At 44.2% G+C, this 1,153,433-nt stretch overlaps 3 protein-coding genes, 1 non-coding gene and 1 pseudogene across 13 annotated transcripts; 2 read left to right on the top strand and 3 right to left on the bottom strand.

Moving 5' to 3' along the window:
• Positions 1 to 178,809: 178,809 nt before the first annotated feature.
• Positions 178,810 to 917,317, top strand: DSCAM (DS cell adhesion molecule). Of its 4 annotated transcripts, none has more exons than XM_059063980.2 (33): positions 178,810 to 178,915; positions 304,445 to 304,762; positions 315,661 to 315,807; positions 598,186 to 598,332; positions 611,384 to 611,662; positions 615,870 to 616,145; positions 622,869 to 623,165; positions 623,913 to 624,188; positions 647,110 to 647,388; positions 661,596 to 661,715; positions 687,737 to 687,910; positions 763,262 to 763,458; positions 764,704 to 764,800; positions 765,411 to 765,539; positions 774,375 to 774,542; positions 785,369 to 785,439; positions 809,175 to 809,415; positions 811,411 to 811,557; positions 817,313 to 817,468; positions 827,711 to 827,844; positions 847,004 to 847,157; positions 853,960 to 854,077; positions 855,381 to 855,544; positions 857,147 to 857,245; positions 860,100 to 860,288; positions 861,876 to 862,166; positions 865,571 to 865,747; positions 877,293 to 877,323; positions 882,835 to 882,950; positions 886,238 to 886,387; positions 894,888 to 895,085; positions 896,276 to 896,578; positions 916,335 to 917,317. In XM_059063980.2, exons 1-33 carry the CDS (start codon positions 178,873 to 178,875, stop codon positions 916,685 to 916,687), a joined length of 6,039 nt encoding a protein of 2,012 aa, XP_058919963.2. In that variant the 5' UTR covers positions 178,810 to 178,872; the 3' UTR covers positions 916,688 to 917,317. The 4 variants fall into 4 exon arrangements, with proteins under 4 accessions (XP_058919963.2, XP_066891244.1, XP_066891245.1 ...); XM_067035143.1 differs by having other exon boundaries at positions 178,810 to 178,927; XM_067035144.1 differs by lacking the exons at positions 857,147 to 857,245; positions 860,100 to 860,288; positions 861,876 to 862,166; ... (5 more) ...; positions 896,276 to 896,578; positions 916,335 to 917,317 and having other exon boundaries at positions 178,810 to 178,927; positions 855,377 to 855,436.
• Positions 270,026 to 270,643, bottom strand: LOC131757342 (THAP domain-containing protein 6 pseudogene; annotated as a pseudogene).
• On the top strand, positions 424,165 to 424,267 carry LOC131757910 (U6 spliceosomal RNA). The gene has a single exon (XR_009336058.1). It is a non-coding gene; the product is annotated as a U6 spliceosomal RNA (small nuclear RNA).
• Positions 917,318 to 997,507: 80,190 nt separating the features above from the next.
• Positions 997,508 to 1,052,510, bottom strand: PCP4 (Purkinje cell protein 4). Its single transcript, XM_067035383.1, has 3 exons — positions 1,052,425 to 1,052,510; positions 1,025,862 to 1,025,913; positions 997,508 to 997,918 (listed from the first exon to the last, which is right to left on the bottom strand). Exons 1-3 carry the CDS (start codon positions 1,052,431 to 1,052,433, stop codon positions 997,791 to 997,793), a joined length of 189 nt encoding a protein of 62 aa, XP_066891484.1. The 5' UTR covers positions 1,052,434 to 1,052,510; the 3' UTR covers positions 997,508 to 997,790.
• Positions 1,052,511 to 1,107,729: 55,219 nt separating this feature from the next.
• On the bottom strand, positions 1,107,730 to 1,152,903 carry IGSF5 (immunoglobulin superfamily member 5). 7 transcript variants are annotated; one of them, XM_067035137.1, is made up of 9 exons: positions 1,152,680 to 1,152,881; positions 1,148,926 to 1,149,001; positions 1,141,704 to 1,142,021; positions 1,136,371 to 1,136,670; positions 1,124,799 to 1,124,936; positions 1,121,968 to 1,121,992; positions 1,118,735 to 1,118,835; positions 1,117,467 to 1,117,540; positions 1,108,871 to 1,109,893 (listed from the first exon to the last, which is right to left on the bottom strand). In XM_067035137.1, the coding sequence occupies exons 2-9, from the start codon at positions 1,148,987 to 1,148,989 to the stop codon at positions 1,109,798 to 1,109,800; spliced, it is 1,116 nt and encodes a 371-aa protein (XP_066891238.1). In that variant the 5' UTR covers positions 1,148,990 to 1,149,001; positions 1,152,680 to 1,152,881; the 3' UTR covers positions 1,108,871 to 1,109,797. The 7 variants fall into 7 exon arrangements, with proteins under 7 accessions (XP_066891241.1, XP_066891238.1, XP_058919960.1 ...); XM_059063977.2 differs by having other exon boundaries at positions 1,108,900 to 1,109,893; positions 1,152,818 to 1,152,903; XM_067035140.1 differs by lacking the exon at positions 1,136,371 to 1,136,670 and having other exon boundaries at positions 1,107,730 to 1,109,893; positions 1,152,818 to 1,152,863.
• Positions 1,152,904 to 1,153,433: the final 530 nt, after the last annotated feature.

The raw sequence follows: 1,153,433 nt of genomic DNA, 5'->3' as shown, positions 1-1,153,433 counted from the left end.
GTCAGGTGCCTTCCTTGAGGGGTTCTCCTCCAAATGCTAATTGAAGAATCCAGGTTTCCTGTGTCTGGTGGCTCTGCCATCTTAGATGCCTTTATATTTGGCGTCATGGCTGGGAGAGATGGAGGACAGGAGTTCCCATGGGGTGCTTTATGGGCCAGGGGGAAGTGGTGTTGCACCTACATTCATTGACCAGAGAGCAGTCAGATGGTCTTGACAAATCTGCACAGGAGGTCGGAAGATGGAGGTTGCCCATGTGCCCAGGAACGCACATAGGGATTTGGTATGTAGCCAGCTGGTCTCTGACACCAGTAATTAAGGAAACTTACGTTGTTGGTGACCATCAATCATGTATGTAATTCCCACAGGATGACATGTGTGTTCTTTTGCTCCTCTATGGCGGATTTGGGGTCATGATACATAAGCTCATGGCACAATCTCAACACTGATGCATGAGGCTCATCTTTATTTATCCCCCAATACCATCTTCCCCTTCTTCCTCCCCTCTCACAGCCACTCCAAAGTGTTCATTACATGTCCTTGGATATTCATGCATCTTGTAGAACAAGCAATGTAGGACAGGAAGTTTCCAACTCCCCATGTCTTTTCCAACTCTTGATATTATTCACTACGTATGTAAAGTGGTCTCTCATTGTGGTTTTATTTGTGCTGTTTGGATACGCATTTGCACATATACTTCTGCGATTGCTTATTCATGTTTTTTTTTTTTCCTATAGGGTTTCAATTTTCTATAGGATTTTCCTTTTCATTGATTTACAAGAGTCCTTGTATGTTCTAGGTTATTAATATGTTGTTGATTTTTGATGTGGCAAATATCTTCTAGTTTGTCATATCCCTGTAGCTTTGTCATATTTATCACTAAACAAAAAGCTTTAATTTTGATGTAGTCAAATTGATCCATTAACAAATTAATACATGGTTTATTTTCTGGTTCTTGTTTAAAAAGTCTCGTGTTAATTTTGAGTCATGAAGATATATTCCTACATCTTTGCAATTATCTTTAACTTGTAGATTTTAAAACTGTCTAGAGTTTACATTTTTATATGGTATTAGCTTTATTTCCTCCATAGTAATTCAATTTCTTCCATGTCATCTACTAAACATTTCCTTCTTCCCCCATTGCTTTGTTTTGCTGCCTTTATCACACAAAAAGTTGGTGTGCAACTATCTCTAAGCTCCTTCAGGTGGTTCACTGATCTATTGTCTAAATCTGTACCAGAACCATATCGCTTTTATTACTATAGGTTTTTTAAAGTCAAGTCGTCCTGATCCTTACCTTTGTTTTTCAGTTTCAAGTTCAATTTAACTATTCATGGATCTTTATTCCTTCATATAAATTTTAGAATTAGTATATTGAAACCATAAAAAAATCCAGCTGGAATGTTGATTAGGATCTCATCAAATATGCAGATTAATTTAGGAATAATTGTGTGTCTATTATATTAAGCTGGTTAATTGGTATAGTTACTATATTAGGTTTACTAGGTTATACAAATTTATACCAGGAATATGGCATAAAACTCCATTTATTCAGATTATTAATGTATTTTTTTTTATTTTTAAAGTTATTTTTGACTGCGCCGGGTCTTAGTTGAGGCATGCAGGATCTTTCGCTGCAGTGCGCGGGCTTCTCTCTAGTTGTAGCGTGTGGGTTTTCTCTCTCTAGTTGTGGCACGCAGGGTCCAGGTTGCGTGGGCTCTGTAGCACGTGGGCTCTGGTTGAGGCGCACGAGCTCAGTAGTTGTGGCTTGTGGCCTTAGTTGCCCCGCAGCATGTGGGATCTTAGTTCCCTGACCAGGGATTGAACCTGCATCTCCTGCATTGTAAGGTGGATTCTTTACTGCTGGACCACCAGGGAAGTCCCCGGATTATTAATATCTATTAATAACTTAAAAAGTTTCAGGTGTTGTGTACTCACACAACCTATTTTTTTTTTTTTTTTTTTTTTTTTTTTTTTTTTTTTGTGGTACGCGGGCCTCTCACTGCTGTGGCCTCTCCCGTTGCGGAGCACAGGCTCCCGACGCGCAGGCCCAGAGGCCATGGCTCACGGGCCCAGCCGCTCCGCGGCACGTGAGATCTTCCTCGACCGGGGCACGAACCCGCGTCCCCTGCATCGGCAGGCGGACCCTCAACCACTGCGCCACCAGTGAAGCCCAACCTATTTTTTTTTAAAGCATGGGATTCGTTGAAACAAAATTTAACTAAGGAATCATTCTGAGGAGCTTCTGTCATATTCCATCGCAAATGTCTGTAGAAGTGTATCCCTTTCAGCCAGAGTTGGCGAGCTCCACTTCCATCTCCAATCTCCCTCTTAGATGGAGCTCTTCAGAAAATTTTAAAAGCCCCAATCAATTAAAATGAATTAACTGCACCCCGGGGATATGATTTAAGACATGCGCTTTGCCTGAGTAGAAAAATTTCAGCATGTTTCTAGTCCAACAAGCCTTCAACAGCATTCACACCCCAGGGAGCTCTGAAACCTTTGTTTTGCTTATCAAAATAACGTGTGTTAAGAAATGAGGAAGCTGGTAATGAGTGCTCTTTTGGAGAAAGACACAGGGCTCCTCAAACTTCTCCACTTGCATAATTTTGCAACAGGAAAGGAAAATGTATACCACTAGTGGGTCTAAGAATCCAGTGTAGCGTGGTCTGAGGCCAGTACAGACTTTGTTTTGAAGTCCTGTGTTTTAACAGTAAAACATTAGTCAGAATTTTAATTCTTCTACAAAATACTTTGATTACAATTTTTTCCTAGGCATAACATAGTGTGAAGTAAAATGGATCCTGGGAAGTTGTGCTACACTGAACTCATGACTTTGCATGCTCCCAATCTCACTGCCAAGGGGGGCCGGTTTAAAAAGAATGGAACTATACATTTTTATTATAGTTTGCTTAGGGATTATTAGGGACTGAATTGTGTGCCCCCGCAAAATTCATATGTTTAAGCTGTGACCCTTGATACCTCAGAATGTGATCTTATTTGGAGACAGAGCCTTTAAAGGGGGTAATTAAATTAAAACAAGGTCGTTAGAAGGGGCCCTAATTCAATCTGACTGGTGTCCTTATAAGAAGTGATTAGGACACAGACACTGACAGAGGGAGGACGATGTGGAGACACAGGGAAAAGACGGCCATCTACAAGGAGAGAGGGCTCCGGAGAAACTAACCCTGCCGACACTTTGATTTTGGACTTCCAGCCGCTAGGACCGTGAGACGGTAAGTTTCTGTGGTTGAAGCCTCGCCCTTCCCCACCTGCGGTATTTTGTTATGAGAGCCTGAGCAGACTTGTAGTTTAGATTTTTGAGGAGATATCTATGCCATCTTGCGGTTTTCCGTCCTTCTTTGGCCCTTCTATAAACTCCTGGGTTCTTGGTGGGAAATAAAGACCAGAAAGCAGTGGACATGGGCCAGAGCTTGGGGAAAACTGGATGGTTTAGGGCGCATTGGCAGTTATGGTGAGAAAGGAGCTCTGTCTAGAGGTGAAGTGGTGCCTTGCTAGAGAATTCTGAGGCAAGAGGGTGTGCTGATCTCCAGGCAGGGCCTAGAATCATGCATGAGAATGGGTGTTCTGTCTGGGCCAGGGCTTGGGTGTTGAAGAGGACTCAGAGGCAACACCACAGTCCCGGGGAAGGGGGCTGGGCCGAACAAGTTTGCGTCATGGATGAGCTTTAAACTGAGAGCCCCTGGTGGTCCAAGAGTCCTGTCGGCATAGGGAGGTCAGTGAAAGATGGATTTCCTGGCCTGAACGAAGCACGAACTGGAGAAGAATTTGGGCGCAGTTGCTGAGAGCTTGCCCAGTGCAAGACCTGTGGGCTGCGGGCGGGAGACCCTCCCGAGTGTGTCTGGGCTCCAAGGCTGAGGAAACTGGGCTCAAGGTGGGGTCTGGTCATAAGAACCTGATAAGGGCGCAGAGCAGAGCAGGGCATTTACTTTCATACTCATGCTGATTCAGTAAAGTGTAGGAGGGCTTATCTTGACTCAGGTACTGGGGAATGTGCCAGAAGATGAACTGACTTGTTTCCAGTCACATCAGCTACTGAACTGGAACGTTTTTCGTTTTCCTTTCCCTGGACACAGAGCTGTCCTGGGAACTGGGGTGGGACATAGCCCGTAGGGGCAGGAAGAAGCTTCAGCTTCTGGAAGTTGGAGGGTGAGGGAAAGAATAACAGGCAGGTCATTCCAAGGGGGAACGTAGCAGTGGTTTTCGGGGTGAATTGCATTTGAGAACATGGATCATGAAGATGTTCTCTGAACGTGGATCCCGGGACTTGACATGTCGAATCTGTCCATAAGGTTGGGCGGTGGGGAAGAGGGCTTGGCTGATGGCGATGTTGTAAAACCCAAAGCTGTAGGATTTGAAAACAAACAATTATTCTAGCAGAAAATGAGAGACCAGCTTCAAGTTTTCTTGTTAAAGACTTGTTTCTAAACAGCTGAATAATTACTGTCGTCTATTTAAGATTTCCAGATGGTTTCTAAATTTTTCTGCTTTCTTCAAAATTTCTCAGTCGTTTTACACTTGTCTCAAAGATTGCTGTAACATTTCTAATTGGATCATTGCATTTACAACAAACATTTCTTGAAGGCCCACTCTGCTAAATGCTGGTGAGTGAGACGCATAAAAGCTTCCACTGGTATGAAGAGATGGAGGGGGTGTTATGTGAGTTGATGTTCTTAGGACATGTTTTTCATTATACTCACCATTAAATCAATATTGACAAGTCAAATACTGATCCTATAAGTTGTCGAATTCTGGATAAAATAGCAAATTTCAGATTTTTTTCATAAAAATGATATTGGAAGTGGACCGTAAAATGCAGAATAGTAACAATTTGTGCTTTATTATTCTACATAAGTACCATGGCTTCCTCTCTTCTTTTGCAAGGAAATTAAGGCTTTTGGAGGTTTCTCTAGTTTGATTTTTTCACTCAGAAAGTTAAGTTCTGAGTGAAAAACACATTTCAAGTTCTCAGAGTAGCCATTGCTGTTATAGTGTTGTCTTTTATAAGTATTTGTCGTTAATGTTGCATTTGGGGTCCAGTGCAGGAGAGAGGGACCCCAGGCCTGCATCCTCAGCCCACCTGCCCAGCCTTACTTCATTCCATTCTTGCGTCTAACTCTGGGGGACCATGCTTGAGGCCAGCGGAGCTTCTTGCTTTTTCCAAGAAGTCTTACATTTCCTGTGTTGTTTGATCCCCTGTCTATTGATTCCATTTTATTAAGGGTCCTCAGCAAGTATATATTTTCATCCTTGGGGTGCTCTTTGCATTTTTACTTCTCTTTTGGGGATCCGTATTTCTGTCTTAAATTATAGATATGTACTTATATAGATGTGTCCCTATCCCTCCAGATAAACTATACTCCTTGCAGACTATGGCTGTTCAGTTAGATAAATAGATGGATAGATAGATTAGTAGTTGGGTAGAGATACAAATATAGAAAAAGTTACAGAAATAGATGTGAGTACGGAGACAGATAGAGCTGTTCCCTGCTTAGTAGAATCCTGAGGACAGGGATTTTTGTCTGCTTTGATCACTGTAGCATTCCCAGCATCTTGAACCAACCTGTTGTGGGTTAGACGCCCACCTATGCTCACCTGGCGCCTGGAGATTACCCTCACTTGGCTGTACACCCCCGTTGAGTTGCCATCTCCTGTTTTCTGTCTCTCTTCCCCATTGCACCTCAAGATCCTTGAGAATCCTAAGGCAGGTCCATACGCCTCTTATTTTACAGTTTTTCCGTATCTTTCCATATGTGATTGACACATTAAACACATCTACAAGATATAGATGTGGACGAAGTATCCCTGAAGAAACTGAAAGATGCAAGAAAAAGGTGATCAGATGTAACTCTCATGGCTCACTCGCTCACTCTGTCATGTCTTTGCACAAATGTCACCTTAGAAGTGAAGTTTCTCTGGACGTGCTAATCTAAACTTCAAGTGAGTATGCTTCCCCACGCAGCACTCTTTCCTCCTTTATTTTGTCCAAAATATTTATGACCGTATCATATAATTACTTGCTTATTTTTTTCTTTCCTGTCCCCCTGAGTCAGGAACTCTGTACATCTTATTTGTAACCACTCTTCATGGCACCTGCCAGATAACAAGTGCTCAAAAATGTTTGTTGCATGAATGGAAGGCTGCAATATGGTACCAAAATACATCTGAAGAGTCATTAAAAACTTTCATAACTTTTAAAGTAAATATTTAAAAATATATAAATAAATAAAAGTATTTAAAAGTAATTTTTAAAGACAATTTAAAAAATTGAAGTTTAATGATAGCTTGACATCAATGCTCTATATGTACCTCTCTATAGATTGGATTGAGCCAGTGAAGTTTGTTAAGTTCTGTGATGGGTCCCCTGCGATGGCCCTTCCCATTACTTGGGTGACAATGTTCACCCCACCCTGAGGACTGTCTGGAATGAGGACTGACAAGGAAAAGCTGGATCACGAAGATGGCTCTTTCTTTCCCAGGACTGATTTGCAATAACAGTGCCAGCAACCTGAGACAGGTGACTAACCCAGTGTGTGGGCCTGGCACATTCTCAATAGATGTTTCTGGAATGAAGAAAACTCAATAAGAATATATGTCTTCAATGCTCCCCAGAAGCATGGATTTCATGAATTACATTTGGGGTTTATTTATAGTGTATACATTCTTCTAAATTAAATGCAGAAACTATGATTGTGAACATGCTTTTACAGGAGCTGTTTCTCTCTGTTACTACAAAGTTTGCAAAGGGTTTGTAGCTTGTGGGAGTGGAGTTTAAGTGGAATACGAAGTATCCAACACAGATCCGAGGTGGCGTCTCTCTTAATAAACAGGTTTGGTTGGATCTGCCAATGTCCACAAGTGCAAAGGGATACCACACTGAGGTATCCACAAGGTGCTAGGATTCCAGTTTCCAGGCAGCCCACTTGTAGACGAGCCTGCAATGCAGCCGCTGTGCCTCCTGAAGCACTTTCTGAGCCCACAGCTCATCAACGTTCTACATGATCTACAGCTTCCAGTTAATACATGTTTTTAGCCCAATTTTTAAGGATGCTGCAGGCTGGGGAGTTGAAAGATGACAAGTATTAGTTTCCAAAGATGTGAATTACCAAGACCTTGCCAAATTTCTCATGATCCTCTGTTTTTTCCCGGATTAAAATAAGATAACCTCTTTATCTTTTTTAAAAAATAAATAATACCATATTGGGGGCTACATGTTAAATTTAAAGTTTACAATAAGGGCTGCAGTGAGTGAAGAAATAAACTGAGAGATGGTTTCATAGTTTGTTTTTTTCCTTTGATACGTAATAACTACTAAAAAATACAACTGCCGTGTAATGCACACTCACACACGTACATAAACACATACACACGTGTACCTATTCAACAGTATAAGACTGGCCTCCCTACTGATTCCCAGCTTCTGCATAAACAAGGACAAACGTGGACTGTGGGCCTCCCCCTTACCTGGAGATGAGCAGGGCAGCTGGGTTTCCTGCAGGGCTCCAGGTAGACCAGAAGTCTCTCCTGCCTGTTCCCCTTTCTACTTCATATCCTTCATTCTCTTTTTCTCCTTCGCACCTGCTCCCTCCCTCCCTTCTTCTCCTCTCATTGAACTTCCTTCTCCTCTGGAGAGAAGACGATGGAGGGAGGGAGAGGTTGGCCTTTTCTCTGTTCATAACCCAGAGCCCATTTTTTCCCATTTGGAAAGTGTCTTCTTGGGTTCTGAGATTTTCACTGTTTGAATTATCTTCTTTGGGTGACTATGTGTATGGGGTCATCAGCACCCTCCATGCCTCTCCTGTTCAGAGCATTTCAGTCCTTTTTTCCAACCTCCTTTCCACCCTCTAAACCGTTAAAATAATGGGGTTGGATATATAGGGCACTTCAAAGTCTTTTGCGCTTCCATTTTTGGGGTCACTGTGAGTCTTTCTTTCACACCCTGGAGAGAGTGAGAAGACAGATTTAGAGGAGAGGGAGGGAAGTGAGGGAGGATGGGCAGAGGTATGCTTCCTGCTGTGGCCTCGACCACCAAGGTCTGCCCCAGCCTCGCCGAGACCTGGCCCTCCTTTCCTCTGCCACGTCACCCTCCCCACCCACGGACCATCTCTGGGTGCCGACCGTGATCCCTCGGTGGTCCAGGGCACGTGGACCTCCAGCCAACTGTGACACACGAAGCATTCAAGTAGATCAGGGACTACACACACACTAGATTCAGATACATAATTCACTCTTCAGTTCATTTGTTCTCCCTGGTCTCATTTTTCTCTATGTGTGTCATTTATTTATTGTGGTAAAACACATATAACGTACCATTTTGACCATTCTTAAGTGTACCCTTCAGGGGCACTGAATACATTCGCATTGCACCACCATCACAGCATCCTGTGTGTGTCATTCTCACATGTACATCACAATGACGTAGTTTTTGCTGTCCGGGGATATTTATGGGCAGTGATGAGCTTTCAAAATAAAGGAGAAGTTTACGTGTAATTGTTCTACAGGAAAGAGCCGAAACTCAGTGAGGTTTTAAGTGGGTGATTCAACTGGACCATTTACTCCTCACGGACAGCAGAGGGGGACAGTGGGCTAAGCCTTGCGGAGCTGCTGTTCCTTCCCCTCCTGCGCTGAACCCAGGGAGGACCAGCCAGGCAGATGCAAGAGATAAATCAGCATCACCAAACAAGCACCCCGCTATACAAGGAAAGCTGGCGCCAAACAATGGTTTAGTCGTTCATGGTAATTTTCTCCACCACTTTTCAATGGTGAGAGAAATCACTGGGGAAGAATGATAATTCTCTCCTCTCTTCCAGGGTCCTTCTTTCTTTGATTCTCGGCCTTCTTGCCCCAGAAGGCAGTTAGTAGCATTATTTGGGTATTTTAAACTAGATGGACTGTTCTTGGGGCCACTCAAGTCAGGGAGAGAGACCCTGCAGTGTGTTGCCCACGTTGATGAGAAATTTAATTTGATTTAAAGAAAATAAAGAAATGGGCAGGGGTGGGGAAACTCCTTGTACCTGGAATGGTGTGGAGTCTATCTGTGAACACTGGAATCATCACAGGTAATGTTTCTGCATGGCACACACAGTTGCTCATCATGTTACTTAGAGAAGATGCGAAAATCAGAGCTTCCAGCCTCCCAGTTCCCAACGTGGGTGCAGCTATGAATAACAGAAGCCCAGTCCGTTTGCAGGGAGAGTTTATATGGAAGAGCCATGTTCCCTTGTCTACAGGCAGCTGGAACATTTTTAGCAAATTACCCAGAGTACACGGAAGAATTCTTTAGAAAATAAAACCCTGGCAATGAGAGCCACAGATAGTCAGATCAAAATGGATGGGTATTGTCAAGAAAGAAAGTAAAAAGGACAACTCATTTATTTTTAAACCTGATAACCTAGAATTAGCTGAGAAGGAAACTCAAACACAAAGAGACAAAAAAGCAAAATACAAGCCAAAAAAACCCCCATGATCCTTCACAAACCCTTACTAGAAAACAATTCGTTATCTACCCGATGAAATCCTTCTTTTCCCTTGACCATTCACTGCTCCTCATCGACAATTTCAGAAGCCAGAGACAAAAAGAAATCACAAAAACAAAACAGACAAACAAAGCCACCCAGCAAACACCAGAAACCTACTCTGCGTTGCTTTTTATCATCCGGTTGTTGAAGTGCATTTAATGTGCCAGATCATCTTGTTTCCATAATTGCCAAAATGCACTGAACTTTGGAATTCTCTTTCTTTCCTATCTCTCGATGGAAAATGAAGTTCTTTATGCAAATCACTGCCTTACGCCTGACCGTCTTGGGTCTATGTAATGGGGTTGCTGACATTTCTTTGACCTCCTAGTGGAATAATTAGGTGCTCTAGTTACCAAGCAACAGAAAGGCGGACGACCCAGGAGCAGAGAGTCCTGGGAAGACTCCATGGAAGGAAGGAGTCGACTTCTGAAGAGCTTCCACCTGAGTGGGCGCAGGGAGCTCCTGCCCCAGGGACTGATACGCCCAGGTGGCCCGCTCACCCCCCCGTCCCTGGACAGTGCATCGACAGGACGCCAGCCTGCCCAACCCGGGTTCAATGGCACCTTATGTGCAGAATTCAGCAAACTTTTTTCGTATGTTCAGTTATTTATTCTATTGTGATTAAAAAAGCACACGTAACACGAGCTCAACCTCTTAAAAACAGTTACAGTGTCATTACTATAAGCACGATGTTGTACAGCGGATCTCTGGAACTTTGTCATCTTGCACAACTGAAACTTTATACCCACCAACCAGTGGTTCCCCATTCTCTCCTCCTCCAGCCCCTGGAAACCACCACCCTACTCTCTGCTTCTATGAGTCTGACCACTCAGAGGCCTCGCAGAAGGGGGTCGTGCCGGCTGTGTCCTTCTGTGACGGGCGGGCTGATTTCATTTAGCATCAGAGCTGCTCGGAGTGCGGGGTCCTGGGCAGAGACACCGCAGGTTCACTTCCCTGGTACTCCCTGGTTCACGATGAAGTGAGGCTGAGCCCCTGCCCTGGGGATGGGGGTGTTTCTGATTGATGGGTTTTGTGATCCAGACTGTGAAACCCCCAAGAAGAAAAATACAGCATCAAGAGATTGCCTCTTCCTTCCAAATTCTGTCTCATAAACCTAACAACTTCCTTTTTAAAAAAAATTTATGTTTGGCTGCGTTGGGTCTTCGTTGCTGCGCGGGGGCTTTCTCTAGTTGCAGCGAGCGGGCTTCTCATTGCGGTGGCTTCTCTTGTTGTGGAGCATGGGCTCTAGGCACGTGGGCTTCAGTAGTTGTGGCTCGTGGGCTCTAGAGCACAGGCTCGGTAGTTGTGGCTCATGGGCTTAGTTGCTCTGGGGCATGTGGGATATTCCTGGACCAGAGATCGAACCTGTGTCCCCTGCATTGGCAGGCGTATTCTTGACCTCTGTGCCATCAGGGGAGTCCCCCTAATAACTTCTTAATATGGCGTGTCAAGGATACCCTAGAGCTGGAGAGGCGTGTGATGCGAGGTTAGATAAACCCCCAAATGGATATGTGTTTAGACCCCAAACTCCCAGACCATAAAGGCCCCTTCCCAGAATGTACACTGAGACGATGCCTGGTGTAGAGATTATGTGATTATGAAGAACTTCCGATTACTTTTATACTTTTCTATATTTTTCAAATGTTCTACATATAACATAACCTCTCTATTAGCAAATACAAACATGTAAGCATGTATGCATGTATGTATCCTTGTGTATATGTTGTACATGAGGATATATGTGTATGTGTGTATAATGTCCAGGGGTTTGAAAAAAGGAGTTATTACCACTCATAAGTATAAGTAGAATAAACCTACTTATTCTTCCAAGGAGACAAGTGAAAAAACTTACTTCTGAGCAGTGACCTGGCTTGATCTCCTTGATGGGGATTATCTAGAGGATTTAGATTCAGAAGATAGGAATTCTGTGCTTGGCCCTACCGTGGACCATCTGCATATTTCAGCTACTCCCTGAAGACTTAGATTCTTCAGCTGTAATTTGTGAAAATGAAAGCAAAGATTCACCGAGCAGGTACCATGTTTCAGGCCTGCTAAACATTTTCACCTGTTAAGGGTACACCAAGCCTGAGAGGGAGGTTCTGGTATGGCCCCCATTTCCCCTGAGTATCAGGTGACTTGGCGAAGCTGCCCAGGGTCCCTTGGCTCCCACCCACCAGGCTGTCCTGCCCCTCAGGATGGGGTGATGAGATACACCCCACAGGGATGTGTGAGACTTGCAAAGTAGATGGCACTGGAGAGCCTCTGGGGAACTAAACAGTGTATCAGAACTGGTTATTTAAAATTCATTTAACATTTGGATTCTTGTAGTAGAGTCTATGTTCTTGGTACTTGCTAGGCCTGAAGTGAGAAGTCTGCCTTCTTATGGGTTCTTGCTGTGTTTATAGGACTGGCAGATTCTACTTAGACATAGTGATTACCTAGACTGGATCTCTTTCAATGGACCCCCTCCTTTTCCTCTGGCATGCATCTGGCCTGTGAGGATGTGAGTGACCAGGGCCTACTCCCAGGCCATGGGGAAAAGTCTGAAAGAGGCCCAAAGTCAGGGGTGTGATACTGGGAAACACTTCAAATTTTTTCCTTCCTCGTTTCTCAGGGGCAAAATGTCGATGCTATGTTACAGCTAAGGTTTAGCACAGATGACCCCAGAGAAGGTAATGTATTGACTGATTTACATCCATATTCAAGAGGGTGGCTATTTCACTCAGCTTGGGCTGCTCAAACAAAATACCATAAACTGGATGGCTTATTAATAACAGAAGTTTATTTCTCACAGTTCTGGAGGCTGGGTGTTTGAAGCCTGGGACCAGCACAGTCAGAGGTGAGGGAGCCTCCTACTGGTTTACAGATGGCTTGCTTCTTCCTGTGTCCTTACATGGTGGAGGGAGGGCTCGTTCTCCTAGCTTTCTGGCTTCTTCTTATAAGGGTACTAACCCCATTCACGAGGGCGCCACCCTCATCATCTCATTACCTCCCAAAGGTCCCATCTCCACATACCATCACACTAGGATCAGGGTTTCAACATATGCATTTTGGGGGAACGAAAAGGTTCAGGCCATAGCAGTGGCTGATATAAAATCCTCTCGGGCAGTAGGTTTGTCAAAAAAGCCTTGTTAATCATTTTAACTAGCAACTACTCTAGAACAAGAGTAGGAAAGTCAAGTTTGTTTCTGCCTGACGTAGGCATACTCAGAACCTAGTCTTAGGGTCTTCAAAAATGATGGCTAATCAACTTTTGACTCATTGCACTTAAAGCAGCAGCTTGATATAAATATTGGTCAAGACTAAGCAGCATAGGGACTTCCCCAGTGGCACAGTGGATAAGACTCCACCTGCCAATGCAAGGGACACAGGTTCGAATCCTGGTCCAGGAAGATCCCACATGCCACAGAGTAACTAAGCCCGTGTGCCACAACTACTGAGCCTGTGCTCTAGAGCCCACGAGCCACAACTACTGAGCCCACGCGCCACAGCTACTGAAGTCCACACGCCCTAGTGCCGCGTGCACCACAATTACTGAGCCCGCGTGCTGCAACTAATGAAGCCCACGCACCTAGAGCCTGTGTTCCACAACAAGAAGAGCCACCTCAATGAGAAGCCCGCGCACCGCAACGATGAGTAACCCTCGCTCGCCACAACTAGAGAAAGCCTGCGCACAGCAATGAAGACCCAACGCAGCCAAAAATAGATAAAATTAAATCTTTTAAAAAAAAAGGACTAAGCAACATAGCAGAGTGAAAAGAATTTTGAAAGAGGCTCCTGTGATCCTAAATTCTAGTCACTGCATGACTGAATGATCACAACAACTCTACAATGTTTCTTATCTCTAAATTCAAACTAATTCTAACAACTTTGTTCTCCTGATGATCATACATATAAAAACAAGACCACTCTGTAGTTTCATTGATTGTGGAAAGCCTTCTTGGCTATAGGCAAAGACATTCCATGGTGATTGGGTGGATCTCTGTTCGAATGTCAGCACACATGTATTCAGTCAACACACTTATTGAAATAGAAAGAGGAAGCAGAAGTTACTCCTCTGCCCTCAAGGATCTCACAACCCAGTGGAGATGCCCACAGCCCTGGAAACAGTTTGTGTGTGTGTGTGTGTGTGTGTGTGTGTGTGCGTGCGCGCGCATGCGCATGCGCGCGTGTGTGTAAGGTAAGAGGCAGCTTGGGTCAGGGTGTAACGGAACCATTTTTGGACTAAATGTATTTCTCTGTGGCTTTGGAGATGTCCTGGCTGTGCCAGAGCCACACACAAATAAGGTTTAAATTATGTGCAATTAGAAATTTCCCTTCCCCCCCTTCGTCTGGTTTAGCTCATCTCTAATTGCATTTCTTGCTCTCATGCCCACCATCTAGCCTGGCAGCAGCTTAGCAGAACAATGTCTATAAAATTAAATTCACAAAGGCCTGGGCAGCTCATTCCAAGAGTCCAGCCCCAATGTAGGCACGACCCTGGGCTGCAGCCATCTGGTAGACCTAGTAATGTGAGCTGTGAGCAGTCATCCTCTCTCAGTAGGCGGCCTTTTGAACCGAGTCTGGGAGGGGGAGGGTGTGGCAGGAGGGCTAGCTGATGTACTAAGAAACTCGGAGGATGGTTGGAAACCCTCAGTTTCCTGTTTCTGGAACCATAATCCCAAGTCTTAAGCAAAGAAACCTTGGCGAGAGAGCCTGACTTTTTAATAAATTCAAGTCCAAGCCTTAGTAAGTTGCTTCAAAACACCCAGCACTAAGAATCCAGGATTCCAGGAACCTTATTTCCATGATCTTTGCACTCTGCCAGTTTTCTTAGGGCTTGAAGATCTCTAATCATTCATCTACCCCCCACCCCCCCTTTTTTTTCTCCAGCTGAATAATTTGGGCTGTGTAAAACAGAGTTACAAAAGAGGATTGTTTTGAGCCTTTTGGTGGAATGGCTATATAACAGGCCTTTTAATTCCCAAGAAAACTGCTTGTTCTGAGCAAAATATACTGTACCATTCACTTCTCAACATAGCCATTTTTATTCTGACACAGTTTCCTTTCAAATTCAACATACAGTATGTAAATGTGAGCCAACAGCCAAAAACTCCTTTTTAAAATGGAGACTGTTAATATTTTTCTTCGAAGAGCATCACCTCTTTTAGACAGGAAATTACTGTCAACTTTCTTGCTGCCTGGCAGTAGTTAACTGAGATTTTCCTCCCATGTTTTGAAAGGAAATATTGTGCCAGGGACCATTTGTAGAAATACATCTATACTTAAAAATCATTATCTTCAAAAACTGGCATCAAAAGTCATTGATGGTGCTATATTCACAGCAAGGAGCTGGAGTCCAGGTTAAACATCTTTCTATTGTATGTGAACTTGGTAACTCTTGGTCTATTTTAGACTGCTTTAGTTCAGTGTAATTATTATGGTTTCTAAAGGAGTTTCTGTGTAATTACCACATAGTTTATTTCATGGTAACTATGCAATTAACTTGTCCCTCTTCTCTAAATGGAAAATACTATAATTCTAATACAAATGGTTTGGATGCTAGTTTTCTCAACCGTACTTAAAAAATATCTGTATTTTAAGTGCTTTATTCATTTTGTCCCTTCTCCTTCTTCAAATAATATATTTGGTTTAGTTAATTATTTTTTGCTTTTTTAGACCAAAGAAAGGCTAAAGGTTTATTGGGTAGCCCCAAATTATCAAGAAATCTTTTGGGACATAAAAAATAACAATGGGAATTAAATTATCACCACAAATGAATGCTGGGTGAGGGTCCTTAAAGAAACGGTTGCGATCTGACAGAAGTCAGGTCGTGAGCCCAAATGAAAACGGATACACTTGTCTTTGCTTCTCCTTATGTTAGCATTAGCTGTGGGAGGGAATTTGCTTGATTTGCGCCCTTTGTATTTTCTGCTTCGAAGGTGAGGGTGGCATTTGGAGAACTTCCCGGGGGACATTCCCTCCTATTGTTTAAGGTGCAGAGTGGGAGACAGAACTGTGCACTAATATGAGGCTTTGAAAAGGGAAAGTAACCCCGGTGCTAATTACAACCTGGAGGAAGATGGGAAGTGTTGAGCATAGATTTTTTTTTTGCAAAATCACTTTGACTGCACCCATCTGTATGACCAGCTTGGGTGGCATTTATAAGGCCCATTGAGATGACTGATTAATTAATTTCTAAAAGCAAGTCAACTTATGTGTCAAGCTGTGGACCCCATGGAAAGCCCTAGGCATAAGTCTTACTCATTTAATTTCATAAATCCGTCTGTCAATCCATCTTTCTCAGCATCCAATATCTACGGACTGCCCAGGAATTGGTGTAAAGAGGTTATGCTCCCTGCCCCTGAGGACCTAATAGCCCATGTAGGAGGTAGAGGGGGTAACATTGATTAGGAGAGAGCACCCCAATGGCAGAAGCAGATATGCTGTGAGGACCACTCACTCATCCTATGACTATTCTACTAATGTCCTGAGCATCTCCTATGGGCACCAGTCTTGGTCCTGGAGATACAACAGAAAATGGGACCCATAAGCTCTCAATCCTTATGGTGCTTCCATTCTAGTAGGGAGACACAAAGTAGACAGGTCGGTGCCTAAAAATCTGCATCATTTGCAGGCGATGCCATGTTCTGCAAGGGTGGGGGAAGGGATGAGGACAGGAAGCGCTGTGCTGGGTAAGGTGGGGAGGGGAGGAGTCTCTAAGAAAGTAACATGTGAACAGAGACACGAAAGTCAGGGCGTGAAACTTGGGAAGGTCCAAAGGAACCACAGACTCTGAGGTGGTATCAGCAAGTGCTAAAATGCAGAAGAAGACTTTTTCAAGGAATATGGAGGCTGGAGAGAAGTGAGCCAGGGTGAGAGCCAGTGGGAATGAAGCTGGAGAGAGGTTGAGTGGGAACAGGTGGTGAGGTCACATGAACATAGCAGGGAGCTTCGGTTTTACCATTTCTTTTTAAATTTTTTTCTGGGGCATGGGGAGTCGTGGGAAAATTTTGTACAGGACAAAGACAAGGTCTGATTTTTTTTTCTAAATACTACACTTTGGTTCCCACATCGAAATGAGATCACAGGTGGAGAAAGAGAGGAAGCCGATGACATTCTGCAAAGTATTCCGGGTGAAGGATGATGGAGGCTGAGGTGGGGTGTTTGTGATGGAGGCTGTACAAAGTACAAAGAAGCTTCTGGGTATGTTTTGAATATATAGCCAATAGGTCTTGCTGCTGAGTTGGATGCACAGGGCAGACAATGAGAGGAGGCACAGATGGATTGAGCTTTGGCTTGAACAACCAGAAGAACAGATTTGCTGAAGTGGGGAGACTTTGGGCGTAGCAGGGTTGGAGCGGCTGAACCAAGGTTTATCCTTGGGCATGCTGTGTTTCACATGTCTCTTTGACATCTAAGTGGAGATATTGAGTAGGCAGTTGGATACATGAGTCTAGAGTTGGGGATGGAGATTGAACTGGGAATATAAATTAGGGACCTGTTAGCATGCAGGAGGCATTTAGAGCAAAGAGACCGGATACGCTCATCAAAAGAATAAGTGTAGGAATAGAAGAGGTCTGGAGACTAAGGTTGGGGCACCCAACGTTGACATGTTGGCAAGAGGAGAAAGAGCAACGATGAGCTGATGAGGCTGAGAAGATGCACGTGGGGAGATAGAAGGAAAACCAGAGGGACTGAAGTCAGGGAAGGCAAGTGAAGGAAGTGTTTACAGGGGAGTGATGATCACTCAAGTCAAATGCACTTGGAGGTCAAGGAGGATGAGGGAACGGAAGTCACTATCATTCCTGACAATTTCGAGGCTAAATAGAGTGGGTTCAGTGGAGTGAGAGGTGATGAGGTCGAGATAGCAGCATAGACTACTCTTCTGTGGAGTTTTGCTATGAAGAGAAGGAGAGATATGAGATGGTAGATGAAGGTGAGCGTGAGGCCTAGGGAGATATTTTGGAGACGAGAGATATTACAGCACATGTATGGGTTAAGGAAGTGATTCCATAGAGGAGAAAGGATTTGACAATGTACAAGAGTGAGATGACTTCTAAAGCATAGGTGGGGGGAGGGGCGGTGCAGAGACCAAAGGAGGGGTGAGAAGAAGAGCTCTGCCCGGAGGGAAGGCAGTGTGTGTGGGCATAGCGGTAGAGAGGGAGGGACTGAGGTTGGAGAAGAGAGTAGAAGAATGCTCTGAAGGGCAAGTGACTTGAGACTAACCCGGAGTCTCCGGCTGAGCTGTCCTATGACCTGGTCCCTGACTCCAGGCTGACACTCCTAGCTCAGGTGCTCTCTACCTCCAAATTTCGTAGCTTCTACCTTTCTCCTTATCCCAGCCAGTGAGGCTTTTATTTAGCCTCCACTTCCAAGGGCATACTTTGTCTTTGACATACTTCATTTCATTCGGGATTTGCCCTTGCTTTTCTGGTGGCAGGCAGCACAACGGCTCCTCCCAGTCTGCCTCCTAGTTTCTAAAACCTGTAGATATGCTCCTTTATGTGACCAAAGGGACTTTTCCAGGTTCAGTTAAGGATTTTAAGATGGGGGGATTATTCTGGATTTTCTGGGTGGGCAGACACAGGGTCTTTACGAGAGGGAGGCAGGAGGGTCAGAGTCAGAAAAGGAGACAAGACAGTACAATGGAAACAGAGGTTGGAGTGTTGCACTCTCAAGACGGTGGCTGTAAACCAAGGGATGTGGGCAGGTTCTAGAAGCTGGAAAAGGCAAGGAAACGGATTGTCCCCTAGAAGATCCAGAAGGAATGCAGCTCTGCTGAAACCTTAATTTTAGTCTTGTAAGACTGATTGCAGATATCTGACCTCCAGGACAATAAGATAATCAATGTTGCTTTAAGCCCCTAAGTTTGTGCTCATTTGTTACAACAGCAACGTAACTAATACATCTTTTATGGGAATTTGCCAGGTCTGAGATCCATTTTTTGAAGACTGGTTCCCATTCACATGGTGCACTGTATGAAGTCATTGTAAAATCTCTGTGAGAGCACCGGCCTACAAATTGTTACTACTCTTTTGGAGATAAGGACAGGCTGGTGAGAGCAATGGCGAGCAGACAGTGCCTTTGGCATCCATCGTATTGGAGGCCAGTCATCCCACGGGCGTTTTGACGCACTAGCCCTGACTTCGACTTCTGCTTTGACAACGTTCACAGTCAAATGAGCCATTTCAACAGCATCGTGGCCAAGACAAGGAGAAGGGATTGTCTTAGCTCTGTGTTCTAGCTTGTGCCCCAGTGGCCAAGGCACTGACCCACATCTTCCTGCCCCTTCTCTTAAACGGAAGTTCTGTAGGATCGGTGGGGCTGACTTCAGAGTGGGACAGGTCAAAGGCCTTCCACTTCACCTCATTGGGATTTACAGTATTTTTCTCCATTTATAAAGTTGGGACTTCTCCAAGGGAATTCCAAGAAGGCTGCCATTTTGTGTGGCTTTGGTCATTGCTGCTGCTCTTAAACTAGTTTAAGTTGTTAATTGCCATCCTTCCCTAATATTTTTGTTACTAAAATTAGTATGTTAATTTTCTCCATGTGGACCCTTGGACGATTTTGTGATGGGTGAAATTTCAGAAATCAGAAATAGATGTATATCTATCTATCTATCTATCTATATATTTTTGCGTTATGTGGGCCTTTCACTGCCGTGGCCTCTCCCGTTGCGGAGCACAGGCTCCAGACGTGCAGGCTCAGCGGCCATGTCTCACGGGCCCAGGCGCTCTGCGGTACGTGGGATCTTCCCGGACCGGGGCACGAACCCGCGTCCCCCGCATGGGCAGGCGGACTCTCAACCACCGTGCCACCAGGGAAGCCCGATAGATGTATATTGTAATAATTAAAGAGCATTAACTATCGAGGCCGTGGAGTCAATGGAATATTTCCCATAGTACTCCATACTTTCTCATAGTATTTTCTTTTCCATGAACTCTCGACTTCCAATGCTACTACACTTTGTGGTTAGAAACAGAGGAAAGCAATAGCATTCTGTTTCTCTCACTTATAAGTCAGACTCGAAGCTACAGTCCTCAAGTGAGAATTAAAATCTCGTTCACTCATAGCTCTGCAGTCAGAAGATCAGCCAGTCACCAGGCTTTGGTAAATTGTATGAAACGAGATATATTTGCCATCTGCACTGACAATAAAGTGAGCCCATAAGTTAGAAAAACAAAGAAAAAACCTGAATGCAATATGGCAGAACCTGCACGAAACCTCTGTGGTAAGTTCCAAGTTAGTCTCTTTAGCCATAAAGGAAGGAGGCAAAGGACTCTGGTCAGCAAAGTCCCGGTTCTTATCTTTGGTCGGGTAAGGGGGTCAAAGCATCCAGTTCAAGTCATTGAGGAAGGGGCATTTCAGAACTGCAGCCTCTTCTGTCTGTGAGCACAGGAGCCCCAGAAGATGGATGGGGAACCTCTGAGCATGGCCATGGTGGAACTCTCCAGCTGGCAGGAGACGGACGGGCTACTTCCAGCACGTGGGTGAGGCATAGCGGGACCTCTGCAGCCAACACCGTCTCTATCAGTGCACCAGCAGCTCCGGGCACCTCTTCGATGAAGCCGTCATTAGACAGCCTCCACTCCCAGCACAGTGGGGAACTGATCACCGTTTCTGGGTTTCCACTGTGTGTCTCTCACCCTTTCCTGGGCCTGCGGCTTGCATGTCGCTGTCCTCATTGGGTTGCGAGCTCCTTAGGAGCTGGGTTGGTGAGTAATTCATCCTGCCTGCCAGCGTGCCTCCCAGCCAGTGCCCGGCTCATCGCTGACGCCCAGTAAACGCTGGGCGCATGAAGGAGGGGGACCCTCTAAGTCGGGGGTTGGCCAAATATGGCCTTTGGACCAAATCTAGCCCTTCGCCTCTTTGTAGATCATTTATTTTGTAAATGAATGCACGAATTTTGTCTATGGCACTCTACAAAGGTGGAGTTGAGTAGTCGCTGCTCTATAACCACAAAGCCTAAAATATTTACACTCTGACCCTTTCCATTAAATGTTTGGGTCGCATGCCCTAAGGCGACTGCATCTGCTCATCGTGATGATATCGTAAAGCAAATTATCATGATGTATTGAGACTCTTTTGGAAGTTTCCTCATGTATCCTTTGAAGAGACCGCCTAAGCCAAATAAATTCAGGGTTGAGAATGAATAGAAATTGTCCCCTTTGTTTAGGACCGGACTGTCCTTGTAATCTGAAGGGTTTCCTGCCCCACAAAGTCTGGGGAGGGCTCAGCGGGGTTAGATTTCGGTGGGAAATACTGAAAACTGCTTTCTGATCCCGAATAATTTCTTTGTCCACTAGTGCAGACCACCTAAAATGTCATCAAACACCCCCGTGTGGAAGAAGAATATCATTGTTTTATTTTTTATTTTTCTATCAAAATGCTTTCCTCTTCTCTCTGGTTTAGGTCAGTGGCGGTGATGAAACAGGCTTTGAGGAGGCGGATCTGTGTGGCAGCAGAAGCATTTTGGAGTTGGGACCATTGGGAGGCAGGAAAGCCTGGGTGGCTTCTTAGAGCTGGGACTTTAAGCGACGGAAGGGCAGCGGGCGCTGGGAGATGTCGGAAGAGGCACATAGGGAGGTTCACAGGAGTATGTACATGGGTGACAAGACACATTTCTCCACTTCTGGTGTGTGCCCTGGGTCACCTGCTGTCATCAGGACCTTCACACCAACTGGACAAATACATCTAATCCAGTGGCTCCCAGTGGAGGGCAATTTTTCCCCCCTAGGGCACATTTAGTAATGTCTGGAGATATTTTTGGTTGTCAAGTCTGGTGGGGATGGTGCTGTGGTCTAGGGAGAAGAGGCCAGGGAGGCTGTTAAATATCCTACAATACAAGCCCTCCACCCCCCCCCCCCCCACACACACAGCAAAGCATCATCTGGCTCCAGACGTCAGCGGTGCTGAGGTTGAGAAACCCTGATCAAATCGTTGGCATCCCCACATACTTCCTTTGACATTATGAAAGATGTTTGGAGAGAAGCTGTGTGTGGAGAGGTACATGCTTGGCTGGGGCCTCGTGCAAATTTTTGCCTGGGAGATTGCAAAGTAATACGATGGGGCATCTACATTCTGTTTTGGAAGAATAGGAAGAATTATCTTGTCATCACAGGCCAATTATCCTGTGAATATTTTGGCTGCACAGGAAGTGTTGCTATGTAATTGCGATTAACATGTAATTGATCTAGGATTTCTGGTGTGTGTCATTCCAACGCTGAAAAATATATGACTAACGTTACGGTGACAGCTGCACGTGTGACTCACGACTGAGGAAGAGGTGGCACTGGAATCAGCCACCTTGTTGGCTTCTTACCTGGCCTCCGAGCTCTCCTATAATCATGATTTTAGATGAATTTTAGGCAAGAATGTACAAAGGGGCTTGAAAAGCAGTGGTAGGTTATCCACGTTGAGAGCGGTCGTGTGAATGTGTGATTTTTCTTAGACACGCTTTCAGGTCCAACAGTGATTCTTTTGAAAGGTCAGCACATTCTTGGTGGCAGGGAAGAGACTATCTCTTGTATCAACAGAACATACCTTCTCTTCTCGTACCTTAAAATGTTCCCATCTGGATTTTTTTTAAAAAAAAAACAACTTTTTTAAACAAATGTAGACATCATTTTTCTATTAGTTCTTAGGGGTGTACATTTTTCTGTAATGCTTAACTCTGATAGAGTTCCCTTCACCGTGTGCATTTCAGTATGTACCAAAACAATAACCTCTACCTTGAACTTTTAATAATGAGGTGCTAATTTTCTTCAATGAGTAAATTTTCTGAAAATGTGTTATCTTGAATTGAATTCCTTTTCTTCTCTGTAGTCATTTGTAACAGTGAAACAGGGAAGTGAGAGGGGGTGTTTGATTGTCGAGTGGGCTTTGGCCAGACCCTGGGCTGCTGCTTAATCTAGGTGGAGGTGCCCTGGGGTGGCGGGTGCACTCGGCTCCCTGAGGGCAGCTGGTTTGTGGGAACCCTGGTCGCCCTGTCTTGCACGTAGTTGAGGTTCAGGCTGGTGGGGACACCCCAGCTCTCATGCCCATCCTTCTGGATCTCGGAACTCAATTTCATCAGAGCCCGTGGGGATCCTCCGGCCCTTAATTTTACTTACACTTGATAAACCCGCACAAACTCAAAGTGTAAAACCCTCAGGTGAGGGTGCTGGTTTCAGTAATTCCAGTACCCTGGCTTTTCCAAGGATGAATCAGTTGTGGTCCCCTGTCCCACCATCCATATACCCCAGCCTGGCTTCCCCCAACCCCACCCAGCAGCATCTTCTAGTTACCCAGGCTCACTCAGGCTGGTTTCTGGCGCCAGAGGTCTTTATCTGCTCTATATAATCAGCCACCGGGTTGTATGACTGTTTTCACTATTTCTTTACCATGGCTCCTGCATCTCTGCATTTTCTTTTGGTTCCCATAGCCTCACATCCTACGTCAGGTCTGGGCTGCTGCAGTAAACTCGTTTCCAGGCCACCACATCCTGGCTGCTAGCAGCCAGCTTCATCTTTTAAAGCATGAGCACACAAAACAAAACTCAAGGGAAAAAGTATCTTCTGACATGAGAATTCTGCATTTACAAAAGAGATACTCATTACTTATTTTACTCTCATTATGCTTTTCCATATCGAGTTTTAAAAATCAAATCAAAACTGGTCTCAGATCAGCTGTGCAGACCCTGCTATTACTAATCACTGATCTTTTTGTACTTTAAAACATTTCAAAACATTTATATATGCATTGTCTCGCCTGGCGCACTTAAAGAATAATTTGGCCAAAAAGCGTTATTTATGCACAGTTTTCCAGCAATGTACAGAAAATGCCTATAGAATTGTATAAAGTGACATTTGTGCATTGTTTGTGATTTTGACGATATGGTCTTTATTACACACTTTTATGGTCAACACAGGACCAAAAATGAAGGCTCACTCTGAATCCAAACCCCTTCCCCAGATCCACTTGCTGGCTTCTCCACCCATCAGGTTTCCCGTATCCTGTCTAATTCAGCTCCAGTCCTGCTATGTCCCTTCTGTAAGATCATTTCATAATGGTTGCATCGAAGTTGCTAGTGTAATAATCTAGATAAGAACACACTTTGTGAGGATCACTGATAATAGCTGCATACTTATAATCCACGCTGCGAGTGCTTTCATCTTTACAAACACAATAACGTATTTTTCACACCAATTTTGAACCCAGCACGTGATCTTATTTTCTTCCCAGGAGCTGTTTTTTTTTTGTTGTTGTTGTTCTTCTTACTACTTTTGCTGCCAACATCCGTCAAAACGCTACTGGGGAAACCTCTCTGGTTTATCGCCCGCGTATTTATGGTATTTTGCCTGTGCCCCTTGACTCCGTCTCCTCAGGTTTCATTAACATTCACTCACCTCATCCAGCATTTATTTCATCAGGAGACAGAGCCAGATGCCTCTGGGTTTATCTCACACACTCCAGTTCTCAGAATCAGAAACATTCACCGTCCACTTTCTGCTTAAGAGTCCGCGCCTGCTAAAGTTCTGGCGGGACGCCTCGTGCTTGCATTCAGCTCTGAGGAGGTTGACATACCTGCTCAGGGTGAGGCCACCCTGGTTGTCCTGCTGATTGGGGCTGATGTAGCCACACTCGGATCCCGTTGGCCCGTCCAGGGAGGCAGTGGGGATGTGGGCGGCTGGCTGGCTGTCTCACGGGGGATAAGGGGTGGAAGAACTGGCCCCTCCCTCTCTTGCCCTGATCTCACCAATCACATCTTGAGACACTTATTAAAAAATTAAAAATACTTGGAACTGGTTAACGATATTGTTCCACTCAAAGTTGGTGTAAAAGGTTTATGAGGATGAAATGTTGGTGCCCTTGAGAAAAGCACAACAGCCTTGACCAGGCTGCTGTGAGCAGGTGAGAGAGATCAAAGGTCTCCGTTGAGCTAAACATCCTCTCCGAAGCTGATTAGCCATTAATCAGTAAATCAAGAACTTATAGGAGAAGTAAGGGGCGAACAGGTGCTTTGCAAATACATTGAAAAAGGAGAGTCACGCCCAGGAGCTAAATGGAAATTGATGGGGACAAACCAGGCCAAGCGGCTAGAGTCCTGCCCAGAGAGGTTAATTAAGCCAGTGCAGCACCGGGCAGGAACGTCAGGCTCTGCTTCCTCCTTTCTCTGACCGCAGGTCCAATTTGGTTCAGCGTTGTTTTATACATATATATATTAAATATTCATATTTGTTTGATATCTATTTTTGTCAAATGCTACTGTTATTTGAAGTTGTGAAATTTTAATGGAAATACGTCATTCAAACCAAGTACAAATTAAAGATCAAATCCTGCCTTGTGCTTTAGGGCATCTGAACTTAGAACATTTACCAGCGGCGTTGGGTCTAGTTGGGCTGTGAAGAGAACGGGTGATAAAATTGAAATATTTGCTGTACACATGTGTACCTTTTTGTTTTCATAGAAATGCATACTTATTGTAGAATATTGCAAAAGTAGCAAAAGTGTAAAGAAGCAGAATAAGTCACCACAAACCCACTGCCTGGGAAAGACTTTTGTTGCCATTTTGCATACTCCTGTCCAGACGTTTTTCATACACTTTTTCCTTTTTTAACATAGTTAAGAACGAACACATGTAATAACACTGTCAGGCAAAATTAGTGGGTAGAAAATAAATTCGAATAGAGATGAACGGAAATTCTGATACTTTGTTCAATAAGTATTTTCATAGATACGTGTTTGGAGAGGCCTGGCTTAACATACGTTTAAATGAAGAATATCTTGTTTTTTATTTGATTGCAACTGAATGTGGGGCAATATTGCAAACACAATCTTAAAATTAATTGAAGCAAATACAGTGTCCAGATGAGGGAGATAATCTAAAGCATTTTGGATTATACACTACCATTTGGAAAAAAATTTGGAGCATGTGTTCCAATACACACTTATTTATGTATATATTTATCTATTAATAATATACATGTAACTATTGTAATATATTTTACTTTTATGTAGTATCATTTTTACCCATTGTGTATATATATACACACACACATAAAAATCTAATTACATACATGTAATTATAGTAATACATTTTATGTGTATGTATATAAATATATATAATAGCATATATAAAATATATTACTATAGCTACAGGTACATAATAGATATATCTGTATGATATATATGTATGTATATATATACATATATTGGGTAAAAATGATACTGCGTAAAAGTTGTCATATTTATTTTTCACATTCCGATTAATCATTTTCTCATCCCTGGGGTGTCTGTGTTGGAAACCATTGAAATAGTGTGCTTTTCTCTGGCCGCCCCAATATGAAACTCTTACCAGAGACTGTTGCCTGGATGGTGAGAGGTCTGGGAAACAGTCACCTGGGGGTCGTTGCGAGACTGAATCCGCTTAGCAGCTCTGCCAGAGACTCGAGACCCCATGGTCACTAAAAGTCCCTGTGTTCTGGAACCACAGGAGGCGTCAGATTTATCTCCTCCCCTTTGGCTTTTCACCTTTTCTGTGACCATTCCCCATGCGTGTGTAATGTGAAACTCACGACCGTGTCCTAGCAACGCCAGAGCGCGAGGAGGCCTGGTTAGACATTCTTGATACTAAAAAGGCCAAGTGGAAACATTATATGATTGTGAAAATGGCCCCGATTAGCCTCCTATCCACGTTCTGTGTTAACACGCTAGTCACATCACATCCACAGGTGATATTTCGAAAAATCACATTCTCATTTCTGGCAATTTTATTTTAGGCACAGTAAAGATGGGGGAATTGATGGGAAAGACCTTTGATATTCTTAAGAGATGCACCTTGAGAACTTAACACATACCCCAATGCTCAAATGCAATGATAACACAGCATGAATTTCAGCCCAGCATACGGTGGGCTCGCCAGAGACCCGGGCACTGCTGAATTGTGATCGCCGTCTTCAGGATGTGCTGTGCCTGTTCGCTGGGAAAGAGCTACTGCTTCCTGAGGCAGCCTCGCTTACCCTTCAGCTCCATCGCCAGCACTGGCCAGCGGCTGGCTTGGGTGGCCATTTATTTCTCCAGGAAGACCACGAGCTCAATCAGTTCATATATGCTGCTCTCTGCGACAGGGAGCCGAGCACCACCGGGGTTCTTGCAAATGCAGATGCCGGGGAGTCGGCAGGCTCATGACCCAGCCAAATGACTTGCCCCGACGTGCCAGCTTCTTCACTGGCATCCAAAGACAGGCCGCAGCAAAGTCACAAACGAGCCCATGTCACGGGCACGGAGGTTTGGGAAGAACAGGAAACTGCATTCTTGGATGTTGAACAGCACGCGTGACCCCTGCTATTTCTCCTTAGTTACCTGGCATCCTGGGGCTGTCCCCAGCCACCCTGAGAATTAGTCACGCTGTAGCAGAGACCTAAGTAGCGGGCACATCTTAAGTATGAGCTTATCACCCGTCTCATTTGGCAGACGAGGAGTTCGGGGCTGGAGGTTGTCATGGTGATTTGGCGGGAGAACCCAAGCCCGCAATTCACCAATCCTGTTTCCTCATCTGCACGATGGCACAATGGGAAGAAAATTAGAAGTAATTTGCATGAAATGCCCAGAATTCATAAAAGAGTCTCTGGAGAGTTGACCCCTCCTAAATCAGGACTAGAATCCAGAATTCCTCAGTCCTGGTCCTGGCGCTTCCTGGAAGCCACAGCTATGGATGGCATTGCCTGGCCGTCCAAGGCTATAAGCTTGACCCGGGGTCTGGGAAATGCTGCTCACAATTTGTAATGACACATGGCACTAACTTTCTAAAAAATCACATTTTTCCATTTGGTTTCCTTCCGCACAGTCACTTATAAGAGCCCTGAATTCAGAGGCAATAATGCCTTTGTGTGAGTTATGTAAGTCAGTACAAAATTTCCCATCAGTGATATAGGAATGAAAAGTCTCTCTGTAATAAACAAAAAGTATTGTGTATAATTTCCCACTGGTCTTTTTTGTTAATTGAGCTCTTACCGTTGAAGCCTTTAATGTGGAGAATAAATGAAAAACTGACTTTTCTGCACAGCGTCCTTTCATTATATTCAAGGGCTCAAAATTGAAAGTGAACTATTTTTAGATCTTACATGATGACATAAAAGATTGTTTATTACTGGTAATGCAGGAAGCAAATTGCATTTCTACTTGCCTGGTTTTTCTGTGAAGGCTTGAATGAGCTCCCATTCTTGCTGATTCATTAATTATGGGCCAAAACGACTTGAGTAAAGTCTGATGAGTTTTAAACACGGAATGTGGCTCTCAAACATTTCTAGTACAATTCAAGTTCAAATCCTGCTTTGGCCGATCCGGATGGCGGTCCTTAGAGAGATCAAATTAACGTTTCATACGTGAACCCTGTTGGGGAAGAAGGGCATGGGATACTATGTAAAAAGGAAGGAGCAAAATCCTCATATGCTGTTTTTTGCCCCAAAGGCTGGTTCTCTGTACCCTCTTTCCCTCCTCCTCCTCCTCCTTCAAATCTCGTCTTCCTCGCCAGCTTTTCTTCTCTCTTTCTCTGTCTCCTTATTCTGATTCATGATCCAGTATTACGACTCCTTTTTTAATGTGGCCAAATGTCGTGGAAACTCACCCGCTGGTTCTTGTACTTGCAGTGTCTGAGGTGGAAGAAACAGAATCAGCATCAAGAAAATAACTATGAACTCAACAACCTCTCACAGTAAATTTTATTTAATTCATCACAACGGCTTCTACATACATTTATAAAACATCACACAGAAACCTGCGAAGAAATATTTTTTCCATTTATGGGCCAGTACGGACCCAAGGACGTCTCACAATGAAGTTGCAACTGCCCATTGGTTGGGAACCAGAGAATTCATGACACGTACATTTCCATTTATTTATCCATTAACTGTTTACTGGCTACCAGTGAGGTACCGGGCGCTGTGGGTAAGTAGATGGATGACAGATCATTCTTGCCTTCACGTGGATGCATGTGGACCAGTGGGAGGCTGGGCGGGGCTTGGAGTCCTGCTTCCAGCACTTAGTAACTTTGTGACACCGGGCAAATTGGTTCACCTCTTTGTATGTCAGTTTTCTCACCCATAAAGTGGAGGTAAAATTAGTAGCCTCCTTCATTGGATTGTGGCAAGGATTAAACGAGTGACGGCGCGTGAAGAGTTGGGAGGTGGCTGGTGCGTAAGTACTGAGCGATGCCATTATATTTATACATAGGGTGAAGGGTGTGGCCATGGGCCCCAGCCCCTCAGCCTGGGCGTGGGTACCAGGATCTCGCTGTTGGATGTATGCTGGCTCTCAGCCCTCTTCTGCCTAGCAGGATGTGTCCCTCCACGGCTCCTGGGAAGCAGCCACCAAGGTGCAATAGGAAGTGCAGAGATGTACTGGGAAGTCCAGGAGGAGCAGAGGAGGGGGAGAGCTTCAGAGCGTGATGCTGAGCGGCTCCTGTGAAGGCAGGGCGGGGGCAAGGGGGGTAGGCAAGAAGAGCCTCAGATTCCCATGCCCCTCTGAGAGAGTCTCCATAGGGCTGCAGGGACCCCAGAGCAGAGATGACCTCTGGAGGGGTCCTGCATCATCGGGCAGTATGGCGAGCTGCGTCTGACCAGCAGAATAACAGTCGCCACACGCTAGATTCTTCTCGTATCACACTTTATTGGAGTACAGCTTGGTTAGAGAAAGATGGAAGGAAGACGCCGCAGCCGTAACGGCAGCTGCCTATATAAGATTCGGGATACTGTGCAAGTCTCTGATTGGTTCATATCGAAGGCATAATTACACGTCGCCTTCGGACTGGTTACTGCTCTAAAACCTTGTTAGCATATCTCAACGCATGCGCACTGGCTACAGGATGGATGACTCAGCTTTTTCTACCCTGCTTTGCGGCAACGCTTTGCCGCGCCCCACATCTCCCCCTTATTTATTTACTATAGCACAGTGAAGTTTTGCCGGTACACATGCTCACACCATGGTGTGCTCACGGTTCAACGGCAGTTTTCCACTGGCACATCCATGACACCCTCCTGCGTGCAATGCCATCATAGGGCGGCAGGGTGCAAGGGCTGTCGATGGCACATCTACGACACCCTCCTGCGTGCAATGCCAACATCGGGCGGCAGGGTGCAAGGGCTGTCGAGACCTAAAACAGAGCTCCCTATGGAGGTGCAATGGCAGCAAGGCCTCTCCGTGCAAGGGCAGTCATCTGGGATTATTCAGGGCAGAGAGCCAGGCTGCAGGGGAATCACCTTCACCGATAGCCAAAAGCGCTTGAGTGAGCAGAACCTTATCTCGACGCGCTCGGACACGAATTCGACAGACCAACCAGAGACATAGCACAATCCCAAACAGGCAGCAGGCTGCAAACATAGCTACTCCCACCCACTCTTTGAAAAAGGAGAAAGCAGAGGAGAGCCAAGAGGTAAAGTCCCCGAAAGTAACTGGCTCCAGTTTGGTAGCATTAAGCCGCAATATTTGAATCTTCCGTTTCAGTATCATCCGTTCCGCCTCTCGGGACCAATTTCCCGCTAGGAATCTTCCGATCACTCTGCTTTTATTGAGTGCATGATCATCCATTGTTGCATCATCCGTGCGACACTCGGCATCCCTTTCGAGTTTCTCTTCCACGCTCCGTGTCAATCTTGACGGCACCCAAATCGGGTCCTGATCCGATGGTTCACTCCGACGGTTCACTCCGTGTGTCGAGTTCTGAATCGGTCCTCCATGCGAGGTGCAACGATTCCCGGGCTTTGGCACCACTTATGGCGAGCTGCGTCTGACCAGCAGAATAACAGTCGCCACACGCTAGATTCTTCTCGTATCACACTTTATTGGAGTACAGCTTGGTTAGAGAAAGATGGAAGGAAGACGCCGCAGCCGTAACGGCAGCTGCCTATATAAGATTCGGGATACTGTGCAAGTCTCTGATTGGTTCATATCGAAGGCATAATTACACGTCGCCTTCGGACTGGTTACTGCTCTAAAACCTTGTTAGCATATCTCAACGCATGCGCACTGGCTACAGGATGGATGACTCAGCTTTTTCTACCCTGCTTTGCGGCAACGCTTTGCCGCGCCCCACATCGCAGCAAGGCCCAGCCCTGATACTCCTGCAAAGCTCAGTATTGCCGGAGCAGCCCGGGAGAGCTCAGCGGCAGGTGACGGCTGCAGTGGTCCTGAAGATGCAGCAGCTGGAGGCCAGCCGCTCCCCGGCTCCTTGTGGCAGTTTCTCCCAGCAGGGAGGTCTGAGAAGCACATCTCCAAGGTGGCTCCTGGAACCCTCAGCCTTCCCTCGAACCTCCGGGAACTTTCCTAGGAAGCCCCAGGGGTACGTTGGGGGAAGGAAAGTCTGCCTAGGGCTCCTGTCCCAGCCCCCTTCCGCACTCCATTGCCTGGGGGCGTGGGGTTGCCTCTGGCTGGACCTCTCACCGGCTCAGCCACGTGGGCGCTTGCTCTGGTCCTGGCCCTCGAGGGTGGCTCCTGCACCCGGTGTCCCGGAACAGCTCTCTCATAGGCACAGCTGCTTAAGCTCCGGTCCAGCCCGCTCAGGTACCGTGCTACCCTATCCATGCCTCCTCTCCATCTCGTCTCCTCTCCTCCCCAGGAGACTGTGGGAAGCAAGTGAGCGGCCCCAGCTGCTCTCTCCTTTTCTCCCGGACCCCTGTGCCCTGCACACCAGCTCGGCAGGGCTGATGGGGCACCAGCCCTCAGACAGCCACCCGGTGGGATTCAGTGAAGGGGCCCCAACCATCGAGGGGCTCCGGGCTCCCAGGGAAGGCTTCCCCCCAGAGGGAACCCCTTTCCCAAGGACGGGTGGGAGACAGCAGATAGGGAAGCAGGAGCCCTCCAGGAGCTGGCCTGCAGGGGCCACGAACAGAACTCCTTCCTGCTCCTTGGCCTCTCCTGTCAAGCACGTGGCCATCCCAGCCTTGGTTTCTAGGGAACAAGGAAGACATTTCTACAGCGGGCACGAAGCAGCTAGTTAGAGATTCTCCTGGACAAAGACTCGCACCTCAAAGAGCAAAAAGGCCATTTTTGCCGCACCTTTTCCCTGGCCTCTCTGAGGCAGGTGTTGGCGCTGTCCAGTGGGAGCGGGGAACACACCCCAGTAGCTGTTTTCCTCCAAATGAGCGGCTGCCGGGAGCTCAGCGGCCCTCAGACTTGAGGGAGGCCTCCAAGTCCCCTGGAGGGCTTGTTAGAGACACAGGTGGCCGGGCCCCGTCCGGAACTTCTCCTTCGGTGGGTCTGGGGTGGGGGCCAACCACGGCCTTCGTAGGCTCCCAAGTGAGGCTGCTGCGGGTCCGGGGACCACACTTCGAGAAGCGCTGCGTACACCGTGCCAGGGACCCGCATGTGGACGCTAGGTCTTTCCACATTCTGCCTCTCTGAGGACACTGCTTCCCTGACGACACCAAAATGTTACAGCCTCTTTGACGAGGGCTGGCAGTTACTGATTTAGGATGAGCCCCTTTGACTATTTCATGAAGATGCCCCCCCTTTTAACCAGCTATCCCTTTCCTGGCCAGTGCAGGCAATTTAATTTTCTTCTTGTGTTAGAATGTAACAGTGAAGGTCTCTATTCTCATTCGATTTCCTTTTGTCAAATTTTATTTGCCTCTTTGAATAAGGTGTTGGATTTAAGGTGTTGACTGATCGATTAAAACCAATCAGTCCTTCCCAATCCTGCCTGTGTGGAGCCCCGAGCTGCACCCCCTTTCTTCAAAACAGCTATAACTCTATCAACTTACTGGTCAGGACAGAGGAAATGAGCTCGGTCTAGTTCATGCTGGGCGGGAAGATACTTAAAACCTCATTTATCTGGTCTGGGAGTCCACTGACGCGTCTGCGAAGGTGCAGGCGAGGTTCCCTTCCCTCCTTTTCATACCCGCTGTCCTGCCGCTAGTTTCTAGAAGGCACAGCAGCTACAACCTGAAGGGTCAGAGTTGTGGTCAGAGGGCTATTCTTTGGCTAAAATCCTTCAAGTGAAAAGAACACCCTCTCGGTGTCTGACAACAATGACCTTTTCGGATATCAAACCCCCCCGCCCCCCCCCAAAAAAAACAGCGGTAGGACTCTTTCTGTTGTTTCTAATGAGAAAGTGAACTCATCTCTGGAACTGCATGGCAGGCTTCGTTCAAAATTCCTGCTGAGCTGACGTCATGAAATAGTGACCACGCACTCCATAACCTTCCGTTCTTGCACACAGCCCAGAATGTCCCATAGACACGTACACACAGTTCAGAGGGGACGTTTGTGGTGGGACTTGCTTAGCCTGGCTTGGAGCCTTTTCTGTGCCACGTTTTGCTTTCCAAATGAGGGGAAGTCCACTGGAATCTGGGCATCCAGGAAGCCCTGCTGATGGCCAGGTGTGCCCTGCATTTCAGGAAGCTGCCAGCAGGTGGGAGAGGAGCTGTGTGGCTCCCGGGTGGAGCCGGAGGACGGCAGACAGCACGGAGCTGAGAGCGGGGCCGCCCCTGCCAGAGCAAAGCCGCTCTGGGCCGCGGCGAGTTGCTGCAACGCGTAAGAACAGCGAGCTGACATCATGCCAGGTGCTCCCCCGCTGCAGGCTCGCACCCTGCCTGCCGGGCGCTTGAAGCCGTCTCGTTGCTCTGACCATTTGGCATCACAGCCGGCATCCATGCCTCCGCAGGCGGGTCCAGCCCTGCCCTCTCGCTGGCTCCCTGAGCCATTCAGCCACTCTGCCTGCTTATTCCGGGACGAGTTCTCTTTCTGTTCACCCCTCTTCTGTCCGTCTTCCGTCCTAGTTCTACCTTCATTAAACTTTAAACATCAACTCTCTATAAAATACTACAACTGCCTTTGGGAGAAAGGATGCAGTGGCTAAGTTTTCCTTTGTACCTGATCGGTGATCAGATAGAAGGGTTATAAAAGGACGCTGAACCAGACCAAAGACGTCAAATAAATGCCACAGCCTAAGCAATTAAAATGCGCCACGTTGCAGAGGCACCCAGGGGCTCTGCCCTAGTTAGGGGTCTGGCCGGGGCTCAATCATAAGGGCCCTTTTCAAGAGGCCAGTTCTGTCAGCTGGTCTTTGTCACTTACTCTGGGCTGCAGCATAATTGGCCAGTCTTGCATCCTTGGAATTGCTCCAATTCTGTAAATTCTGGTGTTTGTCTTTTAGACACGTGTGGTTAAAAGCAGTCGTTTGTTTTGTTCCAGGGGCAAAGAACGATTAACAAATTTGTGCTGAGGGATGTGTCTCATTCCTCTTGTTCCTGAGACTTGCCTCTCCCTGCATCCGTGGCCCTCCTTCTCCCGCCAGCTGCCCCTCCGCCCGTAAGTCTCTGAAAGCAAAACAGGAGCTAGAGTTTGCACAATTACGACTGCACAACTGCCTGACTATATAGGCAGAAATTGCTTTTATAAAAAGACATTTTATTTTTCGGTGTGAGTTAGACTTCATTACCATATTCCTTTTTGTGGAGGACTCAAGTTAGGAATTTATAGCATTTCTTTCTTTATTATTTATTATTATTTTTACTTTTTGGCCACACTGCACGGCGTGGGGAATCTTAGTTGCCCGACCAGAGATCCAACCCACAGCCTGGCACTGAAGAGTGGGGTCTTCACCGTTGGACCGCCAGGGAAGCCCCTATAGCGTTTTTGACCCTGTTAAACAGAGGACCAGTAAGGAGCTGTGAACGAATTTGCAACCTGTGACAAAGCCAAATATTTTGAGGATACGATTGCTTTCTTTCCCCGACACAATTTCTGGAGAAACACAGATGGAAAATCAGGGTCTATGTCACGGCAGCTGTTACATGCGAGGGTGCTTTGCGGGAACCAGATTTCTATCTGCGTTGTTTCTCCATCTGCTGGGGCTGTCTTGCACCTTCTCCATTTGACTTCCTGAGCCTCACACACCTGGCTGTGAAATTCCAGACGCTGTGCTCACCCGCAGGCAGCCCTCTCTCCGGGCATTATTTTCACCTTTGTTTTCTGATTTTCACGTTACTGCCCGTACATCTCCCCATTCTCCAGGTATTTTCTCGAACTCCTTCCATTTCCACCTTATTTTCTCCAGTTGACAAACTCCTACTTTAAGGTGTGTAACAAAAGTCACCACCTCCATGAAGTTTTCTCCTGTTCCCGCAGGCTGGAGCTAACGGCTAATTCTCGGCTGGGGCATTTACCTATTATAACACCACCCATGTCTTCTTCTCTTGAGAAACTGTAGCTCCTTGGGCCAATGAGCTATCTGTCTCATGGAAATTCCATAGAGCAGAGGCCGAATGATTTTATTTAAAAATAAAAATTAAAAAAAGGAAGAGGAAGAAAAAAGAATCTTCCAGCGCTACATGAGAGACAAGAAGAGTGGCCCCAAAGAAAACAGACGCAGGTAATTACAGGTAATTAACAAGGACCTAGGCTCACAGAGCATGAAAGTGCCTTCCACGTGGGGTGGTGAGGTACTGCCTTCCCTTTCGCCGGCGAAGGGTCAGCGGCACTTCCCACGGGCACCATGCTCTTTGGCTTACGTCTCATCCAGACCCTGCAGTAGTGGATTCTCAGCCATTTCTCTGTCCACTGAGTCTCTCTGGAATGATCACCGTCCATCTGGGACCATGGGGTAATATGGTCTATATCCTCAAGGATGCTACTACTGAACTGTGGCGACAGCACTGGCATGCCTGGGGAAATACGCTAACCCAGCATGAGAAAGGAGCATCACGGGCGGCTGGTGCGCTGCCGTCCTGGAGAGCCATCAGAAGGTGTAAATCTCCAGGCTGTCTCTCAGACACGCAGATCCAGGTACATGGTAGGGGCAGCCAGGCATTGGTACTTTTGGAAAGCAGCGTGGGGTGTTCTTCTGTGCAGCCATGGTTGAAAATCCCTGGATTAGGTTAATGAATGAAACGGACTGAAGCTCAGGACAGAGGTTGAGGTTGATGATTTGGTTAAAAGCCAGTGAGAGCAGGCAGAGAGAGGAAAGCGGTGGCTGCTGACAAATGAGGGGGAAGAACCAGCCCTTGAGGGTCGCAGGAGGAGGAGGGGACATTTTGGGGAAGAGCAAGAGGGAACAAACCGTTAGAGAAGTTGAGAACCAGGTGCAGGTGACAGAATCCTTCGCCAGGGCAGGGGACCTAGAGCGTCCATGGTAGCTGGTGCCATGACCACGTGTGCAAAAACTTATCGTGTGAACCGTGGACCACTTGGTCCAAGTAGACACACCGACCTTTCCCAGCTTGTGACACTGCTGTTCCAGTGACAGGAGACACACAGCCCTGAGCCATTTGCAAGGAATCACCATCTACCTTATTGATCATGTGCCATTAATGAACTCAAGAACCTTCTGCAAAGAGATGAATTGCATTCAGTGAATAAAGGAACGGCAGAGTACCAAATGAAGTGAAAAGCCGAATATTTAAATTCTGGGTAATACATTGAAGGAAGGAATGTGGCAGAAGACAAAGTTGATTAGAGGAAAATACTTCATTTGTAGTTAGATAAATGGGACACTTATTATTTTTAAGACTACAAGAGTGTTAGGTGGAATAGATTTATTTCTCCATTCCCTTTATTCATTGTAATTCTAGAATCGTGGTTACTTGGCTTTTACTCGGTGCCTGCTTGGGTTTGGGAACCCAGAGTCTCTATCTTCCCCGACCTGCCCGCATGTGTAAACTTCATAAGCGACCTTATTCTTTGCTTCCCCTGTCTGACGTGGTCTCATTCCCCCAGCCCTGCTCTTGGATGAAATCTTGAGCGGCTCAGTAACTCCTTTAAACTCTGTTGGGTGGTAAAAAGGAGTTCTAGACAACTTTAGACCCCCAAATGGTCTTGCTTCTCTATTTAAAAAGTCCAATGTATTTTGGTGGCCCAAACTCCAAATGGCATTCAAGGTTGAAGGTTCTCCCGCCCCAAACTGCCTTAAGATGGGAAGCCCTGGCGGGGATGAGGGGTTCAGACAATCTTTCCCTTTTCCACCCCGGTCTTCTGTCGCCTTCCCCGTTTCATGCCAGTGGGCGCTCCAGGGTTCGGGCTGCGAGAGCAGTAGGGGTGAGGGGAGGGCGGGGGGGTGGTCATTGACGCTGTGGTTGAGGTCTGGTTTGAGTGCTCCGTGGGTTTCACGTATGGTCACTGTCGACACCTCCCCTTGAAGGATTCCTCGGACTTGCCCCTGGGAACATCTACGTATGGCTCCTACGATGTGGGCGCTGCTTGTCACACAGGAACCTCCCCTCAGCTTCTTCATCCCATGGCGCCCCTCTACCCTCTTTCTGCTGGGTTTGTCTCACCCTGGGCCAGAGGACCTTTTGGGTGGGTCACTTTAAAAGATGCTGCAACTGATACTCAGTGCCCTGACTCTACGCCTGGACCCTCATCACCTTGGTAATACGTGGGACTGTCCCATGGGAGCTGGGTGATCACTGTCCCAGCTTCCTCTTTCCTCAGGTGGGCAGTGTCTCTGAGGGTCCCCAGCAGGTGTGAGCCCCAGGTGCTTACAATAGCAAGCTGTTCAGTGCGCCCGGCTCACTGGCTGCCTTCCCGTCCCTGGCTAACTCCCTGCAATCACCTCCCGCATAGACACCTGCTTTGGCATCCATTAATCTGGGGGGGGGGTCACCCAAAAGGAGACCTGAGAGGAGGCACACCTGCATCCCCTTTGATGGGGATGTAATTGACCCCTACTTCGGCCACTGTTGTTTGTTTAGCCACCAAGTCTTTCGCCCCACACTTCCTAGTTCCCAGACGCTGGCCCTCCTGGATCCCTCAGTTCCAAGGGACACCTGATAAGATCTCTGAGAGGTCCCCTGGGGACCCTCCACTGGACTCTGAATGGTAGGATGGCACCGTCCCCCACCCCTTCCTCATGGGGGGGTGAGGTAGAAAAAACACCACAGTACCACAAAACCTCTCCCCGAAGAAGCTCTTTGGAGCAGGCCTTTGGGCCAAGAGTGCAAACTGCGTCTCGCAGCCTCCTTTCCAATGTTCCATAGGTTAGGTACTAGCCCCTCACTTTAGAATAGTGGGGTGATGGCACCTACACTTTTGAGTTTCATCCAGTTTTAACATGCTATTATCACCGTCAGCGCTCAATGCCTTAGAGGGACTCCAGACATAGAAGGAGGTAAGAGCATCGTGAAGGTGGGGCCTTGGCTTGTTCACGCTTGTGTTCTGGGTGCCTGGGACATAGTAGGTGCTCCATAAGTGACATTAGAGGAAAGTACAAATGTGCGCTGATTTCAGGGTTTAGTCCCATGGTCAATACTGCACCAGTCAGGGTTCTCTAGAGAAGCAGACCAACAGGAGATATATATCTCTATCTCTCTATGTATGCATGTGTCTAACTAGCTATGTATGTATGTATGTGTCTATCTATCTGTCTACCTATCTATCTGTCTACCTATGTATCTCTCTATCTACCTATGTATCTGTCTATCTATCTATGTATCTCTCTCTCTCTTTCCATCTATCATAGAGAGATTTATTATAAGGAATTGACTCATGTAACTGTGGAGGCTGGCAAGTCCAAAATCTGCAGAGCCAATGTCCCAGTTTGAGTCTGAAGTCTGGAAGCTGTTCTAGAACCAGGAAGAGTCCGGAAACTGTGAGACAGGAGAATTCTCTTACTCAGGAGAATGTCAGCCTTTGGTCTATTCAGGCTTCCAACAGATTGGATGAGGCCCGCCCACATTGGGAAGGGCCATCTGCTGATTCAAATGCTCACCTCACCCCAAAACACTCGCAGACACACTGAGAATAATGTCTGAGCAAACATCTGGACACCCAACAATCCAGTCAAACTGACATAAAATTAACCATCACAGCTACCGAATTAAAAAAAAAAAAAAACAACACAGCATATTTTAGGATCATTGGCAAAGGTTTAAAATACCAAACCAAACTTTTATAAAAGATTCCAGTGATTAGGAGGAGAGACATTCTACTATATTTAGAACTTCCTTATCTTTTCTCACTGAATGTTGCCAGTAGATTTGTGGGGTGAGGAATATCATTTCCAATATACCGAGGAGGAAACCAAGGCTCAGAGAGGTGAAGGAATTCGCCCAAGCCCATGTGAGGAGTCATCTGGGGAGAGGACAGGACGAGGCTGGAGGCGTCTGGAAATTTACCATTAGAAATTAAGAACATTGGCTGCTGAGCTTGCACGTCTGGAGCCTGCGCTCCGCAATGAGAGAGGCCGCGATAGCGAGAGGCCCGCGCACCGTGATGAAGAGTGGCCCCCCGCTCGCCGCAACTAGAGAAAAGCCCTCGCACAGAAACGAAGACCCAGCGCAGCCAAAAGAAATAAATAAAAATAAACAAACCAATGAACTGAGAAAAAAAAATTAGGAATATTGGAATAAGGACTGATCATCTTCACAGAGCAAATGCCACTTGCAGCTAGCTATATGATGCTCCATATTCAGTTTCCCAGGGCGGCATAACAAGTTACTACGAACTGGATTCTTGAAGACAGCAGACATTTATTCTCTTACAGGTCAGGCCGGAAGTCCGAAATCACGGTGTCAGCAGGATCATGCTCTCTCCGAAGGCTCTAGGGGAACGTCCTTCCTTGCCTCTCCCTACCTTGTGGCTGCTGGCAAACTGGCATTCCTTGGCTCGTAGGCACATCACCTCAACCCCATGGCATTCTCTCCGTGTGTCTTCACATCACCCTCCCTCTGCATCGGTGTCCAAATTTGCCTCTTCTTAGAAGGACACCAGTCATTGGATGTAGGCCTCACCCTAAACCAGAATGACCTTGTCTTGACTTGATCACAGCTGCAAAGACCCTATTCCCAAGGAAGGTCACATTGACAGGTATCAAGGGGTTAGGGCTTCAACTCTTGGGGGGCGATGCAATTCTACCCACTACATGCATGAATGGGTGTTCTCTCTGAGTTTAGGATTTCCTGTTGGAGGAGACGGGACAGAAGGAAGCAGTAGGGGAAGGTGCGGATGGCAGCATAGTTTGAAGCCACAGCGCCGGGGGTGACGGAGCCAGATATTTTGGAAAAGGCTTGGAGCTGCAGGTTCGTTTTTGGTTTCCTGGGACACTCCTGGGATTGATGCTGCAATAACGCACACACTGTACGTAAGAGATGGCCTAACAAAGCCTCGCCTGTCATTTTATCTCTGTCTGCTTCACAGTTTTCCCCAGATACAGCCCTGAATGAAATAGCCCCCTGTGTGTGATACCGAAATTCTTGCCTGTGTACTCGCTATTTTAAAAACTGTTTAATTTGGGATTGACATGGACAAACTACTATATTTAAAATAGATAACTAATTAGGACCCACTGTTATAGCACAGGGAACTCTGCTCAGTATTCTGTAATAACCTAAATGGGAAAAGAATTTGAAAAAGAATAGATACACGTATACGTGTAACCGAATCACCTTGCTGTACACCTCAAACTAACACAACATCGTTAACAGCTATGCTCCAATATAAAATGAAAATTTTTTTAAATTGTCTTTAAAAATTAATGACCCAATTTAGGAAGCATTAAACAACAACAACAACAACAAAACGTCCACCATCAGATCTGGGGCTGTTCAAAGAGGAAAATTTAGTGAGTTGAGTAAGGATTCTCCAAAATAGGAGGTCGTAATTTTCCTAATAGCCTGTGCACCAAGGAACAGAGCTTGTGTTCAGTGCACAACCCACCAGATCTGTCTTAACACGGACTGCATCCTTGTCTGTCAACCCATCCTGACAAGATGTGCTGTGTCTCACAAGCCCTGTTCACTGTCCTCGAGACGTTTTCTGTCCCTTAATAGCCGGAGGGAACAAGCACGTGCTGGAGAAATAATGAAAACCTATGAGCAATGAATACAGAGTTCATCTCCTTGGTACAAACATTCTCAGAGCTGTCATGATCTGGGGTGATTAAGTCAAAAATAAGACGTGGTGAGATCGCCTTCATCAAGTTTTTTTCTTGTTTAAGTTTACTCTGGAAACATTTCCTTTGGAATAAGTACCAGATTTTACAAATTTATTCTCTAAAGGTAAGTGTGTTGACAAGTTTTCAATAATTCAAAATACAGGCTTATGATGGAGTCAGATTTGAAAACTGCACAACCTCCAATTTCACAGCGTCTGCGGAGTTCTGCCTTGCCGATTGCAAGAGCTGGGGATAAAAATACATGGGGTGATCAAGTTTCTTGGTGCTTCCGATGGGATATAAGTATGAAGGGGTTCATCTGTGAAGCATCTGAAGGGGTACAAAAGCAGGGTGACCCTGTAGGGTATTTTTTTGAATAAAGGGTAGTTCCTAGGACTATGATCTTGCTCTTCTTCATTTTTACCAAAATATGAAAACTGCTCTCCTTTATTAAATGAGTTTCCACAGCATCACAAATAGGATATTTTCTCCTTTGCAGCCTGTGCCCGCTATTTAACTTGTCAATACCACTCCACATTTTTGTCAAGTCATTTTGAAACCTTCAATAAAGTAGGCAGTTGGACCTCTGTATCCATGGGTGCGGCATCTCCAGATTCAAGCAACCTCAGATTGAAAACAATGGGAAAAAAATTTCCAGAAAGCAAAAACTTGAATTTGCTGCTCCCTGGTGACTATTTACATGGCACGTACATTGTATTTACAACTATTTACTCAGCATTTACATTGTATTAGGTATTATAAGTAATCTAGAGTTCATTTAAAGTATATGGGAGATGAATGGAGAAAGAAGATGTGGCACATATATACAATGGAATATTACTCAGCCATAAAAAGAAACGAAATGGAGTTAGTTGTAGTGAGGTGGATGGACCTGGAGTCTGTCATACAGAGTGAAGTAAGTCAGAAAGAGAAAGACAAATACCGTATGCTAACACATATATATGGAATCTAAAAAAAAAAGAATGGTCCTGATGAACCTAGGGGCAGGACAGGAATAAAGATGCAGACGTAGAGCATGGACTTGAGGACACAGGGAGGGGGAAGGGTAAGCTGGGACAAAGTGAGACAGTAGCATTGACATACATACACTACCAAACGTAAAATAGATGGCTAGTGGGAGGCAGCCGCATAGCACAGGAAGGGAGATGAGCTCGGTGATCTGTGACCTCCTGGAGGGGTGGGATAGGGAGGGTGGGTGGGAGGGAAATGCACAAGGGAAGAGATATGGGAACATATGTATATGTATAACTGATTCACTTTGTTGTAAAGCAGAAACTAGCACACCATTGTAAAGCAATTATACTCCAATAGAGATGTTAAAAATAAATAAATAAAAAATAAAAGAAAGTATATGGGAGGATGTGCATAGGTTGTGTGCAAGTATAACACCATTTTATGTAAGGAACTTGAGCATCCGTGGATTATGGCATCCCAAGTTGGTCCTGGATCCAGTTCCCTGCGGATACGGAGAGGTGACTGTATAAATAGATAGCTATCAAATGTTTAGAACCATTGCTTGCTACAGTTTGTGGAATTTCACCCCATGTGGAGGATTTGGTTGGTTGTTAGCAGCTCTGAGAACAGAATGAGGACATTGCCAGTGTCTAGTTACAGAGAGTTCCACCGGGCATCTAAGTGGGCAGCCCTTTCTTAGCACAAGGATGACCTCGGAAGCCATGGAGCTCTGTGCTTGGGAAGGTTCACTGCTACCTGGGACTGGAGGTGGTGTGGAAAGAGAAACACTGGAGCTCATGGCTCTCACCTTCGACCCAAGTCCCGAGACTTTTCAGAGGTGTGGGGTCCAAGGCACGCACACTGACCCACATCTGCTCGTACAGTGCCTTGTCCAAGCTGAAGTGTGGACATGTCCCCTGCTGGTTTTTTTTTTTTTTTTTTTCTTTTTTCCCCTAGGTTTTATCCCCAGGTGTGAAAATTAGCTGTGACCAGTCAGAAGCATAAATGAAGTGACGTGATAATGCGGAGTGGTCGGCCCCAGGTGGGCAGGCTTTTCACGGGGGAGGAGAAGGCGTGGGAAGGGCTGCCCCCCTTAGATGCCCGGTGGAACCTCAGGGGTGGGGGCAGTGGTCGCGGGGGCATAATGAACACCCAGCTCAGCGGTTCTCTCCCTACCCTGAGACATAGCAGCAGTGTGACATTGCACGAATCGCATCTGCTTTCTGAGCCTCAGCTCCCTATCTGCAAAAGAAGGAATGGGAGAAGAACGCCCTTGCAACAGGTTGTGACGAGGATCAAGGGGAGAATCGTAACCCAAGGAATTTGAAAGAGTGTATAAACCCACGCGAAACTGCAGTCACGTACATCGAGCCAAGTTCCTGGTATGTACTGGGTGCTTTGAAAAAGACTGTGGGGCTTCCCCGGTGGCGCAGTGGTTGAGAGTCCGCCTGCCGATGCGGGGAACGCGGGTTCGTGCCCCGGTCCGGGAAGATCCCACGTGCCTCGGAGCGGCTGGGCCCGTGAGCCGTGGCCGCTACGCCTGCGCGTCCAGAGCCTGTGCTCCGCAACGGGAGAGGCCACAGCAGCGAGAGGCCCGCGTACCGCAAAAAAAAAAAAAAAAAAAAAAAGACTGTGGAATTAATTTAGGAGGAATAAATGAAAAGAGTTAAGTAGCCCGTTCTGCACAGGATCTGTTTTCAGGAACCACACATAGAGGAGGGTACTTCTAGGCTCAAGATTCACTGTTGAAGCTGAAGAGAAAACGGGGTATGCAGTTTAGCCAGTACTTATAAGGTGCCTACTAGGTTTAGGGCCCTGTGCGGGGAGAGAGGTGAGTTTTGTTAAGACATGGAAGCTGCACTTCAGCTAGGCAGTCCTCTGCTGCCTCTGAGAAAAGGCAGTGAAAACAACACAAGTCACAGCTTTAGGTGTATATGTGTGGGACTGTTCTACTTCTGGTGTATTTGTCTCTCTTTAAGCCAATACCGAAATGTCCCGATTAATGAACTTTTGTAATTAAGTCTTGAAATCTGGTGGTGTAAGTCCTCCCAGTTTGTTTTTCCATATTGTCCTGACACTTCCAGGTCCTTCACACTTCCACGTGCATTTGAGAATCACCTTCTCAATTTCAAAAAAACCAAAACAACCTGTTGGGATTTTGATCGGTATTATGTTGACTCCATAGATCAGCTTGGGGAGAACAGCTGTCATAACAATAGCGGGCCTCCCCACTTGTGATCACGGTCTGTTTCTCCATTAATTTGTCTTCTTTAATTTCTTAGCAACGTATTTAGCATTCACGCTAGCGATCGTGCACAGATTTTGCTAAATTTATTCCCAGCTATTTAATTTTTTGTATGTTATCATAAATAGTATTTTTAAAAATTTATTTTAAAATTATGTGTTGCTTTAGAAGCCTAGGCTTGAGTTCAGATTCTCCCATGTACTAGCTTTGCGTCTTTGGACACTTTCCTTTACATGCGTCAGTTTCCTTGCTTCATCAAATCAGCCAGATGTCAGAGACGGACTGAGAGATTCTCAAACACTGCCCAGCTGATGTAATACCTTGGGTAAGTTGGTTGTAGGCCTTTTTGAGGTTCAAAGTCAGGTAAAACTTAATAAATATTAGTTTCTTTCCACATATTCCCTTGTAAGGCCATTTTTTTTTTTTTTTCTGCAAGAGGAAAAAAATTGTCAGATCTTTAAAGTGGGAGAGACCCTGCAAGATGCCTGAGTGAGTCTATGTTATTGGTTGAAGTGTTCACAGTTTGGAAGGAGGGAGTGCTTTTCTTGACTTTGTATTTCTGAAATTCCCAGCGAGGACACCAACACGAGAGCCCAACAGAGGGCTTTTGCAGAAGCATCTGCCTCGTGACCACCACTGAGGACATACTTAGTGTCCGAATGGACCGAGCGAGTGCTCTGCATGAGTTATTTTCCTATGTAGATGGTTGCCTTTTGATCAGAGTAATTGAAACTCCAACCTCCCGCTTAAGGAGACTGGCAAGAGTGCGTCTGGTGGACAGTTGCTCACAGAGCGGGCGAAATCGTCTGAGAGGCTGTGCTTCCTGGTGGATTTTTGATGATGGGAAATGAGCTTCCTGCCAACACATCCACCATCTCAGCTGACCACTTTGATCTCCCACTGCTGGATTTTTGTCAGGGTCTGATGGGGCCCCTGCTTCCCCCTCCACCTTCTCTGCTCAGTCCATTAAGGGGATGATGTACTAAAACACACCTTTCCTTCTTCCAGAAGCGTCCGTTCCCTGTCCACACTCAGACCTGCCTTGCAACCGGGGAACCCGCGTCCCACAAACGTTCTGGCCTTCACAGCCCTCCTGGCGGAAGGCAGCCTGGGCGCAGGAGGGTCTGCACTGCCAGTGCGGACAGCGGCCCCTGGCTACTCCTGTTCCTTCTCTCACCTTCTCGTCTCTCCTCTTGGCCGTATGGACTCTCGATATTACTTACTGCCTCTTCAGCCAGCATGTGAAGAATCCAACCTTACACATGCACCTTTTTATTAAAACCATTCTAGATCTAGACTTTATCACACTGAGTGAAGCAAGTCAGAGGAAGACAAATACCCTATGATATCGCTTATATGTGGAATCTAAAATATGACACCAGTGAACTTATCCATGAAACAGGAACAGACTCACAGGCATAGAGAACAGACTTGTGGTTGCTATGGGGGAGGGGAGTGGGGGAGGGAGGGATTGGGAGTTTGGGATCAGCAGATGCCAACTATTATATAGAGGATGGATAAACAACAAGGTCCTACTGTAGAACACAGGGAATTATGTTCAGTATCCTGTGATAAGCCATAATGGAAAAGAATATGAGAAAGAATGTATATATATGTATGGCTGAGTCGCTTTGCTGTACAACAGACATTAATGCAACACTGTAAATCAACCATACTTCAATAAGGGAAATTAAAAAAAAACTTTCTAGATCTAAATACCAGTGTTTTAGGTCTAAATAGAGAAAAATGAAATTACTCAAATTTGAAGTTCAACAGCTTAGAATACAATTGTCAATTACACTAAAGTGTGCCTTGCAGGGAAAAAAGAAAATTAGAAAATGCTCCTGTTTGTCTAAAAAACCTCGAATTGCCCAAGTTCCAGGGCTGCTCTTCACACAGGATGCCCGGAGATGCCAGGACTGCTTGGGAGTCAGGAGGCTTGCCCTGGCATTTCCAGGAAACTAAAGGCAGTTCTGACAGTGTTTTATGAGTCCTTCCTGATACAGGCAATTGTGACAGGCAGGCTGTAAATCACATGCAGAGACTCAATGGATGGGACCAGAGAGCAAGGGCAGGGGCTTGTATGTGCCCAGTGGCTCACAAACCCCAATCAGATTTCACTTGTCTCCATTGCTTTGGATCCCATGGCTTATCTGGGCCTTCACTGAGAAATGGCGCCTATTTTTTACCCCGAATGGGAATGCAGTACTTGGTGAGAAGCGAAGGAAGGTACCTCTGGCCATAGAATGTTCTACTGGGTAACAGGAGACCAAGAAATCTGCCTTCTTTCAGGGCACCCCTGAGAAGGGGCCCTGGACCTGAATCTTTGGTCACAGGGCTGTCACTGCACACAGAAACTTAGACTTCTCCGGGTACAGGAAGACCTTATTTATCTTTAATTCCCATCATGTAGTTGATTCTCAGTAAATGATTGTAAAATAAATTCACATATTGTGGAGCTGATAGGGGCCTTTGAAGAGACCTATCTCACTCCCCTTAGTTTCTGAAGAACATGAGCCCCAGATTGGTTACCTGGCTGCATAGCAACTAGATGATGGCCTCGAGGCCCTGGGCTTCTGCGCGGTTCCTCCTCTCCCAGGTGGGCCACACAGCCTCTTAGAGTTCTGGACACAGGGAAGCCACTTGATGGAGTGGCTCAGGGCGAGCCTAATATCTTGGGTGACTTTTGTGCCCATGCGCTTTGTGTGAAGAGCAGGAAGAGGGTCTGCTGGCATGAGCCCTGTGGTGGGGGAACTCCGCGGTCTGTAGAAAGTTAGGCCAAAGTGTTTGTGGCAATGCCCGCAGGATGCTGTGTGCCCTTGGCCTTCTTTGGGTAACGTGGGCACCGCAGCTCCCTGAAGAACGTTCCTTCATCTTACTTGTAAAACCGAGCACAGTGGGGCTTCTGAGCACAAAAGCCTTTCTGTGTCCCCCATTTCATGATAACAGAAAATGGGCTCCATTCAGTCTCCATGACCTTCCCTGAGTTCCAACTGGGCAGGTTCAAAGAGATGCTAATCAGGGAAGGGAGGGGATGCAGAGACAAGGGAGGAACAGTCAAGAGAAACAATAGTGCAGCCTTGGGGCAGGGTCCTGGTTCCCATCAAGGGGTACACACAACAATATCTTCCAGCTGTTTTGCAGGTACTGAGACCCCCCACCAGGTGGGAGAAGTTAACTGTGTGCTGCCCACAAGCATGGAGACCCCACACCAGTTGGAACCAGAAGGTTGGTGATGTTGACTCCCACTTACCTCACCACCAACCAGTCAGAAGAATGTCCACCAGCTGATCACGCCCACTTTGAACCATTGCTATAAAACTTCTCACTCTACCCCCTCCAGGTTGGGACACACGGTTTTGAGGGCATCAGCCCACTGTGGCCCCCTTTGCCTGGCAAAGCAATAACCCTATCCTTTCCTACTTTGCCCAAAACCCTGTCTCTGAGATTTAATTCGATGTCAGGGCACAGAGTCCGGATTCAGCTTCATTTGTGCCTCCATCTCTTTATCTGTGATGGGGGTGACAATAATACCTGGTTGTTTGCACTGTCATCCGTGGCTGGCACAGAGCACACGCTCGGCAGGTATTAGCTGTATTTATTACAATTCGTTATGGAACAACTTGGTCGGCATATACCAGGATGGTAGAAACAGGTGGTCCTCAGATGATCATAGAGTTGGGAGAAGTTCTCTTCGTCCAGGTCGCTTGGAGGACTTTCCATATCTCAGTGCTTGCAAATGGACTGGATGACCCCTCTGGGTACCTTTGTCCTCTCCCTTTCAAATAATCTGTAAAACATTTTAAAGAAAGAGAGCTTCTGTTTCCAGGGCTCTTCCCCCTATATTTTAATAAGATACTATTTGGCAAATAAATGAGATGTTCTGTTCTCTCATATTGGGGATATTTTGAAAGCTAAAATCATTTCAACTTCTGATTTCCTTAAAAAAAAAAAAAAAACGCCAAAACTAAGAAAGACTTCATCTAAGTTTATGCCCTCCTCCTTTGCCAAAGTTAAATTTTAAATCATAGGGTCAGATTATCAATGTTCACCCAGAGGATTGGAGCAGAGTCATTAAATCTTATTACAAAGCGAAGTGCTGAAAGTAATTGCACATGTTTGTAAGTAGCTTAGAATTGATTAAAAATGCATAAAGAAAAGCTGCAAAATTCTCCGCTGGCCCAAGGATGCTACCCCCTTAGGGCAACCATTACAGCTGCTTATTCTCTGAGTAACCTTCCCGGTTGCCCTGTGAACAGGCAGGAGGTCTTGCTCCTGGCTCTTGGGGGCAGAGCCTGTGGCAGCCTGGAGAGGTTGCTAGGGTTTGGAAAGCCCAGGAGGAGTGGAATTCATACTCCTTTTGGAAAGCACTGTGGAAAGCTCATCATTATATTGAACTGATCAAGGCTTTCCCAGCTCATCGTCCCTACTCAGCCTGCACTTCTGCAAGGTAGCCTGTGCTTCCGGGTGGCTTGGAAGAAGGAAAAAGGAGACCAAGTATTGGGAGGAGTTTCTGGGAGCATTTACCCAGATGCAGACGGCAAGCACAGCACATGAGCTGTTTTCAGTGGGATTTCAGTTAATTTCCAAGAAAATTCCCTGATATTTGTCTCCCCTGTTTACAATCTCTTTTTTTGTTTGTTTTAAAGATTTTTTTTTGATGTGGACCATTTTTAACATCTTTATTGAATTTGTTACACTGTTGATCCTGTTTTATGTTTTGGTTTTTTTGGCCAGGAGGCATGTGGGATCTTAGCTCCCCGACCAGGGATCGAACCCTACGTTGGAGGGTGAAGTCTTAACTACTGGACCCCAGGGAAGTCCCTGTTTACGATCTCTTGGAAATCATTTCCTGCAGCTGTCAGTCGACAATTATGCTGGTTTAGAGCCAACCACACAAAGCACTGTGATCGGTGCATGTGGGTGAGAAATGACTTCATTCAACATATTTCTCATAAACACCTGTTATGGGCCAAGAACAGTTCAAAATGTGGAGAAACCGCCCCTACCTCAAGAAGCGCACGTTATGGGAGAGGAAAGGATGTATTCTGTTAATGAACGTGGACACATGGCCCTGCAAAACTCATGGGACGTGTATTAGTAAGGTTAATGCTATGGTAACAAAAAGCAAAACAAAGCAAAACTCTGGATCTCAGTGGCTGAGCACACCAAGGTTTCTCTCCTCCCTCCCCACCACACCCCTCTCTCATTCTCTCTCTTCCTTTCTTCCTCTCTCACTCTCTCTTTCTCTATCTCTCTTTTCTTTTTCTACAAACACATATGAAGCACCTACCATGGGGCAGGTATCATGCCAGGTGCTGGGAATACAACGTTAGCCCCTGTTTCCAAGGAATTCATGACCTGTGCTCTAAATTTCCCCCTTGGAATAAATCCTAAAGAGAGGGCTGTTTGAACATTTTGCCCGCTCTTTTATTTTTATTTCTTCTTCTTTTGAAAAGAGATGTATATTGAAATGCATATTAGAAAGTCTGTGAATACAGCTGGATGAAATTTCTGGAACTAAACACACCCCTGTAAACAGTACCCAGATCAAGAAGTGAAGCATGTTATCCACATCAAAGCCCTTGTTTTTTCCCCCCTCCCAATCATTACTGCCCCTAAGTAATACTATAGATTATTGTTTTCTCATTTTGGCCTTTATAAATACAATTATACTGTTCACAAAAGAGGATTACAAGGTACATTTGACTGTGCACTTATTTTTTAAAAGTGACTACATAGATCCAAATGCACCTAGATATCATTTTTGATACAATCTTCTAATTTGGCTGCAAACATCACAACTAATGATAGACATACCACCTCCATTGGATTTCCCTCGACTAAAGTGAAAGCCAGATTTACTCAGGGTTCAACGTCTCTACCTATGGAATGTCACCTTCTCTCCCTTTTCTATTCTGTTTTCTTTTTTTTTTTCTGGCAACTCACACTTATTTTTGCAGCCAATTTAGAATATTGCACTAGAAACCATACCTAGGTGCATTCAGATATATTTAGTCATTTCTTAAAAGCAGTGTACGGTCAAATGTACAGTTAGAGCATGTTGATAAATCTCTGTCACTGGTAGAAGAATGTAAATTCCTTTGGAACAAGGACCAAATCTCCAATTTTGCTGTTTTGTAAATCACCCCCTGTCCCCGTTAGTCCAGCACCGTAACTTGAACCAAGTGGGAACCCAAGAAAATGTCGCTGAGTGGAATCTTCCTATTGTAATTGAGTTTTTGAATAATTAACTAAATCTCATTCCTTTTTTGGGAGTTGATTACTTCAAAAAGTGGCTTCTACTCCAGAATGAGTGGCTGAACACATACGTTTCTTTTCTCTTCCGCTCAAAATCCTATTAAAAAGAGAGTTAGGGAATGACAAATAGCTTATAGCCATAAAGAGGATTGGAGGGAAACCCTCACTGATGGACAGCTTTCGATACGTTTCCTAAAGACAAAAGCAGATGAAGTTATAGTGACCAAGAAATCAGGGGAGGAAGGTCCAGAGGGGACTGTGACTAGGAGAGACCCCAGCTGCACATATGTTCAGGTACCCGGTAGACTTCCACGGAGGCTTTGAACTCAGAGACACTTTTGAGGGTGGGAGTGAGATGTGGGAGGATCAACCAAGAAGTGAGCCTGGGCAAACCCCTTCCTACTCTTTGAGGACAGGACTGCCAACAGGCAGATGTTTACCCCTCAGGCAAAGAAAGCAAAGGATTCTTCACTAAAGCAATTGAACAAATTGCCTGAGGAAAAGCAGGGTAGCCAGTGAGGGCTGGAGCTCCAAAGCAATGCATCCTGGGCCCCAGCGGTATGGCTTGTTTCCATCCTGCTCACGCTGGAGTGAAACTTTCCAGGTGAGGGGCTTCGTTTACAGACCCAGAGCTCATGACTCTGCCATTTCAGTATCTTATTTTATTTTGAGGGTTTTTAAAAACAAACTTTATTTTCTATATCACTTTTAGGTATGAATGGACGACAGGGGCTCACAGGTATTTGAGGAGAGTCTGTGACATAATGAAGAAAAGCAAAGATAAGCAAGCAGAAGAAAATGACTCAAAACAAAACAAATAATTCCAGGAATAAAAGTGTACTTTGAAAAATCCTAATTGGTGCCCTCAGGGAGATTTGAGAATGTATAAAATCCATAATACATAAACAGGATTAAAAAAAGACTACTAGAGAACAAGAATGGTTTCTCACTGAGCAAAAAAAAATCTTCAAACTACAAAACTGAACAGAAGGTTTAACAATGAAATCAAGGAAATCTCTTATAGAATGGAACAAAAACAGAACAAAACAAAGGGATAGAAATGTGTGCAAGCACCTAAGTGACAAAAGACCAACAAAGACAAATTAAAAGGCCAACAGACAAGAGAAACCAAAGAAAGCACAAGGGAATCAGTTTTTGAAGGAATATTAGAAAATCATTTTGGAGAGGTGAAGAAGGTATGTCCTTGGACTGAAATGGTTCTCTGATTCTAGCATAATGCATGAGGAAGATGATACTGAGGCACATTTTTATGAAGGTTCAAAATATGCTAATTAGTAGAAGATTCTGAAAACCTCCAGAGAGTAAAAACTGTTTGCCTATGAAGGATTAGAGTCAGTCTGCCTGTGAAATTCTTACAAACTTAATGTCCCAATACAAGGAGGACTGTCTTCTAAGTTCTGAGATAAGTGATTTACAGCCTAGAATTCTACATGCAATAAAATTATCAACTAAGTGTGAGGACATTACACAAGAACCTAGAAATTTGATTTCCTATGCAACCTTTGTGACGAAGCTATTCGAGGATGTGTTCCAGCAAAACAATGGAGTAAACTCTTAAGGAAGACTTAAGGTCCAGGAAGAATAGATTTTCTCCAGGATGATAGCTCTGCAACAGAACTAGAGAGAGATTAGTCTAGAGCAAAAAGGCTCAATAATGACATGTGAATGGAAGTAAAAGGATTCAATATATTTGAAAATGTTCTTGAAACATTAAATGATGATAAGGATCTAATAAAAGCAGACATTACAAGTTTGATTGATAGATAAATGGATAGATAGATAATTAAGTACCACAGGAAAAATAAAATGCATAAAAAGGAGAAATTAATTGTAGTATTATTTTTTTATTTTATTGAGTTTTACCTTTTAGAACTAATCTAGCAACTAATCACAATAATGGTTACAGAGCAAAATGTATATACTATTAACCTTGGCAATGAAAAAGCAAACGTTTAACAATCTGGAAAGGGTTTAAACCTAGATTTAAAATCAATCTCCTGTATCCTGGCTTTCCTCCTTAATATTCCAGAGTAAGGAGCTGCATTTTGTTGGAAGTTCCCATTGTATACCAATAAATGTTACACAATGAGGGTATAGGTGCCTGTAGATATAAAGCTGTCCAGAATGTCCCCATTTCTCCCTAACAGCTGCAGTTCTGGTTGAGAATTAATGAGCAGGCTTCTGCTTGGCATATGTCCTTCCTTATCACTCTAAGATCATGTCCAAGGTGACTATCTTTAGGCATCAATCTGGCTTTGTCTGTCTCTTTCCTTTTCATTTTAACGGTTTTCCACCCATGCAGCCCTTTTGCTTGCGGCTGTACCTGCCCTGAAGGCTGCATTCCCTGCACACCTGTATGGTGATGGCTGCATATTCCACAGTGCAGAGCGGTTCCTGCACACAGAGGAGAGGCATGGGCCAAAGGAAGCACCCAACACCTACATTTGTCTTTAGCCTTAGAGTATCACTGATTCCATGCTGTATTTATTCATGCTGGTCTGGCTTTCTCTTTGGAAAATGTCACTTTCAAAATGGAAACCAAAGGAGGTGATTATCCAGTTGTATTTTCTGATAAATGCAATCGTGTGCCTGCAGTGGGGAACCGGGTGGAGGTTCCCGAATTTTACTGCCTCCACATTTTATTCATCTGTATTTTTGAATGTTCTTTCTTGGTATCTGAGACTGGTTTTTGCTAGGCTGAACAGTTACAAATGCCTGTAGCATAAAGTATCCTGCCTGTAGTTTCTCTTTTCTAAAGGCAGTAAAAACGGGCATCCCTAATTTCCTCCATCCATCCACTAGATTCCCTAGTGGGGACTGGGCTCAGCTTATTCAACCTCCCATGACTGGACATGATAATGGTCAGAGTGTGGGGAGGACAAGGGGTCAAAAACCTGATGAGAATCCAGGGACACTTGGCCCTTTGAAGGTGGTCTCCTCCTGAGCGAGGCAGGAGCCTCCCCTCCCTGCAACAGGGAAGAGGCTGCGTTAGCCTGGTTAGTGCTCCTCAAAGAAGGGGGGGTGCCTTGGAACCTGAAGCAGTGTCCCCACCCTCATTTCTCTCCCTGGCATCCGGGCACAAGCACCGGTGTGGAGGTGGGCAAGGGATGCGGGTGCTGAGAAGAGGAGATAAAGACCTGGGGTGGGGGGAGAGGGTGACCTGCGCCCCTATGACAAGCGTGCATTACATTCTGTGCTGTTGCTGTTACTCTTTCAAGAAATATTTATTGATCGGGGCTATGAGAGGCACAAAGATGACTCGGACACAGGTCCTGCCCCAAAGGCGCTGACTGTCTGGCGAGGGAGATAGGATACATGCAGAGGGTGCACCGTCCGAGCTGGGCTCCCCTCAGATGAGTCTGACGTGGTGTATCAAGCGGGCTGAGTTAGGAAGAGGTGAAGGAAGCTGAGAGGCCGTTAACATCGTCTGGGTGAGGAGGCAAGAGAGGCGGGGGGCTGTTGAGACAGCACCAGCGTGACTTGGCTGGGGACAGGATGTGGGGAGTAGGGGAAAAAGGGAAGCAGATGACATAGATGCGTAACGGGGGCCGTGACACTAACAGAAGGAACGACAGAGTAGGTTTGAGAAGAGAAATGAAAACGGGCACATGCAATTCTTCTGCATGGTTTTTTATAATTAATTATCAGAGTGTGCATGTAGAAAGAACAAACACTTCAGAAGTACAGCCGGATGCCCTGCAGGAAACGCAGATCTCCTCCCGAGGCGGGTGTGTATCCCCTGGGCGTCTGTCTCCTCTTGTTCTGAAACTTCCCTTTTTTCGCAGCAGCCCTCCCGCCATCGGCAGCGCGTCTGACTCTGAAGGGGGCCGCTGCCCGCATCTTTCGTCGCGCTTGCTTATGACGCCTCTCCTGCCTACTCAGCCACCTCCGCCAGCAGCCCTCTTGGCATTTCAGCGCTTGTTCCTGAAGCTCTTGGGCTCTGGCCGGCATCCCGACAGTTCCCAAGGTCAGCAGTGTGCAGGGCTGTGCCCAGAGGGGACATCTGGTTACCCCGCTGCGGGCACGTCACGGTTCTGCTGCCCAGGAGTCAGAGCACACAGAGGAATTTCCTTGCATCAGCTTGCTTGCTTGCTTGCTTGCTTGCTTTTTTTGCGGCACGCGGGGCTCTCGCTGTTGTGGCCCCTCCCGTCGCGGAGCACAGGCTCCGGACGCGCAGGCGCAGCGGCCACGGCTCACGGGCCCAGCCGCTCCGCGGCACGTGGGATCTTCCCGGACCGGGGCACGAACCCGCGTCCCCCGCATCGGCAGGCGGACTCTCAACCGCTGCGCCACCAGGGAAGCCCCTGCATCAGCTTTCTTAAAGGAAGCTGGCTACACTGTGTATGTGTGCATGTGTGTGTGCAAGCGTGTGTGTGTGTCTGTGTGTATATATGATGAATTTGGAAACATTTAAAATAGAATCTCACTTACACTCACTCACATCACACACACACACACACACACACACACGCACGCACTCACTTGTGGACAAGCATCACACAAGCTCCCAAGAAAAGGCTTCATCTCCCTAAACGCCCAGATCTCAGACAAGGCTTTGGGGGTGCAAATATTGTACATTATACTCAAGCCAAATCTTCAGTTCATTTCTAAACTATGGAGAACCCCCGAGAATCCCTCACATTTCATCCCGATTCCCTATGGTGCCCGTACCTATTTTCTAGTCAGAGAGCTCAGGATGTCTGTCTGTACCTTGAATTCAGAGCATCATGATTTGTGTGTTCTTATTTTTATATCTTCTCCCTTTTGTACCAACGATAAAATGTGGGAGAAACAGGAAAAAATAGAACTGTTGCTCATCTCCTTGGGGATAGAGCAGGGTTGGGCAAAGCAACAGGATCTTTACCAGCTTCTGGTAAAAGCTTGTTTTCTCCAACTGGTGGGATTTAATACACGAGGTGTTCACCAGAGAGCGGATGCTCGGTGAGTGCTGTTATTAAGAGAATTAATCATGGTAGCTGGAGGTCACATGGTGGTGTCAGTGATGAGGATGATGACCCAGCCGGCATCTAAGAACCGAGTGAAGGACACAGCCTTTCCGAGTTTGTCAGGAACATGTTTCATCACTTTTCTCTTGCCGACTATTATAGTTTAACAGGCTTGTTATCGTAAACAGTTTTATTAATGTCATTAAATTTTTTTGAACATTAAAGAACTTAAATTTTTCCTTTTTACAAAAGCAATGCTTTTTTAACAGGAAAAAAAATCAGAAAATACAAAGTAAAACAGCACTCATTATCTTCCCCATTGTTATAGCCCCTCTTGTTTACGTAATTCTCAGCTTTATACACACACATAAATCACTAAAAATTGCATCATATCGTATAGTTTTGTCAACTGCTTTTTCGCTTAAAATTGGAACACAGATGTCCCTGAATTGTCAGTATCTGCACTCACCTTAGGGATATTCCTTCATTTGTTTTCATTAGGTCTCTAGTTTGATATTCAGTTTGTCAGTGTGAGAAATGAATTGGATAAGTATTACTGCAAAGTGCAATAAAACTATGAATGAGCCAGCCCCAAATCCTGCTTTGACTTTAAATATACAGATAATGAGGGAGAGAAAAATAAGATACTTGGGTGCAGTATGCATGCATGTGCCGGGGTGCAGTCTGCTTTTTCAGGTGAGTCGTTTAGTTTCGCCCTTTGCCAGGTCTAATTGCCAGTTACCTGGCTGCGTTGTGTTCTCTGGGGCCTGGAGGGGCTGCCACAGGGAGGTGCCTTTTAGACTGTATTGTGATGTTCATATTCTAGAAACCTGTAATCAGGTTTTCCCCTACATGTGATGCTGTTAAACCCACTCTCTGCCCTTCGGCTGAAATCCCAGCGCTTTTTCCACACTACAATGTAGCCAACACGCCTTCATGAAAAATCATGACCTCGGTGCAGTCTCTGAGCACTGGGTCCCCTAACCTTTGCAACCAATGGACCACAGTTGTACGCTGGAGCTCACTAAAACCCTAATGATATCGCTAGATGAGGCCAGAGGTTTCCATGGCAACTGAAGTGATACGCAAGCCTTCAGAACAGGGCATCACACAGAGGCCCGTGGACCAGAGAGGAAGATGAATGTGGTCAGAAGGTGGGCAGGAGACCCTCCCACCCCTCACCCCCCGCTTCCCCTGCACTAGAGGGGTGGCCTGAGTCCTCCCTTCTCTTTATCTCTCGGCCCCACCCTGTTGGGGCTTCTCAGGAATTCCTCCTGGCATCCCGAGCTAGGAAGCATCCCATGGACCAAGCCTACCCGTTCCTCCTTCCCTGTTGCAGGTGGTTTCTTTCTTGCCTCTTTAAGGGTTGATGCTGATCTGGAATTACTATCATATTGAGGGCTGTGGAGGGCAAATATCCACTGATGAAATATTCTTGACAATTTTTTGCATTAGTAGGTGACTTCCATAGATAGGCTGTTTCATCCAGGATTGGTAAATAACTGCACTTCCTCCAGAGTTCCCATCTAGCCTCGATTGTTAGAGACTAGGTCAAGAATGAGCAGCCTACAGCTAGGCTGCGCCGTGGTCGACTAGTGATGTCTGCCAGGTGAGTGGCAGGGAAGCTAGCTGGTGATGGGCAAGCCCAGCACATGCTCACCTTCCTTTAATCCAGTTGTGAAATATCAGATTGTGGGAAGGCTGGGGAGAGAAACAAAAGGAAAACAACAGTTGAGGGGCTCTGTTATCTTTCTGCATGTAAGTATTCTTGTTTGCACATCACTTTAAATACCCTTCCCTTATTACACATTCTTTTTTTTTTTTGGCGGTACGCGGACCTCTCACCGCTGTGGCCTCTCCCGTTGCGGAGCACAGGCTCCGGATGCGCAGGCTCAGCGGCCACGGCTCACGGGCCCGGCCGCTCCACGGCATGTGGGATCTTCCCGGACCGGGGCTCGAACCCGCGTCTCCTGCATCGGCAGGCGGACTCTCAACCACTGCGCCACCAGGGAAGCCCTACACATTCTTATGTCATCAAAATCCTGGGGAAGAAAAAAGAACAAACTGCTTGTCTCTATAACTCATGTCTACATAGGTACTTGGGTCTGAAAAGATGGCTTTTTCTTCTTTCTAATCATCTTGATTATCCCCTGAAATCCTAAAAGAGTCCACTCTGGAACTTGAAAAAAAAGAAGTCTCCTCCCGCTTTGGAGGAATGAATGGCTTTGTGATGATGGTTCACATCCTCTTCAAAGTTTGCTTCTCATTTGCAGACATTTGGACGATCAGGTCAGATATCTTCCCCCATCAGACTTACATGTGATTTCTGGAATACGGTCTGTTAGAAGCTTAAACTATCCTCAGATTTAGTTTCTATCTAGATACACTTCTGCCCCAAATGGAGCACGGGCCTGACGAACACTCATCGCTTTTCAAAAATGTATTGTTTGGGATGAAAAACTGAAAGTGTGGGGAGCTCTAATCGACCCTGAAGGGGGATGGAGGAAAGGACAGTTCTGGTGTATCTCAATGGGGGTGACGGTGACCCCACGTGAAGGGGGCAGCTGATGCCGCCGTGGATGCCGTGAGCATGGGAAGGGCCTTTGTACACCTTTGCTCTGGCCTCCCCGGGGTGCTAGCTTCCTATTACTGTCGTGACAGACAGCTACAATCCTAGTGGCTAAAATAGCACACACTCTCTTACAGTTCGGGAGGTTAGACGTCCTGAGATTAAGGTGTCAGTAGGGCTGGTTCCGTCTGAAGTCTCTAAGGCAGACTCAGTTTCTTTGCCTTTTCCAGCTTCGAGGAGTCGCCTGCATTTCTTACTTCACGGCCTTTCCTTCTTGTGTAAGGACAGCAGCGTAGCATCACCCAGGCTCTCTCCTGTCTCTGACTCGGACCTCTGCTTCCGCCATCTCATCTCTCTGTATCTCTGACACTTCTGCCTCTCTCTCATAACCATCATTGTGATTAGATTGAGCCCAGCTCAGATATTCCAGGAAAGGGTCCTCCTCTCAAGATCCTTAACCCATCTGCAGATTCCCTTTTGCCCTGGAAGGAAAGATATTCACAAGCCCCAGGGATTAAGACGTGAGCATCTTTAGGGGGCCATTCTTCTGCCACCACTCTAAGAATCAGGAGCTGTCCCCTGCGGCCTGCTCCCAGCAGGGTTGGGCATTCTGGCTGAGATGCTCTGTTCTGTGTCATTAGGGGCTGAGCTACTGGCTGAATCCTGCCCTGATGACCTACTTTCACCTGGAAGATAAAATAGCAAAACACTTCAATATTTTAAAGAGAGCAAAGAGCATCAATTCTGCAATTAAGATGTAAATAATTTCTAACCTAGGTACTAATGTTACCAGGAGGGGGGGTCTGGCTACTTGCTTCTTGAAAGCCAATACTCGAGAGGCAAGGTTGGTGAAAAGGAAAATTTGCTTTATTCCAGAGGCTGGCAACCGGGGGGAGGGTGGACTCATGTCTAAAGGCTGACTCCCCTCTGCTGCTCAGTGAGCAAGAGCTTTTAAAAGGGAGTTTCAGGGGTGCATCAACAGAGGGAGGGGGCTCCATGCAGACACAGCACAGTCAGCTCGGACCGTCATCTTGAAACTGGTCATGCGGTGGTCTGATCAGCGTCACCTTGATTGTTTTAAGTACAGTTAATCTTCAGTTCCAGCGTCCGTCTGTTCGCATTTCTTTGAGGCCAGTTCTTGGAATTGTGGCCGCTTACATCATGGCTACAGTCTGGTCATCATGTAGTTAACTTCTCCCACTTGGTGGGGTTTTCAGTATCGACAAAACAGCTCAAAGGGTATGACTCAGAATATCATCTACAGCCCTTGAGAAGGAACTAAAGGTCCTTGACTTTGCTTAGTGACTAAACTATCATTATTTTGTCCTGTGTGACTGCTTTCCTTTTCTTCTGCATTTCCTCACTTCTCTGATTAAACTTGTTCTCTGGCTAGAGTTTTTCTACAGACAAAAGGCAGGCGGAGGACGTGGGAGGGAAGGGTTAGGGTTCTGATCCATTTCAATAACTCTGACTCTTCATGAGTTGAGGCAACGAGATCTTTAGAAACAAAGTCAGCACTCTTAAGACAGCTAGTTCGCACAGGCAAGTTTTTCAAAATTACAGTCCTTGGTAATATTTGCATGACCCGGAGGCTGCCCTTCTTCAAAAGGAGCTGGTGATGCTTATTTATTTATTTATTTATTATTTCTTCAGAATTCCTCCTCTGACATGGGGAGGTCTAATCTGAAAGTTCCAAGAACTGATCACAGCAGAGGGCACGGCTGTTGATTTTGTGCTCTGGTCTGCTGTTTCCTTTTTCAGACCTTAAGTCATTTTCAACAAAACAGTGAGAGATAAAAAACTAAAAATAGAACTACCATACAACCCAACAATCCCACTACTGGGCATATACCCTGAGAAAACCATGATTCAAAAAGAGTCACGTACCAAAATGTTCACTGCAACTCTATTTACGATAGCCAGGACATGGAAGCAACCTAAGTGTCCATCAACAGATGAATGGATAAAGAAGATGTGGCACATATATACAATGGAATATTACTCAGCCATAAAAAGAAATGAAACTGAGTTATTAGTAGTGAGGTGGATGGACCTAAAGTCTGTCATACAGAGTGAAGTAAGTCAGAAGGAGAAAAACAAATACCGTATGCTAACACATATATATGGACTCTAAGAAAAAAAAAATGTCATGAAGAGATTAGTGGTAGGACGGGAATAAAACACAGACCTACTAGAGCATGGACTTGAGGATATGGGGAGGGGGAAGGGTAAGCTGTGACGATGTGAGAGAGTGGCAGGGACATATACACACTACCAAATGTAAATTAGATAGCTAGTGGGAAGCAGCCACATAGCACAGGGAGTTCACCTCTGTGCTTTGTGACCACCTAGAGGGGTGGGATAGGGAGGGTGGGAGGGAGGGAGACGCAAGAGGGAAGAGATATGGGAACATATGTATATGTATAACTGATTCACTCTGTTGTAAAGCAGAAACGAACACACCATTGTAAAGCAGTTATACTCCAATAAAGATGTTAAAAAAAAAACAAACAGTGAGAGAGGTTTGATTATCTGTGGAAGCAGAGAGCTCAGGTATGTAATCAGGGCTGAACTGGAAACTCTGAGGGCTGAGTCTGGCCCTCAGATGACCAGATTCCCTCGGAGGAAGGGTAAGTGCAGACCTCTTTGTGGGGCCTCTTGCATTCCCTCCATGCTTAATAATAGGATCCGAAGCTTCCCTGAATGAGATTGTCCAGGTAATCAATACAGTTGTTTTAGCTGCATTACACAATTTCAACCCATCTCAGTAAATACAAGCAATCCTCTTTAAAAGATATTGAGTGAGAGAAAGAGATTTCGTTTGAGCTGTCAGAACCAGCACACAGCAGGGCGGATGCGAGCTGGAGATGGTCCAACCCACGTGGGCGTGGACCAGCCACCATCATATTCCACAGCCAGCCAGCCATGCACGAGGCTGTGCATCCAGACGCAGCCTCAGCTGGCACGGCTTCGGTCCCGGGGTCCCACCTCCGGGGCTGGGCGGAGGCCTGCGGAGGCTCTCTGGTTTCTGTTTAGGGACCTCTTTTTCCTTCTCCGTGATCTGACCCCTCAGGTCTGGTGTCTCTGCTCCCTTTGCCTCGCTTGCGGAGAGGAACAGGAATCTCTGCCGGTGCTCCCAGGGCAGCTTTGCTAGTTGCCCCGCCAGCCATGCCCTCTGAGACTGCCCTCTTCTTGGTGCTGCTATTATGTTTTATGAAGGTCTTTGCTCTTCCTAAATCTGTCCGAAACCACATCCTCCAAACTCTCAGTGCAGGGGAAGTTCCCACTCTCTCCCCTGGTGCCCACAAAGATACCCCCTGCACAGACTCTTAAATGAACTTCGGTTCTTACTAAAGACTGTTTTCTGACTGAGACAGAGAGATACTAAGGGACCAGTCACCCTCCTGAAATAGAAGAAGGGGGGAAAATCCACATTCACATTGCAAGTGGTTCTGCTATGAGATGGATCAGACAGGCTGGTGGGTGTGTCGGAGGTGCCCTGTGCCATGCGGAGCTCCAGGAAGGTACCTTCAGCCCCGATGGATGGGGAGGACGGGATGGGGTGGAGTGAGGAGTTTGAGTAGGGCCAGGACCACCTGTAGGACCAGGCGCTCGGTGGCCACGCGGTTCAGGACTTGAGTTCCTGAGGGGATTGATTAGAAGGAGGTGGGACTTGGGTCCCAGGTTGTAGAATCCAGCAGGGACTGCGATCTCTAAGACCCAGAACCTGGACCTGGGGCATACAAGGGGGACTGGCTCCAAATGCCCTGGCCAGTAAACTGGGGTGCAGGGTCCAAGCAGAACAACAGAAGGTCAGCGGCGGTGCTGAGTTTCCACCTGCGAGCCCTTGACATCCCAATGAAAAAAGCGCCTTGACTCCAGAGCCAGGGGTGGGGCTCTCCGGCCATCTGCCAAAGGCTCCCCGTGGCTGAGCCCTGCCTGCTCAAGTGCAGAACATCCCATTTTTTCATCTTCACTCCTCATGGGCAACAGCTTGCTGGAGTGGCTGATGAACAGCCTCACCTTGCTTGGACGCTGAATCGGCAGCCCTCAGCCCAGCCCTTCTACACACTTGCCTGGCCCAGCTGGGCAGTGAGCACTTCTGCCGGCCCCGGTCCAGTTCCCCCTGCTGGTTCTGAACACAAACAGCTGCGTCCTGATGGATCCCAGGCTCAACCCTCAATGCTTTGCTCAAATGCCACCCAGACAGCATCAATCATTTCACAGTTCTCTCCGTAACTGTTACTTGTGGTTTTTTCCAAATTCCTAACAGATGTTAATCTTTGGGATTTGAGGACGAGGAGCCTCAATTTCTGGGAATTCTCACGATCCCCACGAGCATAAGTTATTCTTGGAACACTTCCAATGTTCTTGATACTCTTTACTCACTGTTATCAAGACCTTCAAAAGTTTTACCAATAAGAAACATTAAATTCAGCAGCATTTTCAAAGAACTGCAACTCATAGCAGATATTCAAACACTGGGAAATGCTGGTCAAGATTGGTGAACATTAAAATTTGGATCTCCTATCTGGGTTGGTAGCACTGTGCAAAGTTACCAACTTAAGGACTTACTTTGCTTTCAAAGTTTATTGTTTCTTGGAACATCACTCAGAAGAGTTATGTAAAGTAAGTATGTGATAAGCTTATTCATAATGATTTCATTTTCAAGAGTGCCCCCCCGTTAACCGCCAGGAACACACACTGCCACAAAAATGGCAAGAGGCGCAGGCCAGGGGGACTGATCAGACCTTGATCATTTCTCTCCTAAGTGCTCCAGCCCCCGTAACTGGAAATTTCCACCTTAGCCTGTCTTTCCACTGCCAGAGTTTCCTGTTCCTGCCTTCAACTTGAGGCCAAGAGATTCCTCAAAATAGTCTCATCTTTCTGTTGATTGTTGAGCTATTTTCCAAGGAGAATTCCAAGAGCGTTCTCTGTTTTCCTGATTCCTTGACCACTTTTTTCTTAAACTGGAAGATCTATGAAAACTTAAATTTCCAAGGAAACCTCAGGAAAGAATCCCTGCTTTGCAGCATAGTTATGTGTATCTGCGTTATATTAGACATGTCTTTCCCTGGATTGTTTATGAACTCTGAGAGCAAACCAAAGTCGGAACAGTAATAACAATTTGATATTGTCATTAAGTTGTTATTAAATAAGTTTTTTCTTAAATAAATATTTAAATTTAACGACAATAATAACTTCATCTTCTTTATCTCCTCCTTCTTTCCTCCTCATCCCCCTCCCCCCATATGCCCCTCCAGGTTCCTAACGTTTCTCAAGCCTTTACTACCGAAGCACTGAGCAGGGTTAGTGCTTTATGTGTATTTTAAAAGTTAACTTTATTGGGCTTCCCTGGTGGCGCAGCGGTTGAGAGTCCGCCTGCCGGTGCAGGAGACACGGGTTCGTGCCCGGGTCCGGGAGGATCCCACATGCCGCGGAGCGACTGGACCGGTGGGCCGTGGCCGCTGGGCCTGCGCGTCCGGAGCCTGTGCTCCGCAACGGGAGAGGCCGCAACAGTGAGAGGCCCGCGTACCGAAAAAAAAAAAAAAAAAAAAAAAGTTAACTTTATTGAACTATAATTTATATGCAAAAAAATGCACCCTTTGAAGCACACATTTCAAGAGTTTTGATGAATTTATAGTCACATAACCACCACAATCATGACACAGAACATTTTCATCACCCTAAAAATTTCCCTTTTGCCTGTTTGCAACACAAGCAGCCAATGATCTGCTTTCTGTCACCGTAACTTAGTTTTGCTTTTCTAGAACTTCAAGGGTCTGGAATCACTTATATGCATATTCTCTGGGCTTTGACTCCTTCTGCTTCGTATGTTGTTGAGATTCATCCATGCTGTTGCATGTATTGATGGTTCATTCCTTTCCTCTCTCCTTCTTTTCTTTTTTCACTGAGTTGTATCCGTTTTGTGGATATATTATAATTGGTTTATCTGTTCACCTATTTTGAACAGTTGGGTGGTTTCCAGTTTTGGGCTATTTTTTCATAATAAAGCTGCTATGAACATCCATGTACAAGTTTTTATGTGGATGTCCATTTTCATTGGGATAAACACTTAAGATTGGAAGTGTGGGCTGCATCATAAGTATATGTCTAACTTTGTAAGAAATAGGCAAACTGTTTCTAAAAGTGGCAGAACCATTTAATTTGCCATCAGCAATATATGAGAGTTTCAAAGGCTCCACATCCTTGCCAGTATTTGGTATTGTCTGATTTTTAATTTTAGACATTCTGCTGGATTTGTAATGATATCTCATTGTGGCTTTAATTTGAATTTCCCTAATGACTAACGATGTTGAACATCTTTTAAAGTGTGTGTTGAACATTCATATATCTATTTTGGTAATATATTTGCTCAACCCCTATGCTCATGTTTTAATTGGGTTGTTTGTCTTATTATTGGTTTGTCCAGAGTTCTTTATATATTCTGGACACAAATTCTTTGTCAGATACATGTGTTATGAATATTTACTCCCAAACTATGAGGTACCTTTCCATTTTATGAACAATCACTTTATAAGAACAGAAGTTTTATATTTTGATTAAGTTCAATTTATAATTGGTTTCTTTTGTTTGTGCTTTTCCTGCTTGGCTAAAAAATCATTGGAAATAGAGTCACAGATGTAGAAAACCTTATGGTTACCAGGGGAAAGGAGAGGAGGGATAAATTGGGAGATTGGAGTTGACATATACACAAGACTATATATAAAACAGATAACTGACAAGGACCTACTGTATAGCCCAGGGAACTCTACTCATTACTCTGTAATGATCTGTTATAGGAAAGAATCTGAAAAAGAGTGGATACATGTATATGTAAAACTAATTCACTTTGCTATACAGCAATATTGTCATCAACTCCAATAAAAATTTAAAAAAAATCATTGCCTATCCCAAGGACACAGATATTTTCTCCTATATATTCTTCAATAAGATTTAAAATTTTAGTTTATAGATCAATTTCAAATAAATTCTTGGAATGTTTTAGATAAGGGTAAAAGTTCCTTTTTTACCCCCAGTATGGATATCCAGTTGTTCTAAAGCCAGTTTTTGTAAGGCTCTTCTTTTCTTCAGTGAATTGCCTTGGTACCTTTTGGAAAGTCAGTTGATCATATATTCTTGGGTTTATTTCTTAACTCTTCTCTATTCACATAGATTTCTATTGTTATGTCATTACCACACTGTCTTTTGATATTTCAGCTTTACCCGAAGTCTTAAAATCAGCTTAGAACTTTTGAAATCACTTTGTCAAAGTCTACAAAATAGCCTGCTGCAATTTTGACTTGGATTGTGTTAGATCTATAGAGTTATTTGGGGAGCATTGATATCCTAATAAAATCATCTTCTAGTTCACAGACATAACTACATTTATTTAGGCTTTCTTTAATTTCTCTCATCAATGTTTTGTAGCTATAATTGTATAGAACTTGCAAGTAATTATTAAATTATCCCTAATTATTATATGCTTTTGGATGCTATTGAAAACAGTGCTGTGGCTTTAATTTTCCCCCCAATTCTTCTTTGTTAGTACAAAGTCAAATGGATTTTTCAATATTGATATTGTATTCTACAATCTGAGTAAACTTATTCATTAGTTCTAACAGTATTTTTGTAATTCTTTATGCTTTTATATGTATAAGATTATGTCAACCTGCAAATAAGACATTTTTATTTCCTCTATCTCTAAATCTCCCTCCCTCCCTTCCTTCCTTCCTTCCTTCCTTCCTTCCTTCCTTCCTTCCTTCCTTCCTTCCTTCCTTCCTTCCTTCCTTCCTTCCTTCCTTCCTTCCTCCCTTCCTTATTGCTCTGGCTGGGACTTCCAGTTCAAAATTAAATGAAAATAATGGGAGTAAACTTTCTTTGGGTTTACTTTGCTCTTCTTGTAGTTTCTTAAGGAGGAAATTTACATCGTTGATTTCTGGCCTTTCTTTTCTCTAATATAAGTATTTAAAGCTATATATTTCTAAGTATGTCTTTAATTGGATCCCACAAATTTTGATTCCATTAAAAATTTTTCACTTAATTCAGTATATTTTTTCTAATTTTTCTTGTGATTCTTCTTTGATGCATGGGTTATTTAGGAGTATAATTTTAATTTCCAAAAATTTTGAGTTTTTCTAGATATATTTCTTTTGCTGTACTTTAATTCCGTTGTGATCAGAGAATATACTTTGCATGACTTAAATTCTTATAAATTTCTTGAGGCTTTTTATGACCCAGCATATGCTCTATCTTGGTAAATGTTCTGTGTGAAAAGAATGTGTTTCCTGCTGTTGTTTGGTGGAATGTGTGCCATTATTGTCAATTATACAAGATGGGTGATTGTGTTTTTCAAGTTTATGTCTTTACCACTTATCTGTTACTTGTTCTATTACTGAGAGAAAGGTGTTGAAATGTCCAACTGTATTTGTGGATTATTTAGAAGCCCTGTTATTGGGCAAATACACATTTACAATTATTTCTTAACAACTTGATCCTTTTATTACTACAAAATGTCCCTTTTTGTCCCTAGTTTCTTCTGAAATCTGCCTTGAGTGATATTAATATTTTGACTTTCATTTTCTTAGGCTTAATGTTGGTATGATCCCTTTTTTCCTATCCTTTTAATTTTTTTTTTTTTTTTTTTTTTTTTTTTTTGCAGTATGCGGGCCTCTCACTGTTGTGGCCTCTCCCGTTGCGGAGCACAGGCTCCGGACGTGCAGGCTCAGCGGCCCAGACACTGCGGCATGTGGTATCTTCCCAGACCGGGACACGAAGCCACGTCCCCTGCATCGGCAGGCGGACTCTCAACCACTGCGCCACCAGGGAAGCCCTATCCTTTTAATTTTAACCTATCTGTGTCTTTATGTTTAAAGTGGGTTTCTTGTAGAGAGCGTAAATTGCATCTCCGTGTTTTGTTTTTTTTTTTTTTTTTTTGCCTAGCCTGTCAACCTATGTCTTTTAATTGTCTAGGGAACTTTGCAGTTAATTAGATCTCTACTCTACTTATATTTAAGGTAATACCTTATATAGTTCGACTGAAATCTACCATATTATTATTTGCTTTCTATTGATTTCATCTGTTATTTTTTATTACATTTTTTTCTGCATTTGAATTGTCTGTTTTAGAGTTTAATTTATTTACATTATTAGTTATATTGCTTGACATTTTTTTCTCTTGGTTGCTCTAGGGCTTAGAATACTTATCTTCAACTTATTCCAGTATACTTTTAAATAATCTTATACCATAATTTAAGAAACTCACTATAGTATATTTCTTTTTTCTCTCATAATTTGTACTATTGTTTATTATTTCTAAATAATCACTTATTTCTAAATGTTATAAACTCCATAATACATTACTATTATTTTTGCTTTGAAGAGTTATCTTTTATATAAATTAAAACATAACACAAATTTATTACATATTTACTCACAAATTTATCATCTCTGGTGTTACTCATTCCTTTTTGTAGAGATTTTGATCTGGAATCATTTTCATTCTGCCTAAAGAACTTCCTTTAACATGTCTCATTTTGTGAGTTAAGTTCTCTCAGATTTTGTTCATCTGAAACATCTTTATTTCATCTTAGTATTGAAAGATATTTTTCCAGAGTACAACATTATAAGGTGAAACTTGAAAAAAAAATCACTCCGGGCCTTCCCTGGGGGCGCAGTGGTTAAGAATCCGCCTGCCAATGCAGGAGACACGGGTTCGAGCCCTGGTCCGGAAAGACCCCACATGCCGCGGAGCAACTGAGCCCGTGCGCCACAACTACTGAGCCTGCACTCTAGAGCCGGTGCTCCACAGCAAGAGAAGTCATTGCAATGAGAAGCCCGCGCACCGCAACAAAGAGTAGCTCTGGCTCGCCGCAACTAAAGAAAGCCTGCGCACAGCAACGAAGACCCAACGTAAACAAAAATTAAATAAATAAATTTATTTTTAAAAAACCAAATTACTTCAGAAGTGTTAATCGATTCTTCTGGCTTACACAGTCTCTGACAAGACAAATGACAATTCTTACATTTGTTCCTCAATACATACTCTGTCTTTTTTCTCTGGACGCTTTTAGGATTTTCTCATTGTCATTGGTTTTCAGCAATTTGTTCATGACATAATTTGATGTAATTTTTTTCATGTTTATCCTAATTTGGGTTTTCTTTCAGCTTCTTAGATATTTGAGTTTTTTGTTTTTTCAAATTTTGAAAAAAAAAATATAGCCATTATTTCTTCAATGTTTTTCTGTCTCTCTTATTATATTATTATATTCTGGTCTCTTCTTTTTCTACGACTCCAGTTATCATTGTGTTAGACTGCTTGATATTGTTTCACAGCTTACTGAGGCTTTAGTCATTGTTTTCAATATTTTTTCCTCTGTAGTTTATTTTGCATAGACTGTATTGCTATGCCTTCATGTTTACTGACCATGTCTTCTCCATTATCCAATCTCCTATGACTTCCATCTACATTATCCAATCTCCTATTACTTCCATCTCTTCAGTAAAATTTTAATTTCAGATACTGTATTTTTAAAATCTCTAAAAGTTCCACTTGGTCTTTTATTTACATCTTCTGTTCCAATCATAATATTCATGTTTTCCTTTAAATCCTTGAACATATTTATAACATTTGTAGTAACTTTCTAATGTCTTTTTCTGCTCATTATGTTATTTTGGATCTGTTTCTATTGATAGATTTTTACCTTAGTTCTTGGTCCCATTTTTCAGTTTGTCCATACATCTAGTAATTTTTAAATTGTATTTTATGCTATTGAGTGCTTTATTTTTCTTTAAAGAATATTGAACTTTGTTGTAGTAAGCAACTAAGTTACTTGTACATGTTTGATCTTTTCAAGTTCTTTAAAAAAAATTATGGCATGGGTCTAAAAGAGCCAATTTTTTGTGTGTGTGTGTGTGGTGCGCGGGCCTCTCACTGTCGTGACCTCTCCCGTTGCGGAGCACAGGCTCCGGACGCACAGGCTCAGTGGCCACGGCTCACGGGCCCAGCCGCTCCGCCGTATATGGGATTTTCCCAGACCGGGGCACGAACCCGCGTCCCCTGCATTAGCAGGCGGACTCTCAACCACTGCACCACCAGGGAAGCCCAAAGAGCCTAGTTTTTAAGGCTGGTTTATCCCCTCTACTAAGATGCAGCCCTTCTGGTGAGCGTAAGGAATACCACATGTACTCAATGAACAATTGCTGCCTGCTGGGTACCTGAACAATGCCCAGTCACAGGTGAGCTCTGGGAATTTTTTAGCCTATGGTTACCAAAAATAATTTTTCTTTCCTTAGTGACTGTTCTTTGCCCAGCCTGGATTTTCACCTTAAATATATGCAGATTCATATTCAAGGGACTCCTGATTAGGCTTTTGGAGCTCTTTCTCTGTGTAGCTTCCTTCTCCCTGGTTTCCTGGTCCACAAGTTCTAGCTGCTACATTCTTCTTGAGCTATAATCTTCTCCCTCCACTCAGCAGATTACTGGGATCTGCTTTTGGATTTCCCTTCTCTGTCTCGTGGTCTGAAAATTGCTTTCGGGCCAGAGAGCTTACCTCATTCCTTTCCCTTTAGTTAAGAATCACAGTTCTGGTACTATTGCTTTTCCTGAGCCAGCTTGGAAAAATCTTTTAGCCCATGTAGAAACAGTATGTAACTGTCTAGGAGGCTGCAGTAGATGCTCTGTTGTGTAGACATAGAATAAACCCGGGAATAGAATATGAATTCCACTTACGGGGAAAAATAAAACTCTTAGCTTTTTGTCTCAACAATTTGCTAGAGGCCAAATATGTTCGATATTATCTTTATCTCCACAAGGTTTACAAAAGCTAGTTGGTCAGACTTGGTAATTATTGTCAAGTTGATCTTCAAACTACAAATCGTGTCCTAGGGTCTAGGGTTCCGTTCCCAAGTTCATTGCTGCTCACCAGTTGATTAAATACATACAGTCTCATGCTTAAATATGAATTCAAAAGGTATATTCTCCTTGTGAGCCAATGAAATCTAACTTGGAGTTTAGATAATACTGCATTTAGTGTAAGATTGTGTTGAAAATATATGTTAACTATCACCGGAGTCTTATCACCAAGATGAATTCAGAATTATAAATACATGGCCATATCCTCTGGATAGGTCAAGGACGTTCCTCTAGTTATTGGGCTACAATGATTACTCTGATAAACAGTTGTAAAAAGAGAAATTCTCTGATTTCTGTGTGTAGAACAGTCATGCTCCTTCCTGAAAATACTTGTACTAATTTTGATCCAATCACAGGAATAAAGTAAAAAGAGAAAAAAGGAGAGAGAAAAAAAGAATCGCAGCTCTGTACAGTTTACTGTCAATGTCTGAAAATATTTATTTTATATGTTTTGTCTAGTTTTTTAAAAGGCAAGAACGCACATATTATATCAGTTACTTTTCCATGGGCAAAAAAATTTTGTATTTTTAAATTTAATTCTTATAACCCTAAGAGGTTAGTATTACTACTAATCCCATTTTTTTTTTTTTTTTTTTTTTTTTTTTTTTTTTTTTTTTTTTGCGGGCCTCTCACTGTTGTGGCCTCTCCCGTTGCGGAGCACAGGCTCCGGACGCGCAGGCCTAGCGGCCATGGCTCACAGGCTTAGTTGCTCCGCGGCATGTGGGACCTTCCCGGACCAGGGCACGAACCCGTGTCTCCTGCATCAGCAGGCGGATTCTCAACCACTGCGCCACCAGGGAAGCCCCTAATCCCATTTTATATTTAGGAATACTTGGGCATAGAGGATTTAAAAATTGATTATATCACTTAGCCTACAATTATTTGGCTTTGTACCAGTGATTCTTTCATTCGTTCAACAAATACTGAACATTTACTTTGTTCCAAGCAATAACGCATATGTGGTCTTTGTGCTTATTAACGTGCAATTTCATGGTAATGCCCAACACGGTGCCTGGCATATTGTAAAAGATCAATACAGATTTGTTGAATTGATAGCAATATATGCAATTGATGTCATAAAGGCCTTCACTTATGTGTGGGTGGAGGGCCTCAGCCCCTGTTCCCCGCGCAGTGTACTTCTATAGTGCTCCTGGCTCATTGTTATGCAGCTTTGGCTTGGTTGCTTCCCATGACAGGGAGCTTGTTATCACACAAAGTACTACATCCCATTTTGGATATCTAGTTAGCAAAGTCCCCAGCCAGGAAATTAAATGGGCACTAGGCTGATAAAGAAGTATAGAGATTTTCTGCTGAGGAGAAAGAGCATCAAGTAGGAACTTAGGAGCCATGAAGATAGACTTCATTTATCATCTTTCCCAGTGCTCAAAGGTTGTTTATCTTCAAGTCTTCAAGGTCCCTCCCTCTGTGTCCTTACTCAGCAGCTAGATGAGAGCTTGTCAGAGATGCTGTACAAAAAATTCTCGTATGCTGAGTGAGTAGTTAGCTGGGGTTGGGCTGGGTGACCTCTAAGATTCTTCTCACCTCTGAGAGTCTTCAACTGGAGTTTTTTTTTTTTCCAATTCTCTTCAGAATCTTTATGTACAGCCAGACCTAAAAAAGTATAAAAGCCTAATCCCTGCAAACACACTATCGTGCACATTTTTTTTTGCTAGAATTTATGAAGGGTTTATTTAAAGTCTCTGCAATATATGATCCAATTTCATCTGGCCTGTTTCCATATTTTTTTTCTCATATTTCTGAATCTTTGCTTCCACCTCTGAATTCTATTGTATGCAGTTGATCTGGAATCTCAGAGGCAACAAGACGATTCTCAGTAGCAGAGTCCCTAGAAATCCATGTCTCCTTGTCTCCATTTGGGCCTTGGACATATAGCCAGGACATACAGGTCGACTGCTATGTGTACTGTGTTTGTAAACTGAGAAGTTTCTTATGAAAGTTTTATTTATTTTAATAAAGCACTTCACTTTACTTTGGAGAACACACAAAAAATCTAATTGAAAATAAGGAATAAAATTACCCTATGAATAACATTCCTCTATCATAGTGATTTTAGGCTTTGAATAACTTTGTTAATTCAATTGAACGATGTGCCTGGACTAGCCGGGCTGATGCTTAATCCAAGGAGACAATGGGGTAAATTGGATTGCTAGGAGCTAAAGCACACTTCCTGTCCTGCTGGCCTGCTTCTCTCAAAGCACAGCAAACGATGCAAGCCCTTTGGCTTTAGCCATGAATAGACCACCAGCACAGCTAATAGAGAAATATATTTAACTGTGGGTATAAACCTTTGGAATAAAACACTATTGTAGATTCCTTTCCATGCAAATATTTCAAATGAGATGTACGAGACAGAAATATTGATTGGCAAGACTGATAGTACCGAAAATCACATGTGTCTCTGCCACACCTGATGGACAATTGTAATTTAATCGTCCCGTCAGACTAATCACTGGGCCCAGATTGCAAGTCTCCAGTCAAGGATTTGCAAGTCTGTCAGCAATTCTGGTAGAAAGTCCAAATTTCTGACTTTTAAAATGTGCTGTGATCTGATACTTGAAATGCATGACCTCCATATGGTTAGAGAACTCACACTGTCTCCCCACTATTAGCCTTTCTGCTTAATTTGACTACTTCGGCTGTTTGCACCTCTCATTAGCCGTACATGCATCCTAGCCCTCAAAATCAAGAAATTGATTCTGCAAGAAATTCTCTTGACACAGCCTTGCATGAATAGTACTAATTATTTTTGCTTTACATTCTTTCCCTCAAGCCACATCCTGACCTTTTATCTTTTCTTTTTTTTTTTTTCCCTAGAGACTTAGCCATGTACATGAAAACACATTGACTTTTTGGGGGTAAAGACAACTTTGAAGATCCCTAGATGATTGTTTGTTGTTTTTTGCGGTACGCGGGCCTCTCACCGCTGTGGCCTCTCCCATTGCGGAGCACAGGCTCCGGACGCGCAGGCGCAGCGGCCACGGCTCACGGGCCCAGCAGCTCCGCGGCACGTGGGATCTTCCCGAACCGGGGCACGAACCCGCGTCCCCTGCATCGGCAGGCGGACTCTCAACCACTGCGCCACCAGGGAAGCCCTAGATGATTGTTTTTTAAATTCTTTTTTTCATTTAAAAATCTTATTGTAAAACATGGGAAATCCAGAAAACCACACAAAACACATGCATGGCTTAATTAGTCACCAGGATGGGAACCCGCTTGTGACCAATACCCAGGTCCAGAGTAGTACTATGCTAGTCACCCAGAAGCTTCTCCTCATGCTCTGTTCCCATCACAACAAATGCTCTTTTTGAAACACTCCCATAGACACAGGGGTTTTAATCATCTCAAACCAGCTGCTCAGCCTGGTGGCCCCGTTTGCCTCTCTACCTAAGAGTCTCGTAGCAACATCGCACCAAATGGCAGGTTTCCCGAGAAAAGCTGGAGCTGATTGATCCACCGCTGCAGGTGGCAAGAAAGGCCTTTGAAAAACCACGGCAGCATGGATAGGTGGGGAAGTGGAGCCCGTGGCTGCTGAGAACTGGGCGGATCTGCCCGGCCCAGGCAGAGACGGTCACTGGTACTTTCTTTGTTTCTCTAGTTTCTTCCGCAAGTGTGCAGTTTGAGCCTTGCCTGTGTTCCTTCCCGCTCTTCTGCCAGAAAGCGGCCGTGATGGCCGTATCGAAGGTACGGCCCAGGTTCTCCCCTTGAGCTGAAAGAGCTACCGCTTTTCACTCTGGTAGCTGTGCGCCTCTTTACACACGTGACAGGTGAGCGCACAGGGTCTCTGAGAATGCCGGTACCCGGCTGTGGCAGGGCCAGCTTTGCTCCCGGCGCTGCCTACCTCCCAGCCTGTAGCAGAGAGCATCCCCGGTGGCCTCGGGTGAAACCTGGTCTGTCCACTACTGGCTGGGTGACTGCTGCCCTCTCAGCACCTATAGATTCCTTTACTATAGAATGTGGGTAGAGAAGTGCCTCTTCATAGGATGGTGGAAGCAGTAATGAATTAAAACATCACAGCTCTTGGAAGGGCCTCCGACAAGCCAGTGCCTCATAAGGACTAGATGCGGTCCTTGCTGTCCTGACACCTCAGACAAGAAGAGAAAAGTTCTCAAGGAGAAACTGAGCTGATACGTTTTTAAGGGTTTTTAAAAGAGTGTTCTATTTTTCATTATATATATATATATTCGTTTGTTTTGTTTTTACCGAACTCTAATTCTCAGTTGTACACAGTACCTATTTTTCACCCCCCCCATGTCCAGACGATAAGCATGTACATTATAATTTCCTGCGTGTCACATCTGCATGAACGGAGACCAGCATTTTGTAGTTACACTGCATTTTGGAGAGATGGCGCTGTAGAGAAACAACCCTCATGCTTTTCAGGGGACGCAGGTGACCCCCAGTGACACAGCACACATCAGGAGCAGGCAGGCAGCCATGCGCTCGGGCATTTTCAGCTCAGACCTCAATACCCCCCGTGTGTTTGAGCCTCTGCTGTGGCCTCAGAATCTGCGAGACCACCTCCGCAGACCACCACTCGTGTTTTCCTCACCCTCTCCTCACCCCCCAATCTATGCTGGACGTACACCCTTGGGGCGGAGGCAGGAGCCCACGTTGCTGATGAGAAGCTGTATGTTGTATCTCTTCTGTGCTTTCTTTGCCCAGGCTCGCGGGGAGACTGGTCCTCCCAGGCCCTACCTCCGGAGGACATGTCAACACGCCTCCACTTTTACTGGGCGTTGTCATGGGCTGAATCGTGTCCCCCACAAAATTCGTACACTGAGGCCCCGACCTCTAATGTGACTGTTTTGGAGGTGGAGTCTGAAGAGAGGTTATTAAGGTAAATGAGGTCACTTAGGGTGAGCCTGGATCCAATAGGATTAATAATATCCTTATAAGAAGAGATTAGGACACAGACATGCACTGAGGGACCACCTCGTGAAAACACAGGGAAGAGACAGCCACCTACAAGCCAAGGAGGCGGCCTCGGAAGAAACCTGGAGCTCAGACTTTGGCCTCCAGGCATCTGAGACAATGCGTTTCTGTTGTTTAAGCTGCCGCATCTGTAGAACTTTGTTCTGGCAGCCCTAGCAAACCAATACAACATTAAGTGCAAGGTACCAAAGGTCAGGTTTGATTCTTTGTCACTCTGGGTGACCAGATAGAAGCAGCACAGTCAGCAACCATTTTCTCTGCCTTTGTGTTGAATCATGTACTTTTAGGGGGCGCTTGGGAAGGACAAAGGATATAGTACATTGTCCCAGAATATTTTAATGTTGAGTGCCTCCCCTTCATTCTCTCCAAATTAAATAACTGCAATCACATTTAAATGGAGGATGTGTACATTTTAATAAGAAAAAACAGTACTTTGTTCACAATTGAGCATTTTTACTCTTTCATATTTTGAGAAAAATGAGGGTGATAGAGTTCTGACAGTAAATTGTAAGAATCCTCATCGAATTCAAATGGAGGAGCTCTTTAGTTGGGACTTTTTGCCTTATGTCCTGTCTTTTGAGAATGAATTAAGCAGAGGAAAGATGTGTACAGAAAATAATCAAGGTAAGAAGAAAAGTTTAACGTTCACAGTTGTTGTATTTTTTAAGAAGCTGCATGCAGCATTACGTTAATTTATTTTATCTGAGAAAGAAAATGCCTTTCTATAAAATACCGCACTGGGTCCTCTTGAAACATTAGATTCTGTATTTACATGCTACATATATGTTCAAACATCCCTCCATGGCGTTGCTTCCTGAATATTCTATGTCTTTGGACGAGTATGGGAAGCAGGTGACATCCAGCTCTTGGACCTCTTGTAGTGACAGCCGCGGTCCTGCACGCACAGGATGGGATCTTAACACGTGTACTCATTTCTGGTTGGTGCATAAACAAGTTTAGGGTGACGTTCATTTGCTTACTACCCTGGAAATGCTGAGCAGTGAAACTGCAGCATGAAGAACCTAGTGGTTTAAGCCTTGTCATACATACAGTGAAGCATCATTGAATCTAGTTGCCCTTAGAAACCCAACCCCATGGCAGATGCCTGCCCTCCACTTATCCTTCTGTTAAAATATACACCACACACTATTCACAATAGCCAAGATATGGAAGCAACCTAAATGGCCATCGACAGATGAATGGATAAAGCATATGTGGTACATATATGCAATGGAATATTACTCAGCCATAAAAAAGGAACGAAACAGTGCCATTTGCAGCAACATGGATGGACTCAGAAGTTATCATACTAGCTGAAGTAAGTCAGAAGGAGAAAGACAAGTATCATATGATATCACTTATATGTGGAAAATGATACAAATGAACTAATTTATAAAACAGAAATAGACACACAGACTTAGAAAACAAACTGATGGTTACCAGAGGGGAAAGGGGGGAAGGGCTCAATTAGGAGTTTGGGATGAACATACACACGCTACTATATATAAAATAGATCACCAACAAGGACCTACTGTAGAGCACAGGGAACTCTGTTCAATATCTTGTAATGACCTATAATGGATGAGAATGTAAAAAAAGAATATACATATATATATTTATATGTATGTATAACTGAATCACTGCGCTGTACACCTGAAACTAACACCACACGGTAAATCGACTCTACTTCAGTTTAAAAAGTAATAAAAACTCAAACTCATTAAAAAAACTATACATCACAGAGTGATGGTCCCCTGCTTTAAACCCCTCAGAGACTTCTTTGCACAAAGAATAAAATCCAGACTCCTCACCAGGGCCAAGAAAGTCCTGCTGGATCCACCCTGTTGATCTTACTTAACCTTATTTATCCTCAATGCATGTGGTCCCAAAGACAATGGAGGGTTTTTAAAAGATTGTAAGCCCTTTCCAGCTTCAGACTTGCCCTGTCAGCAGAGAGAGCAGAGAGGTGACCCCAAATCCCAGCCTGAATCATGAGTCCTGTTCAACTGCATCAGGTTGCCCTGCTCCTTCCCTGTAGGGCTCCTGTCTGGTTCTGAAAATACTTAACGTGTGATCAGGCAGCATCTGTCTCCCCCTCTAAACTGTACGTTTCACAAGGAAGGGGTCCTATCTATTTTCTTCACTGTTTTCTTCTGAACTAATATCCATCCTTACAGACTCACTAGGTTTTGAACAAATGAATTAAAGAAGCACAGAACTATTACCTGACACCTATGGTTTTAATGAAAGTGTATACAGACTTCCTGAGCTTTTCTTCTTTAGGAAAAGAATGCTATCTTGGGATATTCCATATTTTGCTAACTGATATTCATTAGCAGCCGGAAATGAATTTTCAAGCTGTTTGAACTTGAGGACATGTCCATCACCAAAGGAGAGGAAATTACTCCCTCGTAGTCATAAATGAGTTCTCCTAATAATTGGGACTTGGGCAGCTCCCTTGACTTCGGGCAACTGTGAATTTTCTTTACGTACAAATGAGCTAACTTAGATACCCTTTTCCTGGCCCCGACACTGACATTTGATAAGACTATAAACAACTATAATAGAAGGTAGAATGCACTATGTATGGGATCATTTAATAGTTCACAAAGTGGCAGTTCCTTTTTTAAATTAATTAATTAATTAATTTTTATTTGGGGCTGAAGTGGGTCTTCGTTGCTGTGCACGGGCTTTCTCTAGTTGCGGCGAGCAGGGGCTACTCTTCGTTGCTGTGCACGGGCTTCTTATTGCGGTGGCTTCTCTTGTTGCAGAGCCCAGGCTCTAGGCGTGTGGGCTTCAGCAGTTGTGGTTCGCGGGCTTAGTTGCTCCATGGCATGTAGGATCTTCCTGGACCAGGGCTCGAACCCGTGTCCCCTACGTTGGCAGACGGATTCTTAACCACGGCACCACCAGGGAAGCCCCCAAAGTGGCGGTTTTGATTGGTGCATAATTCCAGGGAGAAAAGCGTGCTCCTGGAAGCCTCGTAATTATTCATCCTCATCTTAGAACCTTTCAGCCAGGCTGCCCACTGCTGGCCGTGAGCTCCTTCTTGGTTGACTCCAAGGTCTATAAACTAGAGGCTGAGGGCCCGATCTAGTCTGCTCTCTGTTTTTGTGTAACCTGTGAGCAAAGAATGTTTTTTACATTTTTAACTGGTTAAAAAAAATGAGCATCACAAATGAACTTATTTCCAAAACAGAAATAAACTCACAGACATAAAAAACAAACTTATGGTTACCAAAGGGGAGAGAGGGGAGGATAAATTAAGAATTTGAGACGAATAGATACACACGACTACATGTAAAATAGATAAACAACAAGGACCTACTGTATGGCACAGGGAACTCTATTCAATATTCAGTATCTTGTCATCACCTATAATGGAAAATAATCTGAAAAAGAATATATACATATTCTTCATATACATATATATATATAAAACGGAATCACTTTGCTGTATACTTGAAACATTGTAAATCAACTATATTTCAATAAAAAAAGCATCAGAGGAAGAATATGTTGTGACACACGAAACTTATGCGAAATTTAAATGTCAGTGTCCATAAATAAAGCCCCATTGGAGGATGGCCACCCCTGTTTACTACTTTTTGTCTCTGGCTTGTTCTATGATGGCAGAGCTGAGTAGTGGTGACCGAATGGGTCTGCAAAGCTGAAAAGATTTTCTAGGTGGTCCTTTGCAGAAAAAGTTTGCCAACACCTTGCTTACATTATGGCACCTTCAAGGTTTACGTCTTGCCTGCCTGTCAGCTGGGCTTCTCTCCCACCCTTTAGCATCTCAGGGTCAAAGTAACTTCTTCTGGGCAGCCTCTCTTACCCCCAGCTTGGTCTAGGTCCTCATTCCCCAAGTTCCTGTAATTCCCTCCCCTCACTCCGGCCCACGGCTCACACTGTGCTTTTCCTTCCTAGCAGTTGCTACAGTTAATACTGGTGGGATTAGGAGGTAAAAATCCATCCTCCTCTCTAGACCCTAAACTTTGTGAGAGCAGGTCCATGTCTGTTTTATGCATCCATCATATCACTAGTATTCAACAATGCACTGAAATATTTATAGAGGGCATGACTGAGGTTTTGAATGACATCTCATACAGAGAGGAACAACTTCAGATACAAGACAAAGGGTCTCAGAACCTCAGCCCATCAGAACGTACCCTTTGTACCGGCAAGCCTCTGTGGTTACGGACCACAAGACAAGCATGACTAATTAGATCCATGGGCAAAAAAAAGTCCTGCTTTAACTCTGGAGATCTCCCAGACATCCTCATCAGAAACAGAATATCCGGGGACTTCCCTGGTGGTCCAGTGGTTAAAACTCCGCACTCCCGATGCAGAGAGTACGGGTTCCATCCCTGGTCAGGGAACTAAGATCCCACATACGGCACGTCACGGCACGGCCAAAAAACAAAAAAAGCAGAATATCCAGTATTTAATCTACTTTGGTAAAAAACAAAACCACGGAGCACACAACAGCAAGCAACCCAAACGATGATTTCCTATTGACCGGGCACTTACACTAAATGCATGGAACTAAATTCTACGGGCATAAGAGGCAGTTACTGCCAGGCCCATTTTACAGATGAAAATGCAGGCTAAGGAGTCATATCTTTGCCCAGAGTCTGGATTAAAATCCACATCCGTTGGTCCCATTGCTCCATAAATCGGTAGATAGCCCCTGAATAGGTTTGGGTGTAAGTCACCCTCACTAAATACTGATTCCAAAAGTTTGCCAACACCTTGGCCTTCCTGGGGGCTTTCAGATGATATCAGTGACGTGTGAAAAGGGAGCTCCCAAGCGCAGCTGGGGGGACATTCCAAACCCAGTAGCTGCTGAAGGCTGCAGGGCGCCTTCCTTGGAACTAAGGATGTGTTTACAACACAGCACTGTTAAAACTACCCATTCAGAAGGTCTTTTTCTCAAGATTTCCCTTGGGTGACCCTCAAGGGCAGAGTAGTTTTGAGGCCCACATTGTTTACTGTGCTACCTTGTAATGAAAATAACATCAGGTTAACTGCTTGGGGCCTTGGAATTCAAAATCAAGAGAAGGCATGTGTGTAGCAGACTTTTTCAAACACTGGATAATGCTTATAAACCAGAAACATTGTGTACAGGTAAACAATTCCCAATCAATATAATTTTCCTCATCTTTATGTCCAACCTGGCAGGAAGCCTGGGCATTTTTTGCCTTAAAAAAAAAAAAAAATCCAGGCCTCCCGGTTTCTGCTTCAAAATGCAAAGAGCTTGAAAGTCTTTACCCCCATCTTTACAAGAAGTAAAAACTGAAAAAGCTGAAAATCAACAATTGTTTTTGGACCCATCATAGAACTGAAGGAAAACGGACACTCCAGACAGATGTATGTAGAGTGATGCAGCCATTAAGGTCTACTTACTTGGAACGGGTTCCCTGGAGCCATTCACCGGTAGGAACGCGTCAATGGTAATTTTGATGAATTGTGGAGACTGAGTTAGAACTGGTTGGAAGGTAAGGAACTCCTGGGCGTAGTGGTCTTTGGGGATACCCACACTTTTGTGGGTTTACTGCCAGGGGTGCCACCAAGTTCTCATGCTGAAGAGCAGAGAAAGATCCTCTTGTGTCCCTGGGCAAAGGATGGTCCAAGTAACTATTTTGAAACATGCCCGGGGGCATTCTCCTTAACAAACTTTTACCCTGCGAGGGAAAAAGCTTGATCAGAACCTTTTCCCAACATGGAGGAAAAGAAATGTCCCTCCTTGGTTCTCTTTAGCCTTCTTGTCTCATGGAAGTGATGAAAAAAGCTAAGAAACGCTTGTGAAGGTCACAGCCCACTGGCAAAGACTCACTAAAACACTAAGATTTAGTCATTATATTTTATAATGCTTCCTTTCCCCACCTTTTACCATCACGTCAACAGGATGGCAGTTATTAACCGTGGTTTAGAGCTAAAAGAAACTTGCAAGACGCAGACAAAAGTCTCTAGGGAAGCGCCAAAATGTAGTAGAGATATTAGATGTTCTGCACTCGGAACTGAACGCGTTCCTTGTAGGTTCCTCTCCACTGTGGCAGATGTGTCTGTCTGTCCTGTCCGGCCCCCAGCTGGCAGGACTTGACGTGTGTGCTTGAGGCAGAAAGGTTTTACTTGCCCTGACCTTTGGTGGCTTTATCCTCAAAATATTCTGGCCTCCTAAGGACCATGCAGTGTTTAAAACGATGTTAGCTCTTCAAATGACTCACTTGTTCAAAGTATGAAAAGGTAGCTCCTCAACAATCACACTCGGTCTCCCTCCCTGAGGTTCCCCAGGGGTTCTTTGCCTTCATTTCTGTTTGCTATGTTAGAAAACCCTTTCTGCGGATGTGTTATTCGTGGTGTTTTCATTAAAAAAAAAAATTGGTAGACCCTTAGTACCCATCTCCTTTACAGCCCACTTTTCACACTCTATCTCATTTTGCCCTCAAAATGCCATTTTACGGGTGAGGAGGTGGAAACTTCCAGAGGTTTAGTTGCTAGAAAGTGGCTGTCGGGGATTCACACTCACATCCTGTGATTCCAGAACCAGTGAGCCTTGGTTATTTGACAGCCTCTCAGCTTTCCTGCAGAGCTGCAGCAAGTAGCTTATGTCCTTCACCCTGTCCAGCCCTCCTGGGGTGGGAACCTTTGCAACCTCGTTTCTGCCACTGTGTTGGTAAATTAGGCAAAACCTCTCTATTCTAGAGATGCTGCTTCTGGCCTAATGAGCGTTTCCAGCCTTATGCACCACACTTGCTAGCCTGTGCTATGATCACGTGACAATTCTAAAGGTCAAAGGGAAATGAAGTCCTTTAAGGGGAAATTGTCAAGGTCGTGGTCATAGCTTTTTCTTTTCATTCCAGTGAATGACTGTACGGTGTGCGTATGTATGTGGTGCATGTGCAGGATGTGTGTGCACCTTGTCTCGTGTGTGTGTGTGTGTGTGTGTGTGTGCGTGTGGTAGTTCTTCCCTTACCCCAGGTGAGGGCAGGAGGCCCCAAGGAGACAACTCACACACGTGGGGAAGCTGAGCAGAGCTCAGGGAGAGAGTCCCGGAGAATTTATTCTGCACCCCCTTCTCCAAATGAATAATGTACAGGGTGTTTTTTCATCTTGCTTCAGAACTAAGGATGATAGCTCAGATTATCTTTTTTTTTTTTCGGTACGCGGGCCTCTCACCGCTGTGGCCTCTCCCGTTGCGGGGCACAGGCTCCAGACGCGCAGGCTCAGCGGCCACGGCTCACGGGCCCAGCCGCTCCGCGGCACGTGGGATCCTCCCGGACCGGGGCACGAACCCGCGTCCCCTGCATCGGCAGGCGGACTCCCAACCGCTGCGCCACCAGGGAAGCCCTCAGATTATCTTTTAATCACAGATGGAAAATTTTTGCTACAAAGGAACAAGGGTGCATACAAATTCAATCAAGGATCATATAAGTGAAAACACAATTTTGTTTCTATTAGTGAAATAAGTCAAATGTTCCACTAATCCTTTACACATTTCAAGTAGAATATACAAACTCAATAAAAGCTACAAATTAAGGAAGTTAATTTCTGTACTATTAAGTTTAGAAGAGCATGAGATTCTGAAATGGAGACCTGAAGAAAGAGGAAAAGGAAGATGAATTCAACTCTGAAGTTTGCGTAAGCTCCAAGAGACCAGCATCTAACTAACGTAGCAGTAATAAACCCAATTTCAGAAAAAATACAGTAAGAAAGACTGGGGGGAAAAAGTCTCAGGAAGACCAGCCAAATATTATCAAGAGTACTTTAGGGCTAAGATCTGAGTTCTGGAAACCCATTCTTACGCCATGCGAACCCTACAAGAAAACCCAAAGTTGTTGCTTTAAACGGTAGGAGATGTCACTCCTATATCGCCTTAGGGAAATGAAATTTTGAGTTCAAGGAAATTTCTAATATTCATATTTTTCTATTTATGCAATGAAAACCCCGAATATCAAAATTCACATTGCAACTGTAGAAATTAACTGAACTGCCCTCTTCTTTCCCTGGCCATCACACACACACGTACACATCTTACTTAGGGTTTGCTGGGATGCTACAAAAAATTGAGCTAAGGGCTGAAATGCATTTTAAAAATTCTACAAAATTTATTCAGTTCTGGTGGGTGTATAGTGGTGTCTCATTAATTTATATTTCCTTGATAAATAATGATATTAGGCACCTTTCAGTATGTTTAATATCCTTTTGTATATACTCTTTTCAGAAGTTCCATTCTTTTGCCCTCGAAGAAATGGGTAATCTTTCTTTCTTGTCTTATAGAGTTTTAGAATTGCTCTAAGTATTCTGAATATGAGACATTTGTCAGATATAAGTATTGAAAATATTTTCTTCTATCCTGAGTTTGCCCTTTCACTCTTTTTATTGTGTCTTTTGATTGACACAATTTAATTTCATTAATCCAATAGATCAAAATTTCTTTATGGTTAGTACTTTTTGAGTCACGTTCAATTATTTGTTGCTTACCCCCAAGGTCAAGAAGATATTTTCTTGTCCTATTTTATAGAAGTTTGATTTCCTTTTTCCATTTAGTTGTATTATCCATTTCAGTTTAATTTAAGTGGTTACAGGAGGTTAGGGTTAAGGTCTCTTTTTTGTGTTTCTGTCTGTTTGTTTGAATTAATTTTTATTGGAGTAGAGTTGATTTACAATGTTGTGTTAGTTTCTGCTGTACAGTGAAGTGAATCAGTTATACATATGCATATATCCACTCTTTTTAAGATTTTTTTCTCATATAGGCCATTGCAGAGTATTGAGTAGAATTCCCTGTGCAATCGAGTAGGTTCTCATTAGTTACCTATTTTATATATAATAGTGTGTATATGTCAGTCCCAATCTCCCAGTTTGTCCCTCCCCCCTTCCCCCTTGGTAACCATAAGTTTGTTCTCTACATCTGTGACTATCCAATATCACATGTCATGGATGTATCTTAAGCCAGTACTTCAATACTGTTCTTTCATCTCTTGTATCATTGCTGCCATTCATTTTACTTATCTATATGCTACACTCAATAAATTGTAAATTATAAATTACAATTTATAAATTATAATTTATAAATTATAAAGCAATATTATACAAATAGTAACTTTTTAGAATAATTAAGGAAAATAAAAATGCATGATTTAATTTTTTCACAATATTCTTTCTTCGTATATGTAGACTCTAGTTTCTGACTTGCATCATTTTTTTCCTTCCTGAATCACTTATTTTAACATTTCTTGTGGGGCAGGTCTACCAGCCACGTATTCATTCCGTCTTTATAGGCCTGAGAAAGTCTTCACTTTTCCTTCACTTAAAAAGAGGCATTGAACTTTATGATTATTAAGTGAATATATTCGTTGTACAAACTATTAATCATATATTAGGCAACAAACAAAACATCTTTAGTTATCAAAAGGAATAATTCTATAGGCTACATTTTTTTAACAAGAATCCTGTGAGACTGAAAAGGGATATCAATATTATAAAAAAAAATACTCAAGCATAAACATTTAAAGATACATACACACATATGATACACACACGCAATCCTAAATAATAAAAATAACTTTTAATAATGAGACTAATAAACATCAAAATGTGATATAAGCAAAGCTGCATTTAGAGGAAAGCTTTCAGTATTAAATATAGGAGCATTAAAGCAAATTTATTATGTATGCAACTTGAGAGTTAGAGAACACAAAAATAAACCTAAGAACAACTGGCGAAATTAATTTAAATCATGAAAATGGAAAAATGTTTAGAAAAAATTAGAAAAGCATATTAGTGAGGAAGCCTTTAGACACAAGTAAACGCTGACTCAGTTGACTCCATCAAAGAAAAAATATATTATTTTATAGAGCGTGAAGTCCAAATTTAGGGCTATTCCATGCATAGTGGAGTCAAGGCTGCAGTGATAGCCTTGGCTCTACCCTTCTTTGTACATTGGATTTCATCAAGGTCATCTCTTCTTACTGTACAAAATGACTATAGCTTTCCTAGGTGCCTCTTCCAGGCAAGACAACATCTTAATATGTGTTATCTGTAATACATATAACACATATAAAATATCCTATCTTATCCTTCACTTTTAAAGGATAATTTGCTTGCATAAAATTCTAAGTTGATTCTTTTATCTTTCAAAAAATTTAATATCTCACTTCAGACTCTTTTGCTTACTTTGTTTCTGATGAGAAATCAGGGTAGTTCCTGTAATTCTGTAATTCTTGACCTTTGCTGTAATTTTATCCTTTGGATAAAAAATCTTATTCTTTGCTGTAATAAAAAAAGTTGCTGTAATTCTTATCCTGGTTTCTATAAGGATAAGTGATTTTTTTTATCCCTCTGGTAATTTCCACCCCCCTGGCTTTTTTGGAGATTATTTTCTTTGTCTCTGGTTTCCTGTGGTTTGAACCTTGTATACCTTGGTATGCTTTTTTTTGGGGAGCGGTGAGTACTTATCCCACTTGGTGTTCTCTGATCTTCCCGGATCTGTGGTTTAGTGTTTGTTATACATTTTCAAAATTTCTTGCCATTGTTATTCAAATGTTTCTTCTGCACAGTTCTCTGTTTCTTTTCCTGGTATATCAATTGAACATATGTTACACCTTTGAGATTGTCCCACTGTTTTGGGCTATTCTGCTTCTGTATCTTTTCTTTCTTTCTTCTTCTTTCCCCCCGCCCCCCAATTCTTTTTCTCTCTGTATTTCAGTTTGGGAAGCTTTTATTGACCTATCTTCAAGTTCCTAGTGTCTTGGCTATATTGCAGTAACAGATGAGCCCATCAAAATAGCCTTAATTTCTCTTACAGTGTTCTTAATTTCTAAAATTTTTCTTTTATTCTTTCTTAGGGTTTCCAACTCTCAGATTACTCATCTTTTCTTGCATGTTGTCTACTTTTTCTCTTAGAGACATTAACATAGAAATCATAGTTATTTTAAATTCCTGGTGTGACGATTCCAACATCTATGTCATATATAATTGTCCCTTGGTATCCATTGGGGGTTGATTCCAGGAGACCCCACAGATATCAAAATCTGTGGGTGCTCAGTCCCTTATATAAAATGGTGTTACACAGTTGGTCCTTCATCTCTGCGAGTTTGACATCCACAGATATGCCTCTGATCCTGATGCTTGCTTTGTCTTTTCAGATTTTGCTTTTTCTTGCCTGTTGTATGCCTTGTAATTTTTTGTTGAAGGCTGGATATTTCTTATCAGGTAACAGGAACTATAGTAAATAGGGCTATGATGCTAGGTTTTATGTTCATCTGGACAGGAGTTAGGCTGTGTCTGATATTTGCTCTTGCTGTAGGTACCAGGGGTTTCCTATTCCTTCCATGTCATTGCTTTCTTCTCCCCTGTTGACTCTGGGCTTCAACACACACCCATAAAGGCTGGGTACACCCACCCCCGACACACACACATAAAGGCTGCATTCTGCAGCTCTTTTAGCTATAAATACATTGTTTTATTCATACTGGAGCCCTGTTGGTATGGTGTTAATGTGTGGGGAAGGGGAGGCATTTTATAATCTTGTGATTAAATCTCAGTGTTTTAGTGGGTCATGTCTCTGGGATGTGACCTTCCCAAATGTTTTTCCATTAGCTTAGCTTTTTCTTTTTGTTCTTGCTTCCTACCCTCTTCCTTGGATGCAGCATTTCCAACCTATTTCCTTGAAGATTTGACCCCTGATACCTCTATTGTTTTTCCCCCAGTAGGTGAGACAGGAAGTATACATGGAGCTTGGCTGGATGGAATGCCCTTCCTGCTTCTGGGATAAGGTTTTGGCAAATTCTTTTCCGCTGGAGAGTAATCCTCTGTTGTGGAGAAGACACTTATTGTATTTCGCAATGATTGCCTTTCCCCCGTCAGAGCCGGGGCACACCTTCCTCAAATCTTCATGAAAACAAACTGCTGTGGTTCCTGGAAGCATAGCCCACAAATGCGTGGGGAGCCTTCTAAGACCATGGCCCCCAGGAGTTTCCCACCCTTACCCTAGCTTATACTTCACCCTCTAGTAATTTATCAAAATTACCATTTAACCATTCTTACCAGTTTAGGGCTCTGGTGGCTTCTGCTCCAGATAAGCAGATCTTGGCAATAATTCTCTGTATTTGCCTATCTCTTCAAATTTTGTGGTGTTGATCTAACCTGTGACCTCAGTTTTCTGATGAGTTCAAGGAAAGCCATTAATTTTCTGTTTGTCTAAATTTTTTTTGTTCGTTTTAAGTAAAGGGTCATGACTTCCAAGCTCTTCATATGTCAGAGCTGAAATCAAACACCTCTAATTTTTAAATAACCTTTTCTAGGTTATTGGTCCCATTAGCTGTCTAATGATATTTTTATTATATGTCAGGTATTGTATATAAATAAATCAAAGTGCTCGAGATAAAATCTTCCATCAGTAAGGGTTCCCTCCCTCTTGTGAACATATAGGAAGAGGGGCTGATCACTTCAATCCAACAGAGATGATCTTGGTCTCTGGATCTCAATTTTAGTAAGATCTGTTTTGTATCTGGTAAGTCCCTGTTTCTTGGTGTGGTTCTCCTAGGTTTTTGCTTTGTCTTCTTATACCAGAATGTGTTCTATTCTTCAGAGACTGAACTTAACTCTTTAGTCTTTCACTTTATACAAGGTCAAAAAATCTGACTAGTGCCTTGACCAGTCATTTGTTTCTTGCAGTCCCCCTCCTGCTCATGGGATGTATCCTAAGGGAGCCTCGGGGAGATTTCACTCTGCTTTTATGCCAAGCCCCCTCATCAGGTATGCCTTTCCCAGACTTGTAATTGAAAAATCTCTGTTTTCTCAGCTCTGAGTGCTTTGCCCTTCAGAGTTTTGGAGCGTAACTCTCTCCTCACACAAGTTCAAATACGTTGATGTCTTGAGAGAGATACTAGCTTTGTGTTGGTTGCAAAACTTCTCCTTCTAATGGGACTTGGTCTCTTAAGCACTAGATTACTACATGAAGTTGAAATCTGTATTTGTGTCTAGGTTCTCCAGTTTCCAGCAGAGTTCAGCAAATGTCTCGGGGGAAGACGTGCTTGTTCGGGGTTTCTGCTGGGTTCCAATCTATTATTCCATCCCCAAGTGACTGGCTAAATTCTACCCGTAACATCCCTCAATTTGGGCCAAGGCTGATCTCCAACTCATGTCCAGAACTGGCAAATACATTAAGAGATGAGTCAGCAATGACCATCTCACCTAGGAGGAACTCTGCCCCCCTGCACCCTTACTTTTTCTAGCCTTCATCACTTTCTTAGTTCTCCAATCCTTTACAAATATGAGTTGGATATTTTACCTAGCTCTCAAAAAACATTGCATTGGTAGTATAGGTCTGTCATGTCTTACTCTATTACCTGAAATCAGAAGTCATAGATCATTATTTTTTAATAAGAACAATTAGAATTCTTTTATTTTGCTTTTGCTTGTATGTACCATCTCTAGCAGTAGATGTCAGCAAAGCTGATGAATCCTTAACTATTAGCTCATCAAATTAGCTGGAAATATTCAATCATCCCCACATGTTTAGTGTTGGATTATCAAAAAAAAGGGGGAATCCCATATTTGTGTTTCAGACTTTGAAAAGTGTAATAAACATACGTACGTCTATGGTTCTTATGGGCATTTAAGACAATGCAGTAGAGGAGAATTCAACATCCATAAAGAGGAGCAGGAAGCACAGTAGAAAAGCTGACATAATATTACACGGGGCAGAAGAAAACTGGGGTATCCTGTGGGGCACTCTAATTAGAGCCCAGAAGATTGCAATTACTTTACACACAACACAGAGAACAGGAAACATCCAGGGTAGATTCACAAAGGACCACTTAGAGGTATACCAAAAATATTATACTGGAAATGGTAAACAGGAGAGATAAACTCACAAAACAAAAGGAAAAAAGAAAAGTTAACTTCAAAAAAAAATCTCAAAATATTTCAACATTCTATAGTGCCAATTAGGTCAGGGTGCTACAGAAAAACCAGAAAACCATCATATTAATTTCTCAGCATCCTTGGTGAGGATGTGAATTGTCAGGTACTTGAGAAAACAGAAACAGATAGTCTGTGTGACTTCAGCTTGGTTGGATGACAAAATAGACAGTGAGGAAAGGAATGGGGCGGGATGGTAGGAGCCTTTGACTGTAAACAGATCTTTGTTCATTTTGGGTTGAAATTGCTGCCTCTTCAAAATATGGAGGTGTGTTATGCTCATGCCATCGTGGTGTGTGTGCACTAAAGCAAAGGCTGAAGAACTGTGTGTCGCTTGAGAGTTATTTGTAGATACAGAAATTCTCTTTCCAAACACAAATGAGAATAGATCATCTGACATATGTGTATGTGAATTAAGGGGTCCCAAGGGACGGGGTATCTGAAATCAACAGTGTTCTGGAAAATTCAAGGCATATTGGGGTGCCATGCTTGGACAGTAGAGAGAACGTGGATTCTGGGATCAGATGTGGGTTCAAATCCTGGCACCACACTTAACTAATGGATAAACATGAGAAAGTGGTTAACCTTTCTGAGCTGCAGTCTCCTTTTGTGTAGAGTGAAGATAGCATCCACTTCACAGGGCATTTGTGGCGATTAAATGACGCGATCCGTGATTAACATCATGCATAATGCTGGGTACCTGATGGATATTCCATAAATGATAGCTCTTCTAACTACAGGTGCGAGGGAAACCAGAGTTGTTAGGTTGTGGTTGGCCTGTGCGTGACAAGAAAGGAGAGATGTCCAGTTGAGTGGGTGAGGAGATGTGGTGGCGTGTGGCCTAAATGAAGTCACCAGGAGGTTAGAGTTTAGGCCAGCAGAGCTAGAGGGTGAAGGAGTCTGGGGTAGGTATTACAAGAAAACATGGGTCCTAGGAAGATAAGATAAAATAAGAAAAAGATGATGAAACTTGCAGGATGCAGGTGAGACGACTGTGCCCCTAGATACAATTCCCTGAGTGTGGCCTCTTCTGGGTTCTTCCAAGCTGTGCTTTAGTTGTGACTCGGCCTTCTCATCAATCAGAATGCAGTCACAATAAATCCAGCAATCGGCATCTCCACTCTTGCCTCCCATGGAGCTAGTATAGGATTCATGTGTGATCTCATTCTGCTCACAGTAAAGTCACCCGTGTGGCCCTCAGCAGGACACTTGACTGCATCATTCCCACTATCCTCATTTGTAAGATGAGGGGGATGAGATCTGTGAAGACTTTCACAAAGTGAAGAATCCATCTAAGTTAAAGAAACACCTGATAATTTTTTTAAAAAGGATAAAAGTAAGAAACGAAGTAATATGCAATGAGGAGGCAAAACAAATTACAAATGACTACTGTGGGAATAAGGAGAAAATAATGCAAGGGTCACAGTGGGCCACAAGCCGGACACACATCTTCATTTATGGCCCCCTTGAGGAATAGAGGGTAATCAGGGCTGGGGGGAATGGAGAGAAGGAGCAATTCAAACTTCTGCACTAAGGTCGGGGTGGGGTGGAGAGGTACTGGAAGTCTAGGAGGAAAAGGTGCTATCTCAGAACCCAGTGCTTCTACGGAGTGAGAAATGTGGCTATTTCCTCCTTGACAAAGGGTCCCTGTGCTGAAGAGTTTAGAATGTGATTCACGTTTGCTTCTGTGGCTGGCAGGACTTTTTCTCCTTCTGTTTTTAGCCTTTGGCTCAGGCATGATTGGGCTTGCTGAGTGACCTAGCTTCTTAATTAAATTTACCTGATGAAGGAAACATTTTGTGCTTAGTCAAACAGTGGATGAGGACAGAGTCTGAAAGCACATGGGCAAAACAGAACAAAGCTACTTCTCATGAGGTCAGAAAAGAATTTCAAGGAGAACCCAGAAGAAATTAACGTGGATGAGGGCAGCACTGCCAAGACTTCCTGGGGCAGAGGGTTCTGTGTGTGACACACACAAGTGTCAAGTTAAGGGCTTTGGGTCCCACCCAGGGATGGGAGACAGAGCAGACAGTGTGATCCTGGGTTTCCTGCCAGGAAACAGCTACCAGAAGGTTGCGAGTTTGCAGTGCAGCGTTTTAATTCATGGTTTCTGAAGTGGTTGGACTTTTTTCCCCTCCCCGCCCCCCCCATTCTGTCTAAGTGGTAGGTCAAAGTGATGAATGATGGGGTCCTATGCTCTCCTGCCGTGCAGCCTGCTGCGGGGAAAAGCGGAGAGCTATTCTGCGGTTCACTTTTTTCTCCTTAGCTTTCCCTTCAGTGGTGAATAGTCAGAATTGCTGCAAAGTGATGGTAACAGCCTCCCCAGTGAACAGTTGCAGGGAAGCTGGCAGGGGAAAAATGCTACAGGTCTTTTCCATTTTCTTCTCTTCTGTGGTGGACAAATCCTAAGGTGATCCCCCGTGATCCCTGCGTCCTGGGGTTCATGCCTTTGTGAAATGCCCTCCAGTTGAATTTGCTCAGGATCTATGACTTGCTGTTCCTCAGAAGAATGTGGCAAAGGTGTTGGGATGACTCTTCTGCGATTGCGTTATGTGATACCGGACTTTGTTTTACTAGTGGCTTGGCTCTTGCTCTCCTGCAGGCCTCGGAGAAGCAATATGCCGTGTGGTGGACAGGTTAGGAGAAGGGTCATGTGGTGGGACTCTGTGGGCGCCTATAGGAGCTGTGGACACCCTCCAGTCCACAGCTCTCAGGAATTCTGTGCATGCTTCAAGGTGAATTCCTCCTCAGTCTAGCTTCCGTATGAGAACACAGCCCAGCTGACATCTTGATGGCAGCCTTGTGAGACCCATGAGCAGAGAAGTCAGGTAAGTTGTGCTTGGAAATCCTAAACCACAGAACCTGAGACAATAAATGGGTATTGTTTTAAGCCACTAAGTTGTTAACTTGTTATGCAACACAGAAAACTAACACACCTCCCCAGACCATATTCTACTTGGAGATTCTGATGCCTTCGTGGTGAGAATCCTTGAGATCTTGGGTGATGGTGCCCAGCTCTGCATCTCGTAGGTTGTCTACAGCAGCAGGGAAAAGCCACTATCCATGATGGGATAACCTTCTTCTGAAACGCGTCTTTAATCTTGAAGCGCAGCTACAAACAGTGGAGATACACTAGACAAAGCTCAATTAACACAGTGCTTCCTTTTGGCATGGATTCACCTATTTTCTGATCCTTCTCTTGTGTGAGATCGTGGGCTAGGCACCCCAGCAGAAACATTAATGGTGAAGGCGAGAAATTGCCCACGAAACTCTGGAATCCAGTGGAGGAGAGAGGAGTATTTAGGTAAATAACCTCAGTCTAAGGCACATCTGTCGTCTACCAATGAAGCAAACCTAGGAAAATAGGAACCAGGAAAAGTGCTTTTGTATTCATTCCTCTCTAAGCATCTTCTTGACAGTTTTGACCCCGCTCTCTAGGGGGCTAAGCTTCCTGCCCTGCCATACTCTCATGCCCTCTCTTGAGTTGACTTCTCTTCGCATTCCCTGATGTTCTAAAAGAGGGGTGACAAATGGACCTAATTTCCCATGCCAGAGCTGGCTGGCTTTCATGGCATTCTCAAATGCTGTGCATTCCGTTTTCTAAATGTTTCAGTGCTCCGTGGTGCTTGTTCTTTGCAACATTTTGTATTAAGTGAATCTAGGTCTTGGCACTACTGGTCTTTGACTTCTGCATCCTTTGCCTATCACATTAGTCTCCTTTTTCCCTTCAGGAATCTGATGCCTTCCCCTCTACCTAATGCTGAGCTCAGGAAGAGAGTCTGCATGCCAGCCATTTGGTTCATGTGCTCTTTCAAGTGGACCTATATGGCTGTGATACCTTTCCCAGCGGTATTTGTAGATGGAGATCTGTCACTGTGGACTAAAAGGTTTGGTTACCATTTACCTGGGTTAACATACGGGAGTGTCTGGGAAGGCCTCTTCAGACTAGAAGGAAATAATCCACCTTGCCGACTGCTTAAGACCAGCTCCTCCGGTCTACCCATGACTACCATGTGAAATGCATAGACATACCGCATACATGTGCATTTAAAATGGTGGTTCTCAACCGGAGCGATTCTGCCCCCTACTGGGCATTTGGCGAAGTCTTGGGTTGTCACAGCGTAGGAGTGGTGTTTTTTCCATTGGCATCTTCTGTCCTACAATGCACAAGACGCTCCCCACAACAAAGGATTATCCAGCCCCAACTGTTAGCAGTGCTGAGGTTGAGAATCCCTGACTTAACAGACTCGAATTCAACCCCATATATTTGGCAAAGAAAACAGCAACGACCACAAAAATTGATGAGGTGAGAATTCCCCCCACTTACCCCATTCTTTCTCTTCAAGCCAGTCTTTCCCTCCCCTTGACTGGTCCGAAGAGAAGCTTAAAGACAAATAAACTAGACTACTTTTTCCCTTTGAATTGCTGTTAGGTTTTAATATTCATCTTTTTTTTTTTTTTTTTTTTGCGGTACGCGGGCCTCTCACCGCTGTGGCCTCTCCCGTTGCGGAGCACAGGCTCCGGACGCGCAGGCTCAGCGGCCATGGCTCACGGGCTTAGTTGCTCCGCGGCATGTGGGATCCTCCCGGACCGGGGCACGAACCCGTGTCTCCTGCATCGGCAGGCGGATTCTCAACCACTGCGCCACCAGGGAAGCCCTTTAATATTCATCTTTATTAACTTTATACTGAATGTGCACACGAGGTGCTCTAGATTAGTGACAGATGATCATTATTCACTGAGAAAGCAAAAAATGACCTCACCTCAATTCTTACCTCTGGGATGTTGTGATGAGAACCACGCCACATGGCCTACACATTTCCAAGTCTGCGTCTGAGTGAAGAGTGAATTTTCTCTCTTCATATACAGGAGAAAGAGGCAGCTTTCTTCCCTCCCAAAAGGAGGGAGGAAACAACCTTTGCTCCTTGGAGATGGAAGAGAAAGGATCTTGGGCTCTCATCCTAACCTTTTAGAATGTAAATGCATCCCTTCAAGGGCCAGGCGAGCCCCCTGAAATGCAAACATACTTTCAGAGTTAATAAAGCTCTCTGGAGTTCTCTCACTCTCTCTCCAGTTGTGAATTAACTTCCCAGGGCTTGCCTTGAATCCAGGACCGCCAGTTTGCAGACGGATTTATACGGGAAGCCCCAACACTGCTGAAACACACAAACGGTTTCTCTACAGCCAACCATTTCCAGGGACTCTTGGGACTTAGGGATGATTTAAGGATCTTGACAACCTGCTCTTTTCTTCCTATGTCTTCCTTGTGTAAGTTGGGTTCTCCTGTCCCACAGAAGACCAGCATGGCCACTTGTCCAGAAAGCATTTCTGAGTCATGTCCTATTAGGATTCTTCCCACAAATCTGACCAGAAAATGCTACTTAGTTAGGTAGAGCTATGGATTCCCGTGTTCCTCCTACCGGTGTACAGCCGGTATATTTACAATTAAGAAGGAGCCTGGTGGAGTCAATATCCACACCCAAAGGATTATGTCAGGGTGGGAATTTGGTCCTATGGGTGACAGGTGATGGGTACACTTCTAAGTTCCCCTGGAATCAGTCTCAAGAGTGTGTCACTTGCCGCTGAGTGACTGGCAGCTGTGTGTCCCTGTCATGGCAGCCTCGACCATGGAGGACATCTTTTCCTGGATTCTCTGTGTGTTTGCTATACACACAGCCCACGCAGTCAGCGGCTCTATTCTCCCTGTCGGTCAAGGACAGTTGTAGCATGCGCTTTGCGTTTGGAGATTACTAAAAACACTGCTAAAATTAAGGGAAAGACTTTCTATGATTCCCTCAGATTGCACTCTTTGGGAGGTCAATGTGCTCTAAATTATTTTCAAGGGGAAAAAAGCAGTGCTATAAGTCACCACTAAATGCCTAGAATAGAGGAGACTGAATAGCAGATACTAGGAAGCAGGTGTTTATAATTTAGGAAATAAAATTTGAAGATGAAACACATTAAATGCATGACACACTCTGTTTCAGAGGTGTGAGGTGTGTCTCACTGGGGAGAACTGATGGTAAGAAACCAGAAGGCGAGCTTGGATTCTGTCTTTCACACTGAGCAGCCCCAGTGAGAGGGCCATTTAGACCAAGCCCATTTTTCAGGAGGTTTTGGTGACAAAGCAGGCTGTCAGATTCTAACCTCAATGCCAAGTCCCCTAGTGGCAGTAAATTGTAAAGATTAGCTACCAAACACTATCCTGTGACTTTGTCATATGACAAGAAACTCATTCTGGATGCTTTAAAGTAATAAGTAGATATTTTCCAAGTGGGTTCAATTTGCCCTGAAGCTCAGTTGTCACAAAGGTGTCCACTGACCTTGTAATTTTCCTCTGACCACACAAGTTAAGGCAACCCAAGTCCTGCCACCTGGAAGCTTCCAATCTGCAACAGGCAGAAAAACCACTGAAAGGGAAACGGATGCATCTGCCCCTGGGATTTATTTTCAACCAGAGGACTTCCATTGTTTCGAGGTGGAAGGTAAGATGTACTTTCTGGAAATATTTAACAGGCTAATGGCTCTGTTTCTCTAGGGCAGCATAGACATGGCCCTGCCTGACTTCACTGTTAGGTGAGATGCCCTCAAGATTCTTCCATTCCCCCCAAGTTAAACTTATGGTACTTGGGACGCACGCTGAGAAGTTGCCGAGGCAGCTGAGGAAGCTCCCCTGTGGATTCGTCACTGGTCTTCCCTTGAGATCCCAGGATCCAACCAAGCCGTGCTTGCTGTAGCTGAGTATATGGCTGACCTGGGAAGAGCCTAGGAAAGGGTACCCCGTCCTCTTCAGTCTCAGGAGAACACAGACCCTGTCACCTGCACATAAATGAACTTAAACGTCTTCCGGGAGATCCCCTGAGCTCATCGATTGAGTAATTGTCATGGAGGATTGACCAGATGGCTCTGGGAATGAGACCATGAATGAACAGATAAAATCTCTCCTCCCACAGAGTATATAATTTACTGGAGAAGAAAGAACCTGAAGGAAGGTGTGTAACCACAATACGTAAGGAACGTGTAAGGAAAAGACCCAGCCTGCTTCAGGGGTCACAGACGGTCTCCCCAAGGAAGCACCGTCAGGACGGAAACGGGAAGGTGGGACAAACTGGTCAAGCAGACGGCTTGCGGGGCAGCTGCTGCCTGGGGACCTGCTCAGCACAGTGAGGGACATGGAGCCATAGGGGGATTTTCAGGTGAAATAGCTGAGGGTTTATTCTTTTGTCTCCTGTAGTCAGGAAAACCATGACACCTCTCCCACTACAACCTTGGAAACGGTTTTACAGGAGGCAGTGTTCGCTGTTTTCTATTAATTTCCCCTTCCTCTCTCCCTCCCTCCCTCCTTTCTTTCCTCCCTTCCTTCCTTCCTTTCTTCCTTCCTTTCTTTCTTCCTTCCTTCCTTCCTTCCTTCCTTCCTTCCTTCCTTCCTTCCTTCCTTCCTTCCTTCCTTCCTTCCTTCTTTCTTTCTTTCTTTCTTTCTTTCTTTCTTTCTTTCTTTCTTTCTTCCTTTCTTCCTTTCTTCCTTTCTTCCTTTCTTCCTTTCTTCCTTTCTTCCTTTCTTCCTTTCTTCCTTTCTTTCTTTCAGCTTTTTTGGTGGAAAACATCAGCCTAACTCATTCCCACCTGTCAGGACTCATCCCTCTGGCCTTTCAGCACCTGCTCAGAACTGCTCAGCAACTGGACATCCTGCAGGAGAACCAGAGTTGGGGAAGTAAAGAGACTGAACATTTGTCACCTAAGGATGAAGCCAGCACTCTGGTGAGAGGGACTGATAGCCCCCACCAGAAACAAACTCTAGTTGTATGTGTATTTTATGATATTTTTCAGCTCTTGGCAAATCATTTCTAGGATGATCCTAGGCGTCTGTTTGGCTCTTTGCTAATGCTTGTGCTCTGTCTTTATAAAGGCTGATGACCCAGTCCTTCACGACTTATGAAGGATGAAATCTGGAACTGCTTAGCTGATATGGGAGCCATTGGTCTGGTGTCCAGGGAAGCAAAGCAGCCCATTTTTACAAAATGGTACATAGACGGGACACCACGAGTCCATTTATCTTTCCATTACGTGTCCCCAACACAGGTTTCCCTGGGAGAAGAGACAGGGCAAGACGGCTTCTCTCCTTCTCTTGCTCTGAGACCTCCTGGTTTGTGAGAATGCAGCCTTGCCAGCCTCACTGCTCACCTGGAGATAAAGGAAGAAGTTTCTGCAGCCCTGGCAGAGATAGCAGGGCATCTCTGGAGGTGCTCACAGCACACAGAAGGTCAGGTGAAACTAGCCATGGATCTATTTCACGATGACTCATTATTTAAGGAGTGAAAAATAAGTCAGCTTGCTATTTCAAAATATAGTGGCTTGTAGAAATTCAGCAAGATGCAAATCAGAATTCTGTGCTACAAAACAATATCTTTCCATGTAAGTTTGGTGTGCTTACCTGGACGGTTGTGGTAACATAAATGCTACTAGTGAGCTCAGTCTTTGAGCTCTGGGGTGTGACATAATGGTCCCAGGTACACAATTTCAGTCAGTAATTTTGTGAGTCTTATTTTTCTTTTTGAGAAAGGTAAATGTGGGCCATTATTCCTATGACCCTTCATTAATGCTGGCATGCTCTGCAAGAAATCTCATTACATTGTTTATTTCAGAGTCAAAGTGCTTACTTTATAAAGAAGGTAAAACTTCACCTGTAGGAAAATTGGCACAATTTCTTATTTTACCATCCTCAGTGCCAAGCATAAAAAAAGGCACTTTCTGTTTGGGTAACTTTCACAGCAGGAACTTTAAATTATTTACAGCTTTCCGTATCTGGAACCAGAGGAAACACACCATTTTCCATGCCACAGTTTATACTGTGAAATGTTCTTAGAAGAAGAAAAAAGGGAGTAAATTACGGATGTGTGCAAGAAACAGAGACAGAACAAAGGAGTGTCAAAGAACCATGGTGTCTTTCTCTTGCTATAGTCAAGGTAGGTCTAAGGGACCCTGCCAGGGCAGCAAACATCAAGACGACTAGAAATTGCATTGTTCTTGGAGGCTTCTGCTAAATGGTTCCCAAACAAGCGGCCGTGAGTGACCAAAAGCTAAAATGAAATGAAAAAAACCTGGGTGGGAAATTGGCAGCAGTGCTAGACAGAGGCCACAGCTGGTGGCTAAAGTTGCGGCAATAGGGTTGGGCCATGTCTTGCAGGAAATGCCAGCCAAGGACATGGGGCAGAGCATCTGTGATCCTGGAGAGGGCAAAGGTGTTTGCCCTTCCTCACTTCTCAGCCCTCAAGCCTTCCCCAGCCTTTTGAGCTCTCTCCCTTCCTACTAAATAGCACTCTTTTGGAGGCATCCTCCAAACAGCGTTGCCAGATGTTAACCAGCCTTATTCCCCACTGCTGATTAAGAATTTCACATCTTGGGGGACTTCCCTGGTGGCGCAATGGTTAAGAATCCGCCTGCCAATGCAGGGGACACGGGTTCGATCCCTAGTCCGGGAAGATCCCACATGCCGTGGAGCAACTAAGCCCGTGCGCCACAACTACTGAGCCCGCGCTCTAGACCCCGCGAGCCACAACTACTGAGCCCGTGTGTCACAACTACTGAGCCCACGTGCTGCAACTACTGAAGCCCACGTGCCTAGAGCCTGTGCTCCGCAACATATGTCACCTCAATGAGAAGCCCGTGCACCGCAACAAAGAGTATCCCCCGCTCGCTGCAACTAGAGAAAGCCCGCACACAGCAACGAAGACCCAATGCAGCCAAAAATAAATAAATAAATTTATTTATTAAAAAAAAAAAAAGAATTTCACATCTTGGTTTTGAACAGATCTCCTGTCAATTTAATCAGTGAGAATGAGTCCAGTGAGCTTGAGTTTCTGGACCTGCGTGGTTAGGACCTCACTTACGGTGAGGGGAGGGGTCCCTGTACCTCTCTTCTGGGCCCTCCTTCTAATTCTATTGATTGACTCAGTTCAGCTAAACACAACAACAATAACAGTAATGGTTTACACTGACTGAGCTGCATTATGGTGAGTGTCATAGAAGGATTTTCTCCCTTGATTCTTACCTCAATGAAATACATAGCCTACCACGCATTTTACAGGTAGAGACACTGACGCTCACACAGGTAGGAAGAGGTGTTAGCAGGATTCACACTAGACACCTGCCTTCAGAAACCACCTTCCCCATCACCCTGCGATGCTGAGGAACAGCATCATCTATTTGATGTAGCTCTATAGGCTTTCTCTCACCGTCCATTTATCCCATGAATATCAACTGTGATACTATTGTTAGTAACAGAACATTTATTATGTTATAATTTTCAGAATGTTTTCTCATCATGCTCTCTTTTGAACCTCACAACAGGTAGGCAGGACAAACGTTTCTGCCCTGTTTTATGGGCGAATAACTTAACTCAGGAGGGCACACCTAAGTTTACTGCCAAATGAGCAAGAGAGCCAAACAGAGCCCTCTGACCACGGAGCCTGAGCATTTTGCTCTCCATCACGAGCCCAGCATACCTCTCCTGTTCCAGGACTTCTGCTCCCAGTAAGGAAAGTCATTCATTAAATTTTGGCCACAATGGGTGTCAGGGTGTCAGGCATCCAGGTGGGTAGAGCACAGTGATGAAAAGCCAGGCAGCAGAAGGTGTCAGATCATCTGTTCATTCCTACATGGGTCTACACCCCAACCAGGAGCCATGCTGGGGCTCAGGGCAAGGAAGGTTTGAGTGTCGAAAAATTAGTGTCCCTGGCGAGGCTGGGCATAGTCTTCTAGCAACCGTGCAGGGGGAGTGCAGAGCAATGCTTTCATCAGAGGGGGCCTGATACAGAAGACCCATCCCACTAAGTCAAAGGCATTATAGCAACTGGCAAATGGGGAGGAGAGGCAAAAAGCGAAGTGGAGATAAGTGACACCTGTCGGAGCAACAGGAGCATCTTTGTGATTGTTGTCACTGTGATGAGAGAGTCTTTATCTAAATAACAGCTGTTTAGACATAAGAAGCAAGGAAGAAACTCAGCTTGGGAGGCCTTGGGCAATCCTGCCAAGAATGACCATTGGAGCCATCAGAATCCCATGTACTGGATCTTTAATCCGGGCCAAGGAACTTATTCCTCTTTGCTCCAAGTTGTCCTTCTGAAAAACAGGAATAATACTTAACTCATGAAATTGTTCTGAGAATTAAATGTGATGATATACACAAACAGCCTAGCAAAGTGTCTGGCACACATGGGAGAATCAATCCATGTTATTTTCTGTCTTTCTTCTTCTGCACACAAATGCTGTGAGTGAGAACCGTGACTCCATCTGAGGATGGGATAAATGGCTTATTCCAAACCCAAGAGTTGGTGCATTCAGAAATCTGTCTAGTAGGGATATGGTGCAGAGGCAAGAAGAAAAATATCTTTCCTTTGAGCACCTTCTGGTCTTCATCAGCTGGGAGAAGCAAAGGCTAAAGGAATTCATCCATATTCATTAGAAAGAAAATTTCTCCTAACTTGGAAGGTGGTCTGGATCCCTCCTCCACCAACAAGTCCTTCTAGTAGGTGGTTTACGAAGAACTCACCTGGATGGACCTAGAGATTATCATACTAAGTGAACTAAGTCAGACAGAGAAAGACAAATATCATGATATCACTTATATGTGGACTCTAAAAAAAAATGCTGCAAGTGAATTTATTTACAAAACAGAGATAGACTCGTAGCCGTAGAAAACAAACTTATGGTTACCAAAGGGGAAAAGGGGGAGGGATTAATTGGGAATTTGGGATTAACAGATATACCCTACTATATACAATATAGATAAACAACAAGGTCCTACTGTATAGCACAGGGAACTATATTCTGTATCTTGTAGTAATCTATAATGGAAAAGAATTTGAAAAAGAATATGTATATATATATATATATACATACATATATATACATATTATATATAATATACAAAAAGAATACATATAACTGAATCACTTTGCTGTACACCTGAAACTAACACATTATAAATTAACTACACTTTAATAAACAAATGGTTAAAAAGAGAAGAACTCACCTTATTTGCGATAACTAATCAATAATAAACTGCCATAGAATCTATCTAAAGGCACTTCAAGAAAAAGTGACAAAAGATGGCAGGTCAAGAACACTCAGTGAAAGAAAGTTGTCATGGAACAGATGGAAATTGAGGCTAAACATATCTTCAGAGAATCTATGAAATATTAATCTTAATTCAGTTATCATTGTCAAGCAACGTAAAGTAAAATAAACAAAAAAATCAGACATTCAAGAGCTCAGGGAAGAGACAGCAAGAGAGAAGAAGGTGAAACATGAAAGTGACACAGAGTGGAGAGTAAAATTTACACTGTTCCCAGTGTTTACAGGTGTTTGCAGGGGTAAGGCATCACCGTAATGGGAGCAGAGCCATCTCCAATGCTATTTGAATTATATCAGAGCATAGATGAACAAGAAAATCTTACTTTTTACAAAATTGAAACAAACATAACTCTGTCCTCAAAGGTTAAAAAAAAAATAGCATGAAAAACAAAAACCATAGGCAAATCTCACTTAGTGACATTAAGCAGCACACTGAAAAAAATAATTCCAAGAGAGTTCTGTTTGCATAATAAAAAGTTCCTTCAATATTAGGAAATCTTTGAGTAATAATTCACCACATTAAAAGAGCAAAAATGAAAAAGTTTATAATGCTGAAAAGACAGTTGATAAATTCAACATCTAAATTATTAATAAGAAAAAAACAACTATACAATTTCTCATCAATATGAAATATATACAACTTAAGATATAGCAACCAAATACAATCTGTGATCCCTGATTGTTTCTTGCCATAAAAACCATTTGGGATCAACTGGACATATTTGAAAATGAGCTGGGTATTATAATAATTAATTTTGTTATGTTAGCTAATGATTTGTGTCTATGTAGAGGAATATCTTTATTTTTTGGTGATCCGTGATTTCTGTAATTTACTTTAAATCATCTGGATGTAGATATAGATAGTGTGTATGTGTGTATGTGTGAAGCAAATAAGATAGGGTGTTAACAATTGTTGACTCTAGGTTATTAGGTTTATGATGTTTATTGTACTATACTTTCTAATTTTCTGCATGTTTTAAAATATTCACAATAAAATATTTTAAAAATATTCATCTCAGTCCAAAAGCCACTCTAATGCTTCATAGGGAAACATTGGAAACCTCCCCCTATAGTCAGGAGTACAAATGTTAAATATTACCACTTTTATTTTTTTTAATCTGGAGCTAATGGTCAATTTAATTAGAAGGAAGAAAGAAATAAGGGGTGGATGAAGGAACTTTTTATTATGGAAAAAAGTGGAAAACCAAGAGGAAACATTTGAAAAGCAACTACATGCAATAAGAGGAACTAGAAAGTGTCAGGATAAAAATGCTAATATACAGGTATCAATTACTGTCTTATATACAGCAGCGGGAGGTTACAGTGGAAGAAAAAAGGCCATTTATGACATCAAAAAAAAATGACATAACTGGGGATCAATTTCCCAAGAAACAGTGAAGATCATGATCAAGAAAATGTTAAAACACTATGAAAGAATGTGACAGACTTGATAAATGGAAAAGCATACTCTATGCTGAGACAGAACTCAGTTTTATAGAGTTGTCAATTCTCCCTTAGTTAATGTATACATTTAATATCATCTAAATGAAAACCTAATAGCAATTTTTTAAAGAGAGAAATAAACAAGCTTTCTGAAAAAGAATTTTTAAATAAAATTGCAACAATTCAATCAGTGTGATGTTGGCATCAGAAAAGGCAGGCAATGGGAAAAGTGCCTCATATGGAGACACAATTAGATATAAGAATTTAAAGATGATATTTTAAATTAGAGAGGAAAACACTAATTATTAAGTAAGGATTGTGGAGATAACTACATAGTATTTGGAAAAAATAAATTGTAGAAAACAAATTTTCAATAGCTCAAGCTATAAATATACAAAAAGGAAACAATGAAAACACCAACAGAAAATACAAATTGAGGAATTTCTCTGTAAGTATCACACGAGACATGGCTTGATAAATTCAACTACATAAACCTCTGAATTGGGAAAAACTTCACAAAGGAATTCGAAACACAAATGGCCATCTTGCAAAAATATTTGCGATTTTTATCAGGATAAAAGAGTTAATTTTTCTAACAAACCAGTACAAAATGCTTACAATAAAATAGAGATTGAGTAAGGGATATTTACAGAGACAGTTTCCACCATTCCTCCCAACACAAATAACTTCTAAGCATATGGAAATGTGTTCTTTCTCACTCAGTTCATTCTTTAAACACCATACAGAAAATGGATTAAAGACGTAAATGTAAGACTAGATATTATAAAACTCTTAGAGGAAAACATAGGCAGAACACTCTTTGACACAGATTGCTACAGTATCTTTTTCGAGCCACATCTCCTAGATAATGGAAATAAAAACAAAAGTAAACAAATGGGACCTAATTAAACTCAAAAGCTTTTGCACAGCAAAGGAAACCATAAACGAAAGGAAAAGACAACCCACAGAATGGAAGAAAATATTTGCAAGTGATGCAACTGACAGGGGATTAGTCTCCAAAATTTACAAACAGCTCATGTGGCTCAATATCAAAAAAACAAACAACCCAATCAAAAAATGGGCAGAAGACTTAAATAGACATTTCCCCAAAGAAGACATACAGATGGCCAAGAGGCACATGAAAAGATGTGCTCAACATCTCTAATTATTAGAGAAATGAAAATCAAAACTACAAAGAGTGGGACTTCCTTGGTGGTCCAGTGGTAAAGAATCCACCTTCCAGGGCAGGGGACATGGGTTCGATCCCTGGTCAGGGAACTAAGATCCCACATGCAGTTGGGCAACTAAGCCTGTGCACCACAACTACTGAGCTCACTTGCCTCAACTAGAGAGCTCACATACTGCAAACTACAGAGCCCATGCGCTCTGGAGCCTGTGGGCCACAACTAGAGAGAAGCCCACGCACCACAACAGAGAGCCCACGTGCTGCAACTAAGACCCAACTCAGCCAAAAATAAAAAATAAATAAATAAAAAATAAATAAAATTAATAAATACTAGGAAAAAAACTACCAAGAGATATCACCTCACAGAATGGCCAGTCAGAATGGGCATCATAAAAAAATCTACAAACAAGAAATGCTGGAGAGGGTGTGGAGAAAAGGGAACCCTCCTACACTGTTGGTTGGAATGTAAATTGGTGCAGCCGCTATGGAGAACAGTACGACGGAGATTCCTTAAAAAAGCTAAAAATAGAGCTACCATATGATCCAGCAATCCCACTCCTGGGCATATATTGGAGAAGAACATGGTTCTGAATGATACATGCACCCCAGTGTTCATTGCAGTAGTGTTTATAGTAACCAAGATGTGGAAGTAACCTGAATGTCCATCAACAAATGAATGGACAAAGAAGATGTGGTACATATATGCAATGGAGTATTACTCTGCCATTAAAAAGACTGAAATAATGCCATTTACAGCAATATGGACGGACCTGGTGATTATCATACTAAGTGAAGTTAGTCAGACAGAGAAAGACAAATATCATATGATATCACTTATATGTAGAATCTAAAAAAAATGATACAAATGAACTTATTTACAAAACGGAAACAGACTCAGAGACTTAGAGAAAGAACTTATGGCTACCAGGAGGGAAGGTTGGGGGCAGGGATAGATTGGGAGTTTGGGACTGACATATACACACTACTATATTTAAAACAGATAACCAACAAGGACCTATTGTCTAGCACAGGGAACTCTGCTCAGTATTCTGTAATAACCTAAATGGGAAAATAATTTGACAAAGAATAGATACATGTATATGGATAACTGAGTCACTTTGCTGTACACCTGAAACTAACACAACATTGTTAATCAACTATGCTCCATTATAAAATAAAGAGTGTTTAAAAAGATAATAGGAAAAAAAAGAATCATGCGAATTGAAACTATAATCCAGTTCTGTTGTTCACCAACCAAACTGACATGGATCAAAGATGACAAAACTTTTTGGGGAAAATAGGAGGAAAGAGACAGGCTCTTGTTTTGTGGCTGGGAATTATCACTTGGCACGTCTGAAGGCAAATTCGGTAATATTTATGATAAATTTTAATTATGTTAAATTAAATTATATTTACTTACAATTATGTATTTATCATATTTCATATATCAATCATATTACTTACTAATGTGTGAATATCATATATTTATAATATTTAATTATCAAATGAAAGTACAGCCCTCCTTTGACCTGGAAATTCCTCTTCTAGTCATTTATCTACGGATTTTCTCACACATATATAAGCTCATACCTGAGCAAGGCTTTGCAAGATGATTTTTTTTTCATCGTAGAAAGCCGGTAGAAAAAAAGGAAACAAACAAACCCTAGATAGCTTATTGAAGAAACTGGTAAATCCATTATGACACATTCGTGTAGTGGCAGCAGTTGAAAAGGATGAGGTAAACCTTTGGTACCGACATTGAAACATCTCCAAAATAAATATGAAGTGAAAAAAAAAAAAATCAAGAGCACGAATATGGAGCTCAGGAGGCTCTCGTGTGTATAATTTCAGTCTCACGATGTTCTTGCATGAAGCACAGAATATCCATTTCTGTGAGGATATGCCAGCAGTTGGTAATGGTGCTTGCCTCTGGGGTAAGGCTGGGGAAAGGTGGCTGGAGAGCAACTTGCATCCTCCTGTACAATGTTTTTATCTTGCGTTTTGTATCATTTGCACGTATTATTTATTCAAGCTGTGAACACAGCGCTGACAGTATCATAGTAACGACGATAGCAAACCCCAGCGCTTCCTATGTGCCAGGCACTCTGCTCTGACTGCGTCAGAGCCACCAACTCGCACCATCGTGGCCACAGCCTCAGGGGGAAGGGACGCTGCAGATGACGAAACGAAGTGCAAGGCACACAGCTTGCTAAGTGAGCTGCAGCACGGGAATTCTTCCAGCCGCTAGCCTCCGAATCTTTGCCTTATCCAATGTCTGTGGAGGAAACACCCGCAGAACGGGAGTTTTTCTATGGTCGATGATAAAGATAAGAAAAGGGATGGAAAGGAAGTGTCCAAGAGGTGTGAGGGAATGGGGTGCAGGACTCACGGCAGGGATGGACCTGGTTCAGAAAGAAGGACCCCTCCTTCGAGAAGGGAAGGATCTGGTAGACTGGTGCTGTCAGCACATGTTTTGCACGCTGACATCAGATGTTTCAAGGTCAATACCAAAGACTTAACTTCATCCTTTTAAACTGCTGCCACTAAATAAATGCGTCATAATGGATTTACAAATTTTTTAATGTAGGTATTTAGGGTTTGCTTGTTTTTCTACTAACTTTCTATTATATTTTAATTGTGTTTTATGTATTATACGTTCCTATTACATTTTTATTTATATTTTACCTAAAATATAATCCTATTTTGTAGTAGTGAGAGAGGTGGTTCAAGAACTTGAAGACTAGCCCTGCAAATCAAAACCACATGAGGTAAAGCTTCAGACAATAACAGGTGTTGGTCAGCATATGGAGAAATTGCAACCCTCATCCACGGCAGGTGGGATTGAAAATGAAGCAGCCACTTTGAAAACAATCTGGCCATTCTTTTTCTTCTTCTTCTTCTTCTTTTTTTTTGGCTTCATCAGGTCTTGAGTTGCTGCACGCGGGATCTTTGTTGCGGCACTCCGGTCTCTCCCTAGTTTCGGTGCTCGGGCTTCCCTCTAGTTGTGGCGTGAGGGTTTTCTCTCTGTAGTTGTGGCGCACAGGCTTCAGGGTGTGTGGGCTCTGTAGTTTGTGACTCGCGGGCTCTAGTTGAGGCACATGAGCTCAGTAGTTGTGGTGCATGGGCTTAGTTGCCCCGCAGCATGTGGGATCTCAATTCCCTGACCAGGGATCAAACCCGTGTCTCCTGCATTGCAGGACGGATTCTTTGCCACTGGACCACCGGGGGAGTCCCAATCTGGCAATTCTTCAAGTGCCTAACTGTACAGTAACCATATGAGTCAGCAATTCCACTCCTAGGTGTATACCCAAGACAAATAAAAACATGTCCACAGGAAAATCTGTACAAGAATGTTTATAGCAGCTTCCCCCCCCCCATAATAGCAAAAAGGAAAAACAAGCAAATGTCCATCAATGATAAATAGATAAATTAAATGTAGTCCATTCATACAGTGGAATATTATCCTGCCATAGAAAGGAAAGAAGCACTGACACATGGTACAAAATAGACAAATCTTGAAAACATTCTGCTGAGTGAAAAAAACCAGTCACAAAGGCCACATATTGTATGACCCCACTTTTATGAAGTGTCCAGAATAGGCAAATAGACACATACATAAAGTAGATTAGTGGTTGCCTCGGCTGGGGATGGGGTCACAGGTAAATGGGGAGTGAGTACTTCTGGGTCCAGGGTTTCTTTTCAGGGTGATGAAAATGTTCTATGATTGATGGAGGAGATGGTTACACAACTCAATTGTACATTTCAGATGGGCAAAGCTGTACGGTACGTGACTCGTGTACGTCCATAAGCAACTTCTGAGTTCTCTGTGAAATAGACGGTAAGGTCGTCTCCTAAGAACCCAGCAGGCAGTGGGGAACGGCCTTAAGGCGGGAGGCAAAGGGTTGCTGTGGGGATGAGTGGGGACTCTGACCTGAGAGTCCCCTGAGAGGGACCCCAGGAGTGCCGGTTCAGGGCTCAGACGAAAGTAGCATCCTCAAGCTTGCAGCCACAGCGATCCTTGCAGCTGCGTCGTTCTCCCGCAGCTCTCAGCAGACAAGGTGGAGGTGCGTCCTCCTAGTTTCAGACAGAAGCTCCAGCAATGCAGGTTTTCACTTCACTTGCTGAGCGTTGCGTGTCTCCTTCGGGGGTGGCTGCTGGAGCCCTGGCTGGGGGCACCACATCCTGAGCACACAATCATGGCCTCCCCACGGTCTCCCAGGTGGGCGCACACCCGACTCTGCCCATCAGCCCAGATTCCTTCGCAGTGAGGATCGTCACAGTTAAAAACATACACTGCGCCCTGACTTTGTTCCTGGATCTGTGCGGCCACCTGTGCATAGATCTTTTTCAAGTTTCCACAGAAAGAGGAGTGTTGTCACAGCCACTTTATGGGTGATGGGCCAAGACTCAGGTATTGGGTAACCAGCTCAGAGCCCTCCACCTGCAGTCTGCGGGGGTGAGCTGGGTCTCTCTCCTGGTTGCAGGAGTTCCGCCGTCCCACGCCCCCCTCTTCATGCTGACCACCCGCATATGTCAGGTGCCAGCTTGGCTGTGAGAATGTAAAGATGGCCTCAAGGAACCTGCAGAGCAGGGCGGGAGATCTGGTCGTCCTGAGTGTGACACCCCTCATGGCAGACCATCTGGACAGGAAACGGGACCGTTTCACACAGTGTTTGACTTGGAGAACGTTTGATGCTGTGGTGTGACATTAGTCGGGTCACCGCGCCCCTGTCAACGTGGAAAATCACTGTTCCTTAAATTCTAAAAACGGCCTGCAACAGGCATTCCTGGACTGGACCACATCCCTGGCTCCCACCCTTGCCAGAAGGCATTTCCATTTTCTACAGCAGCAATTTCTACAGCCTTTCTTTCTTTTGTTTCCTCGGAGGATGTCCCTTTTATGATCAGAAAAGTAATGAGCAGTTTTTAAAAGTTTATTAGAACTAGACTCAATTTTAAGGAATGTCAGCCTAGTCGCCCCAAATCGTACTTTTTAGAAGGGATTTTATGATATTAAATACATTACCGAGAGTATAGAAAGGACATTCAGTTATTGAATTGAAGACTTCCTGCTATGTCTAGACTCAGAATAAAGAATAATTTTGTGGTACAAATTTTCTTTCCTTCTTATTCTCCAGGCCCAGTGGCTAATGTAGATCTAGTCAGTTAAAAAAAAAAAAGGTGAGAGCTTCCCTGGTGGCGCAGTGGTTGAGAGTCCGCCTGCCGATGCAGGGGACGCGGGTTCGTGCCCCGGTCCGGGAAGATCCCACGTGCCGCGGAGCGGCTGGGCCTGTGAGCCGTGGCCGCTGAGCCTGCGCGTCCGGAGCCTGTGCTCCGCAGCGGGAGAGACCACGACAGCGAGAGGCCCGCGTACCGAAAAAAAAAAAAGGTGAGCGTAATTGTGAAGCCAAGGCAAAACAATGTTTACAGCGTGGATGATTGACTTTTTAATAACATGTGTTTTTAGATGATACATTTTTACAATTTTTAGATTATTCATTTGCACAACGTTTATAAAATACAAAAGAAAATGAAGGGCTTCCCTGGTGGCACAGTGGTTAAGAATCCGCTTGCCAATGCAGGGGACACGGGTTCGAGCCGTGGTCCGGGAAGCTCCCACATGCCGCGGAGCAACTAAGCCCGTGCGCCACAACTACTGAGACCACATGCCACAACTACCGAAGCCTACGCACCTAGAGCCTGTGCTCCACAACAAGAGAAGCCACCGCAATGAGAAGCCCGCGCACCACAGCGAAGAGTAAGTAGGCCCTGCTCACACCAACTAGAGAAAGCCCGCGCACAGCAACGAAGCCCCAACGCAGCCAAAAATAAAAATAAATAAATTTATTTAAAAAAAAGAAAAGAAAATGAAGTTTTCCTCCAGATCTGTCCTCCAGCCACCCAGCTCCCTTCACCTAGAGGCAGCCAAGGTTACCAGAATCCTGCCAGAGCTATTACACCCATATACAAGCTATTGCCCACATATACAAGCAAATGGTTAGGTGTTGACTGTATATAGATATCTATCTCTATATATATAGACTCTATATAGATATATATATATCACTGTTTCCTACTTTGCTTTCTTTGTTTTTCCTCAATCCTGCTATAAGAATGATCTTCTACAAACGGACATCAGCCAATCTAAGATGTTTTGATAATGACTCCTATTATATGTGCCATTAACAAAGAAAAATTGCTGCAGCACTGATGATAAAACTCATTCCAATTTCCAAGATGCATCTGAACAATCGACAAACTATCGCATTTTGTCACTCAAGGTCGTAGGGTAAACTCACAGTAGTGGAACTGCAAGTTCAAAATGGAGGTTTATTTGTAATTTTAAAAAACCCAGCTGTGCCCACCAAGCCTCTGCTGCCCATTTACACTGAACAACCCGGTAAATGAAATGCCCCATTTCCTGGCTTCCCCTCAAATTCAGTGTGTAAACAAAGGCAAACATTTTTTCACTTTAATATTTTAGATCAAAGAATGGTATGACAATACAGTTTCATTTTGCACTTTTTTCTTTAAGCAGTGACATTGAACTTCACTTAAGAGCTGACATTTGAGGTTTTGTTTTGTTTTGTTTTCTGAGAACTGTTATAATCTTTGCTCATTTTTCCATTGACTTGTTGCATTTTATATGGCTTTATAGGTGCTTTTTCTTTTTTCAGGAAGTTAGCTCTTTGTGATATGAGTTGAAAAATTTCAGATTTATTTGCCTTGTACTTTGATTATGTTGTTTTGTTGGGCAGATTAAAAAAAAACACCTTTCATGTAGTTGAATTTATCCATCTTCTCTTTTATGGCTTCTAGGTTTATTGTCATACTTAAAGAGGCCTTTTGAACGTTAAGATAATTCAATTCAATTCATTCACACTCATTTATGATACTTTTATAATTTCTTTTTTTAAATTCTGGAATTTATTTTGATTTATGGTCTTCAGTATAAGTTCATAATTTTTTTTTTCTGAACGGCTATCGGGTTTCCCCTATGATATGCAATGTTCACCATAAATATATAATAAAGTCTCACATGCCTTCGGATCTATTTTTGGAGTCCTTCCGGGTTCTTATTTGCATTCTCTCTGGAACCTTATATCTTTCTACTGGATACTATCCATTGGCTTTTGGACTCCGACAGGTTTTTTTATTTTCCATAAAATAATACCCTGCCTCAACTCTGCACTCCCCACATCTGAGTCTATCCCTTTTCACCTGTTTATTGTCAAGCTTCTAGAAAGAAAACAATTATACTTTCTGTCTCCTTTTCCCGACTTTCCGTTTGCTCCTCAGTCCTCTGCAACCTGGATCCCACCCAACACGGCACTGAAGTAGTTCTCATTACAGTCATCGATAGCCTCAAGTTCTCATCTCACTTAAACCTCTTGGGAGCTTTCAACACTGTCGACTTCCTGCAGCAGCCTCTGTTCTCGGCCTCTGTAGTACCACATCTGGGTTTCCGCTCATCCCTTGAGGGGACCATCCTCCATTTAATTTGCAGCCTTGTCCTTATCTGGCCATTGACTGTAGTATTACAAGGCTTGGACCTAACACCTCTTCTTTCACTGTATACTCTCTCCCCGAGGAAGCTCCCTCCTGCCCACAGCTGCTTTTCATCTTCAAACCAATGACTCACGACTTTATTTCTCCCTCCCTTGTCTTCCTCTGAGCTCCAGATGTATGTATCCGACTGTTAACTGGGCATCTCCACTTGGAAGTTTTGTTGACATGTCTGATTCTAATTTCATGATCCCAAAGGCTTACTACCTCCCCTGTCCATGCTGGAGTGATTCTCCACTGTGCTTCTTCTCTAAGTGAGTGACAAACCATCTATCTAGTTACGCAAGCCAAGCTTCTAGCATCGCTCCTGGAACCTCTCTTTCTGTGCTACTTGTGTGCCAGAGTTGGCTTGTATAGACTCAGGACAGCTGATTGTTAAATCTTCCAGAATTTTGTGAGCTGGGTGTTAAATATCAAATTATAAAAATTTAATGATTAAAAATTCAATGATATTAATGTACGAGTAACTAAATGATACTAAAGCCAAGGTAATAAATATTCAAAACCATCACTTCCGAACTCTTTTACTACACTTTACTATTACCTGTACCCTTGAGATTATTTTCATCTGTGGTACCTGCGTGGTGGAAATCCTATCTGGCTTGTATGCTTTTCCCACTCTGCCTTCAGTGATGTCACATTGGCAGCTTGAAGTCTGCCATGGTGAGGATAGTTTCACCCTGGAAACTGGCAAATGTTACCAAGTGGAGCTTGATCTATTGCTCTGTTAGTTGTCTACAATTAAGAAAGAGTTGTAGGAAATGTATTAACATTTAAACTTGTGTGTTATGCCTTGAGCCATTATGGTGAGAATAACTTAAAATTCCGAGAAAATAGTCTTCCATTGTTCAAAACTTATTAGCCCATTTAGCAGAGAAATAGGTCAGGCCATTGACCAATGAGTGAGGTTCTCACGCACGTCTTCATTATCTCACGTTTGTCTCTCTTACAAACAAAAATATCAACCAGTACTCATGCCAGAAATTTCATGAGTTGAAATTTCATTAGTTTCTCTACACATATAAGAGTTCTGCCAAAATAAATAAAAACCTATTGTGAGAATCAACTTGCTATGTGGAATTTAGAATCCATTTGCTATGTGGAGTTAACCATAAAGAATATCACATATGTTATTATCATTTGTAGCTTGTGTGCTCTGGTCCTTAATGAGAGTAACGTTCACTACTTTAGTCCAGTCATTACCAGCTCTCCAATGAGTTACTGCGTGTTAGGCCAGTCTCCACTCTTACCCACCCACCCCTGCAAACTTTTTAAAGTCCAAATGTGATCACTCACTTTTTTTTCCAGTTAATACTTTATGGAGGGCCTACTGTGTGTGCTACTCTAGAAGCGGAATATACACAGCAGTGGATACAGCAGACATAATTCCCTGTCCTCATGGAATTTACACTCTGGAGAATTAGAAATTGACAAGGGCTATGAAGAAAAACAGGGCAGGGGTGGGGACCAGAGAGGATAGTTAGGTTTGCAGTAAAAATAACACAAATTGCACATGACAATACAGCTGTGTACCGTTGCCCCAGGGATCTGCTCTAGCTCTACCTTGGTGTCACCTCTGAAGCCGGCTGTTCCATCTTACTTGACCTTGGTTGTAGGTCTCCCCCAACCCCACACTCCGGCAGCTTTCCCTTTTCCCAGTTCCACCCAGTCACTGAGAACCCAGCCGGGGTGAAAGCCTCAGGCTTATAGTTTGCTTGGGAATAGAATTTGAATAAAACTCTGGAGCCTTATTCTTTTTTTTAAACATCTTTATTGGAGTAGAAATGCATTACAATGGTGTGTTAGTTTCTGCTGTATACCAAAGTGAATCAGCTATACATATACATATATCACCATATCCCCTCCCTCTTGCGTCTCCCTCCCTCCCACCCTCCCTATCCCACCCCTCTAGGTGGTCACAGAGCACCGAGCTGATCTCCCTGTGCTATGAGGCTGCTTCCCACTAGCTATCTATTTTATATATAATGGAGCCTTATTCTTATTTCAAGTAAAATGTATTACCCAACAGTGATTGCTAGAGGGGAAGCGTCTAGGGTGAACTAAAATGTCATTGAAGTTGCACATATTTTAAACGAAGGAGGTGGAATTATATTGTGCTGCATGATGGCCGCGTCACAGAAGTTGTGTCTTATGCAAGTTAGCCTCTCTTTCTGGCTGTTCCCCTGCTGTCAGAGGAGGAACCAAGGCTAGTGAATCTGGGATTGTCTTGCCTAGTGAGAAGAGAGGACTTCGCTTCCATAGTGGCTGAGAAGGTATATTCTTTTTCTGTTGCTGCTGTAACAAATTACCATTGACTTAGTGGCTTACAACACAAATCTATTACAGTCAGTCCCCTACGTACGAACGAGTTCCGTTCCGAGAGCGCGTTCGTAAGTCCAATTTGCTCGTAAGTCCAACAAAGTTCGCCTAAGGACCCAACTAACACAGTCGGCTACATAGTGCTGCACTGTAATAGGTTTATAATACTTTTCACAGAAATAATACATAAAAATCAAATACAAAAAATAAAGAAAACATTTTTAACCTTACAGTACAGTAAGTACCTTGAAAAGTACAGTCGTACGGTACAGCCGCTGGCATCCAGGGGCTGGCATCGAGTGCACAGGCGAGAAGCGTTACTGGCTGGAGGAGGGGGAGGAGGGGGGAGATGGTAGAGCTGAAGGGTCGTCAGCAGTAAGAGACGGAGGGCAAGCTGCGATGTCACTCACGCCTGACGTTGATGGTATGCACGTTCACATCTTTGAAAGTTCGCAATTTGAAAGTTCATATGTAAGGGACTTATACTTACTGTATATCACAGTTCTTCAGATCAGAAACCTAGCATGGTATGGCTGGATTTTCTTCTTGAGGCTCCACAAAACCAAAATCAAGGTGGCTCTGTGGAAGAATCCTCTTCCAGGCTTACTCTGGTGTTGGGAGAATTCAGTTCCATGCATTTGTAGGACAGAAGCCCCGTCTTCTTGCTGGTTGGTGGCCAGAAGTCATTCTTAATTTCTAGAGGCATCCACATTCTTTAACTCTTGGCCCCCTCCCTCTCCAAAGCCAGGAATGGCCTATCGAATACTTTTATGTTTCAAATCTCTCTGCCTTCCCCTTCTGTCTTTTTTAAGGGCTCATGTGATTACACTGGCCCCATCAGGATAACCCAGCATAATCTTTCTATCTTAAAAAAATTTTTTTTATTTATTTAATTTATTTCTGGCTGTGTTGGGTCTTCGTTGCTGCGTGAGGTTTTTCTCTAGTTGCAGAGAGCAGGGGCTACTCTTCGTTGCGCTGCGTGGGCTTCTCGTTGCGGTGGCTTCTCTTGTTGCAGAGCACGGGCTCTAAGCACGCGGGCTTCAGTAACTGTGGCTCGCGGGCTCTAGAGCGCAGGCTCAGTAGCTGTGGCTCACGGGCTTAGTTGCTCCGCAGCATGTGGGATCTTCCCGGACCAGGGCTTGAACCCGTGTCCCCTGCATTGGCAGGCGGATTGTTAACCACTGCGCCACCAGGGAAGCACTAATTTTTCTATCTTAAGGTCACTTTATTAGTAGCCTTAACTCCATCTGAAAAGTCCCTTTTGCTACCTTATGTCACATATTCATGGTCATTAACACCAAGGGTCAAAGTCATGGGGACCAAAATTCCACCTATCACAGCCTGCCCTCTGGTTTCCAAGATCCAAGCTCATCCCTCACACCTCCTACAGCCCTCAAAGGTCTCATCCCATCACAGCATCAATTCAAAATCCAGAGTCTCATCTAACTCTTCTCTGTTTGAAAGTGTCAGAGCTCATCACCTAAATCAGGTACAGATGAGCAACATATTAAGTACAATTCCTCCCAATCTAGAGACCTATGTTTCCTGCCCGCCCCCCCCGCCCCCCGCCAAGATACAGTAGTGGGACAGGCATAGGTTAACAGCTACAGACATTCCTGTACAAAATGGTGGAAAATGGGGGCGGTTAGAAGAAGTCACTAATCCAAAGCAATTTTGAAATCCAGCCAGGCCAACGGCACTAGATTTTGAGGTCTGGGAATACTTTCCCATAGCTCTCAGCTCTGCCCCTGGGCTCTCAGGTTTGTCTAGAGTCATCTTTCCTTTCTCATGAAAGGGCCACTTTCAGCTGAACAGTTCTGCTAACCCGCTTGCTGCCAGTAGGATTGGGGATGGGGGTTGGAGGCGGGGCTGCCCAACCGCCTCTTTTTGTTTCATTCTCTGTCCCTTTTGGTCCAAACCGGCAGTGCTTCCACCATAGGAAATTATTCAGAACCTTGTGGGTCTCCTGGGGATGTCACAGGGGTTCACTCCCACTGGACAAAGGGCCAGTTCACGGTCCCTCATCCTCAAATGCTAGTGTCATCATACAATTATTATCATTGAATTTCCTACTTAGAATGCTTTCCTTTCTTTGGAAAAATTTTAGCCCATGAATCAAGGAGTGAAATGAGAGCACAGCTGTTCATTTGTCATAAGTAAACTTGATCTCTGGAAATCTGACTTCAGGAAAATAATAGGAAGGGAAGTAATTTGATTCTCTTTACTCTGGTGGTTACAGAATTTGGATACTACTGCAGCTCCAAGTCCCCGCAGTGGATTTGCTATTTGTTTTCTACAACTGTGGATCATTGCAACTTATGAATAAGAATATTACAAAATATCATTCAGCATTTCACTTTGAGAACCACTGGTTGGAGAGAAATGATAAAATATCACATATGTAAATTAGATAGGCAGGAAATAGATGTATTCATGGTTGGCCCCTGAATGGATATTCTGAAACGTGAACTGAGTAACCAATGAACCATTCATTCAAACACAAGATCATAAGTGACAAACAGAAAATTGAGAGCCACCTAATAGCAGGGAAACACATTGCCATCATCAAGAATAAAACAATAAAAATTTAACACAGGAATTAACAGGAAAGCAAGAAATTTAACAGGAAAAAATTATAGAAGCATTCTGCTTGGGGGTGAGTACATAGGCATCATTGCAGTAAAAAATACTTTAAAGAGAGTCAAACTTCCTCACTTTAATCGTTTATCAGAATTCTTTGAGGGTGAAGAAGATTAGAGAATAAAATAATTGGGAGATTAATAAAATATAAGCCAAATATAGGAAAACTGCAAGAATAAGTGTTAGTATTTCAATGAACTAGTAAACTGTATGTGTGTATGTTTACATGTGCGCATATGTATATACACACACATGCACACACATATGTATACACACATACGTGCAACCTCCATATGATTGATTGTGCTATTTTTCTAGTGCCCTTGAACTAAAATCTGAATGTGGCCATAATATAATAGGAAAAGTCCATCATTTATCAAGTTGGATGTTTACCATTACATTTCAAGAATCAAGGAAAGCTTTCATATTAAAGTCCAAAAACCATCCCAAAGGGGATAATTCTTGAGATCCTGATATTCACATTTAGAGGTTCCCAGCCTTGGTGACAGATGACCTCGGAAAATACCGTGTCAATTGGGCTGGAGCATGAATATTTCTTGTCATCAGCATAAGAAAAGATACTCTTCTGAATTCCTTATTTATCGGTTTATGTGGGGAAAAAAATGCTGTTGACAGAGTGAAGTGGGTTTCTACCAACTTTCCTTTCCCCAGCCCACTCAGGAGATTTTGTTTTTTCAGTCTGCCGGGGAGGAGGGGAGATAGGCGTCCAGATGCTCTGCATCAATTCACATAGGACAGAGAAAAGAATGAGTTGAGGAAGAGGACCAGGAGAAGGAGAAGAGAGACAAGTGGGCAGTGTTAGGAAGATTTGGGGGAGTTGGTGGAGACAACTGCTAAACATTTGAGAGATACCAGCTGTGCGGGGCGCATGGTGACCCCCAAAACATACGTCAAACGGGAACCTGTGGATGTGAACTTATTTGGAAAAAGTGTTTCTGAAGATGTAATTAAGGATCTCAGGTGAGATCATGCTGATTTAGGGTGGCCCTAGATGAATGACAAGTGTCCTCATCAGAGAAGAGAAGGGGAAAAAAGAGATGGGGAGAAGATGAAGGTGAAGATGATATGAAGAAGGGGCAGAAATTGGGGTGATTCAGCTACAAATGAAAGAACACCGAGGATTAGCAGCAACCACCGGGAACTAGGAGATGGGTAAGGAATGATTTCTCCCTCAGAACCTCCAGAAGGAACCAACTCTGAAGACACCTTGGTTTCAGAATCCTGGCCTCTAGAGTTGTGAGAGAATACACTTCTCCTGCTGTCAGCCACCAAGTTTGTGCTAAGTTGTTATGGTCACAGGAAACTAATACATCATGAAGTACGGGGTTGGGGGGAGGGGAGAGTAAGAGAGAAGGAAAGAGGAGGGAGGGAGAAAAAACAGAGAACTATAAAAGATATTTTCCCCTTTAAAGGATTTTAGTAAATACATTTCCCTTCAATATTTAGAATTCATTTAATACAAATTTCTTAAGTTCCTACTCTGTGCCTGGGGCCATTCCGGGTGGTTGGAATTCATGTGTTGATAGAACAGCTACCAAAACCCTTGGTCTCATTGAACTTATAGTGTATTTGAACTTCACATCTTCCTAAAGTGAGGACCAAAACATGCAGCTTCGTATGAGCTACATTTTGGAGGCTCACCTGTGATTTTCACTTTAGACACATTCCTGTCCTGCTGTCCTCATCATCAGCCTCAAGCCAACTATGCCCCTGCTTCTGGGCAGTGTTCAAAGACTTCTTTAAAGGTGTAAAAACTGCATATGGTAACTCAATTTTTAGTTCCTTAGGTCCAGCCTGTTCTCCTTAAAAAGCTAAAAATAGAGTCATCATATGATCCAGCAATCCCATTCCTGGGCATACATTCAGAAAGAAAACTCTAAGTCAAAAAGATACATGCACCCCAATGTTCATTGTAGCACTATTTACAATAGCCAGGATGTGGAAGTCACCTGAGTGTCCATCGACAGATGACTGGATGAAGAAGATGTGGTACGTATATATACAATGGAATATTACTCAGCCATAAAAAAGAACGAAATAATGCCATCTGCAGCAACATGGATGAATCTACGGTCATACTAAGTGAAGTAAGTCAGACAAAGACCAACATCATATGATATCACTTATATGTGGAATCTAAAATATGATACAAATACACTTATTTACAAAGCAGAAATAGACTCACAGCCATAGAAAACAAACTGATGGTTACCAAAGGGGAAAGGGAGGAGAGGGACAAATTGGTAGCTTGGGATGAACATACACACGCTACTATATATAAAATAGATAAACAACAAGGACCTACTGTAGAGCACAGGGAACTGTATTCAATATCTTGTAATAACCTTGTATACAACTTGTATACATATATGTGCGTGTGTGCGTGCGTGTGTGTGTGTGTATGTAACTGAATCACTTTTGCTGTACACCTGAAACATTGTAAGTCAACTATACTTAACTTAAAAATTATCTTAAAAGAAGTAACTTGCATTTTAATAATGATCTGGTAGCCAGCCTGTGGATTCTTGGACGTTGTCACCTCATAGAGATATAGTCCTATCTGAAACCTCACCTGAAATGTCTCTGCAGGAAAGAGAGAGGGCTCCGCTACCTGTCGACACAGGGGAGGGGGGTCCTTACCAATGTGATGCTCTTTCGAGAAGAGGTAAGAACTTCTAAAATGTGAAAATATAACCTCAAAGCGCTCTTTCCATTTTGTCCTTTGACCTGAGCTAGAAAATGGGTAAGAGTGCCTTTCTCATTTGGAGGGCAGAGGTGAAGTGGGGGGAAGGGAGTTGGGCAAAAAGCCTAGTTACCACTTCCAACTTTGAGAGATGAGACATGTTCTTGTTAACAGGTTAGAAGGACAGAATCTGTTTAAATCCAGAGCTCAGACCACGCATTGGAGAGAAGTTGCATTTTCATAGGCCTTGTCCTCTGAAGCATATGTTCATCTTTTTATATGTGGAGCATTGGGATTTTCAATAATTAAAAGCTCAGAGCCACACATTTCCTTGAGGAGCCCGGAGAGATTTCGGCTCCAGGTTCTGTCTAAGGCGTGTGGCCCTCAGTAACACCTCCAAAACACTGGTTTAAACTGGGCATTTGGGATTTGTTTGGTGGTCCACTGGCAACTTCAGTGCACTAGGAATAAATAAACAAAGACAGATGGGAGGGGAGAGAGGTGGGCCGGTCTCAGGTACTCCCACCCGGGGGGAACGTGTTTCTCCAGGTTATTTACATGATCAGCCAGTGGTCTTGGCAGGTCAGGCGTCCAGCTGCATCTGGGCTCTGGTCTTGGTCAGCCCCTGCACTGCGGCCTCATTTCTCCATTCCCGTCCGTGCCTTTCTCAGTGAGAGGCAGATGGCTTTCCCTGGCCTCACACGGGATGACAGCCTCCCTCCCTGCCTTTGTCACTAAACAGGCTCTGTATCTGGCCTCCTTCCTTGTTTTCTCCTCTTGGGTTTGTTTTTTCCGAACACTTCTAATAAATGAAATTTGTGAGGTCACAATTTCCCCAGGCAGGCTGGAGTTTCCTCTCCCACTTCACAACACCACATTTGAAAGGGAGACTTTTCCCCCAGCTGCAATACATAGCATGTTTGCCTTTGGCCTTGACTTTCCTGGCTCATCTGACTGCCGCCTTTCAAAGCCTCCTGGTGTGAAAAGGCACAGACGGTAGCCACCCAGACACTCTCTGAGCTAAAGGACAGCGTGTGAACAGAGATGCACCGATGCATCACTGCAAAATGGCACCTCTAGTGGGCAGGCCTATCCCGAGGTGGTTGTACCCATGGTAATGAGCAGGCCTCCCAACTAGCAGCTGCACCCTGAGTCCACAATCACCCCTGGAGTGATCCTCGGGTTCATGTCGGGCTGAGCACTTATGCAGAAAGGATCAGGTCGGGGGCAAGCGTGCTCCCTCCAAAGCTACAGCTGTGAAAGTTAATGACACCTCTTCTCCCAGGAAATCCACAAGGCAGGCGGTCACAGGCCCCTGGGAGTGTCAGGCAAGGATGGCCACAGACCACCTCCTTGGGTCCTCCTGGCAGTTTAAACCTATTTTTCCCAGTGGACATAAGTGAGTCCCCTTCTTCACAGCCAAACCAGGCAGTTGGTCTTGTTTACCTGACATCAAAGGTAAGTTAAGGCAAAGAGGGACAAGAATGAGGGTGCGAAACCCTCTTTAGAGCCGCAGCGCAGGAAACTTACTCTTTGCGTTTTCTAGAGACATTCAAAAACATTCCTGGGGCTTCCCTGGTGGCGCAGTGGTTGAGGGTCCGCCTGCCGATGCGGGGGACGCGGGTTCGTGCCCCGGTCCGGGAGGATCCCACGTGCCGCGGAGCGGCTGAGCCTGTGAGCCGTGGCCGCTGAGCCTGCGCGTCCGGAGCCTGTGCTCCGCAACGGGAGAGGCCACCACGGTGAGAGGCCCGCGTACCGCAAAAAGCAAAAACAAAAACAGAAAACATTCCTGAACCTTCAAAATCGTGCACCCTTTTGGAATAATTGAAGCTGAAATGTGACAGTCATTACGTTGCACTAATCCAGTTACACTGGCATGAATTGCTTCTCAGAGGAGCTGGCAGTTGAGCTGCTGTATTTAATGACTTGAATACTATAGTTTCCCCGGGTGAGGAGACAGTTTTGCCACCAACTGTGGAATTTTTTTTTCTGCTGTCTCCTTTTTCCTGAGGTGGCCTGGCGGTGGTCCAGGCCCTCCTGAGATCTCAGCGGACAGGAGGAGCCCCTGCTCTGTCTCTTCCAAGAAGAGTCAGCGCACACGCCGAGTCTGGAGGTGACACAAGGGGCACAAGGGGCTAGTCCTGTGTTGTTCCTAAGCGGTGACGGCTCAATTTCTCACAATCTATAGGAATAAAATATGTATGCTGTTACACCTGGAGAGTAGGATCAAGCATCTTTAGGACCTGGTCCACAAATAGAACCGTATCATCAGGAAAAGCTCTGAACCTAGGGCACCCGGGGGACATGGTGCAGGAAGACAGCAGGTGTGGCAGGGCCTTGCAAGGCTCCGGGAGTTGGGTCTCCCAGGAATTAAAGCACGCAGGGCCCAGCACTGTGGCTGTGCTGTCTTCTTCTTGCAGACTCTAAGCTCTTCCTGTGAACCAAATTTAATACGTATCCGTCTATTTGCCGGGTCATGAAGGTTTGAAGTTGTAGAGCTGTCAGGAGGAAAAGGGTGGGTTAGGACAGCTGTTTTCCAGGTATGGGCAGTGGACCTCTGGGAATCTTGAGATCCAAAGTGCTGTGCCAAAATCATATCAAAATGATTGTCTTCATATACTGTGAAGATGCTATTTGCCTTTTTCACTGAGCTGACTTTCGTACTGATGATGTAGAAGCAATGGAGGTTGTATTAGTCGACTTCTCTAGAGAAACAGAACCAACAGGGTATGTGTGTGTGTGTGTGTGTGTGTGTGTGTGTGTGTGTGTGTACAAAGAGAGGGAGAAAGAGACAGAGAGAAACTGTGCTCTTAGGTGGGATAATACATACATATATAAGGTAAATATAGATTAGGTATATGGATAGATAGATAGAGAGGTAGATAGATAGAGATAATACACACACAAGAGAGAGACTAGATTTTAAGGCTCAGCGGCCATGGCTCACAGGCCCAGCTGCTCCGCGGCACATGGGATCCTCCTGGACCGGGGCACGAACCCACGTCCCCCGCATCGGCAGGCGGACTCTCAACCGCTGCGCCACCAGGGAAGCCCCTATGGTTACATTTTAAAAAAAATTTTATTGAAGTACAGTTGACTTACAATGCTGTGTTAATTTCTGCTGCACAGCAAAGTGACTCAGTTATACATATACATATGCTTTTCATACTCTTTTCATTATGGTTTCTCACAGGATATTGAACTTTAAGGTTTCCTATGATGTACGAGGCGTGCTTTGGCCCCCTGATGACAAACCTCTGCCTGCAGAGCTATCATAAGGGGATGGCAAAGCCACAGGTGCCACAAGGTTTGTCTGAGGACCGCGTGTTTGACACCATCTTTTTTTTTTTTTTTTTTTTTTTTTTTGCGGTATGCGGGCCTCTCACTGCCGTGGCCTCTCCCGTTGCGGAGCACAGGCTCCGGACGCACAGGCCCAGCGGCCATGGCCCACGGGCGTAGCCGCTCCGCGGCACGTGGGATCCTCCCGGACCAGGGCACGAACCCGTGACTCCTGCATCGGCAGGCGGATTCTCAACCACTGCGCCACCAGGGAAGCCCGTGACACCATCTTCATTGCTATTTTTCAGGTATACACAGATGCTTGCTGCAGCTCCTAAACTAACGGTAACTTGAATGTAGGTATTAGCACTTCCAAAGAGAGTGTTTCTCAAAACGGGAGCGGGAGTGGGGACTGCACCCCAAAAGGAAGAGGGTTTCACAGATGTCCAAACATTGCCTGGCAGGGGGGTGGCTTCTGGAAGCCTGATGCAGCAGCAGAGAGAAGGGGGCTTCCCCATTTCAGGGGCGTAGGGGGTGGGGTCCCACCTGCTGGAGACTCGGACCAGCTTGGTCCCTCAGAGCTTCCGGCCCTCCTTGGTCTGTGTACGGCTTGGGGTCCTCAAGGAAGTGGTGCTAAGCAGCATTAGGCCTGGAGAGATTTCTAGAGGCTGCCTGTGGGCGATAAACGGGAGAGGGCCTTCCGGACACGATGCAGGTCTGACACCCGGGTAAGGAAAGGAGGAGGAGGGAGGGCGAGGTGAGAGAGTCTCGGATTGAGATGCAGCTCCGGGAAAGCCTTGGCCAGGATGACAGGGAGCCCCAAACAGAGATGGCCTTAGGGGAGCCTAGTGCTGGGCAGAAATGGCCTGGCTCTTGTACCCACAGCCCCTGCCCCAGAGCTGCCTGGGGAGAGTGGGGCCTCAGGGTCAAGGCTACAGCGGATCTTGAAGATGTGGCAGCCGGGCACTGCCCGCCAAGGATACGCCTCACTGCAGGCCTCCTGTCCACTCACATAGGGATGGACACCCCCGGGAAGGTGGAAGTGCTGCTCTTCTTCGCCCTAAACCGTTATCGTCTGCCCGGCCCTGGCTGTGCACAGACCTCCGCCCAGCTTCTCCCAGGAACTCTGGACCAGATGAGAGCAGGGGCCATGGGCAGAAAGAGGAGGAAATGGCAGATGGAGAAGCAGAGACATGGGACAGGTCGCCAGGCGGGCAAAGGCAGCATCGTGACAAGATTTTCAAACACTCACCGTTACCTGGAAAGGACCCACAGACCATAACTGAAACACCGAGTGACCAAGGGAGAACGCATCCTTGGACAGGAATCGGTAGCCCACGACACATGCGGGAAGGGACAGTAAGCCCCAGCCGGGCAGAATTTGAGTGATCAAAAATCCCTGCCAGAGGGGCTTCCCTGGTGGCGCAGTGGTTGAGAGTCCGCCTGCCGATGCAGGGGACACGGGTTCGTGCCCCGGTCCGGGAGGATCCCACATGCCGCGGAGCAGCTGGGCCCGTGAGCCGTGGTCGCTGAGCTTGCGCGTCCGGAGCCTGTGCTCTGCAACGGGAGAGGCCACAACAGTGAGAGACCCGCGGACTGTCAAAAAAAAAAAAAAAAAAAAAAAAATCCCTGCCAGATGATTCACTACATGTGGCCAGTGGCCTTTCTCAGTGGGCACTGGATAAATTCATACTGTTTGCATGGAGAAGCAATTGTTCTGAAGCTGGCTGCGGCCAGCGGGCCTGTCGGGTCGATGCCATGTTTCCTCCTGCAGTTGTGCAGTACACAACCTGGAACACTGTGCCCTGCTGCTGCGGGCCATGGGCAGCTTGGGCCTGAGCTGAAAGTCACGGCCATAGCCATGGAGGCAGCTCTTAGGCCAGAGGGTGAGGATTCATGCCCAGAGTCACGGGAGCAGCTTCATCTTTCCAGAAAAGAGGAGGTAGCTCTAGACAGGTGGCCCCACCACACTTATGCATCTGGGGCCTTTCGTCTGCTCTCGGCTCTTAGCTCCTGGGCACTCACACCTGCTTTCAGGTCCTGGCTGTTACCTTTGTTAGGCTGGACGCCGCCTACACTTTCCCTCCTAAAATCTGACCTTCTTCTATCTGGCTCTACCCTGGTTCATGGGCCACCTGAAACCCCCTCACCTGTGGGCATCTTTGTTTAATACTTCTCAGAGGTTTATCTCTCATTTGCTACAGAAGATGCATCCTGGGAGATATATATTTATTTATTTATATATTATAAATAATTATATAACATATATTATAATTATGCATATAATTATATTACATATAATTAATATATAAAATCACATTATATTATAATATATATAATTATTAGATTATATATAATTACCATATAATTGTATACAATTTTTAATTAATTTAATTTAATATATAATTATTCATAATTATATATCTTGGCATGGATATATTATATATAATTATTTATATATTTATATTCTATATTATAAATAGTTATATATTATATATACTATATTTACATATTATAAGTAAAAATATATAATTTACGTAAAGATGTGTATTTATTTACCTCAAACAATTTTATTTATTCTTTTATTCTGTGTTTAAATTTATTTAGCTCAAATGTTTACTTTTTTTCATTCAAAATATAGTTTCACTTTAAAACATGTTTACCGTTTTCTGGGAATGTTTTATTTATTTATTTATTTATTTATTTATTTCATAGTGGATGAAATGCCTTTATTTTATTTTATTTTTAACATCTTTATTTGAGTATAACTGTTTTACAATAGTGTGTTAGTTTCTCCTTTACAACAAAGTGAATCAGTTATACATATACATATGTTCCCATATCTCTTCCCTCTTGCGTCACCCTCCCTCCCACCCTCCCTATCCCACCCCTCTAGGTGGTCACAAAGCACGAGCAGATAGATCTCCCTGTGCTATGCGGCTGCTTCCCACTAGCTATCTAATTTACATTTGGTAGTGTGTATATGTCCCTGCCACCCTCTCACTTCGTCACAGCTTACCCTTCCCCCTCCCCATATCCTCAAGTCGATGCTCTAGTAGGTCTGTGTTGGGAATGTTTGAAACACATCCGTTTTCCTGATGCTCCATCGCATTTCCTGTGGTGGCTGTACGGTTTGATTCTGGAATGGTTCTACGATGGAAATGTTCATGGTGAAGCTTAATTGCCTAATTATGATGCACGATCTGCACCGCGTGGTAGGAGTGAGCTGTTTATTAGGACGACTTTTGATATCCTAAGCGTTTCTCATGGTCCCATCACCAGGGCTCTATCCTGGGAGGGGTACTGGTTGGATGCCTCTCCACTGAGGCTCTGTTAACAGCCAATAAATGGGACCTGGAAACATTTAGGAACGATTTTCATCCTCAAGCTCCTGACAGCCTGGTTGGAGAGAGACGACACAAGGAATTCTTACCAAGAATAGACACTAAGGTGCCAAATCAGAGGCATGAGGTTAACTTCCTCGTAGGAGAGCGTGAGAGCCAGAGGTCCGCGGCGACATCCCACTTACCTGTGGCTGCCTTTTCGCAGTAGAAACCGCGCTAATAATATTTAATTACCGTGATGATGTCTGACGGAGTACTGGGGGGCGAGCGCTCCCCAGAGAAGGAGGGCGTGAGAAAGTGACAAGGAGCCACGTGGGACCTCGGGTGGGAACGATGTGGAAAAGTTCCAGCTGGGACGCACATGGTTAAAATGAAAGGGTCATTGAAGTGGGGGAGGGGTGAGGATGAGTCTGGAAATTAGGGCAGACCCCTCAAAACTGCTTATTCCAAGAAGAGAAAACAGGTCTCCTCCTCTGTAGCGTGCTGGGCTTAGCAAGGAGGCGGGCCAGCCCACCCAAAGCCCATGACCCTTTAGCGCCTCTGCCACAATTTTATTTAAGGAGTTTCAATCCAACGCGCCCGTTGCTCCATTAATTAGAAGTGACAGTGACCCAGGGCTTCAGCCACATGTGAGGGGTGGTGCCTAATGGGAAAAGTACAGGGGCTGCAATGCTGAGCCCACAGCCGGGCATGAGCTTCCGTTTCATAAGAATCTTCTAAAGTGTGTCTTAGTCCATCTGGGTGGCTGTAATGAAATACCGCAGACTGGGTGGCTTATACGCAACAGACATTGATCGCTAACCGTTCCGGAGGTGCAAAGACTGGGGACACGGTGCCAGCAGGGTTGGGAGGATGCTCTTCTGGGTCCTAGACTTCTCACTGTGTCCTCACATAGTGGAGAGGACAAGGGAGCTCTCGGGGCCCCTTTTACAAGAGCACTGCTCCCATCCGTGAGGGCTCCACCCTCAGGACCTCGTCACCTCCCAAAGGCCCCACTCCTAAGACCGACACATTGGGTGCTAGGATTTCAACAGGCGGATTGTGTTGGGACACAGGCATTCAGGCTATCGCAGTCTGAGTTTACTATTATTGCCAAAAGCTCATGTTCTTTTCCTACCGCATGTTAAAACCGTTTCCTTTCCTTAATGCTTACATCCACTTCCTCTTCCTTTCATCTCTGGACACATCAGAGTGAAAACTGGTGGCTGGAAAAGCCATTTCATTTGATAAGACAGTTGAACGGGTATTACCTCCTGCTGTACCTTGCTTCCTGACAATTCAATGAAGAAATAAAAATAACTTGTAACAATAACAAGAATAGCTTGTTAGAAACTCAGGTATGGGCCTTGCTACTCTGATCTAGCCCTGTTGGGGGGAACAAGAAGTTCCCAAACGCTTTCTGAGCTGGTTACTCTCGGCTGATCTATCCCGGGGGTGTTCCCTGCCGGGCCCGGAGTCTGACCTCAGTGGGTGCATCCCTCCAGGGTCCTTACCCTCTGGCTTCTGATGAGGTCACCAGTGGGAGGAAGGGGTAGAAGATCTGCAGGTGGGAGGGAGAGAGAGGTTTGGATATGGCTTCTCACGTTGGTCCCGGGGCACGTGGCATCCTTCTTGTCTGCCTGCGTCTCAGCAAATGGTCCTCTCACTGAGCTCTCTCCCCAAGAAGAAGTAGCCGAAGACATTTCCCCATCGAATCTTTTTTTAAGTTAATTTTTACTGGAGTCGAGTTGATTTACAATGTCGTGTTAGTTTCTGCTGTACAGCAAAGTGAATCCGTTATACATATACACATATCCACTCTTTGTTAGATTCTATTCCCATCTAGGTCATTACAGAGTATTGAGTAGAGTTTCCTGTGCTCTACAGCAGGTCCTTATTAGAGACCTATTTTGTATCTAGTCGTGTGAGTATGTCTTGATGGGGGAGGGACTTCCAATACAAAGAGCTAATCCCTTCTGCATACCCTGGATTAGGTGCCAAGCAGTAGGTGCCTTGGTGTTGCCATGCCTCACCTCCTTTCCTTCTCACAAGGAATCCCTTTCGGATTCGGGACATTTACCGGAGGGACGAGTGGAGGCATAAACCCAAGGTCTCCGAATCCACAGCCCACCTCCAGCTCTATCTATGCTTCTCCCTCTAGAGTTCTTTCATTCCCTGATTTTTCTTTGATTTTCTCAGTAAAATTTTCCTGTCCTTTTCCTTTCTTGGTATCCATTAATAACTAAGTGGGCATCATCTGAAATCCTGAGCATGGTAAAGTACTCATCCCAATTCGGATAACTGAAACCAAAATACAGTTTGTAGTCATTTACCTAATTTCACAATTTTATTAATATTTATTTGAATTACATTGTCCAAATGAGTCCGCTTCATTCTTCACAGCACAACTAGTAAACATGGGATATTGTAAACAAATACTGTGGTCCTATTTCTACATTTCACGGAGCCAGGTGGTTAAAAAGTAGTTACACAAAGTTAAAATGAAACAGATTCAAAATATTAAATGAAATATCTTCATGACACAGCATATATATGGTCAAACTTGTAAGCAGACTTTCCCCATGAGTTTTGTTAGTGTAAGTTACCTGTTACAGTAAATTTTTATGAATAAATTGGTCAATCATAATTGTTTGTAATTCTGGATTCTTATTTGAATTCATTAGTTATATTGAAATGATGGCTTAAATGTCCCTTTACACAAGTTGTTTTCACCGAACCTCAAACAGCGTGTATCCAAAACCAACACACACGCTCAATGGAAACCCTCTAACCCCTTCTCTAAATGTGTTCTTGCTTTCAAACCCGTCTGAACTGAAAACTTAGCGCCAGAAATATGTCACGGCACAGCAAGAAGTGAGACACGCTGTACTTTGGCTTTTAGCCCTTCCACTCAATAGAATTTATATAATAAACCCATTTCTCTCTGCTGTAACAACCTTTTTAAAAATATTTTTTGTTGTAGTAAAACAGACATAACAAAAAATAACACTTTAACCGGTTTTAGGTGAAGAGTTCAGTGACATTAAGGACGTTCACCATCCGACCCCAGAGCTTTTTCACTTCCCCCACTGAAAGTACGTACCCCGTGCAACAATGTTTGTGAGGTTGATTCTCCACTCCGTTGGTGTCTCCTCTAACAGCCAGTGGTGTCATGAGAGCAGGTGATGAGCACACACAACCAGCTTGTTGATAAAATATCAACACCAGCTCTTTAAAGTGCCAGTAGAGAATCCATTGATCTGTGTAACGACCTGTCAATCAGCCCTCTGGACGGGGCTGTCCAACCAGCTCCAAGCTTACAGTTTGGGCTCCGAGAAAGCATGGATGAAAACTCAAAGCTTCTGATAACCACAGACCTTTCTTAATAATAAGGCATTTCCTGTATTTGTAGCATCGACCACTTAAAGCATTTTATTAATCACGTTTGTGCACCCAGAAGTCACAGCTAGAATGACTGTAGATCCTTCTGATTCATTTTCTTCTGACGTTGGTGATACGTGGATGCTTCCTGAAGGAGGTTACCTGCCTTAGTTGTCCCGCATCATAGAATTTCTGGAACAGAATAGACTGTTGCTGAATGGAGCTTTACGAATTATGAAATTTGCCAACTACATGGTCTCACTGAATCCCCACAGAAGTCCTGAGAGGTAGTGTTATTTGGCCATTTCAAAGACTCAAAAACTGAGGTTGTACATTCTCACTCACCTGCAGGGATCATAGCAAAGTAGACATTTTTAGGAGGCTGGGGGCTTAGAGAAGTGACGAGGACTGGGGTACGCTTCAGGTCAATCACGTTGTCTCCATCAGACTTGGTTTCTTTATGCTACTAATCGTTTTAATTAAGGATCTGTAAATTCACTTCTTGGATTAACGGTCTATGATTTTAACCTGCCAGAATGAAAAAAATCCATGTGTATCACATGGATCAATCTCTTTGCCATTTCTGAGTTAAGTGTGTTTAATTTGGTTTGTCTCGAAAATTTAGGTTAGGTTTGAGACTTTTCAGAAGGAAAGTCTCACAGTTCTTTAGTGGTTTGATTCATCCTCAGAGAGGGTTAGGCTCCACCCACCCAGAGCCCCTTCAACACCCCCACTTTTAGAGTAAATTTTAGGTTCACAGCAAAACTGAATGAAATGTACAGGGTTCCCTAACACCCCCTTTACTTATATAGACACAGCCTCCCTCACCATCAGCATCCCCCAGCATCGGGGTAGATTTGTTGCAATCGATGAACCTACACGGACTCATCACAATCACCCATAGTCCATAGTTTACATTGCTGTTCACTCTCGGTGTTGTCTATTCCATGGGTTTTGACAGATGTACAATGACAGGTATCCGCCATTATGGTATCACACAGAGTAGTTTCACTGCCCTAAAAATCCTCTGTGCTCCACCGGTCCCTCTCTCCTTTCCCCCTAACCCCTGGCAACCACTGATATTTGTATTATAGCTTTTTCCTTTTCTAGAATGTCACGTGGTTGGAATCACATAGTACACAGCCTCTTCAGAAGGGCTTCTTTCACCTAATAACACGCATTTAAATTTCCTCCGGGTCTTTTCATGGTTTAATAGCTCATTTCCTTTGGTGCTGAATAATATTCCATGGTCTGGATGGACCACAATTTATTTAGTCATTCACCTACTTAAGAACATCTTGGTTACTTCCAAGTCCTGGGGATTATGAATTAAGCTGCTGTAAACATTTGTGTGCAGGTTTTTGTGTAGACATAGCTTTCAGCTCTCTGAGTAAATACCAAGGAGCAGGTGATGCTTTTTTTTTTTCCTTTAACACCTAGCGACAAATGATCAATGGGCCATTGGTTTCTTCATTGGGCAGAGAGTTCCTTGAGAAGCAGAGCTTGTCAACATCATTACCTTATCCCCAAGGCCACGCTACATGGCAGGTGGTTACAAAATGAGTCCCTGCCATGCAGTCATGGTTGTATTCAGTGAGAGAGACAAAAGATGTTGCATGTGGAGTTGTGTTTAAGGACCTTGAAGTATGGATAGGGAAACGAGGCATGGATTCCTGAGGGCACGAGGGCTGTCACCATGAGTGGTCAGACCAGAAGGGCTCTGACACTGTGATGGGAGCTCTGGTCTGGGCTGGAGTGAGCTGGAAAGGTGCTAGGAAGGGCTGGCATGCACCTGGGCCCTGGAGGATGGGAGAGACGGACCTTCATCGTGGGTGACGGAGCTCACAGTGGAGGTGTGCGTGGGCCCTGACCCCAGGATGGCATTAACTTGATGAGGGGCTGTCAGCTCTTCTCCAGTAAAAAGCAAACGCTGTTTTCCTCTTTGGTGTAAGAGAGAAGGAAACCATGGAGGCCAGGGTTGGATACCAAACATTGCCAGGGTGGCATTTTGCCAACCTGCTGCAAAGGGAGGTGTGAGGAGAGATGCCAGAGAGAGAGAACAGTGACCGACATGGGGAAAGTACCGGGGAGAGGAAGCAAAATGGTAAGAAGTGGGGCGAAGCTGAGGGGGTAGGATAGCTCTCGAAATCCTGTGCACACTCTGACACCAACCATTCAGCCATAAACAGGGAATGACCACAAGCATCCTTCCTCATCCCTCCCTTGCCATTTGGCCTTTTTTTCCGGCAGTAAACACGTCCTGTCTTGTTCAATACATGCATCAAAAGTTAGAGCACTATCCTGTATGGCCCTGGTACAATGAACTCATTTTTGCCATATCCTTTACAACGGCTAGAAGATCATGATTCCCCGTTGCACACGGCAGGAGGTAGGGCAGTGATTACTTCGCCTTCTCGTTTCTCAGATTTAGTGGATAATGAATGGTCTGTTGCTACAGATCTTGGCCATGCCCGTGTGGCTTGGCAAGGTATACCCCTGGCCCCGTGGGCAGTAGGAGATAAACAAGAGGTGTCCCAGGAGGGCCACGCACAGGGCGGATGCCAGCCAGGCCCCCCTCCTTGCTGCCTTCATAAGCATCCCTGGAAACGCCTTCTCCAACCTCTGTGATAAATGCACCATGAAAAAACTCATATCTGCATAAAACCCAAAAGCTTCCTTGTCATCATTCAAGAGGAAACTACTGCTCAGGTAATTGATGTGAGGGGCTGAACTCAGTGGGACAGCTCCGAGATCACAGGGGTCCCGAAATGCGGTGTGGACAGATCAGTAACTTAACTGCAGAGGCCCGTATTTGGCAGGCAAATCTGTTAGCACTCTGGGAGTTTGGGACCAGCACAGCGTTTACGTGTTTTGAACCATAGTTTTGTCAGGTACTGGCTTTACTGGTTTACCTTTGTCCCCGCCGCTCTGTTCTGTCTTACAGCCCACGCTTCTGCCCGCTGCCCACCGGGTCTGAACTACCCAGGCCCCCAATTACACACTCTCCTCGCAGCCGAGAGTCTTCCTCGGGGACCGTATCACAAAGTCACCTTGAATCACATTGGTCTCTATATTTCTGTCTTCTCTCCACTAGCAAGTAATAGCCATAAAGGCAGAAAGCTGTCTCTGGTTTTCTGTTGCGCGGGATCCGGGATCCGGGCAGCCTCCGCACACGCTGGCTACGAGGTGATGAGATCGCAGGTAGGCCCTCGATGCCCCCGAGAGAATGCAGGATGGGCTGTCTTCCCATCAAGACTGACATGAAAATTAACAAACAGACCATTATAGCGTCTTCATTCCCGGGTGCAGGCCCTGTCTTTGGTGCAACCTTCAGGTTTGAGAGGCTGGAGTCTGAATCTTTTATCTCTACTTAGAGCTTGGCCTTCTTCTCCTTGGTTTCCTGCACTTTGAATGCAGTTTGGTTACGCAGTGGAATAGAAATCCCTAGACCAAGATATGTCCCCTGAAAGAAAATCCCCTCTCTCTATATAAATTATATACACATATATACATAAATGTGTGTATATAGATTTATATCTGATATCAACAGAAATCATCCAATTATTTTTTCCTTCCAAAACTTTGCATGTTTATCTTACCTTTTTTTTTTTAACATCTTTATTGGACTCTAATTGCTTTACAGTGGTGTGTTAGTTTCTGCTTTACAACAGAGTGAATCAGTTACACATATACCTATGTCCCCATATCTCTTCCCTCTTGCGTCTCCCTCCCTCCCACCCTCCCTATCCCACCCCTCTAGGTGGTCACAAGCCACCGAGCTGATCTCCCTGCGCTGTGCGGCTGCGTCTCAAACAGTGAGTCCATTTCCTTTATATCATGTTATAAAAAGCTAGAGAAATGGAGGGAGAGGAGAAATAGACCTGCTATCAAAGATGCTGTGACTGGGACTTCCCTGGTGGTCCAGTGGTTAAGACTCTGCTTCCACTGCAGAGGGCACAGGTTCGATTCCCGGTCGGGGAACTAAGATCCTGCATTGCAGCACAACCAAAGAATTTTTAAAAAGAGAAAAACGCAGTGACCGTTAACCTGGATGTATCATGCGGGCTAAGCATGAGGCACCGCGCATGCCTGGCTAATAAAGCATCAGTTTACTGCGGGTGACGGTCCCAGGGAAGGAGCAGCCTCTGCTGCCATAAGCCCTTGTCATCCTCAGGGATGGTAAACACAGAGAGTTGATTCGAGGGATAATAAGGTTGTATCAAAATAAGGACATTTATTTTTATTCTGGTTTTAGACGTGGGGAGGGGAAGCTACCTTAACAATATATAGGCATTATTAGAGAGATTAGACATAAATGACACACACTTTAGGGTTCAAATATAAAGCTATAATATGTCATTGGGATAAAGAGTTTTGAGGGAGTATCTTAGATGAGCTTTTACTGAACAAAACCAGCTTCTTTCTCAGCGAGCAAAACGTCAAGGTGTTGCTAATCACCTATTTATGTTCCATTCTTTGTTCTCCCACATATAGTCTAGGGCTTTATGTGGGTGTGTCCTCTTAGAGGCGCAGACAAGTCTGTAATCACCGCAATACTCAAATACGCACCCTTCAGGAACTCCCCCTGCAGGGCAGAAATAAATGCAGCCGCGCCCCTCCGCGCCCTGGCGGCAGGTCCTGGCTGCAAAGCTGGCTGCAGCTGCACCATTCAGCCCAAAGTTGGTAATTATAGCAGCTCTCGAGCTTGGTTCTGCTTTGCCTGGTGATAACTCCCTGATCTACCTTCGAGTTGCCGGGTTTGTTCTTGCTATAATAGAAGGTGACTTCAGGTTAAATCTAACGAGAGGTTGACCAGCACGGTGCACGTGTGGGCTTGTGCCCCACGCACCTGCCCCATTTGGGTACCAAATCGTGAGGGGGTCTGCATTTGGACCTTGAACCTCTCTCCAGAGCAGGTGAAGTGAGAGCTGAACAGGTCAAATCTCGGCTGCCGTTTCTGTGTCATCCGCCCGTAGCACGTGTATATTCCCGACACGTTTCTGAACATGTCCCACGCGGGCGAGCGCACACAGCATCCGTGACCCTGAGCAAGTGGTGTGAGCACAGCAGCCTCTGCTCGCTCGCCTTCTCTAGTCCCTCGGCCCAGGCCCTGGGGGCACCGCCGAGCGGCCCCCCGCGTTTCCCTCCTCCTGTGAGCGCGCAGCTGTGGGGAAGGGCTGTGCGTGGATTGATCAGTATTACTGAGAATCGTAACGAACTGCATCAGAGCCGCTGACGCTCCCCAGGCCCTGACCGCGCCCTGAGCTGCTCGCAGCGCTTTCGGGGAGCAGACACGCTCCATCCTCTCAGCAACCCTGTGAGGCCAGGCATCAGTCAGGCTTGGTCAGGACCACCGGAGGGTGTGAGGGTGGGCTCTCGCGCGTCTGCCCGCAGCAGCCGAGTTCTTGATTCTCCCGAAGGAGCCTGGATCCCCGGGCAGATGTCCAGCCCCGTCCTGCGCTGACGCCCACACAGCTGCCTTTGCTGATCCGCAGGCTGACTCCGAACGGCGCAGGAGCCCCTCGTTGGCAGAATCTAAGCGGACCCCACGGGCACAGAGGGTGGGCAGTGCGTCTCTGGGCTCTGCCCCTACGGAACAGGGGAGAATTTGGGGGGCAGCGTGCTAGAGAAAGCTGGCACACCATGTCCAGGATTCCGAGCTACTTCTGCCATCTCCATTTGTAGAGAGGGGAGGCTGAGTCACAGAGAGGCCAGCTCCCTCGTGATTTGTGCAAAGCTGTCCAGCTAGTGAGTGGTGGGCGTGCAATCCAAAGCCAGGGAGTGGGCTTCGTAGTTCCAGGTGCCCCCGGCCACCTTGGCCGTGCTACCTGCCTGCTGAGTGCCCCGCGAGCCAGCTGCTGGGGCAAGGGCTGCGGTGGGGCCACCTCAGACCATCCCCAGGGCAGCCGATGAGGGGGACAGCAGAGGACAGAGGTCGTGATCGTCCCCCTCGTAGGGGCCAGCGTCGGCGCTCAGAGTGACACGGAGGGAGGAGCTGGACCACAGCCTTCTTGCCGCTGGGCCACGGTCATCGAGAAAGGGCTTCCGCTGGCAGAAAGATGCCTGCTGTGAGCTCCAGCGGCTGCTGAGCGGGGTCACGGCGTGTGTCCATCACGGAGATGTCTTGGCTGGTGGGGGTGGCAGACGGTGTGGGGTAGGTTCCTGAGAGAACCATGAAAGTGGCCGAGAGAGAGCTGGCACTTGAGCATCTGCCATGATGAAGGACCACAGACAGCACCGGCCGACGCGAGAGAGACAGCCCTGTGTCTCCAGCTCACCCTCTTCCTCCTTCCTCTGTCCTGGAGGGCTCACCGAGGGGGCGGCAGGAAGATGATCAGAGAACAAAGAGACACCCTGCGTCTTCCCTGTGGATTTTCAAACCTAAGTCAGGGCTGAACTGTGGAAAAATCAGCGAGATACTGAAATTCGGGAATTAGGCTAGACTGACTTTTTAATATCCAAAACGGAAGCCTTACAAGTACCTGAAAAGCTGTGGGTTTCTTTCAGACATCATCCAGCTTTGGGATAGAGACTTGAAAGCAGGAGATCATGGTGGGTTAAAAATAAAACTATGTCCTGACTGCATCTTCCCCAAGTTCAGCCCCTTCCAGAAACTGGCATCATCACCCAGACATCATCAACCTTGATCCTCTCGAAACACTCTGAGGTGAGGTCATTATGTCCATTTTACAGACAGGAAAACGGAGTCTTAGAGCACTAGCCCATTTACTTGTAGGATGGCAAAACTCAAAAGAGAACAAAACCAAAAAAACTAGGCAAACAAACGCATGCCGTCAGGTTAATACAGTTACGTTGGATGAAGAAAGGCTGCCTGAAATGACATGTACTGTTGATTTCTCCTGAGAGAGTTTGTTCCTGTCTAGATGTTGGACACTTGGCTGCGATATTATAATAAAATCTTATGGAAGCAATTATATCAGCATTTAATGAGGAACTGGTGTGTAGTTGATGAATCATTAATATTCTAGGGAAGCAGCTGCTAAGAGGGATATTTGGTAAAGAATCCAAGTCTAAGGTACTATTAATGCTTGAATCTGACACTGATTTGTTCAGAAGGGCATTAAAAGTATTTTATTACTTGGCATGAGAATGGACTCAGCTAAAGGGACTGAACCGGGAGATCAATAATCCCTCGTGGATCAATGATTAGTCGGGAAAAAAGGCAGACTGTGAAAATGCCAAGAGTGGAAAGACAGTTACTGCAGACTGTGTTCCACCCAGGAAGGTGGCACAAGTCAGAAGCCACTGCACCTGGCATTCGATGCCTGGAATCCGCGAAAGGAGGCTGTGGGCAGAAAAGTTCTTGCAATGGATGAGAATGAAAACCGACCCTTAGATTTATAACATCTGAAGGGTGACTAACACTAGTGCCATCTTACAGCCAGAACCCAGCAGCTGCAACAATTTGGTTCTGATGCAATTAAAATGTTTGCCCCCAGCTCCTGGGTGTTTACGCCTCTAGGGCCCCTGTTTGCTTTCACTGTCTTCAGCATTCAACCTATTTGCTTATCTACTTGCCCTTAAAGTTTACACCACTTATTATTATTATTATCATTTTATCATTATTGTTATTATCTTCATCACAGCCACCACTGCCACCGTGGCCACCATCATCATAACTACACTGTAACTTCCCCCTCCTCCTGGAACATTTACACTTCTTCCATTATCAAATTAAATTAATTCTGGAAGTCATATAATTTGGGTCCATGGAACATACCTGCAACCCGTAAGCATGGCTACCATGACAAAGTTTTTAAAATCCTACAAATTAAATTTATAAGAAAATACGATATGATATAATAAAATTGCATGGCTTGGGACTTTTTTCAAAATGAAATATGGGGAAGACAGTATGGAATAGCGGAGTGGAAAACTGAATATTAGCTTCAAGATGCCTTACTATGTTCCTTTTTTAAAATCTAGCCTTGTATATTTGAATCCATCTGCCCGCTAAAAAGATAAAAGGCTCACCTTGGGGCTTGCCCTGGTGGCGCAGCGGTTGAGAGTCCGCCTGCCGATGCAGGGGACGCGGGTTCGTGCCCCGGTCCGGGAGGATCCCACGTGCCGCGGAGCGGCTGGGCCCGTGAGCCGTGGCCGCTGAGCCTGCACGTCCGGAGCCTGTGCTCCGCAACGGGAGAGGCCACAGCCGTGAGAGGCCTGCGTACCGCAAAAGGGAAAAAAAAAAAAAAAAAAAAAAGCTCATGTTTTGGGGCAAAATTTCCTAAGTTGGAGTAAAATTGAACAAATTACTACTAAATTAAATAAATGTGTACCAATGATCCATAATTCTGCACCTCGGGCCATTAACAAAGTTTTAAGGCAACGTCAAAACGGTATCTTCCATGCCTCTAACCTACAGCATCAGGGTGTGGTTATAAAACACTAGTCACATGTCAGCCCGGGATGTGTCGTCCCTCCCGGCCTGAGACGCTGGAGCTCTCTGGTGAGTTATGCTAGTGAAAGATGGAGGCTGATTCAATTTTCTTTACCCTTTGACATAAAATTCCAAGCAGAAATGGCAGCTTAGAAGTTATTTTCCAAGGTAACCCATAAAGATTTGTTAGAAAATCCGGAGTGCACATGACGTCTTTCAGGACAACGATGACATTGCTAAAAAAGTACAAGGGACGGAACAGAACAGAACTGGGTGAACTTGGCACTCAACGTTTGCGTTTGATATAACAGTTATTTTATGGCTTATGGGTTTTAGTGCATTTTGCTTCCAAATCAAATAGAAGCTGCTTTCAATTCTTCAGACAACCCTTTTCTCCTTCTTTACAGAGACAGACATCCTGAAGATCGAGCTGGCTGCTGACCTGAAATGAATGAGGTCACGAGGAAGGTGTTACAGTGATGATTCTGGAGTCATAATCTGGACAATAAAATGCTACAGCAGACTATTTTCAGGACATATTTAAGAATGTAATTACTTGGCAATGGTGAATTTTAAGATAATTTTCATCACCTTAGATAGGAACAAAAATCTTTGGTGTTAATATTATATCATCCAGAAGCCCGAAATCTCTTGCTAAATCATTTAAAATAAAACTAAATAACCTTAATTACATGTCCACCTATTAACACCTTGAACTAAATACTTTTAAATGTGAAAATCATTAATAATGGATCCATCCCTTCAAATAATTTAGGTAGAATTTTAAATTTCTGTTATGATACACCAAAATCTTCAAACTTGGCTTAATAAAGCACTGCTACTTTAAACAAATCAGCTTACTACCCAACTTCCTTTAAACGAGAACTCTCTGTTGGCCATTCTTTTGGTCTCTTCACTAGGAAAATTGAGAGTAATGACCAGTAATGACCATGAAGCAGAATAAACAGGGGAAGCTGGTTCAGTTTGACTTTGAGGGCTCTGACCTGACGTTCTGGATTCTTCTCCCAGGATAGTGTGTGTGTGTGTGTGTGTGTGTGTGTGTGTGTGTGTGTGTGTGTGTGTGTGTTTCCTTCACTCAGAACTTAAGCCCCTTTTCCTTTCAGGTAAAGTTCTGCTCTTATATCAGTAAGTGCATATGCTTAAGGAGGTGTAATGTACAACTCTTTGCAGGTATAGCTGAGATCTACCTGCAGGCAGAAGTTCAAGTCCCAGAAATGAAATACCAATAAAGAAATTCTAGGCACCACTGAATTTGGGGGAAAAATATTTGATCTTGCACCCCTGAAGCCGTGTTACAGAAACTGCTCTCCCACTCTGAAGGTGTCCTTGGAATCCTAGGCACTGAATTGTATTCAGGTGGGTGGGCTGCAGGGTATTTTAGTGCAGTCTCTTGCATGTGCTTCGCTCATACAGGGTAGTAATTTCTTAAACTTCTGCATCAGCGAAGTGCCTGGCATTCTGTTAAATCTTGTTGCATCTGTTGTCTCATTTAAGCAGACTCGTGAACATGCCCAGACACTGCTGCTTCCTCCTGTCCCTCCCACACCGCCACCTACTCTTTCTGGATCCATTCAAGTCCTTAACCTCCAATAACCCTTTTCAGAACCTCTCCTGCCCCAGTGCTCCTTGACTCCTTTAATAGCATTAATTTTGTGGTTAATATATTAGTCCAGGGGTCAGCAAACCACAGCCCGGTCACAAAATGGTTTAAATTTTCTTAAGTGGTTGAGAAAAACAGAAGAGGAGTATTTGTGACACAAGGAAATTATGTAAAGTTTAGATTTGTGTCCAATAAATAAAGGTTTTTTTGGAACACAGTTATGCCTGTTCATTTCCGTGCCGTCTGTGGTTACTTTTGTGTTACTTAGGCAGAGTTGAGTACTTGAGACTGTGAGCATAAAACCTAAAATATTTACCATCTGGTTCCTCCCCAGGCGAAGTTTGCCCACGCTGCCCCAAGCCACCACTCTCCCATGGCTTCATCAGCTCACTTCATGCCTTGGATTGTAATTGACCTTCTCAGTTACTGAGAAGCATCAAGAGGGTATGTGCTTTGGTCTGGGTTGATATGACACATAAGAAGTGATTCCCCAGAAAGAGGATGGATGATTCATGAGTGGATAATTGGGATTCGAATAAATATTAGAAAATTTAGTCAAAGCAGTAAATAATATCAGACTGCATTTCTTTAGTGCTCCTTATGATATAAACTCTTTACAAACATCTCATTTAATTTTCACTTCAGTCCCATCGGGAGGTACTTTTTTACGCCCATTTCAGAGATGAGAAAACTCAGGTACAAATTGGTTAAGGGATTTCTAAGGGTCGTCTGGTCAGTTGAGGAAAGAGCCTCTGAAAGAGATCAATCAGATTCTTCAGGCCACGGTCTTAGCCACTTTGCTCTGTTGTCGCAAGACTTTTGGTGGAAAGCCAAAGACCGAGTTCAAGTCCTAGATCCCTTAGTAATTAGCTGTGTGACCCTGAGAAAGTCCTTAACCTCTCTCGGGGCATGATAAGCGTTTCTACACAGGCTTGTTGTGAGGCTAGAAAGAGACATAGAAAACAAACATATGGTTACCAAAGGGGGAGGGGGGGGAAAATTAGGAGTTTGGGATTCACACATATACACCACAGTATAAGTATATAAAAGACAAACAACAAGGACCTACTGTATAGCACAGGGAACTATATTCAATATCTTGTAATAACATATAATGGAAAAGATTCTGAAAAAGAATATATAATGGAATTACTTTGCTGTACACCTGAAACGAACACAGAGCAAATCATTTATACTTCAATAAAAAATAAAATTGAAAGTACATAAGTAAATAAAAAGATGTGCCTGGTAGGCTTCATGCAAAATGTGGTGGTCAAATGTCAGTGAGTTATAGGCTTTATAAAATGTCCAAGTGTCCAGCAACATTTATTCTTGATTTTAAGTGAACTATTTCCATGAATCGCAGTATTTTGTTTATTTCACGCTTTCAAAGCCATGCGTGCAGCTGCTTTGATGGTGCTCTACGTTGATGGGAGAGGAGCCCACTCAGAACCCCAAGCGTGCTGAGCCTTGAGTCTTCCACCGGCCTCCACGAAACTCTTATACGCTGACCTGTTAGCTTGTAAGCGGGGTCAAGTCTCGGCCCCTTCACAGCTCTTGTTATATACGTGGTGTTGATTGATCAGGGTACGGGCAGCAGTAAATACAAGTATGTGGACCTTTCATTAGTTGGCTGTACTCAGGAAATAGTTATCTGGGGCACGATGTCAATATTGGGTGAATGACAATGATGATGACGAAAGCCGATGTTTACTGAGAAAAACACTGTTCGATGCGTGTCACCCGTATCTCACGTTTTACTAGAAGCCCCCCTAGGAGGTAGGGGCATCCTTCGGTAGATGAGGAAACCGAGGCACCAAGACGCTAAGTCACGCGCCAAGGTCTCACGGCTGTTGTGCGGGAGAAGTGGGATTCGAATCCTGCTCCCCCGACCTGGGGCCCCCGGGTGACTGCTACCCAGGCAGCACTGGTGTGCAGTGCTGTCACGTCAGCTGACAAGAGCTTTGGGTGCGAGAAACCCGGGCAGGAGACTCTAGGAGGGGTGGCCTCCGGCCTGGCTTTGAGCCACATGTGCCAGATCCTCAGCAAGCCCTGGACACCCCCGTCTCCAATGACTGTGCTGTGCCTGACGGTCCCCAAAGACTGACTCCGAATTGTATGACTTTCAAAAAACTGTTCCATATCACGTGCTTTACATAGTGAATAAGAGCTTAAAAAGAAACGGAAGAAGTGGTATAGATCTGTTTGAAAAAAAATTTAAACATGCAGAAAAAAGCCTGAGTTGTACCAACCATAAAACAAAACACGATACTGTTACTGTGTCCACCCATACAAGATGATTTGACTGGACTAAGAAAACAGTTCAATTTGGTAACACTGCCTGACACCCGGTTTGGTTATTTCCTCCACTGATGATATTGGTATCGTAGATGCAACATGAGAAAAGACCGAGCATGAGAGAAGGGGTCCAGGAAGGCGCCTGAGCCTGCAAAGGGACCAGTTTCTGCTCGTAGGGTGGGGAGGAGGGTGGCGCTCCAGTTGGGTGAGTCCACAGTACCGACACGCCATCCTTTTCAATGGTGGGAAAGTATGTGGGGGGACACAGGAAAATCTGCTCTTGTACCCATGAAGCCATTACAGAAACCGTTGTCCCACGCTGACAACGTCCTTGGACTCATAACGACTCAAATGGTTTGGACGTAGGGTGTTTTAGTGCAGTCCCTTGCATTTACAAAAGTGATCTGCTCACATAGGATAATAACGTTTTACTGACAGATAAACATTTACTGGCCAACGTTCCCCAGGCCACGCTGAGATCTGCAGCCCAAAGAGGCAAGGGAAGGCTTGCAGAGAAGTCAGTCAAAATACCTAAAATCTGAGAGGAAAGGCAGGTGACATGTGCCACTCAGGATGTGACTTTAAAGCTGTCCCCAATGTTATCAAGGGCATCTTACGGACAGTGATGCCTATTCTAGAATTTTACTGAATACACGAGTGCAAATCGTAAGCACAATGAGCTAGAGGAAGAAAAAAAGGCCCAAACATTTTTTTTTCTATAAGGAAAGGTTTGTTAAGGACTGAACAGATCACACACAAAAAAGTCATGCAACCTTGAGCTGCTAAAGAAATATATTGTCAACTTTTTTAAACTGAGAAAATGTAGCCTGAAATCTGCTAGAAGGTGTGAAAGGGAACCAACAAAGGATTCATGGAAGGTAACACTTCTGAGGTCTTGTGTTTATTCTACCCTTGCTCATGAGCTTGAGGGTTGGGATGGGTTAGTTAGATTGGTGATTCTTTTTTCTCAGATATTTGGTCATTGTTCGGGGCTTATGACACTCTTGTCCTTTAAATGCTTTATCGTTCTTATTATTTAAAAAAAGTAATACAGGTGCTGTGAGTAAGTTAAAGTTAAAAACTGTAATCTCCTATTACGTGTTGGCAATAAAAAGTGATGTTAAAAATTCAGATATAACATGAGTGGTGGTCAGCCCTGATTCTCTCCTGAGGGAGGGAGGACTCAGAGAGAAGGTTAAAACCAAGACGGGAAATGGCAGGAGACCACAATGCGAAGTTCCATAAGTGGGAAGATAAAGAATGAGTTTCCTTGTTCCCAGTACCTCCCAGTTCACCTTCCTCAGATCACAAACACCATCAAACTGGTGCCCAGTCACCAGGAGAATTCAGGAACTGCTGCCACTTTTCTGCGAGTCCCAGGCCACCATACAACCCAAAGCATCCCTGTCGATAGATCATGTCTGTGCAGACATAGGCCACCAGGTGGTGCCCAATCGCACAGGGGACCAACGTGGGTTGGGCCATGTGCCCTGACCCCCAGGACAGGCAAGCAAGTCCTGGCCTTTCATTCGCTTCCGAAGAATGCCACCTTCCCCTGACACTATTTATTTTAAGTATCACTTTTTTTTCAGTGCCATTTTACTCTAGCATTTCTGAGTTCAAAAGAAAGAAAGAAAGAAAAAAAGATACATTTCTTTACCCCCTGTCCACCACGAACTTGCACTCCCCAGAAGCTATTTTCAATTTTTAAAGGCTGTTTTCCTTTTCTGGTATTTACCTTTGTATTTTGAACTCAACCTGATTTTATTGTGATTTCTTCATTTCATTCTGTCGAAGGCGTTATCTACTGGCTTCCTACTATGGACGATGGAGTTTCAGTTCTGCTATACTTCTTCCTTCTACCTCGTAAGAAGGCACTTCTCCTCCCTACCCTCCCAGCATACTAGTGTACTGACTTTTGGTTAACTCACTTTCAGTATTTACACGATCACTGTGTAAATAGTAATCACAGTTGGCCAGTGGGGTCCTGCCATGACATTTCCTTTCTCGTACAAATTTTGTTATTCCTGAAGGTAACAGGCGCTTCCATTTCTCCACTTGTTTTGTTTTCTACATAACTGTCATTTTCAGTTCTACACATGCAAACAGAACTATCGATCTCTCCATTCGTTCAGAAACATCAGGTAATCTGTTAGTGTTAATTTATTTTTTTTTCTTGGAAGCCTCATTCTTGACACTCTCTGTGCTCAGCTCCAGGGTTAACTGCCTGCACTTGGGAATGATTGGCAGCTCTCGTCCTGGGACCCTGCTTCTCAGTCCTTCCGCCTTTCTCTCCTAGGGATCCCTGCTTCCTGAGGGCTGGCGCAGGGAATGTCTTTCTCTTCCATGCTTTACTCCCTAAGTTTTGGTGAAGTTAAGTCTTCCAGTAGCTTTGTTGGAAAGGATTCATAGAAGGTAACATCTTAGAGATGTTTATCTTTATTCTACCCTATACTGTGAGGTTGATGGATAGGCCAGGGTAGACTAGCCATTCTTCTCCCTTAGGATTTTAGACATCGCTCCTCTGTGACCTCATAGCCCTATCGAGAAATACGATGCCCTTCTGGACCATGATGATTTAATGTGAAAAATTTTAGGAAACTTTTAGGCTATTCTCCTTATTTCAATGGGGTCAGAAATTTCATAATGAAGTGCTTTGGCTTTATCTATTTATTTTTGTTTAAAGATATACACCAGGTTTATTTTTTTGTTTGTTTTTTATCCGTATACATGTACCTATTCTTTTTCAAATTCTTTTCCCGTTTGGGTTATTGCAGAGTATTGAGCAGCGTTCCCTGTGCTATATAGTAGGTCCTTGTTGGTTATCTATTTTAAAGAGTTGTTTTTTTTTTTTTTTTTTTTTAAAGAAGATGTTGGGGGTAGGAGTTTATTAATTAATTAATTTTAAAATTTTTGCTGTGTTAGGTCTTCGTTTCTGCGCGAGGGCTTTCTCTATTTGCGGCGATCAGGGGCCATCCTGCATCGCGGTGCGCGGGCCTCTCGCTATCGCGGCCTCTCTTGTTGCGGAGCACAGGCTCCGGATGCGCAGGCTCAGTAATTGTGGCTCATGGGCCTAGTTGCTCCGCGGCACGTGGGATCCTCCCGGACCGGGGCTCGAACCCGCGTCCCCCGCATCGGCAGGCAGACTCTCAACCACCGCGCCCCCAGGGAAGCCCTGTCTATTTTAAATATAGCCGTGTGTACATTTTTGTTCTGGGTACTCAATGTCCCTTTTCCTTCCAAGTTCCTTCAGTTCTGGGAAACTTTCTTGAATAAGTTTTTTGGTAATATTTTTCTCTCCACAATCTTTATTCACTTTTTCAGTAGCTCTTATGATTCAGATATTGGCTCCCTTAATTCATTTTCTAGATATTTTTTCTCCTCCTACATTCTACCCTTTTGCTTTTTGGGAAACTTCCTGACAACTTTATCTTCCAATCATCCTATTGACTTTTAAAATTTCCGCTCTCATATTTTCACTTTTCAGGAGCTCATTTTTAGGTAAGTAATCCTTTTCATATCATGACATACCTGTTTCATGTTTAGAAACGTTTTGGTTATCTCTCAGGGGTCATTAATTACAAGACTTTCCTTGTGCTTAGCTTGGGCTTTTCTTAAAATGTCTGTCAATCCTTCCATGTACATTTATATTTCAGAAAGAAAACAAAGTTGCTAGTAGGAAACCTACATATGTGCATGAGATGGGAGGGAGGGGCTTGTTAATTAGTGGGCTTCTCGCTAGGCTTTTCCCCTGGGGACCCCCCACCCCTCAAATGCCAGTATCTGGGGGGGGTCTCTTCTCCTGTGGGTCACTTTCCCAAAGAACAGTCTCATGGTGGGAATGGAAGGTGCAGGCAGGGGTGATGTAAGTTTGGCTGCCTGCATTGTGGGGTCTGAGCAAAGCGGAGGGAGGTGCTCAGCTTAGGGGTGTGGATTTCAACTGAATTCTTCTTTTCTTTTTTCTCACGACCTACGCCCATCCACAGGGTTCCCAGGGCTCCTGGTCCTGAGTCCAGATGCTCTCTGGAGGTTTGTCCAAGTCTCCTGCCAGGATCTTCTGGGAGATGCCTATGGAGGGGGTCCTCTGGGATACCAGCTTTCCTTGAAGACTCTCCTTCAGAGAGTGCCTTCAGGTGCCTCAGTCATTCCAGGTTCCTGAAGCCCAGGCTCCTTGCCCCTTGTTGACCCCATGCAACAGAAAAAGCTTCCAGCTTCTTTCCTGTCCGTTCAGCACACAAACTCACTCCCCCCTCCACGGCCTTTCAGGTCACATTGGCCTCCTCTGCCCATGTCCGGCGCCCCCCCATTCGTTCTGCCTTTAGGACTGGACTCTTTTCCTGTCATTGGAGTCAGCTTCCCGAGGGGAGCTTGTGTCCTGCTCTCCACGGTTAACTGGAAACCTTCTAGCTTCTAGGATGCATTGTCTGTTTTCAGGCCTTTAGGGAATGATCCACAGAGAATTTAGAAAGTGTTTCCTACAAAAGTTAGGGAACGGGAGGACGATTCGGGCAGCCACAGAGGGTCACAGGGGCCTCAGAATACCGACCTGCAGCTGGAAAGACTGCAGCCACTTGCTTATCAGTGGACAGATCACAGTTCTCCAAATCCGTTTCCTGCTCGGGAAAATCAGCCCAATCTACCAATACCCGGGTCACACAGCTATCGCGGGGAATATGCTAAGGCCCTCTGAAAAGCAGGAAGTGTCACAGTCAAGGCAGCCTATGTGGATCACCTCTCTTAAAGTTGGCATGTTTATGAGTGCAAGGTAATATTTCTTTAGCTTTTTAAAAAACGGAGGCTATCAACAGGGATGTGAGGCTAGATTTCGATAAAAGACCAGGAGCACAGGGCGGCAGACCAGTCCACTGTTTATTTTCCGGACTGAATGTACTCCATCCCTGAGGGTCCTACCTCGCCCCCCCCCCCCCCCCACCACGGACGCGCGGATGCTCGGCTGCTGCTTTAAGACTGCAGAGCGCCCCAGCGGCCAGAGGCAGGGGAGGGGGTCCCCGCTCGCCTCCGCTCCGCTCGCTCCTCGCCCGCCCGCCCGCCCGCCTCCCAGCCAGGGAAGGTTAGCGAGGGATCCATGTGATTCGGGCCGCAGGAGAGGAAAGATGAGCCTGCCCGCCCGCCTGCTGCCTGGATGCGGAGGCTGAGGGCCGACGCACGGGAGGCCGCTTGCTGCGCAGTCGGGGCGCCGGGCGCCCGGGATGAGCTCACGCCCGCGTCTGCGGCTCCGTCCACCTGCCGACCTGCCGGCGGCCCCCTGAGCTGACGGCGCACCTGGGCTGCAGCCCCGCCGGCCCGCTCTGGCCGCAGCGTTGGGCGCGGCGCCCGGGAGCAGGTGTGCAGGAGCGCGGCGCGCGGCGAGCGCAGCCCTCGCCCCGGAGGAGCCGGGGGGGGGGGGGCGACCGGGGGGCGGCGGGGCTTCGCCCAGGTGAGCGGCCGGCGCCCTGCGGCTGGGGCTCCTTTTCAATCTCCGCTAATTAAAAAGAGTATCCAAAACTGGACATCGAGCTTCCACGCAGGATTTCAGCGATGGACCCTCTTTTGTGTTGCCAGTGGATAAACTGCAAACAACGGTGCCATCTTTCAAGCTGGATTCACCAGTCAAGCCACAGCGTAATCTAACTTCCACGAAGTGGGCCTTTTCTGTTCTCAGCGCTCCCGCCCCACCCGCCGCCGCAATGTTCTCTTTTGGAACATTTCAGAGGAGTGTCGGTTTCCCGCCAGGTTCCTCCTCAGATTCCGCGGCTGCTCTAAGTAGAGGTGCTCCATTGCATTTTGTTGAAAAGGCTTAGGGTTGAGTCCGTAAGGGGCCATATACTGAGGTCTGCGCCCCAGTTTGGGCTTAAATTAGGGCTGACACCCACCCATCAGGGTGTTTTAACCCCCTTTCTGGTTTTACCTTTGCAGTTGGTTTGAGAAATCCGGGGATCAGTTTTTCCCCGACAGAACAGGTCGTGCCATGGACTATTTCTGGTCATTCTCGTCTAAGGTCTTTCATGGAACACAGGATGCCGGAGGCTTGAGCTCTTCTGCATCTTCATATTGGGGAAAGGCGTCCTGATGAGCCCGTTATTTCTGGGTCGAGCAGGACACTACCGCTTTGCTCTGCCCGGCCGGCTTGGGTCCCCTCTGTGGACAGTCTTCTCCATGCTCTTTCCCTGCTAATATCTGGGAACAATCCTGCTGTTCCCGAGTGACTGACACTGTTCCCTGCTTGTGCCTGGGGCAGAGCAGAGAGGCAGGGGTTCATCCTCGTCCAAAACCTGGTTCCTGTCCGCTTGAGCTCCTGTCTGGCCGAACTTGCTGGTACTCCTCCAGTGGACCTGCCTTGTTTTGGATGATGACGATTGTTTTGTAATTCGTGTGTTTTTGTCACTTTTGTTGTTCTCCTCCTGACGACCAGCCATGGCGGGCCTCCAGCCCTGCATGAGCATCTGCCTTGGGCTGCTACCCTGCAGCTCATCTGATCCATTCACAGACCTTCAGAGGCAGATGATATTCTCCCCAAGGTACAGGTCCACTGCTGATACTGGTACCCAACCCGCTTGAGGCCACACAGCGGCGGATCTGACACACGTCATCTAAGAGAGAGGCTTACAGATCATGCTTCAAAACTCATTCCTGACCCTCATGCATTGCTCGTGGGAATGTAAAAGTGTGCGACCCCCTTGGAAAACAGTCTTGGAGTTCCTCAAAAATTTAAAAATAGAGTTACCGTATGACCCAGCAATTCCCTTCCTAGGTATACGCCCAAGAGAAATGCAATGAATTGCCACACAAAAATGTGTACATTAATATTCATAGCAGCATTATTCATAATGTAAAATAACGCTAAAAGGAGAAATAAATCGAATGTCCATCAACTGGTGATTGGATAAATCCAATGTGGAATATCAATACAGTGGAATATTATTCAGCTATAGAAAGGAATAACATATAACACACGCCACAACACGGATGGACCTTTAAGATCCTGTGCTAAGTGAAAGAAGCCTGTCAATTACAAATGGTCACATGCTGTATGATGCCATTTATATGAAATGTCCAGAGTAGGCAGACCCGTAGAGAAAGTGGGTAGAATTGTGGCTGGGGGGCAGGGGGCAGCGGTGGAGGGAAATAAGCAGGAGGTTGCTTACTGGGGTGACGAACCTCATGTAAAATTAGCTCTGGTGATAGTTTCCCAGCTCTGTGAGGATCGCCAGACCATTGAAGTGTGCGGTTTGAATGCGTCAAATGTAGGATATGTGAATTATCGCTCAATAACACTGTTATTAAAAAAGTGGCTCTGTAGGTCACGGTGACTTAAATGTAAGTGATTTAGATCTGGGGAAAAATACTTGTCCTTAAAAGGGAGGAGTAGAAGGAACTTGCCCTTTTGGAATCTCAGAGCTATTATTATTTTTGTGGATTTATTATGCATAGGAATATAGATTTGAAAAATTATAACCATTCTTTCCTGAGTAGAGTGTTAATCTGTATTTGCGCAGACAGACGGGCAAAAACCAATCCACACTATTTGTTCACGGAGTTGGTTCAATGAAGAAACAAATAAATAATTGCTTTCTGGAGCACCGTGGAATTAAAAAAAAACCTCTTTATTGTTTGGAAAAACTTTGATCCTCAGAATTTAAACATTAATATACAAAGCATATTTTTTTCTTTCTATTTCTTAATACATCGTAATAAAAATAAAGAATGACAATAATCTGACACTCCTATAGACTTTTATATTCTTAATAACTTTTAAATATTTTTCCTTTTTATATATGAGTAACAATATGTTTGTGAGAATAGCCCAAGCAGTATTATTCCCATTTTATAGGTACTTAATATCATGGATTAGAGAGGGTAAGTGATTTATGCGTGATCCTATAATTTACCGCGGTAAGACTAAAATCCAGGGCCCTGCACCCCCATTCATCGTGCTGGGATGCTCCATTTTAACACAAAGAAGTGACTTTGTTCCCCCATCCTCATGTCTAATGGAGACATATTCAGAGGTTATTTTCTATTTGAAATCTTCTCTCTAATCTCAGCCCTCAATTTCTAGATGCATTCACGCACTCCAAACCCTAGTGGAAGATTCTGAAGGGAAACGTAGTCACCTGCTCCTGGACAAAAGTGTTCCCTCTGGTATCGCCTCACCCTCTGCCCCAGTTCTGAGCCTGCAGAGTGTACAGGAGTGGAAGCACATGTCATCTCCTCCAGAAGGCAAAGGCTCTCCGACGACAGAGCATGGACCTTTTCTTGGAGGCCCACCTATGGCCTTTACATTTTTTTTTACCTGGTTTTGGGACTGAGAGGTGGAGCTAACAAGGGGAAACAAGCCAAATCAGACCATTTCTCCTGTTAATTATCCATATCAGGCGATGGAAAACACAGCCAGAGGGGGGCGCTGTGTGCAGAGATGGAGATCTGCACTGGCATCAGGAGCCCCAGGTTTGACCTTCAGCTCCGACCCCACCTGGCAGTCGTCTCGAAGGACTCAACCGAGCTCTGAGTTCTGATTATCACCTACAGACAAGAGCTGGGCTGCCGGCGATTTTATTTGAGGCAGTGCCCGTGAAGGCAGTTTGTTAGCCCCAAACCGTATTTGATTTTGCACAGTGGACACTTTGGTGGGTGAGGTGGGGCTAGGCAATTGCCCTGATTTCAGTACTGTGCACAGCCCAGTTCTAATGGAGATAGACGGGTGACGGGGGTTGGCTGTGACAGCCTCTCCGTCCTGCATCGGTGTCCACCGGGCACACTCTGACCCTCCCACACCTCGCCATGTCCAACCTCTGTCTAGCTTTGGGGGGAAAGAAGGCATTTGCTGAGTCTACCGAGTGTCAGGCACTGTATCAGGACTGTTTCCATCCGGTCACCCTGCTCAGGTGTTGATAATAGAAGCGATACCTGGAGATTCCATAAGGGATTCAGGCAAGTGAAAAGGAATCGACTCTTTCCTTTATTTGTTCAGCAGTCATTTATTAAATATCCATCACAAGGCTGTCCTGCCAGCTCCCGGGGGAAGGTGAACGTAAGAGGCACTCACTGGGGCTTCCCTGGTGGCGCAGTGGTTGAGAATCCGCCTGCCGATGCAGGGGTCACGGGTTCATGCCCTGGTCCGGGAAGATCCCACATGCCGCGGAGCACCTAAGCCCGTGAGCCATGGCCGCTGGGCCTGCGCGTCCGGAGCCTGTGCTCCGCAACGGGAGAGGCCACAGCAGTGAGAGGCCCGCATACAGCAAAAAAAAAAAAAAAAAAAAAAAAAAAGAGGCACTCACTGGCATCCTTGCAGGGAACCGACGGTTCAATGTCAGGCTCCCAGGTTGAGCGTGGGTGTCCAAAGCTGGCTAGCAGGATTGGCATCTTGGCTACCCCAGTGGCCATAGCCATGTAACTTTGGGCAAGTTCTGCCACTTTTCCAAATTTGGGGTCCCTGGTTGGTAGAATGGGGAAAGACTCCTCTCTACCTCCTAGGCTGTTGGAAGGACTCTAGTAAAAGAGCTTCACGGGGGCAAGGGCAAGAGATGCTATTCTTGAGTGTGATTCAGGTACCTGAGCCCTCCACGGCCCCCAGAAAGTGAGGGAGGTCAACATCCAGCGGGTGGGACACGTGGGAACCCAGAGAGGGCGCTAGACCTCAGTCTGGACGACGGGAGGTGACACCTGAACTGGTTCCCGTGGGTTAAGGGAGAGCTCTCCCCAGTCAGAGGGAAAGGAGGGAGTTTCTGGCAGAGGGGCCAGCACGATATAGTTGGGGTGTCTGGGAGCTGTGGATATCTGGTGGTGCTGGCATCCAGCATCCCTGCACACAAGCTTCCTGGGAAGAGAGGCATATCCACGTTGGGATGTGGTTTTCCAGGACCCTCTAAACTGTGGGAAGGAGGTTGGACTTTATCAGTGGGAACCTGGCTGAAAACAAGAATTCCCAAAATGTGTTCTCAGAACACTAGCTCTACGGAGCTACTTTTAACCGAATAAATGCTTAGCATTAAATTTCTTAAACTACCCAAGTGATACATATTGTGTTGTTTTTGTTTTTTTTAAAAAATAAATTTATTTATTATTTGTGGCTGTGTTGTGTCTTCGTTGCTGCGTGCGGGCTTTCTCTAGCTGTGGCGAGCGGGGGCCACTCTTCATTGCCGTGCACGGGCTCCTCACTACCGTGGCTTCTCTCGTTGCAGAGCACGGGCCCCAGGTGCACGGGCCTCAGCAGTTGTGGCACACGGGCTCAGTAGTTGTGGCCCGAGGGATCCAGAGCACAGGCTCAGTAGTTGTGGCACACAGGCCTAGTCGCTCCGCGGCACGTGGGATCCTCCTGGACCAAGGCTGGAACCCGTGTCCCCTGCATTGGCAGGCAGACTCCTAACCACTGCGCCACCAGGGAAGCCCAGATACATATTGTTGTAACAAGCGAAATGATGCAATAAAATGTTAATAATCTGCCCCTTCCAGCCCCATCCTCTGGGGTAACAAATGTTACTAGGCTGACCAGTGTCCGTCTCCACTCTACAAATGTAGACACCCACTTAGAGAAACCCTGACGAAAAGGGTGACGCCATCACAGCAGAGTGACCAGTGGAGGGGCTGATCTCCCCAGACAAGGACTCTTCCCAGAGGTCCCTCAACTCACATCCCAGAGACCGACTTCCCTTAAAGTCAGTTTTTGTGTTCGTCACCAAGAGATGGGCTTGTGATGCACGAGAGGCCATAAACGTCCCCTTATTGGGCCTCTGCGTTGCTGTAGAAGAGAAAACCTCTCCAGCCAGCATGTTAATGAAGAGATCTGATATTATACAACCTGAAGGAGAGCGGTGAACACCGATGGCTAAAGCAGCCTTGAAAAGGGTGCAATCAACTTCTTAGCCCACAGGAAAGCCACCCAAATATTTTTTGTAATTTTAAAAATCATTCCTTCAGAAACCTGGCGTAGTAACCAAACTAGGTCTCATCGGGGCTTTGCTAGTTCTGGATGAATTCTCATCCATCCCGAGGGAAGACTGAGGCTGTTAGTGTCACTGTGTTAGGACACAGGAGACAGCAGTCGGCTCAGCCTCGGTGGGTGTGAGGACAGCTTCACGCAGAAAGGCGGATGTGGGGGGGGGGGGCCCCCACACACTCACACGGGTGGGAGCTGGGGGTTTGGTTTTCTACGCCAAACGTGTGCGTCCAGTGAGCTTTAAATATTATCGGGGTGTCAAATTTGTACAATGCAACTAACTTTTAAAAATTATTTTGATTCTTACTATTTTATTTGAGAGATTATGCATGAGGTACCCAGACCATGTTTACAGTTCATTCATCTGGGAGGAAAATGTTGACTTTTACAGTAAAACTCTGTTGCTTGCTGGAGCATCTCTAGTCTCATAGAAAACTAGAAGCAAAAGGCCACCCGGTAGAACCCCGTTGTTACATGTCCTGTCCTGATGATGTGGATCTGAAAGGCCAGGGTTCGTGTTGTGTAAGGAAGTGATGTGAAATGCTGTGTCTCCACTGAGGCCCCCCCTGCCCCCGCCGGAAAAAGACAACACGTGCAATGAAGGACCATATACCGAGGCGTGGGCCCTGATGAGAAGTGATGACGTAACTAAAGAATGGTCCCAGCAGAAAAGCTTTTCTACTCCTAAGAATGAAGGGGAAAGAGGAGAGAAGGGTGTTACGGGACCCTGTTAACAGTTGGAAGAATGTGGAAGATAGGATTGCAGACAGGGGTGCCGGCCCCAGGGAAGACGCCGCTACTGATGAAATCATGGCGCGGGAGGGAGGGAGGAGGGTATTTAACCAGCGCTCTCTCTTCCGGCCTCCTGGTCCCCTACCCATGTCTCCATTGGTCAAACCCACTGCAAGCCGGAATCCCAGGGGGCATGGATGACGAAGTCCCTGGAGTCGAGCCGCTGAAGGAGAAGAGGAAAGAGAAAGGCAGAGCAGTGGCTGGAGACCAGCCAGTAGGCACAGAGGCTGGCATATACTCGTCCACTCTGCATCTTTATTCTATTTTTTAAGTTATAAATAAGAATTAGCTCACCCTGCATTTTTATTATATTTATAAACTTATATTTTGTTTTGTTTGTTGCGGTACGCGGGCCTCTCACTGTTGTGGCCTCTCCCGCTGCGGAGCACAGGCCCCGGACGCGCAGGCTCAGCGGCCACGGCTCACGGGCCCAGCCGCTCCGAGGCACGTGGGATCCTCCCGGACCGGGACACGAACCCGCGTCCCCTGCACCGGCCGGTGGACTCTCAACCACTGCGCCACCAGGGAAGCACTAAACTCATATTTTGAATAGAGTATGAGCTATTGTCATGAAACATTTGCTCTCACATGAAAAGTATCATGGCTTCAAGGCGAACAAAATCCCATTATTTCATAAGCAAAGAGCCTCTATAATCACTGAGAAATTTTAGTAAATATAGTCTCTACCATTCTTTCTGGCTCTTGCTTATGTAGGAGTTTTTAAATAGCTGTCTTGAGATGTCATTCATATATCATGGAATTCACCCCTCTAAAGTGTACAATTCCGTGTTTTTTAGGATGTTCACAGACATGTACAGACACCACTACATCTAATTTTAGGACACTTTTGTCACCCCCAAAAGAAACCCTTTACCCATTAGAAGTCAATTCCCTTTATTGCACCTCCTCCAGCCCTAGGCAACCACTAATCTATTCTCTTTCTCTATGGATTTGCCTATTCTGGACATTCATATAAATGGAATCAGGCAATATGTGTTCTCTGTGAACGGCTTCTTTCACTTAGCGCAGTGTTTTTAAGATTCATCTCTATTGATCATCAGTACTTCATTCCTTTATTTATGAATAATATTTCATTATGTGAATAGACCCCATTTTATTTATCTATTCATCAGATGATGTATGTTAGAGTTGTTTCCACTCTTTTGGCAACTATGAATAACACTTCTAAAAATATTTATGTACACATTTTTGTGTGGACATAAGTTTTCATTTCTCTTGAGTAGTTACCTAGGAGTGAAATTGCTGGGTCATATGGTAACTCTGTGTTTAATGTTTTAAAGAAACTGACAAGCTGTTTTACAAAGTAATGGTACCGTTTTACTTTTCCAGCAACAGTGAGTGAATGAGGGTTTCCGTTTCTTCAAATCTTTTGGGACATTTGTTTTTACCTCTTCCTGCTGCTTAGTGAAGCAGCTTCTCATTGAGGTTTTGATTTCTATTTCCCTGATGACTAATGATGTTGACTGTTTTTTCATGTGTTATTGTCCAATTGCATATCGTCTTTGGAGGAATGTATAATTAGATCCCATTATTTTAATTGGAGTATTTATTTCTTTAATCATTGTGCTATAAGAGTTCTTTATATGTCCTGGATATAAGTGCCTTATCAGATATATGATTTGGAAATATTCTCATTCTATGGGTTGTGTTTTCACTTTCTTGATGGTGTCATTTGTAGCACAAAAGCTTTTAATTTTGATACAGCCTGATGTATGCATTTTTCTTTTGTCACTTGTGCTTTTGATGGTATATATAATAATATTTTGCCTAATGCAAGTTTCCAAAGATTTACTGCTATCTTTTCTTCTAGGAGTTTTATAGGTGTAGAACAAATGGGAGTACATTGAACATTTAGGTGTATGGTTCATTTTGAGTTAATTTTTGTGTGTGATGTGAAGAAAGAGTCCAATTTCAGTCTTTTGCATGTGGATGTCCAGTTGTCTTAACACCAGTTGTTGAAAAGATTATGCTTTCCGTCTTGAATTTTCTTAGCACTCTTGTTGAAAACTAAGTCACCCAAAATTAAGGGTTTATTTCTGGACTCTCAATTCTGCCGCATTGATTTACAGACCACACTATCTTGATAACTGTAGCTTTGTAATAAGTTTCCCCCTCTCAGTTTTATTGAGATATAATTGGCATATAACATTGAATAAGTTTAAAGTGTACAACATAATGATTTGATATATGTATGTCTTGCAAAATGATTACCACAATAAGTTTAGTTAACATCTATCAATATCATATAGTTATATATATTTTTCCTTTTGATGAGAACTTTTAAAATCTATTCTCATTGTAGTCAGTTATGGAATTAGAAAGTGTGAGTCCTCCAACTTTATTCTTCCTTTTCTTTTTTTTTTTTTTTTTTTTTTTTTTTTTTTTTTGGTGCTAGGCGGGCCTCTCACTGTTGTGGCCTCTCCCATTGCGGAGCACAGGCTCCGGACGCGCAGGCCCAGCGGCCATGGCTCACGGGCCCAGCCGCTCCACGGCATGTGGGATCTTCCCGGACCGAGGCACGAACCCGCGTCCCCTGCATCGGCAGGCGGATTCTCAACCACTGCGCCACCAGGGAAGCCCTATTCTTCCTTTTCAATATTGTTTTGACTATTCTTTTCCTTTTCAGTTACTTATGAATTTTAGGGTTAATTTCTCAATTTCTACAAGAAAACCATCCGGTATTTTGGCAGGGATTGCACTGCATCTGTAGATCAATTTGGGAAATACTGTCATCTTAATAATATACTTTGGGGAAAAGACAGCCTCTTCAATAAATGGCGTTGGGAAAACTGGATAGCTACATGAAAAGAATCAAACTGGACTACTTTCTCACACCATATACAAAAGTAAACTCAAAATGGATTATAGACTTAAATGTAAGGCTTGAAACAATAAAACTTCTAGAAGAAAACATAGGCAATATGCTCTTTGACATTGGTCTCAGCAGTATTTTGGGGGATATATCTCCTCAGGCAAGGGAAACAAAAACAAAAATAAACAAATGGGAGTACATTGAACTAAAAATTTTTGCATAGCAAAGGAAACTATCAACAAGACGAAAAGGTTGTCTACTGCATGGGAGAACATGTTTGCAAATGACATATCCAATAAGGGGTTAGTATCCAAAACATACAAAGAACTTATACAGCTCAACATCAAAAAAAACAGACAACGGGCTTCCCTGGTGGCGCAGTGGTTGAGAATCCGCCTGCCGATGCAGGGGACACGGGTTCGTGCCCCGGTCCGGGAAGATCCCACATGCTGCAGAGCGGCTGGGCCCGTGAGCCATGGCCGCTGAGCCTGTGCGTCCGGAGCCTGCGCTCCGCAATGGGAGAAGCCACAACAGTGAGAGGCCCGCATACCACAAAGAAAAAAAAAAAAAAACCAAAAAAAAAACCAGACAACACAACTGAAAAACGGGCAGAGGATCTGAATAGACAATTTTCTAAAGATATACATGGGGCCAACAGGCACATGAAAAGATGCTCAACATCACTAATCATCAGAGAAATGCAAATCAAAACCACAATGAGATACCACCTCACACCTGTCCGAATTGCGGTTATCAAAAAGGCAACAAATAACAAATGTTGGGGAGGATGTGGCAAAAGGGAACCCTTGTACAGTGTGGGTGGGAATGTAAATTGATGCAGCCACTATGGAGAACAGTATGGAGGTGCTTCAAAATATTAAAAATAGAACTACCATACAATTCAGCAATCCCACTTCTGGATATTTATCAGAAGTAAACAAAAACACTAATTGGAAAAAAAAAAATATATATATATATATGTTCACTGCAGCATTATTTACCATTGCCGTGATATGGAAGCAACCTAAGTGCCCAACAATAGCTGAATGGATAAAGGGAATGTGGTATATATATATATATATATATATATATATATATATATAATGGCATATCAACCATAAAAAAGAATGCAATTTTGACATTTGCAGCAACATGGATGGACCTAGAGGATATTATGCTCAGTGAAATAAGTCAGAGAAAGACAAATACTGTATGATTTCACTTATATGTGGAATCTAAAAACTACAACAAATAAACAAACATAACAAAACAGAGACCAAAGGGGGTTGCTAGAAGGAAGGGAAGGCAGGTGAGAGAAATAGTTGAAGGAGATTAAGAAGTTCAAGCTTAACTGATACAAAATAAATGAGTCACCGGTATGAAATGTACAGCATGGGGAATATAGTCCATAGTAACGTCTTTATATGATGACAGATGGTAACTAGACTTACCATGTTGATCATTTAAAAATGTACAGAAATATAGAAACACTGTTACTGTGCACCAGGAACTAACATGTAGTTGTAGCTCAATTATGCTTCAAAACAAACAAACTCATAGAGAAAGAAGTCAGATTTGTGGTCACCAGAGACAGGAGTTACGGGGAGGGGGAACTAGATGAAGGTGGTCAAAAGGTACAAGCTTCCGATTATAAGGTAAATAAGTACTAAGGTTGTAATGCACAACATGAAAAATATAAGTAGCACTGCTGTATGTTATATATGAAAATTGTTGAGAGTAAATCCTTAGAGCTCTCATCACAGGACAATTATTTCCCTTTTATTTTGTCTAATATGTGACATGATGGATGTTCACTAAACTTACTGTGGTCATCAAGTCATTATGTACACAAGTCAGATCATGCCGTACACCTTCAACTTGTACAGAGCTGTGTGTCAATTATATCTCAGTAAAACTGAAAGGAAAACAATAAAACTATTGAGTGAAATTTTAAAAAATTTCTTTATCTCATGTGTTATGCATAAAAATATGTCATTAAGGAAATATTCCATAGTTTTTCTACAAAAACAAAAAATATCAATATTGCCTTCTAATCTATAAACTTGAGATATTTTTCATTTAATTTTCTTCTTTACTTTTTTGGAACGTTTCATAGTTTCCAGAACGCACATTTTTCATTTCTTTTGTTAAATATGTTTCCAAGTATTTTATTATTTTTTATGCTGTTATAAATGGAATTGTTTTCTTAATTTCATATTCAGGTTGTTTATTGAAATTGTATAGAGCTACAATTGATATGTATATATTGACCTTGTACCCTGCATCCTTGCTCAAATTGTTCTAATAGTTTTTTGGTGAATTCCTCAGGACTTTACATATACAAGATTGTGTCATTTGCAAACAGAGGTAGTTTTGTTTCTTCCTTTCCTGTCTGGATGACTTTTATTTCTTTTCTTGCCTAACTGACTGGATAGAACTTCCAGTACAACATTGAATAGAAATGGTGAGAGCAAAGTTCCTTGCCACATTCTTGATCTTGGGGGGAAAGTATTCAGTCTTTCACCATTAATTATGATGTTAGCTGTGGGTTTTTTGTGGATGCCCTTTATCAGACTGAGAAAGTTTCCTTCTGTTCCTAGTTTGCTGAGTGCTTTTATGACAAAAGAGTGCTGAATACTGTCAAATGTTTTCTCTGCATTTTTTGAGATGATCCTGGTTTTTTGTCCTTTATTCTATTGACATGTGTTACATTAATTGATTTTCAAATATTAAACCAATCTTGCATCCTGGCATAAATGCAATTTGTTCATGATGTACAATCCTTTTTTAGGTTGCTAGATTCATTTTTCTAGCATGTAGATGGAGATTTTTGTATCTATATTAATAAGTGATACTGGTCTATAGTTTTCTCATGGTGTCTTTGTCTGGTTTTAGTATCAGGTGAATATTGGCCTAATGTAATGAACTGGGAGTTGTTCTCTCCACTTGTAATTTTTGGAAGTTTAGAAAACATGGTATTAATTATTATTGTTATTTTTTACAAATTTATTTATTGATTGATTTTTGGCTGTGTTGATCTTCGTTGCTGCACTCAGACTTTCTCTAGTTGCAGCGAGCAGGGGCTACTCTTTGTTGCGGTGCTCGGGCTCTAGGCACGGGGGCTTCAGTAGTTGTGGCTCACAGGTTCCAGAGCGCAGGCTCAGTAGCTGTGGCTCACGGGCCTAGTTGCTCTGCGGCATGTGGGATCTTCCTGGACCAGGGCTCGAACCCATGTCCCCTGCATTGGCAGGCAGATTCTTAACCACTGTGCCACCAGCGAAGCCCGGTATTAATTATTTTTAAATGTTTGAAAGAATTCACCAGTGAAGCCATCTGGGCCTGAACATTTTTTCGGTGGGTGGGTTTTGATTGCTAATTCAATCTCTTTACTTATTTCAGGTCTATTCAGATTTTCTGTTTCTTTTTGAGTCAGTTTCAGGAGTTTGTGTTTTTCTAGGAATTTGTCCATTTCAGCTAAGTTATATAATTTACCGGCATACATTTTTTCATAGTATGTCTGTATAATACTTTTTAGTAGATCAATAGTAATCGCTCATGTTTATTTTCTAATTTTAGTAATTTGAATCTCCTCTCTTTTTTCTAAGTCAGTCTAAATAAAGGATTGTTAATTTTGTTAATCTTTTCAAAGAAGTTTTTGTTGATTTTAGCTATTGTTTTGCTATTTTCTATTTCATTAATTTCTGCTCTACTCTTTAATGACTCTTTCCATCTGCTTTGCTTAGGTTTAGTCTGATGTTTTACTTCCCCAGTGTCTTAATGTAGAAGACTAGGTCATTGATTTGAGATCTGTCTTATTTTTCAATACAGGCATTTGCAGCTATAAAATTTCCTCTAAGTGTCACTTAATCTGCATGCCATAAATTTTATATTTCATTTTCAAGCATCTCAAAATACTTTGATTGCCCTTTTTATTTCTTCTTTAACCTATTGATAATTTAGGGTCATGTTGTTTAATTTCCAAATATTTGCGAGTTTCCTAAATTTCTCTCAGTTATTGGTTATTAATTTTTTCCATTGTGGTCAAAGAATAATTTGTATGATTTCAATTTGTTTAGGCTTGTTTTATGGCCCAACATACGGTCTATGTGGAGAATGTTCCATGTGCACTTGAGAAGAACATATAACCTGCTCTTGTTGGGTGAAGTGCTTTGGAGATGTCAGTTAGGTCTAATTGATTTATGGTGTTGTTCAAGCCCTCTTCAATGGCCTTCTGCCTGGTTCTTGTATCCATTATTAAAAATGAGATATTCAATAATTATTTCTGTATTGTCTGTTCCTTTCTTCCATTCTGTCAGTTTTTGTTTCGCCTATTTTGGGGCTCGGATGTTAGAGCATATAGGTTTATAACTGTTATATCCTATGAAGAATTGATGTTTTATCATTACAAACTTTCCTTCTTTTTGTCTAGAAACATTTTTTCTTTAAAGTCTATTTCATCTGATAGTTACACAACTGCTCCAGTTTCTTTTATAATTGCTGTAGATTGTTTTCCACCCTTTTACTTTCAATCTGTTTATACCTTTGAATTTAAAGTGTGTCTTCTGTAGTTACCATGTAGTTGGATCTTGGTTTTGTTTTGTCTAGTCCAACAATCTCTGCTTTTGGTTAGATTGTTTAATTTATTCACATTTAATGTTATTATTGATATGGATGGATTTGTCTGCCCTTTTACTTTTTGTTTTCTATATGTGTCATGTCTTTTTTGCTTTCTTTTGAATAAGTAAATATTTTCTAAGGTGACATTTTAATTTATTTAATGATTTTTCACTACATTGTTTTAGGTTTTTTTTTTCCTAGTGATTGCTCTAGAGTTTACAATATACATCTTCTTATCAGAATGTCCTCTAGATTTATATTAAAGTAATTCAAATGAGATTATAGAAATGTTACTCCTGTGTAATTCTATTCCTTCCTCCTATTTCTGTATAATTGTAAGCTTGTTAAATTAACCTTCTTATTTATCATTTCTGATTCTCTTTCCTTCTGTTGATTTGAATTACCATCTTGTGTCATTTTCTTCCTCTAGTATAATTTTGTTCCCATCTGCCCCCTTTTTCTGTCAAATATATTCTAATTCTGTAGGTTATAGAACCAATAATACAATTACATATGTATTATTTTAAGCAAATGAGTTTTAAAACAGTTAAGAGGAGAAAGGAGAGTAAATATGTATGCAATTAAACTTTATTTTATAATTAACTATAAGATTTTGTTTATTGGCACTCATTTCTTTGTGTAAATTGGAATTACTGTCTGGTGTAAATTGTATTCATGCTGAATACATTCCTCTAGTATTTCTTATAAGGTAGGTCTGCTAGCAATGAATTTGCTTAGTTTTTTTCTTTCTTGGAATAGCATTAATATCACTTGCTCTTTGGAAAAATAACCTTCCTAAATATAAGATTCTTGCCTTGGTTTACAGGGTTTTTTTTTTGTTTGTATGTTTGTTTTTAGCATTTTGAATATGTCATCACACTGCTTTGGCTTCCATCATTTCTGATGAAAAGTCAGCTGTTCATATTGTTAGGGTTCCCTTGTATGTGTTAACTTGTTTTTCTCTTGCTGCTTTCAAAATTTCTCTTTGTCTTTGGCACTCAACATTTTGTCTAAAGTGGGTCTGGGTTTGAATCTCTCGGATTTATCTGACTTGGAGTTCATTGAGCTTCTTTTTTTTTTTTTTGTGGTACGTGGGCCTCTCACTGTTGTGGCCTCTCCCGTTGCGGAGCACAGGCTCCGGACGTGCAGGCTCAGCGGCCATGGCTCACGGGCCCAGCCGCTCCGCGGCATGTGGGATCTTCCCAGACCGGGGCACGAACCCGTGTCCCCTGCATCGGCAGGCGGATTCTCAACCACTGCGCCACCAGGGAAGCCCAATTGAGCTTCTTAAATACATAAATTGCAGACTTTTATCAAATTTGTGCAGTTTTCAGCTATTTTTAAGAAACATTCTTTGTGCTTTCTCTGCTCTTCTGATACACCCATTACCCTTATGTTGGTGTGCTTTATGATCTCCCATATTTACTGAGGTTCTGTTCATTTTTGTCTTTCTTTTTTCTCTCTGTTCCTCAAATTGCATAGTCTCTACTGACCTGTGTTCAAGTTCATGGATGCTTTGTTCTGCCAACTCATACCTACTGTTGAGCCCCTTAGTGAATTTTTCATTTTGGTTGTTGTACTTTTCAACTCCAGAATTCCCGCTTGATTAGTTTTTATAATTTCTATCTCTTTGTTAATATTCTCTATTTGGTGAGACATTGTTATAGCATTCTTTAATTCTTTAAGCATGGCATCCTGATGAACATATTTTATAAAAGCTGTTTTCAAGTCTTTATCTGCTAAACTCTAAATATGTGTCTCTCAGAGGCAGTTTCTGCTGCCTGGGCTTTATTTTGTTTTGTTTCATTTTTCTGTGTATGCATCACTCTTTCTTGTTTCTTTGCAAGATTATTAATTTTGTTTGTTGGACATTTCACCAACTCTGGATACTAACTCCCCTCCCCCACTCCCCTAAAGCTTGCTGGTGTTTGACGTTTTATCTGTTCAGTGACTCCGCTGAGCCAGGTCAGTGAAGTTCATGTTCTCTGCAGTGTGCCTCCTTTGATGTTGTCCCCTTGGGCACGCACAAAGTCACCCGGGGCATGACAATGGTTTTGGCCAGGCTGTCACTGTCCATCTCTTTCTTTGCTTTCCCTGCTGAGCTCTGGATGCTCTGTCTCTGTTGGTATCACACCCAGCTATTAACCTCCACTAACTGCAAGCTGATTTTGCTCCATTATTTTTAACAACATTCTGGGGCATAAAGTACTCCACAGTCTGATCCAGTTAAAGTCAGACCCCTTTGCAGGGGGGTTATATCTGAAGCCAGGCTTTGGGGCTTGCTCTGACTCTTCTTGACACTCTTTCTGTGGTTTTTCTCTGTTAAACTTCTAGCTTGTCTCCTATTTCACTCATTGCTGTCATGAAGCTATTAGTTCCATGCTCCTCTTAATTGTGCACCAATGGAATCTCCATTGTTTTTGACGGCACCCTGTGGCTTGAACTTTCCTATACTCTGTTCCAAATGAAGTAAGTCACCGAGGGATATTTACAGAGCTTTCTGTTTTTACAAACTGTCTCTACCCCTGGGAAGAGCTTCTGTGATACTGCTCTGGAATAGTGGCCTGCTTCTCTTGGAGTGAAACCCTTTAATTATGAGTGGTGTGTGGTGCAAGAGTGGTAGCCTCAGGTATTCTCAGCTTGCTTCTCCTGGTGTGGAATCTCCACTCAAAAAGTGAGCTGGGGTTAGGGCAGGCAGTCAGGACCCAGTATTCTCAGCCTGCTGTGCCAGGGAGGGGTAGAACTTTCATCCTACGAGTGGGGGCTGGGTGGAGGAGGGAGGCCCAGAAATCTTGGCCATGGTTGCCTGGAATAGAACTTCTGATACATAGAGCTGGGGGAAAGGGAATGAGAAGTGTTGGTGGCTTCCTTGCCCTGGGGAGAAACTGTAGCTTTTGGGTGGGGACCGAGGGGAGTGGGATCGTCGTGTTTTTGGTTGTACCCGCCTGGAGTAGAGCTTCTATCACGCTGAGGTGGGAGTGGGGTGGAGAGGGAGCATGTTATGGCTCAGATGTTACAGACACTCACTGTTCTTACTGAGATTTAGTATATTCTCTGGAATAAATATTTCTCCATTTGCTGTATGCTTTTAGAACAATTTCCAGAGACTCGATTTTAAAAAAATAATAATTTTTGCCAATTTTATGGTTGTTTCGCTTGAGAGAGGGTCCAGGTAGCTCAACATGCCAACATTCCAGAAGTGTTTCTTTATATGTTATTATTAGTTCATTTTTGTTTAGATTTTAGATATTTCTGTTTTAATTTTTTTTTTGCAGACCTACACGTGTACTTAATTTGAAGAGTCATATAGTTTACAAGGTTTGCTACAGAAACAGCATCCCATTCTCTCTTTCCTTTGCCCTAGAGAAAATCACTTTCAACGCTTTTTTTTTTTTTTTTTTTTTTTTTTTTTGCGGTATGCGGGCCTCTCACCGTTGTGGCCTCTCCCGTTGCGGAGCACAGGCTCCGGACACGCAGGCCTAGCAGCCATGGCTCACGGGCCCAGCCGCTCCGCGGCACGTGGGATCTTCCCGGACCGGGGCACAAACCCGTGTCTCCTGCATCGGCAGGCGGACTCTCAACCACTGCGCCACCATGGAAGCCCTCAACGCTTCTTAATTGTCTTAAAAAATGATCATTTTGTTTGTAAATAACATGCTTGTATACAACATTTTTAAAAAAAATTCCAGTTTTAGGCATGATTTATTAACTTCCCATGATAGTAGATGAAGCTTGGTCTCCATTTAACTCTAACATACATGTGTGCTTCTATTATATGCCCTTTTCAAGACAGTTGTCGTGTTGATTAGACCAATATCACATGGGGTTTTTTTGCTGCACATTGGCCTCCTTCTCACCTGTCTGTGCAGGCAGGGGATTGGGACCATGTCTGTCTTACTGACTAACATACCTCATGTGTCTAGCACCAGGCCCGGAATACAGTGACCTCATTTAGCACTGGTTGAAGGAATGAGTTTGCCTGGGTGCCTCTTTGCCTTCCCTTGGGGGCTGGGGTAGACTTTGTTTTGTAAAGCATTCTGTGACCTTGGCTCTTCAACTGGACAGGACATCCTGAACCTCCCCTTCCACTACACTTTCAGCAGCTTGGTTACTACTCTGCTTCCTGGACCACTAACAGAGGATGAGGGAACAGCCCCTGACAGCAGTGGTCACCACCCACCTGCCTGTTGGAATCATCTGGAGAATTTATGAAATGCCAAAGCCTTGACTCCACTTAAGTTCAATCTCCCTGGGGGATTCCAACATGACAATCACTGCTGTTAACCCATTTACACTTGTCTTAAGCAGAATAGTAACTTGTTGGTCACCTGGATTCCTGGCTCATAGCAGACTGGCATAAATGAATATAGGGGGGTGGGGAAGGATGTGCCAGAAAGTGGTCCCATACACCAAACAACAGGAACACTAGGTATAGGGACAAGCAGGTCTCTGCCCTACACCATGATGTTCATAATGATGGGCTTCGGTCATTATGAAAAATTCTGTTATGCTTCCACATATATTCCTTAAGAAGACAGGACATAATAAATCATCGGCATTGAGCATTGCTGATGTACCAGGCACAGTTCTGAGCAGAGATGATGCTTTGTTTAAACTTCACAAGAACCTTACAGGTTATAATCTGTTGATATTCCAATTTTGCAGATGAGGAAACTGAGACCTTGAGAGACAGAGTGAGTTGCTCAAGGTCCCATTACTAGTAAGGAGAGGAATGAACCCTAACCCTCATCTTTCTGACTCTAACGTGAAAATGTTAATCTTTATTTGAGTAAGTTCCTTTTGTTCACGAAAATACAACTATGTTGGAAAAATTTCATTGACGAAGAGAACGCATCATTATCTATCAGGGTTATCATGTCAGTGAACCCACTGCTATGTTTACTTAAAAGTTACCCATAAGGGGCTTCCCTGGTGGCGCAGTGGTTGAGAGTCTGCCTGTCGATGCGGGAGACGCGGGTTCGTGCCCCGGTCCGGGAAGATCCCACGTGCCGCGGAGCGCCTGGGTCCCTGAGCCGTGGCCGCTGAGCCTGCGCGTCCGGAGCCTGTGCTCCGCAACAGGAGAGGCCGCAGCAGTGAGAGGCCCGCGTACCGCAAAAAAAAAAAAAAAAAAAAAAAAAAGCACAGAATCAGGGGCTTTCCCGGTGGCGCAGTGGTTGGGAGTCCGCCTGCCGATGCAGGGGACACGGGTTCGTGCCCCGGTCCGGGAGGATCCCACGTGCCGCGGAGCGGCTGGGCCCGTGAGCCGTGGCCGCTGAGCCTGCGAGTCCAGAGCCTGTGCTCCGCAACGGGAGAGGCCACAAAAGTGAGGGGCCCGCGTACCGCAAAAAAAAAAAAAAAAATTACCCATAGGAATGGACTGGATAATGGTTGACTGATGTAAATTTTTCAATACTTATTTATATAATTGGTACTCAAAGTGCTTTGGTGGATAAAGAGAAAAATAAAACTGATTCTATCATGTTTTACTATTTTGTACCTCCTAAATTGATGCAGATCCACACAGGATTGTATTTGCTGGGTTTTTGCAGTCTGAGTAACAGTGGATAGCAGAACTGTGCTGCTGTAGCCGTCTTCCCTCCACTGGCCTGTCTTCAGGTTATCCCAGTAAGTGCCTGGCCTGAGACAGGATATTCTTTGTAAGCTGGACCAGGCCCCATTTTTACGTCCCTGTATGGTGAGTTCAGATCAGGTTTCTATTATAAGCCTACTCACACAATTCTGTGAATAAGAAAAGGGAAAGCCTGTAGTGTTGGGAGATTTATATTCCTCTCGTGGTAGCAAGAAGGTCATTCTGACTATCTGCTTGCAGATAAAGACAAAGCTTTGCACTTTCTCTGCAGGTTCTGTTTTCTCCTCTAAGACAGGTCACTGCAGTTTCTTCAGGGAAGTCCAAAGATAGAAAAAAGAAATTGAGTGAAAGAGCATTTTATATTCATCTACACTTCTTCTTCTAGTGGTTGATTATGGAAACCCCCATCTAAGGGATGGCTGGGTGCAGGGCTCTGTGTGGAAGATACTATAATCAACAAAGCGTCCTCCACAGAGAGCTCTCAGGAGGGCAAGTCTTCAGCCAGAGGACGCTCTGAGGTCCTATTAGCTGGGAGTAAGGTGGCTCCATCCACAGAGGAGAGAATTTTAGAATCAGCTATTTTCACTCTAAAAGGCAAGGATAAGAAATAATTTTGCATTTTATCTTACTAAAAAAAAAGAAAGAAGCCTTACTAAGTCTTAAAGTTGACTTCCTTGGCATTTGATTGACCAAGACCCCAGTTTGCGTGCTGGATAAGATTTAAATTGATACTGGACTGATTGAGAAACACAAATGAAAGTTTCAGAGGACAAATGGATGGGGAATCCTTAACTGATTCATTGGCTCTTTGTAGTTTATTGAACCAAATATGCTGCTCACAACCCTTAGGGATCTGTAGTTACTCAAGCTTCACTCTCAGCTGGGATTAGCACTGTGGCTTCCTGGAGTGGAGAGAGACCTCAGAAACCTGAGCAAGTGAAAGAAGAAGGGATTCTCGGTCTTTCAAAAAAGTGAGGAGGCACCAGTATTTATACAGTAATAAAAAGGTCAGATGATTTTTGGCTTGTTAGGGCTTTTTAAAATTACTTTATGCTTTCAAATAGCATCAATAAACATTAATTTAGGTTTCCATGGGGCAAAAGTACACAGGCATCGTAATAATATATAAAATATATGCAAAATAACTTAAAGCCTGAAGTCATGACACTGTAGACTTTTGAAGGGATGAGTTTCTCACTTTCCTTCTGGTTAATGAGGCGGGGAGAGAGGGAGAGACATACGTTAAATTCAAGGAAATGCCTATCTTGTTAGGTATGCAAAATCTGTTCCATACTGGTTTGTTTGTTTGTTTGTTTTGCATCAACTCTACGATGAAGAGTGAAGGCTTAGATATTTCCAGAAAAGTTCTCTGGCTCTAGGTTCATGAAGAGCATCCAGCACTGTCCAATGTAACTTCTGCAATAATGGAAACACTTCTTTTAATTCACCTTTAAATATAAATAGCCACATGTGGCCAGTGGCAGATACGGGTTCTGACATATTGGACAGGACTACAGATAAGAATTTCTTAAAGCTCATTAATATCTTTTCTACGCGAATGACTTTTAAGTGAAAAAGTACACGTATGCACAGTCAAATGTAATAAAAGTAGTAACAAAACATCTATTTGATAGGAAAGACTATTTCATGAAATTTTGTGCCCTTCCCATATCCTACTCCAAGTCCCCCTTCTGAGATGTGACCTTGCGTAATAGCTTCTTACCTTTCTCCATGAGTTGTCTATGCATGTATAAACATGTAAATGTACACACATTTCATTATATAAGTGGGCACACCCAGTACCCACCATCTCCCCAACCCTACTTCTTTCATTTCAAAACATCCTGGGGTTCTTGTCCTAGGAGCGCTAAAGCTGCCTCATCTTTTTAATGGCTGCCTAGTGGTCCATTATCTCGGAGCACCACTATTTATTTAACTGGCTCCAATAATGGATATTTTGGTTTATTACTTCCAGTTTGCTGTTGCAAACTTCATTTTAATGATCATCCATCCACTTGCATCTTTGTATACATGTTTGTGGCTGGTATTTCCCGTGATAGTAAATTGCGTGAGAAGAGAACTCTCAAAGACAACACCAGGATACAAATCAGTTAGGATTGAATGCATTCTCTTGCTTGAGTCGCTCTCAGAAACAAACTAGAGTGAGTAGTTTCCCTCTGATGGACGTAATGCTGACTGCTCCATGAGAGAAGTGGTTCTATGTTGTTCACTAACGTACCCCATATGCCCACATTCCTAGCCCGTAGCAGGAGCTCAATAAATATTTGTTAAGTGAATGAGTAAATGTCCTAGTTTTAGATCATATTCGGAGGATTTTCACCTACTTTGGAAAGCATCTGCTGAAGACTGAATGGGTTACCTTTGTCGTAGGAAACGAAGGCTATTGATGACTCTGCTCATCAAATACTATTTATTTTTAATTACTTCATACTCGTTCCTGGAATAATATCCATTACTGTACTTAGAGGAGCGGCAATGTCAAAGTTAAAATGGTGGGACTTGTTCTCCAAAACTTTTCTTAAAATTTGATAAGATCATATACAAATTGGTATGGATAAAGATGTCACTGCCTGTTTCATGGACTGAGTTTTGCTAGGTTGCTCCCTTGGGCTTTCCTTGGTTAAGAGGACCAGTCCTCTGCCACCCTAGTGCATGGGATGTTTCTGCAACGCAAAGAACTGAGCTGTGGCACAGAAGGGAAAGCCAAGGTTTCACGGTTGATCTCAAGCAAGATTTCCAAGTGGACTTGAATCTGGCCTTCTCTTTCCTCTCATTCCATCTTCTTCCCCCACCGTAGGAGTCCATGAACACGCTGTGCCCTTTCTTCTGTAACCACCCAGTCTCCCTCCCATTCCCCTGACCCTTCACCTCTGAGACAGCTTTGCACCTTGAAGCCCTGGACACAGCCCCTTTTCTTGGTCACCTCCTCGGGGTTTGGCTTCTGACCCCTCTCCTACCCCACGGCTCAGCTCTCTTCAGGAGAGTGGGGCAGTGAACGCGATGAAGGATTTTACTTCTTTAGGGATTTTTATGATGAGAAGAGGTCAAAATGGGCTCTCATCCAATACATCTTCAGTGCAATGGGAGTAGCAGATGAAGCATAAGTCTCATGTCCAGTGGGGCTCTCTGAAGAAGTGGATGAGAAGGAGAAGTAACCAACAATATGGAAGAATAGGCCCTCGAGTCCACAGTTGTGGAGGAAAGTGGGTTGCAGCGAGGAAGGACCAGAAGGGTCAGGAGAGAAGGAGATGAGAGAACACTGCCCTCTAGGGTGAGCATATCCACCGCTATGCTCTCCGCGGGATTGTGGTACTCAGACCTTGTCAGGCTTCCTAAGATCCTTTATGTTATTTTATTATCGCCTTTTAATTTCATTTTAGATAGTCATCAAGAAAATGAAAAGGATCAAACAACCCAGTAAAGGATAATAAACAAGTAAAAAGCAGATATTCCACTACATAGATAATTACCACTTTCATTTTGACATTGATATTCTACATACATGAGCTCACATTATACATGCTGTTTTTTCTAAGTCAACCCTTTCTTATTTTCTTTGAGTTATTTTCTCCTTTCTTTCTCCCACTATCCCCACCTCAGCCCAATCCGTAACAAACGTTTGTATTGGTGTCAACATTTTTTCCACCCTTGCAAAGATTGCTTACAACACACACATGCACACACAGATAGAGGGTTTCTCTTACTATTTGTTTCACAAAAATGAGACACTTTATATAGTCCTCTGCATCTTGCTTTTCTCAGTTAGAGATGCTGGCAATGTCCTCACATCACTGATTCTTTTGACTAATGTTGCAATACTTTCACGTTTTAAAATTTATTCAATATCCCTCATTGATGGGCACACAGATGATTTTCTTCTTTATTTTTCTTTTCCTATCTGTTGTTTCAGCAAACAATGCTACCGTGGATAGCATTGTACAAATAGCTTTAAGTACTGCTTATTTTTTACCTCAGTGGGAGAGATTCCCAGGAGTGAAATTGCTAAGTGGAAGGGTAAGTGCATTTTTTCATTTTGTTTCTTTTTTTAAATACATACTGTCAGAATCTTTTCAAAATAAAGCTACAAAAGCATCCCATTGCCACCAGCAATGTCTGAAAGTGCCCTTTCTCCCCGCATCCTTCCAACGTTAGAATCTCCACTTCTTTTAATGCCTTTCAATTTGGTGGTGAGAAGCAATATCCAGTTGTTACTTAAACGTACATTTTACTGCCTATTAAAATGTGATTGAGCAACGGCTCAGGTTAACTGGCTGCAGTTCTCTTCTTCTGTGAGCTGTCAAATTCAAATCCTGGGCTTCCCTGGTGGCGCAGTGGTTGAGAATCCGCCTGCCGATGCAGGGGACGTGGGTTCGTGCCCCGGTCCGGGAAGATCCCACGTGCCGCGGAGCAACTAAGCCCGTGAGCCATGGCCGCTGAGCCTGCGCGTCCGGAGCCTGTGCTCCGCAACGGGAGAGGCCACAACAGTGAGAGGCCCGCGTACCACAAAAAAAAAAAAAAAAAAAAAAAATTCAAATCCTGAGCCCAGTTTTCTACTGGCTTGATTGCCTTTTTGTTACCAATTGTAAGTGTTCGGGCTCTCATTGACATTAGGCCTTTACCTGTCCTGCCTGTGTCCTCCACCCAGCCCTCACTTGTCCTCCACCTTTTCTGGTGACATTTTGCTGTTCAAAGTGTGCACTTTTCTATGCACTTTACAAGGTCTGCCTCATCTCATCGTCACTGTGGCCCTGTGACATAGGCGGGGTTAATAGAGCAGTCTTTTGAGGCCAGAGGCTGAGCCCCTCCCAGGGTCACACAGGTCCGAGGATGTGCCGGGGCCTGACTCCACAGTTCCCCCGTCTGGACCACAGTGCGCTCCAGACCTACATCCACCTGGGCACACAGCCTTGTCTCCCCGGCCTTTCCCACTGAGGGTTTGGTCCATTTCTCCCTGTCCGCTATCCCCTCAGTAATGATGGGGCCCCTCAGCCGTTCCACCCCCTTCCAGAAGCGTCTGGTGTGCAGCCCATGAGGCCACAGGGCTGAGCTGTGTCTGGGGACTCGGGGGCCATCACCCAATGACGCCGGGGCTGCTTTTTCTATGTCTGCCCTCGGGGCCACACGGGGTCATGTCCCATGACACCGAAGCCCTGTGCTAGACCCAGAAGAATTTCTTCCCCACGTTCAGAGCGGAGGCGCCCTCTGTGCAAAGCACAGTTGCCTGAACTTCTCACACTTCCAGGAATTCGGTGTGAACACGAGGCTTTCACGAGGGGGCTGGTTTTGCCACTCCGGGTGTTAGGCCCCCTGGGCTGCCCTGCAGGGGCCGAGCCTGGGTCCCCGCAGGATCCGCGGTCCTGCTCTCCCATCCCCCCTCTCCTGCCAGCCCCCCCAGGCCGCCAATCCCAACGGGCTGCCTTGAGCATAGCTCTCCACACAGGCCTATGTTTCCCTTTGAAACGTTGTCTGCTTCTAAAACGTATCTGATGCGAACCCCGCCTCTTACAATCCACATCGCCAGACTCGGTAACTGTCTTCATTTGGAAAAATAACCGGTTCGCATGCCTATTAGCAAGCCGTGTGCACGGTGGTGAGTAAGGAGGTATTTATTTGGATGAGATGTTTATGCACGTCGGGGCCGACAGGTACGAAGGTTGTTTTTCCCGCTCCATCTGGCTGTCCTTTTGGCTATTCCTGTTCTGTAGTCTCCCAGGAAGTGAAACGGAGAAGACGCGCTGAGGGTCCGTGAGACTTTGCCTCCTATGACATTTGCCCTGGAAGCTCAGTCTTCCTTTTTCATTCAGCAGATATTCACCGAGCGCTCACAGTGGGCTAAGCATTGTTGTGAGTGAGGTGAGTGCCACAGTCCCAGCTTCCACGGAGCTGGGCGAGCCAGTTAGTAAGTACTTGGGTGTGTTTGGAGAATGAAGCTCAGAGGCCGAATAGCGGTGGAGTAGAAATGCTCTGGCTGTGCAGGGCTGTCAGGAAATGTCTCTCTGAGGAGAAGGCTTTGGGTGGGGGGCAAAGGCAGCAGGAGCGAGCCATGGGGGCGTCGGAGGGAAACATGTTCTAGGTGGAGGGTGGGAGTGAGCTGGCTGTGTTTGGGGGAAATCAAGGAAGCCAATGTTGAGTGTGTGACTAGGAACATAGCAGGAGACCCGCCCGACAGGGTGGTGGTGGTGGCAGCGCCCACCTGTGACCACGGTGGGGACTTTGGATTTTATGCTGTGAAAGATCAGAGGGCAGTGGAGAGTTTTGAACAGGGCTTCCTGTGATCTATGTGTATGTGTGTGTGTGTGTGTGTGTGTGTCTGTGTGTGTGTGTCTCTGTGTGTGTGTGTGTATTAAAAGATCGTGCTGGCTGCTTTATAGACTGTGGGTGTGGGGGGTAGAAGTGGGTGGAATGTGGAAAGCTTCTGAGAGATGATGGTGTCTTTGTTTTTGGTCAGTCACTCCTCTGTCCACACAGACATCCCAGGTGCCCCTGGGAGTCATCTTGCTGTCCTCCCTACCTCTCACCACCTCCTTCCTCTCTCTCACCACATCCTGCCCGTCTGTCACCACCTGCTGCTTATCTCTCACCACTTCCTGCCCGTCTCTCACCACCTGCTGCTTATCTCTCATCACATCCTGCTTATCTCTCACCACTTCCTGCTTATCTCTCACCACATCCTGCTTATCTCTCATCGCTTCCTGCTTATCTCTCATCACTTCCTGCTTAGCTCTCACCACATCCTGCTTATCTCTCATCACTTCCTGCTTATCTCATCACTTCCTGCTTATCTCTCACCACCTCCTGCTTATCTCTCATCACTTCCTGCTTATCTCTCATCACTTCCTGCTTATCTCTCACCACCTCCTGCTTATCTCTCACCACATTCTGCCTGTCTCTCACCACCCTCTCCCTATCTCACCCATGTTTAGAGGAGACCTATCCTTACCAGACCTACAAGTGTTGAGCTTTGATTCAGGCCAAGTTCTGTCTCTGATGGGCTGGGCTACAGTGCAAGCTTCTGGGTCTCTCTGAGCCGAGGTGTCCCCATCTGAAGAATGGAAAGGACAGAAACAGCCCTCGTCTCACAGACAAGAATTGAATTCCATACGCATGTACAGTACCTGGCATAGAGCTGGACTCACCAGTGCTGAGGAGCTAAAGAACCACCACACTGATAGTGACAGCAACTGTCATCTCTATTAGTAGGATTTCTAAATCTGATCATCTCACCTTCTAAATATCTCCTGATATTCCAAGACACAAGTGTCTTCATCCCAGGACTATGGCTTTCCCCAGGTCTTGATCATTTCCCCTCTGGACTCAGGCTAATTTTCTAACGGTCTCCCTGTGTCCTTCCTGAAAGCCTCAGGTTATTCTCCACTGTGTCCCTAGCAGGGAATGTTTCCAAAACAGATGGGATCATGTCACCTCCTGCTTACCCATATCACTTCCTCTCGCCTTCAGGACAAAGTCCAAACACCTCGTTGTACTGGTCCTTTCATTTCTGTCCCATTTCCTGCTACACCTGCCCTCACCACACACGCACACGCACACACACACACACCAGTTGGCTGAGTTAGATGTACTGATTATACAGTCCCAATTACAGAGTTTATCTGATCAAACTATTTTAACTATTATCTGAATCCCCCACTAAACTGTGAGATTAGTAGGGACTGTATTATAGTCATTTTTTTTTTTACATATGGTCAATTGTGTAAAATGCTCTAAACTAAAGTGTACAGCTTGATGAATTTTTATATGTGCATGTATTCTTGTAACTTCCACCCAGAGTCAGACAGAGGACACTTCAAGCAGCCGAGAGGTTCCCTAACAGTACTCAGAGACCTTCCTGGCCCACGCTTATTCATCTTTAAGCTCCCAGGAAATATGAGAGCAACCTGGAAGTAGCAGGCACGCTCCAAGTATTTGCTGAAGGTCTCCATTAGGTCTCTGGAAGAAGCAATGGATGGGCCACTGCTGTCACTGCCGAGCGTCTCTGCCCATTGCAGCTCTGAGACCAGAGGTGTAATAGTGCCTGATTTCAATGTAATCAAAGCACCAGCGGCCAGAAGGAGGCTTTATCAAGTAATAAATTTACTCAAAATGTTTCTGCAGGTCCAGTTGTAGACAGTAATGATTCCATGAAGTTGTTCTCTGTGCAATCTTTATCTAAGCCAACTCCCATACCTCATTTCATCATCTCAACAGGCCTTCAAGATAAGAAGAGCAGGCATGATTATTTCAGTTTTCAAGGGGAGAAACTGAGACTCCACGACGAAGTCTGAACTTCTTCTCTGGCACATGCACCACAAATGGGCCTTGGGTGAAAGCGAGAGGTGGGGCAGGACCCTGGGGTCCCCGTCCAAGTCCACGTTCCTTCTCTTAGGAAACGCACCTCACACCCCTTGTCTTTTGATTTTGGGTCCTGTTACAGGTTGAATTGTGTCTCTTCCAAATGATATTGAAATCTTGACCCCCAGTATCTCAGATGTGACCTTATTTGAAGGCAGGCTTATTGCAAGCTGCAGATGTAATCAGTTAAGATGAGGTCACGCTGGATTAGGGTGAATCCCTCACTGAGTATGACTGGTGTCCTTATAAGAAGATGGGACGAGACACAGAGACACAAGAGGGAGAAGTCCACGTGAAGACAGAGACTGCAGAGTTACATCTACAAGCCAGGGGACTCTAAGGATTGCTGGCCAGCATCAGACGCTAGAAGGATTCTCCCCTACAAGGTTCCGAAGTGTAGCCCTGCCCACACCTTGACTCTGGACTTCTGTCCCCCAGAACCGAGGCAGCACCTTTTCGTTGTAAGTCATCCCGTCTGTGGCACTCGTTTCAGCCACCTGAGGACACTAACATAGCTCCCATGTGGGCAACTACCTATCTTCTTGGTCAGAATCAACTCCATGTATATCAGAAAGGAGTGAGCCTTCCTTATTTGGCCACTGATGATCTCTCCACCAGAATGCCCTCCTTACTCACCCCCAACCCTCCTCTAGAACACGGCTCAAATGCTACCACTTCAGAAATTCTTTTCTTAATCGAACAGGAAATGGAGGAGTAACAGACCATGTAATTTGGGTGATGATGCTCTCCAAATGAGGGTTGCCTCTTACTTGGCGTCATTCAGGTGGGCACAAAAGTAGCCTCTTCGACTTTCTCTCTCTTCTGCTGAGAAGGCTGACCCAGAGTAGGAGGAGGAGGGAGGGGGTGAGGGAGGCTAATTCCATATGGTGTGGTTTTAGGTCAAATGTTGATCTTCAGGAGGCCAGGGATCACATTCCTTAGGAATACTGTACCAAAAAGAATTACATTGTTGGAGGAGGTCCACAAGAGGACCCCACTGTCGGTTGACCCTTAAGGTGGAACCAGGCAGTCAGAGGCTCCTTCCCTCCAGCCTCCCATCCCATGGCCTTCTTGTACTAGGAGACGCTTCCAGGATGCAACCTTGAGAAAGCAAGGTGTTGAGACCATCTTGACTGGATACGTGATTTAACCCCATTAAGTCCTCTCTTGTTATAAACTCTTTAGATTCTGGGGGTGAGTGCAAAGATGTACCTTTGTACCAAGACAAGCCTCCTATGTAAGTTTCCTTGCTTATTACACCTGTCACCTACCTTCTGGGGTGGCTGCCTCTGGGTTCTGTCTCTAGCCCTCCGCGTGCTGGAGTCAGTCTCAAGTTTCACCCGGGGAAGTTCCAAAGAGGTTTTCAACCAAGACACATTAAACCTCAGTGTATTTGATAAAGTTGCTTTCTCCTGATGGCTGTTTGGGTAGAATGCCCCCTTTCCTCGACTCTGCTTTGCATGTGGACATCTTAACTGCACTTGAAGGCTCAGCTAAATTGTCGCGGGTGTGTATGAGGCATTTATGTGCATGTATCACAGAGCAGTTTCCGCCGTCTACCTGCACCAGAGCTCTGCATTCCATTCCACGGGTACTCACTGAGCGTGTGCACGTGCCAGCCTTGGGGACGGCTTTCTGGAGAAATGCAGTATCTGAGCTCATGCAGCTCACAATTTCGTGAGATGTGAGTGTGTTCTTATACTGAAGTATGTTCTAAAAATATTTGCAAAAAGAGAGCTTGGTGCTTGGTTAGGCCCATTCTGGATCATTAACCAACTCAGTCTGCAGGAGATGCATTAGATGGAAGACCACAGAGGGGTGGCTTCATGGAATTGAGACCAATGTGTCACAGACCCTTTCGAGTTGGGTCCTTCTGCCTGGTGTCACTCGCAACGATAGAAGGAGACCAAGTTGCGTTCAGAAGCAGAGGAAAGTTTTATTCTTTGATCAGAGAATGGAGAGGTGCCAGCTCGCTCTAGAGAACACGCTTTCCCGACAGGCGGACAGCGGGCTGCTTCGCAGGTTTCTGGTCTGCGGGGGGAGGGTCCGCGTCATTGCCGCGAGGCGCATGCGTGTTGCTCACAGCCAACTGCCGGGGCGCAGCATCTCTGCACACGGCCCACTGCTGCCATTTTAAAATGAGGTGCCCTGCGCAGGTATTCTGCGCAGCGCTTCTGCGCAGGCGCTCTGCCGCAGGCCCTCTGCGCAGGCCCTCTGCGCAGGCCCTCGCCGCAGGGCTTCTCCACAGGGCGCAGTTGCCAAGCCGGGGTGTTGGCGGCGGTCCTACGGCGGGAAGTCTAATCTGACGCCTCTGCACTCGGCACCGTAATGGCCAGTGAAACTAGACTAAGCACAAAAGAGGAGGTGAGACCTTGTCTCCTAAATTCCCTCTTATTTTTCCCTGGGGGCCCCAGTGGGCTTTGCTGGTGACAAATACTCTTGCCCTGGGATCTTCCTTCCCAGAAAGGCCTGCCCTTGGGGTTAAATGCTCTGTAGTTGCCATCATAAAATTTTTATTAGTTATTAAAATTAATTCTATCCCTGTACTTACGGCTCCCACACCATCCAGCCTCCAGTCACCTCCTGTGATGCCCTGGGCCTTGACTGGCCTCCACCTCTCCAACCTGCAGTCGCTCCAGCTTTCTGATGGGATGGGGGGGCGACGGGGTCATGTTGGAAGAGCAGGCTTGGGTTCTGCTGGTGCCCTCAGTCTGCAGGTGGGGCCGTGAGACCACACAGGGAGTGCTGAGGTGCGAATCAGCATGGTTTTGAGGGTGCCCCTCCCCCAGCCTGCCGAGCTATGGCATATTGCACAAGTGATTTGACCAGGGCCACCTGTGATCCAGGTACAAGCGCCACCCAGCAGGGAGATCGCAGTCCCTTGGCGATCTCCTGTCCACCACACGCTGGGACAGTGCCCTGCAGGAAAGGGAGATGGATGGACTTCCCCCTCCCAACTCTGGGGGGGCACGGCCTTTGGTCCAGTGGAGGGTGGTGGACGTGGGCCACTGGTGCTTCCCTGAGTCACACACACTCACCCTGGACTCCTGTGACCAAGGGTGCATGACATTAAATAGCAAATTTAAAAAACACCACGACGGGATGGGAGAGACTGAGAGAGAAAAGGAAAAGCCTTCTATTGTAGAACCTTAAATGGTGCCTTTTTCCTTTTTGTAAAAGAAGCCCCCTGCCACCATTTTCATTCTGCGCTGGACCCTGCAAATTATGCAACAGGCCCTGCTCCCAAACTCCGTAGTAACCGTAGCCATCCTTTATCACAGTGACCAACATGCTTAGGAAAATGTCATCGGATCTTCACAACCCTGTGTGTCAGGAGCCTCGATAATTTCCATTCTATATGAGGATGAGGCGCCAGTGACATGCACCAGCCCTGCCGTGGGTAAGTGGGCCAGCTGGACTCTGACCCTGAGTGTGTCTGACCCCAGTGCTGGAGTGCCTGACAAGTAAGGCTGCGTGGAGCCTCACAGGTGGCTGGCATGCGGTGAAGAATTTGTGAATTGAATGAATGGGTGGAGGAGATGGATGCAGGAACAGAAATCACCCCATTACCTGCCTTCCTGGGCTGCTGCGTTTAGGAAAGCGCAGAGCCTGAGCGCAGCCGGGGCGTGCAAAGCCAGAGGACACTGGGGAGTGTGTAGGGCAGGGGTGGGCCGGCAGTCCTGAGTGGGCTGCAGCACGTGACCACCTGCAGCTGCAGAGCAGTGGTGAGCGTGCAGCATCATTGGCTCAGCTGGCCCTTCCTCACACATAGGGCCTGGCCATCTTGTGCCCAACTCTGGTAAAACACCATTTTGTTTCTGCCTCACCATTTGCTTTCCCTGTTATTTTGTGAGCTGTTCTAGGTGTGCTTAATTCCTGTTTGTATTTGGAGGGGCATTGCGGAGCTTAGGCACAAGGTACCCAGTGCCCGGAAACCCAACTTATTCCCCATGAGACCTCCCTCCCCCCCTAAAATGCTTCTCCTCAGTCTTTCATGCCTTGCCTCTGAAATTCTACCTTGGATCCTAAATTGGGTGCATTCCAGCCCTGTTGGTAGTTATTTTGCAAAGTGATGGAATATGGATGCATGCACTTTTTCAAGGTGTTACTTAGATATTATTATGGCTTCAACGACCATACAGAACATTCAGGAAATGTTGTCATATTGGCTTTTCACAGTAATGTGGATGGGTTATATGTTTGGAATTACTCAAATTATCAGCAATTTTAATCAGGTTTTTTTTTTTTTTTTTTTTTTGCACCATTCAGAGAGCAAAATTAGAATTGCCTATGTTTTCAGTCTACCATGTATTTGAGATAATTAAAAATTAGACCGTGAAACCACAGAGATCTTTATAGTAGCAGCAGGATTTGGAAGTTGTATTTCTCTCTAGGCAAATGAACTGGACTTTTATGACAGTAAATACGAAAGCTAAATCCAGCTGAACATTTTATTAAAACTGCTGCCCTTTCCTGGTCACCTCTGCTTATCTGGCAACCTTCTGGAAGAGTCACCCCTGGCCATAATCTTATTAGCAACCGGCAAGAAAATAGCTAAAAATAATGGGCTGTTGAAATGATTATTTAAACCTCGAAGAAATGCATCCCGATGACTGTGCGTGGCTGTGAGGTGCCTGCGCTCTCTCCGGTCCTGCCTCCAGTTCGGTTCCACTTCTCGGCTGCTGCTTTAAGACTGCAGAGCGCCCCAGCGGCCAGAGGCAGGGGAGGGGGTCCCCGCTCGCCTCCGCTCCGCTCGCTCCTCGCCCGCCCGCCCGCCTCCCAGCCAGGGAAGGTTAGCGAGGGATCAATGTGATTCGGGCCGCAGGAGAGGAAAGATGAGCCTGCCCGCCCGCCTGCTGCCTGGATGCGGAGGCTGAGGGCCGACGCACGGGAGGCCGCTTGCTGCGCAGTCGGGGCGCCGGGCGCCCGGGATGAGCTCACGCCCGCGTCTGCGGCTCCGTCCACCTGCCGACCTGCCGGCGGCCCCCTGAGCTGACGGCGCACCTGGGCTGCAGCCCCGCCGGCCCGCTCTGGCCGCAGCGTTGGGCGCGGCGCCCGGGAGCAGGTGTGCAGGAGCGCGGCGCGCGGCGAGCGCAGCCCTCGCCCCGGAGCCCGGCCGCGCCGCGTGCCCGGGCGGCTCGGCAGCAGCGGCGGCGGCGGCGGCGGCGGGCGGGCGGCGGCCCCCGGGCGGGTGGCGAGCGAGCGGAGCCGGGCGGAGCGCGGGGGGCGAGGCCGGCGCGGCGCTCGCGGGAGGCCGGGGAGCAGCAGGGGCATGTGGATACTGGCTCTCTCCTTGTTCCAGAGCTTCGCGAATGGTGAGCCTTTCGGTTTGTGATGAATTTCATTTCTTGTATTGACCGGAGTGTGGGGGGATTGGATGCATGGGTGAAGTCTTTCCCTTTTCCTCCTCCATCTGGGTTGAAATTTGCAGGCTTTTATGTTTTAACAATCTTATTTATATTTCCTCGGGGAGGAGAGGAGGCAGTGAAGAGAGGACGGGTGAAAAATTGCTCTGTGATCATTTAAAGGCGCTTACCTAGCAAAGTGACAGCTCCGAGCTAACTCCTGTACTAGATAGCTACCTCATTCAGAATAAACCAGGTCTGCTGAGAGGAAGAGACGGAAAGATCGCCAGTTTGACACACCACAGACTGCAAGGGACATGACATTCCAAGTGCAGGCAGGTGGAGGGGTCAGTTAAGAGCGTCTGCCTTCAAAGCTTTTTGAGCTTTTAAAACATGTGCTTTAATTCTGCTGCAGTTCATCTCCAGCAGCAAGAAAAGCCGTTAAGAAAGATCTGTCCTTCTACCACCGCCCCCCCCCTTCTTGGTACTACAGAACCCCCACGGTCATTTATGTAAAAATATGCACTGTAGGCGCTGATAAGCATTACATCATCTGAAATGTTGACAGAGTCTTTGAAACACCTGTATACTTGTAAAAATGAAATCAGTGACTATTGCAAATAGCATTCCTTTCCTCATGTCCATCCAATATTATATCTTGAAATGCTTTCTTCCTGGGTATTGGAAAAGCTATTGCTCTTGACTGAGTCAGATCCAATTAGTAAGTGTGACTGCATCCACCTTCGGTTGCCTGTCACCGCGTAAATATGAACTCGCACGTATGAATGGCTTCCTCTCATCTGGGAACGAGAGGAAATTGTCATCGTTTGGCATTGCCTGGGAGTAGCTACAGCTTAAATTCCCATTTCAAATTTCGGAACACAAATCTGCATAAAATGTATGACTTGTTGACAGTTAAAATTAAACCATTAAGCAGAATCCCCTACCCAAGAGGGAGGGAGGGGGGGAGAGAGAGAGAAAGGAAGGAAATCTAGCCCTTATGAGAAAATACCAGAAGCCAAGGGGAGGCTGTAAGATTTTCCTGGAAGATGCACAGGGCAGCTCTTGAGTGTTAGCTGCATAGAGGTGCATTTTCTTTGCCTACCAAGATAGTACTCAAAGAATCAACACTCCGACAGGCCAGAGGAAATGCATAAACTTTGTAAAATTTAAAAAAAAAAAAAAAAGATGACTAAGGAAAGGTAACACTGCAAGAAGGAAATCCTGAAATTCACATTAAAAGGATACTTTGCTCTCTAATATAACCTAAAGCAAAGTGCTCAGAACTTTCATTTTGAGATTTCCTAGCAGGAAAGAATTGCAACAAGTTCTGACATGACACCCATCTTTCCCAGAGGGCACTATACCTCTTCTGCAGCCTCGCGGGAATTTACCTTGGGGGATAGATCTGCTTTAGCTAATGTGTGGTGATGCATCAGATGCTGCTCTGCTGATGTGAACCCAGAGAAAATGTAAAAATGCTCACATACGTGTTCGAGCGCCACAAAGCATTGACGGCCTGTCTCACCTGTCAGGGTGTACACCTCTGGGCTTCTCAGAAGGGCCTGGGTTATGGGATGAAACATAATTTCCACCCTATTGGGAAGTGTGTATTTGAGGATGAGGAAAGAGGTTGTGCTTCGGATTGTCAGTCAACTGGTATCTGTTGAACAGTTTCATAGTTATATATGACAGAAATAGGTCTGGTACACTCTCTGAAACAGAGATGCTAAAATGTATGACTATTTTTTTTTTTTGAATCAGTTTTACTAAAATAATCATGATAGAGTCATATATAGTGAGAAAATTGTATAAAACCTCAAATAATCTACTCTGTGGAAAATACGTGCAAAGGCTATGTATGTGCATTTATATTGAGTCCTAGAGCATTATCTTCTTATACCTTTTTCAGGACCCTTAAAATTGATTGCTAACCACCACTACTGATACTATAATGAATACAGGTAGATTTCACAGTATGAGATATAGACTGTACATGCAGATGAATATTTTACTTTGCTGTATTACATGTTCTGATCCTATCTACCAGAAGGATATGGAATCTCCTGTAAAAATGGCCCTCTCTTTATATGATGAAGCATTAAAAAAAAAAAAAAAACAGCCTGACTGTAGAGCTTTGGATTCTTTTCATTTGTGGGGGGAACTGGCTTTAAAGAGTTTTCAAGGAATGATGTTCAGTGCATACTGTGGAAAGGATCATAAAATAGATAGTCATGTCAAAATAAAATGAGTCCAGTTTGGAATGGTGCCTGTTCATAGGACCATATTTCAAAAATGTGAAATTAAATGGTTCTTACCTATCCGAATGAGACTTGAAGAAAATTGAGAGATTTTTTTTTTTTCAATAATGTCCTATTTTGGTCTACCTTAATTTTGCAAAATTCCTGAATGTGTGTGATAAAAAAATCTATGAATTCTAATAGCTAAACTGACTACTGCTAGGCCTGAAACGTCAAAACGTCTGACATGATAAAAAATATATAATTGTAAAAGGCTATGCAGTTTGATACTTTGGGGTACTCATAAAATAAGAAGCCCACAATGTATCTGCATTTTAACAGTAGACAACAGCGTTCTTCCTACTGATGTAATAGGATGTACATTTATTTCTTAATGAAAGCATGGTTGCTGGACAGGCTGCAGGGTATTCGTATTCAGGGTGAAACATAGAAGTCAGAGAACAGTCCCTTCATGGGCTAAATCCTTGAATGAATTACCTCACCTGATCACGTGCAGTCATAATGCTTTAAAGCAGTCAACTTGTCTTGCAATGTTCTGGAAATACTCTCAGGGAGCTTCAGTTACTGTGCAAGGGAATGGGGGTCCCTCTATGTGCAGATATATCTCACAGCCTTTCCTTGGGATGGGATCACACTGCATTGTGTTTTATCACAATTTCTTTTGGCTTTAACTCTGATGAGAATACTCTAGTTTCCAATTCTTGTTAAAAGCATAGGTGGGCCTAATAAGCAGATTTATTCTATACAATACATTTTTGCTAGTATTCTTGCTTTCTGTTGTTATGTACACATAGGTCCCTGACATCATCCTTTCCTGAGCCATGCAGTTCTGGGCTTTGCCGCTTTGCCATTTTCAGGGAGCCTGTGGAGCTTAGAGAGGGTGGGTGTTGGGAGAGAGAAGGGTGCTCGTCAAAAAGAAAGTGGGCTGTGCAGCACCTTTCTGCATCCCCTGTCATCTCCACAGGGAATTACGTACCGCAAACTTATATTTTATTTAAATCTAGGAGCAGACGTTTATGAGTGCAAATGCAGCTTCAGGGTTTTAAGGTGATTGTTATTTAATTCATGTAAATATGTGGAAGTAAAAAAAAAAAATGTTATCAGGTCAATAATTCCAGGGCTTGCTCCCCACTTCTCCCTCTCCTATTTTTATTAAGGAGATTTAAATTCCACCCCAGAATTACAGGGTTCATAAAAATTTTCTAGGTCTCTTAAGCTTGGGTGCCCCTACAAGATGCCCTGTGTAGGAAAACAAAATGCCATGCAGACCTTTATTAAATGCCAGCCGATCCTTCTCCACTTCTTACTCTCTCCTGAACGCCACTTTGGTGTGACCGCAGTTCGTTGCTGTGAATCACTGACTCACTGGGCAGAACTGGTCCAATACAGCACGCTGATAGGGGAAAATAATTGTGACCAAGAAAAAAAAAAAGCCAATCTAAATCCCTAATTCCAGGACCTCCATGTAGCTGTCAAAGTGTTTTATCACTGATGTGTCTGGGATGAGATGCAATGAGTATTTCATAAAGAGACTCAATGCAATGGGCATTGAAACTCCATGTAAAGGAGAGAGAGAGAGAAAGAAAGATCATTTTATAAAGACCTAAGAACACTGCAGGAGACTGGAAATTTATGTTTGAAAAATAAAACGATGGATTTCTCAGTGGATGCATTTACAAGACCATGGCATCCAAATTTCACAAAATTAGCCGGATCCTACGGCTGAGATTATGAATGCGCCTCATAAATAATTAACAGGCGGTGGAAATAATACAGTTAGCATTAGGTAGGGCAGAGCGGTCGGCAGCGCTTCCAGAGGCGAGCACTCCCGCGTTCTGGGTCCCCTGGGCGTTCGGCGGGGCGGCCGGAGGCCCCGGGCGTTCGCAGGAGGGCGCTGTGTCTGGGCGTTTTCTTGGCGCCGCGCTGCCGCGCACGCTGGCTCCCGGGACCAGCTCCATCGGCGGCCTGGGAGATGGTGAGGCGGTGCTACCTTCATGTCAGTTGTGTCCCTGCCACAGGACACTAGTGGGCGGCAAACCTCACAAGACTGGTGCAGCCAGCCTTCACGGGCCGACGAAGTCGCCGCCTCCGAGCAGCGGTGCTCTGCGCGGCGCGGCGGCCCGAGGCTCTCCTCCGCGCGGCTTCTCAAGTTCGCCGGGCCCAGCCTCCCGGGTCCCGGAGTTCAGCCCAACAGGAGCCACGAATGCAAAGGCTACGGCCCGCGAGGCAGGGTCCGCCGTCTTTGTTTCCAGTTTTCCCCGGGAGGCCGGTGCTCCCAGCAATCTGTTGCAATCTCGAAGGTGCAGAGAAAGGGAAAGGCGGTGTCCGGGGCTGGTGGGCCCGCGGACCGTGCGTTTGCATCCCGCCTTCCCTTCCCACTGGCTGGGGAGCCCGGCCCCGCGGGCGCCTCCTCTCGGCGGAGGTGGCCGCTCGGAAGCAGCCCCGCGCCTGATTGGCTGACCTTCCAGTGTCATTGCGGGAGGCCCAGCCCGCTTCGCCGCCGCTGCTGGGGACGGGGGTGAGGCTCCGCGCCGCTCCTCTGCGCTCCCCCGGCCATCCCCGCGGCCCAGGACCTCCTCCTGCGCCCCCAGACAAACCGAGCAGCACCTGTTCGCCTGGACCAGGTGTTAATCCTTCACATGCCACAGAGCCGGGCACAGAGATTCTCATTTTAAATTCTCATCTTCTCCTGCCCCTCCCCCCATATGTATTACTTTTTTTTCTTTCATGTTTTGAAAATATGAGAACACTCAAAGTTGCATTTTCCTTGTTGGATTTATGGGTTAAGATGAGGCAGGGGGAATGGAAGGTTCCAGCAGCCCGGCTTGTACACACTGTGCAGTTCTGAATTCCTCGGCCGGTGGCACACCGTCCACCCAGGCGGCAGGAGGGCAGGTGCGGATAACCAGTTTTGGGTTAGACAGCTTCTGATCGGGATGTTCGGAAGGACGGGATTCAGAGACCTGCTCACCCCAAATTAGATTCCTGCATTATCTGGTTTCCTAAAACCTTGGCCATTTCCTTGACAGTGTCTGGAGTAATCTGTAACTCTGTTTATTTGGTGCCTGTTTGGCTAGTGACTGCCTCCCTTACCGGATGGCAAGGTCCAGAGGTGAGGCTCCTGCCATGCCGGGGTGTGTCCTTCGCACAGAGCAAAGTGCGCGCAGGGCAGGTGGAAACAGATGTTTGCTGAGTGACAGAAAGAAGGGACAGGATGATAGGCAGAGCCTTCCTCCCCTCCTTCGCCCCCTCCTCTCTCCCATCTGCCCCCTGTCTCCTGCCTCTGGCTTATCCTTCCTTGCCGGGTTAGCTTCTTGCCTGCCCCATCTCTGATTCTGCTGTATAAACCATCGCGAGAAATGCACGTAAGCAGCAGTGTGCATTGCTTGGCCGCTGCCATCTTGTCTGATGCACTGACTCCATGGCTGTAGAAATGCTCATTTTCTAGAAATGCTTCTGGGGGCATTTGCTTCTCTTTTCCAAAATGGATTCACATTTGGAATATGTGATGGGACTTCATCACAGTCACATAACAATGCTGTAATTGCTTTAGGTGTTCTTTGTGACTTGCATTGGGTCAAATGTCACAGGAAAGAAGTTAATAAATGCATTGGACCCCTTGTTCTCAAGTGTACGCTGCTAACTGGTACAGTTTGAAAATCGTATACGAGGTGTAACACCCTGTCGCGTTCTGAAAGCCAGTCAGAAGCATCACACCAACACATAAGCTTCCCTAGGGGTTCCTGGGAATTCATTTCTTCATCGAAGAGCCTCCAAGGATATCAAAACAGAGCTCAGTTCCTTAGGCCTTAATTGTCTTTGAAAACAATCACATTACTATTTTCTTAAGCATTCTCTTGATTTATGGGTGTCTGTCTCATCATTATCTTTTTTGCTTATTTTCCAGCAGAACCAATTGTAAAAGTTGGTTCCTTCATCAAAGTAACATGAAAGGAATATGTTTTACCATTAAAGTTGTGATTTGTATCAAATATGAGAATCAAATGAGGTGTCTTGGAGCTTACAGTATTTATCATCGTTTGATTTTTGGAGATCTGTCTTCATTCTATATTGTCAATACTTATTATTTTTAAAAAAATCATTCACTTGGGTTAATTTTTGGTCTTCAAGCCCTCTGGGTTATGGAAATACATATCACGGTGGAACAAAGAGGGATGAATGGAGCTGACCAGATAGATGATCAGATAAGAAGAAGGAAAGAGGCTACTACACAGAGAGACAGAATGACAGGTATTAATGAATCTCGCCTGCATCCTTATTTAAGTTATTTTTACGCAGAAGATAGTGAGTAAGATTTAAGAGTGAGGAAGCAGTCCTATTTATAGAAAGCCATTTTTAAATGTAGCGGCTGGGAAAGCGAAAAAATTGAAAACGTGAGATCACCTCCGTACGAAGTGCTGGCTTCCCCTACCTCCCTAGGACCATGGAGATTTTTTTTTTTTTTTGGAGGAGAATAAAAGCATAACAGCCCCTGAGGAAATATTGAGAAATTGCTTCGAACTCTGCAGAGTATTCTTGAAATGCTCTCAGGGCTTAAGTCCATGTCAGACTTGGGGAGGTGAGGGTGCAGAGCCAATATCTGTATTATTTGGAAACTGGGCTTCGGTAGGTCTGAACAGAGGAATGAAGTGAAGGGAGCATGTTGAACTTGCAGGGCTGCCACAGATATTTACTTGTCAATAAGCATTGTCTTTCCTGAAGAGTTCAGCAGCACAGAGTGGAGGGTGAATCTGCATGCATGTTTAAAGTAGAGCAATTACTAAGGGTTCACACTTAGGATCTTGTGATTATTATAGGTTCCTCTATATTAATGAGTTATTAAATTTTGGAGATTTAAAAAATTGTGGCATATGCTCTTCTAATTGGCCAGTCCAGATGGGATAGGCAGTGTCACCACAGGCTGCTTGATTGACATAAATGTTCCCGGACAAAGAAAAATGAACACACTTGCTCTTAGGAATGAAATACTCTTCTTTCCTAGGACTGCATTTATTCAGTGTCACATTTTGGTTTTACTGGCCTCAAGTGCACCTTATTTTCTGTTAAGGGTAGAATCCTTGAGTTTGTATGGAAATGCTGCTGGTGTATGGGTTGCACATCTGAACAAAAGCCAGGCCAACCCCGAAGTATGATGCTGTGAAAAGCATTTTCCTTTTACCTTGTGAAGAACCGTCTATGCAATGGGTTGTTTCGTAGCCAGTCTCCTTAGACTGTGGAACAGGCAGGTTTGATGAGGTGGTGGAAGGAGGTTTGAACTAATTTATTGCAGATTTTGTTTCATATGAGCCTTGCCTCTTTTAATAGGAACATGATGAACCAGGAAGCAGTTTTAAGCTTTTGGCTTCACACAAAACTTAAGCCATTCTTTTTGTTGTCCACTGTGCATAAATACGAAATACAGTGAAGTCAGTTTATAGTTCTTCCTGCAATACCTGAATCTCAAATTACTGTATGCTTCTTCCAAACAACAGTGGTAATAACACTCCCAGTGAAAACTCTGATGACCTCAGGGTCCCCAGGTGCCTTCTGTATCCTCATGGGACTGAGTGATGGCTGTGTAAAGCTGGGGTTAGAACCAGCACGAATGGGCCCATTGGATGCTGACCGAGGTGGCCTGTGTCACACCCTGCAGGACCATGTCATTTGAAATGGCTAATGGCAGTGGACACTCTTACCATTGACTCCTTTTCCTAATATTGAATAAAGCATTGATTTTTCTCACGAGACCTGCTTTTTCACCCATCGCATGGACTGCAGGACAATGGGAGAATTTTTACAATTATATTGTTACAGAAAGGCAAAGTATGAAGATAACTGGAACCACTGCAGTTTGCTGTGTTTTTATATTTTACTCTTTTTTTTTTTTTTTCCCTTTATGTAAAGACCTGAGCTCTACTGTGGAAGCTTTAGAGTAAACATACTTTCTCATCAGAGAAACTTGAGATTCATTTCTTCCCTCCACAGTAGCCCCACTGTGGCGTAATTTGATCTTGAGCTCCCATAAGACACCAAAAAACCCAAGTCCAAGTCAGCTTAATTACAGTGTTTATTTCTTAATATTGGCTTAGAGCATTCTTAATAACTGATTTGTAGCTGCCAGGGTAGAAATAACAGTGCGTTGTAATATCACGTGTGAGACTTCAGGGATGAGCTGAAGACCTCAACAACCACGACGTACTTTACTAGTCAAACGAGCAACTCCACACTGTAGAAAGGGGTGCAGTGGTGATTTTTATCACCCCCCCTGGAACTTGTCATGGCCAGTTCCTGCAAAGGGTAGCCATTTGTCTGTTCCATTGGCCAGTGAAAGGAAATGTGTGAAACGTATGAAAGGTCCTCTAAGGTGCAGAATTCTTCTTTCATAAATTATTCAGGCTGGTAAAGCCAAGGTTAGCAGGGGTCTGTCTGGTGCCTTGACATGATAGCAGAAAGTGAATAGGATGGTTAATTACCAGACGTGTACATGCATATGACGACTCACCAAAATCAATAGCTATTAAATCTTCGGTGGCTACTGTTTTACTATAGGCTGGATGGATATTTATATGTAGAAACGTGGGTAGAAGATTTCTGACCTAGATGTGATCTTGGTATTTGTTTTGGGTAATTACTTTGATCAGTGGTCAGTTCATCTGTGTCTTAGGAGATCTCATGTCACCAGCCACAACCGCCCCCAGATTTGTAGTCGCAAGAGACCCCTCGGTCTTCCCCCACCCACATAGCCCCGGAGCCCCATAGCCCCATAGCCCCATGACGCCATCGCCGGGGACGGGAAGGTGAGAATACACTGTAGGCCTTTGTGGTATCAGATGCTTGGAAGCCATGGAAGTTAAGGTTTACGGGAAGACCGGGCACAGGGAGGAAGGAGCCACCCCGTGTCAGGACAGCAGGAGTGGGTGAGGGGGAGTTCTGAGGATGCACGCTGACTGGAGGCCAGTCTGTTGACGCCTTGAGCCGTGTTCCATTTTACCATGCCTCTGTGGGGACCTTCCAGTTAAGGATCAGGGCCACTGGTTCTTAAAGCCCAGGTGGGCTGGGTCAGGGAGGAAGAAGTCGGTCATTTCCTGGAAGGCTTTTCCCCTCATGAGCCTCTCACCGGAGATTCGGTGCTGGCATTGTATTGGGAATGGGCTGTAGTTTGCAAAGCTCCTGAGGTCTAATTCGGATATGTACCTTTGCCATCTTTTCCCTCCCCCGTGGGTCCTTCAGCTCGACTGTGCCTAAGGCTCATGGGATCTCTTATGTTGTTTGTTTTATAGTTTCCCAGCTCTGACCACCAGAGGGTCTGGTTCTGCAGCTCTGGGGTATGCATGGCTGAAGTATGTGTATTCTTATTCTGATCCAGGTGGCCTAATCCAGCTCTGGATAGAACAGACTTGGAAAGAGGCTGCCCAGCCCCTGGCCGAGGTAGAGGGTCAGACAGTAGCTAGAACGTCGACTCCGTAAAGCTGCATGGAGACCCCAGTGCGCTGTTGGGTAGCTCTATGTTGAGTAGTGATTTATTGAGAGGGTTGGGGGCAGAGGCTGGTAACAGGGAAGACCTGAGTAGAGGGGGCTGTGATCGCAACCAGGGACTTCTGATTTGGATGCTAGTACGTTGAGAATCATCTGTATATATATCTGTACAAATATCTATGCTTATTTGTATCCAGATGTATATAGGTGTGTGTATATGCACATACATAATTTTTTCTTATTGTTTTAGCATATTTGATATCCAGGTTTATTGCTAGCACGTGCTTTGCTGCTGGACTTGGTCCTATTGTGTTTTCTCAAATCGACCCCTTCTTTGCCAGCAGCTGGAGTCCTGGCAGAGAAGCCCTCTGAACCTTAATGTAACCACATTCCTCCCAGGAAGACATCAATAGCGGGAAACTGTTTGGGTTATTATATTGGAAAAGCGTAAGAGAGGCACTGGGGCAGAATAGACAGGACAGGAATGCGGGTCTGTTTGCAGCTTGAGGTTTCGCCTGATGCCAGCCTGGGAACGTTACACGTCTTCTTTCCAATATCAGTGCACAAGTTCCTTCCAAAGCCAGGTATAAGGGGCTTGGGGATTGTTTGCTCTTTTGGGTTTTCTTGGCCTCTGCTCCTTTCTTTCAGGTAAATGACCCCAGGTGGACTGTATTTATCAGACAAAGTATTGTCGTTAATGCTAGGTTGCCATAAAAAGAGAAAATGGCATATAAGGGCATATATGCATTTTAGGGTGTCATAAGTATGATAAAATCGAGGACAGTTATTAGTGGCGGAATAATCCTTTCAAAACACCACGTCCTTGATTTTTTGAACTAAAATAGATGCGAACGTGTGCTGTAGAGAGGCCTAAATTCAGAACCTTAAAAATAACTTTTTGTGTCCTGAGATCCTATTTTAGATAGTATTAAAAATAACTTTCCCTCCTAGGCATTTGAAACAAGTTGGATGTTATAATCCTTGGGCGATTTTATTGTGATTCACTATAGAAATTATTCTTTCAGAGCGGCTGTTTTGATTTTTAGCTTTAGAAGAAAAATGGTATGAAATACATTGTGGCCTGAAAAAATGTAATTTCTGCTTGCTCATAGGTCCTTGAATTAGGGTAGACGCTGTTTCTGTGCAACAAAGGGCTCCTGCACCTCTGTTCCTTTAAAAAGCGGGGAGGGCTTTGTGTTCAGAAGTCATAAGCTCTGCCAAAGGGGGTTTGTAGAAGAAGATAGTCTTTTAAAATAGCTCACAATTCCTCTCTGATTTGGAGTTTTCACGGCCTCTGCCACTTGGACAGACTGCTCTCTCTTAAATTTTGTAGCAGAGGAGGGCAGCCTTTTTCCATATGTCCTCCATCGAAAGGTCATAAGTATTTCCACCAGCAAGTTTAATAACCTTTGAAAGATCTGTGAGTAATTGTAAATGGTTAAATACTTTCCTTGGAAAAATAGAAATGAGAGATTGTGTGACTCAGAGTTATTATTAGAACAAATCACCTTAACCCATAGAAAATATTTATCGCATACTTTAGTAAAGTGTTGAGTGCTTTTCCCTTAGGTTTCCAACACCTCTCCATAAGAATGAACGTTACTGGGCTTCCCTGGTGGCGCAGTGGTTGAGAATCCGCCTGCCGATGCAGGAGACACGGGTTCGTGCCCCGGTCCGGGAAGATCCCACATGCCGCGGAGCAACTAAGCCTGTGAGCCGTGGCCGCTGAGCCTGCGCGTCCGGAGCCTGTGCTCCGCAACGGGAGAGGCCACAACAGTGAGAGGCCCGCATACCGCAAAAAAAAAAAAAAAAAAAAAAAAAAAAGAATGAAAGTTATTAGGTACCGTCCGACTAATGGCCAAGGCAGTTTAAGGCAATGCTATGAATCTATTGGTCGTGGAGATGCATTTGCGAGAAACGGAGGGGATTTCTGTATTTATTCACTTGTCATCATTTACACCTTCCTCTCTCCCTCCTCGGGAACTAGGAGCAAATATCAGGGCTTCCACGCATACAGTGCGCGTGTAGGAAGAAAGTGATATTTCCCTGGGGTCTGGAGGCCTTCTATGCCTCTATTAATTTCCGAAGTCACAGGTGGTTTGCCCTGATGCGGGCGGGTCGAGGGGCCCTGCTGTGATTCCCCAGCTGCTCGGGACACACTGAAGCCCGGAAGCAACGGATGGTGTTCTTTCCGCCTGTGGGTGTCCCCCTCAGGGGTTGCCTGTTGGAAGTCAGCTGTGTGTTTCTAGAAATCTCTGAATGGGGAGAGGCTGGTATGTATCATTATTTTTTCCAGATTGCACAAGCATAGGTGTTACGGGTTATTATAAAGCTCTAAACAAAGACATCGGGTATAAAGTAAACTCCGTGGAATTCCATGGAACTATTATTACAGGCTCGTTATTTTTGGCAGATGGGAATAAAAGACCCCTTCCCTCCTCTTGTGATTTGATCATTGTTTAGTGCTCCTGACAAATTGTGTTCTTCAGTTAAAACAGGGTTCTAAGCAGGGCGGCTCCACTCCCTCGGGGATACTGGGCAAACTATCTGGAAACATTTTGCTCTCACGGTTCTGGGGACAAGGGGGTGCCCCTGGCACCTCTGGTGGGTGGGGCCCCAGTTGGCTGCTCCGCATCCTGCAGTGCACGGCACAGCCCCCGACGACAAACAATTATCTGGTCCAAAATGTCCACGGCGCTGAGGTTGAGAAACACTAAGTTAAATAGTTTAGAGCCACGCTGCTGCAACGTAAGATCGGTTTTGTGCTTTTCTGTGGATGCTGGAGAGAGTGCAAGATGTTTCTTCCGAATCTCAGTTGTAACTCCTTTGGCTGCAGAAACCATAGCTGGTGATGCTTGTTACTGTTCAAGCCTTATTTACCATTTTGTTCCATGAACACAAAGAAAAACCCCCCCAAATCTGTGCGTCTTCTTTTTCATCAGAGTCACTAAGAACACAGATACCAAGGTGTTCCTGGGCTCCTCCAGCCATTTTCCCCTCAAATGATTAGGCTAATTAGTGCTTGATCAGATGGTTAAATTATACTTCGGTTAATCCTGTGTGCTAACCGCTCGGGGAGTGCATTTCCTTTCGCCTGGTTACTTTGTGCCCCAGTGCCCTGTGCTGCAGGCCGACAGGGGCCTGCTCATCCTGAAGACGCTGATTTCTGTTTTCAAGGCAGTGCAAATCCTCTTCGTTGCCTGGTAAAGGGAGAGGGCATGTTGTGTCACTTGCTTTCCCAGGCAAAGGCTGGACGGCAGAGGCCTCTGGGAAATGGAAACCCTGGTTAGAAAGCACCCGTTCTTTGAAGATATTAGATGCAGAGAAACTCGGAGGAGGAAGCTGTGTGGCTGCAAAGGGCGCCGGCCTTTTTCTCGGGGAGACTTCCCTGTTTGCATTTCTCTCTCCTTTCCTTGTGTCCTGTGAACACAAGCCTCTTGTGTCTGTGCTAGTCCTGGAGGGGTGTCTCTGCATTTATTTCAAGTGTGTATGTCCTTAGAAAAGGAGTCCACCATTTTGTTTTTGTTTGCCTTGTGTTTTAACAACATGGCTTAGGCTGGGTGTTCATCCCTGAGTTCACGTGGTGAGATTGTTTTTCCAAGAGGAGTACTTCAGTTGGGGTGACGCTGAGGTTTGTTGAGTTAAATGCTTATGAAATGCTTTTCTGATATAAGGAAATTTCAAATGCGTGGGAAACAACGTGAGCGAAAAATACTCTACGGTAAAAGGTTACCATGGCTCATTTTTGTGGTTCAGTGAGCTTAGCAATGATTGGATTTTTCTTTATACCCTTCCCTCTTTTTGCCCTTTGCATTCATATAATGGGAAAGTCTGGTTACCAGAAATGTGAGTATTTAGGCTATGTATAGTTGTTTTTTTCCCTATCAAAATGTGCATGTGTTTTGATCTCGCTGGAACTTATGGCATCTTTCACTTAAGAACGGGCCAGAAGATGATACTATATATCACTGGTCCCCCATACCTCCCCCTAAGAACTGCTGGACCGTAAGAATTAATTAACATAGGGAGTAAATACCTGCTTAAATTTTCACATCCCGCTACTCCAGAAATTGTGCGGTGTCATTTGAGAGAGTAGAATCTCTTGGTCTTCTTTGAAGAAAGAAATTCTGCTTGTAGTTCTTCCCATAAAAAAAGGATCGGAGTAGAAGGAAATTTACACATATTGAGCAGCTAAAGTGTGCAGGTACTTGGCTTATCATGTTATATGCAGCAGTTATGTTTATTAGTAATTATAGTGACAATATGTCAATAATAGTAGCTGACACTGTTTACTGCTAGATACGAGGCGCTCCTTTGAGTGTCCGCGGTATTTCCTTTAACGCCTGAAGCTTTGTAGGAAGGTTGGTATCGTCACCGTCGTAAATAAGGTGGGATTCAGTGAGTGCTACGGGTCCGACAGCTGTTAAAAGGTAGAATGAGGCCTAAGTCCGCGTCTGTTTACGAACCCACACCGATATATGGCCTGTGTCCATCCTCACACAGGTGAATGAATAAGTAGTTTTTTGCTTTTTGTGTGTGTGCTAGGCGGGCCTCTCACCGTTGTGGCCTCTCTCGTCGCGGAGCACAGGCTCCGGACGCGCAGGCTCAGCGGCCACGGCTCACGGGCCCAGCCGCTCCGCGGCACGTGGGATCCTCCCGGACCGGGGCACGAACCCGCGTCCCCTGCATCGGCAGGCGGACTCTCCACCACTGCGCCACCGGGGAAGCCCGAATAAGTAGTTTTAATCTCAGTTTTACAGAATTTGAGACCAGGGTTTGGAGATACTGATCATCAGCCTGAGGTCAATGGGAGCCGTGACTCGATCGCAGCATTTTGAGCCCGGGTGGTCTGAAGTCACAGGTTGGTTTCCTCCACATCATCAGCATCCCCAAGTCTTCCGAACAAAGGCACATTTATTCACCTGACTTTTTTAAACTTTGAAAATAATGACATTAAATTTGCTTTAAAGTTGAGCAATAAAGAAAGAGTTGTTCTGAGAAAGCGGAATGTCAGCTTTTAGGAATCAGTGTGTAAATGGGGAAAACTCATTTACTTTTCCTTGTCGACCCCCATTCACTTATTTGAGTTAAGTAAGTAAGAGACAGGTTAATTAACTTTTATCCACTTCAGTGGTGGAACTATTTCCTGGTATTATGTTCTATTGGTGGTGTGTTTAAGAGTGAAATTGGAGGAGGATAACATTTATATTACATTCATATTACATGGTGGGGTCTTCCCCAACCCCCAAGTTTAAATCGTGTGACTGTCTTTTTTTTTTTTCTTTTTAAATTATTTATTTATTTATTTATGGCTATGTTGGGTCCTTGTTTCTGTGCGAGGGCTTTCTCTAGTTGCGGCGAGCGGGGGCCACTCTTCATCGCAGTGCACGGGCCTCTCACTGTCGTGGCCTCTCTTGTTGCGGAGCACAGGCTCCGGACGTGCAGGCTCAGCAGCCATGGCTCATGGGCCCAGCCGCTCCGTGGCATGTGGGATCCTCCCGGACCGGGGCACGAACCCGTGTCCCCTGCATTGGCAGGCGGACACTCAACCTCTGCACCACCAGGGAAGCCCGTGTGTCTGTCTTTAAGTACATTACATTTCTTTTTTATTTTTTTTTTGAATTTTATTTTATTTTTATACAGCAGGTTCTTTTTACTTATCTATTTTATACATATTAGTGTATATATGTCAATCCCAATCTCCCAATTCATCCCACCCCACTCCCCACCCCCACTTTTCCCCCTTGGTGTCCATACATTTGTTCTCTACATCTGTGTCTCTATTTTCTGCCTTGCAAACCCATTCATCTGTACCATTTTTCTAGATTCCACACATATGCATCAATATACGATATTTGTTTTTCTCTTTCTGACTTACTTCACTCTGTATGACAGACTCCAGGTCCATCCACATCCCTACAAATGACCCAATTTCGTTCCTTTTTATGGCCGAGTAATATTCCATTGTATATATGTACCACATCTTCTTTATCCATTCATCTGTCGATGGACACATAGGTTGCTTCCACGTCCTGGCTATTGTAAATAGAGCTGCAATGAACATTGTGGTACATGACTCTTTTTGAATTATGGTTTTCTCAGGGTATATGCCCAGTAGTGGGATTGCTGGGTCGTATGGTAGTTCTATTTTTAGTTTTTTAAGGAACCTCCATACTGTTCTCCATAGTGGCTGTATCAATTTACATTCCCACCAACAGTGCAAGAGGGTTCCCTGCATTATATTTCATTTGTCCTCAACTGAACACGATTTTCTCAATGCCAAAATATAGAATAAAAAATGTTTTTGCAATTGGGAATTGGAGACTGAAATTAGATGTGAGTTTCCTATCAGCTGAGGCTCTTATGAAAAAGACACAAATCAGTTTTGTGCGTACACATCTGAATCTTGTCATTGCAGCTGAATTATTTCACTGAAGTACCCACAGGACACATGTCTTGAAGAGTTTAGAAGATACTACTTAGACAGTCTTACATCTTGATCCTGAATGGAAGTTCTTGCGATAAGAGTAATACCTGTGTGTTGCATGCATGTGTGTGAGTGCGCGCATATGTACCATGTGGTGGTAACATTCTTATTGTTCTCTGACATGTAGGTAACATGCAGACCACTTATGCACACATGACATATTTGTCTTCTGTGGAGTGTAGGAAATCCCATTGTCCAGGTGTGATGAACTAGCTCTGTGAGCACTCAGAGGTGGGATGGCCTAGGCTTCCCTTAGCTGGTGGTTGCAAGGTCATGGAGCTCTGTTTATTGTCTGGGTGACCTCTTGCACTAAACGCACTGCCTGGGGTTCATTAGTATGAGGTTCTAGCCGAGTCATGGCCTGGATCCCGCATTAGACCCCTGTTTTGGAATTTTCCCGCAATCCTGTCCAGTTAGCCATATCTTAAACCTTAGATTGTGATCCCAAGGAGGGCCCGACTGAAGAGAGATGAAAAGATGTTTGGCATCTTCTCTACTGGCCAAGTAAGTAACCTGAAGTTTACGGCTACGAAGACGCGTACAGTCACTTTCTTATGGAGAGCTGAATGCATGTGACTATAATAACTGCTGATACTGATTGAGCTCTTAATATGCGCCAGGAACTGGGCTAAGTGCTTTATTGTATCATCTCATTTAATCTTCAAACGAATCTTTGAGATACTTGTTCATATTATCCTCATTTTACACTTGGGGGAAATCAAGTCTTACAGTGGTAAGGTAACTCTTCTAAAGTCATGGATCCAGCTAGTGGTGAAGGCAGGCTTTGACCCTGGGCCATCTAGTTCCAGAACTTGGCTACCATGGGGTCCTCATCCACTGACAAGCTCCTGATACCTGGGCTGTCTCCTGAGCACACACACTCTTTTTTAGCTAATTTATTAACTTTTATTTATTTATTTATTTGCGGTACGCGGGCCTCTCACTGTTGTGGCCTCTCCCGTTGCGGAGTGCAGGCTCCGGACGCGCAGGCTCAGCGGCCATGGCTCACGGGCCCAGCCGCTCTGCGGCATGTGGGATCTTCCCGGACCGGGGCACGAACCCGAGTCCCCTGCATCGGCAGGCGGACTCTCAACCACTGCGCCACCAGGGAAGCCCTAACTTATTTACTTATGGCTGAGTTGGGTCTTTGTTGCTGTGCGCGGGCTTTCTCTAGCTGCGGCGAGCAGGGGCTACTCTTCGTTGCGGTGCGTGGGCTTCTCATTGCGCTGGCTTCTCTTGTTGTGGAGCACGGGCTCTAGAGCGCAGGCTTGAGTAGTTGTGGCTTGTGGGCTCAGCAGTTGTGGCTTGCAGACTCTAGAGCGCAGGCTCAGTAGTTGTGGTGCCCGGGCTTAGTTGCTCCACGGCATGTGGGATCTTCCCGGACCAGGGCTTGAACCTGTGTCCCCTCGTTGGCAGGCGAATTCTTAAGCACTGTGCCAGCAGGGAAGCCTGCTCTTTTAAGTGGCAGTGGTTGTCTGGGGAGCTGGAAACATGAGTTATGCCAGAAAGTGGGAATGGGCCAGAGAGCAAACGTTGCTTTCATCAGGTTTTTTGAAGGAAGATGCTGGAAGAATGTGGCAGTGCAAGCACAGTTTTGGAAGTGTCAGGGTCGGTTTGTTTTAATCACCACATTTCTAGAATCTCATTCCTGAGACCGGATGCTCAGCCACCAAAATGTCCCCAAGCACCTGCCGCCCGCCCCATGTTGCGAAGCACTGATTACCTTCTCTTCCCAAGGCGCAGCGTGTGTCCTGTGTCCTGTATCTACTTCCATGCTGTCTGGTCTAAAACTTAAACCTTCCAGATCCCAGTGGGCCATGCAAGGTGGCTACACTCTGTAGTGACCTCAGAGCCTGTCTGTGCCTCAGCGGACGGCTGGCATTGCTGTGTGTCCTCACTCCCACAAGCTTCTGCCCTGACCCATTTCACGCCGGTGCGCACGTCTGCTCCAGACTCCCCTTGTGTCAGAGGCTTTAGGCTTCAGGAGACCCCCTGATGAAACCCGAGCCAGCCTATATACTGCCTCATCCGAGCAGGGGAGCTGGGCTACAGAACCTACACGCTGCCCTGCTGAGTGGCCTCATTTTCAGTTGTGACCACAGACCCCGAGCGGGCCCTTAGCTCTGCCCTCAATCCCACTTGGCTGCCCTGTTGCTTCCTGTTCCTGTGGGAAGAGGATTTCACACCGTCTCCTTCCTCCCCAAGCCTCAAACTCCCATTCCCTTTCCAGAGTCTCAGTCAGTGACCTCATTTCTCTTAGCAAGATATCAGAAGACTCAGGTGAACTACTGGAATATCTCTTTCCCTCCCCACACACTCAGTTAATCAGCCTGCCTATGTCTATACCTGTTTTGATGGCTCCCTTTCTTCCCCCACTTGTGAGGGAGGGATGCAGCTATGGGGGTGAGTGAACGCCAGCTCCTGGACGGGTGAGAATGACAGTAGTATTTTAGTCATGTACACTCACAGCCCAGGTGAGGGGGACACCCATTCAGGGCCACACGGGGGTTGCATTTGGGAACAGAGTGAAAAACCAGGGGCTGGGGGAGGAGCTCTGTATTATCACTAGGGTGAGGTGCCCCCTGGTTCCTGCAGGAGGATGAGATTGGCTTGTTTGAATGGTTCCACAGGCGAGCAGGAAACTAATGCCTGATACTTAGGACAAAGCAGACACTGTGCCTGGTCCCCTGATAAGGAGGGTCGTTTAGAGGGGACTTTTGTGGAAGCTGAGGGCGAGAGGGGAGCTAGCGGGTAAGCCGGGTGAGGCCCTTCCCATTCAGCCAGGTGTCGAGACGACACTTAACATTGAACCTTAATTTCGGGTGCTACACCGCGGTCCCTGTCTGCGCTGCCTTCCCTCCCCTCACTGTGGAAGCCCTGGCCTGTCTGCAGAGAAGGCTGAGGCCTCCACCCATGTCCAGAATCCCATCACGTCCCAGCCACGTGAGGGCTTTGCCTTCACATTTACGATCTCATCCTCAAGTATCTCCCCGTTTTCCTCTCTTCTGGATAACACAGCAGCAGCAGCAGACGATCTCTCCCGTAAACGCACTGACATACAAAAAACCCCACTCTTGTCACCATTTCCTTCGCCTCCCTCACTCTCTTACACTCTTTGTAGCAAAATCACTGGAAGGAGCTGCGTATACACTAGTGTTTCTCAGGTGAGCTGAGGTGCGGGATTCGGTTCTCAGTTTCCGGTCGGTTGCAGATGGGTGTGAAGCCCTGCGGGACACGCTGCGCCCCGGGAGCTCAACTGCTAGCCAAGTTGTCTGTACCGCACTCACCGAGAACAGAGGGTGCAGATCACACGCTTGAGAGTTGCAGCAACGTGTCAATTTCTGTACTTGTCTGATTGCAGACAGGAAACGAGCAGCTGGTCTGGGCACAGTTGGGCTGGGGCCGTCCGCGTCCACGTGAAGCCCGCGCCTCTCTGTCTCTCTCAGATACTCTCAGATCAGCGTCCTCTTCACGACTCCATTGAATCTGCTTTTGACAGTGTCACCTGTGACCTCCGTATTTCTCGTCTTCATCTTGTTTGACTTTTCAGCAGCTTTTGACATTGCAGATCCCTCTTTCCTTGAAATACCTGTGCTTGGATCCTGGATATCGCGCTCCTTAGCTTTCCCTTCCGCCGCGCTGGTTTCCGCTTCTTGTTGTCTTTGCTAACTTCTCCTCTCTAGTCAAATGATAAATGATGCAGTACCCCAGGCTGTGTCCTTAGCCCTCTTCTCTCCCCTTCTCTCCCCATCTCTCCCCTCCCCTTGCTTTCCCAACTACACCTCCTCTCTATATGACTTCCTTTAGGCTGAGGCGTTAAACGTCTTGTATGTGCTGATGACATCTGCATTCACATCTTTATCCAGGACTTCCCCCCTGAGCTCACACTCAGGCCCTCAAATCCAGCTGCATATTCAGCATCTCCCGTTAGAGATCTTTCACGCCTCTCAGACCCTAACCTGTCTGAAACAGAATTCCTGGGTCCTTCTCCCCACACCTGTGCCTGTCTCAGAATTTTGTCCTCCAAGTTGAGCATCGCTAGAGATCTTCTGCTCAAGATGAAAACTTTGGGGTCATCTTTTTTTTTTTTTCTCTTGCGGTACGCAGGCCTCTCACTGCTGTGGCCTCTCCCGTTGCGGAGCACAGGCTCCGGACGCGCAGGCTCAGCGGCCACGGCTCACGGGCCCAGCCGCTCCGCGGCACGTGGGATCCTCCGCTCCGCGGCACATGGGATCCTCCCGGACCGGGGCACGAACCCGCGTCCCCTGCATCGTCAGGCGGACCCTCAACCACTGCGCCACCGGGGAAGCCCTGGGATCATCTTTGATTACTCTCTTTCCTTCTCGTCTCATATCCGACCCTCCAGCATGTCCTATGGACTCTGCCCTCAGAATATGACTGTTTCATCCACCTCCACTTCAGTTCAAGCCAGTCTCCTCACTTGCCCCGAGGGGTCTCGGCGGCAGCCTGCCAGCTGGCCTGTCTGCTTCACCCCTGCTCTCAGCAGTTGGAGGTCCGCCCAGTAGCCGGGGAGGCCTCTTTAAATTGTAAATCAGGTCATATGCCACTCCTCTGCTCAAAGCCTGTGTGGGTGTCCCGTCTTCCCTAAAATGAACCCAGCGTTCCTCACTATACCTGAAAGGCCCTCTGAGTTCTGAGTCTGGCCGGCCACGTCATACTCCCCCCACTTCAGCCACGCTGGCCTTCTGCATGTTTCTCCAGCATTCTGAGCTTGTCCTCTATCAACAACTTTCACTCACTTCTTTTTCTTCCTGCAATGCTCTACCCTAGACCTTCTTATGCTCTGTTTTCTCCATTCAGTCCTCTGCCCAGATATCACTTCCTAAGAGAGGCCTCCCACTTGATCTAAAATAAAGTGGCCTCCTGGGTAATTCTGCTTCTCCTTGCTGTGCTCTGTGTTTCTTCATAGTATCAATGAATATTGGAATAATATAGTTATTGGTTTATCATCTTGACTGTCGTACTCACCTCTGCATCGTGGGCACCTAGAAGAGTTACTAAAGACTTCAGATGCCCAATAAGTATTTACTGAATAAATGATTAAATAATGAATGTGTGGAGGGGTGTGACTCTTATGGGTCTGAAGTCATTGCTCTTTTTCTTTAATTCAATTTTTTTTTTTCCCTCCTGATAGAGTGACAGTCCCTCCCTGTATGCCAGGTTTACTTCATGTGGAAGATCTGGACGCTCATATTTATTGAAAGGTCAGCAAGCCTATGCCCTAGAATTTTCAAGTCTGATCCATTCCTAGAGGCATAACAATGAAAATATCTTGATTTAAAAAAATCTTCATCAAATAGCTATGTAATTATAGAAATAACACAAGTATTTCGGGAAATACAAAAATATTTGGTCCAGCAATTTTCTAACAGATGTTTACTGAGCACCTATTATGTGCACTAAACTATAAACTCCCAGAAATCAGAGATTTTGTATCGTCCACCACAGTGTCTCCAGATCCTAGAACAGGGCTTGGCATGTAGGTTGCTCCATAAACATTTGTTCAATGAATAAATGATGGAAAATCACTATACTGAGGACTATACAAAAAATAAGGCCATTCCCTGTTTTACAGGTCATGGCAAAGTCCCAAGGAAGATAGGACAAGGTAACAACTATAAAAAGGCCGGACATGGTAAGGATTTCCATGCTGGACCTACAGAGAAAGTTCTGTAGCGTTTATGGAAGCAGACACAACATCTGATTGTTTACGGAGGCCTTCAAGGAGAAGGAGGTTTCAAAGCTGGACTTTTAATGAGGGGTGTGTGTTTGAATGGACAAGGTGGGCAGCAGAGAGGTCACCCAGAGCCGAGGTCAGGAGCAGAGAGGTTCCTGGATGGGGCCGGGGTACATGTAGTAGCTCCGTTAAGTTTCTTTGCACGTCATAGTAGAAGATACCTCTGAAAACGGGTCGCGGGCAGAATATGGATGCATCTGAATTCACATTCAAATTCAAATACACTTAACATAAGAGTTGTGTGTTAAAACTATGATCTCAAGGTCGTGTGAGCAGCCGATGCATTATTTTGGCTCTGGTGCACAGGAAAGTTTGCAGAGTAGAGAGACTCAGTGGACGTGTAACCAAAGGCTATTCCAGTGGTGCAGGAAGGAAGCATTCGGCCACCAGGATGGTGGTGGATGATCAGGTACCAGTGGGGGGTTGGGGTGAGAGGGCGATGGATGGGGACAGTCCAAGCTTGACTGTGAGTAAAGTCAGGTCTAGGTTATCCCCATGGGAGCATCTCACTACGTGAACTTGCTGGTAAACTGAAGGCATAAATAGGTTTATAGCCATGTCTGCTTAATTACTGCCCCTACTACTTCACTTCAACCCTTTTTTCTTGAGACTATGAAATTTGCCTGTCAGCAAACTGTATGCCAGAATGGAATCATTGACAGGGGATTTTATAGCATGTGAAAAGAGCCATATTCTGAAGCTTAGTTATCACAACATAACCCAAGAGATGCTGAAAACTGGACCGCAGTCAGCGGGCACACCCCGAAAGATTAACTAATCAGCTTAAATCAACAAATAAGAAACTAAATAACAAAATTTAAAAATTTACTCTCTTATAGCTTTTGTATCCCTTTGGAAAGTAAAATACACAAAAATTAAAAATGGACAGTGAATTTGGGTTAAGGTTCCACTGTAGCTATCACCATGCATTGCTTTACAGGTAATTGAGCTAAACTTTGGTTCCCTTTAGTGAGAACCTGTTTGGGTTCTAAAGGCACCAGAAAAGGAAGGGGTAATCACCACAATGGAGATTTATAATTTCTGTCAGGCAATGCAACTAAATTAACCTCAGCATGCAACAAGTTTAAAATGTCATCACCTGAGCAGTTTCTCTGATGTATATACTGTGCGCCAGAGAAATCTGTGATGGGGTTAAAAATGTAAGTTAAGGACTGTGTTCCAGGTTGTGAGTTTCCAAAGTCTCTTAAACTCATCAAATTTAGATTCAGCAGAATCCAAGTTAGTATATCTTCAACCTCAAAATAATCTACAACTCAGTTCATATTATGCATTCTCGCTCTCATTTTTGTGTGTGCACCTTATAGGGTTTCTTCTATGATTTCTTTCTTTTTTTTTTCATTTCCTTTTATTTCTTCCTTTCTCTCCTCACTATCTGCACTGGTTCATGCCAGGACTCAATCTCTGTGTCCTTACATTAAACGTTATTTCTTATAAATTTATTAAAACCTCCTTTGCTTTTGTGTTCACTGATAAAGAGTCGTGTATTCAAAACTGAAAATTGAGATGAGGAGTAAGGAGTAAAAGCTGTGATCATGGTTGCCTGGCATTACCTGCAGTGACTGATCCTTAGCGACAGAATGTTACCAGTGTTACTAAGAACGGAACATAAAACCAGCATAAACATAAAACATGTGTTGAAGCATAAATGGGCTTTCTGAGAAGGAGTGTGTTCCTTAATTAACCTGAAAATATTTACTACACTTACTTTATGCCCTTTGGGGATACGGAATAAGCTAAGAAAAGTATAAAGATTTCTGTCCTTAAGGAGTTGACCATTTAAGTGGGAAATCATGAACATATACAAGGTGTTTTTAAATTGGAGGTATTATAAACTAATAAAATAAGGAGATAAACTGGGTAATCTAATTTAGTTAAATTAAAAAGTGGGTTGCTGATGGTTCAGAAAAGACATTTAATTTAAAAATAGAAGAAGGAGCAAGCTCTGTTAGCTGAAACCAAGGAAGGCTTCCTGGAAGGGGAGCGGCTTCAGCAGACCCCTGTAGGACATAGGTCAGTGCTGGACAGCAGTTTGAGGAATGTGCAGGGTGTTGGCAGGAATGGTGTGTGTGTGTGCGTGTACGTGTGTGTGCAGCTTGCAGGCTTGGAAATAGGGGTGAGTATTGTAAATTTGGAGACTGATCCACGGGTCTGTAGGTGGCTGAGGAACAAAATTCAGCCTGCAACAAGAAGCCTTCGAAGACTCTCAGAGCAAGGCTGAGTGGGGAAAATTCAGTTTCACATTATAGTGAGGCATGTGGACATGGCCAGAAGCACTTCTGCAGGATCCATGCTTGTGGCAAACAGCTGTGGTCTGGAGGCTGCAGAATTGGCGCTAAGTTTTTACAACGTGTTAATAAAGGGTTTTAGTTTGAGGCAGGAAAAGATGACGGTGAGTTAGTTCCTTGTCGGTTACGAATGAATGAAATGAAGAGATTTATACGAGGTAACATTTATGACCTCTCGGTATTCTAACACCAGCCATGTTTTATGATTTCCATAATTTTCTCAGGTACGTTTCACAGACCTTGATACCTGTGCATGCGTAGAGGTTCACGCTGCAGATAGAATGAGTAAAGGCAAAATCTGTGCTAAGATGATTGGACCAGAAGAGGGTCCTTATCCACCTACATGAGGAGTGTCAAGGAAAACAAAATGATCAAATGTATAACCTAGTCAAATTTAGTGTTACCTGAGACCTTCACAGTAACCCTTTAAGTGAGCAAATAGGATTTATATTTTAGTCGTCTGACTTCTAAATACACAAATGTCTTTTAGCTTTCCCAGCGACACATCTGAATGTCCAAGTGATTTGCCGCCGTTTTCCTTTAATTCAAGTAGACCTCTCCTAAGGAAAGACCTCCATCTCTTACTCCATATTTTCTCTTCTTAAAAAGAATGATTCTGTTTTTTACACTCTGCTGTGGTGACTTGTTGAATGGTGTTTCTGGAAAGATATGCTGAAAGTGGCAGCAAGGAGTGATGGGAAAGCGGGAAGGTAAACATTTAGCTGGACTGTTGCTGTAGTGTCCAATGGCACGAGAAGATCAGCCCTTGGAGTGAGTAAGGTTGTGCCGGAGAGACAAAAGGATAAAACTGCAAGTGTCCTGAGCGCGGTAGGACGTACAAGTCAAAAATGACAACTTGAGGGCTTCCCTGGTGGCGCAGTGGTTGGGAGTCCGCCTGCCGATGCAGGGGACGCGGGTTCGTGCCCCGGTCCGGGAAGATCCCACGTGCCGCGGAGCGGCTGGGCCCGTGAGCCGTGGCCGCTGAGCCTGCGCGTCCGGAGCCTGTGCTCCGCAACGGGAGAGGCCACAGCAGTGAGAGGCCCGCGTACCGCAAAAAAAAAAAAAATGACAACTTGACAGTGTATCCAAACAGTGAAGCTGATTCAAGAAATTAGAGTAAACACCTTTGCTACGTTGGGCTAAAGATATTTGCTGTACTAGATTATCGATAGATTTGGAAGCAATTTACTAAGTTAAAGGCATAAGAAAATGTGACCTGTTATTATGTTCTGGAGAACTTATTGCTTAGTCGGATTAGTGCTACTTCCTATGCTCAGACCTCTGAGGTCACTGATTTTTTTTTTTTTTTTTAACTCTTTTGGCCGTGCCGCGCAGCGTGTGGGATCTTAGTTCTCCGACCAGTGGCCGAACCCGAGCCCCTTGCATTGGAAGTGCCGGATCTTAACCGGGGGGACCGCCAGGGACGTGCCCTGAAGTCACTGATGTTTATGTTGGCATAAACCCTGGAAGGACGTGGGCTCCGGCCACGCTGTGCCCCTTACCCAAACACCCTACTCTTGTTTGTCCTTTCTTTATCTTTGCTCATGGTCTGTTTAACTGTAAGGTGATGTTTTGTTTTTTCTCAATGTGTATGATGACTGTAATCTGTTATCCAAGCTCCTTTTGCGTTTCCGGTCACGTGTAGGGAACTTCACTTATCTGTCCCAACACACATTATCTTCCTCCACAAATTTTCACCTTCCCACCTCAGCACATTCCCGGCAATGACACCCTACATTTGGAGGATTCAGGCCTCAGGGCCTTGGAACCTTGGACTGTTGGCAACGGAAAGGATTTTGACAGCCACCTGTCAAACTGTTGTGTGAGAGACGAGAGGGAAGAGAGATGTAAACAGACCTCTTTCAACGAGACAGAGTAGGGCTTGGCCAGAGCTAGGCTTCAAACCGAGCTGACCTGCCTCTTGGCTGTAGACAGTTTCCATCATGCCAGATGCATGAATGGGGAGGAGAGTAGAAGACATTAGAAAGAAGCATGTAGGTCAAAGCAGATCAGTGTACGTAGGCGACCTTGTGTGGTCTACCCAGACGGTATGGCCCGCGGCCCTCTCCTTGCTTGACTGCAGTGGGTCCATTGTAATACAGGTTTGTGAGAATTATATCAGTTATGTGGCATCAGCTCCGTGTTTTTAAATTCTTGGCATAATGAATGCTAAATAAGGCTGCGGCTGGAAACGTGTACACACGTATTACCTTGTTTGGTCCTTGCATTTTTCTCCCAGGCCTTTGTGCAGGTCCAGGAAGATGTTCTAGTGACCAGGACTTACTTCCCCGTCTCCTGGGAGGGATTAACACAGAGCCAGAAAGTGCCTGTCGCTGGGTGCAGCCCGGCCCACAGCCCTGCCTCCGGACGACTGTGTTCAATTATGGTAAAATGTTAAATTAGCTGAAAGAGAATTTTTCTGGTTACTTGAGTCTGCCTTTTGGACTCCATTAATTGTTCACTCATGAAATCATTTACATTAACCCTTTCCAGCTCGTCGTAATGATCGCTTTAGGCACCTCTCTGCTCTGTGCTGCTCCTCATGTAGCTTTTCTCGGACAGGTAGCCCTGGTCCCAGGAGGTGGTCCGAGCACAGGAGGTGCTCAGTGTTGAATGAAGGGGGGATGGAAGGGGAAGGATACTGTGCCTGGCTTATTGAATTGCAAATCCTGATTTCCTTTCCCGCTTCAATGGGGGTAGTGTCGTATTTGTACTTCAGATCTAAATTTTATGCTACATCCAGAAAAAGCCGTTTCTTTCAAAATAATCGGTCATTTTAAAGTAACAATGTCTCATTCCAAAGAACGTTTATTTTCTTTTTCGGTTTTCAGCCCTGTTTTAGTCGTTCCATAAATTTAGCGTCATCTTAGATTTTATCGCATCTTCTAAAAGTGATGCTTTAAAATGCAGAATGTCTTGAACGCCTTGCCACCCTCAACCCCAGTCTTGGTGAACTGGAGAAGCACATATGTTGGGAATGTATTTCCAGATCCTCCGTTAACATGGCCTATTCCAGGAGTAAATCATATTCTGTTTGTGTCTCAGCGCGGAGTGAACGTCTTCCGTGGCTTCCTTGTTTTCTTTCGGAAGGCGGAGCGCTGCACGCCATGGGGAGGGTCTGCGCGCAGGCAATCCCGCCCGCAGGGACAGGCTGCTGCTTTCCTGCAGCCGAGGCCTGGGAGCTTCCGTCGCCAGGAGGTTCCTGGAGTGATGAACTGGGCGGCATTCTATTCCTTTTACCTTCTTCTCTCTCATATAAATGATGACAAATTGCGTGGCTGTAAATTTCAAAGTCCCTAAGTGGCATCTTTGTCAAAGCCTTTGGAACAAAACGCTTACTCGGAGAGCTTTTTAAGTCTTGGGAGATGGGGTGGCGTGGAGCAGGCCTAATTATTATGCATCATGACACAATGCATTATGCATCGCGCTTGCTTTTCTGCTCTTTAAACACTTGTTATGGATGATGAAACTAATTTAAATGGACAAACAGGGCGCTCTCCTGCACATTTTCCCTGTGATGTCATCTTCTTCTTCCAGGGGGTTTCATCGCCGACTCTCATAGAAACCCCCCAAACATGCACATTTAAGTAAGACACTTTAATAATTAGCTTAGAGATCATGGTCAGTCAAGGGAAAATAACCTTTTATCAAAGGTGCCTTGAAAGCCGCGCGTTCACAGAAGAAACAAGTGATCTGATTTGCATTTACGCTTGCTTTTCCCTTTCCTCCTGGCATTTACACAGAATAAGATACCGCAAGCGGGGAAGAGCGTAAAAGAGGAAAAGTGTGGGTGTGGAAGGGGAAGCCGGAGCTGTCAAATTGTTAAGACAAACGGGGCTTAGAGAATCCTAATTAAACCTGAAATTGCTTAGAAACAGGAAGTGTGTGTATTCCTAATCGTTGGCACCAGGAAAAAAAAAAAATCAAATTTACTGAATATCTTTAAATAAAGGTAACCCAATATTTGGCCTGAGAGATTTCAATCCTTACCTATTGCAGAAGTGAGTGTAGTGATTTTAAAGGCTGTGAGATTCACCTCCAACGTTCAGCATAAGATATGCTAGAGGTGATCAGAAAGAAGTAGTGCTGGAAAGTATGTATAGATTTGTGGTTTTTATTTTCTTCTCCTGGATGTGTTCTAGTTATATCCTGGGAAAATTTTAGTGTGTATGAGCACTCAGAAATATTGAGTATCTGAACAATAAAATGCATACAAGTGTATATTTTCAAGACTCAAGGCATATATTCTCCAGAAATAAGTTTGTTCTGCAGGCAGCCCTGTTGGTGTTGCTTTCAAAATAACAAAGTGCTGTCTGCTGGGATAGGACTTTGGTACCTAGGATGATGTAAGTGATGACCAAGGTTCTCTCCTGTCATTGCACCTCTTGATCTAGGTGATCAACCGCCCCTCCCCAATTTTTAAATTATTATTATTTTTTTTTGCGGTACGCGGGCCTCTCACTGTCGCGGCCTCTCCCGTTGCGGAGCACAGGCTCCGGACGCGCAGGCGCAGCGGCCACGGCTCACGGGCCCAGCTGCCCCGCGGCACGTGGGATCCTCCCGGACCGGGGCTCGAACCCGCGTCCCCTGCATCGGCAGGCGGACTCCCAACCACTGCGCCACCAGGGAGGCCCCCCTCCCCAATTTTTAAATTATTATTATTTTTTTGTTTCAGAGGCACAAAAAGCTTCCAGCATCTTGACATCTTGAATTCCACATCACACAATTAGGGGCAGAGCTAAGGACAAACCACTCTCACTTTCTTCGCCTTTGCCCAAGCTTCAGACCACACTAGCACTCTCTCTGTAGGACTCTGGCCTCCATTTATTGAGAATGCACATTTAACACAAGAGCCCCACCCTTTAATAAAAGTTCTTTTTGCTATTTTTTTAAGTTGTTTGCGTGGTAGATTGGAGGAACGATAGGCTGCGGGTCAGGAGCTGCACCCTCGATTGCCGGTCGGGTCTTAGGGGATCCGGCCGGGTTGCCGCATCTGCGGTGTTAAGGATGAGGATAGGTATGAGGGATATAGTTGCAGTCTGTTGAGGGCTTTTGTTGTACCGGGCCCTGTAGTACCATCGCTGATGACCACGGTTAACTCTCGGAGAAATCCTTTGTTTCCTAGCTCTCCGCCCCTTTTACAGATGAGCAAACCGGGTCACAGGCAGGTTGAGGAAATGGCCCCAAGGTCACTTGGGGTGGGTGTTCAGTCTGAACCCAGATCTTCCGACTCAGGACCAGTAGTTTTGACCCAAATCCCTAAAATCTGGCCCCTAGTGCTTCCCATGACTACCCCATGAAGTTACTGTAAACATCAAATCAGACTGTCTTCATGCACGTGAAAATGCCTTGAAAACAGAGACGTAGCTCGGTATCTGCCACGCTGCCCTGCTGCCGGTTTCTGAGGATTTCGTTTGCAAAACAGACATCGTCGCAGCTGCCCTAGAAGACGCCGGTGCTTGTTCAGTGGAGGAGATTTGATCAGCGTTGGAAAATTTTGTCTTTTAATTTTTCCCAGCATAGGTTGGTGCCAGCTTTATCCCGGAGATAAAGGGACCTCCATTTGTTCGGATGCACTGAATGGGGTCTTGTGTCCCGGTGAGGGAGCAGCCTGCCCTTTGCAGCATTCTCTGTGTCAGCCCAGGTTGGGGCCTCCAGGAGTGGAGCCTGCTGGTTGAAACAAATGAGCTTTGTTCAGGGGCAAGAGAGCCTTATCTTGTGACAGTCTGTCCATTCCTATTTGTCCTGAGGAAATTACCAGGCCATGGGCCCCTCCTGGTACACAAACACAGCTTAGATTGAAGTTGCTTTCCGATGGCTTTGTTTCTTGGCAACTGGAAAGTAACAAAATGGGAGCACCTGGCAGGGTGTGGCTGGTGACACTAGGTCTCTTTACTCCACTCGGCCCCTCAACGGTCAGTTTTAACTGCCTGCCTCCATCATGGGCTGTAGCATGTGACATTTTCCTTCCGAAGCAGATCAAGTCATGTTTAGAAGATTTAATACGTATCCTCTTAAGTACTTGTCTTTGTTTTGTGTTTATTTTGAACCTGTAGATTTTCATCACATTTTTAAACATTGCAATTGCCTCACACATTGCTGTTTTCCGTTAATAAGTATATGAGACCAATAGGCCTTCACAGTATTTTCCATTACCATTAAATAGTCGAAGGTCATTATGTGAAGCCTGGACGTTCATTTACCTGGTCTACCTCCTGTTAACTGGATTGCCTCGATGCCTCTTGTGGACGGTCCTAGTGCTTTTCTTCTGTTTTCTTTTTCAAATTTTGGCCTGCCTTGGGTCTTCATTGCCGCACACGGGCTTTCTCTAGTTGCGGCGAGCCGGGGCTTCTCTTGTTGCGGAGCACAGGCTCTAGGTGCGTGGGCTTCAGTAGTTGTGTCACGCTGGCTCAGTAGTTGTGGCTTGCGAGCTCTAGAGCACAGGCTCAGTAGTTGTGGCGCACGGGCTTAGTTGCTCTACCGCATGTGGGATCTTCCCGGACCAGGGCTTGAACCCGTGTCCCCTGCATTGGCAGGTGGATTCTTAACCACCGTGCAACCAGGGAAGTTCCAGTCCTAGTGCTTTTATTTCTATCTGTACAGCTGCAAGGATGTGGTTCCAAGGCAATCACATCTATAGGTCAACGTCGTCTTCTATTATATCCTCTTCCCCCAAGATTAACTAAAATCTCAACATCAGTGAACTATTTATTCTTCAGCGTTACTTCTAAGCCTTTGGTACCAACACAATAGAGATAAACAGCTCCATTCTCATCTATGCACATCTTTATGTAAGCATTTAAAATAGCGATTAGACTACAAACAATAAATGCTGGAGAGGGTGCGGAGAAAAGGGAACTCTCCTGCACTGTTGGTGGGAATGTAAATTGGTACAGCCACTATGGAGAACAGTATGGAGGTTCCTTAAAAAACTAAACATAGAGCCACCATATGGTCCAGCAATTCCACTCCTGGGCATATATCTGGAGAAAACCATAATTTGAAAAGATACTTGCACCCCAGTGTTCATTGAACCACTATTTACCATAGCCAGGACATGGTAGCAACCTAAATGTCCATTGACAGAGGAATGGATAAAGAAGATGTGGTACATATATAAAATGGAATATTAATCAGCCATAGAAAGAATGAAATAATGCCATTTGCAGCAACATGGATGGACCTAGAGATTGTCATACTGAGTGAAGTAAGTCAGAGAGAGAAAGATAAATACCATATGCTATCACTTATATGTGGAATCTGAAAAAGTGGTACAAATGAACCTATTTACAACACAGAAATAGAGTTACAGATGTAGGAAAAAAACTTATGATTACCAGGATGGATGTGGGAGAGGGATAAATTGGGAGATTGGGATCGACATATACACACTACTATATATAAAATAGATAACTAATAAGGGCCTGCTGTAGAGCACAGGGAACTCTACTCAATATTCTGCAGTGGCCTATATGAGAAAAGAATCTAAAAAAGACCGGATATATGTATATGTATAACGGATTCACTTTGCTTTACACCTGAAACTAACACAACATTGTAAATCAACTAAAAAAAAAAAGTAAATGTAAAATACACACCATTTTCAAAGACTGTAAAATAAAAGAATGTTAAAGAAAAAAACCAGCGATTAGATGTAGCTGAGAAAAGGCACTCTTTCTTGTTTCATAGCATGTCTTTTCAGGAGAGATCTCAGCACTTCTAACTTTGGTCCTTTCTCTACTATACTAAGAGGTGTAACTGGAACAGTTACATGAACCTGCATGGCTCTGCGGTTCGCCATGTGTAGGAGAGCTGCACAGTTGCCACACCCAGCCCCTAGTTTGGGGGCACACATGGAGCTGTTTTTCAGCACGCTCCGGTTGCATTCCGGTCACATATGCTTTTTAGGGCCTTTGCTGTTGGCTTCCTCTTGGGTATTACGGCTGCTTGGCTGCAGTGGTGAATTTCAGCCGTGTCTGTGTGACCACTGGAAAGTTGCAAGTGTTCAAAAGATTCGAGGCATCAGGCCTGCCCCACACCTCTCTCTTCATGTGCCACAGTTATTTGGATTAATGACCGTATGTTCGGTCTCATGGACTTCTGTTCCCTTGACCAACCGTGATCTTTAGGTCAAGGAGATGTGCATTCAGATACCATCAACTCATCCTCTAGCCCTTTGTGGAGTGAAAGGGTATTTCATTTCTGCTGCACTGACCATCATCTCTGTTATACTTTTAGTGTATATTTGGCTGCATTTTCATGCAAATTTGCTCTTGGTTACCTCACTTTCTACTATCCTCTTTTCTCTTTTTTTACACTCCAGAGTCAAATTTCTGTAGAGACATGTCAGCAGTCACTGGACCCATGTTCTTACCTGGCAGTCACCCAGCACCCAGTCTGCCTGCACCCCTCAGCTCTTTCCCTCCGCTCGAACAGTTGACCCTAAGGTCACCAGTGACTTCCTTCCCCTCGCCAAATTCAGCGGATGTTCCCCACGCTCAGCAGTCGTGTTCAGCACCAGTGACTGCTCATTCTTCATGGCACCAGTCTCTTCCTTTGGCTTCCTGCTTCCGTCACGCTTCTGGTTTCTCGTTTTTCTAGCCTCTGTCTCAGTCTGCTTTGCCGGCTCATGCATGGCCTTCCAGCGTTAGAACTCCTTGATGCCCAAGCCTAGTCTCTCTTCTGTCTTTATTCTCTACTCTTTTCCTGGACGGTAAAATGCATGCCATAGCTTAATGTACCCAGCTCTAACCTGAGTTTCAATTTTCTAGATGCATCCACTTGGAATTCTCAAATTCACTCTTCAAGCTAATACTCCAAACCAGATTCCATCTTCTCCCTCTGTCCCCCACAAATAGCCATGGCAGAAGCATGTGGGTAAGAATCATTCAGACATAAAGAGAGCACGGGAGGTGGGAGGGAACGCAGGTGTTACCGGAGCCCTGGGTGTGATTGCTTGTTGAGGGCTGTGATGGTGAGGATGGTTGTCTGGGTGTGGCGGGCATGCAGATTATAGCACGTGGTGTCCTGCTCTGAAGATACGCGCACGGGACGGTTACCTTGGGAACACTGAGTGGGCCATCACCATCTTTCATGTACTCTGGGATGATGGTTTTGGACCTGAGAACCTGCAGTGAAATGGAAAAGGTTTGTTTCTTACTAAGAGTAGCTCTTTGGGGTGAGGCAGTTTGTGAGGTCAAATGCTAAGGATTTCTGGCTGTTATAACACTCTGGTATTGCTTCTTGCCCCTTGGTAATTTGTTCCCATCTAAAGGAGACTTCAGATCCAGCAATTCCACCCCTGGGCATCTATCCAGAGAAAACTCTAATTCGAAAAAATACATGCACCCCAATGTTCACTGCAGCAGCACTGTTTACAGTAGCCAAGACATGGAAGCAGCCTAAATGTCCATCGACAGATGAATGAATAAAGAAGACGTGGCACATACATACAATGGAATATTACTCAGCCATAAAAAAGAATGAAATAATGCCATTTGCAGCAACATGGATGGACCTAGAGGTTATCATACTAAGTGAAGGCAGTCAGACAAAGACAAATATGACACATCACTTATATGTGGAATCTATAAAAATAATACAAATCAACTTATGTAAAAAACAGAAACATACTCACAGACATAGAAAACAAATTTACTGTTACCAATGGGGAAAGGGGAGGAGGGTGGGATAAATTAGGGGTATGGGATTAACAGGGACACGCTACTGTATATAAAATAGGTAAATGGCAAGGATTTACTGTATAGCACAGGGAAGTACATTCAGTATTTTGTAATAACCTATAATGTAATAGAATCTGAAGCTGTATACCTGAAACTCACACAATATTGTAAATCAACTATAGTTAAATTAAAAAATTTGAAAAAATAAAGAAAACCTCACTTCCCATTTAGTCAATGGCCTTTTCCCCATAAACCATAAAACCTTTTCTTGATCTTTGGTCCTTCTCCTTATAAGCCGTCTCTTCTACTCCCCAGTACCAGGAAGTTGGGTTGGGACGCTCTCTTTCCACTGGAGCCCGGAGGCTTAAAATGGAGAGCTGGACTTACAGTGGTCCCAGGTGCCTGTCCTGTGTGAGACACCATATGAGTCGTCAAGAAGCCTACTCTGTGTGGCTCGGCGTGGAGGGAGACTGGGTGGGAGCCAGAGATTTCTCACATGAGAAAGGAAGGCCAGACCTGAGGAGTGACCCCTTGTTGAGTGGGCTGCTCTCTGGTCTGCAGGCTCCCGCAGGGTCTCTCGAGCGGACTGGCTTCATTCTCTCTTGGCTTCTCTGGCTTGGGCCATCAGCTCTGCAGTTCCAGGGCCCCCTTCCCAGTTCCTAGAGGAACTGCTTAGGGCCATTTTGGGGTGAAATTTAAGCCTTGTTATAATACAGTTTTTCTTCATGATTCATGTTGGTGACCTTGTGGGAACAATTAAGTGAATTAAAATTCAGCAAGCATTATTAAGTACTTTGTAAGTATCAGATACTTGACTGCGTGAAGTCAGGATTTATTTCTGAAGGGTGAAAGTTTAAGAAAGAAACGCTCACTTGAAGTGATGGCTCTCTAAAATGCAGAGCTGCAGATACTGATTTTGGGGATCTGGCTAATACATAGTGTTATGGAACCACACTTGGGTTCACTTGTGCAAAATATAGTAAAGCCAATCTACTGACACCAGGTACAAGTGTTTTTTGTTTTTTTAAAAATAAATTTATTTATTTATTTGGCTGCGTTGGGTCTTCGTTGCTGAGCACAGCCTTTTTCTATGCAGTGAGCGGGGCCTACTCTTGGTTGCGGTGCGCGGGCTTCTCATTGTGGCGGCTTCTCTTGTTGCAGAGCACAGGCTCCACGTGCGCAGGCTCAGTAGCTGTGGCTCGCAGACTCTAGAGCACAGGCTCAGTAGTTGTGGCGCACGAGCTGAGTTGCTCAGCGGCATGTGCGAACTTCCCGGACCAGGGCACGAACCCGTGTCCCCTGCATCGGCAGGCGGACTCTCAACCACTGCGCCACCAGGGAAGCCCCCTACAGTGTTTATTGAAAGACCAAGCAAGGACAATGGGCAGTTCATGCTCAAAAGACCTGAACTCCCTGGTGGCTTTCAGGGAAGGGTTTTTAAAGGCAGCACTAGGGGGTGAGGGTTGTAGGGTGCCTGATCAGCTCATGGACATTCTTCTGATTCGCTGGTGGTGAGGTAATGGGGTGGTATTTAGGGAGGGAACGTCCCCAACCTTCTGGTGTCTTACGTGCACGTGGTCAGGGTTAACTTCTTCCACCTGGTGTGGGTTTCAGTCTCTGCAAAACAACTCAGGGGTGGATGGCTCAGGATGTTCTCTGTAGCCCTTGAGGAGGAACTCAGGTCCTTGACTTTGTTTTACGGATAAACTGTCGTTATTTGGGTTTTATTTGACTGTTTTCCTTTGTTCTTGTATTTTTCACTTCTCTGATTAATTTGCTCTTTGGAACTCAGGGAAAGCCTAGGAGGGTAAAGCTTTTCTACAAACAAGAGGCAGCGAGAGGCAGGAGGAGGTTGGGGTCGGTCCCCGGAAGGCACCACAGGGCCCTACGGTCTCAGTGATACCTTCAAAAAGCCAGTCTTCAAACATCACGTGGGAGTCTGTTTCTTCCCCTCTGAGTCTGCATGTTACAGCAGGAAAGTGATGCAATCAGAGCGTCTCCTCTTTAATGTTTCCTGGGAAGGACTTCTGAAATCCTAACCAAGGGCACACGGAGCTTTCCAGTTTTGTTTGATGACCGGCTGTACCCGGGCTCTTCCCTGGGGGCTCCATGGCACCTAGCTGAGTGTTTCCTACACAGTAACACGGGTCAGGGTACATCGTCTCATTTCAAATCTGTGAGAACTTCGAGTAGAAGATTTTCTTATTACTCCAGTTGCGCAAGTGAGAAAAGTGAGGTCCAGGGAGATTAGAGCTGGGCAGCTAATGCCTCATGGGACCAGGATGCAAACCCAGGTCTCTTGGACTCTAAAGCCTAAACCCTCCACCCGTCCACCTACATTCTTGGTTCAAAAAACACTACCCTTCAGGAGTAGCCTGGACCTGGGAGAGGCCAGGGAGAGTTTCCAACGAATCCTTCTCTTCTGATACACCTTCCGGGCCCCTTTCCAGTGAACCTCCAGTGGGAAAACAGCTTACCCTCCTCCAAGAGAAGTCCTTCCCCCTGAATGCTGCTGTCCTGTCCCTCCTGGGTGCAGTCCGGGGGCGCAGAATTCTACTCGGGAACTTCTGTGGGGTTCGGTGACAGGCTTCATCAGGATGGAGGCTACGTTCATCAACGTCCCACAAAGAGACGTGCAGGAACATTTAGACTAAACTGGAAAGCAGCTTCAGCTGTCTTCTTTGTCCACGAGCTCAGCCACGTGGGCTGTCAACTGCAGAGGAGCCAGCAGCCTCTGGCATTGTGGAGTGGCGGGTGGATGGTGGCCCCTTCTGGAGCGCCACTGTCATCTGGCCTGAAATCCGGAGGCGACACACATGCACTGCTGCTGTATTTTTTTCCCCCAAAGACAGACTTGCTGGGCCTTTAGCTACATGTCATCTGCTTCTCACACCCACATCATCACACTCTCCCGAGACGCGGTGCTCCTGAGTCACTCACACGGGGGGAAACCGGGGGAATGGGTTTTGTGAAACCTTTTCTTTTAAAGCCTTATTTTGATGTCAGAAAAATGTCTTTTTTACCCTCCACTAGAGCTCCATTCAGCAAATAATTATTGAATGATCACCATAGTCAAGATGTTCTGCTGTGACTGTAACAAGCATGAAGATGCCAGAGGACAAGCAGCGTTCGTCTCAGTGGGGCCGCAGCCACATACCAGCTATACCTCGAGTCAGAGGCAGGGCAGGACCTGTGCTGGGTCATCACAGGGCTCAGTTTATTAGCCATTTCTCTGCCTTTTAATTGTATTTTCATTTTCTAACATCTTTCTTGAGGCATAATTTGCATGGCATAGGATTCACGCGTTTTAAGTACAGTTCACTGATTTTTTAGTAAGTTTACAGAGTTGTACAAATACCACCTCAATCCAGGTTTGGAACCACCCAGAAATATCCCTCCCTCACACTGCAGTCACTCCGCATTCCCACCCCGACCCCCGGGCTTGGCAACAACCTGTACTCGCCTTTCTTTGTTTTTAATTAAAATTTTTTTTAAAAAAATCGAAGTATAGTTGATTTACAATGTATTAGTTTAGTTTCTGGTGTACAACAAAGTGATTCATATATATATACATACATATATATATGTATGTAGATATATTCTTTTTCAGATTTTTTCCATTATAGATTATTACAAGATATTGAATATATTTCCCTGTGCTAGACAGTAGGTCCTCTTTTTTATATATAGTAATCTGCTGATCCCAAACTCCTAATTTATCCCTCTCCCCCCCTTCCCTTTGGTAACCATAGGTTGTTTTTTATGTCTGTGAGTTCTACTTTCCTTTCTTTATAGACCGACCTTTTGTTATATTTTGTATAAGTGGATTCATATGAGATTTGGTCTACTGACCGGCTTCTTTCACTTCACTGTAACGTGTTTGAGGTTCATCCATGTTGTAGCATGTGCTTCAATCCTTTTTATTGCCAAATGATATCCTATCACATGTGGACGGACCACATTTTGTTTACCCATTCCCCAGTTGATGGACATTTCGATTGTTTCTGCTTTTGGCTATGAATAATGCTGCTACGAAAATTTGTATACAAGTTGTTTTGGACCGGGGCACGAGCCCGCGTCCCCCGCCTCGGCAGGCGGACTCTCAACCACTGCGCCACCGGGGAAGCCCCCTCTGTTGCTATTTTTATCTCAGCCAGGGAAGCCCAGTATACAAGTTTTGATGTGGAGATATATTCTCATTTCTTTTGGGTCTATACCTAGGAGTAGAAATGCTATGTCATATGGTTATGTTTAACTTTTTAAGAAGCCATCAAACTCTTTCCAAAATGGATGAACCATTTTACGTTCCCACCAGCTGCGTGTGAGGATTCCGGTTTCTCCACATCCTTGTCAACGCTGGTGTTTTTATTTTTTTTATTTTAAATTTAAAAAAATTGTAGTTTATATTGGAGTAGAGTTGATTTACAACGTTGTGCTTGTTCCAGATGTACAATAAAGTGACTCATTTATACATACACGTATATCTATTCTTTTTCAGATTCTTTTCCCGTATAGGTTATTTCAGAATACTGAGTAGAGTTCCTTGCGCTATACAGTAGGTCCTTGTTGATTATCCATTCTCTATATAGTAGTGTGTATTTAACACTGGTATTTTAAATCTTTTTTATTGTACCCATTCTACTGGGTGTGAAGTGGTATCTCAGTGTGGTGGTTTTAATTCTTATTTCTCTAAAGAAATACTGTTGAACATCTTTTCATGTGCTTACTAGCTATTGTTATGTATATTCTAGGTGAAATGTCCCTTTAAATGTGTTGCTTATTTTTTCCTATTGTTTCTTAAAGAAAAGCTATAGAGAAGGTGGAGCAACATGGAAGTGTCCAGGTATAGGTGATCATTGTTAGAAGGCGGCACCAGTACAACTTGCCTGCATTCTGGCTTGTTCTGAGCCTGGTTGCTGAAACCCACCATAGTAACTACACACCTCAACAACCACAGTAGGGTATGAGACTTAATCAGCGTAAACCACAGCAGGAGAGTGGATGCAGGGCATGTTGGACACCTATGTGCTACCCGCCCCCAGGCGCCCAGACCTGACTGTGTCAGTGAGATCTGAAGATTCCCAGATGCCAGCATCTGCCTCTCAGTGCCTGTGGACTTTTCCCACAAGGCCGGTCTGTCCATATAGGGCAGGCTGGAAATGCCAGAGAATTAACAGCCCCCATAGCAGCCCTCAACCAAAACAGATGTTTGATGGTGGTAGGTGTCTTAGTTCGACTTCCTATGACAGATGATTATGGACATGGTGGCTTATCAACAACACATTTATTTCTTGCTTTCTAGAGTCTGGAAGTCTGCGATCAGGGTGCCAACATGGTTGGGTTCTAATGAGGGCCCTCTTCTGGGTTGCAGAGTGCTGTCTTCTTTTTGCAACCTCACATGGCAGAAAAAAGATAGTGGGAGAGCTCTCTGGGGTCCCCTTATAAGGGCACTAATCCCACTTTTGAGGACTCCACCTTTACGACCTAATCACCTCCCAAAGGCCCCACCTCCTAATACCATCACATTGGGGGTTAGGATCTCAACATATGAATTGTAGGGGACACAAACCTGCAGTCCACTGCGGTGGGTGCATAGATAACATGGCTCCCTCAAATCACAGGGAGGACTTCTGAGGTGTGTATTTGGCACTGTTTCTCAGAGCGTCCCAACAGGATGAAGCGTCAAGGCCACTTTGATAGCAGATTTGATAACATGCCCTCCCTAGGTGGCAGGGACATAGATATCTTGCGCTTGAATTTCTGAATTAGGATCTGCCTCTGAAGAGCCCCTACCGAGACACTGCCTCTTGGGTAGTGGGATACTGGTCCTGCTCTGGGACATCGTGACAACCTTTTTCTCTGGCTTCCACTGTGGTAGTGGTTTGCGGCCCTGGGGTACCGTGGACATTTTGACATGGATCCCAGCGGACCAGAGCCGGGTGTATGCAGGCTGACTTTCAGGGTGGGGCAAGGGTCCAGTGAGGAGGGGTCATCAAAATTGTTCAAGAATGGTCAGGTTGACACTGGGAATGGTCAACGGAGGGGGTGCAGGACAGTCTCTGGGTGGAAGTTAGAGGTAGACACAGGTCGAGGAGTCTGGACTCGGTGGCCTGGGGGGCGGGTCACAGCCTACACAAGGCAGAGAAGGATGCTGTCTGCAGATGATGTGTGCTCTCGGGATGGTTCTGACCCACGGTGAACAGTAGGTGAATGTGTGACCCTCAAGGTCTTTTTCAGCTTTTAGATTATAACAGTACTTATATAAAGGCCAGGCTTGTCTAGAATCTCAATGTCAAAGGTCATCTTTAGTGGGCATATTTGGACCTACTGACCTCCCCGAGGCCCAGTGAGAAGAGATGTTGCTGATTGAAGGACAATGAAGATGGAGCCTCCATTGTTCAATATTTCAGCAGGGAGGGTTGATGTCTCAGGTCGGTTCCTGGGAAGATTTAAGTGCAGGAAATTGTCGGGGGGATGTTCTCAGGGACAACGCCTGTGAGGAAGTGAAGCCGCAAGGATTGGGTCAAGGAGAAGCTACGGTGAGCTGCAGCCTGAGCCTCAGCTGATCCCAAGACACACTCTGGCGCTGAGATGGCACTCAGAGCTGTCCCTGGTTGAGTTGGGCCCCTGTAAGCCCCTTGACCCATCATTGGATAAGAGGAGGCTTTACTGGTTGAGGTTGGTTCCTTGGTGGGGCTCAGCCATGAACTCTCAGCAGGCAGTGCACCTGGGAAATGCGTGGGTGGGTACCTGAGTCCTCTAGTGGGCATCTGGGCAGCAGATTACAGCATCCACTACAAAGACAGCAGGAGCTGAACAAAATCACCCAGTGAACATGTGGCCAACGGGCACTGGTGGTTTGTGAGTTACAGCATCTGTCGCAATCCTATGGTGTAATATGTGAAAATGTCCCTCGGGTGGCTAGGAATTGAGGCTTCTGTACCCTCCTCAGCACTACCCTCCCCTCCCCCTCTCCCCAACCTGCTTTTTCTCTTCTCTCATCTGCTGCCAGAGTTTGGCTACTGTGTGGTTCTGGCTTTGCTGTTATTACTTGTCTGTCCACTTGCAGGATGTCCCCCTTACATTTTGTTACTTTTGGGTCTTTAGGCTGTCAAGCACTCTGAACAAGTCAGGGTTTCCCCCTTTTTGGTGAGCTGGCAAAGAGCTAGGAGAGTTGTGGTCACTTCTCAGGAGTGAACAGGTCCAGGGAGTGGACTGAAGCTTTCCAAGGGGAGTGGACAGGAGAACTGTCCCCCAGAAGGTGTGAGGGCAGGAGGACCAAGAGCCTGCAGTTTGGTTGATAGCAGCGAAGGGTAATCAAAAGACCAAGGAGAAGAACCGGTTCCTAAGTGGCCGTCCGTCCAAAACTCAGGAGGCCGACCTGGAAGGAGGCAGGTATAAGAACCGGTGTTTGGACCACAGGCATATAGGATGTAGACTTTTTTTAATCTATAAAGGAATTTGGACAACACATGGTTAGGTGGTCAACCAGCCACAGAGTTCAATAATAATAAACCACTAATCAAATATTTATAATGCTCTTCATTATATGTTATCTTGGGTCTGCTATGCAAGACTAATTTCTTATGAAGATGAAACTAGTGGGAATCCAGTCCTTGAATATATTTGTACATACTGTAGCATTCATACACTGTTTTGGACTTCATGATTGTCGGAATGAAGGATGAGTTTTGAATACCTCTAGGAATTGGAAACAAATGATGTCACTTTTTACCCAAGGTCATCCAAAGCCCTTGGTGTAGCAATTCTGCGTGTGTAATACACAAGCTAGAATGAAACTTTAAATATCATCAGGGATCCACTAAGTACACTTGGAGAAATGCGTTGGTTGGTCAGCACATATTTATTGAGCACTGTTGGTGCCAGAGGCACTGGAGGAACCGGGCGCCACCCACATGGTCCCTGCCCTTGTGGAGCTAATTAAAGAGATACGTCACAAATGGGTCGTTAATGGCAGCGTTTCAGCGTGTCAGTCGCAGAGGAGGCCGCACCCGGGGAGTGCATAGTGGGGCACTTGGCCTGGCCTGTGAGCCAGGCCAAGCAGAAGTGCCAACCCCAGCTGTGGCGCGGCCCCCACGGCATGCTGAGGGGTCTGAGAAAAGGTCAGCGGGGCTGGGGCGCGGAGGACAAGCACATGCCGGGCAGGATGCCAGCGGGAAATGGATGGCGCTCTCATGGGAAAACGCCAGGAGCGTTTTGTTTGTTTTTAAATTTATTTATTTATTTTTTATCTTTGGCTGTGTTGGGTCTTCTTTGCCGCGCGTGGGCTTTTCTCTAATTGCGGCCAGCGGGGGCTACTCTGTGTTGCGGTGCACGGGCTTCTCATTGCGGTGGCTTCTCTTGTTGCGGAGCACGGGCTCTAGGCGCGCGGGCTTCAGGAGTTGTGGCTCACGGGCTTAGTTGCTCCGCGGCATGTGGGATCTTCCTGGCCCGGTGATCGAACCCGTGTCCCTTGCATTGGCAGACGGACTCTTAACCACTGCGCCACCAGGGAAGTCCCGCCAGGAGTGTTTAATATAAAGGCACCGTGGGCTTCCCTGGTGGCGCAGTGGTTGAGAATCCGACTGCCGATGCAGGGGACGCGGGTTCGAGCCCTGGTTTGGGAGGATCCCACGTGCCGCGGAGCAACTGGGCCCGAGAGCCACAACTACTGAGCCTGCGCGTCTGCAGCCTGTGCTCCGCAACAAGAGAGGCCGCGATAGTGAGAGGCCCGCGCGCCGCAATGAAAAGGGTAGCCCCCGCTCGCCGCAACTAGAGAAAGCCCTCGCACAGAAACGAAGACCCAACACAGCCAAAATAAATTAATTAATTAATAAACTCCTACCCCCAACATCTTTAAAAAACAAACAAACAAAAAATAAAGGCACCGTTTTAGAAAGTGTGGGCTGGGTGTCAAGAGAGCACAAAGGATGATGCAGTGCCCTGGGTCCTGTGATGGCTGACTTGTCACTGTCCGTAAGCCTGGTAGGGTCAGGGGATGAGGGAGTGGTTCCCAGAACCTGGAAGGAGAGGACTCCTTTACAGGAGGAGTGACCTTTGGTTGACAAATGCAGCAAGCTAAGGAGACCCATGAGGAGGTGAGCCAAGGGGATAGCGACTGACTCCACTTTCCTGCCCACCTCTGATCTTCTGTGGCGGGTCCGCTGCCCTGAGCCCACAGGAAGTCTGAGGGCATGGGCAGCTCAGTGGTGTGGTCAGAACTGGTCAGCCTCACGGGCCAGGGAGCAGGGTAGAGTGGGGTGTGGGTGAGCAAACAAAGCGGTCTTCCCAGAGGAAGAAGAATGATACAGAGACAGGACTGGAGAAGTGGCCAGTGGCCAGGTTGCAAAGAGATGCTTGGCTCAAATGAAGGATCAGTTTTATTCAAAAGCCATTGGGCAGCTATCAAAGTATTTAAGCAAAAGAGTCACGCGACCATGTCATAGGAAGGGAATGAGGTAGCCGAGTAGAAGATGCATTCGAGAGGGTCAGTAGTGGTTTCCAGAAGGCCCTTAGGAGGCCCTTACCGCTCGCCAGGAGAGAGGATGGCAGCTTGGACTAGGGCTGAGCAGTGCACCTGGGGAAAATGGGCCAGCTGGAGCTGTGTGGAGGAGTCTAGTTTGGAAAGCTGGGAGGATGTGCCTTTTCCTGATGCAGGGGACATTGGAGTTGGAGAAGTTTAGGGGTGAGGAAGGAGAAAGCGTAAGCTCGGGTGTGGCCCCGCTCAGCTTGAGGTGTACCAAAAACGAACCCGAGGGGAGCGTCAGGTAGTGATTGGAAGTGTAAGCGTGGAGCTCAGGGGACAGACTTGGGTTGAGCGAGCGCAGAGGTGGCTGATGAGCCGTCATCCAGGCAAGGGTGTGGCTGCTGTGGCTCTAAAGAGCAGGTGTGGGCTTCCCCGGTGGCGCAGTGGTTGAGAGCCCGCCTGCCGATGCAGGGGACGCGGGTTCGTGCCCCGGTCCGGGAGGATCCCACGTGCCGCGGAGCTGCCGGGCCCGTGAGCCATGGCCGCTGAGCCTGCACGTCCAGAGCCTGTGCTCCGCAAGGGGAGAGGCTACAACAGTGAGAGGCCCGCGTACCGCAAAAAATAAATAAATAAATAAAGAGCAGGTGTGCAGTGAGACGAGAAAAGAGCCTAGGTGAGAATCCCTAAAAACGTCGACACTTTGGGATCCTGCAGAGACAGACGGCTCAGTAAAGGAGAGTGAGAGGAGGTGGAGATAAATGCAGACAATCAAGAGGGAGGGGGCGGGGAGCGGGGAGCGGGTCAGGGTGGGAGGTGGAGCGACTGAGGAAGGAGAGACCGGCCTGGGTTCGCATCTCCTCGGTGCCGGTTCACCTGGAGTAGGGAGAAATCGGTCAGTAGTGGGAGGCAGTGGGGGAACGGGGAGAGCCCTGCTCAGTGAGAGGGCTGGAGCGTATGGAAATGGAGAGCTGAGTCGGTGGAGAATCAGTGACAGTTGAGAGGATATTAAGAGAAAGGCTGGAAGAAGAAAGGTGCCCCTGTAGAGCCTTCGTCCCCAGGCCTAACCTCTTGCTCTCCGCAAGAGCAGCCTCTGTGCTTCCGTTTAAAGGAGGTTTGCGGACTTCGGGCTCTTCTGATTCTGAAGCAGACGCAGCGTGGGCAAGTCCACCTCCACACTCAGAACTCCAGGAGGCCCGCCCGTCTCCCTGCGGACACAACTGGAGGAGTGTCTTATATTATATAACAGGTCACTGTCTCCATTCCGACCCAAGCGAGAAAGGAAAGGATCAGATCCTGGAGTGTTTGTGGATTTGGTGGTGGCGGCATTTTTCACTCCTTCCCCCTCTTCTCTTTTTAAAGGGGGCCGACAGACTGGTTCCTGGGAGTGAGGGATCGGGAGGTTAGAGAAGCTGAAAGGGCCATGTGAAGAGCAGGGCGGGGGGCCTTCCCCGGGAGACGCGGAGGCACCCGGGTGGGTTAGTGACCGTGAGTTTGCCGCGACGCAGATCCCCCCGTTGTGTGATTTTCTCCAGTGACACTGAAGGGTCCAGATACGGGCTTGAAGGTGGCTTCTCCCCATTCTCCCCTTTCTTTGTCCCTCTCTCCCTTCCTTCCTAATCTCTCCAAGTCAGAGTTCGGTATTTGTGTCTTAGTTTTAGTTAGTACTTAGCCTAGTAATAACGAACTCACCAAACAACTCAGTGGTGTAGTGATCATAGACACACAAACATGTCACCTTTATAGATGGTGAACTCGAGAGGAGAAAGAGAAGGGGAAGGCTGGAGGCCAGCCGTGGCTCACTCACGGGTGTGGCAGTGGTAGAGACATCTCGCGGGTGATCTGCCCGGGTCTCGTGGCCCCGGCTCATGAAGGGGCCTAAAGCCTCTATACTTGTCTTTAGCAGATTTTCATTCACCTTCACTGGCTGCTATAGTCACCCTCCGTTGTTTTCTCAGGCCTGGGGTGGGCGATCAGGGTGGTGCATGGGGCACAGAGGTGGTCTCATCATTTCACTGCCTTCTTGGCAAAGACAGGCCACACAGAGGCAAAGGTGTCATTTGCATTTGTCAAAAGCAAGAGCTGCCGATCACATGTGTATCTAACAGATGGCAGATGTGCCGTAATTGTTTTTAGAAACATACGTGTGTTCAGCTGTGCAGCCCTCATCGGAGACTTGGGGAAAGAACAGGAAATTTAAGAATGAGTATTCCTTTTCCTCTCAGAAACCCACTTATCTGACTTACTTTCAATTTAGTACTTCTGAAGAGAATCGTAGTGTGTCAGGGCTTTAAAACATCAATAAAAATGTACCGAATTGCTGCTCTAAGAAGGAGAATTCTGTGGGCTGGGCCTTTCGTGGCTGCTTGGCGGGCGTGAATAATGCTGTCACATCCCCAGGATGTCCACGTCCTAAGCCTCAGGGCCTGTGGATATTTCTTATGTGGCCAAAGAGATTTTGCAAATGTATTTAAAGTAAGGCTCTGGATGTGGGGAGATTCTCCCAGATTGTCTATTAAGTTGTTTTGTTGTTGTTGTTCTTTTCCCTGTTTGTTTGTTTTTGACTGTATATATTTTATTTCTATTTTTTCTTTTCCATTACCGTTTATCACAGGATATGGAATATAGCTCCCTGTGCTATATAGTAGGGCCTTGTTGTTTATCCGTTCTAAACATACACAATAGTTTGCATTGCTAACCCCAAACTCCCCATTCATCCCTCCCCCACCCCTGACCTTGGCAACCCCAAGGCTGTTCTGTGTGTCTGTGAGTTTGTTCCTGTTTCATAGGTAAGTTCATTTGTGTTATATTTTACATTCCACATATAAGTGACATCATATGATATTTGTCTTTGTCTGTCTGACTTCACTCAGTATGACAGTCTCTAGGTCCATCCATGTTGTTGCAAATGGCATTATTTCATCCTTTTTCATGGCTGAGTAGTATTCCATTGCATATATGTACCACATCTGCTTTATCCATTCGTCTGTCGATGGACTTTTAGGCTGTTTCCATGTCCTGGCTTTTGTAAATAGTACTGCTATGAATGTAGGGGTGCATGTATCTTTTTGAATTGTAGTTTTGTCTGGATATATGCCCAGGAGTGGAATTGCTGGGTCATAAGGCAGCTCTATTTTTAGCTTTTTGAGGAACCCCCATACCATTTTCCATAGTGGCTGCACCAATTTCAAACGTACTTAGTCTTAATCTGTTTTCATACAAGCCTGTTCGTGTGTGTGTGTGTGTGTGTGTGTGTGTGTGTGTGTGTGTTCATAAAAACCATCTATTAGGTTTGATGTGACCACAGGGATCCTTCTGAGACGGAGGGGGGAGAAGAGAGGGACAGCAGGAGATGTGATGACAGAATGAGAGATCAGAGTGACGTAAGGAAGGGTCCCAAGCCAAGGAATGCAGGCAGCCTCAAGAAGCTGGAAAGAGCAAGGCGACAGAGTCTCCCCTGGAGCTTCCAGAGGGAGCGCAGGTCTGTTGACACCTTGACGTGAGTCCCAGGAAAGGGATCTTGGGCTTCTGGCCTCCAGAACTGTAAAACAACACATCTGAGTTGTTTTAAGCCACTGAATTTGTGGTAGGTCACAACAATAACAACAAGACACTAACATTGTAGGGTAGTTTATTTAGAGGTTTTTTTCCCCCTTGTGTTTCACCGATCAGTTACCCTGATGAATTTATGTGGTTGGTTTTCATGCGAGGGGCTGGGGGGCGTGATGCAAGCAATAAACGTGAGCTGGTGTGTTAGCACCCGTCTCGACCTATCGGCAGCGTAGAATCAAAGGCGGAGAGGAGGGACCGCGCAATCTACATTCCCAGCAGCCTGGTCCTGTCCGCCCAGCTCACCCTGGAATACAGCAGGTGTTCTGGCCAGAGTTGCTGGTGCAGCACAGCCACGCTCTGAATTAAGCGCAGGGAATCTTCCTCTCGGCGCAAAGCTTTCTCCTGCCATAGGTGACTCAGCCTTGTCCTTTGCCTACAAACATAGCTGCTGATACCCAAAAACGCCAGCCTGGGCTGATGACATTTGTCTAAAGTACTAACTCAGTTTACTATTGAAAGTAAGATATTTCAGTGGCTTCGTCTATAATCTTATAAGATTGGGAAGAATGTCTCTCCTACTTACGCTAAAGTCTGTGATCTAAATTATTCCAGTTTTAAACCCTTTTTAATTTTTTACAATGTTTATTTTTTCAAATTGAAAAACAGTGGATACTGAATGTGTAAAATTCATAAAATGCTTGTGCACAAGTCAAAGAGACAAGAGAACACTTGTAGTTCTACAGTGTAGGGATAGGTATATTAACATTTTGGGGTACATTCATAATTAGGTGCTTGTCAGATTTTTTTTTTTTTTTACCGTTTTCTGAACATTTCCCCACATCAGTATATGTTCTTCTATAATATAATTATATCACGGCAGCATTCTGTTTTTTAATATGTATCTTCCACAGTTTATTAGCCAATCCCTCTATTTTTGTGCATTCAGATTGTTCCTGCAATTTTATTGTTGCCTGTTTGTGTGCTTTGCCCATTTCTTTTTTGGTATGTTATTTGAAAAATAGGTTTGTGAGCTTTTTGTTGTTGTTGTAGTATGTTAGGGTTATTAAGTTTTTAAACAGTTATGTACAACTTTGAAGTTCATGGTTTACATTTTAATTTTGTTTGTGGTAAGCTTCTTTGACCTATAAATATTACTCAATTTTTTTGTACTCTAAATTATTTAGTTTTTTGGATGTGTCTTTGGTGATTTCTATTCTCTATTATTTACAGACTGATTTTCTTCACTTCCGATAGCATACCAGATTTTAACCAGCCTCTCCTTTAGATCCAATACAACTTTTCTTCTTTGTGGTGCAGTGGTGGTATTTCTAATGCTTAATGAACCACTTAGTTCATTCTATGTTAAGAACAGTTTTTTTTTTTTCCGTTAGCATATTTTTGACCTGAATCTCCTCTCTTGGCTAATTTGATTGTTTGACTATGTAATCTCATCTTTTAGCAGCTCCAGGCTGAATTCAAAATATATAAGGATCAATATGATGTGAGTTTGTGAATGTGCACATACTTATATCGTGAATTAAATATATTGTGAAAAGTCATTTGCATCTAATAAAGGGTCTTTTTTTTTGCCCTGCATGATGAAAGAGAAAATCTCTAGTACATGGCTTCCATTTCCCACATTAAAATGATGTCTCTACTTTTTTTTTTAACATCTTTATTGGAGCATAATTGCTTTAGATGTCTGTACTCTTAACGACATAAACTGATAAATTAGAAAAAGATCAGATTCTTCCAATTGCATTAAAATTTGAAGAAAAAGAAATGATTTCTTTCTAACAAAGCAGAAAAAAAAAAAACCCTAACAAGCTGAATAAGCTCTGAATAAGCTGAATTTCCCATTCAGCTCTTTCTCTGCTTATGTTCCAAACAGTTGCATAAAAGCAATCCTAAACAAATGTTTATAGAGGCTGCACTCTGAGATACTGATAATGAATTCTACATAACAAGCACACTCTTTGCCCCGGCCTTTTGAATTTAAAGTACACATTTTGCAGTAATTTTGATGACTTCATTTTGAAACGGTTCTTAACAGACATTTTGGAAATGTCTTCATGTCATGACTTTATTCATAAACCAGCCTGTCAAAGACCTTCGCTCTCACTGGGGAGAGAGTGTCTCACATGCATAGGTAGTTGTTCTACCTATATGACCCGCCATCTTGAAAGGTCATTGCTCTTTTCTATGACTGCTTGGATGCCCTGGCTCACTGCCACTGGGTTTCAGGACTGTGTGGAGAGGAGACCATGACATTGACTTCTCAGCTATGCAGCACTGGGTAAGGGCTATATTCCTCTTCTAATTATGATGATAACTTGTGCTGGGGAAGCTGTAGTGTTTACTGTTATGGTTAATGGTCAATGTCACTCATCAAAAGGGTGATAAACCAATAGTGGGATCTTGGAACAGGAGAGGAAAGATAAGTACAATGTGTCATTTTATTCACACGCTAACAGCTCATAATGAGGACTAATAGGACCTAATGTTTATTTGTTCAGTAAACAAGCCATTGGATGGTGAACAAGAGGTCAGCATGGCCAGCAGTGAGGTGTGAAATGCTCCATCAAAAGACATTATTCGGTGGCTAGAGCAAAAGCCCTAGAAAGTCTCACAGTAATAGCACGGTAGTACAGCACATGGGTCCTCCCCCTCTGATGTCTGGGAAAGTGAGTGGACGCTTGTGCCTTGCCATTTCCAGTTCATGGCCCTTTGATCTTGCCCTTTCATGAAGCGAGATATTCATGCAGATGGTTTAAACCAGCACTTCTCATATTTAGTGATTTTGTTAAAATGCGGATTCCGGAGTGGGAGGCTGAGATTCTGCATATCTAACCAACTTCCAGGTGAGGCACATACTGTTTCGGGTCCTTTGCACCTGCTCTGAGTAGCATGCTGATTCCATCTTCCAGGAAGGAAGGAACACAGCTCAACAAAAGTAGACTTAAGAGTCTCTTCTAATAATATGGCATGTGCTTAAGGAGGTAGAAGAATGTGATGGATAAACATGTAGGCCCTGGGCCTGAATCCTGGCTCTGCCATCGGGAAGTTGTGGGTAGTAACGATGAACCTCTAAGTCTCTATGGCCAGCGACAATGAAGATTTAGTTTTTGCCTGCATGTGTCGGGCTGAGTGTTGGCTACAACTCTGCTCGTTTAGCACCCACCTGAAGGCAGCCTTATCTGGGGCAGGACATTTTCCCCAGATCCGTTGGAAACCTCCTAAAACTTCTGCTTGGATTTGCGTACTTCATGTCTGATCACTTGTCATTGGCCAGAGCAAATCACATGTCCAAGTCTGATGTCGGTAGGGAGGGAAGCCGACTCCTCCCACGAAGTGGCCGGGCGGGATGTATCGCCCCCTGCAGGAAAGGGAGTGAAGCGTTGGGACAAGAACAATCTCTCAGCAGCCACTCAGCAGCTGTGCCCTCCTGCTGCTCTCACAGGGCTGTTGTCAGGATCGAATGAGCGGAAGTGGATAGCTCGCGGTACCTGACGCATAAGAGAAGCTCAGTCGATGTTTGTACTCGTACTTGTCACTGTGTTTGTTCTTATACGTCTCCCTGACCCTCACCCCGAGCTGCTGCGTCGTCGAGGCTGAGGAAGGTCCCTATCCCTGCCTGCCAGGACACATAGAACATGTGGAGACCCACTGTGGACTGAGCGATCAGGTCACGCGAGGCATTTGGTCAAGTTAGGTGCTTGCTTGCAGTTCTAGGTGGCTGGGTGATCACGCAAACAGCTATTCTTGAATAATTTTAGGCGGTGGCTAATCTTCCTTCCCCTGACATTTTCTGAGTTTTGGGCTTGAGTTTTAGATCACTTGATTTCTCTATTCTAGTCTCTGTATTTCGTCTTTGACCCACTCTTTGATCACTTATTCTACAGATATTTGTTGAGCGTCCAGTTACACCAGATGTTGTGTGAGCAGCAAAGATACGTACAAAATATGGTTACTGTCGAATGAGGGCTTAGCATAGGCTACGTGTAAGCCCTGGTTCGTTACGATCCAAATGCCAAGTGGTGGTGGAAAAGGCTGCAAAGATGGGATCCAGCCTTAATAAGTGGGAATCTGGGAAGCTTGAGCGTATCTGTTGATCCAAGGGGTACCTTCATAGGTTTGTAAGCAGAGCAGGTGCATTACCTGGACTTTAGGGGAAAAAATCGTGGTAGTATGTGCGTGTATAGGCTGTAGGAGTGTCCAGTGTTTGGGAAATTGGTGGAAGGAGAGATTATAGGGGTGTGATATAGAGCAGCGGTGGAGTGAACTGGGTTGGGATGTATGTGTATGTGAGAGAAGAGAGTAACCAATGACCTTAGAATTCTGAAGGCGATCATGATGCCAGAATCAGAAAGACGAATCGTGAGCAGGCAAATGGTTTAGATGAGGGAGGAAATGATGCATTCAGTTCGGTCATGGGCTTGCGTTGCAAGAGGGATACCCAGGTAGAAACGTTTGAAAGAGAGTTTCAGGTAATCTTTAGACCAGTTAACCAGAGCAAGTAGTTGAGAATCCATTATATAATATATGTTAAAGATACGTCAGTCTTAATCTCATCCACCTTAACTCAGGGAAGAGTACAGACTGAAGCATATACAGTCCTTAAATGTTGAAGAAGGAGATCATTGTTAATGCAATAGCTCATCTTACCAGGTGGCTAATATTTGTTTCAATTTGACTAAGCAGAGCCATAATCTATTTATGCATCTCTGTTTTTGGAGCAGTGTGTTGTAAAACAAAGTTAATGTGTTAAATTTAACTGTGATTCAAATTGATGTTGCCTGAGTCCCCAGGGACAGATGAAACACAAGAAGGGTGGAAGAAACAGCCTCTTCTATTGTTGCCTAATGACATAGGGAAGATTTGAAAATCAAACGCATCGAGGTAGCCTCACTGTGCAGCAAGGAACAGAACCGAATTAATTATAAATAAGATGGATAAATAATTTAAGCATATCACTTATTGCCTCTTTATTGCTCAACACTTGAAAAATTATTTCAATTAGAAACTTAAACTCAGTTTGATCGACGATGAAGAGTGAGCAGCCCAAGATAAATGTAAATCCCTTTGTGACATAAAAATTTGATTTTGCTTTGTGAGGTCTATTAAAAAGAAATTAATAATCTCCAGAAAAAAAGAGGTAGTGCCAAGAAAGGTTGGCCTTTTCCCACAGAATATTGCTTATTTTAAGAGGAAAAAAATCAATAAACTTCTTACTGAGATTTTCTTTTTCAACCACAAAATACTAACTACCAGCCTCCCAAACAAACAAACAAAAAAACTGATAAATATTTGTTTCTTTGGATTTCATATTAAAATCATAGCATGTGTACGCTACTTATATTTCACATGCTCTTAATTTTCTTGTACACCCAAAGAAATAATTTGTTCCCTTTTCGTGCTTATTGGCCCCCTAAAGCATAGCAGAATGCTCTCCCCTTTGTTGCACCTGCAAAGTGAGGGGTTTGTCTGGCTAAAGCCACACTGGATCTTATCCAAGACAAGAGTGTCCTAGAAAGCTGGTTTGATTCCTGTGCGTTCATTTTCTGGTACCTTAGAGCCCTCCATCTTGCCATCCCTGACAGATACGGCTGATTGATGAGAGCAGTGTATTTGTAGGTTCGATCTGAACCTCAGAGTCCTTCTCATCACAGGACTCCAGGCGGTCACTGCTAGTTGACCAGAATAAGCATGTGAAAAAAAAAAGAAAACAGAACAGGCGTGTGGCGTGAAGCCTACTTGCCATCTGACTGAGGATCTGAGGGACTAAGAATCTGGTAACGTCTTTCTGTCGTCTTAACAATTTGTCTGATTTCTTAACTACATGCAAACATCTCTCAACTGAAGCTTTAGTTCAGGCTGTAGAAATGAGCTCTTTCTACTCTATATATGGAAAGTAAAGGCCAGAGGTAAATGTTTAAGGACATTAAGTTACACACATATCTTACCTTTTGTACATACGCCCACATCTGAGAGATGTAGATATCACAGATACCTGCAGGCTCCTCCACTGCCCTGTCTTGACCCTGGCAGTGTCTGTAGACACCTGAATGTGTGACTCCAGCAGCAGACTTCTGGGCTTCCTTATTCTCACCTACTTATTCCTTCACCCCTCCCGACTTGGACTGACGTGTGTCTTCCACAGATTCGTAAGTTGGAGCTCTAACACCACAATGTGGTCATATTCAAGCTGAGGCCTTTAAGGAGGGAATTAAGGTTAAAGGAGGTTCTAAGGGTGGGGCCCTAATCCCATAGAACTGGTGTCCTTATAAGAAGAGGAAGAGACACCAAGGATACTCAGGCAAAGAGAAAAGGCCACGTGAGGGCACAGTGAGAAGGTGTCCGTCCACAAACCAAGGGGAGAGGCCTCAGGAGAAACCCGACCTGCTGGCACTTCGAACTTGAACTTCTAGCCCCAGAGCTGTGAGAAGTAAATGTCTGTGTTTAAGCCACCCAGTGTGTGGTATTTGTTCAGGCTGCTGAGCGGACTAAGACACCTCCCCTACTCCTAAAACCACGGGCGGAACGGGAGAAATCTGTGCCCGGCGCTGGGCGCGGGACCCACCCCGGGGCGCCGCAACCCTGAGCAGCTCCTTAGACCTCTCCCCGTTTCTCTTCTTTTCTGAGGGTCCGTCGAACCAGCTTGATCCCTGAGCAGAGGCAGGGTCGCACCTGAAAGTCTAAAAAACCTGGAGCTTCTTGCAAGACATCTGATTTTTTCTTTCTTTTTTTTTTTTTTTTTTTGCAAGGGTGGCAACAGTTTTTACTTTGTGTGTTTGGTAAGGGAAAAGGAAAAGATGGAGCGCAAAAAGCAACTGCTTCCTTTTCGCATATGCCATCCACCTCCTCTCCTCCTCCCCTGCTGAGGAGTCTCTTGTGTAGGACAGGAAGATACTGACTTGAGACTTTCTGGGGAGGCATGGGCAAAACGAAACCAAAGCTAGAGAACCCAGAGAACAAAGGGGTTTTATGTTCGAAGGGCAGAGACCTGCTGGTAAAGGAGACAGACCCTTCTAGAAAAGGAGAGGGGAGAGCCTGGGTGGCCAGCTGGAGACAGAGTGTGTCTGGTGAACTTGGAATACGATGGGACAGTAATTTGTCTGGTCAGCAGCCCGGTGTGTGTGTGTGTGTGTGTGTGTGTGTGTGTGTGTGTGTGTGTGTGTGTGTGTGTGTGTGTGTGTGTTGGAGAAGAGGACTCTACATTTTTTGGACTCTGTATAATAAGCCTAACTGCCCTTTGCCGTCCTCCCAGAGACTTCCGTAAAGCCTTAATCTTACTTAAATTGTTTTTGCCTTTCATGCTGCTTTTTCAGATGTGCTCTGCTCTGCCTAATGTCATGGGTGAGGGCATCCTAGAAGCTTTGCACAAACACACACACACATGTATGTCTGTATTTGTATTAATGTGTGTACATGTACACACGTATAAACATATACAGACATATGTACGTTTGTGTGTATGTGTCTGTATATAAAGTTAAAATGCTTTTGGTTTAGAGTGGGCTTCATAATAAATAGGATTTGACCAATATTATATGAGGCAAGAACCAAATAAATGGTTTCCAAATTTATAATTTTAGACAAGTTCTTACTTTAATCACAGTTTTCCTCATCAAGTAATTTTGACTCCATGCAAACTTTGGGTTTCTGTTAGTAGGTCCTCGTCTCTTTTCAGGAGGAAATACTTGTCTTTGCAAGATGAACGTGTTACACTAATTTTATTGATGTGGAGAACCTATTTTTATACTCTTCAAATACCTATTCGTAACTCTTAAACTCATAAGGAAGGAGAGGACAAGGCCACAAGGGGTCAGCCTGTTGAAGATGATTATTATATTACGATCAAATCAACCAGCAGCGTACATGCTCTGTAAGTGTCTCAGGGCTGCCGCAGCAAAGCACCACAGACTGGGAGCTTAAACCACAGAGATTTGCTCTCTCACAGTCTGGAGGCCAGAAGTCCAAGATCAAGGTAAGGGCAGGGCTGGTTCCTTCTGAGGCTGAGAGGGAGAGTCCGTCCCAGGCACACCCCCCGCAACCCCGAGCTTCTGGTGGTTTGTTGATGACTTTAGTGACCCCTGGCTTATCGAGCTCCGCCTTCATCTTTACATGGCGTACTTCCTGTTTGCATGTTTCTGTGTCCAAATGTCCACCTTTTATAAGGACACCAGTCACATTGGATTAGGGGCCACCCTACTGCAGTCTGACCGTGTCTTAACTAATTACATCTGCAACAGTTCTGTTTCCAAGCAAGGTCACACGCTGAGGTGCTGGGGGTGAGGACTTCAGCAGGGGCACAGTTCAGCCCACAACACAGGCTGATCTGCATACCTAACAACTACTAAGTAAGAATCCTCTGGAAAGCTACAGAAAACCAAATAGGCCTCGAATGAAATGAACGCCTGTTTTCCCTTTCTGACTCGTGTTCTTGAAGGGGACGCTGTTTAGTCCCCTGCGCTGAGCAATGTGAGGGGCGAGGGACAGGACGGACTTGAAAAGCACGGTCAAGGGTCAAGTCAGTCCACGTCCAGTGAGCTGGGGACACCCCTGCTGGTCCGTGCTTCACGACCCTGGTGCCTAGGGTTGGGAGTAAGACAGTGTGAAGAGAAGCACATTTACTTTCAGCTCAGATGATTACATAGCCTCTGAGAAACAGGACGAGAAACCATCTCACCACCTCCCAACTCTGAGAACAAAAATGACAGGTTCGGACGTTTCTTTATTCTATTTGGTATACACATAACTCTTGATACTGTGATTATTTAAGAGGATCTGGTCGGAGGATTGCAGGTTACCTGCTTCCCTCTTCTCGTTACCAGAGCCTCCTGGAAGATAGATGTAAACTGGCCCGCCCTCCATCCATCCGTGGAAAGGCCTTTGCTTCAGCCAGGCAGTCACCGTAGAGCAATTTCTATAACGATGTTTTCTCCATCCCATGAAGCATAAAATGTGCATTCTGAGCCAGTAACAAATATTAATAGAATACTTATTTATTTGGTCCCTAGAAATTTTTATAGATTTTTACGAATTCTTATTTAAGTTATTTGTTATGTTCTATCCTAGAGCATCCCAGACGTCTTCAATACTTTATTGCATAAAAGACAGCATACTCACATGTGCACATGTAAACACACACACACACACACACACACACACACACACACGATTATTCTCCCCAAGAGTTAACCAACACCGATTTCCTATTCCAGTGACTAGGATAACAGGATGATGGGTGTATGAGCCGTAGAGAGCGTCAGTGGAAATAATTTTTAACCACATTTATTCCATATAGTGTTCTTTAAATGTAAAACACATAGAAGGGTGATGAATCCTGAAGGTAATTCCCCTGCAGAGAGCAAATAAGTCGTCAGGGCCATTGTGGGTTCCATTATGTGTAAGATAAACTGGACTTTAATTAGGGTCTGTGAGAAAAGTCACCTACGGTAAGCTCGGTAAAGGTAAACATTTACATACTGGGGGCTTTTAACTACAAGGTTTGAGGCCCTGTGAGTCCTGGATAGTGGCTTGTGAATCTTTTAAAGTAGGAGTTTGGGATTAACATATACACACGACTCTATATAAAATAGATAACCAACAAGGACCTACTGTATAGCACAGGGGACTATATTCAATATATATTGACTACATATATATATATATATGTAGTCAATATATATTGAATATATATGTATATATTGAATATATATATATATATATATTCAGTATTCAATCTTGTAATACCCTATAATGGAAAAGAATCTGGAAAAGAATATATGTGTAACCGAATCAGTGTGTATAACTGAATCACTTTGCTGTATACCTGAAACTAACACCACATTGTAAATCAGTTATACTTCAATAATAACACATTTTTTAAAAGATATTAGGAAGGACTAAGCATTACCCATTCCTGTACTGAGCTTTAAAAGCAACTTCTTTAGTCGGGAAGTCGGCCTAAGCTCCCCCTACGCTGAATTGGCTGAGGCACCAGCCAGAGGCACGTGGACGGTGTGCGCTGGGTCAGGCTCCCAGCACCGAGGCTGCGCAGGAACAGGCGACCCTAAGAAATGGAGCAGAAACATCGGGCTACTCTTCTGCATCACGTGAGACATTTTAATCGCATAGGCAGCTTATCAGCACATAATGAAGCAGCTGCTATGACTATGGAATTTTGCCCCACTTACGTACGAAGCTGCACAGCTGCCTGAATACCGTCCTTGTCACATCTAGCGTGCTCAGGTTCTAGAGCAGAGGGGTAAAGCCTGACTTATTGTGTAACTCAGACAGTCACTCCGTTGCTGTCGCTTTGTCTTTGGAGCCAAAGGCTTAACATTTGAGTTTTCCTCTAAAGTGTGGTTCATTTTAATCTCAGTTTTCTTCTTCAGCTGTCAGTTATCTTTCCTCGTCTTCTTAATCATCTCAGTGCTTCTCGCGTCATTTTATCTTCTTAAGGTAGCATCAGACCCATCTGTTCTACCAACAGCCCTCCAACAGATGAGTGTGTAATATTCTCTAATTATTCCAAAGGATAAGATGAAGTATTTAAGTAAAATACTTTTCCCAGGTCTTTAGTAATATTCTACCACTATTTTATCTTTCATGAGTGCTAACTATCTATGAAGCAATGACGTTAAAATATCAATATTTTTCCAGTAGAAATTCTAGACTTAGATTTTGATTGCTAAGTAGAAAACAATTCTTGAAGGGTTAAATATAAAACTGTGGCCCTATTAAATTGTCACATTACACTATAAAATAGCATAAAAAAAGATATATTGCTAAATTAATCTTTTGATTGATTACTACATGTCCTAATCATCTGGTTTAATGTGGGATTATGGCTTTAGATTTAAATCATCATAGAATAACTTCTATATGTCTTTACATTAAAGGCATTCTGATATTAAAGCAAAATCCATATATGATATTCTCTAAGGAGTTACAGATATTGTGGGCCTAAATCGCTCAATTTATAGGACACTGGAGTTTGGAGAAAGTGATTAACAATAGCTATTGCCAGCAGTTACTTACTGTTACTAGCTCTAGGGCAAGTTGGAGACAGTAACCAGTGATTCCAACTCAAAATGAAATAGAAGAAACGGACCAACCTGGTAAACAATGTCCTAGGTTCTAGGAGGCGGTGGTCATGCTTCCATCTTGCCTGGGATGGTCAAGATAGAGTACCTCCTCCAGTGAAGCTATAAGATGCAAGTTCTTTGTGTCAGAAATCAAAGTTACGCTTTAATCCAGAGGGCACCCAAATTTATTCACAAACAAAATTAAATAGGATAAACAGGGTCATGTCCGCATTGAATTTCTCTAATGTTGTTCTTGTAGATGAAAAGAAATATGTGTTGGTTAGACATTTATTTTTACTCAGGACACAGAAATACAGATTTGGAAAAAAAAATTGAGATCCTTTTGTGTAACAGTATTTTCTTAGCGAATAGCATGTACTTATTTCAGAACTAAACACATTTAGTTGATTGTGAATATTTAAGGAATTCTTGGAAGAGAACTGAGGGAAGTGAAAGGCATTTTTGATTCTGGTGTTACTTTGCTTGGGTGTTACACACAGAGATAGTCAGAGCTTCCTGTAGAGCAAAACGAATCCTTAACTCCGGTTCACCTTTGCCAGCCAGCTGCGGGGTTTTCACACCTGCTTACATAGCAGACCATACCCATAATGTCCGTTTTCCTGTAGTTTCTTTTCCTACTTCAAGTTTGCTGTTAATGATTACTTTAAACGCATCTCCTCGGCATAAACTTGCGCAGGGAGTGGAGAAAATGAATATTGTAGTGTAATTTTTTCCACGTATATTTTGGGCCTGACCTTGAATTCTGATCTTTCCATTCCCCTGAGTCTCTCCATGGATATAATATTGTATCAGAAGATGCTTGAATAGCTGCCATTATTGAGTGTATAGCAATTTTGGGTTGAGTAGATCATAATTGTAAATGTGAAGGGTCTCATGTTACATTGAACTGCTTCTCGGCTCATAGTAGGAACTAAAATAAACAGGTTTGGATGAATGAATAAAGACTGAATGCATGTGAATTAACCTTGACTGGATGGATCCTAAGATGGGCCTCCATGCAATTTTTTTTTTTTTTTTTTTTTTTTTTTTTTGCGGTATGCGGGCCTCTCACTGTTGTGGCCTCTCCCGTTGCGGAGCACAGGCTCCGGACGCGCAGGCCCAGCGGCCATGGCTCACGGGCTTAGTTGCTCCGCGGCATGTGGGATCTTCCCGGACCAGGGCACGAACCCGTGTCTCCTGCATCGGCAGGCGGATTCTCAACCACTGCGCCACCAGGGAAGCCCTCCATGCAATTTTAAACAGTATAAGATAACTCAAGTGTTTTGACATTATAAGGAGCTTGAATAATTTGCTTGAGAAAAGGTATAAAGTACAAGTCCCAAGCCTGATATGAGCAAAATTAGATCCAGTTTTAGCAGCTATTTAGCAACCATGGGAGGAGAGTCCATAAGTCTACTGTGTGTCTGGACTAGGCCACATGTGATTATTATGTTATATATGACAGTGGCATGTCAATATAGACAAGGTTAATTTGAAAGTGTGTAACCGATGTCCCAGGTCTGAAGGTAACCCTTAAATTATTTAAGTTTCATTACCTGCTGGGTGACTGGAATGCAAGCCTTCCATTTAAAATTGACATCACATTTGATGGTACCCTGACCTCACCCCACTGGGGGCTTCTTTGCCTGGGGTATGGGTCTGACACACTATGGCCAATGTTGTGTTTTTATGAAAGACTTTCCCAGCCATTTCATGGACTAGTCCTCTGTGATCTTTACAAAGTTGAACAATGCTCTGTCTATGTTGGGGGAAGGTCAGTGTTCAAGTATGTTTAGAAAACTGCTGTAAGTTTCCAAGTGAGCCCTTGGGCTCTGCAATCAGTCAGGGCTGGGTTCTAACCCCAGTTGGTTAATTGTGAGCTGTGCCATGTTGGAAAAATCACTTAGCTCCTCTGAGCTGTAGATTCCCAATATGAAAAATGAGAACAATAAAACCTAATTTTTAGGTTTGTCTGAGGATCCAATATGCAGTGTTGCCTGGAATACACTTTGGGAAAAGCATCTTAGAGCAGCAGTTCTCAAAATTTAATGTGCCTACAGATCTCCTGGGCTCTTATTAAAGTACAGGTTCTGATTCATTTGGTCCAGGGGAGCCTCAGGACTCCGTGTTTCTCAGAAGCTCCCAGATGACGCTGGGGGTGCTGGCTTATGGGCCTCCGTACAGGGAGCGAGGGCTCGGGGCATGTGGGTATTGTACCTTTCCTTCTGAAGTGTGTATCTAAGTGATTTTCTTAGATGGAATACTCCTATATTAGCAGTAGGGGCAGAATATCATCTCCATGGAAGACACAGACAGGAATGTGCGGAGGGAGAGACACACCGAGTGCACTGTTTTCTGTGAGGTTTTGATTAAATGACTGTCTCTACCCCTCTAGCAGTTGCTCTTCCCCTGGGTGTCTCAGATGCCACACCCCAGAGGCTGGGGGAAAGACGAAGTATATGGTATTAGAAAGACACATACAAAATTAAGACTTAGGTAACAGGGCTTCCCCGGTGGCGCAGTGGTTGAGAGTCCGCCTGCCGATGCAGGGGACGCGGGTTCGTGCCCCGGTCCGGGAAGATCCCACGTGCCGCGGAGCAACTAAGCCCGTGAGCCATGGCCGCTGCGCCTGCACGTCCGGAGCCTGTGCTCCGCAACAGGAGAGGCCACAACGGTGAGAGGCCCGCGTACCGAAAAAAAAAAAAAAAAAAAAAAAAAAAAAGAAAGACTTAGGTAACATACAAAAACATTACTTTACTTCTACATATCATTTAGTGACAATATTTTCTATTTTCTGCCAGTTAAAAGTCTTTACTAATATTCTTCTAATAAGAGCTCTGGCCTGCAGAGGCCATGCCTGCATTTTATTTTAGGCACCTTCAGAAGCCCCAGGAACAGGTAGGACAACAGAGATAAGTTTTCCGTGAGAGTGATTCCATGGTGAGCTCAGGGAAGGGTGCATGGATGGGTCCAGTTATTTCTTCAGTACAACCCCTCAAGATCCCTGCATGAGACCATTTTCTTATTAGTATGTTATCACAGCTTCTGGGGGACAATACACAGTCAGCTGGGAAGGTCCTCGAATGGAGATTTCCTGCAGACTTCTCCATGGCGTGGGTCCGGTTCCTGTTTACAGCTTGGAAATTCACCCAAAATAGTTGACAAACTTGTGGCTCAAAACAAATTGCTTTGCCCTAATGTAAGTTTATTTCCACTGTAACTGTATCGCTCTCTACTCCCCCCCAAAATTTTAGTGCAGAATCCTTCCGTTTGGTTGGAAACTACATTTCTGTGTATTGAGACTTCATGAACGAGAGGACTAAATGGTATATTTTAAGTAAGTAACCAAATCATTGAATTAATAACATATGCCATAACATGGCCTTGTCTAGAAGGAATATGTTTATGGGAAGGTGATTCTAATAAAGGGTGATTTATTTCTAGAAATTAATCCAAAGCATGTTTTGTGTATCCTCTAATAGAAGAAGGCACATTAATCGTTTAAAAAAACTTGGCTTTAAATAAAAATTGTCCTTAACTCCCCCAGTATTGCTTGCCCATTGGATTAAGTACAGAATCAAGTTTTACCTTCCCAGGATTTTAAAGGTGTGCATGAGAAGGAAGAAGGGAAGGCAGTTTCACCAGGGACTTGGGGGGCATGACCACCAAGTAGATGCTTTTGGAAAGCAATAGATTCTTCAAATTGGGCATCTTCAAAGCATCACAATCATTTGCTTTCAAAAATGCAGTGCCGATGGACGTATGGAAGACACTTTTATGAAGTTTTATGTGTGCTGAACTCAAGATACCATCCACGAGTTTCATCATACCGTTTCCATCCAGTTCGTTGCGCCAGCTTCATGTGCAGGGATTTAAGAGGTTTTTGGCGCCTTCATGTTTATGTTCCGTGTGGCTCCAGGAATGTCTTTCCTTTGTCCCCCACTGGAGAATTACTTTTTCATTTGAAGTTCTTTCAAAGAATGAGCTTTCTCCAAGGGCTTTCTCCAAGGGCAGAACTGAGGCCTTTCAGTGGTTTATTTCCCCCTCCCTCCCTCCCTCCCTCTCTCTCTCTCTCTCTCTCTCTCTCTCTCTCTCTCTCTCTGTCTCTCACACACATGCACACACACACACACACACAGTAGGAGGTTTAAAGCTACATATGCAACATCCAATCTCACCCCATCTATTGCTTTACAAGTGCATGGGTGCAGCTTTGTGATGACAGAGAGATATATTGCTGCCTGTATTACGACAATTACACGTGCTGCCCCTGGTCAGAATTGGCAAAGCCAGTGACCACCCCTCTTATGTGGTAAATCTCCCCTGGACTTTGGGTAGATTTGCCTCCCTGGCCTGAGAAGGGGGGCTGGCGTAAGGGTCTCAGCAATCTCTGACTCCTTCACTATTGTATTGACTTGGGCTTTCTCCGAGGCCTGTTTTCATTCCTTCTCTTCTCTCTTTTCTTACAATAATTTGGTTGCAGTGTTCTTCTGTAGGATGGGGAACGATCCCAATAAAACCACCAGCTGGCTGCCTCCCTGAGGGGCTCAGATCATGAGCTCCGTGGTCAGAACTCTTTCTGTGTGTGCCACGAAGGGAAGTGACTTCATGGCTGCCGTGGTCAAGCGTGGGGTGGTAACGTTAATCCCACCTGGATTCCCAACCAGAGTGTACCAGGCAGAAATACCTGGAAAGTGCCACAGCTGAGTTATTTTTGAGACACTGATACTAACTCAAAACATAAGTGTTTAACCACCTATTTTGTTTTTACAGAATTTAACTAAGTGCGTCACCTTAAATGTGGCCTCAGGAATATTCCAATATTGTATAGCACATTTAGCATATATAAATGTTCCTTGGATTCGTTTGCTAGGGCTGCCATAACAAACTACCACAGACCAGGTGGCTTAAACAACAGAAGTTCATTTGCTCACAATTCTGGAGGCTGGAAGACTGAGATCAGAGTGTTGGCCAGGGTTGGTTTCTCCTGAGGCCTCCTCTGTCCTTGGCTTACAGGTGGCCGTTTTCTCTCTGTGTCCTCGCCTGGTCTTTCCTCTGTGTGTGCTCGTGTCCTAATCTCTTCCTATAAGGACAGCAGTCACATTAGGTTGAGGCCCAGCCTGTGACCTCATTTTACCTTCATTACCTCTTTCAAGGCTGTGTCTTCCAATGCAGTTACATTCTAAGGCACTGGGTGGCAGGGAGGTCAGGACTTCAACATATACATTTTTTGGGGGGGTGACACAAATCAGTCCGTCACGTTCCACATATTTGGCTTTGTAGTGCCTGAAATGTTAAGGTGGAAAAATGAATTGTTGCTACAAAGAAGCAATTAGACGAGTGGACCTTAAATGATGTTCCTTTGGACTGTGACTGTTTGTCAAATTCAACACAGTCGTTTTGGGGAAAGTCTTCTCTGTGAAGGTCATAGGTGGAATATGGGCATCTGGAGCTCACTACTTAAGGTCACACATTTGCTCCTTCTCTGGGATCGTGAAACACTTTCTTTACCGGTGGATCGTTACTTCCTCCTCTGCGTGGGACTCCTGAAGGACCACACGGTGCTGGGAGCAGGTTACCCGGCTGGCTTCTCCAATCAGAGCTCCCAGCCACTGGTCTTCCATCTCCAGACTGCTTTGGACATAACAGCTGGGTAACGATTGACTACTCTCAACTCTCTCCTCCTGGTTACCTCTGGGAAGATGTCTCCACATTGAAGAGCTTTTCGTGAACACACAGGGGAACCAGAGTGTTATCAGCTCAAGTTATGCGTTTGGATTTTTCTTTGTTCTCCTCTTCTTCGCTCGCCTCGGTTCTTTAATCTCCCTTCAGAGAGAGAAAGAGATCTGCTGTGCGTGTCTTGTTTCAGCCTGTGACGTGAACATTTGAAGATGGAAGCCAGTGTTTCATTTTTGCGCACCTGAAGAACATTTTCTAAGCTCAGTCTTTCCAAGTAGGGGAAGCTATCCATCCAAAAGACTGTAGAACAGAATCCTCTGTTCTTTGGTGCATGTTTCCTCCAAGCAAGCCCAAATGGGTGGCAGAGGAAAGATACGTCTCCTGCCCAGCCTCGCACAGGTAGTTGGTAGCAAATCTGGTAGTCTGATCTACTCCCGTTTGGCTGTTTCTGCACGTCTGTTGGGTTAATGTGGACGTTTGGTGTAAGTAGCGCGTGATGCGAATTTAAGCTGAGGCCCCTGACTTCTTACATACGAAATGCAGATGGATGACGGAAGACACTTGGAAGTCTTCCTAGGCGGATTCTGTGGTGAATTAGACAGTATTCCATAATTATCCAATGCATAGGCCCAAGGCAGACTTGAGGTGGATGCCAGCTGGCAGCTATGATCAGGGAGATGCTTAGGTCATTTGGGTACAAAGGTAAGATCACCCCAAATTACTCAGGAGACATCACAGCGTAGTTAGAGAGTAGGGACCCTGGAGTCAGTGTGCCTGGCTTCAAATCTTGGTACATCACTGAGGAGCAACTTGGGAAAGTTACTGAATCTTTGTGTTTCAGGCCCCACCATCTGTAAAAGAAGGTTAATAATAACGTTATCTTATAGCACTGCTATGATGATTAAGTGAGTAAATGTATAAAACACTTAGAATAGTACCTGGCACATAGTAAGGGCTACATAAATGTTGGCCTCTGCTACAGTTACCTGTTGGCATAATGCCTCACCTTGATGCTCCAGACTTTCTAGAACATTCCGGTGCTCGTATAAGTAGTATGTGGCAAGTCCTGAGAGAAAGGATGCTTCTTATCAATGTTTCTTGACGTGTGCGGATCACCTGTTGGGAGTGCACACCCTACAACTGAGGAATCTTGGTCACCAGCCTACTCACCTGAGTCTGTGCGCGTAGGGGATTGGCATCCCCATCCTTTGCCTGGTTAAGCCTGACTGGGACATATTTTTTTAAAACAGACATTAAAGTAGCGCAACCAGAGCTCAGCTCTAACTTCGTACGAGTACACATATGCTTCTTAAATTTTACTGACACTACAGAGAAATTAAATTGGAGATGAGATCTAGGGTTGATGGCTAAGTGAGGCTGGGTCCAAAACCTCCTGCCCCCGAGCATTCATGCCCTAAGTAAAGCACAACGAAATTACATGGGCAGAAACAACAGTGGGGCAGGAGGGAATGGATGCATCCTAAAAACTGGGTCCTCTTCAGGTAAGGAGAGGCATGCAGTCTCAGGAAATACCCCGAAACAACCGACCTGCACCCCTGCCCAAGGCAGAAGGGCCAGTGTCGTTGAATGGGCAAAGTTTTGAAAAACCTCCAGGACATTCCCATTCCCGCCACATTCGGGGAGAAGGAGACTGATTCAGGGTAGGGAGGGCAGATAAAGCTGATAAAAATGCAGGATGCACAGTTAAATCTGAATTCCAGATGAACATGAATACTCTTTTAACGTAAGTATTTCCCCAGTATTGTATGGGACGTTGTGTTGGTCTCCTAGGGCTGCCCTAACAAAGTACCCTAGACTGTGTGGCTTAAACAACAGAGATTTATACGCTCACAGTTCTGAAGTTCCGGAAGTCAGAGGTCAGAGTGTCATCAGCGTTGGTTCCTTCTGAGGGCTGGGAGGGAAAGATCTGTTTCTGCTTCTTTCCTGGCTTTGGGAGCCCCAGACGTTTCTTGTCTTGTCCCTGCAACACCCCAGTCTTCCATGCTGTTCTCCCTGTGGGTGTGGCTGTATCCACATTCCCCCTTTTAAAAGAACACCAGCCATATTCGGTTAAGGGCAACTTATTCCAGTCTGACCTCAACTAATGATGTCGGCGATGCCACTGTTTCCATATAAGGTCACGTTCCAAGGTGCTGAGGGTCAGGACTCAACACATGGATTTACGGTGACACAATTCAATCCATAACAGGCGTTCTTACATTTTCAACATATTTATTATTGTTTACCTGAAATTCAAATGTATCTGGGTCATGTATTTTTATTGGCTAAATCTGGCAACCCTCGTGGGAGATTTGATTATTATGTGACACGTGGGGAATCTGAAACCTTCTCACCACCTCAGAAGTGCTGAGGGAAGGGCTACTGCAGATAACCACTTTTTACAGGCTTGTGGGGCAGAGAAGAAGGGAAGCAGATAGACGAATTGACCATAATTAATTGCATCTAGTGATAAATAAGCACTCAGCAGATGGCGTTGGCAGGAGGCCTATGGCTCAGGGGCAGAGGGCCACAGAAAAATCCTTCTGGAACACTCTTTTCTCCACTGCAGGCTAACTGGGCTCAAACCTGTGGCTTTCTCCTCTGTTTTTCCACTCAGAGAAGTAAAGATGAGGTGGCTTTGGGGGCAATAAAGGGCTTATCATTTCTGGCACAAAGTTTCCCGGCCCATGTTGGGGAGGATGATCTGAATCTTGTACTCACCCCTCTCCAACACAAATGGGCTACACCTCTGAGTAGGTGGAATGAACCTGGGCCAGGGTACAAGTCAAAAGCAGAGCCTGGGACTTCCAGTCCCAGATTGTTAGAGCCACATCTGGAGTTCAGCACCCAGAACAACCTCCCTCCAACAGGTACAAAATGACCTCAGCTACTGAGAAATAGGTGGAATGCAAACCACTTAGGATACGAATCAGATTTTCTGAAAGGAAGATGGACATGTTTCGGTTAGAGTGGGAAGAGAATCAGGAAAAATTTACCTACACCGCACGCAGGGTGAATAGAAGAACTGGCTTGAGCTGCCCAAGTTCAATGTGGTGAGTATACAAAGAAATTGCATAAGAGCCATGCAAAAATAGTGCGTAGAAAGAAAAGCAAAGAAAGAAACATAACATGCATGTGAGAAACAAGATATATGAGAAATTTCATTTGGGAAGAAAACACTCTGAAAAAGAAGAAGAAACAATGTTTTGTTTATAAGAGAACTTTAAGTAATATGAAATAAACTGAAAGAAAAATTATGTTGATAAAAAGAATACATTAATTTTTTTTTAAAAAAGGTAATTTTGGTTACTAAGAAATAGGATGAAGGACTTCCCTGGTGGCACAGTGGTTAAGAATCTGGCTGCCAGTGCAGGCGACACATTGGAGCCCTGGTCTGGGAAGATCCCACATGCCGCGGAGCAACTAAGCCCGTGCGCCACAACTACTGAGCCTGTACTCTAGAGCCCGCGAGCTGCAACTACTGAGCCCACGTGCCACAACTACTGAAGCCCACGCACCTAAAGCCCATGCTCCACGACGAGAAGCCACCGCAATAAGAAGCCCGCGCACCACAACAAAGAGTAGCCCCAACTAGAGAAAGCCCGTGTGCAGCAACGAAGACCCAACACAGCCAAAAAAAAAAAAAAAGAAATAGGATGAGAACTAAACCAACATCTTTCCCAACTAATAAATAAAAAAGACTTAGGAAGAAAAGGAAAAAGATACTTATGAAAACTAAGTTATTTGGATGGCACATAATAGGTACAGTATTCGTTGTATGAATAGAACAAATACCTCAGATAATCACAAAAATAAACCAATTAGAGATAAGTATAAAGACATAGAGGACATACAACAAGAGTATGAGGTTAATTGGGAAAATAGCAAATGGCCAAACAAAGAGAAAGTTAAGGCATGAATGAAAAAAATCCTAAAATGAAGGAAGATCTGAATGTATCCTAGAACAGTGCTCACCCATAGTAGCTACTCAATAAACATATGATGAATTAAGTAGTAAAGATGTGGATCAGAAAGTTACTCTGTACTCAGGGGAAAATTGATACAAAAAAAGCAAACTGAGTCATTATAGTGAGTGAACTCACCAGAATTCAAGGATTAAGAAAAAACACTTCAAATATTTGAACAGAAGAGTAGCAAGCAAAGGCGAAGTATCACGTTCTTCTAAGACATCTCCCTGGAAACACTTAATGCCAGAAGACAGGTGAAGCAGCATTTAAAGAAAATTTAGCTCAGGAATTTTATACCTAGTTCAATTGTCACTCAAATATAAAAGCAGCAGACATTTCAATCACACAAGAAGTCAGAAAATATAGAACCCTTAGCTACTTGTTGGAAAAACAAAGCAAAACGAACAGAACCCAGTCTGATGGTGTATCAGATTGATCAGGACGCCGTAACGAAGTACTGCAGGCTGGGCGGTTTAAACAACAGAAATTTATTTCCTCACAGTCTGGAGGCTGGAAGTCCAAGATCAAGGTGTCAGCAGAGTTGGTTTCTCTCTCTTTGGCTTGTAGATGGCCACCTTCTCACCTGCACTCACATGGTCGCCCCTCAGTCTCTGGGTCAGTGTCCTAATCTCATCTTCTTATAAGGACACCGGTCTTCTCAGATTAAGGCCCACCCACATGACCTCATTTTGCCTTAATTACTTCTTTAGAGACCTCTCTCCAAGTACAGTCACATAATGAAGTCCTGGGGGTTAGGAGTTCAACATATGAGTTTGAGGGGACAAAATTCTGCTCATAACAGAGAGTAAAATCCAGTCAAGCAAGATGTAGTCCAAAAGAACTCAGCAGTGGAGGAGTACTCATGAGCTTTTAACTGCAGAGTTATGGTTATAAAATTTAAATGTGATTAAATGTTATTGGATATATGTTATTTATCTGTGGAGTATTTATATTAAATATATACGTGTAAACACTATGTGGAATAATGTAGATTAAACCAAGGGTGAGGGAGAATTCAGAACAGCAGATAACTGAGAACTAATAGATACTGCTTGAAATCACTAGACAGAGTAGTAAATGTTTAATATTAAATACAATTATAAATGTAACCAATAGAAGGGCTAAAACGAAATATAAAGCTTTGAAATTATTTTTTTTAATGCACACAACGAAACAACAATCTATAGACAAAAGAATAATAACGATGGGCTTCCCTGGTGGCTCAGTGGTTGAGAATCCGCCTGCCGATGCAGGAGACACGGGTTCGTGCCCCGGTCCGGGAAGATCCCACATGCCGCGGAGCAGCTGGGCCTGTGAGCCATGGCCGCTGAGCCTGTGCGTCCGGAGCCTGTGCTCTGCAACGGGAGAGGCCACAATAGTGAGAGGCCCGCTTATCACAAAAAAAAAAAAAAAAAAAAAAAAGAATAATAACGATAATGGTGGACACTAATCAGGTGATTATTATACCTGCTGTGTTCTAATTGCTTTAAATTATTCACTCCTCAAAAGCATGTTACACAGTGTGTTCTATTCATATCAGTATTTTATACACGAGAACACTGAGGTAGCGAGAGGCATGTGACTTAGGCTTACGTGGAAATACACCCAGTAAACAGAAGTGGTGGCATTTGACCAGAGTCCAGTCCTTTAGGGAAAAGACAGGAAAGTTTTGTAAAAGAAGAATTATGAAGTGAGGATTAGATGATTTTTACCTATTGTTCATCTTGTTATAGATGCAGGATCAGTTAAATAGAATAGAAGTAAGTTCAGAAATTGGTCCAAATATGTGTGGAGATTTATTACACAATAAAGGCAGCTCAGATCAGCAAGGGAAAGATGAATCTTTGGTGAATGAGGTTGGTTCAACTACATAATTCTTATTTAGGAAAAAAAACAAAACTGAATCTATACCTTACTTCTCACACCAAATTAATTATAAATGAAGTAAATATTTATATTGAAATGTGAACAGAAAAGTGCTTGAAAAATATGTTTGTGTCAGAAACTAATATTGTAGTGGGGAAAAACTCGCTAGTCATAGCAAAACACTCCAAGACTACCTACAACTTATTAAATATTATGAAACCAATATACACATGGACTTCTGGGAAAATATCTGTAATAATAACCTGGAAGACATCTAACAAAGAACTAATTTTCTTCTTTTGTAAGGAATGCTTAAAATAAATAAGACCGAGATAAATAAGCCAATAGAAGAATGAGCAAAGCACATGGACAGGTCGATACCCAAAACACAATCTGAATGTCCAATAAAGACTTGAAAATGGGCTCAGCTCCTCGTAAAGAATTGCAAGTCAAAACAGCAATGCCGGGCTTCCCTGGTGGCGAAGTGGTTGGGAGTCCGCCTGCCGATGCAGGGGACACGGGTTCGTGCCCCGGTCCGGGAGGATCCCACGTGCCGTGGAGAGGCTGGGCCCGTGAGCCATGGCCGCTGAGCCTGCGCGTCCGGAGCCTGTGCTCCGCAGCAGGAGAGGCCACAACGGTGAGAGGCCCGCGTACCGGCAAGAAAAAACAACAAAAAACAGCAATGCCTGGGGAATTCACTATAAATTCACTATAAAGCAGAAACTAACACACCACTGTAAAGCAATTATACTCCAATAAAGATGTTTAAAAAAAAGACACCAAGAAAACAAAAAACAATGCCATGCCCTGTTTTATGTACCAAATGGGCAAAAATGGAAATTTACCACTGCAGTAGCCTGGGTGTGGGGAACAGGGTCCCTCCCTGCCCACTTCTGTGGGCGTGCCAATGGGAGCAACCTTGCAGGAGGGAGTATCTCCCAACACTCAAAATGGAAACCCCCATTTTGAGTTTATTTTTGCCTATGGTATTAGAGAATGTTCTAATTTCATTCTTCTACAAGTAGCTGTCCAGGTTTCCCAGGACCATTTGTCGAAGAGACTGTCTTTTATCCATTGTATATTCTTGCCTCCTTTTTCATAGATTAATTGACCATAAGTGCATGGGTTTGTTTCTGGGCTCTCTGTTCATAAACTTGAAATGGATTAAAGACCTAAATGTAAGACCAGATACTATGAAACTCCTAGAGGAAAACATAGGCAGAACACTCTTTGACCTAAATTGCAGCAACATTTTTTTGGATCTATCTTCTAAAGTAAAGGAAATAAAAGCAAAAATAAACAAATGAGACCTAATTAAACTTACATGCTTTTGCACACCAAAGGAAACCATCGTTGACAAAACAAAAGACAACCTACTGAATGGGAGAAAATATTTACAAACGATATGACTGACAAGGAATTAATATCCAATATATATAAACGGCTCATACAATTCAACATCAAAAGAACAAACAACCTGATTAAAAAATGGGCAGAAGAACTGAACAGGCATTTTTCCAGAGAGGAAATGCAGATGGCCAACAGGCATGTGAAAAGATGCTCAACATTGCTAATCATCAGGGAAATGCAAATCAAAACCACAATGAGATATCACTTCACACCTGTCAGAATGGCTATCATCAAAAAGAACACAAATAACAAATGCTGGTGAGTATCTGGAAAAAGGGGAACCCCTCATGCACTGTTGGTGGGAACGTAAATTGGTGCAGCCACTGTGGAAAACAGGATGGAAGTTGCTCAAAAAACTAAAAATAGAGCTACCATATGACCCAGCAATTCCACTTCTGGTATATATACGTATATATGTGAAAAAAACGAAAACACTAAGTCTAAAAGATACATGCACCTCAATGTTTATAGCCCCACATATACAATTGCCAAGACATGGAAGCAAACCAAGTGTTCATCAACAGGTGAATGGATAAAGAAGATGTGTTTTATACACACACACACACACACACACACACACACACACACACAATGGAATACTACTCAGCCATTAAAAAGAATGAAATTTTGCCATTTGTAGCAACATGGATGGACTTGGAGGGCATTATTCTAAATGTAATAAGTCAGACAGAGAAAGACAAATACTGTATGATACCACGTATGCGTGGAATCTAAAAAATACAACAAACTAGTGAATGTAACAAGAAGCAGACTCACAGATATAGAGAACAAACTAGTGGTTACCAGTGGGGAGGCGGGGGAGGGGCAAGATAGGGGTGGGGGAGTGGGAGGGACGAAATATTGGGTGCAAGACAGGCTACAAGGATGTATTGTACAACATGGGCAATATAGCCAATATTTTGTAATGACCGTAAATGGAGTGTAAACTTTAAAAATTTTATAAAAAATAAAAATTAAAAATAAATAACTTTTTTTTTTTTAATGAAAATACCCAACAAGTTCTGTGCTTGGAACTTACTCTGTGATATTCTCACACAAGAGACATAAATAACAATATTCATGCAGTGATATTGGTAGTCAAAAATAGGAAGTAACCATATGATAAAATATCATGATGCCACTAAAATGAATGAGGTAGATCTATGTGCACTGACATACAGCAATAGGTCATCAAATGGCAAAAATGTGATTCATGATATCCTAATATTTTAATCTTATTTGCATATTTCAAAAGTACATACATATTATATAGTTTATATACTATGTACTTTTATATACTATGCACTTTTTATATACTATGTCCTTTTATATACTGTGTACTTTTTATATACTTTTTGATCCAGAAGAGTTCATATAAAACTATAACCCACGGTTTCCTCCTTTTGTAACTGAGGTTGGGAGTGTAGAGTTACATTTTTGCTCTTATTTTTTACCTTTCTGTACTTAAAACATGTTTTACTATGAGCATTAAAAAAGTAAATCATCAGTTAAAAAAAATGAATGAATGAGTTGTACTCTGGCTACTGCCAAGAGGGTTTGGGTTCATCGTGCGTGTGGAGGGCAATGATACCGCCCGTGGAGCAGCTTAGGGGGAACACACGCTAGTGATGACCAAGAAAGGCAGCTTGTGTCCCATTAAGGCCCTGCCTCTCTGTTCAGTCCAGAGTTCTCTCCAGCAGTGATTCTGTGATCATCTTACAGAGTCTAAAAAATCAAATCGGTCTCCTATAGCCACAGACAAGGGCTCCAAGAGATTTCTTTTCAAAAGGATTGGCTAAGTCTTCTCCTGAGTAATGGGCCCAAGTCTTTGTTGAACTCTTTCCTCTTTTTCATTTTCCAGCATCCTTCCTTTATTATGATCTCATGATGCAGTCAGCCCTGTGTTCAAGATGGAAAGCCCCGGAGTTCCCTGATACCGCATACCCATCAGTTTGGTGGAGTTTCCTTTCAAATGTTTTCTCGCGTTTTCCTTTCAAGTACTTGTGGTTCCTGTCTTGGGTGAGGACCCTTCAGATTCCTGGGCACCAGTGGTCCCTGCTGGCCGCCCTCCTCCAGCTTCTCACCGGAAAACGTTTGAAAGCCATTGCAGTCACCCACTTGTGGCTTGCATCTCCCAGACCCCAGAGGGCTCATATAATTACAATTTACTCTTTAAATCTTAATATGAGATAGTCGCTACCAGTATTGTAATTCTTAGTGTACAGATGAGCTGGTTATTATTAGAATCAGTACTTTTCATTTCATGAGGGAGCGAGGCTATCCGACACAAACAGTTTTTAGAGTGTGAGCCTAAATATAGCAAAATGATTAGCTGGAGAGAAAGCTGATTCCTACTTGTAATGCCAGGTCACCCTATAGGATGCTGCTGTACTTATTTTTCTCTGCTCTCTAGTTCCTCATAATAATTACCTTTATGTAGGATATATATGAAATAATATATACAATGATTAGTGTATATAATTTGGAAATAGGTGGTTCATAAAATTATAAATGGTAAGTAAAGCCATGAGAACCATCTCACCTCTGCAAGTTTACATGCTCCAGATGTTGCCCGTCAGTTTCTAAAGCTCATCACAGTGTCATTGTCCATCTGGGTGGTCCCTTTGCTCAGGGTGGAAACAACAGGAACTTTGGAGTCAGTACAACTTGAGGGTAAAGCCGGACTCCACCACCTAACAAGCTGTGATTTCTCTCCTTCTGACTCTGTTTCCTCAACATGAAAATGGAGGTGATGATGTCTGTGGTTGTGTTATAACTGAAGAGATGGCGTATATAAAGTCCCAGGCACGTAAGAATGGTCACTATAAGGGTGAGAGCCCTGTGTTGTGTGAATGAAGACACACTTATGGGTTAGATCTGCTCATCAGTGACCTTGCCCTGCTTCCCTTCCTCCTGGGACATGGGTGTCTTTGTAAATCTTAGTCATCTCTTTGCAAGAAAAGCCCACCAGCCCTTCCCTCATTGTACACTGGCCACACGGGCATTTTTCTATCCCCTGGCCGTGTCCAGCGAGTTCCACTGGACAGCCTGCTCTGCCATCTCTCTGCAGGGGCGCTCCTCCTGCAGGGCTCTCAGCTCCTGGCTCAAAGAGACCTTCACTGCCTACACGCTGTGAAGTCACTGCTCGTCAACTCACCCATTTTATTCTCCTCATGACACTTTATTCTCTGAAATTATTATTTATTGGTTTACTTTTTATGCTATTTGTCTTCCTCTCCTCTGCACATGGAACGGTAGATGCATGATGAGAGGGGTTTTGTCGATCTCATTCCCTACTATGAACTAGAATAGCGCCTGCTCTTGGTAAAATGCAACAAGAACTATAACAAGAATATCGGTACATATTGTAGCAGCATTCAAGGGTGCAAAACTTCCTGCAGGGAAACTTGACAGTACATATTAAAATTTACAGATACTGGCATCTGTTCGACCTCAACGTTTTTCTTCCTTAGAATTTATTCCATGGATGTAATTGAGGTTGTCCTCAAAAAGTGTAAGTATGTTTATTGTCACTCGATCAGGCTACTGTGATAACATCCTGATAGCCAGCCTTTCATCTCTCCATTCTCTTTTTTCATACTTCAACCAAGAATACCTTTTCTTCCCCTTTTGAAAAAAAAAAATCTTATGAAAAAAATCATGCTCAAAAATTAGTCTTCTATACTGGAAAACAATAGTTTGCTACCCCAAACTAGGATAGACTTATCCAAACTCAAGTTTAGTAAGCATGCATTCATTCTAATGATTGATACATTGGACTTCTCTCTCCTGTCTTACTTTTTGACTTTATTATATTTATACTTTCACCTTTCTTTCTTTGTCTAATGAGTTTTTCTTTTTTGTTCTACTTATTTAGGACACATTTTCTCTTTCTGTATGTTTAAATTTACCTTGGAATTTTCCCATGTGCATCTAAACTAGCAAAGGTCTACAGATAAATGATAACCTAGCCACCTTCTTGCACAGAAAACAAACAAACAAACCCAGAACAAACCACGTTGAATGTAGGTTGAATTTTTATATCCACCTAAACTTCATATGTTGAAACCTAACGCCCAATGCGATGGTATTAGGAGACGGTATTAGCCTTTGGGAGGTGGTTAGGTCATGAAGGTGAAGCCCTGGTGAATGGGATCAGTACCCCTATAAAAGAGGCCTCAGAGTCCTCCCTCACCTCTTCCACCATGTGAAGACACACCCAGAAGGTACCTTCTATGAACCAGGAAGAGAGCCCTCACCAGACACCAAATCTGCCAGTGCCTTGATCTTGGATTCCCAGCCTCCAGAACAGTGAGAAGTAAAAAGTATGTTGTTTATAAGCCACCCAGTCTGTGGTCTCCTCTTGGAGACAGGGTTGGACCACATTGATTTTGATTACCCATCTCAAGGCTTACATGTGCTTGCTGTTACGTTTTTTAATCTAGAAATTAGGCATTTATTTTATTATGACCTTACCCAGATGATATTGGTTTGGATTTACCTACAGTTTTATCATGTCATTTGTTCATTCCTACTTGGATCTCAGACCATCCTTGTGGGATCATGTTCTTTCTTCTTGAAGTGTATTCTTTAGATTTTCCTTTATTTCTTGTCTCTTTGTAGTATACTCTCTTAGTTTCTGTTATCCCTAACTATCCTTATTTCATCCTTTTCATGAAAGAGTATTTTGCTGGGTACACACTTCTACACGGACTGTTATTTCCCCTCTACGCTTTGAAGGTAATATATCACTGTCTCTGGAGTTCTTTGGCATAGTTGGGATGTCAGCTATTATTTAAATTCTTACCCTTTTGTAGATCATTTGCTCTTTTTCTCTGGCTGCATTTAATATCTTCTGTTTGTATTTTGATATTCTGTAATTTTTATACAAGTGTGCTCAGACATGAATTTTTTATTTAACTTTTAACTTTTATTTAACTTAGTAAATCATGCTTTGGGGTTTTTTTGGTCCATGTTTTCTGTCAGTCCAAAAAATTTTACCGTTTTCTTTCTTTTAAGTATTTCTTCGCATTCATTTTTATGTTCCTGAGATTCCAGTTAGCTGTGCATCTGTCCTTTTCATTCAGTTCTTCATTTCTTTTACTGTTCCTCATAGTGTCCATTATTCTATTCTCGTCTCACAAATACATTATCTTCTAGAATTCCTTGCTGGATATTTCTTAGAGATGATTATGATGATGATGATAATTTTAGTTTTCTTTCATTTTCTGGATTATGTCTCATCTGAGGTTTGCGTTTTCATATTTATTTATCTTGGTCTTACTCTTTTATGATGTGAGCGTTCCTCAAATATCTGATGGCCATTGGTCGTGTATTTCTACTCAAGACTGAGCGCATACAAAGGGAAACTGGGAGCATTATGTAGGTGGTCAGAGCGCGTGGAATAGGCATCTTTGCTCTGCGGTGAGCGGGATCCGCTTCAGAATCTGTTGAAATCTCTTGACTGCTGATCACTCCATTTTGTTTGCCATTTTCCTTTTTCTTAGCCTATTGCTCTTATTTGAAGGAAGTTTTGGGGCAGAAGAGGGAACGTGAATAGACTTATTCTGACATCTTGAATTAAAAGCCCAGTGTGATTTTTTTGAAGAATAGTCTCATCATCCTAATCTCTTGCTTAAACTGTGCTAACTGCCCGAAGAACAAAGACCGGGATCCTTACCTTGATTCCCCAAGGCTCTAAATAGCTTTCTCCCCAGATGCATTTTCAGCCTAGTCTTAAATCATATGCTCCATCTTGATTTCAGTACTCTTTTTGCTTCCTTTAGTGTTTCAGGGATTTGCACACACCTTGTTCTTTCTGTCCAAAAGACCTTTTTCTCCTTCTGGACCTCTCAGTCCCTGACCCCAGAACAGATAAAATTACTTTGTAAATAGCCTCACAACGTCACATATCCTTTGTAGCACTTATCAGACATGGAATTTTACTTTTGTTTCTGTGATCATGTGATCAAATCTGTCTCACCGATACATATAAGCACCATAATAATTCTATCTGACTTTGCTTACCATTTTATTTCCTAGTCTCCACCGAGTGAGCAAATGCATAAATGAATACAGGTGAATAGCAGTAACAAAGTACCTTGGGAAGTCTGCCTCAGCTTTGCTCTTTTGAGGCCCTTTAGAAGATCTGAGTTGAGCTCCCTGAGTGATCATGGCAAGACGTTCCACTAAACTGAATCTCAGACTCGTCTGAGACACAAGGAAGGCAGAGTAATGCCTGTTGTGGCTTTCAGTGTAAAGGTGCTCCATGGGTAAGGTTTTTAACGTAGTGTCACATACTGGACCAGCTTTATCCGCCTAACTTTATGGGCTATTCCGTTGGCGCGCTGTAATGCACTGAAATAAGGCTGACTCATGCCACTGCAAGTAATGAGAGTTTATTGTAAAATATCCACTTGTAATGAGAATGCTAGGATCCTCTGCTACATGGCCAGATATATCAAGGAAGAAAGGGGCCTGTTACGCAGGTGGACCTTCTGGAAACTAGAACTGGAAGGTGCCTGAGGCTCCCTGGCGGCTCTGGAGCCCATGTCGGCTCACTGAGCCCCTCCTGTGCCGTTCGTGGGCCTCACTCTGGTCCCCGCCGTTCACTTCCCTCACGGACTCTGGGCACAGCCGCTTGAACCTACGCGCCTCCGGCTTCACCGCCCACCGTGAAGTATGCCTGTTCTTTCTCTTTAGCGCTCTGGTCCCCTTTGACCCTGCGTTTTATATGAGAGTCTGAGAGACGAAGAATCGTCTCGTGGCAGAGCTCTCACAGTCAGTCACCAAGTGCCAGGCTGACGTCCTCGTAGGGTACACGGCGTACAAAGCACAACTGTCTGCAGGCGCTCTGGGAACTCTCTCCTGCCTGTTGGACAGAGTCTCAGCTGGCACTTCCCCCAATGTGTGTCGGGGGAGGGAGGAGCTGACCCCGATTTCAGCCTCCGGTGGGACCAGTGGCGTCCTTCCCTCTGGGGTTGCACCTGAATCCAGCTTCCAGGGGTTCCCCAGGCCCCAAACAGCTGGGAAGCAGCTGGCACCCAGCAGGCCCAGCCTGGGGCCCCAGCGGCCTCATTCTCCCCCTGTGTGCAGCATTGCTCTCACGCTTGCCTTATTAGAAGGGAGAGCGGCCGGGTGGAGGGGCCCTCCCTGGAATTCACAGCCACACTGCGTGTTCATTGTAGAACCCGAGCCCAGCGTGACTTTCCAGGGGGTCAGAGTGAAGGTGGGGGGACCCGTGGCTTCTCTTGCTAACCTTGGCTTGTACGTACTGTGCTCAATTACCTTAAGTTTTGGTGTAGTGGGTGGAAGTGTCCCCCAAATCCATGTTCGCCTGGAACCTCAGGATATGGGCCCTTATTTGAAAATAGGGTCTCCACATCCAGGAAATCTGGATACCTGGTGTCCTTATGAGAGAAAGTAGAGGGAGAATTGAACCTTAGAGACACACAGAGAGGAAGTCGTGTGAAGATGGAGGCAGATATCGGAAGGACGCCTCCACAAACCAAAAGGGATCCCAAGGGTTGCCGGCAGATACCAGGAGTCGGCAAAGGCATGGGATGGTTGCTTCCCCAGAGCCTCCAGGAAAACCAACGCTGCCTGCACCCTAATTCCAGACTTCTGGCCTCCAGACTGTGAGGGAGTGAATTCCCGTCGCCTTCAGCCTCCTCCAGTTTGCGGTCATTTGTCAGGGCAGCCCCAGGAGCCTACTACAGTTGGTTCTAGAAGCCAGGCGAGTCAGGGAGGCTTTCAGCGGGAGGCTGCGCCCCGCCTGACCTCACAGGAGAGCTCTGGGGCACGGGGCCCTGCAGGACTCTTGGCACCTGTGGTGGGCATCGCCCGTCTGAACCCTGGCTCAGCCAGTTACCGACGGGGCCGTCAGGGAGGAGTGGGGTCAGCTGGTTCTCGTTTGGCAGATAGGTCTCCGGGGCGGGGTGGTGGTGGTGAGGTAGCTGAGAGGCATGAGCTGCTGAGCCTCATAGCAGCGAGGAGGTGGGTGCCCCAGCTTGGAAAAGGGGCCCAGTGCTGGGGCATCACAGCTTCTGCTATGCCAGTAATCGTTTCTCAGCCCACATCCGGTGAGGCTGTGGAATTTGTTATAGGTCCTGATACGTGCTGCGTGGCAACCGCTTTGCTTGACCAGAGACACCCACAGATGGCACCGTGCTGCCCAGCACATCAGATGCTCGCCATTCTTCCAGCGCTCTGCGGTTGGGGAGGGGAGTCACATGATCCAGAGAGACGCAGGGAATTCGGCTGGAGAGGCCGTCGGAGAGGGGCGGGGCTCCCGCTGAGGGAGGACTGAGGCACTTCCTGTAACTGACTGAGCTGCAGACAGAACCGGGACCAGCTGACGGTACAGGATGCAGGTCTGAGATACCTTTAACTGAGAGGAAGGAGATAGGTGACGACCACTGAATTGCTTTTGGCATCCATTACTCACAAAACGTTTAATAACAAAAATGAGGGGTGGAATTTGTGTTGACACAACAGGACAGAGTAGCAATCCTTATTAACGAAAATTCTGCATCAGTTCCTGTACATCTTATTTTGTGGTTACCAGCACGTGTAGCAAAAATGAACATTTTTCATGGCCTCTTTCCCATTAACGTGGTTACATTTTATGAAATAATAAAGAATGTTCACATGAAGATGACGTCATAAACTCCAGTCTCCAATTTTTTTTTCTCTCCATTGTATATGCAACATATTCATTTTCCCTGGAAATAAAACATGCATGCAAAATTAAATCACCTGACTATTTTAGGTTGCATTCTCCGGTGTCCCTACTTGGAATGCCTTTCCAAATCAAAAACAGTTTTTGAGGCAGAAACAATAGCATCAGAAATCAAACAAATTGTTTGCAGAGTTTTACCCAAGGTAATTGAGAATAAAAATGTGGCGCTCGGGGTTCTCCGTTACACCTTCATTCTTTCTTTGCTCGTGCTTGATTTACTCAGAGGCGCAGTTTCGATGGGAATGAACCAGGCCCCGGGGGCCAGCGATGGCAGACCGAGCAAGTGCCGGTGTAGCTTCCGTCAGCCGTGGGTAGAGGGTGCGCCTGGCAGGTGGGTCAGGGAGGCCCCCCTCTCACCTGGTGTCGATGCCGAGAGGTAACTTGTTCACGGTCCTAGGGAGCAGCAGGGTGCACATCTTCAAGGGGTTCTGCTTTCAGAACTCCAGCTTTCAGAAAAATTGCAAAAGGCACTCTGTTCTTTGAGATGACCTCACTTCTTTCCACTCCCGGTACTACCCCCCCTGCCCCATCTCGGCTCATAACGGCGTGCTGACAGCAGCTGAGCGAGCGGTGAGGTCCTTGAAGGACACGCGGTCCAGCACCTGCTCAAAGGGCGCCTGGGAAAAAGAGGCGCGCGGTTCTCGTGCTGATGAAGGCTCCTTTCCTGATGCAGCCCCTCTGTCGCCTCTGTGCTCCACGCACCGCGCCGGCCGTTTCCTACTACATCAGTCCTAAGTGTCTCTATCCGCCGACCCACCCGCCCTGTTTACCCGGGAGACTCTGCCGCCCCGAGCCCGGGAGTGACACCCACGCCCAGCCCCAATGCAGCCTTATGTTTATTCCATTCCCTTCCCTTCAAAGGCTGCTTTTTAAATATTTTTTTCCCAAATCTTTCTAGGGGTTTCCAAAAGAAAAGACTGCCCAGGTCCTCGTAAGCTCCTCAACTTGGCAACTTTTTACCTCTTCTTTCATTTATTTTATTTATTTTTATTTATTTATTTATTTTTGCGGTACGCGGGCCTCTCACTGCTGTGGCCTCTCCCGCTGTGGAGCACAGGCTCCGGACGCGCAGGCGCAGCGGCCACGGCTCACGGGCCCAGCCGCTCCGCGGCACGTGGGATCCTCCCGGACCGGGGCACGAACCCGCGTCCCCCGCATCGGCGGGCGGACTCTCAACCGCTGCGCCACCGGGGAAGCCCTCTTCTTTTATTTTTTACACTGAAATTATGCCCCCAACATGTTTATCATGCTTTACCTGCTTCTTAGTAACTGTGAAAAAGGTTTCCTGATTAGGTTGTCCAGATTTCAGGGTTTGAAGCTCTGTTCCTCTTCCTATCAGCTGTATGGCTTGGGCAACTTACCTAACCGTTCTGTGCCTCAGTTTTCTCATCTGGAAAGTGGGGTTGATAATAACATCTCCCTCCTGTAGGGCTGCTGTGAGAATTAAGTGTTTGTGCTCACAGAAGGTTTAGAGCAGCATGTGGCCAGCTGCAGGTGCTGAGTGTTAGCTATTATTTCTTCTCCTGCAGCCCCAACTGTGCTGAGAAGATGCAGAGGGCTTCCAGCCCTGAACTGGCCACACCAGTGACTGAGACTATCTCGCTAAGATTTCATGGAGAAAACTCACATAACGAGTTCTTGTGGGCAAATTTTGAAGTTGGTGCAAGACCATCCCTGTATCCCAGGGTCCCAGTCTTGGAGGAGGTACTTATGCATGAATTTTCGATCTCCTAGGGTTGGAGCTGTGAGTCCCAACATGCTGCCTTGACACTGTGACCCTAACCTGCCAATGGAGGAAAGAGATGGTGAAAAGGGATGGGAAACTAATGCTAACTGTGGTTTTCATATTTCAGTAAATATGAGGAGAAACTGAAAAACGGGAGGGAAGTTGTTTGTTTTGTGATAACAAAGACCAGTTATGTAACAATTCACTATTATTTCAAGGAAGGTAACGGGTATAATTTAGAGGGTGTTTCTTGGTTTGACTTGGGGAAGAGCTCAGGGGGTTCTGTGCGGCTCAACACAAGATGCCCGGACAAAGCTGCAAGACCACCTCTCCAGGGGTGAAGGAAGGGGGCCGGCCTCGGACTCGGGGCCTCTTTCTTCTCCCCCACGGAGGCAGCACACTGGGCCAGTTTTCATCGCTGAGGTCACCTGTGAGGCTCTGGGCAGGGTGCTCACATTTCCCCAAAGAAAAATGGAGTTTGAGCATTTAAGATGCCACAGCATCTTTTCTAGAAGGTTCCGCTCCAAAAGTTCAAACCATTCAAATATTTATGGGCGAGCAAGTAGTTTATCAGAGGGATGTAAATGTCACTCTTTGTTCTGGAATGTTGCAGGTCAGGGGCGGGCATCTATCTCCGCTCATGGCCACTCAGAGCCTTAGAGGAGATTGAAGAGGGCAGGGGCAGGACCCCCGAGCTTCTAAGGTGGAGACTTCAGGGAGTTAATGTGAGCAGATATCCCCCAATCACCCTCTAGAGATGGGTCTACTTTTGCAGCCCCCAAACGCTTCACCTTGACATTGAAGGAGATCTTTAACTGCCACGTTTAATGTCAGCCCCCCCGATAATGTCCCCCTTCCGATAATTGCAGCTGTATCCCCCATAGGCCTCCACCTCCCTTTCCAAAGAAAAAGCAGTTGCTCTCATTCTCCGTAAGCTCCTCCATACCTCCGGGTCGTGCCCACGGTTCAGCGCTCAACTTCAGTTCCTGGTAACTGCTGGCTTCTCTCTGCTTACAATCAACACGTGCCTCGGGAAGCCTGTTTTTACCTTGAAGCGCTTCCAGATCTGGTGAGCACAGTGCATCAGTGCTTCCAGCAGCAGATGGTTTCTAAATTTACCAGGAAAAGACCTTCATGTGATGTTGGATGGACCTTGTAACCACCTGGAGATGGAAATGGTGTTTGATGAGAATGAACTCAGGTCGGGTTCATTCATGAAGCCCAGGATGCTGGCTGGCCACTAGTCTTGTCCTTACTGCTTATGCCCTGTAGGAATTGCTGGGGGAGACAGAGAATAATCATTTCTGTTGGTGGAAGACAAGGTGGATATAACTGTGGCAAAAGCAGTAGATCAGACGATGCCTGTAAAATCACGTGGGCGTTTGGATAAAAATACAGGGAAAATGCATGTTATGATGCTGTGCTCAGAATGATCACATGGCAGTCCACACAGGGAGTGTCACTGTGAAGTAATGGGGTAGATGCGTGGGTCCCCTTCAGTGGCCCCGAGCTGTAATCTGGGTGCAGGGTGGCCCGGGGTGACCTTGTTTTCTTTAGTGAAGTCGCAGCCCATGCGTTAAAAGCCTGGATGAATTCCTAGAATCACTTTTACATTGCTTGGCACTATTAGTCAACACTGGAGTGTTTTATGAGTACTTTTCCACTTAATCACACTCTTTATTATTCTCAATTTTTTTTTTCTTTTTGTCCCTGTCACCAAACCTCTGCATATGTAGAAACACACACACACACACACACACACACACACACACACACACACACACACACGCACGCATGCGCGGAGAGAGAGAAGGAGAGGGGGAGGGGGGAAGGGGAGGGGAAGGGAGAGAGTGGCGAGCGAGATACCAAGGTTCGTAATTGGCAAAGCAGCACACTATCAAGTGACTGTGGGTTCTACCGCTCAGAAGATCCCAAGTGTCACACGGGGCCGCCGTCAGCGGAACTGGCACGTCATCCTGCCAATTAGCTGTGATGCCCGGGACCAAATATTAGCAAGGCTGAAATTAATACCAAGTGATCATTTGCATCTGACATTCAGTCGCGAGCCCTTGTGAGATTTCCAATCCTGAGGTCGCCGCTCTGAATATCAGCTGGGCCGATACTTGAAAGGACTGTTTATTTTCCCAAACGTAAATAGGGCGCGTGTTCTTCCTTGCATTTTCCTCCCGTCCTATAGCTGCGGAAGTTTGTTTATATACGTCGCCCTAAAGGTCAGCCTTCCCAGGCTGAACAGGAAAGCAGGCATCAGGTGAAACAGATCAGGGCTGTGCAGGGGGCGTCAGACACGCCGCCGCCAGGGGCAGGCAGGACTGATGCCCCGGGTCCAGCAGTACCTGCTTTGTGCTTGGCTGCGCGCTTGGCTCAGAGGGGTTTGGGCCCCGAGTTACCGACAGGATTGTCAGCGCCCTAGTTTTTGCCCTATTCTGTTCACATGTCCAATACTGTCCCCTGCATAGCAGCCTGTATAGCTGCTGTGTGAGATACACCTACAGGCTTCTGAAGACAGCTGCAGTTACTTAACTTGTGCTCATAGAAACAGGAGGGTACGTTGCTTTCCTCAGGGTAAAATTCTTTAAAATTGTATCTTTTATTTTTCTGAACTCCCCCCTCCCCCCAAGCTGCTTACATGTGTTTTAGTTGACAGTGAAATCGGTTGTGAGTTATTTTCCTTTCTGTCTCCCTCTCCAGTCGCCCTGCCTCTCAGTCTTGCATATCTCCAGTTGACTCTTTCCTTTTAAAACAGAGAGTGAAAGAATGAAGAGAGCTTTATTGCTGCTGTTATTTTTAAAAACTAGTGGTGGTGATCAAAACTTGGAAATTGTCATTTCAGGAAGGTTTTCGAGGCTGTGTTTCTCTCCATTTGCTGCATCCCCGGCAATAATTTTTCTTGCCATAACCATCATGTGGCAGAAGAATTTGAAATGACCTGCTTTGTACACGATATCAAGCCTCAGAGTTCATATCACGTATTGTTACCTAGTCTCTCAATGTTTTACTTTATCATGTGTCACCTTCCATTAGGTTTAAGAATGTCACATATCATACTCTCTTCTGATACATATCCATATATACCCAGTACCCATACAAGCAGAAGGATGTGTTTTTATATATATGGGGAAATGGGGAGAATTTCACCTACTTTGCAAATGGGTTCTAACAGTTCATTATTTTTAATAAGTAGCAATCTTACCAGTAGCACTTTCCCACTGTAGATTTAATTAGTCTTTTTTTCCCCTCCCTTTCACTAGTTGACAGAGCTGAGAGGAGGGAAACGGCGGCAATTTGAAACCTTGTTAGAAATTTATGAAGTGCTAAAATGTTTCATTCCCAGAGGCTGGCTTACCAGCTGTCACCGGAATGCACTTGCTGTCTTGCCCCCGGGCGGGTCTGGGAAGGCAGGGTGGAGGTGGGCTGCACGGCGGCGTTGCCTACATGGTTCTCTCCGTAATTAGCCCGGCGTGGAGGGAAGCTAATTATTTTCCCCACAACTGATCAGTAAGTAATTCCCCACAACTGGTGTGTAAGATGCACAGTGAGGAGGCATCCAGAGATCAAGACCCTTCAACTGGCTTTAACAAACACACTGGCGGCGCAGTGAGAGGGGCCATCTCTGGTCGTGGACACCAAAGCACCACCCATCTTATTGGTGGCCTCCAGCAAACACTTAACCTATTTCTCATAAGATGACCCTGAGCGAATCTCTTCCGGAGAAAACCGCTTCCTGAACCTTTTACAAGACGTCAAAATGGTCTTGTGAGGGGGCCGTACCCTGCCTGCAATGACTTGATTACCCTCGCCCAAAGTCTTCACCCCACCGCCGTCCAAAGCCTCAAAATTCTTTCTCAGGGGACACTCTTTCGGTTGTTGTTCTTAGCTGGAGATGTCACTGGAGGCCACAGACACCCTGGAGAGTCAACAATTCGTCATCAAGGTGTGGATGACTCGCCCAGAGCTCTGGGCTTTGCGGGGGAGAGTTACACCTGACGGCGGACACGAGATGCGGTGGGGACCACACCGGAGGACCGGGAGGGCTGACCAGGGACCAGAGGGGCCTGGCAACTCTCTAGAAGTTTTGCTTCCAGTCTGGCCTTGCTCTGTGCAGGGTGGAGCCCGGGAGTCCGAGGGGCAGCATCCTCTGCTGGTGCCAGAACGCCTCACTGGGGGAGGGGCAGGTGGCCGGCCATCTTTGCTTTAATCTCCATATGCACCCAGAGACGGCAACAACCCCGGTTAGGAAATGATGCTCTGAGCCCCCTCCCCCCGCCCCCAAACTAACAGTTAGTGTGAAACATTTTTTTCCGGTGGCACTGAACCCTGTGACAAGTTCTTTTTGTTTTTTTTTTTTTGTTTTTTTAAAATCTTACTTTCAATGTACCAGAGCGCTCTCTAATTAGGAGCTTTATTATCTGCACTCATTTGCGAGGGCTGTTGTAACAGGTGCCACAAGCTGGGGGGACTTAGCAGTAGACTTTCAAGGTGCTGGATTCCTTAGAGGCCTGTGGGAGAAGACTGAGTTCCATGCCTCGTGCCCTGCAGACGGCCGTCTTCCTGCTCACATGGCCCCCCCTGTGTGCCTGTGCCCAGGTCTTCCCTTTTCATAAGGACAGAGTCAGATCGGGTTAGAGGCCACTCACGATGACCTCGTTTTACCTTGATGACTTCTGTAAAACCCTATCTTTAAATGAGGTCACGTTCTGAGCTAATGGGGGTTATGATTTCAATACTTGTGTTTTGAAGGGACACAATTCAGTCCACATACTCTCCATTCATTTATCCAAAAACTATACGTCACATGGCCATCGAGGGGCTTCCCTGGGGGCGCGGTGGTTAAGAGTCCGCCTGCCAATGCAGGGGATATGGGTTCGAGCCCTGGTCTGGGAAGATCCCACATGCCGTGGAGCAGCTAAGCCCGTGCGCCACAGCTACTGAGCCTGCGCTCCAGAGCCCATGTGCCACAACTACTGAGCCTGCGAGCCACAACTACTGAAGCCTGTGAGCCCGTGCTCCACAAGAGGAGCCACCACAATGAGAAGCCCGCGCACAGTAACAAAGAGTAGTCCCCTCTCGCCGCAACTAGAGAAAGCCCGCGCGCAGCAACAAAGACCCAACGCAGCCAAAATTAAAAAATAATTAATTAATTAATTTTAAAAACATCACTTAAAAAAAAAAAAAAAAAAAAAAAACGGCCGTCAAGGACAAGGCCCTGTGAGGTTCAAAACTTTTGAAGATACAGCTCCTGGCCTTTGAGTCCACAGGGCCCTGTGTGGGTCATGGCACATGTGGGTGCACAGGTAGGCCCCCAGGATGCCCGTGTCCTAATCCTGGAACCTGTGAGGATGCTACCTTACGTGACAGTCATGACTTGGCAGATGGGATTGAGTTAAGGAGCTTGAGTGGGGAGGTTATCTAGGTAAGCCCAATATAGTCACGGGGGTCCTTACAAGAGGCGAGCAGGAGGGCAGGGGACGGAAGGAGAGAGAGACAGAGCGAGGAGACGGAAGAGGGGGCCACAAGCCAAGGACTGCAGGCAAAGACAAGGCAGCGGTCCTCCTTCGCAGCCTTAGGAAGGACCGTCTCTGCCCACCCACGTGGTCTTCTAACCTCTAGGACGGTGAGATAATACATCTGTGTTATTTAAAGCCACGAAGTACGTGGGGATTGGTTACAATGGCAGATAGGAAAATAATGCGGGTACCAAGCTGGTGGGCTCGGAGCATCCCGGAGCTGTGCTTGGGTTTGGCAACGTCGCCTAGAGTAGTGGATGATAAAGCCCACTAGCTGGAAAGAGCCTGGACAAAGCCTAAGACTTGATTTGGAGTCACTCACTAACAATTTTCAAGCCCCCGTCCAGGTTCCGCTCAATCCAGATACCAGACCAGCTTGTTCCGTAGGAGTTGGCAGGTTACGGATGAGATGGAGGCATTGAAGCTAGGGAGGGAGAAATTCAGCAGTGATTCCTGCCTCATAGCAGGGAAGGGAGAAGAGCTGAGTACCAAGCTGCGGTCCAGGAATCTCAAGATTGTCAATAAGTCCCTCCATCCATTTTGAAGCCCAGCCCAGAGCTCCACAGTCTATCTGCCTGTCTGTCTTTCTGTCTCTCTCTCGCTCTCTCTCTGCACACACACTCGCTGGGGTTGTGTGATGCAGTTGCCCCCCAGCGAGGTGTCCTGGGGAAACCCCGTTCTAGTTAAGCCGGGGCACCAGCCGGGAGGATGAAGGGGTGGATAGGAAGGTCAGTGTGGGCGTCAGGCACAGCAGCAGGTGGAGATGCAGGAGGGCTGGGTGCCGTCACAGGTACAGTTGGTGCGCTGTTCCCCAGAGACCCTGTGTGGGAGTCTCACGCAGCTCCAGGAACAGAGGACAGCCAGGCAAGGCATTGGCCAGTGGGGACGGAGGGGGTCACAGAGAATCTCTGCAGCAGAGTTGCCATAGCTGCAGTGATTTTTCTGGCTCTTGCCTGCCTGACTGTGGCAAAACAGTGACGCCGCTGAGTGGCTTTGGGTGTCTGTAAGTGGCAGCTTTTCACTCTGTGAACGGCCTGCAGCTGAGGCCTCTGTGGTCCGGCCGAAAGAGCATCGTCTCTGGGGCGAGCCTGGCTGGGGAGCAAATCCGAATCCTGCTCTGTGTGACCCATGGATCTTCGAGCAGGTTACAGTGCCTCTCTCAGCCTCAGTTTCCTTATCTCGGAAAATGGGAATAATCTTGTGATGCTTGGAGCAGCGTTGAGGCAAGGACCAGCGGAATCAGTGGGTGTGAAAGGATCGGATGCGGTGCCTGATTCTCAGTGGGGACCGGGGAGGTGAACTCTGCCCCGCACCACCTCCCTCCTTTGGGGTGTGGAGGGTGATGGCTGGACCCCGGTCTGGGACAGCGATGCTGAGACGGAGGGGGGAGAGGGGGAAGGTGGTGCTGAAAGCATAGGCACCACCCCGTGCTGTGCACTGACCGCCGCCAGGGAGCATCTCGGAGATGGGGAAGTGGTCGTAGGCAAACTTTGACCGCTCGTATTGGTGTCGGACTTAGCTGGTTCTCCCGTTCGTATAGCAAAGGGCTGTGGGGTCCACCAGGCCCACGGCCAGGCCAGCAGTCTGGGAACTGGACCACATCTGTGCTGAAGGCAGCACTGGAGGGTCTTAGCAGCACAGCTGCCTGTTGACATGAGTATTAATCCTTAAGAACACTCCTTTGAGTCCCCCAACTAGAAGAGGAAGAGGATGAGACTGGAGAGCCAGCAGGCTTTTCTCAATATCATGGGTATTTATCCGTGCTTGGAAGGGCATAGGGGAGACACACACACACACACACACACACACCTTAGATGTTGTTCAGCTGGTTATTTTCTTCAGGCTTCAAAAAGATGTAAACCAACACAGAGAGACTCCAAAGTACCGTGAGGCACCCAGAGTAGAGTTGGCTCCAAGGCTGCCATGACGTTGGAAGAATTAGGGGATAGTGAGGCGTCTTGATTGTTGGGGTTTTGGGGAGTGGTGGGAGGTGAGATGGGACGCTCAGGATGGAATTAGAATAAGAAACAGTTTGAAAGGCTGAGGAGTGTGGAATTGAACCTGGGGTCCACCTGGGCGATTAGTTCTCGTTACAGAAGGACTCAACACCCTGGAGGTGGGATGGGGCAGAGACAAAGATCTGGGCTAGGAAGGAGCTGTTGTGCTTTCTCCTGACCACGTCTTTCTCTGTCCCTTCTCCCTCCCACATGTTCTATCCCCCCACTCCACACCCCAGTACTCCCTTCAGGCAGCCCTGTGTAGTCTAGACCCCTCTGCCCTGAGGATCGTCACAAGTGCATTGGGGTTCTTTGGCAGTAATTTATTAACTAGGATACGTGTCTGGGTGCAGGCCAGGCGAAGAGCTACAGATCAGATGTCTGCCTGAACGTCACCGGCCAGAGTCGGAGAGTGTCTTGACCAGGCCTTCTGAAGAAGCCTGTTTCTCCTGAATTTCTGCCAGGCACGTCTTGGCTGGAAGAAAGACAAGCCCACTTGGGATGTAAAGGCTCCCTTAGGAGCTGGGTTAGCACCTCGCTCTCCCAAGGTGACCAGGGTGGCTCTCCTAGTCCTCAGCCAAGCAAGCAGCTGACTGCAGAGCCCTAGCTGGCCCCAGAGAAGAATAGGTGTAAGCAAAGGGATTCATTCAGGTTTATGCCAGAAGTTACTGCACCTCCTACAATCTGTAGCTCAGTTTCAGTTTCTCATTTTGTGATCTTTCTTTCTTCCCCGGGTTCTTTTTCTGTGTTTCCCAGAATAGATATATGCATTAATTTCCTAGGCTGCTATGACAAAGTACCACAAACTGAGTGCCTTAAAACAAAAGATATTGATAGTTCCAGAGTTCTGGTGGCCAGAAGTCTGAAATTGAGGCGTTGGCAGGGTTACTTCCTTCTGGACGCTCTGAGGGGGGTCTGTTCCAGCCCTCAACCCTCAATCCCAGCTCCTGGTGGCTGCCAACAGCCCTCGGTGTATGGCTGCATCACTGCATTCTCTGCCTCTGTCATCACATGATATTCTCCTGGTGTGTCTGTCTCTGCATCTCTGGAACGTTGGTTATATCTGCTTCCAAGGAAGTTCACATTCATAGGTACTGGGGATTAGACCCTGAACATACCTTTTTGGGAGACACATTTCAGCTCATTACACTATACGTACAGAGTCCTGCACACAAAACAATGTCAGGCACAGAGGGAGGGTTCCACCATACGCCTTGGTGAACAAATCAACGAAAAGACCAGGCATTAGAAGGCAAAGGAAGAGAACATTGCAGATCATTCTCAAACCACCCAGTTAAAGGGCTTCTGTTGGGATGGCTGGCTTGGCTGGGCCTCTGTGTGTGTTTCTTAGCTCCCAGGGGGCTAGCCTAGGTTGTCCACTGGCGGTCATCTCATGTCTCCAGCACGTTCCAGCGCACAAGCACTTTTCAGGCCCTTCCTTGCATCATGTTTGTAAACATCCCGTTGGTTAAAGCAAGTCACCTGGCCAAGCCCAGATTCAAGGAGTTGAGAAGAAGACACTCCTTCACGTGAGGAGCTGCTGCCACATCGCAAAGGCCAAGTGCAGAGGGACGGGAAAACTTACTACGACCATTTTTTGCGGGTAATCAACCATAGATTTTTGATTGACAGGATTTCTCATATATGCAGTATAGTAAAATATGTATATATTGCCACTTGGTTGATAACTTTCTTCACAGAGCTGTAGAATATTCTAGAAATTAATTGCACAGGCTTGCAAACTACATGGCCTGGGTTGCAGTTCTAGCTCCAAGACATACAAACTGTATGACCTTTGACCGACCTTTCTGTGCCTTAATTTCCTTGTGTATAAAATGGGGATAAAAACACCTCCTTCCTAGGGATGTGGGTGGTAAAGATTAAGTGAGTTAAAATATGAAAGTGTTTAGTACAGCGCTTAGCACATGGCAACTGCTGAATAAATGCTCTATGTTTTAATTAATACCTTGGTTTGCTCTTTTTCTTTTTGACAGATATTACTTAATGATGGTAATCATTTTCTGAAAAGCTGTACCAATATCAATTTTAGGTAGAACATTTCATAAAACATAGTTCATGCTCTCCGGACCTCACTCCCAACAGAAAACTTCCGGTCTGTTTGCTGTTTCTTGGCAGATGAGACATTCATCCTTTAATTCCCTGGTTGTCTTCCTCAATGGTTTTTGGAAACGTTTTTCTCCGTCTAAAACATTCCGCAGACTTTTCTTGGTATCCTCTAGCTCGCTGATCTCTTGATCTAGTTTATGCTTAAGTTTCTTTGGACTGCGCATTACACTGTAGCTATGCTCAGAAATGAACTGGGGCTGGAATTCTTCCACACACGAGGAAGCACCAACAAGGTGGAGACTGTGGTTTGTGACTGGAAGAGCTTGAGGGTGAAGTTTTTCCTACAGTGAAGCTTTTCTCTTTTCCCCTGGAAGCGAGATGGGGAATTAGAAGGTATGACTTCAGTTTAACATTTGGAGCGCTTCTGTCAAAATCTGTCTTCTGAAAGTGCCTTGAACGCAACACATCTCCTTTTTCAGGCTCCCAAATGCCTGCGGCGTTCACATCAAGTCTTTTCTTGCTAATACCCATTTTCTTTTGACCTTTTCATCTGTGGGGAATACGTGAAATGTCAGTCCTTTTAACTTGGAATTTGGTAAACAGCGAGAAGCACATCCAACGGCCGAGCAAGATTTCACCATGGTTTGAGCGACTCGTACCAGAGCGTTAGCGGCGAACGCAGCGACTAACGCTCACGACCCATCAGCCCTCTTGGTTTGCTCTTGAACTCACCCGTCCGCTAATGTGTGCACGGTGTGTGTGTGTGTGTGTGTGTTGTACGTGGTGTTGCAATGTGTGCATGATGTGTGTGTGCACGTGTGTGTGTGTTGTACGTGGTGTTGCAATGTGTGCATGGTGTGTGTGTGTGTGCGCGCAAGTGTGTGTGTGTTGTACATGGTATTGCAATGTGTGCATGATGTGTGTGTGTGTTGTACGTGGTGTTGCAATGTGTGCATGGTGTGTGTGTGTGTGTGTGTGTGTGCGCACGTGTGTGTGTGTTGTACGTGGTGTTGCAGCAAGGAGGACAGGATAGTGGCAGGGTCAGCAGAAAGATGGAGCGTGGGTCCGAGGTGTCTGGGGCAGGTGACTGGGAAGATGTCGGTGCTTCCATCTGGGCTCAGCACGGGAGGAGCTGGCTTGATGATGAGAAGGACTTGGCCACTCTTCCTTCCCATCTCTGTCACTGCCAAGGTCATTGATCCACCACCTCCAGGAACGAAAAGGAATGCTGAACAGTCGCACAACCCCTGTCACTTTGCAGATGGAAACGTGAAATGCAGTGAGGCTTAGTGGCAAATTCCAGGTCACAAAGCTCACGAGTGCAGAAGCGCACATGTGAAGGGTGCAGATTTCTGGCTCTGCTGTAGTGGTAGTGCAGGTTCTTGTCTGTCTTAATTCATTCTACAAAGCCTTGTTTTTTAAACATTCTACTTCTTGACCCTTCAGTTGTCCTTTGTATGCATATCAGGTGATTAGTTTATATCTTGACCAGCGCATTTGCCTTCAATTCAGTATTATATAGATCTAAAGAGCGTCACTTGTATCCGTTAATCCGTATAATGCGTTGCTTCACCTTTACGTAGAGGATTTACTCGTTCCCTTCCCCCATGAAATGTTACTTCCTTTATATTTTTGCTTCCTAAACTATGATTCATGTCTTTTTAAGTTCCATAATCCTTATTAAATCATTTTAGCTCTTTCTGTAGTTTTCAGGATTTCTAGCTGGTTTTTATTCAGTATCCTTTGAGGTACAATCAAAGGTGATACTGTAACATCAGATAGCCTGCCAGCCCAGCCCTGTCTAAAAGCAACTTTCTGTGACGATGGAAATGTTCTAGAACATTAGGCCATTTAGTGGCTCGTAGCCACTAGGCAGATGTGACTCCCAAGCACTTGAAACGTGGTTAGAGTGGCGAAGGAGTGGAATTACTGATTTTATTTAACTTTCATGGATTTGAATTTAATAGTCACACGCAGCTGTTGGCTGCCATATGGGATGGCATGGTTCTGGAGGACAAAGGACTGTAGATAAGCTATGGAAGGTTTTGACCCACCCAAGGCTCTTTGTCACCCAGAGATAGAGGTCTTAGTGTCACCACACTGGACTCGCCTGGTACAACCAGATTTTCCCTGGAGAAGGTCATTTTCTGGTATCTGAGAGGTCAAGGGAAACCTCCTGATACATGAAATTGGATGGATTCTTATAGATACTCTCCCCCAATATATAAGTGATTAAATAAAACAGCTTGTTCATCAAGCACCTGCCATGTAGCAGGAGCATGAACAGGCTGGCCTCCCAAAGGCCTGGTGTTCGGGAGAAGGAAGCAAAATACACGTTTACCTGAGCTTCGCACATAGTGGAGGCCGAATGGCTTGATTGTGTCTGCTTGGCTGTGGCGTACCTGACGAGGTGTTAGGTACTTTGGACCATAGTTTCTCCCGTTGACATCCATTACCTCCTTCATTCATTCAACAGCTGTTTATTGAGTGTCTAGTCTATAGTATTTGCTGGAGATAACTAGTAAGCACAACAAACTCATTCCTTCCCTCCTCCATTTACTTACTTGCTTATCTATCTATCTGTCTATCTATCTACTACCTACCTACCTGTCTGTCTGTCTAGCTATCTATCCATCTGTCTATCATCTCATTTGTTTATTTCCTTGAGCTTGAGTCACAGGGCTACAGTTGAACATTTGCCTTCTTCTCCAGTGTTATAACTACGTTTTCAAGATAACTGCACGTTTTCTCGCATATTGTCTCAGATCTTCTCGGTGTTCATGCCAAAGTGTCAGGTGTCAGTGGAGCCAAAGGTAGTTTTTCTGAGGAAGAACATTGAGTGCAGTCTCTGCCTCATGATGCAGTCTTCAGCTCTGGGAGCCCGTGAGGACCCACGTGTGAGTCGGCGGTGAGGGCAGCTGCTCTCAGGCAGGAGGGAGAGCCGAACTGGCTTTTGAGACAAGGAGGGGCTCAGCAGAAAGGAAGCACCCGCTCTTGACAGAGTCTTTGGGGATTCATTCTCCTCTCTTGATGCAAAGCCCCACGCTACTAAGTCAAATTCCGTGGTTTGCGTAATGCATTAGAAGATTTCTTTTTTCGTCACTGCCACGTACAGAGTGCTGTCAGCGGACACAGAATCAGAGAGAACGGCCACCTGCTTCCTGCCTGGCCTGTCAGTGCTCAGCCTCTTGGGGGTGACTTTTGCCATCCAGTTGGGCTGTGGAGCAAGAATAAGTAAACTGATTTTGCTGCACAGTGAGTTTGCAGTATGGCCAAGAACGCAGACCACAGCACTCTATCAGTGGTGGGACCGTATTGGAAATCCCGTATCATGAATATTGGATTCCAGAGAGGTGATGAGGTCTGGCGTGCTCTAAATGATTTTTCTTGCCTTTTTACAGATTGTTTACACTAACAAAATGTGTGTGTATAGAACCCTTGCCGAAGTGAAGAAGCTGAAGGGTGTCCTTGAAAATTCGCCTGTGTGCTCCTCTCCCATCACACGCCCTCCCCCAGAGGGCACCTCGCTCCTGAATTTGATGTTAGTTAATCCTTGTTTTTCTTTGTAGCTGTGTCAACATATGTTTGTAGCCCTAAGTAATATCTTGCTAAGATGTGCATGCTCTTGGACTTTGTAATTAGCATCACAAAGGAGGTGTTCTTCTGGGACTGGCTTTTTTCTCAATGTTATTGCTTTGAGATTTATCCATGATGGTGTGTGTAGTTCGTTCTTCCATTCAACAAATAATTGTCTGTGCAATTGCTGTGCCCATTGATTCTAGGTCTGGAGCTAGAGAGCGAACAAAACAGGCAACCCAGTGTCCGGAGGTAGCTCCATTCTTGTGCAAGAACAGGATAAATAGACGGTGTAGCTGGTTAGATGGTAATTGGTGTCAGGGGAAAACTGAAGCAGTGAAGAGTAATTTTAGGGGAGATGCGGAGTTTCAGATGGGGTGCTGAGGAGGGGACATTTGTGTGAAAACCTGGGGATGGTGAGGGAGAGGGTCAGGGAGATGTCAGGGCAAGGATTTCCCAGGCAGAGCAAACAGGAAGCTCCAAAGGCCGGCAGCAGTGTTGTGTCAGGTGTGTTTCAAGTGCTGTAAGGAGGCCTCTGTGGGGAGAAAGCAGGGTGAGCACGGGGGTGCAGTTGGAGGGGATGAGGACAGAGAGAGAGTGGGAGGTGCTGGAGCAGAGTGGCATATGCTGTGACCAGAGTTCTAACCAGATTTCTCTGTGCATCGCGTGGAGCTCGCAGACCAAACAGGCATTGCAGTCCTGCTAAGGAGAGATGATACGGATGCGGTGAAAGGGGGTCGTGTTTCGGTTGAGCGTCAGGTTCTTCTGATGAACGGGATTTGCGGTGACGGAGAAAGGACGATTGCTTTCAGGTGCTGCTTGTGGTGATGGCGAAGCCCGAGAGAGGGGAGGTTGGAGGGCAGGAAGGGGAGGACCAGGGCTCACTTCGGGGCCTGTCCGCTCTGCGAAGCAAACTCAACATCCTCGTGCAGATGGGAGGATGCCGTTGGGCATAGACGTTTGGAGTTCAGATAAGAGGTCTGGGCTGGAACTAGACATTGGGAGATGCCAGCCTAGAGATACCATTAAAAACCTTCAGAATGGGGGATCGTCAAGGGAGTGAAGAGGTCATAGGGAAGAGGTCCAAGACTGAGTGCAGAGACACTTCAAAATTCGGGAAACGAGAGGGAATCCTCAAAGGAATCTAAGCAGGAGCATCAAGAGGCTTCCGATCAGAGGGAAACTGGGCATAATCAGTAGTGTCAAATAGGCATGTCATGCCGGGGTGACACGTGGGCCATGGTGGCGTCTATAAGACCTGTTTTGGGGGAGCGGTGGGGAAAAACACCTGCTTAGGGTGTGAGAATAGAAGGGTGAGGGGGGAAGCGGAGCCACGGAAGGATTTGAGATGAGAGGGTAAGATGGGTGCGATAACCTCTCAGCCATATGCTGTCAGGAATGATCTAGTAGAGAAACGGAATTCAGTGATTTGAAAAAGAACAGGAAACATTTAATTCTGTGAAATGCCTACTAATGCCTTTCGCCCAGTTGTTATTGGATTGTTTATCTTCTTCCTCTGTCTCTCTTTGTGGTTTATTATATATTCTTTATACTAATTCTTTGTTAGTAATATGGTTCCAGATGCTGTAAATATCTTCCCATTTGTGCTTTGTATTTCACGTTTTTGCTGTTTTTCTTGACGAATTAGGTACTCTTAGATTAATTTTACAATTTTTGATTGGTGTTTTTGTCTTAAAAAATGTGTTCCTACTATACATTTCCTATTTTTTTTTCTCAATAGTTTGTATTGATGTTCATTTCATTAAGTCCTTAAGTTACCTTGCATTGATTTTTGTACAGTGAGAGATAGGGATTAAATTTCATTTACCTCCATATGGTGACAAATAGTCCCAGCGTTATTTACTGAGTGTTTCTTCTTTTCCTTTCTTCCTTCCTGCATAGTGCGGGTCCCTTCTGGCCTCTGGTTGGCTCCAGAGACCCACCGGTCCATCCCCACACCAACAGCCCACTGGTTCAATTACCATGGTTTATAACACGTCTTGTTATCGGGTGGAGTGGGTCCTTGCTGTTCTTGGCTCTTTATTTTTTTTATTTTTTTATTTTTTATTTTTTGGCGGTACGCGGGCCTCTCACTGTTGTGGCCTCTCCCGTTGCGGAGCACAGGCTCCGGAAGCACAGGCCTAGCAGCCATGGCTCACGGGCTTAGTTGCTCCGCGGCACGTGGGATCTTCCCGGACCGGGGCGCGAACCTGCGTCCCCTGCATCGGCAGGCGGATTCTCAACCACTGCGCCACCGGGGAAGCCCTTGGCTCTTTAGACTTTTGTGTAAATTATGAAGTAAGATACTCGAGTTTCCCTGAAAAGCCTTTTAGAATTTTGATGAGACATTAAAACATTGTGCTTAAGAAGACTCTGGCCCTAATATGCTTAGCATAGAATTCTGGCTCCACCTCGTACCAGCTTTGTGTCTCAGTTTCCCCACCTGCAAAACAGGGATGACAAAGATACTTCCTCATAATGAGCAGAGGAAACAGTTACTGGCTGTGATGCCCTCAAACATCCTCTGGTATATGGGAATTGCTGAGTATAAGGTGCCGTATTTATTGTTATTTTTTATTGCAATTTCTTTTAAACTATTGATCAATTTAGGAAATGTTGACCTCTTTATACCACAAAGACGAAGACAGATTTTGAGGGATTTAGGGAAAGTTCCTCAGACCCAGGACTTGTGAGAGATCCTGAGACCTTCTTACCACATTGAAGCGTGATATCTGAGTAAGTCTCTGTGGCATGAAATCATTTTACTGATGTAATTATAGATTATAAAGTAAATTTTATCAAAGTTTATTTATAAGAAATAAAATTTATTTGTTAGTTTTTAGAATACTTTTTCTGCATGTCAGATTTTACTTTTTTATACAAACCAGAGTTTTCCCTTCCGATATGAGCAAATCCTCACTGCATTTTTTGGGGGGATGTGAATTCAACCTCTCCGGTATGTTAACCCCTCTTGTCATGTCAGGGTAGGGAATAAATAAGAAATAATATACTCTGTGGCGAGAATTCTCTCGTTTTCTGGGACTTGTAAAGACCTTATTTGTTCCAGGTGACAAGTTGCAAGTGGGATAGAAGGCCATTATTTGTGAGGAGCGGCAGCTCAGACACAGCAAAGTTGCTGCCAGGAGTTGATGACGCAGAAACAATTTCTCTGGGGCAAGACTGTACTGAATGGGGAATCATTAATGGCATTTAACTGCGATATGGCTGTATGAACAGTGTCTGTGGGACCACCCACCGCATTCACTTGTGGGACGGGCTGCTCTTTGCAGGTTGCTATTAAAAAAACTCTTCAAAAGTGGTTGCTTCAGACACTCTGCTTTCAGGCCATAAAGGTCATTAGTCAGTAACCCGTTATGCTCCAATCAGAGCAGAATTTTAAACTCAATACAAACGCCTTCTACAGTGATACTCAGTTAATTTGTTTAGTGGAAGGTGCCTTTTGGAAGTTGTACTTATGAGTCAAGCAGACGTGGGTTCAAACTCTGCTGCTTACCAGGTGGGTGATTTGGAGGACGTTGCTTAACCTTCCCTGTCATGTACTTTCATCTTTAAAACTGCAATGTTGGCGATGGTGATGAAGGACAGAGATGATGGTGACGGCGATTGAGATGACGAGATCCCCTTTTCTCACTTGATTGTTGTGGGGCTGAGACCTAATCCGCGTACAGTAACCAGCGCGGAGCCTGGCCCGTTAAATTTCAGGTGCCCTTAACTTCTCTCCCAAACCGTCTACTCTTGTTCTGGATTTTCTTTATTTGGGCATAAGTATATCAGTTTTATACTGCAGCTGCATCAAATAATTACAACCTCGGTGACTTGAAACAACACACCTTTATTCTCCTGTAGCCTGGAGGTCAGAGGTCTGAAATCAGGTTCACTAGGCCAAAATCAGTGTGTCGAGGGGTGTTCCCTCCAGAGGCTGTAGAGTGTCCATCCCCTTACCTTCAGTTTCTCTAGAGCTGCATTCCTGGGCTCCTAGCGCCTTCCTCCACCTTTCAAGCCCACAGGGTAGCATCCTCTTTCACTGGTCTCATTGCTTTCCTCTTCTGTATCCAATCTCCCTTTGTCTCTCTCTCGTAAAAACGCCTGTGACTGCATTTATGGCCATCCAGATAATCCAGGATAGTCTCACCGTCTCAAGATCTTTAATCACATCTGCAAAGTTCTTGTCACCATGTAAGGAAACGTTGACTGGTTCCAGGGGTTAAGACCTGCGTATCTTTGGGGGCCCTTATTCAGCCTACCACACCAAGAATAAAGTAAGTTCAAAGTGAACACACTGTATAATGGTACCAGTTCACTGAAAAATAAAACCGCCATGCTCAGCAAAGTCGTATTCCATGTCACGTCCCTCATCAATTAAAAACTGTAGTGATTATACATAACAGAGTGATAAGAAAATCAGTTCGCTGGCCTGGGTCCTGCTGGGACTCCCTGGGAAGCCATCGGCAGTGCCGAGAATAGAGGCTAAAGCTACTTGGAAATTATATACTCTCCATCTTTAGGGGCCAAGATTACCTTGGGCTTCAACCTCAGACAGCGTGTGTGGCTTTACTGGTTGTATATGAAGATGTGAAGGACGCCCACTGGAGTTACGCAGTGCACGACTCGTGTGGCTGTAGGTGGTGGGCTCTGTGGGGCCCAGCACACTACACCCTCCGGAAAAGTGTGGCCCCGGTCTGTCTTGTATCCCCACTACCTACCACGGTGCTTGGCATAGAAGAGGCACTTGTATTTGGGGAAACAAAGGAATGAAAAGATGGGCGTTCGGTCTGAGGACCACCGAGTCACTGCGCAGCTGTGGTGTCCAGAAGCGTAGTTTCTCAGTGTCGGCTGCACATTAGAATCATCTGAGAAAGATGTTTAAAAAGAAAGTTCTGGGCCTGGACTCTGTTTACAAAGTTCTGATTTATTTGGTGTGGGTGGGGCCGTGGTATTACGGCTGTTTTTACAAACACCCCAGGTGACTTTACTATGCAGCCAGGCGGCTAACCGTTGGTCTCGAGTAGCGGTTCTCAAACTTCGGTGTCCATTAGAATCACCTGGAGGGCCGGTTAGAAGGCAGGTGTTCTGATTCCGCTGGGGGCTGAGATAGCCATTTCTAACAAGCTCCCTCCTCGGGCTCATGCTGCTGCTGTAGGCACCGTACTCGGAGAAATACTGCTCCGGAGTACGGGACGTCAGTCCGTTCAGCGTGCTCTGGGGCGAACAGTTGGGACACCGTTCCAGAAGAGCGTGCGTGTGCGTACGTGTGTGCATACGTGTGTGCGCGTGTGCGTACGTGTGCACGCGTGTGCGTACACGTGTGTGCGCGCGTGCGTACGTGTGTGTGCGTGTGTGCGCACACACGAAAGATATTGAGCACCCACTCTGCACACTTCAGATATCTAACTGTATTCCTTCTATCAACAGCCTGCCAAGGTAGGCAGGTGTAACCTTCAGTTTTTTAGCTGACTAACTAGAAAACCAGGGAGGTGAGTTTTGCTTGAGTCATGCTTCCTCTTTTCAGTATGTCACAAAGTCACACCCTCCAGAGACGAGAGACGTTTTCAGTATTTTGTGCTCAGCTTTTATCTCCATGTCTGATCACGGCTCCTGTCCTGACCTTGGTGACAGGGCCCTGGGAGAGCATCCTAGTCCCCCACTTATCCTGTGTGAGGGGAACGGCCTCTGTCCTCCTTGCACAGCACACGCGGCTGCTTAGCTAACATATCTTGAATCGACTTGAATAGAGACACTGCACGCTGACTAACTGAGACTCGGGAAATGACAGCAATTTGGAATTTTCTGAGCTTAGCATCATTCTCAACTTCTGGTATTTTGACTAGGACTTTGTAAATGACAAGAGACATTTTTCAGGACCATACCACCGATCTCAAAGCCTCTGGGCAGAATTTCCGAGGACACCCTCCTTGCTGGCTGCCCGTCCTGGTTTTCTGAGGCCTCCTCTCATTCCCAGTGTCCCTCCCGCCCAGAAGTCCATGGCCCCCAGCCTCCCTTGCTCGGGTCAAGAACCTGGACTCCCTCCAGATGCATCCCAAGCCTCCCTTTCATCTACTTTATCCAAACTGATATTGTCTGTTCTTGAAACACACAGCAACACTTGGCTAATGCAGAAGGTTCTATGATGAAAGTAGTTTGCACTCAGGTGTAAATAAGGCTTGATGCTCCATGGAAGTCTTAAATTTAAAGAGGAGCTTGCAGGGACTCTCATATATGGGACTGTATGTGGCTAGGGGATGCCTGTGGACAGCAAACGCTGTGGACGGTTTCCCGACCTCCCTACCTGGGCTGCCCGTAGGTTGATGGGGACTAAACAGAGGGTTTTAGGTTTCAGACCAAATCTGCTCACTTTAGCTTTGCAAGGGGGCTGCAGAGAGCCATGTCATACTTGAGCCGGCCTGGCTCAGAGCTAACGGTGGATACTTGAAACTTCACATCTCAAATATGGAAGAAGACCTTCTTCTGAATCTGTGTTTCCCTCCTTACAAGGACTTCACGGGACATAAGTTTAGGCCTTTCAAGCAGTCGCTTCAAAAGGTGGTTGGCTACAGGGCCTCTTCCTCTGCTCACGCCCCGTCGTTCCCACACTTCTCGGGATAGAGACCAGTAAAAGTTTGCTTGTGAAGGTTGGCTGTGGCTCTTGGTTGAAATGGTGGCAGGAAGAAGGCCCACCCGCATCTCTTTCCTGAGGAGAGAGTCCCCCTGTGACAACGGGCCTGTTGAAAACCATGTCTGAAAACTGTAGACTAAAGTGAAAGAAACAACCAAGACTAAACTGCCTGCCAGATTTCGGAGATTTGCTCTGCTGGAGAAAACTGTAACCTACACATGTGAAGTGACACGGTGACCGTGGGAAATGAAAACCACACTTTGTCCTCCTTATTTCAGACTGAAGTGTGCCCCACACACCCAAATTCTTACCACAGAAGTTCTAACCCCCAGTATCTCAGAGTGTGACTGGATTTGGAGATGGAGTCTTTAAAGAAATAATTAAGCTAAAATGATGTCGTTAGACTGGGCCCTAATCCAATATAATTTGTGTCCTTATAAAAAGAAGAGATTAGGACTCAGGCACACACAGAAGGAAGACCCCATGAGGACACAGGGAGAAGGAGGCCACCTACAAACCCAGGAGAGGGACCTCCAGAAAAGAATCAACCCTGCCGATACCTAAACATGTAGGTTATTACAAGACGTTGAATATAGATCCCTGTGCTATATATGTGCTATTTAGTAGGTCCTTGTTGATTATCTATTGATGTTTTATAAATAGTAGTGTGTATCTGTTAATTCCAAACTCCTAATTTATCTCCCCCGACCCTGCTATCCCCTTTGGTAATTATAAGTTTTTTTTCTATGTCTGTGAGTCTATTTCTGTTTTGTAAATAAGTTCATTGGTATCATTTTTTTAAAGACTCCACATATAAGTGATATCATATGATATTTATCTTTCTCTGAGTTACTTCACTTAATGTGATAATCTCTAGGTCCATCCATGTCCATGCTGCTGCCAATGACGTTATTTCATTCTTTTTTACGGCTGAGTAATATTCCATTGTATGTATGTACCACATCTTCTTTATCCATTCCTCTGTCGATGGACATTTGGGTTGCCTCCATGCCTTGGCTATTGTAAATAGTACTGCTGTGAACATAGGGGTGCGTGTGTCTTTAACAATCAGCATTCTGATGAAGATACAGGACTGTGTTGACTGGCCACATGCTCTATGCCCACAGTGTTCTGAATGCTCCTCTGTGCCGGCCCACTTAACGATCATAATAAACCTGTGAGCTCAGTCCTCCTGTTCTCTTAATCTTAAAGATGTGGAAAGAGCAAGCAAACCCAGAAGGTCGTTACCTCGTCCACAGTCATGTGGCTGGAATGTGGTAGGGCCAAGATGCAAACCTAGGGAGGCTAGTCGAGTTCTGGAGTATTCTTAACCACCACTGCCTGAGCTCTTGTAGGAGGGACCAGGGTGTGCATGTATTTGGGTGGCTAAAGATACGAACAGATGGGTGAAAAGATTCCCAAGCTCTTCAAACACAGGGAGGGAGGGAGAAAGAGCTAGAAATAGACTCATGCTGGTAAAGGACATCCATCAATAACACTGGACCCGTTGAAACAAATTAATTTTTAATCAGGTGGATATATTATCATCAACATCGTTTTCTTTATTATTGCTACTGTTTTAATACTAATAATAGGAGCTATCCTTCATTGAATATTATTGGCAAAAAATAGCACTAAACGTACATATTTGTTTATATAAATATAAGCTAGTTATTTTCAGTCCCATTTTAGTGCTAAATAAACTGAGGCTTGGGTGAGTTTTTTCACCTAAGTCCCATTGCTGTTAGGCTAAACGGAGATCCAACAGAATAGCCCAGCAAATAGAATGGTCCCAGAAAACTTCAGCAAGAGGTTGGTGAGTCCAATAAGGTCAGGGGAAGAAAACACACAGTCGGGAAGAGGCTGCCCCAGGCTCTCTCCTCCTGATAAGTCCTGACTTTCAGGGTCATCAGAAGAGGACCCACCATTGCTCTCTCCTCCCTGTGACTTAATGCCCCCAGCCCTGTAATTAGTGGTTGACCCAAGACATGCAGGTTGCTGAGCTTTTAAATGCAGACTTCTCCCACGGCACGGTAAAGTGTTGATTGAACAAACATGGGATCCTATACTATACATACATCATGTATGCCTTAAAGTGAAATCAAAACCTGCCTTTATAACTAACAGTTAGAATTCAAGAAATCCATCCGTAGAAAACTCCGCTAGTGAAAACAAGACATTAGAATAAGGGAAAATATCTTTTATAGTCCGAACTCTCATAAGGCTAGAATGTTCCTTATTACCTTTTTTTATCCTGCGTTTAGACGTGTCTTTCTAATTGAAACCACAGTGCAGTCACAATTGTGCTTTCTGCTTAATGTCTTAAATCTATAGTATTCCATAATATAATTGTTAAATAGAATTTTTCATCTGTAAACTGTGTATCTACTAAACTAATGCTCCACAATGAGATATTTTCTTCTTGTGGTTTATTTAGATAATTTGCAACTTTGTGGGGTTTTAAATAAGATTGAGAAGAAGAACTTTGTGTAGAAACATCTATGCTCTTTAAGATCATAACCTCAGGATACATTGTAGATGAAAAACCCCAGGCTTGGGAGTTCACAGATCTGGTTTGGATGGTGGTTCTGCTTCTCTGCAGCCCTGTGGCCTTCATGACCTCCTTATTTCAGTTAATGTCCAGGAGCTTCTGTTTCTCATTCTTAAAATGGGACTACTACCTACCCCATAAGATTGTTGTTACTGTCTTTTTGAGGATTAAAAGATACAGTGGCATTTGAAGTTTCTCGGCATAATTTCACCAATAGTACATATATGTATATTACTATTATAGCATTATCAAGTAGGTTCCTCAAAGCAGAACTGTCGAGTGAAAGAGTATAACATTTTTCAGCATCTTGGTACCTGTTAACCAAGTTGCTTTCTAAAATGTGCATACAGTTTCATTTGAAATGAATGCAAATGCATTTTAAACACTGTGGCTATTTGTGCATTTCTTTAGTTGCTATAAATTCTACATGTTTCTAAGTAGTTGCATTTCCTCTTTTGTGACTTGTCTGCTCATATGTCCTTTGAGTTGAATTAAATTCAATAAACAGTTACGTAGTATCTCATTCGTGTCAGAATCGGGCTAGGTGTTAGAAACCCGAGGATGGACGGGATACAGTCCGTGCCTCGCTGAAACTTTTCAGTCTAGTGGGAGACAAAAACAAGCACAGCAATCGATAATACTCAGTGCTGTACACACAATTAACAGGCATACGGACAAGGAAAGAGGAGAGGGTGATTAATTCCTTTGCCAATTTATCTCTGGATGCCTTAGCACTTTTTAAAATTGATTTGTGCATAGTTGACCCATTTCAAACTGATGAGAATTTCTGTTTTGTGTCATAGAGGCAAATGAACACAGAGACTCAAAATCCCGGATTCTCTTGTCTTCTCTCTTCCAAAAGCACGTCACATTTTTCTTCTACATAAATATGTGAGACCATGCCTCACCCTTTGGAACCCTACAAAGTGGGGTTGACAAAGCCAGAAGGAGGGTAGAGATTGAATATATTAAGCAAGCAGAAAAGCCATTTCCGTAGCCTACATTTTCATATGGCATTCTGGAGGAAATGAGATAGTAACTGAAAAGAGGGTCCTGGAAAATCAAGTGGGAACCACCTGCATTGCAAAGGTGGGATGAGGGCCTTCATTGAATTTTTAGAGACACTTCTGCTGACACATTGTGTGCAGATTTCTCAAACAATTCTATTTACATTCAAAGAGGCAGAGCAGGCTCACGCTGAAATAAGGTGAAAAGAAAGTGCCGTGATTTACATATTATGCAGACCTTGGAAGGAAGGAAGGAAAGAAAGACTTTTTGTTTTCATGGCTTGACTCTGGGCTCTGGCCCTTGTTAAAGAGGCCTTTTCCAAGGTGGCTATTGATCATTTTAAAAAATATCATTTTTAAATTCAATTTAGTTTTTTATTGAGATAAAATTGACATAAACATTATATTAGTTTCAGATGCACTACTTAATGATTTGATATATGCATATATATTGAAATGGCCACCACAATAAATCTAGTTAACATCCATCACCACACAGAGTTACACATTTTTTTTTTTAATTTAAAAAGTATCTTCAAGGCTCTTCTAGAGTAGCCCTGCAGTCTGACCTCTTCAGAAGCTATTAAAACCAAGAGCCTCTCATTAGGGTTTCCTTGGATCTGAGGTCCTCGAGATTGCATCTTTAGGCCACTTACAGAATTCCTTAGGGCGACATGGATCTCCAGATGACCCCAAGTCCATGCACATCTAATTCAATACTCACCGAGCTTAATCTACTCATTGTTTATTAAGCGCTGACATTTGGAGAATTTAGTTAAGGCCTGTCATACGTTTTACATTTGAGGGTAGCTGATGTTGGGATTTTAAGGAAGCCAGTGAGACATCTGCTTTTCTTTCCACACTTGGAACCAATTAGGAGAGAGGAAAGAAAGAGAAAAGAGGAGTGATGGAGATCAAAATAGCATCTTTTTATGACAAAGTCTCAGTCTGAACCCCAGAACCAGGCCAAGCTGCACCCGGCTTAGTTTACCACACAGATGACAGCAGACCCAAAGGCCATGTTCCCTGCAGGCAGGCAGACGCCAGCAGGAGGAAGGACAAAAAGGAGATGGGTCTACTTTCTTCTCCCACACTCAGGGTTTCTCAGCTGTGGGACTGCTGACGTTTGGGGCTGGATAGTCCTTCATTACAGGGGCTTGTCCTGTGCATTGTAGGATGTATAGCAGCGCCCCTGGTCTCTACTCACTAGATACCACCAGCTGGGACAGTCAACAGTGTCTTTAAGCATTGTCAGATGTTCCCCGGGGAACAAAATTTCCCCCAGTGGAGAATCACTTCTTCGATATAAGCACCCTCCAAATGAAAGAAAAGCCCCGGAGCGGGGGGTTAAAGCTGCAAAATACGCTCCAGGCAGCTCCCCCCACAGCGTCCCTCCTCATCCCAGCAAGTGGGATCCGTTGCCCCCGTCTGCTCCATCCTAGTTCCCTGTTCACGCTGCCTCTCTCTCTTTTTCTCCATCCTCCCTTCTTATAATTGTTGTGACCTGTGGATGGTTGTGAAGGCAGCAGCTACCTGGCTTTGTGTTTCCTGAGCACCTACGTGCACCTCTTTACTCCTCCCAGCGTCTGGCACAGCCCTTGGCATAGAAGGGCCTTGTGTGTGTATGGTGGTATTGGTACTAGAGAATTTTTCTCAGATATTGGAAGAAAATGGATGTGAATGTTTTCCCATATAAATATTTAGCTGTCAGTGTACTTCCCCCAAATCATTTTATGCATTCGCCTGACCTGCCAAACTCACAAATCTTACCCAGCACAAAAAGTAGGGGCTCTTTAAATAGCAAGGAAGAATAGCAAGTGATTGTCTCAAGCCCAGTCCTCGCAGCAAGTATCATTAAATAGTGATAATAGGCGTATAGCTTGCCTTCTTCAGTTTGATTCCTCTCAAAAAGTGTTTTTAATGCATCATTCGTACGCGTTTATCTGAGATTCAAAGCTGTGATCTTCCAGTTATAGGATATAAGTAGCTAATTAGGACACTAAAGGGTGAAAAGTAACTTGCTTTTCAAAGCATGTTCACTGGAAACTGTATCAATAATTGTATAAGTTATTTCAGGAATTGGAGCTGATATGTAATTAATTACAAGAACCGTGTTCATATCACCCAGAAAAGGAGCTTCCAAGGGGATCAAGTAATAAAATCAGTGTTCTATTCCAAGGCAGAGAAATATGCATTGCTTTAGTTATTTCATGCTTCTTAGTAAAAAGCTGTAAGGACCCAGACACGGTTCGGTAACCCTCATGGCCCTTGGCTGCACCAGGACAGCATTCCCCTTGAAACATCCCAGCACTGGCCTCACTGTTGGGCTGTTCTAGATGTCAGGACATTCTACCCTTTGTGGAGGCACAAACCTGCCTGCCTGTAACTTCTTTCTTGAGGGTCTGGGGGCGTAGAGTACATTTCATCTCCTTACTCATAGCAGTCATCCATTGCAGGATCTTCAGAATTCCTTTACCACAGTTGTTTCAACTTTTCTTTTTCTCATGCCTCCACCATCTTTGTTTCCTTCTGTTATGGGCTGAATTGTGTCCTCCCCAAATTCATAGGTTGAAGCCCTAAAACCCCTAGTTTCTCAGCACGTGGCTATATCGGAGGTGCAGCCTTTAACGAGGTGGTTACGTTAAAACAAGTCATTAGTTTGAGGCTCTCACCTAGTCTGACTGGTGTCCCCATAAGCAGAGGAAATTTGGGCACAGAGAGAGACGGCGGGGATGTAGGTGCACCGAGGAAAGACCTCGCGAGGACACAGTGAGAAGGTGGTCGTCCACAGGCCAAGGAGAGAGGCGTCTGGAGAGAACAGCCCTGCCAACACCTTGGTCCTGGACTTCTAGCCTCCAGAGCTGCTGTCAGAAAGTAGAATTCTGTCGCTGAAGCCACGTGGTCTGTGGTGTTCTGTTGCAGCGGCCTGGGCAGCCCGATACACCCTCTCCCCACTCCTGCCCCGCATCTCCCCGTGAGTGTAGCTTGTCAAGGTCCTGCCTCAACTTCTGTCTGTATAACAATAGCGCCTGCCCCCTGGGTTGACCGGGGGTTGACCGGGGTCACAGGGGGTTGACCGGGGTCACAGGAGATAATGGATGGCCTCAGGCATGGTACTGAATGCGTGCTTCTCTTGTTAATGTCACTCTCATTCCTATCCTTATATGATCTTTGTTTAAGTAACTAATGAATTGTCAAATAAGACAAGGTTAGGGCCAGTCTAATGCCACTTCAGTGTTTCGGGGAGGTTGACTTTGACCCTTTCCTAAACTCCTCTTCAGAGATTCATACTTGGGGCTCCATAATAGAATTTGCTTTCCTCATATGGTATCTGTGTTGGGCTTGAGTTATCACGTGTGGGTTTCATGCACTATGTTGTCTATATGATACCGTCGCCATCCCCAAATATGCAAATGAAGGTAGCACTGATTTAGAAGCTGGTCTTGAGTCTGGTCCCAGGCTCCAGTCACCTCCTCTCCTGCACCTTCCCGCTAGCATCTCACACCAGGTTATTCTGTCTGTAGAGACAGTCGTAATAGGACCGAGAGCACGCCCTGCTTGTGGTCCTGGGCTGTCCTTTGATAGGCTGTGTGGTCATTATTTCCTCCTTATGATCCACTGAAGGTGGGAACTATTTTGTCTTTACAAATAAGATTGGATTTTTCTTCTATCGAACACCAGAAGTTGCTATGACTGGCAACGTCTTCACGCTTCCTCTTGGGAACGAGTGATGCCGCGTTGGTTTAATTTAAAATGTTCCAGTAATAACTTTCAGATGTTACAACTCAATTTGATTTACAGAAGTCACCATGAAGGGAATATTTTAAAAGTCTTACTCCTTTACTGTTTAACAGTGTTCTGCAGGATTAATTTGGGAACAGCCAGCCACCCACTCCAACCCTAACCTTCTAGAAAGGATATGCCTCTAGGACATTTCTCCAAATGAAGTGTCAAATCCGAATCAAGTCAAATTTCCAGTGTGGGATAATGGACTCTGTTTTATGACCTTCCTCTGAGCCCCAGGGGGTGCTTGGGCCCATTACACAGCTGGCTGGTGTATATTAGGTTTATTACTAAAGGGACTCTAGTGGCAGTGGGCTTTCTGCTCTGTGAAGCCTGAGCCGCATTTCATAGGTTCTGGGGTTATTAATGGTGTGTCTGGTTGCCTTGAGAATGTTCAAACTCCATTCTGTTATGAATACTTAAGAGCAAGGAGAATGTGATTCTTCTCTTTTTAGAGAATTTTCTGTCACTCAGCGAATCCACTCTACTGCGATAGGCAAACTGTCAAAATTAATGAATTCTAGCTGAGCTTCAGTCCCTTAAGGGGAAAACCTCATGCAGTTGTAAATTAGCATTAATGCGACAGTGTATTCTGAACATGCTACATTTTCAGCATGGATTCGGGCCTAGAGGATGTCTTTAGAAAAAAAACCGCTCTGGAAATCGTGTTTTTTGGTTTGGTTTTTTTCAATCCTTAATCATAGTTTTAATGTTTGGAAGAAATACCTCTATGGTAGATTATTAGGATTTTCTAGAAAAAGAAAAAAGAAAAGAAAAGGAAAGAAAGAAAAGAGTAAATAAGAACTGTAATCAAAGACATTTCAGTGGCAAAGTTTTCGTTTTTTGGTGTTGTGTTCAGTTTTAGTCTAAGGATATCATTCCTGAGCCTCTATCTAAAGGTAAGAATTACAGAGATGAAACATGACAAAGACTTTGAAATGAGCCCCAAGAAATACAGTGTACCTGGCTAAGCGCATCTCATTACGAGCATCGTAGCCAATTATTCTGCAATGATGTCCGGATCAAAGGTGGCTAACTTGGGGACTTTGAATCTTCAGGAACTGAACTCCGAATTGTGGGTGCCTTTCCCCCCCCCCTTCAGAGGGGAGAGGGCAGCACAAGTCTCTCATTCTCAGAGGGTCCTGATCCCACAGCCCCTGTATAAAGGACTCCGGGATCAAACCCCATGTCTCTTCCTCACTACAGGGTTCAAAGTTCAATATGGTTTCTCATCCCTAATGGGAACATAGCAGTAATAGCTACCTATAAGATTTGTTTTGAGGATTCGTGAAGTCTTGTATTAAACTAGTCCCAGCACATAATACATATTCAGTAAATGTTCGCTATTCAGTTACACCCAAAACGAAAATAATAATAATAGATATAATCTAAGTTTGAAATTTAATAGTGCATTTGGTGACCCTCTCTTGCTAGAAATGAGGCTAGCGAGGTGCACAAGGAGAGAGTACAATCATGTCATACACAGATACACCCCAGCAAGTGAAGGGAGCGCACTCTCATCTTTGTGCTGCCTAGAACACAAAACCTGAGATCCTGGATAACTAACCCCCTTCCCACCCTCTGTGCCTCTGTCTTTTCCCCTCCTACGGCGTGTAACGACAGACACTCTGGTGACTTAATGAGACAGTGGCGGGAGAAAATGCTTTGGAATAAAAGCACTTTGGATAAAGTGTTCCATAAACGTACAGGTGGAATCAGGAGTCACTTGTAGTCAAAATTCATTTCAAGATGTTCTATTTCACTGAGATTTATTTACATACATACACACACACACACACACACACACACACACACACACACACATTTATATGTGCCACACCACGTGGCTTGCAGCATCTTAGATCCCCGACCAGGGATTGAACCCATGCCATGGCAGGGAAAGTAGTGAGTCCTAACCACTGTGCCACCAGGGAATTCCCTTTTTACTTACATTTAATTGAGTTTAATAGAACAGCCATGTATTTAAGAAATGTTCACTGAGATTCTACTACATGCTAGAAACTGTATAAGGAATTGGAGATATATCAGGGAATAAAACCAATCCACTGTCTACTCTTTAGGAACTAAAGTTTTAAAGGGAGGGAGAGACAGACAATAAAAAAGGATTATAAATAAGTAAATGATGCAGGTGACAAATGCTGCGGAGAGAAGGCGCAGATGCGGGCAGTTAGGCGTGCTCACTGTGGTGGAGACGACTTGAGTTAGGGCCTCATCGCAGGGGCAGTGGCTCAGCAAAGCCTTGAAAAGGCAAGGGAATGATCCAGGCGGCTTTTGTGGGGAGAGCCACCCCAGGCAGAGGGAGAGGAGCAGGGGGTCCCATCTGAGGGGGACAGTGAGCCCGGGTCACAGAGAAAGGGGGTCTCTCACGTGAGGGACTGGGGGCCCTGGAAGGTTCTGAGCAAAGGAGAGAGAGGGCCTGACACGTTTAACTGGACCACTCTGGCTGATGGACAGAGCGTAAGGGTAGGGGGCAGTGCTGGAGGCAGAGAGATCCATGGGGCAGCACCGTGGCAATCCGGGGGAGAGAGAGCGGTGACGGTGGCACCAGGGAGGTGGCAAATCGCTGACTCTGAGGCTGGCTATTTGGAGGGTGCAGCTAATGGACTTCCTGAACATGAGAAAAAGAGGGGCATTGGGGAGGCCCCGGAGCATTTGCTGTGAGCAGCTCAGAGTGGATGGTCCTTAGGTCCTTTATTTAAAAACTAATATTTTATGGATGGAATATTTTTGTATGGACCTTGTGTGGTTCTAATTTATCTCTTTCTGAACCCTTAACGAGTGTGAAAAAGAATCACATGGAAGAGGAGGAAGGTAAGCAAACTTCTTGAATGTGTGATATGCTAAGAATGTGGAGTTTGGGACTAGCAGATGTAGACGATTATATAGAGGATGGATAAACAACAAGGTCCTACTGTAGAGCACAGGGAACTCTATTCAATATCCTGTGGTAAGCCATAATGGAAAAGAATATGAAAAAGAATACATGTATATATATGTGTGTGTATAACTGAATCACTTTGCTGTACGCCAGAGATTAACACAACATTGTAAATCAACCGTATTTCAATGAAATAAATTAAAAAAAAAGAAGAATGCTGGATCCCAGCATATGGGTGTAACTGAGTGGGCCAGGAGACTAGGGCAACAATTTACCAGGGTCCCAGTCAACAGATTTTTATTTATTTTTTCCTAAAGTCTTAAGCGTTTGAGACTTGCAATAAAGGCTCTGTAAGTGGGCCTTCTACATCCTACATTCCACCAGCGAGAGCTGTCGTGTTGGCTGACGTAGGGTGAGAGCAGACACATGGATTCGTACATGTGGAAGGCATTGTTGAACATAAGGGTTGGTTAGGGCTGCGTCTTCATGTGATTGGGATGAAACACAGCCTCTAGAAGCACATTCACCTTCCGATTTTGCTTTCTGCATGTTTTTCCTTTCTAAGCTTTCTTCTAGTATTCAGACCTTCATTCTCAGGTTCTCTGTTTACATTGAAATATTTAACTTTTCAGGCTTAGATATCTATTTAACTTAATTGTTAAATTGGGTTATGAATGCCCTCCCTCCTTACCTTCTGCTATTTTTTCCATATAATTATATTACCATTTGGGGTTAAACCAGTATTTGGGATTTGCACTATTATAATTATGTAAATATTTATACATAACTCAGCTACAGCTGAGCCACATAGCATATTATAAACACTTTCCTTTCTATGATAGCTTTGTTTGTTCCCCGGGATTAATAATTACTTACTTTTTTGTTTACTTAGTTTTCACTGCATGTGTAATTCATTTCCCCAATTCTCCAACAGGACAAAGTACTCCTTTTAATACATTCAGATACATCAGGGTCTTTGAATGTTTATTTAGTTTTTCAAAACATCTCTCTGGGAGCCTTTTTTCTGCATCAATCTGGACTAGTTTCCACTATACAGTCATTGTCTTGGGACCTTTCAGAGTCACTCTGGAAATTCCTTTTGTTTCTCATCACCTGTGTTTTGAGCCTCTGTTTCCTGTATATCATATATTCTTCTTTCTTAGTTTGCTGCCTTTTTATTCATCTTCCAGAAGCTTTTTGAATAGGGTGCATGAGAGGTAAAGTTTTTGACTTTGCATTGTCTAAAAATGTCTTTGTCCACTTGCTTGATACTCTGCGTGTAGAGTTCTAGGTCAGTGTGACGTCTTTTGCTATAAATGGTCACACCGAGGTTGAAGAGCTGGCCCTTGGCCTCCATACTGTCGTAGATCAGAACCTGACAGCATCTTCCGACGGTGGAGAAACCCCAGGAGGGTGGCACTTTTTTGTCCCAAAGAAGTGCCTTTCCTACCTCAGGGGGAGACCTGACTTGGGTTATATTTAAGTGTTCACTGCATTATCTATGTACTCGATGCGGTGTAAGCGGGTGGTGTACAGGGATGATAATGTCCCCTATGCTTCACATAACATTAAGGTATTAGTGTTTTAGCACTGAACAAAGTCACATAGATAAGGAATATCTTGGTGAAGCAAGGGCAGAAAATGCGAGAATGGATTAACTGGTGTGAACGTACAGAGGATGGTGAAGTCAGGTGGGTACTGTGCCGTGTTCCCCAGTGTTCTCTGGGGAGATAGAGGGTTGTATCCTCCCTGAAACCCAAACACGGTTTGTTCCCATCACTGCTTTGGAGATAGTAGGCATTGCTGGTAACACAAAATAAATGAACATCTGTGTTCCATCACTGTTCACCCACCTTGCCCCCAAAACTCCATTACAATGATAGTAAAGGAATATAAACATCTTAAGGATAAAGAGGAAGAGAGGTAAATTAATGGCAGTCAAAAGATGCCAGTGGTGGTAGATGAGTGTTTTAACACACTGGAGAAAACTCAAGGGAAGTCACCCAAGGGTTAGGAAGACAGTGACCAGGTCTCTGACTCAGGCTGGTGAATCAGAGGGGCTAGACTAGAGTCAGTCCTCTAAGAGTCTTTCTAATTCAAAAGATTGTTGCCACTTACAACTCAGGGTATATTTGCCATTATGAGAATAACCATTCATTTTAGCACTGAAACACAAAGTAAAACCATGCACTACCTGAAAAAAAAATTACCTTAAAAATTAGACTTAATGTAAGTCTGTAGACCAGAGCAAAATGGAAAATTGAGTGCCCCTGAGCAGGGGGAAGTTCTAGCCAAAGAAAATGATGCCAAACACTGCCATAGTCAATGAGATTAAGAAGAATGCATGTCTTTTTATCATTCCACTTCGGTGCTCTCACTCAACACCAGAGCTTAAGATTTCTTGCAGGACTTGGACTTTACGTTTTTCTATTGAGGTACCATGTGGTCTCTGCTTTTTTTTTTTTTTTTTGCGGTACGCGGGCCTCTCACTGTTGTGGCCTCTTCCGTTGCGGAGCACAGGCTCCGGACGCGCAGGCTCAGCGGCCATGGGTCACAGGCCCAGCCGCTCCGCGGCACGTGGGATCTTCCCGGACCGGGGCACGAACCCGCGTCCCCTGCATCGGCAGGCGGGCTCTAAACCGCCACGCCACCAGGGAAGCCCTGTGGTCTCTGCTTTTAATTCATTTTGTTCTTTAAAAATATTTTTTTCTTTTTAATTTTCTTTTAAATTTTTTCTTTTTTAAATTTTTATTTTATATTGGAGTATAGTTAGTTAACAATGTTGTGTTAGTTTCAGGTGTAGAGCAAAGTGATTCACTTATACATATACATGTAGCTGTTCTTTTTCAAATTCTTTTCCCATTTAGGTTGTCACAGAATATTGAGCAGAGTTCCCTGTGCTAGACAGTAGGTCCTTGTTGGTTATTTCTTTTAAATATAGTAGTGTGTATATGTCAATCCCAAACTCCCAGTTTATTTTGTTCTTTAATCATAGGATAGGTGACTCATTAGGCTTCAGTGAATTTCAATCTTTCCCTCCCATTAACAGTCTGATGGTATTGTTGCTTTGTTATTGTGTTTCTAGTTCATATTGCTGTGTTTTTGGACATTCTCTTTTTGTAATTTTTCCCCTCTCTCCAAGCCTTTTAATCTGCAGGAAGCAATTCTCTTGACATTATTATGATGTCAGCTCCATTTCCCACTCTCTTTTTCTGATGATTTTCTTAATTCATAATTCCTTGTGTGAATCTGCGCTTATCCCTCATTCTTCATTAGTTTGTTCTATTTTTGTTCCCACGTTTCTGTGCTCCCCGATCCTAAGGAGTTTTTTTACATCATTTTGGTTTATTCATGTGCTTTGCTGCTTGTGATCATAAATCCCAGAGAATCTTCTGCTTCTTTCAAATCACTAGCCACTTTCGTGCCTTTTGAAATCTTTGAGCTTCAAATGTAAGTGCTGGAATGTAGCAAACTACACACATATTGTTCATTACAGAGGCTGTATTCTTCCCTGAAACTATACACGTAACCACCGGCAATGTACCGAGGGTGACTTTCATCCATCCGCAGGGACAGTGAGACTTCATCTCTAAAATGAATTCCCTAGACATACATGGAAATAAATCTCTAGGAGGATATTTGGAAACAATACTTAGACATTTTATGGGTAAAATATTGACATTTTTCCTATTTTTTTTTCCTGCACAGATTTGTAAAACACATAGCAAAATTGAGCTTTTTTTCTTCCTTGTTGAAAAATCAGCACACATATTGGATAAAAAGAACATTCTTACACAGAGTAGCTAAAGTCTCATAAATGTATTCTTCTTATAATATCCAAGAAATTCTTTTTTCAACCACTAATTCTTGTTGTCCCTTAACATCTTTATAATGGAATTTAAATTAAAATAGATGATGCATCTGAAATACAGATTATTTTTCCTTAAAAGGAATGTTATAGCTATATGTGGTATGAAAACCATAATTTTTTAAAAGATTTATTTATTCATTCAATCAAAATTTGAGGGCTTCTATTGTGTACTAGTCTGTTCACTAAATACAAAAGAATAAGGTTGCATCCTCTATATGCAGTGCCCCTCTTGTAGATTTCAACAGTGTTGGAGACACACACTAAACAACTAAGCTGAGACTATGAATGAATGAAGCAAGAAGGTGACAGGTAGGGCATATGAGGTCCAGTCTGGGAGGTAGAAGATCAGGGATAAATCCCTAAGGAAACGGCGTTTAAGCTGAGGGACAAGGCATGAGTCTTAATGAATTGGGTGAAGGATGGTGAAGTATTCCAGCAAGGCATTCAGTATCTGTGCTAGATCTGAGGTGGGAGAGGGTTTCCCAAGGCACTGAGGAGGCTGGCCTGGCTGGACCCTAGCAAACCATCAGTATGAGGTAAGATTGAATTTTTTCTATGCACAATTTTTTAACATCAAAATATACAAGAAAGCAGATAAAATCTCAACAAAGAACATTGATATATCAACCCAATGGCAATCAACACTAAAAAAGAAGGAAACCCAGTTCTCAATTTTCCTTCTGGATTTAATATTCCTCCCTCCAATTCTAGCAGAGTTGCTTTATGTACTTTGAAGTTTTTATTAGATACATAAACATTTAGGATTGTCATGGATTCTTTTTTTTTTTTTTTTTTTTTTGTGGTACGCAGGCCTCTCACTGCTGTGGCCTCTCCCGTTGCGGAGCACAGGCTCCGGACGCGCAGGCTCAGCGGCCACGGCTCATGGGCCCAGCCGCCCCGTGGCACGTGGGATCTTTCCGGACCGGGGCACGGACCCGTGTTCCCTGCATTAGCAGGCAGAATCCCAACCACTGCGCCACCAGGGAAGCCCTGTCATGTATTCTTGAATTGATCACTTTATCATTAGAAAATAACTGTCTTAGTAACATTCTGTATCCTGAAATCTACTTTGATATTAGTGTAGCCACTCAGTTTTCTTTTTTTTTTTTTTTTTTGTGGTACGCGGGCCTCTCACTGTTGTGGCCTCTCCCGTTGCGGAGCACAGGCTCCGGACGCGCAGGCTCAGTGGCCATGGCTCACGGGCCCAGCCGCTCCGCGGCATGTGGGACCTTCCCGAACCAGGGCACGAACCTGTGTCCCCTGCATCTGCAGGCGGATTTTCAACCACTGCGCCACCAGGGAAGCCCACCACTCCAGTTTTCTTTGGAGTGGTGTTAGCATGATATATTTTTCTATCCCTTTAATTTTAATCTACTTGTTTTTTTTGTATTTAAAATGGGTTTCTCCTGGATTACATATTATTAAATCTTGATTTTTCATCAATCTGACATTTTCGACCTTTCAATTGGAGTGTTTAGGCCATTTATATTTAATGTGAACATCAATTTGGTTAGGTTTAAACCTACCATCTTGATAATGCTTCCTATTTATTTCATCCACTCTGTTTTTTTTTCTTATCTCCTTTTGTATTAATGGAATTTTTTAATGATCAATTTTATCTACATGAATGGTTTAATATCTAAGTTTTGGTTTGTTTTTTAAGTGTTTGCTTTAGGGTTTACAATATAAATCTTTAAACTAACATGGCCTACTTTCAAATAATATTACAACACGATGTATAGTAGAAGAAACTTAAGACAGTAGATTGTCATTCTCCTCCTCCCACCTGCCTTCACGCTAATATTGTCATTCATTTTATCTCTATATATATGTTATACTCCAAAATACATTATTATCAATTTTGCTTTAAACAGTAAATTGTTTTTTGATTATTTTTTTAAAATGAAGAAATGTGTTTTGTATATTTACCCATATATTTACCATTTTTGTCAGTCTTCATTATTTTTGAGAAGTCAAAAATGTCCATCTGGTAACATTTTCCTTTTGCCTGAAGGACTTCCATTAACATTCCTTGTACTGCTGATCCATTGTCAATGAATTCTCTTAGTATTTGGATGTCTGAAAAGTCATTTTTATTTTGCCTTCATTTATAGTTTTTGGGGGGGACTGGGCATAGAATTTTAGATTGGAAGTTTTTTTCTTTTTAAATAATACTTTAAATTTTCTTTCTCTTCACTGTCTTTTGGCTTGCATTGTTTCTGATAAGTCTGGCATCATTCTTACCTTTGTTTCTCCGCATGCTATGTGTATTTTTTTTTAAATGGCTGCATTTAATATTCTTCTCTTTTTTTACTAGTTTTCAGCAATTGAATTGTGATGTGTCATGGTGTGATTTTCTTTGTGTTTCTTCTCTTTGGTGTTCATTGAATTTATGGGGTATTTGGGGTTCTGGCATTCCTTAAATTTTGAAAATGTTAGATATTAATTCTTTTAAAAAAATTCTGTCTGACCTCCTCCCTTGTGGAATTCCAATTATACATATATTAGGCCACACGATATTGTCTCACATCTCACTGATTTTATGTTTCCTGTCTTTAAGCCTTTTTTCTTTGTCTTTCAATTTGTGTAGTTTCTATTGCTCTGCTTTCTGGTTTATTGATATTTTCTTCTGCAAGGTATAATCTGCTGTTAATTCCATTTGCCTGTGTTTCATTTCATATAGTGTATTTTTCATCTCAAGAAGTTTCATTTTTGGCTATTTTTATAGTCTCCATTTCTCTCATCAATATTCCCTTGCTTCCCCTTACCATCTTGATGATATTGGGAGAATATTTATAATAGCTATTTTAATGTCCATGCCTGCTAATTCTATCACCTGTCATTTCTGTGTCTGCTTCCATTGAATACATTTACTTCTGATAATAGGTCGTATTTTCCTGCTTGTCTCCAGTTTTTTTTTTTTTTTGGATGTCAGATATTGTAAACTTTATATTATTGATTATTGGATTTTGTTTCTTTTCATTAACCAGCATTGAAATTTTTGTTGGTTGTGCAGTTAAGCTACTTGAAATCAATTTAATTCCTTCTGAAATCCATACTGGGATCCCTTTTAAACTTTGTTATGGTTAATTTGGCCCCCACGGTAGTGGTCATACACTTCTGAGTACTCTATCTGGTACCCCATATATTAGTTCTTTCCTCTCTGGATGGAACATGAACTAGTCCCTCCCCTATGTGAGCTTCAGGGATTTTCCAGCTGCTCCTTTCTGGTGTTTCTTTGCAGCATCAGTAGTTTCCTCACACACCTGTAAATATCTGTCCACAGCTAAAGACTCACCAAAGGGAAACTTCTTCAGATTGTTGGAGTTCCCTCTCCACGCAACTTCCATCTCTTTGCTTTGTAAATCCAGTGTCTTTGGCCTCCCCAAGCTTCAACTCAGAAATTCCACCAAATTCTACTTAGGTTTCTCCTTTTGGGATGATTTGTGAATTTTCTCCAGGCATTAAGCTGGATGCTAGTGGGCCCCATCTCATTTGTTCCCTTCTTTTACAGCTTACTGTTTTGTATTGCCTGAATGTTTACATAGAAGAGGGTAAATCCACTTCCTGTTTTGTTTCATTTTGTTTTATCATGGACAAAGACAGAATTTCATAGTTTTAAGTTCTATGTCATTATGAAGTTTTATCCAATTCTTATTTGGACAGTTGTGTTGTTGCTTTAGTGCTGGGGAATAGATGGAATGACTGAAATATATTAGAGTTAAATGCACAATTGCTGTAACATATGAGCATATTTTTATAACCTAACTTGGAATTATTTCATAGACGTTTGGAATGCTTTCCAAGTCATTATGAGACCATCCATTTATCTGCTTTCAGATTGTCTGATCAAGATGACACTAAATTTCAAAGCATTTATTCAAATGTGAAAACGTTTTGAAGTCTCAGAATCAGCTAAGTGTTATGCTTTCTAGGTAATGTTTACCTGAGGCTTAGGTATATTCCTTTTCATTTGGGAAGAGCTTTATAGAAGCAGTTCATTTTACTAAGTATATACACTCACAGATTCCTATGAAATCAATAAAATTATTTTGATCCTAAATGGTATTTTCATCCAAAATAGATATACTCAATTTGCAAACCTAATGGTCTGTTTTCATTTTCATGTTTTCTGATCTCTGTGAAGCAATTGACACAGTTGAAAACTGCTGGTTGACATTTCAAAATGCTGTCCTTTTGTTTCTAAGACATCATTTTCTCTAAGATTTTGGCTACTTATCTCATAACATCTTCTTTATCTTCATGATGTTTCTCTCTTTTCCCATTTCTTTAAAATATTTAATGTTTTAAGTCAAGCATAGAATGCATACAGAGAAGTGTGCATTTCACAGAGTACAGCTAAATGAAATTTTCATCATCTGAACACATCAGTGTACCCAGCACCCAGGTCAAGAAAATGAACACAGACAGCAGCCTGGATGCCACCTCATGCCATTTCTAGTCTCTGTGTCCACCCCATGAATAACTAGTATCCTGACTCTTAACATCATAGATTAGTTTTTTCCTATTTTATGCTTGATTTAAATGGAATAATAATGTATGCACTCTTGTTACGTCTGTTTACTTTCCTTCAACTTTATGATTGTGGTTTCATCATAATTTTGTTTGTAATTGTAGATTGTTCATTCTTATTTTTATATAAGGATTTGATGTGCAAATATATAACAATATATTTATCCATTTTTTACTACTGATGGCTATTGTGAGTGGTTTCCAGTTTGGGACTCACAAATAGTAATGCTGTGAATATTCCAGTGTGTAATATTTATGAGCATACGCATGCATTTCTGTTGGATAAATACCTATGAATCGAATTGTTGAGTCGTAGGATGGGCATAGGTTTAGCTGTAGTAGTTACTGAGGAACAGTTTTCCATAATGACCTTATCAATTTACATTCCCGCTTGCAGTGTATGTGTTTCATGTTGCCTCACATCCTTGGGACACTCAATATAGTCTGCCTTTTCCATTTTAGTCATTGTTGTGTAGTGGTAACTCCTTGTGCATTTAATTTGCATTTCCCTGATGACTAGTGACATTGAGTTTTTTTTTTTTTTTTTTTTTTTTTTTTCATGTGCTTGTTGGCCATTTATATATTGGCCTTTGTGAAGGGACCATCTAAGCCTTTTGCCCATTTTTAATTAGATTATGTTTTTCTTATTGACCTGTAGGAGTTCACTATATATTTTGGGTGCAAGTCCATATGGTCAAATGTCCTTTGCTCACCTTCTATGTATTAACTATCCCTGAGGACCCATCTCCATTGTTTTTGTCTCTTCTTGTGCTTCACCGTCTCCTTGATGTATCTCACCCCGTGACGGGCTTCAGCTTCCCTGACTGTGGAATCTCTGTCTGAGATCTTGCACTCTGGTTCCCAGCTGGCTAGTGGGTAGCCCCAAGGCAGTGCCCCCTTAACTTCAGTAAAACTGGCACTGTCGTTTCCTTCACCCAGCTGGCTCTGCCTTGTATGTTCTCCACCTGCGTTCATAGTGTAACTATGCAACCAGGCATGCAAGCTATTAAATTTGGATCATATCGACTTGTTCCTTATCCTCCGTCGCTCTCGTTACTTCCATGCCCTGCCCACACTTTCTGGCGGGACCGTATCAGACACACCTGTAGAGTTAGGCTCTCTCCTCCCTTCACAGTACCAAAGCCCCCGAGGGCCTGGGCCACCCACAGCGGCCCAGCCAGACCTCCTGCCTCCAGTTTTCATCCCCACCCCCACCCAGCGTTCACTTTGCAAAACGACAATCTGGAAAATTGCTTCTTCTGTGTCAAAGCTTTCATTGGCTCCCGACTTTTTAAACAGTTTTATTGAGATATAATTTACATACAATAACATTCATCTGTTTGTACAGCTCAGTGGTTTTTTGTGTTGGTAAATTCAAAGATATGCACAACCTTCACCACTGCTAATTTTAGACCACTGTAATAACTTCAGAAAGACACACTGCATCCTTTAGCTGTCACCCTTCTCCCCAGCCCCTCACCTCCACCCCTAAGTAAACCACTCATCTACTTTCTGTCTCTATAGAGTTCCCTGTACTGGACATTTCATGTGCATATAATCACACAGTACGTGCTCTTTTGTGACTCACTCTGTTCACTGAGCATAATGTTATCAAGAGTTGTCCATGTCTGTAACACATATTAGTATTTCATTTATCTCTATTGCTGAGTAGAATTCCATTGCATGGATATACCAGCTTTTGTTTATCCATTCTTCAGTTGATGGTCACTTGAGTTGTTTCCACACTTGTCTAGTATAAATAACACTGCTTTGAACATTTGTGTACCAGTTTTGCATGGATATATGCATTCACTTCGCTTGTGTGTATGCCTGGGAATGGGGCTCCCTGCTGTCCTACCGTCTTCAGAATTAAGCACATGCTTCTTAGCTTGAGATCTGACACCCCTCATGATCTAGACTTTATAATAAGCTTCTGAAATAGAAGCTCCCAGGATCACCCTCCAAGCCTCGGTCCTTAGCGTGTCCCAAGGCCTTAGCAAGCGCCAGATACTTACTAGGTGCTGAATATGTATGTACAGAATAAATGAGTATAAAGAACCTCAAGCTTCCTGTCCCAAATCCGTGTCACTGTTGGTTCTGCCCTCAAGTTCCTGGTATCCAGTGTCCTCTCACTTCTCTCCTGCCTATGACAACTCAGTGTCCTACTATGTTAATGCCTCTGCCTAGAATCTGCTTTTCCCTCTCCTTTGGGAATCTACCCTTATCTTCCCCAGCTTGGGTTAGTTTCTCTATCATTTATGCATCTGTAGCACTTTGTTGATCACTCTGTCACAGCACTCAGCAAAATATATAATTATTGCTGATCTCATTACATGACCATGGTACCCTCTAGACCCAAAATTCCTTAAACGCAGTAGCATGACTCCTGCAAATGTATGTAACTGTGACCTTGCCCAAGGCCTGGTACGTAACAGGTGCTCAATAAATACTGTCACGTGAATAACTGATTGTTTCATTGCTTCCTGCAAAGTTTCTCCCACGTTTCTTCTTTTCACTTTGCCATATGTGGATTTTAAAGAAAGCAATATTGACTTATTTTTCTTTTTAGTGTAACATTCTCCTTTATGTTTGTCACGGGAGGCTTGGTTATACCATCTGTTATAACGATAAAAAAATATGGAGAAATCTGCAAACGAAGAAACAATTCTCCAAAGCCCCTTCCTTTTGTGCCCTTAGTGTTTGTATGCCAGGATTTTATACCTTGAGTCTCACAACAAGATTCTGCCAGGCATTTTGGTTGGCTTTCAGTTAATAAACTGCAGTTATTTTTGAGGAACTTTGACACACACACACACACACACACACACACACACTCACGATTCACACTACGATTGCCCATGCCCTCACTGGAGGGAGCAAATGTTACTGTATTTAAAGTTCATTCAGCACTCCATAAAAACAAGTACTATTATTTAAGCAGATGGATGGTCCCTTAGATGGAAGAAATAAAAGCTGTTGGAATATAGTTTGGGTTTTCTTTTGCCTGTGACCATATGATGTGTATCTTAGAAAGTGAGTTTATGTTATTCTATTAAACCCAGTGGTAGGTTTAGAAAGACTGGTGGTGAAATGGTGAATGTGGTGAAACGGTGAAAGTGGTGACATGGTGAAGGTGGTGAAATAGAAAGACTAATGTGAAATGTCTAAAAAATGGAAAGGAGAAATGACAGTAACCCCCCATAGGTCACTTATCTCTTTAACTACTAGGATTAAACATTTGTTTTGCATTTTTCACACAGTCATTTAAATAATTTCATAGGCTGGCTCTTATAATCTGGTTGACAATAGAAAACTATATATTTAATTAAGAAATATTTCTTACATACATTCACATTTTCAAAGACTGCTATTCTTAACAAGGCCACTTTTAGGACACAAGAGAATACATTCAAATACGACTCAATTTTCCTTAGTTTGAGTCACCTACAATTCAGTTGACAGAAGAGTAAGGTGGGGAGGGCCAAAAAGAATTGAGGTGGAATTAATTAGCCTCAAGAGTGACAGTTACCTTGTTCCTAGCAATATGTTTGGGGTGATGTCAGTTTCCTGAAAAGCTCAAAACCACAGTGCTACTATCAGCATTTTTATTTGAGCTGAAAGCTACAACGTTTAACTATTAACTCTGCTTCTGGTCTGAACCAATTTCTCAGTTAGCAGTACTTTCCATAGTCTGATTTACGGAGCGTGGCTAAAGACTTTAGTTATGGTTGGGGGAGAAAACCATCAAACAGTTACTACTTGATGAATACCCCTGCCTGTCTTCTCTTTGAGTAAATCTGTCGCTTTTACAAAGCGTATTTTTCTCTGCCATTGTTTGACCAATGGAGTTCACGCTGCTGCCAGCTCAGAGATAGGCAGCCTGGGCCGTGGGCAAACTCGTGGTCACCGCTAGTGACAGAGACCAGGAGAAGGCAGGTGGATCTCCAAGTAAGCTATCTGGAGTAGGGCAAGTCTCATGAACACAGCTTCCCCACGATGTGGCTTCATACAATAATGGCAGCCATGCAATGAAATAAAATCTCCATCAGCGAGACTGAATCCTGGCCCTGCAACCCCCTACCCTGACTCCTTGCTCCAGTGACGCCCCTCTGAGTCGCCACCCCATCCTCTCTGCAGCAGAGCCTGGGCTCACCTGGCAGGACGGCTGTGCATAGGAGTAAATGAAATAACACTTCGAGTCTCATAACATTGCCTCATAACATGGCTTGGGCACTCAGTAATTGTTACTCTCGTCTCTGCCCAGTGAGACTAATTCCAAATGTCTAGGGCTTCTTTACTCTCGTGTGATTATGTGACCTGGTATGCATTTGTTCTTAGAAAGCCATATATAAACACCAGTGTCTAAGAGGTAGGTCTTCACAGCATTTATACATCTTTTGTTGAATATTTGGATTCCAGAAACTGAGTTTCTTTGCTTCATGTAAAGGACACTCTACAACTGTAAATGAGTGCAATGTGAGCGGTCAATAAATGCATGAAAACGTTTGCAGACACTTCATTTGTGGTAATTAAAGTAGAAACAAGTAGCCCAGGTCAGGGAACTAGTTTAGAAAACCACATTATATAAATTGTGCAGATGCCTATAACTTATCGTCTGCCGTCTGTATCCGTAGTTCCTCTGCATCTGAAGATCCAACCAGCTGCAGGTGGTGTAATACGGTAGTATTTCCTATTGACAACAATCTGAGTATAAGTGGGCCCACGCAGTTCAAACCAGTGTAGTTCAAGGTCAGCTGTACTTACGAAGTCTGTGAAACATGGCATTATGTGTATGAAACAATGTTATGAGTATGAAACAGAGTCTGTAAAAACTGCATGTTTCATGTGCACACATTATGACATAGTATAATTATATAGGCATGTAGGCGGATGGGCCAGAAGAGAAAAATCGAAACAGAATCTGCCATAGGCTGGTGGAATTGAATGATACTTTGTTAAAGTTCTCTTTATCATTGCAACATACTTTCAAAAAAAAATGCATTGTTGATTGGATTTGATTTTCAGAAAACCAACTGTCCTTTTTAAAATGCTGTACATATGATCTTCAATTTAAATTTTAAAATTTGTGACTAATTTCATTCAAAGTTAGCTCTCAATGTACCTTTCAGCGAGAGCAATTTGATGCTAGCAACCGGATCTAGTTATTCAGTCATGTGGCTTCTTCTTCTTAAGCCGCCACAGGTGTTCCGCTCTGTGCCCCAGGTAATAGCGTGAGCAAATGGCAACATTGTTCTCATGGGCCTTCCATTCTAGAAGGGGAGACAGACAATAAATGAGTACAAAACCCAATGGAAATTCCAATAGTGTTCAGTACCATGGAGACAGAACAGGGCACGGGACGTAGAGCTGAGGAGCAATCTATTTAAAGTTTAAGACCCAGGATAACGTAACTCGTGTACAAACTATGAAGATGGTGCCTCCGTGTCCACAGTAGGCTGAGCAATTACGAATGATTTGGTTTTAGTTGAGCCCCGTGTCTGTTTCTCAAAATAACCTCTTGATGCCAGTTGATCGAAGGACAAGTTCACTTCACTTTACTGACATATTCTTGTGTTGTCTTCTTGCAGTTTTCAGTGAGGACCTTCACTCCAGCCTCTACTTTGTCAATGCATCTCTGCAAGAGGTAGTGTTTGCGAGCACCACGGGGACCCTGGTGCCCTGCCCTGCTGCAGGCATCCCTCCTGTGTCTCTCAGATGGTACCTAGCAACGGGCGAGGAGATCTACGATGTCCCCGGGATCCGCCACGTCCACCCCAACGGCACTCTCCAAATTTTCCCCTTCCCTCCTTCAAGCTTTAGTACCTTAATCCATGATAATACTTACTATTGCACAGCTGAAAATCCTTCAGGGAAAATTCGAAGTCAGGATGTCCACATCAAGGCTGGTGAGTACGGCTCCTCAACCTTTGTCCATTCTATGCCTGCTGGGGGTCCGGGTGGGCAATGACAAATATTCAAATGCCACCAGCTGAGAACCAATGAAAATCTTATCCTTACTTCACTCTTCTAATGGCTGCTTTAAGGTGTCAGAGTGCCTTACATTTTTGGAACGAAAAGTTGAAATTAGTGGTTCTCTTCCTCAGGGAAACAAACATGCAGATGCCTGCAAATATCACCTCTAGCTTTTTGCTGACTGAGGTGTTTCTCCTTTTACTCAGCATTTTTGCAATTTGAACAAGACATGTCAAAAAAGCATTCAATGCATTTGTAAACCTTTGCAACTCTATTTCTGTAAATCACTAAACACTGTGGAAATGGGGAAAATCCTTCTGTGACACTAACATTAAGTTTGCGGTACAATTCTTGGGTCGGTTTTAATGTTGTCACTCAACAAATATTCCTTGAGCTTCCATTTTGATTCAGACACTGTGCCAGGTGCAGGGAGTAGACGGGTAAAAAGGCCTGGTATATGGCCTCATGGACATAGTCCTTAGGAGGGAGTCAGACAAGGGACCAATAAAGTTGGGTCAAAGTTTATAATGGGAGAGTTGACCTCTGTCCCAGGCACCATGACATTTGCTGAGTATATTGTAAAAAATTGGGGAGAGAGAAACAACCATCAGCTGAGAATCAATGAAAAGCCAATGCAAATCCGTTCAGTGTGATACTGATGGCTGCTTTGAGATGTCAGAGCATCTTTTGGCTGGAGTTTGGAGTGCCTTATGTTGCTGGAACTAAAACTTGAAATTAGTGATATCAAGTTAGTAAGGTCTAACCTATAACCCAGACTTACTGTCTTTTGACTAATTGATACAGTGACTGAAACTTTCAGGGTGTCCAGCTCATTGTGTTTGTTTCCTGTCTCCTTCTTCACTCCTCCCCACCCCACTCTGTCCCAGAGGCAGGCAGCGTGGGGAGTGAGGAAGACAGAGGGGGAACAGAGGACAAGGAATTTAACTGGAATAAACCATAGCATCGATGTTTCTCGTCAGTAAAATAGCATCAGTCTAATATTCTTCTATTCCTTGTGAAATAAAAAGGGCTCTTTTAACATCTTCGACTGTGTCACATGTTGCTGGACCGTTGTCAATAAATAACCCTGGATTGGTTATGTTCCTTGTAACATCATACTGTACTTTAAATGCCATTGATAACAGCCGAACCAGGAATACAGCCTGAGGTTCACAGACGCCAAAAGTTGTACATACAGGACATACTGTGTCATTCTGTAGATTTAATAAAGCCCCCCAAAACATACACACAGTCAGACACCAGTTAGAAAACAGTGTCTTTATGATTTTTTTAAGCCTAGGCTTTCAGATCCTATGGTAAAGTGACATAATGGAATGACTAGGAAAAGAGAATGTGACTTTGATTATTGACGTATACACCAGGTAGCTGGGGGAACTTTGTAATAATTTCTGCAGCAAGTGTAGAGGTGCCGTTTGAAGACATCACAACACGAGCAAAATAGGAAATGTTTCTGAATTCCTGCATGTGATCTCTTTGATGTAAGCAATCAAACATGAGACTGTGACTCATTTTGCTAGCTAGTCATTTCCCAGCTATATTTTGATCTCCATGACATGCTCACGAATTTCAAGACATGCACAAAAATGCATTTAAGAAAGGAAGAAAAAGGTTGCCTTTAATCAAGAGATATGAAAAGTTGATACCCCGAATAATTAAAATGAAGCAAATGAAATTTGTATAGGAACTTCTAAACCTGACAAACAGGGAGACGTCGCGAATGCCTTTTTTCCTGGCAGGCTGACAGGTTTAATGGTGTGTCATAAAAACATCTTTATAAACTACAAAGTACCACTTATAGTAAAACCTGGAACTTCAAACAGCTATACTTGGCTGTATTAATATGCTATTTCTCTCTTGGGTTTCCTGTCAGATAAAAAAATTAAATGCTTACTTCTGTTTTAACTGCTGTTTTCTAAATCTGTCATCGAATTGATTGTCTTTTCATGACCAGGTAGGTTTTAAAGGGATGGAAGTTCCATCATCTTGTCTGGCATCTATGCTACTACCCCCCCTTACACTGAGTTATGTGATTTCTGTCTGTGTGCTGTTATTCTTGACATCTAAGGCCCATCATACACCTGATTGCTCCATCAGTTTGAACTTACAAGATGGATAGTCATGTTGCCCCAATGAAATTACCTTTCTCATTTAATTTTACTTCTTAATATGAACACATTATAGTTGTAGTAGTCTTTTAGATTATTTACTGGATGCTGGAAAATCTGGTTTCATCATTTTTATGTAGAGATGCTGGTACAAAACTGGATGGCTGTTCAGAAGGACAGGTGAGGGATGTGTATGGTACCCAATGATGGCTGTAGTGCAGGTTTAAGTAGAATGAGCACTGACTCAGGGGTATCCTCCTGTGTATCGGGTCATCTGAAATGTCTGTGTGCCTCTAGATTGGCATTGGAATTTTCCTGGAATAATCCATTAGGTAAATGGCTTCATCATCTCTCCTTTTGTTAAGTACAGGCGATTCTTATGCGTAACAGTTTTCAGTGACTTTGACTTGGGTCTGACTGTCAACAAAACAGGGAAGGTTCATCCGTCTTGTCTCCTTAACCAGCAATCCTAGTTCTCCTTCACATAAAATACTTTCTTGCCTTTTCTGTTCTAAGGAGTGAAATGCACATGGATCCCTTGAAGCAGTACTGCCCTGCCCATGCCGTATTTCTACCTAGCAAACGGTAATCGGCTATGTGACCTTGGTCAAGTCAAAACATTTCTAGTGATTGTTTCCTCCTTAGTGAACTGTGCTTAATAACATTTGACTGGGGGCTTCTGCTTATGGCCAAGATCGAGTAGCAGAGACAAAATTTACCCTTTTATCTGAAACAACAACAGCACACAGACAAAAATCAAATCATCAGTCTAATCAGTCTAATTAAAAGAAAATATCAGAAGAAAGCTGGAGTGACTATGTCAATATTAAACAAAGTATATTTCGGAGCAAAGAATATTACAAGGGCTAAAGAAGGTCATTTTGTAAAAAAAAGTTCAATTAATTAAGAGGGTATGACTATTATAAATTTTATGCACCTATAAGAGAACTTTAAAATACATGAAGTAAAAGCTGATAGAACTGCAAGAAGAAACAGACAAATCAAAATTTATAGTTAGAGATTTCAATACCCCTCTCTTAATAACTGCCAGAAATAGACAGAAAACGAGCAAGAATAAAGAATACTTGAACGGCATTGTTAATCACCTTGACCCAATTGACATTCAAATACAGAACATTCCATCCAGTGATAGCACAATACATATTCTCTTCAAGAAAACACAGATATTTACTAAAATAAATCATATTATGAATGAAACAAGTGTCGGATGAATTTTAAAAAAGTAAGTCATATAATGTATGTTCTTTGACTACAATTGAATTAAATTAGAATCACTAACAATAAGATCTCTGGGAAATCCTCAAATATTTGGATCCCAAATAACACACTTCTAAATAATCTGTGTCAAAGAAAAAACAGAAGGTAAATGAGAAAGTATTTTGAGCTGAATAAAAATGAAAGTACAACATCTAATAATTTTGAGAATGCCACTAAAGCAATGCTTAGGGGGAGAAACTTATAGTTCTAAAAACTGACATTGGGAATGAAAACTGGTCTCAAATAGAGATCTCAAGTGGTCTTAACTCCAGAAAAAAGAGCAAATTAAAACCAATATAAGCAAAAAGGAAATAATAAAGATTAGAGTGGAAATCTCTGAAGCCAAAAGTTGTTTCTTTGAAAAACATCAATAAAATTGGTAAACTGGCCAGACTGAAGAGGAAGATAAGCGAGAAGACAGATTATCAATGTCAAGAATGAGAGAGGTTACATTACTATTCTACAGATATAAGCAATATATATGTATAATCATCAGTATTCTATAGTAGTCAAAATTATACAGATATTTAAATTAGAATATTAAGAACATGGGGATGTCAATAAATCAAATAACTTAGATAAAATGAGAAAGTCTTTGAAAGAAACAAAATGCCAAAACTCATTCAAGAAGAAATGGCTGAATAGCTCCATATCTATTAAGGAATTTGAATTTGTAATAGAAAAATTTCCTACAATGAAATTGCAGGTTCAAATGGAAACACTCTTTATTCTACCAAATATCTGAGGAAGAAATAATAAAAATTCTACACAAATTCTCCCAGAAAGTTGAAGAGGAAAGACTACTTCCCAAGTTGTTTTAGGAGATCAGCATTACCACGATACTAAAACAAAAAAAGGCGAATATTTCTCATGAATATATGTGTAAAAGTTCTAAACAAATTCAACAAATTGAATCCAACAACATATAAAAATAACTTATCTCCAGAATGCAAGGTAGGTTTCACATTTGAAAATTAATCAAGGCAGTTCACCACATTAATGTATTAAAAACCATGTGATCATTTCAATAGGTGCAGAAAATCATTGACAAAATACAACATCCTATTATAATAAAAACTCACAGGGGCTTCCCTGGTGGCGCAGTGGTTGAGAGTCCGCCTGCCGATGCAGGGGACACGGGTTCGTGCCCCGGTCTGGGAGGATCCCACATGCCGCGGAGCGGCTGGGCCCGTGAGCCATGGCCACTGAGCCTGCGTGTCCGGAGCCTGTGCTCTGCAATGGGAGAGGCCACAACAGTGAGAGGCCCGCGTAAAAAAAAAAAAAAAAAAAAAAAAAAACCTCACAGAAAACTAGGAGTAGAAGAGAAATTTGATTTAAAAAAATTAAAAATATCCTACTACAGCTAACATCATACTTAGTGGTGAATGATTAAGTGCTTTCCCCCAAATATGAAGACTGCAAAGATGTGTGCTTTCACCACTTCTATTCAACATTGTACTGGAGGTTGCATGTTGCCAATGCAATATGGCAAGAAAAATAAGTAAAAGACATCCTGATGGTAAAAAATTCATCTGTTTTTATTTGTAGATTCCAGTCATCACTTAAAAAAAAATCTGATGGCCTCTACAAAAAAAAAACCTACTGGAACTAATAAGTGAGTTTATCAAAATGGTGGTATACAAGATCAACACACACACACACACACACACACACACACATACACACACACAAATTTAAATACTGTTTATAATAGCGTCAAAAAACAAGAAATACTTAGGGATAAGTCTGACCCAAAATGTGGAAGACACTTCCACTGAAAATTACAAAACATTTCTGAGAGAAATAAAGAAGAAAAATAGTATTTTATGAGTTGGAGGATATGGTATTTTTAAGATGTCACTTCTCCCCCAAATGATCTATAGATTCAGTACAATCCCAGTGAAAACCCAGCAGCCTTTTTTTAACAAATAGGAATTAATTAGTTGATTCTAAAGTTTATATTGAAATACAAAGGACCAAGAATAGCCAAAAGAATTCTGAAAAATAAAAATAATAATTTAAGAGGGTTAATGCTATTTGACTTTAAGACTTATTATAAAGATAAGTATTATAAACATAAGTAATAGAATCCAGAAATTGATCCAACCATACATACACACCTGAAATTTGACAGAGGTGCAAAGGGAATTGAGTGAAAAAAGAAAGTTACTTTAACAAGTGATGCTGGAAAAAGTTTATATCCATGTGCAAAAAAACAAAAAAGCTTCAGTCTGCACTTTGCACTGTATACAAAATTAACTCAAAATGGATCATAGATCTAAATATAAATCAATAAACTCCTAAAGAAAAAAATGGGGGAAAATTTTTGCAACCTTGAGTAATTTAAAGATTTCTTAGATATGACACCAAAAGTTAAATCCATATAAAACAAGTTGTTATATTGAATTTTATCAAGACTAAAAACCTCTGCTCATTTAAAGATACTGTTAGGAGAATAGAAAGGCAAGCCACTACCTGGGAGAAAATACTTCCAAGTCATATATCTGTTAAAGGGCTTTTATCCAGAAATATAATGAAATCTAAATACTCAATCATAAGAAAACAAACACCCCTATTTTAAAAAATGGGTTAGCAATTTGGAGAGGTAGAGCAACAAAAAAGATATGCAATGACTAGTGAGCACATGAAAGATGCTTAGCATCATTAATCTTGAAGGAAATGAAAATTAAAACCACAATTATATAGATTCCTCTGCATATTTAAAATTAAAAACAATGACCGACCAAGTGTTAGTGAGAATATGTAGCACCTGGGACTCTCATAAACTTCTGGTGGGAATGTAAATGGTACAGCCTCTTTGGACAGTTAGTTTCTTGAAAAGACAAACACCTACCATATATTCCATCCATTCTATACTTAGGTACTTACCCAAAACATATGTCCACCCAAAGAGTTTTACATGATGTTCATAGCAGCTTTATTTGTAATGGCCAAAAGTGGGTGAAAGAAGTCCATCATTAGCTAAATGGATAAATTGTTACTTATCCACACAAGGGGATGAAAAGGAATGGATTATTGATAAGCCAATAGCAGGGAGGCGTCTCAGAATAGTTATACTGAATAGAAGAAGCCAGGTAAGTATATATGTCTTATATGATCCCATTTATATAAACTCTAAAACATGCAAACTAATCTATAATGATGGAAAGCACATCCATGGTTGTCTGTAAAGAGGATGCGAAGGAGGGACTCCATAGGAGAATAAGTAAACTTTTGGATGATGGATCTATTTTTATCTTGGTTATGGTGGTGACTTCATGGGTATGTACATATGTACATATGTTAAAACATCAGTAAATATGTGCAGTTTATTCATTGAATAAACAAAGATATCTTATAAGGTTGGTTTAAGAAAAAGCCAGTGACAGCACGTGTCTGACCTATTAGAGCTGTCTTGATGTTCATATAATAACAGGAGCTAATAATAGCTGCACATATGGTGGGCATCCATATACCTCTCTACCCAGGCCACATTAACCCCCTTCATTGTCTCTTGCATCCACATCATGCAAAATGGTCTTGAATCCCTGGTCACAGGTGATTGAACTGATGGAGGGCAGTTAACCAAGCTAGTCTATCAGTTCCTGTGTCCTCTGAAATGGAAACTGGAATCTTGAGAGAGAGATTTTGGGAACTGTGAGCCAGACACCTTCCATCTTCCACGTGGCCCAGAAAAGCAGAGGAAGCCTATCTGTGGGGAAGGAGAAGGATGAAGCCGGAATCAAAGGGACACAGGCAGCAGTACCCTTCCCAAGGCCCTCTTGCAGGTTCCAGAGCTTGTGGTGTCTTCAGCTCAAGGTAGCTCAGGTAGGCTTCTCCGACCAGCAGTCAGAGAGACTCAAGCAGGTTATGTGCTAGACATTGTGCCAAGTCCTCCGGAGACATCCTCTATGTTAACTGCACAGCCGGTGAAGTAGATCTTATTGCCATCCTCAGATGAAGGAAACAGAGGCCTCCGTGAGCCTGTTGCTGGCTGTTCACAGCGGCTGTGGTCGGGTGGCTGGTTTAGCTAAACAGCACTGGGCCAGTGTCTCAGTCTCTGGAATATTTTGTGCTCACTTCCACCTTTGCTCTTCTCCCTGTTTCCTCTCTGCCTCCTCAGTCCTTCTGGTCCTTCAGGGCCAGCTCCAGGCACCCAGATTCCTGCCTTCCCTGAGCTCCTGTTACCTTCAGTCATTTTCAGGACCATGCACTTCAGTCTTTGCCTGTTTTCTTCCAGGTGTTCTGCCATGTGAATTTTCTTTCTTTCTTCAGTTAATTATTCCATAAAATGTGAGGATCTCCTTAGTCCCTGAGCAGTCCTTGACATGAGGGTGTGCTCAAGATGTAACTGAGTATTGAAAGCGTCTCCCAAGTGAAGTAATCAGCTACAAAATAAAAGAACACGCCCCCCCCACCCCGCAGTTTCTATAAAAGTGATGTTGTGCCTTAGGGTCTCATTGTGCCTCAGATAACCACCTTCCCAATAGGATGGACATCGTTCATAAAGCCCTCCTACCTGCCCAAAGTCTTCTGGTGTTCCTAGGGCGTCCAACCCTGGGGCATTTGTTTATGTTTTGTCACTTCAGGCATAAGGATTAAGGGGGTTAGGAGCAATCTGAATCCAGCCTGGCGGGCAAGGACCTGCCGTCCTTGGCAGTGCCCAGTTCTCCAGACTTTCCCCATCCCATCTTCCCACTTCCTCTGGTTGCTGCATAGGCAGATTGGGATCAGGGCTGACTTCCCGGGACGGGGCCCGTGTGGTCACACAAGGCTGAGGGCCCTGCGCTCAGGCTTCAAGCTCTCCTGTTGCCATCTTGAAATACTACTGCTGCTATCGTTCCATTTGTGTTCTGTGAGTGAAGTGCGATGGGAGAATGGAAACGCTCTGGGGGCTTGGTTTCTCAGCTCTTGTAGAGTCCTGTCTCACGCCACCCCCTGGGGTGGGTTCCCAGCCACCCTGTCCTCAGGCTCTGGCTGTCCCAAGCCCCATTGGGCCTTCACCTCCCTAACCTCACCCAGTGGCCACTGCTGCCCCTCTGACCCCTGGCGCCCTGAGCCCTTCGCAGCCCCTTCCTCCTTGCCCCATCCAGCAAACGCTGGCACCCTGCATCCAGTGGAGGCCTGGGCAGAGGTATGGGTGGCGTGGGTAAACAGTGGGGCGTGGTGGAGCCTGTCTGTGCCCCAGGCTAGCAGAACCACAGTGCATTAGCAAGCAACTCGCTGGGGGTAAGCCTCTTGCCCGCCTCCCGTTCTCTGTAGGCACTTTCTCTCGTCCCCACCCTTTCCTGTCTGAGACATAGAACTTGGCTCCTTTCCTTGATTTCCATTAGAACTTCCCCCACCATTTGTTTGCCATTTGTTGCCATTTGTTTACTGAAGGTTTGGGGAGATGGAGTGACTTTATAGCTTGGAAACAAACATCAGCAAACAGAAACTTAAATTGGACTCCTACACCTGCTTAGGGGACCCCATCCCCGTGACAGTGAGCTCTTTCTGTTGGCTCTCACCATGCTGTCCAGGCCCCTCTTCTCTTCTGTTCTCTGCTCCTTTCCCTATTTTCTGTCTTCTACTCTCCCACTAGGACCACATTCTCATTCATTGTTGAGTTGGATTAATTCATCTGTCTCTTTGTTGCCTCTTTCCAATTTATGACTGTAGACCTCCACTCCCTCAAAAGGGCTATTTATCGAGGTGTTTTTCTGTACAAAGTCAGTTTCCCCCTCTGTGTATAACAGTGATGTTTCTTGAGTACCCTGAATCATTGCCCAGTGGACCTCCTGCAGATGTGGAACTGCCACCTGGACCATCACGTCATATTTGCACAAAGAGTGCAGGAATGAGGGTCTCAAAAGATTCCTAAACTTCTGAAAGTCTCTCCGGTTTGGGAGAGGAATGAAAAAAAATTCTCCAAGGTGGGAAAATATTATATAGTGATATTTAAACATCAGTACTGGGAGCCATCCTCTTGTCAATACTCTTAATAATGACATACTCTGATACTAAACTACTTAGCATATGACAGAGCTAGCACCCATCTTAAAAGTGCTTCTTCTAATCCGCCTGCCGATGCAGGGGACGCGGGTTCGTGCCCCGGTCCGGGAGGATCCCACATGCCGCGGAGCAACTAAGCCCGTGAGCCGTGGCCGCTGGGCCTGCGCGTCCGGAGCCTGTGCTCCGCAACGGGAGAGGCCACAGCAATGAGAGGCCCGCGTACCGCAAAAAAAAAAAAAAAAAAAAAAAAAAAGTGCTTCTTCTAGAGCATTACTTATGTCTGCCTATTAGGAGATTTCCCTTTAGAAACTCATCCTTGTATCTGTTGGTATATTAATTTCTTTTGAAAGTAATTTCATGGCCAGTTTTCTTGATACATATTTGTCCAATAAATGACTAAAACTTGCAGAGAGCTAATTAGATGGTAAGATAAGTTGTCTTTGTGGATATCGTAGAAAAATCATAGACCTAACAGAATTCAGACCTTGAATCTTCCTATCCCAGCCCCCTCATTTCAAATTTGAGGAAATAAAGCTGGAGAAATACGTCTTTCGCCCATATTTACAGAGGTGGAGGGAGGCCTAACCTGTCTCCTTATCCTGGAAGCAGAGGTCTTCCCCACACCCGGAGATCGTGTGGATACGAACTATTCATGGCAGGCATGGTTCCGGGTGCTTCAGCCACATTAACTGATTGAATCATCAAAATTGACTTACTTGGTAGATATTTTTATCCAAACTCCCGTTATATGGGTGGCAAGAGAACTTGCTCACTGTAAAGTGGGTGGGCCTGGATTTGAACCCAGGCAGTTGGACTTGCAGGGTGGGCACTGGGTCCCTGCACCCCTTGCCTCTAGCCTAGACATCTAGCGTGTGGAAGTCCCCTCTGGGCACTTTCCGGGCCCCTCCTGCTGTTGGGAATGTCTGGGCAGGCTCCCTTAGTCAGCATGTTTCCCTAAGTGATAGGAAAAGCAGAATGATTCTTTCCAAAACTGCTTTGCAACTGGCGTAAAAATTACTTATGAAGAGTTGTTTTAATTGTCACATCGTTTCGAGGATTCCCAGGGGAGATTGCCTTTCTTGATTTTTAAATTCTTTTCCTTGATAGTCTGAAATGTTTTCCTTGGTCCTCAGAGGACATGGAAAGTTTCCCATCATCACATCTTCTGTTTAAGAAACTACTTCCCGTGTCCAGATGTGTTTAGAGAGTAGATTAACTGCTTTTAGATATACTCGTGCTTTTTGGTTCTTAGTGTAGTTTATTGTTAACAGAATGAAAGTCTTTAAGACATGAAATGTAGGTTTCTTAAAAACTTTTTTCCAGTGACTATGTTGGATGCAATTGATCCGTGTAAGATACAATGCGTATATTCAGATGGGATCCTCTCGGAATGAGCCTGTGTGCGTTACCGGGGTCCTCTTCTTGCCTTCCAGTTTTACGGGAGCCCTATACAGTCCGTGTGGAGGACCAGAAAACCATGAGAGGCAATGTTGCCGTCTTCAAGTGCATTATCCCCTCCTCGGTGGAGGCATACATCACTGTCGTCTCATGGGAGAAAGACACCGTCTCACTCATCTCAGGTAGGACAGTGGGCTTCCCGGGCGCAGGGCGCTGGGCTCACCTGCTCGCAGCTTGTTCTGCGTATCGAATTGGGTCTCTGTCTGTATGCGCGTCATCATTAAGAATTAGGATGCGTACAGTTGACGCTGCTGTGTGATTAAATGTGATGTCAGTGTTTTCTGTTGGTTTATGTGGCTCGACTCAGTTATTCTCCAGTGAATTGACCGATGGATAGAAATTAGTTCCTTGCGCCATGCGTATAATCATTATGTTACTTTTAAAATGAAATTTTGTTTTTGTTTCTGCTCCTGGGAAGAGGAAAGTAGGATTACTGTGTCTGTGAGTGACCTCAGGGCTGATAATCGTGATGTTCTCTATAATCTGGAAAATGGAAACCCTGATTTCATGCTGTTCTCACCTTTTCAGATGTCTTCAGAGTTATGTGGCCTCTTTCTTGAAGATTCTATTTGGAATATGTAGTCAGCACTGAAATATATATATATATGTCTATTTATATCTGTATATATCTGTAAATGAATAATTTCCTGGTTTATTTTTGGTATCTAGAAATGGTACCACTGAAGTCTAGCTTCTAAGAAGTTTTGGCTCTTCTTTTCTCACGGTTTTTAAGCTGAGTTCTTGCTCCTTGCTACTTATCTGGAAAGGCCATGCAGATAGTAGGCTCACTTTTTCTGTTTTGCACATCTTTGGGTAATGCCTGTTGGATACTTTTGGAAAACAGTCATGATGAGCATTGAATGTGGTGTAATGGTATAAATGATTGCTTTTCTTTACGTGTCCCTATGCACACACACACACACACACACACACACACATTTTATTGTAACTCTTGAATACCACCAACTTTGTGTCGGCTTGCAGAGGTAAGAAATTGGAACTAAACTCGCATGGTGAAAGAGCATTTGTATTTGGCTTATTGACTTGCTAGACAGTATAGGTTACTATTGCAACAAGGACCATTAAAAAAATCATCAAACCATCACACAGTCCAAATCAAAAATTAAATTGTTGGTCTTTATAGCACATTACAGTGAACTAGGAGGTAACAGATGTTTTTGACTTTCCTTAATATCATCTTTAGAGTGAATTTGAAGTCCCTCACACTTTCCTGAACAATAATTTCCTTGCTGTTATGTTAATTAATCATAGTAATTTGTTAACTTAGAATGTTGAAAAACTACTAAGCTTAAGACCCGAAATGTGATTCCAATAATCAGAATAGAGACTCACCTGTACAATTTTATTTGCTAATTTCGGTTGTTTAATGGTCTTACTTGCTTTTCTTTAGAGGTAATTTTAGTTTCTTTACAGCAGATGGAGAGGTGTGATGACAGTCAGTCTGGCTAGGCCCAGAGTCAGAGTCAGGAGCGTTCAAAAGTACAGAGCAGGGGCTTGTGGGTAAGGGGAGAGATGGGGGCCACGTTTGCCGTCTCCCACACTCAGGGGCCATCAAATGTGCAACCTCAGTGTCTGCCCTAGAAGGGGAAGAGAGCAGGGGAGGGTGACAGGCTGCCTCTCAGTGCTTCTACTTGGAGGTGACAGATGTCATTTCTGTTCATATTTAATTGACGAAGCAAGTCACGTGGCCATGTCTGACTTCAGTGGGGCATATGTGCCTGGAAGGAGAGAACTGGGAACATGGATGAGAAATAGAAATATCTACCGTGAGGTTATATATCTATATCTGTATCTGTATCTATCTAATCTATATACCTGTATCTATAGCTATTCTTGTGTTTACCAGACATCTTTAATTAATGGTATGCTTTTATTCAGTTTTCACCTTTTTGTAATCTATGTGGATAGACTCTTTTCTCCTTCCAACAGGAACCTAATTAAAATAAAATGAGAGGAGTTTTGTATCTGGTCAGTGGAGGGGATGCTGACACGCTTACAGCTGATATCTTGCCGATCAGAACTGCTGACCTCGTGTCCTCTCCTCAGTCACGCGTTGGAGCTTTATCCTTTGGCAAAATTTTTAAAACAACACAGCATGGACTGTGGGCTTTTCTTTTTTCACAAAAGTGTCAGAAAACCAATATTGTACAGGCTTTTACCTCATTAGGGAATCAATCCTTAGTAAGGTTTTGTTGTTTATAAGTGAAGCTATTTAAACAAACACAAGTTATCCCCAAGACGCTGCCCATGAGAGAGAGAGAGAGAGAGAGGTGGAGACACAGACGGAAAGATATTTTTATACTCAGGTCTTTCAGCCTGAGGACAGGGCCCCAAAGCAGCGTGATGGTCCGTGAGTAGAAAATCTGGAATCACACCTTATAATGGGACTTACCCTCGGACCCTGTTCCCAGTGCCTGAGCCCCATCCTCTGAGGCTGCAAAACTGCCCAGGGAAGGAGGCGATGAAGCCACTGGGAATGACAAAATGGTTTAAAAGAGTAGGAATCTTAATAAAAACCAGTTTCGGGTGGTTTAGACGGAGAAGGGTTACATCTCTCTTTGGGGCCCAGGGGGTGGCAGGGCACAGACAGCCACGTGTAGGAGGCAGGGAGGCTCTGAGGAGGAGGCTGGGACCTCCCGCCCACACCCCCCGAAGGCTGAGTGGTGGCGGGGGGAGAACCGGGGCGTCTAGACTGGAGGGGTTGACCCTGCCCGGCACAGAGGTCCCAGGGACTGAGAGGCATTTCCTGAGTTGGCTCTGAGTCCAGCAGAGACATCCTGGATGCTATATGTAAAAGGTTAATTCATCTCTACTTTGTAAATAAACTGAGGGCTCCTGAAACTCCTTGTTGAGCTTGGCCAGATTGTCAGCGGCTGCCAGCCTGCCTCTCTCCCCTGGGTCTGCGGTAAGCCTGGCCGGGAAGCTTGTCCTAGCAGAGCACGGCTACTCTGCACAGACCATCATCTCCTGAATTTCTGATTCTCTAGGTGGAGAAAAGCAGGGACCTAGATCAGCCATGAAACAGGCCTGTGTGAGGACCCTCGTGCTGTGAGGTTGGGGGAGGACCAGAGGGGTGCTGGTGGGCTGCCTTGAGAAGGCTCGGAGCCAGGGACAGTCAAGAGGGGATTCGGCGGCCTGTGCACACGAGGCCCGTCCACCAAGGGGACGTTCTGGTGCCACCGCTCAGCCCCATGGGGCCAGTGCTTGGGGGACCAGAGCGGCGAAGGCCTGCTTTTAGCAGATGAGCCTTGGGGCTCGAGGCCAGGGCTCTTGGGCAGTCAGCTAAGGTAAATGGGTATCTGTTGTCTAGGCTTTACTTTTCAAAGGAAAAGAAATGCAAGGTGTGTGTACTCCTGTAAAAAGAAACACAGAGGCTTCTATTGGCACAGCACACTAACTTTGCCCTTTATCTTGGTTGAGCGAATAAGGGACTGGGTTACATTCTCACAGGGGTGAGCGCACCAGCCAAGGTCTGTCTGGGTTTCCATGGGAGCAGCGTGGTGTCACAGGCCATTCTGAGCGTGGCATCACCGGCTGAATGCACGTAGGGTCGTGCACCGATCTCTGCCCAGGGAGGTTTTGAGCTGGCCTGGGTGTAGGCTCAGGAATCAAGTTGTGCCTCTTTGTCACGTGAGATCATTAGATCACTGATGTTAAGAAATGGAAATGAGTTCCTTTATGTTGATCGGTCTTGGGAAGGGATACTTCAGTGGTCTTGGCATAGCCTGAATGTTTGCATCCCGTCAAAATTCAAGTTGACATCCTAACCCCCAATGGGATGGTATTTGGAGGTGGGGCCTTTGGGAGGCGATTATGGTTAGATGAGGTCACGAGGGTGTGGCCTCCTTGACGGGATTTGTGTCCTGGTAAGAAGACAACAGAGCTCTCTCTCCAACCTGTGAGGACAGAGTGAGAAGGCGGCTGTCTGCAGCCCAGAAATCCGGAAGAAGGCTCTCACCACACCCCAACCATGCTAGCACCCTGGTCTCTGACTTCAGCCTCCAGAGCTGTCAGAAGTAAATGTCTGTTGTTTAAGGCCCCCGCCCCGCCATCTGTGGTATTTTGTTTTAGCAGCAGAGCTAAGACAGGCCTAAGGGAAGGAATCTCATAATTCCCCCCCGGGAAGGAAAGGCTCATTGCATCTGATGCTGCTGTGCCCTCTGCTTTGCTGTCTGCCTGGGCCCCAGGACACCCCGTGGTGGACCTTCACTCTCAGACTCCAGCAGTGGAGGCTTGTAAATGTATGGAGACAAAATATCTCAGGCACGGACACATACTGTGCATGTAAAGTCCTCTGTTAATATGATGGCCCCTGACCCATTGCCTTCCTGAGATAAGCCAGGAAAAAGAAGCATCATGAGGCCTGAATGCATTTTTAAAGCACACTTATCACTTCTCTTCCTCTAAGCAAATATGAGATCCTTTGAACATCAGATGTTAATGTAACCCAATAAAAATGTAGTAGTTTGAGGGGCTTCCCTGGTGGCGCTGTGGTTAAGAATCCGCCTGCCAGGGCTTCCCTGGTGGCGCAGTGGTTGAGAATCCGCCTGCCGATGCAGGAGACACGGGTTCGTGCCCTGGTCCGGGAAGATCCCACATGCCGCGGAGCAACTAAGCCCGTGAGCCATGGCCGCTGAGCCTGTGCGTCCGGAGCCTGTGCTCCGCAACGGGAGAGGCCACAACAGTGAGAGGCCCGCATACCGCAAAAAAAAAAAACCAAACAAACAAACAAACAAACAAACAAAAAAAGAATCCGCCTGCCAGTGCAGGGGACACGGGTTCGAGCCCTAGGTCCGGGAAGATCCCACGTGCCGCGGAGCGGCTGGGCCCGTGAGCCACAACTACAGAGCCTGTGCTCTAGAGCCCACGAGCCACAACTACTGAGCCCGTGAGACACAACTACTGAAGCCCGCACTCCTAGAGCCCGTGCTCTGCAACGAGAGAAGCCACCGCGATGGGGAGCCCGCGCACCGCAACGAAAAAGTAGCCCCGGCTCGTCGCAAGTAGAGAAAGCCCGCGCGCAGGAACGGAGACCCAACACAGTCAAAAATAAATGAATAAATAAATAAATTATTTTTTAAAATGTAGTAGTTTGAGTAGGGATGCACTGTGGGAGGTTCTGCTGATGTGGGGGATATGTAGGACACCATCCTGGGAAAGAACAATATCAACAGCTTTATAGCTGGGTTTCACTGAATGGCTTTTTGTGAATTTCTTCCCGATTAAGGAGGCCAGCAATCAGAGAACCCAGCGTTCCCTGTCTGTTTTCCTCAGATAAAATTCTGACAGTCTCAGTGGGGGTTTAGCTACATTAACATCAAAGACACAGCCCAAGGGTAACCGGATTTGGAAAATGGGAAGCGCAAACAGTCCCAGGGGATCTGCCTCCCTCTCTTGCACTGGCCCAAATTTCTGTTTCAATATCTCCCATCTGAACGCCTCTATTAGTGATGACTCAAGGAGAATTTTATCTCTTAGGATCAATGAGTTTAAGTCCAAGGATGATTATCTTCTTCCTGTATTTCAAGTTAAAGTGAACAATTTTCTGCCCACGTTAAATATCAAAGGACCTCAGCCTAGCACTTCACATGAAACGTTTGTTGTGGGGTTTGGATGCTGTATTTGGGTATGGTCATCATAGATAAGGAAGGGCCTATGCTTTAAGAAGCATCCCCCTCTCCAGGCCCCCATGGAGATGGCTTCTGCTTTTAGGGAGCTCAAGGGAGAGATTACTGTGCTATGTGGGGTGTGAGTGCTGTGAGAGCCATATGGGCAAACGTTAAAAGAACACACACCTTCTCATGATTTTTCCTGGGGAGATCACTTCATAAAAGAAGTGATCTTTTAAGAAAGTCCTTGCATTTTAGGGTGGGAAAAATAATTATATTTTATATATGAGGCAAGGTTTCCCTTAAGCACGTTTCAGCAGACTTAAACTAAAAGCAGATTTGACGTGATCTGTGCTCTTTGAGAAGGAGAGAGGAGCACAGCTGTAGGGGCCGGGTGGGCGATGCTGCGTTGGGCGGTGCAGTATTTGCCTGCTGTGTTCTGTCCGTGTAACGCAGAGCTCTGCAAGCCCATGATCCCGCTTTCCAAGGCACTTGCAGTTTAATTTTACTTCTAGTCACTGGGCATTTTCAAGGCAATCTCCTACATAGCTGCTCAGGTTGCCATGGCGATGAGACCGGATTCTGCCCTCAAGGTGCTTATGAGCCAAAGGAATGAGATAAACATCAAAATGATGTAAGGAGCAGACCTGTAATCACCTGAAAGCTTCATTTTTGATTTTTAAGGTACCGGAGAGTTGCAGAATTAAGAAGCATTTCTTTAACATTCACTAAAAATAAATTTACAGGACAAAATGAAAACTGTAAGAGAAATATCTTTCTGTCTATCTGTCTATCTGTTTATCTGTCTGTTTATCTATCTATCTATCTATGTCTGTCTGTCTATCTGTCTGTCTATCCATCTATCTGTCTGTCTATCTGTCTATCTATCTGTCTGTCTGTCTATCTATCTGTCTATCTGTCTACCTGCCTATCTGTCTATCTATCTATCTGTCTATCTATCTGTCTGTCTATCTGTCTATCTATCTGTCTGTCTTTCTATCTATCTGCCTGTCTATCTACCTATCTATCTATCTATCTGTCTATCTATCTACTTATCTATCCATCCATCAGTCCATCTACCTATCATCTATCTATATTGATTTTCAGCAAATAGGAGCCTCATTTCAAACACAGGAAGTTATTCTTCACACAAGAGGTATACAGCAGACTGGAATTCAAAGGGTGGAGAGATGTAATATTTTCACTGTGTTTATTTTGGGGAGTGGAATAATATATTCCATGTGGAAGTTTACTGGAAGGGAGAGTCCTGTTCTCTTTCTTTTTAAAAGCCATTAATTGATGATAATTTTGCCATTTAAGTCCATTGCTCACTAAATTAGTTTTTACATGTTATTCTGCTGCCACCTGGAAGTAATTAGAAACAGGCTTGTTTACAGATCTGGAGAAAGCTCACATGACAGTGAGATTAGAGGTCATATTGATGAGGGGCTCAAGCCCGGCTTTTCAAAAATGACCAGCTAATGAGACCCCGGAAGACACAGAGCAAACAGAGAGCCTGCTACTAGCCTTCATAAGGAAGGCACATCCCCACTCTCAAAATTAGAAGCTGTACGTTGTAGATTATAGCCTGAAACGAACAAACAAAAAATATGTTTCTGGCTTTTGAACTCCTGAGGGAGGGAGAGAGGCCCATAGCGGTAGGCATGTTAACATAATATTTAAACAAGAAAAGGAAACAAGAGAGAATGGTAGCAAATTTAGCCTGGAGCATCTCTGGAGTGCTGGGATGTGTGTGTGTGTGTGTGTGTGTGTGTGTGTGTGTGTGTGTGTGTGTGTAACATACTCTATCTGCTATGAAGGCCCCTTGATTTCCTACTCCGAGTGCTACCAGGCGAATGTGGCTTCTAACTGCAGCTCTGACACAGATTAGCTGGGTAATGCAGGGGAAGTGACTCTTTCTTTTGCTGTAGCTTCCTCATGGGATGAACATTAGTTTCATTGGTTCCCCTCACAATAAAATAGCAGGATATTAAAATTACAAACGGAATATTCCACTTCTCAAGCCAACTACAGTCCAAGTTATTTTTTTTTTTCTTCTTAGATTTAATCTCATAAAATTTAAATGTATGCATGTGTCAGAGGTTCAGTCATTCATTGGGAAGACTCCCAGGATTCTGCAATAATCATACTGTACGCACTGCTGGGATTTATCACAATGCGAAAGGGTACAGAGCAAAATCAGCAAAGGGGAAGGGTGCATGGGGAGAAGTCTGGAGGAAACCAGGTGCAAGCTTCTAAGAGTTCTGTCCCCACAGAGGACGTGCTTAGTACCCCAGCAGAGAGCAGTGACAACCGATGAATATACAGAATGCCATCTCCCAGGGAGCTCATGAGAGACTTGGTGCCCAGAGTTTTTTACTGGAGGGCTGGTCACGTAGGCATGTGCATGGCATGTCCCCAAATTCCAGACTCCTAGAAGGAAAGTAGGTCTTCCACGTAAACAGTATTGTTTATACAGTCTAATCACAGCGAGCCACTCTTATCCATTGTGGGGGGCAGGAACCCTCCCGGAAGTCCAGTTCCCAGACACCAGCCAAGGGTCAGCTCGCAACAGGCCTTTCTAAGGGTAGCAATCTCAGACCAGCTGTATTAACTCTTGTCTGTACAAGGCAACTTCAATGATGGTGCCTCATTATTATTATTATTATTAGTAGTAGTAGTAGTAGTAGTATTTGGGCTGCACTGGTGGGGCTTGTGGGATCTTAGTTCCCCGACCAGGGATTGAACCCATGCCCTTGGTAGTAAAAGCACGGGGTCTTAACTACTGGACTGCCAGGGAATTCCTGATGGTGCCTCATTATTTTCACTCATTTTTTCCCTCATTCAACCATCACTTTTTGCATATCCCTGGCACCAAATGTTGGAGAAATCAAGTGAATAGACAGTCTACACTTGGAGGGCTTTATCACGTCATAGGCGTATATTCACAGCCTTTACACAGATCTCGCCCCGGATTCTCTAATATCCCCAAACACACTGACCCAGGTTCTCTCCCCGCTCCACTCGAACATCAGTGCAGTTTTATTTTAGGTTCAGCTGTTAGGGATCTCCTGCCTGTCCTCCTCTCCACCTGCGATGTTCGGTTCTTTCTAGACACGAGAAATAGATGGCAAAGCCAAGTCAATCAGATGTTATTTGGACCCCCATGCATTTTCTGGTCTCTTGCTCCTCTGTAAGATTTCATCTCAGGGAAGTTGAAGACAATAACAGGACCATTAACAGAACGCTATCAGGCAGTGTTGGCAATGAATAATACTGCTGGTGTTGTCATTATCAAGCTGAAATCAGATGTCATGCATTGAAATTTGCTTGGGCAACGTGCCATAGTATAAGAAAGCAGGGTTCAAGATTTCGAAACATAGTTTTTGACTCAGAGTAAGAGGTCAGTGTGAAATCAAGGCCAAGGCCTGAGATGAACTTGAATCTTGCGGGGCTCTTGGTGCTGCTTCCTATGCGTTAGGCAAGTCCAAGTGGAAGAAAGCCCCTTACTACGTGTGTCTGTGGCAGGAGCTCCAGAGAACCACCAAGCAGAGGCACCACGGTTGTCTGCCCTTTGTGGCTTTAACTCCAGGCAGGTGGGGCAGGGTAGTAAACTTCTAGCATCCTAGACTTCTTCCCTCCCCAGCCTCCCCATCAGCCCTAGAATCCCCTGTCCAGGTAGTGGCCACCTTGCTCTTTTCCCTCCTCCAGCCCGCTGAGCTGGCTGCAGACTGGGTACCCTGACCATTCACAGCAGCGAATGGTAACTGCCCTTCTCTGTCTCTCCAGATCTTTGGGTATTTCTGCTGATCTGCTTTGTGCTGTTGAAAGTGGCTTTCCCAAGCTTTTCCTGGGAGTTCTTAAGACCCTCATTGCCAGCCCACTGCGGGTCTACTCTCTAATGTGCAAAAGATAACATCTTGTTTACTTCATTGAGTCTGAAACCACCTCTCGCTGCTGACCCCTCCTACCTCAGACATTGTACTTGTCATGTTTTCTCTCCCAGCAAGAGATGGTCCTCTTTCCTTCCAGTCTACTCCCAGCCAGCGCTGTGGTCATGATTCCCCCTTGACTTTTCTAGGACCCGGTTCCGTCAATTCTCTCCTCTATTGCCACCATCACCTCCTCAGTGATTTTTCCGTATTTCTTATGACACAGGCGCTCAGCTCCCCCAGTTTTAAAGAAAACTTTCCCTTTGCCAGCTTTCATTCTACTGTATGCTGTCATTCATTCTGTTTTCCCCTGGAAAACTTATTAAAAGAATAGTCTATACTCATTGCTACTCCTAGTCTGTACTGATTTGGGCTACGCCTCTTACATTTTACTGAAACTCACCTTGTCAAGGTCACTCATGGCATCCTAGTGTCAGATCTCAAGGCCATCTCTTGGTGCAAGTTCTCTCTGACTTCCTTCTCCATTGGGTGCCCTGTTACACGGCCTGGGTGACTTCCTCCTGGCTATATCTTCATTATCTCTTTCCTTGAGTCCACATCTTTTCTTCCCTGCTCATAAATGTGAGTAGCTCCCAGAACTCAGTCCTCCCCACCTCTCCCTCTCAATCTCTAATTTCTCTGTTGTTCGTTTCATCCCTTTCTCAGACTTCATCCATGACTTCTGCATTGATGACCCTGACATTGGCTCTGTCTTCTCTCCTGGGATTGATTAATCCCAACTGCCTGCTCCCTTCCTGCCATTTCCAACTGAGGATAACTAACGCAGAGCTAAGCATTTCTCACAACCATGAATGGATTTGCCTTTGCATTTTACTCATTTTTTTTTTCCAGGTAGCAACTGTTAGTTTCCAAAGAATCACAACCTAGGTGGCTTGAAAAAAACTTTAATTTATTCTAGCACAGGTCTGGAAGTCAGAGGTTCAAGATCAAGGTCTCAGGAAGGCTGTGCTCTCTCTGAAGCCTCTAAGGGAAGAATTGTTCCATGTGTCTCTCCTAATCTCTGCTGCTTGCAATAATCCTTGGGGTTCCTTAGCTTGTGGACGCACCACTCCAGTCTCTCTCTCTGTTGCCGCGCGGCTGTCTTCCTCTGTGTGTGACTCTGTGTCTCTTCTCTTCTTATGAGGACACCAGTCATGTTGGATTAAGGACCCACCCTACTCCAGTATGATCTCATCATGACTAATTACGTCTGCAATGACCCTATTTTCACATAAGGTCGCATTCTGAGGTTCCAGGGAGGACATGAATTTTGGGAGAACACCGTTCGACCCACTACATTAACAAATCCTTTCAATTCCTTTTTGACCCTCTCTCATAGTTTACATCTTTCTGTTTCCTGCTTGACACCTAATAGACAATGCATATTAGAGGAGATCTTTAAATTTTGCTTTTAAAGGAAGGGAACAGAAATCAGAAAGCCTCAGCGGTGTGGCAAGAGGTGCCAACGCCCGGCTGTTCGTGTGCCGTCCCCCACTCCACCCCAGCTGTGTCAGAACGCCAGCTGGCAGCCTCCCCATCAGCTGTCTCCCCTCCAGCCGCGTGTGGCTCACACTGTGTCACGCTGGGTTGGGAGCCAGGATGGGACAGAATCAAGATGGTCCAGGGCCAAGACACCGGGGCTGTAGGCTAATGGCTTGACTTGTATTTCCAGATCATGCTGTGGACTGAAATGTGCCCCCACCCCCCTGATGCATAAGGCCTAACCCCCAATGTGGGTGTATCTGGAGATGGGGTCTATAGATGGTAATTAAGGTTAGGTGGGGTCATAAAGGTTGGGCCCTAATCCAATGGGACTGTGGCCTTATAAGAGGAAGAGAGACATGTGAGTCCACAGCAAGAAGGGAAGACATCTCACCAGACCTCAGCCACGCTGGGACCCTACTCTCAGACTTCCAGTCTCCAGAGCTGTGAGAAATACATACGTGCTGTTTAAGCGCCCGAGTCTATGGTCCTCTGTTACGGCAGCCAATTATCTGGCTCACACAGATAATATGCATGTAAACTCACTTTCTGAATCTAATTCTGCAATTCCTGAACTCCACGTTACAGTGCTTCCCTACTCAACTTTTTGGGTTATGTATCAATAATTCCACATAACATGAAGCGATTTGATGACGCAGTGAGCACTCATGTTTTTGTTAAATGATACTCTTTTCAGGTGCAGTGGATTATTTGGCCTCCCGGAGTCCTGTGTTTCCCTTCCCTATGGAAACTGGGTCAGTTATTAATGGAAAACTGGAGGCTACGGTGCCCCACCCTTGCCATGGGGGATATAATCCAAGCCCTCCAGTGGATGTCTGAAACTATGGAGGGTCCCACATCCTATATATACTGTGTTTTTGCCTATATATACATACATACCTATGATAAAGTTTAATTCCTATATATACTGTGTTTTTGCCTATATATACATACATGCCTATGATAAAGTTTAATTGATAAATTAGGCACAGTAAGAGAATATCTTAGTTGCCAGCATCACTGTTCTGGGGCACTGGGGCCATTATTAAGTAAAGTAGGTGTTACTAGAACCAAGAGGGCTACTAAGTGACTGACGGGTAGGTAGCTTATTTGGTGTGGATACGCTAGACAAAGTGGTGATGCGTATCCCGTGTGGGATGGAGTGGGATGGTGCAAAATCGCGTCAGGCTACTGAGAACGGGCGCACAATTTAAAAGTTATGAATTATTTATTTCTGGAATTTTCCGCTGAACATTTTTGGACCTCAGGTGACAGTGGGTAACTGAAACCTCAGAAAGCAAAACCATGGATAAGGGGGAACGACTTTTCGTTTCCCAAATGACAGGTGGTCTGAAGACTTACCTGCAATTAATTTTTTCCCCCAAAATACCCCAAATTCCAAAGTCAGTTCCAGGGTAACTCTCGTTTTATTAGGTGAACAATCACTTAGTACTGAAACATCTGCAACTAAGCCGTATTTGGACAATTGCGTTGACTGTGCTGTGTCCATGTGTGGAGAAGTAGTGAGAATATGTATAGACTATTGCAGGCTCTTTAGTTTCTGGAATATCGTGATGATGCCTAGTATTCACTGCTCAGAAGTGGGCTGTATAAAGATTAAAAATCCCAGCACATGTTGCTTTGCAGGAGGGCATAGTTGAGGTGTTCTCTTCAGAGATTCTGATAAGCAGACAGAGTAAATAAGGAAATACAGGCTTCTTAACATCTCCCAACTGGGTCACATGCTCTTCCAGGGAAGGTTTCAAGCTTCTGCCCCGCCTTCCATTTTGCCAGATTTGCACGAGGGCTTGAGTTTGAACTCAGAGAGACCTGGCTTTGGATCTCAGTTTCACAGCTGTGGGAGCTTCAACAATTAATTGCCTCTCTGTGGAATTGGACACAGCATTTTTATAAAGATTAGAAATGCCAGGCAAGGTGTGCCTTTTTAGCCAATTTCTGCCCTCTGGCTGTGCACTCGGCTACCTGGTCAGAAGGTACAAGGATGGAGTCTGAAGCCACTGTCCACATCCACATTCCAGGCCCATCACGGACCACGCTGTGACCTTGCGCTAATCACGTAGTCTTTCTTTGCCTGTTTCCTCAGTCGTAAAATGGTAACAATAAACTGTTGAAACATTCCAATGAATTAATACATGTAAAGTGCTTAGAACAGTGTTTGACATAAATTTTGACATTATTACTCTTGTAATTCTTATCTCCTATCTGTCTAAAGTGTTCCTCCTCCAGAAACTGGGTAGTCAGGGCTCCATGGTCCAAAACAAATAAGTTGCTGCGTGGAGCTTGTTAGGGGTACGGACAGAAGTAATGCTATTTGAGAAGAGTTGTTAAAATACGAGGTGTCCCGAAGAAGCCGTGGGTAAATGATCCGAAATCTTGCAAATTCTATGCGAGAGCATAAGAAGGCTACGGAACTAATAGTTGTGTTGGATTTTATCAAAATAAACAACTTTTTGTTAAATGTTTACTTTTCTTAAACAGATATTGGATGATGTAAAAATGAAATAATCTTATTTTTTACCTTAGCCATCACAGATATTCCAGAATACACGTTTGCAGGAAGGGTTTGGACTTAGATTAAAACACTTGCAACACATTTGGGTTATTAAATAGCTAACAATGTGTGTCACGTTATGCCTGACAACTTCACAGCAACCTCATAGGTCATTATTCTCATCAGCCCAGGTGAAGAAACTGAGGCACAGAGAATTTCAGTACCTTGGGCAAGATCCTATATTGCAATTCTCTCTCTCTCAAAGATAGAGATTTTTCGTTTAAAAAAACCACGAACTTTCTTTCAGTCCATCGTCCATAAACGCATGAGTCAGCACAAGTTGTCAACATTGCATGACACGCAACTTTAACAGCTTTAACTCGAGAGTACGAACTTGTTTAAGCAAGTAAAACATTTAAAAATATGGTATGATCCAAACTAGACTTACTTTTCTGGACATTTGATCTATTTAAAGCATTTTATTGTGTTTGAGGACAACATGCTTAATGTTTTTTTTTTTTTTTTTTTTTTTTACACTCAGAAAATTATTTATTACTCATTTCAGAAACACATTTATTTTTAGAGTTAGATACTGTAACTACAAACACTACAAATTGTAATATGTCCAAAAAATGTTTATCAACAACCACCTAGAGCTTTTTGTTGTTGTTGTTGTTGTTGTTGTTGATTTTATTTTATTTTATTTTTTATTTATTTTTTAACATCTTTATTGGAGTATAATTGTTTTACAATAGTGTGTTAGTTTTCCCTCTACAACAAACTAAATCAGTTATACATACACACAACATGCTTAATGTTTTTTGAAACAATATTGCACAACTAAAGAAAAATCAAAGTAGATGAAACTGTCTAGGATAAAAACAAGTTTCTTAATTTCAGTTTTATTTAAAATTGACCCTTCCCGTTGACCTCAAGTATAATATTATGATACCTGGTACGTAGTAGGAGCTTAATAGATATTTGTTAAATGAATGTCGAATGAGCGACATTTCCCTCAAAGTGGTGGTGCTATTTCCTTTCAAATTATTCTGAATGCTTTATGGAGAGCTCTTACTTTCCTGTAATTTTTTTTTTTTCCTCCGCACAGTACAATTTCAAATCAGCCTCTTCACCCAATGCAAAGAGTGTCTGAGCAGGTGCATCAGAGGTAGCCCGGGATTTCACAGCTGACTTTCGCACAGAGATATCCAAATCCCCGGTATTGAGTACTTCCAAAGCAAAAGCTGTCTTCTTTTATTTTCATGAAATGATTTTATTTTTGTAAATGCCTTACAATTTTATGCTGCAGTATTTGTGAAAATATAGCACTGAATAAGTCAACGAAAATCCTTATATGCCAAGACATATAGAGGCATTGTCTAGCATTTCATGATGCACTGGGTCCACAACCAAGCCATTGGTCCTAAGACATCACTTTTCTTGTTAATCTTAAGGGCGATACCCACACGGGCACACACACTTGGTAAACACAGAGTGTGAACTTTTAATGGCTGTTGTGTGTGCGTGTGCCTGTGTTTCAAATCGGCATCAGTGTGCTCCAGCAATTTATGATGCTGCATCTAAAAATTGTAGAATTTCTGCGTGGAAGAGCTTCAGAGTATCTTTCTGACCTGGAGGGTGGAGCCCTGAAAGGTCACTAGGTAGGCAGCAGCAAGGCGGCCGCCTAGCCAGAGGGCTCACCCTCGTGAGCCCGGTTGAGGACGGGGATGCCTCCTGGACCCTCCTTCCGTCTCTATCACAGGATGCGATTTTGCATCGGAAAATTCTCTCTTGGCGGAAGAAAGAGTCATCTGGGTGGTGAGCGGCAAAGTGGAGGCTCAAACCTGGGATTTTGTGGGGCTGTTTTTGTACAAGTGATTTAAAATGTCTTCGTTGCTGTCATTGAATCATTTACTATATGCATAAGGTGTTGTTTTTAAAGTTGCCGTTTTTATCATATGACCCATTTAAAAGGGCACAGGTGAGATAGAGGCACACAGAAATAACTTACTTAAAGTCAATAGGTTTACTGTATTGAAGAATGGGCAAAGACCAATTGGGGTGCTTTTAATTATTGATTTAAAAGAAGTTCATTGAAAACTGTACATCTCAAGATGAATCATTTTGGAATGGCCTTAGAATTCTGAGTTTCTAAGTTTTATTTCAATAGCACATATATAAAATGCATTTTGATGCAGACAATATGTTGTATATCTGGGAATGTTTACTGGTGGTTTCTGAAAAAAGAATCCATATATATATATATATATATTTCTTTATAGATAGAAATGTCCTCAGATCAATGTTTCTTGACCTGTTTTTGGATCAGGGATGTGCTGAGGAAATAATGAAAACTATGGAACAGTGGATCCCCAGGAAAACACATTAGCACCCAAACCTGCATTAATTCCAGGCCTTTTTCCTTCCCTTCAACCTCACCATCCATTTACACCCTCCTAACCCCATCCTTACTTCCCCTAGCCCAGATTAACTAGGTATTCATACCAGGTTTAACACTCTCATAGAAATGCTGGGTAGTCTCTCTCTCTCTCTCTCTCTTTCTCTCTGTTTTTGAACTCAATTTTATATTGAAACCTTCAGGCTCACTCTTTTTAAAAAAAAAATTTTTCTTATTGGGGTATAGCTGCTTTACAGTGCTGTGTTAGTTTCTACTGTACAGTGAAGTGGAGTTCCCTGTGCTCTACAGCAGGTTCTCATGAGTTATCTGTTTTATACATATGAGTGTATATATGTCAATCCCAGTCTCCCAATTCATCCCTCCCCCTCCACTCTTTTTCTGATATCTTATTTGTCTTTGCTTCTTTTGCTCCATCTGTTATGCATATATATTTTTTTTCCTTCTGTGCCCCTTGAATTGTACCAGGAACTTTCACTGCAATTGTTCTCATACCAGGAAAAGCAAGGGGTTTTTATAAAAAGCCTTCATCAAGTCATTTTCAAACTGCAGATGCTTTAAGAAAAGCCATACTGAGTTCCCCCCTCCCTAATTAGATGGTGAAATTTTTAGTTCTTGGCACTGTTATCTGTTTGAATTGAAACCCTATCATTGAAAAAGCCAAATGAACTTAAAACTGAGGAGGGCCATTTCCCAAAAGGGAACGCAGCCAGGCTCCAGCCCTCCATGGAAAGCCAGAACACACACAATCTGGATGTACGTGACACGTTTCTACAGCTCCCATCTCCAAGTTAAGTAATTTGCTCATGAAAAAATTATCCTGAGATTCAGGATCTTTTAAAAAAATAGTCTGTATTACAAGTTACTCCGTGAATAACCCAAATGTTGAAGAAAAGCATGTTTCAGCCTTGCAGGTAATTTTTAAGTGATCCACAGAGTTTTTTCAGGGCTCATAAACTGTGCATTGTTGATATTTTCTGTTAGTCTGTGTCCCAGTTATTCCCTCTTCTGTTGAGTTTTACTTCATCTCTTGTCATTAAATGAGGAAAACATATACCAGTGTATGTTTCAGTCATTTCCCCTTGGGCTGATCTCTACACACCCCATCACTAAGAGAAGAAAATCTAAGCCTCCCATTCTCGGCCATGCCTTCAGTGATGACCCCCCCGATTTCGGAAACTCTGAAATCGATTTTAGATGTGAGACACAGAACCTTTGGTTTCTTTGAGGCCTGTTGCAAGCTCTTCACTGGACTCTTTAGTGATTTATTAATGTCCTGAACACGCGAATCCAGGTTTATTCCCCTGAATCTCTTGCTCTTGTTTACTGGGTTCAATTTGTTGAAACAAAAGACGAATACATATGTGTTCCTCTCGTCCTTTATCAAAGTTACCAAACTGTTTACCTTAAACACCTTCAACTTTATACTAAAATTTAAAAAAAAATGTTGTAGGTAGTAATGGATGTAGATGCATAATTATTAACCTTTTTAAGGAAAATAATGAAGCTGGAAAACTAATTTCATGTATTTAAAATATACATTGACTGCACATCCATCACTGATAATCTCAAATCCCATACCTGTTTGCTGTACATGGGAAAAAACATATCCAAAGTTGTTTTTCTTTTAAAGGTAGGATCTAAGATTAAGCTACTTTTTACTACTAATATTGGCGATTGATTTATAGATCTTTTACCTATGCCCTTGTGAAATAGTTATTCAGGAGCAGCACATGAAGGCCTATGGACATGCGATTTGGGATATTTCTGTTTTGCAGGGTCCATTAAATTGACAAGTGTTAAATTGACATTAAAGTGTCAAGAATTTGCGGAGCGACTGAGCCCGTGAGCCGTGGCCGCTGGGCCTGCGCGTCCGGAGCCTGTGCTCCGCAACGGGAGAGGCCACAACAGTGAGAGGCCCGCGTACCGAAAAAAAAAAAAAAAAAAAAAAAAAAAAGTGTCAAGAATTTTAAACCCCATGTGTAACAGCAGAGGTATTAAAGGTGATGAGATCTGCGTAAAGCCTTGGTACAGTTCTTTATGTTTATTAGGTTATTACATAGGACACCAAATCCAGGTTTACAGAGAGTTTATCTGTTTATTAGTAACTATTAAATGAGACCAGAATTTAACGACCGGTGGGAAAAGAGCAATTTAGAATGCACTCTTTCCTTTAAATTTGGGGGTACTTACCCTTAGTCTCAAATCCTTTTTACAAACAATTAGATGGGACAGAAACTATAATTTAGGGACAGTTATGTGAACTCAGTTATGGAAGTGAAGTATTGGAGGGGGTCCCGCAGGAGGGACTGCATATCAGATGCAAATGAAAGAAAAACTAGAGGAAGAAAGGAAAAGCAAACACACCACCCGTGTACATTTCATTCTGTGCAGCCGTATTCTCTCTGACGGCTGCATGATTAATTCAAAGATGTATTGATTTTCTCCTCTGCTCTAGCCTGCTGACCTGATTCTGTGGGCAGGTCTGTGTGGGCCAAACCAATCTGACAGTCACGAATGTGCTGCACGTTAGCCCCCGTGGTCTGCAACAAACATTTCATGCCTAGTCCTTATCAACAGTAGCCGAAAACAAGAGGGAGATCCATTAGCACACCTTCGTGTGCCGTGCCATGAGCGGAATTCAGAGATGCCAGCCTGAAAACAGAAGCGGCTGGAATGATTCGTTTTAACAAATGTGAATTTGTGTGTGCGTCAGTGTGTGTTTATGTGCATATAAATGTTGACGTGGAAGTGGTGGCTTTTTTACTCTCAGTGACAGACATTAACCAACATTTAGTTGTTTAAAAATGCCTTTATGATACCTGTGATTTGCTTCAAATTAATCCAGTAGCATAGGGGTGGGGTTCAGCAGGACTCGACCGTTGGTGAAGTGGGTGATGGAGGTTCCTTACACTCATTTTCGTCTACTGTGCATGTTTAAAATATTCTATAATGAAACCTTGAGGAATGGACACCTGTATAACAAACCAGGATACTTTTTTAAAATTTTGCGGTACGCGGGCCTCTCCCGTTGCGGAGCACAGGCTCCGGACGCGCAGGCTCAGCGGCCACGGCTCACGGGCCCAGCCGCTCCGCGGCACGTGGGATCTTCCCGGACCGGGGCACGAACCCGCGTCCCCTGCATCGGCAGGCAGACTCTCAACCACTGCGCCACCAGGGAAGCCCCCGTGATACTTTTTATTTGAACCTGCAGAGCACGTGGTCCAACACAAGCGATTGGCGCACATCAAGCCAGGAGTAGGCAGATTATGAATGTCGTAGTTTAAAAATTAATGATACATTAAGTGAAGTGTTGTTTTCCTGCTGGTTCTGAGCTCTGAAGTTCTGGGGCAAGACCAGAGCCATAAAAAAACGTCCTTTAAATTAGTGATGCTTCTCCAAATTGAGGGCGTTCCCTCTCAGTTAATAAAATGGGTATTTTCGGCCAGCATTTCTCAAGCTGTGTCCATGGAGAGGCTAAGACGGTAGAGAAAAAGGTCACGTGGATTCCGGTTCAAAAAATTTTAGGAAATAATATATTCAACAATAGCAACACAGTTCTTTACTATGGGACCATGCACCACAAATCCCGAGTGATCACGGCAATTTTTATCTTTATTTACTCTTATTTTCTTAGATGACCCATGATACTCCTTAGAATATAATTTGGGAAACACTACTTTAGAATTGAAGGCAACTAAAGGTGATTTATGTAACAGTAGTATTCTTTTAAGCTTTACATTCAGTGATTAAAGATTAAGTATGAGCTAGATGTTTACAAACATCGCTTATGGGTAGAACAAACCTGAAAATTCTACTTTTCTAGAATCTAGTTTATAGGTGCTTCAGGTTTGATTGGATTCAGATTCTATTTTGTACCTTTCTAGGCATCATTTTTATTCTTACAACTGTAAAGCAAGACAGCAGCACGACTGGCTCCAGAATGGCCAAGTACAGAGTGGGGAGGAAAGGGTCTACAGTTACGCTGGATGTCACAGCAAAAGGGAACCAGCCATGTGTGGGCCCTCATGGGGCAAAGACCCCTAAGAGGGATGAGCTTGGAGAGGGAGAGCGGAGAGGTGGGCAGGGCCAGTAAATGGAGGGTCTTCTCAGACAAGTCAAGGAGTTTGTAGGGATAATGGAAAGCTGTTGAAAACTGGGCAGGAGGACAGTGTGACCATGGTTACTTGTGTAAAGAACAGTGATGGGTGGGGAGCAAATGCATCATCGAGTGAGTAATTACAAGACGCACCGGAGACTTGACTGCAGCAGTAGATATGGGGACAGAGAAGAGAGGACAGATTTAGGGAATGTTTGCGGAAGATTGGGTACACTGGCTGAGAGACTGGACGTGAGCAGTGAAAGAAAGAAGGTCACCAGGTATGACTCAGATTTTTGCCTTAAGGAATTTAGTGGATGGTGGTACTATTAACTGGTGGCAACACCTTATTTAATTTTATTAAATCAGAAATTGATCAGAAATAGCTTTAATAATAGGCAGAGCCGTTTAGGAACCCTCTTCTTGGTGGACGTGGGAGAGGAGTCATTTTAGCCCCTTAAGCTCACGAAAAAATATATTTCCGGAGCTGGCTTTGCATAGCCTTTCACAGGACACGGGATTCCTACCTGCTACCTTCGCTCACAGTTTTCTTTGTTCTCTTTCACCCTGGGCTTGATCTGACTTCCTCTGATTCTTCCTCACCACTGACCTCAATACATTCTCTTGACTCATTTCCAGTTAGTCCACGTAAAGGAAAGTGAATGGTTTAGACATTTGGGACAAAAAGGGAGACGTTGGCCTCTCTTCTCAGTCACCCCACTCTAAAAACTCTGGATACAACAGTTGACAGTAGTTATTATTCACTGTTTCATTTGCTTCCTTTGTTTAAGCTGAAGGTAAAAGCACTGAGAACCTTTCTGCTCTTTTGTCTGAAGGTGGTTTCTCGAAGGGCTGTCTTCTATTCTCCTTAATCTTCTGTGTTCAACTTCCATAGAGTCTTCAGGTAGCCTAACTTTAATTCATCTTTATAAGTTTAAACTAGCTTTCTACCCTTTTAAATCCCCTTCCTTACTCTTGTTTAGTGTGTGGAGACTTCTTTTTTTATCTCCCCGCCGGCTACTCTCTTAGCCTTTTCTTCTTCAGAAGAAATTCTTTTAACCTCTCCTTATAAGTTTCACAATTTCCAACCTTTGGATCATTTTCTTTGCTCTCTTTGATCTCCCTCCAAATATTCCTCCATTAAAAACGGTGCATACATTTTCTCCTAAAATCATGCAGTGAGGAAAATGAACTTTTATATCTCTTCAAGAGAGTAAATGTGGTCAAAGAGTATAATTGAGTTTCTTTGGAGAAACTGTGTGGTCGTGCTTCTAATTAGAACACGGATATGAATCCTGTCCTTTTCAGCCCGTTTCACACTTCTGCGTTGCTCAGTAATGTTCTTAAGTTCTTCCTATTTCTACCTTCAAATCAGGATGCATTTTCTCGTAATGGAATGGCAGTGTTATTTGATGAAGACTGAGTAATTTCTTTTGTACAAGTTACATGAAAAACATTTGACTTGTCTTCTATTTTCTCTAACTGCATTTTGAGTAGGAAGGCTCAGTCACCTTGCAAAAGTACCTGGAGATGAATTTTTAAAAATAAGTTGTTGAGGGGCTATTTGTACACTTATGCTTATAGCAGCATTATTCACAACGGCCAAAAGGTGGAAGCAATCCAAGTGTCCATCAGTAGAGGACTGGATAAACAAGAGTGTGGCATATACATGCGCGAGAATATTATTCAGCCTTACAGTGAAAGAAAATTCGGACACATGCAACTTCGATGAAGTTTGAGGACATTGTGCTGAGTGAAATGAGCCAGTCACAAAAAGACAAATACTGTAGGATTCCACTTATGTGAGGTAACCAGGGTAGTCAAATTCATAGACACACAAAGTATTACGGTGGGCGCCAGGGACTTGGGGAGGGTGGGGAATGGGGGATTGTTGTTTAATGGGGACAGAGTTTCAGTTTTGCGAGATGAGAAACTTCTGGACATTGGATGCACAGTGATGGGAATATATTTAAAACTACTGAACGGTCCTCTTGAAATGGTTAAGATGGTTGAGTTTTATATTATATGTATTCAGCCACAATTAAACCCTAAAAAAATAAATTTTTGCACCTTTTCCCTTTAGATGACTGCTTGGGAAAATTGCTTTCGTTCACAAAGACCTGGATGAACTGACTTTAAATAGTATTGCAAGTGTAACATCGTTATTTTACAGACAGCTTCAAAAATCATCATAAGAATTACTTTTTCCTAGTGTTTTTTAAAAGAATGTGATTGGTGACATTAAATTTGGATTTTTAAAAAATTTTAGCCATCAAGAGACTTGAAAGCTGTAATACCGTTTGGGGAAAAATATGATAGTGATTTTACTAGTCTGTATTTTCTTTAACGCTCTGATTGGCTGAATGATATATATAATGGGTACACCAACTACAAGAAACAAGGATTTGGATCGTTTTTGTTAATGCTGAGAATAGAGGCTGGCGCATAGTATTTGGTAGTACAAGCTCAGTGCATATTTGTTTAATGAGTGTATGTCGAGGGTATCTATGTACTAAATACAGCTTGAGCATGTGGTCTGCAGAAGAGTGGAGTCCTCAACGAAGCACATGGTACTTTTAGATATCAGGACCCTTCACTTTATTCATTTATCACATAATTACTTACCAGTGAGCTTTTAGTTGCTAAGCATTTTGTATCTCAGAGTAAATACTTTAGGCAGATCGTATAGATGAAAACACTGAAAAACAGAGGGTTGGAGAGATTGGTCCATTGTCTCAAAATAAATGGCTAACAGAGCTGTCCTCTGTTCTGGACACTACATTAGACAATACTTATTTAGTGAGCACCTACTATGTGCAAGCTTGTATGCCACACCACCTCATCTGAGCCCCAAATTTTGTCCTTTAATTTTATTTCTTTCCAACCACAGCCTTTTGGTGGGATTATCCTTAAAAAAAGAAAATAGGGTCCTTTGGTGTCTCCAAGCGCTCTGGAGGGATCTTCATCTTACATTCAAAACGTTACACAGGTGCTAGTTTCTGAAAATGATGTGACCGGCGGCCTACTGTAGTACAGCCTATTAATTCAACAGATAAAGTTTTGTCTTCGAATCTCCTAGAGCAGTGTTTCTTAAACTCTGTGTACATGAATCACGCGGGCTGGCGGGGGCATCTCGTTAACACAGATCCTGACTCGACGGCTCAGGGTGGGGCCGGAGACGCAGCATTCCTGGCGGGCTCCTGGGTGTGCCCAAATGTGCTGATCCAGGGGCTGCTCTGTGGGTGGCAAGGCTGTACGTTCTCAGCCCTGGCCGTACTTTGTAACAGCCTGGGTTGGTGTTTATAGATACCTATGCCCTGTTTGAAGAGATTCACTTTAATTGGTCGGGCATCCATATTTTTAGAAGCTCTCAAGCGAGTTTAATATGCTTTGGGTGCTGAGGACCACTGCCCTAGACAAGCACAGCTGGCGCTTGTCTGTCACCGTATCACTGAATCCACTAATGCCATTGGGTTCTTTCCAGTGTCTCTTAGGGGTGCACGGAAGACTAGAGAAATTGTCCTAAGGCAGCACCCAGCACTGGGACTAGTACTGAGAAATATGTTGGCTGGGCAAGTGAGTGATCATTTCCAGACACTGTAGATTACGGCCAGTGACTTGATCCCGGGGAAGTGGTCGGTCTAGTGCTGCAGCCACACTACATCGGGATCCCTAAAAATGCTGGTCATTAGATGGTGGTGTTAATGGAGGGGGAAAGGGGCCCTGTATGCCCAGAGGAAAACTGGGAGAGGCATTGGAAAGAAGGTGGTGGAAAAGTAAGTTGATATCTATGATAGATGGATGGTAGATGGATGGATGCATAGAAAGAAGACAGGAAAGAGACAAACCAAATATGTACAACTCAGAATGGAGAGGCATAAATTGGTGGTATCCCTTGAGGGACTAAAGTTGGAGGGGCATAGATAGGTGCTGTGGGCACCAAGTTTCAACAGATGTTCAGCAAAATAAGCAAGCATTTATTTGTAGCAGTATGTTTAAATAAAAATAGAAATGAAGGCTTATCAAATTGCTTCTGGATGACAATAGCTTTCTCTGGCTAAGGACTGCTTTTCAGATACTGTCCCTTTCCTCCTGAGCCGTGATGGACGCTCAGAGAAGCAAGACCCCACTGTATAGGTGGGGAGGAGAGCCTGCATTTTTCCATTTGAGCAGAGAGCACTTTCTGGCTTTTTTCTAAGATAGTATTTTTAGTGACTTATGAGACCTGCACAGAAAGTGGCTTTCATGGGGTCTCGTCTCCCCAGTCACGTTCCTGGTGTCCCTGTTGGGAAACGTCTTCCTGGGCGGGGCCTGCTTCTTCCAGAGGTACAGGGTCAGAAGGAGAATCCACTGCCCCACGTAGCCATGGGAGCGGCCTCATGAAAGAGTCTCTAAAGATATTACGGCTCCTCCAGGAGCTTTGCGGGCTGCACAGGGCCCCTCCTGCAAGCATTCACATCCACTAATGGGCCGTCAGGGAAGCTGGCTAATAGGAAAAGTACAGTTCAGAAGAGAACTAACCACAGTGGCTTTCAGCAACTCTGTTGCCTTGCTGCACCTCACTTTGAAATTATGCGGAGTCCCCGCTTCTGATTCTTGGAATGTTTGGTTAGTTTTGAGTCTCCGTTGTTTAGTCCCAGGGGCATCTAGCACCACAGAGCTGCAGCAGCCTGTGAAAGCGGAGGGGACAGGGCAGTCGGTGCCCACGGCGTTAGTGCTGAGGACCTCTGTGCCTTAAGGACCAAGGGACAGAAAAAACACCCAACGACTTTCCTGTCCTCGTACGATGAACCGTTCTACATGAAGGCGTAGCTGTCCTGATGGTGTGCAGAGAGAGCTATGTGCATATGCAGGGAGAGGAGGAGCAGGTGAGAAGGGGCGGGGGGGAGTGTCCAGGTCACAGCAAGGCAGTGCCGCGCAGGGATTGAGAGCGGCCACATCTGCGACAGGGCCGCCTGGGATCCAAGCTGTGTCGCATCCTTGCTGTGTGATCCTGGGCTAGTGACTTAGCCCTTCTGCGCCTTAGTTTCCTTTTCTGGAATATGATGATGACACCACCCTTTTATAGGGTCGTTTTAAGAATTAAATGAGATCTTGCATAGAAACTGCTCATCTCAGGGCGGGCGCGCCCGGGGTGTGTGTATCACCGTCCTCACAGCGAGAGAGCTTCGCCGTGGCCGTCCACGGTCAATCTGTGATGAAGGCCTAGGGGCAGGAGAAAAGATTCTTGCTCCCTTACCGGGCCGTCTCCCGGCGTGCGTGGTCTCCTCGGGTCGCCATTGAGAAGAGGCGGCCACGGCCGCCCAAGTCCCTGTTGTCCTGGGCTGGCGCTCGGGCAGGTGTGAACCAGGCGAGACGTCAGCCAAGTGGAAGTGAAAAGCCGGCCCGCCCCTGCCCCTGACTCACCTGTAGGCCAAAGGGACGGGTGGCACAAGATAGGCAGGGAAATCTGTGGCTGGTGTCTAGCCATCATTCTGACATGTCCCCCTCGAGGTCTCAGATTTCATTCTGAAATCTCCCCGTCTTCCCCACCAGCGTCTTGGCCAGCAAAGCTCTGCGTCTTTCAGAGATGACAGGCTGCACTTACTCATCGATTAATTCAATGAGTGTTTATTGAGCGTGGTCGTGAGGTGCGGGGGCTGGAAGAGTGAGCCGTGGTGTCAGGGCTCCTGTACGCATTGGCCTGTGGTCCTGGCGAGACCTCAGATAATCCTGCAAATAACCCTCTGCTTATAATAGCGAGACGTGCTGGCAGTGGAAAGAGGGGCGGGACTTGTAAGAGGGAGTCCTGGGGACCTGGCCGAGGGTTGCGGGGACGTGTCCGTGCCGGGCAGTCCTTCAGGGTTAGCGGGAGACGAGGTGGGGCAGGGGATGTGCTGGGCAGGGAACAGCACGTGAGCACCTGCGGGCGGGCGATGCTGAGACCGGAGCTGGCCGAGGCCGGGAGCCGGCACGGGCCAGCGTGAAGAGCGGACGGCCCATTCCTGCTCCCCGAGTCGGTCCTGTCCCCTTGTTCCCGCTTTGGGACTTTCGCTCAGCCTGTCTCCCACCAGGATGCCGTGTCCCCAGGCGTTCACGCGGCCCGGCCGGTCCCTTCTTCCCCCTCCAGGGGCGACTCGGAGCCCGCTCACCCCGGAGGCTCCTCTGACGCGCACTCTGCGTCCGCACCCTCCTCGCACCCAGCCCCGCTCCGCGTCTGAAGTTCTGTCGTTCGCTCGTGCCTTTGCTCGCCTACCACCTCTTCCTCCTCCTCGGAACGGAGAACCCCCAAAGTAAGTCCTCTGTCGCGTCCAGCGCTAATCCCTGCGTGTAGAGCGGTGCCCGGCACGTAGTAGGCACTCACTGTGGAACAGTGGACAGGGGTCTCTAGTGTGGCCAAAGCGTCAGTAATGAAACAACGTAAACGACCTCTCCACTCACAGTACGAATTTGCAGCTCGATTCTGGGCACAGATGACTTGCTTTGGCTACTTTGCTGGTTTAGGTCACCAATTTGGGGTCCTCGAGCCTGCCCAGTGGCTGGGAGGGGTGGGCAGGGACTGAAAGGAGGGGTGAGGACTTGGCTCTCTCAGCCTGCTTGCAGCCTCCGTGTTTTTCTTAGCGTACTCTGTCACCCATAGGACGTTTCGCGGGCATTCACGGGCCGCTCTCCCAGTGACGGTGAAAAGAGCCTCTCTCCACTGCCCTGTTCCCTGCCAGGCTGAAACCCATGACTTCCACCGGTTTCTCTGGAAGCAGGATTACAGTACAAGGACTCAGCAGCTTCATCTGTGGGGAAAGAGGCAGGGGCATGCTTCTTCAGTGGCCGATGATGCAGGGAAACCAACTCCCGGGGAAAAGAACGTGTGCTTCGATGGCGCCGACAACACACGTGGAGGGTGCCCAGATCTTTACAGATGCGGCCAGAAGACCTGGGGGTCCTGGTGGAAGGAACCCCCTTACTCCTCCCGCGACAGCACAGATTTCCGAGACCTCACAGCTGGTTCTGTGTAAATGTCACGGGGGTGCAGAGGTGTGTCTCAGCCCCTGAGAAGAATCCACTTCTGTTATCTCAGGCTGTGGACAAGGGGGCCCTTGCAGGTGGGGGACAGACTTAAGGAGGGAAACACAGGCTGTGTGAGTATGAATGTGTAATTTGTGCATATACACTGTGTCCTGCCAGTACTGGGGCAGATCGGCGTCTGAATACATATTTACAAATGTGTCATAAACTGATACCTCAGAAGTAGTCTATTTTAGTTATTTTGAAACCATAAGCTGAGTTTAGGATTTGGACGTTCATTTATGTTAGTCAGGACTCTGATGACCAGTGATAAGCCAGAACCAAAAAAGATGTTATTGTCTCCCGTAACTAAAAATTGCAGGATTCCTTCAGGCCTGGCTGGATCGAGGTGTCCAAATAATCTCTGGCGGGAGCACATCTCACTTTTACTGTCAGTCTTGCTGTACTGGGGTTTCCTCTGGGTTAGGCTGGCCCCTCCGCAGGCCGGGGCAGCACCCTGTTCACCACCCCCGGCAGCTCGACACCAGGGGGACAGTGTTCTCTTGCTCCTTACGGGCTGGTACGGGCTCCGGTCACATACCCGTCCATGAACCACTCACTCTGTCGGGGGATGTAGCGGTTGTGGCCTTAGTCTCACGCCAAAGACGGATGGCTCCTCCCAGGAAAGCCCAGGGGCTCTTACCTTGAGAGGGGAAGTGGATGCCCTGAGACAATAAGGACAGATGTCCATCAACCAGCATTTAAGGGGCAGGAGGAGAGTATTGGCCTTGTGGACAACTCCATGTTGCATGGGACTGACCTGTGCAAGGTGGGGTGGCCCTGGGCACTCATGCTAACGGGACACACACACACACACACACACACACGTCGTTGACAACCAGAGAAAAGCCCCTGCAGATTTCCAGAGCCTCCCTAAAGTGGGGCTTCTGATGAGCCTCTCAGCACTCACCCCTTTCTATTTTTAAAAAATTTACTTCCATTTTTACGAAGTGCCTTGGAAGGGAGCTCACCCATCCCAGTGGTATATTTTGAGATAAAGCAGAGCCTGGAGAGGCCTGTACCTGACATCTGCTTTCCAAACATGCACTTGGAGGTAAGATTTGGGGCTGGAATCACTTTGGGCCAAAGTGCGACACTCTCATGTCTGCTCTCAAATTCAAAAACACCATGTTCAACATAAAGCATGGAGCTCACTATGTTAAAAAAAAAAAAAGGACATAGTTATATGGTCATATCTGTCAGGATAATAATTTTGATAGATTATACATAGAAGGGAAAAATCTGTAGAACTGAAGGATAGCCAGAATTATACCTTTCAAGGAAGAAATATTAGCAACAAACTTCCTTTAGACATTAGTTTCTTATATAATGGCTGATGCTCATAAGTTCTAATGTTTTTTTTCTCTTTACAAAAAGATTTTAACCCCTTAACGCCCTCAATCTTTTTGCTTTCAGGGCATGTTTGTAACACTTACCGTGCGCTAATCCCTACGGTTATGTGATTTTTATGCTCTAATCCGATGGGTACAGTAAGTGCTTTGGAACAAAAAAATAGAATCTCTTGATAAGAATATTTTAAGTAATGTAAAAATCTCAGTTTTAGAGTTTTATTTCTTCAAATATTAATTTACTATATTGTTTACACTTATTTACCAAGGAAGGAACTTTTGCTCAATGAAATAGGCCTAGTTTTGGAAAATGGAGTTAAGCATCTCTCTGTTTTCATGTTGCCTTGGTCCCTTTGGACCTGATAATACCCCAATGTTTTTGTACAGTTTGAGGATATGTCCATTTTGTTAGGGAAACCTATTGATTAGTTTATCAGTGTAAACTCCACTAAAAGCAAATAAACAAATCAACACAATTCTCATCTATACGAAGAAACGTCAATTTGTTTTAGAGTCCTTAAAAGACACACAAAATAATATATTTTTAAATTTTAATTATGAAACTTTTCAAACAGGGATTTTTGCCTGTTTTCTCCCTTGTCTTGTTCTGTGTCGGCACACAGTAGGTGTTCAGTGAGGATTAATTTTACTGAAGTGAATGTTGAGTGAATAAATGCATTTTAAGTAAACAGAAAAGGACAGAGAATAATAAAATAGGCACTTAAATCTAACACAAAGACAGGTGCTTATACTTAGCCACATTTTATGCATCGTGTTCATAAATAATAATGTTAGAAAGAGCTGAAGTCCCACTCACATTTTCTATACATATTTTGATGCCTTTACAACCTATTTATGAATCCATAAAGCAGAAAAAGCTATTACTTGGTGGATTTTAAAATGTATATAAGTGATATCATGCATGTTAAGGTTAGTCTTTAGGTTTCTTTTAAATCATTTCTCCAAATTCTCCCTGTTTTTCTGCAGAATCTGTGCACCAAAATATTCTGCTTCTTGAAACCGCAAGGTCAGGGGTTGGTGGGCCTGGGAGGTACAAATGTAATAAGGGTCCAGAAGTGGATGTCCTTGGGCTCAAACCAAACTGGGTTATGAAATTAATCTGGAGGGGAGAGAGGACGATGTCAGATCTTAATGTGATAACGCGGCCATGGGTTCTCCTTGCAATAGAGCAAAAGCTGCTTGTTTTCATCAGGTATTGAGATGTACATTCCTTTTCCCATTGTTTCTGTCGTTGCCGGTTTGGCTTTGGCCACAGGTCATTTTCTGGTTGCTTGGATTGTCAAGGACATTTCACGGCAGAGGGGTTCTCTGAGTCTACATGCTCTCAGTCCTTCGCCAAACCTTGGGAGCCGAATGTGTTTCAGGATTTCTCAGATTTTAGACAGGCAACACTGTGCACGTTCTGAATGTTTCCGACACCCCCAGTGGTCGCAGGGGGCAATGTTGCTTCGGTATTTCTGCAGCAGGACTACGGAATTTTCCTTCTGAGTGGGTAAACAAGGACCAAGTAGAATATTCGGTCCCTTTGGGCCAGGTTTTGCCAGCAGGTGAATCATGAAAATGTATTTTCAGTTTTCAAGTATCTTTCAATTTTGAAATCGCAGATAAGAGACTGCAGATTTATGCTGCTGCTGCTGCTGACAATGATTACTATTATAAATTCGTACACATTCTGGCCAGCTGATGGCATCACCCCCTGCCTTTCAGCACTAACTCAGATCTTTCCTGCCTTCCTTCCTTCCTTCCGTCCTTCCTTCCTTTCTGTCTCTCTTTGGTTATTTCATTAGGATTTGGAGAGAGGCAGCGTTGTATGGTCTTTAAGGACTCAGATTTTCAGGTCAAACAGATCTGTGACTCCGTTCTATTTCTGATGCTTTGACACCTGCTTGGCCATTGTTCCGTGTCACTCCTGGGGCTTTTGTCCTGAGATGAGGAGCACATCTACCTACTCCTTGGGTGTGTTGTGAACACACAACGAGGTGATGGGTGTGAAAGCACCTAAGGTGGCCCCCAGCACATAGTGAATGACCCCTGCAGTTACTGCTGCTGTCCTTAAACCACCTTTGCTGAGAGTCAATAAACTTAATCTAGTTTATTTAATTTATTTATTATTTAATTAGATAAATTAATAATAAATATTATTTATTATAAATATAAATAAACATTATTTATTTATTATTAATAAATAATATTATTTAATATAATATTATTAATAAATAATAAATCGTTTAATTTAATTTATTTAATCTAAATAAATTACATAAATTTGTGAATTAGTTCACATTTGTTTGTGTGTGTGTGTGTGAAATACGTTTGGTCTTTGCTTCCATGTAAGGTACTTGGCCTTACCTGCCTGAAAACGTCATCCACTAGAGTTACCTTCATCAGCCTTGGCTTTAAAAGTTATCTGAGGAGATGTTGCACACAGCCACGCGGCCGTGCCTGACGACGCGAGGGGCATGACTGCTGTCTCCCGTGAGGTATAGATAGGTGGATGGAGAGATAGGTAAATGGACAGAGGTGGATGATTGATGATAGATAGATAGATATGGATGATAGATAGGTAGATAAACAGACAGAGATGGATAATGGATGGATGGATGGGTAGAAAGATAGATGATAGACAGATAGATAGTTATAGATATTCATCTGAATCCCATATTGTGCACAGGAACCGCCATGAACCAACATGGGATTCTGAATTTATTGTGGACCAGAGCAGACCAGATGATCTTTCCAATAAGGTGAAAGGAAGAACTCATTTGATCAGAGGTTATTTCTTTGCTAGGAAACTGTAGTAGCCCTGCCAGAGTTTAATTGCCTCAATTTTTATCAGATAGTTAGGGCATATATTTTTGATCCTAAAAGACACATTGGCGGATCTCTGTAAGCAGAAATGGTTCTTCTCATCCGTTGCCAAAGCCCCTCGATCCCGGTTATTTCAAGATGCTTCACCTCCTCTCCAAAGGAGCTCTTAGGATTTCAAGTTGAATATTGCAGGGGCTTAAAGACAGAGTCTCATTTGGCCTATTATCAACAGATGGGAGGTGCACGCAGCCTTTTCAACTTCCTGTTCGTCTCAGTAACTAAAACTTATATTGTCTTTAGGACTAATATCTTAAATTTGTGATTTTATTTGATTCTTTATTCACCAATTTGAATATTATAGTCGATTGCAAGTATGCAATAAGACCCTTTCTGTGATTGGCATTTTGATTTTTCTGGATAAATAGAGTGGCTCTTAATCTGTTTTTATTTTTCTTCCTTTTTCTCCCCCTAATTCCCTTTCACTTGTGTTTCCGTGCACATACCGCAGGGGTGTCCCCAGGGGACCTTAGTCTCCTCGTTCATGTGTCAGACTTGAAAGTAGTGTTCAGATGCAGCCATATTTTACAGATTGGCAATTTTGATATAATTCAGCCTCGTGAATATGAAGATTTTTGTAGAATTCCCATGATGCCCCATGGTGAGGATTTGCAATAAAATTCCTCGTCGGCTAACTGTGACCTATAAGTGTCCACTGGGCTCAAGTGCAGCATCGTGTTTACTCATGCGAAGTGCCAACCACATATTACTTCATTTTTAAGCCTTGTCAGAAGCAGCCTGAGAAGCACATTTGTCCAGCGGGCTTGACAAAAAAATGAAAAGGTCATTGTCTTCCTAGATCCAGGGACGTTCAGGAATGAAATGCTAATGCCATGAACTTGAAAGGAGGTGACATTTGTGGAATTGCCTTTGTTATGTTTTCTTCTCCTGTGATTGGCTTTGTCCCACAAAATCTCAGAAGGAGCCAGCTTCTCTGTAACTGAACCGGGCCTTTTCCTCCTGGACAGGGCTCTGGTGACAGCTCCTGGCAGGAAAGCTTTACCTGACCAATTTGTTCCCACCGAGCAGCATCTTCTGAGTTGGAGATTACCGTTGGCCTACTTTTGATATTTTATTCACTTTTGAGAATAGATAATACATTCATAATTCAAAACTCAAAAAGTATTTTAAAAAGAAAACGTATACAGAGAAAATTCTGTTCCCAGCCCAAGCCCCTTATCCCTGTAATCCCAGTTCTGCATAGCCTACCCTCAAATAGGTACCTGTCGTTATTCATCTGTCATCTATCGTTCCAGAAATTCTGCGTGCAGAAGCAAAGGAGTGAAGACATATCACTTTGTACCACTGGTACTTAGCAAGTCGGCGTAGCATTGGTTCTCCTGCTGAGCACGCCCTAATCCAACTGCCACATTTTAGGAGATGCGTTTCTGCCTGTGCCTGTGGCTTTCAGGAACTAGTGGCCACTGTGGCTTCAGGATAAATCCTCAGAGCAGGCAGTTATTCCTGTTCCCTGCAGCTCTCTGGCTCTCGTGCTCTCAGCTGAAAATGAAATCTTAGACTTGGTCCATTTCCCGGTTTTTTTTTTTCCAGTTTGAAAGACACTCAAACTAGCCCCCTGATGTTACCTTTAACTCCTTTTTACATTTTAAAAAGAGCTGTACTCTCATTTATTTGCTTTTATTGTCTGTGAAAATGGCCCGAATAATTAGGCCAACGGAGAATTGCATCTTAAGGGCTAATTATTGGTGTATTCCTCCTGTCAGCCTGAACGTAACCTCTGGGGATGGGACATTACGCCCCTGAACGAACTCGGGCGTAATCTCCCGTGAAGAAGCTCATGACTAAGCTTCAGTCCTCCCAAGATCACGGGAAGGTGATTTATACACACCGTTAAGGTCCAGAAAGAGAGAGCACATCATGCACAAAACTTCATTATGATAAAGATTTGCCTAAAATAGGCACTTGAAAAATTTTAGAAACCTTTATTAAGCACATATTTTAATTTTTAAAATAGTTGGTTTTCATATGGATAGACATAAAATGGTAGGGGAACCATACTTGCATTAGGGGATAACGTAGGATAGTGCTTTATTTACAGTTGACCTTAATATTCTTTGTTTAATGAACAACTTGATACGTTCCCAACTTTGATCTACATTACTTAAGATAAAATAAGACACATTCCACCATCACACCCTTACTTAAGCTGAGTTGATAAATTCTATTGGTTTCTGTCTCTTGCTTTCCTCGCTGTGGGCCTGAAATCAGTAGGCATGGCCATTTCTGTCCACATGTCATATGTAATTAAACTCCAGCCTTTCAACTGCCAGCATCAAAGACAGCTGGGTAGGAAAATTATATGATTGCAATTCAGTGTCTTGAGGTAGCAGCCATAACAAAAGTGATGCAGAAATGTGGCAGTGATAGCACAAAAATGATCCATCTTGTTCTTTTCAAAGAGAAAAACATAGCAGGCTTGTGCCGACAAACACTTTTTTTTTTTTTTTTTTTTTTTTTTTTTTTTTTTTTTTGCGGTACGCGGGCCTCTCACTGCTGTGGCCTCTCCCGTTGCAGAGCACAGGCTCCGGACGCACAGGCCTAGCGGCCATGGCTCACGGGCCCAGCCGCTCCGCGGCATGTGGGATCTTCCCGGACCAGGGCACGAACCCGTGTCTCCTGCATCGGCAGGCGGATTCTCAACCACTGCGCCACCAGGGAAGCCCGACAAACACTTTTTATACTGAAGCGTCTAATCGTGCGTCTCGGCTTCTCCCTGCCAACCTGGGGCCGGAGTGGAGAATCACACAGCGCTCGTTTGACAGTGTAGCACCTAAACAGAGCAAGTGACCATAGCGTTTGCTCTTGCAGGGCAGGGCTGGGCTTACAAGGTTTGCAGAAATAGATGACAATTGTCCACATTAGGGTTTTGAAGGGACCTGGAGGTCATTAGCATTTGTGTATGAAAATAAAATAGAAATTTCGAGAAAGAGAGAATGTAGCCTTGAAAAGGAGGTAAAAAGAACAAAATGAAATGAGAGTGCTGTTTTAGCTTCCGGAAGCGGAGAACAAGAGAGACGCGTGATCCTTAATCATCCAGTATCTGGCAGGATGTCTGCCTGTGTGCTGCGTGCCTTGGACCGGGCCCTGCAAGAGGGCTAGAGCCAGGGGCTCTGTCCTCCTCTGGCTGCTTCACAACCTGCTAAACCAGTGATCATACGGTGTAAACACTCATTTCCATGTTCATGTCCCTGTCTAAACTGAGAGCACCTTGATGGCAGAGAGGATACTTAAAAAAAAATTTTTTTTTTAAATTTTAATTTTATTGTTTCATTTTTGGGCCGCCCCGCACGGCATGTGGGATATTAGTTCCCTGACCAGGGATCGAACCCACGCCCCCTGCAGTGGAAGCGTGGCGTCTTAACCACTGGACTGCTGGGCAAGTCCCCAGAGAGGATACTTTAATTCATGTCTGCATCTAAACTTCTGGACCAGATCCATGTCAGCAGCCACTGAAGCTTCCATGCTCCCATCAGTCTAAGCAGATTATCTGTGGCCTCCTATGGTCTTAACTATTAATTTAAAGCCTCTACACAAAGAGTTCTCTTACAGCCTCTGTGGCCCTCTTGGGGTATCCTGAAAATGCTTGGTTTCTCTCCACACCCACTGGAGGTAGGAACTCTGCGCCTGTCCCGAAGCTGCCATCTTTCCTCTAATGCACCCAGGCCGTGTTGTCAGTGGGAACCCAAACAGGAAAGTCAGGCTGTGTTGGGGGTCCCCAGAATCACCTCCAAGTTTGGAGATTCACTAAAAGGACTCATGGAGCTCTGAAAAGCTGTGATTCTCATGGCTGTGGTGTTTTACGGTGAGAGGGTGCACGTACCAATAGCAAAGGGCAAAGCATACACTGGAGGAGAAAGAATGGCCCCGCTAGTGGGGAAGTGTGGGCCCGGAGGACAGTGACTGGATCAGGCGGTGAGGGCAGCTCTCTCCCCTGGGCCTGTCCCTTTTCAAGGAGGAAAACTTTCCCCCAAAGCACCCAGCTCTCCCCCTTTTATCTCATTGGCCAGAATTGGGTCACATGCCCACCCCTAGACCAACCACTGACAGAGGGAATTAGTTTTGGTGTCTTCGACTTAAATCAAACCTAACTCATCCCCTGAAACGGAATGTAGTTCCCTCAGAACTAAATCAAGATACGTCTTGGGTAATCAACCAACAGTGTCTGCTAGAGAAAAGTTGCGGTGCACAGTACACCGCAGCCCCAGTTTAGCTGCAGGAGAAGGGAGTTTCCAATAGACAAGAGGATTTACATCTTTAAGTGACCGAGTAACTTTAGCCCAACTTCACACCATTCTTCAGGTTAGAAGAAGCAAGTGAGTTGCTTTTACGAGTGTAAATCAGAGGGGTGGGACATCACTGATGGGACGATACAGACAAGACATGAGCAAATATTCAGGATTTACCTGCTTTTCGAATGAGAACCAAGACGTGTCAGTCCTTCGAGCAGTTCATGGCCGTACGTCAAAGCCATCGGGGGACTGGACAAGGATGCGTGGAATTACAAACCGATTAGGAGGCCCCAAAGAAATATATTTCATAAACTTCTGCTACTGTGGTTAAAGGTTTCACTAGTTCCTGCCGTCATGATTATGCTCTGCCATTTTCCTGAAGACCCTGATGCCTGGCAGCCTTGCCCATTGTCATTCAAGACCAAACCGAGCTGGGGCTGCCTGTGCGGGAGCTGTTCCTCCCCAGGAGGCGGGGCAGGAATGGGTCTGTGTGCCCAGCGCTCCGGAGCTGAAGACCTGTGCTGCAGACCCTGTAGCTCGTGCACCCCAAGGCTCCCGCCATGGTCCCAGCTGTATCACAGTCCAGGAGAGTCTGGGCTCTTCCTCCAGGCCAGACTGTGCTCCGGCTTCTGAGCTGGACAGCTGGTCAGCATTGGTAACCATCCACCTGGTACTAGCAAAGCTCCTGCCTGAGCCAATCCCCAGTCCCGCCTTCCCCCTGCGTCCCCGCCTTCCCCCTGCGTCCCCGCTAATGACATTCTGACACGTTCAGGGCTTCCTCTTGGGTCAGGCATGAGGACATGGGTAAAAATGGCCTCAATTCCTCCATCCCTGAGAAGTTGGTAAACATCCTTCCTTATCTCTGAGCCAAAGCACTGAGATAGTGATAAGTGGAAATGTTGCCCCAAGCATCGTGCAAAACATAAGGGGTAGGCGGTAAGTGCTTAGAGATGCTTGGGTGAAAATAAAGCTTCCCCCCGCCAAAGAAAAGGTTTTTGTTTTTAATATTTGACCTCTGGAAGCAGTTCATGTCTAAAGGAGGCAAAGTCCTCACCCGTGATTTCGTGGCACTGCGTAAAGTGGTCTGTGATCACTCCCTGTTCCTCTTCGCCTCCATCCCCCCAGTCAGCTGGGTTCTGTTCTGTTAGAGCGCCACTTTCCCGATCAAAGCAGCTGCCCCCCCAGCTTGTCACCTGGAGGGTACTCCTCTTCCCTCTCCATGTCTCCTTCCAGAAGGCAGGACAGGTAGAACAGGTGAAGCAAAGCAAAGTGCAAAGGGGAACTGGCGCCCAGCAACCCAGAGAGGGGCCGGCCTGGGCTGCAGCGCACTCGGGCTCAGCTTTTCCGGCACTGCTTCTCTCTCTGGTGGCCTCACAGTCGCCCCCGCAAACTTCTTCCTAGACCATCTCTAACATGGAACTGCCAGGTGCCATGGTTTTTGACCACCACTTACTTGTGGCTCCCATTCCCAGGTCATCATATTGAGACTTCACTGCCGGGGCGAAAGGGACGATAGAGGATATACCCAGAGCCGGTATTCAGCCGATATACAACAGTGTCTCCTGTACCATTTGGTAAACGGAGATAGTCTACTTATTGAGACTACAAAGGGTCTAATGGCATTGCCCTGTGGGGGCCACAGAGGTGGCGAGGACCTGGGAGTGGGGCTGTCTTAGGTGGGGACAGAGGTGGAGGTTAGGGGCAGGGCATGTGTGATGCCCCCGCCACTCTGGGGGTGGGGTCCAGAAATGGCAGAGACAGCGGAACAGGTGAGGGGAGTTGGCGTTGGGGCCAAGACGCCAGTCGTTGAAGTCCAGGTGATGTGAGGGGTGCTGGCATCTGGGGGGCACATCCCACCCAAACTCCCCTTCTGCAGCCAGGTGCAGGGGCCTAATGACTCCCGACCTGGGGTGATGAGAGTGCGTGATGTCCAGTCACGGCTCAGCTAGGGGCACCATTCAGCTCGGGACAGTCTCAGCAAAAGAACCAGCACGCCAGCGGCTTCTAAAATCAGAAGTGTAGGGATAGTTTGGTGCACAATTGGTGTTATAACTTTGGTCACCTGATGAAAAGTTTTAGCGTGTGTTTGTGCGTGTGTGCGCGTGCACAGGCATGGACATACGTGTGCAGACGTGTATATATATATATATGTATATATGTGTATATACACACATAGAGAAAAAGGTTGGAGAAAATTTTTTAAATTTTTGACTTTTTTGTTTTGTTTTGTTTTGCCATCTTTGTTTTTCCATTTATTTTCTTTGTCAGTCTGTACACGTTCTCTTGCATACGCACCAACCTCACTCATTTCATGTCTGCAGCGGACGTTCACGCCTTTCCCTGCCCCGCGTAGTACGTTACCGCCCGCTTCACACCGTGAGCCACTTCCGATGTGCGGGACCCATGGGTGGTCGTCCCAGAGCGTCTACAGCTGGATGGTGTTGAGTGCCTTATTTTTCACGCAGATGCTGAGTGTGGAGTCGCATAAACCAGACCGATTTGGTTATAGTGTTGGAAGTCTTTTCTGAGTTTCTGAGTCATAACATGATAAGTAGCTGTCACTTCCTGTAATCCGACGAGTTTGGGAGGTAAACGATTGCAGAAGGAATATTTTGAAGGGACATGATTTCTCAGGCGATGTGCAGTTTATATTCTAACTGTACTAAAGGTTCTGTCTTATAACTATATGCTGGCACTATTGAATCTTGGTCCTGTCCCTAGAAATGTTGCCATTTTAGACAGGAGAACCAGACCTCTGACTATGGTTTAGGTAACGCAGTTTCTTGGAGAGCAGTCCAATTTATGTAATAATAATAAAAACTGACCTAAAATTCCCCACAGTACATTAAGTGTTACTTTGTATCATTAATCTAAGACTGATGTTTAATCAGACTTTTTGAGCTATTTGTTTTGGAACATTTAATAGGCTATCTTTATAGTTTTTTTTCTTCAGTGTGTCTGATAGAGAAACATTAGAGAAGATTCAAAAACACTGTGCAGAAGTAAGGAAATAAATACAATTACCAGAGAAACAATACTTATACACATAGGGCCCAGGCAAAGATTGTTGCGTTTGTAATTTAGGAGCAAATTGGTTGGCCTTTCCGGGCTCTAATTATAGTATATACATCTTTACAGCAACCTTTGGCTGATGTCAATTGCCAATTTTAACAACTCCTACAATGCAGACACTGATAAAGTGATGACTAAAGGATCAGGAAACTTATCCTCACAATGATAAATTAGTATAACCAAGAGAGTGTTCATAGCTTGAACTTTTTCCTTCTTTGAAAACCCAGAGCAAAGTTTAAAGAACTTTGTGTCTTTGTAGTGTTACAGATTCTCAGCAAGAATGCGAAGGGTCATAGCCAAGAGCAAAGAGAAACTTGGAAGAAAACCTGGGGGGCTGCCCTTCACGCGGGTGCGTGTCGGTTTGGCTCTACTCAGCAGCTCTGGTGGGGCCTGGGAGGCAGTCCTGTTCCACCTAGAGGGTCTCGAAGAGCCTGGAAAGAAGGCAGTCCAGCTCCCCAGCCTTTGCAGCAAGGTGTGTTAGCCCCGCTGAAATTCAACGACACACCAGCTCTCTTTACCATGTTTATTTCGTGTTCCATTTTCTCCTGGAATCCTTTCTGCCAGCTGATTTTCCTCTTAGATACATTTATTTGAGGTCAGTATTTCTGTCATGTCTAAATATGTCATCCAAGGAAGAAAAACTAGATAAGCTCAGAGAAAAGAAACTGTTTGTGCCAAGTTTTCAGTGCAACAGAGCTGACTGTGGTCCAAGTCAAGCCTCAGTATTTCTCTTGAGGAACAAGAAATCAGAGCTTAGGAGATCAGGTGAACACCCACTTTTCTCAGTGATTTTTGGAATAGGTCAGTTCTGGGCCTTTTGCTCCACCCATAATGTCTCTCTTTTCCCAGCCGACTTCCTTCGCTGGGCTGGAACAGTGCCCTGGCCCCTTAGCCCCGGCCTCCTCCCTAATAAGGACATGTCTTTAGTTAATGCAGTTAATTTTGTAGCCCACAGCCCACAGGGTTATGACAGATAGGTTGTTTTCACCACGCATTAACCACGCTGCACCCATTGTACTTTATGGAGGAAATCTCCTTAGTGTCACCGATTGTTTAGATGCTCCACTGGCCGTGGGACAGTCCATGAACAAAAGAACATTTTTTACGTTTAAAGGGCATTTTCTTTCTTCCTTCAGTCCATCCCTCCTTCCCTTCCCCACGAATTACCTTTAGTGTACCAAGAACCATGATAAATGCACTGTCATGTTAAAGGTTCTATTTCTGCCTTTTGCGAAGTTGAGTTGGATTTAAAAGTGACTGGGGTGAAGTTACTGTATAATCAGTGCGTGGTATCTAGGCCCTCGACTGAATACCACCAAACGTGACAGCGGTTTGCAAATTATGGGAGTGTTTGCCCCAGACAGAGGAAAGTAAGGCACGTGTGTCACATCAAACAGGAAGGAAGCCACCTGTGATCTTGCTGACCGGCCATGAGGTTTGGGGACTCTTCTTATCTACTCCTTCCCCTATTACCGGTGGATATAAGCCTTAACTGACTAGTGAATGCCTTAAAAAGGGCCATATGGAAGCACTGCATTATTCTATACATAGTGCTTTGACTGCTTTCCCATGATTCCTTTAACAGCCTTCTACACTCCAGCTAAATTTCATGTTTACTTTTCATCATCTCTAATAAAATCTGTCGCTCCTGGTTCATGATTTACGTCGCTCTCTGTCAACGACTTCTGATTTGGTGATTGCGTCTCTGTGGCTTCGAATGCCTATGTAGCCATTAAGTCATGGAAACCATGAGAAATGGCACTGGTCTTATTCCCATTCCCAGAAGCATTTTCCTTAATTGCCGTAGCTTCCGGGACATCAAACAACCACAACAAAGAAAGAAAGGGGGGAATATTAGGGAGAAAAGTTGCAGGAAGAGAGCATGAATTCTTCATGAAACAGTCCATTATACTGTTATGCTAGGAAAATGTCATTGATTTGACAGCTCCCAGTGTGTAAATCTGTGGCCAAACCTGAAGCTGGAACAAAATGAAGCTCTTCTTTTTTTTTTTTTTTTTTCCTGTATCCATATTTATACAATGGAATAAAAGAGTATGAGTGTCTGACTTGCAGTTACTTCAAAAATAATTCTAAAAATCTGGCAGTTTTATTTTTTAATCTATTTTTAAAAGAAAAAATATGGTAACCCCCTCAGGTTTTAAATTATACATCCCAGTCTTTCACGTCCCAAGCTTTTCGTGTTTGTGTGTACGCTAATGAGGGGCCTAACTGCAGATAAATCCCCTCAATCTTTCCCAAGACACTACTTGCTGAAGCGAGAAATGTCATAAATTCTGAATTTGGCTTTATGCTCTTATTAGAAAGGCTTAGTTCATTCATCCGTTTAGAAAACATTTATTGAGCATATACTATATGCCAGCTTTCTCACTCTGCCAAGCTGTGAAATCTAAGTCGAGTTCTGAGACCACCTGTATTCTGAATCTCCGTCTTGGACCAACTGAATCGGAGTCTCAGGGCTGGGCTTTGGGAAGTTGGGAGTTCAACAAAGTCCATGGGGATTCTTTTTTTTAAAAGTTTTATTGAGAAATAATTAACCTGCGTCACTGTGTAAGGTTAAGGTACACAGCATGATGGTTCGATTTGCATATATTGTGAAATGACAACCACAGTAGGTTGAATTACTAGCCATCGTCTCATATGGATACAATAAAAAGGAAAGAAGAAGTTCTCCTTGGGGTGAGGATTCTTCGGATCTCCCCTCCTAACAGCTTTCCTGTGTATCATCCAGCAGTGTTAACTGCGGTGATCACGTCGTGCTTTCCATCCTTAGGACTTACTTATCTTATAACCAGAAGTTAGTACGTTTTGACCACCTTCCTCCGAACCTGCTTCCCCCCGCCCCCCAGTGATTCTTACCCACAGTGAGCCTCAGAGTCTCTTCAGAGCATCTGTGGACGAAATGAAGCATGTATTAGTCAGCTCAGGCTGTCACAACAAAATAGCACGGACTGGGCGGCTTGAGCCACAGAAATTTCTTTCCTCAGAGTTCTGGAGGCTGGAAGTCCAAGATCAAGGTGTGGGCAGGGTTGGCTACTCCTGAGGCCTCTCTCCTCAGCTTACAGACGGCCCCCTTCTCACTGAGTCATCATCATCTCGTGGTCTTTCCTCTGTGTACACACCCCTGCTATTTCTCCATGTGTCTGTATTTCCTCTTCTTACAAGGACACCAGTCAGATTCCATTAGGACCCACTCTGACGGCCTCATTTTAATTATCTCTTTGAAGACTCTGTCTCCAAATACAGTCACATTCTGAAGTACTGGGGGCACCAATTTGGGGGGCCTGTGGGGGCACGATCCAGCCTGTAACAGGTCAGAAGAGTCCACCTTTGGCTGATATGGCCCAGTTAGCTGACTCTCAGCTGTTCCAAGCCGGTGTCTCCCAGTCTGCTCTGTGAAATGCTCGGAGGTGTTCTGTGGGTACGATTTTCTCACCTGAGAGCATCACAGTTTAGTTAAGGCTCTGAGAAGTCCTCCCAAGGAGGCTTGGGTAACTGAATTTAACCCAGGGTATCCCAAGCCTATTCAACCATGGTGCTCCAACGTTTGCAGAATTCCTAAACAAAGTATCAATAAAACAAGAAGGCAGGCCCCTGACTGGAAGGCCACCCAAGTGTGAGTTAGAGGTGAGACTAGCAACCTGTCTTACTCGATTCAAGATATTGGAAAATATTAAGTGTCTGTTTCCAGGCGGTAGCCATCGTGCAAATCCAGCTCACACAAATAAGAGCTGCATTCTGGAAGATCTTTATTCTATGACACACTCTACAGTTCCTCCACCTACCCGTCCATCCACTCACTCACACGCCCACTAGGAAGCATGTTCTTCTACTCCAGAGACTGTGCTACGTGCTAGGACACAAGGCAGCCCGACCTCTGCAATCACAGAGCCCAGATTCGAGTCTTACCAGAGCTAATATAACTCACCCCCACTGGCTCTCTGGGGTCCTCTGCCCTGTGGCTCCCAGGCTCATAGCAGGCGTATCACCATCAAGGGTGAGCCTCTAAAAAGGCTTCCCCCAGGCCTCATCATTGACCTCCAGGACCAAAACCTCCTGTGAGTGGGGGCAGAAATATCGATGGTTTCAGAAGTTCTCCAGGTGATTCGCAGGCAGGTGGCCTGGAAGCTGGCGTTTAGACCACACGGCTCTTTGCAGTTTCACCTTCCATTTCTTCTCGTGGTATGTGGCTCAGTCCTCTCTGCCATCTGCCTTGCCTGCTGTGCTCTCCTCCTCCACTGTTTCTTCTTTCTGCACAGCAGCATCCCCCTCTCCTCATCCAGGAAGCCTGCTTCCTGGCTAACGCCAACACGGAGATTTTCATCTCTGAGGTCCTTCTCTGGGTTTTGGGGTCCAACAACCAGGGTTCAGCTGCGTCGTTACAACATGTGTGACCCCGGACAGATTACATCACCTCTCTGAGCCTCCACTTTCCCATCCAAGAACCAACGCGTGCATAATAATCCTGATATTGTAGAGATGACACGGGATGAATGAGAGAACATCTGCAGATCATCCTTTGGACTACTGGCACACAGTAGGTCCACAGGAGACGATACCTTCTACTATGGTCTGGTTTGGCATTGAATCCTACTGCCTTCTGTTATGCTCTAGTCTGAAAGCACTTGAACAAAAAACAAAAACAACAACAAAAAGAGGGACTTGAACCATTAAAAAATACTTTAAAAACACTGGTCTTCTTTCTCCAACTACATTATACATTTATTTAAAGGAGAAACTTAGCACTTTGCTTCCTGTTTGTTCTCATAGTTCCTGGCCCACTGTAGGCGTTTGACACATACTGAATGTTTAACATACACTGTTAGGGTGACTCTCCCTGTGGTGTATCTGAAAGCATATGCAATAATGAATATTACAAGACAATGCCGGCATTGGGAAACCATGCTCTTGAGGTTAAGCTCACCTTTCCAGTTTCGCTTTGTACAACATCCTTTATTAATTGCTGCCTTGTGATGTATTGGTATACTTTGAAAAACTGATAGTACGACTTATAATCCTCAAGGGTCAAAATAGTGATTCGACTAAATTATGATCATTGTTTTTTGCTACTGAACATCTTTGAAACACATTAACGTGGCTTTTATCAATCTGTAAGGGTCTCCATCTCAGAGCAAATAAGTCCAATGAATTGCAACCAAATAAATTCTTACCTGAAGTGTTAGACTTAGGGTATTCTAGAGTTTTCCTTCTAGATATTTCCATGGTAGCAAGTCTTTTGTATTACACAGTTAAAAGAAGGGAAAAAAAAGCTTCTTTGAGAGCCAGTGGCCTCTGACTACCAAAATGAGACAACTTAAAAACGAAAAAACATTTTGTTTTCATTCAAATGACTGTTTGACGTGAAGTATGATCTGTGAAAAGGACATGAGTACATGGAACAAAGAGCCCCTTTTAAGCATCTAGAGGAAAAGGAAGCCTCCTTGAACACTTAGTCCAACACCTTTTCCTGTAATTACTTCCTCTGTCTTTTCTCTCTCCCTGTCGGCGCTCCAGCATCCTTGGGGTCTCAGTGACACGAGTTTAAATGTCCACCATGAGGACGACACGCTGATGCCGCCGCCGAGCCTGCGACGCGGCCGGCCGGCTGCTTCTTACCCACGGGCTCTGTTCATCTCATTAGGAAACCCTTTCGTGTTGAATGAAGGCAACACTGGCTGACACGTGTGTAGTCTCATGTAGCGTGTTCCCTCGTGTGTTACTAGGAGTGGGTATCTCCCTTGAGGACAGGATTTCTCCTCCATAAGGCATGGGGCTTCATGCCCCTCTTCTCTCCTGACATGAGCACCGTGGAGCTGGCAGGATTGTCTGCTTACACTTCTTTCTGAAAGTAGAAATGTTTTCCTCAATTTCCTTTCACATGCTGTTAAAAATGTATAAGTTCTTAGTGGCTTATCTAATATTTTTGTCTCTCCTGGAGTGCGTGTTTGTTGGGGGGGAGGGGACATTTTGTGTGTGTGTGTGTGTGTGTGTGTGTGTGTGTGTGGTATGTAGTATGTTTGTGGTGCGTTTGTGGCATGTGTGGTGTGTATATAATGTGTGTGTGTGTGGTGTGTGGTATGTGTGGTGTGCGTGCAGTGTGCGTATACGGCATGGTGTGCGTGCGGTGTGCGTGTACGGCGTGGTGTGCGTGTACGGCGTGGTGTGCGTGCGGTGTGCGTGTACGGCCTGGTGTGCGTGTACGGTGTGGTGTGCGTGCGGTGTGCGTGTACGGCGTGGTGTGCGTGTACGGCATGGTGTGCATGCGGTGTGCGTGTATGGCATGGTGTGCGTGCGGTGTGCATATACGGCATGGTGTGCGTGCGGTGTGCGTGTACGGCGTGGTGTGCGTGTACGGCGTGGTATGCGTGTAAGGCGTGATGTGCGTGCGGTGTGCGTGTACGGCGTGGTGTGCGTGTACGGCGTGGTGTGCGTGTACTGTGTGGTGTGCGTGCGGTGTGCGTGTACGGCGTGGTGTGCGTGTACGGCATGGTGTGCATGCGGTGTGCGTGTATGGCATGGTGTGCGTGTGGTGTGCATATACGGCATGGTGTGCATGCGGTGTGCGTGTACGGCGTGGTGTGCGTGTACGGCGTGGTGTGCGTGTAAGGCGTGATGTGCGTGCGGTGTGCGTGTACGGCGTGGTGTGCACGTGGTGTGTGTCTGTGTGGGGACGTAAGGACAGAGAAGTGGGGAGCCCTGATTCTGCTCTTTTCCTCCTTCCTTTCTCTGCACCTTTCAGGCGTTGACACAAACCGCAGAGGGCAGGTGGGCCCGGCACACACGGAGCGTGTCTGACACAGCCTCTCCCGCACAACATCTGTTTCCTGGGCTCCCTTTGCCTCCACAGCTGGCTTTCTGGAGTCCCCCCCCCCGCCAACTGCTCCCACTCACCCACACAACACCCTTGGCTGTCCAGTAACTGACCTGACTTTCTTAATCGCTTTATATTACTTATTTTCTCTAGTACATTTCTGGCTAAAATCTTATGACACAGTTTACACACAGATGCAAGTAAGGCGGAGACATCATTCTCCTCTTTCCTCGTTCAGAGGAAGCCGTGGATTGGGGAGGGGAGGGTTAGGGTCCCACTAGGTAGGGGCAGAGGCAGCGTCGCCTCCAGATGCGTGTGACTCGAGCTGTCCCGGAGCCTCTTGTGGTGACTGCGGCCCGGTGGGGTCTGAGCATCGCCCTGCCCTGTCGGGGAGAAAGCAAAGGGGGACGCAGAAGCGGTGGCATCTCGTACGAGAGGAAAGCATCCTGCATCCACGGCTCCCCTCCAGCCCTGCCCCTCCGTGTTTTCTGCCGCTTGGCTTCCCTGCTGACGGCTGCTTCAAGGTGGTTTCCTTCGCACACTCACCCTGCTTTGCATGCCGCACCCCGGTGGCAGCGCAATCTAAGGCTCATTAAGGGAACTAATCAATTCTGTGCATTGCACCAGCACAGCAGATTACCACACAGGCAGGGCCATTAGCAAGTCTGTGCGTTAACACATGGCATTTCCATGAATCAATATGCAGCCCTTGTAGAACAGAGCATGGGGATTTTTTCTTCCATTAAGAAAAACTGATGCCAGAAACAACTCTTTTGTGGTTTTTTTGTTTTGTTTTTTTTGCCGTACGCGGGCCTCTCACTGTTGTGAACGCTCCCGTTGCGGAGCACGGGCTCCGGACGCGCAGGCGCAGTGGCCGTGGCTCACGGGCCCAGCCGCTCCGCGGCACGTGGGATCCTCCCGGACCGGGGCACGAACCCGCGTCCCCTGCATCGGCAGGCGGACTCTCAACCGCTGCTCCACCGGGGAAACCCCAAAGCAACTTTTTCAGATGTGTTCAAGTGTGGCTTTTAGGAAGGGGGAAAAGCATTTTTCTTTTTCCTGCAAAGTCACCCTTTTATGTGGCCAGTTGTGGACCGTGATCGCTTTGGTTTCTCCTGGGACTGTGTCATCCAAGGGTAGAATTTGGACTTGCATCCTTGGTAGTCATGATTCACAATTTTTTTTAAAGCATCCCAAAGAATTATAGGAATGGAGCACATGTCATTTTACTCACAGGGACCTACTCTAAAACAGATTCCATGTGTAATATTAGCTGAAATCTATGCGCAATGAACGGTAATTCTGTATGTGCTCTTTTGTCAATATTTCTTTAAAAATAGTACAATTTTCTAGCCCACAGAAATTAAAAATGGATAACACTAGCTAGAAATGTGGTTGCTGAAAATGAATTCAAGTATATTTTCCCCACTGGTATTAACAGTACTGCTTATGACTTGTCAGCAACTAAAATGTAAATATCATGTGATCTTAAAATTGGTGACGTTTATACTGCAGGGCTTCAGAGGGAAATTTTAGTAGGAAACTCTTACTGTCATTGTTTCCTGGACAATGTATATTAAATTATTTTACAAGGGTGGGAGGGATATAGACTTCTCTTCCTAAAAACTAGGAAAACAATAGCGACGATCTATTTCTGCATTGATTTCTTTGTTCTGGGCCCAGGTGCATTTCTGCTTTAGCTGGTCACTGGGCACAAAAGGGGTGCATGTAGGGGGAAAGGAGGCTCTGCTGTATGAAAACAAATCAGAGTATTTACGGGCCCTAGGATGAGCCGATAATCAGTAAGCATGGAAATTCCCTGCTGAATAGCCATCGCAGAAACGAAGGCTGCCTCAAAATATCTTGAGAATGCTGGTACCATTTCAATAGGATCTAAAATGAGAGCTCCGTCAATACAGATTGAGGAGAAGGGCCTCCTTCTATTTTTAAAAGATACCCAACATTCATGTTTTTCATATTTTCCTAGCCTGTAATTTCTCTTAATCAAAGTACAACAAATAGTAAACAGTAAAAATGAAATAAATGTGGTGACAGTTTGCCAATAACGAGAAGAAAATGTTCCATCTGTCTAGCTGTGAGTAAAATGGGTGTAATTACTGCTCATTTTTCTCGTAATTGCTGAGTTATGAGTTTAAAGCTTATACCCAACTGGTGAACAGTGAGTACTGCCCATTCCCTAATTATAGCTCCGCTTTGCAGAGCTTGAAATCAGGGAAGGCAAGAGCCGGGAAAGTGATCTGAATTAACCCTGACTGCTTGCAATAGAATGGTGACTGGCTATTTAATTTGAATTTTATAAACTTCCGGGTTCCCTTGCCACCCAAATATTAAACCACAGAGCTTGTCATTCTGTTTTGAATTACATTTTATTTGTAAATTAATTATCTTGAATCCATTTCCTGTGATGAACTCAGGAGGTGGTTTTTTTCTAGAAACAATCCAAGTAGACCACCACCCTTTAAATTGTATTTGTTAAAGTTACACACAGTTTATGTATATACCCAGGGCTCTGTGAGGGGTTATGTGCACATTCTCGGATCAGGAAAGTTCCATTTGAAAGTCCTGGATTGCACGTGGGTAGTCAGCACCTGGCAAGACAGATTACACGGCAACGCAAGTCTAGAAAAGAAGCGTCTTCCTGATCATTTCCGTTTAGTACATGTTGAAGCATTCAGGCAAATATAGCTGCAATTCATTTATTTCTCTAATACATCACTTTGTCTCTGAGGTTTACTTAAGAAAGACTATTCTTATCTGTTCTCATCAGAATGAAGATGATAGATATACCTTTGCCCATGACTATTTTAGCAAGAGTAGATATTTCTGGGTTAATTTTATTTAGATCCTTTCCTTTGGTCCAAACGGGGACTAGAACTCCTCTCGGACAAAGATAGTGTTTGCGAGATCAAGGTGGGCTGGATTCCGCCCCGATCCCTGGGTTCTGGGGTGAGAGTGGGGGGGGTTCCCTAATGAAACCTGCATTTGCAGGGCGCCTCGGTCAACCTAGGAACGCTGATGACACGAACACCTCTAGAGAGGCATATTCGCAAGCCATGTGGTACTTGTTAAATGAGATGGTGTAAAAAGAAGTTGTGGGAATCCTAGATTAAAACACTTGGACTGGTGGACTGGAGTGATTTTTTTTTTCCCAACAAGTCGAGTCATTTGAGTTACAGAAGAGGAGACAATAAAAATATAGCATATTATGTTCATTTTATTCCTCTTAGCCTAAGTGATAGCAAGACATATCTTTCTATGCTAGAGATATTATCCTAAAAATAATAATTATGGTTAAATTTAGTGAGGAATATTCCCTGGTGTAAACCTCGCACTTTTAAAAAGAGGGGAGATGAAGGAAGATCTTAGTGGTTATTGGATAACCTAGAATCAAAGAATCAAAGTCATTTCCATTCTAGCTGCAGAAGCAGCAAATTCCCTGCCCCACCCCCCTCCCTGAAAGAGCAAGGCACAGAAGAGAGAGAATATTTAACCTCCTGGTTGAGATAAGCTGGTGAAAATCATGGAACTGTATTTTAAAAATCTTCCTTCTAAGCCCCCGAGAACTGCAGTATCCCAGATTCTTTTGAGCTCCACGTAAATGTCTCGCTGCCAACAGGGATCACGAGCGCGTTATGCATAATCCTTTGGTTGTGCTCACCAGCTGGGGAGCAGAGATAGGGAGTGTTGGGGGTTTTCAGCTTTAAAAATGGTGCTGATAGTTCACCCAAAAGCAGAGAAATGGAATGAGTACTTGCATAATCTATCCAGAGTTTCCCAGTTTTCTTTGTCTTCTTATCGTGTTTTAGAAAATCTATTAAGAGAATATTAGAACAAAATGCATTTTCCTCTTCAGAGAACTTATTTTGCCTCTGTCTTCGGGTCTTATAGGGCTTTTTATTTGTTTTATTTATTTATTTATTTAATGCAGGGTTTTGTCTTTTTGGTTTTTTTTTTACTTCGTTTCCACTATTTTCTATTTGCATCAACAGTACATGTTTAAGGCAGTTCTTTTGACTTGGAAACTTAGTTCTGAGCTGTTGTAAAATTACTATCTAAAAAGGTCCTAAATAAACTGAAGTGTGATCATTGTGATATCTTATGTCCTGGAATTGCAATAGAGAAACTAAAATCCAGTGTCTGTGCCTTTTTAATTCTGTGTTAATTTCTTCCATTTACTTATAAAGGAAAACATGGTGAAGTGGGTCCTTGTGTACTTGAAAGGAATACTCCTGGGTCATCCACCACCTTCTCAACCTACACACACTCTCACACACACACACATGCACACGCACTAACAGACTCAGCTGCACACACACATAGTAACACACTCAGCTGCACACACACATAGTAACACACTCAGCTGCACACACACACTAACACACTCAGCTGCACACACACATAGTAACACACTCAGCTGCACACACTCAGCTGCACACACACAGTAACACACTCAGCTGCACACACACTAACACACTCAGCTGCACACACACAGTAACACACTCAGCTGCAAACACACATAGTAACACACTCAGCTGCACACACACACTAACACACTCAGCTGCGCACACACACGAACACACTCAGCTGCACACACACACTAACACACTCAGCTGCACACACACATAGTAACACACTCAGCTGCACACACACAGTAACACACTCAGCTGCACACACACAGTAACACACTCAGCTGCAAACACACATAGTAACACACTCAGCTGCACACACACACTAACACACTCAGCTGCACACACAGAGTAACACACTCAGCTGCAAACACACATAGTAACACACTCAGCTGCAAACACTCAGCTGCACACACACATAGTAACACACTCAGCTGCACACACACACTAAAACACTCAGCTGCACACACACACACACTAACACACTCAGCTGCACACACACATAGTAACACACTCAGCTGCAAACACCCAGCTGCACACACACGCACTAACACACTCAGCTGCACACACACACTGTAACACACTCACACACATGCACACGCACTAAGACTCAGCTGCACACACGCACTAACACACTCAGCTGCACACACACTCAGCTGCACACACGCACACACACCAACACACTCAGTTGCACGTGCGCGCGCGCGCGCGCACACACACACACACACACACACACACACACACACACACACACACACACTGGCCCACGACTCCTAAAGTAATAAGCCTTCTTCCGAGAGTCTGTGCTGCTAAGACCGGCTGGCCGGCCTGCTTCCCTCCCTTCCTCTTTCTTTCTCAGTTCGGTTATTTTCATTAACTCTATCTTCTAAATCTTCCCTTTAACTCCTAACAGTTTTCAGTCTGGGCCATCTACTGAAACTGCTTTCTTGAGAGTCACCCACAACCGTTTAATTTTGAAAGGCCATGGCTGTCCCCCTGCTGAACTTCATCCTGGCATCTGGTGCTGCTGAGAGCCCCCTGTCCCTTCCTCTCTTCTACTTCTCTCCCTTGTCTTCTTTACTTGCCCCTTTCTTTCTGACTGATGGAATTCCTCTTGGTTATCCTGCCCTGGCTGTGCCCCTTTTTCCTTAAACTATGACCTCTGTACAAGCTGGGAATACTGTAGAGAATAAACAAAGATAAAAAATTCCTGTCTTTCTGGAGCCTGCACTCCAGTGGAGAAAAAGATGGATGATTATTAAGAAAACATGAAAAATATAGTATGTTTGCTGCTAAGTGCTATAGAGAAAAGTAAACCGAGGAAAGATAAGAGGTTTAGGCTGTTGAACACTTTAAATTGGGTGGTCGGTGAAGGCATCCTAGAGAGGTGGCTAGAAGAGCAAGGATGTGAAGGGGAAGATGTGAGTACGTTTGAAGGAAGAGCCTTCGGGGCAGACGACCTTGTGTGCAAAAGTGGAAAATGAGTGTTATTGCATTTCAGTAGAAGAAGCCACAGTACATGCTCTGAGCTGGGAGCGAAGACCCCAAGAGCCAAAGTCCCAGCTGCCATCAGGAAGCCCCACTGCCCACGTGGCGACAGGCTGGGCCAGCTCTGGGCGCACGCAGAGTGGACACCAGGATCCTGGGCAGACCAAGCAGCACGGCCATTCTTCGAAACCTTTAAGGAGAGATGCTTATATGCTGTATCTCTGTGACTTTTATAAGGAATATATCCCAACATACTTAAAAAGAAATAGCTGCTAATGTTTTCTTTTCTTAGTTTTAAAAATTAGTGTATATTCCTGGGTCAAGAAAAAGAAATGGCAAATCCATCATGTTCTTCCTTTGACAGAAGACAAGCTTGTGTTTCCTGTGTGTGATTTTCTGAGTCACACATACCCAAATGTCTTACGCTGTTCCACACCCCCTCCCGTGACGCACCCAGACCCTCGTGGTTTTGCTCTATTTCTCGGACTGTCCCCAGACTCTCCTTATGTTACACTTCTAACTGATGCCCTTTACGGGTTATGATCTTACCCCCAGTTTCTAGCTAAGCCCCTCCTTTCTTACACTTCACTGCCCAAACAGAAAAATCTGCCTGTGTGTATACTAAGGAAATAATGATGGATATACAGGCTTTAACCTAATACATTGACATTCACACATTTCTTTCACCTGGCATTTTCCAAACAATTGTTTCAGATTTTTGCATGTTTTATTTTCCTGATTGCTAGTTTGATTTATTCAGATGCTATCTGCCAAAAGTTGGAATTTCCAGGACGTTTTGAGAGTGAACAGAGAGATGAGATGTTTGGAACTGTAGCTGCACTGTTGCATCTGCGCTGGGGTGAGAGTGTGTGTAATAGCCACGTGTCAAATACCGCACACCCAGAAGTGACTCGAAAGTGGGTCTTGCTGTCTGATCTGGTGGAGGCACCACCTGCCTCCCAAGAACCCCACCATTTGATCGTGTGGGGTATGGTTCCTGTAGGCCCGTACGACAGACGCTATAGGAAAATCAATTCAGACCACTTCTCCCCACTTCTGACATCAAAGTACCACATTCAGAGTTGGAATCTATTCAAGTAACTATCATTCAGCATTTAATTTTATTCTCTAGTGATGATATATTAAATGGGGGAGAACCACAGACTGGAAAGATACCAATAAACAATTTAGAGGGGTTTAGGGTAGCGAATTGTTTTGGAACAGTATGTGTAGGCAATGGACAAGGAAATGGATGATTAACTCCCTTCCATGCTGTTTTGCAAAATCTCCCGAATCAATTCCCGTAGGACAAGTAAGAGGAAAAAGTGGTGCGGGTGACATAGTTTGTGAATGGACTCTCACAGGGTCCCACCGTCTTCTCGGTTCCAGAGCTGCTGGGCTTCATGCTGATCCGGTGCAATGATGAGGCTCCTTCTCTGTAAAAGCACTGCACAAAATCAAGACAAGAAAAACTACAGGTTGAGAAATGAGCAAGTGAGAGCACGTACATGGAGAACTGAGCAATTTCAGTGCTGTGACGTGGTCCTGTCCTCCGAACCAGCACATCACATTGTTTTGTTTTGGTCTTGGTGTTTGATAGACTAAGGACAAGTATAATAGCCCACATTTGTGGGGCACTAACAGGAACTGCCAGGCACTTTATGTTTAACGTGTGTGTGCGTGTGTGTAAGAGACCTCTAGTATATGTGTGCATGTCTATATATAAAACATTTCAACATGAGTGTATAAAACAGTACTTTAATATGTGTGTATGTATGGCTTTTAATATATCATGTATGAATATATATGCCATATATCTTTTGTGTGTATGTACGTATATAACACAACTCTTCGATGCATGTGCATATGTGTACATGCATGTGTACTTATGCGTGCGTGCATGTACACGCGTGTGTGCATGTATAAGACAGCCCTTTTGTGCGAGTGTATGTGTATAAAGGAGCTCTGTTTGCTGGGGCACCGTGCCCACTAGGTGGAGACCTTCAGGTCCACAGGGACCCGCAGCCTGTGGAGTTGCCCTTGACACCTCTGGTGTAGTGGGTATAACTCTGATGGGTGGGTATATAAATAGGTAGCTTCTTCTCTCCAGTTACGCTTATGGAGGTGGCCATAGCCAAGATGTCTGTCTAATCAATGCTTAGGCACAGTCGCAGGGCGGTTCCTGGTGAAGAGATGGCAGGAAAGCCAGGTGACTGCCTCCTTCAGACACTCAGTCCCCTCCCCAGACCCCAGACCCTCTGCACTCACACCCCAGGTCAGGGCCTTGAGGATTTTCTTCACTTCCTGAAAGAGATCCACGGCCTTTCCCTGGTTAACAGTTATGGTCTCGACTGTCATTTATCATGTGTTTGTGACATAGTCAGTACACCAAGTAAGACTTAAAAGAAATGATGTTTAATGAGGTTTTTCTGCTGACACCAAAAATAGCTCTAAGCTCTTCTGACCTCACTTACATATTCCACTCCATTTATCTGGGTAAAAACTTCCTGAGTGCCTAATACATGACAGTGTGTGCCAGGGTCCAGAGATGGGGTCTCCATGGTTTTTATGGTCCAGGAGATACGTAAATCGCTACCAGTGATGATGGATGTCACAGTTCTGTGATCGTGGCCATTTGTGACTTTGAGCCCAGCTCTGACAGATGAAGAGGCAGCGAGCAGGGAGGACAGAGAGGGAAGGACATGGGAATGTCAGAGCTATGCCTTCTGCACACTCATGGGACCAGAAGTGTGTGTGTGTGGTGTACGCCGAGTGACATATTCATTCATTCTTTGTTTCAGAACTCTTTTTGAGCACTCACTTTATACAGTAAGGCCTTATATTAAACTTAGTTTGGCAACAAAGTTGAATGCAACTTTGTCCCTGTCTTCAAAGGGATGAGAATTCAGTAGGTGGAAAAAACAGATGTTTTTTCCTACTAACTATCAAATAAATTCCTAAGGCGCCTGTATGGGAGGGGAGGGTAATAAAACCCCTAGGAGAGTTCAGACACCTCCAGTGTAGGGACAGCAGGGAAGGTATCAGAAGATGCTGCCTTGCACTGGGCCTTTCACCTCTGCCCCAGTCCTGCAATCCTGCTCCTAGAATCTGGTACCTCAGTCCCTTGCCAGACTCCCGAACCATCTTGCTCTCTCCTGCTTTCTGAGTTATATCCTCATCGCTACTTGACTCTTTCAGCGTAAAGTAATTCCGGAGAACATCGCCTCACTAATTTACCTCTAGTCTCTGGCGTTGCTTTGCCTATGGGGTGAAGTGTTGGGTCACATCCGAATTTGCTTTAGCCAATGTGTTTCTAAAAAGGATTTTGTCTCAGTATCGAATCTCGGGCTGTACAGGAACCACTTACCTTTACGTATACGTTTCTTATGGCTTCTGTATAAACCACGAATTTAATATTTAATACATTTTACAATTTATATTCAAGTTAGGGCTGGGCTATTCAGGAATTTCTGCAGTGTATCAAAGTGTGCTCTTTTGGAAAAGAACGCTGACTCCAGTTTTTTGTTCAGACCGGCAGCAGCATGCCATTGCATATACAGTTTTCCTTTTCCCGTCTTTGCTACAAGGCGAGCGGAGGGTGAAGGTGACACTTAGCAGAGACCTCGCTACTCAGGGATGTTTGGAAGGCAGGCTGGGCCCCTCGCTTCATTGCCAGAGTCCAGGCAGAGAGATGCTGCTGCTGTGCCTGTGATTGGTGCGCTGGAATGGGTAAAAGCTTGGCGGCCAAAGTTCTGCCTCGGATGTGTTTACTAAAGGAAAGGCAAGAGCACCGAGAAGCTTCTAGAATTTGAGGCAGAGCAGCCAAGTTTCAAAGCCAGGGCCGCATCGAGGAGAGCAGGGCGCATGTAAGAACCACGGGTGTGTCCACAGCCACCAGTGCTCTCAGGCAGCCCACAATGACCACGGGTGGACGGGGCAGCCGTGGCGGGGAAAGCACCCACCTATCCTGACTCCTCACACGGGCTCATGGGCTGCTTGCGAGGTGAGGAGGTGCCCCCAGGGGACATCCGGGTGGGGCCCCGGCTCAGCTGGTGGCACAGAGTGTCCTTCCTGGCTAGTGGATGGCGGCTGTGAGGGATGCTGACGGATGCAGCCCCTCCTGGCCGCTGGAGGCTCAGCGGGTCCCTGTGCTGGCCTTGGGCAGGGACAGCAGAGCTCCCCAGGTACGGGCAGACACGGACTCCTGGACATTTGGATCACGCCCTTCTGGGGGCTGTTTGCTAAGTGTGTGCTTCAGCTCCTCCTTGGCTTTCCCTGCTTCTTGGACAGGCTCCCTGCGGGAATCCCGGCATCTGGAGGCCCACTGCCTCTGATAACCTCTCTCTTTCTCTCCCCCTCCTCCTCCTCTCCCCCTCCTCCTCCTCTCAACTTCCTCTGAATCTCATGAACTGCTTTTTCTATATCTTCATTTATTTACAGAATGCTAAATATTAATATAGCCAAGCATAGGCAAATTCTGTTTGTGGGCTACAAGAGCTGGACTCGTTTGGGGATGATTTTAGTTATTATTTTTGCCCTCTTATGTCCAAAAGGCCTACAAAGCCTGCCTATTGCAGCCGCCATGGGGTCTCAACGCTTCTGTCAGCACTGGTGTCAGCAGTTCCAGAAGCTAGCGCAGCTCAGCAGAGGCCCCATGCTTGGCCACGGAGCTACCCTTGCAAACTCATTCCTTTCAAGGGACACCCACTTCCACCGTATGAACGTGCTTCCAAAGGCATGCTCTTGTAGAACCTTCCAGAGCACACAGGGAGGAAGGCATGGCCAGCATCCTCATTTGATGAGCGAAGCACTGAGATGCAGGGAGTTTGAAGACTTGCCCACAGTTGCAAGGTTAGTGTCAGATCCAGGTCTCCAGCCCTGGGCTTTGATGAGTCACCATCAACACCTTATTTTTCCTGCTGCACCATAAGCCAGCATCTCACGTTAGACTGGGAGGCCTCCTGGAGAGTGAGGTGCACGCAGAGGCTGGATGACCACATGTTTGGCTGCATCCGTTTCTGGTTTGGGACAGAGGTGATAACCGATGACTTCCCTGGCCCTCTCGGCTCTGAAATTCTATCCTCCAGATGCGTTCGGCTAAGCATGGAAAACCGCCTAACTGTGCCCAAGTGAGCAGAGCGGCTGTGCGCTTAAATGACAGACCCTCATGCCTTAATTCCTCCTTAACCAATCCCGTCACCGTGGGGCCCAAGAGAGAGGACAAAGGAAGAAACGGTCCTGGGAGGTAATCAGAGCGCCGCAAAGGCACTGAATCAGTCGGAGGAAAATGGCGAGCCCTCTACATGAGTCATCTGGGTACCCCTGCGAGACCAGGACGCCACCCAAAAGCCAGGCCCGGCAAAGATGACATGTTTTAGTTTGAAGAAAGAACACATTTCGTTGGCAAGCGAGACATGGGGACAATAGGCTGGAACGAATCTGAAAACTGGAGAAGGGGATTCGAGCTAGTGGAGCAGATGAGGAACCGGTTTGATTACTGAGCGGGGTCTTCGGCCAAGAAGGGCCCCAAGGATGGGGCAGACGGAGGAGGGTGTGGGGAGCTCAGAGGGCGGGGCTGACCCGCAGGCTGATCAAGGGAGGGCAGAGCCTTTGGAGCCCTACGGGCGGGGGGGCAGCGGGGCTGTCAAGAGGTGCGCCCACCACAGAATTCCAAGTGACTTGGCAGAAACTCAAGAGTCCAGAAGGTTTAGCGCTGGTGTTCAGAGTTTCTACTTCATAAAGTGGTGATGGTGTATTTAATGGCTGTTACTGCTGGAGGGGGGTAGGGAAAAAGGCATGGTATCTCATTTCAGAAAATGATAGTACTTCCGTTCTCCAGATTTACTACACAGATGTTCCAACTCGCAGGGTCTTTCCTTTGTCAGCCACTTGACCTGGCTTCTCTGTGGGGTCTTCTCTCCCTGGTCGCCTCTAAAACCCATCTTTTGACCTGACTTCCTGGGCATCCTACCTCACCAGGACTCGTTAGCTCTGATTCCTCTTTCTTCTCCCACAGGTGGTCAGAGACCAAGGACTGTGTCCTCCACCTTTCTCCGATGAATATGCTCTAAGAGCCCTAGTTCAGAATCAAATTCTATTGTAATTATCTGTCCACTTTTAGGGAAACTCTACCACATCATTGGCCAAAACAGGTCACACGGCCAGTCCTGACATCGGTAGACTAAAGGTGTGTGATCTTCCCCAAAGGAGTTTGACTGGCTATCATTTAGCTGGATATACAGTCTAAACACAAAAGATATACAATTACATATTTTCATAAGACTCAATCCTTCCGAAGAAGTAAATTCTGTTAATTTTATTTCAATTTAATTTTGACTTCCCCAGAATCAAAGGGCTCAAGGAAATTTATAAGGGTAATCTCATTCAATTCCAGGAATGTTTGGCCCTCGGTTCTCAACCTCTGGGCCTTTGTGTGGAGGTAGAGATTGAATTATTTCAAAGAGAAAGCGGTGCCGTATATATCCTAGTACTTCCCACAGACTAAGCAATAAGATACATACACATACACAGGGATAGATAGGTAGATAGATAAAAGTACTTATTATATGTATGCCTGGGACTGTTCTAAGTGTTTAACACACGTTTACTCAAGAATCAGCAAACTTTTTCTATAAAGGGCAAGATACTAAGTATTTTAGGCTTTGTGGGCCATGAACTCTATGTCATAAGCATGTAACTGTCATTCTAGTGCAAAAGCAGCTACAGACAATACTTCAGCCAATGAGCATGGCTGGGTTCTAATACAGATTTGTTTATAGAAGCGAGCTGGTTTGACTCATGGGCCGCAGTTTACTGAGCCCTGTATTAACTTATTTTTCCCTTACGACAATCCCAGTGCTATCCTCATTTTATAGATAAAGGAGCTGAGGCTCGCAGCGGTGCAGTAATGTATAAGCGTTCACCCAGCTGGTAAGTAGGGGAGAGTCAGGCTTGGAACAGAGCAGCCTGGCTTCCGGGTCCACGTTCCTAACAGTAAGGGTGCGCTCTTCCCTGGTGACGCTGTTCTGGTGGATTCAGACCTTTGAACTGTAGGTCAGAAAATGAGGGATTGGCTTCCCAGGTATTTAATAGCTTGGCTATTTTATGGGTGATCTCTCTCGCTATCTAAACAAAGCCACAGATTATTCCAGCTTCCATCTTGCTGGAATATCCGGTACGTTTAACTGTACTGGATACAAAACTGGGTAATATACAAAGTGGTGAAAATGTACCATTTCATGATTTCTGGTGTTCACCTACGGACAACTTGGGCTACGTTCAGGTTTCTTACTGGTGCCTCCCCACCAGGGTAGAAGAAAAGGCCAAAAACACAGCAGAGAAACTCTGTCCAAGGATGAGGAAGAGATCATTGCGGTGATAGGGGTGGGAAAGAGCTGACGTTAGGTTAGCAGGGCTGAATCCAGCCGTGGCCACTCAGTCTCGCCGTGTGACCACGCACACCTCACCGTGCATTCTTCTCTACGTCCGAGTCTTCTCCTCCAAAAAGTGGAGATACGATATCTACTTATAGGTGTGCTGCGAAAAACAGAGGAGTTTAAGTACAGGCAAGTGTTGGAGCTGTAACACCCTACTGATAGAGGGTGAGGAACCATTGCCATCGTTGTCGGTGGGGGTGGGGTTCTTGCTGTAATTCTAGGTGACTGAAATGTGGTTGATTGCCTATGAAGAAAGAAGGCTCTAAACATATGCTAACTGCAGTCGAGAGTCATTTAATTACAAGTTGCTCATACTTACTTAAGGAAAATGACTAGCTCTTTAAATCTCAAGTGATTTTCTAGAAGACTCAGAATTGTTCAGGATCTCCAAAGCATCTTCACTCATCAAGTAAAGCAGCCAGCCTTGCTCCTGTGGGTCCTCTTGTGGGGACAACTTTCTTTACCTTTTCTGCTTGTTGTAATGCTACGTAGGTTTTAAGACTTGGCTCGCTCAGTTATCATCATGGTCTCGCGAGCTACATTTTTCACTGATTCTTCTGTCCTTCCCTAGCCCTTTGTGCTGACCTCTGTTTGCCGGAGGTTACCAGAGTTCATTTGCTTGTTCACGCATTCAACCAAGCTGTGGTTGTTTACTACGGGTCAGGCAATGTACCACCTGTGCCAGAAGCAGAGGTGATGAAATATGAAACAGAAATGGCTGCTGTCCTCACTTAGTGCATCTCTCTCTTGTCAGTTGGGATTGGAGTGATTTGGGGTCAACGGGAACTCTTCTTTCTTTCCCACTTTGCTCAAGACCTAGAAACCAGACGTCCAATTTATTTGAGTTATTGTTTTCCTGGGATGTGAAGAAAGAGTCTAAGAACTCAAAGTGTTTTTGATGAATTAAAGTTCTATAGCATTTGAATTTGTAATACCTCTTCTGACCTCATTGAGAAGTTTTATTTCCCTTAGCTGCCTAATTCCTTATCATTCTAGCAACAGTATGTATTTAGTATCTACTGTGTGATGGGCATTCTGGGGATACAATGGAAAATTCTATAGCTGTGGATTCCTGTCTTCAAGGAGCTTGGAGTCTAATGGGGAAGATAGGAAATAAAAAGCAATAAGCAAAACAGAATAATTTGAAATAATTACAGATTGTTATAAATGTTCCAATGAAACAAGGGGGAGAGAGTGTGGGGACAGGGCAGAGAGCATCTATTTTAAACTAGGGAAGCATGGAGGTCTCTCTGTGTCCTGAGGAATGAGAAAGAAACAGCCACACAAAGAGCAGAGGGTGCCATCCATCAATGAGGAATGGGGGAAGGCAGTGTGGCTCAATCTGGGTGACTTGGTGACAAGGTCACAGAGAGAAGTGGTCCAGATTACACAGAGGCTGGGAGGCAATAGAAAGAGTTTTGATTTTATTCTGAATTCAGTGGAAAGTCAGTGAAGGATGTTAACCTGTCAGATCATGACATGATGTGATACTGGGTGAAAGAGGTCACTCACACTGAGAAAGGAAAGAAGGAATAAATTGTATGGGAGAAAATGTGGATGCAGAGAGACCAGCTGGGGCGCTGTTTAAAATGTCCACCGAAGAGACAATGGCCTTGAGAGACATGGACTTGAGGAAGAGGTAAATGGGCAGACCTGGGATATATTTTGGAGATAGAAGGAGTAGGATCTGCAGAAGAGGCTGTGTTGAGGTGGGTCGAGAGGTAGGAAGGAGCTTAGAGGCAAGAGGATGGTGAAATCAAGAACGAGTCCTGGTTGAGGAAGTGGTTGAGTGGAGGTCCAAATTTCCGAGAGAAAGAATGGTTTCTAAACAGGTTGAGTTGTAAATATAATAGACCCTCGTGTTGAAGAGCCAGATGGGAAGGTGGATACATGGGTTCCATCTTGCTACATAAACGTGTGAGTGGTCAGCCACGTAACTGTATCTAAAGTAATTGGTTGAATGAGATACCCTATGGAGGAAAGAAAAGAGAGCCTGGGGTGAATTCCTGAAAATGCTAAGAGTTAGCCATCCGGCAAAGGAGGAGGAGACCTCAGTGCAGCACCCGGTGGATTCGGAGGAAAGACAGGAACGTGCAGCTGTCATGGACATCAAGAGAAGAGTGGTAGGAAGGCTTTCACTGTATCGAATGCCTCTGAGAGGCAAGATGAGATCCAGGGAGTGTCCGCAGGGTTTGGCGCCATCGAAATGATCAGAGATCTAGAAAAGGGCAATCTCTGCAGAGTTGCGGGTCAGAAGCCTTATTGAAGAGGTTGAAAGTGAATGGCTGGTGAGGCTGTGCAGATGAATATGTGATTTACTCCTTCAGAAAAACGTGATTGTGAATAAGAAGCAAGAAATGGGACAGCAGTAAAGGAGAATGTTTAGTAAAAGGAATTTGGGTTTATTGTTGTTATTTGTTTATGTGGGTTTTTTTTTTCCTTTGGAAAGATGAGATGTAGCAAGCGTGTTTCATGATGGACACAGTGATCCAACAGAGAATAGGGTACCAAGCAGTAGATACCAGGGAGAGGAAAAAAAAACAGAATGAATGAGATCCTCAAGAAAGCCACAGCGTGCGGGCTCAGAACTCGGGCAGGGGTATCAGCCTGGAGGAGGTAACGGGATGGGTGCAGAGCTGAGGGAGATTCTAACTAAGGAAGCTGAAGCTGAAGCTTCTGTTTAGACAGAGGGTGGGGAGGGCCTAGTGAGAGCTTTTAGGAGAGATGGCCGAGATGAGAAACTTAAAATCATGTCTCAGGGAGATGGGAAGAAGCCTGCTAGACCCAGAATTGTGTCCCTCTCTTGAGGACTGTTCCATGTGAGGAAGGTTCCTGGAGAAGCTGGGTTCCAGAGGGTTTAAGTAGAACGGTGCTGTGCATTACAGTGCATCTTTCTATAACATTTTTCTTCTTTTTCCCCAAGATTTTTTATTTCCCCTGAGAACCTGGACAAAGTTGGACTCCAGGTATATCTCTGTGGTTTTTCACTCCTGTGTTAATTTTATTTTGGGTTTTGTATCTATTGAGTTTCATAGACTTCTCTCATTTTTCTGGGTCACTCATTCCTCTTTCAGAAATTGTGTAAATGTTCATTTGTCAAATTGGGACACCTTGGAAAAGAATGACTTAAAATTTTACTTAACTTCAAGATTTGTATGTTATTTGCATATTTTATAATAAGACTATATTTGTATAATATATATCAAAACAGCAACAACTAACATAATAAATATACTCTTAGATTATAAAAGTTTATTTTAACATATAATCAAAGATTATTTTTTCTACATTGCTTATAAAATGATTGGTATAAATAAACTGTTGGGAAAATTGTTTAATTATTATTATTATTATTTTTTTTTTTGTGGTACGCGGGCCTCTCACTGCTGTGGCCTCTCCCGTCGCGGGGCACAGGCTCCGGACGCGCAGGCTCAGCGGCCATGGCTCACGGGCCCAGTCGCTCCGCGGCATGTGGGATCTTCCCGGACCGGGGCACGAACCCGCGTCCCCTGCATCGGCAGGCAGGCTCTCAACCACTGTGCCACCAGGGAAGCCCTGAAAATTGTTTAATTATATCTTCACATCTTTTTCATATTATATTTGAGATTATTTCACAATTTGCACTTGCCTAAAAGTTTGGCATGCATGAATGTGTGTGTGTGTGTGTGTATACACAAAGATTTCTTCTTTTCTAATCTGACATTTCCTTGGAATATATAGCTTATCTATTAGAGTCAATAATGTTACTGAACCACCAAACTCGGGTCCACTTGCCCACGTGCAGGAAAGCCAATCTACCAGGTTGTGGTGAAGGAAAGTGCAGCTTTATTGTAAAGGCACCGGTACAAGGAGAACGGGTGGCTCCTGCTGAAAAACCCCAAAGGGGTTTCAGCAAAGCATTTTTAAAGGCCAGGTGATGTAGGGGCAGCCCAGGGTATGTGATCAGTTCGTGCGCCGTTCTCTGATTGTTTGATGGTGAGGTAACGGGGGTCCTCGGGCACCAGTAGGTCTGGGGGCTCCTCATGAGCATCAAGCAGTTAACTTCTTCCATTTGGTGGTGGTTTTAGCATCTATGAAACAACCCAGGAAGTGTGCATCAGATACTATTATCTAGGTACTTCAGAGAGGAGCTAAGGCAGAGGACATGCGGGAGGGGTCTGTCCTAACAAGGCCCCATAAGGTCCTGCTCGGTTACAGTAAGAGCTAATGGAGGAAAATTATAGCCCCAAAGAAAGCAAACTAGAAGCTTCTTCAGCTGCCCTGGCCCTTCTGGCCTGATGTGCATTCGCAGCCACCTTAGCCCTCCTGGTGGGCCAATATTAAGGACACAAAAAGCGCTACTACTGACTTCCATCTTCCTCCAGGCTTCCTGCTTTCCTCTGCAAGAACGTTCTGCCTTCCAGGAGACCCGGCTTCTGAGCGTCTTTACTGTGTCGTGTGGTTCAGGTGCCCACCACCCCATCTGGAGGTGAGGCTGTTTATTTCCCTACTTTCCGAAATCCTTTGCCTCCGTTCTGAGAGCCTGGAAAGTGGAGCGGGGGAGAAAAAAAAAACCTCTTTTTTTTTTTTTTTTTTTCAATCTGCTTGGCTTATGGCACTGCTGGGGACATATTATTTGAGGTAGATGTTCAGATAAGACAGGTCTGAAGAAAGATCTTATATCTCTGAGCCTTACTCATCCTATTCCTACTTGTGTTGTATTGCCAGAAGCTAAGTGACAGTCAGTTCTGTTTTATTTCATTGTGACCCGCTGATACAGGCAGGGGCAATTTTCCATGTTAGTGAAATGAAAAAGGAGGTGTGGAGAGGCCGCAGGGTGAAAGGGGCCCCTGGCAGGGAAGTGATGAGCCCAGTGTCCTGATAGGATGCCATGTTGCCATGTTAGGCGGGCAGCCCTGGCAAGAAGACTCGGAAGGGGGATGTAAGCTCAGAATTTGGGGCCCCCAGGTCACCTTCAAGGCCTAGCTCCATGGGCCTACTGGAAAACAAGCAAGGCTTCGAAGAGTGAACTCATTTGAAAAATCTTGTGCTTTAAAAAATTCTGCGAGGAGACGACCCCTTGGGCTGTAGCATGAGGGGTGAACATCATGACCAAATCAGATCTGGGAGCTTTGGGTAGCGTACAGCCTCCAGTGTTTGACTATACCTTCAACAACACACGCAAAACCAAACAGAAATACCCACTCTCCCAAGGCAAGTGTTTCCTCTTGACCACATATTTACATATGAAAATCTATTCTGGGGGGAGGAGGAAGATGAAAAAAATAATTGCAAAGCTCACCCTTTGAATCCACAGCTGCTTCCAAGAGGCCTCTGTTTCAAAGGTGGGCCCTCTGCACCCTTCTGTTTGCAGAACGTCACGTAGGTGCAATATTTACTTAGTCTCTTATTTGAAAAGAAGCTTTCCTCCTGCCTTAGAAGAAGCTCATTACAGATAGATTTCACCTTTCGGCTGCAAAAGATGTTTCCTTGAAATGAAAATATATGAATGTTAGATCCATAGTGTGTAGCTTCCAGGCTATCCCTTTGATCCAGTTCAGAATGCATTTGTTAAAAAGCCGCTTTACTGATTTTTTTTTTTCTTTTTAGCTGCTTTTTGCTGTGTTTGGATCATTTGTACATATGCACATCACAAATTTTGCTACATCAAAGCGCTTAATAAGTTCATGGCACTCACGAGGTAGCACACAAAACAAAGGGGCTTTTCTCCATAAAGATTTCTGCCACTTAACCTCCGGTATGAAAGTGGTTTTTAATGTGTTCCCTCTGAATCGCTTCAAAATATTTTATGCAGTCTTCAGTGAAAGAGCCAGCCCAGGTCCACCTTCAGATCTCCTTCTCAGAAAATGGTATACTGTGGGAAAAGGGAGATTTGATAGAGCAAGTACACGCATCTGATATCCATTCCGTTGGATAAGTCATTTTTCTTCAATTATTTGTTTAATTGGCTACATTTGTAGGTGGCGCTAGCTTCCAGGAAAGTGCTGACAACATTTGATGTATGTAAGGATAGCTATTAGTTTAGTAATAAATTGAAATTTACTCAAGTAACTAATGTGATGTTTCCTTATTAGGTCCAATTATATTACGAGGTGTAAGCACATTATAACCCTTAATGCTGGGTGGGTTTTTGTTTTTGTTTTTGTTTTTGTTTTTTTGCTATCAGGTACGTACAAGTCAGTGTTAAATTAAGTGCTTTTAATTCTAAACAAATATTTCCTGGGGGCAGGCTTTGAGCCAGCTCAGTCAAAAGCACTACCAGAAAGACAGAGTTGGGTTTGGTCTAGTCCTGACCTCAAGCCACAAGGAGTCAGCCCAAAGGCACCCAGTGTGGGCTGCACCAGGAACCTTCAAATCTGACCTCCACGCTGGACCTCCACCTATACTTAGGGTTAGGGAGGGGTAGCTCTCACAGACCTTTCTGTTAAAAGATACCTTATGCAGATATAAAAATGAACATGTGTTGAAGATTTTGTGTAACTTATTCAGTGATGGAGCTGGAAAGGTGTTATGACCAGTTCAAAAGGGAAACGTAAGAAACAAATATTTATTCACCAGGAATATTGAAGTAAATATGCAGATGGGGGCAGAACTGGTTTTTGCATGCGGTTCTGGTGGAGTGGAGTAGGGAGGGAAGTCAAGTCATTGAACCCCTACCAGATAGGGCAGGTTTGTGTGACTGTCAGTTACCTGCAAACTACAGAGCTGTACACTAGCTCAAAGACGATGAAGTCCAGAGTTGGGTAAAATCTCTGCAGGTCTCATAGTTTTCCACTGAAGCGCACACTGTTTTCTACACCTCCAGCGGGGTGTCGGACACTCAGATCCCTATTTTGGGCATTAAAGTTAGGAAAGCACCCTGACTTAGGGGGCCAGGTAAAGGTCAAGGGATACGAAGAGAGACGGGAGGTGATCATTGTGGGTTCCCACTGCTGTTTGTGGGAACATACACGAACTTCAGCGTACATCAAGCAACCCATCAATTAAGTATTTAAAAACCTTCTGTCTTTTCTAGAGATCGTTTTCATGGTGGTGGTAAATTGGTGTAAGAAGTGACTTTCCTCATTCTTTACGCTTACGCCTTCCATGTTCTACTTCTGTGCCTGATCCACGGCTTTGTTCAGCACCGGCCCTCACTTCCTGGTTCTCCTCTTCGCGCATCAGACTCTCCATTAGAGCAAAATTCCTAATTACTACTCAGATCCGGCGTTTGGGCCCATCTCTGTGCACCACCTCCAATACATTTACCAAGTACCCTTAACCCAGAAGCGAGATGGAGGTGGATGCTCTCACTAAGGGAGGAGTTGGGAGGGCTGGGCTCTGGTGAAACTGTGACCCCCCAGACCATGCCAGGACTCCTTCCAGCAAACACCTGCCCCTCCTGGTAAGCATAAGCCACCTCACATAAAAGGAAAGCAGAGGGCTCGGCAGCCATGGCCTGGCACCCGCCGGTCAGAGATCCACCGATCTGTTCTGTAAATTGGAGCTGCTGACCACACGGTCCTCAATCCAGTTACATCACAGGGAATGTCACGGTTTTCTAGGAGGTCCATTCTCTTGCTGGTTTCCTCAGTTGCAACAATGAAATGTCACCCTCTCTGGTAGTAGGTTGACATGTCACCTGGAACAAGTTTTAGGAAAGGCTGTGAGCTGTCTTGAACCCCAGAGGCTGACATGAGGGAGAGGAGATCCAGAAGAATGTCGGGTGTGAGGCGACATACACCGTGTGTTAGTATTTGTAAGCTCACCTCAATACCCCTGGATCCATTATTGCAACTAGGCTGATTTTTAAAATTTTTATGAGGGTATAATAAAATTCACTGTTTTTAATGTTTATTTCTGCAACTTTTGACAAATGCACAGAGTCGTATAACCACTGCCATGATCAGATATAGAACATCGACGTTAAACCCCCCAAACGCTCTGGCATCCCTCTGTAGTCAACTCCGCTTTCCCTCTTTGCCACTCCCCACCTCCCTGAAAGCCCCAACTCCGGTAGCCTCTTGAGTCGGGCGTCTCTCACTTACCATGATGCACTTGAGGTTATGAGTACAGCCATTATAAACAGTCATTTACAGATTTTATGTGAACATTGTTTTTATTCCACTTGGGTAAATAACTAAGAGTAGCATTTCTGAGCTGGATGGCAAGTGGATGTTTAACTTTATAAGAAACTGTCAAGTTGTTTCCAAAATGCCTGCTTCATTCTGAATCTCCACCAGCAATGCATGAGATGCCTAGTTGCTCTATATTGTCTTAGCCTCACCAGCACTTGGCACTGTTGGATGTCCTCCCTCCCTCCTCCCTGTTCCTCCCTCCCTCCCTCCCTCCCTTCCTTCCTTCCTTCATTTGCTCCCTCCCTCCTTCCTTCCCTCTCTCTCTCTGTCTTTCTAACAGGTGTCATAGTCTCACACTATTTAAACTGACTAGTTTAAATGACTAATATGTTGGAGCTTTTTTCCCCCATGTGCTTATTTGCTATTTATGTCTTTTCTTTATTGAGGTATCTGTTCAAATCTTTTGACTGGGATTATTTTTTAACAGCTTTCCGATTCAGATTTTATCTTTCACGAAAGAAGAATGAATTAAGTCTAGAAACTATGGATTGGCATATTTACAATGCTTGCAGACATAATGGGAAAACAAACTTCTAGAACACATTATTTTGTAGAACATTTAGGAGTAGATATTAAAGTGGTAATCAACAGAAGCCTTCACTAAGGATAAGTTATGCCAAAGGGACCCAATTTCCTTTCTTTTTGATGAGTTAGTTAAATTGTATATTAGAATAAGTTAATTGGTGCAATACTTTATTTCATGCTTGCGGACAAAATGGAGAAATGTGGACTGCATAACAATAAAATTAGAGTGAATTCTATTTTGTTGAAAAACATTACCCCTAAAATATTGATTTTACTTTGAGTCTGTCTACCTGGAGGGATGTTCTTAACCTGATGTAAGTTACTCACCTATAATATTAAAATTAGGTAATTCAGAATTTATTAAGAGCTCTGTAGATTATATCTGACAGCGCACAAATGTGCAGGAAAAAGCAGAATAAACTCAGATGTGCAGGATGTAGATTTATGGTCTTCCCTCGCACGGCCCCTTCTCAGCCTCAGATGTGATGCAGCCTCCTGGTGCAGCCTTCCAACTCACCCTGCACCCTGCCTCCCCTCCTCCATCCTGCCTCCCTCCTCAAACCATGCCCAGTGAAAGCTCCATAAGGGCAAAGACCATGGAGAGTTCACCCATGAATTTCATCACTCCTCTTTTAGATTTCATGAAAATGGAGCACACATCTTGAGAGACATCCAGGAGCCCATTGATTTTATGTGCACAAACTAGCAATTTGCTTCTTATCAGAGATGTTTATTGAAGCACGATGCTTTCATTTCTTAAGGCAATGCCGTAAGAAATGAGTCCCCCACAGCTCTTAATTCAGGAGCCAGAATGTGAGAAAACAAAATTTCCATGAGAAAGCAGAGGTGTGCTTCCCGTGGCCTTTGACTCTTCCCTTGCACACAGGCAGCTGCACTGATGAAGGCCCTGCCTGGTGCGGAGAGCCCAGGGGCCTCCCGTGAGCACCTCACTCCAGCTGGGGGCTTGTCTGCCTGGTGAGCGTTGGTGAGCGTTGGTGGGGAGAGGACGTAGTGGACGTTGAGTCAGCAGAGCCTCAGTTTCCAGATGTGATTGTAGCTGCTACTGTGGCCCTCAGCCAGGGGGTTGCCCCCAGGGGTCCTGTGGCAATGTCCGCAGACACTTCTGATAATCACGACTGGGGATGAGCTAGCGACACCCAAGAGTAGAAGACAGAGATGTCGCTAAACATCCTACGATGCACAGAATATCCCACAACAAAGACTCACCTGGACCAGAATGTCTCCTGTGCGGAGGCCGAGGAATTCTGCTCTAAGTTGCAATACTTGGGAGCCCATGAGGTCAAGAAGTAGAGACCGTAGGTCCATTCTGACTGCAGGACATTAGGTGTCCGGGGCAGCGATGGAATCACAGCCAGGGGATCTCCGGTGTCTGGTGTGGTGCCCGTGTTAATAGGGGCTGGGAGGGGGCAGGCTGTGGCCTCTGGTGTTCAGGGATTCAAGCATCAGCGTCCGCTCTGTGACTTTCTTTTGTCCTGGGCCTTGACTTCGGTCCAGCATTCTTTGTCTAGTTTTGGTGTCCTATGTCCACCCTCAAGATCAGTGATTCGGGACTCAGGACTCAGGGGCAGCTTATTACAGTGAAAGAACAAACAGCAGAGTCACTACAGGGTCTGCAGGAGACCGGCAACGGCTTACAAAGTCCTCCCTGTGTGACTGCACAGGACACGCTACTCCTCCAGCCATGAACTGCGTGCCATGCGCCAAGGGTCCCAGGTCAGGGAAGCCCTCTTGAGTCTTGGGGTCCAGGGCCTTTGGGGGTCTGGTCACATGGGCACGTACCAGCAGAAGGAAAGCTAGCGACGGCCATGAGTCATAATGTTGGTGCAAGCGCAACCCAAATAAGCTGGCAATGAGGTTGGGATCTGGTGGGCGGTCTTCCCTCAAGTTCTCTGTGAATCCCAGTGGACGGGTGCCAGGCGGTGTGGTGTGCTTTTCTCCTTGGGCAGGACCGATTTCGAGGGCTCAGTGAGACCTTTTCTTCACGTGCAGGAGAAGTAATTTGTTCCCCCAATTTTGATTATGTCACACTTATTCCTTTTCTAATTATCCCTTATTTGTTCAATATAAGATAATAAATTCTGACAAACAATCAGCGAAAGGGCATCAAGTGATGTGCTTCATTTTAATTGGCTTTGCCTTTTTTTTCTTCTCTGCCAAATTATAGCCCATCAGCATGAGGTTCCCTGTGGTGAACAGCTAATAATATGCCCAGGTGCAGTCAATTTTACTTCCTAAATAAGAAATAATAGCTACGGATCCCCCGAATGTGAAGTGGAAAAGTGGGCCGTAATATCTCTTCTCAGCGGTACTACACGCTAGGGCGAGTTTTACATCCCGATCTCCATTCTAACAATTTTCCTTTAAAAATGTGATTGCAGTTAATTACACTGAAGAACTAAAAACTGTGGCTTCATTGAAGCACAGAAGTTTTCTTAGAAACTTTTGAGAAATCTCTTGTTTAATGTAGCATTCCGTTTCACACACACACAAAAGCTTCTTTAAAAATTAGGAATATAAAAACAATATAGATAGACACAAGTAAAAATATCACTGTTAAATGACCCAATGAAACAGTATTCTGTTACATTTGTTTTCCAAAATGGTGCTAGGAGATGACTTTGCCTTGGCGTTCCAAACCCAGACAAATGTACCCGATGGAAAGTCAGTTGTTGGGAACTCTTTTCCCTTTTAACCACTTCACCATTAATAATACTTGTTCCTGCTTGAAAACATTTTAGTGATTTGTAATTAGCTACGAGGTAAAGGTAAATGTGTTAGTTTTTCTATAGATCACTTTCATTATTTCTTAAGCCACCCAACCTTGGATGTATATTTTTCAATAAACTCAAATCTCTGCTTTCTGAGGATGGATTGACAGGCCTTTTTACCCTCACGCACAGCCGTCTGTCACACCATTTCTTTGTTATGACCAAGTGGCCAAGAGCACTCCTGAGCTCCATGAAAACATGGGGAAAGTAGCAAAGGGAAGAAAATTAAAGACCCCTATCTTAGTTCTCTAACTCAACAAGAACAAATGACATAGGAGAAAGCAAAAATGAAGAAAGTGACACATGTGGCTACGCCTCCCCTTCCCACCAAGGCAGACAGGGCTTCCAGTTCTTCCTCCTCAGTGGGACTTAATCCAGCCACTTCCTTCCTCATCCACGGCCACATTCTGGCTCAGCTACCATTGTCCTTGTTCCCCTGTAGCGCACCTGCACACTGTAGCCAAAGGGATCATCAGAAAACCGTCCAGTCATCCATTGCTGTGTAACAAACATCTCCAAACTTGGTGGCTTAAAATAACTACTGTTTACCTTTTTCATGATCAAGAGATTTGGGTGGAGCTCAGTAGAGCATCTCAACTCTGCTCTGAGATGCATGCACCTCAGCTGGGATGACATGAATGGCCAGGAGACTGGAAATCTGTTCTCTCCTTGGGGCGAGACTGATTTGGGGACTTGTAGAGACTGTCCTTAGTCACGGGCTGACCTCTCTCTCTCTCTCTCTCTCTCTCCAGTTCATTGCCTTGTGTGCCCTGCATGTGGTGTCCTGAGTATGGCTCTCTCGCAGTAGTTAGGCTCTCAAGCAGTGGGTCAGGACTCAAGAGAGAGTGTCCCCAAAGACCAGGGTGGAGCTGAAAGGCTTCTCATGACCTGGCCTTGGAAATCTCAGAACCTCACATCTACCAAATTCTCTTGGTCAAGCAGGTCGTTAAGTCCAATTTGGATTCAAAGAGGGAGGAATTAGGCACTCTCAATGAGGACTGCAGCAAAGAATGTGAGCTCTCTTTAATTTCTCACAAAAACACATTGGCTCATGCCACTCTCTGGCTTAGACCCCTCCAAGGCTTCCCATTGCTTTTCAGATAAGATCTAACACTGGCCGCGCTACGCTGCATGTTCCTGCTGACCAGCCTCGCCTCAGAGTGAGCTCCTCCCAGACTCTGCTCTTTGTACTTCAACATTCCACCCTTCATTGCTTGAACTATAATGGTTTCTCGCACCTCGTAATCTCTCTGTGCACCAAACCACCTTCCAGGTCAACATTTAAATGCCATTGGTAGGGGAAGCCTTCATGGACCCCGGGTGCACTCGGACCTCTCCGTCACATCCTTCCCTAGCCCTCGGTGTTACTAAATGTTTAATCCTGTGATTTAGTGCTTGCATTCCTCCCCGGAGCAAAAGGCTTTCGAAGGCACAGTGTTTTTATGCTGTTCAGTACTCTTTCTGTAGCACCTAGCACAAATATTTATCAGATGAGTCAACATCACATTAGCCCAAATCCAGAAATAGTGCTTAGCTGTGCATCCCAAATTACAGCAGTTTTGTGAAACAGTTGTGTCCCTGCACCATCCAGTGGGGTAGCCACGGTCACATGCGATGCCGTACTAAACGCTGGAGATGTGCCTGCTCTGAGGAGAGTTGCTGTAAGTGTAAACCATACGCTGTATTTCAAAGGCATAATACAACAAAAGCAAATGTAAGTTATCTCACATAATATTTTATGTAAATTACATGTTGACATGATAACAGTTTTGATATATTGGGGTAATGAACTATATTATTGAAATTAAATTCATCTGTTTCTTTTTGCATTTTAATGTGACTTTCTTAAAATCTAAAATCACGTACAAGGTTCTCATTTGAGGATCATGTCATATTTCTGTTGAACGATGGCTGCTCTAGATAGAGGGTTCTGTGGTGACACGTGCTGGAAGAAATTCTGCAAACACTCGTTCTTTGGAAGGTTTATAATGAACGTATCAAAGGCACTGAGAAGTCCTGCGGGAGATACCTGTTTACTTTAAGCTAGCGTTTTTTGAAGTGATCTGACCCTGCGTGGGATCCATTCTTTTCAGCACCCTATATGTTCATCTTCCGTGATACACACATAGGGGAACATGGTTTAGGTATGTGCCTCCAGGGCAGATACCTGCAGGTTCAGGGCCTGAACCTGCAATCACAGGCATGGTTTACTCAGTAGTGAATCTCATTATGGAAATTAGGGGGAGCGGGGACATTCAGGAGAGAGCCAGATTCAACGACTCTCCCAGAACTGCACGATGCCTCATATAAGGGCCCATAAAGCACACGGGGCCCCCCAGCAGCTGGAGGTCACAGCCGCCCTGAGGGGGACAGAGCCTTGGCGGCCCCAGGTCTTTTGGCCACCCACACTGGGCTCTTCACAGAGGTCTGGGCTCTTTCTTAGTTTGCTTTATTTCTCTAGTTTGCTGAAGATAGAAATCAAGGTACCATACAACTTCAAGTGTATATTGTGTGCGCAGAGGAGTGTCCAAGGGTCCCGCCATGTTTTCCATGTCGTTTCTGCCCCCTTCTTCAACAAAGCTCTCTTCTTCCCCAATCACCTGCCTTTTCTCTGAGTGTTCCAGTCAAAGTGCCGTTGTTGTCTTGCAGGTCCCTTGAACTGGCTGCCAAAATGTGGTCATTTCCTTCTCTCTACCATAAATGGTGGGTGTTTTCTCCCTGGGCGCACCAAATTTTGATCTTGATTGGAAAGACAAGAGATACAAATGTGCCATTTTCTCAGCATAGAATCCTCAGGTTTGCCGTTTGGACTATTTCCCGAGCCCTGTTTTTGTTTTAAAGGTGGAAAGAGTCCATCTCCCCACAAGGAAGGATTGGAGCATTTTATAAATTAATCCCACGGGCCCTGTGACTCTCTTTAATGGACTGTTAACCAGAATCATCCTGATACAAGAGCCCTGAGAGATAAGACTTCTACACAGAGCTTGAGGTAATGGGCGTTCTCACTGCCTTCTGTTTGCTCATCCTGGGACTAGCCTTTCCCGGGAAAGATCCGCCCACCCTCTTTGACAAAGACAGTGCTGGCCTCTCATTAGTACCTGATTTCAATAAAAAGTTTCCATTTTAGAGCTCTCCATCTCTCCAACAGCATTTCCAATGTCATTTTTGCCCCCTTCTTCAAGAAAGCTCTCTTCTTCCCAAATCACCTTCCTTTTCTCTGAGGTCCGGCTCTCCTCCCCACCGTGTGATTAGAAAGAACATTGCACTGTGTTATTCTACACAGAGCAGAGATGCAAACCATTTTCTTTGCATAAGTCATAATTGCCATCCTTGCTATAAATCATAGATAACCCTAGCCAAAGTATCATCATGCGTAAGAAGGAAGAGGGCCAGGCAGAACATGATAAAAAGGTGTTAATTGATAACTAACCAGGTGTTCTGTCTTGCTTCAGTATGAATTTTATGACAACAGTGTTGCCTAATTGCTTCTGCTGGCATTGAAAATTCCATATGATTTGCACGTTTTAACTCTTTCTAGACCCAATTAGAAAAAAAAAACACCAATTTAGAAATCTGATTTAGAAATCTGAAACGATTCATTATATTCAAAATATTTTACACAGAAAGAACATGAGAATTGCACTGGGTATGAACCAGTGGTATCTCCTAGAACTAATAACCTAAATTTAAGGTAGAGGAGTTAAAAAAAGGTAGCCTGGTACCCTTATCACCAAAAAATACTGTGTCATTTAAGAAAATTCCAAGTTTAATTTTTTAAAACTTGAAGTGTATTTGATTTACAATGTTGTGTTAGTTTCAGGTGTACAGCAAAGTGATTATATATACGTATATATAATATAAAACATATACATTCTTTCTCAGGTTCTTTTCCATCATCAGTTATTACCAGATATTGAATATAGTTCCCTGTGCCATATAGTAGGACCTCACTATTTACCAAATTTAACTTCTTAATATACGAAGTTATTATTTAAGTTTGCCAACCAACAAAATAAATCAGTATTTCCCAGGTTAAGTGCCATTAAACACATCTCTGGGAGAATTTGGAATTTGTGCATCTGAATAGGGGGCTTTAATGGTCAGTGGACTTGACAATGACTTCAGAGGAGAGATCTGTCATTGAGAGTGCCAGGAATAAAGCCCAGTAAAAGTGCTGAGAGATTTTGTAGTAAAAATATCTGTTGAGTTTTGTCTAACCCGCATTCCCAAACCTGTTTGGGCACGGAACAGTTTGTTTTGAGCCACAGCTCTTCTTCTTCCGCAGAATGACAGTTTGGTAAACGCTAAGTTACACACTGACCCCGGGAGTGGGATGGGATGTTTCCTTTTTGTCCCGCTGCTCTGCAGACCCCGCCATTTCGCCTTGATTTTACGGAATGTGTCCAATCGCAGAACACTTCCTTGTCCATTCCAGCCTCAAAGATATTTTTGAAATATTACTCTTCATACCGAACTCCATTAAAAAATACTTCTACGGAATTCCAAAGTTACAGCAGTGATATATAATGTGACCTCACCAGGTTTTGGGATGATTCTTGTCCCGCTATCGATATGAACGTATTTCAGTTGAGTTCATTAGGATGGTATATAGTTCGTATTCAGTATTTTCTGTCCGTTTATGGTACCTTTTAAAATTGACACCTCTCTGGAAGAACTTGGAATCCCAGGATGCAGCCATCTCCCCGCTCCTCTCCCCCTCCCCTCACCCCACCCACACATTGAAAGCTCCACTTTTCTCACGGTCTCTTCACTGTCAGCTCCAGCAAGTCCCCTAGGCCGTCCCCTTTGCCCCACTTCCTACTCCATCTGGGACAGTGCCCAGAGAAAGAGACCTGCCAGCGTGAGACTATTCTAACCATTTGCTTGTTGCCATTTTGCCCCTAAAAGATGTTACAGTGCTTTCTAGTCAGCTGAAATCCCTGGAAAGATGAAAAATTTTCTACACAAATTCAGAATCAAGCAGGATTAAGTTGCACAGGGGAGTCAGATGAGGATAACTTGAAACGCATTTTTTTTCGATTTAACATCTTTATTGGAGTATAATTTCTTTATAATGTTGTGTTAGTTTTTGCTGTATAACAAAGTGAATCAGCTGTATGTATACATATACCCCAATCTCCTCCCTCTTGCGTCTCCCTCCCACCCTCCCTATCCCACCCGTCTAGGTGGTCACAAAGCCCCGAGCTGATCTCCCTGTGCTATGCGGCTGCTTCCCACTAGCTATCTGTTTTACATTTGGTAGTGTATATATGTCCATGCCACTCTCTCACTTTGTCCCAGCTTACCCTTCCCCCTCCCCATGTCCTCAAGTCCATTCTCTACATCTGCATCTTTATTGCTGTCCTGCCCCTAGGTTCTTCAGAACCACTTCTTATTTTCTTTTTGTTTAGATTCCATATATATGTGTTAGCATATGGTATTTGTTTTTCTCTTTCTGACTTACTTCACTCTGTATGACAGACTCTGAGTCCATCCACCTCATTACAAATAACTCAATTTCATTTCTTTTTATGGCTGAGTAATATTCCATTTTATATATGTGCCACATCTTCTTTATCCATTCCTCTGTCGATGGACACTTAGGTTGCTTCCATGTCCTGGCTATTGTAAATAGAGCTGCAATGAACATTTTGGTACATGACTCTTTTTGAATTACAGTTTTCTCAGGGTATATGCCCAGTAGTGGGATTGCAGGGTCATATGGTAGCTCTATTTTTAGTTATTTAAGGAACCTCCATACTGTTCTCCATAGTGGCTGCACCAATTTACATTTACATCAACAGTGCAAGAGGGCTCCCTTTTCTCCACACCCTCTCCAGCATTACTTTTTTTAAAAAAAATGTATTTATTTTTATTTATTTATTTTTGGTTGCGTTGGTTCTTCATCGTGGTGAGCAGGCTTCTCATTGTGGTGGCCTCTCCTGTTTCATAGCACAGGCTCCAGGCGTGTGAGCTTCAGTAGTTGTGTCATGTGTGCTCAGTAGTCGTGGCTCGCTGGCTCCAGAGCACAGGCTCAGCAGTTTGGGTGCACAGGCCTAGCTGCTCCACGGCATGTGGGATCTTCCAGGACCAGGAATAGCACCCATGTCCCCTGCATTGGCAGACGGATTCTCAACCACTGCGCCACCAGGGAAGCCCTCTAGCATTTATTGTTTGTAGATTTTTTGATGATGGCCATTCCGACCGGAGTGAGGTGATACCTCATTGCAGTTTTGATTTGCATTTCTCTAATGATTAATTATGCTGAGCATTCGTTCATGTGTTTGTTGGCCATCTGTATATCTTCTTTGAAGAAATGTCTATTTAGGTCTTCTGCCCATTTTTTGATTGGGTTGTTTGTTTTTTCTTTGATATTGAGATGCATTAGCTGCTTGTATATTTTGGAGATTAAACCTTGGTCAGTTGCTTTCTTTGGAAACATTTTCTCCCATTCTGAGGGTGGTCTTTTCATCTTGTTTATGGTTTCCTTTGCTGTGCAGAAGCATTTAAGTTTTATTAGGTCCCATTTGTGTATTTTTGTTTTTATTTCCATTTCTCTAGGAGGTGGGTCGGAAAGGATCTTGCTGTGATTTATGTCATAGAGTGTTCTTCCTATGTTTTCCTCTAAGAGTTTTATAGTGTCTGGTCGTACATTTAGGTCTTTAATCCATTTTGAGTTTATTTTTGTGTATGGTGTTATGAAGTGTTCCAATTTCATTCTTTTATATGTAGCTGTCCAGTTTTCCCAGCACCACTTATTGAGAGGCTGTCTTTTCTCCATTGTATATTCTTGCCTCCTCTGTCAAAAATGAGGTGATCATATGTGCATGGGTTTATCTCTGGACTTTCTATCCTGTTGCATTGATGTATATTTCTGTTTTTGTGCCAGTACCATACTGTCTTGATTACTGTAGCTTTGTAGTATAGTCTGAAGTCAGGGAGCCTGACTCCTCCAGCTCCGTTTTTCTTTCTTAAGATTGCTTTGGCTATTCGGGGTCTTCTGTGATTCCATACAAATTGTGAAAGTTTTGGATATAGTCCTGTGAAAAATGCCATTGATAGTTTGATAGGGATTGAATTGAATCTGTAGATTGCTTCGCGTGGTATAGTCATTTTCACAATGTTGACTCTTCCAATCCAAGAACATGGTATATCTCTCCATCTGTTTGTATCATCTTTAATTTCTTCCATCAGTGTCTTTTAGTTTTCTGCATAGTCTTATAGGCTTTTGTCTCCTTAGGTAGGTTTATTCTTACGTATTTTATTCTTTTAGTTACAGTGGTAAATGGGAGTGTTTCGTTAATTTCTCTTTTAGATTTTTCTTCATTAGTGTATAAGAATGCAAGAGATTTCTGTGCATTAATTTTTTGTATCCTGCTACTTTACCAAATTCATTGATTAGCTCTAGTAGTTTTCTGGTAGCATCTTTAGGATTCTCTATGTATAGTATCATATCACCTGCAAACAGTAACAGTTTTACTTATTCTTTTCCACTTGTATTCCTTTTATTTTTTTTTTCTTCTCTGATTACTGTGGCTAAAACTTGCAAAGGTATGTTGCATAATAGTGGTGAGAGTGGCTAACCTTGTCTTGTTCCTGATCTTAGAGGAAATGGTTTCAGCTTTTCACCATTGAGAACGATGTTGGCTGTGGGTTTGTCATATATGGTTTTTATTATGTTGAGGTAATTTCCCTCTGTGCCTACTTTCTGGAGAGTTTTTATCATAAATGGGTGTTGAATTTTGTCCCAAGCTTGTTCTGCATCTATTGAGATCATCATATGGTTTTTATCCTTCAGTTTGTTAATATGGTGTATCACATTGATTGATTTGCGTATATTGAAGAATCCTTGCATTCCTGGGATAAATCCCAATTGATCATGGTGTATGATCCTTTTTATGTGCTGTTGGATGCTGTTTGCTAGTATTTTGTTGAGGATTTTTGTGTCTGTGTTCATCAGTGATATTGGCCTTTAGGGTTTTTTTGGTGATATCTTTGTCTGGTTTTGGTATATGGGTGATGGTGGCCTCGTAGAATGAGTTTAGGAGGGTTCCTCCCTCTGCAATATTTTGGAATAGTTTGAGAAGGATAGGTGTTAGCTCTTCTCTAAATATTTGGTAGAATTTGCCTGTGAAGCCATCTGGTCCTGGGCTTTTGTTTGTTGGAAGATTTTTAATCACAGTCTCAATTTCAGTGCTTGTGATTGGTCTGTTTATATTTTCTATTTCTTCCTGATTCAGTCTCAGAAGGTTGTGCTTTTCTAAGAATTTGTTCATTTCTTCCAGGTTGTCCATTTTATTGGCATATTGTTGCCTGTAGTAATCTCTCATGATCCTTTGTATTTATGCAGTGTCAGTTGTTACTTCTCCTTTTACATTTCTAATTCTATTGATTTGAGTCGTCTCCCATTTTTTCTTGATGAGTCTTGCTAATGGTTTATCAATTTTGTTTATCTTCTCAAAGAACCAGCTTTTAGTTTTAATGATATGTGCTATTGTTTCCTTCATTTATTTTTCATTTATTTCTGATCTGATCTTTATGGTTTCTTTCCTTGTTCTAACTTTGGGGTTTTTTGTTCTTCTTTCTCTAATTGCTTTAGGTGTAAGGTTTGGTTGTTTATTTGAGGTTTTTCTTGTTTCTTAAGGTAGGATTGTATTGCTGTAAACTTCCCTCTTAGATCAGCTTTTGCTGCATCCCATCGGTTTTGGGCTGTTGTGTTTTCATTGTCATTTGTTTCTGGGAATTTTTTGATTTCTTTAGTGATCATTTGGTTATTTAGTAGTGTACTCTTTAGCCTCCATGTGTTTGTATTTTTTACAGTTTTTTTTTCCTGTAATTGATATCTAGTCTCATAGCATTGTGGTCGGAAAAGATACTTGATACGATTTCAGTTTTCTTAAATTTACCAAGGCTTGATCTGTGACCCAAGATATGATCTATCCTGTAGAATGTTCCATGAGCACTTGAGAAGAAAGTGTATTCTGTTGTTTTTGGATGGAATGTCCTATAAATCTCAGTTAAGTCCATTTTGTCTAATGTGTCATTTAAAACTTGTGTTTCCTTATTTATTTTCATTTTGGATGATCTGTCCATTGGTGAAAGTGGGGTGTTAAAGTCCCCTACTATGATTGTGTTACTGTCGATTTCCCCTTTTATAGCGATTAGAATTTGCCTTATGTATTGAGGTGCTCCTATGTTGGGTGCATAAATATTTACAATTGTTATATCTTCTTCTTGGATGGATCCCTTGATCATTATGTAGTGTCTTTCTTTGTCTATTGTAATAGTCTTTGTTTTAAAGTCTATTATGTCTGATATGAGAATTGCTACTCCAGCTTTCTTTTGATTTCTATCTGCATGGAATATCTTTTTCCATCCCCTCACTTCCAGTCTGTATGTGTCCCTAGGTCTGAAGTGGGTCTCTTGTAGACAACAGCATATATACGGGTCTTGTTTTTGTATCCATTCAGCCAGTTTATATCTTTTGGTTGGTGCATTTTAACCATTTACATTTAAGGTAGTTATTGATATGTATGTTGCTCTTACCATTTTCTTAATTGTTTCGCGTTTGTTTTTGTAGGTCTTTTCCTTCTCTTGTGTTTCCTGCCTAGAGAAATGCCTTTAGCATTTGGTGTAAAGCTCCTTGGCTGTGCTGAATTCTCTTAACTTTTGTTTGTCTGTAAAGGATTTAATTTCCCTGTTGAATCTGAATGAGATCTTTGCTGGGTAGAGGAATCTTGGTTTTTCCCTTTCATCACTTTAAATGTGTCTTGTCACTCCCTTCTGGCTTGCAGAGTTTCTGCTGAAAGATCATCTGTTACCCTTATGGGAATTCCATTGTATGTTATTTGTTACTTTTCTCTTGCTGCTTTTAATATTTTTTCTTTGTATTTAATTTTTGATAGTTTGATTAATATGTGTCTTGGCATGTTTCTCCTTGGATATATCCTGTATGGGACTCTCTACTTTTCCTGGACTTGATTGACTATTTCCTTTCTCATGTCAGGGAAATTTTCAATTATAATCTCTTCAAATATTTTCTCAGACCCTTTCTTTTTCTTTTCTTGTTCTGGGACCCCTATAATTTGAATGTTGGTGCTTTTAATGTTGTCCCAGAGGTCCCCGAGACTGTCCTCAATTCTTTTCATTCTTTTTTCTTTATTCTGCTCTGCAGTAGTTATTTCCACTATTTTACCTTCCAGGTCACTTATCTGTTCTTCTGCCTCAGTTATTCTGCTATTGGTTCCTTCTAGAGAATTTGTAATTTCATTTATTGTGTTGTTCATCATTGTTTGTTTGCTCTTTAGTTCTTCTAGGTCCTTGTTAAACGTTTCTTGTATTTTCTCCATTCTGTTTCAAGATGTTGGATCATCTTCACTGTCATTACTCTGAATTCTTTTTCAGGTTCACTGCCTATTTCCTCTTCATTGTTAGGTCAGGTGGGTTTTTCTCTTGCTCCTTCATCTGCTGTGTGTTTTTCTCTCTTCTCATTTTGCTTATTAACTTACTGTGTTTGGGGTCTCCTTTTCGCAGGCTGCAGATTCGTAGTGCGTGTTGTTTCTGGTGTCTTCCCCCAGTGGGTAAGGTTTGTTCAGTGGCTTTTGTAGGCTTCCTGGTGGAGGGAACTGGTGCCTGTGTTCTGGTCGGTGGGGCTGGATCTTGTCTTTCTAGTGGTCAATTCCATGTCTGGTGGTGAGTTTTGGGGTGTTTGTGAACTTAAACTTAGTATGATTTTAGGCAGCCTCTCTGCTAATGGGTGGGGTTGTGTTCCAATCTTGCTAGCTGTTTGGCATGTGGTGTCCAGCACTGGAGCTTGCTGGCCCTTGGGTGGAGCTAGGTCTTAGCGTTGAGATGGAGATCTCTGGGAGAGCTCTCATCGATTGATGTTACATAGGGCGGGAGGTCTCTGGTGGTCCAATGTCCTTAACTCGGCTCTCCAACCTCAGAGGCTCAGGCCTGGTACTAGGCTGGGGCACCAAGACCCTGTCAACCACATGGTGGGCAGCGCTTTCTCTCTCTCTCTCTGCCAACTGTGCAGTATATCAGGAGTCTCGTCCCAATGGGGAGCTTCACCAGCAGCTCTGCCCAGCCTTGGAGCCTTTTAGGAGCGTGTCTGCCAAAACACATTTTTTGAAGAAGATGTTCGTTGCAGACTTCCTGTAACTGATTGGCACCATTTATCTTGCTGTGATTTTGCAGCACAAACGTAATTGTGATTGTTTTATTATCTCTTTGCTGTTTAAGTGAAATATGATGGTACTTTTAGGGAAAAAAAAGAAAAAAATATGAAGTTAGTGGATGTAAAAAGCTATCTAGGAATGTAAGCCTGGGGATTATTGATATCAGTGGAAGGATTAAATTCAGAGCAGGGAGACTTTAATTCCATGGAGGCTAAAGGGTGCATTTGATAGGAGCTGTGAGCTGTCCCAGAGAAGTGGTCTACTCAGCAGCTATAACATGTGTCACACTAGGCCATCCCTGGCTGAATAATCTTTGGCATGTTTTTAGCTCCTGGGCTTTCTTTTGGTAAAGCTGGAGGAAGGCCTAGATTGGAGGACAAGTTCAGGCACGAGCCAGGCTCAGCAGCTAGAATATTTGCATTTGTTCTACACAGTCTTGGCTTCTATGATGCTTACAAGTTTAGTTGCCATCATTGAAAATTGGAAGGGTAGCACACAATCTAGATTTCTGTGTCCTCTTGAAAAAATGTAGGTCTGGTGATGCAGGCTTTTACTCCTGCTGGGCAGCAGCTGGCTGGGCAGTTCTCTCCTCTGCAGTTCATCAAGGTCCCCACCATTCCTGGGTGAGCCTGATACGCAGACAAAGTAGCAGTCACCATTTACGTTTACAGTGGGCTGCTATCTCCCTATAGTAATCTAGAAGGATTAAGTGATGTGTGGTACCCACATTTCTATGCAAAGTAAGCTATTTGAAATATTGAAAAATATTTCAAGAGAAATGAGATATAGCATATTTTTTGTGGACATAAAGAATAAGTATTTAATATATAACTCAAGAATCTTTATTTTTTATTTAAAACCCATCCAACTTTGCTCATGTTTGCTATCACCTTGTCTCCTGGTGGGATTTCAGTTTGTGACCTTATAGTCTAGAGCAGGGGCTGCAAACGGTGGCCCACAGGCCAAATTCAGCCCACCACCTGTTTTTGTAAATACATCTTTATTGGGACACAGCCGAGCCCGTTTATTTTCATATTGTCTGTAGCTGTTTTCACATTCTAGCTGCGGACTTGAGTAGCAGCAATAAAAACTGTGTATCTTGCAAAGCCAAAACTCTTTATTATTTGACCCTTTATAGAAAAAGTTTGCTGACTTTCACTTTCAACTCTGACACGTCTAAAGCTTGGAAGTTATCATTTATGCCTTCACAACAAGAAAAAAGCTGAACAAACTGAAAGTCAGTGACTTTTTTTAGATAGTTCAGAGAATTGAGGTCACAGGGCAAACCACCATTCTGAAGTCTGGAGAGCTGGCCCAAACAGAGAATGACAGCCAAGATCAGCTTCCTGGGAACACAACTGCAGAAACATTTAAATGGTAATTTTGATAAATTGCTGGAGCCTAACTGTGGATGGCTTGAGAGTTAAAATTTCCTGAGAGCCCCATACTTCCCAGGGTTTTACCTTGAGCAAACTCATCATGTTCACAAATGAAAATCAGAGAAAGACCCCTTCTGTTTTGAGCAAGTGGAAACTCACCATTTAAGCCCAGGAGTTCTCCATCACAAAGCCCTGTCTTCCAAGGGAAATTACTTTACCAGAGGTTTATCTAACCTGGGAAAGAACGATTAGCCAGGCTCTATCTTTCCTCTCATCTCACATAAAGGGAGGTAAAATGTTTAAAAAAAAAAACAAGCAAATGAAAACTTATGAATGTCATAACCTAGGGACTCAGGGATACTCAAATCTGAGATTTAATCATAAGATTATAGAAAGCTTCCCCTTCCTAACACCTTCTCACCACATCAGCAGGGCTCCAAAATAGTAACAGTACAACTGAGAGAGCAGTGGGACACAGACTCTACCTAAGAAGGAATTCCTAGGGAAACATGAGGAATGGGAGATAAAAAAATAGAGCAAGGAAATTAGAGAAAACTGAAGCCTCTGGCACCTTCAGCTACATCACACTTTAAATACAGCCCAGATCCTCACCAGACTCACATAAAACTTCACACTAAAAGCCTAATTATCTCAGTTCCTATTACTCCTTGTTGTGTGTCTGTTTGTCCAGAAAAAAATTGAAGAGACAAAGCAAGAGTGAACACCAGACTCAGGTATGACACAGAGGTTAAAAATATCAGAATGGAATTTAAAATAACTATGACTAATATGTTGAGGGCAGTAATGGAAAAAGTAGATGACATTCAAGAACAGATGGGTAATATAAGCAGAGTGAAGGAAACTCTAAGGAAGAATCAAAAGGAAATGTTCCAAATCAAATCTAATGCAACAGAAATGAAGATTGCTTTTGATGAGCTCATTAGTAGACTGGATTTAGCCAAGAAAGAATAAGTGAGCTTGAAGTTATGTCAGTAAAAACTTCACAGACTGAAAAGCAAAGTGAAACAACGAGAATATCTAAGAAATGTGGGAAACTTACAAAAAGTGTAACATAGGCATAATGTGAATGCCACAAAGAGAGGAAAAAGAAAAAGGAGCAGAAGAAATATTTAAAGAAATGATAGCTGAGAATTTTCCAAAATTAATGGCAGACACCAAAATTACAGATCCAAGAGTCTCAGAGAATACCAAGCAGGGTAAATATTCAATAATTTTACACCTAGGTGTATCATATTTAAACTTCAGAAAACCAAAGAAAAAGAGAAAATATTGAAAGAAGCCACAGGAGAAGAAAACTTTACCTGTGAAGGGAGTAGGATAAGAATTACAGTGGACTTTTTACCACAAACTATATAAGCAAGAACATGTAGTGAAATATGTAGTGTATTGAAAGAAAAAAGAGAAAAAAAAATACCAACATAGAATTCTACATCCATTGTAATGATTTTTCAAAAGTGCAGGAGAAATATTTTCATAAACAAAAACTGAGTGACTTTACCCTGAGTAAGCCTGCTGTGTAGAAAATACTAAAATAAGTTATCTGGCAAAAAGGAAAATGAAGTGAGTCAGAAACTTGGATCTACTTAAAGAAAGGACAAGCATGATAGAAGGAATAAATAACATTTTCAATAAATAACATTTTCACTATTATAGGGACTTTGACACTGCTCTATTAGTGATTGAAAGAGCCAGCAGGCAACAAATCAGTAAGGATATAGTTGATCTAAACAGTACCATCAATCAACTGAATCTAATTATGTTTACAGAAACTTCATCAACAACAGCAGAATACATATTCTTTTCAAATGAATTATTCACCAAGACCACGTTCTGGCCATAAAACACACCACAACAAATTTTAAATAATAGAAATCATACAAATTATGGTCTCACACTACAATGGAATTAAACTATAGTGGAATTAAATTTAATACAATGACAGAAAAATAGCTAGAAAATTTCCAAAATTTTGGAGAACAAAAATACAGTTCTAGATAACATGAGTACAGAAAAGTCTTAAGAGAAATTTAAAAATATTTTAAACTAAATGAGAACGCAACTGAACCATATACATTTGTGGGTTGCAGTGAAAGCATTGCTTTAACATAAACTTGTAGCATTGAATGCATATATTAGAAAAGAAGAAAGATCTAAACTCAGTCATGTAAGCTTCCACCTTAGGAAAATAGAGAAAGAAGTGCAACGTAAGCCTAACGAAAGCAAAAAAAGAAAAAAATAATAATAAAAATTAGAGCAAAAATCAATTAAATTGAGAGCAGGAAGCCAAAAGAAAAAAAGATCAACAAAACTAAAACCTAGTTATTTGAAAAACTCAATAAAATTGGTATACTTCTATCCAGGTTACCAAGGAAAAAGAGAGAAGACAAAAATTACTAATACTATAAATAAAAGAGGGGCCATCACTAATGATCCTATGATCATTAAAATGATACTAAAGGAATATTATGAAAAACCCTATGCCCATAAATTTGGTAACTTAGATGAAATGAACTAATTCTTGGAGGAGATGAACTGCCAACGTTCATGCAAGGAACATTAGACTATCTGAATAGGGCTGTATCTATTAAAGAAATTGAGTCAATAATTAATAGCCTTCCAAAAAAGACAACAGTAGGTCCAGATGGTTTCACTGGTGAATTTTACCAACTATTTAAGGAAGAAATGATACCAAGTCTGTACAATTTCTTCCTAAAAATAGAAATAGAAGACATGTATCTTATTGCCTTCTATGAGAGTAGTATTACCCTAATACCAACACAAGATAAAGACATTACAAGAAAAGAAAACTACAGAACAACTCCCCTGAACATAGATACAAAATTCCCCAATGAAATACTAGTAGATCCCGATCTAACAATGGGTAAAAAGAATTTTACACCATGGCCAAGTTGATTTATTCCAGGTATGGAAGGCTGGTTCAACATTTGGAAATCAGTGACTGTAACTCATCACGTTAACAAGCTAAAGAAAAGAAAAATCATACAATCTTAACAATAGAAAAAGCATTTGATAAAAAACAACATCCATTCATGATAGAAAGCTCTCAGCAAATTAGGAATATGGGAGAACTTTCTCATCTTGAAAAAGAATACAGATGGTGCCAGACTTCCAAGGTTTAACTTAGATTTTTTTGACTTTACAATGGTATGAAAGAATTGCACATTCAATAGAAACTGTACTTAAAAATTTGAATTTTGATCCTTTTCCAGATTAGTGATATGCAATATAATACTTCCTCTTTATTCTGGATGATGGCAGTGAACTACAGCTTCCAGTCAGTGATCATAAGCGTAAACAATTTATACACTTAACCCATTTTGTACCCATAAAACCATTCTGTTTTTTACCATCAGTTCAGAATCCAATAAAGTACATAAGATATTCAACACTTTATTATAAAATAGGCTTTGTGTCGGATGACTTTGCCCAACTGTTTGCTAATGTAAGTGTTTCTGAGTATGTTTAAGGTAGGCCAGGCTAAGCTATGATGATCAGTGGGTTAGGTGCATTAAATGATTTTTTGACTTATGATATTTTCAACTTACAATAGGATATAACCTCATTGTAAGTCAAGGAAGATCTATATCTACAAAATACCTACAGCGAACATCATACTTAATGGTGAGAAACTAAATGCTTTCCCTCTAAGATTGGGAACAAGGCAAGGATGTCCTTTATCACCACTCCTACTCACCATCTTACTGGAAATCCCAGCTAATGTAATAAGACAAGAAAAGGAAATAATGATATGCAGACTGGGAAGGAAGAAATAAAACTTTGTTCACAGATGACATAAATGTCAAATTAGAAAATCCCAAATAATAAACAATTAAATTCCTGAAACTAATCAGTTGCAGCAAGGTTTCAGGATACAAGTTAATATATAAATTCAACTGCTTTCCTATATAGTAGGAATAAACTATCGGAATTTAAAATTAAAGACACTACCATTTCCATTAACACCAAAAAGATAAATATTTAGATATTAATCTAATGAAATATGAACATAATTTATATGAAGAAAATTACAAAATCTGATTAAAGAGGTTAAAGATCTGCATAATTGGAGAGATAGTCCATATTCATGAATAGGAAGATTCAATCTTGCTAAGATGTCAATTCTTTTCAACTTGATCTATAGATTCAATGCAATCCCAGTAAATAATCCCAGCAATTTAATTTATGCATATCAATAAATTGATTCTAAAGTTTATATGGAAAGTCAAAAGACCCAGAATAGTCAGCTCAGTATTGTAGAAGAACAAAGTTAGAGCACTACCACTATATGACTTTAAGATCTCCAATGATTGTGACAGTCTGGGATTGGCAAAAGAATATTCAACTAGATTGATGGATCAGAATGAGGATCCCAGAAATAGATCCACACACTATTTGTGTGTGGATTCAACTAATTCTTAACAATGGAACAAAAGCAATTCAATGGGAAAAAGATAGTCTTCTCAACAATTGGTGCCATCCATATTAAAAAAAAAAAAAATCTAGACACAAAATTTAATAAAAATCTTATAAAACTTAATTTTACAAAAATTAACTCAAAATAGATTATAAACTTAAATATAGATGTAAAACTATGCAACTTCTAGAAGATATACTAGAAGTAAATGTAGGTGACCTCGGATTTGACTTGGTTATGACTTTTTAGATACAACCACAAAAGTACAATCCATGAAAGAAAAAATTGATGTTGGACTTCATTAAAAAGTTCTGCTCTGCAGAAGACACCATTAAGAGCATACAAAGACAAGCCACATACTGGGAGAAAATCTTTGCAAAACATTTATCTGAAAAAGATTTGCATCAAAAATAAACAAAGAGGGCTTCCCTGGTGGCGCAGTGGTTGAGAATCCGCCTGCCGATGTAGGAGACACGGGTTCGTGCCCCGGTCCGGGAAGATCCCACATGCCGCGGAGCAACTAAGCCCGTGAGCCATGGCCGCTAGGCCTGCGCGTCCGGAGCCTGTGCTCCGCAAGGGGAGAGGCCACAACAGTGAGAGGCCCGCATACCGCAAAAAAAATAAATAAATAAACAAAGAAATTTTGAAACTTAACATTAAGAAAAAAAAAATCCAGTCCTAAAAAGAGCAAACGAAATGAACAGACACTTCACCACAAAAGATACAGGTAGATGGAAAATAAGCATATGAAAAGGTGCTCAACATCTTATATCATTAGAGGATTGCAAATTAAAACAACAAAGCCATTAAAATGGCTAAAATCCAAAAAACTGACAATACCAAATGCCGATGACGATGTGGGTCAATAGGAACCTTTCTTTCACTGCTGGTAGGAACGCAAAATGGTAGGGCTGCTTTCAAAAACGTTTGGCAGTTTCTTTTAAACTAAATGAAGTCTTACCATACAGTCCATCAGTCATGTTCCTAGGTGTTTACTCAAATGAGTTGAAAACTTAATGTTCACACAAAAGTGTGCACACAAATCCTTGTAGAAATTTTATTCACGATTGCTTCAAACTGGAAGCAACCAAAATGTCCTTCAACAATTGAATGGATGAGCAAACTGGTGCATCCATACAATGGAATATTATTCCGTGATAAAAGGAAAAGAGCTTTCAACCTACAAAAAGACACGGAAAAAACTTACACGTGTACTACCAAATGAAGACAGCATGCCTGGAAAGGTTATGTAGTGTATGTTTCCAACTACATGGCATTTGGAAAAGTTGAAATTACAGAGACAGGAAAAAGTTCAAGGATTTGGAGGTAGGGGCCAGAGTAAAATATGTTAAAACATGGAGGATTTTTTTAGGATAGTAAAATTATTCTGTATGATACTGGAATAGTGAATACAGGACATTATGCATTTATCAAAACCCATAGAAGGTACAAGACAAAGAGTGAAACTTAATATAAACTCTGTCCTTTGGTTAATAATGTATCAATATAGGTTTATCAGTTGTAACATATTTACCAAAAGCATCTCTTAGGGTTTTCATAGAGAAGGCTTCATGGTCCCAGACCAGTGCTGGCAAATCTTTGTTGTTGTTGTTGTTGTTTAAAACCTATCTTTTTTAAATTAGTAGAATTTATTTCTAGAACATTTGTAGATTTATGGAAAAGGGGAGTGAGTAGTACAGATTCCCCGTACGCTGCTCCCTACCACTTCCTACAATTTCCCTATATTAACATCTTGCATCAAGGAGGTAAATTTTCATTTGTTTGAAAAGTTATTTTTCCCATAAATCAAGCTCCAATGTAAAATATACAAGGCCACTTGACATTGGGAAAGTAGATTATTTTGCTTTGCCCTAGTTGCTATTTACACTTGAGACATACCAGTGACATCTGATCAGGCAGAGGCCAGTTTAAACCAGCAAGAGCCAAACTGGCTTAGAAATGACTGTATAAATACATTCCATATGCTGTCAGTGCTTATTATTTATTAAGGGAGCATTGTGTCATGTGATGGCGGATTCTTAAAATATGTCAAACTATTGGGATTGGTAAAAAAGAAAACTAATTTGAAAACTAATTTATATATATATATATAAACTGGAAGCGCCTTAGTTACAAAGAGCATTATAAAGTGTTCTAAGGGCAAGACAAATGTAGAAGACAAGGCTCTTTATTATTAATAGAGCATTACATTGGTTCACCTATTATCTTGTGATGGATTCTGGAACACTGAGGGATGAGAACAGCTCTTTATATATTTGTATGGTATATTCAAGAAATGAGGCATATATGAGCTATTTTATTTTTCCTGAAGAGTGAATTTCAGCTATAAAACTGTAATGTGAGCCAGGCCTTAAATCACAGTCAAAGCATTCTGTTTCCCTTCAAATTTGAACAGAGTTGAGTAGTTTTTCTTAATGTGTAAATTTAGCATCACCGAGATTGTTTGAGGGGATTAAAGTTCAAGAGTATTTTCTTCCTGCAAGGAATTACCACAATTCTGTATTCTGTTTTCTTTCGTTGTTCTTGTTTTCTCTAAGGTATTTACCTGTAAAGCACACAGCATATTTACTCTTTCCAACCTTTCCCGTCAAGACCTTTGGTTCCTTGTGTTGTAGAACTCTGAATAGACAAGGGGTTTCTTCTTTTTCTCTGAACAGAATAAATTAATGACTGGAAAATGCAAAAACCCTTTGAGCAAGAATGAGAATCAAGGGCCTGTGAGTGGGCTCGGATTCATCAGCTCCCACTCATCAGTGAAGTCAGAATATTGGCAAAATATGCTTTAAAATCAGTGCTTTACTGAAAGGTTGTCATTCAGGGGAAGCAATTTTGTATTAGCGAGTATGTATCAAGAAGTTTGATAGTATTACTAGTCCTGTGGGTGTAAAATTATTTTTCTAGATCACCCACCGTTCTAGGTAGTAGTACATATCCTTTTGGAACAAGTGACTTGGCTGTGTTGATGTGTCAGTGTTAGGGTATTTCTTGCTCACATTCTTGCACCACTTCAAGGCTTGTCCCTCGTGCAGGGCTAGGAAGCCACTGCAGGGACAACGGGTTTCTCAGAGCGCTCCCCCTCCTTAGTCTTTGTCCAAAGTCAAACCAGAGGCCAGCTGGGAAGTTAGAAAAAGGCCACACACACACACACACACACACACACACATGCCACGATTTGCTGCAGCATATATCCCATAAGCAATAGGAGTTACTAGATGCCAGGATACTCTTATCTTGTCCACATCATAAGTTTTACTTTGCCTAAAGAATTTATCATCGGTGATGCTTGTGACCTGGGACTGTTGTGATGTTGCTGCCTGCTTCCTTCCTCTTTTTTTTTTAATCTCCTTTCCTTTCTTTTAAAAATGTTGTGTCATCAGAACTTTCCTTTTAATATAACATTAAACAGAATTTGGATCTGGTCCCCTTATAAACCAGAACCAGAATATATGGTTGACTTCTGCCTCCTCTTTTTTGGTTTTGATAGTTGTTCTTTCTTTAAAGAGTTGGCAGGAGAAGAAATGAATTAAACATGAGCTGATCTGAGAAACAAAATATTAAAGCTTTCCTCTCAAAGAAAGAAGCTTTCTCACTTAATAAGCACTTATAAATTTTACAGTTTGTATGGATTGAATGGAAGTAAATAAATCAAATATTACTTTCTTCTGGGTCAAAAAGGTTATCTATCTACTATTCCAATATACATAAACACACACACATAGGTGTGCGTGTCTGTGTAGTTTTGATCTTTTCAGCAACTCAATCTATTTTGAACAATCTTGTTACAAATATATCGAAACAAGACTGTGTCATTACTTTGAAATGATACGCAGTCAAAGTCAGGGGTCTTTAACAGCAAGGAGGGAATTTCACGTATGTTCATCAGTATATTCAGACCCCAAAAGAAAGTATATGCCAAATTCTGAGGGAGAATGTAGAGTGGCTCTAGTTGTTTATAGCGAACGTAAGTTATCAGGAGGGATAAATTATGTGTGTGTGTGGGGGGGGGGGGGGGGCAGGTGGCCCTGAAGAATGTATCGCCTTTCAGGTGAGAAGGCGCGTTCGTACTCCTGACCAAGCAAGAGCTGCGTGCTCTGTGACGCGTGCAGAGCCTGTCTGTGCCTTCACCAGCGTGAGCCTGCAGCATGCCTTTCAGCGGAGATGGTTCCTTAAAACCCTAGTATGCGCCTTTCCCCAGAAAGTTCTTAATGCAGAGAAGGCAAATATAATTATCCATTCCTCTGTTCATCCATCGTGACGTACCTATCCTGGGCCCGGTGTGGTACTATCTCAGGATTAATTTTTTTTTAATTGGAAGGATCATCCAACCTGTTTAAATCCTGAGACTTTTGACACGGACAGTGTTAGATAGAGTGACACGGAGTCAGGAATTAAAATCTTGCTGCTACGACCTTCCATCTGGGAATTTGCAAACGTATCAGTTAAAATTTCTTTATTGACAGTCTAGTTTGGGTCATCTCTGAGTTTTTTTTTTTTTTAAATGAAAATGTTTTTATTTTGACCTCATTTTTCAAAGATGCTTTTATGGCTATAGAATTCTTTAATATTGTGTTCTCTTACCATCTGAAGACTATTGTTCTATTACCTTCTGACTTTCATGTTTGCTCTTGAGAAGACAGTAAGTTGAGAAACACTGTTTATTGAGGGTAACAGTTTTTTTTCTCACTGGCTGTTTTTTGTTTTTTAAATAAAACTTTCCTTTATTTTTTGTGTTTTTCTGTTTCACTAGAATTTAGGTGTAGGATTATGACTTTCTGACTCTGAAGACTGGTATCTTTCATCAGTTCTGGACAATCCCAGTGCATTGTCTCTCCAAATATTCATTGCCTTCTCCCACTTTCTGTTAGCTCTTTGAGCTCTCATTACTCCATGTTGGACCTTCTCACTCTATTCTCATTTTCTTAAGACTTTACTTTCCTATTTCTCATCATTTTATATATCTGTACTTCATTCCCTGTATTTTTCTCAGATTTACTTTTTCAGTGTACTAGTTTTCTTTTCAGCTGTGTCTTTTTAGCTATTATATTTTTATTTCTATAGGTTTATTCGTTTTTTTTTAAAATAAATTTACTTATTTATTTTGGGGCTGCGTTGGGTCTTCGTTTCTGTGCGAGGGTTTTCTCTAGTTGAGGGGAGCGGGGGCCACTCTTCATCGCGGTGCGCGGGCCTCTCACTGTCGCGGCTTCTCCTGTTGCGGAGCACAGGCTCCAGACGCTCAGGCTCAGTAGCTGTGGCTCGCGGGCCTAGTTGCTCCGCGGCATGTGGGATCTTCCCAGACCAGGGCTCGAACCCGTGTCCCCTGCATCGGCAGGCAGATTCTCAACCACTGCGCCACCAGGGAAGCCCTATTAGCTTCTTTATAAAATATGTCTGGAGAAAAAATTATGGTTGCCAAAGGGGAAATGGGGTGAGGGAAGGATAACTTAGGAGTTTGGGATTAATATACCCACACTACTATATGGAAAATAGATAACCACCAAGGACCTACTGTATAGCACTGGGAACTATACTCAATATTTTGCAGTACCATAAAAGAGAAAAGAATCTGAGAAGGAATATAGGAATCTATCTTTCTATCTATCTATCTATCTGAATTACTGTGCTGTACACCTGAAACTAACACAATATTGTAACACAACTATATTTCGATTTTTAAAAAAAGATCAAAGGATCAAAGATTAAAGGAATTTGAACTCATAATAAAATAGTTATTATATATATGAAGAAATAAGCTGTCATGAGCAACTGTAAGTGCCATAAAGCCCAGAATCAGACCCCCAATGATTGTAGCTATAAGGATTATTAGAGATTATAAATCATGCACATTGAATATATTTAAAGAAATAATAGAAAAGATTGTCCATAAAAGTAAGAAAAATAGAGACCAGTAAAATTGATGAGATTAAATTTTGAAAAGAGGCGACTTCTGGTACATACAGGTAGGTGAAGGGAATGGGAAGAAATGCATAATGTGACAAAGTAAAAGGTGAGCAAAAGGGCACATGGCAGCCCCAAGGAAGGCATGACTGGTGCTGCCTGGCACTGGGGGACTTCGGAAGGTAACAACTCGCTGTTCCCTCCACCCAGTTCCTCCACCCATTCCCTGGCTGTGCCTGTACCTGAGACTGATTCCGGACTGCCATTTCTATGACTTCTGCCTTCGTGTCCGTCCGTTTCTCCCCTGGTATTACATGAAGCTCCAGTGAGAGCTTGGATGGTGGAAAAGCATACGGTCTGTGCAGTCAGCCCAGAGCAGGCTTCTAATGTGTATTCTACCTTTCACTAATCAGCGATCCTGGACAGACACAACCCTTTACATTTCACTCCTCAGAGCCATGACATGATGATGCTTTCAGATCTTTTCAAACAGTTTCATAATATTGAAGCACATAGTGTGAAGGTGGGGATTGGAAAGCTGACAGGTGAGGTTGCCAAATCACGATAAGTCTAGAAATTGGCGCTTGAGCCCATGTGTCAGTAATTTCAAAAAAAAATTTAATAGCACAGACTTAAAATAACAAAAAATTTTTTTTGTGAAGTCCCAACATGAAAAACATATACTTTAACTCATACATATTCAGTGTAGTTTACATTAGTCAGAAAGTTTCTAAGGCAGTTCCAAACTTCAGTTTGGGGAAGGAAATACTTTTCGTCCTAATTCTGAACAATGAAATAATAAGTACTAGGGATATAATGCACAACAGGATTGATATAATTAACACTGCTCTGTGTCGTATATGAAAGCTGTTAAGAGAGCAAATCCTGAGAGCTCTCATCACAAGAAAAAAGATGTCTATTTCTTTGATTTTGTCTTTATATGAAGTGATGGATGGTCACTAAACCCGTGGTAATTACTTCATGATGTATGGAAGTTGAATCACCACACTGTACACCTTAATACAGTCAATTATATCTCAATAAAACAGGAAGGAAAATAATAAATACCATGAGAAGTTTTTCTTTTAAAGGAAAAACTAGCTCCTGTTAGTTTTTCAGTATTTTTGACTTTGAGATGTATTGTTCAAAGTAATAAGTAAGTGACATAATTATTGGTATTACTAGCTATACTGCCTGTCTTTGCATTACTGTCCCGGCATTGCGCTGAGACTTTAGATAAGTTACCTCATTTATTCTTCTCGGTGATTCTGTGATGTGCTGTTATTCTTACCGTTTTACGTATGAGAAATCTGAGAGTGTAGTTAACTTCCTCGGTGCTCACAGAGTCATCAAAGTTATCAGAGAGGATTGGATCCCTTCCTCGATGCCCTGCGTGGAAGCCCTGCAGAGACTCCAGGAATGGTTGGTGTGTCCAAGCCTGGGAAGGAAGGGAACCCAATAGTAGAGCGTCACTCAGGGGATATTAGAAACTCACCTTCTCCAAAGTGTCATTGGCCAGCATTACATTTGCGTTCTATTTTTACATATTCTTGAGTAAGCTGCAGACTCAGTCTAAGAATCTAGGCCTTTGACTCCAGGTACGGTCTTTCCTTTGGGTGTGGAAACTGTTTCATATTGGGTTCATTTCTTAGGTGCCCTGGGCTTCAGGTCAAGCATGTGGGCTGCCTTATAAAATGGCAGAGACTGCTGGCCAGCCCCCATCAATTCAATTCTGGGGAAGAGGAGTTATATGTTTAGATTTATTTATGTGTCTTAAAGGAGATCGGTGGATGGAGAGAAAGAGGTATCGTAATTTATAATGGTGGATTAAAAAGATAGAGCCAGTCCATTTGTATAGAAAATTGGCCTGTATTATCCAGACATAAGCCACCAGAGGACAAAAGAATATAATGTGTCTATTATTTTTAAAATAGTCAGTGATGGAAATGGTTTTGAGATGATTCCAGGTGCTAAATTGCAGACTCTGTACTTCATCATTTGTACACATTTGATAACATCATATTCGTTTTTAAAGATGATTTCAAAAATTTCAAGCTTGTTTTTTTAAAAATTTTCTTAGGTGAGATACCTTATGTCTTAAAAGGATGGTAATTCATTATTGTTTATTTTTTCTTTTCATTTGGTTTGGTGAGGCGGTATGAATAAAGTATTAACTGTACTGTACTGATTGCCAAAGTGAGGTGAGAGCTTCAGGGCAGATTGCTGTTTCTTCATTGATTATTCCCAGGGAAAAAGTGACTTGTTGATAGATTACAATTCCATTGTGAGTAATCGTTACTTTCGTGGTCTTTGAAAAACGGCACAGAGCAGTGGAGAGGGCTACATCTGCAGGGCTGTGATGCATCACATGAAAGAACTTACCGGAGTCTTCTTTTTTCCATATAAATATAGTCTTGAGTTCCTAATTATTAAGATGGAAAATTCAGCTCTTGAAAATAAGACTACAGAATAATGATAATTGATTGTGATTTATTTCTCTTCACATAAATAGTTTCACTTTCTTTTTTATGAGAATATAGTTTTTCTTCTTCAGCGCCGGTCAAAATAATTTCCTTTGTTCTTATTCAGTTATTTTTCTTTTTAAACACTTTGCACATGCAGAATAGAACAAATTGAATAGTACGCCTGGAAAAAAATTTTATTTTTTTCTTTTGTCTAGATCATGGGAGAACAAAAGACTAGACTATTTATGAGCGTTCTATACTGTAATTACATATATTAAACTATCGTTATTTCTTTGCTAATCAAACATTTTTATCAATCACTTTTTATGAATCTGCAGAAAAACAAAAACGAAGAGTCTGAATGATTTCAACAAGGAGAGTCTGTCACTCTAAAAATGGCAGTTTCACTACACTTTTGCTCCATCACCACTAGCTGAGATTCATGGCGTCCGTTAATGCTTATACAAACTTTTCCCATCCTGGTCTGGATGTGAGATTAATTACAGACGGATTTTCCTCCTTTTAAAGATGTTCTGACCAATGTTGATATCAACCAGGTGATATTCACAAAGTAATTTTTCCTAAACGCATGACGATGTGTAACGTCACACGGTTATGTGATGCAGTCGAAGGAGAGGGGCCTTTGAAGTGAGGTGGCCCCTGACTCTCCCCAGTTTGGTCCAGTGGCCACCAAGGTCCCTGGGTGTAAACCCGAGTTGTACGGATCAGGGACGATGGTAGCCGTCACCTGACAGCGCTACACCATGTCACTTGCTCACCGGGAAGGAAGAGAAAGGAAAGGCTTCCCTCAGTGTCTTCTGTCACTGACTTCTGAGCAGGAGTTTGCATTTCCCATTTTACTTGTATACATTTTGTAAAGTCTCTGCAGTACCTGGAACCCAAGCATCCCAGTGAATGGAAGTAGGTAAAAACAAGGCCGTGTGAAGTCCTAACCGTGTGGGCAGCACTTCGCCAGGAGTAGCTCTTTGCACTGGAGACTCAGACGATTTACTGTTGGCGGGGATTAAAACCCACTCGCTGAGTGTGGAGACTTTGATCTTCACCAAATCCACTGAGACAGCCGATTTCATGGGAAGGTGGCAAAGATTTCCTAAACCAAATGCAAATAGATGCTTAACTCTCAACTCCAGCTCACGCCCAGAGGCTTTGCAAGTGCTGATTTTTTTTTTTTTTTAACAGAATATTCCTGTTGGAATGGGCTTAAACTTAAATTGCAGCATCTTAAATTTTTTTTAGTTATTATATAGCTGATGATTCTTATGAGATTGCAATAATAGATGTGTATTATGTAGAGATAATGTTATTTGGAGGCCTTATTAGAATTTGGGAAGGACTTACCAAGTGACAAATGTGGTCTTTTGGGGTAAACACCGTGTACTCTCACACTTTTGGCAATCCAGCCAATTACGGGCTACACATCATCTTTTTTCTTTACTTGACTGATGCTAATAAAATTTTGTATAAAACCATAAACACAGAAAACATTTTCCAACATAATACATGTTGTAATTAACCTATACTTGTGAACGCCTCATTAAAAAGATCAGTGAGTAGATTAACATTTTTGTTAGGAAAAATATGTAGTTATATGGGTTACAGCCCAAATTTTTGTCATGAAAATTATGTGCTTTTGGCTCAGACATGGCCCTAGTTTTCTGGTCAGAAAAAAATGTGGAGCTACAAATTAGATGATTTCAGGATAATTTCTAGTTAAAAGTCTGCCATCTGTGACCTTTCCTATATCTTCTCCACTGCATCCTTGTTTCATTGATGAGCTTATTACAGGTGTTGTTATTATTAATTTCCTCCCAGAGGTATTATTCTCTTTGTGTGTGTGTGTGTGTGTGTGTGTGTTGTTATTATTTAGTGTTTTTAAGTAAAATGATTTTACTAGATTAAAAAAAAAAAGTTTGGAAAAGATTGTATCCTTTGGGACTTCCCTGGTGGCACAGAGGTTAAGACTCCACGCTTCCAATGCAGGGGGCCCAGGGTTCGATCCCTGGTCAGGGAACTAGATCCCACATGCTTGCCACAACTAAGAGTTCACTTGCCACAAGTAAGGAGCCCGCCTGATGCAACTAAGAGTCAGTGCAACCAAATGAGTAAATAAATAATTTTTTTCTTAAAAAAAAGATTGTGTCCTTTATTGGACCGTTGAACCACTCATCGGCTCTTAAATTTTTGTGCAATGGAATCAGTGCCTCTTTTCTCTTGGTAGATGCCATGTGATGTGGTTACTGCCCCAATGTCAGCTTTGCTGCCATTTCAAGTCCAGCCTTCCCTTGTAGTCTAATTCTATGATTTTATGACTCGAATACAGGATTATTAGTTACAGGAATTTGCTTTAGAATCAAACTGAGGACTGTATAGATATTGAGAGGCCAGGCTCCTTTCTGCAGTGATCAATGTATTCCCATGAAAGTTGGGTTTCAAGCACAGGTCTTTGTCCACGCTCTATCTGCCTTCCTGGCAGATACCTACTGCTGAGCTGCTGGGAACACCTGGCTACACCCCTGTGTGTGTGTGTGTGTGTGTGTGTGTGTGTATGTGTGTAAACTGGTCAGAAATGCAGACTCTCAGGCCCCTTCCCCGATCTCCTGCATCAGAATCCACATTAACAATCTCAGGTGGGGGCTTCCCTGGTGGTGCAGTGGTTGAGAGTCCGCCTGCCGATGCAGGGGACGCGGGTTTGAGCCCTGATCCGGGAAGATCCCACATGCCGCGGAGCAACTAGGCCCGTGAGCCACAACTACTGAGCCTGCGCATCTGGAGCCTGTGCTCCGCAGCAAGAGAGGCCGCGACAGTGAGAGGCCCGCGCACCGCGATGAAGAGTGGCCCCCGCCCGCCGCAACTAGAGAAAGCCCGCGCACAGCAACCAAGACCCAACACAGCAAAAATAATAAATAAATAACAATCTCAGGTGGTTCTTAGACACACTCAAGTTTGAGAAGCTGGTCTAAAACATCCTTGTCCTTCAGATCAACCTTGGGATGGCAGTTTCCGAATGTTTCCTCCTAGGATGCAGATTTGCCATTCTCGTTCACCAACTTTGCCTCTATTGAACAATCAAACACAACCCTCTCATTTCATCTGTCACTACTGATGAGAGGTGCATGGGGTTATTTTCCGTTTAACATTAAATAAGGAAAAATAAACCCTCTCCGAAATCATCCATGGTCCTTGCTGTTGTACTGACATACTGAAAAAAAAAAAAAGTGTAGACATATTAATACTTTTAATAATAATAATTTTTAATATAAGCCTTTGTAAGCATGTTTCTTTAACATTTAATAGAATTTCCTCATGAATCTAACGGGCTCCAATACGTCCCACCTCTGTCCCTTTTTGTGTTCTCATACCTGCGGATCATCAGTCGCCAGGATGGGTTTTGACGGTTCCAGGTTCACAGTTCCCACCTCCAGAGCATCCCTTGGACCACAGGACCCAGACCCTGGTATCTGTGAAAACCTTCTCCAGGGCTTCTGGTGATGTTTGGGGTCTGTTGAGCTGACTCTGCAGAGCCCCTGTCTCTTCTTTGAGTGATGGGGATGGAATGTGACCTAGTTACACTGACGGATGTAAAAGCACTTCACGAACTGCCCAGGCTTTCCTCACATTGCCACGGGCACCCTTTGCCTTTTCCTTCCATTCTGTAACTCTTGCTAATTCCTCAGATCCGTGCTTTTCCCAGCACCTCCCTAACCCTGTTGACAGCATTTCTGAGATGGGAGTTGGTTTTGTTCCTTGTCATCACAACACTCCAGCTTCGTGTCTAGAGCTAAATCCAAATTGTCTTTCGTCTGACTCGCAGACAGATTTGCAAAATACATGTAATTCGTTTATTCCCCAGACCCGACCCAGCGACCTCAACTCACATTGAGGGCTTTGAGCTGGAGCTGCTGGTGACACAGTTGAGCTCGGTCCAAACCCCCACAGAGCATCCAGGAAGGGAACCAACCAGCGGGTTCATGGGACAAAAATCAAATAGCCTGTGCGCTCCTTTTCTTCCGGGTCTCAACATGACACAGAGGCAGTGGGTGTCAAGTTGCAGGTCTTTCTCTGAATATGATATCGATTGTTTTCCCCTTCAGTCGTCTTGAGGCATAATTCCATCCACATCAGCAATTTTACCTGGTTCCTTAATGCATAGTAATCTTGCCTTTCAAGCGAAATTTCTTTCATCATGAAATTTTACTCCCTTTGATATTGTACAGTCCTTTTCGTGACAAACTCAGAGTGATAGCCGACGGTCGAACTCTGAGATGTGAGCACTCCATGCTCAGTGACCTGACCTTGCTGATGTGAACCCCAAATATTGCGGCGCTACAGAGGATCCTTGGTTCCCGGGCCACGTGGGCCCATAGACACCTTCAAGAATGGAAGGGAGGTAGGACCGTGAGAAGACAAGAACGCCGGGAATTTTTTTGTTTTTTAAGTTGGTGATTTTCCTTCGCAAACGGAATGATTTTCTTCTGTTTAAAGAAGGCTTTTGCTCCATCGTTGACCACGTTCATGGGTTACACAGCATCACACCAAGTGAGAAGATGGAGAGCACGTCAGCCAACGTTTCTGGAACATAGCTCCATCATTTGTAACACAAGGAGACACAGCCAGAACACTCTATATATTCTGCCTTCCATGCATTATATGAGAACTCATTCATTGTACAGGCACAGGAGCACAGTTCTTCTGAGATTATCCAATCATTACACTGGTTTCATGGAAAACTTGGGAAAGACGCAGGGAATTTCCCTCAGAGCCAGTTGGCTGACCAAGAGGAAGTTCACATTTTTAAAAACTAAGATATTCTCTCCCTCTTTGCACTTTTCTGTTTCCTCCTGCCCGTTCCCCTGGTCGCTCTGAGGACCCTCAGCATTGCAGTGATGTTGGGAGAAGACCACCACCGGGGACAGCTGAGGCGGGTGTAGCGTGTAGTGGAAGAAAGGAGGGTGGCTGAAGTGCCTTCTTCCTTCACCGGTCAGGCCCAGAAGCATCTTCCTGTCAGAGGGTTCATTTGTGGCCTTTAATTCTGAAAGCTGATACGCCGCAAACGGGAGTTGAATCGCCAAACATTAAGCCCAGCCTGGAATGGTTAATATAACCTGTTCCCAACCTAGAAACCAGCAAGGGCTTTGGATGGTACAGTGTGTACTTGACCCAAATAGGCTTTTGTCTCGCTGGCTGGACCCATTGCGTGCCATTGCTTTCCATTTATAAAATGGGTCTTTTGGGACTTCCCTGGTGGTGCAGTGGTTCATAATCCACCTGCCAATGCAGGGGACTTGGGTTCGAGCCCTGGTCTGGGAGGATCCCACGTGCCGCAGAGCAGCTAAGCCCGTGAGCCACAACTGCTGAAGCCCGCGTGCCTAGAGCCCGTGCTCAGCAACAAGAGAAGCCACAACGATGGGAAGCCTGTGCACTACAAGGAAGAGGAGCCCCCGCTCGCCGCCAGCTAGAGAAAGCCTGTGCGCAGCAACGAAGACCCAGTGCAGCCAAAAATAAGATAAATAAAATAAATAAACTTATTTTTTAAAAATGGGTCTCTTGGAAAATACAGTACTGGTTTCATAGGCTCCTTTTATGATGCCATCTTGTACTTTTCTGAATTCTTCATGGACTGTCTTCAGTAGTTCATCAATAGTCAGTTGTCCTTGGTCTTGTCTTTCTTATTGCTTTCTAAAATTTTGTGGTGAATTTAATTAAATTCTCTCATCTATTCATGATTTTAATAGTCTGCTCCATTGCTCAGATATCAGTGCGCAGTCTATATAAGGTTATCCTGGGACTTCCCTGGTGGTGCAGTGGTTAAGAATCCACCTGCCGATGCAGGGGACATGGGTTCAAGCCCTGGTCCGGGAAGATCCCACGTGCCGCGGAGCAACTAAGCCTGTGCACCACAGCTACTGAGCCTGCGCTCTAGAGCCCGCGAGCCACAACTGCTGAGCCTGCATGTTGCAACTACTGAAGCCCACGCGCCTAGAGCCCATGGTCTGCAACAAGAGAAGCCACCGCAATGAGAAGCCCACGCACCACAACGAAGAGTAGCCCCCGCTCGCCGCAACTAGAGAAAGTCCGCGCGCAGCAACAAAGACCCAATGCAGCCAAAAATAAATAAATAAATAAAAATAATTTTTTTAAAAAAAAAGGTTAACCCTTTGCTTACTTAAGGATTATCACTCTGTTATACCTGTTGTTCCATCTGGCCCCGGCCTCTGCTCATTGGTGTGTTTTTCCAAATCTAGAGTACTTTGTTCTGAATGCTGACATTTTGCGTTCAGTTAGGCCACGTTCAAAACATCATTTCGACTTCTAGTAAGTATTTATGGGTAAGGCCGCATGTTATCTAACCAGAGTTTCATTTTCTCCAGATCTTGTCTTTATGTGCATGAGATATGTGCAAAATCCCAATGACTGGAAATCTCTGACATATTTATTACGTGTGTCCATGTCTATTTCTCCAAATTGCTACCTCTCCTCCTGTGCTTAATGGTGCATTTTAAAAACACTCTCTGGATAGTGTTACCGAGGTCATATGTTTACTACAAGTATGTTTATGACATATAACCTAACAATGTTTTGTTCTTGCTTCTTGCTGGAAGTATTATCTTGGGTTCTGAATCTGGATTGTGTGTGCATGAGAGTATGTGTTTCTTTGTGTGTTTTATCCCATTTTGGCACTAAACAATGCCTGCAAACTGAAAGCCATGGTGAACATATTTGGTATAGGTCCTTTTTGAGGTCTGCCTTTTGAATAACATTCTCATTATTTAAACACAATTGTGCATATGCTGGTTCATCTCTTCTTGCTGATATATGACAGGAAGATTTGGATTTAGGTATGAATTCAGCCACCAGGATATACACATCAGAACTGGCTTATGAATGAGTTACTTGGTGGGGTTTTATTACATATAGTCCCCAGGACTGTCGAGCCAATCCAAGGAGGGCTTAATCAGGTACTATTAAAAACTGGAATTAGGACCTAATCCTAAACCACAGAATGACATTTATCTAAAGCAATTACCTTGTGACTCAAACACATTTCAGTAGCATTTGCTAATCTCACAAGCATATGGGATCAGGGAATTAAAAATAAGAAGCAGGTCAAATAAATGTGACTCTGGAAGTGAAAATATATCTGACTGAGTTACTTGTTTATATTTTTAAAGGAAAAATTGAAAGAAATACATCTTACTAATATGAAGAGGTCATTGTTAAACTTTAACAGAGAATAAGACTAAACTAGTACTAGCTATGAATTACCAGTTTGAAATGCCTTTCCATCTGTTTCAAGGTGAGACCTATGCATTCAGATTCTAGTGGACCCTGGAAGGCTTCGGTGCCAGGCGGGCCCACCTAACAGTGGGAAAATATCCTGTGCCAGGCGGAAAAAACTAGAAAGTCACATTTTGGAAAGAGTGAAGGAAAATTTAAATGCTGACTTGACCCTTCCTTGTACTTCTCTCCCCATTCCAGCTCCGCTTACACTCACAGCTGGGAGAAACTGTGAAGGTTGCTGCAGTTTTAAGATTCTAAGTTTTGAACTGAGACACACCTGAGTTTGAAACATGGTTTCCCCACTAACTAGCTGGGCGAACTTAACTGTGCTGTTTGACATCCCTAAGCCTCTGTTCCCACACCTGTAAAACAGCGATGATGTCCTTACCTCACTGCTGGGAGAGAGAAGATATAAACAGGTGCCGTGTGGGCATTTCTGGCTCCGAGCTCGACACAAAGCCCTGTGACCCAGACAGCTTTCAAGCAGTAGCCGTGCGCGAGTCAGGCAGAAGGAGGCCTCCAGGTGTTAGGCCAGACGCTAGACTTCCTGCCCCTGCCTGAGGTGGCAGGGCACCCCCTGAGCTTTGAGAGAAGACCGAAGTGTTACTTCCTTCATTTAAAGGATTCTCTTAAGACTTAGCCCTAGCAGTGTCTCCTCCCTCATTCCTGTTTATGACTTGTGCTTGTTGAGATTCTTTCCTACAGGGTTAGTCTTTTTAAAAGCGTAACTTTTGTTTCATTTTGATTTCTTGTTTTTTATTTGATGTCTTTTATTCTGATTTTTTTGAGTTTGCTTCATTCTTCTAGCTCATGGAACTGAATTTTTGGCTGATTTGTTTTGTCTTTCTTTTAAAAGAAAATACATTTCAAGCTATAAATTTCTCTCTAATGAGCAATGTAGCTCCACTCTACAAGACATTTTGAAAAATACACAGTTGATTATTTTCAGGAGGTCATGTAAACATATTTATATTTCCTTGAATTTCTGGCATATTTGGTATTTTCATTTGTCAATGTTTTTGATTCTCCTGCTCCCCTACCGAACTTTCCTGCTGTTTGATAGATTGCTAGCGTTCTTTATTTCTTCTATTGGTGTGGAAGTTACAAATTCTATTTCTATTCTTTGTTGTCAACCATGACTCTGACATCTACCCTCACGCACAAAACTTAAAGTTAATGAGCTTGTCTACCCTTCTTCTGAGCTTGACTTCTTTAGTTCCAATCTCTTTCTTCTACTTCTCATGCTGCTTTGTCTAGCATTTTAATTATGCCTCACTTTTAACAGCCCTAGTCATCTTTTTAAAGTTAATATTTATTTGGATTTACCAATGTATGCACAGAGTTCTTATCATTGCTTCTGGTAGCCTGGCAGCATTGTCTGAATAGTAAAGACCTGGTAAGGCAGGGACCCTAACCAGTTGGGACAGAATCCTGACCAATCGGAAGGCGCGTGGCTGAGGATGCTAAGCTCGCTGGCTGGGGCCCACCTGTTACTGCAGGACGTGCTTCCTTCCTGATGAAATATAATCTTCAATAGTTTCTCCAGTAAGCGTCTAAGAGTAGTACGTTCTCTCTTTCTTCTTATATCTCAAAAGAACTTTGTCATGCTTCATTTTTGACTGGTAACCTAGCTGGATATAGAAATTCTATATTGACATTTACTTTCCTGCAGAATTTTTGTGATGCCTTCTTATGACCTTCTCCTGTATTTCGTTGCCAATGAGCAGAGTCTGCTGTCATTTTATTTGTCCTTTACTCTGCTAGTAGTCTGTCTTTTTTTTTCTCTGGTAGGTTTTAATATTATTCTCTGTCTTGGTGGTAGCCTATAGTTTCATCTAGTTACGAATTTTTAAAATATTTATTCTGCTTGGCTTACATTTCTGGAATCTGAATATTCATGTTGTTCATCAGTTCTTGGATTTCCTTCAGTTTTTATCTCTTCAAATATTGTCTCTCTCGTTGTCTTCTTTCAGGAATCCTATGAAAAGTGCTTTGGGATTTGTTATTCTTTTCTCTGTTTCTTTTAACTTCTCTTTTACATGGTTTAACTCTTTACTTCTCTGTGTTACACTTTGGGGGATTCATCATATCAACTTTTTTCTGCGCTCTTCCATTTTCCTCTATGTCTAGTCTAAAGTTTGTTTAGTTTTCATCTGTTTGGGGTCAGTTTCAGAGGATTCTGGGACTCTCATTTTGTGACACACGATGGTTATTGGTCTAACAGAGACTCTTTCCCTTTTGGTTCTGTTTATTTCCTTTTATTCCTATTGCCGACCTCGAGGATAGCTGCTCCCACCATTTGAAATGTGCTAATATGTTGAGTGTCCATTTTTGTGGGTATGTTTTACACTGTGTATTATTGTTTTATGCAAATGTTGGTTTTAATTTACATAATCAAAGGATGTTATACATCTTTTAATTTTCATGAACACTATGTGTTTGGAATTCTCCCACTTTGCTATGTGCAAATTGAATTCCTTGTACCTAGCAGCTGCATTGTAGTCAATGATTTGTACCCACCACATTTTATGAATCCACTTCCTCAGAGATGGACATCCAGATTATCTTCAAGATCCCACCACCACAAATATTACTATCGTTCAATCCAAAATATCTTCTATTTTTCCTTATGGATTTTCTTCAGGCCGTCACCTACTTAGAAATGTGTTGTTTGATTTCCTACTAGTTGAGTATTTTTAAAGTTATCTTATGACTATTAATTTCAATATTAATGTTGTTTGCAGAGAACATACTTTGAATTATTATAATTTGAATAATTGAGGGATTTTTAATGTCCAAGAATTTGATTTATCTTGGTTAATGTTCCGTGTGCTCTTGGCAAGAATCTGTATTACACAGCTGTTGAGTGGAGTGTCCTTTAAGTGTTAATTATGTTAAATTGGTTTATAGTGTTAATCAAATATTCTATATTTTATTCAAGTTTTAGTCCACTTGTTTTATCAGTTATAAGGAGAAGCATGTTAAAATCTCCCATTGTGAATTTGAGCTTTCTTTTTGAAAACAAAAATCTTCTGTCAATTTTGGCATCATATGTTTTGAAGCTATTTTGTTAGGTACATTTAAATTTAGGTTAGTTACTCATTCTTGGTGGAGTGACGATTAACATTATGAAATACTCCTCTTTTTCTTTGATGTTACTATTTGTCTTGAATTGCACTAAGTCTGATATAAACAAAGCCATCTAGATTTATGATGCACAGTGGTTGGATAGTATGTTGCTTTTCAACATTTCATTTTCAGCCATCTGTTTCTTTATGTTCTAAGTGTGTTTCTTGTAAAATGCATTCATTTGGATCTTGTTTTTTATCTCGTCTTTAAGTGGCATTTAGTCTATTCATATTTAATGTAATTATCAACATAACTTGTGCTTAGATCTTTCATATTGGTGTATGTTTCTCTTTTTAATTCCCTGACTTATTTTCAGTGACCAAGTAATTATTTAATTCTATTAACTTTTTAGATATACATTTTTGTATTATTTTTTCAGGGTCACTAGGAATTACAATGTGTATCTTTAACTTAACACAGTTCAATTTCCAATTATATCTAACTCTTTACAAAACGTAGGAACACCATGATTACATGTATAATTCCATTTATCCCCCTCTTGCTCCTTGTGATCTTTTATTCCTCTGTATTCTATGAACCCTACAACATGTTGCTACCGTTTTTGCTTTGAACAATTGTAGCTTAAATCTGTATGTGTTATATGTATTACACAAGCATAGATATGTGTCTGTACACACAAACATACACGTATTAAAAATAATAAATAGGCCCCCCCTTTTTACCTATATTTTTCACTTTCTGTGGTTTTCTTTTCTTTTTCCTGCAGACTTGAGCTTCTATCTGGAATCATATATTTCACCCTGAAGAAGTTCTTTTAGCACTTCTTGTAGCACAGGTTTTCTGGCTACAAAATCTGAGATTTTCTTTGGCTGAACTTGTCTTAATTTACCTTTCATTTCTGATGTAAACCTTGGTTAGATATAGAATTTTATATTAACAGGTTTTATAAAAAAAAATATTTTGACACTTTGAAAACTCTATTTCATTCTGAGAAATTCAGTCATCACTCTTTTCATGCTTTCCTTGCCTATGACCTGGCTGGGTTTTTTGGGCTACTTTTAAGATTTTCTTTCCATTTTTGGTTTTCAGCAGTTTGCCTCTGATGTGATAGGTGTGATTTTTTAAATTATTTTTAAAAGGCTTACCATGTTTGTGGTTTGCTGAGCTTCTTGGATATGTGTATTGATGTATTTCATCAATTTCAAATTTAGTGACTATTGTCTCTTAAAATAATTTTTTTTCCTATATCTCTTCTAACCTCTGGGACTCCAGTTATTTATATTGCTTGAGAGTATGTTACGTGTCTTGGATACTTTGTTTTATTTTATTTTATTTTTTTACTTTTTATTCTCTATCTACTGTCAATGTAGTGTCTGTTGGCCTGCCTTTGATTTCGCTGATTCTTTACTCTGCTGTGTCCAAGTCTGCTAATAAGCTTATGCATTATTCCTCTCTGACATCACATAATTCAATTCTGATAGTTCCATTTCACTTTCCTTTTTACTGTTTCCATTTATGTGCTGAAATTCATCATCTGCTCATATTTGTTGTCATCATTTTCTTCTAGACCCTTCATCATAGATACTTTAGAATTCTTGAGTGATAATTCAGACATCTGGGTCATTGCTATATTTATTTCTATGAACTGTTTCCTCTTCTAAATGTAGGCCCCTTTTACTGACTTCTGTGTGCATCTTGTGATTTTTTATTTTATGCTGAACATAGTGTTGGGATAAGACATATTCACCTCCTGAGAAGACGTGCCCCCTGTCAGGCTGATGGTGTGAGCCTGAGTCAATCTAACATGTAGCCGAGCTCTCTCTGGACTCTGTTGCAGAGTTGGAATCTTGAGTTAGATTCAGTTCACCAAAAACTTCACACATTGTGAAGGTGGGTTTGAAACTTTGCCTTTGGAGAGCTTGAGATCAGAGCTCCAGCCACACTCTTTAGATCTTTGTGCATTGCAAGGCCAGCCACGAGCTTTCCAAACCATAGCAATGCTCTTTCTGCTCTACAGCCTGCCTGCCAGCATTTTGAGTTTCTGGTGAATTCTCTTTGCTCTCTAGACCCGTTCCTGGCTTTTTGCACCTGGGGGCATCTCTTTCTGCCTTTGGGAACTGCCCTCAGCCTTTGTACTTGGTGAATTTCCACGGATCTTTGTAGCGATTCATCTCAGTTCTCTTGTTCTCCCAGCTTTTGGCATTTATTTTGTTCCTAAATATATTCTTGCGTTCTTGCTTTCCTACCATCAGCCTCCTTTTTTTATTTCTTAATTATGTATTAACAAATAGTCCATGTTCATTCTAGAATATATGAATATTCTATATTCATTTAAATTTATGAAACCTTGCTATATTGATATCTTTAACTCAGTTTGGGGAAAAAAGGGAAGCATAAAAAACAAAGAAGCATGCTTGCTTTGGCAGCACATATACTAAAATTGGAACCATACAGAGAAGATTAGCATGGCCCCTGTTCAAGGAGGACACACAAATTCGTGAAGCATTCCATGTTTTTAATAGACCCACAGACATAGAAAACAAACTTATGGTTACCAAAGGAGAAAGTGGGGGGAGGGACAAATTAGGAGTTTGGGATTAACAGATACTCACTACTATATGTAAATAAGATAACCAACAAGGATATACTGTAGAACACAGGGAACTATACTCAATATTTTGTAATAACCTGTAAGGGAAAAGGATCTGAAAAAGAATGTGTACACACATATATATGTATATATTCTTTTATATGTGTGTAACCGAATCATTTTGCTGTACACCTGAAACTAACACAACATTGTAAATCAACTATACTTCAAAAAAAGAAAGAAAAGAAAAAGAAGAAAAAAACAAAGAAGCAAATAAATGGGAGAAAAGTCCCAAGTTTCATAAACCTTACCTAAATAGATTTCTCATTTATACAGAACTTATGCTTATGAATGAAATTATATAACTCTGGTGCAAGGTGAGTGTATCATTCAGGGTCCACTAGAGAAACAGAACCAGTAGGAAATAGATAAATGATAGATAGAGATGTATTTCAAGGAATTAGCTCACACAATTATGCAGTTGGGGTGAGTGAGTCTGAAATCCATAAGGCAAGCCATCAGGACAGGCTGGAAACTCTGGGGCAGGATCTGATACTGCAGTCCACAGGCAGAATTTCTTCTTCAGGGAAAGCTCATTTCTGCTTTAAGTTCTTTGATTAGATTGTGCTGACCCAGATTATCCAGGGTAATCTCCTTAAAGTCAACTGATTGTTGATGTTTACCACATCTACCAAATAACTTCCCTGTAACACCTACACTAGTGTCTGACTGAATATCTGGGTGCTACAGCCTCACTCTAAGTTGACACGGAAAACTTTCTATCACCGTGGGTAAGGGCATATTCTACAAGGTGGTACAGTATGTGTTAAGGAATGGACATTAAGGAAGAAAACAGATGTGAGAGAATGCAAGGGTTCCTTACCTGTTCATCATCCCACAGAAAGGCAGGCTGGGGTTGGGTATTCTCGACAGTGCTTGGGTCTGTCATTCGAGGAACCTCTCTGCATATCGTGATACTCCTTTCTTGTAAGCCTGGGAGAAATCCTACTAAACATTCTGTTTGGGTTTAGTAGGCATTGACTGCTACTGGAATTGTCTGAGAGAGCCAGCTGCCCAGCACCTGGAGACCCCCCAGGCCCATGGGAAGGTGTAGCCCCTTCTGTCAGGGGGAAGAAGCCTCACTCAGATGCAGCCCTTATGCCAGCAGGAATGGGGACCCTGCTTCCAGTTGGCCTCCTGTCCAGGCTACCCTGAGTGAACTCCTGGGGCCCCTTTCAGTTCATTCTTCTCATTGCATCAGAACAGTCTGCAGGGTATACATCAAAATGTTAACAGAAGGCATTTTGCTTTGGCAAGATGCAATTATGTGATCATGCTTCGTTTTTTATTTTCTATCTTTCTGTATTTACAGAAGTTTTTACAATGTGAATATATTAATTTTATAATAAAAATCAATACAACAAATACCATTTTGAATAAAAATGGAAATGAGTTGATATGTCATAAGGTAGAAAATAAGATTCTTAATAGTTTTTCCTTTTCTGTGCGTCTCCGCCTGTAATTACCATAAGCATCTCCCTGAATGTACAGCCTGGAGTCTGTACATTGTCATGTACATGTCTGTGTGATAGCAGTGGTCCACAGGGACAACAAAGGATTCCCTAAAGCTTGGGAGAGCTCCCCTTTGTGGGAAATGGGGTAGTTTGTACATTCAGAATATTGGAAATGGTTAATCCAAAGTCTTGTCTTTCTTTCAACTAGACTGGCCAATCGTAAGGAAAAAACGTATTTGAATCATATCCTAAAGCACCTTGTGCCTTCATAAAATTAACTCAGTAACTTTGCTACTATGCTCTCTCTGTTCTTCTTGCTTTATAAGAAACTGTCAGATTGGTATAAAATTTAGATAAGAAATTGTGGCCCAGGAAGAATTTGAAGGGGGAAGAAGGGGGTGGTACACATACATTCTGCATCCCTTGCTGTACACTTTAGTCAAAAATAGTTTATATTATCAGAAGTGGGAAAAGATGAACAGACAGAAAAATCATTAGGCTGCACTACCAGGAATACGGAAACAAAACAGGACCCTATGAGGCCTTCCCAGGAGAGCACCTCCCTCCCCCACGCTTCCCTCTACCTGCCTTCTGTCTGCAGAAAAAATTTAGCCGGAGGATAAGTTTAATCAGAGAAATAAGGAAATGCAGAAACAAAGGAAAAGCAAACAGGACAAAGTAATAATAGTTTAGTCATTAAGCAAAGTCAAGGGCTGGTAGTTTCTCCTCAAGGGCTAGAGATAATATTCTGAGCCATATTTTTTTAGCTGTTTTGTAAATACTGAACCCCCAACCAGGTGGAAGAAGTGAACTGCATGATGACCAGACTGTAGCCATGACGTCAGCTGCCACAGTTCTGAGAACTGACATCAAAGAAATGGGAACAGGTGGACCCTGGAACTGAAGACCAACTGTACCTAAAACTATCAAGATGACGCTGATCAGACCACCGCATGACCAGTTTCAAGATGAGGGTCCGAGCTGGCTGTGCTGTGTCTGCATGGAGCCCCCTCCCTCTGTTGATGCACCCCTGAAACTCCCTTTTAAAAGCTCTTTTGCTCACTGAGCAGCAGAGGGGAGTCAGCCTTTAGACATGAGTCCACCCTCCCCCCCGGTTGCCAGCCTCTGAAATAAGACAGCTTTTCCTTTTCACCAACACTTGCCTCTCGACTATTGTCTTGTGAGCAGCGAGCAGTCAGACCTGAGTTCTCTTAACAGTACTAGATCAAGAGTTGTCGTTTGTAGAGAAAAAATTCTCACAGAATATACCCAAAATATCCTGAAGGCTGAATTTTAATGTTTGTCAAAGCAGTGTTTCTGATCATTTTCAAATCAATTTAATTAACAAGTAATATTCTTGTAGTGCTTATATTGTACCAGAAAAGTGTCAGGAATAATAATACAGTAGTAAACAGAACATACTCATGCTTGCCCTTGTAGAGCTAAATGTTCCAGTGAGGACAGACAGATGATGGACCTAATAAGTCAGTTACTTCCATGCCCTGGCTATTGTAAATAGTGCTGCAATGGATATTGGAGTGCATGTATCTTTTTGAATTCTGGCTTTCTGCAGGTATATGCCCAGGAATGGGATTGCTGGGTCATATGATAGTTCTAGTTTTAGTTTTGTAAGGAACGTCCATACTGTTCTCCATAGTGGCTCCACCAATTTATTTTCCCACCAACAGTGTAGGAGGTTTCCCTTTCCTCCACACCCTCTCCAGTTCGTAGATTTTTTGATGATGGCCATCTGACTGGTGTGAGGTGATACCTCATGGTAGTTGTGATTTGCATTTCTCTAATAATTAGTGACGTTGAGCATCTTTTCATGTGCTTCTTGGCCAACTGTGTGTCTTCTTTGGAGAAATGTCTGTTTGGGTCTTCTGCCCATTTTTTGATTGGGTTGTTTGTTTTTTTGATATTGAGCTGCATGAACTGGTTGTATATTTTGGAGATTAATCCTTTGTTGGTTGCTTCATCTGGAGGGAAATCCAAGGAAGAAGGAATACATGTGGCTGATTCACTTTACTGTACAGCAGAAACTGACACTGTAAAGCAACTATACTCCAACTAAAGAAAAAGAAAAGAGGATTTAAGGTAAACTGAGTTCAAAATCCCCCAAAAAAGTCAGTTACAAAGTATGTTGAAAGCAATAATTAAGATAGGGATGGATGGGGAGGTGGAGTGTGGTATAAAATGAGAATTATTGTAAGAGACAAAATAAAGACCCTACTTGATTCATTCCCTGAAGTGGGAACTCTTTGGTTTAACCTACTTCATAGTGGGCAACTGATGATATTGACTCCAATTTCATGAGCCGTACTTAGTCTGGATGTTCTGGTTCAGTGTTAAGAGCAACCAAGGAGAGACTTCTGTGGTCTTGCCACTCTTAGGGTTCACTGACCTTGAGAGCCGATTCTACTTCTATTCCTATTCGATGGGGAGAGGAGACGCAGAAACAAGAGCCCTAGATATGTCTTAGCAACAAAGACCTGGGCATTAAGAAGTGAGCTGCCTTGTGCACGGTCAGTGCGGTTCATGGGTGTTGAAAGATTAGGATGCTGGCATGAGTGACCCCAAAGCCATAGCCAATTTATCCCCTAGTACAAAAGGCACAGTGTCTAGGGCCACTATAATTTTAGGATACCATGAAAATATTTTAATTTCTTTCCAAATCAGAAGAAAAAATGAACATAATCCAGCTCAGATTGCATTTGTCTTAAGAGTGCTAGTCATAAAATATAATTTTTTTTTCTTGCGTTAAGCGGGCCTCTCACTGTTGTAGCCTCTCCCGTTGCGGAGCACAGGATCCGGATGTGCAGGCTCAGCGGCCACGGCTCACGGGCCCAGCCGCTCCGCGGCACGTGGGATCCTCCCGGACCGGGGCACGAACCCGCGTCCCCTGCATCAGCAGGCGGACTCTCAACCACTGCGCCACCAGGGAAGCCCTAAACTATAATTTTAAACAATTTTTTTGAAGGAAAGACCCATGAATGTCTTAATGTGGCTCTGCCCACAGGCTTGTGCCTTTCATAGTAATATTGCCAACACCCCCTCCTTCTGTTTTGTTGTTGTTTGGCATTTCTCCTTGTCACTGAAGGAAAGATGCTTATGCACTTGGAATGGGGTTGTCAACCCACACCCATGCCCACCCTTCTTGTGTGACATAAACAGATGCCTATAGAGGAGCCGGGAGGCCAAGACTGTCACCCTGCACAGTTCCCAGCACTAGGTAGCGCTGTGACACATAGCTCTTAAATGAGTGAGTGAGTGAATAAATGGAGGAATGCTTGAGTTAATGAATGAGTGAATACTTTCTTGAATGACTGAATGAGCAAATGAATTAACAGATGCTTGAGCGAGTGAGCGGGTGAGTAAATGAATAGACACCTATGTTGGTGGTGATGTTATTTCCTTTTCTCTTTAGCTGACTTTTTTTTTTTTCAGAGAAACGTGGCATCAACCCCACCGAATGTTTCAAACAATGAGGTTGTTTTCAAAGCATTCTGTGCCACATAATGCGTGCTGTCTTGAGCTAAAAGGAGAATTAGAAATAATTTGGAATTCAGTTAAAGATAAATTTGCTAAATCCAGTCCATGATAAATTCAAATTACTTTGGAGCAGTAAAGCATGTGTTGGATGGTGGGCAGCTCGGTCGAAAGCCAAACTGTGATGAACTCAGGCCTTGAGAACCAGTGGTTACCTGGAGAGCCTTCAACTATTTAGGTGTACGTGAGGGTCACAGGTCCAGCGGTTGCTGTCTTTTAAAGTAGAGCAGGTTACATGGGACTCCCTTGATTACGTTATTAAGATTCCGTCCTGTTACGTTTCATCTTTTCCTTTCTCTGTGTGATGAAGTGTTAAGCTGTGCTGGGCTGTGGCATCCTGCCACCATCTCAGGAAATATTCCCAGAGAGGACTGGCTGTTCCTGAGCTGCAGTTTCCCAGCAGCAACGGTGCCAAATGCTTCTGCACTGTCTCCTGAAGCACATGCTTATGGCAGGCTAATTGGAAAACCCTGAACCATGAAATTTAGGACAATAATAACATATGTGAAAGTGGGAGAAGGCTGAAAGTGAAATCCATTTAGTAGGGGGGGATATAGAACTGGGTTTCAGTCAGGACTTCAACGTCTACCCTTTTGGTTTGAGAATTCACATTTTAGCTTTATTTTTGTGTCTCTTTCTATGAATCTTCTGTTAGCTGATGTGCAAAGTTTATGTGAAAGGATGCATATATTGTAGGTATATATATGCCTATATATATATATATATATATATATATATATATATATATAGGCATATATATATCTACACCTACATATATTGTAGATGTCAGGGATGGGGGGGGCATGTGTGTGTGGAACAGACAGGAGGTATAAGGGTCCAGTTGTCCAATATAAGGCTGGAACCTAGAGTTCTGGAGGAAGACCTTTATAGATCCCTAAATGTAGCTGAACTTGATTCATTCGGAGGTGTTTTCCCTCTCTTAAAGCTGAATCTTGCCTTTTAATGTAATGTAAAGAAAAATGTGAACTGGAGCCATAAGCCCTTCCACAGATGCAGGAACCAGGCTGCTGATTTTACACATCTTGAAGACCTCAAGGCACTGACTGCAAACATATGGGAGTTGATAATTCAGAAGCCATTCAAAGGTAGGGACGGCAATTGAGTTTTGCGGAAATAAATCCCAATTTAAATCTGATATGTTACTTATCCCAGCTGTTCCTCACCAGGGGCTTATCTCTATGGTGACAGTGTCATGAGGCTTCTCCATAACATGTTAGCATCCCAACATGCTTTTGTTGGGATTGACGTCCAACGGACTGCTGAAATCCTGGGTAGTCTGGAGCCAGCTAGGAGACCTGGGGCCACCACTCTGACCACTGAGAGTTTATTATGTGGCCACAAATGGCTTCTCCTCTACATAAGAGTAGAACCTCCTCTTTGTTTTCTTCAATTCTTCTTATATACTTGCCCCCAATGCTGGGAAACTCTCCCATGCTACAAGCCTCACTGGCCACATGGGGCATTGAGACGTAGGTGCCCGGCATCCCTGGGGCACTAGCACAGGTCTGGCCCAAGAGCAGAAGCTTGCACCTTGGCTGGCAGAGGAGAGCATGTGCGCAAAGGCTACAGTCCTTTGTACTTGTGTCTTTGCTTGTAGTCTTAGCAACATTATTACGGGGCAGCAAGGAACCAGATCAATATGGTGCGTCTTGTGGGCACACAGATTCTCCTTGAGGCCAACTAATTTCTCATGCTAATTCTGAATTAGAATAGGCTTGCGTGTATTACGGAGAAAATGTTGTTTCACACGTTTTTGAGTCAGACACAAAGCTTCAAGAAATGTGGGACATGGGCTTCCCTGGTGGCGCAGTGGTTGAGAGTCCGCCTGCCGATGCAGGGGACGCGGGTTCGTGCCCCGGTCCGGGAGGATCCCACGTGCCGCGGAGCAACTAAGCCCGTGAGCCACGGCCGCTGGGCCTGCGCGTCCGGAGCCTGCGCTCCGCAACGGGAGGGGCCACGACAGTGAGAGGCCCGCGTACCGCAAAAAAAAAAAAAAAAGAAATGTGGGACCCATGAGGGGACAGTCGGGCTCTGCCCTTTCAGGTTCCCGTCGCTCTTTCAGAGCTGTGAGTCTTTTATGGTGTCTCAGCCTTTTCATGTCTCTCTCTTTTCTTCTCCCTTCCAAAGTCAACCTTCTTCTTTTCTCATTGTATCAGGGCTTCCACTACCTCTGACCACTATCCACCCTCCTTTCCGCTTCTGCCTGCTCCATGTCGGCTGAGAGCCTTTGTAAACCATCCATGGCGTCTCCCCAGGGAGAGGGTCTGCTAGTGACGTGCCACACAGGGCGCAGCCTCCCACCCCCCGGGGGCCAGCCTCAAAGCCCAAACAGCTGTGGCCAAGGAGGAGCATCACAGAGGACAAAGCGTGAGCCTTCAGAAGGAACACCTGGGGGGCGGGATCATGGCGTCTTTCTGAACTTCTCAGACAGGGGTGGAGGGGCTACAGGCCCTACCGTGTAGTCTGACCGTTGAAGTCAGCTCCCCTTTCCCTCCTCAGGGGCCATTTCTCTCTGTCTTTGTTCTGTGCGGGTTTTAATATCACCCCTGCTTTCACTGCCAGCATAGGCTCTGGGTCTCACCCTCAAATAAGCCTTGAGAACCCAGTGCTTTTGTGCCACATGAAAACCGGCAGAGAGTCACGTGCTTTAGGGGACAGGAGAGCTCCCTCGAGTGGAGATAGCGCGGGGAGGTTGGGTACAGCCCAGCATTTAGGAGCCTGGCCTCCGGAAAAAGGTCAACCAGGAACGGGTGGACAGGTGTGCGCTTGGGTCATTTATTCAACTGCTCTGAGGTTACTTCTAAAATAGAGACGAGAATGTGCACAGTGATAGAAAAACTGACAATACCAGTGGCTCCCAGCACTGTCAAGTCGAACTTCCCTTTCGATAAGGAACACGTTGTATAAACTCTTCACTTCCTGAAGTGAAATTTGTAAGTAACGTTACCCACCTGCCCACACACCTGGTCTGCGCTCCTGGTCATCCAATGCAGAGGGCAAGCCTCCAGCCTCTGGTGCCTGAGCATATATGTAGTGAGACAGAGATTTTATTAAAAACTGATTTTTGTTAATCCTGTCTTTAGATTATTATTGATTCAATATATTGAGTTTTTAATAGCTTTAGTCAAGCTTGATTTACATATCACAAAATTCACCCATTTTACATGTACAATTCAATGTTTAGTATATTTACAGAGTTGTGAAACCTCCACCCAAATCTAATGTTAAAACATTTCCATCAACCCAAAAAGAAATCCCATGTCCGTTAGCAGTCATTCCACATTTCTACCCCAACTTCAGGCAACCACTAATCTACTTTCGTACAGAACTGCCTTTTTTTTGGACATTTCATGTGAGTGGAGACCTGTAGTATTTGTGGTCTCTCATGTCTGTTGTTTTTCACTTATCACAATGCTTTTGAGGTTGTATCAATACTTTGTTCCTTTGTATTGTTAAATAATATTCCCCTGTGGGCATATATCACATTTCGTTGAACCATTCATGAATTGGAAACGGTGATGCTACTAATACTCGGATACAAGTCTTTTACAGATGTTTAAACATTCCACGGGTAGGGAAGTGATATTATTTGTTATTTTCAGGAGGGCCAGTGGTGTCTTTAAAAGGGTGGAAGGCTCTGAGTGAAGTTCCGAGCTAAGAAGACCTACAACCACAACCTTCCTCTAGCTGACAGACTAGTCATATTCTTGAAAAATTCAGTAGGCATTAGGACCCCGTGAAAAACACTCATATGTGTAAGCTAAGTAGTTAGACTCTGGGTTCTGATCATGACAAACAAGTTAACCACCTATGTGAACAAACAAAAGCCTTCTGAGGCTTGAGGGATTACTCACCGCGTGGGGTCGGCCTGCACCTCTAGGACATGAAGAGTCCCAGCTTCTCTGCCACCCCTGCAGCCCCCTCAGGGCTCCAGTCATAGTGGAAACACACAGCCCCCATATAGGTGTTCAGAACGGCCCGAGGATGGAACCTCCCCACTGAAACTGTGCAGACAGGACCCACACGATCGGACACTTGTCGACCGTTGATACCTGCTCGTCGATCAGCAGGCTCCCTCCGTGTGGTCTAGACAACAGTCGCGGGAACCAGGGCGGGCTCGCGGAGCGGGGCAGAGCGCCCTGTTTCGTAGGAGGCGGGGCTGGTGTGATGCTCGGGAGGTACTCGGTGCCGTCCCCAAGGATGTGCCCAAAAACAGGGCAAAGGAAAGCTGGCAACGCCGACGGAGAGGGAGAGGTAGCAGGAGGAAGGTGGTGGTGGGAGATGAACTGAATAAGTAAAGCAGCGCTGCCTGTTCACTCTAGCTTGTTTCTGTGCAACAGCCGAACTGTTTCCCCAGATTTACTTCCTCGGCCTCCGTGAAGAACTTAGACGAGATAAACTTACCATTGTTTTCATTGCTGTTCCTCTTGGGGAAATTCATGCTTGATAATGTTTTTTTTTTTTTCCTGCAGATGGTCTGTTTTTACCCTAAAGCCCTTTGTTTCCAGTAACTGTGTGCTTCCCTCTAATACAAGGTTTCCAGGGGGGAAAAACTGCCAAAAATATTTTACGGTGATTGCTTTTTTTTCACATTTGGAAAGGCCGACCAAATACGTGTATTGTGGTCATCGTTCAATTTAAAAACAGGGCAGAGGCTGGTGTGGACGGACGGGCAGGCTGAGGCTCAGGGACTTCTGGTCCTCGTCTCGGGCAGCGGCCCAGCCTCAACGTTACAACCTCAGCTTTTCCTTTTTCCTCCGGAATTCTCCATCAGGAGGCTATTTTTGCTTTGGTTTTCCTGTTCTTATAGCTCTGCTTCCAAACATGCAGCTGAAAACCGTGAGTTACTGAATCAGCTGTAGGTGTTCATTCACTAAGAAATTTTATAATGTGCATATTATATATTGTCTTCAAAATCAAGGCGGTGTCATTGGTCTGGTAGAAGTTTGCAGATTTCTGGACGGGGCTTTCATTGCTTCTCTACCACGTGTTCGTAGATTGCATGGTTTCAGGTGACCAACCATCCTGGTCATCCAGGGACAAGAGGTAATCAGGATGCTTGACTTTCAGCATAAAAACCTGCACAGTCCTGGGCAAACCCAGATGGTTAGACACACTCTGAGTGGTCCCGGTTTGCAAGAATACCCTGGCCGTGTTGCCCCTGGGAGACGCAGCGGCCCCCGTGGCAGTGGGCTCTTCCCCTCTGTGTGAGCTTTGCTCGGGGACAAGTCAGCCTGCCTCGCTACCCATCCGTCGGCTCCTTCATCAGCCACACACTGGACACGCTTTCTTGTAGCCTCTCTCTCCCATCCGTTGGTTTTCTGCGTGTGGGCTGCAGACGTCCCGGCGCTGCCACCTCCATAGTCATTTGTTTAGGGCAGTAAAGAATGAGTTTCTGTGTGTATCACGGTGAGGGATCACGTCCCTTGACCCTTTTCAGGCTGTTGAGGTGACCTCAGCAGCACCGGTAGTAAAACATAAGGCTTCGGCCTCGCACGCTCAGACGCATAGTGTAGTGCTGGGTTTCAGATCTGTGTAATTTTGTGTAATTATATTCAATTGCTCACTCAATCTCTGATGACTTTCTAATGAGCTGTTATTTTCAGAGGTAGTGGAAAAATCAGTTCAGGAAGAAATGATGATGTGAGGGAAATAAATAAGGAAGTGACTGGTGAAGAATTAGAAGAAAACCCGTTGCTCGGAGCAAGTGCTATGTCTGGGGAGGGGGCACTGGGAGACATCGGAGGACCTGGAAAAGAGAAAGACTATGTTACAGAAGTTGAACACACCCTTCGTAAAGAGAGGCCAGCGTGTGGGGAAGGTCAGTCCAATGGACAGATGGCTATTGAAGAAGTCAGCTAAGTCTTTTTTATGTAAAGACTTTATATTTTAGGGCAGTTCTAGGTTCACTTGAAATTGAGAAGCAGGTACAGAGAGTTTCCACATACCCTCTGCTCCTAGACGCGCACGGCCACTCCCCCCCTCCCACCATCAGCAGCCCCCACCAGACTGAGGCATATTCACCAGTCAGTGAACCGACATCCGCTCATCATTATTACCCAGAGCCCATAGCGTACACTGCGGTTCAGTCTCGGTGTTGTACATTCTGTGGGTTTGGAAGATGGTACAACGACAGGTTTCCACCATTATAGTATAATAAAGAGTAGTTTCAGTGCCCTAAAATCCTCTGTCTCCCCCCATTTCATCCCTCCCTTCCCTCACCCCCAACTGCTGGCAACCACTGATCTTTTTTACTGTCTCCATAATTCTGCCTTTTCCAGAATGTCATATAGTTGAAATCATACAGTGCATAGTCCTTTAAGATTGGTTTCTTTCATTTAAAACTATGCATTTAAGTTTCATCTATGTCTTCTCATGGCTTTATAGTTGTGTCCTTTTTATCCCTAAATAATATTCCATTGCCCAGATGTACCACAGTTTATTTATCCCTTCCCCTGAAGGACATGTTGGTGGCTTCCAAGTTTGGCAGTTGTGATCGAAGAAGTCGCTTTTAAATCATGAAAAATATGTAAATTGAACAGTTTAGAAAGTGAAGTATTCTAGATGTTATTTTAAAATTTGAAATATACACAAAGCCTCCCCCCGCCCCGTCCAGGCTCCCTTAGTACTTTTGCTACCCGTTCTTTTAATCCCTGAAGCAATTTCAGTAACTGCCTGTACATGCCTTCTCACCTCCAAGAATGGAAACAACTACTTCGTCCATTTGCTTTTGTCATTATTATACTTCACGAAATAGTGTCATAGTGAGATCTGGGACTGAACTAAGATTTGAAAAAAGAGAGAGAAAGAGAGAGACAGAGAAGAAAATCATCTCCCTGTGAAAAACCTTCACACATCCCATGTAAGTTGTAAAGCATTTGAAGAAAAGCCATAGGAAATAGACGAAATGACTTGTCACTTCACCAAACAAAAGCTGAAGGGTGACCATGTACATGGTCAAATGGCAGCCCCGAAAGCAGCGATCTGTCGCTGTGTAAGCAGCGTGAGCTGAAAGACTTAAACAAAAACAACGTGGTTTACGTTCTTCCTAAGAACTTTCTGCCTGTGAGGAAACAATGTAATGACATGTATTCAGCGTACGCGTGTGAACACACTTTTTGTAGGTTATGCTTTCTAGGGGTTTGTGTACCTCTGAAAAGAACTGTTGCACATGGGATATGTTGCCACCAGGGGGCTCTGGGTGCTGGCGAATTTAGTCTCAATGACTGGCTTTCCATTGTTGGCTGGTGATCATCACCTTTTGCTCAGGTCATTAGACAGACGTGGAAATGAGGGTCACACCACCTAGGCTATAGCCCAGCTCCTTATCAATCCAAAATCTGGGTCCTGAGCTGTTATACTGTACTCTTCAATCTACTGCTGGCACTATCAAAGTTGGCCATTTCAGGTTTTTCTTTCTTTCCCCACAGTAGCATTTATCACTGTCTGTTAACCCGTGACCCCTAGTGTAATCCCCGCAAACAAGGAGGACTTAGTATAATATTAACAATGGGCAGAAAGTACCCACATTTTCACCTGGTTCATTACGGGGCAGGTGTCAGCCTCGGGGTGCTTGTAGATGTTCACAGGAACGCAGGGTCATGGAATCTAGCCTGGAACTTCCAGATCATACTCTCCAGTTCCCCACCCGGTGTAGGAGTTCCCTGAAGAGCCACTTTGCCTACCTGACTGCTTATCTTCCAGTCCTGCTCTGGGGTTTTCTAGGCATCTCCTGCTTCACAGGCAGTTTATTCCATCAGTGGACACAAGATCCTTCCTTGCGTTGAGGCAACGTATGCGGACTCCCTGTGAATTCTGCCAGCTGATTTTGTTATCGTCTCATCTAACTGTTCTAAGAGCCATAGTGGATGAGAATTTGGCAAAAATTGTTGCGTTTAAAAAAAAAGGAAAATTTTGAAAGCACAAAGACAGCCTTTGTAGGGAGTCACAAAATGCTGAACTATCTTTGTGCTGTTCTATTTCAATAGACATAGTAATAAGATGACTTTTGTATGACTTGTATGTCCTGAATCATTGATATTTTATGCTTGCAAATTTTTGTGTGTTGTCTGAATGAGACCATCAGGCCCCAGAACTACAACATGAACTTCTGATGAGTTCTGTTTCTACACCCCCATCGGTGGGATTTTCATCATTTTCTTTTATGTGCACTTCCTACTGTTACCCACAAAGAAAAAGGTATCAACTCACAATGCTATCTATACTTTATATAATATATAAATGGAAAGAACAAGAACCAGAAATTTCAGGTGAATTCTTACATATACAGTTGACCCTCGAACAACACGGGTTTCAACTGCGTAGGTCCACTGATACACATATTTTTTTTCAATAGTAAATACTACAGTGCTGCACAATCCATGGTTGGTTGAACCTGTGGCTGTGGAACCTCAGATGCAGAGAGCCAACCATAAGTTATACTCGAATTTTGGACCACGCACAGGGTCAGGGTCCCTAACCCTGCATCGCTCAAGGATCAACTGTATATTTTTCTTATTCTCTTAGCAATGAACTAATTTGTCAAGTGGGCCACAGGAGAAATAAAAGAAAAACAATAGTAATTAAAGGAATATTTTAGTATGGTTTCCAAAAACTGTTATTTCAAGTGATTCCAATTTGTTTTGGTGGTGGGAGGTAGATGATAAATACTTCTCTTTTCTTGACTCGACACTGATATCCAGAGACAAGGGTAACAGATTGTCAGTTGTTGCCTTTATTAAAAGAAAATGATGGCTGGACTTAGAGATTATCTTACCAAGTAAGTCAGACAGAGAAAGACAAATGTTATATAATATCAGTTATATGTGGACTCTAAAAATGATACAAATGAACGTATTTACAAAAGAGGAAGAAACTCACAGACATAGAAAACAAACTGATGGTTACCAAAGAGGAAGTAAGGTGGAGGGATAAATTAGGAGTTTGGGATTAGCAGATACACACCGCTCTATATAAAATAGATAAACGGGGCTTCCCTGGTGGCGCAGTGGTTGAGAGTCCGCCTGCCGATGCAGGGGACGCAGGTTCGTGCCCCGGTCCGGGAAGATCCCACATGCCGCGGAGCAACTAAGCCCGTGAGCCATGGCCGCTGAGCCTGTGCGTCCGGAGCCTGTGCTCCGCAACGGGAGAGGCCACAACAGTGAGAGGCCCGCGTACCGCAAAAAAAAAAAAATAAAAAAAAAAAAATAAAATAAAATAAAATAGATAAACGACAAGGATTTAATTTATAGCACAGGGAACTGTATTGAGTACCTTGTAATAACTTATAATGGAAAAGAATCTGAAAAAGAATATATGTGTATGTATATATAACTGAATCACTTTACACCTGAAATTAACATAATACTGTAAATCAACTATAGTTCAATTAAAAAAAGAGAGAAAAAGAGAAAATGATACCAATTCTGATACTGATATTTGAGCTGGTTTAATTGACTGACAAAGAGAAGTAAAGAGAGTTTCTCCTTACAACACCTGGTTTACAATCCCATTGGGAAAATACTCCCACAGAGGAAGGCTGACAGTGAGAATCCTCGAAATTCGCCAGTGGGGCATTGAGAAACCAGGTCATTTTTTTATTCAGTGCTGCAGAAATTCTGGAGAGGAAATTGGGGAACCCTGGGGCAAGAGCTGGGCCCTGAGCTCCACAGACCCCAGCTCAACCACCGAGCTGACATTGCTCAGTAGCAGAAATCACCAGGCTCACGTCTGCTCAGAGGACAGCCTGTAGTAATTTCTTGATGTGGCTAAACCTCCCCAGCATCACCGGCAGGAATTGCCTTGCCAGGAAGTCATGGTCAGATGGGGCATTATTTCCCATTGGAAAGTAGGGGAAGCCAGGTGGAGGGCCTGGATGGAGAAGAGCTTCCCTCACCTTGAGGTGACCTGGACTGCCTTGACCAGGGTTGGGGGTGGGTGTGCTTCTCAAAGTGAAAGTGCAGGGTGCACAGGTCTTAGCAAAATTCAGACTGAGCTTCTGACGTCTTTGAAACATTGATTCTTCAAAATGTTAACAGTCATCCAGAGAGGTCTAAAAATGCAAAGTCTAGATCTGCTCTCCTCCCAACACATGCCCACAGGTGCGCGCGCGCGCACACACACACACACACACACACACACACACACACACACACACACACACACACACAATCAGAGAGTCTTAGAAAAGGACTAGGAATATGGAGTCAAGCTCCCCAGATGAAACTTTGAAACTCTCTGCCTTTCATCCTTTCTGCTTTTTAGGACTTGGTTTCTTTTTTCAGAGATTATTTCATCTTACTGACCATTTAAAAATTAAACACACTTGTATGTTTGTATACATATATATATTTATATCTTTTCAAAAAGATGTATAAATGTGACTTTTTGGTATATAAGCAGTGAGGTAGTAGTACTTTAAAAATACTATTTAACGTAATCTGCAATGCATATGTTCAGTTGGTTGCCATTATCATTTGAATAAATCTTTTCTTCTCACTCATTTTCTTCTGCCTTGTAGTCATTGAAAGACCATAGGTTTTTTTTTTTTCTTTTTCTTGCTAATTGTTGGTTTTAAAATACCTTTTTCTATTAATAGGTTTTCTTCATTCCTATAAGAAAGGAGACACAATGTAACATTTGTCTCAGTCTTCTTTTTTTCTTTCTCCCTGCCCCCCAACTGTAAAAGGCACTGACCAGGCATTCCTCTTGGCCATCTCCAGTAAAGCATTGTCTTACTTATTTAGTTATTTGTTTATAATTATGGTGAGTCTCAAATTCTAAACATCATTTTGGAGTCCAGATCTACTGAGGTTCTGTTTCACTTAGGAAGGGATGAATTCTCTTTTATGGGTTCACAAGACTGTGGATCCTGTGAGGTGCTTGAAATATGAGGACGTTTCTCTTAGCTTCCTTTTTTTAAAAAATAAATTTATTTATTTATTTATTTTTGGCTGCGTTGGGTCTTCGTTGCTGTGCACGGGCTTCTCATTGCGGTGGCTTCTCTTGTTGCGGAGCACGGGCTCTAGGCACGTGGGCTTCAGTAGTTGCAACATGCAGGCTCAGTAGTTGTGGCTCATGGGATCTAGAGCGCAGGCTCAGTAGTTGTGGCACATGGGCTTAGTTGCTCTGCGGCATGTGGGATCTTCCCGGACCAGGGCTCGAACCTGTGTCCCCTGCATTGGCAGGCGGATTCTTAACCCCTGCACCCCCAGGGAAGCCCTCTCTTAGCTTCTTATTCTGCTTATAATCAATTGTTGTCACTTGTATCGTCCTCAACTGAGTTTATTCTCCAAATATTCCCAAATACTTGTGATTTCTTTGCTTAATCGCATCTCTTACCTTTATGTTTTAAGGTTTCCACTTTAAACTTTAAGTTTCTTATAAGGTCGCCTTTAAAAACAAAAAAGCTTTTTTACTGGAGTGACATAGACAGGTTGCCGGGGAAGAATGTGGCTTCCCTTTAATCAGGCACTGTTTTATGTACATAAAGTGATTTCTACCTGCTTATCAGATCCATGTCTGGGCTCATAAATTCACTTTATCCTGGTGGCCTTAGTGACGGACATTTCTCCATAAGCTGCCAGAAACAATCAAGGTTTACATTTCCAAAGGTGATACGATAACCAGGCTGGTTTTTGAAAAGGAATGAAACCTTGGTAAAAATAGCATTGAAGGGCTTCCCTGGTGGCGCAGTGGTTGAGAGTCCGCCTGCCGATGCAGGGGACGCCGGTTCGTGCCCCGGTCTGGGAAGATCCCACATGCCGCGGAGCGGCTGGGCCCGTGAGCCATGGCCGCTGAGCCTGCGCGTCCGGAGCCTGTGCTCCGCAACGGGAGAGGCCACAACAGTGAGAGGCCCGCGTACCGCAAAAAAAAAAAAAAAAAAAAAAAAAAATAGCATTGAAAGTGTTCAGAGAGAAAAATTTAGAGAGAAAAAGAGGACCATCTCTTTAAAAATAAATGTAAAGAAGAAATCTTCCAATGTTTGTTTTTATTGATGCTTAGCTACAAAGAGAACTGTCAATGTTTCTGTCTTGCTATAAATGAGCCACGTCTGGTGGGAGCTGGATCACTTGGTGGTCAGTTTACCCACTAGTTTTTCTTTACTTGCAAGCACAAGCCCATCGCATGCTACAAAGTGACCCACTGGATAGGAGTCTGTACTTGATAAATACAATTAACTTAGATTATTTTAGCGATAACTGATAAAGGAATGATCGAGTGATGACATCTTTTTCTCAGTGATAGAAATGCATGAGGGACAGTTTCTGAGACTGAAGTAAAGAATGGGCATTCATTTACCTAATGATCCTTGGGTACTAGTCATTTAGGTAGACTTGTATCATCTATACAAAGACACAAGGTCTTTTAAAAATATTGTCCTTGGGTATAATATGCCCATGATCACACATGTGAAATGCAGTCATAAATCAAAACACTGTCGAATCATGAAGCAGGTATACCTAATACTTACAGTCGAACATTGTTGCACTCCTGAGATTATTATAATGTTATATGTTATATGTCAATTATGCCTCAATAATATAGAGAGATATGTTATACTGTATATATATGTAAAGAGAGATACAGATATGGTATATATATCTCCTGGACATTGGTCTTGTTGATGATCTTTTTGGAGTTGACACCAAAAAAAGGCAGCAAAAGTAAACAAAATGAAAACAAACAAAAATTGAAAATTAAAAAAATAAATAAAACTCCATTGATCCACGTTGGATCTTTCTGGCATCTCACTGGAACTCATGAGATGTCTTCGTATATAATCTCATCTCCTGAATGTTATATCATCATTAAAGTCAAGATATGTCTTTCCTTAAAGGTGGTGATTCTATATAGTGATCTTGATTTGGAGGTGGAAAGAAGTTTAGAGCAAATATTCTATATCACTTTTCATTTTATATATTCTATTTTTCTTACAGACAGGTGTTTCTTCAATATCTAACAATATTATCCATTTGGTACCTCTCTCACCCAACTAATAAATTTTCTACTATTAGAGCAAAAGTTAGTTTAAAACCTGTCAAAGTGTCCTGCACTCACATTTGGAATAATTATTTTATATGAGAAAGTTAAATTAATGTCACCTTCTATAGCTAAATAGAATATTATTTGGATCAATGATCAAATTTTCGTTCTGATTCTTATTTCGGCACCATTAAAAAAGTACTACTGCAACTCAATCTTGATTTTAAGCAAATTTCAGAGCCACCTGAATTGTGTCTTCAATAGCTCAGTACCATAGATGTGATCTATGATCGGTTTCTGGTAGTAAGGAATGGTTGTTGCTCTTTGGGTTTTACCACTAAAACATTTCTATGTACATCTGTAAAATAGCTGCTTGAGTACAGGTCTGTGTGTCTTAAAGCTCAAGATCACATGCACTTTAAATCAAAACTATAATGAGATATCACCTCACACCAGTCAGAATGGCCACCATCAAAATATCTATAAACAATCAATGCTGGAGAGGGTGTGGAGAAAAGGGGAACCTTCCTACATTGTAGGTGGGAATGCAAATTGGCACAGCCGCTATGGAGAACAGTATGGAGGTTCCTTAAAAAACTAAAAAAGAGCTACCATGTGACCCAGCAATCCCACTCCTGGGCATATATACCTGGAGAAAAGCATGGTTTGAAAGGATACATGCACCCCAGTGTTTATTGCAGTGCTGTTTACAACAGCCAGGACATGGAAGCAACCTAAATGTCCATCAACAAATGAATGGATAAAGAAGATGTGGTACATATATACAGTGGAATATTACTCAGCCATTAAAAAGAATGAAATAATGCCATTTGCAGCAACATGGATGGACCTGGAGATGATCACACTAAGTGAAGTAAGTCAGACAGAGACAGACAGATATCACGTGATACCACTTATATGCAGAATCTTAAAAAAAATGATACAAATGAACTTATTTACAAAACAGAAACCGACTCACAGGCTTGGAGAATGAACTATGGTACCGGGGGGAGGGTAGGGAGGAGGGATAGATTGGGAGTTTGGGATTGACACGTACACACTGCTATACTGAAAATGGATAACCAACAAAGACCTACTGTCTAGCACAGGGAATGCTGCTCCATATTCTGTAATAACCTAAATGGAAAAAGAATTTGAAAAAGAACAGATGCACGTATATGTATAACTGAATCATTTTGCTCTACACCTGAAACTAACACAACATTGTTAATCAACTATGCTCCAACATAAAATAAAAATTTTTTAAAAATCACATAAACTTTTATCTTTCTTGGGTTCCCTAGGCTGAGGGAAAGCTACCTGGGTTTCAGCTTTGGCTTTGTCATGTAATCTCATGTAAGGGCTGTACAAACCTGAGTTGGTCACTCATCCTCATCAGGTTAATCTAAGTGGGGATAGAAATGCCCGAATATAGCAATTTAAAAACCATAAAGTGTTTTGGAATATAAAATACTTATCGTTTCATTCACTCACCCATTCCCTCACTCGTCGATTGATCAATTGATTGATTGATTGGTTCCATCATTTACCAACCATTTATTGCATGCCTCCATGTGCTAGGATGTGGGCTTGGTGCTAGGTACTGAGAAATCATTGACATTGCCCTTGAGTTGCTTATAGTGTAAACAGAGGAAACCGAAAAGTAAATACATGGTTCCAACACAATGTGTTAAGTGATCAATTCCAATGCGATATGTTAATGGTTACAAAAAGCTTTGAGATCTCTATGAGAGCTGAGAGACTACACTTACTATCCTACAGGAAGTTACCAAAACACATTTTATGTTTCACATATAGTTTGGTCTGCCATCTTCCAAGTACACCTAAAAGTAGGAAGAACTTCTGTAATTTTTAAAAACACACTTCAGTGGAATGCTATGAGGAGAGTGTGTATCTCTGTATGTGAGTGGAGTATCCATCTCCGTATAATTTTCTGAGTGAGGGTCACTATTTATCTTCTTTACTTGGTACCACATTCAGTACACAGTGGAATTCCAGTAACTACTGACCAGAGGACTGTCAGAATAGGCCTGATTTCCCCAGAAGTGTCCACATGGTGAGAGACTTGAGGGGCTCTCGGGGGCTGGGTTCACACAGGAACATCATCCCCCACGGAAATGACCAAAAGTTGCCACAGTCAGTGACAGACTCCAAGGTACATTAAAGCATCTGGTTTTCACTTTTATAAGAATGATAGCTACTCTTCCCCTTGGATCTTCTACCTAAATCAGACTTCACCACAAAATGGACCAGTTTTGCTCAGCTTGTAGCTATGTCCTAGAACTTTAAAAATTGCTCCAATGTAAGCATTTGTAGTATCATTAAAAACAGGCAATCAGATGTTTAAAATTGAAAAACAAAATAAACTTGTACAAGATGACAAGCACCCTACCTGAGGGATTTGGAATTTTTTTTTTTTTTTTTTTTTTTGCGGTACGCGGGCCTCTCACTGTCGTGGCCTCTCCCGTTGCGGAGCACAGGCTCCGGACGCGCAGGCTCAGCGGCCACGGCTCACGGGCTCAGTTGCTCCGCGGCATGTGAGATCCTCCCGGACCGGGGCACGAACCCGCGTCCCCTGCATCGGCAGGCGGACTCTCAACCACCGCGCCACCAGGGAAGCCCTGGAATTTTTTTGATCTCCTCCAGGTTTAGCTCTGCCCCTTGCTGTGGCCCAGACAAATCAGGTAACCCGTTTGGGCCTCAGTTTTGTCAAATGTTAAACGAAGAAACTGAGCTAAGGGATCTCTTGGGAACCCTTGATTTCGAATAGTCTTGTTTCAGTGATACCAAGACTCTGCCTTAGAAATGTTAAAAAAAATAATAATTCAGAAGAAAAAAATTGCAGGTTGAACTGGATCTGAGAATTGAAACAGACATTGTTGGCAAGTGTTTGCAATATACTCTGGGGTGAAAACCGATTACTGTCTTGAGAATTACGAATGAGAAGGGTTTCACTATCTTACCACAGTCCTTGGTTGGAAGAGGGAGGATTGGGTAGAGAAGAGTTGAATATGGATTTGGTTTAATAATATAAACAACACATCTGTCTGCAAAGAGTTAGGAAAAATGTGAATTTTCCTAGGTCTCATGTTCAAATGCAGGGGCCTCCCCACCTCACACAGCTTCAGGACCTATCACACGGAATGTGTCTTTCGCACAGTGATCTCACAGAAGCCACGGCAGACTTCTACGGTGTCACCATCAGCCCGTCTATATGAAATGCCGCTTTGAATAAGATGCTGCCGTTGTCTGGGTCTCTAGAATTCACTGGAGATTCTCAGAAGTGCAAAAGCGCATGTGTCCTCTCTGAGGTTATAAAGATAAGCCCTCTAGTACTTTCATCACAACAACACTCAAATTATATCAGCAGACACTCTTGATGGAGTTTTAAAATCTAGAATGAAAGGTTGGGATATGTGCTGTTTCTTCTTTCATTTTTAGCCTCCACCAATAGAGACCATTGTAAGAGGCTTTGTTCTTTCATCCCCACTGATTTGTTGTCTTATAGTTAAGGGCAGATGGTTTTGAGAAGTAAGCAGATAAACGGCGTTGCCATTTAGAGATGGTTCAATTTCCGGGTTGGATTTGCATCCTAATCCTAGAGTAAAAAAATAAAATAAAGAAACAGAAAACCGTTTCCAGGTGATCTGCAATGTTCGTTTATGACAGTCATTGCAGCACTTTCGGAACACTCAAGCAAGGGAAATAATGCCCATTATAGAGTTGGGTGAAGAGAAAGCTTTTTAAGAACACTGCATATCATCGTAATGTCAAAACTATTCACGTGGCACAAATCAGAGTGAAATTAGTTCGCAAAGGTAGATAAAAAGGTGAACATGCATCAAGATTGTGTAAGTGCCGATTTCTCTAGATAAAAAAAGAATGAAAGAATTTTCCAGCAGATTTGGTCAGCCCTATTAGATTTAAATGTAGTTTGAGATCTGGTTCAGATAGAAAGTAGATGAAGCAGTTAACCTTTGACAGCAGCATGCGGGTAGAGTCACTGAGATAGAAGAATATTAGATTGTGGAAGGAGATAGAAATATTTCTCACACAGAGGATTTCGGGCCCATGGGGCAGATTCCAGATGTTGCTCACACTGGTATTAATTGGTCGATGCATGTGGGTTCCTCACTGAACCACCGTTTCCCAGAGAGGTGAGTTTCCATTTGCATCGGAGTTGAGAAATGCCATGTGCTGAAGCCCACCCATCCCAACCCTCATGTAGATCTGAAGGAGACATCTCCCTCATTGGATGGGTCTGGTGGTGGGGAAAGGGCTGCTGTCATTCTTTCGGCTTTGTCTTTGGAAGTGCCACTTTTGGAACGCTGATGCTTCTCCGAGGACGGGAGGTAGACCGCAGGTTCCTGGAGCTGTGTAGCACTGCTCTGCATCCTTTCAGCCTTGCCTCTCAACCATGCGGAACAGCTAAATAAGAAGAATCATCCTTTAAAACCTGACCTGAGACCAGCTTGCAGGGTGCCGCTTTTTCACATGCAGAGAAGAACTAGGTGCAGCAGCTCAGCTCTTGTCCACACGTCATACTTGTGCATCGTGGCATCTGGTGGGATAATTGGGAGGTTGCAAACTACGCTGTGGAGCTTACGTCGCCCCACCATTTCATTCCTTATTCAAAACATTTCGAGTGGTTAAAGTTTTGATCTTAGTGCATTTTGTCTAAAAATTTAGCTTTACCTTTGACCAGAGCTTAGCTTGGACCTACCTGGAATACCTGGTAAAATTCCTTGTGAATTCTCACTCTTTTTTTTTTTAACATCTTTATTGGAGCATAACTGCTTTACAATGGTGTGTTAGTTTCTGCTTTATAACAAAGTGTATCAGCTATACATGTACATATATCCCCATATCCCCTCCCTCTTGCGTCTCCCTCCCTCCCACCCTCCCTATCCCACCCCCCTAGGTGGTCACAGAGCACCGAGCTGATCTCCCTGTGCTATGTGGCTGCTTCCCACTAGGAATCTAATTTCCGTTTGGTAGTGTGTATATGTCCCTGCCACTCTCTCACTTCGTCACAGCTTATCCCGCCCCCGCTCCCCGTGTCCTCAAGTCCATTCTCTACGTCTGCATCTTTATTCCTGTCCTGCACCTAGAAGGGATCTCCTACACGCTGCTTGTGGCCAGCATGATTCTAAGGTGACCTTCAAAGACCCTTGCCCCAGAATAATTTCCTCCCAACGAGATCTCACTCCTGTGATTATGTTACATTCTATGGCAAAGGGCATTTTGTAGCGGTGATTAAGGTTCCAAATGAGCTGACCTTAGGTGGGGAGATGACCAGGGTGAGCCTGACCTTTAAATTTGCACTACAAGTCAGAGCATGAGAAGAAATTGAGGGGAGGGGCCACCCGGCAAGTGATATGGGCAACCTCTAGGTGCTGAGAACAGCCAATAGCCAGCAAGAAAATAGAGACCTTGGTCCCCAGACCACAAGAGACTGAATTCTGCCAACAGGAAGAATGAGTTTGGGAGGGGAGTCTCCCTGGAGCCTTCCCATGAGAGACCAGCCTGGCTGTCCCCTCGATTTCAGCCTGTGGCATCCTAAGCAGAGAGCCCAGCTAGGCACAGCAGGCGTCTGGGATAAGAACGCTGGACTCGTGATGGGGGTTATTGTAAAGAGCTAGGCTTGTAGAGATTTGCCCACAGCCGTAGAAAACTAATACACAGACACAGCAAGAGTCAGCTGGACTGTTTAATTTCTCTGATTAGGTATTTCATCTCCACCCTCTCTACTCTGCACTGTGAAGCTAAGGCTGAGGTTCTGCAAACCCCCTTCTCTTTCACCAGCTGCTCTGTTGGGCTCGCCATTTGGAGCTAGTTGAGTTGTCTTGACGGCTAGCAGAGAAATAAGGGGCAAATTCCCACCCATCGACTCCTGCTTGCGTCAGCAGAACCTAAATGTCGCCTAGCAGTGGCAGAGGAGTCCTGGTTTACCTGCAGGGTTATTACTCTGCACCTGCAAAATCACCCTCCTCATACCGCTCGGAGATGCAAATGCCAGCCAATAGCCTCCTCTGTTTAGAAGTCTGCGTTACAGGGTCCCTCTCCTGAGCTCCTGAGGTCCCAGCATCTGCCAGCCACCAAGATGTCACCCTGTGTGTGCAGCTCCGTGGGCCCTTTCCCAAGCCTCTGGGTTCCAATTACCCCAACCTGTTTCCTTTCATTCCCTCAGCCCTGCAGTTACCAAGTCTCTGAAGCTGCAGCGCCTCCTTTGAGCATTTTCTGTTCTCCAATATCTGGTTAGCAATTCTTTGTATTAAATTCTCTCTGTTAAGATAACGGAAGGAGTTTCTGTTGTCCACACTTGCCCCTAATTGATACCATCTTCACCAGCTTATTGGGTCTCATGTGGGGTGAACAGGAATAGAAGGCCACACAACCTCAGGGTAACCACACCGGCTCCCTTTTGGAGAAAAGGGCTTTGACATTTCTGGATCTCACTCCCTCAGCGACCACCCTTGCACAGAACATTTCCTTAGGCCTCTGACGTTGCAGCCCTCTGACACTGCAGCCCTCCCAGGGACTGGGCAGGCACCCTTCTCTGAGTCAGCTGATTTCACCCTCACCTCGAGTTGCTGGACAGCCCATGAAAGGAAGCGTATGTTTGGAAACACCCTCTTAGGGAAGTATAGGCTCCGACGAACACTCAGCGTGGCCTGAGGGACGCTCAGCACTTTTCCCTCTTGTCTATGGAACCCAGGGTAGGCAAGCTGAGGCCCAGTGATTGTGTGGGTGGTGTAGCTTCAGGATGCCTGTAGCCCACCATCTACCGGCCACAGCCCCTCCCCCATTGGTCACCTCGCTTGTCCCTTTCTCCTGGACCCGAGGCCTCTGACCCTCTAAGCAGACCTTTGAGGTGAGGTTGCCACAGTCATATATCTTGGCAAATAGTGCTCTACAAAAGCGCTCCACGCAGATAAGTTTGTTGGAAGTATCTCATCCAATGGGAAGAAGGGGGCACCCTAGGGGAGTGACAAGGACCCAGCAGCACTTGGTTCCAATTTTGTTGAAAAAGCAATTTTTATATGCAAAGGAGTTTATATAGACTGTACAACATTTTACTGAGCTTTTTTTTTTTTTTTTTTTTTTTTGCGGTACGCGGGCCTCTCACTGTTGTGGCCTCTCCCGTCGCGGAGCACAGGCTCCGGACGCGCAGGCTCAGCGGCCACGGCTCACGGGCCCAGCCGCTCCGCGGCACGTGGGATCTTCCCGGACCGGGGCACGAACCCTCGTCCCTCGCATCGGCAGGCGGACTCGCAACCACTGCGCCACCAGGGAAGCCCTGCTGAGCTTTTAATAAAGTATTTTTAACTCAGTATGTGAAAGGTAGGGGGACAGGGCAACTCCGGGAAAGTGTATTGGTTGAGTCAAGTTGAGTGGCAAACTGGATATTGGCTTGCCGTGGGGACCCAGCTGAGTGACCGTGGCCATTTCCTGCAGAGGAGGGCCAGATTCTGATAGGGTTCGCTCCGTTCATAAGTAAATGAGACCAGGAACACAAAGGACCAAGCATAGTGCTTGATACTTCGGAGACTTTCGATGAAGGCAGGCTCTTTACCTAACTTTTCATTAGTTTATTCATTTCAACACCATTTCATCCATGTCAGCATTTCTTTCATTAACTTTTGTATGTATGTATCAGTGTGACTTTAATGTATGATTTAGCTGCTGGCGCCCTTTGTTGGCTGTAGACCGTTATTCATCTGCAGTGTCTCGCATGGGATACCCACCCCCAGGTGGCCTGTCCCATCTTGTGGTGCGCAGGCCTCTCATTGCGGTGGCTCCTCTTGTTGCAGAGCACGGGCTCTAGGCACGTGGGCTTCAGTAGTTGTGGCTCGTGGGCTCAGTAGCTGTGGCTCGCGGGCTCTAGAGCACAGGCTCAGTAGTTGCGGCGCACGGGGCTTAGTTGCTCCGCGGCATGTGGGATCCTCCCGGACCAGGGCTCGAACCCGTGTCCCCTGCACTGGCAGGCGGATTGTTAACCACTGCGCCGCCAGGGAAGCCCTTTTCTTCTATTTTTGAAAAACAAGAAGATAAAAGGCATTCTTTATGTTTTACCCTATTTCAACACTTGGATGGCTTTTACTAGATGTTTAACTCTCTGGACCACTTTCAGACACAATTCCAATGTGTACTACTCTTGACATGTCAATTTATCCTCAAAAAGACAGTTATATACCCCAAATCTCTGCCTACTTAATGACGGTTTGGAAGAAAGAGCTAGTTTAACGATTACTATGCAGGAAGCAGAGAAGCTGGGGCCCAGCCTTTCAAGTCCGCTCCGTTCAACTCCGTACGTTGAGAAAGGATTTGAAGAGGCAAAGGCCTTCTTTTGGTGTTGGAGTTAAATGAGTGCTTTAATAGAATTGGAAGTAGTTTCACATGCTTGCTTCTGCTATTGAGTTCTTTCTCTGGAAATTCAGAAAAGGAAATTAGAAATTTAATCTATATTTTAACATATATTACCTGTAATAATATATACACATACATTATCTAAATCATTAGTTATATTCTCCTAGTTTATTATCTGTGCCTTCTACTAGTTTTTCTCCCCAATGGGGAGTTAATTGCCCCGGGATTCCGAATTGCACATGGCTCATTACCAGGGATCCACAGTCTCCAAGCAGAGCAGGAAATCAGATGCGGGCGCTTTAAGCCCAGCCGGTTTGGCATTAACTTACTTAGTTAAAGATCATCACCAAGCAGAACCCTCTTGGGAGGAGTCGCTGGCTCATTGGGCCCCACGAGGAGGGCGGTAATTAAACTCTGAAGGCAGCGCTGATGTTCAGCTAAACGCTTGTCTTTAAATTGTAATACACTAGCGTTGTAAAGTGCTAGGCCCTCGGGTGTGTGTTCACACAATGTGAGGAGCTGGCACTTTTTTCTATAAAAGCCAAATTGAAGAAACTGTTATGAGCTCATCTGCATAAAGCAATATGATTCTGCCTGAGGGTGCAGGCAACGGGGTGTGATGAGCCAACCGGCTCTCTCCCGGCCCCTCCGCAGCGGCCCTGCTAACATGCCACTTGTCACTAAAGAATTGGAGACGCCATATGCCAGCCTGCCTCTGCTGGGCACCCCTTGCTGACGACACGCGGAAGAAGTCTGTCCCGGCTCGGGGGGCTGCCGGGCGCTGTGTGCGTCTGCAGAGGCGGTGTGTGTGCAGGCTTCCTGCTGCCCTGCCTGTGTCCTGGGGAGACTCTTCCCTTGTTCCCGGGACCCTGGCACAGACTCCGGGTCTGCTCGCAGGGGCTGATGCCCGTGTGAAGGACAGTGGATGCTTTGCTCTGGCAACTGGCAGGGCATTCCCTTTCCGTGCTCCTTCCTGGGGCTGCTGCTGGATGGGCTTAGGGGGCAGCCTTTGGGAAGCGGTCCCCTGTGGCTGGATCACCACCCTTTAGAAGTGGGAGAGGGCCCTGCCGTCTGGTTCCGCAGATTTCTTGGTAGTTGCGAAGGACCAGTCAGGAGGGTATGCCTTCCTCCTTCTCAGCCTTTTTCTTTTCTTTTTTTTTTTTTTCTTTAAAACATACTTTGGGCTCCGTCTCTCAATTTTCTGTGCTCTATGAATTATGTAGGCCTCTTTTGCCTCGATGTGTAAACAGTGCATTAAAATTTCAACCTTGAGGAGAATGGTTTTCATGTGGCCTGACAGCTGAATCCCAGGGCTTTGAAAAGGAGTTGGCCATGTGGGGCTTTTGAGGAATTCGCTTTCAGGCGCCTGCAGGTAATCGCCTTGGGCTTGGGCGGCTTCTGGGCTGATTTGATTCTGAGCCACCATTTCGTGCTTCCCTCCGTCACCGGGATTAAGACCTTTCTAGCAGCAGCAGCCTGAGAAGGAAGAAAGAAGGCTGGGGAAGGCGTGTGAAGCCAGGGGATGGCAGAGATGACGAGAGGGCTGCCGCGGCTGCCTGCTGAGCCAGACCTTCACCCCAGGGGCAAATGGGGCACGTCCTCCCTGGGGGGGGTGGGGTTGAGGACAGAGGAGACGGTAAAGACCCCTTCCCAATTCCTTCTTTCTTTCTTGTTTTGGCCACACCACACAGCATGCGGGATCCTAATTCCCCGACCAGGAATCGAACCTGTGGTCCCTGCAGTGGAAGCGTGGAGTCTTAACCACTGGACCGCCAGGGAAGCCCCACACACCGTCGTATTCAAGACAGATCACCAACAAGGACCTACTGCCTATAGCACAGGGCACTCTGCTCAGTATTACATGACAACCTAAACGGGAAAAGAATCTGAAAAAGAGCAGATACATGTATATGGATAACTAATCACTTTGCTGTACACTTGAAACTAACACAACACCGTTTTGCTTCTTTTAACAAATTTATTTATTTGTTTTTCTCTTGGTTGTGTTGGGGCTTCGTTGCGGTGCGCAGGCTTCTCATTGCTGTGGTTCCTCTTGTGGTGGAGCACAGGCTCTAGGCGCACAGGCTTCAGTAGTTGTGGCGCATGGGCTCAGTAGTTGTGGCTCGCGGGCTCTAGAAGGCAGGCTCAGTAGTTGTGGCGCACGGGATTAGTGGCTCCGCGGCACGTGGGATCTTCCCGGACCAGGGCTCGAACCCGTGTCCCCTGCATTGACAGGAGGATTCTGAACCACTGCGCCACCAGGGAGGTCCCTGAAACTAACACACCGTTGTTAATCAACTATATGCCAGTATAAATTAAAAAGTTAAAAAATATATAAAAGAAAGAAAAGAGAAGAAGTAAAGATCCCTTCTTGACTGAGAGTTGGCTGGTCCTGGGCACCATTTTGGTTGCTTTGCATGGTCTTACAGGGAAATTCGGATGGAGCTGATTTAGGTCTCAAGAAGAAATGCTCTCCAGTTACCCCCAAAACTGGATGTCAGCCTAATTAAAGTATCCTCCAGCCCTGACCACCAGAACTGAGCCGCCTTCTCTCCTGAGAAGGTACCGCGATACAGGGTGGAGGGAAGTACAAGACTGGACTTCCCTTAAAAGACCCGCACTTCTCTTTTTCCAGATGGGTTTTGGGGTGAGGCTAGCAGTGACTCGATCCCAATAAATATTAAATAAGTCACAAATTCAACTTGAGGAAATGTCAGCTATTCTTTAAAAAAATTAATCAAAGTTATTTTTTAAGTGAATGGACTGCATCTCAAAGGAATAAAAGTAACGTAAAAACCGAAGGTCATCTGAGGCCTGCGGGTGGGCTGGGGGGATGGCGTTTATTTGCCTTCCTCTCTGTCCCAGGCTCTGTGCTCAGGGGGGCTAGACCCTGTGGTGTGGGTGTTTCCCACCAACCCCTCGTGGAACCTGAGGCTCATAGACCTCTTCACAACCTGCCCAAGGTCGAGATGCTGGGAAGCGGTGACATTCAGACCCAGAACTGTCTCAGACGAAGCTCACAATCTATTGGCCATTTTGCGTTTGGCTCTGGCCAGAGCCGGCCCCGGATACTGGTTAAGCCCCTAACCTGGCAGGGGCCCTGCAGCAGCTCCTTGACCCACTGAAGTGCTGCCTCTACAGGTCTGCCTAGTTCCCGGCCCGCCTCCACGGCTTCCCACCCCAAGTATCTCCCCTGTAGATATATGTGAGATTCACGTTCCCCAGGGAATGGACTTGCCCTACACATTGGCCCTCTTCAAATGCCCGTGTCCTGGAAGAGGGAGAGTTCTTCGTCTGAGCTTCATGCAGGGGGTCTTGCAAGGAAAGCTGGAAACGCTGTCAAGGCCAGGCCCTGGGTGCTGCCTCACCTGACTTAAGATTCATGACCACCTCGTTACGGATCGTTACGATCTTCATTGACAGAAGAGGAAGCAGAGTCTTAGCAGGGCTAGGACACCCTCCAAGGCCGTGTGCCAGCAGGGGAAGCCCAGACAGGACGCAACTTTCTGCCCCCAAGCCCCTCGGCTGCCACCCTGCCGCCCAGGCCGTTGCTTTCCTCCATAAGAGGCTCACCCGACCACGGGACGGGGGCGGAGGGGCTGAGACTATTGCAGCGGACGAATGGGGACAGACGTTCGCCAGCCCCACTGACGGCTACAAATATATGTCCTGCTTCCAACTTGTTTCTCACGGCGCTTCCCTCCTTCCTGCAGTAAAAACGTGGAGAGCTGATGTCTAATGTTGCACAGTGCAGCTCGGCAGCGGCGCCTGCCGCGCGGGGCCAGGACGCGCCCGCCGTGCGCCATCTCACACCCTTCCCGCACCCCCTGGTGTCACGGTGACCTCCGTTCTGGGGCTCAGGAAATCAAGGCTCCCTGGGTGTAAGCGGCAGGTGCAAAAGCCATGCTTCTGGCCCCCGCTCGCAGCCCCTCTGGCTTCTCAAGTGTTTTCGGCTTTTACAAAATATTCCAGCAAAGACTTGGGAAAACAGGTGGGACTTGCAAGTGAGGCGTTTCCATTTGCTAGGGAGCCGAGACATGCGAAGTTCTAGAAATCACAGGGCCTGATAATCCCACCGGAGGATCTCAGAGCAGAAGCGTCGCCCCGGATTCGTGAAGATTAACAAGCACGTGGTCGGTTCTTGGGTTTCGAATCCTGGCCCTCATTCTGCCTTGTCTTACACCCTTTTAGTTAAATGATGATGAATATACACGGTTCGCTTTCCTTATGTGGGAAAAAGTTGACGCCTGCCTCCCGAGTTCAATTTGACTGTGAAATGCACATTGAAAGATCGTTTTCGTTTGGAAAGGTTCGCCTGCGAGATTAATCGCAACAGTAGTAATGGCTACCATGTTAGTTTCCTGGAGTGGCCCTAGCATATTGGCATGAGCTGGGAGGCTTACAACAGCAGACATGTATGTGCTCTCACAGGTCTAAAGCCTAGAAATCCCAAGTCAAGGTGCCGCAGGGCTGTGCCGCCTCTGAAAGCTCTCAGGAGGGATGCTTGCTGCCTCTTCCCGCTGCCGGTGGCGCTGGCCGTCCTCCATGTTCCTTGGTCTGTAGACACATCCTGCCCGATCTTGCCCTGTCATCACATGGTCTTCTTCTCTCTGTCTCCCTAGGAGTCTTCTCTTCTTACACAGACTTTCGTTAAATCAATCATTTAAAAACGCACGGCTTCCATTTAGAAAGAAAAAAAACAACCTATAAACCAAAAGACATCTGAGGCCTTCTCCTCTTCTATATTTATATTTCTGAAGACAGAGAATGTATACAAAGGGAGACACTCTGGCTGGATTGAAATGCATTTTTCCGGCACAGTCCCCACTTGCAGAGAAAGCTCATGGCCTTGACCCCTGGAAGAACAACTTGAAAACCATCCATCTAACATCCGCATGGTGTGGGAGGAGACCCCTGGCCAACACAGGCGTTCCTTGTGTTCTTAACCGTACGTGTTCGCTTTCACGACACCTTCCAGTTTACGTTAATAAGTCATTTCCAACCGTGTCTATAAATGGCATCTTAACTTTCCCCTTTTGAGATTAAATATTTATTTTTGAAACATTCTATAGGTTTTTTTTTTTTAGGTTTTTGAATAATCAAGTCCCTCTTCCAAAATCAATTAAAGAACAGGAGGCAGATGGTCTCAGTAAGTCGGAAGGGAAGCAAAAGTGCCATGTGTTTTCAGAAAAGGGGTTTCCCTTGTTAAGTCTTCGAGCTTCCGAGCCTTTTCTCCACCTTCTTTTGTGTATTTCACTCAGCTTTTTCCTTATTTCCAGCTACTGAGCTGGGCAGGTGGCATTCTTCTTGAGTGTCAGGACTACAACATAACTCTAAATGTGTTCCCCCTCTTTTAAGAGGCTTTAGGACCACAACCAAACACCGCTGCTGTCTGTTGTGACATCTACCAGATCCAAATTTAGATTTATCTAAAGAAGATGTGGTACATATATACAAGGGAATGTTACTCAGCCATTAAGTAGAATGAAATAATGCCATGTGCAGCAACGTGTGGACCTAGAGTTTATCAAACTAAGTGAAGTAAGTCAGAAAGACAAATATCACATGATATCACTTATATGTGGAATCTAAAAAAAAATGATACAAATGAACTTATTTACAGAACAGAAACAGACTCACAGACTTAGAGAATGAACCAGTGGTTACTGGGGGGATGGGTGGGGGAGAGGGACAGATTGGGAATTAGGGATTGAACTGTACACAATGTTGTATTTAAAATAGATAACCAACAAGGACCTATTGTAAAATAAAAAATAAAACAAAAAATAAAAATATTTACCTCCAATTACTTGCTTTCTATGACTTTCAGAGCAGTAGATATTGCTGACTTTGAATGTGTTTCTTCAAAGTGTTTCTGGACATCAGTACATTGGGAAAATGATTCTTCCTTAAGGATGGTCTTATTGTTTCATTTATTAAAGTTCATTTTAATAGATTTAATAACACCACAACTTGCAAAGCATTGGCCTCAGGTCTTATAATACATATATTTATGTGCGTGCATATATGTACGTGTATCTCTATCTGAAACCCCACAGGGCTGCAGATGTTAGCCCAAAATATCTTTCCCTTTTACTATGTCTTGATCTTTTAATTTCTGGCTCTCTGTGTACTCTTACTTCTCAATAGATTTCAAAATTCATATATGCAAAATGCCTCAGACTTGAGACCCCATAAGAAAGGAAAATTCATTCCTATAAGTTATATAAACCCACTGACTGCCTAATAGTGATGAGCACAAATGTCAATGTTTTCTAACAAGTGTGTCTAAAATGCAGTTCTGGAAAAGACCTCTATTCATTATTTTTTTGTTTGCTTTTTTTTTGTTTTTTTGGTGGTGTTTTTTGGGTTTTTTTGGTTGGTTTTTGTTTTGTTTTTTAACTTTTTTTTTTTTTTTTTTTTTTTTTTTCTGTACGTGGGCCTCTCACTGTTGTGGCCTTTCCCATTGCGGGGCACAGGCTCCGGACGCGCAGGCTCAGCGGCCATGGCTCACGGGCCCAGCCGCTCCGCGGCATGTGGTATCTTCCCGGACCGGGGCACGAACCCGCGTCCCCTGCATCGGCAGGCGGACTCTCAACCACTGCGCCACCAGGGAAGCCCTAACTTTTTATTTTATATTCGGATACAGCCGATTATCAGTGTTGTGACAGTTTCAGGTGCACAGCAAAGCGACTCAGCCATACCTATACATGTATCCATTCTCCGCCAGACTCCCCTCCCATCCAGGCTGCCACATAACACTGAGCAGAGGTCCCTGGTCATCAAAGCAGTATGGTACTGGCACAAAAATAGAAATATAGATCAATGGAACAGGATAGAAAGCTCAGAAATAAACCCACACACCGATGGTCAATTAATCTATGACAAAGGAGGCAAGAATATACAATGGTGGAAAGACAGTCTTTTCAACAAATGGTGCTGAGAAAACTGGACAGCTACATGTAAGAAAATGAAATTAGATCATTCTCACACCATACACAAAAATAAGCTCAAAATGGATTAAAGACCCAAATGTGAGACCGGACACTATAAAACTCATAGAAGAAAACATAGGCAGAACACTCTCTCACATAAATGGCAGCAAGATCTTTTTTGACCCATCTCCCAGAATAATGGAAATAAAAACAAAAATAAACAGATGGGACCTAATTAAACTCAAAAGCTTTTGCACAGCAAAGGAATCCATAAACAAGACAAAAAGACCTCTATTCATTTAATTAGCAAGAAAATAGGTTTCAATTTACGAAGTAAACTGGACCAAAATAAATGGTGCCAACAACAGCTTCTAAGGAGAGCTATTGTTACGATTCTTCTCTTAAAATACTTGAATTTGAGCTTTACATTGTATTCTTATGTATTTAGAACATTTATCACCTGATGCTTGTGAGGATGGACCTTATTTCATTTGTAAATTCACCTTCCTTCCACATAGGTTCCCTTTCAAAGAAACGCTTAAATGTATCTGTAACTAAAGCATAGCAAGGGAGTAAATATTGCAGTAGGTTCCCCTGCAGACACTTCTGGGTTGGTTATATTGTAGCCATGTGAGTTGCTTTTCCCTTCTTGAAAATGTGTACATGTTCTTTCTGTAATGTGCAGAAAACACAGACAAAAATAAAAACAAGGATGGCCTGTAAAAATAATGACATTCATTAATGTTTTGATGTACAGAAAGACCTCCCCTGTATCAAGATTATATTGAGATGCAGCTGCATTTTCTTCTGGCACTGTCAGTGCTTCATTTTTAACGTATAGCCCATGTTTTAATACAGTGTATTCTCTCCGTGGTTAGGTGGTTAGGTGAGTATTATTTGTTGGTGGAGTGATGTGGCTAAAACGCGACTGGAGTGCATCCGAGAGGGAACAGGGTGGAAAAAGGATGGACATTTTTGGGTATTTCGACACAAGGCAAAGGAGACAAAACAGGTGCGGTAGTCGGGAGGGCAGACAATTTCTTTTTGAGATTGTGTGTTTATTAGCAATCTTTTTCTGATTTACATTTTTCAAGCTTTCGTATCCTAGAACATTTTATTCGTTGGCTCCTTTACTAAGCTTCAGATCATTTGGGAGGATTAAAGTCATATTTGGTGAGAGTGGAACACACAAAGAAAACAAAATATGTTTGTGATGCTCCAGAAGCCCACCCTGCCGTGTGGTGGTGATGAAGGAATGGGCTTGGTAATTCAGATCGACAGAAAGAAGATTGTGCGTGTGTGAAAGGAGCGTCTCTGAGTCCTGTGGGAGTAGGAGTGAGAAATTGGTTCTATCTGGAAAAATCAATGGAGGCTTCTTAAGGAATTGTAGTTTGATCTGTATTCTACTTTCTCGAGAATCTAAACGAACCCTAATTAATGCTTAGTGAACAAATTAGTGAGAAGAGAGTGTTTTGTTTTTCTGTTTTTCAGTTGTGCATGTAAAGGGGAAGTGAGCGGGTATCAGATGTAAAAGGAACAGCCCGTAAGCTCGACAGCTGATAATTACTCAATATTGTTAAGGATTCGTGAATTCTAATGAGGATATCGAGGAGGGATCCTACATGAAAATAAAGCATCTTTAAATATATAATGCAACTCAGTATAAAAACATATGCAAAACGTTATTTAAACTAAAATTATAGGCACTATGCGTATAAGGGGAATGTCTTTTTTATCATATTTTTTTCACTGGTATCTAAGGAAAACTGTGAACATAAAAATATATGTGAATATTTGTGAAAATAATTTTTCATTAAGCCATGAGACAAAAAAGGGAGACACCAGGACTGCTCTGGATTATGTCCAGATACAGAGAATGTGCCTTACTCTAAATGTAGATACCTAGGCTGTATTTTCCTTTTTCAAAAAATTCAGGATTTTAAATGGACTTATCCTGACATCTCTTCTTACCCTGTAGAAAGCACAGATACAAAGGAAAGAAGCCTCACTTCTTGCTCCCGTTCTGATACTAACGTTAGGTGATTTTTGCCATATTCCATTTCACTGGAATTCTGTTTGTTTTATTTGCAAATGGCCGTAGGCTGGCAAACTTGTTGTATTCTTTACTTCTCTATTTTTAAAAATTGAAGTATAGTAACTTGTTTTAGAGCAATAGAAACCTTTCTCCTTTGAAATCCCACGATTTCTAACAAACAGCTAATCTCAAGCCCTGGTTGACCCCAAGGACATCTGCTGTCTGGCCTGCCCAGCACCTCCATTTTTGCTCTCCCCGGAGACTCCTAAGACTTCTCGGAAAGACGGGGGGCTCCGGGTGTTGGAGGGGGGCCTCCTGAAACAACCACTGGACGGTGCGCACGAGGCTCCCTCCAAGTCCCCAATCTTGAGCTATAGAAAGTGTTTCTGGATTTCCTTTCATCCTATAAAGTGCAAGTCTTTCTCTTCGGTGTATAAAGTAATTTTTCTTCATACCATCTTCATCCTCTACTACTTCATTACGTGTAAGGAAAATGGAACCCAGAGGAATTGATCTCAACCTTTATTGGGTACGAGCCAGCTGAACGGTTAATTGAAATGCAAGGCGCTGCCCTGTTTCTCCTCTGTGCTTCTTACGCCCTGCTGCCCTGTCTCTTTGAGCAAGTTTGTCTGAGGGGCCGTCAGATCTGATTTGAAAACAACAGCCCTGATAATTTGAAGAGCAAGTGGCCCAAAGAGCACACGTGGAGAAAAAAGCTAAACAGATACATAAAATCAAATCCTTGCTCTAGAATTCACAGGGTGGCAAACACGGAAAGGAAGCACCGTGTCAAAGCAAATTTTCATTTCCTGCTTAGAAATCGCTCCCTTTTAGGTTTGGGCCAAATCCTACTTAGCACCAAAATGGAGAAATCAGAATTCTTTATTAAGATGGAATCTTTCCCAAGAATGATTTAAAACTTGGACATTTTACAGTTTGGGGTTGTTATAATAATTAATGTGATTGGGGAAGCTGCACATTTTAGGGTAGCCAACAGCTCATATTCTTGTAAGACTGCACCGGATTGATGGAGCTGATCCTGCTGCGTTTAATACCCTACTGTTTCCCCATCCTTTGGCATTTGTATGGGGTTAAGTAAAGATCTCATCATCTCTCTCAACTGCAAATGAAGGAGCACTGAAACCTGGTCTCCTTGTCAACCTGTGGCTGCTCAGAGGAGAAAGCAGGGGGCTCTGAGGAGTGAGTGACCCGAGGCTGGAGGGGTTACCACGCATTATTTGTCAAGCAGACCTTCCTTTAACCATCGGGGCAGCCCCTGCTCTGCCTCGGTGGTGGTCAAACCCTCCATCTGTCCCTTCTTTCATTCCCTTGCTCACCAGCTCACTCACCTACTATATAGCATTTACTGAGCATTCTGTCTGAGGTCCAAAGATGAATACCCCCTGGACCCCACTTCAAGGAGCTCTAAAGCCACATGGAATAAAGAGGAGTAATTTGTATAATGCAAAAGGTGCTTGGGAAGTGCATCAGTTTGCTAAGGCTGCTGTAACAAAGTCCCATAAGCTAGATGGTTTAAACAACAGGATCATATTCTCTCATGGTCTAAGACCAAGGTGTCAGCAGGGTTGGTTCCTTTTCAGGGCTGTGAGGGAGAATCTGTCCCCTGACCCTCTCTTAGCTTCTGGTGGTTTCCTGGAAATCGTTGGTGTTCTTTGGTTTGTAGAAGCCTCACTCCAATCTCTGCCTTCATCTTCACAGGGGGTAAGGTCCACCCTCCTCCAATACGACCTCATCTTATCTAATTACATTTTCAACGACCTTATTTCCAAGTAAGGGTCTGAAGTACTGGGGGTTAGAAATACCATATTTACTCAACATGATTTGGTCAATAGGTGTATAAAAAGGAAGGGAGGTGGGGAAGAAGGGAGGGAGGGCAGGGAGGGGGAGAGAGAAAGCGACAGAGAACACAGACTTGTGCATGGATTATTATTGCTTCTCTCCTTGCAAACATTTCCAGAAATCATCAGAACTTTTGAATAACTCTGAGAAAACGAAAACTGTTCTTTCACTCGTGGCAGATCTAATGTCACAAGAAAAAATTAACAGAAGAGAACACTACCTGTTAGGATTGAATTCCGCCCCATCCCTACCCCTGCCCTCCCCCACCCCGCACTCACACGTTGAGAATAATTCCCCTCTCCCTCCCTTCCTCCCTCTAAGAACTTTGTTGGTCAATAGGTGGATGGCATGGTTTTTTAAAAATATAAATAAGATCGTACTGTCTGCTTACACACCCTCTGATGGCTTTTTCTTTCATTGGAGGAAGAGCCAAAGTTTCCACCAGTTCTTCCTTGAGTGCCCGGGAATAAACTGAAACATTTCCTCCTCTCTTCTGACTTCCTGTCACCCTAAGGCCGTCTGCCACATCGTACATCTCCGCTGTTCCCTGCATACCCCTCACTGGAGGACGCCCGGCTCCATGGGGTGTTCGGTTGGCTGCTCTGTCCCCGGCGTGTGGGACACCTCCCGCACAGAGCGCTTTTGCAAAGGCAGTCGTGTATCTTGTGCGAGTGAGTGGACAGAGGTGTTAGAATCGTAGAATAATAAGTATCAAAGATGGCCTGTGACCCCCCCATCCCCGGGGAGGGGGGCCGTCCAGAAAGGGTTCACATAAGTCATTATAATTGCAGAGCACATTTCTGAACTGTGTGATGGGCACATGAATTAACTGTTCTGGGCTTCAGTTTCTTCGTCTGAAAAACGGGGACAGTAATTGTACCAGCCTCATGGGGTAACTGCAAGGGTTCAACAGTTAAGATTGTAAACGCCTAAGTCAGGGCCTATGTTAAGTGAGAAGAGCCAGCTTCATAGATTTTAACATCTTTGTTCCTTTTCTGTTTCTTTTGAAGTTCTCCATCATGGACGTGGATTACCTTTATGATCAGAATTGTACAAAGCAGCCTTTCTTTTATTAAAAAAAAAAAAAGGATGTCTTGTTTAAAGGATGGTGCCGAAGAGATTTGTTCAGGGATCGGTTTGCGCCAGGGGATTTTGTCAGCACAGATACAACAGGCTGTGGATGAACCAGGGCTCCTGAGTCTGCTGCCACTACCACTGCAAGGAGATGGCGGGATGCCTCACGGCAATAGTTTGCATTTTTATCATTATATTTCCCAATTTATAAGTATTTTTTTCCTTTTGCGGTACGCGGGCCTCTCACTGCTGTGGCCTCTCCCGTTGCGGAGCACAGGCTCCGGACGCGCAGGCTCAGCGGCCATGGGCATGGCTCACGGGCCCAGCCGCTCCGCGCAGCACGTGGGATCTTCCCGGACCGGGGCTCGAACCCGCGTCCCCTGCATCGGCAGGCGGACTCTCAACCGCTGCGCCACCAGGGAAGCCCCAATTTATAAGTTTTTAAAAAGCATATCCCCTTTGATCATCAAAATGATCTTGTAGGAATACTATACCGTTTTTTGGTTCATCATGTGAAATCTGAGACATATTTTTGCCCCAAATCATATCACTAGAAGGTGGCTCAAATAGATGCCAAGGGGTCCAAGTTCAACTCTGGTATTCCTGCTCCCGGCTGCGTCCTTTCAACCACAGTTCCTCTTCCTGATAAATCCCTCCAGAACCACATCCAGGCCCGCCAAAGTGGGATTCTGTTCCAGAACAGTCCTGCTACAGACGTCTGGAGCCAAGGAGAATTCATTTGCTGCCCTCATTCAAGTTTTCTGTTCAGCACCTGTGTCTGCTGGCATCTCCGTATGGCTCCCACCAGCGCTTGGTGTATTACGTGCGTATCTCCTGTCAGCCCCACTAGCCCTTGAGCTTCTCAAGGATGGGAACTGGCTTTTATACATCCCTGTGTCCTACGTACCCAGCGTAGTGCCTAGTACATAGTAGATGCTCAATTTATGTGTGTTAAGAATTGAAATAAATAACATTTTTGAGAAATATACTCTCATACCTAAAGTTAACTGGAGTTCCACAGTATTTATGATGCTGATACTTTGGTCTTTGACCCCATCGAACATCATCAATCTCATGTCCTGATGAGAAAATGCAGGATGAAGGTAATAGGAAACTAATGGTCATTGAACTACAGCCAGCTTTGGCAGGCACTCACCAGGAACTCAGGAACATGAGATTCTCACCCTGACTCTGTTCCTGTTTTTGCCTGCTGTTATGGATGAGGCCGTAGGTCTAGGGAGATTATTTGCCCAGGTTTCTACATGTCATGATGAGAAGAGGAAACACTGTTTCAGTACTTTTTCTGCATGAAACACTCTCCTAAGTCTTATAATATGGATTCTCTCATTTAATTCCCTCGTAAGACTTTAGGTTAGGGAGTGTTATTATATCCATTCTACAAAGAAGAATAATTAGGCACAGAGAATGTAAGTAATTAGGCAGATTAGATAGAAATGAATGGCAGGCCAGGATTAAAACGCAGTGACTTTTTATCAAAGGTTGCACTCTTAATGCTGACCCCCTCTTGGGGAACTGGGCCAAACCCAGGTATGTCTGACACAAAAGTCCACCCTCTTCCCCCAAACTAGAATTCCCTTTCTCTTATCCTCTGTTAGATGACCCCACATGAGTTCAGAGACTCAATTGAAATGCTGAGATGACTCCAGAGGTAATGCCAGGAGAGATCGTTATGTACCCCCCCCCCTTTCTGTGATACCATTCTATACATTATTTCCAAATCAAAGGATAATAAATAATAAAATTAAAATAATACAGAGAATGATATGGGCTAAGTACCTTATACAGACGTATTGGGTAAAATGATGAATACATTAAAAAGACATATCACTCCTAAATAATTGTCCAGGATAATAAACAAAATTAATGCTCTTAAAATGAAAAGAATGTTGGTCAAGGCAGCACCCCAGGAAATATGTTCATGAAAGTGAACACCTGATTGATACATGGCATTGCCCCGAGGAGTGAAATGAGGAGGCTGGAGACATGCCTGCAGGGACTCACGTTAGCATCTCCAAGCCAGGCTTGTGCATTTGATCACCTTGAATCCTCTCATGATACGGGAGGCCCCCTTCAGCTATATTTCACATGCATGAGTTTTCTAGTTGATCTTCCTATTTTTCCTTTTTCTTATAAACTAGAGAAGGTAAGACCTTGACTTTCTTCTGAACTGTCACAAATGACATTTGCTTTTTTCCCTGTGGAAGCTACTCAAAATAATTAATATCCAAGAATATAATCTTTATATGACTACTTTGCTCCTGGAGAAATTCGAAGGTTAGAAAATGTCAAAAGGAATCTGAATTGATTTTGCCACCTGGGGTCAAATTTTCTATTCTCGTTATAAAAGTCAATTTTCATAAAAAAGTCACCTACCATAACTTGGGAATATCCTATTTTCAATGGATAAAAAAGCATATGGTTGCCTGTTTAAATTTTTATTTTATTACAGAGCATTGGCATTAAAAATTTATCCACTGTTTTATAAAATTTTGATCTTCCATAGGGATAAAGTAAAAGCAAAGTCACTCAAGTAAATTTTAAAATATTGAACCACTTTCAATTCAAGTCATACTTATAATGCATCAGGTATGGGTAACAGAAGATTTATCAAAAACAATCAGAGGACTTCTATTAGGGAGCCTGTTTCAAGAAGTTAAATTCTAAGCAGCCAGAGTATTGCTAGTGATGACATGCTATAATCACCTAAATGGGCGTTAAGGGGCTAATTTTCAAACTTCGATGGAGGGAAGGAAAGATGGATAGTTAGATGGATGGATGCGTGAGTAGGTGGGTAGATGGGTAGATGGATGGATGGGTGGCTGGTTGGGTGGGTCGGGGGATAGATGAGTGGGGGAATGGGTGGGGGATGGGTGGATACATGGGTGGATGCATGAATGGTTAGGAAAATGGATAGATAGCTGGATTCATTCCTTTGAGCAGTCTTTGTACGTTGGTTAAGTTTCACGCTTCAGATCTTTAGTTAGGAAAATGGAAGAAGAGAACCAATTTTTGAATAGGTGTAGAATATATAAAATATTGTTTGCCTGTTTGTTTATAGCACAGCATGAAAAAAGTGATTTTTCCACGCCTCCACACATGTATGGATCTAATCACACACCCAGGCAAGAGCCGAGGGCAGTTTTGACCATTACGAAGGGATGATAATGAGGTGCCATTGTGTTTACCACATCCTGAAACGATCTGCACAGCCTCAAAGTCCCTGTTTACTCTGCAGCTTCCCTGCCCTTGCCCAGCTACAAGTGAGATATTTTTCTGTCCTCCTGGTAAAGTCAGTCAAATCAAACCACATGCTTTGTTTTAACATGCACACACACACACACCTCCAGGCTTACGTCTGACAGCATCATTAACTGAAGCTCTCGCGGTGGTCCCTAGGGAATGGTGAGATGTCCCCCTGCCCAGGACTTTGCCTCTGGCCCCTCTCTCCTTGACTCACTCTACAGTCTTCTGGATGTTCCTAAACACTCCTGCCTCGGCAATTCCACTGGGAGGTGTGTCTGCCGAGAAAGCTCTCCCCCATGTAACCGCAGGCTCTCTCGCTGGTTTCCTCCGGGTCTCTGCTCCCCTGTCCCCTTATCAGGATGGCCGGTGACTGTCTCGCATCTGTAGCACGCCCAGCACCCTCGACGTGCTTTCCCTGCTTTTCTTCGGTCTGGAGCCTTGTATGCCTCCACGAATCTTCTCTGACCACTGTATTTAAAATCAGGACTGAATAGGCATTTCTTATGACTCTTACCTTCATTTTTTCTCTGTGACATTCGTCACCGCTACACATACTCCACGTGCACTTGTTTTGTCTGTGGCCCATGTCCCCATGTCTGGGGCGTTCACACTCTGCTTGTTCCGTGATGTGTCCCCAGGACCTAGAATGGACCCAGAGTGATTTCTGCCTCAAAAGAACCGAGTGAATTTGCTTTGGTAGGAGGCATTAATTTTACTAGAGACCGGCATCTGTCTTCACTGAACTTTATGAGTATTTATTTCAGCTTCATAGTTTATTCTTGATTTCCCCCACTGGTGTGAATTTTAAAGGAATTTGTGTATGCAAAGTATTGAAAACAACCTCTTTTATATAAAGCTAACAACAAACATTGATTTGGAACTACTCAATTTATACGAGCTTTTTCTTAAACAGTGATAAGAGTGTTAAAAAGTTTATTAAGACATAAGGTAAACATTCTCAAGTTTTTGAAAATGTTTACCTTGAACAGATGGCAGCTGGTTCAATCCCAGGGCTTTGGAGTCTGAGGGGGTGGTTGGGCCCCAGCTCTGCCTCTGTGGCATGAAACGATGACCACAGTAAGTTTAGTGAACTTCATCTCATATAGAAAGAAAAAAATTAAAGAAATAGACAGTGTTCCCTTTTCTGTGACGAGAACGCTTAGGATTTACTCTTAACTTTTATCTATAACGTACAACAGTGTTACTTACATTAATCATCTGACTCATCACGCCCCTTGTACGTATTGATCTTATAACTGGGAGTTTGTATCTTTTGACTGCCGTCCACCCTCCACCTCTGGTAACCACAAATCTGATCTCTTTTTTTTATGAGTTTGCTTGTTTGTTTTTCATGCATAATTGACCTACAATGCTGTGTTAGTTCCAGTTACACAACGTAGTGACTCGATACTTCTATACATTTCAAAATGGTCACCACAATATGTCTAGTTATAATCTGTCACCACACAAAGATATTATACAGTTGTTGACTCTATTCCCCACACTGTACATTTCATACCCATGACTCATTTATTTTGCAACTGGAGGTTTGTACCTTTTTTTTTTTTTTTTTGCGGTACGCGGGCCTCTCACTGCTGTGGCCTCTCCCGTTGAGGAGCACAGGCTCCGGACGCGCAGGCTCAGCGGCCACGGCTCACGGGCCCAGCCGCTCCGCGCGGCATGTGGGATCCTCCCAGACCGGGGCTCGAACCCATGTCCCCTGCATCGGCAGGCGGACTCCCAACCACTGCGCCACCAGGGAAGCCCGGGAGGTTTGTACCTTTTAATCTCCCTCACCTATTTCTCTCCCCCCCCCAAATGTTCTCTGGGAACATTTAAACATCAAAATTATTTTAGGGTATTTGCTGCTTTAAATTAGTTAGGCAATTTTATAAGGAGGAAGTGGGATAATTTAGAATTTTCTTATCATGGCATCGAATGGGGCAGAGGCCTTACACTCAATGTAAAAGCAGTTAGAAGGACCACCTAAACTCAGAGCTCCCGATAGATAAATTATAGACAACTGGTCCACTCAAGAGCTAGGGATTCTTTCTCTTCTTGACCGTGTAAAGCATTCCTTGTTTACTAACAGAGGTCAGATGAAGAAAGGAGAGCTCGTCAAGTCTATATGACTCCAGAAAAGAACAGGAGGGTCAATTCCAGCATAAGAGCAATCATTTTCAAAAGATACACATGTCAGGAAGAATCAGTGAATGTGTGTCTGGTGTATTCTGTTTGGTCAAACCTCTTTAGGGGGCAGCGTGGAGCTGAACCAGAGAATGACTGAGCGGCGGCCTGAGACAATTGGAAGGAGCGTTTAATTCTTCTTATTTCATCCTCATTGTAAGGCATCTCCTGAAAATAAACAGCACCCTCGGAGTTAAAGCAATATATCTGTAATATAGAAATCGTTTCTTCAAAGTACTGCTGGGGCCACTGGGGAATAAAAAAAAGGCAAACCTGTTTCCAGAAGCTTTATTGCCTCCCGTAACTGCTTTCTAGGTAAATAAAGGTTCTTAATTTTGTTCTGCCATCATATAGGGAAGAAAGAAGGGTACCAGAGCGATAGCTGGCCAAGGGTCCTCCTAATGCTCTGATATTTTATAGTGAAATAAAGATTTCCTGTAAGAAGAAAGGGGGGTTCTGAAGGTGGTTAAGAACAATCTTCCACGTTTGAAAACAAGTACGCAACATTCTTAAAGCTCTTTTATATCTAAAGGGATAAAAACCTCAGAAATTTTACCTTGAACATTTATTTCTAATCCAATCAGATGATGGTCCAAGTAGGAGCTGATGTGAGGGAGACAATTGTGGAAAATCCTTTGACAGAGAGAAGCGACCATCAGTATTGGAGCATCAGGCTGACGATCTTTGATAAACTAAATACCAAGTATTAAGAAGATCCCTGTGCCTTTGAAAGGATTCAAAACTTTTAAGACAAGATTACTCCTAATTACTACAAGCAAGTTTTAGAACTTGGAGTGAAATCTTTGCAAACATAATTCATATTCCAAAGTAAAAGCTATTAACGGCCACCAAGAACACCCACCGTGTTCTGTAATAGAAACATGCAACACGCATGATAGATGCATGTCGGTGCCTTTCAGTGTTGGAAGGTGTGGTGAGAGCTTTCTGATGGCCCACAAGAGAACCTTCCCAAAGCTGAGTGTCACGTACGGCCTTGAGAAAGAAGAGAGACTAAAAATGGAAATTACATTGCCAAGGACAAAATATGTCTTTAGGCAAACCTCTGAAGATTCTCTGACGGCCTCTTACCCCAATTACTTGTTGCTACAGCCTCTATTTTCCAGGTTTCTGAAAGCAGAGACACGGACTTAGAAGGTGATTTATTTAGGCCAACTTACCAAAGGCAAAACACATGCTAAATATCCTTCAGCAAAGAAAGGCGAGATATGAGGGCATTCCTCAAGGCTTGCGACCGTAGTAAGGAAGCGACCATTTTGTTAGAAAGATGAGGCCCACGCACACACAAACCATCAGTCATTTCAGACAACGGTGCCCGCGGTGTCAGAACATGAAGATTAGAGAGGAAACAATTCTTTCTTTTAGTTCAAGGAAGAACACCATCCAGTGCATACTGGGAAGGGATATTTTAAATCAGGGCTGTCCTAGAATCCAGGGCAAATGTTTATGCACATTCTACCTATAAAAACATTTATTTTTATAATCTTTAAATAAATATATAATAAAATAACAGAGGCCCAGAATTACTATAACAGAATCATTCCGTGATGTTCCTGGAGGGGCTGCTTTCATCCTTAAATTAATGTGGTGGGTCTTGCCTTGTATCTCTTATGTCTTGTTTGAGCCACAGAGGGAGGTAGGAGGTGAATTCCAGCGTGTAATGGAATTCTGGAGTTTCACCGTTAACTATGGCCTGGGACTTACGGCTGTGTTTATGTTAGATCTTTGTGAAGTTAAATCAATGATACATTATCAAATCAGCATCAGGCCTTTGCAGGAATACTATGGTCTGTGACACTGAAACACCCCAGCGCTGAAGGATTGCTTTTTGCCTTAGAGTCTTTCAGCGGGGCTGTGATATTTGGGGACATGAAGGTGGAGGAGGGCTGCCGGCACGTGTCGCTTTGCACCGTGGAAACCCGCGAGGTGACCGGCTGGAGACTCGCTCTCCTGTCTCCGCTGCTGTGAGGAGTGCCGTGGCCAGAGAGACAGACAGGAGAGCCACACACAGGGCTCCCAACTCAGAATTTCACACAAGATCCCTCTTCAGAGTCAAGAGTGGCTCTGTGGTCCCTTTGTACCGGTAGCTATGGCAGCCGAAACGGGCCCTGCAAGACGGGCGCGCTGGATTTGTCCCAGGGCACACGGCGATCCATCGATAATGGAACAGACGCCACAATTCAGTGCCTGCCTTAGAACGGTAGCTGTTGATTTGTCTTGTGCTCCTGTAGGTGGGCGGTTTGGGCTGGGCTCAGCTGGGCTCGGTCGCGAGTTTGTGCTCAGTGGTCAGTCAGGAAGGCGGCTCTGCTTTGGGGGTTGACCAACTGTTGTGTTAGGGGGACGGAAGGAACTGGGCCAGTTGTCTTGTTATCCAGCTGGCCAGCCTGGGCTGGTCATGTGGCATCTCAGCAGAGTTCAGAGAAGTGCTCAAGGGCTCTCAAAGGCCCGCGTCCCTGCTGTCACGCAGTGGCTCCTACCACCTTCTGCAGGTCAATGCGAGGTGCAATGCCACCTCACCTGGTTCTCTCCAAAACGCCCCCAGATCTGGTCACAGCCAAGTTCCTGCAGGTGCTCTGATTGCTCTCATTAACTCCGATGCCCAAATCTCACCCACCTGCCAGGCCGACTCTTACCCCCAACCCTCTCCTGGAAGACGCCTCGTCTTCCCCTTGGCTGCAAAAGGGAGGACAATGGAAAGGTCCTGTCTAATGTTCTCATCACGTCATCAGGAGCCCAGAGTCCATAAGGCTGGGACCCTCCTCAGCCTGAACTAGCCCAGTAAGGGTAGGTGTGATTGTTTTGGGGTAGTGGCACGTCCCTGGAAGGTTTGTCCTATGCTGAGTCACACACAGGCCTCCTCCTCTACATTCAGGTCTCTGCTGAGAAAGCCTGCTCCCTGCCAAGTGCCCAGGGGGCTCTGAGTGAGCCGCACCTGGCCCTAGGGGAATGGCAGCTCTGCATCCAGGGGTTATTCCCCATCTGAGCTGCTGGTGGGGCCTCTCTAAGGCTGGGATCCCCTAGAAGCAGACCCCAAGGCAGGACATTGAGTGCAAGCGGTTGATTTCAGAGGCAGTGCCAGAAAATATTCTAAGCAGTTGGGAAAGGAGACAAAGCCAGGGGAGCCGCCAGTAAATCGCTGTTGTCCGGTGGGTCTGCCCTCCGCAGAGGAGCTCAGTCTCACCCGGGAAGCCCGAGAGGCCCTGCCCGGCACGCTTCATAGTGGTCAGACCTGAGGCGTGTGGGCAGCCCGCCTGGCCGGGGGCTCTGAGCCCCGGCGCTCGCTGTCCTCTTTGCTGTCTGGAGAGGGCTGCAGGTGAGGGCACCTCTTGGATGGCGCTGGAAAGGGGTGCCTCAGAGCATTAGGCGAACTTGGTGAGGCCACACATCCAGCAACAGAATCTGTCTGACTTTAGCGTCCTTGTTCCTTTTCATCGGACGAGGCACCAGTCCAACCACAGAGCATGCAATGCCCAGAAAGGGAAAGAGAAGACCAGAGCAGCAGAGGGTGCTGGGGAAGGGCAGTGAGTGTGCAAAGGGCTGAGGACCCTCAGGATGGGGTAGCTGGACATCACCAAATGCAGAGCAAGGCAGCAGCACAATCCGAGACACTTGTATTTCCTCCATGCACAGAAGGCCTGGTGATGAAAATCAAACTCACTCTGAAAAGTTACCGTTTCGATATCTTGGCAAACCACCGATAACATCCAGGGGAGGACTTGTCAGCAATGGACAGTTGTTCTTCTTACCCAAATAATGTTCGTTTCATGCCGCTTCGGGGCCTGTAACACGAAGCCCCACGTTCTGTGATGGACGGTGATTTTGGTGGGTGCGTTATCGCCCCGCACAGGCTGCTGGTCCTCGATGGCATCTGTTTTGATCAGGTTCTAATTGCGCCCCTGCCCACCGCTAGACAGAAAAGAGGGAGATGTGCTCTGTCCCCCAAACACTAGAGGCATGGCGTCACTCTTCGGTTGAGTATTTTTGTCCCCAAGAATATTTATTTATGCTCTATTATATGTGTATGTTTGTGCGAAATAAATACATTGCAAATAAAGACCCACTTTAAGAATAATATTTAAAAAACACAAGTAGTACATGCATATTTATTTGTAAGGTTATGATGAAATTTCTGAGCCCTCTCTAGCATATTATTGGTATCAACGCCATGAAATTAAACAGAATGTACTTGAATTTCACAGACATGTGAATGTTTAAATAATGCATTTCTTTAAAAAGCTGCCTTTCCACTTTTCTATCCAATTTTACAAAAAGCTTTCCCTGAGCCTAAAGTCACCTTTCACCAGAAAACTCAGCCCAAGAAAAAAGAATGAATTAGTTTGCTAGTCCAGATTCTGTGTTTAGCCAACATATTGTAGACCAAGAGTTTGCACTGATTGTTAATTACACACACACACACACACACACGCACACGCACATGCACTCACAGACATACGCTGATGGAAATTCTTAACTCTAGGTAAAATGTTTATACAGGTATATAAGCACTTAAAGTTGTATGTAATACTATTTTTTCCATTATCAAACTTTGAAAAAAAAAATCTAATATTTTAAGTTCCTTTATCAATCGAACCCCCCAAAAAGGAGACTTCATCACTCTCCAAATGCTGTGTTATTTTTGTGAATTAGCAAATCTTCACTAATAAAATTGGTGGAAAAAGTTTAGAAATAAAAAAGCAGGGCTTCCCTGGTGGCGCCGTGGTTGAGAGTCCGCCTGCCGATGCGGGGGACGCGGGTTCGTGCCCCGGTCCGGGAAGATCCCACGTGCCGCGGAGCGGCTGGGCCCGTGAACCCTGGCCGCTGAGCCTGCGCGTCCGGAGCCTGTGCTCCGCAACGGGAGGGGCCACAACAGTGAGAGGCCCGCGTACCGCAAAAAAAAAAAAAGAAAAAAAAAAAAAAAAACAGAAAAGGAAAGGAAAAGAGAGAACCCTCATATGTGGTATACTCCCATAACCACAGAAACAATAAAAGGTTTTGAATATCACTTTGTTAATTTTCCAAGTTTAAAAAATTTTTGAGAAATCGTATTGGAAAATATGAAATAAAAAATAAAGCTTAATTTGAAGAATTTGTCCGTGAAAATTCTAACTTCAAGCTGCTCACGATCTAATTTTCTTAAGGACCAGAACTGCCATTAGCAGGTTTTCTTAAAGGTATATGCCGGCATTTTTTGGTTATAAACCAAATTCCTTTCATCAGATCGAGCTCTCACATTCGTTCGACAAGTTCTTGAGACACTTTGTCCTAGAATAATTAGAAATACTGCGTCTTTAAAAGTTAAAAGTATGTGGGTGTCTGCAAGTGTTAATTCGTTAGGAAGCTCAAAAAGAAAAGTCAAGTTACTTCTCCAAGCTCAACAAAATTCACGAATATAAATGTTTCCTCGGAGTCTTCGTCTTCGACCCCTGGTGGAGACCGGTTTGTGCTGTGTGTGCTCTAAACACAAAACCAACTTGCCTCTCAGTGTGTGGTGCTCACTGAATGTTATCATATTGTTGTTTCACTGACTTCATGCTCACGTGGCAATTACACTTGGCTTCTGCCCTCCCAACCCGGCATACCAGGCCGTCCCCAGCTCGGGGTGCCGAGGTGGCAATACGGAAGGAGAATGGACAAAGGAGAGACAAGGACATTTCTCCGGTGCCAGCTTCTGGCATCTGCGTCCTACAAGCTCTTGCCCAAACACACCGTTTAGATAGAGAGATTTAATACCTTCCTGAAGTGAAACGCGTTCACTCATGCCCACATAGATGTTAGCTGTTTCCTTTTCAAGGGAAAGTGCTTGCCGTGCAACAGCAAGGAGTTCCTGAGCTCCAGTTCAAGAAGACTCACCACGTAGAATTCTCCACTTGTAAAACGGAGGTGCCGAAACCCAGAGCGGCGACGTGACTGAGATTTAGTTATCGATATGTATTGTTTTAAAGGGGGAAAAAAATCAAATTGATGACAGCATTGAAAAAGACATCGCGTTCTTATGAAATGCATTTTGTAGGACTGGTGCTTGATGACAGGGATCATCAAATCTGACTTCCCTGTTGGGTCAAATGAACTGTAATCGATGGAGCAAACTGCATTGCGATCATCCCTTCTCACTGATCTCGGTTAGCGCACAGGGTCCCAGGGCTGCGGTGGGCTTTGTCCGCCCAGCTCTTCTCTGCGCTCTGAGTTTACACCAGCTTCCTACCTGCTGACTCTGCCGAGCATCGCCCTTGCTTTAACCCAGAGTTCCAGCTCGCTCCTCGCTTTAATCTAACACATTCCAGTGGAAAGGACACACTTGATGCCTAGTTTTGTTCTAGAGCCGGGCAGGGTTTCTCAGCCTCAGCTCTGTTGACGTTTTGGGCCAGGTAACCCTTTGTTCTGGGGAAGAGGGGGCTGTCCCGTGCACTTGACGGCACTATATGCAGCATCCCTGGACTCTGGCCACTAGATGTCAGTATCATCCACCCTGCCACTCCCAGCTGTGACCGCAGGTGTCCCCATATATTTACCGAATATCCTCTGAAGGGCAAACTTGCCCCCAGTTGAAAACCACTGTTCTAGATACAGTAGGGATTGTAGGATCGTTGTAAAACTACACAGAGAGAAAGTGCTTCTGGAATCTCTTGCAACCTGATTTCATTAGCGTCTATTAGAAGCTAAGACAACAAAGCCCATTTTAGCTCAGTTATCAAGTGCTAAGTCAAATGTCATTGTTTGTGATGTGTTATATACACACGATATACTTTTTCACTCATTCTCAGTTCAGTGTTGGGGTTTTTTTCCCCCCTCAAGAGCCTATAAAAGTATAAACGTTCAAAAGGCATTCAAATCGCTGACGGCAATCTTTGATTCTGAAACACTTTCACGGAGAATGTATTTGCTGCAATATAGTGGCATCCATTCAGCTTTGCCCCTCCTACTTGACCCGCTGTGACGATCGTAGAGAAGCACTCTGTCTTGAGGAAGGAAGGTATTTAAAGTAAGGCAGAGCTGCTGTCACCTGTGCCTTCTGCATGCGGCCATTTTAGTGGAGTGGTGAGATTCGACTTGAAGGTTGCAGGTTTATGACTCACAGAATTTCTACTGGTAGAACTTTATCCCTGCACTGAAAGCGAATCTGTCATGTATGACGTAGGGCAGTGAATAATGTCACTCCAGAAACATATTGGTTCAGAGTAGTTCAATGCTTTCTAATAGATGAGAGAATGAAAATAATACAAATATTCACTTATATTAGGAGGCAGGGGCTACAAATGTTGGGGTCTAGGATGATGCAAGAAGGCAAGTCATGTGTTTTATGATCTAAGTTGCCCAGTTGACAAGTTTCAAAGGTGCCTATTTTTTTTTTTTTGCTTTTTTTTTTTGTTTTTGTTGAAACATTAGGCAAAGATATGTTGTATTAGGGTTCTTCAGAGAAATAGAACCAATAAGATGTATCCACATATATGCATATATATATACACATATATGTTGTATGTGTGTGCGTGTGTGTATATATATATATATATATATATAGAGAGAGAGAGAGAGAGAGAGAGAGATTGATTTTAAGAATTGGCTCGCGTGACCATAGGACTGACAACTGAGGCAGGCTTTCTATGCTCCAGTGTCTTAAGAATTTCTTCTCCAGGTCACTCAGTGTTTGCTCTTAAGGCCTTCAACTGACCAATGAGGCCCATTTATATCATCAAGGATGACCTCCTTACAATAAAGTCAACTGATGGTATATATTTACCACAACTACAAAATACCTTCACAGCAACACCTAGATTAGATTAGCATTTGATGCAGTAACTGAGTACTGCAGTCCGGTCACATTGACATAATACCAACCACCACATACATACACACATCTAGGAGGGATAAAACAGAAGGTTACTTGAACACATTCTTTATTTTTAAAATTATAAAATTTTAAAATCTGTGATTAATTAATTTTTTCTACCTTTTATTTTCTGCCGCACCGTGAGGCGTGGGGGATCTTAGTTCCCCAGCCAAGGGTCCAACCTGTGCCCCCTGCACAGGTTTGTAATTTAAAAAGTGGTTAAGCGTGGAGGCTTAACCGCTAGACTGCCAGGGAAGTCCAGCATATTCTTGAATTATCAGATTCACAGATATCATAATGCATGGATTTTCTTCCTAAAATTCAATGACGTGTAATCTCACAGACATTTTGATCGGTGATGGTATGCATCTCAGGGCAGAGGCTCATTGACGATATGTATGAGACGGTCTGGAGGGCTGTTTAACCTACTGGCTGCCCCAGGTCAGCTGATGACTGGGCTTGTGCCTCATTCAGATAATGAAGCAGGGGCCCTCTTGCAAGTGGTCAGACACCAGGGCATTGTCCTTTTATGCTACGGGTCTGCTAGAATGCATACATAGACTCCTAGTGAATTGGGGTATTTTCTGTTCACGCTGTACCCGGTGACACCACTGTCAAGGTTCTGCATCCCATCCTCAGGTCCCTGCACCACTGCACGATGGGTGAGCCCTCCCTCTGCATTAAGTACCACTATCCCTACGAGCAAAGTTTGTCAGCCCAGGGCTGGGCCAGCAGAGTGCGGGACCCAGAGGCTGGGCCTGAGGGCTGAGGCGCAGAGCCATGTGGGGAAGCAAGCGGGTGATTCAAGGTGAGACCGGTGGGCTGGATCCAGGACCAGGCTGCAGCTATAGACGCCCGGTGATGGGGGTTGGAGGCCTGTGCTCCGTGGCAGGGACGGCAGGCCTCTGACCTGCCTGCCGCTGTCTAAAGAGCTAAGCCTTGGGCCAGCGCAGGCCTGCAGGCCACGAGAGGCAGGACAGACCTACAGCCTAGGGCGCACAGGAGTCAACTTGGTTCCTTTCAAGGCTCCTGTTCATTTGCTGCTCTTACACGCTGGGTCCTGTTTTCTTGTGCTTAAATTGTGACACTTTTGTTCAGGTTCCGGGCAGAATGGGCTAATTCATGCCTGTTAAGACTGAAACTAACATTACATAGCATGGGAGGGCTCAGCGGTCACCTGGATCTCATGACACGGAGGACACGGGCCCCTAAAGAAGTTGTGTATCCGCCCTGTGAACGCTGGTTTGAGGCTCTAAGGAAAAAATAAAGGCACTTGGATTAGCTACCGTTTGATGAAATAAAGGGAGGAGATTTGGATTCTAACGGCAATCATGTGTGTGGATGTTAGAAGCCAAATGGATTTCTCCAACGCTGTAGGGCGCTGTAGAGCCGTCCCCCCGCCCCCATCTCTGTTTTCTCCCTGGAGCTGGCGTTTCTGTCCTTTCTGACCCCTGCCTAGTCTCAGAGAGAGATGAATTTTGACAGAACCGGGAAAAGTTGTTCTATTTCCATGGCAACGTCAATTCGCATTCTGCAGGTGTGTCCGCGGCCACTTAGGCCACCGACTAAATGAAGGCTCCTGAAGTTCCCGTGCATTTCGTCGCCGGGCCAAAAATAACCTGGTGTCCACCGTTGCTCGCAGCCCCACGGAGAGAGGCATTGGACTGAGGGTACCAACTGTCAGCTCCGGTCCTGTCTTCCTGCTGAAGAGGAAGAAACAGAAAGCTGCAAATGTTGGTGGGAGGGGCGCCAGCTGGGGGCCACCACGTTGTTTCCATGGTCTCAGAAATCGCTGAATGGAACATGAAATCTATTCTAACTGGTTCATGCCAGGGGCACCAGATAATTTGTATTTCAGCACAAGTATTATAATTACATAGTTTAGAGTTAGAATTAATTAGCATTTGGGGAAGTAGTGATAAAACCAAGCAGTTATTAAAAAATTAATTTTAATAGAAGTCAGTTTGGAGAGTCTTGCTTTCCTTTTGAAAGATTTTTTTTTTTTCTTTTTGACAGTGAGGGGAGATAAAAGCATAACACAATTCAATGATCCCGTAATCAACCTAAAATGATCAGTACCCTTATCACTGGGTATTTCCACTGGGTGGTAAAAATCCAAATCAAAGGCATACATGCTGAGCGCCTTTCACAATAAATCAAGAGCTAGGGTAACGTTGGGGGGTCATCTGTGGGGGGGGGGATGTTCATGTTCAAATACATGTTCACAAAAATGACCGAGTTGCCAAATACATGTGCCATGACAACCTTACGGACATTAAACGTAGTCGAGAATCACTTCATATATTGCTCTAGACACATGAGCTACTTAGCGGTCATTAAATACGATTCAGAGAATAATTTTTGAAGCGAGCAAACACCGTCTATGTGTGTCCGCTTGTGAGACTCTCCTGGGAGCTCCTGGGCACCTGGGAATAAGAAAGACAACCCTTTGCCCCCACGAAACTTTTACTCTGTTTGCTTCCTTGGAGTGTGGAGTCAGAAAAGGCTGTTTATAATTATGGAAAAGTAATTTACCTGCGATTGGAGTTTTCTGACACTGCCATTTATAAGTTATGAAATTCAAAGGCGTTCACAGTAAAATCTTAATTTTGTAAAATTGATCATTGTTCCATAGTATATAAAAGCCTGTCCTTATTCTTAGAAGATAATGTTGAGGTATTTCGAGGCAAAGGGCCATCGTAGATGCAACTTACTTTTAAATTATGGAACAGAAGCAACGACAATTGTGTTTGTTATTGGAGACAGAGAAAGCGAACGTGATGGAGAAAAAGTGACAAACGGTTATCAAGTGGGGAGGCTCAGTGAAAGGTATGCTGCAGGTGAAACTATCATTGTTGTGTTTCTGAGCTTGTATTTTTTTCAAAATTATAAGTTAAAAAGTAATGGAGTATGTAGCTTTTGACGAAACGATCCTTTTCAGAATTTCAGAAGCAATGTTAAGAAACCATTGCTTTAGAAATACTACTACTTCAAATCATTTGACACTTTCAGAAAAGGTTATTTCCTATTTCAGAGTAGCTGTAGAGCAGTTTCTGCTATATCCTGAGAACTAGGGAAGGGATATGCACTTGTAAAGTATTGAAGTTCCAGATTTTAGTAAAGTCTGGCAACTCATTCTTGAAGAAAAAAATAAAAGCAAATTCTACACACCACTTCTTCTTAAAAGCACTATTACGTGTTCTTTTCCCTCTTCCTTCTCAGACCACAGGTGTCCCACTCTTCTGGAATCAAATGATCGGGTCACCCACTGGACATCTTTCTATCTCAGTCAGAGCTGTTCCCTTCAGAGGGCTCATGGGAGAAGGACACCTGGCGTTAGATAAGCTCTCTGTCCATCAACCTGTATTAGGGGTGGTTTAATAACCACTGTTATTTAGTACACTCCACACATTTATACCACATTTACTAGTACAAGAGAGAAAACAAGGAATGAATGCAAACTGCTCTCAAGTCCCTTGGTTCATGCTATTACTGTGCCCTATAAAGAAAAAAAAAAAAAAACTGCTTTCATATTTAAATGAGTGTCGGCATTTTTTCATCTTCTTTACACTGTTAAGACATTGCCACGGAGCGTCAGAACATACACTGATGCAACCTGGGTTGTCTGACTGTTGTTTATTGAAATCTCTCCCGGTTTTCTGCAACATCAAGAGGGAAAACAGAGATCAGGAGGTGCCGGGCTTATATTTTGAGGAAGAAGATAAGCTCTGATTTTCTGATGTGTTAGGTTGGAGCCTGAGGCATTCTCTTACTAATCCAGAGTTCTAACAGTGAGCTGTGGTTTAAGAAGAATAAATGCGGTATATAGTAAAATTAATAAGACAGCCTTGTTCCTTTTCCCTGGGATAATGCAGCCTCACACGGCTGCCTGGCTCAGTGACACCATAGGGTGGGAGGAAGGTGACTCAGGAATTGTAAACAGAGCATATGCAGGATGGAGGTGAAGCCAGGCGGCTTGTATTTGTTGGATTTTCTCTGTGCTTTTCACTGTGTCTCAGACTATTTCAGAGAGGTTGCTTTCATTTGTTCAAAGGTTTGGGTTTTTTTTTTAAGAAAAACGTGTGCCTGCTGGTTCATGCCCAGCTGATGTCCGTCTCTCCACTTACACACATGGCCTTGGGTTTCCATATGGATCCCATACACAGTCTCATGGCTTGTTTATGCAGCAGTTTTGAGACCAAAGCCTGCAAAATTTATGGAGAGCCTTTCTGTATCCTCTTCTAATCTGTGATCCAGTTCTTGGAGAACAGTATGAATATTTTTGACTGCACTTACGTTTTCTTCATTATTACATACATTTTATGGTTTTTAAATTCTACTTTTAAATATGTTACTTCTCTTGTATTATCTCCATTTGCTCAACACCCCTATGCCTGTTTTCGTTCTTAGAGTTTGTTCCCAAGACGGATTTTATTCTCTTAACCACTGTGGTTCCTGCACTCTGATGTAACTAGCGTGCACGTGTGTTTTGGGGCGGCCGTTTCACTCCCGTCTTGACAAGATGTCCTGAAGCACCCACCTCTTTTGGTCCAGGGACAGATTACATCTTAGAGATGGTGAGCAAGCTGAGTGAGAAGCCCTCGCTGCTTCCTGCTATGCCACGTGTTCTTTGTTGTTGAGAATTACACTTCTCTGCACAGGGTGAAATTTAGTCGTGTTAATCGCAGAGGGAAGGGAAGACAAAAAGGGAAGGTGAGCTGAGTAAAGCAGAGAAGGAAGCCAGGAAGACAGACAGAGGAGTGAGAGATTAAAGAAAGAGGTAGTAAGAAAAAGGCAGAGGAGGGAAACATGAGAGCCCCGTTTATGCTTGTTGTCAGAAGTTCTAGAAGAAATGGGCACAAAGCACTGAGGCAGCTGGAAGTGTGTGTGGTCCCTTCCCTGACCGTGTGAGCACTGCCATCAGGGATGCAGATGTTCTGTGAATGGGTCTGATGGAGGGAGGCTGCTCAGGTATTGAACAGGGATGTTAAAGCACTATTACTCCTAAAGCATGTAACTATAAAACGGCATAAATTCACTCAACAAAGATGAAATATGCAGTGAGATATAAAGATAGGACAAATTGATGACGATTACCATATCTGATTGACCAGATAGTCAGAAGCTGATGCTTCCCTAAGAACATCCAATTATAGGAAACCTGAGATCTGCTTGCTCTTGGCAATAGATTGACATGGAATAACGCACCTTGAAGAAAGCCTCGCACACTCTCCTCTCCCCGTTCTCCGGCAGGCCTCGAAGGTCATTAAATTTCATGGTCTCTGACAGTTGCGACGCCAGAACATCACAAGATGCCTGTCTTTCCAACAGCTTGAAGTAGGAGACGTAAGATTTAGAAGGACACTGACCGTGCCTGTCCACTTGCTGCTGTGTCTCCCATACACGGTGTGCTGGCTACACTGAGTAGGTGTTAATATTTGTGAAATGATAGAAATGAAAGGAAATAGTCATTTCTGTGAGTGGGAGAGATCAGGATTCCCTCAAGGTAGAATGGACGCATGAATTTCTTCTCGTCTGTGATCGCTGGATCCAGTTTCAGCAGAAGGAGGACTCTGTCAGGTTGATTCTCCCGTGCAAACACACACCCTCTCTTATTGCAAAGCTATGTGACTTGCCCCCCTCTCCGTTTGCATGGCAGAGAACGCCCTTCTGTGTGCAAGTCTTTTCCTCAGAAACTAGACCTCAAATCCGGTGCCTTTTATCTACTTAAAAAAAATTTTTTATGGAAGTATAGTTGATTTACAATGTTGTGTTGGTTTCAGGTGTCCAGTAAAGTGATTCAGTTATACATACATATATAGATTTTCCAGATTCTTTTCCCTTTTAGGTGATTACAAAATATTGAGTATAGTCCCCTGTGCCATACAGTCGGTCTTTATTGTTTATCTGTTTTATATATAGAAGTGTGTACCTGTCATTCCCCAGCTTCTAATTGATACCCCCTCCACCTCGTCCCCCTTTGGTAACCATAAGTTTCTTTTCTGTGTCTGTGGGTCTATTTCTGTTTTGTATACAAATTCATTTGTATCATTTTTAAATTCCACGTATCAGTGATATCGTATGATATTTGTCTTTCTCTGGCTGGCTGACTTCACTTAGTATGATCATCTCTAGGTCCATCCTCATTGCTGCAAATGGCATTATTTCATTCTTTTTTATGGCTGAGTAATATTCCATTGTATATATGTGCCACATCTTCTTTATCCATTCATCTGTCGATGGACACTTAGGTTGCTTCCATGTCTTGGCTGTTGTAAATAACGCTGCTATGAACATTGGGGTGCATGTGTCTTTTCGAATTATGGTTTTCTCCAGATACATGCCAAAATCTGGTACCTTTAAGCTGGTGAAGGGGCAGCTCATGGGCAGAGGTGAAGTGGCTTATTTTGTGGAAGTTCAGGATCATAATTTTATTCAGTGAAGAATTATAAAATTCATAGACTCATGGAATGTTCATTGGTGATCTGATTCTGGTTCAATCTTTTCCAGTTTTTTTTAGTTGAAGACCTCTTTTCCTTGAAGAAGTGGTAAGGTTGCTCAACCCAAATCATGTTCAATTTGATTATTTTGTTATTAAGTAACATGCATTAAATTCATGTTTCTTTTTCAGTGGGAACTCTCATATGTTACTCTAACAAAGAAATTTGCCTACATTACACTTAATTCTTTGCATTTAATTGTATCTATATGTGAATATATATATATATATATATATATATATATATATATATTTTTTTTTTTTTTTTTTTTTTTTTTTTTTTTGCGGTACGTGGGCCTCTCACTGTTGTGGCCTCTCCCGTTGCGGAGCACAGGCTCCGGACGCGCAGACTCAGTGGCCATGGCTCACGGGCCCAGCCGCTCCGCGGCACGTGGGATCTTCCCGGACCGGGGCACGAACCCGCGTCCCCTGCATTGTCAGGAGGACTCTCAACCACTGCGCCACCGGGGAAGCCCTGGTTATACGTTTTTGAAATGCAAGCATTTAGGGCATTAGTTATTACAAAGCTTTTCCCGTAAACCTTTAAAGAGTCTCAAAAGAAGCGTAAGTTAGTTAAGAGTATTATATTCAATTTATACTTTACAATGGATGATTTTGTATCTTGCTTTGTTAATGGTTCTTCGTATCATTTTAAACATTTTCCTGAATGAAAAAGAGCCAAATATGGCTACTTTGCTTATTTCATGGATAGACACTTTGATTAATAGAGCTATTGGTGAAGGTTAAAAGCCAAGAATGCTGTTATCACCGTGCACAGAGGGACTGGATACGGGAAGCGCAGTGGGATTTTAAGTGAGGGTCACTGCGTGTCACGATCCCCAAGTGGTCCTACGTGATGAAACGAGAGTGCCAAAGAGGAATTTAACGGGCAGGTTTGAAGCTCGGAGTTTCTGACAGCCACCTATACCTCAACAACAGCCTGCTCTCTTAGTAACGTGAGGGTTCCTGTGAACAGGTGGGGGAGTTAAGGAGAAAACTCATTATAGCATATTAGCCATTTAGGGGTGTCCTCTGGAATTCCACGAGGCAGAGTTTATGGAAGCAACAAGTGATTGCAAAAGGATTGATTGAGAAACAGAAGTTTTCTTAGAATTTCCCAGACTATTTCTCAGAATGTTATGAGCGAATTATAAGCATCTCTAGACTTTCCTAATCGAATCAAATAGTAAATAAACCAGTTAAAAATAACGGGAAGGAAGACGTAACATGTGAGAATACTTACCTACAGGAAAATAGTTCTTTCCCTCTACTTACCTTTGCAGGGGAAGATGGTGCAACATTGTGACTTTAAAACTGTGCTGATTTTCTGACAGGTTCTGGACTCAGCTACCCCTCAGAATTTGGGTCTGAGTGTCCACTGTGAGTGATGGTGGGCTAAATCCGTTTCCACTGCTTCCGCTAACTCTTTCTTGTCGAGGCTGTTTCAAAGCTTTCCTGTTATATCAACTACCTGTGAAACGAGTAAGCAGGCTGCAGGGTGCAGTTGCAACCACAAAACCAAATCCTGAACAGGGCCTTACCTTCCAGCTGGCGGAAGCCTCAGTCTTAACTCGACTCTTCTGAGTCACGTGGCACCAGGGGACCACATAACCAGCCCCAGCTGTCTCCCTCAGAGGAAGACATGAAAGCGGGTGTGACATACAACTTCCACTAGATGTTATTTTTAAATAATGGGAATTTTTTCTAACAATCACATAATACATGTTGCGTTTGGATAGTTTAAAAACTACAGAGAAATACTGAGAAGAAGGTAAAAAGCACTTACAGTTTCATCCCCCAGAAATGATTAATCAGGGACTCTGTATTGCCCAATCCCAAGGGGAGGGGTATCCAGATTCACACAGAGCACAGTGTGGAGGGTGGCCCTGAACTTGAGCAGCTTGGTGGTCTGAATCCCTACTACCAATGATGGTATGTGTTACTTGATCCGTAGCCTCTCTAGTTTTTCTTTTTCTTTACAAAATTGGCATCACTGATATTGCCAATTTAAAGCTTGCTTGTGTTCTGTATGTCTTAATGTCATGTCTGCTGACCAAGGCATGCCCCGTCAAGAATTGTGTTTGCTGTGAGAGGTGGGCTGTTCACATGAGGAAGGGCTGAGGCAGGAAAAGTGCTGGGACTTGGAGAGAAAGCAGTGAAGACAGGGCTGGAGACCTCATGTCCAGCTCTGGGTCCTTTGTGGCCATTACCATGGTCATGACCCAAGTCCTGGTGTCCACCTGGCCTAGGAGTCAGCCTGCATCCCTGCTAGCGACTTGGTACTGGGTGATGAACAAATCCTCTTTCATGTTCCCTTCCCTCCGCTCCGCTTCCCTCTCCTCGCCTAGTCTCTTCTCTCCCCTCCTCTCCCCTCCTCTTTCCTTTCCTCGGTGTTCCAGTCCTGGGACACATGAGCTTCTAAAGCTGACCAGACACAAAACAGTGAGGGGGAGATGTCTGTGTCCTGTGGGTTGGTTCTACCAGAAACATTTAAGAGCTGCTAATGAGAAACGCTGCGGCTGTTGCAAAATAGCCAGTCTCACCTCCCCTTTGAAAGCTTGAAAGAGAAGTCCCACTAGTCAGTGAACCAGTGGCGGTGATAGGCGACAGTAATAGTTGATGATGACCAAAATCTACAGTAGCAATGAATCAGTGGTCAATTCTGAGCTGAATTGTGGTATGTCTCCTGGGCTTCCACGTTAGACCGCGAAGATGCTCTCCAGCTTTTACCAAAAACAACCAGAACTAGATCTCAATCTCTGTAATCTGAAAAATCCAGAGGGAATATCTGTCCTTATTAAATCATTCAATTAAAGAGATCAATCGTCAATGACTTAAAGATTCAGATTCCCGCTCTTTGGTGTATTTTAATTCAGTGGGTTCCTGTAGCTACATGGGGAAGGCAACAGAGGAGAAGAGCAATGGGTGTGGATAGTCGGCACCCTCTAGCTACTTGAGAGTGCTGGCACCTGCTCACTGCCTTATTCTGGCTACAACAGGAGAAATGCACCACTCATCATAAATGTATGTTAATAAGGTCTTTGATGAGAAGGCTGGTGGCAGGTGACAGAAGTGACTGGAGTTTATTTTTCAAAAGTATCTTTCTTCTGCGGTGAGATGCGTTAGTAGGAGGAAAAGAACATTGTGGTCTCATATTAATACTGATTTTTTTTTTGGTCTATAAGCAGATCAGGCAGTAAGTGGACACATTACACTGTAAAATGCCCTGAAGTAGGAGAATCGTCTCAGCTCAGGGGACGGCAGAGTGCTCTGTGAATTCAGGTCTGTGACTCATGAGAGGTGTGACCTTTAGCACATCACTCTCCAGACCTCCAGACTGTAGTTTCCTCATCTATAAAGGTAACCTAGTAAATCTCTTCTTGCGGAGGATTGTTGGGAGGTAAGAATTAAAGAGACCATATGCAGGTGCCTCTGTGGATGATGCTTCATTAAAGGAAGCAAGGGGCCCCAGTTGGCATCTTCACTCTCTGGAATCAGGGCTTTTAACCTGTTGAGTGCCGTGGGGCTCTTGGTCAATCTGATGAAGCCTGTGGAACCCTCCTCAGGACAGTACTTCTAAATGCATTAAAAAAATACATAGCATTATAAAGGGAGTCATTTATCAAATGTTTATTAGTATATTCGGTAGACAGAAGAATGACTCCCAAAGGTGTTCCTGTCCTAATCCCCAGAACCTGTGAATATTTTATGTGACTTGCCAAGAGGGAATTAAGGTTGCTAATCAGTTGTGCTTGACAGGAGATTACCCTGTATATCTGTGAATATTGCAATTTTGCTGACTCAAAGAATCACTTTTACTGTGAGTGATGGTCCTTGTTGAGTCTTTGTTAATTCAAATACTTCAATGTGACATGAAAATGTATCTTTTTTCAAAGTCTCATTTCCTAGAACCCTAGAAACATAGCTGAGTTGACATCTAATTGGTGTAAGTAACTGCTTTGAAATTACAACTCTTATTTCTTGGCTGCATGTTTATTGTGAGGGAGAATGTGCGAATTGTGCTCAGAAGTAGAAGTAGCATTTTGCACATTCTGCCCGTTGTAAACCTCTACTTTCAATTGAAGGAGAAACATGTCATGAAAAATTCAAAAGTAGCCATTGCTAGATAACCCTCATTACTCCAGCGCTGGATGACAGGCCATGCAGAGGAGTCAAGTGTCGTTTGCACACGTGAAGATGAGCAGAAGGTGAGATATCACTGAAGCCGGAACACGGAGCACAGCCTCTCACTGCTTCTTCTGGCCCAGGTCTTGAGTATTCAGTTACGGTGACTTACCTGACCTCTTCAATAAAAACATAGGAATACACAGTCAGTGAGAATAACGTTAAGTCTTGACCCCTAAAATAAAAGATGAGTTAGCTCAAGAGTGACTGAAGTTTTTCCTTCTCTTGCTTATCACTTCATGAATATTCAGGGATCTCAAAAAGGCCTTCTTTGATAATGCAGTACCAGCAAATGGATTTCTGCTCTCTTATGGGCAGCTAGCTCAAACCTCCATTGCTTTTATTCCCCTGCATATCTTAACCTAAGACTACAAAACTCAACAATTATAGACTCTTTAGGATTGCACAGATAAGATATCAAGTTGAAAATCAGACTGTGCAGTTGCTGTGAATTTTGAAGACAAGATAAACTGTTAATTTTGAACTTAAGGAAGGCTAAGTGATGGGCCAGAGAGACTATGAACCTGGCCACCATTTCTCAGAACCATCTGGTTCATCTGAATTCTTTGAAGCTGTGGAACCACCGTCTTCCTTGCTCCCGTGTCGGTTTCTTTAGATTAGTATGTTTCTTATCTTGAGAAGTATACTGAAGATTCTTAAATGAGGACTGGTCTTTAAAAACCACAGTTCCCATTTGCACGGAAGAGACATGTAACAAAACTTCATTGCCTTGCAACTGAATAAATACTAAGCTTTATGCCCTTTTAAAAAGTGTATTCTAATGAAAAAAGAGGCAATTCAGAGATAACCTCAATGAGAATAAAATCAGTATATTCTCAATGGAGACAGTCTTTATATATCACAATGAATAAAAACAGCGTAATTTTTAAAAAGGGCGGACTCAAGAATTAAATTGGAAAGGGAAGCAAAAATATGAAACTCACAGGATTAATACTAAATATAACAACATATTTGTGGAAACTCATTGTTTGCCCTCATCCTCCGGGACAGAAGTCATAACATTACACAAAGAGAAAGGGTTGTCAGATTAAATATAGGACACTCAGTTAAATTTGAATTTCTGGCAAACAATAAGTAATGTCAGCATACGTGTACCCCAAATACTGCGTGGGACAATCGCTCGTGACGGTTTTGCTGCTAAGGAAGAGCAGATAACCACCAGTAATGATTCTAGTGCTCTTCTAGATAGAGGAGACACAAGAATTAGGCTCATAAAATCTTCTCCTGAAAATCTCTAACTATCTGAAGGCCTGTTCTACCAGTTTTTCCCAGAGCACAGAGGGCCTCATTCCTGATCTCCACCCTGAACTCCTTTCAGGGTGTGTTGAAGGTCAGAGACTGCAGTGGCGGGTGACCTCATCCTTGTAGAGGCAGGTGGCGAGTGCCAATGTGTAGTTGACACAGCCACTCTTAGCCCCCGGACGCTGCGCTAACTTTGTAAATAGTCCCTTTTTTAGATTATTCCCAGAATACTGGGCTTGAGGACTCATCTCTTCCCTAGTGAACCAAAGGATACGAGCTAGATATCCAGTATCAAGGGTATCGTCTATGATCATGAAAGTGTGAATTGTTTTGAAAGAAACCGAAAAGGTTTGAAAAGAAAACAGCAGAATTGGCATTCTGGCTGTGCCATTCAGACGGTGAGGTTTTGATGGGTATTTAATTTCCCTTAAAAAGTGAATATCTACTCCTGAAAGCTTCCTGAAGAATGAACAGAAATAGGAGTCTAAATCAGCCCAAAAAAAAGAAAAAAAAGAAAAGAAAAGAAAATGAAAATGACCGCTGAATAACTAAACAATGTATCACTAGAATGCCCATGTTCCCCATAAAAGAAGAATACAAGTCCTGTATTTACAGAACATACGTATTCAAGGAGATTTCTTCAGAAAATTTAGAAATCAAACTATTTAGTATGGGAAAGGGAAAAGCTAACAAGTCACGTCTCGTGACACGCTTTCCTGCGATCTCTGCTTCTTCCTGGCCCTGCCCCTAGTGCTGTTGGACTCCTTTTCTCAAAGAGTGGAGCTCAGCACTTCACCTCCAGCTCAGAAACATGGGTGACTCCTTTCTGTGCATCTGGTAGGTTTTCAAGAAATATTTGCTAAATTTAATTGCATTTCCGCTCCTTTAACCCAGCTGTCTTAGATGTGACTGGGAGAAAAGCAACAGAGGAGTAAAGTTAAATTCCTTAATTATTTCTCCAAACTTTCCCAGAGATTTGTCAGGCTCGTTGACTGTGGCCTGTCCCACGTAGTAAAGAAGAAAAACACTTTGCCAGTGGGTGTATTCTTATTTAAGAGCTGGGATCTCGCCTGGATCGAAAGGTTCTCTAGGCTACTATCATCCTACAGGCATTGGAGTTCTAGGGGTTTCGTTTGTTTCAATTTGAGTGTCCAAGCAAGGTGCTGGAAGGCAGGAGAGAAATCAGTGACGAGATGGGCTGGTCTTGTCAATCGTTTTCAACCCTGATCAGTGCTGTGGCTGGACGTACTTGTGTGGTTGAGTTTGGATTCCTGAGCAGCTCTCGCTGTATCTTACGTACTGTGTTTTACGCGTTGTGCTGCTTGACTTCATAGACGGATATATTAACTTCTTCTCGGTATTTTATAGTTCGTAAGTATCCATACTGACTTATGTACCAGTTTCCTTCCAGTCTTACAGAAAATGTGCCCCAAACACCCTTCTGTAGGAAGGAAACACCCTTCTGAAGGAAAGGGAGGTCGAGACCCTATATCTTTGGACCCCCTACCATGGGCCAGTCACTATGCTTAGCTCCTTACACCCATTACTTGGTTTAGCCTTCGTAGGAGTCTTGCAGAGCAGGTGGTGTTATCCTCAATTTTTGATGAGCAAAGTAAGGCTCACTGAAGTGGAGCACGCTTTCTGAGGTCCCTGAGCTAGATATGGCAGGATCAGAACGTCCACATAAAAATGACAGTTATGATCCTTGTGACAACAATAGCTGATAGTTCCTGGACACCCACTGTGAAGCAGGTCCTGTGTTGAGCATTTAGGCAACTGACAATAATTAAAGGTTATTATTCATCCCATTTTACAAATGAAAAAAACCGAGGCTAAGCCAGGTTAAGTCCCGTGCAGAATTTAAACCTGGATCTAATGCCAAAGCCCATGTTCTTTACATTACGTGACCTGCCGTGTGTTCAGCTTTTATGAGTATATTGAGTGACACACCAAGGATACTCTCCTTTGGAAGTCTAATGCTTCACGTTTCACAACTGCAATGGTTTGAAAATCCATGGCACTTTGACAGGTCATGTGAGCCTTTCTCAGTGTTAGCTGGAAATGCAAGTTAGAGATAAGCTTCTGTTTGGTGACACAAAGCTGTGCAAAGGCAAATGTACACACCTGACTTTTGTAGAAAGCAAATATCCTAAATATCTTTAAATCTGAGTTTCTTGGAGCAAGTGCACAATGGTGAATTTTTGTTGAGAGGAGACCGACAGACAGATGTAATAAGTGTTAATTGTAGCAAATTTTGAAATCATGGTTAGGATCATTTAAATGTTTTCAGTCACGGAAAATAAATTAGTTAAATGCTCACTGGAGAATGACCCGTCGGAAGCATACCACTGAAACGATTTTGGGTATATGCTCCCACGTCACGGGCGTGATTGGTTTCTAATTAAAATATGCACGGTTATCTCTGGCCATGGGGTGCTGCACAGAGTAGGTTTTGCTGTTGTGATTCTCTCATTCATGTTCCTGTGACGGTTTCTGTGGATTTGAGAAGCCTCTGTTAAGCAACGTGAAACCGACTGACTTGGGAGCCCTGTCCTGCGCCTGTGTGGGTGGTGAAGGGGATGCCTTCTGGTCTCCGATGGCAGGGCTTGAAGGAAAGATACATCCTACCATTAAGAGACACATAAGCAAAGGTAAGGGATCAGAACAGGTAGAAATCATCTGCTCTGGGGGGTGGAAAGTGAGCCTCGTGTTCAATTATTTCTTTTCTTTTTATATAATTGGCCTTCGCTGACCTACATTACTATTCAGGGCAATACAAATTCAAAGCAAACCGATTTAATTTAAATGGAACTTATCTTCATCGTGTATAATATATACCTAATTATATATGCCTTATAAAGTCAAATTCATCCACAACCCTGAAGCTCTGGAATAACACGTTTCCCTGAAACAGTGAACACCCTTGACTTATTCAAAAGGTATTTACTGAGTGACTGTATTATACACCAGACACTGTTCTAGGTACCTGGGGTGCTTTAGTGAACAGAAGAGACAAAAATCTCCCTTAACGGGACTTCTGTTGCAGAGAGGGATTCCTACATTAAACATCGTAAATAAACCAATCATGTCACATGTTACATGGCCACAAGCACTGCGGATGAAAGGAACGTGGAGAGTGGGGAAAGAGGAGTAGCAGTGTCGGGCAGCAGTACTGAACAGGGGCAAGTGGTGGAAACGGGCCTCACTGAGAGAGTAGCGCGTGAAGAAATGCATAAAGGAAAGAGGTAGCTGGTGAAATGTGTTTGGGGCAGGAGCTTCCCTGGCAGAGAGAAAAGCAAAGGGCTTAGCGTGGGGGCACGGCCGGCGTGTTGAAACAGCGGAGGCAGGTGGTGTGGCCCCTGGGTTGAATGAATGGGGATGGGGTAGTAGGGCTGTGGCATCTTAGAGACGAAATGGGAAGCCAGGCCTCAAGGGCACTGCAGCCCCGTGGGGTCTCTGTGGCATGGGGATCCTCTGCAGGAATTTGAGCAGAGGACCTGCCTTCCGTTTCAGGAGCTTCAGTGGCTACCGAGTTGAGAAAAGACAGTCGGGGAAGGGAGGGTCAGGACTAGAAACAAGGAGACGACACATGCACAGGCGTTTGCAGGAGTCCCGGGCAGTCCAGGACAGTGTACCGTGATGGCAGCAGAGGTGGGCAGAAGTGATCACATTCTGGGTGTGTTTTGAAGGGAGAGTGAACAGGATTTGTTGATGACCTGGATATGAGCTATGAGAAGAAGAGCAGATAACCATAGCTCCCAGGTGTTTTAGATCATTATCAAAATGCAAAATAGATGTTTCGCTAGAAAATATTTATTCTCGTAAAGAGAATTGCATTCGAAATGTACATCATCCCAGGATGATGGCCAAGAGGAAAGCAAAGAAAGGAAATTAACAGCTGAGCCACTTGCTGGTGGGCCAGGTACCTCACTCGTAGGAGTTCAGTAACTCCGTACAACCTCCACGTGATGTCCAGGTGGGATGTGTTGCTTCTGGTGTGGATATGGACAATTCAAGGCAGAGCTCCCCAGACCTTTCCTCGGGAATGAGGTAGGGGTGGGTGAGGGCAGGCAGAGGAAGGCGGGGCTCCCAGGACACCCCTCCCTTCCCCTGCCCTCCCCTCCTCCCACCCCCCACCTGGCACCTCTGACCAGGGCGCACAGTGGTGCATGATGGGCCTCAAAGTGGCAAAGGGACCTAAGGCTAAAGACCCAGGTAATGCTGTTACACTATGTGAACATGGTAAGTGAAAAACAGAAATGTCCAGACTCCTACCATAGATTCAGAGTTTTTTAAAAAATGAGCTATGTTTATCGTGAACAATCCTGTTCTTAGCAAACCAGACAGACTACAAAATCTCACGTATCCTGTGGCTGAAACAGTGTCTCTTTCATCTTTATTTCCATTTCCCAAATTTGGGAGACGGAAGGTGGTTTTTCCCTTTATGCCTATGTTACGGCCCTTCATTTTTTTTGAAGCACAGATCGAGAGCGTAGCGCCCCACGGCTTTTGGCTGTCAGTTACACACGAGTGTAGCGTAGTGCGGTCGAGCTCATGTAGTATTCTTCGCACACAGCTGGTTAACCTCTGTGAACTTTGTTTCAGATCTCTGTGAACCCTCCTGAAGCATCTTTGTTGCCTTTTGGTGGGGGAAATATCTAGAGTTTAAATTGTGTCTGCGGAGGATGATTCCGGAAACGAAACCAAAGGAAAACAAACCATTGTATTAATCTTTGGATGAGTGTCGGAGTTGGAGCAGAAAATGATAAAATTAAGGTTTTCCTTTTCACTCTTCAGGATACCATCAGGATAATTCTCCTTCCCCCACCCCCCAGGTTAGAGGTTCCCAGCCGGCATCCTTGAAGGGAACTCTCATCAGGTGGCATATCCCGAGTGGGGTGATTTAGCTCTACTCCCTTCTCTCTTGCGTGGGTGGCTTTCTCCTCTTTCTGATGTTGTTCAGTGTCCATGAAGACGGAGAAGGATAAAACGCTCATTCCTCCCCCTGAAATGGCAGAAGGCAGTCAAACTTCAGAGCTGAAGGTTTTTTTTTTTTTTTTTTTTTTTTTTTTTTTCATTCAAATCATCTGATGCTAAAGAAGGAGAACCCCGGACTTGACTGAGTCTTCAAATGGAAGTTAGTGGAGACCAAAGGCCCCTCCCCCTGGTCCCCAGTATGGGGAGGGGCTGTGATCTCCACGGACACTTCTCAGGCCCTTTGGCTCCATTTCAGCCACTTCCCTGAAAGGGAGCCATTTCCCTCCTGTTGGAAATAGAAGGAGTGCGGGAGGGACGGCTTTGCTGTAGGTGCTGGAACCCCCAGCGCATTTGTGTGTTTCCACCACACGCCAGCCAACCCCTGCTACCGTGCTAGACGCAGAGAACGCGGAGACTCTGACTGATCTAGAGACTTAACTCAAAGTCCGGCCCCTGGACCCCCAGCGTCAGCCTCACCGGGGAGCTTGTTAGAAAAGGTAGAGACCTCTGCCCCGTCCCACACCTCCTGAGTCAGTCTGTTTAATGAGGTGCCCTGGGCACTCAAGTGGAATGTGCCTTAGCCGTTTGCGAAGTGCAGGCCCAGACCGTACGTGAACAAGAGCTCCATGAATTTGACTGTGATTTACTGGCAGTAGCCTCTCTGCTCTCACTACGAGCCTGCTCCCTGGCCCATGCCCCTCAGCCCAGTGAGCAGCAAACCAACTGTGGACTCCAGGGCCCAAAGCCTAGACAGCTCCCTGGAGAGCCCCTCGCAGTCGCTCTGCAGTTTCTCTAGAACTCACGGCACTGCCCTGGTTCTCTCTCTCAGATTACGAACCTTCTCACTGGCTTCTTTGCCTCCATCCTGGCTCCCGTCCAGCAGATTCCCTATCCCACAGTCATATGCCGCTTTTGCGAAAATTCCAGTCCTTTTCGTGTCATCTCCCTGCTGAAAAGGCTTGAGTGGCTCCCCGCCGCCCTGGGGGTGAGTCCACACTGCTGGGTGGGGCTTCCAAGTCCTTCTAATGGACCCCTCCAGCCTCATCTCACACGACACCCCTTGTGCTTTACCTGGAGAAGTCTTCCAACCACAGGCATGCTTACCTTCCACCTGCGAACAGAGAGAGAAAGAGGGAAAGACGGAGGGCAAGAGGGAGAGAGGAGGTGGAGAGAGACCTCCCTGTCCTGGAGATTCCTGAGCTAGCCCACAGAAAGTTCAGAACCGGGAATTAAATACAAGACCCATGAAAGGCTGAATATGAAAACCCCGAACCTCTGTGCTAAGGATCCTGAACTTCAGGCTCCAGAGAGTTCCGCACTGTCTTTCCTCTTCTGTTGCACGTGTGTCTTACCTGCTGTTTACCTGGTGCTCCCGGCCTGCTAGAAACAGAAACAGTTGGAAGGCCAGCGCTATAAGGCCACCACACCAGGGGGCCAAGGGGTAGGCACTGAGGAAGGAGAGAAATCCTATAAGGAGCCAAGCAGGAGGTCAGAGAAGCCTGCAGGGGTGCCACTGGCCCCTAGACGTCCACCTGATGCCAGCTGACCTCCAGCACCCGTGATGGCTGCTGTGGCTCACAGGACTGCAGGCTTATGCTGTTCAGGGGACCCAGGCAGCCAGAAAGGAGGACTGTCAGTTACTCCACGGAAATTCAAAGCATTAGTTTCTTTTATTTTTAATTTTCACTGCAGTATAGTTGATTTACAATGTTGTGTTAGTACAGTTATACATGTACATAGATCCATTCTTTTTTAGATTCTGCTGTACAGTTATACATGAACATATGTACATTCTTTTCTAGATTCTTTTCCCATACAATTCATTAGTACAAAGTGTTAGTTTTCATGCTAAAATGCTGCTATATTATGGGCTAGAATACAAGGTCTGTGTACATTTCAAGGCTAAGACATCAAGCTTAAAATATCTTCCTGCACAGTTGTGGACCCCTTTCTATACTACAATCGATCACAGACCCCAAATTATAGCCAGGAAACCACGGTAACCTTATGTCAGTAGTGTTCTGGGGAATTTGTGTGTCACGCTTGGTGTCACACCAGATAGAGAAAGGACAACAGCTTCAGGAGGTGACATAGCCAGCAGGAAGAGCAAAAAGCTACCAACAAACACTATTAAAGGATTTTTTTTTTTTTTTAGGAAGTAAAATCCTAATTCTCACGCAAACGTAAAATGAAGCTAAGTCAAAGATTTTATTTAACTTACGTATTAACGAGGGGACGGGTATGATGTTGCAGTTGGTTCGGCTGAGCATTTGACTTACAGGATTTGTATTCTCTGCAGAACAAAATGTATTTGCATTGCCATGAGCAGGAAACCTTTGCATGGTTACAGATAGGAAGTGTTTGCATTGCTCTGTGTTTTCTTAGTTAACTTCTATCTCTATGCAGTTGTAAATGACCCAGTTAAAGACAAGCAAAAGTGAAGAGACACATTCCTACCCAACCCAGTGAGATTCTGTAAATGGAAAACTGGTCATCTAGGTTTATTCATGGATACTCATAGCTGCTAAATGAATTATATAAAAACGTGTCTGATAAACAGCTTAAACAGTTTTACTGTATATGTGTAATTATAATGTGCCTCTACTTTATGGAAAAATAACAGATGTTATTAAAGAGAAATTTTTCATAGTTATTTAACTGGGCTGAGACATCACGTCTTATCATTCCACACGACAAAACTGCTTTGATAAATAGCGAATAAAGATAGAACTCCCACTGTAATTTCTTGTCAAAATGCTTAGGCCAGTAACGTTAAAACCAAGCCAACTTAACCCTTAAGTCAATTCATTGCCATTTAGCTTGATTTTCTCTTCAAATTAAAAAAAAAAAAAAAAAAAAAAAAAAAAACGTAATATTTTATTTTATTTATTTTTTTTGCGGTACGCGGGCCTCTCACTGCTGTGGCCTCTCCCGTTGCGGAGCACAGGCTCCGGACGCGCAGGCTCAGCGGCCACGGCTCACGGGCCCAGCCGCTCCGCGGCACGTGGGATCCTCCCGGACCGGGGCACGAACCCGCGTCCCCTGCATCGGCAGGCGGACTCTCAACCACTGCGCCACCAGGGAAGCCCGACCCGTAATATTTTAAATGACTAAAACCACATTTATCCATAACAGGTTCCCGAAAAATATTTACCCTTCCCTCTCTACTTTGCAAATAGAATCAAAATTAAATCAAAATTAAATCTCAGACTGGTGAAATGCTTTTGGAAACTTTTAAATAGTTATTTGCTATTTTCTAAGTGACACAAAATCAATGGGAGGGCTTCCCTGGTGGCGCAGTGGTTGGGAGTCCGCCTGCTGATGCAGGGGACACGGGTTCGTGCCCCGGTCTGGGAAGATCTCACATGCCGCGGAGCGGCTGGGCCCGTGAGCCATGGACACTGGACCTGCGTGTCCGGAGCCTGTGCTCCGCAACGGGAGAGGCCACAACAGTGAGAGGCCTGCGTACCACAAAAAAAAAAAAAAAAAAAAAAAAAAAAAATCAATGGGAATTTGTGCTTTTGTGTGCAAATATGCACATGCGTGTTTTCCACTAACTACATTTGATTATATGTTTCTAATCTTCTGGAAATTAAGAAGAATCATTTGTGTTTTTAAAAAATTAGTCACAGGGGCTTCCCTGGTGGCACAGTTGTTAAGAATCCTCCTGCCAATGCAGGAGACACGGGTTCGAGCCCTGGTCCAGGAAGATCCCATACGCCACGGAGCAGCTAAGCCCGTGCGCCACAACTACTGAAGCCCGCACACCTACAGCCCGTGCTCCACAACAAGAGAAGCCACTGCAACTAAAGAAAGCCCGCGCGCAGCAACGAAGACCCAGTGCAGCCAAAAATAAATAAATAAATTTATTTAAAAAAAATTTAGTCACAACCGATTTGTTCTCAAATTTTATGAGAGGTCTTTCACTGACACTGTCCATCAATATATAAAAAGCTAGTCAGACATATTTTTGAAAATAATTAAATCTGCCATACAGCCACTCTACCTTAATTACATGTTCACAATTAGACAGGCCATGTGTCAGGAGGCTTCCTGATTGCATTCTGTGTATTATCAACTCATTTGCAAGCACACATCTGTTGGGAAGTAAGCCCCCCTGTGCCTCCCTTCTCCTCTGTTTTACACCTAGGAAAGTACGGAGGCAGAGTGCCAAGAGCTATAAATTGTCCTGCTGAAAGTCTTTGGGAAGAAACACAGGGGCCTCACATATATTAACAAAGGGAATCAAAAATTCCAGAATCAAAGCATTTCTTGCCCTCCCCTGTCAGGGCCCAACCTCTGGGAATATATGTTACCTTTTGCTCTAATTCCTTTTGTAATGGCTCTAGAGAATAGGAAGGTGTAGTGATTTCTCTGTTGTGGATTCTCAAAACCAATAAAGTTTTCTTCTCGTTCAGTTTCAGAAACATGAAATTGTTTCAATTAGTGCCTATGTTGTTGTGAGGAAAAATTCTGAGAAACTCTGTACTTTAAATTTTTTTTAAAAAAAGTTGATCCGAGAGAAGACAAAGGAGAAAAGTGAGCTATGAAATATCCACATGTGGCAAAAACGAGCGTTAGTTTTATTAGTTTGGGGGCTAGGCGTGTGTTTTAAATGTGTTCAAAGAAAACACATCTGATTTAGTTACGTCATTCTGTTGCTGAAGGACGGAAAATTAAGTATCTCCTAAAGAAGGTGTTTTCTGGAGTAGATACGTATACAGTGGTTGCATTTGGAATGCTGGTTAACGGGCCACATTATATAATCATGAAACGTAGGGAAGAAATTCACCTAGGTGAATAAAGAGGCGAGGAATGAGCTTCATTTCTATGCAACAATGCCCACAAAAGGGTGGCCTTGCTCTGTTTTCACATATGAATAATGAGACACAAGGTCACAGGAAGGAGAGGGACAACACTTGTTCTCCCCGGGAGTGGCGGCTGAGGGGTGGTGGTGTCACTCTACTAGCAATTACAGTGACTTCAGCAGCTTCCGAGACTTCTTGTGTTACACTCTGCTGGGGACCGTGAATGACCTCCCTGGTTCTGAGGGGACCCAGCCTTGTATCTGCAGCCAGTGCCATGGCTTCCTGTTCATATTCTGTCCTTCATTGCCTGTGGCCTCATAAAATTGTTCTTCCCTCACTCAGCTGCCTCCTTCCTTCAAGGGTGCCGAATACACATCCTGTCAGCCTCTCGGAGGGAGGAGTCAGTTACGATGACCTCCACCACCCACCGCAAGCCCATTCTAACCATGTGCCTATAAGCCCTGCTAGATGTGAATCAGGACAGTGCTTTTATTGTCATAATTTACCGTTTGCACTAGAGAATGTGGTTCTGGCTTTATTGTATGTTTCAAAAAATAGAAGAAAATTATACTTTTGTAGCATTGTTGAATTCCTTTTTGGCCTTTGCATCAATACTGAATAATGTTGGTCTTGAGTGCATTTCATATTCCCGAGCAAGGATTTCCTTTGCTCCCATGAACTTTCTACAGAAAGTGGCTTCTGTTGCAGGAGCTGCCGTGAGAAGAGCTAAAAATGAGTTTAACAGCTCTAAGATCATTTTGTTCCTAGATGAATAAACATTGTTACTTCTTTTCCAAAACAATATATATGGTAGACTGACTAAAAAGATTTCTAGTTGCATTAGAGAGAAAATACATAAATATCAATATCTAGAGTGTCTTTTGTCCTTGACCCAATATTATCTTTCAGGGCCAGTTATCCAAAGTCTTAGTGGGGATTAGTAACGGACTTCCTAGCGTACATACTTACATATGTTGTTGCTTTGAAAGTCTGCACTCAGCGTAAGGCACACCGTCCTGCAATAGTAATGCAGGCTAGCACTGGGCCCTGCATTAAGAGCATTCAGCAACCACAGAGCCAAAGTTCTGCCATCAAAACTGTATGTATTACATATTTAGACATGTTTTATTGAACTGTACTTGGTTTACAATATTGTGTTAGTTTCAGGTGTACAGCAAAGTGATTCAGTTACACACACACACACACACACACACACACACACACACATATATTCTTTTTCAGATTCTTTTCCATTATAGGTATATAAGATAGGTATATAAGATATTGAATGCGGTTCCCTATGCTATATAGTAGGTCCTTCTTGGTTATCTATTTTATATATAGTAGTATATATATGTTAATTCCAAACTTCTAATTTATCCCTCCCCACCTTTCCCCTTTGGTAAACATAAGTTTCTTTTTCATGTCTGTGAATCTGCTTCTGTTTTGTAAATAAGTTCATTTGTATTATTTTTTAGATTCCACAGATAAGTGGTATCATATAATATTTGTCTTTCCATCTGACTTACTTCACTTAGTATGATCATCTCTAGGTCCATCCATGTTGCTACAAATGGCAAAATTTCATTCCTTTTTATGGCTGAATAATAATCCATTGTGTGTGTGTGTGTGTGTGTGTGTGTGTGTGTGTATACACCATATCTTCTTTATCCATTCATCTGTCGATGGACACTTAGGGACCTTCCATGTCTTGGCTATTGTAAGCAATGCTGCTATGAACGTTGGAGTATAGACAGGTTTTAGAAAGGAAAGTACGTGAGAAATAAATAATTTCTACAAAGGTTTAAAATTCATCTTGACCATGTCTCATTTGTCTAGAGAGCAAGGTCTGTCTTGTACAAAGTCTGTGATGTTACTAAACATGATATCAGTTTGTTATGCGTAGAATTTAACTCACAAGCAGGTGAGCCTGTGAACTGACTGTATCAGTCTCTAACATGCTATTCGTTCACACACAATTTAGATTTTTAAAGGGAGGGATTCTGGGATAAGAAGATCAGTAACCCCCAAAAGGCTTTTGGAAATGCTTTGTCTCATGCTTTACTATTATTTTTCCCTTTATGGGTGAAGCCCCATCGAGATGAAGAGACTATCCCATTTTCTAAACAGGGGCCTGAGCCCAGGCCATGAGGCTGGAGCAGCATCTAACGGGTACTCACCGAGAAGCGGCCTCTGACCTTCCATTTGACCCACGACAGCAGCCCACCTTCTTACTTCTCTGGAATGTGTGTAGGCAGATCCTGACTGAGTTTAGGGGAGAGAGAATATTAAGGCGCAACACGCAACTTTGCAAAGCTAAATCAACAGCCTGGTAGAGGGGACCGTTAGGTCTGTGTATGTGTGGGCACGTGTACTAAAATAAAACGTGAAATATTTGTAACCTCCTTCTCTTCACCGCTAGAATACGAAGTTTTACACTTAAAAGAAAATGTATTTGTGACAGCCTATGTAGAGAATCCCACATGAGATGTTTCTAGAAGGACTAAGGAATTAACCGCGTCGGGAAACCCAGATGAGCGACGTATTACCCCTGCCTCCGTCTGTACGAGGCAGTGACCCGTTCGTTTCCCGGAGCTGAAATGGGAGCCTGGGGTTCAGTGGGCAGGAAGAGCTGGGTTTGGAGCCCAACAGACCTAGGTGTGTAGCCCTGTGATCCTGGTCAGATTACTCATAGTCTATGTCTCTGGCTTCTTCGCGGATAATCGGGGACAGTAATAGAATCTGCAGGACTCCTGCGAGGATGAAATGCGTTGTTGCAGTAAAGCACTTAGCACCATGCCTGGCACAGAGAAGGGTCAGTTATTATTAGTTATGTCGTTTCGGTGCTGTAGTTAGTCATTGTAGGGGTCGTATATAAAGTTCAAAAACAGGCAAAACCAACCCTGTGCTGTTAGAAGTCAGAAAGTGGATGACTTTATATTACGCATATTACACTTTGGTATATTTTATTAGCGAGTCTTTAAAAAGCAATGCAGAAAAAAAATGTCCCTGCTGAAATGTATCATTTTTATCTTTTAAAATACTGAATGCAATTTTAACAATTTAAATGGAAATATATGTTTGGAATTGAAATTGAATATATGATTTTGATAAGATTATAAAATAATTATAAATCTGTGCTCAAATTAAAAACACATCTCTCAGTGTCGATAGGCACTGTATGTAATTGGGCAGTCACAGTGCTCAACTATCAGGTACTCGGGGTTACCACTTCCTTCTAAAACAGGAAAAAGTGAAGCATTATATATAGAATGCTCTTTCTAAACGGTGGGTTCATTGCAGAGGAGGGAGGTACATGTAGTGGAAACAATTACAGGTGGTTCGCGAACGTCATTGGAAATTAAACATTCCTTTAGAGCTCCATCCAGTGCTGAACATTGGAGAAGTTACAAAATTCCACTCTAGAAAAGACTAGCAGATAAATACTGTCTTAACCATTATCATTTTTTTTAAAGAATGGGATTTCTTTTTTTCCCATTCTGTTGTTTTGGTTCTTATGTCTCATTAGATCAAGTTTGAGTTTTCTATGACAGATAGAGACCTGTTGTTATTTTTCTAGGCTATACGTTGGAAAGGGATCATTCTCATATTCATCTGAATCTGTGAGTGTTGTGTTAATGAGGTTTGAACAGATATATTTTGAAACTTTATATATAGATTAAAATATGTTTTAGACCTTTCCACAGTAACATCATAAATGTATGCAGGCTGGCTTTGGTCTTCCTTAAATTACTTAAAGAAACTCTAGAACTTTTGTTTTCTTCTTTGGGCTCTTCCACATATCCCGATTTTATGCAGTGAACATATGTTACTTTGTAATTTAAACTTGAAAATAAATACATTTAGAAATAAATAAATATTGTTTTAGGAGGTCTAGGGTTGTCAAAACTCTGGTCTCTGGACTGAGGTGAGGGAATAAACCTCATTGCTCCTTCTGAACTTTCCCTCAAGTTTGCTTCCCGGTTCATGGTTAATTATATTGATCATACAGGTTTGACCTCCATCAATACACTCAAAATCTCTTTGGACCGTTAGTTAAGACCACAGACTTTTGCTGCTGAAGTTGCAAGCAAACTCTGTTTTAAATCTACATGTTATAAATATTTGTGATCATCATTATCATCAATATGATTATTATAAATTGATTGCTGTATGCCAGGCACTTAGCTGTGCGTTTTGCGTGCATTGTCTAAATATTTAAACCTCATAAAAACCCACCAATGGGTGATACTAACCCCATCTAGCAGAGCAGGAAACGGAGTCTCAGGAAAGTTAAAGTTAAGAAATGGTCCAAGTGCACATCAGGAATGGATGGCTGAGCTGAAGTTCAAACTCAGAGTTAGTTGACTGGCCTTCCTCGTGGCTTCCCTAAAAGCCTAAGTGCCTTCAAACAGAGACACGGAGACACTTGTATAGAAATACAGGGATGTTTCCGATCAAGTGCCTTTTCCTGTGAGGTTTCTAGTCTAGCTGGTGAGTGGAGCAGCATTTATGCAAAGATGAACCATGATATAGAATAAAGTGACCTAGAGCATTGGATAATTAATAACATACAAATAGTCTGAATCCCCTACAAAATCAGGAATGGAATGAAAGGCCAAGGACATTTGAAACTACCCAAACTGAATAGGCTGATGGTTTTGCATGAAAGGTCAGCACATTTTTGAAGGACCATATTGATACTGTGACCGTGGATAACTTGATTCAAATAATAACTAGACTGGATGAAGGTGACAGAAAGAACCTGACTCGAGTCTACAATCGTGAGAAGAGGGGCCCAGTCCCATTATAGGAGAAGCCTCCCTGCCACGTCTAACGAGAGTTCTACCAGACGAGGCATCTTGCTGGTCCAGTTAGCCCTCAAAGATGTACCACCCACGTGTCCTTCTGAAGGGCACGGATCTGCATGTTAAGACCCAAATCAAAGCAGAGTTTGAAGGCTTAAACACAGAAAAAACTCAGGAGGGCCCCAGAAGGGCTGACTGAAGTGCTAACGCCCTAGGAAATGAAAGTGTGCCGTTCATTGTGCGTGGCTGGCTGAAGGAGTGTGGGTGCCTCACTGCTGGAGAAGCGTCTGAGAGTTTCAGGTGCTCTGCAGAATCCAGGATTGAGGATAGGAGAGGTGACAGCAGCCTTGTTATTGCTTTTTTTTTTTTTTTTTTGCAGAGATGCAGATTTTTTTCAGATGCCCTGGAGAGGCTGCACAATGACTTTGCAGGTTGTGGGACCAGGTACTGTTGACTCACCTGCTGTGGGTGTCTGCAGGAGCCGGGCTTCCGGGGGCATCTCCTTGCAGGGACCCTCAGAGGACATGTCAAGAGCAATGTTTCCCTTTGTTTCTGATGGACTCGGACCCCACTTCTCATGCACAGGCACACACATATGCAAACACACACACACACACACACACACACACACACACTCTGCCTGTACAAGCCTTAAGGTCATCATTATTTATTATGTCTGGGGGAATGCTGCTATCCCCTGTGACAACCGTGATTAATGATAATGTGCAAACCTGAGGTAATTTGCTGACATATTAGATCTTTTTGAGGCACCAGAATGGAAGCAGCATTTTTCAAACTCTGCTCTGCCGGAGCCCCAGGGGCTACACTGGATCCGGGTGGGAGGGGAGGGCAGCAGCTCCCATAGCTGCTGCCCCAGTTTTAGCTATTTTATGTGTTTATTTGTTTACCATTCTTGTTAATATTTTGGATGAAGAAAAGTGAATGTTGTCTACTGAAAAAAGTTAGAAAACAATGGGATGGAATAGTATGTGCTGAAAGGAGCATGTCAAGGGAGTTCTTGGGCCATTTTCTGGAATCTTCTAGACCTGTGTGTGCGTTTTTATTTTGATGATCATATGTGTTTGTTTGCTGGGGCTGCCATGACAACGCACCCCGGACTGAGTGGCTCAAACAACAGACACTTATTTTTTCACAGTCCCGGAGGCAGAAGTCCAAGATCAAGGTGTTGGCAAGGATGATTTCTTCCAGGCAGCGTCTCTCCTTGGCTTATATATGGTCATCTCCTCCCTGTACCCTCACACAGTCTTCCCTCCGTGTGTGTCTGTGTCCTAATCTCCTCTTCTTGTGAGGACACCCATCATTAGATTAGGACCCGCTCACATGGCTTTATTTAAAGGGGTAACTTCTTTCAAGACCTTACAACCAAATACAATCACACTCTGAAGTACTGGGGGTTAGGACTTCAGCATATGATTTGGGGGTGCAGAATTCAGTCCACTATGTAAAAAAAGTTGTGTATGCATATTCTGGATCACAGAGACTCTCTAGGGTCTACATCTTTGATGGCCACAGCCCCATTTCAGAGCCCTCATTTGTGGTCATATTTCACCTTCCAGTGTGTTGGAAAGCGTGGCTGCTTTGAGGTTGGCCTGTTTTATTGTCTGTGGCTTCTTGCTTGTCCTCCACTTTACGCAGAGTTACTGGTTATTTCAGGGACAGATCCGCAGTAAGCGTCATAAGGAATTCCTATATTGGTCTCCTTCAAATTGCACATGTGATATAACCTTAATAAAATCTGTCGGTCCAAAAGGAATGTGCCCCTCTTCCACGCATGGAGGTCATTCTGTCTTTCTATTTCAGTCTGGCTGATAAGTTCGTAACCGTTAACTGAGACGAGCTGGCAGTTCTCGCCAGCAGGTAAACTGAGTTACTATGGCTGCGTTTTAACAAGGTCTCTGCAAGTTTGGTGAACTCTGCCCCTTGATTCCCCCCAAACGACACTGACGCTTCTGCTCAAATAAATTTGTGCTCCACGTGGACTGTCTTGTTTGCTGGGAAATAGTTTCCTAGCCCACCGAGAGGGCCGACCGGTATGACCTTTGCAACAAAAATATCAAGTGCACCGGTGTGTTTGTGCTAACGAGTCTTGGGAAGCTGTGCTTTCTCTCCTCGTTTCCCACTCCCCCATGGTGCACGTTAGGTTTCTGCATGATGCATGCAGATCTGGGGGCAGATAGCATTCCCACGTTCTCGAAGGGGACAGGATAGGAGACGCATTGTGTAATTGTTTTGAGGAATGAGTACTAGTCACCCTTTTTTAACCAAAAAACACTTTAACACACAAAAATTAAAAATAAACCACCTCCTCTGAAACAAACACACAAGTGAAACAGACCAAGTCAACGATTCTTGCTTCGATTTTGAACTCTGCAATATTATCTTGAATCTCCAAGTTTCCATAGACCTGGTAATTAAGAATCCAAGATAACATTATTTCAAAATGATGTTTTATCCCTCTTTTTTTTTTTTTTTCCTCTTAGGAAACAATATGGCCAATATAACAAGATGCGTGTGTATCTCCAGTTAACTAAAACAAATTTATGAAAATTACAACTGGCACACTGGTAGATTAAAAGATGATTATTTCCCATAAGTTTTCTTTGGTTTAAAAAAATGAAATACTTCAGGATAACTTTAAATAGCTCTTCCTAAATTTAAAATATGATTCAATATGAAAAAAAAAAAAACCCACATCTTCGCACCCATCTCCTCAGGAACATATGTTTTGTGCTGTGATGTAATCTCATGTTCTAAATTTAAGAATTAAAGGGTGAAGTGTCCCCGCTGCCCATATTTCTGCACAGACACACCGTTTCTTTGACATGTCTAAGTGACACAATAGAACGAAAAGCTGCCACAGTGAAACTAGGGGTCAGAAAAGTGAGTTGCAGACCCGCTTTGTCACTGGACAAGCGGTGAAGTGTTTGGACATTCTCTGCTCCTCTGAGCTTTCCCTCCTGGCAAAACGGTGGAGCGGGACTTCTCCCTCTAAACCCCGATCTGGCGCGTGGTCACAGCTTCATGGAGGGTGGAGCTGGGTTACCGGAAGTGAAGGCTGCTCCCCGTGTCTCACCCCCGTGCCCTTGGGCAGGCGGTCTACACAGTCTCCCTTGTAACTTTCTCCATCCCGAAAGCAAGGAGAAAATAGAGCCCCACTGATCAGGCTGCTGTGGAGGATTAATTTCATGCCTGCGAAGCAGTGCGAATCAGGACCCTAGTACCGTCGCATGCATGGTTAGTTGCCATTGTTTTTTTTTTTAAAGCACTGGGTTAAAAACTGCAGGAAGTCTAATGCCGTCTCTGCCACTAACCAGCTGGTACCTGAAGGGCTAGCTTCTCTTCAGCTTGCAAACAGACTGCTTTTTCTGCCTGTGAGGTCAGAACTTTAGAAGTAAAGAGCTTCCCTTGATGGGCTAACTTGCTACTAAGTGGTCAGAGGTCGTGTTGATTATGGTAAAAACCTCTGCAAAGAAAGTTGCCAGGCATGGATCTTTACCAGTTCCATTTTACCCCCTCTGACTCATTAAAGGGAGAAAATACCAGAAAAAAAAAAAAATGGCTAGATAAAATCGAGTATGATGACCCGAGTCTAGGTAAAGAAAACCATAAAATCTCCAAAATGGAAATAAAGTTGCTAAACAAAACCACAGTAACCCATAATGTTTTTTCTTGTATGTACGGCGTTCCAAGGCTGCCAATTTAAGACTGTGATTTCTTTGTTAGTCTTAAACTAATTTTATTAATTTAAAAAACTCAACCCATCAAGCTTCATGACTACCAGTAACCTTAGTACTGGGTTCAGAACGTGAACAGCCAAGGACAACAAAAAAAAGAATGGGAGATTGAGCTACAGTGTTATTTTGTAGTTGACCCCGTTGGAAATGGGGTGGTATAAAGCTCTTGGACCGACTTCAACAAGCAGATCTTGCCCAGGTGAGGAAAGCACTCAGCAGCACAGGTGACCTTGATGTGACACTAGTGTAAGCCTACCCCTGGCATACACTGCAGCATTCAGGGCTCTTGGATATTCTGTTTCCATGACTTTATCCTGTGAAGCAGAAACATGAAATTAATGGCCTAATAGAGTTCTTGGTTTTAGTCATATTTGCTGAATTTTCATTGGTTGAAAAGCTCTCTGTACTGTATAAAGTTACAGAACTTTTCCTTTTGCAGCCAAACCTGAAATGAAATGTATAATTTCATTATTTTATATTAATTATAACATTTATATTAATTATGTCATTTTTAGGTAAAAGATAAAAGATAGATGCACTGTAACATATTCAGAAAACAGGAATGATTATTAAAAAGTGAGAGACCCCTATAAGCCTATGCCTCAGAGATTTTAAGCATGTTGCACTAGGTTTATCTAGGACTTTCTCCTATGGTAATATATGAGATTACACTTTTTGTCCCCTACTGAATCTATTAAAACTGTTTTGCATAGAGTACCTTTGCTTCGTTGGCATTTTTAATCAAACATTATATGTAAATCATATTAATGGTGTATATTATAAAGAGCTTATAACAGTGTTTCCCCATCTCTCTCCATGAAGGCAATCCCTTCCATCACTTTTTACTAGTCCTTTTGGTATTTAATTTTTCTAAATCCTATTCATGTATCTACTGACTTCGTGTTATAGCAGATGAGAAATTTAGTCATGTATCCCATATCCCCATATACTCCTAGTATTTCTTAGTTTTTAGTCAAATCCATTATAACCGTGTAAGTATTATGAACCACCGAGGCAGGTAGTGTACTACAATCACATTTTCCCTGTTTGCTTGAAACAGCTAAGACGTCCACACTCCGCAGCACAGAGCAGTTTTCCCCATGGTCGAGTGTGTCCGGTAATTTATCAATTCTAGGGCTCTCCTGGCACCTCCCCCAGCCCCGCCACTGGCCGCCAGTCTGAAGAGGCTGCTTCCTGCAGGGCCTCAGACCCTTTGTGTGACCCTCAGAATCCCTTACACTTCTCTCTGGTGTTAGGTTTCCCAAGTCCTCTATCATCTTCCTCTGGGTTCTCTTTCTTTGTCCTCCATCCAATTACTTCCGAGAAAGGGAGCATGAGAATTCCATCTTTCAGAACTTAAGTTTGCAAAAGACAATTTAACTTTGAAAATCATTTTTCTCGCAGAAGCTGAAATAATTTCATATGGAGTCGTTTCTTCATTGCCTTTTAGCTTCCAAGGTTGTAGCCATTCTGGTTCCTGGTCTTTGGGTGTGTGTACACACACATTTAATTTTTTCTTTTGGAAACGCCCAGGCCTTTCTCTCAATGCCTGACATCCCATAATGTCCTGAGGACGTGTCTGGCTGGAGCTCTTGTTTCATCCACTGCACTGGCCCTCGAGGGGCTGTCACAGTGCAGATAATCCTGTCCGTCGAGGTGGGGCAACTCCCTTGTATTACTTTCGGACAGTTCCTCCCTCCCGACACTTTCCACCCTGCTTCCATGTTGGGACTCCTATTGTTGGGGTGTCAGATCTCCTGCACTGAGATAAAGTTTTAAGTCTGTATTCTTTTGTAGTCCAAATCTTGTCTTTTTTTTTGCTTGACATTCCAGAAAATTTGTTTGGCTTTTTCTTCTTGTCTACACATCAACTTTCTAAAATATTCTACATTTACATTTTAAATACCCCAAAGCTCTGTGTCAGCACAGCCAGAGAATCATCCTTCAGACTCCCGAGACGGCGCAAGAGGGTTGGTCGTGGGAATGTACAGGGCAGGGATGGGGACCTGGGGGTTTTCAGGGGTGCCTCCGTGATCTCCTCGTACCAAACTTCCCAACTATCTGGTGCCTCCAACTCCTGAGTTGTTCCAGGCTTCTCTGTGTGTGGAAAAAAAAAAAAAAGTTAAAAAAGCTGTCCTCGGTTCTCTCCTTACATGTACATACCTGCTGTTCTTCTACCTACTTCCTGGCTTCAGAGAGTGGACCTTGGGTTTGTGGACATTTCACATTTCATGGACCTAAATACTGTGAGTCGCTGAAATGGTGTTTGTTTTCTTCTTTTTTCCCTTCTCTCTTCTTCTTCATCCTTTTCTCTTTCTTTCTCTCAGTCCCCCTCTCTCTCTCTCTCTGCTATGGAATCGTATTTTTAAACTAGTTTCCTACTGATGGAGCTTTACTCTTCTCCCTTCATTTTCATTATTATACACACTGCTGGTAAAAAAAAAAAAAAAAAGTCCAATGTTTGAGCATATCTCTTTGCACGCACATTTTACAGTATACCATAATTTTGCAAACTACCCTCCCAAATATATAAATTTCATTTCTAACAAGTCTGTATAAGAGTGATGGCTCTTCTCTTACCCTTCCCAACATTAAACATTATCTCTTCCTTTATCGTTTTCAATTTGACAGGAGAATTAATTTCATGCCATCTTTCATACTTCCGAATATATGCCTTTGGAAAGCTATGTATTTCTGAAAGTAGAGCATTTGTTCCTTTCACATAAATAGTCATATGACAATTTCTACAGATAGAGACAAATGATAAACATTTAAATTTATGGATAAAGATCAATTAAATACTTAATTACTAAGATTAAATGTGTGTGTGTGTATATGTGTGTAAAGAGATAGTATGTTGAGGTTAAGAAACAAAGACAAATCAAATTTAAAAAACCTGATGTATCTTTGTGTCAGTAACAACTTATGTTTAAACCTGACTGCTGTTTCTACAAATCCCCTTTATTTTCTTGTTTAAATGCTGGTAAAGTACTAATGACCAAAATGTGGAAGCCCCCTGGTGGTGAAAGTGGCGAGAAAACCTTTAGATACAGACTAACATCCTGCAGCTTAAGTTCCAGATTCATGAGATTCAGTTATTTTAAAGTTCCTGAAAATAAAGGAAAATTAATATTAAGATTAACAAATTTACCTAAAACTTTTAAGGTTTCAAATATAACTTCATTAGGGAAAAATTATGATTTTTGGAAGTGACGAGGAGCTAAGTTCAATCAAGTTCATATGAGAGTCCCTGGAAACCACAGAAATCAAACCTATATGTTAGGTCAGAGAGGAGTCCCGATGTCCTTGGAGCCTTGGTGTCCACTCTCAGCAATTCAAAAGCCCTTTGAGATGGCCCCAAAGAAATTGCTACCATGTTACCTTGAAGAAAGTGAGAGTCTGCAAAAGCTGGAGGGAAGAGGAGGTGTGTTAGTTATCCACAAGGGTCAAAGGGCTCTATTATCATAGTGATTCCCCTCCTCACCCAGACAGCGAAGGCAGACATGAAGCTGTGGGGGGGAAGCAGTTTCAGGTCCATATATGGAAGAACTTACTATTAAAAACAATATTTCAAGTAATGGAAAGGGCCGCCTTGGGAGATAGTGAGTTCCCCATCTCTGTGAGTATTCAAGCAGAAGGTGGAGACCTGCTTGTCAGAATTGCCACAGAGAGGATTCAGGCTTTCAAGGAATGGCCAGGACTACAATATCCTTTCTCGCCCTCTGTCCCTGGGACTGAGTGGGTTTCTAATCAATAGTCATGTGGGAGTTGCTGTCGGCATTGGAGGCTGTCACTTAAATCAAAGAGTTTCAGGGACGGAAGGTGGTGTCAGGGCAGAGCTGGGTCTAGACCAGGGTGACTGTCATTTGTCTCAAGTCCCAGGAGGGTAGAGGTATCTAGGCTGTATGTTGTCTTATTTCTGAGAGGATGAAAGCACGGATCACTCCTGATCCCCTGCAACTCTCCAGGCATGAGCAATGAATTTAGGCTCACAGATGGGATGGTACATATGTCTGTGGGATGCTGGCATTTCTTTTTGAGCAACAGTTCCATTTATATTGCACCCTTGTGACCATACCTGCGTATTTCACGGTCTTTTTGAGATTTTTGCAGGCACGATTCTGACACCCCAAACAGCAAGGACATGCTCCTCTTTCATTTTTATGCTTTAAAACACAAACAGACCTCAGAATCTGACAACCGTGCAGAAAATATGTATATATTTTTACCAAACATGCTTATAATTAAGCAAGTTGTCAGAAGAAGGGGTCACTTCCTTTCTTAAATATCTCAAGACTTAGCCGCAATGACCTTGGAGGACAGAACACAGTCCTACTCTCTGAGTGAATGAGTCAACTCAACTCATTATTTTTAATCCGACACAGTTCCTAGTCTATATCAATCTGAACAGGTGATTTTTTCTGACACCCACCTCCCACACGGGAACATTCTAATTCCATTGGTCTAAGGTGCAACCGGTGCATTTGGAATTTTTTAAAAGCTCCAAGTGATTCCAGTGTGCTGTAAAGTCGGTGCCACTGCCCCAGCCTCAACCAACAACCATATTTAAGGCGATGGTTCTTGGACAGGCATCATTTCAGAGTTACTTGGAAGGCTGGTTAAACCAGATGGTTGGCCACCATTCTCAGAGTGTCTGATTCCAGATGTCCAAAGAGGGGTCCAAGGATTTGTTTTTGTAACCAGTTCTCAGGTGTCATTGCTGCTGTTGGTGTGGAGACCACACATAAGAACCACTGTGCTCACCTGAGAGAAGCTTTGGGTTTGGTTGCAGGTGGTATGGCTGGAATCTCATACAGTCCCTGTGTAACATCTGATAGAAACCTGCAGGAAGGGACTTCCAAGAGGACTGAAGTGGGTTTAAATCCCATCTGCTCCTTCCTGACTTCTTAGCTGCCTGTGGTCACTCTTCTGTTCTTATTCACTGTTTTAATTTCCTGTTGCTGCTTTAACAAATTAGTACAAACCTAAGTAGCCTAAGACAACACAAAGTTAGTGTCTTAGAGTTGTGGACACCAGAAGTCTACACTGGGCTGAAATCAAGAAGTTGGCAGGGCTGTGTTTCCTTCTGGAAGCTCCAGAGGAGAAAAAAATCGTCTCGCTTTTTGCAGCTTCGGTAGACTGCCTGCATCCCGGGGTCCCTTCTGTCTTCAGAGGCAGCAGTGGTTGGTCAAGTCTTTCTGACATCCTTTCACTCTGACACCGGCTGTTCTGACTCTCACTTCTACTTTTAAGGACCTCTGTCATTACATTGGGTCCACCTGAATAATCCAGGATAATCTTCCTACTTTAAGATCAGCTGATTCAGTCACAGGTTTTGAGACTTGGGGTGTGAACATCTTTGGGGACAATATTCTGCCTATCACGTCTGCCTTCTGGACTTCCAACCCCAGGGGCCGAAGGCTTGAGCGTGAAACCAGCTCTATAGCTCCAGAGCTTGGGGTCGGGGGTGACCTGGGGCAAGTTACTGAACTTGTCTAAATTGCTGGAAGTCCAGGACTTAATGTACCTACCTCAAAGTGTTAAGACAGGATTAAATATTTGGGTATTTAATTAGGTAGATGATGGATAGATAGATAGATAATGACAGATTGTGGCAAAGGGCTTTTAGAAAATCTCAGCTGTTATTATTGTTGTATGATTGTCAGTGTTTTTATTTTTATGAAGAGTCATTCATCTTTGCCTACAGTCACCAAGTTCCCCATTTCATAGGCAAACACTGTTACCAGCTCATTGGGTATTCTTTCAAAGTTGTTCTATACATTTACAAACACATGCAATATGTAATTTATTTGCACAAGTGGAAGATTATAACTCATGCTTTTCTGAATAATAATTTAATTCACGTCCGATTCCTCATTTTCTAAAATGGCTGTACGGTTTCTATTTCGTGAATGTTCTTCAATTTACTTAGCCAGTCCTTTATTGATGAACATTACGTGTGTTTCAGTTCTTTCATAATTATGAAAAGGGCTAAACTAGTATTCTTATAAATTAATAAGTTTGCAGATGCCCTGTGTATGTTGTATAAATTCCAAGAAGTGAGCCTTCTGAATCAAAGGTTAAAATTTGGTATATACTGCTAAATTATGTTTCTTGAAATCTTTTATCAGTTTTCATTCCCATCAGTGCTGTATGGGTGTGTCCGCGTGTTTTCAGCTGGTGCATGTCATCAGCATTGTTATTTCTGCCACTGTGTTAGGTGAAAACAGTATCTCATATATTTCCCTAGGATCGCTCATGAGGGAATCAAGTGTCTTTTCATAGACTCCTTGACAATCATATTTCCTTTTCAGTTAACCATCAATTTATGTTTCCCATCCATGTTTCTTTTGGGTGGTTGATTTTTTCTTTAAAGATTGGTTTATAGAATTTCATCACAGTTTAAGAAATGATCTCTTGTCCATGTTATGAATTACAATTATTTTTTCACTTTGCTTGCTTTTGCCTCACAGAAATATTTTATCTTTATGTGGCTGAATTCACAAATTGTTTTATGACATCACAGTTTTGTTAGAAAGACATTCCCCATCTTAAGTTATATGAAAAGGTTTTTTACGTGTTTCTTCTAATAACTACATTAATTTATTTGTGTTGTTTAAATCCCTGGAATGTGTTTTAAATTGTTGAGCTGGGTAGGTATGCAATTTCAGTTTTTTTCCAGAAGTTCCAGTTACCTTAACACCATTTATTGAAGAACTGGCTTTCTTTCTACTGATACCCAATATACTGTTTTCATCACCCACTAAAAATCTGATATTTATTTGTCTTTCTGGTCTCTCCTTTCTATTCTGTTCTTCTGTCTATTCACATATCCCACTACAGTCTTGAAATATGTTTAAATATCTGGTAGATCTACTTCTGCCTTATTTACTCATTTTTTGAAGATTTTTTTTTTCCTGACTGTTCTTGCTTGTTTGCTTTAAAATCAGATTATCTATCTAGAAAAAGATCTGTTTATTTCATTATTGTGACCTGAAATGTATAGATTAATTTGAGAATTGCCTTTGTACCGTATTAATAGTCCTCATCTTAAATAGGGTCTGTCATTCCGCTTATTCAAATGTCGTTTTATGTATCTGAGAAGCGTTTCAAAATGTTGTTCATATGGTTTGTACACTTTTATTACATTTATTCTTTTGTTCCTGTTGTGAATAGGATCTTGGTTTCAAAAGGAGGGTTGTTTGCATATCTTTAGGCAGCTATTTTTACCTTCTTGTTTGTAATCAGTCACTTCACATAATTATCTTTACCATTAGTAATAGTTTTTCAATGGATTCTCACGAATTTTTTAGTTTTGCAATTATACTGTGTGCAAATAATGATATTTTCTGTCTTCAATTTTTGTGTGCATAGTTCTATTTCCTTCGTTTATCAATGTGTGTTGTGGCATTTAATTTTATCACTATCTGTGATTCATTCCCCATTTTCATTTCTAATTTTGTGAATTTTATTCTTCTTTTCTCGGTTGGTATAACCAAACTTTTATCTATTTTGTTAATTATTTTAAAACTTTAGATCTATTTAATAGTTCTAATATCAGTTTGCTTTCTAATGCATTGGTTCTTGCATTTGTTTTTATTTAAATTGAATACTTATTTATTTTCATCCTTTTTGTTACTTACGTGAGTGTGCGAGGCTACAGACTTTCTTCCTGAGTATTGCTTTTGGCACACCGCGTAGGTTCTGATGTGAAGTATACTCATTAACATTATTTTCTGGATGTTTTCCAGTCTCTGTTTTGGTTTCTTTTGTGGCTCAAGAGCAAGTTCCATGTAGGAAATCCTGTTTAATTGTAGTTTTGTCTCACTGAGTTCAGAGAAAGTTCCATTTTGTACCATTTCTACTTGCAGAAATTTAATGAGCTATTCTTTGTGGCCTAGTATGTCTTCAAGATTGGCAATTATTTTTCCTTGGATACTGGAAGTAAGTAAATTACATATAGATCTTTATAAAAAGAAATAAATTATTTATTTTTTGGCTGTGTTGGGTCTTCGTTGCTGCGCATGGGCTTTCTCCAGTTGCGGCGAGCGGGGGCTACTCTTCCTTGCGGTGCGCAGGCTTCTCATTGTGGTGACTTCTCCTGTTGCAGAGCACAGGCTCTAGGAGCGCGGGCTTCAGTAGTTGTGGCACGCAGGCTCGGTAGTTGTGGCTCACGGGCTGTAGAGCTCAGGCTCAGTAGCTGTGGCACACAGGCTTACTTGCTCCGTGGCATGTGGGACCTTCCCGGACCAGGGTTTGAACCCATGTCCCCTGCATTGGCAGGCAGATTCTTAACCACTGCACCACCAGGGAAGTCCTAGATCTAACTTATTAATTATGTGGTTTAAATCTTCGTTTTCTTCGCTGTTTATGTATATTTGATCAGCCATGGGTCGAGAGAGGTAAATTAAAGTTTCCTGCCACTAACGTAATTTTGCCTATTTGTCTTTTATTTCTTGTAGGTTTTGCGTCATGAATTTTGATGTGATTTTGCATTATGTGTAGATATTTATACCTCATATCTTTGTTGCAGATTATAATCTTTTCCATTACAAAGGGCCATTCTTTGTCACACAAATGCTCTCCACCCTGATTTTAAGCTTGTGTACTACTTAAGATAGTGACCAATGCTACCTCTTTGTTTTCATTTGCCTGATATGCCCTCCTACATCCTTAATATTCAATACTTTTAATCACCTTAAAACTCACCAAAATGGTATATAATGAAATTTGCCATCCAATATGGGAGTGAGTTGAGCAAATTTATGTTGTCCTATATCATATTTTATGCTTTCTTTTTACATCACTTCTTTTGTTCAACTCTCCCCCTCCTTTTTTTTTCTTTTGGTATGTGTGATTCCTTTTTATGTTATGGAATGTTGATGGGCTGCTTTCAGTTCTTATAATGGTTAAACTATAATTACATATTTATGTGAGATACTTGATCTTCTTTTTCTAGAGTGTATCAAGCCTTCACAATGACCTAAGGTGAAATCATGAAGTATCCTGACAATGCCACCCTTCAATTTTACTTGATTATATCTCTATTGGTTCCTCTGGTATTTAAATTTATATCTTAATTAATTGATTTGTCACCATTAAAGGATCTGCATCTTATCCCTGGTTATAAACATTACCTACTATCTCCCTTATCCTATGAATTTTTATCACAGTAATTCTAAATGGCCATCATCTAAAACAATTGATTTCTGTTCTATAATTCTTACAATTGTTTTACTCCTTATCCTACAGTAAAACAGAACTGATGCAGAGAGCCAATCCTTTTGCTGTGATTTCTTGATTCACTTTTCTATCATTTTATTTTGGATGTTTTTAAACATATAGAAAAATTAAAATAATTTCATAGTGAACACCATTAACCATTGCCTAGATTCTACAATTGACGTTGACTCTACTTGCTTTATCAACGAGTGATCCATTTATTGAGGCCTCTAACTAACCATCAATCCATCTTATTTCTTGAAGCATTTCAAAATAATCTGCACATATGCATTTCAGCCTACACATCATTAACTAGTGTAATATTAACAGTCTTCATTCAGTTTTTCCATTAGCTATTTTTTTAATTGTCAGGACAATTTCACAGCAGCTGTAATTCCTGACTGTATTTCCATTTGCAAATGTGCTCTGAAGTCTTCATAGTTGAATGCTATTTTGCCCGAGTATAACATTTTATTTCCATAAATATTTCACATTGTCCCACTGTCTTCAAATATGGGATGTTATTGTGATAAAGATGAGTGTAATTATTTTTTTGCATAAGTGACTTGATTTTTTTCTTTTTCCACCCAATTATAAAATATTTATTTTCAAAAGTCCTGTAAAATAAGTCCTAATAGAGATAAGGTTCTTATTGACTTTCCTATATCAAATATTCTCAGGACATTGTGACTACTTTAGTTTATGTGTTCAAGTCTCCTTATCTTGATCTTTCTGCATTACTTCCTAAATAACATTTTTCATACTTTTTAGTTCATTTATATGCCTCTCTTACCCAGGAACACCAGTTATGCAGGTTTTGGATCTCCTCTTCTTCCCTGTTTCTCTTGAGTCCTTTTAAATTATCTATCTATCTGTCATCTATCTATCTAACTATCATCTATCTATGTATCTATCTGTCATCTACCTAGGCTATTCTTATATATCAGTCCTACATATAATGGACAGTGTCTACTTTCTTTGGGCTGATTACAATATGGCAATTTGTGAATAAAGAATATAAAAATCCCCTGCCTTTCTTTCCTGTACTCTTAAATACCTTATATTCCATCTCCTTGTCTGTAGTCAGCCTTTTACCTCTGAACTATCAGATTGTTTCATTAATTTTTTTTTATTCATAGTTGTAAATTTTGTTTAAATGATTCATTGGCTCAGTAACTACCTTTTCAGGTTGAGTGGTTATGTTCCATTTGTTTTTCCAGTGCTTTTCCTAAACTTGCATTATACTTATATAAACCTCATGCTGGGAACTTTTTGATTTATTTCACACTTTTGGAGGAAAGGCCTTCCTAGATCAGGTACTTATAAAAGTATCTGATTTGTTCAGGGCTGGAACCACAACATATTAGCAAGAATCATTCCCAATTCATAATGAAGCAACTCCTGACATAGAGTTATATATTCATGTGTGAATTATTTTGCCTTCACTCCTCTCCAGCCAATCAGCTGGTCCTGGGCTGCTTCTAATTCTGAGTTATCGCTTCTCCACCCATTTCCTGCAGAGATGGGGATATAAATTATCCAAACCTACCTCTCTTGATGTTTTATGGTGCCAGACAAGCTCTGGAGAAATTGTCACCACCAACCCATGATCATATTAGCAAAGCTCGTGATTAAGCCACAGGTATTTATTCCTCTGGGTATAATCCCCCTCCTTTGAGAAGGATGCTTGTTGACTGTGCCTGAGTTGCTACAAATGTCTTTTCATGGTCACTCCCACATTTCCATTTGTTTTGCTCTGCTTTTGAAAGATGATTTGAGTTTATGGAAATCTTTTAGTTTTTTTTAAAACAAATTATATATGGCATGAGTTTCTTCATGCCATATTACTTTTAATGAATTTCTTCCATTTGAAAACTCTCCTCCATGTGCAAAGTATGTGCATGGCTATCCTTTGTCTTATTTCTAGCAGAGCTTTATTCTGTTGTGTCTTTAATGTCTATTGCTTTTTCAGTTTTATTCCTACCTTTTTAAAAACGAGAAATTTAGATAATTGAGTATTGGGTGCTTCCTTCAGAGTATCTTGACAGAAAACTTTCACGTGTATAAATAGTTGCATTTCGTCTTTTGGACAGCCCTTCAAAGTAGGCATTGGTATACTCATTTTATAGATGAACAGAAGAAACTCGGGTAGGTCACATGCCATGGCCAAGGTCACACGGCAAATACACAGCAGAGCTGAGTTGCTGGCACCGTTCATCACTTCAGTGTGCACCTCTCATAACTGGGAACAGAACCTGAGCACAAGAAGAGAAACAGTGAGAGCTTTGGCATTTGAAATAGATTAGAGAAAACAGAAAATCACCCTTATTTATCATGAGCGGCTGCGCCGTGGCGACGGACTGTCTAATTGGCTCGTATATATCTTTCCGTTTCAGTATATGACCCTGCTCATTAGTATGCAATTATCTTCTTCCCAACTGGGCAGGGATTTGGGGCCCCTTCTGGACCTTGTCGCCACGCCGGGGCCTTGCTGGAGAGTAGGATGGCTTTCATGTGTCATGAACAGTCCTGTCCAAGGACTTGCCCCTCCCCCTTTACTATACTTAGACACAATGAATGTCCTGGCTAATTCAAACCAAGTCTTGTACTTTTAAAAAAAAGAAATTTATTTATTTATCTTTGGCTGCGTTGGGTCTTCGTTGCTGCACGCAGGCTTTCTCTAGTTGTGGCGAGCGGGGGCTACTCTTCGTTGCGGTGCGCAGGCTTCTCACTGTGGTGGCTTCTCTTGTTGTGGAGCACGGGCTCTAGGTGCACAGGCTTCAGTAGTTGTGGCGCACAGGCTTCAGTAGTTGTGGCTCATGGGCTTCGTTGCTCCATGGCATGAGGATCTCCCCAGACCAGGGCTCGAACCCGTGTCCCCTGCACTGGCAGGCGGATTCTTAACCACTGGGCCGCCAGGGAAGCCCCAAGTCTTTTACTTCTTTTTCAGTCTTATTGGTAAGTAATCAGTTCATCTCCTGATCTTTTCAGTTAGGATAATTTTATAAGGTTGTTTGCTCTTAAAAGAACCTCAGTGCTTCAAGCATTTTAAATTGCTGTATAAATGTTTCTTAATCAGATGTTATCCTTTCTTAAAGAGTTGTAGCATTTTTTTTTTGATGTTCTACTTTTACTTATCTCTCATCATCATTCACAATAGTAAATATGTATTGACATTGTACTGACCGATTCTCAGGTGGTAAATTTCTTATCCCAATGTACTGGAGCAGGAGATATAGGCGATGGTCCCTAAGGATGGATGAAAGGAGGTTGGGGCCGGTGCAGTTTTCTGAAGTGTTTGTGAAAATGCAAACGGAAACATACATTTTGTCGTTGCGGGCATTTTGTGCAGTAAGGATATGAAGTCGTTTCCCAGTCACACTACAAAATTCTCCAGGATTGCGGCCATCGGCTTGTCAGCATGACCTTTTCTAGTGTCAAATGTCACGGCATTTCACGTCACACTAAGACAACATGACAGAACCGTGCACTGCTTTTCCAGGAAGTCTCCCCATCCTCCTCATCATCTCAAGAAAGAATACTTTGTGAAAGAGCGTGTTTATCACACATCAGTCCCGTGAACTCAGAAAACAGCTGGAAGGCTTACGCATTAATAAGATTTATTTTATGCAGTTGCATACGTGATTCTGTTGTAGAACTCGTGTGAGTATATAGACACCGTGCGTATACACACACCCACGCACTCACATACACTAACACACACACAGCCCATAAAGTTCAGAACCAGAGGCAGCCATCTTTCTGTCTCCTGGTAGAAAAGGAAAGACTGGAAACACCAGAACTCATTTAAAATATCATTCTGAATTCAATAAGAATTATCTAATTATATCTAATTGAACAACTGAGACATAAACAACTAATTTCAGCCCCAGCCAGAAGTTTGCAGATTTATTTCGTTTTCCTGGATAGAACATACCACTTGGCACAGATCCTAGATCAGACATCCTTTGCAGCTGTATTGATAAGTATTCGCCTGGATAGAGAATTGTTTGCATTATGCATCAAAAAAAAATTCCCGAATATCCATTTTCTTCTTTTCTGCTAGGAGAACTCTCTCACATGCCTTGATACCCCACCTACCATGAAAGCATCCCACTTTTTATCTGCACATGAACGTCACATTGTGTGCTTCATGGAAACAAAATATGAAATCTTGCTCTACACCAATAGCCAGATAATGTAACTCATACTTTGTATAATACTAATAGGTTATTAGAATAACTATTGAAACGTAGTTTAATATAAAAATATGTTTACATGGTAAAACAAGAACTGCATGTAGGGCTTTCCTGGTGGCGCAGCGGTTGAGAATCCGCCTGCCGATGCAGGGGACATGGGTTCGTGCCCCGGTCCGGGAAGATCCCACATGCCGCGGAGCGGCTGGGCCCGTGAGCCATGGCCACTGAGCCTGCGTGTCCGGAGCCTGTGCTCCGCAACGGGAGAGGCCACAGCAGTGAGAGGGCCGCGAACCACAAAAAAAAAAAAAAAAAAAAAAAAAAATTAAAAAAAAAAAAAGAACTGCATGTAATATCACTATTTAATTTCTAAACTCCACTAAGAGATCTTAAACTCATGCATGTCTATGTGCGCCCGTCCCCTAAACCAGCTTTTATGTCAGATAACAATTGTTCAGAAATCTGTTTAGAATATTGAATTTTTATTTCACAAGTTCGATGGATGCATTTGTAGAGTATTTTCCAGATTAATTTTTTTGGCGATATGTATATATATATATTTAGTGCTGTGTCTGCATCTCTCATGCATTTTTCTCCATATTTTAATCATCTTGATTTTGTGTAGATAGGCAAAAATAAATTTCATGATGAAGTGCACCTAGTTGAGGGGCCTTTCAGTACTTCAGTCTTGGGAGGTAATACAATTGGTGTCTTTAAGTAGTAACACTGACTACTGAGGGACCTGGCAGTCATAACCAGTATCCACAGTGACGTGGTAATTCCTTGTTAAATATCTCACATAATGTCTGGCAGGCACACATCTTGTAGCTATCCTCAAATTCTAACCATCCTGATCTGATTTCTTTGTGCACTCGGATGCGGTCCAGCACGTGTTCTCCTGGAAACAGTTGTGGCAAAATTATGATCATTATTGGGGTTTACTATGGTGATGTTTGATGCAATTGAGAAGGCAATTTTAATTTATTCAGACAACTGTATGTACCTGGTATAGACAATATGGTACAAGCTGCACGTATACACTCGCACATGATTCTTGTGAATATAACGCATGGACCTGGAACCAAGAGACATTCAATTGTCTCATGTATTTGATGTTGAAATTCCCTTGCTACCCCAAGTCTGTTACCTTTTATAGGCCATTGAAGCAGCCCCACTAATCTTTTATGAAGATTTATGTTACTTTCAAAGAGGAGGGATGATAGTAGAAATCATCAGGGGGTGCTAGACTATAATAGTTAGGTACTGTACTCTTCTTTCATTAAAATGTCATCTGCTTTCTTTGACAAACCCTGGAGACTGGCCTTTTCTTATATCAAGGTCCTTTGGAGTCTGAACAGTTTAACCTCAGCCTTTCAATGGAGACCAAAATTCCAACTGGGCAGAATCATTGGAGGACGAGGCTGAATGCCCAGAGATGACTTACTAAACATCTCAGAAATCTTCCAACTTCCTGTCCACTCGCCACTCCAGTGCACAGTATGAAAACTGCAGGATTATGTATAGATCTTGGCGTGAAGAACAAGACATGTAAACTTGTATGTATCCTGGAATTGCTCAGCTCAGACAACTGACCAGAACACCAACCACTGGGACGAAATCTCAGGCAGGAGGGCAAGTGAACCACAAGAGATTCACAAATTTACAGAGTAGGATTTACATCCTAAGATGCAGAGGCAGAACTTTCCATATGAATTCTTTATGAATTAAGCAGCCTCCTAAACATTTCCTTTCAAAGCTGAAGTTATGTCCATAATAAAAACACACCACCAACAACAAAATATACCTTCAGTAAAGTCTCAGTGTGCTTTACAAAAATCCATATATAACCTGAACTTTTGAGCCCTGATAGCTTAGATAAACTTAATACACATGAAACACAAAAATCTAAAAAAATTGCAAACCAACTTCATTTCTGATTTAAAACCTAGGTAAAAATTTGGTCAATTAGTCAAACATTTGGAAGTCATTATCCATGTAAGCCGCATGGAATCTTAAGCTCAGAGCTTTATCCCTATAAATTTGTTCCAAAGCCATCAAACTGGCATTTATGAGTAAGTAACATTTAGTGTGTTACCAAAAGTAAAGTACTTGAGTATCATCAAGTTCTTGTGAACGAATGAGTGAGATTCTGGCCAGAATTTGAAGCGGGCAGTGGTGTATCTTAGACATTTGGCACCCATTTTCAAGTGCTAGTCTGGGTCCAGGACATTCACAAGATTCAGACTCCACAGGCTCTTCAGCAAACCAAGCCTGATTGCTTCTGCTGGCTTTCCCAGTATTCGGACCAAGGAGGAGTCGTCACACATATTATTTTGTGTTGTGTTGTTTGCTTTGGTTTGGTTTACAAAGGTGCTGTAGTCCATGGTGTATCCGCTCACTAAAAAAAAAAAAAAAAAAAAAAAAAAAAATCCCTGAAAGAAGATCAGAATAACTTGTTAACTGGTTCCTGTATAGCATTCTAGAACTTTCCAGAACATATTAACATCTGCGTTGATGTGTATTAACCGTTTTGTTGTGTCATTTACCACATTATTGACTTGTTGTTCTATATAACCCAGTCAGAACTTGCTTAAAAGAAACAAACAAAAATCAAATAATGTATTTGACTTTATCTTTAAGGGATGATTCTAATTGCTCTAGGTATTGTAGATGTAGCCATTTTATTTTAAACTATGGTGATTTAGAGAGTTAATAAAAATAGACTTAAATACATATTTGTGAGAATTCCTACCAGGAGAGGTAAGCCTAATCTTTATTAAGAATTTTAAAACCCTTTTTTTTTTTAAATCAAGGAACTTTGATCAAAGTTAGGTAGAAAGGAGGATAGGTTAGATTTTAGCTCTTCTGATTACTTTAACTCAAAGACTTTCATGTCTTTGTGCCTTCAACAAAAGCTCGTAACAGAAGAATATAGGCATAAGCTCATGTGTTTCAGTAAAGTTGTATTTGAAAAAATCTGTTCAATTACTATTTAGAATGTAGCATTAAAGAATACATCCCTGATGACTTGTGAAATCACTTGTGGCCACAGCTGAAAATCAGTGGCGGAAGAAACTTCATTTTGATTCCTAAAGAAATGAATCTGATGTTTGGTGTTTTCTTTTCCATCTCTGATTTCTGAGAATATGAGGATACAAATTAGTGTAATGAGCTTGTATCTGACATTGTGGCATACGCAGTTTTTATAGGTGGGAGAAATTGCCTTCAACGAGGTCTGCAAAGCGGCGGGTGCTCCAGAAGTGGGTGGTAATGGTGATCTGGAAAGAGGGGAGATTTTCCACAGAAGTTGCTGACGTTCCTTCTCTTCATTTGGTCTGGCTTCTTGGCACGGTCTCTAGGTCACTCTGTTCTTCGTTTCTCCTTGACCGAGAGCAGTTTGTACTGGGCGCCTTTTCCGTTTAAAGATAAGCCAGGATTCCTAACTGAAGCCACCGGGCCCCCTGCTCTGGCCCCGGCTGTGTTTGCAGCCTCCCCTCCTGGCAGCCCACAGCTAGCTCTGTCAGTGCCCGCCACACTTCCTTCTTTCAGGTCCCCAGATCACCAGCCTCTTCCTTGACTGAGGGTCTTCACAAGTGTGGCTCCATCTCCTCCCCTTCCAGCTCCTGTTTGTCTAACCAGCCTCTTGCACTCAGCCTTTAGGTCTCAAAGAGAAAGGTCTTCCCCATCTGCTGGAGCCCATCCTTGCCCCCTTGCCAGTGTGTGAGCTTTAATTATGCAACAATTCACTTGAGTGCACTTTTACATTCTGGCTCCCTGATTAGATGCTAAGCTCCAAGAGGGCAGACTCATGTCTGTTCCGTTCGCCAAGAGCCTAGAATGTGCCTGAATTGCTTTGCCAACCTTCTCTGCCAGGGGCCCTGCCCTGTGTCCCACTCCCCCTGGTCTCCAGCCGTGTCTCTCAATGCCGTCTCCAGCCAGCCAGGCTTGGCCTCTGCGCAACTGTTGGTTTCTCCTACCCACCTGACCCAGGATCATCAAACACACACAGAGGAGGGTGTCCTAAGATGTGTGCTCTTGGCCAAAGTAAGCTTCATGTGACTTCTCAGCAAATTAATGTGATCTTAACATGGTATGGTACTCAGGGTTTCTTTAGAGATAAAAGGCACATCCTAGCAGAAAGTCAGATACATATGTATAAAATTGAAGAAAAGGATGCCTGATATTATTTGACAAGGTGAAACATGTGAGTCATGGAGTGAAATCAGCTCTAAACACACACTTGGGCGCCCTCACGGAGGTACTCGAATTTGTGGTGTCTGAGAAAACCCTTCTGCACAAACCTTCAGCCAGGAAAGCTTGGCCATTTCCCTCCCACCCCCCACAGGGGCCTTTAAGTAAGATGGAGATGTCTTAGTTCTGTCCTGCCCACAAAAGAATGATACCTTATAAATTTTCTTGAGAAAAGTTCACATAAAACAAACACATGAAGATTTTTTTTAAATGCTGTTAAAAAGATTGTCATAATATCAGTTAAGGACTCTAAAGGGCTGAGCCTCAAAATATTCACATAGATGATACCAGTGGCCATGATGAACAGTCTTTATTTTTTTAACGTCTGCATCCATTATTTGAACAATTAAATAATCTTTCAGAAGCAAAAAGCTGTATTTAGCTTGGAGGTATCATCTTTGGTGCCACTTCTCTGTGCCTGTTGGGTAAAGGGTCCCAGGCAGGAATACAAAGCTGTGCCCTGTTTAACCGTTGTTTCCAGACCTAAAGGTGTTTTGCTGAAGCATCAATACGCAGGCGAGTTGATCCTTCATTAGGCAACGTGTTCACCTCAATATATATACATATAGTTTCCAGTACCAAAACCGATTCCTAGACTAACTTGGAGATTTTTTTCATTGAAAGTAAGAGTTTGATGCTGTGCGTTCAGTGTGAACTGCACAACCTGAATCATTTGAGAAAATGAGAATATGCTTCTCTTTCCAGGAAAATCAAGCATGTTTTATACAGTCATAGTTGCAAAGTACCGTAGTTACTGTGAAGTGACGGTTATCTGAAGAAGAGGGAGATTCTTCAAAGCAAGGGTTAAGTTAACTAAATCTAGAAAGCAGCCCATACAATGCTCAATCCTAACTGGATTTTTAGAGGACGTTCTGAGGGACTTGACGGCTGCAGATTGTATATACGACCTCGCGTTCTAGACATTTAGTTTTGTGTCCCCCTATCTACCTGGAAACGAGTTGATGGGTAAGGAGAAGCATCTATAAGAAAGGATTTTGTACTAAACTGTAAACTCTATCCAAATATTTTATCATCTGTCTCTTAATGCTGCTGTGCACATGGTCAGCTACAGGCCTCATAGCTGAGATACCCCCAAAGAGTTTAGCAGAGATTTCCTGCCAATGCTATTAATTATTTATCAAAAGAGGGGTTCCATTTTGCCTTTTAAATAATGTGGAAGGCCAGTGGCAAATCAAAGACTTGGAGAAAGATCCCCGAAAGATCGAAGGGATTTTGCATTTAGCTATACAAAGATGTGAACTTAGGCAAGATCAGTTAACCGTTACGGCATTTCAGAGAATTGAGCCAAAGTGGAGTGGGCCATGGCCCTTGGTAAACCCAGGCACTGGGGGCAGAAGGCAGAAGCCAGGTACTGAGCATTTCAATGTAGAGCATCAGGTTTGGCTACCAGCTTCCAATCAGAAAGAGTGTGCACAGTAGAGGCTGGCCTCTCAAGGAAGCTGCCTGCTCTGGATGCTTTCTAAGACAGATGGCTCCAAAGTGGACAGGTGGGGAGATGGCGCAAGCGAGACATATTCATAATAAGCAAATATAAGAAGGTTTTACAGCAGATCACTTACCGAAAATACATCACTGTTTAAGGACTCTCTCTTGCATTCTGTTATTTCTAAAATCCTTCAAATAATGCTGTGACATTTGTATGCTCATTTATTGGGAGGAAACTGATGTTAAATAAATTTCTCAAGATCTCATTGCTATTACAGAAGAGAAAAAGACCTAGACTTTCTGCCCTGATGTAGGATTTTGCTCTCTCCCTTGGGCTGCTTCTCACATTTGCAAACCAATAAGATTGTAAATCTGAAGGTGGTTGATGGAAAACTAAACCTAGTGAAATAAATGTTTAGTGCAGTGTATGCGATTGCTTCTCTTTTTCTTGGGGACTGCTTCAAGTTGTAAGTGGGATATGAGATTCTCCTCAAACCACGAGAGGGAAAGAATCCCTGCACAGAATAGAGGTAAAGAGACAGACTGGAGGCAGACGTGGAATCCTGAGCTGATGAGATCTTTGGGTGACTCTGCTGGGGGTCTGCACACCTAGGCTGGTCAACTTAAGGGGAGTGAGCTGGTCTAAGGGAGCAATGGCGGTGTGGCTTTGGTTCATGCGCAGGTCAGAAGAGATTCCCATGATGCTTTTTATGAGTCGGGGCACCACGTGCAGGGTAAAACTTTGGCTGCACTGAGTACATTTTCAAGAGAAGTGGTACTTATTTTGGGGAGCCCACGAGGAGATTCTTAAAGATCCTGAACTGTAAGCTCCAGCCCTACGGAGAGTAATAAAATGATCAAAGAGAATCTGTGCAGGAGATAGGAAAACATTCAGGGACTGAGTTTTCAAAGCAGTGGAGAGAGAAATGAGCGTGGTGTTGAATAATAATACTACCACTGCACTGAACAAAAGAAAAATCTATTTGCATTGGATTTTTACCAACTTTTAGACATTTTGACTCAGGCCTCAGGTGTGTTAAGAATTCCCCCTCTCTCTCGCCTCTAAAATTTGCTTAGGATCGAGTGGGATGAGGTAACCTTGATTCCTCATGGAGCTATGAGAGTCTGGGATGCTAAGAATCAAACGTGAGATTTGGAAAGTGATTTGGGATGACAAAATAAACAAATAAAAACCAGAACCTGATTCACGTACGTCATCAGTCTTGGAACAGACTTGTTATCTTTGTGTGTGAGCTTAGCCCCTCACAGCCCAGAGGCCAGCACACAATAAGGATTTATGGGCTTACCAAGTAGAAATCATAGCAAACTCTGAAGACGACTGTAGATCAATGATGGAGAAGCATGGGGGGAGGAAGGGAAGGAGAAGCGTGGGACAGAGTGAGGTACATGTAAATCAAGGAGGTGGACAGTACAACGCAGGGCTTATACAAAGATCCATGCTAATCTGGGACCTGCCGTTGCTCAGTCAGCAAAGGCACGGAGAATCAGGAGACCTGGATCCTACTCTCCTCTTCTGTACTTTGGAGCAAGTTACAAATTTTGAGCCTCAGGAGTCTCATCTCCAAATGACAGGATCAGGTCCAGATCATCACTTCAGTTCCTGTTCAGTCTTTGAACATATTATGCTATAACTCAGTATTTTTAAAAACAGACTGTGTATTAGTCAGCTATGTTTGCAATAATGCAGTGTAACAAGTAGTCCCTAGATTGAAAAACATTTATTTCTCTTGCTTTTGAGTTTCCTGTCTGGCTGGGTATTGGCTGACCTCAGCTAGGTTGGGCTGAGCTGGGCTGGGCTTGTCTCTAGGTACCAGATTGGACCAGGTTGGTTCCACTGATTCTCCTCCTCCTTGAGCCAGCAGGTATGTGGGGTTTGCTTCTCTCAGGGTAGATCCCAACTTCATCAGAAGCATATCAAGCCATGTGAACACATTTAAATCATCTGCTAGCATGTTCTTGGCTGTGAGTCATATGTCCAAGTCTAATGGTAATGGCACTGAGAAATGCGTACATTCCACCATGCAAGTCTGGTAAAGGGAGGGAACAGTGCTGGAGCGACCACAATCTAGTATCCTGAGTCTCCTAATTTAATTATTGATCATCCCACGAGCATGTTTTAGCATACTTTAAAAGTGAGAAAGGAAAAAGTAGCTTCTGTGGATATTGCAAAGGCAAGCGGGAAAAATAAGAAAAAAAAAAAGCAGTCATTTTTCTCTAGCACACGTACTTTATTTCTTATCTTAGGAAAATCCTCAGTTTGCACAAAGTCAAGGTATTTAAGTGTTTTTCCTTCATCCACTTCTAAATTCTCAATGTAAATACTAGGTTAACAGCCCAAAAGCTTAACAAAAATGCCTGTTAGTCAGTTTTGTGAAGTGAATAGGAATATAAGCATGGTGCAGAGCCACCGTAAATCTGGTAGAATAATTAAAACATTGAAGTATTTCATGCTGTTGTCACTTGTAATCACGAGAGTAGGACTGGTGTAAAGCCAGTGAAAAACAGTACCCGTCTTCTGTATGCTGGTGTTTGCTATTAAGACATCACATTTCCTAGTTCTTGATTTCGCCAGTAGAATTATGTTGACCCAAATGAAAAGTCATCGATGGCTAATGTTATTTTCCTTTTTAAAAATCGTGATGAGCTCCATTTGGACATTCAGGTAATGATATAAACCTGGGCTTTATTGTGATAAGGAAGGAACCCGGTGATGAGTAGTGGAACCCCGGGAAGCCGGCTTCCCCAGCGGGACGCAGACGGGGACACAGAGCCCCCAGGTGTGCAAGCGTGTAATGCATCTGTGGTTCCCACCCTCTCACTTGCAGTGAGACCGTACGGACATTCTCTTTAACTGGAAGATGTTAACAGCATTGCCAGCTAATGAAGTATTGCTGAAATAAAGGATTTTCAACAGCTTTGCTGACCCTCCGTTACAGTATCAGTCCGTAGACCAGGCAAGGAACATCATGTGGAGTTAAGCCCATAGCAATACAAATTTTAATTAAAACCCTGTTCAAAATTTTTATTTTGGAATGAGTTAGCAGTTTATACTGGTACAGTAAGTTGATTAGGCGAAGTGTGTAAATTAGCCGATACTCAGAAGATCCACAGAGTTTTCCGGTCGTTTATATAGAGTTCTGCTGTCAACAGCACCACACACCCTACAGATGTGTGAGCAGACATAAAGAGAAAACTAAGAAATCTGCAGCTCCGATTTATGCGTCTTGGCATCTCACCATCTACTAGTTTACACGAAGAGGTAAACTAGTTTTATGTGCTTTAGTTTCAAGTATGTACACACACACACACACACACACTCACACACACACACACACACACTCACACACACACTGGTGGGAAAAGTAGGGGCTCATAGATGCATCATGTATGGTCTCTTGCATCAAAGAGTATTGTGCCATTGGGGGAGTCGAAACATTAATCAAAAATTAAATAACTCAGAGATTTTGAATTGTATTTTATTCATTTAAAAATATTTAATACATAAGTAGTTCATGCCCATTTTTGAAAAACTAGGAGATACTGATTAGTAGAGTAAAAGATAAAATAAAATCTAGTCACTCTAATGCCACCGAGTTAAGGTGGAGACTAGGACCAGTTTGGTCTCTACATCTGGACTTGTCTTTTCACATATGCATATAAGTGCATATGAAAGTTCTACACATAGATATTTTACATATATATTTTATAAGGAATCACTCATTATCTAACATTTTATGATGCACTGTTTTACTCACCAATAAGTTATGAATCATCTTTCTCTATTAACAAATATATCTGTATAGGAATTCACTCTTTCTGCAAAATAGTTCTGGTCCCTTTCAATGTGTCCTGCCTGTGGTAGGTGAGATAATTGAGTTACGCTCACAACCTGTATCCTCTGGACCTACAGTGTAGAGAAGAGGACAGCCATGGGTAAGTAGCCCCTATGCATCAAGTGCATAATTACAATTATGAAGAGTGTTATGAAAGCCAGATAGAGATGCGGTGCCAGGGCAGGTGGGAGTGTGCAGTGCAGAACCTTGAGGTGGGTTGACGAAGAACTCAGGAATAATTCACAGAGGGGGACCCACCTAGGCCAAGACCCGGAAGCAGGAGAGAGCTGGGTAAGTAAGTAAAAGCAGATGTACAGATGAGCACAGAGTTTAAGCTTTATGCCCCACCCCATTCATATCCTTTCGGCGAGAGAGGGCAACGATCCGTGTTTGGGAACAGGAAGTGCATGGGTGGCTTTGGTGTGAGGAAGTTTCGGGGAAGCAAAGGAAGAAGGAACCACCGAGAAGCAGGTCACGCTGTAAACGGCTTCATACATTTGCAAGTATGGGTCCCACATTATTTAACCCTTCTCCATATTGTGGGCTGTTCACTGTCTTTATTACCAAAACAAAGCTGGAAAAAAAAAAAGACGACAGATTTCTGTGTCTCAGGTAATGAAATCACGAATGATAGGCTCCCAGTTAGAGTCACAGGACTCTAACCCAACGCAAGGCTCTAAGGCAGCTTGGCCCCTGCGGTAGGGAGGGTGCTGACCAAGAGAAAGGCTGCTCCCTGCGGGGGAGCAAATGCACAGACGGGGGCTCTGCCTTCCTGGGGCGGCTCTGGGAAAGAGGGCCCTGAGGCTGGCTCCTCCTAGGAACCCGGGGCTCAGGGTCTATACCTGGTCTGCCTTGAACTCAGACAGACTCTCCATTTCCTCCATATTTGGGTGGGTCGTCTCCCGGGTCCAGCATTTCTTGTACTCAGATTGGTAGGAATATACGTCTAACCGAGGCGTCTCCCTCCACCTGCTCCTATTCTGGGCCCCAGACCTCCATCAGAAGAGTTTCTTCAAGGCTCAGGATGGCCCAGTGTAGCAACATTAATGATAATCGATTAGTGATAGGAATAACAGATACATACACCAAGGGTTCTTCAAAACAAAGTCCACACATCAACTCATTCGGTCTTCTTTACAATTTTACTAGGCAGTTCCTGTTTTATAGACTGGCGCTGAGGCTCAGAGGGGTTAAGTAAGTTCCTCAATGTCACACAGCCAGGATTCAAACCTAGCCCTTTTTGGACTCCAGAGCCTTTAACATTTGCTATTAACCCTTTCTTACGATGCCTCTCTCCATGTGTGAGAACTGTCATTGAGTTGAACGATGAGTCAAAGTTTCCAAGGATAGGGATTTGGGGTGCAAATCTCACGGCCACTCACGTCACGAGTGTGGCAGTTCCATGTCCCAACAACTTAAGTTTTCAGGTGATTTCCATCCCGTAGCCTAGGTTGCTTATAGTAAAAAAAAAAAAAAAAAAAATGCTTCTTTTTCCATATTTAATATGGTTTTCCTTAAACAAGACGTCTATCTTATTGACACTCGCCTCACCTGGCTTTCCTAAGCTTTGAGCTTTGCTGGGGACTCACGTGGTCACAGGCGGCAAGTGTGCATCAAATGCCGGTGCTGGGCGAGGGCCCTCCTGGATCACTGCTTTGAGGAGGACAGGGGTCCTTACTGATGTCAGTGGCAAGGCCTCCCTCCACTTTTCTCCCCCTACCAGCTCATCAGAGAAGACCTTGAAGGGCTTGGAGGTAAGAGACCTTCTCCAAGGACTCCGCCACAGTGGAAAGCTAATTGTTGAGGCCAGTGATGCGGCCCGATTCCTGCAATGGGCCGGGGGCACGATGAAACTTTGTACTTGGGGACGGCTCAGTGGCTCCGCTGTGCGCAGGGGCACAGCATTCAGCCAGCATCTGCCTGAGGTTCCCGACCCACGCACACAAAGGGCTAAACACTGAATTCTTTCTGTCCAGACACCAGAAGTGTTGCTGCTGCCGGCGTCATCTAGACAGCTTTCGCTGAGTGTGTCCTACTTCTGACTTGATCTTTCTGACTTCACGCTGGTTCATCTAGCTTAGTAACTGCGCAGTCGGACCCAGGCTTGGTCTGGGCTGGAAGTATTTTCTTACAGGGATCTTTGAAAAGTGGTCTCCTAAGTTCTGATCCTGTTTGCCTGTGTATATGTTAGTGAAGCTAATAGTAACTAATTATTGGGGCATTTACAGTCTGCAGTCACGACCACAGATGCTTTAACGTCTATTTTCTCATTTAATTTTTACAACATCTCCATGGTGCAGCAGGTAATATTAATATCTCTCTATTTTAGAAATGAACAAATTGAGGCCCAGAGAGGTTAAGCAATTTGCCTAAATATACACAGCTAATGCATGGTAAACAAGGCTGTTGCTAGTCTGTATGACTACTTTGTGAAAGAGAAAAAAGGTATTTCAGGATACCTCATTGTCATCTGTCGGAGTTATTGGAATATACTGATTTTATTAGAAACAGGCTATTCTATTGCTACCTTCCAGAAAAAAAGTCATAAAAATATATGAATTAGGATGTTAGTATTTGCCTTGCGAAGGGGTTAAAGCCATGAAGACTGAGTTATTGGAATAACTGTCAAAGAGTTATTGGAATATACCGATTTTATTAGCAACAAGCTATTCTATTGCTACCTTCCAGAAAAAAATGTCATAAAAATATATGAATTAGGATGTTAGGTATTTGCCTTGCGAAGGGGTTAATGCCATGAAGACTGACCCCACCGACCCGGCACTTTGCACTTACATTTACTGCCTCATGAGAGAATAAAGGTCTCCTTAACAAAAGGTGCCAGAAGACACACTGATTCTTTTTTTTTTTTTTTTAATAAATTTATATACTTATTTTTGGCTGCGTTGGGTCTTCGTTGCTGCGCACAGGCTTTCTCTAGTTGCGGCGAGCGGGGGCTACTCTTTGTTGCAGCGCGTGGGCTTCTCACTGCGGTGGCTTCTCTTGTCGTGGAGCACAGGCTCTAGGCGCGCAGGCTCGGTAGTTGTGGCTCGTGGGCTCTAGAGCGCAGGCTCAGTATTTGTGGCACACGGGCTTAGCTGCTCCGCGGCACGTGGGATCTTCCTGGATCAGGGCTCGAACCCGTGTCCCCTGCGTTGGCAGGTGGTATTCCTAATACTGTGCCACCGGGGAAGCCCGACACACTGATTCTTAGGAGCGAAAAGTTGTTATCTCAATCGACCCCCATTCCTTCTGCACTTTACACCAAATGAAGTTTTCCTTAGGGTGACATCAAAGCTCTCACTTCGGAGGCACTGTGTAGACCCCACTCATGAGTTCTTGTTACCAACAACGATATGTCCAATAACTGAATGCTGATGGGACTTTGAGGTTGAGGTTGGCCAAGCACGGTACAATGGCATGCTTCTATTTGGTGCCATGATTTTTGAGCCTTCTGAAATTGTATACGGCCATTTCACCACATCCAAGGGTAATTGGTTTCAGAACCCCTTGCCAATACCAAAATCCATGGATGCTCGTGTGGTATAAAATGGTGCAGTATTTGCATGTAACCTACACACATCCTCCCTCCCTTATGCTTTAAATTATCTCTAGATTACTTATAAAACCTAATGTATATTAAATGCTATGTAAATAATTGTAAATACAATGTAAATGCTATTTAAATACTTACCTGCAAATGGAAAATTCAAGTTTTGCTTTTTGGAAATTTCTGTGTTTTTTAAAAAATATATTTTAAATCCACAGTTGGTTAAATCCACAGATGTGGAACCGGTATTTGCTCTGTGTTGGATTATTGATTTCCCTCGTTCATTTAACTCATTCACTATCTGTTCATTCATTCACTTATTCATTCATTCATCAACTCAGTAAATGTTTGACAGCCTACTGTGTGCCAGGCACTGGTCTAGACCTCCAGGGTACCAAGATGGACATAGCATATGGTCTTTGCCATCAAGAAAATTATATTCTAGACTAGTTTTGCCTTGGACAAAAATCACAAGCTGTATTTTATTGTGTTTGGTCATTAAATGAGATTACAGGACCTTAGGATTCAAAAGGACCTCAGATATCATTTTGTCCTCCTCATTTTAAGCTCAGTGATGTGGTGTCTTCTGCAGGTCACGTGGCCAGTCTGTGGCAGAACTCAGATTAGATCCTATGTCCATAGGAGCCTAGTTCTGGGTCTGTTACTACTGCCAAAGATTTAACTTGTATCAGGTCCCGGACTTGGGGACCATCTGCCGGGGCCCCAATCCTGGCTCTTCTCCCTGGGGTGGGATTTGGGAAAGTCACTCATCCTCTCTGTGTCTCAGTTCCTCACCTTGAAACTGGAATTGTAATCGGGATCACAAGGGATTCTCACCATGATTGCGGGATCGTTCCTGGAGCCTCGTGCCTGCCCGTGGGCGCTTGGCAAAGCTTGGCTACTATTATGCTTGTATTGTTATTGTTGCTGTTATTAGCCCTGTGACTGTGTGACCACCTTGTATAGCCCAGAGTTTGAGTCCTTCCCTTTGGGGTCCTCAGGGTAAGACACCCCACTGCAGAGCACCCCTTGTCTGAAGACCGTCCTGTACGCGAGCTGGATGGTGAGCACGCTGTGGAACCTGCTTACACGCCTTCCGAAGAAAGCGGTCTAGGGAACATCCATTAAAATAGTTACTTAATTCCACATTCTTGAATTTGATCGTTTTCAGGAATTCTGAAAATAAATCCCTACACTTTTAGTCAAATGTAATCCATTTTTGTGTCTTTAAGTACTACTTATTATTGGGACACAGTCTATCTGTAACGGCTGTAACACAGTATTTCCCAAAACACAGTCACAACTGTCTCTCTCTCACACACACACACACACACACACACACACACACACACACACACACAGACCAAATTCATTGGAAAAACAGTACAGCGACTTCTTGGCAACTCAAAATTTACACTGGCTATATTACTACAGTCTCTGGGAAAGTAGTGGGGCAAAGAGAGCTGACTTGTATAACTTATTTCAGCAAGAAGCACAGCTCCGGGCCAGCTTCGTGGGTGCGCGAGCCATGTGGTCACAGAGGGCCACGTGCTTAGAAGGACCCAGTGCTCGGCTTTAATGCTCTGCTGTTGCCATCTTGAAATTCTTCATAATCTTCCAGAAACAGGCTTGTGCGTGTTTACCTTCCACTGGGCCCTGCGAGTTTTACAGCAATCCCTGACGTCCCATGCAGATCCCAAATACCCAGAACTGTGTCAAACACAGTCTCTAGTGAGACCCCAGCTCCTGCTTCCGTTTGGGGCCTGCCTGGTCCCCAGGCACGCTCAGCTTCCTGCCATCTGGGTCAATGAGAGACAAACTCCACAAAGAGTCAGGAATCTCTCTGGCTTGTTAAAAATATGCACCAGATTTCCAAGTCTAAAATGTGTATGCACACACTACTGAATGCCAGCGTGAAATGAAGCAAGGCTGCTGAACACCTGGCCAGATAGAATGCAACCCAGCCTGGCTTTGAGAACCAGAGTTCTGGGTTTTCCCACAGAGGACTGTAAGTGGTCACTTAAGTGTGATTTGTGTAAGTTAAACTTTTCCAGGGGGACGTTCCCCAAATTCCTCTTTATGACCTCCTGAGTTATGACTATTTTTAGATACATTGCCTGTAATTGATACAGAAGCACTTTGAATTGGCACAAAGGTGAGTTGAAACATTCTACAGTTTGGTGGAGGGACGGACACATTGATCTGTGGAACAGAATAAGAGAACCCAGAAATAGGCCCATACACATATGCCCAACTGAGTTTTGACAAAGATTCAAAAGAAATTCAATGGAGGAAATACCATCTTTTTTTCTTTTTTTCAGTAAATGGTACTAGAGCAATTGGACACCCACAGGTTAAAAAAAAAAAAAAATAGACCTTGTATCTCATACAAAGACTAATGGATCACAGACTTAAATGTAAAACTGTAAAACTTCCTGTTTTGTTTCATGCATAATCCCAGCTAAAGCAAACACAAATTATAGAATGTGAGAGCCTGAAAGGGGTTTGCAGGTCATCTAGCGACTAGCTTGTGATCTGTATCCAGCGGCTGGGAACAGGAAACGGCCGGCTCACGGGGTGTCCTTCCAGCCAGGGTGCTGTCCTTCAGCTCGGCAGCCACACCAAGGCCCCCAGGATACCAGAGCACCTTTGCACCTCAGCCACTAAATCTGAGAACTGGAAAATACCAATTCTGAAGTAATCTCTCCCTATCTCCTCCCTAATGAAAAGATTGCATCTGTGCCCTTGACATTCTGTAATAGTAGAGCTGGTCCATCCCATCATCAGAAAGCTTTCTAGAGCATCATCAGGGGGAATGTGGGTCTTTAGAGACAAGCAACCCCAGGGTCAAACTCTGTCTTCATCTCTGACTAGCTCCAACCTACACAGGAGCATAATTGTGGCTACTTTTCAACATTACGAGAAAATAACCTCGTAATCGGTAGCTAGAATAAGTCTCATGGATAATTTTGGTTCTGGTACGCTCTCCGGAAGATCTTGGTGTGATGTGTGTCAGGTATTCCTTGTGACACCTAGTGTATTGCTGATAATCAGTATAAGTTTATTGAGTATAATAAATAATTATGCAAATCCCAAAGTCCTTTCACTTCTTCACGCGCAGGGCATATTGGAATCAGTTTTTGTAATTATCATTGAGGTGCTGCGTGTTATTTTGTTTAATTATTTCCACTCCATGGCCTGATTAGGAAAATTGCTCACATTGTTTTCCTTGTATAATGTGCCATTAGGGGAAACAATAGCTGAAGAGTCTGCGCCCCCAGCCTCCAGCTAAGCTTCCATCCGGAGGTGAGCACCGCCTTGCCAGCCTCCAAAAGGAGGTGGAGTTCAGCCACTTGATTTCCAGTCTCTAACTTCAAATAATATGTTGTTGTTGTTTTTTTTCTCAAGATAGGTGTTTTGGTCAATCCAAGACACTGGAAGTTGAGGTACCATTTCACACTTGCTGATGTTTTCCCATTTTTTTCATCCTAGTTTTGGGCATGTTGACATTCTTTCTCTGCTAACCCATTGTTTGTTCACACATGCTCTGGCTGTGTTAGCCAAAAGGATGGAGGTTTCCTCCTCGGAGTGTCCGTCAGCATGGCTGTAAATGCATTCTCTCCTGGTGGACTTGGTGAGGCAGAAACACTTGAGAATAGGCGTGCCCCGCCGCTAAATTCCCACGTGCGTGCAAATACTCTTGACAAGGAAAGTAGAGATGAAGTGGTTGGTAAGAAAGTTATGGAATTGCCTGGGCTGAGTAACTTGGTAGTTAGGACAAGAGCCCAAGGGAAGGCTGGAACGAGGGACTGAGTGAGGAAGCAGCGGGGGCTCCAGTGTGCCCTGAAAGCCACCAGCTCCTTCCAGGTGAAACCTTGTGGCCTCGACTCTGGCGATACCATCCAGTCCATTGTCCAGCCCAGTGCTGAGACCGAAGGAGCCGAAGGAACGATGAGTATCGTGGTTCTGGCACCAGCCCACAGCGTGAGCAAGCTTCCCAGCTTTTTTGTTCTTGGTTGAGCATTTGGAGTTTAGGAAAATAGTCCTCCTAAAGACTACTTCCTAAAAGCGTGCGCAGGGGTTGGGGAAGGGCGCGGCCCAAGCGGCGGTAGCGGCGGCAGTGGCCGGGCTTTCCCCCGTCACTCGGCACCTCGAGCAGCCGGTGCCTCGCGTGCCACCTGCGCTCACTGTGTTTTCGGCGGCTGCATTCAGGAAGGAGCGATATGACTGATGATTTTCTGGACCTGCAAGGGGCTGCTCCTGAGAGGCAAATAGAAAACGTGCAGCAATGATGGCAGACATTTTGCCTTTCACAGCTGGGAGAGAAGTGTGAACAGGGAGGGCGTGTGTGGTCCAGGTTGCAAGAACAGGCTTTGTGTTTTCAGGACAGTTGGGTGCAAACCCGAGCGCAGCAGCCCCGGACCTCAGGCAAGCAGCTTAACCACCTGGGCCTCAGCTTACTCAACTGTGTAACAGGGATGCTCCAACCTAGACCATAGGGTTCCCGTGAGGGTCAGTCAGTCTATGGGTGGCGGAAGGTTGTCTATTATCGTTTGCCTTCAGTGTAGCTACGCGTGGCTTATTTGCTGGCTTCCTGAAGGAAAAGGGGCATATTCTGCATTAAGGTTAGAAAACGACCTTTGCCCTAGGTCCTCGTAGGCTGAATAATGGCCTCTCAAAGATGCCCACATCCTAAATTCCAGGAACCTGTGTACATTACCTTAAACGGTAAAAGGGAGTTTGCAGATGGGAGTAAGTTCATGATCTTGAGATGTGGGATGATGATCCTGGCTTATGTGGGGGGCCCTAAATGTAACCACAAGGGTCCTGATAAGAGGGGGACACGAGGATCAATGAGGGGTGTGCGGATGCAAGCAGACATGAGCGCTGGCCGAGCAGACAGGCGTTGTCGCAGCCTCCATAAGGTGGAGGAGACAAGGAACGGTCTCTCCCCTGGAGCCTCCAGAAGAGAACAGCCCTGCCGACACCTTGATTTTAGACTTCTGGTCTTCAGAACTCTAAAAGAATAAATTTGTGTTGCTTTAAGCCCTATATTTGTGGTGATTTGTTACAGCAGCAAGAGGAAATTAACACACCCTATTACATGAGACTTCAAGTATCGTAGATGGAAGTTTTTCTGAAAGTTATTGCGTAGTATGAGCCTTTTACATCTAAGCATGAAGGCGGGGCAGGGTAGCTACCCTGATTTGGTCTGGCACGGATGCTTCGCGCCCTGACGTTGCTTTATTTTGAGCTGTTAAATTTTCAAACCGTCAAGTGCTCCTGCTGGCTTCCCCTCCTCCCGGCTGTGGCAGGACTTACTGCTGCCCCACCCTCGTCACCTCCGGTGGCTGTGCAAGTGGATAATAATAACAACAGAGAACACGCACTTTGCCACGTGCTCAGCCTTGCATGTGTCACATGCTTTATTTCACGTAACCCTCCAGCAAGCCCTTGAGGGGGAAGCTATTTGACCCTATTTACAGATCCTGAAACTGAGGTCCAGAGAGGCCAAATGGGCATTGATGCCACCTGGGATGAAAATGGGAGCTCAGCCCAAGAGCCCAAGCACTGGAAACTGTCCTGTGATGCTTCGGCGTCATCTTCCAGACAACGCTGGCTTCCTAGAGCTCTGCCTAAACGTTCTGAGCTGGGCGGATTGAAGATGTGGTCAGTTCCCCATCAGACGCATGTGCGTGGAGTTGTTTAATTACATCAGTGCTGACTTTGGTAGCTAGTGGGGTTGCAGTAACCATCACCTCATGTGCAGGAAGGTATTCTTTTTAAAGAATTGGGCATTATGGAAATATTCATTTTTGTTCATTTGTATTTGGCACGAGCACTTAATGACTTTTGTTTGAGTGGCTCTGAAAGCTCTTTTCTAGATCATTCTTAACCAGGTATTAGTCCATTTCATCCTTACAGGGTGAAATTCCATTAGGGGCAGAGGTCATGCCTTTTTGTCTTCTGTATTTCAACATCCAGAACAGAGCCCAGCACAGAAAAGGCCTGGAGAGTGTTTATCAAATAACTAAAATAGGTAACATACTCTGTGGTGTTTGATAAGAGCCAACATTCCTTGAAGACCTTCTGTGTGCCAGGTGCTATCTTTGTGTTAACCCACTTGATCCTCTAATCAAGATTATGAGGACCCAAGCTACAAGGGGTTTCGTAGCTCTCTAAGTTACAGCTGGCAGCCCTGAGATGGGAGCCCAGGATGCCTGGGTCCAGAGTTTGCACTTTTAAACTGGATGCAAAACTGCCTTTCTATAAAGTCTGTAAATGTAATGCTTTAAATGATATTCTGCAAAAGTTTGCAAAGCTGCAGTTTTGTTTGCAATGAAATACTTTTCCTCTGATGCCATATAATAACATCTAAAGTTTGGATACACAGCCATAAGCTCCGTGAAAGCAAAAATTTTGTCTTGTTCACCAGTTTATCTCCCTTGCTGAGTAAGCCCAGAACCAGGTACATAGTATGTGCTCAATAAATATGCGTTGACTATAAAAATCATCAGGTCACAGGAGGTAACAATGATACTCGTGAAAGTGCCTAAAATGCAAGATTTCTACACACTGATGCAGTTCCTGTTTTACTGTATTTTATTTTTCTGAAGAAAAGGAGTCCTGTGATGTGGGATGTGTCTAGGTGTGTGTGTGTGTGTATGTGTGCACGTGGGCACGTGTGTATCGGGCCATTGTTTAAAAAGGGAAGTGTCATGATATTCCCACACTAAATAGGGACATTTGCTCCAAAGGAGATTTTATGTCTCATATCACATTTGGAGACAGTTTTGTCTCCCTATTTAGTCCTGAGTTATCTTAGACTCTATAAAAAAGCCCACAACTGCAATCTAATAATTGGTCATAAAGTAAGATTTGCAGTCATTGTTTACGCAGCTGAGGGCCAGCGCCTTTGTAGAGAATATGGAGAACAAGTAAATCTGTGGTCAGATATTTATTTGGGGGTAACACAGAGGAGAAGCACGCCCAGCCTGCTTCATTACAGTGTCAGGTGTCAAAGGAGATCTCAGGAACTTAGGAGGCAGTTTTGCCTTCTTAATAGATCAAACTAAACAGAACTCAGAGGACAGACGAGAAGGATGGGGGTGAGGGGCTTCCCTTCTGGACGGAGGAGACAGTGTGGTTCCAGGTATAACTGGTAGAGATAGAATAATTCAGAATCAAGATTCTGTTGATTCATCCATCAATTAGACAATTCCCTTTGGGAAACCGGGGCTTTCTTCCCGGAGTGCCGATATTCACCTGGAACGCAAGACTCGGCCGACTTAATTCAGTCGTGTCACCCATCAAATCTCACAGAAAGAAAGAGCAACACCAGGCAGTGCACAGCAGACAAAACCAAGGGAGCCTGGCTAGCTTTTCTTTTGTTTCATCTGATACACTCGTGGGGGTGAGAACCCGTGACGTCCTCCCAAGGATGGAGCGGGTATGGGGGGTGCAGATCTGCCCCTGCCTACTTTCCCTGCATCTCCTCCAGTGCTGCAACTTGACAGCCTTGTGGGACCAGGAATCTCAGTCCCCAGGGTTTCCCGGGGGATCCTGACATTCACATCAAGGGGCCGTTGTGTCTGGCAAAGCTCTCTACCTGAGTCCTGACCTTGGCCTTCTGGGATCAGGGAAGCAGTCCTGATGGGAACTCTGGCTTCTGTTGACACAGCTGATGGGCGCCTCTGAGGACTCCAGGAGCCAGGGCAGCAGCCGGGGGAGGGAAGAGAGTGGCCCTGTCCCCCCTGCTTCTCCTCTTCAGGAAGCTCACCGCATGGAATCAGTGAGCCTGGAATGAACATGAGGACTGTTTGTTAACCTCAAATGACTAACGGTATCAGATTCCAGGGCTGACACACAGGGGTGGATGGTGATGTGTTTCCCGCTAAGCAGAACTCCTTCGTAAGCACCTCCACAGCGGGGTCTATTGCCTTTGCACATTGGGCTTCTTTCAAAGTGTCAGCCAAGTACCAGTCGAGAAAGACCAAATGTGGGCTGCTGTGTTGTCTGGGTTTGACCGAGGAGAATGGCTGTGACTTTTCCTCGTTTGTGCTGCTTTGGCCCCCCCACAGGGAAGGAAGCCTTTGGGATTGTCAGGTTTACTGTGGTGACTCGCTGCTGTTCCCAGCAGCAGAGAAGAAGCCTCTCTGGGCATCTTCCCGGTGCCCCAGCCCTTCACGTTTATGCCTCTGGCGACACCTCCGGTTCTTCACTTGATCCTCATGTCATGCGGCTCTTTCTAGAACCATTCTCCTAATGACCTCCATATTTAAAAGTGAAACATGGCTCTTGACAACTTTAATAATGCTATTTACATTGTTATCATTTAAGTATTTATAGTGCATTGAAAGATGCCGCATTCCCCAAATATTTTAGCAAGTAATAGCAGGGATAGAGATACTCTGATCTGCTTTCACCATATGAGCTGCTTTCCACCTGTGGAAGTACAGACAGGGACCACCTAGCCAAATGACAGAGGGGCCAGTGCAAGGGTGAATACACCGAACAAAGGAGGTGACAACGGTTCTAGAAAACTGTCCATCAGTCTTGTGAGGTGAGACCACATGTGACTGTTGAAGGCAGACTTATCCATGCAACTTACGTTAACGGTGCCTGCAGCCTTGGCCATTGGGGAACCAGCCCCCAGATAAGATCCTGACCTCTGCACGGGCTTTATTGGACATGATCCTGGGCTGATCTTTCCTTCCAGTGCTGCCCATGGAGTAGACCTGGTCTTGCCCCACTCTCAGGCCTGGGCCCACGGATGTCCACAAATGTCAAAACCAACCGCAAGGTTTAGAGAAGCTGTTTGTGACCAGCAGGCAAAGTGATCTTTCTGGAGACCTCAAATTTCTTTGAAAAATTATCCTCCCTTTTGCCAAAACATATATGCACATGTATAAAAATATATACACGTATATACATGCATACCTAATATAGCTGATACACATATACATACATAACATATATACATTTAACATACATATATAACATGTATAAACATATTATGGAAACATATATTGTTCATGTGTGTATCTATATGTATAGATAGATAGATATGTTTGTGTACAAGATTCAAAGTAAATATATACTTTAGAATTTAGTTAAACAGAAAAAAATTCTGTAACCTGATTATGGGTTTATGAAATTTAAGGACAGAGAATTTTAATCCCTGCCGTGGCATGAACTTTTTTCTTAACTTTTTACCCTTGCATTCATTTAAGTGACCCACTGTCATTTACTATATGGTAGGATCACATCAATGTTGAAGTTTTGACTGACTTTATATTCTGGAAATAGATATTTTATCTTTACTACAAAGTAAATTGTATTCATTTCCTTGGCTACCAAAACAAATTACCAAAAACCATGTGGTTTAAAACAACAGAAATGTATTCTTTCACAGTCTGGAGTCCAGAAGTCCAAAATCAAGGGGTTGGCAGGGCCCTACATTCCCTGATAACTCTAGGGGAGGGTCCTTCCTTGCCTTTTCCAGCCTCTATTGTTTTGCAGCATCCTTGGAATCCCCTGGCTCGTAGATGCATCACCCAGTCACACGGGCGCCGTCTTCTCCCTGTGTCTTCACATCATTTCCCTCCGTGCACGTCTATTGCTGTGTCCAAATATCCCCTTTCTATGAGGACACCAATCATCTCGGATTAGATCCCACCCCAATGACCTCACGTTAACTTGATAATCTCTGTACAGACCCTGTCTCCAAATAAGGTCACATTTTGAGGTTCTGAGGTTAGAACTTCAACATATTTGGGGGGAGAAAGGACACAACTCAACCTATAACATAAGTTCTAAACGGAAAAAGAAAAGGAATATATTTTCAATGATATGTCATATGCTGCTAAGGTATCTGCATATGAACAGTGTTCCAAGTTTGGTTAATCATGCATACAAACCTTTACACTTTACAGTTTTCTGTAATAATTATTTTTTAAACTTTACATTTAGACTTCACATATTTTGTAATAATTATTTTTCATATTAGTGTATTTATTCAAGTGGAAAACTGATATTTGCTATTTATAAAAGCAGTGGGAAACAAAGGAAAGGTAAGATTTTGTCTACAGCACTTCTCTACATTTTTACCCCAATGTCCCCTCTCCCTCTTTCCACACAACCCTACACTCCTGGATCATTGCCCAGTAATAGTAACAGCAGAAACATTTATGAAGTGCCATTATTAATTTTATTCTTGTCACTGATTGTGACCCAACTCGAGGCCTCCAAGTTGTGCATACATGTTTTCAGGGCCGAATCTGGCTGGAAGCTGAGCTACGGTTGATTCTGAGGCTGAAGGGGGATCTTCTGTAACACCCTGGCGCCTTTGTACTGGCTGGGGTCTCCTGGTGAACCCTACCATTTCAGGCTTAGCTGCAAATGTTCCCCCACGGGATGCTCTACTCTACAAATGTCCTTATTTGAGACATGGCCTGTAGTTAGCACTTCATTACAATTGCTTAATTTTAGGGCAACATGTAGCATTGCTTAGGTATATTTATTCTTGTAAATTTCTGAAATGGAGAAATCTATATTCTGTTTACATACCTTTCCCCTCTCTCTCTCTCTCTCTCTCTCCCTCTCTCTCTCTCTCTCTCTCTCTCTCTCTCATGGATAATGAATCAACTGAACATTAGTGATTTTCCTTGTTAATAAAGATCAGTGTACAATGTTTCTATTTAAAATGTTCATTAGTGGAATTAAAATTGGGAGCAGTTACCCATTTGATATAAAATGCTTCCAGAATCTCACATATACCACTGCCCAGCAAAGTCAGAAAAGGCTAAATAAATTACCCAGGCAATACCTTCTATGCCCTCTGGACTTTTATGCCTTGTTAGTGTCTAAGGTTACAGAAAAAAGAAATGGAACATTGGGGTTGCCACGGAGACATCCAAGTCCCGTCAACACCTCTTGCTCTAATAATGACAAATGATACTTATTACATCAGTGCTAATTTCTTCAGATTCTGCTCAGATAAAGATACTTAACCTTTACTGATAAAATTGTGTCCTTATAATTACTTAGTAAAAGACCTTATTAGACAACAGTATTCTATGTCTACAGATGCACATTTTATAGAGGTTTAGTACATGTTATATTGATGGGGTGTTTGAAAGTTTGCTTTTTTTTTTTTTTTTCTTCAAGACCTTTAACTATTGGAAAAACCTGCAATGGGATTTTGGTTTTTGTGGCTGCCTTGTTTGGAAAAAAATAAAAAGTGTGGTTTCTGCAAGTTGTTACTTAAAATCCTCAATAAAATATATGAAGTTTTTAAAATTAGACATTGCTTTGAGCCTTTAAAAATAAGGTTTTCTCTCCATGCACGTGAAATTAAAATAGCCAAATACCTTACACACCTTATGGACTTTTAGGGCATGCGCCCTCTAAGCCGGTCATCTTGGATTAAGGCGCACCCCAATGACCCCACCTCAAATTAATTACTTACATCTGCAAAGACCTGATCTCTAAATAAAGTCACATTTTGAGGCGCTGTGGATTTAGGGCCTCAACACAGGAATTTTAAGTGAACAATTCAACCCCTGACAACATTTACACTACGGTTCAAAGCTGTGTTTTTCTCCGTTCTCCCAGCTCTCCAGATTTCTGATCTTCCCGCAACAAGCAGTTCCATAAAGTTCAATTTCAGTTCTTCAGGATTTTAGTTTTTTTTCCATCTTCATTTTACACTGAAGTATAGTTGTTATACTATTAGTTTCAGGTGTACAGCACAGTGATTGAACATTTTTACAGATTACACTCCATTTAAAGTTACTGCAAAATAATGCCTGTATTTCCCTGGGCTGTACAATATATCCTTGTTGCTTTCCATCTTTAAAAAGTCCCACAAAGAAACCATTAATTTTCTTGATTATAAATATAATACATTCTCTTTTTAGCAAATTTAGAAGCATTTGAAGAGGACAAAGTAAACAGAGTCACAGACCCTCAATCACAGGTCTTGAGACACGGTCAAGTCCATGTGCATGATTGCCTGTTTCTTTTTAGTTCTTCACATACATACAGACTTATTTTAAAATGAAAATGGGAATTTTTACATACAATTTCTTACCTAGCTCATTTCACTCATTGCTGTACTTTGATTATTTCATCAAATTTTGCAATATTCTCGAAAACATGAGTCTCATTGAGTTATAAAGTCGTTATAATGGCCTCCTATTGTTTTGTGCTTAATGTTTCTGTTCTGTTTTCATTCGCTATGTCCGTTTTTTCTTAACTTTTTGTATATGATTTTGTTTCCATGCTCACTTTTACTCTAGGGATTTGAAAGGCATGCATTCGGTACTTATTCTACTAATGATTACTTTCAAATTTTATATAGCTATATGCAAATTTATTTTTCTAGTTATAAATGCCAAAAATAAAAAGTATCTATGTGCTTCTTGAGTGTGAGGTGAATAATCTAGTATGCTTTTAATTTTGTTATTCTTCCTGCTAGTGCCTTGTTTCTATAGCAACAATCTGAGACTTTACACAATGATGATTGTAGCAGAATTGTTTAGTCATTTTATTGTTTTACAAGCATACCGATGACACGTATTTTGACCTAATTTATATTTAATTGAGTTTATTGGAAGTCATGCAATATATTTTTTAGTCCACTGGGTATAGAATTTGCTCAGAGAGCTGTATACTTTGCTCTATTTATAGATAACTTGTTTTTAATCAACCTGTATGATTAGAAGACAATGCAAAATGTCTTCAATATATGTTTGAGAAATCTTTTATTTTCAGTAAAATTGCCTGATACCTGATACTTTATGAGCTCTACCTGGAAGCACAGGATTTGTGAGCTCCTGATTATATTTTTTTAATTTCCCTTTTTTATTCTCAATTACTGAGATTTATGATCAAAGTAGGATAGATACTCATTCCCAGTTCTTAGTTTTTAATTATATCAGTGTTTTAATTTGTACTCTTGTTAGTGAAATTTTTAAGATTTCTTTTATCCTACTCATTCAGTTTTATGTAATATTTTACCTTTTATTCACAATTTTTAGTTCAGTAATTATTTTTTTGGCTCTACCCAATCAATTTGCCCTTATCCCAGCACGTCCCTTCATTTCAGCAGGTTATTCTAGTATCATGTGTGCAATGCCTTTTCTATCTATGCTGGGATAATTATTTAGACATTTTCTAAAACCATCTATTTTTATGTACCGTTTGCTAAAAACATTCATGCTTTTGCTCTCCAGGCCTGGAAGTCCAGAGCAAGGGAGGGCTTGTCGTCATTGAAAATAAATCCCATGTTCTTGTGGCTATAGTTACACTTCACCTTCCCTGGGATGTTATAAAATTCTAGGTCCAGCTATAGAACTACGATAAGAATTGGATTCACAGACACCATAGTTTATTTGAGCATCTTCATCTTTAGTTTGAGCTTCAGTCAAAACTAACTGGTTCATTCAAACATGATCCCTTCTATTTTTATTTTATTTTTGGCTGCATTGGGTCTTTGTTGCTGTGCGCGGGCTTTCTTTAGTGGCGGCCAGCGGGGGCTACTCTTTGTTGCGGTGCGCGGGCTTCTCCTTGCGGTGGCTTCTCTTGTTGCGGAGCACGGGCTCGAAGTGCGCGGCCTTCAGTAGTTGTGGCACACAGGCTCAGTAGTTGTGGCTCACGGGCTCTAGAGCGAAGACTCAGTAGTTGTGGCGCATGGGCTGAGTTGCTCCGCGGCATGTGGGATCTTCCCGGACCAGGGCTCGAACCCGTGTCCCCTGCATCGGCAGGCGGATTCTTAACCACTGCGCCACCAGGGAAGCCCACGATCCCTTATAAACAGTGTGGTTGCTCAGGTAACATGACACATTAGAATTTCATTGAATCCTTTGCCGTGGCCAACTTTATTTTTCCTGTCTTTCCAACTGGACAGTTTTCCAAACTCGGAGATGGACAGCATTGAAGTCTGCCCAACACACTTGATTCTGTGGGGTCTCATTTGGCCTCTTCATGTTCACAGAGATGCTTCACTCTCTTCTAAACCACTACATTATGTCAACGGTTCCTCCCAAGGAAGTTCTCCCACCTTTTATTGAGAAACCTTGGTGTAGAAGAAAGCACACAGGTAATCAAGCAAAAGATCGAGATTTGTGTCTGCTGAGCCATTGATTCAGTGAATAATTCTGGGCAAAGATGTAATCGTTGGAAGCTTCACTGTTCCTATTCATACGTGGGGATCATGATAGAGGTTAGACATTTTTCTTAAGAATAAATGAGATAATATTGTATATGACAAAGGGTGTTATCTTTTATTATTGTGACCATCTATGGCCATTACATAGGGTAACTTAATTGTCTGACAGGGATTTCTCTTCAAAAATCTTTGTATTCTTTTTGTGATTAACATTTATTAAGCACAATGATTATTATTTGCTGAGTTAAACTGAACCAAATATGTCTTATATACCTAAAACCATACCAGAAATATCCGGGTGGATATTGTAGCTAAATTTCACCCTACAGTAGTAAGATAAAATTTTAGTTATTTACTGTCTAATGTGGACATTTATATGGCTCTGTATATCTCTTTATTTTTCTTATCTTCATCAAATATCAAATCCAATATTATGTTAGACACAATAATTAACTTGTGGTTATGTTTCTGAAGTGAATTCTAGTGTGTTTTCTGAAGTACTCAGAAATTTACTTTCTTTGCAAAACCTTTATGATTATTAAAAATCACTTCTCGGGGCTTCCCTGGTGGCGCAGTGGTTGAGAATCCGCCTGCCAATGCAGGGGACACAGGTTCGTGCCCCGGTCCGGGAAGATCCCACATGCCACGGAGTGGCTGGGCCCGTGAGCCATGGCTGCTGAGCCTGCGTGTCCGGAGCCTGTGCTCCGCAATGGGAGAGGCCACAAAAGTGAGAGGCCTGCATACCACAAAAAAAAAACAAAAAAAACCCCAAAAAAACAAAAAAAAAAACAACAAAAAAAATCACTTCTCTGTCCTGTGTCTCAAAAATGGCGTTTGTTAAAAAAAAAAAAAAAAAAAAAAAAAAAAAAAAAACTGTGTGAAATTTTATATATTGGCGATGAAAAATAAAAACAAACATAAAAAAATAGATATTCAATCAATTCTTACAACTTTACATTGTTATTAAAAGAGTAATTTTAATGATGGCCATCATCAAAAAATCTACAAACAATAAATGCTGGAGAGAGTGTGGAGAAAAGGGAACCCTCTTGCATTGTTGCTGGGAATATAAATTGGTACAGCCACTATGGAGAACAGTATGGAGTTTCCTTAGAAAACTAAACATAGAACTACCATACGACCCAGCAGTCCCACTACTGGGCATATACCCTGAGAAAACCGTAATTCAAAAAGAGTCATGTACCACAATGTTCATTGCAGCTCTATTTACGATAGCCAGGACATGGAAGCAACCTAAGTGTCCACCATCGGATGTATGGATAAAGAAGATGTGGCACATATATACAATGGAATATTACTCAGCCATAAAAAGAAACGAAATTGAGTTATTAGTAGTGAGGTGGATGGACCTAAAGTCTGTCATACAGAGTGAAGTAAGTAAGAAAGAGAAAAAATACCGTATGCTAACACATATATATGGAATCTAAAAAAAAAAAAAAAATGGTCATGAAGAACCTAGGGGCAAGACGGGAATAAAGACACAGACCTACTAGAGCATGGACTTGAGGACACCAGGAGGGGGAAGGGTAAGCGGGACAAAGTGAGAGAGTGGCATGGAAATATATACACTACCAAATGGAAAACTGATAGCTAGTGAGAAGCAGCCGCATAGCACAGGGAGATCAGCTAGATGGTTTGTGACCACCTAGGGGGTGGGATAAGGAGGGTGGGAGGGAAGGAGCCACAAGAGGGAAGAGATATGGGGATATATGTACATGTATAGCTGGTTCACTTTGTTATAAAGCAGAAACTAACACACCATTGTAAAGCAATTATACTCTAATAAAGATGTAAAAAAAAGTAATTTTAGTAATTGAGTAATTGTTACTCAATTAGGAATGTTCATATAGGAAATGAAAATATGGATGCCAGAGTTATGTGTGTTGTCAGATATCTGTACTACATCAGACCAATGACACCTTTCCAGATGACAGACTGTTAGGTCGAAAAATCCTGAAGGAGCATTATGCGTTCAGAGTCCTTTGATTTGCACATACAGTAGTAGCTAACTACTTGAATTTTTAAATTATATGGCATTTTTTCACAAAATGTTCATTAAATAATGATATCTTAAATGGTACGTACATTACCCTTTCTAAAAATATCCTAAAATTTAAGCTGAAAGCATCTTGCTCTATAATCTGGCCAGTAGAGAGTACTGAATACTCTACCTAGACATTATAACAAATGATTGTAATTTTTCAATATAGTATCTTTATCCTTTTATTTTACTAATTCAGTCAATCCAGTTGATCTTAAGATCAATCCCTATAATTTTCTTTGCAAATAGCTGAATGTGATTTTCCTCCCACATTCCGAAAGAGCCTGCAAAGCTATTATTTTTCATTTCGATCTTACTTTGTCTTGAAATAGAAAAAGTATGTTTCAGTCCTATCTCCGTACTATATGCCTGCTTATTTTAGCAAAGCAACATTTAAGCCAGAAATGACCAGAGGAATGTGTTTTGTTTTTGCGGTGTAAATTCAACAAGCATCTTTTAAGCACCAAGAACCTACCAGGTACAGGATGCTACTTTGTGTGTCTCTACAAGCAATTGCAAAGATTTTCCCTCCTTAGTTGGTAAAGCACATGCAGACAGATGAAGGCATAACCTAGGGCTGAACATGCTGGGGTCAACAGAGTGATGTAGACCAGGAAGTTGGGGCAGCGAGTTGAGACAAGGAAGAAGCCAGCTCAGAGTGGGGTCATCAGAAAGACTCCAATGGAACAGGGAAGTGGGAGGGAACCTATCCTTGAAGGACAGGTAGGAATTGAAGAGTTATATCAAAGATGCAAGTGCAGAAAAAGAGAATAATCTCTATGTCTAGCCAAAGTAGGACTTCTCAGGTTGTATGCGAACTAGAGTGTCCAGGTCGTCTTGTTACAAGAATACGTTTGCATGCCGGAGAGATTGGTGCCTCTGGATTGTGAATCGCCTCTTATGCCAGTTTTAGGAGTGTGAATATAATCCTTTGTACAGAAGTTCTCACACTTTTTTCCACCTAAAAAAAAGAAAATCTGAGTTATGAAACACATGTATTATTAACAAAAATGGGTAGTATTGTATAACTTAAATCTATACACACACATGCTCACAATTTTTTATTTGTCAATTTTACCTCAGTAAAGCTGGGGGGAAAGTGGGTAGTGTGACAGGGATACATGATACGGTTGTGCCTTCCTGGAGGTGGGTGTGGCCTGGAGGTATGCCTAGGAATCGAGGTGGAGTGGGTACAGTGAGAGGAAGTGGCCTATCGAGTGGGAGAAGGCCTCCCAAGTGCCTCTGTGAAGGGTGACCCTGGGTGATTTCTTTGCCATCACAGGGATGTGGGCTGTTGTGCAGATCAAAGCTCATTTCGTCTTCTGGGTCCTGGGCTACCTCCCTGTCCAGGCCTGGGCCAGTTCCCTTGTCCTTCCAGGACGCTGGAGCTCTGCTCTGGTGGTCATCACGGCCTCCCAATCAACACACCCCACTACACTGAGCTCCTTGCAAACTTCTGGTCTGTCTCCGCAGCATCTTACACAGTGACCATCCAATCCCAGGCAGTTCTTTGCTTTCTCCACCATTTATCCATTCCCTCCTCACATATGTCTAGAACTTAGTGTAGTAACCCCATTTGCAGTACGAACCGTCTTAACCGTGGTGCTGCCACTTCTTGGAGAGTTCTATTAAGGACACCATAGATGACAATACCTTTTATGTTCAGGCATGTTACTGCTATTTTGTACTAGAAATTTGAGTCTGTTAAGTCCCATCTGTCTTTTCTCTTTTATAATAACGATTGTAAACTCATGTCTACTTCCTTAAATTATAATTGCAAAACCTTCGGTTCAAAAATTATTTTTGATGATAATCTTTAGTATTAATATTAATAAATAAGTTTTATCAAGTGCCTAACATGTGCAAAACACGTTCAAAACAAATTGTAGGTGATTCTGTTTCTCCCGAGTAGTTTCCTCCTTTGCTTCCACTAATCATTCCTTATGTCTGTAGACTTGATTCTGGAAAATGTTTCAGGTGTACGTCACAAGTTCTGCTATATGTAACTATGGATATATTTTATTGAGGGTAAGAAAATATCCCGTCAGTTACTCGTGAATACTTATATGCTGAATAAAGCCGGAACTATTAAATATCTCTTCCTTCTTTTCTCCTGTGTCTCGACAAATCTCTTTACCTGTTAGGCATAATGATTTCCCAGTGCTTTATCAGAACACTTTGTAGCCTTAGGCAGGTTTGTGTTAGCAGGTGAGTAACTTCTTAGAGGTCTTCTCTGCACTTTGATTATAATAATCTGAGATTTTTCAACACATGCTTATGTTGCTAACTGGATCAGTGTATTTCAAACTGCAGGTTGCAACCCATTGTTGAGTATGAAATAAATGTAATATTACAAGACAAGCATTAAATAAAAAGATATAGAAGAGAAAAGGATGGACTAGACATCTCCGAGTGCATCTCATGCAGAAAGAGGAAATTGTTTAGCAACATTTTGCATCCCCACAAGTAACATACTAGAGGTCCAGTTATCCTACTTCTTCACCAACACATTTCAATTTTTGCCCTTCTAGGAGCTGGACAGTGGTATCTAATTGTGATCTCATTTTGTATTTCCCTGATAATGCTATTAATCATCTTTTAATATACTCACTGACCATTCGTTTGTCTTCTTTGATGAAGTGTCTGTTTAAATATTTTGAATATTTTTCAATAGGATATTTGTCTTCTTACTACCGAATTCTAAGTTTTCTTTATATTTCTAGATACAAGTCCTTCATCAGAAATATGCTTTGTAAATATTTGCTCTTAATCTGCAATTAAACTTTTCAGTTTTTTAATAGTGATTTTGGAAGAGCAAAGGTATTGAATTGTGATGAAATTTGATTTTTCAATTTTTAAAATTTTTTTAAATTTTATTTTGCATCCTTAATAAAACACCTTTGCCTAAGCCCCTTTAATTATCTTCATTGTTTTCTTCTAGAAGTGTTATAGTTTCAGCTCTTCCATTTAGGTATGTGATCTACTGTGTTAAATTCTGCGTATGACTTGAAGTAATAATTAAGGCCCATTTTTGGCATATGGATATGTAAGTTATCTTGCATATGGATAGCCACATCTTCCGGCACGATTTTCTGAAAGATTTTTTTTTTCTTTCCCATTGAATCTCTTAGGTACACTGGTAAAAAAATCAATTCATCATGTATGTCAGTTGTTCTGGACTCTATTCCGTTCCATTGACCTGTATAGGGTTTTTTAATGCTGATTATATACTGTGTTGATTGCGTAACTCTAAAATTAGTTTACGTCCTTCAACTTTGTTCTTATGAAAAGTCGTTTCAGGTAGTCACCATCTTTTGAATTTCTTTACGAATTCTAAAATTAGTTTGTGAATAGTCTTCTGAGGTTATGATTGGAATTGTGGTGAGTCTAAGGATAAAGGAAGAATTGACGCTTGAACAATACTGAGCCTTCTAACCCATGATCATGATTTAACCTTCCATTTATTTAAGTCTGCTTTCATTTTTCTCATCTATATTTTATAGATTTTAGTGTATAGATCTTGTGTATTCAAAATATTTTACCTGTGTGTTATATTATTTGTTCTATTATTAATGGTCTTGTTTTCACATTTTAACTTGTAGTTGTTTGTTGCTAGTATATGGTAATACACATTTTTTTTGGTAACTTGGTTTTGCAAGCTTGTTAAACTCATTTTTTAGTTCTGATGTCTCCTCTGGTAAATTACCTAAGTTTTTATGTAGACAGTCATGTCACCTGTGAATATAGATTTGCTCCTTGCTTTCCAATCTACATGCATTTTATTTGGTTGCCTTTATTTCGTCTTCTTTTCTGGGATTTTTTTACCAGGTAGAAAATTCTACGTTGATGTTTTTCTTTCAGAACCTAACAGACGTCACTCAGTTATCTGTGCTGGTATAGTAAATCTGTTGTCATTTTCATTATATTAACTCTGGCTCATTTAAATATTATTTATTACTGGATTTCAGCAATTGGTAACCATGTGTCTTGGTGTTATTTTCTTCATGCGTCTTTGGTTTAAGCTTCATTGCACTTAGATTACAGCTTTATCATCTCATGAAATTTTGAACTGTTTATTGTAATATTTCCTTAAATATTCTTTCTTCAAATATTTGTCTGTCCTATCCCTGCCTTTCCTCTCTTCCTAGGTCTCTAATTACACATAGTCTATACTGCTTGATATAGTCCCACAGATCATTGATGTTTTGTTCATTTTTTCCAGTCTTTTTCTTTCTATATGTATTCAATTTTGAATAGTCTTACTTTGTTTTCGAGTTCATTGATGGTTTACTCTGCATTGTCCAATGTACTACTAATTCCCATCCAGTGGTAATTTTTCATTTCAGATATTCTGTTTCTCATTCTCTAAAGTTTCGGTTCCATCTAAATTATATATTTTATTTCTCTTCTCATTTTTTTTCCTCTACCTTTTTGAGTAAATGCCATGTGTTTATAATTGTTTTAATTTTTTTCAGCTATTAATTCTATCGTGTAAGTCGTTTCTTGGGCTGTTAATATTCCTGCCTTTGGCATGTTTAGTAATTTTTTATTGGGTGCCAGACATGTTGAATTTTATGCTGTTGGGTGCTGGGTTTTTTTAGTTTTCTTTAAATATCGTTGCATTTTTTTTTCTGATATGCCATTGAGTTACTTGTCATAACTATGCTGTATTAAACCCTGATTTTAAGCCTTGGTATGCATGACTACAGTCTAGAGCTGATTTGGCCCCCTTACTAAGGCAATACAAATGCACTTCTGTGGTTTCCACTTGATCCGCTCTGTACTTGGGTGTCGGCTCAGTCTGGGCGGGGGAGACACAAGCTATTTCCAGCTCGGTGTGAGCTCCAGGGATTGCCCTTTCCCCAGCCTTGGGTAATTTTCCCACGAAAACAGTCACAGAAGAGTTGTCAACAGTAGACTTGGGGGACCTCTCTGCAGAACTGGGAACCTGTCCCTTTCTTTCACTTGTTTTGTGTTGCTGTCAGCATACTGATCATGATGCTGTCTGCTAGGAATGCTGGGGGCACTCCTTTTGGTCTGTATTACTTGAGGTATTAGCCTGACCAAAGCCAATGCTGTGGCTGGACCAACCCTTGTGAGTCTTATGATCGCAAGACGCCCTCTGCCACAACCAGGGAACTCTTCAAAAACAAAGTTTATTACTCACTGGTTCTGGAGGGTACACGCCAAGCCCAGGCCCACACAGAGAGGTTGCAGGTAGAGAGAGAGAGCACGGATCTGGGATTCAGACTTAATTGGGGTCAAAGGCGGAGTGCTTAGACTTTTGGGGTTCACTCTTTGTTGATGAATTTAAAACATAAGAGTGGGACTTGAACGTACCAGGTCACTCAAGTGGTCAACTGTCTAGGTCACTCAGGACTTTCTAAAGAGGAACTTTGTGGGTGAGGTGGCCTGGCTCTTGATCTAGTTGTGTAGCTGGCGGTATGTTTATTTGGGATGTATGTCTTTGAATTAGACGCCTTGGCAATCAAAAGCTTAATGTTAGGCACTTACGTTATAATAAAAAAAAAATACGAAACGAATTGTCAGGCACTTGCACTACATCACTACAGCATCCTCCTCTTGTAGATTCTAGAGGCTTTGGCCTCCTCAGGCTTGAAACTAGGTGCTCTCGACTCAGAGGGGAGATACCAGGTTGTTGGGGGTCTCGTCCCCTGCATTGTGACCAGGACCTCTCTCCAGGCAGCAGGCTAGGGAAAGCACAGAGACTGCCTCACTTGCTTTCTTTCTCTCAGGGTTCACCCTGCTAGGCTCCCTGATTTCCAGTGGTGTGAAGCATTATTTTATATATCTTGTGCATTTCTCAAGTGTTGAAGATGAAAGGGTCAATATGGACCCTCTTACTCCATCACGGCTGAATGTGGAAGCGATTATTATTAAATTTAACATTTAAAAAGTCCCAATCACTCTCTAAAGAATGTTTTTAATGCTAAAGCTCTCAATATCCAGGAACTAAAAGTACCACTAGTATTTACTGTAAAATGTTTTACATGAATGGACATTTGGAAGTAGTATTTAAATCCATACTAAAGTAATTCAGTGACTCTTAATGGTTAACCATGTTTCTTTCTCCGTGAGCATTAATATTGTGACATAACACTGTTATTCAAAGAAATGCTAAGTGATTTCTCAGTGAAAAAAATATAACTGTGAATCATCTAAAGATCCACACAGGTCAGACAGTAATATTCACATTCCATTCATAACTCGCCGAAAGTGGACTATTTTAAAGTGCTGCCTGATAGGGAACAAATGCCTTATTAATCAAAACCACATCAGCCTGAGAACAGTAGTTATGTCGTTTAAAATCATGACTGGCGTCACGGGGCGCTTGGTGTGCTGCGTGGCGTGCATGAGTGGACGCCTCTATTAGCCATCATTCTGCTTGTGTTACAGAAAGGGATCCTGTGCACATCCTCCTGAATGAATAACTAGGCTCAGGAGGGAAAATGCAGAGCAAGCCGATACGCAAAAACAAAGCCTACTAGATACCCGTTTTCACAAATTGCTTAACTGAATCCTAGGACAAAAGAAACCTTCAAGAAGAACTAATACCAATTTAAGATTGTTGAAAGTCTATTGTTGTGTCAGAACTAGCAGATACTCAATTTTCAGGTTGTCAGTGTTGTTCATTAAATTGATTCCCAAAACGGAGTGTGAAGCCGGGAGGTGAACTCATCATCATTCACTCTGAGCCCCAGAGCTTTGTCTGCCAAATATCACACAACCAGCATTTTCCTTCATGCTATTAGTATGTAACTTTTACTACTACTGAACACAATCCCTGAAACCTCACACTTCACACTGTATTAATTGCTTTTAATTCTGACTCCAGTCCATCTTACCAAGTTTGCTATCATGCACCTTCAAACTTAATACCTTTCTTCAGCCACTGTGGAAAACAGGGTGGAGGTTCCTCAGAAAACTGAAAAGAGAATTACCATATGATCCAGCAATCCCACTCCTGGGCACAGACCCACAGAAAACTGTAATTCAAAAAGAGATATGCACCCCTATGTTCATAGCAGCACTATTCACAATAGCCAAGACATGGAAACAACCTAAATGTCCATCGACAGATGAATGGATAAAGAACATATGGTACATATATACAATGGAGTAGTATTCAGCCATAAAAAGGAACAAAATAATGCCATTTGCAGCAACATGGATGCAACTAGAGATGATCATACTAAGTGAAGTAAGTCAGAAAGAGAAAGACAAATAATACCCTTTCTTTCTTTCTTTCTTTCTTTCTTTCTTTCTTTCTTTCTTTCTTTCTTTCTTTCTTTCTTTCTTTCTTTCTTTCTTTCTCTCTTCTTTCTTTCTTTTCTTCCTTTCCTTTCCTTTCCTTCCCTTCCCTTCCCTTCCCTTCCCTCCCCTCCCTTCCCTCCCCTCCCCTCCCCTTCCCTTTCCTTTCCTTTTTCTCACCACCTATACCACTGATGACAATTGTTGGGGCTACCTGGGAGTTTTTTAAAATTATTTCTCTTATTTAATATATTCTTTTTTTTAACATCTTTATTGGAGTATGATTGCTTTACAATGGTGTGTTACTTTCTGCTGTAAAACAAAGTGAATCAACTATACATATACATATATCCCCATATCCCCTCCCTCTTGTGTCTCCCTCCCTCCCACCCTCCCTATCCCACCCCTCTAGGTGGTCACAAATCACCGAGCTGATCTCCCTGTGCTATGCGGCTGCTTCCCACTAGCTATCTATTTTACATTTGGTGGTGTATAAATGTCCATGCCACTCTCTCACTTTGTCCCAGCTTCCCCTTCCCCTTCCCTCTGTCCTCAAGTCCATTCTCTATGTCTGCATCTTTATTCCGTTCCTGGCCCTAGATTCTTTATTAATATTTCTTTATTTTTCATTATTTATTCTCATGTCAGGCAGTCAAATGGCTCAGGGCACAAACTGTCCTATGTCCCCTAGTAACAGTACAAGGCTACTTTCAGGCAAAGATGAATAGTGTCTTTTCTTGCTGTTGTTGTTTTTAACAACTCCCCACCAAGTGGCCAGAGAGCCTTGTAAAGAACTGGGTTCCTTTAATGGGATCCTTGAAAGATAGTATCGTACCCTGGAGTGGTTCATTTGGATCTGTTTCATACCCAGAAAAGTTGTGTCAGTTATTAATAGATGCTTAGCACATTGCTCTGAAACTTTTTTTGTGTGTGTGGTACGCGGGCCTCTCACTGTTGTGGCCTCTCCCGTTGCGGAGCAGACGCGCAGGCTCAGTGGCCGTGGCTCACGGGCCTAGCCGCTCCACAGCATGTGGGATCTTCCCAGACCGGGGCACGAACCCATATCCCCTGCATCGGCAGGCGGACTCTCAACCACTGTGCCACCAGGGAAGCCCTGCTCTGAAACTTAATGCTTGAGATAAACATTATTTTGTAGCTCATGATTCTTTGGGACAGGAAATTGAGCAGGGCCAGGGAGGGCTACTTGTCTCTGTCCCACGTGGTGTCATCTGGACTCTGGCTGAAGCATCAAAGATAGACTTCCCACCTGTCTATAGCCTCAGATGAGATAACCCAGACAGCTAGGCTCGCTGATATTTGGGGCCCCTCTTCTCCTCCTTGTGACTTTTGTGTTTATATGGAATGTCTTGTGCTCCAGAATCTCCCTTCCATGTGGCCTCTTTCCATCAGGGTGGCTGAGACACCTTCATATGGCTATTGGATTCTATCTGAACCAAGGTGAATGTTACAAGACCTTTCATGAGCTCCCTTGACATCACCTGCGTGTCATTTTCTTGGTCAAAGCAAGTCACAGAACCACCCCAGGCTCATGGGGTGGATTCATAGACTCTACCCCTTGAATCTGGGATTCAAGGCAAAGTCACATCACAAAAGGAGTGTTGACACAGAGAGGCCTGATTTATTGGGGACCATTTTTAACACATATCAATAAGACTTATCCCAAGACTGCACCAGTGATTATAATTCTACGTCATGGTAAATAGCACAATGTCTAAATTTAAACATAACTAATATACACATGTGGTCTCAGAAGGATAAGATAAGATGGCTCCTCTGATCCCACTTCGATGGGCTCTCGTTATGCTTCCCAGAGTCTCCTGTGCCCTCAGAATATCAGTATCACTCAGTAGGAAAATTTACTTTTTACCTGACTGTCTCCCCCAGAAGACTCTTAGTTCCTGGGGGCAATGGGCTGTTCACCTTTGTATCTCCCCTACTTGGCATGACTCGTATTGGTTATGAGCTATATGTTCACTTAATGAAAATAAATAACTCTAATAATATGTATTTGGTGTGGAACCAAATTAAAATTCTTATGGTCCCAGATTAGGTTATTTTTCATATTCCTTAGATCCTAGATCTTCTATGTCTAGTAACCTAATATATGAATAAAAAATAATGTTTCGAAGGCAGTGAAGATTTTGTTCTGTTTCCCCCATATCATATATAGAGCCACTTGTCTGCTCCTATGACTCAGAAGGTTTTTGCAAGGCTCCTTTTGATCTAAATGACAGTTGGGGCTGAAATAGCATTCCATTCAAAGATTTTATTCTGCCACGTAAAGTAAATATGATTGTGTGCATGGGGTATGCCTGCAGACCTCACAAATATCAGTCATTCTAGGAAAAAGGACCCATTCATTGAATCAAAGTGGAAATTAACACGAGGAAACAATGTCAGGAGAACACATTGAAGAGCCTTTCTTAGGCAGAGTGACAAAGTGATAAGCTCTGGTCAAGGAGAGACCACATCTTCCTGTGCTTATCCTTCTACTCCCAGCCTCTGGCATAGAGCCTGATGTATAAGAGATCCTATTCGTTGAATGGAATTTAAGGAACAGAACTTTCTAAAGAGAATAGCTAAAAGTTGAGCTCTTCCCCACGTTTGTCAGTTTAAATGAAATATGATTCATAGAGCAGATTTCTAGACACGCAGCAGGCGCTTGGAAAGTACGTGCTGTCTGAAGGGACCTGTGCTGTTTTGAAGAAGCACCTTGTTTCCATGGAAATGCTCTTAACCTTGTGCTCAACCTCCCACCTCCTCGAGGGGCCACGTGAGCACACAAGTGTCCCTAACTAGTCAAGAGGCCCGGACCTGGACTTAGCAGCTCATTTGCAAAATTTTATCCAATGTCACAAATTTCTTCTAAAATTTCTGATTTAACACATCTCCAACCTTGTCTTCATCCACAGAATCTGAAAGATTATGCTAAATTTGGTGTCTAAATCCTTTCCCCTTTGCTATTTATGTTCATTTCCAGAACATTTTTCAATGAATCCCTTTGAAGTTAACCCTCAGTGAGACAGTTGTCAAGGGATGTGTTGTGAACTTATATTCAAAGGAGATCGGAAAGGTGTAAGAGAGAAGTCTGAGATAAGAGGAAATCAACGTGAGAAAAGTGAAGTCCATCTCAGAGCTTTTTCACTTATGTCTGTGAAGTGCTGTAGACTGAAGCTTCGTGTCCCCTCAAAATTCATGTGTTGAAACCTAACCCCAAAGTGATGGTATTTGAAGGTAGGCCCTTTAGGAGGTGATTAGGTATTAGGTGTGGAACCCTTATGAATAAGATTAGTGCCCTTTTATAAAAGAGACCTCAGGAAGCTCCCTGCCCTTTCCATTCTGTGAGGACACAGCAAGAAGACAGCTGTCTATGAACCACACCAGCCCTCACCAGACACCAAATCTGTAGGTGCCTTGATCTTGGAGCTCTAGCCCCCAGAACTGTGAGAAATAAGTTTATGTTGTTTATAAACCACCCAGTCTATGGTATTTTTGTTATAGCAGCCTGAATGGACGGAGACACTAGGGAATTAAGTTAGATAATCTATGCACTTGTGTTAGTTGGCACAATGCTTATCAGGTAGTTCAATAAATTGTAGCCCTGCTGACGATGATGATAGTTAATGTTACAAAACAGAAATGCCTGAATTTCTTATGATTTTCTGAAATATTTTATTAGTCAAAATTTCTGAGCATTTAAAACTGTAACCGCCATACCCTTGAAAAATGTTCAAGAGAACATCCAATACTCAAGCTTTATTAAAGAGCATAATGTCCTCATCAGCTTTCAAGTCTAGGGCACCTCATCGATATTATAGGTGCCAGTGGATTTCGCCTGATTTTGTGACTGCTATCATTGTGACAAAAATCTGGAAAACTAGGATTGCATGCATGCATGCGTATGTGTGTGTGTGCATGCTGTATGTGTGTGTGTGCATTGATGGCAGTGATGATCAGTGTCACAGCATGAAGTAGATGTCACTGTGGAAGGCGGATGATACCTGGGGTGCTTCCCTGTTGTCTGGCAGGCAGTCTTTTCTTATCTACAGCTGCCAGTGTATTAACTACAGCAGACCCACAAACCACCCCTGGGAGAACCAGGTTATGTAGGGCACAGTTTGGTAAACTACAAATCTGATTTTTAAGGTACCTAATTCCAGTGAGAATTGTAGTGAGCATTGCGTTTAATTTATTCTTTGGAAAATACGTAGATTTACTAATCACTTAGAGTTTAAAAATTGTTATAACTTGATGTCAATGTATAAATGTACATCCTCTGTTAGAGTATGCTAGTTCATTGATACAGTTCCTTTTGGGTAAAGGATTTGGTAATATCTAATGGTAACTTTTATAGTTACTTCCATTCATTGTCAACCCACATTGTGCATCAGGTGTGTTGATGGAAATGACACAGTGGTGGGCACGTTATAGGAAGTGCCTGTTTTCAGAGGCTATTGGAGGAGGTGGACAGGTAATGAATGGGCTGTGATAGGAGAGTACGATGATGGAGGACGACGGAGGCATAATATGTCTTTTAAATTTTCTCCAATTTGTTAATTCATTGCTTCCTCAACTTGTCTCTCTCAGGGGATGTGAAGAGATGATTTATTGCTGGCTGCTATATTACTCTGAGTTTTAGCATTTCATTAAAGTCAAGCTTTAAATTTTTGTGTTTCAAAGGAAGAAAAGTTAATATAGTAAGGATCTGTTTTCCTAAAGTTAAAATTCAAATATATATATATATTCAATGAACTTTAATATTATATTTTATATCTATGTGTGTGTGTGTATACAAACACATACACACACACACACACACACACACACATATATAAACGTTCTTAGAACTTTCCCCTTAAGAAATAGTTATCAAAAAGTTATCAAAAACAAATGGACAAAGATAATGTCAATTTCGAGGTAGCTCCATTTTTTATCTTATTTACCTGTAGGAATAGTCTGTCTAACTTCAGGTAGAGAAAAGCAATATCCTTTGGAAATACATAGATATTTTACTCTCTTTGGAAAAATAGTCTCTCCTCCATTTGGAAATTATTTTATATTTAAGCTCTTTAAAAGTTTTCTTCCTCTCAAAGCTCAGATACATTTTATCATAATCTGCGATACTTAAAACCACTTCTTAGGAATCAAATACCATCCGTCCTAGAGGGAATAAAATTTACATTACCTTAAGAAATCATAACGGTTCCCTGCCAACCCCACTGGGAGTTTGTAAAGGTGGACCATTGGATTATTTTCCAGCACTGCTCAGCTCTGCCTGTGTAACATACTGCCAACAAGGCTGGCTGGCCTCTGTAGAAAGAACGAAGAGAGCTAGCAAAAGTGGCCCTTGTAGGTCACCAGGTCAGCATTCTCCAGAGATGGCGATTGGGGCAGTTTTGGAAGGCACAGCCTTAAGAAAGTACTGGACTTCGCCCCCTGCACGTGACCCTCAGGGGGCGTGGCCAGGGCAAAACCAACGTGGCTGCTCTTAGATCTTTTCTAAACATGGTACAATCCCAGGGCACACTTTGAATGGTAATGCCAGAGAGTGGCAGCTCTCCATATGCGGCCCCGGATCTGCAAAAGTCAGAAGTATTTTCAGAACAAGGCTAACGTGTTATTTGTCTCCTTCACTATTTTGATATTTGCTGCGACGGGTAAAACTACCGAAGCCGCAGCACAAATGGCGGCCTGGCTTACAGTTACACTCAAATTGTGCAAGTATTGTACTACATGCCTCCTTGCACAAACTCACAGGAAAAAAAAAAAAAAAAGAATGTCCTTTATGTAGCCATAAAAGTTTTGCTTTTATTAAATCTCCACCCTTTAGTACATGACTTAATATTCTGCGTGAAGAGTTGGGAAGTTCACATAAAGCACTTCGGCAACACACACCAGGAAGATGGCTATCTCAGAGAGAAGCAAGCTGAATTATCTGGGTTTTTTTTCATGGAACACAACTTTTAGTTAAAATAACAATGGATAGGAAAACTACGATTATTCAGACTACAGATATTTAGATGACATATTCTTTAAAAAGAACCAAGGTGAGCCTGTCACTTCAAGGGAGGTAACTGACAGTATTGGTTCAATGGTAAAATTTGAACGGTGGAGCAAAAATTAAAATTCTGGAAAACTTCTATCCAACATCGTGTGCTTGAAAGCTTCCCAATATTTAAAGATTTTTCTGATGAGTTAGTGATGATGCTCTCACAATTATTATTTTCTGATATTGTATATTGAAATGTGTCAACATTTAGAAGATCTGCATAATGCAGTGAACCCTTGCTCTATAAATGACTAATGCATGATATTACAAAAGTCATGCATCTGTAACAGATCTATTCAAAGTTCAAGCAGAACTTTGAACAATGGATTTTAATGTAATAGGGTATAAAAAGATCATCGCAGCTAACCTTCAAGAAACTACCAGAGAAGAATATCCATAATCACCTGTCAAGACTATTAAAATCCTCCTTCCTTTTCCCACCACATGTGTGTGAAGCCACCCTGTCTTGACATACTTCTACCAAAACTACATGTCACAGGAGCCTGAATGTAGCAGCAGATATGAGACTTGACAGTCTTCTGTTAAGGCAGAGATGACAATGGAAACACGTCACTCTTCTCACCATTTTTTCTGTTTTAAAAAAATACAGTTATTTTTATTTGAAATGTTTACTTATATTAACATATATTGGGTTGCTATTTCATGTTTAAAATTATTAATAAATAAATATTTCAAAATCTTTAAAAATTTCTGCCGCACTAAATATTAGTAGTTATAAGTCACATAGACAAAGGCTCTTTGAGGTCCTCAAGAATTTGTAAGAGTGTAAAAAGGAGTCCTGAGATTTAAAAATTTGAGACAGTAAGGCATCAGAGGCAAGTGCCTCTGGAATGGAGGGAGAAAGGTGAGATTGGGGGCCACTCAGCCCACCATGCCTGCTTCCATCACAGCAGATTTACTGGTGACTATGCTTCATCTGGGATTCTGTGTAAAATCCCATTGGAAGAATCCATTCCACATCAATGTAAAATTTAGAAATATAGTCCTTGGAGCAGAGAACGAAAAAAATCAGTTCTTGATTTCACTTGCCCTGTCAAACAAAAAACATGAGTCTAATTGTTATATCCACCTCTTAAGGGCAGCATGAGGTTTATGTGAGTCAATGTTTGCAATACGCTTAGAACATTCTTGTCACTACCAAGTTTATATAAGTGCTCGTTTAAACAAAAAGAAATAAACAGCCACAAATGATGGCATATTTGCAGATTACGTTGCTAGGCAGGTAACTAGGTTGCTGTGACTCTTGACCCCAGAGATTCAGGAAGTTTGTCCAACTCAGGTTCAGGGAGGGGACACCTTTAGATTTCTGGGTTCCAATGGGCATTCTCTGTAAATGTCCCATTTCTCAAACATAGTGAAATATAAAGATTATAAAAAGCCAAGCTGATCAACTAGCAGGCGCACAAGGAGTTAATGGCCCTGACCCTCCAGTTTAGGCGGGTGGGTTCCCTCAAGAGCCCTAAGCCTATTTAGAAACTAAAAATGACTCAGCTTCCAATACAGAAACCCATTTCCACCCACATCTCCAAAAGCAATGTAAAATACCTTTTTGTTGGTAGGGTCTTTGGCTTCCCATTTGGCTGAGTCATTCCTTCCTCAAGCAATGAGTGTTTACTATGCAGATACAAAGAAAACAACACTGCTTTTTCTTATAAGAAACTCCTAATCGCACAGTGCAGATCTCAGTATGTATGTCCGACTCCAAAATGAACGTGAGAGGAAGAGCATGGATGTTGGAACCCCAGAGACTTACCTTAAATCCAGCTCTAACAATTTTTTCTAGCTGTGTGACCTTAAACAAGTTATTTACCATTTTAAACATGGGATGGAGAATTGGTAGTGTTCTGACATTTTAGGAAAACGAAATGAATAAAGAGATCAAAAGCTTAGGAGAGAACAGTGTGTCAGGGAGCCATCTGGAGTCAACTGCAAAAAAGGTATAGGATATAGGTTCGGATTTAGGGTAAGATCAAGTTCAAGGTAACCTTGAACTTTGAGATAACCATCTGCATTTTGCTCCTAAGCGCTGAGTGACCATTAAACTGAGTCACTTCTTAAAATATTTGAGTGAAAGTGACATGTCACCTAAAGGTATGTAAGAGCCCCGAGGGCAAGGATTCTGCAGTTGCCCATTGCCCCAGTACCAGGGAATTCAGACAAATATCTTCGGCAACAGCCAGCTGTATACAAACATCCTCAGCGAGGTATTGCCGGTGACACTGCCTTGTGAACCGACTTTGTTATAAGAATATTAAGTTGCTAATACTACTCCCACTCTTATAGTAGTAAGAGCGGTCCGCGGCCGCTTCAAGTTAAGCATTTGACGCGTGGTGAGCGCCCAGTCCTGGAACATTCCAGTGGACACAGAGTGCAAGTCGCTCCTATAACCAGTGCATTTTCTATCCTTCCTCACCCAACTGAAGCCTCCAGAACAAAGCCATACCATCCTTGGTTTTGGAAATCACTCTTATGAGAGTGAATTAATGAGTGCTAAATCTGATCTAACTAAATTTAGCTAATTTCCAAGATTAGAATTTGTTTGGAAAATTGGCAAAATTGCAAAGAATCTCTTTTATCTAGTCCCTTGTGATATTCACTGAAATTATTAATTATTAATTCAGTGGAATAGTGTTACACTATTGTTTGCTGTAAAAATCCTCTTCACATATTTTTGTGCGCTAGATATTTTAGAATGTGAACTAAAATTGGTTCTTGGTATATGATGTGATAGCAATAAAGACTGAAATAAACAAAATCCCTTTAATAAGTTGAGATTTAAAATTGTAAATGTCCCCATGATTCAGGAAGGTAACACCGTCAATGCTATTCTGAAGCATAACGAGTTGCCCTGGAGCTGGAAGCCTTGATGAGGCACTTTTACATACATGCAGGCACCAAGACACAGCTTTCTCCCCACTAATGGCTTAGAAAGGGCTTCAGAGAGAGTCCTGGTAATCAGGGTTGACATTCTGAATTGATGGCTGATGGAGTGTAAGGGCCAAGGTACAGAGTGATTTCAGGGACTTTTAATGAGACTTGGGAAGTGATCAGGACACACAATCACACAGATGAATGCCAATATCCCCTCATTCCATCTATTCCCCGAGAGGGCCCCTGAGCAAAATAAAAATGGTAAGATAAAATAAAATAAAATCAGACACAAAGAATCCGTAATAGAATTTTCTCTATAGCGATTGAGTCTTTCATAAAATTGTTTTATTGTCCATTTTTTTGTGTTCATGTGCACAAAAAGAAAGCAAAACTAATAGCAAGATCTCGATATTTCAGAGTTTTTTTTTTTTTTTTAAAGTTTTGTGATTTAAGAAGAAGAAAGCAAACAGAAATGCCTTGCAAAGGCAACTTTGGAATCTACACAGACATCTCTAATTTCTATTATTGTATCAATCTAAATTCAGGGGTCCTCAAATACAAACTTACAAATTGTTCTCAACCCTTCCAACCTAAAATAGAAGAAAAAGTTATAATCTCTAGGTAGAAAAACTTGCTTCATTTTAAAGCCAAAGAGGCTAAATTTTTATTTAAAAAAAATTCTGAAATAAAAATAGTTCTGACCTTTGAAGGGAAAAATGTCTTGTCTTCAAATCTGACTTTCATTAAAAGAAAAATAAAAATATAATTAAAAAAAAGAATATCCCAGAATAGCCTCTTCTCAAGTTAAAAATACAGAACCACATCAAATTATTTCTGGAACCAGCCAAAAAGGAAAAAGAGGGTGAAGTTCAAATACAATATACTGCCATTTCTTACTGTAGTTGGAGTTTTCATAAAACGCTTGCAACTCTTTTGGCATATTAAACTAACTGGACTCAGTAATACTCATATCAACTATAATAATAAATATCCTTTGCCCCTCCCTGTCTATTTAATTATGTAAAAATTATCTTAGTCCACCTTTCCTTTCTTTTAAATTTTCACTAGGGTCCCTTTGGGAAATAAGTAATATATATTAGAGAGCCTGGGATTCACCAATTTTTAAATTCCTCGCCCACCTAAGACGGCCTGTCTCTCAATCCTAATCCTTCCTGATGCTCCTCAGTTACACACACACACACACACACACACACACACACACAAGTGTGAACTTGTGTACCTTTGCTCCTATAGTTCTGTGTTGAAAATCCTCCTCTCCCCTGTCCTTTGGGTGAAATTCATCCATTTTTCAAAACCTCAGCATAAGGTAGAGAGAGGGTCTCCCACCCTCCCTCCTCTAGAGAAGAGGTGGCTTTGTCCTCCTCTGTGCTCTCTCTTCTGGAAATACTTCCCTGTGAGCAAGGGGTTTGGGTTACTCCACGTGTATCCCACCTCCTTCTGGGTTGCCTGCTGGGCCAACTTGGAAGCAAAAAGCTCCCTTCTCAGACACCTTTGTTGCAGGGCTCCGGAAGTGGTCAGAATGCTCTCAGATGCATCTGGGCAGTGCAGGTCCATGTTCTATCATGGTTTCATCTTAACTGTGTAAAAGCCATCTTGTCTAGTTAGCATAGTGGAAAGAGGCTCGCCTTAGGAGTCAGGCAGACCTGGGTTATGTGAACTCAGTCCTCAAGTCATGTGACCTCGCTGAACCTCGGACTCCTCGGATTCAACTCCGGGGAGCAGTGTGGGGTTAAATGAGGGTGTGTACGCAAAATGCCTGGAAGCTGGTAGTCAGTGAAGATCACAGCTTTCTCTTTGTCTCCGTTTCTGTGCATAAACATTCGGAGTGAGGCAGATAGTATGGATTCACCGGCTCAATTTAGGCTCTGAGCAGATTGCCATTGTATTAAACCACTAAACAACTCTGTTGTAGAATTTTTGTCTTAACTGTCCTAAAAGCTCATCAATTTAATGTCTTTCTTTAAAAATTATAGGTTTGGCCCCAGAAACTTTACTTTCAGAAGCTGATTAAGGAAATAATTAGAAATAAAGGTATATGTGAGAGTTTTATTTTATTTTAATTATAAAAGTGAAATATTAGAATCACCCAGGAGTAGGGAGGTTAATTAAATTATTGTATATCCACTCAGTGGATTGTGGCACAGTATTAAAATGATGTATTGAAACATTTTAATGACAGGAAATCATTCATGATTTGGTAACATACAATATACATTGAATCCACACATAATAAAAATAACATGTAAAATAAACTGAATGCAACGCTATTTAAATAGCAATATAATATCAATTATCTTAACACACACACATATATATATGCAGAAGAACATATAGAAGTAAACACAAAAAAATGTTAATAGTGGTCAGCTCTTGGTTGCTATAGCAACCAGCCCTTCTACCTTGGTAAGGGAATTATGAGGGATTTAGATTTTATTCTTTTACAGTTTGTTTTTTCAGAATTTTCACTGTGCCAAATTATATTTGTAATAAAAGTCATTTAAAAAACCTTATAAAAATGAAAATATGGATTTCCATATACTGTGATGTGTAAATGTATGCTGATAAACATATAAATTTAATAACATTTTTCTTGAGCTAGAGTTTTCTTTGTATTTTTTCCATAAGCTCCCAAGGGCTTGGAATATGTGTTTTCATGTTTAAATTCCAGTTCACTTCTTGGTAGAAATTCATTCATTTTTCACTTTTCTTATAACTAATGTTTACTGAGTGCCGCTCTGTGCCAGATGCTACGTGCTTGGGTCCTGAAAGATCCTCGGTTGGTGAGGAGTAGATACCAGGTTCTCTGGGTGTGGCTTTCAGAAATGGGCAAGACTGGGACATCAGTGTATTCTCTCTGCTGTGTTCCTCTGACTTTGAACTCTTCCGACTTGAGGGTGTTCTAAACCTTTCAACCAAGAAGACTCTGCCGGTCTCCATGTGCAGCTGGCACGGAGAACCTCCCGCCAACGCGCACACAGTGCGCCTTAAATGCAGGATTGCCTTCGACATAAGGAAGCAGAGTTGAGAGATGTTCAACCCATGCACTCATGTTCAATTCTGTACATATTTTTCATCTCATCCCTCTTTTTACTCCTTGTTTTGGGGGTGGTAGATTTTACTATCTTCTGAATGTTTGTGTTTTTAAACTATTTTTTCATTATTAAACATCGAATCGATACTATCTCAAGAACAGAAGCTTCTGGCCATGCTTATTGTATATGGGCTGACGTTGTCTTTTCACCTGTGCCTCCTTTTAAAGAACCTTGCTGAGTCATAGCCATTGCTTCTGAAGTTACGTTCCCTATGACGTTGCTCTTCGGTCTTTTGTGGGAAGCATCTCTTTCGCAGCATATCATAGAGCTTGGCAGGAGCCAAGGGAAGAAGCTCAGGGTTCACAGTGGGACCAGAGGTTTCTCTGTCTCACATGTGGCTGCTCTTTCCCACACTGAATCATAGATGCATTGCCCATTCTCCATCCTTGAATTTCGGGTGTTGTAGGAATTTGCAGTGTTATAAGAATTTGTGTTTTATCCTTCGTTGTGACTCTGAGGGATACTTAAACTCATGTGATCATTATTTTTTAAGTTTTATTGGGGTAATTTCTTACAAAACAGTTGCCAGTTCATGTTGTATAGGAGTATTATCGTCTAATCCACTTGTTCTATAACTATTTAAAAATACATTTCGTTTTAGGAAGGTATGGCTTATAGATGAACCTCTGATCTGGTCATCTAAGGGTTGTCTTGTAGGTGTTTTTGCATTTTCCAAATATTTATCAAATGTTCCTTTTTAACCCACACTACGATACTTAATGATTTTTAGTCTTGATAAATGTTATAACTCTTTATCGCTTGCAGGCTTTTTTTTTTTTTTTTTCCCTTTTGCCATACGCGGGCCTCTCACTGTTGCGGCCTCTCCCGTTGCGGAGCGCAGGCTCCGGACACGCAGGCTCAGCGGCCACGGCTCACGGGCCCAGCCGCTCCGCAGCACGTGGGATCCTCCCGGACCGGGACACGAACCCGCGTCCCCTGCATTGGCAGGCGGACTCTCAACCACTGCGCCACCAGGGAAGCCCCAGGCTTTTTAAAAATAGTAGTGTTAATAGGATTACATGTTCAACACGTTCAAGAAGCACAGAGTACTGGTTGATCAGGAATTCCTCTCCTTTATTCACTGTTCCAGGATGAGATTTGAGAAATGTATCGAATATTTGATGAGGATACATAGAATAACCACGCAGATAATGGGTGGAATCAAACAATACTTCCGAAAAGAGTGATGAAGTGAAGACTTGTGCTCAGGTGATTGTTTATTATGTATTAGTTCCCACAGCCCAGACCCACTTCTCCTTTGCACACCTGCTACTCCCCTGGAGGGGAAGAGAGAAGGGACTAGTTATAATTCCTTTCATCTGAGGAGAATCCAGGGTCACATTCCAATGCCTAGTATATGCAAATTGTATTAACGTACTATACTCAACAAGACATCATGGAGCTAACCATTCTTCAAAATTTTATGAGAAGGATCTCCAATAAAAGCAATGGAAAGGTATACTTCTCCCAATATTGTCTGTAAGCAAGCATTTTTTTTTTTTAAACATCTTTACTGGAGTATAATTGCTTTACAGTGGTGTGTTAGTTTCTGCTTTATGACAAAGTGAATCAGCTATACATATACATATATCCCCATGTCCCCTCCCTCTTGCGTCTCCCTCCCACCCTCCCTATCCCACCCCTCTGCAAGCATTTCTTGAATGAACGTGCCTGGTGCTATGTGGGCTGCAGTGCGGGATGCCCACACACGCCAGTTCATAAGATGCGTGCGGTCTGGAGATGTCCTGTGGTTGCCGTTGTACTTGCTCTCACACTTGCCTAGAGGAAGCTCCGTAGTCCAATAAAGATGTTAAAAAAAAAAAACAAAAAAAAAACAAGTGTTTGCCCCCAAAGGAAGGAAAATTAGAATGCTTTGTAGTTGTACTTTCAAATCACTGGAGACACATTATCTCGTTTGATTAGACTGAATTGAGGGTTCTTTCATGTTCTCACTGATCTGTGCTGTTTGCTCATAATTTGTATTAATAACTGTGACATTCTTATCTCCAAGAGGAGGTGGACACATTGCCTCAAATTCAGCTTCCCTCAAGATTTCTGTGTTTGGTGTTTAGGCATCCATATACTTTTTTAATATATTTATTTATTTATTTATTTTTTGCGGTACGCGGGCCTCTCACTGCTGTGCCCTCTCCCGTTGCGGAGCAGAGGCTCCGGACGCGCAGGCTCAGCGGCCACGGCTCACGGGCCCAGCCGCTCCGCGGCATGTGGGATCCTCCCGGACCGGGGCACGAACCCGCGTCCCCTGCATCGGCAGGCGGACTCTCAACCACTGCGCCACCAGGGAAGCCCAACCCATATACTTTTAAATATGGAATTGGCTTCTTTATTTAAAGCTTATCTGAAGGGGTAAATGAACATCAATATCCATTCTAGTACCCACAAGGTCTTCCCAGTGTGGGAGCCTCTATATATGTATGAACACCGCTTGCATGGCAGCGACTATAGAGGGGTCTGGAGCTCCATGGAGGGTGTCCCAGACTCCAGTGATTTCATGCACCGAACTCATCGGATATTAAACGTTATATGTCTTGACGTCTTTTTTCATAATAAAGCTATTCTCTTCGGAGAAACTCTCTCCCCACCTCTCCTTCCTTGCAAAGAAGTGTAGGTGGTTTGCTCACTCTTATATTAACCTTGTTCTACATGAGGTGAGCAGAGGATGAGCGGCTTTGAGAAGCTGTTGTAGGTTCGGTTGTGTCCACCAGATGATATATGAAAGCTCTCACCCCCAGTAATTCAGAATGTGACCGTATCTGGAAATAGATCATTACAGATATAATTAAATTAAGATGAGATAAGACTGGAGTACGGTGGCCCCTTAATTCAATATGACTGGTGTCCTTATAAGAAGAGGGATATCTGGACACAGACACAGAGGGGACATGGCCATGTGAAGACAGAAATAGAGGTTGGAGCTACGTGAACATAAGCCAAGGAATGCCCCGGGCTCCCAGAGGCTGGAGGAGGCAAGGCAGGACCCCTGCCTAGAGTCTTTTGAGGGAGTATGGCCCTGCCAGCACCTTGGTTTCACACTTCTGGCCTCCAGAAATGTGAGCGAAGACATTTCTGTGGTTTAAACCACCGAGTTTGTGGTTTTTTAATGTACTTTTTCTGGCAGCCCTAAGAAACTAGTACAGATGCCATATTGAAAGATGAAGCCAAAGGCAAAAAACAACACAAGTTACACTGGCAATCAACTCTCCAAAGACCTTGCATCTTCTCACCATGAATTATTCAAGTCTTTTGTGTGTGTGTGTGTACCTGTCAGTTTGAAAACCAAGATTGTCATCTCTTGGTTGGCTATTACAGATCCTTCTAAAATTGTTGCTGTCTAACAGATGACTGACAGACTCCATGTTCTCTACTTCTGTGCAGTGGAGAAAAAAAAGAACAAAAATTGAGCTTTCGAATGAATGTTGAGATTAGGCTCCCACCCCTGCTGAGAGGGTCTCAACATGAAACTCGGCAAGAGAAGTCAAAGGAAACTTGATTAAGCAAAGCTAAACTGAGACAGCATCATTCTCTCCCTCCCACGTCCAGACAACTTCCTCTCCAAGAGGTTTCCTAGGGACAGGAAGCAGAGTCACATGATAAACAGGAGACAGTCGGGGTTTATTCTCAATGATCCTGGCCACACAGTCTGTCCTCCTCTGAGGCTACCTTCACTCTCATATACCCTCCTCAGCTGCACACACATTCTCTTACTTCCATAATCTTGCAAAATCTCTGTCCTCAAGTTTTCTCTTACACGATGAGTGAGCATTGTGATAATGTGTATGGTGGCCATTGAATAGGAAACAGTGCAGGCAGCAAAGCTGGCGAATGTACATAGAGAAGGTATTTTGGGGAGTGCTTATCCATCCAGTGATTATAACCGGATGTATTGATATTTTCTTTTTAGAACAAGAATTAAGGGAAAGCTCTGTAACTCCACTCATTAATCTAAGTCAGTTGAGGAGTGTATATTTCTTTTTTTTTTTAACATCTTTATTGGAGTATAATTGCATTACAATGGTGTGTTAGTTACTGCTTTATAACAAAGTGAATCAGTTATACATATATACATGCTCCCATATCTCTTCCCTCTTGCATCTCCCTCCCTCCCACCCTCCCTATCCCACCCCTCTAGGTGGTCACAAAGCACCAGGCTGATATCCCTGTGCTATGCAGCTGCTTCCCACTAGCTATCCACCCTACGTTTGGTAGTGTATATACGTCCATGCCACTCTCTCACTTCGTCAGAGCTTACCCTTCCCCCTCCCCATATCCTCAAGTCCATGCTGTAGTAGGTCTGCGTCTCCATTCCCGTCTTAACCCTAGGTTCTTCATGACTTTTTTTCCCCTAGATTCCATATATATGTGTTAGCATACGGTATTTGTTTTTCTCTTTCTGACTTACTTCACTCTGTATGACAGACTCTAGGTCCATCCACCTCACTACAAATAACTCAATTTCGTTTCTTTTTATGGCTGAGTAATATTCCATTGTATATATGTGCCACGTCTTCTTTATCTATTCAGCTGTTGATGGACACTTAGGTTGCTTTTGCGTCCTGGCTATTGTAAATAGAGCTGCAATGAACATTTTGGTACATGACTCTTTTTGAACTATGGTTTTCTCAGGGTATATGCCCAGTAGTGGGATTGCTGGGTCGTATAGTAGTTCTATTTGTAGTTTTTTAAGGAACCTCCATACTGTTCTCCATAGTGGCTGTATCAATTTACATTCCCACCAGCAGTGCAAGAGTGTTCCCTTTTCTCCACACCCTCTCCAGCATTTATTGTTTCTAGATTTTTTGATGATGGCCATTCTGACGGGTATGAGATGATATCTCATTGCAGTTTTGATTTGCATTTCTCTAATGATTACAGATGTTGAGCATTCTTTCATGTGTTTGTTGGCAATCTGTATATCTTCTTTGGAAAAATGTCTATTTAGGTCTTCTGCCCATTTTTGGATTGGGTTGTTTGTTTTTTTGATACTGAGCTGCATGAGATGCTTGTAAATTGTGGAGATTAATCCTTTGTCAGTTGCTTCATTTGCAAATATTTTCTCCCGTTCTAAGGGTGGTCTTTTGGTCTTGTTTCTGGTTTCCTTTGCTGTGCAAAAGCTTTTAAGTTTCATGAGGTCCCATTTGTTTATTTTTGTTTTTACTTCCATTTCTCTAGGAGGTGGGTCAAAAAGGATCTTGCTGTGATTTATGTCATAGAGTGTTCTGCCTGTGTTTTCCTTTAAGAGTCTGATAGTTTCTGGCCTTACATTTAGGTCTTTAATCCATTTTGAGCTTATTTTTGTGTATGGTGTTAGGGAGTGTTCTAATCTCATACTTCCACATGTACCTGAACAGTTTTCCCAGCACCACTTATTGAAGAGGCTATCTTTTCTCCACTGTATATTCTTGCCTCCTTTATCAAACATAAGGTGACCATATGTGCGTGGGTTTATCTCTGGGCTTTCTTTCCTGTTCCACTGATGTATATTTCTGGTTTTGTGCCAGTACCATACTGTCTTGATTACTGTAGCTTTGCAGTATAGTCTGAAGTCAGGGAGCCTGAATGCTCCAGTTCCATTTTTCGTTCTCAAGATTGCTCTGGCTATTCGGGGTCTTTTATGTTTCCATACAAATTGTGAATTTTTTTGTTCTAGTTCTGTGAAAAATACCAGTGGTAGTTTGATGGGGATTGCATTGAATCTGTAGATTGCTTTGAGTAGTAGAGTCATTTTCACAATGTTGATTCTTCCAATCCAAGAACATGGTAGATCTCTCCATCTATTTGTATCATCTTTAATTTCTTTCACCAGTGTCTTATAGTTTTCTGAGTACAGGTCTTTTGTCTCCTTAGGTAGGTTTATTCCTAGATATTTTATTCTTTTTGTTGCATTGGTAAATGGGAGTGTATTCTTAATTTCACTTTCAGATTTTTCATCATTAGTGTATACGGATGCCAAAGATTTCTGTGCATTAATTTTGTATCCTGCTACTTTACCAAATTCATTGATTAGCACTAGTAGTTTTCTGGTAGCATCTTTAGGATTCTCTATGTATAGTATCATGTCATCTGCAAATAGTGACAGCTTTACTTCTTCTTTTCTGATTTGGATTCCTTTTATTTCTTTTTCTTCTCTGATTGCTGTGGCTAGAACTTCCAAAACTATGTTGAATAAGAGTGCTGAGAGAGGGCAACCTTGTCTTCTTCCTGATCTTAGTGGAAATGGCTTCAGTTTTTCACCATTGAGAATGATGTTGGCTGTGGGTTTGTCATATATGGCCTTTATTATGTTGAGGAAAGTTCCCTCTATGCCTACTTTCTGCAGTGTTTATATCATAAATGGGTGTTGAATTTTGTTGAAAGCTTTCTCTGCATATATTGAGATGATCATATGGCTTTTCTCCTTCAATTTGTTAATATGGTGTATCACGTTGATTGATTTGCATATATTGAAGAATCCTTGCATTCCTGGAATAAACCCCACTTGATCATGCTGTATGATCCTTTTAATGTGCTGTTGGATTCTGTTTGCTAGTATTTTGTTGAGTATTTTTGCATCTATGTTCATCAGTGATATTGGCCTGTAGTTTTCTTTCTTTGTGACATCTTTGTCTGGTTTTGGTGTCAGGGTGATGGTGGCCTTGTAGAATGAGTTTGGGAGTGTTCCTCCCTCTGCTATCTTTTGGAAGAGTTTGAGAAGGATAGGTGTTAGCTCTTCTCTAAATGTTTGATAGATTTTGCCTGTGAAGCCATCAGGTCCTGGGCTTTTGTTTGTTGGAAGATTTTTAATCACAGTTTCAATTTCAGTGCTTGTGATTGATCTGTTCATATTTTCTATTTCTTCCTGATTCAGTCTTGGCAGGTTGTGCATTTCTAAGAATTTGTCCATTTCTTCCAGGTTGTCCATTTTATTGGCATAGAATTGCTTGTAGTAATCTCTCATGATCCTTTGTATTTCTGCAGTGCCAGTTGTTGCTTCTCCTTTTTCATTTCTACTTCTATTGATTTGAGTTCTCTCCCTTTTTTTTCTGATGAGTCTGGCTAATGGTTTATCAATTTTGTTTATCTTCTCAAAGAACCAGCTTTTAGTTTTATTGATCTTTGCTATTGTTTCCTTCATTTCTTTTCATTTATTTCTGATCTGATCTTTATGATTTCTTTCCTTCTGTTACCTTTGGGGTTGTTTTGTTCTTCTTTCTCTAATTGCTTTAGATGTAAGGTTAGGTTGTTTATTTTAGATGTTTCTTGTTTCTTGAGTTAGGATTATATTGCTATAAACTTCCCTCTTAGAACTGCTTTTGATGCATCCCATAGGTTTTGGGTCGTCGTGTCTCCATTGTCATTTGTTTCTAAGTATTTTTTGATTTCCTCTTTGATTTCTTCAGTGATCACTTCTCTATTAAGTAGTGTACTGTTTAGCCTCCATGTGTTTGTATTTTTTACAGAGCTTTTCCTGTAATTGATATCTAGTCTCATAGCGTTGTGGTCACAAAAGATACTTGATACAATTTCAATTTTCTTAAATTTACCAAGGCTTGATTTGTGACTTAAGATGTGATCTATCCTGGAGAATGTTCCATGAGCACTTGAGAAAAATGTGTATTCTCTTGTTTTTGGATGCAATGTTCTATAAATATCAATTAACTCCATCTTGTTTAATGTATCATTTAAAGCTTCTGTTTCTTTATTTATTTTCATTTTGGATGATCTGTCCATTGGTGAAAGTGAAAGTCTCCTACTATAAATGTGTTACTGTCAATTTCCGCTTTATGGATGTTAGTATTTGCCTTATGTATTGAGGTGCTCCTATGTTAGGTGCATAAATATTTACAATTGTTATATCTTCTTGGATTGATCCCTTGATCCTTATGTAGTGTCCTTCTTTGTCTTTTGTAATGTCTTTATTTTAAAGTCTATTTTGTCTGATATGAGAATTGCTACTCCAGCTTTCTTCTGATTTCCATTTGCATGGAATATCTTTTTCCATCCCCTCACTTTCAGTCTGTATGTGTCCCTAGGTCTGAAGTGGGTCTCTTGTAGACAGCATATATGTGGGTCTTGTTTTTGTATCCATTCAGCCAGTTTGTGTCTTTTGGTGGGAGCATTTAATCCATTTACATTTAAGGTAATTATCGATATGTATGTTCCTATTACCATTTACTTAATTGTTTCAAGTTTGTTCTTGTAGGTCTTTTCCTTCTCTTGTGTTTCTTGCCTAGAGAAGTTCCTTTAGCATTTGTTGTAAAGCTGGTTTGGTGGTGCTGAACTCTCTCAGCTTTTGCTTGTCTGTAAAGGTTTTAATTTCTCCATCAAATCTGAATGAGATCCTTGCTGGGTAGAGTAATCTTGGTTGTAGGTTTTTCTCCTTCATCACTTTAAATATGTCCTGCCACATCCCTTCTGGCTTGCAGAGTTTCTGATGAAAGATCAGCTTTTAATCTTATGGGGATTCCCTTGTGTGTTATTTGTTGCTTTTCCCTTCTGCTTTTAATATGTTTTCTTTGTATTTAATTTTTGACAGTTTGATTAATATGTCTTGGCATGTTTCTCCTTGGATTTATCATGTATGGGACTCTGTGCTTCCTGGACTTGATTAACTATTTCCTTTCCCATATTAGGGAAGTTTTCAACTATAATCTCTTCAAATATTTTCTCATCCCTTTCTTTTTCTCTTCTTCTTCTGGGATCCCTATAATTTGAATGTTGGTGCTTTCAATCTTGTCCCAGAGGTCTCAGAGACTGTACTCAGTTCTTTTCATTCATTTTTCTCTATTCCGCTCTGCAATAGTTATTTCCACTATTTTATCTTCCAGGTCACTTATCCGTTCTTCTGCCTCAGTTATTCTGCTACTGATCCCATCTAGAGTATTTTTAATTTCATTTATTGTGTTGTTCATCGTTGCTTGTTTCCCCTTTAGTTCTTCTAGGTCCTTCTAAATGTTGCTTCCATTTTCTCTATTCTATTTACACGATTTTGGATCATTTTTACTATCATTATTCTGAATTCTTTTTGAGGTAGTCTGCCTATTTCCTCTTCATTTGTTAGGTCAGGTGGGTTTTTCTCTTGCTCCTTCATCTGCTGTGTGTTTTTCTGTCTTCTCATTTTGCTTATCTTACTGTGTTTGGGGCCTCCTTTTTGCAGGCTGCAGGTTCGTAGTTCCCATTGTTTTTGGTGTCTGTCCCCAGTGGCTAAGGTTGGTTCAGTGGGTTGTGTAGGTTTCCTGGTGGAGGGGACTGGTGCCTGTGTTCTGGTGGATGAGGCTGGGTCTTGGCTTTCTGGTGGGCAGATCCACATCTGGTGGTGTGTTTTGGGGTGTCTGTGGCCTTATTATGATTTTACGCAGCCTCTCTGATAATGGGTGGGTTTGTGTTCCTCTCTTGCTAGTTGTTTGGCATAGGGTGTCCAGCACTGTAGCTTGCTGGTCGTTGAGTGGAGCTGGGTCTTAGCATTGAGATGGAGATCTCTGGGAGAGCTTTTGCCATTTGATATTACGTGGAGCCGGGAGGTCTCTGGTGGACCAATGTCCTGAACTCAGCTATCCCACCTCAGAGGCACAGGCCTGATACCCGGCCAGAGCACCAAGAATCTGTCAGCCCCATGTCTCAGAAGAAAAGGGAGAAAAAAAAGAAAGAAAGAAAGAAAAAATAAATAAAATAATGTTATTAAAATAAAAAATAATTAGTAAAAATTTTAAAAATTTAAAAGTAATTAAAAACAGAAAGAAAGAAGGAAGAGAGCAATGAAACCAAAAAACAAATTCACCAATTATAACAAGTGCTAAAAACTATACTAAAGAAAAAAAAAACCAACAGACAGAACTGTAGGACAAATGGTGAAAGCGAAGCTATACAGACAAAATCACACAAAGAATACACATACACACAAAAAGAGAAAAAGGAAAAAAATATATATATATCATTGCTCCCAAAGTCCACCTCCTCAATTTGGGTTGATTTGTTGTGTATTCAGGTATTCCACCGATGCAGGTACATCAACTTGATTGTGGAGCTTTAATCCGCTGCTCCTGAGGCTGCTGGGAGGGATTTCCATTTCTCTTCTCTGCTCACACAGCTCCGGGGGTTCAGCTTTGGATGTGGCCCCGCCTCTGCGTGTAGGTCACCGGAGGGCGTCTGCTCTTCGCTCAGACAGGACGGGGTTAAAGGAGCCGCTGATTCGGGGGCTCTGGCTCACTCAGGCCGGGGGGGTAGGGAGGGACACGGATGCGGGGCGAGCCTTCGGCGGCGGAGGCCGGCGTGACGTTGCACCAGCCCGAGGCGCGCCGCGCGTTTTCCCGGGGAAGCTGTCCCTGGATCCCGGGACCCCGGCGGTGGCGGGCTGCACGGGCTCCCGGGAGGGGCGGTGTGGAGAGTGACCTGTGCTCGCACACAGGCTTCTTGGTGGCGGCAGCAGCGGCCTCAGTGTCTCACGCCCGTCTCTGGGGTCCGGGTTGACAGCCGCGGCTCGCGCCCGTCTCTGGAGCTACTTTAAGCGGCGCGCTTACTCCCCTCTCCTCGCGCCCCAGGAAGCAAAGAGGGAAGAAAAGGTCTCTTGCCTCTTCGGCAGCTCCAGGCTTTTTCCCGGACTCCCTCCCGGCCAGCCGTGGCGCACTAACCCCTTCAGGCTGTGTTCGCGCCGCCAACGCCAGGCCTCTCCCGGCTTCCGTCCGAAGCCCGAGCCTGAGCTCCCAGCCCCGCCCGCCCCGGCGGGTGAGCAGACGAGCCTCTCGGGCTGGTGAGTGCCGGTCGGCGCCGATCCTCTGCAGGAATCTCTCCGCTTTGCCGTCGGCACCCTGTGGCTGCGCTCTCCTCCGCGGCTCCGAAGCTTCTCCCTCCGTCACCCGCAGTCTCCGCCCGCGAAGAGGCTTCTAGTGTGTGGACACCTTTCCTCCTTCAAGGCTCCCTCCCAGAGCGTGCAGGTTGCGTCCCTATTCTTTGTCTCTGTTTTTTCTTATTTCTTTTGCCCTGCCCAGGTGCGTGGGGGAGTTTCTTGCCTTTTGGGAGGTCTGAGGTCTTCTGCCAGCGTTCGGTGGGTGTTCTATAGGAGCAGTTCCACGTGTAGATAGAAGGTGATCTCTGCGTCTTACTCTTCCGCCATCTTCCCAGCTCCACGAGTCTATATTTCTTTAGCTAAGCTTTTTGTGGTTGGATGCTTGCCAGCTAGGTTCATATGGTTACAATGATTGGGGATTTTAACAAAGAATTTTGTCAATATATCTGGAAAGTATTAATGCTAAGAGATCTAGGATGGAAATTCAGCATCGATTTTGTATAATCTTTCATAGACTTTGTTATATACAGTGAATATGTCTGGAATGGGCCAGAAAAAGTGGTGCCCACTAATCAGATGTCTTTTTCATGACATTAGCTCTTTCGTTATGGCCCTCAGTTATGCTCTTTCACTTCATAAAATATTGGTTATTTTAAAAAGATATTCTCTAATTAAATTTTAATATCAAGAAATGAAAGAAAGATGGCTTCAATGCTAGACATTTATAATGGCTTTATTACATCCTTGCTCATATGACAAGTTGAAGTTTTCTCAGCATGATATGAGAGTAATTTATCAGGAGATATCAAAATGAGTAAAATGTATCTTGTGGAAAACCCTTTTGTACTCTGTCAAGAAGAGAGAAAATTGTCTTGAAACACATGGAATTTTTATTCATCCTTTCCAAAGGAATATCCTACTTTTATTACATACATGTTGAATTATATTGAAGGAAAGAGTATATTTTCCGTGTTGTATGGGGTTTCTGAATGGTGCGAGATAGTCCACTGTACACTATAGTTACTGTGAGAATCGCTTAGATAAGCCAATAGAAAATGGATTATGTTCCACGTGGAATTTGAAGACAATTATTAGGTGGGAAAATGTGGGGAAAAAAATGTAGGAAATTTTTTTAAAAGCAAGATTTGCTTACAGTAGAGCACTGAATTCGTGCAAGCGTACTGCAGTCCTTCATTTGCATTGGAATGCATTCTAATAGGTCTTAAAATGGCCTTTATTCTCATGGTTTTGTGCGATGGTTCAATAAAGTAAAGACTATAAAACCCCTTTGTAAACTGTAAAGTACATGGTCTGGATTTTCAAATAGTAAGGAGGTGCCTGCTAGATGAAGATCTCAGTAAAATGGAATTTGTGGATCCGTATCATCATTGTACGAAAGAGACTGCTTTCCTTCAGGAATAACACAGGACCTCAGAATACCCTGCCTCGTATGACACCCCTCCCAGTGTTCTTAAACACTATTGTTGTCCAGTGTTCTAGATACACCTTATTTTTTATGTCTATAGTATTAGTCACTGTGATGATGATCATTTTGTACTGTCGCTATTTGCTTAGAGTTGTGCATTCATGCCGATTTCTTTGTTCATCATTCTTTCCTTGAGTGTACTCGCCTCTCCTGAAGCACAGCCTTTAGTTCCAGGAAATGCCTGTTACTGGCAGACTCTCTCCGTTTTTATCAAATTCTGGCAAATTTTCTGATATTTTCCTCCAAATATCGCTTATCTGCCGGTTTTTCTCCTCTCTCTTTCTGGAATTGTAATAAGCCATATGATCTCCTCTATCCCTCCTCTAAGAAGTCTCTTTATTCTTTCGTATTTATATTTCTTTTTCTCTTTAGGCACTAATCTGGGTAGTAATTTCCTCAGATTTATTTTACCGTAATCTCCCCAACTGTGTCTAATCTAAATATTTATATCAAAGATTATGTTTTGCACTTCTGGACATTCTATTTCATTCTTTCACTAATTTATCTGTCTCTTTTGCCACCAGTCTGTTGCTCTATCTCATTGTTGATTCCGTTTTATATTTCTGCAAACATTTCAAAAATACTTCTTGAGTAATCTATGTTACTCCATTATCTGAGGTCTAATCGTTTCTTCTGACTCTTTCTTAGGGTAGATTTTTCCCCAGTATGTTCAGTGGTTTGGGACTGGGGGCTCAGGATTTGAAAGAAGGAGCTGGGCTTCATCTGTAAACGTCCTGGTGGCTCAGTCCTCCAGGGAAAATTTACCTTTGCTTCTGCCAGATGCTCTTGGAAACTGGGTCATTATATGTTAATTTCTCGGTGTGAGGTTTCTTAGACCCTGCAGAATGTAACGCCAAACACCAAACCCGAGCAAGCCTAGTGCTATGGTTAGACATAATTTTTACCCAAAGCTCAGGCCGGAACGAGCAAGGGTGTTTGCTAAGAATTTTTTTTTTGTCCATCACTTCAGTGAGTTTACAGTTTTCTGCAGGGGTTTCCTCACCTTGCACAGGACTAAAGTCTTCCCTTTCTTTCCTCGTTTCTCCCTTGAAGAGAAATGTCGCACAGCATCCATAGCATCCGTGAGCTCTTTGCTCTAAGTGTTCACTTCCCTCTCCATTTCTAGAACGCTAAGGATTTTCCTCACTTGAGAACTCTGTTCATGTAAATGTGTGTTTATTATATTTACCCAGAATTGAAGTTTCTTATACTAGGAAGGATTTCATAATAATTAACCTTTTATATCATCGGAAAAGGAAGTTGCTACAACACACATAAACTTAGGACCATATTCAACTATTGGGGAAAACAGGGGAAAATAAGGTTCCAAATAATAGACCATATTTTTATGACAGAAATGCCCAAAATCAATCCAGGAAGGAATTTTATCTCAATATTCTAAAAGAAAATTCATTAGATGGTTGTATGATAAAAAAAAGCAATTAAAATAATAATGAATAAGAAATATATGTGGAGGAATTTGCTGGCGGTCCAGTGGTTGGGACTCTGTGCTTCCACTCTAGGGGGCACAGATTCAGTCCCTGGTCAGGGAACTAAGATCCCACATGCCATGCCGTGCAGCCAAAAAAAAATTTTTAAATGTGGAGTGGAATAGAGAATAATAACTGCTCCCACTTTAAATTGCAAAGTAATCTGACAGGGTACCATTGAGAAATAGAATTCTGCTAATCACTAGTTTCTATCACAGCCTAAGAAGTAAACATAGGAATTGGTTATAGATTAATAAAGCAAAAACTGTCATTAATGAGGAAGTATTGAGGTGATGCAAATTCCACAAGAATTCACTATTTCATTTCTGAGAGCATTTTCTACACCACACATGTGTTCAGTCCTGTCCTCCAGGCCAAGCCCCTGGGCTTTGGACAGACCAGCAGGGGTAGCGGGCGGTCTCCCCACAGTGGCCAGGCGTGGGCAGCAGCTTGAATGCCTAGCCAAGGAGTCCTCAGCACCACGCCAGTCCTTCTGCTGTGGATAACACTCATCCATGTTCACAGTAAGTCTCAGGAACAGCCTTTAAAATTGCCTTCAACCAAAGTCTCAGAATCTGAAAATCTAAAAATCTAAAGAGACTTAAGGTCCTACATGTGTTTTCCTTTTAATTTTCTCAAGGAGGTTGCAAAACCCATTAAGAGTTGCTTTGCAATGAAAAATACTTATGTTTTATTCAAGAGTTTATTCCTTTTCAAAGGCCTGATTTCACTTATATTTGCCCGGGAGGCAGCCTGAGGCAAAATGAAATAAAAGCGCCATGGTAAGATCTACAAGGCTGTGACACCGCAGCGGGCGCTTTAATGGAGCTTGGTATTGCTTTTATACAGTGATGTGCATTAAAACTTATCCGGGGCACTTGTGGTGTGGTGAGGGCTAGATGCATCCTGAACTTGTTACCGCTGACAACATGGAAAGGGACTCTGCTGTTTAAGGCTCTGAGGCTGATACTGACAGCAATACCCCATCAGCCCAAAGAGGCCCCCTGCCCGTGAATAATTTTACTCTCTTTTTTTTTTTTTTTTGGCGGTACACGGGCCTCTCACTGCTGTGGCCTCTCCCGCTGCGGAGCACAGGCTCCGGACGCGCAGGCTCAGCGGCCATGGCTCACGGGCCCAGCCACTCTGCGGCACGTGGGATCTTCCCGGACCGGGGCGCGAACCCGCGTCCCCTGCATCGGCAGGCGGACCCTCAACCGCTGCGCCACCAGGGAAGCCCCTACTGTCTTTTTTTATACTTAGAATTATTTCATTACTTAGAAGGATTCAAGTTCATTTTTCTGATGAAGATTTTTCAATCTTTTACATGTGTATTATGTTTTTGAAGGAAAGACCCAGCTGCAGTTAGGGGCAAGAGGCATCGCAGAAGCAGCAGCCTGCACTCTAACCCAATCTTCAGCAGTCTCAGGAGCCCTGGTGACCCAGCCAGAACGGTGACTGAGGTGGGCCAAACCAGGCCGTCCAGAAGTGCATGGCCCTGCAGAGGATCCAGGCAAACTGAAAACACAAAACGTCTTACCCCAATAATTACGTATCTAGGTAGACATGTTAGTGAGATTCTCATGTGTGTGCTGAGGAAAACTTGTCAAAGTTTGGGAAAACTTTTTTGGTCATAGTGGACTATTGACGTCAGTCTTAAAGTCCATCAGTAATGGCATGAATGGATTCATTCCTTCATTTGACAGACATTTAATGACTGACTGCTGTGTATGTGTCTTGCACTGTTCTGGGTGCTATACCTGATGAAGTACCATTGCAGTGGTTGCCTGAGATATATTTACACAATATGACACTATATTTCCATTAAAAAGAATGCACTAGATTTCTCTAAAGCAACATGGAGAGAGCTTAAGAACACATATGTTAGGTGGGAAAAGCAAGTTTTTTCATAATAAATAGTAAGCTATTTATGTAAATTTGAAAAAAACAAAGACAGTACAGAACCATATGGAAGCATATATGTGTGTGTGATAGAATAAAAACTGTAAACTGGGAATATATACACTTAATTCCTGGTAACCGTGGCTTTTTAGGAGAAAAAGGAGAGGGGACAAAGCAAAGAGAGGAATTTACCTTTCTCTGTAGAGTTCTTTCATTAAAATAAAAAACAACAGTGTTAACAATGATCAGTTCTGTGTGTTGGGTACACAGATTAGTATTTTATGTCTGCGTCAGTGGTTTATGCTTTTTCAATTAAATGGAAAATGGAAGGGGGAGGAGGGACAGAGGAAGGAGAAGAGGACCAGTGGGGGTGAGCTGGAAGAAAATAAATCATTATGAAGCCAGCACTTCCTCTACAGGACTGGTCCCTGAGGAACCCGAGAGATCCCTGGTTGCAGGACTGAGTGGATCCCCCCAGGATCCCCGTGCCTTGGGCTCCTGCTGCCTGGATGGCTTCCCCCGTCAATCATCGGTCTTGCTGTCCAATCCGGGCGCCTTCTTTTCACATCCTCCTCTTCCGTACTTGGCAGCATCCCCGACTCAGCCACCACTGCCTGACCTCTGCTTCTCTGGGGTTTACCTGTTGCCTCACAATCTGAAACTCGTCTGCACTCTCCTGGCGGCAACCCCTGACCTCCTTGGACCCCTGTTTCACCTTCAGGATTTCAAGGTGTCACACACACAGCCCCTCCACCGAGGACCTCTCCTATGCTCCCCACCTGCCGCTTGGCTCCCAGCCTGGCCTTCTGTGAGCCCAGATCTCTCTGTACCAACATAAAGAGATGGTGCAGCCAATGAGTTGCCAGCTTCTGGTCCCCTGGTCATGCAGAGTGTTTTCATCGTTCCCTCTTAACCACCCATGGCTACCCCTTTCTTCAAGGAACGAGGTGTGCCTTACCTCTTCTTGGAAGCATCACAAATACAGTGTCTCAAACGGTGGTCACTCATGAACCACCTTTGGGCACTGAATACCACCCACGCTATTATCTATTTTGGTCCTTTACATGGCTCATGTTTTCTTAAAGCAATGTAATTATAAATTCTGGCCAGACGCAAGTGCCTTCCAAAGGCTCTACGCCAGTGACTTACTTTTCCTGTGTTATAAAGAAAAGCAAAAGGAGATTGACAAGTGTTGGAGAGATGTCAAGATAAATTATTGCCACAAAAAAGTACTGAGAATCCTAGTGGAGGAGAGCTGGATGCGTGTAGCCGGTGAGCAGATAAATAGGAGCCTCTGAGGCTTTCCCTTTGGAGCAATCAGAGGGATTGAGGAGACGCGTGCAGGGAGCAAATTCTCTGGATGTGCTGTCATGGCATTTCTCTGGCGAATGCCATCAGCCTGCTTACCAATAGCAATTCCTGCCCCACCCTAACTGATGATAGATATATTATTTTTCAGGCTGTGTTGACCTCAACACTTATGTATATCCAGCTGACACTATTTGATCCTGCTTTGTGTGGTTTGTACTTTTATTTTATGGTGTTTTTTTCCCCTATAGCTAGAAATTAGCGTGTAGTGATGGAGTTACCTTCAACCCCATTACCAGCTCTGCCTATCATGGGCAATTGCTATGTGACTGTATTGATAATGTTTTGTCGTGAAGGATACCGCTAGACAATGGATTTCATGATCAGCGAGATCTGGGGAAGACTTTTAGGAAATGGAGATGCTCTTACAGCAGAAAGCTCTGGGATACGGAAGCTGGCGTGAGAACTTCCACCCTATCTCATTGCGTCAGGCCATTTAAGACCAAGAGGTTCTGAGATTGGGGTGACAATAGGGGCCGGATATAATAACATGACTTCTACCATGGGGTGGTTTTCTAAGTACATACTTGCATACACATCTGTGCTAATGACTCAGTAAATTCATCATAATTCCCTCAGACATCTTCATGTATCATCAGAAAACAGACATAATCCAAGACCTTCACATGATGCGGCTTGAAAAAGAAATCAGCTGCTTTGTCTGCCACTGTAGCTATAAATGCAGCCATGCCTGTGACCTCAGAGACTTCTCGGTCTGCATGCGTGCAGGGAAGCCTTTAAGAATCTCAAGTACATAAGGACCGTTAGACTTGCTCAGACATGGGAAGCCTGGTCAAAAAATAAACAGCCAGATCTTCAGGATGCTGAGCAGTGCTCTTCAAACATGTTTTACTCTGACTCGCCGTATGAAATACAGAGTAAAAAAATACATTTTATATTGAGACCCAGTGTGCATGTACATACACCTCTACATCTACAAACACACACACCATCCTGTATGGGCACATAGGAACTAAACCAAAGCCTTCATGAAGTACCCCTGCTATTTGTGATGCACACTGAATCGTTCCATCTTCTCTATTTTATTTTTTTAAAATAAAGTTACAGTCCATGAAATTGATTTCACCATCCATTAATAGGTCACTACCCACCATGTGAAAAACCATTACCCCACAATATTTAAGTGGCCGCGAAGTAGTGTCTGTTTTTATTCTTAAGACTTCCTGTGTTTCTACTTTCTTTCCTGTAACCGTATGTCGTCTGTTTCAGGCAGACTAACTTTATGATTAATATTCACTGTGTTTCCCCAATAAGCCCAGGTTCTTCAATTCCATTTGGGTCCCTAACATAATAAACAGAGAAAGCACACTCGTTTGGGATGCAGGTGCCGTGCTTTGCTCTTTCTTCATTTTCTTTTTCCTGTTTGAACATGTTGCTTTTTTTTTTTTAATTTATTTATTTTTTGCGGTACGCGGGCCTCTCACTGTTGTGGCCTCTCCCGTTGCGGGGCACAGGCTCTGGACGCGCAGGCTCAGCGGCCACGGCTCACGGGCCCAGCCGCTCCGCGGCACGTGGGATCTTCCCGGACCGGGGCACGAACCCGTATCCCCTGCATCGGCAGGCGGACTCCCAACCACTGCGCCACCAGGGAAGCCCGAACATGTTGCTTTTTAATCAGCACACGGCCTCGACTAGAATAGATGCTCAACATGAAATACGCAGTCCCTTCCAGCCTCAAAATCAGAAAGCTCTTGGGACAGGAAGCAACGTTGATGCACCGCTTCTACATATTAGTTAACCTGATACAACCAGCAGGCGGAATGATGTTCTTTTCCTTATCGTCCCTACATCTGTAAGGGGCCACTTTTAATCCTAGAAGTCCAAACTGTGTCACCCAGGGACACCAGTGCCACACCCGAGGCTCCTCCTTCCCAGCCAAGACTCTCTTCTCCAGCTATTCAACTGCTCCCCCAAACTCGGGAGTCACCTTTGACCCCGGTCCTCTTCTTCCTCCTACAGCATCCAAGCCAGTTCTATGTCCTGTCAGCTCTATTTTCAAAATGCATCTTATTTCAGTTCCCTGAACATGCCATCGTTTTTCCCACCTCAGGACTTTTGCACATTCTCTCTCTCTTTCGGTCCTCAGCCCCCCTCTTGCCATCTACTGTACCTCATTTGAAACGCACCCTGCACAGGCCTCTTAGACCCCCTGTCTAAACAGCAGTTCTCTATCTAGATTCAACCGTTTTGCCTTAATTCTCTCGAGAGCGCTTTTCACATTATGTAATTGTTTTTGTCTGTTTACTCATTTTGTCTGTCTCCCCAACTGAAGTACTTGCTCCTAGAGGTCAGGGGCCAAAACTGTTTTGTTCATCTTATAAATGAATAAATACAACTCAAGTTTTTATAAGATCCTTTGGCTCTTTAAAAAAAATCCTTACATAATTTCTTCAAAAAAAATTCGATTCTCTTAAAGAAATAGGGATCTAATTAGAGGAAGGATTGATGACAGACTCGAATATCCGCTCAAGAGCACTGATCTGATCATTAACAGCCTAAATGGGGTAATTAGGTATGCAGTCGGATTTTTGCAGCATGTAGGCTTAAATTAGAAGTGTGTAATTGAGCCTCATTTAACTGCAGGAGAATTTCACTGAGAGAATTTTATTTACATAAGGAAAATGTCTTAGTGAGATTACTTTGGAAGAACTTAGACATATACCTGTCAAATCACTCCTTCCTTACCAAGTCCAGCCCAGGGATGCTGGCTTACTCCTCACATCCTGTGTGTGGAGGGAACATCACTCTTTGCAGCCATGCGGGCTTCCAGGAGGTTCAAGGTCCAAGTTGGGGCTTCCCAATTTTCTTTCTTTTTTTTTTTTTAACTTTTTATTTTACATTGGAGTCTAGTTGATTAACAATGTCGTGTTAGTTTCAGGTGTACAGCAAAGTGATTCAGTTATACATATACATGTATCTATTCTCTTTCAAACTCTTTTCCCAATTAAGTTGTTAGAGGATATTGAGCAGAGTGCCCTGTGCTAACAGTAGGTCCTTGTTGGTGATCTATTTGAAATACAGCAGTGTGTGCATGTCAGCCCCCAAGTCTCTGACTATCCCTCCCCCCAACCCTTCCCCCCTGGTAACCATAGATTCATTCTGTAAGTCTGTGAGTCTGTTTCTGTTTTGTAACTAAGTTCATTTGTATCATTTTTTTAGATTCTGCATGTGAGTGATGTCATGCAGTATTTCTCTTTCTCTTGATACTTGATACTTTCATATCTTGATGGGTTGACACTTACATAAACATAGCAGAGGCCCTAACAGTATGATGCCTTAGTGTACAGAGCCTGATTGGGGGGAAAATTCAAAGTATGCATGTCATCAGGCATTTAATTCAGCATTTGCAGGGTGAGGGGAAATGGCAGGTAAGTTAGGCAAACCCGGGGATCGCCTCGTCTTCGAAGATGTTGCCACCGCTTGGGCGAGGCCAACACATACAGAGCCAATTAGACTGAATGCAATTAGGTGTGAAGTCGTGTGTCACGCAGTAGTTCAGGAAGATCGGGGGATCCTCTACATAGTGGAGTAGACTTTGGGGTTAGGTGTCTGGAGTGGGAGGAATGCAAAGGCCAGGAAAAGTATGGAAAGCCGACCCTTCTGCTTTGAAGCGTGCCTATATGTGATCAGGCTGAAACCAAACAAAACAGAAGACCATCTTTTGACACATTTACCCTCAATGTAAATACTATCCTAGGTTTCTCTCCTTCCCCTCTGTCGTTGCTGCTCACATGAGTTTGGTCTACGCCTGCTGCATCCTGTCTCTAAGCTCACCACCGACTGATAGCTTCTTCAAAATAAATTTCAGCTGCACAAGTAGGACACTAAGAGAGTCTTCTTTTAAGATATTCAAAGACATGATACTGTGAAATAAAACATGTAAGGCGCCCCTTCCCTTCTCCTAATCCAGTCATGACCTCAGAAGTGAAGCAACTACAGTTAACATTTTGGTGGATATCTTTTCACTTACATACACAAATTTACTACCCCCAAACACAAACACACATTCATTGTCTTTTGTACATAACATTATATAATGCTCTGTAATTACTCTGTGTTATGTCTTGGAGATCTTTCTATGGATTAGACATAGATTTACCTTACTGTCTTTCAAATGGCTGCATAGTATGGATGTACCCTCATGCATTAATCTGTTTCCCCTTGATTGGCATTTAGGTTTGCTTTCCATTTTTCATTTTTTAAACAGTGCTGCAGTGCACATTTGGGGTGTACACTGATGTGTGCACATGTATGAGCGTCCCCTAGGATAGAGTCTTTGAAGAGGACAAGCTGGATCAGAATATATGCAATTCTTACATTTTAAGTATGCTAGCAGATTGCCCACCAGAAAGCAAAAGCCCTCACCAATTTGCACTCCTACCAGTGTGTGTTCATTTCCCCACACTCTTGTCAAGACTACATATTATCAAATATTTCAATTTTTTCTAATTTCCTGGGTGAAACATAGCACCTTGTTTTAATCTGCATTGATTTGGTAAAGTTCTACGTAAATTCTGATCCTGAATCAGTTAAAATATAATTTCATTTGTGGAAAAATTGATGTTTTTACAATTTCAAGTTGTCTTATCCTGGAATTTGATACGCCTCCCCACGTTTATACAGGTCTCCCTTTATCCTCTTTGGTAATGGCTTGTAGTGTTCTTTAAATTCATTTCATATAGTACTAGCTGTTCGTAGCTAGAGATTTAATATTTTTGCTGATCTAGCAAGGTGGATATTTTACCATTATATTGTATTGAAGATTACAGCTATTCTAAAGTGCTTTTCTCTAGCAGGAACTTACATAGACATTCTTATTTAATATCACACTATTTCCAGGAAGGTAATATTGCCCCATTGTACAGATAAGGAAACTGAGGCTCTGTTAGGCTACATTCGTATTCTCAGTTATCCTGAATAGGAAGACACAGAACTGAGATGTTTGCATTATCCATTCCGGAAGTGCTCTCCTACCCCTGACCACCACTCCATGCCCTCCTGGGTCTCTGTCCTCCTCTCTTGCTGTCTTTTGCTGACCTTCTTCCCTTACTTCCCTCCCCCGGCGGCTCCTGGGCATCAGTTCCCTTAAAGGGCTCCTCGACATGCGTAACTTGGTTCCCAAAGCTCTGTCTCCAACTCCGTTGTACCATCCATGCCAAGTCACCCAGCATGTCCAGGACTGAACTCCTGTCTCTCCTGAGAAAGAGACAGCCTCACCCAACTTCTCTACTCCGTCACTGCTACCGCAATGCCGTCAGTCCTCAGACTCAGTACTTGGTGTGATCCTCTGCCAAGTTCTGTTGATCCTTTGTTTAAGTACATTTCTGTGCAAGTCACTTCTGTTCCCCTAGAGCTGTTCCTGCCCTCAGCCCAGGCCTTCCTGCTCCTGCCCCGGCCGTGACCAGGTCAGGGAGTGCAGTGGGTGAGGGTGTGACCTCCCAGCCCCGTCATCAGGGTATTGTGCTTGCTGGGATGCTTCTTGTTCTGTGAACACAGGCAGCCGCTTCACCTCGGTCCTCACTTTTCTCATCTGTAAAAGTGGGAATCATAACAGCACCTGCCTTCTTGGGTCATCGCAAGAACTAAATGGGTCAAAACATATAACATTTAGAGCAACGGTGGCTCACTGAACACAGAAGACCTACTGGCTCTGATGAAGATTAGGATTCATAGCCGGATGTCTCTGTGTCCACATTTCCCCTTTCTTTAAGGACAACCATTTCACGGGGTTAGGGCCCACCCTGTCCCAGGATGACTCCTTCTTAACTAATGACATCTGCAGTGACCTGTTTCCAAATAAGGTCACATTCTGAGCTCCTGAGGGTTAGGACTCAACTGATGAATTGTGGAGGGAACACAGTTCAACCCATAACAACTGGCTATAGATGTCTTACCTAAGGGGCTATTCCTTTCTCTTTCGTAGGAGGCTTTCAACATAATCTTGTTCAACCATAATTTTTTATCAGGCCACTCAATTGCTCGAGAAATATCTGTAGTTCCTTCATGCCTGCATCTAGTTATGGCCCGGCACCCACCCATCACATCACAGAAGAGACACAGCTCAGAACCATTGGAATGAGTTGAACTCCATTCCAGTCTACATCTGAATTAAGAGAAATAGCTAACTTTAAAGTTATCATAGATTATATATGTACATATATATGTATTTTATATATATATATATATTTTTTTCTTCTATTTCTACTTCTGTTTTAGTTAATGCTAATTTAACTTTCAAAATAAAGAAATATAAGATATTCCTGCAGAGGCTCATCTCATTTCTAGCACTGTATACTTAGAACTTGGATTTTATGCTTGTGTTTCTCTCAGAAACTGATATGAAAACTGCTCAGGAGAAAGCTCTGTTTCATTACACAGCATAGATGTCAATTGGAGGGGGCAGGCACAGCTGATAAAAGTTTCATTGTGTTGTGCTACCATTTGCATCTTATTAGAAGAACCATCTGTTCTTTTAATTACTATTAACTCAGTTGGGATTGCAATAGCAAAAAAACCCCTAAGATATATTTCTGACTAAATGAAAAATCAAATATGCTTTTAAAATCTTCCTGAAAATAATATTATCTCTATTGAAGATCTAACAGCCTGGCTGTACAGGAAAAAGCCAGAGAGCATTATGAAAGGATAATTAACATCCAAATCTGCAAATATGCTCATTTTCGTATAAGAATACATGACAGTCATTCCTGGGGGGTGGGAAATACTCTTTCTATGTATTATACATAAGGACGTTTCATGTTGAAATCCAAAAAGAGGAATTTTAGCTTCCTTTCTTTTTACCCAGACTTAAGAAGAGATATTTTGTATATAAATAATGATAGATGGGTTTCATCCACCCATATCTTGAACAACTATTTTCAGGAAGCACAGCCAAACATTGCTCTGTGTTATGGAGATGAAAAGTGGGTCAGGGCAATTCAAGTTTCTGCTGTTCCGGTTGGAGAATAGAAATGTTAAAGCAACCTCCAACACAGCTGAGATGACTGCATGTAGACGTAATACAGTCAAGTGCTCTGAGCGTGAGCGTGGCAGTGGCTCATGTTGACCTTGCTGGAAAGTTGCTTTAGGAGCTGAGGCCAGAGTGAAGGGAAGGGGCCAGCCAGGTAGAGGTCTGGGCTCAGCGCCCTTCAGGTGGAGCAATTAGGAGAAGCGCAGCGTGGCCAGGGCGGAGTGGAAGACGGCGAGAGTGCGTGAATGATAGGGCCAGACCAGGCCTACACCTAAACCGTTGAGCTACCGTGAATAACTGGGTCTAGCGGGACTCCGTCAAGACACGGGACGGTCTGCGTGGAGGTTGGGTGGCAAATGGGCTGAGGGGGAGCAGGAGTGGAGACAGTTTGTTCAAAGACTGGGATCCTTAGACCTTGGTGGTGCGCAGAGAGGGAAGCGGATCGTTCAGGATGTATTTTAGAAATAGGAACAGAAGGACATTCTGGTGGATGATATATGAGGGGTGAAGAATGATTAATTTGGAAAACTTCAGAATATGTATCTTACATTCAGATACTGGCAAACATGCCAGGGGATATTATTATTCAAATAATATCATTATGATGATAGAGGAGGTCTCTGAGTTTCCTACTCCAGATCTATCTATCTACCTATCTACCTACCTACCTATCACCTATCATCTATCTACTCTTTAGCTATCTATCTATCTATCTAGTTTCTATCTAATCCCTTTGTACTGCAGAAAGGATTTCTGAGGACAGTGTCCGCATAGCCTCCTCCCCCAAGAGCCCCACAGAAAGGGCATGTAAAGGCCCTCTCTGGGCTTCGTTTATATCTTTGGTGCTCTGTTGTGTGACACTGGCCCACAGAGGGTAGGGAAGTACTTTGCCTGCGGTGCCACAGCTCCAAGTGGCAGAATTCTGATGTCAAACTCACCATTGTCATTTCCACTTCGGTGCTTTTTCTAACACCTGAGGTTGCTTCACATCAGGAAGCAACATCCAAGAAGAGTTAGAAGTGAGCCCTACTATGTAAGCGGACACGGGCTCAGGCAGACCCCATGGCCTTGGGCAGTACTAGGTACGCCTGTTGACCGGCTTCTCTTAGCAGGTCAGCTGAGTAACACCCGTGACGTTTACTTCCAAAGCTACCGTCTTAATGCGTGGCTCTCCGTTAGAGGGCCTCTATGCATTCACCTCATCTCCAACAGTAGCACAAAGAGGATGTGCCTCATCATTTCTTTTTCATAGATGAACAGTCCAAAGGTGAAAGAGGTTGAATGTCTCATCGGAGGTCACACATAGTGACATCGACAGGTTTGGAATTCATATCCATTGGATTCCCAAACTCAGATTGTTTTTTTCTTCCACAATGAGGAATCGCTCCAGGTGGGTGAGCTTGTTACACTTGGTACCAGGGAAAGAGCTTTCAACTCGATACTTTATAAGAACAGGAAAAAAAAAAAAAATAGCAGAGTAGATTGTGCAAAGCAGGTTAATAAAGGGAACATATACAGCTAATTATTTGTGTCAGCGTAATACACAAGGATGAGTACAGGTTTGGTGATACATACCAGTTTTTCCTCCCTCGGTAATGGTGTTTCCCTTCATCTGGATGAAGATAAGCCTCTTCCCAGATTATAATCCAGCCTCTTCCCGCCCATCCTGTTTTCTTACCTGATGCCATGTCTCTAACCCTGAGACTCAAATCTGTTTAGGTTGTAAGCTCCCTGAAGACGGAGCCTGTGTCTCGTTCCTTTTCGGGTTCCCGGAGCCCAGGACAGTGCTGGCCCAGTGAACTGATGTACCTCTCAGCTCCGGTTTCCTGTCCCCCCAGAGCACAGGGCACCTCCTAGGATCAGCTCCCACACGCTCCCTTCAGGAGGACACGCATGCCTGCTGTCTGCAGTTGACTACTCATAGTTTGGCAAAATGGATTTCTAGAACTGTTGCTATTTCTCTGCCTCTGACGCTGGTCAGAAACCCAAAAGGCGTTGTGCCTGAGCCTCAGGACCTGCCATGCTCTATGTGTTCACCGCTCAGCACCGTGACGGGAGGAATGTGGCTGTAGGACTTCTACCCTGAGTGTTCTACAACATTCCGAGTCATGCAGATGCCCCATTTTCTTTGCTAGTTTTATGTTTCTAGGTAGAAATATCCCAGTAGTCCCTGTGTTGAGCTTAGCCAGGCTGGCTGACCTGGTACCAAGCTGTGGGTTTACTTCAGTGGCATTAATATACCAGCTCATGTCGACGAACACTGGAGAACCACTCCAGCAGTCACTTGATACCCATTTACTCTTGGTTTATGCAAACTTCTAACAGCTCTGGTATGTCTAGTTTCTACCTCTCAGCATACCGAAGGCATCACATTGGGTGTGAGTCCACAGGGATACTGACAGCAGAGAAAAGGAACAGCTAATAGCCTGGTAGTAGCGGAGGGAACAGATAAACTATTAAAGACAGAAGCAGGGGCTTGAATTCCTGGACCATTTCGTGCATGTTGAGAAGCCAAGGTAGCTTCTGAGACATCCCTCTGATAACTGAGCAGCGCGGTTCAATAATCAGCACCCACAATGATGACCCTGAATCCAGAAATCACTCACTATCGTTAACTGACTGATGTGCAGTGTGTTTCACATGACAAAACGCATCTACCGTATTTTAGTAATGTTACCACCTAAAGTGATGATAGTTTTCCAAGGGAAATAAAGTTACCTATAGAATTTTGACTTTGCACGGTTGTCTATTACCAGACAGTTCTGAGTAGTAAAGGGTGTATGTGTATATGTCTCTGTGTGTGTGCGTGTGCATGTGTGTGTGTGAGAGAGAAAGAGACAGTTTGTGTGTGTGTGCAGTTTATTGCTATTAATATTTTGTATTTTAATATTTGCCTATTCTAACAGAAGCACATTCTTCAATTTCATTTAAGGCTGTGAACAAACCCATTTCTTCCATATGATACAAAACCCTCTGGTGATGTGAGACAGGAAGCAGGGTGCAGTGGTAAGCGACGGGGTGCAGGAGAAGGTTCCTTGTCACTGTGAAGCCTGGCGTTCTAGAGACTGTGCTGTCCCTCACTGTCCTGAGGGTTCCACGTGTCTCAGGAGCTCAGACTGAACCCGGGGTCCTCGCAGCCCTGTCCTAATCAAAGGCTTCCATTCTTCATCCTTCTTTTAAATTTTAAAATACTGATCAGTTCGGGGATGTGTTTTAATGAGAAATAAAGGGTTAGACAGACATGGTTCAAATTAGCCCAGGCATTCAGTCACCTCCTTCTCTCTTTCCTGTGAATATTTCAGAAAATGTTTCAGACAGGGTTCCTGTTTTTCTGAAACAACAGCTCTTAAGAGTGTCTTATTTAGCATGCTAAGTGGGTAAAAAGAAGCCAGATATTCCAGGAGCAAAGTGAGTGATCAAATTAAATGTGCCTGGAGACCAGAGCCCTCTCAGGAATCGGTGGAGTAATGCGTGCAGGCTGCCGCTGCAACCCTGAGCTTCTCTCAGCCCTCTGAGCAGCCGTGCACACGATGCTTTTCCTTACATTTAGCCACAGCTGATGGCCTGTCAATTCTAATGAAAAGACTCTGTGTTAGAGAGGTGACAGGAGGTAATACAGTATCTTTTTCGTCCCTCTTTTCTGTCTGTCACTCTGTACTTTAAAGGAACTGGTGATGAAAGCATTATGTAAGTATGCAAAATATATTGAAAGAAAAAAATGTTTCAATTATACACATTATATACTGGTAAGAAATGCTTGGCATATGATGAAATATGACAAGTGGTGTTTTCAGTTGTTTTTTTAAGGGGGAGGATAAAGCAAAAATATCTAGAATATACAACATTTGCTTTTTCAGCTATTCTAATATTTAGAATATTCATAGCATGTTTTAAAATAAGTAACTAATGCAGTTTAAAAAGTAAATTTATTACTTAAAGATATTTTATCCTCCTTTAGTAGTTAGTTGGTATTCTTTTGGAAAGCTTATGCTACATCAGTATTTGTTTTATGATTTTTTTTTCTTGTTCATGTCCATGGAATTGCTTTCATATTGCATAAGAAGTAATAAGCCATTTTTATATTTTTTAAGATTTTTTTAACAATTATTTTTATTTATTTAAAAATAAAATGCGTTGGGTCTCGTTGCTGCATACGGGCTTTCTCTAGTTGTGGCGAGCAGGGGCTACTCTTCCTTGCGATGCACGGGCTTCTCACTGTGCTGGCTTCTCTTGTTGTGGAGCACGGGCTCTAGGCACATGGGCTTCAGTAGTTGTAGCACGCAGGCTCAGTAGTTGTGGCTCATGGGCTTAGTTGCTCCGCAGCATGTGGGATCTTCCTGGGCCAGGGCTCGAACCCGTGTCCCCTGCATTGGCAGGTGGATTCTCAACCACTGCACGACCAAGGAAGCCCATATTAAAAAAAAAATTTTAACGTCTTTATTGGAGTATAATTGCTTTACAATGTTGTGTTAGTTTCTGCTCTATAACAAAGTGAATCAGCTGTATGTATACATATATCCCCATGGCCCCTCCCTCTTGCGTCTCCCTCCCACCCTCCATATCCCACCCCTATGAATAAAATATAAGAAATAACCAAGAAATAACCAAGGGTTGGCTCAACTTAAATACTTGAGACCTAAAATTAATGAAGTCAAGACTCCTGGCAAATTCTGATTAAAATAAACCCAAGGCAGTTTCAAATCTAAGGAAAACAGTTTAAAAGAAGGTGAATTTTTGGCATTTTAGTCCTTTCCCAAAGACAAAGCCACATTATCTTTTAAGTAGAATTGCATCAGATGCAGAAATATTCCATAGGAAAGACTCTAACAGTGGTAGAAAGCATCTTGAGTCACTACCATGTAGATGCAACAACTCACCTTGAGATTTACTCCTTAGCTTTTATTTGGAGTATCATCAAATTATAGTTGAACAGTGAAAAATTATCTTTAGATATTTACATTTTCAAAGGAAAAATCATCTTTATTCTTCTTCAAGCAGCGCTGATGCTTGATCTCTTAATGTTAGCCATTTCTGTACAAATAGAGTTGTATAGGCGAAGATCACAGGTCACGGAGAACACATTTTGACCTGTGCTGATACGAGGAAGGAACAGCTGGGTATGGCTTTTTTCTCCCTGAGGTGAAGATGTTATTGTCAATAATTTGAGTAGTAATTAGGAAATAGCAGTGTTCTCTAAAACACTGAATATAGGAGGAACTGATCTTTGTCTTAGAATATAGAGGAAAGTGTTGGTTATTATTGAGGAAATAAGACAGTCTTTCCTGGGAAGATTGTGGAATGTTTTATTGCTCTATAGTCTGACACTTTTGTGTGTTTATTGAAATATTTCAAACTGAGGCAAAAGTTTATATTTACATGAGGTAGAAATTTACAAAAGAAAGTTAATACTCCTTTAATTTGTCACATTCTAGAGAAAAGTGATGTTCAAAGAAAATACGCTAAATTAGCTACATACTAATTATATGCCTACTTTGTTGCTGTTAAATAAATACATGACCTAAAAACCTAATTCATGAGAGTAGGCTTTACAAGTATATATTCGTTGGGTAGCATACTTACTAAAACCTCTTAATTTAGGATAGTTGAAGAATTAATATATATCTCAGGCCCTTAAAGTAACACACACATACGAACGCACACCTTTTATTTTCCTTCACATGAGTTTCCTTCAGGTGAAGAAAAACGATTCAGTGGCTTTGATTCTACGACTGGGTTGCTTCTGTTCCGTTTTCACGGGGTAATCATTTTCTTTGATTTCAGGATCTAGATTTCTCATCACACCCACGGGAGCCTTGTATATTCAAGATGTACAGAACGAAGACGGGTTGTATAACTACCGCTGTATCACGCGGCACAGATACACCGGGGAGACAAGGCAGAGTAACAGCGCGAGGCTTTTTGTATCAGGTAAAAATTCATCAATACTGTGCTTCCTGTCTCTCTCTGTCTTCCTTTGTCAGTGCTCTGGGATGATGACACAACCAAAATCGTGGAATTCATGAACGAAACGAAGCCTTCATTTTTTTCCCCCAAAATATTTTAGCAATTTAAGTTTTTTTTGTTTTAATTAAATAATGTATTTATTTATTCTTGGCTGCGTTGGGTCTTCGTTTCTGTGCGAGGGCTTTTCTCTAGTTGCGGCGAGCGGGGGCCACTCTTCATCGCGGTGCGCGGGCCTCTTACTGTCGCGGCCTCTCTTGCTGCGGAGCACAGGCTGCAGACGCACAGGCTCGGCAGTTGTGGCTCACGCGCCTAGTTGCTCCGCGGCATGTGGGACCTTCCCAGACCAGGGCTCGAACCCATGTCCCCTGCACTGGCAGGCAGATTCTCAACCACTGCGCCACCAGGGAAGCCCAGCGATTTAAGGTTTTTTAAACCAATACCAATACAGTACAATGCAAATATGGATATTTCAAGGGAAACAATTTCACCTTTTATAAAGCTCCAAATTCCTTTGACCCAGTATGATTTCTGTTTTGCTGACAATGCCTCCGTGCCCTGTTATTTGTATGTGTGTGATTGGTAATACCAACCAGCACCATGATGCCTCCTGCCCTGCATAGATCTGGGGCGGCAGGGCGGGGTCCTGTAGAACAGGGATCCCCAGCCCCTGTTAGGAACCGAGCGGCACAGCAGGAGGTGCACGGCAGGCGAGCGAGCGAAGCTTCGTCTGTATTTATGGCTGCTCCCCGTGGCTCATGTTATCGCCCGAGCTCCTCCTCCTGTCTGCATTATGGTGAGTTGTATAATTATTTCATTGTATATTATAGTGTAATAATCATAGAAGGAAAGTGCACCATAAATGTAATGCGCTGGAATCATCCCCCCAACCCCCGCCGATCTGCGGAAAAATTGTCTTCCATGAGACGGGTCCCTGGTGCCAAGTTGTTCCCTGTATCATGTCTCACAATAGTGGGGAAATTATCCACATCTAAAGTTAAAGAAATAATCACACTCTCTTAACTCCTCCAGGATTATTTTTATTTTATTTTATTTTTGGGGTACACGGGTCTCTCACCGCTATGGCCTCTCCCATTGCGGGGCACAGGCTCCGGACGCGCAGGCTCAGTAGTTGTGGCTCACGGGCCCAGCCGCTCCGCGGCACGTGGGATCTTCCCGGACCGGGGCACGAACCCGCGTCCCCTGCATCGGCAGGCGGACTCTCAACCGCTGCGCCACCAGGGAAGCCCCAGGATTATTCTTGAGTGAAGAAAACCCCAAAGCAAGTTTATTTCACTCTGATAAATATGTCCGTTTTGTGCCTCTTTTAATGGGATTTGTGCTTTGAGAAAATATCGACCTTCGGCAGAGTCTTTATAGTTGCCTCCCTATTGGCCCATCTGTCAAACAAATCAGCACTCCATCCACACGGAGATGCATCAGCACTTCATGCAGCAGTTTAGAAGCGTGAAATGGCCATCTTGGTATTAGAAATCAAGTGCAAATTATCTGACCTTCGCCCTTATAGCTTTAGAATGTAAAATCGATCCATGCGGTGAATATCTGTTTTATTTGTCATGATGTTTTGTGCGGGAGACGTGACGGGAAGTTTATAAACGTTGGGGTAATTAAAACAATGTCACCTGAACACCCACTTACTGCCCTTGATAATGTTCTATCTGGATTCCTCTTCCCCATTCACTTCCTTAAAATAGCCAAAGCCCACTTGTCTTTTCAGGTGTAGAACAAACATAAGTCATAATTAATTGATTTTTCCTCTGAACTTGAAAATACTTTTTTTTTACCTGTTCTTTTTCATGTCAATTGATACTTTATCCCTTGTATTATAGTTACTTCTTGTTGCCTCTTTTAAGGGCAAGAATAATCATTACAGTGAAAATATGCTCACTTTTTTCAAAACTGTGGAGAAAATGAATTAGAAAATGAATGGCATCTGCCATCTATTCCGTGGTAGCTTTAATGACAACACAGAGGTCTACACGTTCAGAATATCTTAGGAAAGGTCTTGTTTGCATTGAAGAGGAACTTCTTTATAACAATATTGAGATGAGAAAGGAGCAGTCTCTGGGCATGGCATGGATCTGGGTATGAGACTGAGCTTAGCAAAAGAAGCAAACAAACATTTCTCCATCGAAAGAATGTGAATTAAGTGATGATAATCTGGGAGCCCATTTTTCTCTAAAGAGAAACCTAAAAAGAGAGAGAAAGCTGAAAAGGTAACCTTGTTTATCTCTACTCTAAATCAGTAAGAACTGATTTTCAAATTTAACTCTCAGAGTGGGAAAGGCAAATTTGCTTTTCTTATTCCAAGGTTATTTATTTATTTATTTTTAATTTTTTAAAGCATGTTTTGCTGATGTTTCAAAAATAGGCAGCAGGACTCATTGGCATTGGGTCACCATGGAAGTGATGAGCGTCCATGAGATTGCCTCATGAGCGTTTGTGCAGATAAGGGAGTAGCATCACAGCAGAATCTAGTGAAGGAATACCACACACTCGGATGCCAGCAGAAGAGAGGGAATAAGACTGAACGTTTGGGGTTGAAGGTGGTATTTGCAAGAAGAGAGAAGTCAACAGAGTCACACATAATCACAAGGCTCATAAGAGAGTCTGCTGCATGTGGTGAATTACGCTTACGACTTTTTGGTCACAGACATTTTAATAAAGTAGTTGAGGGAGGAGATTGTCAGTGCTAGAAGATGAGAACATAGACACTGAGTGCGGATTATTGTTCTAGAGTTCTAAGCTTTGAAGGCAAAGAGAAATTAATTTTATTTTAAATTAGATTTAAATTCGTTTACAAATGTACACATGGGATTTGGATCATGGTGGGGGCATGTTAGTAACAAGGTTTTTAATGACTCCAAACTCCTCCTGAAGCCGAAACAGATGCAATAGGATGACAAAAGAAAAAGCATGTGGATGACATCAACAAAACTAGGTGATGGGGATTCCCCAGAAACTCTTAAATGTGGGGGGCTATGGACAAACTGCTGACAACAATAGGGCCAGTGTAAGAAGAGCAGCAGTGTAACATTAGGTGACGGATAGTGAAAAGGGAAGAGTTACTGGGATTACTATATTGTCACAGAACTGCAAAGTTGTCAACAAATGCTCATCTCCAAAAAGCCGAGGACGGGAACTACCCTGGTGGCGCAGTGGTTAAGAATCCGCCTGCCTAATGCAGGGGACACGGGTTCGAGCCCTGGTCTAGGAAGATCCCACATGACGCAGAGCAACTAAACCCATGCATCACAACTACTGAGCCTGCGCTCTAGAGCCCGTGTGCCACAACTACTGAGCCCACGTGCCACAACTACTGAAGCCCACGCGCCTATAGCCCATGCTCCTCAATAAGAGAAGCCACGGCAATGAGAAGCCCATGTACCACAATGAAGAGAAGCCCCTTCTCGCTGCAACTAGAGAAAGCCTGTGCGCAGCAACAAAGACCCAATGCAGCCAAAAATAAATTAAAAAAAAAAAATAACAGAGGACCATCTCTTGAATGGAAACCTAGGCAAATATGTCTACGAATATTCACAACAATTTGATAGACCTACACAAGCTCTGAGTTGAAGCTGAATGCAAAAGGTCCGTGATATCACATAGTTTGGTAGTAGCCTAACTCCTTGCGGATCTCAGAAATATTTAACAAATACTACTTTCAGAAGAACGGAAACTCATCCTGAGGGAAACTGCTGGATTTAGGAATCAAATTGAGCCAGTGTGGAACACTAAACAGAGAGAGCAGGCTCAGTAGTATGTGAGGCCCTAGAAGAATTTCATCCTATACAGTACTATAACAGAGGGAAAATTAACTATGTTTATATTATTTTTATTTGGAACCAAGATTTTCAGTGTAAGAGAAAAGATAAAAATAGAAAACCAAAAAATTAATAAAATTCATGAAATATCCAATAGAAAGTATCAGTACACACTTGCTGTTTTTTTTAATATGTGATTCCAAGTTCTTTCCGTTTTCACTGGTCAGTGGGCAACCAACAGCAACAAGCACCTCTACCACCTAGATCATAGTCTCCTTTAAATATTATTCCCCAATAACAGGAACCATGTTCCTTGGAAGAACAATGGATTATTGGTCTGGGACAGGAAACATATAAGATAAGCCTGGAACATAAATGGGGTCTTGTCACAATTGTCACAATTGTATGCATGCACATATATATATATATATACACACACACACACATACACACATATGTACATATATATACTTACATAATCATTTACATATATACTTACATGTGCACGCATACATATACATTTAATAATAACAAAAGCAATAATAAGAAACGTATTCATCTACTTAGAGGTAACTAAGTCAGGCACCAACTCTTTATTTTGATAATTAGTCATTAAAGATAACAACAAAATTTCTTCCTGTCTTTCTTGTAACTACTGTATTTCAAGATAACCAAATAACCCTAGTTCAGGGAGAAAAGTTCTTATTTACAGAATATTTACATCTATTGAATGTGAAAGAAAACAGAAATTTTTAAATTGCCATTTTCAACCCTTAATAAAATAACTTAATTCAGACAAACATTATCATCTGAATATTCTGATCAATTTAGTCTCACTGAGTGTGAGAAAGCAACACATTATGTAGATGCAAAGGGAAAGAAAAAAGGTTGAACTTGATCTAGACTATCCATTACAACTAAATTCCAGTTATAAGGAAAATGGCAATAGAGGAACAGGTTAAGTGACACAATGAAGAAAGAAATTCAAAATGTGAGATTTCTTGTAAGATAACTCACCCGGTTTCTTCAGTGAGTCAAAGACATGAAAGGAAATAGAAGGAGAGTCTTATCTGAATTAAAAGAGAATCAAGATCCATAACAAGTAGGATCACTGGTAAGGGTGTGTGGCCAAGACGGCGGAGTAGGAAGACCTTAGCTACCTCTTGCTTTGGGCACACCAAAATTTGAACTATTTGCAGAGAAACTATTGATGAGAATGACCTGAAGTCTAGTTTTCCATAATTAAAGAGATAAAGAAGGAACCACAATGAGCAGGTAAGAAGGGCAGAGACGTGGTATAGTCAAGATCACACCCCTGGATAGGCAAGCCACAAGGAAGGAGAATCACAACTGCAGAGGTTCTCCCCCAGGAGTGAAGAGTCTGAGCCCCACCTCAGGCTTCCTAGCCTGGAGGTCCTGCATCAGGAAGATGAATCCCCAGACTACCTGTCTTTGAAAGCCAGCGGGGCTTACATACAGCAGAGCAGGAGGGCTGAAGGAAATAGAAAAGTGCCCATACAACATCTCACACACTCTGATGCCCAGCACAGAGGCAGTAATTTGAAAAGAGCCTGGGTCAGACTCAACTGCTGATCTTGCAGAGCCTCCTGCAGAGGCACTAAGCAACTGGGACTCCCCCTGGGGAGACGCTGGTGGCAGCAGTTTGGGAGAGCTCATTGTACCATGAGGACACTAGTGCTGGCAAGTGCCTGTTTAGAGTCCTCTCTCTCACCTAGTAGTGTTGGAGGCTTACCCACCCATGGACCAGTTGGCAGCACACCTTGGACTCCCTGACCCAGGCTAGCAGCCTGCTGCGTGGAGACCCAGCCCCACCCATTAGTGGGGCAGCAGCCTCTGCATGAGGCAGGGCCTGCCAGCCAACCAGGCTGGGGCCCAGCCCTGCCTACCAGCACTCCCACAGTAGTGGGCTCAACTACAACAGAAGGGTGCATGCAGCCCACATAAGGGCACCCTTAGAGCATATAGCTCTGGTGACCAGAGCAGAGTGTGCTGCTGGGACCCATAGGATGTTTGCTATATGAGGCCACTTCTCCAAGATCAGGAAATGTAACTGACCTACCTAATACATAGAAATAAAAACAGAGAATTAGACAAAATGAGGCAACTGAGGAATATATTGCACATGAACAAGATAAAATGCCAGAAGAAGAACTAAGTGCAGTGGAGATAATAATCTACCCAATAAAGAGTTCAAGGTAATGATCATAAAGATGCTCAATAAACTCAAGAAAAGAATGGATGAACACAGTGAGAAGTCTAACAAAGAGTTGGAACCAAACAGAAATGAAGAATACATTAACTGAAATAACAATACACTAGAAGGAATCAATAGTAGGTTAGATGATAAAGAGGAACAGATCAGCAAACTGGAAGACAGAGTAATGGAAATCACTCAAGCTGAACTGAAAAAAGAATTTAAAAAATGAGGACAGTTTGAGGCCTCCAAGACAACATAAAGCATACTAACATTCACATTACACGGGCTTCATAAAGAGGAGAGAGAATGGGGAAGAAAACTTATTTGAAGAAATAATAGCTGACAACTTCCCTATCCAGGGAAAGTAAACAAATATCTAGGTCCAGGAAGCACAGAGAATCTCAAACAAGGTGAACCAAAGAGATCCGTACCAAGACACATTGCAGTTAAAATGGCAAAAATTAAAGATAAAGAGAGAAGCTTAAACATAGCAACAGAAAAGAAATTAATTAAGTACAAAGGAACTCCCAGATGACTGTCAGCTCACTTTTCAGAAGAAACTTTGCAGGCCAGAGAGGAGCGACATTATATATTTAAAGTGATGAAAGGAAAAAATCAAGAACACTCCACAAAGGAGAGGTAGAGAGTTTTAGACAAGCAAAAGGTGAAAGATTTCAGCACCCACCAGTAAACCCATTTTACAAGGAATGATAAGGGGATTTCTCTAAGCAAGAAAGAATGTACTGCACCTAGAAATATGAAAATTATGAAAGGAAAAATCTCATTGGTAAAGGCAAACATACAGTAAAGATAGTAGATCAGGTACTTATAAAGCAAGTAAAAATGTTAAAAGATAAAAACAATAAAATGATTTATATCTACAATAAGTAGTTAAGGGATACACGAAACAGAAAGACGTAAAATGCAAAGTCAAATATGTTAAGCATTGGTAAAAATGCAGGGTTGTTAGAATATGTTCAAACTTAAGAGATCATCAACTTAAAATAATCATATATTATATATATATATATATGTAGATAGATAGATATCTATTTGGTGACCACAAACCAAAAATCTATAATAGATACACAAAAAAGAGAAAGGAATCCAAACATAACACTAAAGATAGTTACCAAGTCACAAGGGAAGAGAGCATAAAAGAAGAAAGGAACAAAAAAGAACTACAAAACAACCAGAAAACAATTAACAAAATGGGAATAATTACATAACTAATCAAAAGACATAGAGTGGCTGAATGAAAAAAAACACAAAAAAAAACCCCACAAAAAACAAGACCCATATATATGCTGCCAGCAAGAGATGCACTTCAGATCTAAAGACACACACAGACTGAAAGGGACAAAGAAGGACATTGCAAAATGATAAAGAGATCAATCCAAAAAGAAGATATAACAATTGAATCTATGCATCCAATATAAAATCCCCTAAATATATAAAGCAAATATTAACAAATTTAAAGGGAGAAATTGAGAGCAACACAATAATAGTAGGGGACTTAAATACTCCTCTTACATCAATGGATAGATCATCCAAACAGAAAATCCATAAGGAAATATTCACCTTAAGTGAAACATTAGATCAGATGGGCTTCAGGAAAGATCACATGCTAGCCACAAAAACTAGTCTCAGTAAATTTAAGATTGAAGTCATATCAAGCATCTTTTCCAACCACAAGGATATGAGACTACAAATCAACTACAAGAGAAAAAAACTGCAAAAATCACAAACATGTGGCAGCTAAACAATATGCTACTAAACAACCAATGGGTCACTAAAGAAACCAAAGTGGAAAATTTAAAATATCTGAATACACACGAAAACAAAAACACAACAATCCAAAATCTATGAGATACAGCAAAAGCAGTTCTAAGAGGGAAGTTTATAGTGACGCAAGCCTACCTCCAGAAATAAGAAAAATCTCAAATAAACAACCTAACTTTATACTAGAGGAACTAGAAAAAGAAAAAAACAAAACCAAAGTTAGTAGAAGGAAAGAGATTATAAAGATCAGAGCAGAAACAAATGAAATAGAGACTAAAAAAATAGAAAAAAATCAATAAAAGTAAGGGCTAGTTCTTTGAAAAGATAAACAAAATTTATAAAATTTTAGCCAGACTCATCAAGAACAAAAGAGAGAGGTTCCAAATAAATAAAGTCATAAATAAGTGAGGAAAAGTTACAACCATCACCACAGAAATACAAAAGATCATAAGAGATTACCACAATTATGCACCAATAAAATGGACAATCTAGAAGAAATGGATAAATTCCTAGAAATGTACAATCTCCCAAGACTGAATCAGGAAGAAATAGGAAATCTAAACAGACTGATTACCATTAATGAAATCAATCAGTAAAAAAACCCAAAAAAACAAAAAAAAAACTTTCAACAAACAAAGTTCCAGGACCAGACAACTTCCCAGGTGAATTCTACCAAACATTTAAAGAAGAGCCAATCCGTCTCAAACTATTCCAAATTTGAATAGGAAGGAATGCCTCTGAACTCATTCTGTGATGCCAGAGTCACCCAATCACTCAGATACCAAAACCAGACAAAGACACCACACACACACACACACACACACACACACACACACACACACACAATTATAGGCCAACATCAAGAATTAATATTGCAAAAATCATCAATAAAATATTAGCACAAACTGAATTCCACAATACATTAAGAGGCATACACCATGATCCATGGGATTTATCCCTGGGATACAAGAATAGTTCAGTATACACAAATCAATCAATGTGACACACCATGTTAACAAACTGAAGAATTAAAATCATATGATTATCTCAGTAGAGGCAGAAAAAGCTTTTGAAAAAATTTAATATTCATTTATGATAAAAAAAAAAACCTCTTGGGTCTCCCCTGGTAGTGCAGTGGTTAAGAATCTGCCTACCAAGGCAGGAATCATGGGTTTGAGCCCTGGTCCAGGAAGATCCCACGTGCCGCGGAGCAACTAAGCCCATGAGCCACAACTACTGAGCCTGCGCTCTAGAGCCCATGAGCCATAACTACTGCGTCCTCATGCCATAACTACTGAAGCCTGCACACCTAGAGCCTGTGTTCCACAACAAGAGAAGCCCATGCACCACAATGAAGAGTAGCCCCCGCTCACTGCAACTAGGGAAAGCCTGCACGTAGCAATGAAGACCCAACACTGCCAAAAATAAATAAATTAAATAAAAATTTTTTAAAAAAAACCTCTCAACAAAGTGGGTATAGAGAGAACATACCTCAACATATATATGGCAAGCCCACAGCTAACACCATACTCAACACTGAAAAGCTGAAAGCACTTCGTCTAAGATTAGAAACAAGACAAGAATATTCACTCTCACACTTTCAACATAGAACTGGAAGTCCAAGCCACAGAAATCAGACAAGAAAAGAAATAAAAGTAATGCAGATTGGAAAGGAATAAGTAAAACTATCACTGTTTGCAGATGACATGATACTATATACAGAAAAATCCTAAACATGCCACCAAAAAACTACTAGAACTCATACAATAAATTCGGTAAAGTTACAGGATACAAAATTAAAATACAGAAATTTCTTGCATTTCTATACACTTAACAACAAACTATTAGAAAGAGAAGTTAAGAAAACAATCCCATTTACAAGTGCATTGAAAAAAAAAATACCTAAGAATAAATCTAACCAAGGAGGTAAAAGACTTGTATTCCAAAACCCAGAAGACATTGATGAAAGAAATTGAAGATGACACAAACAAATGGAAAGACACAACATGCTCATGTCTCGGAAGAATAAATATGATTAAAATGGCCACGTTCCCCATGGCAATCTACAGAATCGTTGCAATTCATATCAAAATACCAATGGCATTTCACATATCTAGAACAAATAATTCTAAAATTCGTATGGAAACCAAAGAAACCCTGAATAGTCTAAACAATCTTGAGGAAGAAGAACAAAGCTGGAGGCATATCATGCTTCCTGATTTCAAACTATATTACAGAACTACAGTCATCAAAACAGTATGGTACTGACTCAAAAACAGACACATAGATCAATGGAACAGAATAGGGAGGCCAGAAATGAACCCACACGTCTATGATCAATTAATCTATGACAAAGGAGGCAATAATATAAAATGGGTAAAAGATAGCCTCTTTGATAAATGGTGTTGGGAAAACTGGATACCTACAGGCAAAAGAATCAAACTGGACTACTCTTTCACACCATATACAAAAATAAATTCAAAATGGATTAAAGACCTAAACTTAAGTCCTGAAACTGTAAAACTCCTAGAAGAAAACATAGGCAGTACATTCTTTGACATTGGTCTTAGCAATATTTTTTTAGATCTGTCTCCTCAGGCAAGGGAAACAAAAGCAAAAATAAATATATGGGAATACAGGAAACTAAAAAGCTTTTGTGCAGTGAAGAAAACTATCAACAAAATGAGAAGGAAGTCTGCTGAATGGAAGAATATATTTGCAAATGGTATATCTGATAAGGGGTTAATATCCAAAATATGCAAAGAACTCATACAACTCAACATCAAAAAAAACACCTAATTAAAAAATGGGTAGAAGACCTGAATAGACATTTTTTTTCCCAAAGAAGACATACAGATGGCCAAGAGACACATAAAAAGATGCTGAACATCACTCATTATCAGGGAAGTGCAAATCAAAACTATGATGAGATATCAGTACACATCTCTCAGAATCGCTATTATCAAAAAGTCCACAAATAACAAGTGTTGGCAAGGATATGCAAAAAAATGAACCCTCATGCACTGAACAGTCACTATGGAAAACAGTATGGAGCTTTTTCAAAAAATTAAAAATAGAACTACCATATGATCCAGCAGTTCCACTTCTGGGTATTTATCTGAAGAAAACAAAAACACTAATTTGAAAAGGTCTGTGCACTCCTATATTCATTGCAGCATTATTTACAATAACTAAGATATGGAAGCAACCTAAGTTTACATCAGTAGATGAATGGATAAAGAAGATGTGCTATAAATATACAATGAAATATCATTTAGTCCTAAAAAATGAAATCTTGCCCTCTGTGAAAACGTCGGTGGACATAGAGGGTATTATGCTGAGTGAAATAAGTCAGACAGAGAAAGACAAATATTGTACTATATGATTTCACTTATATGTGGAATCTAAAACAACAAATGAATAAACATAACAAAACAGACTCATCAGCACAGAGAACAAATGGGTAGTTGGCGGAGGGGAGGAAGGAAGGGGAATGAAAATTTTTAAAAAGGTAACCATGTGAGGCAATGAATGCTAATTAGCTTGATATAGGTGATCATTTCACAAAATATATTTATCTGAAAGCATCACATTTTACACCTTAAGTATATACAATTTTTGCCAGTTATACCTCAATAAAGCTGGAAAAACATTTGAAAAGGAGACATAACAACAAAATGTTAACTGTAAAAGAATCCTGATTTGATTAGCTCAATTATAAAAACAATAATAATAATATGACTTTTTATCTCATTATGAAAAAATGAATGTGGAGTAGATGATAGGTGATACCAAGAGGCTGTTATTACTCTTGTGTGATACTGACATTGCGGTTATACACGAAAACTCTTATTTTCATCAGAGAAGCATTCTAGATAACATAGGTTTTATGACTTGACTCAAGCATGTTGGCACCAAAAGCAAAGGCTATAGAGAAATAAGCAGAAGGATAGAAATATCGTGATGCCTGTTGTATCTGGGTGATGACTATATAGGACACACTATATCATTTTCTCTTGTTTTGTGTGAGACGGCAAATTTTTGTGATAAAAACTGATTTTTTAAAATGTAGATAAAAAGTTTGAAGACACAGAGATGGAAATTAAATCCAATGTTGTGTGCTTGTACTAAGTCTGTGTCTGACCAAATTTCTCCATGAGAGCATGTTATCAAGCATCACTTAAATTGTCTATTTAAAATGTAAAAGAAATGCCCCATTCCTTTTTTTGTAAAATAGTTTTATGGAGATTTAATTTACCAACCATAAGCTTCACTCATTTTAAGTATACAATTCAATGATTTTAGTAAATACATAGAGTTGTAATCTAATTTTAGAACATTATTTTCTACCCCAAAAGATCCCTGCTGCCCATTTGCAGTCAATTCCAATTCCAGCTCTGGGAAACTACTAATCTACTCTCTGTCTCTACAGATTTTCATTTTCTGCATATTTCATTTAAGTCAAATCCTGCAGTATATGGCTTTGTATCTGCCTTCTTTCATTTAGCATAATCTTTCGAGGTTCCTTCATGTTGTAACACGTGTCAGTGTTTGACTCTTTTGTATTGCTAAATAGTATGTATGTATATTCACATTTTGTTTATCCATCCACTAAACAATGGTCCTTTGGATTACTTCAGCTTTTTGGCTGTTATGAATAATCCTGCTATGAACGTTTGTGAACAAGTCTTTGAGTGAACATAGGTTTTCCTTTGTCTAGGGTAGATACCCGGGAGTGGAGCTTTTGGGGCCTTACAGTAAACTGAAGTTTTAACATTTTAAGTAGCTGCCAAACTGTTTTCCAGAGTGGCTGCACCATTTTACATTCCCATCAACAGTGTATGAAGGTTCCGGTTTCTTCTCCACATCCTCACAAGCCCTCGCTATTGCTTGTGTTTTTTATAGCCATCCTAGTGGGTATGAAGTTGTATCTCACTGTGGTTTTAATTTATATTACCCTAGTGGCTAATGATACTGAGCACCTTTCCATGTGCTTATCAGTCATTTGTATATCTTCTTTAGTGATATAACTGCTTCAACCTTTTGTAAATTCTGAGAAAAAAAAATGTATATGAATAATGCTTGGGGCTTTCTGTTCATATATATATATAAAATCTTAAAAATCTGTATCAGTAGTTGGCATGATACATAGAATATGAATTATACACAAGGCCCTATGATTCCAAATGACCACTTTAACTCATCTCTAAGAGGCTTTTCTCTTCTTCTGCAGACCCAGCGAACTCAGCCCCGTCCATACTGGATGGGTTTGATCATCGCAAAGCCATGGCGGGGCAGCGTGTGGAGTTGCCCTGCAAAGCGCTTGGCCACCCTGAGCCAGATTACCGCTGGCTGAAGGACAACATGCCCCTGGAACTTTCTGGAAGATTCCAGAAGACCATGACTGGGCTGCTTATTGAGAATGCACGCCCCTCAGACTCAGGCAGCTATGTGTGTGAAGTGTCCAACAGATATGGAACTGCTAAGGTGATAGGCCGCCTGTACGTGAAACGTAAGTTGGATGGTAACTTGCAGTGGTGATGGTGGAGCTCTTGTTACAAGCCGACCTCCGGGCTTTCTCTGTAGCCCCCACGAATCCTCACGGCAGCCCTGCTGAGACCCACAGTAGCCCCATTTTACAGACGAGGAAACTGAGGCTCCAAATTCTCAAGGTTACACAGCTGGAGCGTTGGGAGCCACGGGATGTATTTCCAAGATAACATTACCTAGCTGTTGAATTCAGAATGGTCAGCCTGTCTGCAAGTCAGTGGAGGGAGAGGGGCGGGGCGGTGCTGTCAGCAAAAGCAGTGGTGATGAGATCAAAGCAGTTGTCCTTGGCCTGTTTCCAGATGCTGCTTTAAATGTCTAAATGGGGCTATCATCAGCTCTACAGAGGGCTGTATATAAGGTTGTAATTATCCAAATATTGGACTTGGACTCAGTCTCATAGATAATTTAGGCCAAGTATGGTAGATACATCTCACCTCTAACTGATTTGCGGTGGCTGGTGTGAGGAAGATGTTGAGAAGGGTGCCAAAGGTGGACGCGGAAGAGGGAGGGGTGTGATTGCAGGGGGGGGAAGCGCTCTCACCTCGTTGAAAAGCCTTAATAGGCAGAAACCAAACCGAAGTGAGTTACTCAAGATCACACGGCCAGAAATGAGTGGTGGAACTCTGGTCAAAATATATGGCTCTCAGTTGCCAGTATGCTGTCATACATATCTGTGTACATCAACATTTGATGAACTGAACTGAGCAAACTGAATACGAGCCTGACATCGAAAAGGGAGGCATTTTCTTACCCTGGCTTTGTTCCAGCCTTATGCCTGTTTACGGAGCTGCCTCTTCAGTGTCACCCTGGGTGTAGACAGCTTTAGCACAGTACCAGCCCAATTGAGTACATTTGCAATAAATATCCCAATGGCTGCCTGGAATCGGCCGTCCAGACTGAGTCCTGCAAATGTCGTTCGAGCATGCTTAGGCTGAGATTAGAAAGGAAAGGAGGATAATGTCTGCACAGTTATATTTCGATGGCTGAAGAGCCTCGTAGATGAAACAATGCAGCATTGGGCAGCCAATGAGAATCACTCCAATATGCAGGCTCGACCCCACCTTTCGTGGCTCCTCAGCTTCTGTTGGATAAAGTTTATATCTTAGGATAGTATGGACAGCATCTCAGGTAAAGCGGTACGGCCATACTTCTCATAGTTTTTCTTCAGAAAACCCTCCTCCTGTGAAATCTCACTTCTTCCCGTTCCCGTACAAACCTGTTCCTTCCCTAATTGCAAGGCATGCTGCTGCCTCCTCATGTAATGTAAGATGGTTTTCAAATACTTGAATGTCTAAAACTTCCCATTTTTCTAAGTCTAACTCAATGCCTCGTTCTGAAAACATCCCCTGTTTCCCTCCTATTTTCTGCTCAAGGCTCAGAGTATTTTATTGCTTTCTCTGTAAAGGCATTTACCACTGTCTACATTTTAAAAGTTATTTGCGGAAAAGTCTTGATTCTGACTGTGCTCGTTTTCATCTTTGTAGCCTGCCACGTCTGGGAAAGTTCCAGATGCGTATCTAACGCTCCCATCCTCCCTTCTGACTATTCCCTTTGTTTGGTCTCTCTGCTCCAGGCAGAAAGGATGCTCCTGGGTTCCAAATTCTGAACCTTCTTCTGTTCTCTCTTGTCTCTTTTCTTTGGGTGCCCTCTTTTATCTTATGGCTTCAAGTTCCTCCCCTCTGAAAACAGCCCTGAATTTGCACACTCGGCCCCAGCCTCCTTGCTGAGTGTCAGGTGAGCAGTGTCTCCCAATTTTATATCAGAGGCTTACCTGGCGCTTCCAAAGAGCAGTATCCCAAACTTCTCTCCACCATCTCTCTACCGTTTACCAGCCTCTTGTTATTCTAGACAGCTTTCAGCCTTGAACCCTCCAAGTGCAAACTTTCAGTCCTGGATCCTCTTTAAGACTTTTCTTTCATGTCCAAGTCCTGCCAAGCCCTAGAGATCGTATCTCACCGTGTTTCTCAGCTGTGCTCTCCACCTCCACCCAGTCCTAGATTGATTTTTGTTTTGTTTTTTTAAGTTTATTTTTATTGGAGTAGAGTTGCTTTACAATGCTGTGTTAGTTTCTGCTGTACAGCAAAGTGAATCAGCTGTATGTGTACATATATCCCCTGATGTTTGGACTTCCTTCCCATTTAGGTCACCACAGAGCATTGAGTGGAGTTCCCTGTGCTATGCAGTAGGTTCTCATTACTAGATCGAGTTTTTGTTTTTGTTTTTGTGGTACGCGGGCCTCTCACCGTTGTGGCCTCTCCCGCTGCGGAGCACAGGCTCCGGACGTGCAGGTGCAGCGGCCATGGCTTACGGGCCCAGCCGCTCCGCGACACGTGGGATCTTCCCGGACCGGGGCACGAACCCGCGTCCCCTGCATCGGCAGGCGGACTCTCAACCGCCGCACCACCAGGGAAGCCCTAGATTGAGTTTTAACTGTACCTCCACGAGACATCTGCAATGCCCCTTTGCTGACCAGTTTCCCCACTGTCATCTGTCCAACACAATATGATCGATGGATTCTCCTAAAAATGTGTTTGTCTATAGCACTCACTTGCTAAAAATTCTAGAAAGCTTTCTTTAGCTCCCTCTGATTTAATTCCAAAATCTCGAGGTCTTTTGTGGTCTTGTCCCAGACTGCCTGTGTAATTTTTCTCCCACTGTTCTCCTTCAGAGGCCTTGTGTTGCGTCCGAACCGATCCAAAACTCTTCCTGAGACCTGGCAGTGCCTCATGCTCTAATTCCTGCAGCTCCCACTCTTCACGAGGACCTCTCTTCATCCCAGCTGGCCTCAGTCCTATCCACCCCTGATGTCTGAGGACATTCTATCGCTCCTCTTCCGCAGAGAGTGTACACGTCTCTAATGGACGCTTTGGGTTACTCTCTTCCTTCTTGTATTTGTCTTATCCATCCAAAAGACTGAACTCCTTAAAGACTTCACAATGTGGTGACACCAGAAGTCAGTAATGACTGGGGTAAACAACTGGTTTTTGCCATTTACCTGTTGAATGGATTTGATTAACTTCATTGATCTCTCGGAATAATCGTTTCTTCTTCTGTAAAATGGAGATGATAACACAAAACTTGCAGGACTGTGGGAAGACTGACTGAACTAATGTTCAGAAGATATTTGGTAGCTTTATGGCACATGCTAGTGGCACCACAAATGTTATTCATGGTTTAACCCCATCCTTGGCATACAGTAGATGTTCAATAAATGCTTACGGCATTCAATTGGGTTCGCTGAATGAAAACATAGGAAGTCAAAGATGAGAGTTACCACCTATCCAAGGAAGTTAGCCTCATTTTAAAGAAAAAAGCCCTGTTTCATGGTCACGAATCCTAATCTCTACCTGCTTTCTTACAGCCGGGTGTTACTGGCCCTGGTTAAGCCACGCAGGGGAGGGGAGTGAGGATGTGTGTGTGAGAGTGGCCCGGAGCAAACCCATCTGTGCCACGCTGGGAGGCGGCAAATAGGATTTAAATATTCAAATATCTCTGTCCTTGCTGGCAACCAGCACATTGCATTTCTTACCGTCAGTGCGTTAACACTCACGTTTACTCAGTGAGAAAGCAGTCTGACCCACGTCAGTCTATTTGCTATAGAGTGAAAGAAGCCCAGAAAAAAAAAAAACAATGAATAGTGATCAGGGCGTTCCCAAACAAAATGGTGCACCATGAAATAATCCTGAAATAGGAATATATGGAGTGTGTTCTTTTTGTAAGGTTCTTTTCTTTTTATTTTTGCAATGCCATTCGCTACAAAAGCAAAAGAAAGATAACAAGAAATTTACTTCAACAGAAAATCTGTACACATGATCACTTACAACAACCGTACACGGTAAATTAACTGTAAAAAAAGTGTTCTTTCTAAACCCTTCTGCTGCCTTAACTCTTGGAGGATTATAGGTAGAAGGCCTACCTAGTGCTATATACAAGTCCCAGATTAAGACTGCAAAACTTACATAAAACCTATTAAGTTATCAGCTCAGTTTAATATCTTTGACTATTCAGTGCCCTGTATGAGGAAAAAACCCACCTTGACATATTGACAAATGGTCCCAAAGTGCTTTTGCGTAGATGCCTTTGCCTGTCAAAAGTCCAGCATGTTGTTGAAATGATCTCTACATGTGTGATGTTTTTACCTTCTTTTTTTCTCTTCCCCCAAACTCCAGAGCCACTGAAAGCTACCATCAGCCCCAGGAAAGTTAAAAGCAGTGTGGGCAGCCAGGTTTCCTTGTCCTGCAGCGTGACAGGAAGTGAGGACGAGGAGCTCTCCTGGTACCGAAACGGTGAAGTCGTCAACCCTGGAAAAAATGTTAGGATCACAGGGATCAACCACGAAAACCTTATAATGGATCACATGGTCCGAAGCGACGGGGGCGCGTACCAGTGCTTTGTGCGCAAGGACAGGCTGTCCGCTCAAGACTATGTGCAGGTGGTCCTTGAAGGTCAGTGGGCCTCGTTTCAGGGTTCAGCGAAAAAAGAGTCCAAACCCAGAGCACTCAAGAGCAAGAGTAAAGGGTGAAACACTGCTCATAACTCACAGTTTTGAGATTTCTGTCTATCTGACCAGCTGATAATTCTACCCTAGTTTTTCAAGCTCAGCTGGGCAAATAAAAGAATCAGTTCTGGTGAAATGAACATTGTCTATGGTAGAAGTAACATAAGTAACGTGATTTAACTTAAAGTTAAGTAACATAAATGTTGCCCACTCATGTGTTTAAGGTTACTTGTCAAGATATAGACTTTAGAAACTTGAGATTTATGGTTTGGTTGACAATTCATTGTCCTCTAGACCAGGATTTCTCAGGAGCGCTTGCTTTGGAAGGCTGCTCTATGCACTGTAGGATGTTGAGCGGCCTCCCCTCACTAGATGCTAACAGCGCCTTCCTCCAGTGTGACAAACAAAAATGCCTCTAGACATTGCCAAGTGTCCCCTGGAGGGGAAAACAGCTCCCGCAAAATTGATAAGCACAATTTTGGAGGCAACATCTAGAGCAACATTTCAATGCAGTGCTTCGTGGAGTGAAAAAATGGCTTCGGGTTTGTGGGGTTGTCTCTTTGGGTCCATAGGGTCCCAGATTTAGGTGAATGGAATTTTTGAAGAATTACCTTGTGTTATCGTAATAGGTTTTAGGTGTGTTATGTTGTTTTCTTTTCTTAACTGCCTGCTGCCTACTTACATCTTCAAGCTTATCAATCAGCCAGGGAAAGAAGCTATTAAGGTAACAGTCAAGCGAGAGACATATGTTTATCACCAGATAATTGAACTAGCTTTTATCTGTGTATTTGCATGTCTTGTTGGAAATTGTGCCTTCTTATATAATTTAAAATTCATCTGTTATCCACTGATTAAAATAACTACATGAGTTTCATATAGCCTAAAGGAGGAAAAAAGAAAATCCATTTATATATGAAAATACATTTAAATATCTCTTGATGCTAAGAGGATATGAAGCAGTCTTGGAATGACATTCTTATTTTGTTTGATTCGAGCATTTCCTTGCAGACAGTGAGCATTTTAAAGCAGAGGCAAAATTAGTTGAAGGCAGGGTACTCATATTAAAAGCCTGACACTGTGTTCCACATAGTAATTAAGTGCAGACAGTAATCAATTTGCACAGAGCCAGTTTGCTAATGATGATGCCCCGTAGCCCTCACATAGTCACTATTTTTAGATTCTTTGTAGAAAAGGGAGAGATTACCTGTCTAGGGCTGGTTACCTTGGCAACCATCTCCTGTGACGAAGAAAACCTAAAGAGCATATTGATAATCCATAATGATGTCGAAAGAGTTGAGGTTATCAGAGAGTGACAGCAAGAAAGATTTCAAAGACACTCAGGTCTTACTGGGAAAATAATGTCTGCTTTCATCTCCAAAAAAGCCTGTTGCTTGAATAAAAAGAGGGGGCAGAGAGGCACACAGAGCCTACTTACGGATTGATTTGTTGCATGTCAGTTTCCATTTGGGACAAGAAGCTTCACTTTATTTTTTCTCGTCTGAAAGATGATAATGCTAATGTCGCCAAAGAGAGCAGAAATGGAATTACAAATACATAGCTAGTAACTGCCTTAAAATGGTGTCTAACTATATCCTTGTTACAACGTAACCTCCTGTAACAGCTATGGATTAACATGGATTATAAAAACTCACGATACTGTGAACTAAGAATGGCCATTGACATAAATGTAGAATCTTGGAATATTTCCTATGAGGACAAAGAAACTGGAATGGAAGTTTAAAGAAACTGGAATCTAATAATTATAGGTTCAAGATCAGACCAGAACACCTGGAAAATGGAATCATAAAGAAGAATGAGAACAAGTCCTATTTCTGGAAATGATGGAGTAGCAGGTATCAGACTAACCTACAAGAAGATGAAAATTTTGAACTTTGGGAAAAGCAAAACTGTTTGCAGACACTGGGGAAACACCCAAAAGCAGGCAGAAAGAATTTCACCCTTGAAAGAAGGGGAAAATGTTAGGTGATTTCTACACTTATACCACATTTCCCCTGAGGATATTTTCCAGTGCTGGTGGGATGGAAAGGTGGGGAAACTAGAACACAAAAAGAAATGCAAAAACTACAATCTTCATGAGATTGAAATGTATTTTTTTAACTTATTCTTTTCAACATTTAAAAACCTATCAATATACATGTCTATATATATATCAAAAATAGTCTTTAAAAGTTAAGGCAAAATAAAGATATTTTTAATAAACAAAAGCTTGAAGAATGTTATGCCAGAAGACCTACCTGCACACCAAGAAATGATAAATGAAGTCATTCAGGGTGAAGAAAATGACCTAAAATGGAAACTCACATCTATAGCATGAGAGTATGAGAAATGACAAATATGTTAGTAAACATTTAGCAAAATTGTTTTCTCTCTTTTAATTTCTTTAAACAGCAATTGACAAATTAAACAACTACACAATTACAATATTGTGTTATAGAATTTATAACATAAATAGAATAACACAATGGACAGAATATAAATTAAATTCTTAGAAATCATTTGTTGCAAAGTTCCTCCGTTTCACATGAAGAATGATAATTTTAACTTTTAGTAGATGTGATTTAAATTATATGTACATATACATATGTATAAATTTGCATGTACACATTAATGTTAATATATGTATAAATATATATGAAAATGGAAAGGCAAATATGGAATGAGAGAAAATATTAAACACAGACATTTATATATAATGTATACTACATATATACATATGTCTGACAAACATTATATGTAATTTATATGAGATATCTGACATATACACATATAAAAATAAACTTGTATATGTGTTTGTATATACCTTGTATCCAGTATATATATATATATATATATATATATAATATATACTTGTATTCAGTAGACATAAAGGACTCCTACAAATCAATAACAAAGGCAAATAGTCTAACACAAAAATGGAAAAAAGATTTGAGCAGACATTTTAAGAAAGGAAATACACAAATGGCCAATAAGGACAGGAAAACAACATCACTTCCATAGTATTTGTCAAAAACACAAAACTTGTATCTAATCACCAGGAAATATCAAACTGAATTTGAGCAACTGACTACAAAGTAACTTCAAACATGTCAAAGTCAAGAAACGCAACAGAGACTGAGGAATGTTGCATATTAAAAGCTACTAAAGACAGATTCTAGGTCCATCCACCTCACTACAAATAACTCAATTTCGTTTCTTTTTATGGCTGAGTAATATTCCATTGTATATACGTGCCACATCTTCTTTATCCATTCATCTGTTGATGGACACTTAGGTTGCTTCCATGTCCTGGCTATCGTAAATAGTGCTGCAATGAACATTGTGGTACATGTCTTTTTGAATTATGGTTTTCTCAGGGTAAGGGCAGGAATAAAGGCATAGACATAGAGAATGGACTTGAGGACATGGCAGGGAGGGGGAAACTGGGGTGAAGTGCGAGTAGCATCAACATATAGACACTACCCAATGTAAAATAGTTAGCTAATGGTGAGCAGCAGCATAGCACAGGGAGATCAACTCAGTGCTTTGCAAACACCTAGAGGGGTGGGGTAGGGAGGGTGGGAGGGAGATGCAAGAGGGAGGGGATATGGGGATATATGTCTACGTATAGCTGATACACTTTGTTGTACAACAGAAACTAACACAGTATTGTGAAGCAATTATACTCTAATAAAGATCTATTTATAAAAAAGAGAGAGAGAGAGAGACTAAGGAGCCACCACAAATAAATGTAAGGTGTGAAACTGATAGAACTTGGGAAAATAGCTGTAAGGGACGTTATTGGTCAATCGGCAGGCTTTGCATTCGATAACAGTAGGGTTCCAAAGTTACATTTCCTAATTTTGCTGATTGTCCCGTGGTTATGACAGGTTACATGAGTGTGTAAAGAGGGCACACTCAAATATGGGTTTGAAGCCAAGAACAGGCAAAAGTAATGCATGGTGATAGAAAGCAGAACGTGATCAGCTGTAGTGGGTAAAGATTGATTGAAAGAACCCCTAGCAACTTTGTGGGGTGATGGAAATGGTTTTTATCTTGATCGTTTTGTGGTTACGTAGGTATATATATTTAACAAAATTCATTCTGTTTGTAAGCCTAAGATCTATACATTTAACTGTAAGTAAATTTTATCTAAAAAAATAAAAGTGTAACTGAAGAAAACTTTCCTAAATAGATTTTTAAAAAAGACTTGAGATTTCAGTGCTTAGTGTAAAAAATCAGTGAAAAGAAATTCACAGCTAAACACATCCTGACAAATACGTTGAATTGTAAGGTCAAATAAAATAACCTGAACATTCCCAAGCACCAGCAACTGGTTATGTGCAAAGAGTAACGATCAGCATCACATGTAACTTCTCTGTAAATTAAATGTAGAGCATGTTGAAGTCATGTCTGCAATGTTCTACGGGCAAAAGCACAGGTTCTTTATTTTAATATTATGAAGTTACTTTTGTCATCTTTGATAGTAAAAGAAGGATGTTTGCAATCCAAGGACCTTGAAATATGCTACTTATGAATGCATCTGGGGGAAAAAAAAATACCTGAAGGCCTTCTCCAGCCTCAAAACATTGAGTTGGAATGAAGAAGTTAAGATTCAGGAATTTGCAGCTGAAAAGATGGTAGAAGGCTCTAGGGAAGCAACCCAGCTCAGGCCACAGAAATAGGCTTCAGGGTTTTGTGGTGATGGATAACTCTTCCGGGATATTTGAAAATGTTAACACTTACCCTTCTGTGATGGAATTGCAAGATAGCTTCAGTTTTATTTCCAGTTTTTCTTTTGTTTATATATACTTTCAAATTTTTCAACAATGAATACATATAATTATTAAAATTAAAAACGAAAAAAAATCTGTTAATCATTACCTTTCACTATGGTTAAACCCTTGAAATTAGCATCAAAAAACTTTTTTTAATATCTCCTCAAGCAAAGGTTTATTACCAGACTCAGAAATCCTGTTGCATGTGATCACAGTTATGTCAAAATGACCCATCTACGCCTAGAAAAATAAGTATCACTGTGTTGATTTACAGTGCCTGCAGCTGGTAGACCCACTAGTAACTTTTCCTTCTCTTGACTTTCATACATTTTTCTCTCTTTCTTTTCTTTAAAGGAAGCCCATATATATATACATGTATATATATATACATATATATGTGTGTGTGTATATATATATATATATATAAAGAAACATGTATTTGTGATTACTACCACATAACATGAGGGAGATAGTCAATATATGTGATAGAAAAATAATGGAATATGAAAATTTGATCTTTGTCAAAAATAGTGGAAATTGCTATGGAAACTTTCCTTAAGATTAAGCTCCTTGTTTGCCTGGGACAGTCTTGCGTTGTGCCTGTTCTCCTGGTATCTGTTTTATTCTCAAAAGTATTCCAGGTTAGATGATAAATTAATGGCCACCCTACTTAAGATACTTACGGAATCTAAAATATGACACAAATGAACTTACCTGTGAGACAGAAAGAGACTCACAGACGTAGAGAACAGACTTGTGGTTGCCAAGGGGGAGGGGGGTGGGGGGAGGATGGATTGGGAGTTTGGGGTGAGCAGATGCCCACTATTATATAGAGAATGGATCAACAGTACGGTCCTACTATAGAGCACAGGGAACTATATTCAGTATCTTGTGATAAACCATCATGGAAAAGAATATGAAAATGAACCTATATGTGTGTGTAACTGAATAACTTTGCCTACAGCAGAAATTAACACATTATAAATCAACTATACTTCAATAAAATAATTTTTAAAAAAAGAAAGAAAGAAAGATACTTATGGAGATATATAATGAAACTGAAAGGGTCAAATTTATTTAGCTTCCACCATTATCAAGGCCTTCATGAAAATTCACATGCAGTTACTTGTCATTCAAACTGTAAAACATGATTTCTTAGGAGAAAATTACAAAGATGAGATAATCAGTCTCTTAGTTCCTTTTTCCTCTAAACAATTCCCCAGTTGAGGGACTTCCCTGGTGGTCCAGTGGTAAAGAATCTGCCTTCCAATGCAGGGGGACGTGGGTTTGATCCCTGGTCCGGGAACTAAGATCCCACATGCCGCGGGGCAACTAAGCCCGTGTGCTACAACTGCTGAGCCTGCGCGCCACAACTAGGGAGAAGCCTGCACACCGCAGTGAAAGGTCCCGTGTGCTGCAGCTAAGACCCGAAGCAGCCAAAAAACAAATAAATTTTAAAAAATAAATAGAAAATGACTCCCCACTTGAGCAATCCCTAATTAACTTAGGGGAAGTAGAAAGCCAAAGCGACCATGGGAAGTGGGTGGATTTCCTCTATGTTTATAACTTTGGGTGGGGATATACCAGTTTTGAATTATACACTTCTTGGGAGATGACATTTTTTACCATGAACATCTGAGTTGCACTATCATTCTTCGCGTTTTGACTTCATCAAGAAATATATAAGAAAACTATTAAAGCTTGCTAATGCTATGTTTACTTATTTGGAAAATGAAATTTTGTCCTGATTGGAACTTAGCTTTATCAACAAAACCAGACTTGTGAGTCGTGTCTGAGAAGCACTACATCCGCATCCTAATCATTAAATAGAAGGACTCAGAAGTTGTTTAATTATTTGTATGCGCCACTTCCTTCCATGATTTGTCTTCCTGCAGATGGAACTCCCAAAATTATTTCTGCCTTTAGTGAAAAAGTGGTGAGCCCAGCAGAGCCCGTCTCCCTCATGTGCAACGTGAAGGGAACACCGTTGCCCACGATCACGTGGACCCTGGACGACGACCCCATCCTCAAGGGCGGCGGTCACCGCATCAGCCAGATGATTACCTCCGAGGGCAACGTGGTCAGCTACCTGAACATCTCCAGCTCTCAGGTCCGCGACGGGGGCGTCTACCGCTGCGCTGCCAACAACTCGGCGGGAGTCGTCCTGTACCAGGCTCGAATAAACGTAAGAGGTGCTTGTCAAACCAGCTCCTCAAAAAACACACATGACTCATTGTAGTGGAGAAGAAGGCTTCTGCATGCACTCAAAGCCGAGCCTTGGAATGCCAGAAACGGATTAACTGTCGCTTCCCATTTCCTACCCTCTGCTTCCTACTCAGGAACGGCAGTGATTGGGTTACTACTGCTGGAGACGGCATTTTGGTTTCTTTAGTCAGCGTCTTCTCTTGTTTTATTCTTAGACTGGTCCACTGGAGCTTTCCTTTCCTGGTTTATGCTGTGCATGCTCTTTCCCTCCTCCTCTTCCATTCTGCTACGTACCCTTCACGTACCTGGTATTTAACTGACATTCACAGTGCAACATGGTATAACCTCCATCTTCATAACCTGGTGTACAGAGAGCGCTAAAAAACTGAATGGCTATCAGAGCTTTCGCCAAAAGAGCATGCCTGTTCAGTGCAGCTAGTTACCTTTTATCGATTAAATTGCCTTTTGTCCTATAATTCAAACCATCTTAACAGAAGTCGTTGATAATGAAAGTATTTAACACTCAATTCATTGGAGAGTAACGAAACTAAAAGAAAGAAAAAAAAAACCTTCTTGGTAGAAAATGCCAAATGCAGAAAAAAAATGTGCTTAACTGAAACAGATGTCCTTACATGAAACTAATCTACATTTTTAACTCAAGGAAAAGTGTACCCATTTGCACACGTAAGAGGTACCCTTAAATTATTTTCAAGAGTTTCTCTGTGTCTCTCCAGGGCCTGCAAGCATTCGACCGATGAAAAATATCACAGCGATAGCAGGACGGGACACATACATTCACTGTCGTGTGATTGGCTACCCGTATTACTCCATCAAATGGTACAAGAACTCTAATCTGCTTCCTTTTAACCACCGCCAAGTGGCATTTGAGAACAATGGCACGCTAAAGCTCTCGGATGTGCAAAAGGAAGTCGACGAGGGGGAGTACACCTGCAACGTGCTGGTTCAACCCCAGCTCTCCACCAGCCAGAGCGTCCACGTGACGGTCAAAGGTAAGGCTGTCCCTCCGTCCCCACACAGCTCACCACTACTAAGCTCAGCTCTTGCACCAGACCCACCATTAGGAGTGGTTGCATATTCAGAATAGGACAGTTACAAAGACTGGAGAATGATCAAGTACATTAGATGTTCTCATCTCTTTACCACTGCATCTTCACCAGACTGATGGTTGATATAGTCTTCTTTTCACATGAACTTTTGGCTTGGTTTTCCAGGGGATATGTGTTTTTATAAAATCATAGAAAAAAGAAACATGTCATTGACTTGGTTATCTAGTTGTCTGACAGATTGTTTTAAAACACATAGCTTCGTTTTCCTAAAACCTCCGAAAAGTGAGTTCTGTTAGAAGCCAACTAGAAGAGATTTTCTGTAATGGATGAGGACTTCAAACAAAATAGATGAGCAGGTCAAAGCAACGACGTAGGAGTGCTATGTATAAAGGACTCCTCAGAAAATTTTCCTGCCTTTTAGATTATTCTTTACATCATGACATCATGATGTGGGCTGTCACGGACTCTAACCATCAGGGTGAATTTTGGAGATCATGCAGCTCAACCCCAATCTCCTCGTCAGTAAAGACCTAGAAAGTGACGAGACCCCCCCAGGGACTTTGTAGTGCGGCAGACCTTAGGGGAACCCATTTCTTCCATTTCCCAATCCAGTTTCCTCAAGTGAACATGAAAGGAAAATTTTCAGTTATGTAAATAATTGCAGGAAACAGGTCATGGAAGTAGCTCTAGTGCACCATGAAGTCATACCAGAAATATGTGGAAACGGCCTCCTGCCCTGCTAAGCTGTCTGCCTGAACTACACAGTTATCTCCCTAGGTACCAACAATTGTCTTTTAATGTCCTGGTTACAAAGCTGTGTAGCTTTTCCATGGTCTTCCCCAACCATCTTTTCTCACAAATCCTGTTAGTTTACCTATTTAGGGACACCTATAAATACACACACACACACACACACACACACACACACACACATGCACACACAATGTATTGTATTATGTAGTATATGTTAGGTAACATGTATTATGTATTACATATTACATACACCTGCACATAACTTTGAATCTTTTTAATAACCACGTATCTTAAGAATTTTCTCAAATCATTAGAAATTCTTAGTAAGCCAGATTGGTCATAGCTTGCATAAAACTTCATTTTGTGATTGTATTGATTTCTTTAACTATGATGGATGGAATATCTACTCTATGCCCGGTAGGTCAATACCTCAGAAAATAAGTTCTGCTTGATGATGAAGAATTTTTCCTAAAAGAAACCAACCCCAGGGATAAAAAGAAGCCAAGCAGAGACCATTGGTAGTTAGGGTGGGAGTGGGCTCCAGATGGAAGGAGGCTGTCAGGTGTGGCAGTCAGATACGAGAGGCAGAAAAGCAGAATGCCCTCCAGATGCAAGATGATATTCAAACCAAAGAGATCTATAAAACTTACAACAGCCAAGTGATGAGAGATAGACACGTGCCCGGCAGTCTCTAATGATAGCCTTCCAGATGACAGAGTAGATGTCTCCACGGACCCTACCGTATGAGAATATCACACGCTAACAAAAATTTGATTAGAAAGACTTTAAACAATGGGTTTACCAAGAAGCTGGGAATACAAAACTTGCTGAAGAAATCTATATTCCACTGCCGTGCATTCATTGTAAGTTAATTTTTTGTGCACATGCCTGGGCAGAGGAGAGAGTATATACTTTTTGTTAATCGTTGCTTCAAAACATGCTTTCTTCTGTTTTAAGGAGCAATGTCTAAACTAAATATAAATACAGTTGTTGGCTATTAATACTACAGTATATCCCACCTAACTTTTATTGAATTTTATCTTTTTGGGTAGACAAATGAAACTGCAGATACTGCAGGCTGAGTGGATAGGGTTAAGCCTGCTTAGACCTGTGTGGGGCTTCCCAGGTGAAAAATAATAAATTCTGGACCCCTATATGTCAACCTAGGGCATACTTTTTGGAGGGAGTCATATGCACGTGCATTGCACTCTAGCAAAGATATTTAGAGTAATTCGATTTAAGATACCACTTGCATTTCTTGCTTAAAATGACATCTAACTGTCAACATATAGTAACAGTTATACACCATTAACGATTTTAGCCTTTCCTCAAATGTCAGTAGAAAGTCGTAACTATATTAACTTCTGAGCATTTAAATTTGAATTTTAACATGTTTTGAAATGAAATATGTAAGTTACATCACACTCCAGTGGTCAGGTTTGTAGCCCATCAAAGCTTTTAAAAATTAATAACCTTTACTATTTTTAATTATGATAAGGATTATGATAAGGGAGAGATAAGACATCAACTGAATTACACAGGAAAAGACTGAAATTTCTGACTCTCCCTGTGGAGCAGGATTGGAAGACAGCCTTCCTTATTTTATTTATATATTTATATACAGCTCCATTACCTTTGCGCTTAGACTACACAGTGAATACTGTATTCGGGTCATTTTAGAAGAGCAAAAATGTTATCTCAAAAGTTGGCTTCAGGGCTTCCCTGGTGGCGCAGTGGTTGAGAGTCAGCCTGGCGATGCAGGGGACACGGGTTCGTGCCCCGGTCCGGGAGGATCCCACGTGCCGCGGAGCGGCTGGGCCCGTGAGCCGTGGCCGCTGAGCCTGCGCGTCCGGAGCCTGCGCTCCGCAGCGGGGGAGGCCACAGCGGTGAGAGGCCCGTGTACCGCTAAAAAAAAAAAAAAAAAAAAAAAAAAAAAAATGTTGGCTTCATTTGGAAGTGGGCCCACTTGTTTCCATGAATAATGCTGCAAACTGTAAAACTAAACCATTTTAATCTTGTTTCCAGGAGGTTTTTCTTTAACACTAGAGTGGGGTGTGTGTGTGTGTGTGTGTGTGTGTGTGTGTGTGAGTGTGTGTGTGTGTGTGTGTGTGCGCGCGCGTAGATGACATTTGGAAACCATACTATTTTTCAGTCATGTCTTTTTTGCTTCTTTTTTCCCCCTTCACTTATTTTGTATCATATGACTTGGAAAATTTTAAAAAACTCAAAGATTGATATAAATAACATTTTGATCATTAGTAATGCCTGAAACTTAAGAAAGTCTAAAATATATTAACGAGAAGCACGATTTTGCTGCCCTCAAACATGTAGGGAGAAATGAAAGTCAAAATCCCTTTTTCCACTTCATTTCCATTTAACAAGCAGTGTTACATTTAACACAGTTCAGAGCTCTTCCTGCCTCGTTTTAGGTGGCACGTTGAACTTGAACCGTGCCCAGTTGAGTGTTCTAATTGCCGGGGCCCAGCACTGCCAGGAAAGTTAATTGGCTGCTAGATAAAAATGTCACCTTCTATTTGTATTTATATAAAACTTTGTCATTTACAAAACACTTTCATAATTGTAAAAGCTTAATTAATACTCACGGTGACTCTGTCATGTAGATAAAGCGTCACCAGAGAAACAGAATAAGAGCGCGAGCAGGAGACCTGCTCAGGGTTGTTCAGTAATGTACTCAGCACTCGAATACCCATCTTTGCTTTTCAGTACCACCCCACAGTGGGTTTTTGAAAAGGAATTCACATTGCAGTGGAAAGCCAGGATTGAAGTGAGGAGAACTTAACTCAGAGTACCTGGGAAGAAAGCTGTTTAAAAAATCAAGAGAGGAGATTATCTTAGAAGTAAGTGCATGAGCTATCGAGTGCCTAATGGAAGAGAGAGGGAGAATTCGTTAAGCTGAAAAGAGGAAAAGGAAGGAATGGATTTGGTGAGCGAACATGGGTAAGAACCAGAGGACTCCAGAAGTTCTAGTCTGGAGGATGGAAAGCCCAAGAGTGAGAACCTAAAATGTTCGTGGCTTGGGAAAATCTTATGAACGGTGGGCTTCGTATCATGTGTCTGTGGACCACCATTCTGGATTCAGACCAGGGGAGCTTTGATATAAGAATTTGGGGAGTGGGATGAAATTAGTAGAGAGCAGTGGTTGAAATTGTAACTTGGCAAGTGTGTCTAAGAAGCATCAAGCTTTTGGAATTGTATTTTATGAGTTTTTTAAATTAATGTTTGCCAGCTTGTTGTATTTTTTAGATTCCACGTATAAGTGACATCATACAGTATTTGTCTTTCTCTGTCTGACTTACTTCACTTAGCATAATGTCATCCAAGTCTATGCGTGCTGCTGCAAATGGCACAGTGTCATTCTTTTTTATGGTTGCGTAGTAGTCCATTGTGTATATATATGTATATATATCACATCTGCCTTATCCATTCATCTGTCGATGGACACTTAGGTTGCTTCCTTGTCTTGACGCTTGTAAATAACACTAGGAACATTGGGGTGCAGATATCTGTTGGAATTAGTGTCTTTGTTTTTTTCAAATATATACCCAGGAGTGGAATTGCTGGGTCATATGGTGGTTCTATTTTTAGTTTTTTGAGAAAAAAACTGCAATAAACTAGAGAGTAAAATAAAAAAAAAGAAGCAGACTCACAGATATAGAGAACAAACTAGTGTTTACCAGTGGGGAGAGGGGAAGGGGGAGGGGCGATATAGGAGTAGGGGATTTTTTAAAAAGATTATTATGGGACTATATGAAATCATGTGTGTGAAACTTTTGAAAATTATAAAGCACTATAAAATTTAAGGAATCTTTTATTCAATAAAAAAGTTTAAAAAATTAATATTTGTCAATAATGAGATGGTGATGCTAGAAAGGAAATAAAAGCAGTCACAAAATTCACTCTTTCATATTTCATTTCATTTTTCTATATGTAGCACTTCCCAGTTCTAACTCGAGACAGGTTTTTATCGTGTCCTGCTTCAAACTGATGGAAGAGTTAGGTGTCGTTGACAGCATTTCCGACTCATGGTAGCCATCCTTTGTGTTCTGCAGCCTAACTGACACACTCTTCTGCACCATCTGGCAGAAAGATCCTTCTCCCCCCGCAGCTTTGGATCACAGGGTGCATCTCACCTCGTCTGTCATCCTAGCGGTCTCACAGAGCCACTGTTGGTGCAGTTGGGGAAATGAACACCCTGGTAAAAATGGTGCTGAGGATGCGTCTGGTCTCCTCCACCTCTCGGTGAGCAGCCAGGAACGTGGTCTTCTAATGGCATTCTCCAAGGGCTCCTGCCGCCTAGTGTCACCTGGCCCAGGCAGAGCTGCAGCTCTGTGCACGGAAACAACCTTGGCAGTGTCAGCCACTCCCACTTTGTGACTGACGTTTGCTCATTGGCTCTTCCAGCCAGAGCACCGTCAACCTCCACCAGGTTCCAAACCCAACTCTGTCAGGGATGGAGAGTCCTCTTCTCTTTATCACTTTCACTTTCTTCCACTCTCCTCTCTCCAGCTACTGGAGTCGTTTATAATACTGTTCATAGAAAACCTAACATTTCGAGGTTATTCTTCTCTTTTAGGTAGGTGCCTCATTAAAGATGAGCAATGTTTAATTTAAGGTCCTATTTGCTAGGGTCTTGTGTGACCATAAATTTTAGTCATTTGCAAAACTCTTGTATTGATTTTCAACAGTGACTTAGAGAGTGTACAGTTTGTATTGTGAGTAATATGGGAGAAAATAAATCTGGTGGGGGAACATAAAGGCAAGACATTAAATGTGTAACACTTTTGTGGTAATTTATGACTTCAAAGGGGAATTTAAGTTCTCTTTGTTAATGTAATATCCTAACGTGGCAAAAGAAGGCTGGTTATGTGGGGAATTTTCACCATCCCTCCTTTGTAAACGACCAAAGACACACTCATGTTTAAATGTGCTTAAATTGCTGTGGTTTCTCACCTGCCCCGAGGAGACGTGGTCTCACACTTCCACAGAAGAGAAGTTCTTTACTTTGGTTAGGATGTCAAAGGCAAGTGCTCCAAACTCAGGCAAGCGCCGGGGCACTTGCCTTCAAACAGATTTGTCCTGGAGATAGGTTGCTTTGTAATTTTTCATCCAATCTGGAAAATGAAGCTGGTACCTTTCTTTTTTTTTTTTAACCTGTTTCTTGTTACATTTAAATTATTTATCTATTTTTAAAATCAATTTCTATTGGAGTAGAGTTGCTTTACAATGTTGTGTTAGTTTCTGCTGTGCAGCAAAGTGAATCAGCTATGCATATACATATATCCTTGCTTTTTTGGATTTCCTTCCCATGTAGGTCACCACGGTACATTGAGTAGAGTCGCTCATTAGTTATCTAGTTTACACATAGTATCAGTATTGAATATATGTCAATCCCAATCTCCCAATTCCTCCCACCACCCCCTTCCCCCTTGGTATCCATACATTTGTTCTCTATGTCTGTGTCTTTATTCCTGTTTTGCAAATAAGAGAGGGTGTGGAGAAAAGGGAACCCTCTTGCACTGTTGGTGGGAATGTAAATGGATACAGCCACTATGGAGAACAGTATGGAGGTTCCTTAAAAAACTAAACATAGAACTACCGTATGACCCAGCAATCCCACTACTGGTAGCTTTCTTTAAGGAAACACTATATTAATTTTTTTTTTTTTTTTTACAAATAACATCTCAAATTGGTTTCCTCTAAGTAGACAAAAAGAAAAAGAACATGTATTTGATTTGCTGTGAAGTCAAGGAATGCAAATTTTTATTCAGTTAAAATTAAAATTGTGGCAGAAATAAGGTTTTGCAATACTTGCTATGCATGTTAGACACAGGGACTTCAAGAAGGAGAGAATGAAGTAGAGATGACAAAGGAAGAAAACATGACAAGAAGATTACTCACACTTTCACTGCCTGGCCCATAGTCAGTCTCTCTGGATATGCACATACTTGTATGTGCACACAAACACACGCAGGCTAAAAAAACCTTTGGTAGTGCTTAAGTGATAATGCCCTGGTAATATTTTAATCAGAAAAATTTAAACTCGTTAAATATAGACGAGTGCAAACACAAGTAATTGTTAAAATATATAAGTTCAGCAGAATTTGCAGTTTATGCACATGCGATATATAACAAATATTTATGTTATTACATTTATTTATAAAGATATTACATTCACACATAAAGTATTCATATGTGTTAAAATCATGTGTAAATATTTATGTGTATTATATCCAAATGTAGATGGACTTAAGTATATGTAAAATATGCCTACATATGTATAAATAGATGATGCAAGGAAAGAGCCTTAGGGATATAACTAAACTTGGGGTTCATCTAGACCAGCATCCCATGTGATACTCCACCTGCCCTTCGACTGTACTCAGATTTTTCCGGACTGTCTGCACGGGGTCTCTGCGGTGCCCCCAGTGAGCTCTAAGCCCTTCCTGATTCTGCTTGGCCGTCATGATCAGACATTTCTTCCTCCTGTTGAACACAAATCTGTCTTCTCTAATTCTTCCTCTTCTTCCTGGTCCCATTGTTTCCTCTGGGGCAGCTCGGAGGAACTCTCCCCCTTATGTGGGCAACGATGAGCCACTGCTTTCCTGACTCACCGTCTTTAACATCCTCATTCACTCAACTGTGTTGCGTACAACAAAGCTCAGAAACGGGTCTCCTTTGTAAGGACACATGGATGTGTCTGTCTTCAGCCTTCTAGGAATCGTCTACTGTCTGAAAGAGGGAAAAGAGAATATCACCTCGATCCTGAAGATAAGACTTCTTTGTTATAACCCGAGTGCCCACTGTTGAGACATTCCTTTGGGCTCAAGAACAAAAACCCAGGTGCTGATTGGTCGGATGGGAACTTTGTTCTGTTTTGTCAATATTTGGTTTATCATCAGTTCATACAAATTCCCTGTTTTGTTTTATCTTTTTTTTTAAACCATTCACCAATTCTGGTATTGTTATTCCCTATTTCCATGCCACATACTTATGTTTACTTAATATATTTACCTTTTAAAAAACTTTTTATTTAATATTGGAGTAGAGCTGATGAACACTGTTGTGACAGTTTCAGGTGCACAGCAAAGAGACTCTTCCATACATATAGCTGTATCCGTTCTCCCCCAGACTCCCCTCCCATCCAGGCTGCCACGTAGCATTGAGCAGAGGTCCCTGTGCCCTACAGTAGGTCCTTGTTGGTTCTCCATTTTAAATACAGCAGTACATGTCGATCCCAAACTCCTTAACTATCCCTTCCCCCTATCCTTCCCCCCAGTAACCATAAGTTTGCTCTCTAAATCTGTATGTTTCTGTTTTGTAAATACGTTCATTTGTATCATTTCTTTGTAGACTCCACATATAAGCGATATCATACGGTATTTCTCTTTCTCTTTATGACTAAAATTAGAGCTACCATATGACCCAGCAATCCCACTCCTGGGCATATGTCTGGAGAAAAACATAGTCCAAAAGGATACTTGCACCACAGTGTTCATTGCAGCACTGTTTACAATAGCCAGGACATGGAAGCAATCTAAATGTCCATCGACAGAAGAATGGATATAGAAGATGTGGTGCATATATTTATCTTAAATACGCTTTCTATGCCCTTATGAAGATAAAGATAAGATAAAACCATAAAAGTAAACACTTGGGTTGTCTCCTAGATCTTTGACTCTATATACGACGCCACAACAAATATCCTTGTAGATGTGCCTATATGTAATACTAAGTATAGGATAGGAAATAGAATTGTTACATCATAGAATTTAATTTCACTAATGACTGAATAGCACTCTCCAAAATTCCTATACTAGTCTATGCCTCCACCAGCCACGTGTAGAAGGTCACAGTTCCCTATATCTTTGCCAATAATTAGTATTATCTGCCCTTCTAATTTTTGCAATATAATGGATGTAATGTTTATTTTATTTTTTATTTTATTTTTTTTTTTTTCGGTACGTGGGCCTCTCACCGCCGTGGCCTCTCCCGTTGCGGAGCACAGGCTCCGAATGCGCAGGCTCAGTGGCCACGGCTCACGGGCCCAGCCGCTCCGCGGCACGTGGGATCCTCCCGGACCGCGGCTCGAACCCATGTCCCCTGCATCGGCAGGCGGACTCTCAACCACTGCGCCACCAGGGAAGCCTGTAATGTTTATTTTAATTTCTTCCATCGCTACTGAGGTTGAGCATCTCTTTATATTCTTTCGGGGTATTTGGGCGTCCCGTCTATGAATTCCTTTACCCATTTTGCCTTCAGTCTTCCTTCTGTTTCTTCCTGCTTTGCTACAGTTCTTTAATGTAAATATGAATCTCTTGTTACTTATAAATAGCTGTGAATATATTTTCCAAGACCTCTTGACTCCTTATCTTTGACTGTCTTCATTGGGATCTGGTTTAAGAAGACTCTGGGCTCATGGAAGATCCATGCCTACATTTTTTTTCTATATTTGCTCTATGTTTACATTCCACTGTCCACATTTAGGTCTTCAGTGCACACTGAGGATTGGAGATATAGTAGAAATGGGTGTCCAGTTTTGTCTTTATTGATTGAGTCAGTATTCCTAATATTTATTAAATGACCCATGCTTTCCACTCTTCTACATATATCAAGATATCATGGTGGTGTGGTCAGAGGTCATTTTCGTTCTCTGAAATGTACTGAAACTTTCTTTATGGATGTTTCATATAGTTTAATAAATGTCTGTTTTTTTCATATATTTGTTGGGAATAAGTTTGTATGTGTTAGATTAAATTTAATAATTGTGTTATATCTCATCTCTAGCTTTGCCAATTTTTTTTATTCCTTTCATTGACCAGTGATCAAAGTGGGCGTTAATATTACCAAATATAATTGATTTATCTATCTTCTACTATAATCTCTGGTAATTTTTTGTCTTGCAGTATCTATTATATGATTGAAAATTACTCTTCTTGCCTTCTTGGTGCCTGGTAGATCTTTTCCCATTTCTTCAACTCCTGCTTTTTTTTTTTTTTTTTTTTTTGTGATACGCGGGCCTCTCACTGCTGTGGCCCCTCCCGCTGCGGAGCACAGGCTCCGGACGCGCAGGCTCAGCGGCCACAGCTCACGGGCCCAGCCGCTCCGCGGCACGTGGGATCTTCCCGGACCGGGGCACGAACCCGCGTCCCCTGCATCGGCAGGCGGACCCTCAACCACTACTCCACCAGGGAAGCCCCAACTCCTGCTTTTATGTAGCTTTATATTCTGTGATGTTGCTTGAACCCAATTTTTAATCCAGTGTGTGTATGTGTGACTTTTGATGCATGTTTAACACATATATGTTTATTTGAATTGATTTTATATCAAAAGTTGTTTTAGTCAGATTATTTTATATTTTCCGTTTACTCTCTACTTCCTGTTCTCTCTCTTAACTTGGCACTGAACAGGATCACTCAAGTTTTGATAATTAGGTTTATAAAAAGATCTGTTGATACTAAGTGCTCATAAATATGCTGCAATCATATCTCCGAGCACATAAACGTCCTTGTACTAACTATTCAGTTCAGTGAAAGAATTTGTTAATTTCTTCAAGAAAGAGCCGGTTGCTTATGATGTGTATTAATCGGGGTGTGGCAATAAGATACCTTGGTTTTGCAGACCTGAATCTTCCAAGTTATCCACAAGTGATAAAAATACTTGGAAGATTTCGCTCTGTACCTTTCTTGTAAAGAATCAGAACACGTCTACGCTGAAAGCCATCTTGTCTGAGTCTCATCAAGAGGAATTGGAGACCCCGAAAATTGAGGAGACTCATGCAGAGACACACACTTGGCTGAAACTGTAGAGAGGGGTCTGTATAATTAGTTTTGCATAGATCTATGATGATGTGAATATCGGGTGGATGGAATATAGAGGAACATATCTTTCATTGGTCTATACTCATGCATTTAACACTCTCCCTCCTTCATTATATCACTAATTCAATGCCTGAAATTTGCCAAAATAATTTCACTGACTTACAGCTTTGTTGAAATATCATAGGTACCTTTTTATATCCTTGTCTTCTCTATGACATATTTCATAAAAATGAATACAGACACCTGAAGTCAGTTACAGTTAATAACCAAGCTTTTAAAGAAGGATGACCTTTTCGAAGTCAAGGTCATGAAAAATATTTCTCAAGTAAATACCTTGCTGTTACTAGCAATTCTTGTAAAGAAGCTAATTGGGAAAAGAAGGTAAGCTGTAAAACGAATGCCAACGATTTTGTGAATTTGGGCTGTCCTTGTCATTTAGCCTGGCTGTCATCACCTCTAGTTTGAGTCCCATGGCTTTGCCTGCACTAATAGTCCATAGAAATAAAAATGAAATAAGTGCAACCCCTCCAGAAGAGTCTTTTCTCCACCTGGGTTAGTACAACACGAGAGCTATGTTTCATTTTCTTGATGCCATTATGATTCAAATGGCTCTTCTTTAAATATTAGAGATGCAAGTTAGTTTGGGTTAATCAGAAAACTACTCAGTTTTATTACCAAGTCTCTATGTAACCATGTTATTGACCCCAACCAGGAGAAAAGTAACCTGCCTATCTATCTCCTCAGACCAAGGTGACTCTCATTATTAAATACAGAAATTCTCATGAATTCTGCAGGTGTTCACCATTTTTAAATGTTAAATAAACTATTTATTTCAACGTAATATGGTTATGGCTATCAAATGCCTTCCATGAAAATCCTTGAAGAAACGTCTCATATGGTTAAAAACTAGAATCCCCTGAAAAAAACACCCAATTCCTACCCCTATATCCCACCGCAGGCATCTATATAGGTGGTCCATTCTTCCAGAAAGTGCTTTGGAAGAAGATGCTGTCATGTTTCCCATGGCTCGTTTTAGTGTTTTATTTCCAAAAATTTCAAGCAGTTAGTCTTTTCTTTATATCTAATATGTATCTTTTCAGCTGATGAAAATAACAGTTCCTGTTCTCTTTATTATAATTCTACATTGTGCCTTAAGGAATTTTTTTTTCTTCCTAAAATGTTTTAAGTGTATTTTCTCCCATAGACTTAATTGGTATTTTAAAACATTTTTAAAGTTTCTCTTACCTTTATACTTATGTTGTCATATATTATGGCTCCGTAGTTCTCAGTCCAAAACAGGCATCCTACGTAAGAACGACCTTGTTTAAAAATCTTAGTAGCAGAGTTAGCTACACTCATCTCTGATTTATTCTGAAGTTACACTATTCTTATGTCAACTGTGCTATTCTGTTGGGTTGTATTTAGCTTATGAACCCTACCTATGCTTTTGGCTGCATCTACTGGAAACCCATTATCCAGTGCATGCGGTATGTGTATGTGCTTGGGTATTTGTGTGTGTGTGTGTGTGTGTGAGAGAGAGAGAGAGAGATTAATGTTTGCCAGGTTTTCTTGTGTTTGTAAGTTGAGCCTTCTGGGATTTCTTGGGTTCTAATTCAGATATTGGCATTGAATTCTTCCTCATTTTTGTACTCTTGAACATACACTCACTGAGCTTGTGAATACGCATAGCCCCATATTAAAGTTAAAGACGGAAGTTCGGTGCTGAGCACTGGCTGAGCTTAGGACAGGTAAATGAGTAAAACAAACAAATGAATAAACGAATACAGACTTTTTGAAGGTAATGAGCAGCATTCTTTTTTTTTTTTTTTTGCGGTATGCGGGCCTCTCACTGTTGTGGCCTCACCCGTTGCGGAGCACAGGCTCCGGACGCGCAGGCCTAGCGGCCATGGCTCATGGACTTAGTTGCTCCGCGGCATGTGGGATCTTCCCGGACCAGGGCACGAACCCGTGTCTCCTACATCGGCAGGCGGATTCTCAACCACTGCGCCACCAGGGAAGCCCTAGCAGCATTCTTAAAATTAACTTTTCAAACTATTTTTCCCCTTGCTTCTGTCATCCCTTTTCTGTTCTGCAGGAGAATAGGAAAATACTATAATCACGTGCAGAGGGGTCTTACTAAAAGAGAACCCAGCACACATGATAATTCTCCCCTGGTCACAATCCAAAATGAATGAAAGCAGCACGGATGGATGGATGGATGGATGGATGGATGGATGGATGCAGTATACAGAGGCAGTATTACAAACAGACCTGGTTTTGTTATGAATATAGTAGATCAATGTTTTCATTTTAGATGAGGCAAACTGTTGCAGATTGTATTCTCCCGGGAGCAGCCTCTGAGCTGGAGTTTGGTGTGCAGGATGTTTACCAGCGAGTGTCCTTACCATCAACACGTGTGGAAGAAGGGAAAGGGAGAAGGACTGGCACGGGGAGAAGATGAGCAGGCCCGTGACAGCCTCATCTGACTCTGCAGGGGGCTCTGGAGACAGAGTGTTCCTTCCGAGTTGTCCTGCGTTGGGGCAAAATTGCCCTCTTCAGTCACTCATTGGAAGGGCCTGCACTTGGGTGAGGGGGATCTCTGCAGCCGGGCCCACCTTTGAAGTGGCTGATGACTGAAGGGGGCCCCCTGAGGTCACTCACAGAATCTGGGGCTCCTGTCCTTGAAGGGACCTGGGCCACGTGTCTTCACGTGCATCAAATCCTACCACGTGTGCAGATGTTAAATAGCTATCGATGTGCATCTTAAATACCTTTTCCCAAAAATAAAGTTTTCATATTCAATTGCTCCCACTTTATCTAATAAAGCTAGTCCAATATTTCAAATAGGAGATGAAAACTGTCACAGTGTAGGGTAGTAGCATCATTAGACTAGATGTTTTGTTACCAGAACAATTTTGAACTCAAAGAATCTCTGATTCCTATGATTTCTTTAGTTTATTCAGGCCATATTGGTGCATCTGCTGTTAATGAGATCAAATAATAATAGGATGGTCACCGCCAACACAGGGCTGGGGTCGGTGGCAGGACCTATAGACAAATAACTATAATACATGACAGGAGGTAGCAAGTCTTGAGGAAAGTGGCACAGGGTGAGAAAAAAAGCATTTCAACTAGCCGTGGGAGAAGAGTGGGCAGATAAAGAAGGAAGTCACTGATTTCAACACAATGCCATCAAAGAAATATACGGGAGGTGTTTGGGAAGTACGGAAGATGGACATCTAGCTAGTTCTGGGCATAAACTCTGGAGTCAAAAAAAAAGGTTTCCAAGAGAAACTGAGTTGAGTCTCAAAGGGATTTACAGCCTGAAAAAAATCTCCAAAGCAGGTAACAGCTGAGCTGAGTTTTCACACTTTAAGCTGGTAGGGGTTAGAATGGGCACTGCTGGGGCGGGGGACAGAAGGAGGGACAGGGTGCAGCCCTTGACATTCAGAGTCAGTGTGGCTGAACGAAAGGACACTTACTGTAGGCAAACGGCGTGGGTCGGCACGGAGACAGTATCAGATCTTGTAGCGTCCGGTGCCTCCTGCTCCATCCTAAAGGCAGCAAAGTGACAGAAGCAGAGGGAGATACTCACAAAGTGTTTTAGAAAAACTAATCTGATTGAGGTATATGAGGTGGATTATACTTCAGAAAGCAAACAAATGGGAAGACCAATTAGGACACAACTGAAAAGTTTTAATACAAGATGATGGGAGGTATGCCTATGGCTGATTCACTTCGTTGTACAGCAGAAACTAACACAGTATTGTGAAGCAATTACACTCCAATAAAGATCTATTAAAAAAAAATAAAGATGATGGAAAAATGCTTGGGGAAAAAAAGAGCCAGATGCAAGAGGTACTGAGAGGTGGAGTAGACAAGACATCACAGCCAGTGAGAGGGGTTGGAGATAAAGAGAAATGTACAGCTAGGGGTATTATACGAAATCGTATCGTATCGTATCGTACTATGTTATATTATAAATAACATTAATGTAATAACTTTTATCATTCTGAGCTTCTTGCAGCTGGGAGATTTTGCCAGAGAATTGAAGGAGAGGCTTAGATTAAGGGGAAACACGACATGTTTGGTTTGGGGTCGGAGATGCTTCTGGGCCATCCAGATGGAGGCCTGAGCGGACAACTGAACAAGTAGGCAGGAAGCTCGAGAAGGAGTTTTGGATGAAGAGGTTGGTGAGGCAGACCACTGCGTCGAGCTCGCACCTGGCAGGGAGGCTGTGGGTGAGACCGTCAGGGAAACAGAGGGAGGCAGCCAGGCCAGGGCACTGAGGAACAATGTCTCCATTAGGGAGGGGTACGTAGTCTTCCTTTGAATCGCTGAACTATTTATTTAAGGTTTTTAATCTCCTTCTTACTTTGTGTGAACTTTTCAAATGGAAGAGGCACCTACCCTTATTATCCCTTTGCTGTGGGATCTCTGAACTCGTGTAAACTCTTATAAACCATCTGTCTAGGATTTATAAATACCCGTAAGCGAGCAGAGGCGGGGACAACATTTATTATTCCTGAGAATGCATTACTAGTCCATAGTAATATAGAGAGATACATAGATAATTTCTGATCACATTGATCACACATTGTGTAATTCAATTCTAATAATTGAAACAAACCTAACACCTCATTGGCTGTATTGGACCCTTTGTTGAGTAAGATGAGGACAATATTCTATATAGAAAAAATAGCATGCGTTAGGAAATAATACCAGAAAGCAAAGTAGTTTCCACTCACTGTAAAACTTGCAGCATCACCTGAGAAAAGATGTGTTGTATCACAGCAATACCTACAGCAGGCGGTGTTCTAACAACAGCAGGACAAATGTGAAGTAGGCGCTCATCTTGAGGGAGAATAGTGAAATTCGTGTGTATGATTTTGCGTGTTTGTTTCACTTGTAAACAGGCCTTCAAGTCACGGCAGGTGTCTTGAACCTGGGACTTTCTGAAACTGGGGTAAATATGTGTGATTTGTTCCCCTGTTGTTTTCTGTCCATGAAGGAGAATGTTTATCACTTAGAATGTAGCCAGAGCCGAGTAATCTCGGAAACTCCAATTTACATTTTTGCTATGACACCTGTCTTAAAGAGTTCTCAGCCACACGGGGACTCTTCTCCTTACCTGAGCACACCTTAACTAATTCATGGGGGCGAATTTCCCTAAATGCACCCAAACCGCCTACTTAACTCAGCCACAGAAATTTAAGTGTGGTCATTTCAGTCTCTGGCTAAAGAAAACCTATTTAATGTTTTACGTTTTATATGGCTTGGGTTGTTGAAAATATGCCCGGAATACAGCTCCCTAAGGGAATTTTTAGAGATGGACCCTGAATGCTGTCCTACCACACGGGAGAGACAACGACTCACTCCTTCTCTGCCTTTCCCACCCGGCAGCAGCGCCGGACAGCGCCCTGCTGACTCCCTCCCGCCTTTTGTCTCTAGGTCAGTGTTTGGGTGTCAGTTAATATCAGTTCATATTGAACCCCAAGGGAGCTTAGAGAGAAAGGTCAAGAAGGGCTTGCAAGGAAGCCCACATTTATGTGCACATGCTTAAGCCTCTGTTTATTTAGCACCTGCTGCCTCCCAGCAATGCCCTCCTTACTTGTGCATTGTGTCCTCCTGAAGCTCTGGAGGGCTCTGGCCATGCCCTTCTCACTTCAGCAGGTACAGGCCAAGGACCGGCAGCCCAGTTCGTGGTGAGCCAGAAGCAGCTCTGGCAGAAGTCACTCAGCTCAGGGGAACAAGCTCACACGGTGGTTCAGAGTCGGCGCCGGTGGCCGTACCTGAGTAAGCAAGGCCAGGTGTTGACTTTATCTCCCCAACTTGCCCTAACAGCAGGGGGAGCGGTGGCTCAGCGGGTCCACTGGTTAGAAGTCCTGGGCCCCTGGGACATGCGGCATGTAATATGTGTGCAACGGAAAATACTTGTTGTTGTGAGAACATGAGTGCAAAAAGAGTAAAGAGTGATAGGTATAGAAGTAGGAGTATTAGACAATCTTGGAGGGTTTTGAAGGATCTTGGAAATTATACTCTAGGAACACTTGGAGGTTTCCAGGCAGGTTTTGCATTTCAGAACACTTTGGTGATGGATATGTGGGAAATGCATTTCAGGGAGAATAAAATAATTATCATTTTGGTACAGGTGAGAGATAAGGGAGGCCTCTGGCAGTGGAAGTCGGAATGCATAGAAAGGTCCTGATTCATAAGAGATTTAGGCCAGGAAATCTTGAGGGGTTTAGTGATTTATTAGATGATACGATGGAGAACAAGACAGAAGTACGCATGCCTCCCAGTTTCTAGATTTAGTGAACAACCACTTGGGAATTGTTTAGTCCGCTCATTCTTTCACGACGTAAACTTCATGGGCCCCGAGGCTACTCAGGATGAATAGCAGCCCCACCTTTGTCCTTTTCCCATCTCACCATCTCATCATTGTTATGCCCCGGATGTATCTCCCTTTGTATTCATAACTTCAGGATTGTCTAATGTGCAAAATGTAGACACACGTTCATCATCGCCTCTTAAAAGGTATTTTCAAAAACTATTATGTAATTAAGATGTTCAAGGCGCCATTTATTCCACTAGTTGTGGGAAGTAAAAAAAGATAAACTCGGTATATCTCCTGCCTCCTGGGTCACTCTACTTAGGAAACAGCCTCATACATAGATCACTATATTCACGTGTCATACATTTTATTATAAAATCTTGTACAACCGGCTCTTGGGGTGGATGGAGAAAGATTTTAACTGTGTTGTGTGAACAGAACAGAGGACTATATCACATAGGGGCAGTAATCGACAATTCTGTACTCTAAAGCCTACTGTAACGTAACAGAATTGGACGAAGAACCAGTTCTATGGTTAGACAGTCCTTGAAGCAATGTGCTCGACCCACAAGTCACACGTGTTCACCAGCCTCACGGTCTTTGAGCCACAGCTTGTATTCGGATGGACAGTACAGAGCCTATGCAGGTTCTAGGCGTCCCTGATGGGTATGCGGATCCTAAAGTGGGGGTGTAGTTGGGACTGAACTCTCAGAGATCAGCCATGGGGTTTGCATTCCCACAATGGGCAGGATTAGGAGATGCAATTTTTGGAGACTTTATGAAACATGTTAAGATGTTATAAAAAGAAAACGTCTTAAAGGATGGGAAGAAAGGGCTTGTTAAACAGAATGGAGAAAAGGAGCTAGAAAGATGAAAATATCCACAGCCTTGACTCAGAATACTTTGGCTTGAGGCAGGCTCCCTGAGCAGCCTGATACCGAAAGCTGTCAACCTGAGACTTTTGTATGGAGACTCGTGGAGTTAAATTACCACTGGACATGAAATGACAAAATGTTGGAATAGATGCAATTATATATGGCAATGGAAATAGATCCTTATATGTCTCAACATGCCTGTAATGTATTTGATTTTCCCAGTGAATTATGGGCCTTGGGACAAAAAAAAAAGAGTTAAGAAGAGGAAAGGTAGAAAGGTGCTAAACTGAGCTACTTCTAGGTACCACCTGGGCTCTGGGGCTGGCATGTTACATAAAGCCCTCGCCTGACACTCGTGAATTGTGTCACTGTCACCATTTTACACGTGAAGAAATGGAATCACAGAGTTAAGAAAAAACTGGATCAAGGTAACACTGCTATAACTACTCAAGACTGGCCAACACACAACTATGTTTGTTTCAGTATGTCACACTCCAGTCTGGGTGAGGGGGAAAGTAAAACTTGTTTTGTCCCCTGTGAAAAAGAATACACAGTTAGTTAATTTTTGAGGGACAAGACACAGAAATGTATTAGCCTCATTTAATGGTCTTGTTAAGGGTTTAGAAAGAGTAAGAATCTCAACTAACATTTGACAGTATTCAAGGGCTCTGTGCTGCCTCAGAGAAAGGAACCCCAAGCGTTATGTAGAAGGAAATACACAAGCCTGGTAAGAAGTGACATTTAGCAGATATTTATATACTTTATGAAGGACGGTTATGTGGAAACCTGCCGCAGGTCACGTTCAGAATTTCTGCTCCTGTATTGTTAGAAGGTTTTCCTGTCAATAAGATTCAGAGACTTTACCTTAAAAGGTGACATAATGACTCAGACACAATAAGCAATGCACCTCAAACAGGTGATTTGGCTTCACCAAAATCATTATAAGAGATTTTGAATCACTTGGTTTACTTTTTGCCTCCAATGTTATATATCTTATACATGTAAAATATAAGATTCTGGACCCCTTAAAATATTTTTAAGTATTTTGTACAGCAGACTTGTGTTTTGTGGCTAAAGCAAGGGAGACAACATATGTAGTAAGAAGTGACATGACACTTCTTAAAACAGGTGTTTTAATTTGTGTTAAAAAAATAAAGTGCCTCCCAATGTAATGTGGCAAAATAAGAAGTTACAAACCTGATTTTGACGTTATTCTCGGAAAATGACTTTTCCCTCTAACTAAATCCTTCCTTTCATCATGAAAATTTTATTTTAACTATCTTGGATAGTTTCTGTCTATAAATACATTTTAAAATATTTTAAACATGATCTTCTTCCCCTGTAATATATTAACAATAACTTATTAGTCAGAGTCTTAATTATGCACTATGATATTGTATTTAAAAAGCTGGCTATTGGGGCTTCCCTGGTGGCGCAGTGGTTGAGAGTCCGCCTGCCGATGCAGGGGACACGGGTTCGTGCCCCGGTCCGGGAGGATCCCACGTGCCGCAGAGCGGCTGGGCCCGTGAGCCGTGGCTGCTGAGCCTGCGCGTCCGGAGTCTGCGCTCTGCAGCGGGAGAGGCCACAGCAGTGAGAGGCCCGCGTACCACCAAAAAAAAAAAAAAAAAAAGCTGGCTATTAAGAGCAGTGTGCCCCAGCAAAAAATGTCCCCAGGTGCCGTGTATGTTGCGTTTAATCTACTCTTTATAGTCGATGCTTCGTTTCTCCCCACATTTACCTTACCAATTGTGGCTTCTTACTGAGCCCTCATCAATATGCCTGAATTCTCAGCCTCTGGTTTAGACCAAGAAAGGAGATAATAAGGGAGCCGCAGAAGTTTAAAGAGAGAGGGATTATCCTTTGAGTGACATGAGTGAGGGTTAGTGCCTGGGCTTTCTGACCTTTGTTTTCACTGGTTTGGAATCTTCATTTCCAGCAGTGTCACTTTATACCTAAACGTTTTGAAATTTACTTCTTTAACTATAATTATACTTCTTACAGTTCTAGAAACCAGTGAATTACATATATTTTAGAATTATGGAAAAGCATGAATTTTAAAAAATTGATTCACCTATAGCTACTTCTTGCCTCTGTTCTTCAGAAATAATATGCATATGCCCTTTCTCTGTCCTATAACTTTCTTCTGCTATAAAAAAGACACTCTTGTATTTAATAATTATTAACGGCCTACAGCCCATATTGTTTTCTTATTAAATAGATAGGTCAGAGGTGCTACATCTTATCTTTCTTTCCTTTTTTTAAAAAAATTGTTTATTTATTTTTATTTTTGGCTGCGCTGGGTCTTCATTGCTGCGTGCAGGCTTTTCTCTAGTTGCGGCGAGCGGGGGCTGCTCTTCCTTGCGGTGCGTGGGCTTCTCTTGTTGCAGAGCACAGGCTCTAGGTGCGCGGGCTTCAGTAGTTGTGGCTCGTGGGCTCAGCACTTGTGGCTCGCGGGCCCTAGAGCGCAGGCTCAGCTGTCGTGGCAAACGGGCTTAGTTGCTCCGCGGCATGTGGCATCTTCCCGGACCAGGGCTCAAACTCGTGTCCTCTGCATTGGCAGGTGGATTCTTAACCACTGCGCCACGAGGGAAGCCCTTATTTTTCTTTCTTGATCTGGGGCTTAGAAAGTAAGTCCTTATATATTTCTTCTCTGTATTGTAACTAATAAGGGAAATGGAGTCCTTTCCCTTGCCCACTAATGTTTCGTTTAACTGTTGTGGTTTTTTCCTCATAGTAAAGGCTTATGAACTAGAATCAGTGCTAAGAAACCAATTCAGGTGCCTGTGAAAGTCTGTGACCCCCCCGTGCTCACAGCGGCCCCCCTCATTTTACAAATAAGGAAACTGAGGCACATAGGGCTTCTAATGACTTTAGTTAGTAGCACAGCTGAACTGAAACCCAGGTAGTCTGGCTCCAAAGTTCTTATCTTAGAAAAATGATCTGCAATTCAGATAAAAAGCACCAAGCCAACAATGGGGGCTTAGGCTTGTCTGAGTACACTCAAAATTAGGTTTCTGTGTGTAAGTCAACCAAAGAAGAGGAAACATAGTTACGTTTTCTTTTTAAAATGTCAACTTATTAAGTGTTAATATGGTGTAAACATTCGTAACACTTGGGGCAAGGTTTAGAGAAGTACAAGCACTTTTGCCACAGCTTGGCACTTTCCCTGCCTAATGACAAACAGCTATGAACAAACACAGTGTAAACCAACTTGATCTATGCAGGGTGTAGGCTGTCAGCATTTATTAAGCATAAGAGTGTCTTCTTGTAGCAGAAAAAAGTTACAGGATAGAGAAAAGGCTCTACTTTTCAAGAACAGAGGCAAGAATTAGCTAGAGTGATCAGAATTTAAAAAGAAAACAAAAACAAAATTCATACTATCCACATTTCTAAAATATCACTAACTCATTGGTTACCAGCACCAGGTAGAACCTCATCCTGAGATCTTTTTCTCTTAGCGTCAGATCAACTTGTTGCAGACCCAAACTTCTAACTTTCCCTTGAGGATCCACAGCAGTTTTGACATTGAATATGCTTGTCTGTACTTTCAGCTATCTGTTTGTTTCCTTGCTTGGCTGTTTGTTTGCTTCTCTGGGAAAACCTAACTTGAGTCACCTGCTGACTAACTCTGGCTAATTTGCAATTTGGCTAACGACTAACTTGCAATTCTAACTTCCAGCTTCTTTTGGAAGCATACAGTAGTAGTAATAATAATATTAAATTACAGAAAAACCACTGCTATACTTTGTTGACATCCGCGGCTTATGCCTCTGAATGAAAGCTCCCCTGGGCACAGACGGTGTATCATGTTCACTGCCGTCTGTCCAGCACGCACAATGCAGTATTGAGCACGTACCAGGTGCTCCCTAAGCACTTCTTGAGTGAATGAATGAATAGTTTCCCTTCAGATGTTTCTCAGCTGGATCCCTTTTGTCTCCCCTGAGTTGATAATTGAAAGGAGACTATGACTGATTTAAAGAATAAACTTTGCAGATGTCCTGCTGTTTCATAACTTCGTTTTGTAAAATCACCTAATATCATAACTGGTTTATATTAGGTTATTATTGGCTTAATAATCTTAACAATCTATGAATAACTACCCCAAAAGGCTGATAGGAAGACGATATTGGTAACTAGCTCATGACCCGGTGACAAATAGGTAACCGCAGTGGGATCCAGAGCTGGCTCCCCTGACTCTCCACATTTTGACCATTTTACAATGCTGACACCCTGTGAGCCATCTCGGAAGCTGCCAAGAAGAATGGCCCTGAGGCAAGAAGGATGAATAAGAGTGTATTAGGGAAATTAAATCAACAGAGAACATTCCAGACTGAGCTTGGCTGTGTCCACGGCTGGCAGAGCTGAAGACTCTATAACCTTATCTTCAGTAGCGACACATCTCCACAACTCGGAAAACTGGCCGCGGACCAGTTCATAACTTAAGGTCATGTGCAAGGAAATGTGTAAAAGTGAGGGGTGCAGAGTAAGGATGCAAGTATCCTAACACAAATCTTTTAAATTAACATTTGCTATTAGTTGGATGTTAGATATTAAAAATGTTAACAATTAAACTGGAATCTCTGCTTCGTCAGTAGGCTTAAAGTATTAACAAGATGTGGAATGGATTGAAGAGGGAACAGTAATTGTACTCCTAATATTAGCAAAGCAGGAAAGAAATCTCGTCTTGTACACATCATTTTTCAAAGCTTCCAAGAGAAAACCAAACCCAGGTCCCTCTCTCATAGTATTTACACTGAAAAGTGCAGAATCTGGAATGTTTCCTTTAAAAATGATTATTGAATTTTTTAAAAATGTATCAAAATAAATGTGATTAAGCATATTTGCTGAAGTACAAATCAAACCATGCTTTTCGTTTAGAACAATGAGAAAATTCAAGTAACAGAAGAGCACAATTTCAAATCTTCTACCGGTTCACATACTTTTTTCTAGAGCAGTGATTTGTATTACTCTTTCAATGTCATGCAAAAGGGTTAAAGAAAAAACTGTAGCGTATTTACACAGTCATTATCGTCTTTCTTCTATTACTTTTTCTTTTCTTTCAGTTCCACCTTTTATCCAACCCTTTGAGTTTCCAAGATTCTCCATCGGACAGCGGGTCTTCATCCCGTGCGTTGTGGTCTCAGGGGACCTACCCATCACCATCACCTGGCAGAAGGACGGCCGGCCAATCCCAGCGAGCCTTGGCGTGACCATCGACAACATTGACTTCACGAGCTCCTTAAGGATTTCCAATCTCTCCCTGATGCACAACGGGAATTACACCTGCATAGCCCGCAATGAGGCAGCAGCTGTGGAGCACCAAAGCCAACTAATCGTGAGAGGTGAGGAGACACTTAGGATGCGTGGCACCTGTGCAGTCAGGTTCAGCAGCACTCACCCATGGTGTTTCCTTGAAATGCTATGAAACTAACCAGAATTCATAAGAATTCCCTGTCATCCCCCCCGACACACACACAGCTGTAGAAGCCAACTATGAGCTCCCCTAAATTCCAAGCCAAGGTGTATTTACCTAAAATGTGAAGTTTCGGAAAACTAGCAGAGAAGAAATGTGTGAATGAGACGTGGGGACCATGGGATTTAATTCTTGAAATAAGGCTTCCCTACATTAACCCAGTGACTTGTGAGGCCCCAAATCCATGAGCTCATGCTGTGCTGTATTTGTTTTATATAGCACTTTTTATATTATCATTTAGATTGATGGCTTTTAAAAGTAATATTTGCCAAAGCCATAGATCTCAGTTTTTCTGAAGTCAAAAAAGAGTAGCTTTTTATATTTTTTAATTTTCGTTTTAGAAATGTGGTTTTCTTTGTTCCTCCCTTCTGCTGAGCATTAAATGTCTATTTTGGAAGGGTATTGAAACATTTACTAAATTAAGCAAAGTGTGGCAATATTTATGAAAAAAATTAAGATGGTTTAATTTGTAGAAAACTTTGCCTGGGCTGTCAATGCACCTAAAATGTAAGCAACAGTCTTATTCTTCAAAATGAGAAGCTAGTGTTCTCCAGTGTCTGGTGAGCATGGTTGTTCTGTGATTTTATGGTTCTCCTAGAGTTGTATGTGTTCATCTACCAGTAGAATATTCATCCACATTGCAAAAGTAACTGTATGACATTAAAGATTTATATTAATGTTGATTGGTTGCATTTTAAAGTCCTCGAACACAGGGCTCTCACTGTAATTGTCAGGAGGGGATGATTTCCATTACCTGCAGGACAGTCAATAGATGTAAGCAGACTCTTTCTTGAGCAATAGGTTCCCATGTCCTTCCTCAGTCCTTACACCTTGTCCACGTGGCCCCTCTGCTTCCTTTCTTGTTGAAGAAGAATGCTCATTCTGTCTACTTGCCAACAAAATAAAGTGGAGCATACTTAGAATTCATCTGCAGGCACCAACTGTGTATCTGTGAAAAAGATTTGCCCTGAGTGAGTAAGAAAATCTACCTTCAGTTAGATACAACACAAAGATACAAATGGCCTTATGCTAATAAAATTGGGATACATGAACTTTTTTTCCCATTTTTGAAGATGCATAAAAATGGGAGCCAATCTAGTACTGCTTCCCAAGTGTTTTCTTATAAGGAGAGCTGACTCTTTCTATCATTTGTGAAGGGCAAAGCAGTGAGTACATTAGCCTGTCTCCGATATAATCTGCTCTGAAGGATCCAGGTCAGAGAACGGAAATGCTACATAAAAATGTACATGGCTGTTCTGTGAATCACTTGCCTTCGCAGGAAAGGCAACCAGACTTTTCTGACCAAGGCAAAGGTCAGATGACCTGGAATTGAGCCTAGCTAATCAGGATAATGTAGTGGATCACAATCTGATTAGTATCTCCGTGTGGTTGTTTTTTTAAATATGTTAAATAAAGGTCTGTGAAATTAACATTAAGTCACTAGTTAGGTGATATAGCCCCGAGAAAGGAAATGTGCTTCACAAGCAGGTCGGTAGCTGGAGAAATAGTCAAGGACAAGATAATGTGTGGGGGCAGTGATTCTCAATCCAGACTTCACCATAAAACCTCCTGGGAGATTTAAGAAAACACTGATGACCATTTTCTGGTCCTAACTAAGCCCAACTAAATCATTATCTCTGGGAGTAGATCCATCTCCCAGATCTCTGGGGCATTATCCTTTTTTTTTTTTTTTTCCAATTCAAAATCACCTGTTAGTGGTTCTTGAATTTTGTCACACATTAAAATTATGTAGGGAGCTCTAAAAAATTCCTGATGTCCAGGTTGAAGTCCAATTAAATAACCATCATTGGAGGTGGGACCCAGGCACCAGGAATTTATAAAATCCCTGAGTTGATTCTAATACGCAGCCAAGTTTAAGTCCAAGCACCCTGGGTAATTTGAATATGCAGCTATTTTAGAAGTCTGGAGGTTTTTTCCTAAGTGCAAGGAGAGGAGGCTGGTGACTTTAAATAGGCTAGTGGCATGGCCTGATTTATGTTTTTAAGCATCACACTAGCAGCTGTGGACAGAATGGACTGGTCCAGAAAGCAAGTAGGTAAGAAGCTATTTCAGAAGTCGAGGCAAGATAAAAAGCGCCTTGAGTGAAGGTGGTCACAGTCAAGGTAATGAGAAGCAGACGAATTTGCAATATGTTTTGGAGACGAATCAAACAAAACACGTATATAAAGTGAATGTTGCAAAGAGAGAGAAAGAGGAATTGTTCGTTGAAGTACGTATTTTGCCTAATAAGGTAAATGAAAATGTCTTCTACAGAAGTGGAGAAGATACAAGGAATAGCAGTTGTCACAAGGGAAAGAACGATGTCGGAGAAACAAGAAGGTCTAGGCTCAAGGCATTCCAAAATTTAAGATTCCAGAATAAGAGGAGGAATCAGCAAAGGAGGCAGGAAGAAGGAGAGGTCAATGAAACAGGAGGAAATCCAGTGGACTGGGGGGACCTGAAAGTAAAATAGGAAATAATCAAGAAAGATAGGTGATAAAGTATATCAAATCCCACTGCAAGTAGAAAAAGAGGAAAACCAAGAATTGATCATTGGGTTTTAGGAAGATGGATATTGTTTGTTACCTTGTAGAGTGGCATGGCTGCGGTGAATCCCTGATTAGTGGGGCTTGAAAAAAGAAAGGGAGGTGAATGTGTGGGAACTCAGGAAAACACAACTGTTTTTATATTTTCAGGAATGTTTGTATGACAGGAGGCGAGATGGACATGGGACAAGGGAAGCTTACATACTGATGGGAATGAGCCAATGGAGAGGGAAAAAGTATGTGGCAGGATAAAGAGATAATTACAGGATCCAAGTCCTTGACTTAGTTAATTGGGTTCTTGGAACCAGTGGAATATGTCCAAACTAGTGTAATAATAGCCTTGGTGGGGCTCCAGAAAGTAGAACCAACAGAAATGGTTGGAAATTTCAGTAAGACAGATTTTGAGTCAAGTAACTTAAAAGATAAATATAAAATTCATCAAATGGGATCATCGGAGAGTAACAAGCAGTGGATTTATCCTCCTACCATCAACAATTATAAAACTGGACAAAACTTTATAAAGTAACCATTTTCCAAATATGAAACAGGCAGTACAGTGCTGTGGTCCTAGATAGGAGAGAAATATATGAGTTAAGCTCCAAATTCACCACATATTTTTTCTTGGTGCACTTTCCAAACCATGATAGATGGATGCAGAGCCCAAAGAGATAATAGTGGTTTTTATGGTGATGAAAAACAAAGATAGACACCTAGAACTATTGAGGTGCTGGAAATTGCAGGGCAGAGTACTAGAGAGTGGGGAGCTGTTCAAAGAAAGATTTCTAAACATCTGTATAGGGCTCCCTTTGAGTCTTTAGCTTAACACTACACTTCACATGCATAGGGCGAGACCCTATGAAATCTAGCAGAGAGCAACTTCCAGGAGGATGTGAGATGAATAAAGATTCCAGCAGTCACACAGTCCTGAGAAACGTTGGAGTTCTGATTAGCCAGAGTAGAGAACACACAGGGAATTCAATTAAAATCTCAGAAGAGGCCACACACTAAGAGAGGCCTAATCTAGCCCTGGGATAAGGGCTACTCTAGCCCAGCCCTAATAAAAAGCCTACAGGTAGCCTTGACAGGATAAAATTTCTTCACTGGTAAATCGACTGTTTGCAAGAATAACATTCAGTGTTCTTAAAAGGAAGACAACAAAATCCAGACTCTCAATATCATAGCATATCTGCAATGCCTTGCACATAATTACTGGGTATGAGAAGAAATAGGAAAATGTGAGCCATAAATAAAAGGAAAAAAAGAAAAAAGAATAGAAACAGCCTAATGGGCATACAGATGTTAGAATTAGCAGGCAATGGTTTAAAGTAGCTTTAATAAGCATTTTCAAAAATTCAAATGGAAAGATATGTGCAATGAGTGAATACATAGGGAATGCAAGAAGAGAAGTATAAAACATTTTTTAAAAGAACCAAAAGGAAATTCTAGATCTGAAAAACACAATATCTGAAATGAGAAATTAACAGGCTAGATTAAGTGAGATCTTGGATACTGCAGAGCAAAGGATAATTGAACTTGAAAAGAGGGCACGAGAAAAATATCCAAATTTTTTTAAAGAGATAAAAGACTTAAAATGGGAAACAATAGCTCAGTGAGCTTGAAGTAATGTCAAGGAGTCCAATATAAATATAGTTAGAGCCTCAGAGAGCAGGGCAGGAAAAACATAGATCTGAATAGTAATGACTTGAAAATTTTCAAATGTGGTGAAAAATATAAATCTGCTGGTCAAAATGATTAATGAAGCTCAAGTAAAATAAGCACAAAGAAAAAGCCATGCCATAGCACATCATGGGGTGCAGATTTCACAGATTTTTGCATAATCTATCAAACTGTACATTTAAAACCTGTGAGTATTACTCTATATAAATTGCACCTCAATTTTTAAAAAATTTAAATGTAAATTTTCTAATATTCAAAATTCTTCAAAAATGAAGTAATGAAATAATTTCCTTCACAACGTGTTAACTTTTCTGCCAACGGAGGAGACATCATTTATCAAAAGCCGAATGATATTTTGAAAGGCGTTGTATGGAACAGGTGTCACAGGTTAGTGGCTGGCCTCAATAAAAAGTAGTTTCCCTTCTGGCATTAATGCTCAATGATTTAAAGTTAAAGGCTCTTATTTGCACTCCTTCGTCACGGGCTGTATCATATTTTATAACACATATGGAAAATATTCTAACTTCAACATGCCTTTTAGTAAATATATCTATTTGTTGATTCTATTTAATAGAATATATAAGGCACATAAGGTACACAACTTTCCTTAGCCCATGCTACAATGGAGATGGGTTTATGATTCATTGAATTAAAATTTAAACCTGGGCCAATTCTCGAGCTCATGTTGCATAGATATCATAATAGATCATCATGCTGATTTCAGAAAATAATCACCTTTAAATAAACCTTAATAAAGTCAAGGCAGTTTCTTTGGGCCTACTCTTCTTTTAATTACAGTTGGAATGGCAATGGCTAAAATGAATTAATTAGATGAGGGTTACAAGATAACCTTAACTCTCTAATGAAGCTTTCTCCATTTTAAAGTCCTTGTCTGTAGCAATCATTATTTCGCTCGTTTTTTTAAAAAACTTAACAGTCCCATGAGTTCAGTATTTTCCTGTGTCTTTTTTTTTTAACATCTTAATTGGAGTATAATTGCTTTACAATGGTGTGTTAGTTTCTGCTTTATAACAAAGTGAATCAGTTATACGTATACATATGTTCCCATATCTCTTCCCTCTTGCGTCTCCCTCCCTCCCACCCTCCCTATCCCACCCCTCTAGGTGGTCACAGAGCACCAAGCTGATCTCCCTGTGCTATGCGGCTGCTTCCCACTAGCTACCTATCTTACGTTTGGTAGTCTTACTTTTCTGCGAAAGAAAAAAAAAAATCACTAAGCTTTATGTCTTCAAAATATCAATGGATAGATATAATCTTTTACACCCACTCCCAAATGACTGCATTTGCTCTGTCCTTCATTGCTTCATCTTTCTCTTATTGCATCATGAAGCAACAAAGGACTTAGCACCTACTCCGAACTGCCAGTCCTTTGGGGTAGTCACTGGGATGATGAGAGCTCATTTCCTCCCATTGAGAACTCCTGCTCCAGCGGGAATGAAGCAGATTCCGAAAGGGAGGGAGAAATCCTGAAGGATTAGAAAATATAGCAAGTAGTTAAGAGGAGAGGAAGGAAGACATCATGTTCCCGGAAGAAGGTCTGTTACTTGCAATGGCAGGAGGGCTTGACAGGGCAGATACATCTGCGTCTGGGGGAATGGTGTGCAAAATGGCAAAATGAAGAAGGATGAGGCTTGAGGGCTAAGTCTGCTTCACATCTTGAAGGCTTTCTGTCCTATGAAAGCGGTCTGGAAGCCATGGAAGTTTATGAAGAGGTTTAAAGCAGAAAAATCATATGGTTCGTCGCAGGACGAGTCACGCATTGGAATCAAATGAGTGTAGGTAGGACGCCCGAAGGGGAGGTCTTTGTAGTCCCCGTGAGAAGTGATGGTGGCTGGAGCTAGGTGGTCATAGGATGGGCAAAACAGAAGAGGCTTTGCAGGATTCAATGGCCAGTTGTGTGGGGGAAATGTGTGAGGGCAACGTTTGAGAAGCCTTGAGGACAGACGTGCAAGAATTCTGGCCAAGGCCTGTGCTGGGTGTTGGGTTGGGGGGAGTCGCTTCAGATGTAGAACATCTCACCAACTCCTCTGTTTCCCCTCTTCCCTTAGTACACAATGATGGGAGCGGGGGACTTTCTCCCTGGATGACTAATGCCTGCCTTGGGTGACAGCCTCTCCTCCTGTATAGCTAGATATCAGGCAGCTGCTCTCAGAATTTCAGATTTTAGTTTGCATGGTCAAGAGGTGGAATTTTATCACCACTTCTGCTAGATCACATTCTGGACAAGCTAAGTAGATCTTTTGGTAAGACGAAGAATCTGATTTATTACTGCCATTTGGAATGAAGAGTGTTCCATACTGCACTCTGTAGACTCACTAACTTTGGAACATAATCCATCCTTTGATTCATGAAAAATATGCAAAGATATAGTTGGAGAAACAAGACCCACATAAAAATAGCAAGCCGTGTTAGAGAATAATTATATGGGTTTTTATTTAAATCTTTAACTCAAATTAGAGAATGTTTTCCTCTTAGGGACTTGAAAGTTTTCAGCCCGAGATGTAGCTTGGGAAAAGTAGAAATAGAATAAGGAGTTCAGAGACCTTGCAGTTGCCTTGTTGTCAGTGAGGGTGGTTGGAAAGTCTCCAAGGGACAGACTGTTAATTACAAGAGCAAAATGACTTCTGATTAGGGAGAGGTCAGTGCCGTTTGACGGACTTCGTGAAAGGAGTGAGCGCCATCAGCCTTGATGTATAAGTAAGGTTTAGAAAGAAAATTAAAAATATAGCAACAGGGCCTCCCTGGTGGCGCAGTGGTTGAGAATCTGTCTGCCAGTGCAGGGGACACGGGTTCAATCCCTGGTCCAGGAAGATCCCACATGTCTCGGATCAACTAAACCCGTGTGCCACAACTACTGAGCCTGTGCTCTAGAGCCCATGAGCCACAACTACTGAGCCCACGCACCTAGAGCCCGTGCTCCGCAGCAAGAGAAGCCACCACAATGAGAAGCCTGCAGGCAGCAACGAAGACCCAACACAGCCAAAAGTAGATAAGTTAAATTAATTAATTTTTTAAAATACAGCAACAACACTGGAACTTTCAGTAAGTAAACCAAGGTCCACATTTTTGCTTATTCATTTTCTACATGGCTTTGGAAACATGATTGAGTTTCTCTGAGTCTCAGTTTCCTCATCTGTAAAATGGAAATAATGGGACTTACCTCTTGGAGTTGCTGGGAGAATGGAATCAGGTAACAATTGCTATGTCCTTAGCACCCAGATAGTAGCAGGGCTCTCCAGTTTCTCTTCATTTAATGAATGAGTAGAAGGAGGACAGAGGCATTCAGACATATTTGCTGAGGTCAGTGAGGGATAAACAGCAACAGTTAAGACACAGAGGCTGTGCCATTATCATAGTTAGCCCGCCCACTTGTTGCCTTGAACAAATACATTCTTGATGTAGGAAGGGATGGGGAACCTCAGAAGTCCTGGAACTGATTGCCTTTGGGGGCGGGAGACCAGTCTGGTAGCAGTCAGTGGGCTGTGTCTCTACAGATAAGGGAACCCAGGGAAGCCCCCTTGGCCTGTCAGCTGACCCCCCCGACCCCATCCCTGCTTCCCTTGCCTCTCTTTTTCCTTCCATCCCTTTCACAGTTTGGACACCTATTAGCTGTGTGATCTTGAGTAAATTCCTTAAGCTATTTTTACCCCAATTTTCTTATTCCTAAAATGGGAGAGTAGTTAATAGGGGTTTTCTGAGGGTTAAAAGAAAGAATGTATTTATCACAGCACCTGACACATAATAAGCCAGCAGGTGGTAACTCCCTTTCCAGCTCTTCTTCTGTTTCTCCCTTCCTTCCACTCACATCTGCATGACTTTGGTACATGATTGAGGACACATTACATAGAAGAGGCTGGGGGTAAGCCCAAGTATCAGGCAATGAATTGGAATGGTGGCCTGGGGAATACAGTCAGAAAGGTTAGAGTGGGATATAGTTTTGCAGAAACTGAAGCAGTTGGGGATAAATTGTGGGTGGAAGATAGAGGTGTTAACTGAGACGTTAAAGCTGAGGTATAGGATAAAAGGGTAGGATTGAAATGGAATTTGGGAACCCAGTTCCTGGTTATTCCTTACGCCAGAGTCATGTGACTTTTGGGCCATTGTAAAGCTAAGCACATTTTTATAGCTTTGGGAAGATTTATGAAGACTTAATTTAAAATAAATTCGCTGTTCTCATAAGGGAAGTTAGAAGAAAAACCCCTTAGCACTTATGCATGTGCCTCATGACTTAACACTGGCAGTGGATGGCTGATCACCGTAATGTCACGCTCAGTTGGGTGACCTTGGCATCGATGAAGCCACTTTGAGGGAAAGGGCTGAACTTGGTGGCAAAACACGCCTGCCCTTTGGTTCCTATTGTTGGCTCGGCACTACTGCGAGGAAAGCTACCAACACTATGATTTCCTATCTGCGATTCCAAAGGTCAGTTTTCTTACACTTCTTTGTATCTTATGACGGGTCCGTTGTCTCTGGCTTTTAATGATGAGCTGGCACGTAGTGAAACAAACACATTATCTAAAAAGCCCTTAACTTGACCTTTATTTGGCAGGAAAAATGAAACTTATAAAAGGCCACTGTCTAGTTGCTGTTTGTGGACCCAATTTATGATCCTATATTCGTGCCATCATTTGGCTTCATCCTTCCGTTCATTTTCCCAACAAATACTTGTTAAGCACCTGTTTTATAATAGATGCTGTGAGTGCTGGGGGTACAATGGTGATCAACACACAGAGAGCGAGTCCCTGCCCCATAAAACTTAGTAACACCCTAAATGGGAAGATAATTTGAAAAACAGCAGATACATATGTACATGTATAACTGAATCACTTTGCTGTGCACATGAAACTAACACAACCAGCGTTCATCAACTATACTCCAGTATGAAGTAAAAAGCTAAAAAAAACCCCTTACATTTCAGTGCAGGAGAGAGGCAGTGAGCACACAGATGGTGTCAGGTGTCTATCTGTGGTATGAAAAGTAAAGATTGGTAGGAGGGTTGAGGGTGATAAGGGCGTGGAATGTTCAGACGCGCAGGGCTAGCCCTTCAGAAGAGATTTGTGGAAAGAGACTGGACCAAAGTCAGGGGGTGAGTCACAGGTCTCTCTGTAGGAAGCGAGACAAACAGGTACAAAGACGCTGAGTCAGGAGTGGGTTTTGTGGGCTCAAAGTACAGCAAGAGACCAATGTGCTCGCTGTTCAGCAGGAGAGAAGGGAGGGGCCAGGTTATCTATTCTGGGTATGACAGGAAGCCATTGGAGTTTAGTTTCCAGTGTCAGAAATTAACTCTTACCTAGACTTTGATCAATTTCTATCTTGACTAAATGCCAGACAGCAGAGAATGGCAATACTTCTCTACACAGGACCCCCGTCCTCCGCTGCCACCACCAAATAGCTTCCGGTTTGCCTTCAATAAAACTGAATCCCTGTCCCTGTTGACAGATAGTGAAACCTACATCCATTCTTGGGAGGCTACTTAGAGGCCATGAGTTCCAAACATAAAACACTGGACTGCACCTAACACTGAAAAATCCCTGTCCTGCTATATACCTGTCCTATTCCTCCCTTAAAAACAGCAAAAATAATTCTTCCCTTTAATAAACAGACCAAAGCCCCAAATCACGTATTTTAAACAACCCTCATCTTAAGCCTCATGAAGCAGGCAACTCTCTCAAAGGAATCCCTTCGAGACTTCAGATACTGTCAGGCTACATGGGTCCCACGACAGGATTTGGGTATTTTAGAACACATACATCTCACATGACTCTTTTTAGGGGGACAGGAGTATTGCATGTGCACACAATTATGATTCATAGAAATGTATGGCGACAGTGGCCTGCATTGCCTTTGGGGATGCAACACAATTATCTGGTTGAACCCATCCCTTCTGTCTCTTTAATCACCTTCACCCCCACTGGAAGAGTCTCTCTGTTGCAAAGCCAACTATATTGGTGGATACATTCACCACAAATAAAGTGTTCTGCAATAAAAGGAACCCAAAATATAGTTAAAAAAAAAAAAGGAAACCAGCAACTTTGAGGAATTATAACCAAGACAATACAGAGTCTTCAGTCTTGAGGTCCTATCATAAGTTTTGGCCAAAATCATGACAGTGCCGACAGCTCTGCATCCTTCCACCTCCAGTTCTGTATCTCCTTGGCCAAAATCCTCCTGCAGTGCTCTCTGCTTGCTTCTGTTAGATGGTGCTTCTAGACCCATCCTCCTCAAAGACCTTGTGCGTTGGGGTCACTCTGATCTGAGTTATTAACTGAGCCGTGCTACTTTGGATAGGGTCTGTTTCCTAGTCTTTAAAACTGGAACAATAATATCCATTTATTGATTTGTCCATTCAACAGATATTTGCAGAATACTTGCTATGTTCCAGCACTGTGTTATGTGCTGGGGTGCGATGGTCTGCAAGAAAGGCATGGTACTTGTTCTCCCAGGTGTGCAGCCAGATGTGGGAGACAGGCATTTAAACCAGCAACACCAAACGTGTGCTAAAGGCTATGACATGATAACGCAGGATTCTGTGGAGGCACTCAGTCTTGTCTACAGCATCAGAAGAGGTGTCCCAAACAAAGTGAAATTTGAGCTGAGATGTAAATACTACTAACTGATAATTTGTTAAACAAAGAAATACAGAAGCCTATGTGAAGACCCAGGGGGAGCTGGAGAATAGATCGACTGGAGCAAAGCTTACAGGAGGAAATGTCAAGAGATGAAGCTGGAGTGCGAGGACCCAAGTCATAAAGAGCCTTCAAAATATCGTAAGGGTTTCAGTTGTGTCAAGGGACAATGCGAAGGCACTGATGATTTTAAGCAGGGAAGTCACATCATGTGATTTCTCTCTTAGAAGGATCTTTCAGGCCACTGGGTGCAGAATGCATTCAAGTGGGCCAGTAGGTAGCAGGTAGACTAGTTAGGAAGCTGTTTCATCAATCCAGATAAGAGCCAGTTTTAGCCTTGTCCCAGGTTAAGTCCCCCTGAAAGCAGAGTGTGTGGTATAGGACTGGCTGTAGATGACTTAGTTGAGATGTAATTCCTGGATCCCAGAGTGAACGAATGAAGGGAAACGAGATTAGGAAAGGAGGGGAAAAATCAGTAAAAGCTGCTTTAATGAGCTAGTTGCTGCTGTGGGCAACTGGGGCTCATGCCTTCTGGGAACCTTCCAAGGCATCACACAGAACAGTTGTTCTCAAAGGTGGTCTCTGGACCTGCAGCCTCAGCATCACCTGAGAGCTTATTAGAAAAGGCAGTGTCTTGGATCCTGCCTCAGACCTACTGGGTCAAAACGTTTAGGGACAGGGTTCAGCAACTTGGGTTTTAATCAACTCTTCAGGTGATTCTGACACCCTCTGATGTTTGAGAGAAGCACAGACATAGAGCACACCTTAGAGTTGTCCAGTAGGATTGGAGGATGGAGAGGCAGGGCATTTATCCTGACTCCCATCCCTCACTGGTTGCACCCATGTAGGTGAGTGTTTGTTACTTTAGAGAAGGCCATGAGACAGCAAAGAGAGACTCATGTTCTTGGTGTGGTGCCCTGGCAAAACGCATGGAGCTGTCCACCCTGCGGTGCTGAAACCAGATGGACGGAGGCACTTCACCACACACCCTGTCTACCCATCATGACTAGGACACGGCAATGAAGATGAAGAGAATTTGAGGATATGTGACACATTTGCAAGAAAGAATCATCAGTACCTGATACAAGGAGATTAAAGAGGGGCATATGAAAGATAATTCTCAATTTTATGGGCCATTTCCTTCAGTAATTGCCTTACACTTACAATATGTCAGTGGTTATTTTCCATGTAAACCTCTGTGATCGGTTTTTAAATAATATTGCTTTGGATTAGAACCAAATCGAGGGGAGGGATCATGGATCAATTACAATTAGACATTCTTCCAGAGGAAATGCCAGAGATTAGCTGCCGTGCCCATTTGACAAGAGATTCCTTGCTGTTAGCAGAATTTGAGCCAAATAGACAGAATGTACATGATTGCATATTTACCTTCCACCCTGGACAGAATGATTCTGACATGATGTCTTAAACTTTGCAATCTACCCTTGTGGTTGTTAGATTAATTTTATTAGAAAACTTTGCTCTATAAAATCTCCAGCATTTTTTTCCTAGGAATAATTTTCTCACCATGAGACAGACATCCCTTATCACTTTTTAAAAATATATTTACATTTTATAGGCTACATTTGTCTCAGAATACCACCTAAATGAAATAAAATTGCTCACTATGAAAAGACCCATTGGCTGTGCAGATTATTTAATTAAATAATTTGCACGTTGGAAACTGTGTTTATTAATGATATGTTAAAGCTGGACACACCTGCATTTACTAAATTAACCAACACTCCTGCAACACTTCATATCTTCCAGGCACTTCTGACAACTTTTATAATCTTAATTCATGTTATCCCCATACCAGTGCTATAAAATGAGTTCCCAGTTTACAGATAAGGAAATCGAAGCTAAGAAACATTTGACAGCTTACACAAGATGACCCACCTAGAAGTAGCAAAGTTGGAGATCAAATCCAGGTGTTTAGCCTTTGGCTCTGTGCTCTTAGCCATCACTCTCTGTTGTTTCTTCCAGAAACACAGCAGTGAGTTCCATCTCTAGCTGCTTCTTGTCTTGATTGTATTCCCCCCTCCTTGGCTGTTTGATGGGCAAAGTGGTGTTCACTATGGCTCATGCCATTTCAACGTGCTCCTAAGATCCTAACTAATGTAGACTCTAGACCTCTCCCCAGTCCATTTCATGTGGTGGCTGGAATTCCTATATACCTCTAACACATAGGACCACATTTTTGCCTCAAAATGAAGAATTCTGGAAATTGCAATGCAGAAAAGATTAGCCTTATCACGAGCTGTGGAAAGGAGGGGAAGAACTCCCACATTTGCTAACTATCTAATATACAGTGGACATAATCTGTCCTCTCACCTAGTCTCGTGACAGTCTCATTGAAAATCCATCCTGTAATTAGTCACTGATCTGCTGGAAAAGATTTCTGGATCCTAACACCTTTAGATGCTACCTTTCCTAGAAGAATCTGTATCTTTAAGAGAAGACTTGAATACTCTTAAAATCACAATAACTTAACTCAACACATTTATGTTCTCTTGGCAGGTAGTTTTTAAGCAGAGTGCATGTGTATATTTTGGGTAGGGATGGTGTTTTTTTTAGCATCTCACAAAACTCACCAAATAAGCAGTTACCTAATCTGTTTGGTTATTTTTTTTCAAATAGGTACTCTATGAAGCCTTCATGGCACCTCACTTCATCTGGCTTCCATAGTCCCTTTTTGGCTCAGAAGGGTACTGATGTCAAAAATAATGGTCTATGTGTGTTTATCAGATTTTTAGGAAACGTTCAATACCATGTTGTGTTCTTTACTGCCTTTAGGAAGAGACTATTAATTCTCCCTTCATCTCCTGTTAGAGGAAGAATAGATATTGGATGCTTTAAAAACATTTCATACCCAAGAATGGACCCCTGAAGATCTTCCATAACACAGATCAAAAACAGAATGTCACATTCCCTTGGTTTAGTCAAACTGTTTAGTCAAACACTCCAGAGTCCAGTGCAAAGCAACTCCCATCTGCATCAGGTCATTGATATAATAAGAAAAATCACCTGCACTGAAATTGCTTCCTTAATTGGTCCGTCATTACAAATCCTCTGCTTTATTTTCACATATATGTAAAGCATTCTTTGTACTTCCATGCTTGTGAAAATTCTTGTATTTCTTAAAAGCGCAGCTTTAATAATCTGCAGTCTTGTCTGAATGACTGGTGGCTTTTCTCTCTTTTCAGTTCCTCCCAAGTTCGTGGTTCAGCCACGGGACCAAGACGGGATTTATGGCAAGCCTGTCATCCTCAATTGCTCAGCTGAGGGTTACCCTGTGCCCACCATCGTGTGGAAATTCTCTAAAGGTATGAGGTTACTTGATTTGCTTGTTGTCTACCAAATGTATGTTACATTCTAAAGGATGAGATGAGCATTTCTTGCAGAGATGTTTCTTACAAATATATACGTCCCCACCTCCACCAAGTGTATCCGTCCTTCACATACACCCCTAGTAACCCACCTAAGTGTTTTCATTTGGGCCATGGAATGTTCTAGTGTAACATGCCCTTGGAAAGGCCAGGTCGGGGAGGCAGTTTATTCATGTCCGTTTTTTCAGCACCTGGGAAAGCTCTACCTTGACTACCTATGCTGATGACCGTGACCTGCCTAGGGACCCCTGCAAGCCCATCCACATGGATAAACAAGTATAAATTGTCAGAATTACTCATTGTTGGAAAATTATTTCCCCAGTATTTAGATAAGTAAGGGTAAGTGGCTTTAGAAGGTTAAAATAAAACTACTGGTTGTTTTATTTACCTAGATATCATAGATATAAAAAACTACCTATCGTCTCCTTGGTAGTCTCCTTTTAAAAGCAAAATTTCACCCTTAATCTTGCTTTCTCTTCAAAGGCAAAGCAACATTTCCCAGTATTAAGGTAACACTGTAAACATTACATAAATTCAAATGAGCAGTGGTGAAAACTAACGAGGGAACCATTCTAGACACGGTAAAAATAATTCATTTCTATCTTATCACCTTCTCCAGGAAAGTTTCCTTAGCTATGCTTACGAATGTGTTGGAGATTCTCTTTCCTTTCTCATTCACATAACCTCATTCAGTAGTTTATTAAACAGGTGAGGGCCAAACATATACTGATAGGATAAATAAGCAACAAATCAATAAATCATGTTGGTTTTTTCCTAACTATCTTAAGACTTCAGGTATATAGCGTGTTGCATTTTCTTATTGTGAAAGTAGCAACAATCAGAGAGAAACAAATGGCATACTTGCCCCAGTTCCTTTTGGTGTATTTCCTTTAGGGGGAAGGAGTCGAGGGAGGAAAGAGAGGGACAGACACCGTTTGGTTTGGGGGAGGATCAATTAAATTTGTTTTAAATCCCTGAGATTACTCCCCTGTAGCATGCCACATACATTGTTGATGTGAAAAGTGCTTTATCCCAGAATAAAAGCCTGTTATTCAGAGTACCTGCCCACATGACTTTTTATTTGGGGCCATCCTTGTAGCCCTATGTTGCATTACATAGAAACAAATAGCATGCATTTGATTTAATGTACTTTACATGGATGTGCATGTAGTTTATGTAGATGTTACCAACATTTTCCGTGATGCTCATCTTCTTCAAAATTATTTCTAATGCTTGACATTGTGTGGATGTTCTTTCTTTCTCTTGGGTTGTTTTCCATTTCTCACTATTACAAACACTGCAGAAGTGAACATTCTTGTGTGTTAGTTCAATGTGCATATGTGTGGTTGCTTTCCTTTTCTTTTTCTTTTTTGTTTTTTTTTTTTGAGGAACCTCCATACTGTTCTCCATAGTGGCTGCACGCATTTACATTCCCACCAACAGTGTACGAGGGTTCCCTTCTCTCCACACCCTCTCCAGCATTTATTGTTTGTTGATTTTTTGATGATGGCCATTCTGACCGGTGTGAGGTGATACCTCATTGTGGTTTGCGTTTGCATTTCTCTAACAGTTAGTGATGTTGAGCGTCTTTTCATGTGTCTGTTGCCCTTCTGTATGTCTTCTTTGGAGAAATGTCTATGTAATCCCTAGAAGTGAAATACTGTGATCACACTGAAGGCTCTTGGTCTGCACTGGACCAGGACACATTGGAAATATTAGGGCAATAGTAGCCTGAAGCTGTGTGTGTCTTGCACCCTCGTCAACTAGATAGTATCCTTTTTTCCTTAATCTTTACTATGTGACGGGTGAACTGTTTTAATTTACAAATTCCTGTTTTAATTTACAAATTTAGATTACTAATGATGTTGAAAATGTTTTAGCCTTTGTTTACAGACCATTTCATTTTCCCATTTGGAGAATTTCTCATTCATGTTACTCTCACACTCATCTCCATGTCTCATTTATTTGAAAGAGTGTTTTTCAGAGATTAAATAACCCTTTGTCTCTTATGGGTGTTACAGACATCTTATTCCTTCCCATTACTGATGAGCAAATTAAATTATAGAAGCCTTTTTACCTTTGAACCTGATATGCAATTTAAAATCATTAATGAAAAAATTTAAAATTGCAGCAAACAAATTTTTAAAAGTTAAAATCCCCCTTTAAAAACATCACTCACGGGCTTCCCTGGTGGCGCAGTGGTTGAGAGTCCGCCTGCCGATGCAGGGAACACGGGTTTGTGCCCCAGTCCGGGAGGATCCCACGTGCCGCGGAGCGGCTGGGCCCGTGAGCCATGGCCGCTGAGCCTGCGCGTCCGAAGCCTGTGCTCCGCAACGGGAGAGGCCACAACAGTGAGAGGCCCGCATACCTCCAAAAAAAAAAAAAAAATCACTCAAAGATAACCAAAGATAAATACTGCAAACTTTTTTTTTAAGATTTTTTTTGATGTGGACCATTTTTAAAGTCTTTATTGAATTTGTTAGAATACTGCTTCTGTTTTATGTTTTGTTTTTGTTGGTTTTTTTTTTTTTTTTTGGCCATGAGGTATGTGGGATCTCAATTCCCTGAACAGGGATTGAACCTACACCCCCTGCATTGGAAGGTGAAGTCTTAACCGCTGGACTGCCAGGGAAGTCCCGATACTGTAAACTTTCATCTAGCTTTTCGGACCTGTCTCCCTGGCAAATATATATATCTGTAGATATACATATAATTTTGTGTTTTTTAAAAAATTGCGAGCATGTGAGTCTTCCTGATCTACAACCTTCTTTCTTCAGTTAATAATAGGCTATGAGTGTCTTTCCACGGCAACAAATATGGGTGTTCACTGTGACTTTTTAATGTCTCTGTTGAGTTTCTATTCATACATCTAACTTCTCTTGCCTTTGTTAGGACTGAATTCAGTGACTTAATGCCACAAGGGTTTACTCCTTCTCATAAGAAGCCTCTAAGAGTAGACAGGGCAGGATTAGTTTTTCTCCCCTGAGTCATCAGGGACCCACACTGTTTACATCTATCTCTTCTGTCACTCTTCAAAAGCATCTCCCTCCATCAATCAATGGCTACTAAGGTCCAGTGGCCACTTGCACGTCTCCATGGATGAGGAAGAGCACAGAGAGAAGGCTGTCCCACCCACCTGAGTCAGTTCCCTCTAAGGACCTCTCCAGACTGTGTGATAAATTAATTCTGCTCATGTCTCATCGGCCAGGTCAGCCCTCGCCACAGGGCTTCTACAAGTTGTGTTGTAGCTAAGCATACGGCCGTCGTGACTACAGCCCAGGCTATTTCACTAAGGGGGAGGATGGATGCTTGGCAACCAGGTGGGTCCAACACCACTGTTGGGTACTGTGTTTTTTCCCAGTTTTTCACTATCGTAAAAATGTCACAGTGACTTCTATCTCATCGATCTCTGTACACGTGTCCATTTTCTCTCTGGTGATAAACTTCTGTAAGTAGAGTTGTGGTTCAAAGAGTAAGCAATTTCTGTAGATTTCAGTATGTATCAGCCACTTGTCATCACGTTTTTCATCTACACTCCTTCCTGCAGTTTATAGTAGCGCCTGTTTCTTACGATGAGAATAATGCCAGGTATATGCTTGTTTTTTAATATTTTTCAATAGAATACGGGAAATGGTATACTATTATTTTAATCATGCAAGTAGCAAAGATGTTTCTTGAGAAAAATTTAGCCTTGCTTATGGAACATGTTTCCCATAATCAAATAGTCACTAAGAGCATAAGTGCAGTTCTTCTATGTCTCACACACACACACACACACACACACACACACACACACACACACACACCAGACTCGGGCTGTTTCTCCAAGGGATGCAATTTAATCCTGAAGCTGCAGAATTCCAGAGTAAATTGCAGTGGTTTAAGGGCAGCTATTGCAGAAATGAAACAATCTTTCCTGAGAAATAATGTTATTACAGTTTTGACCTTGGGTCTGGATACACAAAGTCTAAGACATTCAATTCTGTCTCCTGATTTTTTTTTTTTTTACATGAACGAACAGGACTTCTTGTCAAAAAGAGATTTGAAAAAAAAAAATCAGGGTTTAATACCATGGTGGGCCTAATCTGTGCTCACAGAAATCGATAGCTAAGCAAATGTATGTCATTTATAGTGGAGGAAGTGGGTTTCAGTTGCTGTCCTGGGGACCTGGACCATCCCCTTGTTAGCTGCTAAAGGGGAAAGAGGGACTGCTGATGCAAGAAATAACTGATGCCCTGGCCCACGGGCTGCCTGGACATCTTTTGCTCTCTGGCCATCCAGCAGTAGGGCCACTTCTGACCTCCAGGGATGCTTTGGTCGGAGGAATGTCCAAGGACAAGAGTCAGGGCATGCCTGGTGGAGTGGGAGAGCAGTAGGGAGTAGTTTATGTTTAAAACAGGATTATCAGAGAAGGCCCCAGAAGAAGGTAGTGTTTGAGCAGAAATTTAAAAGAAATGGGAGATGAGCCATGTGCATATCTGGGGGGAGCACTGAAGGGCAAGGGGTCAAAGCCGGGACAGAAGTGGGTTTATACTTGGAATGTTCCAGAAGCACCAAGGAGGACACTGGAGCTGGGTCCTGCTCATTCCCTGCAGTGGAGTGAAGGGAGGTTCTGGAGGTCCCAGCAGGTCAGATGCCTCATCGATGACCTTAAAGATGTGGCTTTGCCTGGCGGGGGTGGGCAGGGGGGAATGCAGGCAGTGGATCAGAGTTGTGACAGCGGCGCTCTCCTTTCTTCGGCTGCCCTGCGGACACCAGACCCTAGCAGGCTGTTGGAGTAATGTGCTCCTCCTAGTGTTTTCAGAGGATCCTGTCGGCCCTAGGTGGAAGGCGGGAATTGCAGCTGGAGACCAGTTAGCAGGCCGTTGCGGTGACACGGCCTGGACAAGCTGTCAAGAAGGGACGAGTAGTTGATTTCCGAATTCATCCGGCTGATGGACTGGATGTCGAAGAGAAAGGGAGCAGTCAGACTGGATGCCCGGGGCTTTGAGGACAGTGGGGAAGTGCCACTTACTGAGACAGGGCAATGTCAGGAGAGCACATCGGCCCGGGATCAATATCAGGGGTTTGGGCCTCATTCTCTGTAGACACAACCCAATTCTCAGTGTAAGCAATGATACATTTTCTAAGTGTGCTAATTTTTTATCAATGAATATGCCTTCTCCGTGGTCAGGGCTTATCCCTTCCACACTCCGCTCAGCCAATGTACGCCCCTCTTTGGTATCACCTCAGTTCCATGTGAGATTGAGCCCCTGCTCAATGCTAGTCCTTTAGCTCTAGTTTTCCAGCGAGGAATATTCCAGGTTAGTTCTTCACAATGGCTTGCCTCTTGCCTTTTTGCACATAAAATGAGTTTAGCTTGTAGGAGTTGGTAGCTTGCATGATTTCCTGGGAGGGAACAGAAGCTGCCCGATTTCTCCTTAGAAACGAATCTTTTTTTTTTTTTTTTTTTTTTGCCTGCATGCACCGAAGAGCTGACTTTGAAGTCCAGTGAATGTATACTCTAAGCCTTGATGTTATGCATGTGGGGTCACTTTTCCCCCAGATGTGTCATATGCGTATTTAATATGTAGATTCAAATCATCTTTTATGTAAGAAAATTCTTCTTGAATCATGTCTGTAAATATTCGTTCTCTTCCGTGCTTTGCATTTGCGGGTGTGTATATTCAAAGTTTATCTCAAGTCACAGAAACGATACAAACGAAGACAACAGAAGGAACCGGTTTTGTTCCGAGAGAAGGTGATGCGTGACACACCTGGCACCAGTTTGGATCTCTTGAAGGGTTAGGGCGCAGAAGTCATCTTTTTGCAACGTGTCCACAAAGTTGTGGAATTCGTTTCCAGATTTGTTCCCAGGTATTTTTGAAAACGTTTTAAGGAGCTCAATAGATTTCTGTCTCTGTTCCTTTAAGATCCGGGTATTCTGCCTCTGCCCAGGAGGTAGCATGGTGACCTGGGTCACCGATTACGCTGCCATCAGATCCCTTTCACTTGTCTTCCAGAGGGTGTCATTTTCTCTCTGATTTTTTAACTGACTTACTCCCATTTTACTTGGATATTTTCTCATGTTTATTCTCTACAACTATTTCCCCACAAAGTCTGTTCTCGTTTGTGCTCTCTCCAATTTCGCCTTCAGTTTTGTGATTTTATTTTTTTCCGTTCTTTCTCTAGTTCCGCCAGCTCACATTTCATTCTCTCTTGAGCTCTTGCTTCATAGACAAGTAGCTATTTTCTTCACAGCTTTCATCTCAATCATGGCGTTCTTCTGAGGAGATTTCATTATACATTTCTGTCTCTATTTTATTCTTCCATTTTCCTTGTAGTATCTCTGCTAGGTCCTGGCTTCCTTGTGCTCACATTTGAAGAAAATGCCTATCCCCAGGAAGAGATTGCTTTGAGCAAGTATCTGGTTCCTCCCTGAAGCCTCCTTCACTGATCTAAGACACACAGCAGGTCCAGAGAAGCTGCTGCGTCACCCAGCCTGTGCACACCATGGTCGCCGATGTCTGTCGCCCCTCAGATGTGCTCCCCGCTTTCACGACGCACACGCTGCTGGCGCTTTCTCAGAGTCCTAGCCGTGGTCCATCTCGCCTTGTCTTTCTGCACGTACCTTTGCTCAGCGTACACTGGCGGCTGCCCCATCATCTATTTTGTGGTTGACATTTTAGCTATTTCCTAATTTCATGCATAAAAGTGTTTGCATTTTCTATTCCTCTTTCTCCCATTTGCTTTTTTATGATTTGCAGGAAAAAAAAGAAACACTGTTTTTTAAAAAAATTTTTTCTTTTCTTTTTTTATACAGCAGGTTCTTATTAGTTATCTATTTTATACATATTAGTGTATTTATGTCAATCCCAATCTCCCAGTTCATCCCAGCACCACCACCTGCCCACCCCTGCTTTCCCCACTTGGTGTCATACGTTTGTTCTCTACATTTGTGTCTCTATTTCTGCCTTGCAAACCGGTTCATCTGTACCATTTTTCTAGATTCCACATATATGTGTTAATATACGATATTTGTTTTTCTCTTTCTGACTTACTTCACTCTGTATGACAGTCTCTAGGTCCATCCACATCTCTACAAATGACCCAATTTCGTCCCTTTTTATGGCTGAGTAATATTCCATTGTATATATGTACCAGATCGTTTTTATCCATTCGTCTGTCGATGGGCATTTAGGTTGCTTCCATGACCTGGCTATTGTAAATAGTGCTGCGATGAGCATTGGAGTGCATGTGTCTTTTTTTTTTTTTAACATCTTTATTGGAGTATAATTGCTTTACAATGGTTCATGTGTCTTTTTGAATTATGGTTTTCTCAGGGTATATGCCCAAGAGTGGTATTGCTGGCTCATATGGTAATTCTATATTTAGTTTTTTAAGGAACCTCCATACTGTTCTAACGCTGGTTTTATGCTGCCATCTTTCAACCCTTTGAACTTAAATCCTATTGTTTATGTATTAAGGTTTATTAAATTTGAACTTTACTTCAGAAAAATAAAGGAGAAGTAGTAGAAATCATCAGTTAAGAGAGTGGGCTGGGTTCAAACCCCAGACACGCACCATCTGTCTGTGTTTTACTCCAGGAAAATTACTTAGCCTGCATGAGCCACAGATTCCTCACATGGGAAGCAAATGAAATAAGGGGAGTAACGTGATGATTTAATTAGATGCTTCACAGGAAGCAGTTATTATGGCGCCTGGCATAGCAATTAGTCAATACACGTTCTCTGTTATCATTATCATCACTCTCGTCATCACCTCCGCTCACACGGGTAGCCAGTTGCGCTAAAGCCATTTATTGCCTAGCCCAACCTTTTCCCACTAACTTTAATTCCTTTATTGTCTATGAAAAAATGTGTCTGCTGAAACCCATTTTTTTATCCCTCTCTCTCTTGCACTGTCTGTCTGGCATCAGAACCATACATACTAGAAGTTTATCTCTTCCTAATATGTTTTAATATCTCATATAACACTCCTCCCCGCATTGTTTTTCTCGTTCCAAAATGTCCTATATTTCTCACATGGATTTTTATTTGCATATTTCTTCTAGATGAAAGTTAGGCTAATTTTATCAAGTTCCCAAAAAAGATATTCTGAAAACTTTGGAACACTGTAATAAGTGTAAAGGTTAGCATGGAGAGCACCAATATCATTAAACTGTTGAGCCTTCCCTGCCAATATCATGGACAGTCTTTCCATTTATTCAAATCTTTTTATATGCCCATTATAAATTCTGTTGCTTTCTTACTATGGTCTGTGGTAGTGAGTATTTATAAGCTTCTGCAGATAGTTCTTTTTGATCCTCTTCGATTTTCTGGGTGGAAAGGTGTTACATCTATAGCCAATTTTTGTTGACTCTCTGCAGCTGTCCGTGTCTCTTTCTTTTCCAAGCAAGGGAGAAGTGCTGCTTAATTTGGGGGGAGTTCCTATCTTCTTCCACTCTCTAGTACATAGAGAGGCTGCGGTGGGATAGGACCCCCTATTTCCTGCCTGTTTCTCTCACCCTGTGCGCTTCCTTCTCTTACCTGTAGCACATTCGCATGAGACCAAAGTTCCCTCAACTCCAGTTTTTCTGGGAGACATCAAAGAACGCATCACTGTTTGGTGCACAATAGTTTTGCTTTTCCTCAGGCATCTCCCTCTGTCCCCAGAAAGCTGTTGGATGTTGCCCTTCTGTACCCACAAGGTATACTCTACCAGGGGTCCTGGCTGTCCCTTACCTCCTGGGTCCCAGAAGTGTCCTCTTCTGTTCGGTATCAACCCACCTGCCAAAACCCTCCCATCTTGCCATAGACTCTTCTTATTTTCTTTTTTTTTTTTTAAAGCAACTTAAAAAAATCTCCTGATTTCTGTGGATTAGGAGTCTGGGAACATCTTAGCTGCGTGCTCTGTCTCAGAATCTCTCATAGGGCTGCAGTTGTTGGCCAGGGCCAAGTCTCATCTGAACTGGAGGAGGACCCACTTGTAGGTTCAGATGGTTGCTAGCAGAAGCTGTAGACTCTTTATAGGGGCCAACAGGGACTTCAGTCCTTTGTTCAGAAATCCAAAGGAAAAAATCTGACACTCACAACAGTTCTCTGGATATTTCCACGCAATGTACTCAATTCTAGACTGAGAAACAAATGTGTGCTCAGTACGGCTGGTCGTATGTTCAGGCGACCCTTCTGGAGCCTCCTCCTACCTCAGGGGCTTTTGCCCTGGAACGCCCTCTCTTTTGCCCTGGAACACCCTCTCTCCCACGGTCAAGGTGACATCTCGGCACCCTCCACAATCCTCAAGGCCTCTGTCTCCAAATGCCATGAAGAATGTGCAGCATGGGACAAGCCCAGGTTCTCAAGTATGTTAATGGCGGGACATTTTTTTCTACCAAAACCAATTCCAGACCTCCCTGCTGAGCTGCCCACGGCCACCTCTTCCTCAGCAGTCAAGAGATGGCCCCCACTGCAGACCCCCTGCTTTCCATTCAAAAGATAAGTCCGGATGGGGGCAAACAATCAAGAGACCAAACAACAACAACAAAATAATAAGTCCCTTAAATGAGATTGTTCCTCTTTTCCCCTGTAGGAAAACAGGAGGTTTCCTATTGAAGTAACTCCGTGGAGAGGCCCAGTCAGGATTGTCCTTGGGTCTCTGGACCCCCAAAGTTCCTTCCCAAGCTCTGGTCCCTTAATCCTATTTCCTGTATCCTTGCTGGTTTCACTCTCGTCCTGACCTCGGGCCCGAGCCTCCTTCTTGTTTTAGCACTCAAGGCATATTTAGCTTCATTTCTTTACCCTCGTGGCCACTTCCACTCTGACCCTGAATGCCAGATCACAGCCTTTGCTCGGACCAGTGTTGCTTTCACACCCCTGTCCTGGAAACTGGATCTCTGTCTTGGTCATCTGCTTGGTCCTTGGTCATCTAATCCTGTCTCACCTCCCTGCCTGCCTGTCTGTCTGATTACCACCCAGAGCTCTAACCACGCCTGCTCCCAGACTCACCACTGACCCGCTTTCTGCGTGGGTTAGAATGCCCCCAAGCCTCCATCCCCATGCATCCGACCTCTTCTGTCCACTGGTTGACTGGACCTGCAGTCGTCCTCTCGGGTCTTTCCAGCAACACCTGCTCCAAACTCCTGCACCAACCTTGTCGAGGCTATCAAGTCTCACTTGTCATCCAGTGTTCCTCGTCCCCATGCAAACACGTGACAAGCTATGAATCTAGAATGACTGCGGAGACAGAGCTCAAAGAATCTAAAAAGGAAAAAGTGACACCTCCCTGTGACATAAGTGGTGAAAATAAACCCAACTTCAAAGTCAAATGTGGTTCCCTCAGGTGCAACAAAAGCAGCTCTGCTTGTCTGTTCCCAGGTAGGAGCAGTGGGTCTCATTGAGCAATAATGAGTTCTTGGAAGAGGATGGTGAGCAGACAGAGAGAATGAATGTTCATCATATTGGTGGATTTTCTTTTGATGGTAGAATAAAACTCACGAGGAATGGAAAACTTCGGCCTTTCCCTGTGCTAAAATTAGCGGGGTCTCCATGGCTCTGGGAGCTGCATCAGGACCATCGTAGATGCCCCACCCCCGCCCAAGGAAACAGCAGTTACCCCGAGCCTTGGTAGAGTCGTCAGGACAATGGCCCTGGGGGTCCATCTGGCCCTCTCTTCTTTATCTCCGCTCCTCTGTCTTCCCTCTTTCTCATTGTCTTTCCCCAGGAACTTTCTAACCATCCTCTTGTGGATAGGGACAGCCACACTGAGGACAAATGTTTGGGCATCTCTTGCTCCAAGGAGGTGGTGACTGAAAACCTTGCATGGCTGACACAGCTGCAGGGGCGGCTCGCAGCCCATGGTCCCAATGCAAAGCCTTGGTGGCATCAGCGAAGTCCAGCCATTCAAACTGCCTCTGGTGTCGCATGTCCCATCAACAAGTGCCGAATCGTGTCAGTTCATGGTTCCATTTTCTGATAAGTGAGTAAGGGACCACTGTTCCATACTGATGATAAAAAAAAGGATGCTTGCAGATCAGGTACAGAGTAAAAGTCATGAAATTAGCATGATAAACTAGTGGACCACCAAATTCTAACAACCCCTCGGCAGGCACCAGTCTAGGCCACCTAAGTTCAGTTGTTCTCATTGGATAGAATTCTTCAGGATAGACATACGGAGATTAAAAGAAGAAAATGAATTGCACAGGGAGCATAATTATATGCAGATTTACAAAAGAAGTAACCTTGATGCTGTCCCAGTTATGGTGCAGTGTTTTATCAGGAAGGAATTTAATACAGGGAATTAGATGCATGCATATTTTTAGAAGCATGGGAGGAATTCAACTTGCTGTTTAGGCGCTTGACAAATGTGGGAGCCGGGAGAGGCTCCTTCCATCTGTGCTTCCAGCTGCTCCAGAACGAAATTTGTTCTCCCGGACTTGGATGTTGGGCACCTGGCCATGCATCGACTTACTGCTTCTCGAGGAGAACGATGATTTCTCCTTCCCTGCACTTTCCAAATCGCATTCAAGTGCCTCTCACTGGTGAAGTATACACCAGAACTGTGACAGATCAGCTGGGGAGATGTTCTTCTCAGGCGCTTCCCATCCCTGAAATTTAGGGAAGAGTTTAGAAGTGCAGCAGTAGTGCTAAGATCAACAGACAATATCTGATGCAAACATATAGACAAAACAAGATGTGCACGTTGTGTACCGTGTGGAAGCTTCTTTCTTTGGGCTTGAGAAGAGCCCTCCAGCCTGGAACTGGACCCGTGTCTCAGGACTGTGTCTCTGTCCTCTTTGGGATTCTTCTCTGGAACAGGACCCAGAACCCAGCCCTCTGTCACTGATCAAGGGTTCATTTCCCAGAGGCCACACCTGAAATGGGTGCACCTGCTGTTTCTCTGGGTACTTGCTCTCTCCTCGTCCTATCCCCACCCATCTTTACAGCTACTCACTCCCTTCAACCCACCAACTGTTCTCAGAGGAGGAGGGCCCTCTCCCTGAGCAAAGAAAACGAACTCATTCCTCAGGAAAACACCGCCCTCTCCACAAGGACGAAAGGGGCTGTGTTTTGACTCCTTGGTGAGGAGAAGGAATAGCTTATCATTTGGGTGCAGCCCAGGGAGTAGAAAGTGATCTCCTTCTTCCTGTTCTCTTCCCCTCCAGAACAATCTTTTTCCACCTGCCAGGTGACTCTCTGCGTGTGCTCATTGACCAACTTCTTCTGGTCTCAGCATGTGGGCACCGGCACCCACTTGCACTCATGCAATCCTGTTCCTTTTCTTGTGAACAATCTATACAGTACGTAATTGAATTCTTCTTCCCATTTCATATATGATGACATTAAGGATGCAGACAGAATAAGCTACTTGCTCAAGGGCAGAGCTCCTAAGTTTAAGAGATAACATAGGAGCCCAGTTCTTCTGACTCTTAGTCAAGTGCTCTCACTTCAGATCAGCAAAGACTTCAGAGCGAAGAAAAGACGGAACAATGGCCATATTTGTTGCTGCCTTCAAAGTGGGCTCACTTGGTGATACTCAGCTATTCTTTATCCACTATTCCTACTCCCTCAGTTCTTGACAGTCCTGCTAGGTGTATCTTTTCAATAAATAATAAAGGTCACACAATATGAACATACCCAGTCGTTCTGTGGGTGCCTTACGTACTGTGTGAACATTTGCTTTTCATGTAATGGAACATTAAAATTGTCCCCACTTGACCCCAGCTATCCACAGAAAACTGACATCTTTTTAATTAATGGCTTCTGGTAGCTATAAGTGTATCTTCTAGTTAATGATGCATAGTACTTACCTATGCTAACAAGATTGCAGAATTTTGAAATATTGTATGCACTGTGTTAAATTTTGTTCTTTACAATCACAATGAATCTGAAGTAGCTGACCTATAATTCTACCAAACCATGGCCAAGTCCACTTCCCTCAAATTAAACAGTGCTCATCGTTGGGACTGTTGTCCTTATGGTGGATGAATTACTCTGTTTAGCAAACATTATCACATTTATAAATGGTATATCCCTTCAAGTTAGGTTCATTTTCTGAGAAAAAAAAAAAGATTTAATGGTTTTCAACTGCATTTATACTTTATCTCTGTCTCCATTAGGACATTTTAGTAATGAAGAGTCTTCTCTCGGTCAAGATAGGAGTTAATAGATAATCCTTTTCAGCTATTTAATTGAGAAAGCTTAGCAATGTAGCTAAATTGTATATTGTAATTCTTTACTATAAATGTGTCAAATATTGTAAGTATTTTTCTGGTGAAAATTCTTTGAGGAAAAGAAAACATTTGTGTTTTTGACGTGAACGGTCCTATAACTTTCTCACATTCTATCAGCATTTTATTAGATTCTCAGGGATTTGTAACACATTTTTACAGAATTTGTAAATCCCATAGCATTTTCATATTTCCTGGTTTGCTGCCTTATGGAGACATTTCTTAAATCCTACATTTGGCTGAATTTCCAGGTTGTGTGTAGTAGTCTAGATCTGGCTCCCAGCTTGCAGTTAACTTTGAGAAAGGTATCGATAGCCTTTACAGATTTTTCAAACTGTCCACCAAATTTAAGCACTTAAATAAAAATCAAAGCCCTTTTCTTTGATTTTTAAGTTCCAATAATATTTTTTATCCTTACCCCAAAGAAACTATTATCCTTAAGAAGGAATTTTACAACTTATGAAACCAGATCCTTAAAAGATACAGTAAACTTTTATAGGAGAAAAGAAAGTATGATCATCTCAATAGATGATGAAAAGGTAGCTGATAATATTCAACATACAATCCTGACTGAAACAACACAAACAAAAATGAAGTTTTGTAAAATAGGAATATAGAATCACTTTTAGGAACCAAAGTGCTTTGGCAAATGAAGAGGAAAGAGACAAAGTTCAATAGATACATGAGCAAAGAATATAGATAGATAGAGTGTTCACCAGAGAACAAGTACAAATTACTGATACATTTATAAAAAGACGCTCAGACTTATCTATAAGCAAAAGCAGCTAAAAAATATACAAAACCATTAGTAAAATTAGTAAATTAGTAAAATTAGTAAAAACATATAAATTAAAATAATGAGATATATACCATATTGATGAAGATTAAAAAGATTAATAGTATACATGTGTGAGGAAAAAATTAACCCCAACCCCAGGAAATAAAATTGCTCTGTCTTTTACTCAGCAACTTAGCAATATATTTTAACACTTAGATGTGCAGAATTCCACTCCAAGTATTTATCCAGTGGAGTTCCTACCACTATATCTTTCTTTCTACTGATGGATTGATTGACAAGCAGAGAGGTTCATTGCAACATTGTCCTTAGTCTTGTGTAGTAGGAAAGAAATAGTCAACTAATCGTAAACTGATTAAATAATTAGAAGCAGAAAGTAGAAGAAAACAGCAGTAGTGTGTGCTTACTGTATGTCATACCATAGTTTAAGAATTTAAATGCCTACACCACCCTATGAAGGAGGATCTATTATTATCTCCATTTTGCAGGTGAGGAAACTGAGGAACTAAAAGGATTCCTGATTACCTAGTTTTTCACAGTGTATTGGGGATCTGTCGCTGTGTAACAAATTACCCCAAAGCTTAGTGGTTTAACAATAATAAAGCACATTAATGATCGCTGTGGGGCAGGAATCTGGTATATGCCTTAACTGAATCCTCTATATCAAGGCGTCTGTCTCCCAGCACTGCGCTCAGGCTGTTGGCCAGGGATTCAGTCATATCAAGGTTCATCCCATTCAGGTGGTTGCTGGCAGGATTCAGCTTCTCACAGACTGTTGGCTGGGGGAGATCCTCATGGGAGGCTCTCCATAGGAAGGCTCACAATATGGCCGCTCAGTTTACCCAGAGTGAGGGTTCTGACCTCAAAGAGAGATTGACCAAGAGGCCACCATCTTTTGTAACCATAGCTACTCTCCCTGGATCCACCACAAAATAGGTGCTTAGTAATTGGACAATAAACACTATTTTGTATAGACAAAGCGCAATTTTATATGTGCTTATAAAAAATTAGGAAGGCTATAGTCCCTGCTTTTTTCCTCAAGATAATGGGATCTTGAGGAGAAAAAGAGGACAGTTACTTTTTTACTGTTTAAATTTTTGACCAAAAATTCACAGATTCCTAATGTGAAATTCTCATGTTTTAAACCCCAGTAGGTAAACTTGGAGATAGCTTTCATCAATTATTTTCCAAAATCAACCATTCATTTAGTGATATGTTAATTATCCATCAAACATTTCTTTAATTCTTCTGTGAACTTTCATATGGATTAAGTTTTAAATGATCTATATTATACATGCTTCTGTTGTAATTTTGCATTTTATACATTTTGATAATTTTTGGCTATTCCCAAGGAGTGAACAGGTGTAAGGATAAGAATGATTTTGTTCATTTCGTCTCATTTTATAAAATAGTCAGTAGCTGATACTGAGGAAATCAACATATTGAAGTTATTAAAAACTACTATTATGTTTTTAAAACTTTTTCATCACTGATTTTGAATTCTTTATGAATAAGATGAATTAAAGCCATTTTTCTACTTAGAAAGATGTTATGATATTTCACACATCAGATATGAGGTAAAGAACTAATCCAAGTGTGTGAGTATTATTAGTATATGCACCCCCCTTCCAACTTTACAATTATCTTACATCTATATACTTTTTTTACATACCTTTAAATCAGATATCAGCCAACTATAGACCACAAGTCAAATTCTTCTCAAAACCTGCCTTTGTAAATAAATGTTATTGGAATATAATTGTGCTGATTTATGTACTTTCTATAGCTTCATTCATGCTTCAATGACAGAAATAAGTAATTGTAACAGACTGTATGGCTTGCAAACCATAAAATGTTTATTATTTGACCTTTTATACAACAAGATTTCCAATAACTGCCTGAAAATATTAATAATTATTATCCATGAACAAGGTGTAATGCCCCATCTCTACTCATCTAGGTCTTCTTTACTTGTGAGCAACAACTTTTGCAGTTTTCAGTAGACCAGTCTCACAAATATCTTGTTAAATTTATCTGTAAATATTTCATGTTTCCATGCAAATTTATTGTTTTTTTAAATTTCAGTATTGCTTGTTACTAATATATAAAAATAAAATTAACTTTGAATTTTGTATTTTGATGTATACGGTGACTTTGCTAAAGTCATTTATAATCCTGGCACAGTTTTTGTAAACTCTTTGATTATCTATATAACTAATTATGTCATCTATGAAGGAAGACAGTTATATTCTTCTTTTCTAATACATATGTATTTTATGTCATTTTCTTTTTGAATTGCTCTTGATAAAATCATCAGAACAATGTTGAAGAAAAGGACCAGACCAATCATCCTTGTCTCTTTCTTGATCTTTGGTGGAAAATAATTTGGTTTTTAGAATTAAATATGATGTTAACTGTAAGCCTTTTGAAACATTTTATCAAGTAATTCCATTCTGTGGCTAGCTCACTATGAGATTTTATCAGGATGTTTAACTCTAAAATACTTTTTCGTTTTTCTTTGTATATATTCAAGTAACCATATTGTGCTTCCTTTTGATCTGTTAATATGATGAATTACATTCACTAGTTTTTTAATTGAAACCAACCTTGCATTCCTAGAATAAATCTCACTTGATCATTATATATTATTGTTTTTATATATTGATAAACCTCATTTGGTAGGGTTTGGTTGAGAATTTTTTTAACGTCTTTATTGGAGTATAATTGCTTTACAGTGGTGTGTTAGTTTCTGCTGCATAACAAAGTGAGTCAGCTATATGTATACATACATCCCCATGTCCCCTCCCTCTTGTGTCTCCCTCCCACCCTCCCTATCCCACCCCTCTAGGTGGTCACAAAGCACATAGCTGATCTCCCTGTGCTATACGGCTGCTTGCCACTACCTGTCTGTTTTACGTTTGGTAGTGTATATATGACCATGCCACTCTCTCACTTCGTCCCAGCTTACCCTTCCCCATCCCCGTGGCCTCAAGTCCATTCTCTGCATCTGCATCTTAATCCGGTCCTGCCCCTAGTTCTTCAGAATCATTTATTATTTTTTTTAGATTCTATATATATGTGTTAGCATACAGTATTTTTCTCTTTCTGACTTACTTCATTCTGTCTGACAGACTCTAGGTCCATCCACCTCATTACAGATAACTCAATTTCATTTCTTTCTATGGCGGAGTAATAGTCCATTGTATATATGTGCCACATCTTCTTTATCCATTTATGTGTTGACGGACACTTAGGTTGCTTCCATGTCTTGGCTATTAGAAATAGTGCTGCAGTGAGCATTGTGGTACATGACTCTCTTTGAATTATGGTTTTCTCAGGGTATATGCCCAGTAGTGGGACTGCTGGGTCGTATGGTAGTTCTATTTTTAGTTTTTCAAGGACCCTCCATACTGTTCTCCATAGTGGCTGTATCAATTTACATTCCCACCAACAGTGCAAGAGGGTTCCCTTTTCTCCACACCCTCTCCAGCATTTATTGTTTGTAGATTTTTTGATGATGGCCATTCTGACTGGTGTGAGGTGATACCTCATTGTAGTTTTGATTTGCATTTCTCTAATGATTAGTGATGTTGAACATCCTTTCATGTGTTTGTTGGCAATCTGTATATCTTCTTTGGAGAAATGTCTATGTAGATCTTCTGCCCATTTCTGGATTGGGTTGTTTGTTTTTTTGATATTGAGCTGCATGAGCTGCTTGTATATTTTGCAGATTAATCCTTTGTCAGTTGCTTCATTTGCAAATATTGTCTCCCTTTCTGAGGGTTGTCCTTTCGTCTTGTTTATGGTTTCCTTTGCTGTGCAAAAGCTTTTAAGTTTCATTAGGTCCCATTTGTTTATTTTTGTTTTTATTTCCATTTCTTTAGGAGGTGGGTCAAAAAGGATCTTGCTGTGATTTATGTCATAGAGTGTTCTGCCAATGTTTTCCTCTAAGAGTTTTATAGTGTCTGACCTTACATTTAGGTCATTAACCCATTTTGAGTTTATTTTTGTACATGGCATTAGAGAGTGTTCTAATTTCATTCTTTTACATGTAGCTGTCCAGTTTTCCCAGAAACACTTATTGAAGAGACTGTCTTTTCTCCATTGTATACTCTTGCCTCCTTTTTCAAAGATAAGGTGACCATATGTGTGTGGGTTTATCGCTAGACTTTTTTTTTTTTTTTTGCGGTACACAGGCCTCTCACTGCTATGGCCTCTCCCGTTGTGGAGCACAGGTTCCAGATGGGCAGGCTCAGCAGCCATGGCTCACGGGCCCAGCTGCTCTGTGGCATGTGGAATCTTCCTGGACTGGGGCATGAACCTGTGTCCCCTGCATTGGCAGGCGGACTCTCAACCACTGCGCCACCAGGGAAGCCCATCTCTGGACTTTTTATCCTGTTCCATTGATCTATATTTCTGTTCTTGTGCCAGTACCATACTGTCTTGATTACTGTAGCTTTGTAGTATAGTCTGAATTCAGGGAGCCTGATACCTCCAGCTCCATTTTTCTTTCTCAAGATTGCTTTGGCTATTCGGGGTCTTTTGTGTTTCCATACAAATTGTGCAATTTTTTGTTCTAGTTTTATGAAAAATGCCATTGGTAGTTATTGAATTGAATCTGTAGATTGCTTTGGGTAGTAGAGTCATTTTCACAATGTTGTTTCTTCCAATCTAAGAACATGGTATATCTCTCCATCTGTATCATCTTTAATTTCTTTCATTAGTGTCTTATAGTTTTCTGCATACAGGTCTTTTGTCTCCTTAGCTAGGTTTATTCCTAGGTATCTTATTCTTTTTATTACAATGGTACATAGGAGTGTTTCCTTAATTTCTCTTTCAGATTTTGCATCATTGGTATGTAGGTACGCAAGAGATTTCTGTGCATTAATTTTGTATCCTTGTACTTTACCAAATTCATTGATTAGCTCTAGTAGTTTTCTGGTAGCATCTTTAGGATTCTCTATGTATAGTATCGTGTCATCTGCAAACAGTGGCGGTTTTACTTCTTCTTTTCCGATTTGGATTCCTTATATTTCTTTTTCTTCTCTGATTGCTAAAACTTCCAAAACTGTGTTGACTAACAGTAGTGAGAGTGGGCAAACTTGTCTTGTTCCTGATCTTAGAGGAAATGGTTTCAGTTTTTCACCATTGAGAATGATGTTGGCTGTGGGTTTGTCGTATATGGCCTTTATTGTGTTGAGGTAAGTTCCCTCTATGCCTGCTTTCTGGAGGGTTTTTATCATAAATCGGTGTTGAATTCTGTCAAAAGCTTTTTCTGCATCTATTGAGATGATCATATGATTTTTCTCCTTCAATATGTGAATATGGTTTATCACATTGATTGATTTGCATATATTGAAGAATCCTTGCATTCCTGGGATAAACCCCACTTGATCATGGTGTATGATCCTTTTAATGTGCTGTTGGATTCTGTTTGATAGTATTTTGTTGAGGATTTTTGCATCTATGTTCATCAGTAATATTGGTCTGTAGTTGTCCTTTTTTGTGACATCTTTGCCTGGTACTTGTATCAGGGTGATGGTGGCTTCATAGAATGTGTTTGGGAGTGTTCCTCCCTCTGCTATATATTGGATGAGATGGAGAAGGATAGGTGTTAGCTTTTCTCTAAATGTTTGATAGAATTCGCCTGTGAAGCCATCTGGTCCTGGGCTTTTGTTTGTTGGAAGATTTTTTTTTTTTTTTTTTTTTGCGGTACGCAGGCCTCTCACCGCTGTGGCCTCTCCCGCTGCGGAGCACAGGCTCCGGACGCGCAGGCTCAGCAGCCATGGCTCACGGGCCCAGCCACTCCGCGGCATGTGGGATCCTCCCGGACCTGGGCACGAACCCATGTCCCCCGCATCGGCAGGCGGACTCCCAACCACTGCGCCACCAGGGAAGCCCTGTTGGAAGATTTTTAATCACAGTTTCAATTTCAGTGCTTATGATTGGTCTGTTCATATTTTCTATTTCTTCCTGGTTCAGTCTCAGAAGGTTGTGGTTTTCTAAGAATTTGTCCATTTCTTCCAGGTTGTCCATTTTATTGGCATAGAGTTGCTTGTAGTAATCTCTCATGATCCTTTGTATTTCTGCAGTGCCAGTTGTTGCTTCTTCTTTTTCATTTCTACTTCTATTGATTTGAGTTCTCTCCCTTTTTTTTCTGAGTCTGGCTAATGGTTTATCAATTTTGTTTATCTTCTCAAAGAACCAGCTTTTAGTTTTATTGATCTTTGCTATTGTTTCCTTCATTTCTTTTCATTTATTTCTGATCTGATCTTTATGATTTCTTTCCTTCTGCTACCTTTGGGGTTGTTTTGTTCTTCTTTCTCTAATTGCTTTAAATATAAGGTTAGGTTGTTTATTTTAGATGTTTCTTGTTTCTTGAGTTAGGATTGTATTGCTATAAACTTCCCTCTTAGAACTGCTTTTGATGCATCCCATAGGTTTTGGGTCATTTTGTTTTTACTGTCATTTTTTTCTAGGTTTTTTTTTTTTTTTTTTAATTTCTCCAGTGATCTCTTGGTTATTTAGTAGCATATTGTTTAGCCTCCATGTGTTTGTATTTTTTACAGTTTTTTTCCTGTAATTGATATCTAGTCTCATAGGACTGTGGTCGGAAAAGATACTTGATACAATTTCAATTTTCTAAAATTTACAGAGGCTTGATATGTGACCCAAAATATGATCTATCCTGTAGAATGTTCCATGAGCACTTGAGAAGAAAATGTATTCTGTTGTTTTTGGATGGAATGTCCTATAAATATCAATTAAGTCCAACTAGTCTAATGTGTCATTTAAAGAATTTTTTTCCTTATTAATTTTCATTTAGGATGATCTGTCCATTGGTGAAAGTGGGGTGTTAAAGTCGCCTACTATGATTGTGTTACTGTCAATTTCCCCTTTTATGGATGTTAGCATTTGCCTTATGTATTGAGGTGCCCCTGTGTTGGGTGCATAGATATTTACAATTGTTATATCTTCTTCTTGAATAGATCTCTTGATCATTATGTATTGTCCCTCTTTGTCTCTTGTAAGAGTTTATTTTAAAGTCTATTTTGCCTGATATGAGAGCTGCTACTCCAGCTTTCTTTTGATTTCCATTTGCATGGAATGTATTTTTCCATCCTGTCATTTTCAGTCTGTATGTGTCCCTAGGTCTGAAGTGGGTCTCTTGTAGACAGCATATATATGAGTCTTGTTTATGTATCCATTCAGCCAGTCTATGTCTTTTGGTTGGAGCATTTAATCCATTTATGTTTAAGATAGTTATTGGTATGTATGTTCCTGTAACAATTTTCTTAATTGTTTGGGTTTGTTATTGTAAGTCTTTTCATTCTCTTGTGTTTCCTGCTTAGGGAAGTTCCTTTAGCATTTGTTGTAAAGCTGGTTGGTGGTGCTGAATTCTCTTAGCTTTTGCTTGTCTGTGAAGGTTTTAATTTCTCCATCAAATCTGAATGAGATCCTGGCTGGGTAGAGTAATCTTGGTTGTAGCTTTTTCTCCTTCATCACTTTAAATATGTCCTGCCACTCCCTTCTGGCTTGCAGAGTTTCTGCTGAAAGGTCAGCTGTTTACTTTATTGGGTTTCCCTTGTATGTTATTTGTTGCTTTTCCCTTGCTGCTTTTAATATTTTTTCTTTGTATTTAATTTTTGATAGTTTGATTAATATGTGTCTTGGCATGCTTCTCCTTGGATTTATCCTGTATGGGACTCTCTGGGCTTCCTGGACTTGATTGACTATTTCCTTTCCCAAATTAGGGAAGTTTTCAACTATAATCTCTTCAAATATTTTCTCAGTCCCTTTCTTTTTCTCTTCTTCTTCTGGGACTCCTATAATTCGAATGTTGGTGAGTTTAATGTTGTCCAGATGTGTCTGAGACTGTTCTCAATTCTTTTCATTCTTTTTTCTTTATTCTGCTCTGTGGTAGTTATTTCCACTATTTTATCTTCCAGGTCACTTATCTGTTCTTCTGCCTCAGTTATTCTGCTATTGATTCCTTCTAACGAATTTTTAATTTCATTTAATGTGTTGTCCATCATTGTCTGTTTGCTCTTTAGTTCTTCTATGTCCTTGTTAAACGTTTCTTGTATTTTCTCCATTCTATTTCCAAGATTTTGGATCATCTTTACTATCATTACTCTGAATTCTTTTTCAGGTAGACTGCCTATTCCCTCTTCATTTGTTTGGTCTGGTTGGTTTTTTCCTTGCTCCTTCATCTGCTGTGTATTTTGATAAACTTACTGTGTTTGGGGTCTCCTTTTCCCAGGCTGCAGGTTCGTAGTTCCTTTTGTTTTTTGGTGTCTGCCCCCAGTGGGTAAGGTTGGTTCAGTGGCTTGTGTAGGCTTCCTGGTAGAGGGGACTGGTGCCTGTGTTCTCATGGTGAGGGCTGGATCTTGTCTTTCTGGTGGGCAGGGCTGAAGCCGGTGCTGTGTTTTGGGGTGTCTTTGACCTCTTTATGATTTTAAGCAGCCTCTCTGCTAATGGGTGGGGTTGTGTTCCTGTCTTGCTAGTTGTTTTGCATAGGATATCCAGCACTGTAGCATGCTGGTTGTTGAGTGGAGCTGGGTCTTAGCGTTGAGACAGAGATCTCTGGGAGAGCTCTCACTGATGGATATTATGAGGAGCTGGGAGGTCTCTGGTAGACCAATGTCCTGAACTCGGCTCTCCCACCTCAGAGGCTCAGGCCTGACACCTGGCTGAGAACAAAGACCCTGCGCTGCTGTGCTCACCAGGCCTGTCCGAGGGCCCGGCCGGCCCCATGCTCCCGGCTCCCAGTCCTGGCTCGGCCGGTGAAGGATTTTTATGTCTGTGTTGGGATATTGGTTTGTAGTTCTAACGACTTTGATTTTGGTATCAAGATGTTGCTAGCCTCATAAAATCAGTGGTATAGTGTTTTATTCTCTTGTATTTTCTGAAAGACTTTGTGCAAAATTTTTTTTTTCTTTAGGTGTTAGGTAGTATTCACTAATGAAGCTGTCTGGGCTTTGACTGTTCTTTATGGAAAGTTTTTACCTATAGATACAGGACTATTAAGGTTATCTAATTTTTCTTGAGTGATCTTTGAGAGTTTGTGTCTTTCCAGAAATTTGTCTATTTAATATAACTTTTTAAATTTATTGACACAAAGTTATTCCTAATATTTTCCTATTATCCTTTTAATTCAAGTAGGGAGTGCAGTGATGGCCTTTTTCATTAAACTTACTTGTAACTAATGTCTCTTCTCTTTTCTTGATCAGTCCAGCTAGAGGTTTTTGTATTATATTTTTTTCAGAGAACTGGCTTTTGGTTTTATTGATTTTCTCTATATTTTTTTCTGTTTTTTATTTCATTGATTTCTGTTTTCCTCTTTATTATTTCCTTACTTCTCCTTACTTTGAGTTTTATTTGCTCTTCCTGTAATAGCCTCTTAAGAGGGATGCTTAGATCATCGATTTGTGATATTTTTCCTTTTCCAATACAAACACTTAAAGCTACAAACTTCCATCTAAATGTTTCTTTTAGCTGCATCTCACACATTTTGATATGTTGTTTTTACATTCTTATTCAACTCAGAATATATTTTTTCTAATTACTCTGGTGATTTCTTCTTTGACTCATGAGTTTTTGTAGAAGTGTATTGTTTAAGTTTCAAATATTTGAGGTTTTCCCAGATATATCTCTGTTATTGATTTCGATTTTAGTTTTTCTGTGGAGCTAGAAAATGATTTGTATTATTTTATTTTCTAACATCTATTGAAATTTGTATTATAGCCCAAAATATTGTCTTTCTGGATAACTGTTCCATGTGCGCTCAAAACCAGTACGTATTCTGCTACTGCAGGGTGTAGAGTTCTGTAAATGTCAGTTAGGTCAAACTGACTGATAGTGGTATTAAAGTCTTCTATATTTCAAATATCATTTCTTCTGCCTCTGTCTTTCTTCTCCTTTTGAGACTATAATTACTCAGTGTTAGAATATTTGATATTGTTCTAGAGCTCTAGGACAATCTATTCTGTATTTTTCACTCTTTTGCACTTTTTGTTTTGATTTGGATAATTTCTGTTGACATAGCTTCAAGTTCACTAATTATTTTCTCTGCTGTGTTCAATCTGCTGATTAGCTTAAGGAATTCTTTCAATCTAATATTGTGTTTGTTGCTTCTAACATTTTATGTATCTATCTGTCTCTTTTGTATAGTTTTAATATTCTTTCTGAATCCCCCACCTGTTTATGGGCATTAACCATAGTTTTTGTAAAGTCCCTGTCTGATAATTCCATACCAAGATTTCAAAACTATTGATCATTTCTTCTCTGGTTCTTTTTTCTTGCTTTTGTGTGTGTGTTCATCTCATACTATTTTATTGAATTTTGGCCATGGTGCGTGAAAGAGTAGCAATTGAAGTAGGTTATACTTATTTCAAGTTCTTTACTTCCTACCTGCTTGTATGCCCAGGACCTTGTCCTCTCACCCTGTCCCAAAGATGAAATTGTTTACTTGTCCCATATCTCCTTGTAGGGCTTTTAATTCTTTGCAGCTAAGTTTACCCAGTTGCCTGTGACTTCCACTTTCTGATTCACTCAAAGAAAAGCATGATTTTGTAGATTAACAGTCTCTTTTTTGTTGTTAGAATGGAAGTGATATTCTTTTGTGTCTTTCTCCATCCTGAGCAGAAATAGAACTCAGTTTTTTAAATTCAAGTTTCCATATATACTCTCTAACAGTTCTGTTTTGATAGAAACCATCTGTTGTAGGGATTCTGCTTGTCCTTGTAATTCATTATGAAAGGTCCCCTCAGATACATGATTAATTTCCTTTGTCTCTTTGGTGGAGCTGAAATAGATAAGGGAAGGCATAGCCACAGTCTCTGCCACTGTGACCTGAGGGATACCAATAGGTAAATGGTCAGTTTGGGAGGAGACAACAGGAGGAAGTGTATCCCCCTCTCATTTCACTTCCCCAGATGCAAAGTCTGAAGTTTCCTGCATGAATGGGTGACCAGCCACCTGTTCAGGTCCCATGTAGGTTCTGGGGACACACAGACCAGCATCTCTTCTCTAGAACACACACTTGGCCCATGCTTTGAGCTTTCTCCAGGAAGATGGAGTGGTCCAGGAAGATGGAGAAGCTCTGTCAGCCTTTCAAGGCTTGGACCACACCCTCCTAGTCCCAGAAGAGGGGCAAACAACATAGCAGATTCATCCGATTCATCCAACTACCGTCTTCCCAGAAGTCTCACGAGGCCTTAATCCTCTGTTTTATTATTTCTAAATTTATTTTCTAAATTAGTCTTATATGGCTCTTTTGTGTGGATCACATCACATCTATGACCATAGCATACCACATCTAGGCCAGTATTTCCTTGAATGCAAGCACCTGGAGGAGAGCAGTGTTTTAATTCGTGCTGTCTTAGTGCAATGATCTGACTTATTTGTTTAATAACATTAAATGGTGCTGATAGTACATGGTGTTTCTAGACTGGAATAAACCACACTTAGAAGGGAAGTCTGCAGTATCAGTTTTCTCCTTGTAGTCTCAGGTGCTCATCCTGTGAGGTCTTCAGATGCCTTGTCCCCGAAGCACTCTTTGTTTATGTACAGATTAAGTCCCTAGGGACACAAAAAATGTATTTAGTTACACAAGAGATGTCTACTTCTGTAGTCACTCTACAGTGATTTCTGTGAATAATTTATCAACTACTTAACACTCATCAAATTTGATGAATTGTAGAAAATCTCTGTAAGTTCTCTTACCCTTTATCTCAGAGTTTGAAATACTATCATTTTAAATAAACGTGTTTCTCTGTAAACAAGAATTTCATCGTCGGAGGAGGGGAAAAATTCTTGGTGCATCTGGTGCCTGTCCTCTAGGTTGTGTGTTCGGCGTCCATCGCTTCCCTTCATCGGTCTGGTGTCCTTGAGCTCATGGTCTCCCTGTATTTATTCATGTTAGCATCACCGTTCCTCTTTTTTATTCTGTTGCAGGTGCTGGGGTTCCCCAGTTCCAACCGATTGCCCTGAATGGCCGAATTCAGGTCCTCAGCAACGGGTCTCTGTTGATCAAGCACGTGGTAGAAGAAGACAGCGGCTACTACCTGTGCAAGGTCAGCAACGATGTGGGCGCGGACGTCAGCAAGTCCATGTACCTCACGGTGAAAAGTAAGGAAGAAGAGCACTTTGTTTTACCTAAATAGGGCTTCGGGGGCTTCCGTTTTCAGTGATCTCCATGCATACTGTTTAAAAACAAAACACAACAAAACCAAAATATGATTTGCTGAAGCTGGGGGTTTCCTGTCCTAAGAATATAGTTAAAGAGGACGGTAGAAGTTCAGCGATTGTCAGAGCCTATGGGTCCCCTCCTTTCTGCTCCCTTGGCCGTGGCTACAGGCTCTGGGTAAACTAGCAGATGAGTGGGTCCCTGCCTTTGGCACCCACATTTCTCTCCCGTTTATTTTATTGTGGAAAAGCCCAGTGCACGCTCTCAGATGTGTTCCTGTCAGAGGTCTAGTCATACTTTTTATTACCTGCAAGCTGGCTTGTCCAGAGATTTCACTTTTAAGATCCTTCTGAAATCCAGAAAGCAGAAACCTCATTATCAACACACACATCTACAAGTACAAAGGACATATAGCGCTATGCTTAGGGTCCGTGTTGCTGACCCATTTTTTAGAAAAGGGCACTTTATAGTGAAATTATTTTTATACTTTGGTAACTAAACCACCAAAGAAAGGACCCAAGTAGACCAACTTCTGCTGAGTACTGCTCATTAGCAAATGGTCGTACATCTAGTGTAAGTGAATGACTTATGTCTTTCTCCGTTTATGTTCTTTACTACTGGATAGATTGTGATTTCTTCCTGACTACTAGGTTTTGATCAGACTTCCTCTTTTTTATTTTAATTATGCTGTCTGTAGGTTGTCAAGGATCTCTATCATATCATTTATTAGAGAGATTGGATTTAAAAGTGAATTCCAGTGGTGTGTGTGTGTGAGAGAGAGAGAGAGAGAGATTTAAAGGCTAGCTACACACACACTAGTATCCATCCTATTTTACTAAGAATTTATTCTAGTTAACCCATTTTTTCTAACAGGACAGTGAAAATATCAAGCTGTCTATTCGGTATACTTTTATATCATAGACAAATTAAAGTTCTGAAATAAGGTTGCTTTGAAATATATTGTGGACATATCCAATACATACTTTTGACTTCTAAATATTATACTCCAGAGGAACTGATTTTCAAGACTCTGAAGACAAATTGTCATATCACTTAAATACAAAGTTGAAATCGTCATTTTAAAAACTAAGTTGATGAAATATTAAGGAAACCCAAGATCTGAAGACCAATACTGACCAATGTTGATCCATCTTTCCCCAACAGAAGAAATGTACTTTTCAATTGCTTTAACATATTTTAAATGTATAAAGCATTTTTTTCTGTTGCACTCATATATGTATCTAAGCTCTAATAGATACAGTGCCCCATGGAGGATGTAAATACAATCAACCATAGACTTACGTTCACGAATGAGAGAGCTTATGTCTTGAGGAACGAGACAGCCTGCCTGCTAATCATAGTGGAAGGGAAGGGGTAAGGTGCACAGAGATGTGCCTTTCAAAGGAGGACAGAACCATGGTTTTGAGTGGAGTAAGGAAAGCGTCAGGGGAAAAAAATCTTGAAAAATGGGTAGAATTTGCAAATGTAGAACTTGAAGATTTCCCCACATCTCCTCTCTCCATACCTTTGATGCTGGTAGTGGATGTGGGACCACAAAGATGTCCCCCTGCCCTTAGTGAGCTTATTCTCCTGTGGGTCCATCAGGCCTGGGTGTGGACAGCTCCGTCCAGCAGAACGCGTCCGTGTCAGGATAGAGCGTGGGACACTGGGAATGCACAGGTGAGGGCGTGGTTTACACCCCCTGGAGAATCAGTGCCCACAGAATGGTACCCATGGCCTCTGAGTTCAGTCCTAAAGGGTGCAGTGGATTCCGAAAGATAGAATTGTTGGGGGTAAACAGAGGCGCTCGAGGGAGAGAGAACAGAGAGCAGATACAAGAAATCAGAAGACTCAAGGCAAGAGGTGACTGTGTTTGAATGCTCTACGCACTATGTGGAGGGGATTAGAGAAAGAAACATTTAAAGCGAGTGTTCCTCAAAGAAAACTGTTCTTAGGGTTTGTCAAGCTTAGTTTCTCTCTCTCAAACTATACAAACTGCTAGCAGAGAGATGCATTTATGGAACAGTTAATTTTACCAGTTCTTGATAACCCTCCAGTGGCTTTATACCTAATTTCAGCAGGAACTAGCCCACCACACTGTAAAGCAATTATACTCCAACGAAGATGTTAGAGAAATCATAATATTTAAATTCTGAAAAGTAAAAATATAATTTAGTAGAGATATAGAAACATGAAGGCAAAAGATATACAGTATCTCTAACTGTTGCTCAAACGATACCATTTAAACAAAAACAACAGCTAACACGGGGATGGCTTTCTCTTATACTTTGTATATTTGCTTGGCAAGACTATTAAGGGTATGAAAACTGACATGTTTAGGCTCTGCACATGGCAACGGGACACCTGCCACTTGGCGTACAGCTCTTTGACTGAGAAAGCGGGAGGAAGTAGGAGTGGAGAGCATTGGCTCTGACCTGCCGGGGGCAGAGCAGGTGCCTGGCTGCTGAGCAAAGCAGATTGTATGTCGCTGCGCTGGTAACGGGATTATACCTGGCACTGCAGCGAGGCTCTTCTTATCGGACGCTACCCAGCCTTACGTCAGGCACAGTTTATTTAATGTTTCAAAAGAAATTGCACTGCTTTCGGTAAGAATAGTAAGGACTCTCCCTTTTCTATAAGTCTTTAAAAAAACCAAACAAACTGGTCTGCACATATTTTTAAATGCAGTAGGAGAGAACTTTCTGCCTGATCAAGCATGTCAGGAAATTAAGACAGCTTCTCAGATGAGAACTCCAGACGCCCAGGATGGCTGGTGCTGGGTTTCATACATATTTTAAAGTCCCGAACTCCACCGATAGAGCCTGGTGTTGAGCTCTCACTGGGGACACTGGAGACCATGCCCTGGCACTGGCTGGGTCTCCTCTCTGGGAAGTTTTCTTACCACGACTCCAGTGCTTTCAAAACTCACTAATCTAATAATAAAGCAATTTAACAATGAAAGCCTCCCCCCCCTACCCCGACCCTTTTTTGGAATCAACCGGGAGCAGACGCTTCCCTGGAGAGTCGGTTATTTGTGGAACCCACCTCCCCGTCTCTGGCTTCCAGAGCCAACCCGGAAGGGCTCCAGTCCAGCCTTGGTCCTCAGGCCTCCCTCTAGGCAGGTCCCTGGGCCCCACGTGGGGACACATGCGTGTGCACTGCATGTGCCCGCACCAGCTCAAGTCAGCTTTGGTCACAGTCCCCAGGCCTTGGCCACTTCTGAACAGACCTCAGTAATGTGATTTGACCTCAGGCTACCTCATGACCTGCTATTGCCAGAGTGGGTATTGGGCTTGGAATACAATAACCCATTGCTCCATTGCCCTCCCCCACCCGAAATAAAAGAATCCACAAATAGCCTTGGGTAGGCCATCCACCCTCTGTTACTTCCCGCCCTCCTGTGCTGCCTCTAGGATGTACAGGTATCTGCGGAGACAGCTGCAGTGCTGCTCTGTGGTCTCTGAAGGGAAGGAAGGAGCGCCACCCCGGGCTGCCCCGCAGTGAGGCTGCGACGGCCGGAGTCCATTCCACAGGGCGCTCCCAGGCCCCTGCCGGTCACTCTATAGAGGCCACTCTTTACTCAAGAACAAGACATACACGCTTGTTTCTTTCCTTTGTTTTGTAGCGGGAGTAAAGTTTGCCTACATAAAAACGCGAGATTACAGTTTTTTGTTTCCTTAAACTGTCGAGATTGCTTGCGTGTATCTCAGTCTAATGTGCTTTCCCTCTATGATTTTAATTTGAGAGCTTCTAAATGAAGCCTTCAGAGCCTTGGCTCCCGGGCCCCGGAAGGCTGTAGCTGATCCTGTGGGATTGTGTGATCCCTAGAAATCATATGCAAAAATGTATGTGTCTTTCTGGGAAGAAACACTGTAGCCTTTATATCTTTAAAGGGATTCCTGATGCAAAACAAGGTCAGCACGACTGTTCTAGAAAATCACAGCCGGGGTGGCCTGGAATGACGACTGTGTGTCATGTTTCATGCAGGGTGTCTCAGAGCATCCGGATGGAAGTGACCAGTACACGACAATAGGGTCACAGGGCTGAGGAGGAATAAACAACCATGAATCAGTGGAAAACTAGGTTTTAATGAAAACTGGGTTTTAATACTGCATCACCTTTGCTTCATGTCCACACTCTTATTGCAGCCTTGGAGCAGAAGAAACATAAATGAATCAAAGGCATATACCCCTGTGGTCAGCAGGGGTATATGTGGTCAGCAGTCAGGCTCCCGCCTCACACTGCCTGGGTTCCACCCCTTCCAGCCCTGTGCCCTGGGGCAGGTCACTCACCCTCTGTGCAAACCAAGGAGAGACGACTCTCTCCTCTCAGGGTTGCTGTGAGGCTGACGTGAGCCATCACACAGAAGGGCTTAGGTATTAGGTAGGTGCTTCCCGAATTACACCCCCACCCGAGACACATCCGTGCCCGTCGAGACTATGAGGTGTCCCTGCGTCCAAATCACCCAGTTTACACACTTTCGTAACTGTGGAGCCCACCAGCAACCCCCCGACCATATCTTACACATATGCACACATTCATAGTCTGAAGTCCAGTTGTCAAAAGTATCTGCAGCTTTCATGGCAATGTCCGTGTTCAGAAGTAGAGGATGGGGGCAAGCATGGGAAAGGAAGTGTGGAAAAACAGAGGGGGACCTGTGAGCTGGTGGGAGACCCCAAATGCCAACGCTGGATGGTGGCTCCTTCCAGGTAGGGCAGCTAAACGTTTGCATTTCGCTTCTTCAGTGAGCCTGAGAGTCTACCAGCTCAAGAGTCTTTGGGGTTAAGAAAGGATCTGTAAGATGGCAAGGCTACTAGAGCAGCTACAATCGGTTGCCAACCCCATTTCAGTTTCCCTCCTCTCTCAGTGTTAAGTGTTTAATCGTGTCCCCCTAAAATTCATATATTGAAGTCCTAACCCCTAGTATCTCCAAATATGAGCTCATTTGGAAACAGGGTTTTTGCAGAGGAAATGAGTTAAAAGGAGGTATGACTGGAGTTGTGCAGCCCTCAATCCAATAGTAGTGATGTCATACAAAAAGGGGACATTTGGACACAGACATGGAGCGAGTCAGTCTTGTGAAGACAGAGATTGGAGTTATGCTTCCACAGCCAAGGGAAGCTGGAAGAGGCCAGGAAGGATTCTCCCCTAGAGTCTTCAGAGGGACCATGGCCCTACCAACACCTTCATTTCGGATTTCCGGCCTCCAAAACTGTGGTAGACTAAATGTCTGTTGTTTAGATCACCAGTCTGTGGTACTTTGTTACTCGCATGCACTCAGTCATAATAGAGATCTTTTGCAGAATCTTGTGTTTGAGGGAAGCGCACCACAGCTAGGTCACCTGCTCCAGCAGGTAAATCCTAATCTGTCTACACTAGTGGATGTGAACTCTAGTCTGAACCAACCAAGGGCAGCCTTCTCCCTTTGAGCATAATTGGTTTAAGGATGGGCATGTGACCAGTTTTGGTCAATGAAACGTAAGAAATCTTCTGTGATATTTTTGAAAAGATCTCCTTATTCTTAATTGTAGACTCAGCAGGAGATGTTCATCTCTTAGTTCTTGGCCCTGCCTGGAGGTGATACCTCCAGATACTCTATCATGGCAACCATTTTCGCATCATCCTGAGGATAAACCAAAACATAAAGGAAGGTAGAGTCAAGAAAACCAGAAAAGTTGAGATTTATCCCTAAGCTACTGCATTTGCAGTCCCCCCACCTCTGAATTCATCACTGTGAGAGGACCAATTACTCGACTGGTTTTCTGTCTAAGCCGGTGTGGGTCAGGGTTTTCTTATTTGCGGCTGGAGGCGTCCAAACTAAACAGGAAGTGGACAGATCATCAGCAGGTAATGGGGCTCAGTTCCATCATACTCCCCCCAGCAAGTCAGGCTGAGATCAATACCCCCGAGAGGTTGAGGAGTCTTATTCTGGTTGAGGAACCCCATCCAAATGGAAGTTCATAGCATAGGATGCTCCGGGTTGGGGTAAGAGAGGTCTGCGGAGGAATGACAGCTGAGGGTCAGTGGCAACCCGAAGGCCTTGCGCACATCCCAGAGCAGGGAGGTCGGCACCTGGTGGAGGGAGGGTGGTGAATACCAACAGCGTTTTTTCAATGTTACTGGGGCCGGTATCCCTCCGAGGGAGAGAACGTGTATTTTCTCCCCTTACTTACTTAGCTCTTTTTCCTTCTTCTGTTTGGAGGCCCCCTTCTACCCAGCAACTGAAAAGTTATTTCTGCCAGTTTGAGGTAATCTCTGCTATTTCAAGGTTTCTCCGTTGATTTAAGATCTTTCCTCTCCCATGACCTCCTGGGGGCGGTGACATCAGTGCTCTCGGTCCTCAGTTATCTGTCACCCTCCGTGCTGGCATCCGCTGAGATGCCTACAGTCCCGTCCGGTCTCTGGCCATGGGTTCACTGCCCAGTGACCCACAGGAGCCCCTCTTGGTCCTCCAGCTGCCCCTTGTCAGATCTGTTCGCTTATCCAATCAGCAGTGTTCACTGAGTATCACCTAATGTCAGGGACTGTGCGAGACACTGCTTATCCCTTGAAAAGTTTACCGGCACGAGGCATACATCCCCATGGGGAGAAGGACATGCAGATGGGGATGTAACATAATGCCCTGCAGAGAACAGAATGAAGTAAGGAAACGAGGTGTACACATACTCGGAGAGAGCAGCCCAGGCAGATGGAATGGCAAGTGCGAAGTTTCGAGGTAGACGTGGGTTACATCCGGGAACTAGCGGGGAAACCATTGTGCTCGGAGTGCAATGAATGAAACGAGGCCATAGAGCTAGGCAGGGGCTAGATCCATGGTCAAACTTTGGACTTGATTTTAAATATGATAAAATGCCACTGGAGCATTTTGAGCAGAGGGAAAGCATTACAACAACTATAGCTACAACTTATTCTAAACCCCTATCTAATTCGGACAATAACACTCAGCATTGTAGGTTATGTCTGACTTATAGGCGGCACAGGGGGAGGCAGGGGGGCCTCCGGCAGAGCAGGTGGGAGCTGTTGCCGCTGTCCCGGGGGAGACTGGGAAGGTTGCATCTCCCACAGTGTCCCAGGCGTTCACTCCGACTCTGCTTCTCATGCCCTGTGGTTAGAGGAGTGCTGCTCAGGAACCCAAACAGGTCCCTCCAGGCCCCATTCTGAGCTGTTAGGGCTCAGGGTTCCTGTAGGAGACCCTCACCCGTGACCAGCTCTCCTTCTCTCCTGAGTCTCCGTCCCCACCCCTAACCCCACCCACTTCCCCAGTTCACCTGGTACACATTCCTGCAGTCTGTCCAGATTTGCACTCTTGCTTCTGGTTTACTAAGCTGATAGCAAGAGGCGGTGCTAGTGGTTTCCACTGCCCTTTCCTCTCATGATAGAACTCACTCAACAGTTTGAGAACCATGTGGGTATTTATTTTGCTGGTTACTGAGTTTATCTATTCCAAGTAAGCATCCTGGAACTGAGGAAATAGCCACAGGATGAATTTGAAGATTTGTTATGTCCACTGTAAGCTGGCCCTAAACCAAAACACACTGATTCCCTGACCTGAAAAAGCCCCTGTCCTGATCGTTGGGCCAGGGTAATCTTTTGGTTCTTTAAAAATTAGTGTCAGTTCAGGGTCACCACCCCTACACTTAATGAGTTATTTTTGTTTGGCCGATTTTAAGATTTTCTTTCTCTTGGGATTTCAGAGTGTGACTGTGATGTACCTGAATGTCGTTTCCTTTGTATTTGTGTAGATTTGGATTGAGGAGTGCCTTGGACCTTTAAGCTGATATCTTTCTTCAAACCTGAGGTGTTTACAACCATTGTTTTTTCCAATAATTCTCTCTCTTTTTTTTTGTTCTATTCTTTCTTGCCTCTTATTCTAGGACACATATGTTAACCCACTTGATACTGTCCCAATATCAAGATTTCTGGTACTTGGATCATTTTTCTTCCATCATTTTTCTCTCTCAGCAGATTGCATATTGTTTAATCTCCTTTAGTCATTACTGGCTCTCCCTTCAGGGAGAACTTATTGTGATGTAAGTTATAAGTCAGAGTTTATATGTTTTCCACACACGGTTAGTCAGTTGTCCTAACATCATTCATTGAGCATCTCATCCTGCCCTTACTTTCTGAAATAATTTCATTTGAGGGAAAGATATTTAAGAAAATGAGGTCTCAAGTCAAACTTCCTGGTTAGCTCTGCTAATTGCTAGCTGTGTACCTTGGACAAGTTACATAAGCTTTACGTGTTTTAGTTATTTAGTTCTCCAGTCATCTCAGACTGTTGTTATGGGCATGAAATGAATTAATATAAACATATAAATCACCCAAAACATAGGAATAAAGTTGGATCCCCACCTCACACCATATACAAAAACTAACTCAAAACAGTTAGTAGACTTAATACAACAGCTAAAACTATAAAACTTTTAGAGTAAAATATTGGAGTAAATTTTTATGTCAGTGACATGAGAAAAATTACATAATTTGGACTTTATAAAAATCAAAGCAGTTGTGCATCAAGAAAATGAAAAGACAGCTTGGAGAATGTGTAAAAATATTTGTGAATCATATATCTAATCGGATACTTGCATCTAGAACTCTTACAACTCAACAATAAAAACAAATACCCCAATTAAAAAATGGACAGGGCTTCCCTGGTGGCTCAGTGGTTGAGAGTCCGCCTGCCGATGCAGGGGACGCGGGTTCGTGCCCCGGTCCGGGAAGATCCCACGTGCCGCGGAGCGGCTGGGCCCGTGAGCCATGGCCGCTGAGCCTGCGCATCCGGAGCCTGTGCTCCGCAACGGGAGAGGCCACAACGGTGAGAGGCCCGTGTACTGCAAAAAAAAAAAAAGGACAAAGGATTCGATAAGACTTTTATCTAAAGAAGACATATAAATGACCACTAAGCACATGAAAAGATGCTCAACATCATTATTCATAGAGAAGTGCAAATCAAAACCACAACAGGATACCACTTCATACCCACAAGGATGGCAAAAAACAAAACAAAACAAAACAGACAAATGTTAGCAAGGTTGTGGAGAAATTGGAACACTGTACGCGACTGGTGGGGATGTAAAATGGTCAGGCTGCTTTAGATAGCAGTTTAGCAGTTCCTCAAAAAGTTAAACACACAGTCACCGTATGACCCAACAATTCCACTCCTATGTATATACCTAAGATAAATAAAAACATATGTCAACACAGAAACTCGTACATGAATGTTTAAAGCAACACTATCCATAATAGCTAAAAAGTGAAAACAACTCAAAGGTCCATCAACTGGTATATGGATAAACAAAATGTAGTATATCATACAGTAGAATATTATTCAGTCCTACGGACCCATGAAGTAGCAGTATATTCTACAACATGGGTAAACCTTGAAAGCATTCTAAGTGAAGGAAACCTGGCACAAATGACCATATGTCATAGGATGCCATTTATATGAAGTGTCCAAAATAGGCAAATCCATAGAAACAGAAAAAAGATTCATGGTTGCTGAGGACTGGGAGGATAGGCCAATGGAGAGTGACTGCAAATGAGAACAAAGTGTTGTTTGGGGGGATAAAAATGTTCTGGAATTAGAGAGTGGTGAAGGTTGCAGAACCCTCAACTGTACCCTTGAAACACGAGTTTTATGGTATGTGAATTATACTCAATAAAGCTACTATTTTTAAAAATTCCAGACTATCTAGCAACTTCAGGTGAACCTGTGCGATGATTGTTAAGAGTTTAGGTTTTGAAGTTAGATAATCTGGTTTCAAGCCCCAGGTTCATGGCTTCTTAGTTATGTAAACTTGGGCAAGTTCTCTAACCTTTCCAAGCCCTGTGTTCCTCTTCTGTAAAATGGAGATAATTGTGCCTACTGTCTAAAGCAGCGGTCCCCAACCTTTTTGGCACCAGGGACTGGTTTCATGGAGGACGATTTTTCCATGGACCGGGGAGGGGTGGGGGATGGTTCAGGCAGTAATGCAAGCGACGGGGAGAGATGGGGAGCGGCTGTGAAGCTTCGCTCACTTGCTCTCCCTCTGCTCACCTCCCGCTGTGCGGCCCGTACCACTACCGGTCCGTGGCCCAGGGGTGGGGACCCCTGGTCTAAAGCTAGGGGGATTAAGTGATAGAATATTCTGACAGCAGAGTGTCTGAAAAAGAGGAAAGATAAGCTCTTCCTTAGTGGAAGCTGCTGCACTCAGGCCCTAAATGCTCATGGATACTTTTGCATTGAGTTGTCTTTTTGTTTTCTTTTCTTTTCTTTTCTTTTTAATTTCTACACCCTTGTCTTGCGGTTAAATAACTGTATCAGTACAACACGGTAAAGATTTGATAGGGCAACGCTTGCCTCTCTTCTGACGGCTCCAAGGCCAACCCTCCCTCATCTCTGTTACTTGACGTTGTCTTTGCTCTGCTCACGTGTTTCTTCTTCCAGATAAGCTTTTTTCTATTTCAAAACGATCGTGGGGGGTGATTAAAATTTCATTTGATTTATAGAATAGCTTGGAGTGGGGGACCCACATCTTTATAACACTGGGTCCTCACACCCAGAAAAAGGAAACTTCTCCCCAGTTTCCCTCTTCAACTTGTGTGTCCTTTACTGAGGATGTAAAATTCTCTCCATTTTCCCTCTTCTACTTGTGTGTCCTTTACTGAGGATGTAAAATTCTCTCCATCTGGAATACATACATGTCTTATTGTTTTTTTCCCCACAGAATTTTGAATTTTGTATATGCTATTTTTTCTATTATTTTTTTCTTTTTGTGGTACATGGGCTTCTCAATGTTGTGGCCTCTCCGGGACGCGAAGGCTCAGCAGCCGTGGCTCACGGGCCCAGCCGCTCCGCAGCACGTGGGATCCTCCCGGACTGGGGCACGAACCCACGTCCCCTGCGTCGGCAGGCAGACTCTCAACCACTGCGCCACCAGAGAAGCCCGTCTATGCTATTTTAAATAGATATTTTGCCTTTCCCTTTTACTTGTATAGTTGAATCCCCAGATCTTAATAATTTTATATGATTATTGGACTCCGGTTTATGTTTGAATGCTTTTGCAGCATTAGCAGCTTCATGGTGAGGTGGTCTGTGACAGGAAGACTCACAGATCCACACATTTCAGTTCCAAACCTAGCTGACTAGTTCTTTCATTCATTCAAAAACATTTGCTGAGTTCCTGCACGTACCAGGCAGTCAGTCGAGCGTCTGGGCTGGGGTCTCAGACCCCTGTGCTCCCACCTCGTTTCTGTCCACGCCTTCCAGCCATGGCCCAGCAGCCATACACAGGTAGTGGGACAAGTTGGGTTTATTCTTGTCCTGAGGGAGAACACACACCATGGGGGCCAGTGAGCTGTCTTAAGAGGATGTCAGAAAGGATCTGTTATACACATGGGCCTATGTTAGGTGATCTGGGGAGGGGTCAAGGAAGCGACACTTGGCTCTGGATTCGATGCTGTTGGCAGTGGGGTTGAGTCTGTGACTGGGCATCTTAACGAATGTCGTCCATAAGTGGGGAGGAATGGAGTCAGCCCATAGCTGTGGTTAGTATAGATGCCGTGGTCACTCATATTATCCAGGAGAGTGGATGTTTGGCCATTTTGCTGTATCTTTGGATAATGTTCATGCTCTTGTCTGTATTCAGATATGATGAAGGGGTGGGCTTGCTTCATCTTGATCCGAGTCACAGAGTGGCCTCTTCTGCTTTGGTGTTCTGTGAAATTGTTTACATTCAATGAGAGAACACCAAGGCCTAGCTGGGAAGCCCCAGCCAGCTCAGCTCCTGGACATCAGGGGCTGCCTTTCTGTCTCTCATGGCTCTTAATCATTGCTGTCACATCATTGGTTTTAACATAATCCCTTTGGGAAAGGGTGCAGAAGGCAATGGATGGTTTTGTTTAGGAATAACTTAAGAAAAGCAGCCACAGATAAATGTTGTCCTCAAGGGCTACTGGACTTCTATTGTGAGCTCAGCTGAAACAAGCTTATGAATCATCTGATCTGTCATGGCCCTTGTGAACAGGTGCATGGAAATAAGCTTACAGAAAGGTGAGGCTTAGAGATTTCCATCTGACAATTTATACCATGTAGAGTGTGGGTATGTGGGCTGTAATGCTCGCTTGTGTCTTGGGGACTCCCGGGTTTGGCCTTCTGCAGGGACAATATGAACTACTCATGTTACCATGCATCCAAAGACCACAGCCCCAGAGAAGAGTCGCTGATGAACATTTGTAATGCAGTGGCGAGTCACAGAGGGACGCCTGTGGCCTCCAGGGCGGTGACCAGCCATCCGCTTTTTGCAGTTCAGACATGGCTGCATTAGAAGGACAGAGATGGGGTGGGCAGTGAGCCTTTGAATATATATTTTCCCACTTGAATATACATTTTCCCACTTTCTATTTAAATCCCCATACCCTTCGCCGATCGATTCCAGCACCTCAAGTTAGGAGTTCACATGTGTGCATCTGTCCGTTTAGCCGCTGATTTTAAGGGCTGTTACGGAAGACCACAGCCCATATACACACAGGCAGGTAGACAGATACCTGATTTTTAGCTCATTCTGGGCACCAGAAGCATGGTTTTAATTGTCAGTGTTTTATATTATACACTGAAGGACTACCCAGCATTTTATAAGCAATGGCAGAGGAAACGTCATTGAGAATGGCTGACTCAAAACGCTTCTCTGCTCTAAGAAGAGCTGTGAGATAGATAAACAGTATTTAGCCGGTGCTAATTTTAGTCTCTTCTCTCGAAGGAAATGGAGAGCACGCATCACTTACGATCCCAGAGGCATCGCTTCCTGCTGGGGTGGCCTGATGCTCATCTCTGGGTGGTGCCCTGGGATCTGGCCTGTCCTGAGGAGCCCCTGCCTTGCTTCCTGTACCTTATTCTTTAGCCTCTATACTTGCTCAGAGCGGAGTCTTTGCTGTCAGTGAGAGGGGAGCCCGTGCCAAGGCCTGAAGTAAGGAAAGCTTGGTGGGTCTCTTCAGAGATGCTGCTGGGGTAGAGAACAGAGCTCCAGGAAGAGGGGCTGAAGTCCTTACAGCTGATAAGGACTCTGCATTGCACTCTGGAGGAGCTGCATGGCCCCTTCTGTCCTTTCTCCTCATGGGTGTATTTGGACATGTCAGCTTTTTCTTTAAAAAAAATGGAATCACACGAGATCTATCGGTTTGCATCTGCTTTTTTGGTTGGCAGTAAACCCTAGTCGTCTTTCTAGATGAATATACATAGTTCCATCTCGCTCTTTTTAACAGGTGCATCATATTTCTGTCTGTGGTTTGGCATCACTTTTATACCCAGTCTCTTCCTGGACATTCAGCTTGGAAACAATTTCATGTGTTCATGTCCTTTGAGAATAACTCTGGGCCTCATAAGTTGTTTCTCCCCATTATTTGCAGCAGGAAGGAACACAGGAGGGGATGAGCAAGAAAGCTGAGGTCAGACCATAGAAGACCCTGAGTAGAAGTTTCGGAACATATATTTTTAGGTTTTCATCGTTTCTTCACTTTTCATATAGTGCTGAGGGCTACTGGAGAATAGGAGTTTCTCCCCAGAGACTTAGGTCACACACCCAGTCTTCTGTGGCTCATCTATAGATTTGACACAGAATGGACCAGACCGTTGCGAGAAAAGGGAAACAGAATAGAGCCAGACTTGCTTTGCAATTCTGAGTCTATAGCCATTCATTTTAAATGTGAAAAAGAGAGAGAAAAAGCACTTTTGCTTAAAGCCTATTGATAATGCAACAAGGGGAAGAAGGCACATTGCTTTGTGCAAAGAATGAGGAGAAGAGGGCATTCGGAGACCATCAACTGCATTAACATGTGCAGAGTCCCCTCATCGTTGCCACTGTCATCATACCTTGTTACCTTGGCTGTGTGTTGAAGGCAGGAGAGAGGACGATATAAGCCCCTGACTAACAAAATAATTGTCTCCAGGATCACTTCCTGAGACCTCCAATAAGCCTCCCCTTCTCAAGCACCATTGTAAATGATTCCTGCAGCTGTAAAAAGTAGGAGTGTAATAATTGCTTCACAGGCTGTTATTGTTATTGTACAGATTCGAAGTGAATCTCTTCTGCTCATGCAATCCTGTCCCCATGAGGGGCAGGAGTCAGGCAGTGGGTTTGGGGTTTGTGTAAGTGTGTGTGTATAACGATTACTTTTGTTTTCTGCTCTCTCTTCTCTCCTTCTCGTATGATATAAGATGCATTGACTTTAAATGATCGTATTTAAGTTACAAGATATCAGAGAGGAGAGTGAACAGCCCCCCAGGTACTTTGCATCCTCTTCTAAGGAACAGATGAGAGTGTCTGTGGTCTTACACAGGACAGTTGTGTCGGGCCAAGTGGAAGTATGAGCTTGCTATTGTCTTTACGCAGAGAATAAATGTGGAGTCAAGAGATGCGTACGGGTGCCGGGTTGACGAGGGGTGACCTTGTGACGGTCAACGTTACGTGTAAACTCAGCTAGGCTATGGTACCCAGTTGTGCGGTCAAACACCAGTCTAGATGGTGCTGTGAAGGTATTTTTTGGATGAGATTAGCATTTAACTCAATAGACTTTGAGAAAAGCAAATTACCCTCTGTAATGTGGGTGGGCCTCATCCAATCAGTTGAAAGTCCTTAGAGAAAATAGACTGAGTTGCCCAGAGGAAGAAGGAATTCTACCTCCAGGCTGCCTTCTCACTGGAGCTGCAAAGGTGACTCTTCCCTGGGTCTCCAGCCCACCCACCTGCCAGCCTGCCCCCGGCCCTCATAACCGGATGAGCCTGTTCCTGAACACACATCTATCTATACCTCCATCCTGTGGGTTCTCTTTCCCTGGAGGACCCTGACAGATGTGGACTTTGGTGCCAGCGGCCAGCAGCTCAGAAAGGACCATGTTTTCACATCCACCCTGCAGTGCCCACGACCGAAATGTCTGCTTCCGTGAAGTCGTAGATTCTAACTTGCCATGGAAGTCCCACGTCGTTTTCACAGAGTTAGAGCTGAGAGCCTTCTCGACGGACGCCCAGGGGCTGCTGCCTTTTAACTTGGGACTAGCCCATTTTAAAGTTGGAAAATGCATTGGATGCCTCCTGTATTCGTGTGCGGGAGGCTGATTGCAGAGCGCTTGGGGTTATAGCACCTCTGAGGGAGGGCAGGAGGTAAGAAGAACAGACAGAGAAGTTGGGGCGCAGGTGCAAGCGGGGCCTCTGCTGATCCTGCGGGGAGCTCCGAAGCCGATCTGGCCCTTCAGAGCTGTCTTGTGCTGAGGCGGGAAGCCCGGGCTGTGCACCACCCGTTCCTGTCAGCCAGTCACCTTTCTGTGTGTTAAGTTGCAATGGGCCTCACATCCCTTGGAGGCTGGTGTGATGTATGCTTTTAGTGATTAGAAAAACTTGTGATTATAATAATCCAATACGTTGAATAATGTCAACTGTACATTTTAGATGATGATAATTACTGAAAGGTCTGGTCTTGATGGGGCCGAGAGAAGCATAATGAATCCATTTTTGTTTTCCCCCATGACTGCCTTCAACCGGGTTCCATTGAATCTACTGTGACAACTTCTCAGACAGGTCCCAGAATTTTCTATTTCCTCATATCATAATGGCCAGTCTGATATAAACTGTGACATCGCACCCTCCCCATGGCTGAAAGGTTTGGTCTTTCATTCTGGGTCACTTTCTTGTCTTGAGTTGGATTATAGGAGGAGTTGGTGAGGGACAAAGGAGCCCTGATCTATCTTCACTCTTGCAGTGTTTCTCTAATACTTACCATCAAAGTTCTCTGTGTGGCAAATAGCCTTCACTCCAACCCCATTCTCTGACACCACTTGGGTGTCCTTCAATTCAATTCAATTCTGACACGAACTACCCACACCTAGTTTCTGATTCCACGAAGTTAAAGGACTCAGTCCCACAGAACTGTCCTCTTTTCAGATGCCAGCATTCAGTGGTGTCCCCGGGGTACCCATACTTTTGCATGGTCAGCTACAAATTAGGGGCTTTCCACAACCTTCTCAGGTTTGATCATTGGATAGAATGACTCACAGAACTCAGGAAAGTGTGATGCTTAACAATGTTCTAGTAAAAAGGATACGAATGAACAGGCAGATGAACAGGTGCATTGCACAAGATCTGGAATGGTCCTGAGCACAGGAGTTTCTGTCCCCGTGAAGTCGGGCATGTCACCCTCCAAGTACAGCGATATGTTCAAAATCAGGAAGTTCTCCAAGGCTCATTGTTCAAGGTTTTTATTCAAGCTTCATCAACGAGACATGACTGATTACATCAGTACTGGAACTCAATCTCCAGCCCCTCTCCCTTCCCCAGACTGAAAGTTCCAGCCCTCTAGTCACTCACTAATCAGGTGCTTTGTCTTTCAGGCAGGACCAGCCCCTCCCTTGAAACTGTCAGAGGGCCCACCTAGAGTTACCTCATTAGGATAAACTCAGGTCAGGCAGAAAGGAGTTCATTATGAATAACAAAAGACATTCTCTGCATTCCGAAATTTCCAAGGATTTTGAAGCTCCATGACAAGACCCAGGGCCAAAGACAAGATATATTCTGTTTTATATTACATAGACAACACTGGCTCCATTCTGAGAATATGTGTCCCTTATTTGGCAGGGGATTTTCAGGGGGATGACAAAGAGATAAATCACTGCTTCCTCCTCTCTGGTTACTCTTAAACAGTAACCAGCCATCCTAGACAAGGTATCAACCAAGCCCAAACAGTTTCTGCAGTGCCGTGGAACCTCATGCATCCTTGTCCTGGCTTTCTCTCCATCTGACATCTCTCTCCCTCTGATTTACTTCTCCCTGCTCAGGTAGGTGTAAGATAGATAAACATGCCACCTCCCACTGAAAGTAGCCGTTGGGGAGTATGAATTCCATTCTCCTACCCTCTTGGCACTCTGACCTCTATGAGTGATTCTGTTGTAGCCCCTCTCACTTGGGTTTGGGGGGCACAGGTGACACAAACCGTAGCACTCTCTCATAACTCAAGACTATTTCCTCTTTCTTCCCTATTTATCCCAATTTTGTTTTATGCCCTGGGAAGGAATGCGGACTGGGTTGATGGATGGAAGTAGCAGAGCTTAGTAAGCCCTGGGGAGGAACGTGGTCCCAGCATTCTTTAGATGGTTTAAGGACACCTCGTGTCATAGAAACCAAATCAAGGGCAATAATGAAAGTCCCTCTTAGCACCCACTTGTATTTCCTTGGCCACTTAGCTGGCTTTTTAGTAAAATACTTTTTTTCTGATTATAGTAATTGTACATGTTCCCAGATCTTTTTAAATGGAATAAGTGAAAAAGTAGCAAAGTCTCGCCTGATCCTAATCTTCAAAGATGGTGTTTTAAAGTAGATCTCATAGAAGGATCTCTCTTTTGCCTGCCCAAGGTCTGAAAAATGCGAATGAGACAAAGGAGTCAAACAATAGCATCTCTTCTCAAAAGTTAAGAACAGAACTAGCATATAATTCAGCTATCCCACTTCTGGGTATCTAAGGAGTATGAAAACATTAACCCCCAAAGATATCTCCACCCCCATGTTCATCGTAGCATTATTTACAATGACCAATACATGGAAACAACTGAAGCTCCCATCAGTGGATAAATGGATAAAGAAGATGTGGTATACATACACAATGGAATACTACTCAGCCGTAAAAAAGATAAGATCTTGCCATTTGCAACAACATGGATGGACCTTGAGGGGGTTATGCTAAGTGAAATAAATCAGGTGGAGAAAGACAAATACCATATGATTTCACTCATGCTTAATATAAAAAACGAACAAACAAGAGCAAAATAAATGAACAAACCAAGTGGAATGAAAACAAACACGTAGGAACAGGGAACAGAGTAGTGGTTACCAGAGGGAAAGGGGAGGGAGGAGGGCAAGATGAGTGAAGGGGATCAACTGCTAATGGACAGAAAATAAATTTTTGGTGGTGAGCACGTTGTAAGTTATACAGAAGAGAAATATAATGTTGTACACATGAAATTCACATAGTGTCATACATCGGTGTTACCTCAAAAACCACAATAAAACAAAAGAAAACAGGCAAGCAAAAAGAATGTCTCATTTGTCACCGACAAAAGTGTCGTGAGACAGTGCTGGTTACATCTCTTGGCAAACGAGCTTCCTGACTTGAGCCAGGAATCCAGCACCGCACACAGGAGGACCTGAGCATCCCTGGAATCCTGCTGGCGCTTGTGTCGTACCAAGGCTCAGACCCACCATGCATCCTTTACAGCATGAAGGGGTGTATTAGTCGTCTAATATAAATTAGCTGTAACTAATGGCTTTGTAACAAATTACCGCAGACTTAGCAGCTTAGAGCAGCACGGGTCTATCATCTCCTAGTGTCCTGGGGCCAGGAGTCCAGGTACAGCTAACCTGAGCCTCTTTCAGTGTCTCTCTCAAGGCTGCCATCAAGGTGTCAGCCGTGGCCAAGGTCTCATCCGAAGGCTCCACTGGGGAAGGCTCTGATGCCGAGGTCATGTGGTGGATGACAGAACTGAGTTCCCTGCAGTTGCAAGTTCCCACTTGGTGGTTGGCCAGAAGCCACCCTCAATTCCTTGAGCACGTGATGTCTCCACCACAGCTGCTTGCTTCCCCAAGACATGCAAGCTGAGGAGGCAGCAGAGGGTCTCACGTCGGGAGTTAGAATCTCATATAACCTGAGCACGGAAGTGACACCCCACACTCTAGAGGAGGGGACTCCCTGAGGCTGTGGGTGTCAGAGGCAGGACCCCTGGGGGGAGAGCCTGCCCGCCGTACGGTGCGTGTTTCTGCCACAGCTCCCAACAAAATGCGGAGCAAAGGATGGAGCAAAATATGCCTAGTCCCTCCCTCCAAACTCACTACCCAGCGCAAGTCACTGCTCCCCTGAGTTGAAATGACGGAGAGATGAGGAGCGTTACACCGACAGATCTGACCCCCCGAGGAGGAACCCAGCAGGAGTAGTGGGAAACATCCTTCCTCCCCAAAAGCTTACAAGGGTGTCGTCTGCTTTTTCTCTCCGCTTACATGCGCTTACACGTTTTTCTGTAACTAGAATCATCTGAACTTCCTCTTGAGTAACCTACCCTTTGTTCTCGTCTACGCATGGTCGACATTTTTCTATCATTCAGTATTTTTCTGCCGTGTGTGTGCTTTTTAGTGGTCTGCAGTCTCCATCACTTGGCTGGTCCTGTGTCGGTTTAGCCCTGTCCTTGGTGGCCAGTTTTGCCTTCTTATCGTCTCCAAAGCTGCACCAGCAGCAGAGCTTCCTACATTACCGTTCATTGGAGCCAAAAGAGAGAGCAGACAACATCCTCCAGAACAAGGATGTGGGAGCCCAGAAATCTGCAGAGAGACCTCCCTTGCACATCCCGTGGTATTACAGGATGGAGACTGAGCTCGTGCTTGGTGGTCTCAGCAGTCCCTGAAACTGACCTGACTGCCAGGGAAAGGATGCCAGGAAGGAAGGAGAGGGTCTTGGAGGCCCCGGGGCAGGTAACCCACGCTCACAACCCAGCCTCTCACTCGTGTATCCTTCAAGTCTCGAACGTGCGGATGCAGCCCTTCACTGAAGCGGTGCTTAATTACTTCCAGCAACCTCCATGGACCTGGCCTGTCAGTAATCTTTCAAATGTTCCCATTAGCAGCGAGGTTGGGAACGCCAGCCCGACCCCGCGTAGCACAGCAGCCGTCACCGAGCCGTCGCCGGCACTTCAGCGGCGTCTTAATGTGGGAGTTGCCCTTTCGCTGATTAGCAGCAGAGATACAACGTGGCCACAGTGAGGCTGTCTGGGGATTCAGAAATTCTGGGTTGATTCTTCTTGAGGAAATGTAATATGTCCACGTTTCACACTACATTGGCAGACCATTCATCACACGTGTCCACCGTGAGTGTGGCATGTAAAAACAATGATCAAACAGACCACAGAAGATGCACCAAAGATAACTTAAATCTTTTCATTTCCAGCTCACCATGCAGTACCGTATGCCTCCTCCCCTCTCTTTACACCCCCCGTTCCCGCCCCCATCCATCCTTAAACGCAGGAGTCTTCCTCGCCCTTTCCCCACAGTCCTAACCCACGGCCCTGACTTTTCCTTAAAACACCAAAACTTTTCATCCCTGTAGGAATGTTTCAGAGACACAGACACAGGAAGAATGTTGAGGCTCCCAGACGCTGCATGGATTAAGCTCAGAACAGAGGCCATGAATTCCCAGCCTTCCCAGGTCATTCTGTCTGCCTGAGCCCTGGAATTGCAGAATCCTGCAAGTATCAACACGTGTGCAGTCTCAGATTTAAATGCAAAGGTCATGAGGTCAAGGTCACTGTGAGTAGAATCCGCAAAAACAGGAGGTGACAGCACGCTAGGGCTTAAAAATCAACAAGGAGACCACGGTGATCAGTCAGAACAGCTCTGCCAGGCCTGAGACCCGTGTCGGCACAGAGGCTTCCCTCCTCCAAGGGACAGTGCCAGCCGCCTGGCTCCAAGGGCCGACCTTGATGCAGCCTCCGCTGGGATTGGGGTCTCCTGCTCAGGAGCCAGCACCACCTCTGGGTTCTGTCGCCACAGACAGGCACAGTGCCCCTTCCTGGCCTGGGGCTCCTGTTTCCCTCTCCATCACTCAGTAGCGGCTGCACGGTACCTCTGTGTTTCCCCATCAGGTCATGACCACTTCAAGTCTGGACTCCCCGAAGCTGCAATGCCAGCATCCCAGGCTGCGAAGAGAGTTCCTGACTCACTCCTGCCCTGGAGACCCAGTACACCCCATGCTTCAGAGAGACAGCGGCCTTCACACACAAGCTCCAGGGACCTCTGGGAACGTTGGCTCCTTATATGTCCTTGATTGCAACGCTGCAGACTCTCAGTCTGGGAAGTCTGGACTCCCCAGCGGGGAGGGACCTCTCCCAGTCCCCTGGCCCTGCTCTAGGCTTCAACTCCCTCCAACAACCTGGCGAAAATCTCCTGTAGCCTTGACTTGAATGCATCCACTGATGGAGAACTCACTACTTTTACAGACAGCTTGTTCTAGTTGAAATATCCTGAATATTCTTTTTTATAATACTATTATTGAATGCCTACATTTTTCCAAGGAACGTACTAGACACTTTCAATATATTTATATGCTAATTTCCAGCAGCGCTGCAGTTTGGGTGACTCTCTTGGCCATGTCTCAGATGATACAACTGATGTTCTTGCAGGTTAAGATGGACGCAAGGTCACATGTGGGGCGACCCGCTGCCCCGGCTGGCCTGAGACCCTCGGTTTTAGCATTAAACATTCAGCGCCCAGGGGAGCCCCCCCCACGGCAGGAAGCTAAGGAGCTGAGGTTGAACCCTTGGCTCTTCCAGCCTCTCCACGCTGGGACTCGTGCCTGTTTCTCTCGTTCCGCTCTTCAGAGTCTGAATCGCGATTCTGTGCTCCTCCTCCATGTTAATTCTCGTTGCCCCCAAGTCCTGAGCTGGGCGCACCCACTCACCCCAAAGTCCCACTCTGCGGGGGCCTCCGCGTCGGCAGACCCGTGCTCCTTGTCGGACATCGGAGGAGTGGCCGTGGGACTCCTGCCCGGGTGCACTCAGATCCCCTGGACACGCTTCTTACTGAATCTCTAAGGGACAGGAGCCCGGATCGCGCCCGAAATCAAAGACTGTTCTGTCTCCGCCTCTCCCACAGACTGTGCCACGGGCACCTGGCAAAATTTCCCTGCCTGTTCCTCACCCCACGGGCCTCCCTGCAAGAGGGGGAGGCGGGGGTCCCGGGGGCCATGCAGGTGCCCAGCCAGCGGCGATGGGCACGTTCCCAGCCCCCTTTGGTTCTCAGGCTTCCACGAGGAGCCCAGGTAAATCGTGCAAACGTGAGAAGGTTCCCCATGCCAGGCTTGATCTTGTTAGGATAACAGGCCCCTTTGTGTCCTAATAACGTCCTCCCATCAGAGGGATGCGCAAGTTCCCAGGGCCGTTTGCTGCCTTTTCCGACCGTCGGCACAGCTTTGATTTAAGGACGCGCACCTTCATCACGCGTCATGTGTCATTACCTGGACGGGCAGCTGCAGCCGCAAGACACAAGCTCTAATGAATCACGCTGGAAGTCGCGGAGCGGTCCTCTGTTGGTTTTCCCTCCCAGCTATTCCGCAGCAGCTCAGCACCCTCAGGACAGCAGGGCGGAAGGGAGAGGGTCGGGGCTACAGCTGGTGGAAAGCAGGAGCACCCCTCTTTCCCTCTCTTGGCTTCCTTCCTGTGGACTCCAGGCACCTTGCCAGACTCCCCGGAGGTCGAGCCCTTGATTGTCAGCGGACTGGGCACTGTCTTTGAAATAATTGCCAGGACAAAATTTCAAGCACTTCTGCATGCAAATCACAACAGCACTGAGCTTTCTCGCTTTTCAAAACGCTGCTTTTATCCACCCCTCCCCTGGCTGCTGGAGAAAAATGAGGCCTGTTACACAATGCACGTCTTCTCACGTCCATGGCCTTTCTGGCTGCCTTGTCCTCCCCGGGCAACACGCCCCCAGACAACCAACTCCCCGGCACCCAAGCAGGGTTCCCACTGCTGGAGGCTGCTCCTTCGTCGCTGAAGCTCCTGTTTACAGAGCTTTGGTGGAAAAAAAAAACCTTCAGTGGCTCTCATCCCTTCAGAGTTTATCTTTGAGACCCCACAGGAATGCATGGTGAAAAAGCAAATGCAAAACAGGCTCAGGCTCTTGAGAAAGTGACTAAACAGGATATAGCTGATGGCAGCACAATTGTGAATTTTAATAAGGGTTCTGCTGGAGCCTGTATGATAAAAGATGTAGGCTGTTGGGCCGTTATGAGAGAATGGTCCATTTCCGTACGTCAGCACACCCAAGGAGAAGTGGCCTCTCCCAGGTGTTGTCTAAAGTGAAAAGAAGAATCCATTTGGGTGTAGAGGTGCCTTTGTTTTCTGCTTTCCTTGGCTGTGCATACTGGGGTTGATCGGGCTTAAATGAACATCACAGCTGGGAAATGCAAGCAAGGCAGAGCCCTGAGAGGCCCCTCCCTCTCACCCTTGTGTGGGTCACTGTCCCAGCCCCCCCTGTGACACTGGGCTGGCTGACGGAGAGGGAGGTCCTCTCCTTCTCTGCATCATCTCCTTCACCTCAGGCTGCTGGTCTAAATCAGCTGTCATCGCCCCGCGCTCTCCAAGGGCATAGAATAGAATGCAGGAACACAGTGTGCGAGAGCAAAGTCTTCTAGAATCTTGAAAGGTACTGTGTGACAGGCAGGGCTGCCTTCGTGAGGGAGCAGCCCTGGCCTCATTCAGGTCCCGCACTCACAAAGGCCGTGCTCGAGTCAGTGTGCTGCTGTCCTGGTCTGGAAATCCGGAATCGTTTTTGAACACGTTTTGAACGTGTTCACCTTGCATTGAGCCCTGCAAGGTACGTCTCCTGTTTACAGGTAACACGTGTGAAAGTAGCCTTGGTAAAAGTGCTAGTTAAAAGAGGAAAAAAAGTACATGAAAGAATAGATTATGTGCCTTTTTAAAATTGTGTAGTTGATTTACAATGTTTCAGGTGTACAGCAAAGTGATTCAGTTATATATATTTTTTCAGACTCTTTCCATTGTAGATTATTGCAAGATATTGAATACAGTTCCCTGTGCTATACTGTAGGTCCTTGTGGTTTATCTGTTTTATTTACAGTAGTGAGTATATGTTAATCCCAAAGATTCTGTGCCCTTGAGTCCCAGGTCTCATTAACAGAAGCAAAACAAGTGAACCAACCGAATGCTCCGCCCCTCCCACCCCAAATCTCCTCCTCCAAAGACTTAATTATTTTATCTGAAAAAAAAAAAAACCACTGTTATTTTTTTCTCTTTCTCTATGATTTCTTCATTTGCTTTAATTCTAAATTGTGAAATGCGACAAGACTCTTGACAGGAGGATTTTTTTCCTCCGTGTTCCGGAGTCACTGTGAACACACAAGTACGTGAGCCATCCGTACTCAGGAATGAGCCCAGAGCTCAGGCAGACAGCCCCGCTGTGAGCTGTGGGCCTCAGGGGTCATTAGCTATATGGAATCTAAGAAAGAAAAAAAAAATGTCATGAAGAGCCTAGGGGTAGGATGGGAATAAAACACAGACCTACTAGAGCATGGACTTGAGGATACGGGGAGGGGGAAGGGTAAGCTCTGACAAAGTGACAGAGTGGCATGGACATAAATACACTACCAAACATAGGGTGGATAGCTAGTGGGAAGCTGCCGCATAGCACAGGGAGATCAGCTAGGTGGTTTGTGACCGCCTGGAGGGGTGGTATAGGGAGGGTGGGAGGGAGGGAGACGCAAGAGGGAGGGGATATGGGGATATATGTATATGTATAACTGATTCACTTTGTTGTAAAGCAGAAACTAACACACCATTGTAAAGCAATTATACTCCAATAAAGATGTTAACAAAAACACAATTTAATAGAAATGAAGAAAAGAAAATAGGAAGCAAAGCCTCAGATACAGGGGAGTCCTATACGGTTACTCAACTAAGATCGGTGATAAGAGGTCACCATTATGAGGTAGGGGAGAGAGGGACGTGGTCATGGCTGGAAGCTTTGCGCACGAGGTGAGCATGGGAAGTGAGGACGCGAGACCCAGGGGTCCGTACAGTTAGGATAGAGAGGCTGTGCCCCAGGAACAAGCACACAACACACCCACCATGGGAGGAAGGGGGCGTCCGCTCGTTGTAGTGAGAGACTCGAGGCTCTCAGACTGGTGAAGCAGACACCTCCTCAAACCTGCCCGTCACAGTGGCAGTGGACAGGTGGCTTCTGGAAGGTTTCATGCCAACAAGCCGATGGTCCGGCCCAGAGGCCGCACACGTCACTTCTGCTCCCAGCTCATTGGCTCTAGCTAGGCCCACGGCCCCGTCCAGCCGCGAGGGACCAGAAAGAGCCAGTCTCCCGGGTGCGCAGAAGGGAAAGCACCCGAAGCATGGGATTCTCAGCGTTCATGACCCACCACAGAGCCGAAAACGTGACTCTTTCACGTGATTATTTTGACCGTTCCTCCGCCCATCTGTTCATTCGTTCCTCCAGGAGCCCACCTACAAAACGGTCCTTTACTCTGTGCAAGATGTGGAGCTAACTTTTGGTGGAGTCGTCAACCCTGATCACTGCCCCAGGGAGCTCATATCTGTTGGGGGAGCTTCAAATACCTGGTGAGAAGGGGATCCAGGACATGTGTCACAAACATCATGCAAGTGATTTGCTGCGGGAATGTAGAGGAGGAAACCAGCATTTTCACAGAGGACAATCAGTGATGTTTCACGGAGGAGGTGGCCTTGGAGCTGCATGTTAACAATTGATGCGGTTGCAATAAGCAGAGACAAGGAGGAGAAGGGAGAAGGCATGCCTCAGTGGGGAACAGCCTGAACGAAATCCTAGAGGCTGGAAAACAGGAGATACGTTAACTGGGAAAGGAACACAGGTGATTTACTGTTGACTTGTGGGAGATGTTGAAGGCCACTGAACGCCGAGAAAATATAATCAGAGAAGTGTTTATGGGAAAGTAATGAACATATATCTACATGCTTGATGGATCGGAATAAATGGATTGAGGAGAAGAGAAATGAAGGCAAAAGCCAGTAGAGAGACTGTTGCAATGGTCTAGACACAAGGTGATAAACACCTGCTGACCACGGGTCAAGTGCGAGTAGGAAGGAAAGGGCAGGGTAAGAGCTGTCAGCGGGGAGAGGCCACAGGACTGGCGGTGACCAGACAGCAAGGGAGGAGGGGAGCAGGTGGCACCGAAGGAGGGCACGCCATGTCCAGCCTGGGGCCCGCCCCCTGCGTCTTACACAGAGGGGGCAGTGACGGTAACGTTGACCTTTCAAACCAAAGGGTTAAGAGAAAGGACACCACCTGCATGAACAGAGCTACAGAGCTATACTGCTCAGGGTTCCCCAGAGAGACAGAAGTAGTAGGATATATGCCTACACCCTATTAGATATAGAGAGATTGAATAACAGATTTATGATGAGAAATGGCCTGACATGATCACGGAGGCTAAGAAGTCCCACAGAGGGCACCCACATATTCCCACCCGCGTAGGGCGGGGCCCACCTGCTTTAGCGAGTCCGCTGGCGCAGATGCTCGGCTCATTCAAGAACGCCCTCACAGACACAGTCGGAAATACTGTGTGATCCAGGCACCCTCTGTCGCAGGCCGGTTGACACACGAAATTAACCATCCGAGGAGATTAGCATCTCCCTCGGGGGCTGACGGAGATAAAGCCCTTGCGGCGGAGGTGGCAGGCCCTGTGGGACAGGCCCCTGCAGGCGGGCAGCCTGCAGCTGCTCCAGTCGAGTAGTAATCCTGATGGCTCCCTCAGAGCGATCCGTAGGTCAGCGCTACTCCAGGTGTGGTCTGGGGACCCGAGCAACAGCATCCGCAAGTTCTGGCATCTGCAAATTCTCCCCAACCATTTGTGTTCTGTCAAGGTCCCTGGGTCACGTGTGTGCCTGGTAAAGTCTGAGCAGCTATGGTGTGTTAGTCAGCTGCCATAAAAAAGTACCACGGACTGGGTGGCTTAACCACAGACATTTATTTCTCAGAGTTCTGGAGGCTAGAATTCCAAGATCATAGGTGCCAACCAATTCAATCCCTGGAGAGATCTTTCTTCCTGGTCTTCAGATGGCTGTCCTCTTACTTTGTCCTCTCATGACCTTTTCTCAGTGCATGCGTATGGTGGGGGAGGGGAGAGAGGGGTGGGTGTGGGGGGATATCTCTTCCTCTTCTTACAAGGCCACCAGTCCATAAATCCCACATTTATGACCTCATAAAATTATAACTACCTCCTAAAAGCCTTATCTTCAAATATAATCACATTGAGGGTTAGGGCATCAACATAATTTCAGGGGGACACAAACATTTAATCCATGGCATAGGTGTGGGTGGTATATGCAGTGGTGTTACCCTTCTTGTCCGATGTTCTCACAAGGACCTGGTGGAGGTATAACTGGGGTCTCAGATGAACTCTTGAAACTGACAGGTCGTAGGCAAATACCAAACACGTTCAAAAGTGTCCAGCATAAGAGCGTTTAAGATCACTATAAAAATATCTCAAACGTCTAAGTTTTTCTCCATTTGCAATTACCAATTTTGGTGTGCTTTGTAGACTCTCTCAGAGGCTGGATTAAATTATTACCCCGTTACCTACGCCGCCTTCTGAGGAAAGCTGTGATGGTGGATGTCGTCCATCCTTCTAAATCAAGCACCTTTCCAAGTGTCTCATAGGAATCTAGGCACTTACGCTCAGTTAAATAACTTCTTCCCAGTATAAACAGCTACCTCATCTAAACAGTATAATTCACCTTAGGATGGAAAGGGCGTTACATTTTTTTTTTCCCACACATTCATTTCTCTTAAACATTTAGAATGTGCCCCTTAGTTCAGTGACGGTTTTTGATGATTTTATCTTGCACACAAGGTGACTAACTCATACCTCATAGGAGGGCGTGTCTCCAAAACAGCGCGTATGAAACAGACCCACTTCTCCATCTTATGATTTATTTAAAGCAGCTTTACTGCACTCTTGCATGTTCTTTTCATTATTATCTTCTCTTCCTGAGAAATGTCAAAAATTCCACTTCCAGTATCTACCGTTGTTATTTATTCTCCACTTGGGAAAAAAAGAACAAAAACTAATTTCTCTCTCCTTTACTAGGTCCAGAATTATCTTCCAGCTATCTTCAGTTAATTTAGTGATCTTAATTATCTTAAGGCAGTTAAGGTTTTGACATCCTGAAATGTTGCATAGCCTTCTCTGCAGAAAGACCTTTGAAACGAATCTTCTAGAGATGAGGGGAGTCAGTGAAAACCCACCAAAATGGCCTGTTTCCACTCAGGACACGTAACTGTTCTCCATCTCTGCAGTCATTCATGGGGAGAATTTAAGAGATTACAAATTAGGCAGTGAATGGCACGGGCGATGAACATATGAGAATCCGCTATTTCAGAGAGGAATTGCTGCTGCCTTTCATGTCAAGGGAGTGGGAAAGCCACCCTGTATGGGGTCTTATATCACTGTCAGAGATTCAGGTGAGAAGGGCACAGTCATTGTGTCACTTGAAAGTGGTAAGGTTCTAGAAAATCATGGAAGGGCTTTTAATTCCTCCCACGTACTGCACTGTCACCTCTGGCGGCTGTCACCGAAAAGAATAGCAGCACTTGTTCGTAAAGCCGGTACAGTCATCCCTGTATATCTGTGGGGGATTGGTTCCAGAACCCCCCACAGATACCAAAATCTATGGACGCTGAAGGCGCTGATATAAAAGGATGTAGTTCTTACATGTAACCTACACACATCCCCCATACACTTTAAATCATCTCTGGATTAAATATAATACCTACTACAATGTAAATACTCTGTCCTTAGTTGTCAATACAATGTAAATACTCTATTCCTAATTGAAAATACAATGTAAATGCTATGTAAATAGTTAACCAGCACACGGCAAATTCAAATTTTGCTTTTGGGAACTTTCTGGAATTTTTTCCTCAATTTTTGTAAAAAATCGGGGTATAGTTGCTTTACACTGTTGTGTTAGTTTCTGCTGTACAATGAAGTGAATCAGCTCTATGTATACCTATATCCCCTCCCTCTTGGACCTCCCTCCCCTCCCCCCCCCCCACCCCACCCACCCGTCTAGGTCACCACGGAGCACCGAGCTGAGTTCCCTGTGCTCTACAGCAGGTTCCCACTAGCTCTCTGTTTTACACATGGTCGTGTATATATGTCACTCCCAATCTCCCAGTTTTTGATCCTGGGTTCGTTGAGTCCACAGATGCCGAACACGTGGCTACAGAGAGCCAACTGTAGTTCAATGCCGTTTCGGTGTGGGAAAGAAAGGACATGCTACTCGATGTCCTTGTCCATTTAGACAACACAGGAACTAGTTAATTCCCTTTCTTCCTGCTGCCTCAAAGCATCACACGGGGTGAATGAGAAAAGACACAAGCTCACCCACGGGGAGCACTCAACGACCATCATCCTCTCCCTCCTAGAGGTGGGCTAGGCCATCCCCGCCTGTTGCACGTTTACCCCAGCTCTGGGTGGACTTTGGGATAAATACGTCCACCCTCTCCCCCACTCCCCTCTCACGGTTAGGCCCAATGTCCACAAAATCTACCCAGCTCTCCCACTGACCTGGATCTGAAACACAGAGGCAGGACTGTAGATCCTGCTTCAACAGGAAGATCTCATGACCCGGGGCCTGGCGCAGTTTGCAGTTCTTCTCTCTGGGAGGCCACATCCAAAGTGCGTTTGTCCAAGTTTATTAGAGGACCAGGGAACGAAGTAAGAATGCAGACTCTGCACCTGACATGTAGAGTCAGGCTCTTTCCAGGCCTGTGGAGTCAGCCTCTGGGGCTGGAGCCTCACATTTCCATTCTTAGGGGCTCCCCAGTTGACTTTGGGGTACAACTACTTTGAAAAGTCCATGTTTTCTGACATTTGCACAAAGAGGTGTTAGAATCTGGAATCTTTTTAAGGCTCTGGAAGCTTTTTTCTTTTGGATCTGCTTTAAGACAAAACAAAATATGTATTTAAAACAATTAAGTCTATATATATATATATATATATATATATATATATATATTTAATGCTCATTTTTCCATGTCTCCAGGGCCACGGCACGAGGTTGCACGTCTCAGGGGCGCTGTTCAGACCATGGTCATGGTAGCTGGTGCAGTTACAGTGAGTCAGGCAGAAGACAGTCAATGGTCCTGAGGAAGGGGGAGTTTTGTTCTCCTTGGCAAAGAGGTGCCATTTGGGCCAGAGGACGAGCCCACACTACCCCCTATGGCTTCAAGGAAACTCTGGCCTCAGATCCATCCCGGAAGGTTCTGACCAGGGGAGGGTCAGCTCTGAGTTAATCCTGTCCTTCCAGGATCATCTTTCCATCCTTTGCTCCCACACGGTCCCACATCTGAATTGATCTTTCTCTCAAACTTCCAAAAACCTCCGTGGTAGACAGAGTCAGGACCACCCCCTCCCCAGGATGTCCACATCCTCATCCATGGAACCTGTGAACGTGTCACCTTGCAGGGCGAGGTGACGCCACAGCCGTGATGAAGTTAAGGATCTTGATAATGGAGAGCGTATCCTGGGTTATCTGGGTTGTCCCAGTGTAGTCAAAGTGTTTGTTGTAAGAGAGAGGTAGGAGGGTCAGAGTCCAAAAACAAAGAGACGTGACAGTGGAACCAGAGGTCAGGGTAGAGGGGGAGGGGAGCCGTGAACCGAGGAGTGCAGGTGCCCTAGAACCTGGAAAGGCAAGGAAACACATTCACTGCTAGATCCTCCAGGAGGGACACACCCCTGCACACACCCTGATTTTAGACTTCTTACGCCTAGAACTATAAGAGGATACGTTTGTGTTGTTGTAAGTCACTCAGTGTGTGGTACTTGGCACAGCAGAAATAGAAAACCCACACAACCTCCTAGCATTTTTGCGGCATTTCTTCCAGCAAACCCCGACTGCACGGTTTTTACACGACAGACAGCATGCTAGTTCCAGGGGTGAGTAAAGGGGCACTGGGCCTTCTGAGCTCCAGGAGTAACAGGAGAGTTGGAGGACGGCTGTTCAGTTGTTGTGAGAAGCTCGGTGGCAGTGTTATAATAAAGCTGTCCCATGGGTTCCTGTCCACTTCTCCCCGTACACCCAGCTCAGTGATGTCGGCAGCCGTGGCTGCCTCCCTAACGTTGTCTAAGATGGAGCATCTGTGATTCAGTTAATCTGATTTGTGACTCAGTACACACTGTGCACCAGTCATTCTCCCAAGCTCTTTATCAACATCCACTTGCTGAATTATTATTCCAACACTATGACATGGGTACTCTTGTTAATCCCATTTTAAAGATGAGGAAACTGAGACTCAGAGAATTTACCTAAGACCACGGGGCTTGTACAGAGCAGAGCCAGGATGCATGTCTGAGCAGCCTGTTTGCGGGGTCTCCATCCAAATCTTCACTGTGCTCTGTCCGCCTGGCTTGGGGCATTCCCTTCTTTAACCACAGGCAACAGAGGCCTCGATTCTTACCCCACCTGCTTGTCGCACTGAAATAAAACCCTACAGACCTAGAAGTTCTGAGCCACGGGCTAAAGGGACTTGAGATCACGGTGAAAAGATGCTGGAAGCTCGGGTGCTCCCCCTCGTGGGCACTTGGGGAAGCACGTCTTGACGCAATCATCAGATGTTCAGGTGTTGGGCCAGCCCCCGGGCTCCGTGCTTGGAACACCGCACAGAACAAGGCAGCCTGCTTCCTGCCCTCGGGAAGCTGTTTTCAGCACGTGGGCAGAAAACAGGGGCAGCCGGGGCCGGGTTTAGAATCACTTTGTAATCTATGTAGCTGTGTAGGAAGAAGCTAGTTGTTTTATATTTAGGTATTCAGATGAGAGCAAATGTACAGAAGAACATTATTTTCAATCACAGTGTTTCCACCCCAGATGTAGTGCTTGATAATAGAGCCACATTGGACGTCCTCGCTTAGGCTTTGGTAATTTTTATTTTAGCAAAACAACCTTCCTTTTGAATAATGGAAAAATCACCCATGCAATACTGAGCTTTTTTCCTTACTCTTGATGATACAAACATATGTTTACCGTATCTGATGGGAGAGAGCTCTCTATAAAATGATGATGGCCTCTAGTGGGTGTAAATGGATCTGATTGTTTTTGTTTTTTTTTTTCTGAAAAGAAATACAAGCCTGATGCAGCATCATTAACTTTTTGGTTGCATTGTCGAGAGTGCAGCTAAATTTGCCTTCAAATGAATACGTTTGAAGAAGTGACAAAAGAAGGGCCCTTTAGCAGGGAATGAGAAGATGAGATTTGAATGGAAGGTGGTTTTTGACCCTCATGATATGGTACCATTTTCTTCCCTCCCAATGGACTCAACTCTATTCCCATCTAATTGACAGATCTTTCTTGCTGAAGAGGAACAAGGTGGTTCAAGAGGTCAGAAAGAGTCCTACACAGACCTAAGTAGCAACTCTTTCAGTCTTAATTGTTGGCATTTATGTAACATCCTTCAAAGTAAATACGAGAGAAAATAAATGGCTCCATATTTTTGCAAGCCTGACATTTTCCCGTCTTGTGTTTTCCTGCTTCGTGAGTAAAATGTATTTCTTTGTAGCTGTTCCTCCAGATGGTTACCGTGCAACATAGGCCACGTCAGGACTGCAGGTGATCTGGGCTCCTACTGGGTGTCCGCTGTCCCGCTGCCTCAGTAGTAGGCTGGTGGTAGATAGAAAAAGATCACTGCTGGCCAGAGTGACAGGAGAACAGACACTGCTGATGGTTGTCTCTTGCATGTAGTCTACAGCAGATTCTTCAGCCACATAGCAAGTAAATTATCGCCAAAAACTGTTCCATTTCTGAAGAGGCTAGTTTCACATAAAAATAAAGAGAGCTGACAGTGATTTGAGACTTTGGACGTCTAAGTCACGGTAGCTCTGATGTGCATATAAAGGTTTGGAGCTGGAGGGAGACTAAGGGTTTGATAAGCCCAAGCCTCTTGTTTGAGAGAAGAAGAGACTGAAGTTCAGGCTGGACCAGCACTCAGGGTTCACAGCCTCCCTCCAGTCCTGGGCTTCATGGAGACATGTCTCCCTCACATGGTACCTTAGGAAAATCAACCCAGGGATGCAGTTCGGGTCGTGTGAGGTAGTATCACATAAAAATAGAAACACACGTACACCAGAGAATTGCCAACTGAATGCTTTTAAATGCTCCAGGCAGGAAAGAAAGGGACCATGAGATTGCAGAAAAGCAGAAAGGAGAGAAGAGGGAGGAAGGGAACTGGATTGAGAACATCACAGAAGAGCAAGGAACAAAGAGGAGAAGCAGGACACAGAAGTGACAAGGCCACGGTGCACAGGAGTGAAGCTGGTCACAGAACTTTCCATCTGCCTTATTTCACAAAAGTTCAAGTTCAGCCACATCTTGTGGCAATATTACCAAATGTGGAAAAACATATAATAGCTTCATTTACTAATTGTTTCCTAAGAGCCGGTCCCAGGGGGAACTGCTTTGCGTATAGAATCTCCACTTATCCTTTCATCAGCCTCTGAGGTAGACAGGACCTTGATCTCCATCGTACAGATGCTGAAGCTGTGGCTCAGAGATGTTGAGCAACTTGTCCAAAGCCACAGAGCCGTCCTGTGCCATGGGCTAGATTTGCCATCAGGGCTGCACGGGTTCAAAGCCGGCCCTCGTTACAACTCACCTGGCCTTATAGCTGGATAACAGTTTGCTTTGACTCATAACAATGTCATCTTCCAAATGACTCCACGCCTAAAAGGGAGAAATAAATCAAAGAAAAATAAGACAAACGTGACATTCTGAGAACACAGACACGTTACGTCCCCGCACTCTGCGTGAGGGTTTTGTGCAAAGGCTGTTCCCCACTGCACTTTCTGGTTAAGGACTGCAGGGGTCTCTAGCTGGGAACTGAGATTTGAGGTGTGAAGAGCGAGACAGACTAGGCCGGGGCAAGTGGGTCACAGAGCGGCCAAAGTGAGGCCGAGAGGGGTGTGCGGCCCTCACCTGAGGCTGTCGGGTGTTGGCAAAAGCATGAGGGCGTCCTAACGTTCCAGGACTATCACCTAGCCACGAAAGAGAGGGTGCGGGAGCTGTGCCAGGTTGCCTGGGGAAGCCGTGAGCTAGTGCTGCATGAGAAAAGTGACGCAGAGAAAGATGGGTCGTAACCAAGTACACTGCGACCCCAGACCATGCGCTGTGCCCACGTGTGTGCTGTGTGTGCATCTGTGTGGAGGGTTGTATGATTACAGAGAAAACTAGGAAAGGACGTACACAGCGTCATAACAGAGTCGGCCTGGGTGTGTTTCTGTGGAGGGGAGGGAGAGAAAATAAGGATGGGGCAGAAATAACTGTAATTAAATACACAGTGTATGATGTGTCTCTCTTTATGCAAAATTACCTAAGCGTGTGTGTGTGTGTGTGTGTGTGTGTGTGTGTGCGTGCCTCTGTGTGCCTATGTGCCTGTTCTTGTGTGTGGAAAGAGTGCCGTGAAAAACAGGGTCAGCAAAACTGTGACCTTAATTGCTGCAGTGGTTGAGTTTTAGATGGACTTTTCTTTTTCAAACTTAAGTCTATTTCTCTACGTTTCTGGTAAGTTTTTTGAGCGAAGAAAAAACTTTAAAATATTGCTTTGGTTTTAAAAATTAATATAGCCATTTATTAAAGTTATAAATGCAAAAAGCCTGTATCTTCCTTTAACTTTCAGATCAACTCACAAATCTTATTATCCTACAGATATATCTAGCAAATCTGAACAAGTGCTCTTAAGGAATTTTTGATTAATGTTTAGTCCCATTTATAAACTTTGCTTTTTTATTCATTTTTGCAGATTAAACTATATTTATAAATTAAATATATTTGATTTCCTTTTTAAGTACTCCAATTATCGGACTGACAATAGCTTCCTGGAATCCAAATAATTTTTATAAATCAATTAAGTTAAACTTACAGGTAAATTTAGTTATTCTTATAATTTCTTAAATGTTACACTGTTGTGTCTAGCCCAGTAAGTGGTTCAGCTAATATCACTTATCCAAATCAGCTACTCAATTATACATTAAAATTTGTATTACAGATCTGATGTGGAGAACTAATATACTCATAAACATTTAAACTGCATGAACTTCTTATCATAAAAATAGTACTGTGGAGGTTTTCTTCTCGAAAACATTTCTGTACTGAATTCTAACTCTTTCTGGAGCTTGAAAGTGATTATCTGCTGAGGAAACATGACATGTAAACAGTGTGAGGTCACCTTCTTCAGTATCTTCAGGGATGTTTTCTTTTACTTTTTTAAAATAAATATGGAGTCCTCACATTTCCCCCCACCCCAGATTGATTGACTGATTGATTGATTGATTTAATTTTTTTGGGGGGGCCTCACCGCGTGGCACGCGGGATCTTAGTTCCCCGGCCAGGGACTGAACCCACGCCCCCTGCAGTAGAAGCGCGGAGTCTTAACCACTGGACCTCCAGGGAAGTCCCCAGGGATATTTTCTTAGTGGACTGAGGTTTCTTAACAACCAGGGCAGCCCCGTGTAGGGACAGTGACTGGTTTCTTGTTCTTGGAACTCAGTCCCGCCCTGTTCTGTGGCTGCTCCATCGAAACTCTTCAACGCTCCACGCTCCCTAGGTCCACGTTACTGGTTGTCTGACTCCGTGGCTGTACCAGACGTCAGTCACCCTTCTCAGGGCGCTAAGCCACTCGATTTGAGTCAACAAATCCATTTTTGGCTCGATTATACTTGAATTTTTTCCATATTCCTCTTGTCTTTAGGGTTATAACAACAAACATAATTCAATATCCCTGTACATAATGCATGACATTATTGGACGCATGGTCAGTGTTTAGGGCTGCCAATACAATGTGCCATACAAGGCCGTACAATTCCATTCTGTAACCATGTGCTATTATAAGCCTTGGAAAGAAGGAAGGAGGGAAGGAAGGAAGGGAGGGAGGAAGGGAGGAAAGGGAATAAAGAGGAAAAGAAACAAAAGAAGAACACAGTGCTGGTGGTATTTCAGAAGGACATAGGAGCCAACTGAAAGAGCTTTCAATGGCTAAATCTGAAGCAAATGTAAACAATAAAATAAAGTAGTATTGGATTATAATTCAAAGCGTAAGATGAATATTTGTGAGTTCATATGAATATAAACAGGCAATTGAATAAATAAATAAAGGAAACAAACTTCCCTGGCGAAGGAATTCCGCCTAGTTTAAGTAGACACACCCCTCGGAGCAGTGTAGGACAGCCCTGCTCCTCACGTGTGGGCTGTGCCTGGCGCTGCCTCCAAAGTGGACAGGAATACAGAGGAAGCAGGGAGAGTAACTGACAGCAGGGAAACCTGACACATGACCTCAGCCGGCGATCAAGGTCAGCCTCCGCAGTGATCAGGCATATTGATCGCGTGGACCCTTGGTGTGATGTGATGCTCACGCCACCTCACCTCTGGGGTCCTCTCCTCAGAAAAGCACGTGATCTCAGTCTAACAATGAGGAAAACATCAATACCAGACAAATCCCAATTTGTGGAATGAGGGCATTCTACAAAATACCCGACCAGTAGTCTTTAAAATGGTCAGTCATCAAAACCAAGGGAAATCTGAGAAACCGCCACAGCCAAGAGGAACCCAGGAGACATGCTGACTGAATGCCCTGATGTGTCCTAGATGAGGTCCTAGAACAGAAATGGTGCATTCGGTAAAAACCGAGGAAATCTGTATCAAGTATGGACTTCAGTCAATAACGTGTCTCTGTGTCAGGTAAGATGTATCTCATAGAGGATACTGGGTGTGCAGAATGTGAGAACTCCTCTGTGTTGTCTGCACAACCTGTCTGTAAATCTAAGTACATTCTAAAATGTATAGTTTATTTTTTTCCAAAACAGGAAAGAGGAGGAGGGAATCCTTCCCCAGTGGATGAATTAGGGTGGCCCTGGGGGCAAGAGGTGATGCCCCATAACTACAGACTTCAGAATACCTATATGATCTCAAGGTAGAATGGAAGCATTTCCAATTCTGGGAAATAGGATGGGCTGAACTCGAGACAACCACTGGGCATTTAGAAAACAATTTACCCTAAATGGGGTTTGGTATTGGCCAAGTAGCATTTCCCATAAACTTCAGTTTTGTGATACGCCACAAAAGTGGTCCTTTTCCAAAGGCTTGGTTAAAATTTTATGAGCTACCTTTCTCTATCTTCAAGTAAGCATGAGCTGGGGGGCTGTGTGATTACGCTGTGGTCCTTGAGTGCTGAGACTTGGGGGCCCTCCAAACACTCAAGTGCTGCATCTTCAAGATGGAGCCTCAGTCTGGGCCCCGGCTCATCACAACACTCTTCATCCAAGCATCGGTGCTCTTGATCCTTAAGTGATTGCTTCCCTCCAAAAGGCCTAGAGGCTGCTTAAATATGAAATGCAAAAATGGCTAATTGACTTCTATATGTATATACTGCTGCACTTCAAAGAGGCATCTAGACGTTTGAGTATGATTGGGGTTCATGTGTTACAACCTGACACAGTCAGGGCTTTGTGGATGACTGCAAGGGTCTGGGACATTTTGTTGCCTCCAGGTCTCCTCATCCAGCTCTTACACGTGTCTGTCTGTCTTTCGTATTGTTACCAAATGAATCTGTATCCTTTTAATGTAAGGTCTTTTCTGCTGCTTGATGGGTCTCTCAGAAGTGAAATAGAGCTCTAAAGAAATGCAAGACAGTGAACCAAGTTGTTAGAAAGTCAGGGTTCAAGGGAGAAATTTCTGTTTCTACCCAAGAAAGTGTTGACAACCCACTGAATTATAAAGAATTAGCTACCACGTAATAAGTGAAAAGATGCATTCCACATTGATATCTGCAGATTTCATACAAAGGCAGATACTTTGTCTGCAGATTTCCCGTGCACCTCACCTGCCTTCTTTGTTTTTGAGGTAGCCACCATTTGGAGATAAGGTCAAGAGTACAGGTTCTAGGAGCCAGACTGCCTGGGTTTATACCCCAGGTCTCTGCCTGTTTCCTCAACTGTACAACAGAGATCATGGAAAAGCCCATCTCATTAGATTGATTTGTGGATATACAAGAGATGATCTATGTAAAGCACTTGTATTTACACATAAAATAACTTCTATTTACATGTACGAGGTTCTTATCAAACCCATATGAGAATAGGTGTGTCTCCATGTTGGAATCATCATCTTACAAAAGCCAGTGATGGCGCTGAGGATTTTGTGGCTCGTAGAGAAGCACCAGTAGACTTGTAGCTGGTTCCAAGAAGGTTCTGGGGGAGAAGAGGCAAGTCCCTGCCCTCTGTCCCCTTCTCCCCTCACATTGGCGCAGCAGAGCCTAAGGAGGTTGAGGAAGAGGCCGCCATCTTTGTCTTCTCTCCGTTGTCCCAGTGAAGATGAGGTGGACCTTAGGACTGACGAGATTAGGGATGAGGGAGGAAGAAGCAGCTTACCTCATGGGATGTGCAGATCTTTATCTCTAGGTTGATGGGGTAACCACTTAACTGAGGCGTCCAGGAGGGCAGCTGTCAAGCCCACACTCAGGGAGTGGGAGGGAAGAAGGCATCACAACTTCTCTCACATTTGGTTGATTTTAGGCATTTTGAAGATATGCTTAGGTGTGGAAGGTGGGAAAATGACAGTTTGTAGAATATCTGAGAGTAGGAGAAAGCGTGGCTGGGAGATTTTGAGAGGCTGTACCTGAGGGAACTGGAGGGAGGAGAGTGCGATGGGAATGAGCTTCCAAACACAAGGCAGACTTCTTGGGCTTGACCCAAAATGTCAAGTGGTCAGGGCAGGCTTTGCAAACAGGAACAAAGGCAGTAAATAGGAGAGAAAAATGTATGTCTGTATAGGCACTTAGTTATTTACTTATGGGCATGGTTGGAAGGAAGGTCTGTGTCTGAGCAATGTCTTTCCTTCATTTGGTCTGTTCAGACCCCCTTGGACTGGGATTCTTTCATCATTTACCAATAAACAACCTGAGTGTGTCGGTGTGTATGATACGTGCATGTCACGCGCACACCGTACCTGCTTTAAAAAGGTAGTCTTTAACTCAACCCAGTTTATATTTATGAAGAACCCATGGGCACCTATACTTGGGATTGAATATTTAAGGGACTGATAATTCAGTTTAAGAGAAGAAACATTGACTTATTTTCTTTTTGAAGTTAGTGGTGTCATTAGTTTGGAAGTTCTTTGGGATGTGTGTGTGTGTGTGTGTGAGTGTGTGAGTGTGAGTGTGTATCTAGCCTTTGAGATAATTGTCCCAATTAGTGTCATTTGAAGTGATATAAAATCTCGTATACTCATTTTAGAAACTATGAAAGTCAGTTTTTAACTTTCTAATTTCCAATAAGGATCTGAGATGTTTTTACTACCAATTATTGCACTCTACCTACTTAAGCATCAATATTTATTTATCAAATTAAGCTCATATTTATTGATGTTGTAGACAATCTTGGTGTATATAGTGGAAAGCTGGGTACCTTAAGTCATCTTTCCCCATCAGATGTCACAGCCTCCGTCTTGACACCTTACGTTTCTGATTTAATGTGGACATAAAAGATAAACACATTGCAAAATAACTGTAATTGTTTCCATAGAGGATCAAATCTATTTGTTTCCTATCTTCTTAACATTCACTTAAACTGGTGACTAAGTCCGAAACTGTGGGAGATATTTAAATATATATCTATGTGTCACCAGATGTGCTCTTGTATGTAATCTAACCAAATCTTGTTTGAAACAGTGTAGGTGTTAAATAGTGCATCAATCAGCAATTAGTTAAGGAAAGATTATATGCCTCAATTTAATGGGGAGGAACATAGACTGGGTTATAGGATATTGAAAGAGGTTTTCTTCTTCAATTAAAAAATATCCACATCGTATTTGTATTTAGCCGAAAGTTTTCTCATTACCCAGGACATATGTTGTTACGACACTGTGGGTTATTTTGAGAACTTCACTTTGCTTCTTCCTGTTGCCTTCACTCTTCATTTATCTGAAATCTAGGAAATGCCAGTGCAGTTCCTAGGAACCCCCAGCGTGCAGGTGGGGGGTGGCTGGAAACTCTCCATCCTTCGTGCCCGGTCTGTCTGAGAAGGTGGGAAGTATGGATAAGACTTTTCTGAGAATCATCTGTCTTAGTGAGACCTTTAAGTGTGTTCCTGTAGTTAATGTCATCTTCATCCAAAACCCTCCTAATCGTATGTGAGAGTCAACTTTTCCTAACGTTGTGACTGAAAAATTTTACATTGAAATGTTGCTTAGGCATTTTGTTAGGTCATGCTGATAATCATTCTAGATGGCTTAGAAAATAGGGAAAAAAATCCATTTTGTTAGCTATACCGATGTGTGTGTGCATGTGTGTTTCTAATTACAGTTGACCCTTGAGCAATACAGGTTTGAATTGCACAGGTCCACTTATCTGCCGATATTTTTCAATAGTAAATACTACAGTACTACACAATCCAAAGTTGGTTGAGTCCCAGGTTTTGGAACCTCTGATACGGAGAGCATAGCAGACTGTAAAATTATACACAGATTTTTGACTGTGTAGGGAATGGGCACCCCAAACCCACATAGTTCAGGGGTCAGCTGTACAACGGGCTAAATGTGATATCACTGCTACAAAGGTGATTTGGTTTCTGGTTGAGGATTTTTGAAAATACCTTTCTGATTCTGAGACAGCTGTCCTTACCTGTTTTAGTTACTTCCCCGGTTTTTATGAAACGCACATGTCATGAGGCAAAAAAGTTGACGTTTCTAAGAGCTGAAAATGGCATTTCTGTTAGGGTGGAGCAACTGGTATGAAAGTGGTGATGGTGGCGTGTGAGGCGAGGCTGAGCCTGGGCTGGGCTCTGGGTGGTGCCAGGATGAAGCCGATACCCAGGTGCTACCGGGCATCCGGGGAAGTGCAGCCCGGGGCTCTCAGCAAGGCTGCCCAGCAGGGCTCCCTCTGTGGGGAGGGGAGGAGGAGACGTGGAGACCCTCCTAGAGAGGCCACAGCTGACACACATAAGAAGGAGAACACGATGACTCGGCAAGGCTGGGACATGACGATGACTAGGGTGCGTGCTGGGGGACTGAGTGCTGCGGGGCAAGAGGATATCAAAGAACATTCCCAGGGGTTAAAGTTTCGCTGGAGGTTTGGCCCTCGTTCTAAGAAACTTCCATCTGACTTTAAGCCTTGAAAGCACATCAGAACAGATTTCGAACTTTTCTTCTCAATTTTTACAGAAGGGCATGTCTCAAACTTTGGGTCTTGGTATGGCTTTTAAAAAGTTGTCCATCCAGGTTTTGCAGCAACATGGGTGGACCTACAGATGATCATACTAAGTGAAGAAAGTCAGAAAGAGAAAGACAGATATCATGTGATATCACTTTATATGTGGAATCTTAAAAAATGATACAAATGAACTTATTTACAAAACAGAAATAGACTCACAGACATAGAAAACAAAATTATGGTTACCAAAGGGGAAAGAGAGGGGAAGGATAAATGTGGAATTTCGGATTAACAGATACACACTACTATGTATAAAACCAACAAGGATTTACTGTATAGCACAGGGAACTATACTCAATACCTTGTAAACCCTTTAATAGAAAAGAACCTGAAAGAGTAAATTAAATTAAAAAAAAATTATTGAGGATGCTGAAGAGCTTTTGTTCATGTGGCCTAGACTTGTCAGTATTTATTGTATTAGAAAATCAACTGAGAAATTTTTTTAAAAGCAAGTGACAATAATGAACCCACAATAGTATCATAAATAGCACTTCTAAATGAAGACTGACTATATTTTCCAAAGCAAACCAAAAAAGCAAGCAAAAAAATTTAGTGAGAAGGGAGGCATTGTTTTACATTTTGGAAAGTCTCTTTAAATGTCTGGCTTACAGAGGGACAGAGTAGCTGCTTCTGCCTTCAATCTGTTTTGACATGTTGTTTGGGTTGGAGGATGTGAAGAAAATACAGCCATACACTGAGAAGTAGTTGGAAAAGGGAGGCCTAAAGGCTTTTGTGCCTGTTCCTCTTTGATACAAAAAGTTGACAAGTGGTAGCTTTTTTTGTTTTGTCTTGAAATGTATTTTCTTGAAACATCTTTATTGGAATGTAATTGCTTTACAATGGTGTGTTACTTTCTGCTGTATAACAAAGTGAATCAGCTATACATATACATATATCCCCATATCTCCTCCCTCTTGCATCTCCCTCCCACCCTCCCTAGCCCACCCCTCTAGGCTATCACAAAGCACCGAGCTGATCTCCCTGTGCTATGCGGCTGCTTCCCACTAGCTATCTATTTTACATTTGGTAGTGTATTTATGTCCCTGCCACTCTCTCACTTCGTCCCAGTTTACTGTTCCCCCTCCCCGTGGCCTCAAGTCCATGCTCTAAATCTTTGTCTTTGTTCTGTCCTGAGCCCAGATTCATCAGAACCATTTTTTTTTTTAGATTCCATATATATGTGTTAGCATATGGTATTTCTTTTTCTCTTTCTGACTTATTTCACTCTGTATGACAGACTCTAGGTCCTTCCACCTCACTACAAATAACTCAATTTCGTTTCTTTTTTGTTTGTTTTTTTGTGGTACGCGGGCCTCTCACTGCTGTGGCCTCTCCTGTTTCGGAACACAGGCTCCGGACCCACAGGCTCAGTGGCCATGGCCCATGGGCCCAGCCGCCCCGCGGCATGTGAGATCTTCCCAGACCGGGGCACGAACCCACATCCCCTGCATCGGCAGATGGGCTCTCAACCACTGCGCCACCAGGGAAGCCCTCGTTTCTTTTTATGGTTGAGTAATATTCCATTGTACATATGTGCCACATCTTCTTGGTCCATTCATCTGTTGATGGACACTTAGGTCGCTTCCATGTCTTGGCTATTGTAAATAGAGCTGCAATGAACATTGTGGTACGTGACTCTTTTTGAATGATGGTTTTCTCGGTATATGGCCAGCCATGGGATTGCTGGGGCGTATGGTAGTTCTATTTGTAGTTTTTAAGGAACCTCCATACAGTTCTCCATAGTGGCTGTATCAATTTACATTCCCACCAGCAGTGCAGGAGTGTTCCCTTTTCTCCACACCCTCTCCAGCGCTTATTGTTTGTAGATTTTTTTGATGATGGCCATTCTGACCGGTGTGAGGTGATACCTCATTGTAGTTTTGATTTGCATTTCTCTAACGATTAGTGATGTTGAACATCCTTTCATGTGTTTGTTGGCAATCTGTATATCCTCTTTGGAGAAATGTCTATTTAGGTCTTCTGCCCACTTTTGGATTGGGTTGTTTGTTTTTTTGTTATTGAGCTGCATGAGCTGCTTGTATATTTTGGAGATTAATCCTTTGTCAGTTGCTTCATTTGCAAATATTTTCTCCCATTCTGAGGGTTGTCTTTTGGTCTTGTTTATGGTTTCCTTTGCTGTGCAAAAGCTTTTAAGTTTCATTAGGTCCCATTTGTTTATTTTTGTTTTTATTTCCATTTTTCTAGGAGGTGGGTCAAAAAGGATCTAGCTGTGATTTATGTCATAGAGTGTTCTGCCTATGTTTTCCTCTAAGAGTTTTATAGTGTCTGGCCTTACATGTAGGTCCTTAATCCATTTTGAGTTTATTTTTGTGTATGGTGTTAGGGAGTGTTCTAATTTCATTCTTTTAGTTAAATGTTTTCCCAACACCACTTACTGAAGAGGCTGTCTTTTCTCCTTTGTATACTCTGGCCTCCTTTATCAAAGATAAGGTGACCATATATATGTTGGTTTATCCCTGGGCTTTCTATCCTGTTCCATTGATCTATATGACGGTTTTAGTGCCAGTACCATACTGTCTTGATTACTGTAGCTTTGTAAGCATAGTCTGAATTCAGGGAGCCTGATTCCTCCAGCTCGGTTTTTCTTTCTCAGGATTGCTTTGGGTATTCGGGATCTTTTGTGTTTCCATACAAATTGTGCAACTTTTTGTTCTAGTCCTGTGAAATATGTCATTGGTAGTTTGATAGGGATTGCATTGAATCTGTAGATTGCTTTGGGTGGTATAGTCATGTTCACAATGTTGATTCTTCCAATCCAAGAACATGGTAGATCTCTCAATCTGTTTGTATCATCTTTAATTTCTTTCATCAGTGTCTTATAGTTTTCTGCATACAGGTCTTTTGTCTCCTTAGGTAGGTTTATTCCTAGGTATTTTATTCTTTTTTGTTGCATTGGTAAATGGGAGTGTTTCCTTAATTTCTCTTTCAGATTTTTCATCATTAGTGTATAGGAATGCAAGAGATTTCTGTGCCTTAATTTTGTATCCTACTACTCTACCAAATTCATTGATTAGCTCTAGTAGTTTTCTGGTAGCATCTTTAGGATTCTCTATGTATAGTATCATGTCATCTGCAAACAGTGGCAGTTTTACTTCTTCTTTTCCGATTTGGATTCCTTTTATTTCTTTTTCGTCTCTTGATTGCTGTGGCTGAAACTTCCAAAACTATGTTGAATAATAGTGGTGAGAGTGAGCAACCCAAGTAGTAGCCTTTAAACGTTAGTTGCCACACAGAAACCTTATCGACAGCCTTTTCATACCTTGTTACATTAAAATCTATCATCTTATTTTGCACTTTGAATGGATCTTTTGCACATGTATGGGTTTTTAACACCCAGCATTGGTTTATTGGAAAATATTGATTTACTTAGCTATATGAATATGCCAAATGTGGAGACATTTTATTGTACAATGTTTTTTTAATTGAAGTGTAGTTGATTCACAATGTCGTGTTAGGTTTTGGCATACAGCTAAGAGATTCAGTTACATATATATATATTCCTTTTCATATTCTTTTCGATGATGGTTTACCTCAGGATATTGAATATAGTTCCCTGTGCTATACAGCAGGACCTTGTTGTTTATCTGCTTCATATATAGTAGTTTGTCTCTGCTAATCCCAAACTCCTAACTTATCCCTCCCCTATCCCTTTGCCCTTTGGTAACTATAGTTTGTTTTCTATATGTGTGAACCTGTTTCTGTTTCATAAATAAGTTCATTTGTGTCATATTTTAGATTCCACATATAAGCAACACCGTATGGTATTTATTTTTCTCTTTCTGACTTACTTCACTTAGTATGATAATCTCTAGTTGCATTCATGATGCTGCAAATGGCATTATTTCATTCTTTTTTATGGCTGAGTAATGTTCTATTGTGTGTGTGTGTGTGTGTGTATACATACTACATCTTCCTTTTTTAAAAAAATATTTATTTATTTATTTATTTATTTATTTTTGGCTGTGTTCGGTCTTCGTTTCTGTGCAAGGGCTTTCTCTAGTTGCGGCAAGTGGGGACCACTCTTCATCGCGGTGTGCGGGCCTCTCACTGACGTGGCCTCTCTTGTTGCGGAGCACAGGCTCAGTAGTTGTGGTTCATGGGCCTAGTTGCTCCACAGCATGTGGGCTCTTTCCAGACCAGGGCTTGAACCCGTGTCCCCTGCATTGGCAGGCAGATTCTCAACCACTGTGCCACTAGGAAAACCCATCTTCTTCATCCATTCATCTGTTGATGGACATTTTGGGTGCTTCCATGTCTTGGCTACTGTAAATATTGTTGCTATGAACATTGGGGTGCATGTATCTTTCCAAATTAGAGTTTTGTCCAGATACATGCCCAGTAGTGGGATTGCTGGATCACACGGTTACTCTATTTTTAGTGTTTTGAGGAACTTCACACACTCTTTTCCAGAGTGGCTGTACCAACTCACATTTCCACCAACAGTGTAGGAGGGTTCCCTTTTATCTACACCCTCCTCCAGCATTTGTTATTTGTAGATTTTCTGATGATGGCCATTCTGACTGGTGCGATGTGGTACCTCACTGTAGTTTTGATTTGCATTTCTCTAATAATTAGCAATGTTGAGCATCTTTTCATGTGCCTATTGACCATCTATAAGTCTTCTCTGGAGACTTGTCTATCTAGATCTTCAGCCCATTTTTTGATTGGGTTGTTTGTTTGTTTTTGTTATTGAGTTGTATGAGCTGTTTTAATTACACAATATTCTTAAAAAACATAGTTTTTAATATCACCACTGATGTCATCCTAAAAGTCTTTAAATATTGGGAATATATATATTAATTATGTGATGGGATATACACATTTTTCAAAATCTGATTTTGATTTGAAAGCTCAGATTTTATCATTGGCAACAAATACTCTCAGTTGTTTTCCTTGAAGTGATAATGCCCACTTCATTCATTTCGAGAAAGTGTTTGTCAAATACCCAAACATAGTTTTTGTTTGTTTGTTTGTTTGTCAGTTTTTCTTTCAAGTGAGCATGGTTTCCTATGACAAAAGCAGCTGACAGACGAGCTCCCACCCAACCTCACACCCATGCTTCCTCTCGAGCCCCGGCACACACGTGCTCTGTAAGTTCTTGCTGTTCTGTCTCACAGACTATTAAAAAGACATAGCCTCAAGGCATGAGATGAACAGAAATGAAATGTATTTTACTGCTTTGTCAAGGACGTGCTCAAGGGAAGGTGGCAGTTGATGCATTTGTTTCTGCGGCAAAAGCTTGTGAAGGTGAACAACCGGGACGGTGTGCCCTCGGTTCCCACCGCCTCGAGTCCTACTAACGCCCCAGCAGTTTGTCCCACTATTGCTTTGATCTGTCAGTTCTAAAAGGCAAATAGTATCTTAGTATTATTCTGAAAATAGCTTTTAATCTTACAGATCCCCTGAGAAATTCTCAGGGACCCCAGGTACCTGCCAACCATACCTGAGATCATCTGAGAACAGTGGATATAGAATAACTCTGTGATTATTTTATATGTGCACGAATTTTTATATATGTAAATATATGTATGTATATGTAAATATATTCATAATTTATATACTTATACATTATATATATAAATTTATGTATATATACATAAATATGTATAGATACAATACATATAGATACAAATGTATACATATTTTTTTCAGGTTATACAAATCTCAAATCTGAAATCCAGGCTGGATTTCAGTCTTCTCTGCAGGCTGTAGCGCAGGAGGGACCTATTTATTATTCTTGTGGTGTTAATGAGACTGCCTACCTTTTGTATAATAAATAACAGAGGTATTCAAGTCAGATGAAAATGCACTGAAATCCTGACATTGCTTCTCACCAGCTGTGTGAGTTGTATGTAGTGTGTGTCTGAACATCTCTGAGCATCAGTTTCTGCATCTGTGAAATGGGGGTAGTGTAAAGGTAACTTTAGGATTGTTTGAAGATTAATGAGATTTTTTAAATTCATGATGGAGGGACCTCAGGGGATGGGTTGTAAAGGTGGGCTGGTCCAGCCTCAGGGTCCAGGATGCAGAGACAAGCATGGACAGGATAAAGGCCATCTTTCGGTTGGGTGGTGGGCAGGCCTGTGGGTGAAGGCTGCTCCTTTTCCTCCAGCTTTCACTCTGTTTACAAACACCCCTATCCACATTGGGGTGTCAGGGAAGAATTGGGTCCCTCATGTTTCCTCAGTCACAGAGCAGATGAACTCTCTTGGGGAGAGTCCCATATAACTCATAGCTATTCCAATACTTTTTCATCGCTGCGTGTCACCAAAATTACAGAGATTTTTAATCAACTCACAAAGCATTAGAGTTTACCATAGCAGAAACTGCAGAGCATCCAATTCCTTTATAATAAACTTATGTATCATGGAGAAAAATAATTTTAATTAAAAGGCAGAATTAGCTAATTTCCCTGTAGAATACCAAATGCCCTCACCTCAAACTCAGGCTAAGACTGCACTTACTAATCTACAATATTTTTGAAGGAAAGAATGAATTCAGTTGATATTTTATTGTGCATTTAATCTAGCATTTTTCTTTTACGTTTTGTTTATTAAATCCAATGTGTATATTTATGTTACGTGAAACCTCTCTGATTCTTGACTTTGCTATGTTTAGAAAATAACCCCTGAGGGCAGCTTATGGAGGAAGAAAGTAGCTGGCTGCACACAAATTCCCGCTCCTTTTTTTTTTTTTTCTTGCGGTACGCGGGCCTCTCACTGTTGTGGCCTCTCCTGCTGCGGAGCACAGGCTCCGGACGCGCAGGCGCAGTGGCCATGGCTCACGGGCCCAGCCGCTCCCCGGCACGTGGGATCTTCCCGGACCGGGGCACGAACCCGTGTCCCCTACATCGGCAGGCGGACTCCCAACCACTGCGCCACCAGGGAAGCCCTACCTGCTCCTTCTCGCCTTAGCACACGGTACTCACATCTGCCAACACGTGCCTCCAGAATTCCATGGGACCAGGGTGAAAGGACAAGGGAATGCTGAAAGGCAAATAAATGTTGCTCAGTCTCCCATGTCGTAGTTAAAAAAAGATAAATTCTAAACCAGCCAAACTTTGTAAAGAGCTCACAGCTCTTTGTTAGAAGAAATTTTAGGCATTAACTTTTTGGATTCAAGTGATTTCAGTTTTCTGTGTCCCATTATTAAATGTGACTGGGAGATCAGGGTGCAGTAACACGATGATGATTTTCCAGGAGATTTTGTTCCATAGATGCTTAAAGCTAATTTCCCCAGAACTATTCAGTATCTTTTATGGAGAGAAAGAAAATGTATGTCTGATCTGCACCAAGCACATCCAAAAAATATGATTTGGTATATATAACAAAATATCAATAAAACATATGGCAGATTTCAACATATTGACATTAGTATTAATTCATAAAAGGTATATTGTATTTGAAGTTGAACACTATCTAAAAAGAATTTCACTTAACTTCACAACTTTTTGAGCATTAATTATTTTTTTGCTTTTCTTTTTTTAAAATTTTTATTGAAATATAGTTGATTTACAATGTTGTGTTTGTTTCAAGTGTACAGCAAAGTGATTCAGTTATACATATATATTCTATTTTAGATTCTTTTCTCAGTTATTAAAAGATACTGAGTATAGTTCCCTGTGCTCTACAGTAGGTCCTTGTTGGTTATCTATTTTATATATAGTAGTGTGTATATTCTAATCCCAAACACCTAATTAATCCTCCCCTCTCCTGAGCATTGGCTTTATTAGTAAACATGTAGGGAAACAAAAAATTGATAAAATGGGATTCTAGCAGAGATGCACAAAAATATGCATCCTAGTATACTGTTTGGCAGGAAAATATCTATTATGAAATTTGACCTCATATAACAAAAGCCAGAAATTTTTCATCTCTTTTGATCCACTATTTTCATCCTTAGTCATCCATATCAAAGAAATAAAATGTATAGACAAAGATTTATGTAAAAAAAGTCAACATAGCTATTTATAATAGTAAAAATTTCTCTCTAACCAAATTAAGTGGGTGCTTTTATGAATTATGGCTTACCCATCTAATTCATTATTATTTAACAATTTAATGTGTTTAAATAAGTTTTCTTAATGTAGAGGGAAGTCATATGTTATAGTTAAATTTTTTTAAAAGCAGGATTTGAAATGTGCATATGGTATGATATTGCCAATGTGCAGAAAAGCATACAAAAAGATGAGGGGGAAATGCCAACGTTAAAAATGGTCAGTTCTCTATAGATTACAATTATGGGTTATACATTCTTGTGCTTTGCTGTGGACTGAATGTGTCCCTCCAGAATTCATATGTCAAAGCCCTAACCCCCACTATGATGGCATTTGGGGGTGGGGCCTTTGGAGGGAATTAGGCTTAGATGAGGTCATGAGAGTGAGGCCCCCATGATGGGATCAGTGTCCTTGTAAGAAGAGGAAGAGACCAGAGCTCATCCTTTCTGCCTTGTGAGGACACAGCAAGAAGGATGCTGTCTGCATATCAAAAAGAGAGACGTCACAGAACCCGACCATGCTGGTGTCCTGATCTTGGACTTCCAGAAGTGCGAGAAATTATTTTCTGCTGTTTAAGTCACCCAGTCTATGGTATTTTGTAACAGCAGCCCAAGCTGATTAAGACATCTTTACATTTTTCTGCATTTTCCAAATTTTCTACCTCAAGTTCCTATGAGTTTGGCATCAGGAAAAATTAATCAAGAAATATAATAAACTATTATGAGGCATATGTTCCCTTCTGAGTTGTTGAATATGGAGTAATCTCGAAATGATGAAAATCTTCATTACACTTTCAAGATAGGGATAAGAGATGTCCTCTTTTAAGTGAAGTAAGTCAGAAAGAGAAAAACAAATACTGTATGCTAACACACATATGTGGAATCTAAAAAAAAAAAAAAACACAGTTCTCTTTGTTCCTAACCACCCTAATTTATGTCTGCCTGGGCAAGCCAGATGAAATGGACCAATTCCTTGAAAGAAACAATCTGGCAATTAATAACCTTCCAAAACAGAAAGCACCAGTCCCATAGTGGTTCACCAGTGAATTCTATCAAACATTTAAGGAAGAAATTATACCAATTCTCTGTAATCTCTTTCAGATAATAGAAACAGAAGGAATACTTCCTAAATCATTCTGTGAGACCAGCATTGTCCTTAATATCAAAACCAAGGGAAGATATTACAAGAAAATAAAACTGGTCACCAATATCTCTCATGAACATAGATGCAAAAATCATCAACAAAATGTTAGCAAATTGAATCCAAAAAAAGTATAAAAGAATTATTCAACATGACCAAATGATAGTTATTCCTGATTCAGCATTTGAAAATCAGTTAATGTGATCTATCACATTAATAGGCTAAAAAAGGAAAAAAATCACATCATATCAATAGATACAGAAAAAAACATTTGACAAAAATCCAATACCCAGTCATGACAAAACTCTCAGTAAATCAGTCAACTAGCAATAGAGGGGAAGTTTTTCAACTTGATAAATACTATCTATAATACAAAATTTTGGCTAACATCATAGTTATTGGTAAGAAACTCAAAGCTTTCCTATTAAGAACAGGTACAAGGTAACGGTGTCCCCTCTAGTAACTCCTGCACTAGATGTTTTAGATCATGCAATAAGACAAGAAAAGGAAAGAAAAGATATATAGATTGGGGAAAAAAAGACATAAAATTGCCTTTGTTTGAAGATGACATGTTTGTCTCTGTAGAAAATCTGAAAGAATGGACAAAAAGACTCCTGGAACTAGTAAGTGATTAGAGCAGGGTTTCAGGACACAAGGTTAATATATGAAAGTCATTTGCTTTCCTATATACATACAATTAAAAAGTAGGATTTGAAGTTAAAAACACAATACCATTTACATTAGTATCAAAAAAATGAAATAGGTAAATCTCACAAAATCAATACAGATCTAATTGTGGAAAACCACAAAACTATGGTGAACAAAATCAAATAATTAAATAAATGGAGATATATTCCATGTTTATGGATAGGAAGACCCAATTTTGTCAAGATGTAAGTTCTTCCCAAATTGATGTATAGATTCAATGTAATTCAAATAAAAATTCCAGCAAGTTGTTTTGTGAACATTGACAAACTGATTCTAAAGTTTATATGAAGAGGCAAAAGACAGAGAATAGCCAACACAATATTGAAGGAGAAGAATGAAGTTGGAGGACTGATGCTACCTGACTCCAAAACTTACTACAAAACTAGAGTAATCAAGATAGTCTGGTATTGGTTAAAGAAAAGACAAATAGATCAATGGAACAGAATAGAGAGCCCAGAAATAAACACAAACAAATATAGTCAGCTGATCTTTGACAAAGGAGCAAAGACAATAATACAATGGAACAAAGATGGTCTTCTTAACAAATGGTGCTGGAATAATTGGACATTCACCTGCAAAGAAAAAAAACAAAGAATCTAGACACAGACTTTACACTCTTCACAAAAATTAACTCAAAATAAACCATAGACCTTAATGTAATTTGTAAAACTATGAAACTCCTAGAAGATAATGTAAAAGGAAATCTACGTGACCTTAGGTATGGTGATACCCTCTTAGATACAACATCAAAGACATGATCCATGAAAGTAATTAATTGGTAAGTTGGACTTTATTAAAATGAAAAACTTCTGCTCTGTGATAGACAATATCAAGAGAATTAGAAGACAAGCCACAGAGTGGAAGAAAATATTTGCAAAAGTCATATCTGATAAAGAGCTATTATCCAAAATATATAAAGAACTTTAAAAAAATCAACAATAAGAAAACAAACAACCCAAATATCATAACAGATACCTCACCAAAGATATATATACATGGCAAAAAGCCTATGAAGAGGTGTTCCACATCATACGTCATCAGAGAAATGAAAATTAAAACAACACTGAGATGTAACTACACACATATTAGAAAATGCTGACAACACCAAATGCTGGCAGGGGTGTGGAGCAACAGGAATTATCATACATTGTATGAGATGTTTATACAAAACTAAACTCACCCTTAACCATACTATCTGGCATTTGTACTCCTTGGTATTTATCCAAAGGAGTTGAAAACTATGTCCACACAAAAACTTGCACATGGATGTTTTTCAGCAGTTTTATTCATAATTGCCAAAACTTGGAAGCAACCAAGCTGCCCTTCAGTAGATAGATAAATAAACTATGGTACACCCATACAATAGAATATTATTCAGGATTAAAAGAAATTGACCTAGCAAACCATGGAGAGACATGGAGTAAACTTAAATGCATATTTCTAAGTGAAAGGAGCCAACCTGAGGAGGCTAAATACTATATGATTCCAACTATATGACATGCTGGAAAAGGCACAACTATGAAGATAATAAAAAAATCAGTGGTTGCCAGGGGTGGGTGGGGGGAGAGATGAATAGGCAAAACACAGGACTTTCAGGGCAGTGAAAATGCTCTGTATGATACTATAGTGGTGGACACATGTCATCATACCTCTGTCCAAACTCATTGAATGTACAACACCAAGAGTGAATCCTTAGGTGAACTGTAGACTTTGAGTAATAATGATGTGTCAATGTAGGTTCATCTTACATCTACCAATGTAGGTACATTTGGTAAAAAGTGTACCATTCTGGTGAGTGATACTGATAATAGGGGAGGCTATGAAGTGTGGAGGAAGAAGGTATATGGGAAATCTCTGTACCTTCCGCTTAATTATATTGTAAACCTAAATCTGCTCTTAAAAGCATCTCAAAAAAAGAAGTCACATGAGAGTATTGCATCCATAAGTAAATTCCCTTGTTGCTTCTCACTGTGTAGCACCCAGACCATATGGCCTTGATGTTCCAGTAAAAACTGAAGGTCAGTAAAGACAGGGAGTCACCTCAGGTCACATGATGGCAATGTTTACCCATTAGGGCATATGGATGTTCATTTATTATTCTCTATTTCTTTTTATAGGAATGAAATATTTCCTAATAAATTCTAAAAGTACGCATAACTGCATTCAATATAAAAATAGGACACATTTGGTACGTAGTCATGTTTTTACTGGGAAATGTGATCTCCCGTATTCCCACCATAGTAATGTCCAGCGAGCCATAGCAGTCCTGTAGGAAAGCTGTTGACTCATCCATGGACATCTGGTATACCTGAGCACTCTGCTGATGTCATTGACTGTCTGAGTAGCAGGAAGCTCAGCTTGACCTGCTACAACAACTGCTGACATTTAAATACATTCAGTTCTGACAGAGCAGGTCCATCAGGCGGAGTGGATACTTTATTATTGGAGAGAAGGAAGCAGTCTTCACTTTCTGGTAGATAACTCAGAAGAGCTTTAGGACCTGGAAGATTCCAAGGAACAATGTCTCTTCTTTGTACTTCAGAGAATCTGAGATATCAGAAGCAAAAAGCCTTTGGGGAGAAAACTGCTTCTCAGAAACAATGGGCAAAAGCAAGCCAGGGAAATGCACACACAAAGAGATAGGCAATGCAATCTTTATTTCAAGCAAAACGGAGTCCCAGGAAGAAAGCATTTATCCAGACAAATAAGATGGTCCTATACTGACCAAATGGACAGGTGATAATTCACAGAGTGTTATAGGGAGGCTTCATTCATACTGACCGTTGTACCCAGACAAAAGAAAACTTGCTAGAATACAACAGAAAGCAAAAGAAACAAAATACTGAGGGAAACAAGCTTCTCAACCTTTGACAGATCAAATGGAATGAAAAATAAGGAAGGGGCAGGCGGTATATGGTAAATTTCTGTACTTCCCCCTCAATTTTTCTATGAACCTTAAACTGCTCTTAAAAAATAAAGTCAAGAAGAAAGGAAGGAAGGGAGGAGGGGAGGAGAGGAAAGGAGAAAGGCACAGAGGTCTTAAATAATGTAATCAGTAAAGTTAATAGAATATCAAAGAGTAAGGAAAAACTCCACTTCAAACAAAAATAAATCAAATGAAAAGCATTATATGGGCTATGTTCTTTGACTACCATGTACAAAAAATTGGGTGTTTGATTTCTAGTTAAAATTCTTAGATTGTCACTTCCTTCAATGTTAAACCTAGACACCTTGACCTGGCCCAGAAGAAGGTCCTTTGTGGCCTGCCCCAGGCCTCAGTCTTAACCCTTCTTGACATTTTCTCTGCAGTCCAGCTACAGATTTATGAGCACATAGGTGTGCACATTAAAAATGTAATGTCTTGGGACTTCCCTGGTGGTCCAGTGGTAAAGAATCTGCCTTCCAATGCAGGGGACGCTGGTTCAATCCCTGGTCGGGGAACTAAGATCCCACCTGCTGCAGGGCAACTAAGCCCACGTGCCACAACGAAGACCTGATGCAGCCAAACAAATAAGGAAAATAAATAGATAATATAAATAAATATTTTTTAAAATGTAACGTCTTGCTACACACTTATAAGAGCAGCAAAAACTTTTATTTAAATCAGTTATAATTCCACATGCTGGCAAAAATGTGGAGAAACTGGGTCTCTCATACATTGCTGGAGGAGACGTAAAATGGTGCAACTGCTGTGGCAGTAGTTTGGCACTTTCTTATAAAAGTAAGCATGCACTTTCCACACGACCCAGCAGTCACACTGTTGTGAGTTTATCCCAGAGACGGGAAGAGTTATGTTCCCCAAAAGACCTGTGCTTTGAACATTCATAGCAGCTTCACTTATCACAGGCAAATTCTGCAGAAAAGCCAAATGTCCTTCAACAGGGCAATGGCTGAAAAGTCTGGTTCATCCATACAAGGGAATACTATGACAGCAATGAAAAGAAATGAACCATCGATACACGTAACAACCTGGAAGGACCTGCGAGGGATTATGCTTAGTGAAAACAGTTAATCTCGAAAAGTTACATTCATTCTCAAAATGACAAAACCGCAGAGACGAAGAAATAACGTAACGGTTACCAGGGGACAGGGAGAGGTCAGTACGGGGCCAGGTGCAAACACAAAGAGGTAGTAGCAACAGGCACTTGTTTTGTGGTGACGGCAAGGTTCTCCAAGGGAAAGGTAGACGAGAGAGCAGAGAATGAAGGAGAGCAGTGTGGAAGCTCTTACCTGTGCAGACACTCCTGCTACAAGTCTAGAAAGTAAGAAGCAGTTCTTCATTTAGCCCTTCTTCTCGTTCTGTTCAAAGCCTGACGTCATCCTCGATAGGTCCAGGCTTGGCTGCACACCTTCCCCACTGGTTCCTTAACAGGCTCCTGCCACGGGCTGTTGTCAAGGCGGAAGCAGGTGTACCGTCAGCCATAGCAACCTGCTCCGAGCATCCCAGGTGCAGGAAGACGAGGGGAAAATCATTCATCGTCCAAGTGGCTACAGGCAGCCTCTCTAAGCCCACAGAACGTCATCTCTCCAATTAATCCTGATTGCAAGTTCTCAAAATCGTGCCCCCTCATTTAGCTGTCAGCTTCCTTGTGCTTAGAGCTTCCAGAAAGAAATCACAATAGCTCAGACCTTATCTTTGGCGCTGTTGGTTTTGAGCGCTTTTTCCTTAGTTGGAGTTGGGGGGATGTGTTCTATCACCAGCAAACATTTCTTAGGTCTCCATAGAGATCTAAGCCTGTTTCATGTGACTGTTTGGTTTTTAATAAGAGGGTGAGAAGAGAAGGGAGGAGTGAGCTGGATGGGATATTTTCCAAGCAGGAGGCTGCAGCTTCCTCTCCATATCTGTGCTGTGTGCCCAAGGGGAGTTTCGCTGGGTGCTAAATCGGACCGTCCTGCAGGGAGCAGTTGCTCAGGAGAGCTTTCCGCGTGGTCTCATCGTGATCGAATGTCCCTTCACGTGCAAGCTGGAGGGAAAATGTTGCTTCTTTCCCCAGCTTTTCCCAGCTGTTTCAGGATCCCTGACCATTCAGCAATAGGAAGGTATGCAGCAATTTGAGCTCCCTGAAAAAAAATGTGCAACATCTGTGAAGCACTAGCTCAGCAGGAGAGACTATGTGTCCAACCAAAAACCTTTGAGATTTGCTGCCATTTGCTCAGATGATGGAGCTGTGGCCTGATGTAGCCCAGCCATGCAGCCTCTGGGAGAGTTTTCAGCCAGGGTTTCAAGACATTTTGATGCACCTTTCTTCAGGGTGTCGCTGTGCTGTTCATATTTGAGTCTGGCATGTTTTTACGGGGCATTAAACGCAAGCCACCAAGCTCATATTATTTATTATGTCAAAAACAAAGAACTTTAAAATTTTTGTTTACAAAAGTAAATGTGTTTATTATGAAAGATTCAGACAAATCTGAAAGAAATAAAGTAGAAAGTGAATATTCACCACTGTTAACGTATTTACTGTATTTTGACATATAGATATTTAGATGTGTTTATATACAAAGAGAGAGAGAGGGGGGCGAGGGTAGAGAGAAAGAGTTTCATAAATACAATTTTTAAAAACAAAGAATGATTATGCCTTGTAGGCCTTGTTATTTGATTGATAATATATTATTGGTAATATTGTGGACCGAATTGAGTCCCCCCAGATTCATGAAGTCCTAACCACCCCCATCTTTGTGTATGTGGAGATAGGGCCTTTAATGAGGTAATTAAGGCCAAATGAGGTCATAAGGGTAGGGCCCTGATCCAACAGGCCCCTCTTCCTTATGAGAAGAGTAAGAGACACCAGGAATACATGTGCACACAGAAAAGACCATGTGAGAACATGGTGAAAAGATGGCCATTTGCGGGCTTCCCTGGTGGCGCAGTGGTTGAGAGTCCGCCTGCTGATGCAGGGGACGCGGGTTCGGGTCCCGGTCCGGGAAGATCCCACGTGACGCGGAGCGGCTGGACCCGTGAGCCATGGCCGCTGAGCCTGTGCATCCGGAGCCTATGCTCCTCAACAGGAGAGGCCCGCGTACTGCCAAAAAAAAAAAAAAAAAAGGCTCCAGAACTGTGAGAAAAAATAATTGGTGGTTTAAGCCCCCTAGTCTGTGGTATATTGTTATGGTGCCCCGAGCAAACTAATACAGGTATCTTTCTGGGACTTGAAATATAAATTTCAGTGTCCTAATGGCTAAATAATATTCCATTCTGTGACTATGTGATTACTTATTTAAACAATCATGAACATTTATGTTGTGCCTAAAGGGTTGCTGGGGACACCTTGGCACATAAACCGTGTGCATTTATCAAATCAATTTTTAGGATAAAATACAAGCATGGAATTGCAGGGTCAGAAGCTGTGCTGGTAACAAATCGTGTCACGGGGCCACACCGGCTTCCCAAAAGGCTGTACCAGCTGGCATTGCCACACGCAGGACTGGAGAGCCAGTGCCCTGCCTCCTCCCAAACTGGACGTGTTCGGTCCTTAAACTGCTCTGCATTTGTACGCAAAAATGATCACTTAATTTCATAATGGAAGTTGAATATCTTGATATTTCATTACTGAAATTTCCTTTTCTCCTTTTTAAGTAACCTCTCTGTATCCTTTTTCATTTTATTTCCAAGACTCTTTGTTTTTCTTAATATTTAAAAGTTCCTGTTATCACATGATAATTTTTTCTCTATAATACGTTACAGTATCTTTTACAATTGGCCATGGTCCTTTTCATTTTGTGTTGCTTAGCTGTTCACTTGTTTATTGCCATACAGAATTCTTAAATTGTTACTTCATTGTTTCTGGCTTGCATACCATGCACAATTTTTTTTGTCTTTTTCCCAAAATATTCACCTAAATTTCTTTGAAAATTTTGCAATTACCAGGGGAAAAGCAAGGGTGAAGGATGTTTGCTACACACAATATTCGGAACGAAAAGAAATGGTGTTTTTACTTTTTGATGTAACACCCCCAATTAGCCGCATCGGAGCGGGTCAGGAGATGTTGTTTGGGTGCTGGAGTCATGCATTCCTCTGGCTGGTGGGTCACCGACAGCAGAACCACTGTCTAATGGGTGCTGGGGCTGGGGTCCTTCCCTAGAGCTGCTGCGTCAGACACGCAGCTGAGTCCAGTCATCTGTGCTTCGTCCAGGCCACTTGGTGATGCCGGAGCAGCTCAAGTCTGACGAGCAGCCACTCTGGCTACTGCGGACAAAGCTGCCCCCCGACCTCACGTGCACTTCCGCAGAGAAGCTTCCAGGGGTTTAAACCTTACATTCTCTCCCTGTCACTAGGGCTACACCCACCCAGATGAGGACATTTTAATTCCAGCTCAGACACGCATACACAAACACACACACCTGCTTACAGCCCCAGTTACGTGCGTGCGTGGACGTCACTTACTCTGAGAACTGGGTGGATTTTAGAAAGAGCGCCACCGTTAAAGCGCAGATTGAATGTTGAGTCAGAACCCACGGTCTCCTCGCCTCTGGCCCCCAGGGCTCTCTGAGAAGGAAGCAGGTGTGCTGCCAGCGCCCGGAAGCTTCTGTAGGTCTGCAGGTGAGATGCTTCCACGTTAAATACGAAAGGTCCAATGAGGCAAAACCTCCAGTGCCTGTCGCATGAACTTGCTCCACACGAGATGGAGAGGATAACGCTACCCTCTTTCTTCATGGGAAGCTGAATGCGATGCTATTACGCATTCTTGGATATGCCTGGCGGTTTTGAGCCGTGCTTAAGTATTTCCTATACCTGTTTTGCATCTGAGAAAGCGGAAAATACACAATATAAATATCCATCTATGAAGACAGTGAAGTGGGAAAATCATAAAGGAGATGTTTTTAAATCTTGAGCGTCATATCTGTGGTGGTTTCGCTCCGGTCCTGTGGTGTAAGAGACCAAGTCAGGCTGTGTGGTGCGCGCTTGCTCGCCTGCACGAGCGGTGAATGAAACCCGCTAATGCCCCGGCGTGCCCTGCTCGGCAGCGCTCCTCTGCACTGGGGCCGAGTCTTCCGAGTGGGTTTCTGCTTCATTTAGAGCTGTCAGTGCCTCAATTAGTGCCTGCTCACCTCCCCTGGGAGGGACAGTTACACGTGGCACTTCACAAGCCTCTGAAATCTAAAACCCCCCCGAGAGCCGCCGGGTCATAAAGTATCTTCTGATTAACGGCGCTGTTTGCCAAGAACCCCTTGCTCCTTTCTATTTCTTCCTGTGGAAGATTTATCAACTGCCATAAACAGGAGACCCCAAGAGACGCCACCTGCCAGTAGCGACAATGAAAGTATCCCCGCAAATGTGCCAAGTGAGGGTTTCCTGATTTTATGCCTGGATCTGAAGCTCATAAGCCCACAGCACAAAGCAAGGGAAAGCACTGATTTGAGGCGCCGGTGTGTAAGGGGGGGTGGCGTGCTAGTGCATGTGGGTGGGTGGTGCACATGCGTGTTTGGCACGTGTGTATGTGGGCACTGACTTATCCTGCCATTTGCTGTCAGGCTAGGACAGGGTCTCCATTCCCTAGCATCATTAACCCTACAGTTCAGTACGTGAGGAGAATCCCTTCCACTTTGCATTAAGAAGGAAAAGGCGGGTAGTTCAGGCTCCCGCAGGGCTGGGTTTAGCTGTTTGCTTATTCCTTCAGAAAAGGTGCTTTCCTGTCTGTGGAATCACTGGTGTTATTTTTCCACCTCCATTACCTCCCTATCGGTCATTGCTTTAGGAAACCTATAAAATAGGGCAAGAGACCATCTGAGCGCTTTGAATTTTTCCTTTTTAAGAGAGAAAGCTCTTTAGAAAGAAAGAAAAAAATATATATATGTGCATGTATTTATTTTCTAATAAGCATTATTAAAAATGTACATCACCTTGGCTTTCATATAAAATTTTGGAGAAGGAATTCAGGATAATTTAAATGCTCCAAGGGCCCAGGAATTGTCCTATATGCCTCCAAGACACACACATACATACAGGCGTGCTCACATGTGCACATCCATGCACGTGTGTGTGATGCATGCGTGACTGTACACACATGCACTCTGGCACTTACAGAAAAATACATACACATGCACACAACCACAGGCACCCATGCACACACACACATACCCTTCTATCAATCCGTGTCAATAATCCCTTTGAAAACACCACTCGAAACCTCTTTTTGGAGAGCAAGCAGACTGTCACCCCGTTCTTTTCATATCAAGCTACCAGAATTTAGCTCTTGAAAAAAACCACCTTTCTTTTTCTTCTAACCTATACGGTCAGTGTTCTAGACGAGGTGATGGATACATATTATTTACCAAATTTATTAATATACTTCATTTAGGACCCACAAAAGTGAAATTTACTTTTAAACATGTTTTTTAATTGCTTACGCTTTATGAAAACCATACAATGTTTAAATCTGTAAAACCTCTAAGATCCCCTCATCCTAACACTGTTTTGTCTTTCCTTTCTGGTCCTGGCCTATATACATATATATGAAAAGCACTTTAGCCTTGGTGGAATGTAAATCTAGTTGAGAAAGCAAGTTCATGGATACGAATGTTAGCTGGAGAAAAATAACTAACACTATAAACCCTGCACAGTGTACAAAGGGCTTTTCATGTGTTTGATATTTGCAGCTGCTCTGTGCTAAGGGAGACGTCACCATGGTACCCACTGAGGAAGCGGGCTCAGGGTGTCAACACTCACCTAAGTGTATAGCTCAAAAACTGGCAGAGCCAAAACTCAGAGGCAGCTCTTCAGATTTCAGATCCTGCACTTTTCCTCAACACCCCCACAGGATGCTGGAGAAAGGCTCCAGGTGATTTGGGGCGCAAGGGAGGGGCGATGCCAAGAACAGCTCTAAAGCAGCGGTTCTGGGCTTTAAGCATGACCCAACATCACCTGGAGTGCCAGCAGCCCAATTCTGGATGGCCGGCCCCAGAGCTGGCATTTCTAGCAAATTCTGGATGGCCGGCCCCAGAGCTGGCATTTCTAGCAAATTCTGGATGGCCGGCCCCAGAGCTGGCATTTCTAGCAAATTCTGGATGGCCGGCCCCAGAGCTGGCATTTCTAGCAAATTCTGGATGGCCGGCCCCAGAGCTGGCATTTCTAGCAAATTCTGGATGGCCGGCCCCAGAGCTGGCATTTCTAGCAAATTCTGGATGGCCGGCCCCAGAGCTGGCATTTCTAGCAAATTCTGGATGGCCGGCCCCAGAGCTGGCATTTCTGGCAAATCTGGATGGCCGGCCCCAGAGCTGGCATTTCTGGCAAATTCTGGATGGCCGGCCCCAGAGCTGGCATTTCTGGCAAACTCCCAGGCGAAGTTTCTGCTGCTAGTTCAGGGCCCACTCCTGAAGAACCACCGATAGGAGCAAATTAATAACAAAGATTGCAGCAAGGCTGTACATTTGTACAACTATTTGTGAAAGCTGTTTAGCATTGTCTCATAAATTTAAAGAAACACAGATGTGTTGACTGGAAATTTAATTCCTCTAAATGTTCTCTAAAGAATTTCATGGATAAGTGACCGTGGTTCATGTACAAAAATGCTGATAGTCACATTGTTTGCAGTGGCCAAATTCTGAAACCTCCCAAGGAAGTAAACCGTAAAAGTTCATTCAAAGAGATATTACACAGCAAAGAGGACACCTGCAGGCCCTATATATATATATATATATATATATATATATATATATATATATATATATATATATATAATGTATACATACATTCAATATATAATACACATAGAAGATATCATGCAATCATAACAAAGAATGAAAGATGGAAGACAGAAAACAATACAGCACGAGCCTATTATATGTACAATTCAAAACCAGGCCAGGCGAAACTCAGTTGTTTATGGTTGCATACCCCAGGGCTATGACTGTGTTAAAATTCAGGGCCACCCCTTACTGTGTGACCTGGAATGAGTCATTCAGTCTGTCTGTGCCTCAACTTCTGTGCTCATAAAATCAGGATAATAATAGCACCTACCTCTTAGGGTTGCTGTAAAGATTAAAAACTAATAAAATGATCAACATAGGGCTTAATACATGTTAGCTGTATTTATCATCACTATTACACCAGGTGTCTTTAAAAGGACTTTTTGTGTCCCTCACACTAGCAGAGTCAAATGACAAAGACATGCAGGGAGAAAATGATAATCAAATTAAATAACCCAAGTATTATAACCAAATCCAGCTAACCAACTTAACGAAAACACATATGCATTGCATGCAAGCACACGGGAAGACCACATTAGCGGCCAAATGAAGAAGTACTGAATGAGTGTTGACACAGGATGGAGACCAAGCGCTCAAAACGGCTTCAAGGAAAAGGCCAAAGGTCAGAAATTTTAAACTACGGTGGGGATTGCGGGGCCCAAGGCAGGACCAATGTCGTGGTCATTGGCCTGTCTTGGCCAGCATTCTGCAAGTGTAGGAAGGCCCTGGGAGGCCCTGAAGAGGGCGGTGGCATGCGCACAGCTGCCAGAAGACACTGCCCTGAATTCCAGGGGCCCCAGGGCAATGGGCGGGGCCGCTGGTCTGGGCAGAGGGAGGCACAGGTCACCCCCAGGAGTGTTACAGGGGAGGGCGGTTTATCCTCCTTCCCTTTGCTCCTCCGTGAAAAACAGCTGTGTGTGAAGCACCAGCTTAAAAGTTAGAACACTGCCTTAGACCAAACTGCTCCGTGAATCCATCCCTAAGCCAAGGGAAACTGCTGGTCCTGTTTCCACGGAAACTCCTTGCCTTTCGAGAACCATATCTGAGTACTTTAGAAGGGAGAACGTTTGGCCGGCAGAGAATCCACCTCCACGCTCCTGCAGGGGGTTGATGGCAGGCCTTGGATCCTCGCGGGTGGTCGGTTAGCTACTTGGGTTCCTCGTGGTCCTCTCCGTGGGCCACTGGGTGTCCTGGTGACACGATGGCAGGCTCTTCTCAGTGATCAGAAAGAGAGGAGAGAGGCAGGACTCCGGTGCCCAGGGTGGAGGTGCAGAGTCTTTTATAATCTAATCTCAGAGTGACGCGTGCTACCACTTAATATTCTATTGGTTGTGCAGACCCACCTCCCCGCACAGCGGGAGGAGGGGCTGTACCAGGGTTTGCATCCCAGAAGGCGAGGATCACCAGGGGTCACCTTGGGGGCTGGCTAGCACATGGCTGATTTTGATGATTTTTCTGATTAATATTCTGGACTTCACTTAATTTTTCTTGATGCACGGTTTATTTGCTCACCATTTTTAATTTATTTTTTACTTTCACTGTTGGCAGAAAATCAAAGTCTACTTAATAGGTTTTTTCTACCTAATTATTAGGAAGTTTTCTTACTGGACACAATGTAGCTTCTGTAGACATGACTGGACAGGACCAAAAAGAAATGACCAGCCTATCCCTACGCCAGTTGGTTAATACTTATTCTTGTCATGCAAAGTAAATCAACCTTCTTCCAATAATGTGACTTGAAACAAGTTCAGAGTGAATGTAATATAAACCCTAAATGTCCTCCGTCTTTACCCTGACAAGTTTAATCATGTCACGGGGCCCTGACAAAGCTGCCAGGAAGTGGAGATGTTGTCATTCTTGTTAAAGTTTAACATCAAATACAGCCCGCTGTAGCTTGGAAACACATATTTGATTAATGGTTATAATCAAAGTAACTTCATTATGTAAGCATAATAACCCAGCCGAGAAGATATATTAGTATGTGCTAAGAACATGTTAATTCCTGGCTGGAGAAATCATTGTCTTTATGGGGATTAGAGCTGCCTGGTAGGCAGTCTTCCTTGCTGAAGCTTTTATGAAAAATATGTATTCGGACAGGAGGAATTTCTGATTCTGCAGCAGTGATAATAGCACTTTGTGTTTCTGCGGGGCCTTTCTGGGGACACGCTCAGTGGGTTCCGCGCCCGTAATCTCATTAATCCTCCTCAGAGCCTAGGGAGGCTGGAGGGCCCATTGTTCTTACAGATGAGGAAACAGAGATACAGCTGAGAGGCAGAGACCCCAAACCGGGAAAAAGCCACTCGGCCTTTGAACGTTGAAAAGAAGCAGGAACAGAATCGCAAACCATTTTCTCTAGCAAAGGGCAACAGACATTTTCAAGAATAATGCTCTGAACACCAGTGCTCATAGCAGCCTCATCCTCAGCAGCCAAAAGGTGGAAGCAACCCAAGAGTCCATCGATGGACAAATGGATAAACAAAATATCGTATGTACGCACAACAGAATATTATTCAGGCTTGGAAAGAAAGGAGGTTCTGATGCATATCACAGCACGGATGAACCTTGAACACGTTATGCTGAGTGAAATAAACCCATCACAAAAGGACAAGTGCCGTCTGATTCCACTCATAGGAGTCGCCTGAAACTGCCAAATTCACTAGGGGGCGGAGGGCTCGGGGCTACGGGATGGAGATGGGGAGTTGTTGCTTCATGAGGACAGAGTTTCAGTTGAGGAGGATGAAAAAGTTCTGGAGATGGATGGTGGTAAAGAATGTACAACAATGTGAATGCGCTTAGCGCCACCGGACTTGTGGCTAAAATGATCCACTTTACGTTATGAATATTTTACCACCGTTTTTTAAAAAGGAGAAAAATGGGGCAGGCGTAATAAACTGGGAGATTGGGGCTGGCATATACCACACTACTATGCATAAAGTAGATGTCTAATAAGGACCTGCTGTCTAGCACAGGGAGCTCTACTCAGTACTCTGTAATAATGGCCTATATGGGAGAAGAATCTGAAAAAGAGTGCATATACGTATATGTATAACCGATTCACCGTGCTGTGCACCTGAAACTAATACAACATTGTAAATCAACTGTACTCCAATAACCATTAAAAAAGAAAACAGAAGAAAGAAAAGGAGAAGAATTCTGAGGATACCGTGCATTTGCTGTCACTGGGACATGCGACCGTGGGTTCCTCGGTGGCCCCCAGGTGATGTGAGGATGGGAACCTCAGTGACAGGGAAAGGTGGCGTTGGGAGGTTTCAGTGTGCTGGGAAGAGGACCAAGCCCTTCTCTCATTACGGTTGCCTTGGTGATGGGAGTAGGGGAGCCTGCTGGTTCCCAGTCCATGTTCAAGGCTGCGGTTAGTGTGCCCGAGCCTTGCCCGAGAGACTGTCCCTCCCTCTGCTTCGTTGCCCCCTGCAGGTAACCAAGCTGTTGTTGCCTGCTGGTAACAGCTGCGTCTACCCAGGAGGCTGGGTACTTACCGGCATCGAGGGCCAGCACGCGGGGTACGCAGTCAGTGCCATTGCCTGGGGTTCCCAGCTCCCACGGGGTTTAAGCTTCTTCCGCTGCTATCTTGAAGGTCTTCATAATTTCATCTTTAAATGTGTTTTGTAATGCAGTCCGATGGCGTAATGCAGCATGAACTGGGGACTCGAAGACTCGACTCTTGCGTTATCCCACCTCCTGCCACCTCACATGCTTGGCTGCCCTCCCTCCCCCCATTTCCTGGGCCCCTGGCCTCCCCTTCCCTGCATCCACCCAGCCCTCACTGCTGTCCTCCACCCCATGGGGACCTGGGCGTCTGTTGGAAGATTGGGGTCGGTCTCCCCACGGCAGCCCCACGTGGGGTATAAAGGGAGCCTCCCTGCCAGAGACAGCAGCACCGGAGAGCTTTCAGAGGGCCGCGCACGGTACCTGGGGGTCAGCCATCTAAGGCCTGGGTGCGGGGGTCATCCTGGGGAGAAGAGAACCCGGAGCTAGTAGGGAGCACACGTGTGCTTGCAAGTCCCAGGGTGCGTCCTGGGTGCCTGGGGGGCTGACACAGCAGTAAATGGAAAGTCTTGCTCCATCTGGATTAGCAGTCGACTGCTGATTATTCTCTGCTCTATATAAAGCGGTGCTGTGAGGGAGGGGAAAAGCCTTTTTCAATACATCAAACTTTGGTACTGAATTTTTTGTAATAAACAATCAAGGCTGCGAATTTTATTTTAATGGAAAAGAGAAATTTTATAAGAAGGCAGTATTAACCTAAGCACTCTGGATGAAGGATTCCGCAAAACTTTGTTTTATGGTTACTTCTTCTCTTAGATTCTTAATTCGTGAGGGGGATGAGGGGAGGGAAGGGTTTCTCCTGAAGAGCATTAGCTGTGGCTTCCCTGGTGGCGCAGCGGTTGAGAGCCCGCCTGCCGATGCAGGGGACGCGGGTTCGTGCCCCGGTCCGGGAAGATCCCACGTGCCGCGGAGCGGCTGGGCCCGTGAGCCATGGCCGCTGAGCCTGCGCGTCCGGAGCCTGTGCTCCGAGACGGGAGAGACCACAGCAGTGACAGGCCCTCGTACCACAAAAAAAAAAAAAAAAAAAAAAAAAAAAAAAAAAAAGGATTAGTTGTGTTTTTTAAGATAGTGTAACTTGCTTAAAATTCTTATGTGACATTAACAAATAAAAAGCTGTTTTATGTTTTTAAAATATCTCCAACATGACACATGGAGAGACAGGAGAAGAAAGAAAAAAGGTTTTATATTTTATAACTTTAATGGCACCTCTTTCGTGCTTTGTTAACAAAAGTCTCCACATTTTCATTTTGCTCTGGAACCTACAAATCATGGAGCCTGTCCTGCCGACCTCATCTCTCAAATAGGCAATAGGCTTTTGCAGGAGGGATGTTGAGGTCTTTATTTTGCAGCTGAGGAAAGGGAACCTCCAAGGATGTCAGGGGAAATCTCCCCTGAATGCATCCAGCCCCAGATGGAGGGGCTTCCAGGGATGCTCTGGCACCCCTCGCCCCAGCAGGCAGAGTTCTGTGCCCTGTGGACCAGCCTTGGGGCCTCAGCTATGGTCAGGCCAAGCAGCTTTGCACTTGGGTCCAGAAGGCCTGGGTTCTCCTTGTAGGTCTTTGATTGCCTTGTTTCATGGCTTTAGACTCCAATTCTGTTTACCTGCCCTGATTCTGTTTTAGTATGGGTACATGGAATTAAGCATTCCCTTCTCTACTGAGAACACGCATGTCATGTGAGATCACGGATGTAAAATTGAGCTGAAACTTGGCAGGATACAGAGGTTCAGATGTGTGATTTGCCTCACAAGGTTTAGCTTAGACCCACTTAGCTTCCCCAGAGCCTGGCGAAAGAAAGAGAGGGGAGAGGAAGATTCCTTATCTAGGGAGTAAAGATAATTTTATTGTATTAATTTTATGATGATATTGATTTTTTTAATCTTACTGGATGCAGTAGAGCTTTGGCTTAGGGGTAGGAGAGGGACAGAAAGGGAAGAGGTTCTCGTTTAGCCAGCCTTAAACCCTCCAGGTCTGTTTCCTTACTTACAAATAAAGAGGAAGGGAACAAGATGTCACGTATGAAATGAATCCTAAAATTCTCTTATATTTTAATCTTAATTTTTTCCCCTTCAAAATAGGTATTTGGTGTCTGGTTCTCTTTGATCATCTGCATAGACATCTGTTCGTATAAATTTAAATCCGATGAATCTGCTAGAAATGGTATTTCTACATCTTTCACACATATTTGTAGTATAATTTGGAACGTACTTAAAATAGCACTTATAAATATGTCCTGGGTCATTTCTATGGCCAGCGTTTCTATCCCATCAGGTTGTTGTGTGGATTGAATACGTGCACAGAACATAGAAAATATCCCAGCACAGTGTCAGGATGCATGAAAGTTAGCTGTTGTTATTATAGGATGGTGTGTGTGAGAGAGAGAGAGAGAAGGAGAAAGTAGAAAGAGGGATAAGATTAAAGGAAGGGGGCTTCCCTGGTGGCGCAGTGGTTGAGAATCTGCCTGCCGATGCAGGGGACACGGGTTCGTGCCCTGGTCCGGGAAGATCCCACATGCCGTGGAGCAACTAAGCCCGTGAGCCATGGCCGCTGGGCCTGCGCGTCCGGAGCCTGTGCTCCGCAATGGGAGAGGCCACAACAGTGAGAGGCCTGCCTACCGCAAAAAAAAAAAAAAAAAAAGATTAAAGGAAGGAAAGAAAATAGACAGGAGAGAAGGAGGGAGGGAGCGAAGGGGAGATGAGAAAGGAGAATGGAATGGAAAGAGGAGGACAGTCAGAACTGGAAAGGCCTTGCAGCTTTCCGGTTGAGCCCTTTCACTCCAGGCTGTATATTAGGATCACTAGAAGAGCTTTAAATAAATCCATTCCCAAGCCCCACCGCCAGAGACTCTGGTTCAGTTGATCTGGGGTAGGGCCTAGTCACTGTTATATTTTTTAAACTGTTCTGCTGATTCCAACTTCTGAGATGCAGGCCAGGTTGAGAACACCTGGTCCCATGCAGCTCACCTATGAATCAGCTGAGAAAACCAAGTCCCAGGGCAGCTAATGGTCTTGCCCTCTCATGGTGTCATGTCCATGGGTAGCATGAGGTTGGAGCCCAGCCTCCTTGCTCCTGGTCCCCTTTCTCCTCTCCTCCTCTGAGAGGACCAGTGCTCTAACCCAAGGCCACCAGATCCCAAACCACAGCTGCACAGAGTCCAGAGTAAAGCACTTCTGGGGGTTCTCCGACCTGAGCAGCCGAATTCAAGAAGACGGCTGCCATCTTAGCACTTGATCTTTGCGACACTCACGGATTCACATTTTCACCTAAGCCTATTTTATGTATTCAGAATAATGAAAATTATGTGTTCAGTAACTTTTGATTGACTGATGAGATAATAATGAAAATAAATTTTGATTCAGATCTCTGCATGAAATGTTCATTGTGGAACACAGGCTCTTCAGCTTTCTGTATGTTTGAAAATGTTTATAGTCAAATGTTGGGAAGATGTAAAAAAATATTTGAAGAAGTAGCTAAAAAAGAAGGAAGAAGGAGTAGCGTAAAAAACGTGTTCATGTCTCAGAACATCTCCATCCGCGGCCCTCCCAGCTGGCAACCCTGACTGTGTCCCTGACTGTGGTTTCCAGCTTGGGTGTTGCGGCAACCTTGTTGCCTTGTTCTTAGCTCCGCACTGTCCTCTGCCGCCTCTGTTCTGACCACGTGGAGGGACTGAGGGACTCCGCAGGATCCAGGTCTTTCCTGCTCCAACACGGGAGGTCCTGGGCACTTGGGAAGATTGGCTGCCGTCTATGGGAGTCGTTATTGATAATAATGATGGTTTTAAAATAGGATGCATTCAAGTCGGATCTTGGTTGGCTCTTGCATGTGGGCCTTTGACACCCGTTCCTCTTTTCTCATTTTCTCTTCTCTCCTCTGTAAAATGAAGGCATCGAACCATACTCTCTTGACAGGAATGTGGTCTAGTTGCGGCTTATCCAGGACACCCGGTATTTCCTTTTGTTTCTTCTTCAGTGGTCTTTGTGGCAGAGCTAAGGTAGAAGAAAAGAAATAAAACTGTGTTAGGATCAGTTTTGTATTATTGGTAGAGTCAATAAAACAGGAAAGTTTGGAAATAATCTTTCTTATCAATGATTTATTAATATTTTTTAAAAATTTTCTCTTTTCCCTTGTGTTGAAAAATCGGTGTGTCCCTCAATTTATCGCTGAATTCCCTACCCAAACATGCAGTGATGTGCTGTTCCTATTTGCAGGGTTCACAGTTATGAGTAAGGTTGGTTATTGCTCTTAGGTAAACTCACACCCCGCCTCAATGCTTCTGGCATTTAAAATCATTCACACAGCGGCATACCGTCCTACGTCGTGTTCTGGTAAATCCTTTAGTGTTAAACGACTAGCTGTTGCGGGTGGAGGGAGGGAAGAAAATCCTGATTTCTAGCGTTTGTCAGTTTCAGTGGTGTCAATCCTCCCGCCGCCGTGGCCAATTTCAAGCTAAGTAGATGGCATCACTGGACTGCAGAGTTGACCTCCATATGCAGGATCGGCCCGCCCTGGGGGCTGGCGGCGGCTCCACCCTCTACCACTGCATCTCTACCCCGTGAGAAAGCAGGTCAGATGGGCCTCCCTTAAGCCATGAGGACGCAGATTTGCTGAACATTAAGATGCTGATAGGTGATAGCCTGGTTCATGAAGGAAATTTATGCAGCGGTATATGTAACGAGATAAAACAGCACTCTCTTTAATGGGAAGTTTTGCAGGAGGAGCACAGGGCGAGCCGTCTTTGAACAAAGCCCTCTTGGTCTGGATTTCCTTTGCACCCCCGAGCGGGGCTGCTCTGGCCTCCCCTTGGCGCCCATCCCTGTTACACTACCCCCTCCATTCGTTATGCTTCAGAGACCCTCGCAGAAAGCCCTGCTGCACTGACATGCTGTCATCTCTCAGCACCCGTGACTGCGAGCAACGAAAAGGTTGTGCCTTCGGACATCAGCATTGCAAAGAGACGTGATGATGGTTGCTTTAAAAAAATTCTTTTGACCATCTCTTTAAAGGGCTGAAAATACTTGGGTGGGACAGAACATGGGCTTGTCAGACTATTTCTGACTATTAACCAGAACTACAATACCCATTCTGGTGGGCCGCTCCTCCAAAGGAGACATATGAGTAAAAAAAAAGCAGCATCGTTTTTTGCAGAGTAAGAGGGACAAACCATAAACCAGAGGGCCAGGATTTAGTCGAGGCACTTGTCCCACGTAGAATGCAATAAAGCTTGTCATTAGTAAGAAAAGGAAAGGGCAGAAAACAAGCAAGCTCTCCAAGCAATGCTGCATTTTCTTGGAGAGCAATAATATATATCTTCCCCTAGTTGGATGTTTCAAAGTGATGGGAGATTACATTCAGGTGAACACCAGCCTTCACAACGCATTTGCTCCCTCCCCTGCATAGCAGCTCATAAGGTAAGACAGAAAGCCTTATTGTAGAATTGATTCTCTCTCATTGGAATGTAAAGAACTGAGAGTTCTTTACATTAAATAAATTAAATCTGATTAAATACCCCAGACCTGGGAAGTGATCACACTTACCATGTCCTCACAGGAAATCTGTATTTTTTCCACACTCTGCCATTTTACAAATTTCTTTTTTTTTTTTTCCTTTTTCGGCAAATACCACACACTGAGAAATCCTCTATGTGACCTTTCGATGCCCATGACACTGGGAGGCGTTAGTGTGGATTGATTTCCAGAACACAGCTTTGCCACCAGAGTTTCTCTATTCTGTGCTCAGCACAGGGAGTTGTAGAAATAGGCTCCTTACTGGAGGGACCAGGGGACCACATTCCAAAGCTAAATTCCTAGCTTTGATGAGAATAGGAAGTAAATATTTTCTTCTTCTTGAGCCTAAAACAGATTTACTTCCAGTTTTGCAGTTGAGGTCACTTTTGGTGGCTTCGCGATCTTTAATTATCATGACTTAGCTCTCAGCCTTTGTAAGAAAAAAAATCTTGGTTAGTGGATATGAGGCCAAATTGAAGATGTCTTTAGTAAAGAAGCCTCACGAAGATGATGCGCCCAAAGACCTGAGCGGACCACAGCCCCCAAGTCAAAGCCCATATTCACATTCACTCCTCATCTGAAGAACCCCTCGCCTGGGGCATGAAGAAATCCCTGCCATCAGATACACGGAGAGGCCACGGATCTATGCTCACGTAACACTGACTGTGTGCCGTGGACTGGCTTCCTTTAACCTATCAACAATCATTATCTCTATCTGACAAAAACCAAAACGGAGGCACAGTATGCTTAAGGGACTGTCTAAGGCCACACGGTGAGCCAGTGGCACACCTAAAGATTCAGATTCAGGCAACTACCGTGTTATACAGGCTGATGACAAACTAACCCATCAACAACAAGTATTCAGCGGGTGGTTGTTTTGGAAATTATATGAGGCATACACTACATCCCCCTCTGCAGAGCCAGCCAATAGGAATTGTTTTTTCAATATAGAATATATGCCATATTGTCCCAAATAGTCTGGACCTATGGTTAAGGTCAGTTTAAAACAATTCTCAGTCTCCTATTATAGAAAAATCCAAAATAATAATGGATAAACATCATAGTTCAATTCTCTGTCATGTAGCTTTTTTTTTTTTTTTTTCTGGAGTAAGGCAGGCCAGGTTGGGATAATAGCTTCAGGGTGTCATCAGAACCCCAAGCTCCCATCTTCAGAGTCACCTCATGATCCAAGATGGCTGCTGGTGCTCCAGCTATCAGGTCCTGATTTCAGGCGGGCACAGGAGGAGGCAGAGGAAGTCTAAAGGGATTCCAACCAGCTGAGCATGCCTCCCAGAACTTTTAGATATATCACTGCCTTGATCTCAGTCATATGGCAATACCTGGCTATAAGAAAGGCACTTAAATACATTCTTTCATTCAGGTATAGATTTTTTTATAATGTCTCCTGTTAAAAACTAGGGAAAGAAAGAATAAATGGGCTTGGGGAGGCAACTAAAAATATCTGCTCAAGGTCAATAGTTCACACCTACTGTTAGAGTTTAAGGGGGCCCCAAAATAATACCACTGAGTTCAGAATCAAGTAATGGAGAGACACAGGAGTAGCCTAGTTTGATAGGAGACTTCTGGAGAATGTGGGTTTATAAATCCTACATCTAGAATTAGGGAGAGTTACCCACCCAGCCCCTGACCAGGCCGGAGGTGCACAGCTCTCCTTTTACTCAAACACATCCCCTATCATTATGGGAGGTTTGCAGATCCAACACACACCCACCCAACAGGTAACCCAAAGGGACTGGGCCTCACGGGTTAGTTCCTTCCCAGCTCTTACATCAGTAAGTCACTGCCCCGTCATGCAGGAGAGAGGTCAGGAGTGCTGTTCTGATAGAAGGTCCCTCCATTTTGGAAGCATAAGAAGTGAGCAGCATGTCCCCAAACAACCGCCTACTTGTTTTGGCTGATGGGACCACACTTCGTTTATGATGTTCCTATTACTTTATTTCTGGTCTGTAAATTCTTCTGCTCATATGCCCAGTGGCGTGCTACTAAACATTTAACATGCAGATCTCAAAAAAGTATAAATAATAATAAAATATATAATATTAGGTATCATCAATTCCATATAGCCAATTCAAGCTCACAAAATACTTTTATTGCTTTTCAATGAACTTTTGCATCTGTAGCTCCCATAAGACACCCTATAGCTAATGAACCAGTGTTCCAATGTGAAGTTTGGTTGGTACTTTTGTTTACAGTAACAAGATGGAAGTGAAACAACAAAGACTTTTATGGGAATTTCATTTGTCAACGGTGTGAGTGATTCTTTGCTGAATCAGATGAATCAGACTTCTTTGCGGAATCTTTCACACTAGAAGAATCATTTCTCAATATTTAGGACTGTGTCGCCTGCAATGGCTTCAGATATTTAGTCTTCATTATGAGCTTTTCCTCCATCTCTTCCTTAAATCCAGGCAACCAATAAAACAGTAAACCAAGTCCTGATGTATATAACCTCTGCAGACGTGAACGTGAGCTGACTCATTACCTTCTAAGTCCCACAGTGTCCCTGTAAGTTTCACACAAACCCACTGTCTGCCTGAGATCCTGGACAAGCCCACCCAGGACCCCAAATCCCTGCAACCATGAGCATTTCTGATGGGGTCCCCACCCTCCATTGCATTTAAGATGTGGAAGCCACCAGCCAGCATAACACATCTCCCCACCTGTACACCTTGGCTCAGTACCTCGTACCCCTGGACATGCCCACATTTCAGCATCTGTTAGGATGAGGCCCATAGTCATTGCCACAGCCCCCATGGAGGCAAAGCATCAGAGTGACTCCCTGCTTCAAATTCAAAATATGGAAAGAGGAATGGAGTTTCTAAAAACACTAAAAACAGGACTACCACATGACCCAGCAATTCCGCTCATGGGTCTAGATCAAAATAAACACAAGAACACCAATTCGAAAAGATACATGCACCCCAGTGTTCATAGCAGTGTTATTTACAATTGCCAAGGTATGGAAGCAACCTAAGTGTCCGTCAACAGATGGATGGATAAAGAATATGTGGCACCTATATACAATGGAATATTACTCAGCCATAAAAAGGAATGAAATGGTGCCATTTGCAGCAACATGGATGGACCTAGAGATGATCATACTAAGTGAAGTAAGTCTGGGGAAGACATGCCCCAGTATGTGCCAGTCTCAGGAGAAGGCCCAGTGTTTCTGTGGTCAAGTGCCCAGGGATTGGGCACTGGGGGGCTCTGAGGTGGGATGTAAAGAGCATAGGGTGAGCTTGACCTTATAAATGAGGGAGGGTCTTTCTTTCTGTGATTGGGAAAATGAGGTTAAAAAACAGGTGAAAAATATAGATTTGTTTTAGTTCTTTTTAAATCTTCCTGGTTGTTTTTGATAACATCTTGTTGTTTACTCATGTTTTAAAAATATCTTTAAATGTTTTGTGTATGATTATTTCAGGTTCTGTGTCTGGTAATATTCTAGCATCTGAAGTCTTTGGGGAGTGCTGATTCTCAGTGAGAGTAGATTGTTTCCTCATGTGTTTTGTATTTTTGTTTTGTGAGTTCATGTTTAGAGAAGGTTTATCTGGGAGAATCTCAATGGGCCTGGATAAAGGACCCATCCTTCTGGAGTGTGTTTTTGTTTGCTTTGGCTGGATTCCTCAGGCCCATTACCAAACTAGGGTCACCATCACATCAATCCTTTTAGCAGGAATTTGACTCCAAACCTACGTAGAGTCAGACCAGCTGCAAATTCTCAAGGGAGATGGTTTTTCTTCTTTTGCAACACAAGCCAAGGCAGTTTGCTTCTCCCTTTGCCATCGTGTGGTCTTATATATTGACTGATTTTTGATGATTGGCTTGCCCCTAGGATAGAGCCCTTTGAGGAGCTCTGCTTGGAGGTTTCACTTTTATCTCCTGCCTCACAGGCAGTCAAAGCACCAGCACTATAATACCTGGGGCCTTTCAACGTCCACCTTTGTTTCTGGCTCCTGGGTTTTCTCTCACTTTCGTATAAACTTACTATGCATTTAAAAGGTGTTTGTTATACACTGTCCAGCATTTCTAGGTGGTCTGTGGCACAGGCCTGGAGTCTCATGTCTCCTGGCATATTGCCCAGTATATGGGAGTCTATAGATGGATTTTGAGGTGGAGCGAGAGAACTGGACAAGTTTCAGAAATAAAGATTCCCGTTCTCTCAATGCATTGGGATGAGATTTCCCGCTACAAACGATGGGAGAAGGATAGGTCCAAGGTTTCCACGTGACTGTAAAAGTTTGTGCCCGCTGTGGGATGGGATGTCAAGAGGTCACTTCAAGGACTGGTTAGCAACAGCCAGGGCTCCATCTCAGTTGACTAACAAGGTTTCGTTCCCACAGCTGACAAGGAGAGTTAGAAGTGTAGGCGATTACAGAAGGAGTGTAATTCTCAATGGAAGCCCCCTTTCCCATCCGATATGCAAGTCACATCATTGTCCTGTGTGTCCTAGGGGTTGTGGGTCTGCCGTCCACAGGATTGGAAGAGAGCAGCGCGCCACGAGTATGAAACCACAGGGCAATTTCCGCTTAGGGCTCATTTAGTCCAGCTTCATTTTCCTGCCACCTTCCAACTATCTCGATCATGACTCTTGCTCAGCAGTCTCCTGAATGCATTTTATTTCAAAGAAACACCTCCTCGGGATTCTCTGGAGATCCAGTGGTTAGGAGTCTGCACTTCCACTGCCGGGGGCCCGGGTTCCACGATCCCTGGCCAGCGAACTAAGATCCCACAAGCCGCGCAGGGCAGCCAGGAAGAAGAAACGAAACTGAGCTGCGTGTTAAGGTGGGGGAAGCCGAGAACCCTGCTTTGCCGAGTAAGTTGTGTCGTTTTTGGGTTTTCAGTTCCTGCGATGATTACGTCCTATCCAAACACCACCCTGGCCACTCAGGGTCAGAAGAAGGAAATGAGCTGCACGGCCCATGGCGAGAAGCCCATCATAGTTCGCTGGGAGAAGGAGGACCGAATCATTAACCCCGAAATGGCCCGCTATCTCGTGTCCGTCAAGGAGCTGGGAGAGGAGGTGATTTCCACTCTGCAGGTAAAACATGACAAACGCGGCAGATGAGAAGCTACCTTCATGGGCAGAGTAAGCCTGTCCTTTCACATAAGTCGGTGCATACGGGTAGCCAGTAGCAAATCAGCTTTTGAAACATTTACGAAGCACTCTCTCTCCCCCTTCCCATAATGGGATTGCTGAGTAGCCTGCCAAAATAGCACTTTATCCTATGTAAAATTGTTAAGAGTAAAATTATTGGGAACATGGCGGGGAACCCAACCATAATAATAAAAAGAAAGAGGGAAACAGAGTCTTTTAATGACAGTTAGTCCTAGCGGAATGACAGCCTATGTTGTGCACATGTTTTAACTTCCCGTAAAAAGAAAAGTTAGATGGGTTCTTGGACAAAAAATATTATAAGGAAAATATTTTGCTTCTTGGGGAAAAACCCAACATAAAAAAAGTACTGCAGTCTCTTAGAACTTTTAGCACCACTGGTAGTTAGCTGGGTGATTCTTTTTTTTTTTTTTTTTTTTTGTTTGTTTGTTTGTTTGTTTGTTTTTGCGGTATGCGGGCCTCTCACTGCCGTGGCCTCTCCCGCTGCGGAGCACAGGCTCCAGACGCGCAGGCCCAGCGGCCACGGCTCACGGGCCCAGCCGCTCCGCGGCATGTGGGATCTTCCCGGACCAGGGCACGAACCCACGTCCCCTGCATCGGCAGGCGGACTCTCAACCACTGCGCCACCAGGGAAGCCCCTGGGTGATTCTTTTAATATGGGGGAGAAATGATGCCATAGGACACACATGGAAAGAAAAAGCCCCATGTTTGAAACGCTGATATTGATTCACTCCCAGTGTCCAATCCTGGAGTCCTGGGAGACCAAACCTTTATTGCAGTGTTTATAGATCTGTTTTTTCAGGCAGGGCTGCTTTGAATGCTTTAAAAATCCACTATGAGATTAAAAAAAACAAAAGTATATGGGGACTATATATCAACCCTACCGGGACATCCTACATAAATTACACGTCCAATTTAACAAGCTGGCAGCTGACGTGGATTGTCTACACTGACTCTATCCATCTGCACATTTATAATTGTGCTGAAATAATTTGCTCTCAGAATTGTGTGTCCCTGCGTGTGTGTGCGTTTGTGAGCGTGTATATGTGTGTGCTTGGGGCTGGGAGGAGGGTGAGAGTGGAGAGGAGATTTTTATAGCCAAAAGCCCTTGAGCTGTTCCCTCGCTCCGTTCTACTGGGTAAGATGGATTTCTCTCTGCTTTACTCATAGATTTTGCCAACGGTAAGAGAAGATTCTGGCTTCTTCTCCTGTCACGCTATCAATTCTTATGGGGAGGACCGTGGAATAATTCAGCTCACAGTGCAAGGTAGGATGGACATAGCCTAGGGGGAGGAACACGGCTGTTTCAGGACAGTAAGTGTGTGCCCAGGCTTGGGAATCTGTGTGGCCTCACTTGACGTGTCACACTTCCAAGTCCTCAGAAAATTCTGAATCTGTACAAAGTTGGTGCTAAAGCACCATTTTGCAGATCTCATGATTATGTCAAGATGCAGCCCCAAAACACAGGGAACAAAGTTCATAAAGGAATTGGGTTTGCATGACTGGGCAGCCCTGATAGGGTGCCTTTCTGGCTCAATTTTAGGGATCCTTGTACTAGACAATCCGAATGAAAGTTTAATATCTGGGGCCCAAATCGTTTTCGAGTTAATAGATCCCGAGCCAGACCAGAAGAGTGACACTGAAATCTTCCATGTTTGGTCCACCTTTACAAGTGCTATGAAAATTGGCAGATTTGAAAAGTGAAACTTTTCCATCCTCAAAAGGGATTGGGGAAAAAAATACTGCCAGGTAAAAAAAAAATCGTCTGCCCATGTCGAATGCTGACAAAGCTTTTGTGAGTCACCCTCAGCTTTTCCACTAGCGTCTATGTCTGGACAATATCTGAACTGATCCCGGGTTTTCTGTTGACTGCACAGAGCCTCCAGACCCTCCTGAAATTGAGATCAAAGATGTGAAGGCGCGTACAATCACCCTCAGGTGGACCATGGGATTTGATGGAAACAGCCCCATTACGGGCTATGATATTGAATGCAAAAATAAATCAGGTGAGTCCTTGATTTCCTCCTACTTTATTTCCACTTCAAAAGCCCTTTTATTTTTTGCATGTTTGATGTATGTTACCTGTAGGAAGAACCTGGACTCCGGGAAACTCGGGGGGGCTCTTTGTTACCAGTTTGTCTCTTTCCTTTGCATGAAGTGCACCCACGTTTCCTGTGGTGGGAGTGGTTTTCTGTCGAGATGGCTTCATTGCGTCAGCCCTGCCTCTTTTCTCTTTGAACCAGCAGGACCTCTATCTCATTGCTCCTTGGGGCCACTTTGGCACTGTCGCCACCAATGGCCGCATGGGCTGCTGCCGGCCCGACCTGGCCCCTGGCATTATATTTTCTACCTCCCCGGCTTCCCTTTGCTTCCCTTGTGTCCGAATCCCTGAGTACCAGCTGCGCCCAGTGTCTGGGGGCTGAGCTGAGTGGTGGTGGTCTGCGCAGAGGGCCACGTCTTCTCAAGATGGGCGCTGACCCTGAAGGGCCCTCCTGGATGTGCAGGGACGGGCCAGGGGCCCGAATGCAGGCGAGCACGCCTGTGCTTCCTCCGAGCCAGCAAGTGGCCGGCTTGCAGGGAGCTCAGAAATGAAACAGACCCCCAGCTGTCAGCACCACGGCAGCAGTGCCTGTTGATCTCCTTAAAGTGACAGTGACGAGGCCGCTTGGAGCGTTAGGCCCCATCCGGCCGAGGCTAGGGTACCACCGCAGTGGCTCCTGGTCTGGGCTTTGACACCAAGGAGACGAGGAACTATAGCAGCGTCAGCACACGAAGGGTTGACAGAACCTCAGAGGCCGGGAAAGCGGCCTTGTTTCTCACTCTCTGGGCGCAGTGCGTTACTTCAGAGCGCCCCATTGTGACCCATTTAGTATCTTTGGAGCTGAAGCTGGAGTAAAAAATTAAGCTGGAGGCAGCTGGAAAGGCAGGTCAGGAGGGAGGAAATGTTTCAGTACGAGTGGGCAGGGGGCAGAGCAGGAGAATGTGTGAGACGGGACTAGGAAGCAAGTCCAGGAAAAAGCCTAAGGCGTGGGGCTTAAGGAAAGCAATTCATGGAGATGAAAACACCTTGTATCAAACCAAGACTAGAGGTTGCAGCAGTAGTGCTTGAGGCTGGCGATAAGTCACGGGTTGGCAATGCGTAAGAAAAGACGTCGGAGGAGGTGAAATGGCTTGGCTTGGTCCCCTGAGCCGCAACCAGAGACCTGGAAGGGAGGTGATGCTTACATGGGACCTGAGGAAGCCTCCTGAGAGGAGCACAGTAGCTGCAGTCACACTGTCCCCTAGAAATGTGGCAGGTCCAGTGCAGGTGGAGGTGAAGGATGCCCCGTGAGCAAGCTGAGGGCAGTGCTGGTCCCAATAGGGATCGTTCAGGAATCAGGACCAACGGGCTTGCCCAGGGCCAGAGGAAGAGAGGAGGCCTTGCCTTCGTTCTAAACAAATAAGGTCAGGATGGAACCCAAGATGGAGAAGTTCTGAGATCCAGGTCTTGAGGTAAAGGAAGTGCTTCTTAGGTGAGACCAGCGTGTTCTCTTGGAGAACAGCCTGGAAACTGACGGCAACCATGAGAACTCAGCAGGAACCAAGACACATGATGCGGACACTGCAGAGTCCCCAGAGGGAGGGACAGACCCCGCCAGCCTCTCTGGCTGGCCACTGACCGAAGGACTGTGGGTCTGGGAGCTAGTGCCCAGGCAGAGTCTCTAGGGGAGCAGCTCGGTGCCTCCCTGTCTTCAGGGCATCAGTCATTTCCAGGTGCCGGTGACGGTCCAGTGGCTCCTCAGAGGGGTTCGGGGTCCAGCCTGTCCTGGCTCAGCTGTGGCCCTGTCTCTTACCAGCTGTACCTGCCCCAAACCATCCTCCTCTGTGAGAGGAACAAGGGTCCCTCAAAGGCTGCCCTCCCGTTCCTGGACCAACAGTTACTATGGTTACTCCCACCTGATGCTTAGACGCCACTCCTCGTGTTACCTCCACAGGGACTCATCCCTGGTCCACATTCGAGGCCAGGCCTCTCTCTCATGTGCTCCTACAGTCTCTCGCCTTCCTTTCCTGGCAGGGGTCATCATGTGTGATTACGTATTTAACTCTGTATTTGTTTTTCAAATGTATCAATATTTTCTTTTATTACATCTGGGTTTTGAGTTAAGTTAGAAAAGTTGTTCTCTACCTCTGGCCGTAAAAGAATTCAGCCTCTTTTCTTCTAGTACTTCATGTTGTTTCTTTCCCTCTCTTTTCAAAATTTAGATCTCCAAACCATTTGGAGTTTACTCTTCTGTATGCTGGGAGAGATGGATCTAGTTTTATCTTTTCCAAAATGGGTCTCCTGTTGCCCCAGCATCATTTGTTAAAAGGTCCACCTTTGCCCAGTGATTTCAGATGCCACCTCTCTCACATACTAACTTTCCATAGGTATTTGAGTCTATTTCTGGACTTCCTATTCTACTCCATTGGTTTATCTATTAATGCACCAGTACCAGCCCATTTTAATCACAGAGGCTTTATGTCTTGATATCTAATCAGGCTAGTCCACCCTTGTAACTTTTCCTTTCCAGTGTTTTCTTAGTTTTCCATATATAACTTTAGGATCAACACGTTTAGCTTCATAAAAGCATGTTTTTGTTATTGTTAATGAGATCACATTAAATTTGTTTATTAGCTTAACGGAGAGCTGACATTTTTATGATGTTGTGGGTTTAACTGGTCCATCAAGAAATATGTGACGTTCTAAGCCCTGGTACTGCACAGTGTGACCTAGTTGGGGAACGGGGTCAGAGAGGTGTGATTGATGATTATTAACACGCCCGCCCCACCAGACTGGGAGCTCCTTGGGGTGCGCTGAGCCCAGCCCAGTTCCCCTGGACCTAGCACAGGCCTAACATGTGTCAGCACCCCACAGATATTTGGTGAATTCTCACTGAGAAGGGAATGCATTTACAGCTCACCGTCTGGCACATAGCAAACGTGTAATAAATGCAGCTTTTAGGATTACTCCAGTGTGCACGAAAAGGCTTACACGTAAAAGGCCTCTAGGACCATGTGTCTTTTTGTTTAACGACTTGCTACCCATTCAGGATCCTCAGTGTCTCCCGCGTCTCCTGTAAGTTTCCCAAAGGCAGGGACTCTGATTCGGAGCTTCCCCAGCACCTAGCACAGTGCCTGCCTTATAAGACGTGCACAGTAATACTAGTGGCATCTAATTTACGTGCAGTCGAAACCTAAGAATTACCTTTATCGCCAACAGCATTTTCAGATGTGTGAGGTGATGGGACTGTACGTCACTAAAGCAGGAAAGCTCCTTATCTGTGAAGCTGGAGATGGTCAGAAGCGGGGGATATATTTGCATCCTTCTGCTCCACACACACACACACACAGCCAAGCTCATGGCTAAGGCATTCTTGCAGTCCTGGAACCCAGCAGTCTGAGGTTCAGGATGAGCACCACGGGGGTCCTTGGGGAAAAGCCCGTGGACAGGTAGCCATGGCCTGAGGTCTGCACCAGGGCCCTCCAGGACCTCCATCACTTTCAGTCTGAAAGGCCTGGGAGGAAGGAGGGATCAGTAGCAGGCAGGAATCACAGTCACTGCTGTAGGAAAAGTGTCAGCCATTTTCATGTGTTCGTTGCTTCCTCAGTAAGGTTTGGGTAGATAAACAGTACAGCCGTCATTTAAGTGAGTGCACTTTATAGGCAGAGTACATAGAAACTGATCCTTCAAGTCACAGCTTGAATGTCACCTCCTCCAGGAAGCCTTCCCTGACTACCCAGTTTATGGCATGCCCCTTCTCTACTCATAGAGCACCCTGTATGCCTTGGAACATTTGGTGAGCTTGTGACTGTTTATTTAATAACTGTCTCCTGTGCTGGGTAGCTGTCCCCCTGAGGGATCTAGTGACCCCTCAGGGTAGGTACTACATCTGAGGAACCCCGTGCTACGTCCTTGCGTCACCTACTGTGACCAGCACACATATTAGACTTGTAAGAAACATTTTTTGACTGGTTGACTCTCAACCTGAGTTTTAGGCAGTGAAATCATCCCCCCAAAAGATGCTTTCTTCCACTTTTTTGTTAATTTGCTAAGAACACGACGTATGCCCACATTCCTAGCAAAGTGTGTCCCTGCAAGCGATCCTTCAGGCTATGCTTGACCGACCCCAGCAGTGGAAACTCACCAGCCCGAGAAAGCACGATTCCGCCTTGGGCCGGCCAGCACGATTAGGCATTCTTACCTTTCTTGCACCTGAAGCCAGTGGCCCTCTTCCCACCCCCCTAAACCCTTTTGTCAAGTGGCATCCCCCCCAGGATATGAAAACAGATGATGCTCCTTAATTTTCCGTTTGCCAAGAAAGACAAGACATCCCAAGTTCCTTTGCTTGCATCTCCAGGGACCATCTCCTGGCCCACCTGCTCTGATCAGGCCCCATGGCAGCAGCCCTGGTGTCATCTGACCCGGCACAGACACAGAGGAGCCTTCGCCTCCCTCATTTGGAATGTTCAGCTTTCTTCACGTAGCCCCCGTCCCACGGGGTGCTTGGTCTGCCACATACTAGGATCCCCGTGGCCACTGCTTCTCCCCCAGGTGGACACCAAGAACCCCTTTCCGTCCCCTTCCAGCACCTTGTCCCCCGTGGTGCACGGCTGCTGTCCGCCGCGTCTGCTTCCTTCCCCTCTTGGAAGGCAGCCTGCCTGTCCCCACGTCCCCTCTGGGGCGCCTCTCTCCTTCTCCTCGGGGCCTCACTGACCGGGCCTAGCTCCTTGCAGCCCGCCCTCCTCCTCTTTCAGGCCCCCTCCCCCATTTCACCGAGGACCCTCCTCCTTGGAGAAGGAGGGGCTGAACGGCTTCCCCTGGGTCCCGACGCTTCCCTTCTCTTGCCCAGCACAGCAGGTCTCACCCTTCTCGGAGCTGCCTCTTCATGGCACTCCTTTTGTGTAATTTTCTCTCTCAAACTCTGGGCCGCCCTCACTCTTCCGGGCCTCTGACGACCCTTCTGCAGGTCAAGTTCACCCTCTTAACATTTGTCCTTGACGGCCTGCCTTCCTCCTGACTCGGGGTGTCTGACGCCCAAGCTGGGCTCACCAGCGAGCACCCAGTACAACCGCACTGCCCCCGGGGCTCCCGCAGTCCTTCCCAGGGGGGATAATTGGGATTTCGGAGGCAGGGAGGCCACTCTGAACTTCTTCTTCCTCTTCACCACTGGTCTCTCTAGGGCACGTCATGGAATCCTACCTACTTTTTCATCAGGTGCTTCTGACATCTCCTCTCTAAACTGACCGTGCACAGCTCTCCCACCCTTAGCCCCTACAAACCCAGAGGACTTACAGTGATTCTTGGCAAGGTTCCCCTCCCTTGCACTTGACCCAGCTCTCTGCATTGTTCCTCCTCGCCAGGAAGCCAAGTTAAAAGTTCGTCCGAGGTTTTCATCTAAGCACATGAGGCTTCCCGCAGATACCTGGAAAACTGAAACCCAGTCTCATTCATCAGGCGTCCTGCAGAGACTCTGTGAAGGTCATGTGCTGCGGGAAGACGGCCTAGAACTTGGGGAAAACACGGGTGAGGTCAAATCCAGCCCCACGTCTCACCAGCTCGATAACAGGGTCTGGGTTTCTTGACCTTCACAATGAAAATAAAAACCCCTACTTCACCAGAATGTTGTAAGAACCCAGTGGAGTAAAGCAGTCTGTCCAGACTCCAGCTGTGCGTCAGCGTGACCCAGCGAGAGAGGTTTTTTACAGCACGGACCTGGGGGCACCACATCCCCCAGAGATTCTGATCGCGTGGGCCTGAAAGCACGGTTGTCAGAAAGCACTGAGGTGCTTCTGACGTACCCACAGATTTGGGCGCTGCAGAAGTCACCTTTGTAAAATGCCTAGAGCAGCACCCAGAGAGCAGAGGCTACGCCAGCGCCTGAGCTCCCTTTGCTGCTGGCTTTTCTCCCACCGCTGCCTTGACTTCCGCCACAAACCCAGCGTCTGCTCTTCTCCCCAAGGCTGAGCTCCGTGGCTCACAGCTCAGATTCCCTTTCCCTCTGACTCCCAGCTGGGGGGCCCAGTGGCAGACACAGAGGACGACCCAGAAGGATCCTGCGGAGGTGCTCTTCTGTGTGTACAGCTTCCGTCAGGGGGCCTATTCTGAGGTTTCAGCCCTGTCTACACCCCAGAAACGCTGTTCCTCTCCTTTGGCCCTCCTGGCCCCGACCGGGAGATGCTCACCACGCTTTCTAGGTGCCGGGAACCTCAGCACCCCCTGCGAGGCCCTTTAACCCAGCCCGCACCGCGGTAAACAGACACCTTGTAAACGATCTTCTTCGTGTGACTTATAAACCTTCCTCAATGCTACGTGTGGTCTCTGTGTCGAGAAACCACCCTCGCCTTCCCGCCCTGGGTAAGGAGACCTGTGATCGGTGCTCACAACCGTTTTATTCCCTAACCCGCTCTTCCTTCTCGTGTCTTTAGCAAACTCTCCCTATCCATGCTTGCACCCTCCAGCTCTTGGATGTCCAGGCGTGCCTTTCTGCTTGCGACTTACTCCTCCGAAGAAGTTTCTTTATTTCACCTACGGTATATTCTCGCTCGTTGTGTTTGTATTTCAATCTGCGGTTTCATTTTCCCAAGTGCCAGGACCTCTCTGACACTGTTTCCAGTGCCCGGTGCTGTATCCTCAAGCACACTTTGTTCCTAATCCATGACCTGGCCCTTTGCAACGTCAGCATCTGAGGTCAGATGTAGCAGTTTTTAGTCCCTTTCCAAGCTCTTCTCCTGGGTAGCCCGTGCCCTGTTGGTATTCGTCTTTTGATGCCGTGTCACTTGCTAGATAGAGTGTGTTTGGAGATTTAACTAGACTTTCTTCTTCTTCATTCAGTTACTGTAAAACCCTTCGGGATAACCCATTCTTTCTCTTTCTCAACCTTTTCATCTGTAGCCAAAAAGTCCACCCTCCAGTCGTGATCATGGGCACCATCTTTTTCTTTCAAAGTCTCATCATTGCCAGAAAGAAGCTGAAAACAGAGCCCGTTCTCCAAGGACCACTCACTTCCTGCCCGAGACCCCTGCCTTGGTCACCCCCCACAGGCTATTCACGCGACCTCCTTGGCAGGAGGAGGAGGTGGGCGGGAGCCATCCCTACCTCTCTGCAGGTCCTCAGCCACGTCGCAGACACACCCTTGGGGAGGATGGCTCGTCTCCGTAGCTCAGTCAGTTTGCAGAAGCCTCCATAATGGCCTGGGCAGAACCGTCAACGCCTGCAAGCGTCGGGTTCCTCCTGGGGCTGGTGAGCAACTGTCTCTGCGTCCTGCAGTGGCTGGGGTTCCGCTCTGTTGTCTCAAACGTCTTCTCCAGAAGGCCTGGCTTTCTCTTTGTGGGACGAGCCTCCTGTTTCTCCGAGGTTCCATTGGTATGGAATTCCCTCCTGTCGTGTGTCCTCTATTGAATCCTATCCTTCTGTTCTTCTACCGTTTGTTATTATGCAGCCTCTTCTCTTTTGGTGTCACGTTCCTCCATCTTCAGTCTTCTGGACTCACATGGCACTTCTGCTTTTAGTGGGAATGTTCGTTGTTAGTTTCCACTAGGCTCCATTCCCCGTCACGAGAGAGGACTCACGGTCATACCTGAAGCTACGTATTCCTTCTGCAAGTCCAGACGATCTCTTGCCCTTATGATGACCTTTGGACGGAGCGGCCCTCTGAACTTCCATGGGCATCATTAATGGGGAAAGGGAGTGGGGTCATTCCGAGGGCCCAGAGGTCGGTATGTTCGTCGTTTACTTATTCGTCTATGAAACACGCGTTTATTATTTGCCGGGCTCGGGGTGAGCACCGGGGGTGCAGCAGTGAACATGGCCAGCGTGGTTCATGCCCTCCCGGGGCTTAGAGGGAACACAGACTCTCAGTGAGGTTCTTACAGGTGTGATGAGCCCAGGGGAGCGAGTGCAAGGGGGGGCCCTGGGCTGGGGAGGGAGGCTGAGCGTATGCAAGCATCCTCTCTGCCACCATCTCAGGGGCCTCTTGGCTTTTCCACACCCAACATCCCCTCTTGACCTCCACCCCTGATCAGCACCTGCCCAAACTCCTTCTGGAAGAAGAACCATTTGCTGACGTGCTCATCGCGGGTTGCAGCTCTAAAATCAGCAGGTGCACCGCTGTGACGGCTTTAATGAAGACTCTTTGTATGAGGCATATGCTGCCTTTAAAATTCGCTGTGGTTGAAAAATAATTGCTACAACAAAGGGTTGGAGGCAAAATGATTTCAAAAATTAGAGCTGAGAAGTATATTTGATAACCAGTATTCATGCTGGAGACTGAGATGAGTTTCTATGTATCTTTATGTGTTTCATCTTTACCACTCTCCTCTTGGAGAACAAGGGGTCTGACATGGCTACAAAGGCTTTGCTGGCTTTCCAATACCTTTTAGAACCAGGGATTTCTTTCCTTCGGGTGGAAGCTTGTCCCACCCGTGCTTTCTTTTATTATCTTGTACAATGAGTGCTCGAAAGTAGCTGTTTTCCACCTCACCGCATGAGCTCCCCCCACTTCTCTTTTCCTCTGCGATTTCTGCCAGGAGGTCTGTTGTGTTGCCTTGGACAGAACTCCCTGGACCCAGCTGCCCACAGCCTCTGTCCCCCTCGGTGTGGGTAGTGAGTGGTCTGTGTCGCGCCCCCTCTGACGGCCCGCCCGCGGGAACCCTGGCAGCACTGCATTAAGAATTCACTTTGAGTTGTCACTTTTTTTTTCTTTTCTTCCTCCTTTTTTTGTTTTTGTTTTTTTTTTTTTAAATTCCTACTTGGGAACTTTCAAAGGCAGAGGGAAAAAACTCACATCTCTATCTCTTCTTTTTTGAAAAACAAAACCCCAAAGACTCCTGGGATTCTGCTCAGAGAACCAAAGATGTTTCCCCTCAGCTGAACTCGGCCACCATCATTGACATCCACCCTTCCTCCACCTACAGCATCCGAATGTACGCCAAGAACCGGATCGGCAAGAGTGAGCCCAGCAACGAGCTGTCCATCACCGCGGACGAGGCAGGTATGTCTGACCGGCAGGGGCCCAGGGGCTGGGAGGTGGCCCGCGGGAGTCAGGTGGTTCACACAGGGTCACAGCTTTGACGACCGCTCTCCGTAGCTCTGCGCCCCATCAGAAACACAGGTGCCTCTCTGCCGCCTACTTTGAAAGCAGTGCTCTTCAAACGGGACTTAGGTCAAGGTTCTCACACCTAAGACTTAAAAGAAAGACCCGTGGGGCTAACGAGCTCGTGAGATTTAAAGAACCACGCTGTTCTTACAATATCCCTTTGTCTGGAGGCGTGGAATCCAGATGGCAGCAGAACCGTGAGCCTATGTCTTGCTCAAGTGGCTGTGCGGTCATGGGAGGGGGGGACCCCTTAACTAGGAAACGACAAGAATATTCTCTGGGTGGGGAGAGGGGAGATGGAGGCACAGGTTATCTGACTGACTAGAAGTGTCAGTATCTCTATCCAAGAGTATCACACTTTTTTCCTGTTACAAAGTATTTCTTATCGTGTTGAAGACGTGGAAGGCAGAGATAGGTGTTTTGAAGACAGAACAGCTCACACAATCCTACCATCCGGCGCTACCTATGAATATGTTGATATCATACACGCATGTGTGCACACTCCCCCACACGTGCACACACGGACACGCAGGGACACACACCCTTCAACGGGGAGGTTCCCTCGTGGTTGCCGGGGGTGGCAATAACCTGTGCGCAGAGGACCGAGCAAACAGGCAGTGGCCGGGCAGGCTGCCTGCCAGCCCTTCTCCTGGCAGGACAGGAGGACGCAAGCTGCCCTAGGGCTGCTCTGGGGAAGGAAAGGTAAGGAACCATGGCCTGGCTCATCTTTTGGGGGCAAAAGAGTGTCCCGCCCCAAACCTAGCCTTTCTGTTCCTGCTCCAGGCCAGAGCTAACCACCTAGTCCCCGCTGCTGCAGGGAAGGTGGAAGCTTGCTCTCAGAACCCTAGTTCCAAAATCACCGCGCGTAGGGGGATCGCCCCCGAATATCTAAGCTTCCACAGGAGGTCACTGCATCTTTCAACGGGGGTTGTTCTTGACCCTTCCCACCACCTGCTTCTCTGTTACCTTCATTGGTGGCACTTCGCATAGATATCACTCTTCTGTATCTCTGGAGGACTTTCCTACAATTTGTCATTCTACCTTCCACCATTTCTTTAGCAAACCCCACATTTTTAGGTATGTCGGTTATTTATTTTTTAATTGAAGTACGGTTGATGTGCAATGTTGTGCTGGTTTCAGGTGTACAGCAAAGCGATTCAGTTATACATATATATGTTTGTATATATATATGTACGTATTCTCTTTCAGATTCTTTTCCATTATAATTTATGACAAGATATTGAGCATAGTTCCCTGTGCTAGACAGTAGGTCCCTATTGCTTATCTGTTTTACATATAGTCGTGTGTATCTGTTAATCCCAAACTCCTAAGTTATCTCTCCCCCTCTTCCCTTTTTGGTAACCATAAGGTTGTTTTCTATATCTGTGAGTCTGTTCCTGTTTTGTAAATAAATTCATTTGTATCATTTTTTAGATTCCACGTATAAGTGATATCATATGATACTTGTCTCTGTCTGATTTACTTCACTCGGTATGATCATCTCTAGGTCCATCCAAGTTGCTGCAAATGGCATGATTTCATTCTTTTCTGTGGCTGAGTAATATTCCATTGTGCATATGTACCACATCTTCTGTATCCATTCATCTGTCGATGGACATTTAGGTTGCTTCCACGTCTTGGCTATTGTGAATAGTGCTGCTATGAACATCGGGGTGTGTCTTTTCGAGTTCGAGTTTTCGTCTTTTCCAGATATATTCCCAGGAGTGGGATTGCTGGGTCATGTGGTAGTTCTATTTTTAGTTATTTTGAGGAACCTCCACACTGTTCTCCATAGTGGCAGCACCAGTTTACGTCCCCACCAACACTGTAGCAGGGCTCCCTTTCCCCCACACCCTCTCCAGCATTGATTGTCTGTAGACTTTTGGATGGTGGCCATCCTGGCTGGGGTGAAGTGGTACCTCACTGCAGTCTTGATTTGCACTTCTCTTCAGTTTTTCGTTATCATAAATACCACTGTGATGAACATCCTTGTGATATATCTTTTCCCATTGGCAACATTATTTTTTATGTTAAATTCCAAGAAGTAGGATTGCTGGATCACAGCAAATGCACAAATATAATCCCTTTGCTGTGCGCAATCAACAAGGTCCTCAAGGAAGTAGGTTAACATTTACTCTGTTTCCTGAACTGCAGATGAGAATTCATTTCTCAACTCTAGAGCACATCAGTTCTTGAAAATTGCTTTCAAGGATGGGAGATAGGATAGCGTGATGCTCCAGTCTGAGGGCGAGCCACTTTTAACCCTCGGAAACTGTGTGATTTCTCATCAGCAAAATGCACATAAAGATGCCTTTCTCCTCTTCACCGCAAACATGTTGGATAATTGAAAAAAAAAAAAAAAAATCCCAAACTCTGAAAGTACATTGCATTGCTCAGAAATAAGTAGGAAACGAGTGTTAATAGGCTCCTGCAAAAATAGAATCGTATTTAAATATTTATGTAAACGGCACACGAATTTCCTGGAATTTCATCATGCTGGGGATTTAGGGAGAATAAGCTGCCCCGAAATGAAAACTTTGGCTCAGGGCTGACCCTTCTCCTTCCTTTTAGCCATTTTCCGACTCTGCCCATCTCCACAACCTTCTCAAGGCAGCGGATGTTTTTCCGGTGGTGCGTTCCGCGCTGCTTTCCCCGTCGCCCTGACCAATGCAGCTGCTGTTGCTTATTCTGTCATTTCCTCTGTGATCTCCCTGAAGCTGGCAGTTGCCATGGCAGCGTCTCTCTCTCCAGCCGGGAGGCCAGGTGAACAGCCGCTCCTGGTCACCGGTCACCGGTGTGCGGCCCGCTCCCAGGCGTCTCTGCAGACAGACGGATGCAGAGCCCCCGGCTTGGACCCTGGGCTGGCCTTTGGGGTTTCACCTGGGTGCTGGCTGCTGGCAGCCCCACAGCCCGTCATTTACTCTTCCGATGAGCTAAGAGAGAATGCAAGGAAAGGTCAGGCTTGTGCAAAGGAAAGCCGCAAAGCACAATTTGGCTTTGTCGTGGTGTGTAGGTTTGCATGACTGAAATCAAAAAGTCATTTTCTTACGTGTGACTCACGTAAAACAGAGGGCAGCTCTCGTGACCAAAGATACTCTCCCTAGCACTGCCTGCGGTGGCCCTAGATTTTTCCTGCCACCTCCTGGTACGGTTCCCCAAAGGCACATCTTTAGGGAGCTGAAGCCATCTCGAGAGAACCTTTTCCGGCCCTTCTTGCCCTGAAGAAATGAGGTCATCACTTAAGCAGTGAGAATCCCCAGATGGAAGCTTCTGGAAGCTCGTTTTTATGGTAACGCAGTGCCCAAGTCTAGGGCACCGGAGGATGCCTCCCACTGCCTACCTGCTGAGGAAATGAGCCTGTGAGGTGTAGGCCTGGGTCTTCTCCACCCTGCCACTACCTTGAAGCTACACTGGACTCCCCGTGGCCAGATCAGCGATGAGCCCCCTTCCTGCGCCCTCCTCCGTGTGTGAGCTGCGCCTGCCCCTGTCCGGAAGCCCTTCAAGGTCTACGCCTACTTTTCTGCACTCTCCCTTGAGAAGCAGGCCAAACGTCTCCCCTAGTGCGGTGCCTTTTCCAGTCTCGGGGATGGTGTCAGTGCACCAGGTAGAATTCTTTCTGGCAACAGCCTTTGAGCCATCATTTCTCCAAGGGGCCGTGGGCCTCTCATGCTTGTCCCCCTCATGTGTGTATATGTGGATGAAACGTCCTTAAACCTGCCTTACGGGACTGTCTTAGAAATACACACAGTGAGCAGCGTGTGTGTGTGTGTGTGTGTGTGTGTGTGTGTGTGGTGAGGAAAACATATGGAGGATTAAAACCACACTGACATTTGGAATGGCGTCATGAAGAGAGAAAAGTAGAGAAAGGCAACAGGGCAGGCCTGGAAGGTGGACCAAGAGGGAGGCAGGCGAGAGGAGGCGCACCCATCAGAGCTCTAACTAGGACCACGGAGGCATCCCAGCCGGAAGCTGGAGCTGGGTAGGTAGCAGCACCTTTAGTAGGTACTACCCAGTACCTGGGTAGGTAGCAGGTACCCTTTAGGCTATAACCATAGGTCCCAGTTAACCAGCATCCATCCTTCTTGCAGTTAAGCGTTCAGCGAACCGCAACCCATGTAAATTCCACTAACAACGCTCATGCTGAGAACAGTTTTTGCATTATAAAAAGAAAAAAAAAAGGAAGAAGAATATGCCACAGACACTGCATGTAGCTTGCAAAGCCTAAATCTGTAGGATCCGGCCCTTTACAGAAACAGTTTCCAGATCCCTGAGTTCGGTCTTGCCACGATGGGGGTTCAGGTTTGGATTTCTGTTGTGTCATCCATCGCAAGGCTGAGGGAAGAAAGAACCACTGCTACCTGTGCAGCAGCCCCAGCTAATGCTGGAAGCCAGCCTGCTTCCAAGCGCACGACAGTGTGGGCGTTTCCACGTGCGACTCACAAACGTATTAACAGACCCCCTGATACACTGGACCTTGGGAGAGAGCCCCAAAGCACAGATCAATGGCCAGCACACCTCCCGACCCGCCTCAGCAACCCTTAGCCGCCCGCAGAGAGGAGAAGTGGAGAGAGAAAGCGGAGACGGGGTCAAGCGTTAAGGAGGTTAAGCTCCTAATGGCTCCGAAGAGCACTGACCGGCCGGGTTTCTTTGACGCTGATCCTCGTGTGACGTCCGCAGCTGACCCTCACCCAAGACCGGCTTCCCCACTGGCAGCTGTGCCCCGAAGGTCACGTGTCACTTAGTGCCCGTGACCGAGTCGGGGGTGGCTGGTCCCGTCACCATGTGCGTGATGTCTCTGAGCCTAGAACGTGAACGTTCCGTGACGCGGGGCAAAACGCCGTGTCGAGTAATTGCTGAATTTTCCGACGCGTCGGAGACGGGAGGTCAGGATCACCGAAGGGTGTTACCACGGGGGGCGGGGGGCTTTCCTTCGGGTCCGGGACCGAGTTAACAGGCTCTGCATCGTCCTTCGTCCCATTCAGAGTAGCTGCTCTGATCCGCAAGGAGGGTTCCCGGCGCGCCGAGCCGGAGGCTGACGCAAGGGCACGCGATGAGGGCTTGAGGATAAAAGGCACCGGCGCACAATAGACACGTGGGTAGAGGGGCCCATGAGGCCCCGTGTGGCATCATCTGTGCTCTTCAGGGAGAGAGTCCACCGCACAGGGTGGGCCGGCTGAGAGCCGGGCGTGCCCGATACCCGAGCCTTCAGCTACCTGCCTCTGCAGTTGGCGTTCTGCCCCAGCCTCCATTTAGAGACGTTGGAAAGTAAAAGCCGAAGTAGATCACTGCCCCCTCGGCTGCACCTCAGGCATGCTCCGTGCATTCCTGCCGGCGACGCTGCCGCGTTCTGAAATGTTCTGGAATTATTCTGGAATGGTTTGGAATGTCTTTCCCCCTCCACACCCCACCCCCACCCCCGCCGCATACTTCTGTCAGGTCTTCCCTCAGTTGCATCTTCTCAATGAGTCTAACCCTGACCGCCCCCCCATTTATTTATTTATTTATTTTATTTATTTATTTTTTTTGCGGTACGCGGGCCTCTCACCGTTGTGGCCTCTCCCGTTGCGGAGCACAGGCTCCGGACGCGCAGGCTCAGCGGCCGTGGCTCACGGGCCCAGTTGCTCCGCGGCACGTGGGGTCCTCCCGGACCGGGACTCGAACCCGCGTCCCCTGCATCGGCAGGCGGACTCTCAACCACTGCGCCACCAGGGAAGCCCCCCCCCCCCATTTAAATGTCAGTCCACTCCTGCTCAGTCACTCTTGGTCCCCTCCCTCCCTTAACACTCTCCTTTTTAAAAAATACACTCTAAACCATCAGCATATACCATATAATTTGCTGATTTATTTTGTTTAGGGTCTATAGTTTTGGTCCCTCCCACAGAGGCAGGAATAGCTGTCTGTTTTGTTCACCGCTGTATCCCAGACACCCAGAACAGCATTTGGCACCTAACAGGTGCTAAATAAACAACAGTTTAAATGAATAAGCTATTTATTTGATAAATAATCATGACATGAATTCATCCTTTCCCCATCTGGGGGTCAACTGTGCTTGGTTCTATTTTGATTCTTGCTGAGATCTCTCTTGGTCTCCTATGCCCAGCAAAGAATATTCTGCACATTCTGCTTGCCCACGCTACTTTTTTTTTTTTTTTTTTTTGGCCACGCTGCATGGCTTGTGAGATCTTAGTTCCCCATCCAGGGATCGAACTCCTGGAAATGAGAGCACCGAGTCCTAACCACTGGACTGCCACACTGCTTCTGTCAGAGATATTGGACCTGGCACACGGTAGGCCCTCAGTAAATTCCCCAAGAGGAATCAGAGATAGAAGTTTGGGGGTGCCTCCCGCTGGGGTGGCACATTCCAGCCCCATAAGCAACTGAGCCCCAAGCCTCTGGGCGAAGCCAGGAGACCAATATATGGAGGGGAGAATAATTTGCGGGCAGAGAGGAGTGTTGAGGCTTGAGTCTCGGCGTTCCTTCCCTGCATGGAAAGGATAGAGGAGCGTCTCGGGTCTGACAATTAGGAAGGGTCTGTCATCCCTGTGTTTTCAGCCAAACAGAATTAGTAGGAGTTGCCTTGCCTAGAAACAAAATTAGGATCTGTAAATTATAGTCTTCATTTATTACTCTTGTACAGATTGAATAGTTTTGGCTTCTGTAGAAATGCAGAAATTATGTATTTTGGAAAATCACATTCATCGTTAATTCTTACCTCTAGCCTTCTCTTCCCACAGGGAAAAGCTAAATATTCCGCTTAAAAATAAGAAGCAAAAACCATGCTTTCTATTTATAGGACAGCTTCAATTCAAGAGCATTAAATAAATTTTTAAATGTCAAATGTCAACACAATTTTCAAAGGTAGTTAAATCAGTGGATGCCTAATGGTTGATCTCCAATCATGTCAGCATTGGGAATTCAATCTGCCTTGGATCCTAATTTTACAGACCTTGTCCTTCTGCAATGAAATGAGGGTCCATGAAAGAAAAACTCCTGCGCGCGAGTTGTAAGGAAAGCACTACAATGCTCGAAGCAGACTCATGTTTTATATCCTTTCTAAAGGGCTTGTCTTATAATGTTTTAGAAACGTAGAGGAGAAGTTTCAGCACCCAAACAAAAACTCTTCCTAATTGTATTGGTCACAGTGCCCTTGTGAGTATATGGGTTACGTTCTTTCAGTTGCTGCCTTTAATATAGTTTCTATCACTTTATTTTTAAGAGAGGGGAGATCTGAGTGCATTCACTTCAGAGACTACGCAGACTAATAAGTGAGTTACCAGCGAGTCACAGAAGTATTTATAGGCTACATAAAAAAGGTTTTGTGTTCTTACAAATAGTCGTGTCTGTCCTGGAGTCAGGGACTGTCCCTCCACTGCTTCATAATATACCGGACCTTCATAATATACCTTCATAATATACCGGACCTTCATAATATACCTTCATAATATACCGGACCAGACTAAAAAAACCAACTGTCCCCAATTCACACTTTATGTTTTCTGATAGAATCAAGGACATTTTTTAAACACTCTGCGAGTACCTTTGTTTTTAATGATGAATATGTCTCAACGAGAAAATGAAGGCTGTGACGATTGCCTGCCATGCCCCTGAAAAAGCTGCAGCAAAGGCCAAAGGATGTGGAATGGATGGGGCCCCAACAGTGCCTTCGAGTTCTAGCGAGCAGGTTCCTTCCTCAGTGTGAGTTAGCATAATTAAATTAAAGTAATCAAGCATCCGTATAGCCGTCAGACCTCAACATGATTTTTCAAGGATTTTAATGGATGAACCACGTGCTTCTCGCTGACCACAGAACTCTCGGTGTGTGAGAGAAATCTGTTCCACGTGCTTTCCTTGGATCTGATATCGAAATGTTCCTGCATAAAGGGCTGGACCCTGTGAGCAGAAAAGTGGTGCGGACACGTAACAATGATCACAATTAGCTGGGCGCCAGCCTCTCCCTGGGTTACTGTTCCAGAAACTAGCTTCAGTGCTAGCGCGGCCTTTCACCTGGAGAATCGATAAGTCCAGGAGGCTGCAGGACCCCTCGAAAGCTAATTACCCTGCACCCTGCTGGGGAGAGAGAAGAGCGCTCTGAGCCTCAGCGTCCGAGCACGGCTTCACCCTTCAGAGCAAGGACTCCCCCTGGGCTGGGTTCCTGAGGCCACACAGCTGCAAGTCTATTGGGAGAGGAGGGAAAGACTGTCCCCAAGCTGAGCCGGGGGCTTGTGGGCACAGGCAGGAAACTGATGGAGGCAGAAGACAGGCTCCGATCTGCCCGTGTGTGTTTAGCAAGTGTGTTCAGCTTCCCCTGAGATTATCAGACCTGGCTGGGACATAGGGTGCGTGGAGGTCGGGTGCGCAGAACAGACACCTGCAGAGGAAGGCAGGACACAGAGCGGGGCAAAGTTAGGGTGAGGGGCGAGAAGTTTGACGCGTGAGCTGGGCCCATGTCCCCCGGAAAGAGGTAAAGTGAAGACCAGAATTAATGTTTAGGAGCCAAACTGACACCTGGGCCAGGCGTAGATGCTGGTCTGGAGCAGGCTATCGGGGGCAGAGGCTATGTCCCCAGTGAGGACAGAGACATTAAGAGGCGATTTCAGGGAGGGCTTCGCTAGACTGCGGATGCAGGGCGGGCAGGCGGGAGCAAACCTGCTGCGCTGACTCCCTCCCTGGTTCTGGTCAACGTTTCCAGCAGCTGAGCAGACACTTCAGTACAATGTCCCCACTTCCCTTCAAATTCATATTTCTCGACTGTAATGAATCGTCTTTTCTGGAAATTGGGCTTCCTCTCTTGCACCCTCATGTTCCCATTCTCCCCCAGTCCCACCAGCCCCGACTGTGGAATTGCCCCCCTCCTTTCTTCCTTCGTGTAGGGGAGCAGCCCTCGGGGTTTATTACTCTGCTGAGTAACAATTCCGGCATCTGCTGCTTCTCTCCCGTTGTCACGGTTTATCCCCAATCCACCCAGCGACATTTCTCCTGCAGCCATCAGTGGTCTTAGGAGACCGCTGGCTCCATTGTACTCTATCCTCATCGGTGAAATCACCCCCGCCGGTGGGTCAGTGCTCTCACGTGCAGGGCACGCTCTTTTCCAGAGGCCACTGCAACAGTCCAAGCCTCTACTGTGTTTCTGGTGCCCACTACTCTCCCCTGACTTTGCCCCTTAGGACTTTGGTGAAAAGAGAGACCATCAGATTTGAACCTGCTCCCTCCAAGCAGCAAGCGCACCTGTGTCTTCACTCACCTTGCTTCCCTCCCCAGTCGGTCTGCCGAAGCTCCTCCTTGCTTCCTCTTCCTCCCATCCCAGCGGCTCTGGCCCCTACGGCCCCCTCTCTCCGCCACCTCCCCTCCTGCTTCTGTCCTCTCGCTTCTCTGCTGGGACATTGTCCCTTCGGGTGTAACTTTTCTTTTGGCTATTTGAATTTCTCCAACTTCCCCCGTGAAAACACCCAGTGAGGATAATAATCACCGTTACTGCTTATGTGTTCTGAGCACACTGTTTCCATAACAACCCTGACATAAATTGTATCGTCCCATTATATAGAGAAGGAAACTGAGGCACAGAAAAATTAAGTAACCTGGAAGAAAACCACCCAGCTACTAAGCGAGGGAGCAAGACTTTGAACTCAGGCAGAAAGACTCAAACACCCACCAACTTAGCAACTGCACTGTGGTGTCACTCAAAACTTCTCTCTCTGAAAAACAGGAGGCATGTTTCCCTTGCTCTCACATCTCCCCTAAAATGACCCTGTCTTTCCCCTTCCTCCCACTTCTGAACCCTTCAGGCTGGTTTCCGTTCGCCACTCCTGATTTCTCATCTCCCAGTGTTCCTTATCCTTCTTCAAACTGGCATCTCCACATCCCCAGGATGGCCCTTTGGTAGCTCAGCAGGGACTGAAAAACTGTCCTTCGGACAGTATGTGATCACCAATGGAGTCCCTCCCTGCTGACCCCTGGGTTACTGTCTGCTTCCATTTCTCCGAAGACACTGGAGTATGTGCTGTGTTGTATCCACATCTTCCACTCTGTGTGCTCGGCCCGGTGTTCTGATTAGATTACAGACTCTTGCTGGACAAGGATGTCTCCTCTGTCTAAGTTCCATGCTGTGTCCGTAGTACAGGCTACATCCCTAGTACCTAGTGATTGACTGTCCCTGGGAGGTAAGTGACCCCCCTGCAACCACTGGAAATAGTTTGGAGTGCGTTGCATGCTTTGTTTCACTCTTGCACTGTGTCTGTCCCCTGCGGCTGCAGCCCCAGGTTAATAAGGGTTTCCCATTGGAAAGTGTAGAGAACTAAAGCCATCAAAGAGACTCAGAAGCCTTTTTTTCTCTTCCCTAAGTAGTTCTGAGCGTGCTGAGGGGCCCCAGGGCACGTCACTGAACAAAACTTCCAAAGGAAGGAGAGGGGTCTTCAGCAGCCACTATAGAGTTTTATCAAAGAGATGTTGATTTACAACTCCCTGTTTTACGGGTTTATTAACTGGAGGTTTATTCCTCAAGTTGTCAAGGACAAGGTGAGGAAGAACTCGAGGTTGAGTCCCCAGAATCTATTTCTTCTAGGAGCGCGTGAACACGAAGTAAACACTGTGTGCAGTGACTCTGCAAAATTGGTTTTCCCGCCAAAGCTGCTGTGGCCTGTCTTCTGGGCCTGCATGTTATTGTGTGGGTTCCTATACGCTCTGGAACCCATCTCTAACCGGTCTGTGGGTTTTGGTCTTTACAGCTCCTGACGGCCCACCTCAGGAAGTTCACCTGGAGCCCATCTCATCTCAGAGCATCAGGGTCACCTGGAAGGTAAACTCAGCAAACGCTTGTCTTCCTGGCACTTTTTCCGTGGAGGGTGGAGAGCACTTCAGTCATGTTAAGTGTTATGGTGCCAAGACATGAACACCTTGTTGTTTTCTTTTTTACATTTTTATTTTCTATTGGAGCATATGGTTGATTTACAATGTTCCGTTAGTTTCAGGTGTGCAGCAAATGTATACATATGAAACGTTCATGTGGCAGAGTTAGATTAAAAGCCCTTTTATTAAAATGCAGTATTTGTATCCACATTTTGAATACATTTACAGCAACTTCTGTATGTACAGAGAGTGAAGTTCGGGGGCCTTATTGTTAGTCTTTGAATCGCGGTTGTGTCCCAAGTGCTGCTCTGCACTCGCAGAATCGGGAAACGGACATGCATGGCCGCACTCGTTATTTCATCCAGTGGAAACTTTTCCTAATTGCTTTTCCTAAATGGCAAATCATGGTGTGGGAGACAGCCCACCAAGTGGCAGGGAGGACAGAGGTCCTTGCTGTGCCCCTAGCTAGCGGTGGCCTCACACACACCCAGGCAAGGGGGGCGGCGCTGGGCCAGCTGCCGTCCCAGGCCGTGGTCCCCCCAGCGTGGCCGGCAGATGCAGGCTGGCCGCTGGTGAGCTGAGGGCTCGTTGCCAGCTGCTGGGAGAGAAAGCGGAGCCACAGTGCAAACAAGCACACCGTTCAGCGTGCTGTTGCCTCCGGCAGACATGGTTTTCTTCGCAAAACTTTCGCAGTGAAGGAAACAGTGTTGATTGATATTCTGGTCCAAGCTCATCACAAACCAGCGCGCTGGGCGGTGCCGCCCCAGGGATCTTGAGTGGTGCGTGAAACTGCTTGAGAGTTAGTCACCCCCTTCACGTGGTCTTGGGACCACCTGCCTTAGCCCAAATTCCACTTTACCTAGAATGCTGTTACTGGGTCAGAACGTCTGCGAAGTTGCACTTACTTTTCCGCCTCTGGGTCTCTCTCATCGCACATGGTCTCTTCTTACCTCCTTCCTTGCCATTTCTTCTGTGCTCTCGCTCAGAGAGGAAGGTAAGAGCCACAGTGAGGTCTTCAAACTGCCCACCTCTCGGTCCCATTAAAAACCTCATTCGCTGCACCACTTGCTGGGTTTTCTCCTTCTGGCATCAGCTCTTTCATAAAATGACCAGCCTCTAGAACAACAACAAAAAAAGGATTTTCAAGGTTGGGGTGGACACCACCTTGGGTGTTAACACACAGTAGGGCAGCAAGCCCCTTGGGGCTGTCTTTTTACAGCCCGGCCACTGAGCTGTGATTCCAGCGGGCAGCACACCGCAACTGTTCAGCTGCTCAGACAGGGCAGGCCGGGCCAGGTGGGGAGGGGGCCGTTCGTCTTTGTGAGCACATCCGCCAGCTGCGAGCTTCACACACCGCGCGATAAAAGGCGCTCAGCAAGCCACAGCCCCACGCGCAGCCCGGCCACTGGGCAAACGGGATGCTGACTCACTCTGTCTTGTGTTAAAGACTGGGAAGTTTCCTCCACCAGCCCTCCGCATTCTCTTGCCTTTTGCCACTGAAAAGCTATTACGGTGGCCCCCAGGGCTTTCTGTATCCTGCAGGAGAGAGGTATCTGTCCCCAGAGCTCTTATAACTAAAAATAGAAACTTCAGAGGCTTTAAAAGCCATTGCATCCTTTCTGTCTCCATAGAAAAGCAGCAGGAAAAGTCAGTAGGTTGCAGTGAAATTTCTTCTGAATGTCAAAAGGATGAACAAGTCGTGGGCTATTGAAAGGCCTCACCTCCACTAGACTGTGAACTGGTTTTGCTGTCCTATTCACGGAACCGTGGTTTCCCGCAGGGTAGCAGGCTGCAGAAGAGGATGTGGGTACCGCTGAGTGGAGTAGGGGCTGCCCGTTGATTGGCTGTCATTTCACACTGGCCTGATTGTGTCATGAAAGCCTGTCACTGATTCGACCAAACTGTATGCGAGTCTAGGTACTCCAAAGTATGATATGTTACATAAAATATGCCTTTATTTTATGGCCTTAAAGTCCCAGATTTACATTTTGTGCAAAGAGGCTAATAGGAAAGGAGGAGAAAGAAGTAAAGAAAGAGGAAGAAATTGTATTAGCCCAAGGAGGGGGCCACACATCTGTCAGCCGGGATGGAAATATTGGGGGCACTGAGGCAGAAACTCATTGAGAGTCACAAGGAAACTCGTCAGAATGAAAGATGCGCTCAATGAAGAGACATGAGAAAGAGGGAAGAACAGCTCTGGGCTCGGGGCGGGAAAATAGCCACTTTCCACACTAAACCTCTCAAAGGTCAGGGGCAGCTTGGCGTTGGTTTCATAACATCAGAGACAGAAGTTAAATTTGTTTCATTATCCCTGTACAAGCAACACTTTTGTAACACACACCTTCTAGTGAACGGAATTAACAACTTTTCCTGCTTAGCTCGTTCGGTTATTTGTTTCACCAAAGGAAAGTTTCAAATGTTTAAATTTTCAAGTCCGCCAGAGGTTCCACATGCCTTACTGGCTATAGACCAAACGCCAGAGGACAGCCCAGCCACCAGCCTCAGGCTGCAGCATCCTGTCTCGGGTTTACCGCCCTCTCCTCCCCCAGTCCTAGGGGACCGTGCTGTCCTCTTCTCTCCTCAACTGTCATTGCTGCTCTCAGTGTTTGTCGCATCCCCCCCCTCCACCCCCCACCTGTCCCATCCTGCTTACTCAGTGCTCTGGTCCTGCCTGACTCCCTCTGTGAAGATGTGTAAATCTCCAAATTAACTGTTCAACCCTTTGTGTTACCCAGGATTCTGGGAGATAGCTCCATGAGATCCCTGTCACACGCTTTCTACAGTCCATTTTGTCGCATCTCCTCTGCTGTTTTGTGAGCTCCTTGGAGGCAGGGAGGGTCTTATTTATCCTCGATCCTCGTGGCTGGCAGGTCTGTATGAATGAATGAATGAATGAGTGCATACGTGAATAACAAGGGCTTACGTCGCGCCAGCCTCTGAAGCACATGTCTTTCAGAAACTGCCGTGGAGAAGGCCCCCTAGCTTTTAGCATCTCCCCAAACCAGGCTATAAGATGGCGAGAGTCTAATTCGTGCTACAGTACAATACTCCGGAGCGTACAGTGGTGGACCACTGTACCCACATTCAGTGTCCCAGATAGACCAGCCATTCTGCACGTGGGTTTCTACTCTAATGGATTGCAAAATAAATGGTAGTAATGATCCAGTAAAAGTGTGATCCATTTTAGAGGAAATGGGCATCCGAGCATCCCTTAAATGTAAGCTCACAGGAAAATGCCCAAGAACCGGGACCGTGTTCACTTGTCTATATTATAGAAGAGGAAGGCTCAGAAAGGGCTTTTCCATGACTTTACATACTTTGAGTTACTTCAAGTTGCTAAGCAGTGCCTTAACAAGAACTCTAGAGATAAAGTAAGAGTTCTAAGTAAAATAAAAATTAGGTAAATGATAACAAAAGTTCACTTCCTAGCTCTTGTTCCACAGACCCCTTGAAAAACAAAAAGTTTGCATAAGCCTTTGGCGTAAGAAATACAATTTACTGCATGTTTCTGCTGGGGTTATTCAAAATCAGAAAGAATATTGAAGGCTACGGATTACTGAAAACCACGTATTTGATCAAGTACCTGTAAACTGTAAAACTACATGAGAATTCTTTGGTTTTTCAGAACATGCAGATTTTAGTCTGTCGCCTAAGTATAAAAACACTGACAGAACCAGTCTCTTTTGACAGTCCCCGTCACCTTCTCTTCCGGTCAGTCTCAGAATCAACTGATCCCATTTTATGCAAATTGAGGACAGTTTGAAGGCTATTTACATGTGCTCATTAAATAAAACTTTCAGAGTTTGGAATATTTAACTACTATAGATATCGCAAAACATCTACCCAGAGTATGCAATTTAAGGCAGGGACTTTTTTTCCTATGGACGTAAATGTTTTGTTTTGAATGAGAAATCTTTTAGAGCCATAGGCTATCCTGAAAACATGAAATTTTCCACTGCTTGAATATTGCATTGCTGAAAGCGAACTGACTCCGGATAAAAGTCCTGAGAATGATTTTGCCACTTCCCTGCCCTTCAGTATCATCCTCTCTGACTGAGATTTTATTTAGAATGAATAACATCGCAGAAGACATGGGATTTCCATAAAATATGAACCCTGGATATTGGGGGATTTAATTAAATTTTAGAAAGCTGAAGGATACTTTCAACTAGAGCACCACACCTCCACAATCCCCAATAATTCCAAGTAACTGAGGCATCATTACAATCTGGTATATGTTTCAGAGAAGAGCTCTTACAATGGGAAAATGGCTTCGTTTGTCATTCAAAAACAAAACTGCCTATTGCCAGTAATCTTCATAGCAATGATTTAATAAACTGCAGACGCCACTTGACTTCTACATCCAAATCCTTCTTCCTTCAGGGAAAGGAATACCCCACTGGAAAGGAGCACCTTCCAGCACTGGCATTTCCTGGCTGGGATTCCTGGGAAACCTGTCTTCCTGAGCACTTGCTCTCTTCCAGGCACCCTGCTCAATTCTTACAAGCTTTATACTGTTGGATCTGTGTGCTGGGTATACCCAGTTCTGTACAGCCTCCTCAGGTTGCAGGGGTTTGCCCAAGATCTGAGGGCTCGCAACCCTGTCAAAGGACCCCTACCTACCTTGGCAGTCTGACTTTGCCTGCCGGGCTTTGAAGCAACTGATGAGCTAAAGTACGTTGAATGACGATATTGCACTTGTACGTGGAAAGGTTCAACAACTATTATCTCCTCTTCCTATTCCTTCCAGCCTCATGTTATAAATGTTACCCAACCCCACTAAGGTTAAAGAAAATAGGTAACCTGCACATTTTACCTGCTACCACTTTCTTTCCAAATTGTAAACTGAACCTTAGCATAACTGGAGTAGTAAGTCGACATCTTTCTTTCCTAAGTCAGTTGAAATTCAAAAGCGTTGCCTTGGAATTAATTTTACTTAATTTTTAAACTCTTGCTTTCATCCTTAGGCTATGAAAAAATTACAAAATTTACATTTCTTTTATGAACTAATCAACTGGTACTAGAGTTAGATTTTCTGCAGTTTTATTAAGGATCCTGATAACCAGTATGCATGACAAATAGATAAGGAACTGTCAGCCCTTCTCATATTAACAAGTCTTACCTCTTTTCCCTACAGTGAGAGAAGAAAAATCCAAACTGATTTCAAAACTTCTTGGTCATCCACAGGGTGTAGGATTTTTCTCTCTTAACTTCTTACAGTTGTCTAGACTGTAAGCTCTATGAGGGTAGAGGGCATATTTTGTTTGTTTGTTATATTCTCAGTAGAAGCGCAGTCAATATTTGTTAAATAAATACATGAACCACTCATTGTTCACCTTCATGTTAAAATGTGCATATAAAGAGGGGGTACCTTTCCTCAGGAACCCCCCGGACACCTTAAAAAGCCCTACACGGCTACATTAGCATCTTACGTTTTTGCACATGTATAAAATATACAGATTCCCTTCATAAAACCATTCATTGCTTATTTGCTTCTTTGGAATATGTTCTGCCTCTCTCCGCACCTCTCCATCAGATTAGCCCTTTTGGTTTAGCCATGTGATTGGCCTTTTCCTGGAACCCCAGTTCTCTGTCCCAGAGCAGAGCTGCCAATCTGCCTGCCCTAAAGGTCCTGGCTGGCCTCCCAACCTAAGCAGGCAGGCCTCTTAGTTACCAGCCTGAAAGGGCAGCAAGAAGATGCTGGCCAGCTTTCCAAAGGCTGCTGAGCCACCAAGAGTGTGGGATGCAGGCTCACACCTGGGCATTCTGGGAAGACAAGTTAGCTGAGACTCAGCCTAGAAGGGTTGTCTCCGTTCCATCCCAGGGAAAAGGCTGGACCTCTCAGCTAATTCACCCTGAAGAGACATAAATTGAACTTCAACTAAGGACTCAGAACAAGGCCAACTCCATTCATCAGCCTGCAGTCTTTTCAGATGGTTTCTCCTGAAAGCTTCACATGGAGCCTGGATGAAACTGGCATAATACAAGACACCTGAGGACAACACTTTCCCTGTTCTGTTTTAGAACACTTAGGTTATAAACAAGTTATGCACTGCAAGCAGCTATAGGCCAATAAAATGGACAACCTGGAAGAAATGGACAGATTCTTAGACAAGCACAACCTACTGAGACTGAACCAGGAAGAAAGAGAAAATATAAACAGACCAATCACAGGCACTGAAATTGAAACTGTGATTAGAAATCTTCCAACAAACAAAAGCCCAGGACCAGGTGGATTCACAGGTGAATTCTATCAAACATTTAGAGAAGAGCTAACACCTGTCCTCAAACTCTTCCAAAATATAGCAGTGGGAGGAACACTCCCAAACTCATTCTACGAAGCCACCATCACCCTGATACCAAAACCACACAAAGACGTCACAAAGAAAGAAAACTACAGGCCAATATCACTGATGAACATAGATGCAAAAATCCTCAACAAAATACTAGCAAACAGAATCCAGCAGCACATTAAAAGGATCATACACCACGATCAAGTGGGGTTTATCCCAGGAATGCAAGAATTCTTCAATATGTGCAAACCAGTCAATGTGATACACCATATTAACAAATTGAAGGAGAAAAAACATATGATCATCTCAATAGATGCAGAAAAAAGCTTTCAACAAGATTCAGCACCCATTTATGATAAAAATTCTCCAGAAAGTAGGCATAGGGGGACTTACCTCAACATAATAAAGGCCATATATGACAAACCCACAGCCAACATCGTTCTCAATGGTGAAAAACTGAAACCATTTCCTCTAAGATCAGGAACAAGACAAGGTGGCCCACTCTCAACACCGTTATTCAACATAGTTTTGGAGGTTTTAGCCACAGCAATCAGAGAAGAAAAAGAAATAAGAGGAATGCAAATCGGAAAAGAAGAAGTAAAACTGTCACTGTTTGCAGATGACATGATACTATAGATAGAGAATCCTAAAGATGCTACCAGAAAACTACTAGAGCTAATCAATGAATCTGGTAAAGCAGCAGGATTCAAAATTTAATGCACAGAAATCTCTTGCATTCCTATACACTAATGATGAAAAACCTGAAAGAGAAATTAAGGAAACACTCCCATTTACCATTGCAACAAAAAGAATAAAATACCTAGGAATAAACCTACCTAAGGAGACAAAAGACCTGTATGCAGAAAACTATAAGACACTGATGAAAGAAATTAAAGATGATACAAACAGATGGAGAGATCTACCATGATCTTGGATTGGAAGAATCAACATTGTGAAAATGACTCTACTACCCAAAGCATTCTACAGATTCAATGCAATCCCTATCAAACTGCTAATGGCATTTTCTGCAGAACTAGAACAAAAAAATTCACAATTTGTATGGAAACACATAAGACCCCGAATAGCCACAGCAATCTTGAGAAAGAAAAATGGAACTGGAGGAATCAGGCTCCCTGAGTTCAGACTACACTACAAAGCTACAGTAATCAAGACAGTATGGTACTGGCACAAAAACAGAAATATAGATCAATGGAACAGGATAGAAAGCCCAGAGATAAACCCACACACATATGGTCACCCTATCTTTGATAAAGGAGACAAGAATATACAATGGAGAAAAGACAGCCTCTTCAATAAGTGGTGCTGGGAAAACTGGACAGCTACATGTAAAAGAATGAAATCAGAACACTCCCTGTCACCATACACAAAAATAAACTCGAAATGGATTAAAGACCTAAATGTAAGGCCAGACACTATAAAACTCTTAGAGGAAAACATAGGCAGAACACTCTATGACATAAATCACAGCAAGATCCTTTTTGACCCACCTCCTAGAGAAATGGAAATAAAAACAAAAGTAAACAAATGGGACCTAATGAAACTTAAAAGCTTTTGCACAGCAATGGAAAACATAAACAAGACAAAAAGACAACCCTCAGAATGGAAGAAAATATTTGCAAACAAAGCAACTGACAAAGGATTAATCCCCAAAATATACAAGCAGCTCATGCAGCTCAATAACAAAAAAACAAACAACCCAATCCAAAAATGGGCAGAAGACCTAAATAGACATTTCTCCAAAGAAGATATACAGATTGCCAACAAACACATGAAAGAATGCTCAACATCTGTAATCATTAGAGAAATGCAAATCAAAACTACAATGAGATATCACCTCACACCGGTCAGAATGGCCATCATCAAAAAATCTGGAAACAATAAATGCTGGAGAGGGTGTGGAGAAAAGGGAACACTCTTGCACTGTTGGTGGGAATGTAAATTGATACAGCCACTATGGAGAACCATATGGAGGTTCCCTAAAAAACTAAAAATAAAACTACCATATGACCCAGCAATCCCATGGCTGGCCATATACCCTGCGAAAACCATAATTCAAAAAGAGTCATGTACCACAATGTTCATTGCAGCACTATTTATAATAGCCAGGGCATGGAAGCAACCTAAGTGTCCACTGACAGATGAATGGGTAAAGAAGATGTGACAGATATATACAATGGAACATTACTCAGCCATAAAAAGAAATGAAATTGATTTATTTGTAGTGAGGTGGATGGACCTAGAGTCTGTCATATAGAGTGAAGTAAGTCAGAAAGAGAAAAACAAATACCATATGCTAACACATATATATGGAATCTAAAAAGAGAAAAATGGTTCGGAAGAACCTAGGGGCAGGACAGGAATAAAGACACAGACATAGAGAATAGCCTTGAGGACGGGGGAAGGGGAAGGGGAAGGGGAAGCTGGGACAAAGTGAGAGAGTGGCATTGACATATATACACTACCATATGTAAAGTAGCTAGTGGGAAGCAGCCGCATAGCACAGGGAGATCAGCTCCCTGCGTTGTGACCACCTAGAGGGGTGGGATAGGGAGGGTGGGAGGGAGATCCAAGAGGGAGGGGATAGGGGGATATATGTATAGGTATAGCTGATTCACTTTGTTATACAGCAGAAACTAACACAACATTATAAAGCAATTATACTTCAATAAAGATGTTAAAATAAATAAATAAATAAACAAGTTATGAACAGTTAGGTTACAATAAGTTAGGAGGTAAGGATGTTATTTTTGCCTTGACTGATGGAATGTATTATCAGAAATTCAAGCAAGAATAGTGATTAGGAATTATGAGGTTGGAACTAAAAGAGCATTTTGGGCATTTACTGGTGACCAGCCATAGGTCTTTATTTAGTACATCAACATCACAGTTAACAAGTGGATTGGCTTCTAAAGTTGGAACATTAAGGTAAAAATTGCTTATGGTCAGGATAATATTAAAATTTATTTAATTGTCTATTGAGAATTACACTATGCATAACTTAGCCATGAAAACTTAGTGTCATACATTTGTGAATATATAACACTTGCAGTGAAAATAGAGTATATGAAAAAGTATAACTTGACAGTATTTCATTACATTATGCATAAAGTAGGATTAGCATAATTTAAATGCATCTACAGCAAGTAAATTACATATAATAAGGATACTCTGATACAGTACAGAAAGTGCTGGATTAGACTCCAACATAATTAGATATTACTCTCCCCTCTACATTTAGTAAAAATGATCTTGAGCAAGTAACTTGGGGTATCATTGCTGAAGCTCGAATCCTTCCACTAGGTCCGATCTGAGTGTTCTTTTCATTAAGTCATAGACAAACAGTAGCCATTGTAACAGCATAGCCTTGTCTGTACTCATCTCCCAGCACTGTCTTGACAGCCACGGAGGATGGAGACTGGGGAGAGTATTTTAGGATATGAGTTTGGTTCAGTGAATGACAGCCCGGATTCTTCTCTCTACCCTGGATGCTGGCCCCTCTGATGGCTCTGGACAGCACAGTCCTTTCTGATAACAAATACCTCCCAGTAAATGTAAATATCATGAAATCTGCCCAGCCAAAAAATTAATTAATAAAATTGTTATTTTAAATAATCTAAATGATAGATGGATAGGTAGTAATTTTAATAAAAGTATTCAAAAGACTGGCTCGTATGTAGTTTTACTGGTTCTTATAAAATACTAGCCCTATTCTTCACAAAGAACAAATGAGAAGACCAAACTAAAGTGAATATGGCCTTGAGTATTATAAGTGAATTGAGTGGCACCCATTGAGTGAGTGAATAAGTGAATATACACTATTTAATGTGCTTAATTTTCTTTTTTTATTCATTTTTTATTGAAGTATAGTTGATTTACATTGTCTTAATTTCTGCTGTACAGCAGGGTGATTCAGTTATACATATATATGCCCTTTTATATATATTCTTTTCCATTATGATTTATCACAGTATATTGGATCTAGTTCCCTATGCTATGCAGTAGGGCCTTGTTGTTTATTCATTCTATATATAATCATTTGAATCTGCTAATCCCAAACTCCCAGTCCTTCCTTCTCCCACCCCCCTCCCCGTTGGCAACCACAAGTCCGTTCTCTATGTCTGTGAGTCTGTTTCTGTTTCACAGATAAATTCATTTGTGTCATATTTTAGATTCCACATATAAGTGATATCATATGATATTTGTCTTTGTCTGTCTGACTTACTTCACTTAGTATGGTCATCTCTAGTTCCGTCCATGTTGCTGCAAATGGGATTATTCTGTTCCTTTTTTATGGCTGAGTAATATTCCATTGTATAAATGTACCACCTCTGCTTTATCTATTCATCTGTTGATGAACATTTAGGTTGCTTTCATGTCTTGGCTATTGTGAATAGTGCTGCTATGAACGTGTATCTTTTTGAATTATAGTGCATGTATCTTTTTGAATTATAGTTTTGTCCAGATATCCATGCAGGAGTGGAATTGCTCGATCATATGGTAGCTCTATTTTTAGTTTTTTGAGGAACCCTCCATGCTGATTTGCACAGTGGCTGCACCCACTTACGCTTCTACCAACAGTGTAGGAGGGTTCCCTTTTCTCCCTCTCCAGAATCTGTTGTTTGTAGACATAATTTAATGATGGCCATTCTGACCAGTGTGAGGTGCTATCTCACTGTAGTTTTGATTTGCATTTCTCTACTAATTAGCAACGTTGAGCATGTTTTCATGTGCCTGTTGGAAATCTGTATGTCTTCTTTAGAGAAATGTCTAGTTAGTTCTTCTGCCCATTTTTTGATTAGGTTGTTTGTTTTTTCATTGTTGTTGAGTTGTATGAGCTGCTTGTATATTTTGAAAATTAAGCCCTTGTTGGTAACATTGTTTGCAAATATTTTCTCCCATCCTGTAGGTTGTCTTTTCGTTTCCTTTGCTGTTCAAAAGCTTGTAAGTTTGATTAAGTCCCATTTGTTTATTTTTGCTTTTATTTCTGTTGCCTTGGCAGATTGACCTAAGAAAACATTGCTATGATTTATGTTGAAGAATATTTTGCCTATGTTCTCTCCTAGGAGTGTTATGGTGTCATGTCTTATGTTTTAGTCTTAAAGCCATTTTGAGTATTTTTGTGTATGGTGTGAGGGTATGTTCTACCTTCATTGATTTACTAATGTGCTTAATTTTCTTAGAAAGTCATCATTAAGCCATCTTGCTGATGACATTTCCCATCTTATCAGAGAAATCAAATAGGGTAGATAAATTAGTAAATGGGGCACAGGTGTTAGAATGAAAAATCAAAGAATAAAAGGAAAACATCTGTCCAATATGGACATGTCTCCTAAGATAAGGGAAGAAATGCGATGTTACTTTTATCATTTAAAATAGGCTGGACCAAGTTCTTCTGGGTCTGTTGCAGGAAGAACTCCAGCTAGGAAAGCAGGAGTCAACTGCCTTGGGAGACTTTGGGCATCTAATTTCCACATTCCATTTTCACGGTTACATGGGGTAGGACAGAAAAATACAACATATGCTTTCGGATTCATTTCACTAATACAAATATATTTAATGCACTAAGATGTAACCAATTAACTCTAATTCTAGGTAACCTTCCACAGTTTTGTTAAAGGTCAGTCTCCTCTTTGTATTAAAATTTTTGAAAACTGACTTTACATCCTTTCAATTCCTGTGATGGAGTCCTTCCACTGGTACATTCTTTTGAAAATGTTGAGTCCAAACATAAATGTTTTTTGTGCTTTGAGGAATCAGAGAAATACAGGAAATAGAATAATGCTACTTTTAAAAAGTATATTTTCATTCTCATTTTCCCTCCCTGTCACAATCTAAAGTGGGAATAGGCCCTGTCTTTATGTAAATAACAGAAGAATTCCGGAGGCATGTTCTCAATGACTCCTAGAAGTGAGAATCCGCAAAGAAGGAAAATTACGATGCAGGGAAAGTGTGGTGTCCCTCCCGGGGGTCTGGACAGAATCACTGTCTCTCCTTGCTCCTGGGAATGTGTCAGGCCCATCCCCCCATTTCAGACCAGAGCCTTCCCTGGGGGGGGGGGGGGGGCCCTTGTCCAAATGCTTCTAGCATGTTCCTGACAGGGCAGAGTAGCCTATTAGATGCTTTTCAATGTTCTTTTCCTCCATTACCCATTCACGAGTGTTGATGCCTTTAATTGAGGCCAAAGCCTTTCATTACCCAAGTACAGACAAGAGACTCTACTTAGCTCTGCAGGAGCAATGCCATCCTATGCTTATGCTTAGGACCATCACTGAGGTGTAGGTGGCAGCTACCATATCCAGGACCAAAGGTCTACTGTGGATGCAGGCATTCTCTGTCTTCTGATAGAACACAGGCTAGAACTTTGACATCCCAGCAGGGAGGGTCACTGACTCTCCTTTGGCCCAGACCCTGGCCTTTCTCCAACACCCCCTCTCTCGGAGTTGCTTCTCCTTCCACCGCTGATCATCTCCCCACATCCCTCCCTGCCTTCAACCTCCAGCCCACGGAATGGATCTCACCCTGCAGGCAGCTTCTGTCCACAACACTGTGTCCTATAGGGGTCTGCAACCTCTTCCTGTCAAGTGCCAGAAAGCAAATAATCTAAACTTTGTGGGCCATGAGGTCTCTGTCACAGCCCCTCAACTCTGCCACTGTAGCTCGGAAGCAGACACGGCAGATACGCAGCTGGGTGGGTGCAGCTGGGCTCCAGTAAGACCTGACTCAGCCCCACTGACATTTGAAGCTCGTATAATTTTCACAGGTCACACACTATTCTTCCTCTTTTGATTTTTTGCAGTCATGTAAAAATATGTAAAAAATATGTACATTCTTCGCTAAGAGCCATATAAAAACAAGTGGCTAAAGGACCTGGCCCCAGGACCACAGTCTGTCAACCAAGTTTAATAAACCAAGATGATACCAAAAGAAGCAGCCACATACAATTGAAACTCGTCACAATAGCTGCCTGTTCGTTGGTCCTCTGGGCAGAGATTTAAAGCACTATGGGACTCTTCTGTGCCTTTTGCACTAGCTTAGCAGATCTGGGTCAGATGTGGCCCCCTAAATCTCTGCGGCCTATTGATGGGTCCATCTGGCCCTCCATGGCCACTCAGCCATCCACGGGGACACCCCTTCCCTGCAGGGGAGTTCCTCTAGGCTGGATACCCCTGTCTGCATGGGGGAAGCCAAGTCCTTCGGGATCACTCAGCTGCTACTAAATAGCTGGGACCCCAGCCTTCATACTCACAGACTAGTACACATTGCCTCTTGGCATCAAAACCAAAACCCTGTTTTCCCTAAATTTCTGTTACCTGCAGGCTCAGAGGTACCGGACCAGCCTCCCAGAACCTCAGAGTCTCTAGGTGGATTCTTTCCTGGCTGGGCCTTGGCTACACCGCTCGTTGGCCCATGGAAACTTCCAGAGCCCCCCTGCTCACCCTCTCCCTGCTCTTCCCCTGGTCTGAGCCCAGGGCACCTCCCTCTCCTTGCCACTTCTGACTGATTCCACTTCCAAGCTCTGGCACACTGAACCATCACGCTTCTAGCAAAGTCTCTTTCTCAGCAGTCTTCTCTAGCTTCTCTGAGCTTCGGAAGCCACCGTGCCCTCCTTACCAGCTACCTGAGTTGGACGTAGAGCCTTAAGAAGGATGCACAGCATCTAGAGGCCCTGATGTTAGGTGGGGGATGTCCCTAGAGACCTCAGAGCTGATAGGTAAGCCCAATCCTGGTCTGAATATGTTCTGTGAATTCCTTTGTCAGGGCGTCAGCAGAAACCACTGGATAAGGCTTTATGGCTGGTGAGAAATGCTCTACGAGGCTACCAGAGAATGCGATTTGCAAAGGACAGCAAAATTCAAAAAAGGAGGGGTTTAACAAGAGTAGCTACTCAACAAATGTTTGTTGGTGGGATGAATGAATGAATGAGTGAATGAGTGAATGAAATGGGAGCTACCCTACAGATTAGAAATTGAAAACAGGGCACCCCATTGTACAGTAGTTAGCCTTAAGTTCATCCCACAATATTCTCCAAAACGTGTCTAAAATTCTGCATTTGTGTTCCAAGCCAACGCACGCCCTTGGTCTCCATCTCCTCCTCGGCTGCCAAGTCTGACTAGACTACGGTGACCATCCAGCTCCAATTCCAAGTTCTTGGCCTCTCCAGAGAGTACACACTTCAAACACTTTGTCATTCATCGTAACTTAAGCATGTCTCATTGTCAGATCACATGTCCAGTTTTTATTTCACTCCACGTGGCCCCTTGGCTCTTTACCTGTCCCTCGACGAGCAATGACATTGAGGGCGGAGCCACATGGCCACACGCATCCCTCGTAGGAGACCTGCAATGCAGAGAATGAGCTTAGAGCCCGCCGAGTGGCCATGGAGGACCGACCCAAGGAGAGAGACAGGAAGGAAAATGTGCTTTGAGGTAACGATGTAAGACTCCTCCTCTGTCTGCCATCTCTCCCTGAGAACCCACGGTCCATTCCTTCAGAGAGGCTGTGCTGTCCATCCACGGGGACTGGGCAGCCCCAGCAGGGCTCTGTCCAGCAAGGCAGCCGTTTCCCCTCCACCCCGGCCCCCCTGTGAAGAGGTCCCTTTGTTGCTGTGTGACTCCCGGACCACAGAGGGCTTACAGTCCTATTTGCATTGAATGCCTTCTGTTCTGCAGAGACCAGGAAAATGGGTTATCGGTGACCTGAAAAATTGGGGACTGTGCAGCTGTTGCTTTTTCACTGAAGTCCATCCCAAGTGAGGCCAATCCTAAACCTTTTAATGACTTTGAGTGACAACCGCAGTGGTTCTCAGACTTGAGCTTGCTCAGCATCCCAGGGAGGGCTTGTTAAGACACAGACCAGCACGCCCTCCCTGTAGCCAGCGTGTGTTTCTGAGTCAGCAGGTCTGGGTGGGGCCCCAGCATTTCCCCAGGTTTCCTGCACTCACGCCACCACCACCCAGTCACCCCATATACCTCCCTGAAGGGTCGCTGGAGCTGCGCTCCATTCCTGAGCCATCTCTTATTCCCTCACCACCTGCAGCCGGGTCCACTGATTACTTTCCTATAACATTGCCCCCCTTCTCTGGGAATCCTCCTGCACCCATTTGGAAAAGGCACCTCTTCCTTTCCCCTTCCACAGCCCCTTGTGCGAATCTTCACCACTGCCATCCTCACTTTCCACTTTAATCACGGAGTCACTGTACATCTTCCCTACACACAATGCCTTGTTTAGAAGAGGCACCAGCTCCTGGCTGTTACAGGTAATGCATCCATTCACTGAACAAGTTATGGAGCTTGTGCTGTTTATATTGGGGAGCAGGGAAAGGGGCTGGAGGAGGCACACAGAGATGAAAAAGACGGTCCCCCACCCCTGTAATAAAAGGGAAATGAGGACAGACTACATTTTAAATGAATTTGGAGGAATCTAAAAGGAAACGTTTCAAATCATTTTTCAACTGAATTACTCAACACGTCGGAGTGACGCAGTGTTCCCGGAATGCGGGATTCTGCAGTGGACGCCTTAGGCTCTCCAGGTCAGCGGATGGACCCTGACATTGAGGAAAGCCCACCCGCCAGCTGTGGGGATGGGGAGGGGAGCGAGCCAGAAACAGGACCTGGCTGGTGGCTTTCTGAAGATGAGGTGCCCGTGCTAATCACTCACAGCCCCACTGGTGCCCTGAGCATTTGCTCATCTCTGTTTCTACCCTCCCTGTAAAGAGCGGAGAACCTGCCACGTGTGGCTCGCAGGCTGATTCGGGCGGACACGTAAAATGCAGGCACTTGCAAACCACACAAGGAAATTGACACGGGGCTCCTGTTGTCATGGAGATCAAAAGAGATGGTTTCTTAAAGGAAGTGAGGGCTGGGGGGGATTTGGAGGCTGGAGAAAGGGCTCCTGGACAGATGTGAAAGAAAGCGGTTTAGGGAAACCACAGGAGAAAAAACAAAGTCAGGGCTGGAAGGGGAGAAAGAGAGGGCCACAGACAGCAGATAAATGAGACAAATGAAAAGAAATCTGGATCATTCCTGGATGCAAAGGTGAAGGAAAGGAAGAGGAAACTTCAACATGGAAAAACAATGAGTCCTCACAAGAAAAACACAACAGTGGATAGCTAAGGCCTTCTCTTAGAATAGTAGTGCATTCAAAGGGCTTTGAGAAAAGGTAAAACCAGAACACTCACATATAAAAGCCATCTGTAGATGACAGCACCATCCTGCATGGAAAGACACTCAGATTGTTGGATTCTTGACTATGGAGTGAAGGGAGCCCTTCTTCACTTTAGCTTTTTTTCTTTCCCCCAATCACTTACTTTCCAACATCTTCCTCTAATCTGTGTTAAGAGGGCTGGTTGCCAGGAGAGGTTTGCTGTAAATCTGTTGGTCGGTCTTCAATGATCCTTATTGTAAGCATGTGTGACCCACTGGCTGGATGACAAGTGAATAAACTCTGGAATCCTTGTTTTAAGCAGGAAACAAAGATGGACAACATCGTCCAGAAAAATGGGCTCTTCAGAAGCAATTTTCTTCCCTGATGGGGTCTGGGAAATGAAATGGACCCCTCCCAATCCTGCCTAAATCTCCCATCTTGATAGGTTGGCCGCCATGCTACATGACAGCACGGAAGCCAGCTCTCAACTTGAACCCACACGTCCAGGCTGGGGCACAGAGCCTGAGAGCTCCCTCTGAGCTGACTGACCCAGGCCTCTGATCAACAGCTGCATCCTGGGTCTGGAGTCCAGGCATCTCTTCCGTCTTTATACCCTGCCCATTAGATCTTTATTCAGTAAGATATAAATCTAAGGTCATTCTTACCCGTCACTATTTTACACCTCATAAATGCTCAGAACCATTCTCTTCTTTATCTACAATAATTTTTTTGAGAATTTCCACTGTGCTGAAGTCTTGATTTGGACATGGCAGTGGGTCAGATTTCAAACATTTTTTTAGGAACCCTTGTGCTCTTGGTGCTTGTAGTCAAGTTCTTGGAAACCAGACATTTGATATGTTAATGGTGACCATAGAGTAGATGGAAGTGGCCAGTTCTTGCTGAGCTGATGGTGGATGGGTGAGTGCCAGTGGAGACCAGAGGAAGGAGAGGACTCCTTGGATGGAGACAGTCAAAGGAGTCTCCCCAATGAGTTGGAAGTGGAGCTGGCCATGGAGTGAGTCATGTGTTGAGAGTGGAAAAAAGGAAGAAGTGCATTCTCTGACGAGGGCTTTCATGAGATGAGAAAGTGTAAAGAGAGTTGGAATCCCTATGCTTAATCAAGCAGTCAAAGAGAATCCTAGATGGAGGGACATCCAGGAGACATTAGTCTGGAAAGACTCCTGTAGGGCTCAAATCTTACAACAGGCACTGTTGAGGTTTGGGGAGAGGGAGGGCATGATCAAAGTGGCTTCTTAGGATACTTGTCTTCTCCAATATCTTGCAGCCCCGATTCAAAATGTGTTTCAAGACCCCTACCTGATTCCTTCTTCTACGTTCCTTCCTACCCCACCATTAACTCCATTCTCTTAGTTTCATGAAAGCAAACAATTATTTTTGACCCACTTAATCGGTTGTTCTTTGAGGCTGTTGAACAGCCAGAGAACAGTATCCTCAACTGCCTTCCCATCTGGATGTTCTCTCTTTGTACATCAGCCAACTGTTTCCCTTTATTCCACGTAGACACATGCTCCAAGCAGAAGTGTTTAAAGTATCATCCAAAACAACTTTTAAAGTAAGGAGTATTATGTACTGACTTGTCTTAGGGTGATATGAAGCCCACTACCAGACAAATGGATTGAAGTGCTTCCACTGGTCCGTACCCACTTCCCCTGCTGGCTTGTTGTTCATGTAACTCAGAGACGTCCCCAGAGTCACTTCAGAACAAGTTGGAACTTGCACCACAGCCCTTAAATTCCCTGCACTGAGAGTGTACGAAATCCCTGCACTTATGGATTCTTAAAAGAGATCTGTTTTCTAATATGTCCTCAAGAATTTCTTTAATGTTAACACATTCCTAAATTTACAGCTATTCAACCTACTCAACCTAGGTTGACTATTCAACCTACAAATGAATAGTAGAACTTAAACTTTGCCTGTTACAGTTAGAATTTTTGCTTACTTTTGTGCATGAAAACATAATACTTTGTCTTCATGTGATTTGCTAGATTTTTCTTTGATTAAAAATGTTTTGCTTAGTGTAACTTTACAAACCTAATTAGCAAGCTTTGCAAAAAGGAGAAGAGTTATCTGGGGCTCTGTGAGTGGTGGAAACTAAATACATCTCTTGGAAAAACCTGGGTTAGAATTCCAACTCTATACTTACCTTGAGGAAGATGTTTTTAACCTCTTTGACCTTCAGTTTCTTCATCTGTAAAGAAGGATAATGAGACTTCTTGGGGTTGTTGTGAAGATTAATGGGGAGATATACAACTCACCTATTACACTGATTGGGAAAAGCAAGTGTTCAATAGGTGAAGGTGATGGCGGTGGTGGAGGTGGTGGAGGGACAGTGGTAACTGGTGGTGGTGATTTTGGCCCTGAGTTAGTGTTGGAGGTGATGGTGGTAATAGTGATACTTAGGGTCATGTTAATGTTAGTGGTGATGGTGGTGGATGTATTGGAGGCATGGCAGTGATTTATTGGTGGAGGAGGTGGTAAGGATAGTGGTAAAGGTGGGAGAGGTGGCCGTGGCATTGGGTAATGGTGGTGGTGGTGATGATGGTGATGATGCTGGTGATGGAGGTGGTGGCAGTGATGAAGGTGGTGATGATGCTGGTGACGGAGGTGGTGGTGGTGCTGGTGATGGAGCTGGTGGTGATGATGGTGATGATGCTGGTGATGAAGGTGGTGGTGATGCTGGTGATGGAGCTGGTGGTGATGATGGTGATGATGCTGGTGATGGAGCTGGTGGTGATGATGGTGATGATGCTGGTGATGGAGGTGGTGGCAGTGATGAAGGTGGTGATGATGCTGGTGACGGAGGTGGTGGTGATGCTGGTGATGGAGCTGGTGGTGATGATGGTGATGATGCTGGTGATGGAGGTGGTGGCAGTGATGAAGGTGGTGATGATGCTGGTGACGGAGGTGGTGGTGATGCTGGTGATGGAGCTGGTGGTGATGATGGTGATGATGCTGGTGATGGAGGTGGTGGCAGTGATGAAGGTGGTGATGATGCTGGTGACGGAGGTGGTGGTGATGCTGGTGATGGAGCTGGTGGTGATGATGGTGATGATGCTGGTGATGGAGGTGGTGGCAGTGATGAAGGTGGTGATGATGCTGGTGACGGAGGTGGTGGTGATGCTGGTGATGGAGCTGGTGGTGATGATGGTGATGATGCTGGTGATGGAGGTGGTGGCAGTGATGAAGGTGGTGATGATGCTGGTGACGGAGGTGGTGGTGATGCTGGTGATGGAGCTGGTGGTGATGATGGTGATGATGCTGGTGATGGAGGTGGTGGCAGTGATGAAGGTGGTGATGATGCTGGTGACGGAGGTGGTGGTGATGCTGGTGATGGAGGTGGTGGTGATGCTTGTGATGATGCTGGTGATGGAGGTGGTGGTGATGCTGGTGATGGAGGTGGTGGTGATGATGGTGATGATGCAGGTGATGGAGGTGGTGGTGATGATGGCGATGATGCTGGTGATGGAGGTGGTGGCAGTGATGTACAGTGATGGTTGTCTTGGGGGCATGAGGTAGTGGAGGTGGTAAGGGGGGGGTGTGCATGTAGGTAGTGGTGATGGTGATGGTGCAGATGTGGTGGTAGAGGTGGTGAGTATTGATTGGTGGTGTTCACTGTGGTCGTGGTGAAGGAAGCTACTATTGTAACTGAATTAGAAAGAGGAATAACCGAGAGATGATTTCAGCACACTGACTTTTATGAAAACAGCTTTATTGGGATGAAATTAACATACCATCACATTTGCTGTTTTAAGTGTACGAGTCCATGTTTTCTTGTATGTTTACAGAGATGTGCAGCCATCACCAGAATCTAATTTTAGAAAATTTTCATCACTCACAACAAAGCCCATACCCATTAGTAGTCACTCCCCATTTCTCCCCCAACACAATCCTTTTTAGATGGTTTTCAAAACCTCTGGGGGCCCGCATGCTGTGGAATCAAAAGTGCATATTTCATTTGTAAGAAAAATCCATCGCTTCTTTCTCAGGTGCAGCAATTCATTCTGCATGATAACTAGCGATTATATTAGAGCCCTGGAAAGAAATGTGTGAAACCACTGCTACCTTCAAATAACTCACCACTCTATTCATACATATCTCTTCAAAATCAGAATATTAGGAAAACTGGAGGCGAGCTCTCTTCTTTGTTCCTTGTGAGAAACACAGTCCCTTGCATTACCGTATTGGATTTCACATCTAAAAGAATAATAACAAAAAAATCCTATCTCATTAACAGTCAACTGAAACACAACCTTTTTGAAATAAGATACCTAGTAAGTCCCACTTCTGGGACTTCAGTCCAATAAACAAATTTTAAAACAGATGCACTGTATCAGAGAGGTTCATTTGTGGTAGGAAATAAGTTACAAAACAATATCCCGAACAAAATTGTTGGAAAAACGATGCAATAAAACATGGAATATGATTTTTAAAAACTGGAAGTAAACATGAAAGTATGATCATAATAGCATATTAAATAAAAATAATCAGTCACTGAATCGTGGAGTATGAAGACGACCGTGTGAAAACCAAAACCAAACTTCAAGTTCACTTAGAGGAAAAAATAGATCAGAATTTGAATAGTGATTACATAGGAATCTATGTAATCTATGTATACTTTTGATTATTACAAAAAAAAAACCACTAAAATAATTTTCTACAAAATATTTTGCAGAAGAATCTAATAAACAAAAATAACCTTCGTGTCTCTCCAGAATTAGCAGGACTGAAATTTAGTTCTAAGAAAAATGTAAAGAATGTTCTATTTCTTTTGTACAAAATATTTAAACTGAACAGGACAAAAACCACTGTGTTGCCTATCCTATTTAAGCAGTTAGCATGTGTTTTCAACCTCAGAAAGTGCAAAAAGGAAGATTTCTCCAGCCACCTATCTGTACAGCCAAATCCCGGGCATGATCAACGCCCCCCAAACCCAAGAAGGGAAATGTCAGCCAGCAGAGGCCCCTGTGCCTGTAGAAGATTCAGCTAAACTGGGTGCTGTGAGTGAATATTTGCTTGTGGGCATTTGCCTCCACTCCCTACACCCCCTGCCTGGTCAGACTCCATAGCTCCCGTCCTGGGATCCTGACTTGGCATCTCAGGGAGACTTAAATCATCACAGGGAGCCCGTTGAAAAATTAGAAGATTTTTTAAATTTAAAAAGTCCTCTATATTTGGGTGACCGTATTAAACATTAAAAAACTTGGTGAAATAGGAGACATATCTTTGTTTTATATTTGACTTACCCATGGCTTTTAGAGGGACATTGATTTTGCTAATTAAGCAAATGATACAAATGCAATTCAGTGGTTTAGGTCAAACAAATTCCAGGTAATGGGATTCTCAAAATCTGAACTCTTTGGATCCAGTTTTAAAGCAGAGTGAAAAGTTGTAGTTCACCAATGCAGAAGCAGGAACGCATAGACACTTGCTTATAATAAGAAAGGGGTGTGCTTTTGTGTCAACGTCTGACTGCCAACTTGGCTGCAGAAGTAATGGTTTCCAGGCTGTTTCTTTGCTACCTATTAGCACCATGTAAATGCCTGAAATCAGATGAGTTGTTGAGAAAGGCAGTGTGGGATCCAAGAAAACCATAAACGAGGAAACTCGCCTGAAAACAGAAATGTGATTTTACTGCTCTTGTATAACTCAGACAGACACCCAAAGACAGCTGGCGACATTCGTGCCGCGGGGGGCTGGCGTGGTAGGCGATCCACAAGCATCTGCTGAATTCGTTCATGGCGCTGTCTGCTCCCGACCTTCTTCTGCCTTCTTCCTGCTGATGGTCCAGCCTCACCCCACCCCCATCCCGGGCACATCCTCTCTGTCTGCCGTTCCTCACCCCTGGGCACTCAGCAGCTCCCCCCAGTCCGTTCCAGCGGCTCTGTGTCTCCCAGCCCACACCCTCCCTCCCCTTCCGGAGCCCTGGCCAGCCCCCCAGCCCCACCTGCGGTCAGCATCTTCTGACGGCTTCAGACCGCGCCCATTGTGCCACTTTCGAGCGGCCTGCTGGCCTTCACTGCCCAGTACCACACACTTGAACACTTCCGATTTCTCTGCGGTTTCCTGAGTGCGTATTTCCCCGCTCCGATGGGATTGTAAGCATTTTCAGAAAGCTTTTCAGAGCCCCAAGAGACCTTAATCCACGGTTTGTACAGAAATACCCATGTACACATACACATGCACATACGTACACATATCTGCTCACACATATGCACACACAGACATAATACAAATACACACACACTCGCTCTTAAAACATACTTGAAAAAAAGTCTGGATTCTTAAAAAGTCCAACGTGTCAGCGAAAACAGTTCTGTTTTTGACTCGTAACTCTAGTCTCACCTTGCCCAGCTTAAATCACCATAAAATGATCCCTGAATCTCAGGCCTTAATGAAAGAGGTTTGCCTTCCTGCCAGGGGTGGACTCCCCTTCACATTCAGCTTTCAACGTGGAAACACCTTTGTTCTGGAATATTCCATTAGAGTATAAGCTCCATGAGGGCAGGGACCTTCTTTTAAAAAATCACTTCTGTCCCCCAGTGCCTGGAACAATGTGGCAGAGTTCCATAGATTTTGCAGGGTGAAAACACGAACATCAGCCTCTCCGGGTGATGGTTGGTGTAGGCAGAGGTACCACAGATGCAGTCCATCTTTCAAAACTTCCCCACCACTTAGAGAAGTCGGCTGTCCTGGCAGCATGAGGGGGCAGGGCTGGGAGCACAGGCTCTGTGGTGGATTCCCTTCCCGTCCCTCATGTCCGTGGGACCTCCTGTGTCAATGAAGGTCTTGGTGGTGCTGTGTCCCGGGGCTGCAGTGACGGTTGGGCTCATTCGCGCAGGTTAAGGCAGAGCACCTGGCCACGAGCAGCTTCTAGGTATGAGTTTGCTGCTACTATTACTACTGCCACACGTTAGGATTATTTCCACGCTTATTCAATTTCATTTTTATTTGCCTAAGAGGAGGGCAGGTGCCGGTTTTCCTTTTGTCATGCCTCGAGCATTCTTTTTTGTTTGATTGTTTAGCTACTCACATTTTACTTGGTAACTTTGCAACGTCCAAATTGCTCACGGGGTATAATTCGTAGCTTGGCCATAGGTATACGGTAGGATTAAGCAGCATTCGAACAGTTTAAAGCATCTGAAAATAGCATTGTTTTTTACCAAATCACACACAGTATTCTTTAGCGATTCTTCCCTTTCCTGTTTAGGCTCCCAAGAAACATCTGCAAAATGGGATTATCCGTGGCTACCAAATAGGTTACCGCGAGTACAGCACTGGAGGCAGCTTCCAGTTCAACATCATCAGTATCGACACCACGGGGGACAGTGAGATTTACACCCTCAGCAACCTAAACAAGTACACGCAGTACGGCCTGGTGGTGCAGGCCTGCAACCGGGCCGGGACGGGGCCTTCTTCTCAGGAGGTCATCACCACCACCCTCGAGGACGGTAGGTTCCAGCCGCTGCTCTGGGTCCCCAGAGCCTGGCCGCCTTCGGGCTTTGCAGTGGGAACGGCATCCAGGCTGGTGGGGACTGGGGGTTCCGGTGGGGAAGCTGCCCTGATGAACTCGCGGGCTGCCTTGCTTCGCTGCCCTGGACAGACCTTGACTGCAAAGCCAAATCCATCCCTTTTTCAGCGTTCTTCTCCATCAAGCCCAAGAGGTGGGCTTTTCCCGCGTGAAACCAAAGCTCTCCCTATGACTGCAGCAGTCTGGCCAGAATGTAGAAATCCGATTTTCTAAGAATTTCTCACAAATCAATGTAAAGGAGGATTTTTTTTCTTTTTCTTTTTTCTTTCTCTCTTTCTCTCTCTTTTTTCTTTCTTTCTCTCTCTCTTTCTCTCTCTCTCTCTCTTTCTCTCTTCCTCCCTTCCTCCCTTCCTCTTTCTCTCTTTCTTTCTCTCCTTCTCTCCTCCCTCATTCCTTCCTTCCTTCCTTTCTTCCTTTCTTTCTTTCTTTCTTTCTTTCTTTCCCTTTTCTTTTCTTTTCTTTTCTTTTCTTTTCTTTTCTTTTCTTTTCTTTTCTTTTCTTTTCTTTTCTTTTCTTTTCTTTTCTTTTCTTTCCTTTCCTTTCCTTTCCTTTCCTTTCCTTTTCTTTTCTTTCTTCTTTCCTTTCTCTTTATTTTCAAGCATTCTGAGACCAGAGAACAGGAACGAGCCGCCTTGGAGCAAATCTCACGGTGACTGAGCGCTCCCTAGCGGTCATAAGGAATTAATTAATGTACCCTCCCACCTTGACCACCTAAGAGCTCACATTTTCCAGCAATGCTTGAAAAGAGACAGAACGCTAGTGTCCAGAAGCACCATCTTTTAGGTGCAGAGGTCAGATATAGGGTTAGCTGTAGGAGTAGGTGGTAGATTTTTCCAGCAGCAAGCTTGCACGGCAGTTGCCTCTGGTGCAACTAGCCACTGGGTCATAGGTTTGAGAACACACATGGTGACTTGTATCTATAATTTCTGACCGTTTTCACAGGGAGAGAAGTCTTAGACAGCTAGCAACCAGAAGTCCAGGATTTTCTTTCCATCTTCATAGTCTTTGCAGGCCTGGTTAGATATGCCTTTGGTTTTTCACTTTGATGTTCATCTTTCACTGATGTTTGCAATTCAGTCACTATTTTGCCCCCTCTCCCAGCCACGTTTAAGGTTTGCATAAACCCACATGAAACATACTTCAAATATCCTTCTGGCCTGTATCCTAGTCCATTTTCGCTCTTTCCTCTGACGAATGGTATAGTATTGAAAGGGGCCCTGCTGGGGATGGGACAGTGAACACGATGACGTGTCTGCTTTTTGGCACTTTCGACAGTGAGGCTTTCAACTTACATGCCAGGTATTACTCAATATGAGGAGATGTACCGTATAAAGCACATGTAACTTACAACAGTAACTTGCAAGGCTAATGGGAAAATAAGCCAGACCAGCAATGGTCTTTTTTTTTTTTTTTTTTGTGGTGCGCGGGCCTCTCGCTGCCGTGGCCTCTCCCGTTGCGGAGCACAGGCTCCAGACGCGCAGGCTCAGCGGCCATGGCTCACGGGCCCAGCCGCTCCGCGGCATGTGGGATCTTCCCGGACCGGGGCACGAACCCGCGTCCCCTGCATCGGCAGGCGGATTCTCAACCGCTGCGCCACCGGGGAAGCCCCAGCAATGGTCTTTTACTCATGCAATAGGATCAGAAGTGTTCTCAACTCCGTAAGCCTGGGGCTTAAAAGTGAAGCAGTTATTCTGGAAAGAGAGACAGGGGAAGTCATATGAAGTCATTGCATTTTACTGAGTTATCATAATATTTGTATAGAGAAATGGTACTCATTTTTTCCTTAACTCGGGGGATTGAGTGCAAGTTTTTCTCTTCCTGTACTTTGAAATATTAAACTAATGTCGCTTATTCAATATTTCTCTGCTAATTAAACCACCCACAGTTATCACAGATTCTAATTATCTAATTTCAGTGCCCAGTTACCCCCCCGAAAATGTCCAAGCCATAGCAACATCACCAGAAAGCATATCAATATCCTGGTCCACACTTTCCAAGGAAGCCTTGAATGGAATTCTCCAGGGGTTCAGAGTCATTTACTGGGCCAACCTCATGGACGGAGGTAAGAGGATTAAACGAGAGCTTTGAGTTTTGCCCCAAAGGATGCGCCATGGAATTTGCAGGCAGCCTCCTCCTGCCGTGGGATTCAGCACAGGGTGGGCAGTTGTTTATCGGCGGGTACTTTTCTCCTTTCCCCACGTCTTTCTGTCATCTCGTATCTGACATTTGAACAGGTGTGCACAGCTGCTTAAATCATACACCTTCAAAAAGCAATTTGAAGGATAGGAGGGGGTGGCACTTGGGGAATCTAGGAATAGATGTGTTTTCCTAATTATGAGTATCTATGTCAAGCCTCTGCAGGCAGCACCAAAACCTTGATCTGTATCTAGAAAGTTCTGCGTGATGCGTATCCTAAAAGGCTGACCTCCTCCTATTCCCCGATAGGACTCGGCAGGGAAAATCCTTCAGCTCCTGTAGTTGAACTAGAAGGGCTTCAGGAAGAACGCCAGAACCAGAACACCTTGAGAGGAGTATTATTATTCCCATGAGGACTGCTTTCATTCCAAGCCCTCCATTTTTGTCCCCTCCTTTTTCTTTTTTCCTTCTCGTATTCCCTCTCTTCCTTCTTGTTTCCTTGTGATTATTATTTTTTTCTTTCAAGTCGTAGGACAAAATTCTCCCGTTTGGAGGCAAGGCTTGGCACGAGAGAGGGTCAGCTCAGGGAGGGTCAAGATTGGGGCTCCAAGTGTCTTGAACGGAACAGAGGCCTGACGTCCCCGAGCCAGGCTGAGCCCCGCTCCAGGAGCACGACAGGCCCACCTGAGCTACAGCCCCTAACAGGAAAGGCTCTGCTCTCTGCCTGTGGCCCAGGACCTGGGTGGCCCACACCTGCACCCTCCCCCGCTCCCCATATCCAGCCCCCGGGGGTGCCTCCCCTCTGGTTTGGGGCTTCCTGCAGCTCTTCTGACTGGGGGTGCTCTGAGTCTGGGCAAACACAGAGGCCCCCAGGGCATTTCCCACCTCTGCTCAGCACCCCCTGAGTCTGCTCTGCCAACCCGGTCGCTTTCCCCACCCAGGTAATCAGAACACGCTGGGCCTCAGAGGCTGCAGGGGCTCCACTACTGGTGCCAGAATAAAGGAAGGAAGACACGTTAGCAAAGGCAGCTTAATTTGCTAAGTAAATAGCAGAGTTCCAGGCTTAGCTGTTTACATCTGCAGCCAGACTTGTGTCTCAGGGCGGAGGACCAGATCCGACTCCCTTGATGTCCAGGTAGCGCTTTTCACAGTGCCGCAGCAGACATGCTGATTCACCTTCTGGGCCCCCGAAGCAGACGTGTTACCTGAGCAGCTACTCTGTGCTAAGCTCCCGCTTGACGCTGAGGTTGCAGCATCTGCCCCGATGGATGCTCTAGCCTAGTGAGAGTGGGGGGACGTGTGATGTATACAGAACCTCCAGCCCAGTAAGGCGCAGCCAGCCCTACAGAGGGACAGAGTCAAACAGATGATTCACTTCACCTCCTCCCTGCAAACAGAGCTTTAAAATTCCCATAGGAGCAAAATACGCAGCAATGAAGAATTTCAAATTATCTACTTTACTGACACAGTACAGTGATAGATCGTTGCACATACGTGTTCTGGAGTCTAATCCTCGTCTTGAATAAGATGAAATTAAACACCCTAACACACTCTACCTAAAGGCTGTGTTACACTAAAACCGTTCCTTTTTTTGTTCTTGTTGGAAACATTTCCATAATCCGGTGGTGACTCTTCATCACGTTTTCACATTTTACTCATATGTGCTAGTAATGCCTATAAGCTCCTTAGTTCTGCGATGAATGATACGGTTAATATCGTGCGGTCAACTTTACACTTCAAAGCTTTAAAAACTTGAATATTTAAAAACATAGACGTCTTTAAGTACAGAATGCTTGGCAATGCATACAGTTTCTAAAGATACTTTTACTCACTGTATGAAGATCAAGGTGATGTGTGCTTAATGCCTGATGTAGAGGTTCTACACTTAATCTCCAAATGCTGAGAAAGAAACCTGCTATGAGCAGTCATGCCTGACCTGCTGCCTCTGAGAAGTGACATTCATGCAAGAGCGGGGAATTTCATGGAATTACTGGATTCTTCTGCACAAACTCTTAGATTGCGGCCCTGAGGTTCCCACAGACACACAACACATAGTGATCATGTAAAGAACTATACCTGCTAAGCTTGAGAATACACCACACACACACACACACACACACACACACACACACACTCACTTGTGCAGGCCAAGAGAGAAAGAGATCGTTACTACTGCTGTGATTAGCAATTGCCCCAAATACTTTTTAAAATATGCATTAAAAAGGATTTTGTTATTGTTAATATGACCAGATAAAACGGGTTAATATATTTGATAGGACAGGTTAAATGTACAATAGGTCGGTGAAATTTCTGAGTACTTTATAATCTGAAAGTCAAAGAATTTTTAAGACCTGACAGAAGCAGTTAGTCTAAGATTGCTAGGAAAATGGCACACTTTGAAAATCCACTATTTCCATCGGAATTGGAGCTGCTTTTCAACCCTATTTTGATTTCTTCCTTAGACCCTTTAAGAATGAAGAAAGCTGTAAATAAATACATAAAACTATTTTGTTTTAAAACATAAAGTTTTTCTTAAAAAAACTTTTTGTACTATAAATAGTATGATTTCTGAATTTATTTTCTATATTAATTTCATATTATTTTACTCATGATTTCAACTGAACACTATTCTTTACTTCCCATATATTTTTAAAAATTTATTTTATTGAAGTATAGTCGATTTACAATGTTGTGCTAATTTCTACCGTATTGTCCCATATATATATATATATATATTTTTTTTTTTTTTTTAATGACTCCACTGGGGCCATGAAAAGTAGGTGATAGAAATCCGTGTTTAAGCCATAAAAAAAGAAAAGGAGCTTGAAAGAACGACAAATGAAGCACGCTGTTTTGAATTCAGCTTTTTTCATAATTTTCCTTTTTACTTCCTCTACATTGATGAGTCAGGGACATACCCTCCCAGCCGAGAGCATGAGGTGCTTTTGTGGTCGATTCTGGGGCACAGGTAGTTTTTAAAAACCCTTGGGGTGGGGGGGTAATTTTGAACAGGGGTTTGGACTGCATTCCTATTCATGGTTCATGATAAATTAGTTCATCCAAATAATATGAACCCCAATATGAGTCAGTATCCAAATACCAATTCTAATTAGTATGGTAATTCACGAGCGGGTGTAATTCTTTTGTGTCAAGTGTTGCTTTCTTTAAAAAGATCAGGGTCCCCCACTTTGCCCTCCTCCCTCTTAACTGTCCTCTTCTCCATCCCTGTGTCTCACTGGGGAACAGCCCTGTCCCGTCGGCACAGCTTTCCCCTGCACTGTAATTGGAGCTCATACCTCCCCCGTGACGTAGAGACCCTGGGTCCTTCTTAAAAGCATAAAACCAGAGGCCCCAAGAGGTCACATGATACAGTCAATTTCTCACAACTAGCCCTGCACACAGCCCCGTGGAAGCCCCTCCCCTGAGTTGCGTTTTCCCTGACTCTGTGTGTGTGTGTGTGTGTGTGTGTGTGTGTGTGTGTGTAAGATCTTGATGAGATCTATACTTAAACTTTTTCCATTAGCATTTGAAGTTTTTAACCTACTCCAATTGACCTGTATTATCTATGTTCAGGAAAATGAAAATTATAAATGAATCACATAATGGAAGGAGGTCCGATGGTCACCCAGGGCAGACTTCTCCTTCCCAGGAGAGAATTTCTAACCCATCTGAGGGTAACGATTGTCAGCTTTCCAAACGCACAGTGACCCCACAGGAGCAAACTTCATTTTTTTTTTTCATTTTTATAAGCCATCTGCTGTGGTTTCTAGATTGTGGCCCCTAAAAGTCTGCCACCAGCTGGTCTCCCCCAGAAGACACTAGGCCACAGGCATCTCTGGGGGCTGCACCCTTTGCTCTGCTCTCTCCCCCCCAGCAAAGCATCCCGGCCCCCAGAACTCATCCACAAGCTGCCCAAGGCGGGAACAGGCGTCGGGCTCCTGCTGGGGTCGGGGGCTGTGTCTGTGCCCATTTTTCCCGTCCCCTCACAGCCCTCATCACACACAGGGGTCCCTGGCATGTGAGTGACAAGCGTTGGCTACCCCCTGCTTTACTTTATTTTTATTTTTTTATTTTTTTTTTGCAATACGCGGGCCTCTCACTGTTGTGGCCTCTCCCATTGCGGAGCACAGGCTCCGGACGCGCAGGCTCAGCGGCCACGGCTCACGGGCCCAGCCGCTCCGCGGCACGTGGGATCTTCCCGGACCGGGGCACGAACCCGTGTCCCCTGCATCGCCAGGTGGACTCTCAGCCACTGCGCCACCAGGGAAGCCCCCTTCCTGCTTTACTTTAAATTCAACTATCCTGCTATGTCCAGTTCAGCCTTGATCCTTTTGATGACGAAAAGTAAAAATAGCCACCGTAATCACAAAACAGCTGGCCAGTAATCTCCCCACTTCCGTGCAATATGCCAGAAGGACAAGAGGAAAGAGAAACAAAGAGCAGGAAGAGAAAGCCAGCTGGCAGAAACGCATCTCATCTGGCCGACATGCAGGTCCACCGAGCGACCCCGGGGAGTGGCTGAGCTTGGGGGCCGTGGCCATGCGGCCACGCCCTGTGGTGCCACGGTCCGTGCTCTCGGCCCCGGTGCTCGGCTCCGGGACCTGGGGAAGCTACTGCGCCTCCGCCTGCCTCAGTTTCCCCTCCTGTACAAGGAATGGGTTGTGGAAACAAGAGCATGGTCATGCTGGGTAAATGAGTTAACCTGGGAACCCAGAACCTAAGGAAGCGCGCACGGCGTGCCAGCTGCCTTTACTGAGGCCAGAGAGCGCGAGAGACCCTTTCGGGCGGCCCCACTGTGTGCACGGTGTGCAGAGGTGGCCACACACCAAGGAAGGCTCCCTCCTGGACCCCGTCTCCCACCCCAGGTCTGAGTAACGGGGCACAGCGCACGGGGACCAGCCTGCGCACATCCCGCACGCGGCCCCTTTGCCCTTCGGGTGAGCGGTCCGCAGGCCCCTCTCTCCTCCGCCGCCAGTGGCTCATTTCAAACTCCAGAGCGCCCGTGGCGGTGTTTAACACGTCGCCTGCGTTTTCTCAAACTGCCGTGCGTCATATACCTCAGACAGGCCAGCGTAAAGGTGCATCTTTGCACGTCATGAGGCGATCCTGCTCCAGGATGTGAAGTCGTTTTAGCTGCTAGTAGCTTTAGCTGCACCACGTTTCCGACACATCAGCCGAAGGGTTCACTCCGGGCGACAGGAGGGGTTTGCTGCGCTGCCGTAGCTCATATACTTAAGTTAGGCGCTGAAAAACACGTCTACCTTAAAGGAGTTTGCTTTTTTAAATGGAAAAATGAAACTCGACTGGTAGAAGCTTCTTGAGGAGCAGTCAGAAGAGTCTGCAGAGTGAGTACAGTGGTCCGGGCTCCCTGGGGCCTGGGGTGCAGGAAAGCTGCGTGGGGACAGTTCCGGAGGGCAGCCACGGTGCCAGCGTTGGGTTTATAACACTTCACTTGGAGTGAATTGCTGTTTTCCAGACCGATTTTCCGCCCTGTGCCCTGTGGCAGTTTGATGCAAATGACCTTTTCCAAATGTCGCGGAGTGTTGGTGTCACGTGAAGACTGTGCCTAGTCCCCTTGAGTGATTTCAGGACGCGACCTATGGAGGCTCGTGGCCCAGTGCCGGGCAGCAAGGACGGTGCCCACAGCCGCGGTAACAGGTTCGTGTTTTCTTGTCCTCCAGAGCTGGGTGAGATTAAAAACGTCACCACCACGCAGCCCTCCCTGGAGCTGGACGGGCTGGAGAAATACACCAACTACAGCATCCAGGTGCTGGCTTTCACCCGGGCTGGGGACGGCGTGCGGAGCGAGCAGATCTTCACTCGGACCAAAGAGGATGGTGAGAAAGGGGGCGGCTCGTTGGGGGAGAGCTCAGGTCCCATCTGAACCTCCAGGGGACACACAGGAGGCTCCCACCAGCTGGCAGCATTTCCCGGGCAGGAGCTATTGTTGGAAAGGCTGAGTCAGAGGATTAATTCACCCACCTATTCTTGACTTTGCTCCATGCAAACTTTTTGCTGCCCTCCCAGAATATTCCAGCACGATTCAGACCAGCACTTCCTGTGTCACCTTTGTTGGATTTATCCATTGTTTCTCTCTTCCCCTATAATTTTTCTTTTTTGGGAGTGGGGGAAGGCACAGATTATTTTAAACAAAAGTGCCTTTTATCCCAGGGCTCTATCCCAGGGCCACCCCTGTTTTGTATCCCATTAGAATAATTTCAGTGACTCTTTAGCTATTAGTGTAAGCTCTGATCATTTGCATCTTTTTTCCACTTAAAAATTATGTAATGGTCTACGTCGTCATACGCTGTGCCAGCCTTAGAATAACATTAGCATAAGCTCTCAGTGTGAGAGCTTCGTGTTAATTTTTTAAAATTTCTTACAAGAATTTATGATGATTTAGTAAAATTTTAAATCGTAGCACATTCTTCAAATCACAGTTTGGACTTGGTTATGTGACTATTTCCCAATCCTACAAAAACTGTATGGTAAAATAGTTTTCTATATTATTTTAAGGGAAAGCCTGAGGGACCTTACTGAAGACTTTTTGAAGAATAATTTAACTTATAGTACATATTATGGCAATAGTGAGAAAAGCAGTTTCCACCTTAATAAAAGAAAGAGCAATTGATATCAAATTGATTCCCTTGTGGAATCCTCCAAATCAGAGCTGAGAATTATACCTGAGCCAGAGTTGAGATGGGAACCACTACACCTGAATTCTGTGCTGATTTGGCTCTGCGGTTGTGTTTTGGTATTTTGTCTTCTTGCAGGACCTCTGTTCCCCAGGAAGCTGGGCAGGGTGTGGGTGGGAGAGCCGTTTTCCATTGCCCATGACTGCCCACGTATTGGCAGTTTTGATGTCCTTTGCTACGCAGGCAGCCAACATGCTTCATGCATTCTAGTTCCCGCACACAAATTTAACCTCATTACCCTCAGTTTTTCTAGAACACACAAGTGATTATCCCCAGTTATGTGCAGGTGTCAGCCAATGCCGCCCAAAGAAATTGCATTCTTTAGGGAAATCTAAGGTCAAAGTGCAATGCCATTAGGAAGTCACACATTCATAGAGATATCTACAAAGCTATGTCCCGGGTGAAGACAGCCATATTTAATTTTTAAAATGTAATAGACGGAGAGCTGTGTCTAGATGCTGGCTCTGCCACCTGCTGCCGTGGGACTTTGACACCTTACCTCACTCTCTCTGAACTGGACTTTTTTCATGTACAAAATTTCCATGACAATCAGACTGCATAGAATTAAGACATAAAAAGTGAAGTGAAGTGATGTGTGCAAACATCACCTAGCTTGACATATTGTGGGATGGTTCCTGACACTAGACATTTGATTATTTGATCTCCACTCCTTCAGAATGAGGGTGGAACCCTCTTTTGCATTGCTAAGCAATAACACAGATGTCACTGGAATTATTATTTAAAGAGCCAATTGATCGGCAACATGAATTTTGACACCTGCATTTTTCAGAAAAACGTACAGAAATCCAATAAAAGCGGAAAGCTCTTTAACAGCTCCATACTGACTGGTAATTTGGGAACAATTTTTAATTCCTCCTCCAGTTTTAGAAATCATAGAGCTCTGTCTCAAAACTTGACCCTGAGACCCAAAGTGTAATTTGTCGATCAGTTATTCTCTGCTTTCATATCCAGTGCTAATAGTATGGGGAGATGTGGTTAATTGTGGAAGGCCCTGCCTTGGACATATACCAGGGAGGAGATCAAGAATTCCACTTGTGCTAACGTGGACGAAGAGCGATGCAGAGCTGAGTGTCAGTGTTTACTTGGGATAAATCATCAGCATTTTCAAAAAGAAGCAGAGCAGAGATTAGGTAGAAGGAGAGAAAAACTAGTATAATAATGAGCTTATTTCCCAGACTCACATGAAAAATTCACGAATCTAGAAATGGTGAAGAATTGTGCCAGCCAGGCTTATAGACTCAATATCTAATATAAATAGACATTTGAGCAGTTTACAGAACCGATTACAATTTTGTGTCTGCTTGAAAGGAATGTGCAATCAGAGTCAGAGTATAAACCCTGTTGATGCTCCGGTGCAGTCTTATGATTTGAAGTTTGGATAACACTGCCGACTTCAATTAAATGATGTAAAAATATAAAATAATAATTGTCAGCATTTGTTGTTTTTCCTCGGAAAAAGCACTATTCTAGGCACAGGTTGAAGTTTCATTGTTTATTGATGCCCTTTCAAGTAAAGAAATATTAACACATTCACAGCAAACATTCAATGAGGACTTCTCTGCCCAAAACAGTTCTTAAACTAACGTCCTCACCCCTCAGTGTCACGGGGCCTGGAATTTTAAATTATGTTGTTAGGTCACTGATCATCTTAAAAAGGAAAAATTTATCACCTGCTAGTGAAAGAGATAAAAACAGAATCAATAATAAATAAATAAAAATAGATTCAATAAATAAAATTGAAAAATAAAACAAAGCATTTACTTTTACAGGGGATAATTCACAACTGAAATATTTGTTTAGAAAACAAGTCTTCTGTTCCATAAGTAGTTTCTCAGTTTCTATAAAGATTCTTGGACATATTCTCCAAAAATATGGAGATCTTGATATAGATGTCTGATATAGATCCTTGGACATATTATCAGGTCCATAATCTCAGTTCCATCAGTATAGTTGTGGGTCCACGGAGATATTCTCAGGGTCTGTAAGAACAACTGACGTCTCAGGTCCTCTTCCCAGGCCTGCTCAATCATTGAGAACTTGCACATTTTTTATGGCTGCAAGACCACAAAAGATTATTTGCCAATCAAGCTTTCTGTTTTTGAACACAAGACAGCTAATTCTGAATTCTAAAACGTTTGTGAAATCCTGGTACCATTTTATTTGCTGAGAATATCATCTGAGCCAAGCCATATGGAGAAGGAGAACACACACAAACGCAATCTATTATTTTTCCAATTGTTATTTTCATTCTGCTGGCAGAAGGTAGTTTCAGCCCTGATCCTTTTCTACAAAACATTACATATATATAAATAGCGACGGTTGTGTTTAAGTGCAAATATTTACTGAATACATCCCAAAGGCACATAGCTCTGTGGGGAAAGGCCAATGGGAGCTGTAATGTGTGATCTTTGGTCCCTCTCTGCCATGGTCAATGATCTGTTTAGCAGGACATCTGAAAGTGGAGCTAAGAGCAAGAGAAAAATAAACAGACATCAGGATATTTGATTCCTCTGGCCACCCATCTCTTGAGCCATACATCCTCCTGAAGGCATGGATGGTGTGTTCTCAGATGATAGTGTAACCGCACCCTGGTTCACCTTCAAGGTGATGGACTCTGTGTATGTGTGTGTGTGTGTGTGTGTGTGTGTGTGTGTGTGCGTGCATGTGTGCATGTGTGCGTGTGTGTATTTGCCTAACCACCAGCAGTGGTGCCCTTCAGGAGACACTGAAAGCTTTGTGTGCCATGGGAAAGCCTGTCAATTAATCGGTATCAATGCAGCTTGGGATTCTCGAGTCCTGCAGCATTTGGCAGGGTTGTGATGTGCCCTGTGCAGTAGCAGATACACCGGCGACACAACAGACCAGGACGTCCTGGGAGGCCTTCCACCACGTGAATATGTCAAAGCTTCCTCCGCGGCAGTGATTCTCACACAGCTTCCTAGGAAGTCCGAGGGCTCCTAGGGGGGCCTCAGAGGTGCCCAGTGGTAATGGGGCTCCCTCCCAGCTCTGCTTCAGGAAGAGCCACTCCACTTCTACTGTGTTGTGCATGGGTCTCCCACATGACACTTAAAAGGATTTGTCCACTTTAAAGAGTGTCTGGAAACCACTGCTCTAATGGGTGCAAAGGCCAGACATACTGGAGCCTGATGGAAACCAGAAGAGAAAAGGGGCCTCATGCATTGCTTGGCCGTGACCACAACTGCTATTGTGGAGGTGGCCCTGCAGCATCACGTCGTCTGCTCACGGCTCAGAAAAGCCGCTGCAGAGCCTGCGGCCCAGGTGGACCTGGCTGTCACGGCGGGTCACACATACACGCACACTGATGTGTGCACCACACCACACACAGCACAGACGTCCCGTACACACCACAAACCACACGTGCACACGCACACGCGGTACACACACTCACACATACCACACACACACCACGCACGCTATACACGCAGGCGTATCCTACACACACGTCACACAAATCACAAAACACACACCACATACACTACACACACCACACAAGCCACAAAGTGCACACACACTTACCCCTGCCTGTGGCTGATCTCTAAGACCAGAAAAATGACGCTGACGAAAACGAAGCTGACCAGAGTGTCTGTGAGGTACTTAGACTTTTGTCTCACTTCAGATTGAGGCAATATTTTTACAGAACAACAAGGCTGACGTTTCACATTAAGATACACTCTTGGGTGGCTTGCCTGTGTGGACCCATTCTCTATGCTGTGTAGCAAATCGTCACAAACTTAGCACCTTAAAACAATACGAATTCATTATCTGACCGTTTCCTGGGGTCAGGAGGCCGGGGCCGGGTTAGCTGGGTCCCTGCTCAGGGCCTCACAGGCTGAAGTCACCGTGTTGGCTGGGCCTGGGCTCTCACCTGAGGTCGGATCCTCACCCGAGCTCACTGGTGGTCATCAGGACCCAGTTCCCTTAGGGCTGAGACCATCCCCAGAGGCCACTCCCCAATACCTGTCACAAGGTCCCCGCGGGGTCACATGGTCGTGTGGTCATAGCAGGACAGCTGACCTCTTCTTCACCAACAGGAGCCTGTCTCTGCTACTCCACATCCCTCCCTCTTTTAAGAGGCTCATCTGATTCGGTCGGGCCCACCCAAGTTACTCTCCTTTCGTGTAACTTAAAGTCAGCCGATTGGGTCCTTGATTATATCTGCAAAATCCCTTCACCTTTGCACAAAATGTAACCTGATTTTGAGAGTGATTCATCCATCGTAGTGACAGGTACCACCCACAGTCAAGGGGAAGTAATTATACAGGTGTGGGTATCAGAGGGCGAGAATCGTGGACCCCATCTTAGAACCCTGCCTGCCACACGGAGCTCATTTAGAAAATCCGCTTGGAGGACCTAGGATGCCCCAGATACTGGCCCGGGCAACTGGAGACACAGCAGAGAACAGGACAGGTGGGGCTCGCAGGCTGGGCGGGGAGACAGCTGTTTACCGATCACTCCTGAGTGGGTTATGACAAGCGCCATGAAGAAGCATCTTCAGAGACAACCCGTCCTGACCTCACCTAGGCTAGCGACAGAGAAGGTTTTCTCGAGAGAGCAAGCACTGGCAGAAGCTGAGATGAGTTAGAGTTGCCAAGGACAAGGTGGAGGGCGGGGAACGATCCCAGGCGGGAGGAACCCAAGGCTCTCAGTCATCGTGTGTCAACGACCTGATGTGGGAGACGCGCGCCACATCCAGGGACCGAAAAAGGGGTCCAGCGCTGTGCGGTGACACAGAGCCAGGAAGAGAATCCAGCCACTGACCTGACACGTCCACGTGGAGGTCTAAAGCACACATCAACCTTACACATCCACCGAGAGGCAACGAGAAGGGAAGAGAATTCCGGGTTCTGGCTCTTGCGACCAAGGACATGGCTGTGCCATTTGCTGCAATAGGCGAGGGCAGGAGAGAGGCTTGGGAGAGGAGGGGATGAGCCCTGCTTTGAACAGGATAGTAGGTCTAAGGTGCGTGAGTCAGAGCCGAGATGCCGGGGCCATCGGATACGAGAGCTCTGAGAGCATCTGCGTGCACGGGGGAGGTCGCAGGCGCGTGGGAGAATATGCAGAAGAGATGCTCCTCAGCCGCTGCCTTCTTAACTTCAGCCAATCAAATCTGGCGCCATGAGTTCACTCAACGACGGCCAGAAGTTCATGACGGCTACCTAAGCTTACCTATATCTTCATAAGAAAAAAGCAGATTACCAAAACGTAACCTGACGACTAGCAGTGCGTCTGAACAAACTATGTCCCAGACTCACCCTCCTAAGACGTCTCTGTCTCCCGCCACTCTCAACATTTGGTGTTTATCATTCACCACTGAGTTACAAAGTAAAGGCCAGAATCCTTTAGCAATATGTACGATAAAGAAACGGCGATGGTCATTACAAATGATAGCTAGAGTTTATTCAGTGCGTATTATATACGGGACTCGTATTCATTCTTCACATGAATTCTCTCTCATAATCTTAACAGTAAAATAATCACTTGGTATAATTATTGTTCTGGCTTCATAGATGAGGGAACTAAGACTTACTAGAGAACTTAGGAACTTGCCTAGGACACAGACCCAAGTGGTAAAGTTGGACAAAAGCCAGCAGTAGAGGCTGCAAAGCCCACACCTTTAACCATTGTGGTGTAATCCGAACCAGAACTAAAATTTTAGATTCGCATTCGTAAAGTATTGGCTCAGAAATCCTGAAAATCTTTCTCCAATGTCTTGTGCCTCAGTTCCTGTATATTTATTATTTTCTTGTGCAAAATTCTAATAATGCTACAAGGAAAGATTGTTCAAGATGGATCAGTGTATGAGGACCCACATGGGGGTTTAGGTAGTAAGTGCAGTGAAACACCCTTTGATCTGACGTGATCCAGGCAAGTTAATGGAAATAATCTACTAAAGAAGGAATCACTACATTTTACAGTGACCAAGAGACAGAACTCAAACATTGTAGTTTAACTTAAAACATATAAATATACATTTATTATATAATCATTGTCTAATCAAATGATCCAGACTCATTTCTTTAGTTTTGGGTGAAGAGATTAGAGTTCTATGTCATTTTTCATTCTTTGACCTACCGTATTCATCATGGATCATCTGTAATTTCCACTTTAACTTCTTGATCGTGGAGTAAACATGTATTGTCATTGGCCAATCTGCTTTTTAATTTCTTTTTATCGGTTTGCCTTGATTTTTTTTGCCATGTGACCTGTTCTTCTCACTAGTCTTGCCCAAACCGAATTGAAGCTTCTTTTTTTTTTAAACTTACCTTCAGAAAGCTTTTCCAAAGTCCCATCAATTGTCATAAAAACAGCTGTCTTTGTGCACTCATTTTTCATCAGTTTCCATAAATTAAACTTCATTATCTTGACAAGTACAATTGTCACAAACAGGGTGGAAACAAGCCTGACACTCCTGCGGAGCAGCCAGCCAAGGGGTTGTTAGCAAAGTACTTGGGGTCCTAGAAGGATGCTGGCCAGAGGGACAGCCTGGTGGACGCTGGCCGCGTGGTTTGCTTTACAGAAGATATGGAGGGTTCTGGCCAATCTGGGGGCATCCATCAGCATGGGAATGTTAAGCACATGTACGCTCTACCCTTGGCGTTCAGGAGGAGCCCTTGTGGCTCTGAACCAGGTTGTAGATGTCTTGGTGATTGCCCTCACCAGTAGAGAACTAAGCATATTCAGGACAAAGGTACCTTGTTCCCAAGGACCTGTTAATCTGAGCTTCATCACTGCTATGTGTTCCTTTCTCTAGACCTTTTGCTCTTGGTGGAACTTGTCAAAAACTGACCCCAAGATTTTATATTTTCAATGACGACTGTGTCCAACCCCCGTTAACTCTTGCCAGAGGTGTTGGTTTTGTTGTTTTGACCTAGAAGAGTCAAGGTCAAAATTTGAGCATCAATTTGACCTAGAATTGTCACCTAGAAGGCGACAATTATGAGATACACATTCAACTCCAAAAACATTTACTTTGAAGTTAGGTTGTTTTTGGAGAAGGAAGAAACTCAAAGCTTCCTCCAGGGGCTCACAGGGGACCTTACTGGTTTGAATGTCAAGGTCTCCATCAAGGGGGGAACCTCTCTCTACATGAAAAGTTAAAACAATGAGGAACAAAGCAATAACCTCGTGGTTCCTCTCACAGCAGATGTAACACTCGTTCCCCTATATCCCATGTTCAACCCACCTCACCTCATTCTCCCTCTTCAACCTGGAAAACAAAAGGGTGGAGGGAAGGGCACTTATGTTCAATCTCACTTCTCAAATTACGCTTCATGCTGTCAACACCCTTTTCTGCATTCTTAGATGATTTACAGAGGGGAGTTTGTTGTCTCTATGAACTGTGAATCTTTGACACAAAAATTCATCCTCATGAAAACTGCTTCTGAGCCTCTCCTGAGCCAAACAGAGGTGTTGTTACAGAGTGTTTCGGGCACAGAGGGTGATCTCTGATGGCTGAGGTAATGCGCCCTCATTCCTAACTCAGGAGGCAGGATGTACCCCCCAAGCCCGTTCAAAGCCAAACACTGTAGCAGAAACAAGAATGACCCAGAAGCTAAATTCTCTACTAGTCAGAGGCAGGAAATCATCAGGGACTGAAAAGCATAGAGAAGGCTCCCGGGAAAATAGGGACTTGAACTAATTGTGTTAGTTCTGTCACAGAAACAACTATTCATGACACTGGTTACGGAACAGCAGGGCAGAAGACTTCATTCAGGGGAACGATTTGATAGGTGAAGGCATGACCACAATAGTGCTTTGCAGTAGGGGAGAGAGATTGATTTCAGCTTTGAATACAGCGAGGAAAAGTGGGAATTTATAGCCAAGGAGTGAAGGGGAGGCAGTGGGGTCATTGGGTGAACAAATTACAAAGAGGGAACATCAGGGATGAGGTGCATTCTGGCTAAATTGACTTCACAGGAGTTTTGCAGAAGGCAGGCGAGGATGATCAGAGGTTACCTGGTGGTTGGGCTTCCCTGGTGGCGCAGCGGTTGAGAGTCTGCCTGCCGATGCAGGGGACGCGGGTTCGTGCCCCGGTCCGGGAAGATCCCACGTGCCGCGGGGCGGCTGGGCCCGTGAGCTGTGGCCGCTGAGCCTGCGCGTCCGGAGCCTGTGCTCCGTGACGGGAGAGGCCACAACAGTGAGAGGCCCGCGTACCGCAAAAAAAAAAAAAAAGATTACCTGGTGGTGACAGAGAGTGAGGACTTTGATCAGATATCAAAGGTGATAAGATATTGTGGAGATTCTGGCTCAACTGACTGAGCAGGATACTTGCTCAAGTGGGCTCTTAGGGGACATGCCCAAGGACATGGCCCAGCGGAGCTCCTAGGTCACTGGTCAGAGAGACACTGTGTCAGCCCCCAGGGTGGCTGTGACAAAGTCCCGCAGCCTGGGGGACCAGCAACAGGAATGTGCCGTCTCACGTTTCTGGAGGCGAGAAGTCCAAGATCAAGGGGTGGGCACGGTCGGTTCTTTCCAAGGGCTGTGAGGGAGGTTCGATCGCTGGCTTGTAGATGGGCTTCTTCTCCCCGTGTCTTCACAGTGTCTTCCCTCCACGTGTGTCTCTGTGTCCTCATCTCCCTTTTTTTACAAGGACACCAGCCATGCTGGTCAGGCCTCACCCAAATGACCCCGTTTTAACTTGATTTTCTCTTTCAAGATTCCATCTCCAGATCAGGTCACATTCTGGCATGGTAGGGTTAGGGCTTCAACAAGTGGGTGTTGACTGAAAAAAAAATGCGCAACGTGAGAGTTGTGAGTTAAGTTTTCTTGGGGGCGGAATAAGGAGTAGAGCCCAGGAGACAGAATTTCAGAGAGCTCTGAGCAACTGCTCCAAAGAGGTAGGGGGGAAGGTCAGTGTTACGTATGATTTCAGTGAAGGGGGTACATGCAGTCAAGCACACGTTTTGGCAGAAGCTTCCCGCTAGTCATGAGGAACAGGTGTCACCATGAATGGTTTTAGTGCTTTTCTAGATATAAGGAGATGCAAGAATTGGGCTCATAAAATCTTCTCCCCAAATATCTACCTATCTGAAAGCCTGTTCTCCCAGTTTTTCCCAGCACACAGAGGGCCTCATTCCTGATCTCCACCCTGAACTCCTTTCAGTGGGTGTTGAAGGTCAGTGGCTGCAGCGGTCCATGATTTAATCCTTGCAGGGGCAGACGGCAAGTGCCAATTTGTAGTTGGCATGGGTTTTGAGGGACACAGTTCAGCCTGCATCCCTGACTCCTGAAGAGCTGGGAAGAGAGAGTGGCGGGGCCCAGCGGTGTCCTGTGGGGTGGTGGGTCTGGAGAGGCGGGGAGGGAAGCTTCAGCATTCTGTCACTAAACGTTCTGCTTTTCCAGTTCCAGGTCCCCCCGCGGGAGTCAAGGCGGCCGCGGCCTCAGCCTCCATGGTCTTTGTGTCCTGGCTGCCCCCTCTCAAGCTGAATGGCATCATCCGAAAGTACACGGTGTTCTGCTCTCACCCCTACCCCACAGTAAGTTGGTAAATCACCCAGTGCCTTGCAAGCATCTTCCAGAAACGAGCCACAGGCGCTCATTTGAGACATTCTCCTTCCTTTGTTTCCCACCTCCTTGGGTTTTCCCGGTGGTTTTCTTCTTCTCCCTGCTGTCTGCACATACAAAGCAAGGTCCTCATTACCACCTCATTGGAAAATACACTTCTGAATCCTTCTAAGGGCCACAGTTGTCTGGAATGGTTGTTTTCTGGGTGAGTTCCCACGAAAACTGCCCGCCGGCTTATCAAACCCAAAACCCGGAGGCCTTAATTGATCGTTAGTGGACACCCCCTATTGATTTTGCTGCTGGGCTCATCCTTCAATGCACTTCATGCTTCACCTGCCTCCCTCGCACAGCCCGACCCCGTCCTCCTTCCCTGCGCATCGCCCACTGAGACCCAGCAGCCGGAAAACCCTTCTTGTGCTAGAAATGAAGGACTTTAACCAGACTCTATGACCCTCACAAGTACAACGGGCAGCTTAATTCACTGGGAAGGAATTAAAAGTTAGGGTACTTAATATTTCAAGCTATGGGACTTACTGTCATTAGTATTAACACCACGGAATGACACGTACAGAGTTAAAGTGTTTCTTAAACAGAAGAATGTGTGTATCCAAAGGGGAGATTTCAAAGAAAACAAAAAATGGTTCATGAAATTTATGATGTCTTTGTAGAAATGTTTATGACATGTTCTGAGGTAGGCGCTGTGTCCAATCCATCCTCCCGTCTCCCAGCTTCCGGCACAGAGCGTGACATGCATAGCCATTCACTGTTTGTGGAGTGAATACACAAATTAATTTTGGTTTTATTGTGGCAAAATATCAAAACATAAAAGGTAACATTTTTCAGTGTTCGATCCAGTGGCATTAAGTCCATTCACAGTGTTGTGAGACGACCGCCACCATCCATGTCCAGAGCTCTTTTCTTGGAAAACTGAAACTCTGTCCCAATGAAACACCGCCTCCCATTCTCCCTTCCCCACCCCCTGGCAACCACCCTTCTCCTTTCTATCTCAGCGAATTTGACTATTCTAGGACTCTCATAGGTATCACCGGAATAAGACAGTGTTACCTTTCTGTGCCTGGCTTATTTCACTGAGCATAATATGTTCAGGGTGCATCTATGTTGTAGCACGTGTCTGAATGTCCTTCCTTTTTAAGGTTGAATAACATTCCTGAACTAATTTAGTAATTACTTTTTAATTAAAATGACATGCTTTTCCAAGTCTAGAGTCTTTAGGGGACCCAGAGACCCAGTGGCACCATAGACACTGAGGAAGATTAACGGCGGGGAGACAGGGGGAGAGCAGGAGTGTGGCTCAGAGATGGGCCTCCATCTCTGAAAAATATCAGGTTGCGTGTTCTGCTGTTTATATGTCAACAGCGGCACCTCTGGGGTTGAAGTAAAGACTTAGAGGTAATATGCTTAGATATGGGTTTCAGAACTTGTGTGAGTTCCTTATCTGGTTTCAAACATGCTGTTAACTCTCACCTGCTGAATCCGACCATCAGATCCCACCATCAAAGTCCAGAGCTGCAGAGCAGTGTAGAGGACCCGGTGGGTGGCCCTCTACTCAGAGGCCATTCGCTGAGGACCCTGTGCAGGTTTTGACCCCCTGAGCATCAGCCCTGACATACCACCACATTCACCAAAGAGAGGCAAAATCATTGCTGAAAGTGAGCCCATATTTCACTAGAATATGAAGGGCTTCTTTATTTTTATTCATTCGTTCACTTCTTGATTTGCTGTAGGACTCCCAATTGCTCTTTTGACTCCAACAAGCTAGAGAGAGCCAGCAGGGAACAGGGGACACCGGCAGCTCACCCTCATTCTGTCTTCCCAATCGGCTCTTTATCTCTAAACGAAAAGCCCCAACCTGGCTTATTTGTAGCTAGTCCTGAGTGACTGAGGCTTAGCTGAGCGAGCCCGCGTCTGTGGATCGTGGGTGCCATATTACTTTCCATCTTCCCAGCCTACGAATTAGTCCTATAAAAAAGGAGGAGTTACTGTCCCCAACACAGTATCCATCGAACACTCTGTACGATGGAATATAAATAATTTCCCAAGGGATTTCCAGTCTCTCCCTGCATAGATTAATGGGATTCAACTATCCAGGACCTTCTCAGCAAGAGCCTTTCAAAAAAATACCTTAGCGAGATCAAACTAACCAGAAAAGGTGGGAAATAACTGAATTTCTCACCTCCTTGATGTCTTACAACCACTAGCAGGTGTTTCTGTGCGGTCTTTAACCGTATTAAAAAAAACATTGTAAATCTAGAGCTATGATTATCACAAGGTGCCTTGGGTCTCCCGGGAAGCACCACTTACTAAGCTTTGCAGAGAGGACCCAGAAGTCCAGAGCTGTCCTCAATAACATGAAGTGAACCAGAATCAGTTTTCTTCCATCTCTAGAGCCACATTGCTGTTTGTCTATTTCAAATATCATTTACGACCACGAGGCCTATTTTTATGTTTTTTTAACATCTTTATTTGAGTATAACTGTTTTACAACGAGGCCTATTTTTAATAGACTTTAGTTTTTAGAGCAGTTTTAGGTTGACAGCAAAATTGAGTGTGAGGTACAGAGACTTCTCATATGATACCTATTTTTAAAATAAAATAATACCATTACAAGTAAAGATGAGAGAGAACTAATACACGTGTCTTCAGAGGTGAAGACTTAAAAAATTCCATCTACTGTTCTGTTTTTTTCCCGTGGAACGAATAAGGAACTATAAATTACTGGAAGGGGGGCATTTTTCCCATCTTTAGTGTCTGCGATTTAATTTTAAGTCAGAAAACGATGCTATCAAATTTTTTGAGGCTTTTACTTTTCTGCCAATGTATCGAAAGAGACACCAGAGGGCAGTCCTAGTTCTGTGTATTTTTCCTGCTCGTGTATCTGAATTTTTTTCCTTTGAAATGACTTCATAGTCGAATGTAGAACATGGGAAGATAAATTAGGACACAGCATACTCTGTAATTTAATCTTCTTTATAAGAGTCCCTCAGCTAAGCTCCTTGCTGATGTAAATTTTCTCTCAAGATCCTCAATTCATGCCCCTTCCTTGTGAAAGGGCCTTGTTAAAAGACACAGGCTCTTTTCTCTAATATGTACAATGCATTGTCCGATTATACGCATTTGCTTCACGGTGTTCTCTCAGGTCAGCTTAGTAAAAGGCGTCAGAATATGAAACTTTGTATGTTGCCAGGCAAGAAACTGGAAATTTGTCTCAAGGCTGGTTGTCTAAAAGTGGTATTTGGTAAACATTAATCTCACTGTGAGGGACCAGCTAATGCAAAGAGACATCAACCTTCCCAATCAGAACAAAGCCTCAAATCCGTTTGATTAAGGAATTCATCATATAATTTTTGGACCATGGCTATTACTTTTAGTATATAATGGTTTGGATGATCAATTCATACACTACGACCCTCCCTATTTAAAAGCAGACTGTGAAAAATGTTATATATTACATAAGCACTGGGAGGTGGAAATTGTCTGTTTTGCAAGGCTAAGCTGATGGACATAGAAATGTGAAATTAGATAGCACAAACTTCTCATTAATGAAGAATAAAAATCAGAAGGTCTAAAAAATTATATCAGTGAGCTACAATCCACCTCAATTATTCCAGTTTCAGAAGATAATGTTAGCCAGTTCCTGCACAAAGCAGAGCTCAGAAGATGCTGCTGAATGAGCAAATGAGACTCATAGCAACTAACTCTCCACAGTGGAGCCCACAACTCAGAATTAAGCAAGTCTTCTAGGAAGCAAAGAAAGTAACCCCTACCAGGTCCAGACAACATTCAAGCCAAGGTAGCAGGTGTGTGTTTGCCTCTCAACCCTCCCTAGACTGCATTTCCTAAAGCTATAGTGGGGCTGAGGACAAGACAGAGTGGCTTTAGAGAACCACAAATATTCAGGAATCTCAAGTAAAAAAAAAAATGGTGCAATACCAGAATCAGGGAAGTAGTATCTAATGTGACACCTGAATTTATAATGATGCTCACCATAATATTGATTGTTCCTCACTCAGAAGTCACCATGGACCTCCTGGTGGTAAAATTCCATTGCTTCTTAGGAAGAAGTAATGCTCTTCCTATTTGAAGTGGCAGCATCACAAGCTATTATATAGTTTTTTGTTTTTAAATTTGTTTTTCTTAGCTTCCATGATCCTTTTATTCTTTCTCTTTTGTTCTCCCTCTCCCTCAACACCCCACCCTTAAAGGTAAGCATTTTTCAATACTCTACCCTCTTTTCATATTCTTTACTATCTCTCAGAATAATTGAATCTATTCTCATAATATAACTATCATCTGAAGTTAAGGGGTTCAAAATGTTTATCTCTAAGCCTGACAATCTTAGAGAACCAGTCAGTCCTATATTGTCAACTTCCTACCATCCATGTCTTCTTGGAGGCCCCACCACATCCAACGTGTCCAGAACCAAATTCATTCTTGCCCCCCCTTCTGTTCCTGTTTCTCGACTAAGCTAATCATTACCTTTGACTAAGTTAATGATTACCTTAGACAAAGCTAAGCCTCAGATTACCTTTGACTCCTGTTCTCCCTTTCCACTCATTATCTGATTCGTTTCCAAATCATTTCTTCATTTACACAGCAAATCTCTATAGAGGGCTACCCTGTGCCAAGGGATGAGCCAGAGTCTGAGGTGTATCAGTCAGGAGAAGCTGAGTCATGCTGTGTCACAAGCATGCCTAAACATCTCAGTGATTTCCACCAATAACAGCTTTATTTTTCTTTCACATTCATGTTCATTGTGAGTTGGTGGTAGCTTTGATCCATGTTATCTTCACTCCAGGAAGGACCCACGTGGGTTTTATGGCAGAGGGAAAGAAATCTCCGGAGGGTCTGACATAGGCATTAAATGCTCCAGCACAAATCAATGGCTAGAATCCATCACATAGCCTCACTCAACCACAAGGGAACCAGGAATACAATCCGAACACATACCCAGAAGACAGGCAAACCAGAATGTTTGGAGAACAACTCCAATATAACCATGGGACTGCAATGACAAAAGATAGAGTGTCTTTCTTTGAGAAGCTCCTAGTTCTAGGGAGGGCAGAAGATACTAGGGGTGGTCACTGCTCTATGCGGTGTGGCAAACGACACAACAGTGGCATGGACAGCACTGGATGACACAGGAGTCAGGTAGGAGGGTGCTACTCAAATAATCAGGTCAGAGACTGTTACTTAGGACATATATACAGCCCTGGCTTGCAGGAGGGGAAGAATTGTACCTGATGAGAGGGTTTTATGACCAAGGGAAATAGCACGTGCAAAGTGACATTGTGTCATGAAGAGTCTTTCTCCACAACATCTTTCTAATCCTCTCCCTTCCTTTCACTCCCACGACCATTGCCTTGGTTCAAGTCCTTGCTTGGGAAACCAAACTAGGGCTGAAGCCTTTCCACTACCCATATCCATTCCCTTCCACTGTCTGCATCACTGTCATAATTATTCTTCCAAATTCTTTGTCCGATCCTGTCATGCCCTTGTGCAAATTTCTTGGATAACTTCTCCCTTTTTACCTAAAAAAAGTTCAGAATTCTCAAGATGACCTGTGCAGATTTCCATAACCCAGCTCCAATGGCTATTCAGTCTCCTATTCTACTAACCTTCCTCCATCCAAAATCTAAGCCACACTGTGTCTCGTGTGTGTGTGTGTGTGTGTGTGTGTGTGTGTGTGTGTGTTGTGTGTGTATTAGGTCCTCCTCCTCCTTGTCTTTTCCCTCTCATCCTCCCATGTAATAATGTTTATTCTTAAGGCTCAACTTAAATGCCACATTATTTATTCTAACATTTTTGAGCACTTGCCATATTCTAGCTGCTATGTGTTAAATGCTTTCTGCTTATAGTTTCCAAACTTGTTTTTTCATGACTCACAATCGGAAATATATTTTATGACCACACTCCAGTACACACACACAGTAAAAGCCTTGTAAACAAAACTTCACTTACTACACATGATGCACTCTGATATTTGCTGTTATATTGGATTTTTTTCTTATTTTTTAAATGATTTCCAGGCCCACTAAATTGCTTTTATGGACCACTTTTTTTTTTTTTTTTTTTTGCTGTATGTGGGCCTCTCACTGTTGTGGCCTCTCCTGTTGCAGAGCACAGGCTCTGGATGTGCAGGTCCAGCAGCCATGGCTCATGGGCCCAGCCGCTCGGCAGCATGTGGGATCTTCCCGGACCGGGGCACGAACCCATGTCCCCTGCATCGGCAGGCAGACTCTCAACCACTGCACCACCAGGGAAGCCTCTATGGACCACATTTTTTAAAATACTGCTTTCATCAGTTAATTCTGATGATTACCTTATGCAAGAGGGGTTGTTTTTATTCTCTTCTCTGTACTGGTGCTGACATGGAGACTGTGCAGCCTGCCCAGGACCACGCAGCTTAGCAAGGTAAAGACAGGGTCTGTAGCCCACAGGGGTCTGAGCTCAGGAACCAGGCTCTTCACCCTAACAGCCTACTGCCTTCCCCGGGGAAGCTGGCCCCATCTTGCCTCAGCATCCCCAGCACTGCACTGATTTTTAACCTATCTTTGACGTAACCATAATCTCTTGCATCACTGTTGGAGGGGGGTATAGCTGAGCCCCCGCAGTGGCACGTCAGTTTCTTAAGTACAGGAACCACAGTTAGTTACTGTTATACCTTTGGAAACCCCAGTATTATGCTGATATAGTAGATGTCCAGCAAATGCTATGTTGAATTAAATTTTATGGATGACGGCTATGAGTCAACCAATAGAGGTTAAACTGTATAATGAAGTTTCTGCTTAATAAGGCAGGAAAAGTGTGTTATATACTTTGGGATGCTTTCCATCCCCTAAGGATTCAGATAAAATGCCTGTGCTTTTGAATCACTGACATGGAAATCATTCTGCCACAGTTCCAGCTAAGTGACTTATTGCTGGACCTCTTTATTCTGTAATGGCAAAGCTGTATATAATGGAGTTGCCAAAAGTCATCCAAAGAATACACAGTCATGTTTCACATACACGTACACAATTAATCACATGTCAGCAGATCTTTTTGGGGCACCTCTGTGTGACAGGCATGCATTAGGCTCTCTATGCTCTTGAGATTAACTGAGCTCTACTCTAGCACTCAGCAGCTTATCATATGACTGGGAGAAAACTAGAAAAGTTTCCTTGAGACATACCTACAGCTAAGCATATGAAAACCAACTCTGGCTTTATGAAATTTCTGGGGAAGTGTCAATATATTCTTGAGCTTCCTTAGAAATATCTCAGTATTTCATGGCCAGTTCTGATGAAATATGTTCTAAATCTGCGTTAAATTTTTTGTGCTTCTGTTTACATATATTTATTAGACTCCAACTCTTTGGGGGAGTGAGGGGAAGTACATGCTATCTTTTATAATCTAGCTCTTTAAAAAGATGAAGAACGATAATCTAGTTCTTTATCTATCCTCAATGAACCAGCCAATAACTGCTCAATATTTCTGTTAAGTCCATATTTTAATTTTTTAAAAATCATCATCTGTGGTGCTTCAGTTTCATTGGGCATCAAGTGAAGCTGCCCAGTTGCTATAATAGGTCAAAATGCAGGTGACCCCTATGCTAAGGTTGGGAGAAAGCTTGGCCTTTAAAATCCTGAGCCCGATTTTGGACTTTTTTGAACAAAGGGAAGCAGAATCATTTATTCAAATGGAATTTCTTTACAGAAACAAGCCCTAAAAATCACTTTTCAAGCCCAGTCTCACAATATTGCCTGCCCAGTTTTGCAGATAAATTGCCAATACACATTCTGGCTTTGAACTGCCATTCATTCAGACCAGACAGCGGTGTAAACTTCTCCACTGCTTCTTACTGCTTCCAAAGTAGCCACAGATGAAAATGCCCTTTTAATCAATTAGCTTTAGGAGCTTTTGAAAGATTCCAGCTTTGAAAACATATCATCTTTTTTACTTGGTCTGATACAGACATGGGGTACTATTTAAGGAAATAAATGGCTTCAGATCGTTTTCAATTAAGAATTAAGAATTTTTTTCCCATACCTATATTACATTTATTACCTAGAACAGCCTTTCTCACAATTTCTTTCTTGTATTGTGAGAAGTTATGTAATGCTAAACCAGTTCTTTTGTGCAAAATTTGTTGAATAGCTAATAGCAATCATGTTAAATTAATAAAGCTTTTTTACAGAGAGATCATTTGTATGGCAGATGGTATGACAACAGGGAAAGGATAAGACAAAACTGTAGTAAGTGGAGGTGATTTTGTTTGAAAGAGAGTGGGAAATATAAGGATCCTGTAATGTCAGTCTGTCTATTGAGACAATGCCCTGATTCTAAACAATAGCATGGAGAAACTAGTTTCTTTCTTGCCTTTTCTGCATATCAATTTTAATTCACTTGCAAAACATTATAACAATAATTTTTATATTTGGGAGACCCAAAATTAAAATATCTTATGTTTGGAAGTCTTTTTTAAAAGTAGCCCATAGCCATTTATGTAATAGCCGATAGAGTGATCTTGGTAAAGTACAGAGGAAACCACCAAAATTGACTAAGATAAAACAAGTAGCTTTAATAAGCCATTATTTCTATGAGAGCTGGCCATCGTAGTCTATTCCATTTGGAAGATATTTGTGCTGTATTATCTTAGTCTAGAGATGAAAATAATGAAATAAAATGGAAATCAGATCAAAATGTATTATACATAGAAATCTTAAAAAGAGGCAAATCTTAAATTGATCCAGCTAACTGTTTATTCTTCATGTAATTGAGGCTATTTCTCTGCCACTATACAGAAAGATTTTATATGCTCTGAAAGAGTCATTGCCCTATAATTAAAAGAGCTGTCATTTTGTTGATTCTGCTTTGGAGGTTTTTTTTAATCACTGCTGTGAACATTCTATCTATGAAATCATAGCATTCAATTTTTTTTAAATAGGATGTTAATAATTAGATGTTAAAAGTTTTTAAAGTACCATATTTCTTTGATAGAATTCGTGTTTCATTAAAAAGTTAATTGAAATTTTTTAAAGTGGAATTCTGTTTATATCCATCAGAAATGCTGAATAATTTGATCTAAGCAGCCTGCAACTCCATAGTCATCCTCTACACATTTTTTTCTGTTATACTCAAATAAGTTATAGGTCATTATTAAAGTCACTAAAACAACAGACATTTCCTCAGTCCATTCCAAAGAGTAGTTAGTGGGTCCCAACCCTGCAACGTTCTAGCCTAGGATCCCTGAGGGGTAAGTGGAGGGAGGAGGGTGAGGCAAGGCCCACTCAGAGAGCCTGAAGCATCCATGGGGGAGAGATGGTAAGAACATGCAAGATTATAATCTAAAGGGCACTCTAGGATTGACCCCATACTAGGACACAAAGCAAGCCTCGACATATTTAAGAGTATGGGAATTATTTCAAACATCTTTTCTGACCACACCTGCATGTAACTAGAAATCAACCACAGAAAAGAAATGAGAAAAAAACTATTACATGGAGACTAATCCAAAGGGCAATAATGATAAGGACCATAAGGGACATATAAACAAAGGGAAAATATAACACCTGATTGAGGGGATTAAAGAAGGTTTTACAAGGCTTTACAAGTTCATCTGTTCAGCTAAATAGTGTAAGAGATTTGAAAATGGATTCAGCCACCATTGGGTAAACATCCAGTTTTATAGAAGTTACTAAAGAGCATTTAAAGTAGCTCATTGTGGCTAATTTTACCTTATTTACTGGTTAAAAAGTATCTTAGACATGAAAGGAAAAATAATACACCAGCATCCCAAGACAAGAATAATTCTGGAGTGAAAGTAGGACTGGAAGATGCTGTTCCTAGCCTTTTCATGGGGTGATATTAAAGCACTAGGATAAGACTAACCTAAGCAACCTTCACATCATTTTGAGGAGGATACTATTGAGTTCCTCAGAAATGCATGACTTCACCCACCAGACCTAAAGCCATAACACAGAAAGGCAGAACACTGGAAATGTGAGCTCTCTGGCTTGGGTGTCGAAAGGTGAATATCGTTAGCTGTATTTTCCACTCTGGGTACAATTTTAAGGAGGCAAACATGTCAGACGCCTTGTAAAAACTTGCTATAAATATTTTTTTAAATCAAATGCATGAAGTTCCCATTTATTTTCCTAGGCATTTTACAAATGTGAATTCATGTCCTTGACTATGATAGGGATAGTTTTAGGAAGGGAATTCAAATGATTTTATTTCTAGATTTTAGTAGGAATTTGTCAGTTGCCTTATTTTAATTTTTCCTCCATTTGCCAAACCATGGTTATATCTCCTTCCTTGACAAGCAAACTTACCTTATAATCTATACAATGGAATTGAACTCAATAAGTGTCTATGAATTCAAACTCAGCAACTATTTATGAGCTTTTCTTATTACTAGGCATGGTATTAAGAGCATCTGCACAGCCCAAAGGAAATATCTGTAGTCCAGCGAGCTTGTATGGCTGGCCCCAGATGTCCTGTACCTGTTGTCAAGCCTCACCATACACATATTTCTAATCACATCAGCCTCCACACTTCCAGTGCAATGATGTGGGCATAATACCCCAACTACCTCCCAGAGCAAAAACCCATGAACATTCAATTGAAGCATGATATTTGCAATAGCTCAATAGATAAACTACTTACACATTTTATAATTTAAGTGTGTGTCTTGAAAGAATACCAAAGTCTTCCCTCAAGAAAACTATGGACTGTCCCTGTTACGTGACACCAGCTAAAGAGAAGGACACTGTTCTTCTTCTTCAACAATCTCTGATGGACCAAGAAATACATAACTTGGCTGCCACTTGGAGGATTGCAACTGAGAATGATTAATTAATAACCAATGTCAGTTAACTCTGGATTCTGATAGAATCAGCATGTTTAAATAATTTTTAGATGAGAAAGAACAACCTTTTCTCAAATGGCTAACAGGAATTTATGATGGGCACAGAATATTGGCCACCCCAATCCACAAATGCCCTGTCTGCTCCATCATGCTGGCACCGACCAGAATTAAAAATGAGCTGTGGGGCAGAATTTCCCATCAAGAACCAAGCGTACCTAAGTCATATACCTGGCATCAGAGCTTTCTTAATGTTGATTGGTTTTGTATTCCCACAGGTCATGAAGTAACACAAGCCTTCCCTTAAAAAAAAGGTTTAGCCCAATTATAGTAATCCATTCAAGATTAATTCATATTGTAGGAATAATAAAATCTTCTAGAATGGCTAATATCTCTGTCCTGACTCTGAAAATGATGAGACTAGAGAGTTAAAGATCTACCAGAAGAAAATTAAATATTTAGATATTTAAATATAGAGAAAAGTGTCTTTCTCCCCCTCCCCATAAGTTTCTCCTTCTGACAAATTGATTCATTCATCCCTAGGAAACTACACTGGGAGTTTGTGTATCTTTATGCTACCATTTCCTATCTTGTTGCCCTTAGAGTGTAGCTCTGCTTTGTTATTTTCTATTCTATTTTCCATTCTATCCCTCCATGCTCATTTAATGCTTCAAAGTCTTTGAAGGATCAGCCTAGCTAAAGTATCAGGAAAAATCCGGAAATAAAATCAATCCCTCTCACTGAGCATTCCCAGTATTTGGGAGGTAGTATCACATAATGGAATGCGGGTAGAAATTGGCAAGTCAGTTTAAACATGATTCAATCCTTGTGTTGGAAAATCTGGTATCCAATAAAAAGAAAATTAAGGAAATGTAAATATAATCAATGCTATTATACATCATATAAAATTTTAAGGAAAATGTTCCATAAGGAAGTAATAGTCATCCTCCCTCTTTCCCAGAACATGCCTATTTGGCTGAGCATTGAGAAGGGTTTAAACAAATAGATTTGCTTCACTACCCTGAATGGGTTTCTGATTAACCTTTTTCCCATTTAGCTCTTTTTCTCTTACCTGTTGCCACCTCTTGAACTTGTTAGCAATGGTTGAATTATGCACCATCTATGGATAAGTAATGCTGTTTAAAACATATATTATAGGGCTTCCCTGGTGGCGCAGTGGTTGAGAATCCGCCTGCTGATGCAGGGGTCACGGGTTCGTGCCCCGGTCCGGGAAGATCCCACATGCCGCGGAGCGGCTGGGCCCGTGAGCCATGGCCGCTGAGCCTGCGCATCCGGAGCCTGTTCTCCGCAACGGGAGAGGCCACAACAGTGAGAGGCCCGCGTATCGCAAAAAAAAAAAAAAAAAAAAAAAAAAAAAAAAAAAAAAAAAACATATTATATAATTTCCAGTACCCCCCTCTATTGGAGACATCTCATACCCGCGGGCATCCCTCCGGAGACAGCTAGCCTTGCTCTCCCTTATAGCGTCCACGTGTGAGCATCCGTAACCAAGCACCTGCAAGTGACAGCTAGTCCTAGCACAGCCTTCTCTCTTTTGTTGAGCAGGGCTAGCCTTTAACCTTCTCAAATGTGACTCACCTATCTCTACGGTGAGTTCAAAGACCCCTACCACCCATAGGTGGGAATGTACACAGACATCTCTCAACAAAAATATCTTATTCTTGACTCAGCTTCTTATGGGACCCAGAGATAAGTGACAGTCAGAACATTAGAATCAGAAATCCCTGCATAGGTGGTCTCACATTTTTGTAAGGAAAGAAAGTACTGGCATCTTTGGGACTATTCTCACCTCTTCAGGACACTGCTAAAACTTCATGATAACAGGAAAAGTCACCTTTAGTATCCAGTTACATATATATCAAAGAAAACAAATCAACTCTTCGATTATTTAAATTGCTCAGTCAATTTTCTGCTTGCCTTGCTACTGAGACCAAAAAAAAATGGCGCCCAACTTTATGGCAGTCATCAGGGGAGCATAGTGGCAGCACCAGTGCAACCAATTTTCCCAAATAACCAGTAGGAGCCCCTGAATAGCTTGACTCTTATTTTCCATCCTAATCCTTAGAGAAAGGTCATTCCAACTGGGGGAAGTTTTTATAAATAAACCTCTTTTACTTCAACTTTTGGTGAATCTTCTCTGTAAACGTTGAAACAAATATTGTTGCATAAGAACTCATAGTTTTATCATTGATTTTAGCTATGCTTCATGTTTCAGGTAAAAACTAAATAAGTAAGGGCCAGTTGTAGCTTATAGACAGGATGGTGATTGAGTTTTAACTAAGGACTCTGCACTCTTCATGGAAAATTCTGTGAATATATTTTAAAGCTCTGTTGAAGTTGAATGTTCAGTAAGCGCAATTGTTATAATTTGCACATCATAAGCTTTGTAAAATCAATTTGGCAACAACATTGCCTTCGAACATTACAGAACACAAGTACACATAGTCTTGGGATCGTCTTCTTGGTTTTCCAGGAAACAAGTCAAATTCCCTCTGAACGTCTAGAGGAATTAATGTCCCCCATGATTTTCTGTAGCGGAGTCAGGCTGGTGTGCGTAAGGGGATGGGGGGTTGGTTGGCTAAAGCGCGGCAAGTGGAGTACAGATGTACACATGCACCCTAGCACATATGCACATCTGAGCACTGTGTGCAAGAGTCCCATAGTCTCCCTTTAATCATCTGCACTAGGTATCTGTATGTTAAATATTTGACAATGGGAAATTCTCTGACATTATTTTTATTGAGAGAGCATAGGTTTTGTGACAATTAGGAGGTATAGTTGACATTTGTGTTCCATTTAATTGCAGAGCTGGGACTGCAGCTTATGCAGCCTTGTGACCTTCATAAGGTTTACTTTACAGCTCACAAGGGTAAAAGTAAGTTCTTCACGTGTTTGATTGCTTGCAATTGGCAGCATGGGGTGTGAGGAAGCAGCACTGGACTCGAATCAGAAGCCCTGAGCTTGAGTCTCTGCTCGCGCTTGTCTGGCACAGTGACCTCAGTGAGTCACTTACTCTGGACTTGAGTTTCCCTACAATACAGATAGGCTGAGAATTTTCCAAATCTTTAAGTTGTAGCTCCTTTTTGCTTACCAATTCCTTCTTCAATTTATGTCTCTCTTCTCAACTTTACTACCACCGTCAGCAGGAACCAACACTTTATTAGTAAATCTCCTCTACTAAACATCCAATTTCATCACTTGCAGGTTCTACCTTCCACAGAATACTAGAACAGGACCACAACTCAGCCAGGTTCTTTGCCACTTTGTAACAAGGATTGCCTTTTCTCCATTGTCCAACAACATGTTCCTGATTTCCATCTGAGACCTCACTAAAATGGCCTTTACCATCCGCATTTCTACCAGCATTCTACTCATTATTATTTGCGTATTCTCTAAGAAGACGGAGGCTTTTTCCTCAGCTCTCCTCTTTTCTTTCTGAGCTCTCACCAGAATCACCTTTGGCGAACACTTCATGGCAATCTCAGCTTGTTCTATCATCAGCCTCAAAACTCTCCCAGCCTCTACCCATTTCAAAGCCACTTCCACATTTTTAGGTATTTACTACAGCAGCACCCCGTTTCTCAGTACTAATTTCTGTGTTTGTCTGCCTGGACCGCTATTTTGTTATTAAGTTCATAGATATTTAGGATTGCTGTGTCCTCTTGATCCCCTTATCATTATAAAATTACTTTCTTTATCACTGGTAATATTCTCTGCCCATAAATCTACTTTGTCTGATACTAATATAGCCATTGCAACTTTCTTTTGATTGGTATTAGCCTGGGATAGATTTTCTGTCCTTTTATTTTTAACCTACTTGTATTTTTATATTTGAAAAGCATTTCTTGTTGGCAGCATATAGTTAGGTATTACTTTTATATCTAGTCTCAAAATCTCTGCTTTTAATTAGGATTTTAGATCATTTACACTTAAAATAATTATAGGTATATCGACATAGGTTTAAATCTATAACCTTGCTACTTTTTTATTGTCCTATTTGTTTCCTGTTTACTCCTTTTTAGACTTCTTTGGATCAACTGAATATTTTTTATAATTCTATTTTATTTTCTGTTGTCTCATTAGTTTTATTTTCCTCTTATTTTGTAACTTTAGTGGTTTCTTTGGGATTAATGCATATCCCTTTTCATTCTACATTCAAGTGATATTAGGTACTTCACATACAGTTTGAGAGCCTTACAATACTATGCTTCCATTTTTTTTCCCTTCCTAACATTTGTGCGATTGTTTTCATACATTTTACTTTTATATATTTTATGAACCCCACACTACATTTTTATTATCTTTTAATTATCAATTATCTTTTAATGAGATGTAAATAATAAAAAATCGTATGTATTTATTTACGTTGTTATCATTTCTGGTATCTTACATTCCTTTGTGTAAGCTTATATTTCTACCTGGTATCATTTTTCTTCTGCCTGAAGAACTTTCTTTAACATTTCTTGTAGTGTGCCTCTTCTGATGATTAATTCTTTCAGCTTTTTCTATATTTGAAAAAGTCTTTTTATCTCTTTCATTTAAAAATGTTTGTTGAATATAGAATTCTAGGTTGACTTTTTTCTTTCAAAACTTTAAAACTGTTGTTCCACTGTCTTCTTACTTGGTGTCTTAGTCAGCTTGGACTGTTATAACAAAAATGCCATAGATTGGGTGCTTTTAAGCAACAGAGACTTATTTCTCACAGTTCTGGAGGCTAGAAATCTGAGATTATGGTGCCATCATGGTAGGTGAGAGCCCTCTTCCTGGTTGCAGATTTCTCATTGTATCCTTACATGGTAGAAGGGGGCAAGGGAGGTCTCTTGGGCCTCTTTTATAAGGGCACTGACCCCATGGGTGCCCTTCACCTCCCAAAAGCCACACCTTGGGAGTGTGGTTTCAATATATGAATTTAGGGGGGACATTCGGACTATAGCACTTGGATTGTTTTTGACAAGAAGTCTGTGACATCTTTATTTTTGTGCCTGCATATATAATATATCTTTTCTCTGGCTACTTTTAAAATTTTCTCCCTATCACTGGTTTTGAGCAATTTGATTATGATGTGCTTTGGTGTGGTTTTCTTCATATTTTTGTGGCTGGGTTTTATTGAGATTTTTGGTTTTCTGGGTTTATAGTTTTCAGCAAATTTGGAAAAATTTCAGCCACTATTGCTTCAAATGTTTTTTCTATCCTGCCATTTTTAGTGATTCCAATTACATGTATGTTAAGCTGCTTGATGTTGTTCCATAGCTCACGACTGCTGTGTTAAATTTTGTATTCTCTTTTATCTCTGTGTTTCACCTATTAATATATCTTCAAGTTCACTAACCTTTTTTTTTTCCTGCAAGATCTCATCTGCTAATAATCTAATCCAGTGTATTTTTCATCTCACATATTGTAATTTCATCTCAAGTTTGACTTGGGTCTTTTTATATCATTCATGTGTCTATTTAGATTTTTTAATATCTGTGGCTATAATACAAATTATAATAACAGTTTTAATGCCCTTGTCTGCTAAATCTAATATCTGTGTCAATTATGGGTCAATTTTGTTTGTTGTTTGTTTGTTTGTTTGTTTTTCTTTTGCGGTACGCGAGCCTCTCACTGTTGTGGCCTCTCCCTTTGCGGAGCACAGGCTCCGGACGTGCAGGCTCAGCGGCCACGGCTCACGGGCCCAGCCGCTCCACGGCATGTGGGATCCTCCCGGACCGGGGCACGAACCCGTGTCCCCTGCATCGGCAGGCGGACTCTCGACCACTGCGCCACCAGGGAAGCCCATATGGGTCAATTTTGATTGATTAAATTTTATTTTCTTTTCGAGTCCATTTTTCTTGTTTGTTTCTTTGCATTTATGGAATTTTTTTTTTTTTGCCTCTTAGTCCTTTTGGGATTTTTATTATTTTTATTATTATTCAAACAGAAAGTCACAAAAATTATAATCATCCTTGGAATTTTTTATAGCAGCTTTTAAAAAATTTATTTTATTGAAGTATAGTTGATTTAAAGTGTTGTGTTTGCTGGGTCGTATGGTAGTACAGAGTGAAGTAAGTCAGAAAGAGAAAAATAAATACCGTATGCTAACATATGTATGGAATCTTAAAAAAAAAGGTTCTGAAGAACCTAGGGGCAGGACAGGAATAAAGACGCAGACGTAGAGAATGGACTTGAGGACACGAGGAGGGGGAAGGGTAAACTGGGGTGAAGTGAGAGATTGGCATGGACATATATACACTACCAAATGTAAAATAGATAGCTAGTGGGAAGCAGCCACATAGCACAGGGAGATCAGCTCGGTGCTTTGTGTCCACCTAGAGGGGTGGGACAGGGAGGGTGGGAGGGAGACGCAAGAGAGAGGGGATATGGGAATATATGTATACATATAGCTGATTCATTTTGTTGTACAACAGGAACTAACACAACAATGTAAAGCAATTATACTCCAAAAAAGATGTTTTTAAAAAGTGTTAATTTCTGCTGTACAGCATTGATTCCGTTATACATATATACATTATTTTTCATATTCTTTTCCATTATGGTTTATCACAGGATATTGAATATAGTTCCCTTGTTGTTTATCCTTTCTATATATACTAGTTTGCATCTGCTAATCCCCAACTCCCACTCCTTCCCTCCCCCACCCCCCTCTCCCTTGGCAACCACCAGTCTGTTCTCTATGTCTGTGAGTCTGTTTCTGTTTCATAGATAAGTTCATATGTGTCATATTTTAGATTCCACATATAAGTGATATCAATCATATGGTATTTGTCTTTCTCTTTCTGACTTACTTCACTTAGTATGATCATCTCTAGGTCCATCCTTCATAATAGCTTTTTTGAATTATAATTCACATACCATGAAATTCATGCTTTTAGAGTATACAATTCAGTGGCTTTTAGAATATTCAGAGAGTTGCATAATCCCCATCATTATCTAATTTTAGAACATTCATAATCCCCCCCAGAAAAACCCACACCCAATAGCAATCTATCCCTGTTCTTCCCCTCTCCCACCCAGCCCCTGGCAACCACTCATCTACTTTCTGTCTCTATGGATTTGCCTATTCTAGACATTTCATACAAGGTAATCATAAATGTATAGTTTCTTGTGATTGGCTTCTTTCACTTAGTATAATGTTTTCAAGATCCATCCAAGTTAAGCATGTATTGGTACTTCATTTTTTCTATTGTTGAATAATCCTCCATTGTATGGATGCAACACATTTTATCTGCTCACAAGTTGCTAGATAGTTGGGTTATTCATATCTAGACAATTTTTGTTGAATGACAAACATTGCGACTTTTACCTTACAGGGTACTGGATACTTTTATTCCTGTAAAATTTTTGACTTTTATTCTTAGATGCAGTTCAGTTCCTTGGTGACAGTTTGATCTTTATGAATCTTGCGTTTAATATTTGTTAGGCAATACCTTTATGGTGTTTGATCTAGGGCTAATTATTCCCCACCACCAAGGTAAGACCCTTATGCACTATGTCCAATGGTTCCGTGGGTCTTGAGGGCTTCCAGCCTGGCTGGTGGGAGCAGGCGCTATTCCGAACCCTGCACGAAAGCTTAGCACTGGGACCTCCAGTCCTTTCGGGTGGTTCTTTCCCTGGCCTCAGATAGTTTCTCCTAATGCACACATCTGCTCAGCTGAAGACCCAAGCGTGACCCTCTTCAGACTCGCCATGTAGCTGTCTTCCCGGTGCTCTGTCTTGTGGACTCCAGCCCCCTTCCAGGCTCTCAGCTCTGTCTCCTTGACTCAGGGAGGCTGCTGGACTCTTCCTGGGTTCCTTCTCTGTGCCATGGCCTGGCAACTCTCACAAAAATGTAGCAACCCTGCAACCGTTAGCCTCACCTCATTTATTTCCCATGTTTCAGGGAGATGATCACTGTCCTTCATTACCCGACGTGCAATGCCTTTGAAGCTGTTTCCTATAATTTGTGTATTCTTTGGTTGTCTCAGGTAGAATGGTCCCTCTGGTTCTTGTTATTCCATCCCAGCGGAAAACAGCCGTGCCGTGAGCCATAATGTAAAGGGTTAAATTACTCATTGGTGGTAGTCAAAGCTGCTGCATAGACAAATTCAGACTATGTAGATACTGCAGATCCAGCCTTTTAGAGAGGGATGAGAGGTGGCTTTTGTTTCTTATAACAGATAATGTATTAATAAGCATTCCTTTAGGAGATCCATTTGTGCCACTGGCCTCCTTGAATGTGGGAACATTTATGTCTCCTCTCACAGGTGATCAGCGAGTTTGAAGCCTCTCCTGACTCATTTTCCTACAGAATTCCTAACCTGAGTCGGAATCGGCAGTACAGCGTCTGGGTGGTGGCCGTGACCTCAGCCGGGAGAGGCAACAGCAGTGAAATCATCACAGTGGAGCCAGTAGCTAAAGGTATGCCACCCATTATGGTAAGGGCCTCACTGCCTACGACTCTTCGACTGGTTTTTAAGTCTCTGTTCTCTCTGAAATAAAGCTTAAAATGCCCTAAAGATCAAGTAAACCAGAATGCCATGTGTTATCACATTTCAGCCCAAGAAATAGATTTGCTGCTAGCTGGCACTGGGCTTTTGTGCAAATCAGGAAAGCATCCTCCTAAGGATGAGTGGCTTTACAACTTCCACTGCGTTGGGGAAAATAAGGAAAAAGAGCCCCCATTCACCCCTTTGGGTAGGTGAAAATCACTGCATAACAGCTTCCCAAGCAAGTTGTAGTATCTTCAAAATCAGGTCTCGTGCTTCTTAAAGAGAAATGTCTATTTTTTGGTCTATGGAATTTAGAACCTTACAAATACAAGAAAATCATTAGTTGTTCTTCTATTGATGGAATGCTGTATACAAAGACCTTAAGTAACAAAAGGAAGTTTGTTTTAGGAAGAAAAAGTTCCCGAAAGTGGATATAATATCTTCACATTGAGATGTGAAATCTGACCTTAAAAAGCACGTATAGACACAGAATTATTCTACTTCTGGCAACTGCTACCATGCCGTGGCTAGAGTCCGCTTAAATTAGCACTTGTCATGAATAAATGCATTTACCTCGCAATTCCAGGCCAACAGGAGTTGTCCCGGGTTTGGGAATATGCCACATTGGCAGTTTATTACTCTTAAGGCTTCTAGGTGCCTGAAAGAGAAAATAAACATTCCAAGATTCCAACTTGCCCTCTAAGAGTGCTTGATAACATGCTGGTAATGTGACAGTTAAGAAAGAGGCAGAGTAAAGTAGTGAAGGAAAAAGAGAGTGGTGTCACATTTTGAACATAAATTCGAATAGAAAATAAGTGTATTGTTGGTAAGGAATATAAACGGTGGATTTTTTTTTTGTCTCTTGTACTCTTTGATCATAATATCCAGCTACCCCCAACATATACTTTCTAACATTTAGAAAACAGTGATTATCAAAGGGCATCAGGACTGTGGGATTTAAAAAAAAAAGAACTGGGCTTCCCTGGTGGCGCAGTGGTTGGGAGTCCGCCTGTTGACGCGGGGGGCGCGGGTTCGTGTCCCGGTCCGGGAAGATCCCAAGTGCCGCGGAGCGGCTGGGCCCGTGAGCCATGGCCGCTGAGCCTGCGCGTCCGGAGCCTGTGCTCCGCAACCGGAGAGGCCACAGCGGTGAGAGGCCCGCGTACCGCAAAAAAAAAAAAAAAAAAAAAAAAGAACTGCAACATAAGATGTAGGGTTAGAGATAGCGTCACCTCTTCCGTACTCTTGTTCATTGAATGTTACATCTCCAGACCCAGCCAGGAGTGACTTGGCTAAGGTAGAGGATGTGCCGTACTCAGAGGGGAAACAACTGGACGGTGGCTACTTCCACGGGAATAGGACTTGTCCGGGGAGATTAAGTGTCACTTGGTCATTTAATAAATCATTTTGAGTGCTTATTGTTTGTCCGGCGTTATGCTAGCAATGCAGGGGTGATTTTGTCAAGGGAGCCTGACTGCTGTAGCAAAATCTCCTGTAAGTGTCAGCGGCTTGATCTGATCGTCCAGACCAAAACCGATGTTTCTGAACTGGGTGCCTTTCCTGGGTGGCTCTTTCCACATGGTGACTCAGGGATCCTGGCCTCTTCCACCTCGTGATTGGAGATCCTGGGTCCTGTATTTCCAGCCATGTAGATGGAGAAAGAGAGCATGCAGTCTCATAAAGAAGGTTTTCACGGGCCAGATGTGGACGTGTTTATTTCGTTGTTACCCATATTCCATTGTATAGAATGAAACGTGGGTCGCACCTAATTTCAAAGCAGAGCTTGGAGATGAAGCCAGGCTGAATGTCCAGAACGAAAAGGAAACAGGGTGTGGTGAGCACACAGGAGTCTCTTCTAAGGATTATATTACAATACACGTGTTTACTCTCTGCCCTCGTGGAGCTCAAAATTGGGTGGGGACACGGTAAACAAAGCATCACAAATATACATGTATAATTGCAAACGTTAACAAATGCTTTAGAGAACCCACTTTACAACAGACCCCACTTAGAGCCTTGGCCACACAAAGCTGAGTACATGCAGTTACATGACAAGGGAAGAAGATGCGTCCCAGTGTTCGAAGGCCTGAAGCCTAGGTCGAGTTACGTGTGTTGGAGGTCTGGATGCTGGACCCGTGGGTCTGGGGAGGGGGGAGTGGTCTCAGGAGAGCCGGGGGGGAGGCAAAGGCCTGGCCAGGCTGGGCCTTCGAGGCTGTGTTAAGGATTTCAGATTCTACTCTAAGCAAAATGGAAAGACACTGTGGACTCTTAACCAGAGGAGGGACACGACCCTATCTTTGCGTGTGCATGCGTATTAAGATTTCTTTTTAGAACAGCTTTAGGTTTACGCGTATTAAGATTTCTTTTTAGAACAGCTTTAGGTTTACGCGTATTAAGATTTCTTTTTAGAACAGCTTTAGGTTCATGGAGAAATTGTGATGCTGGTAAAAAGAGTTGTGCGCTTCACGTCAGGTTTCTCCATCATTGACATCTTACATCGGTAGGTGTACTCGTGACACCTAACGGCAGGTGTGTTTGAGGACCATGCTGATGTCTACATCCTGAGTGAATCACAGGGAGGCAAAGGTGGGAAACACAGGAGACCAGACAGGAGCCCGAGCAGTCAGGCAGTGTGGCCTGGGCTAGCATGGTAGCAGAGGGGCCTGAAAGGTGTGTCCTGGGTGTAGAAGTGATGGGCCTCGGTGGACGATGTGCAGCGGACGGGAGAGAGCAAGAACAAACAAGCAAACCTAGCGCGCGTTGTTGTAGGTGGTGGTGTCATGTGCTGGAGAGGGTGACCATGGAGTGAGGGGTTTGTGAGGCAGGTGAAAGGATACGGGGACATCTTGGACACATTCAGTCTGATGTGACTGACAGCCATCCACTTGGAGACTCTGTGCCGTTGGGGTGAGTCCTGACTCTTAAGAGACATCTGGCAGGAGGCAGAGAAGGGGCGGGGTTGGCACCCAGGCACCCCTCACACCTGGGCTGGGGAGAGCCCACCTGGACCACAGAGGGAGGCGGAGAGTCAGGTCCAGGGGTAGCTGGAAACACGTCGGCTTGCACTGGGGAGGGAGAGGCCCGGGAGCTGGCAAAGCAAAGGGTGCCAGGCCAGACAGGCAGGGGCAGGACCAGGAGGGCAACGCTGGGAATCTGACAGAGATGCCGCTGCCGGGAGACCAAGGGAAGCAAGACTGGCAGTGCCCTTGGGTTTGGCCACGCAGGGGACCTCAGGGACCTTCCAGAGAGCAGCTGCGGTGGGGAGCGAGGACCGGGTGATGGGAGAAAATGAATGGGAGGTGGGGAAGCAGAGGGGCTGAGCAGAACATTCTCTAAACGTCCATCACCAGGAAGAAGTTACAAGAAAGAGAAGCTGGAGGGCGGGCAGGATCTCCCCCCAGCCAAGGCTCTGGTTTCTGAGGTTTAGCGTGTCAGCTGCAGAGCGCGCCGTGTGGCCATGGGAAGACTCTGTGGACAGGGAGAGGTGGGTAATACCAGATAAGGAGCTGACGGCCGCAGGATGAGGTTTGGAGAAGGAAACGCAAGGGGGTTTAGAGATTCAGTGGCAGGAAATGCGAAGCTCCCGGCTGGGGTCTTCCAGTTTCTGTATCAAGTATCAGGCAGCTCAGGGCGGTGAAGGCAGGACCAGAAGTTTGAGAAAAGAAGGGACAACAGGAAGTCGTCATTGCAGAGAAGCGGGATGAAACTTACTAACGAAACTGACACGGGCAGGGAGAGCTGAGAGGCCAGGTGAGGTTGGTGACTGTAAATCTACGGCGGTTCCCAGGTTCCCGGGTACATGGATTTCTCCAGAAATGCTCAGCTTCTCATGCTTACATGGGGTTCACGCAGAGTTAGGGTTGATCTCCATGGGTTTTCCAGAAAGGGGCTGAGCTAGGGAACACCTCCGGGGTGGGGCAGACGTCCGGCTGGCCGGCACCACCCAGGAGCCCCAGACTCTGGCAAACCATAGACCATAACGGCCAGAAGGTCCAAGCTGGACAGACGGGGCCACCCACAGGCTGAGGAAGCTGGTGCAGCTTGTTTTGTAGTTGTTGGAAGATCAAGGCAGGCTGGCAGCGGTGGCAAATTGGGGGGGTCCAAAGATGCAGGGGAAAGTCCAGGAAGAGGGCTGCCGCTTCGGTGGAGGGAGCAACGGAATGGAGCCCCGCACCCAGTCCTTGAGGAGCAGCAACCTGGGGCAGAAGCCCAGGGCCGGGGGTGGGGTGTGGGGGGCGGAGCCAGAGCACGCGGTGTGGGGGGGCGGGGCCAGAGCACGCGGTGCGTGGGGGGCGGAGCCAGAGCACACGGTGTGGGGGCGGGGCCAGAGCACGCGGTGCGTGGGGGGCGGAGCCAGAGCACGCGGTGAATGGCTGGAGCGGCGCAGGAGCTGTGGAGGGGTGTCTAGGTCGATAGCGGGCTGCGGCTTCTCATCGGAATCACCTGAGGTGCCTGTTCAAAGACAGATCCCCGGGGCTTCCCTGGTGGCGCAGTGGTTGAGGGTCCGCCTGGCGATGCAGGGGACGCGGGTTCGTGCCCCAGTCGAGGAAGATCTCACGTGTCGCGGAGCGGCTGGGCCCGTGAGCCATGGCCGCTGCGCCTGCGCGTCCGGAGCCTGTGCTCGGCAACGGGAGAGGCCACAACAGTGAGAGGCCCACGTACCGCAAAAAAAAAAAAAAAAAAAAATGACCCCCGGAGCCCACGCAAGATCCAGTGAATCACAGAGCCAGCGTGCGAATCTGCATTTTTAGCAAAGATTCTAGGTAATTCTCTTGCCCGCTCCAGTTTGCTTAGCCTTAGAATTTCAGAGGAGGATCCGGTAAATTCCAGCTTCCACAAACGGACATTAATTCTAGAAACCGGGTGTGACAGGCTTGAAGATGAAGTGGTTTTAGCCAGTGTTTTTCAAAAGCCTAGTGGAAGACCACTCATAAGTCCTGGAATTAATTTTAGGCGTTACAGCCAGCATATTAAAGAACTAAAATGGAATAGAGTCCAATGGGCTAGACTAGCCAGGCTTGAAAAGAATGTAGAAAATATCAGAATGCATCATACACAGTAAGCATGAATGTGTAGAACTTTTCTACATACATGTGTTTTCATTTACACACACATTATGTGTGCAGCTTCTGAGATTCAATGTAAAATATATTTCTTACAGGGGGAGGGGCTGTTAGAAAGCTTGAAAGCCCCCCAACTCTAGTTGGATTTCCCTCATCACCCCCATTTTGCTGCAAGGATATTTCTTATCATAAAAGGACGGTCTGAAGGGTTTGAAAGGGAAAATGCCAAATTTCCAATGTTAGTAATCCGATGCTCCCTGCCCAGGATATTTTTGTTACCGTGGTAGAAAATCAGAAAGGTCAGTAAGTGATAAAGTGGGCTCTGCATTTCCAGGTGAAGGGTGCCATCCTTGAGCCACCTCTGAAGACCCTTCTCTAAGGAGGAAGGGCTGCAGTTTCCCCTGCAGGCAGGGAACGTTGCTTCAGACACATGGGTGGCTTTTGCTGTAATACTTGCTGCACAAAATAGGCCAAGCTTCTGAGCCCGCTGGCACTTCCTCTAGCTCTGCTCTTGCCTCCAGTGCTTAGAACAGCAAAAGTCAGAGTTGTCTGGCAGATCTCAGTGATGAAAGCTTTGTGCTCTAGACCAGGATAACTTCGAATGAGTTGGCTCTGGGAACTCCACCTTTCCTGACATTCCAGCACCCTCCTGAGAAGTCTGCTCCCCACATCTGCTGGCCAATCTCAACCCCAAAATGGTGCAGGGGTGCCAACACTGGTCCCATCTTTACGGGTCCATCATCAGATTGGAGCTGCCTTCCACCGGTAGGATCCTTGTCTGTGCATCCAGATGGGCTGAGCTTCTAGAGAGTGGCCCAGAAAGCAGTGTCCCAGTGAAAGGCAAAGGCCGGGCAGATCATTCAACTTCTGGAGGACTCGTATCTTGGTGTCTCTGTCAGCTTCTGTGTCTCACCCAAGAAAGTGGCACTAGGAGGCTGTCAGTACAGGGCCCCTCTGGTCTCCAAGGAGGCCCCTGCTGACACGGGGCTGCCCTGGGCTTTTTCCTCTCCACTTCCTGGGCCCTGCAGCCACTTTGGGATTGTACCAGGGCCCATGTCCCCAGGAGATGCCCCTGTTCCAGCATCTGAATCACTGCCCCAAGCAAACAGTGGTTCTTCAAGAGAGACCAGTCGGAAATGTTTATTTTCCTTAACGTTTGTGCTGAAGATCAAGCTGATATAATAAAGTCAGGAAAGTACCACAAAATTGATAAATAGAAGTCGTTACAGTTTTACTTCTTCACGTCTTGGGACTTTATGTTTTGTTTTGTCTATTCTCTCAGATATTACAGGTATGTTTTAACGTGCAGTTTTGGGTGTTGAGAGAAATTGCTTAATAAGTGCTTTGAAAAATAACTGGGCTCATAGAAAGCACGTCTTGGAGCTGCTGGGCTTATGCAGCCCCAAGTGTTTAATTTGGGGTCCTTGTGGTTTAGTCAATACAAGGGGATAAAATGCTACAATAGGGGTTTTCGGCAGTTTGTATGCTCGTACAATGAACATCCCTTAGACACACTCTGATACCAAGAATAGTGTTGACACTATAGGTGTGACATTGATTGGCAGGGTTCCACTCTCCTTTCGGGGGTGTCGCTGTGTTGGGGAGGGTCACCTTGGCCTCTGTGTAGATACCTCTGCAGTTACTGGGCTTCTGCTCTGTTTGGTGGTTCAGCTCCCGCACGAATCCTGACCTTCAGTGGCACGGTGACCACCCCCTGGATGAAAGACGTCGCCTTGCCTTGTAAAGCCGTTGGGGACCCTCCTCCTGCGGTAAAGTGGGTGAAAGACAGGTAACCAGTAACCCAATGTATATGCCCTCAGTACATCGGACACACCGCGCTGAGTCTCGTGGTCTAATTTTGTATATTTACACTCTTGAAAGCTCCAGGAAAACTACCCATTCTTCTGCGATAGAGAGGAAGTTGGTTGAGGGCGGTGGCGGAAGAATCTCAGCTTTAACACTAAAAGGATCTGATCTATCTGGTCAATTCTTTAAAAATTCCGAGCTTTACATTCATAAGAGAATGCTTCCGAGGAAAATAGTCTAGCCAGCCCAGTAATCTCCGTGGAACTTTCCTGTACCTTATCACGAAAATCTCCTGTATATCTGAGATGAGCGTACCCAAACCAAAGTGACTGGAGAATTAGCACTTACCTCTTCTCCTTTCAAGATAATGGACCAACTAACACTAACTCAAATGCTCTGAGAAATAACCTTAAGAAATGGAATGCATTAAGACTTAGCTAATATAAAATCTGGTCTTCCGTGCTCAGTAGGAATTATTACAACCACAGATGAGATGGAAGGGAGGAAATGGGTAAGATGGATTCTGTTCGTGTAACTTTTTAAAGTAACTTACCTCTATTCAGAGGCAGAAATTAAGATATAAATAAAGGGCTGAGAACTCACTGATGAGCCTAGAGATTTGGTATCAAATGGATTCGGAAGAGTTCCTATTTTCAAACAAAGACGCTTAAAAGACACAAACTATTGAAATGATGGTCTTGGCCCAGTGACCACTTTCTCATCTCTTTTAAGTCAGTTAATACGAAGGAAATAAGTAAGCTCCCGAGGTCCAGTGGCATTCCGCCGGATGTGGGGATGACCGCAGATGACTGGACAGTTGTCACCATGGCCGAGGCCAAGATGGCGCCAAGGGAACTCTCTTTATACTAGAGTCAGCTCATCACCCTCTTGGTGTACCACGGTTCATTTCTTATGCCCAAATCATTAACAACTGTAACTTTAAGTGAATCTACAAGCGACCCCAAAATTTAGTTGTCCCTGTCCGATCTGGTCAAAATGACACGTCTGCCCACAGAAGCAATTCCCACTGGGATACGACAAGCATTGACCTATGCAGCCAGAAGCCAGGCCCTTCACACGGACCTCGCTTCAACACAGCACTTTTTACAAAGGACCGAACTCAGCTGTGTGACCGTTTCTGTCGTATAATCATCGTTTAGTTCTTACTTAATATAACCTTCCAGATGGGTTGTTTGCTTCAGAAAGAGGGTTTATGCTTTTCCCCAACCTCAGCTAACTTGGATGGTAATTTCTTTAATCTGCGCCTTTTTCTTCCCGTGAGGTAGTAACGGGACACCCAGCCTCGTAACGGTTGATGGGCGGAGAAGCGTCTTCAGCAACGGCAGCTTCGTCATCCGGACCGTGAAGGCGGAAGATTCTGGCTATTACAGTTGCATCGCCAATAACAACTGGGGATCGGATGAAATTATTCTAAATTTACAAGTACAAGGTACCACGTTTTGGGACTCTTTCTGGTGCTGCCTTTTGTATGTATGCCTGTGTGCAAAGAGTGAACACATTTCAAAATCAGCCTTTATAGAGAGCTAATTGCCACTTTCATATTACGAAAACTTGGATGTTCATTTTGGAGAATATAATTAAACAAATCAAAGTAAATAAAAAGCATTCGTAACCTGAGAGATAACGCTGTTCACATTTTATCACATAGGGAGCCTCGTCTCACTTGTCTTTAGGTGTGCGTCGCTGAAAAAGCCCTTCTTAGTCATGTCCACTAGTTGCAGGATTTACTTCACACGTGTATAAGGGTAGCCCGGAAAACACCAGCAAGAAAAAAGTCTGAATTGAGGTGTTTTATGAATGCTAATTAACTGAATTGTCATATGCAATGTATATTAAAAGGACACTAAAACTCTGTAGGGCATTAATGTTTAGTTGTGTATTTAATACAGTGTATGTAGTTTTTCTTGATATCATACACTAAAAGTACATGACAAATTTAAGACTGTCAAATTTAAATCATGTGTAAAATCCCAGACGGCCAGTGACTGGTTTCAAATTTAGATGCACAGTGATATTTGATTAGTAGAAAAAAAAATCAAAGTGTAAAGTCTCCAGATTTAAGTGCTATCACATTAATAAATCGCAGCAAGTAAATAAAACCAATGTTGCCCTCAATGGGAGGGGAGGGAAGGGGAAGAACTATGTATTTTTTTACATCATGCAAAATTGATCTGGAATTTCCGGTAACTTGAAGTCAGGAGATTTCAGGGCATTTTTGGAGATAGACACTAGATGATGACTCTAAAGAGATGAATCCATTTTTCATGGCTTTGGGCTAATATATCAGGCTTCTCTGGGAGGAAAAGAGAAGGACATTTTATGAGAAGCTTTCTATATAATTTGGATTAGATTTCTTCGGTATTGCTGTCTGCTAGAGCTAATCCAAGATACTACTGAGGCCCCCTGATTAGACGTGTGTATATGCTTCAAACCTTGTATGACTATTCAAGTTCTTATGTTGTCACTTAGTGGCTCACCTTTGAGTTCAGAGCTGAGTGTGTGTGTGTGTGTGTGTGTGTGTGTGTGTGTGTGTGTGTGTGTGTTGCCTCTTGAGCAGGGGAGGACGTGCAATCGTGGGAATTTTTGCAGTCTTTTTCCCACTAGCCAGGCTTCCTCTCCCCCGTTCATGTCGCTGAGAACTGAAAAGCTGAGTGGGTGCCATTTATCTTTCCCACTTGAACCATGGCTGAAATTTAGAGTAAAATAAGGCATGGATCCTCAGTAAGTTCACAGATTTCGACCAGTGGTGAGCAACTCAGAAGTGTAAGGAATCAGTGAGGGAATGAGGAAATAAATGCAAGTAGAAATGTGGTTGAATTTTCTTTAAATAACGGAATCATTCTGTTCCACCTCTTTAGCCCAGGATTTCAACTCAATAGACATTTAGACAGAAGTGAATCACATATTTTGTCAACCTGAAACATTTATTTAATAAATGGCTGTTAAAAAAATCATTTGGTAAATGACTGTTAAAGAAGACTGAAGATGTGAACAACTAATTCTTGTTTTCTAAAAACTGTTTCCTCCCTAGTTCCACCCGATCAGCCTCGGCTTACAGTTTCCAAAACCACCTCTTCCTCCATCACCCTTTCATGGCTTCCTGGGGACAACGGGGGCAGTTCTATCAGAGGTAATGAGAGAGAGGTGGCCCACGACAGTTCACTCACTGTCATCGTCCACGGGCAGATAAGTGACACATATTTATCCAGTAACCGTTATGTGTTAGTTTCTTTCTCCCCCAAACTCATCACATAATTCATTCTTCCATTACCTATGCAAGAAACCACACATCTATTTCTATGGTATTTGTCGAAACTCACCCATTCATCCAAGGAATCCCATTCACAAAATGAGTATCATGCATGCAATCTGAGTGAAATATTAACACATGCAAAAAAAAAAAAAAAAAAGGAAAGAAAGAAAAAACAAACGTGGTCCCATCTCTTCCCCCAAGATGCCGCACTGTGCACCTTGCCCGTGTTGTCAATGCTGTACCATCCGTTCAGGTACTCGGTGCTTCAGTTAAGTAACCACAGAGACTGTTCTGACTTAGAAAGTATGGCGAGCGGTCTGTGTGCGCAAAGCTTTCGCAATTAGCACAGAGTAGAAAAGAATTAAGGGAGTTTCTACCGAAGGAATGAGTTAGCGTGATGGTCCCGGCCTCAGTGGTATCGAGAGAACAGTCTGAGGAAGTTGTAGACCAAGGGGAGGGAGCGAACCCCGAGGACACTGAGGTTGCACGGGATGAAGGAGCCGAGGGACAAAGGGGGTCGTAGAGCAGGTGGGAAAGGATGACGGATAGAGTGCTGCGGGCAGAGGACATCCTTCTTCTGAGAGAGGAGGAAGGCGAGAAGACAACAGGAAATACAGGGGCGTCTTAGGGTGAGGCCAGTGGTGTCTCGAGCCGTCTCCCTCCAGCCCGTGAGAGCAAGTTGCCGCCGCCCCTCTTCCCATCTTTGCACCTCGGCGACCACGGCCCGGCTGGGGATATTTACACACCACAGAAATCGGAAATGCTACCCATCAGGGCTTTTATTTTCTTTCTTCCCGAGAGCCAGTTGTGAAACATTGATTAGCGCTCCACTGGGCGAAGGGGAGGGATCTTCCGTTTTTTAGCGAAGAGCAAGGTGAGATTATTTGTTTTGAATAGTTGGATGATTGGGGTGAGGATGTGTTTGTGGACTTGAGGAGCGTGGGAGAGATTTGTAAGAGCTGCCGTGGGAAATGCACGGGGAGACATTAATCGAGAAACAAAGCCGTTGCTAAGCGTGAGCAAGGCCGCAGCTGCGGAGACATAGCACGGTTAGCACGGTTTAATGAGCTGCTCGAGTGATCTTGGACAGTGAGGCGGAAAGGTGGATCACGGGTCACCAAAGCTGGTGAGCGGCGGGGTAAGCGCGGTCAGAAGTCGCAAGAGTGAGTGAAACCAGGCTCCTGACTGAAATGGTCTACCAGAGGTTCTAGGCTAGGCAGAGAAGCATTTTATGAAGAAAAGAATGGGCCACCGAGGTAGGAGTTCAAGGGGTCCTAGGACTCCAGGCTCAGATGAAAGGAGGTCTTGGTTCTGTAAGTGTGAGATCATGGGAGAGGCAGCACAGGAAGGCTGTCGGAACAGAAGGTCTTAGAGTTGAAGCCAACTTTAGCAATGAAGGGTTTCCGGGCAAAGGCGACCAAGGGTCCTTGAAGCACAGGGGTGGCCAAAGCCATTGACAGGGGGGTTCCCATCTCCAGGAGTTAGAAAAGCTTCCTAGAAGTGGTTTAGATGAAGGAAATGAGAAGGAAAGCCCAATCCCCCCGATGCGTAGGGCACCAGGGAGGTGGCGAAGTCAGGATAGGACGGTGGGAGCTGACCCAGATGCATCACTCACATATCAGGCGCTGAGAGAGCTGTCAGGACTGCAGATCAGGAACACAGAAGGGAAAATGAGGCTGAGGAGGGAGAAGGGACCCCAAGGCTGCAGGGGGCCGGGGGGAGGGAAGGAGGAAGCCAGTGGGATGATACTGACCGAGGCTGCAGACGGAGGGCATCAGAGATGGGTGATCTCATGAGAGCCACATGGAAAACGCTTACTGCTGCCAGCTGGGGGTTCAGAGGCTCTGTAGCGTGGGGGTGAGGTGTGCTTTCGTCGCTGGTGTCAAAAATGGAATTCCATGGGCAGGAGGGAGCCTGCCAGTGTGTGCTGGTGTAAGGACACCATGCATCAGGCAGGCCAGTCCTGGGCTGCCTGGGTGTGGACATTTAGGAGACAAGGACAGAGCAGACAGGATACGTTTGCCCCAGGAAGGCGGCTGGGGCGACAGGGCTGAAGGCGCAACAGGGAGGGGTGTCTCCGTGATCACAGGAGTGCAGGCTTCAGATTCTGGCGGTAGGATTTGAGTCTTGCTTATAAGACCCTCGAGTGGTCACCTAAGCTCTCCGGACCTCGGTCTCTCCGTCGGCACTGCGGAGATCATAATTACTAATCCACAGGGTTATGCGAGATGACGTGAGTAACGGGCTGTGGACGATGCCGGGCACGGTCATTGTGGACTGGGAGGCCATGGCTGAGGAGACTCCTACCCAGCCCCGCCAATAACTTACCCCTCTTCCAGAGCTTTGGTTCTCTTAAAAAGAACCCAGCTTCAGACCGTGCCCACCCCCAGGCATTCGGCACGTATGCTCGCAAGGTCAGATGTTTAGAGATCCGGTGTCCATTCCCTGCTGCCCAGTTCCACCCTGTAAAGGGAATGTGCAGAAAGTGGCTTTACCTTCATCACGCTCTCCAGCAATCCCACCGTAGTAACATCTGGCGTGGCCTAAATGCCTCGTAATCAATCAGGCACCCCAGTACTTCTCCCAGCCTGGGTTCAGGTTCCTGGAATCAGCAAGAGCTCAGATGTTGCCTTCCAAAGACGTGCAGATTCTGAGAACGCATCCCATACAGAGTGCAGACTCCTTGTAGAAAGCACATAGCGCTCTACTGAAGATGTCTTGTTTTCTGAAGGTTACATATTGCAGTACTCGGAGGATAACAGCGAGCAGTGGGGGAGTTTTCCCATCAGCCCAAGCGAACGTTCCTACCGCCTGGAGAATCTGAAATGCGGGACGTGGTACAAGTTCACTCTTACCGCGCAAAACGGAGTGGGACCCGGGCGCATCAGCGAAATCATAGAAGCGAAAACGTTAGGAAAAGGTATGTACGCCTTCTTTCGTTTCTAGATTTCCTGTTTTCCAAACCAGAGGGGAGACTGGAGTCAGAAAAGATGCATCATACATTTACGTGTCTGTGAGTTTGAACTTTGTTATTCCCCAGATGGGTCTGGCAGTGTTACAGGGTATTGAAAGAGATGGCCAGTCCATACAGAATACTCTGGTTCTCTTTCTTCATTATTTCATTTGCAGTTTAAAGGAAGAGTGTCCACAGATATAGAAAACAGACTTATGGTTACCACAGGGGAAAGGTGAGGAGGAGAAATAAATTCGGAGTTTGGGATTCACAGACACACACGACCATACATAAAATAGATAATCAACAAGGACCTACTGTACAGCACAGGGAACTCCACTCAATATTTTGTAATACCCTATAAGGGAAAAGAATCTGAAAAATAACAGATAGATAGATAGATGTATAACTGAATCGCTTTGCTGTACACCTGAAACTAGCACAACATTGTACATCAACTATACGTCAATAAAAATAAATAAGTATATTAAAAAAGAGAAGAGTGTCGCTTGAAAATCAAGGGCTTTGGTGCCAACAGAAAGTTCCCGCTGAGTAGCCGTGAAATGCGCTCTTTGCCCTCTCACCTTCTTCTGGGGTGAGCTTCTCCCTTAGTCACCTCAGCCCCTTCCACCTATAACTATACATTGCCTCGCAGGCCCCACTTTCCAGGTGAGACGTCACCGGGGTAGACCGTTAACCTTGAGTGTGAGTCGGTTTTTCCTCTGAAAATGGACCTTCGGGGAGGCAAACCCCAGGGCAGTGATGTTCAGGGGTGACATTCGCAGCTCAGAAACACCAGCGGGAGGGAGGGATATGGCTGCATGTGAGGGCACTTGCGGGGGGCGGAGAGAGGGTCTTCGTAGGTTTCCCCACTGCTGACTCTCCTCCAGTGGCGTGGACCGGATGGCGGGAGAGCGAGAGATTAGGAAGTGAAGGCGTTATTTGGATGCGGCACCTGAGTTTTGGGTAACGTGTGCCAGGGCTCAGATGGTGAGGGGTTGATGTGTGCAGAAATATAGCCACCGGGTCCCTGGGCTCCCGCGTGAGCCGCTTGGATAGCAAGGTGCCTGTGGGTACTTCTTCCCCAGTCCAAGTCTGACTTCTCTTGAGTCGGGTCCCTGAATGGACACGGGTCAGCCCAGCACATCACAGTGGTTCCTTCAAAACCACTCAAGGAGGAGCGGCCCCTCAGAGCTACCCGGGAGGCTGCATCCTGGGCTTGAGTTCTCAGTTTTGTCTACCAAATCAAACATAATTCTCAACTTTAAAAAAATAAAAAGCACTCAAGGAAATGCATACATGAGAATAGCTTTGCTCTTCAGGGGACTAACGCTAAGATTCACAAAAGCAACCTCTACCCACCCGGTGTCGCCTTTCACACCTGGGGAACGGTGGTCCGTAAGATCCCTGTAAAGAGTGGGCAAGCGGCCCGTGACCCAGACTTGGACTGAGCCCCCGCCTGTGGGGAAAGCAGCCCAAGGGAAACGTGGGACAGCCTCGATGGCCTTCCCTCTCGTGCCCCGTGGGCCGACGGCCCTGTGCCCTCTCCCGCAGAGCCCCAGTTCTCCAAGGAGCAGGAGCTCTTCGCCAGCATCAACACCACGCGCGTGAGGCTGAACCTCATCGGCTGGCACGACGGCGGCTGCCCCATCACCTCCTTCACGCTCGAGTACAGACCCTTCGGGACCACGGTCTGGACCACGGCTCAGCGGACCTCGCTCTCCAAGTCGTACATCCTGTACGACCTGCAGGAAGCCACGTGGTATGAGCTGCAGATGAGGGTGTGCAACAGCGCTGGCTGTGCCGAGAAGCAGGCCAACTTCGCCACGCTCAACTACGACGGCAGTAAGCCGGCCGGCGGGCCTCCCTCCTGCGTCTCGGGATGCGCGCCCGTGCCCGCCGCCCCTCTCCCGTTGACACCCGTCCTCGGCACAGTGTGACTCGTGCCCGCCGGCCCCCTTAGGCTTTGGGGCCTTTCAGTCGGCTCCCCCCAGGGCTCCCGGGACCAGGTACCCACGTGCCCTTGGCCGCGTTCCAGGAAAGAGGGACTGAGGGCCCTGCAGGCAGCGCGCCAGGGAGTCTCGGGGCAGGAGTGGCTTCTCCTGGGGCTGCAGGCTTCTGTGCCACGTGCTTGTGTACTTGGTCATGACTGTGAGCTAACATTGCTTTTGTTGTCTCCCTGCCCTCCTCCCACCCCATCCCAATCCACATAACAGCTTTCGTTTTTGCTCTCATTTAGCCCTTCAACTGCATGTGCAAAAACAGTCTTCCATCAGTAAAGGAGCTTATTTAGTCTCTGAGCAGAAATAGAGGCACTGATGGAAAGAGAATAATGTCATGGGATGTTAGTAGACAGACAGACAGACAGACAGACACACACACACACACACACACACACACACACACATGCACACCTGCATGCAATTGGCATGGGCTTTCTGAAAACCAGGTGAGGTATCTTGTGACGTTTAGTTGACTGAAAATAAGTGATAGAAATTTTTATCCTTTTTTTGCTACAACTAGTATAATGGCCATTTATTGATGTTGAACAAATGCCACGCCCAGTGAAGCTAAAGGGTGGCGTGACGTTGGCCCTTCTGCAGTCAGGAAACTTCAGAAAGTCCTAACTGGCGGCAAGTTGATGCTGATTTCTGCAGCCTTGCAGTGACTTTCACCCGCGGAAAGGCAGTGGTTGAATTAGGTGCTGTGGTCACAGGGTAAAACTGGCCGCCATTCATCAAGACGGTTTGGAGCTCCGGGCTCAGCCCCCTCAGAGACCCTGTCCGGTGTCCACCAATCGGGCCGGACCACGGTACTGGTGACTTACCCAAAAAGTCTGCGCCAGGGCCAACACCCCAATACTCTCTTCTTCTCTAGACAGGCTGAGGGGTGTTCGCTCCTCTGCTTACGTGCACTTGGGATCTCGCTTAATCAATACTCCGGCAGGAACTTCCTTGGAGTGCAGGTTATCCTGTTCTGAGAAAAGAGTGTACGTAAACCCAAGGACCCTTGGACACGACCAAAGGATGCTCCAGAGGTGTTGTAGATGTGGCTCCCCCCTTGGCCATTTTCTCCTGGACTGTCCTGGCCAGCCGAGGGCTTGTTCCTCCCGCCCTGGCACGCTGTAAACCCACCCGTGAGTCTCCCACCAAGGCCATCTCCCCACAGATCCCTCCTCAGCCAGAGCCCAGGCTCGCCCGCGGCGTTTAGGGCCTGGGTGGGGTGAGGGCAGGAAGGTGCCGGGGTGGGAGTCCTGGTGCCGGGCGCAGCAGCCTGGGCCCCGCAGCTCCTGAGGCACCTGGCCCACAGCTCCCAGACAGTGAGGCTCTCCTCAAAAGCTCTGATCCTCGTGGGCCACGCCTCTCTAACCTTCTAGCCTCAATCACAGGCGACTTCACTCCAAGAGGTCCCGTCACAGAGCATCAGCCACCGCAGAGCAGGGCGGACAGCTTGCTTTCTCCTCCAACGTGGTTTCCTTCTTTGATCTGACAAAATAAGGGACTTCGACACTGACCATTTTCCCTGGCATTTAAGGGTTCCCCAGAGTCCTTTGCTAGCAGGGTACCCATTTGGGCAGGAAGTCTATTATTTCTTCCTTTAGATGACTGATGTCCATTCGTCGCCTTACAACCATCACGCTCCGGAGCCCAGCTTCTCCGTAATCCGTGTGGCCCAGAGCGTGCAGCTTCAAGGTGCACGTCCGGGATAGCTTCACAGCTAGTCATTTAATTAGAGGCCACTCGCGTGCCACGTTTGAAGCTGTCGTTCCTACTTACAAAGTGCTCTGCAGATTTTAAATGTTTGTCTTCTAAAAGAAATATTCTCACTTTATCCAAGATCTTAGATTAAATCACGAAAAAGTCCTGGGAGCCACAGTTAAAATTGTCTGAAATCTGAAATAATCTTATTACACTAGAAATAAGAATACACATGTATATTTTCCCTGAAAAAAGGTTACCTTTTTTTTTTTTGAACAAAGCTTGTGGATATAAACCTTTAATATCTTTTTTGTCACTTCTGCCTGAAGAATGTTTTTCATTTTAGGAACAGCAAACGTTGACAATTAGCTTTGTATCCATCAATACCAGTCAGATTTCAGATTCGCCCGTGGCTTTATTTGACTCTTTGTTCTGCCATATCCTCAGCCAAACGTTTCCACGGGTCCCGTGTCATCTTGGTTCTGCAGGCCCATCCTCGCCTGCATGCCCTTATGTGCCTCTTGTGTGGGTGCTGAGCGTTTGCAGACTTGGGTTTGCAGCCAGAACACTCTATAGGGAGGATGATCTTCTTGGCCTCAGCAGATAGCAGAGGGGCCGTCATTCTATTGTTCCTGCTCTACTCACTCGATGCAGGACAGGACTCTTTGTTCAGAGGGAAATTGTATTATTTTTGCATTATTTTTCCTAAATCACTGACTTCCGGGTCCTTGTTTTACATGGAAGATACAGTGGACTGGAGCATCCTACATCATGGCCGGTGCCAAAACGCAAGCCCCATAAAACGTGGGTGCCTGTGTTGGAATCTCTGCACCCATTGCATTAAGCCTCTGAACAGAAGGCAGCGTAAAGCAGCTCAGAGTTCGGTCTACTTAGGTGTTTCCTTGAAATTCTAAATCATCTGAATCCCAGAGCTTTACATGGGCCAATACGTAGCTTGCTTTAGAGACTTGGATGGCTCCCCTTTGAAGAGTTGGTTTTACTCTTAAACCCGGAAATAGCTTGAAAAGTCCATTTGGCCTTAAACGCCTGCCATAAAAAGCAAGTGAATAACCAGACAGAAAGAGGTTTGAAGCTCCTTGAGGCAGGCTTATCCGGTAGGGTCTCCCCACAGACCCCCTTCTGTCCACTTGCCAAACCCATCGTTCCTTCTCTGATGTGCAGTTTTGCAAACAGCCCCTCGCAGTAGTGCTCTGGGTGACACTCAGCTCCGCGCAGGCGCGTGTGGCTTTTTTAAGCGCCCAGCCCGGACCTTATGCTTGCAAGTGTCTGCACCCGATGAAGTCCCTTTCCCAAAAAACAGTGTGCCCTGCCCTTTGCACACACTCTGATTCCACGTCCCACAGAGTGAGCGTAGGAGGGGAGTGAGCGAGTCAAGGAAGGAACGAGGACCCAGAGGAAGCGTCCCTCTCACCGCATCACCGCGGACGCCCCCGCATCACTCGCGCGGCTCTCTCGTAACCCGTCATCCCTAAAACCTCCGCCATATGCTGTCGTCATTAACAGCCGCCTAACATCATGACCTGCTTTCAGGTACAGTCCCTCCACTCATTAAGTCAGTTGTCCAAAGCGGTGAAGGGCTGGCGACCGACGAAGGGCTCAAGGTGCTGGTGACCATCTCCTGTATCCTGGTCGGGTTGCTGCTGCTTTTTGCGCTCCTGCTGGTGCTTCGGAGGAGGAGGCGGGAGCAGAGACTGAAGAGGCTGAGAGGTGAGTGGAGGCTCGGCCGCCGCCCCCCACCGCCCCCCCCCCGCCGCAAAGCAGGACCCACAGCCGGCTGGGAGGGAATCGGCCCCGCGGAGTGACTTACCCTCTCTGGGCCCGGTCCCCGCACCGCCTGGTTCTGTGTCCTGTGATGTGCCGTCAGCAGGACGGCGGGGCCTCACGCGCAAGTCATGCAAATGTTACGATTCAGAAATTGAGTGGAAGCCAGCCTCTTTCAAGTCTCCAGCGAGGCAGGCAAAGAGAATGACTTTCACGAGGGTTCGCCAACCCCACTAGTGAATTTTGAGCCGCCGCAGCGGTGCCACCAATTACGGCCTCCTTTATTTTTATTTTATTTTATTTTTAACATCTTTATTGGAGTAGAATTGCTTTACAATGGTGTGTTAGTTTCTGCTGTATGACAAAGTGAATCAGCTATACGTATACATATATCCCCATATCCCCTCCCTCTTGCGTCTCCCTCCCACCCTCCCTATCCCACCCCTCTAGGTGGTCACAGAGCACTGAGCTGACCTCCCTGTGCTATGCAGATGCTTCCCACTAGCTATCTATGTTACATTTGGTATTGTGTACATATGTCCATGCCGCTCTCTCACTTCGTCCCAGCTTCCCGTTCCCCGTCCCCGTGTCCTCAAGTCCATTCTCTACGTCTCCATCTTTATTCTTGTCCTGCCCCTAGGTTCTTCAGAACCATTTTTTTCTTTTTTAGATTCCATATATGTGTGTTAGCATACAGTATTTATTTTTCTCTTTCTGACTTACTTCACTCTGTATGCCAGTGTCTAGGTCCATCCAACTCACTACAAATAATTCAATTTCGTTGCTTTTTCTGGCTGAGTAATATTCCATTGTATACATGTGCCACCTCTTCTTTATCCATTCATCTGTCAATGGACACTTAGGTTGCTTCCATGTCCTGGCTATTGTAAATAGAGCTGCAGTGAACATTGTGGTACATGACTCTTTTCGAATTATGGTTTTCTCAGGGTATCCTTTAAAAAGACCTTCCAGATTGGTTCTGGAAAGGAGGACTATTTTACTGCCGGGAAACGGAAATTGAGGGCTTTCGGTCCTGGGAAAGCATTGTGAGGCAGAAAACACACACTTTGCTGAATTGGAAATTGGAGCTGAAGCTTTGGTGTAAGAGTTTCGTTTTAACTAAGAAAAAATAAGAAAGAGTGGAAGATGAGATCTTGGACCAGATGGGAGCCTCTGTCAGCAGCACCGTGATTCCGATGTCTGGCTCTATAGATTCGGTGCGACAGGGCTCTTCCAGCTTCTGGCCAACAGCCCTTCCCGCCGTGGCTGTGCAGTGAGAGGCCAGTGAGTTCTTTCACATACAAAGCCCCGTGCAGGACATCGCTCTGAGTCCCTCCTCTTTAACTGTCAGGGTATTTAGCCAAGCCGCTTCTTGGTAAAATGTATATAGATAAGCTGCTTGCATTTTAGTATCGGGGCAGTGAGGAGTATGCGACATCCCATGTATTCTTCAAAGTTGCATTTGAGGAACAGGCCTGGAAGTACTGTCCTTATAATATATCTGGGATATCCCCAAGCCTGGCTGGTAGACTTGGAAAACATTGACCTCTTGTGTAAAGGATTGCTTTGACTGTAGTCCAGCAGAACATGGGGGTATTTTCACCTGTCTTCAAGTAGCCAGAGCACTCCTTTTGATGGGACTCTAACCCATTTTACTATCAATATGCTTCCACCTGGCCAACAACTTAAAATATTTGAAGTACACGGCGCTCCGTCTGCACACTTTAATCGTTCTTCCGTTGACACCTTCTGTAGCCCAATAATTGAGATGAACCGTCAATCTCATTGAAATACCCTTTCTAAATCACATTCTCCACTTACCTTTTAATTTTGCAGATTCTCTTGAGTGAATCCTATATCCTAAGGGCCGTGCCAGGTGCTCGATGATGTACAAGATGAAAAGAGAGAGGCTTCTGAACTTTAGGTTTAGTGTATGAGGCAGACGCACAGGCACGTACCAGGAAAAGAGCCCAAATGTCACGAATGCTAAAACAAGCAAATCCTACCTAAGCACGAAAGAGGAGGCAATTAATCACAACTAGGGAGGAAAGCGGGGGTGGGGGGGGGGCATTCAAGAGCTACAGAAAACAACACTACAAAAACATAATGTTGCCTGATCTATTGAGAAATTCAGTATCAGGTGAGCTGTGCTGGATTCCATTCACAAGTGTTCGTCATTAAAATACCAAAAGGACTTTTTTATAACCCCTCTTTCACCGAAAACAGAAACCCATTGTGTGGACTTTAGGGACATCGTTATTGAGGTACCAAGGTGGCGTGTTTTTGTTGCATTTAGACAGCCAGGTCTAACTGGCTGCACTTAGAGGGCTATGGATTGTCCATATAACATTCTTAAAAATCAACAGTAACATTTTCTCATCCATCATTTCCTACTTGATGACAAGGGTTTGGCAGCAAATGGGTTAAACGTTGAGGGAATCCTTCCCGGCATCTTCCACCCTCTCCCAAATTCACCTTTTCTTTTTGCCCCTGGTCCCCGTTGCTTACTTTTACCTCCCCAACTATTGTTTGATTTTCCTCTTCTACTTATGCCTTAAGCACCTCCACTTCGTTCTGCTCTGCCAAGAGCGAGGAAAAGATGCTAAAGATGTTGCTGACTCTTCCTGGTGCATTTGAGTTAGGCTGATGGCAGGTGCGACATCCTTCCTTTTTGTTCTTAATAGTCCCTTGTAATTCAGTTATTGCTTTGCAAGGACTCTGTCCAGAAAATATCCTGGGCTGGCATTTTTATTGTCGGCATCTCTTCTATTCGACACCACTATTTTGTAGCTGGTCTTTGTACAGAAAGCAATACATCACATCAGCGAGCCCAGCCTTTCATTCCCCGGAAATGGCTTTGTTTTCTTTGTGCCAGAGAAGAGATAGAGCCAGCACAAAGGTTTCAGTGGGACAAAAATAAGTGCTGTGGCAAAGAAGATGTATTCATGGGAGATGCTGAGAAGCAAAGTATTCCAGAGAAGTAGCTCGCAGGGTACAAAGGTATCTGCAGTCTTGCATTTTACGTGCTTAATAAAAGCTTCCAAATCAAGAGTCTGACAAGAGGGTAGCAAGAAGGCAAAATGATCGGACACCTAATTCCATCGCCTTCCAAATGGCAAGTTTCACTTTGGATGCACTGAAATATTTCATTCAACACACCCTCATTGATTATCTACCACATGCCAGGTATAACATTTTTTAAAACCAACAGTAAAATTTTCTTATTAACCATTTCTATTTCATCACAAGATTTTGGCGAGGTCCTAGAGAGAAAAAAAGGTTACTAAGATTCTTTCCCAGAATGGTCAGCAAAGGCTTTCAAGGGACAGACTCATCTTTCTTTAACATTGAAAACTGTGTCATAAAAGGGCAGAGCAAGTGACTAGGGCCCTTAAGGGGGAATCAGTGAAAGGCCAGACCTTGCCCCCAAAAGATCTTTGTCTTTTAGACCTGAAGGGCCCTTGAAATGTTATGTTAATTAATAATACAAAATGTTTCCAATTCTCTCATGAAAAGAAAGCACAGCCACAGGTGCCTATGTATTAAACTGAGTTCATCAGTAGAATCATCCAGTTACGACCTGACCCACATAAGGCACAGATCCTATCCCTGGGTTAGAATCAGTTCAAATATATTTACAGATTGAATGGCTTCATACAATATTTTATTGTGTAAAATAAGGACATTTCTAATAATATGTCGACGTTGCCTGAGCAACCACTGATCAGGATCAAAACTGGAAATAAATCTAGATTATAGGAAAATACTGTAGGGTCCCTAATGAACACCGTAAGATCAACTCCCTGTCATAGATCTTGTGTGATTGCTCGACGCTACTCGGTGTTTTTAAGCAGGTTTGTTTCACTGTATAGACAGGCAACCCAGTAAATATGCACCATATGTAAACGTGCTTTTATGTAAAAATCAAAAATAAACAAAAGAAAGAAAACGGGACTCAAGCAATTTAGCCAACCTATATTCTGCCTTCCTGAAGGCTTTACTAATTTTAGAGCCTAAGTGACCTCCTAAAGTCTAAATTGTCTTCAAGTGCTACATTTTTTTAAAAATCTGTAACCTTATCCAGGAGTTCAGAAGCCACATTTTTCTTTAAGTCATGCCCTGATTTTTCCCCACCGCTAGATCCTTTGAAGTGCAAGGTTATAAAATAAATCACCGTGATCCCAGCAGACACAACTTTATAAAACTTTGATTCCCATGCCAAGCAAACACGTCCAGGATCACTAAAAGCTTCCCCCGCTAGTATGAGTTTACCCAAGAGGCTGCAAAGCACCAACCTGTATGGGTCAACTGGCAGTGTTAAGCCCAAAACCTACTTCCAAGACCTCAAAGAAGCTAAAGATAAAAATCAGTGTATAACATAAAATTCGACCATGTTTCTGGGGCAAAAGGGCCTCCTTCCCTTGAACAGAAGCCTATTTATTATTTTAAGCATGCTTTAAAGTGCATTAATATTATAAAGCCGATTAGTTCCAGGAGGCCGTTCTCAGAGAGAACGTGGCCTTAGAGTCCTCCACAGGCACAGCTGAAGGGGTGGGGGCCACGACTGTTTCATATTCCCTTTATCTGCCCTGCAAATGAGCTAAATCTCTCCTCATCTGTAAAACCAAAGCTTAGCTTGAACTTTAATAATCTAAAGGAAGAAAGGCGTGCATCTAGGAGCGCAAAGACCTTGGACTCCAGGTAGACTTGCGTAAAGATGGTCATGGCGCTGATGGGTTGAGTCCTACGCGTGCAAAGGGTCCCTGGCGCTCCTTAGTGAAGGGGTGGGAGGTGGGCACCCCCAGAGACTTCATTGCAGTTTGGGGCTTAGATGGCATCAGAAGCCTCTACTCTGAAACTTTAGTTCTCGGCTTTGCGTTTTCTTCCTTCCTTCCTCTCATTTTTCCTTTTGACCTTCATTTTAAAAAAAATTATCCTTTCAAAACTTCAGATGTGTTATGGCAGAACTGAATTTTTAAGAAGGGGTTTCTGTATCTGAGAGTGGGGAAGCAAAGGAACGGTGGGATGGCAGCAGCGCCAGGCCAAGTGCAGCCGTGGAGCGAGAGACGGGGGGTGGGCAGGAGGGGGGGTGTTGGGGTCAGCCCTGGGCTTTGCCCTGCCCACGTGTTCTGTTTCATCCGTGTTTGTATTTGCAACTTTCTGAGATGGCAAGTCTATACGGTTTTCTTTCTGGGATATATATTTTGTCATGGAATGTACGGAATCCGCTTTCATTTGAGCTGATGATCGGGAGTCCTATTTGCGACCGTGTAAAAGCAGATTTTATAGCCCTTAGGAATATAGCTACTTCATGAGACCCCTTTAAATTCCACAGGAAGCAGGGATTGTTGTGAGGGAGCTTGCAAATAAGAGCTTTTGAGAGAGGGTAAAGCAGGGGGGAATCTGCCGCCCCCCAGTTGGTTTTATGTTTGTGTGGGGGTGTGGTAGTGACTGCTCAGTAGAGGTATGAACCCAAGCAGATGCCATTCACGTATAACTAGAACTTCTTCGGAGATGAAAATGTAATGATGTGGCCATGAATGAGAGTCCTCCTTTTTAAAGAAACATTAGCGTATGCACTCAGGACTGCCACCCCTCCAGTGCTGGAGGCCTGTGCTGCCTTGTTAATAAGAACCCCCTCATGCCACGTACAGACCCCACAGGAGCGACGGTCCACAAAGAACACGGAACCGGGGAGACGACACCGCGATGCTCTTCTTCCAGCCGGGGTGCCCCTTCCCAAGAGCTGACTGAACCGCGTGCTAATTGACAGAGTGCTAGCACTTTCCATGCTTTCTCTCTTCTTCCTTTTCCATAACGCTTTACCATACACTATCTTGCTTTATTCTCTTAAGAGCTGTGCAAATAGGTGCAAATTAACTTGACACTGTTATGCTCTATTTTGCTGACATGAAAACGGAAGGGAACTTGGAAATCACACATCAGTTAGGGAAGAATTAGCAGGAGAGCCGAAATCACCGTTGTCTACCCAGTTCTCTTTCTGTGAAACTTCTTTGGCTTTGGAACATTCAAGAAAGAAAGCCTGTCGCATCCATATTAAGCTAGTTTAAAAAGATGTATCAAAGAAACATAGAATTAGAAGATAAAGTAGCACAGGATCAATAGTGGCTTTATAATTTTATATTTGCCCATCAAAAATATTTGGTTTATTTATTTTTATGTCTATATTCACTACCACTCAGTCTCCCCTATATATATATATATATATATATATATATATTTTGTGTGTGTGCGGTACGCGGGCCTCTCACTGTTGTGGCCTCTCCCGTTGCGGAGCGCAGGCTCCGGACTCACAGGCTCAGCGGCCATGGCTCACGGGCCCAGCTGCTCCGCGGCACGTGGGATCCTCCCGGACCGGGGCTCGAACCCGCGTCCCCTGCATCGGCAGGCGCGCTCTCAACCGCTGCGCCACCAGGGAAGCCCCCCCTATATTTTTTTAAAAAAGGATTCCTTCTTGTTTGCCTATCTTCTAACCTGCTGCGCTTCTTTCCATTGCTTTTCCCCACTGAATTCTTGAAAGAGTCTTTGATACTCGACTGTTTACACCGAGTCTCACCAGCTCCCAAACCCTCAGTGTCACTGCTCTCCGCGCCGCTCAAATGCAAGTGCTCTCCTAAAGGCGGGGGACCGATTACCTTCTGATCCCCCAATTCTCCTTGCAGGTATCATCTTCTAGCCCTCTTTGCACACTCAGAGTGTTAGCACATGTTTGTTTTCTGAAACTGCTTTTTTCCGTCTTTCAACATCACTAGGCTACCCTGGTGGTATTTCTCCATCATCTCCCCACCTGAAAGATGAAGAGGGGGACACAAAGCCCAGGACAGGCGCAGAGAAGTAGCCAGGGCTTTAGGAAAGGTGTCACAAAGTCTAAATCTCAGACTGAGCTGAGAAAACGTGACGGACAACACAAAAGGCTGTTGAGCTGTGTTGGGGAAGAAGAAGAAGATGACTTGAGATGATGTTCTCATCTTAACAGGTGGCAGGTAGAAGAAGAAGGACTCAACGTCTGTTTTACTTTGATGTGAACCAAGAGGAGAGCTATTCAGACCAGAGAATGTGGAGCAAGGATTATAAAAAAGGAAGAAAGGGAGAGAGGGAGGGGGAGGGGGATTAAGAGAAAGGAAGGGGGGTGGGATGGAGGGCAAAAATGAGGGAAGGAGAGAGGAAGGGAAGAAAAGAAGGGAGGGGGGAAGGAAGGAAGGAGGGAAGGACGGAAGGGTGGAAGAAGGAAGGAGAAAGGAAGAAAGGGGGGAAGGAAGGAAGGAGGGAAGAGGGAAGGAAGGAAGGAAGGAAGGAAGGAAGGAAGGAAGGAAGGAAGGAAGGAAGGGGGAAATGTCTGTCATAAAAGAGAGACCCAAGTAAGGAATTACCTAGACATTATGCCATCTGAGGAGTGGTCAAGAAAATTAGAGAATTCAACCTAGAAAAGACAACACTGAAGCCAAGCCACTTGGGGTGTGGCAGCTACCTGGAAATATTCGAATGGTTTTTTTCAACGTTTCCAGAAGGTGCCGTTGTTATATCCAGATAGAAATTACACCAAGGGATTTCAACACAGGAGAAGGAAGGTGTCTCTCATGATTAATTGTATCCTCAGGAAAAAGTGTATGTGGCTTTACTGTTCCAGGGCCTGGGCTGAGCCTGGAGATAAGGGCGAAAGGGCCAATAGAGAGACAATATGAAAACAGGACATTACAATGAAAGGTGCAAAGGCTGTGCTGAACATATGCAGAGAGGTTAGACAGGTGCAGATGTCCTTGGAAGCCCAGGGAACCAGAACACCAACTTCACCTGCTGGGCTTGGGAGGGTGTACAGAGCAAGTCATGTCTGTCTGGGGGGCTGGGGACAAAGCACCATCTCCGAGGGCCTCAGAGGAGCCAAGTCGTGGGGGTCTCGGCAGAAATGCAAGAGCAGGAAACTCAGAGACAGGGCTGGCGGTCCGAAGTAAGAGGCAACCGAGCTGGAGAGACCGCTGGGGCCAGCATGGGCGGCTGGTACCCTGAGCTGAGGATTCCTGTTGGTAGAGAGGTTCCTTTGAGAGCTTCAGAGCACAGATGCAACCCAGTGAGGGGTGTGTTTCAGACCCATCACCCTTCCTGCAGTGGAGATGTCGCTTGGAGGGCTGAGGGTCCAGAGCTGGGGAGACCAGAGAAGGAGCTGCTGACGAGGAAATGTGAATTGAACCGAGGAGAGAGACAAGAGCCAGAGTCCCGGGGAGATGTGTTGAGTGGGGAGCCATCAACAGACTTGGAAGGCAGGTCAGCAGTGGGAAGAGAGGGCGGCCCTGTACGTGCAGCAAGGGCGTCTCATCCAGCGGCTTGGCTCATTTTAACCTCTGTCCAAGGAGCTGTGGAAGGGATTCAGGCATTTATTATGAGGCTGATTTGAAAAGTCTGTAATGCTCTTAAGATACCATGATTCCATGACTTTAAAAATATTATCTTAACTTGTCCCACATTCCCTTCTCACCCCTGAACAGAAGTGTGTCCAAAATTCCATCTCTCTTTCCCCTCTCCCCGTATAAACAGAAGCCTCGGAGCCCATCTCAGCCCTGACATATCTCCCAGCTGGACACTGGATTCCAAATCTGTCCCCCAACTTACGTCAACGTGTTACAGGACTCAGTATGTTTGAAGCCAAACGTCTCGGCCTGCACCCAAATTGCTGCTTCCAAGTCCTTCTAGACAACTGTCTCTGTCCCTTGTGTTACCATATACCCAGCCCTGCGTATCCCAGATCTTGCCATTTCCCTGGACTCCCCACGGGCCCTCTGCCTGTCCCCCCCACACGCAGCAGGTCCCTGATTCTCGTAGATGCCCTCTGTCTACTATCGTGTCATCCACTCCCCGCCACCAGGCCCCCATCCTGGGCACTCTGCATTGTCTGATTAATGCTGTTTATGGCACCTGTACCCACTGGCCACCACCTCTGCCCTCCTTCCTCCCCTTCCCCCCTTGGCCCAGGTGAAGGCTTGCAGATTATGGTCAGTGAGGCAAAGTTGCGTTTTCTTAGCTCCTGAACATTTTGACCATCCCCACTCCTCACCACCCCTAGAAACTTCTCTCTGTGGTCAAACTGACCAACTCCTTGCTTCCTGAACGAGCTCAGAATTCCAGCACAGGTTAATTCTGTGCTAATTCTGAGCACTCTTCCCATTAAAGTCCACACTTCCTTTAAGGTGGGCGCAGTCTTCCATCCTTTCTGACGCAGCCGGCCTGACGCAGCGCCCTCCAGGGTGTGTCCTCAGTCAGCTGGCGTGAGACGTCTGCTCCTCTGTGTGTTCCTAAGGATACGACATGTATCCCCCTCTATGTATAAAGGACTTGGAGGACGGTGGTTAAAAAGAGTTTGAACCAACAGACATTGGTTATGGTTTCCTGCTCAGCTGCAGCAAATGACTGAATGCATCCGGATCCCAGTTTCCTGGTTTCCGAAGGAGGGCGCAGTAATTCCCAGGCAGAGACTGATATTAAGGGGACATGGGCAAGCAGTCCTAAAGTCACCGGTGCAATCCAGATTCCTAGCATGCGCTGAACTGTGACCGCGGTCCGCTCGGTTCCACTCCCCAGAAGACGTTCACGCCTGGTCCTTGATGCCAACTGGGCTATCCAGACCCCATCACGGTGCTTAAAACTCCGCCAGCTCTCAGCTTCCTCAAAGGGGAACTCACAGAAGAAGTGAGTTTCCATGAATGTAATGTTTCTCACGATTGAAGACGAGTCAGAAGGAGGAAATCGTAGCTGAGACAGAAAGAGAAAGGGATCCACTGTAGGATGATAAGCGTAGGGAAGGGTAGACCAAACTGGCTTTGGGCGCCTAAATATATGGATGAAGATGCCTGCTAATTGTAGACACGGAAAATGTGCAGCTAGAGCATGTCAGTGCCGGAGGGACCTCTGTCCTCACTCACTGGATGCTGCCGTTCCTTGGTGCATGGATAGAAAAAAAAAAAAATCATAGAAGAGAGAATTGTGATGACTAACTTCAGGAACAGAAAAAGAACGGTGATTGTGGCAGAACAAGGAACGCAGGTCCATTCTGAAGATGTCTGAGTAGGAGTTTCCTTCAGATTGTGAGCTGAAGTACAGTGTTTTACTCTTTGGAAATTCTGCCTCCTTTTTAGAGTATTGAACTAGCCCGGGCTTGGTTGTTACATAGAACTAATGAATCCCAAGCGTCTGGCATTTTATATATGCGTATACGTAGATCTACTTTGTAAGTGTTAAATCCTTCAGGAAGAGAAGAAGCTCATCGTATTTACTTTGGCTTTGCAGATAAATATAAAGCCATGAGCTGAGAAATTAAATGCTGTTTTGCTTTCTTTGCTTTGCCATGTGGGTGGGATAAAGGGAGCTATTCCATTTCGCAGACGGAACCCATCTGTGCACAAAGCCGGGGCCTCACTGCGAGGTGGGAACTGGCGTGGCTGACTTGAAGAGCTGAGCTTTGTTTCACGGGGTGCCTGCCCACGTGTGGCTGTTCCCGTGACAGTCCACACCTCCCAATTACAGCACACTCTGCTCCTCGACATAAAAGCGACTGCGTTCAATTGTTAGCCCCCGAAGATGAAAATGCTCCAACAGATGCATTGCTTCGCTGGCACTCACACAGACAGCTGAATCCATCTCCAGAAAATTCTGTTCATTGAACACTTAACATCAAGGCTTTGGAGAGAGCAATGAAAGAAAAACATAAAGAAGGGCTTTGTGTTCTAAGAAAGGAAACATTCATTTTTGTCAGGTAAAATGTGTAAAAAGAACAAATTAATATTTTAAGGGAAATTAGAATTTCAAACCAGTGCCATCAAAAAAGTTTAAAAAAAAAATTACATCATTTTTTTAGGCAGGATTTCTTTTGTCAGGGATGGTAACCAGATCTTGGTAAATAATGTCTTCAGAGAAAAGAAATAAAGAAAAGTTTTCTTTCTGTGTTTGAAATAAACATCTAAGTTTCCAGACACAGTGATACGCCGTTTATACAATTCTTTGATCCACCAAAGGGATGCATAGCTCTGTGGTAATGACTTTTTTAAGCTTTTTGATCATAAGCTTTTTCATTTTGATAACAAAAAGTAGAATTTGTACTACATAATGAATTCCTTTCAAGATGTTAATTTTCTGACTTCTGAAAGTGAAATTGGGTTTTTGGAAAGTGGCAAATGAATAGGTTGTAATATAACCTTTAGCAGGTATCTGAGTATTTTTGTACCTATCTTTTTATGCTACCTTTATGCATATATGTGTATACATATATATGTATATATCTGTGTGTGTGTTTGTGTGTGTGTATATATATATGTCTCATTTAGAACAGACAAGGAATCCATAAAAGTTTAGGTTATTAGCAATGATTTCGATTTACATTTAAAAATGGTATTGTCATCTGATTCTGTAGAATATTTGTCACAAATGCTTAAGTGAATGTTAATGAGTTGTTTATCTTGTACTAATATCAACTTTCTTTCCCCAGATGCAAAGAGTTTAGCTGAAATGCTCATGAGGTAAGAACAAGACCTAGCAGCCCAAATATCATGTTTAAAACAAGTTGCTTTGATGATTTCTTGTTTTTAATGACAGTCTGAAATTGATAACCCATTTTGCACTTGACATTTAATTTTCATTCTATGAACCTAAATATCCATGTAATGCTTGGTCAGAGACATAGATACCAAATAATATGCGTTTATGCACACCCTAGGTAGTTCTCTTGTTGGCTGGACTCAATCAATAGAACATTTCCCCTTAACCCGAGAATAATGAGGCACATTTTAAGTAAGTACCTTTGGTTTTGCTTTCACCAAATATGCCACTTTGAGGTCAAGCTTTCTTCCTAACAGTTAGCCAGGTGAAAGGGAATCCATGAAAGGGAATGGGCTCAAAATTGATGGCCTGACCAAGGAAGATTCTCCTTGCCTTCAGTTCCCCCTGACCCTTCAGCGCCCCTCCACCAGAGCACCCACCACCTTCGGCTGCAAATATCTATGCAGTCTGGGCTTGGAAGTCACAGCCTGTTTCATCACCATGTTAGGAGAAACCAGCACTGTATTTGCCCCACTCATAACTGCTGAGGAGATGAATGACTAGGGGTAGTAGAATAAGTAAGTGCATGTTCACAACTGTACGAGACACCCCAACCTTTGCACCTTATGTTGTAGTGATTAAACCAAAAGTAAGAAGAGGATTATCAGTCTAGGAACCAGATAAGAAAAATGTCGGGGAATTTCCTGGCGGTCCAGCGGGTAGGACTCAGCGCTTTCACTGCCAAGGCCTGGGGTTGGATCCCTGTGGGGAGCTAAGATCCCGCAAGCCGCAAGGCGTGGCCAAAAAGAAAAATGTCAGGGACCCTGATGGTGACCTTGACGTTGTCATTTTAGGGTGACTAACGTAGGAGATAAAAAAGATGGAGTATAGGGTCTCTTCCCATGCCCGACAGCACCACAGTTGGCTTTAACGTCCTCCCTCATCTTTACATATCAGAGTAGTACTTTATTGTCATTCAGAGTCCTCTCCCGTATCACCAGTAGGTGTGAAGACCTAAGACAGAGGTTGAATACCGTTGGCCCATGGATTACATTTCCCACAGATGTCTTTGTTTGTCCATACTGTGTTTTAACACAGTGTGAATTGTTGGTAACAGATATGAAGGAATCAAGAATGACTCTGAAATATTTGGTGTGAGCAATTAGATAAACGTTGGTGCCATTTGCCGAGATTAGGAAGACAGATACAGGGCATGGACTTTTTTTCTTGTAGGGCAGAGGAAGGGGATGTGGATCAGGATGAAAAGGCTTGTAAGGGTCATGTCGGGGATGCTTTCTAAGCCTCCAGTGAAGGTGTCAGATAGCTGGTAGCAGGAATCTGGAGCCCAGAGTAGAGCTCAGAGATGCAGATGGTCTGTAAAATGTCTCCATCTATCTAATCCCGTCACGCGAGATCAGACATACATGAGAAGATTATGAAAAGCTATATGAAATGCCTTGAGTCCATGCTCTCGTGCAAGCCCGTACTTGTTTGCTAGTGGTCACACAGAAGGCAGCCAGACGCATGTGCGCTTGCATTGAACGAATCTGACAAAAATATCTGGAACGCAAATAAGCCATTCAATTTATAATAATTATCTATCTAATAACGTAAATTTTCTAATGTAGTCTTAAAAATATGAAATTGTTGATGTCCTTCAAAAATCAAGACATTCCCCATAAAACTGTGGCTTTCTGACTTCTGAAAGTGTTCTGCCACACGGGGCACAGCCTCCATGATCACGGGTGTCTGGACCTGCACTCGATGCCCCCTTTAGACTGGGTGTAGCCTGCTCAGCCCGGGGGCCCCTGTTCCCGTGTCCACCCAGGTTCACCTCCCTGCTTTGTACCCGAGCCTGGTTTCTGCAGCCGCGTGTCCTCCGACGTAGCTTCTGGCCACTTCCGTCGTGCACTCCCAGATCATCAGTCATGCCTCTACCCAAAGCCCGTGACACCGGGCTCCATGTTTCCTGACACGTTCGACATTTGTTTCGTCAGGGTGGTGTGGTGTTAGCTTCTCTGCTGCCTTCCCTCCCTCTTGTCATGAACCCCAGGCAAGACATCAGAAAGCGTCTTCTTCCTTCTTTGTTAATAGGGCAGTTACCGTGGTGGAAAGACCACCTATTGATAAGAGCGGGATCTGTGTATTCCGGGGAGATGAGCTGTCCCGGGGCCAGACGGGCAGGTGCTACTGCAGGACAAACACAGACAACCTGGGGGGTCCCCCAGGGGGTCCGCCACAGGCCGCCACTACCATCGCTGGGCCTCACGCTTCGGGACACTCATCCATCCCACCCAAGCAAGCCACCTCGTAGAGGAGAGAGAAGATAGACTTCACCCACCATGCTCAGACGGAAAGGGTTTTCCTTTTACACGATTAGGCAAGAAAACATTTTTTTCCAATCTACCAGACTCCTCAGAGGTGAGACCGGCTTGCTGTAAGGTACTAAGCAACACGTGGTTAGTGGCCAAGGACCACTATTAGTGAGGAAGCTAGTTGCGAGCAGTGAAGGGTTCAGACTGAGAGTTCAAGTTTATTTAGCTTTTTGATGTTTATATTTTTATACACATAGTAAAGAAGAAAAATGCCCACCCAACTGTGACAACGAGACATATCCTGATACCCTCACAGTTATTTTGTACTTACAGGATGCTCCATGCCACATTTTGGGAAGGGACGGGGATGGTATGTGGAAATCGTCATTAGTTTGGGTTTTTTTCCCCCAAATCTTAAGGAAATATTGATTTTAAAGTGTTGTAGCAACTGCACGTAATTTATTGGCTGAGCCCAGAGACACCATCCACTGTGAACCAGGGTCACAGCTCTCTGTCATTTTAATCAGACGACCAGGTGGCAAAAGGATGGTGGATGTGATTATGTATCAATAATAACTAATATATTTAGCATGATCCCATATCATATAAAAGATGCAATTTTTGCTTCCACAGTGAAAACATTCAGAATCTTTTTCCAGGTTACAAATGAGGTTTCTTTAAAGAGCTTTTTTGTTTGTTTTGAAGGTTTGCCGCTGTTCTGATGGCCAATTATTATAGTTTGGGGGAATCAACTTCCATGTAACAACAGATTATAAAATATGGCAGCACAGATTAAGATAAAGAAACAATTTCCTTGGGCTCCGATGACCCTTTTAGATTGAGAAAAGCGTTACTGCCCCCAAAGCAAAGGCTCTAGGAGGTGTGACTCGGCTCCCATTGTGCCCAAACATTATTCATTCAACAACCTGCAACAAATATTAACTGAGCACCTACTTTGGTTATATACCATTCCAAGTTTCAGGGTATACAGGGGACAGAAGAGATGAAACTATCCTTTGAGGAGCTTATAGTCCATTGGCAGAGACAGCTAATAAACATATGCCAGGCAGTTGTAAGTTTTGAGGAGACAAAATTAAATGGAGAAAAAGGAGGGTTCCCACAGCAGGACTCCACTGGCTCCTCTGAAAACATAGAAGGGAGGGGGCGGACACACGAGCATTGCGTTGGGGGAGCGTGTCCTAAGCAAAGGAAGCAGCAAGTGCAAAGAGAGGGAAGAAAACTAAGCCCCTGAATCTCAAGGTTTGGGGGGCAACTTTCTTGCCTTCCAGCTGCAGGGCTTGCAGCTTAGTCCTGCGAGGGGGGGCCTTTACCTCCAGCTTTGATTGTCCCCGTTCACAAAGTTTCATCACATTCTAAGTCTTTGTGTCAGTCGCCATGGAGCACAGCAGTGATGTCACTTGCTTCCTGCGTCAACCTGACAGCAGGGCCCTTGTTGTTAAGCTGCGCAGGGTTCCCCGCTGCTCGTTGAGCAGCTGTGGGCTGCCTCATGACTGTTCATTATAAGCAGAAGGGACGAGCTCACGCTTCTATTTTTGTTGCAAGGACAAGCTCGGGTCCCTAGTGAAGTTTCGAAACAGATCTTTCAGATATTCACAGAGGAGTAGTTCCCCATATGTTTCTGTGGAAACAGAGCCTGCCTGACGTGACTGCAGCCCCCCAAGCCACCAACGCTCTTCATTTTATGCAAGGATCTGAATCTTTGCTTTAAACACACACACACACACACACACACAAATAAAGTAAGAACTTGCTTAAGTAAATAATTTAAAGCCATTTATAGGCCACATAAAAAATTCAGGTCAAAACGTTTGAATTTGGGCTCAGCATAATTAGCGTGGTCTAGCCACATAACCCAGTTACTCATCTGCAGAGCGAGAAATCTGGTTCAAGATCAAGACCTAGGGAGAGCTGCCGCACCTTTCAAAAGCCGCCATTTCCGTAAGCTGTTGTGTTTACACTCAAGAGAGAGCCATTGTAAAATATTCAGAATATTAACATGGACCTCAGAATGCAAACATTTAAACAGTTTCTTGAGTGAACTTGACCTGCAGATGATTAACACTCATCAACCACATGGTTCGAGAGCGGATGCCTCCTCATGGATGAGGAAGATCTGAGCTCCCTGGTGCTTGCTTGCTTGGAGCAAAAAGTATTTGAGATTTTAGTATGGATACACCGTTATTGTTCTCCATTACATATAATTCACACTGAGTGTGCCAGGCTCCACAGATCTTTCTCAAAACAGACTTTGGCAGTTAATGAGCTAGATTTAGGGATGCCATAGATTATCCCATTGATTAAATTATCTGAATGCCTACTGCTTCCTGGAAGGTGTTTCAGAAAATATTCTTTAATATTAAATATTCTTAACTCTACTCAATTCTTATAATTCTGTAAAGATTAAACAACCATTTTTCTAACATGCATTGCTAATTAAAGCTTTTATCGACTTTTTTGTATTTTTGTCCAACATGCAGATTTTTTTTTTTTTTTTTTTTTTGCTGTGAGCTGTAACTGAATTTGATTATAGCATGCAGTTTTACTACCTATTTCCATTTACTTTTAGGAGACAGCTCACTCTAAGAGTAATTTTCTGGTACACAAATTTTGAGATAAATTCTTATAGTAATTGCTTTTTTTCTATTCTAAAATGTAATTGGGTTCGGAAAACTAAACTAATGTCAGGGAAGCTAACAAGGTTTATGATTTGTTGCTAGAACAAAAATAAAATGACTCCAGGTATAATACAAATCTGTTAGTAAAACCCCATCCAGTGAATGACCAGTACACATGTTTTCTCCGTTACCATCATTGGAATATCTCATGTCTGACAGTGAAAATGTTGTTGATTTAAGAATGTTTCTGTGTGTGTGTGTTTCATTTGGCTTTTATACAAGAAATAGGAAAGTCCAAAGTTTCTATTGATAGATGCAGGAACCAATCTTTATTGACAGTTGGTATTTTCTGAACCTCACAACTGACTGCTGAAATTTAATATTAATAAATATCATCTGAATGAAGGAAAAAAAATCTATCCTGTTTGTCTTTCCCTCCCCCCCCCCACATAATTAGATAATAAGTTGGTGTACAAGCACATGTTGGCCTAGTGTAACACTGAACTGAATTTGTTAATGCATCCCCCTTTTTTATTCCCAGTAAGAATACCCGGACTTCGGACACCTTGAGCAAGCAGCAGCAAACCCTGAGGATGCACATTGACATACCCAGGGCTCAGCTTTTGATTGAAGAGAGAGACACAATGGAGACCATTGGTAAGGTGTCCTGTTCGCCGCCTTACACAATGTGGCTGCTACAGCCATGCCCTCTCAGCCCAAACCCTGAGCCATGGGAAATATTAGACATGGGAACATCTTGAATGCTACATGAGCAAAGAAGTTAGAAGGTAGACAACTGTTATTGAGGAGAATAATAAGTACCAGCAAACATGGGGGAAATGAACGTATATAAACCACAGAGTTCACCTGAGAGAACCCCAACTCTGTCCCAAGTTGGGTCTCTCCTGGACAGGCTCTTGGTACCACTCGCAAGAACCGACATTTATAATCAAGCAAACCGAGAAGGGCTGTACACTAAGACCCCATCTTGGAAATCCACTTTATGAGCTCCTCCTCAACTCCAATAAGGCCTTTGTTAAAGAAAATTTTTAAATTCTACAAATGTCTTTGCAAAGGACATCTTTCTCCACCCGCTGGCACCCCATAAAAGTCCTTCACAGGGCTCTGGAAAAGTCCCAGCTCCAAAGACGCCTGGAGAGCTTCAGTGACCTGTCCACCCAGAACCCAGGGGTCCTGACTCCTTCCAGCCTCTTTCCACTGCAGTAATGATCAGAAGAATAGCTAACATTTATTAAGAGTGCTCTGAAGGTCACATACTTTTATAAGCATTTTATGTGGATTATTTAAGTTACCCCTCCCAAACACCATAGGAAAAAGATTCTACTTGGGAACTGGGACACCAAGAGGTTCTGTAGCTTGCAGGTCACACAGACGGGAGCAAAACCAGGGCAGGTCCCCCACCTGGCCACCTGTTTCACCTTTGGTGACTGGGCGTCACCTTCTTCCGTATCATCAACAGGCTACTTCCCAGAACTCCTCACCTTAGAAGGATGGCTGGACCCCCCCAGTACTTATGGAAACAGACTCTGAGGCAGGTTTCCTAGGCTGCCACTTTTTGAACTTCACTCTGTGTCTGTTCCGGAAGGTGTTTGCTGGCACTTGGTCCCAGGACAACCCTTTCCTGTGGTTTGGCTAAAACCACCCAACTCCTGGCATGGGCCCTCCATACCTCCTGCCAATTAGGCAGTGATGAGTGGCCAGATTGGCAGGACACCTCCACTGCCCCTTGCCCCTGCCCTGCTTTTAGGGTCTTTGTATAGAACAGTGGGGATGTCTGACCCAATGGCTCCTAAATTCTAAGACCTGGGCTGCGGGCGCGGGATTCAAGTCCAGTTCAGGCATAGCAGCACTTAGCACAGCCTGGTCAGGTCCTGTGTGACCTTTCCATCGACCACCTTCTGTTAAATACCACCATGTTGTATGAGGGCTCACTGCTCATCCCGAAATACACAAGATTTAATTAGCTGCCTCAGGCCAGGGCAAGGCACTATGTTTTGTTTCTCATTACCTTTTCTGTAGTGTATCTGGAATCTCTTTTATTGAACCTAGTGAACTGGGCACTAAAACTGAGATTGCCTTTGAAACATCAGTTCCAAAATCAAATTGTCATTCCTATGACTTTATAGTACAGTCACGACATTTGCTAAATGTTCTCACCAGACTTGTGAATAACTCTATCTACAGCTGTTAAAATAGGTCTCTAGGCGGGTCCTGGGAGTGGTGTATTACCTCCTAGTAGCTAGTCACTGCTGACCAAACACCAGAGGAAGGTCTGCCCATGGTACACAGTAAGGACCCTTAGCCAGAGATATAGCACATTCGTTGCAGGATCATTCGTCACCAAGAGTCGTTGACCTCTCCATGGTGCCTGACAGTTGCTCGATGGCATTTTCTAATTATTGGGGAAGTAGAGACATGATGCTTTAAAACGCTCTGGGCTCTGCCTACAAGAATCCAATACGGGAGAGCCATGAATTTCTAGCCAGAATGGATGGTCAACCTCACAAACTGACAGGCACCCGAAATGTCCCATTAAAACTGGAAACCCAGCCCCACAGATACTCTGGCGTGTTCTTAGCGGGGCTGCATGATAGAAACCACAGCACAGTTTTATGGATGAATGTGAATGTATGTCGGGCCTCTGATACCACGTCCAATTATAAGAACCCACCTCCGTGGAGAGGCCGCCTTATTCGAGGGTGGAGGGGCACATGTAGGACGGGACCCCCAAGCCGAGCCCAGGCTCCCACCGTGGCACCAATCTAGGCTGCACCCCACACTGGATGCCAGCAGCCCTCCTGGAAGTCCTTCCTCTTTTTCTCTGCCCAGAAAGTTTATTCTGACTTCAAGAGGCTTTCCTTTCCTGCCAGAGCTTGAGTAATTGGATTTTGTAAGGTTCATTCTGTTCAGAGCCTTTTTGGGGCACAGCTGTCTAGCTGTGTTGTTTATGACTTTCGCATTACCGTTCAGTGTCCATCCCACTGCACTGTGGTCCCAGCTGACGGATAAACTCATATGACCATCACCCCAGCCTGCAGTGCTTGAAAATGTATGAAAAACTCCATATACCCTAACGAAAGTTTCCCTTGGAGTCAAAAAGCTCTTAGGAAAGTGTGAAAAGTGTCACAACGAAGTAATGAAAATCGGAGACAGCCAAATAGTGACACACAGCCCGACCAACTGCGCTTTCTCCAAAGGCTTAAAATGCTCTGCATTCCCTGACCTTCAAGTGCCCTATGCCAGTAGGACCTGGGAAGTCTGACAAGTGAGTCATTTTGAGAAGTCAATTACAGAATATGCCCTAGAGTCACTGAAGCTCAGGACAGTTGTGAAGGAAAGGCGTAAACCTCAGAACAGTTAGAATCAAGGAATCAATACACTCTGAAGACTGACCCTTCTCTTCTCCTCCCCCGATGCCCTGTCTTGAACATCGGCCATCTTCCATATGAGAGGCGACCCTGGGATAGATGACCACAGGGCAGATTTTCTTGTACCTCAAACAGAGAGCTTATTTGAAATGGCAGCCTCAACCCTGGGCGATGCTGACATGGCTGGTGGTGTCTTGGGGGAGCTTTTAACAAACACATAAACCCCAAACTCTATTTAATGGACGGCCACCCAATGGTCCTCCCCAGATCAATGTGTGCTTAATGAGAAGAAACCAAGCCCCAGGAGAGAGGGGAGGCCCTTCTCTGCGATCGTTCTCTTTAAGTCATCCCCTAAGAATGATCTATTTTTTTCATTCTGGAGTAATTCTAATACAGTGGTTGAATATTTGGGTTTTTTTTTTTTTTGCTGGATGAGATGAAGTTCTTGTTACTGTTGCCGTTAGCAATAGTGCAAGTACCGAGGAGAGAGGCGGCCAGGGAGTCACCGAGCAGGGAATAACTGTCCCTGGCTTCCTGTATCCTGCTGTTCTGCAGATGATCGCTCCACGGTCCTGTTGACGGATGCTGACTTCGGAGAGGCAGCGAAACAAAAGTCCCTGACGGTGACACACACGGTGCATTACCAGTCAGTGTCTCAGGCCACCGGGCCCTTGGTGGACGTTTCGGACGCTCGGCCGGGAACGAGTGAGTGGTCACACATCACTTAAACTCTGTGGGTGTTATCAGTGCTGAGAATGCATTCGTGCTCCATGGCTGTGCGGTAAAATGTGGGGTTTCTCAGCTCTGTGCCTAAGAAGCAAGTAGGTTTGATGACGTCTTTGATTGGGACATTGACTTTGTATTGTTTGATCTGAGCTGTTATTAAAATTGTATCGGTTGAAGCCAATAACCCTTGGTATTGGTTTACTAAGAAAGTGTTAGAAATTTCAGGTCCAGTTATTATTATTCTTTTTTTATTTAGACAACACAGGCAAAGAAGTTAGTTAACCTTAGTGAGTATCTCCTCTGTGCCAGGATTGGGGTAGAAAGATGATATCAGTCTGTGATCTTTGACGCAGCCCCTGTCAGGTACCTACTTATGCAGTAGATATCAGAGCTCCCATTTTACTGACGAGGAAACAATCTCAGAGAAGTTAGGGAAACAGCCCAGAGCTGTACACATACTATGGAGTGAAACCAAGATTCAGCTGTGGGTCAGTCTGTCCTCCGAGCTTATGCTTTTCTCCTGAACCTCACTATTTGAGAATAATATAATTCTGCTTAATCTGGGGATTATGTTTGGTTTAGTTATTAAGATTTGGATCCGTATTATATGGAAATTAATTACTGCGATGAAATTAAATACCTTAATATGTATCTGGAGCTCATTAATTAGATATCCTTATTCCCTCATAATTTAAATTGTTCCTAAATCTCTTTAAAGACTGAGAAATTGATGTCCCGATTATTATCTTTTTGGAAGTTTTGATGCTAGCTTTTAAATCATTAATCACTCTCTTTGAAAAAATGTTTACATTCTTCGAGTAGAGTGCTATAATTAGAAAAGTAAATATTACAATGCTTAAAGCTGTCCTTTATAATGTCTGCCTCGTAAGGCATTTGTGAAATGCCCTGAGCTCCCTGAAGCAAACCGGTTGAGTCCTAAGTGGCACCGCGCTACGCAGGAAGACGGTGCTAGCGGTTACGGAAATTCATTTGAGAAGTCGTTTTCGAGAACTTTCTGAAGGAGCCTTTTATTCCTCCCCTCTGTGTCACCTCATGTCCTCCCTTCTCTGATGACATTAGCACATTCTGAAGACACGAACGGGACGTGAGTGAGGGTTCGCTCTGCGAAGGGGTGCGCAGGACTGAGGTCTTGGCTCCTCGAAAGTGCTCCCAGGTCCTTGACGCTCTCTCCAGCCCTGGGCTTTTCCATACGATCTGCCTGGGCCTGCTCCTGGCTACTTCAGGACACCGCACTGGTGGCTTTCTGAGCCACTTACGGCTAGGAAACCCGGGAAAGATCACAGACCCAGGGGACTTCTACCAGTGGATCCTTGACCTCGGCAGGCCTGTGTCCCCGTCCGAGTGGAAGCTAATGGAGACCTTAGCAGCAGGATAGGAAAGAGGCAGAGGAAACAGGACAGACGCCCCAGGGAGTGGCTTCCCATGTTCTGTGTGCATCAGAATTACCCAGGGCACCTGTTTAAAGTACTCGTTCCAGGCTTCCACCCCCAGGGATTCAGATCCACTTGGTGTAGGGCGGGGCCTGGGAATCTGCATTGTAACAGCCATCTAGGGTGATTCTGTTGCTGGTTGCCTGGACCCCTCATTGAGAAACACTTGCCCAAGTGTGAGGCGTGTGTCACGTAGAGGCCGTGGGGAGGTGTCCACAGTAGCGCAGCCATGCAGGAGCCCTCAAAGCTGCCGGGCTCACCTCACAGCAGGTGAGAAGGATCTGCAATTCCAGCTCCCTGCCAACGCCCAGCCGGCAGAGAGCTGCACACAGGCTAGTCGTAAACAGTCAAGGCCGGACAGGAGGCGGTGAAACTAAAGCGCGGGGAAGCTTCTAGCTGCCGGGTCAGCCCCAGGACAAGGGAAGGCGGATTTGACGGCGTTCAGAACATCCACAGAGACGTGCATCTGCGTCACAAGCAGAAGCTCTGACGAGCGAGCGGTGAGTGTCTGTCACTCAGCTCAGGCAGGAGGCTGGCGGAAGGGACGTGTCGGCCTCCCTCTCTCATGGCCTCGTGGCTCTAAGGGTGTAGGCACGGGTGCGGAGCTTTAAGAATCCCTTCATTCCGACTCAGAAGCATTCGTGAAGGTGTTACTTCACATATGGCCAGTGCCCGGGGTTGGGGTACCTCGAAAGGTGCAAAAAGACATCCACTTCATCTGAGTGGAGGAAGTCAGACGTGAAAACAAGGAGCGAAAGCGTTTTTGGTTTATCAGTAAGTACGAGGCACAAATAGAACAGGGTGCTGAGCCGGTGAGCCGGCCGGGGACGTGGGGGCCCGGGCGGGGGCTGCTTCAGTGCGAGGCTTGGGGAAGACGTCCGCTGAGTCACGGGCAGGAGTCGGTCGGCCGCCAGGCATGAGGGACGGTAGAGGAAGCCTCTAAAGCACGTTGGGGACAGAAGTGGGGCCTGAATGGGGACAGGGAAGGCGGCTGGGACGCGCCAGGGACAGAGCCAGCCTGGTTCTGCAGGCCTCACAGGCTAGTGTCCCACGTCTGCAGCCCGTTCAGAGGGGGTTGGCGGGCTCGCCCGGGGGTTGCCTGATGATCAGATCCCACAGAAACCGCTACAGCTTCTGGAAAGACGCTTCTTTCACTGGTGGTGAACTTCATTAAATAGTGTCGACAAACACTTGGAAAATCTACGCAAATTCATTCCTCAGTCTCTAGTTCCCCCAAAATAGAATTATTCATTGAGCATCTGCAGAACGTTCTCCGTTAGTGAAGATTTCGGGATCATTTTTTTTTTTTTAAGTTGGAGTAGAGTTGCTTTACACTGTTGTGTTGGTTCCTGCTGTACGGTGAAGTGAATCAGCTCTACGTATACCTATCTCCTCTCCCTCTTGGATGGACCTCCCTCCTGTCCCAGCCACACGTTGCACGCATCCATCTGTCATCACGGAGCACCGAGCTGAGCTCCCTGTGCTCTACAGCAGGTTCCCTCTAGCTATCTAGTTTACACATGGTCGTGTATTTATGTCAAACCTAATCTCCCAATTCGTCCCACCCTTCCCTTCCCCCACTGCGTCCACATGTCCGTTCTCTACATCTATGTCTTGATTCCTGCCCTGTAAACAGGTTCATCTGTACCATTTTTCTAGATTCCACACATATACATTAATATACAATATTTGTTTTTCCCTTTCTGACTTACTTCACTCTGTATGACAGACTCTAGGTCCATCCACATCTCTACAAATGACAGAATTTTGTTCCTTTTTATGGCTGAGTAATATTCCATTGTGATCATTTTGTTGTAGTAAATATTTCTCCAAAACCACATTATGAAGGATTAAAGGCATTGTATCTTTTTTATTTGGAAGTAGAAACGGTGGGTGTCTTACGCCCCGGCAGATCAGCACAGGAGTCCAAAGCCTTGAGCTTTCTGCAGCCCAGTCCTCTGCTTGCTTCTTATACCCACAGCTTGTCACCTGGGCCCAGGTGTTACACCTGCACCCCCTCAGTCCCCTGGGGCTGGTTCCTCTCACTGCAGTCTGGCGTATTTGTAGAGATTGGTTTATAGCCTATTTCCTCAACTACCAAAGACATTCTTGTTCTATTCTAATTGTGTTGTTATCGTAGGAAACTTCTATTTTTAAGAAGAACATCTAAAATATGTAGCTTGCACATGAGCACGACTGTTCTGTAGAAGTTATGTTTCTAAGCATTGCATCCGTTTGCCAAAGAACTGCAACAAATTCTTATCACAAGGATGGGAGAACTCACAATGATTTGCCGTATGTCTCTTTCAAGATGTGAAAACACATACCGTGGCTGTGTCCACGGCTCTGTTCACGTCCCCATCTCTCCCGTGGGTTAGGATACACTTGGAAGCTGGGTCTCTGTTCACACGGGTCTCCCCAGCTGCTGCCAGAGGGTCCAACACACAGTAGAGCTTCAGTAAATACATTTAGATGCTGAGCGACCGTATGTATACTTATGTCAGAAGTTTTGAAATCAGAGTAATGGGGACGGAAAAGAAAGGATGTTCAGTACTTTCAGCAGGAGTCGGGCAACCAGTTTCTTCCCTCTCTTTTTTCTCCCTTCCCCGAGACCTCTGATCGGCTGTGTGTCTGTACCGCCTCGCCCAGTTAGAAGTGTTTCTTTCCACGTGTACACAGCCCACCCCCGGGACACGCTGCAGAAACTTACCAATGAGGCCATCACCTTGGAGAACTGAAACCAACCTTTTCACTTACAAAATGTGCAAGGCTACAAAGACATGTGAAGTGATCGGTGTTAGATTCGACCCGGGTTTGTTTTGTCATGTTTACCTGGACGTCATCCATCCATCATCATTTATTCATTCCTGCGAAAAGCATCCACCGTGCAGGGCTGGATTGGAAGACAAGTAGGACACGGTTCCCATCCTCACCAGTTACTACCAGTGGGCACCTTTCTGCATCACCGGCGTTCTCCAGCGTCTAGCTTTATGATTTTTCACGGCTTTTTTCCCGTCAGACTCTCGAAAGTGAGTTTCTAGCCTTGCTGGTGAGCCCATCAAATCTCCCGTCGCCGTCTTCGTTAAACAGGACACCCTGCATCCCATGTCAAGTGTTTGTCGCTCAGGAGGCATGGCTGAGCCCCAGATTGCTTGATGCCTCCCGCGTGCCTGTGGTTCTGTAGCTCCTTACATCACGCACGTCTCACAACGGCGCAGGTGGCGGACAAGGTCGTCACCCGCCAGGGTCCCAGAGAGGAAAGCAGCAGGCACAGCAGTGAGGCCACAGCCCGCGAGTAGTAAATGGACCAAACTAAGAGACGCTCACCCCAAAGCCCCACTCTCAACCCCTCCACGCTCCTCTAAGCAGAGAGGATGCTTCTGGGCGGCCTGCTGGGGACAAAATAGACTTCACATACCTGTTAAATAAGAAGAGCTTACGACACGGATTGAATCTTTCTTGGTGAGACTTTGAAAAACACACACGCCCTATTACCCGCGATGGTGCTGAGCGCACTGCTGGAAAATACCTGCTGGCGGTGAAGAGGGTCCGGTGTGTGATAAGCCCTTGATGAACATTTGTTCATTCAATGATAGGAATGTTCAGGCTCCCCGTTTCACCCCGTCTGTGAGACAACTGGTAAATTCATCGTGCAAAGCCAAGGCCTCAGCGTCTGTAAGATGTGAAAACCAGGAGCAGGGAATGAAAGCCGATTATATACATGGCATGTTTTACGACCTTATTATCCACCAAATCCTCTCATCCCAAGTTCGGGATAATTAAAATAATTTGATTCAATGAGCAGAAGCTTAATTCAGGTTCAGACCCAATGCTGAAAGGCCAAGAATGATTTATATCACTTACCCCTAATTCATTTGTTGTTTAGCAAGCATAATGCCTCATCACTAGATTTTATTTATAGTAGGATGCTGGGGACCCCAATAAAATACTTTCCATGCAGGGACCGTAAACCCCAACATGTATTTGGTTAATGGATTAACTAGGAAGGTCTACGAAGGAGGCCACTGAGTGGAATCCAAGGAAAATTTTTTTATTTTAGCTGCTATCTCAGAAAGTATCCTACAGAAAAGTTCAATTCAGGTACCAAACAGCTCCAAAAACCTGATTATTAAAAAACGTGTCAACTCCGGAGTATTCTACCTACAAGGACAATTTTGCCTGTAGGATGCTTGCTTAGAACGGAACGAAGTGAAGTTCAAGGAAAGTAATAGCATGACCTATATTCTCAATATTATCAGGCCACTGGTAAAGGTGTCCTTGGCTAGGAAAATAAAAAAAAGAAAAGGAGGGGTGGATAATGAACAAAGTTAACTTGAAAAGACTTCTGGCTTGAATGGTGCCCGTTGACCATGGAACTTTCCAGATAGGGTCATCTCAGTGGGAAAAGGGGCTATGGAGGGGGGCAAGGTCTCTGCCCCACCGTTGGTGGGTGAGCTTGACAGGAGGAAACACAGGTGAGGGTTTGGGGAGTTGAGGAAATTGTGTCCGGGAAGTGATACTATCAAACTGACCCCCTCTTCCACAAGCATCCAGGCCAGGAGTAAAACTGATCCACAGCTGTACTTACAGGAAACTTAAGGAAGAATAAAAATAAGAACCCTCAAAACTTATGTAAGGGACTGGGTAATTTTCTGGAAAAGATTCATTAGCATTTAAATAACAAGCTCCACTATTTAAGCTCCACTTATCACGTCGACCGTGCCTGGCAGACATTTAGCCTCCTGCCCGGGAGAATGCTTTTCTATCTCTTTGAGGATCTCTCTCCTAGCATTTCAGCAGAGAAACCCAATTATCATTTATACCTTGCTGTCCAGAGAGCTTGGCTCTCCAGCATAACTCATTTACATTCTAATCGAGGCCGTGAAAAACCTTCCAATAAAGTCTTCCGTGGAATTTTGCAAGTAACGCATGAAATGAGGCTGAAAATCAATGCCCCAGAGAATTATGCACCAAGACGGAGCATTTTGATGACCCAGGAAATCTTAACATGTATCGATTGAGCTGCCATCGTTAGGCTTTTCTCTCTCCAGCATTGCAGACGGATTAGGTTCAAAGTCCGATAACTAGAAAACTGGCAAAAAGGAAAATCCTCCAATTTAAAAAGCAAGTCATTTCACCACTTTCAAGTGTCGGGTCCTATGACCCCGCATAGAATCATAAATGAACTAGTGTCATGCAGATACTGCACCAGGGCTCTTAGGTGTCAAGGGTGAGGACACGCGTGGCCAAGGAATGGGCAATCTTGGACTGAGAGGTGGGGTCTTGGACTCCGTTTCTGCCACTTAATAGCTGTGTCACTTCTCCTCCCCGAGCTCCTATTGTGTCAGCCATAAAGTCACCCTGAGCTGTGTGTATTCACTCAGGGAAGTCTGTGTGCCGGGGGTCACAGCGGGCTCTGTGGGATGATGGGAGGATGAACGCGCCCTCGCCCCGCCCTGCAGAGACTTGCGGGCTCAGGCGAGCACGTGAGTGAACCGGTGTCCTCAGGCCACAGGTTGTACGCCTCAGTTCTGTCCCTTGGAAACTGCTCCGCTAGCGACGAGCAGTCAATACAGGCTGCTGTGCTTAGAAGTGGCCAGGTCATTTTTGAAATATAACTGCATAAAGTTCCTCTCTGAAAAGCAGAGAATTCAAAAATGGAAAAGGACCTTGTGCTGCCTTCAGGCTGGAGCCCCAGAAAAAAATCATTCCAGGTAACTGAGCCTCTCCCCTTTTCCACGGAATTCTCGCAAAGGGAACATTGCCAACTCCAGTGTCCCACGTCCTGTACTGTTGGAACATGTTTTTTGTCAGCTAAGAGTTGAGCTAAGAACTCAGTCCACCCCCTTGACCTCTTGCCTCTGTTTCCAAATTTAGAGACAGTGAAACCCATCTGGCTCCATCCTGTGTGTCCATAAACCTCTATGTTTCTGAAGATGAGAGACCTGTGACATCCGGATATGCAATGGCCCTTTGTTCTCCACATTGAATAACCCAAGTCTTGGTCACAGTTCAGACAATTGCACTGAAGGGATGCTACTATGTGCAAAGGGATAAGAAAGTGCTCATACGGGGACCTTCCCTCTCCCCTCTGCTCTAAGAACTTGCAATTTAGTTGATGAACAAAAGTCATACTCGAGGCAGTGAGTGAATACAAGACAACAATCTGTACAGGAGACAGCTGCTTGCTTTCCTGGGGCTGCTATAACACTGTGCCACAAACCGTGTGGCTTAAAAGAACTGAAATTTATTTTCTCACATCTCCGCTAGCTAGAAGTCCCAAATCAAGCTGTCCTCAGGGCCACGCCCCCTGTGAAGCCTATAGGGGAGGACCCTTCCTCGCCTCTTCCTAGTTTCTGGTGGTGGCCTCCGGGCTCCTTGGCCCAGCCGCAGCCCTCCAGCCTCTGCTTCCATAGCCCCACGGGGCCCTCCTCTCCTTGTCTGTGTCCTCCTCTTGTTACGATACAGGTCATGTTGGATCCAGGGCCCACGCTACTCCAGTCTGACCTCATCTGGACCGATTACACCCGCAGTGACCCTATTTCCAAATAAGATGAATCTGAGGTTCTGGGGTTAGGATGTGGACATACCTTTTCTGCAGGGCACACAATTCAACCTGTAACAGCACCTCGAGGTAACGCTGTAGAAAGGAAGCCACGTTAGAGTGTATCTGGCTGAACTCTCTCCTTTTACAGAAGGTGGTGATTCTCAGGAAGTTTAAGTGATACGAGGGGGGTCAGGAAACTACTAAGATCCAAAAGGAAGACCCAAATCCACTTGGAGTCCTGAGTCCAAATCGGATGTTCTTCCCCAACAGGGCTCGTTTAAGTGCTGAGGTATCCCCTGAATGTTTCAGACCATAGAGGAGAGGAAGCCAGTCCTCCGGACAGGGGTAGTCAGGGAGAGCTTCCTAGAGGCGGTGAGCCCTGCTGAGTGGATCTCAGGGCTGGGTCGGGAAAGCCCCACTCAACACCATGATCACGGCCGACCACCCTCCTAGCGACAAACCTTGTTCTGGTTCTTCTCAGATCCCACCACCAGGAGGAATGCGAAGGCCGGGCCCACAGCGAGAAACCGGTACGCCAGCCAGTGGACCCTCAACAGACCCCACCCCACCGTTTCAACACACACCCTCACCACTGACTGGAGGCTGCCAACGCCCAGGGCTGCGGGGTCCATGGACAAGGAGAGTGACAGTTACAGCGTCAGCCCCTCCCAAGACACAGGTAGGGCCTGCGTGCCTCCTTCTCTATCCCGGGACAAGTAGGGCCCACACCCGGGGCTTCAGGGCCCTGCCTGATCCCTTTCAAGGTCAATTTCAAATTGCTAGACCATTTACCTAACAGGTGCCGATACAGCTGTACTGCATTGACCGTGCCCAGGGTCCAGTGAATTCCGCAAAGCAGAGCCAAAGGAGTCTAGTTTGCAGGCATCCCGAATCATGACAAGGTCATAGCACCCTCTATAGGGAGCACGGCAGACCCATTTGACCATTAAACAGGGGTTGATTATAAGGTAAGCGATTCCTTCCGTACCATCCACCACCAAGGTCTCACTCTGCAGAGGAGACAGAGCCTAAGAATAGCACTGGGTTGCCCACCCCACCCCTCTAACATTTTGAAAAGAAGTGATATCTAAACTTAAGAGCTGTAGGAAATTTTAATACTCATTTTCTTTTGTTCCGGATGATATACTTCAAAAATAGTCTTCCAAAGGTGGCGTGTCACCACGTACATTTATTTTTATGGCAGTTATTTCTCTCACAAGAACCTCAGAGTTCCACAGAGGTGACTTCAGAACTTTCGAGTGGGTTTAAAATGCAGAGAGTCCTCTACTCAAGATGCTCCTTTTATGGTTCTAGAGGTTTTCTGGTCCCCGTAAAGGGTGGCAAAAACACAAAGAACGAGTCCCAGGGTCAGAAGTCATTTGGCCTAGTGAGCAATTCCGTGCAGTCTCATCTTCATCTCTAGCCATCATCCTGTCTTCCCGCCACACAGAGGCCAGAGGAGCTGAGTGCAGACTTCACATCATTCCTGCCAGTGAAAGACTCTCTCTGGTCCAGGGGGACTTGCAAAACGGGGTGGGGAGGGGGGCCGCTGCAGTTCATTTGCACCGCATTCCCAGCTGTCTTAACTAAAAGCAGAGTTTTTTTCAAGGGGATGTGTTACTGATCTATGCAGTGTCCCAGGCTGGGGACACCCGACTCCAGAGATTCTGTTGACGCCCCGAGGCCACATGGCTGAGGCTCATGAAGGTGGCCTCACGGTGACAAAGGCGGTCCTCCGACGAAGACCGGGCACCCCTGCCGGGCTACCCAGGGACCGGAAGAAATCGGCACGAGCCCAGAGCGCCAGCCGGTCGGTGCAGACTCGCGGCGACACACCACCCGTCTTGCTCTCTCTCTTTCGCGGCACAGATCGGGCGCGGAGCAGCATGGTCTCCACAGAAAGTGCCTCTTCCACGTACGAAGAGCTGGCCAGGGCGTACGAGCACGCCAAGATGGAGGAGCAGCTGCGGCACGCCAAGTTCACGGTCACCGAGTGCTTCGTCTCAGACACGTCGTCCGAGCAGCTGACGGCGGGGACAAACGAGTACACAGACAGCCTGGCCTCCAGCACGCCTTCCGAGTCGGGGATCTGCAGGTTCACCGCGTCGCCCCCCAGACCGCAGGACGGGGGACGCGTGACCAACATGGCGGTTCCGAAGGCTCATCGGCCAGGTGAGACGAGACGCGTGTGGACCCGCGGTCGGGGGCGCCCACCTTCCCGAGTCACACGGGTCTGTTGTGAAAGCCCTTGTTGGTATATTCAGACTGGGTCTCCTGTTGATTGACCGCTGCATGAGGCACCCCCCCTAAAGCTCGGGAGCTTGCAACAGCGGGGATCATCTGTTTCGTTCTTGAGTCTGAAACTGAGTCAGGGCTTCGTGGGGACGCGCGTCTCGGTTCCGGCCGCGTCAATGGGGGAGCTCGGTTATGGATAGAGGAGCCACGTTCAAACTGGCTCACTCACCTGGAGGGTTGATGCCGGCCGCGTCCTCCCTACATAGGTTTCTCCACGAGGTGGCTTGTGCATCCTTATGTCATGGTGACTCAGTCCTAAGAGCCAGTGTCCCAAGAGAGACCGTGGAAATAGCCAGTTTCTTAAGGCTGCGTCTGAAAACTGACCCATCACTTCTGCCATATTCTGTTGTTCAAGCAACCACAGAGCTCTGGGAGCCCAGAGTCTAGAAAAGGAGATCACCACCCCAGGAGAAGTATCGAAAATATGGGGGTGATGATTTTTTTTTTTTTTTTTTTTTTTTTTGCGGTACGCGGGCCTCTCACCGTCGTGGCCTCTCCCGTCACGGAGCACAGGCTCTGGACGCGCAGGCCCAGCATCCATGGCTCACGGGCCCAGCCGCTCCGCGGCACGTGGGATCCTCCCGGACCGGGGCACGAACCCGCATCCCCTGCATCGGCAGGCGGACTCTCAACCGCTGCGCCACCGGGGAAGCCCGGGGGTGATGTTTTAAAACATGCCGTGCTGTGGGTTTCAGAAGGAGAGCAGTCTTACCAGGGAGCCAGCCTTTGGCACTTGGCTTCCCTGAGTTACCCAAAGTGACCGTAAATGGCTAGTGTCAGGTCGGCCAGTAGTTTGGTGTCTGCCTTGAGCAGTATTCTGGGTGTGTGGATGGGCGCTGCAAACCCTAAGGCCTGCAGGGCCTGGCAGATCATGTAAGTGAAGGCAGTGGGGGGCGGGGTAAAGGGATGGATGGGGGCGTGGCGAATTCAAGAGCTGAGGGACTGTCTAGCGGAAAAGGACTCTAGCAGCCTCCCGCCCGCTGATCCCGAGGGGAAACTAGGGGCCGTGTGAGCGAGTTTCTCAAGAGAAGCCAGAAATGTCAGTGTTATACGGCGACTCACACTTTTCAAGCGTTTGCTCAGATACGTGCAAACCATTGTACGGGGCAAATGAAACACATCTTTAGATTTTGGATACGAACCACAGCGGCCGGTTGTAGCTCTCATCTGAGGAATCACTTTTTCTTTTTCACCCTGAAGTACCTGTCTGTGGACTTGACTGTGCACTGGCCTATCCATTCTTGTGGAATCCAGTTTTATTTCTTGTCTTCCCATTTTCTGAACCGTGATACAGGTTCCATTGCAAAAAATATATCTTCATTTTAAATCCCCACGATTCCTTTGGGCTTTAAGGCATAAGGCCAAGCTGAAATGAGCTTTATAAATGCGTAAAGATATATAAAATAAGAATTGTCTATCCAGCAACTCATCTTCCAAACTGAGTCAAGATCCACACCAACCTCCTGTCAAGAATGATAGCTTCATTTATTTCCGTGCTCTCTACCTCCTCAGGGAGAAGGCTTTATTTGTGGGTGTTTTTATTCAAGGACTTTCTGTTGTTGGCATTTATTTGCAAGGCAGATGCAGCAAATGTAGGAGAAATGCCATGGCGTTTTGTGGCTGTAAACCTCGAGAGTAAGGAAGACAAGAGAGGAGAAAATGAGCCTGTGGGCAGGTTGTTTAGTCTTGCTGGGCTGCAGTTGGCTCATCTGTAAAATGGGCATGGCATCGACACCCACCATGTGGGGTTTGTGTAAGCTGTATGTCGCCTGATGCAGGCATCAGCAGCATTAGTTGTAGCTTCTGTTGTCGCCTTGTTGTCAGGGCTCCCACGGTGACTCCAATGATGGTCTGCAGATGTACTGCTCGCCCCCGTCGTCCTTCCTTCTTTGGTTTATTTTCCTTCCACGGCCATTGATTCCTGGAGACCGTCCACCTCATTTGTGTATCAGTATCACCCAGTTAAATATACGCATCACACTCCCATCTGAGATACATGCCACGCTTCCCCTTGTGTAGAAGCAGCTCCTAGGTTAAATGTCGTGTGTGCTGGTCTTGAAATAATTAAAGGTTTGTACCTTTTTGATGGCTTGTTGTTCATGGTGTTGGATTCATATTGAAAAAAAATGTTTGAACTGTTTTCATGATATTGTTGCCTGGATCCATCAGAACAACTGAAAGATCACAAGTAAGGTACTATTGTCATAATATGCTATTTAGACTAAAAGGATTTTATAACTGTAGGTATGAATAACTTTTAAAATCCTGATGAATTCTAATGCCCACAGACATTGTTTTGTCCACTCTAGATGATGTATTATTATTACTGGACATTTGATATGCTTTTAGAAAAATATTTCATCCTTCTGGAAGCCTTTTTGTTGCTCCTTTATAATGGAACTAAATTCAACACTGGGCACAAAACCTAAAGTTACAATTTATTATCCTGCTGACTGGAGACTGTGTCAAAATTAGCAGTTCCTTGAACAGGGCTTCCAAACCAAAGTCTTTACCTGTGTTCCCTTGTGTTTCTAGATGCTATCAGTCATCCAGATCTCTGGATATCTTTCTCCTTGCCATCAGTTCTTTCCTGATGAGTTGTTTTGTTTTGTTTTGTTTTGTTTCCATTTACAACCCCAAGCTTTTAAATTCTCTACAAATCAGGACTAAGCTAAACGAATTTGGCCAGATTGTGGCTACAGGAAAATAGGAAATATGTCTTAGTTATCTGTATATTTCTCTCCTGGTGTCTAGCAGATATCTGGCAGCATAGCGAGTGTTCAAGAAATATTTTTAACCAGCTTAATGACATTGAATATATATACCTAACACTGTGTCCGATATAGAGCAGGTGTTTAATAGATGTTATTGAATGAATAAATATATCATGATCGTGAAGATGACAGGATTGGCCGATTGGTTCAAATATTACAATGGTTAGAAATTATTAAATAGAAACTATTTCCATCTTTAAAAACAAAAGACAGGGCTTCCCTGGTGGCGCAGTGGTTGAGAGTCCGCCTGCCGATGCAGGGGACACGGGTTCGTGCCCTGGTCCGGGAAGATCCCACATGCCGTGGAGCGGCTGGGCCCGTGAGCCATGGCCGCTGGGCCTGCACATCCGGAGCCCGTGCTCCTCAACGGGAGAGGCCACAACAGTGAGAGGCCCACGTACAGAAAAAAAAAAAAAAAAAAAAGACAAAGCTAATAAACAAACTCTCTATTCCTCTGAGACATAGCTGGAAAATTTAACAGCTTCTTTTCCTCTCGGTCAAGGTGGCTTCTAATACTTCGGTTACAATAGCTGCTTTGGGTTTCAGGTATAGCATCTGGAGCCAGTTTCGGGTGTTCTTGGATGACTACTTCTTCTTTATTCATGATCTTATCCTGTGCAGTCAAGAGGTGCCACTGCAGGAAGCTACTTAAATCAATTTAAAGCTTCAAATCTGCAACCGAATGCAGCCTGGCCCCGCCAGCAGCAAGGGAAGTGTCCACCCCTTCTGATCTCCTCCCTGAGATGCTGGGACCCCAGCCTTAAACGTCTGCACCTCACTGACCCCCCCCCACTCCTCCGCCATGATGAATGCAGGGGAGGTTTTCCGGTTGGAAATGGCCACTGCTTTTGCCACCAGCTTATTGGTTCTCTGAACAGCCAGTTATACAAAGCACTTTGAGGATTTTATTTTAGGATCTACTCATCACGTACCTCACGCTCCTCTGGGGGGCGGTGTTTAAAGGAAGAGAAGAGAGTGGAGTGAGAGACAGGGCTCCCACTTGAAGGACCAGCCGGTCTCTGCTCAGGTCACGTCCCCTGCAAAGGCTGGCCTTGTTCTCAGCTGTCGTGTGCACGTGTCATGTACGCACACACACGGACACACACGCAGAAGGCTTGAGCTCCCCTGGCTTTCACCCTTCTAGAGATGGCCCTGCTCCTTCCCGCCCCCACCCCCACCCCGCCTTTCCTCCAGTGTGTATTTTCTGGCTTCCACTCCACACCTAGCCCTGTTTTCGGAGCTGGGGATACAACGGCTGACTGGACCCACGAAGACCCTGCTTGGAAGGGCTTATGTTCCTGGGGGGAGACAGACACTTATCAAGTAAACAAATAGTATTGTTTCAGATCATGGTCAGCACTGGGAAGGGAAGTAAACTGGGAAGAGGGTAAAGTCTGTCAGGAGGTACTTAGGAGAAGATGGTCAGGGGGGTCCCCTGAGAAGCAGTGAGATGTGAGCTGAGACCTCAATGGTGGGCGGGCAGGGAGACCCGGGCAGAGACCCTGAGGAACAGAGGTCCACGCGAGGCAAGAGCAGAGATAAAGGCCAGCAGACAGCAATGAGCTTGGCATCCACAACACAGGAAGAGTTTCCTTCCCTCCAAGCTGTGTGTGAAAGGTGCAGACTTTCAAACACTCCCCCAGAATTTAAAGTCAGAAAGACCCCCCGGGGCCATGAAGCAACATCTCCAGGTATTCACTCGGCTCCAGGTAGACATTAACATTCAATGGGCTCATTCTGACTCCCCCTAGAAAACCAAACCTTTCTGATGTGCATTTGCAATTCTGTCTTCTTAAGGACGCACCTGTAACTCCAGTCTGTTCTTTGTCGATGTCCCTCAGACCCAGAAAGTGATGGCGGGACCTGTTCTGAGGGTCCCGAGCTTGGAACCCTGAGCCCGTTTGCCTTTCCCAACCATCTCCTCCCCCCGTGCACGGGGCACAGGTGCCCGAGCTTTCCTCCGACCTTGCCATGCGCTCTGGCTGCTTTACTGTGGCCGCAGCTATCTGGAGATTTGCTCTTTCATTCTCACTGTATTCTCTCTGACTTCTGAGCCCGTTGGCAGCTCGCTGCTTTCCTAGGTGGACATATTGGGGTTCAGTTGTCATTGTTGGGGACCCTACAGGGGGTGGAAGTGATGGGGAGACCTGGGCCTGTGACAGAGGGGCAGGATGGCCACCTGTGTCCTGCTGAGTGACCAGAAGGCAGCTCTGGATTCCCGTGCGTGGATGACAAGCAGAGAGGATCACCACCATGAAGGAAAGTCCACTGCGTCTCCAGAAGAAGCCTGTCAAAACACAACTGTAATACACTTGTTTGTCCAACCCACATCTCTACTGAGCATCTTCCCTGTAAAAATCCCATGCCAGGTATTACCCCAAGACATCAACGTGTTAATATGTTAAACCAACACTTCCCACGGCCTCCTTGTTCATCAGAATAGCACATAGTGTCACAGACAGCAGACAGAGTGTCCCAAAGACACGTCACTGAGGAGGTCCAAGAAACAAGGCAAAACCCAGCTTATGGAAGACAGACACCCCATCCCCCACACACGAACACACACACACACACACACACACACACACACACACACACACACAGCCCGGTGAGATGTCACCACAAGCCAGGGGTGACCTGAAGGTCCTAGAAATATACAAAGGGTAAAAAATATACGGCAAGGACCAGCATCTCTCAGTGTGGTCCTGTGTGGATACGGCACCAGGGTCTCAAGCATCCTATTCCCAGACTAGGAAGCAACAAGGCAGAATTCAAGTGACGCAGTCAACACCCTCATGTTAAAATCCCTTCTTTGCCTTCCCACTGCTTTCAGGGTAAAGGCCCCCAAGGCTCTGAGCGGCCAGCCCCACCTTCCCCACCAGTCATGACCCCACTGCTCGCCAGGCCCCAACTCTCTGGCCTCCTAACTTCCACTAACATAGATTTCCTCTGCCTGGCATCATCTCGCTCCAGGCGAACTAGTCCTTCCGTGGGATGAGTCAAGATGAGCAGGGTTATTGACAGGAGGGCTGCTAGCCTCGCGGCGGAACAGGTAGAAGCCCCCAGCCAGGGCTCCTCCCTGGGGGTCCTCAGTGTGGGGGGGTCCCAGAGGGTGTCACGTGACCCTCACGGACCCTTCCCCACTGGGGGCTCCAAATGCCCCAACGTGTTCCCAGCTCGCCTACCTTCTGAGCAGATTTTCCAGTCCTGCTTTTTATCCAGAACTACTGTCTTTCAGAAGAATCGTGAGCGCAACAAACTGAAAGCCCCACTTTTTGTTTTCAAAGTTCACCAGCCAGTCGGATCATGTTGTAAAGCAGAAACTAACACACCGTTGTAGAGCAATTATACTCCAATAAAGATGTTAAAAAAAAATGCGTGAAGTCTCCCAAGTGCAAGCCAAGAATGGTAATAGAATCGCGACCTCTGATAACCATCTCACATGACTTATTGAGAGTTTTTCCTGCTTGCGTTTGGGAGTGAAGATTCATTTACCAAGAAGGGTTCATTTACAAGTTTTCATTACTACTGTGTCATTAATATTAAACTGGAAAAGTGTTAGATCTGGTCGGCCTCGGGTGTGTGCGGACTACACACTCCCCTTTGTAACTAGCTCTTTGATATGCTGTAGTGTCATTTCAAGTCCGTGTGGTTTGTTTGTTTCTTTTTTTTTAGTTTTCTTATATTCATTTTATTCATTTGAGCATATTATGATGTCAACTTGACTTACACTTGAATACTCATGTTTGTTCATTGCCCTGAGGTTCCCATTTGATCGAGAATTTATTTTTTGTTCAGAATTCTGTTCATTGTATTGAAAAATATTCCTTTTTAATTCACATATGTTCACACATTGTACAGATGTTTGGATTTCAAAGAACTTAAAAGAATCTTTTCACTGTGAAACAAATTGGAGGTAACACCATGATGTGCAATTTAATTAGGTTTTATTTGTTTTTATTTCGTTTGGACTTTTGTTTTTAACATCTTTATTGGAGTATAATTGCTTTCCAATGGTGTGTTAGTTTCTGCTTTACAGCAAAGTGAATCACTTATACATATACTTATATCCCCATATCGCCTCCCTCTCCCTCCCACCCTCCCTATCGCACCCCTCTAGTTGGTCACAAAGCACCGAGCTGATCTCCCTGTGCTATGCGGCTGCTTCCCACTAGCTATCTATGTTACGTCTGGTAGTGTATTTATGTCCATGCCACTCTCTCACTTCGTCACAGCTTACCCTTCCCCCTCCCCGTGTCCTCAAGGCCGTGCTCTAGTAGGTCTATTGCTGAAAGTTGAGCTAAGCATCCTTGGCTTCTTACTTTTGCACCAATATATCCAGCTCCATCCAAGCACAGATATCAAACCTTGTCAGAAGTTGATGAAGGTTCCTTTTTTTGTGTCCCCAGAGGAGACTGAAGCCCACAGGAACCCTGCTTCGCTTTCACTGTGCACAAATTTTTTGTGCAAGGATGCACGTGTTCTCACATTCGCTGACTCTAAAGAATCGCCCAGCCGGGAGAGGAAGGGTATGGCCATGTGCCTTGGAATTTCAGGCTCCCCCAAATGCATTCACCTGTCCCTTATTCATCCCCACATTCCAAGCACCTCCAGGTTTGGAGGTGCTGGACCAGTTTTCCCAAGTGAGACGGTTCCGAGCATAAGAAAGACACTTTCAGGATTTTACAGGTTTTCATGAGAAATTTTCAGGCCCGTTTCCCTTGACTAAAAGAAAGAGCTAAAGCTCAAAGCACTCACAGAACTTCTTGAGGCAGAGGCAGGATTTCAAGGCAAGGCTCAGCTCTCTCTCACTCACACCCGGCCCGTTGCTCTGAGCACAGCACCCTGGTCAGGTCAGGTCAGACACAGGCCATCTAACTGCTGTTCCATCGGTTGCATCCCTTACCTTCCTCCACAGAGAACTGAGGAGGTAACTCCCTGTGGATGAGGAGAGGCAGAGGAGTACCATTCCCATTCTGGTTGAATCTGATGTTTTTCAAGTAAAAGTAAAGTGAAATCAGGATCCGCGTGGAATCAGGAACTTGGACCGTGTAAGCTAGGGTTTCGCAGCAGCGGCACTTAACATCTGGGGTTGGGTGGTGCTCTGTGGTGGAGGCCCCCCTGGGCATCATAGGATGTCGCCACGTGCCCCCTGGAGGGCAAAACCACCCTCAGCTGAGAACCGCTGTTCTCGAACTGTAGGCTTTCTTTCCCCAGGCTGCACGTGGCCAGAGGCGGGAGCCGTTGTCTGAGCCAGATTCACGGACTACACGTGCGTTACAGACTCTCTGAATTGATCCGTTCTTGTTCGGAGTCGGGATTGATTTGCGATTCTTCTTCCAAAGCTAAAATGCGTTCAAACGTTTCAAGTGAGTCTGAATAGATGAGAAGGTTCAGGAAGGTTTGCTTTCCTGATAGGAAGGCAGGGGGGTGTCTTCTGGTTTTCAGCTAAAAGGAGGCAAGTTTGACACGGCAGTTTTCCCACAGTCGGGCAGAGCAGGGCTCGGAGGCCCCCTGGGTGGAGGATGGCAAGCTTTGAGCTTGTGTCTTCTGATGGATGTGGGATCGCCAGGGGAATCCATGCTAGTTCAAGGCCGGAGGGCTGGAGTTGTCGTGGCACCAGTAAGCAAAGTGGTTAGGGACCGAGAGAGAAAAGGATGCTGACTTATTTGGTGTGAACTTTCGGGGATATTAGTGGCACCAAAGGTCCCTAGAGGGCAGTAACAGGAGGAGAAGAAATGGCCCATGATGTCCAATAAGGCATAACATGGAAATAATGGCTAAATCACCTCTCATTCTTCAAGGAGTGAGTCAGATCAGCACCTGGGCTCCTCTGGCAGCGGGGGGTGAAGGGTGCAGCTGGTGGGCTGCGGGCTGGTGAGATGGGGTTGGGGGAATGCCCGGGGCACGCAAGGCCCGGCACAGTGGACTGTCGAGGCCAGGCGAGGAGAGAGGGCCAGCTCGTAGTCTATAGTCTACATCCCTTCCCACAGGGCTCGCTGCCCAGTCCTCTTAGCCATCATCCTGTGACTCAGTGACCTTGGCTTTTCTCTCTGTGTGGCTCTGTGTCTCTCACTTTCATTTCTCCTCGTCCTGTGTCTTCATGATTTCCCTCTGCTTCCCTCTGGGTATGTGCTCCTCTGACCTCCTCTGTCTCTCTCTCTCCTCTCTGTTTTCTCTCTCCCCCATCTCTCTGTCTCTGTCTCTCTCTGTCTCCCTCTCTGTCTCTGTCTCCCCATCACTCTGTTTATCTCTCCCTGTCTCTGTCTCTCTCTGTCTCTGTCTCTCTCCCCATCTCTCTGTTTATCTCTCCCTGTCTCTGTCTCTCTCTGTCTCTGTCTCTCTCCCCATCTCTCTGTCTGTCTCTCTCTGTCTCTGTCTCTCTGTCTCTCTCCCCATCTCTCTGTCTGTCTCTCCCTGTCTCTGTCTCTCTCCCCATCTCTCTGTCTCTCTGTCTGTCTCTCTCTGTCTCTGTCTCTCTGCCTCTGTCTCTGTCTCTCTCCCAATCTCTCTGTCTGTCTCTCTCTGTCTCTGTCTCTCTGTCTCTGTCTCTGTCTCTCTCCCCATCTCTCTGTCTCTCCCTGTCTCTGTCTCTCTCTGTCTCTGTCTCTCTCCCCATCTCTCTGTCTGTCTCTCTCTGTCTCTGTCTCTCTCCCCATCTCTCTGTCTCTCTGTCTCTGTCTCTCTCCCCATCTCTCTGTCTGTCTCTGTCTGTCTCTCTGTCTCTGTCTCTCTCTTTCTGTCTCTGTCTCTCTCCCCATCTGTCTGTCTCTCTCTGTCTCTGTCTCTATGTCTCTGTCTCTCACCCCATCTCTCTGTCTGTCTCTCTCTGTCTCTGTCTCTCTCTTTCTGTCTCTGTCTCTCTCCCCATCTCTCTGTCTGTCTCTCTCTGTCTCTGTCTCTCTCTGTCTCTGTCTCTCTCCCCATCGCTCTGTCTGTCTCTCTCTGTCTCTGTCTCTCTCTGTCTCTGTCTCTCTCCCCCATCTATCTCTCTGTCTGTCTCTCTCTGTCTCTGTCTCTCTGTCTCTGTCTCTGTCTCTCTCCCCATCTCTCTGTCTGTCTCTCTCTGTCTCTGTCTCTCTCCCCATCTCTCTGTCTCTCTGTCTCTGTCTCTCTCCCCATCTCTCTGTCTGTCTCTGTCTCTCTGTCTCTGTCTCTCTGCCTCTGTCTCTGTCTCTCTCCCCATCTGTCTGTCTCTCTCTGTCTCTGTCTCTATGTCTCTGTCTCTCGCCCCATCTCTCTGTCTGTCTCTCTCTGTCTCTGTCTCTCTCTTTCTGTCTCTGTCTCTCTCCCCATCTCTCTGTCTGTCTCTCTCTGTCTCTGTCTCTCTCTGTCTCTGTCTCTCTCCCCATCGCTCTGTCTGTCTCTCTCTGTCTCTGTCTCTCTCTGTCTCTGTCTCTCTCCCCCATCTATCTCTCTGTCTGTCTCTCTCTGTCTCTGTCTCTCTGTCTCTGTCTCTGTCTCTCTCCCCATCTCTCTGTTTATCTCTCCCTGTCTCTCTCCCCATCTCTCTGTCTCTGTCTCTCTCCCCATCTCTCTGTCTGTCTCTCTCTGGCTCTGTCTCTCTCCCCCATCTATCTCTCTGTCTGTCTCTCTCTGTCTCTGTCTCTCTCCCCATCTATCTCTCTGTCTGTCTGTCTCTGTCTGTCTCTCTGTCTCCCCGCCAGCCTTCCCCCCTCCCGCCTCACCCCCGCCACCCCCCCGCTCCATCTCAGCATCATCTGACCCCAGGCTGGCCCAGCAGTTCAGTCCGTCAGCCCGGTTTCCCGGAGCTTTTTCTTCCCCCGCCAGCCCCCTTCGGCCCTCGCCGTCCCTCCATGGCCCTGACGCAGGGCCGCCCAGGCCTTGGCCTCGGGAGCCGAGCACAGCAGGGTGACTCTTGGCGACACACAAACGTGCAATTAAAACCCGCAAAAGCCGGTGGGTGGGGAGAGCCTGCACGGCGCAGGCGGGACTCAGCCCCCATGGGTTCCTCTGCGTTTGGGGAGGTAGCTCACAGGCTTTAGGTGTCTGGGAAGGTACTAGAAGGGCTGGAAGTACAGGCAGGCAGGTGAGCAGGGAAGCAGGAAGGTGAGGAAGGGAGCACTGGGGTCCCCAGGTCCTTCCCCTCCCAGCTTCCAGAGGGTGAGCCGCGGGGCCGCCTGCCAGACTCGGTCCTTTTCTCCTAGGTGCCTCCACTTCCCTTTTCTGTATGTCGCCTTCCCCTCCGATTTTCCTTCCCATCTCTGTCTTTCCGTCACACATGCATGTGCACACACACGCACACACACACGCACACACACACACACTCGACGCCGGTGCCCTGGCCCCTGCACTGCACTCAGCCGTCTCCTGACCCTCTCGCACCTGCACTGTCTGTGCTTTACCCCCTCCCCATGGCTTTTACTTCATGCGTGAAAGTTTCAGCACAAAGGAAACCAAACTAGAAAGAGGGAGAGAGAAAGTGGAGAGGTAGCCAGAGGAAAGCAAGAGGGGAAGTTATGAATGAGGATGTCAGTTCTGGATGTCCGTCCGGAGGCCCTGGTTTCCTGGAATCTGCACCCAGGCCGCGCCAGGCTCCACCCGGGTTGGGGGCAGTGGCGGGTTTACACACCAGGATGCCAAGGGCACGTGCACCCGACACAGGTGACTCTGGAGTTCAAAGCAAAGGAGACCCCTCGACTTCTCCTGGGTCACTGCTGCTTTCAAATGGACACTCCAGAGGGTTGGGGTGGATTCACTTCGGGGGGTTGCTCCACAGAGCCTGGAGGGGGTCAGATGTTCTGGGAGGGTGGGCTGGGGAGGGCTGGACAGCAGGGAACCGAGAAGGCCCGTGGAGACACATGTGCTCAGGAGACTTCGGCTCCCTCCTGGGGGGAATCCGGAAAAGCCACCTCCAGCCCAGCCCTGGGGGGGTCTTTGGGTGCCAGCTGGACAGCTGTCCACTTCCCCAGGGAGCAGGGGACCTGGGAGAAGTGACTCTGTCTTGGCCTTGGCAGAGAAGGAAGGATGGCTGAGAGGACAGCCCACAGAGAGGCTGCTGTGAGCTCAGGGCACAGCGCGGGGACAGCGTAAACCACAGGCGTGCTGGCCGCTGTTACTGATCATTAAAGAGAAAACCCCTCCTCTCCTTGGTGGATGGGAGCAGAGACTGTTGCACACAGGAGAAATGTTCAAAGAGGTTTCCTGTGACGCCCCAGCCCATCCCAGACAGGAAGAAAGGACCTCTGTACTAGGGTCCTGTGGCCTCTGTACCAAACTACCGCAAACTAGGTGGCTTAAAACAACAGAAACATATTCTCTCTTCTGGGAGGACAGAAATCCGAGATCAACATGTCAGTGAGGTTGTGCGCTCCCTCCAGGAATTCTAGAGAAGAGTCCCTTCCTTCTCTCTTCCAGCTTCTGGAGGCTCCAAGTGGTCCTCGGCTCGTGACCCCGTCACTCCAACCTCTGCCTCATCTTCACGTGGCCGTCTCCCTTCTTTATGTCTCAAATCTCCCTCTGCTTTTTTTTTTTTTTTTTAATGAGGACACATGTCATTGGATTTAGAGCTCACCTTAAATTCAGGTGATCTCATCTCAAGGTCCTTTACTTAATGACATCGACAAAAACCCCTTCTCCAAATCAGGTCACATTCACAGACTCCAAGGGTTGGGATATGGACCTATCTTTTGGGGGGACGCTACTCAACCCACAAAAGATGGACACTAAGGTAAAAGAAGAGTTCCCGATTCATTCCCGTCAGATCTCCAGCCCCTCTGGAAAGGGAGGTGCCTGACAGTAGACCTTTCACTTGCATATTATCTAATTAAATCCCCATTATAGCCCTCTGTGGTCGATTCTGCTCTTGTTCCCATTTTATGAGGAAGGAAACTGAGCCCAGATCTATACCCGTCAGATCAAATGCAGGCAGTGTCGTCCCGACGTCCACTCTTAATCACCACCGTTAGAAGCGTCGTTTAGCTTCTCCCATGTGAGTCGGGCAGACGGAGGGCCGGGAGGTTAAGCGAAGCAGGTGCGTAGGTTTCTAGATTGTCATGAGAGTTCCCCATTTTTATTTCTCTCTGTCTGGGGTCATAAACACACAGTTGTCTCGGGACAACCATAGACGCGTCTGCAGAACATAAAAAAGGACGGACGCTTAGAGAATCCAGTTTCCTAAGTGGTACTGGGACTAGCAAAAGAGGTGGGGTTTTAATGGCCATAAAGTGCCTTTAATAAATAGCGCTCCCCCACCGATCACTCTGGTGCTTTCTTCTGCGTCAGCCCGTGAACTATTAAGAGAGCTCATTTACGGCATTGACACAGTTGAAAGGGCTACTTGGGGTGCTAATCAGAAAACACACACTGTCAAAAGGGGTTAATTAGAGCATCACACAACTTCATCAAGCTTTGCCTGAAAAGCTGGATCTCTCGGAGATACTGACAATTTAGACATGCTTAGCAGGCCTGCAATAAGCAAACACACAAGCCCTTGTATATAAGGATGTGGTGCTGAGCTGTTTTCATTATTAAGGATTTCCAATTCTCACCAGTCTCTTCCAGCTACCTTGATCACTACATCTAAAGTGGCAACCCCTGCAGGCAGGGAGCAGGTATCCTGGGTTTGTCTTTTGATTTCAGACACATTCGTTCCATCTAGTCTAGCACCTGAGCATCCCACAGTCCAGCTGGGACCAAGACGTTGTTGCTTTTTAGGGGTTTAATAAGCCCTGTTTGTTCAAAGGGGAGTTGCTGGGATGGAGAGTCATTCGTGAATCTGTGACAAAGCGTTACAAATATGCCAAGCGCTCAAGATTTAGTTGGGTGTCAGAAACAGCCTAAGGCACTCTTGACCTACATTTTAAAAGAACCCTGGAGGTAAATGCCTTCCACATTTTCTCAAGTAAATGAACAAAATGATTTTTAAGATAATATTAGTTATGTAAATAAATAAAAGAACCAATTAGTCCAATTAATCTGGACTCTTGGAATAAAGACAGATAATCACTTTTAGGAAATTGGATTATATAAAAATCCACAAATTTCAAAACTGGTCCACTAGGGTGTGTTGATTCACATGCACAAAAATATTCTTCATGCTACAAAAGAATTGTTCCAGTTTTTGTTTTTAATGACAGCTCTGTTAATGCTTTCATGATATTTGTTTGCAAATAATTTAACCCCCAATAGAGAAGGTAAAAGAATACATCCACTACCAGAAAGGAAGACGAAGAATTTTCAATACCATCATAAAAGGCATTAGGGACATAAGGTTTCATTTTTTAAATTAAATACTTTTATTTTGGGGGACTAAAGCTAATACACATAGCAGTATATACCTTCAACATTAGAATCTATAATGGTAGACTTCCTGCCATTTTTTCTGAGCTAAAGTCCAGATACATCAAGTTACAAAACTCATTTCACAAGAATGCGAAATTACATCATTTCTTTCTCTGAGAGTGTCGTGGCCAATTTATCGTCAAGGAATTTGTTATTGGGCTTTTTTCCTTTGATCCAGTTCACTGTATGAAGCCAGTGTTGAATCAAAGTACCTTTGATTTCAGTGAGCCAAAACCAAGGTATTGTTTTAGTGGAACACAGGCTAAAAAATATTAATGAAAACATATAATTAGTCACCATCACTTCTTGGGATAAAGACATCCTGAGAAAGCCAGTGGGAAAGTGCTAAGTGGATTCTTGCATCATAAATACCAAGTAACATGACAATGTAATGCAAGGTCTCAGAAATCAACATGTAAATCTCCCAAAAATAAGGTCATCATTTCTCTTATTGGGGGGTTCAGGGGACTCTTAAGAAAAGTCAAAGCATTTTGAAAATTCTTATGCTCATTTAAACTGTGCAAAATGCATTTTCCAGTAATTTTTCAGCCTGCCTTGCTTTTGTTTCTAGTTCTCCTATACCGCTGAGTAGTCTCTCCCTTCTCTTTAAATGGTTATTCTCTTTCAGTGAGTAAACTTGAATTTCGAAGGTTCTGGGGTCTAAGTCACTGTCTAATTGCACACAGCTTCACTGCTGTGTTAGCACAACAACCCGCTAATGGCAGCCCTGCCTGGCGCGGGAGGTTCCAAGATCCCGCCAAGGGGCTGGCTGAGGAAGACATGATCAACAATAAGGAAAGCAGGGAATATTTTGAAGCAAAAGAAACAAGAATTGCCAGTTATTTTAGATTCAGAAAGTTAAGGAATGAGTTATGCCTTAGATACATTATTAAGAATAAAATGCTCACTAACGATCTCCTCTGGGGTGTCCCCAACCACATCAAACTCAGCATGTCTGAAACCAAACCCATGATCTTTTCCCACCAAAATAAGATTTTTCTCCTAGGCAGTTCTGTGCAATGAATGAATAGTCCTGCTGTCCACCCAGTTTCCTGAAGGGAGTCATCGCTGACCCCTCCTTCCCACCCGTCCCACCTGCCATCAGTTCTGGAGCCATCTCCTTGGGCTTGTTCCACATCTCACAATTTCATTCCCTTCCACTTCCCATTGATGCTCAGGCCATCATCATGGCTACCTGCACATCCTCTTACCTGGTCTCTTGGCTCCAGGACTGCACACCCCCAACCCGTTTTCTAATCAGAGCTGCTCACCAGGTCTGCCATGAGAGACTTACAGGTGAGCCAAGATGGCCAGCCTCTCAGTCCCCAACGTGGCCAGGAAGAGCCCACTGCATTCATCCCAATGTGTTGCACAAATACCCCTTGTCTGCATGCGTCTCAAAGTGAGAAGAGTTGGAAGCACTAGGCTACACAGTAAACAGTGTCTATTCCAAAACTGTTGGAAGGTCAGATCTGGGCTTCAGTCCTCCTCAAACCTGGACGATATAGTTTTCAAAGTGTGTCTAGTGACTGGGCTCTAATTGTGTTCATGCATTTAGGGGACTCACAAGATGTATTGAAGACTTGAACCAGGGTCATAATGATGGGACCAAAAGGGAGTCAAGAGATATTTTGCAAGTACAATTAACCTGGAGAAGGAGGTGTCAATGAGGGCTCTGAGATTTCAAGTATCAATTTCTGGGAGGATGAGGATGACATATAAAAAGATTGGGCACGAAAGAGAAAGTGGCATTTGGGCATGAGTTTGGGAGTAGGGGTTGGCCTTCATAAACTGGGTTTGTAGACTGTGGCTTTCAAAATTCGTGATGTGCATTTCTGTAATGATTAGTGATGCTGAGCATCCTTTCATGTGTTTGTTGGCAATCTGTATATCTTCTCTGGAGAAATGTCTATTTAGGTCTTCTGCCCATTTTTGTATTCGGTTGTTTATTTTTTGATATTGAGCTGCATGAGCTGCTTGTATATTTTGGAGATTGATCCTTTGTCAGTTACATCATTGGCAAATATTTTCTCCCATTCTGAGGGTTGTCTTTTCATCTTGTTTATGGTTTCCTTTGCTGTGCAAAGGCTTTTAAGTTTCATTAGGTCCCATTTGTTTATTTTTGTTTTTATTTCCATTTCTCTAGGAGGTGGGTCATAAAGGATCTAGCTGTGATTTATGTCATAGAGTGTTCTGCCTATGTTTTCCTCTAAGAGTTTTATAGTGTCTGGCCTTATATTTAGGGCTTTAATCCATTTTGAATTTATTTTTGTATATGGGGAGTGTTCTAATTTCATTCTTTTACATGTAGCTGTCCAGCATCACTTATTGAAGAGGATATCTTTTCTCCATTGTATATTCTTGCCTCCTTTATCAAAGATAAGGTAACCATATGTGCGTGGGTTTATCTCTGGGCTTTTTATCCTGTTCCATTGATCTATATTTCTGTTTTTGTGCCAGTACCATACTGTCTTGGTTACTGCAGCTTTGTAGTATAGTCTGAATGAGGTATCACCTCACACCAGTCAGAATGGCCATCATCAAAAAATCTACAAACAATAAATACTGGAGAGGGTGTGGAGAAAAGGGAACCCTCTTGCACTCTTTGTGGGAATTTAAATTGATATAGCCACTATGGAGAACAATATGGAGGTTCCTTAAAAAACTAAAAATATAACTACCATATGACCCAGCAATCCCACTGCTGGGCATATACCCTAAGAAAACCATCATTCAAAAAGAGTCATGTACCACAATGTTCCCTGCAACACTATTCACAATAGCCAGGACATGAAACAACCTAAGTGTCCATCGACAGATGAATGGATAAAGAAGATGTGGCACATATATACAATGGAATATTACTCAGCCATAAAAAGAAATGACACTGATTTATTTGTAGTGAGGTGGATGGACCTAGAGTCTGTACTTCACAGAGTGAAGTAAGTCAGAAAGTGAAAAACAAATACTGTATGCTAACACATATATATGGAATCTAAAAAATAGAAAAAAAGGTTCTAACAAACCTAGGGGCAGAACAGGAAAAAAGATGCAGACATAGAGAATGAACTTGAGGACACAGGGAGGGGGAAGGGTAAGCTGGGACCAAGTGAGAGAGTGGCATTGACATATATACACTACCAAATGTAAAACAGATAGCTAGTGGGAAGCAGCCGCATAGCACAGGGAGATCAGCTCGGCGCTTTGTGACCACCTAGAGGGGTGGGGTAGGGAGGGTGAGAGGGAGATGCAAGAGGGAAGGGATATTGAGATATATGTATACATATAGTCGATTCACTTTGTTATACAGCATAAACTAATACAACATGGTAAAGCAATTATACTCCAATAAAAATGTTAAAAAAATAAATAAATACAAAATAGAAAATAAAATTCGTGATGGACATTCATGTGGAAATATCTATCAAAGCATCTGAAATTCAAGTCTAGAACTCAGGAAAGAGAGCAAAATGGAAAAGATGGATGTGAGCTATAACAAGATGAGGTGAGTGCTGAGCCTCCAAGAGAGGGCTGAGCACAGGGCACTGGGAAAACCCTGTCTTAGAGTGCGGATGGAGGACAGGGTCCAGGAAAGGAGAGTAACAACTTGCAGTCAGAGATGTAGGAAGGCTCTGGGAGAGCAAAGTACTGTGGAAGCTGAGAGTTTCAAAAACAAAAAGATCAACAGCACAAAGTGTTGTAGGTGGTACAAGTAGGGTGAGGACCAAGAAGAAACCATGGAATGTGACAATTAGAGGTCAAAGTTGAAGTTCAAAAGAACAATTGCCATAGTTGATGGTGATGGCAGCTGTGCCAGTTCAGGTGTTCCAAGAAGCAGATGCCAAGACAGATTAGACATACAAGGGATTTGGTGGTGGGGATGGGGTGGGTGGATTCTTGTAAAGAATAAAGATAAAAAGAGGGAGCAGTATTACTGAACTCAGGTTCAGCCACTCATTGCTCAAGAATCCAACACTGAGAAACAGATGTTGGGTAAAAGGAGAGACAGCTTTATTGAGGAAGCTGGCAGCCCTGGGGAGAAGGTGGACTCATGTCCCAAAGAACCAACTCCCCATTCTCAGGCTTTGCTCAGAAATTTTATAGGGAAAAGAAAAAGGGGCTACGTGCTGAGGAGCGGGTCGTGGGGGTCATGATCAGCTCGCAGACATTCTTCTGATTGGTTGGTGGTGAGGTAATTGGGAGTCAACATCATCAACCTTCTGGTTCCAACCCGTCTGGGATTTCCTGCTGGTGGGCAGCATGCAGTTAACTCCTTCCACCTGGTGGGGTTTCAGTATCTATAGAACAGCTCAAAGGATGTGGCTCAGAATGTTCTCTATAGCCCGTGAGGAAGAACTAAAGATCCTTGACACTTTGTTTAATGACTAAACTATTGTTATTTTGTCTTCCTTGACTATTGTCCTTTGTTTCTGCATCTTCTTATTTCTCTGATTAAATTTAATCTTTGGAACTTGGGGAGGGGCTAGTAGGCTAAAGTTTTTCTGCAAACAAGAAGCAGGTGGAGGACATGGCTGGTATGTGTTCCAGAAAGTCCCCACAGAGTCCTGCTCCATTACAGCAGAAGCAGGCAAGGAGGGCCCACAGACCAAGACACAGGTGTGAATCCTGTGACAGGAGGAAGGGAAGGAAGGGATGAGCAGGAAGACCCTCGGCTGTAGTGCACGGCTGAGGACCCTGCAGCCGGGCGATGGGGAAGCCCTGAGCAAACCCCTCATTGAGAGATCCCACATCAGGTGGGGTCTGTCATCAGGGGAACCTGTCGTGTCAGGCAGTGCTGGGAGAAGCCCAGAGGACAGGTGGCCTCCGCGTCGGGGCGGGGTGGGGGCAGCTGGATGCTGTCCACTAACCTCTCTCCCCGCAGTGGGTTCTCTTGAAGAGGGTGCATTTCCCTGGCATCATAGAAGCCAAATGAGTGATCCTGAGAAGGAAGTAGAAACCCTGATACTCGGTCTAAGCTGCTCCTCTTTGTCTACACGGCACTGACCAAAACAGAAGAGACACAAGCAGTTTAGCAGGCAGGCAAAGCCTGGTAAGGATTCCACCAAAAGCAATCACAGAAACCGGTAACTAAGTGGCGGCCAAGGTCACACAGTTCCGTGGAAGTGCTGAGACTCCATCATTCTTTGCTATGCATCCCTGTCTCCCTTCTCAAGCCCTGCACTCTCCCAGCCACCGCCCACTGCATCCAGGGTGCAGCCCATCACCGTTTATACCCCGCGTGCGCGGTTGCCTCTGGGTGTTTCCCGTGGTGGGGTTTCCGAGGATCTTGTTACCTCTATTTCTCTGGGGAAAGTATGACATTTAAGAGCTCAAGTGAACAAGCCATAGGAAAGCCAGCTCTCCCTGTGCCTGGTGGAGGAGGCCCGAGGATGGTGCCTTTGCAGGGGCTCTGACCCGGGGTCTCGGGAAACGTGCCCAGGTGTGGGGACATTCCCACCTATAATACCCCGAGTGGCCCATCGCGTGGGCACAGGGCCAGCCAGCATCTGCTGACCAAGTGAAGAGCCCACCTAACCCTCTGTGTTTCCTTCCAGGTGACCTCATCCACTTGCCTCCATACCTTCGAATGGACTTCTTGTTGAATCGAAGTGGTCCAGGCGCCAGCAGGGACCCGAGTTTAGGGCAGGCATGCTTGGAGCCCCAGAAAAGTCGGACCCTGAAACGCCCCCCGGTCCTCGAGCCCATCCCCATGGAGGCTGCCTCCTCCACGGCCTCCACGAGGGACGGACAGCAGTGGCAGCAGGGGGCCGTGGCCACATTACCTCCGCGGGAGGGGGTGGAGCTGGGACAGGCAGCCAAGATGAGCAGCTCCCAGGAATCCCTGCTGGACTCTCGGGGCCATTTGAAAGGCAGCAATCCCTACACCAAGTCCTACACCCTGGTATAACCAACGGCATGACTGGACAGCGGTTGTAAATACGGTTTAAAAAATTCAATCAAAGCTACCTTTTTTTTACAGAATTCCAATATTTATAATGAAAGAAAATTGCCAAAATATATTAAAAAAAAGAGAGAGAGAGAGAGAGAAAATACTGAAAAAACCCACAGACAGTGCAAAGACTCTCCTGCTTTTTTTCTGTCTGAGTGTGAGCTCCATCTGCCTGGGCATCTGATTTTTTGGGAAAGAAGTCCAGTTTTATGATCTTCACGGGCTATTGCATTTTTACTGATTTTCTACAATGTGCATGGGGGACTCATTCAACTTTCTGACTGGAAGTTCTATCACACAAGATTCAAGAAAGAAAACAGGAAAAAAAAAATTACCTTCTTTGTGAATTTAAAAGGAACCTTGATTTGGGGGCTGGGGGAAACGTTAGTCATGTTTGCACACCTTTCTTTCCCATTAGAAATTGGGTCCTTGATTTGACCTCCTTCTGTTGTTACTTAGGATGAGTGCCGTCAGTGAAGGGGTGGGGGGAATCAATTTGGTTTTCTTTTTTGTTTATTTTTTAATTTAATGAGACACTCTTTGCATTTTGTCTAAGTGAAATAAAAAAGAAAAGGTGGTCTGCCTTTATTTCGATGTCTACTTCTCTTGTCTCCTATTGATCACTGGGTCCTCCTTCCTAGGGGTGCTTGTGTTTGCCAACTCCAGGGCTGAATCAAGGCCCCAAGGTAATAAACTAGCGAGGATTCCGAGAGTCTGACCTCCCCAGGATAGAGGGGAAGGACACAGAAGATGCAGCAGGTCTGAGTTTTAATGAGGAGCTGGCCAGGTATTCTAAGCCCCTTCATATGCTCTGCTCTTTGCCTCCCAACGACACCTGGCCCTCTAGCTGGTCCAGGGGTCAGAAAAGTATGACCCACGGGACAAATCCAGTCCACTGCTGTATTTATCTATAAAGTTTTATTGGAACACAGCCATGCACACCACGTGCATTCAGTCCATGGCTGTTTCATGCCATGATGGCAGAGTTGAGTAGCTACAACAGAGGTGGTATGGCCAGCAAAGCTGGAGCTATTCACCATCTGGCTCTTTCCAGAAAAAGTTTGCAGACCCCTACTGTAGAGTCCCACCATCGGCCCCAGCTCACTGGAGGCAGGAAGATTGGACCAGGAGAAGTCTGTGCATCCTGTCCTCAGGGACCTGTCCTGCCACCACCATAACCAGTATCTAAATGTACAGTAGGCCATCTTAGTGTCTGCTCCTCTGACGCACTCCTCTGCACCCAGAGAAAACGAGTCAAGACGAAGTGATGTTCCTCTGAAGTCTAACTTTCTTTTTCTTCCTCTCAGTTGAAATTATTTTCCATGTGGCTCATCCTAACAGAGCACTTACTCTTAAATAGTATGAATCGTGTTCTCCTTCCCGTGACCCTTACATAGTACACCTTAGAAAGACCCCCAGCTCCCCATTCCAGCCTCTCTTAGGTCTCATGTCAGAGGTTTGGCATTGACCAGAAAACTTGGTCGAATGCCCGGAGCTGCCCAGTTGCCAAGGTAGCAGACTGTACAAATATGTCCACTCCCTTAATACTCTCTACAGGCTCCCCTTTAAGCCACCAGCCTAGGCTGGTGCCAGCCATTGCCATCTGGGAACATGTTCAGAAATTTCTTTCCTGTTCTGCCCCCTTCTGTCCTTCTGTCCCTCCCTCCTTCCTTCCTTCTCTCCTTCCTTCACTCCTTCCCTTCTTCCCTCCATCTTTTCCATCATTCCTTCCTTCCATTTACTTTCCAGGCAAGCCCATTTGCCTACGTAGATTCAGTGATACCGAGCATCTGCAGAGCAGATCCAGGACCACATCAGGACCGCCTGCTGGCCCTGACATTAGGTGACTTCCTGGATGTGAAATGTTTGTTTCTTGCTGTGGTTTCAGACTTTGTTGAGAGCTTATTGTTTGCACCCTCACAGACTCTCACAGACTGCTTTTTTTTTAATGCAAAGAAATGAAATGCTACTTTCTGGGAAAAAATAAAATTAAAGCTCTATTGTTCATCAACCTAAAACTTACCATATTCCCCAAACTTAGAAGTTTACATTTTTTAAAAAATTTTATCTCAAGATGTGCAAAAATAAAAAATTCCACATCACGTCTGCCTCTGGGATGGATTGCTTTCAACAATACTGCCCTGGAAATGCTCATTAAAATGAGTTCAACACATAAGCACTGTATCAAAAAGTTCACCCTACCCCTCAGGTAGGGGCCTGGTGTTAATATCTACAAAGAGACCCAGATGAAAGGAGTCTCTGTGGATGAAAAAGTCCATTATTGAGAGGAGTGATCATTTTCCTCTGGACCTCCAGTCCATCTCTAATCTGATTTATAATGCCTTCCAGAGGTCACCTCACGAGCCTAAGCCTGCAGCCAGATTGATGTATCTTGGAGTGGCGAAGCTCAGATAAATTCTTTATCCTTTGGCCAAAAACTCTGGGATCAATGGACAATCGCTATTGGGTCAACAGACTGGGTTTCCTCTGAGGCATCCACCTGGCTGGCAGCTGACAGACGTCCTAACGTGAACAAGGTCTTCTGTTGCTGCACAGCCAGGGTACAGCGCTGAGCGCACGCACACCCACGGGAACCCTAGTGCTTCCACCTGGGTCACTGCCTGGTACCCACCTCTGCTTTGCTACCCACAAAGAGAAGAGGCTGGAGAAGGGAGGTGGGGAGAGATGGAAGATCGAGATGGTCTTAAATCTGGTCACTCAGAGAATCTCGATAATATCTTAAGACAAAGAAAACACACTGTTGCTTAATTTGCTTTTAAAATAAGTGGTAGATCACCACCCAGGAAAGATCCCTCTGGCCTGGGACATTGATTCCTCATATGCCAAAATCTTCGTGTGACTTTTGAGGCCTTCCAGAGAAGCGGTGGACTCTGTACATCTATTTCCAGCAACGGTAGACAGTGAGTGCCCCCTCCAGGCACTGGACTAGGACCAGGAATCCAAGGACTGGTTCATGATAGTCGCCTATTCTGCAGGGGTTTAAAGCGAGCTCACAGTATGTCCACATTCAAATGGCATCTTTGTCCAAAGAATGTGACTCAGAGAATATCATCAGCTCTTGGAAGGTCACTGAGAAGATTGTGTCAACAATTTAGTATCCATGGGTCTTGAGCTCCACGTTTCTTTTCCACCCATCGGTCCAAAATGACCTGTCAAACAGAGGCAGACGGTTCACCTTCTCATTGAAGCCCTCCCTGGATACCCTGTGTAACACCGCATTCCGTCCCTCTCCTGGCGTTCCTGCGCCCCTATACCATCTGTGCTCTCTACCCATATCCTTATCGTCTTCTAACTGCCTGCATAATTTACTTATTTATCATGGCTACTGTTCATTATCTGTCTTCTCTCACTGGAATGTTTGCTCCATGAGGGCAGAACTCTTGGTCCTGTCCGTTGCATCCCCAGTTCTTAGAACAGAAGAAGCTGGCCCATAGTAGGCAGCTTATAAATATTTGTTCCGCTGGAAACAAATGGCTGGGGTTTCCTAAGCTCAGGGTTCCTCCGCTGTGACACAAAACCCCTGAGTGCGCAAGGCCCACCTGGCTGCTCCGCATCACCCCTGGGCCTGGGGGCGCAAGGGCGCCGATGGCAACGAGGCTGCTGGGCCGTGAGTGACGTCATGCTGAGTCTCTGCCAGCATCCATGGAACCCTGGAGGCCAACCCATTACCCTTCGAGTGTGGTAAAAATCTGAGCCCCGCTGCTGCTCTTGACAGTAATTAGACCTGGCAGCGCCAGCCCCTCCTCCACTCTCTGGCAGGACTAGTTACAGCTTAGACTTCTGGGTGGGATCCACTTACAGATTTTTACAGTTTGATGGGAATTTTTTTTCTTTCCTCTTCTCAATCTCTCACTTTTCAGAGAGAATGAGAAAAAACTTGGGAAAAGGCATTTTGAGCACATGGCAAGGGGTACCTGTTTCATCTCCCAAGACAAGCTTGGCAAAGCTAGAAAGCTCTTTGTGTCCCAGAAGCTTCAAACCAGCTATAGGGAGAAAAGGCAATGTTTATCCTTTCTGGCATCGTGCCTCCCCAGAGAGGCTGTGCTCTGCCTCAAAGAGATACCCCTTCCTCGGAGAAAAAAACAACGGGGTTGTACATTCATGTTTGTGTCTGGGGAAGATACTGAGAAGGGTCCTCGAGGATAGCAGGGCCTGGGGCCGGTCCACCACCTGGGTGGGTACCGGGTCTACCCAGGCATCGCGATCAGAGGGAAGGTGGCATTTCCAACTGTGCTGTGTTCTGCTCTCAAAGAGTTAATTCAGCTTTTGCCTCAATCTCTCACCTTCTGAGGTTTCCCTAAGGGCTCAGTGCCTCCCTAAATAGAGGGGACCTCCTCTTGCCACGCTATGGAGAAATACGTTAGCAGTCTCTTTAAAAGACGCTTCCTGTTTCTAGATATGAAATTATAAGTGTCTTATAAGGTGGTGACTTCTGAGCTGGGGAAGTGATGGTGCTGGACGCTGACCCTGCATCCAGCCCCCAGGTAGGTGGAAAATGCGGATCCTTGTCCTGAACTAGAGTACAATTCTCTGTGCAACCACTGTGCCCACATGGCACCACACACGTCAGACACACCCATGCACCATGCCAACAACTCCCAGCATCTGTCTCCCCATCCAACGTGAGAGGTTGCTCTGCCATTGCCCGGGAAGGTGACCTGATGACAGTCTCAGGAGATGAACTCTGCTGGGTCAAAGCCAAGGACAAGCCAAGTAAAGATGCACACATTTGAACTGATTGAATTTCAAGGGACTGTTAGCCCAGTGTTGTACCTATTCCTCTGATGGCTTAGCCACCTGACAAGAGAACATTCCTGTCCCACTGAAACTACTTATCTTCCCTTTTAAACTCTTTCATGATCTTCAGTTTAGTGGATCTTAGTGAATGACATTCAGCCCACGTATGAGGAAAGAGTTAACCCTCACCATCAAGGTGCCTTTCTTTCCTTTAGAAGGAGGAGTCTTTTGCATCAAGCCAAGCGTAATGAAGATGCTTCCAACAAGGGATCCCAGAGCCCCCAGAAGGGGACATTCTTATGGCTCTGATCCAACTGGAAAACCCTCCAGAGTCCATCCATTTCCAAGACTGTTCTCAAGATGTGCTTGTCTGCTGACCTGCCTCTTGTGCCTGTTCTATCCACTATGCAAAATTGTCTTTGTTTTATTATGTCAAATCATAGGAGGATTTGGCGTCAGCAAAGCACGTGGTGTAACAGCAAGAACACTGCACTGACAGGCTTGGCTCTGACACTGACCCTTCTGGGAACTCACCAGGAGATCACACGCTTGGCCATCTGGTAGACCTGATTGGACCAGAAGATCCCTAAAACCCTTAAGTTTCAACAAGGAGATGATCCTTCTCGGTGTCAACCTCATTGGGCAAATATCTGAGCTCCTCGGAAGTGTGTGTGAGGGGTGAGGGTTGCATCTCATCCACTTTTTTGTATCCTTTTATAGGCATCAGTGAAAAATGGTCAATGTTTTTAAATGATGCTTATGAAGTGAATGTAGGTGTGCAGATGTGTCATAGAACACGAAAAAAGATGCTCTAAGTGTCCACGATCCCAGGGTACAAGACAGATTTTAACCTTTTTAATAAACTCTTCAATTCGGCTAATTGTGTGTTTGCTCTGCATCTTGGGGAGGGGGGGAGGAATGTAAAGAAACAACTCAGTTATTTGAAGGTTTCAGGTCATGGAGACCTCACTGCATGCTGCTTAAAATCTCAAATACTCGTGTTGAAAAGACCGACCTTCCCTCAGGCCCTTCTAAATAAAAACTTCTCTTGAGGTAGGCTCTTCCCAAACATCACGTTCAGCAGATTTCTAAGTCTGTGTTAGTAACCCTTGTGAGAGTCAGCAGAAAAAATGATTTTTGTTGCTGTTGCTGGGTGGTGGAAAAGACTGGTGACCTGTCCTTGGTGGGCACAGCACTCCATCCCCTAGGCCACCGGTCATCCATAACACCTGGGCCGACAGGTACATCGGCCCGGCACTCATGGAGATGTGAGCCGGGGTGGAGCAGCTGAGGCTCCTATGAGGCCAGCACCTCTGCCGCTAACCCAGCTCTGCATGGATCAGGCTAACCCTTCAGGACCCCTTCCAAACTCCAACCCATCTCCTCTCTTGCTCTCAGCAGGCAGACAAGCAAAGAAACGGAGCCCATCGACGAGGCGTGCCTTCCTTTTCCTGCGTGCACCCCAAACTCTTCCGAACCCACACCTTTCCTTACTCTTGCCCACCTCCCACCCACAGCTCACTCCCCCATCTGTACTCTGGATCCCAACCTCTCCACCTTTACAAGACCCTCACCGCCCCACCCCCCACTCATATCCCTTCTCATATTCATATGGAAAGATACTCAAGTCTTTCCCATGGAGAAAAAAGAAACCTCTCCTGCTCCCACTCACTGTAGACACTGCCCCCTGCCCGCCTCCCCTCCCAGTGCAGCATCTTGAAGACATGTGTCCTGTGCTCACACTGCTTCACCACCTTTTTCTCCCATCTACCCTTTCCCCTAAAGCTGCTCTCCTGGACACCACAGATGAGTTCCTTGTGGCCGGACCCCGTGGTCCCTTGGCAGCTTTCATCCAGTTAACCTCTTCTGAAGCCTTGGAGAAATGGTCTTCTTCCTGGTTTCTGGGTCTTTGGCTCTTTGGGCTAATTCTTCTCAATGTCATTGCCAAGGTCCTCATTCTCCAAAGCTCCTTTCAAATGTGTCTGTTCCCAGAGTTCCCACCCTCTCTTGTGCATCTGTTTGTCATCCTGGGCAGTTTTAGTATCTCACCTGCCATCTCAGCATGAGTTCCCATCTGTGGTCTGCTGATTCCTAAATATGTATCTCCAGCTGAACTTCTGCCCTGAGCATCCAGTCCACATCCAACAGCCTCCTGGACATCTCCGTTCAGATGTCCCATGAGAACCTCAAGATCCACCTACAGGATACTGATGACCACATGTGGCCCCACTGTTCCTGGCTCCCCTTCCTCTTGAACCCCTACCCCAATGCTCGGCTCCACTAGCCAACCCACTACACTCCTCTCCCCACATTCACTAATCCTGTCTCTTATTGGCTCACAGTTTGCCCTGTGCTTCCCAGTCTGTCCATGCTCTGGTTCAGGGCCTCCTTCACATGAGTTGCTGCAGTGACTCCCCGAACTAGGTCTTGGGATCTCCAGTAGTGCATGCTCTCCAATCTTACTCTCTATACCAGGGCCATATGAGTTTTCCTAGCATGAATTTTCCATTGAATTACTTATTGCTTAATATCTGTCAATGATTTTCCATTCCCTTAAGTACAAAATGTACACTCTTCAGTTAGCCATGTAAGATCATACATGATCTGGTTCCTGTCTAGATAGACTAGACTACTCTGTCATCTCTATCAACACCACTTAATCACCTCACCTCTCTCTCTCTCTCTCTCTCTCTCTCTCTCTCTCTCTGTCTCACTCTCTCTCTCTCTCTCTCTCTCTCTCTCTCTCTCTCTCTCTCCTTCTCTGTGACACACACACACACGTTCTGTCTCTCTCTCAGTGTTTCCCCCAGTCTTCAATACTTGCATTGACTCTTTTGCCCTCATGACCTTGCACATGCTTGTTCCTCTACCTGGACCATTAAACGCCCAACTCCCTTGTGTGAATAATCCTTGCCCATCTTTCTAAGCGCAGCTCAGAGGTCACCTCCAATGGGGTAATTGTCCCATCTCCTTTCTCACACCCTTAAGCCTGGGAAAGAGACGTAGGCTCCATGACCCTGGAATTGCCTGCCTTTGCCTCGGTCATGGCACCTACCACTGTGAATTATAAGGATTTGCTTAGGATCTGCGTCTCCCCCGAGGCTGTGAGCTGCGTGAGTGCAGGGACCAGGTCTGTAATACAAACTATTTACACTTCACCCAGATCTCCTCGGATCCCTTGACTCAGCCCCCTGCCCCCATCCCCTGGCTTCAAGTGTCCAGACATGTAACTCTTTGGGGAAGAATTCCTTTTGGCTGCCAGAACTACTGTGTCCACAAGTGAAGGGAGGAGGAAGTGCCTGGGAGTTTACGTCCTGTGGGCAAAGTGACCTTAGCCAGCCCCTGACTGGTGCAGGAGCATGGAGTCCAAGCCCCCTTGCGGGACAGCAGGGGAACCACTCTGCTAGGCTGGAACTTACCGTCCAGTTCTCCGTAAGAGACGAGTCTAAGCCATGAACTTGGCCTGGAAAAGGGTAGCACTTGTGATCAGGATTAACATACAGCATCCCACCTTTTCTGCTGCAGTGCCATGGCTCAGGCAACACCTTAGAGCTCATGGAGTGACACATGTACCAACGTGAGGTCCCGCATAACAAAATACTGTCTAGAAGTGAGGCACCCACTTATGGCAAAGGAAGTGTGACACTGGGCACCTGTCGATGGGGTCTCTGCTCCTCTTGCTACATCCGGAAGTTACCGGAGAGCGTGACAATTGCATCTTAAAGGTGCAGCTAAAATGCTGGATTGGAGGTGACCCCCTGTGAGGCGGGGGTCCTGTGCTTCAGGACACAGCATGTATCTCAAACCAACAGCCTTATACGGTGCTAAGTCTCCAACGGTAAACCAAAGTGTGGAAGCAGGAGTGACCTCACTGACCCTCCACCCCCACCGATTCACAAGGAAACGTGTGATTTCATTCTTACAACTTATGTTGTGTGGGTCCAGAGACCCCAGGGGACCAGAGAGGAGATATTTCCACCAGGAGACACAGTAAAAGTCACATTAAACATCAAGCAACCACTGCTGCCCGGCCAGTCTAGATTCTTTCTGACAGAAGATCAGCAGCATGAAGGTATCACCACGCTGGTAGGAGCTGCGGATCAGCATCCTCCGGAGGAGGTAGCGTTTCAGCAGAACAGGTGCAGAAGGGAGCAGGTTAGGTGCCCAGGTGATTCCCTGGGGCATCTCTCGGTGCCCCGTGCCCATTTCTAACAGTGCCTGAGCCTTAAACGGGATAGTAAACAAGGGCTCCATCGGCTCAGTGAAGGGAATCTAGAATGGGGGTGCCGAAGAAAAGAGATGCTGAACGTGGGACATGGCCTGGGGACCAGCTGGGGCAGGAGGAGCTACAGTTTGTCCCCAGTCCCTCTCCTTTTAGAGGATTTTCCACAGAGCTTGAAATCGACCACAATCTTGGAAAGGCCAGGAGAGGATGGAGTGGCCTCAGTGTGAGTAGATAAGAGCAGGGAGAGGGCTGGACCATCGTGGGCGCTGGTGATGCCACACCCAACCCTGCAAAGTTGACTCTTTCACACGCCCACCCCCCAGCTGCTGGGTGCCTTTCTTCTAAGGGCGGCACCTATAACTCTCTTCAGTGGGCTGCTCTTGAGCTACCGGGGTTGCATTTCCCACAAGCACGGAGAGCCCAAATGCCTGGGAGTTAGCATCTCCCTGCAGGGAGCTGAGCCAATGGCTGACAAGGGCAGGAGCTCTGCCACCTTCATATGAAGTAAAACCTGGGCTGCCATTTATACTCCACGTGGGATTGGTCTCGAGCTGGGGTTTTGCCACACGTCACATCCTTGTTTCTTCCCTCCTGCAACATCTCCTCCCCGACTCCCTTTCTGCTTTCTTCTGAGAGCATTTTAATAAGTCATCTGCATATCAATTCACATCTCATCTAATGGAAGGTCTTATTCTTCATTCTACCCCTATCCTTACTCTAGCACCTGGTATGTATTAGATGTTCAATACATACCTGACAAGTAAGTAAGTAAGAGTAGATGTTGCAAATGCTAATTCCTTCTTTCTTATTCTCCTTATTAAGGAATATTATTATTCTCCTTATACATTGTATTAAGATGTCTCTGGAGAGATGCTTATTAAAAGCGATCTGAATTTCTCAATGGATGGTGCAAGTAAATCTTGGCCAAAAGTAAATGAGAAACTGTAAGATTAAATCCTCTTGAAATGCAAAATGCTTTTCTGCGCTCTCAAGGGGACATGAGTCAGCCGACAGGAGTCGGCTTTGCAGCTGCTTGTCAGCCAAAGGGGAGGCAAATGGGAACCCGCCTGAGAGCCCGCCGACATTGCACCCAACACACAGTTGGTGTAGCCTTGTTCCGGGCTGAGGCCTCCCTTTCAGGCCCTCTCCCGGATGAGGAACTGGCAGGGTGCTGCCGGAACAGGCACCCGGTGAAGCATCTTTTCATCCGGATTGACAGGCTTGGGAAAGAGGTAAATCAGTCCACGCTTTGAAGCCAAGAAGAGGAAAGTCATTCAGTTTCTTCAGCAGGGTTGGGCTCAGCTAGGAAGCATCCGTATTTAGCACTATCTTTGATGGCAAAATCCTTTCCAGGTTTCTAACCCAATGAGGATTAACATGTGGACCAGCAGCAAAGGGCTTTCAAAGACAGAAGACAAGCTATTTATAGGTCTTACAATACACATGGAAGCGTTGACACCATTTCCCGAAATCTGAGTCTGGCTTCCTTTTAAGGCTCCTTTGTGACACCCCACTTTGTGGCTGATCCATCCTCCCAGCTCCCTGCTAAGAAGATCCTAGTGTTTTTAACACCTGGGGCCAGGGATTGTTGACTTGTGCTGAGCACAGTATTTCAAAAGAGGGTTAGGGAAAGATGGCATTTCATACAGTTAATACGAGCTACTCTTTGGACCAAAAATAATAACTATTGGAGACGGTGCTTCGTTAAAACCTGCCTCGTTATGCAGATGGAGACCACTCTGCCACCATGAACAGACACCACAGCCAGGTCTTTTCATCAAGCAGGTAATCTTGAGACGTGATGGAACAGCTCCGAAAGGACTGACTTACTTTTTTCAATCATTCCAAAAATTTTTGCAGTGACTTACCCAGGCGCACTCATCCTTCAGGAAACTTAAAACAAAGTGGTTAAGAGTGTGAAACCTGGAGGCCAGATTGCTGGGTTCCTATCTAGGCTGCTCCATGGATAAGCTTGTGACCTTGCACAAGTTACTTCCCATGTCTGGACTTCCTTATCTGTAAAGCATGGGAAATAATAGTAACTCCTTCCAGGGAGGTTGTGAGTGTGCAATGACTTAATGCCTCTGGAAGGCTTAGAACAGCGCCTGGTACTTGATAGGTTCTCAATCAATTGCAGAAGTTGTGATTAGCTTTTCCTTTTAACCCACTTATTTAAGACCATGTGGGCTGAGCATCACGTGTCAATGGAGAATGTTCCAACAAACATCCCAGTGAATCATCCCAAGCACTGTTGCGCTCTGAAGGGTCATCCTGTTATATTTGTGTACAGGTCTAAGGCAACACTCCCAGGGGACTTTTGATTGGATGCATGTCCATGGTACTGGAATCAGTTCCTAACCCAACAGCATGTATATGAGTGTGTTTAATCGTGTTTAAATGTTTAAACATGCAGTTCCTTTTCAATTTCATATCATGTTTTCTGCTTCGTTGAACCGGTTTGGTTTATAAAGTTAATTATATTAACATATATTAAAGAAGAAGGTGGAAGGAGGGGTGGGGGAGAGGAAGGGGAGAGAGCACAGATACTAATTAAAACCACTTCTTAATTTCTACCAAAAATGTGGAACTGTTTAACCAACAAGAACCTACTCTGTAGCACAGAGAACTACACACAATAAAATGTTTTTTTAATTTTCAAAGTCAGAAAATAGAAAACAATGTATAGAAGTCAGCATTTATAGCTTAAACTTTGAAACAGTTCCATTATCAGTCTAAAAGAAGAATGTTTACAATTTTTAAATAGTCACTAATATCATGTAGCTACATTGTCTCATTTATTTCTTATTTATTAGATCGAATAAAAGTAATAAAAGCAAGTTCTTGTTTCTCAAATGTGATATCTTTTTTTTAATAGCCAAATTACATTAACACCTGAGTAAATAAAGGAGACAGTCCATTTGGACCTAGTGGTGTAGGGGACTGTAGCATAAAGCATGCCCTCTTGGAAGACCTCCTTTCTGCAGTCTCTACCGAGTCCTGCTGATCCGAGTTTTCCCATCCTTCAGCAGTTAGACAGGATTTACCCAGCTTCTAAATTCCACAGAGAGTTTCACTAATATAATCTTTAACAGAACTTTATGAAATTGACAAAAGACTTCACTGGAATTGAACCCATTCCCTTGGATGAAAACATGCAGCCAATTGCTCATGTCCAGCAAGTTCGAAAATGTACATAGTGTAGCAGACAGACCCCTAAGGGAACCCCAATGATCCATACGGCCCCCGATATTCACACCTTTACGTAACCCCTTTCCTTGGAGGGTGGACAGCACCTGTGACTTTCTTCACAAATGGAATGTGACAAAGGTGGCGGTTTGTCACTCCCATGATGACATCACGTAAGACTTCAGCTGGCTAGCCGCCTCACTCACTCGCTGCTGGTCTTGGAGAAGTGACGCGCCGTGTTGTGAACTGTGCTTGGAGAAGACCACGTGGCAGAGACCTGTGGGCGCCCCTACGAGCTGTGGGCCTCTCCAGGCAACAGTCAGCCCTCCGCCTTACAACTAGGAGACGTGAGTCCTACCGGCAACCTGCACAAACTTGGAAGTGGATTGCTCTCCCATGGAGTATTCAGATGAGAGCTCAGCCCCAGTCAGTACCTTCACTGCAGCCTGGTGAGAACCCAAAGAAGAAACCCCAGCTACATCAAACCCAAAACCCTGACTCGCTGAAACTGTGAGGTCATAAACACATTATTCTCAGCAGCTAAGTGTGGGGTCACTTGTTATGCGGTGATAGGTTACTCATACACATATTAAGAAGCCTCAGATGTGTAAAGATGTGGCCGTCCTCTCTTCCATAACTGAACTCAGCCTCCGTTTCAACTGATGACAAAAATAAAAACTCGATTCAAGGCAATGGATCGCTTCCGGTTCAGAACTCAGCCTGTTGGTGGTGAGTAGTTAAGCAAATGGAGGAGTCCCTCCTGGCCCTTCTCTTCTCCCTGTCTTGGCGACAATCGAAGTTCTGGGAAAGGGTGTGGTGTTCTAAGGAGCGTACGCTTGGTTCAGGACAAGCTGCCCGGGGTGAGGGCTGGCCTCCAGCTCTTGCTGCTGTCTCCATCTGCATGAAGCGGCCCTCATGGTCTTTGAGTAGTCTGCGCTGACAGCCACGGCTAAGGTCTGTGGTTCCCGCCGCTGTGGCTATGTCCCACTGCTCTGCCCTTCTGGGCGCCCTGGTCCACCTGTGTGGGCCCTGGAGACTCTGCCTTGGGACCTGTCTGGCTAAACGCCTCCACCACCTTTAGGTTTCTGGCTACTCCAGGGCCATGTGCTCTGACCCCAAGAGGCAAGCAGTGTTCTCAGACCACGCTTATAGGGTTCCCCAAACTTCTGCATGATTCTCGCCTCCTTCGAGTTTCAGCTCCGAGAGGAAACAGAATGTGGGCTGGAGAATCCAGACACCTACCAACAGGTCTGTTCTAACCTCATTGCCTCCTAAGCACCTTGCTTGTTGAGTCCTTCTTTCCCTTTGTAAGAAGTTGAAAAGCTGCCCTTGCATTATATTCTGCGTCTTCTCCAGAACTCTGGCTCATTTTATGTTCTTTGTACTCGGCCCATTAAGCTTCGTCACCCAAACTCACATATCCTTCTGTTCCTCAACAGAGCCCAGCTCTTGTAAATCAAAATCCCCTTGGTTTTTTTTTAAAATTTTTTTTAACATCTTTATTGGAGTATAACTGCTTTACAATGGTGCACTGGTTTCTGCTTTATAACAAAGTGAATCAGCTATACATATACGTATGTTCCCGAATCTCCTCCCTCTTGCGTCTCCCTCCCACCCTCCCTGTCCCACCCCTCTCGGTGGTCACAAACCTCCCAGCTGATCTCCCTGTGCTACGTGGCTGCTTCCCGCCTTGGTTTTTAGACTTATCTTTATAGTGGCTTTTGAAAGCCAGTTTTGGAACTCAGAGCCAAGAATATGGCCTTTGTTCTGGACATTATCATTCCTTCCCTTGAGATCTGGGAGACTGAAAGCTGCCTGAGAAGATAGGAGGAAACCAAGGGAAAATATAAGGATGATCATTTGCCACAATGGCCAGTAATGCACTATGAGGGTGTCGTGAGCAGATTATGTTCCCTCCAAAAATATGTTGAAGTCCAATCCTGGTACCTATTAATGTGACCTTATTTCAAAATAGACTTTTTGCAGCTGCAGTCAAATTAAGATGAAGTCATATGCGATTAGGGTGGGCCCTGCTCCAATTTGACTGGCATCCTTGCAAGAGAAAAGACAACATACACACAGGACAAACGGCCATGTGGCGTGGGAGACAGAGATTGGGGTGACGCGTCTACAAGCCAAGGAACACCAAGGATTACCAGCATCGTCAGAAACTAGGCAAAGACAAAGAGCAGATTCTCTCCTAGAGCCTTCAGAGGGAGCACGGACCTGCTAACAACTTATTTTCAAACTTCGGACCTCCAGAACTATGAGAGAATAAGTTTCTGTTGTTTAAAGCCACCCAGTTGGGCTTCCCTGGTGGCGCAGTGATTGAGAGTCCGCCTGCCGATGCAGGGGACGCGGGTTCGTGCCCCGGTCCGGGAGGATTCCGCAGGCGGCAGACCGGCCGGGCCCGTGAGCCATGGCCGCTGGGCCTGCGCGTCCGGAGCCTGTGCTCCGCAACGGGAGAGGCCACAGCAGGGAGAGGCCCGCGTACCACAAAAAAAAAAAAAAAAAAAAAAAAAAAAGCCACCCAGTTAGTATAACTTGTCCTGGCAGCCCTAGGACACTAGTGCAGACAGCAAGACAGGGCCTGGTTACCACCATGAAATGACAGCCCACTCCACCTCTCTTCCAAAATCCATGAGTGTATCAGTTATTATCCTTCAGATGCAAGTGGGTGAACACCAAACCAGTCCTGATTTAAGCAAGAAAGAGATATCGTTGGCTCAAGAGAAATTCGGGGGGTAGATCTGATCAGCTTCAGGAGTAGCTGGATCCAGGTGCTCAGCGTCACTGTCACCCTGCAGCTTCCTCTCTTCTCCTCTTGTCTTTCATCCTTCCAAAGTCAACCTTTCCACTTGGGCTATTGATCCCACTCATTTGTTCCTTCTTTGCTGTTGTTTCCCAACAACTATCCTTCCTCTTTCTCTGTTCAGCCAATCAATCAACCATGTAACCACTTTTTATCCCGAAAGCTCATTTAGAGGAAGCAGAGTTGCACAATGGCTAGGAGCACAGATTATTGGCCATTCTGCCTCATTAGCTCTGTGCTCTTGACCAAGCTATTAACCTCTCTGTGCCTCATTTGTAAACGGAGATAATAAAAATACCTCACAATGGTGCTTTGAAAATAAAGTTGAAAAACACTTAGTAAACACAATTCAGTGAGGTAATGTACAGTAAAGGTGGTGAGCAGGGCCTGACACATAACAAGTGCCATATTTGTACCCCTGTTTGTAGAAGTAGTGGCATATTATGCAAAGCCTTTTAAAATTAATAGTAAAACATTTCAAAGCAAGCCTGTGACGTAGAGTTGCCTTCCCCAGAAGTTATGCAAAATGAAGAAAGGGAAGCTCAGAGAGGTCCAAGGTGATCTTGTCCAAGATCACCAAGTTAGCAAGGAGTGTGGCCAAGATTCCAAAATAATTTTTCCACTTCCAAGTGTGGAGATTTGTCACTACACATCCGATCTCTTTCTTTACTTTGGCTTTTTCTCCTCGGTCAACCAAAATACCCAAGTCTTCCTTGTCGTAAAAATATTTTCCCCACCACCCTGCTGGGAACTTATTGTCCCCTGCAGGCCCTAAAGCTTCCATCATCTGTCTTCTCTCGTATTTCCTAGGATCTCACAGAAGTAAGAGGCTGACACTCAACACTCCATATTTCCAATACTTGCTTACATCGTAACCCTATACAATCTTGTATTCTTTCTGGCATCCTCCCAAAAATGCTCTTCTGAAGGTCAGCAAGCAGTCCTGGACGGTGAAATGGGATGGCCTTCCTAAGGCCCAGCCTTCCTGACCGCTCTGTAGAGGGGGGGTCTGTTATCCATCTACTCTCCCTTTGAATCCACTCCCCATCTTGGCTCCCCCAGTGTCTTGGTCTGTGCAGGCTGCCGTAGCAAAATATCACACACTGGGAGGCTTGAACCATAGTTCTCACAGTTCTGGGGACTGGAGAGTCCCAGATCGAGGTACCCATAGATGGAGTTCTTGGTGAGGCCTCTCTTCCTGGCTTGTGGATGGCAGCCTTCTTGCTGTCTCGTCACATGAGCTTTCCTGGTGAGTGCACACAGCCTGGAGTCTGGTTTCTCTCCTTCTTCCCCTTCCCCTTTCCTTTTTCCTCCTTCTCCTCCCCTCCTTCTCCTCCTCCTCCTTCTCCCCCTCCTCCAGTGGTGCTAACCCATCATGGGGGCTCCTCCCCCATGACCTCATCTAAACTGAATTACCTCCCAAAGTCCCCATGTCTCAATACGATCATACTGGGAGTAAGGGCTTCAACATATGAATTTGGGGGGACAGGTACCTTCAGGCCATAACACTAGGCTCTGCGCCCCTCTCATCCGCCATCGGGGATTTTGAAGGGTTTTGTGATGTGTGTACTCTCTGTCCCCCACCAGCCCCAGGGCCATCTCCAGTTGGAACCAGAGGTAGCCATTTCTCCAAAGTCATCAGGTCAGTTGGAAAGAAATAAGAAAGATGTCAAGCTCTTAATATCCAAGGGTTTTCTTTGCTATAGCCCAAGGAAAAGATAATAAGGTTTTAAAAATATTGCTTCTCTTAAGAGGGAAAAATACTCTCTTTAGACCAGAAGAGAAAGAGGAAAAGAAAAAGAATTAACTGCACACAAGGTCTCTGAGAAGAAGCCAAGAATCCAGCACAGCACAAGCCCCAAGAAGAGGAGGCAAGGAAATCTCTGATACGTTTGAGGACCCGAGAGTCGAGGAGACCCAGGCACCTCAGGCACCAAGATGGGTGGGAACAGGCATCTGCATGGGATGCTGAGACCAAAGGCACAAGGTAGGCTCACAGAGAGCCCAACCCCTGATGGAGCGTGGAGATATCAGACGTAGTGCAGGCTGTGTGGGAAGAGGGGTGGCCGTCCTGAGGGAGAGTCACGGGCCCCACTGGCACACGCAGCCTGCAGATGCCCGGGCTCAGCTCCCCACCCCACCTTGTGTCAGAGACTCCAGAGTTTTCCCCACTCCTGCATGCCCCAGGGCTCTTGCTCAAGCCCGTCCCTTCATGGGGAACACTTGGCTGTGTCCGTCTCTTACCCAGCCTTCAGAATTCCCTTCAGCTGTCACCCGCCGAGCCTACAGCCTGGAAGACGCTCCCAAATGCCCTGGGAAACCTCCCTCAAGGCCAGGGTCACCCTGACCTCTCGTGGTCTCTCCATTTGTCTGCTCCTCCCACCAGGCTGTGAGCTTCTAGGACCGAGGGGCTCATCCTTTCATCTGGGAAGCCCAGCCAGACTCGTTCAGTGCTTGGTGCGGAGTGGCGTCTCAGCAAAGGTTTGTGGGATAAAAGTAACAATAAAAAAGCTGTGGCAGATTGAGTCTTTACTGTGCCCGGCGCCTGGAAAGCCTTTCCTAGGCACCATCTCACGATCCTCCTGACAACACTCTGAGAACAGCCGTCTTTCTTTCTTTTTTTTTTTTTTGCGGTACGCGGGCCTCTCACTGTTGTGGCCTCTCCCGTTGCGGAGCACAGGCTCCGGACGCGCAGGCTCAGCGGCCATGGCTCACGGGCCCAGCCGCTCCGCGGCACGTGGGATCTTCCCGGACCGGGGTGCGAACCCGCGTCCCCTGCATCGGCAGGCGGACTCTCAACCACTGCGCCACCAGGGAAGCCCTCAGTGTTTTCTTTATGAAACTTGCCAACTCCCAGTGGGAGCTAAAGAACATTGTTAACAAAACATCAGTGCTTTTTTGTTTTACGGTTTAATTTCAGTGTCGATGCTGCTCATACATCCTCACCACACACAGAAACACAGGGAAATCGTTTACGAGCCTGCCGTGGAACGCAGCTGTGGTCCTGAGCAGGTCTGGAGTGGAGGAAACGGGTCTTTCCACTTCAGATGGTAGCTCTCTGGAGATCAACCAGCTTGGTAGCTGTCTTTTGGGCTACTAACCTGATCCCTACAAACCAAATCCCATTTTAAATTTTATTTCTTTATTCTTATCAACAAAGACACATGACCACTGCAAACCCAACCTCAAAATCCCAAGCTCAGACAATTTTCAGTGTTTTTAGAGGACTTTACATTCTGGTAATAAACCTCCTAAAAGCCAAGGAGACAAGTGAGTACCTGTGAGGATGATGGAGTGTCCTGGGTTGACTCGTGTCCTCCAAAAGGATGTGTTGAAGTCCCAACCCCTGAACACCTGAACACCTGAACATGTGACCTTACTTGGAAATACGGTCTTTGCAGATGTCATCAAGTTAAGATGCAGTCCCAATGAATTAGAGTAGACCCTAAATGTAATGACTGGTATCCCTATAAGGAAAGTAACATTTGGACACATAGACACATGGGAAGAACTCCATGTAATGACAGAGGCAGAGATTGTAGAAACGTAGCCACAAACAAAAGAATGCCAAAGATCAACAACCACCACCAGCAGCTGGGAAGAAGAAAGAAATGTTCTACCCAGAATCTCAGAGGGAACATCACCTTCCCAATACCTTACTGTGAGGCTTCTAGCCTCCAGAACTGTGAGCAAATAAATATCTGTTGTTTAAACCACCCAGTTTGTGACAGCAGCCCCAGGAAACTAATATAAGGTTGCATAGGGTCTAGGTTATTGTTTGTTGGTTGGTTGAAGTTTGCTCATTAAAAAATCCATCTTTCAGAGGCTGAAAACCTCGCTGACATCTCCATTCTCCCTTCCTGAAGCTCATAAAGGAGGGCAACCCCTCCCAACAGACCCATATTTGGTCTTCTTCAGCTCAAGGCTGCAGAGGGTCCCATCTAGAAAGAGAGGGGGCACCCGGACCCACTGAACCCACTGCACATCTGGGTCCTGGCCACAGGGCATCCCTGGCATCTGCTTGGTCAACAGAAGAACCACCTGAAAATGTCAGGATTTTGAAAACCCAATATGTGCTTCAGGGCAGCAATGGATAATGAAAAAAGCACATCAAGCAAAACTCCTTGAAGCTTTTGCAGGAGACATGCATCAGAGCACAGACACTAAAATTGCAATGAAAGATGTCTCCAAATTTGGTCAACCCAGAGAGTATGGCTAGAAGTTGGAACACAGGGCCAAGAGTCAGAAATATTGGCATCCCTATTTCCATCTCCTTACTTCTTCACAGAGCAGCTATCCATGAGTCATCCACGCCTATGTGGACTCCAGTAACCCCAGTATAACTACATTTAACTCCACATTAACCTGAAGTGTTTATGGAAAGCAAAGAGTCACACTGGACTAAAGTGATTTGAGTTCCTCAGAATTGGGGAAGAAGAAAGGCATATTCTGGATATTTGGTTCTTTAAAAATCTCACGTTTGTATTTCAAGTGAGAAGATGCTGAAGGGAATAATGATGCTGAATATGACATTAATGCTGAGCAGTAACCCTGGGATAATTGTTATTAATAGTCATGCCTGATCTCCAGCCCTGTAACATCCTTCACGTGGGCTGGATTCCAGCCGGCTACGTAGCTCAGAGCATCCCAAAACCTCGACTCTAAAGCCAAGCACTGGTAGCAATCTGGCTAGACAAGAAAAAAATAAACCAATTAAAGCAAAACCACTCTCTGAGACAACCTGAAAACTGGAAGTACAGCTTGCCTGTAAAAATCTGGGAAGGAGGGCTGATTTCATTTAGGGCTCCAAATTGCCAGGGACCAAAGGAGGTCAGAGCACAGATGCAAATGTTAAGTCTTCCATGTTGGAGAAGGAAGAGCTAGTGGAAAGACAGACTCTTCTGAGTCTAATTCATAGCAGCCTGAGATGATTGCAGAAAAAAAACTAATGGCCAAGTGCCATTATGGGTTGAATTGTGCGCTCCCCAAGAAAGGCATGTTGGATCCCCAACTCCCAAGACCCCAGAATGAACTTTATTTGGAGATAGGGTCTTTACAGAGGTAACCAAGGTAAAATGAGGTCATCAAGGTGACTCAAATCCAATATGACTGATGTCCTTATAAGAAGGGGAAATTTGGACACAGATAGGCACATAGGAAGATAGTGAAGACCCAGGGAGAAGACGGGCATCTGCAAGCCAAGGAGAGAGGCCTGGGACAGATCCTTCCCTCACAGCCTTAAAGAACCAACCCTGCCCACACCTTGATCTCAGACTTCCCACCTCCAGAACTGAGAGACAATAAACTTCTATTGTCTAAGCCGCCAAATCTGGTACTTTTTTTACCACAATTTTGCTTTGTTATTGAACTAATACAAATGTCATCTCCAAAACCCTCAATTACTTCCATTAACCAGAATGATTTTTCTGTCTTATGTTTTTAGGAGGAAAACGAAGTCATACGATAACAAGTCAATATCATTGATTGAGTCTTCTGTATTATTATACTTAGCACTTATTCTACCAGGCACGTTCTGAGCACTATATAAATATGAAGTCATGAATTCCACAGGGTACCTCTATGAGTCAGGTGTGATTATCATCATCTCTAGTCTTTGGATGAGGAAATTGAAGCCTAGAGGGGCCAAGGGACTTGCTCAAGGTCACAGAGATGGGATGCACACCCAGCAGCACGCCAGCATCAATGGCCTTGACCACCGGGCTACCCTGCCTGTCTTAAACTCCCATCCTTCTGGTCAGTAACTCTGCTGTGGTCTGACAGCTCCAGTCCTGCCCCACACAGCTCTCAACATTCAGCTTGGGGATTTGGGGAAACTACAAGACCCCACCCCGTGTCACTCAAACAAAAGCCCCCCAGGGGAAGAGCATTTAATTCAATCAAACCAATTAATTAATCAAATTAAATTGACAGCATCTGGGTTTCAAGGTGAACATAGCACCAACAGCACCCAATGTTGAGCAGATCTTGTCTTTGCCCCTTTTCCCCAGCATCGTGGCAGGGCAACATCACAGCCAGTCAGGAAGTTGGGACCCCGGGTCTGCTCCCTGCCTCCTCATAAATTCCAGGGTGGACAGAGAAGTAGGAACAGCTTCTGTTAGGAGGAAGAACAGGGCTGCGCTCCCCCACATGTCCACTCCTCTTGTCCTGAACCCTGACCCGTACCTGGCCAGGTGGTCTGGGGTTTTTCCAGCCCCTGCAGCTAGTGAGGCAGCTGAGTGAGGCTGGGAGCTGCTCATCAAGGCCAAAACAAAAGGTGCACATCTAATTTGCTTGCGGTCACGCCCAGATCAGAGGCCATCCTCCCCTACAGATAAATGACTGGAGGAATGGTTCAGCATCCCTGGGAGTCCAATGTGCGGAACCTGGGATTTCTGGATGAACCGCAAAATGTGAACTAACTCACCATAAGCATTCCTCCTTGGCCCTTCTCTGGGAGCTCATAGCACAAGGCACTAAGGGGTTTCCATTCACTAAAGTTAATTTCTCAGCCAAAATTAAAATGGGGTTGCTGATGGAAAGTAGAAATGCTTGTTACATAGGCAGGCTTTCAGAATATTATGGAAGCGTGAGCCAGGTGAGAAGTGGTGCCACAGGGAAGAAAGGAGCTGGCCCGGGGACAGGGGTGCCCCTCCATGGGCACTGTCTGTGGGCACTGGACAAAGCAGGGTCTTCGCCACCCAAGGTGAATTCCAGTCCAATGGAAAACCTGATTTCTCTCCACCAGCTCTTGGCAGAGGGTTTGTAAACCTGGCAGTCTGACTCAGTGCTTCTCGGGCACGGAGATCTCAGGCCCCCATCCCACAGTGCCTGGTCCAGCATTTGCCAAGAAGAGCCCGGGGGATGCTGTTGCTCTGAGCCAAGCACCCCACTTGGATAACCACTGGTTTGGGTAGAAGTGGCAGAAGAGAGAGGAGGTGGGCACACTATCCCCTCAGCAGCAGGTTGAGGACACCTGAGAGGGCATGTGAGGCAAGGTGTGCGTTGCTTGGAGGCAGATGGCCATTCTGACTTATTAGTTGGTGGCCCCTCCTCCCACATGGTGAGCCCCGTCTTTACACCTCCTCATGCAGCTGTTCAACTGATGCCCAGCACGTTTACTGGCTGCACACCTTGGGTACAGGTCCTGACCTCTCTGAGCCTCTGTTTTTACACCTAACATCAACGAAATAACACCTGTGAAATATTCAGCCCGGTGCCCGGCACATAGGAAACCCTAACACATTTTAGAGTCATTATTATTATTATCAGTTATTAACTATTAATGAACCATGACAACACATACCAATTGCTACAGCCACAGGTGCACTCAGCCATCTTTTGACCGCAAACCACCATCTGCTTTATCTGAAAAGCAGACACACTTCCAGAGACCAGTGGATGAACATGATAGCACATCACCATCTGCTTCAGAGAGCTCTGCCCTTCAATGAAGTTTCCAGAGACATGTTTCTTTATAAAAGCAGGAAGCCCTGTTGTGACCCAGGGATCATCAGGCTACCACCAAAAACCTCTACTCTCTGACATTGCCTATACCCATGGCCACCTGGGATTCTAAGACTTATTTACTTGAGCAGGAGGTAGAGAAAAATATATGAAATTATAGGGACAGTATTTACAATCCCTTTCCCCCCTCACTACTTGCTATGCGTTGAATTGTATTCCTATATTGAAGTCCTAGCTTCCAGGACCTCACCATGTGCCCTTATTTGGAAATAGGGTCTTGCAGATGTAACTAGTTAAGATGAGGTCATATTAGAGTAGGGTGGCCCCTTTTCCAATATGACTGGAGTCCTTATTAAAAAGGGAAATTTGGACACAGACATGTATGCAGGAAAGATGAAGGTGGGATCAGAGCTATAGATCACTGCCTTAAACTAAAACACTAGCCAAAGGAATGGAAGTTCTACAGCAAAATTTAAGAGTCAAAATACGAGGAATTGGGTGATTGAGCACTTGAGAGGTGAAGAAGAGGGAAAAATTAGGATGACCTACAGGTTTATTGAAAGAATGATGGCTCCATAAAATGATATATCAACAGGAGGAGTAGGAGGATTTTTAGCAAGGGAACATATGTGTCTGGCCATATTTGTTTGAGGGGTCCAGATGCCTCTAGGTCCAGGAGGCAACTGTGCCTCGGAGTTTGAAGGTAAAGAGAGAAGTCCAGGCTGGAGATGGAGTCTGAGTATCAACAGCAAATAGACTGCATTTGAAGACCCACGAATGGATAGGATCTTCCAGGAGAAGTACATAAAGTGAAAATAGAAGAGAGATTACTTTCATAGTGTGAGTGGAAAAGAAAGATCAGAGAGCAAAAGAGAGAAGAACAGTAAATGAGATACTAGGGGAACCAGGAGAGTTGAGCATCCCAATAGCCAAGGGAGAGAGTTTCCAAAAGAAGGAGCAAGAAGAGGGTGAAAGCCAACAAATAGGCTGAGAAGGGAATTGGGAATCCACCTGTGGACCACCAGAAAGCCTGCGTTCAGACAAGGGGAGATTCAGAGCCAGAGGGTGTGGGTGGAGACCCATGTGTGGAGTGACTACGATATTTGGAGGAGTCCAAGGATTATGGGAATGGTAGGCTTTTATTTCCCATCTAAATGAAAAATGTGTCATTTTTAAAGATAACATCAGCTTGGATCCTGATTCATGTTTCAAAACCTCCATAAACGATTGGAGGAGCTTGTTATTGTTCTAGCAAGTTTCCAACCGTGACTTGTCTGTTTGTGGGGGGATGAGGCACCGACCACCCCCAGTCCTTTTTTCTCTATGGCTTGTCTTATGGTTAAGGGGAGGGTCAGTGTTACAGTGAGCTCAAGAAACACATTTTGATGGAAATCTTAATGGGGCGGGGTGGGTAGAAATTGGATGCAGAAGGATGGGCAGCAAGGAAGCATGTTTTTTAAGGTGCAGGAGTCCTGATCTTGCAAACAAACCCCTGGAACTCAGAAATGGGGGAAAGATTGAAGGTGAACTGGGCTGGGAGAGACAGCAGTAAATGTCCATATGTTACTGAGTCCAAGCTCACTCTCCCCACCACACGACAGGCCAATAAATTGGGAGACGAGGTGTTGAGGCAAGGGATAGTGACTTTATTCAGAAAGCTGGGCATCCGAGAAGATGGCGGACCAGTGGCCTAGAGTACCATCTTACTGGGGTCTGGAAGCTAGTTTCTTCTATAGAACAGAGAAGGGGAGGAGGTGAGGAAGTAAAGTAAAAAGGTCATAAGTCTTGCAAAACATCTCCTGGTTTGGCCAGCATTGGGGAGGGGATGTGTTAATATCTTCTTTCTTGCAGCCATTCACCGGTGGGCAGGGTCAGAATATTTCCCTGTGAGCTGAACAAAGGCACTTTAGTTTAACTTTTAGACAGAGGGGCAGTCTTCCCTGAGGGAGGCCATTATGTATGCATACAGCTATAGACAGCATCTTTTAGTGATTATAGTAACAAAGGGCAACGGAGCGCAAAGGTTAAAGTAAAAGAAACATCCAACATGGAGTCAGACTCTGTTCTTCCATGTTACACATAGAATAGGCTGTACCGTGACTCCCAACACATGCTAGGAATATCAGTCTTTTGTTTGATGGCTGCTGGACCACAGTGGGTCAGTTTGAAATATCTAGATAAATTAACAAATCACTGAATGCAGAGGATGCTGTGTGTGTCCCCCAATCTCTCTTCAAGACCAAAGCTGTGGCTCACAGCTGAGACACTCTCCAGGACCGGCCCTAGTTGGGGAGGGAAGAGCCCCACCCGTGATGATGCTCTCTTCCTGTGTCAGCTAGTCTCTAAGGACCGGTCACTGCTCACCCTTAGCTTTGACTTGGGAGAGACTCTTAGGGCACCCCAGTTTCAGAGCCCCCTCCCAGCTGAAACCTCTCTTGCAATTTCATCTCAGCTCAACAGCCCCCTCTGCCCCAGTCTGCCCCCTCCTCCCTTATAGGAACCGTTCCCCAGAAGACACCCTAGTGAGCCTCCTGCCCTGCATGTCATTGTCAGCCCTTCTGGCTGGGGAATTTCTCAGATGCTAAATTATAACATTCCCAATGGGAAGACAGCAGATTGGTGAACTGGAATAGAATGAGATCACGACATTCATTTTAGAGCATTTTTAAAATTCAGATATAGAAAAGAATGGTGCTAATTTCTGAGGGAACTTTTGAAGAAGGAAAGCCTGTGTTAGCAGCTTGGATGAGCAAGTTATCATTATGAAATGCTTATCAGCTCAGAAAGCCTTTGGTGTGCCAGCTCTGTGCTAGGTGCTGGGGGGAGGGGGACGTGTACCATGACTGGTTCGGGGGTCTTGTCCTCCAGGAGCTCACATTAGGCCTCACTGTCAGAGAAGTTTGGGGGTGAGTTCAAAATTCTAATGCCTTCTGCTTATGTCCTGCAGACATTTCCAGCCTGTCTTGATGCTTCCAGGGAGGGATGCTCTGTAGTCATCCTGTGATTTCCTCTGCAGAGACTTAGCAATGAACTTACAAGTTGGCCACCCACGGTTTTGTTATCAACCCAGGTTCTCAGACTTTTTAATCAACAGAAATTGATAAGAGGCCAGATGAGAAATTCAGGCAAGGCTTTATTGGGACTCCTGCTGTAGCACAAGGGAGTGAAAACAAGTAAGATTTCCTTTGCTCGCTCCCTGAAGGGGGAGTGAGCTGGTCCCTTAAATGGGGTAGGGGTAGGGGCGGATCAGTGGGTGGGGCTGGAGACGTGGCTTAGGTGGCCCGCCCACCCCCTTGGTGGTGCGTGTGCAGGGATCATACGCAGGACCCTGCTTTTTTTCGCAACACCTCAGAAGTGGCCGTCGGGTCTCTGGTCTTTTTGTGTCTCGTTGTTCATAATTTGCCCCAACTGCGCATGCACACAGGTATTTTTAGTCCCTTATAGTGTCTTTGTATCTGTTGCTCAAGGAGACATTTGTCCAGGTGCAAGCACTGCAGCAAAGGGCCCCAGGTCCCAGGTCCCAGCCTGTCTCAGTTTGTCGACACGGGAAGACCCTACATCCACCAGAAGCAACACAAGTGTCCACTCTGTGGTGGGGGGCAGTGGGTGTTTATTGTACATGTGGAAATGGACCAGGAAGCGGGGGAGTTTCATTCTTATCCTGGCTCAGCCACCGAGGAGCTGAGTCACCCCTGGCGGGAACAGACATTTAACAGACTTTGGACCTCATTTTTCTGGCTTGTAACGTGAGGTTTTGGGACTAGCAAATCTCTACTTTCCTTACCAGTTCTACAAGATTCATACATTTGGAGTTTCAACCGTAAAGGTATGGTAGGTGCCCCAGTGGGTCCCCCAGAGCCCCCAGCTGCTGGGAGTGTTGGTGGCTGAAGGGTCTCAGAGGCGTCCAGCTGATGTATGCCCTCTCCCCAGCAGTCTCGCCCCTCCCTGGGGCAGCACACACCCAGTGACAGGTCGATACAGCGCAGTGTGAACACAATCCCCTCCCCAGGGCTCTCTGAGATCAAGGAGTCTCCCCCTCCCCGTCTGCCCACCCAGAGAAAATGCCTCTCGAAAGCAAACTGCAGTGCTGCAGTGACTAGAGTTCAAGGGAGGCACTGAGCCAGTCACTGCCTGAACTTGGGAGTAAGGAAGAGGGGCCGCCACGTTCCACAGGGGCGTGGTCTGCCCACAGGGTGCCCAGCCCTTCCGCACCCCTTTCTGCTCCTTCCTCTCCCCCCTAGGCATTCTTTTGCTCCCTCAGTGGGTTCCAGGGTCCAAGGTTCAGAGACTTGGAGAATTTCAGCTCTCAGAAAAGAGTTCCCCGACCTTCCATGGGTGCAAACATCTCTGAGTATTTCTTTCCCACCCCCACCCACACACCCAACCATGTGGTCTCCCCTTGAAAGATGTGGCAGCTGAAAAAGTGATCACATTCCAAGCAGAGATGCCTGCAAACATCCCGGGTCAGACACCTGAGGGTTCAGGGGAGACAGCCTCGGAGATCTCAGGGACCAGTACCTCTCCCATCACAGGCACTGGAGGAAAAGCTGGGTGCGACCCGATTTGTGTGTTGGAGGAGAGCGAGTTTTCCACCCCTAATTACAATGTGAGAGACCAGGCACCAGCTGTGAGGCTCTGGGGACAGATGGGAGGAGAGCGTTCTGAGTGGGGTGATTCAGGCGGCTTCCTCTGGGGGGAACAGGATTGAGTCAACAGAGATTCCAGACAGAGGAACTAGATGGGCAACTCAGATGAGGAACCAGTGTGAACGAGGCTCAGAGGGGAAAAGTGCAGTGTGTGTGTCTGGGTGGTGTGTGTGTGTGTCTGTAGGTAGTATGTGGTGTGTGTGTGTGTGTGTGTGTGTGTGTGTGTGTGTGTGTGTAGAAGGCAGTCAGAGCTTTGGTTGGAAAGGTCAGATGACCTTGATCATGGAGTAACAGGGCTTCTGCTAAAAGGCGGGATTGTATCTTAGGGGCCACAGAAGTGTCTGAGCACAGGAATGTGACCCAGTCAATTGGGTCCGTGCTCCTGAGAGACAAAATGGCATCCGGTGGTGGATGGATGGGAGGGGGTGGGGCGGGAGGCCAGTGTGATGATAATCTTGTCTGAGGTGGAGAGAGCCTAACTCAGACATGGTATTTGGGGGTTGATTGGAGGAGAGGCTATGAGAGAAAATGGGGAGGCGGGGTACCCCAAAATCAAAAGAAACCCAATCCATGACTGGGTAAAGGAGGGACAGAGAGGGGTCTGGAGGACCGGCTGGGTTTGAGTGATATGATAGCATTGCCAGGGGGAGAACATGGGATTAGAGTGGGGATCTTAACTTTAGGGTGTGAAGGAGGCAGAAGAGCCCTGGGATTAAAAGCCTGCATTTTGGCAACTGGAGCTGAACCTGACCTCTGTATCCAGTAGCTATAACCTTGGCTACTTCCAGTCTCACTGTTCTTCCAGCTCTTCATATGCAAAAACGGGAGACACTCAAGGATGTACCTCGAAGACCACTGCCATCATCACGCAGCATTGTTCAAGGCCAAGCCCTTGAACAATGCCTGACCCAGGTATGCACTCACCAAGTGCAGGCTCTTCTCTGAGGGAAGGGGTCCCAGGGACCACTTTACAAATCTGGTGAAATCTATGTATCCTCTCCCCAGAAAATGCACATGGACCTCCAGTCGCCATCCCTGGATTCCGAAATTGCCCATGGATTGGGGCTAAAAAGGCCCAGGCTCCGTGGAGGTGTCCTATAGGCATCTGGAAATAGGGGTCTGGAATTCCAGAGACTAGTCAGGGCCAGAGGAGAGAATTTGGGGAGTCAGCAGCGTATTTTTGTACACACTTGTGAGAGACAACGTCAGGGAGCAGGAAATATCCTGAGCTGGGCAGGAACTCAGGAGGAGGAATTCCCTCCAATGGCAGGGAGAGGGGCCAGGGAGCAGTCAGCAAAGTGAAGAAGACGAAGCCCCCCAAAGCAGGGAACTGCACACAGCCCTGGACCACCCAAAGTTTAGTCATTGCTAGGTCATGTCAGGAACACAAACCAACACAATGAAAGGTCATAAAGCAACCATTTCAAATTTCACTGAACTATGCTGTGCCATCAAATTCTTCTGTCTTATTTATTCTCTAAAATTTTTTTCTAGCTTATTTCTCCAGCTATTCAATTTAAACTTGTCCCTTGTGTCCTCTCTAAAAATTGCATTTCCCAAACCATGGTACACATTTAGAAATAAGATTATTTTTATGTTTTATGAATTTATTTATGAGAAGTTTTACAAGCATACTAATATAGCATTTAGTTATGTACTTTTAGCAAATTGACTTTATTGAAAAGAACAAAATGACATGAAACCATGGGGATTCTGGAAACTCCCATACATGAAAAGTGCCCCCATCTGTTCCTCAGATTTGGAGGATTCCAGCGGCTGCAGTTGATGGGCAGAGACCAATAGCCCAATGCATTATGTTTTCTGCCCCCCTTTTGGCCTCAGTTTCAGAGAACAAAGTGGGAAGAAGGAGGAAAGGACAGAGGGAGAGAGGAAGGAAGGAAGGAAAAGAGGGAGGGATGGAGGGAGGGAGGGAGGGAGGGAGGGAGGGAAGGGGGGTGTGAGGGAGGGAAGGAAGGAGGGAAGAAGGGAAGGAAGGAAGGAAAAGAAACATGGTGAGGACAGGAAGAGAAGATGGTGCAGAAGGGGTAGGATGAAGGCATCTGTTGGCGCGAACTTTTGACTCACTTAGATATTGGCATCTGTGGGGTTACCTTGCCACCAAATTTCACGTTGGTGCCCATGAGTTTTTAGTTTTGTTCTTCTAGTTGCTCCGTGTGATCTTCAGCAAATTTAGGGAGTTTCCGAAACCATGCTGATCCCCTCCTTCTTCTTCTTTTAATGTCTTATTCAACAAACTTGTTCAGGATCATTTGGTGATGGAAGTTAAGTACCCCTGTTAATTAGACATCTTCCCTTGACCCATTCTGTTAAGCACCTCGTTAAAACCTGCAGAAAATCTACGGACCGCTGCTAATCACTCTCTGCAGGTCTGTTGCATCACCAGTGGCACAGGAGGGGATGCGGTGCTGCAAATCAAAGACACTGATCAGTGAGTACAGAATGATTTAGACCCTGAGTCTCAATCTAAAGTTTAGGATAAACGCCCACAGTACAGCCTGTACCTTTGTGTCTTGACACTTTAAACAAAGGTGAGGAATGCGTGTCCTCCCGCCACCTTGAGAACAGGAGCCCTATCTTAATCACACTTTCATCCCCCACATGCAACATCCTCCCCCACACAAAGACAATTTTTTAATCTAGTAATTAAGTGAAAGAATGATGCTTAAATTCTATGCCTCATCGACTGAGTCCTATGAAATGTTTTTCTTTGTGGCACAAAATCCTAGCAGCCTATATTACTAGGTCTGGAAGCTGAGTTCAATCACCAGTGGCCAATAATTTAATCAATCATGACTATGTAACAAAACCTCCATAAAAAGCAGTATACAATCGGCTTCAGAGAACTTCTGGGTTGAGGAACACATCAAGGTGCTGAGGAGGTAACGTGCCCAGAGAGGGCATGGAAGCTCCACGCACCCACCTGCATACCTCGTTCCTTGCCTCTCTTCCATTGGCCTGTTTCTGAATAGTATTCTTTATAATCAACCAGTAATGTTGCAGGAAGTGGGGCCCCTTCCAGGGCCCTAGAGTGGGCTCTTGTCTAACACTTGGAAGTGAATTGCCTGAGGAGACACATGTGCTGACAAAGCAGAAGACTTTATTGGAAAGGGGTGCCCAGGGGGAAAGCAGCAGGGTAAGGCAACTGAGGAGAACTTCTCTGCCCTCAGGACCTGCTGAAGTTCAAGTTCTTTATGTCTTGGTGCAGGAGGAATTCAGTGAGAGGCAAAATGATAGGTAAAAAGTGGATTTATTGAGAGAGATACACATTCCATAGACACAGGCAAGAGGCCCCGCAATATGGGGGGGTTAGTTTTTATGGGCTGGGTAATTTCTTAGGCTAACAAGTGGGAGGGTTATTCCAACAATTTTGGAGAAGGAGCAGGGATTTCCAGGTTTTGGGTCACGACCCACCTTTGGGCCTTTTAAGGTCAGCCTCGGAACTGTCATGGCGCCTGTGGGTGTTTCATTTTGCATGTGCTGATGTATTACAATGAGTGTTTGATGAGGCCCAAGGTCTCGTGGAGGTCCAATCTTCCACCATCTTGGGCCTAGTCAGTTCTAACCAGTTTATGTCCTGTCTTCAACAACTATGTCATTCTTAAAGGGTGGTGCCCTGCCCCCTTCCCCTCTGCTTCAAAACTAATTAGTGGCAGAACCAGACTTAAGATTCAGGTAGCCTGACTCTCAGTCCAGGTAATCTCATTTAAGACTGTAACTCTCCATTAAAAAGAAAAATAGAAAGCAGCGTTATCCTTAAGGAATGGCTATGATTTAAAAAAAAAAAAATCACTTTTTTCAGACAAGCTCTGTAAGCAGAGACTATGATATCTAACATGTTGATTTTGAGGTAGGGCAAGACCTGATTTTTAGGGTCCTGATTGAAGACTGGAACATTAACAGGTCATCACTTTTATTTCTCAAGAGTCCTTTACTTCTACTTTGTCGGATTCTGCAAGACAGACAGCCATCATCCCACCCAATCAGTTCTATATGTTTTGAAATTTACACACTTAATTGGGCTCAGTGACAATAGTTCTGATCTACACAGTGTTGACCTCCAAGATTTCCTGTGCCATCTGCAAGATGTCACTCTTATTTGAAGGACCTAGTTACTGTGCTATTAAGTTTTTCATATTGAGTTCCTTTCATATTGGGTTCCTTTACTGGGTTCCATTTACTGAATAACAGTAAATGGTAAATAGAGCACTTAATGGTTGGAATAAAACTGGTAAACACATTTAGAAGACCTTTGGAGGCTCAGCAGATGTGGGCCGCAGGTGCAGGTAAAGGAGAAAAGACAGCTTTCTTTTATTCCTTTAATGGATGTAGCAATTTGTTTCTTCTAGTCAAGAATCAGCATAAATTAGTTGCCTATAACAACGGCCAGACCCTGGAATTAATTCTTAGTTACCATGTACTTATTTCCTAATGGAAAATACCTATTAGCGTGAATATTCAAATGGCACTGCAGGCCATTAAAACTCCATTTGGTCTACAAACAGAGCTCTTGATGATTTTGGAGCCAGGCTCTTTTAAGTAGCATCAACAACAGAAACTTCTAGATCTTCAAAGTCAGTCGTTTGAGTTCACAATAAGAGACAGGATTGTATCCGTTTGCTTCATATGCCATAAAGGTGGGAATTTAATCTCTATTTCTTCCTCATTCCCCAGGATTATGAGGCTCTGAACTGTATCATCAATTCCAACTTCATGTTAGCAGTCCGTGGAGCCTGGACCAAATTTGTTGTTTCCTGCAGTTTCGTGGCATGGTCACTTGGAAATGCGCCGGGACCACCAGTGTTTCTCCAACTCTGCCAAAATGTTTATAGCTCCAAGAAATTACTTCTGCCAACAGAAACTTCATGCTGCAATAGACCTGAAGGAAATTCAATGCCTGACATACGGTTTAGAATGTAAAAAAGATTGAACCCCTGGAAAAAGGGCACAGATTTCCCAAGTGGGCTGTAAAGCAATAACCACAGATTTCCTTTCATCTTCCCTCTGACTAAGGTGACCTGGTTACCATGTTCTCGGAGTGGCGGGGAAGAAGAAGAAAAAAGTGTCTCTGAGGCAGCCAGACAAGAAGCATGGGTTAACCACAGTGCACTCCTCCCCTGGGACTCAGGAAGTGGATGCGTGCCATCCTTTATGACCAATATGTGAATTAATAAAATGTATGGGACTTCAGTCTTTACCCTCAAGCAAGCATGAAGGTATGCATGATTATAAAGGAGGGAACAGTGCTTAGAACTTTGTCAAAGGAGCACCCCCATTACAATTTAGAATATGGCCATGACACCTGTGTCCCCACCCGCAGTGACCTTTCTCATCTTCTAAAATGCATGCCAACAAACTGGGATTTTCTCAAGAATAGACATAGATGTTTATGCTAAGAAATCTGTCTCAAAGGATCTAGCCACACAAATTGCAACCATGATAATCATGATTGTGGACTGCCTTGTATGCCCCAGGCGCTGTGCTAGGTGTTTATACACGGTATTGCCTTACATTTAATCTGCATAAAAGATGTTACTCTCCATGCTCAGATCTTCATCTGAGGCCAAGAGAAGTCAAGAGACTTCTTCCGGGTCAAGCACAGCCAGAAAATGGCTCAACTGGTGTTTGGACTTCCCTCAGTCTCACTCCAAAAATGAGTCTCTATGAGAATAATAATGATATTATTGTATTATTATTTGGTTGTTTCTCACTAGGGGAAGATGGTACCCATGTGAGTACACATCCAACACGTGAGCTCTATGGCTAATGTGAGAGGAAAGTGATCTGGGGGAGAGCCCCACCTGCCTGCTGCACTTCTCCATAACCCTAGGGGGAGAGTCCATCCTTCACTAATGGGGTGAACAGAAGGCAATTCAAAGCCCAGGTAGGCTGGGGAGTAAAAGTCAAAGAAAGATCAAAGGTTCAAATCTGAACCAGATACAGACAGACAAAGCCTGATGGTCACCACTCATTTCTTCATTTATCACACATTTGTTTAGCATGTGGTACCTGTCAGACACTGAGGATAGGAACTGGGTATCCATCCCCAACAGTGAACATGACAGACAAGACTCCCGTCCCCATGGAGCTTTCATTCTCATGAGGCACATGGAAGCAAGAAAACAAATAAACATACACCCTGATTTCAGTTCAGGATGGAGCTTTATGGCTTTACGTTGGATCAGCTCTGAGCCAAGTCCACTCTAAGTGAGGATTCCCAAGGCCAGAATTATAGACCCATAGCAGACTGCTATGGTTTCCGATGGGGCCAGTCATACTCAGTGACATCGGAACGCGGTGCGTCCTGAGAGAGCGTTTGCATCCTCACAATGTTCTGTCCCAAAGCCTCCATTTGTTGCTATGCTCCCATTTCTCCCCTTGGTTGGGCTCATTCCCTGTGTTCTGAGCTATTGTGGTTCCTACACTTCTTCCTCAGCTTCTTCTTCCAACCTCCCCTTGCTCTTCCTGTCCTCACCCCCTCCCCATCTTCTCACCCATCCCTGTTGACCATGACCCTCTTAACGGGGGAGTGTGGGCTGCCCTGCCAGCCCCTCCCCTCCCGCCAGAATCAATAGCAGTAGTAAGTCCACATGCTGTGGTTTGAGATGCAAGGAGAAGTCACCTCTGACATCAAAGATCTCCCTCATTCATTCTCCAGGGAGCTAAAATGCCATTATCGGAGACTAATTCTTGGGGATTTGTACGCATCCAAACGCTTTTGTTAAGTGAGCAATGGTCGGAGTAGTACCACTTAATTCAAGGCTTTACTCCCAAGTCCCAATGTTTATGTGCAAATACAAAAAATCCCAGAGCTCCGCAAAGGGTCACCCTCTAGGAATCAGGCAGGGAATTTCCAAACAATATCTTGGGAGGAAGAAAGCAGGTGGAATCCTGCTTCCGGTGTTGCAGGCTTTGACTTTCTAACAAATATCTCCTGGAAATTGAGTTGGAACAATGTTGTGACCTTTTTCTCTGCTGTGCACTGTGGTTTGAGAGGGGTGATGGGTTGATTAGTGTCTCCCCCCACAAGATATGTCCACTTGGAACTATGAATGTGACCTTATTTGGAAAAAAGGTCTTTGTAGGTTTTAATTAAGAATCTCAAGCTAAGGTCATCCTAGATCATTCAGGTGACCCTAAATCCAATTATAAGTGCCCTTAAAAGAGAGGGAGCAGAGGGAGATTACACAGACAGAAGAGAAGGTTGTGTGGCCGTAGAGGCAGAGGTTGGAGGGATGCGGCCACAAGCCCAGGAACACATGGAGCCCCCAGAGGCTAAAGGAGGTAGGAAGGATCCTCCCCAAGAGCCCTCAGAGGGAGCATGCCTCTGCTGGCAGCTTGATTTTGGACTTCTTCTCAAGAACGGAGAGAATACATTTCTGTAGTTGTGAGCCATCTGGTTTGTGATCACTTGTTACGACAACCGTAGGAAGCTAAAGGATGGGGTGAGGAGAAGACGCCTCTGTCCACAACCATCTTTCCATCAACTCTTCGGGAAGATCACACGCCATTATTTGACATGACCCTTGTGGGTCTGGAGAGTTTCTCAGTTTTCAGAAGCTCTATATTAAAATGTGTTTGCTTAACATATTAATAAGCTTAGTGGATATTAGTCTTCCAAACATAACATCTAGCAAAATAACAAGAACCTATAGTCATGAAATCCCGTGTAGGTACCTGAAGAGAAGGGGCAGAATACCGGGTGGGGGCCAAGGCAGGAGGCATGTGAAACAAAGTTCCCCTACGAATATTTTTGTGTCACACACACACACACACACACACACACACACACACACACACACACACGCAAAATGAATGATTTTTAAACCCAAAACTGTGCCTTCGGTTTTCCCTAAGAGCTGAACGTGACTTTATGATTGTTACATAGTTTTTAATGACTCACAAATCCTATTAATCTTTAATACGCAATTGATGCATTGAGCCCAGATGCAAGCTCCCTGGGAGATATTTACTAAGGCTGTTGTTAGGTTTTCCTAATTAGACACTCTGGAGTACAGATCTCCTGCTTACGCCATGCCTCTTTTATGTGAAATCAGCCCACAAATTCAGCTCAACTGGCACTTCTGTTTAGCCACAGACCATCAGCGGAAGTTAGCTAAAATAATTTCAAGAGGCAGTTATGTGTTTCTGGTGATAAAAAATAAAAATAAAATCAGCATTTCATGGCTTTCAGCTAGCTAGCTTGAGACAAAAATACGTGGGGATGCAGCAATTTCCTGCCATTTGAAGTTGACTGTACTTGCTTTCTCGTGGTGGCAGGACCCTGAGGAATGGCCTCCTGGGTCAGAAGCATCATGGGTAGAGGGACAGGGACACCAAGAGCAGGTGTGTACCCTGACTCAGTGGGTCATCCCAAGGGTGGGGAGGCACAGGGCTGAAAAGAAGCTGACCTTCTCCTGGGAGAGGTAGTACGTGTATCTGGGGGTTATTAAAGGAGAGGCCCCAGGCTACAGGCGGCCGAGAAGGGCAAACATTCCGAGTTCATGCCTTTGGACCGACATAGGATGCTGGCCAAATCTCGGGCCATCTGTACTCACAGCCTCGGTGTATTTGAGACAAATCAGGACTCCCAGAAAATGGCAATAAGTAACAAATTCATCAGTAAATGGAACATTCTAGAAACTCACACAGCCAAACATTCTATTGGGTTTTTATTGTTAAGTGCACACTAAATAACAAAACAAATCTGAATATTTACATAGATACTGGTGACCGAAAGAATAGAAAATTCCCCCAACATAAGAGATACTTGGAAATAAGATCACAGGCAAGGCTGCAGAATAGTCAAAGTCCCCAGGGGAGTCCAGAACCTAAAGGGCAGTTATAAAGTAAAAGAATGTCAAGTCAAAAAGGGCTGTCTTGACCAAGTAAGTAATGTATGTAAATAAAGTCTATTTCAAGTGATGAAATACCTTTAGACCCACTGCTCCTAAATGATTGTTCTATTTGCTTTGGAAAGACCAAGGGGCAAGCATTCCCCCTGAAGACCACAATTGACCTTTGCTTTCCATGCAGACTCAGCCAGGGGAATTCAGCAGGAAGACTCAATAGCACCGCTAACTCCAAAATGGATTTTTAGTGGCCTGCAACATCAGACCCAACATTCATCCTTCCACTTCTTCTGGATCTCTTGGTAGGTCTTTGTGAGTCTTGGAGGCTAATCTGTTTCTCTGAGTTATCTCAGCAGAGGCCCTGACCCACCGAGAATTAACGTCTACATCAAAGCACCAGGTATGCTTGGGAGAAGAGGAGGGAATCTTAAAAAAGCGAGCAAATATTTTGCAAAAAGAGTAAACCCAAACCCTGTTATTAGAAAGGAAGAAATCATAGCTTCCAACTCTTTAAAGGCACATTATTTGACAAATTGCCTTTCAACTTGATTTTTGAGAGCTTGGTACACTGTCAATTAAAAGGTCATCTACCCTGGCTATGCCAGTCTGCAGCAAATATCTCCACTTAAAAGGCTTTCTCAGGATTTCCAATATTTTGTTTGCACAGATAAAAGCTGCTTTAGAACACAAAGGTCATATTTACAGGGATTTATCTTTTAAAAAGAGGCGTGCTGGGTGTCTTTTAAATGAAGTCATCCAGAATAGATTGAGAAAAACCTTTAAATGGCCAGTTGATAGACGGTGGCTTGGGGAGGCCCCTTTCCCTAAACTACTTTGGCAAAAGTAAAAAGCTGCCATCTTTGATTATTGACAGGAAAATCACTTTTGTTTTCCTCTTCTCATAAGTGTGACAGCACCCACTTATGGTGGACCTGCTGTGTGTCCGGAACTTTCCCTTGCCTACTCTCTAACCTTCACAGCATCCCTGGGAAACAGAGCCTCCGTTCAACAGAGGAAACAATGAGGCTTGGGGATGTGGAGTCACTTGCTTGGTTGCAGACATAAGACTTGAAACCAGACTCTTCTGGCTCCTACACCCCAGACTCAGAATTCCCCACTAGAGCCACTGGAAATGTTCCACTGCATGAGCTAAGTCTAGTGAAGATTTATTCAACTCAACTAGCTGGGTGTTGAATATTAACAAATAACAAAAAACGTCAAAAAAGAGGAAAAATTTGCCCTTGGCTTCAAGGAACTCAAAATTCTTTAGAAAATTAGGATTTGTGATGGTGAATTTTATGTGTCAGCTTGACTAGGTTGTGAGTGCCCAGACATTTAGTCCAACCACATAGTTCTGGGTATGTCTGTAGGGCGCTTTGGGATGAGATCAATATTTGAATTGGTAGACTGAGTATCGCAGATTGCCCTCCCCAACGTGGTGGGTCTTGTCCAATCAGTTAAAGGCCTGAATAGAACCAACAGTCTGGGTAGGAAGGAACTTCTCTTTCTGCCTAACTGCTGGAGTTGGGATGTTAGTCTACTGCCTTCAAATGCAGACTTGGACTTGAACTATGCCATTGACTCCCCAGGGCCTCCAGCAAGTCAGCTACAGATATTGGGACTTCCCAACCTCCATAATGACATGAGCTAATTCCTTTTCACTCTCTGGAGAACCTGACTAATACAGAACTCCTCAATATGCCTCAAGTTATTTTCTTTATTACTTGAATGTACTGCAGGGTCAAGAATCAGCCCTGGGAGTATGTGAAATTAGGTTGAGGATGAAGTAGTTTGATCTATAGCCCTCAGGATGAGCTACAGATCAGTCAAAACTGGGTTGAGTCTCAATTTTCCCATCTGAAAATCAGGATGATAATAATAACAGTAACTGTCTCCAAGAGTTCTGAGGATTAAATGCATTTGAAGCATATAGCTCAGTGCCAAAATGTAAGTGCTTATTTAATGAATGCTAGCTATTCCTGCATCAGTGTGTCACCCTTAAAGATTCACTCATTTGGTCTTGCAAACTTTAACATCTTTACAAGCTCATGGTAATCAATACAAATAGCTCTGCCTAGCTGACATTTAAGGCATTCTCAGCCTTAACTACATTGACAAACCTTAGTTGGCCAGCAACAAGAATAAGACTCAATGGCATGGGGGAAAAGGAACAGAAAGTGGGAAAGAGATGTGGGGAAGAAAGTGGAGGTGCAGAGGAGGCAGGTGGGCGTGTTGGGAACGCACAGAGGTGGGTGCCTGAGGCGAGCTCCCCCTCTTCACAATTTTACCGAGGGCCAGCCCACGGGCTATCTACTATTTTTTAAATCTGGACAATTCCATATTGTTAATAACAATGATCATAAAATAACAGTAATAGACAATGTTTGTCAAGTGTTCATTACAAGCCCACCTCAGTGGTAAGTGGCTCCATATAAATATAATGTTGCTTTCCTTGGTATTAATGCTGATTTCATTCTTATCAAATTACATTTGTTCATGACTCAGTTGCAACATAGCAGTGAACATCATTTGGGGGTTTTGCTTACTGGGGTTCTGAACACAGTTCCTTTAGAGAGGAACCCCCGAACTGTGTGCATCTCGGTAGATGGCCAGGCCAGGTGTGCCATGCTGACTGCTACTGAGTGGGCATGTGACCTCCACTCGGCCAACAAGAAGCTCCTTCCCCAGCTTCTGCATCCAGGAGGGTGACCCAAAGATGCCGAGATGGTGGAGAAGGTTGCTCACAGTGGCTGCTAAACAGAGCGGGTATCCAGAGTGGCCTCTGCCCCCAGGGCATGTCAGCATTGGCATTCAGTGTCCAGGAGGGGCCACACTGCCAGCAACAATGACCAGACTGGAGGGCCCTTGGCTCCAGCCCTACTGCTGAGTCTACCTGGGTCACTGCTCTTTCTCTGGTTAAATTCTCCAGGCTTCCCTTTAGTTCTGGAAGTTTCCAGGGACTTCCTCTCTGCTTCACCCTAGAGATTTTGACAATTCACTCACTGACTAAATGGTCCTGGAAATCAGGAAATGGATATGGTAATATATGAGCCAGCAATGCCTAGTGATGTAAATCATGTGGATGCGTGTCACGCATCCTCATGACTCCCTGACTAGTTTACATTTCATATGAGCATCTGTATTATTAACATGCATTCCGTCATTCAACAAATAATACTGAGAGCCTCCTCTATGCTAGTTCTAGAAAATGGCACGTCTTAGAGCAAAGAAATAGAGCCTGAGATTTACATAGGTCTTCATCAGCAATTGAAGAACATGCCAAAGCTTCCCCCCCAACACCACCCACATCCCTTTCTAGAGGGATGGGGTAGGGAGGGTGGGAGGGAGAAGCAAGAGGGAGGGGTATGGGGACATATGTATACATATAGCTGATTCACTTTGTGATACAGCAGAAACTCACACAACATTGTAAAGCAATTATACTCCAATAGAGATGTTAAAAAATAAAATAAAATGTGTTGGTTACGCTTAAAAAAAAAAAAAAAAAATGCCGTATCTCACAAAGCCAGCTTTTTCCGAGAGAAATTAGAAACTCATTCAAGGACACAGAGGACTAACTATAAGTGAGGCAGATAAATCTCCATTCCGTGTCTGTGCTTCAAAAGTCTCATTTTTCAAAACATCATTATGATAATTGATCTGAGTGACAAAATAGGTGGGTTTTGGCTTTACAATCGAACCATCGGCAAGGGCTTTATGAAGAGAGATGTGCAGATTCCTTCAGCCCTTGGTCTCCATGGTTGTGAAAACATTCAGCTACCATAGAGAACAGTGCCAGCCAGAGATGAGGAAGAGATTCCAGTTTTCATTTAAGGAAATTTATACTTGCTATATCTCCTAGCCTCCCTCAGTCATCAGGTATGAGGAAAATCTGGAAGATTCCTTCCGTTCCATTCAACTTCTAAATGTGGTCAATAGAAATGAATAAGATGCAGAGGTGACCACAGATGGGGTTCTGGTCCAGGTGCACATAATGCACCATCAATCAGTCTGATGTCCTAGACACGCAGCCGCTAACGTGGTGATGGACTGACTTTGGCATGCTCACTCCTGGGGACTCTTCTTGCATCCTCTGCTGCTTCCCCTGGGTCAGGAGGCAGCCTGGACATCATGGGATCTTTCCCTGTGTGAGCCCTTCCTGCCGGGACGGTGCAACAGAACCAGGACATCAACTCTCAGCTTTTGAGTTCAAAAATGCCCTTTGCCACTCACCGGAGAAAGCATGGTTTACAAGAAAAGCCATTTGACTCTCAGAAACTAAAATCCTGACGGATCCAGGGATATACATCTTATACCATAAATAACAGATTTGGAAGAACAGGATAAAGTGAGAGCCAGTTTTTCCTGCCCCAAGGGAGAATGTTTAATCATCCCCAGGCTGGGATGAAGGAGCACAGAAAAGGATGCCTGACAGTTAGGGGTCAGTGGGCGTCCTGAAACAAGCTCCAGGCTGGTCTGTCCTCTGGGCCAAGTCATGCACGGAGGGGTGTGATAGTTAATGTTATATGTCAACTTGGCTAGCCCAGGGTGCCTGGTCGGGTGGTCAAACACCAGCCTAGATGATGCTGTGAAGATATCTTGTAGATATGAATACGATTTAAGTCAGTAGACTTTGAATAAAGCAGATTACCCTCCATAATGCAGGTGGGTCTTTTCCAATCAGTTGGAGACCTTAAGAACAAAGACTGAGCTTTCCCAGAGAGGAGGAATTCAGCTGGAGATTGCAACATAGGAATCCTGCCTGAGATTCCAGCCTACTGCCCTGTGCAACTTGAACTCAGGACGGAGACATGCCCTCTCACTGGAATTTCAAGCCTGTTGGCCTGACCTACAGATTTCACACTTGCTAGTCCTCACAATCACACAATTCTGTGACACAATTCTTTAGAATAAATCTCTCTTGCTCTCCCCTCTGTCAATAGACAGACTGATAGATGAGAGGAAAGAGAAAAAAAAGAGATCCTATTGGTTCTGTTTCTTTGAAGACCCCTGAGGAATACAAGGTGCGGATGACAGATGTCCCCTCCCCACCTAGAGAAGTTTGGGCACCCAAGAGCAGAGGCAATTTGTGCCTTACTTCTTAGCTGGGGACGAACATCCACCACCCCAGGTGGTGTGATGCAAAGTGACCGCTGGTGCAGCCCCGCAAAGTTCCACACAAAACAGTGTCTCTTCTGTAATAGTCAGGGTTCTCCAGAGAAACAAAACCAAGAGACCAATAGGAGAGAGAGAGACAGAGAGATTAATTATAAGCATTGGTTCACGTTGTTATGGAGGCAAAATTCCTACAAAACTAGGAAATCTAATGGTTTAATTCAGCCTCAGGCTAAACCAGTTGGGAAGGGGTGTAAGTCTTGGAGTCCAAAGGCGAGAGAAACGGGGGAGTCAATGTCATGGGAAGAAGATGGTTTTCACAGCTCAAGAAGAGAGATAACTTGCCTTTCTTCCACACTTTGTTCTATTTGGGCCCTCAGTGAAGTAGGAGATGCCCACCCACACTCGGGAGGGTGGATGAGTCTTCTGATTCAAATGCTAATCTCTTCCAGAAACACCCTCACAGACATGCCCAGAAATGATGTTTTAGCTGTCTGGACATCCCTTAGCCCAGTCAATTGACACATAAAATTAACCATTACACCTTCCCCGCTGAGAATTTCTCAGTGGATGCTGAAGGGGAGGTCAAGGACACCTGCCAAGGGCTCCAGGTAGAAAGATCTGGGTGGACAAGTGACCCCCAATTAAATGGGAATGTGGATGTCTCAGAAGCTCGCAAGAGTAGACAATGGCATCCAAGGACAAGACGCCCCCTCCCGTCCAGGCTGCGACACTTGCTAAACTCACGGCCCTTGAGTGGACTCACCACTATGTGGGAAAAAGGAGGAACCCTTAATTGCCCGAGGAACCCCTGAACTGGCTGTGCTTGTGTTTAATGAACAAGGACTCATTCATTTCCACCATTTAGTGGGAGCTTAGGGTATACATGAAACAAGATTGCATTTTGGATGCTTGGGTTTGAGGACTGAGACTCATGCTCTCTGCAGAAGCTTGAATACTAACATGGCAAATTCTACATCTTCACCCTGGAAAGTTAAAAAATATTCTTTGTCATAAGTCATGGTGTTTTCAGTCTGGAATCTATAAATTCATGGAGAGCACTCAAGTCCTATAATGATAGGGATCTTTCTATTGATGTTAACCTTGAAAAGCATAAACATAATCTGAGATCCTAGACATTCAGGTTCGCCTCTGAATCTGTGATAATATTAGACCAGGTTGCAACCAGATAAGGAAGGGGGTCCCCAGAAAAAGAGAACCAGGCATGGTTTTCTTGACATAAGAGAAGCCATTTCTGGCCTAAGCCTGGTCACGATGCTTGCCCTTGAACAGATCTCAGTAATGAATCTTAAGGGAACAAAATAAGGTAGAAACAAACAACTGTTATCAGGCAAGCAAAGTAACGATAGCAAAGATAATGTATCAGTTGTAAGGACTCCCCGTTCTGTTTCAGTGGTAAGGATTAGCCTGAAGATCAGCCACCAGATCAACTGGAACCTAAGGGAGGATGATGTGGACCTTTTCTGACCCTCGTGACTTCAATCAACTAAAGCTTGAACTCTGTTGACCACCCAAGCCCCTTCATGAATATACACATACCCTTAGCCTAAAACATCCCCAATTTTGCTGTTCTGGGGAGACACTGCTTTGGGAAAGACCCCTGGGTGTTCTCCTTACTTACTGCAAGGAGTAAATCCTTCCTTCTCCCATCTTTGGCTTGGTTGTGTCTTTTGGCTGGACACCCACCAGGATGTGAACCCAGTTTTCAGGTAACAATGTGATCACCAAGCTGGCAGCATTTCACTTTTGTGTTTTTCTCAGGGATCCATATGAAGGCTTTCTCCCTTTCAAAGAGGTCTGTACAATACTAGTAAAGAAGAAGGTGGAGGAACTGGGTCAGAAGACTTGTTCTCGAGTCCTGGGAATGTCATTCTCTCATCTCTGGTCAGTTTCCTCGCCTCCAGTGGTCATTTTGGAAATTAAATCAACTAAAACACAAAATGTGTGCTGTAAATTATAAGGCCCTGTAGAACTGTAATGTCCATTGAAATTCAGTTAGATGTTCTAGTAGTTTTCCTGGCAGTTTGCTGTGTATGTGAGTGTGTGTGTGTGTATTTTGAAAAGGAAAATGTAACTAAATGTCTAACATTAAAACTATAACCATGGAAGTCCTTTGCTTTCGTATGGCAAAACAAACAAACACTTATTTTGTCCATTGAGGACACAGCAGTTTGTATAAACTGGTACTGCTATTGAAACCTGTGGGGCTCCTGGGCATGGAAGCCTTTCAAAACATTGCTACTCAGGGAAGGGAGGGGTTGCAGAGACAAGGGAGGAGCAGCCAAGAAACAATAGTGCAGCCTTGGGGCAGGGTCCTTGTTCCACCACAAGAGATACATATAATATCTTTGAGCTCTTTACAGAACAAAACCCCTCAATAAATGGAAGATGTTAGCATTCTTCATTCCGGAGAAACTCATCAAGAGGCCACCTGAGGCCAAATTAAAGGACTGCAGGCCATGCCCACACCCTGATCCTTATCAGCAACCCTTCCCTTGAACCTTTGCTGTAAAACTTCTCATCAAGCCCTCCCAGGTTGGGACACACAGTTTTGAGGGTATTAGCCCACTGCGTCCCCCTTTGCCTGGCAAAGCAATAAGCTATTCTTTTCTACTTCCCCCAAAACTCTGTCTCTGAGATTCGATTCAGCACTGGTGCTCAGAGGCTGAGTTTTCAGCATCACTATTTTGAAAAACACAATTTATTAATTTTGGAGTCCAGATGAAAATGAGTTCAAAACAGCTGGTGGGGCTGGAGAGTGCGGATCAGGGCATCTATTATCTTTCTCTCCTCCTTTAAAGAGCTTGATGACTTCTTACACAGGATCTCAATTCTGGCTCATGGCCTAGGGCACTAAGTGTGTCATAGCCACTTGGGAGCAAGACGATTATGCTATTAAATTGAGTGCAAAGTCTATCAACAATCTATCATCAAAATAAAAATGTAGCTTCTAAATGTAAGTTGGCTCCCCCATGATACGCTTGTGTTGGAAGCACAGAAAACCTAATCTAAAATGCCTGGACATTTGCTAGCCAGAGGCAGAAAAGAGACGCTGTGACTTAAAGTGATAGAAATACTTTAAGGGGTCATTCACAACGAGGATGTTGAATGTTCTTCTTTCCCCCCAATCTTCTGAATATTCTAGTCTTCCCCAATAGAGTAGGAACCATTGCCTCTTCACAAGGTATTTAAAAACACTTTCAAATCAGGGTATGAATAAGAGATAATGTGGCTCTTGAACCTGAGCATAACCATGTGAGGCTTCTGGACACAGAAGCCTTTCTGTCCCCCATTTCTTGTTTGTAGGGAGTACACTCCAGCCTCCATGACCTGTCCTGAGTTCCAAAGGGCAGATTCTTTAAGCTCTTCTGCAGAACTAAAACCCCCACCAAACGGAAGATGTTCCAGAGAGGTCACAGGTTGATTACCTCGAAGCTCATCAGAAGACCACCTGAGGCCATAGTAAAGGAGCGCAGGCCCTGCACACACCCTGATCCTTATCAGCAACCCCACCCTTGAACCATTGCTATAAAACTCCTCACCAAATCCTCTTGGGTCGTACTTTTTCAGGGCAGGAGTCTGCTGTGCCCCCCTTTGCCTGGCAAAGCAATAAAGCTATTCTTTTCTACTTCACCCAAAACTCTCCAAAATTTGATTCTGCACCAGTGCACAGAGGCCAAGTTTTTAGCATCACTATGACATAATTTCTGTATGAACATGAGTTTAAACCTCTCAAAGTAGTCACCTTCTGTCTCCAGAAGCTGTTTCAGTGATGCTAAAACATATAAAGCCATGTTGGAATGGCTTTCTGAACTTATTTATAAGTGATTCAAGAAATATAGGCTCGGGCTTCCCTGGTGGCGCAGTGGTTGAGAATCCGCCTGCCGATGCAGGGGACGCGGGTTCGTGTCCCGGTCCGGGAAGATCCCACATGTCGCGGAGCGGCTGGGCCCGTGAGCCGTAGCCTCTGAGCCTGCGCGTCCGGAGCCTGCGCTCCGCAACGGGAGAGGCCGCAACAGTGAGAGGCCCGCGTACCGCAAAAAAAAAAAAGAAATATAGGCTCAATTTTTTAATTTATACTCTGTTTTAACTTGCAGAGAAGGCCTCAGGCTAATCCCCTTTACTCATTATTCTCAATTCTGAAAGACTTTAGACAATTTTAAAAATTAAAATCCACCATCAAAAAGCAAGGATTTGCCAACGGTGAGAAGAACGGGTCTGTCTTTGAAAGAATTTGTTGTTTACCACTATATGCCTAGTTCCAGCCCATAGGACTTGTTAAATAAACAGCCATGCTTCTGAACTTGTTCAAAATGTTTTAGATGTGTGCTGTAGAGGAAGAAAAACTTAATTTTTTTTTCCTCTACCATCTTAGGCTTATTGGCTGGAACCCTGTAAACTAGACTGACAAAAGTCAGATTAACAAGAGAAAAACAGAAGTTTCTTGAAACGTGCAGCTTCTATACACAAGAGAGTACCCAATGATGAGTAACTCGAGGGGGTGGTTAGAACTTGGGCGTGTATAGCATCTTAACAAAAGAACAACACATTTTCATAGAAGTGATAAGACATAGAAAAAGGACTTTGAACTTCTAGGGAAGGCAAACTCTGGGAAGGTGAATATATGAGGACACTAATGGAAGAAAAGGGCTACCTAGTAAAGTGAGTTATGTAGGTTTCTCTGGAGCATCTCTGGGCTAATAAAGGTCCAGAGTTGTCTCCAAGGACTATCTTCTGTCCTTTCTGGTAGTGTGGGAAGGGGGGAATGCCTTTACAAATGTATATTCTGCTTTTAGGCAAATAGGGGGAGGGCAGGGAATTTTTCTTATATTGACTCTATCTTCGTCTCAAAATACTCTTTATTTCGAAGTGTCATATTTGGGGATGGCATATTCTGCCACCCTTCCGTGCTGTAAGCCAAGCGTGACTATTCAGGGATATGTTTGGTTTCTTTTTTATTTCAATATATTAAAACATTCTTGAATTTATATGCTAAAATAAATATAAAATTTGGAAGTTATATATATATAAATCTATTCTTTTTCAGATTATTTTCCATTATGGGTTATTACAAGATATTGAATATAGTTTCCTGTGCTATACAGTAGACCCTTTTCGGTTATTAATAGATGTTTACTGAGTGCATACAGTGAGTCAAGCACTGCAGTCTCACAGATTAGGAAAACATGCTACTACTTCCTGAAAGGCTGATAGTTGAGGTCATTTTCTCAGAAGTAGAAACTGGTTTAGGGGCTGGATAATCCTTTGCTGTGGGGGCCATCCTCTGCCTTATAAAATGTTTAGCAGCATCGCTGGCCTCTACTCACTAGATGCTGTTAGCAACACCCGAAGAGTCACTTCTTAAAAAGTCTCCAGATATCATCAAATTCCTCTGGGTGTGGAGATTGGTTCAAACGCTGAGTGGTTGAGAACTACTGCTCTAAGGGAGCAAGAGAGACAGCAGGGGACGCAATGCGGGGTGGTGAGTGCATGATGGAAACACACAGAGAAGCCCCATCCCCATCCTGCCTCCTGCAGCCTGAGGGACCCGAGATGGATGCCAGGAGGGCAGCATGACCTGAGTCTTGAAGAGTAAGTGGAGATTATGAAAATAAAATTTCAGGGAAAAATATTGTTTTTAGGGTAATAATGACCCAATGATATGGAGATGTCTGGTAAGCACTTGAAAATTCAGAGGTCACACAAATAGAAGTGGATGTCGAAGTCCTGGGTTTTAGTGAAATTAAGAAACAACATCCAGGAACAGGAGAAAAAAGCACAGCAAGTGGGGAAAGATGTGTCAAAAAAAAAGGATCCCTCGAGGGAAACACCAAAGAAAAGAACAGAGGGGGAGAGTTTGTAACAGTAAACACGGCTGGATGTTTGGGTGTGGAGAAAGCTGAGAAGAAGCCTCTTGGCTTCTTCAAGAGGTCAAGAGGTCACTTGAAGATCTTACAGGGAACTTTCAGAAGCCAGAGTACAAAGGACACACGTGGGAGACGAGGCTGTTGTGAAAGGGGAGAGGGAGTGTTGTTTTAAAGGGTTGTCAGGGTTGAAAGAAAAAATGGATTTGTTTAGAAGAGCAAAAACATAGAGCTGTTTGGAAGCCAAAGGAGCAGAACAGGAGCGAAGGGAGATTCCAGGGAAAGGGCACACACTTCATGGAGCAGGGCCTCAAGGACTCAGAAACAAGAGAACAAAAAGGGTGCTTCCTTTCAAAGGAAGAGTGTCTGCTTTTGCCTCAGGGGAGGATGTAGTCAGGCCAATGCTCCTACTGATAGAGTCACAAAAAGGTGGATAAATTACAGAAGTCTATTTTCAAGGCATCAAAGAACTGTAGAAATGATAAGGACTAGAGGAACTAAGATTTCACATATGGGAAAACCATTCTGAGGTGAAATGATGGTGGCCATCCGCGTTTCCACAGGGGCACTTTCCATTCCTGGTGGGTGCCGGGTTTAAGGACAAGCAGAGAGTTTCTGTTGAAACCGAGAGAAGCAGCAAAGCATATGTAAGGGCAAATGAGACCGCTATGACAAACTGGAAATGAGAGGGGCCTCAGGGCAGCTTCTGGGTTCTGGAGCAGTGTGGGAGACGATGGAAGCAAGCCAAGATCTCTAAACAGCAAAGTGACTTTGCTTGCATTCTCTTGGTGCTTAAAAGACAAAGTCTTTCTGGGAGTCTGCCTCAAACACAAAACAGATCTTCCCTGAAGTCGTTTGCCAGATTTTGAAAAATGTGTGTGGAGGTGTGGTGGTTTAAAATATGTTCACAGATGCTTTGATACTCTTCCCTTCAGTGGAGCTAATTCCCCTTAGTGACTCTCTTCCAGGGAATAGAACGTGGCAGACATTGATGGAGTGTGACTTTTGAGCTAGGTCATAAAGACGCCGTGATTTCACCCTTGCTTTCTCTCTTGAGTCACCCTTTCTGAGAACAACCACCTGCCATGTGACAAGGATGTACAAGTGCCCTGCAGAGAGGTTACATAGTGAGGAAATAAGTTCTCTGGCCAAGAGTCAGAGAAAAAAGGAGAGCTCAGGTGAACAGCCAGGTAACTAAGCTTGTAAGATCTTCCAGCTCCAGTCCAGTCTTCACCTCGATGGCAATCCCAGCCCACGTCTTGACTGCAACTTCTTGAGAGACCCTCAGACAAATCACCCAGCTTAGCTGCTCCCAAAGTCATGACCTACAGAAACGGACATAATAACGTTGGTTGTTTTAAGCCTCTAAGTCTGGGGTAATTAGTTATGCAGAAGTAAACAAATATTACACATATAAAGTTAAAGAGCTACTTTGAAAAGCTCTGAAGGTCAGAACTGAACTTTCCGGTCTTTCACAACTGAGATGGAGACTTGCTAGGCTCTCTATCAAAAGCCAGAAACATGGTGAAGCAGAGGTAAGCTGAGTCTTACTAAAGGTGCTGCTCAGCACCTAACTCAGCTCAATCTTGATTACAGTAAGGTGATCAGTCTCTTATCTTCTCTGCCTAACAAAGGAAAAAGCAAGTCTTTCTGGTGGAAGGTAACATCCCCTGGAGTCTCTACTGTTCTTTTATCAATATATACAGTATACATTTTAAAAATTAGATATGCAAAGAGGGAAGATCACATTGAGACAGGAGGGAAGGGACAGGGGACAACCTTTAAAAGAATGACACAGCCATCGAGGACACAACAGAAACAGGTTAGAACCAACTAGGCCCAAGATGGCAGAAGATTCAACTTCCAGTGGACCTTGAGCCTCATTACAGGCTCGTTGTAATACATTAGTTAAATGACACACCCACGGGTGCCACGACTGTTTTGAGTCTAACCCTAAAAGGCCAAAAAGTGAGTGGTGACCCAATTCCTGGAAATCTCTCCCCCTTTCCTAAAATAGTTGGACTAATCCCCCCACTTGTTAGCCTATGAAAGTGCCCAACCCATAAGAACTAACTACCCCATATTTCAGAGCCTCTCTCCCTTCTGGGACAGACTGCATTCTGTCTATGGAATGTCTATCTCTCTAAATACAGTTACTTTCACTTTACTATGGCTCTCTCTTGACTTCTTTCTTGCGTGAAGCCAAGGACCCTCACTTGGTGGCCCATCCCAGGGACTCGCCTGAGACCGAAGACATGACCATCCTCTTGGGCCCCATTTTCCTGCAACAATATGACTAATAGTCAAGTGAAAGAAAAAACATTCAATAGAAGTAGAAACACAGATAAACTGGATATTGGAAATAGCAAACAAGGATTTTAACTTAATTCATATGGTTCTTTAAATGAAGGAGAAGAATCATAGTATAGACAAAAAGATGAAGAATTTTTGCAGAGAACTTAAGTTCATAAAAAACCAAATGAACATGTAAAGTTGAAAAAAGTATAATATCTCAAGTTGAGATAATAGTGGGTAGACTTAACAGCAGACTGGACATGCAGAACATAGTATTAGTGAGTTGGAAGAAAAGCTAGTAGAAATCACCCAAATTGCAGAGAGAATAAAACAGTAGGAAGAACAAGTAAGAGCATAAATGCCCTGTGGGATACTCTCAGAAGGTCCAACATACGTATGTCCAGTGTCCTAAAGAGGAGAAAAACAGAGGGAAAATTGGGCAGAAGTAATAGTGAGATAACAGCTGAGAATTTTCCAGCAATGAAAAAGGAAGAGAGATACTTTATGTTTTGAAATATTAATTAGCAAAAGAGAAGAGAGGAGGAAGAAGAATTCTGATGTTGAGGTGTAAGAAGCCATGTCTTCTCAGTGAAGCAGGACACAAGTTCACCTTCAGAGAGTGAGGCAGTTTAAGGAAGTAAGTGTGAAACTTGAAGAGAACAGAAAAGGGGTAGATCAGCCATTGTGGGCAATTCACTAGGGAACTAACTAGAATAAACTACAAGAAATGTCAGGTAGCAAGGAGACCTCAGATGAGGTTATATAAAATAATTTTGTGATGAGAGCAATGAATATGATTGAGTATCTTTTTCTAATAACATCTACAAGCTCAACATCAAGACCACAGACACACACACACACACACACACACACACACACACACGAATCTAATCAAAGTTAGGCAAAAGCAAAAGGCGGGTCAAGAAATCAAACAGATACTGAAACTTAGGACACTAGTAATAGAACAGTTAAAATCGTTGATTATCTAATCCAGACCAAGTGGGGAAACTAAGATAAAAGAATACTGATGGACTGGGAGTCGTAGGGGAAGGTTGCAAGACTGCTGGTTTGATGGAGGGTAAAAAAGGACATTCAGAGTGAGACAGTGGAAGATACCGAAGGTGGTAGCCATGGTGAGGAAGTTTCCCTCCTTGAAGGCAGAGTAACTCTCAGTGGTTATAAGATCCAGAAAAGGGTCATGAATAACAGTTTTTGAAATGAAATTGAGGTGAAGATTGTTGATGTCAAAATGGTTGAAAAACTGTGAAGCCAAAAGTTGCTTCATTTCCCTAGATCTGAAGGAAAGAACCCAGGTGAGACCCCTGCACTCTCCCCTATATTTTATCTCTCCACACAGTTTCCTACCTTAAGCTAAAACGTAGTGTTTTCACTGGGATTTTTAGTTAAGTTCGAATTTTTAAGGAAAGTTTCATTCTGCAAGCTTCCTTGCTGACATGAAGCAGTCTTTTAAAATGTCTGCTCAAACGGTTAAAACTAAAAATAGAGAAATAGCATTCTTTGAAAAGTCACCCTTTCATAAATGCTCGCCTATTTTCGTTTTTGAATCCCAGCTAAAGATAACATACAAACTTACAGAATTTGTACTTCCAAAAAAATCCACCTGGCTCTTGAAATTCAAGGTGAGAAACAACAGGCCAGCACTTTTTTAAAAAAGAAGCAGGTAAGAACATCCAACTCAACCTGACAGCTCAGCTTATCCGTAAAACATCAGCACTGATAGAAGCAAATTGTGGGGACAACTTAGAGAAAAGGTGGCTTGGAAAATGCAACAATGATATGTGTGACCATGGCCTCCCCTTTACCCTGACTAGATAATTAATGCTGCCTGTTTGCCTGGTGGTGATCTATACCTTGTGGAGTTACAGGTGGTAATTTGTGAAACATACTGTTGAAATATTCTATAGATTTGTGGTTGTAAGTCACTTGGAGCATCAGTGAACGCTCCAATGCATGTTAGATGTCTCTCAAAAGGGGCTCCATGGGCTTCCCTGGTGGCGCAGTGGCTGAGCGTCCGCCTGCCGATGCAGGGGACGCGGGTTCGTGCCCTGCTTTGGGAAGATCCCACGTGCCGCGGAGCTGCTGGGCCCGTGAGCCGTGGCCGCTGAGCCTGCGCGTCCGGAGCCTGTGCTCTGCAACGGGAGAGGCCACAACAGTGAGAGGCCCGCGTACCGCAAAAAAAAAAAAAAAAAAAAAAAAGGTGGGGGGGTCCATGATTTAATCACACATCCATAGAAATGTCTTCATCCTCAGATGAAGTTAACTCCAAGAATCTCAGAAGTGTCACTTCTTTTCATGAAACTTAGTTTCTTGCCGTTGTTTCTTTAAATTGAGTACTTATAGGCAAAATCCACCTTTATTCTCTTTCTTTTTATTGAAATATAGTTAATTTACAATGTTGTGTTTATTTCTGCTGTACATCAAAGTGATTCAGTTTTATATATATATATATATATATATTCTTTTTTTATATTCTTTTCCATTACAGTTTATCACAGGATATTGAATATAGTCCCCTGTGTTATACAGTAGGGCCTTGTTGTTTATCCATCCTCTATATAAAAGCTTACACCTGCTAACGCCAAACTCCCACTCCACCCTTCCCCAACCCCCTCTCCCTAGGCAACCACCAATCTATTCTTTATGTCCGTGAAAATCCACCTTTAAAGCCAAGGACAGAGTTAGTGGACTTACATAATTTTCTAAAATACTATTTTTATTTTGTTTTATTCTGTCATGTACCATACCTCCCCAAGGTCAGAACTTATTTTTAAAGTCTATTTTGCAGTGTTTATTGAGAGTGCTAAAACTAGAAAGAGACTAATTTTTCATAAGCTTCATTTCATTTCCATGACATTGGCCTGCACTTCTAAGTTTTAAAGACATTCGTAAGCTTCTAGAAATAGTTCTTCGAACAATAGCTGAGAGAACATGGCCAGTTTTTATCAGCAGGAAGCCTGGCTATCCTCAGATGTACCTTTTCTTTTGTCGCATAATAAGTTCATTTTATAAAATTCACCTTGGATTTGGGACTTAGGAACAAAGTGCCAAAGAAAATCCAATGGAAATTTATAAGGACCTACATAAACATTTTCCTAACTTTGCACCAAAGTGACTAACTCACGATTTTTAGTATCTTAAATCATTATCTCCCCATTGATAGGAGATAGCTTGTTCTAGGGTGACTTTAAGCGTTTCTTTCTCCAATTTAGAGCTTTTGTGTGGCAAAACTTCGACAATATTCAAAAGCAGTCACTCTCTCTTCTGCCAACTGCAGTCTCAAAATCAGTGAATAAACCCCAAAGAAACCATCACTACATTGTCGATAGCTTTGCAAACAAAGCATCTTTTTAATGTTGGGCTTACCGAATTAAAAGTTGCAATGGTAAACCTGTGAATTAAAATCCCACAGCCATTTTAGCTTACTAACAATTCTGCTTTTTTGAGAAAAGTTTGCAGAGCCTGTTACACTAGCCCATTGCATCTCGACAGGTTACTTCTATTTTTAGCAATAAGAACTTTAATTTTCTCTAAGGTCATCCTCCATAGCTAACTCTAGAGGTAGCTAGGAGAGCTCAGTATTGAAACTTACATCTTTATGTTTTATAAACTCTATGTTCATCACTTCCTCTTGAAAATCACTATTTTAACACAATTCATTAGAGCTGTAGTCTGAGCCAGGCTTGTTCTCAGGCTATGGGGAGAACCTTGAACTCAGGGTGCAGAAGGAGTAGGAAATAATGTAACAAAGCCCAAGATACATCTTCCCTGAAGATTGATTGCATTCCCCGAGGGGTAATTTACAATGCAAACACTGGAGAATAGAATAAACATTCATGTGAATTTTGGGGCCAGAGCACCAGATTTCAAACACCTTTGGGCCTTTGGGCTGGTCGAGTCTTGGGCTGGACCTGACGTTAAATTTAACTTAGACTTTTTGTTTCTATGGTCTCAGAAAATAAGTCTAAACAGAGCAGCCACTGCAGAACTTGAGTTTCAAAATAGATTTCCTCTATGATGCCAAACACCCCAAGTTAAGATATACAGGAAAAATTCCAGAAGTGGCAGGTTGCCCTGCAACGGTCTTTGAATTCTATGCCTTAGGCTGGTTTGGCCCTACTGTAAGATGTTGGACACAGCTAATCCTCTCAGGCAGCATTCATTCAGCAAAGATTCATTGAATGTTTGCAAAGGTGCCAGGTATTGAGCTGTGCCCGCAACTCAATGACCTTCCCCCAGCTGTGCTGTGTTGGCCCTCTCTCCTCAAATTCTGGAATATTTAGCCCCCTTTTGAGGCCTGTTCTGGGGGACCCCATTCAATTCACAGCTGAACCAGATGGTTTTTATTAGTATTTAGATCCATTAATAATAAAAACCATAGTGGGAAACCATAAATTCATCTCTACCAGACAAGATCCTACTGTGTGCCAGACCTGAGTGTCTTGAGAGTGAGGAAAGGCGGATAGCCTAATTCTTGTCTTTAAACAATTGGTCATCTTAGCGTGCAGAAGAGTGTACATGAGATAATAGATGAACAAACTTAAAAAAATAAACAAGAAAAAGTCTCACATGTCACAGTATATGCTGGATAGGTTCAAAGTATAGGCAACCTAGACAAGGTAATTCACACAGTGCTACGTTCAGAGAATAGTCCAGACATTGACCCTCCGGAGAAAACCATGACTCAGATCTCAGCAAGGATATAGGAGCTGGAGACCCCTGAGGAGTAGCCAGAAGAAAACCCAGAAGAGATGCAGAAAACAGAGCACTGCAATCAGGGCGCCCCAGACGGATCCACACCCGATTTTCCAGAGCTGGACCAGACCAAGGCATAAAATTCAAAGACTTTTGCAGGCAACCTGCCCCTTCTGGAGCTTTCCCCACGTATCTTAACCTGCCTTTTCCAAGCCTTTTGGCCCCAGGAGTGACCTAGAGTTGACAGGAAGTGCCCGCCCTCAGGGTGGCCCAGCCCTTTCACCTGGCCTCTGCCTCTGTGTGGCCCAGTCATGTGCCAGCACCTTCTCAGAACACAGAAAACCCTTCAACACCGGGTGCTAAGGTGCTTTCCCAGTGGTTGGAAGTGCTGACAAGCCCCAAGTTCCTCTGCGTGGTCTCTGTTCTGTAGCCAGAGCACAAGTGCTCCAGGACATTTCTGACAGAACGTCCACCCTTCCTTGGCCATCATATCCTGCATAACAAAGTGTCACATTTAATATGAATAGATTTTCTAGTTACCTCATTTGCTGCTTAATGACCTACTGTACATAATCTTCAGAATTTTTAATATATCAGATTAGCGGTACCACATTGGTTTCTAGCCTGTTCTTTCTGGGAAGCATTTTTACAGACTCGTTAGTCAACCATCCAGTCTTTGGGGAGGCAATGTATTTTCAGAATATCTTTTTTTTATTTGAAGTATAGTTCATTTACAATGTTGGGTCAGTTTCAGGTGTACAGCAAAATGATTCGGTTATACATATAAATGTATATAGGTGTATATATATTCTTTTTCATATTTTTTCCCTTATGGTTTATTACAGGAGAATCTCTCCCTTTTGATCAGTATAAGAAACAAGAAATCCCCCAGATAGAAGAGGAGTGGTTAGGGCAAATGTATTGACTTCCAGTGGATGCTGTAATAAATCCTCTCACAATTCCAGAGAAATCCAAAATCAAGGTGTTGACAGGGCCACACTCCGTCTGGATGCCCTAGGGAAGGGTCTTCTTCTTGCTGCTTCCAGCTTCTGGTGGCTCCCTGGGCTCCTTGGCTTATGATGGGATCAATCCATACTCTGCCTCTGTGATCACATGGCCTTCTTTTTTTTTTTTTTTTTTTGCGGTACGCGGGCCTCTCACTGTTGTGGCCTCTCCCGTTGCGGAGCACAGGCTCCGGACGCGCAGGCTCAGCGGCCACGGCTCACGGGCCCAGCCGCTCCGCGGCATGTGGGATCTTCCCGGACCGGGGCACGAACCCGTGTCTCCTGCATCGGCAGGCGGATTCTCAACCACTGCACCACCAGGGAAGCCCCACATGACCTTCTCTTCTATCTGTATAATCTCCCTAGGTCTCATTCTCTTAAAGCCCCTTGTCACTGGCTTTGAGGCCCCCCAGATAATGCATCATGATCTCCTCATTTCAAGACCTTTAACTTAATGACATCTACAAAGACCCTTTTTCAGAATAAGATCACATTCACAGGTTCTAGGGGTTAGGACAGGGATACACCTTTCTGGTGACCATCTGTCCCAGTTTTCCTGAAGATGAGGGGCTTCCCAAGATGTGGGACTCTTAGCACCCACATGAAGACTAGCTGGTCAGCCTAACTGTAAGAAGCAAACTTCAGAAGGCTAACATCCTCAGGCAGAATTAGGCAGTGATTCTCAAAGTGGGGTCCCCAGACCAGCAGTGTCAGCGTCCCCTGGGAATTCGTTAGAAATGCAATTCTCGGGCCCCACCCCAGACCTATGGAATCAGAAACTCTGAGGGTGAGGCTCAGAAAACTGTCTTAATAAGTGCTCGAGGTGATTTTAAAATACACGAAAGCTGGAAAATCACTGGAAGTAAGATTTGAGTCTTGGCCAAAATTTGGGCAAAGGAATAAAACTAACTGGAAGTGTGGCTCTCAGCTCTGGCAGCACATTTGGATCACATGAAAAGCACTGATGCCCAAGCCTCATAATTGGTCCAGGGTGGAGCCTGAACAATGGTGTTTTTCACAAGCTCCCCAGGTGATTATACTGTGAGTCGGGGCCAAGAACGTCAGCCACAAGACTTAATCCTGGGGGAGGATCATGAGTGTGTGACCGAATTTGGGTTTCAGAAGAGGTTTGCCTGGCCCCTTCAGGCTCCAAGTCATAGCATCAACAAAACCATGCTTTTATTTTGAACTTAAAAAGGATGAAAGACCATATTTATTTGGTCTAGTTACAGATGGACTACAAAATGTAATTTCAGGGTAATTCGAGAAAGAGAATTATGTGAATATTTTAGGTGTGAAAAAGGTCCCAAATTAAAACAGAGTAAGGTAAGGATTTAATGTGGAAAAAGAGCAGAAATACTGACTCTTTAGCTGGGATGGAGGCTATTTCCTGCGCTTGATGATGTGGGCTCACTAAGGAATTACAGCATGTGGACAGCATGCTGTCCTCTGCACGTGTGGCCCCAGCCACCATAGCAGCATTTTGACTACCATCTTTTCCCCCCACATAATCTAAAATCAAGTTTTAGTTTTACCTCAGGAGTACCTTATATGGATGGAGCCTGAGCATTTAAAACCAGGAAGTCGGTGATGAAGATCTGGGAGCCAAATGATAGACGCCATGGGTATAAATAAGAGCACCCTGGAGAGAAGATATGAAGGTTGAGTGTAGAGCCTGTAGCGATTCGTCCACTTGTTAGTGAGTGGGAGGAAGAGGAAGAAGCATGAGAGGGAGAGAAGAAATCAGCAGAGAGGAGGGGCAGGGACAAGGGGGCAGAGGACACTGGGCAAGATCTTCATCAGTGACATGATGAGGGCTGGTCCACAAAGGTCAGGTGGGACGTGCTTTCAAGGAGTTTAGACAACTTTTACAAAGATATGTGTCGGTAAAGGGTAGGATAGGAGTCTTAGGAAATACCAGGGTCATGGGATGAGTTTGTTTTTAAAGACAGAGCAGATCTAACCATATTTTACAGGGGAAAAGGAGACTATGAAGATGGAGAGACCAAGGATTCAAGAGAAAGATCAAGACATGGAAACGACCTAAATGTCCATCGACAGATGAATGGATAAAGAAGATGTGGTACATATGTACAATGGAATATTACTCAGCCATAAAAAGAATGAAATAATGCCATTTGCAGCAACACAGATGGACCTAGAGATGACCATACTAAGTGAAGTAAGTTAGACAGAGAAAGACAAATATTATAGGCTATCACTTATATGTGGAATCTAAAATATGACACAAATGAACTTATCTGAGAAGCAGAAACAGACTCACAGATGTAAAAAACAAACTTATGGATACCAAAGGTGAAAGCAGGGGAGAGATAAATTAGGAGTTTGGGATTAACTGATACATACTACTATACAACAAGGGCCTCCTATATAGCACAGGGAGCTATTCTCTATATTTTGTAATAACCTATAAGGGGAAAGAATCTGAATATATATATATAAACTGAATCTGAATACATATATAATCTAAATATATATATAATCTGAATATATATATACATATATATATATATAACTGAATCACTTTGCTGTACACCTGAAACTAACACAACACTGTAAATCAACTATACTCCAATTACAAAAAAAAGGATTTAAGAGAAAGAGTAAGGCTGTGGAGCACCTTTCCTAAAGAGACCAGAAGGAGTAGATCCCGCAAAAGGGCAATTGTGCACATTTTGGAGGGAATAGGTATTTCTTCGTAAACAGGAGCACGAGAAGAGGTGGGGCTGAGAAACGTTGTCCATGAGAGAAACAGAGTCAGGGACTTATGTTGAAATGGCTTCAGTCTGAGAAGTAAAATGAGAGGTGAGCTCATCTACTAAGAGCTGAAGGAAGAGTTGGCAATAGGATGTGTGTGGCACTTGCCGTGGGAAAGCAGTGGAGTCGGTTCTGAAGGAGGGAAAGGGCCCCAGGGAGGATGGGCCAAGTTTAGAGCTCAGGTGAGCAACAGGGAGACCAGTGTCACCGAAAACAAAAGCATTGACTGAAAGTCTCTGTAAGGGCTGAGGTATCCACCTGGACCTGGCAGAAGGTTGAAGCTTATTCTATGGAGAGACTGAAACAGAGAGTATATAGAGCTGAGCTCAGAGTATAGACTGAAACAAGGGAATTAAATCAAAGTTTACACACTCAGTTGTAAGACCCTGGGCACCTTTCCTTAGTTTGGAGCACACGGGCTGCCACGCTTAGACTCAACCCCCGTGTCCTCACATTAGGGGGAGTTTGAGGATTTCTCTTCAGCTCTGACAATGACTTACACATAGCAATGAAAAGACCCAGCCAAGTTTCTCTTCTTTGAATCCACCAGTCAACGAGCTCTTCCCATAGATACTCTTTAATGCATTGCACTTTAAGTACGAACGGACAGCCAAGGATCAGCAGACGTTTGACAGAAGCATCAAGCATCACAGGGTTTCTCAACCTCCACACTATTGACATTTGGGGCTGGATAATTTTTTTTGTGGGGAAGGGGGTGAGTATCCTGTGCTCTGTAAAATGCTTAACAGCATCCCTGACCTCTACCCGCTAGAGAGGGTAGCACCCTTACCCCAGTGGGGGCAACCAAAAATATCTCCAGATATGGTCAAATATTCCCTGAGGGTAAAATCTTCCTCCTGCCAACCTGTTCAATCAGTGGAAAAGGAAAGACAAATCCTAAAACAAACAGGAAAAGGGAAACTACGGTGATGAAAGGAGAATAATCTGTCTTTGGGGGGAAAAAACTACAACTGATATCCTGATAAATATGGGTAGATACGGTTTTATTAAAACAAGAATAAAGTACATTGAATTCTTGTTGAGGCAACAAAAAAACTAGATGTTGGAAACTAAAAATATGAGATCAAAATGGAAAAGAGAAGAAAAGAATTAAAAGACAAAACTGAAAAGAAATCTTCCAGTTAGTTAGACAAAATAATAGACAAATGAAAAATATAGGAGAGAAAAATAAACAAAATGAAAGTATCATTCAATAAACCAACATTCAAACAATAAATGTTTTAGAAATGAGTTCAGAGAAAAATAGAGGGGAATAAATTACCAGATAAATAATCTAAGAAAATTTCCGGACACTGAAGGTGAGACTCCAGTTGGAAAGATTACCTTAAACATTCAGTACAAGAAGATGAAAGCCACTTGACTTCAAAGCACATCTCTGTAAATTTTCAGAAAATTGGGATAAAGGGAAGCTCAATAACAAAAATTGGGGCACAAAGATTTGGAAATAATAATGGTATTTGATTTATTTTCAGCAACAATGGAGCCTATAAAATAATAAAAAAACACCTTTGAAAATCTTAAGAAACTACCAAGTGTTGGCAAGGATTTGGAATTAATAGAAATCCCATACGTTGCTGGTGGGAATGCAAAATGTCACAGCCACTTTAGAAGACAGTTTGGCCATTTTTTTTATAAATCGAAACATAAACTTACCATATGACCCAGAAGTCCTACCCACTTATAGAGAAATAAATGAAATAAAAATATATGTCCATATAAAACTTGTGTGCAATGTTTGTTGCAGAATCCAGTGTCCATCAGTTAGTGAAGGGACAAATTGCAGTATATTCATACTACAGGGTACATCTCAGTTGTAAAAATGAAAAAATATTAATGCATATAACAAAATGGATGAATCTCAAAAACATACTAGATGAAAAAGGACAAACAGAAAAGTCTACAAACTGTAGAATTCCATTAATATGAAATTTTGGAAAAGGTAAAACTATAGTGATATAAAGCAGGGCAATAGTTGCCTAAGAATTGACTGTAGAGGGACACGTTTTTAGAGTGATAGAACTGTTCTATATCTTGATTGTAGGGCTATTATTTACACAATTATACACAATTACCAAAATTATGAAGCTATATAATTTTTAAAAATTTTATTTATTTTTTTATACAGCAGGTTCTTATTAGTCATCAATTTTATACACATCAGTGTATACATGTCAATCCCAATCGCCCAATTCATCCCACCACCATCCCCACCCCCCAGTAGCTTTCCCCCCTTGGTGTCCATACGTTTGTTCTCTACATCTGTGTCTCAACTTCTGCCTGCAAACCTGTTCATCTGTACCATTTTTCTAGGTTCCACATACATGCATTAATATACGATATCTGTTTTTCTCTTTCTGACTTACTTCACTCTGTATGACAGTTTCTAGGTCCATCCACATCTCAACAGATGACCCAATTTCGTTACTTACACAGAGACAAAAGAATAGGGATGGGACCTGCACCAGTGGGAGGGAGCCGTGAAGGAAGAAAGGTGTCCACACACTAGGAGCCCCTTCGCGGGCGGAGACTGCGGGTGGCGGAGGGGGAAGTTTCGGAGCCACGGAAGAGAGCGCAGTAACAGAGGTGCGGAGGGCAAAGCGGAGAGATTCCCGCAGAGGATCAGTGCCGACCAGCACTCACCAGCCCGAGAGGCTCGTCTACTCACCCGCCGGGGCAGGCGGGGCTGGGAGCTCAGGCTCGGGCTTCGGTCGGATCGCAGGGAGAGGACTGGGGTTGGCGGCGTGAACACAGCCTGAGGGGTTAGTGTGCCACGGCTGGCCGGGAGGGAGTCCGGGAAAAAGTCTGGAGCTGCCAAAGAGACAAGAGACCACTGTTTCGGGGTGCGCAAGGAGGGGGGGTTCAGAGCTCCGCTTAAAGGAGCTCCAGAGATGGGCGCGAACCGCGGCTACCAGCGTGGACCCCAGAGACGGGATTGAGATGCTAAGGCCGCTGCTGCCACCACCAAGAAGCCTGTGTGCAAACACAGGTCACCCTCCACACCTCTCCTCCCGGGAGCCGGTGCAGCCCGCCACCGCTGGGGTCCCAGGATCCAGGGACAGCTTCCCCGGGAAAACGCGCGGTGCACCTCGGGCTGGTGCAACGTCACGCCGGCCTCTGCCGCCGCAGGCTCGCCCCGCATCCGTGCCCCTCCCTCCCCCCGGCCTGAGCCAGAGCCCCCGAATGAGCGGCTCCTTTAACCACGTCCTATCTGAACGAAGAGCAGACGCCCTCAGGCGACCTACACGCAGAGGCGGGGCCACATCCAAAGCTGAACCCCCGGAGCTGTGCGAACAAAGAAGAGAAATGGAAATCCCTCCCAGCAGCCTCAGGAGCAGCGGATTAAATCTCCACAGTCAACTTGATATACCCTGTACCTGTGGAATACCTGAATAGACAACGAATCATCCCAAATTGAGGAGGTGGACTTTGGGAGCAAGATATATTATTTTTCCCCCTTTTTCTCTTTTTGTGAGTGTGTATATGTATACTTCTGTGTGAGATTTTGTCTGTATAGCTTTGCTTTCACCATTTGTCCTAAGGTTCTTTTTTTTTTTTTAACTTTTTAAAATTTCTCTTCTTAATAATTATTTTTTATTTTAATAACTTTATTTTATTTTATCCTACTTTATTTTATCCTTTCTTTCTTTCTTTCTTTCTTTCTTTCTTTCTTTCTTTCTTTCTTTCTTTCTTTCTTTCTTTCTTTCTTTCTTTCTTTCTATTTTTTCTCCCTTTTATTCTGAGCCATGTGGATTAAAGACTCTTGGTGCTCTGGGCAGGCGTCAGGGCTGTGCCTCTGAGGTGGGAGAGCCAGGTCCAGGACACTGGTCCACAAGAGACCTCCCAGCTCCACGTAACATCAAACAGCAAAAATCTCCCAGAGATCTCCAACTCAACACGAAGACCCAGCTTCACTCAACGACCAGCAAACTACAGTGCTGGACACCCCATGCCAAATAACTATCAAGACAGGAACACAACACCACCCATTAGCAGAGAGGCTGCTTAAAATCATAATAAGGCTACAGACACCCCAAAACACACCACCAGACGTGGATCTGCCCACCAGAAAGACAAGACCCAGCCTCATCCACCAGAACACAGGCACTAGTCCCCTCAACCAGGAAACCTATTCAACCCACTGAACCAACCTTAGCCACTGGGGACAGACACCCAAAACAACGGGAACTATGAACCTGCAGCCTGCGAAAAGGAGACCCCAAACACAGTAAGATAAGCAAAATGAAAAGACAGGAAAACACACAGCAGATGAAGGAGCAAGGTAAAAACCCACCTGACCTAATAAATGAAGAGGTAATAGCCAGTCTACCTGAAAAAGAATTCAGAATAATGATAGTAAAGATGATCCAAAATCTTGGAAATAGAATAGAGAAAATGCAAGAAACATTTAACAAGGACCTAGAAGAACTAAAGAAGAAACAAGCAATGATGAACAACACAATAAATGAAATTTAAAATACTCTAGATGAGATCAATAGCAGAATAACTGAGGAAGAAGAACAGAAAAGTGACCTGGAAGATAAAATAGTGGAAATAACTACTGCAGAGCAGAATAAAGCAAAAAGATAAAAAGAACTGAGGACAGTCTCAGAGACCTCTGGGACAACATTAAATGCACCAACATTCGAATTATAGGGGTCCCAGAAGAAGAAGAGAAAAAGAAAGGGACTGAGAAAATATTTGAAGAGATTATAGTTGAAAACTTCCCTAATGTGGGAAAGGAAATAGTTAATCAAGTCCAGGAATCACACAGAATCCCATACAGGATAAACCCAAGGAGAAACATGCCAAGACACATATTAATCAAACTATCAAAAATTAAATACAAAGAAAAAATATTAAAAGCAGCAAGGGAAAAACAACAAATAACACACAAGGGAATCCCCATAAGGTTAACAGCTGATCTTTAGGCAGAAACTCTGCAAGCCAGAAGGGAGTGGCAGGACATATTTAAAGTGATAAAGGAGAAAAACCTACAACCAAGATTACTCTACCCAGCAAGGATTTCATTCAGATTTGATGGAGAAATTAAAACCTTTACAGACAAGCAAAAGCTGAGAGAGTTCAGCACAACAAAACCAGCTTTACAACAAATCCTAAAGGAACTTCTCTAGGCAGGAAACACAAGAGAAGAAAAAGACCTACAAGAACAAACCCAAAACAATTAAGTAAATGGTAATAGGAACATACATATCAATAATTACCTTAAATGTAAATGGATTAAATGCTCCCACCAGAAGTCACAGACTGGCTGAATGGATACAAAAACAAGACCTGTATATATGCTGTCTACAAGAGACCCACTTCAGACCTAGGGACACATACAGACTGAAAGTGAGGGGATGAAAAAAGATATTCCATGCAAAGGGAAATCAAAAGAAAGCTGAAGTAGCAATTCTCATATCCAAAAAAATAGACTTTAAAACAAAGACTATTACAAGAGACAAAGAAGGACACTACATAATGATCAAGGAATCAATCAAAGAAGAAGATATAACAATTGTAAATATTTATGCACACAACATAGGAGCATCTCAATACATAAGGCAAATACTAACAGCCATAAAAGGGGAAATCGACGGTAACAAAATCATAGTAGGGGACTTTAACACCCCACTTTCACCAATGGACAGATCATCCAAAATGAAAATAAAGGAGGAAACACAAGCTTTAAATGATACATTAAACAAGATGGACTTAATTGATATTTATAGTACATTCCATCCAAAAACAACAGAATACACATTTTTCTCAAGTGCTCATGGAACATTCTCCAGGATAGATCATATCTTGGGTCACAAATCTAGCCTTGGTAAATTTAAGAAAATTGAAATTGTATCAAGTGTCTTTTCCAACCACAACACTATGAAACTAGATATCAATTACAGGAAAAGATCTGTGAAAAATACAAACACATGGAGGCTAAACAATACACTACTTAATAACGAAGTGATCACTGAAGAAATCAAAGAGGAAATCAAAAAATACCTAGAAACAAATGACAATGGAGACACGACGACCCAAAACCTATGGGATGCAGCAAAAGCAGTTCTAACAAGGAAGTTTATAGCAATACAATCCTACCTTAAGAAACACGAAAAATCTCAAATAAACAACCTAACCTTGCACCTAAAGCAATTAGAGAAAGAAGAATTTTAAAAACCCAAATTTAGCAGAAGGAAAGAAATCATAAAGATCAGATCAGAAATAAATGAAAAAGAAATGAAGGAAATGATAGCAAAGATCAATAATACTAAAAGCTGGTTCTTTGAGAAGATAAAAATTGATAAACCATTAGCCAGACTCATCAAGAAAAAAAGAGAGAAGGTTCAAATCAATAGAATTAGAAATGAAAAAGGAGAAGTAACAACTGACACTGCAGAAATAAAAAGTTTATGAGAGATCACTACAAGCAACTCTATGCCAATAAAAGGGACAACTTGGAAGAAATGGACAAATTCTTAGAAATGCACAACTTGCCAAGATTGAATCAGGAAGAAATAGAAAATATGAACAGACCAATCACAAGCACTGAAATTGAAACTGTGATTAAAAATCTTCCAAAAAACAAATGCCCAGGACCAGATGGCTTCACAGGTGAATTCTATCAAACATTTAGAGAAGAGCAAACACCTATCCTTCTCAAACTCTTCCAAAAGATAGCAGAGGGAGGAACACTCCCAAACACGTTTTATGAGGCCACCATCACCCTGATACCAAAACCAGACAAAGACGTCACAAAGAAAGAAAACTACAGGCCAATATCACTGATGAATATAGATGCAAAAATCCTCAACAAAATACTAGCAAACAGAATCCAACAGCACATTAAAAGGATCATACACCATGATCAAGTGGGATTTATCCCAGGAATGCAAGCATCCTTTAATGTATGCAAATCAATCAACATGATACACCATATCAACAAACTGAAGGAGAAAAACCATATGATCATCTCAGTAGATGCAGAGAAAGCTTTTGACAAAATTCAATACCCATTTATCATAAAAACGCTGCAGAAAGTAGGCATAGAGGGAACTTTCCTCAACATAATAAAGGCCATATATGACAAACCCACACCCTACATCATCCTCAATGGTGAAAAACTGAAACCATTTCCACTAAGATCAGGAACAAGACAAGGTTGCCCACTCTCACCACTCTTATTCAACATAGTTTTGGAAGTTCTAGCCACAGCAGTCAGAGAAGAAAAAGAAATAAAAGGAATCCAAATTGGAAAAGAAGAAGTAAAGCTGTTGCTGTTTGCAGATGACATGATACTATACATAGAGAATCCTAAAAATGCCACCAGAAAACTACTAGAGCTAATCAATGAATTTGGTAAAGTAGCAGGATACAAAATTAATGCACAGAAATCTCTGGCATTCTTATACACTAATGATGAAAAATCTGAGAGTGAAATTAAGAAAACACTCCCATTTACCATTGCAACAAAAAGAATAAAATATCTAGAAATAAACCTACCTAAGGAGACAAAAGACCTGTATGCAGAAAATTATAAGACACTGATGAAAGAAATTAAAGATCATACAAGTAGATGGAGAGATATACCATGTTTTTGGATCGGAAGAACCAGCGTTGTGAAAATGACTCTACTACCTAAAGCAATCTACAGATTCAATGCAATCCCTATCAAACTACCAATGGCATTTTTTACAGAACTAGAACAAAAAATTTCACAATTTGTATGGAAACACAAAAGACCCCGAATAGCCAAAGCAATCTTGAGAACAAAAAATGGAGCTGGAGGAATCAGGCTTCCTGATTTCAGACTATACTACAAAGCTACAGTAATCAAGACAGTATGGTACTGGCACAAAAACAGAAATATAGATCAATGGAACAGGATAGAAAGCCCAGAGATAAACCCACATACATATGGTCACCTTATCTTTGATAAAGGAGACAATAATATACAGTGGAGAAAAGAGCACCTCTTCAGTAAGTGGTGCTGGGAAAATTGGACAGCTACATGTTAAAAGCATGAAATTACAACACTCCCTAACACCATACACAATAATAAACTCAAAATGGGTTAAAGACCTAAATGTAAGGCCAGACACTATAAAACTCTTAGAGGAAAACATAGGAAGAACACTCTATGACATAAATCACAGCAAGATCCTGTTTGACCCACCTCCTAGAGAAATGGAAATAAAACAAAAATAAACAAATGGGACCTAAGGAAACTTAAAAGCTTTTGCACAGCAAAAGATACCATAAACAAGACCAAAAGACGACCCTCAGAATGGGAGAAAATATTTTTAAATGAAGCAAATGACAAAGGATTAATCTCCAAAATTTACAAGTATCTCATGCAGCTCAATATCAAAAAAAAACAAACAACCCAATCCAAAAATGGGCAGAAGACCTAAATAGACATTTCTCCAAAGAAGATATACAGATTGCCAACAAACACATGAAAGAATGCTCAACCTCATTAATCATTAGAGAAATGCAAATCAAAACTACAATGAGATATCATCTCACACCGGTCAGAATGGCCATCATCAAAAAATCTAGAAGCAATAAATGCTGGAGACGGTGTGGAGAAAAGGGACCACTCTTGCATTGTTGGTTGGAATGTAAATTGATACAGCCACTATGGAGAACAGTATGGAGGTTTCTTAAAAATCTACAATTAGAACTACCTTACAGCCCAGCAATCCCACTACTGGGCATATACCCTGAGGAAACCATAATTCAAAAAGAATCATGTACCAAAATTTTCATTGCAGCTCTATTTACAATAGCCAGGACATGGAAGCAACCTAAGTGTCCATCAACAGATGAATGGATAAGGAAGATGTGGCACATATATAAAATGGAATATTACTCAGCTATAAAAAGAAATGAAACTGAGTTATTTGTAATGAGGTGGATAGACCTGGAGTCTGTCATACAGAGTGAAGTAAGTCAGAAGGAGAAAAGCAAGTATTGTATGTTAACACATATATATGGAATCTAAGAAAAAAAATGTCATGAAGAGTCTAGGGATAGGACGGGAGTAGAAGACAGACCTACTAGAGCATGGACTTGAGGATATGGGGAGGGGGAAGGGTAAGCTGTGATGAAGTGAGAGAGTGGCATGGACGTATATACACTACCAAACGTAGGGTGGATAGCTAGTGGGAAGCAGCCACATAGCACAGGGAGATCAGCTCAGTGCTTTGTGACCACCTAGATGGGTGGGATAGGGAGGGTGGGAGGGAGGGAGACACAAGAAGGAAGAGATATGGGTACATATTTATATGTATAACTGATTCACTCTGTTGTAAAGCAGAAACTAACACACCATTGTAAAGCAATTATACTCCAGTAAAGATGTTAAAAAAAAATAAAAATAAAAACAAGCTAGAGGGAAATTATTTTCTTTCCTCTTATTTTTCTCTTCCCTTCCTCTCTTTCTCTTTTTTTTCTCTGGGATTCTTTTCTTTCAATCTTACCTTTCCTCCAATCTCACTCCTCTCCTGGACTTTATTTCCTTAAACAAATATTTATTTATTTGTGTCTATGTGTACAAGACAGATCTGGATCAATAGTCGTAATGAAGTACAAAATTGCAGAAGCATGTTTTTCGCTCTTTGGACTTCTGCAAGCCAGCAGAAAATTTTCCAGAACAGCAGGGAGAGAGACAGTAACCCTGGTCCCCTCCTCCCCACCGTCTGTGAATCCAAGTCCCTTTTGCTTACAGATACGATACACTGCATGGCTGTATTCAGACAAGGTAGTTTGGATCCACCTCAAACAAGCTGCCACTGATGTTTTGCAGCTTGATGCAGATTATGGTAGAGCTGCTGAAATGCAGTTCTGTGAGCAGCCAAAATAGAAATAAAGTTTCAGTGTCCTCTCACCCGAAGGTCAATAAGTGTGCTTGAGGTACATATCATGCTCTACTAGCCAGCTTTTCTTCTTTGGCAGATGATCTTGTTAACATTTACTTCAATCAACCTGGGGTACCTGCAATGTCATCCTCATTGATTGGTGTCATCTGGTTTCAGACCTGGATGGTAAGAACTTTGGCTTTTTCATCATTGTCCATTGAGGTGTCCTTGAACAAGTCATTGTGGGGAGAAGAAAGATGAGACCCTTTCCAGAGTGAAGGAAAGAACATGTCACCCTGTAAGCACTTTGCTCCAGCCAAGTCAGTGCCCAGTGATGAGTACGGGTCTGAGAACAGACTAGGGGACGTGTGGGGGATGGTAACGATTGTGCCCACAAAGACCAACAGCCAGGCATCAGGGCTGTTAGAGGCTTTGTCATAGGAGCTAAAGGCACAGACCCTGAAAACAGTCTGCTCAGATGCAAACAGCGGTTCCCCCGTTTACAAATGACATGGGACATTGTTCATAGGACTCTGTGCTTCTGTGTACTTATCTGGATAACAAAGAGGATCGACCTCAGAAGTTTCTCGTGAGAATTAAGATGATTAAAATGAGATTGTGCTTGCAAAGCCCTTAGCAGGGCACCTGGCTCAGAGGAAGTGCTCCCTTGAGTATTAGCCAATGTTGGGGACTGGCCGGATGCCCACCACCTCTGTCTCCTCCCTCTGAGCAAACAGAATGACTATATTTCCCAGGCTCCCTTGCAAATAGAGCTGTACTGTGCAACTAGTTCTGGGCAATGGAATGTGGGTGGACTCTTGTGCCACTTCTAGGGCTGACAGTAAACCGTGTGTAGTGCATTGAAGAGTGGCTCCCAGAAAGACATATCAAGTCCCCAATCCCCAGAGCCTGTGAAGATGTCCTTATCTGAGAAAAGGGGTCTTTGAAGATGTAATGAAGTCAAAGCTCTTGAGATGAGATAATCTTGAGTCTAGGGTAGGCCCTAAATCAAATGACAGGTATCCTCATAAGAGGAGAGAGAGACAACGAGAGAGAAAGAAGGGGCACAGATACACAGTGAAGAGGTCCAAGTGTAGATAGAGGCGGAGATTGGAGTTATGTGTCTACAGCCAAAGAAACTCAAGAATTGTCAGAAGCCCAAGACGCTAAGAGAGAGGCATGGAATGGATTCTCCCTCAGTGTCTCCAGAAGGAACCAACCCTGCCAACATCTTGATCTTGAATTCTGGCCTCCAGAGCTGTGAGACAATAAATTTCTGTTGTTTTAAGCCCCCAGTTAGTATCAATTTTTTATGGAAGCCCTAGGAAACTAAGACACCGGGTAAGCACTCAAGCTCTTTCTCTCACAAGCAAATGACCCAAGGAGAGCAGACTCGCCCAAGAGATGGAGCCTGAATCCCCGAGTCACCACCTGGGTGGAGAGCTGCCCGGGAGAGCTGACAGTGCTTATCAGATTGTACAGGAGTGAGAAACACGCTTCTTGTATACTGAACCGCTGAGATGTGGGGTTGTTTGTTACAGCAGCCAGCCTTAATTGCCCTGAGCAGTACAACTGTTATGATGAAGGGATCAAAAGTAGGAATCCAGGTGAGACAGAAAGGAAGAGCAACCCAAGAGCAGGAAAGTTGAACAGAAGAGGAGGGAAGCGGTTCCCCCTCCTCACCCTCAGTGGTGTATCGGTTTCTGGGTCTTGGCGATTCCCTGGCGGTCACTGCCAAAAAGAAAAAGTTGTGGGTCTTTCTCACTCAGTTGCATTCAAAACTCTGCTGGTCCCACCTTATCCTCAAAACCTGCTGGAGCTACTCTTGGCTCAGAGACATAGTCAGACTCCTTATTACAGAGCAGGGCTGTCAAGTCCAGGACCCCATGGAGAAACACTGACATGATGGCCTGGGGAGACCTCACAGAGAGGAGGAGTGTGGTCTCAGGCCAGAGGCAACCCAGGAGCGCAGCCAGGGCTGAGCCGACCCTGCTCGGGCATCCAGGTTAAAGCCAGATAAAGATGGTATAATCTGTCCGGAGGCCACCCAGTTTGTCAGATCGCCCATTAAGGAAACCGGGGAAGCATAGCCTGGGGCTTAGAAACTATAGGCAAAGAGGAGAGATGGGGCTCAGGAAATTCTGAGGGGCCACAGTGCAATCCGTGTCATCCCAAACGGAACTGATTTTAACTGGAATAGCTTATCATGGTCCTAGGACAGCATAGGTGCAGGGAGACAGTGTCTGCTCTGTGCCGCCAGGATGCCTAGATCTTGTGTCCATCAGAGAATTCTTGTCACAGGCGTCAAGGGCCCTCCTGGAAAGCAGTAACCCTCTGGCAGAGAGCCTTGAGGGAACAAGACTGGACCAAACGCAAGGGGGCAAGGATCATTTGGAGAGCAGCCTGGAGGGTAAGGGGGCCAAGGGAGACTCCACGAAAAGCAAGGAAGTGAACGTCTGGAAGGAGCAGGGAGAGTGGGCCCTGGGGAGCACCCCTGGGAGGAGGGACGGATGCACACATGCAGGGAGCACTACCCCTGTTCATCCTGACATGCAGAAGCCACGTCCCAGAGACCTGAGCGCCGAGTCATATCAAGTCAGTAAAGAAGGCAGCGTCCCTGAAACGACCTGAAATTCCTGTTCTCTGACCTGAAAAAGCAGAAGAGCATTCACAGGAAATTCCCAAGGACAAGAGGGGGGGTTTCTTGGCTGACGTTCCGGTGATGGAGCGGGTGAGGCTGCTCCAGAAACATAAGTCAATTCTTCCCATTTTTTAATTCTTAAGAAGCTGACTTCTTCATAAAAGGAGGTTGTAAAAAATATAATATAAACAAAACATATCCTCCATATGGTCCAGAATTCTTGGCACCTGGAGTTTGGGCTAAAAATGCCCACACGTCTCCCTTGTCTCACAGTCTTGGGTCGGATTCCCCCAGAAGCAAACTTTAAGGCAAGGATCTGGATGAAGGTGGCTTGACGGGTTGGTTATCAGAGGGCACGTGGGCAGGGAAGTGTTGACATGAGGCAGGAAGGGAGTAAAGCCAATAAAGAGCATGTGGTCAAGCAGGTCACTACGTGCTATTGGGGTTCACCTCCACCAGGATCTCTGGAAGGCAGGGTGGTACAGCCTCGGAGTGACGCCACCTGAGGAGCAAGGGAGCAAGGGCGGTTATCCTCTAGCCCCCATCGGGCATTGGCCAGGGGCTGCCCTGAGTAGCAGTGATGCCCCATCAGCACCGAGCCCTGCATGCAGGCTGAGACAAGCCCCTGGGGCGTAGCAGAGGCTTGCAGGAGGCCATAAGCACTAACTGGAGTGACCAGGGCCAGGAGACACGGGAGACATGCAGACCATTTGTCTCGCCACACCCATCCCACCTCCCCAGACCACACATACCAAGAGAAGAGGACAGGCAGCAACTGTCCAGGGAACTCGGGCCACAGACAACGCCCGTCTCCATAGTTAGGTCACCAAAGGTGACCCTTGTGGCGGAGAATGTACCATCCCTCTATATCCACCCTCCCAGTTGCCCGTCCCGTGTCCCCTTCCTGGAGCTGCAATGTGGACATCGTGGTGATCCATCTTAAGCCAGAAGGGAAAGGGCAGGTCCTCAGGATGGAGTCAAATGAGACACAGAAGGAATGTGTTTCTGATCCCAGGAGCTGCTCTCCCAGCCCCGGGAGGCCACCCAGACACCTCTCCTCACAGGTGAGACAAGCCTGTCGTTGGAGCCACTTTTACTGGCGTCTTGGTCAAAGCAGCTGAGCTCAAATCTTGATTGCCACCCCCCTACCCTCCGCTTTTCTGAGCTTTGGACTGTAAAATAGCAATGGAGTGGCACCATGTTTGTTTGCTTCTGAGCTTTCTTCCACTTCCGTTCCCAGGGAATGTTAGCAAAAGGTTGTACAACCTGGCCGGGGGGGGGGGGGGGGGGCTCCTGAGGCCTGGCTGGAGGAAAGCACAGCCTCGTGTCTCTGATGGAAAGTCGGGGATGTGTTCAATCAGCCCTGTTCGTGGGTTAAGCTTCATCAGGAGACACGCTGGCCCTTTAGGACTCTGGGCTGGGTCCAGGTAGTGCAGCCATGGACCAGCCACTCCATTTCTTGGAGCCTCGCTTGATTTGTTTATGAAATGCGGGGGTGGATGAGATCCCTATGGTGGCTTGAAGCATTGAACGCTTTTTGATTTATGACCAGGAAGGCACATAAGGGAGCGGTAGATGGGACTGAGAGGACGGAGTGAGTGAGTGCTGGATTGAGAGCCCGCAAGTTCATTTGGACCCAGACAGTCCCAGAAAACACTCCACAAACAGCTCCCTGGAGTCACCATCACACACCCACCTCGGAGGTTATCAAATGAATGAAGGATCCAGATTCCTGCTTTCCCATCCAACATTCACCTCCACCAGGAGGACGCACTTGGAGCTACACTGCAGGGGGAGGGCGGCAACGCTGGGGGAAAATGACAAATCCTGCAGGGTCTGCACTGCCCCCTCCCCACTCACAGCTCTGCAGCAGCAATGCTATTCCCATGGCCACTGTGTTCATCAGCTTGGCTCAGTGCCCTCGTGCTGCAAAGCCTGCCAGCTAGCTGGGTTGCAAACAGATCACACACAAAAGCGCCCGAGCAACCCCTGAACCACGAGAAGATCTGCGGCGACAGCCAGTGCTGGCCCCAGGCCAACCTCCGCAGCAGGACACGCCTGTGTGTGGCCTCTGCCCACAGTAGTGCGGTCATGGCAGCTGTTGATGCTGCGATGCTGTCAGATCACTTCAGCCGTCAACACCGCCCACCTTGGGGGATCCCACAGAAAATGTGGGAGGGGCGATGCTATGCAGCGTCCATCCACAGAGACCCCCCCCCCCCGGTGACACGGTGATCTACCGGTCATCTCAATGGCCTCGCCACTGGGTCACCATCTTGGACCTCAACAGATTTCTACTCGACGCGCTGATGTGTCTGCACTGTCCTTATGGAGAGCGGTAAACTGCGGTCTCCCCCTGCCAAGGGATTCTCCGTTAGCTAGTGTGACAATAATTCACACACGCGTAACAGGTAAGTTACAAGACCACACCAAGTGCTAAGGTACAAGAGACACAGCACAGAAAACACCCCTGTAGGAATTTCCTCTTGCTGCTGTAACAAATTACAGCAAACCAGTACCTTGAAATAACACAAATTTACTGTTACAGCTGTGGAGGTCAGGAGTCCAAAATACATCTTAAGGATTGAAAATCAAGGTTTGGGCAGGGCTGAGTTTCCTTTAGAGGCTCTGGCGGAAGAGCTGTCTCCCTGCCTTTTCCACCTTCTGGATGTGCCACCTGCATTCCTTGGCTCACAGCAGCTTCCTCAGTCTTCAGAGGGCATCACTCCAACCTCTATGCCATCATCATATCTTTTTCTAACATGATCCTCCTGCCTCCCTCTGAAAAGGACCCCATGATTATGTTGGGTTCTCCCAGACAACCAGCATGCTCTCCCTACCTCAAGATCCTTAACTTAATCACATCTGCAAAGGCCCTTTTGCCATCTAAGGTAACATATTTATATTTTCTGGGGATTAGAACCTGGGCATCTTTGGGGGCCATTCTTTTATCTACCACCCCTGTTGGAATTCGGAGGCAAAAGGAAATCCTAAGGGCTTGAGTGAATGAGGGAGGCATCATGGGGCCCACTAAAGATTGTAGACCCCTAAAGCCACCCTATGTGCATAAGAAATTGGTATTTGATGCTCCGTACTGAGTGTTACAGGTGTCAAAGACCACACGCTCTCAAGTCAGACCCAGATGAGAGATTCCACTTCACCACTCACTAACTGCATGACCCTAAGCATTTCCTGATCCTCTCTGAGCCTTAGTTTTCTCATCTGTAAAATGGGGATAAAGCATCTACTTTATAAGATTAAGATTAAATGAGATAATATATGTATAAAGTGCTCAGTGGCTTGCTTCAGCCTGACACATAGAAGAGACTCTGTTCCCTCCCTACCACCCTGGGGGCTTTATTATACCCACTTTACAGAGAGGGAAATTGAGGCCAGTAGAAGTTATGGTTCTTGCCCAGGACAACACTGGTGGAAGTAACTGAGTTGGAGCCAAAGTCTGGCTCTGCTGACCACAGGTGCAGGGCGGTCTGCTCCCCTGGGAGGGTAGGTTGAGAGGAGGAGCTTCATTCCACATGGAAGGAATGACAAAAAAATATGCTAAGCAGGATCCTGGATTTGCAGTGTTCAGACACCTGCTGTCCTTGCAGCCACCACAGGCTTGGGGATTTGTTTGCTTTTTGTTTTTTATTTTTTGGAAGGAAGTGTCCTAGAAATGTACATGTCTTGGTGCTCATCTGTCCTGATTCTATTGTATGTCTATGCATTGTCAGCTGGGATGACTTAAAAAATCCACCAGGGCTTCCCTGGTGGCACAGTGGTTAGGAGTCCGCCTGCCGATGCAGGGGACACGGGTTCGTGCCCCGATCCGGAAGGATCCCACGTGCCACGGAGTGGCTGGGCCCGTGAGCCGTGGCTGCTGGGCCTGCGCGTCCGGAGCCTGTGCTCCGCAACGGGAGAGGCCACAACAGTGAGAGGCCCACGTACCGCAAAAAAAAAAAAAAAAAAAAAAAAAAAATCCACCACATGGTTGCCTAAGACCCTCTTAAGAAAGAAAAATGAAGCATGAAGGCTGATTTTGAACTCTGACCAAATCAAGGTCTTGCTTGGCTGTTGACTGAATGAAAACACGGTTCCTTTATGTCTCTCAAATATGGATCTTCATGCCTTCAAATACAATGGAAGCTGATTTTTTCAGAGTACATGCAACTTGGATAAGTATTTATTCATTCACTCTCCCAGCAAATATTTAGCAAGCAACTAACTTGCCATGAAATGGATGTCCCTGACCTCACGGAGCTGAGCAGAGGATGTGACACTGATCAAAGAAGGACATAAATGAATGTAAAAGTGAAGCTGTAATAAGAAACTTCAAGAACAGGACCTTATGTGTGGGATGGGGGTGTGAGGGGAGGAGTTGCACCAGAAACAGTGGTGTGTTTCCTCCACCTCCTGAGCACACAGGTGGACTAATTTCCTGCTTCCCTAGAAAATAGGTGTAGCCATGTGCCTGCGTTCAGACCAGTGGAACTTCTTTGAGTCATTTCTGGGCCTGGCCCTTTACAAACCTTTGATGCCATCTTCCATGAGGAGGACAGCCACAGCTCAGAACACCTGCATCAGGCTCTGCATTGAGTAAGAAATAAGCTTCTATTGGGTGCAGTCTCCTGCATTGGGGGGCTGAGCTCTTCCAGCAGTTAGTTTTATCTCAACTGCTCCAGAAGGTAACTTGTCAGCTCAGAACTAAAGCCTGATAGGAGGTAACCGGATGCAAAGACTGAGGGGCAGACTAAAACACCCTGACATGGGAGGAAGGCCAGCACATCTGAAAAACTGAAATATCCAGAAAGTGACGGGAGAGGGCACGTCAAGGAGATTGGCTTTATCCTAAGAGCACAGTGAAGCTGGTACAAGGTTTTAAGTGTGGGGGCAATAAGGCAAGGAAAAGGTGAGACAATCAGATTGACATTCTTAAAAGAATACTCTGGCTGCTACAGGGGAATGTTCTAGAAAGAGAACAGTGGGTACAAAGTGGAGGAATCAGAGGAACGGTGAAGTGATCCTGGTGTGAGTGGTGAGGTTCTCTCCCAGTTATCAGGTCAACCCAGACCTTTGAACCAGTGGATCATTAGAGAGTGGGGCACAAGCTCTCCTGTCTCGAGCTGGATATGCTCTGTGTGTGGCTTCCACAGCACAGTGGATGGTTAGAGGACTAGGACGCGGGTGGCCATGGCAGTACCAGAGGGAAACATGTAGTCAGGGTGATGTTTCTGGTATCGGTAAGGTACACATGAGAACATGGCAGGGAAGACTTCTCCCAGTCCAACTGTGCTTTCACCTGCAACCAGGTGTCTCTGTGCAGGAATCCATCTCATAAGTCAATGACAGCCTGGCTTGGGGCAAGACAGTCATCTCACTGGAACTCCTCAGTTCATTTCACAGGTGGGCTAGAAAATGGTTCTTTAGTTGAGGGGCTGTAATAAAACCCCCTACCTGAAGCCCAAAACGCACTAACAGAGCAGCCCTTCTCCATCCACCCACCCCTTGTGAGCCGTCACAGCTCGTGTGATGGCATCTTTCTAAACTCTCAAGCAGCAGAGACCCTGCAACACTGACACATAGAAATAACGAGAATGGTAGCTTCGGGGATTCAAAATCTTCATATTCACATCTGCTTTACAGGGCAAGGAGCAGAGAGAGGGCTAGTTCAGTGTTGTACTTTTGACAATTCTCTGGTCATTTTATCCATAAACCCTGATGGGGCCCTATGCAAACCCATCATTATTCCTGCCCTGCAGACCCACCCCTGACTCCCAGGGAGGTCACATAAAACAAAGCAACAGTCACCGATATTCAATTAAGCATTTGTTAGCAAAAGAACACACTATTTCCAAAAGGGCAACGTGGCACCGAGCAGAGTCCACTGTCACAGCTGTGAGGAAAACGTCAAAGCAGCAACAGAGAGGAAACAGTGGCAGTGAGAACACATCAGAGCCAGGTGGTCGATCAGTGGGGTGTGGAGAAAAGCCAGTGTGTTATTCAGGCCAATCACATTACGGTAAAGGACTTTTGGGAGAACTGGTGAGCCCTGCCCCTGAGAAGGTGGATGTTGTGGACTGAATGTTTGTGTCCCCCCAAAATTCATAGGGTGAAACCCTAACTCCTAATGCAATCACGTTAGGAGATGGTACCTTTGGGAGGTAACAGGATTTAGAACAGGTCATGAGGGTGGACCCCCATGATGGGATTGGTGCCCTTATAAGAGAAGAAGAGACACCAGAGCTCTCTCTCTCCACCATGTGAGGACACAGCAAGAAGGAGGCCAGGCCGTCTGCTTAGAGACAGACGGGTGGTTGCCAAGGGGGGAGGGGGACGGATTGGGAGTGTGGGGTTAGCAGATGCAAACTATTATACAGAGAATGGATCAACAACAGGGTCCTACTGTGTAGCAGTAGGGAACTATATTCAATATCCTGTGATAAACTGTAATGGAAAAGAATATGAAAAAGAATGTATATATATACACACATATATATATGTATGTATATGTATGTGTGTGTATATATATGTATAACTGAATCACTTTGCTGTACAATAGAAATTAACACATTGTAAATCAACTATACTTCAATAAAATAAATTTTAAAAGAAGAAGGATGCCGTCTGCAAGCCAGGAAGAGAGCCCTCGCTGGGGAACCAAATCTGCTGGCACCTTGATCTTGGACTTCCAGCCTCCAGAACTGTGAGAAACAAATATTTATTGTTTAAGCCCCCCAGTTTATGGTATTATGTTATAGCAGCCCAGCTGGGATATTGGACATTGCACATTGACTGAGAAACCCCACCTGGATCATCCATGTTTGAATTGGAGTCAAGTGAAAACTCCTTAACATGCCATTGATATGAATCCTCACCTTAAACACAAATTCTAAACAAACTCTAATCGTAAACTCTTTCCCCTGTCTAATCTTCCCCTACAATTATACTAATTCATCAGGGTTAAACTTCAGGGTATACAAAATGTGTGCATTCAAAGGTACAAAATAGGCTTGCAAGACTTGAGAAAAGACAACCCCATGAAGTTAAAATCAAACAACCCAAATAAATGACCTGTGGAGATGCCTACCTCATGCATGAGATGGTCTCTCACTGTCACTTGAGATGGAAAAATCCCTACGCCTCCCTCAAAACACAAGGATGGAGTGTAAGGAAGACAAGAAAGAACAAAGACAGAAGCTAAAAATAATAGAAAAGAAGAGAAAAAATATTGTTAATTACAGATCATAGATAAGACTGTCTGCTTGGAAATCTTAAAGAATCCACTGAAAAATGATCAGATATTATATAGTTCAGTAAGATGAGTAGTTAATGAGTTAAATATACAGATATCAGTAGTTTTCCTAGAAAACAGCAAAACCAGCTAGAGAACACTTTGGGGAAAGATTCTATTTAGAAGGACAAAAAAACTATGAAATCCCTACAAATAGAACAAAAAGAAATCTGCAAGACCTATATGAAGAAAACTACAAAACTTGACTGAAAGTCACAAAGTGCTCTAAGGACAATAATGTAAAGACATGAATTCTTCCCTCACTGTACCCCAGTTTAGTTATACATTTAGTGTAATTCTGCTTGTCCGTGGCATTTTTTTTTTTCCTGCATGTCTTGGATGTTCTATTCTTAGATGTCTGTGAGACCCGAATAATTCTTTCTTTTTTTAGTTCATGTGAGTGGGTTTCTGCTCATTTCAACCAAATGAGTCAACCTAGGCTGCCCTCCCGTCTCTTGTGGGCCCATATATCTTGGGTCTTGGATCCTCTCATGCATCCCCCTGCATCTCTCTCCACATGAACTTTTGCAGCTTCTTGCAAAAAAAAAAAAAAAAAAAAAAAGTTTGTTTTAAGATTTTTGGGCAGCTTTATCCTGCCACAATACCAGCTTCGGCCCCTATTCAATATCTCCTTCCCATTAACTGGCTCAGGTCCCATGACTATCGGTTCAAACTCATGAGGAAAAGATTCCGATTGTGAGAGCCTACCTCTTGGGTCAGGTGCCCACCACTGGCCCAGCTGGCTACAGCCAAGAGAAGCAGAGTCCCATGAATTGGGTTGACTCAAGAAAAAGGGTGCTGGTGATGGAGGTGATGATCGACTCTTTACCTCACCGTTTATCATTAATAATCTTCCATTTATCACACACCTGCAAGGAGACATTTTAAATCCCTAACATTTTCCCATCTACCTTACCAAGAAGATTTTATCATCACCCTGATGGTAAGGAAAGCAGCTGCTCAAGGTAAACTTCTCTGCAGTCACTTGGCCGACCTGTAGGTCAGAGATGAATCCAGTTCCAAGTCCCGAGTGCTGGGGTCCTGTCTCCTGGCCTGCCCAAGTTTTGGTAGCAGTACACACACCCCCAAGCTGGGGTGTGCTAATACATCGTATCTCTGGGTCTGCAAAGTTCAGCACCTCCTTCTCCTGGGCTTTGCCCTGACTCTCCTCCACCAGGCAACCACCCAGGCTATTTAACTACAACTCCCACCATCTTTCAGATGGCTGCTGAGGGTGGCAATTCCTCAGGAAGACTTGAATGATTCTCCAAGCCTGGGTGAACTGTCTTCTCTCTGTTGCACTGCAGTATGAATCTCCCCATTTTACTCTCTATTTATCGGTGCCTCTTCCCCACCAGCCTACCAGCACCGTGACAGCACCAAGCACATACATGTAGTAGGAGTTCACTAAACATGCATGAAACAAAACTGACACCAAGTGCAGCCCAGCTCGGGTGCACCCTGGAGAGGAAAGTTCCATCCTCTTCTCTTCAACGAACACTGCAGCCCACGGGAGCAGAAAGGCCCTCCAAAGGCGGGAGTCATGAGCCACTGCTCTTTCCTCTGGCTCCACGAATCCATAGACCCAACACACCCAATTCCATGCAGAGCGGGGCACATTTGGAATCCCCCCCCCCGCCCCCGCCATTGCTGTTGGCTGGAGTTTTATACTCTCATGAATCCACCCGGGAAGTAAAAAATTAAATTCATCCCTGGGGTTCACAGGAAGTCAGATACACCCGTGTCCTGTGACTGGAATGACGGTGTATCCGAATCACTGAGGGGGTCTCTCCAAACGTCACAACCCTCACCCCACTCCCCTCCTTTTGCTCCCATGGGGATTTGTCCGGGGGGGAGGGAGGGTTTCCCGTCCCTTTTAGCCTATTGGGGAAGAACCGCTCCCTAGGACTCCCTGCTTTGCACGAAAAGGTCCCTCTAGGGGGAGCATCCTCACTATAAAACCAGATTTGCTTCCAGATTTGTTGAATTGTGCTGGCCATCAGGTCCAGACACATCCAGCAGGGGGATATCCCACTTCCTTTCTGTGAAATATTCAGAGAATGAGGGAGCAATGGGGTTGCTGTGAGGATGGGATGTAGAGGGAACTCACCTGAATTACTTAAGCACTTGTTTTGTCCCATCTTTCTCTACATTGGGGCTCCAGGGAACTCCAAAGAAGACTACGTCACATTCATACCCCTGCTGTCTAATGAAGCTTTCTATGGAGGGTTCCCTCAACTCACTGTCCTCTTTTCGGTGGGGACCACAGGCCATCAGGAGTCCCAAGAAGCCCTGGCTGGTTGCCAGTGCTGCAGTGCTGCTAACTAGTGCTTCTCTAATTGGAAACCCATCAGAGGAGGCCGAGTTTGCCCTGCCCCCAGCCGCCCCAGAGAACTGTCCAGTAAAAGCAATGAAGACGAAATGCAGACATCAGGTTCTCAGGCGGCAAAGCTCAAACCAACAGCCAGGCTCGAGGGCGTGGGGCCCCTGCCACCTGGGGCCCCAAGGCAGGCACCCACCCCGCCCCCTGGCTCTTAATTCCAAGGGGTATTCTCTGCATGTGACAGCCCTCTCCTCCCTGCTACCCTTTGGGGTGTGGGAAGCAATTTACCTTCGAGGTTTGCAGGGGAACAGATGGGATGGGAGAGAACTTGCAGTTTCTCCAAGTTGCAGGATGTGCTAAATAATCCTAACAGGTGGCAACTCACTCCCTGAGGGGTGTCAGGAGCTGGGGAGGGGGATGGGAGGGTAGACCAGAGAACCACCTGGCCCTGGAGCGCCCCAGGCAGGAGAGCTGCAGGTGAGCGACAGACCCACCCTCAATAGTGGGGCGTGTCCCCTGCGGAGCCCCGAAATGCTGCTGTGTAAACCTGGGTGACTGTCCCTAAACAGATGCATCGCCCTCCCCCTTCCTGTTCTCCTGATGAGTCTTAATTCCCCAGGGAACCTTCTGACTCTCTAGCACCCCAGGATCCAGGGCTCTAATCCTATCATAAGAAGAAAATTCATCGTCCTCGCCAGTCAGAGGTCAGAACTCTGCAAATGAGACAGGCACAGCTGAGAACGCATCTCCCACTCGCAGCAGGAAAGCTCCTCACAGAAGGCACCGTGTTTCAGCTCTAACTCTTAGAGGGAGGAGAAAATAGACATCTAGCCTTACTTCTAGCAACGGTAACTTCCCAAGTCAATATAAAGGGAGAAGTGGAGGCAGACATTTGAATCATGCATCTCAACTCCGTTTTATTACAACATCAAGGAAAATAATCAGTTGCAAGAGGAATGATACTGGAGATAAACAGATATTAAGCCGCTCACAATTACATGGTCTATGCCTTCCTACAAGTGTATAAATATCGCGGGTCTCTGTACATGCATTGCACTGTGGTGCACGTGGGTATCATGTGCAGATGATTTCCCTCGAGGGTGTTGTTCTTTTAATTTCTGGACAGGATGGTTGAAGGTGATGTCTTCTGGCAGACTAGGAAAGGGCTCTCCCGCTAGGACTGGGACCCAGCCTTTTTCTTCTGGAATTTTCTGAACTGAGACTGAATGGCCACTGCTGCGCGTTCTGTCTCTGGCGCATCCATGTCGATGTCGAACTCCTCTTGAACCTTCTTCTGCCCATCTGGAGCAAGAAAAACACAAACATAAGGCAATCACCGAGCTGCAAGCAGGAAGACGGACAGCAGCTCTGGATCAACAAAGCCTCCGGGGCACCACCTGGCACCACCCCCAGCACAAGACCTAGTTTGCAAAATACAAGCCCGTGGAGTGTGTCCTGAACCTCCTCCGAGCTCGGAAGCAGCATCTTCTGGCTGCCTGGCCTCTACCCCTGCCAGGGAGGGACGACGGAACTCAAAGACACAGGTGCAACATCGAAGATATTTTCTGTGCATGATTTTCTGTTCTTATGGCCCCATTTAACATTAGGATTAACAGATACACACTACTATGTATAAAATAGATAAACAACAAGGACCTACTGTATAGCACAGGGAACTCTACTCAATATCTTGTAATAACCTGTAATGAAAAAGAATCTGAAAAAGAATATATATATATTTATATGTTTAACTGAATCTCTTTGCTGTTCACTTGAAACTAACACAACACTGTAAATTAACTATACTTCAATTAAAATTTTTTTTAAATTTTAACAATGATGTTACTTTCCTCTGGGTTCTCACGTAGATACAATTTAAATAGTGCTACATAAATGGACCCAGTGATACAACAACTAGAGCTAAAAAAGTCACTAAGTTTCTGTGCACACACCCTTCTATTACCAATGAGATTTACGTATTGAATTAGGGCTTCTGTTTTTATCATTGTCACAGATGGATGACACCAGTCGACCTTCACGATCAAGCTGGACTTTCACAAGTCTTACATTTTGTTCCAACAAGGTAGGCTTCGCATTTTTTTTCTAAGGCAGAGGATTGAACTCATTCACGGTTGAGATCATTGAAAATAGGATATAAGCCAAAGTGAAGTGATCACCTGTGCTGATTCTCCCTTTGTGCTGTGACCTTTCCAGCTAAATGCTGAAAACAAACAAATAAATAAAACCCTCTAATCACTCCTTCGGTCTAGTGAAAGTTAATCATTAGAATCATTAAAGGCATGATTTATTTTGCTTTTTTTTTGGACCAGGGATTAAACCCATGACCCCTGCAGTGGAAGCACAGAGTCTTAACCACTGGACCGCCAGGCAAGTCCCAAAGGCATTATTTTTTAATACACACACAAGGACCCACCCCAGACTCAGGGCTGCCTCTTTGTATGGCCACAGCAGAAGAGCTCCTGAGAACAAGACCAAGTTAGATAAATCAGCGTCCCTGGAGGTAAGGCCAGAAAGCCCTACTTTTTTAAAAAGCCTCTCAGGTGATTCCCAGATGCAGGCAGAGTTGAGATCCAGCCACTTGGCTTCCGATGAAGTAACAAACAAGGTCCTGAGGTTAATTCCAGGAAGAACTGGGGGCAGAACCCACCTCTTGGCACCTGGACAGAGAGCATCCCTGCCACCCCGGTGTCACACCTGGAGCAGAGGCGCCGGACAGTGTGAAGAGCACGTCCAGCTTGGGCATGGGAAAATCGGGGGCATTTGAGGCAGGAGAGGAAGCCCAGCCAGGGAGCAGGGACAAGGCTCTATCCTTGACTTTGGCACCAGGCAGCCTGAGCTCATCACTGAACCTAAATGTGGTCCACCTCTTCAATGCCTGTCTTAGTGCCCTTGGATGATAGTATTCAGGCAACGCCCCCAGCACAGAAAGTAGAGGACCCTGGGAATATGTGCGAGACAGGTTCCTTCTCTCCTGTTTACTCTGTCCTGTTCTCTCTCACACAATCTCTCTCTCTCTCTCTCTCTCTCTCTCTGTCTCTCTCTCTCTCTCTCTCTCTCTCTCTCTCTCATAAATAGCTAGATAGATAGCTAGGTAGTTGGGAAAGATAGATAGATGATAGATAGATAGATACATAGATAGGTAAATAGATAGATAGATAGATAGATAGGTAGATAGATAGATAGATAGATAGGTAGATAGATACATAGATAGATAGGTAGGTAGATGGATAGATAGAATGATAGAATAAGTAGATATGAGAGAGAGAGAGAGAGAGAGAGAGATGCATCTGGTTTCGTGACATTTCCTTTGTAGGTCCTTGAGCAACCTCCTCTCAATTTTCCCAGAGACTAAGCAGGTTCTGTCCGGAGCCCTCCAATCCCACCTCCATCTGGGAGGAGAGGATGCTGGCTTTGTAAGCCTTGCCGGCCTGATCGGTCCATGACCTAAATCAGCAGGATTGTTTTCCTCTATCCCAGATTGACTGCCGAGGCCCCTAAATGCAGAGATTTTGAGTGCACCGATGTCCAGGGACTATTTGGGGCGATCATTTTTAACCCATGAGAATCAGATGATATGGAGAATAGTGGGATTGTCTCTTACTGCATCACGTAACCATCCACATTTTAATCCACACTGCAGGACCCTTTCTTCAGAGACTCTCTAAGGGGCAGGACCATTAGGAGGGATAGGAGTTTCCTGAACCTCAAGTTCATCCTTTAAAAATGTTTCACTAATGTTATCACATGAGACCGGATCTAAAGTGCGAATATTTAGCAAACCTGAAATGTGACGGCTCCAGCTCACCTGCCCACAGCAGGCAGGAGAAGCAGCAGCTTCTGCAGCAAGATTGTCATAAGATGGTTTGGAGACCCGCGTCCCTGTCCTCCCGAAGGAACCCTTCCATCTACTGTATCGTGATTGCAAAGGGGGAAAATGTGCTCCGACTCAACAGAAGGTGGGAGATTTCTTTTTCAGATTTAAAATGTTGCTGCAGCCTGAAGCTTTTGAATAGCCTGGCTTATCTTTTCCCTTTCACAATAATGGAAGAAAACAGCAATATTATTTTTTGACACATGATGAATGAAGATGCAGAAAATTATGTATATTTAGGGAATGTATAATGAGACAGTAAGGGCAGGTCATAAAAATGAATGTCACAATTATACCTTCAACTAATATCTTCAGCCAAAAGTGATTTATCAATTTCTCCCTCTTAGAAAAGTATTCCAGTGTTTAAAAAAGAAACCACTCGGGCTTCCCTGGTGGCGCAGTGGTTGAGAGTCCGCCTGCTGATGCAGGGGACGCGGGTTCGTGCCCCGGTCCGGGAGGATCCCACGTGCCGCGGAGCGGCTGGGCCCGTGAGCCGTGGCCGCTGAGCCTGCGCGTCCGGAGCCTGTGCTCCGCAACGGGAGAGGCCACAGCGGTGAGAGGCCCGCGTACCGCAAATAAATAAATAAATAAATAATTTTAATATTCAAAAAACAGTCTTTTCATGAGAAATGAAGATACGCATTGGGTACAAAGAGGCACTTAAGATAAAAACTCGGGCTTCCCTGGTGGCGCAGTGGTTGAGAGAATCTGCCTGCCAATGCAGGGGACACGGGTTCGAGCCCTGGCCTGGGAAGATCCCACATGCCGCGGAGCAACTAGGACCGTGCGCCACAATTACTGAGCCTGCGCGTCTGGAGCCCGTGCTCCGCAGCAAGAGAGGCCGCGACAGCGAGAGGCCCGCGTACCGCGATGAAGAGTGGCCCCCGCTCGCCGCAACTAGAGAAAGCCCTCGCACAGCAACGAAGACCCAACGCAGCCAAAATAAATAGATTAATTAGTAAACTCCTACCCCCAACATCTTAAAACAAACAAACAACAACAAAAAAAACCCATCAGGCGGGACAGCTGACTGTTTCCACCACAGTATCCGTCTACCCATCCATTATCCATCTCTCCGTGTCTCCATCCATCTTCTCTCTCAGAACAAAAGGCACAGCTGCAAAAGCGTCCCAAGCAATTAGACGTTCCTCCCTGGGAAGACGCTTCATCAAACAACCAAGGCACGACACAGAGCAGTGCCGACGGCCCCAGCCTGATGAAGAAATGGTGCTGCCTGGGGCTTAGGATGTCTCAGGATTCAGTGCTGCCATGACCTCCCCACCAGGAAGAAACCCAGTCCTATTCAGATTTATACTTTGCATGGCTCTAGGTATTCCTTACACCATTTTCCTGAAATATTGCCTTTTCCTTGCAGAAACTGAGACAGGGAATGGCCCTGCTGTTTTTCATTTTATTGGATCATAAGAGAAACGTTGAGGTAGCCCTTCTTAAAGAGGTCGTTACGTTAGGAACCAGTGTTCCCTGAGCGTTAAATGGATCTTCCTTCCTAGACCGTAAGTGGATTTTCTTTTACAGATCATTTGACGGCAAATGGAAAATCGAGAATCATAAATATAAAAGGAAGGAACTGCTACCGGATAAAGACAATCCCAAATGGATATGACAAGTCTATGATATTGTCATGAAAATCCATCCAATGGGAGAACGGTTTGATAGACTAAAATCCCCTTTGTATGATGAATGCAGATTGTGAACTGATAAACACAGAGACCAGCCCATCAAAATTTCTTACTGAGCAGCTGTATTAACCAGTAGGGCTGCCATTATGAAATGCCACAGACTGGGTGCCTTAAACAACAGACTTTTTTTTTTTTTTTTTTTTACAGTTCTGGAACCTGGAAGCCTGAGACCAAGGTGTCAGATGTGAGGCCTCCCTCCTTGGCTTGTAGGCGGCTGCCTTCTTGCTGTGTTCTCACATGGTCTGGAATCTCTTCCTCTTCTTATAAGGACACCAGTCAGATTGGATTAGGACCCACCCTGATGACCTCATTTTAACTGAATCAGCTCTTCAAAGGCATTATATCCAAATACAGTCACGTTCTGAGGGACAATGGCAGTTGGGGGCGGGGGCAGGGGGTCAGGGCTTCAGCATAGGAATTTGGGGGGAGACACAATTCAGACCTAATCTAACTTTGGGGCTCTCTAGGTTTGAAAGTAACTTTGCATTCTGTGCCTTTTCTGGCTTCTGCAAACGTTTATGAGAGCTGCAGGGCGCATCCACCGCCCCCATTTTACAAAGGCTCAGAGACCGCAAGGTGCCCCCACCCAAGAGCACCCAGTGAGTGCCGGCCGCGGGCTGGTGCAGAATCCAGCTCTTGTTGCCACCTTCAGGGCCTTAGACAGAGGCCAAGATGACAGCCTTCTGTATGGACCAGTTAATGTTGCTTAGGGGCAAAAAGAAATCTTAAATAGTCGAAGTCTAAACACATGGTACCGTCTACCAGTTTGGAAAATCGGCCTGTTTACTAGGTGGTCCAGGAGAGTTTATACCAAATTCTGTCCTTCGGCAAATGACCTGGAAGGCCTCGTACAGGCCCATCGCCGTTCTAGGGGCTGTGAGAAAACAGAGCACAAACACAAAACCCTGCTCTCCTGGGAAAAGAGAAAATAAATAGGTACATTCACGGAGAAGCATTAGAATTTCAGAAATTTCAAAAATAAAGCAGGGTGCTGAGTGGGAGACCGAGTGTGCGTCGTGCTTTAAGGCGGCCGGGTAAGGGACAGAGTGGAGGGAGGAGGCCCGAACCCAAAGCGAACCTCACACCCACCTGCCCGGATTGGGGGCGGGGCAGGGGCCCTCCACCAATGAGAAGACACTTTTTTTTTTTTTTTTTTGCGGTACGCGGGCCTCTCACTGTTGTGGCCTCTCCCGTTGCAGAGCACAGGCTCCGGACGCGCAGGCTCAGCTGCCACGGCTCACGGGCCCAGCCGCTCCGCGGCACGTGGGATCTTCCCGGACCGGGGCACGAACCCGCGTCCCCTGCATCGGCAGGCGGGCTCTCAACCACTGCGCCACCAGGGAAACCCGAGAAGACACTTTTTGAAAAATTATCCTTCACTTGTTGAAAAAGTATTCTTCATCCATGCCGTTACCATCAAAGTGGCAGACTTCAAATAATTAGCATAAATTCCTTAGAAATTAACAGACATGTAGTCATCCAGGGTAAAACAGAGCTATTCATGGATCCTGCAACAGCTCAGGATATGATTTTAAAAGGTGGAAATTCAGCATCATTCCAAAATATATCATATTAACCACCACGCTTGATCAAGGAACTCTCGTATTTGTTTACAATGATGCAAAGTCACTGCCCAAAGATACTGGCAGTAATTCGTGAACACAGGGGCTTGTGCGCACACACACACACACACACGCACACACGCACACACGCACACAGGTAAAGGCTTTCGTTTACACATTTATAACCCTCCATATTTTAGGATTTATTTTCTAGAAACATATTACCTCCTAAGGCCTAATCCTGTAGATCAGAAATTTGCACATAAGCAGTAAATTGGGATACAATTGTCCTGAGTAGGAGTTTGCCTTGACTAGGAGGCAAAGCACAGAGCGTGCTATGAAAGGACCTAAATTTTAGCACGCCATCAAGAAATAACAGTCATTTAACTTAAGTATGCCCTGAAAATGGGGTATTTTAATGCCAAATTTCTTAGAGTGTCCTACTTTCTTTCGAAGTATAATGTTAACTTGGAAAGAATTCACATCTGTCAGTTGGGTTGCCCTGGATACATATAAGCCAACCGACACGTTGTGCTTGGGCCCCTGGGGACTCTGAGAGCTGCCCCCCACCCTCTACGGACCACGGCCGCCACCGAGTGGCCCAAGGACAGCCAGCACGGCTTCCTTCATAAGGATCCAAACCCAGCCCTCCAGGCAGGAAAAGCAAAGGGACAAATCAGAAGAGCAAGAATTGCAATGTATATCCCTTAAGCCTCAAATTGGATCAAGATACATCCAGAGAATAAGGCAGCTAGTGTCATGGAAAAGGTCAATCCCTCCTGAGAAAAAAAAAATAGTGATAATAAATTGGTATACCTAGTTCATCACGATGTTGACACAGAGCAGGCATTTCATGAGACGCCAATAAAAACAAAGGCAACACATTCTTTAAAAAGCTGGAAATGAACAGGGAGAGGCCACAGCATCCTCAGCCAGTTGTTCCTGAGTTAAAACAGTGCCCCCCTTGCTGGGCGGGAGCGTGGAATCCCAGCAAGCCGGCTCCGAGCTCCGAGCTCTGGGCGATTTCTCGCTCCTGCCCGCTGGCTCAGGATTTATTGAATGGAGGCTGCTAGCGCGGAGAATTGCAATTTTCCAGTTCTCTGCTAAGTGGCAGAGATTAATGAGCAGAGTCAGGCATTAGCGGCGGCAGGCAAGGGGGTGGCTTTCCACATCTGCCGTGTTCTCTCTCGCATCAAATGAAAACACATTTCCCATTTCTCCTAACTTTGCATTTACCAAGTTAGCGCCCTTTTGGTACTTACAGCTTTTTCCAAGAGAGAGAAATTCTCTTTTGTCCTAAAACAGAGACATTCTGCAACCCACAGCCTCCACTGTTCACGTCAGGCTTTGGTAATACAAAGCCTCTCTCTCTCATAATCCCATTTCTCTGGCCCCTACCTGGATGCACCTTGCTCAGATGACTACCCAGGTGGACATTCAGGTAATCAAATAAGTGCACATCTGTGGGAATCAATGGCAAAGAATAAGCACTGGTGAGATCAAAAATTTCCCCAAACTCATTAAGGCTAGGAAGAGAACCCAAAATAAAGATATAAATATCATTGAAAAACGTTCTTCTATTGGAAAGGCAAAATCGGTTTCCTAGTTGTATTAGTCTGCTAGGGCTGCCTTAACGAACCACCACAGACTGTGCAGCTTACACAGCAGACATTTCATTGCCTCCTAGTCCCGGAGGTTGGAAGTCCAAGGTCAAGGTGTGGGCAGGCTTGGGTCCTCTGAGGCCTCTCTCCCTGGCGTGGAGACGGCCGTCTTCTCACTGTGTCTTCACACGCTCTTCCCTCTATGTGTACCTGTGTCCTGATTTCCTCTTATAGTGACACCAGGCATCTTGGATTAAGGCCCACCCTGATGCCCTCATTTTACCTTCATTACCTCTTTAAAGGCCGTATTTCTAAATACAGTCACATTCTGAAGCACTAGGGGTTAGGGTTTCAACAGACCAATTTTAGGACCTGTAATTCAGCCCATGACACTAGCCAAAATACCTACATTTTCTCGGAAAAAAATAAAGGCCGATGAGGTATGATAAGAAACAGCTTCGTTAGAGAAGCCTCAAATTCAAGTTCCAACTGACTGAGTGTGGTCAGATGTGCCTTTTTCTGAGGTTCACATCCTCCCCTGTGTTTGAAATGGGGGTGGTGGTGAATCAAGGCTTGTTTCTGTCTCAAGACATTTACAAGGGAGCGCGTGCGCTGGCTGCTTTGTAATGCGCAAAGAGCAATGACAAACGCAGGTGGTAGTAGATGGAGGCCTACAGGCTGGGTCGCCCAGTACCCTCTCTTTCCACCTTCTCCCTCCACCCCAGGTGTCCTGGGAGCAGAATTCTGCTGCCCGGGTGAAGGGCCAGCCCAACAGGAGCAGCGTGGCAGGATCTGAGAAGGCAGAAGTGAACCCAGCGGAGGCAACCAAACACAGGAAGAGGCCCCGTCCAGCAGACACAGAGGCCGAGGCACCCACAGGGTTTTGCCAGGGCCGTCGGCAGACATCAAGCATCCTGTGCCCAGTGCCAAGGGCCAGGCAGCAGCAATGGTAGCAGGGCTTCTGCTGGAAGAACTTGCCGTGTGGTTGTTTCCGTATGCATTGTTCCGGGCTGTGCACAGCTAGGGCTGGGTCCTCTGCCTCCCAGAAATTCTGCAAGGCGCCGGTGACCTGTAATAAACCCCTTTCGCACGAATCTAGCAAGAGTGGATTCTGCTGTCTGTGCCGCCATCTCCTTCCTACAGGCACACCTAGCTGATGTGGGGCTGTGGGAGGAGAGGGGAGCTGTGTAAGGAAAGGGATGACATCAGATAGCAGGCTTTCATTTTATTTGCATAGAAAATTCTTTAGTATGTGCTGGAGAATAGCTTGAATGACTGTAGGTAAATAAGAACCCTGTCGGACACGAGGATAACACGTCAGATGTTTCTTTCCTCTCCGGAGTACGTGGTGAAAATTCCTTCCCAGGAATCAGCAGCTAACTTACTTAACAGCAGACCTCTCAGAAAAGCCACAGTTTTCCCTCCTTCACACTCTGAAGACTTCAAGCTGATTAGGGATAAGGGGAATGTGGAGAATTTATGAGTCACCTAACACCTTAGACCTGCCCTCCATGCAAGCCAGCCAGGTATGTAAGTGCTCGAGAAACTCCACTAGTAGAAATGTGTTGTGGCCAAGTTGATTTCTTGCCTCTATTGACCCCCTTTTTCTTAGTTCTAAAGCCCCTGATTTGGTGCTGGGCCCGTGGTTACCCAGAATAAGCTTTTTATCCTCCTTACTGTTGGGTGACCTAGGTTCTGATCAATGCAATGTGGGTAGAAAAAAAGAAATCTCATTAAAAGAAAGCTAACTCTTTGTCCTTTTTACTTATTCCTATCTGCTTCCTACCAGCTGGAATACAGATGAAATGGCTGGTGCTCGGGCAACTATTTTGGACCATAAGCCTTATGTTAAGGATGGCAAAACAGTAATACAGATGCTTGATGTTCCCTGAAATTATCCTGACTGCCCTCGACTACTTACCTCTAGACTCCTTTTGTATGAGAGAGGAATAAACGTTTTTGTTTAAGCCATTGTTATCTTAGGGTTTCAGCTTCTTATAGATAAACCTCATCTACTTACACATATGTCATTATGAGGGTATAGTTCATTTAAAAGCATTTTGTTTCAAGCTGATAAAAAATTCAAATACACATCACTGTGCATAGTATGGCTTCATTGTCTTCACTTAACTACATGCTGGTTCTTCTGATATATACATCTGTCCAATTTCTGATATGGCAGGCCATTTCTTTATAGCACTTAATACTTTAATAACCTCAGGGTTTGTTTTTTTTTTTACAGAAATATTGCCTGCATATCCAGTAACCTTCGCCAACCATCACTCTCAGGTTTCCCTGCTTCATCTCTCCTTTTCTCCTCATGGGGCATCAGCTTCTCTTGACATACCCTTCCCCTTCTAGCTTTTGAAAGTATGTAGCTTTTCAAGTGCTTGAAAATTTAGGAAATGAACATGAGCTAGGTGAAGCTCCTAGGAAGGCATTTTCCCCAACCAGGTTTTCGCCCACTCCTTCCATTCTGCTTCAGGTCCATTTTTTTTTCTCTTCCCTTCAGAGCTTTGAAATAATTGGAGAGTTTTCCTTTCATTTATGTTACCTGGTTTTACCATCTCAGAAGGGTGGAACCTTCTCAGACTCACTTTTGCCCCAGCGTCTAAACTTCAAAATACCAGCTTTAAAGGATTAAACTCTGAAAATTTCACCAATATAGAGAATTTTCTAAAGTTCCCAAGTTTGAAATAGAAAGAAAGTCAAATGCAATCATAATCACAGGAGATGTTCAAGTAGCTTCAAAGCAGCATTAATGCACCTAATTAATACTAAAAAACCTCGCTTGACCCCATTGAATTTCTAACTCCCCTCACTCCATCATTCTAGAGAATTTGATTTAAAGGCGGAAGGTAAGTATCACCTCACACAAGTCAGAATGGGCATCATCAAAAAATCCACAAACGATAAATGCTGGAGAGGGTGTGAAGAGAAGGGAACCCTTTTGCACTGTTGGTGGGAATGTAAATTGGTACAGCCACTATGGAAAACAGTATGGAGGTTCCTTAAGAAAGTAAAAATAGAGCTACCATATGACCCTGCAATCCCACTCCTGGGCATATACCCAGAGGAAAACATGGTCTGAAAGGATACATGCACCCCAGTGTTCATTGCAGTGCTGTAAACAGTAGCCAAGACATGGAAGCAACCTAAGTGTCCATCGACAGAAGAATGGATAAAGAAGATGTGGCACATATATACAATGGAATATTACTCAGCCATAAAAAAGAATGAAATAATGCCATTTGCAGCAACATGGATGGACCTAGAGACTGTCATACTGAGTGAAGTAAGTCAGACAGAGAAAAAGAAACATAGTATGATATCGCTTATATGCAGAATCTAAAAAAAAAAAAATGATACAAATGAACTTATTCACAAAACAGAAACAGACTCATGGACTTAGAGAAGGAACTTATGGTTACCAGGGGAGAATGGTGGGGAGAAGGGATAGTTAAAGGAGTTTGGAATCGACGTACACACAGCCATATTTAAAATAGATCACCAACAAGGACCTACTGTCTAGCACAGGGAACTCTGCTCAGTATTCTGTCATAACCTAAATGAGAAAAGAATCTGAAAAAGAATAGATACATGGGTATGTATAACTGATTCACTTTGCTCTACACCTGAAACTAATATAACATTGTTAATCAACTATACTCCAATATAAAATAAAAAGTGAAAAAAAAAAAAAGGGTGGGGGGAAGGTAGGTGCTAAGGCAGATGGAATGCATTCCAGAACTCTGAGCCGGAGGAGAAAAGCTGATGAGGACAAAGGCCAGACAAGCCTTAGGTTTCTTATGAAATTAGCCAAGCTTTGCGAATGACGTGGAAAGCAAACAGCATTGTGGGCTGGAAAAATCATCACATGGACACCAGAGAGGGACCAAAGCTGTTTTCAGACTCTGCGACCGGGGTTCTCTTTTCCCCCCCTTTGCTCTCTGCAGCAGGCACTGACAGATTAGAGAGGCCTTTCTCCAGCAGCATCACAGGTGCTTCTGCATCCTTCCTGGACCCCCCGCCAGCAGCTGAGCAAGGCGGTCCTCTCTCTCCCCTGACACACACCGCTCCAGCTCTTCAGACCTGCGCCTTTAATCCAGGCGGACAGGTGTTTTCCTTGGCAGATTTTCAGGGATTACAAGATTTCTTAGACGCACAAGACTATTGGACAGGTGTGTCCATTGTGTATATAGAATTTGACTTGGGGGGCAAAGCTTTGAAAGCAGGTCTGTGAAGCATAGCCAGAGCTCGGTACCTACCAGGTCCAGCTGCAGCCAGACCGATAAATACCCATTACAGGTCAACATCTTAAACCCGAGGCTGCCGTCAGCATTGATTTCTCCATCTGGTGGTGCACCTCGTGCTTCACAAATGTCCTAAGACAGGGACGGGCTCTTCATCGAGCTGTGAGCCTCTGTTCACAAGTGTGTCTTTACCTGTCAACAGAGATGCACATTCGGCTCCAGGAACTGCCGGCCGGTGGGTGTAGACTCAACACATTCTGGTCTCTTGATCCCACAGTGTCTGTCTCCCTTCCACACCCCATTTTGCAGGTTTCTGGCAAAAACACATCACTTCTGTTCGCTTTTTTAAAGTGACACTATCTTAAGAGCCCATGACCAAGTGCTTGCTGATTGGTTGGAAAGAGCTTTTTAGACGTGAGTCATTTGAAGCTTTGGGCTTTGTTATTCTACTTACCAGGAAGATGGGTTCACATATTTGTAAAAAAGAGAATAAAATCAAACACCCAAGGAAGAATAAAGTGATGTGACTTCTGGGCGAGGTAGCTCAATCACACAGAGCATCTCAGATTCGGGAGGACCGGCTCACAGTAGAGCTTGGGTTTTAGTTTTAAGCATTATTTAATAATAATGTTCTGACGAGTAATCCCAAGAAGAAATGAATAAGAAGTGCTTTACCAGGTAAGTGGAAATGTGCTAAGGCTCCAGAGTCCTCTCTACTGGTTCAGGTGAAGAACACCTGAGAAGAATCCAGATGTGGGCTGTGCTCGGTCCCACGAGCCCTGCTTAACCAGGGCTTTATGTGACCCTGTGACAGGAAAGCAAGGCCTTGAACTTTGTACGGAGACCATCTGGCCCCTCCCCCCATGCAGAAGTCCTTAAAGACCCAAAATAAAGCAGAATATTTTTATTACAAGAATTCCAAAAAGAAAACAATGTCCAGGGTCAGGCAACAAAATCAAAAAGTATTTAATTTTTAAATAAATTTTTAATAACACATAATTTTTCAAAGGACCAGCATGAAAATATTGTCCCTTGAAGCATTCTAATTATCCACGGAGGTAGTAGAAGCATTACTGTCTAGATTGAAAATGGAAGCAGTGATAAAATATCCATTTTTGGAGGCAGCAGCTCAAGGGAGCGTTAAGTAGAGGCTGACGACAAGAAACTGATGAGAGAAACCAATTTAGAGAGAATGCCGGGGGGAGGAAAAGCCTAACATCACTCTGTTCGAGAACAAAATGCTCCCCAGAACCATGGCATCTGACCTTTCACTAAAGTCATTTTCAGCTGAACTGAAAAACTACACAGCAGGGACTTCTATGTTGCCAGCTGTGAATGGCCAGGGCATGGAAGCAGGCTGCTTCCAGCCCGGATACGTAAATGGCAAGATTTTTGTTTTGTTTTGTTCACCTTTGAGGTATGTGAACAGAAAAAGACTGAACCTCTTATCTGCAGCTCGCTCACCATGTCTTCAAAGACCCTACGCTAGCCTTCCCTACGCTCATCCAGCTCATGATATCAAAATTACAGTGTCGCTCCCACACGCCTGGCTGTCATTTAAGGTGTCAATGGGCGGGGTTGATAGAAAATGCAGGTGAGACGTTTTCCAGAAGTAGCTGCAACTCAATATTCAATTGCCATGGGGCCGGGGAGGGTACCCCGCTGACAACCTCACATACCATTCCAGTGGTTCTGGCTGCAAAATCACAGTAACAGTTTCATTTTAGGGGTTAAGGGAGCAGTGACAGCAACCTCTTTATGTGCGCAGATGTGCCCGTTTTCGCCCTAGGAGGCCACCCACCTCTTCGTGTCCCTCTCATGCATGGACTCTTGTTGTCTACACCTGTCCTCGCCTGGAGGCAGGTCCCCAGCCGGGCAGCCTCGTTGTCAACCGGAATGAACACCACAGAAACATCCACGGAAATAAGCCGTGTTCGGAAATGCAGCTTGTCCAGATAAAAGGCCGTATTTTTCCATCTTCACCCATTTTGTTGAAATAGTTAACGTTAGTTATCACATGTTCACAGCCAGTGACAATCCGATTCAGATTCTGTCCGCTGTACTGTCTTTCCCCTCTACTGCTTCCACCAAGGAATAGCGTCTCACTTCTTCTTTGGACTCACCAGCAACATTCCCTCGATGTGTACAGAAAAGAGACAGAATCAGACAGTGGCCAAATTGGACAAGAGTCCAAAGAGAGCATCGTCCCACAAAGAGGACATGGGGACCAGAAAAGTGAAATGACTCACTGGGAGTGAACCACCGGCAAATGGCCAGACCACAGAATGGCAGGCACCAGAAGCTTAGGGGATTCACCCTTGCCCCCCCCCCTTCACAAGAAAACTGAGACTCAGAAGGGGTTTTCAGGCCAGACCATGCAGCCCAGCGGGCTCAGAGCTCTGCAATCAGGGGAACGGCTACAAAGTAAAGAACCTGAAAAGCAATCGACCGACACGGGAAAAGCCCTGCAGAGGAGGCGGGTGTGATGTCAGCTCTTCCATGCACAGACCTAGCAAAAATTTGCCGCTAAACATTTCTCGATTGCTTTTGAAATTCCTAGGAAACAATTACTGAGTGCGGCTACCTGGGAGGAACATTTAGAGCACCTTTGGGTGGCCAGAAAAGGCACTACGGGCATTTCATCTACAACAGGCATCGCCACGGGCTGTGTCTGATGACCCAGCCCGTCTGTGAAGCTCGCTATAAAGACGAGGTCTTTATGGGCTGGCGGGAAATTGAATTTTGGTGAGTGCACACATCGATTCAAACTGCCAAGAGGTTCATGTTTGCCTGGAAACTCTGAAACCCTGAAGCCTAAGAAAGGCCAGAGACGAGAAGCCTCATCTCACTGTGATGAGCTCAGTTAGTGGTCCCTGTGCTGCGGGAGGCGGGCCCTGCCGTGTAGGATGCTTGGCTCTGTGAGCCGATTGTGATTGGACAAGTCTCAAGGGGGGGTGACTTCCCTCGCATCAGCACCAAAGCCACGAAAGCATCGCTCTGACAGCCGAGGAGATTTTGCTTTCCAGATGAACGCCAGAGCCCAGTTCAATTGTTCAATGACCTTCAGGGTCTGGGACGGGGGAAGGGTAGAGAGGAAAGAATGTGCTTTGGAAAGACTGAAGAAGCCACTTGCCAAGCACAAAAATAGCAGCACGCTTCCATTTCGCATAATCATAAGTTCCTGGAAGGAGCGTTCTCATAAATACTGTGAGGAAGGCCATCTCGTCATCTGCCCATTTCCCGTCCTTCCCCTGCAGCCCCCCAGGTCTGGCTCTGTCGCATCAATACGTATTTCAGCTGATCATTGGTCGACTCAATTCCAGATCCCAACAGGAAGAAGGAAAGTGGCAGCTGGAACAGGACAGCTGTAGCAAGAACCCAAAAGCATCCCAGAGGGCTGATACGAAGCATCTATTCTTTAGTTCGCTTTTTGAGAGAAAGGGGTTAATCGTCAAGAAAAATATAATTTTTAATGTCTTATTAAATTAAATCTAGTCGTATGCAAATAATTGGCCTTCTCACTCAGAAGTGGCAATTTCTGTAAATAATAATGATAAATATTCCTTCACCTTAATGCTGGAAAAAGTGAAGTCTATAAATAATTATCTTTTAAATTCAATGATCCCACAGTATTGGTTAATCTTCTTCCCTCTTGAACTTTCAAAGTCTGGCTTATATTAAAGGGGCTCAAATCCTCATTTCTTTGGGAAATATCTTCACCGTGGTGCCCGAAAGAACCATCTCCCCGGTTGTGTGGGGAAGGGAAGGGATGAACATTCGGGTTCTGGTTTGTATTTAATCAAAAGAAAGAGATGGTCATTTCTCATATTCTTTTAAGCAGCTGATCTCGCAGTCACAAGTTTGAAGTTTAATTCAAAGTTCTGGGGCGCAGGAATCCAAGAGGGACCAAAAGGAAAGCACATCTGCTCTCTGGTGCCTCCCCAGGACAGTGGAGGCAAAGGTCAGCATCTCTAATCGGCGGCGCTGGCTGGTAGAGCACGTCTGTCCCAGATCAGTACCCCTGCCCCAGGCCAGACAGCAGTTTGTCCAGGTCTCCCCGGGGGACACCTGGAGTCCTAGCAGCCCCCCATCTCCCCCCTTTCTGGTGGCCAGGGAGGCTGGCTGAGTTATCCACAGACACCGCAGATCCCCCCACACACACACTGAAAGCAGTTTTTCTGGAAACTGGTGTGGCTTCCAGCCCCAGTTCACTGGAGGGGGCCTGGCCATGCCCCATCCCTATTTGGGCCCTGGAGGCCCCCAAACCCAGGAGGCTGTAAGCTGCTGTCCTCTCCCTACTGCCCCAATAACCCTGACTTCAGGGGGGGAACCAGGCCCGCTCTGGCCCCCACCCCCTTTCCTGGCTGGCCTGTCTCCATCAGTGTTTCCCTTGAGACTGGACTGAGATGCGTCCAGCCTCACCCCCGTCCTGGCTGCATTCCCAGTAAGCACCCCCCACCCCCGTCTCTGGCCACCTCCCTTGACCCTCGAATGACACCCGAGTTGGGCTGGGAGGCTAAAACCGACTGGGTGAAGAACACACATTAACCTTTACAGGGACAGCCTAATTGCTCTACGAATGTCAAATATGTCACCTTTCCCAAAAGGTCTGACAGTTTTCCTTCTTTTAAAATTATTAAGCCAACCAGCAACACCGCAGTTACAATAAAAGGATGATATTGATGGACTGCTTTTCTTTTCTTTCCTTTTTTTTTTGTCCTGAAACCAATCCAGAATTTGGGTACCAAAATCACTGCGGCTCTGTCTTTGTAAAGCTGCGATCACTTACAGTATAACAGGCCACGTTTGTAATTAGGGACGAGACTCAGAGGGACACGGGTGACCGGGCCCACAGTCCAGTGGGAGAAGCGCGGGGGAAAAGGCGCGTGGCAATTCTCACCTCTCGCCCCTCCCGATTCACTCTCCACCCTTTCCCTAACCATTGTGCCGTGGCTTTGGTTGGATTCATCCCAAGGGTGGTCCTAGAGGCAATCAGAAGACAGACAGGGCTTCCCTGGTGGCGCAGTGGTTGAGAGTCCGCCTGCCGATGCAGGGGACGCGGGTTCGTGCCCCGGTCCGGAAGGATCCCACGTGCCGCGGAGCGGCTGGGTCCGTGAGCCATGACCGCTGAGCCTGCGCGTCCGGAGCCTGTGCTCCACGACGGGAGAGACCACAGCAGTGAGAGGCCCGCGTACCGCAAAAAAAAAAAAAAAAAAAAAAAAAAAGAAGACAGACAGAACGAGATCTGGGAATTCATTCCCTTGCCTCCTTCCCTGCTAGCGTTGTCAGATACAGTAGAGACAGTTCGGTTCAACTGGAATTTCAGATCAACAACAACAACAAAGTTTAGTGTAAGTAATGCTCCAAATATTCCATGAGATATACTTATACTCTTTTTTTTTTTTTGCTTATTTGACATTGAAATTTAACTGGCCATTCTGTATTTTTCTTTGCTGAATCTGGCAACCCTAGAAGTTTGCAAAATTGCCCGAGGCTTAGCTATGTCCTTCAGAAGACCCCACAGCAGTCAGGCTGCTTCTGCACACAGCACCCTCTCTGGATTCGGTTGCCTCCCTGCAGGCCCTGCAGTTTCCAGTCTGAGGTGCTACGCTGTTCTTTGTGGGTTTCCCTAAACCCTGCACGCACCTCTGCAAATGGTCCCTTGGTCGTTAACTCTCCTCGAATTACTCACATGGAAGGTGCCCTCTAGTTCCTCCCAGGACCATGACTGATACATTGGTTACTAAGGACGTCCGACCCCACTCTCCCAGCATTGCTCTTCTAAAGTATCGCATCCCCAGCTCTGAGTACCGTCTCCAATCTATATCAGGCGCTTAGCAAATATTTCCTGAATAAATGGATGAATGAATGCATGAGCAAAACCAAGCTAGAGTCCAGAGTGTTTTGCAGCATCCCTTTTCTGGTTATTAAGGACCCAAAGGCCTGCATCCTGAAGGGATGCTATACTAACCAGCAAAGAAAATGATCCAGGATATACTTGAAGGAGGGTGGAGTGAGTGAAGGAGAAGCAACCGATGGGTTAGCAAAGGTGAGCGCGTTACGTGTGTCCCTGTTAACTATGCCTTTGCGGAAGGAATCACTCCAAATTAGCAGCTTAGGCACAAGACCTGAGTATTCTTTGCCCCCAATTTTGTAGCTGAGCTGAGCTCCTCTTGCACGGAGACTCCCACACAGTTGCAGCCAGAAGGCCCTGGGGCTGGGGTCCCCCGAGGACCTTCACCCACACATCTGCCAGGCGGGTGGGGAGAGCTGACACAGTCACTGGCTGGGTGGGCGTCTCTCCAAATGGCTGCCCCGCGAGCTAGCTGGGCTTCCTCACAGCATGATGGTTTCAGGTGGCAGGACTCCTTAAGCCACTGGCTTCTCCCCCAGCAAACATTCCCAGAGAGAAAAGGCAGAAGCTGCGAGTTTCCTAAGGTCCCAGCCCGGAAACTCACAGGCCTCCCCTCTGCTGTGTGCTATTGGCCTGAGGGGTCCCAGCTGCCCAGAAACAAGAGGAGGGGATTTAGAACGCTCTCTCTCCCCCAGCCGAAGACTCTGTAGCCAACTCTAACCCTCTTCAAAGTCAGAACCCAAACCAGAAATCATGCAGGGTCACAACCAATATACACAGTGATCCGGGAATATTCGCCAAGGCCATTAAAAGGTAAGGAAACATATAACGAGAAGGGAGGTTTTACACCCCGGACTTGGAAAATTAATTAGATGCAAATCAGTTTTCATACTAAAAAGTTCCCATTATCTATCTGCTGTGCTTAAACCAGGGTAGCAATTTGGAAAGTGCTGGGAAAAAATGCATTGTGAAATGAATGATACATATTGAATTGTTTTTAAAAAGGAGTTTGTGGGCTTCCCTGGTGGCGCAGTGGTTGAGAGTCTGCCTGCCAATGCAGGGGACACGGGTTCAAGCCCTGGTCTGGGAAGATCCCACATGCTGCAGAGCAACTAAACCCGTGAGCCACAACTACTGAGCCTGCACATCTGGAGCCTGTGCTCCGCAACGAGAGGCCGCGATAGTGAGAGGCCCGCGCACGGCGATGAAGAGTGACCTCTGCTTGCCACAACTAGAGAAAGCCCTCGCGCAGAAACGAAGACCCAGCACAGCCATAAATAAATAAATTAATTAATTTAAAAAAAAAAAAAAAAGGAGTTTGTATGTGGCACCCCTCAGGCCGGCTGCACGGCAGGCAAGGTGTGCAGGGACCCTCACTCAGAAGAGGCAGGGCTTGACTGAATGATCCGTTGAATAATTTTTAAGAAGGAGCCCATGCTTTCAATATTCCCTGGACCCTACAGTTGATACAGGCGGCCCTGTCCTCTGCAGAGAGCCAAAGATGTAAAGAGGCAGGAATCGGAGAACAGCTGAGGATGAGCTTATAGGGGTTTGTCTTCTCGAGCCTGTGGCTGGGTGACGCCACGCCAACCTCGAGACAAACTCCACTGTGTGGTGATCCACGGCCTTTGTTCTCCCGTCTCCCCCCAAAGTGGGAGGCACCTGCCCTCTGTGAGGCAAAGCCACGTTGATGCAGCTGGTCTGCTAGACTAGCTTTTAGCGCAGGGCCAGCTAAACCCACTATCACATTGTGAAGTCACTCATCAAAAGAGGATTCCAGATAAAGAAGATGTGAGACACACACACACACACACACACACACACACACACTGGAATACTATTCAGCCATAAAAAAGAATGAAATTTTGCCATTTGCAGCAACAGGGATGGACTTGGAGGGCATTATGCTGAGTAAAATGAGTCAGACAGAGAAAGACAAATAGATACTCTACGATACCACTTATACATGGAATCTCAAAAATACAACAAACTAGCGAATGTAACGAGAAAGAAGTCACAGATATAGAGAACAAACTAGTGGTAACCAGTGGGGAGAGGAAGGGGGGAGGGGTAATATAGGGATAGGGGAGTAAGGGTTTCAAACTACTAGGTGTAAAAAAAGCTACAAGGGTATGCTGTACAACATGGGGAACACAGCCAATATTTTCTAATAACTATAAATGGAGTGTCACCTTTAAAAATGTCCATTGCTATTGTACACCTGTAACTTATATAATATTGTAGAGTAGTTATACTTCAATTTAAAACTTTTTTTAAAAGAGGGCTCAGGGCCAGTCTGTTCTCAGCTTTGCCGAAGTTGGTGAAAAGTGGTCACTTCCTGAGCACGAGGGGCCCAATTAGGAGAGAATCAAAAATTGTACTTGGAGTGAAATAGCACCATTTCTTGACTGAATCATCTGAATTCAGAGCCAAATCTTGACAACGAATTAGTATTGATTGGAAACTCCAACTAGTTACTGATTAAGAATGTTGGACGAAACCAATCAATCGTGTTGCATAGATTTTACAGAAACACACAAGAGTCTCTGGGCGCTCACCCCACAATGACGTTGTTCTAGAATCGCTGGCAGAGAACTTTCTGTTGAGACCCAGGGAGATTTCTGCCCTCGGGTCTGAGTGAGTTCTTTGGTTGCTCTGAGGATGCCAGGAGATGATCACAGAGACACGGAGATTTCCTTTTCCTGCACAACTCAGATAAGACAGCAGGCCCAGCCTGAGAGGAGGTCCAGTCTCTGAAGACAATTCAGTTCACTTTGTCGCTCAAAAGGATTTCTACATGCCTTTGTAATCACAGATACACCCACTGATAGGAACCCTACGAATGTCAACCAACTTAGCTCAGGCTGAAATGTAGCTCAGGCTGAAATTCTAGTTGTTTCTCTCTTCTGAAAAGCTGTTTGCTGTGCAAATTAATTCTACAAATAAAATTATCAATGTATCACCTACTTAAAAGAGCAAAACATATTCAAGCACTTGAGACGTATTATGTCCATACAAATAATTGATAAGCAAAATAGGAAATATTCCTGTCTGCTGATTGGGGCAAAGGAGAGACGGATCATCATCTTCCTGGTACAAGTTACTTCATAGGCTTAAAAAGATCTTGAGTGGCAATTCTTTTAGCATAATTTATAACTTCATTATTTTTGCTAAAGCATATGGCCCTTCTCCATATGATACAAAATTCTATCTTCAGTTGGTCTAAAGCTGTCTAACATAAAATCTCAAAAACACAGGAAGAGAGGAGGGAAGGGAAGAGGAAATAAAGATAAGCCTACAAATTAGACTATTGCTTCCGTTTTTTAGTATTGAAAATTAGCAGGGCTGTCCCTGTGATTAGTCTGTGATCACACCTTTTTGCCAGAGAACAGTTAACTAAACTGATGAAACGATGGTGCTGATGAGACTATGGTTTCCAGCCTGGCCAAGGTGTACGTCTGTTAACTTCCTTCTGTTGTATGGGCTCAGACCACAGCCCACCCCAGTGGCCAGTTTACACCCAAGACTCCCGGTCAAGGAGAACTCAGGAGAGAGCGAACGGGGGGACAAGCTGATGTGTTTAGATGGCAGGCCCAATGACCTGCTGTCTTTCCTGTGATTTATGTGACCTTGGGGCCTATCACTTCTCAAGGAACGTGGCCTGACATCACCTCCCCTACCCACCTCCCAAGTCGGCCACGGAATCGGTTGTGTGTGAGAGCATTTTAAACTATGCAAACGCCTATAGACGTAGAGAATTATAACCAGGAGCAGGTAAAAAGCTCCACGTCTATTAACAATGCTTCAGGCATGTTTACTACAAAGACAGTGAATTAGAAGCATCGTATTTATCCAAGGTATTACTAGCACACTGACGTTATTATAATGCTCAGCCTGAAGGGGGGAAATCAGCCTTGTCACTAAGATTGGCAGTAATAAACTCCCTGTCAGCACTAATCCCTAAAATAACCTTCACAAAGAATCGATTCACTTGTTGAACGATATTACCCATTGACCCGGTGTGTGTGGATACCCTGACTAAAAGCCTGGCTTCATAAGCAATTCCAATTTCATTCCTTCCCCATCAGGATCAATATCAGAAGCAAACATGTGTATCCATATCTTCCTTCCGGAACAGAGATTCTTTAGAGAGTTCAGAGCCAATAGCACAAAGGGCACATCCTGCTAATAGTATTTGGAAGCCGTGTTCGTATTTCAGCCATTCTTGTTTTGAATTTATTTTTCTGGTTACTTCAAATGCAGAAAAAGAAGGAGAGAAAAGGCCAGGCGACCCCCGACGGAGACCAGGGCCGTTTGATTTTTCACCTTGAAAGCTCTGTGTGGCTTGGGGTTCAGGGCAGCACACACAATACATCAGTCCAGGTGAATTCGAGACTTCATGCAGGTTTTAGCGCTCTAACAGGAAACCGATTTAGAGCTTCTTGGCCTGGGAATAGTTGCACACCTACCTTAGTGATTGATTACTTTAGGGAGGTGCTTTTCCCACAGCCAGATGCAGTCTCTGAAAGTTTAACCTGCACATTTCTGAGACCCCTGGCAGCTCAGCATTCGAGGTTATCATTTTCCCTGTCTGAAGGGGTTTAGAGGCTCAGCGCAGTCAGTTTCCACCTAAACTCGTATTGAGATTCATGCAGAAATGGCATATTATATCCTCAGGGTGGAGGAGAGCTTCACAGCCCCCCTGGCTTCCGGACCCCTGCACACAGCAGGCTGCAGAACCGACACGCAACCGAATTCTCTCCATCCAGCCTCAGACTCTGATTTATCCCATCTGGTATTTGAAGCAGAACCGAGTCATGTGTCCACCGCAGGCCGTTACAGGAGATGATCCCTCCACGGCCTTTCTGGAAATTGCATTTCCCCCCTTGCCTTCCAACCTAACCTCCCTGGGCCCAGGAACCGGACCAGCCCGGCAGCCCCTCCTGCCAGAACCGACCTTCTCTCTTGGGTGCAGTAGTAAACACACCGTCAGTCCCCTTCTGTTCCTGACCCCAAAGCAGTCCCTTTCTACTCCAAGCTGATCTTCCATCCTTGCACACAAAGACCTTGCCCCATACACTTCCACAAACCAAGGAGAGGTGATAGACTAAATGTACCCCAGACAATCTGCCCAAGTTGACGCGGAGCCATAGAAAGGTCATCAGGAGCACCACAGGAAAAAAACGGGGTGTCTGCTGGGTGCTCTGGAGCCCAGGGGGAAAGGGGGTGGGCGGTGTGTAAAGTGCTTTGGGAATAAATATTTGAATATTATTTCTTATTTGAAAACTCAGGCTCAGATAAATGCTAATGTATCTATTTGCCTATGAATGCGGGTCCTTCTCAATCAGTTTCTCTCTCTACCTACTTGATAGCAGAAAAACAAAATTACTGTGTGTGTTTCCTCAAATCCAAAGGTAAGATAAACTTAAATGTCTATGATTTTTAGTTTTATTCAAAACAAGGAGAGGAGAGTACCCAGTACAACCACATTTGATCTTACTCATCGTTAGTAATTGTATAATCATATCAAAGCAAACTAAATCTTAGGTGCTCCTAGCATAATCCCACACCTACTAGAAATTTCTCAAGCCATGACCTCTTTTCCAAAGAAGAAGCACCTATTCAAGTGGTGCTGAGTTTTTGCTTGGCTACTCACATCTCAAAGAAACTACAATGGCGGTGAGCTCCACGGTATTTCAGAACGATACCTTCCTTCTGGGCATTTACCTACGGCCTGGATTGGGGCGGGGCGGGGGGTGGGGTGGGATTCTCTTATCAAACTCAGGTATGTCCACATGCCTCTCACCTCCAAAAACAGACTTTTGGAAACAAACATGTCACAGTTCACTAAGTTAAAAGAAATCCATTCCAGTTTTAGAAATTCAATTTAGCTTGGGTAAGCCTCCAAGATCTGAAAGTAAGCTCCATCAGAAGTTTATTACTTATAATCTTTCCTTCAGATTGGAAGTCTCACAGCAGCCACTCTACTTCCAGTATTTTCCTATTTTTGTAGGTCAATAAAGGAATTTAACTCTTAGAGTCTCTCTGAAGGATGACTATCAAGATATAAATCAAGAGACCCAGTGAAATTATTGTCTTACAAAAAAAATCTTTTGATTGTGTCCAAACTGGTGACTACTGGTGAATAAACTAGATTCAGATGGTAGTGTCTGCATTTATAAACATGTTTGAATTTAATGTAGCAGATGAACTATAACTGGAAGTCTGAACTGTTGTTTCACTCAAGTAAGGCATTATATCTAGAAACAAATTAAGTCCTTAGCCTAAACTACTCAAATCATAAGGGTACTTTGCTCATATAGGAATGAAAATCTCTGAACCAACAAGATCCGAATGAATTTATTTTTTAAATTAAAACATAATACAACCTTAATATTTCTGAAAAAAAAAATGTCTTCACGCTGCAGATGAGGGACATCCGGATTTGCTGGGTTGTGTATACAGAAGTTGGTGTCCTAGAGAATAAGGACAATCTCAGGGTTGTTCTGGATAGTACGGGGTGGAGATATGTCAAACTTCACATCAATAAATACCACGGCAACAACAACAACGACACAAAAATAAATCTGAAAAGAATCCAGATCCCCAGCCAATGGCTCTTTTGAGATAATACTCAACATAACAAAATTTCAGCAGAACCCAAGACTTTAGATCCCACTGGGGTTTTAATGTATCTGACTTGTGTCTTCTGTGATCCAATTTAGAATTTCAAGTCATCCATAATTCAATACCATAGTCTTCATTGCTTTGTGTTACAGACCTCAAATAAATTTATAATAATTGAAATAAGAACACTTTGGCTTGTAGTCAGCTAACAAAATTGAGGGATGTTCATTTTACTATTAATTGACTACTCACCCAACCTCATAACATTTTGATAGTCTACGCTTCATATTTTTGCTCTCATGGGTCCCTGTTCCTTCCACATGTGTAGGCAGCTTCATTTGTATTAACAGGAAATATACATTAGATAAAAGATCTCTCTAGATACCCGTGATGACAGAGTAAAATAATCTGAATTTCAATGGAATGTAATATTAGGTTAAAACAGAAATTCCAAGATGATCGTCTCATATTATGAATTTAAGAATAAGGACTTACACAACTTAGATTTTTAGGAAAACATCGTTTAGACCACTTCTAGGAATCTTTACCCCAATCTTTTTTAGGTTGTTATCGACTTTTGTCTTTGTCCATCTTTAGAGGCAAAAGCACAAACTTAATATTATAATAAAATACCATGTACGTATATCACACATGAGCTGTTTTATCTGAAATTAAGACAGAACATGTTAATAACAATTTGAATGTATACAGCATCTTTATTTTATAACTATCAAATAATCTCTTTTTCTATTCAAAAATGAATATCCTGGGCTTCCCTGGTGACACAGTGGTTGAGAATCCGCCTGCCGATGCAGGGAACACGGGTTCGTGCCCCGGTCCAGGAAGATCCCACATGCCGTGGAGCGGCTGGGCCCGTGAGCCGTGGCCGCTGAGCCTGCGCGTCCGGAGCCTGTGCTCCGCAACGGGAGAGGCCACAACAGTGAGGGGCCCAGGTACCGCAAAAAAAAAAAAAAAAAAGAATATCCTCTAATATCTAGAATTACATAAAGAAAAGTTTTATCCATAGCACCTTGACTATTTTCCTTTCTATTAATTTTTATACCTCCAGTAAAGGCACAGGCAATTTTCACTAGAGTGGATCAATTTTTGTCTGAAGGAAATTTCATGCCTTAGAATAGCAGAAAGTAGTGTCTTCTATAACAGCTGGTAATTCCCTCTGGTGCAAAGCAGAGCGTGTGGACTTGCTTTGAAGGACCCGTGGATGCCAGGGGAAAACAGTGCTGCAGAGGCATCAAGCACAGAGGACCTAGTCGTGCCTTGGTCACCACTCTGCTTGATCTCAGACTCCAGGTTCCTCCTGTATGACCTGAGCGTTACCTAGAGCAGCAGTTCTCAAAGTGTGGACCAGGTACCCTGGGGACACTTCCTTCCTTTGAGGGAGCCCACAAAATCAAAATTATTTTTTAATGTTACTAAGGTATTAGTAGCTTTTTAAAATCTCATCCTCTCATAGGTGCACATAGAAAAGCCTCATAGAATTTTCTAGAGGCTACACAACACGTGATATTACAACAGATTGAATGGAGAAGCAGCCGTCTTCCATGAAGGCAGACATTAAAGCAATTTGCAAAAATACAGAACTCTTCCACTAAACTTTTTTTTCCTGTCTTGGAAAATATCATTACTTTTTATTTTTAAAATGTTATTTATGTTAACATGTCATAGGTTTGTCACTTTATTTTTAATGAATGAATAAGTAAAGCCTTTAACAATTTCTCCATTTTAATTTCTAATGTGGGAACCATCAATAGATATAGCCAACAAAAATGGAAGTTCTTAGGGGTCTTTAAGAATTTTTAAGAATGGAAAGAAGTTGTGAGCGGAAAATGTTTGAGAACTGCTGCACAAGGGCATCTCTGAGAAGCCTTTTGACTCTAAATTCAATCATTCCAAGGCTGGCAGATTCCATGGACGTGAACGCCAATGATGAGATGGATGTGCATCTGTGAACCTGGCAGACCAGGAAGCACCTGTGTGGCAGTCCTTCCTTCTCTGTTTGAGCAGCTCTCATTTGGCTCCTCTCTGCTTCCTGACCTCCTTGCTAATAACCCACCCCCACCACAACCCACACAGAGAAGATGAGAAAAGCCGTGGGCAACGTGGAAGGCTTATGAAAGAATTTATTTCCTCCCCCACCCCCCCAGGTCTGATCAGGACATTCTTGGGCACCAACCCCTGTGCTTATTAATATAATGACCATTTCATCCCAGAGGTCACCACCACACAGACCCTGGCCAGTACGGTGGTGCCAAACAGGCAGCTGAGTCAGCAAGGCCCCAGATGAGAGCACCACAGAGAAAGATTCCAGTACCTTAGTCTTGTTCAGGCCGCACTCAGACTCATGACTGGGACCCTAAGTTGTTTTCAGGGCTCTGAGGAATTTTTACAGCTGGTATTTGAGATTTGGCATTATCCACAACTGGATGAACACCAGCCTAAATTCCATCCAGCAGGAAGCAGGAGTAGTTTTCCGTAAAAGGTGTGTTCATTTTGTAACTAATAAAAAGTAGGAACACCCAGAACCTAACCTCACCAGAACCAGAACCAGAACCAGAACCCTCGGCACTTGGCGATTTTTTATTATGACCAGTCAGCCTCTATCACAACCGCTAAAGCTGGGGAGCTGGGCTTCCTCCCAGCTCTGTCTCTTTCCAAGTCCACGCTCTTCCCATCCCAGTCTGTTTCCCCATCCATAAAATTTAATGATCATTCCTACAAATTAAGGCTGAGGTGGAGACTGGAATCAAGGAGGCAAATGCTCTGGTCTCTGCTGTTACTGTTATCTGCTGGTGAATCCCTGCAGTGACACTGACCCAGGACCTCCCCCGGCCCAGCACCGCGCTCTGTGTACGAGGGAGAGCGAAGCGAGTTTTAACCCTCCTTCCCTGTGAAGTTGAGTCCTTCACAGTTTTCAAAGAGCTTCTCTCATTTGATCTCATTTTATCCTCACAAACTCGGATGATTCTCACCAACCCTAACGAAGAAAGCAGAGAACAATATTTGCATATTGTAATCATGGTGCCCAAAAGCAGAGAATATTTGCATATTGTAATCATGTTGCCCAAAAGCAGAGAACAATATTTGCATATTGTAATCATGGTGCCCAAAAGCAGAGAACAATATTTGCATACTGTAATCATGGTGCCCAAAAGCAGAGAACAATATTTGCATATTGTAATCATGGTGCCCAAAATGGGAGTGTCCTCCTTTGGGAGGGGAAGTGTTCTCATCACTGCATTTAGCTCAGTTTTCTTTGTAAAACCAGACCACGATGCTTACTTTGAGTTGCTAAAATCCACTCCAAACCAAAATGCAGACGTATACAGTAGCCAATTAGGATGGAAGTTATGATCCGCACCTGCCACACGCCCAAGGCTACAGACGGGAAAAAAGTAAGTAGTCGGGGGCTTCCCTGGTGGCGCAGTTGTTGAGAATCCACCTGCCAATGCAGGGGACACGGGCTCGAGCCCTGGTCTGGGAAGATCCCACATGCCGCAGAAAAGCTAGCTAGGTCCGTGAGCCACAACTACTGAGCCTGCACGTCCGGAGCCTGTGCTCCGCAACAAGAGAGGTCGCGATAGTGAGAGGCCCGCACACCGCGATGAAGAGTGGCCCCGCTCGCCACAACTAGAGAAAGCCCTCGCACAGAAACGAAGACCCAACACAGCCATAAATTAATTAATTAATTAATTTTTTTTTAAAAAGTAAGTAGTTGGACTATTCATGGGGTCTTACCGTTTTCACCAGATGTCTTGTCTTTTCCATTGGTTGCCCCAGCTCCTTGTCTCTAAAGGCATTAAAAAAAAAAAAAAGAAATTGTTATCGGACAATTTCAGGATTATTTTTGTCTCTCCTATTGTTTCAAATATCTCTTGCATTATATCAAGTTCTATGTCACTTTAGCTCAGATGGTTAAAGCGTGATGCTCGTGAGACCAGGCAAAGATCAGCCCATGAAAGGACGTACCGGAACGTCACAGACCACCACCCCACCGGACCAGATCCACTGCTCTATGCATGCAGTTCACTAGTCACAAGGAAACCAGAGAGGAGACTGTTGATGGAGCAGAACAGCATCAAAAATATGAGGGAAACAGCCAAGAGTTTGTGCCAGCTTCGAGAAGATCAGAGCTGTCCCTTTTGTCAACGGTTACATTGCTATATTTTTGTTCCAATCACTATGTTCAATGCCTCGTCCTCAAATAAACTGGAATCAACTAAAAAAATCTTATGTCAATAGAGTTTCTCCTATTGTTGAGTTATTTTTCTGTCCGTGTTTATGTTGATAACAGCTCTGTGTTTTCATTTTACCAGGTTGACCAGAAGTATGAATATATTATGGTTAGTCTTGAATCTTTGGGCGTGATTCTCTGGCTATGTGGTCTGGGGAGCTATGTGCACTGTATTGTATATGCAAACGTATAAGCATGTTTCCTTGAAGCTTGCCCAGCTACTGTCTTTAATTAACATGATGTTCGGAACTGTTCTAGTCCTTAGAGAGAGAAGTATTTCATTAATCCAATTTTCTGGTCATTATCAGAAAATATGGTTCGAGTTGACAAAAAATAAAGTGATTGTAAAGTCTCTAAATTTCAGGTGAAGACAATGAGGCCAGGCAGGGAGCCTGATTTGTCCAAGGTCATGTAGCTAATTGGATGGAAGTTATGACTGGAGACTGGACTTCCTTGCCAAGGTTAGTGTCTTTCCGGAATTGTCATCGTTATGTAACTGATGGGATCATGGAAAGAGAGGCAAGGCACTGACCAAAAGGAGAACATCAATATAGGTGACTTCCACCAGAGATAAGTGTGCCCTTAAAATTTATATGTGGGTCCAAGACTTCAGCCTAAAAACAATATTTTTAAAAAATCATCAGTTCCCAGTATTGCTCAGTGTGTTGTCATGAGAAATTCCCAGGTCCTTGGCCAACGCTTGATTAACAGAAGCTGGGTCATCTGGGAAAATCCTGCTTTCAAGTTCTGATTAGTGCAAATAAACAGGGTGAATGAATGATATAGACTTATGTGAACAAAATTAACCAGCCCTGTGTACGATTATTACCTGGTACATCTGATAACTCGAGAGAGAGAGGCAAAGCCAAGCCTCCCGTTTATTTCCAATCCCACCACACACATGCCGCACGTGTGCACGTGCACACACACACACACACACACGCCACACACACACCCCATCCCAGTCAACAAGAAGCGCAAACTCCCACCCCGGTCACGGGGGAGCTCTGCCTCGTTCTGAGAAGAAAAACCACCACTCTCTGGCAGGAAGTGGAAGGAAAGTCTCGATCAGTGTGGATTCTTTCTTCATATTTCACTTGAAAGTCCTTGAATTTTCAGAATCCAGACCTGCCCATGTTCCCACGGAGGAAGAAGGTTGCATCTGGCCAAACATCAACTGATCTTCAATAAACTCCATTTAGCTCCCCAAGTCATAGCATCATTATCTAAAATCTCAACCTGTAATACACATCATCTTGATTTAAACCAAATTACACTTTTCTTAAATACAGTAGATTTGCAAGTAAAAATGCCACTTTCTTCTTGCCTGTGCTTATTCTGTCTCCTCTTTTTAAACACAAAGCTGGTAAGTTCGCTCGATGGAAATCTGATCACCACTGTGAAAGATCAAACTAGAGGCACAGCAGCCACCCCTGGGGGCTGAACCGCTCCAGGGTTTAAACCCTCCATCCTTCCTCACATAATTCATAGATGACTCAGAAAACAAAGTGAATTCCACGGCATAAAAGGACAGGTTTTTAGAGCTGAATAAAGTCAAATTCAATGGCATAGAAATACAAAATAGGTGCACACCCAGCCCCACTATCTTTAAATACCTTAAACACTGCCATTTTTCAAATGTTGTGAATACTTCGTTTCATAAAAGATCACCTTTTAGAAACCTAAAGAACGCCAAAATGAAGTGTGCACAGGGGAGAAGGGGGGTTCATTTTTAAGGATTTCTAAGATAGGGGTTTTGGGTCAGGTCTTATAGGATGAAGGTAAAATGAAGCTGATAGATATCATAAGGAGATGGTGTCTCGGATCAGAAAATGATCCTGACAAAAAAGAAGTAGTCTTTGAAAGCACCTCATTTCAGAATTCTTTGAGACCTGGCGACATTTTTAAGGCACGGCTGAGAGCAGTGGGGGGACATCCAAGCGCTTTCCTGTTCCTGGGGTCTACAGAAGTCATCACACGTGATTTTTTTTAATCACCAGGTGAGGTGGCTGAAATTCCCTTGAATCTGTACCTGGAGAGGGTCTGAGTCAGGCTGGATGTCGAGGTGCTGAAGCCAGACATTCCCCAAGTGGTCCTGGGCATCAGTGAATTCTGACGGCATCCCTAACCAGGCAGGTAGCGCCACTGTCCTCATCAGCATCACTGTACACGTCGTATCCCCCCCGCGCAGAGGACTTGCTCGAGGTCACACAGCGGGGAGGTGGCGAAGCCTGAGCTCCAACCCAGAGGCACTGGCTCCAGAGCTGCCCTGGGAACCACTGAGCCTGCACATCCCCCAATATCCTCCTGAGGCCCCACCCCAGCGGGTGGGGAGATTTCCACGTGGAGGGAAGGAACACAGCACCACAGAGAAAAATAACTTAAGAGAAAATGCATCACCATTAAAACCCCCTTGTTCTATCCTGCACCCGTTTCACCGTCAGAAGATGTTAGGTCCGCATCTAAGGACGCAGCGCAATCAGTTAACATTACACACAGCATTGGAGGCGCCTTCTTCTGCGGCACGAGCTGGAGGCTTGTGTGATGCCGGGGAGCCTGCAGAGAGCTTGTGAGGGGATGTGAGGGAACAAGACAGAACAACGGCCGGAGAGGTCTCCTCTGGGTCCTCAGCCCTTAAACCCTCACCTGGCAACTCCCACGCGTCTCGGGAGGGAGGTTTCCTTCCTCGGTGAAGTTAACTAATACAAGGACAGCATTTCAGAGTTCAATCAACCCCAACTAAGAGGAGCCTAAATGAAGAGTGAGTATATATACAGTAAGTCCCCTACGCACGAACAAGTTCTGCTCCCAGAGTGTGTTCGTAAGTCCAACAGACTTAGTCTAGGTCCCCAACTAACACAATCGGCTACATACCGCTGCTTTGACACTTGCTTCTGGACATGCTGGGCTTGAAATAAAGACACTGTACTGCTATACTCTGTGCAGTACTGTACAGTAAAGCACACAAAAGCACAACCACTTGTAGAGGATGCACGCACGTGACAGTGTACGCCAGACACGTGAACTAACTTATGTGTTTGGACGTGCGAACGCACGTCCGCATCTCTGAAAGTTCGCAACTAAGTTTCATGTGTAGGGGACTTCCTGCGGTTCCTTATGACGGTCCAGCAGGTGCCAAGGATTTGTAAAAAGGCAGGACTGGTATTTTAAAGTATGATTTTAAAGCATGCTTTTAAATCATCACAAATATGATTTTTGAAGTGATTTTTTCCTGACGGCCCCCTTGCACCAAGGGCTACAGGAAAATAACAAGGAACATGTCTTAGGTTGGTTTCTCAGAAAGCAGAGCGTGAGGCAAGAGCCGTTTGTGCTACAGCTCAGCTGCGGAGGGAGACGCCGGGAATGAGGCGGGAGGAGGGCGGGTGGGGCCCAGACAGCCCGCTGGCACCGCCAGGCGCACCCAGACCCCGAGCCCGCGCCCTCCGGCAGTGCTTGAGCTGTGTCCCGGGACCCGCCAGCTCCCGCCTCGCACTGACCCAAGACACGCGCCACAGAGCTTAATTCCTGGTGCTTCCTGTCTGGGCCGCGTCTCCAACCTGGCATCTGCTCGGGAACAAGGAGGACGCCCTGGGGAAGGAGGTGGGGACCCACGGTGTGGGCAGGAGGCGACACGGTGTCACTTCAGACCTGCCTGAAGTCTGCGGAGCCCACGCCAGCCGGCCACCCACAGGGACCTCGAGTGACACGAGAGAGGTGTGTCACTCACATATCAGTTTGGCCGGGTGGCTCTTTTCCACCAAGTTGCAAAGTCACGGATGGTCCTTTCATATTAGATGCTTCACTAGTGGAATAGGCCACGCCGATTTTCCAGCACGTAAGCGGCTTCGGATCTATTTCCTCCTGTACTTTGAGCTCCGAGTGGACGTTACAGTGTGCCTGACCCCTTTGGTGCTACACGTAGAGGCCGTGCACACATCAGGAAGACTTGTCTCAACGATGCCGGCTTGAATAGGAAGCATGCTGGCGTCCTGCCCATCACGGACCGTCTCAAACACAAGCCTCCGTGTGCTGTCACCTCTCAGTCCTCTACTCTTCCCTGTGAAATCTACCACAGAACCTGAGTTCTTGGAGTAATCACCAATGGGTTAGGAGAGAGAGGCATTCGCCTTGGGCACAGAATTTAAGAGGGCACCAAGAAACCCCTTAATCAGGACAAACACTGTCTGGGATCTCACTTATATGTGCAATCGGGGGTTGGGGGTCATAGGAGCAGAGAGCAGGATGGTGGCTGCCGGGGGCCAGGCGGGGGAAACAGGAGACACGGGTAAAAGGGTACAAACCGAGTTATGAGGACGGTCTGAGTGTCCAGTGCATAACACGCTGACTGTCGTTGATATGGCACTCTGTTATAAAACTGAAATTTGCCAAGAGCATGAAACTTAAGATCTCTCACCAGAAAAAAACCAGAAAAGTAAATATGTGAGGTGATGGATGTGGAAATTAACTCGATGGTGGAAATCCTTTCACAACATACATATATGTCAAATCATCCGGCTGTACACTTTCAGTATGTTACAATTTCATTTGTCCATTATACTTCAATAAAGCTGAAAAAAGGCAAATAATATCTTAACGCGATATTTTAGAAAGTCAAAAGTGCTGCAAAAAGTCATAAACAAAGTAGCAACATTCTACACATAGACGGGTAGCTCGTACCGCTGAAATTCCCTTTTATCTCAGGGCCCTGTGCAGCGCTACCATATGCACTGGCCACATGTTTCCCCAAAGCAAGTGAAAGCTTCAAGAAGTCAAGTCATTTCAAGGATTTAGAAAATTATTCTAATAAGGCCTTTGAAATTTTTCACCTGCAGCTTTCTCACAGGCCATGACTGTGGGTCCTGAATCTGTGCCGTCATTTTGTGGGTTTTTATTATACGATTTCTAGAATACTGCCATGGAGGGTCTCATCTTTCATACTTTGCCACTGATACCCAGAAAACCGGGTATATGCCAATCGTATGTCGTACAGGACACGGAATCACAAAACCCTGCTTCCTCATTAATGCAAACTCAGAACCCTGGACAGTTTATGTCTGCTTGGGAAACCATTCAGCCAGTATACATATTGTTTTCATCTTTAGGATAAAACACAAGTTCCCATGAAAAGCTATTTATTTTTCATTCCAGAAGGTTGGAAAGAATGGAATATGAAACGGATTCCAGCAGGTGAAATTTGGGGCACAACGGACAGTCCAAGAATATTTTCTGAATCTACACCTATGAAGTGGATAAACCTGTCTTCGCTCTAGAACTCGGCTTGATACTTAATTTGGTGCAACATGACTAAGGGTGACCAGTTCCGAAGGCCCCTTAGAGCTGGGGAACGAAGTGCCTTCTGAAGCAGTAAGGGTCCCCGGGCATCCCCACGTCTCCAGCCCTTCTTCCTCCATCTTCCCAAGCAACTCGCCCACGGTGCCACAAAGCGAGTTTTCTTCCGGAAAGAGCTCTCTCTATGCACGCATCTGCTTTGACAACACTGGCGGAGAGGCGACAATCCTCATGGAGCCAGGTCCGCAGGGGACAAAACACAGAGGAGCCCACAGGAGCCTTGGCTCGCAGAGGCGTTTCTTCTCAGCCCCGTTATCCAGCCATCAGGGGAGGAAGTGAATGGGCTTCTCACAGTCCTGGGATCAGCCTGTCACCACGGCTGCATTAGGAAAATTCCCCAGCTAGAGGACTCCGGTCTCTCCCAGGCTAAGAAGTGAAAGCTTCTTTTCAAAAGCAGATTATCAAAATTAGGTACGTTCACAAAACCATGGGCAGTGAAGGTCACGGATTTAGTGTCAGACAGAGGCCCGGAAGCAACCCGGGGGCTGCTTTGCTCCTGGACTAACAGTTTACTTTTCCTTCTATGAAGCAGGCACTGGGCTGGGCCCTGAGGGTCCCCAGGGGAAGGGCACATCCTCTGACTTTGCTTGGCTCACAGCCTAGAGGGACAGAGACTAAACCAACCATCTCATATGGTGGGTAAGAGCTTGACCAAAGGTGACCAAGATCAGGGGCACGGAAAAGGGTCCCCAACTCACACTGGGGTGGGTGAGGGCAAGGGGGGGGGGTTCCACATCTCGAGGGAGGACCATGAGTCCCAGCGACCCCACCAGCTGGGCATGGCTGGGGAAATCCCTTATCGAGTCTCTGTTCCCTCCTGAGAAGGAAAGATGCTAACCTCTGGCTCCTGCTGTCACAGGTAAGGGACCTGACATGCGGCAAGTGTGCTCTCCCCATCTGTCCATCAGTGAAGGAGTTTTCCAGTAGAGGCACTATTTATTGGGCGATATCAAGTGGATGGCATCTCTGTATCAAGGGAAAGGAAAATACATGTTTCCACGGATGCATGTACATGGATGCATGTATCCATGCATCTTTTAACCTTTTCCCCTCTGTCCCCAACATCTGGCCTCTGTTGGACTCTGTCTACCAAGGAGTTGCAGAGATCTGGCAAAAGAGGGAAAGAAAAATCCATCCCATCCCCAGAGTGGCTTGGAAGCTCTTTTTAGCAAGTGCTACTTCACACCATCTATCCCCTGATGATGCATTTCCTCTGAAGTTACTTTTCTGCGTGGCACTGTTTTCCGTCTGTGCTGTTGCATCCTGATATTCAGATTGCTAACGGGTTCAGGGATTCTGGGGCCCCTGAAATGGCAGCATCGTGACAAGCAGAGCCTCGGATGGGTCATAAATAGGAGGAAAAACACCTATCTGCGTGTCTGGCGTAGAAGGGACACAGGGACCGTGAAGGCTCAGATACTGCATATTCTTACCAGGGTCGATATCCCTCACAGGAGAGGTGACAAGATGGAGAAAGAGCCCCAAAGATCTCAGTCCACCCTTCTGAGGTTTTTTTTTTTTTTTTTTGCGGTACGCGGGCCTCTCACTGTTGTGGCCTCTCCCGTTGCGGAGCACAGGCTCCGGACGCGCAGGCTCAGCGGCCACGGCTCACGGGCCCAGCCGCTCCGCGGCACGTGGGATCTTCCCAGACCGGGGCCCGAACCCGCGTCCCCTGCATCGGCAGGCGGACTCTCAACCACTGCGCCACCAGGGAAGCCCCTGAGGTTTTTTTTGATCACTGTGTTGATAAAGAAACAAAAAGGCATGTTCCTATGGTATTACACACAATGCTCTATTGACGAAAGATCGTGAGTGTCTTAGATGAAATATCAGATTCTAGATGGACGGAGATGGGAAGTCACAGCGATCGTGCAGTGAACTAAGATAAACAGCTGGGGCAGCCAGCAGGCAGCTGATGGTGCCCGGAGCCACCACAGTCATTAAACCAGTGGCTTCTCGGTGACATCAAAGGCACACCATGAAAGGCCCCTTCCAAATCAAAGGCCCTGAATCTGTCTGAAGAGCAGAAGAGTCTTTTCTGCCAACATTTTGTGATAAGGACAGAACTGATTTAATTTCTTGCCACCGGTATTTTAAAACCATCTATATTTCTCCTGGTAACATTCCGAAAACTGAGTATTCAAAACATCCACTAATTTAATCCCTGAAGGTGTAGAAACCAACTTCAGAAAAGAACTTCAGCTGCAGGGGTTTCAAAGAAAGCCAAAAAGTTGGTTAAAAAGATGACAGGATCTCGCATGACAAATGCATTAACCTTTATTATTCCTCCTAATTCTTCCGCCCCCTGCTTTCACCTCTGAAAGATTCCGCCTCAAATACTATATTCAGCTTCTAGCATTTTCATCCTGACCTTTATGGTAATAGAAGCAATTATCATGGCTATAGTGAGGCAGACCACTTATGAAAGATCTCTCCTTCTTAGGGGTTGGTGGTTTGCCTTATTGAAATTTGCTTTACACTGTATCCTGTAGCCATATATTTTAAATTAGAATTTTCTACCCTTAAAAACCTTCTCTGTGCCCCTCTTCTTTTCCAATAACACTGTTTTCTATTTATAAAAGTGGGAGATGGTCACGATGAAAATTTTGGAAAATAAACACACAAGGAGGAAAGCAAAAAACTACTTATAATCCAACTCTTCAGAGTTAATCTAGGTAATCTTCCATGAAATATTCCAGAGTATTTGCTTCCCATTTTTTTCTGTGTGGACATACACAAATATAGCCTCCGTTTTATAAAAATGGCGTGCGCCACCCATACAATTTCACAACAGGTAAAGGTTGCAATTTAAAGCATAGTTGCTACGTGATGGCTTCTGTATGGGATCCTCTAGTTTTATAGATGCGATGATGAGTCCTATGATTTCATCGTGAGATGAGTTCATGTCCTATTAAATTCACTTACAGTAAATACCTCTAAATTTTCAAATCCACGTACCTCAAATAGGCCAATAAAATCACTTTGCTTCTTCAACTTAGCTCAACAAAGAGTCACAAGGACACATGCGTTGCTGTCAATTCTCCTAGAAAATGAAAGGCATGGAAGGTTCCAAATGGTCTTTGAAATTGGGTGGAAGTCACCACCACATTTGCAGTGTTATTTGTTGAATTGTGTGTCCCCAGAATTGGAGCCCTAACCCCCAGGACCTCAGAAAGTGGCCTGATTGGGAGATCGGGTCCTTACAGAGGTGATCGAGTTAAAGTGAGGTCATTAGGACAGGCCTTAATCCAATAGGCTGGTGTCCTTATATAAAGGGGACATTTGGACACAGACGCGCATAGAGGGAGGACAATATGACGAGACAAAGGGAGAAGATGTCATCTACAAGCCAAGGACAGAAACCCAGAGCAGATTCTCCTTCACAGCCCTCAGCAAAAACCAGCCCTGCTGACACCTTGACCTCAGACTCGTGGCCTCCAGGACCAAGAGAGAATATACTTCGATGGTTTAAGGCAGCTGGTCTGTGGGGTTTGTTACTGCAGCCCCGGCAAACGAATAATGCAAATAAGCCTCATGTCAAAGAACAGAATCCTCCACTTGGGCCGAACACTAGATGCACAGAGAAGAAAGCTCTGCACTGGCCTTGCCCCGCGTGCCCTGGACCCTGGTCCCAGAGCGCACAGGGGCGCCCTCCTTCCGCATCGCTTTGGGTGCCTGCTCTCCATGGGTGTGCCATTCTGTGGGAGGGGGCTGAATTCCCTCCTGAACCCCGAAGTGCACGGAGGCAGGCTGCTGCCTCGGGCTAGAAAGAAGGTAAGTGTCCTCTTTAAACCACATGGCATGACCCAGCCCCAGCCCAGAGCCAGGGCTTTCCCAGCTGCCTCAGCGACGTCCTTGTCTGCAGCCACATGGATGCAGAGAGTGATGAGGGCAGAGCAGTGGCAGAGGGGCCCCGCTGGCTGGAAGCTCCTCGCTGGCTTCTGCGAGGTCACAGAAGCCTGGCCAGAGCCAGGCCCCGTGAGCGGGATCAGGTAGGGATGCTGAGCGTCAGTTTAAGGGCCAGGACAGGCACCCACATGGAGACTGTGCTGAGGCTGCTGTGCAGAAGCTGGGCACCCCCTACGTTACAGCATACCCTGTCTGCTCTGTGCGGCCCTGGAGTGATTGACAAGGACCGATTGTCACCCCTCCCTGGTCTTTTTACAGTTCTAATACATCAGCTCTCAACTGTAAAGCACCGTTTGGAAATTGTTGCAATATACAATTTAAATTATTTTCAACTATGTGATCATGCTATTCTCTAGACTCTGTAAACACCTTGCATAACCAGTTGGGTTTACTTTTATTTAAGGTGTGGCTCTGAAGGACCTGGGTTCTGGAGCTAAGAGTAGAGCCAGGGGACTGACTCCAAAGGGACACAAAAGAACTTCTGGGAGTCTGATAGTCCATATAGTCTGATAGTCTATATCTCAAGTGTAAGACTGTAAACATGTCAAAACTCATCCACCGTGCAACCTTACAAAGGGTAATTTTACTGTATATAAAATATACCTTAATAGACCTGCCTTTAAAAAAGAAAGAAAAGAAAGAGAGCCCTGGAATCAGGGTGTCCAGGCTCTCCAGCCCTGTCACTTAGCAGCTGTGTGGCCCTGCTCACAACACTTAGCCTCTCTGAGCCTCAGTTTCTGCTTCTATAAAATGGGCATAACAGTACAGCGACCTCACCAGGTTGTGAGAATTCAATGAGACGAAAATAGTCTCATTGCCTAGATGTGCTCCCTAGAAAAACGTCAGACTGCAAAGTAATGGTAAAAGAGGCTTGGAAAGACAAATGCCTCCTTCTTTTCCACCGTGTTCAACTTGCAGTAAGTTGAGGTAGCGGAGGCACACGGGGCTCAGCAGTTTGAGGAAAGAGGAAACCCAGCTCTCAGATGTGGCTGAAGGACCCTGAACAAGTGATTAAATTAAGCATGTATTTCACGTGGCTATGATGAGAATCCAAAGACAGAATATTGGTCTGCATGCTCATTTTTTTTCATAAACTATGCAGCCTCTGCCTGTTAGCTGCTGTTACTTTCACTTGAAGTTTCCTGGACCTCTGCTTCTGCTGGAGATGCATTTGTGTGTTTGGTATAAATCACTGATTTATCTTTTTTTCTAGAAAGAGAAGATGCAGGAGGAGGGTGAACGATGACCAGAGAAGGAAGGTGGAGGGAAGCTGGAAGGACCTAGCAACCCCCTTACGTCATGTCTGCCTCTCACCCAATCGGCAGACTCTCCCCAAGTCTGAGCTTGAATAAGAGGACGTGTGGGTCAATATACAGCCACAGTCAACTCAACCTGCCTGGGCCATCTTTGGAAGCCCCAAGGATGTGTAAGATGCTAGAACAGGGAGGGCTCCAGGACCCTGCAGACAGTTCTCTCTCCGTAATTCACTCTGTCTGGGTGTCTGATTTATCTTCACACGTTTAACTAGCTTCATAAACTCTTACCTGGACACTCCTCCTAAGAAAGCCAAAGCTCGGTCCCTGCACGTTGACTTCTTGTGACGGAGTGCAGATGTTGACTCAGCCCCACTCGCTACTCCGTGGGCTTCTCCAAAAGGTGGCTGTTCCAGGCTTCAGAAGCTAGAGTCTTTCTTTTTTGGTAATAAAGAAGGAGCCAGGGTTTTTTTCCCCACTCAAGTAAAACAAAAATAGCTTCAGAACACGGTAAAAGTCTGAGGTTTTATACTTTTGGAAGAGAGGGGAAGGCTTTGTCCTAAATCAGCTGTCACAGCTCAAGAAGTGAATTGAGAGAAATTAGAAGACAGGAGAAAAGCTATACTACATATAAAATAGATAAACAACAGGGACCTTCCATAAAGCACAGAGAACTTTATATTTTATAATAACCTATAAGGGAAAAGAATCTGAAAAAGAATATATATATATATATATATATATATATATATATATATATATCTGTATAAATGACTCACTTTGCTGTACACCTGAAACTAACACAACATTGTAAATCAACTATGCTTCAAAAATAAATAAATAAAAGGAAAAAAGGAAAAAAGCTACATGGGCCGTTGAATCAGCTGTCCCCTGGGGAGGTGAAAATTCTAACACTCTCTCCACTTCAAACAAAACATACACAGGCCCCACCTACCCAGAAGCACCGACCAGCTCAGTCTAATGTCTCTGCCTTCTTCACAAGCAATGTTGCTCCAAATTTCATTTTCAAATCCCTCTGAAATCCAGAACAACTTGATTTGCTGGAAAACAAACCCTCCGTTTTATGGTTCCAACCTCATGACAGTCCCGCGGGGTCAGACAGCATCATCGATTCCTTGTTCAAGCATGTCCCTGGGTGGGCTTCCTCCAAGCTGGCATGAAAGCTCCATCTGATTTGCGGCTTAGACCCGCAAGCCACCTTGCTTCCATGGTCAGGCGTGGACCACTCCGGAAGCCTCCACTTGGAGAGGGGAAAACCATATATAAAAGGCTCCAGGCATGGCCAAGGGATAGTGGAATAATGTTGCCTCACTCTGTCTCTCTCTGTTTTGTTCTTTTTTGTTTTTTATTTAACATCTTTATTGGAGTGTAATCGCTTTACAATGGTGTGTTAGTTTCTGCTTTATAACAAAGTGAATCAGCTATACATATACATATATCCCCGTCTCTTGCGTCTCCCTCCCTCCCACCCTCCCTATCCCACCCCTCTAGGTGGTCACAAAGCACCCAGCTGATCTCCCTGTGCTATGCGGCTCCTTCCCACTAGCTGTCTATCTTACATTTGGTAGTGTATATACGACCATGCCACTCTCTCACTTTGTCCCAGCTTACCCTTGACCCTCCCCATGTCCTCAAGTCCATTCTTTACATCTACGTCTTTATTCCTGTCCTGCCCCTAGGTTCTTCAGAACAGTTTTTTTTTTTTTTTTTTTTTTTAGATTCCATATATATGTGTTAGCATACGGTATTTGTTTTTCTCTTTCTGACTTACTTCACTCTGTATGACAGACTCTAGGTCCATCCACCTCACTACAAATGACTCCGTTTCTTTTCTTTTATGGCTGAGTAATATTCCATTGTATATAAGTGCCACATCTTCTTTATCCATTCATCTGTCGATGGACACTTAGGTTGCTTCCATGTCCTGGCTATTGTAAATACTGCTGCAGTGAACATTGTGGTACATGACTCTTTTTGAATGATGCTTTTCTCAGAGTATATGCCCAGTAGTGGGCTTGCTGGGTCGTATGGTAGTTCTATTTATAGTTTTGTTTTTTTCACTAAAAAGCAATCGGCAGCCCCCATTTCCACACCTCCCTTCCCCCACCTCACTGGGCCAGCCCTGTGGCCCTGTGACACTTGCAGTCCCCTACAGTGTCCCTCACTTAAAGGGCCCACGCTTGGCATCACGTTCTCGAAATTCTTTGTCATGTTCAACATGGAGTACCACATTTCTATTTTTCACTGTCCCCCCCAGATCGTGTCACTGGTCTTCTCCCCAGTGGCAGGCTCACTTAGACTGCCCAGCTCTGAGCTCCTGTCACCTGGAAAGAGGTTTATGGCAGAGGTGGACTGAAGCAAATGATGACAGAGCTGTGGCTTGTTTTTAAGTGACCTCATTTCTGATGGGAATCTGCTCTACTTTTGGGCCCCTGTCCTGCTTCCTTGTTGTAATACTGAAGGGACACAGGAGCTGAGCAAGGTCCCCTGAGGGCCCTGCTTGTAACCCTACAGTTATATTACACGGCATATATATTTGTGTCAGGTGAGAATTCCAAATCCTCATCCAAAATTCAACTGTGGGGAAGCTCTTGCATGTATTTCAGTCAAATCTGGCTCTCAGCAAGAACTCAGCATAAAAAGGGTGACGTGGAAATTCACAAAACAGTGCCCCCCAGATGAACTGAATCTGCTCTGAAGTTGGGAAAGACGAAATCTAGATGAAAAAATAACAGTGAACTTGCAAGAGGTATTTGGTGGAAGTACAGATTGACAAATTGCTACATCTATTTTAAGAAGATATCGAGAGGAAGTAAAATAGCCCACATTTCGGAGGTATAGAACATTGCCAGAAATAATATTTGCGATGTGACACTGTATTATCTCGGTATTTTGAACAGGGCTTATGCATATGTGAGAACTGAGCTATAAATACAGACATGAGCCCACGCCCTGAACGAACTCCAAAGACAGGAAAATAATAATAATGCTTAAGAAGCCACCCGGGGCTCTGAGATACAAAGCGTGCAATGATATTCTGCCGTGGACAAATGTTAATACCCTCACAGAAGACAGATTACAGGCATATCTAAATTCACTTAGGCATTTCTCACAATTAGAATATGGAACTTTAAAAATAACACAATATGCACAATTCCAAAATCTTATTGACTGTCCTCGTGTAATCCGCTTCCAAAGTACTGAACAGATTTATTTTCACTTAACACTTTTAAAGAAAGATATGACAAGTCAGTAGAACCCAACTATTCATTAATAAGGATGAAAAAAATGTCCAGCATGTTTAAAGCAATTTACATCACTAAGCAGGAGTTAGAAATCAACTACAGTCAGCCCTCCGTCTCCGACAGTTCTGAATCTGAGATTCAACCAACTGCAGATTTTAAATATTTTTTTAAAATTCCAGAAAGTTCCAAAAAGCAAAACTTGAATTTGCTGCATGCTAGCAACTATTTACTTAGCACTTACATTGTATTTACAACTATTGACATAATTTACATTGTATTAGGCATTATAAGTAATCTGGAGATGATTTAAAGTATATGGGAGGATGTGTGCAGGTTATATGCAAATATTATGCCATTTTATATAAGGGACTTGAGCATCTTTGGATTGGTATCCATCCGTGGGCAGGGTGGTCCTGGAACCGACCAATCCCCCTAGGATACCAAGGGATAACTGAATAGTATCCTAATAGATGTGTATCCATTCACTGGACCTGGAGATTGCTAAATTCGCATGAGGTTCTAACATATGTGACTTTTAAGATTAACCATTAGTTATGGTGGTTATTCTTCAACCAACATGTACTGAGCCCCTACTTTTGTAAGCATTGACCCTTTGGGAAGGTTTTGCTGGTCACATCCTTCTTCGCCTTCCCAGGTCTGCACGATGATGTTAACCAATGCTTCCCTGGCACTTGTCTATACAGTGAGTAGCCCCATACCCTGTATGGACCCTGTCGTCCAGTTAATTTTACGTGAACTCTGTCTCCCCCAGTAGCCTGTAAGCTCTTTGAGGGGTGGGGCCCGTTCACCCAGCACAATGTCCAACATATAATGGATTCTCCATCCATGTGGGTTGAATGGTATGTGCTGGGGAGATGAAAGGGTGTAAAAGACACAGTCTCTGTCTTCTAAAGGTTCATAATCTAGAAGGCAAACAGAAATCTGAGAGGGTAAGTACTCACCTATTACAGGCATATCTCATTTTATTGCACTTTGCAAATATTGTTTTTTTTACAAATTGAAGGTTTGTGACAACGGTGTGTCAAGCAAATCTATCGCCGCCATTTTTCCAAAAGCATTTACTCACTTTGTGTCTCTGTGTCACATTTTGGTAAGTCTCACAATGTTTCGAATTTTTTCGTGATTATATTTGTTTTGGTGATCTGTGATCAGTCATCTTTGCTGTGACTGTGCAGAATGAGTATGACTCGCTGAAGGCTCGGATGATAATAGCATATTCTCAGCAGTACAGCCTTTTTAATTAAGGTACGTACTCTTTCTTCGACATAATGCTATTGCACACTTAATAATAATAGACTGCAGTGCAGTGTAAATGTAAATTTTATACGCACTGGGAAACAAAAACATTTGTATGAGTCCCTTTATTGAGATATTCCCTTTATTTCAGTTCCAGTGGTCTGGAACTGAACCCAAAATATCTCCAAGGTCTGCCTGTACATGCAATGGTTTTGCCATAGAAAAGGACTCTGCTCCCTGAGCAAACATTTTCTAAGAGTTTGATTTGGGGGGTTTAAAATGGTCTTGCACATTCAAACAGAGCCAAGGAGGGTAAGGCAAGGAATGAAGGCCACTGGTGTACACTCAAAGTCAAGGAAACTCTACTGGACAATGCAGAAGAAAACTGTGAACAGAGATCTTTATGAGATAATGTACAACAGCAGCAATACTGACATTTACCAACTTCATGTGTGATTGGGGTGGGAGGGTGAGGGGGGTTGGCTTGGATACTTGAATCTCTAGAAACAAAGTGGAAGCCCTGGTGAAGGAAAGAATAACTTTGTCAAGATTTCTGTGGTTGTTCTTTTTTTACTCTGAAAAAAATAATCCAGGACAATATTAGTTTTAATATGTTTCATTTCCAAGTCCTAAATGGAATTGGGACAGGTATAAAAGAAATTGGGCTGTATCCAGGATATGTCAGAAAATGAGAAATTTAATAGGATAGGAAATGTGTAAGTGTAACCTAGCCTGACTTTTCCTCAAGAATCTCTGTGATTTTGAACAGGATTAGCCTTGGGGCACTCAGTTCCCTATTTTAAATGACTACTTGGAATGAAATGACAATAGGGCCTCCTTTAATTCTAAGCAGGACGGTAGAAACAACCTTCTTTTTCTGGGTCAATGGTCTTTACGCAGGCCATCTGTGCCCCAGGAAGGGGCAGGGCCACCATGTTCAGCTGCATAGGTTGTGCACTGCACAACTCCAGAGGGCACCACTGACACAGACTGCAGTATGGATGGCACCTCAGGGATTGTAAGGTGCTCAACTCTTACAACTATGCATGGTGAAGAGAATTTTAGAATGTCTATTTATATCAGTTTAGGATCTAAGATCAGTAAGAAAGAAATTAGATGTTACCAGTAGCTATTATCTGGATTGATATCGACATCATCATTTGGTGGGTGGGAAACAGTGGAAATCCCACGACTGAGGATCATCCAGAACACCTTCCCTCTTTTTTTCCCTTTTTTTTTAAAATTGACGTATAGTGATTTACAATGTTGTGCTAGTTTCAGGTGTACAGCAAAATGATTCAGTTTTATATATACATATTATATATACTATATATATACTATTTCAGATTCTTTTCCATTATAGGTTTTTACAAGATACTGAATATAGTTCCCTGTGCTATACAGTTGGACCTTGTTGTTTATCTCTTTTATATATAGTGGTATGTATCCATTAATCCTCCCCCCACCACTTTCCCCTTTAGTAACCATGGGTTTGTTTCCTATGACTCCCTCAATCTTGAGTTGCTCTTGCAATATCACCACATGCTGCACTGAAGTTCTTTGTGCTCCAGTAAGAAGATTTATATTTATACACCTACCTTTAACCAACCTAATCGCACCACAGTAGGTAAGTGGCTTTAAAAAATTCCTGCATAGTCACATGCTCCAACATGGATGAACCTTGAGGACGTGAAGCTAAGTAATACAAAAAAAAAGACAAATATTGTATAATTCCACTTATATGAGGTGCTTAAAGTAGTCAAATTCATAGAGACAGAAAGCAGAAAGGTGGTTAACAGGGGATAGAGGGAGGAGAACGGAGTTGTTTAATGGGTAGAATTTCAGTTTTACAAGAAGAAAAAGTTCTGGAGAGCTGTTTCACAACAAAGTAAATAAACCATACGACTGAATTATACACTTAAAAATGAGAAAGATGGTAAATTTTCTGGTTTTTTACAGGAATAAAAAAATTCTTGCATAAAACTTTCACAGACATTAATACTTCCAGAAAAAGCAACAGGGAAACAATGGAAATGCTACCTAACATTTCTCCTATTAGAATATCTTCACAAGTGCCAGTACAAGCTTACAAATCACAGTCAACAAATTCCGCTCAAAAAGAAGTGCAGGGTTTCCCTTGTGGCACAGTGGTTAAGAATCCGCCTGCCAATGCAGGGGACAAGGGTTCGAGCCCTGGTCCAGGAAGATCCCACATGCCGCAGAGTAACTAAGCCTGTGAGCCACAACTACTGAGCCTGTGCTCTAGAGCCTGTGAGCCACAACTAATGAGCCCGTGTGCCACATCTACTAGAGCACATGCTCTGCAACAAGAGAAGCCACTGCAATAAGAAGTCCGCACGCCACAACAAAGCGTAGCCCCTGCTCGTCGCAACTAGAGAAAGCCAGCGCACAGCGACAAAGACCCAACGCAGCCAAAAATAAACAAAATAAATAAATAATTTTTTAAAAAAAAGAAGTGCAGTTACCAAGACTATTTGAACTATAGATTTCCACGTTTTCCATCAACAATTATCTCTCACAAGTATATACGGTGCCTTGAAATTTTGACTAAGATTAATAAAGCCATCACAATTAACAAGATATCTAAAGTATAGCTTATTTCATCATTCTTTCATTCTCTTCAATGGTTATTTTTTGTATGTTTCATAACTGCACTTAAGAAGTGAGCACATTAGCATGAATAAATAATTTTAAAATAAGTAAATAAACAATTATTGTGCATGCATGCTCCAATTTTTTTCCTGAGAGGGTACACTATCAAAGGCTTTGAAGACCACTCTTCTTGAGAATTGATACCCTCGGTCACTGTGTACAACATTCCATTGCTCTGTCATGGATCTGCAGGACGACTGAGCAAACGGTACCCCAAAAGCTGATAAGCTTTGAATGTTAGTTTTTAAGTACTTGTGGATGTTTATTATTAGAATGACCACAGCTAATGGTGAAAAAGTCAAAGAAAGGAAGGGGCAGGATAGCAATGGTTTCACTAGGGAGAGACCAGAATCATTTCAAACCACCTTGAACTGTTTCAGGGATGTGTTCCTATGGCATAATAGTTTGAAGTTTTGCTTATTGCATCTCCATCTACAGCTCTTTGAGACTCATGAAGAGAGAGGATCTTTATAGAGGGCTCAACACACTCTGCCACCTTGAATGTGGGCAGGTTTGTGTCAACACCTGTGTCTACTGATGACCTCTCAACCCTCCCAGATGAGGAGACCATCACAGTGGATGCTCTCAGGCTCAGAATTTGACCAGTTCACGGCCTCAGGGATTCTTTTGCACATCAAACAAGCGTGCGGGAATGTGAAAAAGAAAAGCCTAGGTACAATTAGCCATTTTGCCAGGCTCCAGAAAATAAAGTGATATCTTTCTAAAAACCCCTAAGGAAACAGTGGATAATACTTAATAAGGAAATTATATATATAAGAATCTTAAACTTTAAAACAAGTGTAATTTCTTAATTAGTTTTTAAATATTGGAACTTAACCACATGACTGACAGAAAAGTGTATTGGCTAAAAAAAAAAAAAAAAATGTCAAAAAGAACTTGGGTAAAAGAAAGAACATATTTCCTTGCTATATTTTTACTCTCGTTTGGTTAAGACCAATGTTAATGAGTATTGTCAATCTCTGGGGTCCTCTTCTCAGGCATTGTATAAAATTAAAATAACTAGTCACTTTGTTAGAAACTTGGCCATGATACAGGTGCAATGTTATGGGGACAAGTGACCATTTCTTTCACCGTGACACCCCACAACAGTTTTGGATTGTAATAGCCAGAAAAGCATAATCTCACGTCAATCCAGAAAGAACCTCGTTATCAAATCGCCATAAACAAGTATTTGAAAACTAACATTCAAAAGACATTCCAGGGCTTCCCTGGTGGCGCAGTGGTTGGGAGTCCGCCTGCCGATGCAGGGGACGCGGGTTCGTGCCCTGGTCCGGGAGGATCCCACGTGCCGCGGAGCGGCTGGGCCCGTGGGCCATGGCCGCTGGGCCTGTGCGTCCGGAGCCTGTGCTCCGCAGCGGGAGAGGCCACGGCAGTGAGAGGCCCGCATACCACAAAAAAAAAAAAAAAAAAAAAAAAGACATTCCAGGTCATTTGGTGAAGGATTGCAATATGGATGACTTGGGATATTTCAGTTTTAGGAAATCCACCAGTGCCCTCAAACTGGAGGCTGAAACCTCCCAGAGCAAAGGACCCCCTGTTCTTCCTTATAGCTCCATCATGATATGAAAATTACCCTGTTTGAGCGGGACAGTTCACACTTTTTGGCTTCTTCCCTTTAGATGTCCTACAGGGGCGTTTTCAATTTGTGGATGATTACCTTCTTGCTTTATGATTCTAATTTGTCTTCCTTTTATTTAAAAAGTGGCAGTTTAAGGGTAAAATATAAATTAATGGCATTTAGTGGGCGCTTGATTTTTCCACTGGCAATGTTAAAAATATGGCCAAGCGTTTCCCTTTCGGATATGGAACAAGAAGTCATTTAGTGAGATTCTGAAGCATAAATTTAGGGCTATTTGCAAGGCACAAACAATATTCAAGCAGATTGATGCCTGGAATGTGTAACTTGTACTGAATTGTTCATGTAAAACAGCCCAGAAATGGATGTTGGATTTATGGGTTTGGGCCATTGCCAGATGTGGCAAGCTTGCTTGGCTTATGACACAAAACAATGAGCTATAGGACATTCTCCTATCCGTACCCAAAGGGCACCTGTACCAAATCGAATGGAAAATGTTTCTCCATTCCTTATTTATACCTCACTTCATTCCAAAGACTGGAAGAACAGTAAGTAGTTTGTGCCTGGGGACGATAAAAAAGTAGAGACAGATCCCACGAGACTGCACAGCAGCCTGGGTGCACAGTTCAATGTCCTACTTCCCAGGAGGACAAATATGAATTGATGTATTTTTGTATATGAATTGTCCTGTATTCCTATTTCAAATATAAATTAATTTGAAACATTTAAATATGCACCTATAATTAAAATTTGTTTTAATTAGTACTAACATTGGTGCTTCATTTTTAAGTATTAATTAAAATATTTAAATATGCAACTTGCTTTCTGTATGTTACATATATTGCCCTTGCAACAATACTCCAGAATTCACAGTTTGGCTGATGACGATTGGTCATATGGAGCTAACTTACTAAAGATCAGTTTGGATTATTTCTTATTCGCCTCTAATCCCAGTCAAATTGCTTTTCTATTTCAATACAGCAGCCGTTTTTCAAGATAGTTACGGGCTCTGCCCCTCAGGTTACCACCCCTTTTTGTTTGAATTTCACAAAACTTATCTGAATCAAAATGGTCTCAATGAAGAATAACCCCAAACTGAAGGATATTAGAATTCTCCATCCCTCCCTCAGCTCCCTATTTTCCTTGACATTTTCCCAAATGTCAAGAGTTCTTTCTATTGAGATTCTTCTAAGTTTTTCTCATGTTCTTTGCCTGCCGTGAAAGTATTTATTTTGCATGTAAAGCAATGCACCCATTTCCAATTTAGAAGGATTTAAATCGCAAACACAGGTTTCAAACCCGTAAACAACACAAGAGAGAATTTTTTTCTCCCCAAACTCACCTGGACCACAAATCTCAACATTTAGAGCAGACGGTGCTGGTCTGTTGGTCACAGTAACTGATAAATCCACAACCTGAAATCTGCTGATTCATCCAGTAGATTAATCTACTGAACATTACCAGGATCCAGGTCTGTGGATGACTCAGTAAGTTCAAAGTCTAGGTAGGATAATTCTAATAAATAAAATACTTGCTATGGTCTGGATCTTTGTCCCCCAAAATTCACATGCTGAAATCCTAACAAAATGCCAACGTGATGGCATCGGGATGTGGGGTCTTTGGGAGGTGATTAAGCCATGAGGGTGGAGCCCTCATGGATGGGATTAGTGCCTTTATAAAAAAGACCCCAGAAGGCTCCTTCACCCCTTCTACCAGGTGAAGATACAGTGGGAAGTCTGCAACCCAGAAGAGATCCTCCACCCGAGGATGCTGACACCCTTGTCTCAGACTGCCAGCCTCCAGAACCATGAGCAATAAATTTCTATTGTTTATAAGCCACTCAGTCTGTGGTACTTTGTTATAGCAGCCCAGACAAATCAAGATAATACTTTAATAGCATGATCTTTACTGCTGTGTTTTATAAAAATATCAATCAAATATAATATATACCTGTGCATATGCATCCCCTAAAATCTTTCTTTTCTCCCACTATGAAGCCCTTTCTGGAAAGTCATTCTAAATTAATGGAAAGCCCCAGGCTTGGGTTCATAATATCATGCAGGTGTTCAAATGGTCCAGTGTGCCCAGTGGACCAAGAACAGAAAGACCCCAAACAAACTGTGAATGCTTTCCACCTATGACAACACCTCTGATAAAGCACTGAGAGCAGAAATTAGAATTTTAAAAAATAATGCAGAGAACATGTTCATCATAAATTCAAGGCACTTTCCATTACAAAAGCTCATGTTTCCTCTTCATCTTTATCACACTATTCCACTAAACCCCTAAAAAAATCAATTGTGAGTCATTTATTCAATTTTTCTCTCTAAAAAAAAAATACATCTTGCATTCTGTCATTCTTAGAATTCAAAAGAGAAAAACGGTGAGACTTCTTAAACCCACAGCATTCGTTAATGAAATGCAGGATTGGGGAACTCAATCTTATAATAATCCATTACCATCACCAGCCCAGCAGACACATTTTCTTGCTTCACTGTGGCCTCTTCCCACTTAGGAAACGTTGAAACTCGAACCCAAGCTGTAATTGGTGTCTTTCTAGACCTATTGTTCCCGATTAGAGTAGAGAGAGCATCTATCAATGTGTGATCCAGAAAAACCATATGGCTCTCGCTGCATCTTCCTACATCTCCCCTCAGGTATATCCCCAAATGAGGTTAAAATTACATAAGAAATTGCATTTTCATTTGACCTTCTCTTGCTAAGCCTTTGGGGCCAGTTGCAAAATCTACATTGTGCACAGTTACCCTCAGAATCCGTGCTTAACTGGTCTAAATTATACTGTTCCTTGCAAACCTATTACTCACCTGTCAGCATCTCTTTCAGTTCACTATCACATCATAGGAAACACACAACTATACTAATTTTCATTTTAGGCCTGTTTCAGCTTTACTGTTTCTCTCACCAAACGGTTACACTGAGAGCTGAGTAGGTGGGCCCTAAACCAGTGTCATATGTGATTTTTAAACCAATGGCTACTTCCGGAAAAAATATCAAGTTTTTGCCATCCCCTGCCCCCCAGTATAAGTGGGCATAGCTTTCCCTTGCAATCTCTGTCCAGAGCAATACTGTTCACTGCTTTCTTCTTGCTTTAGAGATTTAATGTATCAGGCAAGTAGCTTCTGATTCTGTGCTAAGGATACACATGTGGGTCTAAAGACTTGACCCACAAAATTCCTCGGTGTGTTCCAACCGTGCCTTGACAGGTGTGGGCCTTTTGTCGTGGCCAATGTCTGGATGGGAGAAAGGCCCAGAAAGCTGGCACCAAATTGCAACATCCCATCCAAGCCGATGCAAGAAAGAGACTGTGAACAGCAACAGGGCAGCCTCAGGAGAGCGCTTTCCCAAAGGAGTCTCGAGTCTAACTCCCAGCTGTCAACGGATGCATTATGCAACCGGGAACTCCCCCGTCCTCTCACAAACAGGGCGATGGTGTGTGTCATTTTTTAAACCAACTCTCCAAATATGTGCCTTTATGCATTAAAATCTTGCTCCTGGATCTCCTAAATAAGCTCTTTTGAAAAGCAACTTAAAAATAGACACCTGGGGCTTCCCTGGTGGCGCAGTGGTTGAGAGTCCGCCTGCCGATGCAGGGGACGCGGGTTCGTGCCCGGGTCTGGGAGGATCCCACATGCCGCGGAGCGGCTGGGCCCGTGAGCCGTGGCCGCTGAGCCTGCGCGTCCGGAGCCTGTGCTCCGCGACAGGAGAGGCCACAGCGGTGAGAGGCCCGCGTACCGCACACACACAAAAAAAAACAACACCACCCGTATGAGAAGATGGAACTGATTGTCATTGCTGGTGGAACTTTTTTTCAAATGGTATTATTAGGTCACTAAAAAAAAGGAGCCTTTCTCTTTCTTGGGCAGGCAAGAGATGAGAATACATTTTGTAACCTTCAACCTTGGTGTTTAGGATTTTTGATCCAGTGAATGTACCGAAGCCTGTATCCTGATCCCGGCTAAATATCTTCCAGCTCATTTCGTAGATGCTCCAGGCGCATCTGACACACTTCAATACTGAAATGCCAGTTAGATACCCCTGCAAACCACCTCCACTCTCTCACGTTACCCTAAACTTGGACTTTTCTTTCCTTGCTATACTTGAGCTGCTCTTTCGGTCACATGCCATTTACCCCCAAAAAGCGTCGTCAAAGGGGAAAAAAATGTGTTGTCATAAAGTCACCCAGTTTAAAGCCAGCTCCACCGAAGGCTGCAAGAACTCAGAGAGAGCTCACCCCAGGAAGCATTTGGTCCTTTGGGGGCCTCTCCTCCCAGCCCAGCTGTGGGCCAGGCAATTTCTGCAGCCGGCCCTGTACCCTGACAGCTGGAGCAGGAACTCTGTCCCCATCAGACTCAAATAAATCCTGAAGTCAGGGGAAAGTCTGACAAAATCCCTTGCTGTGGCCCTCTGGGGTAATTAGTTACACAGGTAAGTAAATGATCATCCGAAATCCATCCCCGCCTGAGAATTATTAAAATTAGAAGCCACATGGAAGTCATCCAACTAAAGAAAAGCTTAGGGGGGAGGGGGGAGAGATCCCGTCCTCTACCCAGAAAGGAGCTTCTGTTCAACTTTATTAAATGTTTTAAGCAGATTTAGGTTTGAGTCAAGGGCCAAATTCCCGCCCTCCGAGGGGCGCGTTCCCAGAAACTTGGAGATGAGCCGCAGAGCTGGTCACCGGGGCTGCACGTGACGGGTGGGGGTGGGGGCGCAGGAGGAAGAAAGGCGGAGGGAGCTGGGAGGGAAGCAAAGGGGGGCAAAGGGGTGAGATGTTCCTGTTGTGGGATTTTTATCAACATTCAAGGAAGAAGGCAGAGTTCTTGGAAGAGCCCGCAGAGGTCTCTGACGGAATGCTGGGGGGCGGGGCCCCGGCTGCAGAGCTGCCCTAATTACATGTTCCTCAGAAACGAGGTTGTGATCCTAATGCTGGGTGAGCTCTGGGAAGTTTGCTGTGTCTCCCTGGGGACCCACAGTTAAGTGGCCCTACCAAGCTGAGGCATCCTGGAAAGCTTATGGGTGTGGCACAGGACAAGGAGCCTCTGCCGAAGATGGGGTGACGGCCAGAGGGGAGAGCCAACGGGGGGATCCCCACCCCCAAAGAGTCCCCTTTAGCTAACTTGATCGAAGACAGGGAGCCCCCCGGGCTACGCAGGTTTCTAAGCCCTTCTTCTATCTGAAACTATTAAGTCGTATAAAAAAAACCCCACCCCACACGGCCATCCCTTCTACTGGCAAAGCAAGGTGAGCCGATGCAAACAGAGAAGATACTGAAATCTCTGTGCAGTCTACAGAAAGCCCCTCACCTGAGCATTCAGGAAAAGAAGGCCTGGCTCTCATCGCCCTGTCTCTGTTTCAGGGCCCCAGCTTCCTGGCCTCATCTCCCCACCCTCCACCTCTTTCGCTTCCTCTGGCAGGCACTGTTCATACGGATCAGAAAATTCCAGACGCAGTTTGGACACCAAGTCTCACCCAAGTCCTGGATCTGCCCTTCACTAGCTGATGGCTTTGAGCCAGCTGACCTTGAACTTCTCTGCACCTCAGTTTCCTCATCCGTCAACTGGGAATCATAATAGCACCCACTTCACAGGCTTGTGGGGAAGTTCAAATAAGGTAACTAGATGCCCTGCTTGGTACTGGGGACACTGGGCAAACAGGAGCTGCTGCGGTGGAAGGTTTGTGGCTGCTGGAAGCTTTCTGCCTTCCCATCGTGCATCCACGCTCGCCCTCTTCCTTGCCCGGTCCCTCGGCTCCATCCCAAACCCCGTTCCTGAATTTTATAACGCTTTGCCTGCTCTGTCTTCATGCCGTGTTTATATCAAAAGTCACCCATCAGAGAGATGAGAGCAGGGAAGAGGCATTGGATTTCTGAAGTTGTTAATTTTACTGTAGATTTAAAAAAAAAAAAAAAAAAAAAAAAAAAGGATCACCCGTCTGTCAAAAAAAAAAAAAAGGCAAAATAAAAGATTTTTTAAAATAATGATTTAAGTGCCAGCCAAAAGGATATGAAAGTAGATTTGTCTCAGCTACCGAGTGGAATTAGAGGGTGATGGTGTACAGCCTCAAAACTGCCTCTTTGAAAAGAAAGACAGAGAATAGGATCCTTTAAAAAATACAATGAGCTATCAGTTTGCCCCCACAAACTCTTCTGGATAAACAGATACAGAGCAGAGACTTTCAATTGAAAATTGGAGCCAGAGTTTCTCCCGTCTTAGACTCACACGCCCATACACGCAGATTTTTTGTGGTGCAAACAATTTGCATTTCTCTACTGGTTTTACTCGGAATTAACTGCAGATGTAGTTGGTACAGGCAATGCTTCCACATGGCCGCGCAGTGCAATCCTTCCCTCGCTTCTGAGGCTGACTTTCGCCAGCTGGCCTGTCTGCTCACGTTCTGACAGGTGCCCACCAAGGAAAACACGTGAAGACACACACGCTGCAAGAGTGTAAATCTTCGCAGGAGACTAAAAACACTCAGCTTTCTCTCCTGAGGTCTAAACCCCAAAGCACTTTCCAAAGTCACAATGAAATCACAAGCAAAACAATGAATCCCTTTCTCTACTTAAGGTGAATTTTTAAAAGTTGCAAACGTAACCGATGTCTGCACTTGCCGTGCAAACCCAGATATGAACAGAGTCGGTCCCCCAGGCAAACAGTTCCAGGGTCGAAGTGTTCTACATTTTCTGAGCCTAACTGAGCCCCTTCTCAGCCCCAGGTTTCGCTCCAGGAGTCAAAGCCCCACTCACCTCACTCATGATGCTGTAACAGCAGCTCCAGGATCTCTACCGGCCACACGGAGAGCACTGCTCAGGGGTCGCTGCTCCCCGGCCCTGGCTTCTCTCTTAAAAAGGGCTGCCCGGTGGCATCACGCCTCCCGTGAACCAATGAGGTTCATTCACCTGTGTGAACGCCTGGCAGATATCTGAGGGCTCCCAGGGCCACCTAGTGGGGCGAAGGAAGAAGGCGGGCTCGGTCACATCTCCAAGTCCTGCCAGGGAGGGAAGGAAGCCACAGATGACAAAATAGTCAAAGTCAGGGCACACGGATCACCACGGCTTTGCCGCTGTTCATCATTTCAAGGGGTACAGGATTTAGACATGTGGAAAATGCACTTCCAATGTCGGTGCACAGAAGGGTTGTTTTTTTTTTTTTTTTTCGCAGGAAGACCAGTTCTGAAAACACCAGGCCGGCCGTTCCACACGCCTCCTGGTTTTCTCAGGAGCTGCAACTCCCTCATCCTTTGTAGCACAGTCTCAGCCTTCAGAGTTGAACATTCTCCACTCCTCCTCCTCCAGCCCCAAGCCTGCCAGCCTGCTTGCACCCCAGGTAATCATTCCCTGGTGGGAGGATGTGAGCAGCTGGGGTCATGGACTTGGAGAGTCACGCTGTGACCTCAGAGGAGAGCAGCTCCCCCAGCTTTGCCTTTGGGTGTCATAGCCTCCCAAGAACCGGGAGGAAAATGGCTTTGACCCTGGAATCTGCCCGTCCAACCTGGCTGGGAAGATCCTTTAGCCCAGGTCTGGACTCCTAAGACCCTGGGAAGCATCCGAGCGGGTCCTTGATTTTCACAAGGCAGACGTCACAGATGAGAATGCAGCCAATGTACAGAACTGAGAGGCGTGTGACCGCCTGTCTCCTTGGTCCTTCCTGCACCTTGCAGGCTTCAGCTGGGCCCAGATTCAAGCACAGGAGTCTTAGAGGGATAACAACGATGCTTTCTCATGGCAAATACTCCGGTAACTCCTCACGTGCCAAGGACCTACTGGAAATACACACATACCCACGTGATGACTACGGAAGAGCTCATGGAGATAAATAAATGAGGACCTGGGTACAGCGATATGATCCTCAGATGCCCCACGGGCCTCGCCTTTCACCCAGAACACAGACATTCAATCAGCAGCTGCCCTTGGAATCAATGCGGGTCACAGCCCTGTCTCTGACTCTCCTCCATCGGCTTCCGTCACCTCCGTCACCTCAGCAGCATCTCCCTTCAACTTCCTCCTCCACGGCTCCTCCCTCCCTCGCTTCACTCACCATGGGGTTTTCAGGCCACCTCCGTGCCCTCCTTGTCCAGGCTTTCTGTTCCCAGTGGGCACCCCTAGCTCTGCACCCCAACAATCATGGCAAATCTTAATTCTCTCCCCCCATTCCTCGTTCTTTCCCGATTATCCTTACTGCCTGGGAAGGGCCCGCGGTGACCGCCCCGAGGTGGAGTCCCACGTCTCTGCCTCGAAGCCACCCTGGGACACAGATGCCCTGGTGGGACCTGGGAATATTTGGGTGACCTACTCTTTGAAACCCGACCTGTTGGATCCACAGAAGCTACTTCCTGAGCTTGGAGGAGGAAGTAAGAAGGGCAGGTGCAAGATTTAAGGAGGCACTCACTCTCAGGTCCATGCACATGCTGACGCTGCACTTGCTCAAACCCGAGAATCAGCGCCTCCTTAAATTGTGTGGCCTGGGTGCTGGATTGTGCCTGCCTGGTCCTGGCCCTGCTGGCAGCTCCCCAGTTCCCAGGAGGGGGTTGATGAGCGTCATACCAAAGAATAACAGCATAGTAAAAGGAGAGAACAGAACCCCTCGGGACACCATCAAAGAAGAGGCTTGAACGTGGTTCTTTGGGTAGCGTTGGAACCAGAATGCACATCTCAAGATGGAACCAGAACAGATAAATACAATCCACAGCATGAGCACCGGATGGAAACTTCAAAACCTGGGAGCACAGGCTGCCCGAGGAGGCTGAGGCAGAAGCGCTGGGTCCGAGCCCTCGTCTGTGCCTTGCAAGCACAAGTGAGCAGGCCCACGAAGTAACAAGAAACACAAGTCTCCTGTGGCTTGTGGGAACCCATCTTCTTAATTTATAGCCGCTTTAGGTAGGAATTGTGTCTGTAGAAAGGCCCCTTCCAATGGGAAGATTTGTACATTCATTATAATAAATCATATTGCACAGAGCAACAGAAATGGACTTAATATATAAATTATGCATACATGTACATCTCCTAACCACACAATGCATTTGCAAGCTATCAAAGCATCTGCCTGCCGGCACATCCTGACACAGGCTCCTTCAATTCTCACTCTCCTTCCTCCTGCCCCCTGTTCCCAATTTCACACGTGGGAGAGCCCAGGTGGGATGCTTTCAGGACTCCCCAGCGGGTTCGAAAGTGGAGTTGGGAAGAGGAAGCTCAAGGTGGAGAACTGGGACTGCAGTGCTGTCCACAAATGTACCACAGACCAGAGGAGGGAGAGCAGGGCTCCAGCCTCCCCTTGAGGAGCAGAGCCACACCCTCCGAAGGGGAGCCTGTGTGGCTGGGAATGCTGAGCCCCCGCTGCCCGGAGGGAGCGGCGGAGCTCTCCCAGCGGCAACCTTGGCGGGGTCCCCTGGTTTTGCAGGCTGTGCTCTGGCAGAGGGGACAAGAGAAGGGACACCAAGAACCAGCCTGTGCTCTGCTGCCCTGGCTCTGGTGCAGACACGGACTTTCTCCTCCCACAGACACACGTAGAGAATTGCAACAGCTTGAGGTTTAGGGATCAGGAAGTTCACTGTAGCGGGGGTTCCCAAGGGGAGGGGCCAGGATTGGCGGTGTACGGAGTGTGGGCTGTGGCTTTACTGAGTAGAGCATGCAATTGATTGGGACAAACTGAGGGGGTATAAAAGTTATGGATGGATGACGTTATAGGCTGAACTGTATCCCCCACAAGATTCATGTATCAAGGTTCTAACCCATCATACCTCCAAATGTGACTGTATTTGGAGATAGGGTCTTAATAGAGGTAATTAAGGTAAAATGAGGTCATATGGATAGTCCCAAGTCCAATAGCACTGGTGTCTTAGAAGAAGAGGAAATATGGACACAGTCCCATTACAGAGGGAAGAAGATGTGAGGACACAGGGAGAAGATGGCCATCTACAAGACAAGGAGAAAGGCCTCAGGAGAAACCAACCCTGCCGACCCCTTGATATTGGACTTCCAGCCCCCAGAACTGAGAGAAAGAAATTTTCTATTGGTTAAGCCTCCCATCCTTTATTATGCTGTGCAAGCAAACATATAGAAAACCTAGCAAGCACGTGGAGAGGACTTTTGGGGAAAGGCTAGAAGGACCTTAAAGGGGATTTCATCAGTGTTTGCCATGTGGCACACAATTTAACACTACTCATTGCCCAGGGCGTCTTTAGTGAAGCAGTTATCTCTTGTTAATAAGTTGTGAGGTTGTGTCTGTTTTAGAAAACACAAGGCAGAGATGGCTTCAAGATGGCGGAGGAGTAAGACGCGGAGATCACCTTCCTCCCCACAGATACATCAGAAAGACATCTACACATGGAACTGCTCCTACAGAACACCCACCAAACGCTGGCAGAAGACCTCAGACCTCCCAAGGCAAGAAACTCCACACGTACCTGTGTAGGGCAAAAGAAAAAAGAATAAACAGAGACAAAAGAAGAGGGACGGGACCCGCACCAGTGGGAGGGAGCCGTGAAGGAGGAACAGTGTCCCCACACTAGGAGCACTTCGCGGGCAGAGAGGTGGGGGGTACTTTCGGAGCCCGGAGGAGAGCGCAGCCACAGGGGTGCGGAGGGCAAAGCGGAGAGATTCCCGCAGAGGATCGGCGCCGACCGGCACTCACCAGCCCGAGAGGCTCGTCTGCTCACCCGCCGGGACGGGCGGGGCTGGGAGCTCAGGCTCGGGCTTTGGAGGTCGGATCGCAGGGAGAGGACTGGGGTTGGCGGCGTGAACACAGCCTGAGGGGTTAGTGCGCCATGGCTGGCCGGGAGGGAGTCCGGGAAAAAGTCTGGAGCTGCCGAAGAGACAGGAGACCTTTTCTTCCCCCTTTGCTTCCTGGGCGCGAGGAGAGGCGAGTAAGCGCGCCGCTTAAAGGAGCTCCAGAGACGGGCGCGAGCCGCGGCTACCAGCGTGGACCCCAGAGACGCGCGTGAGACACTAAGGCCGCTGCTGCCGCTACCAAGAAGCCTGTGTGCGAGCACAGGTCACTCTCCACACGTCCCCTCCCGGGAGCCTGTGCAGCCCGCCACCGCCGGGGTCCCGGGATCCAGGGACAGCTTCCCCGGGAGAACGCGCGGTGCGCCTCGGGCTGGTGCAACGTCACGCCGGCCTCTGCCGCCGCGGGCTCGCCCCGCATCCGTGCCCCTCCCTCCCCCCGGCCTGAGTGAGCCAGAGCCCCCGAATCAGCAGCTCCTTTAACCCCGTCCTGTCTGAGCGAAGAGCAGATGCCCTCAGGCGACCTACACGCAGAGGCGGGGCCAAGTCCAAAGCTGAGCCCCGGGAGCTGTGCAAACAAAGAACAGAAAGAGAAATCCCTCCCAGCAGCCTCAGGAGCAGCGAATTAAATCTCCACCACCAGCTTGAGGTACCTGCATCTGTGAAATACCTGAATAGACAAAGAATCATCCCAAAATTGAGGAGGTGGACTTTGAGAGCAACGATATATAATTTTTCGCCTTTTTCTCTTTTTGTGAGTCTGTATGTGTATGCTTCTTTGTGTGATTTTGTCTGTATAGCTTTGCTTCTACCATTTGTCCTAGGGTTCTGTCTCTCTTGTTTTTTGTTTGTTTGTTTAGTATAGTTTTTAGTGCTTGTTATCATTAGTGGATTTGTTTTTTGGTTTGGTTGCTCTCTTGTTTTTTTTTTTACTACTTAAAAAATTTTTTTTAATAATTACTTTTTATTTTAATTACTTTATTTTACTTTATTTTATTTTATTTTATTTTATGTTTTCTTTCTTCTTTTTTTTCTCCCTTTTATTCTGAGCCGTGTGGATTAAAGGCTCTTGGTGCTCCAGCCAGGTGTCAGGGCTGTGCCTCTGAGGTGGGAGAACCAACTTCAGGACACTGACCCACAAGAGACCTCCCAGCTCCACGTAATATCAAACAGCAAATTTCTCCCAGAGATCCCCATCTCAATGCCAAGACCCAGCTCCACTAAATGACCAGCAAGCTACAGTGCAGGATACTCTATGCCAAACAACTAGCAAAACAGGACACAACCCCACCCATTAGCAGAGAGGCTGCCTAAAATCATAATAAGGCCACAGACACTGCAAAACACACCACCAGACGTGGACCTGCCCACCAGAAAGATAAGATCCAGCCTCATCCACCAGAACACAGGCACTAGTCCCCTCCACAAGGAAGCCTAAAAATCAGACTGAACCAACCATAGCCACTGGGGGCAGACACCAAAAACAAAGGGAACTACAAACCTGCAGTCTGAGAAAATGAGACCCAAAACACAGTAAGAGAAGAAAAATGAGAGGACAGAAAAACACACAGCAGATGAAGGAGCAATGCGAAAACCCACCAGACCTACCAAATGAAGAGGAAATAGACAGTATACCTGAAAAAGAATTCAGAATAATGATAGTAAAGATGATCCAAAATCTTGGAAATAGAATAGAGAAAATGCAAGAAACATTTAACAAGGACCTAGAAGAACTAAAGAGCAAACAAACAGTGATGAACAACACAATAAATGAAACTAAAAAATTCTCTAGAAGGGATCAATAGCAGAATAACTGAGGCAGAAGAATGGATAAGTGACCCGGAAGATTAAATAGTGGAAATAACTACTGCAGAGAAGAATAAAGAAAAAAGAATGAAAAGAATTGAGCACAGTCTCAGAGACTTCTGAGACAACATTAAACACACCAACATTTGAATTATAGGGGTCCAGAAGAAGAAGAGAAAAAGAAAGGGACTGAGAAAATATTTGAAGAGATTATAGTTGAAAACTTCCCTAATATGGGAAAGGAAATAGTTAATCAAGTCCAGGAAGCACACAGAGTCCCATACAGGATAAATCCAAGGAGAAAGAAGACAAGACACATATTAATCAAACTATCAAAAATTAAATACAAAGAAAAAATATTAAAAGCAGTAAGTGAAAAATAAAAAATAACACACAAGGGAATCACCATAAGGTTAACAGCTGATCTTTCAGCAGAAACTCTGCAAGTCAGAAGGGAGTGGCAAGACATATTTAAAGTGATGAAAGGGAAAAACCTACTACCAAGATTACTCTACCCAGCAAGAATCTCATTCAGACTTGATGGAGAAATTAAAATCTTTACAGGCAAGCAAAAGCTAAGAGAGTTCAGCACCACCAAACCAGCTTTACAACAAATGCTAAAGGAACTTCTCTAGGCAGGAAACACAAGAGAAGGAAAAGACCTACAATAACAAACCCAAAACAATTAAGAAAATGGTAATAGGAACATACATATCGATAATTACCTTAAATGTAAATGGATTAAATGCTCCAACCAAAAGACATAGACTGGCTGAATGGATACAAAAACAAGACCCATATATATGCTGTCTACAAGAGACCCACTTCAGACCTAGGTACACATATAGACTGAAAGTGAGGGGGTGGAAAAAGATATTCCATGAAAATGGAAATCAAAAGAAAGCTGGTGTAGCAATCCTCATATCCAAAAAAATAGACTTTAAAACAAAGACTATTACAAGAGACAAAGAAGGACACTACATAATGATCAAGGAATCAATCAAAGAAGAAGATATAACAATTGTAAATATTTATGCACACAACATAGGAGCACCTCAATACATAAGGCAAATACTAACAGCCATAAAAGGGGAAATCGACGGTAACAAAATCATAGTAGGGGACTTTAACACCCCACTTTCACCAATGGACAGATCATCCAAAATGAAAATAAAGGAGGAAACACAAGCTTTAAATGATACATTAAACAAGATGGACTTAATTGATTTTTATAGGACATTCCATCCAAAAACAACAGAATACACATTCTTCTCAAGTGCTCATGGAACATTCTCCAGGACAGATCATATCTTGGCTCACAAATCAAAACTTGGTAAATTTAAGAAAATTGAAATCATATCAAGTATCTCTTCCAATCACAATGCTATGAGACTAAATATCAATTACACGAAAAAATTCAAACACATGGAGGCTAAACAATACACTACTTAATAACCAAGAGATCACTGAAGAAATCAAAGAGGAAATCAAAAAACACCTAGAAACAAATAACAATGAAAACACGATGACCCAAAACCTATGGCATGCAGCAAAAGCAGTTCTAACAAGGAAGTTTATAGCAATACAATCCTAACTTAAGAAACAAGAAACACCTCAAATAAACAACCTAACGTTACACCTAAAGCAATTAGAGAAAGAAGAACCAAAAAAACCCAAAGTTAGCAGAAGGAAAGAAATCGTAAAGATCTGATCAGAAATAAATGAAAAAGAAATGAAGGAAACAATAGCAAAGATCAATAAAACTAAAAGGTGGTTCTTTGAGAAGATAAACAAAATTGATAAACCATTATCCAGACTCATCAAGAAAAAAAGAGAGAAGATCAAATCAATAGAATTAGAAATGGAAAAGGAGAAGTAACAACTGACACTGAAGAAATGCAAAGGATCATGAGAGATTACTACAAGCAACTATATGGCAATAAAATGGACATTCTGGAAGAAATGGACAAATTCTTAGAAAAGCACAACTTTCCGAGACTGAACCAGGAAGAAATAGAAAATATGAACCGACCAATGACCAGCACTGATGTTGAAAGTGTGATTAAAAATCTTCCAACAAACAAAAGCCCAGGACCAGATGGCTTCACAGGCAAATTCTATCAAACATTTAGATAAGAGCTAATACCTATGCTTCTCAAACCCTTCCAAAATATAGCAGAGGGAGGAACACTCCCAAACACGTTTTATGAGGCCACCATCACCCTGATACCAAAACCAGACAAAGATGTCACAAAGAAAGAGAACTACAGGCCAATATCACTGATGAACATGGATGCAAAAATCCTCAACAAAATACTAGCAAACAGAGTCCAACAGCACATTAAAAGGATCATATACCATGATCAAGTGGGGTTTATTCCAGGAATGCAAGGATCCTTCAATATACGTAAATCAATCAATGTGACACACCATATTAACAAATTGAAGGAGAAAAACCATATGATCATTTCAATAGATGCAGAAAAAGCGTTCGACAAAATTCAACACCGATTTATCATAAAAACCCTGCAGAAAGTAGGCATAGAGGGAACTTTCCTCAACATAATAAAGGCCATATATGACAAACCCACACCCTACATCATCCTCAATGGTGAAAAACAGAAACCATTTCCACTAAGATCAGGAACAAGACAAGGTTGCCCACTGTCAGCACTCTTATTCAACACAGTTTTGGAAGTTTTAGCCACAGCAATCAGAGAATAAAAAGAAATTAAAGAAATTCAAATCAGAAAAGAAGTAAAGCTGACACTGTTTGCACATGACATGATATTATACATAGAGAATCCTAAAGATGCTACCAAAAAATTCTAGAGCTAATCAGTGACTTTGGTAAAGTAGCAGGATACAACATTAATGCACAGAAATCTCTTGCATTTCCTATACACTATTGATGAAAAATCTGAAAGTGAAATTAAGAAAACAATCCCATTTACCATTGCAACAAAAAGAATAAAATATCTAGGAATAAACCTACATAAGGAGACAAAAGATCTGTATGCAGAAAATTTTAAGACACTGATGAAAGAAATTAAAGATCATACAAATAGATGGAGAGATAGACCATGTTCTTGGATTGGAAGAATCAACATTGTGAAAATGACTCTACTACCCAAAGCAATCTACAGATTCAGTGCAATCCCTATCAAAATACCAATGGCATTTTGCACAGAACTAGAACCAGAAATTTCACAATTTGTATGGAAACACAAAAGACCCTAAATAACCAAAGCAATCTTGAGAAGGAAAAACGGAGCTGGAGTAATCAGGCTCCCTGAGTTCAGACTACACTACAAAGCTACAGTAATCAAGATAGTATGGTTCTGTCACAAAAACAGAAATATAGGTCAATGGAACAGGATAAAAAGCCCAGAGATAATCCCACACACATATGGTCACCTTATCTTTGATAAAGGAAGCAAGAACATACAGTGGAGAAAAGACAGCCTCTTCAATAAGTGGTGCTGGGAAAACCGGACAGCTACATGTAAAAGAATGAAATTAGAACACTCCCTAACACCATACACAAAAATAAACTCAAAATGGATTAAAGACCTAAATGTAAGGCCAGACACTATCAAACTCTTAGAAGAAAACATAAGCAGAACACTCTATGACATAAATCACAGCAAGATCCTTTTTGACCCACCTCCTAGAGAAATGGAAATAAAAACAAAAATAAACAAATGGGACCTAAGGAAACTTAAAAGCTTTTGCACAGCAAAGGAAACCATAAACAAGACCAAAAGACAACCCTCAGAATGGGAGAAAATATTTTTAAATGAAGCAAATGACAAAGGATTAATCTCCAAAATTTACAAGTATCTCATGCAGCTCAATATCAAAAAAACAAACAACCCAATCCAAAAATGGGCAGAAGACCTAAATAGACATTTCTCCAAAGAAGATATGCAGATTGCCAACAAACACATGAAAGAGTGCTCAACATCATTAATCATTAGAGAAATGCAAGTCAAAACTACAATGAGATATCATTTCACACCAGTCAGAATGGCCATCATCAAAAAATCTAGAAGCAATAAATGCTGGAGAGGATGTGGAGAAAAGGGAACCCTCTTGCACTGTTGGTGGGAATGTAAATTGATACAGCCACTGTGGAGAAAAGTATGGAGGTTCCTTAGAAAACTAAAAATAGAACTACCATATGACCCAGCAATCCCACTACTGGGCATATACCCTGAGAAAACCATAATTCGAAAAGAGTCAGGTACCAAAATGTTTATTGCAGCTCTATTTACAATAGCCAGGACATGGAAGCAACCTAAGTGTACATCAACAGATGAATGAATAAAAAAGATGTGGCACATATATACAATGGAATATTACTCAGCCATAAAAAGAAGCAAAATTGAGTTATTTGTAGTGAGGTGAATGGACCTAGAGTCTGTCATACAGAGTGAAGTAACTCAGAAAGAGAAAAATAAATACTGTATGCTAACACATATATATGGAATTTTTTTTAAAAAGGGTCATGAAGAACCTAGGGTCAAGATGGGAATAAAGACACAGATCTACTAGAGAATGGACTTGAGGATATGGGGAGGGGGAAGGCTACGCTGGGAAAAAGTAAGAGAGTGGCATGGACATATAAATACTACCAAACGTAGAATAGATAGCTAGTGGGAAGCAGCTGCATAGCACAGGGAGATTAGCTCGGTGCTTTGTGACCACCTAGAGGGGTGGGATAGGGAGGGTGGGAGGGAGGGAAACACAAGAGGGAAGAGATATGGGAACATATGTATATATATAACTGATTCACTTTGTTATAAAGCAGAAACTAACACACCATTGTAAAGCAATTATACTCCAATGAAAATGTTAAAAAAAAAAAAAGAAAACACAAGGCAAATGCTGAGTGTGGCCACAGAGGGAGAAGCAAGCTGCCCGTGGGAAATCAGTGCCCACGGGTGACACAGGACGCATCTGCGTGTGCACCCCAGATATCTCCATGATGCTCGCTGGACAGTTTCACGGGCACCCTGCCACTGAGTGCTCCTCTGTCACGTGCCCAGATGGGCTCTTGGACCACAAATCTCAGCCAGCCCCATCCATGCTCTTGGGGCACTCGTGCCCCAACCAGCCATGAGACCAAGGATGGCAAATATTCCATGGTCCTCATCTTTGACTCCCCAGAGACAAGGGTAATAAACAATAAACGGTTGGTCTTTAAACCTCTCCATGTCGTTCTGATAAGCAGTCAGGTTTGAGAATCACTGCTTGAAGCAGTGATAGGACACACACACACACACACACACACACACACACACATCACTTACTCCTTCCAAACTTCCCAGGCTCCATCTTGCCACCTACCCCTACTCCCCTTACCTCCTGTTAGGATGTGCACAGACATTGCTGACTCTTCCATGGACCAGTCTTATTTAAACAGTTTCAACACATCCCTATCCTATGACCCTCCTCAGATCAGCCAAACACCATATTACGTGATAGATGGAGCCAGGAACCAGAAGCTTAGAACTTTAATCCTTGACGGGAGCAATCATTTTCCCTATGACTGGGCCAAGCCTCTGCATTCCTCAGCGTCTCATTTCCTCCACTTTAATATAGAAATATTAAAACCTCACATCTGCCAACATAAGCAAAAATATATACACTAAATATATTGAGCTGGGAAATAAATTTTGAAGGAACTCCAGGAGAATTAGATCTACAGCTTCATATATTAGACCTGGGGGAAATCTTCAGCCTTGCTGAAGTAAAATACAGACATGTGGTTCTATAATTTATGAAAACATATACAATATGGATAGATTATTTCCATCTTCTTGGAAGCGTGATCCTGCCTGAAAGTGCAGAGTTGGACCAGACAGTCTTTCAAATCTTCCTCTGGGCTCACTTAGAGGGATACTATATACTGATGACCTAAGGCTTTTCCTCAGATTTTCAGACCCAATGCATCACTTGTGTACAATGGCAGGAGATGTGGGAGTTTTAAGAATATCCACCTCCTCTTTCATTTCTCCGCCTTTGCTTCTCTGCTGCTTCACCCTTTGTGGCTTTTTGTGAACTCCATGTGTGCCGCAGTGCTGTCCTAATCCCTGAACATGAAAGGCTTCAGGACAGAGAATGTGGTCATCCTCCCATGATGGAGGATTCACCAGCTCAGCATCAGTGGCTGGTTTTCCCCCTCCCTTCTGCCTTTACTGCTCCCCAGCCAGAAGCCAACACTGGTCCCTTGGGGACTATAGGGCCCCACCCCCAAGTCTCAGCATCCCCACCCTTATGGGCAGACCCAGCGGGCTCCTGCCTTTGACCCCCCACCTTGTTTCCTGCTGCCTTGAATTCTTATCCCTCCTACAGATCCCAGCCCTCTGCCAACCTCTGGATGTCACACGGTCCAGAGCCGGGAGGCTACCCCTGGTTGTATCTACAAAAGTGGAAAGCAACCTAATTCTACAAACCTCTCCTAGAAACATTTCTTTATCATAATGCTTCATTCATGTGTTTGCTGTTTACACAAATCTAGTCTCTCCTTGACTTTAAGTCTCTTGAAAGAGAATGACACCATCCTCCCCAGTACACTCTTCCACTGCCCCCGCCCAGCATGCTGTCAGCTCCCAACGCTACTTTCCAACAAATAAGTATCCTATTGGTCACTAAGTGTGACTGTTGCTATATAAAGAGAACTTGTTTTTTTTTTTTTCTATAAAATTAGATTCACTTTCCAAAGCTAATGTGTAAGAATTTTCTCTTTTGAAAAGGAGAAAAGAGGATATTTCAAAAATCTCTATGCTATTAAGCCAACTTTTTAAAAGATTTCAAAAAATTGCTGGCCATTACAAAGAATGAAATAATGCCATTTGCAGCAACATGAATGGACCTGGAGATTAACATACTAAGTGAAGTAAGTCAGACAGAGAAAGACAAATATCATATGATATCACATGTGCAGAATCTAAAAAAATGATACAAATGAACTTGTTTTACAAAACAGAAGCAGACTCACAGACTTAGAGAATGAACTTATGGTTACCAAGGGGGAATGGTGGAAGGGTGAGGTGGGTGGGGATAATTAGGGAGTTTGGGCTTGACACGTACACACTGCTATATTTAAAATAGATCACCAACAAGGACCTACTGTAAGTAAATAAATAAATAAATAAATAAATAAATAAATTGCTGGCAAGATTGACTTGTGGTAAACCTCCATGACTGTGTTTTACTGCCTTTTTAAAGAAAAAATAGAATAATAGAAATATTCGGTCATGGCCTTCCAAGTTTTAGCAAATATCGCACAGCGGCCATCGTGCCCCTGCTACTTCTCCCCTTCCCGACACGTGGGTTCCCCACCTCCTGTGACCTAGAGCGACGGTCCCCAACCCTTTTGGCCCCAGGGACCAGTTTATTGGAAGACAATGTTTCTAAGGACTGGTGGCGGGGTGGGAGGGGAGCAGGGGTCAGGGATGGTTCAGGATGTAATGAGAGCCATGCGGAGCGTCAGTGAAGCTTCACTCGCTCGCTGCTCACCTCCTGCTGTGCGGCCCGGTTCCTAACAGGCTGTGGACCGATACTGGTCCACAGCCCGGGGGCTGGGGACCCCTGCTCTAGAGGTCACCCTTAACTGGCCACTCTGGATGATATATGTGTACATTTTATTATTTCTGGAAGGCATTGCAAGTTTGTTATCTTTGAGCTTTCTCTTCTCTCCCACCCATCCCATATCTCTCTGTCTCAGCTAAAATAACTTGAGTTTACTCATCCAACCTTCCACCCCACCTTGACCCTTGGTGAGGTCACTCTTTCTTTACAAAAGGCTCCACCAGCAGAAAAGAAAGGGGGATTATACGGGAGACGGACACATACGGGTCAAACCCCTCTGCCACGGTTCTGTGGACCCTCTCTCGTCTCTTCTTCTAATTTCAAGTGCAACAGTCTTACCTGAAGCTGCTACTATTCTCAAGGTTTAAATCACTACCAGTTTAGGGACTTCCCTGACGGTCCAGTGGTTAAGACGTCACCTACCAATGCAGGGGGTGAGGGTTCGATCCCTGGTCGGGGAGCTAAGATCCCACATGCCTCACGGCCAAAACATAAAACAGAAGCACTATTGTGACAAATTCAATAAAGACTTTAAAAATGGCCCACATCAAAAAGAATCTTTAAAATAAAAAAAACATTTAAATCACTCCTTGTTTGTAGATGAAAAGGTCATCTTATAACCTGTGGTCCCTTTTAGCCCAATTAAATGTCCAAGTCGGTCCCCGGGATGAGGCCTCCTGGACAGCTCCCAGAGGCAGCGCGCCACGCCCTGCAGCGCGCTCTTTGATGGAAAGGTCAGTGGGTGTTTGTATTCAAAGAGCCCCTTCTCAGAAGACCAACGCTGGGGCCTGCTGGGAGGGCTGTCCCATCTCGGCAGCTGTGACAGCGTTCAGAATCGTGCTTTGTTGAGTCCTTAATTATTCTCCCTGTCTCTCCTTCCTACACAGGTGAACTCCTCCAATTCACTCTCCAACAGCTGTACTCAAATTTTCAAATCAGCGATTCTGCAGAGCCAGCCCACTTGTCCGGCGTTACAGGCTGAATTGTGGCCCCCATTCCCTGCCCCCAACCCCAATTCATACATTGAAGTCCTAACACCCATGTGACTGTACTTGCAGATGGGGCCTTTAATGACGTAATGAAGGTGAAATGACGTCATATGGATGGACCCTAATCTAATATGGCTGGAGTCCTTATGAGAAGAGGAGATTAGGACACAAACACGCACAGGGGGGAAATGGCATCTACAAGCCAAGGAGAGAGGTCCCAGGAGACCAACCCTGCTGGCACTTTGATCTTGGACTTCCAGCCTCCAGACACTGAGATAATAAATGTCGGTTGTTTAGGCCGCCCAGCGTGTGGTCCTGTGTTATGGAAGCTCAAGCAGACTTGGACACCGGACCGTGGCTGAGGTTCTCTCTATGGAGGACGCTGCAGTGGCCAACCCAGACCCTCGCCCTCCGAGGACGGAAGCCTTGATTCCCCGGCTGCTGAGTCTCGGTGACGGTGATGGACTCAGCCCTGTACTCAGTCCCCCGGGGAGCCTGCTCTCGGCCCAAGGGAGCTGCCTCGCCCGAAGCCGCCAGGCCATGCCGGTGACACATCCACATCCAACAAAGGCCCGGGCCCCTTGTCGCAATTCAGGACAATCCTGCAGGGTTATCCATCCCAGCTCTGAAGCTTCCTGTGGAATCTGCTGGAATCACAGCCCACGTTCCCCCTCTGCTCCACCCTGGCCTTCACTCTGTCGACCGGAAGACAGAAAAGCACAACCTAAAAGTTGAGAATGACGTTTTATTTGGCAGGCAACGCTGAGCGTTTAAGCCCGGGACGCAGCGTCTCAGGTCGCACTGAAGGACCGCTCTGAAGAGGTCAGGGGGGATCCAGGAGATACGGGAGGTTTCGCCACAAAAACCAGGTAGTGAGAACATCAAACGATGACTGTCAATTAAAGAAGAGCAGACATCTCAAGCTGATGACTCCAGCGCTCTTCCATGTATGGAGAGAGGCAAGAGTCGGAGCTCATTGAAATCACCCCTCTGATGTGCGCACCGTAACCATCTAGGGCCAGTCTCCTGCTTTTCTCCGCCCTGAACCCCTCACGGTGCACAGCTGGCCGCGGCTGCGGTGGCTGAGGGCTTGACAGCCCTTCTGTCTCCTCCTGAGTTCCCTCGGGGCTCACCAGTGGGGCGGCTGTAGGAGCGTGATGGCTGCAACAGCCTTTGTTTACTGATACGCCAGGCAGCCTTTCTTCACTCTCAGCTCCCACGCGGCTATGATGACAGGACAGCCCCTCAATCACCCTGCGAATATTGTAACCTCCACCTCAGAGTCTACTTACAGGTACGCCCTGACACAGCCAGTTGTGATGGGAGAAAGCAGACCCTGGCCTGGGGCTGGGGGCTGGACCACCTGCTGGCCAGGAGAACCTCCAATGGCAGCAGGTGGCGTGTGAAGGCCCCCGGGGTGCAGCCACACGGTGGCTGAAACGTTCACCCTGGTGAGGTGGGGTGCCACCCCCGCAGAAGCGAGCACGCAGGTAAGGAGACGCGTGTCAGGCTTTCGAGAAATAGGTAGGAAGGTGTAACCATGAGGACAGCAGGATGAGATAGCTGTTGCTGGGGAAATCAAGGCTTTGGAGAAAGAGGAGGCGAGGCTGGGGCGATTAATTAGGAATTGAAGACTAAGTGCGAAGCCAAGGGCACCAGGGAGACTGAGGTTTGCAAGACCGAAAAGCAGAAAAGAGGCTGCAGCGGGGAGAGAGCTGCAGAGATCTGCAGAGTTTCCCTTGAATCTTGGACTGAACAGCGATCTATGCAAAAGTCAGTCCCTGATGCGGAAGTGGAAGAAACCTCCCAGCGCTGGGGAAGAGCCCCTGAAGAATCCCTGGAGGTCCCACAGAACCGGAAACCATGCCTGTTCCCACCAGGCAAAGAGGAGCAATCTTGGGCATTGGGTCAAGGCCTCAGCGGCCCATGCCTTAGTAACAGCGTTAAACTAGTCCCAGAGTAAAGACTGTTCTTGGCTCACATAACAAAGCCTGACAGCAAGCCTCAAAAGACTCAGACGGATCCACAGGCGACTTACTCATGTGCCAGAAAAATAACCCGACACTCTTTGAAGGAACGCAGTAAAATCCAGCACCTGACAATCTGATATTAATAATTCATAGTGTCTGGCATCAAAAAATCACCAGGCACACCAGAAAAAGCAGGAAAACACGATTCCTTCACTTCATAGAAACTGATCACCAAGGGGACAGAATTAGTAGGCTCTCCCTCCTGTATCTCTGCTCCACGACCCTGTATGTGGGACTCTGCAACGCACACTTCAGCTTGGCCAGCCACTCGTTTCCAGAATCCGCCAAGAGGGAGCACAGGAGGGGATGCTTCAAGCATGGAGGAGGAAGGAGAGAAGTGTTCCTTCCCGTTTCTTTCTTGCTCTTCCTGTTTGATTCCTGTTCCTCTCGGTGGCAGCACCTCTTCACCCCAGCAGTGCAACTCCTCCTGGCTGGATCTCCCTGGTGGGTTAGCCTACATTTGCAGAACAAGCCTCACCGGGCCCCTTCCAGACACACCAGCCCGAGCCACGCTGCACCCCCGTCCTCAGAGGTCTGAACCTCAGCTCCGCGAGGCCCTTCCTCTAAGCTTCTAAGTTGTTTTTTTCTTTCTTTTTTTTTTTTTTTTTGCGGTACGCGGGCCTCTCACTGTCGTGGCCTCTCCCGTTGCGGAGCACAGGCTCCGGACGCGCAGGCTCAGCGGCCGCGGCTCACGGGCCCAGCCGCCCCGCGGCACGTGGGATCCTCCCGGACCGGGGCACGAACCCACGCCCCCTGCATCGGCAGGCGGACTCTCAACCACTGCGCCACCAGGGAAGCCCCTAAGCTTCTAAGTTTTAATAATCCCAATTCTTCCCTTTGTTCCCTCAGCCCCAAGGGTGGGAGCTGCTTCCCATACTTGCTTCCTCTAGGACATCTTAATGTTTTCTTTTTGCTCCTTTGGTCCCTAGTCAACAACTTTACTCATTATCAATTTTTATACCAACTCCAATCTGAGCAAAACCTGGTGTGATTTCTGCCTCCTGATAAAGCCCGCCTGCATAGCCCCTTGGGTGCCTCATTACATTTAGTGCTCACAAAACTGAATAAGGTAGGGAATTCTATTAGGCTCGTTTTTTCAGACAAGGAACCTGTGGTTCAGAGAAACTGGTAATTTGCCTGAAGTCCCACAGTTAGTAACTGTAAAGGTTTGTTTTTAGAAACAAGCAACATGACTCCAAAATGTGTGTGCTGACTGCATGGCAGCCTGTAAGGATAACATGACTGGACTCCCTGGTGTCGTGGGAAGTGTCCGTCAGAGGCTAGAGAGGGGTTAGGAGGATTCGTAAATGCTACACACGGTCAGCCCGTGATCACAGAGCACCCAGGAGAGGTCCTCAGGGGCCATGTGGGATGAAATGAGTCTTGCATCTCAGACAGCGTCTATGTGAGAAATCCCAAGTGATCCGGAAATAAAACTACTGGGGAACAGGTGCTTTCGTTGTTGTTACTCACCCACAATATAACTTCCAATTCCCTGAGTTCAGACAATCCACCTATTTTCCCTCAAGAGAAAAAAAAAAAATAATAGTTTGTATGGTAGCAAAATTTAAAACTTTGATCATGGTTTTTCTTCTTGGGTGTATAACCTGGTGGATACCACTGTCTCATTCCCTCAAACCCCTTAATAGAGCCCTTTCCTTGTACGAAGGGTGGTTCAGGACAAAGATTTGGAGGGGGGGCGGGCGGTGTGTACGTGTGTGTGTATCCCAAGGGCTGGAGAAAGGGGCAGACAGAAATTAAACAATCATAATGTACTCCTGGTGGCACCTTCTAAGTCAAACAACATTTAAAGGAGTCATGAAAGAATTATATATGGTGCCCACTCTCTGGGCCTAATGCATCTGTCAGCAGATGCTGGGAAACCGTGCTAGAATCTTTGAAGATGAAAGCAAAAATGTTGTCCACAGTTGATCTCCTGCAAAACCTCCCTGTCATCTGAGTCATTTCAAGACAGTAAAACCCTAGCATAAAAAATAAGTTCACTCCACTTAATATGAACACTTGCTTTAAATAATTCCAAATACTAAATCACACCAAAGAACTTATTACCAATATAGTAAAAATTAGAAAAAAATCTCAGTCTTTAGAAAAATGTAATTCCCTAATTAAGCAGCTGGCTGGGCGCGGAGGATGAATGTGATGTTCTCCGCACAGTGGCTGCAGAGTTACTAAGCTCAGAGATGAGATATTCTGACTAAGACATAATTGCGGAGAAGGAAGGTTAAAAACGCAGAAGTGCCATCATATCCTTGGATTCCAAAAGGCAAGGCCATTTTCATCACGTAGAGAACTTAGCAAAAAAGTTTTCATTCATCTGATGAAAAATAGCTTTTGCAAACAGGTGCCTACACGTCAAAAATATTTTGAGGGATAACATTCTACTCAGTGGTCCTATTTTTGCCTGAACAGTCTAGGAGCCAGAATGTCATTTATAGCAGCTCCCTTACCCCAAATATTAAAATGTGGATGAGCTTTGCTGCCCGCTCCCCCATAAACACATATTCTTTAGTAGCAATAGCAATGCCTTTAATAAGATCCACCGGGACATGTAATTCTTCCTGAGGCTGTGCGTCCTTTGATCCCTAGGGCCATGGAAAAATACCTAAAGCTTCATGAAGTACTTGAACTACTGAAAGAGCAGCCAGAAACATGTGAGATACCAGCCTGGGGGCGGTGGGGGGTAGAGATACAGGGTATGAGATGAATGGCTACAGGGAGGGGCTTTACCCCTGGGAGAAGGGAGGGGCCCAGCGGTGGGGAGGAAGCGTGACACTCACCATATGTGAAGTCTGTCCTGGGAGGACCAAGGGCCAGCAGAGACTGGAGGGAGGGTGGAGTCACGATACAGGAAGGGAGGAGCCAGGGGAAGTGCCCCGAAAGGTCTCCCAAAGAATCACTGAGCGCAGGAGAGGGAAAGAGGCCCAGAGCCAAGGAATGGAAATGGTCCGAGATTGTGTGTATGTACATCATGCTTTAAATGAGAAGGGTCAGGCAGGGCCGGCGAAGTCAGGAACTCGGAGTCGGATGGCCAGGTTGCAATGCTAGGTAGGGAAGGCAGGCAATTCTGGACATTGGTCTGAAGAGGAAAAGCTGCATCTTCTGTGACCCTGGATTGTCCTATTAGGTGTGGCCAATTCTTACAGATGAAATTAGGCTGAACTAAGGGGCTGACCAGGAGGGACTTCACGGGCACCAGCGCCATCTGCCTGAAAGCTGACCCAAAGGACACCCGCCAGGAACGCGTCTTCTGTTACCGGCCGTTGCGTCTGTCCAGTGTAACGCACGGGGTGGTTATTGTTCTGGGCCAGGACAGCGCTGGGGTCTGTCACCTCCAGGCGTTGGGAAAACAAGGGTACGTTTTGCAGAGCAGACACAAAGGAATCTCATCTCTGACACGTTCCCCCCGGGGAGATAACGGGGCTATTTCATCTCCCCACTCGCCCAGTTGCCCCTCCATCCCTGAGTTATTCTGGGCCAGGGTGGAGGTGACAGGTTTTTCAGGGAGCAGGAGTTATGCAGGGTGGGTCATAAATGGCCAGCGCCCACCGGGGGCCTCCTGCACTCGGCATTTCCCACACACAATCTCATTTACTTCTCACCACATCCCAGTGAGGCGAGTGGTACCGCAGGGCAGAAAGGTTCGCCACCACTGAGCACAGCCCATGGCCCCAGAGCCAACAGGTGTTGCTTTCAATGCTGGGCAGTCCGCTCCAAAGCCTCAGGTCACCACCGTGTCACCCTGCCTCAGTCCAGGGACCTCGGCAGCCAGACGGCTCACCTCTGGAGTCCGTGGGCGTGGCTCTTGTCTTCACCCGCTTGCTTTTTGAGTGTAGGGTAAGCCCCACAAAACCAAAGGGAGAGCATCAGCACGGAAAGCAGAAGTCAAGCAATGGACAGCCTGTGTCTCAGCTCCATGGTTACACACCTGATGGCCCCTCAGCATCACAGAGAGATCACATCACCAAGGTTTCAGTTGCCAATGTCTCGTTTTGGTTTCTAAAGCACATTCACCAGCCTTATGACATTTAATCCCTCCTTGATCTAGGCATAATTAGCCTGTTTTAAATAGGAAGGAAAAGCTGAGGTTCAGAGAATTGAAGTGACCTGTCTTGGTTTCCTATTGTTTCTTATATGCTCCTGCCGTCCTGAGGTTTGGGATCATGGCAAGTCCAGGGCCTACTCAATAGGCGCTTCCCCCAGCCTCCCAAGGAGGGAGGACCAATAAATGAATGAAGTGGATGCAGACAGGAAGAATCCAGACCAAGGCCTGGAGCAACGCCAGGGCCTCTGCAGGATCTGGGTTCAGTTCCAAAACACTAGAAGTTATACAGCATCCTGATGATTCAGCTTGGAAGTCAACTCCCGAAAAAAAGTTCCAGAAAATTCTCAGATCTCAAAGAATTTCCCTAAGTGCCTGAGGAGCTGAGAATCTGATTCCCATCGTGTAACAGGTACAATCCATTTTTTAAACAAGTGAAGTATATTGTTTTTTCATAACAATGGGATCTGATATTTATAATTAAAAAAAGAAAACAAGTGTAGTGTAGATGTCTCCTGCTGTCATCATTCCTTTCAGCATCTGAGGATGGAACTTTTTCACATATAATCCTGTTAGTCGATGTTGAAACTATTACTTCCAAGCAGTTTGGTGACTCTTATGAAGATGAAACCTTGAAGATAATTAAGCTAGAATACTTCAGCGGTAACAATCTGAATGCGAGGAAAACAGCTGCTCGCCAGGCCCACAGAAAAAAAATCAGTAGGATGAAAAACATTCACAGGTCATAGTTATTCGATGTGGAATGCACCCGTGTTCTTCCTTTGAATTGTAGCTCAATTATAATAATGCTTGTTCATTTTATTAAAATTAGCCACACGATAAACAGGTGAATATTGGAACCACTTCCAGTTAAATAACAAGATTTCAAAGAAGGATTTCAAGGAAAAAAAATGCGTTTAAGTTGGGAAACCAAGAATTTTTCCTTTATAAATTGTTTTAATTAATAACAGCTTTCAGTGTCACAAGTAATTTGCCTTTTTAAGTATGGAAAATTCACCTTGATCCCTGAAAGCTAAGTTTTTCTACTCTAAAAATATTAACCTCCTGTGGAGTCAAATTTAGATGAGCATGTCCACATTTGCATGAAGTTTAACTTTATGTTCTAAAGAGGGAGTCTGAAGCATATGCTCATTTTTACATCCCCCTGTGTGGGCAAAGGTAGAGCACAGAGCGTCCTCTCGCTTAGGCTTATTTTGGTTTTGAAAAATAGCAACCATATCCAGCTCGCTTAAGCCCAAGAGGATTGATTGATTGCAGGGAAGCAGCCTGCCTCCTAGAAATCAAGGGCAAGATGAGGGTGAGCAAAGGAGGCTGGGGGTGGGGGGTGGAGGCTGCTAGGGAACCGGGAAGCACTAGTGATTGGCTTCTACCCTCTTTCACCGCAAACCGGGCTTCTCGGCTACTCAAGGCCCACGTGGATGGAAGATGACCACTGCAAGCCCAAGTTCACGTGTAGTGATTCCAGCCACATTCGGTCTCTGTGTGTACACGTGGTCCGATTTCCCAGAAATCAGCCCAGCGTGGCGTACACCCCCGGATGAATCAACTATGCCTGGGATGCGGTCACGTACCAGAATCATGTTCCCCAGGAGCCCTCCCTGAGCCTGGCAGGACCAGCACATCCTCAAAAGGGGGCTGGTCAGACAGCCCGTCAGCTACTCACAGAAAGAAACGCCCCTGTTGAAGGCTCAGAATGACTGGATTCTAACACCAAAGAAACCTGGGGTTGGCGCCCCGTGGAGCCCAAGTTCCTAAAGAGGAAGCAACTGGCCCTGGAGCAAAATGACTGATCGTGGGTCATGACCACGCCACATTTTACAGGATGCTGAGCTCCCCTGGCCCGCCCAGTAAATGCCAAAGGGGCCCCTCCCTGGTCATTGTGACTCTGAACCTGCCCGCTCTGGTTTAAGTACCTCCTCAGATCACAGCACTGCATCCTGTTGAAAGGCACTGAATTTCAGTCCAAACTTCTTGAAACACACAGGTACGGTTCCCGAGCCCTTAAGTAAGGCGCAAAATAGTGCCAGCTATTTAGTATAAGACAGCTGTCTCTGCCAGCCTACCGGCTCTGCGAGATTAAGCAAATACCCTAACCTCCCTGAACTGTGGTTCCTCACCATCCAAAAAGTTAATTAAATGACACTTGCCCCATAAACGTATTGTGAGGATTAAGTGAAATTAGGTATTAGGTTAAACCATGGGAAACGTCTGGTTTCGTAGGTCAATTGCAGTTGAATATCTGCAATTTCACAGGGCTCAGACCAACATCCCAGGGCGTTAGCACCGTGCCTGGCACTTAAGAAGAGCTCAGTAAATGGTAAATATGAACCCTACAAGGATGTAAGTTACACTTGGATTGTGCAAAATACAATAAAACATAATAATTTCTGGGTAAGGACTTTGTGTCCCATCCTCCAACCTTGGACAGAATATAGCACATGCCATAAACTAAGGTATAAACAATGGGGAGAAGACAGTATCCTTTGGGGAAATTTTAGTTAAACGCCATCTGTGACAGCTGGCGACAATCGGAAGAGCGAAAAGGAGGCACCTTCCCTGTGGAGCCTTAGAGCATGGTGGCCAGCTGTCCTCCGTTTACGGGAGATGCTGGAGAAAGCGAGAGAAAGTCACCTGTGATGACTCAACAGTCAACCCCAGGAAGACAAAACGAAACCTTCCTCTCCTCTCCGGAAGCACGGAAGTGGGGCTGCGACTGGTAGCTGAAGGGATTGTGGACTTGGAGATGATTTTCATTTTTCATTGTTTCAGCCTTACCTTTGGCATTGTTTTGCATAAAAGAAGTAACTTTTCTTTCAGGCTCCCCAAGGCCCTCATCACTTGCATACAAAGGCCACCTTCTGGCCCTTCACCTGGCCAGCAGGTCAGGAAAGCCCAGAGTGCGTGAATTGCCTGGGTGCAGTGGGGGAAAGTTCATCGGCACTTTCCACCTGCAGTTAACTTTTAATTAAAAGGTGAAAAAAGACATTAATTATTGGCGAACAAATTTCAATCTCTATTCAGACAAGGGAATTAATGTGTTTTAAAAAGACCTCGATAATTATTTCTTGCAGTTTAGAAAAGGGGTGATGTTAAAAGTATACCTCTGGCCCTAGTCTTCCCTTCGGGTTTCAGGACGCTTGAATGCCAGGGCAGCCATACCCAACTCCTGTTGGAGCATTTAAGATTTAAAGGCCCCGTTATAGAAAACTTCAGGAGTTGGGGCACGTCCCCCAGTGGACAGGGAAGCTGTTGGCAGGCTGGTCACCTTGAGAAGCTGTTCCTGCACAAGACTCCCTTCCAGATCATTCTTTTCTTAAGTTTATTCCTGCTTTGCCCCCCACAGAGCTTGGCTTTCTAAATGCAGATAGGAATACCACAAAGTCAGGAAGCATTTTCTCCACATTCAGAGGTTGCTAGAGCTCAAAGAAAAATGTTCCCAGGTAGGAAAACAAGGCGACCTCTCCTCTCATCACCTTAACAGATCTTATGCTACAGAGCTGACCAGTGGAAAGAAATGCTTCTCTAGCCCTCTTCCTGAGTTATTTATACTTTGTGATATTTTTCTCTCCAAACTCTCCTTCTGAGACATTCCTCATTTTTTTCAGAACCCGCCTTTTCTTTCCTTCCTTTCTTTCCTTGGAAGGAAAATTGAACTGGTAACATTTACCCGATAAGAGTAAGTCAGCCACTGAGAATGGAAAATGGGGGTTGCGGGGAGGTCAAATGCTTTCAGCTTCTCTGGTGAGGCCGTGTCAGATGGCATCATGCTGAGAGGCCACCCACCCCATGAATAAATTAGAACCTGGGTCGAATATAGCAAAAACATCCTCTTTCACTTGATAGACCTCAATGTAGGTCATTTTTTAGCTGCTCCTCTGGACCCTCAGCACATTTTGAGGTCACAGAACTGAGGACTCCCCAGAGCTCGAGCCTTACAGACCAAAGGACAGAGGAGAAAGAGTTGCAAAGGTGAAGCCAGAGTGCAGCCACCCGCTGCGATCAAAGACACTCATTCTCAGAAGGAGGGGAAACGCGCCCAAATATATCCTCCCCTCTGTGCCCGTGAGCGGGTCCCTCAGCCTGGAGTCTGCCCCCAGCCTGGGCCAGCTGTCCTCAAGCCCTGCCCAGGTGTACCCTCCACCTCCCCCATCGCTGCCCTCTCTGAGAATCCACCCTGCAGCCTCCTGCTGATGGCCTCGCATCTCCACGGAGCCTGATTACAGACCATCTCATGCTGAAACCCCAAATCCCGCCAACCCCGATGCCCTCCTCAGGAAGTCAGAGTGTCCTAAGTCAGGCAAAAGCACATGACTTCCTGGCTTTCGGGGTCGTTTCAGGTACTGAGGCCACAAAATACCACAGAATGGGTGGCTTAAACAGCAGACATTGATTTCTCACAGTTTTGGAGGCTGGAATTCCAAGGTCAGGTGCTGGTGAGAGCCTGCTTCCTGGCTTGCAAGGGCCACCTCCTTCTTACGTCCTTATATGCCCTTTATTTAGTGCATGCCTGTGGAAGGAGAGCTCTCATGTCTCTCTCTCTTCTAATAAGGGCACTGATGCCATCATGGACCGCACCCTCATGACCTCTTCTAACCCTAATCACCTCCCAAAGGCCCCACCTCCCAACACCATCCCATTGTGGATTAGGGCTTCAATATGTGAATTGGTGATGGGGAAAGACACAAGCATCCAGTCCATAGCAGAGCTCTGCTCCACAAGTGAGCTGTGTGACTTTGAGAGAGCCGAGTGACCTCTCTGAGCCCTGCTCTCTTGCCTTTCAGTCAATCTGGTTCTGACCACAAGCTGTTGGTCTGTTCAGATGGGTCTAACAGAAGAAAGTTTACTGTCGAGACTCTGTACCCAAGTGTAGGCAGGATTAACAAAGCAGCAGAGGAATTAACCACCCAGGACCAATAACTTCAGGAAACTGTCAGCACCTCCCTGTGAGGAGTCAAGAGGCCTGGTCAGTGTGCTCCATGGGTCAGCTTCCAGGCTGAGCGGGCAGGAAGAGGGTGGTGGAGAATGGTCACTGAGGGCAAGTGCAGAGCACAGGGCCGGGGGGAGATGGGCTGGTTGGAGACATCTCAGTGTACACTTTCGTATTGCTTTCATATTCAAGTCATGCAAATGGGGTTCCTGTTCAAATAAATGAATATAAAGGAAAATTTAAATATTCAAGGAAGTCAATCACTGGGACACAGTGGGACCCAGAATGTGAGAGGAATTACACCCACATCTGCTCCTCCCCTGCCCCATTGGTCCACAAAAGGGGCAGAGAAGGGGAGAATCTCTACATGCCCCAGAGTAGAGTCAACGCATCAAAATGGAATCAAAACGGAAAAACAACAGCAAAGAGGGATACATAGTGTAGAACCGTGGTCTTACTTTATTGTATCATGTGCGGCTGCCACCGCTCAAGCACTGGGGAAGATCTGGAAGTAAAACAATCTCATTAGAGCAGTTTCCTCCTCCCTGTGGGCAAAGAGAGACCCATTCACAGCCAGCGAGGAGGCGCCTGTAATGGAAGCTGGTCCTGGGAAGAAGCCAGACGCTCCTGGACGCAGTGATGCCAGGGCTCATTATTTTGCACGGGGCAATGAAAGGTCGAGTAATGGGAATGACATGCTTTCATTGGGTGAGACCAACGATGCTGTCACCGAGTAGAAATAGCACTCACCTTGCAAGGTGCTGGCTTTGCAGGTGAGCCAGGAAGGCGGTCAACTGCCCGTCTGTCTGGTGGTTGGACCAAACCAGAAGTGGGGAGTCTGCTTTCCTGAGCACCCCCTGGACAATGCTGACCCTTCCCCTTGGGGTCTCAGCATCAGTAACCTTCTCCACCAGCATCCAGACCAACCTGGAGGCTCTCAGCATCCAAGCCTCATGAAGGGACCACACTGAAGAAAGTCCGTCCTCTTAAGGGGAGGGGAGCAGTCTCCCCAAATCGACCTGACCCTTCAGTGAAGAAACTATGCCTCCATCCCCATCCATGATGAGCTCAGTAAAATATGGTTAAAGCCATGCGAAGATTTAAAGCCCCTCCTCTCCATCACCGAGCCCCTCTAGAAGATAAACTAGTGCTTCCCAAATCAAATGAACAGGAAAAAAATACACAGCGGTCTCAAGCTTGGGTAAATACGTAATTCTGAAAAATATGATTGCGTTAACTTCAATGTGCATTGCTTCCTATTGTTCATGCCCAATATCCTTAAAACATCACTTCATAAAAGCTTTATTATATGAAACTTTTTGTACCATTCTCCTCTATTATAAAAACATTGTTATTGCAGAGCTCTCAACTTATTTGGGCAGCTCCCTCACACAAGACACACACACGCACGCACACACACACAAATCCCATTGTCTTGTATAGATGAAGGTCGGGCTTTCAAGGCCAAGAAGTCCGGCATTCTAAATGTGAGGCTTGCATACCAGAAGCACTCACAAGATGCTCATGACCCTTGAAGGTTAAAATTCCTTGCCCTTTGCAACAGAGACTGAGCTATTTTACTGCCCTAGGGTGAGTAGCAGAGAGGTTCATTCATTCATTCAGTGTACAAGGGATTAGTACTCTGGCACTCCTGTAAGTAACACTTATTGAACACATGTAGTGTGGAAAGCCATGAATTAGCCTCTGTGGGTGCCTATGGAATGTACAAGATGGGACTTCATCTTAGAAAAGTCAACATCTCACTAGGGACAGTAGAACACCCACAAACAACTAGAATGCAAGGTTAAAATTGCCAAATGAGAGTTGTAGATGGTTATGTTGATATGTGGATTTGTTTTTCTTCAGTAGCTTGAAAAACTTCAAACTTACAGAAAAAGTCAAAGATTACAACAAACACCTATGTATGTTTGACCCTAATTCACCAATTAAATCCTCCCAACATTTGAGTCCCTCCCCCGTCTCTCTCTCCCTATTTGTTTATCATTTGAAAGTAAGTTGAAGTCATCATAACACTTCATTCCCAAATCTTCTATCCCAAAATATTTCTTCTAAGGAAAAGGATAGTGTTCTACATAACTTGAATCTCATTGTCACATCCAAGAAATTTAACACTGATAAATAATATTATCAAATATACAGTCCGTATTCAAATGTCCCAGCCATCCGAGACCTTATCAAGGATCATGCAATGTATTTAATCATCATGGCTCTCTGGCCTTCCTTTAACTAGAACAGATCCTTTGCCTGTGTTTTTATTTTTGTTTTGTTTGCAATATCAACATCCTTTTCAAGAGGCCAGGCCGGTTGTTTGGTTGAATGTCCTACAGTCTGATTGAGTCTGACTGTGTTCTCAATGTTAGATTCAGGTTAAAACAACTTGGGCCAGAATGCTAAATATTTGATGCTGCGCCCTTCATCTTGCATCAGAGCAAGAGCCGGTGAAGTCAGCTTTTCCCATGACCCTGATGCTGACAGATGGCTGGGCTGGGAAGGGAAGTTTCCCCTCGTGATTAATGAATAACCCAGGGAGTGTTACTCTGAGACCATGTGTCTATCCTGTTCCCCAACAATTTTTCATCCCGTGACCTTCACCTGACTCCATTATAGTCAGGATTGCCAAATAAGGATTTTCTAATTCCATCCTTTTCCGTCTAATTCTGTCTCCTCCTTTTATTTTGCTCTGCTTTGCTTTTGCCACGTGGTTTTGAAGGAAGGGGAGATTCTGCCTCTAGCTGGGATAATAAAGGAAACCTTAGGAAGGACAAGGCATTTGGAAATGCAGAAGGAGATTGAAAAAGCCATCAGGACAACCGGTTGCTAGGCTCTTGGGGCGACAAGAGAAGGTCAGGGTCTGTTCCTTACCCTGCCGCATGGAAAGCTCAATACACCTCATGCTGAACCCCATCCCCAGACACTGTGCAGCTCAGCTGGGCCAAGTACGCCCCGTCCCTCAGACACACCCCCGTAGGGCACACCTGCTCGACACAGCATCCCAAAGCATCAGTGTGACTTGAGGGTTTGGGGAAATAGACATTTTTATGTTAAAACAAGTGGGAATGTGGTAAGAACGTAAATCATAGGGGTAAGTGGGAAACTGAAATAGATTACACAAAAATGTTGTGCTTTTGGTAAGTCATTCTGGGTTATCCCCCAGAAACGCAGGGACATACATCTCTCTCTTCTGCAAAGAGAACGCTGAGATAAACATTTGGGAAACACTGTCCAAAGCCAGTGAAGCAATGAGGGGACCACAAACATCAGCGATCGGGCAGGAAAAATACACCAGGGGCAAACTCGACTGTACAACAGCAAGTGGGAAACTAACAGTATTGACTTCCTTGAAATCAATATTGCGGTCACGTGACAGGAAGATTACTAACAACTAAATGTTTAAACATCTTAGTCTTCATAACATCCTTATTGGTAGAGAGGGCTTTAGTTGGTCTCCTGTGTCTTATCCTCTGAATACTTCATGGAATGTGTTAGTAAAGAAAATACAGGTTGTAATTTTTTTTTAGTGTTTTATTTTAGGGATTTTATTTGAGGGTTCAAATTTTATATTTTGCACAGAGAAAGAAAGAGAAACAGAGCACTCAAAAAAGGAAACCAATCGAACAGAATAAGCATCCCACAATCTTAGGAGGATTTGGAAACTGGCCCATCATTTCATAAAAAGGAGAAAAGAAATTGAAACTTTAAAAAGAAGAGAATGTATAACTGATTCACTTTGTTATAAAGCAGAAACTAACACACCATTGTAAAGCAATTATACTCCAATAAAGATGTTAAAAAAGAGAATGAAGTCATTATTTTTATGAAATTTTTAAAAATCCAAACTCTGAGGGCTCAGATTTAGCTAAGCCTCCATCAAATGAAAACCAATAAAACCTGTAAGTGTACATTTTCATGAAGTGGAAGCTATGCTAATTTTTATAATTACAAAGTAGGAGACTTCTTCGGGTCCGTCTGTCGATTTTAATTCAGGCTCTCTTAAATATTTAGTTTATTGCCTCTTTGGAACCGGAGTCTCAGCGGATAAAATTTTAATGGTGTTAGAAAGCACACTCCGGTCTCACCTCTGGCTGTGTCCGTGGAGCGTGTTGGGTAACAGACCTCTCACTCGTGGAGGAGAGCCATTCGCACTTAAAAACCCGTGGCGTCTAAGGCAGCCTGGGCAGCTGATCACTGTGCCCTTGGTCCTTCCCACAGGGGACCTGCATCAGGGCTCAGAGCATGGCAAAGTAAGTGACTGAGCGCAGAGTCCCCCCCACGTCTGCACCAGCCGATTCTGGAACCATCTAACTGCATCCTTCCTGATTGATCAGTTTGTACTTACGTGTTTATTTGTCTAAGGTCTGTCTCCCCTGCTAGACTGGAAGTTCCAAGAGGTGGGTGATTGTGCTGCTAGTCTAAAGGATGAACATTAGTTGAATGAATGCATGATGCTTCCCAAGGAGCAGTCGTTGAGCCTCAGAGTTTTCCTCCTTGCCTGGACATCAGTTATTTCACCCAATGGGGAGGCTCCAGACTCCAGCTTCCTGTAAATTGTCATTCATCCAGCTCATGTCCTCTGAGGCCCTATCACGTCCCAGGTGCTCAGAATACAAAGATGAACGAGATGCAAACAAATGTGTGAACTCATCAATCAAATCAAAGCTTGCCTTCCAATAGGTTTTTTTTTCAGACGTAAGTACATTGAATTTTTCACTCTTAAAATGCAAAAAAATAAAAATAAAATAAAAACTCTGAAAGACCTGTAGGAAAAAAAATGCCTTTAACAACATGATAAGTATAATTCACACTGCTTTATGTTATACTTGAAAGTTGTTAAGAGAGCATATCCTCACGTTCTCATCATAGGTGAAGAGATTTTTTTTCCTATTTCTTTAATTTTGTATCTATATGAGATGGATGTTCACTAAACATACTGTGGTGATCATTTCCTGACGTAAGTCAAATCATTACGCTGCATACCTTAAACTTATACTGTGCTGTATGTCACTTATATCTCCATAAAATGAGAAGAAAAAAATAAAATTATACATTTATATGAAAAAAATGCAATATGAAAACTGCAATTATAAATTTAGGAAGAGAAACAAAAGAGGTTTCAACCTTGACTCACCAGTATCTAGGCCCAGAGAGGACAGGCTCTCTGATTTCACTTCCTGTAGCCCCCAGTTTTTCTCTCCTCGAAACAGCAGACATTAATAGAGAACCCCTAAATTTCCTATACACAGAGACCCTCAACAGCCACATAGAAAATGGGGTTAGTCTCCAACGCCTACTCCTATTGGCTGGTAGTACCTGCCTGGAGTCACGGGTGCCATATGCAAAGTGGGAAAAGACCACCATCAATTAGTGATGCAACAGACACCATGGGTGCCATATGCCCTATTTTTGTCAGTCCTGCCCTAGGAGGTGGACATTAGTACAAGGCAGACATGGAGAAGATCAGAGGAGCTTTTTTCTGACCCTGCCTTAGCCCAGTATTGGGCATACAGTAAGTGCTCGAGAAAAATTTAATTAGTCTCTACTCTAGTAATGTTCACTTGGTGAGATTCATGCCACACTTTCTGTACCATTTTGTAGCTAAAGAGTTTATGGGAAAGTGATCACTCTAGGTTGAAGACATTGCAAATAACCTTTCTTATGGTTCTCATATATGACTATCTAATAGAGTAACATTCTTCTATTGGACTCATGCAATAGAGCCCAAGACATTCCTGAGTTAATTTATGCCCAAGAAGATTCCTTGTGTTCTTCCATGACAGGTAGCCCTTACTGAACACTGTTATGATCATTTATTTATTCATCTGTCACTTCCTCAAAGACAGTGATGATTTCTAATTCATTTTTGTTTCATAAACCTGGGAATAGTAACTGCTACATAGCAGCTTCTTATTATTAATTTATTAATTAAATAAATGAACTGGAAAGTGGTTATGATATAACTACTGCTGGTTATATATTTTTTGACAAAAATAGCCCAAAAATATTATGATTTTTTAAATATATAAATGCAATTATAAGGAACTCAACAACAAGAAAATAAACAAACCAATTAAAAGGTGGGTAAAAGTCTTGAAAATACATTTCTCCAAAGAAGATATTCAAATGGCTAATAAGCACATGAAGAGATGCTCAGTATCACTAATGATTAGGGAAATGCAAATCAAAATCACAATAAGATACCATGTCACACCCATTAAGATGGTTATTATCAAAAAAAAAAACCGAAAAGAAAATAGCAAGTGTTGGTGAGGATGTGGAGAAATTGGAACCCTTGCGCACTGTTGGTGGGAATGTAAAATGGTGCAGCTGCTGTGAAAACAGTATAGTATTTCCTCCAAAAATCAAACAAAGAAGTATCATATGATCCAGCAATTCTAATTCTGAGTGTAGACCCAAAAGAATTGAAAGCAGGGACTCGAACACTTATTTGTATGCCAGTGTTCACAGCATCATTATTTACAATAACCAAAAGGGGGAAACAACTCAAGTGTCCATTGATGGATGAATGGATAAACAAAATGTGGTATATACATACGCTGCAATATTTTTCAGCCTTAAAAAGGAAAGAAATTTTGACACATACTCCAACATGGAAAAAACCTTGAAGACATTATGCTAAATGAAATCCATCAGGCTCAAAAAGACAATATTATATGATTCAACTTGTATGAGGTACCAAGTGTGGTCAAATTCATAAGTAGAATGGTGGTTGTCCAAGCTAGGGAAAGGGGAAAATGAGTGGTTAGTGTTTAATGAGTACAGAGTTTCAGTTTGGGAAAATGAAAAATTCTAGAGATAGATGGTGGCCATCTAAATGGCCATCATGAGAGCACCAGCTAAATAAATCATCTTTCCAAGCATGCAATGGAAATTTTTGCAACTGTAAGAATAAATCAAGATGTTCTTTATATACTCATATGGAAAATTTCCCAAGATAAATAGTTGAATAAAAAAAAGCAAGGTACAAAGCAGAGTATATAGTATGCTATGATTTGCTTTAAAAATGGGGGGAGAATATGTCCTTGAATTATTTGTATATGCATAAAACTCTCCTGGAAGATTACACAAGAAAGAAATGAAAAATATTGCCTGGGAGAAGAGAAATGGAGCAGGGAAAGGAGGGAGGCTTTTCACACATTCCTGTTTAAGTTTTTATTGACAACCCTGTGAATACACTATCTGTTCATATAGATTGCTAGAAACCACATTTTAAAATAAGAATAAAATAAAATAAGAATAAGCTGGTTCAACAATAACCAAAAAAAAGTGATTATGGGGTATTTTTACTTATATTGAGCATCTGATGATGTCTAATTATTTAGATGCACTGTATTAGTTTCCTGAGGTTCCCATAACAAATTACTACAAACTAGATGTTTATAAAGGAAGATTCCCTCACAGTTCTAGAGCCCAGACCTCTGAAATCTAAGTATTGGCAGAGCCATGCTCTCTGGAGACACTAGGGGAGGACCCCTCCAACTCTTCTAGCTTCTGGTGGTTGCCAGCAATCCTTGGTGTTCCTTGACTTTCAGATGCATCACTCCAATCTCTTCCTCTGTCTTCCCTATGTGTATGGCTCTGTGTCCAAATTTTCCCTTTTGTAAGGACACTAGTCATATTGGACTTAAGACCAAATAATTTAAAGTTTATTATATTTGCAAGTATACTATTTCTAAACAAAGTCACATTCACAGGTTCTGGATGGATATGAATTTGGGGAGGACACTATTAAACTCAGGACATGCTCTAAAGATCATGCTGGTGTTTCAATATAATCATCATCTTTCATGGCCCCATCATAGAAACCTCATGTCTTTCTCTCTCCCAGGAAGGTCGGGGTAGAGATGCACCCATAAGGAACACCTAAATGATCTAACACAAGAGTTGATACACCCCTACAGTTCCAGGGTTGGTTTGTTCCCATTTCCTTGAGGCCACTTCTTGAAATTGTGTAAGGTGGAGCAGCTATGTCATGGCTACTGTCTGGTCATCATGTAGTTAACTTCTTCCACCTGGTGGAGGTTTCAGTATCTACAAAACAGCTCAAAGAATATGCTTCAGAATATTATCTATAGCCCTTGAGGAGGAACTAAAAGTCCTTCACTTTGTATAATGACTAAACTTTTTATTTTGCCCTGTTTGACTATTTTCCTTCACTTCTGCATTTTCTCACTTCTCTGATTAAATTTATTCTTTGGCTAAAGTTTTCTGAGACAAGAGGCAGGCAGAGGACATGCGGCACGGGGGTCAGGGGTTTGTCCCAGGAAGGCCCCATAAGGTCCTGCTCCATTTCATAATGAGAAGTCATTGGATAGTTTTAACAAAGGAAAAAGTATTATCTGATTTACATTTCTAAAGACTCTCCTTGCTATTTGGAGAATGACGCATACTGGAGCTAGAGTGAAAGCAAGGAGACGACAGTGAAGAGGCTAGGGCAGTTGTCTAGAGAGGCGGTGATGATGGCTTGCACCAGCTTGGGAGCTGTGGGGATGAGCCAAGTGGATGGGTTGGGGAAGTACTTTGTGGAGGGAGAGCCAGCAGGACTTGCTGATGGATTTGGATGTGTCGATAATGGAAAGGGAAGAACCAAGGATTACTTCTAGATTATTTTTTCATTTTATAGTGAGGGATCAAAAGATCTGTTTTGAACTTTTTGGTTCAGCAGCCTAGTAGACCTTGAAATAGAGATGTCAAGGGAGCGGTTGCATATATGCGATTAGAGCTCAGGGAAGAAGTCAGGGGTGAACATCAATTTGGAAGTCATCAGCATTTAGATGTTATTCAAAGTCATGAGACCATAAAAAAAACACCTGAGGGGAAAACATAAATAAAGAAAGAAGGATCGTCAACCACCAGGAGTTTTCCAACATGTCATCTGGTAAAAACAAGCAATAATGAAGGCAGTTTGAGGGGGGAAGAAAATCAAGAAAATGAATCAACTTGGAAACTAAAGAAGAAACTCTTCCAAGAGAAGGAAGTGGTCAACTTGATCTAACACTGCCAAGAGGACCTATGAGGTAACCCATGTGGATGTCTTTGATCCTGACAAAATGGTAGTCATTAGTGACCTTGACATGAGCTGATTCCATACTGTGCTGGGGGCAGAAGCTGGACTGAATCAAAAAGAGAATGGAGGAGGGATTGTGCATATAAAGTGCTGTTCTTAGCACAGAGCCTGGCACAGAGTAAGCTCCAATGAATGATAGAGTGTATCACTAGGCATCACAGGACATGGATCCTCTACAGCCCCAAGTGACTCCTAAGCTGTAGATTGCTACAGATAGAAATTCTAAAGTTAACATGCTCTCCAAGATGCTACATCACCCAGGAAAAGGGTACCAACAGAGGAACTTGACCAGGACAAAGTGTTTTTTTAATTTTAAAAAATGTAAATTTCTATTTTCCAATCATAGTAAAAAACCGATGGTCAAAGCTACTAGAAAATACATGATGTAAGTGAAGAAGCTACAGAAGCTTGAGTCCTAATGTGCGAAGTGGGTCCTGAAACATGGGTGGGAGGAAGTGCACAGTGATTTGGAGGAGTTGTGCTGGTCATGTAGACCCAAGTACATACCTCCCTAGATGAAGGAGTTGTCCTGTGAATAAGTTTGTTTTTTTTTTTTAACATCGCATGCCCCGATGTCTCAGCACTTCAGTAATGTCATCAGAAATGAGAGATGTTAGATGTGTGACTTAATTGGAAGACCACGCTCGGTGACCTCTCCCACAGGCTGTAACAGCATGGTACCAGATCATCCTGTACATGGGAGGAGAGGAGAACCTTCTTCCTGCCATCATTATATTCATAAAGCATGTGAATTCAGCCAAAAAACAAAGAAGCAAGCCAAATGCCATGGCCTCTTGCATCTCTGAGCCCCAAAGTTCTGAGACAGCAGCTGACCAGCACTGTCAGATGCTCCCCCTGTTTGCCTTGCCCCTTGGGCTCTGATTCCACCGTGTTGGGACATGAACAACGTGCTAGCCCAACCTAGACCCACTTCTTTCCAAGCTCTGCAGAGATCCTTCACCCAGTGAGCCAACCGATGTGTCGATATGTCTGATAAAGAAGTAATCATGTGGAAAACGGAGAGCATCTCTCTCCATTCCCTCTCCAAGCCCTTGAGGCGCAGAAGAGATGGATTCATTGACTCAAAGACTCAGATACTCTAGCTACATTCTGCACTTCCTCGCTCATTCAACAAAGGTATATTAAAACCCTATTACTGGCCAGAAGCTGTTTTAGCCAACAATGCACAAAACAACAACACACAAGGCAAAATTTTAGGGGCCCTTATGAAGCTTATTTTCTAGTGGCAGAGACAGACAATAAACTAGCAAAGGAAAGAGACTATGATACCCATTTTGAATATTAATAAATGCTATCAAAAATAGTATAACAGGTGAAGGAATAGAGGTGGCAGGAGTGGCACATGGGATGATTTCAGATATGGCCGACCAAGAGTCCTGTCCGTGGAGGTGCCGTGTCACCACTGAACTGGATGAAATGAGGGGACAAACCTGGTGAATATGTGGAAAAACAACAAGGATTCAAGGGAAAAGTTACTGCAAGGATAAAAGCCCTGGGGCAGGGATGAGCTTGGTATGTTCTAGAAATTACAAGATCAGTGTCAGTACATTCCTCTCTGGAGGCTGTAAGGAAGCACTTACTTCCTGTTCATTCGAGTTGTCAGAATTCAGTTCCTTGTGGGTACAGAACCAAGGTCTCTGTTTCCTTTCAGGAAATCAGGGCTGTGCCAAGCTTCTAGAAGCTGCCACATTCTTTAGCCCATGGTCTCTTTTCTCCATCTTCAAAGCCAGCAACGGTGGTTGAGTCCTTCTCACATTTTATCTTTCCTACTCACCTTTTGCCTTCTGCTTCCACTTTTAAGGGCTCGTGTAACTAGACTGGGCCACCAGATAATCTAAAATAATCTCCCATCCAAGGTCTGCAACCTTAATTACATCTGCACAGTCCCTCTTGCCATGTAAGGTGGCAGTCATAGGTTCTACAGATTAGAGCATGGACATTTTTGGGGGGCCATTATGCTGTCAACCACAGACGTCGTGGCAATAGATGGATTCCAGATGTATTTGAAGGATATTTCCAACAAGACAATGGGTGAAAGATGTGAAAAGGAGAACCAAAACCAGATGGCCTGACTCCAAGTGACATCACTTACTGACATGGGAAGCAGTGGGCTTGGGGAGAAATTTAGCACTGATGGGTAGATTTGAGGTGTCCGTTCAACATCTAAGTAAGATGCCAAGTAGTAATTTGGATAACAAGTCTGAAGCTTAGCGGGAAAGTCAAGGACAAATATAAAAATGTGGAACTATCAGCTTACGTCTGGTTTTTAAAGCCATGCGATCTAGGGAGAGATTGTAGATAGAGAAGAAAATCAAAGACTCAGTCCAAAATGAACTAACATTTAGACATGACAAGAAGAGAAGGCGTCTAAACAACCAACAAGAAAAAAACATTGGAAGAGAAGTTAGTAAAGTAGGAGAGGGAGAAAGGAGCCTCATGTAAACCAAATGAAAGATTTTAAGGAGGAAGTGAGCAACTCTTCCAAATCTCACCAATGGGTCAAGCAAGACAAACGCCACAATATCCATTGGATTTCATAAGATGGTGGTTGTTGGTGATCTTGACCACTGTGATCCTAACAGGAGGATAAAAGGTTGTTGGAATTTGGAGGTGAGACAGTGGACTATAATTTGGGGCAACTCTTTTGAGGAATTTTGCTATAAAGAACAGCAAGTTGAGTTGGTGACAAGAGTGGGATGAAAAATCAAAGAAGGACAATGTTTTGGTGTGGGAGCTGGTCAGCATGTCTGCTGATGGGGGTGACCCAGGAGAGAAGGAAAAATTGATGGTGCAGGAAAGCCACCTGCAGTAGCCAGAAGAGAGAGGATCCAGGGCACTCTGGAGGGTGGGGTTGAGACACAGCGGACCCTTTATCACAAGAGAGAAGGCAGAGGGCACAAGTCAGACAGAGACTCTTGTTGGGCTGGCAACTGAAATAAAACATGATCATCAATTGAGAGTGATTATCATTCAGCAAATACTTGCTTCCTTCCCCCAACATCTCCATCTGAGGAGTAGACTTTCCCACCATGTTGATGTGGGGTTTGGTCTTATGACTTAGTTTGGCCAGCGAATGTGAGATGAACAGAGAATTGAAATGACCTTGCCCAGCTGGGCCTGGTCTCTTTACTTCTCCCATTGTCATGAGAAGAATGTTTCCCTGACCTCCAGAATAAGAAGAGACACATGGAACAAGCAAACCTGCTGATCCATAGATTGGTAAGCACAATCACAACTTCTTACTGTTGTATGCAAGTACAGGGATTTTTGTACTTGCTTGTTACACAGCAAAAACTGACTGATACAAAAGGATATTGGCAGTTCCAAGGAGAGAGGAGAAAGTGTGAAGTAGTTCTCTCTGGATGTAATAGAAAGAATTGAATGGAGGAAGTAACAGGATAGCTGGGCAGTGCTGAGGAACTACGTGAGGTCATGTAATGAATTCAAAGCGGGACCAGTCAGCACTGCTGGCAATTGTTTCTAGCACATTTGGTTGCTTGGAAACAGGTGTGAAATAGTCAGAAAATTTACTTCAGCCATGGCTGAAGTTGCCAAGCAAATCTGAGAAGGGCAAAGAACTGAGGGTGTTCACAAGGGAGTGATTATAGTTAAGGATAAGGAACTCTAAACTGCGTTAAAAAAAAAAAAAAAAAGGAGTAATGCTCAGTGAAAAAGGAGGACCTAACCTTAACCAGTGGACCCGGTGTAGACTAAGCATTGTGGGGACACGGGATTTAAGTACATAAAGATAAAATATAAGGAGTTTCAGATGAATATATTTAGAATTAAAATTACGGAGGTCTAAAGAATGACCAAAAGAGCAAGTGCTTGAGGTGAAACAGAGAAAACCTGTGTGTGAGCAGTGAGGAAAGGAAGGAGCTGAGAAGGAGCTGCATGTAGGTTTGTCATGAATCTTGACTCACTGAGAACCTAGAGCAGCACTGAAGACAATGTGAAGTGTTCAGTATCTATATTTTCTCATATGAAGTTGGAGATAGATATGAGTCCCCAGAGAAAGAATAAATTAATTTTACTCACTTATCATAACCACACCCCTCCCCATCCCACAGCCCAATTCTTGCCCCTGGGGTGATGCAATGAAGGCTACATCAGATCTTCCCCTACACGTACTGCAGTTGCAAATGGAAATATGCATTTGAGTAGTTTAATAGGATGGCTTGTACAGTAGCCCTCCTCCCCTTAAAAAAGAAAATTAAAACTTATCTCCTATCTAAGAAAAAATAGAGTTGGACAGGAAAGTGGTAAAAAACAGATTTTATTCAGAACTATTGAAAAAGGGAAAAAGAGACCTCAGTATAGACCAGGTTCATCTCCGAGTACAGAGTGGGCAATTGAGAATCACAGCCAAGGAGCAGGGTGGGTGCAGTGGAGGTGAAATTACTGAGAGGAAACACCAGGGGTAAGGGAGGGTTCTGGGTAAACTAACCTATCAAGACTCTTGCTAGAGGCAGCCCAGAGTGATCAGACATCATCTGGGGGATGGTGGAGGATGAGGAACCTGATCAGATATCAAGGATGGGGCTTCTGGTTAAACTGACTTAGCAAGGGTCTTGCCAAAACTGGCTTCTAGAAGGAAGTACACAGATGAGTCTAGGAGCACGTGCAGGAGCCCAACTGAAGTTGGTCAAGGAAAGGATTTTTGTCACTCCCTAGGGAAAAAAATTCCCCTTGGAAAGGATCCTGGATTCTTACCTTTTAGAATGTAAATAAATGACTCCAAGAAGGAGAGGAAGTGAGTGTCTCCAGCTTGAGAACCCAGGGACCTGCAAAGGTGCTGAGTCCCATCCCCACCTTGAAATGCAAACACACATCTCCAGGGAGGTAGATCTCTCAGGACAGCCTCTCTCACTGTCTCATCACCCTTCATCTTCCAAGCCTTGTTCTTTTAGCTCAGGTCCCGAGTTTCAATAATATTTGCTCAGAAAACCCTAACTGTACAGAAACATAAAAATATCTTCTCTACAGTTGCCCAGACAATAAGAATGAACTAAGTGTTCAAACCTTCAATGAGCAAGGAGAAGTGACCAAAAGATGAGCTGAAGATGGTGACAAGTAAGTGTGGTGCGACGGCTGATTCTATGTGTCAACTTTCCTGGGCCATAGGGCGCCCAGACGTATGGTTAAACATTATTCTGGGTGTGTCTGCAAGGGTGTTTCTTGGTGAGATTTAAAAAAAAAAAAAAAAACCAGAAGGTACATATATGTATAACTGAATCAATTTGCTGTAGAGCAGAAATTAACACAACATTGTAAATCAACAATACTCCAATAAAATATATAGGACAGGAGAAGTAAAGGTATATGTGAGAAAATGAAAAACATTTTTGAATCGGTAGACGGCAGTAAAGAACGTTGCCCTTCCAGTATGGGTGGCCTTGTCTAATCTGTTGAGGGTCTGAATAGAATAAAAGGCTGAATAAGAAAGAATTCTTTCTCTCTGCCTCATTGTCTTTAAGCTGGAACAGCCGTCTACTCCTACCTTCAGACTGGGATCCAGATGGGACCTTGTACAAATCAGCTCTGCTGGTTCTCAGGCCTCTGAACTTAGACTAGAACTTTACCATCAGCTCTCCTGGGTCTGCAGCTTGTCAGCTGCAGATATTGGAACCTCTCAGCCTCCATAATGGTGTGGGCCAATTCCTTAGAGTAAATATATATACATATTTTAGAATATATATATAGTAAATTTTAGTGTATATATAGAAAGAGAGCAATATATACTATATATTTAAAATAAAACATATAAAATATATAATATATACAAAACATTATATTGTATTATAATAATATATCCTATTATAGGAGCTATAAATAGATATAGGTATAAATATACAAATATATTCTATCGATTCTGTTTCCCTGGAAAATCCAAGACTAATACATATGGTAATGGCAATTACCTCAAAAGGCCAGAATCTTCGAGGAAAGCAGGGAGAAAATGGTCAGGGAGAAACCACATGAAGCAGAAAGGACGCTACCCCGGCTCCCAACCTGTGCTCCATGGGGAATGGGAGAAGAAACAGCCACCACTCAAAAGGATCGCAGTATCCTCAGGGGAGAGCAGATCTCACTCTGGGAGAGAAGGGAGCTTTCGGAGAAGAAATTGAAGGCTCAAGGGATTTTGAGGATGACAGACTCGATTGCAGAGGATACACCGGAAGGTTTTGAGTGGTAAGGAAGGGACAGGAGACTGAATCCTATTAAGGGATATAAAGAAATTTATGGGGCACAAATCAGGGTGGAAAAAGACCACCTTAAAGGCTTGGCATTCTGGTGGAGACTGACCTAAATGAGATGTACATACAGAGTGATGAGATCATTTCTGATGGCCTTTTAGAAGAAAGTGACTAAGCAGCTCTAATTCCATCCTCGGGCAGGGAGGCTGGGGGAGGGAGGTCCCCTTAAATATTTCAGTGATACATGAGCCCAAGAGAGGCAGCTCCTCCCGCAGGAATCACTGGCTGTGCCCTTGGAGGGGGCTGTAGGGACTCTGACCAGGCAGACTCTGCTCAGGTCGCCAGTGACTGGCTCTTACTACCAAGAAAACAGGAGATGAAACTCAGGACTTTGGTTACAGACTGGAAGATGATTCAGGGTCAGTGTCATCTGAGGAGACCCTGGCCTTACAAACACTCTCCCTGAGAAGATCCTCAGTAACCCATCCCCCACGAATCATGGAAGACCCAGCCCAAGGGCAGGTCCTTTGTAATGTTTCCCACCTTCTCTGCTCTGGGCTCCACCCTGCTCCTCGTTGGAACCTGCTCCTCCCTAGACCACCTGTCTGCTGCCTGAGCATCTCTTGGACTACCCCCTAGCCCACTGGTAATGTTCCTTCCTCTTCCAAGGACTTCTGTCCCCTTGGAGCCCTCCCTCCCTTGCACCGTGAATCAGTACCCAATCCACCACATCACTGTCTTTGTACAACCTTTCCTGGGCTTCTTTGCTTCACACACCATCTCTCTACTCATTCATTCAACATTATTAAGATACTCATTCATTCAACATTATTAAGAGCCTGCCCTCTGAAAACAACTCTTTCTAAATTGCCTAAAGGATGTGTTCTTCTCTGGAAAACATGTATGATAGACCGCTGGCCACAGTCCCATCTCTGGGTCATCTTTGGGGTCCCAGTCTCGCCATCCTTGACCGCCTCTCTTAGCATTATCTCTTCCTAAATGTGAAAAGTCCTTGAGACGCATTTTTTCCAAATAACTCACTGCTATATGAAAACAACAGCAAAATCTCCCAGACCCCACTCCCCGAAGTCGACTGTCCTCAATCACAAACTTGCTACTTGGTAATGAGGCTAACAGCTCACTTTTCAAAACATTCATTCAAACATTTACACAGTTGATGCTACATTATCTAGTCTCTTACTTCAGCTGTCTGTTCTATGTTTTAATTTTTTAAGAAGGCATCAATTACATCTTTATATCACAGCATGTCACATTCAGACAGACGTTAACTATTTTTATCTTAGTGATGAAATAAAAGTCAAGGGTACGTCAGTGCTAACCCAACACATGACCAACTGTAGCTAACGTGCTCTCACCACGACCTTCCATTGGTCATTGAAGCTTAGAGTCGTGCATTTTCCAGAGAACAGATCCAAATTTTGCATTTTGCAGGTTGCCCTTGTGCCTGCCCACATTGGCCCTGAAAAGATGCATGAGTTTAGAGCCTGTTACACTCATTCATTTTTAGGTCTCGTTACTCCCATAGACCATGGAGAGGACCACTTGCATATCAGTGACAAGGGAAGCATGCTCATCTATACCCCTGGGCTTCTTCGTTCATTCGTTTCCTTATAATTATCATAATCAAAGAGCAGCTGAAAGCTCTGCACAATTTCTGAGCAGTTTACCAGTAAAGCAGAAAGACTTAGTCTTCAAATCTGGGTACCAAAGTTATATTCATCAAATCTGAGCTTTTTCAAGTCCTCCTCTTCTCCTCCTCCCCGATCTTCACTTGTTTGATTGTGGAGTCAATCGATCAATAGGAAAAGGAAAAGGGAGATGAGGGTCCCTGAGGCTTTCTGGTGGCCTGAGTACCACCTCCTCGACCCCACTGTCCCCTGATGTGAGGAGTTAGGGGAGCCCTCAGACTCATCTTGCACTTTGCAGCGCCCTTCCACTCCCGACTCAGGCAGCCACCTTTAGTCTTTCCCGTTTGTGCTACAGGGTCTTCTCGGAAGCTGGGAGAGAAGGAGAAGGAAATTAATGTCCCCATCAGTGGGGATGGAGCAGGTGACAGGTGCTGCAGCCTACTGTCCTTCAGGGGGTTCTTTCCAGGGGCTCCCTTACCCTTCCTCAAGGAGCCCTCACTGGGTCAAGAACATCCCCACTGGCTTTATAGATGAGACTGGTGACATCCATGCCTGCAGATTGGCTTCCCCCTTCCCTGCTTTCCTCTCTTGCTCCCTAACTCCCGCCTTGTGGAATCACCTTCTTTGGCCTTTGGTAGGGGAGGAGACTCACACTAAAAGTCTCCCCCTACCCCATCAATTTTGCTATGTGTGTCCTCAAGAAACTGGGTGAGGAGGTAACTGAATTTATGAGCCAATTTTGTTAAGTGACAATTTTGGATCATCTGAAAATTTCCCTAATTCCTCAGAAAGTCCTGGCCTGTACCTTGGCTGCAATATAGCCAGTCTTTGAAGAAACACAAAGTAGACAGACCCAAGAAACAAAGATGCCTCTCTCTCTCAGACAATATTAGCTCATGTGAGAACCCAAACACAAGTCTACAGGGAGACCATGGTAAGCAGCAGCCAGCCTTAAAACAAGACGTTAACAAATCAATGACTTGAAAATTGGATGTCAACAATATCTTATTCTTTGTGTCCTAAGGAACCTTGGAAAATCAATGAATATTTATTGACTACTCTTCAACTGAAGATAGCAAAATAAAGGTTCTGAAGCAAATTTGACAGGATACTTCTGTAGTCCCAGAAAAGCTATGTCCCAGAGCAAATCAAGGGTTTATCTTAAAAGTCAGATCATCCAGCAGTGGTAAATCTCTCCTCAGTTATTCTAATTTTTATATAACTCTCACTCACAGTGTTTGCTGACTCACATGACAGAAAAATGTTTTATTAAAGTTTTCCTCTATTTTTTAAATGAACACGAATCATGTCATAACAACAAGTATTTAAATAACAGTCTATGTATTAACATATAAAAATATACTTTGGAAAAATCTCTATATTAAAAAATATTTATAAGCTTTAGGCATGAATTTCTATAATTCTAGAGTGTTTTGGTTTGGGGGGGTGTTTGGGTGTTTTCAGTTTTGTTTTTTGTTTTGCTTATTTGTTCATTTGCTCATGTGTTTGTTTCCTGGTACATGAAAGGGATGATCTAAAAAAAAGAGAAAAATAGTTGTCAGAATTAGGGTACCACGTTGTTACTGATAAGCTTAAAGGTACAAAATATATACTTTTGAATTATGGGATATCAGTGTTAGGATCTAACATAGCTTTTCAAAAACTATTTAAATGAGAGAAGTGCTTTTGAATATCTTAAGTTTACAGATGACAGAAAAGTCCATTCAGAAGGGGTAGGCACAAAGAAGTTTATGTAAACAGCCAGAAGAAAAGCAGCTAACTTTTAATATGGGCATTTATAGATAAGTAATGCATGTGTGGAAATGGGTTGTAATAGTCTGCTCAGTCTGCCACGCAATATACCACAGAAGTGGTGGCTCTAACTAGAGAAATTTTTTTCTCCCAGTTCTAGAGGCTGGAAATCCAAGATCAAAGTGCCAGGAAATTTGATTCGTGGTGATGTTTCCTCCTGGCTTGTAGAAAGTTGCCATCTCACTGTGTGCTTGTATGGTCTTTCCTCTGTGGGCGTTTGCTCAGAGAGAGAGAGAGAGAGAGAGAGCTCTCTGGTGTCTCATCCTCCTCTTATAAGGACACCAATCCCTTCGGATTAGGGCCCCACCCTTATGACCTTGTTTAACCCTATTATCTCCCAAAGCCCCACCACAAAATACTATCATATTAGGGTGAGGGGCTTCAACACTTGAATTTTGTGGGAGACACAATTTAGCCCATAGAGGGGTCATGCCCTTTGATGCAATAATGTCTCTTTTTAGAATCTATACTAAGGAATGATTCTAAAATCATCATTTATGCACATGGAAAAACATGTGCATAAAGATTTTTACTTGCAGGAAAAAAATACAGTACTAACCTAAAGTGTGCAACAACAGTAAGGAACATAAGGATGACAAAATCACATGAAGAAATATTATGTAGCCTTTAAACATGGTAACTACAAAGATGTACAGCAACAGGGAAAGAATTTACAATATAATGGCAGGTATTTTTTTAAAGTGTGAGGAATTGAGTAAATCTAGCTAGGATCGAACTGGGTTTCGGTTGTTTTTTTTTATTTTTACTGTTGTAGAAAGTGGCACCTTTGCTGCACGTAAATGCTGAATTCAGCACTGGCAGAAACACATTTTGCAAAAAGACAATGTCAAGCCCAGCGCAATAATTACCATGAGGCTCTGATATCACTGATAATTCTCCAGCAGTAAACAAACTTCCAAGGAATGTGTAAATATCCAGTTAAGAAAAACAACAGATGGGAAGAGACAAAATGAATACCTGAACATACCTAAACAGTTTGGGGGATTCCTCTCTTTTCCTTTTGCCAAACCTCCTTCAGAAGCCACATGTGACTCTGTGGAATGGGGGAAACACAGAGATATTTTAAAGCTAAAAGGATAATCATGAGCAGATCGTCTAAAGACTCTTACACTTTCAAGTGCAACGCCATATGAGTAAAGATTATTTTGCTTATGAGTAACAATTATTTTGCAATGTCTACTTTACTTTTCTGAAATTAAGTCCATAGATAATGTAACTTAACTACATACCTAAATTTCAAAATAAAAAAACTCCAACATAATGCCCTGTATATGATATAAAGGAGGTATACACTAACTATTAGAGAAATGCAAATCAAAACTACAATGAGATACCATCTCACACAGGTCAGAAAGGCCATCATTAAAAAGTCTACAAATAACAAATGCTGGAGAGGTTGTGGAGAAGAGGGAACCCTCCTGCACTGCTAGTGGGAATGTAAATTCGTGCAATCACCATGGAAACCAGTATGGAGTTTCCTCAAAAAGCTAAAAATAGAGTTGCCATATGATCCAGCAATCCCACTCCTGGGCATTTATCCAGACAAAACTATAATTCGAAAAGATACATGCACCCTTATGTTCATAGAATAGTAGCACTGTTCACAATAGCCAAAATATGGAAACAACCTAAATGTTCATCAACAGATGAATGGATAAAGAATATGTGGTACTTCCTAGAGAAATGGAAATAAAAACAAAAATAAACAAATGGGACATAATGAAACTTAAAAGCTTTTGCACAGCAAAGGAAACCATAAACAAGACCAAAAGACAACCCTCAGAATGGGAGAAAATAGTTGCAAATGAAGCAACTGACAAAGGCTTAATCTCCAAAATTTATAAGCAACTCATGCAGCTCAATAACAAAAAAACAAACAACCCAATCCAAAAATGGGCAGAAGACCTAAATAGACATTTCTCCAAAGAATATATACAGAATGCCAACAAACACATGAAAGGATGCTCAACATCACTAATCATTAGAGAAATGCAAATCAAAACTACAATGAGATATCATCTCACACCGGTCAGAATGGCCATCATCAAAAAATCTAGAAACAATAAATTCTGGAGAGGGTGTGGAGAAAAGGGAAAACTCTTGCACTGCTGGTGGGAATGTAAATTGATACAGCCACTATGGAGAACAGTATGGAGGTTCCTTAAAAAACTACAAATAGAACTACCATACGACCCAGCAATCCCACTACTGGGCATATACCCTGAGAAAACCATAATTCAAAAAGAGTCATGTAGCAAAATGTTCATTGCAGCTCTATTTACTATAGCCAGGACATGGAAGCAACCTAAGTGTCCATCAACAGATGAATGGATAAAGAAGATGTGACACATATATACAATGGAATATTACTAAGCCATAGAAAGAAATGAAACTGAGTTATTTGTAATGAGGTGGATAGACCTGGAGTCTGTCATACAGAGTGAAGTAAGTCAGAAGGAGAAAAACAAATACCGTATGCTAACACATATATATGGAGTCTAAAAAAAAAAAAATGCCATGAAGAGACTAGAGGTAGGACGGGAATAAAACACAGACCTACAAGAGCATGGACTTGAGGATATGGGGAGGGGGAAGGGTAAGCCGTGACGAAATGAGAGAGCGGCACGGTCATATATACACTATCAAACGTAGGGTGGATAGCTAGTGGGAAGCAGCCGCATAGCACAGGGAGATCAGCTCGGTGGTTTGTGACCACATAGAGGGGTGGGATAGGGAGGGTGGGAGAGAGGGAGATGCAAGAGGGAAGATATATGGGAACATATGTATATGTATAACTGATTCACTTTGTTGTAAAGCAGAAACTAACACACCATTGTAAAGCAATTATACTCCAATAAAGATGTTTAAAAATAAAAAAAGAATATGTGGTACTAATATGTGGTAGGGGAAGGGGTAGGATGGACTGGGAGTTTGGGTCAGCAGATGCCAAGTAGTATATATAAGATGGATAAGCAACAAGGTCCTACTGTAGAGCACAGGGGACTACATTCAACCTCCAGTGATAAATCATAATGGAAAAGAATATGAAAAAGAATGTATATATATAGATATAATTGAATCACTTTACTGTACAGCAGAAATTAACACAACATTGTAAATCAACTACCTTTAATGAAATAATTTTTTAAAAAAGTAAAGGAGATATAAAACAGAAGTCATTGATAAGACAGCAAAAATAACACCCAGTAGGACAACACCAGAAGACACATGAAGTAGTCAAATCCCTGAATCTACAATAAGAATTACCAGGGATGCAGCAGCTATAAATCCAGATGGATCCCAGTACGCTGTAATAGCAACTCAGATACTAGCAGTGCCATCAGTGATGCAGTTTTCCAAAATGGCAAACAAGTCTTGAGGAAGCTCCTCCCAAAACCAACTTTAACTTTCCCTTGATTTTCAAGGTAGCTTCATTCATAGAAAATTAGATGTACCTTACACCCATGATAAATATACTTTATAATTTTTTTTATTGTGAAATATTTATAGTGAAATATAGGCTCAAGTAAACAGTTATCACTTATGTAGGTGTCCGATGGGACATTTGGAATTTTTCAGGCTTTTCCCCAGTATTGTAGGACATCTAGGAACACGCCCTCATCTGAAAGTCACCAGAACTGTCAATCACTAAGAAGTTCAAGCATTGCACCTACACCAGAAGAAGGGCCACGCCTCTGACCAAAGATACCATGACTCAGAGGAGGTCGCAGGGCAAGTTGGCTGCAAGCCCAGTCGCTTCTTTGCAGGGTGTTTCCTCTGCATCATGTTTCTGGGGGCTTCTAAGCTCCAAACAGGGAAAATCTAACTCTGCAACAACCCCCCCCCCAAATTTTTAAAAATCGTCATGATTACCTTAACTGTGCGTCTTTGAGCCTCAGCTTGTGTCCCCTTGGCTGGGGACACTGTGGAAACAGGTGAGCCACGGAGGGGAGAGTGGCCACAAATGTGTGTTTTGGTCAACGGGTCTCGACAGCCTGGAGGTTCTGAAAACAATGCGAACCACAGCCTAAGAGCCAAACCAATTTCCATGTTCCCTTGCTGGTTCTGGAATAAGTCGTGCATTCTGCAAACACTTATAGACCACGCGGAATGTGCCTCTGCCCCGATGGGAGCAACGCCAGGGCCATGGAGGAGCAGGTGGACGAGAAGCCCGCCCACCTTCACGGGATTTAATGCGAAATCAGGCAGGTCAGTAATCAATTACACAATTACGTCATTAATGCAAACGAAGGAGACGCCCAAAGTGACATATTAGCGGCATGGAAGCATTAACCCAGCAGGGAGGGAGTCAGAGTTCCATTAGGGAAGCAGAAAGTTCCGAGTGATACAGAGTAAGGGATTAATTACCAGAATTCCACGTCCCACATCACAGGAGATGCCGGGGAAGAAAAAGTCCAGAAGCAGAGGGTTAGATGGTCAGAAAAGAGTCACTCACCAGGGCCTGCGAAGGGAAGCTGAGAAGTCCACCACAAGCGAGGTCCCTGCAATCAGGCCCCAGTAGAAGAGTGGGGTGGAAGCGACGGTCAGCAGCCACGCAAACTTGAACCCGGGGAGAAACACGGCCGCCTGCCTTTCTCTCAGCTCACCCACCCCCAGGGACGCAGGCGCCCTGCGGAAGCTGGCACCCTTCCCCCTGGAGCCACACACACCTGCCAGGACCCAGAGAAGCATAGGAGAAGGTCACGACGGGGCTGGAGGGGCTGCAGATCCAGCAGGCGGCAGGCCAGCCTCCGCAGGCGTGAGCTCCAGGGGCACGGGGGGAGCCGCACACCCCCCTTCCACGTGCATTGCCTCTGGCCCTTCACGGGCATCTTTCTGTGCGGGCAGCTCCCACCCGGAACCACAGCAGGAACAGTGGCTAACTGACAGAGTACGGAAGCATCCAGAAGCCTTCACCAAGGAAAAGCTGAAGGAACAGCCGGCGTTGGACAGAGTGAAGGGAGGAGGAGTGAGTGATCCGAGCAGGACCGCAGAGCCCGGGGAGAACCTTCCGCGCTTCGGAGACCACAGTGGGATTTGTAGAGAGTGGCGCCTGGCCAGGGAGGGTTGGGGATACACCCGGCTGATCCCCGGAGGCCTTGGCAGGATTTGAGATTTCGTCCTAAGAGTGGCGGAGATGCAGGGGAGACGTTGCCCTGCACAGAGGGTAGGCAGGGCACCAGCCTAGGAGTCCGAAAGGCCTGGGTCAGGAGGCGTACGTGTTGCTCTGTGACCACAGCTCATGAGCTCACTTTGTTCATTGGAACCGCACAGGACTGAGCGAGGATTTAGGGCAATAACCCACGAAACGGCCAGTGTGCGCGGGGCAGGTGGGCACGCTTCTTCCGCAAAGGGCCACATAGCGACCGTCTCAGGCTTTGCGGGCCAGATGGTCTCAACGGCTCAACTCTGCCATCAGGCCTGAAAGTTGCCACAGAAAACATGTAAACATTGACTGGGTTCCAAAAAATTCTTCCTCGTGGACACTGATGTTTGAATTTAACATAATTCTCACATGTCGTGAAATATTCTTCCTTCAAATTTCTTCAGCCATTTAAAAGCGTACAGACCATTCTTAGTTCACGGGCCTCTTATAAAACTAAGCAGCGGCTGAGTTTGACTCATGGGCTAGAGTGTGTTGGCCCCCGTGGTAGACACAAAAGTAGCGTCTCTCCCCTTCACTTTGCTCTTTACACACACACGCACACACACTCATGTATATACACATCACGCAGACACACGCACAAACACAGAACACACACACGTGCACGCGTGCACACCACACAACCGTGAAGAGGCTGCTGCCATAATATAAGCCTTCGTGCTGCCTGCATTTCCTTTAATTCAGTCCAATTTGTACATTCTGAGGAGAACAAACAAAACTACCTCAACTGGAATTTTTTAAATTGGTTTTTGATTTAGACAATCACGTGCTATGATTTGAACCACCGCAGACTTTATTAGCCGTGAAATTGAAGCAGTTATTACCAAGAGTTCCCAAATTAAGTTACTCTGTGAAACATCCCACATTCTTTAGGTTTCTGTAGAGAAATGTAATCAATACATTCTGTACTACATTTTCCCCATAGACTTTACTGGAATCTTATAAATGTTCTGCTCTGTCAGCACAGTATGATTTATGAGGCCGCGCGTGACTCTCTCATTCTGAAACCGTTGGCTGAGCAACGATTATCACAAATCTTCCCACCAGGCCACAGGGTTCTGAGTCTCACGGTAGTTTTAGAAATAACACGTCTCACCCAACAAAAGAAGGAAGACAGTTGTGTGGGTTTGCTTCAGCTCAGGACTCAGCCTGCTGCTCCAAACTCTGCATTTTCCAGGCTGAGAAGCCAGGGCACCTGCTTCATAAATGTTGGGGAGGGAGTCTCATGTGAGGCCCGGGCCTGTGGCATGATTTACAGGCTGTGCACGGTGAGAATTAAATATTCACCATCTGCAGGAGAACGCAGCTCCCTCCAGATGCTGCGGGGATGAGGGAGGCCTGCACGCACTCAGAGCGGGGCAGCCTCGGGCCTAAGAACCGGGCCATGTCAGGTGAAGGCAGGGCAGGGCATGTGTGTGTGCGTGTGTGTCTGTGTGTGAACATCTCCACGAGGGTAAACACCGGAAGGGACTTGAGGGGTCCACGATTCAATCCCTTTGTTCTGCTGAGGTGTCACCAAAGACATGACCTACTCCAGTTCAATGCAGCCAAATTCCTTTTCCCCCATGTGTGTCCTCTTTTGCTAAGTGGATTCACCCCAAAGAGAGGAGAAAGCAGAACCCTAGAAGGCAAAACGTCTCTCCCCGTGATGTCACAAGCACAAGGCTTGTCTCCATGCCTTGATTTGTTTCCTAAATGTTGCCAAACCCTCCTGGCTGGGTGCCTTCTGTCTGCCTCTCCCATCCATTGGCCGCCCTTGCCCTTCTCTACCCCGTGTGGGTGCTATCAGTGGGCTCCCTGGACCCCTGGCTCTGGATGAGCTTGGTGAGCAGGAGAGTGCGGGGAGGTGGCCTCTTTGTCACCTGACTCCCTCCCTGCCAGCTTTCCAGGGCTTGGCTGTGGCCCTCTACCTGTGGCCCAGCAACCGTCAGAGATCCTCTCCTTACAGGGCCGGCCACCCCTCCTACCCCGTCAGCCCTGTGGATGGTGACAGCTCCTCGGACATACACATCCTTCACAGGCCTGCTGAACCGCCATCTCCCCCATCCTACGTGCCCTTGAACCCTCCCTCGTGTCTTGCCGCTCACCTAGTCCTCTCGTCTCTGAACTCCACGTTCTCATCTGTTCCACAGAGAGGATTCTCCTCCCTCTTTGCACAGGACACGTGTTCTTCCCCAAGGGCATCATACTCACTGAAATGGCAGGCCCAGATGCTGACACAGCACCTCCTGTATCCTCGGCAGCATCCATTCACCTTGAGGTCATCACCACCTGGGAACTGGCAACGCAGCTCTAATGCCCCTAATTGTTTTCCAAGAACAGGGCCACATAGAGCAAAGGAAGTGCTTCTACTGGACCTCTCCAATTACCTCCAATGTGTTGACATTATGACTTGAGTCCTACTCGTAAGTAAACGATGAAAGACCCTTGACTCCATAGGGCAGGCTTGGAATCTGACAGCATAACCAGGGTCAAAGACCCTTGGAAGCGTGGGCAGGTGCGGTCTCCCTGGGTAGCCTTTTATGACTCAAGGCTTTGAGGAACGTTTGTTTAAATACATCTGGGCCTTCATCAGCCATTTATGAGCAGAGAGCCGTATCTATCTGAGAAACACCCTTGGCCATGATGTTTTGACTCCTTTCACCCCTTCCCCTTGAGCCTGCTTCAGCTCTCTACACTGCAGGAGTGAGAGATAAATCTACCACATCAGCAAAATCCCATTATCAGTTGAGAGCTGCCCTGGGGTTTGCAGGACTCCTAAATAGAAACTGGCAAGTACACAGACATAACACTGAGAGAAAACATGGATTGCGTGCTTGTGTAGAAGAGCCCACCCTTGACACATCTAGGTCATTTCCAAGTAGTTAGCTCGAGGTCAGCACTGTCCAGAAAAAAACTTTCTGCAACAATGAAGGCTGTAATCTACGTGTCCAATACAGCAGCAACTAGCCAGACGTGGTATTGGGCACTTGACATGTGGCGAGTAGGATTGTGGAAATAAATCTTATATTTTACTTAATTTCAAATAATTTAAATGCAAATAGCCACATGTGTCTATGGTATTGGACAGAGCAACTCTAGATAGTTTTGTTTATAAAATATCCATACCTCTTGCAAAATAAAAACTAGCCAGGGGTCCCTTTGAGAAAACTTAATCATAGAATAAGCTACTATAAGAAAGAACCTGTTTATTTGTGACACAGGAAAACTTCCCGAGCCTGATAAATGAAAAAATATTATAGACTGATTCCCCAAGCACATAGCAAATTGAAGAAATTTCTCTGAAGATCATTTGGCATTGTTCTCCAGAGTTTAAAACGTGAAGTTCAACTATATTCTACATGCAACCCCCCACCAACTTTTAAAATAACCACAAGAATACAATTCTTATAGCAGGCAGGTGGCAGATATTCATTATGCTTCAATATACTGCGTTTCCCAATATTGACTTGTTTGAGGTCAATATTTACTCAGTGCCTCCAGAATGCTAGGTTCTGTAAAGGTTACAAAAAGCGTAAATGACATGACATTTGCTTTGTCTCGGGATCCCTGTTCTGTGGCAATTTAGGGAGAGTAAACTATGAAGCAAAGAATATGGAATTCACTCACTGAACAGCTCTGCTTAACAGGAGACCAGAAGGTCTCCTGAACCTTCCTTCTGGGCTTTATCCTTGACTGGTACCCATTCAAGGATGGTGGCAGGAGACAGGATGACATTGACAGGGAGTAAAGAAGTTATTATAATAAACAAGAGTCTCACTTTTAAGCAGTTGAATTGTCCATTTTTCTCATAAAAAGGACTCTTTGGAAAGTATCAACTGAAAAAAATGCACAACGTGGGAGTTGTGAGTTAAGTTTTATTGGGGGCAAAATGAGGAGTATACGCCAGGAGACAGCATCTCAGAGAGCTCTGAGAAACTGCTCCAAAGAGGCGCGGGAGAAGGTCAGTACATATGTGATTTTGTGGTGACGGGGGAGTCCATGCCATCCAGCGCATATTTTTTGCAGACGGTTTCTGCTGGTCTCGTGAAGGTTACTGCTAGTCACAAGGAGCAGACGTCACCATGAAGGATTTTCATGTGTTTTCTAGATATGTGGAGATGCAAGAATTAGGCTCATAAAAATCATCTCCTGAAAATAACTATCGGAAGGCCTGTTCTGCCAGTTTTTTCTAGAGCACAGAGTGCCTCCTTCCTGATCTCTACCCTGAACTCCTTTCAGACGGTGTTGAAGGTCAGCAGCTGCAGTTGGCTCATAATTTAATCCTTGTAAATCTAGATGGCAAGTGCCAATTTGTAGGTGACAGAAGTGATATAGCTACATTCATGGTGCTTTGAAATTTTGCATTTTAGTTCTACACTAAAGAGAATAGTGACCAATTCCCTCACATTCGGGACACAGTCTTAGAAGAGGTGATCTTTTTCTTAGGGTCCTCAAAGTAGCGGGCATATACAAACTATTTGACAACCCATAAAACAGGAACACGGATAGACCTGGAGTCTGTCATGCAGAGTGAAGTAAGTCAGAAGGAGAAAAACAAATACCGTATGCTAACACGTGTATATGGAATCTAAGGAAAAAAAAATGTCATGAAGAGATTAGTGGTAGGACGGGAATAAAACACAGACCTACTAGAGCATGGACTTGAGGATATGGGGAGGGGGAAGGGTAAGCGGTGACGATGTGAGAGAGTGGCAGGGACATATACACACTACCAAACGTAAATTAGATAGCTAGTGGGAAGCTGCCGCATAGCACAGGGAGATCAGCTCGGTGCTCTGTGACCACCTAGAGGGGTGGGATAGGGAGGGTGGGAGGGAGGGTGATGCAAGAGGGAAGAGATATGGGAACATATGTATATGTATAACTGATTCACTTTGTTGTAAAGGAGAAACTAACACACTATTGTAAAACAGTTAAATAAAGATGTTAAAAAAAAAAAAAAAAAAAAACAGGAACACCACCCAATCAGAATGGATAGTGTACGGGCACCACCCAATCAGAGTGGGTAGTGTAGGGGCACCGACCAATCAGAACAGTACAGTACAGAACACAGCCCCACGTTGTACCAGCAAATAAACCTTGAGTTATTTGTCATTTCACGGGAGGGGGTCCAGGGTAGAGACCAAATGTGACTTATGATGAAGAAATACTTTAAAAATCATGATAGTATACGGGTACACTTTGTTTTATTACTCTTTGCTTTATTGTGCTATGTAGATATTGCAAATTATTTACAAATTGAAGGTTTGTGACAACCCAAGTCTATCGGCTCCATTTTTCCAAAAGCATTTGCTCACTTCACGTCTCTGAGTCCATTTTGGTAATTTTTGCAATATTTCAAACTTTTTCATTATTATTATGATCGTTATGGTTGTGGATGAAAAACGTTGCCTGCCATATCAGCAAACAAAGGGTGGTGCAGCCATCAAGACCTCAGCCACTGCAGCCCCCCAAGTGGTGCCCCCGAGGGGACTCAGGATGGGAAAGAAGAGGATGCTGGCGCCAGAGAGCTGAGGTGCACATCGAAGGAAAGATTGCAATAGGCCCAGACTCTTGCATCTTCCCATACATAGAAAAGCACTAAATTCCTTAGCTTGAGGTGTCTGGTTTTCTTTAATTAACAGTAACTTTTCGATGTTCCAACTACCTGCTCTTTGCTGCAAAACTGCTATATATCCTGGCTCCACTCTGCCCTCTTTGGAGCGGTCCCTCAGAGTTAACTGAGAGGCTGCCTTCCAGGCTTGACGTCCTCAGAGAGTCTGCCAAGTAAAACATAATTCTCAACTTTTAGGTTGTGCAGCTTTTTTCAATAGACATGGTGACCTGTGATCAGTGATCTTTGATGTGGCTATTGCAAAAGGATTGCAACTCACTGAACTCTCAGATGATGGTGAGCATGTTTTAGCAAGAAAAAAAATTTTTTTTTTTGGCAGTACGCGGGCCTCTCACTGTTGTGGCCTCTCCCGTTGCGGAGCACAGGCTCCGGACGCGCAGGCTCAGCGGCCACGGCTCACGGGCCCAGCCGCTCCGTGGCGTGTGGGATCTTCCCGGACCGGGGCACGAACCCGCGTCCCCTGCATCGCCAGGCGGACTCTCAACCACTGCGCCACCAGGGAAGCCCAAGAATATATTTTTTAATTAAGGTCTGTGCATTGTTTTTTAGACATAGTGCTAGGGCACATTTAATAGACTACTGTATAGTGTAAATGTCACTTTCACATGCACTGGGAAACCAAAACATTCCTGTTACTAGCTTTATTACTGTGTTCTGGAACCAAACCTGCAACATCTCCAGGGTCTGCCTGTATAGACTTCCCTACCACTGGATTAGCACGCAGGTGTGGGGAGTGATAAGAAACATCATCACGATGAATTTGTGTCTTTTACCAGGTAACTTCAAGGAATTCACCACAATCTTAACACTTTTAAAAGTCGAATTCCATAAAGACGCAGACCTACTAGAGAATGGACTTGAGGACACGGAGAGGGGGAAGGGTAAGCTGGGATGAAGTGAGAGAGTGGCATGGACATATATACACTACCAAACGTACGGTGGATAGCTAGTGGGAAGCAGCCGCATAGCACAGGGAGATCAGCTCGGTGCTTTGTGACCACCTAGACAGGTGGGATAGGGAGGGTGGGAGGGAGACGCAAGAGGGAAGAGATATGGGAACATATGTATATGTATAACTGATTCACTTTGTTATAAAGCAGAAACTAACACACCATTGTAAAGCAATTATACTCCAATAAAGATGTTAAAAAAAAAAAAAAGTCGAATTCCACTTCAGCTATAGCGTGGTTGGGCCTGGGGGCCCAGAGCAGTTGCTAATTACTGACCATCATAGCAAATCTGTTCCAACCAGTGCAGAGCACAGCCAAATAATAGCCTCTACGTTAAATATGAAGTGATGGGGTGGACAGCGAAATACACTGAGAACCTCTACATGAAAAAAGAAAAAACAATTTTATAGAGGTCTCTGTTTCGTTTCTTGGAAAATTCTTGGTTCCAGAGCTCTATGATTCTTTAAACTACCCCCTGAAGAGTAAAGAGTTAAGAAAAGCAATACAAGTTTTTTGGTGTTTTCCTTTTTATTTATGAAAGAACATATTGCCCATTTCCAGTTTTTTTCATGGCTGGAGTATGTCCCCCACAAAACATAATTCTCATCTAACTCATCAGAAGACAAGAGAACAAGACTGATAAGGGAGCAGATAAAAATGAATGTCTTCATGTCAATATTCAACAATGAGATATTTCTCAAGGTACACATTAGCTTTAGAATTTAAAATTACTTATAACCTGTAAGTTCTGATTTTCTGCGCAATTTTAATTTTAGTTTTTTGCCACGCCACGCGGCTTGCAGGATCTTAGTTCCCCGACCAGGGACCGAACCCGGGCTATGGCAGTGAAAGTGCCAATTCCTAACCACTGGACCACCAGGGAGCTCCCCATTCTGGGCAATTTTAGATGTCTGATTGATCCTAATTTTTATCCTCTTTTTTTCACAGATAGTATGCAATAATATTCACATAGTAAACATAAATAAATATCACGTCATAAGGGCTCAGATAATAAAAACTTCTTAAATGTCTTGGTGGGATGTAGACTTATCTACCATTTGTTGGGTTAGCCAGCAGGAGTGTTGAGTGATGAGAAGCATGATCATGGTGAATTTGCAGCTTTTACTTAGTAACGATGGAATTCCCTGAAATCTCGAAACATTTTAAAAGTCAAATTCCACTTTAGAAGCTGGGAAAATGGATTCCTTCCCTCCGTATAAAATATCCATTCCGATGATGCCAACATCGCTTCTTCTAAGTCATGCTGGCAAAGCTGGAGCCCAGCCATAGGATGATGGAGAGCAATGGCGACACCATTGTGAGCAATGATGACATCATCAAGAGCAGGGATGACATCATCATGAGCACTGACAATATCATCGCAACGTAGGTCATCAGCCAAGTGCCACGTGGAGCCAAAGGGATGCCTGTACTATACCAAAGTCACATTCCTGACCTTCTTAGGACTGGCCACGTTAAAGGAAACCTGTGGGCGACTTGCTGGGCCCAACTGGTGCTGATCAAATCCCTGGAGACAGAGAGAAAAGGGTAGATTGAGTTGGTTGAGATCACCATAATGGCACACTTGAGAAGGAAGCTCAACTCGTCAGCTAAGATAAAACGAGGGTGCAGAGAAGACCACAGATGTTAACACAGGTCCTTCCTCTATGATTTTCAATCACACACACTGCAGATGTTTCCCAAGTTCAGGGCCTAAAGAGCGATCCAATTCAAAGAATCCGTTGTTTTTATGAAGGCAAATTACTGTAAAGATTCACTGTTTTGTTTTTCAATATTCCTACGGAAATTCTCACCATTGTGTGAAAATGTAAAATATTTCTAACCTTCTTTAAATGACACACATTCTTTCTAAAGGAAAGGAGCAAAACTGAAGAACTGACTCCATGTCGATCGCCCACCTGTCTCCTCGGACAGTATTGCTGGCTCTTACATTCTGAAATGTACTACCAGGCAGACTGCTCACTCCTGCGGGGCAGTGCCTGTGGGAGAGTGTTGCCCTATTAAAATACATGCAGTGGGCTTCCCCGGTGGCGCAGTGGTTGAGAATCCACCTGCCAGTGCAGGGGACACGGGTTCGAGCCCCGGCCCGGGAAGATCCCACATGCCGCGGAGCAACTAAGCCCGTGCGCCACAACTACTGAGCCCATGTCCCACAACCATTGAACCCTGTGCACCTAGAGCCCGTGCGCCACAACAAAAGAAGCCACTGCAGTGAGAAGCCCACGCGCCACAACAAAGAGTAGCCCCTGCTCGCCGCAACTAGAGAAAGCCTGCGTGCAGCAATGAAGACCCAATGCAGCCAAAACGAAATCAACTAATTAATTAAAAGTCACCTGTCCTTTACGTTAAAAATAAATAAATAAATAAAACAAAATACACGCAGCGTATTTTCCTGCCACCCTGAGGATGCTGACTGAGACTCCAGGGGACCCGAGCTGCAGCTAACATCTTAAATAATGTAACTGGGCACCGTAAATAATTTACATCACATGGAACGTCAGCAAGTCTGGGGGGTGGAATCACGCTGTGACTCGTGGTTTTAATTCACTGACTCCCCGTCACACAAGGATGTAGCCCCACAGGTCTGATGGGGCTACATCGCACCGTAAAGACAGTGCTTCTGCTGTGATGATGGCTGGGAATTTTGCTGTCGTTTGCCTTTTGTCCCCATTACATGGTTGCATCAACCATTGCTGTTTTCTAAGTTTATCAAGAGTTTATTTCCGTTGACCTCGATGGGGAAAAGATTAGCAGGGAAGACGTCGTCCAGGTTTCAAGATGTCATAAGCTCACCCCCCAAAACTGAAAGAGTCAGGAGGAAAGACACAGAGCTGCCTGAGATAGCCAGAAAAATGGACTGACAGCGAGTCAAGGAGAGGGAAAGGTGGATCGTTTGATTGAAATATGCATCATGATGCAAAATATTTGCAAACCCTATGACTTCCTATCAAAATAAAAGGTGCTTCCCTTTCCCACTAACTGTAATTTTCAGAAAGAATTTCTGATTTTATTTATTAGTTTTGTGCCAGTGTGTTTCGTGGGCAGTTCACCTGCGCTATCTGTACTTCCCCAACAGAAATTCTTGTCTGGAAAATAATGTCAGTGTTATATATCCTAACTGGAGGTGCAGCCAGGATAGAAATAATCAATGTAGAAAAGTGTCATGTTTTGGTTTATGTCAGTTTGGAAAATGAGCCTCTTTTTTTACCTTCTGAGCCTTCTTAAAATTTAGTGCATGATCTGGGGTCTCTACAGCCCAAAATCCTCTTTCTATCATTCATATATATTGAATGTGACGTGCCTTCGACCCACCTCAAACATGGGAGATTTAAAAAGTGTTCCTCAGCTATGGTGCCACGCGGTTATGGAATATTCTGGTGCCGAGACGCTTCCATTTGACCCTCATCACAGCCCCACCACAAGCATCTCGGATCCTCCATGCCCTGTGGCCAGCTCCATGCAGCGGGGTTGTGAACACCGATCATTCCAAATGCACAGATGTAAGCAAACCCCCAAAACTCAGAATTACTTTCCCTTAGAAACAATGCAATACGTGTCTGCTTTCACGCTGAGCCACAAAACAATTTCCTTAAAGCAGATTGCCTGGGGAACAAGGTAAAAATGACCTTTCTTCGGTCGTATCTTCCAGAGATTCTGATCCGGAAAGTCTGGAAGAGACTCAGGAGCGTGCATTTTAACAGGCCCGTCCCCTGCCCCCAAAGAGCTTCTCTGTACTGAGGACCACGGCTCAATCAGCAGGTACCCAGCTAAGTGTGTCTCTAGGTGCTGGCTGCACCTCCACGCTCGGTGAGCATTCCTTGGGACCCAGGATACAGGAAACACTTCCTCCATTTCTGCCCATTGGTGATAAGAACGAGGCTTCTCCATCTCAGCCTCTGGTAAAGAGCCCCAAGTTCACGGGGCACCCAGGCAAGGCAGCGGGCTGAGAGGTAAGGATGAGCATGGGAGGTGCTCCAGGCGGCTAGCGGGGGCGCCTTCCCACGGTTTACAAGCCAGCAACTCCCAATGGACCTGGTCTTCAGCAGCCATGGTCCCCTGTGGCCTCTGACCACAGTGCCTCCACAGAAGGCCAGCCAGTTTTTCTGGCGTTCCGGACCTTAACGGGAAGGATGTTGGAGGAGCGAGGGTCATGGGGGGCCGGTGTCGTGGCAGACAGGGTTTCACCCCTTCCTAAAGCATTAAGAATCCAGGCTCCTGTTCTAGTAACTGTTGAGTGTAGGATGTAATTTAGATCATACTTGGCAGTGCACGATGAAGACGCAGCACGTAGAGGCTCTCTGCAGCCTGCGGATGTAGACACAGCTGGTGGAACTCTGGGTGGGAGTGACCCCGAAAACCACCCGCTCCTCAGCACCTGTGCTCAGCTCTGAGTGGACATGGCCACAGACCCCAGGGCCTTCTCTCCTTGCAAGCGAGTCCACACGATGCCAAGCAAGAGTACAGGCACCATCGACCCCGGGGCGGGGTGGGGGTGGGGGGCGTCCAGTACAGCCTGTGCCCGGTGCGGTTACCATGAACGCCTTGGGAGTCTGAGCAAATCATAAATACCGGACGGGGCGAAATGACAAAGTAGGCAAGTCCATCTTTGGCGAAGTCGCACGCTCCCCTCCTGCAAGCCCCACTGCCTTCTTACTACAATGCAGCCAATAACCCTTCAATCTAGCCACGTGTCAGAGCCCCCTCGGCTGGCTCTAAAACGCAGAGATGCCCAGCCTGCCTCCCCAGCTCTGCTGAGACAGGAAGTCTGCAGCTGGGGGCCGAGAGCCTGGGCATCCCAAAGGCCACAGCGATGAGTCCCCCTAAGCACCCCAGGCCCTTCGGGTTTCCCCTTTCTTGGATCATGCCTGAACAAGAGAGCCCTGAAGAAAACCCAAAGTGACCAAGATTACGAAGGAGCAAAATGGCAGCCTGACCTGGAATCATGTATCTTTCTTCAGGGATCCAAACCAAAATGTTGCCTGCTCGTCTGTGTTTGTCAAATAATATTTTTGGTCATGATTTTACCGTGATGATCAGTCCATAGGCACACGGGCTCCTGGTGTCGCCCTGTTGGTGACAGCACAGTGCTGGGCGTTGACAGCATTCTCCACCGGAAGGAGTTACTGTGTAAGGAATGCCCAGAATGCTGTGCCAGACTGTGTGTAGTCAATGGCCGTCCACTACGTAAGACCTCCTGAGATGCAGAGGGCAAATAAGCCTCCAGCCGAGCAGAAGAGAAGGCAGCGTGGAGAGAACACGCACGTGTGGACTTGGGAGGTGTGGTACTTGCCAAAGCCGAGATGGCCGTGCCCTGAGTGAGACCGGCTGATCCAGAGCAGGGGCCTTAGCTGCTGTCATGCTCCCCCCACAGGACTCGCATCTGACCCAACCAGCTCCACGGTGATGGAGCCCGGGCTGTGCTTTTGCTGCAGGCTGACTCACAGCTTGAGATCTCCCGGTTTAACTGACGGGTTTTTCGGGACCGGAGCCTAGCGCAGATTTTCTGCAAAACTGTGTCATCTGTAGCCAACCACCCCGAACTCTAACAAGCCAGCTTCTCGGGCAGGAGTCTCACTGGGCACCTGCTCTGGGCCCCTGAGGCCCACGTGGGTGGCCACACCCCACAGCAGCAAGGACGGCAAAGTGGACAAAATGAGTGACACAGAGACAAGCGGAGAGGAAGGCAGGATGAAAGGACAAAGGACGGGGCTCTGAATAGCTCTCAGCTGCCTGTCCTGGGCCCTCCAGGGAGCAAAGCTCATTGCACACGGACAAAGTTTATGAGGAGAGAAAGCACAGATTGCACTGTCCTTGCTCCGTGGCCTAAGGAGTTCTGAGGAAAGTCCGCCTGAGCCTGCACAGCAGGGGACGTGACCACACAGACCAGGCTGGGCTGCAGGCCTGGCCTTGGCAAGTCCTAAAGGAACCTCTGGCTAAGGGTTGCCTGGACCTGCTTCTACAGGCTATGGCTTGACCACCCGGTGGCTCTTCCGTGGCCAGATGCCGGACTATGTCCTCTTTGGAATAAGGACACAGAAGGGACCTACTGAAGGCCCAGCCCTTTCCTCTGCCAACAATCTTGTTCCCTCCCTCCTTTTTTTAAAAATTGAAGTACAATTGATTTACAATGTCGTGTTCGTTTCAGGTGTACAGCAAAGTGATTCCATTACATAGATTGGGTTGGCCACAAAGTTCGTTCGGGTTTTTCCATACGATGGTACAGAAAACCCGAAATGAACTTTTTGGCCAACCCCAATGTACACATATTCAGATTCTTTTCCCTCATAGGTTATTACAAAATATTGCGTAGAGTTCCCTGTGCTGTACAGTAGGACCTTGTTGTTTATCTATTTTATATATAGTAGTGCATACCTGTTAATCCAAAACTCCTAATTTATCTCTCCTCTCCCTTTCCCCTTTGGGAACCATGGTTTTGTTTTCTATGTCTGTGGGTCTATTTCTGTTTTGTAAATAAGTTCAACTGTATCATGTCTTTAGATTCCACACAGAAGTGATATCAGATGATATTAGTCAGCTCTCTCCCTCCTTCAAGCGCCTCACGGGAAGCACGGCTCACAGCCCATCTCGCGTTCAGGTTCTTCAAATGGGCACCCAGGACACAGTGCCTGGGCCCACACCGGCAAGGCACCCTTTGCTTAATGCCCAAACATGGGCCTCTTCATAAATGTGCTTATCCAAGTTCCCTCGCTTAGAAAAATCCAGCTATTTACCAACCCTGGGCTTCCCTGGTGGCGCAGCGGTTGAGAGTCCGCCTGCCGATGCAGGGGACGCGGGTTCGTGCCCCGGTCCGGGAGGATCCCACGTGCCGCGGAGCGGCTGGGCCCGTGAGCCGTGGCCGCTGAGCCTGCGCGTCCGGAGCCTGTGCTCCGCAACGGGAGAGGCCACGGCAGTGAGAGGCCCGCATACTGTAAAAAAAATTAAAAAATAAAAAATAAAAACCCTTTGTCAGTTTCTAGCTCAGGCAAAAACAGCTCATCTTCCTTTCATCCTCTTTGTTTCTTAAGGACCCTGGTGCTCTGGCCAAGATGCCCTGCTTCCCTAGTAGCTTTATAAACACGTCCAGAAACACAGATATGTGTGTTACCAGCCCCCGTGGCCCAGCACCTCAATGGCCACTGTTCTTTTTCCACCAATAGATTATTTAACCAGTGACATGTTTAAGTAGCAGGAACTTCTTACATTTCTCTCCCTGTATATTTTCCTTTCTTTCTTTTTTTTCTTTTTTTCAGTATGCAGGCCTCTCACTGTTGTGGCCTCTCCCGTTGTGGAGCACAGGCTCCGGACGCGCAGGCTCAGCAGCCACGGCTCACAGGCCCAGCCGCTCCGCGGCATGTGGGATCTTCCCAGACCGGGGCACGAACCCGCGTCCCCTGCATCGGCAGGCGGACTCTCAACCACTGCGCCACCGGGGAAGCCCTCCCTGTATATTTTCAAAACAACACTTCAGGCTTAAGAGCATCCATTCAGAGCTCCAAACGTCATCCTCCATTCCTGTATCCAAATGCATCTAGACTTTCCCTTTCTCCTCATTTATATGGAGGGGAATCAACTGACATGACCCTCTTCTGTATCTCCTCCCCACCTGCCGCATCCTCCACTGCAGACCTGAGCGCTGTGGCCCGTCAGGTGGAAAGACACACAACAGAAAAACGGTAGCCACAGAAAGGCCACGGAAGTAAAGGCTGGCTCAGCTGTGTTCTTAGGGTGACCGTGCTTGGCGCTGGGGGAGAAAGAGTCGCTTCCTCAGACCGCATTCCCCACTCAGGTCCAGTCGTGGGGTCTGGACAGGAAACGTCCTTCACAGCCCGGCGATTACTCCCTTTCACCCATCACCTCTTAGTCAAGAGACCAGCCCTTCGAAGGAGAAACAGCTGCATCTCTACAGCCAAAAGACATCTGAGCCCAAGAGAGCAGCCTTGATGGCAAGAATTCTATGTCTCTATTTTCCTGCCGCTCCGCCTGAGGAAGGAGCTTGAGCTCATCCCGGGGGCTCACCATTTGTCACGTAGGCCCATCTGCATTTGTGAAGGCCCCTCATACGTCTTCCCACCTGGCTACCTTGGTTGCCACTAATAGCATCATTTCGTTCCTCCCGATACACGGCTGAGCATCAGTCATAGCTCCCCTTCCCCCCAAAAGGCCTGGGAGGCACGCATCGCTGGCCAGCTGTATGTATGGAGCTGAATCCCGACGGTAGGAAGGAATAGTACAGCCTGGAGCCGCCTGGAAACTCAAGTGAACATCTACGCCAGGAAGGAAAGATGGGGCTTCGAAGGCACACGCTCAGCAGTAGCTCCTCGGGCCAGTAGCAACTCCAAGGCAGAACAAAGCCAAGGCCACCTGATCCAGCGAGCTGCCGGAAACCCAATCTGTGAGCCTGGCTTTCCCAAAAGTTAAATGGGGAAAACGCCCACTGGGGACATTATGGCAGAAATCGCATCCAAGAACTTCTCCTTTGACGACGCACAGGCCAGAAAATGGTCCTGGTTATATACACATTTGTTTAATAACAAATATAATATGATTTGGGGATATAAAGAATCATAAAGAATCATATTTTCTGCATATGAACTCTAATTCATTCATGAGTGACAACCAATGCTAACTCAGTGTTGGAAATGAACGTGCTGTGTCCTCACGGTTCCTAACGGATGGTTTTCTTTATGTTTAATGTCCCTCGTAGGCGAGGTGCCCATCAGAAGTTGCCTAGCAACCGGGAACACCTGCCATCGTGCCTCTGCCGGGAGCCCCAGACTCACACACCCATCTGCATGCCCCACACGTCTGTGTGGACGTCTAACGGACACCTCAAGATTACCAGCCCCCAATTAAACTTCTGCTCTTTCCCCAAAAAACCCACTACAAAGAGATACTGCATGTTCCAGCCCCATTCCTCCATGCTGTCCCGTTGACTTGGAGGCGAGCAAAGGCCACATTTGTCCATCATGAATGTAATGTAATCACCTACCATGGGGGAAGGGCTTTTAAGTAGCAAAAAAAAAAGTCCAAACTTAAAAAAGTTTTTAGGTAGCAAAAAGGGAGAAGAAGGTCTGAATCACCTGATGCAGTTGCCTACTGCCACGTTGTTCTGGAACACCGAATTCAGAGGACTTTGCAGGGAGAGAAGCAGTCTCTGCAACAGAAAAATGACTTCAGAGCCACCAGTGACCAAAACCGCACTACCTCTTCTAACAATTCCGATCCATAAAGAAATACCTTTGCTTTTAAGTAGTACCCCTGGCATCAATAATCTGTAACCACAAACGGGTTTTTTTTAAGTTTACTTGAGGTTACATATTTTTAAAACTTTATCTTTCTAATGAAATTAAAAACATAGCAAAAGGGCACAAAATCGATTCCTTTGTTGACACGTTAGTCTCATCCAGAGACAAAATGAATCCATAGCTTTAACAGCTCATTGAGGGAAATAAACACAGGGGGGAAAAAAAAAAGGAGCCAGAGAGGTTCCGTTTGGGCCATGATTTTGGTCAAGCTACTTGATTAATCATATAAAATATTAATGAATAAATATTCTATCACAGGAAATTCTGCAAGAGGTTTTGATCAGATTATCAAAGGAAACTGTCTATGCTTCGTGGGATTCTTTTAAATCTGAAGCACACAATGTGGAAGGTACATAGGAGACAGCCACGGAAAGATGGAAATTATGGGGTTGCCAAGAATAGAGTCCCAATCTCAGTGAACAAACGTTTTCTAGCCTCTCGTCAAGAAGCAATTAACCAAAACTCTATCTCTGGAATTTGTTCTGCTGGCAACCTGTGAAGGCCAGTCTCCCTCCCCAACCGCTAAGGGGGAATTTGTACCAGCTCTCTTTCTCTCAACTGCTTTCAAAAGGATCTTGGTTCAAATACTACCCTTGCCCCTCAGTAGTGACAGTGGTTTCAGAGACACCCCCCCCCATTATGACTCGCAGATTGAAGAGGAAAAGATTTCTTGCTGAATTTCAGATTCAACTGAAGTTTGGGGGCAGTTACCCTCCATGTATTCAAATGCCTCTTCACACACTTGAAGGGAGAAGCATTTTTTTAAAAAGAGAGAAAACACTGGGAAAAAAATTATTTTAAAAAATCCTTAGATTTCCACCTCGATTTCTTTTAAACTTCAGACAGATAGGTGGGTTTTGACTGTTATCTTCTCCTAGAATATTTCTAGTTCTGGAATGTCTCTTTCTTCTAAAAATTACTCCCCAAATAATGACCGCCAACCACTAAGGCAGCCGCCTTCAGAAGCCGGTGTTTGACGGGCCAGCCTCTCTCCCGACACTTTCCCTTCCAGACCTTTCTGCTGCACCCGCCTGGCCACTCACTTGTGGTCCTCAGCTCATCTGAACTGTAGCCATAGTTTTCATTTCCGCTTTTTAACTTTGTCCCAGAAGTGTCTTCGTTTGTCTTCATATTTGCAGATTTCCTAGAATTAGACCATTTGAAAAAGCCAAATGTTAATCAGCAAAGGACGCTCGGGTCTCACTACTCCACCCAGAGCACTCACACACGATGAACTCACCACGAGGCCGAAGCTCGGGCGCTGGCCTCTGGAGGGTGGCTAGCAACGGGATGTACCCTCACAGCCACCAGCACGGCTGTGCAGATGGCCTGTGTCTCGCACACTCCCCTTGTGGGGAGAGACGGAACTTTATCATGATAGGTCCGTAGACTCCAGTCCCCTGGTGGTTGGTACTCAATTCTCAGACACCAGGGACCAAATAAAGTAGGGCTGGCCGGCTATATGACCCACAGGCCAAATGCAGCTCCCTGTCTGTTTTTTTAAATAAAGTTTTACTGGAACCCGTCTGCTTCCATATTGTCTATGGCTGCTTTCGTGTTACAGCAGGAGAGTTGAGTAGTTGTGACAGAGAGCACGTGGCCCACAAAACCCCAAAGGTTTACCGTCTGGCCCCTGATAGAAGAAGGATGCCAGGCCTCTGAAATTAAGCAAAAATTGGTGCAGCTTCCCAGGGGAAAGAAGTTTGGCAATGGATACCCAAAGATTTTTAAATATTTCTGCTTCACCACTAAGAATTGATTATGATAAGCAAGGGTATGTGCAAAGATTTATCTGAAAGAACGTTCATTCATGAGCTACTTATACTAGCAAAAGTGCAAACACAGGTGCCCGGCCATAGGTAGGGAACTAGTAAAATAGACGACAGTGCATCTCTAAAATGGAATTCCATGCCACCTGCAAAAATTATGACAGCTGAGAACTCATACAGTGCTGGCAGACGTGTTAACTGCTACACCTACTTTGAAAATTGTATGGTAACATCATCTGAACATACACCTGCCCTATGACCCAGCTTGCACTAATAGATTATACCCAACAGAATACAAAACAGCAATGAGGACTGGTATACATGTCACCAAAAGACACACACAAGGTCGCTTAGTGCATTAATGTTCGTCACGGCCCCAAATGCCGTTTTAGTGTAAAATGGAAAAATCGACTGCCTATATGCCCCTTACTTGGTATTATATAGTAATAAACCACTGACATCTACATTCAATAATATGATCGATCTCACAGCCTGAAGTTCAAGAAGGCAGACATATCACATGACTTCATTTATATCAAGTTTATACAACTCTGACTTCTGGGGGTGTGGGGATAGATGTCAGAAGACATGACCTTTGAGGAAGAGGCGGCAGATGATTTCATGGAGGCCTGAGTAGGGGTTGGGGTCCTGGGGGTGTCCTAGTTCTGCGTCAGCAGTCCGGGTCCAGGTGCATATGCTTTATGAAAATTAATCAAGCTATGTACTCATGATTTGTGTACTTTTCTCTAGTTATATTTTAATTAACAACTTTATTAAGCAAATGAAACAAAAACTTGTAGGCAAGTATTTGTCAACAGAAATAATCTTCAGAATGGTGTCAAGTGAGGAGAAAAATATCTTAAATGGTGTCTATTATGATCCAAATTTCACAAAACATAAACGTGTGTGTATCTTGGTGAACACACATGTGTGTAAATATATGCGTACTTAGGTAACAGTTACTTCTGGGCAATAGAATTAGGGGTGATTTTAAAACCATTTCTTATAAACTATCTTTACTTAAAATTTTTTTTCTAAAATAAGCATGCATTGATCCTACAGGAAAAATATATATATATGCCCAATTTTTCTTCCCTGGGCCCAATGCACTTGGATCTAAGGGTGAGAGCTGCACACAGACAAGAGCTCAGGCCCTGGGCAAGGTCAGCTGGCTCACATTCGGACCCTTCCTTTCTCTGGACAGGAGATACTGAGCACATTGCTTAACCTCCCTATAGCCCTCAGCTTCTTCATCTACAAAACGGAAAAATAGTCTCGTAGAATCATTGGGAGAATTAAGGAAGATAACCTCCCCCAAGTGTAAAATAGCCTGACACGCACGCTAGGCACTCATGCTAGCTCTCACTGTCACTACTTTTGTCACGATTATTATTGCCATTGTTATTGCTGTTCTCTACCCACTGCCTTGAATAGCTGTTGATCACTGTACTACGTTTTGAAATCACCTAAGATCCCAGAGAATAGAACTGACATTACACAGTCGATAATGACCAACAGAAGAATTCAGACCGTCACCCTGCTGGTGAGAGCAATTGAGAGAAATTCCAGTGTAATTATAGAGGTCAGTTTTCCTTCCTCTCCTCTTGCCCCAAGTCAGGCCCCAAAGGAGGTGTATTTTCAGATTGCTGCTTTGTGGCATCCTCAGAGAAAGCGAACTACATTATCACCAGGGAGTGACTGGGGTCGAGGGAAAAGGGATGGTATCTGTTACATGATGATTACATACATCGTCCTTCACCACGTGTAGCCGGAAGATATTTTAAATCACAGCATTTCACATATTAAAATTATCTAATAAAATACTGAAAAGTAGATGGGGTTTTAACACCCCCAACAAAACCACCACTGTCTAAAAATCCTTCCCCTGAGTGTATTTATAATTATGTAAATATTGCAGACAATTGAAACTGGTTTTAGTAAGTGCTTGAGATAGTTACCTTAAAAGTGCTTGCAGTTACTTCCGGACAGCTGTGAGATTGGCAGGAATTTCTCTGTCCCTCCGCCCTGAACAGTGAGCTGTGAACACTCCTAATCTGTCTGCGTGGTCAGTCTCATTGCCTGAGCCACCCAGCTGGTCTCACTGTCTCTACCACCCCAGAAATTCCAGCAGGACCTCTGCCTGGTTCTTTGACATCCTTGAAATGGTCCTCACATCCCTAGCCTTGACTCAAAGCAGGAGGGCCAACAGTCACAGTACAGAGTGTCCTCTTGTGGAAAGAGTTGCGAATGCCAGACACCAACTAAAATTCCACTCCACTTTCCTAAGTAAGCAAGTCAAACTTAGGTAGTAGGAACCCACCTGTTTTATTCTGCAATTAATGTTGCCCTATGAGTTTGTGATTGGCATACGTGTTTTTCAGAGTTGTCCATTTTTAGTACCTAATTTTGAGTAACATAATCCTAAAATCCCACAGCTCTGTGTGTCTGTGTTGGTTGGTTTTCACTTGTTTTTTATTTTCAGAAAATTGATGTGATCTCATACTTACCTTATTTCACTTTGATAGCTAGATTCTGCAAAAAAAAAAAAAAGAAAGAAAATCACAATAGCAAAATCAGGATAGTTATTCTGAAAATAAAATCTCATCAATTTTTATAGGTCCCCTGATTTTAAATACTCACATTACTGAGTGTTTGTGATCCAACAGATATTAAGATTCCCAACAGTGAACTATCAAATGACTTCCAAGCTTAAGGAAAGTAGAATGCGCTATTCACTATCATAAATATACGTATTTGTGATATTTGGGTACCTGAAATATAGTAGGTGCCCAGGAAGTACTTAGTGAGTACTGAATCTAATTTCTGAGGTTATAAAGACTCTACTGTTCACCATGAAGAGATGCTCTGTGTTCCCAGTCCGTGCTGTCAGTCATTCAGTACTTATCTGTTCAGGCACCATGCCAGTGCTATGCAAGGTGTTATTTCATCTAATCGTCACAACAACCCAAGAGGCTGGTGTTAGCATTATCATATTTTTAACAAACTATATACTATTACAAGAGTATAACCATGTCTTTAACAGATAAGGAATTTCATTGCTTCAGCACTATATTTCTTTTGCTCTGAAATACATTTTCAATCAGTATGTACCAATGTTATCAATTCATACAGTTGTGTCCACGCCCCAAAAGCTCTCATTAGATTGCTAATGGTTTTAATCAATGGATTCTTGGACTGGAGGGACTTCAGCATTTCACAGTGGGGAGTAACAGAGCCCACACAGCAGCCCCCATCCAACTGGCACTAAAGCCAGTGTGCTTTGCACTTTGGCCATCCCATCTAGGGCTCCTATGCATCAAGCTTTATCAAGATCAAAAAAATATTCATTTTCCTTATTTTTTGGATAATGTTCTCACTTATTTGCAGTTCTGACAATATCCGCTGATTCACACCTCAAATTGAACCTCAGAAGCAATCTTATTTGAATTGAAGGGGAGAGATTATCTAGTGTCAACTCTGGTAATAGAGGAATGTTGCTAGTGTTCCTGTGAAGCTTCGATCCCAAAGCCTCCAGGCCATGCTGAGTGGGGCCCTCAGCCGTCCTCAGTCAGTCTCCAGTAAACCAGGCAGAGTACTGAGAATTCTCCAGGAACCAACAAAGCAGAGCACCAGAAAATACTCTTTAAAACACTTGCTATTTAATATTTTTTAAGCATGGAAATAATTATCATGGGACAATCCAAGTCTTCGATGGATCCTATACCTTTATGTCAAGGTGAAGTGTAGCATCCATTGTGAATCAACTTTTCAAAGTTAAATGAAGGATAAAATCTAGGACAGATCACGATCATACAAACTTTTATTATGTTAATTTACTTAATTCTCATAACCAATCTATAGGATAATACTTATCCCCACTTTGTAAATGAGGAAGCTAAGAATCAGAGAATCTCCCTGATTAACACATCCTGTGTGGCCACAAACCTTCTTACTAGACTGGCGTGGGACAGACAAAAGCCTAAGAGATGCAGAAGTCCAAATAAATAGAATGTTCTCCAAATATGCCACAATAGCTAATGTCAGAAATAATAATCTGAAGGCAATGAACAATCCTAGTCAGTTCTAAATTAAAATTTAAGTTATTCATAGTTTTCATTAAAATCCAGTGTTTTTTTTTTTTTTTTTTTTTTTTGAGTAATGCATCTGTGGCATACAGGGTAACTCCTAGGTAAAAACAAATTCCCATCAAATATGGGTCACCAGGTGTTTACTACTTTTCACTTCTGTTTCCTAAAGAATAAAGGTATACCACAGAATTAATTCCCCAAGGACAAACCAAACCCATGCAGGAGCTAAGGCTAGACAATTAGCCTATGAACTTGAACTTCACATGGAATATCTCACTAAGAGAACTATTCTGAGTAAAAGAGTTAGGTAACATGGTACCTGGCAGACATGCAAAAAGTGCTCATCGAACGGCAGTAAGTGTTAATAAAATTAAAAGTGAAATTAAACTGACATGTAGCTAAACATCAAAACTCTAACTTTAAGAAAATTAATTTAATATTCAAATTTAAATATTTAATATTTAAATCTTTAATTTAAATATTCAGTAGGAGTATGTGGAGGTTTCATGAGAAAAAGACAAAGATGGACACACACACTCAACACTTGGAAAGTCCTGAGCTGTCCATATGACAAAGTCCCTGTGGTTTCTGAAATCACAAACTAACTCCAGAATAAGCCCACCCCAATGGCGATGAACCCACCCTAATATTAATAAGCCCACCTCTATGTTGGCCTGTCCCCCAAACAAGGCCACTCCTTCATATATCTTGGAGTATCTCAAAAGACTTCATTTAGAAGACATGTGTAACTATTTTTATTTATTTTATTTGTACTATTTTTGTTAACAGAAGACCATGATTTTCTTTCTACCACTACACCAATACTCACCTACAAGAGGAGACTCAGAATTCTAAAAATTAGAAAATAATCTTTTGATGTGTTCAGATAGGTGGGTATTATTCTAGAAAAAACATAGCATCTAAATGACAGATTGCGACAGCCTTATATCCTTGCCGGTAAACACAAAACTCAAATAGTCAGTGTCCTTGGTGAGAAAGGCACCACCTCTTCACCTTCTCAAAGTGTGAAGATCTGTCTTCCTTGGGGGGTTGACTCAGGCCCCAGAGGAATGGCTTCCTTCCTTGAGAAAGTCCTTTCCCTCTCTATGAATGGCATGCATTTCCTTTCAAGGACTCTAAAAGCCAATATATCTTTTGAAAGAGCTGATGAGCTAATGAACTGCAAATGCAGTTGTACCGAAAGTTCAAAAATATATATAAATCTGTATGAACAACAACAAAAAAATTACCTTCTTTCTCTCTCCTGGAGACACAGCAGCAGAACATTATAATCAGAACAATGACCAGGATCAAAAGCAATGACAATGATACTGCAAGTAGAACTATGGCCCAGGCAGGCAATGATGTACCTGGTTTATCAATACTGTCTATAAGGCAGAAAGGAGAAAAATATATATTTTAGTGATGCTTGACACTGTCAAGGGTATGGAATCACTGATTCCTCCACACTATAAATTAGATTATGTTTTCCAACAATGTTGTAACTATTCAATCTGCTACAGCTAGATGTCAAAGGCCAAGTTCCCTTTAGTGTGCTTAAATATTCAATGCTCTATAGTATTTTCCATTACAGTGTTTATTGCTGCCAATAAATACCAGCCTAGTAACACAGTCCAAGCATTCTCTGGTTAACTCCTCTAAAATTCCTGAGAGGTGAATAAGCTGGGCTGGGCCACGACTCCCTGAGGTTGGAACAGTGGTTTCCATGCTCTGACGTCCTTTACTTTTTCAAGAAATGCTTATTGACTAGATATAAGCCCAGGAGTAGGATTGCTGAATCAAAACTCTAATTTGAAAAGATACATGCACCCTTCTGTTCATAGCAGCACTATTTACAATAGCCAAGATGTGGAAGCAACCTAAGTGTCCATCAACAGACGAGTGGATAAAGAAGATGTGGTACATATACACAATGGAATATTACTCAGCCATAAAAAAGAATGAAATAATGCCATTTGCAGCAACGAGGATCGACCTAGAGATGATCATACTAAGTGAGGTAAGTCAGACAGAGAAAGACAAATATCATACGATATCACTGATATGTGGAATCTAAAAGAATGATACAAATGAACTTATTTACAAAACGGAAACAGACTCACAGACTTAGAAAACAAACTTATGGTTACCAAAAGGGAAAGGGGATGGGGGAGAGATCAACCGGAGTTTGGGATTAGCAGATACAAACCATTGCGTACAGAATGGATAAACAACAAGGTCCTACTGTATAGCACAGGGAACTATATATTCAATATCCTGTCATAAACTGTAATGGAAAAGAATACAAAAATGAATATATATATGTACATCCGAATCACTGTGCTGTACCACAGAAATTAACACAACGTTGTAGATCAACTATATGTCAATAAAATAGGTTTTTTTTTAAAAAGGAAGTACTTATTGAGCAGCTACTTCTGGACAAGACTGGAAGGATGACCTCGGTTCTCATTTCCATGTTCTCACCCATGGAGAGTCAAAAGCCCAGAGGAAATCAGAACAAACTGAGGAAGAGTCACTCCCAAAGGAACCTAGCGCAAGTCTCCACCCCAGTGCTACCCACACCTCAGCCGCCATTCGCTTCTCTTCTAGTAACTGCCCCTCACAAGGCTCTCTGGGAGCCACCTTCCTTAGTGTCTACTTTGCCCTCTTGTTCTATCCAGTAGTCATGGAGGTGGGAGAGAGGAAGGGTCAGGTGGGGCAAGGCAAGCAGAAAAAAAAAGGAGCCAGGATATCGCTTGCTACTTATTTTGTTCAAATCTGTACAGAGATGAACGGACATATAACTGAAACTCTCACCTACTCTCACCTGTTTCAAGCTATGGCTCCTCACCAACTTATTTTTAGGAATGGAAACAACTGTGACACTTTTGAAGTTCCTTTCATCTTATTTACATTAACGTGTCTAGTAGTATTTTAACAATGTAAAGGGCTTCTTCCTCCAGAAAGTAATTACAATGATGTGGTTTACAAGTTGTTGATAGCAAAGACATTTTCCTTAAAAAGAGCTTTGACGTACACTGCTTTAAATAGGGTGTTGAAATAGTGATTGTGCAAAATACATTGTACTAATTAAACAAGCTAGAAGTACTAAGAAAATTTGTGATGATTATGTTAATTTCTGGACCAAATAAAGAAGTGCAGTCAAAAAGAAAGGGGGAGGGAGAGCTGGGGAAGGAAGGAAAGAGAGAAGAAAAGCCATTTTGATGTTTCATAGCCATGTCCTAGCTGTAACTTTCTACTACATATCATATGGTTGTCTAAATTCAAATTTAATTTAATTTAAATTATATACAATTAAATACTCAGCGCCAGTCACAGTGGCCACGTTTCAAGGGCTCAGTTGCCACAGGTGTAGAACCTCACCTTCATCAGGGGGTCCTGTGGGACCACACCGCCTAGCCGTGGGCTGTGGGAACCGCACGCATGTTGCAGAAAAAGCCCTCGTGCGGCATATTTCACTTCTCCTCTACTGAACCACGTGGAAGTCAAACCACATTTACACTGGTCAGCTTAAATGTGAATTGCTATTCAAGAAAGTCTGTCACTCTACCCTGAGTGTGCGGGTAGCATCTCAGTGCAAATCTGTGCTATTTTATTAGATGCTAGTCATTAGAAAAATATTAAAACAAAGACTTCCTATGAAGGAAGATAGGGTTTGCTTTTAAATCAACAGCATTCCCGCACTTTGGAACTAGAGATATAGCTGGAAAATGTCTCTTGGATGTTCTTACTTAGAGTTTTCCTTGAAATCATAGTTTCAAAGTTAAATCCTCAGAATAAGTTGCAGGAATGGTTAGAGATGATCACTAATGCTCTGGTGTTGACATCTGGTTGCTGGTTCACGGACGAGCAAGGATCCCACTGCAGAATCATCCACGGGCTTATCTCAAAGCAAGTGCTAAAACCCAGGGAACACTGTGTTGTGAAGAACTATGTAATACAAAAAGATATTTGTCTTTTGCCTTTTGTGCAAGTCTCTGCATTACCTACAACGGTTTTTACACTTACTTCTTTTTTTTTTTTTTAACATCTCACATTCGAGGTCATCTGAAATGTCTATGAAATTGACCACCATCAGGTCCATTCTTCTGACACTTCTGCTCCTATCTAAATTAGACTTAGTCCCCACAAAGACCGTGCCTTATTTTCCATATACTCCAAGCACCTGGCACATATTGGACACCTTGAACAAATGAATTGATGGATAGACGGATGGATGAACAGATAAAGAGGCTGAATTTCCTTCCGACTCTACATGGAGAAATCTGTACACCAGGCAGTCGGCTGCCTCTGAGCCAGACCTAGGACTCATCTTTCTCCCATATTAAGAAGCTCAGACAAGGATTACAGGACTTTAGAAAAGTCAGAACTAATGCCATCTACCTCCACGTCAGTCACCATTTTTCTGAGGTGAGCTGGGACTGACACAGATAAGAAAAGAGTTACCGTCCCAAAAAATGAAGGGGGAAGGGACAGAATTATACTCTTCCCATGTCCCATAAACGCAGCTTTAAAACAAGCCGGTCCCTAAACTGGGAGACTGGGATTAACATATACACACTCCTGTATATAAAATAAAGAACAAGAACTTACTGTACAGCACAGGGAACTATACTCAATATTTTGTAATAATCTACAAGGGAAAATAATCTGAAAAAGAATATAGATACATATATATGTGTATATATAACTGAATCACTTTGCTGTACAACTGAAACTCACACAACATGGTAAATCAACTATATTTCAATTTTATTTTTTTAAATTTTTTTAATTTTTTTAACATCTTTATTAGAGTATAATTACTTTACAATGGTGTGTTAGTTTCTGCTGTATACCAAAGTGAATCAGCTATACGTATACATATATCCCCATATCTCCTCCCTCTTGCGTCTCCCTCCCACCCTCCCTATCCCACCCCTCTAGGTGGTCACAGAGCACCGAGCTGATCTCCCTGTGCTATGCGGCTGCTTCCCACTAGCTATCTGTTTTACATTTGGGAGTGTATATATGTCTCTGCCACTCTCTCACTTCGTCACAGCTTACCCTTCCACCTCCCCGTGTCCTCAAGTCCATGCTCTAGTAGGTCTGTGTTTTATTCCCCTCCTACCCCTAGGCTCTTCATGACATTTATATAGTATATGGTCCCAAAACAACAGAACAAGCCAGACCCTTCACATCCAGAGGGTAATATGGTTCATCCCCTTGCTCCACAGAAAACAGAAGCCCAAGCATCTCCTGGAATTGTGCACACGGATTCAGAGCCCACCTCCCGTGATGCTGAGTCGGGGGTCTGGAACGGGACCCCAGGTGATTCTGATGCAGGTGGTTGGCGACCCACACTTTCTTGAGAACCCCAAAGTGCAGCCAAAGTGTAAGCACTGCCCAAGCAACCTGCCACGTTACAGGGCACCCCTATATTCTCCCTCTCTCTGATGTGATGATAAAATTATTAAGCCCAGAACTGCATTTAGGATATTCACAATCAGACCACTCTGGAAGCTTCCTGACTGGCGGAGACCTTTGGCTTTGTGTCAGTGGAACCAATCAAATCTCACAGCCACCGTGTCCCTGGGCCCCCTTTGGCCTTGGGCTCACTCATCCGTAACAATTCTCACCCCACCAGGCTGTTCAGAGACTGGAGAGATGGGGGTCAAAGTGCAGAACGCTGTAAAGTCCAGCACACGTGTTCAGCGTTGCCGTGGTCATTTTAATTCGGTCTGATGAACTCTTTTACAAACTGAAGTTTGCAAATAATAGGAGTTTTCATAGTAAGGGAGCCAGCTGGGGTTAAACATTAAGGTCTGGCTCAAGATCCAAGAGACAGGCTTGACATTCTTCCTGGAAAAAGTCAACACACTGTTGACCTACTCAGACCCTCTGTGTCAGGGTGTCTCCTCCCCTGCTGGACAAAACTCTCAGCGCGCCAACTTCTGTCATCTGAGTCTTCGCCTAACGACTTCCCTCTGGTCTTGCACAGAGGCAGCCCGCGATCCCCGGGGAGGGCCTGTTTAAAGGACGGGAGGCCGCCTCTCTGGGCTTGGGGACAGAATCAAGAAAGAGAGCGGGTGCTATTGTGGCCTGCCTGCCTCTCATGTCCCTTAATTCAACCACCAAGTTCAATGAAGTGACGCCTGCACTCACCTAAAAGCCCCAGGCTCTCAGCAAAATGGCAGCCACGGGGCTCATTCTTCGCTTCCACTGGGGTCCAATTTCCCACGGAGCTTCCTACCTAAGAAAGACTTAAACCCTCTACTCCACGGGAGCCCAGAGAAAAGTGTGGGGTGTGCACTGTGAAGAGATATAATTTAGGATTGGAGCCTCACAGAAGAACCTTCCTTACTTTAATACGAACTTTTAATTTCTCATATAGTGCTTACATATATGTACACACACGCATATATATCATGGGTATTTTTGTTTAGCATGAGGCTAATTTTTTTTTGTTTTGTTTTTGTTTTTGTTTTGCATTACGCTGGCCTCTCACTGTTGTGGCCTCTCCCGTTGCGGAGCACAGGCTCCGGACGCGCAGGCTCAGCGGCCACGGCTCACGCGCCCAGCCGCTCCGCGGCACGTGGGATCTTCCCGGACTGGGGCGCGAACCCGCGTCCCCTGCATCGGTAGGCGGACTCTCAACCACTGCGCCCCCAGGGAAGCCCATGAGGCTAATTTTTAAAGGAGCACCTTTACAGTGGGTTGAAAGAAAAAGAAACAATAGTCATATATTGATAAAGCAAAAATCGTGACAGTGGACAGAAAACAGAATCTTGGAATGACCTCATCCATGACCCAACCCCTTCGTCATGCAGATAAGACACTCAGACAAAGACTCGGGAAAAGGGTCAAGGGTGCTTAGAGCAGGAAAGCTCCAGGGGCTCTCCCTCAGGTCTTTCTATTCTGCCATGTTGGATCTCCAGTCTGGAAGAATCCTTCTGGGGAAGTTACAGCCCACGTCTTAAAGGAAACAGGGCATCTAGGTGGACACCAAGCCTTCCTGAAGGGTGTGGGTGTGATGATTCAAGGCGAATGGCAGATTTGCAGGCGAGGATAGGTACACTATACCTGAGAACCCACAAATAGTGACTAAGGAAGGTTATCTCCAGGGTCAACGCAGCTCGCCTTCCTCCCTACGTTCCTTCACACAACTACACGCACGTGAGTGAGGGCTGCGTGACTGGATTTACTGTGTGATTTTAATCTCAGCTCCGAGATTGTCTTTTTCCCATCTGTGAAGACAAGGAAAATAGTATTTCCCAGATGCTCTCATAGGAACGCTCAGAGTTTTAAAAGGGCACATAGAATTTCTCAAACCAACTGGATGGCTACAAAATGTCACCACCAGCATGGGCAAAGCATACGCTCCTGACTAGAAGGGACACAGGAGATCTCTGAATCCATAAAGTAAATGATAACCATCGCTCACCCTCCCGTCCTGTGGGCTCTGGGACGGGGACTGTCCTACGTGCCCTCGGTGTTTGAACGCACTTACTTCTCACAATAACAACGACCCGATAAGGTAGGGATTACTACTATCTCAGTTTCCCAGATGAGAAAACCGAGGCACAGAGAGGTTTCCTCTTGCATAAAGTCACACAGCAAGTAAGTAGGCAAGCTGGGGGTTGAGTCCAGGCTGTCTGGTGTCCAAGTCTGTGAACAGTAGCACCTGATGAGGCCGGGTCAGGAGGCGGGGCCTTGGAGAGTTTCCATTTCAGTAAAGCCTCTAATCCTGACTGCTCAGTAATTTGGGAGCTTTTTTTAAAAAACGCCAATTCCCAGACTCCACACAGACCAAGTAAGTCAGAACCGCTGGGGTGGGGCCTGAGAATCAGCCTACGTGTTAAAGCTCCCTTGACAGGCAGCCAAGGAGAGGGAACGTCTGCCCTCTGCTCCTCCCCACCTCGTTTTACGGGCAAGAAAACTGAGCCCCGAAGGCCAGGGACTTGCCCCACATCACACAGCTAGTGCCAGAGTCCCCTCCGGGACAGTCACTCCCACCTCTCTTGTCTGCTCTCGAAATGACCACATCCCACAAAACTCCGATCAGCCCAGGAGTCACTACAGCCTACAAGGTGCTCGTGTGTCCGAAAAATATGGTTTCACTTTCACAGCTCACAGCCTTGTAAGTATGTAGAGAAAACAATCCAGACGATCAGACAGAGGACTGAGGGACCTCGGCTCATGGTAGGTGTGATGGGGCCCTTCACCTTCTACTGTAGGTACGCCTGAGATGCTTAAAGGCTGTATTACCTCTATAATGGAGAAAATAGATTTTAAAAAAAAAAAAAAAATTAGCCTGCGACCTTTCAATATGCTTTTCCTTAAAGAATCAGTGTGTGTAATACAACCTTTTGGCTTGAACTCACTAGACTTCCTAAGCTGTCCGTGTTATTCTTCTTTCAAGGACCTGAAAGGCTTATTCCGGAAATGAACACAAATTCCTTGCACTTTTAGGAATGAGTGACAGGGCCGACGCTTTTGTCTGATTCCTGAAGAAGCTTGAACAAGCACAGCCTCGTGCATCTTCAGCTCTTTGCAAAGCTGGCTTTGCTTCTACGAGCCAGCTCTCCCAGCCGAGGCAGTAACGAGGCCTTCAGATACTAAAACCTACATAAAACACACAACAGGCAGCCAGCCAGCCACCAGCTGCTCTGGATCTTGATGAATAATTTAGAAACAAATTACCCTTCTCCAAATGAGTCCAATAAAGTCAGACTCATCGCATCACACCCCTAACGCTCTCCTGTGTGAAACTGTCCTGACTCCAGCTGCCCTAATTAAGGCCACTCACTTCACTTGTCCCAGGCTGAGAAGAATTCAGCCGAATTAAACCCCATCGCGGGAAACCGAATATCCCTTGCCCTCCCCCTACAAAAGGGAAGCTTTGCAGGCAAGCTACTATCCAAATCCGTTTCTGTGAGGCGTCATCGTAGACCAGAGCTCTTCGCTGCATTATTACCTTGTTAAGGAGTGCGGTTTAAATAAATTCATTCCATTTGGTGCTAATGGAACTTTTTTCAATCTTCCCTTTCAAAGCCTGGACCATACTTTGGCATATTTAAATTGCTTAAAAGCAAGCTGGGTTGGCTCCTTGGAGAGCTGGCTGATTCCAGGCTGGAACAGGGGAAAGGTGAAGAAAGTTCAGAACATCTTGGTGAGCCAAGAGGGAGGAGATATGGGGATATATGTACACATATAGCTGATTCACTTTGTTACACAGCAGAAGCTAACACACCATTGTAAAGCGATTACACTCCAATAAAGATGTTTAAAAAAAAAACTAAGAGGGACACATCAGAAGGACAGCAGAGCCAGCCGGAAGGGATTCCCACTGGCCGATTCTGGAGGAGCGTCACAGTGAGTAATGATGGACATAAATCATAATGTATTGGATAAAAATGCGCCCGTACTAAAACTGTGAAATTTTTTTGGAAAAAGAAAGAAAGAAACGGAAGAAATGAAATGCCTCTTCTTTACAGAAGAATGCCAAACTAATAAATACAGAAAAATGATGGAACCAGAAATATCTCTCTTTTACAACCACTATAGAAATAAGTGATTCAGGCAACGACTTATCCAGGAATGCAAATGTTATCATGTGAAAGACTGTCAAGAAACAAGATATTTACACAGTATTTGTAGATCGTATATGAATTATAAAGGCCAAAAAGGTACCTTTACAATGGAGAAATCTGGGGGACACCACCTTACCCAAATGATCAAACTTATTACCAATAATAGAGAAAATGGGCATCACATGCCCACATGACATTACCCATGTCTTGCCAAAAATATTTAACCTAAATCAAAGTATGTTGGGAAAATTCAGACAAATCCATATTGAAGGGTATCTTGCAAAAATGGTCTGGATCCTTCAAAGATGTTTATACCGGGAAAGCCAAAAAATAGGGGAACCACTGGACGTTAAAGGAGACAGAAGAAGACCTGACAGCCAAAGGCAATGCATGGCCTTTAACCGGATACTGGTTTGGGGGAAAAAAATCTAGAAAGGACAGTCGGGGAAATTTGAATATGGACTGAATATTGTATAATAGTATTGTATCAATGTTAACTTTCCTGACCACCAACTACACTGGGGCTACGTAGAATGGCCTTGTTCTTATGATACACATGCTGCGGTATTTAGGGGTAAAATGTCATAAAATCTCCAACTAAATCTCAAATGGTAAAGAAAGAAAGGAAGGAAGGAAGGAAGGAAAGGAGGGAGGGAGGGAGGGAGGGAGGAAGGAAGGAAGGAAGGAAAGAAAGAAAGAAAGAAATTTTAAAATGATGAGGGAAGGATGGAGGAAGGAAGAAAGGAAGGAAAGAAAGAAAGAAAGAAATTTTTAAATGATGAGGGAAGGATGGAGGAAGGAAGAAAGGAAGGAAAGAAGGGAGGGAGAGAGGAAGGGAAAGAAAAGCTAAAAGAGAGAAGCAAACATGAGAAAATGTTAACCTCTGTTGTATCTAAGTGAAGATACATTGGTATCCATTGTACTATTCTTGCACCAAGTTTTCTAAAGGTTTTTTAAATGTCCAAAATAATAAGAAAGCAAGCTAGGTTTGAATTCTAGCTTCATCTTCATATACAGTCTTGGTAGGAAATAAGCTAAAATCCTTTGAATTGAATAAGCTGAAATAAGTTAACCTCGACTTAAAACCAAAGAAAACACAGATTTCTGTGTCCTTTACCCTCAAAGACACCGATGTTCACCAGAACCAGGTCAAAGCTCTGGCAGTCCGAGTCCCCATTCCTAATGGCCACAAGCAGCTGAAGCTTGTACAGCGGCTCCGTGTCCATGGGGATGCTGTTTGGTTCCCAGCAGGCCCCTGCACCCTGTCTTCTACCTGACACGTGGATTCACTCATGCTTTAATTTCTGTCGTCTGCCTGGTCTCTGGAGACACCTGAGTTGGAGACAAGGGCCAGACGTCCGGAGTGCAAGCTTGTGATGGTACCGCATCGGGGACCAGTCCCTGCAGCGCAAAGCTCAGGATGACTGGTGCTAACCGCAGCTTGGGCTCTAAATGGCTTTTTACAGGTTCACGGAGACATCAACTGTTATGCGGTGAATCGTCTGTCCCCCAAATTCGTTTGCTAAAATACTAACTCCCAGTGCCTCAGAAAGTGACCTTATTGGCAAACGGGGTTGTTGCAGATGGAATTTAGTTAAGATGAGGTCATAGGGTGGCCCCTGATCCAACAGGACCGGGGTCCTTATTAAAAAAAAGGAAACGTGGACACGAGCCACACATACAGGGAGGACATCCCGTGAAGATGAAGGCAGAGGTCAGGTGAGGCAGGGTCTACAAGCCAAGGGACACCGAAGATTGCCAGCCAACCGCCAGAAGCTGGGGGTGAGGCTTGGAACAGATCGGTCCTCAGGAGGGACCAACATTGCCCACACCTTGATCTCGGGCTCTTGGCCTCCGCAGCTGTGAGAGAAACCACGTCTGTCGTTTAAGCCCCCAGGCTGAGGTTACGGCGGCCCCAGGACACTCACTACCCTTCCAGGGCGGCTCGCAGCGTGGGGCCAGAGCGGACGGGCGAGCAGCCTCTGGAGACACACTGGCGAGGCCACCTCTGCCACCTACTATAAACGTGGGCAAGTTCCAAGCAATGTGTCTCCGTCGCCTCACCTTTACATCAGGAATCACAACAGCATCCACGCATGAGAAAGTTGCGTAATTTGGTTAATATTTGAGAACTGCTTAGGACAGTGTCTTTAAAGAGCAGATATGTGTACACGTATAACTGATTCACTTTGCTGTACAGCAGAAACTAACACCACATTTTAAATCAAGTGTACGCCAATAAAAATTTTTTTTTCAAGAAAGTGAAACACTGAGTTGGGGAAAAAAAAAACCCAAAACGCATCTTTACTTAATAAGAGCTATGTAGTACTGTTTTTTATTTTTATTATTGTTATTATTAATCTTGCTATGGCTGTAACTTTATTCCAAACTTTGCAAGATCTAAGTAGGAGTGTTTTCATAGTGGGAAGAGTTTTGGACCGAGGGAGAAGTTCCTCCTGGCTTCGGGGTCCCTCTGTGCCATCAGCATAAGACCTGGAATGGAGTGTAGTCCTTCTCTGGGCCTCCCTTCCTCTCCTCTTTTGTAACGTGGAGGCATGAAACTCAGCCCCCGCCCCTGTGCTTTCTAGTTGGCCCAGGTGGCCTCCGAGGTCAAGCAGCTTCAGAGGCCCCACGAAGGTGTGGTCAGAGTTTGGTGTTTCCCAAGGACCCTACAACAGGTTTTCTTCGGGATCTAAACTTTAAACCTATGTCATTTTGTGAGGTTAAAAAAAAAAACAAAAAACATAGACCTGGTACTTTGAGATACACTGTGGATTTGCTGGGTAAAAAACTGAACCCTCCTAATCCCACTAAGATTGGAAGGAATCCTTGAGAACGTGCATGACCTCCTCAGGTACCGAAAGAACTCCCTTCCTTGGCCCAGGGGATGGGATCAGACACAGGAACAATGAGTGAAAGCCAGAGAAAAACATTGCATTCAAGTATTTACATCTGAACTTGATGCTATCTTATAAGCAGCCGTCAAGATTCTCGATGGTTTCCATATGTAAGTAGAAAAGAGAGAAGCACTTGAAGACGGAATTTTAAAAGTGAAATTACAAGGTCATGAAGCTGACACAAGTCATTTGTCTCCATTACCATCCCTACCTGAGACCTAGATCACCGTGTAATTCTCCTGGGCATCAGTGATTAAGCAGCACAACATACAAAATGTAAAGCATGCAATAATCATCCACTTTGCATAAAGCAAAAAGTCTTCACTTACCCAAGGGAGGCTGCACCACAGTAAGATTTACGGTTACAGACTCGTGGACGTGCAGCGGCTCCACCTCAGCCACACATGTCACAGTGCCATTGCCCTGCGGCGTCAGAGCCAGGACGCTCACTGCACTTTGAAGGTCCTCAGGCTCCAGGACGGAGTAATAGCTCCAATGGCTCACGGGAACCCCAATCTCCCAGGAAAGACGTGGGAGCGGGGTCCAGCCCAATGCGTGGCAAGTCACATTGCAAGGCTTATCCTCCGTGACTACTAGACTGCCTTCGGGAATGAACAACTGCCCCATAACTAAAGAAGAAAAGAGAAAGGTTTGGAAGGAATGATCGTGCTTCTCGGTCATAGATATTTTTAAAATTTTCCTGCAGATCACATGGCATGAGCACACTATCTTCCCAAGCGCGAATTGACTGTGTCTGTACCTGGAAACCTTAACTCAGGTTTGATCTGTGCGTTTAATTTATACCTGTCAGGTTCACAGAAGAAGGGGAGGTGGCTCACGAGAAAACATAGATTCCAGAGAAAAAATGAATAAATAAAAATCAGGATCCAAGGGAATATATCAACTACATGGGAAAGAGAGGGCGTGTGTGCCCACCGTGGAGGGCTACGCAACCTCTGCAGTGGAGCTGCAAACTTGCCCTGGGCTGCCCTAGGGGCCAAAGCGAAAAGGGAAACAACCCTTACGTTCTTTTCATTGTAAGGAGAGCACATCTCAGAGTTTCACGGGAAGCAAGCCTCTCCTGGCCTTTGGTCAGTCAGATTCATTTTATTTTTGAGTCACATTTTTAAGGATAATTTCCTATGATATTGCCTTAAAATATTTTTGTAAGTACAAATTAAATAAAAATCTCATCTAATTATAGAAATAACTACCTTAAATTCTGTATCAGAATATATTTCTTAGGTCAATGATTTTAAGGTTTTTAGTAAAGACACGCTTGCATATGCCAGGGTTCATACTGTAAATGACCCATCTGAAAATAGCACTTGTATTTTTGCTAATATTCCTAAAATAACCTGAGGACTGGCCCCGGTAAAAACACAGCGTTAGTGAACTATACAGACAGTGAAACATTCAGATTAAAATACCCTAAAAGTCCCTGCCATGTAACATAATGGAAAGAACACTGGAGTAAGAATCAAAAGATCTGTTCTCGATCTTGGCTTTCCCACAGAATTACCATCACCTTGGGTGAGTCACTGAAATGTTCGGGCTCTCTGTTTACTACCTGGTGAACAAGATGATGTAACAAGATCAGTGGTCTTCAAACATTTTGGTTTCAGTAACTTCTATACTCTTAAACACCACTGGGGACTCCAAAGACCTTTGATTTATGTGGGTTCTATCAATATTTTCCATATTTGAAATAAGAATTAAATATTTGCTTATTTTTTTTCTAACATTTGTTTTAAAATAACATGAATAACCTATTACCTGTTAATATGGATTAACATATTTTTATGAAAAATTTCTTTATTTTTAACCCAAAATAAATTAGATGACATGTTTTCTATTTATGCAAATCTCTTTAACATCTGGATGGATTCTCATATCTGCTTCTGCCTTCATTCTGTTGCGATATATTGCCTTCTTTGGAGTATACGAAGAAAATCTGACCTCACACGGATATATGGTTGGAATGGTGAGGAAGCTTTTCAGAGAATCATGGATATTCTTTGATACTACTGATACGCCAAAACTTGACAAGTAGTGGTTGCCTAAAGGTTAGTTACACTGTGGAAACTGAAACCGTATTAAGGAACTTTCATGCTGTTACATTAGCATCCATTGCTCTAGTTGGCACTTTGAGTGGATCTTTTACCCTCGCGTGATTTTGTATCATTATACATCAGTCATTTGGAAAATGCTGGTCCACTGAGTTATGCAGACCTGCCCAATGTACAGTGGGAAAACTCCCGTGCACTCACGACAGTGAGTGAGAAAGGCAACTAAAATCTTAGTTATTACCATGGAAACAGTCATGACCACAGAGACCACCCTGAAAGAATCTAGGGGTTGCCTGGGAGTTTCCAGACTAGACTGAGCTGGATCAGCTCTGAAAACTCTTCTTACTCTGAAATGTTAATATCCAGTTATTCCTTTCCTGAATAATGTCTTGGAGCAAGTAAAGCACCTTAGCTATTTCAAGGATTCCTGTAAACGCAGCAGTGAGAAGGGAACAGATTTGTCCCTTCCGACTACAGGATCTTGTGTTTATTCTTTTTAGCTCATTCATTGTTTCATTGATGGAGAGGTTTAAGATGACAGAAACTGGGGGTAGGGGGATGGTACTGCTTCAGTTAGTAACAGTTGATCTTGAACTCAAGTCTTAGTGGCCTTCAAAGCACAAGAGGTCTAGAGTTTGGTGTGTGATTACTTGGTGTATGGGCAGAAATACAGCAACCTGAAGCATTTCCTTTTTCAGTATTTGTGAGATGCACCTTCTCCCACTGGCTTTCACAAAGGTCATCCAGTGGCATAAGGAGAACTTTACACAGGGTGACGGCTAGAATGTTCATGTAGATTTTGGATGACTCAGCACGGAGTTAAGTAAGTTCTCTTTCTTTCTCTCGTGGATACATGGGAAGGAAAAAAACAGAATTTAGAAAATTCACTTTCAAAATAAACTGGATGCTTCCTCTTTTTTCACGGTTCTTTTCCCTCGAGGAGACCCTGTTGCCCAGAGAACTTTTGTTTCTCTAAGAGCAAAGTGCCATTCAGCCCAGTGCAAACTGGGGTGAACGGATGGAGTTCTGTCTCGATCTACGGGCTCCTTCCACGTGACCTTAAGGAAGACTTTAACCTCCCTAGATTCTTGTTCTTCCATCTGTGTTAAAACCGAAAGCTACAGTAACTACCAACATTTAAAAATGCATGTTAGGGGTCTTCAGACAACTTCATAGATGCATCTTGGGAAAGATGCTATAAAACCACATGGATTTGGGAATCTGATATGCCATAAGCATAGCAATAATAAGTCATGCCTTTAACCCTGTTTCCTTGATCCAGGGGGGCCCTCCTCCTCTCTTGCTTCCCCATTTTGCCTGTTATCTACAGACCTTCAAGGCACATCTCGTATGGCACCTGCTCCGTGGAGTCATCCTAGAAGCCTTCACTAAGTCTCTCATCTCCCTTCCCAATTTGAACCTTACCTTGTCTCCCTCTCATTGCACTTGCCGGCATCTACATTGCACCACTGTTATTCATGCACTTGCATTATCTACTCTTCTTGTAAGATCCTTGAGAGCAGGACTGTGTCTTATTGCATTCACCTTGAGTCCCCCTTAAATGCCTAACACAATGGCATGCTCCTACCGGGAACGCAACAAATAACAGCAAACGGCTTTATGGGCATTGCTGTGAACCGGGTGCTGCTCTAAAGGCTTTACACAGACCTACTCATTTGATCCCACAACTGCCCTATGATGAGCAAACTAGGACACAAGGTCATTAAGGAACATGTCCAAGGTCACACAGTTAGTCAGTGATAAAGCTGGAACTTGAACCTGGCAGTCAGGCTACATCGGTGCTATTTACCACTAGACCTCTCTGCCCCACCAGCTTCATTTGCAGTAACTTGAAACAGCCAGGGCTTTGGAGTCTTCAAACCATCCTCAGTCATTTTGCCATCTGATCCTCATAGTAAACCTGTGATGTGGGCAGGGGAGCCTTATCCTCACTTTAAAGATAAAGAAATTGAGCCATTTCAGGAGTCACCAAGGTAGGTAACTGATGAAAACAAAAGCAGAATTCAGTGCTTCCCTGGTGGCGCAGTGGTTGAGAATCCGCCTGCTGATGCAGGGGACGTGGGTTCGAGCCCCGGTCCGGGAGGATCCCACGTGCCGCGGAGCCGCTGGGCCCGTGAGCCACGGCCGCTGAGCCTGCGCGTCCGGAGCCTGTGCTCCGCAACGGGAGAGGCCACCACAGTGAATGGCCCGCGTACCGCAAAAACAAACAAACCAGAACTCATATCTTTGGTTCCTTGTCCTGTGTTCTTTCCTTTATACCACAAATTATTAGAATAATAATTTGGTCATGCAAGCTAAGCCAATAATCCAGGTAGCTTCACAGAATCACTTACTTAGAGAATATCATTGTGCCCCTAATTAAACCACACAAAATTAAAGACACATAAAAGTAAAGGTATAACAATTTGACTAAATTTAAAAATGCAAGTAGAAATAGGTAGACGTGTGACTCCACCGAACATTATCAAATTTGATTTGATAGCAATATGAATATAGACCACATCACTGGAAATTTCTCCTAAACAAGCTAATAAACAGGCATAAGAAAAACTTTCAAAGACACAATGTAGTCTGCTAAAAGAAATGCTGCCATAGAAATCAGGAACTCTAAAAGCTCCAACGCATCTACAAATAGTACATAATTACATTTTTAAGGAATGCAAAATGATTAAACTTTGATAAAGATGTTCTGAATCCTTGTATCCTTTTATTTTTTTCACTAAGTAGCATAATCTTCAGCACCTGAAAATCACCTTTGAGCCCACAACTGCCCTATGATGAAAATGAATAAATGATAAAAGGAAAAATAAGTTATCCATTATTATAAATTTTGTTTACTCTTTTATTTTCTCTAAAAGACTTGGTAGGGCTTAGTGAACACACACCTTTGATTATAAGAACCACTCGGGGCAGGAAGAGTCATAGATTAGGGAAATTCAGCTGGAAAGAGGAAGAAGTTAAAGCATGATTCAAAGTTGATAAATGGTGTCAGGCAAAGAAACAGTCAAGTATGCGAAAAACTAGAAAAAGGGCAATGATCGTCAACTCTCTCTCTAAATCAAAGACAAGTGACCGCAGCTGGCCCCAGAATTCCGGGATGTACTTCCAGAAAAGTTATTAGTACTGAAATTGGTCAGATGAAAAAGTGAGAAAAGCTGTCTTTAATAGTCTTAATAAGAGAAAAAGGAAAGGAAGGAAAAGGAAGAGTAAAGGGAGAGAAGCAGAAAGAAAGAAAGTAGAAAGACAGTCAGTGAGGATGGGAGGAGAGAAATAAACACCTGAAAACAACAAACACTAGTCAGTTCAGAATAGTCCTAAGCACAATACCAGCTGAAGGCGAGTCCACATATGAAAGAAGGAAGGAAGGCCAGGAAGAAGGGAGAGGGGCAGGGAGCGTGGTGATAAGTAACAAAATATCCATCAGTTCTGAATAATTCTAAGCATAGCACCAACTGAAGCTCGACCCTATATGTCCTCATATACGGCATGAACTTCAAAAGGTCCCTTCCAGCCCCCTGACATTTAACCCAGTGAACTCCAAATGCTCCCACCGGAGTCACCTGCATACACACCTTGGACAGAAAGAAAGGCGGATCCATCCCGGTCACTGTTCTGGAGGCTGCATTTGACTTGCCCCGTATCCCTGAGTTGTACGTCGTGGATTACCATCTCAGAGATGAAGTTACCGCCCTCTTGGTAACTCGCGGAGGTGAAGCGGTCGTTGGTGATGATGGGCTCCGTGGGTGTGACGCTCAGAACCACCGTGCCTTTCAGAGCCCACATGATGAGCTTCCAGCCCTGCGAGATGGTGCAGTTGAAGCGAGCCTCCGAGCCCTTCAGCGCCGTGACGTTCTTGGGACCCTCTATGATTTCATTGCTGGATCCACAAGCTAAAAGACAACCAATTTTTCAAGGTGGTGAGGGGATGACTACAGAAGTCAACTGTACAATGGAGCGCTTCTGTGTACCAGTTGTGGCCACCGGGTGACCATCCCGTCGCTCAGATTCCGTGTCCTACTGGTCTCAATACCAGGTCTCCCAGTAGCTCAGGAGCTTCCAGTGGACAGCAAGCCACGCCCATGCCCTCCTTTCCATGGCCCTCTCCCCACTCCACAGTCCACGGAACTCCCAGTGGGATTGGGACTGGAGGGAGCAATGTCCCTCCTCCAACTCCTGTGGGATGTTACCTTAAGCATCTGACCCCAGCCTGTCCAGAGAGCCACCACTAGCCTAGTTCTGTGACTTCAGGCAAGTTTTTCAGCCTCACCACGAAGTGAGAATTTTCCTCCCCGTGAAGTGGGAAGGACATGTGATTTCCACCTCAGAGGAGATCCCAAGGCTCAAAGGGGGAAGTGGAAAGAAGCTTCTCTTTGCGTAGAGGGTGGAGACCCCAGCTTGCCGTGATCATGGTCCACCGCATGCCCCCTGCACCCGTAGGACGGAGCTGTCACTAATGCCACACCCCACTCCCTAAGGACAAGAAGAGATACGTGGGGGAGACACAGAGAGGGAAAACACATAGGAGGATGTAGGAGATACGGGTTCCCCCAAGAAGAACCCTGTGGGGAGGTAAAGGATGCAGGAGAGTGGGATCCCTCAATGACAGCACTGGGGGGATGCATCTGGCAGCCTCGTAGAGAGTCTTAGAGCATCTAGTGTTGTGTTTAAAACTCCAGCGGGTGGGCAGGTAGTTCTAGAGCATATATAATACTGTGAACTCCAGAGTCCTGCCTCACTGGGAAAGTTGTCACGCTTCTCCTTGACCACTCCGCTCACTGCACAACAGGGACACTAGTACTGAAACCCAGCAGAATGCTACAGAGCCTTCCCAGAGACAGACCCTCCCCTCCCCTATCCCCCCTGCCTCTTGTTTGTAGAAAAACTTTAACCTCTTAGACCTTCCCTGAGTTCCAAATAGCAAATTTAACCAGAGAAGTGAGAAAACGCAGGAAAAAAAAAAACGAAAACAGTCAAACAAGACAAAATAATAATAGTTTAGCCATAAAACAAAGTCAAGGACACTTAGCTCCTCCTCCAGGGCCACAGATAATATCCTGAGCCATATTCTTGAGCTGTTTTGCAGATACTGAAACCCCCTCCAGGTGAAAGAAGTTAAGTGCATGCTGCCCACAAGCACATAGACTCCAGACCAGTTGGAACCAGAAGGCTGAGGATGTTAACTCCTGAAATACTACCCTGTTATCTCCCCACTAAGCAGCCAGAAGAATGTCCACGAGCTGTTCATGAAGCCCGTGACCCACTCCCTCACACTGCCTTTCAAAGCCCTTCCCTGAAAGCTATCAGGCAGTCTGGGTCTTTTGAGCATTAGCTGCCTGTTTTCCTTGTTTGGTGCTTGGAATAAACGCTGCACCTTCCTTCACCACAACCTCATGTCAGTAGACCGGCTTGGCTGCATGTTGCACAAGTGGACCCAAGGTTGGTTAAAAGAACCACAGCAACTAGGTTGAAGAACCAAATGAGACGATCCACATAAAGCCCTTAACACGACCCTCAAGCACTCAGTAAGCAGTCACTACTATGTGACTTACAAGACAAACCAAGAAAATCATAGAGGAAAGTAAAATGTTTCCTTCAGACTTCTCACAACATTCTACCTTTTGCTCACCAGCTGCACTCTGACACTGGTTTTAACTGGAATGACAGCTTCTAACTGGCCTTCCCCATGGAGGGCATCAAGACCTCTCCAGCTCATGGGAACTCAGTCAGAAACACTCAAGATGGAGTGTGTCCTGCTCCTGAAGAACTCAAGGAATCTTTCGGCCATTTAGGACCGATTTTCTTATCACCCCAGAAGAGTGAATTGGTGGTCAGAGTTTTCCTAGACGTTCCCATGTTTGTAATAATAATTCAAAGTAGAACTTACAGAGCAATTGATAATCTCCAAGAGTTCTCATCTGTTACCTCTTACATTTTAATGCTGAGGAAATCAAGACCAGCAACGTCTCAGGACTTGTGATCACAGTGGTGGGGCTGAGACACAAACTCAGCTCTTCCCACTCTGAATTTTCCCTCTTTCCCACTCCTTGCCCTCTGATCGCACTCAGAGTTTATAGTAAAAAGATCCCCCAACAGCCCACACTCTTGGTTTCTTCTCAGCCACGCCTGCCACCATCAGTAAGACTACATGTTCCAGGGACTTCCCTGGCGGTCCAGTGGTTAAGACTTCACCTTCCAATGCAGGGGGTACAAGTTCAATCCCTGGTCGGGAGCTAAGATCCCACATGCCTCACGGCCAAAAAACCAAAACATAAAACAGAAGTAATATTGTAACAAATTCAATAAAGACTTTAAAAATGGCCCACATCAAAAAAATCTTTAAAAAAAAAAGACTGCATGTTTCTATCACCTTCTGGAGCTATATGAACCCTGAGGGTCCACCAGGCAGCTCCCATCCACACTGGGTGCCCCCAAATAACTGCAGCCCCTCTTTCCTTCCAATCTTATAAGGTCAAGTTGTAAGGCAGCTTCTAAAAGAATCTAATTACCACCTGTAAGATTTCTGGGAAGGAACCTCCCCACCAGACACGCATTAACACGTTGATACTCACCTGAGTACCCAGAATGCACTGCAGGGATAATGCCCACAGCAGGGCCAGGTCAATGGGAGAGAATGGGGTGTACAGGCAGCGTCCCCGAGGCCCGTAGGACTGGGTCAACTAGGAGATCCCAGGGTCCAAAGAGGCAGAACTGAGGGAAGGTCAGAATTAACTAGGACTAATCCTGTTTCAGGGTAAACATGATCACTATTCTTTGTTTTGCCTCTGGGCATGATAGAAAGAGAGAGAAGGTATGACCCTAAATAACCGCTCACATGGGGTATTCTCCCTTACCTTGGGTACATCTTTCTGATCCAAGGATCCCTCTGATCTGGGATTTTTTTAAAAAGGGAAAAAGCCTGAAGAAGGGAAGTCAGAAATGATTCCCCAGGGAAGCCACAGCCTCTGTGCCAACTTGGCTCTTTCCACGAGCCCTGAATTGCATCTTAAAAAAAAAAAAAAAGCTCAGAGGAAAGAAACAGCCAAATCTACACGCCGAGGAAAAAAAGACAAGACGTGTCCTCATACTCCACGCTGTGATAACAACATCTTTCCCACCTCGGACTCGGGTCCATGGGAGTAGGTTGAACACAGCCCACGGGTCTGGGTGCCGGGAGCGCAGGGGCGGTGAGAACCGGGCTTGCCCGGCCAGCTGCCCCGTCCAGGCCCCTCCAGCAGGATAAGCAAAGCATCTGAAACCCTGGTTCCATCAGTTCCTGGTGCCAGGTAGGTTATTCACTCCAAAACACTGTTCACTCCAAGCCAGTCTTTAAATTCCCTGCAGACTGCATATGGGAGCAAGAATGCACCAGGTACAGACCTTACTGTGCAGCTCGGGAGGCGGGAGCTTGGGAGGGACCTGGACCAAATGGAAACTCTTCCACTTTGAACTTGGCCTTTAAATTAAACAGGTGGCATCAAATCCTAATCACTAAACTCCCCTGACATCTCGTTGCCTGCGATCCTTGCTACCACCATGAGTAAACTCCCCTCCTGCTCTGCCCTGTGACTCAGAAGCTCTATTTCCGGTAACGTGAGGCCCTGGAATCTCACTCCTCCCTCACCTGCATCCTATCAGCTGTGGTGTGTGTAACTTGCCCCACACAGGACAAATATGAGAAAATTGTAAATAAGACCTTTCATCAAACAGTCTGCTTTCCCCTTTGCTCTCCCTTTCACTTCGTAGAGCAAAGGGCCAAACCAGAGGCAGAGCCATGGGAACGACCAGTGACCCCGCACCCACCTCGGCCACCAGCTACGGTGGTCACCCAACACCGGGTCCTCCCTTGCAGGAGCTGATCCACTTGCAAGATGCTCATTCATGCCAGCACCCTCCAATTCCAAACCCAGGGCTTCAGCCCCGCCCCTCCCCCCCCTCACTTGCCTCCTGCCTTGCAAATCCTGCTCCACCAGTCATCGTGTAAATGGCTGGCTGCCACCCAGGACTGAGAAGCTTCTCTTCTACTCATTGTGCCGCAACAGTTGCAAAACTGAAATCACTCACACAGTAGCATGCCGGCCAGCTGCGTGGCCCCTCCCGGGCCTCTGCAGATAGATCCTAAGCACAAGTACCATTCTTCTGCAACTGTTTCTTCTCGGCTCCCTGGAGCGGCAGCCAGGTGTCTCCCTGGCGTGTGGGGCACAGAGGGTCTGCACCAGCTCGCCCTTCTACTCTTCCACTTTCCTCTCCTCCAGCTTCCCTCCTGCCCCTGTAGATGCCTCTCCTGCTCCCGTCTCTTACTTAACATTGGAAACGAACAGACAAGCAGACAATTAAAAGCAGAAGGGAGAAAGGGAAATAAAGCAGAGGGCAGCAGAAGGGAAGTGCCCGGGTAAGACAGCTCCGTCGGAGAAAATGGTAGTCAAAACACATCGGGAGCTGGGAGCATCTGAAGGAAACTGGCAAGTGAGGGAGGGGGTCCCGAGGTGTATCAGAGCTGCCCCCCATGTCCCACTGACCACAGCAGGAGGTGCCATCATCACCACTGTGCCACCGCCATCACCCAAGACTGCTCTCCACGTGGCAGCCAGACAGGTCCTCTCAACATGCCTATGTGACCAGGTACCCTTTCCAACCTCCCACCCCAACACCCCAGACTTTGTTTAAAGCATTTCCATCCTTTAGGATACAGACCAGATCACCCTTAACACTATCATATCTTAAGACCCTTCTTAGTCTCACAACAACGTCCTCTCCAACTTCATTTTGCCCCAAACTCCACCCTCTGCCCACAGGACCATCTTCAATTTATCCAACTCACCAACTCTTTCTGGCCCCAGGGCCTTTGCACAGGCAGTGACTGCCTGAAGAACTAGTCTCACTCCTCAGCTCCCAGCCAAGTCGTCTCCTCCTCAGGAAGCCTTCCCAGACCACCCTGCACAGGTCAAATGATCCATAACAGGCTTTCGGATCCGTGAAGCAATTGTCATGGTGGTGATTTTGTATTGCTTTTTCTATCAATTGATGTCTAAGCTCTTTGTTAGCAGAGACTGTGCCTGGTTTTCCTCGTCCCAGTGCCTGCACCTAAATGGCACGTAAGAGGCTCCCAGTGAATATTCACCGAGTGAACAAATAACCCATCACGCTAGCAGCAAGGTGGACAGGCGAGGCCTGGCAGGAATCCTCTGGGGACGCGCGGAGGTTGTCCTCAGCTATTCAAAGCCATTGGCGGTGTCTCTACCCGGCACTTTCCAAGATGAAGCATCCTAGGAGTTCAGGCTTTCACAATGGACCCCATCCCCCAGGGGGCTCTAGGATTACCCATAATCCTCTCCCCTCCGGGAATAGCTATCTCCAGACCTCAACCCAAGCCATCCCTGCCTTCAAAACAGTACTTCAGGAAAAATTGTAGACGCAGAGTTCATCAGTTTCCCGCTAAGCTGCCGGAAGAGATTTTTGCCACGGTGGCTGAGATAGCCACATTGGAGCCATATTCCTAAAATGTGTGCTGAACCTGGTTTGCTAACCCTATGAGTCCCTCCCTACACAAGCAGGGAAAATGTTTTCCTCTCCACCCTACAAACAAATGCATATCGAGCACCTGCTAAACACTTAGCACCACGTACTAGAAGGCACGGGCTTCCGCACATCTTTGCCCCTAAATACATGTTAACACCACAGCCTGGTTCCCTTGGCTTAACGTGTGAGCAACACCCCAAACCAAAATTTGTAAAACAGTCCTGACTGCTCACCACACACTCTGATCATTCCTACGCTATTTTATTCTGTTTTATTTTTTCAAGCTGTCGTGGATGGAGTTTAAAAAAAAGAAAAAAAAAACTATTATCTAGCCATCTGAAACAGAGTTTAGAGGTGTGTAAAGTATAAAGAAAGCAGAAGTTATCTACGCAGCTAAAAGAATAATGATCACTTTGAGGGAGGGGGAGGGGCTGAAGAAAGCACGTGTGAAGTGTTCTTGGGCGCATCGTTGGTACGCAAAGCTGCTCAGTTTGTAAAATGTCATCAAGCTGTACCTTTATGACTTGTGCACTTTTCTGTATGTGTATTATTCTTCAATACGGCGCCTTAAAATCCCTGCAGTAAGAAGACCCTGAGGACTTTAAAACCTAGCTAGGAAAACAAGACAAACACACCGGAAGCCATGAAATCAAGACAAGACATAGTCACAAGAAACGTGGCATACGAACTCCTGTTACCCTACCCACCCGGGGGTCTGCACACTCCATCTCCTGCAACGCGGAATCTGATCCAGAGACCCTGGCCTGGGACACCTGGAATCTACTCCCACTGATACTCTGGGAAAGTTCCAGGATGAGGAGGAGCTGTCGGGAGGACTAGGAGGTCTCACAGGCAATGGGTCCCTCACTCTGTCAACAATGGGAGCTGGGGCTATCACCCAGAAAACTGCAAGGTCAGGAAGGCTTCAGGGAGGAGGTGACGCCCACGTCAGGTCTTCCCTGAAGACCAGGTAGAAATGGAAGGGGAGAATATCCAGGCGGGGGAATGGGATGCTTCAACAAGAGCAATGACCTTGGGAAGGTACCCAGGCAAGGGCCCCGGTGAGGAGGACTGGTGGACTCCTGCGCACCTGAAGGACCCTTCCGGAGTGAGGCCGACGCAGCAGGAAGTGGAGGAGGTGGGGTGGAGGGGACCCAACAGGAAGAGCCTAAGGCAGATTCTGCTGGCAGCCACGTGCCCCCGGGGCCTCCTCCAAGTCCCTTCCGCCCACTCCACGTGGATGCCCGGGAGCATGCCAGCTAGCTCCGAGGTCCCTACCTGCCAGCCCAGCCAGGACGGCCAGCGCGGCCAGGACGCCTCGGCAGCTGCCCGCATCGCGCATGCTCCTCCACACCTGGGAAAGCAAAGCAGGCAGGTCACAGCCTGTCTCCAGTCAGAGGCGCGTGGGGGCCCTCCCAGCTCGCGGGTTTCAGGCTGAGGCGTAAGTCAGCCTGGCCAGTGGCACCAGCCTCTCTTGGAACTCGTTAGAAAAGCAAATTCTCGGGCCCACCCCGGACCTGCTGGATTAGAAGCTTTGCGCGGCAAAGCTCAGAAATCTGCCCAAAGTTAAACATTGTACCGATTCCTGCACGCGCTCCCGTTTGAGAATCGGTGCATTCAACGATCTTGCTCCCAAGCCCATGGATAAGTCTTGGGAAGCACGTGCTATACCATGACCACAGAATCACTAACCAAGAGGGCAGAGTGTGGGCATGTACTGCTACTCACGTCAATCAGGATGCTTTAATCATTGAGAAAAAAAATCCTACTCACAACAAGCGTGCATTAGCAAAACGGAAGACAGACAGCAAAAGGAAGGACTAGGTCATAAGCTTATTAGGTCGTAAGAGGTATAGAGACAAATAGAAGAGAGCAGTGTGTGTGAGGGGATGCGTGTTTGGTGGGCTGGCTGGTGCTTCGAATGCAGAGGTCAGAGAAAGGCTCCCAAGAAGGTGCCCAGTGAACGGGGAAGGCGGTGAGGCGACCAGCACATGGGTATGTACAGAAGAGCTTCCCAGGCAAGACAGCAGGTGCAAAGACCCTGGGGTAGCACCGTGCCTGGCACGTTTGGGGAACCGTAGAGGGGGCTCTGGGGCTGGGACAGGAGAGAGGTCAGGGTAGACCAAGTAAGGCCTTCCTGGCCCCTTGGTAGCACCCAGGGATCCTGTCATGTACATCTCTCGGCCCTTCCTTTGTTCTTTTTTTTTTTTTTTTTTTTTTTTGAGGTACGCGGGCCTCTCACTGCTGTGGCCTCTCCCGTTGCGGAGCACAGGCTCCGGACGCGCAGGCGCAGCGACCACGGCTCACGGGCCCAGCCGCTCCGCGGCACGTGGGATCCTCCCGGACCGGGGCACGAACCCGCGTCCCCCGCCTCGCCAGGCAGACTCTCGACCGCTGCGCCACCAGGGAAGCCCCCTTTGTTCTTTGATAACCCGCTTGCTCACTGTCCATCCCTGCATTATTTTTTTTAATTTTTCCTTCTCCTTGGGACAGACCTATCCGGGGCGGCCACCAGCAGCGCTTAGAACACGTTAAGTTAAATCTCCCACTGAACATATCATGAACTGTCTACAAAAACACCGGCTCCTCCGCCCAGGGAGGGCTTTCTTTATTTCACACGTCCCTAGCACAGCTACCCGAGCTGCGGGGAGTTTTCACCTTGGCTTTGGCCTCCACATGGATTTCACAGCCCCGCTGGCGGGGATACATCCCTTCCCCCCAAATCTGGGGGCAGCGGGTTCCCTAAGCGAGCCCGCGCGGGATTCTGTGATGAGCTGCTTCATATTGTCGTCTCCAACAGGACACAGGCCAGCACAACCCCCAAGCCAAAATACAGTAACTGAAATGGACACAGGTAAGAACTGCCTCGCCTGCTCCCTCTGAAAGCACCTCACACAAGCCGCTGAATCAAACAGCGTGGGGGGTGAGGGACTGGGGATGCCCGGCCCGCGACCCCACTTTACACGGAGGTGCGGCACCGGGTGCTCACAGCTCACGAGCAGGACCGTGGGGTCTCCATCTCTGTTTTCTGATGTCTTTGGAAAGCAAAATTCAGCCTGTATAGTAAACCATAACCGCTCGTGTGCGTAACGTAAGGGTCCCAGCATCTGTGCTGCAGGACCTTCCCACCAAGCAACTCAGCTCCTGACATCATCTAAAAAAGACTCAGTAAACCCCTACAAATACGCCTTGATACCAAGCTGTCCAGCAGCCGAACACAAACCAAACTGAAATCATGTCCTTCTCAGATGGATCCAAGATCCCATATTACCAAGCGCCAAATAAATCATTTACTAATTTTCAAGGTTCGATGAACACAAGTGGACCAGCCAAGCGCTCTATGAGTCACCTAGAGATCCAGGCTCAGGCAGAGGATGGAGGAGAGATTGAGCTGCCGAGTTTTAAAAGTCACCACATTTTCCTGAAAGCAATAAACGTGAAGTGCGGACCCAGCATTACTGAAACTGCAGCATGAGCTTAAGGTCCACTAGGAAAGGCTTCTAGTCACTGATCATCTCGTCAGCCAGGCTGCAGCCTAGCACCAGATTACTTAACTCGCTTATTCTCTGTGTGACAGGACGACTCCATTTCTAAGAGCCCAGCAGAACCCCCCAGGCCGGGGCATGTAGGCAAACCCCGAGGGCTACAGGAACCCAGACGTGGATCTTGAGGGGACGGTATTTTTTGAAGGGTGTGTACAGGAAGGAACTGTTACCACATTGATTCCAAGCAAGTTGTAACTGAACTCGAGACAGTTTGCTTTAATTAAAGGAAGTCTTTGCCAGGTAATTTGCAAGTTCATATCTCTATGGAGTAGTTTGAGATTTTTACTTCTCATTCATTTTGTTACAGAAGACTTGGATTATCTACTTTTAGTTGAAAAATTTGCAAAGTCTTTCAAAAATCTTAAATCTTATTAAATTGCATTGAAACAGAAATAGAGTTACAGATGTAGAAAATAAACTTACGGTTACCAGGGGGGAGGGATAAATTGGGAGATTGGGACCGACATATACACACTACTATATATAAAATAGATAACTAATAAGGACCTGCTGTATAGCCCAGGGAAACCTACTCAATACTCTGTACATGGGAAAAGAATCTAACAAAGAGTGGATATATGTATAACAGACTCACTTTGCTGTACACCTGAAACTAACACAACATTGTAAATCAGCTGCACCCCCATAACAATATTTTTTTTAATTGCATCAAGACAAGATTTAAATCACAACCACTTCCTACTGCCCAGACAAGGCAGAAACACTCAGGAGACCCGTCTGCACCCACCAAGCCAGTCATCTCAGGAAGAAAATTGCCAGATGCGATCATTTCACTTATTTACTCCCACACACAAACCCCTATGTCTGGGTTCTTGGAAAAAGCTTGAAATCATAAAATCCAGAGGCTGCAGACATCCTGTTTTTAGGCATCAGCATAAATCCTAAACCCCAAAACAAGTAGGACAGGAGGGAATTTAAATGCACCCAAGGGGCTCTCCACAAACCTCTATGTGCACATGCAAAAGGCACCAGGGCCCCTCCTCCACCCCAGTACTCCAGCTCTGGGCGCCCCCATATTCGGAGGTGCCTTGGCCCCCTGCCTGCCAGACCTGGGGAGTCTTGGAACTTCCAGAGGTTTAGAGCAATTTCCTTTCCATCAGGCCTCTCATTGGGGAAGAATAAATAGCATTTAAAGTCTGTCCAATGAATAACGGGAGTGCCAGGAATTTTCCAGCCTTTGAATCCAGACCTTCCAAATTCCAGCGAGTCTCGGCTTTCATTCGGAGAACAGCTCCCTGTGAAGCTTGGTGAGAAATCCTCTCAAATTCCTAAGCTCGCAGAGCAGCCCGAACTTTTAATTGTTAACTCTGTGGAATTTGGGAAACAGATACGTGTTGGATCGTCCAGCACTTTCCCCCACCAGACCAGCAAGCGGCCTGCCTGGGGCTGAGCGCCGGCGCCCCGGGAGGAAGCGGGTACCTGCGGGCAGTCCGCTGGCCACACACCAGGCCCACGCGGTGTCTCACCTGTGACAGGTGGATCTGCCCGTGGGGGCTTCAGCGAAGGTACTGCGGTCCCCAAAGGCCCCTCTGCTGCCTCTGAGCTCTCCCCGCAGAAACGCAGGAACAAATCTCTCGGCCACGGAGAATCCGGACCGCGCTCACCTGTAAGCAGGAAGTCGCTCACGTCACAGGCCGGGCTGGGCACACACTGGTGGCCTCCCTGCCTGGGGCCCTGGAGCCGCAGACTCCGCGTTAATCATCAGCCAGCCCCAGGTCAGGTCAGGCTGACCACGCCCTGCCTCAGGGCCAAGGCTGCCCTTGCACTTGGCCTCCACCCCCCCCCCCCCCCCCGTTCCTGCCCCAAGCCTTTCTTATGTCCTGCAGGAGGCCAGCGGGAGGCCGGCGGGCCCCTCCTGCCCTTGGACGTGCAAGTGGCCGGCCACCGGCCAACCTTGCTCCTTGGGCTCCGGCACAGGCCCGCAGCTGGCAAAGCGGGTTTCTTCTAGCAGCCCGGCTCCTCCACATCCACAAGAACAGGCTCTTTTGTGAAAGAGGGGAAAAAAAAGTCCTGAGAGTGAAGTCCTCTGGGATGGGGCCAGCTTTAGAAGTCAAGTCTAGTTTCCTGTGGAGCGTTTGCAGGAGAACTGCTAAGAGGTTTTCTGCAGGCATCCCAGACCCCACTCCCAGCCCCTGGGAAGTGAACTGAGGAACTTGGCTTTTCAGAGCACTGACAATTCCTGGAAAAAACCATCCCCCCAAATCCTGAAGCAGCAGTGTA

The sequence above is a fragment of the Kogia breviceps genome, chromosome 5 (genome assembly GCF_026419965.1).
Source record: "Kogia breviceps isolate mKogBre1 chromosome 5, mKogBre1 haplotype 1, whole genome shotgun sequence".
NCBI classification, from domain to species: domain Eukaryota; kingdom Metazoa; phylum Chordata; class Mammalia; order Artiodactyla; family Physeteridae; genus Kogia; species Kogia breviceps.
The sequence above is the reverse complement of the archived record's forward strand: the minus strand, read 5'-3'. Positions and strand labels throughout refer to the sequence as shown.

What these genes read in the sequence shown, in the direction of transcription:
- DSCAM (XM_067035143.1), top strand. Translation starts at nt 178,873, where the DNA reads ATGTGGATACTGGCTCTCTCCTTGTTCCAGAGCTTCGCGAATGGTGAG. An exon ending in AGGCCGCCTGTACGTGAAAC is followed by an intron (nt 611,663 to 615,869) that starts GTAAGTTGGATG and finishes CCCAAACTCCAG; the next exon opens with AGCCACTGAAAGCTACCATC. An exon ending in TCCGAAGGCTCATCGGCCAG is followed by an intron (nt 896,579 to 916,334) that starts GTGAGACGAGAC and finishes GTTTCCTTCCAG; the next exon opens with GTGACCTCATCCACTTGCCT.
- PCP4 (XM_067035383.1), bottom strand. An exon ending in CAAGACATCTGGTGAAAACG is followed by an intron (nt 997,919 to 1,025,861) that starts GTAAGACCCCAT and finishes TTCTTGCTCCAG; the next exon opens with ATGGGCAGAAGAAGGTTCAA.
- IGSF5 (XM_059063977.2), bottom strand. Translation starts at nt 1,148,989, where the DNA reads ATGCGCGATGCGGGCAGCTGCCGAGGCGTCCTGGCCGCGCTGGCCGTC. An exon ending in TGTGGTGCAGCCTCCCTTGG is followed by an intron (nt 1,124,937 to 1,136,370) that starts GTAAGTGAAGAC and finishes TCTGCCTTATAG; the next exon opens with ACAGTATTGATAAACCAGGT. An exon ending in AGATGAGCTGAGGACCACAA is followed by an intron (nt 1,117,541 to 1,118,734) that starts GTGAGTGGCCAG and finishes TTTCTGTTGCAG; the next exon opens with AGACTGCTTCTCTCCCTGCA.